The 1,009,513-nt window shown below is 41.1% G+C and overlaps 26 protein-coding genes, 3 long non-coding RNA genes and 1 pseudogene across 60 annotated transcripts; 15 read left to right on the top strand and 15 right to left on the bottom strand.

The window, feature by feature from the left end:
* Positions 1-10,816: 10,816 nt before the first annotated feature.
* On the top strand, positions 10,817-68,802 carry LOC143897215 (thrombospondin type-1 domain-containing protein 4). 2 transcript variants are annotated; one of them, XM_077405668.1, is made up of 19 exons: positions 10,817-11,216; positions 14,377-14,515; positions 49,344-49,419; positions 53,270-53,418; positions 55,803-55,905; positions 57,917-58,019; positions 58,603-58,805; positions 59,411-59,615; positions 59,931-60,097; positions 60,823-60,889; positions 60,981-61,053; positions 61,480-61,691; positions 63,703-63,835; positions 64,121-64,373; positions 64,795-64,977; positions 65,255-65,419; positions 65,768-65,944; positions 66,065-66,230; positions 66,410-68,802. In XM_077405668.1, the coding sequence occupies exons 2-19, from the start codon at positions 14,406-14,408 to the stop codon at positions 66,523-66,525; spliced, it is 2,661 nt and encodes an 886-aa protein (XP_077261794.1). In that variant the 5' UTR covers positions 10,817-11,216; positions 14,377-14,405; the 3' UTR covers positions 66,526-68,802. The 2 variants fall into 2 exon arrangements, with proteins under 2 accessions (XP_077261794.1, XP_077261793.1); XM_077405667.1 differs by having other exon boundaries at positions 60,784-60,889.
* Positions 25,743-48,572, top strand: LOC143897219 (uncharacterized). The gene is made up of 3 exons (XR_013256880.1): positions 25,743-25,761; positions 26,062-26,144; positions 48,453-48,572. It is a non-coding gene; the product is annotated as an uncharacterized LOC143897219 (long non-coding RNA).
* A 3,580-nt stretch (positions 68,803-72,382) lies between the features above and the next one.
* LOC143897216 (armadillo repeat-containing protein 6 homolog) lies at positions 72,383-76,554 on the bottom strand. The gene is made up of 5 exons (XM_077405670.1): positions 76,294-76,554; positions 74,752-75,083; positions 74,006-74,301; positions 73,535-73,800; positions 72,383-73,388 (listed from the first exon to the last, which is right to left on the bottom strand). The coding sequence occupies exons 1-5, from the start codon at positions 76,408-76,410 to the stop codon at positions 73,014-73,016; spliced, it is 1,386 nt and encodes a 461-aa protein (XP_077261796.1). The 5' UTR covers positions 76,411-76,554; the 3' UTR covers positions 72,383-73,013.
* A 153-nt stretch (positions 76,555-76,707) lies between these two features.
* On the top strand, positions 76,708-81,466 carry LOC143897217 (protein kinase C gamma type-like). 2 transcript variants are annotated; one of them, XM_077405671.1, is made up of 6 exons: positions 76,708-77,859; positions 78,804-79,590; positions 79,722-79,835; positions 80,315-80,407; positions 80,695-80,742; positions 81,094-81,466. In XM_077405671.1, exons 3-6 carry the CDS (start codon positions 79,751-79,753, stop codon positions 81,177-81,179), a joined length of 312 nt encoding a protein of 103 aa, XP_077261797.1. In that variant the 5' UTR covers positions 76,708-77,859; positions 78,804-79,590; positions 79,722-79,750; the 3' UTR covers positions 81,180-81,466. The 2 variants fall into 2 exon arrangements, with proteins under 2 accessions (XP_077261797.1, XP_077261798.1); XM_077405672.1 differs by lacking the exon at positions 81,094-81,466 and adding an exon at positions 80,822-81,079.
* Positions 81,467-85,635: 4,169 nt separating this feature from the next.
* Positions 85,636-98,441, bottom strand: LOC143897218 (uncharacterized). Of its 2 annotated transcripts, none has more exons than XR_013256878.1 (4): positions 97,964-98,441; positions 95,713-97,414; positions 85,836-85,965; positions 85,636-85,746 (listed from the first exon to the last, which is right to left on the bottom strand). It is a non-coding gene; the product is annotated as an uncharacterized LOC143897218 (long non-coding RNA). The 2 variants fall into 2 exon arrangements; XR_013256879.1 differs by having other exon boundaries at positions 85,847-85,965.
* Positions 98,442-106,081: 7,640 nt separating this feature from the next.
* Positions 106,082-144,452, top strand: Pi3k21b (phosphatidylinositol 3-kinase regulatory subunit alpha). Of its 2 annotated transcripts, none has more exons than XM_077405665.1 (13): positions 106,082-111,211; positions 115,576-115,710; positions 124,209-124,491; positions 124,974-125,072; positions 129,323-129,508; positions 130,496-130,624; positions 130,738-130,945; positions 131,377-131,604; positions 131,822-132,161; positions 132,251-132,498; positions 132,705-132,881; positions 133,241-133,426; positions 133,799-144,452. In XM_077405665.1, exons 1-13 carry the CDS (start codon positions 110,066-110,068, stop codon positions 134,091-134,093), a joined length of 3,660 nt encoding a protein of 1,219 aa, XP_077261791.1. In that variant the 5' UTR covers positions 106,082-110,065; the 3' UTR covers positions 134,094-144,452. The 2 variants fall into 2 exon arrangements, with proteins under 2 accessions (XP_077261791.1, XP_077261792.1); XM_077405666.1 differs by having other exon boundaries at positions 106,083-111,211; positions 131,837-132,161.
* A 6,627-nt stretch (positions 144,453-151,079) lies between these two features.
* Positions 151,080-179,527, top strand: LOC143896852 (uncharacterized). The gene is made up of 11 exons (XM_077404956.1): positions 151,080-151,831; positions 155,358-155,850; positions 167,609-167,917; positions 168,303-168,524; positions 169,524-169,832; positions 170,328-170,627; positions 171,593-171,898; positions 171,992-172,294; positions 178,078-178,234; positions 178,319-178,479; positions 178,630-179,527. Exons 2-11 carry the CDS (start codon positions 155,577-155,579, stop codon positions 178,953-178,955), a joined length of 2,667 nt encoding a protein of 888 aa, XP_077261082.1. The 5' UTR covers positions 151,080-151,831; positions 155,358-155,576; the 3' UTR covers positions 178,956-179,527.
* On the bottom strand, positions 178,251-182,995 carry Vlet (COMM domain containing 10 protein valette). 2 transcript variants are annotated; one of them, XM_077404962.1, is made up of 4 exons: positions 182,490-182,995; positions 181,859-182,222; positions 181,156-181,359; positions 178,251-178,926 (listed from the first exon to the last, which is right to left on the bottom strand). In XM_077404962.1, exons 1-3 carry the CDS (start codon positions 182,516-182,518, stop codon positions 181,159-181,161), a joined length of 594 nt encoding a protein of 197 aa, XP_077261088.1. In that variant the 5' UTR covers positions 182,519-182,995; the 3' UTR covers positions 178,251-178,926; positions 181,156-181,158. The 2 variants fall into 2 exon arrangements, with proteins under 2 accessions (XP_077261088.1, XP_077261087.1); XM_077404961.1 differs by lacking the exon at positions 178,251-178,926 and having other exon boundaries at positions 181,072-181,359; positions 182,490-182,994.
* A 1,056-nt stretch (positions 182,996-184,051) lies between these two features.
* On the bottom strand, positions 184,052-188,466 carry LOC143896856 (uncharacterized). Of its 2 annotated transcripts, none has more exons than XM_077404963.1 (3): positions 188,236-188,466; positions 185,815-186,014; positions 184,052-185,706 (listed from the first exon to the last, which is right to left on the bottom strand). In XM_077404963.1, exons 1-3 carry the CDS (start codon positions 188,253-188,255, stop codon positions 185,546-185,548), a joined length of 381 nt encoding a protein of 126 aa, XP_077261089.1. In that variant the 5' UTR covers positions 188,256-188,466; the 3' UTR covers positions 184,052-185,545. The 2 variants fall into 2 exon arrangements, with proteins under 2 accessions (XP_077261089.1, XP_077261090.1); XM_077404964.1 differs by lacking the exon at positions 188,236-188,466 and adding an exon at positions 186,467-186,485.
* Positions 188,467-193,571: 5,105 nt separating this feature from the next.
* LOC143896857 (uncharacterized) lies at positions 193,572-253,337 on the top strand. 2 transcript variants are annotated; one of them, XR_013256779.1, is made up of 3 exons: positions 193,572-195,248; positions 251,291-251,327; positions 251,408-253,337. It is a non-coding gene; the product is annotated as an uncharacterized LOC143896857 (long non-coding RNA). The 2 variants fall into 2 exon arrangements; XR_013256780.1 differs by lacking the exons at positions 251,291-251,327; positions 251,408-253,337 and adding an exon at positions 228,189-228,256.
* Positions 196,001-220,865, top strand: Pka-c1 (Protein kinase, cAMP-dependent, catalytic subunit 1). The gene has a single exon (XM_077404960.1). It carries the CDS (start codon positions 197,853-197,855, stop codon positions 198,912-198,914), a length of 1,062 nt encoding a protein of 353 aa, XP_077261086.1. The 5' UTR covers positions 196,001-197,852; the 3' UTR covers positions 198,915-220,865.
* Positions 229,294-232,638, bottom strand: LOC143896899 (uncharacterized; annotated as a pseudogene).
* A 1,029-nt stretch (positions 253,338-254,366) lies between the features above and the next one.
* Positions 254,367-495,512, bottom strand: Nachralpha6 (nicotinic acetylcholine receptor alpha6). 3 transcript variants are annotated; one of them, XM_077404959.1, is made up of 15 exons: positions 493,541-495,512; positions 491,634-492,179; positions 431,637-431,776; positions 424,995-425,039; positions 380,055-380,164; positions 364,528-364,708; positions 346,567-346,642; positions 342,443-342,637; positions 329,587-329,673; positions 311,735-311,821; positions 269,309-269,418; positions 267,418-267,632; positions 265,768-265,968; positions 265,234-265,388; positions 254,367-264,091 (listed from the first exon to the last, which is right to left on the bottom strand). In XM_077404959.1, exons 2-14 carry the CDS (start codon positions 491,734-491,736, stop codon positions 265,304-265,306), a joined length of 1,635 nt encoding a protein of 544 aa, XP_077261085.1. In that variant the 5' UTR covers positions 491,737-492,179; positions 493,541-495,512; the 3' UTR covers positions 254,367-264,091; positions 265,234-265,303. The 3 variants fall into 3 exon arrangements, with proteins under 3 accessions (XP_077261085.1, XP_077261084.1, XP_077261083.1); XM_077404958.1 differs by lacking the exon at positions 329,587-329,673; XM_077404957.1 differs by lacking the exon at positions 311,735-311,821 and having other exon boundaries at positions 493,541-495,511.
* Positions 495,513-512,511: 16,999 nt separating this feature from the next.
* On the top strand, positions 512,512-714,631 carry LOC143896793 (uncharacterized). Its single transcript, XM_077404828.1, has 5 exons — positions 512,512-513,448; positions 576,661-576,735; positions 641,455-641,514; positions 662,091-662,129; positions 712,958-714,631. Exons 1-5 carry the CDS (start codon positions 513,344-513,346, stop codon positions 714,629-714,631), a joined length of 1,953 nt encoding a protein of 650 aa, XP_077260954.1. The 5' UTR covers positions 512,512-513,343.
* A 111-nt stretch (positions 714,632-714,742) lies between these two features.
* On the top strand, positions 714,743-721,600 carry LOC143896795 (uncharacterized). The gene has a single exon (XM_077404831.1). It carries the CDS (start codon positions 714,743-714,745, stop codon positions 715,334-715,336), a length of 594 nt encoding a protein of 197 aa, XP_077260957.1. The 3' UTR covers positions 715,337-721,600.
* A 4,289-nt stretch (positions 721,601-725,889) lies between these two features.
* On the bottom strand, positions 725,890-728,481 carry Fis1 (Mitochondrial fission 1 protein). The gene is made up of 4 exons (XM_077404832.1): positions 728,271-728,481; positions 727,559-727,765; positions 727,363-727,468; positions 725,890-726,655 (listed from the first exon to the last, which is right to left on the bottom strand). The coding sequence occupies exons 1-4, from the start codon at positions 728,313-728,315 to the stop codon at positions 726,564-726,566; spliced, it is 450 nt and encodes a 149-aa protein (XP_077260958.1). The 5' UTR covers positions 728,316-728,481; the 3' UTR covers positions 725,890-726,563.
* An 875-nt stretch (positions 728,482-729,356) lies between these two features.
* On the bottom strand, positions 729,357-730,949 carry LOC143896794 (dTTP/UTP pyrophosphatase). The gene is made up of 5 exons (XM_077404829.1): positions 730,573-730,949; positions 730,331-730,425; positions 730,011-730,157; positions 729,798-729,944; positions 729,357-729,584 (listed from the first exon to the last, which is right to left on the bottom strand). The coding sequence occupies exons 1-5, from the start codon at positions 730,660-730,662 to the stop codon at positions 729,407-729,409; spliced, it is 657 nt and encodes a 218-aa protein (XP_077260955.1). The 5' UTR covers positions 730,663-730,949; the 3' UTR covers positions 729,357-729,406.
* Positions 730,950-743,844: 12,895 nt separating this feature from the next.
* On the top strand, positions 743,845-753,976 carry Cpr14 (cuticular protein 14). The gene is made up of 4 exons (XM_077405096.1): positions 743,845-744,021; positions 749,889-750,022; positions 751,259-751,533; positions 753,535-753,976. Exons 1-4 carry the CDS (start codon positions 743,860-743,862, stop codon positions 753,537-753,539), a joined length of 576 nt encoding a protein of 191 aa, XP_077261222.1. The 5' UTR covers positions 743,845-743,859; the 3' UTR covers positions 753,540-753,976.
* Positions 753,977-756,299: 2,323 nt separating this feature from the next.
* Positions 756,300-757,350, top strand: LOC143896914 (endocuticle structural glycoprotein SgAbd-8). Its single transcript, XM_077405079.1, has 2 exons — positions 756,300-756,456; positions 756,892-757,350. The coding sequence occupies exon 2, from the start codon at positions 756,893-756,895 to the stop codon at positions 757,289-757,291; it is 399 nt and encodes a 132-aa protein (XP_077261205.1). The 5' UTR covers positions 756,300-756,456; position 756,892; the 3' UTR covers positions 757,292-757,350.
* A 3,932-nt stretch (positions 757,351-761,282) lies between these two features.
* Positions 761,283-764,923, bottom strand: LOC143896952 (endocuticle structural glycoprotein SgAbd-4-like). The gene is given in 3 exon segments (XM_077405146.1): positions 761,283-762,054; positions 764,749-764,857; positions 764,859-764,923. Coding segments are annotated over 3 exon segments (540 nt in total). The 5' UTR covers positions 764,909-764,923; the 3' UTR covers positions 761,283-761,673.
* Positions 764,924-777,970: 13,047 nt separating this feature from the next.
* On the bottom strand, positions 777,971-780,144 carry Cpr21 (cuticular protein 21). 2 transcript variants are annotated; one of them, XM_077405272.1, is made up of 3 exons: positions 779,502-780,144; positions 779,002-779,364; positions 777,971-778,692 (listed from the first exon to the last, which is right to left on the bottom strand). In XM_077405272.1, the coding sequence occupies exons 2-3, from the start codon at positions 779,011-779,013 to the stop codon at positions 778,303-778,305; spliced, it is 402 nt and encodes a 133-aa protein (XP_077261398.1). In that variant the 5' UTR covers positions 779,014-779,364; positions 779,502-780,144; the 3' UTR covers positions 777,971-778,302. The 2 variants fall into 2 exon arrangements, with proteins under 2 accessions (XP_077261398.1, XP_077261396.1); XM_077405270.1 differs by having other exon boundaries at positions 779,002-780,144.
* Positions 780,145-787,332: 7,188 nt separating this feature from the next.
* LOC143897002 (flexible cuticle protein 12-like) lies at positions 787,333-788,600 on the top strand. The gene is made up of 2 exons (XM_077405273.1): positions 787,333-787,481; positions 788,155-788,600. The coding sequence occupies exons 1-2, from the start codon at positions 787,470-787,472 to the stop codon at positions 788,536-788,538; spliced, it is 396 nt and encodes a 131-aa protein (XP_077261399.1). The 5' UTR covers positions 787,333-787,469; the 3' UTR covers positions 788,539-788,600.
* Positions 788,601-789,395: 795 nt separating this feature from the next.
* Positions 789,396-793,463, bottom strand: Cpr17 (cuticular protein 17). The gene is made up of 2 exons (XM_077405269.1): positions 793,215-793,463; positions 789,396-790,381 (listed from the first exon to the last, which is right to left on the bottom strand). Exons 1-2 carry the CDS (start codon positions 793,224-793,226, stop codon positions 789,932-789,934), a joined length of 462 nt encoding a protein of 153 aa, XP_077261395.1. The 5' UTR covers positions 793,227-793,463; the 3' UTR covers positions 789,396-789,931.
* A 3,947-nt stretch (positions 793,464-797,410) lies between these two features.
* On the top strand, positions 797,411-811,957 carry Ine (solute carrier family 6 member inebriated). 5 transcript variants are annotated; one of them, XM_077405087.1, is made up of 13 exons: positions 801,226-802,160; positions 802,506-802,713; positions 802,827-802,987; positions 804,710-804,897; positions 807,630-807,764; positions 808,064-808,289; positions 808,530-808,797; positions 809,038-809,266; positions 809,509-809,621; positions 809,924-810,064; positions 810,171-810,371; positions 810,705-810,881; positions 811,394-811,957. In XM_077405087.1, exons 3-13 carry the CDS (start codon positions 802,902-802,904, stop codon positions 811,562-811,564), a joined length of 1,935 nt encoding a protein of 644 aa, XP_077261213.1. In that variant the 5' UTR covers positions 801,226-802,160; positions 802,506-802,713; positions 802,827-802,901; the 3' UTR covers positions 811,565-811,957. The 5 variants fall into 5 exon arrangements, with proteins under 5 accessions (XP_077261209.1, XP_077261210.1, XP_077261213.1 ...); XM_077405086.1 differs by having other exon boundaries at positions 802,823-802,987; XM_077405083.1 differs by lacking the exons at positions 801,226-802,160; positions 802,506-802,713; positions 802,827-802,987 and adding exons at positions 797,411-797,974; positions 800,369-801,166.
* A 397-nt stretch (positions 811,958-812,354) lies between these two features.
* On the top strand, positions 812,355-819,657 carry LOC143896780 (1-phosphatidylinositol 4,5-bisphosphate phosphodiesterase). Its single transcript, XM_077404800.1, has 19 exons — positions 812,355-812,604; positions 812,721-812,780; positions 812,862-813,002; positions 813,360-813,439; positions 813,572-813,707; positions 814,431-814,531; positions 814,602-814,768; positions 814,854-815,064; positions 815,168-815,426; positions 815,532-815,729; positions 815,859-816,006; positions 816,708-816,865; positions 817,073-817,475; positions 817,594-817,764; positions 817,845-817,985; positions 818,125-818,302; positions 818,400-818,603; positions 818,729-818,975; positions 819,356-819,657. Exons 1-19 carry the CDS (start codon positions 812,434-812,436, stop codon positions 819,422-819,424), a joined length of 3,243 nt encoding a protein of 1,080 aa, XP_077260926.1. The 5' UTR covers positions 812,355-812,433; the 3' UTR covers positions 819,425-819,657.
* A 43-nt stretch (positions 819,658-819,700) lies between these two features.
* On the bottom strand, positions 819,701-822,176 carry Aqp (aquaporin). Of its 2 annotated transcripts, XM_077404803.1 has the most exons (5): positions 821,796-822,176; positions 821,258-821,442; positions 820,713-820,987; positions 820,250-820,388; positions 819,701-820,166 (listed from the first exon to the last, which is right to left on the bottom strand). In XM_077404803.1, the coding sequence occupies exons 2-5, from the start codon at positions 821,436-821,438 to the stop codon at positions 819,961-819,963; spliced, it is 801 nt and encodes a 266-aa protein (XP_077260929.1). In that variant the 5' UTR covers positions 821,439-821,442; positions 821,796-822,176; the 3' UTR covers positions 819,701-819,960. The 2 variants fall into 2 exon arrangements, with proteins under 2 accessions (XP_077260929.1, XP_077260930.1); XM_077404804.1 differs by having other exon boundaries at positions 821,258-822,176.
* A 142-nt stretch (positions 822,177-822,318) lies between these two features.
* On the bottom strand, positions 822,319-835,669 carry LOC143896779 (uncharacterized). 8 transcript variants are annotated; one of them, XM_077404792.1, is made up of 21 exons: positions 835,442-835,668; positions 834,023-834,092; positions 832,588-832,976; positions 830,535-830,653; positions 830,238-830,398; positions 829,242-830,153; positions 828,469-828,656; positions 828,334-828,376; positions 827,611-827,769; positions 826,319-826,457; positions 826,047-826,244; positions 825,799-825,957; positions 825,550-825,726; positions 825,190-825,341; positions 825,021-825,100; positions 824,508-824,840; positions 823,880-824,141; positions 823,718-823,803; positions 823,417-823,636; positions 822,886-823,304; positions 822,319-822,590 (listed from the first exon to the last, which is right to left on the bottom strand). In XM_077404792.1, exons 3-21 carry the CDS (start codon positions 832,830-832,832, stop codon positions 822,458-822,460), a joined length of 4,185 nt encoding a protein of 1,394 aa, XP_077260918.1. In that variant the 5' UTR covers positions 832,833-832,976; positions 834,023-834,092; positions 835,442-835,668; the 3' UTR covers positions 822,319-822,457. The 8 variants fall into 8 exon arrangements, with proteins under 8 accessions (XP_077260918.1, XP_077260921.1, XP_077260925.1 ...); XM_077404795.1 differs by lacking the exon at positions 834,023-834,092 and having other exon boundaries at positions 825,799-825,930; positions 835,442-835,669; XM_077404799.1 differs by lacking the exon at positions 834,023-834,092 and having other exon boundaries at positions 825,799-825,930; positions 829,263-830,153; positions 835,442-835,669.
* A 774-nt stretch (positions 835,670-836,443) lies between these two features.
* Tif-ia (RNA polymerase I-specific transcription initiation factor RRN3 homolog Tif-IA) lies at positions 836,444-839,530 on the bottom strand. Of its 2 annotated transcripts, none has more exons than XM_077404802.1 (8): positions 839,170-839,530; positions 838,699-838,902; positions 838,321-838,540; positions 838,133-838,238; positions 837,901-838,053; positions 837,168-837,656; positions 836,900-837,075; positions 836,444-836,824 (listed from the first exon to the last, which is right to left on the bottom strand). In XM_077404802.1, exons 2-8 carry the CDS (start codon positions 838,900-838,902, stop codon positions 836,502-836,504), a joined length of 1,671 nt encoding a protein of 556 aa, XP_077260928.1. In that variant the 5' UTR covers positions 839,170-839,530; the 3' UTR covers positions 836,444-836,501. The 2 variants fall into 2 exon arrangements, with proteins under 2 accessions (XP_077260928.1, XP_077260927.1); XM_077404801.1 differs by having other exon boundaries at positions 838,133-838,241; positions 839,170-839,527.
* A 1,560-nt stretch (positions 839,531-841,090) lies between these two features.
* Positions 841,091-853,026, bottom strand: LOC143896931 (diacylglycerol lipase-beta). Of its 7 annotated transcripts, none has more exons than XM_077405109.1 (17): positions 852,043-853,020; positions 848,889-849,011; positions 848,391-848,603; positions 846,768-847,084; positions 846,102-846,245; positions 845,846-846,014; positions 845,567-845,690; positions 845,348-845,491; positions 845,152-845,263; positions 844,981-845,073; positions 844,699-844,853; positions 844,267-844,604; positions 843,068-844,083; positions 842,589-842,748; positions 842,084-842,496; positions 841,501-841,639; positions 841,091-841,420 (listed from the first exon to the last, which is right to left on the bottom strand). In XM_077405109.1, exons 2-13 carry the CDS (start codon positions 848,981-848,983, stop codon positions 843,906-843,908), a joined length of 2,082 nt encoding a protein of 693 aa, XP_077261235.1. In that variant the 5' UTR covers positions 848,984-849,011; positions 852,043-853,020; the 3' UTR covers positions 841,091-841,420; positions 841,501-841,639; positions 842,084-842,496; positions 842,589-842,748; positions 843,068-843,905. The 7 variants fall into 7 exon arrangements, with proteins under 7 accessions (XP_077261235.1, XP_077261237.1, XP_077261234.1 ...); XM_077405111.1 differs by having other exon boundaries at positions 842,589-844,083; positions 844,267-844,382; positions 844,467-844,604; positions 852,043-853,008; XM_077405108.1 differs by having other exon boundaries at positions 842,589-844,083.
* Positions 853,027-922,606: 69,580 nt separating this feature from the next.
* On the top strand, positions 922,607-1,008,136 carry Lov (BTB/POZ domain-containing jim lovell protein). Of its 3 annotated transcripts, none has more exons than XM_077405093.1 (3): positions 922,607-922,736; positions 993,587-993,975; positions 995,107-1,008,136. In XM_077405093.1, exons 2-3 carry the CDS (start codon positions 993,785-993,787, stop codon positions 997,178-997,180), a joined length of 2,265 nt encoding a protein of 754 aa, XP_077261219.1. In that variant the 5' UTR covers positions 922,607-922,736; positions 993,587-993,784; the 3' UTR covers positions 997,181-1,008,136. The 3 variants fall into 3 exon arrangements, with proteins under 3 accessions (XP_077261219.1, XP_077261218.1, XP_077261217.1); XM_077405092.1 differs by lacking the exon at positions 922,607-922,736 and adding an exon at positions 983,614-984,908; XM_077405091.1 differs by lacking the exon at positions 922,607-922,736 and adding an exon at positions 986,997-988,132.
* The last annotated feature ends 1,377 nt before the right edge of the window (positions 1,008,137-1,009,513 follow it).

The following is a 1,009,513-nucleotide window of genomic DNA, read 5'->3' as shown; positions in this document are numbered from 1 at the left end:
ATCGAAAGGAGTTTGAATGACGGAAATCCGCCACAAGACAATATAAAATAATAAACGAATATAATAACTTACCCCACGGTCGCTCCGTCGTCGCCCGATGCCTCCTAAACCCTCTTCCCCTCTCCACGATCCTCCACCGTTGTTCCGTTGTCGCATCTCGCATCTCCGTCGGCGCACTCGCTCACGACGTTCACGAGCGAAAACCGACGATATCGTCGCTTCTGATCGCGCGACACTTTCGACACTTTGGCGGCGCGTATTTAATTATTACACGAAAGAATTACATACGATCCGCTATCGACGCCCCTCGGCCCGTGACGGCCCGCAGATAGGCGCTAATTTTGTAAATCGCACACCCAACTTCATTCCATTCGCCAGAAGCAACGAGGACGCTTACTTTACCGCTTGTCTGGCGATTTTGGCTAACCGCAATTAAATCATCGATTTGCGAACACCACTTTAATTGTTCTATCACCCACGATCGCTAGATATCGAAACGCGATTAAATATACGAAATTTAACGTGTACGATGTCAATAGACCGCTAATAGTGATCGCTAATTAAACACGTCGCGGCGTCACTCGATTTAGAGTTCGCTCGTATAATCCTTTATCCGTGTTCCGAAAACTTTTCATTCTGGAAGCCCCGCGAGACGCGAGTCAAGTTGACCCCGTTGAGAAAAGCGAGACCGATCATCCGAAAGAATGCAATCGAATGCGACATATCTCTCGTGCGGTATCCGTATAAATAAGAGGATAATTCCCTCTGCTTCGCGTAAACGGGATTTTGTAGTAACTTACGATAATTTAATTTACTCCGTGTAAACGAGTGAACTATCGTAAGTTACTACAGAAGTAACGCTCGTGTAAACTTTAGAAAAACTTGAGCAGTAAAACTATAAGCAGTAAGAAATCAACGGTATAGATTCGCTACCGCTTAGGGCCGTGCTTTAAGTTCTTGACTGTTCTTTCTATGTGCCACGGCCTTTTCGTAATCCGAACAGTCGGATGCGGCGATTCGTGCATTATATAGTTAGGCTGATATTTAATCTGTTGTATTACGAGCTCCGTCGGGCGCGGGGCGTACCGATTGGCCATAAGACAGAGGATTTCTAGAAACTCGAGAACTCTATCCCGCAGCCAAAATTAACATGCTTAAAAAATTTCTCGCGTGACGCACGAAATATTGGCCTTATTCCGCGATGAGACGAGAACAACGAACGTCAGAACGGGGTCGGGAGCGGCGCGCGGCGCGCGGCGAAACTTTCCGCAACTCGAGTAGGGAGGATGGAGTGGGGGTAGACTGATATACGCACTACGCACGTCGCGTCGCACGCCGAACCGTGCTAGTCACCTTCCCTCTCTCCATCCCTATACCGCTCGGCGCTCATGTTGCCGAGAAACCGCGACTCCATTTTAATTACTGGAGCCGAGCTCGAAATTATTTCGCGCTTTTCGCTCGTTTTCCTTTGCTCGTCGAATGTGAGTCTCGCGCGTGAGTGCCGGGTGTGTCGAAATTATAACGTGCGATTGTCGAAGCGTAGGCAAGTGCGTCCGATGTAACATTATTCGGGAGGCAAACTCGGCCCGTTCTAACATCGTGTTGCTCTCGGATCGTACAGCGCGGAGTGATACGCGAAGAATCGCCGGGTCCGGCTGTTCAGATTACGAAAAACTGGATATATCCAATGTTCATTTAATACATGTGCTTCGCGGAATTGATACGGATATCGAGGTATGTCGCATTCGATTGTCGCATTCCGTCGGGTGATCGGTCTCGCTTTTCTCAACCGTCAACTGACTTGCGTCGAGTCGCGCGGCTTCAGAATGGAGTTAAGGCCTATCTATACATAAGACGCAGAACGCTTCTTCTTCTTCATCTCATATTGGCGCATCTATACCCTATCGGTTAGGATTGGCCATTATACTATTCTCCAATGAGTTAACTCAACAGCGATGTATGGGAGGTAGAGTAAGGCGGGAATTTTTAAATATGAAGATTGGATGAGCTGAAAAAAGCGAGTATTAAGCGGCATAACTTAGGGGGCGGATTTTTGAGAAGTGGAAATATGTCCGTGGGATTAGTTGAGAATTTCTCTTGAAGATATTTGTGAAGTGGCGACGTTTGATCGCGAGTTAAGATACAGTTAAATATTATGTGATTTGCATCCTGATACGGATCGCCACAGGGGCAACTCGGGGAATCGACAATATTTTTCCGGAATAAGCTTTGATTCAAATTGTAATGGCCGCTGCGGAGGCGGCTCGTGGTGACTATTTGCGCTCTATTAAGAGGAAGACGGTAGTACCAAGGCTTGACATTATTGGTATGATAGTGGGTGTGGTAGAAAGTACCCTTGGTGAGTGCTGCGTTTTCTAGATAGGTTTGATATCTTCTATTTAGAATATATTTGGATCTATGATAGAGATCAATGTAGGGAACCATACAGTTGGTTTTTCTGCCTTTTCTGGCAGCTCTCTTAGCAAGAATATCCGCTCGTTCGTTACCCGTAATTCCCTTGTGCGATGGAATCCAGGCCACCTTAATTTTTGAGCCACCAATGACCGCCCTATAATACATATTACGAATGAGTGAGATGATGTGATTGTTGTGCGTTATGTTGTATGATGTGATCGTTTGCAATACACTACTGCAGTCGGAGAATATGATTGCTGAAGGGATTTGTAACTGGTGGATGATAAACATGGTTTCGTAAATCGCCCAGGCCTCTGCTGTGAAAGTGGAAACGTCAGGGGGAAGCTTACAGCAGATTTCGATAGGCAGGTCCGGAGAGTAAACGCTTGCTCCCGCGGCTCCTGTATCAAGTTTAGACCCATCTGTATAAAATGTGATTGAGTTAGCAATGTGAGATGCAAAATGATTTCTAAAGTGCTGATTAGCTTCCTCCGCGGATATGGAATCACTATTTGGTAGGAAGAAAGGTATCAATTCAGGTTGGTAGGTAAGCGAAAGGAAAGGGTATGAAAAGAACGGAAGATATACGGAACGGTGCATAGTGCCTCGAATGTTTCTGACGGCCAGATACGCAGAACGCGAGTCGCAAGACACACGCACGGTCTACGTGTCAATCTAACAAAGAGGTTAGGTTGACATGTAGACTGTGCGTGTGGCTTGCGACTCGCGTTCTGCGTCTTATGTAGATAGGCCTTTACACGATCGTTTTCGGAACACACGGATAAAACATGCGACGGGCGTCGAACGGATCGTATAGCTTTGCTCGTAGCTTCTCCGCTGTAATTCTTCCGTCGCCGTGTAATTGAGTACGCGCCGCGTTGCGAGATTAATCCGGGAGTGCCGTGCAAAGTGTCGTCGAAAATAGCGCGCGATAATAAGCGACGCTGTCGTCGATTTTCGTACATGAGTGCGCCGACGGAGACGAGGTGACAACGAAGGAGGACCGTGGAGTGGAGGGAGGAGGAGGCCTCGGAGGCATCGGGCGACAGCGGAGCAACCGTCGAGTGAGTATAGTTCTTATTCATTTATTATTTTACTGTCCTGTGTGTGTGGCGGATTCCGCTACTTTTGAGGTTTAACTCCGGCGTAAATTTCGGCCGTATTTGCCGTGAAGAGGTATTACGTCGCGAACGTTGTGTTTTTCCTCTTATTCGCACGATCGCAATATTACTTGCACAGTTTTTCGCGGATTAATTATGCGAACGAGTTAATGCGGAAATATGCAGCCGCTTACGGCGGCCGCGATATAATTATTTAGACTTAAAGTATTGATTATATAATGGACTTTTTTAACGTAAAAATATTTATATGTTTCAGATCAACGCAGGGCTAGGCTACAACTCCGCTGTTGCGCATCGACCGGTGAGTGATTTTTGTATTTCAATGTCCCATCCCCTTCACTCATGTTGCCGAGAAAAGCTATGGTCCCATTCTGGTATCATATCGTGCGGCGATAAACCGCAAGTGTTCGTCGAGCGGTATAACGCTTTTTGGCGCTACCCAGAGAAGCGCTACACCGGCCGCGCGTGCATTCCGCGGACCGCGTGCGCGAGTCCAGGCTCAGGCTCTCTTACGCGTGTACAATCCGGCTAATGTGGAAGTTTCTCAATATTGATTTATCGTTCCGGGGTCCGGCACACGATAAAATTAACGAGCGACGATCGCCACGTCGAATTTCCGGTTGCCTCTTTCGCGCGCCTTTTTTTGCTCCCGTTGATCGGCGAGGCGAATTCGATTTAACAATACGAGGAAGTATTTAGCGAGATACCGGTATAAAAGTCAGTGTTCGCATTTAATTGAGTCTGCTTGTGCGTGAAAAGGGAATAAGCACGTCTCTTTTTATTCGCGAAAATGATGTAAAATATCTATTAAAATTTTCTAAAGTTTTTTATTTTTATAAAACGTGCGACACGTTCGATTAAATTTATTTGTTTTATTTTTCAAATACTTATTCGTGAATTCTCTCCATTTTCGAAAATATTATAAAGTTTCAAGTTTGTTACTATAAGTTGCGTGCGCTTGTGGATCATTTTTCAGCACAATTTTGATCGTCTCCTTTTTACAACGAAGCGCGATACGCGTTTTCGTCGGCGAGATCCAAGAAATTTCACGAACGCGTTTTACCTTCGGCGTGTGAGGTCTAATTCCGTCTTGCTCTTTTTTCGGGAGAGACTTCCCGTTTCCGTGAACCAATCTGGACGATCAGTACGTTGATCGATGCTTTCCAAATAATCGCCTGCACAGGAAATCATCGGCTAATGAAGATTTTCGATGTCCTTTTTTTTTCCAACTTGCTTATCGGAAAGATTTACGGAAGTAAGCTGCGAGATGAACGTAATGATACGTCCCTGTCATAAAAAAACACGCTTAAGTTTAAATAAAGATTACTACATGATGAACAAATAAAATAACGTCAATTTTATAAATCAAAACGAACAGCGAATATTTACGTAATTCAAAAATATTGTATTTTAATTTAAAATTTGTTTGACATTATTTAATTTGAAATATTGTAGTTTAATTATTGTAATTTCTATGGATGCAGAATTATTTTATTTTTAATTTATTTTAGGAATCTATATATATATATATATATATATATATTTCTAAAATATATATTAATGTAATATCTAAAACAGTTTTATCATCTTGCGGTCGAAGCAAAAATATTCTATGAATAATATTTAATCGCAAATTATCTTCAACATTCTTTGTGTGATTCACGCCGTATCAATGGCGATTATGTAATCGGTGGTCCGAAGAATGAAGGTCGCGTCAACGGGCAAAATATAATCAAATGCATGTATGTCCAGCCTTTGTCCCGATTGATTTGCCATTCGAGAGTGGCCGGATATTTGTTTTCTCGAGCACATACGGGGCACTCCAGAGATTCGTTTCCTCTCGAATAAATCAAATCTCTTGGATGTTATTGCGTTTCTTCCGGTCTCCCGCATTCGAGATCTCACATTTCCTGGACCGCCTCATCCTTCTCCCGAGAATTTACTCAACGACATATACATCTATGTAAGGACATCAAATATATAAATCCAAGGATATATAGAAGAAAATATATGCGACGTATATCCTTAAGTGAAATGACAATTGAGGAGATTAGCTTTATATTTATAGAAATATTTTATCTTTTTTATGACGGTGAGAAAGATATGAAATTACAACTTATAGCGTAGCGATTTAAAGACTTTGTAATATATTTTTATATTATCGAAAGGTATATCCGCGAAGGTTTCTCTTAAAAGCACAAACAGAATACATATATGAATTTTTCATACCGGTTACACGTTCATATCGGAAAAACGAGCAGATGTTCTTTTGACGCACTAGTTTTACAAAGTATTCGACGTAATAGTATTAAAACGACCATTTAAAATCTTTAAATTGATCCTTAATGTAAATAGTTTTATTTTTAAGACTGCATATTTCTTATATTTTTACAATTATATTTATATATCCTGATCTTTTTCGGAGGATTATCGAAAATTGATCGTAATAGATGATAATGATTGCAACGATGTTCGTTCAATCAGCGTAACGAAGCGTTTACTAACATGGAATCAGGAAAATTTTATAGCGCACACCGTCAAGTAAAAAAAGACGATAGAATTAAACGTGTTCATACGGCGGATCTGTACATTATGACGTTGCGATCTCCGATTGGATCACGCGTACGTGTATTATAATCTCGAGGAAGGGCTGTTAGCCGATAAATTCTTCATCTAGGTGGAACCACTTACAAAAGGGAACACCTTTTCGTGATTGCACGCTTACGGCATGTGAAATAGTGTCCAAATTACAGGTCACGACGTGTAATTCGACGAAGCGTTGAGCATCAGGATCGCGCATTGTTAAAAAAAATTAAAAAGAATTGGGCGCGATCCGGGGAACGAGCGCATTTATTTTTCTTCGTATGCGAAATCACGTTTTTTTTTATTCCACACGAATTTTCCCGAGACTCGCGCTGCTAATAAGATTACGTATCGACAGTCGATCGATTAATTACACGGTGTTTCGGGACGAAGTTGTAAGTAAACGATACGCGAAGTAAATGATACAAAGAATTGACACAGCGAAAAACACGTGTTGAACTCAAAATATTTTAATTGAGGAAAAAATAAAATGCGTATAATTCTATACCTGCCGATATCAATTAACAATGCAGTAATTCATAAGCTACACTCTACCAGCAACAGTAACGAAACTCGTTTAATATTATCCAATTTCTATTTTAATTGGCCAAGTTAATCAAACGTACAATTGTTCCGAGCAATTAAATTAATCCTCTCAGTCGATCGTGATTTGATTGTATAGACTGATTCGTGTGTGCGTAAATTACCCATACTGCGTTAAAACACGGTAATCAATTAGCGATTAATCAGCGATTGGGTTTCAATCTCATTCGGTATTTTGTCGAGTCGCTTGCCGCGGCGGTGCACAAGAGGCGTCTGTCACTTTCGAAAAATTATAATAACAAATCCGCTTGAAATATCACTGGCGTAGCAAACTCTCGTGGATTTCTCCTAAGGAGGTTAATCGGAATCGCGAGGAGTCAGTTTTTCCTTTAAGTTTCACTACGTTTGCACGGTTAGTTCTCTCTCTATGACATTACTATTTCAATTTTTCGCGCGGCGAAAGGCTCGACACCGGTCGTCGATACGAAAATTGAGAGTCGATCTTCATCGATTGCTCGACGTAAAGAGCCTTCTTGCAAACAGATGTCAATAAATTACTCTACACTGCAATAAACACCGTCTTATACGGGGGACAATTCAAAGTTTCTCTCTCTCTCTCTCTCTCTCTCTCTAGAGAGAGAGAGAGAGAGAGAGAGAGAGAGAGAGAGAGAGAGAGAGAGAGAGAGAGAGAGAGAAATCGTTTTCGTTTCTATATAAAGAATAAATTTATAAATCGTTGAAGCTGAATTACACACATTACTTGTCGAATCAAATAGAAATAGAAATTATATGAGATTAGAAAGCTTTCGTGACTTCTGTATTTAAATGTGAAAGAATTTTACTAATTGTAGGTTGTAGAACATGAATCGTTGCATTGTATATATTGTATATCGATCGATATTAAAGAGTAACGTGTCAAATTATATGTCAGAGATCGATGTCATGTAACGATCTACTGCCTGTTTCCTTGGAGTTATCACGCGTTGTATCACGAGTTTAGTATGTAAATGTTGACGGAGGCTGGGATGAGAAACGGCCCGAAAGACTATGATACAACCAGTTAAAGTGCCATTGGACTAACACACGAGCTGCAATCTGGTCCCACGAAGCAACGAGACATTGTGGAACGCCTCTTGCTTGTTTTGTCACCTAAGACCACTTGCAGCCGGAGCTTTTTTAATGTCACCTTAATTCCAAACATCAGCTTTGTGCTATCTCAGTTTATATTTCAGATAACACTATATATGATCTGTAGTCTTCTAATAATTCAAATTTTTCTCTCGACTATTCTTTAGCTAATTATTTTTACAATTAGTTTATGTTTACGCAACGATAATTTATAGTGATTTATTATTTTGCAATTTGTTAAAAACTTTGGGAATTTGATGTTATAATCTTGTTAATTACATCGTTATTTAATATTTCTCTTAGCCTCTCTCCAATCTCGATCGCATATATCTTATCTAATACCTTTTAATCTAATAATCTGTCTTTAATCGATAACTATTTTAATCTGATTTTCGAGTTAAAATCGAGTGAGATTTTAATCGGTAATGGTAGGAGAGAGTATGTTCCACCCTATTGTTAGCGCATCAATTGAAAGCCGCTGTTAAATAAATCGCGGGGGCGTTTATCGGCGATCAGCCGGCAGTCTATTTTCGAGATGGAAATCCTTAGCGCCGCGTGTTGCTTTATCACCGTGAAACCGCAACTATGCGGCTTCGCGGATCACAATGCTTTATAATTAATAAATCACGGCGTGACTGAACTTTTATCGGGGACCCCGACCACCACGAAGGACGGTTATGGATGTCGCACTTTACAATGGTATTCGACAGGTAATCGCCATGACTGGTTCTTTGTTAGCAGGTCCGAGCAAGACGGTCGATCGCTCGACAAGACGCGTCCGTGTACTTTAATGGCGCGAATTCGACGGTAACCGGCAAAACCAGAAAGTGGAAAACCATGATTTACGTTTACGATTATATATGTCTATATATGCTAGATCTGCGTATTACACATGCATGATTTGACTTTCAATACAAAAATTATGACATTAAATTCCTCACGACAAAAAGTATTTAAATTCGGGACTATTACGTAATTGATTTTGTCTTCTCTATGTTCATTCGGACGTTAAATATTCCGCGTTGCGTAAGGCGCATTGTTTTACGATCTGCGATTCTGGAAGCTTCAAGCTGTAAAATGCAGTAACTGCAGTCCGTTATGCGGTAAATAAAAAAACTCGATGCGCTTGAGGCTGATGGCATCACCGACTGGATCGTATGTTTGACGGAAAATAAATAAATGCTTGAAGCGTTCCTCGAATTATTATCATGGATCGCGCGTATTTATTTAGTGGTATTGCTCTTAAGTGAAGAGTGCAACCGTGCTGAATTCAGTCATGTACGATAATTGTAGAATTATTATATATATATATATATATATATATTTTTTTTTTTTCTATATTTTCTAAATTTTTTTTATACTCGTATTCTTTTATTTTTGTTCAAGCTAAAAGCTTCTCTCTCTCTTTACTCTATCTTGAATAATCTATATAAATCTGCGTATTTCAAATTTGTTCGTGCTTTTTTCGGTATATTTCAAATTTCCTTACGCCATTTCTATATTACTTGCGATACGTTTCCTCAGATGTTTATTTATTATAGGCAGGAAATTAATTTTTTTACGAATTGTTGAAAGATTCCAAAATTGTGCACTTATAAGTATTGCAAGTAGAAAAAAGCTATGCCCATCACAGTGGACGTTGATTGCCAGTGGGTTAATTACCAGGCTTAATCGCTCAACGTAATTGGTTCTGCATCATATCGTATATCGCACATCAGCTCGCACGTTATAAGACACTTCCAGTTCTCTCGGCTCCGTTGCGATTCGTCTCGGCATTTTACGCGCGATCCGTCGCGCTAGTAAAAAAAAAACTCGCGGACGATTCGCGACGAGCGACTCGAAGGAGGAAAGGGGAGCGAAAAAGGGAGTACGGAAAAACGGGGAGAGATAAAACGGAAACGTCGCTGCAACGCTTCCACCGGAATGATAAAGGAAAAGCCACAAGTCTCTAATCTCGTAGGTAGAATTTTACGGCCGCGTCTCCGTACCACAATTACAGTTCGTTGAACCTGGAGCGAAGGGCGCGCGAGAAAGGAAAAGGGGCACGTCGGGATTTCCGTCGGTGTATTTAGCGCGCAGATAACGCCATTTTAAACAATGCTTCCGATTATCTAGATGAGATTCAACGAGAAAATAGGCGTGATAATGGCTGATAACGTAGTCAACGCGCGCCTCTGCTTTTGTGTAGAAATCGTTTGCACCGTTTCGGTTGTTTTCGTTTTGAATTGCCCTTCTGGTATTCTCTGAAAAAGAGATACGAGAGGAAAGAGGAAGAAAGAGAAGAGAGAGAGAGAGAGAGAGAGAGAGAGAGAGAGAGAGAAATCGTGATACAATTCTATCTCTAAAGGTATGAATTTACGAAATATAAAAGCAATGCTTCCAAAAGAAATGCTTTTAAGGTAATTAAAATATGACACGCGGTTATGAATTCGTCTTGCTTTTCTGCAATTTCATACAGTTAATTTTTAACTAAACCGAATATTTAAAATTGCTAATGAACTGAAGTACATAAAAAAATTTATTAATTAATTTACGGGATATATTTAATTAAATTCTTTTTCGGATAAAAGATAACGAAACGAAATCCTCCCATTTTTCTTTCAACGTGAAAACGGAAAAACGTTAGAAAAATACTCATAAAACCGCTGCGGCAATACTGACCAAAAAATAGTATTCAAGTGACATATGAAGGCCACGTAGTTAAGATGTGATATTAAGATATTTTTCGATAGAGATTGAGAGCGTAAATAATCGTACATTTGTAGAGATATAATCGGGATATTTGTTACATATTTTGCCTCTTTATCTACAAGCCAGGCGATTGATCGGCAACGCGAACAGTCGCGGGTTAAACTCCGAATTATTACCGTACGTCCCGCGGGATACGCGGCGCGGCTGGGCGCAGCGCGACGCGCGTAGAGGGATGCGTGCGCGGACCTTCTTCCCCCCTTCTCTCGCTCGTATAGTCCTCCACCACCACCACACCACCCCGCGGACCTATATATTTCCCGGAGAGTCTCCCACTTTCGCCACTATCACTTCTGTTGCGGCGGCGTTCGTGCGCGCCACACACGCCCGGCCGTCCTTCCTGCCGAGTTCACGCGCCGCGGAGGCCGGAAGCCGCGCGCGCGGTACGTTTTTCTCGGACGTACGCATCTAAGCGTCTTCTTCGTGGTGTCGCGACCCCCCTTCCGATATCTCCACGTTCGGCAAAGTGGTGCGGTTTCTCTCCCGTCGCGTCTTCCTCGAGATTGAGAGCAATTGTGGTTGCGTGCACTTTCGGATCGAGACCGACGGTGTGCAACCCCTTTTGCGCGCGGGGGTGCGCGAGGGTTTCAACACGGGACATGTGTGCCACGTGGGTCGAGACGGAGGATCCACCTGCTGCCGCTTCTGCCGAGTGGGATTAAGCGAGCAGGCACGACGGTACGTGACCCAGCGGTACTCCGAAATTGTGGAGTATTGTTATATTTTGCCCGCCCGATTTTTGTTTATTCGCTTGCATTTTGAACACAATCATACGAGAACTCTTAAATTTTGCAGTTATAGAGAAAAGTTTTAAGAAAACGTATACAAGTACACCGCGCTTCGTTCTAAATTTGTAGCGCAATAGTCGCATCAATATTGATATTTATGAGAAAGGTGTGAGAAATATTATTTATTTATAAAAAATATTTGCAGAGATATTAGAAAAATTGTTTACATAAAAAGTGATTTTTCTAATAATTACATGATATCGAAAATACATATACGAATGTTATATTAGTCGTCAATTGGTCGTCAATTTAAATTCAATTTCAATTTGTATACCTAGTTCTTTTTTCAAATATTCTACATACGACGTATATTATTTTATTTCACGACACAATGTTAATCGTGCGTGTGTATCTTTGAATGCGTTTACGCATTCAAGGGCTGTCGGACGGACAAAGAGCCGAAGACGTCAAACGCGTCGGCGGAAAGGCGACGTCGCGCGAGACGTAGCCGAGGAGAGCTGGGACGAATTTACCGTCGACTTTTCCTGTAATTTATCATTTGGCCGTGCTTCTCGTCGCGCGCTCGCATATTCCTCGCAGCTGTTCACACAACGGATCCTCGCACGTTGTCTTGCAACTAGAAAACCGCGGCATATAGACACCTCATTATATCCGTCAGATAGCGACTTAATATATCAACACGCCGTAAATTGTACCGCTCTACAAAACTCCTATCCGACCGATTCTTCCGCGAGTGCTCTCTCACGCATGTGATCGCGGTTTTTCTGATGTCCGCGCGGTTCAAAACAAAGTCGCTAGCTAAAATAGAACCGAGAACATATCGCGAAAGCATTCGCGAAAATAATTGTCTCGTCAAATGATTATCCATCGTGATATCCGTTCTACATTTAACTGTTATGGATTTCTTTAAAAACTTAGCGGCAAATTTTTATTTCATCATTACGTATTGTATTGTATATAAAATGATATTGCGCTGTAATTACTCCGGACTTTGCGAAAATTTGATCGTAATTATCAATATTATCGCGAATATATGTAGAAAATTACTAGAATTATCCAAATGCAGATAACATTCATCTGTCTGTTGCAATCTTGACAGGGAAAAAAAAGGCTTGGTTAAATTTACCAAGTTTTTCTTGGTTACATATATATTGGTAACTACAACCATTGACTTGGTTGCCGTAACCATGTACACTGAGTTAGTTTGACAATTCAAATTTGGTAAGAACTATTGGTGCTTATAACCAACGCAATTGGTTGAGGTAACCAAGAAAATGTATTCTGATTGATCACCCAGAAATTAGTTCTTACAACCAATAACCGTAGCTAGTTTAACCAAGTTCTTGGTGAATTAAGACATGTGGCCATGGCCGCCATGGCTGCACTGCAGTCGAAGCCTGAACGTGCTGACGTGCGGACGTGATGTCGTTCGACCTGTCGTTGCGTTGTGTCAAAAGTCTTCGATTTTTCTCATCGGCGTCGTGTGCGGGTATCGGTCAGGCGACGCTTGCGAGCCCCGAGAGGCTCATCGACTTTTTCCGCGCGCTCGGTCACATCGGCGACTGATCGGCGACCCGGGGCGGCGCGGCACCGCGCGCGTCACGTCGCGACGCGGCGTGGCGCGGCTTCGCTCGACTTGGCTTAGGTCTGGCTACGCTCCGCTTCGGTCGACTTCATAAATATTGGACACGGATACGCGCCACGTACGTACGCCGCCGTCCCGACCGCGAAAGGATGGACGAGGCCGCGAGGGGAGAAGTAGGGGAACTCGCGGCTTGATAGCCGCGGATTGCGCGGAGGTGAATTATGAGCGTGCGACGTTTCCCAGCACGCCGTCATTGTCACCGTCATCATCATCGTCGTGGTCACCGTCCCGCGATCGTCGGTTACTTTGCCGCAATCGAAGACTTTTGACACGAGTGCACCGACCGCGCGAATCTTCGTCGTCGTCGTCATCGTCATCGACAACAGAACCGCAATTAACTAGAAAATTATACATTTTTATGTGAAATATTTTTTGTAGCTCAGTTTATCCGATAAACTGAGCTACAAAAAATATCTAATATAAAAATGTATAATTTTCTAGTGCTTCGATCTATTAATATTACACCAATAAAGATAGTTAAATTAACTACGGCCGTTAGTTGCATCAGTCATGACAGTTGGTTCCATCAACCAACTAACTTGGTAAAGTCAACCAAAACAATAGGTTAGAGCAACCAAGTAACGCGTGGAGGTTACCAATTTCTTTTGGATGGTCTAACCAAGTACCATGGTTGCTCCAACTACGGCAGTCTAACCAAGTGCCGTTGGTATATGTAACCAAGATATCAGCTGTCTTATATATAATCAAGGCACTTGGTCGAGGCGACCATTTTTTTGGTTATCTCAACCAAGTCTTTTTTTCCGTGTGACAGTGACGCAATTTCCGGATCAATCAGCGTTATCTGTCTTTCTAACACAACATGATCATAAATAATTATCGCATTTTACTTGCTGCAGAAATCATTAATTTTAATTATCTCGATGACTTTGCTAACAAGTTTCCGATGTAAAGTAATCGTGTTAAATTGCGTACAGAAATAAGGCCGTCTATTTAAAATCAATTTATCTCACGCTTTAATTATAATGTTTCACAAAGTGGCTACATTATTAAGAGTCTAGAAGAGAACGTATTGAATGTGCTCGGCCCAATTTTTTTTTAAATACATCGACATACACGCACGCGTATATTTGCGACACGCGTCGATGTCGAAATAATGAATCGTCGACTCTCCAAGTCGTTACACGTGTTTCCAGGCGTGGCGCGAAGCTTTAAGGGGAATTCAGAGCGAATCTAATAAGCGCCAGCGCGACGACGGATGGCGGCGTTAAAGCTTGGTCGCGACGCGACCATTTGAACGAGAAAAAAAGAAACGGGAAGCGCTTAACCTTCTGAAAGTTAAGGCGATCAGTCGACTCTCGTCTCGTCCCTCTCTCGCGCGTCTCGCCCCACGCCTTTACCGCGGGCATCGTGATTTGTTGCGTGGCATCTGTCTTACGCTCTTTATACCACTTGCCCTGTTAATGACTTCATGTTCCGCGCATAGGATGGCCTGAGCCTCGGAGCAAGTCTTCCATGGACCGTTCACGAAAATCGGAAGATGACTCGCCGCCGCCGTGCATCTTCCCCGGATTTCCGCGTCGACGAGGTCGCCGGCGATCCGCCGCGATCAGACTGGATTTGAGGTAAATTGCGCTCTTATTCTTCTTCGAATTTATATTTATCTGCGTGAATTTTCATATCTGTATATCTGTGCCTTGGAAGTAAAGAATCGTATCTCCATTGTTAAAAATTTAGAGAAAATAAGATTTAAGGTTGATTATTTCTATGAAAATTTTCAATACGAGTTTTTCTAAACATTGTATCTTAGGAACTAGTAATAATGGTTATAAGACTCATTACGCAATTTAAATTTCTGGTATATTGGAAAAACTATTTAACTCTAATTCTGACAAAAACTGAAGATATGATTCTTTACCTCTAAGGTATACATTGCAGATGTAGGCATCATAATACAATATATCTACGCGCGAAGAAATAATATCCTATTTCTTACCTGCATTAAATTTTTAACACAAACATGAAGTAGTGGATATACGATACCAAAAGTTGTACCTGAATGTTACAATTTAGAGCGGGTATGACTCATGTGTTGAGCTTTAATTAGTGTGAATTCAGCGTGTCGAGACTTATCGTTCTCTAACTCGGTCATGTTAGAACTAGAAAGTACAAAGGGGTCGAGCGAAGTATCAGCAGAAATGTGAAGAATATCGCGGGCGCGATTAAAAATACGGAAATATTCGAAAATACGAATCTTTCGGAAGAGAAAATCTCAAAATTCGAAAATTTATTTGTCATCTTCGAATGTCTTAAAGTTGAAACGTTTCAAGAACAATCGACGATCGCTCGACGGATTCAATGACGTTTAAACTTTTCGAGGAGAAAAGGCCAGATATTATAAATTATTCAAGATATTCGCGTTAAGAATATATTCGAGTCGGACATCCTGTGTGGCATCGCGCTCCACATTTGAATAACACGCACAGGCCTGGAGATACCGCTTGAAAGCGCGCTTTCTGCGTGCAAAATATGAAGCGCGCTCGCGGAAGATACATCGGGAGTAACTCGCTGCACGCGAGTGAGTTACGATATAATTAGGCGCCGGTATGCAAAACGGCAGATACTCGGTCGTTAGAACACACAGGTGGCATTGATGAATTTATAAGCGCCGTTGAGGGTAGCGATTAGACGTTTACAGTAGCCATACTATCTCTTAATCTTTAAGAGTATGAATTTCTATATCAAAATTAAATAATATAAATATACAATCTAACGAGTAGTACGAAGTTTCCGGAGAATTTAAAAGTATTTTATTTAAAGAGTTTATATAAGAATAATAAACTTTGAATTAGAAATTAAAAAAAAAAATTAAAAACTGAACAAATCAGAAGTTATAGAAATAAGGTATTGAAAAAAGACACGTTTTTATTTCGAAAACCCGCTCGGGCGCACGAAGAGAAGAGCTGCCCGTTTGTTCTTACATTATGTGAGTAAACAGTTTTACCTCGGATTTGACAGGTTCTTATTAAGTCGTGCAACTAGCGTCGCCCAAGATCGATCCGCGCGATACGCGGATAATGATAGCGTGCAATTTGAGCCGCGACGCAGCATTTTGCGACCGCGGATTAATTTTAAACGGGACTGAGCGGGAACTGCGGGAAGACTATTCTCGCGCGAAATAAGACCCTTCGATAACTCGTCGTCTTAACGACGGGGGACGTGTCTCTCTTTTCCCCGTGTTGCGCTCCATCGCACGGGTACATACGCCGGATGATTTATTTTAATGCGGACACCTCGCGTAATAATTCCCTCGATGTGTGCGCGTCGCGCGCGCACGCCCGCAGAACGGGACATCAATCCTTGTTCTCGTTACTTTCGACGCTCCGGGCAGAGGGTCCCTTGTTATCCACATCTGCCTTTATACCGCGCGCATGCCGATGCCGTTGCATAATTACCGGCTTTCGATCAAGCAAGTGCACCGCCGCGTTTCCGCGTCCCTCGAAAAGAAACGTGCGATTCCGTTCCTGCTCGTCGCGCGTGGTCCCGTCTCTTGAAATTCTCTTCTCGAAACGTTCTCTCGCGTGAAATCCGTTTCTCATACCCTTCTTGCCCAAATTTTCCTTCATTGTCCGTTAATCAAAAACAAAAGAGCTGTAAGATGTGCAGAAAATAACGATTTACAATAAAGTTTTTACCTTTCTGGATCGGTCCAGAAGTTGAAAAAGAAGGAACTGTAAAATAATTTGTTCCGTTTGTTTTGTATCACTATATATACACGTAATGATTTTATGTCAGGTTTTATACAGTTATAGAGTGGCTCCACGATTGCACGAAAATATATTATGAAATTTAAAAATGTAGTGTACGCGAGTCTTTATTTGAACGCGCGCACATTTCTCTTTGCGAGCCTTTTCTCTCTTTTTCGTCAAATTACATAATTTTATCCGGTTTTAATTTTTTGTAAACAAATATTTTAGGATTATTAAAGCTGGCTATTTCTCGGCGCGGAAAATATCTTCATGCGTCGGAAAACGGAAGGACGCGCGCGAATCTCTGTAAATTTCTCTGTTCCCTTATATCTCGAATTTCTCCGCGGTATATATATATACGCGCGCGGAACAAGTGCTAATTACTTCTGTTTTAATAGCGGAGTAACTGCGGCGCATAAAAATTTCCGCAGCGGGGTTATTAAATTCCCGCTTTAACAATGGAAGCGGACACAGAGAGCGTAGAAATGCGAAAAATTATCTGTGCCGTATTGCGGTTATCCTCTGTCTCGTGCGAGAGTGTTTTGCTACGCCGAAATAAAAGCGCCCGCACTTTTTCTGGCGGAACAAGTATATAACATTTTACAACACTGTGCTGCATAGAGTTAATTATATGAAAGTATAACAATGTATACGATATCTCACATTTTATTGCGACAATGTCGAAATGAATTCTGATGAATGAAACTCTCTGGAGCTCGACATGATATATTTACATATTTTTTCGGAAATCTCGAAAAATGCAGCACAGCAATTCACATTTTTGATATTCACAATCCATATTTTTCGTCACAAATCTTTACAGATTTATACAGAATTGCGCGAATTAGTTATCATCAGTTGAGCATCGAGGGCGCACTCGACTAAAGTAAAAACGAAGTATTTAACATGGATCCATTTCTCGAGATTATTCACCGCGGGGGGTTAAACGCGTCCGGCTACCTTGAGAATGCGCTTTTACCGTGCTGCGACGAATAAAATCGTCTGGCGCGGCGAAACGATTCCAGAGCCCGCACGTCCGCGTCGCTCGTCGACGTTGACGTCCGTGAAGGTACAATATAACTCGTGCATCACCCGCGTGCAACGTTATAATCCCCTGCCGGCGAGGGGATGAACCCCCTTTCCTCTTCCTCCCCCTCTCCTCTCGTCCGAGGAAAAAAAGTAGAATCGACGCGAACAATAAGCAATCTGTAGCCAGGTCCGTATGGTAATTATGTTGAGTCTGGACGTGCGCGGATACGATTACTGCATAGGCCTTCCGCGGATCACATGCGGTATACATTACATACGGTATGCGGTCGTTTACCGGAGTACACAGGGCGTCCCAGAATCCGCGCACTTTCCCTCAATCGTGCGGTATCTCCGAGGCAGGATCGGGGAGAGTCACGATTTCTTCGTGGTTTTAGCTTTTAAATTTAGATACAATCAACGATATATGAGCTTAGCGAATTAAATTCCAATAATGTGAGTAACTAACAAAGCTTCTATTAGTTAGACGATAATGTTAAATAAAGTTTAGTACAAGTTAATTAATTTTACTTATTAAGTTTCTTAATATTGCAATATTAATTTTATCAATATTAGAATTTTAATTTCACACAGCTTCAACTAATAAGTTTTAACTGTCAAGATACTTCGATTATAGGTAGAAACATTAATCTAATCTCTAATCTGATCGAAAGTATTGAAATATCTGAAAAAAACTCGATATTCCTTAACTCTCTGTATAGGTAGTTTATGTTATTGCGCATGTACATTGTTATGTATGAAAAGTCTATAGGGGGTGACGCAGAAGCCTTCGTCTCTTTTGCATTGAACTGTTACCGCATATGCTGATAAAGCATTTCCTCGGCCGGGAATGCACAGTATAAATGTAAATCGTAAGAATAATTTTTATTTAGCAAAGGAAGCGTTTTTTGTTCGTTATGCCGATTGTGGTTGTCCGTAAATAAAAATTTGCAAGAAAAATTCATGAAATATATTTGGAAATAAATTAGCGGATTAGTTTGAGACTAGCGATCGTTTCAACGAAGAAATCGTTTTTTTTCTCTTTCAAAGTATTACATCGAACCGGATTTGCGAATCACCGTGTACAGTTCGTCCGCAGAGACGATCGCGAGCAAGGGGGGGCCACTAAGCGTATACGCAACGTAGTCTGTACACGCGCTTGTCGTGTGGAACGTGCGGTGTGTATCGGCTCGCGGAAAAGTGTCGACCGATAACCTGGAACGAACTGAGGAGGGCGGCCGTTCGCGTTTCCGAGGTGCGAATTCAAAACCAAAAGGCAGATTTACGACGGCGCGCCGCGCTCGCACGGAGGAGCGAGGGGTTTAATCGCGCGCGGCGAATCGTCGTACGCGGACACGTGAAGCGCAAAACGTGCGCGCGTTACGTCCATTAGCCGCGCCTCGAAAACGAACGCGTCGGAAATCTGAAGGGCAACCGGCACGCCGCGTCGCGACGTGCGAACGTTCTTTGATCTTCGCCGTTGCTCTGCGCGCGCGAAACGCGCGTTTCCGCATCGTGCAGCCCGCGTCGAGGTGCATCCGTGCGCAATTGGATCGCGAGCGTTTAGCGTTTTGCGCATCGTGCACCTCTTAATCTGTCAGCGCTTCGGAAGGACCGTGTCTCGGGTACACCCCGTGTCGGGAATCTGACAAGCAGTTTTCGGTGAATGCGAACGACCCCACGCGATATCGTGCCCTCTGCGAACGCAAAAAATTATTTTTAATAAAGCAAACGCGATCCCATTAGCCGGACGTTCCCGTTCTCTCGTAATCGCTCCATATCTTGATGAAGACGTTACGGCGAACTAATTAATATGTTCTATAAGAAGAATAGAGAGATCGAAAATCATAAAACTTAGCCGAGAGCGTCGGTATAAACGGCAAAGCCGGCGGCATCAAAGTCTCCGTCGTACGCATGGCACACGCGCGCGCTTATCAATGGCGACACGCGGATTTGAAACAAAATTACACGCTCTCAGTGTCCACGTACGCGATTAATAACCCGCTCTTCCGCGACGGCCGCCGATTAACATCATTAAATGGCGTAATAGAGCGTCGTATCTTGGCGACTTTCAAAGGCTCTAATGACGCCCGAGGCGGACTCGCCGCGGGTAATTGCAAATCGAGCGTTCTATTCCGCGCGAACGCGCGTCGCGATCGATTTATTTCGAGCCGGTATTATACCGAGAGAAGCTGCCACGAGAGAGGAGGAGAAAACGATCCTATCGGAATCGAAGACAGAATCGCCGCAATGAACTCGCGCGCTCGTCTTTTCATAAGTACGTACAACAAGGAATACTATTCATGAGTCGAGCGGAACTTGAGAGAGATAGAGAGAGAGAGCAGCTCATGGCGCATCTTGGCGCGTAGTCACCTCGTAATTTTCATCAGCGAATCCTCTTTTTGCAAACGCGTATTTACGAATATCGACATTGCACGCGTGCTTCTATATAGCCGGTCTCGACGTTTTACCGAGGGCTGGGATATGCGAAGCGCGAAATTGCAAGCCGCGTCAAGAAAAATGATTTATTGCGCGTTAATCTCGTGGTCTTCGAGGTAATAAACCATACAGTTAGTCTTTCTTGTATTAATTTCGAATATCATATTGTCACGATTTAATTTCTAAATCATTCTAAAGATGATGCATAAAAATAATGTAATTATACCTACTACTTGTTCAGATAGTACATTTACTCGTATAAAATAAATGGACACGATATAAGAATAAGAAAGTAATATCTGTTAATAAAAACGCATTTCGATGAGAAACTTATCTCGGAGAAATAATTGTCAGGCAATAAGTCCTCGCGCGATTATCTTTTAACTTTTTTGGTTTTTTGTAACGGTTATCTTTTGTAACGGTTGTCCTACTCGTCTCATAAAGGGATTATTAATCTCCCACGAACGAAATTCGCGCGTTGAAGCAACGGACGGCTTGTAACTTTCGTCAAGTGCATATTTCTCCGCCATGTGATCGCACGCACGCACGGATCGCGGTGTGCTTTGTCGATTCGAGGATGTCGTCGAGACGTCGCTTCGGACCTCTCTCACGAATTCGTTATCGAGGCCTCGGTAAGTCGATTTCCATGTCGTTATCCGGGCCTGTTAAAGACAGCCGCATTAAAGACAGTCACGTGGCACGCGGCCGTTGGCCACCACTCAATAATGCCGCGCATAATTTTTCTCATCTCAATCTCAACGTCCCACATTCAGGTTTTCCGGGAAATGAGAATGTCTTATTCAAATATCCTTATTTGAATTATAGTATTCATGACTTACGTGTATGTAAACGACGTGATCTCGAATTTTGAAGGAATTTAATAACGGATAAATAAATTTACCGATTTATATCTTTTATCATTAATGTGTTACTTATATGCCATTAATTAATAATGTTTGAAATGCTAATGACTTTATGCGTTAATTGTATCTTTATAACCGATAAAAAACTTCCAGTAATGATAGCATTATTAAGGATATACAATTAGAGTTGCAGCTCTCGCGCGTTATTAAATATCAAGTGACAGAACGTAGCGCAAGTGAAAATTTCATGGCAATGTGTCGCTTCCGTTATTATATTCCCATGTTGGATCACACCGGAAAGAAGTGCGGTGAGTAATGCCCGTTCTGCTCCGCGGCCAAGAGTGCCGCGATATGCATTCGTGCTGCACCCGCGATCCTTCGTGTTTCTCGTGTGCCGAACAGGTGGTTGCGATGCGAACCGGAGAGTTTGAAATACGGTCGAGACCCTGTAACGGCCGGAAAATTGCGCGAGCCCCATTCGACTCCGTTTCACTTCTTAGGCGCTCGTTGTTAGACCGCGCTTGTAGAATTCGAGCGGAATGACTTTGTTCGCGAATCGCGAATCGCTTATGAATGGACGCTGTTCAAGCGCAATCCTCAATTTCGTTACATTATACATATAATATTTCGCTTCGTAAGACGTAGTACCGACTAAACGCATTACCTTATTTGCCGACTAGAAAGTTTACGGCACTAAAATTGATTACGCTGCGTTACTTTCAACCAGCTGAGAAATATTGACTCATAAACTCATTTAAGTCTTCGTAAAATTCATGACGAATGGTCCGAGACTATTGAACCTATTTCATTTTTTAATGAAATAAATAAAACTGCTATTAGACAGAGTCGTGGAGAAATTTTAGGAACAATAGACAGACGGAGATAGGAAGAGATGGGGAGAAACGATCGAGCAGATGTATAACAGGATTTCACTCGAGGCACGAATAACATTTCAGGCGCGTAGATTTATCCGACTGCGGCCGCGCTTCCGGTGATCAATAATTTCCTAAGCTTCGGTTAAATGCCCGGCGCGCGACTCGTCTGTTTCTCGCGGTTATTTGCGGCCGTGGCGATGCGTATACGCCTGCGACGCGTGTTGCCGCAGGCGAGTCATTGACTCTCGTTTCCATCGGCGGCAGAACTCGAAACTGACAAGAGTTTGACAGTTCTCTCGCGCGGAGCGCACGATTTTATACGCCGCGCCGCATGTAGCGCCGTTTCCGGCAATTGCGCGCAATTTAGAAATCCGGCATTTTATGCATAACGCACGCGTCACGGGCTCTACCGTGTGTCTGTTTGCGCGCGCGAGAGTCATTATCGCGGCGGTCGTTGTCGCGTCTCGGAGAAGACCCGCACCCCATTACCGGCATTGTGCGCTGCATCGACCAGTCATCGTTCGATCGCGCTAAATGCAGCGTCGAGTTGCAACGACGAAGCTGACGCTCGTTCACGCCATTCCACGCACTTTGACAGACGTACGCCATTGTCTACAATTGCGTGTGTCATACAGTGCGTCGAACCCGATGCGCGATCGATTATATCGAATCTTTCCAGGGCTGAAAATTTTAATTTCGTCCGACTGTCTACATTGAATCTCTTAATTTCCGTCGTTATTTCAATAAATTTTGATTGATAAGGCGGCTTTATCAATCATACTCTTTTTTTTTTTCAGTTTTATTAACCTTAGCTCCCCACATTCCGATCCAGTAGACCGCTGAACGTTTTTCGATTTTCTAGTTTTCCACATTATCTGTGTTAAAAGAAATTATAAGTTTTTAAAAGAATTCTTTGACAAATCCAAATACTTGTATAATAATTCTTTTTCTCTATTTTCTCCATTTTCAGACTCTGTATTTCCAATTCCTATACATTATAAACTTAAAAATATTAATCACAATGAAAATAACAATGCGACAAAGTAGGGCGGTCTTACGAATCGGAGAAGGACTCGAAAATAAGTGTGGCATAGCTAAAATAAAATATATTTTAGGTATATACATATATTATTCTTATAATAATATAATACTTTTTAATACCTTCTTTCTTCCAACAATTGTAAAATGTTCTCCGTCACTCCGTATTAATCGAAGATAAATTTGGAAAAACGCGAACTGTATATCAAGTAGTGAAACAGAAACGCGTGTTGAAATTCCATTAGAGAGCAAACGGACCCGTTTCGCGCACAATACTTCTATAGTATCGATTGAAAACCACCGCGGACCTGCACGACGAAGCTCGCTGTTGAACCGATTGGAATTAAATTAATTTCGTTTGAAGAACTTGAAATTTTGCCGAGTTTCCCGTTACCAGGAATTCCTGGTGGCGCGCGTCAAACGAATCTCGGGAGGGCGGCAGCCACTCGGAAATTCCATCTAACGCGGCCGGCCGACGAATCGCTTCGGGTTGCATCGCCGTCCGACTGCATGTTTAATGCCGCGATGCACATCCGCGCGGTGCTCTCTCTCTCTCTCTCTCTCTCTCTCTCTCTCTCTCTCTCTCTCTCTCTCTCTCTCTCTCTCTTTCTCTCTCTCTCCCAGTTCGCTGTCAATTCAGATCCCGAACGGCTCTCGTCGGCTTCTCTCCTCCCCCGCGTCCGCGCTTTGTCGGCGTCGATCGCGGTCCTTCTCGCCGCAGAATGCCTATTGTCGCGCAAAGGGTCGATGAGGGAGCTCATTCGGCATGCGGACTATCGAGATCGTCGCGTTGCGCACGACGACGCTGACGGAATACGCATCACGCGCACGTCTATCCTCTGTGGATTGAAAGTTGCCCCTCGGTTTTTCTATACTTGGCAGTTTTGGCAACGACGAGCTGGAGAAACAAACATCCGAGACGGAGACCTGATGATAATTGCCTTAAAAATACATTTAAAAAAAATTAGTATAGATATCAGTATTGTTAAAATGAAAGGGTGCAATTTCTCGTAAACTCGGTATCTGTTTCGCTTCACGCGTTAATCCGACGGACGTGTATAAGTACGCAGAACTCCCGCACCGAAGCACTCAAACTCAGCGCGATGAAGAGCGTGATTTAAACTTGAGCGGCAAGAAAGCGAATTGCATCGACGAGTTGCAACGCGCGGGGATGCCGTTCAAATAAACGCACGCTCACGTCACTCCCGGAGCAGGCGAGAGCACTAAATTACTCAAGAGACTGCCAGAGAGCTGCAGGGTAGAGCGCGTAAACGAGTTTAGAGATGTCCGTGCATTATCAACGGGTCAAGAGCATCAATTTAACACTACGAGCAATGGCGTTTACACCGCTGCGTTAACGCGCACCACTCGCTCGCTCGCTTATACCCGCGGAGAGTAAGCGTTAACGGGTTTACTTAGGCGCGGAATCACGAACAGCAGGCGCGAGCCGGCGAGGCAAGGGCACGTCGCCCTTTCTTTCGACGCTCGTCGGCTGGAAACGCGAGCGGATCCTCCTCTCGCGTTGGGCTAATCGCACCGGCGACGACAAAACTCCCATCAACTGGCGGATATTGACGGAGGCCGCCGTCGCGCCGGTTCTCGCTTTTTGCCGCTGTTATTTATAGCGGATTTACATAGCCTCCTCAAACTCGTCACGAACTTTTACCGCAAAGCCTGTAATTTACAGCGCGCGCGATCGACGGGGAGAGGCCCCGTTTTAACTTTAATACTCTCTCACGTTTCTCTCCCGGTCCGTCCCAGCGTCTCAAATGGCCCGATCGAATTTAAGGCGAATGGTAGTAGAGTAATTTTAATTTAATTCGGAAATTATTATTAATGGTCTCGTAAATTAAGTGCCACTTTTCAGTGACTTTTTTATCTTTGCATTTCTAATAACATCGTTATACTATAGATTCGTAACAATTTTATCAAATTAAGTTAACAACGCACACACACAGTGTTAGAATATCAATAAGTTAATCGAGGTTAAAAAATTAAGAGTCGATTTTCTCCTGAAATTAATATCGCAATTAGGCAATATGATTTTTTATAGCGTGGTATATAAGCTTTATTTTATTTGACTGTATTCTTTTGGGATAACGTAAACATACTACTAATATAGGGTTCAATTGGTTCAATAGTATATATATGTATAAATGTATTTTATTTATTTCTAAATGTTACAAAAAATTATTTTAATAACACATTAAAAAAAATATTTTCCAAGGCATCTCTAATGTGAAGCGTTTAAAGTTCGGAATTTGATTATCCCATTCTGAAAGCTATTCCATTTATCAAACAGCAACGCTAGTCACGTGAATGAATCATTCCAACAATTGCCGTCGCATTCTGTAAACATAATCACGGCCACAGCGCCGACCAGATCTAATTAGCATAGAATGTCACACATTTAACAGCGTAATCGTGGCGAGTCGAGCGCGTGTCGCATAATCGTGTCGCGCACGTGCACCGGCGACGTTGCGCCTGAGCGTGGAGCGATAACGCGTTCTCTCACCTAGTCCTCGCGACAGCGGCGACAAGTGTAAATCGTAACGTGTGTAAACCTCGCGTAACGTTTACAAATTTCTCTCCCGTCCCTCGGTGCAGCCGGTCGGCGCTGAACAACGCGGCTATTGTGCCGCATCGCGCGCCGGGTGGTTCGGGGACGCCGGCGTCATAAGATAATTTCGAAAAAAAATGGGTTACACGCTCTTATCTGCCCCGACGGGCTTTACGACGACCCGACGGGCCCGTCGGGCGACGACCGACGGCGTCGCCGCCGACTTTGTTGCCGCGGTCGGACAACCTGACGCGTAAAGTTGCTGGGAAAAGTCGTGATCGTGATAAGTGCTCAAAGTTTAGTTCGAAAGAAAAAGACCGTGTAAGACCCGCGATGCGAAGTTTTCTGATATATATATAGCCTAAGCATTTCGCATAGCTTGTCGGAGATATAATTCTCGTTATTGATAATAAGGGTTTCCGCGATTGCTACCCCGCGACTGTTTTATCGCGTTCGAATGCGCGAAGTGCACAACCGCATGTCGGTATAGGACCGATGCCGGGGAAGGCCGAGCGAGTTGCATGCATTTAGATATCGCTCGACGAAATCGAGAAATCATTCATGAGATCGGTCGCAATAGGGTTACTGTGTCGCTTAATCTCGATATAAATTGCAATACAGTTTCTCGGATTCGCGATCGTATCGATTGCGTTTCAACATCACGGCCGATCGCCACGCAAGGAATTAACATAAAGCCTCCAAGGGTTAGTTTTTAAACGCAGTTTCAACATTCAAATCTGTATATTTAAAATATGTAAAGAACAGATACCCTTATCTTACGTTACGCCTGTATCTAACACGTTTTATTTGAAACACATTTGAGGCTTGCAGCGCGTCAACAATATTATCATTATCGATATCGTAAATCGATTCGACGATTCGCAAACATGTTCGTTAAATTTAATTTGCATTCATACGGTTTCACAAGCATAATCAGTTACGTTTCATGTATCTTAAGTGGACACGTCAATATACAGGTCATTGAAGTATACGGTATCGAACGTGTCACGATTTCTGTTTCCGATACTTCGCGATGCTTTCCTGCAGTGAAATAGACATGGATTATATTGCATTATTTTTATATGTAAAGTCAAGTATGACATTGCATATTTTAATTTATATTCATATCTTGCGAATTACTCATTCATGCACCTTACGTAATAGCTTAAATCATTATCGCTATTTATTCTCGTTGGGATGCCATAAAATTGATCATCGAGATTGACTTCGACGTGGAATATTTACCTGCACGACAGAGACATGTTTTTATTAGCGTTTACTGCATTCTATTAATTCCATTTATAGCTCATCCGGCGAGGGATATCTTCGCGCGTATCCCGAACGGATGCGGTTGTTATCCGCGCTATTTTAGCAGTTGCAAAATCACGACGCATTACTATTATACGTTCCCCTATGCCATTAGGGTCTATGGAATCACGCATTACGACGTGCCTATAAACCGTTCCGCACGTGACATACCGCAACTTGACTAGGAGAACCGGTGATTTCCGGCGTTATGTGCACGAGTCTATTTCGAGCCGCCACGGTGTATTAATTAACAACGCGATGAGGATGACGCGCTAAAATGACATTTCTATGGTACTTAATATTCGGAGAAGGACGTGCGAAATTTCGCATGCTTTCGTGTCGCATTAATCGATAACTTGCACAGGTTCACAAAAAGCACACCTCGGTTGTTTCGTAATTGCAAATCTACGATGCAAATCTACGATGTTTGAACTTTTAATCTTCGCCAGGTATCGGCACGTCTGAGGGACGTACACAAAAAAATACAAAGGTAAAAAATAACAATACAGGAATTTATTTCATTTTAAACGCGTTACCCGCAAAAGCGAGACTCTTTGATGTGACCGGCGTGAATTAAAAGCGCGCGGACCTAGCCCCGCTCGCAGGGTGAACTTTACCACGTTAGTTACACTCGTCAAACTGTCGGTCAAACGTGTTAAATTAATCACGGCGGCGTATGGCTCTCTTCAGTGTTTCTCGCTAGAGGAGAAGCTTTATCCGTTCTGAGAATTGGCAGGAATTAATTTGCGACTCTCCCGCGCCGCGCGCGCGGAAACGGCTTCGTCTCGCTTCAAACGCCTAATTGATGGTTCTGTTTCGACGCTGTTCCTTCCCCGTAATAACAGGCGCCGTGCTACATGTGTGCAACACATATCGCAGCAATCTCTGCGATACGACGACGACGCTCGTGGGGATACACTGGATACAGTGCTTGATACCTTGTCGATAACACGCGTCACGGTGCGAGGGAACATTTCCGTTGTTTGAAACTGACAAAAACAGCCGCGGAGAACGCGCGAGAGTATCGCCTCTGATACCAATATATCGCGAAATTTAGTTGACTCGATAAATTCAGTTATTGAACTCTTTTTTTTTTTCATGCGTCTGAAACGTTTGCCAAAGTAAAAATTAAATGTAAAACTTGAATCTTTTGGTTTAATTAAGTTTTTGCAATGCAATGTGTTGCGTTTATACGCGAAAATATATTTTTCCCCATTCGTAAGACAGTTGCGCGCAGTAGTAGCGCAGTTATGCGTACATATAAAATCTGCATTCATTTTATATCATGTGTACATAAGTCAAATCATGTGTACAACGGTCAAATCATTCGTTGATAGATAATTGAAATAAGAGACCGTGAGGTCAATGGACGAGGAATAAGCGACGTATACGAGAGCAATGCCGCGTTAACTCATTAAAAGTTGATCGTTTTAACAATTTCCCAACGCGTCGTAACGAACATTAATCTCATACGCGCGGCTTTATTAACGCGGAGGATGATCGCCATAAATCTCGGAAGTATAACAAGGAGTCATAGCGGAATCCCGCGACGCCCAATCTCGCGCACGGACTCACAATTATCTGGACTAACGTTTGTCAACGAATGTTATTAAGCACTCGTTAGCGGCGTACTTTATGACGCGGGGTGTGGTCCCGTTATTAATCACATTATTTCGACCGGCCCATTAAATGGACAGATTAATGGATCGAAGAACCCTGCCATCGGTCAACGATGCGTGTGACGAGAGCGGCGTGCAAACGCAGCTTCGTGCTCGCGCCACGATTATTTTTATTCTGCGCTTAGATTAAAAATAATTTGATCCAATAATTGTGAATACCATGTGTCTTAATTTAGTTTAAGAGTTTACTCTAACTAGAGTTTAGAGTGGCAATTTTAATTTAAACTATCCTTTTTCAAAAGTTAAATAATTTAAAACAATTTTTTTTTTACACCACCATTTCTAATTTTATATTTCTTTATTTTTTTCCATTCAAAAGTCTAGCACTGTTAATAAAATTTTGTTCTGCTCCTCCTCTTTTCTCGCGGCTTCAGGTAATAGCTAACTTATCTTCCCCCTTATAGCCAATTTATATACGTCTACGCTTTCGCAAAAATGAAACGTTATACTCATCAGCCCTCGTTCTCTCGGTCGATTAAGACCGCGATTGAGACGTGGACCTTATGGGATCGTTTGGCCGTCGACCGGAATGCTGTCATTTTATCAACCGCGTAATTACCGCAGAAAAGAATTACCGCGGCGGTCCTGAGAGAGCCGCGAGGGACGTTTGGGACCCGTCGTGGACACGGACGTATCAGATAGGAAGATACGTTGCACGTGCGCCGGTCTTCCGACGTCGATGCACCGGAGGCGCGGGAACGCGAACGGGGTGTTCCCGTTTATTTTTCAGTGAGCTCCGGCGATATATCGGCCACCGTTACCACTATGCCAAATGCTCCTTCTCGTTTTATCTCTCATTCTTCGTCTCCCCCTTTCTCCTTTCTTAATTTTTTTCTGTCCCTTTTCTGCCAAGACCTATAATTATTCCTTCGAACTGCAACGTGAGCGAATGCGCGAAACGCGCAAACAGACCCGCCGCGTGTTCGCGAGATCGTTGGCATTCCGAGGCTCTCTCTCTCCTCCGGAGCGATCTTGACCCTCCTGGTATACGGCGCACGTTGCCCTTCTTCGTAATTTATCGTATACCGTAACGTGTGTTACAACGCCACGGCGAGAGAGAAAGAGAGCACTTGGAGCCCGTATTCGCGCCACGCGTTTAACGCTAAATGGGACTATCTGATTCTGGTGGCACATTGACGTTGAACGCGATCTTTGTATTAGGCGACACTTGGCGTCAGACGCACTTAGAGCTAAATGTGTGGTCCGAACACGTGTGACGTGAATACCGATGCCGTTACGAATTGTATATCGATAATAGTATCACGTACCGCAAGAACTACGAAGTTTCCAAACTTTTGAATTTAATTCTCCAATTTGATAAGCTCACTGATAAGCTTTAGCTAATGCAAAGTTTTCATTTTCAAACGATTTTGTGCGCTTACGAAAAATGTATGATGTAAAAAGAGAAAGTTATGTAATACTGCGACGGTTATTATTTATTATATTTGATAAAAAAAATTATGACAACATAATATGATCAATCAATCTTCAAAGAAGAGCTCATAAATATTCATAAACAGCGCTCATAAATAGACGCGTACTTTATGTATGAGATTTCGCAATAAACACGATCTCGTCACATACACGGGAAGTAATTTGTTTTGCAAAAACAGATTCTCTAATGTACGAGCAATTAGGGCACAGCTCACTAACACCAGTAGGTGCAACGCCCTGCATGAGCGGCGCGCCATTATTATTTATTTACGCATAGCGAATGTGTTTGCGCAGCTTTATAGTGGTTGGACGACAATTTTAATAAAGCCGCACATGAACGGAATGCGCGGAAAACGGTCTCGAAAAAAGAAAGAATTTTTTGTCGCGAGAACGGCTTATAAAAATTACGAAGAACGCGTATCGAGTTTCCGCTTGCCGTTCATACCGTCTACATATATTCGCCGTTTTTCGAAATTTACTATACGGCCGAGCGGCTGTTTCTCTCTCGTTTAATAAAACCTCGCGCTAGAACGAAGCGCGTATTACGCGCGAGGCATTGGGAAAGAAATGAAGAGGAAGCGGGATAGAGAGAAAGAGAGAGAGAGAGAGAGAGAGAGAGAGAGAGAGAGAGAGAGAGAGAAGCAGAGAGAAGCCGCGGCCTCGTTGCAATTACACAAGGTCAAAGAGCTTCGCGGACTCTGAAAGCGCTCCGGTTCCATGAAAAATCGCATAAAAACCATTTACGTTAGAGAGAGACGCGAAATTCATCATAATCTCCCGTAGCTTTCACGTTATCGTGATTATTATTTCACAGATCTACCCGGGCATGAGAGAATTAATATATTCACCCAAACTGTTGTTGCTGTTACGCGAATTTGCATTAAGCATGAGCCGCGGGAAGTTACGCATCCGTGGTCATAAATAATCTCCCGAGATTGGAAAACACGCACACAAATATAGGTTTCCTTATTGATTTATTTTGAATATATAAAATATCTAATACAAAAGTCTTGGAAGTTTAATAATGACTGAAATCTATTACAAATTTCAAAGTTCCGTACATTTAAAAATCTTATATCAAAAGTTCTTTAAGGATATATTTTTTTACATTGTCCCATCTCTCTCTCTCTCTCTCTCTCTCTTTCTCTACTTACGTAATTTCAACGAGCTGCCTTAGATTGCCTGACTTAAGGTTCCGATGATCTAAAGATTCCACAATATAAGGCTGAACGATACAAAATCGAGTCATTTGAGAACCGATGGGGATTCAAACGCGATCCCTCTTCCACGCGACATAATAACCGGAATGAAATCCCTCGGAGATTTACCCGGTAATCCGATACGTATAGCCAGTGTGGATCTTCTTGCCACCCGGCAAGATTGCATCGACTACTTAGCAGTAAATATCATCGAGCACCCACGCATCGCAGTAAAGTGCAGCGTATGAAAGGAAATTCGTGAAAGAGTGCATCGCATCGTCACGGAAACACATCAATTAAAATGCAATTATTTTAACAGACGATAAACTATTCAATAAGAAATTCGCCAACTTTACCGTTCTTCAAACTCTAGAGATTCCTTAGTAAAATTGAATAATCATTGGAAAAGTAGAAACGCCTCTCGAAAAATAAGCATTGGAAAAATAGAATTGCCTCGGAAATATCAATACAAGATCAAGCAGAGATTTTAAATGCGTTTTCTAATGCCACAACACGTAAGGTATATCCCTTGCTATTCGCTCGGCGAGCACAGCGAAGCAAATCGCGCGTCACGTTGAGACTCTAACTTTAGTGTGCTGTGCGATTCTAGCGATCGTTTTCGTGCATTAGCGTTACACGAGGAACATCACGCGTCTCCTCCCATCGCTTACGCATGTGCGTGTACACGCGCAATTGCACAAACAAGCCGAACGCCGCTCACGGCTCGTACTTGCGTGGTAGTCGTACATTCCCGGTCGTTGTACCTGGATCGCGAGATATCGAGCAAGCGCGCCAGGCTATATATCGCTTAGGATTTGTTGCATATCTCTTTGTCTTTTTAAGATCTTTTCACATACACACGCATACACGTGCGATTGCTACATACATTACGTAGTATTACATTTCTAGTACTACGATTAAGTGTTTTTTTTTTTAAGTATATATATATCGGATGCTTACTTATTACTGGCGATAAAGGGATCTTTACGTATAATTAGTAATTACCATCACTATTTTGAATTCTCGTTTATATGGTCTGTAATACTGATTATGTGTGCGCCCCTTTACGCCGAGATTTGCATCGTACATTGCACCCAGTTAGTGCGGCGCCGATGTTGCATCGATGGATGCAGGCGACCGTGACGACTAGCAATTTCGCGCCTTTCCAGGGAGGACAATCGCGAGATTCTTCAATTTCTGTACGATAAGATTGCAAACATTCTCTCCATCACACATTTCAAAAAATAGAAGATTTACATTACATTAATCGTCGCACAAAACAAATAAAACTCAATATCAGATTGGCACATTTAACGCTAAAAGGGTAAATTTTTACATTTTTTCTGACATTGGTTTTGAATTCTTGCGTGATTATTTTCTCTAAAATCTGTGGAATTTTTGTCCCGCGCAATAATTCGCGATTTCTGAGCAGCCGAAAGTTCCATCGATATTTGGAGTCTCGTTGTTTCGCCGTTTAATCAACGAACCAATTACGCACACGATTGCGCATCCGCGTGCGATCGTAATCTACGCGTATAGGTTTCACGCCGCTCGCGCCTCCCGACGTATTATCCCGCGCGTCGGTGTCTCCGTACGTGCAATGACGGCGTACTCGACGGCGCGTGTAGACGGTGTAGACTTGGAGGAGTCCACAAAGACGGGAGGAGAGGTGGAAATTTACGGTCGTTAAACGATGTTCGCCACACCGGTCGTGGCTGCGGGCCGAGCTTGTCGATCTTCCTCGACAAAGTATATACGAGTAATCGCCGTTTAAACGTTTACGCGCGAGCGCGCGCGCGCGCGTTTGACTTCTCAACCCGGCGCGCATTCAGTCGCGCAATTACATCGAATCCTGCGGGTAACAGTGAATCGATCCTTCCGGACCAGCGCAGATGTCTCCTGCCTGGGTGATTTCCTGAAAGGCCAACGCCTTTCCGATACTCCCCGCTCGCCCCGCTCCTCACATTCCACGCTCTTCTCCCGTGTTTATTACGTGTTGCTAATTTCACGTCAGACGTAAAATTTATCCCTTAGCGCACGCACATTAATAAAGATGTTTATGTAGACGTTAAATAATTTTTTATTATCAATATCATTCCAAGTTTGTGTGTACGGTCAACATTTCTACATTTCTCTAATAAAAAAAAGTTAGATCTCATATTTCTGATGCTTTTTCCGCTTTATACTTGCGTTTCGTTCGCTCTGAAAGAATCTCTAACGTGTATTGACTCGTTTCGAGTTTGCCGTAACAATAAAAGCCGTACGAGCGACCTCCCCGTTCTGGGTTATTCCACGACGACGGGAAATCGCGTTTCTCCGCTGTTGACATCGCGCAACGCTGCGAGATCGCGCGCGTCTGCGTCGAGAGAACGATCGTCCCGCGGACCAGATTTAATTATTTCGTCGGCAGGAAACAATTTACCGCGACCGGAAGTTATTATATACATATGCAGCGGCGTCGACGGCGTAAGACGACGACGACGACGACGACGACGACGACGACGTCGACGTCTCGACCCGTCCCTACGCTTGCTGTGCCGCTCTCGCATGAGGGGTCCCCCTTCGTTCGGATCGAACACACGGCACACGTATCGTGTACAAGCCATTGTTTCGGTCGGTGGCAGCCGCGTTTAACGAACCGCGAGGCACGTATATATCGGTAAGCTCACGTATATACCGTTTGTTCCTGTCGCAACGACGGAAGCGCGGGTCTTATCGCGACTCCCTTCGATTTCGATCTCGCGTCGTTCATCGAGGAACCACCGGTCTTATTTTTCGAGTCTGCTATTCTCTCTCCGTGTGTTGCGCGCTTTTACCATTGTCTATTCTGCCCCTCGATAATCCGTTACGTTTACTGCACCGATATTGCATTCGGAAGATTTTAATCTCGCGAGATTTTTATAAACCGCTTGCGATGGGAATTAAATATTTTGCTTTCTCTGAAAATTTAGATAGCGCATTTTGGGAATTATAATCTTTCTGGCCTTCGTTCCAGCTTATCTTCTCCGAAGAGATTTTTTCCGAATAAAATATAATTGTCAGTCGCTCGTTAAAAGATTTCCGATACTTTAAACGGGAACGACGCATAGCATTCGAGAAATGCACATCGCAACGAGCCGCACATTCAGTATCGGTTTCTCTACGTCGCGTTTTTCTCTTTCGGCGAACATTTCCATTTTATTCGAAGAAAGAAACGTGTTGCAGATGAAATTTGATTTTTCCACGAAAAGATTCGAATTTCTACGAATTCAATTCGGTGAATTAAATCAGTTGGAGTATTTTTCTGAAGCGCGCGGACACATTCTATTTTTATTGCTTCCAGGAATCAATGCTTCCCCTCTCGTTATCTGAAGAGCTTAACTAATTAGCTATTAGCGAAGTGTGAGCGTATCTGACTGTGATCGCTGTCATCAGTAATTAATTTCTTACGAAGCTGAAGTCGTACCATTACTATTCATGCGAAGTTGTGCAACTTCTTCGTTCCATGCCTTTGAATTCTACTTTAATTTTTGCGTACTTTCTACAGAAGTTTGTCAGCTGGTAAATTCTGTAAAAAGTTGATAGGACGCTATTTTGTGCCGCAATGTCTCAATTTTGACCATTAAAACCATTAAAACACTGACCGAGTTGATCTAAATTTTCTAAGAAAGAAAAAAGAATTGTAAATAAGAACATATTTTACAAAAGACTGACATCGCAAAAGTAAAAAGTTATTAACAAAACCATTTTTAAAAGTTATTCATAAAAGGAACTTTTTTATCTATAGTATCAGATTTTTTTCATAGCTTAAATATCTTAATCCTGTCAAGAATTGCGTGCCGCGAACATTCCACGACACTCGTGACGTGTAAATCGTGAAGAATTTCTCATCTCTTCTGGAAGAGGTCTGAGTACGTTCTTCGCCACTCAACACAGCGGATTTTTTCCGGTTTTGATATTGTAACGTGCGCGCGTCTCTATACGCCGGACGCATACCGGACGAATTGTAACAGGGCGCCGTTGTCGAGCCGGAGAGTTAAGTGTCGAAGCTCGTTCGAGAGGCCTCGCGAAGTCTTAATAGATTCAACGCGAAACGCCGATTTCCTCGGCAAACGCTCGACTTCCCGTCGGCCGCGCACTCCTATTTTCCTCGTGCTATTATTCGGCGGCGAGCGCATGTCGAAGCGATTTTCCGCTCTGGAATAGCCCCGGCTTTTGTTCTCGCAAAGAGCGCGCGCGCGCGCGCGCGCGAAGAGATCGGCGCCGTAAATCGCGATTCCTCGCTTTAAAACGGCGCGCGCGTTTGCCGACCAAACGCGCGTGTTTTCTTCTCTCGTCGGCCGTTATTGACACGGCGGACAACACCGGCTTTGTATACATACTGGTGCCGTCCGTGTACCCTGCGGATTTGTTTGCCCGCGGCACACAGCCGCGGCCTAATGCGTCCCCCTTCTCCTCCACGCCGTCGAGGTGATTCCACGCTGCACGCACTCGATTCCGGGCGTCAGTTTGATTCGCACAGACGTGGAAACGCCCGCCGCCTTCCTCACGTTTCCTCCTTGATTTTTGCACGCGCGACGACGACGGAGCTTTGCGCGTAAGAAAGCTCTCGATATCACGGAACCGGAACAATCGACTTCTTTATACGACTTCTTGTCGCGATAAAACACTCACATGATAAATCACTCAACTTTTTCCCGCGACACTCTCTATCGTGAGAGCCGGTGCATAGAGTGACGAAATGCGGGCTCGCGGTTGAGACTTGAAATCAGTTTTAGTCGCGATAAATCGTCTCTGGTTAGAGAAAACGAAACCGCTTGAAAAGAACTGAAATCGAGAGATTCTAGTCATTTTTCTTTTGTCTCGGAATTCTTATTCAGGAGAAAATGCTGGATTTCACGGTGACGTCCAACGTCACCATATCGGCGGCGGGTCAGGGCGAAGCCGTATGCCACCCCACGCACAAGGATATATGCACGCTGGATCGTGCATCACGTCTCGCGTGCGAGCACACGCATGTATACATGTTCCGTTGACGGAACGGGGAAACCTTGAAGGTGGCCGCGAGACCACGGACCGGTTCTTAATAATTAACATATGCAACGTTAATTTTACGGAATTATAATTTCACGTCACTCGGTACGCGCGGCCCGATCCGAGCCGTAATGCGCGGAACGAGCGTGGAGAAATCGAAGATGGAAAGAGGAGGCGAAACCCCACGAAGGTCGATCGTATCTCTCTCGGCTACTGGATTGCACGGAAGGTGCTCGCGATCCCTCGATCGTACCGCGCCTTTCTCGTATCTGCTGCGCTCCGCAGGAGATTATTAATCGCGACGATCGTGCCGATTACCGCATGCTTTAATCGTTACCGTAGTTGGCGCGGTGAAGTTATAATAGAGTGAACTGTCTGCCTTCTTCTTTGCGTAACTTTTATTGGATGTCTCGATTTTTTCATCGTGCGGAGATAAAGTATTTAAAGTTTCTCAAATTATCTTCGTAAGTTAGAAAAGTCTATAGCTACATCTTATAGACTCCTTTGTAGATTTCTTTTTTTTTTTAAATATTTTATATATTCTTTTTTTAAATGTTTATGAATTTAAAATTTCATATTTTTGATACTTTACAATATAATTACAATATTTTTGAACTTTTCCGCGTTATTTTATAATGTTTTGCATTAAAAGTTTTGTATGTGTGCAACACAGATAAAATAATATACCGTACTGTATGATTATTGAAGCGATTCCTAGAATCTCTAGGCAATGGCTAACGAATGGAAATAATCCGAAAGATGAGAGATTCGTGGCGCGAGGCACATGACACACGCCTTTGTGCGACACGACGCCGACGTGCGCGCGGCACGGATTTAATTACCTCCGACAAATTGTACGTAACACATTTCGGCTGTTTTATGACGAAATATCGCATATTTCTAAAATTAAAACAGCGCCAGCGTCATGAATTCCTTGGAAAATGACAAACATTTTTTGTATAGCTTTGCCTCTGTAGTATTAACTGGCAGATTGAATCTGAGCTTTATTGCAAGCCGTATAATGCAAGGTCGGTGACGCGCTTTTTCTGGTATTCGCTCGCGTTGGCAATTCATTAGCAAATAATTAGTATGAAGGATAATGAAAATTATATTTTATTGCAATTACCTGTGATATCAAATATATATTTTTATACAGTTTTATTCAAAATAGTATTTGCATCTATATATTTTCTAGCAATTGCAATTTGATATTACAATCACAAAAAATGAATTAAACCGGAAATAAAAACTGCTTATACATATATGCATGATGTTTTATTTTATTTCCGATAAAAACGATGTGAATATTTAACCGCATATGTTTGCATCTCTCTCTCTCTCTCTCTTTCGTTATTTATATTAATATTAAAATTTTATTATTTTACAATACATTGTAATAGAGTTGTACAATTTAGATGGATATACTATGTATTTTTAACATTTTGTTTTTGGTTATTATTCGTGTATAAAGCGTTGTAAATGTCATTTTATGAACCGTTCTCTCTCCGCAGCTTTTAATTCCGCCGAACTAATGAATTTTAATTATCGTTTTTTTTATCAAGATGTAATATGTAAATTTATTATTATATTTTCAATTAAAGTTTCCGTCGTCTCGCGTAATCAACGCGGAAATATAACGGACTGACGGTGTCGTACGGTAAGTCATTAAATGCTACCGTCGATCATTATCGATTCACAGCAGCTCCTTTCTTGCTCGCTAATCAGCCACGAGTCCCGTGTCGAGACGAGAAGCACCTAATAGAATATAAGACTTCGGTCTCGGTGCCGCGCCGCGCCGGTCCCGCTTCGTTGTTGTCGAGCGCAATCGGATGATCTATGCGTGACTGCTTCCAGCACGGAGGAATCTTAATTCGACGGATCCTAATATTAATAAGTCGCCGGCGACTTCGTCGATCCCGAGAGTTCGCGGCGATGATGCCCGTGAATTACGCGTGAAATGCACGATGATGCAACGCATGCGGCAATGACTTGCGCGCCCAACGACTCTGGGACGATTTTTAATAATTCAATCGTAGAGATGAATAATCCAGCGGCGTGAGACTGGAACACTTCAGCGTGGTTAATTATTGAGGGTCTTAACCCTTTCGTACGTTCGTACTGGGATGATATATTAAAGTGATGTATTGGTTCTTGATTGTGCGCCGAGTTATAGGTGGGGGTGTTATTTTCTTTTCAGTATTTCTCAGAGAATGCACGATTCTCTTTTTCTCTCTCTTTCTTTCTCTCTCTCTCTCTCTCTCTCTCTCTCTCTCTCTCTCTCTCTCTCTCTCTCATAAATCAGTTCATCTCTTAAACGAATATTAGATAATATTTGCAAAGTATTTTTATAAAACTTAATCCTATATAGTATATTTAAGTATAATGATTGAGATTAATAATCGAATAATACGAAATATTCAATATCATTTTTCTATCACACACACACACACACACACACACACACACACACACACACACACACACACACACACACACACACACGCACGCACGCACGCACGCACGCACGCACGCACGCACGCACGCACGCACGCACGCACGCACGCACGCACGCACGCACGCACGCACGCACGCACGCACGCACGCACGCACGCACGCACGCACGCACGCACGCACGCACGCACGCACGCACGCACGCACGCACGCACGCACACACACACACACACACACACACACACACACACACACACACACACATATTAAATTTATATTATTAGATTTTTTCAAAAAATATTAAATATTAAATGTTAAATTTTTCGGACAAGCTTTAAAAAATATTACAATTATTTACAATAACAATTTATTATTAATTACGATGAAATATATATACGGCAATAAAAGTCAGATACTAAACTGCGAAATACATTACGCGATTATAAAAATATAATTTTTGAAATTCACGTAAATTATACGATATTATCATGATAAAGACATAATGTAACAGAGAATTTATCCCCCTGTGTCGGCTAATGCAACATTTTAAACTGGCCAACATAACATGCTGTTTCGAGACTGGCAATTAATTCTTCGTAATTGATATACGAATCCGAAACTTCTCTCACGCGAGGGTATTTTGCTTCACAGTTCTTTACCTCACTTCTCCGAAATACTTCATGCAACACATGTTTGTCCCACATAGTGAAATCACGACGCGCATGCCAATTTTTATCACATTAATTATTTAATATTATAATAAATTATTATTTGCAATAAGGTCTTTGTTGCGTTATAAATTATGTACGTATAATTACATGATGGCTATATTATACTCAATGCGGTAGTCTATTCTCTTCATTACGGAATTTTGCGATCAATAAGTTTTATATAATAAGTTTCAAGTAATTAATTTGCGTAAAATTGACATTCAAATATACGATTTTTTTATTTTTCTGATATTAAAAATTTTTTTTTTTTTTTTTTTTTTAGAAATTTGCAAGAGTAAATGTAAGTTGCATGTGCGACTTTCGAGTAAGCTTCTTCGAGTGTTTACGATATTCGTAAACGGCAAAAATGCACGAGGGTGTTCGTGCAACAACGCGCGCGCGGATATTAATAGAAACGTTGGAGGATGCGAGAACGCGACGTATGTCGAATAACGAATGATTCGCGACATCCCTTTCGTCTGACAACGCGCATGAATGTATTTCGAACGGTGAAACGGGCAAACATTTTTATCCATTAAAGGTTTTTCACAAGCGCTGTGCTCACGAGCTTTACAGAAGTCCGTCAAAATATTCGAGATATCTGGGAACGAATCTACAATGCATTAGGAGAGCAACCGCATAGAATCCGGGATTAACTAATATTTAATTGGATATTTATACGTGAATTGTAACATTCTATTATAAGTAGACAACTATACAACTCTACAGATAACAAAGTATCTTTAAACTTATTAGATCAATAAAATAATAGTAGGAGATATAATAAGATTCTTGTCGAAGATTTCAATATGCAATTGCGTGAGAATTATTTATTGACATTTAAATGAGTCTTCTGGCGTGTTTTTGGAATTTTTTTTTATAGATTTTAATACATTCGATGTTGCGCTTGAGAATGGCTTTAGATCCAGCCAGTAGATCCTAAGCTGGAATCGCTAAATCCTGACTTCGCGCAGGAAATCGTCGTGAGTCATTTGAATGACTTGGACTCCTCCGAAGGAGGACTCGTCCCGACTTCCCTGCTGGATCCGTTCGACCTCTTGACATCCGCGTTCCCCCCGGACAGCTTAAGGTTTTTACTTTTTTACATTATCAACCAGGCGTCTTGGCCTTCTGACATTTGCGATCAAACCTTCGATAGGATCGCATAATCTGTTGACGTGCAAAAATCGAGTGTTGCTCGCGCGATGCAATAGACTGCTGCTGCGATTCATAACTTCGCGTAGGTATTATTTCGTGTAGGTACATTATTCATTTAAACGTTACACGATCAATGTTGGATGATCTTGGAGTTTTATTGTAAATGTACTTTATATTTACACAGTACTTATTCTTTTTTATTTTTATTTTTTAATTTAGCTTTTTTAATACGATTCAAATCTTACTTGTGTAGAAAAGAGGAATTATAGAAAAGAAAAGAGTTTGCGAGCATTTAAAAGATAATTTATTGCTTAAATTTTGACCATTTGACTATTTGAGATATTTAATAATTATATATGTATAACAGATAGATATAAATGGGCGAAGATAAACATTTTTATTTTTGTAACATTTAATTTTTGCAAGTTCTTGGTACTTTGCTTACAAATCTGCATTTAGTTTATCGTTGAATTTTCCGTTTAATGTCTACTGCCAAATTTGATGATTAAAATTAACTTATACGATTGGCTGCTATTTCTACGGCGCATGAGAAAACTTTCGGATAAGTTTTAGACGTCCCCCCTTCTCCCTCCTCCATTATCGCTGGTCCTGTCCATGCTCGAGCATATCCGGCCCCCAAAAACTGACCCAGATCACACGTGTGGTCACGCGTCGATCCACTCGATCCTAAGCCCGGGCATATTCTTTTGCCCCTCTCCCCGACGCGTCGCCCGACCCAGTCAGCCACCCGGCTCGTCGGATTGACTTCGGTGTATTGGGTTTCACGTGGAGTTACACGTACGCGCAGTCGTGCGTGCAGCTAACAAGGCTCTTCAACGTAGATGGCCCGTCCTCATGTAGGTATATATACCGCCCGCGGGCGATTCGCGCTAATTTTACTTCCCGCCGTGCCCCGCGCCGCCGGCCGCCGCCGCCGCCGCGGATGACCGGCCGGTTTTCCGAACGTTTTTGCCACCGTGTGTGTTACACGTCGATACCGGTCCCTCATCTATTTTCGCGAGAGATCTGCGCGTCTAATTCACGTCTGCAAAATCGGTGCGGTGCCCCGTGGTCATGGTGGATTCTCGGGTATATGCATCGTTCACTTAGGAGGAGATTGATTCGACGAATCGCTTCACTTCTGATGACCGAAAATGGTGTGCGAAATTCTGTTTAATTGAATCAAACAGCCGAGCAAACCTCCCTTATTTTTTATTTTATACTACGTCGTTTATCTCATTGTGTCTATCTGCCGCCGTAAATAATATGTAGAAATGTATTTCTATATTATGATATCAATTAGGATTGAACAGACAGAGAATTTTCTTTTTTTTTTTAAATCGATATTTGTTAATTGAAATGATCGAGTTAATTACAATATATAAAATTTGAGATATTATAGATCTTGGATATGGTATAATTTTATGATTTTAACTTACTTTGTCGTGATTTTATATATGGAACCGTTTACTTTCAAAATTTTCACAATTTTCTGTATAATATCCGAATCATTTAATTCCTACTTAATCGCCAACGATCTTTTCCGTATTGCCCCACGAGCTTAATGGACAATTATCCTTTCATCCCAATAATCGCGTTCTCCGAATATCTGGGTAATATCGGTCCCACAGCCGACAATATTGTGCCGGTGACGTTACATCATCTAAATGGCTGCCGTTGTTAATCTAACACCCGCGTGGCGATCTCGAAATACGAGCGAAAAGAACCTCTCACTTAGCCGATGATCGAACAGTTAACGTGGATAAGAGGCGCGTTAAAACGGGGTCACGAAACACCTTCGGCAGACGGCGGTATCTCGGTTACACGTTCGATAATGAGCGAAGTAACGACTAGTTAGCGAGCATGTTACTTTAATTGCGATATCGCATTGCGCGGCGTGGCGGCGTAAATTTAAACAGATGCGACGCAACAATATGAAGCCCGCCGATAGTGTCTTTATAGCGCGATCGCGAATGGCCTTTGAATGTTTTATATATGCTCCGCCACGATTGTATTCTAAACGGTGTTCCTTTCATCCCAAATTAGATTAGATAAATTCTTGCTTTGCTTAGAATATCGATAATTTTGCAATGATTCTGGATAATGGAGCATATCCACGTTATCTTTGGTTTAATCGTTGCATTAGTTTGCTCCCTTTGTCGATTAATGGGCGAAAAAAGAGGAGTTGAATATAGATTATCAATATATATCAAGGAGTAATTTATAATATACCGTAATAAAATAAAATGTACCGTAAGCATTATCTGTCCTCTGCACGCGGAAGGTGCCTTTCGGCGATGTTCTCGAACGATATATATAACGAGGCTCCAATCGACAATCGGTCCTTCGAAAGTGGAAGGTAAATACCGAAGGGAGGAGAGCTTGCCGCGACAACAATAACAGCAGTAGCAGCAGCAGCAATGCGGAGCCATCTCGGTTATCGGAAACTGGCGCTGAGTACCTCTCGGCAATTGCATCGGCAACGCACGCATCTCACCCCGAAATGCACCTGCGTGCGATATCGGCTACATTGCGAGGCGTGTACGTGCGTGAAGCTCAGTTTATAGTTTCCGAAATGCCTCGTCCGTGATATTGGAAATATCTATCCCACGTAGGCTCTGACTGCAATGCGCACCAGCAATGATTTATGTATATCTTGTTGGGGATTTATCTATAAATTAAATTCTACCTGACAACCACATAGTCACATAATTTTTCATAATTTATTATAAATTGATGTATATAGAGCAGAACAAGTAAATTAATGCACCTTGAAATTCTGGTTTTTTTTTTAATGAGGCGATTTATATTCCGAGTTGTTGCATCATGCAATTGCATCCCTCCGGCTTCTAAAAACTGCTTTTCCGATTAATTTGTAAATCCACATAAGATCTCCAGTGAAATGAAAAAGTCGAGTGAATAAAAATGTCAAGCACTATATAATGCTCTCTTATCGTATTTCATCCGAATCGGAGTGTATTTCTACGAAGAAATTTCTCGAGAGCGCTGCTAATTGCCTCCATTGGCGCGACTGTTTATTTTCTCCGTTGGACTACAGTAAAATACTAGTGACGTTTAACGATGGGCGGCCCCGCTTGAACGGGAGCTTCGGCGAAATCAGCAGGAGGATTAAAAGCCCCGCGCGCGCTATAGAATGGAGCCCGGGAGAGCTGTCGTGTCGTGGCCCAGTGGTGGAAATCCTCCTTAAGCTGATCGAGGTGCTCCGGTATCATTAGAGGAGCCATTCGAGACTCGCACATACGTTCCTCCCCCCTCCCCTCGTTTGTCCTCGTCCCCCCTTGTCCCGACGGCGACTTCTCGTCGGGAAAGGGTACGGTTCTCGTGCCGAAGACAATGCTGTGGCGCGTATCGTGCATCATATTTCACGGTCATTCCTTTTTGCGTCCGCTGCGCGTTGTTCGCTCCGGTTTGAGGCCCGATGGCGACGAAAACTCTCCTCGAGGGGGGACCACCGTGGTACCGAAATTTGTGGCCCTCCCGCGACGCCGGATGTCGACGATACGTCCACCCTCTTTCTCCTTGCGCGTCTCCCTGTTCTGTCACTTCGGATTGATTTCGAAGTAGTCTCGCGAATGTTCGAAGCTCGATACGTACAACCCTTTGTGGAAAGACAATTTTACTTGAGCAACCGAAAACTTATTAAAGGATATTCGTACGGCAATGAGACAAATTCAGGGGGAATTAAACGACTAAATTTCTCAAAACGAGCTATAAAGAGATTACGAAGACAGCTCTGAGAATAAAGAGCTCTCTAAATGTCTGCAAAACACACAACATGATTGGAAGCTATATATCAAGCACATTGAGCGTGTACCATACGAGTTTTATTTGGATTTAACGTTGCGCTGTACGTCTTGTAATAGTTTCAAATTGCCGAGTCGCAACTGCAACTTCGAGATATCGTATTTACGCGACGTAAGCGCAACGGGCATATAACTTTTATTCGGCGGACGCAGGGACCGGCGTAATTTTTACGATCCGCCGTAATTGCGGGGCAAGTGCCGTTTATTTATAATACCGGCGTAAAAGTTACAATGTGTATAGCCGCGCGCTCTTGGAGAAGCGCCGAGAGAGCTGTATTAATATATGGCACCGTTAAACCCGTCACACGACCCGCAATTGTTTCGTCTGAGCACACGTTACCATTAGAATTTGTTCGTTGGCCGCGTGATACGTTAATTTAATGATGCTATCGCGATAACAATGTCGCGCAACGATTCCAAGAGTATCCTTTATTGATTTCGTCGGATTGCGGCGCAGTAGAGCGCATTTCTTTCGAGCGTGAAACGGTGATGATATATCGCTCAAATAATTTGTATAAACAAGTCGTTTACAAATCGAATTTTTTTGCCGTTGCATTTTATTTTATTTACAAATATATTTGTATCTTTTTTCACATTAAGTTACATTTTAATTGCGTAAAAATATGTATCATTAGAGGCAATAAGTGAATCATAATAGTAACGGAAATAAATTTAGTATATACGATGTAAAATATTAAATTTATTCTTCTTTTGCTTCCTCATAGAGGAAGCTTTGTAATGGTGAAAAATTTTTTTTTCGAGATTTTGATGGAAATAGGTTTAGAATGTTCTAAAATGTCGAAAAATCATATTAGTAAAAAATGTCCGGAAGTATGTATGTATGTGTGTGTGTGTGTGTGTGTGTGTGTGTGTGTGTGTGTGTGTGTGTGTGTACGGATTTTTGTACACGCATCTACTTCTACAATTTTTTAGATACCAGTTTGAATTTTTGCACACAAATAGAGTATCATAGAAAGTATGTCCTCCTCAAATTTTATTGAAATCGGTCTACCGGTATAGATTTTATGCAGATTTCCCTTTTTTTTTGAAAAATGTGCTTTACGCTGCCGCTTTCTCAATATTTGAGATAGCGATTTATTTTTAATTTTATTATATTTTCCAGTTTTTTCTACCCCTATTTTTTTTAGTTGCAGTTGTATAAAAATGTAATTGAAAAATGTAATGAAATTTTATACATTATATGTATACATTTCCGTGTATTTCTTTGATTTTGACGAACGAGGAAAATATTAGAAATTTCACTATAACGTTTAATAATGTATATCTACATATAATATCGCAGTATTTTATTTGTTGCTCTACGTTCGCTCGGAATTCGCGCGTTCTATCGCTCTGACCGACTTTCGATCCAAATTGCCAAAGATTCGCGCGGAAGTGGAAGATATGCTACTCCCACTTAAGTACAGCGCTAATAATTTCGCTCTAGCGACAAAAAACCGGCTTCGGTATTCCCCTTAACGAGAGCCATTGAGGCCCCTTGACTTTATGGTGGCGTATCTGGTCGCGATTGACGTCCTGTGCGGTCGCCTTCAATAGGAGGATTCTGGCCGGGTTTTGTAAAGCCGGCCGAGGCATGGTGCAGCTTCTTGCCGATCGATTTTTCGCATTCCTACGCCATTGAGTACAAGACCAGCATTGTTTGTCGTAAGTGCGAGATACGCCGCGACGGGCTGCATGATAGAGGGGAACTGGGAAGTCGTATAACGGGTCGTGGATACGGTTCGTAGTTGTTCCGACTTCGTAAGCTCTTGTTGGAGAGAGATCGATCGTCGATACTTCGGCAAGAATGTATTTGCATTGTGAGCCGCGCCGTGAAACGCGATCCGCGATCGCATTGTCGCTGATAAAGTGCGGAATCTCTATCGATGTACTTCAAGCAGTAAAAGACTACGGAAGCAAATTGACACAGAGAATTCAGGATGTCAATTAAGTTGGAAAGAGCTAGATAATATATCATTGCTTCACATCTGCAAAGAAACATATGAATGTAAATGTCATCTATCAACGTTCTTCTTTGAGAATTGAGATATATATGTATATGTAATTTACTTTCTACGGAGCTAAAATTGTGTAAGTCATTAGTAGCTATTTCATTCAGTTTTCACTTTATGCTACCAAGAGTTTAGGAAGTTTTAATTAGTGTGAAAAATTTATTAATTAGTTAATTAGATATTAATGCATATCTTTATTTTACCATCAGATTTCTTTGTAGCAAGTAATTTATTTGTATTTATCCGTTATGTGTAATAATTGAACATAAAAATATAATTTATTCTTATTTTTATTTTATTTTTTTTATTTCTTATTTTTATCTTACGTGTTCAATTATTTTACATACTATAACGCGTTGATATATTATCTAATATATAAACTATTATCAAGATGTTAGCTAATATCAAGATAAAAACATGAGACTTGAGGAAAATTATTTTCTGGTTCTCTGAATATAGATAATCGAAAGCAGTCTGTCGAATCGCGCATCGCGGAGGAGAGATGCGTAATGAAACGGACGACGCAAGTCTCGCTCGCGCGGTCGCGGCATGGACAGAAATCAGAATTCCTCGTTCTCAATCCGGCTGCGATCTCGCGCGATCCTTTTGCTGCAGACTCGCTGCGAGAGGTCCCGGAGCAGACGGATATTACACGTGTTAGGCGTCGCGGGCGAACGCGCTACATCGCGATGCCTCATCGCTCGCGTGTGGTGCATCGGGAAACGCGCATGCCGCCCCTCGATTACCAGGCGCGTCGCGTGTTGTGGATATAGTCGAGATAGCGCATTTTTCTGATTTCGCGCGCGAATATACTTATGCACGCACGGCTGCATACGCGCGTCGTGTGATACCGCTGCAGCAGCGACGACGGGCGGTCTGCGCCCCGCTCTTCTCATTCCGCGTCAGAGTGCTGTCTTGTCCCTCGTCCCTCCTCCTCTCCCTCGACCCGCGGCGGCGGGATCTAATGATTAATTAAGCTTTCCGAGAAAACGCAACAAGTGAAACATTATTAACGCTTATAGTGGCACAGTTTACCCGGGTGATCAGTCGCGGTCGTACCTCCCCTTCGCCCCTTTGTGTGTGATCTAGTAGCTTGTATATGCACTTCCTGCTCGCGCTTGAGACTTGTCGACTTCTAACTCGATTAATATAAATCAAACGGAGCAAATAATTTCAACTTATCGAGTTTTTTTTTGGGGGGGGGGGGGTTTAATTCACAAGCACGCATTTAAAGGTGAGTTTTTATTTCTCATGAGAAGAGGTGAAATATATATAATATATGTATAACTGATGAAATTTTATTTTCAACTTGTTTGTTAGGAATAATTAAATTTTATATATGATTTAGATTTAATTAAGGATTGTACATCGATTGGTCTCGTATAAACGAGAGAGCCCTCGAGATTGGACGATTTTCGTTTCAAAGAGATATTATCTAATTTCTAATATGTACACGTCTCTGTAATTAATCTTTTATTAATTTCGGCGTTGAGAGCGTCTTTGCGTAATTTAGATGTAAAATATTTGAGCAAAATATTTAAGCAACAGATTTTCCTTTAACTTAGAACTTGCCCCTTATTGCAACTTTTTGGCCGTTACTTAACTCATAGAACGGTACGGCGTCTCTCGAAATGCATCAAAGCGTATCGCCATCTGCGTTTTACATCGTTTCCTCTTTTCCAGTATCTTTAAAGCTCGCACGCTTTTGAGTAATTTCCGCGGAAAGATGATACGGCGGCTGGCATTTACGCGCATCAGAGCGCATCTGCGCGCGTCGCGGGCCTATCATCGCCGTATGCGTTTTCTATTTGTTATACGTTTCCCGGCGCGCGGGCGCCAATTTAGCGCGCTTATGAATAATTAAGCGTGGAGAAGCGACAAAGTCGGTCGCGGTTTTTGCGCGCATGAAAGCGCATCTGCGTGCTTTGCCGTCTGTGCATTTTCTTCGTTGCCAACATCATACTCATGCTTGCACTTCTGCCTTTGCCTCTCCTCTTTTCTAAATTGAGGGGAAAGGAATTCAAATGAAGTTATTCATATATGTACTAAACGTTTGCCGCTAAATCTACGCGTAATGTATCTCACGTTTTATATATATCTCTCTATCGTTAAATATATTAATTAGATATATTAGGTATATATTGCAATTTTAATGATGTTTTTCTCTCTTTTCTTGTACGGTGTTTGTAAATCCGCGAACGTTCCTAAGCTAATTCACCTGCAGCCGAAAAAATGCGGTTTCCGGGGAACGTGGTGCGCAATCGTTATCCCGTGTAGCAACGGATGCTGAGATTGCATGTCGAGCTCGATCTCAGGATGCACGCGGGGAGAAAGAGAGAGAGAGAGCGACTGTATACGACGAGGAAAAATTGGGACGTGCGTATGGTGTAGTTTGATCGAGCCGAGATAAGTCAACGCGAATCGGCTGTATCGATTGCCAGGATCTGCATCTACGTGGTCAAGCAACATTAATGATTACGCCAACGGAAGCAACATGTTGTCCGAGGCCTGTCAACGAGAAATGCGCTTTCTGCCGTTCCCTGGCTGCGCGATACCTTAACTTTGTATCGTAGACATTACCGTAAACCACACTTTTTTCAGATAAATATGATGCTTATATTACTAGAAATATTTTTCGATCGTGATTTTTGGTGATTTGATTTTTAGGTATGGAAACGAAATAATTGGAGGAAAAGAAAGGGAGGAAAGAGTTCTATTTACTTGGCACATTGTAAATATATTTGTTTTGTTATACTTATTTTAAGTAATTGATTAGATTACGTATTTTTGCGAAAAGAAAAACATATTGGAGCGCAAAAAGATTAAACAGGGTTTATCGCTGGCATTATCGACTTCAATTAATCATCATTGCACATCTGCGAAAGCGCGCGTTAGTTGTTCAATGAAGATTAAGATCGCATTCTTGAAATATCTAACTCAATGAAAGCAGGCGAACGGGCGATGCTGCTAACGATAAAAGAGTATAATTGCTTCGCTCGGCGCGAACGGTTTTCGGTCATGAAAGTATATAGATCGCACTCGCCATTCCGCTCATCGATCTTCGTATTTACACAATGGATCGATTTATACGCTTGTTTCTCTATCTCTGTTGCAGATCGATTCTAGCCCTGATGATGCTGAGCACGGCCGGTGTCTCGTCCTCCCATATGCCTGAAAAGTATCCCATAGAAGTAAGTCTTCATAGGAACGATTACATTTTTTGTTTTATGAATTAATAGTAACCAGCGTGTATTTCTGAGCAATTAATATTAGGAAAATATTTTCATTAAATTAAATCGAGAAAAAATATTCCTCGCAATTTCTGTTTCAAGTTCTTTGCAAATTGAGTAATTTGTTCGAAAGACAATTTTATTTTATAAACCATTAACTAGCACACGTCCGCGATCGAACGTTATCTGCACACGGGCTGTTGTACACCCCACACACTTTGAACGTTGGGTACGGCGAAATGGAGGCTCTCCAATAGGCTTGAAAAAAAAATCAAGTATATACATACATTAAACACTGGAAAGTGATACCCATTAGCCTAAACTATGAAATTTTTAGTTTTGAGGCTTCAAAAAAATTCTTGAAATTTTGTTATGAAAAATGGCTTGTTTTGCTGAAAAAACTTATATTTCAGTCAAAAATAAATATTTTTTGATAAAAATTTAACACGATGTTCCTGAGATAGAGTACTTTACGAAAAAAATTATGATTGTAGTGGGTATTTAAAAAAAAGGTATTTATTTTTATGATCGCTTGTGCCCCTTTTTTCTGAATTGAAATCTTGATTTTTATAAGAAAACTCATTTTCATTCATAGATTAACCGACTGAGGAAGTGCCTAAACTTGACGAAATTCGTTTTGGGGTGTTTGACACCCCGCGTGCTAGTTAAGGGTTAATAATGACGCAGAATTGATTCTGCAGCACGCATATAAGTTCGACGACAAGCTAGTTATGACGATAAGCTGGCTTTCACTCGGAGTCGATGTCACCGATTAAGCGTCAACAAATAATCACGTCCGCGACAAGCTTGATTCGATCTCGCAATCGGCCATCCACGGGCTATCCCGCTTCTCCGACGATAGTTTCTCGTCGCGCGCGGTGCATATTAATTCGATCCACTTGCGGGAGTTAATACACAATTACGTGGCCGCCATACCGGGTGGGCACTACGCCGAGTGAGGGTAATTAATTGACACTGAGAGGAGGTCCCTAAATGATGCGGAGAGCGCGCCGGGAGCAAGGCCACGCGGCGCGCGACACGAGAACGAACGCAAACACGGTCCGCGTGCTGTGTGCAACCACTGCCGCCGCCACTTAATAATTACGCTTGAGAGCCCGTTTGTTCTGGAAAACATTGCGGCATTACGGGAGACACGAAAATAGACGGCGCGGCCTAGAAAACGCGGCGTATTTCGGCCACCCGAAGTCACGCACCTGCGACTCTCGTCGCGAGCCTGTACTGTTGACGTCAAGGTCGCTCCTCCGAAGTGATCGGTACATATTTCCGGAATCGCTTTGTTGAGAAACCGATATTATAATAAGGAGAATTTAACTCACTACACGCACGACTACGGCGAATTTGCTTATATAATTTGATCGCCGGTTTTTCTCGATTTTTATATTACATATAAAATAAGTCGGGAGAAGATGCCATAGTTAAGAAATATTACAGAAATATGAGCAAATAGTTACAACGCTTTGGAATTTTTGCAAGATGATACTTAAGCTTTCACATAGCAGTACTGAAAATAGCCACTCTAAAAGTTATCGTATAGTGTTAAAATTTGATTACATCCTTGCAAAACTGACATCTTACCCCTGTACCTGGGTAAGATGCAAATACTGTGAGAAATATGCAGCACTCAATAAATGAAGCGTAATACGTATTAGTTAGTTATCGGCTCAATCATTTTTTTGTTCATAAATACATAATCTCTCAGAAAAATTAATATTTTTGTTTTAGATGTTAATCGAACATTAATCGAATATTGTAGCACGAACATTTATTTACGATATTTTAAAAGACTAAAATCTAATATAAGAATACAAAAATTGTACGTCAGTATTCGTGTAAATAAAATAATCCGTCATGCTAATGGTGTTTTTCCTAAAGTACTCTTAGCTTCCTGAAGTACCAATGACGAGGAGATGTCATCTTTAACTCTTCATACATTGACGTCATAGAATAAATGACTATTTGGGTCATAAGACACAGTCGTTTCACGTGATTTCAAAATATGTTAAATAAATCCACTTTCAATGACAAGAAATTATGAAAGATCTTAACAAACAACAGTACAATATTATTTGGTTCGAACAGATCTTTCCATATTCTTCGGATTTAACATGATAAAGCTGGAGAAGAAGCTTGCACGCGTCACTCGTTGTATGAATAATATAATCTTACGTTAACGATGAAAAACCATTAGCGTCTATCGGATACTGAACAAAATATTAACAAAGTGGCATCTTCCCCCGACTTACTTTATTATTTTTTCATAATCATGTATTCCTGTTGATTTTATATTCAAGTCAAATCCAGGCAAAGAACGAATTCAACTCAATTCAGCTCATAATCAGATTCTTGTCTTCTCTGCAAAACAGATCTATTATTTAAAAATACGCAAAGTGCCCTCCGTTTCTCTCCGTGAAGCATTGTCGTTGCATGAATTTATTCTCAATAAGGTCTCATTATTCCGTGTACTGTAAACGTCTCCTCACGTACATATATCCAACGTGAAGTATGTATTTCCTTCTTTGCGCGGGACCTGTGCTGTATAAGCGCTGTGATTAACGTTCCGGAGTTAATGCCAGGCATTAAGGAAGTATTAGCCTGCTGCTCTCTTAGAGTTAACGACTTGCAAAAAAAAAAAAAAAAAAAAACAGGTAAGAACTCTTCGTTCGAATTCCAAATTCGTCGTTAACGGAGGTGCACGGCGTTTATACGAAAACGTGTAATTTGTCCGTTCCGCGTATTTGCTTTTTCGCGAACTCTAAATCTTCATCGGCTTGTTTAAAAATAGAGGCGATCCGGCCTGGGCGACGCGCGAAGCCGGCGAACGTATAGGCGGAACAAAAGTCGCATTTAAGAAGGCCTCTCGAGATTTAACGGTTGTTATTCGTCTCGCGGCAGGTTCGGCGAAATCGACGATTTGTATTCCAGACTCGAGATAATGCGCGCGTAAGGAGCGTAAGGGAACGAGAGAGATGCGACTCGCGCGCTTGATTAATTAGACGCGCGCGATCGAAGGGAGGATCGGACGTGAAGTATACGAGTATGAAGCGCGGGAAATCTTCACGTGAGAACGTCGTGCGCCTTTCCTCCCGATAGAACGACGCTACCTTAGCGAACTTCCGGCAGAAGTTAATGCAACGGGTAGCCCGTGGTGCGCGGAGATAGATCGAACGCCGTAAATTCAAAGCTGGTGTGTGCAATACGGTAATCGATCCTTCGTTTAATTAATCACGACAAGAGTACCGCGATACCGAAACGCATGCGATCTAATTGGAATTTCGTTCATGGTAGCGATATTAATTACCGAACAAACAGATTGTGCTCTATGATGTCAGCGTGTGATTAACAAGAACAGAATACCAGACGCGCGTGCTATCTGCCTCCATCGTTTAATTACCGTCCAGTTACCGGCTTCGATATTTTTTTCACTGTAATAGCTCGCTCTTTGCGCAGCTATCTGTTATGAAAAGTGATATGAAAGAGGCAATAATTAAAAAGTTGTAAACAAGATTTAAATAAATGTAAAAATGCTTGTTAAAATTGTATCCGAATATATATATATACATATATGTTCTATATTAAAGAGACGTGAATCAGATTTTGAAAGATAATCGATGAATGTGAAGTATATAGCTATCGTCGCATGAATTATCAAAATAAGATATGAGATATTTGATTGCAATAATCAGAAATATATAAGCTTATTTTTTATTTAAAAACTATTTTTTTCAAGATCTTCAATTTAACATTATAAGAAGAAGAAGAACTCGCGATTGACAGTTGTTAATTTCTCCAGGTATATCATATGTTACAAGAAAGAACGCAGTTTGGAATTAGCCATGACAACAGGATAAGAGGGACTTGGGGTACGTGGAGCTCCTGGAGCGAGTGTTCCAGATCTTGCGGCACTGGTATCCAGTCTCAATTTCGAGAATGCGTCCCACGGTGAGTGCATTTAATAAAAATCTCGAAATAATTTTTTCAAGTTCTATTTAAAAAAACGTATATAATGTCACATTTAATATTATATATTTAATCGAAACGTAAACGGGCGCAAAGCGAAGAAGAAATTAATTTATATGCGAAAAATTTTTGTAATGCGAAAATCTTCGGATTTCTTTCGATTAGTGAAAACAGGTACTAATGTAGATCTTTCATAACGAGGTGGCGTAAAGCAAATTTTCGAAAAGCGGTAGATATCTATACATATAACAAAAACACATATACATATAATGCTATTTAAAAATATGTGTTTTTAATATTTTAAATTTTAAAATAAATATGTACATTATAAGTATATATGTATATGTGCGACACATTTCTTTAGTTTCCTCTCAAAAATAAAAGCGCGACGAGAGCTCGTTAAACACGAAGATCAAGCATTGTATGACACATCGCTAGCCAAATATCTTCACGCTCGATTAAAGATTTCCACACCTTGCTTCACCTTTGTCCTCGCGGCGCGCGGGGGGGGGGCACGATCTTCCGCGGGAGGTCATGACGGGGATCGGTAATCGTTGAACGTCGCGACTCCATCGCAAGAATGCAAAGCACCTTGCGATATAATGCGCAGTTGATCCTAACAATAATCACATGCCTCGCGGTACCGTTAGAGCCTCGCGCAATTTGGATCATAAGCGCTCGCTAGACAGACGAGTCGCTGCATTTCGCATAGCCGCGCGGAACTTTGAACCTCGCGCGCGAATATACGCTACTTCTACTTTTCATCTTCTCAATCCATCAATTGATCGATCACCGTCAATCTTCTTCGGTTCTTTCACATCCACGAGGAATATACAGGGTGCTTCGGATTCGTCGATATCCCTCATTATAGAGATGCAGGCCGTTTAACTTTTTTTCTTCAACAGCGTGTAGTAAAGTATCTCGATGAACAATCATAGTTTTTAGATTGGATAGATTGTTTCACATTTTCTAATGCGATAATGCTCATTATTCCTATATTACTTATTTATTCACTTTGAAAGTCTTTAATACAAATCTTATTCAAAGTATTTGAAAATTTATAGCCAGAGTAATATTTTAAAAACTAACTTACGAATGTATATAGATATATTTACAATTAACATAATTTTTACTTTGAATAAACGGGAGAATTTTTTTTTGTACAGAGTTTATGTAATATACTTTTGTGTAAACATTATTTTCACTCATATCACATGAACATGAAGTTCATGAGAGAGCTTTGATTACATTTTTTATTATATTTTTCGAAACTTAGACTTCAAATTGTATAATACATCACGACACTTGTATACAAAATGTTTTTTTGATGCAAAAAAGAGAAAGAGAATTTGAGCCGTCACTTATGTATTTATTATTTAAATATGTTTTCTCCATGCGTTTCTTTTTTGATAATCCACCTATAAGCGAATTTTGTCGCCGATAGAGAATCTTATTTATATATATTAAAATAAATCTTAGTATTTTTTAAGAATAAAAAAATATATACAACATGAACAATACGAAACTGGCTGCAAATTGAAAGAGACTTTAACGCACAAGTTCCGCGTACACCCTGTATGTCCTGTATGGCTAGCTATAAAGCAGCGTGCAAATTACGGATCAGTAGCGTAAGAAGATTATACACCGGCAGGCCGACGACTCCTGCGAGCTTCTCCCGGAGGCAGAAACGTGTTGTTATCGCCACTGACATTTACACCTTCGTAACGCTACTGCGAGCCGTTACGTGACTCGCAATATGAATCTCGAGTTCGCTATACCTACGAGTAAATACAAAGTAGCCAGTATCTCGCAGTTGCAAATCACCTTGATGACTTGAATTTGATTTATCCTTGACGATAGTTATACAGGAGTTCTGATTAGTGACTAACTTAACGTAAACAATTAAGAAGCAATCATATTTTGCTCTGTCACATTGGATACAAAATTCAATTAATATTTCAAAGAACACTATATATAAATGCTATTTAATCGCAATTTATAGATAAAATGGCAGTTCAATAAAGTGCATTAGAGAAAAAAATGTAGATTTAAATTTTCAAGTTACTTTATCTAATTTTACGTGAACCAAAGAAATGCAATATATTGACCAATCATTCCCTCCATTTAATAAAACAAGTGTAATTACCTTCTTCACCACAGCAACGATAGCTAAATAACGCATAGAGAAATGTTTCTTTAAGTTTTATAACACGTGTTCTCTCTCTTTCTCTCCTTTGATCTTGAAATTATCATAGTGCTCTGCACTTCTCAAAAGCGCGCTTATGCGCTTGGCGCTAAAAATCGGGATGCATCACGCGCTACTCGCGCGAGTCAATGGGTGAGTTAATGCGAGCGATTCGTTCCAGGAGACGTTTGAGAAGACGAAGTATTATCTCGGAGAACGGTACGAGCAGCGGCAGGCCTATCTGTGTCGGCATATACAGGCGCTACCACACGTGCAATACGCAGGTAAGCCGGCGTGTAAGAACATAAGCGCGTTTGTCGATAAGAATTGTAGAGAACTCTCGGAGAATCAAGTTCTTAAATTTGATGAAACACGATAGAGCGTCTAACAACTCTGTTGTATCCGTCTAAAAAATTATTTCGCAGATGTAGAGATTTGAGTAATTATAAAAAAATGTTGAAGAATTTTTAAATTTGTTGAAAAATAGCGTACCTAAAAATAGTAGGGTACCTAACGCTGTTATATCTTAACTTTATCTTATGTGTCTAAAAAATAAATTTGTAGATAAAATTTGAGCAATTATAGATTTTTGAAGAATCTTATAACTCTTGAAGAATTAAATTTTAACTATTGTTAATGAACTAGGTCCTTATTTTTGTGCTCCTATCTTGGTCGTTGATCTTCTTACATAGCTTACAATTTTAACGAGCGGTTGACTTTTCTTTTTATTTAACCTTAAATTTGTTAAAAAATGACAGCGTCTATTTTTATTCTATCATATGCGTTTAAAAAATAATTTCGAAGATACAGATTCGAGCGGTATCTCTTGGGCTACCTCCACGCTGTAAAATTTGTTTCTAGATAATAGAATTTTGGTTAGCAAGCTCGTTTTCGTCGATCGCGCTTGGTCCGTCAGTATCCGATGTAAGTGTAAATTTCACGAAGGGAGAATCCGCAACGTTGAAAAGGGTGTCCATTATTCTCCGCGAAGAGATTCCTGTGGAATTTCAGGAAAACTAAGTAGGCGCTTATACAGAAGACCGCCTTATTTCCAGAGCGGTTTATTGTCGAGGCCTTGAACCGACAATTAGCCGCGCGCGAGAGCTCGCTCGCTCCGCATAAAATTCACAATACATGCTCGTGCGTGTGTCACTACTTCTACGATGCCGCAATAAATCAACGCGTGCATCTATATCCACCTAGACCGACCCGTGCGCGCTGCAAGGCACGCTCCTTAAGATTTTCCTCTCGACGGCGCGTCACGAGCCTCGAACAAATCATCGCGCGGGCCAATTAAGGATGCGCACGACGACGATTTATATCCCCGAGCCCGTGTGTGTGTGTGTGTGTGTGTGTGTGTGTGTGTGTGTGTGTGTGGGTATGCGCGTGGCGTTGTTTAAAATTCATAAGAATAATCACCACCTGCGAAACTAAAGACCGCCGTGTAATGGATGGCTCTGGCCGGTATCGAGGAGAGAGAAGAAGGGAGAAAGGACTCGCTGGTGTCGATTAGCTCTCTTGATGATAGGAAAGACCGCGCGATAAGATCTGTTTACATTTTGATCCGGATCATCAGTGCGCGGTTGACGCACTGGATGTTCTTGACTCACAAGTACTTGTACTTTGCACATATCTTTGTCGGTTAAGAAAAAGACGCTAATTTGCCAAAAGCGGAACACAAGTAAACGTTGAGTAAGAATTTTGGTCTTTGAGTTAAATTGTTTCGAAATTAAAATCGTGATACAACGAAATTGGCTGATGGCTACCTAAAAAAGATGCGGCTTCGTTATCCGTTATTACCCGGCGAAGAAAAAGCGGCGCCTCGTGCGGGAATATTTATCTTCGGGCTCGATATCCGGGGACTACATTTCCGAGCTGCATTCGCGATTCGCAAACATGCCCGGGCAAAGTAACCACCGTTTCGTTCGCCGGCAATTAATAGTCTACCCGGAAATTGCAACGCGGCCGCGCACGTAGCACACACCACACGCGTGCCGGCATTCGCGTGTTTGCACGAATATACGGACTTCCTCTCGGCGGCTCGGAATGCGAGCTTTTTTTTCCTGCCAGAGGCCGCAAATAATTTTACCTTTATTTACCCGCAGCGCTTTGGGAAAAGCGCGACGTGTTGTAAAAAGCGACGCGATCGATCGCGGTCGGTTTTTTTTCACACCCCCTCCTGCTCCCCGGGAGAATCCGAACCATCTCTTTCTCGATGGTAACGCGTCGTCCCTCCCCCCTCCGATCGATCCTTAATTACCGTAAGTTTAATTAATCCATTACGCGTTTGTGCAGGAATGCCCGAACTTCCCGGAAGACTTGCGGGCGGAACAGTGCGCCAAGTACAACGAGAGGCACTACAAGGGCCGCAGTTACGTCTGGGTGCCCTTCGTGGACGGTGAGTCTGCTGTCTGAAAATCCATTTGCTAGTTTCCGATGTGGATCATTATCTTTAAGAAATATGTTTTTCATTTAGTAATAATTATGCCAAGAAGCATTTATTCTTTTTGTAAAGAGACAGCAATTATATAATGATTTTTATACAGAAAGAGTCAATTAATCTCTTATTATATATCCATCTTCTCTAATAATTTATTATGGAGAATGTAGTTTAAATTAAAAAAAAAAATAATTCAACTATAATATCTTATTTAATTGATCCTCTTATCATTAGTGAATAAGAGTTATAGCTAGTCAATATCAACGCGTTTATCAATGAATTATTGTTTGTATTGCTCTGAACGATATTCAGTTTGACTGAATATCGTATGCATTAAATTCTCTGGTGGAATTCTCTTCTTCGCCCCTGATGGCGAAACAGGAGATTTTTATGAAATAACAAAGAGGCGTCTTGCGATACCCAAACGAGCCAGTGACGTCGGCCGATCGGTGTTCGACCGATATAACGATGACGTAGCCGACGACCAGGCCTGGTGACCTAACTTCCGCCTGGCCTAATCGTGACTACTGTTGTTCCCCAGCGCCGAACTCCTGCGCGCTCAATTGCCGTGCAGTCGGCGAGCCTTTTTACGCAACGCTTGAACCGGCAGTAATAGACGGCACGCCCTGCGATGCTCCGAATCTTCGCGGACGCGGCGGCGGCGGCGGCGGCGGCGGCGGCGGCGGCGGGATTTCGACGGAACGCAACAGCGAACGATGGCTCTGCGTCGCCGGACAATGCAAGGTATATATATGAATAGCGCGAGCGTCAGGCGAGAGAACGACGCCGGAAATTAATGACCGATACCAGGCGATACGATAGGATCGATCGATGAGATCGCTATTGACCCGTGCTTTGGGGCCCTCGCGCCGCGCGCAACGATCCCTCTCTCTTGTTCCTTTCTCTTGTTGACATTTGGGGTTCATCGCACGCCCGGTGCAAAAATGTGCAATTCGGTCAAATGCATTTATCAATCAACAATGCTCAGAAGGCTGATGGGTTTCTTCGATTTCGAGACTTCAGCTGCGTGAAATGACGGACATGTGTTCTCCCGTTTCCCTCGAGACAAAATAAATTTGCAGTCGGAGTCTTTCTCTAGCGAAAATGTTAAAATTTTCTAGAAAACTCTCTTAAATTGAATAAAACTTAAAGAAAACTTTGTGTGAATAAAGTTCAATATTATATGTAATATTTTTAATTATAATTATTTAAAAAAAGATATCGTGAAAAATGCAGTTCTTGAGAATAGAAGGTTCGACAAAATTGGGGAGAAATAGAGTCCCGGGTGGGAATTCCTAAGTGGATTAAACGCAGCGATGCCGAAAATTCGCCATGTTTGCCATATTCAGCCTGTAGGATGCGACGGCGTGGTGGGTTCCGATGCGACGATGGACGCCTGCGGCGTGTGCGGTGGTCAGGGCAGAGGGTGCAGGCTGTACGAGGGCATTTTCATGGAGCCGATTCTGTCCAAGGGTCATCAGCAGGTGACCACGATTCCGAAAGGCGCAATGTCGCTCAACATTTCCGAGCTCCGATTCAGCAGTAATTTTCTAGGTATAACATTGACCGATTTACCGAAGTGAAATGATCCTGCCTTTTGTAAATTAGCATCGAATAATTAACACTTTAATAGCTTGACACGCGCGGCATTTAATTAGCAATTCAAAACCTATTCGAAACGAAGAGAAAATTGTGTCAACGGGAAAGCCAATGAATAGCCACTGCGAATTATACCGTGGACATTTTTTGTCACCTCTGTGACAATCGCGCCAGTAATTTAATAAAAGCACGCGGGAGACGAACTAATTAAGCGGCATTTTTACGCAACGGTGGTATGTTGGTTAACAAACACGATCGATCTACTCGCAGCGTTGAGAGACAGTAACGGCAGTTACATCCTAAACGGACCGTGGTCTTACAGTCCCAGTGGTACTTATAAAGCGGCTGGTACGACATTAACATACCAGAGGGGCGATAGGAACCGTATGGAGTGTATCTTGGCGACCGGACCATTGAACGAGTCTCTGCATTTAGAGGTACTATCCGCGTTATCGTCACCTTTCGTTAATCGTATCGAAAACAGATTTTCTTTAATTATGGATAATTCGAGGTACAGTTACGAACGACTTTTACTCACGGATTCTTCCTGTCTCTCTAATAATTTTGTTTGTTTTATCTCTCACGCTTATCTTTTGCGCTATTTCTTATTAGCACCGCTAAACTATAATTTGAAAGTAAAACAATTTGACTTAATTATTACGTCAGTTTTCCATATTTGTACTAGTGCTGGGCGGATAGTCCGGATTATTTTATGTTCCAAATATCCGGATGTTCGAAAGAGAAATATAATAAAGGAGTAAATATTCGATCCGGATATTGAACAGAAATCAATCTAACTTTATTCAGTATTCAGATAATGCTAACGCATTTAAATTTTGATTTATTTTGATAATTGTTGTTAATAAGCCGAAAAGTAACTAAATGTTTAAACAAAATTAATTATTTTTTATAAATTTCCTATTTCTGCATTTGAAATAATTTTATTGTTTTTCCGAATATCTGATGGATTTTAGAATTTTATTCGGATATTCGAATGTTCGGATATATCCAGCACTAATTTTGTATTATAATTTTTATGCATATTTAAGTGCGTTCTAATATACCTACGGATTTAATCGAACTCGGTCTTGATGTTAATATCATTGTTCGCGCATTACTGTAGATCTTATCCGTGGAATTAAATCCGGGCGTTTTGTACAAGTACATGCTACCTACGAAGGAAGTGCCGGACGATAAAGCGGTAATTGCACCGCCGCTGCTTGTCGCAGGTAATTGCTTCATTGCCAATCAATCATGTGCAATAAAAAACCCATCGATTATATAGTCCATAAACATGTAACGTTTTATTTTTCTTCGTAGGAGCAAACGATCGGGGCAACGAGATACCTAGTCCAGATACTCACGTGACCGTGCGAGTACCCGTTACAAGAATGTAAATAACTCTTATTAAAACTCCCGAAGTGACATTATTTTTAAAAGTATCGAAAGAACAGTTTTCGAAGTTACTGCTCTTCCATTAAAACGTAAAAAAAAAAAAAAAAAAAAAAAATTACAGATTGCGTGTATGTATTAAATTCGTTTCCATGGAGTATTTATCTCGAACGTTTTTATACGATGCGGTTTCCCCAATCTCTTTAATCTTTAATTTTCCTTCTTATCTTCGCCGTTTGATCGTTGTGACACTTCTGAAATCTCATCTCGGAGCGAGCCTCGCGCTCGCTCATCGGCTCGGATTTCGTCGATGGACTTCCTCCTTTGTGCGGCACGGGAATTCACGCGGCGCGTTCGAGAACCTCTCGCAGTTAAGCCGCGCCATTTGTCTTCGTTCATACAATTCGTTGCTCTCTCTGTCTTCCAGATCGGATCGGCGAAGCGATTCATCTCCAACGCGTCGCGATCGCGATCCATCGCGCGCGCACGACGGCGAACGGAAGGAAGAGATGAAGCATCCGCCGACCACGGTGATGGCGGGCGATCAGCCAAAGTCAAAGGCGACGAGAAGGAAGAAGAGGAGGAAGTTTGCCTGGAAAATAATCGGCCTCTCTCCGTGCTCGAAGGAATGCGGGGGAGGTAAGAAAGTGGTGCCCCGATAATTAATCGCGTGTCATAATATCATAAGATACTCATTCCGAGGTGTTGTTGCGCGTAACTGGAATTTAAAAAAAATTTTACTGGCCACTATTTCGTAAAGACAAGGCAAAATCACTATTATTAACAACAATATTATATAATTTTTTTATTAAGTATAGTTTTGGCAATATTTTTCTTTTGTAATTTATATGTTACAAAGATAATTTCTGAAAAGCATGATTCTAAGTAAAATTTATTTATCTGAATTATGAGATCTCTCTCTCTCTCTCTCGAACTGTTTTCGCAGCAATACCATTTACGAATGATATCTAAAAAGAAATAAGATTTAAAATTTTTACAGTATTATATATACTTACTCGTACAACAAAATAATTCAAGTATCGCTTTAGTATGTACAATGCGTTTGGAAAATAATGTTTTCAACCAAATATTTCTCTCGGGATTTTAATATTCGATATCGAAACGTGAGTCAATTGTGTCGGATCGCGAATGATAAATGTTTCAATACGTGTTGTTTAACTTTTGGAATGCACAGTATTATAATTTCAACGTTACGTGTCGGTGAGTTTTTGTTAATTTCCAATATTGCTGGTAATACATTTTCGCGTACCTCTTGTATATTGTAGGGAATGTGATATCGCGGCGTTTGAGAAATAAATAAATATTAACGAATAAATATTACTAATGTACGCGGGATAGGTACATTAATCTGATTAAATATTTGTAATTATCCAACGCAACGGTCTAATCGATTACCGTGGTTTAAAGCTTGTAGATAAAATTAACAGCCACTGTGTAAATATTTTGATGAACAAGCATATCTCTGATGCGAGAAACGTATTTATTCACAATATTCCTAATTATTTCTTGAGGGATTTAATAATTTCTCAGCTAATAAAATATTAATATTGCGAAATATAATTTGAAAGTAGGTATATGATATTTAAACAGAGATTGAGATTAAACGAAATTGTTGATTTAAAAAGGCTATACAATTTCGAGTCATTTTGTATCTGTTGTGAGATACTGATTAAACGGACAATAGGCGAAAAACGTCTGGATAATTAAAGGTCATTAGGAAAACGACTTTGTCTAAACGTCATTGAGGCGTTGCGTGCAGTGGGAAGTAGCCCGAGATACATTTGTTTTGTTTCGGTAGAGTTAGACACATTCTAGCACGACGGCTTATCAAAAATTTTGGATAAGATATTTTTTTAATCTTTTCCTGCATTTAAAAACATTTAAAGCACAGAAAAAGATTAAAAACATTTAATAAAAAATATTTAAAAAGTTACTGCTCTGCGGAGTAATTAAAAATGGATTTTAAAGTCATTTTTATTTTAAATTAAATGAAGGAAATATAGAAACGAGCAATTAAAGTTATAAACGAGAGTAAAGTTGAGTCGTAGACGTCTGGGAAAATATGCAGCGCGATTATACTTCTAAGATACCGGAAATTGTCACTGATTTTTTGGACATCTGAACATTGCATGTGACAGCATCCCGATATCTGTCACTGGGACTAATTTAAATTGACGCTATACGGACGGAAAGCGACGAATACGGAGAAAAGGAACGCGACAGTCACGTCGATCATAATACAATGTGTCCCACTTACAAAGTGTCGCACTTCGTTTTGTTCGTGGACTCTTTAACTATGTACTTGACGTAGAATTTTTCTCGATAAAACTGTTAGTACGTCAACGCTGTCTGAGTTATAAACGACAGAAATTGAGTTATTGTTTTGTAGTCTAAGCCGTAAATGTAATTTTATTCTTCGTTCAATTTTAAGTAGATATTATTTTGATGGAATTATATATAACGTTGTGCAATAATACGTTTTATCCAATGTTAAAAGATTTTGAGGAGAGTTGGCGTCAAGCCAATTTCTCGCCGAGGAACATTAGACTTCGAATTAATCGACGGTGTAACGAAATGCAAAGATCCGAGATATGTCGAATAACTTCTCGCAACTCATTGCATCTTGCAGGCGTGCAGATGACTATCCTGAAGTGCATTCGCGAGATCAATCAGACACCCGTCAATGAAAAACGTTGTCGCAACGTGGAAAAGCCGAAGCATTCTCCTCCGCGGCGATGCAACGATCATCCTTGCGCCGCCAGGTACTGACATCGATATATTTCTTCTGTGAGATCCTTCAATAGATCCTTTGACGATTGTTTCACGATCATCGCGTTTCCTTCCAGCCAGATTATTTGATGCGTTCAAACTTATCCTTCAGATATTGAATTGTTAAATTCGGTCTTTATTAATATTTTTGCTGAGGCAAAGATCAATTTCGGGTTCAAGGAACGAATGGAAGCGCGATGAACTCTTTGTGTTCAGAGAATCTGCGATTTATCCAAATAAGCTTAATCTCGTATTTGAAGACTCGGATATGTTGTCAGGTGGCGAGCTGAGCCGTGGAGCGAGTGCTCGGTCACCTGCGGGGTCGGTACCAAGACGCGAAAACTCGAATGCGTTCAGGAGCTGAACGTGAGATTGACAATGCGCGTTGCTGCTGGTGCGTGCATGCAACCGCCAGACCTGAGTACCACAGAAACTTGCAGCCGGATGGCATGTCCCAACGTGGGCCCAGAACTGAGACACATGTCCTCGCAGCACGACGCGCCCAGGTGGGACGTGGGCGCTTGGGGTCCGGTGAGTCATCAATCTGTTAAATGTCTTCATTGTTAAACAGCTACTTTCAGCGATTTAGGAAGTATAGGACAGGAAAGCGTTGGGAATGTGAACTGAGAAACTAGGATAGGATAGGAGTTAAGTCTCTAGACGTCACCAGTATTATTTTTACTTATCAGAAGCAGTTCGTGCGAATTGTACAATAAAAAGAATGTAAGCAAGAAGAAGCAATTTAAGGGAATAATTGACGGAAAACTGAAAAATTACCACAAACGGAAAATATAAATTTCCGATTATATTAACTTTCCTGTAGATATTTCATGTTCCTTACAATTCTTCGATCAGGATGCAACAAATCGATGGGACTCTTCGCTCTGCTGCTAAAATTAATTTTGATTGAATAATATATTCCATCTGTTAAGTTTTCTATCGCGCATTCCAGTGTTCGGCGACGTGCGGCCGTGGAATTCGAAATCGAACGGTGACCTGTATAACGCCCGGGGAGTCGTGTTCGTTAATCAACAAGCCGGAATCTCAAAAAGCGTGCGAAGTAGTGGCTTGTAGTGCGACAACGGGACATCACCCCGGGACAGCGCCCTGGTTGTACTCGGAATGGTCTTCAAAGGTATAACACATCATGGGATTAATTCCATTTCAAAATAAGCAAACGTGAAAATATCTATTTAAAAGCTATGGGTTTTCCATGCTACCATACTTTTGCATTTATTCAATAATTAAGTGAATACGTAAAACCATTTTTCTGTGACGATTTTTATGTAAAAAAAAAAAGAATATCTCAAACGTCATTGAATTTAATTTTACTTCTCGACTTTAAGATAAAGATGAAGTATGTATGTACATATTTTTGGAACATGGTAGCATGACATTCGTCATTGTTGCAGTGCTCCGCCGAATGTGGAAATGGCGTGAGGATCAGACGAGTGGCATGCGCTGACGGTAGCGAGTTATTCTGCAATCCCAAAGAGAGACCAGACACGGAGATGCATTGCTTTGGACGAGGGACGAGCTGCGACCGAGCCAAATGGTTCGCCAGTCCATGGACTTCCGTTAGTACAAGCACGATTTAGAAAATAAAACGCTCACTTCGCAGCAACGCGTAAAGCTAAAGCGATCTTAAATCAAAGCTGACATAATTTTGATAGACGACACTAATATTTTTACACGAGTCTAGCTTTAATTTCAAGATGCACATTTCTAATTACACGAAATGGTAATTTACATCGTAATTTAATTTTTAATCGTTCCACAGTTGATTTGAGATTCGAGAACAAAATCAATATTTAATAAAGTGCCTCTTCCTCTTTATCCTTATTCTGTTTATTGTACGATGCAATTATTTACAATTAATGACGACATATAACTTCTTATATTAACTTCTTTTAACTCGTATTTAGTGCTCTGTTTCGTGCGGCGTTGGCGTGCAATATCGAGACATCGCTTGCATAACCAGAACGGATAATGACTTTGTCGTGCTACTTGCAAAAAATTGCAGCGACCCCAAACCAGCGACTGAGCAAGCTTGCAGGATGCCCGCGTGTTTGCCGGAATGGTTCACCTCAAATTGGTCGACGGTAAAGTATCGCGAATGCGTGAATTAAGAAAATTTTAATCAGAAAATTTTTCTTTTTGTGAATTTTTTGATTTTTGGATGCGTATATACCCGGTGTAACTTTTATATGTTCCATTTTTAGTGTTCCGCAACATGTGGAGCCGGAGTGCAAACACGACTTGTACGGTGCATCGTCGAAGGTATTAGCAGCACCAGTTGCTCGGAAATCAACAAACCAAGCGCGGAGCAACGGTGTAACAGGGATCCGTGTAAGAAGGAGATTCCAGTGGCGAACAAACCACCGAAAAGTAAAGAAAAGATTTATATCTCTCGTTTTTTCTCAACTTTAGCAACTGCAGAAACCGTAGCAATTTTTTATAAAAAACTTAATAGATCGGTGATAATGATGATGAAAATTATTGCCACTTAATAATTAGATTCGATATATAAGTACTTGACAGACATGTTTTTTAACGTTATGTTTCAGAGGTGCACGAGTCGTCCGAGTGCGTGGACAAGTATCCGAATTGCGTTTTAGTGGTAAAGAATGGTCTGTGCCGAATCAAATATTACAAGCATTCATGTTGCCAATGCCGTCAGTAGCTGGCTCAGCAGCTTTGCGCTCGTTTGCGATTTTGCGACCGCGAGGCTGACGAGAGCGCGATCATTGAATAAATTACAGATATTATATCGGAAAGGGCAAATTATATGCCGAGTGTAAGACTGCTGCAAAGAGAGATATGACCACGTATATTAGAAATAATTTTATTTATATTACGCGACGCGACATCGGATCACACGTGTTTTAGTCGTGCTTTTTTCTGCCGAATGTAGCATAATTCTCGCGGAGCGGCAGAATATTTCTCTTCTCTTCTCTTCTCTATCTATCGATGAATGTTCAGAACGAGGCGTTTGTTTTTTCTTGATAGTTTGAATATGAGTATTAGAGTAAATTTTCGGAGAAAAAGCACAGAAGCAAAATAGAATAACCGAATAAGAAATAAATAAATAATAAACTCTAGTAAAGGACGACATGATATACAAAATTAAAAAAAGGAATTTAAGATGCGCTTTTTTATCTATGCGAGTTAAGAACGAATCTTTCTGCGAAGAAGGCTTGTTCTCGAAGAATCCCGATTTTCCCGAGAATCAAACCGTGGAGGGGTTCGTCATGTATTTGTATTGTCAGGGTTTTGTGTGCAATAAATATATATCGACGCGTGTACGGTACGCACGTGCATTCACTTGTATGGCATATGTATTTACATCGCGTGTGCATGCGAGTTGATACCTGTGTTATCGCCGCAGACGGGTGGGTCCGCCGTCAGTAGCTGGGCTTAATTTTATTGATTGATAGCGGCGCCTATTCAAATACCTTCAGCCCTGGTTTTTTTTACATGCAGCAACGCGATCTCATTTTTTATGTGTTTTTTTTTTATTAAACGGCACGTTTAGCGTATTCAAGCGGAAAGAACATACGACGATCTCATTGTGTCTCAAGAGCTCAATCGAGAAAAACAGATAGAAAACGTTCGTATATTTTTATTTTCGTTTAATATTTTATTAGATGATAAAATATATTGAACAGCTGTATCTCGGAATTTTACTTAATTCTTTTATTTAATAGCAGATTTTTTTAGTTTATTACACGAAAAAAGAGATTTCTTTGAAGATTAGTTAAGTGATTTATATACATATACATACATATTCAAGGCACTTGCTGCTTACTGTTTTATTTCTGAAACAGCAGTGGAGTAAAAAAATAGTATACGCTAAAATGTTATCATTTTAATTTGATTATCGGCATGTGTATATAAAAAAAAATATGAGGCTTTTAATGTATTTTTAATTTGACATTTACATGTAATGTACATTGCAAACGCGACTCGATTAATAGACCGGTAATAATATTTTTCAAAGCGAATACACGAGTCTGTAAAACAAGCCTCCCTTTGCATGTGTATTCGCACAAAACCTGCACGACTTTTAAAACCTTCTTTGCTGCTGCGTCCGCCTCTGCACCGACCGTATCGAAAATGAAACGAGCTGAAAAGTCAAGTCTGTACTCCGAAATCAATGTGAAACGATGTTGTAAAAGGCGCCCAGTGCGCAAATTTGTGTTACATAGACCGGAAAATTCGTGGCCCGATGAAAAATTGGTTTTCTCTTTCCTTTGCGTTCCTGTGGGAAAGCACCCTCTCACAGGAACGTAGTTACATTTTGCCGAAATACGACATTTTATCCGACGACCATTTAACGTGGAAACAAATTTATAGCGACGAAGTTAATAGAAGAATCGACAACTTTTCTTTCTAGACGCTTTTCTGTTAGCTATTTATAAGTTGGCGTAAAAGAATTTATAATCGATCTATAGAAACTGGCGCAAGGAGAAATCCATTTTCCAAATTATTCGCGAGCTCTCGACGAAGGCGTTACGAATATTAAAATGAATATTGACATACGATTCTCGTTCTGCACACGTCGTTATATATCAAGTAAAATTATTCGGATAAGCGTGATAATATATACAGTAACGTAATTGGGTATACGCTTGTATATGTAGAATATATGAAAAGTCGTCGTTAGATGATAAATATATATGTATTATTGTGTATATTTCGATGTCGAGATAAAAAAAGTTAAGAGTCTTCGATCCATATCGCTATCACGTATTAGTTCGATGTTGGACTCGTATTTAATTGCGCCGTTAAGAACAGAGCTATACGGATTAATTAATTATCTGTCAATTGAGCTCTTTGGTTCTGCCAGCTCCAAGGAATTGTTCGGACGCTTTCTATCGAATAGTATTCCTCTAGAGCATAGCCTGCGTCTCGCTCAGATTTTCTATTTTTACAGCAATTACAAGTTATTTACACAAAATTTTCGTTTATTTCATTTTTTTGTTGTTATCAACCGTTCATCGTTTTATTCGATTTTGTTGTACACCAGGTAAGTGCGTTTCATAATTTATTTATTTTCTTCTCTTGATGATTTGTTTGACACATTCGCGCGTTATCAAATTATATACATTTATAACTTATTACTATATAATATTCTACATTATCAGCTCTTTTATATAAATGCTGATAATGTAAAATATTGCAATATTAGAACTTTTCTAATGAATTAAATATGTATTAAATTTATATTCTAACGAATGTGTTAAATCTATATTCTATTTAAATTAACATTTATATTATGTCTGTTTTTTTTTCTTATTCACGATTGACTTCGTTTACATACCCTTATATTTTAACATAACTACGTTTTTATTTTTCAAACATTATACATCTCTTTATTTATTATTACGATATTTTTATCTTCCTGAATGTTTCTAAAAATATTCACCAAACTTTACCGATACAAGTGCATGGAATTTTAAGAAATGTCTTCTCACATGTATTTATTCTGAATTAGTATTTTAATTGTCAAATATAAATGGATGCAAAGTTTTGTTGGTAAAGTTTGAATAAATGTTTTAGATTTTAGAAAAACATTATATAAAGTTCCTTGATCTATATTGTACTATGAAATTTGTTTCAACTACGGGAGACATCCTCAATTGAATGCTAATTATAAGCGTCGGTGTTTCTTAGCGAAAAAACTCTCGTAAAGTACCCTCTTTCTTAAACGTTTTATAGATGCTTAAGAGATTACATTAAGAAATCTTAAACGTTTATAAATGTTTAATTCTACATTTAGAATTCAAGAAGTAGAATTTAAGAGTTCATCTCTGCGTTTCCCACAAGAACAAGCGAAAGCAAATAATATTGTTCTAGGAAGTTACATCAGAGACATACATTTTACAGGAATTATACGAAAAGAAAAATTATAAAAAAATCCTACCACTTGTCATAAAATTGGTTAATTGATTAATTGATATAACGATTGGTTGAATGATTGAGTAACACAAATACTTGATTACAAGTACTTTGTTTTTACAACGATTACAACGAGTAATTCTTTGGCCGTGTACATTTTTAAGCGTGAGTTTAGAAATTTTTATTTTTAACGTGTGAGAAAGTAATTTATTTTTGAGACAGCGCGCTGTACAGTATCGTTAACATTAAGAAGTACGAGGGTGCACGTTAGGCACTATCGTGATCCTTTATCGAAACAAAACGTCCACTAATGTCCATAATTATGTGCTCTGTGTCGTCACAAACCTGTGTATTAATCGCATAGCTCGACTATCGCGAGTGTGATCTCGTCAAGGACTGTGATAAAATCGTAGTCTGCAGGAATGAAGTACAACGAACGATAACGAATAGTTAATGATCAGGTACAATAGGCCCAGCTGTTGAGAGAAATTAAAGTCGTCTGGCGCTTTGTAAAATTGCTTCCGTGTCACCCGTAGTGTAATAAAATTCTTAATCGAGAACAATCGTTATCGACAATCATATTATGATCGCTATATATATACCTAAATCAATCGCGATAAAATTATACGATAGGTATTACAAATGAAAGTTATTGCTCACGAACAGGAAGTTTGTGAAATTACGAACGTTTTAGTAAAATAAGTTTCTTATATTCTTTTTTCTTCCATTTAGTGAAACATAAAACATCTGCACCATTTAAAAAAGCAAACAAAATTTAGATAGTTAAGATTTCAAAATAAATTAATTAAAGTTAATTTCTACACGGAGAGAATTTTCTCTTAAAATTTACCCTGAAATCATGGTAGTTGTGGGACAACATGTACCACCAAGAATTTTATGCGAGCTATTCTGATTAATATCTACCATAATAAAAAAATATTAATATCTATTACATTAAAATATAAATTATGTTTGATTAATTTTACTAAAATATATCTAGGAAATTTCAGTAATTTTTCAAAATTTACCAATCTGCTTGGTAATTTTTATCACGTTGTTCGTAAAATGTTTTTTGTATATTTTAAAAATTCCTTGGTTGCCAAGTTGTCACAAGTTTGTAGTGAATTTAAGGGTAAAATATAACAAAAAATTCTCTCCGTGTAAGGTATTAATTAATGGATCGAAGATCATTAATTAATAAGATAAATTTAAAATTGAATTAAATTTACGGTTGTCTTATTGTCAACACAATCGAGACAGCAAAGTTATTTTCTTCAAATTATCTAATTATTTCACCATTTGCCAATTATAGCTAGAGTTTTCTTGTCCGTATTAACATTAATGTCTCTTTGCATGTATGAAAGATCTATCCTTGTACAAAGTAACAAGCAGAAAATCGGAGCCGTTTGAAGTATTTAATTCGCAAGGGAACGACAGCGTACATAATTAACAAGGAATGAAAATAAAAGGGCATTTTTATTGTCAAAATAAATCACATCGATCCAAGATCATAAATCTCTATGTTCAATTGATCATTATGTACTAGTCTAACAATGCATTGTCTTTGCATTGAAGAATGAAGAATCGCGCAATCCGATTTTCTGTAATCTTCTCTCCCAGTATCAGCTAAGGTGATAATATACAAGCGATTTCACGAAAAATCTCATAACTGATGATTCGTTCAGAATAAAATAGATTGTGTTTCTATTTAAAATGCATAGCTAACGTGAAACAAATTGCGAGAGAAACAGACTGATAAGCATACATATGTGTTACTTGTGTTTCAAATGATGTAACTTATATATGTTTGACGTTTGAGCGTGTTTTATCATTAGACATTAATAAAGCGACAGTCAGCAGACACCTGTCTTTGCTCAAAAAAGAATTGAAACGACGAATTAGATGCATATTAACTGAGAATAAAATATTATCATTTTTGTCATGTTGTTATACTATGTAATATTATAGTATTAAATGTTACTAAACTTTCTTTCAAATACAAAATATATAATGGACATTACATATAATATATATGGGATAAAAATATATAATATGGAAAAATATAATATTACATCATAACTTTTATATATCAAGAATATATAAAATAATACCCTTTTATAATACTAACATAATACTATTTCTCTCATTGTTTTTAATACATTTTATATCAAAAGATAAAGTAAAAGATAGCTATTTTCAATATGTTTATTGACAATGCGGTGACTATAAATTATTTTAATTAAACTGATTGGCATAGTTATGTTTACAAACTAAATCGCTCTCGCATTACATAATGCTGAAACAAATTTTTGCGTATCTGTGCCGCGTAAAATGAGACAGATTGGCACGTGAGAAGTAGACAGAGGTGAGAGGAAAGAGAAACAATCTTCGACCTTGCCCAAGGAATTATAATTCAAAATTAGCTTTTATTCCTTACGTTTCGTTCCGTTACAATAATGTATTTCTCACTGTATATAAAAACAATTTATATAAAAAGTCTCGATATATTTAATTATATATAAATATCATCATTATTCGATCGTTAGTCCATGTCTTTTTTTATGTTCGGCAAGCTTTATTAGTTAAGTACCCCTTTGCACCAACAGCCTTGATTATTCACTTTAATTAGTAATTGCCTGTTTCTATTTATATCAAAATTCCAAGTACAGTATAGATCCGAAAAAAATATGTCTTTTACAGTTGTAATTATGACACATACATGGAAATAATTTGGTTTAATCATATAAATATCTACATACCAATAATAAAGCTAAGTTTGTACATTTATTTGTTTGAAACGGCCATTAAAAACGGCTGTATAAAATTCTACTAATCAAATAAGAATATATAATTTCTGGCAGTGTCTTAGAAGTATATGTAAACTTTTAAGTTTATACACGTATAAATAAATTTCAGGCACTACATGAAATCACTAAATAAAATATAAATTTTCTTATTATAAAGAATGAAAAATATATAGTTAAATATTATTAGAATATAATTCGGCATTGAAAACATTTTGTTTCAAATTAACTCCAATCAGTTAAGTTGCTATAATTTTATAAAATATCGCTTAGAATTATTAAATAAAACAGTAATTGACAATTTTACAAAAATCATATTTTATCCTTCTGTTATGTTGAGCACAAAAATGTCTTTATTATTTATTGCGAGGTGAGATAAAGCAATGTACAAGATCCAAACTGGATTAATGTACTTGTAGTAAATAATCTAGATACTATGTTCTGACGATGATGCTGCTGCCAATGATTAATAGCGTTCATTGCTCAGACTGACGCCCTTTCCTGTCCATCTTTCTTTCAAATCTACCTTCAGCTCCAGGTCTCTCAACGCGGCTTTCGCGTTATCCTCCAATTTGGGGCCATGTAAACGTATCGCATCTCGTAGTACTTCCTCAACGCCATACATCAAGAACTCCTTAGATTCAGATTTGTTTCGCACCGACATATTTCTAATTGCCCAAGAGGCTTGTTTTAAAACGTTTACATTATTAGGATAAGCCTTCATAGAATCTACGATCACTTGGGCCGCACCGCAATCATAGAACACACCAGCATTTGAAGTGCTTCGTAAAGATAACGCCGATATGCAACTCAATCCCGCAGTTACGACGTTCTCCGATCTCTGTTAAATATTGAATTTTAGTGCAGACATATTAAAAAAAATCTTTTCACTTAGTTAATAAAAAATATTTTTTACTATTTGAACAATTATATTTTAAGAACAATTTTATTGTAAAAAATATTGCTTTTTGTCGCATGTAAACTTACTTTCATTCTACTGATAGCGGATACGATTAAAGGGGCGCATCCGGAAGTGATGATATGAGACTTCACGTTGTCGTTGCCACCAAGCGCTTTGAGCAACTTTAAAGCCTGCCAATTCAATTTTTCAGAGTCTGGATATTCGGTCATTATATCCAAAATGAATTTCAATCCCCCGGCATCTTCTACTTCCTGACAAAATTCATTTCGGACAACCAATGCGGCCAGGGTGATCATTAGGTCGCCTATGACCTTCGTGTCTTTTTTAAATCCTGTTTGTGGAAAATGTATTTCATATCACAATGCGAAGTTGCAGTAAAATGCATACATTAATTAATCACGGCAGAATATAAAATAGCAATACAGAATAATATCTATATTCTAAATAAGCCTAGTGCTAATTTCAAAAATCATCATTCAACGATAATTATCAAAAGTGATTCAGGTTAATTGTAAAGCTATTTGAATATAATTTACTTTTCAATAATCCCGTGATGACATCGAGAGCACTCTTTGCCATGATAGTTGCATGTTCATGTGCCTTGCCGTATTCGTGCCTAATATCATCTTCCAGAACCAACGCTCTAATTACCGAGCATGCATCCTTGATCTCTTGCGCGCCCACATCCGCGCGCACCAATATCTTCTTGAGTTTCTCAAAGATATTGGTGTCGAAAATCTTTTGCCTATTCAACTCGTGTTTTATGCAGCACTCTCGTATCCAACCCAACAGGCATTGTAACGTTGCCGCATCGCGATGTCTTTCTAAAATCCTGACAAACAAAATTTTACAAGTTACTTTGAGACAATAGAGATGAAAGTACATGGTTCTTGTGATCTTAATCTCTCGCCTTAAATAATAATTCTTATAATTGGAAGTATCAATTTTTCTTCGTATCAATTTTCTTCGAATTATTATAAATTTATGCATCAATTTTCAATCAAATTTATACAGTATGATTCTTGTGAAAAAAAAAATCAAATACGCGCGTATTCAGATCTACATTTAATAAATAACATTACAAAGGACAACAAGAGACGTGTTAACTTTTGTATTATCCAATATAAAAGTAGTTTCTTTGCCATTAAAAAATTTTGTTCTTGATTTTTATATCAGCTTCAGGGTTAACAGATAGTCGTCAGAGGAAAAATAAGCAGAATCTAATTCAAATACACCGTTTCCTTTTTTTTTCTAAATCAATTTTCTACGGGATAATCCTTACTCTATCTGCAACGCGATTCCTTCGTCGTCCAACAGATCCGGATAACCGGACATTAACGAGGTGATTGTCTCCAGCGTCGATTTAAGTATCGCGTGGTCCTTCTGGCAATCTTTCAGGAGGTCGATCAGTACGTTGTAACATTTGCGTTTGCCCGCGTAAACCCTGTGTTCGATGTCCTTATCCAACTCGGTTCGCAGTTCTCGCAGCGTCTCCGGCACGCATTCGTAACTCTTGTCGTTCGCGGCGCACGTTAGTCGTTCCAGGCACGTCACTATCTGCTTATATTTATCCTCGAGAACTGATTCGGTGACGATGTTGCTCAGATCTATCCCCTGCGCGCAAATAAACGCTACAAATATTTAATCTTTAAATACCTTTACGGTATAATTAATATGTTATTTCTAAGAGGGTTTTCTTGCGGCAGTTGTTAATTCGCAATAAAGTAGAAACGATGTGCGAATGGCGACGAAATTTTTCGCATTTTTTTCTACGTGAATTTAACTTTTCCTTTCCTTAAGGGAAAAGATTTTCTTTTCCGAACCGCATCGAAAATGTTACGGCACGAGAAACGGATCGATCTCTTAAGATAGACGATAGTGACACAAGTGCTCTCCGAAACTAAAACCGTCAAGAAATGCGGCAGGAGCGCGTAACAGATTTTATTTTCGCACCGCAGGTGCATTTTTCAATTAAGCTCTAAAACATTGCTTATAACAGCGATATAACGACAATTATCGGATATTATTTATTATTAGTCGAAAGAACAATTAAATAAGAGCGTTGAAAAGTGCATCATTATTAATTACAAAATTAAACCTTAAATTTTGAAAAATAAGATAATGATACAGTGATGAAATAACGACAAGATTGTTTAACGATAAATAATATTCAAGATATCAATTTATAATTTCACGCAGTATTTTGCGTTTCATATTTATTTCTAACGACAACGCGGAAAATTCTTGATGACCTGTTTCGAGCCTGACTCATATAGTCGAGTTCCTTAGGAAACAGAACTTTCGATTAATCACCATAAGCGCTATCTTTTTGACATTTTTATTTAAATGTATATGTTGATTGCGTATAAATTCTATTTAAAGCCTCAAATAATTTCGAACCTTTTTTATTCGCGATCGTGATAAAATAAAAATGAAAACAACAGTTCTCGTCACGTGCGCTGTGAAACAAAACAAAGCGCACTTTCTCTTTGTGTTTATAAATAAATAAGTTACAAAATATAATTAATTAATGTTAATAAATATATTTTAAAAAATCAATATATTAGACAAAATATAAACATACGTGTATATATCATTTACGTATTAATTTTAATTTTTAGAGAAAAGAATCTAAAGTTTTCCCGAAATGTCCGTGACTCGACGAAACCTCGTTCTCTCTTTCTTTGAACAAAGGTGAAAATTTCCAGCGGCCTGGCGGCTGATGGAATGAGTCACTTGATCGCACGCGCGAGGAGCAAAAAGGATATATCTTTCGCTGATCGGCAAGCGGTGTAAACAAAGGGACGCGGTACGCAGTGAGTACCTTCATTTCGTAGCACCTGACAGCGTCCTCGATCGCCTCCTCCTCGGTTAAACCGAGGCCCTCCATCAACTCCCTGACCTCCTCGTCGTACGCCTCCTGGGTAATCGTCGTGCTCATGATAAACGCGGGTTTCTCTCTCGCCGGTGCTCCGTTTTTCTATATAAGGAAATGAACGCCGTGTGTGCAAGTCGCGCGCGAGCGAGGCGAGCGTGTGCCGAGTGTACACGCTGGTACACGCCGTACACTCAACTGACTCGTCACTCGTCCATGTGATAAGCGATAGCAAAGAGAGAGCGAGACCTGTCAACGCGTCCGCGCGTTCGCAAACACCACCCGGCTGTATCCTCTTCGTGCGAAAAGTTCGAACGTCCCTGTAATGAGTTCTCGAACGCGACGATTTTTGCAAAAGTGCTCTTGTTCTCCACACGCATATAATTACGACGATTGTCAGCGAGAATAAGTAAAGGACGGGGAAAAAATGAGCGAATTTAACGTTTTAATTTTTATTTTACGTATGTACGTGTTTTAATTTTTAAGATTTAATATAATTTCTATTTTTTACATAATATATTTTCTATTTTTTTATTACTATTTTTTTAAACAAAAAGAAACCAGCGTGCCGTGCGGATGAAAATAGAGAAACAACGTTGCGGAAGGAGCGCAGAGATGGAACAAACCTTCGCACTTTTTCTCTTTTTCCTCTCCAATTGTTTCGTCGTATGGTTGAGTTTTCACTGAGCGCGTCACGCGTCGCGTCATCCGAATTGACCAATCAAAATATCCCATTTTAATAACATTATTTGTAATGCAATAAAATTGGACGTTTTGATTGGATAACGCAACGCGTGACGCGCTCAGTGGAAACTCAGCCGTATACGCCTATTTTATTTTAAATGCCGAAAGTACAAGCCACGGCCACAAAATGCACGCGGAGGAACAAACCTTCCAATTAATAAAGAATAATTCATAATAAATATCAGTAACCAAACGATATTATTAATTAATAAATGTTTATTTCGGAAAGCTGTGTTTGAAATTGCCGGGCCAGCAACTCTCGAACGAGCGATCGCGCGCGAAGTCGATCGTCGATCTCGAAAATCGAACGTTGCGACTTCGACTTCAGCAGGTTCAGCTACCAGCTACCTAGGTTCTGGTCTGGCCTAACCGTGTTCCCGGTTCCCGTGTTCGTTCGTGGTGTCGCGACACGGCCGACGATATTATTATTGTGTCTCCCCTCCCTTCGCCCCTCGTGGTTGATACCCGACGCGAGTTCCCGGCATATGCGGCTAACGGAGACGGTCCGAGAGGAGAGAGTCGAGAGAGAGGAGTTCCGAGCGTCGTCGTCGTCGTCGCCGCCGCCGTCGCCGCCGTCGTCTTCGTAGCTGTCGCCCTCGCGCGCCGCCGCTCCCCTTCCCCGTCGATCTCCGAGCGAGGCGTCCGCGCCGCGAGAATTCTTCGTCGCCGAGAGGAGTCCCGTTGGCCGAGGTGTAGCGCATCCGCCTGTCCTTGCAGCTCCCGTTTTTTTTTTTTCGCCTTTCGCTCGACGAGCGCGACGTTAAAAGCAAGGTAAGCGTCCCTCCCGGGAGGGCCCCACACGGCACACGCTCGGCACGTGAACTCGCATTCGCGTCGTCCCCGTCGTGACGCGCGGTCTCACGCGTGCACGCCGTGCACATATTCTCCCTCGGTGACAGGATACCTGACGGATATTCCGCAGTGTTGTTGCTCCGAGCTGACGAAGGACGTCGACGGAATTCCGTATCGCTGGATTCTGGATCCTACGAACGTGAAATCGTCTTGTAACATCGTATATTGTAATAGGAAGTCTTCTGCGTCTTGCGCGAAAAAATTAGCTTGTTTATGCTTCCACCTGCCTGAATTCGATGAGCCTTGTGGACGCTGAAAAAATTGTTACTTTTTCTGGTATATAATATCTTTAATCTCGCGCATAGCTTCTTAGCAAGTGTTTTCCTAGAGCGATTTAACCAACCTGAGTCTCTTTGACGTAGGTCTGAGAAGTAATAGCGGAGATTTTTCAACCAAGTTGTTCTTCGAGATGTGATTACAAAATTTCTCAGTTGTAAACAATGCTCTTGTTGGTCAATTCGTAGTGATTAGAAGCGTTGATTTCTTTATTGCTTGTACAAACTTGAACAACAAAATGTTTGCCTTATCTCGATATGATATAATATGTAAAATCTGTTTAGAAGCATTAAATTAAAATTCAATATATTTTGATTTTTTAATATTTACATAAAAAATATTGATTTGTATTGAGAAAATACAAATTGGTTTAAATATTTTCAGATTATCTAAGTATCTAGTAGTAGATATATAATTTCTAATTTAAAATGTTTTCACTAATTTAAAGAAAAAATACTCTAAATTCAAGCTGTTAAAATATCAGGATTAAAGACAAGAAATCATATTTGTTTATTATTAGTTAATTGCAATATGAAAAAAATTGTTCTTTGACTCAAATGTAATGTTACGTCGTTTGTGTATTTCAGAGACTACAGTTTGTAAGCTGGTCGCAGTATCTTGGATATGAAACGTAAAAATAGCGAAATAAAGGAAGACCTACACTCGAAGAGTGGATGTCCGCGGAAGAAATGCAAAGGGGAATGATAACGATTATAATGCATCGCATCGTCATGCATGAATAGTTATTATAGTGTTCATATTACCTTATCGTAGAGGAGTTCGGCATATTGGATGAACCAACGTTGTCAGGACAACATTGTCGTACTGCATCTTACGTGCATATTTTATGTACAGCGATAGAGATAATTTTTAAAAGGATATAACATTGCTTAAGGAGTAGCTTTTTTAACACAGAGTAAATCATTATTTTTAATAATTAGAAGTAAACGTGTGAGAATCAAATCGTATGTGCCCAATAAGAAGAAGATAAGCTATATTGACGATTGCACAAAGATCGGCTTTCCTAAATAATGCTCAAACAGCCGCACATAATCGGAAATTAAAGAAGAGCCTCTTCTCTTTGATACGATTCAAGCGAAGGGATAGAAGTAATGCTTTGACTCTCTCTGAAGAGGATGCGTAAGAACCGAGAAAGATTATGCCCTGTGATTGTAGTATTCCACAAGATTCTTTATGTTCGCTGCATGCCATGTATGACTGATAAACGACTAAGCTCGCGTACGCTTTTTTATGGAGACGACGATCTGCTGATGTGATTGTTTCCTTTGCGAGTACCTACTAACGCGCTACTTCCGAGAAGATTGTGTGTCGTCCCGTGCGACTCGAGAAGCAAGCAAGAAGACTTTGTACCTGGTACGAACATTCATTATACTAATCGGCTAGAGATATATGCAAATGAAATTTTGGTATCATGTCTGACGACATTCTTTTAAATAGTCATTCATTTCCATAATTTATGCAATTTTGTATGATTTTGTGTTCAGACACGGAGGGTACAACCGACGAAGTCCTAATGCTGAAAGGAAGCTTGTCGCCGTATCTCGACACTCACAATGAAGAAGAGTCGTCATATGTAACGCTCAGCAATGGGCCGTACGGTAAATATTAGTACTATTGTATTTACTTATATACAATGTCAAAGATTACTTTCATAGCTTACTGTATTAAATTTCATAGCTACTGTATTAAATTTTTGAGAATCGGGTCGTTGTCGATGGAGGTGATCGTAGGAGAGGAATACACGATTGTATGAAATGATTTTGATGTATGTTTGGGGACACATCTTCCACATACATCAAAATCATTTCATCCAATCATTCACTCCTCTGCGAGTTGCAATGGTGAGACTCCACTAGTATGTGCCCATAATTCGCTTTTGTTGGTAGCATCGTCTGACGAGATCGTCGATGAGGGCTATGAGTATCGTTATCGAATTTGTTTATATATTTTAGTCGACGCGGTCATGCGCTCGCGAGAAAGTGCGTTTGCCCGCGCGCGGCTAATTAGTGTGGTACCATCTTGGTAGGGGCACACGCGGCCACCACAGATTAATTTGTTCGTCACTTCCTTGTTACAGCGTATGTAGCGGATTCTACGAGCACGGAACACAACTCGTATAATCACGTCCTCGTAGATGCATATTTTGTAACGCCCATTCTTTGCAAGCACTGTAAGTACATCGCTAATTACAGTTTATGTAGTTTATTATATAAATTAAGCTAGTATTAACGTAGCATTATTAAAATAATTTTTCTCAGTCTGTTATCTATTTTTCTGCTCTTGCCGTTTATTTAGTTGCTATAATGAAAGTGCGATCGAGCTATTTACTTTTTATATATATATATATATATATATATATATATATATATATAATGGATAATTATAATCGTGATTTAGAAAAATCTTATCTTGTTGTAAATGTATACAGATATTCATATACATAATCTTGTTCCGCAGGTGAAGATTATATCTGGGGCACCGGAAAAGTGGGAGTCAAATGCAAAGGTAAGGCGTTTCATTACAATCATATAATTAAATGTAAAATGATAAAGCTTCGTTTTTTTTGTTTTCTTATTCGTGTCAGACATATTGTATTTCGTATGGCGCATAGTGACGCAACTTTGACCCGCTCTAGCGGTATATTTGCACAAGTCCGAAAATAGATTAAATTTTTGCACGCCGAAAATAGTCTTCAGCAAATGTTATGAAGGACATGTATTCGGTATTCGCACGTGGGTGGGTAAATAAAGAAAGTATCTATGATCGTATATGTACTTATATTACTTATAATATCTCAGTAATCGTCCAAGCTACATCGTCGACGATTTGTATCGTTAATTAAACGTCACGTTATAGATAAATATACACGACCTTGGAAGGATTTTAAATGGATTTTAAATGGAAGATATTTCCACGTGTCAACAGAAGTCGCGAGATATTGAAAAAACGCGAGATGAGAATTGTCATTTCCGATTAAGAGGGAAATGTTCATCGTTTTCGTCGCTTATCGTGCGACAGTATTATCCTTGCTGTCTACGGCGAGGATGCCTTCCATGGAAATATGTAACATCGGTGACACTTCCAAGGCAGGTCGGGCAGGTCGTCGTCGCAGTCACATCCGGGTGAACACCCGTTAGATCGCGGCTACACCCCTTTCGCCGGGATCCGCGCGTGTTGATCATCGATCCTCGCGTGGATCACCGTCGAGGGCGGCACCGTAGCATAGTAACACGCCGGCGACCCGCGCCGATTTCAAGAGCGGCGCGCTATCGCGTCCCCCTTCACCTTCGCCGCCGCCGCCGCCGCCGCCGCCGCCGCCGCTGCCGCCGCCATCACCACCACTACCGCGCCGGTTTTTCTCCCGAAACTCCGCGGCCTTCTCCGGCCTCCCTGATCCCGCCAATCCCTCTTCGCGACATCGTACGAGCCAGGACCGTATCTAATCGGGGCAACAGTTTCCGACTCCGGTATTACAGGTATCGCTCTGCCTTTTAATCCCGGCTTGACTAATGCGATTGCTGTACGCCGTTTTGGTTGGAAAATCGAAGTCAGTATGGTTTCTTAAGCAGGGCACAACGATAACTGTAATGTAAAGTTTACCGCACAGAGACAACTTTCTCTTGAAATATTACCCTGAAATCATGGTAGTTGTGGGACAACATGTACCACTAAGAATTTTATGCGAGCTATTCTGCCATAATAAAAAGTATTAATATCTATCACATTAAAATATAAAATATGTTTGATTAATTTTACTAAAATATATCTAGGAAATTTCTATAATTTTTCAAAATTTACGAATTTGGTTGGTAATTTTTATCACGTTTGTAAAATGTCTTTTGTATATTTTAAAAATTCCTTGGTTGCCAAATTGTCCCAAGTTTGTACTGAATTTAAGGGTAAAACATAACAAAAAATTCTCTCCGTGCGTGTAAGGAAGAAAAAGTCGAAATACAAATATATGGAGATGGATGCGTAAGAAATATGTAATTCGATGATATCATGGAAAGTGTAGCTATATTTGGATGTTTCCAATTATAGATAATAAATTTTCAATGCTACTTTTAGCAGTGCGCTTTAAAAGGCAGTTCTAATCTACTTAAACTTATATTTATTTCTGTTTCAAGTAACATAGGAAGAATACTATCATATAAATCTTTTGAGATGTCACAGTAGGTACAATGTTTCTAATATTACAATATTTTAAAGTTTTATTTTTTACGATAATATTTTTTATTGATATCATCGAATTATGAAAGATGGTAGTTGGAAATAAAATTTATTGGCGAATGCACGTGTGCAGATTTTATTCTCATACTTTATACATGATCGTTCCAATTTGGGACAAAATTCCCAATATTTTACATTCGGCTTTTTTTCATTGATCAGATGAGTTTAGAGAAATATTTTCTCTTTTATCTATCTAACCGAATGCTTCGAGAAACACAGATGATTTGAAAATTCGAAGATACTGAAGCACATATTTCTTCAACATTAAGATATTCTCTTCTACAAGTAAGATATAAGAAATCTATATATATGAATACTTGCGATTTGTTAAAGCTATCTCTCTTGATAAGCGTTACGTTGATCTTTGCTCGCGTGCTTCGAGTATAATGCCATTTATTATTTATTCGTATATTTATTCGTTACAAAATCAACTTTCTGAGTCACGTGTCACGAATCTACCTCGCACGGCGAGATCATTGGTGCCTGTCATGACAAATCGATGACAAAAGTCATTTGCAAGTGCGTTGCGAGATACGGAGGAAATACCTCGCGATAAAATGCAAAAACATCACTTACATGGTATGCGGAATATGCATTTGCTCGACGCTTAAGGAAGCCTTAAAGAAAGGAACGCATTTGCTTCTGCTTTTTTTTTTGGGTCAAAAACATCTTATCCGCATCGTTCTCTTATCGCGGTTTTTTCTAGTTTCTTCTTTGCATGACAGTGTCTTATATGACATGCCGCCCTCCACGTGGAAGCGAACTCGCGTTGTAATTAGATCAAGTAACAGGTCTCGATCCGCCACGTGACGATCGATTACCTGGCCGCGCGATTATAATGCCCGATATCGCTGACCGACCGAATGATGACTTCGTCTAATTTGGATCTCTTGTCTATAATTGACCGCATTATCGTCGTTACATTATCTATCGCGTAATTTCGTATAATTGCAGAATAATAATTTTTTTCGACTGTCCCATATTCTTCTATTACATCAAATTCTAATAACCAATTTGGAGTTTGAGTTAGAGAGAATCTCGAATGTCATTATTTATCATTTCATTCCCTACCTTTCAACATATAGATAATTAAGATCTTAAAAAAAGATTCTATTGGATTAAAGACAATTTGAACTAAGAGCCTAGAGAATCACGTTAGTACAAACGACCGTCTAACGATCGTCTTCAGCTCGTATTCTTTTCCGAATATAAACCCGACGTGTGTTCTTTAACGATAAATGATCTTTCGGGGTCTCGAATCTTACGTGCGACGTATCGAAACCTGGTGTCGAAGTTTTTCCGATATTTATACACGGCCGCAAGTCTACTTTGGTGGAGTCCACTTCTAAAAATACTACGAAAACCGGCGCGATCCGGTTTTCGCGAGTGCCAAGGGTTAATTGCGCTCCCAAAGCGCTTTGTTTGTTCTTGTTGCAAAAATCGTCGCTCACGTTCGACGTAACTTTGCACGCGCGTGTGCGACGGCGGTTTTACCACGGTCGAGGTGTTTCACTCTCTCTCTCTTTCTCTCTCTCTCTCTCTCTCTCTCTCTCTCTCTCTCTCTTTCTCTGCGAGTAGTGACGTGCGAGTGCGGCCGTTTCGCTCGCGAAGGAATAGCGCTGGCACGTGGTAATCCTTGAAAATCGGCGTGTTCGATTATGAAGCCGCGAATGGGCAAGCGGAGTCAGCGAGCGAGACGCATTCGTACGCCCACGCGACTTCTCATTTGCATCGAACGACGAATTGCTCAGCTGCTTGTCGAACGCTGCGAAATTCAACGTTCCCCCCCCCCCCCACCCCCGGAATATTAGTTAACAGACGGTAGATCTGGCGTACTTCGACGTAAAAGTCTAACGTTAAATAAAGAATAGATGCCTCGAGATATCCTGCTTTTATATACTCCACTTTAATCTCGTGAAACGTTTATGCTGAGTCAAAGATAAAAATGTTAGATGCTATTGTTGAAATAAGTTGGATTAAAATCGCATCGAGTTCCATCTCCAGAGAATTTTGACAGGGACAAGATGTTGCTTCTACTTTTGGATCAATCAACTTCTCTCTAGAGATATTTATTTTTAAAACAAACTCGATATCGATTACATGTTTGCTCATAAATCTTATAACTCTTATATAAATCAAGCTGTATATTTAAGTGTATCCAAGTGTAGTCTACATTTCAGTTAAGGGAATATCATTAGAGCTAGGCTATTCGTATATATATATATACGCTTAATTAACGCTTTTCACTTCGGGTTAGACACGTTTTGATTGCGTCTAGATATTCGTGCATCGTGACATTCCGACGGTTTAATATCGTCACTCTTTAACGCACATTTTTAGCGCTATCGACAGTCTCGTGATACGCGCACGATAAACACGATAAAATTTAACTTTTTAACGACGCTATTAAAGATATAAGGTCACATTCTCAGAGATGGATAGACAGTCGCGACTTTTCCATCTTTTCTCTTTTACTTCGACAACGTATCTTCCTTAATGGTACTCGACAATACGTTTACTTAATCCTCCAATTGGTACGACGAAAGTCGTACGAGATGAAATATTAATTGCTGATCGAGTAATTAAACGTCGCCGTTGCGTTGCGTTGCGCTGAGGAGAATTTAATTGGTCGCGTTCGCCTTCGCGCGCGTACACATCCCGGTAAATTTTCGGCGGTGCCTCGGCGCGGTGCGAACGCATTCGTGGGGCGCGCTTCTTGCCAAATTGCGATCAGCTGCTTCGGCATAAATCTCCGACCGGTGTCAACGGAATACCTTCGCGCGGAATAAACATGCGCGCGCGCGAGAGAGAGGTATACGGAAACGGCGGGGAGACGGAGAGAAGAATTTATTGCGCGTTCCGGGATAAATCCCATAAGTGCATTAAAACGTGGGGCGAGTATAGTCGGTCCGGAGTCGGTCCGGAAAAATTGCGAGTAGAGACAAAACTGCGTGGACCGCGCGGTAACGCATTAAATTTTACCACTCGCGAATTATACGTGTCTGGTCGGATTTTCGTTTTCTGCACGAATGTAAATTTTTGTGATTACATTTTTTGAATCGTAAATTAACCGTAATACGAGTTTCCTATATAAAGAACGTCTGTATGTAAATATGCATTTCACTATTTCAGTATTTCATTATTTTCGTAGTTGTCTGTTTTCCGATGTTACACGGTTCATAACTGCGGTCAAGGTAGAAAATGAAAAACCTGTGCATTAAATTAATTAAAGTGAAAAATTACATTCTCCTTGTCGGCTGTTCTCCATTTGCGTTATTCCTAAAATTCAAATTAGAGAATTATCAGTTCAATTATTAAATATTAATATATGTTGTGTATTATTGTATTGAAAAAAGTCAATTATTTACTCAGTTTTTACCAATCGATTTTGGAGCAACTGAAAAATATTCCTCTCCCGTGGAGCTCGTTATCTTCATGTCGATTTGCGGTTCGTGATCGCGATGCGTCGACAACTCCCGTCAGTTGCTGGTAATACGACTAAAAAAAAAAGAAGTATCGTGGGTCCGCGATGCGCTTCGCTTCCTCGGCGCACGAAGATGTTTCGAAGGACAATCGAACGGGGTCAAAAGTTCTCGCGTTGCTACGCAAAACGTTACGAGAAGCCATGGAAACGAGCCGGTCGCGCAAGCGCCTCGCATTTTCCCTCCCCGCATTCTTCCCTCACGGTCCCCTCCTCTCTTTCGATTTTCCGCGATTTCCGGCTGAGCAAGTCGCGAGTTTTCCCACTTCTCGGCCTTTCAAATCGAAATCGACGTTGCCCTCTTCTCGTCCCGATGCGTAACGCGCTCCACCCGACATTTCTGTGCACGTTCGATACGACGAACGTTAATTTGCGTTATCGCGTTATGATGACCTCGGTGTATCGTTATAGGGGAGACCGGGGCTCGTTGGCACCGTTTTTACAATTTCGGCATTTGAGTTTTTATACAACTAATTATCATGATTAAACAGTACTAATATGATAGAGAGAACCTTTCTTTACATTTTCATGATAGGAACGCTCCTGTATACCGTATAGTTTCTTTGTAATAAATGAAATATGAACATGCTGCATTGTGGCCAAATTTTACCGATAGTAGGGTAAGTTGGCTATGCGACAAAAGTCCACGTTAAGGTATTCCTTTCATGACACCAAAGTCTTAAGAATTAACTAATTTTTTGGTACGAGAAAGTTAAAATGCATATCTTTACGCCAGAAGAAAATTAAATCACATTACCGAGCATATAAAGAAGAATTATGACTTTGAAAATTCGATATTTTATATGTGACGTTATCGAAAAAGTCTATTATCCACATTTCAATGTAATAATATGTTTATCAAATATCTTAAAATATTAAATATTAACTGCGCGCTATACATATTCGCTAAACTCTATACTTTCGATAGTGCCGATAAAAATACAGAGTCATCGAATATTTAAACAAAATATTTATGTTAAAAGTTGACTTGAAATGTGGTTTATAGATAAATATTTTTAATGGCGACTTTCAAGGAATTATTTGGCAACGCTGCAAGCTGTGCGCTCATATGTCACACTTCAGTTCATCACGTACGGTTTATTATCAACTTTTATTTTCACAACGTGTCCCTTATTTTTGCCCACATTACTCCTCACTTTATGTTTCTTATTACTCATTATTATTATAAAATCTCTTTTTGATAAAAAGAAAATGTCACAATATTCTTTGATTAATGAAATTGACACTTACCTTGACACTTTTGTTATCAACTTCACATTTTACAATCGGCGCCCTGAAAAGCGCAGCGTTGCCATATTGTTCTGACAGTCAAATTTACCAAAAAATGAAAAATTTCTAAATACACATAATATTTTTATTTTTTTCTTATAATTAAACATAATAATCAATTATAACTTGATTTTATATAAGTTGAATGCAATATACAAGAGTTTGCTGAGGCCCTGCTTAAGCGCCTACAAAATACGCTCCTCCGTAAAAGGAATACCTTAAATTAATGAATACGTAATAGAAACACACAACGCGCGGGTAACACATACGTACTTCTTGATAAAGATTGTATCTTTTAAAGTTATTTTGTAACGATCGAATATCAAAACGTTGTTGCAGAAAAATAATTGTGAACTATTTTAGATGTAGCTTTCTTCATCATAAAAATATTAATATAAATATATATTTAGCTTCTATCAGCATTGTAGATATTAAATCACGTGCTCAAACAGGTCTCACGCGCACGGCAACGACAAGTCAAGCTAAGCGTGTCTTGATATGAGCCAACATACCCCATCCCTACATACGTTTTATTTCATTCGTTTTATTACAATAAATTACTATTGTTAGTCAAAATAACATGTCGTATAGTAACAGAAACTTTTCTTTTAACTAATGATACGTCACTTTGATTTACTTCTCAAGCTGAAGAACATTAATACGATATTTTGAAACGCTCGAAAATTTACTTGTCACCTCTTGAATCAGACTTTTCTCTTTTTCTATTGTAATACTTGTCTGATTAAAATAAAACTTTGTGAAAAGTACCTATGTCATATAAGAAATATTTTGTGATAACTTTTCCATTTTTTTTTTCGCTATAAATACATAAACGGAACGCATTGCCAACTTGCCTCTTGTGCCAACGAGCCCCGGTCTCTCCTACCTCGTTTATATGTCATGCTTTTCGTTATTGGAATTTTTATTTTTAATGTGAACCTCATCCATGTGAAACTATGTCGAGTCTCTCTATTTTGAACATGAACATGTATATAATTTAAGAAAAAGAAACATCAGTTGAACGCACATGCCATGCTATCTTTCACGTTTTTAAATCGATAACTATAAGATAATGAGATTCGGAAACATTTAAAGACAGCATGTATTAAATGGAATTCTTAAAAAATAATTAGCAAAAAATTAACAAAATTGTTATTTTTTATTTACGTAAATGTTATCACCCATATTTTTATAGTATATTTGGTGCTATAATAAGTGTGACTTTTATATTTAACATTTATTAGCCGCAAATACGCTAAATGAAAGTAAGAATATCAGTAAACGAGTCAATAGGGGAAAATCGGCGGATGATGCATCGTTATCCTTTCAAGGGTGCGTGTGCAGCGGTGCAAGTGAAAATGGCGATGTCGCAACAACTATAATACGGCTGTTGACCGCTACGAAAGAACGAAAATCTGTATTCTTAACTTGCCGCAAGACTTTCTCATTGCTCGTTTAACAATACGAGCTACGTTTTTTAGTCAACTTAAATTGGTTTATTAATTTGCCTCGATGTACAGTCGGTATTTATTTTTTTTCTCATCTGATTATTGAAATAATTAATTTATTTTTCTTTTGCTTATTTCACATATATTTTTTAATTAAAAGACAGCAACGGTCAAGTTTGTCGAACCTTTGAAAATATAAATAAAAATAAAGAACAATATATATTTGTCACTTTAGTTAATTAAGTAAAGAAAAATCAAACCCCCCCGTCTTAGTTTTTATACGGATTATAATCTCAGCATTGAAATATTGATACAGTTGAGAGAAGCGCATATTCACTTTTTAATTAAATGTAACCGAGTAAAATAGCATTTAAGTGTCGCGGCGAATTATATATTTTTACCATATGACGATCGAGATTATAGCGTGCAGGAAGATGTTTGTTCGCTTACTCGTGTCTTGGCGATAGTGATCGATTGGTCAACGGAACACCACGCGACGAATATTGGGTCAAACAGCGCGATCTAAGTTCACCACTCGACGGCTAAAAATGGTGCCACTGTTCATTGACTTCAAGGATGACTTTAATCAATTATATTATTTGCGACTAGGCGTAGAGTGGCGTAGTTCTCTCCCGGCCGTGTCGCAAAAGCCGATACCTGCGCTCATAAACCTTAATCCTTCACGCTGTTGTCTCTGATGCGTCGGTCACGCTACATTTCGCCGTTTGCGTGCGATAGATTGCGTGCAACGATGTATATATGGTCTGTCATTGCATCCTATCTGTATATTCATTACCAAGTGACAGTGAAAACCTATCTCTCTTATCCCGGACGACCGTCCATGCAGTATTTTTTCCAAGATCTAATTTATTTTAATTTAGGAAGGCAATCTATTAAGTTTTTTGATATTCAAGAGCATATACTTTTTCTGTTTAAGATTTTAATATTTTTATATAATATTATATGTTAATATATATAATATGCTGAAATTCAATTTACTGTGCATATTATAGAAGTTTTTTGTCCATGATTACGTCATACCAAGAAAATCACGTTATAAAGCTATCCAAGAGTTTATAGCGAAGAATATAAGAAAATTATTCTACTGAATCTGAAACTTCATCGTAGTAAGAATCTTTTCTATAAATTGTATTTATGTTGATAAAAGGATGGTTGTGAGAGTCAGACGCTTCCTGCTGTGCGTAAGTTATGCAAATTCACTGATTTATTTTCAGTGCATTATACATTCGTACGTTTCGGCCTATATTTATGTCTTACATTATGTAGATGTAAATAATCTGTGAAATGTAAAAAAATTTCCAGTATATTATTAGATTTTTAATATATGAACTCTCGAACCTTAAGTATCTTTGTTTACGTGTCTATTAATTTGTGCGGTATGTACTTTCTTTCGTTCATCGAGAACAATGGTATACCTGAACGTCAGCGCAGATTTACAGCGAAATTAGTTAATATCCGTTTTATCTACCTGACTAACTTCCGCGTTTGGCTTGTCGTATCCGCGGCGCATCACCGCACTTCATTTCACACGCTCGATAGCTTTTTGATAGCTGATTGGCAGTGCCTGCAGTCTATGGCCTTAATCGACCGATTTTCAACGACAAAACCTTTCTCTTCTGCACCATTTGTACGATTTACTGTTGCGCTTCGGGCCGCGCAATTATCGCCAGCCCTGCCTGAAAATCGTTTTGTTCCGTCCACATACGCACAAGTGCGCCGTAATCGCGTTGAGGACTCCATTTCCCTGACAAATTTCCAACCGCGAGAAATGAAGACGCATTGCGAGTTTTAATCAAACGTTTAATTAAATTTAAATTTACAAGAAACCAGTATTCCCTCTCGCGTGCATCGAGCTTAAATTATAATTACAAATTAACTTTTTTTTTCTTCCATTCTTTTCAAGCTATTGCACTTGCGCGGGTACTTGATCATTCGTGACGATAATTGTATGATGAACAAATAGAAACAGAAAAATTAATTAAAAATATGATCGTATCTTTCTTTTAATAGATATTGATTATTTTGTATAATAAAGAATAAGAGAGAAAGATATCGAATATGCCGATTATTTTTACATTATTTCTACATACTTTTTTAATAAGTATTGTGCTTATTATTACGATAGAAGTCGTAACGTGATTCGTTTATTTATGCGTGAATGAACGCCCCAATCAATCAGAAATGGTCTGCTTTATATCGCGGATCGAATTCTAATATTAACTATTACATTTTTTTTCTTGCGCACGCGGTGCGTTCGTTTCACTTCACTTCACTCGCTCGATAGCCTTTCGATAGCTGCTTGACATTGTCTGCAAACTACGGCCCCAATCGATCTACTTGAAACGACAAATTTCTTCTTTCCGCATCGATTCGCCATTACGGTTAGCAATATATATATAAGTGTCTCCTTATTGTCTAATAAAATAGATTCGGGGGGGGGGGGAAACTTTAAGTCGATTAATCCTTACGCACGTGGAGGAAAGGATAAATATTTCTTCGCTTTAGAGCGGTATAAGCTTTTTTGTTTACCGTAAACCGTGATAACCGCGCGTATGAGCTTATCCGAGATTTACGCAAGTAATATAAAAATAACAGGGGTTCTTTCTCAAAGCTAATTCGCAAACTCCGATATACGAACTTTTCGGCGGATCTAGCGAAAATTCGTGCTCAACTTGTTGTCGATCTTCGGCAACTAACATCCCCGTGCCGGCAATCTCGATGCATCACTGCACTTCACTGCACATATCTCGTGCGATAGTCTTTTGATAGCGGGGCCTGCAGTCTATGGCCTTAATCGAGCAATTCCAAACGATCGACCTCAAACCCTCCCTCTCGTCACTCTCTTTCTCTCGCTCTCGGTTTATGCAACCGGCACATGTTGCACTTTAGCCCGCGTCGCGTCGGTGCAAATCGAGATGCAGCGCGACCTCGGGAGTGCGCGTTCAGCTTCTCCCCCATTGTAACGGGACGGACCGTCGTTTACGATGGACGTAACTCGAACTCGGTGAATTCAGGGATGTTAAAACTCGGGGGATAAAGTTGAAGAATTTTATTAGCGCGGGAACGCGCGGACGAAAAATTGTAGGAAAAGAATTCAAATATCTTGGAGTGCCCTTTAAGAGCGTGGCTTCACGTGGTTTATATGCCGTGACTGTCTCGAAAGAGTTAAAGACTTGAAAATTCAATACGTGTCAAACCCCAAAAGAATCTTCCATCATGAAAATCTCCCCGCAAGCTCAGAGATTCGCAAAAATCTTTAATCCCACAAATTCGACGAAGATCGTTTGTCCAAAAATGAATCGCGAGAGATTTCTTTATCAATTTTTTTTTTTATTAATCTTAAACGATCGTTTGTATACGGTACACCAATACATACGTGGAGCGTTACTTCACATCCAAATGCGTGACAAAAATAACATCGTAACTTGGCAAAAAGATCGAGTTACCTAACGATATTTTTTAATCGGTCACCACCGCTGCATCTCTACGGGTCCAAAATTATGCTTCTCTTCTTTCTCGCGTCGCGATATTACCTTTGCCGCCAATCACTATAGTCATTCGATCCCGAAAAGGGAGCAGTGGGCCGAGATCTGTCGACGGATTCGCAAGTCACGCGGCTTAATGCCTCACGGAGATATCCCGACGTCATCATGTCGGCCGCGCGAATAAAAGCGACGGAAAAAATGCACAAGCCTGACGTAATTCACCGTGCACGTTGCCGTGTTCTAGAGGAGCAGACTAATTAGACGTTGTTAGCCCGTAATGAGGAGGTCCCTTGCCGCCCGCGAGAATCGCTCTTACATGAACGCGTACGCAAATCGCCGCGAATTGACGGAGGAAAATTGTCGGCCAATATCGGTCACGAAAGCAGCATTGAAACGAACCGTGTCTAGATATATATAGATGCGCATACCGACGAATAAAGTATCTTGTTAAACGAGCACCAAAGTCTTCGAATAGAAACGGCACAGCATAATTTTTAGTTCAGTAATGTATTAGCAGTATTAGAATTTTTCTCAGTTTTTTTATTACGATTTTTTTTATTAATTATTTTTTTGTTTAATCATAGACTAACGTGCATTATAGCGTTTTATCGTTGATGTGTGAACAGTGTGAGATGTTTCATAAAATTTTATAAAGATATAAAAGAACTTGAAAGAACCAGAAAGTCTTATGTCTGTTTTCACCAACGTCGTTTAACTTTAATCTTAGTTTAATTCATTTTTTGTCTTTTTCTAACAGTCCCCGTTAAAAAGAGACGAAGAGTGAGTTAAACTAAGGTTAAAAGTTAAACGACGTTGGTGAAAACGAGCATTAGATTTCTATAAATGTATAATATTTAATTATATGATCTTATCTATATCGAGGCACGATAATAAAATCTTTTAATCTTGTCTTTTAGATACATTATCAGTCTTAATCAGTTGAAGTGTCTTCATTTTAATAATTTGTAGACCCGGAAAAAATCTAGATACATCCACACGCGAATTTTTATTTACGAACAAACGATAAACGTCGCGATATTGATTTAAATGATTTATTGTTTGTTCATAGATATAAAAGATAATAGATCGAAGAACGATTTCAATCTTTTTTTCTCTTCCAGCGTGCGATAATCAAATTGTTATATTTATATATTGGCACCCACACGTCTTAATCTTATCCGCGTGTAAGAAGATAGAATATCCCCTTTAATTTTATCCGATCCGCGTAATGTCTTAACAACACCGGCGTCTACGATGATCTACGATGGAGCCGTGAGGCGGAATTATTTCGGGAAAGATCGAAGATCGCGCGGCACTTTTTCATTTTTATCGCGACAAGGGGGAGATCTGCATTGCGACACTGTCTCTCTCCTGCTCTTTTTGGAAGCTCAGTCGGCATCCTCGTTTATCCGATTTCAGCGCGATGATCTATACGCCATAACTCTGGCTATCCCATCCCCTTCGGAGGCTTATGTGCGTATGGATCACCCGGATTGGAGGAAATAAGAGCGTGCGGATCGAAAAATCGAGTGATCTAAATTTGGGGATAATGTAAAATGCTATCTTGCGTGGGTGCGTAAAAGAAAAGTATGTTCAAGACGATTCAATGGAATTTTTTTTTCGATAAATTAAAAATTTGCTTTTTTTCTATTTCAAGATGAATGGCAACTCCTTTGGTGGAAGAAAATATTTTTGAGCATTGCAAAAAACTGGATGTCTGAAATATCAGAAAATGAATTTTTGAGAAATTATAAATGACAAGAAATAATGATAATTTTATTTAATATCGTCGATTATCGAGCATCGATATTTGTTTGCCATATTTAAATATATTGATCTTGTGAGTTTTAAGCAAATAATTAGCAATAATTAGCACGAAAAAAATGTGTGCAAAAGTTCAAAAGTTTTCTTTGAAAACATTTCAAGAATAATATTTTAAAATCTTGACTTTGAAATATAATTTACGATATATAATATAAAAAAAATTATAGTTTAATTGAATTTTAAGTTGAAGAGACTTTATACGCATTTCAGGAGTGAGTTGTCGAAAACTTTCCTAGAAGCAGGTGCGACCTTTATTAAAATCGGATCAATCACTGAACTCGAAACCATGATAAAGCCATCACGAGAAATCTTGAACGTTAAATTCACCCATGTAAAATCTTCAATTATACCTCTTTATCCCCAGTCGCGCCGTTCTCTAATCGATATTAGAGAGAACCGCGCTCCTGAAATTCTCTCAACGCGCTACCGCGCTCAACGCGTTCAAGTGTTCGGTCTTGGCCGGTTGCTGCACGCTCGTCAAGGATTTCGCATCCTGGGCGTCGATGACGTCGCCCGTTGTCCAAGGGTCGGAAAACTCGGAAATGGATTGGACGCCGGGTGGGGGTAAACGAGGCTCTCGTGTGGACGCGCACGTAACCCGCCGACGCATGTATATAGTCGCGCTATGCAATTTGTCATCCGACAGTCGCGTATATCTTGTGGCATTATCGATCATACGACGAGATCTCCTTTCCTGATGACATATCTTTTTTCTTAGGCTTCTCGACTGCTGCAAAAACAAATGTGTTATTTTTACACATTTTAAGTGCGTTATTCAATTCATTGTAGACACTTTTTACACACTTTATCCGTGTGTAAATTAAATTTACTTCAGGTGTGTTTTTAATTTATACACGATAAAACGTGTAAGAAGTCTACAATGAATAATGCACTTGAAATGTGTAAAAGTAACGCACTTGTGTTTGTGCAATCTTCAAAAATAAAGATATCATTAATTATAAAATAAAGTTACATTAACGTCACATTAAAATTCAAAAGTGTGCCACGTTTTATTATAAAAGTGGACGCCACGAAACAACTTATATATACAAGTTATGCAATGTGCAGTTCCGTCATTATTCTTATACCATCGTTCGTCATATTTTAAATTTGAGAAACGGATCTCATCGGATGCCATCTATATCGAATGATCTGATACCAACTTCCTTTAACACGCTTAAACTGTGTTGCTTTTTTTCCGTGTTATTTTCGCTCGTGTATTATTATCAACGTGTGTTGCATCGTAGAATATGTGTAAAATAGTATTTCGCGTATTGATTCAACACGCTTTATGTGTGTTCGAATTAACGCGTTGCTGATATTGCTTCGAGAAAGTGTGTACACCTTCTAACTATGTTGAAACTACACGCTTAGGTGCGTTGCAGAACGAATAAGTGTGTAGTATCAACACAGAAGTCGCTCAGTACACGTGACAAAGTGCGTTATGCTTTATTTCCACACACATTAAACGCACGTCGAACACACTTATTTTTTGTAGTGTGTCTCCGCGAGATATCGTTGATATACCGGCCGTTTGATGCAATGACCGCGTGGTTCATTGGCTATCTGTAATTAGCTGCTTTCCGCCTTGCTTAAACGCTCGAGACTCGAAAATTTAACACCACGTCAGATGCATTGGCACACGCTTGTTTATAAGTATAATATATAGTGTAATATTTTTCTGTGCACTCCCTACCTCACAACTGACGTTCTTTCTGACGCAGATTCTGTCGTCGCTGCTCGCGCGATATTTATCGTCGTGAAGGCGCGCGTTTTGTCCTCGACGCGTCCGTTCGGTGACACTTTGTATAACTCGCCGTCGTGCACGCTCGTACGTGCATTGCCGCTCGTATGCGCGAGCTCGGTATCAGGTCGGTCGATTAAACTAAAATTAACTCGTCCAGTTCGCGCGAGCGAGTTCCCTCTTTCGGAACACGTTCGAGCATCGCGCTCACGACGCTCACGTCCACGTGTCCTTACGTCGTCCTGGAACTGCCCCTAAGGAACCCCTCTGCTTTACCCATGCATCGTGCGCTTTTGAAAACACATTGATGAAATAAAAATAACACGATCTTTTATTAACTTTATTTTTAATAACACATTTGTAGGAGACTAATTAAAATTTTGAATCTTGACAATCTTTTACATTATTCATTTATTGTAAATTTCAAGTTTTGTGATTCAAATTTGCAACATATTTTAATTTTTTGTTTACTTAAAAAAATTTTTATATTAGCCAAGTTTATCTTTTGAATAAATAATTATATTTTTAAAATTTTACATATTTTATTTTCTAAATTAATTACTATTAATAAGGATAATTATTTATTCTGAATTAGAAGTCTTTCTTCGAGGCATTCCTTTGAAAATCATATTTTACCATTGGCGACTTGACTCGACGGAAGAACATCTATATACAATAATTATTAGTCGAAAGTTTATTATTAATTACAATATTTATTTATTCATAAGTACATATAATTTCGCAGGTACCTCGAGGCATTTGTCTCGAATTAATCCCCAGCGTTCATTCGAGAATGTATTTTTATCTGAATAATAATGAAAGATAATCAGTCTGGACTTTTTTATTCTTCGACATCTGTCGATAAATACGTATTTTTATCCCCCCGAGGCGCTCTTTATGAATCTATTTTACTCCCATATCTGAGAGCGTACTTCTGTCTCGAACGAGATTAATGGCTAATATCGATTTAGTACAGAAATGTTGTATAATCACTACTATATTAGAATTTATCTTATTTTTTTCCTTCATAAAGTGCATTGCCTAACGATTAATTTTTTGTCATTTCCTTATATAATTCCTTATATAACACGGTGATCTGGACAACGATTCTGTCATCGATTTGAATTCACGTGAAACATAATGACACTTAAGTATATACACGTTGCGCTTAAAGATAAGCGTTTAAACAAATAAAAAGTGTTATAATATTGAACATCGCTTCGTAATATACCTACTTTTTCATGCACTTAAACAGAATTTTCAGAGTTTTTGTTGAGAAACGTTTCTTTCCATGACGGGCATATCATCAAACAGAAATTTTCAAAGTTTTTATCGAAGATATTGCTCCGGTATGAACGACTTAAATCTCGATGTTAAACTTTTTAACATCAAATTTATATCAAAAACGTTATTTACGCAGATTTTACAAGAAAAACACTGAAAGTTAAAAAATATCGCGCAACAAAACTTTTATAAAAATATAAAATTTTCTCACTCTCAGGTAGATCGATTATCTCGATCGGTTAGTAACGCGTGCGCTTTATATTGCGTCATGAAGAAATTAATAAATCTCGATCGGTCCGTGATGAGAATTTGATCAACGTCTGAATTCGATTATCGTCTTGCCCGACCGCATTGCATCCGTCGGTGCATTCTGGAATATACATATTTTATTTAGCCGCTGCGGTACCTTTCTATTCGTCGGTGTTTAAAAATTTTATTTAGCCACCACGATTTATCGTCGGGCGTACGAATTTTTTAACGTCACAAATGAGAGTTGGAAAACTAGAAATATTTAACACTCAAGGTACGCTGCAAATGTAAGCTTGATATTTATTTCTTCGTCCACTTTAATTTTTATTTAATTCTTATTAGATTTAACTCTTATTAGATTCATCTAATTTCAAGCTTCATACATCTAATACGAAAGTAGCTCGTAGTTGTCATTATGATCAAACAGGCCTATAGTGATGAGCGTGCAATGAGAATACGAATTAATGACGCTTACTTTCTACTCCATTCGTAGCTAAACGCACGCGAGTATGATTTTTCCAACGTAACGTTTACGTTTTGGACAAATATATACAAAATGTGAGTTACATTTCGAACCCGGCGTCGGAAACCGGATTATATATGATCGACTTTCGATAAATCTCTTAATTTTTATATAGTAACAAAGTAGTGGCGCATGATTAATTTATACCTTGATATTGATTTTCTGTATTTCTTGTTTCACGGAGTCGATCAGCCTGAATTCCGAGAGGTTCACTTACTTAACGTGAAAACGCGCGTCGGGAACGCGAGGCTTCCCTATACGTCGCGGCGTCGTCGCGACGACGAACGCGGTGAATAGCGTGCGGCGTGCGTGGACGCGCGCACGATTTTCTTTCGCCGTAATTTCCGTTGCAATTATAGTCTACGGCCGCGTTTCGGGAAATGCCGGGATGCACGCGACGGAGCTGCATTGATTCGCATCAGATACAGAGGCAGCGCAGCGGAGGCGCGCTCGGGGCGCGGAGGTCATGGGTAATCACCGTCACGTTGCTATGGGAAATTCGGGATTCCCCGGGTTAAAGGGTCGAGAAGATAGTCGGCCCGCGCGATCGAAAGGTTTCCACGGACAATCGCCATTTATAGCTTTATGCTCCATTGTTCCGTCGGAGCGTGCGGCGATGTTGACAAATTAAGGTAGGCGTCTCGCTACGTGCTAGTCATGTGACTGTTTGTAGGTTTTCACGTTCAGAAATATATTTCGGGCAATTTTTGCTAAGGGAAAAATAATTTTATGAATTATGGTGTAAAATTTCATACGTGCCAAAGTATGTTACTTTTCCAAATTATGTGATTTTTCTCATTTGACTCCGTTTTGATCGGCTGATCGTGCGAGTCGTCGAGAAAGGTTACAAGTGAGGTTACATCTCCTTTTCGATTGAATTTTGACAATTACTGAGAAAGGGTTTCAAAACGCATGACAGGGGTGTCAATTACTATCCAATTCGGCTAAGAAAGACGAGCCTCATAACCTGCAACTACAGTGATTAGCCAGCGGCTTGCCAAGTCTTCCCAACCTTACCTCGACCAAAAAATGTCTGCTCGATTACCGCATTTTCACTAAAATAAACTAAAAAATTAGCAGCGAAATCTCCGGTAAACTATATATTTTATGGTTGCATCGGATTCTTCGAAATCTAATGTACAAAAAGCAATGTTTTTTCTCACTTCATCTAATCGAAAAATGCGAAAAATATGTGATTGAAACCGTGATAGAGCCTTCTTTTTCTGGCCGTCTGTATGAAGTAATGCAAAATTTGTGACTTTCGAGATCGATTTTCTAGAGTAAATAGTCGGTAAGGAGCCACAGAAAAAATCGACTGCAAAGCTGATCATATAATTTGATATAAAATCCAAAATCGAAAACTTTATCTAATACATGCCCTGACGAGACGACTACCTTAATTAGCGTCGAATCAATCTGTTTGCAAATTAACTAAAAACGAATAAACTTGAGTCAATTAAATGAAATAAGTATAAGGAAAAAAGTTATATTTGTTTCCGCGATCCAAACAGAACGGGATATATAATATGGCCTTTATTAATTTTTTTTAATTAGACGATAATTGATGAACCTTATACACTTAATTAATTGCTCTGCAAACCGCACGCGGATATGCGCCAATTAATATTTGGTATTCGGTTGATTTTAATTATTTCTGCATCGCGCACGGCAAGAAATTTAAATTAAATTTATTGAAAGCATCAATTTTTATTCGCTTAAATTATTTCTTTTCTGTTTTTGCTGTTCGATAAAGTGCGAATAATCGAGTCGGCAGCGACGAATAAATTGCCGCTCGACAAAATTTTAAAGAATGTTACGAGCACAGCTATATAGATATCGCCATCGGTGAACCGGGGGGGGGGGGAGGAGGGAGACTCTCGTCATCGATGGCGATTGCGTGCCTAATTTACCTAATTATTGATATTCGAAATATTCCGCAGTTCGGCGAGTTATGTAACGGCGTATTATAACGCGACGCGTTTAACGACTTTTCGGCTCGGCTCCTCGTCGCGCGATTTTGCAAATTGCGACGATCCATCGCGTGCGACGTCTTATTCCTGCACCAGCGGCAATCCTCGCTAAGGAACCCGGCGATCGATTCGCGGAAGGTTCACGGGCTGTGCAACATTCGCGCGCGCGATCGAGATAAAAGGTAACTCGGCGGGTTTTTCGGCGCTCCTCGAATCGCGCGTCGACGCTGTCTAACTCCTTCCGTGACTAAACGGAGTAATTTTCGCATCTCGCGAAGAGTGTCCCGAAGATTCTGAATGTCTTAAGTGCGCTTGTTAGCCAGATACACGAGTGGCATGAATTACGCGAAAGTAGCCTTAAGAATATATCTGTATATATATTACTCTATTTACTTTTTTTTTTTAATTTTAAGTACAATTAAAATAAATTACGCCTGTCTAGTTTTATAATTTATTATGATAACTGATAGTAATTTTCGATTTTACCAACAGTATTCTAGACGAATTAGATGGAGGAGATGAGACTCCAGATAGGCTACATAAAAAGATAAAAAGTTCCAAGTTTTTTGTCATTACTTACGAGTTGCATTATATTTCCTTCGCATCAGTCATCTCCTTAGTTTTGCTTAAGAGGGGCGTTTAATAGAGACATAGAAATCTGGGTTATAATAACAGTATAGCTGAGCATGATTTTTGCAACGTAATGATAGACATTTCTCGGTACAGATAAATTAATGCTAAGCCAGCACGCACGATTGAGTTTCACTCGTCGAAACTGCGAAGTAGCATTCGCACTTATCGCCTCGTCTAAATCGCGTGGATCTCACAAAAGTCGATCGCAGAGAGGCAGTGCATTTGAATAAAATGTGATCGTGCAATTTTATCGATTTTAGTAGAATTTCGACTCTGGATTTGACAAATTATTAAAGAAGAAAAAATTTGCTTGCCTTGAAAAATTATCGCCTATGTTCTTGGACCATCGATTTACTCCGGCGTCGTTGGTGCCGTCTTTACACGTGCGACGCGTGTTATATAGTGACGATTAAAGAGATGCAGATAGGAGTCGACGTTTCGATGAAAGATAATCGCGGTACCCGAACGCGTGACGACGTTGATGAGTAGCGCGATGCGTCGAGAGGAAATCCGATTTAAATGGCTACGGTAGAGCTGATTATATAAAACTTAAAATCAAGTTATGCCCATATTTATCGTATACGCCTCGGTGAAAAATTGTACTTGGTGAATTATCGTCGCAATTTTTGCACAACATTTGCGGAATATTTTTTTGAATAATTGGCACGAACTGAACAGTAGCGTGAAGAGATCTATTATCGTGTCGTCGCGTGCGATAAAACTTTTGAAAAATATAGATTTTAATTGAGCAAATTAAACTGTATGAAATATGCAGAAACGTGTTTGCGCATTCTATTTTAACTGATCTTACTTCAACAGAAAAATTTGATTTCGCATTAGGAATTGTATAAAACATTTATTTGCCGATGAGTTCGTAGGCGACAAGAAGCGTGGCGACAAGAACCTGGAGAGGGAATTAAAACATTCTGTCCATCTATGTATTTTAAATTAAAATACGTAACGCGATCGCTCGCATAACACGGGCACGATGCGGCTTCCGTCGATCATTAAATGCAGCAGCACAGCACCGATGTGGACGGCCGCGCCCGTTTTTGCTCCATTTTGTTCCCGCGATACTTTCGTACCGCACACATCACGCGCGCGTGCAACCTGCGCTGCAACCTCGCGGAGCCTCGAAAACAACCGCTCTCCCTTGCTATTTATCTTGGCTGTGACACGGAAGTATCTAACCCTTTGGGACCTTCGGGTATTTTTAAGTTCGATAAACAAGTGTACGAGAGAGTAAACGAGAAACAAATGTTTTTTCTTTACGTTTTTTTTTCTCTGTCAATGGCAAGGGATAGATACTTATTATTCGAGTCCGAAATAATCGTCTGTCACGAAAATACAATAGTTGTTTGAGATTTTTATTATTACGATGCAAAGTCTAAAATATATATATCTAATTTTTTATATAAATATATAAATTTCGTCGTTTCTATTGATTGTAGAAGAGACGATAAGAGTATTTATAAACTCGCTCGACCTTTTAGCTATGTTCAAGTATTCTTTTCGCTTTGCGCTAGAACTTGTTGAGCGGGAGTGCAACGCGCTCGGCGCGGCGGATCGATCTTGGATTTTGCGGACGCGCGATCGAATCGGCCGCTCGCTCGGCAATTCGCGTCACGATCGGTGGAATTTGCGATCGCCGCTCGAATTCGCGGAGCAAACACCCGCCGCGAGCATCCGGGATCTTCGGGTTTTTGTCGCGTGTTATTTCAGCTGCCGGTTCGAATTGTACGTAGTTGGATATTATCGCGGATGCGATTCGCGAATGCGTGAGATTAGAGATACCTGATGGCGTGCGAAATCGCCGCGGAATGCGTTTCACTGTGCGTTTTGCAAATCGCATCGAATGAGAATGCAGAGCGAGTGTTCGGCACGAACGATGCAATCGGCGATCGTTATCGTTAGAAGAATGACGAGAGAAAACATTAATATAACGTTTGCTTTTTTTCTTTATTAAGAGACACGCAAGTCCGCGATACTTTCTTGATCATTGGAACAATTCGCGGGTAATCAAAAAAAAGTCGAGATTCACGTATCTCTGAAATAAACTTTTTTTTTATGAAGAAAACAGCTTTCGTTATTCATGTTGATCGTTTAGTTACGTTTCGTTACAATTCTTTTCAAAGGACATACTTCGCAAGCTTAAATAATCCCGAAATAGAACCGCCCTAATATTTCTGAGCAATCTCGCTTAAACATGTCCTCGCAACTCGAAAGGGTGCGTCGTCGAGAGAAAGAAAGAGAGAGGGGGGAGAGACAGAGAGAGAGAGAGTGCTCTCCTACAATCACGATAATCGATCCGCCGAATTTCAATAAAGGGCACCGGGTCTTCGCTGGGCGAAGGGACGACTGTGCGGCGTGGGCGGCCCTGTGACCTTGAACAGGACGTGCCTGTCGCGGTGCGCACGCGCGCTCGCCCGCAGGGTTCGATCATCCTACGTCGCCGGGGGCCCTTCGCCACACCGGCTGGCTCGGAAAGTCGCTTTTCACTTTCACGTCCCTTTCCCTGTCCCTTCGTCCGCCCGCGTCCGGGTCCCAGCGAGTGCTGGGGATTCGTTGGTAAAAGGATCTCGCGGCAGGTTGAAGGGGGGAGAGAGTGCAATCGAGGGCCTCGGCTTGAAAAAAAAAGGAGAAGACAAAATAATGCACGCGTCTCGCGCAAAACGATCGCGTACGAAAGGTATCGACGTTAACGCTCGATCGAGTATGCAGGTCTGATCAAAGGGCCTTCTCGCGTGTGTTCCTTTCTTTGAGGGCATCTACGAAATTCGGGTTTAAATTGCCTCGTTAGCCGGTCTTCGCTTTCTTTCGCCCAATTGGCCGGAAAATCAAAGCTTTCGGGGTCACTCGAAAATCATGTTCATTGGGCATCTGCTTATTAATGTAACGTAACGTGAGTTTATCACGTTATATTTTATTTTTATATTTTATTTACGCATGCTGTATTATTATTTTATTATACATGTTACGTAATAATAACATAACGATACACATACGTGAGAAAAATGTGCATCGATACATAGATACTTTCTGTAGAAAATAGTTTGAAACGCGAATGTAAAGAATAATAAATACCTTGCATCGTATTTACTTTGCTTAAAACGACGAATTTTTTTATTTACGGTAAGAATTAATGAAGATTGTAGTTTGAAGAGAGAGTATCTTTAAGTAGAGTTATATAATTAACTAAAAGCGTCGATGAAGCTCCTTGCCCTTTGTGCAAAGAAGGGATTAAAGAGAGATGGGACGTTCTAAGAAAGACGAGACGTGTCTCAAGATTTCTTTAAGTTTTTATATATTGTTAAGGCACGATTCTTTTATTAATCGTCTTTATTAAAAGATCTGGCTTTGATGTCGATTACGTTACTTAGTTTTCAAGCGGACTTTTAATACATTGACATCGTTGTTCTTTGCTAAATGATACATCGTAAAGTATCTTTAAAATATCTTTATAAAGATTCATATTTGTTTCGACGATGATAGAATTCTGTCTGACACGAATGAGTTTCACCGGAGGGATCGAACACCTCAAACAGAGAGTACCGAGTCGATTCTATTGATACACGTAACAGAGTTAACGTACAGTTTCCTTGTTACGCGATCGCGCACCGTATTGTCTGTTTAATAGCAGTCTTTGTACGTGAGCGATTGGCAAACGAGTATTCGGTCCTTTATCGCAGCAGGTCTTAGATAAGAGCGAGCCTCAGCCGGCCTCAGGTGGCAGACTGATTGCGATTGCGATGATAATTTTTCATTAATCGCCCTGATCGCATATTATATATTAGGCAATCGATCGAGGAAGTGTCAACGTTCATGCCGGATAAAGGCGGACATTTTTTAAGTGTACTGTCGTAATTTTTGATAAATTACAGTGTTCCTCCTTATTATTTACATTCTGCTGGAAAGCAACTGTATCATTTCTTTTCGTACTAGTATTATGTAAAATTATGTCAAGAACGCTGCAATTTCCGTAATGAATGCTATTTACAAATGTTGCAATTTTGAAGAGAGTATCCCCTTTGTGGTCGACGGTGACAAAGTTTTTATGAATTTGATTCGGTTTTGTTTTATCGCTTTTTTTGTGATACCGTGATACGCTTGAAAAAGATATTTTTTTGTGCACGATAGATTATGTATCTTCCGTTATATAAATTTTGCAGAAAAATTTGTCCGTCTTTGTTTCCGGGATTTATTTGTTTAATGACGCGTGGGTTTGATTGAACATTATCAACCTCCGCCAGCCATGCGTGCCACGTTAACTATAAAATTCATGTCAACGCTCGCTCTCGTTGCCCGATCAATATCCGTTGCGAAGCGGTTTTCTCGCGCGCGCCGCTGTTTCGTTAAACAAAATATAATTCGCGAAAAAATCGAGCTACCTAGGAAAAGGCTCGCATAAAAACGAACAACGATTCGAATTTTTGTCATCGAGGCTGTCGCGGGTGAGGTCATGATGAAGAATCAATTAACCTCATCGTCGCGATAAGCCGAAAAATGGGCTCCGTTGGTCCCAACAAAATTTCGAAAACGAATATTATGGATACCATGGATGCCTGTAGGAAAATCGACAGGAAGACGAGTGATATGACGGATTCTAAATCGGATTGCGTTCGAAGATCTCAGCATGAAAACGAGAGATCCTTCAGATGTCATGCAATTCAAAACGAAATCTCATTTGCGATCGAATCTACGAGTATAGCCACTATCCGAGGAATATTGAAGCAACACCAGTCTACTTTTTGCGAAAAACCCGTCTCGAAAATCTAGTCGGTTCCCGAAGAACCGAGCGCGAAGGCAAGAGTAATCGAAGCTTATTCCTCCCATTGTGCAATTCCGGTCGAATCCGGCAAGAATGAATCTCGAAACTGCTCTAGTTTTTCCAGGAGGGCGTCTTCGGCTCCGATTCTCTCGGAGGAAAACTGGCTGCAGAGACAAAGACCCTTTGGAGCACGTCAGCAAATCCGCGACTGGGTTTCCCCTTAAAGTACGACCGTGCATGCATTTCAAGCGCAACGTGCTCGCACAGTCAAGCATCTTATTTTCAACATTCCGCGCGCGGGAGCGATTCCACCGACTTCTTATTCCGACTCAATCCGACACGATCGTCGAGCGGCGAGGAGGTTTTTGGTGCTCCGAGAAGCCGCCGCGCGGTCCCGCAATCGTTTCACCGGAGGCGATCGATGAGAAATTCTTAACGTTATGGAAAAACTAGGCATCGCCTAAAATTCATCAGACGAATTACTTTCGTCAATCATACTTTCATCGGATCTTCGCGTCATCCACGCGATTCTCATCATCGCGAAGGTCAACCCGCTGATGCCTAACGCCAGAATTATTTGGCAAATCGATTTGGCGACGGTTCGACGCTGAAGCGCTCCTCGGGACTGTATCACGGATTTCGAAGGGCGATTCCCGAGAAGCGCGTTATTCCTCGTTCGTTCAGCTCGGTCGATCCGCGCTCGTTGCCTAGGAATGTTCGGCAGGAAATTTCCATTCCGGCGGTTCGATCGGGCTGAAACGAACGAGGCTCGGGGCCCCGGCGTCGTTCCGGCACGAGTCTGCTCGGCGTAAAGGCCACGGGAAGAACCGACGAATGTCGGAGATGGCCGAGGTGGCGTTGCGCCGAACCACGAGCTACCCTCGGCAGCAGCTCGCGGCTGGCTATGGCTATTGACCGAGCTTAGCGGACCGGCCGGTCAGCTGTGCGCCTCGCCGGCGGTGTGGTATTCTCCTTCGCGGCCAGGAAGAAGCCGTCCACGTAGACGACGCAGGCACGGCGACGATCAGCCGGCGCGAGTCAGCGAACGGGGAACCGGAACACGAAGCGAACGTCCGTGCAGTCGGGTCTCGGAAGGAGAGAACCAACGGGGGACTCCCTCAGGAGAGGAGTCCAGCGGCGACGGTGGTGTTCGAAAGATCGCGCTCGGTCACCGGGAGTAGGAGACGATCGCGCAGAGACGGTCCTCCGGGGAGCCGCGCGCGTTCGTACATTATATGTCCGCGAGTGGAATCGAAGGGAAAGAGACTGACTGCCTCTCGGTCTCGTCGTTGTCGTTGTCGTCGTCGTTGTCGGTGGATCAGTCCGGGTGAAAGCCCAGAACGTGCGAATCGTTCGCTACACGCGCCGCACCAGAGATAAAGACAGTTGGAGTAGGAGAGTGAACCAGACGGAGCGGGAGTCGAAGAGAATTAAAGAGAGAGAACACGAGAAATATAGATATATATATCTATATATACATACATACATATACATATATATGTACATATATATCGTGAGAGAAGAAAAAGAGAGAAAGAGAGAGTGAGAGCGAGGGAGGGAGGGACTTGGCCCACGGGCAACACTCGACATGTAGAGACCGACCGGCTGTGTACGGCCAGCGAGGAGACGATCGCGTTGAGAGAGGACTCGAGAGAGAGAGAGAGAGAAAGAGAACGAGAGAGCGGCAACGAGTAGTTCCCGAGAGGGACGGCGAGGAGGTTGGTGGGGGAGGGAACGGCACAGAGAGAGAGGGAGACAGAGAAAGAAAGATCGACCGAGTGTGGGAGAGACATCGAATGAAACAGAGCGAGAGAGAGAGAGAGAGAGAGAGAGAGAGAGAGAGAGAGAGAGAGAGAGAGAGAGAGAGGAAGAGAGAGAAAGAAAAGAACAGGCAGATAGATAGGTATCGTGTACGTATGCGTTGCGAGTGACGAGTGTGCCGCCGCGGCGTGTGCAGGTGTGTGCGCGCGTGTAGCTGGCAGGCCGCTGGCACAAAAAGTGCAGGGCCCAGTGGACTTTTCTATACCGGAGGAGAACTGCTGTGTTGCACGTACATCGTGCGTACGTGCGTGCGTGTGTACCGTCCGCGCGCGCGCGCGCGCGCCGCCTTCGCGATCGCGGACGGTCACACCGGCGAGTTTTCGGCCGAGTACCTGGCGAACGAGGACGGACGGGGACCGGCCGATCGACCGACCGATCGATCGACTCTTCTCTCTTCTCGTGGCTCTACGCGGTGACCTCCGCTGAGAGAGGAAAAACGGGCGAAAGCGGGCAGAGCTCCGCTCCGAAGGGTAGTTAACTCGTAGAGCGCGCGTTAAGAGGAGAAGAGAGGGGTAAAGAAGAAAGAAAGAGAAAAGGAAGGAGAGGTTGGGTCACCGGGAGAAAGAGATCAGGAGGTTGGACATCGCGGCGCCGAAGTCGAGAGGATACCTTACGTGGACGGCTTTACCGGGTGGAAACGACCGCGAATCGTCGACCGAGAGAAGAGGAGGTAATAGGATCGTCCGCCACTGAGGTCTACCTTGCCGGCCGAAAGAGAGAGAGAGAGAGAGAGAGAGAGAGAGAGAGAGAGAGAGAGAGAGAGAGAGAGAGAGAGAAGGAGAGGGAGATAGAGACAGAGCGAGAGAGCGAACGAGCGAGCGAGGCGAGCCTGGTTACACCCGAACTCCGCTGCTTCGACTCTGACTCCTCCGCCGCCGCTGACTCGCGGTCGGTAAAGCGTCGGGACGACAGCGGTGGTGATCCGGCGAGACACGGCCGTCCGCGAACGAGCGGTTGGCAGTCGCGGCCTTCTGGTGGACGTGATAAGGACGAGCGGCGCGATCCGTTCCGGTGAGCGAAGCGAAGCGCGAGAAGGAGCCGCGAAGAGAGGACGGGAAGAAAAGGAAAGCGAGGAACCGATCGGATTTCGGCGAAAGAAGGATACGGCTCCTCGATCGGAGAATTTGGGGCTTACGTATTTTAGTGCTACGTACTCCTAATCGTGCCGATACCCGAAGAAACACCGAAGGAACTTGGGAAGAGGAACTCGAGAAAACGAGATACTGAAGAAAACGAAATCGCGAAGGAGAAAGCAACGACGACGAGGGAAGACACGAGTCCTTGATCGACAATCCGGTACTACGTGGGGCTTAATCGCAGTCGACGGCGAGGAGAAGACAGGAGGTGGCCAAAAGGAAGAAAGGAAGTTGGCGGGTTGTCCTTGATGGGCCATCCGGCGCTACGTGATCGAGCTGTGTCGCGACCGACATTGGCTCGACTCCGTCACATCGGGGGAGATTAGAGGCGACCCACGTTTTACACGCTTCGTTCGGCAGACAACGAACGCCGGCGAGGTGACGAGAGCGGCGAGTGAGGAGAGCGAGGTGAGGAGAGAGGATCTACTTGCTGATCAGCGCGAACCCCGGGCGATAAGCGGGCTCCCGTTTCGAGTTGACGAGAGCCGCTGACTCGACGGACACGGGAGCTTGGTTGTTTCAACGCTATTAGTGCTCGCGATGAGTCCCAATTATCCGCGAGTGACTTCCACGTTCGCGTGACGCTCGTGCGACGGTCTCTGCCTGCCCGTCGTCCGATCCGGTATATAGTTTTGCGACCACCCGGTGCGCTCTGTGCCGGTTTCCTCAACGGAAACGAGAACTCTCCCCGACCTCCACGTGTACGTATACGTCGAGAACTGCGAGAGAGACCATCGCAAAGTGGATGGTAAGACCGGCGACGTTTCAGAAATCAGTCGGAGATCCGCGATCGAGCGCGCCGAGGAATTCCTCTTTCGAGTGATCGCGCGCGCCGTGAATCCACCTGGAGCCTCGACTTGATCCACCATTATTAATTGCTCCGAGGATAATCCGAGGCAGCGCCGTTCCGACGGATTAATTCGTCCGGGACGAATTTCCAGATTAACGAGCGGACGATCGGTTTCACCTCCTCGGCGCACGGCTTCATCCGGAGTTACTCCGGGATCGCGCTCGATAAGCCACGAGGATTCCCGTACACTCGGCGCTCGCGCGAGGCTACGCTTGAAAATCGCTCGGTGTCGTTGCTTGACAAAACCGGTTTCGTTCGGCTCAGCGAATCTCGGCGTTTATACAAAGGTCGTGTGTGAGAGCGCGCCGCGCGCGCGACCACGGGAGAGTGTGTGGTAGGAGTGAGATTTATGGAAAACGAATTTACACGAGGTCACACCCACGGGAGCGGCTGTCTATCTCTCTCTCTCTCCCTCTCTCTCTCTCTCTCTCTCTCTCTCTCTCTCTCTCTCTCTTTCTTTTTCTGTATCTTTGGTTCTCTCTTTCTCTCCCTCTCTCGTCTCCTTGTGACTCGCTCTCTCTCATCCCGGTTCGTCTATCAGCTTATCCACGGTGTTGCCTCTATTAATAATAACGACGAAGCCGGCGTGATAACGGAGAGGATCTTCGGTCGGAGAATCGCCACGTCGAAGAATTCTTGAAGGAATGAAATTTCGATCGCGAGAGAGCGATATCACTGCGGTATCGACCGAATAAATATGCCACATTCGCGGCGGCCTTGAAGAATTTTCTTCACGGGCCCACAGTCACCGTGCGCAGGATCAGCGAACCCGATACCGCCGGCGACGAGCGACAAGGGAATTCGTAGGGCGGCTCATCATGCTAGCGACCTTGAGGATCCAAGTGTCCCCGACGTTCGAGAGTCGCGATCGATTGAGCGTCTAACTACCGGACGGGGAATTCACGTAGACTTCGAGAGGATGTCGGGGAACCCGGGTGGACCGCGGGAGGAGCAGGACTCGTCGCCTGGGTCGTCGAACAGCAGCAACGCGTCAATCGCGAGAACATCGGCATCGGCGAGGAAGACCTAGCCGTCTCGCGACGAACACTTGGATGATCGACCGCGGCGACGATGAAGCGTGCAACGAGCGCATCCGTTGCGGCCGCTACGGCAGCCGCGACGCAAGTGCACCACCAGGCCAGGATCCAGGAGTTATTCTCTCCTGGATCGATGTCGACGGCGGCGGCGACGACGACGACGACGGCGACGTCAACGACGACGAGTACGAGCACGACGACGGCGACGATCGTCGGCTCCTGCACAGACGAGCTGGATAAGCAAATCACAACGATATCCTCCCGGCTCGAGCCGAAGGGCTCGCCAAAGATCAGTCCCGGTACGGGCGACGACAACAAGGCTAAGTCCACGGCGATGTCGCGACTATTAGCCGTCGATTCCGACAACTACATGCTGCGCAAGGGCGCCGCGACGGCGACAACGGCGGCGACCAACGGCGCCGCGGCGCCGTCGTCTACCACCTCCTCGTCATCGTCGTCATCGTCGTCGTCATTGAACGGTTCCGCGAGCATGCAACTGCAACGGCAGATGCAGAGTCTCGCTATCGGATCCGCGACCGCGCCGTCGATCCTCGCGACGTACGGCGTGGGCGGTGACCACGTCGTCGGTCAGCTGTACGACGTCGCGCGAGCGACGTACGTGTCGCCCAGGTGGTACATCGCCGGTAATAATAACCAGGCGACGAGGCAGCATCGGGAGGGAACGGCGGCGGCCGCGGCCGTTCAGCTCGAGGAGCAATCCTTGCAGCAGTTGCAGCTGCAATCGCGTACCGCGACATCGACGCGCGACGACGCGACGACGACGCCCGCGGCGGACGGTGTCGAGAGCGAGCTCAGTTTCGCGAAACCGGTGTGCGCGAGACCGGTGTCCTTTCATCGATACATGTGTTGGTGCAGCGCGCAACAGCAGCAGCAGCAGCAGCTGCAGCTGCAGCAGCCTGCCGTGGCAGAGGGCGTCGACGCGAACTCGATCGGTCGCGCGAAGGCCGGCAGGGGCTCAGCCACCCACGAGGGGTTGGCAGCGAGACGAACAGTGCGCGATGATAATAGTAGTCTATGCTGCTGCATGTGCGGTTCTCTATGTCCTGCAGAGTGCCACGCGTGCTTCCACATCGTGTGCTCGGACTACAGCGGCCAGCACCTGTGCCAATGGACTACCAAGGGTCACGCGCTACCGGGCCAGGTTCACGACAAGGACAAGGTCAGTAAGCCAGTGGTTCCTCGTTACATCGTTACGGACGGCGTACCGTTCGAATTAATTATACTCCGGTTACGATTTTACGTCTTTCAATATCTTTCGTTATTATTATTATTTTTTTTTCTGACATAATCTCTTTGCCGAAAAGTAAAACGAATCTCGTTAAGATACATTTTGATCCTGAGCCGTCGACACGTTTTGAATAACAAATATTTGTTTAAAGATTTCGAGGAAATTCTCAACACATGAAATTTAGCTACGTAATATTATCGATATATTCTTTGTTTTCATTAGTATACTTAATATTTTACAAATAGAACGAGATTTATTTTGCAACGCGCACCACCTTTCGTACAGGCGTTCCGTGATACTTTTAGACCGGCACAATTATTTCTCGCGCATGCACTATCGCAGTGAAACAAAAAAATGCGCAGAATTCTCGCGCGATATTCAAGGCAAAAGTATATACATAGCACTTTAACGATGAAAATCCAAACGTCGAAACAGAGAGTTTTTCATCTGCATCCAGACACCGCATAGCGCGCGGAAATATCAAGCTCGGAAACTCGAAAGGTTTCTGGTGATAAGGATTTATCTTTGATTATGTTTCACGATGATTGACGCATTATAAAATGCAGAAAATCTTGACGTGCCATTCTGCACGTAAAATCGGTAGCGGCAAAATGCGAAGTTTATGTTCTTTCGGTTTTTTTTTTTTTTTATAAATGTGTTCAATTTTTTTAGCTGTCTTTACTAAATAAAATTATGGTAACTTTTTGTATTAGTTTGACAAAGCTTTGCAACTTTTTGATTAAATTTAAATAATTTATAGTTTAAGCAGTTTGATGAATACTAAAGTAGCGATATAAGAAAAAATTAATTATTTCTATTTCGAACCGTTTAGATTTGCATAGATTCCATATACCATACAATGAAATCTATTCAAGGGGATGTGAATTTTACATTTATTATAATCGCAAATTTTTACATAAACGCACGAACGGCGTGTCGTTATCAGGGCGAGGTCTACTCGAAATTCGATAGCGTAACGACCTATAAATTCGAACGGCGTAAATTCGATGGCGTCTGCCATAAAATTGTGATAGGAAAAAAAGGGGTAAGAGATCTAAATGTCATCTCTTCCTTTTTTTGTATTTTTTTTGTAGAAGCTGATAATATAACGATAATATAACTAAAATAAAGATAAAGAAATCCGAGTTAAAACTGCGCGTTTCTTATTGCCACAACAATGCGAGAACAAAATTAATTAGATTTAAAATTATCAATTTCATAACCGTATAATTTTGGAAATTTGCTGTCCCGATATCGATTTCTTATACACGTAAGAATACACATTAAATAAAATTGAAATAATGTAAACTTAATGGTTTTTTTGTATAAACTATGTTACGTAAACAATCTTTTTATTTTGCGGAATGAAAATTAATAGGTGAAAGTCGTAATGAAATTAATCATCTAAACGCGGGAAGCAATAAACATTTTACATCTTTTAACTATCATAATTTAAGAAAACTGAAATAGGCTCTCGTAGCGGTACAAAGCGGTAAGCCGTGATTCACAGATGACTGAACAGATTAAGTGGGGTAAATGTAGTGTATTTATGTCTAATTGCAGCACAAGAGTCATTACAACGGACGATGTCGTATAAGAGAGTCAATATTCGCGCAAGTCGCGAATTTTATCCTCAATCAAATTTAACGAGTTAAACGCAAAAGTCGTCTCTTAGCGCATCCTCGTCACGTAGATTCGTCGCTGTCGCAGCGTTTTTAGGGTTCCGCGCGTGATTCTAGATCGGGGTGCGCGGAGCATATCGATCGCTGCAAAACCTCTTCGAAGAAAAGGCGTTCCATAAACGTCACCCCGCTCGCTATATCACGGCAGGATTTCCGTCGCAGAGATGATGACTTCCGCGAAATAAGTTCCCCGCGGCGAGCATCCTAGATTAAGCGGGTCGAGTCGCAAAAATTCGCGACGTCGGCGATTTAATTCTCGCGCGCCGGTGCCGGTGGGATGTTGTATATATAGCGCACGGTGGTGGCGAGGAAGAAACGATCTCTCGACGGAGATTAATCGAGCGGGTCGATCGAACGGACGGACGCGGACGGGCGGATGAACGCGCGCGGATGTAATGCGCGCTGCTGGCTGGCGCGGATTATTCGGACGAGGACGACAGGCTTATCTCGCGGCTGTCGTCATATCGCGGACGCGGGGTTACGGCGAGAGGTTACGTTTTCTTTTTTCTGCACTTTTTATGCTTCTTTATCGGACCCTCGGCTACCCGATAGCCGCAGCGGCGGCACACGGTGATGTCTCTTCTCTTCGCGTCACCTCGCCTCCCTTCCTCTCGCCGCGCCTCCGATCGCGCGTCGATTATTTATCTAATCGGACCGGCTGGCCGGTCGCGCGGCGGGCGCGTTAAACGCTCGGGCGACGCGTCATCTTATCTTCGGGATCGAGAAAATCCGGAGACGCTTCTCGCGCGCGGTTTTTGCGTAATCCTCGCCGATCGGCATCGGATAACAGCACTTGTCTCCAGAAAGAGAGAGAGAGAGAGAGAGAGAGAGAGAGAGAGAGAGAGAGAGAGAGAGAGAGAGAGAGAGAGAGAGAGAGAGAGAGAGAGAGAGAGAGAGAGAGAGAGAGAGAGAGAGAGAGAGAGAGAGAGAGAGAGAGAGAGAGAGATCTATTAAGTAAATAAATGTTTTAACATGGTGTATTCAGAGAGAAAGGATTTAAAATAATTAAATTTGGAAAATTTCCGGGAAAAAAACGCAATGCTATTTTGTGATTGCAGCGAGTTAGTTTCTTATTAACTAATCGTATAACGATGCGGAGAAATACGATTAGGTGTTCTTTGGGGCTCGCCATAATAAAGATAGCTTGTATCATTATATCAAACCATAACCATATCGAATTTACACGTAAAAACAAATTTAATTGCAAGTGATTTGATTGAACTTTTTTTAAAGAGAAATTGACATATTTATTACGAGAACTATTACGATAATTACGAAAACCATGAAACTCGCTAAAATTCCTCGAAGTGTATACTTGAAAGATGTTAATTGAATCAGGAGCTTATCTTAATCATGGCAATATACATTGCTAATAATAAGGTTAGCAACATATATTAGCATTTTATTTGATCCTATATAATGTTAAAATCCTATATAATATTATTTGAAAAGCTAGATTATTCACAAAAATACGTCAGTCGTTAATTAATCGAAAATACACATGCAGTATTGTAATCTCCGAAATAGCAACTTGAACAAAGTACTCGGTTAAAAATTTAGCGAATCGTTTTTTATTGCCCGGGGGGAAAAATCAAACGTATATATCTGAAGAGATGTACATTACTATTCCGAGACTTTCACTTTTCCATTTCAACCGATTAACGAGAGGCGATTGTTCCAATTTACTGTGCGAATCGTTCTGCAAAGCGAAGTTCTGGAGTCACGGTTCAGAAAGGAATTAATATGTCATTGTTGTATACTAACGAAAACACAATAATTCTAATAGATCGTGACGAAGCCGGAAATCGTCGCGCGAAAATTCTCATTTGAAAATCTCGAGGATAATAAGCGCGTGCATTCTCGGCTCTGGCAAACGGGACAGACCTGGCTCATTATCTGCTTCCGCTTGCAAAGAATCGATTAATCATGCGCATTAAAGAGGATTTTACACGGTTCACTGTCGATGATACTCCCGGATCATATTTTTATCCATTGTCAAAAGATTCTAATCTGAGAATATCTGAGAATCGTACTTGACGATTTTGTATACGATAATTATTTCTAGCGAGATGGATAAACGCAGCACGTGGCATTTAATATTATTTGAGATAAATTTTATTTCTATAGAATATCAATCTGAGATACAGCTACAAATATACTTAATATTAAAAATCAGAAGGTCGCGAGAAATGCTGAGTTTTTGAAAATCGACTCTGTGTTTATGCAAAGTTCTGCCATTAGCTTTCAAGGTGAGATATTTTGTCTAGAATAAGTGATTATAATTATGAAAACAATTCAATTTTATATTGAAGATATTACATTATTATATCAATTCATCTATCATTAATTATTGCTTCATTTGCCTAGCAGTTTTACATTGTTTTATTTCTTTTTTGTAACTCGCGTTACTTTTTTTTGTTGTAATTCTCACGAACCGATCGGGATTATGGCCAGTCAAGCCGTGTAAATATGTCTCGAAGCGCACGCGTGTGTGCGTGCGCGCGTGTGCTTCCTCGTGCGTAAGTGGACTTGGCTCGATTAGTCGTCTCGCTGAATCTCGTGCCATCGATGCCCACCTACGATCTATAACGTTTCTCGTTTCTCTGTTCGCAGCCTGTCAGTGAGTGGACGTCGGTGAACGTAGTTGAATGGATGTCAGCCTTAAATCTGTACCGCTATGCGGACGTCTTCAAATCGAAGGACATCAAAGGCAGCGATCTGCTTCATCTGGATCGGGAAAAGCTCATGGTAAGCGGATCATCTTAATTACTCATTAGCATACCGGTCGTCCATATATCTCGGGATTAGTAGCCAATGCTATTTGGCGGACTTAGAGCCGCCTCGGAACGAAGGAGCTTCAAATGTGGGACATTCGTGATTGCTATCCGTATTAAATTATATTATTATATATAATTCAGGATAGATTTTCTTTTATTAGTAAATCACACTCTTTATTCTGCTTTTACTATAATATAGTAATCCTGATAACAAGCTGATTATAACCATTTAATTTAATGAATGGTATAAACTTCTAAAATGAAGGCATACAATGGAGTTATTATAACGTACTCTACTTCGCTTTTTTTTTTACAAGATTAGTGCAACGATTTCGAAATAATGTGTAATGTTAACTAAAAATTTGATATACTCATAGAGTTAAACATAAGCTACGATTGAAAATTACTAGTTAAAGCAATACTTAAAAAACTAAGCAAAGATTAAATGAGATGTTTTTGCTTTCTAATATTATTTTTATCCATATTCCGCCAATTGCAACGGAATGGTGAGATTAAATCGATTCTTATACTCTATATTAATCTTGAAACAGATTTAGATTAATTACTTTATTATGAAATTTTTCTCGAATTTTACCGACGATTCTAAAAGCTCCGGCAAATTTCTAACGATAACCGGCCATTTTCTTCGTGATCGGTTAATTAATCCTTTCCCATTAACTCGGTTTAGAAAAATGCGTCTGTTAGATGCTTATTAGAACTAATTAGCAGTAAGAATTAATGCACCATACCGAGCTATATTGCGCAAGGAGATTGCGTGGAAGACTGTTTATTTATCTTATTATCGAATGGAAAGATAGCTGTTCAGAGAAACTGTTCGGCGAATATCGAACGATCTAACGGGGCGCTGTTCGATTTTTGCGACGAGCATTCGCGATCGCGACACGCATGATCACGAGATAGAAACGTGCAAAAAAAAATGCTAATTAAGTTTCTTGCATTTTCGTGTCCCACTTGATTGAAATTTAATTCTGCGACAAACAATCGTCAGCAATTTGTTCTGAGCTATATTTCTACTTTTAGCATGCGCACATATTCCAATTCTTCAGGTTTAAATTCGATATATATTGCTAGCGTGCAAACTCGAACGCACGCACGTGGTATATATTTGACCGAATATCCGCCCTATGGCCGATAAATTTTCAGTTATTTATTCCGCGTTATAAATTTTTTAGGGGGGGGGGATTTTCGGAAGGAAGAGAAGTTCGTCTTAAAACGTTTTATTTTTACTTCAATGTGTATATTGCCACATTCCGAAATTAAATAAGTCCCCTTGAGCTGTCTAATAATAGAATGAAATTCGCTAATATTTTTCTTTCGACTTCAACATCTTTCACGCATCTATAAATGTGTTGGAACGCTGTTTCGTACGGAATTTCACGCTCTAGTTTTATATGAATTTTTACACGAAGATCTGTCAACTCGCAGCTTCCACTTCTGAAGTAAAAAAAGTAGTGAAACGACGTCTTTTATTGCGAATGGTCGAAATCTTTTGATCTTTTTTTTTTTTTTTGCTTTATGAATTATCAGTTCTTGGTCTTCGCTCGTTTCGGGTCGCATCGGGAGCGAAAAAGGCGGAATCGCGCGATCAAAAATTCTTCGGCTAGAGTGCTCGACAGAGACGATGACCTCGAGCCGAGAGTATCTGGACGACGTTTTCCTTGGCCCGTTGACCTTGTAATTGCCCTGTAGCGTCTGCTGGTACGCCACATAGTCGAGTCTTTATCGAATCCCCCTCTCGATATATCTCTCTTTCTCTTCCTCCACGCCGTTCCGCGCCGATTTTTCTTTATCGTCGACCACGAAGCGACTCGCGGAGCTTTCGGGCGCTTTCGGCGCTCCGGCGACTTTCTTCATCTCGTCGCCGAGCGAAGAAGATTCGTTGCGATTCGCCGGCTTATCTTCAGCAGCGTTGCTACACGCTCACTGTAAAGTCCAACACGCAAAATCGATACGTTATATGCAGCGGGAGGGTATAGAAGGCGAGCTTGATTTAACGAGATCACTTTTATCGACGCAGCGCGTCACTTTCCGTGATGCATTTCATCGCGCTTTTTTATTAACTTCTTAATAGCTTTGCGATTTGAGACGCTCTTTTTATTAAGACGACAAGATTGACCGACACGATTTTTGTACATCTACCGCGATTCTATTACCATCACGCAGCTACTCTAATTCCATACGCAATCGCTTTCTGTATCGCTGCCAGTGCAAAAAAATTGTGGCATGCAGGATTATCGCGTAAGTAATGCACGAAATGTAAGACGAAGTATCGCGATAATTTATTATTTATAACTCCTCGCATTTTCGGTATTTCGACATAAGTAACGATATATTTATTATCGCATCCATTATTATTATTATTATTCTGTACCTATGTCGCAACGGCAAATTTAGCAACATAAAAGAACGGCGGTTTTCTTTAAATTCTTTAACATTTTAAGAAATGCCTACGAAAAATAATGTAATGCAATATTAAATCTGCCTTAATAATTACAACATATATTTGTTATAAAGAAATGTTGATTATAAAGAGTTAAAAAATATTTTTAACAATAATGGATAAGATATGAAACGTACATCTTATGATTGATAACACACGCGCTGAAACAATATTAGATAAATATTGTAGTCGTGAAGGCGTAGCCTTTACTATCGCCAACGTGCAACATAAAATAAATTCTGTTACGAAAATATATCAGAAAAACAATTTCATATTGTAAGACGCGACTTTTTTTTATATCCGCTGACTAAGTCTTATTTTATATATTTTTTTCCTTTTTAATGACCGCGCCGTGCACAGTTAAAATGCTAAATAAATGCGGCCGCAATGAAAACGCGCACATATATTGCCGGGATATAAGTATAAACTCAACGAAATATATGCGATTCTACGGAACACAATGCGAAGGTGCTTTTTTTTTCTACGTTGCGAGACGCAGCCTTTTGTACCCGGTGACCAGAGAATTTGTTCATAACAATTCAGTGGCGCTGGAATCATTGCATTTTTATGCGAATCTTGAGTATCTTATTAGTGTGCCATTGCAATCGGTTTGTTACAGCCACTGTTAAGATACACGTTTTAGGTAACGTCGAATTTGAGTTCTTTCGCAATAAGTATACCTGCGTCGACAGTACAAGCGTGCAGATGCAATTAAAAAAATTTTGGTTCGACATTATTGAAAGCGTCCAGCGTTGAAGCGGAATGGCAGCGCTTTTATCTTTCGCGCGTATCTTCTAACATTTTTTTCAAGTATCGGGCAAGAGAACGAGCGGTAATAGCGAGTTAAACTTCTCTTATTCCCGCCGCGCGCGGTAGCTACGCCGCTGTAATGACCGCATCGTGCATGCGTTTTCTCCCTCCCTCCCTCCCCCCCGCGCGTTACCACGCGCCGCATTATCATAATTATGCGAGAAGCCCGCGCGCGCGCGGAGTAACGGGTCGAGACGGACAATCGAATTACACGCCGGCCGGCCGTATTGGCCTAAGTTCTCGGCACCGATGTTCGCCGTGGGAAAACGGGCGTTTCTTCGGATTGTAATTACACCCGCGCGTTTTCCACGGCGCGGCGTCGGCGGCGGTCGTGCGAGACGGTAATTGCGCTCGTTCGCTCGCGCAGGCGTGTAATAAAAGCGGCTTGAATTGCAAAAATCCGCCTGATGGGAGTCACGCCTGAAAATCCGGACGCGGGCTAAGAATAAATTAGGATGCGTTAAAATACGAGAGGCCGAATCGTCCGTCCGCTGACCGATAATTGTGCGGGAATATTTACTGGGTTGTCACGAAACTAATATCAGTAATATCACATTCGGAGATTCGTTTGCCTCGATCGTTACTCTATACTTTGGATTGATCTTGAAGAGTCAGACGGAACTCTTGTATAATGTCTATTTCTATCAATATATGGATTAACTTTAATCTCGGTTTAACTTACTTGTGTTGTTATCTTTTTCTGGAGTTCTTAGAGAGAGAGAGAAAGAGAGAGAGAGAGAGAGAATCAGAATAAGATAAAAATAAATTAAACCGAGATTAAAGTTAATCAACATTGGTATAGAAATCGACATTACTTGCTCCATTCTTCGGTGTGGAATCAACTTTTATACACTTTCGTGAGAATTGGTACCTCGGGTAAATTGAGAAATTTTTCTTCACCACGATTTCCGATTATCAAATCGGTTTCTGATTGTCGATCCTCCTCAAATCGGGATTCTGAATTCAGCTTCGATTCAGCGTTCCTCACGGGGCAAAAGTGCGCGCGTCTCGCCAAGGCTACTCCGAGCGTAAATCGCGTATTATCATACTAATTGACTCGTAAATCGACACTGCATGTTCCTTTAGTGCGAGAAAATCGTTTGTGCCTCCCACTCGGCAAGTCCTTCGGCCAGATTTTCCCGCGACGAATGCGCGGCGAGATAATAAAAGAACGGTATCTCCCTTAATTTTTTCGCCGCGATTCTCTCTTCATATATAAACGCGTTTCGCCATATGCTTTTTTCCGAGGGATTCTTTTCAATTCGGTTTTATGAAGAATTTAATTCACGTTAGACACATCGGTTTTAAGAACCCATTGCCGAGGAATTATTTTATTGAAGTGACTTACGGCGGACCTTTCTAAAATTAAAATCCGCCCTCTTACAGTGCTCCCTGACGTTTTGTTTGCGCGAGAAATAAACGGGGGATGCGCGCAAAGTGCGCGAGTACTTCGGGCGAATTCTCTCCCTGTGGCGAAGCAGCAGAATTCTTCCGAGCCCGGTCTCTTGGCACTTGGAATAAAATAACGAGCGCGTCAAATTTTATCGCCGCGTTCTCGCACGGCCGCGTAATATATCGATCACTTTACTTTTGCCGGCTTGTCGCCGCTAATAATAGCGTTTGGCCCACTGCGCGCCGTGGCGCCGGCCGAAATAGCGCGCCATCGCGCGAGAACGCGCGCATAGCTGAATAATTCGAAAAAGAAGCCAGCTGCCCCGGAAGTGCTTTCCGTGGAACTGGATTTATTTTTCTTGCGGCACAGAGACAATTTACGTAAAATGTAACCGCGTTGGCGTTCTATTTTTCGCGTCTTCCGTTCAATTTTTCTCTTCGAATCTCCCTTTTGCATCAGGAGGAGCTTCCTCTTCTCTCTTGGAAAAGAATGTCTTTTATCAAAGGGTCGACTGTTTGAAATTTGCTTTGCGCGCGAGTAACGGAGAATTCGCAGCGTGATGTAACGTTTGAATTTAAATGCTTTTCGTATATAGAAAAGTACATTTAAAGAGTGTACGTGCTTCTGTCTTTTCGATAACTTTTTAATCGATCCTTAAACGATAGAAGAGTTTCTCGAACTAGATTCTCCAAGATCGAGTCGTTGGAGGTGGAAAACGTGCAATTTTTCAATCGCGTCGCACGCCGGCGAGACGTTAAGACAAACGCGGCTCCGAGCCTGGCTTGCTCGCGTCACGCTCGTAAACGTATAAATGCGGGGAAATTCAAATTGGACGCGAGCGCGAAGAAAGAAAGCTATACGGTCAAGTGATTCAGCGGGGACAATATTAATACGGGAATACTTCCTGGAACTTTGCGCGCATCGACATTGAATCGGTCGATTAAGATAACGTGCGATTAAACGCGCGACTAATCGCGCGACGATTATCTCATCAAGCGCGCCCAGTAGCGAATATGCAATTCACCGACGTATATCATTCCGCATCGCACGAAGGTTGCCAACATTTTTACTCTCGCCTCTGTAATCGAGGCAGCTTGTTAGCACATTTGACGAGTTCTTAACGCATTCGCATACGTTCCGCGAGAGGTAGAGAAACGCTAGAGAAACGTAGAAATACAGAATTCATTTGTTTCGCTTCGTATGATGATCTTAGGAGTTACACGTCAGTTATAATTATAATTACAGTTTATACAGTCTGTCTTATAATTGTTATATTTCCAGCTACAATTAGCCTTTTTTTAATTAACCGTCAAGTGATACTTAATGATAAACGTAATTGTAGAGAGTAACGAGTATATACATTTTTTAAAAGGGGGAAGGATTATTTATGCTGACTACCCCGTGCGCCGATATTTTGGTCGGCATTCTAAGTATTTAATTTTTTTTTTTTGATCAGCAAATCTGTCTTTCTTTCTCGCTCTCATATTTCTCTCTTTTTCCCCCTATTATCCGAAATACGCGAAACAACACGTTGATCAGCTATTATCCGGCATTCCACAAGTGACATTCCCGGACAATCAAAGACACCGATCCGAGCCATTAACACGCGGCGTATACGACGTATTGCGCAACAGATATACGGAATCGCGCGACTGAAGCGGCTGCGTAACGGATGACAAAGGCCTTTCGGGCTCCCCCGAAGGTCTCCGTTACGCGAATGCTACCCGCATATCGCGAACTCGCGAACCACCGGGGTGCATTATACGCACCTATCTCGCGAGCGCCGGTGCAGGCAGGTATTGTGCAGCGGTGCACACCCGACACCTGTTGCCTTGGCCGTGCTCTAGCGAGAACGCGGAGAAAGAGAGCGAGCGAGAGGATCGTAACGACGCGTATAAATTACGATCGCCCCGTTGCGTTCGGCGTGTGTTTCACCCCTTTTACGAGCGCGGTGCTCCCGACTTCTCAACGTCCCCCTTGACTGATTTACCGCTGCGGTACCCGCGATTTATCTCCCCCCCCCTTTTCGCTCTTTTTGCGATATCGCCTACTCTTAGGGAGTATTTTCCGCGGCTACGCCCGCGAAAAGGGAGGCGGCACGATGTAATTTATAACGCGAACAATCGCGAGCGATCTCCGCGGGGCCGGCCGCGCGGCCGGACTCGGAAAGCCTGAGAGAGACTCGCAGTAAATTTGTCGAGCAGGTCATGTACCAATACTGGATACTAACTTAAAAGACGCGTAAAAAGCGTGCGGCGTACATATAATAACATAAATTATGGAATAATAATGCAAAATGTATATTCTGCGACGCGCGACGCCGCGATTGAATATTCATAACCAACGATGAAAGAATAGTTCCTTGAGAAAATTGCAGCTCCCTCAATCGAGAATTCGAAGCTATACGTATTTAAACGAATCACGTTTGCTATAATACAAAAAAGAAAGCTATTAATGAAAGCGAAAGTTTTATATCGAAAAATCATGACATTACAATTAATTTAATTTTTGTAAAATTTTACGATGGTATTTCGCGCGAAATTTTATCAGACCGAAGCAATTTTGACTGGCAAAATTATTCCGTTCGTGAACGACCAGAGGGACGATTTCCGTCGCGGCGAAAATGTGGGCCAGTGGATCTTAATCGGTCCGCTATCTCCGAAGCGTTGAACTCTCGTTAGCGCCTGAGTTATTTACGACAAGCGCATTATTTTCCCTCATTAGTCACCGTGTAACTGTCCCCACGTTTGACTTTGTCACGCGTTATGTGCCCGCTCTCTTATAGTCGCGTCCGCCGCGTCGCGATCTTGGCTCGCGCGCTACATCCGTGCAGATTTATAACCGTCGTCGTCGGGATACGCGCCCGTCTTCGCCGGTAATGCGGCGGAAAAGTCTCCGGCTTGGTCCTTGATTCTGTAGAATTGGTCCCGAAGGATCTTCGCCGTCTTCCGCGAATCGCATTAAATCGGTCAAAGGTCACAAGAATGCCTCAAGTTGTGGTCTTCAAGTATTCAAATCGAAAAATTATAATTTCACAGCAGTTGGCTGACAGAATATTTATTGTGTGTAACATATTATATAACGTTACGTTTCAGTATAATACAAATATAATGATTATTATTAAATAAATTGGATCGATTTTTTGACAACAAAGTTGTCTAAAACGATGTCATCGGAATTTTAGTTTGACAAACATTCTCACGTTCTAATTTTATTTTAAACATTATTTTTTAACGAATTATTTTTTGATCTAGTAAAGTAAAAGATTATTTTCTTTTTTCTGTGTGGAACAGGTTTTACAATACATACGTTTATATCCAAATGAATAGCTCGTTGCAAGAAAAATCATCGTAATAATTTGTTAAAAATTTGCACTAGGTATAAAAGACATTGATATTGATGAGTCAATTTAACAAGTGACGAGCGTTCTTTGAGTTAATTATCACTTGTCATTTGGAATCAGGACTGTTTTTCAAGTGCATTATTGTCTCATCAATTGTAACGATGTTCTCTACTTTACAAATTGTATTGCTTCTCGATGTTCTTTACCACTCCTTCAATATTTATATACAATCTCGCGCGTGTTCTGAGCTAGTGGATAAATGACTTCACTTCTCTTATTAGCAAAATATCGTTGATTCCTATAGATTAAACTAGCGTTTCGTTTCCCCTTGCTTTTTTTTTCATTTCGAGTTCATTGTGAGTAGATTAAATTCGAACCGTAACGTATCTTGAAAGAACCAACCGGATGGTCTTTCTTCATTCGAGCGCACGCGAGACATCATCGTGTGACTTCTTGTTGCAGAATATGGGTATAAAAGATGAATTCCATCAGAGGAACATTTTGGTGTGCATCGAGGAACTCTGCAAAGCGTTGCCGCCGCCCCCGGTGGCGATGGAGACGATGGGCTCGGCACCGACACCCGGGACTGTCGCCGTCGAGTCGGCCCTTGGAATCAACTATCCGGGCAACAACCTGGCCAATAACGCGCACAATCTCGTACCGCACAGTTTCAGCGTGTTGGAGAAATGCGGCAAATGCCATAAATACCTCAGGGGCCTCTTACATCAAGGCTTCCTCTGCCGAGGTACGTTTCCGTCCTTTATCGATGTCGAGCTCTCCTAATCCGTTAAATCCTAATCCGTTTTTTTGAATGAATTGAACTTTGGACGGGTGACGCGCGAAAGAGCCTCGATTGAATCACTTTGCGTATTTTAGTCCTTCACATTCGCCGGATTCCTGCACGCCTTCGGACATTACAAATTAGTTTGTAGGTGTTGTGTTGCCCTATCTCTTTAATTAATTCTCTAAATTAATGGGCATTTTTAATGGGTTCACGATATGTGTATCTTTGAAAACATTGTATATAACTTCTATAGATTTTATCAGAGTTGTCAAATTCAACGTCGGTAAACATTTCTATAACATTCGTGTTTACTCTTGCATGACAATCGTGCCGAATAAAATTCTGTAAACCAGAATAAGTGAATTATATACCAAAAAAAAAGAAAGAAAAATATATGCGTGTTTTTCGCGTTGTTGATTACGCGAATTTTCTGCGTTGCGCAGATTGCGGGCTGGTCTCTCACAGGACGTGTTCAGCGACGGGTTTACCTTCCAATTGCATATCGGCCGACTCGGACAATCGTATCAGCAGGTTTACTTCAGGTAAGTCACGTCGCGCGGATTGCCGCCGTCGCCGCGGCAAGTTTTATAGTTGCCAGGCACGGCTCATTAATCCTTCATCGTGTGTCTCTAATGGATAGAACACGGAAAGTCGCTGAAAAATTTAGTTGTCTTCCAACGGGGCGGGAGAAACGTGTTGCGTCAGAAACACGATCGCTAGCATCGGGCTTGTAAGCAGCCGGCGCGCGCGGCGATCGCGCGAGTTTACGAAGTTGACGGCAAGGACGCCCCGTCCTGGCGCCTATATAGGCCTGCCCGCTCGCACCTCGTTACGATAACCTGGATCATTTCACCGAGGCTCGCGCACCTCACGGCTGACGGCTTTCTTCCATTGAAATCCCTCCGCGTCGCGGTCGCGTGGGAGTCGCCTCACTTGCTGGAATTCAATGATCCTTAACCGAGCGTGCGGGTTTCAACACACGGCTTTGCAGTTTCTCGCGCTCCGCGCGCAATGCGTTCTCCGTTCTTTACAAAAACTAATGTCCACGGCGTTGCGACGTTATACGGGAAAACGTTACGGCGGCCTACAACATATTTCAGCGCGGCTTGAATTTATTTCGATTCGATCCTTGCGATCGTACTTCCGTTATTCTCGTTCAACATTCGCATATCCGTACCGCAGGACGTTAAAGTATATTCGTTTCCAGAGCAACAAGATGGTTTTCGAAGGAAAAAAATCAAAGTTAAGAGAAAATATTTTATCTTTTATAATATTTTATGCTTTACGCATAAATGTATAATACTATATACTATATATTATTTTATACATTTATGACGGCATTTTATACAAAATAATTTTCATCGAAGAAAGAAGTTAAGGGAAAGAGAATTTTATGATACATTATATTTTATACATTTATGACCGAACGATGAGACATTCCGCTTCCAAGATGTCTTGTCTACCTCGAATATATATACGTATACTTTTTAAGTATCATCGGTAATTATTATTATTATTATTATTATTATTCATTTTCATGCCGATAAACCGACTTTTTAGAGCGCCGCGCCGGGAATTTTCTCAAGTCACGCCGGTCGCCAGCTGGAGGTGCGATGTGTGCCTTTGACGGCGAGATGGTTAAACGGCGCGAATATCCCAGACGACGATAATCGGCAGGGACAACGCAGGCAAGGCTCAACGCTCGTGCCGTCAACGTGCGCGCCTCGCAGCGATGCATTTAATTAACGCCGCACACGCCGCTGCGCGAATGACGGAATCGAATATTTGTGCATAGCAAAACCGCGAGCGCGGCGCCAGCCTTCAGGGCCATTTCATCCCCCCCGTCGTCCCGCTCTGTCCCCAATCCCTCATTCATTTATTCTAACCGTTTCCCCGTCGCCAATTGCGTTTGTACACATCGCGCGCGGCGGTGCATCGATCGCTCGGAAATTATCGTCCCGCTGATAACGTCGATTGTCCATCCGCGACGCCAATTCGCGGCTGCGACGAATGACGATAAGGGAATCGATATAATATGATGATATTAATGGACTAGGTTCATTTCCGCGACGGAGGACAATTGGAAAGAGAGCGCGCAGACAGTGTTTCAGAGAGGGGGGGCAGAGTATGCAGGACATTAATTACGCCTTGATTTCGTTATCGACTTGATCCGGAAATCTGATGCCGGAGGCGAATCTAATGAACCCCCCCCCCCCCCCCGTTTAACGATCTCAGAAATCGCGGTCCCGAAGGAATCGCGCCGGGCAAATCTAATCTCTCTCGATTTTAACCAAGGAAAAAAAAACGCTCGGCGACGCGCCGCCGCATCGATGCGGTTTCCGCGCGTCGGTCCCCCCGTTCGCGCGATTGTCGCGTCGTCGGCTCCGGTTGATTTGCAGTAATTGGTGGCGTTTAATCGCTTATACACGCGCGCCCGCGCGAGTCGTCAGCGCGACCCGGTCGAGCCGCGCGCGCGGCGCGTGGAGGTGCCAACGACGGCAATTACGTTTCTCTCCCGAGGAAAAATTCGATTCGAGTCACGTGCCACGCGCGCGCTCGCGGTTGCGACTTCGACATTGACGGTCCCCGCAAATTGCACCTGCCTCCGCGTCTGAAAAGTTGATTGAAAATGACGCGGCGATCGGTTCGAGCCTCTAATTGCACCCGTCCGCGAATGTCTCCGCGGCCTTTCTTCTCTCGTATATCGCGGTTTCTGGTTTGCGTTTACTTACCGCGCTCTAATTGCAGATTCAACGCCGCGGATATGAGAGAATCACGCGTGATTTTTACAATCATCTTCCCTCGGGCTTTGCCGTGAGAGGATCGTTGATTCAAGCTGCGTCGAAATCCTAGATTGCATGCTGGAAGCGCGGCTGGATTTTCAGGCGCGAAATCGACGCCTCGTTAAAACCGTGCCTCGCAAGCGGGGCGCAAATCGCTCCCGAAATCCCGAGAGTTTCGCGTGCCTCATGTATTTACTCGCGCCGTTGATTTATCCGAGTCCGACGGCGCGGCACGGCCCGCAGCGAGTTCTCGCTGCTGATGCGCGCGTCCGCGTCGGCGAGCAACATTCGAATTCGCGACGAATATCGAACAGCCCGGCTGGCCTCCGCCTTGCATCCCGCACGCAAAATTCACATGCGTGCCTATACTATACGTTCTCGTATAGAGCGTGTTTTAATTCTGACTCTTTGTCCTCCTCCTCTCTCTCTCTTTCTCTCTCTCTCTTTCTTGGTCACTCGTCCTTCTTGAGAGAACAAGAAGAAAACGCCGGTCATGAAGAAGCAAGACGTCGCCGTCGCGGTCGTAAAAATAAATTTCTTTCCTCCTCCTCCTCCTCCTCTTCTCCGCCTCCCTACACACAATGTTCTTTCCGCTCGTCCTCTCTCTTGTCATAATGCACGCGTCTTTGATTGTACAAGTGGCGTGTATTCGCGGGGAGACAGAGAAAGCGAAAGAGAGAAAACGGGATCGTGTCTGAAAATATGATCGCGCCGTATATCCTCGCGCGAAAATAAAGCCAAAGGTTCGTCAGCCGTAATAATAAAAAACGGGAGGGTGGCGGGGCGGGAAGGGAAGAAGGAGGAAGGATAGGAGAGGAGAGACGAAGACGATTGAAGAAAGAGGCGCGGGCGGCCGTAGGCGACAAACAGCGAGGAGCGGCTTGTTCGGTTGGGCGCGAAACCCCGCGGGGAGCCGCCAGGAATTCCTCCTCCTCGAGCATTCCTCGTGCGCGGCAACCGCGCGGCGTTACGCAATCCCGTCGTCGCTTTGTCCTCGCCGAATTTCGCGGCCGTATCCCGCGAGGCGCCTCGTGGATAAAGAGAGAAGCGCCTCGGCGCTTGCCTCATCGCGCGATCGATCGCGTCTCGCGCGGCGTACTTCGAACCCGAACGTTTTTTTAATCCTTAAATGTGGGGCAATTTTTCGCGGAATTCTGAGTATTTTTAAAATAAATAACTGCTTGAAAATATTTAAAAAATTCTTTGTTAATTTTTGAACCCTTCCCTCAATGGGGGGGGGGGAGGGCAGGAAGACTTTCCATCTAGAAATGAAACCTGTTAAATTCGTGGTGTCAATTATACTCAATTTGAGTCATTTTTAACCATTCCTATAAGTCGCTACTGCTCAATATATCGTTAATTTAATTAAACCAATGAAGTTGAAATAAAACTCATTTTTAAAACATCTTAATTTCTGAAATTTTCCCTGATTTTTATTGAAATTACATAGATGATTAATTTTATTAATTTATTTTTTCTTATCTCTTTTCTTTTCTAAGACTTCTTCGGTACGGAAACATATATACATAGTTCCAATATTTAACAGTGAAGAACGGTTAGAGAAGGCTTTTTACAAATGTGTAAAACCGTGCGTTTTCAGGTCAAACTTCATAAGAAAGAATACAGCATCGAAAAAATCGCTTTGCATATATGCAAAGTTGCGCACTTTAAGGGTTGAAAAACATATTTGCGAGAGACAAAGGATAAATAAAAAGAAAATAAAAAATACGATTATATGAAAGAACGTTTGTTTAGTCGTTACTGACTGCTCTTTACAATGTTGCGACGAAGTTTTCGGCCTCTTACAAATCGTTTGTAAAGAGGCATAACTTAGGCGCGGCGCAGCAGAGAATTTTGAAACGCGAGACGTATACGTACCTTAGGCGCGGCGCGGCGGCGCGGCACGGCCACGCTCAGGGTATACGTCTCGCGTTTCAAAATTCTCTCTCCGCCGTGATCGTGCAAAGAATTCACGGAATCGCCTCGAATGTTTTTGTCGCACTTTGCAGTGTTCGGCCTCGCGCTGTGCTCGCAATTCGACACCGCCAACCGTGCGGCGCCGTTGCTCGTGGAACGATGTACCCGCGCCCTCGAGGAGCAGGCGTTCGCCGACACGACGCTGGACCTCTACAAAGTTTACCACAGCAGCCCGCCTAATGAGCAGACCCTCGAGCTGCGACAGAAGCTGAACGAAGGTAAGACGGGGGCCGCGCTCGGCCGGCAGGTTGAATCGCGCGATCGCGCGTGCTATAAATAGCCGCCGGCGTTCGTGCCACGATGTTCGGCTCCGCGGGTTGCAAAAATGTCGAGCCGCGCCACCAGATGCGTGCTGCATTGTGGAGGGTCTCTCCCGTCGCCCCTCTGAGGAAGGGGTCGCCAGAAAAGCGCGAGTGGCGCGACAGATCGAGATTTCAGGGACAGCGATGCGAGAGCGAGCGGAATTCGCGAGCTCCCTTCGGCCTTTAAGAGACAAAACATTCCACATTTAACGATAAATCCTAACATTTATATACGTACACACATTCCCGAAACTCTTTTAAAGTTCTCGCAATGTTGTACGTTGCGCATGAATCAGTTGTTTTCGAAATGATGTTAAGAGAACTTCCACATTTCCTTAGAAAGACAAAGATTGCCGCAGTCTGTGTTATATCGTGCAGATTTAACAGCTTAACGTCAATTGTTTGCTTAACATCGGGAAATTGTGTTCAACGAACTGAAAGTTTATTAACTTGATATATATTTGCTTACGATCATTATTTTAATACATTTAAATATACTTTTTTCATAATTCCTCTAAGGCCGAGTTTCACAAGTGTCGGTTAACTTTTAATCTTAGATTAACTCACTCTTCGTCTCTTTCTAAAGGGGACGTTAGAAGGAGACGAAGAGTGAGTTAATCTAAGATTAAAAGTTAACCGACACTTGTGAAACTGGACCTAAAAAGACCAAACGGTTTGTAAAATTTAATAAGAGAAAAAGATTGTAGACGGGATTGCAAATAATTTGAGAGTGATTAAGGATGTTCCGCTAAAATTACTCGTGCACAACAATTAATTATTAATATGAATATAATAATTAGTATAATTAATTATATTGATATGGATGATTAAGAAATATCAGTGATTTTGACCGACGATTAAAGTCAAATGTCCGTAGAGCAAAGTGTGGTATAATACTTTCAGATGTCTGCAACACGGATTTAAATCCGTACACTTCCCAATGTATCGCCAGTGTTCTGAAAAAGTTCCTGCGTGAATTACCTGACCCAGTAATTCCGGTGCAGTGGTACGACAGGTTTCTGGAAGCGTCGAGTGAGTATATATTTTGTAATTAAATACTTTTTTAAACTGGTTATCACGCTTTTTTTTTAACAATTATCATAATTCACCGTTTGATTGCAAGCGCCCGAATTTTCGTTTCACAGGTATGAGAAGCGACGAGCAGTGTGCAACGCGCCTTAATCAATTAGTAGCGGAGCTACCGGAGCATCATCGTAGCACATTGTGCCACTTGATGGCGCACTTCTGTCGCATCTGCCAGTTGCAGCACGGAAGGGGCTACACGGAACCGCCGACCATCCTCGTGCAAGTGCTCTGCCATATATTTCTCAGGCCGCCCTGGGAGCGAATCATGTGAGTGCCACGTGGATTCTTTCAGGGGAAGAGTTGAGAGTGGAGCGTGGTTCACACGATTCCTTTTTTTACTGGCGGCACACTAGTGCGTTAGTGGCTGCCAAAAAAGCGTTCGATGTATTCGAGGACGCTAGTAATAGCTTGCTTTCCATATCGTCGACTAGCAGACTAATTATATTAAAAGAATGTAACTTTCTAAAATTTGTTAGCGTTTGGCTATATATAGTTTTCTCTCGTAAAAATTACCATGTAAATTCCAGGATATAATATCATTACATAACGATATAATACAGTCGTAATGATGAAAAAGAAATTAACTGGTTTTACAACTATATTATTAACTAATAGATTAGATTACTTGTTCGATATAGAACACTCGTAATATTTTGATTACGAAGAATTTAGTACTTTGCAACTGCGCAATTTTACAGCCAAGTTGTTCACAACACGGAGGCACACATACGTATAATGGAATTGCTGTTATTGCACGGCGTTTGGAACGAGAAGCTACCAGAGTTTGCCAGTCCTCCGCAATTGCCGCCGCGCAAAGTTTCGAGACCACAGTTTCCAGTTTTGGACTCATTCCCGATTCTCGAAGACGAAGCTGTAGACAGAACGGCACCTGGTGCAGATACTGGCAAGGACCAACAGATGCACAGGTGATCTTCAAATCTAATTTTGATTTCAATCCAAATCTTAATCTAAGTTATAAACTTGGTTCTAGTTTCAACATTGGACTTTAATTCTGATCTTTCTCTGAATTTAACTTTAATACCTCATTTTAGTTTTGCTTTTCCTCTTGTGTAATTAACTTCTAAGATTTATGATAATTATTTATAATTATATGTACAAATGACGACCAATTGTAATTATCAGCGGAAAAAATTCCAGGCCGCGCACGCTACAGGAAGCCGAATGGTATTGGGGTGACATTACGAGGGACGAGGTGAACGAGATGATGATCGACTCGCCAGACGGCACCTTCCTGGTCCGCAATGCGTCTTCCAAGGGCGGCGAGTTTACTCTGACGCTGCGTAAAGGCGGGACCAACAAACTCATCAAGATCAGCCACCGAAACGGGAAATTCGGATTCTCGGATCCTTATAACTTCCACTCGGTTATCGAGCTCGTCGACTACTACAGGAACTGTTCGCTCGCGCAATATAATTCGGTGTTGGATATTAAGCTGCTCTACCCGGTGTCGCGTTTACAACAGGTACGGGTTTCTCGAACTTTTTGCATCTACGAAATGATTTTATTATGCTTGTCCTTGATTTTCAAATTATTTTGTTTTTCGGAAAACAGGATGAGGAGATCGCAAATACGACCGATATGGCGAAGGTCGTGCAGAAGTTTGTTGAGTTGGAGAGGGAAATAAGCGATACAATCCGGCAATATCAACATTTGTTGGATTTGTACAGTAAAACGGCCTACGAAGTACAGTTGAAGCGTCAGGCATTAGAAGCCTTCACGGAGGCCATTAAGATGTTCGAGGAACAGATGAAGCTGCAAGAAAGATTCCAGAAGGAAGCCCAGCCCCATGAGATTTCTACGTGAGTGCCCTTGTTTTTAGTGCTTTTTAAAACATGTTTACATTTCCACACAAATTTATATGAAACATTTAAAAGTAAACTTGAAATTTTCTGTCAATGTTTCATTGTGATTGTACTGTGATAATTGTTCATGAAATCTTATTTTCACATATAGGAAACAATGAAATTGATATCATTAATCATGTTATTACGTTTGACAATTACAGTTTGACTGACAACTCAGAACTGCTAAAGCGAAGACTGAAGGCCTTAGAAGATAGCAAAGAACAGCTGGATGAGAGTTTGAAGCAACAGATTGCCTACTACAGAACCCTCGAGAGAGAAATGTACAGATTGAAGTCGGAGATCGGAATGCTCGTGCGACAAAAGGAGCGCCATTCTCAGTATGTATTCTGCTTTACTCGGTCGGAAATTTCTTTTTTCACATCAGAAAACTATCTAATTCAAAAATCAAAAAAGGAGCTCTAAAAGCCAACGCAAGATTTTCGTGCTTATATTCATTTCTTTATCTTAAACATTACATTTTCCAAACGTTTCGATCCTAATATTGGAGATCCTAACATCATCCTCAGTGTTACAGCAAGTCAGTATTCCCCGTTAATTTTCATCCATATTATTGTCAGTATTTGAGATGTATTTCGTATTTCAACTAGTGTCGTCTCGTGTCGATTATAACTCGTGTTACATCGTGGTCCAAATTTTATCCAAATTCTATCTAATTCATTCGCTTCAAACATTGCAGATGGTTAAAGAAGAATGGGATGAAGCAGAACAAGGAGGAGGTGGACTTTGCAGTCCATTCCGACGAGAAAACGTGGCTCTACTTGCAGGGTTCTCGCCCCGATGCCGATCATGTTCTAAAGGGCCGGCCTGACGGTACTTTCCTCGTCCGGCGATCGAGAACGGGCCAGTACGCACTTTCCATAGTGTAAGTATTTTTATCTTCCGATATAAGTGACATGTATCTCGAATCAATTATATATAATAGACGATTACAGATACCAAGAAAGATATTCGAGATTAAAACACAAATAATAACAGAAATAATACGCAAATCGTAAACAAAGATGTTTTGTTTTTATATAGTTTTTAAAAATAAAGCTTATCCCCTCGGTCATTACAAAGATTTTAATGTAGCCTTCTTGACGAAAAAGGCTAGGATTTCCCAATTTAAAACAAAAGTTAATCCTCTTTTCGAGGTTTCCCTCGAAAATTTGAGTAATCTAATTTTGAAGATCGTATTTCGTTGACTGAGATGGTGTCGCGGTTTATATATTATTGGAGAATTGTGATGTTACAGGTGCAACGGCGCGGTACAGCATTGCATAATATACGCCACCGAGCGCGGCTTTGGTTTCGCCGAGCCGTACAACATTCACGAGAGCCTGAAACACCTAGTGCTGCACTATGCCCAGAACTCCCTGGAGGAGCATAACGAGTGCCTGACCACCACTCTGGCCTATCCCGCGTTCGCGCCGTCCGCGGCGCTCGCGCAACTACAGGCCCAGCAGAAGCAACTGCAGATTCACATTCAGAATCAATTGCCATTCGCGCGGCCGCCCCACGAGAATCAGCTCGTCATGCCGCATACATAATATTGGCCTGTCGAGCGTCGCGATCAGGATCCGCTCGAGTCCGAGTACGTTCACGCACGCGCGCACACCCACACGTGAGTTCTGCTGCTGCAAGCATCATTCGCCGACACGATCGGCAGATCGACTGCGTCACGCGAGCCTTCCTTGACGAGTTCGAACACGTTCCGCCGCGAGACAGAACGCTTCTTCGTTCGGAACATTTCCTAAAATCGCGTACAATAATTATGCGTATGTTCATAGGGAGAGGAAACAACTTGACGCGAATTAATATTGTAATATTGTAAAGCGCGTAATCTAGTGTCGATGGCTTAATCATCATCAAACGATAGGTAGGTCGCAAAATCTCTGAAAATACGGGGCACTTCGACGAAGCGTATAATAGCAGTAACGATAGTAATCGTAAGAGATACCAGCGATAGAATTAGATATAAGTACACGCGTTATCGTGATACGATAATGATTGCTTCGACTAACGTAGAGGTTCCCAAACGGCATGCCGCGACATCCTGGAAAGACGCGATTTATGTCCGGAAGAATCCCGAAGTAAGGAGCAGCTGAATTAAAATTTTAAAAGCTAATTCTAGAAAAATTGAATCACTTTTTTATATATTATTATCGGATGTTAAATAAGTATTAAAATATTTTTTAATCGGCATGTAAAGATAATTCGAAAGCGTAAAACTCTTGAATTTTTTTAATCTTCTGAATTATTTGAGTCTTTTTGTTCAAAATGTGACAAGGATGAGTAAACGTGGGAGAAGACTTGACTTGACTTATATTTTCTACATGCATGACTAATAATGATTGGATCCACGTTTCGTATCCACGTGTTCGTCAATATTATTGTATAAGAATGAGATGCAAGGAAAATATCAGATTCAAAGTATTGCTTGATTAAGATTGTTTGGGAACCTCTCGATTAACAGGACCAACAGTACCAATGACGGATGCCACCGGCTCTCCCTCAGGGTTTACACGACGCGGAGGGTCGAAGGTCTGCGTCGAAACTACGGCAGGATGGCGGTACGTCTCCGTCGCCACCGAGATTTTGTTCTTCGGAACAGAAAGCGTTTTTGATCTTAACGCTTAATTGTAATTGTGCAGAATTGATCCGCTCGGAAACGTCGGCATTACAAAGACACGCCGTCGGATCAGCGACCGGGATAGCGAGGTCCGTTTCGTTCGTGTAGATTTCATTGTTCAGGTAATCAGGGTAGTCGTGTGAGTCGTGTCTCTAATCGTCTAACCCTTAACAGCCTGAATCTTCTTCAGACGCTGATTAGCTCGTATCGGGCGGTCATTTAGTTTGAAACTAACTTTGAGTTAGTAAATTGTTATTATTTAGCTACATTGGATAGCTATCCGTGTAGTTTAAATCGTGTTATTTTTAGAAAAGAAGGTTGAAATGCTATAAAAATTATTTATAAAAGCACAGTATTTTTTTTATTGCTACAATTATAGCTCAATAAGTCGTAGTTACGGATCAAATGTTTATGCTAGTGCAAGCTTGCCACACTACTAGAGCTTGCTACGTTAACATATCTCGTGAAATAGCCATAAATGACACTCGTGATTTTTCATGCAATAAGTTAATCTGAATCGTGTGCTATTACTCATCACTCTCTAATGTTCTTTGTAATGTAACGCATTTCGTTTATTCTTATAAAACTTGCATTTGATACATATTAATATCAATTCGCGTTGTATGAATCAAGAAGATGCGCATAATTTACACGACCACGTATCTAATACGATCATTTTAGGCTTTTAAGGGTTAAACGTGATCATTCAGAAGTTGAAAGATGATCGCTTCCTCGTTGCTCGAAATTCCGATTGCATCTCATGCGAACACCGTTCACGACTCTAACGAAGGGCGCGTGCTGCGATTCGCATGAACGGTGCCGGCGTTTTCTTTTTTTTTTTTACGCTGAATTACGATAGTGATATTAGAATGTAGTCGAGCGAAATTCACGTAAAATCGCGATGCGTCTTTATACCATTTTATAGTAACCGAAAACCTGGCCGTGAGAATCCTGCAGGTCCACTTTTCCCGATGAGAAATTTAAAGGACCGGTTCCTTTGAACATTATTAAAAATCGTACATATTAATTTGTAACATGTCTGATTATATGTCAAATTTTCTCAAATCAAGAGTGGATCTATTCGATACTCGTGGCTAAATCTTCGGGTTTAATCGCAAAGATGGACCGGATATCTCCGTCGTCCTTCCTCGATCGCCTTCCGCAGCGGATCGCGACGAAGTTTTCGATGAGAAAGAGAGAGAGAGAGAGCTTTTTTTATACATTAGATTTCAGACGTTACGCCAAGAAGATTTGTGAGAAAGGATGTATATATATCTATATATTATCTGTGATTTTTTTCGGATTGTCTGTAAGCAGAGGGAGAAAAGTTATCGCGTTTGTTATCGTTTCCGGTCGCTTTTGTCCCTAATTTTTCTCATCTTCGTTTTACTTTCCTTTCTTTTCTATATACCTTCTATCCTCGAACGTCCGTGAGCTTTCTTTTCCGCCAAAACTCCAATGTACGTCCTCGCGATCAACGCGTCGAGTCGATCTTTCTCGCTGCCAGGATCCGTCTTAGCTCTGAACGGTCTCAAAGATAGCGGCGATGAGAGGAAAGATCAGGACGTATCAAGAATTGAGAATGACGAGTGAAAAGTATAAAGTATAAAATTGCCAATATGCGAAAAGGGAACAAGTACGAGAGAAAAACCAATTGATGAATCATAATCGAATGATGCTAGTCTTTATCCTGAAACGTGAACAATGTTCTTGTAACAGAGAATCGGACACAGGAAGCGTTCATTTCTATTCTTTGTCTTTCTGTTGTCTGTCAATAGAATATTTCTTCGTTCTCATTATTCTCATACATTTCCTTCCTCCTTACTCTAATCGTTTCTTCGTTACGTCCTGATCTGAACCACCGAAACGAAGTAAAGAGACGGATGTACGGATGCGTGCCTGAGAAATCTCACGTTTACAGAGCGGTCGGTAAACGGCGAGAGTGTATCGGGAACGTTTCACGTTCAGAGAAATCGGTGGTTCCTCAAGTTTCTCTCGCGCCATCGTAATCAAACAGAGAGCTGAGAAACGCAAATCGACGGATTCGATCTGAACAGATAAATCGACCAAGAATTGAAGATCAGTCAGAACGAAACTATTTCTTATTCATTCTTATTCGTATTTTAATCTCTTATATCTAAGTAAGCATCGTTTAGAGATTTAGAGTTTAAATTAAAAGTGACGTGAGTCAAGTTTGGAAAAATCTCTTGTCAAAATATTTCATCGAACATGTACCCGAATAGAGGTCAATTTTTATCACGCAGCTAGCGCTAAATGCGATCGTCCGATTATTCAGTATTTATGTCAAATATCGGACGACCATCTTCGACGTTAGATGCATCGTTAAAGAAGAATGTGAAGTGTTCTGTATATCGAAACGCGATTTGCACCAAATTTAGATCACGTAAAGTGCATGTGTGAAAGTACGTAAACGTGATTCTTCATCTGTACACGTTTATCTCTCTCTTCCGCGACTATATAATTTCCTACGTATCGACGGAAAGGCGAACGAGCGAGAAAGATCGGCGAGGCGTCTCCCTTTTTTTCATTCTGAAGAAAAGCGCAGAGCGGCGAATGTCGCGCGGGAGAAAAAAATAAAAACGTTGTCGGTGAACGAAAGGCTCTCGTTTGCTCATTTCGAACGTTTCGGATTACGTAGGCTTAGGTAGATTTTAAGATTTTTTATACAGACGAAGAAAGGAGAGGGAGAGGAGCGAGAGAGACAAGCGGCCTGGCTCTCGCTACCACGTGATTGTCCAATTTCGTCGTCCGTCGTCCGTTCGATTCGCTCTCCACCGATCTCTCGGACGTCTTTGCGTTTCTCGTCGTGCCGTTCTCCTCTTCGAGGCCTTGTTCGCTTTTTATTATTTTATACTGTTTCGTATTTTGCGCTCTCCGAAGAGCAGGACGGCGACGACGTTCACCTGTCGTATACCTCGAGGGATGGGTACGCGATCACGTTAAATTTCTCGGAATTCGAGTGCTCATGATCGTCGGACTGTAAATCTTTGCCGTAAGGCAAATGCCGTCACCGATCGAGCCTTTCGTATGATGGACAGTAGTGAGACAGCGGTGAGAACCTATCGAGTTTTACCGGAACGAGTCGAGGCAGTACTTCGTGTGATTTTTCTCGTGGGAGTTAATCTTCCGGCGCGAGAGAAAGTACGGGGGGAACGAATCGACGACGATGGACGACTCTTTTATAGTGTTAAGGACGAATTATACAAATATTATGACCGACGAGTACGACTCGCGATAAAAGTCTCCTGGTGATGCAATTAATATTAAATTTGTTATATTATGTTAATATTAAAAATAATTATGTTTAACGATAATATGATTGTTAAATAGCAATTAGATGTAATATATTATGTATATTATATCTGTATGTTTTTATTGTTTTTTTTTTTAATGAAAAATAAGTTTAGAGACAAATATCGTAAGATTTTCTAAATTTTACGCAGGCAAGAACTACGTAAAATCCAGTTACACATTTGAACGTAAAGTGTAATGTTTTATATCCTCGAGGAGCACTCCAGTTTAATCGTCTTTACGGAAATAAGTGTTTTAAAAATCAGAAACTGCTGTACAACTGCGAAATATGATTGGAATTAGAATTCTGAAGAATTTTCATTAAGATGATAAGATATAATTTTTTATCTGTTTGTTGCTTTATTTAAGAGCTTTACTTTGAATTTGAATATAAGTGTCTTGTTATTCTTTCTTTAATTTTTAATAACGTTTTGCGAGCGTAAAGCAAAAATTTCCGCGATGCGGAAAACAAAATGCGAATTGCAATGGTTGAAAAAAAGAGAATGTGTCATTCAGCCGCTTGTCTCGAAATCTATCGCGAGTCACACTCGTCGTTGCTTTCCCAGTGGGGAAAAAGATTACATTTATACAGATGCGCGCGCGCACAGCATGCATACACGAATTCACATATACATACAACACACTCACGGAATAGATACACATGCGAGATAAATATATAAACGAAGCTATATATTAAAAAAAAATATATATATATAAATATTATATAGATGCGATACGTTGTGCGTCGAGAAATATATATGGTGCAGATATGAGAGAAAGAGAGAAAAAAGAGAGGAAAACGAAAAAAATATATATATATTCGAGTATATATCTATATATATTTTTACTTACTTTCAAAGCAAACCTTTAATTGATTATTTATAATATATACGTGCGTACATATGCATACATATATATTATGTATACACATACATATATTATATATGAACATGGTGAATCGTCGTGTAAATCACGCGAGCCTCGTTGATCGCGAGTTCCTTCGGGGAGGCTCTCGGGCGAGCACGGCGAGCAGGCGCGCACACACACACACATACACACACATACGTGCGATCCCGCGATCCTGATAAATCCCACCGGGATTCGAAGTGTCGATCGATTGTGACGTGTCGAGTCAGGTCGAGACCCGTCGTGAGTAAACGCAAAGATCGTAGGATCGAAGCGACTCGCAATTCGACCGTCTCGAGATTGTGCAAATTGGCTTTTTAATATTTTTATATTAATATAGACGTCGAGATTGTGCACGTAGTTAACTTTTATCCTAAATTGCGAACGATCGAGCTTTGATGTATTTTTCTTAAATTTGCGCAAATTTGCGTGCTTCGCCTTATAGAAATATATATATTTGGGTTAGACTAATGTGCGTGATATTTTTTCATCAAATTTCGTGAAATCTATCGCGTTCTTTCTGGCGTGTGTGCGCGAGGATGTTTTGCCGAAATTCATTTCGTCTAAAATGGAGTATCATGATGTACTGGGGTGTTTTTTTTCACCGATATTTCGTTATAAACTTATCCAATAAAAATCTCGCGCAATATTTTTTTATCAATCTCTCGTTTTTTCGTGAAATCTTTTTCGTGCGATATTTCTTCATTATTTGTGACTTTTTGCACGTGCGAAGAAATCTATTCCTTTTTCGTACGGTATCAATTCACAACGAAGTTTTTTGACATGTTTATCTATATACCAGTGCTAATTCACTATTAACGCTACATAAATTAATCAAAGTCCATTTTAGAAGATTACATAGTAGTCGATAAAAATCTGAGATCGCATATTAGAAGATCTAAAAAATAAGAAGTAAAACACAAGCTTTTCTACCTGAGATAAAAATTTTTGAAACAAATTGTTATCGAAATAATGAAGCGCATTACTGAAAATTAATATCGAAAGATAAATAACGGTGGGGTAAATGAACATTCAGTGTCCATTTTTTTAGTATTTTATTTGAATTATAAATAATCCCAGTTTTTTAATCGATATACTATGTATTAAAATAGCATTTCTTCGAACAACAGACATGTCTCGAATGAGCTTTCGGACGATCTTTAGAACGATCTCGAATATTTCGAGAATGAAAACGACGTCGAAGCGTCTCGAATAAATTGCCGTTGGTTTCGTATCAACCAAAATCGCGTGTGCGTGCCTATCAATGATCGTGAAAGGCGATTGGCGGCTCATAATAATAAGCGCTAATAAGCCGCTATTAAAACCGATAAAATTTCGATAAGTTTTATCTTCTCGCCCTCACGCATGGTACCATCTCTCTATAACGGCTGTTGTTCCCGCAAAGAAGTGAAATTCGATTGATTTTTAGTTAATCCGCCAAAAATCTGTTAATGTTATATTTTATATATAAATATAGAAAATATTCACACGCGGCTGTTCGGGAGCCAAAGTACTCAAATGTCAAAATCTCAAGTCATCGAAACTGTAGGAATTTCAATCAGTCGCATTAATAAACGCTGTGAAGAAAAGTAGCTGGCTCAGTCGAAAAGGGAGCACATGCTCTTCCCACATGGGACGCGTATTTCGATCGCGGAACACGAGGGGTTCAAATATATTTTTTTTTCTGCTATTTTTTTTTCTCTCGTGAAAGCCGGACGCGGAGGTGGCGTCGTTCTACGATATCCGAGCCGATTGCTCTTTTGTACAAAAAGAACGATAAAAAAAAAGAGAGAAGAGGACAAGAGTGAGAGTGGTACTTCAGTAGTGGCGTGGATGTTTTCGGCAGGACCGGTCCGTGAAGAATGCTACATCGACGTAGCCGATCATAGCCGATCGAGCTGCGTGTCACCCCGCGCCGGTATGATGCAATAATAGTTATAGGTGTACGAAGACGAAGCGGGCGGAATCTTTAACGGCGATGGATTATATTTCGGAGGACCTCTTTGATATCTAACGAGTGGTTTTATTACCTGATCGTGTACTCTTAACTATTATTGCACGTATGTGCGACGTCGACCGTGCAACTCGTCGGGTCGACTTTTGCGTAACATCGACCTAAGACGCGTTGATTTAAGGAAATTAATCGGCACTGCGTTCGATTTGAGGGAATTATCGACCGTTATCGTTGAAGCGACGATACTAATGTGCGTGAGCCTGGCCTTTTGGTGCGTGCCCGATGTTCGGGCTCGGGGTAAAATAAGGGGACGCGAGATCGATGAGAGAATTGTGATTTAACGAAGGAAGGGCTGGCCCTAAAAAAAAAACGAGCGTGTGAGACCACGTGGAGGAATGTTTCGTTAAGCAACGCGCTTCCGCGCGTTTGCATTGTGATCTCCGAGAATTAACAGCGGATAACGATAAAGCGAGAGAATAATAGAAGAAAAAAAAAAGATAAAAACGAAAAGAGAGTGAGTGGGAAATAAACTTTGCCTTAGCTTTTGTACAAGCAAACGAATCTGAGGGATTGTGCCGTGAAAGGGAAAGGAGGCAGCCGGATGGGCGCGAAACTTCACGCTAGGCTGACATAATTGATTCTGACGATAAAACGGTGATAAGAATTGATGAATCTAATAAGCAGTTGTAGTGTGTGTGAGTGGGAGGGAATGAGAGGTAGCCTTGCAGCAAGAGAGAGAGAGAGAGAGAGAGAGAGAGAGAGAGAGAGACAGAAGCAGAAAAAGAGATACGATGATAATCAAATTATGTAATTGTGCGTATTTGCATGCAACGGCACGATTATACAGTAATAAATAAAATTCTCTCGCGTTGGCCCAGCGCCGCTACGAGATAATTTTTTCCGAGGATTGATATAAAGATAAAAATTAAAAAAAAAAAAAGAGATGCACAGCAACGCAGAAATTGAGTTAATTGACGCGAAGCCGCTGTAAATCGATGTAATCATTGTAGATCTAACGATTGTAACCGCCAAATGAGCGCTGATCGAGGACGATTTGATATAATTAATTAATTACACACTCTCACTATAAAATTAGCGATACATAATTAACATGATGTAATTAATTGATTGTATAAAATCGCTCTCGTCGATATTCACCGTCTCCCCGTAATCGTCCGGTCGGATGATCTCGCGGGACCGTTCGATCGTGAGGTGCGAATGGGAAACGGGCCTTTGCTGCAAGGCGATAATAAAATCGATCATTATAATCAATAATGCGGATGCCGGTGCGAAGGAGGATCATACCGGGTGCGAAAGTTGTAAGGGAGTTACGGAGACGTGGGCGTAAAAAGCAAAAGTTGTCGACATAATATTACATTATTAACGAATGTATGCTGTCCCACTGTGATAAAACTTTTGTTTTTGCATGTAAAAATATATACTATACTATTATATTGCCATAAGCGCGCGCGCGTGCGAGAGAGAGAGAGAGTGTGTGTGTGTGTGTGTGTGTGAGAGAGAGAGAGAGAGAGAGAGAGAGAGAGAGAGAGAGAGAGAGTGCGTATCACATTAAAGTAGTACGCGCATACGGATGTACATATAATACATATACACATATATCGACGGACGCATGTACGATTACGAATCGATCCGGGTATCTATGTATCCGTATGCGCGTACGTACACATATACACATATATACGTACATATATACATGTACACACTTATATACATACACACATGAATGTACAGAGACACAGGTATATATCGTGATCGGTGCGTGCAGAGACACGTAGACATCAGACGGCATGCGATTACGGAGAATGCGAACTTTTTATTATTGCGCACGCAATGTATTCATACGCTGATGAAGGACAAATTATTATCGTAATTTACCACTAATATATAGTATCGAACACCGTAGGATACCGATTCGCCGATCAGTGTTAGCCGGGATTTTCGCTCATTCTCGATCTTCGCGGAATTCGGCGCGCACTCGGACAATCCTTTTGTATCTTTTATCTCACACACGTACATACCCACACACACACACACACCCAACATAATAATACACACATTACATGGACATTGGATCCGCGAAGAAATTTTTGCGGTTTTAGCTTCATTAGCAATAATTCGATTCGTCGTGACGCTGTTGGTATTTTTCGAAACTCTATAAGTTTCGCATGCTTTTTTTTTCGTGGAATACGTTCAATCAGGATTAATCGAGGAGACCGAGCTGACACGTTGCTCTCTCGCCCTATATAGGAAACGTCCATTCTTGCGATTACCTCGACTGTCAATTTTCACATTTTGTCCAGGATCTCGTAGTCAGACGATTCGTCCAGCCTCGCATCCAGATTTACGATTAAGGGAAAAACAAATAAATCTCGCGTGTAGCGCTTTCTCGCGAAGCAATCTTTCTTAACGAAAGTGAGAGACGAGAGCGGCGCACAAACGTTAGCTTCGTTTCTTCGATTACCGCCGAGAGATTAATTTTATCGAAAATCGTCGATCATTGTGTCGTATCGCGCGGAAATGATGGAAGAACGTATATGTAAGTGACGGGAAATCTCTACGTTTGAATTATATATACACTTCTTATTTACGTATTTCACATGTTTGAGAAGTTAAGAAAAGTTACTTTCAGTATTCCAAGGAAATGAAAAAGTAAGATATATATATATATATATATATATATATATATATGTTACAATTGTTTGAATTATTTTATAAATTAGGAAAATAAATCGAAGATTTTTAATGGATGATTTGAGAATTAAGAGAGAAAAGCTTTATCGGAGCAGTGTCTAATTTTGAAAATCAGTTATTTCTATTTGTGAAATGAATTAAGAGGAAGTGTGTGTAATCGAGCGAAATTTGATTTGTGAATTCGAGATTTCGAATGGATTATCGATAGGGGAATCGAGCGGTGCGAAACTGATAACTGGTGAGATTGCCCTTCGGGCGCGTGAAACTGATGGTGTAATGAACGTTTACTCGCTTTTTTGCGCAACGGTCATCTTCATATATTGTATCGTTTATTTGCTAGAACTATGTAAAATCATTTATATTTGCATATGATTAATAATGTTTTACTTATAAGCTCGTGGTGTCGCTTTATTAGCCTTTTGAAAACTACGCTGTCACCCGTCAATTTTCCCTTCAATTTTACCTTTGATTTGACGACTAAAGAAAATATATAATATAATTATATTGCGCACGGAAGAGAAAAGGATTAGCTGCTGTAGCAAATTTAGTTGTAAAATAGAGACAACCAACATTTTTTTTGCAGCGAGAGCTATAATTTAGCAAATAGTAGCAAAACCTTTTGTGTGTGTGTTAAAGTTTTTGCTGTAAAAAGCTAATCTTTTTTTTTTCCGTGCGGCATATAAATAAAGTATCATACGACGGTAGTGATACATGAAAGCAGAAAAGCCAAATGTTGATTAACTCCTTCGACATAATTGTAAACGCAGCAACGGGTATTTTTATAGAAATAAATAGATTCCATTTTCTCTTTCCGGATGTGGTAGCGGGTCACATTTGTCAGTTTTCTCGAGTTGATCTTCAGGCTCCGCGCGAACGCGAGTTTCTCTCTCGGTGATTAAACGATGATTCACACTGCTCGAAAGAGAGCGAGCACGGGCACGTACCGAGTATACCGCGGCCGCGTTATAATCAATAAAACGCGAATTCTTTCGTCCGGATCGATCTATCGGGCGGTACACACTTGACGAGCGCTATATACAGCGCGCTCGGCGACTCGCGCTAATGCCAGAGCCAGAGGCAGCCGAGCATAGAGCCGCTTTGAAAGTGAGATTAATCGTGCGAGACCCATCCTTACGTCTGACTCACAAGGATCTCGCAATTATAACGTCATAAGTCATAATTGAATTACAAGGAAGGCGCCCGCGAGGGCGCACCCGCCGGGCCGCCCGTACGCGCATGTGTGTGTGTACGCCGAAAGCGCGATTTATCATTCGTTTCGGCTCTGGAGCCGGTTCCGGGGCGCTCCGCTCCTTTGTCAAATACAATTATATCGGAGAGATTAGATCAATCGTTTTTTTTTCCAAGAAACGAACACTTTTGATATCGACTTAGATTTTCTTCGTCAAAGATTAGATTTGCAACTCGATAATCAAGACGTTGCAAATTAGGCAGTGGCTATAAATAGTAAATGATGTGACTCATAAGTAATAAATGATAATCCAATAAAGTATCGTTAATCTTAATTATTAATTATATACATAATTGATTGACAGAGGAATATTCTGTACATTAATTGTTACATATTACCGCGCGCATAATGTACGTTACGTATCGTATGTTATACGATGAGCAACTTTTCGCAGTATATCATCGTCGATTTTAATTACAACATCCGTATCGTACATCAATAAATCGCGACCTATTGTAAAAATATTGATCGACTGTAATTTTGCGCACGTGACCGGCGCCGTGGCGTCAGCGTTGGCTTCTAATTCGCGCGAATTGTTCGCACAAGTCGGTTCTCGGACGGAAGATGCGAGTCAAATTCTTAGGATCGTAAAGTGTTCCCGATGGCTGTATTTTTTTTTTTAACATTACGTTACGCAATCGCCTAATTAAACGGAGACAACTCGCGCGCGGGTTATTACGGCGAGACGGATTTACCGGTGCTGCAGATTCTAACAGGCGAGATGACTGGCGGGCGCCGCAAGATGCGGCGGCACCTCTGCAATTACCAATTATGACGGAGCGAAAGGTGACATTAAAGATGACTTTAATTGAGCCTCGAATGTCGCGGTGCCGAGCGATTCCCCTCTAGCTCAACCCCGGAACGTCGCGCGGTTGCATATGAGTGAGCGCTTGCGCAACCAATGCCCGGAAATACTTAATTGAATGTTTAATTATTGGCATTGTTGCCGCCAGTGGTAACACAACGGTCGTGAAAATGTCGCGAAAAAGTTCTAAATCGATTTTCCGAGGTATAAGGTGTCCTCTGTTTCGCGTACGCTTGTAAAGTCGCGTCGTTGCGATATACGGTTATCACGAGCAGAACGGTCCGGCAAAATAATATTTGTTCCCGCGACGACGTTAATCGCTTTTGTGCTGCGGGCAGCGGACAAAAACTCGCAATGTTCAAGACGAAGCCGCGTTCCAACTCATCATCGTTTAATAATGCGTCATTATCGCGCCGCGAAGAAATACAATCTTACGTGGAATCGACAGCTTTATTAGACGCGAATATTCTGCCCCGGCGTCAATTCGCAGATAAGCGACGACGAATAATTATTACTCATCTCGGATTGGCGAATCGAGTTTCTTTTCTATACCGATAACTTGCGTTCCCCGCAGTTGCATCTCGTCAATTCGATGAAGGAAGTGAATTAAACGCGTATATCGATATGTTGCCTCAAACTACATAATTATGAGCGTATAACCATTGCGGCTTCTATGCCGCGATAATATCTAGATATAGTCTATTTATCTGTATATACAATTTTTTTTTAACTATTATAGCTTTACGTTATATATATTTTAATAAATAAAGAGATTTTTCAAAAAACCGCGAGAGAAAATGGACTTATCAATTTAAAAACGAAACATACAGATGCGGAAGTTTTATATTCTCCTGCTCAAATCATGATAAATTTTATGGCAGTTTATTATCTTGATTTTACATTGAATTGTACGCGCTTATTGTTCGCGAAGAACTTTTCGTATCTATATGGTTGTATAAATCGGTAAGATCCACCGTCTCTTGCAGGTTGCTAAAAGAAACCTATACTTTAAATTATGCACATAGGATATATCACTCTCTTTTAAATAACAATTATTTTGTTTTATAACTTAATTTATAACTTGATAAAATTACGGCAAGCGAAAATTCACGAACTCGCACGATAGACCAGAGGCTGTTTATCGAAAACCGCCTTTTATTTAGCCTCAAAGAGACTAATATCTGCGACAATTCGGTCTGTCAATGTTTATCGGTGTTTCGCGGAATGTTAAACGGCGAATCGTTAAACAGTGGGTTAAAATGGTACACGGTGGTACCACCGCGAAGGGTTTGGCCCGCATAATTACCATAGCGACGATCGATACTCCCGGCTACCTTATCACGCTCATTGTACGCACGATGCTCCACACTGGTTGCAACGTACGCGCGCCGGCCTTCCGTTCCGTTCGGAATAAATTATAAAACAATTCGAATAACAAGCGGCATCAAATAGTTGCGTTGTTACTAATGCGACACACACTAAACATACCTTGATTACGCCTGCCTTGTTTATACACGACGAACGATTACGTGGAATTAGAAATATTCATGTTCCGGGTCGCGTGTATCCGCTGGACGATTAACAAGACACAAAAGCTTAAATTTTTTTTTCCACTGCGGCGATTAGCTCTCAACCTTCGATTTGCACAGACTCTGTTCCACTTGTCATCGTTATCAACGTGTTTGTGTGAAACGTGTGCTAAGAATAAACACGCACAGCTGGTACATTTTTTTTTAAACATGTGAAACAATATTTATACGTTTATAAATAATTTGATAACATATTTTTTACGCTTTTTCACGTAATGGAACGCCTCGAACTCAGGTAAGTACTCGCAACTCGTCGCGTCGCGTAAAAGACCCACGGTGCAATGCGGTCTCGCTTATTCGCGTATACTTGACGCGAGACACGCACTACCGTGTCTCTTGATTCTTTTTTTCTTCATTTAAATTATTATCTCGTGCAATATAAATGTAAATTAATAGTGAACGTATTTTTTTTATCTGGCGAGCGCATTCGTGTTGCAAGAGCATCACACGTTTCAAACGAAATAATTATTTTTCCGTAACAATATCAATTGTTTCGTTATTAAATTTTCTTGGCGGCAAAGTTCGACGTGCTCACTCATATAAATCGATTTCAATAGACGGTCCAACTTCTCAAGGATCTCTCCCATCACGGAAGGTATTTTCTACCTGCGATCATGACAGAAAATTTGGGCGCCGCCGTGATTCACAGTCACGCCCGATGACTAATTCCGTTATTTCCATTGAGTAATTCCGGCAACTGAGACGGGAAGAAGGGGTGGGGGGGGGGAGAGGGGAACGAAGGAATTCTCTCTTTCTCGTCTCGCAGCGGAGGAGGATGCGAGAGAATTGCGTTGGATCTCTCGGGCCGGGCGCTATTAGGCCGATTGATGATTATATAGCGCGCGCGCGTCGATCGAGTCCCTCGGGAATACTTTGACGGGCGGGCGCGCACTTATGTCAGATCCCGTCCGAACACGACCGACAATGAGAAAGCCGCCGCACTTGCGCGACCATAATATCACGGTATTTGCACACACGGTGACCTTGAGGGTATCCGTGCCGCCCCGAGAGCCTTGAACTTGTACGCCGAAGAATTTCGTGCGAACTTGGCGACGGCCCAAGTCGAGCTACTTAGGAGTCTGCGTCCCCGAACGCTGATTAGAGACACGCGCGCGTTTCTCTTTCTTTCTACAATTTTTATTGGAGACCGCACCTGGCGTGTCCCACGTTTCACGTTAAAAATGGACGCCTACCGTTTACGATCGATCAAACATTCGGCGCGTTTATCGTCTCGATTGCCTAATCGCATAAAAATTATTAATATAACGTACAATTTGATCGAGAGCGCCATTTACAATTCTTCCTTGCTATAATGGATTGTTCAAATTACAGTTTTTTACTGTATAAGTTTAACCGCGACATTTATTAATGATTTTTCTGATCATCTCGCTCGTAATGTCTTTCGTTTCCGGTATCGAGTCGCTATTTCTCATCACGATATAAAGACTCATTGTATAGGTCATCTAAAAATACTATCCGCAAGCAATTTTTGATGAGCCGATAAAAATGAAACGATTAAGTGAACGATTCGAGCGCGTCGCGCATTTTCTTTCGAGATTGCGTTATTATTCGATCGGCACTCGGCGCGGCGTCGTAATAAAAGTTCCGTTACTGCCTCGACGATTCCGCGATGGCGAATGCACATTATTGTTCATCGTGCCTTGCGGGGATGAACATTATCGTCTTGCGGTAAGCAATGCCATATCGACGCTGTCCATTTCGATCGAGAGATATACGTGTCCGGACTCCGGCGCATCCTGTTATGCGCGATAGTTTTTTTTTTTTTTTCACAGTTTTTCGCATAGTCGAAGGCAAGATCCGATCTATGTCAGCACGTTACCCGTTTCCGGGTGCGTGCCTCGGACTATTAGAACAAGCTAAATATCTCTGTCTCTTGAAACTGATTGAGAAAAATCGTCTCGCGCATCTCAATGTTTTAATTAATTCCGAAAATTCATCAACACTCGGACAAAAATCATGGTCGCTAGCGTACAATAAAATATCTAAGATGCATTTGAATGTAAAATCAAGTGTCAGTTTAGTAATATTGAAATCATTCGATCATATTAGAAATAAGAACAGAAAAATCAAACTAACTTTTGAATAGCTTCATACCATAAAATTGAAATATGGGATTTCAGCTATTTTCAGAAATGTAACTTCTTTATTGTAAATATAAAAAATGTAAATTTAAGGTAGTTCGATGATGAAAGGCCGAAGTCAAAACAATGTTTATAATTTTTTTATTTTTATGATTATGAAAAAATAGAATAACGCATCGCAAAGCTTCGTAACGACGTAAAGAGATTATTTAGTAAATAATTTTTACGTCGTTTTAGAATAATATTTTGCCTGAAATAGATTAAATAAAGTGTGTGTTAAAGCGTCGCTTGACTAGTTTTCAACTTTAATTATTAATTAAAAAAAAAACTGTACGGTGGATCGTGTTCACCTTCAACTATAAGCTTCCTCACAATGTCCTCTTTCCATCGATATATATTGTTCAGATATTTTTGGCAAAAGATTTTTCGCAAACTCGTGTTATTCATAGGAAAATAACCTCTTTTCCTATATTAGACCAATGTTAAAATCATTAAAATCACCTAATTTTAAAATTAAATATCTTGAGAACGGTACGGTGAATTATCTTTTTTCTGGGCTTAATCGATTTAGGAGAGTTCCTTCTTTCAATAAAAAAATAAAACCTATCACTTTTGGCAAAAGTTGTTCATCATCGAACTACCTTAATGGGGGTCTTATTTTTTATTTCCTCATTTATCCTTCTTCAAATATTATTTGTACTCTAACATTTAGTAAATTCTTCCATATATCAAAATTATTCTAATTATATTTTTATCGAATATTCTATTAAATCTTAATCGATAGGTATCTACTATGTGTAAAACATTTATCCGTTCTCTTATACTCCAATTTAGGTATTATGTTATCTTCTCTGGTTGTACGACGTTTTTTTCGAAACACGCAACGAGCAAGTCGTTAAAGCAATCTGTCTCAAATACTCGTGTCTCGTAAAAACCGTTTAATGAATTGAAGAGAGGAGCATCGTGAACGAACTCCGCTTTAGGAATTCCTCGCCGGGCGGATATACACCTTATCGCGGCTCGTCTTTCACGAGGAGGTATACCCTTCGGCGGAGGTTATCTGTGGGGGCCGTCAGGTGGGAGGTGGAGTCACGGGTGACGAGTCTCGGTAGGGCCCCCGTCGACGCCGTCACAGCAGATAGAGGTAGGGGCCCCCCCTCGGGATCCCCACGGCACGCACGTACCCCCGGTGTAACGTTGGACCCCCACTTGCGGCCGGCCGGAGTCGCGCTGGTTGCGCGCGGTCGGCGATGACCGTCGTCGAGCCGCCTATACAGTTGTAGTCGGTGCACCACTCCGCGAGTATACGCGACAACACTCCGCGCGCGCGGCGGACACCCCGCGAGAAATAGCACCGGTATACTCCGATATATACCAGCGGACGAGCCGCGAGTGATCCGCGGAAATCCCGGTGCGCGGAAAAATTTCGACGCGAAGCGGAAAAGCGCGGGCGAAACGCTTCGCGATCGCGACCGGGGTACGGCACGCACCCTCTCCCCCCCCCCCGCAAATACTTGTACGCGTGTAGTGAATCGAGTGTCTCCGAGTACTCGAGTCTCTCCCGGGTAGGAAAGGTTTACCGTGCGTGACAAGGGGTACCTGGCACGAGGTCTATACGTTTTACACGCGATCGCATAGTGCGGACACTTTGCGTGACAGACGCACCGCGTCTAGTACCTGTATTCGGTAGTAGGACACTCGAGTTTTGGCGGGAGACGGACGGACGGGTGTTTTCTATGAGTTTTCTTTCATCTATAAAATCTAAAAATTTTGGAGTCGCGCCTGGTGTGCTCATTGATGAGTAATTCGGATATCGACGGGATCGAGAGATCCACAATTGCATCGTTTGAAATCCGCATTCTGCTGTTTGAACCGCGGAAGTGCTACGGATATTCTGCGAATACTAATATTCATTACCTGACAAAACGAATATTTCAATCTGAAGATTGGCAAAAAATCTTCACTTTTTAATCGATCGAAATCGAGGAAAGAAGAGGTACTTTCCAGGACCAGAGAGAAATATACAAGTGAGTAATATTGGAAACATAAAAAATACAACATTATACTCGAATAATGTGATATTGGTTTCCAGTCAATTTGATTAGACGATGAACGATGTAAAGAAAGATGAAAATGAAGTAGAAAAAAGTCGAGAGTACGGAGAGATTTCATAAAATTTTTAGAAGCGATATTTTGTAGTAATAATGTTTTGAAGAAAGTAGTGAAATCATGAAACTGTCACGATTGTCAGTTTATGGCCCTCTCTCTTTTTATTTTTCGAAGGAGAGAGAGAGAGAGAGAGAGAGAGAGAGAGAGAGAGAGAGAGAGAGAAATTAAATAAGGAGAAAGACAATATCATAGATCTTATTGTTAGAAAAGTTTATTTGTGAAATAAAAGACACTTTGCAGCAATTTTTATAGAAATATTTTGGAACGGTCTTTAGGAAAGTATTTAAATATTAGGATTAATTATTAAAAGGACGTCCCAATAATTAATTAATTAATAATTTTGGTGGATAGGAAATCACGATTAATCGATTAATGAATTTGAGACGGGACGTGATGTACATATTGAAAAGTGCAGAACATCTAAGGGACGGTTGTGATTAAGACGTTATACGTTGATCATATTGATTAATTAATGATACGGCGTGGTAATATCGTAAACATTGCGACTGACGTCCACGAATTGACAATTACGCGCGTGATTTACGCGGGAGATACTTTTGCGTCAAGTAGACTGAGGAAAACGCACGAACGGATGGCGTTTAATGCACGGTATTCGTATGCGCACGCGATAATGGTGACAGTATTACGTTAATAGAGATGCGTGAGCGATCAGATGTATGCGCGTATCTCAAACGATCGTCACTTGAATGCAGTAGGATGAGTGAGAAAATACGAACGTTTTGTTAGAGAACTTGACTTCACGGAAAAAAACTCTCCACAAGTACCTACTGATGCTTAATTTTCTTTTTAATTTTTTTACGAGAAATATTAAATTGTTCTTTAAAAAAAACGCAGGTTAATTATAAAACATACCGTTTATTCCTTTCTAGTTTTAGTTTTTGTTAATTTTTGTTTCAGTTATTAATTTTTAGAAATATTTATATTGCAAAGAAGTACTAATAATAAATAAATATTTGAACATAATTTAACCATTATTTTATTATATTATTATTCAACAGTAAATAATAGTTTACATCAATATTGTAAATACTATTTCCCGGCAATTTCTGTGTAAAAATTTTATTTCTATCTAAAAATTTGGATGACACGTTTGAGTTTGATCGTTTGAGATTTTCGCATAATTCTGAAAGAACAGAAAAGTAGAAAGCACATGCACATAAATCGATCTGATCTGAACTGAAGTAACGGCCGGTTTTTTAAAGGAATTCCACAGATATTTATGCAAACTGATATTCCACCCTCGCTCGTGAACTATCCATAATCCGATGAATCAGCCTGGCTAATTGGCATTCCGTTAGCCATGAAAAGTTCAAGGAAATACACTCGCAAGTGCGGCTTTATTTAAAACTGTTATATTTAGACGATTGCTTGTTTACGATCGCTTTGCGTTCCATTATATGCTAATTAGAAGCGCAACCCAGTAATTAGCCATGTTACTTTACGCTCGAGTAGATCCGCCCGTATTAAGAACGCGATTACTACCGATACCCGTCGCGATCCCATTTGTCTAGAGATTTATCGGACGCGGTAGATATCGAGCGTATTTTCTGCCAGCAAAGATTGAAAAAAATAACGAATTAAGAGATCTCGATTAATTAAACGCTAATAAATAGACGATAAAATTGCGAATAATACCAGTCCTCATTTCGTCAGTAAAGTAGTGGAGAGGAATCGTACAAATTGTAAAGTATAATTAAGTCCATAATTTTTAAACTAATTTAAAAACATATTGTTTCATTATTTTGCGACATGGAAACGAATGGAAAATGCCACTTTAAATAATAAATAAAATTTGTAATCTTAATTGCAATTCAATTTTTGTTTTGATGGAATTTTATGAGTTTTATTACGATATGTAAATATTAATTTTTTTTTATAGATAAGGTATATATATATATATCGTAGATAAAATATTAAATAAAATAACAGAAAGAATGTCAAGACCTATCACGATATATTATGACTAAAGAAAGATTTTCAACTCCTTTTGCGATAAAGTGAAGTCATAGAACAAAGCAAAGGGGTTTAGAATAATTAATCTTGTTACGCACACCAAGGATTAGAGTAGTATTCATTGCACAGTACTGACCCTCTTTCCATCGATCGCTCCATAAATCACCGCCATCACGCGAGTAAAAGTCTATTTCGACGGAACGATTTTAAAGCGTTGTCATAGAACAGGCATTTGATACAAAATTATTCGCATATAAAAGTTTATATACATAAATATCGTGACGATAGATCAAATAAAAATCTACATGAAGTACGCGAGAGACAAGGGAACGAAACGAAAACATTCTTGCCTTCTATTTGATAACAAACGCATAAGAATTTGTTATTTATACAGGCTGTCTCAAAATTCTCTGATCTTAATTTTAACAATAAACTGCTTTATTAATGTCTTTAATTAGTGAGTGTTGCTCCGGAATCCCATAATACTGCAATGGATTTAATCACTATCACATTTAATATTAAATATTGAAGGATCGTAAAGAATAGACCGTTCAAGCTTCTTTTTAAGATACAATTAATCTTCGTATCTATCGAAGAATCTACTATTAAAATTAAACTTGGACATTTTTCAAAGCACTTTACGTGCATGAAATATATACAACTTCAAGTGCGAATCAAGGATTTTTGATGTCGAATCGAATCGAATCATTGAAATATAATTTTTAATTAACAATATAATTATTATTAGATTGAATTTTAACGCGTAGATAATAGGAGAATATTTTATATAACACGTGGAAAAAGAATATTAATTATATAATATATAAATTTGTAAAAAGCAAAAACATATTTAAATATATGTATTTAACATAGAACTAATAAAATATATTTTTTTAAATGTCGCAGTAACTAAAACAATTAGGCGAAAAATCCTAGATAAATGATCAAGATACTCTAATATAACATCCATTAACATTATTCAATTACGTACATAGAAATTAAAATGCAGTTTATTTTATTATCAGTACTTATAGCTTATTATTTTTTACATACGTTCAAACTTTTACTTACAAAAGACAGGGTCACACACCAAAAAAAAAGAAATAAACTTTTTGACTACTATTTAGCCGGTCATTGAGCAGTTGTAATACTGAATGCACTCCCTAAATGCACCTATTAACACGATCATGCTGTTTTGCTTATTAAAGAGAAATATGATTTTATAAAATTGCCAACAAATACATAATTCGTATATTCGAACGATCTAGATCAAAATTCAAAATTTTCGTATAGTTCACATTCGAATTATAGAAATTCCAATTCGAATAGTTCGCACGTCGCTAAAGAATACTGTAGCAATATTGCATCAAAAAGATCCGAACGGAACTTAATGTTATCCATTCAATGCAGCCAATCGTTTGAACAACCACCGAAGACTCGTTTCGCGAGATCGGCGATTGATTATCGGAGAACGGGAGCGTCGTCGCGTACCGTCCGACCGACCGGCGAAGTTGAGCACCTGACAGGTCTTCAGGTAGCGAACCGGATAGAGATCCGAGTCACTGCGGAAGGCGGACACAGCTAGAGAACGCTCGTACATATCTCTCGTGAAGAGGGGGACGTTCTTACATGCGCCGTCGTCGCGCCGTCGCGAGTCGCGAGTCGCGCGTACAAATCGCACGCGAGCAAACGCCTCGGCGGCAGTGCCGGCAGTACACGTGCTCCACGACCTACGGCGTACGACGTCGCGACGGCCGACGCTTCCGTCCCGTCGTCGCCGCAGCTCGTCGCACCGCAACCGCAGTGATAAATGTGCCGCCGTTGTCAAGGATGACGTACCGGCCATTCTCCAAAATGATGACCGCCTGGATCACCCTGCTGGCCCTCGGCACCGTTTGTCGTGGTAAGTACAATTTGCCGATTTTCCACCTGTCAGTCGCATAGAATTTAGATTAATCGCCGAGTTATCGTGCTAGATTAGTCGCGGGCTGCGGTTCGACAACTTAATCTTCGAAAAATGACGCAGGCGTCCGCGTGCAGTTTCATTAAAAATTACTTTAAAAAATAATAATCGACACTTAAAGTGACTAAAATGGAGGGAACAGCAGAAAGTGCTTATTATCAAAAGCAAAAGCCGTCTGCCGTTTATTGCTTTTACATCTACGTCATTATTGCTATAATACATTCTCTTGTTTTTACTTAAAACTTTTTTCCATAATTTTCAATTTTTACCATTTTTTTTTTAAATTAATTTTTACAATTGTTGGGTATAAATTGAGTTTGTACAATTAGTCAATTGAGTTCAAATTTGATTTCCTTTTAACTTGTTTTAATAGACTTCTATAGTTTTAATCGCGATGCTGTCAACGCTCGTTATCACCTGAAAATTACGAGCGGTTATTTGCATTCTAATTGGTGCTCTCAATATAGCTTCTAATAGCCGATCGAACCGTCTTAAAATAGAAACCTAGATGATAGAACGATCGATACTTATTTCTAAACGCGCGGCTGTAAATTGACAATGCGACTCGTCGTCACACGTGCCACTTGGGTATGCATCGATCGTAGATATGTAATGACAGAAATTTGAGGCATCGTCGATTGATCGCTTCGACGAAAATTGCTTACGTAATTGAGCGATTACAGGGACTCACGACGGAGATTAATGCGTTATGTAACGCAGGATGCGCTGTTTTTCGTTCGAGCGCGGAGTCCCTGAAAATTATTTTCTTTCCACTCGGCAACGACAATTGTATTAGAACATTCGTCAAGCCGGAGCCACAATCTTTAAGATTAGTTTGTTCGCTTTTTAATGTATATGTATGTATGTCAACATTTTTAGGAAAATTTCACGGTTATTTAGAAGAATCTTTCGTTTGTAGCAACTTCTTAATTTGTTTTATTACGATTAAGTTTTAAATCGAATCATTGTTAAAATAAAGATTAATTTAAGCACGATAAATTAAACTAGAAATTTAACTTGTGACAAAATTAAAAAAAATTTTTTTATATTGTTTGACATCACATTAATTAATTTCATAATTATCCGTTCTTTATGTAACGCTAATAAATTTTGAACTAGCAACGGTTTGCTCGATTCTTTGGCCTTTGGTAGCGAAATTACACGTGTCATATATAAACACAAGGAACACAGGCAATAACATATCCATACTTGTGATAAACACCTCTTGCTTGTCTCGCAATATTAGCAAAAATTATACTTTTATTAAGTTCAATTGTCACGACGCTTCGATCATTAATTGTGGTCCCTTTCAAGTGTAAATATATAAATCATAAATTGTCAATAATAAAAAAGTATGTAAATTGTAACTCACACATATTGACAAAGAAACCTTACGATACAATACAATAGAGAATATTTTTAGAAAAAAATAGCAGTGTCTTGAAAGCTCAGGTCTCCCGCGCCAGTCGCTCAGTCGCTCGTAATTTTGCCAATTGAACTTATCGCTCATCATCGCAAATTCCTTTCCGCGCTGTCGCTCTTTGTTCGAAAACATCTTCGAATATTCGATCGAGACGACGATTCGCGCTCGAAGACATCTTCTTCACAAGTGCAAATAAGTCTCACCTGTGTTTCTTGCTTTCGCGCACTGAAGATCGAAAAATCTTTTTCGTGGTCAGTGAAATCGGTTGGTTCTCTGCGTGTCGCGCTCTGAAGGATCTCATCCTCAGATTCCGGATGCCGGGCACACGTTTTACGCTCGTGCGTTTTGTGAAAATTTACTTAATTATTGTACATATATATATATATATATATATATATATATATATATATATACATGTAAATAGTCGTTAAAAAATTGAACAAAGTACTTTTATTATATTAAAGACAATCACAGTTTATAATAAAACTTGAGCTCATGTTGATTTTTTCCTGATCTCGCTCGCGTTTCCGCGCTCTATAATCATACAATTATCATTATTTAATAATGCCTTGCATATAATGTCTGCAATAAAAGACGAAGCGCGTAAAAACTCGGTACACACAAGTCTTAAATAATATTCGGAATATAATCCAATTATCTTTGTAATTTAAACAGAAAGCATTTTATGTTAGTATAACATTTTCCCACACACACACACACACACAACTTCTCACAAGTAACCTTCCGATGTGATTATATAATTTCAATGTCCGCGCATAGGAACGCCTTGAACAATACTTTTTAAGCCGCTCACCTCTAATCAGCTATTATCTGCGATGGTTAACAACACACTAATAAACGCTGTAAATAATGCGCCATGTTTAACACGGAATCAATATGCTGCGAACCATCATCACTTTTACGACTCCAAAGACCTTAACCGCGACAAGGGCCAAGCAATATTAAACCACGGTACAAGGGCTGCATTCGAAATCACTATTACGAGGGCATTTGAAGTTGGACGTTTGGACCCACGATCTCGACACGATCGTAATTGCTCGATTCGCCTCGAACATTAGAATTCTCAGAAGCGGATCCGGAATTCAAGTATTGTGCCGAAATTTATTCTATTCTACCTTATTCGACCTTTAAGCCCCTTGCACAATGCCAGGCAACAGGCAATAGGAACAGGAAATAACCAAAAAATCGTTAATTACAACCTAAAAAATTCGAATGCTATATGATTGGTTGGCAACAGGCAATAGGCACAGAATTTCCAACGTGACGGAAACTCTGTGTCTATATTGCCCGTTGCCTGGCATTGTGCAAGGGGCTTTAGACGTGTATCTTATTACTCGTTCTTTTTAAAGCCACAAAATTTTGAAAGTTGCATTTGAAAGCTGAAAAAGCAATGCGAAACGTGAAAGATATTATGTTTGCGAATTTTTCGTATATCTTCATTCTTCATACATTCTCGTTTCTGGTAGATATCTCAGCAATCGTGTAATTCGTATGGAAATTACAATTTTTCCTTCGATTACTGCAGTCTATTACTCATCATTATTCAAAATCGCATGTTACCTCGGTATATTGATGGTATCGTGTTTAGCAATGATAATCACACATCTGTAAATCTATACGTCTACAAGCCATATCTTGCGACGCGTAATAATTTTATTTATAAGGTTACATGTCTTAACGAAGAAAACGATAGTGGATTTGTTAAACTAAAATAATACACATACACACAAGTTTATTTTATAATATTTCTATTTTGTATATCATTAATATAATATATAAAATAGAAAAGTAAGCTACACAGATTTTTATTTAACTTTTCATTACTGTTCACAATTTATCTTTTATAATTTAAAAATCCTGTGAAAGATCGTTTGTCGAAAAATCTGCAGCAACGGAGAAAGCATTTCGATTCTCGACATCGCCTTTCCTAGCATTAAAGTCTATCTTTACGCGTCGCAAGTAGATTCACCTTGGCAGTGAAACCAGCTCGAGGCGATTCTCTCGCGCGCGCGTGATTTGTGTGTTTCGGGATCTCTTTTCTCCTTCTACGCTCGCCACGACGCGGCGATTGCGTTTCATTAACAAGTTCAGCACGTCATCGGAAGACGCACGTGCGACGCGGAGGCGGTGCGCCAACAGCCGCATGAAATTTAAAGGGCGATTTAGAAGGAATGCGTTGCGCTCAAAATCATTTCGTTCCTGCGAAGCGCTATCTTTCATTAAAATCGCGACATAATCACTCTTACGTACATTTGTAATGTTTCTCGCAATCTAGAAATGCATATCTGTCAGTACAAACTACAAATATTTATTCTACGGAGAGTACGTTGCCGTCGAAACTCGATCGGCAATAATCGATAGCCGATTTATGCGTCAAAAGAATTATTCAAATAAAAAGCGATAAACGACAAAATATAAAAGTAAAACTCGAGCACATTTATAATCAGTCAAGTTTTAATGGAATTCTCGCGCGATTTGAAAATTGTTCCGTTTGAATAGGCCGACGCCGATCGATTCACTTTCGTCCCGCGTGTCGCCGCGGAATAACAAATCGATGGCGACCGTGCAGTTTTCGCCTGACGCTAAGGCGACGACTAGGCGAAATCATGCCGGGATCTTTCACGCGATCGGAATCAGAGCGAAACGCGGTACATCACGTGCTCCGTTCTCGCGGCGCTGCCCATCGCGATTTCTTCGTCGGCGAGCGCTTATTCGCAAAGATCAATCCGCGTAAGACGGTCGCTGCCGATATGACGCGGATTAATATTTGACGACAATGTGAGATAGCTTCATCGCCGAGATTTTATTAACGGGACGAAACTACAAATTCATTATATAAAATAACAAATTTGATATATAAAATAAAATTTCAAATGTAGTCTTAATGTTAGCTTAGAATGACGATTTTTAGGTCATTTTGCCATTATTTTGACGTCATTTTGACTTTATTGTGACTTGCTGTTCTGGGAGGTAACGAGAGCATTCCGTGCAATTACGTAAGACAAACGAATTCGCGTTCCGATACAGACGGAAACATAACAGCCAGCAACTCAACTCGAGACACACGTACGTCCTACATCCTGCCTCATACAGCACGCAGCGGGTATTCATATCGGGATATCCTAGGCCTAGGCGATCCTCATCCTCATAGGTCGGCCGGTGCATCACGCCACGCCGTACATAAAACACATCCCGCCGCCGCGCCGCGCCGGGGAGGAATTCGTACGAATTCCGGCGCGCGCGGTTCTCCTCCCCTGCCTTCCCTTTCTCTCCACCTGTCGGACGGCTCCCATGCACGCCAGGCACATCCACCAACCCTCCCCCCTGCCTACCACACACGTGTTTGCATTCCAGCGCGATGTTTCACTAAATGCACGCATTGCACCGGGTTTAACCACCCTCCCCGAGGGAGAACCAGTTCTTTCGGGGCCGGCAGCGCGCGACGGCCGAGACAACGGCGTTGCGTGCTTTACGAGAAGAAGGTGAAAGAGGAGAATGAGGAGGATGAGGAGGATGAGGAGGAGGAAAAAGGAGCGACGCAAGAGAGCCCCGCCGCCGCGCCGAAACTCGCGAAGAATAGGCTGCGATTATTATTCCACGCGATCGACGCGATTTCTTCCCGTTCCCTCCGGAGACATCCTATGTATAAAAGAAAAAATGCGTTCGTGATACGCCAAAGATAATAGGGAAATTTAGGATCTTTGTTTTCTATTGCTGAAACTGACTGCAAGTTTAGCAACAGAAAAACAAACCCATAGTCTGCGTCACGCTGCACTTCCGTTGTCTCGAATAAATGTGGTATGGTATTATTTATGCGAACCAGACAGAGCTATGCGCGCAAAAAGTTGAATCGTATCGATAGTCATCGATACGAAAAAAATGGGAATATGCGAAGATAGAATATTTAAAATGAGGCTGCAATAAAAACTGCAAGGTGAACGCTTTGCGGAATAGCGGCGTGCAACATCAGCGATTCGTACACGCGCGACGTTTCTGCGGAAAAAAATTAAACGTTGCGGGATAATTAGGTAAATCACGGTTTGTCCGATTTATAATTTGCTGCGACTGTCCAACGGTCAGATGCGAGAGGCTTGAGCAACGCGTAACCTGGATGCTCGTCGGGAACGTGTAAGTAGTAAGCGCCGATTAGTCGAACGTCACGCGTCAGTAGATCGAATCTCATTGAGCCGATCTCTCTCTCTCTCTCTCTCTCTCTCTCTCTCTCTCTCTCTCTCTCTCTCCTTCTCCCTCTCTCATTGTGTTGTTCATTTATGATTGAACTATGGGTCGATTCACGGGCAGGTCGTCGCATAAGTGAGAGAGTAAATGTAATTAGTTATGCTCAATACCGGGTCTCTCTCTTGTTAGACTTCTTGTTCGTTTATGTTCCTTTTGTATGTATATTCTTTCTTTTATAGTTCATGTTTTATTTGTATTTTTCTTTTATTTTAATTCTATTCTTATTTATTTTTGCTATGTATTATTCTGCAGTCTTTATATATTATTGTATCAAGATTTGCCTAAAGTCTCGACTAGGGCATAAATATAATCAAATCAAATCAAATCTCTCTCTCTCTCTCTCTCTCTCTCTCTCTCTCTCTCTCTCTCTCTCTCTCTCAGGTTGGCTTTCTGTTAGGAATAGACGCTTATATTTTCTGGGATGCCAGATGTATCGTATTTTGCATTTGTCTTCTCCTACATATTTACGTGAACTGTTTACCTCTCCTGATCCTTCTCTTAGAAGGTCCGGTCGCTTGGCTGCTTCCTTCACTTCATCTTTCCATATTCCTGCTCATAGAACTGTCACGTACAGAAATTCATTCCAGCTTTCCGCCATATATTTTTGGCACTCACTTCCTAGCAGTATTACATCAGCATCTTCCTTAGCATCATTCAAAGGTCTTCTGCGTCTATTCTTATTTTCATCTGAATTCGAGTGACCACTTCGCTTACGGGTAACCCATGCCATGTTCCCTCTATTTTTGTCTTCGTTACATTTAGTCTTAAATTAGTTTTTAAGTTGCGCTAGTTATAAGTTCTTGTTGAATGTTTGCGTTGCATGTAGGCTGAGAGTGAGCCTGTGTATGCTTGGCATTATTATTATTATTGTTATTATTATTGTTCTGTATTTCGATTTTTGTATTTTACTTTTTGCCCTTTAGCAGTTGCTCGGGCATATTAAACTATATCTATCTATCTATCTCTCTCTCATCGCACTTTACTATCAACGATATTATCAACGGTACTACATCAACGATGCTGGTATGCAAAGCTGTGTAATTTACATGAAATACGGTGACACATATATTATCTCTTGTTCACGTGGACTAACGCGCTTGAATTGTTGAATCGTCAGTCAGATATAATCGTCATTGACTTTAATATATCGCGTTTTATCCTTCTCCTTCTTCATGCTTTAATTCACATCACGGAGGTGCACCAGGATAGAATTGATTTCAATTGCATTGATGAGGACGGAGAAGGTAACTTCCTCTTCTCGTGTTAGATAATCGTCGGTGACGAAGTTGAGGAGGCTAGGCGTGATAAAAAGTAAATGAAACGCGGAATCATAGAAGTCCGATAATTCGTAGTGATATCTCCTCGAGAACGACCGCGCGCGATTAGCATAAGATAACAGCCGACGTCCTGCGGACGAAGGATGCACATTCCTGCATATCCTTGACACGATCCGCTCGGCTCCCGCGCTCGTCGCTCGTCCAGGCGTGCGTCTCGCCGTTTACGGAATTCTCAGGTTTCAAGGCGTCCGCGTCGACGTCGTCACCGTCGTGTGCAAATATAAAAAACGGACGTGCACATACCTCGACGCGAAGTCAGCCGTGCGTGAGAAGATAGACGGAGAGGGGAGGCAGAAAGAAAGAGAGGCAGACAGATCGGTTAATTACTATCCTGCAACAAACGCCGCCCAGGATGCGCGAAGAAATACAAAACCTAACGTCGCAAGTTCGACAATAGAATTATACGTAAAAAGCACAATACTACAATAACAATATCTATGTTAGAGCGTTGAAAAAAATTAATTGGATTACGCCGATTAAGCCCAGGAAATGTGAAAATTCACATTTTCAGGGCTAATTCCGCCGAAATGAGAAAGTAATAAAAATCACGTGAATATAAACGATAAGCCAGAATTAATAATGATAACAAAACTAATAAATATTAGACACAAAAATGAGCGTAACAAAAATGAAATAAATAAGAGAGCAACGTAGATAGCGGAAATGAGAGAGAAGCTCGTTTCAAAAATTCTGCAGAATTGGTAACAGTCGATCATATCGTAGAATGATTTACAACCGATAATGCCCGTGATTTAAATTCCCGCTGGATGGCACATATATATTCAGTTGAATGGCAAGTGAAGAAATTGTGAATAGTATGCAAATGTAACTAGCGAAAATGATCTCGTGAGCGGAAACGAATGTGACGGCGATGGATCTTCTGACCGGTAACGGCGATCGATTAATATTCGCGGTGAGTCGATCTATCGGCAGGAAACCGGAGGGCCGCGATCAGCCGCGCGCATTTCCGGGATTAATTACAGAGAAGAGAAACCAAATCGAAAGTCTATCCCGGTACTATTTTATGTTAAAATCGAAAATACCGGAAAGAAAAAGAAGAGAGTCCCTTTCTCTCTCAAATCCTAATAAATTTAATAAAAAATGTATATAATCGAAATCATTTTGCAAACAAGACATTCTGAATGTATTACTCATTAGTATTTTTATTACTCATTATTATTTTTAGTTTACGCTCATAATCAGAACGGCACGATAACAAGGATTTCTGTAATAGTCAATTAAAACCTGTTCGTATCAGAGCAAGAGTGATGACGTCAAGGATTTTTCACTTCCCGCAAGAAGAGAACAGCTAATTTATATACACTTCGGTTAAATAAATCTCGAGTAAAGTCTCTCGAGTTTGGACTAGGAACGCATTTCGTACGCTTCCCAGGAAATTTGACGAACAGAATGCTTCCGCGAATAATTTCGTTTATATAGTTAAACCAGTCGAAGGCCTCATCAGAAAGGTGCATTTATCTTGGTGGATAGACATGATGCAATGCGCTTGCACAATAACGAGACGTTGAAATCTCGTTGGGAAGGAAAACTAAAAAGAATTTCGTCCCCGACACATTTTTAGTGAAAATTTCAATTTTTTCCAGGCAATCGTCACGAGAATAATTTTGTAACGTACTTTTTATAACGATTTCGATTACCGTCTGCAGAAAGAATACCTGTAAAGTAACAATATCTTGCACACACTTTCGTAACACATTTGTTATTTCAAATTATATATCTTGTATCTCATATTCGATCATTATACATCCTGAATATTACACCGCTGTTTATTATCATAAATAAGGAAATAACGAGTGTTAGTTACATATATATGTTAATGCTACTGCGCATCCGTTGCAATGATTAATAATTTTCATAATTATCGCCAGTTAAATAACCGCATCGAACAATATCAAAGAGAATAATTTACGCATAGATAACTACTTAAAGCACGCACAATTCTGACTCATATAAGCTGATGATGATTTGCATTCGCAAACGATCTTCCGTATGGCGCAAGCATTTGAATTGGTAATTTTGGAAAGAATATATTGTCTGTAGGAAAATTAACATCTCCTATACAGAAATCGAAAGTTATGTTTTAAAGATTTTCTCCTTTGAAATAAAAGAAATATATAATTAGTACATTTTAATAATTATTAATTAAATTTCAATGATTTTTGTGCACAAAACACACACATACATACGCACTAGTTTAAAAATGAATAATTCAATTTTAAGAGTGACCATTTTCAAGAAACTCAGAATTGTAGATCCATCAACACTTGTAAATCAAGGTGTCTTCAATTTACCTATATTTTTTTATCAATTTCTCTGTGTGTTTCTTTATCAGTTTTATTTTGTAAGATTATAGTTATACCATTTGTGACTACATTGTATGCCACAAAAAAAAAACAAAGCGAATTTGATTAAAGGAGATGAAATCAAACCGGTCTTAAAAGTTGTACTCTTCACTCGCGAGTTATCGAATGGATCAATGGGTCACTTACCCGCTTTTAATTACAGAATTATAGATTCATTATGACATTCTCGGATCCACATTCCTTCTCGCCGGATCGATCGATCCTGCCTGGCTACGCTTCTTATTTCATTTATAGTCGTCTCGAGATGAAATCCCATTATCGCGTCATTAGTCACGTTTTCCCGATTCTATAGTCTCCTAAATAGCGCAAACCCCCCAAAAAAAGGAACATCAAGGGTTTTTAAAAAGGTCAAACGTGACCAATCTTTCGTCCGTAACATTCAAACCAATGTCCTTCTGCTAAGACACGCATATTTATATCAAAGAAAGCGTAAGAAAGTTAGCAGTAACTCGGTGGGATCTACACGCTTCCTCGGCCCGAAAATTCCTGGTCGGCTCCGCGCGCGGTGGCTAAACCGTGTTCTATAAAGCGAGCGTGAAAGTTAGATGTCAGCGAAGAATGTCGAGACGAGGTGGAAAGCGCGTCCCAGGTAAAATTAGGAATTAATTTGGGAACATTGATTTGAGATATGATTGTGACGAGTTTAAAAATAGCATAAAACTTAAAATGCGAGAATCAAGTATCCTCTGAGCGGAAGTCAAATTGTCAAATCCGTAAGAACTTATTGCTTTATGGTTTTCTTTGTTATGTTACAAACACATCATTAAATATTGTGAAATGATTCTTAGTAATAATGTATATTTAGAATAATATACTAAAAAAATATTTCATCTCGATCCGCTTGCGAATTTCCATTCGTGCCCGCCGAGAGTCCATTCAAGACGTAACATTGCACGGAATTACGACTGTTACGAAATTGGTGCAACGGCTGGTTGCGACAGAGGAATCCGCGCGGGGATTCCGACAGCCGATCAGGTCTAATCAGGTCGATCGGCACGTAGCGCTATAAAACCGTGCGCCGACGATCAGTGTGTCAATGTAAAGTGGAAACGACCTTCCAGTGTCAGCGACCAGCTCCGCTCGGCTTGAGGACGACGTCGTCGGCTTTAACGTAGCTGGCGAACGTTACGCGACAATACCAAGGACCAACTTCGGGGCATTGTAATTGTGCACGCGCTACATACCCACCATGTAGAAAGCGTGCAATCGGTCGCAGGGGCGCTCTTCTTTCAAGGAGATTGTTAGTTGAGAGCTCGTTAGCTTGAAGAAACCCCCAAAAGATTTTAGCAGTTCGGATTAATTTGGAGTTTGGAAACACCAATTCGAGAGATTACTAATATTATTTTCTACTCTTACAAAAGTTTAGAGAATACGATTCAAAGTAATACGATTCAAGTTATATATTATTAATTAGATCATTAATTGTTATATTTTATCAAAATTTTACGATATTAAAAATTTAACTATTTTATTATAAATTCGCAGAAAATTATGGGATTATTTAGATCTTACACATATTGACATTTATACTTTTCTAAATTTGTCGATTTCAGAGGTTTGGCTACGCCGAACCTCTCTTTGTTATTACAAATCGTAATCAATTTAATTCACGTGATATTACACGTAAATACATGTCTACGAGCAGCTGCCTGCCTGCCTGCCTGCCTGCGCAATAGACGCACGACGCCTGCGTCAGCGATTCTTGCACAACGTAAAAGTTTCATCAGTTCCGCAAATAGTCACGCAAATACGGAAATGAAGCCGGTCGCTTTCGGAGGCACGAACGATTCCCAATCCCAAGTTGATCTATCGATCCGACCCTGATTCTCTATCTGCGCATGGTGACAGACGCGCGACGCAAGGCGATTGTCTACGTGACTGTCGTTAGCTTCCTGCCCCGACGTGTCCCACATATATCCGCTCTTCCTCGCGCGTTAACGTCTTCGCGTCCTCGCGACGTCGACTTCCCCGCTCGCGCTTTCGATTTTTCACGCATGGCTCGACCCGCGGGGACACAGTTTGCTCCATTAACACATATTTAACGTCAATGATCTTTTTATTAGAAAAGAACACCTACGTTACGTTTCCGAGAATGGCATCACATTTTTTTTTGAAGCGTCAGAATGAGTTCTTTCTTTCAATCCCCGTTTTCTCTCGTAGCTACGTTGACTTCGCAGCCGGAAATTAAATAGTATACACTACACATCGATAAATTATTTCTCATTATAGACAAAACTAAATTGAAATCCGAGCGAAACAAATTTACAATCACTGCTTTTTCGCTTGATATCTAGGTGTTCCGATAGCCGACGAATCTGTTGAGACGACCACGATAGGAGATATCGGAAATGTCTCGGAGTCGACCGTCGTTCCCGAAGCGGAGGCCCAGTCCATGGACGACATACTGCCGGGAACGAAACCGCCGCCGATCGCCGTGGTGTTCGTCGACATCCCGGAGCACACGGAAACGACACTGGGCTCGTCCGTGCTGTTGGCATGCCGGACCGCTAGTCCTGTGGCCGAGTGCCAATGGTCCTGGCAGCCATTACCACCGGTTCACCTGCCGCTTCCGGACGTCAGTGAAAGCCCATCGGTTTCTACGAGTAAGCGCGATATCACATTATTCCTTCCGTGGCGAAATCAATCCCTGATTTCGCGTAAGAATCAGCGAATAACAGTTTTACAAATTCATGTAAATTATTTAACTGTAAAAAGTCCGACGCGTTTCGCAGCAGTCCATTAAAGTCGTTAGGATTTTTTGAGTTTAATGCAATCATAAATTCAACGCTGGGGTTAATCGAGTGAGTCACTTTTAAAATTCTTCTATGTTTTTTTCTTATCGCCTTCCTCTAGTTCGCGTGATATATAACTACTCTTATAGACGGGCAGCCTTATCTTTCTATATGCTGGATATCGCTCATAATTCTGTAATCGCGCGCTGAATATTCATCGGTGCCGTTCGCTCGATCACCTCTCTGGTGATTTCAGCCACGACGAACCCGACGATCGCGACCACGGCAACTCCCACGACCCACCCATTGCCGGTACGACAGTTTCCCGCGTTCGGGAACAACAGCAACGATTGCTCCGTGAGATTCTCCAGCACCAAGCACGAGCAGATAGGATACTGGACCTGCGCGGCGAGAGCCTCGACGAGCGATCCTTTCACCAACACCGATCCTGCCAAGCTCAGCATCGTCAATGCTAACGGTAGGATGCTTAATCTTGTTAATCCTATATATCAATTTTGAAAATTTACTACATATTTTTTAGGTAATATCTCGATACCTCAGACAAATGAAGAACATATTGATGTTCGTAACAGGAAAATACTTATTTTTAATAAGAATTTTTTTTAAATTAAAGTTGACCATGTTTTTTTAGTGTTACATAATGATAACATTATTTTTCTTTTTTTCGGTTCTCTTATTAATGTTATATCGATAAACCAATGATTAATTAAGCTTCGGAAATTCGATGAAACTATCATCCTTCTTTTAAATCGTCCTATATGTTTTCTGGTATTTCGCGGGGAAAAGCTGCTTTAACCATAGTCCCGTTCTTCGATTACAATTTTAATCGCGTGAGCGCGATGTATTTACGCAGTTGCTTTCGGACGACCTCGAATTCTTGGTGACAAAACACGCTTGACATCGCTATTTGTCTTCACCAATTGTGCCGAGATGGTCATATATATATTTTTCATTAAAAACTTGGTGACACAAAATATCGTCGTTACGCACGTTGTGCTTCAATATTTGATCAAAAGTTAGTGATAAATTATCAGTTATGTTTAATTTCTCTTGCTTATATCCTTATATTCAGGTAAATTAACATTCAGTTTTGATAACGATCCCTCGAATGAGTCATCCACAAAAAGTGAAAGACACGTGAATCATGGAAACGTTCTTTCCATACGAATTTGGTTCACTTTGATAAGAATCGCGAATGAATTATGCAAACATATACGTTTCCTTCTAGAAAAAGTAGATTTCGAATTAATTGAAGAATCTAAAAATAAAAGTGTCAGCGTACAAGGCGGTCATGTTGAAAAGAATGAAGAGGGAGAGAAAGAAAGAATTAATTGCTTGCAACGAGTTTCATTTCTAATTCGTTTCCCGAGTTGATCAACTTTCGAATCCCCTGTTTTCAAGATTTATGTAAGAGATTATCCACACGAGATGCAACTGGTGCGCTCGCACGTTTCAGAGATCGTCATCGCGTTCGCGACGCACGAAAATGTCGTCGAAGTGCCGGCGGGATCCTCGGCGCAGATAATGTGCCAGACAAAGTTGCCGGTGCGTGAATGCCAGTGGTCCTGGCGGCAGCTGAACCAGTCGCAACCCTGGAACCTCGACGTGAAATCGTTCCCAGCCTTTGGTAATGACAGCAAGGAATGCAGCATCAAGTTCAAGAACGTCCTGCCGGAGCAGGAAGGCTACTGGACCTGCGGTGCGCGAATAGACCCGAATTCCTCCTTCACCCAGGCAACCCCCGTCCGTTTTCTCATATCGGAAGGTATTTAATTAATTATGCTGTCATTTACACATGTATCATTTTTATATTGACGCAGATTGAGTGATTGCGTGAATAGAATTACACAATACATATAATCGAGAATACAGTTTGAAAAAATATTAGGAATAATTATACTTTTTTATATTTCATATAATTGTCTGATGTGTTAATATTGTAGTTCGCGTTTAACAACGTAAGACAAAGCTTATTGTTCTGCTATATTCTCACAAGTTAAATAATCGACACTCGAACATTTTATCAAATAATACAACTAATAGTAATCTCTCAGTGATATTAATGATGTTTCTTACATGACCTGTATTTAAAATCAATCGCTTCTGATCAATTCGTAATAATCGTTGAACATTGAAAAATATACTCACATTTATCTTGCATCACACCGTGACTTCGATCTTCGATCGATCTTATGCCACGCAACCCGCGCGTTCCACGAATGAAGAAAACCATCGAAGAGCTTTCGTTTCCCTTTTATAGTCGAGTTCGTGCAGTTGTCGCGCGGCGTGCAGGTTGCGGCCGGCGAATCGGTCTTCCTACGGTGCCTGGCGAACAAGCCGGTGGTACAGTGCGAGTGGTCGTGGAGGGCGTCGAACTCGAGCAAGGAACCGCTGCTGGTGAAGAAGTTCAGTCCAAACAAGGACGCCGAACACGACTGTTCCGTGCGATTCAAGAACATACTGTACGAGGAGGAGGGTCTGTGGACCTGCGGGGTACGTTTGACGCCCGGCGGTATCCTGCACACGGCGCCCGCGGCGACTGTCAGCCTCCTGCCCACAGGTACGCGCGACCCGACACAGCTACGTTTAATTAAGAAATAAATTTGCCCAAACCGTACAATCACGCGCGGCCCGATAACAATTAACCCGTTATCGAGTCGTCCGATCCGATCCGCCATGCAATTACGAGCGCCGCCGTGCGAAAGAATACTCGCGTAATTACGAATGGATTGATGTCTTGACGTGAGATGATGAAAATTGATTGCTCGCACGCAAAAAAAAAATACTAAAACGGTGTTAGCGTTCAGAAATTCTAAGTATCATTGCGTAATAATGTCTGTTTCAAACATTTGCACATCTTTCTGCCTAATCGCAAATTAAAAAGGCGGAGTCTTATTCAGAATCTTAAGTCTAACTAATGGAAAAAAAAGCGATTCGGTATGCTTTAAGACATCGATATCGGAATTCAGTATAAATTCGATTTGGCATAATTCGACTGCACTTTCCCTCAGTACATTTCACCTTTCTCTCGCGTTTCATGCCTAATTTATGTAGCACTTTACGCTAGACGAGAACTAATCGTAATACAACTGTACAATAAATTGCAACCGTATGGTGCAATAATGCTAATTGAATTCCATTTCATTTGATCTTCTCTCGGAAGAGCATACTATTGGCTGTAAAATGGAAAGCTGTCAAGTATCAAAATTAAAAGTTTTACGTAAAAGATATACGTAAGTATATAAATACTATTGCTTAATATATCTGATTAGAATTTTTTACGTATCATAATATTATTAATTTCAAAGAAAGAGCAGATATTCTTAGACTCCTATATCTCATTCCAAATTTTCAGCTTCAATATTATCTCATTTTTCTTTTAATTGTGTTGCTGAGAATATCTAAAAAATTGTGGACAATCGTATTTCCTAGGTGCTTTCGGCAATGAAATAAAAATAGAATCCTCACGTCATTCACCCAAATCCACATTTTTTTTGCGTCTCTTATCGCAACGGCCGATTCCAGCTAAGGTGAGCTTCGTCGAGGTGCCGACCGACACGGCGGTGCCGGTAGGCGCGGAGGCCACGCTGAAGTGCGTCACCAGCAGCCGCGTGGAGAAATGCGTGTGGACCTGGAAGCCGTTACACGGCAGCGATCCGGAGATCGTCCTCAACCGATTCCCGAGCAACGGTGATCTCGGTCGCGACTGCTCGCTCCATCTTTCGCACGTGTACTCGGAGAAACAGGGTCACTGGAGCTGCCAGGTAGCCATCGTGTCGCTCAACACCGTCCTGACGTCGCCGCCCGCGAAGCTCATGGTCTACGAGCAAGGTAAAAGAGATACTTTGTAACCCCCCTCCCCCCACATTTTTATAGTCTTCTCTTTTCTCGTGACTTTTTGACATTGCTAATATCTCCTTCCAGAGGAGGTAAAGTTCTCGGAGCTGTCGCAGGATATCCAGATCTCCTCCGGCGGCAGCATTCTGCTGCGCTGCGTGACGTCCTCGGCGGTGGAGCAGTGCCGGTGGTCGCTCACCCCGGTCAATTCCAACACCACCGTGGTGGTGAAGCAGTTCCCGGCGGCGGGAAACGAGGCCCGCGACTGCAGCGTCCGCCTGAGCCACGCTCTCGCCGAGCAGGAGGGCCTCTGGACCTGCGGCGCTAGGGTACACGGCCAGCAGAACTACACGGACGCGCCGCCCGCGAAGCTGACCCTCCTCGAGCCAGGTATCATCGAGACCTAAGACGGTCGGTTTTAGTGCCGCTTCTCCACCGCGCTACGGTGAAGGGTGGAAGCACCATTAATCGATCGTCGCGCGCGATTCCGGCGCGCTCGGCCTGGGCTAAATCATGCGTCGTAAATCGCTATTGAATATCGTAAATTTGCAAGCGATCTAAATGTCCAGAGGGTACAGAGGACCTGAGAATACTGTGTTATTATAATCAGCGGTTGCCTATACTTCCTTCTCAGACTGTGGACTTTTTTAGCTGAGTCTTTGAAGCGTACTGATGAGCTGGTCTCTTTGTTCCTTCTAGCACTTTTAGATCCTTCTTTTTAATTTACAGTATTCGATTCTTGTAATAAATGTTCACGCATTCCACGCATCTTTAGTATTTAAATTCTCTTTTTTTTTTTTTAATTTACAGTATCCGATAATTGTAATACACGCAATCAAATTTCACAACTCAGAACACGAGGACTTTGACCCATCATCATGCAATCAAAATGAGATTTTAATTCTTACGACTTCATTTTGATCGTGAATTTTTAATCAATGACAGAAACGGACTGAATCGATGACACATTATACGCAACAAGTTTCAATTTATTGGAAACAGCTTTATCATGGAATGTACATACATATTCTACCTACAAGGCGTCGGATTAGACTACAATAAATTTTGTCGAAGTGCCTCGCGTGAGAAGAATCTCGCGTGCAAGAAGCGCATACAAGGACCATGCATACGCGAGCTGTCAGGCGTAAAAGGACCTCTCGCGTGTGGAAGAACTTCGTTTCTTCGGTTGCACCGATCAGACGTCTGTTTCATGAAACTCGCACAAATTGACAGGCAACGTAACGAGACCTGGTGATCACGATAACATAATGATTTAACAGATGTTGCTGAGATTAAAACGACGCAAAAATTTCTTCATCTTTCATCCTTAACTTTCAAGTTATCACCTTTACCATATTTTTCATGTTTTTAATCGTCACGTTCAGTTGAGTTTCACGAAATGCGCTCAAGACTTTCGTCCCAAAGCCCCGGCTAGAGTCGCGTCTTTGCGTTCGATCGATTAAAACAAAATCGTAGGAGACATGTATTATATACGTGATATTTCAGGATCCGTGGCCTTGTCGCGACGACTGTCGCAACCAACCGCGATCGCGAGTGCATCGAGGAGAGCTGCGTCGTGAATTTTGCACGCGTCGCGGCGTATGCGTGTACATAAGTGTGTAGGCCATGGATCCTGACGCATGTCTTTGCAATCCGCAAGGTAGACGAAGCTTCTTCGGCACAAGCATCATTTGGACGGCCTCGTGTCGTAGCGAGCTAACAGTCGGAAAACGTTACTAGACGAAATTAGTAAGTTGCCATGGAATTGGCGCATATCTCCTCTGGCTTCAAAAAATCGATTTTCCTACCAGAATTATTATAATTTTTATATTTAACATTGATAACAGATTATATATGTAAAATTTTGCAAGGGATTTAATTTTGCTGAACAAGCTGCTCTTGGTTCGTTTGCTTTTCAAGCAATTCGATATCTCTCGTCGGAGTGACGAAGGTCAGTCTCAATATTTGCGAAGTTGATTCGCGGCGATAACTCAGTCCTCGTTACGCCCACCCGGGGTCGTTCAATTGAAAGATAAACTGTGCATAAACTCATCGTCCCACATTTGTGTGTGTCCTCCAAGTGGCGAGGATCCACGCTCGATAAACGTTGCGAGAGAGCAATCGACCGGGGGATTTGCGGCGATAGCGGAAGTGCCCACGATCGATCGTGGATCCTCGAATGTCCTCTGAGAACTGTTGTGGGTGAAAGGTGACGGATCTGCATGTCGATGGAGCATCATTTCATTAGATTAGATGTGGAAGCGCGAGTGTCTGCGAGGTGTAGCCGGGCCGTTCGCTGCCCGTCGGCGACCGCCCACGTGTGTGCTAAAGAAATAATCGGCGACCGATTTTATTGTATCCGTAAGAGATGCCGTATACGAGAACGATCCTACGGCCGTTCCGTCGCGTCGATTAAGTTCTGTCACCTGTTTCGGCGTGCGGTGATCGCTGAAAGGATAGCCAAATCCTTTAGGACGTCTAAGGCTGGTATTCATATTATAGTCTTCAAGATCGTCTTAAGTACGGTCTTAAGACGCTAATACGGCTCTGTGATTGGTTCATGACATCTTAAGATTGAACTTAAGATGGTCTTAAATAACTATGAATACCGGCCTAAGATAGCAATTTTCGTGTTCTGTCTCGGGCAGTATTATATCTCATTAAGTGGAACGTAACAGCGTGATAAAGTTTAAAACCGCTAGTTTCGACGTGTATAATAAATTATTAATTAGCAAGTATTTTATATTTAAGAAAATAATTCGATTTGTTTGATTGTGCGTATTTCTTGACCCTATAAGGATTACACACATAAATCTGTAAAACTCTACAAAAAGTCTTTAGCATTCTCGGGAATTTTTCTTGAGAGTCCTTGCAAGTTTATCCTTTGCAATTCGATGAGAAAAGTTGCATTTTGATTTTATGAGATTTCGAATAGAAAGTAAACAAAAAAATATATATATATATATAGCCAGTAACTGGACCTATAAGCAATCCAGTTATTGGCTTTCTGATTTTCTGCTCGGGATCTGTCTCGGGATTCTTCTGGAGAAAGGAGTTCGTTGAAAAACATGCATTTTTATTGAAGTTATGTACAAAAATAGTTAGATGTACAAAAAATATGTGCGTAGTCCTAAAATAGGATTAAATCGCGCTAAATCTTGTTGAACAGAACGTGAAAAGTAAACGCATTTTTCTAGTATGTTTATAGAGACAATCCAAGTAGATATTTTTTTTTTATTATGCGTATAAAAATCGCGAAATTATTCTTCGATTACGTCAGAATCATAATTCTTTGCTTTACCGCGAAACGCAGTATCTATTTTTAATTTAATTACGTTGTCGTGCGTTTGCATTTACTAGTGTTAGATCATTTTGCATTATCAAAAACGGTAGCGCCCATTACCGTTCATCACTCGCGATTTTCCGATAGACCGTGAGATTTATCGGCTCGTTGTGCGCCGTCTGGTAAACCACAAATTAACAATCCTGTCGGCTTTTCTTGTTATCCCCGGTGATTAAGGAGGCTACACACACGAGTCGTAATTAATTGCGATTTTTTTCACGGCAATTCATCCACGTCATTATTACGCAGTGCATATCTTCAAATTAGTCTTTCTCATGCCTAATATTACATGGCTGTATGTTAAAAACATTTTAAAAACATTTTTAAAAATTGAGCATATACAGATTTACTTTCGAATAAAATTGTAATTTTCTTTTATATTGCAATGCAATTTTTTCGATTTGTGATAAAAAAATAACATATAATAAAAGAAGAAATTTTAGAACGAGAATAAAAAAGTTACATTACTGCAGTATTTAATGTAATCTAATAAAATAAATGTTGAAATAGCCATCTTATAATAGCAAATTTAAACTAGCCATTAAAAAATAAGTTAAAGATGAAAAGCTGATTAAATTTCCTATTTTTCACATTTGTTCTCGATCGATACGTTCGACGTACTCATTAATAATACTCATTATCAGCAATGCTATTCGCATATTTTCTTATTCATATTCTCAATGTCGAGACTGCGCTCAAATGAGATTTTGCATTTAATTAAAGTGCGAGATTTTTTTTGCATTTAGTTAGCTAGAATAAACATTCTAGCTAAATAAACCACGGAATCGAACGTCTTAATAATCGTTTACATGAGAAAACAATTCAAACAAAAATTTCACACATAATACTTTACTTAACATGTTACATGTAAATTTACATAATGATTAAAAAATCGAGCAACTAATATTTACTAAAACATAATTTTTTTCTGATTTCAACGCTGTTGTAATAATTGTAATAGAATAATGATTATGCTTACGTTATTTTCTCATTTTACTTTCCAAGACATGATTTAGAACAACGTGCTCTTTTTAAAATGCATTATATAAAAAATACTTGTACATATATAAAAATAGTAGCATCAATAAATAGGTTACAAACTAATCATGCAAATGAGTATTAAACGACAGATAAGTCTACACGAGCATCTTTAATGTCACCGGATGCGTCCCACATTTCACATTATTTATTATAGAAAGTCATCATCCTTAAGTTAACATCGCGCTTCTATCTTTCGTCGTGGTTACTGCTTTATTCGTTGTCGACAATTTTGATATACGTCCGTTATACGATTCATAATTATTACATATGACTAGCCGTTAGTGCATTTAATACTAAGTAGGCAATTTTTAGTGTTAAGGTTTTTAGCGTTCAGAAAATTCATGTTTGCGACGTTCGCTCGACTTGTCGGTCGACGATGCAAAAATGTCATCGTGTTATCAGAATGCGTGTTTTAAGTTTCTAGTGTCTTAGCTAATTAAATTTCTTCTTGAACTGTAAATTTTAAACTTTACTTCGCGGAGTTTCAAGCAAATTCAGTTTGAAGCCCGAAAAACTGGCGTAATTAGATAAAGGCAGTTTAATTATCGGTTCAGTAGCGAATGCATATATTATATTTTACGTGTTAGCGTGGTTACGCCTTGTAAATAATTGCGATGACGAAATATGCACGCGATCAGAGCGGAGCGATTCACTCGCAGAGCGTATGAATCTTCATGTGCCATTATAAGTATATCGTTAAGCACGACGAGGTATTCGTGCATCCTCGAGCGCGCTTTGAAGTCTCTGAGTTGCTGTAAACTGGTTTTTTTTCTTTCTCGTCTAAATAAACAGTAATGCGAAAACGTCACAGCGACCTTCTCATTTCCACATCATCCCGGTCACTAACTACTTTACAGCGAGCTGAACCCGGAGGAGCTCTCCCCGAGTTTGCGGCGGGCTGACACAATTTCAAGCTGACGCACAATGCAAATAGCGATAATTAATCGAAAATATCCGCGAGAAAATATTGCAGGCGCTAATTATTGAGAGAACTACGAAGAAATTACATAACCGCTATGTTTAATAAAATGGCTATAGCGATTTCAAGCAACGTGAGTTGCAATTATAAACAATATTTTATAACGTAAAAATCAATACTTTTTAAGTATTATCTAATTTTTATTTTACAGTTTATTTGCGGTATTACATGTTTACATCTAACGTTAAAATAGCTGAGGATATGTTTGACATGGCGCCTGAAATATTTCTTTCGGGTTCCTTTAATTTCATTTACGCACGCGAGATCAGCGCTGCACAATCTAACGATCCAAACATTTATCAAGCCACAAAAGCCATCGATGCACAAACGAATGGTGGTTGGGTGAGCAAGATGATTCGCTCGTTGGATAGTCTGCACCCGGAGATTTAGCGGCTTTTGGTGAGTGGGACAAAAAATTAAAAAAAAAAAACTTTCCTAATGAGTTAATGACCTCAAGAAGAATCCACGTTGAAAGAGAATTTGCACTTTTAACAAGAGCAAAGTTAATAATGCAATTATACGAGAAATCAATGTTTTAAAAAATTTGGAAATCTTGGAAGAGAAAATAGCAAAAATAAATTAATAATAATTTTATACTTACTTAGCAAAAAAGTGCAATTACAAATATCTTATGATACTTTCAGCATTTAAATATATTTCAGAGCTTACAAGACAAGCAAGATTATTCGATTTTAAATTTACTGATATATACAATATAGTTTTGATAAATAACCGTGGATTTCGGTAGATCCTTGAGGCTGTAAGGATTAAAGGGAAATCCAATTTCAGGAGGTATCGATTGTTTTTTAGAGCCCGTCACTATCGCGGTTTGGGCCGCGCCTCACAAAATGGTCACTCTTGCATGCAGAGTCGGGTCTGTGTCGTCGAAGGCCAGATGCCACTGGATCCACGCCCCAAAAGTTCACGTATATCAAAATTCCAGCAGGCAGCTTGCAAAAAAAACGAGGTAACACACCTTCCGCTATATGTATATTATCCTTTTTATTATACGTATCCGCGCGTAATACACTTCTTTTATGCCGTAATGCAGGCACAGCGTGCAAATGGATTACACCACGGGTATATGCAAGCTGCTCTTCAAACCGGATCATTCCGATTTAGGACAATGGACCTGCAGATTTACCGTCAACGATGACGACGCCGACGTCGAAATAGGAAGCGCGACGCTCGTTTTGCTGAACACTTTAGCAGGTCTCTGCCAGCATTTTATTGAAATATTTCAGAAATCTATTCATTCCTCATATTCATATTTCTTCTTAATTAAATTACACAATTGTAATTTTTTATATTTGTCGCCAACACGAGAGATAATTTTCCGCACGTCTTGTATTGCGCGCGCAGATGAGAAACTAGGATGGATCGTGGGGACCCTGACGGCCGTGATCCTGTTCCTGATGATAATAGTCGTGGTACTGGTGGTGTGCAAGGCGCGAATATTTATCCGTAAAACGCCCGAAATCTTGGAAACCTTACCTCCCGGCGAGAGGAAGCGGAACGCGAGATCAGGCAGCGAGAAATACACCGTGAATCAAGGGAAGATCAATTTTCAATTCGTCGAAGACAACGGTCACACCGCGAGCCTCGAAAATGTCTTGCCCAACAGAAGCCCGCGTGTGGAGAAGATTCATGGAGTACCGTCTAAAACATACGAGAACGTTGGATTATAATAATATACCTGTGTAGTTATCAACATTTAGATGATTTAAAGAAAAGGACTATATTCTATAAAAGTTACGAACGTATGAAAATTATAAACAAATGTCGATATTTTATACATGTATATATATAATCTCTTTAGCAACCTTTTTTAATAAATTTTCATAAATATAATTTTTAAATATATATGATTAGTACAGAGATTATGTATTCCTACAGGTTTTACTATATATTTATTAGTCCAAAAGCGTTTAATTAGTAAAAAGTGAATAATTATAAAAACACACACACACACACACACACACACACACATATCCCTTCTTTAAAAAGGTTGTAATAAATATAATGTATAAAATCAATATTCGCATCTCTAATTGTTGCCTCTTTTTTGTGATAAAGAAACACGACAGTGTCTCGCGCCAAGTGTAAACACCCGCGACACATGTAAAAATAAAAGAGATTTCAAAAATAAATAATTATATTAAGTGTAAAAGATTATTGTATTTTTAGTGGCAACTCACAAGTAAAGTCTTCGACATTAGAATTCTGTATTGGCGCAGAAATAAATAATATTAAATAATTATTTAAATTAGACTTGAATTTATTATTCATTGTAAAGAGGTTTTGACATGTATCCTAAGTATTGTATTATAATTTAAAAAAAAGATATTTTTCTATAAATTTGATTGTTGAATAAAATCATTTTTTTTTTTTAATCTGACGGTCGAATTATAGTCCATCCATATTTGAAATAAGAAATATTTCTTATACATATTATTGTATGTTACTTCGTATTGTGAGTGACTGTCAGTTCATGTATTAAATTTGTTAATAGCGCGTAAGTTTATTAATTACTATTCATTAATTATACATATTAATTATTTTCATAAAATTTTTCTTCAAAAAGTGGAGGAAAATTTTAATATTATCCCTTTTAAATGTTTAATTCAATACACCTCTGTTGTAAAAAGTATCGTGAACCGTTATAATAGTATGTTTTTACAATTCGTATGTTGAAAGGATTAATATTATGCAAATCTATTAATAATGCAAATGTTGACAGACAAAAGAATAATGGTTTTATCAATTTTTCGTAATCATAGTAGCATTGCCGACCTCTCCCTGTAGAAGAAAATGATGCCAGCAAATGGTAAGATTGCGACAGAACACGAACTGCACGGACATATTCTCTTTGTTTCGTCACACATGTGTTTGTTTGCCGGCAAAACAGGGCAGGTTGTGATCATTATGAGCAATAGTATTGATAGCAATAAAAAATGCCACGAAATTGTGCAATGTGTGATCGTGTGCTGATCGCGCGGTGATGATATATATTTTATAAGTATTTTTTACTATTAAATTAATTTACATATAATGATGTAATAATTGTATTCAGAAAACAAACTTTGTTGAAATTATCAAATATAACTTGTGTCCCCCACACACACACACACACACACACACACACACACACACACACACACACACACACACACACACACACACACACACACACACACACACACACACACACACACACACACACACACACACACACACACACACACACACACACACACACACACACACACAATTTTAAAAACTATTAAATAAATAATTTCACGTTTTATTAAAAATTTATAATTAAATTTGAAATTGTTGTCAATTAATATAAACGTATTAAAAATCTTTACATTTGCAAACCTTAAAATTTGAATTTTTTAAATAAACAGGTGAATAAAGTTTTTGTAATAATAAAAAGAGCAACTAAAATGTTTATAGAATATTAAAGTAAAATAAAACATTATTAAATCAAAACTTCATTGAAATATGAAAAAAAAAATAATTTTAAACTCGTTTCATTAAATCGTGATCATCTTTATAAGCATTTAGCGATAATATAAAAAGACATATTTAGTTAGAAGCTGCTTTGATGCTTCATCATATAAAATTTATCAAATTTTTATAGTATGATAAACAAATATCGATGTAGGAAAAAAAAGAACAAAACAGACGCGTATATGTATGCTACAAATAAATAAATATAAATTTTTTGACTAATTTCTTTAAAAAATATATAATATTAGAAAATAACGCGCGCTTATAATGTTCAAGTAAATACGTAGAAAAGTATCGAAGAATATATTTTTACATGATAAATTATATTTGTCAGTTATTTATAGTATAGCGATATATGTATAAATATTAAACCTATTATTGAAGAGTATCTAGCTGACTTTGAATTTTCTCTAAATTGTAATACAGCTCTGTCAATTGCTTCTTGTCAAACTCCGTTGTTAACGTAGATGTTTTGTCACCAGTAAGACCTAGTTGGAGCAACGCTACAGGTTGTGCATCTTTGGAAATTGCAGAAGACGATGATTGCACATTTAGGCACCAGTTAATATATTTCACCTTAAAAGAAAATAAAAAAGAAATATAGTTTATATATATATAAATAGTGTGTGTGTGTGTGTGATTTATATATAATATAGAATAAAAAAAGACATTGACATTTTTAGTCATTGAGCGTTATTTTATGCCTAATATTAATTTTTTTTATGAATTTCATACATTTTGCCTTTAAATATGCTTTTGGATTTGCCGATTACTATTTGGTCTTCAAATACAGTTTTATACCAAAGATAAAAATAATTCATATTAAATAGATATATGCAATTTTTAATATTACTGATATTAAATGAACTTTTTTAACGAACATCTTGTCGATTCGAATACTAAGGTTTGTAATGATATTTATCTCATGACAAACAATAAATGCTAAGAAAAGTATTATTTTTCAATTGATGTAGAAATATAGTTCATTCATTTCTCAACCACCATAATCATCAATGGATCATCATTAGATTTATAATTTATCAAACATTGTTCTTTCAACTGTATGTTAAAATACCTGAGTAGGAAAAATAGACTGTTGCCTAAGATTCTCCACAATGCCTTTTCCATAAGTCATCCAGGCATTTGTAAAGATTGATATTTTCTCTTCATCTAATTTGAAATTGTCTTTCATGACTGTTTCCATGACAGATGGTTTGACAACGTTACATGCAGCCTGCGTATAGATAGACGTAATAGTATCCAGCAGGACAGCCAATTCATCTTTCGTCAAATCTAACGAAACTAGCAGCTTTTCTTCTTCCTCTTCACTGAACACCTTTGTGTCAATGCCGGTCTGTAGAGTCTGGCATATGCGGTTGACGAGAAGCCGGAATTTGCTGTTATCCACTCGAGCCACTATCTTCAAACCTTGCTCCAGTCTGTTAAAACAAAAGTACAGATAAAAATTTCATGTTGCTGACAATGATAATTTATGATTAATCAGGAACGTTAAGTTATCACACATCGGAGAAAGTAGTACAGCATAAAACATGAGAAAAATAATTTTCGGAGCTTGTAAGTTTGTTTTACTGGCATTATTTTTCACCTTGTAATTAACTAAAAAGTCCGTACGCTAATAATGTTTATAAATAATGTTTAATTTTAATGTAATTAATGTTTACAAATTACAATAATAACATATATACTTTGTAGTTATGTTGATCCAAGCAGCCATCTTATAGGCATAGGCGAGACAAATTCTTATGTATCACTTTTCTCATAATATTTCTATTGTGTGGTGTGTCATTCTCGTTTCTCTCCAAAAAAAGGCCTTGAAAAATGGATGAACTTGAGGCACGTGACGTTATGAATTCTTGATATTCCCAAAGTAAACACTAAACACGCTCGTGTCGCTCATTGATCATGCTTTAACCATAGATCACGTAAGATTTAGATGCTTTTATCTCAACTTGGAAAGATACCACACAGGTTCTGCACGATTTGCACTCGATCGTGATAGTGCAGGTGCAGACTTACCTCCTTGGTGGCCTCGGTTTTCCTGGGTTTTTCGTTTCGGAGAAATATTTCGAAAATTTTTTGCTTATCCCTTGTATAAGAGATAAGCTACTCGAACGTTCATGTAGGACCGGATTGTATATTTTGACCCTTTTTGTAACAGATGAAAATATAAACCTTTAAGCTACAATATAATGCAGATTTAGCACATTTTTATTTAAAATTTTTTCAATAAAAAGTTACTTTATTATACGATACCGAAAACAAATGATAATTCTAATGATTACAAATAATATGTAATTAAATTTTTTGCCATGATAAAAAAATGCAATTTGTAATTTACAGTTATTTCGAGATGCGTAGTCTCTTAATGCTAAAAAAAAGTACAATTATCACATATGTTTATTTCTATCAACGTAGATTAAATTTAATCTCGGTTTAACATACATTTTATCTTTTTCTAATTCTAAGAAAAAAAAACATAAAAAGTACGTTAAACCGAGATTAAAGGTAATCTCCCAGGTAGCAAGATGACGTCTAAAGACGTCTTAATGACGTTAAAGGACGTTATTAAGAGGGAATTAATACGTCATTTTTGACGTCACTCCGCTACCTGGGCTGCATTGATAGAAATGGACATAAATCTGTCAAAAACAAATTTTACAAAGTGTTTCCTACAAATTTTGTCAACAGAGAAACAACAGGATCTGTTAACAGAAATATGATAATAAATTACTCAAACCGAGAAGAATTTATTTCACAATTGTTAACGTCCATTTTTATTCATGTTTAGTTTTAATCTCGGCTCAACTTATTTTTCATCTTTTGTTTCTCTTTCTTAGAACTGTCTCTCGATCTCTTTAATTCTTAGAACTAGAGAGAGACAGTTCTAAGAATTAGAAAAAGATAAAAAGTAAGTCAAACCGAAATTAAAGCTAATCTACACATTGATAGAAATAGATATTATATTTTACTTAAGAATTCCATTTTAAAATTTTTTAATAGACAAATATTTCTGTGACAGAAACAAAATTTTCAAAACAAATTTAAATTCTAATGTAATTAGGGATAAACAGATCGCAATATTATATTCCTTAGAGAGCAGAAATAAAAACAAGCTTCAAGTTCCAATCTTTCAGTGGAGATTTTACAATGACTTAAAAAAATCTCTTCCTATTAAAAAGATAATTATAATGAAACCAAGAGGAAACTATGGCTCTCCCAGAGGGTCAAGAATCAACTTAAGCCATAATTCATTGAAGAATTATAGAGAACCATCTTTATTAGTATTAGCTGTTGAACACATTTTACCATTTTAGATCTTAAACATACATATGTTATTACCCTCACTGATCGACAGTTATGTTTATTACATACGAAGCAAAATAATGACATTGAAAATTATATCAACTATCGTCACATTGTCACCGAAATATAATAAGGTAATTAGCGCTTTTTGAAGCTAACTCGTTACAAACTAAGAGAAACGATGACTTACATCTGACAATTACTTAATAGTTTTGAATAACATGCAAATTAGTAGTCAATTCGAGTTAATTACATCAAACGAAATTTCGAGATTTGTTAACTTTTGGCTTTTGTGTCAACTGCAGTGCTTTTATCGAATGACATACATTTTTACACATTAGCAAAATTCAAAACAAATTCTTTTCCGCTCAACGTTTCTATACATACATAGGTACAACATGTGAAAACCGAGGTAAGATAAATTATATGTATACTGTGCCTTCGTTGTAATTAAAATAAAAAGAATTTCATATTTCAATTTTAAAAAAATCACGACCAATTTGACGAAATTGTATAATGGATTTATTCAGTGCTAAACATTGCTTTTTTTCGAGTGTTCTCGTTTAAAAAAAAATAAATAAAAAAATATTTGCTCGTAAACACATACTACGTGTTGGTAGAGCTTAACGCGTTACAATTTATCTAAAGTCGAGATAAACGATTCCAATTTCCTCGCTTTCTGCAAAAGTTACCGTTTACATAAATAAAATATTGCGAAACACACGCAATGTTAGCTATATAAATGGCGCTCTTTTAAGGTTTTCCGTCGGCGAACAGTCATAGCGTTACAAGTCAATCTATTTTTCGGGAATGTATTTTGATTCGCAGAAAAATATCCGTATTCTATCTCCAATGTATAGTCCAAGGTGTGTATGTGTCTATAGGTATAAGATACAACGTGTGTCCGTGCGTCGGAAACAATGAGGACTAGCAAGTAGGTGGAAATATTATGTTGCACAAATGTACCCATTTTCCAAACACCGCACCGTCATTTTTTTTGTTTTTTAATTAATTAGAAATATATTATTTCTAAACATTATCGGTATATTTCCTTACCTTAGGATTCTAACGCTAAGTGAATATATAATATGTATGCACGTGGATGCCAGTACAGAGAACACGTTTTGTTTATGTTTTACATTACATTAAATGTAATAATCGCGATATTTTCTCGAAAAATATCGGCCTCGTGTTGCTATTGCCAATTAACAATTGCAAGAAATACTATGGGAGACACACACAATCATCCTGAACACAGAAAGTTCTTAAAGCAATAAACGTCAAAATGTTCTTTTTGGTTTTTTTTTCTTCTTTTTTTTCTTTTTATGCTCGCCATCTTCTCTCTGAAAATGCACAGATCTGCCCTGGCTTCACACTCGGTAGTTAAAATTGCATCTATAGATTAGGTCTGTCTGTCAATAATAAACATGAGAGAATATTAGGCCGTGGCCTCCTCCGCGTCGCCGTTATTCTCGGCCTCGGCGCACTTCTCCTCGAGTCTCGACTTCTTCTCGGGACTCGCGCCGTCCGCTGCATCCTCCACTGCATCGGCTGCGGCCGTCGATTTCCTCTTTACGCAGCAACTGTCGGCTGGAGCATCTGAAGTCGCAATCAGAAAGATAGATACATTACTACACCGTGGAGCTCTCTCTTTTTTTTTTTTTTTTTTTTAAATGCAGGTATGACAAAAATGTCCTTCAATAATACCTGTCGAGTCTCCATTTTCCGTAGATTCTGCTTCTTTCTCATCGGACTCCTTCTCCTCGCTCGAGCCATTCTCTTTGGTTTCCTTTGTATCCCCATTTTCAGATGCTTTCGAATCCTCGTCAATCTCCTCCTGCACCACCACCTTCTCCTCTTCCTTCTCCTGCACTACCTTCTTCTGAGGAGTAGTGACTTTTGTTTCCCTGAAAATCACAATGTAGATATAGTATTCTACTATAATATACTGAATAATGTATTAAACGCTCTATGCATAAATACAGACTATGTGCGTAACTAATCCTTTTGTTTCGTAAATTCAACATTAATTATAAAAGCATATATTCTACAATCAAAGTAGCTTCACTAATAATTAATAGGATCGTTTTTCGTTTAAATTATCATGTAACTGTAACTTATCATTAATACAATATTGATACAAGAAATAATAAATCAGAATGATAGAAGAATAAATCATGACAAATAAGTTATAATCGATCACAGACAAGCAAGATTCTCTAATAAACAAATGATTGGACTACGAAAACACGCAGCAAAATTAATTCTCATCCCAACGAAAGCGATCGTCTTATAACACTAATGCCGAGAACCGTGGCGGAACTGCGATAAAAACCGCGGGGAGATTCGCGCGATATACATTTCCCGCGTTTAAAATCCGGCGAAGCCGTCGCTGGCGCGCTCCAGCCTCGGGTATTTGCTGCCGTTTCACATTGCTTGGCTGGCATTGCTGGCAACAAGGACGGCGGCGGCGAACCGAGAGAAATAGAGATAGGACGCCGCCAACGGTGGCGGCATCTAGCGAGTTTAATATTATAGCCTCCCCCCGCGACCCGCCCGCCAGCCTGCCCGCCCGCCAACCAACCGCGGGTTCGCTCGCCCCTCGCGTCGCCGGCCACCGCGACCGCCATTACTACCACCGTCGCACCGCGCTCTCCGCGATCACCACCAAGTCCACACCGACGACGAGGGCTTCGGCGTGGCGAATCGTTGGACGCTCGCGCTCGCGGTCGTAAACGCGGCGATCCAACACGCGGCCTTTTACACGGCTCTCGACGTCGTGTACCTCGCGAAGGATGCCGTTATACTCCTAGAACGTCTTCACGGTCTCGCGACCGCGAGACGGGGGATCGGAAAACCGGTATATAATTGAAAACCGATCGAGGGATAAATATAGAGACGGACGTCTCTCTTTCGCGCGTCTCTTATCATGTCGAGAAGTCTCTTCCGGAGATTATACCGGTCTTGCCCCCGCGGAGGATTCCCCGTGGGCAAGCGATTCTATCGCGCCGATGGAATCTCCGTCGTCGTCGTCGTCGTCGTCGCCGGCTACGTCTAATCGACGCGAGCCGGCAGGATCGATAATACACGTTCGTCGACCGCTTTCGGTCCGAAGCGCGGAGACGAAGGAAGGAAGGGACGGCAACTATTTCTCTCGTCGAGTGCGAGCGAGGGAGAAAGTCACGTGAGAGAGAGAGAGAGAGAGAGAGAGAGAAAGAGAGAGAGAGAGAGAAAGAGAGAGAGAGAGAGAAAGGAGCTGAGACGAAGGGATCGTCCTCGCACGTACTCGCTCGTCTTCCTCGAGAGGGTGGTTGCCGGGAAAAAAAACGACGCGTGCGTTGCGCGTACGTGCGTGTGTATACGTGTTGTGTATACACACGTACTTACGCGCGCACGCGCGCGTCATATACAAAGACGACGTAAACAAACGAGCGAAGTGGTCGAGGGACAAAAGGAACACGAGGCCGCCGCCATCGCCATCGCCGCCGATCGGCGGCGATGCGCTCGTCTTCGATCGTGCGCGGGCGGACGGCGGACGGTCGCGGGGAGGGTACGGGGAGCAGAGAGAGACAGAGAAAGAGATCCGGCGCGGGACGAAACGAAGCCGCCATAAAACCGCCGCAAGTGGAGCACGCGTCGGATCGGGTCGGGTCGCGTCGTCGTCGTCGTCGCGCGCGCGGCGGCAAGGGCAGGCAGGTAATTTCCAGCGATCGTTAGGCGTACCGCGAATCGGCCCGAGAGTATTGTCGCGCGACGCGGCGAGAGATAGAGAGAGAAGGAGAGACGGAGAGGGGCATCGCTCGCTTATTCGTTCTCCCCCCCCTGCGCGCCGACCGCACGCCACCCCTTCCTCTCTCCTCGTGGCTCGGCAACCTTTCTCGTCGTCGTCGTCTCCGCGATAATTCGAAAGCGATCGACCAAGGGCGACGAGAACGACGACGACGTCGTCGTCGGCGACGGAGAACGCGGAAGATCGCGGCGATCAGCGAGAAACAGGCTCGGCGCGCGGGCGAACGAACGCGAGGGGGAAACCGACGCCGTATATGCGCGCGATTTTTCCGCCGTCGAATCGATAGCCGCCGTTCACCCCGCGTACTCTCACGCAAGACCGGCATGTATATTACTTACTTGACCTCCGTGTCCGCCATACCGATCGATTCTTGATCGTGAGAAATCCACGCACGTTACCGCACACGAACCCGTGTAGAGCACACCTCAACCGACACGGCGGTTACGCGTCTTCTACGCACCGGTAAGCACACGTCGAGAGATTCCGGTAACACCGCTGCCGCGTACCGACGCGCAAATGGCAGAGGGAAACGCGCACTGATTCGCCCGAGACCCGAGCGACTCTCCGGCCCGGCCGGCGGGCCGGCGGCCTTCGAAACGCTTTTCTTTCCCGCTCGTTTACAGATGGCGCGCCGCGCGCCGTCGCCGCGGTCACACACGCGCGCGCGCCGCGCTAGAGTCTACAAGGGAAAACCGGGCCACAGAGCTCCGTTGGAAACGCAATAACGCAAAAGAGAAATATTAAGAGACATCTGGCAAAATAATATCCAACATTCGCGTGACGCGTAATGTCGTCGCATCAGCATATTTTTTTTATTAAATGTTCAATACACAGCGGGTATTATTTAATAATAATCGAAAATAAATAACGTAACGTCCATTCGCTCCGCGATTCACCAAGTACAATTTTAAATTAATTTTTTATGGGCAGAAAGGCGATTTTTTTTTGTTTATAAAGATAATACTATGCGGCCGTGACACGATACATTATTAATTCCGTATCCATAATGTGGCAAATTGAATCAACTCGAAGGTTGCATCCGTTGTATCAATCCCATTCCTCATTCCTATACATCGAAATACGTTTATTGCGGATGAACCGTTATATTTATTCCTTTGTTCCTCATGTCTTATTCAGTGTGTCTCGATCTTTGCCACCGTTGTATACGTACGTACGATTGTCGCGCGCGGTATCATCTATTCATCTACGAAGCTGTCGTTCGCATATTAAGCATGCCGACCCTGTCAAACCGTGCGCGCATTTTCGTGAATCCATCGGGAAGAATTATCCCAGGGAACGTCAATATTTGGATCTCAAGCGCGAGTCGTGATCGGCAACGGTGAGTGGAATCTAGTCGTCAACGATACTTCCGACCGGGTTAGACATCGGGGAGAGATCGCGTTCGAAAGCATCGACGGAAACACGCCCGATCGCCACCCACGCCGACGAGAGCGATCGAAAGCGAGCGAGAAAATGAGGGAAATTACGACGGTCGCGAACACGGCCATTCGATTATTCGCGCGGCACGAAGCCTCTCGGCACGGCGACGGCAGCGCCATCGTCGTCATCATCTCGATGTTTCCCCCACTCCCCTCGCTCTCCTCCCCCCCCACCCCGAACGGCCTTCTCTTCCTACCTCGGCGGCTCGGCGGCTCGTCCAATTAGATCCCACCTTGCGTCGAAAAATACGCGCGGCGCGCGCTTCCGGCGTGCACGGTGCGCGTCAGCGCGTCGGCCGGCTTATTTTACGCGGACGGATCGTGTTTCGCCTCGCGCGAAAAACATCCGACTTTGCGCCGCGTGCCGCGTCGAGAGAATGACTCGCCGATATCGATTAAATAGGTCGTGACTCTCGCGCTCGCGACCGTTAGCCGTACGACACTCCGACCAACTCCGACCAACTCCGACGAGAGGGTCGCGGGTCGCGGCGTCTCCTCGGGCGAGATAGCGCGCGACGCGCTTGGGAAAGTTCTAGAAGTTTCGCGGCACGGCAGCGCTTCCGGTGTGCGGGAAAGGTGCGCGACGCGGAGCGGCTTGGCGCATCGTTGCGTTGCCCGCCCCGCGTCCATGTTACAGGTTGCCCCTCGGCCGCTCTCGATAAAACGCGAGATTTCCCTCGTAGCAACACGACGCTGCAATAACCGTCCACCGCCCACCGCCGCCGCGCTCGCCGGAGAAATCGGCTGCCCCCTCAAGCGGAGACCGTTCGATCTCTTTTTAGGAACAGGTTCCGTTTACGTTGTCCCTAGGCTTCCGCTTTCCTCGAGCATTTCGTATCACGACGAGGGAGGGAAGAGGGAGGGGGGAAGGTTCATCTCACACGAGGAAATGTATAAAACTATATCCCTACTAGAGACCGGACTGTTCGACATTCAATTCAGGACCTGGTTATATATTGTCACGATAATCGTGCTTTGTGACTCTGTGAGGCGTAGTCGCATTAGTTTCGCTGATTTCATAGCCGAATGCCTTTACGGTAAATATGAAAGCCGAGTAACACAAATCCCTCTGCAATTTCATATTTTTTTAGTTCTCGCGAAGAACGCGATGAAAATTATTAATAGGAAACGCGTATTCCGAAAATAATAAATGTATTTTTCCGAGAAACGCCCCTCGAAAGAAATCCAACGGCATACTCGAGAGATAATTTATTATTAATCGCGCGTTGTCGCGCGGAGCGCGAGCGCATGGTATTTGGCCACGCTTGCGGCAACGTGCCGCCGCCGCCACACACCGCCCGTTCCGTAAATATATTTTTTGTTCTGGCACACGTGCCGGCGGGTTCACGTAAGCACGAAGATAACCGGAGCGAGCGAGCGAGCGAGCGAGCGAGCAGCTGCCGTATGCACCGTGCGCGCAGGTGAGGCGAGACGGCCAGATGCCTCCTTCCCGAGCACCTTTTGGACGAAACCGACCCCGGTCCGCGGGTGTACATACATCTATACGCTCCAGAACTGTATACGGAGTTTTCGACGGGACTTTCACAGGGGAAAGCAACGCGCGGCATATAATACGCGTGCGCCCGCAGCGAGAGGGGAATATTCTCCTTCTCGCTCTCCCTCCCTCTCCCTTTCTCTCTCTCTCTTTCTCTTTCTGTTGCTCCCTTCTCTTCGCTCTCTCTTTCTCCGGCTGTCTCTCACGCGCTTCCGTCGAGACTGAAATTCGCGGCGGTCGCTCGCGGCTCGTCCCCCTTCTTCCTCTACGCGTCTTTACGTAACGTAAGCGCCCGTCGTAATAAATTAACGATATTTGCTTTGTCGATCGTTAATGAGGATTATCCGCCTGTAGTCCGCGATACAACCGTGTTCCAGCGGCGGATCGGCGGCGGACCACCTCGAGAACTAGGTGGCCCGATAAGGGCCGTGCCCCCCGCGTTTTCCCACGCGCCCCGCGCCCCGCGATCTATTCCGACGGCGGTAACCTATATATTCGCCGGTGGCAACACTTTTCCCACCACTGTGTCGGGGCTGCTAAAAATAGTCCGACGCGCGCATCTAAATTTTCATGTCGCTGGACTGAATTCCGCTTCGCGACCGGTGTGTCCGCTCGTCGCTCTTATTAAGGTGCACTTCACCGTGCACTTTCGGGTCTAGGTTCCCGAGTGCGCGGTAACTCGTCGCGAGAACGTATAACAAAGAGCGAGAAAGAGAGAGTGCGTGAGGGTGGGCGGGGGCGGGGGGAGAGGGGAGGAATCAGAATTAGAAGTGGAAATACACTTGGGTGGCGGTCGACATGTATTTCCAGTAGGGGCCTACATACGAATACGATTTATTAATAGCGCCCCGAATAAATACCGCCCCAAGGATACGCGCGTCGCGAGCACCTATATACATATATTGCGTTTTCGCGCGACGACGGTCGCAAAGTCCCCGCGCGTGAAAGCGCGCGCGTAGCGTAAAGAAACCTATCAAAGAAATCTGCATAACGAAGCCGGTATATACATATATTGAGATCTCGGGGGCAGATATATTCCCTCGGCTTTAGACGACGGATCCCGTCGTCGTGGATTACACGTTGATATATATATGTATGTATATCGAGATGACGAAAGGGAATGGATTATCGATTGCGTGGCTGACATTAAAATGGTGGAAAAGGCGCCACGTGATTCACATCTGTGGGATCCCGAAGTAACTTAAAATCCACGTCGGGATAGGCTTCTCGCGTGCACCTTTGGTGAATAATGTATGAGTCTCGGTCTCGGAAGATTTCGAGACCGATTTCCCAATTGTACTCGCGTATAGATTCGACGAGGATCGAGGAATGCTCGTTTTATTCGGGATCCCATATATATCTTTTTCCCAGACGAGAGACGTTTCCACGTAAGGAAAGGCGCGCTTTTTCCTTCGACAAATTGGCTCGCCGCTTCGAGTCACGGAATCAATAGAGAGCGCACCCGGACGTGCGCATCCCATAGGGTAGAATCAAAACCGAGCTTAACCCTAAACATTATGGGCGAGCTCCTATCGGCCCCTTTGTGTATGTCCGACGGTATTGGAACACGCAAACACACACACACACACACACACACACACACAAGAGTGGTATATTATACATGCAAATTGTGTGGATCATCTTCGCGATACGGGGCACGTGGCACGGAACACAAACAATGCGCACATAGGCACATATAAACCCATAATCCATAAAGAAGACTCGAAGTCGCAGTAAATGCTGCGTTGCATGTCTGCGTACTTTAATATATATTAATGAAATTGTTGTTCAATATAAAAAGTAATAAAGGAGATAAAAGGGGCTAATGAACCAAGCTGGATATGTACACCATGCTAAAAATGTATTATATTGTTATAATTTAGATAAACAGCGTAACATACGTTTCGATCTGAAATAAGGCCATCTTCAGTGCATTATAATAAAAAAACCGTATATTCTTATCTAATAATATTGTTATAGATAAATATTCTTATCTTCACGTAATATCTTTGCTTCCCGTTATTGGCGCACCATTGGCTCGATCGGTTCGTCTCGACCCGATATCTATCGTGATTTGGCGCGATTAATCAGTCGATTCGGCGGTATAAATTTCTCGGGTGCAGCCGTAAAACTTGCGCGCCTGGCTACCTCTTTTCTTCTCTTCTCTTTATCCAGGCCTTTATCGCGTGACGTTCAGAGCGCGGCGGTGCTACATACGAAAATGCCGCCGTGCGTATTCGAGCTGGCCTGACCCGGTCGCACCTTTTTGACTCGCGAGCAACCGGTTCGCGATCGCGTCCCGTCTTCCTCTCTCGCCCATCCTCGCTCCCATCCCTCAGCCTCTCTCTGTCTCTTTTTCTCTTCCTCACTTTCCCGCCTGGCCTGGCGCTTTCCCGTCGTCGGTCTCGACCGTTCTAAAACCGCGCCGCCTCTGTCTACAGTTGGGAACTAATCGGCAAAGGATTATCACAGGTCAGCGGGTGTTCAACCTTCCGTACACCTATACCTACCCACGGTTCGATACCGCGATACTCGGTATCCGATCATTATTAATAGCCCGACGCCGTGTTGCCGCGCTCTCGACGCCGCCATTACCGTCGCCGTATCATCGCCACCCACCAATCGCCACCGCCGTCGAAACTCTCGGAAACGTCGCTGCAGCGACGATCATCATCCTCGCCGCGGAGTCTATTCGAACCAACGCCGGGCCGCCTTTCCGAGCTTTCGAACCGGTTCCCCCGTTGACGTGACTGACAGCAACGAGTCACGTCTGTTATCCTCCGACCGCGGTGTACCGCGCGCGGCGCGCGATGGCGACGCGACATTTGTAGGGCCCGCACGTAAAGCCGACCGATTTATTCGGCGCGCGCTTTTTTAATATGTATTCCCACCGAAAACAATCGGACGAGGTATTTTGGACGATTGTAGCGTTCCCACGGAAGAATATATATTATATACATATATGTATATATATATATATATATATATATATATATATATATATATATATATAAAATGAAACAGAGTGTTATACGCTCTTACGTAAACACTCTCGAAGCCTACTCTCGTCTAATAATTTCGCGTGTGTATCGGATTAGAACGGTCGATTTCACTCGTACAATAGTCGGTCTGTTTTATCTTCGAGCACCGCGGCCGCGATGAAACCTCTCGCGTGCGGCGGTACGCGCGTCGTTCGCAAAATTATTGTACGCGAAGTGCTCTCTGCCTCGGTGCTCGATTCAATATTGCTCGTATTCATGGATGTGACTCGCTCGACCTCTCTCTCCCAATTCGATAATCCTGAGATAAGAAATACTATTATGATCGAGCGCGCGCGCGGACTGTTTTTCTCGATCCCCACGGAGAGCTCGGTTTCTCCAACACAAACTGTGGCTGGCTGAAGGAGATATCTCTCAAAGAAATTAAATTAAAGAGATGAGTGAAGAGGTTAGACGAGCCGTGAAATAGAATTATGGATGAACGTCGGTGTTGTCGAAAGAAAAAGGACTTGGAGCGATCGAAAGGGACTTATTGTCGACGAAATATTCAGTTTAAACTGTCGTTGCAATGTTTAACAGAATTTATAATGTTTAGATTATATCATTTAGAGATTGTCATGCATTATCCATCTTAGCAACTTTTTTGAGTATATACAATGATCTTTGGCGTTTATAGCTAGAACACTATAGAGCGTATCCAAATTCGCCTATCAGTTTTCGGATCTAGAATGCAAACACAAAGTACAGCGACACAACCGAGAAGTGAAGAAGCAAGTATATAACGCCGGAGAAAGAATTCGCTCAAACGCTCGCGATATCTCGGAAAGAAAGAGGAGAGAGAAAGGAAGAGCATTATTTTTATCGCGATACATGTCGGGCGCGGCGTTAGATTGTCGGCGATAACTCTCGCGGTTACGCGTGTGCGTCTGCGCTTTTCGAGAGTGCGTTTCCCGAGCGATAAGTCGCGCCCGGGAGTCCGACGACGTGACGTTATCCGCGAAGGAGATAAAAGCGCGGTCGCGCCGCCGAGAGTGCGTGCGTTGCGTTCGCGCGCGCGCGCGCGCGTATGGTTTTCAGCGGTTCCAAAATTTCAAAAGCAACCTTGACGGCGCCGGAGCGACATAAGTTTTTCGGTCGGCTGACTCAGAGAGCTGCCATTCTCGTTGTCGAGGAACGTGACACAATCGTCTTCTCGGAGCGCTCGTTGAGCGATCAGGGCCGGCTCGTGGCACGTCCGGGGCCCCGAACGGTCCCCGGGTTTCGGAAAGAGAGACTCCGGCGGGAATGTCGACGAAATGGGGTCATGGCTGTTTCCAAACTCGAGCGTATTTCGAAAGAGCGGTCCTCTCCAAGAAAAGTCTCCTTAGTGTGGAAATAACATTCTCCGATAACAAATTCTCCGACAAAAGCATTGTCAGGTAATATAAGTATGACTAATACTAATTTTTATGTATAACCTGCTATCTTAACAAGGATGTTGGAGTAAAATAGAAGAAACAGGAGTATTAGTGATCACATGCATCTTTCATTAATTTCTACTTAATTGAATTAGTAAAATACGATCGATATAATATAAAATCAATTAGGAAAAACGCCATTTTACATAAAATTCACGCGAACAACATTATTAGATTACGAAGATCCAGTCCTGACTGTAAAGAGGGATTTTTCCTCTAACAATTATTTTCTATATTTAAATATTCATATATACATATATATGCAACGTCGTTGTTTTCCCGATCTTTTGAAGATTGCCTTCGATTACGATTCAGCATCAAAATTTAATCGCGTAAATTTGTATTCAAATTATCAGAATATTGGCGCGACGCAAGTTATTTCAGTTTCGATAAAATAACGTTCACGTCGAGAAGTCGTGCGGTCTAAACTCCTCGGGTCGGGAGAAGCCAGCGGCGCGCCGCGGCGGCGTTCCGCTTCTGTACGCGCGTATATCGCGTGACGTTGCGCGCGGACGTCGCCGGTCGCGGCGGGTCGCCGAGATGGCGGCCGGCGGCCGTTCGGCCGAGCTCGGGTCGGCTCGGCTCGGCCGCGGCCTCGGTTCCGGGCGGCGCCGCGCGGCGGCAGCACCGGCCGAGTCCGCGCGCCGCCCGTACGACGCTACATCTCTCGGCGGCGCGTCGAAGCAACAGCTGACCCGCGGCGCACAGTAGCTCTCTCGCCTCCTGGAGCGGCACCTCGTCACTTTCGCACTCGTGCGAAAAACCCCCCCGAACGTACGAGCGGTGGAGGAGTCGCGTCGCCATCTTTAGGCACGGTTGTATCCCATCGGCCCGCCGTGTCTCCGTCGACGTCGTCGCCGTCGCCGTCGCCGTCGCCGTCGCCGTCGCCGTCGCCGTCGCTGGGCCGTCGACGGCACACAATCGTGCACGTTACTTTGGAGCGCCGTGTGCGCCTCCGTGGACACGCGACCGCGACGCGACGCCGGGAAAAAACGCGAGAGAGCGAGTCTCCGAGATAATAAGTAATATCGACTGTGCCGCCCCGTTCGCCGTCGCGCTTCGATTTACATTAAACGTGCCGGGGCGCGAGAAAGAGACGAGAAGGTGCGCGGATCGTTCTGTCCTCTCCGTTCTTTTCGCCACTCGCCTGGCGAACGTCACGAGGAAGGACACGCGACCGCGGTTGCGAGACGAGGACTGGCGAGAGCGGTGAGTACGAGCGGAGCGAGCGGTTCGGTCGGTCACAGGACGTCGCCGTCGCCGTCGTCGGAGCGCCGTTCGGCCGCCTGCATTTTCGCCGCCTTCGTTCCCTGCCTGCGTGTCGCGTTTCGCGTTTCGCGTGTCGCGAGAAGCTCGAGCTTCACCGCGCCGGGCTCTGCGCGCGCGACCATCACACAGTGAAACTCGGTGCTGGGTGACTGCTCCGCCCGCGTCGGCCAGCGCACAGCGCACGGGCCACGGGACAGACGGGAGCGGGTGGGCGAGGGATACCTGAGATCGCGGTGCCCGAAACGGAGCGGGCCGGATAGGAGAGACGGACACTCGTGCCGTGCCCGACGGACGGACCGGCCGTGTTATCCGCGGGCGGAAGGGCGAGGGAAGGAGAGAGAAACGGCATCCCGCCGCCGCCGTCGCCGCCGCCGAGCAACGACGACGGACTGGTACAATTGACAGAGAAGATGGCGCGAGCCGTGGACGAGGATCGCTGCTGACCCATTTTTTTCCGACGCGCCAAATCACCGGGAGTCGGGGGCCCCCTCGCCGAAGGACGACGACGACGGAGGAGGAGGAGGAGTCTCTCCCTCGCCTCCCTCTCCCCTCTCTCTGGCTCTCACTCGCACTCGCGCCGTTTGCGGTGCGTGGTGACGTTCGCCGGGAGGAATATACTCGGCGACAGCGGGGAAGGAAGCCGTAGGAGTGAGAGAGAGAGAGAGAGAGAGGAAAGAGCCCAGAGGCGCGCGGAGTCCGGAGTTGCGCCGGGCCGGGAGGGTGCCGCTCTCTCGCGTCGCGCTCGCGCTCGCGCTCGCGCGCGCGCTTCTACTTCGCCCCCCTTTGCGTGTGTGTTTTGTGTGTGGTCTGTTTTTTCTACCGTGTGAATAATACTCGCGCGAGTGTACGCGTTTAACCCGTCTCTTCGGCTCTCTTTCCTCCCCTCGCCGCCCACCCCCCGTGTACCCTACGAGATCGCCGGGGGTCCACCTGTCCGACGGCGACGGTGCCCCGCGTGCCGCGTCGCGTTTACCCGATCTCTGGGTACGTGGACGATATCTCGCGAGGGGATAAGGACGATAAGGGAGACCCTCGTCTTCGTAAGTCGTCATTATCGTCGGTGCGCGGGCGTTTCGCGTTGACCCGCCGCGAAGAGAAGACGTCGCGGGGCCGATCGGCAGCGCGCGTTAGAAGGTGGCAAAAATTCTGAGAAGATCGGAGCTCGGCGGAGCCCTGGCAGGCTCATCGGCGGCTGCGGACGCGGACGTACGCCGACGAAGACGTAGCAGTCCTCTGGATTACCTCAAGTCCCGTGGTGCTGCTCTGGCAGACGCGGGCATCAGCGCGGCAGCTAAGATGGGCAACAATGCCGCGACCGCCAACAAGAAGGTCGACGCCGCCGAGAGCGTCAAGGAGTTCCTCGACAAGGCGAAGAAGGAGTTCGAGGACAAGTGGAAGAAGAACCCGACCAACACCGCCGGGCTGGACGACTTCGAGCGGATCAAGACCCTGGGCACCGGCTCGTTCGGCCGCGTAATGATCGTCCAGCACAAGCCCACCAAGGAGTACTACGCCATGAAGATACTCGACAAGCAGAAGGTCGTCAAGCTGAAGCAGGTCGAGCACACGCTCAACGAGAAGAGGATACTGCAGGCGATCAGTTTTCCGTTCCTCGTATCGTTGCGCTTTCACTTCAAGGACAACTCTTACCTGTACATGGTGCTCGAGTACGTGCCCGGCGGCGAGATGTTCAGCCACCTGCGCAAGGTCGGCCGCTTCTCGGAGCCGCACTCGCGCTTCTACGCGGCCCAGATCGTCCTCGCGTTCGAGTACCTCCACTACCTCGACCTCATCTACCGGGATCTCAAGCCGGAGAATCTGCTCATCGACTCGCAGGGCTATCTCAAGGTCACCGATTTCGGCTTCGCCAAGAGAGTGCAGGGCCGGACGTGGACTCTGTGCGGCACGCCCGAGTACCTCGCCCCCGAGATCATCCTCAGCAAGGGCTACAACAAGGCGGTGGACTGGTGGGCGCTGGGCGTGCTGGTCTACGAGATGGCCGCTGGCTATCCGCCATTCTTCGCCGACCAGCCGATCCAGATCTACGAGAAGATCGTGAGCGGCAAGCCGCGCTTCCCGTCCCACTTCGGTTCCGACCTCAAGGACCTGCTGCGCAATCTGCTCCAGGTCGACCTCACCAAGAGGTACGGCAACCTCAAGGCGGGCGTCAACGACATCAAGGGCCACAAGTGGTTCGCCAGCACCGACTGGATAGCCGTCTTCCAGAAGCGAATAGAGGCGCCGTTCATACCGCGCTGCAAGGGACCAGGCGACACCAGCAATTTCGACGACTACGAGGAGGAGACCCTGAGGATCTCGCTGACGGAGAAGTGCGCCAAGGAGTTCGCCGAGTTTTGAACGCTGCGCCGGCTCGGCAAATTATTGCTCGCAACGGCAGGTGGATACGCAACGTCGTGGTCGCGTCTCATCGTCGCAGAGCCGATCACGCGGCACGGCGCTCCTTCGTCATCGCCGTCGTCACGTTGGTGATTCGCTTTTTTTGCGAAAAAGAGAGAGAGAGCGAGCGAAAGAGAGAGAGAGAGAGAGAGAGAGAGAGAGAGAGAGAGAGAGAGAGAGAGAGAGAGAGAGAGAGAGAGAGAGAGTTAAAGAACGGAAGAGAAAGAGTGAAAGAGCGAAGGGTGCATCTGTGTCAGCGCGCGCGCGCGTGTATCCGCGTTTAACGAAAGCTCTCAAAAGCCAGGCGAATCGGAGTGAGTTTTTTTGGGGGGTCGAAGTTTCTCGCGAGCGATCCTGGAAGGAAGAGGGGGAGAGGGAGATATAGAGAGGGAGAGAAAGAGCACGTGGCAATTCGCGCGTTTCATTGCGACCGAACTCGCTAGACATGAGAGAGAAGGAAGATAGAGAAACGCGAAAACGGTTGATACGGGACGTTTACACGCTGGCGTTCAAACGTCCAAAAATTGTATACACACATAATTTTTGGTTCATATATAGTAGACGTCACACGCCAGCATCACTTTTTACATGAAGAAATCTCTTTTTTTAGCCGGTTAATCGATTCATTAACGTAATACTATACTACTGTATACTATATATATATATATATATATATATATATATATGTAGGTCCAGAGGTATGTTCCGGGACTGTTTACGTTTTTTGAAATGTACAGTCCTGGAATATAACGCATATATATGTAATCAGATTCAAAAAACTGTCCCAAAAAATGCCGTAGGACATCAATTTTTTCCAGGACAGTCCTGGAAACTGCCAAATGTCCCGGAATATACCGATATCAAAAATAAAAGTCCCGGAACATACTTCCAGACCTACATATATATATATATATATATATATACACACATATATATATATATACATATATATATGTGTGTGTATCCGTTCGCCACTCGTATTCCTCTATGCCCCCTTGCCCTCCCTCGCGCCCCCCTGTCATCCATTAACGATAGCTTATGATCCGGTTTACGGAGGAGGCCGTGTGTAAAGTTTGTTCCCAATGATTAACTGTTATCAGCGTCGGAAATGTCACCGTACCGAAGTTACCTTGTACATATAGTCTCTCGTTGTCTTTGCGAACGACGTTTCCTATCTCCTCCGTTCCTTCGCCCGTCCCCCTGCCCCTGCCCCTCCCCGTCCCCCATCGCGCGCAGCGTCGTCTCTCCGGTGTCTTCTCCAACTCTTCGGTAAGCAGGTATCGTACCGCACTGCGAAGCGAGTCATATCGTGCATCGTTCGTTATCTATTTGTCTCTATCTTCTTTATTCGTCGTGAGAGATCCATTGAGAGAGATTGTGTGTGAGAAAGAGAGAAAGAGGGGGGGGGGGAGAGAGAGAGAGAGAGAGAGAGAGAGAGAGAGAGAGAGAGAGAGAGAGAGAGAGAGAGAGAGAGAGAGAGAGAGAGTACGACGCGCGTACTCGTCGTAAGTATGATCCACATTTGTACAACTAGTCGTCACATACATACACACACATACGCATACACACTCATACACGCATAACGTAAACAAACACAAAATGAACATATAAATACGATAATCTGAAATAATGTTTATATTTGGAACACGTTTGCTATCAATCGCCGATGACGGGCCAATTGGAGGAGACACGTGGCTTATTCTTTATATCCGCGGGCAAAATTCACGCGAGGATCATTTCTGTACGCGCAAGACAGGCCGGATATCCATATGTATGCTCGTCATCGTCGAAACACTCTGTGGATCCGCACGCTGCGCATGGAACGGTTTTAATCCCTCGCATCGTCCCGCGACGTATATTTCTTGTTATCTGCGCTATACACCGAAAGATTAAGCGTCTAATTCTCCAACGTAGACCAAGTACGAAACATACAGGGATACTCTCGCCATCGCGAATCGGTATCTGTCATATATTCCAAGTTTTACCGTGGGGCATAAGGATATCTTTATTACAACACCAATATTAGAAGGAATGAGGCTATTAAAGCTGCGAATATACAGTTTAAGTTGTTAACAGTTTTCTCGTAAAACCGAGCTTCAACGTGTAACGCAAGTGTTACGACGGTATCGTCGACATCGTATAATGTAGATGTCTTTGAGTATTGTTAGAGACTCGTCGCAACGCGTAAAATGAAAGGAAAACAAGCAAGAAACCCTGACTAATGATCTCAACTCGGCAAGAAGCGTGATAGAACGAGACGGAAGAGCGCAGGGGAGAATATAGGACGTGGTAAAAACGTACTAAACCGGAAGCGAATAAATAAGCATCGCGGTAACGAAGCACATTGACGTAAAAAGATCGGAAGCTAATGGCGAAACTTGGTGGCCGCGATTACGCGATCGGAGATCGCGTTGGGCCACGCGCAAAACTGTCATATCTCTCTCTCTTTCTCTCTCGCTATCTTTCGAATACCGGGCGAAACCGGGCGAAATCAGCTTTCGAGACCAAAAGATCTTCGCGCGTTTGACGTCAACATCGCCGGTAGACGAAGTTTCGTTAATGAGTAAAACGGTCGTTCAGAATTGGATTGGGCACACGCCAGAAGCGCGACGTGACTGGCCGGGTATCGATTCACAGCGGCGATGGGCTAACACGCGCGCGGACAATGCGGAGGAAATGCGGCACGTAAGTTGACGTTACGAAACTTTTATATCCTTTTAGCATTCGTGATGAGCCGAGTATGAAGTTTATCGCGCGTCTACGCCGATGCAAGTTTTCAAAGTTTAGTTCGGTCGAACGAACGTGTACCGATTCTGGCGGACGACACCGCGCGACGCAATCGACGCAACGTGTTATTTTTTGCGTTATATACCGAGAGAACTGTAATAATATGAATTTTTATGTCGGAACGTATTATCCGATCGAAGTACGACTTTGAAAGACTTTGCGTGGCATTCAATTCAATGCGAATATCGATGTTGGCCTTCCGCGCGTTAAACGAGATCGGAATTCTGCCGGGAAATTATTAGGTCGTGAGAGCGAGCGATCAGCTGATCGACGCGATGGGGTACAACATCGTGAATCTTCGTGCAATCTCCAGTTGATAGGCGATGCGGAATACAGAAAGACGGACGGCGCGCATTCGTTGCACGTATACGAGTGTAATTTCGCGAGTGACGACAGATCAAAGAGGGGGATCCGTCATCTCCTCCCCTCGCTTGTACCACACGGGACGTATGCTTATATCTTCCTTCCTACCTTTATACGCGAATGCACACGCCGTTCGTTCGCGTTTGCACACGCCGTGATGTTACGGAGGAATTGGAATGAGGGGAGGAGGTACGGCGGTAGCGCGGTTTTGTGCGACTCTCAGCAAAATAAGCAAAGTACTTGGCGCGGCTTCGTGACGAGATTTTGGGACAACGAGATTTTGGCCGACGCGGTATGCAATTGCGCTCGCATATACGCATGCATGTATTGTATACATACGTGTATGTGTGTATTATATATACGTATGTGCGCGTATGACGAAGAAATTGAAGCACTACTAAGCACAATAGAGGCTAAGCCACTTGAGACAAGATTGCATTGATATAATTGTTCTACGAAATAGCATTGCTGGCTTAGCATCTGCAGTTATTATTAGTGTAGCGGCTGCGACAAATGGATACAAATTATTTGCTTCAGTAGCGGGCTTCTCAAATCGTTTTTCGCACTTCTTTTTCCTTTTTTCCATTTTCTAGCTCGGCGAGATCCAAGTTATTCTCGGTTCTTCAATTCCGAGTAATATCACGAGATCTCGTTTGCTCTAGTTACATTTTGCGACGATCGTATTATAGAATTTTTGACACATTTTTTAATGTTTGAATTTTAGTCTAAATTAGTTTTAAACAGATTATACATTATATTCTGATTACTGATGATGTGAAACTATTTATTTCGCGAGAGATTATGAATATGTGAGTCCATATCTAAAAAATATTACAAAATTGGAACGGATTTGATATCCAGATTTGACGCCTTCAAATTAAGAACAGTTTCCTGTTTATTTTTTGATTCAGATGGACAACTGATCTATATCTGAACGTATGACATTTCCTCAAAGAGAACTCTGCGCTTTGCTAATTCGATTCGTCGAGTCGAGCATTTCTTATTTTTTCAATATCGATTATCCTTCGACAGCCGTCGAGATGCTTGTATTATCAAGATAATCAATCCGTCAATAACAATCTCAGGAATCTTCAGTTACCTCGCATTCCTATGTTGCTCACTAATGCAACCATTACTTATCTCGCCTATCGGAATCTGGTGAGAATTTAGATTTTTTTTTTCACGTAACACGAAATAGAGATTATTATATTTCAAGTATCGCTGTTAATTTAACTTCCGTTCTCCGCGATAAACTTCTCGTTCTCTTTCTTTACCCGATTTAGATAATATCGTAAACTTTCGACCTCTTTCCGACGATTAATCCAAGTTCAATATTGATATTCTAAATTAAAGTGGCTATCCATTTCTTTCTCAACAGATATGATTATCGTGCGTAATTTTCTATCTTTAATCTATCTTTAAATTTGATAAAACGTGTAAAGCGGGAGATGAGACGTCGAGATATTCTTTAATAACGTCATGCGAAGCTGCGCCGCGAATAACTTCGCCGAAGTATAGATGTCATATGTGGAAGGTAGACCTAATGTTGCCGTAAAATCCGTGATTACACGGATTTCGGAACAGGGAATTATACACGAGCGAATGCTGTTTGAGTTGCACAAACATCCCCGCAAATAATCTCCGCAATTTTCGTCGGAAACCCGGTTACTACCTCGCGCGCGTGTATGCGTGATAACCGTTATCAGTCATCATTTGCTATCAGTTCTTATTATAGAAGACGATCGTCGCTATTGCCGGAGATGCAGAGAAGATAACCATCAAGGGTATAGATTAGAATTATTTAAATCGTATCGTTCAAGAGATTTATCTTGCGAACGCGTCGATAAAAAAAAAATAATAATCGAGTACCCATATGTCCTTCATCTATCGCCTTTTGACAAATATTCTCGAAAGAATTTCATTATCGGTATATCGGTATCTTTTTTTCTTTGTAATCCAAATAACGGTATTTATCTGAAATATTTCTTATTGTCAGGATTAGCTGGGTATTTAACGCCACGACGCGCAAGAGAATTTTGATTAACGAGACACTCAAATCGCCGCGTAGGTGAAAATAACTTTCGGAAGAGTTACGGTTGTCGGCATTTTAGTCGCGAAGCGAGCAATAATAATTTTTATCGGATGATTACGATCACAATCGTGTTAATGTTTTATTGTCGACATCACAGACTGGAGGATATACGACAGGGCGAATTGTCGTCGCTTGTATTATTGATAAGGACCTTCGTTGTTCTTTCCTGGCAAGGTACCTCGGCCATTTGTTACCGGATAGATAATACGATATCAATCGGCGGCTCGCGATATTAAGGTACGCTATGTCAGTAGCAGCGTAGGCATGTCAGGCGGGTACGTTACAACGTGATAAAAAGGAGGTGTCCGCTTCTCATGTAAAAATAATTTTATCGCGATCGCGCGAACTTGGCCTTACGTGGATCGCGCAGCGTATGGAGTATACATGGCGTCGGTGTTTTGAAAATTGAAGGGGGGGATATCGTTCCCTGTATGATCTGCAACTGTAATTCTATATTTAATTTAATAGACGATACACAGGCAAGTTTTATACATTCTCGTATCTTCCAATACACGTGTTTGTGCGTGATCCGAGAACACGTTTAGTTTATCTCGTCGTAATAATTAAGGAACGAAGCTATATTCCTCAATAACATATCACTGTGTGTACAGGTGTACTCCGTGCATGAAGCAAATAATTCTGAAATAACTTTAATTCCGCATGATAAAATGATGCAGCAGAACGCAGCTGCACAATAATTTCTTGCCTTTACGTTTACGCGTCGCGCATAAAATTTTTCGCGCTACATTATAAACAATCGAAAACCTGTCGCGATGCGCCCGCGGTTTTGCAATATGTTTTTCACTGCGTCCAACTTTAATCGGCCAAGCGCTTGTCTCCCGTTTCCCAATTGGCCCCCGACGGCAGGAGGTTTGTTGCACCTGCGGGAAGCTTTAATCGACGTATATGCGAGCGCAAGCGTTTCGTGTAAATATTAGCGATAGGTAACAGTAATAGTTCGTATATCGTCGTGTTCACTGCGGAGTGATTCCTTTAGAGCGATTCTTCCCTGAATATCTTCGCGTTTCTAGCTTAAGCCCGATGTTGCACCGACCGCGACTTCTATTTATCTCAAGAGACCCGGTTTCGACCAACCTTGCGTTAATGCTGTTTCGACAAATTCTTTGTCTTTTTTTTTTAAATAGAAATAACAATTCGTATCCTCGTCGCGCTTTCAACACGAAACGCGACACTTCAGTTTCTAAGCGTCGTTTGTGTCTAATATATATGGAGAAGGTTTGATGTGTTGATGTTGAGACGAGGATGACAGAGGCTCCGTTTAGTGTCAAACGCGTGATGTGGATATATGCACCGAGCCAATAACGCAGAACTTGCGATTAGAATTAACTGAGGTTGTTGAAACCGCTGGTCATCTCCTTCACTGTCTCCCCTTTCTCTCTTTCTCTGTCTATATCATAGCTATATGACTTTAATCCGGAAAAAAGGGACGACTAATTGACGTTCGGTTAACCGTCACGTAGAACGAACCGGGTGACCGTCGGTGCAAAATCGGCGCTTAATCGTCTTTACAATCGCCCAAAGAGCGTATATATACGCGTGTACGTCGGCACGCACCGAGAAACACGAAGGTAGGCACACAGGGACAGCACACACGTGTACCTGCGAATTTTTCCCCGGCCCCCGTTGTACATTATCCCCGCAATTACTTTTAATTCAGTGTTCTTCGTATCACACACAGATGTACAAGTGTCGTCCTATTTATATACGTAGTTTATTCCTCGATCCTAGCGATCGCTCGTTACGCCATCGTCGCACGCACGCACGCATACATGTTACATGCATACACGAGCGCGCGTACACACACGTATACGTACGCACAACGCGCGTGTCCATGCAGATATTCGCCAGTTATCGAAACGTCTCGTTGAACGTTCGCCCGCCGTTCTAAATTGCATCCGGCACATGCGCCGGCATGCGGCGCCTGTATTATACTTCGGTCCCTTTGTTACTTTATTGCGTGTCTCTCCGTATCTCTGGTCGTCGCGGCTCGTGGAGAGACATTGAGCGTTTTCTTACATTGTGTGGCACTGAGAATGATAGACGCGAAACACAATTTATGACAAAACCGAGCTCCACAATCCTTAAATCGAAACATTAGCCTCTGCTAAAAGTTTGTAAACTATTATACGTAATAAAAATATATTATTATTATATGTATTACAATCAGCATACTTTTTAAATTTATAAATTATTAACGGATATATATCAACTAGTTAACAAAAAAATTTTTTACGAATATTTTGAAGAATAATATAATAAAATGTACGAGAAATCTCAGAGGCTAATCATTTTTTGCATGTTTCGGTTTAAGAGTTAATATACGGGAGATTACATCGCAACGTCCTTCAGCTACTTTCTCTATGAGTCCACAAGGAACATTTTCATGTAACATCGCTTTTTAAATTTCTTTCAATTTCACGTTACTTAATTCTATAGCATGGAGCGATCATTCGACACACGGTATCGCGACGAACGAGTTAATTTAAGTTGATTTCCTTAAATTACGGTGGACGTTTGTCGAATGTTCGCGATCTTGATTCCGTATCGGATCCATATTCGTTCTAAAAATGAAAAAAGAAATGAAAGGAAAATGCAGCGATCGAAGGTCTCGTATGCGTGTCGTCACGCGACTCCACGACGCTGATTATTAAAGAGCGACGTTCATGAGAAATGCGGCTTGGCGAACCGCGGATTTCGCGTCGCCGCTTTACGCTACGTCGCCGTCGTCCGAGTTCGAAAACGCCTCTCTTCCGCATTGATCTGTTCAATCTCGCTCAACCCCGTCTCTTCTCTCGCCGCGCTCGGATTAAATTGCGCGAGTGGAAAAGTGTTTCCTCCCATCGTTTCGCGCGGGTTCTTCGTAATTTCTTTTCGCTCTTACGCGAGAACCTTTTCGTAAACACAATCGATCCGCGTCCTGCTATGCACTTCGTCATTCTTGGCGTCCTTGAGGCTGCGTATTAATTGTTTGCTAAAAAAGTTGTGTCGCTCTTGTGCCCGCGGAAAAACTTATCCACAAAGATAAATCACAGCAGATTAATACATTAATACAGCGGTTTGCCTATCAATGTATCAATAGAGATCGATACAAGAGGAATGTCATATATGACGGAGTGCAAGTGACCTTCCTTCGTATTTTGGCAAAATTTTGGCAAAGCAACAATAAGCGAGGCCACACGAGAAAAAACACTGTGCGAACACATCGCACATAATTCATAGCTACATCATTTACTTAAATCTAGTAACAACAATGGAGATTTTTGCAGTCTTTCCAAGAGCGAAAAGAAAGTCTTTCGAAATTGGAGAACCTTTATTTGTGCGAGTCCTTGCGCTCAATCTTATTGCGATCTACTTTCTCTTTATTTTTAGTTATGAATTTTCTGAGAAATTCGTCATGTCGGTCATTACTCCAAATTCGTCATTAGCGCACGGAGCGGTTGACAACGCCTCGGGAAACTGACGTAACTCGATACGTAATTAATATTACGCGATGGAACGCGCGCTATTTAGACCTCACTTCATTTCATCCGGATCTCTCTCCTCGTTTCTCTCGTCGCCGCGCGACGAAGTTGCGCTCGCTTGCGTAATCGCCTCGTCTCGTAATAAGTCTCTCTCTTCTTCGTCGCGATCCAATCCCGGGCCCCTGACGCCGAAGGCGCGTATAAATACGTCGCCTCGAAAATTCGCGCATCTGCCTTTGCGCGTTTAAGGCACGAGGCAATCCTCAGATGCGTCTCGTGCCTGACAACGTGAAATCGTTTGAGATGAACAGTTTGTCCGAGACAATTCGAGAAGTAGATTAATGTTGAATTTTCGTTTCGGCATTATCGATGCTCAGCGCGGAATTATCACAAATCGTCGTAATCTGTAACGTGTTGAAGAGAGGATTGATAAAAGTAATTTGTATAAAACGATTATTCGGAATTTTGAACGTTTGCGAAAATATTTATATAATTCTTTTTGTTCTTTTTTTTTGTTTTTTTTAATGAATTATCTCGACTTACGTATTCTGACCTCGAATTATTTATTCCGCTAATAATCTTGTCTCGCGATGATCGATGATATCTTTTTCGAAAGAAAGACGGGAGAGGGATTAAATTCGGCTGATTAATGGGAGAACGTCGACGGTTTTAACTTATTAAAATTAAATGTCAATTTTTTTTTTTCCGTTTTCTTCATTCTCTCAATTATTCATTCGAGAGGGCCGAAATTAAAATTGAACTGTGCGTTTAATCTAATTGCGAGGGAACCGCAGACGCGAGCAAGTTTGATTTTCAAACCGGCGTCTGCCATTATTATCCGGGGGAGTTCGGATTCTCCTTTCTCCTTTCAGAGAGAAAAACCACCGCTTGTTTCAGATTTTTTATATTAACGCGCGATTCCTAGATACACGTCGCGTATTTATTGGAGTCCCGTCGACTTTTTCCGGACAACGGAAATTTAATGGGTCAGCGCTTTCTTCCCCATGTTATGCTTTGCGTCACGTAACTCTCGTTTCTCCCCATCGACGTCCTCCGTGCTCGGATATCGCTTTCTTCTCGCCACACAAGAAAGAACCTGAACGTTAACAAAATAATACTCGACTGCGACAGATAAATAAACCGAGAAGACTCGGTAAATGTTAATTTTCTTACGGTTTTCTAATCGTTGGAACGAGAATTAAGAAATACTTTTTCTAATAATTCCTAAAGTCCGAAAGATCTAAAAGAGTCATATAAGAATCACTGTGAATAATGGAAATGTATGTATTACGAATCTGATTGTAATTTTAAGATTAGATTAGGTATATAATTAGATATCAGACGAATCTCTTTCACATATAATTATTATTATTATTTGTGTTATTAATTATTATTATTTATGTTATTAATATATATTATTTTTATAGATTTATTATAAATATATTATCTGTTATTATATTGGTTATTATTGATTAATATTATTTACCTCTAATTAATAGACCAGACCTATTTACTTCTCTGCCATACTTCAATCTGATTTCTTTTATATGGCGTAAAAATGTGCTGGGGCGACCGTGTTGCGTTCCCCACGTCCTTACTGAAGATTTACACGCCGCTCGCGTTACGTACAGTTATACGTGAGAAATGTAGACGCGAAAGGGAAATGATTTTATATATAACGAGACTTTCACACGTAAATCTCTCGTTGATCGGCACGCATAATATCGCGTTGTCGTCGAGCACGAGCGCCTTTTGTACTTTTATACTACGTCAGCATTACCATTCAACAGTATCTGCTATTCAGTTTAGGACGGCTTTATGCTATTTTAAAAGATTGACTATTTGATTTTTTAAATAGTATTTCCGTATTATATATATCCACTCTGATGGTTCAGGTTTTAGTTTCTCTGCCATTCAATTTTTACATGTTGATTAGAAGTATATGTTGAATCATGTTCGACAATAAGCTAATACAAAGAAATGGGGCTGTTTCGTAATGTATATATTAACTTTGAGTAATCTTGTCAAAATAATAATCGTTAAGATAATAAGGGATGGTTGGGAATAATAATTTCTATATGTTTTATCAATTGTATTTCTAAACGATTTAAGATAGGAATGAATTAATGGATGAATAATACGAGAGAAAAAGTTCTTCCTCTTAAAATAATTTAATAAATTTCTCTTTTCTTAGTCTGCGTATATTGAGACTAATCTTACACATAAATATAATTATAATAAATAGGTGTAATCATAGTATGAGAAACATCCCTTTTGATATAAATTTAATTACATTTGCTCTATCAACAATAGCTCGCTGTTCTTATTTGCGATTTACGAGGAAAAAAAAACTTTCAAAATGCTAATTCTTCGTCGAGCATGTATGACAATAGAATGTTTTAATATTTAACTTCTTAAACATCGGATTATTTCGAAAAAGGGTTATTTTATTACTTTGTTTTGTTTTTACACCGGAATATCTTCCATGTTCAGATGTAGCAACTTGCTACAGGTTGGACTTTGAACGTTTTCTTCGCAAACCTCTCGATGATGAGAAAAGATGAAATTTTTTTTTAGAAATTCTTTCTTAAAGAAATTTTCTAAAGAAATAACAACCGGAATCATTGCTTGATCAATCGGTCTTTAGTCTGTTTATCATCCATAGTTTCTCTTTTGCCAGAGTCAATAAAAATTAAGTTTAACATAGACTAAATTTGTGCTAGTCGTTCGTGTAATGGGGTTTTGCCAGTGATTAGTCGAGTCTCCAGGGACGAGAAATGGATCGTTTCGCTGATTCAGAGCTCTAGTTATAGGGGAAAATGCAATTTTTTTTAGCACAATGGCTCTTTTAGGTTCCATAGTGTGCGCGAAATTTCATTTTTATAATACTTTTTTTGGAGAATTCGTCAAAAAATTTATGACAACCGGTCGGATAAAATACTCGTTATTCTTGTCCAACTGACCTCGACTTCGCGAGTGAACGTTTACGACTTTCTAACGATTTGGCGTAAAGGGCAGGTGTGAGAGAGGATAAGGAGCGCGTGCGCGATTATACAGAGGGTTTCAAAATTATTTTATGTTCTTTCTATGACAGATGTTGAAAAATGAATCAAGAAAGAAAATTAGTGCGAATTCGGCGTTAAAAATGAAAAAAGTTTCAATGACTCAAGCTGCTTCAAGGATCTAAACGGAACCTTGTCACGCAATTTATTTTAATCGTAGACTTTAGTACGATATAAATTTAATCTAAGGACATTTAACAAGGACATTTTACACCGAAGATAATAAATTCGCAAACGACAGCTTATTTTTTTAATGACGGCACTTTTCGCTTCTGCGACGCTTTTTCCGAAGAAGAATACAAAAATTCAATTTCGTCACACAGAATTGGAAGCCAGGAGGATGCTCGATATGTGATTTCGACCTATAATAAGCCCGGATACAATTGTAGATAGCATGGAAATTTACCCGTCTGTCGTGTCTTTCGTTGTCGAGCGTAGCCGCAATTTGAATTATACCTTTGTCCTTTTCTTCTCACAGAAAGCTCCATCGATAATCGATGGGCGCGCGCCGTTAGCTTCGCCAAACAGCCCGAAGCGTTCGCGCTATAATAAAGAAGCGGCGTGACATTTTTGTGCCGCGTAAAATTTGTCTGTCGCCCACGTTCCTCTTGTTTCGCGTATTCCCCCCTCGGATCCGCTTTTGATCGTACCATATATCGTTTCTATATCTCGATTAAGTCGCTCTTCGCGACAAATGCACGACCAATTACTTTTGAATTCGCATCGATAACTCATTGATCCGTCTCCCTTACTCGAGGCGTATACGATAATTGCTTCAATTGTTTTACAATATCGATTAAATGCGAAATCATTCCTGTAGCGATATCCTTAACGACAGTTTGGGTATCGTTGCGTAGGTATTATATATATTGATAAAAAAGCTGCGCAACGATACCGAACTCAGCTTCTGGTCGAGTGATCCGTTCAACAAAATTCAGGAACGCTAAATTCGCACGAAAATCCGTCAAAATTTTATTTTAAAATCTCGCTCATAAATTTTTCAAGTTTGCAGGAAAAAACAAACTTAAATTTAAACCTTCATGTCTTCTCTTGTATCCTCGATATATTCTATAATGCTCATTGGCAACAATGCAGTTGATGGTATTAGATGGTATCGTAAATAATCGGGAACTTTATGTATCTTAGATATTTGATTACGAGATCTCCTTTTTATTAGATACTTGGAATGGATCCCCGGTCGCTTTGAACGCTAAGAATAAGGGAGCGGACGGAAGCATTTGTTGTCAATTAGAGCGGAGAAACGCACGATTAACGGCGATATTGCGCGGGCAGAATCGTTCTCGGCGACGAGATAACAATCTTAACGGTACGAGTGGCACAGCAGCGTGCCCGTGCTTAAACCGCGTTCATAAAAGTTACGACCGGCGTATTAAATGATCAATTCGCCTCGAGATGCATCGTTGTCGTTGCGCACCGACAGTGCGCAAATAGAGCATCGCCCACGGGTTGGTAGCGTCGAATTCGCAAGTCGCAGAATACAGTACACGTGCAATGCGTCCACACGTGAAAACGGACTGTGTGGGCAAAAAATTAGGCTCGCATTCGTAATTTGACATTCAGCGAGCGAGTTAGTTTCCGCCTTGCGTAACGATCCGCTTCGACTTGCCGTATGAATTTGCGCAGACTTATTTATACTAGATTGTTTTGCTCCTGTGTGTGCGCTAGAGTTTCTGCGCTTAATGAAACATCACACGCACGCTGCGAATTCGCAGAAGCGACGCGACCTAAGAGACCCCACCGTCGGAATATTTTCGTTTTCCCAGAAAACAATCTTGCATTTGGAATATTTGCGAGTTACTTAGCCCAAAAACAAAAGTATCTTTGGGACATAATGTTTGCGTTTGTCGCGGCTAAAACGGTCGATAATACATCAGAGAAATATCACGAGAATATTCCTGGTCTTCGGAAAGCGCTTTCAGAAAACATCGTTATTGCGTTAAGAATCATTTTCGATATGTCCTCGGGAATGTCCTCCCTCCGGCACTCGGAAAGCATTCTCGGAAATAGTCTTGTTCTTGGAATTATTCTCGCGGATTGTTCTCCACCTAAATGTCAGCGTTCGCTTCGTTCGCACTTATCGTGCCTGCGAAAAGTGACTGGGACGTTTTCGTGAAACGGCGTACGAATCGCGATACATATCCCTGTCGCGCGAGGGTTCGTGCCGTTTGTCTCGCGGAGCGATGCGCGTGGCACGACATATCACCCCTAAGTGGAAGCAGTTCGTAAACATTTGACGCAATCCCGACGGCCGGCGGCAGTGTGGTCTCTGCATGTGTCGAACACTTCGTTGATGCATCGCTCGCTTTTACTATAGTGACGTAATCCGAAACGTTTGGTCGCGACGTCTCTCTCAGCGAGAATAGATACTCTGTAGATACTCTGTTCTGCAACGTGGATAAGATAATTATTTCCATTTGTGTATTTGTAAAGTTCTGGATACGTGCACTTTATCGCTCATAGTGGAATGTGAGGTATTTTACACATGATCGGGATGTGAATTCATTATAGCGTCTACATAAATGACGATAATTGTCAGGTACATGTTGAATTATGGATTATCATGTGGTACACAGACTTGATATATTAGGAAAACATTTTTTTACCTTTAAGTCATACCGGATTTTTTACGAGCTTATCGCCTCACTTTGTATATTATTTGTTCTTGTTTCCATTTCTACTGCATTCATCTCTATTGCATGTCTTCGTTATTTTGATTATTTGTGTTCGAGTAATTACGAAACGTAATTTGTGCTCTTCTTCGTCCTGTTGTGTCGTGCTACACAATTTGGTCGTTACACGAAAGAGCAAAATTCGCTCTTTGTTGTATTTCCAATTATATTTGTGATTTTCTTTTAGCTAGGCCTCAGGAACGCGAATACAATTTTTTTACGTAGCGTACGCTCCCTCGTTTGCAGACCAGCTATAACCTTGATACAGTTCGTTGCTTTGCGTGCACAATGCTCGACCTCCCAAGGCTGCGGAATTTATTAAATGTCACAGATCGCCCGCATAATTTTTCACGATAAGTTACTGAAAAGTATGTATTTATGTTGGTTAGAATGTTTCAACGCGCACGACTATATAAATAAAAATTTTCTGTATATATCGTGATTGCCATGAAACATAAATTTAATTCGAGTCGTCCCCTGCCTTGAAAATCTCAGAAATTTAATTTGTAAAATTATACTGTAGTTTTTTTTTAAATAATTATATATAACAATCTATAATTTACTCTTGGCTAGCGTCTAGCGATGTATAGATTTGTTTCTCAGCGTTTTCATTCTAACACTGATAGCATAAATGCGAGCGACCGGGTGATGTACGAACTTTACAGGAAATTAAATTGTGGAAGGGATAAACATTGATTAAATATTTGTCGAAACACGTGCGTTTATTAAATTTCTTTTTATATTGGTAATTTTCACACGTATAACATTTACATCGTAAAAATCCGTCCGCAATATTGCATCAATTATTTACAGAAAAGTAACGCTCCTTTATTAAACTAATCACGATTCATTGCGATCTCAGTTTAATATTTATCCACGTGCAAATGTGGAACGCTGTAGGTCGGATAAATATTTTTGATCTCGTGTTTTCATTCGTCGCCGCTTTGAATATAACAACATCAGGAAATCACTGGTAACTTTCTGTCTCGCGGGGGCTTATTCTCCACTTCTTCGGAAATATTTATGATTATTGGGAGTGAATTTGGAAAATGAGCTCGTCGTATCTCCAAGAATAAAGCGCGTGTACACACACAGACGTGTATTCTCAAGGATCGATGCAATAACATTGATGCAGAAGAGAGTTCCCCTTTTCATTTAATAACTCTTTTCATTTAACTTTCATTATCTCTTTGGTTCGATTGATTCTATCGATAAACGAGAGCCTGAACCTTTAGTGTAATACCAAAGAGAGTTGCCTCTATAATTGGCAGTATCGACGCGCGGGCGAGGTATTTTGTGCACAGAGAATGTTCTTTTAATTACCGACAATTTATAAGATGTTACGTCATTACAAATTATCTTTCTTTATATTTGCGCCGCTATAAGAGATAAGGAAAATTTTATATTAAAAACAGTTTGACGTTACTCTCCCTTTCTTCAGTATAATATTAGAATTAAATGAGCATTTTAATACTTCAATTAGAGGGTATCGTCGTGTCGAGGGCTCGATATTGTGATCTTATTCGAACGACTTGTCACGTCTGGATACCAGATGCGGTAATAGACACCGGGCGACTATCGCAATTATGCAGCGGCACTTCGCGATCGTTTCATCTGTCGTTAGAGTGATCGTTATACACCTTCGGAGCAGACGTCCATAAATTTCAATGTCGTTCCATTAAGTTGAATGCTTCTTTCATATCTCGCACGAGGTGGAAGACGATTGGAAACCATCGGGTCGCGAAATGAGGATAAAAGTAGAAATTGATAAATTGGCTGATTCGCAGAAAAGTATTTTGTTACGTTTAATGTAATTGCTTTACGTATACGCCTTTGAAGATCCTCGCGCGTCGATATAGGCAGGTATAGCTCAATGGCCATTAGTTTGAGTGGTTTATATGTACTTAAATGCTTTGACTTTTCGAGGACAATCGCTCAATGACGAAGCACTTCATTGAGCTCCGCCTCGGCATGTTGCAATTCGCGCGCGGTGCGGTATATTTGTCGTTAATCTGTGTACATCTCTTTCAAATCAGTTTCTTGTGAAGTGCAATTCAATGAAATCACCGATTTTTTTGGCATAGTTAAAATTACTTTCGAGAAAGTACGTCTTCATCTTCTTAATGGAATCAAATGTACGCCTCTTTTTGGAGAGTAGATATCATAAATGATATTTCAAATAATAAAGAAAAGTATATTTGCTTCAAAATAAAATCGATGAGAGAATATAAAATAATGAAAGTGTGAATGAATAATAAAAGTTTTCGCATTTAAGGGACAGCATTTAAGTTGGCAGTTCCTTATTATATCTTTCCAGTTTCACGATTATTTACAAGCCTCGATTTGCCCCTTTTTACGGAGCTCAGAGCCTTTGATCCCTTCTAATGATCCCTCTCGAATTTCGAGGGGCTCGCTCGAGGGAAAATCGCATCTCTCCACGTGGGGTGAATCAGATCTGATCTGAAAGACGAGAGTTCGTTTTTATCTCGCGGCGCTTAGATTTGAATTAACGATAATCCACGGATTAAACGAATATCCGGACTAATCTCGCTGCGACAATCCCGCAGCGTTGCCGTTTGGTAATCTCAGACTTGCCTTTCATTGACCCTTCTCCCAATTCACGGGCTCTGCGCGTGAATACGTCTTCTTCGCCCACGCACGTGAAACGTTCGCAACCTTCGGGAATTTTTTTAGTACTGGATTTCGTGAGCCTTTAAACTTTACAACTGTGCTACTTGCTAAATGAATCTAAAGAGGAAATCTTTGTGAAGTCAAGCCTGATTAAAAGCAAGATTCATTTACTTCAGCACATTCTGGAGCTCTTCAATCTTTATGTTCAATCTTTATGACGTCAAATAGCTCGTCAATTTAGTCTCGAAAACGCAACACGAATCCCGTGAGATACGCGGCTCTCTTTTCGATCTCTTATCTCGATTTTGTTCACCGTCAAGCGCGAGAAGTCTCTTTGTAGGATCTCTATTTCGATGATTCTTCGCTTTCCGAGACAACACTTCTTAAATCGTGGCATGCGAGTGAAAGGATCGACTTGAAATACCATGACCGATTTTTCGTCTCGTTTCGTCTCGTCGTTCACTTGATCTATTTTCCTGAAGAATCTCGCGCAAGAACCCGCATTGCCAAGTTTGATTCCTTAACTTGAATCTTCCTCTCTATCGATTTTGCTTCTTATGTGTTAGATAAATGCACGTAGTGTTTGAAAGAGAAAACGAGGCACTTCTTTTTTTTTTTCGTTTCTGATCACGGCGAGAAATTAAGGAGTCATTTGGGACAGCCGTTCTCGGACGACTAAATTTAAATTCTTGGTCGAATATAAAAGATATCCTAAAATAAGCGAGAATTTATTTGATGACAGTTTTTTAAGATCTGATGTTGATTGTCTTTTAGTTTTGAACGTCGAGAATATCGACGTTAAAACTAAATTTTGTTTAATCTAGCAACTAAATCTCAAAAGGATAAAATTTTCCTTTACGTAAATAAGAATGATCTGAAACGAAGATCTGTGTTATTCGCCATTTTTTTATCTCGTTTATTTAAGGATTATTGTATATATAAAATCTTCTCTATTAAATCATGTCACATAAAATATTTCTGCAATAACTCTTGATCTTTCTTTTCTTAAAAAATTCCACTAAAAGAAGATTTATGCCAATTCACATGAAAAATCTGCTATTGAAAATTTTCCTTTGGACATCTTGTATATCTGTAGGATTACGTTGACGCACAAGGAAATTATTTCCACGCTAATCGTGGGCGAAGTTAAGCGACGACGATGCTTGCGAAAATCTATTCAAACTTTTGAAAGCGTTAAATCGCATTCACGCGTGTACGTAATCGTGTGTAATATAATAGGCCAAATCCAACAATCCGTATAGGCTCCGTTCGCGATAACAGGCATGTATTATTGTATCTCCATTTTGCGCCATATTTCCTGCTGGATATGTTCAGATTTTCGTTTACTTAACACGAAAACTGTTTGATCTCGACACGAGATGACAATCAGTTACAATCAGAACTGAAAATGTGTAGCGAAGACATCTTTGTTCAAGGTTAATTCTAGCAGAAGAAGCTCTGACGTACGACGGTGACATAATAATGGACTAAGAGAATGTCAAGAAATTGTCAGAATTAGTTGTGCGTTGAAAAAATATGTAAAAACATGTAATTCTGGAAATGTGTCGTAAAATTTTTATAACAGGGAGAGATGTAAAAAATTAATATTGTAATGAACTGAGTATAAAATTATAATGAAAAATATTGAAAATGATTAATAATGGACTTTATCTTTTCCTGCTAGAATTAATATCGAATCCGCGGACAGTATTGCTCGCGATCGAGAAAGTGAAAGAAATTTTTCTTCGTCAGCCGAATCTGTCCGCGTATTTTGACGGGTGTTAATGTGATTCCGTAACAGGATCGGCAAATATTTAATCGAACGCACGACACACCTCAAATGCCACCTGATTACGCTCTCGCGCGCGTGGCACGCGGATGCGTAAGCGCGAGTATGCCACGGTATATAACGAGCATTTCGCGAGCCTGCTGTTTTTTTTATCGCTCGCGTTCCGTCATCCGCGGAATTTCGATACGACGGGTAATCGCGTACGATAATAGGCGATAAACATCGAGCAAAATCGTGCCATGCATCGTTGATACGAGAGAGCGAAAGTACGTTCCACGACGCGAAAAATACACGGCGGGCTGAAATTTTTGGTGTTTTTATGTCACGTCAATCAGAGAAATAGGGCAGATAAACTCTCGCGCCAATTTTATTTTCGGCTCTTTGTTGCACCGAACGGATATTTTCATCTGAAGCGCGCGGGATGTTTTTGGACTTGTTTGCTTTGAGAATTAATCGCATTTGCGAAAACAGTCAACCTAAGCGTTAATTGGTCCGTCGAAATAGCATTGCGTACATATGTCACGAATCACGACCCAAATATTGCCTATTTTTGAAAACGGGATTCTTGATACGACAAAGGGAAAATAACAATGTATTTATGGATCTCGTTGTAATATCAAAAAGAGAGATGTAAACGTTGAAATAAAATTCGACGCAAAAAAGACGTGTCATTAATAAATGACAATATTCTATTACGATGAAGAAAAAAATAACGGTTTGAAAAATTATATTAAAGATATTTAAATATTTAATTATATATTTATCTGTATATTATATTATATTAGAGACAAATTTTATGACGATGTTGCATAGTACAAATATCATAATTGTAATACGTTTGGCAATGTTGGCCGTGACTCCATCAGACCAATTAAGGTTTAAGTGAGAAATGGACGCAAATTGTCGCAACGCATGTTCTTCAGCTAACAATAAGACAGAAGGATATGTGTGGGGATTGTTCCTGGCCAAATAACATGTCTCTACTATAAAAATTACAGCCGAAATATTTTTAAATGGACATCAATACGTAATTATATATGAGAGAGAGAGAGAAAGAGAGGGAGAGAAAAGATAGGCGATCTGTAAAGAATCGGTAACATTATTAGAGATCTGATTTATATTACTGTATGAAATAAACAGCTTCTTTAGGGGTAACGAAACCCAGCTTCTGCACCTACTGTACCTACACTGATTTTATTGATTTCCTTGGCATGCGTGTATGCGTGCGTGCGTACTTATATATATAAATGAGTGCGTGTGTGTTGTGTGTTTTGTGTGTTTTGTGTGTTGTGTGTGTGTGTGTGCGCGCGCGTGCGTGCGTGCGTGCGTACGTGCGTGTGTATGCGCGCACACGCGTGTGTCTTCAATCCGTGCACTCTTGGAAGGATCGCGCGGAATCGTATACACGTTCCTGCCAAGAGGGACGTCACGTCCAAGCACTGGCGATCGCATAGCGCGTCCATCCGGTCGTTCGTCCCTCGCGCGATTTGCGAGGGTAAATCGTAAATCACAATCTGTGCGAGCCGCGAATGTCGACATCTCGTGATATTGCGCAATTTTCAGTACCTTTTTTCCGCAAAAAGTAAAACGAATTGGTATACGGTCTTCGAGAGATATGTGTACGACGTCACGAAGCGATTCGCGAAGAATCTATGGAGTGCCAACGAGATTTTCTAGCCGCGCGCGGCCATGCAATCTCTCGCGAGATTTCTCGGTGACAATTGGTTTGAATGGACCTTAGCGCGAGAGACCCATGCGGGAAATTGTATATCGCAACAGATTCAAATCGCGGGAGGTCGAGATGGAAAAATCGACGCGGGAGCAACATCACTCGCTCACGCACGTCGATCTTTTCATCGGGATGGTCCGCTACGTTTCCGGATGAATGTCGTTCTCGCGCAGCGCTCGCGGGCGTGATCGATCGAACTCCGATTACGCTCCTCTTTCACATATCTGACGAATTGTGAATTCATAACGCGGGAAAATCGTAACGTCGATAGATGTTGCGTACTTTATTATATGTATATATGCGTGCATGGAGTATACACAATTATTCGTCACAGTCGCGAAGAAGTTATATGAGAAAGACACGTCGGCGTCGTCTCTGTGATATCCGTGAGATCTCGTCTCTTTCAGATACATACGATAGAAATACTAAAGTCACGTGTGCATTCAATAATGACATGTGTCTGGTATGGAATTTGCCGCTTGAACTTGCAGCAAAACGCGCGGGACTTTAGTTGGTTTTATCGAGAACTCTCTGATTTCCGTCAGTTTTATAATGATGTTAGATAAGCGAAGATAAGAAGAGCGAAGGAGGAGTGTACTTGCGAGCGGATTCGCGAGTGCGAGAGCGAAACAAAGAGTGACACGACTCGTGGGGCAATTTGTTTCGCCACGTTTGCGAAAATCGCGAGGATGTGTGTGTGTGTGTGTGTGTGAGAGAGAGAGAGAGAGGGCACACGCACCGGAGATGAGGATCGTGTGCACGGCGAATAATGTTAATAATAAATAATATTAATAATAATAAAAGATAATGATAATAATAATAGTAATTGTCCGCTAACGATGTTACGCCAAAGTTCGTACGAGTGAAGTATTTAAACTTGTCTGTACGTGTATAGGGACACGATAGGGATACCTGTGAGTATAAAAGTAAAAGTAAAAAAAAAAAAAAGAATTACACATACACACACAAAAGAGAAGAATTAACGAGAGAGAGAGAAAAAAATACAAAATTATTATCGCTATTTTGCATCGAGGAGGGTATATTGTAAAGTGAGGATTTTTCTCGCCTTGTGATTAATTATGTTTGTAAATCGTAGCCGATTGTTAGCCGCTATAAATGCGATTGTACACGTAGGCAAAATCCCCCCGAGAGAGGATCGGACCTGTATTATCCCGGATCTAGTGCAACCGATGAGTTAATCGAATTAATTAATGGATATATCAAAAAAATCTCATTTTTTGTAAATATTAATTTAAATAAATCCTATTGTAAAGATTGTATAATTTACATGGCGCATATCGTGCTTGATCTCTCTCTCCCCTTTCTTGTTTTATTTATTTATTTTCTTTTTCGCCCCGTATACAAATCCCTATACTTCACGCGTATCGCGCGCCACGTGTGGGGCCCATGGCGCCGCGACGACACGCACGTGTGGCTTCCCATCCGCAATCCTATATCCGATCCACTTCATCGTTCGCCGTTTCGATCAGCGTGCGATCGTCGACCCGAATCCGCCTCGCGTTTCACGATCACGAAGGGGAGCGTCATAAACGCGGCTCTTCCGCATGACAATATTGCGACTCATGCGCAGGATGTGCATGTACCGGCGTCCTACGTGCACTAAAATACATCGGCATATCGGGCGTTAAGCGATATTTACGATATCCTGCTGTCAAAATTATCTCAAAACGCTTCAACGTTTATTTCCATTTCGTTTTTGCAATCTGAAGCTTTCAATCCACATCAAGGCCATTAAAGAACTCTCCAAAAATTCGCAATACATATTTATAGCGTATACTTACATAAATGCATATAGAGTTGTGACTAATTTGCTGGCATACAATTACGTTTTTTTGCTGTTTTTAGTATTTAATGAAATATCTGCTGATTTCGATAGTCTCTCTTTTTTTTTTGCGTTTGGTACATATTCAGGCGCTTTGCCTGAATCTTGTCATACATAATCGAGGAAGCGGCTACTGCTCGTGATAAGCTCGGAAACAAGAGTGGGTGAAGCCGGAAAAACGTATTCGTGTTCGCGCCATTGTCTCGAAAATAACCCGGGGGCCCGGATCTGCGTTCACGCGAGATTACACGTTGCTTCCTCGTTGCGTTGGATGATCGCGATTATTTTTTTTTATCAGACAAAGACGAGCGCGGCAATCGATAATGATGGCGATGCACGACATATGATCAATGCGGATAGAGTTACCGAGCGGGGAACAAGTGGGTCGAGCACATTGCCGGAAATCAGGTCACTTCCCGATGTAAGGATGTAAGTTCAGTTCGCTCACAATATATAGGTACGATACGATACGAAATCCCAAAAGGCCAAGTTGTAGGTTGCACAGGCGCAAATGTTCGCGATTGATCGACAACAGACATTTAAATTATTTATAATTACAGCAAAATTATGCATGTCCTGCAAAAATGTGAGAAGTTTCACGGAAGTTATCCCGAGATGCGATTGTGTTTCGTTAATTCGCTGCGAACGATCGAGACCACGTTTCTTAACTTAAGTAACGTGGTATTTGGTTAAGTGGAAAATGACAGGGAGAAGGCATATTAAAACAAATTGGTCTACGGACTGATTAAAAGGCTCCGGTGACCCCAGAGACATTGGTGTTGCGGACGCCACGATGACAAACGGTGCTGCTGGCGTGGTGACGAATACGAGATTTCGTGCCTGTGTGTTGGTGTACGTCGTCGACACACGGACGGGATGTACGGAGCGCTTCTGCGTCAACGAAACTTTATCGCAAGTTGCGTTGTGCAACGGAGAAGTATTTTTGCCGTTCTTGATAAATTATATTTAACTCTCTCCGGTATAACACAAAGTGTCATAAAACTCTCGACCATAATTTCAACGATATATTTTTCGGACGAGATAAAAATAATAATTTTTTCCTGAATAAAAATTTTGAAGAGGATTGTTATTCGTTTTTTGATACTTGACGAAAAATATTTTAATGATTAAATTTTGAATTGCAATTTTTAAAAAAGATTAGAGGGGTTTATTTAGCCCAGAAGAAATTAACATATATATATATATATATATATATATATATATAATTGTGTAAAGAATATATAACATATTCTGTGATTCTGTGTATTTTCCACGGTGATTTATCACGCTGCTCTAATTCAATTAACATAATATTCAGCTTTGCTAATGTGTGCGATATTCGATATTAATGTTAAATCGCAAATAACATTAAACTCTCCTAATTAATGATAATATTACGCTTCGCTCTTTGTTAGCGAAAATATTGCTACTGTTCTCTCCTAATAACACCGAGAACAACGTCAAAAACGAATTGGGAAATAACATTAATCTTCGCACGAACTCTTCCAAAGTCGTTTCGCGTCGGCGAAAATTTTGGACGCCAATATTTCAGTATTTCGCGCTGGCGATAGTTGACGTACCGCGCGACAAATTTAAGAAAATCCTCGAAATAGCATGGCGAATCGAGAGAAAAGCCAACGGCACGACCTTGGCACTACTATAGCCTGTCAGCGGCGGCGCGGCTAAAATTGACGCGCTCTCGTCCCTCGTGGGGAGCGCCAAACAATCACAATATTACTACGTTGTGTGTTACGAGTAATGTTTGGACAACACAAAGATAGCCACGGATATCTGATAACGCTTCCCGTTTCGCGCCACGATACCATTCTTCGACGTGCTTTTTGCCTTCGTGTAACTCCAATTGCGATTTTGAACTTCCGATATCAAAAGCAATATCGGAATGTAATGCCCGTAATATGTTGAAAAACATTTTTTTTTCGAATATGGGAACCGTAAGATTTTTTCGTGTTATCAGCGTTTTCACTGTTTCGATAACTTGGTCCTCTTGGCTACAGACGTTTCCATTTATTTTCCCGCCCACTTCCTGGCGGTAGCTGAAGTTAATAAACATAATATATATTATGGTCAAAGCCCGAAACGCGGTATTCCTAGGATTGACTGGTCAATCCTGTGGAATAACCAAGCGTCTTGATTAAAGCAGTTATTTATTTTCCCGCGTCTTTTATCGAAACAGATTAGAATTACACACTTGGACGATTATGATTATTAGATTTTGTCTGATTTTTACTACTTGCTTTTTATTATCAATGTAATTATCGATGATTAAAATCTCAAGAAACTTTTATTCGCGCGAGGCAGCTCATCTACTTAGGTGACACTCGTTGCGTTTTGCACGTTAATTACATTACCGGACAGGTGAGTTAAAACCCATAAATTGTCGATCCGATCCATAACTCATGGCCAACGACATTTCACTTAAACGCGTGTGTTCGTTGATTTTCATTGCGGTGTTGTTCTGGTTGACCGCACTGGAAACGCTGTTTCTGCCGGATTGGTCGAGAGGACTAATTTTCGTAACGCCGTGGAAAAATTTATTCGAGCCTTATCATTAATGTGTCAAATCCCATATACGCTTCATTTCACTTACAAATATTACTATCACCGCGACACACCTTTATCGCGAAATTATGCATTATCACAGTTTAAACGTGGATTCGTTCTCGCGTTGTATATGGGCAAAAATTTTCCACTTCGCGCGAAAACGAGTTCTCCATTCTCGATTCTCTATATATAAATAATTCTCGCTCGGTATAGGCTTCTCACAAAGCGCCGTCGTAAACGCAACAAAATATCGCGCGATCACGTGGCGGAGTGCCATTCGTTCCTCGAATTATGTAATTCGTTGCATAGAATGCAGCGCCGCAGGCGCCGCGGGAGAGATGCGGCGTTTTTCCATTGTTAGTTACGCGGCATTAATTCGCGGAGCGCAACTCGTTTACTCGCCGTTAAAACCGTTGACGAATGAGGCTAAGCTCACGCGGCTCCGAGCATGGATAATTGATAAGAACCCAGCTTGGAGCAGCTTGATCGATAACCATCGCGTCGTTTTGCCATCGCCGATGTATCCCCGCGTTTCAAATATATGTATTGTCGATATGTATCCTCCATACATTACGTACATTTCCATTAACTTTTCGCAATTGTCGTGATTGGCAGGATTGAATAATAACGCGCACGTCAAAAGATCGTGATCCATACGCGGTATGAAATTGCGGGATCGTCGGGAGATTTTGTAAAAATTAAAATTTTATATCGATCATCTTATCGTCGCGTTAGCGGAAATGGGCGCCACGCATAAAAACAACTATTTAAATCCAAATCGAGATTTCCTCTTTGACGCGATTATGAGAATCTTGACTTACATCACTTTTGCTTTCAATACCCACATAACGCACGGATGGGACGATTAAATGGCCGTGACCGATCCAAGCGCGAAGCACACACGCGCGGATGTTGTATTGTCATGCACGACAGTAAAGTATCTCGGGTCATTCCCTGGGGAAGCAAGGATTATATATTTATGAAAAATATATTTATATAGAATATATTTATATACGAAATGGCCCCTCCCCGTTTATTCTATCATAGACAATCCATATATTGGTATATTATGCGTGTGTATATTATGTATAAATATAATCTGTGAAAGATGTCTATTTTGTAATAGTTTTATTGGGATAGCGCAGGAATCGACTTTCATCACGATCAACAGTGCCATCCGGCTATTCTCATCCGATAACAAAGTCAGTATAACTTAAAAAAATAGAGTAAATCTTGTTGCAAGAGAGAAATGTGAGAGAATAATAGGAACTAATTATGAAGATTTAATACCAATATGGAGTAAATCTATAATTTATGAAGCTCTTCTTTTGTAACATATGTCATGTGATTTAAACAACAAACTTACTCTCGGGTCAACAAAAAAAAAGAGAATATTTTTATATTAATAACTTTTATTTAATTTGGATTTTCAGTTTTTGAGACGTATTCCATTTTATTGTCGTAAAATGATTGTCGAAACTGTCTGTGCAGAGAAAAGTATTTCTTAGAAATTCAGTTTAGCCGTATGTACTAATTTAATGTATATTACGAATATGATTGTCTATCTAAAGTGAACCTACAAATTGTGGATTTTTACTTCATTTTTGCATCGAAACTTTCCGATTCGGAAATGGGGAGTGTGTCGCGCGTATGTCGCCCGGCATCTGGCTTCTCGTTCACATTTGCGCGACGTGTCGGACGATGCGACTTGTCAGACCTTGTCAGGCACCGCGCGTAATGACAGGAAGGCAATTCGAATGCCTTCGGCATTCGACTCGACGAAACGAGTGTGCGTGACCTGCCAATTGTTGCGAGCGATTTCTCCCGTTCAAAAGCGCGCGAGGCACGGTTTTTCATTAATCCATATAAATATATACGCGCGCTTATTAAGCGCCGGCGGTCTCGACAAATCGGCCGCGGCGTAACGTCAGTTCCTTTCTTTCCTCTTTGTAATAACATATCTTTTCTCAAAGCAAAATAAAATAATACGAAAATGAAGTTGTAAAGTATGAGGCTAGATTAATTAATTAAAAGACCATTGGTCTTTTAATTATACCAATACTAAAAAAAATTTCAACAAGTTTTACAGATAGATCGAGGATGACGTGTCTTTTCAATTAGCGGTTAGTAATTTCGTGTGAGAAATGAAATCACGAGTCATCGTCATTCGTTATGTTCATATATTATCCAAAAAGAATCTACTGGCCGTCTTAAAAATTCATTCCAACAAGTTGAATGCAAATGTATTTAATAGATCGATGAATAGCAGTGATATCGCTCGTTGTAACATTTTATCGAGTGCATTCTCGACGGACTTGCGCAGTGCGGTCTCGAGATTGATTAGCTCTCGTTATCGCTGATTTATTTATTTATCATCTTCTATTGAGCAACGCGGCGGCGAAGTTTAACTTGCAAATCGCAGCGACAGCTAGTTATACGCACACACGCGCGACCCTCATGCTTTCGATATCGTGGCTTTGCGTGGGAAATCCAAGTTCTGTTCCGCGAGATAGCGAGAGTATGATACCGTAATCGTATATAGTTCTACGCGTACCTACCTTCGATTAGTTGATCAACCAATTTGTATGGTGGGTGGCCATTCCCGCAATCGTTGTTAGGCAAAATGCTAGTGACATCTCACGCGCGATCTTTCAAGCAGATTTCGAGAAATATACACGCCGTATCCATTCCCTCTGCTCCCTCAATATCGTTATCGTAAAATTAGACGCCTTTAGAGATTTTTAATTGTATTACGTTGGTCAGATGTAAATGCTATTTATGTTATAAGTTGACGCAAAATAATACGATTAAAAACTGTTAGGACAATTTATTGAGGATAAATGTTTGTTAAGTTGTAGTGTGTCCATTCGGATGTATAGTAGATATTGCAAAAACATCGCAATGTGTATAAAAGCGGTATTGACCTTGTTACGGATCGCGATTGCCGTTTGCCATTTCCGAGAGTCGAAGCGAGTGACTGAGAGCGCCAGGTCGGGTCTCCCGATCCGTTGACGAGAGCGTGCAGAGATCGATACGAATCCACTGTAATAATACGTGTAAGTAGTCGTAAAAACGCACGAACAAATTAGCGAGTAGGATTCTCCGCGGGTTCCCCAGCAAGTGCGCAATCTACGTGTTTCCATGGTGTAATTGTCTCGCGTAACTTGTATGCGTAAGTTAAGTAGCCCTTTTTCACGTATGCGATTTTTCAACGTCCCCCTCCCCCCGCCCCCCAAAGACAAGTTCTCGCAAACTGTGCAAACGCCATTCTACGTGTGTGTGTGTGTGTGTGTGTCTCTACGTAAAATGCATCGCTGTAATCGACGGCCCGACGGGTCGGAACGCTGGGATTGTTGCGGGATGCATTTGCAGTGGAGAGTACGCAACCACTTTCGAAGCAATAATTACGGGCGATTATCAGCGAGGTGCGTTATTGCTCGTTTTATCCATAGCCGATCTGGGATCAGCTTTGATCAACTGTTTCCAATTAACGTAAGCTTTTTTAGATCCATAAACTGTAGCTGTAATGAGGCATGCATAAAATCTAATTGATCAAGGCTGGTAATAATAAACACAAGCAGGTATTCGTATCGAATAGTATCGATAAAAAAAGAGACTTTTGCATAATGCTAAATGTTGTAGACGGTTGCGGTTTTATTTTCTATATTTACAATTGACCGTCTATTTTTTTCTTTCAAGAAAGATTAAAATATCACGAGCTGCCCATAAATCTTTGTGCGCGCGTCCTGATTTCACTCATTCGCTTCCTAACAGTCGAATCGACCGAACGGGATATTACATATACTATGTGTTCGCGTTATGCAAAAATTCATATCACGGTATAGTTCACAACAATTATTATTCGCAACAATAGACGTCCTTAAGAAAAGGACCTTCATGGAGAAAAATCTGCGGATTTTTCGGCGAGCCGAAATTAATATACGGGTCGATTGTACATGTATAAATAATATATAGAGCGCTATGAAGGAAAAATGCGGAATGGAGTATTCGCGATTGCGATCATGGTCTTGTCTGTGAATATAATGTTAATAAAAAAAAAAGTAACAGCGACGATGTGTTTTAGGTTATTTGTATTTAAGCTAATTCGAACTAATTGTTTACGTATCCCTGGTACTTATGAGTGATTATACGATAAATGCAAATAAAAATTAATTAAATAGTTACCGAGTCTTGTCTGTTTACAGAGCTGTGAGGTGCATCCTTTTCTGCTTTATCCACCCTTCCTGCTTCCTTCTCTTTCTGCTTATTAATACGGACGCAGGTGAGTATGATTGTTTCGAAAGATAAAAATGAACTTGAAATATTATTAATACGCAATATATATTTATCTCTCTCATATCGTATATAATATTTACATTGTTACGTTCCTTTAAATTTGTTATATGCAACATTTATTGTACATTTAAATAATATAGCTTTAGCACAGAGATATTCACAAATAAATATATATATATATTTTTTTACAAGAAATATACTTATTCCTATATTAGTTGTGTTTTTATATAGGAGATTTTTGAAAAATTGAATATGTATAGATATATTTATTTAATGAGATCAATATACATACACACATATATTATATATACATAATTAAATAATACAACAGAAATTCGCAAAGTTATAATCGCTTGTTTTGCTTGTTTCGCACGTGAGCGTTGCTACGCCTTAAGAATTCTTAAGTTTCCTAAGTTTTGTGGCAATACGATATAGCTGTACTGCGTCTTAACCTACTTACTAGTGCATTACACTTCGTGCATGAAGAACTATCGAACGTATCATGGTATATCAACGTCAATAAACGGAAGAAGTGTGTCTTCCGTTCAACTATTTCCGCAAAGATGGTATATAGTTACGGCAACTAACGTTCTACAAAGTTATCTATTATCTTTTCTATATAATTCTTATATGATGTACGTAGTATAATCTAATGCGGATGCGGTACGCGACTTATAACATGCATTAATTTTTCCAGAAACTATAATTTTTGTGCAATATAAATGTTTCCACTCATATAGCTCTTTTCTTAGAATCATAATCCGTTATATTCTCTCTTCTCATAAGTTTGTGTTCTACATTTTATTCGGCGTTAACTGCAACACCTGCTTATATATATACACGTGAGGTAAGTGACGCGTTATCGTCGCGCTCGGCGCCCCGAATAATGTTCCTCGAATGTCCCGATTACGATTATCATACGCGAGATGCGATCCTGCGCGTGTTTCTCGAGCTCCTCCCATTCCCGGGAACGCGAGCGTGAGTCGGGCTCCCTAAACTAATTCTTCAATTAAGCTAATTCCTCCGTCGAGGCTGCAGACAGTAATAATCGCTCGAGGCAGACGGCGCAGACGCTCGACGCTCATCAAGACGACGTTTGAATTACACGCCGAATCGTCGTCGGTTTCTCAAGAAAGTTGCTATTCGAGACACGCGCCGCAATCTGCAGACATAAATACTAGTAAATACGGCAGATTCGATCGACGAAGAGTAAGTATCCACTGAAGTGCTCCTCTCGCACTTCAGGCAGCTGAACGAAGAAAACGATATACACGTCTGGTTTCTGCTCATGATTTTCCTTCTCTCCGTCAAGACACTCGGCTGGTCTTTGCGTGAAAGATAGGATATGTTTGAGTACGAGAAGCGCGGATGCTTCTTTTCCATTTCTTTAACGTGGCGTTTACAGAAGACTTCGCGTTCCCGATATACACGAAGCGGAACGTTTGCTGAAGCCTTTTGCGTCTTTTTTTAGCTTTTCTGTCTCACTTTCATTATGAGGCATTTCGTTAGTATTGTGTAGCTTACCCAGGATAAAGAGAGGAAGCTTGTTGTGTGTAACGCGGTATCGTTGCAACTCGATCTTCGCAACGCCGCTATACGTGTGCAGGCACTTTTAGAAAATGCAAGTAGAAAATATAAGCTCCTCGTGGCTTCTTTATTTAAAAATTGCCCTCTCTTTTTTCATCAAATGTCAACGTTTCAGACCCCAAGAAATTACAAAATGTAAAAAAGTTTTTTGTCCATGATCTCGAACTTAGGTACGTTATGTATGCTGCTTATTGCGCTCTAACTCGCGAACGAGAATGCGTATTAATAAAGTTCTCTTTATAAAATTTGCGTTTGGCTCAATTTAGAACTGATTAGATTTTTTAAATAGATCTATCGAATAATTACGACGGGCTGGTCAAAAAGTACTGTCAAAATTTGTTTAAGGAAAAATTTTCACAAAAAACTTCAAACTCGCGTATCTCTCTTAATTTTGGAATGGACTACACATACTCCTTAGTTCGCCGAGTAGATCCCACTGGACCCCCCCCAAATTTTTTTCCGGCTACGGCCTTGCGGCGGCTCGATTGGAACACGAGATGCAGTCCTCATTTTAAAGAGGCTCCAATATTTTATTGAACATGACGTTTACTTTTCTGATATCTTCTTGCTTCTTGCACATGTGTTTTATGACGTACAATCAGCCATTCCAAGCAGTCAAGTTCGATTATATGTCTCATTGCATTTTACAGATGGTTTATCATTTCACATGTGGTTTTCTTACGGTTTCCACACGCGCCTGGTGTGAAGTCCCACGTGTATGTACAAAATATAAAAATATGTTTCTCCAGATTTTAATCTAATTCAAAACAGATTAAATATAGCGATTATTAAGTACTTAAAATGTATAATTAAATGTATTGTACAAACATGGATTTTACTTATTGATAAGATTTCTATAGATTGTAATTAATTCAATATCTTATTAGATCTACGTCTTTCTCTCTTTTGCCAAGATGATGATAATATACTTCTGCTCGCATAAAGATGTAATGTTATTTATATACGTATATAATAAGTAGATAAGTAAAAATACAACCGTACATGATACACAATCAAATTACAAGGGAAAACGTCGTAATTGCCCATAATATTATTTTTAGTGAATTTTGCGTAGGGGCAAATAATGGTATACAAAATTTACTAAAAATAATATTATGGGCAATCAAGATCCAGTCCTGACGTCCAATCCTGATTACGGCGTTTCCCTTGTAATTTGGTTATTTATATATTTATGTATACATTAAGTATTTATGTAATCTCATATGTAATTTCCTCGCAAGGGTCTCGTAAAATTGTCCTTACAAAATCCTGTATTACTCGGTTTGGTAGTTTCACGATCGCTGCATGGTGATTCGAATCGATTCAAGTCCTAAGGTCATTCGAGGACGCAAGGACGTTGACATTTCATATAATGAATGCGTCTCGTACGATATATCTCGTTCAGAGTTTGCAATAATTTTGTCTTTTCCTTTTTTGGCCGCAGAAATCTCGATTCTGTAAGTTTTTGAACTATTGTGATGTTTTTCGCTAATTTGTATATTGGATGTATGTACAATTTGTCTTTTTGTTTTGAAGTTTTTGAAATTGCGTAATCAAATAGCGCCTCAAGTAGGAAAAATTACACATATATGCAACCACAAGTTTGAACGTACCTATAATAATTTAATGGGACTCAAATTTAGTGATTGAAAAGTCCACGTCACGTTGCAAAAATTTCTAGGTTTTTCCTGTCTTTCCACATTTCCTCAACACAATTTAAAAGCATGTTTAAAGCAATGTCATAACTATTTATCTTGTCAATTAACCTCGACTTTTTGCATTTATTACTTCCGGTGCATCTAAACTTTTGATCAGTATTGTGTATAAATATAACAATTAGCGGTTCAAATAAAATCGTATCATTTTATCTGAAGTTTTCAAAGTTGTCACAATTATATGAATCTATTCTTTTTGTTGCATTTTATATATATTTGCTTTTTTCCCTTTTTCTGTTTCCAAAGCGCAAACATACATTTATGTTATTTTAAGTACAAAAAATGTAAATAAAAAACTGTAACGAGAAATAGTGCTGAAATAAAAATTAACAGAACGATTACAAATAATTTAACAAATAAACTTGTTTTACAAATATAGATCAACAGGGTTATGTGTATTTATACACATATTTATTAAACATTTATTCATTACGGGGGGATGGTATTTCAGTTGAAAATAGCAAATATTGCCTTTGAATATATATATCTTTAATCTATTTACGAGACTATATATATATATATATATATATATATATATATATATATATAACCCGCGAAATTAGTTGGTTTGTCAACAGGAATTCCGGCATGTGGTCGTTATGAGGGCAACGATAATGAAGTATTTAATCGCGGACTACCTACGTAACCTTACTTATAACACCTGAAATTCTTACTAAAGCATCGCACTCTAAACGTTTACATTCTTCGAACGAATGTGCCGTTGCAAAATATAATTACCGCGATGAAGTTGTTTGTCCATCCGCTGAAACATTGACGTGTGCTGGGAACTAAAACGAGAACTGGGTTCCCGCTTGCTAAATTAAAAATTAAAACGCACGGTCGCGTGCGGTTGAAACAAAATGTCACAATGTTGGGTAAAATATAAATTAAAGTATTTATTCTCTGAATCTTTCAATTGTCTCTATTTTGAACCAGAATATTTTGAGCGCTGTACAACTTTTTATTGTAAGAATTATGGACTCTATCGCGGCTCATAAATCTTATGAATGTTGTTGTACCGGTTCAACGTGTGTACATCCTTGATTTGCATCGTCATTCTTACGTAACGCTCAAATCCAAGCTAATCCAAGCTAATCCAAGAGACTTGTGTGCGCGTGAGAAAAAATTGATCGAAGGTCGAAATGGTGTTTCGAAAATTTCTATTTATATACCTCGCCGAACTTTCCGATTTTCTTTTTAACTTTCGCATCGTTAGCTTGATTTCAGATTTTGCTCGTCATTTATGTTTGTTTTCTTCTTCCTTTACATCACATTATTTTATCGCTATCGTTTAATTCACTTTCGCATCGTTAGCTTGATTTCAGATTTTGTTCATCATGTATATTTGTTTTCTTTTTCCTTTATCACATTATTTTCTTTTGATATTTTACTCACAACTTGAATTTTTTAAAAATATTTTTATTTTTCTACATAATTACTTTTATTATTTAGTTTTATTATCGTATTAGTTATTCAAATATGCACTCTGAGCTTTATATATATATATATATATATATCTCAAAACTTATAAATTAAATAAAAAATACTATGGTTTCCACTTTTGCTCAGAGACCTAATTCACCGCGTACATTTTATCGTGTACATAATGATATAATAGTCATTTTATGTAATGCGGTAATGTCAACAATGCTATATTTGATGGATTATATCCGTGTTCTTTCCTCGAGAAATTGCGACTCTGCAATAATGTTTATTCTGTTAACAGAAATGTAAACAAAAACGCTCACACATAACTCACAGTTTCTTTTGTATCAATCAAGGCGGAGAATAATGACACGTGAGGATGTGTTTTAATTTTAACTAAGAAATATTGTATATATATATATATCAAGTATTTTTAGAGAGCTGGCAAGTTTTCCAGACCGAGCAAAATGCATTTGGTGGAATAACATATCAAAATTTTTGGCATTACAGCTTTTACGTGTGTATAATGACGAGTAAAATAGAACAAGACAAAGAATGCGTGAATTAAAACTTTCTTTCTTTGTTTCTTGATAAAGGATTATAAATTGAACTGCAAACTGAAATTCAGTACGTTTGTGGTGCGGATATATTCAAATTGAATGAATAAATATAGAATTCATTATTCTAATGTCTAATCGATTCGTGTGGAGTTCCGTGTCACGTAACATTACTCGAAACACAAATCACTGTTAATGTCTTCGGCTGTATTGGGCCGTACTCCCAAAGGTCACACTGTATACCATTAGTTCGCGTTTCTTTCGTCTCGATTATCGAAAATACGACGTGTGTATCTGCAAAACGCCGCCTTCCTTTTTTTGCCAACGACTATCATCCTCCAATCTGTTAGATGTGACGTGTCAGGCTTTGGGCAGGGGGTCTCTTTTTATCCTCCGTCGAATTTACGTCCGCGTTTTAAAAACAAAGTGATACCGCCGCGACAAAAAAAAAACAGGATGGTCGGCGTTATCACGGTATGTGCGTGTGCGCGCGCGCGCGCGCGGTCGGGGCCCACACTCGTCACTTTATCGGAATACGGGATTTTCTACGGGACGATGGCTCGTAAACCGTATGTGGGTCACTGGATAGAGTGCCCGGCGTTATTCGGCTAGATCCATCGGATCAACAATAGGTGCGAGCGGTCCCCTCCGGAAGATGAACATCAGATAATCCCGTAAACCCGGCGGAATGCAAATTGAAAACCGGCAAAGAGAAAATGCAATTACGATCCGGGAGTCTTTCACAATCGGTGCATCTGCCTCGCGATCGATTTTGCAATTCCGGCCGATTATCTGTCCCTGGCTCTCTCGGTCGTCGTCGTGACTTTGAACGACTGCGAGTAATTAACACCCTGCTCCGCCCGAGGTGGCAATTATCGTAACACGCGCGGCATAATTAATGGCAATCATACTTTGCCAAGTGAATTTTCCGCGTGACGACCTCGAACAACGCGGAAGCGCGAAGATAATCGTGAGAGCGTTCTACGGAAATCCAATGTCACGAACGTCTTGCGGAAGTGATACACGGCGTTATTTCATCGTAGGAATTTTTCAGCCGATCACTGTTCTCTGCTCATTTATTGATAGTATAGATCGCGTTGATCTTTTAATTATAAAAACTGATATCTTTTTATTTAGGCAAGAACGTTAGATTACCCGATAATAATACCTTATCCGATATCTTAACAGTATGTTATCTCTATCTTATCATCCATCGAGTCTGTTTTGTGGTCCTCTCTGTTTCGAACAAGTGCATCTTAATTAATTCACACACGTCAGCGCAGTGATAAATAAGCTATAGCGTGTGTATTCAACGCAGGATTCCTGAACGTATTGTTGGACTGACCTAAGTCTCTGGCTGCGGCGCATTTTGTCGTCGAGAATTTTTGTTTGAGAGGTAAGCTTGCCAGCGGAGCGGAGGCACAGGTGGGCAACCGGGGAATACTTTGTCAGAGCGGCGGACGGAAGAGTGAGCCGCGACCGCGCGTGGACACTGGTCAATATCTTCGCTGCGGTTCTGCGGCCGTTTTGTTTTATCGTGACATGACGTTAGAGGAGCGCCAGTGACGTCACTGGATCCACTCAGCCGATGGACGAGAGCCACTGAAGCGATAAACGTATTTATTAAGTGTGCTAAGAGGGGGCCTTTGGCGATGTCCGAGGCGTTCTTGCGCTTAATGTTTTATGCCTCATTATTACCCGCGAGCCGCTTTGGTTCATTTTCTCGTCGCTTGACAGCCATCTTCTGCCCTTTGTCTGTCTCTCATATCGAAATCACGTCTTTTTATCTTGCATAATTCTGACAAAGCAACCATATATCTCATTTCATCCGGCATAGAAAATTAGCAACTTTATATAAGTGTCATTATACGTGTGTATATATACAACACAATGACAGATTATATTACTTATTTCCTTTGATACGTTATCTTTCTATGATCCTAAAGATGATTAATTAGTGTATAAATATAAGAGATGTAAAAAAGTATACCCGCGATAATCGAACGGTTCATGTGTCAAAGTGGTCTGAAATGATGTAACTGATAAGGGTGTGACATAAATGTAACAACAGCAGATAAACTCGCTAGTATAGGTGTGTACGAAAACGGAAGCGTCGCCGCTGAATTACCTTCAAACTCGCCGCATCGCGATAATATCAAAATTCGACGTGCTATCTACATCCGGGTGTGATGTGGACGAGGGCGATCGCGCTATCTTATTCGAAGCATCGAATACACCGTGGCCTTAAGGAAGCTTCCTCTCCCGTCCGCGCGCGGACTCGCGCGAATAATCGCGATGATGTTCTCCGGACAGATAATTTTAGCTCACGCAAATTACTCCGCGATAATTCGCTTATTGCGAACGTAGATCGGTAAAGTCGCGCTATACAAGAGTTTTCTTTTTGGACGGTCTTTCGAACGTAAATCGGAGAAGCGGTCCGACACACTTTAAGGGTTTTTTTTTCTCTACGTCGCGCATATTTTTATATTACACCAGACACTCGAAGACACTTTGCATCGCGCTCGCCTTTGAAGGCGACTAGTTTTATGGTGGAGCGCACTTCATGTAAGCGTGAAATCACGTGGAGAATAAAATACGAACACGATTTTCCGTGAGAGGAGCAGGCAGCTTCTTGCTTCTTCGTGATCCGGATATTTATTAAACTTGGGATCCGAGTAAATTCAACAGGGCTCATATATATGTAGTTTCTCACATAGGTATACTCTGTACTTCGCTCTCGGCGAGAGGAAAAAGTTGAGAAATTTTTGACAAAAGGATTTCCGGGGCTGACCTCGGCGAAGCTTTCAGGTACCTTGGAAGAACATAAAAATGTTCATCTCTCTTCTCATAAATTCAAGAATATCAGAAATAGATATCTTCATTTTGCATAAATTTCTTGTACAATTTCCATAATGTGAGGGCGGCTAACAAACTCCATCTTCGTCCACAAGATAAAATATCATAAATTCTACATTTGAAAAGAGCGTATATGTTTCTGAATTTCTGAATTAATTTTTACATACATTTTTTGTCTTTCTGTGATGTCTCTTGTATAGTTTATTTGAAATTAATGCAATTCAATGTTGTATTTATTCGTCCGAGGTCCGCTCTTTCCGCGTCTATTTACCAGCATTACGAATGCCGCAATTAAATATTTGGGTACTAATGTACGGGCAAGCGCCAACGCTGCGAACGAGAAAATCACATTGTGGTCCAGTTATCGTTTGACAATCTACCCTGCTGTTCCTATTGTCTCGCGGGAGACACGGCAAACGCAATCTTGTTGTGCGCGAACCACCGGTACCACACCGAGCAAGCTCCCAACGGGAGCGCTTGAAAAGCGCTTCCACCGCTCTCGCCGTTGCTGTCGAAACGAGAATGAAAAGACACCGAGCTCTCTCGATTTTTCCACGTCGTTGTTCCCTTAGATTCCGTCCTCTCGCTCTTTCATTTTCCTCTCTCTCTCTCTCTCTCTCTCTCTCTCTCTCTCTCTCTCTCTCTCTCTCTCTCTCTCTCTCTCTCTCTCTCTCTCTCTCTCTCTCTCTCTCTCTCTCTCTCTCTCTCTCTCTCTCTCTCTCTCTCTCTCTCTCTCTCTTTCTCTCTCTCTCTCTCTTTCTCCGCCCTTCCGCCTTACCTCTCTTTTTCTGTTTATACCTCTCGTATCTATCCATCTGGTGGCACGGCAATTTTTCTCGGCGAGATTTTTATTGCATCACGAACATACGGTAATATATTATCGAACTGTCAAAACGTATTGCGTATTACTCGTGTCGGGTGTAGCGAAAATATTTCTGATTATATAATTTTCTCAAAATATTTAATAATACCGCATACGTAGTGATATCTTATGTAATTCAATCTTCGATCAGACGGCAGATTTGTCACGTCAGTCACGTGAGACTGTGTGATGAACCGTGTGCCGCTAATCACCGAGAGGGTCTACTTACGGTAATCGATATCTTTTATGAGGCCGAGGGAGAATATAACGTGGTAACGAGACGCTCGTCCCGCGCGGGCCGGGAGAAAGATTAAGAGAAGTTAGATCTCTCTATAGCCGGGAGAATCGCGTGTCTTCGCTTAGTTATCGTCCAAGAATGGACTCGCGGTTGTGTCGGGATAAATGAGCTTCCGTTTATCGGGCCAAGGACGTCGCCGGATATCTCCAATAGCTGCGAATGTCCGGTGAACCATGAACGTATGTGTGTGTGTTCGGTCGTACGTGCGGGGGGCGATATTTCGCTAATCGTTACAGCCGGGTTCATTGATTTAGCGTGTGTCAGCGGTGTGTAACTCGCCGTAACACACTGTCCTACGCTGTAACGTGCACGCTGTTGCATCTTTGTATCCTTGTAAAGGAGAACTTTGTTTCAGTCCGTTTTTCAAATTACACTTTTTTGCAACGAAACACTTGCAGTGCGGCGTTGTTTTAACAATTTCCACGGTAATGTCAACATTTCTAATCCTGTTTTCTATGTCATATATCTATATCTGTCCTTGTCTCGATTGCCGCGCCATCTCTCGCTACACGCAATGTCAACCTAAATGTGCTTTTGCACATATAAAAGTTTATTTAAACTAATCTTTTTCTCTAGGCTTTCAATCTTAGATCTAATTGCACGATATTGTTCTTAAATGTTGTCTCTAGGTCATGCCGGTCTAATATTGTGGAATTTTTGTACAAAGCAAATATTGTCGTTACGTATACCAAAAATTAACAAAAATATTAATTTTTTCTCGTTTTTGATATAAAATCGACCACCATGACCTAGATTTTGACGCGTACTTTAATTTTAGACAAGAATTTTGCATTTCTATAAAGCCAATTAAAAGATTAGTGCTAAGAAAAAAAGCCGGTATTACAGACGGCTTTAGGATCCCCTTAACGATATCTTGGAATTTATGTGACAACGACATATCATTATTATTTTCATGGTCATTACGTAAATTACGACAGCAGAGTCGCGATGCTATAAACCCGAGAAACTTTTGTTGGATCTCTGAATATAATTGTGCCGACGGGACACGGGGCGCAAAGCGGTGACCTAATTTTTTTTTCTTTATTCGCGTATTTTTTTCCACGCCGCGTCCCCCAACGAATCCGGACGCACACTCGAAGCCTTTAAAAGGTTCACAAAATTACCTCCGTTTTACGGCGTGATTTATATTCGTTTCGTATTCTCTCATTTCTTCTTTGAATTTAATAGCTTTAGAAGAGATTCGCAAGGTCGGCCGACATATCAATCAGCGGATATCTAGACATGAGTTTGAAAAGAACATCTGTCAACGGGGAAATTCATCTAAGCGACAGAGTCTAACGCAAGAATACCTCTCAAAGAGGAAGATCCTCCTTGTTACAGCTTAAGGCTTTGTGGCAAACAACCACATACGTTTTTCATGATTATTATAACAAACCAAGAAGCATAATTTCAATTTAAAAGTACAAGTTTAGAAATCGGTCTATAGGTAGAGCCATCGGCAAAATGCGTTTGATTTTGCACGAAATAATTTTGCGTGAAATAAATTTAGATTTGAAAAAGTTACACGATTGAATTATTTTGAATTCGAATAAATACTTGTAAATTAATAGCTATCTTTTGTAATAAGTAATTTGTAAGTTAAGTACATTACGACGCGCGTTAAATGAATCATTACTTCGCTTCGGACCGATTACTGCTATATTAATGTCAGAAAACTTTTGCGCAACGATGTTCTGTCAAGTGTCACAATTATCGCGGTGCCGCGGTGTCGAGGTTTCCGTGTCTAACAGGTTTATTTTCACGAGGATGTTATACACCGATCTACACCGCCGTCGGCGTCGGCGTGATTCCGTCGCTATTTATTACGACGGAGAGACAGACGGTAATGAACGGACGTAAATGCGGTGGCGAGCAAGTGGAAGCAGTCAGCGGAGAACCGGCGGAAGCACGTAGGTTGCTCGGCCGGATTGTTTCGCCCTTCGTCTCTTCGCGATCTCGCACTTCCTCTCCCCGCCTCGTCCCGCCTACCTCTACGTTTCGCTGCCGCATGCTCGAGCATTCATTCTCGGATTCTCGGTCTTCGCCTCGATTCCGCCGATCGACCCGTGCCGATCCGCACACGGTCGTCGACGGAAGACGAGCGAGCCGTGACCTGCAATCTAGCGAGCCGTATCCTCGCGCTTCGGCGATCTCGTTCTCCCTCTCGGTTCTCCTTCCCGGCCCGCGTCCTCGTTCCCGATACACAGTTTCGTGGTGCCCACCCCGCGCGCGATCGAGAGCAGGCCCCATTCACTCTCCTTTGACCCGTTCGCGCGCGCGCGTTATCGCCGGCGCGGCGCGGCGCCGCGGCGGTGTGGTCCGCGTGCCCGTGATTGCCAGTAATTTATTTATCTGCCCTTAAACGGCGCGCGTGCACGGATTTTACTGGGCGCCGTCACGTCACGGTTACGTGCACCGCGTATTCTTGGCATTGGACGCCACTGATCTAATTGGCGTACGGACAGGTATCGCGTATCGCCTCCGCATCTTCCGCCGACACGACGCGTCCTGCGGCAACGATCGGGCCCGCCGCGGCGTGGTATAATTTGTTTCAAATTTAACGATGACGATGGAGTGTCCCCGTGTGCATCAAGGCGTCTCGGTTTCTTGTGGCGATATCGGCCGTTCAACTTTAAACACGCGCCGCGTTCGGCCTCCAACTCGACCCCGCATTAACTCCATTAAATCCTAATTTTCTACTTTGCTCAGCGTCGTATTCGTATTCTCTTATTCTTATTACTATTATTATTATTATTATCGTTTTTATCACGCTCTTATAGAGTGCCTGTGTGTTTCTTTTTTTCTAACCTTCCTTTCTTAACGGCAAAACGCCGAGTATGACCTTTGGACGTATACATATATTATAATATCTGCATTGCAATTGTAAGTCACGATAAAATCGTATCATAAAATGCAACGTTCGAAAATTCGCGAGATTTTTCAACCGTGACGAAAAACACTGATTAAATATTAGGATTTTGATGGATTGTAAAACATCGCGGTGAAAAATTGATGGGGCCACCCACGTACGTTTTGCCTCGATCCTGAACGGTATCGCCTATGAATAAAACTGTTCCATTATCCCGTAATGTCAAATTTTTAACACACAACATTTTACACGCGTTGTGAAAGATGCACGCGAGCGCAGCTTGTTTATCGGCGCTTTATCAGCGTCGACCTTTCGCGCGGGACGCGCGCGAGAACGTTACAGTTATCTCCCTATATATCGACTTGTCCACCTATCCCTATAAATATCCGGTGTAACACCAAAAAACCTCTTTTCATTCTCACTTCGGTGTTTCGCGCCTCGAATTTACCCTCGATCGAGCACGCCAATCAGATCGATACTGTCGCGGTTCGCCTCTGATGCGAACCATAATCGCGCGCCTCTGCCGAGCGTGATAAATAAATCGGTTATAAAAGCGGCATCTGTGCGATTCTCGACGAGGACTTACCTACTTGCTCCGCGCACTCCTCGCCTACGGCCACGGCGGTTGTATCGGCATATTCTCTCCCCCTCCCCCCTCTCTCTCTCTCTCTCTCTCTCTCTCTCTCTCTCTCTCTCTCTCTCTCTCGTTTCCTCTAGCTTTCTCGAACGTTCGTGAAATCGCGCCACGGAAATGTACACCACCCGATCGAATGGCTATTGATTGCGTACAGAAATAAAAATGAAAAAGGAGAGGGACCTCCCTGAGGTCAGCTTTCGTAGACCTCTCATCGAGACGTTTTCCCTCGCGGTCTCCTCCGCGGCTCCTCCGTGTGGCTTATTGTGTGCACGCGCGGCTTACATAACGCCTGACCGTCCTATATTCTGCTATTATGTCAGGTTTGGAGAGAGACCACGACGCTCTTTCGATAGGTGGTCTATGCGTCGTTCGCTCGTCGCGTCGCGACGAGAGAAAATCGGACGGGCGCACCGAAATAATTCCGCACGGGGTCAAGTAGAAACAACGGGAGAGAGCCCGTTGTATTATAAGAATTTATTTATAAACGCGGCTATTTTCATTCTCTGCGCAACGATTTTTCTTTACGCCTGTGTTGCTCCGATTATTTATGCGCGGTCGAAGGGCTACATAGTCGAAGGCGTTGAGATAAAAAAAATGTCGCGTCGACGTATGTGGTGTATCCGTAAAAATAGTTTTCTACGCGGTTTTTACCTTTTTAAATGCTACATAAACAGAGTGCTCCAGAAACGGACGCTCGCTCGCTCGCTCGCTCGCCGTTGATTACGGATCCCTTGGCAAATTTCGAATTAGTTTTGTCTTTCCCCATATCAGCCTTTCGCCGTGCCGCTTTTATCGAAGATCCAATCCTTAACATTAACAAACTCTAAATAAAACTTCGATAGAAGCTTTCAGTAAAATTTGTTTAAAATCAATTACAGTAAAATATTAAGTATAATTTATTTAACGCTCTTCCGTTTTGGGGAGCAAATAATGCGCGATTTCTGTTGCACGCTCTACATCCTTTTCGTGATTTAACTGCCGCGTCGTAAAGACGCGAAGAGAAGATACATTCCTTAAGATTGCAGTATCCAGTGACTCGTAATTCCTCAATCTTACACATTTTATACGTTTTTAAATACAACACATGCGTGTCTAGCTTTTATAACTTTATCTACTGTACCGATACCAAACCATTACTTCCAGATCACACCTTCCTCCAAAGGCACAGAACTCTTCAGCTCTTCTTGTGACGATATTTTTTTTTCCTATCTCAGCTTCGATGCGCAGCGATGTTTTTTCTTTCTCCTTTTTTTTTTTTTTTTAAATTGACGTGTGTCACGGAAAGTCGCGCAGGGATATAAGCGAGCGGCGATCGGTGCTGTTCTCGCGTAAATCTTTACAGCGTGTGCTCCAACTATAAACGCTGATCGGGGACACTTTGTAACAGGACTTTACACGTCGTGCCTCGGGCACGTGAAGATGTCTCGGGCGAGCGGGGCTTGAGTTTGAGTTGCAGATGGTGCGAGGCCCGAGAAATCAATATACCGTCGAAACCTCCCTTGGTCCTGTTCTCTGTCATCGTGCTAAGGGAAGGAATCAAACCAATATATATATTTGTGAATTTGATTTGCGAGTGTCTGATTATCGTTTCATGGAAATCGAACGAAAATTCAAAAATTGAAAAAGTATTTTTTTTATGCTACTACGATGCTCGATAAGGATATCACGGATATTAAACATCTGACACAGCGAAAGCTTGAAAACTTTTACGAGAGAAATACTCAAGCTTTACCATAGTCAGTTTTCTGTCTTGATTTTATTTAATAACGCGCATCCCCTACTATTAATATTATTTTGTGTCCTAATTAATAACATATCTCCCAAAAATTAAAGCGAGATTAAAAAGAAAGTAAAATATCTGATTTTTAAGCTATGGTTGCAAATATATTATATTTGAAATTTTTTATTGTCATATTTATGTATAATTCAATATATATAATGTAATATAATATTTCTTAAATTAAAAATTAAATATTTCTGTGCTTAAATTGGTTGCAATATTGCACATTATTAGTCAATTAGCATAATTATCGAGAAAGAAATTGTAGACGAAGATTTTAAATAGCTACTATATTGGCGCTATTACTTGTGATTGTTTTTTTTAAATCAATAATAGGGCGATTAGGAATAATTTGTGAAAAAATATTGCTTTCACTACGAATATAACTATTAAGCGCGAAATGAAATAGGCAAAATAATTTTCTCACGATAACGGGAGATCCGATTGTATATAATTTAACTGATGGTATATAATCGTCTAGAAACGTATTATTATCACCGTATACAGAAATTATAGCATGCAGTGATAAAATAGTTATCATGCTAGTCGTGATGCTGCTTTAAACGTTTAATTATACATCGTGCAGGATTTTAAAGGTGGGCAGAAAGTGGGATGGAGGATGGTTAAATTTGAGCCTCTGGAAATACGTCACTAATTAAAAAGCATACTGAATCAAAATCCTACTGATCAGTTTTTTTTTTTACGATAAACTTTTTCTGCCCGAAATATAGTTACGGTTTCTTTTTTCGTTAATTTACTCGAGAACGATATTCGCCCGGCTCGGGGGTTCACACTGACGTTGACGTTTAGGTACTCTTTCAATTTTTTATCGTGGTAAAGAAAAGAGCGAGTGTTTTCACTAATATAGATGCTGGAAAAGTAGCGCTGTATGCATTCATTATCCAAGTCCGGTTCTGTCGGTCGAATTTAAATGCGGAAGATCGAGTTTCCGCGAGATCGCAAGGCTAGAGACAATTATGGTCGCACGATTGTCACTCGTTGACAGAAGGCGTGAAAGCGTACACGGCACGCCGTTGTACATGCAGTTGAGATTTTGTCGCCCACAATTCACAAGGACCTTCCGCTCGATGGATCAGATTTATCAATCAAAGCACTCGAACGTTGTATTTGATGTGTGGACGTATTCTCGTCGAAAATACGATCGCTATGAGGGAGTTTCGTGCATGCCGATGCACACACGAGAACTCGGAACGCGTTCCACGTCGCTCCGGATATACATCCAGCTAGCAATTTGCTTGTCTTTTCAGAATATTCGCGGGGACTGTGGAAAAGCGTGTTATTGAAATTCTTTTACAGATTGTTAAAGCTGCCTCGTTTTTTGTCACTTAGAAGAAAGTTTATTATAAAATGCACACCGTATTATACGTTACATTGTTACGAAGATATTTCGAGCGAGTTTCAACTATTTTTAGTAACGTAAACTTTTGCGTATTCAGCAGTTTACGTTTTTACATCGCACGACGCACGATTAGAACGCAAAATGTGAAGCACATTTTAAACTTTGTAAAACGTTTCTCGTATTTTGTAATGCGTCGTCTCTTAAGTATAGATATAATTATTTGCAGTAAAATGTGTGTGTGTGTGTGTGTGAATTTGCAACATATAAATCGTGATCTCTTTAATTTGAATACAGTTTTTTTTAAATTCTCTCATATTTATGCAAAACGTAAAAGCTAAAATATCGTAAACCTCTTACATTATGTAACGTATAAGTATACCTCTTACATTATGTAACGTTACATCACCGTGGTATTAAAACGCATTTTAATAAAATGATCCAGTTACACAAAAGCGATTTCTTTCTGACATTTAGGATGACATTCGCAGAAATCTTTCCAAGAACATTTGGTAAAAGAAAACATAACTGAATTCTACGTGAAATTGTGCGTAGAATAAATTTACATAATTTGGGTTTAGGATCGATCGTAACCTGGCAAGAATTCAGTTAGCTACAAATGCAATATTATTATTATTATTATTATTATTAACGTTAATTGCAAGTTCCCATATACTTTTGACATTTAACTTTAACTTTAAATATTTAACTTGAGATATTTTTATAACAAATCCTTAAATACTTTGTGTTAAAAAGTTCTCCGCTAATTAAAAGAATAAGATTAATATAAAGAATGAAAAAAAGAATGAAAAATGATTAAGTAAAGAAAATAAAAAAACCGTGTATTTATAACTTATAATTCACTAAGAACCGTGGTTGGCGATTCGATATTCCTAAAGAAAAAAAATCTAGACTGAAATAATCAGTAAGTTCGTAAATAAAAGGAAACGCGACGAGCGCAAGATATCCTGTACAACATACGGGCGAAGTTCAGGCAGTCGCAGGTGCTTGAAATTAATTTCTCATTGCCTGGTAAATTGCCTCATTCGCGTAGAATGATCCCGAGAATCGCGAGTTTCGAGCCATTTGGCAGCAAAAACGGGGAGGAAAATACCCACGGAGGAAATGCCATCATCGAGGGATACGAAGTTAAGGACCGCGTAAACGCCCTGTTGTTCCCCCCGTTTTCTTGTTCCTCCAGCATATGTTTCGCTCCACCCTTCCCGCAACGCTCTTTTTTTCCTTCACTCGTCCGACAACTTTCAAAAAACACGATCGTAAACGACGATCCGCGCCACCGACGAACTGCGATTTGCATGAAATGTAAATTTTCACCTGTGACAAACCAATCCGCGCCGCTGCGCGGCTGCAGTTGCTCTTATCGTGCAAACAGGAATATCGATTAAATATACGTTCGTTCGAGTCGGAAAAACTGATGCGGAAATTTACAAATTCGTTGTCGCGGCCGGAAATGTAAAACCGCGAAAAACACGTAATTGAAAATTTATATATGTCAGCGGTGTGCGCGCTGCTCTCGTTGTTATGCAAACTCGAGTGTTACATATCGTTGCAACGAACAACTTCATTTATTCATTTATACGCAATGTAAACTTGCAACGTTTGAAATGACCACGTTCAATTATTGTACTTGCGAGAGATCGTAATTTATTTAAGAAGTCAGTATTAATTACCTTTATCAATATGCGGCGCTCAGAGTTATTTTTACAAGCGGAGATTCATGTTTACTTTCGCGGCTCGAATAATGCAATCTCGTTACCGGTTAATTTCGTTGCGTTTTTTTTTCCTCGTGTGAAATTTATGGAAAAAAGGTGTGGCATTTTAACGCCGACGCTTTTTTCTTGTTGTCTCCTGTTAAAAAATTATCGCGACTATGCCGTTTAATTCGTTTTTCTTTCTTTTTCGCGCGTGGAATAAATTTTGAAAAATTGAAACTTGCGCATTAAGAATCGGTAGTGTCTTCTATCCCGCGTGAGACAATCGGCGATCAATTAATTTTCCGTTTGGCGTTTTACCAAAACACCAGGAAGTCCGCGGGCGAGATTCTAGGAATACACATTATGCGACATCTTCATTTAGCTAATAGCCCCTATACGCGTGGTGCGCGCCCGTTAATTCGTGATAACTCGCCTTTGATCTGAAATTTTCTTACGGGGGACTCGCAGAATTAATTACGCGACATTTCTTTCCTTTCGCTCTTTGGACATTTTAATAGTGTTCTTCTGGCAACTGTGTTAATAATATTTTTCGATTTTTGATGAAACTGCCTTAAAACAAGATTTTGTGTCTTCTTGTTACCGATGAGCAACGAAATGCGGAAATAGCAATTTGATCGAAATCATCGATATCGGAAACGACAAGATCGAAGAATTCATTCGACCGAAACTAGCGATAAGATGGTATCTATTTGCTTCAAAATCTTTCGAAGTAACAAATCGACTCAATTCCCCCAACGCAACGCTCCATTTTCATCGTCCTTTGAAAAAGTCGGTCCTCCGGTCTCGCTATCCCTTCGCTGCTGCACTTCGCGACAGTCACCAATGTTTTTGACGAAGTTTTTCCCTTACACAACAAAGCCGCGTCTCCACGCTGTCGAACCGCATCGAGATGAAAGCGGCACATTTCGATTGAAGGAGGATACATATAATAAAAATTGCAACTAAATATAACTTTATTTCGTTCCGAAGGCTCTCTGAGAGGTTTATCGACTCAATTTCGCGATGCTGCAGGCTCGAAGAGCCCGGCGGGTCTTCAGAAATTTCCAGCGCCTTGCCGTCCATTTGTCTCGTCGCATTTCCCCGATATTTTCCAATGTTCGACGAGGTCTTCCCTTTACGACGAAATCACGCCTCCTCGCGCGCCATCGACGTGCAGCCGGATGGAAATAGCGTTTCAATCGAACTCGCCGCGGCGACTCGGGGAGGGGCGCGCGAAGCCAAAGGATAAATTCTATAAAAATCGCCCTTCCCTCCCCCCCCTCGGTGTGGCGAGCGCCATTGCATCGTAGTGGAAATCCATACATAGGTGGATATCCTACCCTCCGATGTTCTCCATGAGCACACACAGACATGTAAACAGATACTGTGACGCGCCTATCGACTGTACGCGCCGCGTTTTACGTATGTAACAACGACGTACAAACACGACGGATCCCGGCACCCATACACGCGCGCGCCGCACCCTTTGTGCTAAAATTAGAAGTGACGAAGCGTATACTCACTTCGCTGGCTTCGAGCTTTTATTCGCTGGCGTTTAGACATAACGTGCAGCGGGGCTTTCAATGGCAGCGATGAGCGCGAGGAGAGAGGAAGGGAGGAAGGAGAAAACGGGAAGGAGAGGGTGGGGTTGGGGGGATGAACGGGAGAGAGGAGTATAAAGGATGACAAAAAAGAGGCGAATGAAGATGAACGCGAGCTTCTCGGGGCTAATTACAAAGAATGCGCCCTGGTTTCCGTTGGGGGAATGATGCTTAGTTGCTTATTTATTTATCTTTCGGCGGGGCTCTCGCACAATGGCCAGAACTTACCCCCTATGTGCGAAACAGGGTAAAACCCGCGATATCGCGATGTCGCGATAACGTACACCCATATTGTGTAACATTCTATCTCGCTAATTAATTCTCAATTTGACTAAGCGCTCGAGATATATACGGGTGGAACATTGATAGTGATGCACACTCGGAAAACTTTCGCTTTCGAGTCTCAGCTTTCAAATCTCATGGCGAGTGAATATTTAGATTTACACGTTATAAATTATTATTCTCTCTCGTTTTATTTTATTAAAGGATTAAAATGATGGTAAATATTACATTTATCATTATTGAACGCACTTTATGTAAAAATATATTGTGAGTGAAAAATCTTTTTTTTTTTTAATAAACAAACAATAGAAAATATTTTTACTCTTTTAATGAAATGTCGGTTAAAACATTTATTTTCAAGTTTTTCCGTGCTCATGATGTAACACGTAAATTTTTCGTTAAATGTACAACGCTAATTTAATCGAGCTATACCACTACAGTACTATCTCTCAGCTTTCTAGTTGAAATGTTCTGCTATTGCATGAGCATTTCGGTATGAATATTAATTACTAGGGCATGAATATTAATTACCAGAGTGTGTGAGAGGATCACGAGGAGAATAGTGCGGAGAACTTTTCTGTAAGGAGAGTTGTTTCCCATGCCTACCTGCTCGATTATTTAGCGCGCTCGAGAGCGAGTTTCGATTAAGGTTTAATAATTAATTCAGAAGTGAGAGATTAAAATTCTCCGTGAATTTCTGGACTAATTGCAGATGGGTAGATTAGAGCCTGATCCTTCTCGTTGACTCTATGTGGTTAATTACATCATCCCTTTACATTCGCTTCTCACGAATTCGTCACTTTAGCAGTCACTTGGCGAGGTATTTATCGGGACGAAAAAAAATATACAGGTTTCTACTTGGCGTATTTCAGGGTTTCTCGCGTTCCTGTAATTTTGACGGACAAAAATTCTCACAGACAACTTGAACGCTCTTTCACGATGCTCCGATTGATATAGTGCCGATAGAACCACCTAAAATGTTTCGTTACAATTGATCGCGAGCGTGACGAGCGAAACGAGACGCAAGTGACTGAATAGTGACGAAGACGTAAAACAAATGACAGACGTGCGAAGATAAAAGAGCGATATCGTGCATGGGATATATATTGATTACGTCCATCAAGCCGATAACGCGGCTGATCCAAACCGGCAATCGACTACTGGTGCAGGGGTGTCGGCGTACGCTCCCCCTCGCGCGCGACTTTCATTTTCTGTCAATACCCATCAGGCCCACGTATCAGCACGGATATATCCTACTCCGCGGCATTAATTGCGATTGCGTGTGTTTATTTTTGCACCCAACAGCCGCCAGCACGCGTCGCAATCGATATTCTGCATTATTGCACGCCAATTTTTACGCGCTTTAATTACTCGTCATCGAAATTAAGCTCGATGGAATTTTTAAACCGTGACATGCGTGATTGTAACTTATATACGCACGTATATATGTGTAATAAATGAAATAAAAAGAAATGACTTTTCTTATTCTATAATATTAATTTTGACATATTCTAAATATTAATTTTACTTAATATAATTCTGCGTTAGAGAGAGAGTATTTACATCAGTATTTGCGTAATATTATGCGTAAATATGTAAATACGAATTGTTAAATATAAATAGGTAAATATAAATGCGTAAATACAAATCGTTTGATAATTTAAAGCATCCCATCTCTCTATATGGAAATCTCTTTAATATTGTGCGGTCGATTCAATACGTGACATATGCGGACTTGCGGCAATCGATAGCACGCTATCTTTAAGTAGATTGCGCGGTACGGCCGTTGGGCAGACAGGTCGTGGCGATGATTGGGAATGATTATTTTCGGGATTACACGTGTAACGGCAGAACCGCACATTTGCAATCACGGATCGGGGTGTGCTCGTCCTGTCACGCAAGATAACACCGGCAAATCTCGGGTTTTACAAGATAATTGCTTGAAGATTAAGAAAACTCTGGACTATTAACCCTTTAGCTTTAAGCGGTTGAACTTTTACATTACCAGAATAAGATTATATTAATATTGTAACAAAGGGAAAAAAAGAAGAAGATGAAAATAATCAAAATAATGTCATTAATATATATTGAGAAAAATAAAAGGCAAGGAAATCTTTTTCTGATATCAAGAATTAATTACATTCATTACATATATGTAATTTACATCGACAAAATATTATTAATATATTATTTAATTAAGAATTAATATTTTCTGGCTGCTATCATAATAATATATAAGTTCTTATAGAGTTCTATGAAACGAGACTTTTAAAGGCGGTAAATGAGAAGGTATTTTGCTGGTTAAATCACAATTGGTCCCCCCGCATAAACTCGTTATCTCGGTCACCAGAAAGGATCACGACGCTGTTACCTTTTATTTTCGGCCGATAATTAATTGCAACAGTTTTCGTATAGCATTGACGAAATCCGTTATATGAAAATCTCTTTTTATTGTTGCGTTCGGATTCAGCCTTCAGTTCTGTCATGCGAGAATACTGCTCAAGTGAAACGAAAAATTTTGAGTGTCCGAGTCTTCTTTTGGAATCTTATTGTTACTTAATGCTAATTTAATTGCTGATTGATTGTTTTATAGATATTAGGTTCGCTCTCGTACAACGCTCGTCTTCTTTTACTTTTTTATTATTGTAATTATAAATAATCTTCGATTTGCGATTATCCTTTGTGCATATTTTAACATTTCCATTTTACCGCATCACAAAGAGATATTTTTTCTAGAACTTTATCTAGAGTATGTGAAAAAAAGAAGATAAGAATAAGGACTAGAGGTGGAATATTTTATTCAGAAATCGATTTGAGTTGAAAAACTTCTTAAACCTTTATTTTTTACCTCTTTTTTTCTCTCTTGGAATTCCCTTCGGACCTTGCGAGAATGGCGCAAAGAGTGCCTCAAGAGGACACGCGCGCGCGCGCGCGCGCGCGCGTGTGTGTGTGTGTGTGTGTGTGTGTGTGTGTGTGTGTGTGTGTGTGTGTGTGTGTGTGTGTGTGTATAGAGGTAGGATGTATATTGATATATGTATTCAAGGGAAAGCAGATACCACAGGAAAATAAACGACGTATTCAAGCGATTCCTTAATGCGTGCTATACAATTTACGCTGCGAAACTTAACGCTCTCTCGAAAGATAAGCCCGAATTAATCTTAACGCAAGAATCCTGTTATTTAAGTTAGGAGCTTAACGTTTCTGGTTAATTGTATAACATCCACATTTACACTGATTAGTTGAGACGCATCGTCTCGCACTCGGCAAATAAAATTAAATATCTCTATATTCTCATATACAATAAATGTAGTCCATTTTACATTAAATTAGTTATGGTAATAGGGTAAAAATGTTAAACGTTAAATAAAGTTACGAAATAAAAACATTGATACATGTAACATATAATAAAAACATTTGAAAAATAACAATATTGTTATATGCAAGTCTATGTTTATATTTCAAATTTTCAGTTTTACGATTCTTTGCTACTTCAACGAAAAATATCAGGTAATAATCAAAGTTATTTTTAATATGTCACAAGCAAATTATTTAATATTAAAATTTAACTATGACAAATTTTTATCAAGGTAATAGACATGGTTGATATCTACGGGCAAGCACGTGAAGCGTGTTGATTTGTGTTGGATGGTAACTGGATGTCTTCACGAGAACGTTATCGTTGCTGTCATCCAACGGCAGAAGAAGAAACTAAGATTTTTTGACGCATAATGCTATACATTATCATTGTACTCGCAGATGATTTATTGCCTCTTCTTTTCCAATCTAGAAATATTTTTCAGCATTGACAAGAAATAGCTTTGTTATGAGCTTCATATATTTTAGTTTTTTATTCAAATTTCGCTTTGCCGAGTGCTTTTACACAACTTTTGGTTTATGTTTTTAAGGGGGTATAAAGTACACAGACCTTTAACTGTATCTCAACGGCATTATGTTATCATAATTTGTAAAAAGAATTTTGAAAGATCTTTAACGTCGATGATAAAATGTATAATATATACCATCAGTTGAAATGTCTATATTGATTGTGTTTCTCTTTTCCAGGAAGTAGAACACATTGTCAAAGAAATTCAATACTTGACTGGAAGAGGACTCTGTTATTATAATTTATAAGAAATCCGATTAAATTTTAAGAAATTAATAAAATTTACTTTTAATTAAAAATATTGGGAAAGGGAAAATAAAAGAGGTTTTCACGCGTATCTAATAATTTTTTTTAAAAGATTCCGTTCTCTGAAACATTAATAAACTCGGGACGCTCGTAAATAAATTATGATCTAACAATTATTTATAATTAATTTCTTATAAATAATTATGTGATAATTATACTTACAGCATTTTTGCACGAAGAGGACGAAGAGAATTGAGTATTTTTATTATAAATAAATTACAAATTTATGTTCAAAGCAAATAAATATCTGTACATCTTACTGTACAGTTAACAAAATTACTTTTAACATGATATATTGAAATATATTGAAATATATTCGTTTTAATGTAATGTATTATTATAGAATATAGATATAAAATAATCTTATGAGATAATTTATTTACATATAAAAGATCTTTTTAAGTTCCGTGCTGAAACATTTATATTGGATCTCACGTCTCATTTTATTTTTAATTTCGAGTAATATATATATATTTTTTTGAATAAATTACAAAATTGGAAATAAGCCACAAAAATATAATGGACTCCTTTTCTTGATTTATGTGTGTACATATATATATTAACTATATATATATAATTAATTTTTTATAATAAATTTTTACGATTTTAATCTTTTAAATCAACAGGATTGATCAGCAACGGCTTTTTAATATCACATCGATGTAGTCATTAACCTGCATCGACTGCATTAGTAATGATTAATCAATTGAATGTATAATTTGTTCGTAAACTAGCTGTGAACAGTGGGTTGAACTACAACTAACTAATTGTAAGTTTAGCAAAGCGAAATGAAACGTATAGGAGTATAATATAATATACCTATGTAGGAGGTAAAAAAGCGGTCGCAGATAATTTATATATATATATGATGTATTTTTTTACTATATACATATATACATATATATAGTAAATACGTCAGATAATTTTGTAAAAGTCAAATAGAAAAGCGATGTAAAATTATTCTATTTTCGCCGTCATAAAAAGCTAATCGAGTTTGTAGTTTTAAATTATTAGGATAGGAATAATCATCATAGTTAATTACTGACAAGTTTTTACTTAATTTTACTCCAATATTTCAAGATTTGGCTATAATTCGGAGGAATAAAAGGTGGATTTCTATAGAAGACAAGGAGTGCGTGACATTTATTTCCATCTTGCTCGTACAAAACTGTCGAAACTATCGCATGTTACATCTTGAACGAAAAGTTATATATCCCTAAATAAATGATTATAAGAATAATAATTAAATAATGAACTCGTCAAATCGAGTCTCCGCTTAATTATCATTTTATTATTAACATTGCATTTAAATTATTCTCGTTTAGATAGTCCTTCGAAAGAATTTTCCGGCTGCCTCTTATCGATCTATATATTGCATTTCTCCTTTCCGTTTTTCACAATTAGTTTTACTCGAAAATTTATGTGATGTACGTATCTGTATTTCGAAATGTACTCATATGTTAAAAGAATAAGTTAACTTCAAAGTATGATGAAGAGATTTCCAATTTTTAATATTCCCAAGTGATGCAGTAAAGAAATGTAATTAATAAAATAAAATAAAAGCCATGGCTTTTCGTTTATGTAAAACAAAACAATAGTTATGTTTCTTCGATTCGTTATTAAATTTAAGTTGTGTGGTTTACTTGTCGCTCAATATCGTGAAGTGGAAATTAAAGTCAATTAGCGTCAATCCGTCATTTATTCATCGGACAATGTTCTCATCGTTAGGAACGCAAGATTATTCATATAGAGTTTTGCATTAGCATTTGCATTGTTCTTTCACGCTATACATAGCGACGCATCGCAGCAGGTATATCGCATAATTCTCGCTCTCGCTTAATCCTACAAGTTTCAACAGTCCCGTCCCGCTTTTCGTCGCGACAGTCGCATTTACACTCCGTATTAACGTGTTTATCTATACATAAGGATATCCTTAAACGCATTGTACAGTGTGTCGCAATCTTTTTTTTATTCTACATTTTGAGCATACCGCGCGCGGCTGGCTTGTCTCCTCCGTCGATTATCATTATTATTATTTATTAATTTACTTATATGACATCTCCGTCTCTCGCGCACGTCACATACACAACGGCGGTAACATTACGTATCTATCTCATGTAAAACGGTTTGCGGATCGATCCGTCGATGGTCAATCCGTGTGGCAATGTGTGCGAGCGCGTGTTTTTTTTCTTTTTTTTTTCTCTAGTAACGCGCGTGCGTAACACCGACGTTGACACATGGTCGATGACGATCTGGTCACGCTTTGCGTCATTTTTATCGCGTTTCAACTCATCTCGAAAAAAAGTTCCGGCACTTTCTGTTGGTCTTTTCTCGTTTTCCTATTTATTTCCTCTCTCTCTCTCTCTCTCTCTCTCTCTCTCTTTTGGTTTTCTCACATCTGGTTCTCACGTATCGTTAGAGCGAAAGCGAACGGGGGCGCGGAATGTTGGCAAGGGAAGGGACCACCCTCGGCTTTTATTCCTGAAGAATAAAATACGAGCAGCCGGTGCGTGAGGTCAAGCCGTACCTTTTATTTGAGAATCAGTGCAGAATTCGGGAGAGGAACGACGACAATCGGCATTCCCGTATAGCCTCTTACACACTCGTCGTTACACCTTTTCCTTTCCTTCTTTCTCATTTTCTTTTTCTTTTCTTTTCCTTTTTCGTGTGTCTCTTTTGATTCGCACGCCATATGTATTGCGTTTATAAATCACTCTTGGCACGCGTGTGTATACAATGGTGTCCTATGTACATGTGAGTATAATAATTATATATAAACGAGAGCATATCGCGGGGCGTGTATCGCATGGCCAGCAGCTTGACAAACGATTCTCGACAAATTATTGAAGAGATTATACATACTACATCCGACGGAAATCAAGGAGGAATCCAATGTGACACGTTTCATGGCGAGAAACCATATACGTATCAACGTATATATATATATATATGCATGCCGAAAACAACGCGCGAGCTCCACTTTCGCAGAAAGTAGGAACAGAGATGCGAATGTTTTGGGGACAGCTAGACTACCAGTTGCCCGTGTAACCTAGTTCAATTCCTTTGTATTTAGTTCATTAATGAATTAGTTAATATTACAATTTATTAACAGTTCGCACTATCCATTAGTTTAACGTTCAATGTCAATTTATATATATAGCATTTTCTTTCACCTTTAGCAGATTCTCCTGCTGTTCGTATGTTACAATATTGTTTCCGTTATTTATATATATGTATATATATATATATATATATATATATATATATATATATATATGTATATATATATATATATATATATATATATATATATATATGTAATATGTATAATATGTATATATGTATAATGCATTATCTATGTATACGCCTATATTTATATGTATATATTTATATTCGTATGTTCAAAGTATATGTGTATGTATACATTACACACACGGCGCACGGCTATACACACTATCGATAATAATGCACCGCTCGAAACGAAGTCGCCGCGACCGCTCCGCGTCGTTTAAACATCGGAAGTAACGTCGCGAGGCCCCAAGCCCGTCTTTTCCGCTTGCCGTCCGTCGTTGTCGTCGCTCGGTGCTCGCGGCCGATGAGACGTACTTAATATTTTCTAAAAGCGACACCACGTCGAATATGGTCGTGACGAGATGCGTGTCATATATAAAAAAGTAAAAACAGATCGCACGGGCGCGTCTCCCGCCTGAGTGATTTCGCCTGTAATTAGCGGGCGCGCCGCAATTAGCGGACCACGGTCACAGTTGATCGCTGTGTTCGCGCGATATGGTCGAGGAAAGTCGCGTGTCCGTTCTTCGGCTTCTTTGATCTCTCGATCGGGGGGGGGGGGGGGGCGGCCCGATCGTATTTCAAGCACGCGCATTGCCGCTTCATCTTCGTCGTCGAGTCGAAATTGGCCGCGAGCAGCCGGATTAAACGTCGATTGGCAATTTCCACACTTAAGCCCTGTCATTTCCGGCTCGCCATCGTTCGTCGGGGAGGCGCGAGAACCGTTGCTACTAATCGGCCTCAATCAGCCGCAAATGAAGACACGTTAAGCTTCGCCGCGCAACACGAAACCGATAGCGGTTATTATATCATACGCGGATCTTTTATCTAATATGTCGACCTTGCTTGTTCGCTCGAGATGCGAGACGCGTGAAGAATGCAGGCTACGGAAAAATTACTGGTAAAAGACGGCCGTGAAGACGCTTCGAATAAGAAGAAGATCTGATGCCAATCTCGTCTGACACGAGCAGATAATTTGGCACGGGATTGGATCAACGGGAACTGACTCGTGTAATTCCGAGAATTGGATTATCTCGGCCGTAAAACGAAGCCAATTATCCGGCTCGTACATTATTCTGATATCTGTCCAAGTCGATCGTCTATTATGCTAACGTTGCACCACCTGTCTCTTTCGTTCGTCGATTTTTGTTTTCAAAGCTTGTGAAATCATTTTGAAAGCCGGAATAACATGTATTTTATATGTCAACGTAATTATTTTTGAAGTCATACGTATCAAGAATTATTACATTGTAAAATAAAAAAAATTTCATTACTTTTTGATATAAAATAGAAATTGAAGGCGAGGACACACACACAGATATCTGTACGTTTCTAAATTTTTTGTTTACTACATGCACAGAGAGAAACGCATTATTCAAATTATCCTTGTCGCTGTACAATTGTTTCGTGTCGCTTTCGGCGAAGCCGATTCGTTGGCTTGGGTTCGCGTCGCCGCTTCCGCCGACGTCCTCAAGGGGTTTCGCATTCGGCAAATTACTAATAATCGATTCTTATCACAGAAGTTATTTACACGATTTTTTTTTTTCATGTTTCAATACGCCCGCTCGCGTTACGCAGCGGCGGGCGAAACGAGCTTCGTACCGACGAAGGTGCGTACACTTATCCAATATACGAACCCTTCTTGTCGTCCGTGTTTTTTTTTAATCGCGGCGAAGTTAATCGAGAAATCTAGCCGTTCTATCGGAAAGAGAACCGCGCGCGCACGAAAAATCGGTGTAGCGTTTAATCCTTTCAGTCCCCAGTCAGAATTAAGAACTCGGACAATACTATGAGGAGGAATGTCTGTTTCAGCGAATATGCATGTTTTATTGAATAAAAATGTAAAATGTATTCACAATTGTAGCCAGCAAACTATAATTTTATTCATTTTCCCTATTTTTTTATTAATTGTTATATCTGGGAATTTTTATATATCTTTATACTTTTATATTTATGAAAAATAATGATGGTTGTATTCGCGAACTGCTACTCTATAATTCTCTCTTGTCTAATGGTTCTTTTATTACGTACGTTGTCATCTTTAAATAGTATTACAATGGGCGTCGTGTAATCTAGTTTTTGCTGAACCGGGAAATTATTCGAGACTGAGAAGATTAAACGTGCAGATGTAGTAAAGTTTTCCAAACGAATCGCGACAGGCTGAAGAGAATTTTGCGCGCAAAGATAACCGTGTTTCTCCCTGGTCTCGGCCGGCACGAGGGTTTCAACTTATTACGCAATATCGAGTAACCGACAAATTTACACGCGTAGCCCTACGCGCGCGTTTGTTGTTTAGATTAAGGATTGTAACAGCAACTACTTGTGATCGAATTTCTCTCTCATTTATCCCCGATCGAAGAAGGCCGATAAAGAAAGAACGTTTTCCCGCGAGTCGAATTATCCCGGAACGACGGACGAAGGGATGCCGCGACCCCCGTCGCTGTAAAAATGTCGGCCTTTTACCTTCGGCCCACAATTAATTCGGATTAGCCTTACGGAATCGATACACCGTCGCCAAAAGCGTCGCTCGCGTTGCACGATTAAACGCGGACGCGTTATTGTAACAATTTGTCCCAACGGTTATATCCTTAAAGTCAACCGACGAATTCGGGATATGTCGTGATATCGCTTGAGCTCCCCGTCTGTCTGTGTTTTACCGCGGATTATATTACCACAATTCGAATATTAAAAACGCAAATCGAGATCGCTTAACTTACGGCTAAAATCGTGCGCGATCCCTCGCGATATCGCGCGCTCTCCACGCCCACGGTGGAGTGTGGAGTGTTAGAAGTTAGCAATAATAGTAACAATAGTAGCAGCGGTAGGTAGGTAATAGTTAAGTGTAGCTTCTAGCGGTAGTAGTAATAGTAGTAGTATAGTTAGTAACGACATTAGTAATTAATAATAGTAGTAGTAATGATAACCATAATAATAATATTCAGTAGCGCTAGTAGTTGTGTAGTGATAAATAGTAACGGTAATCATATTAATAGTAATAGTCCTGCGGTGTGGGTTGATAATAGCACTAACGATGATCGCCGGTTCCTTCGGCGTAAACAATAGTAATAATAACCACGGGACTTTTTTCACTAACCAAACGATTACCGTACATCGAGTTTCCTAGAGCTTAATTCGCTTAACGTTTATACGGATTCGTTTTCCCGCATCCTCCTCCCTCTCTTATTCTCCTTTCTTACAATATAGAACATATTTCCCGTTTTGCCGTGCTCGTAATAATTTTACATCTTCGCGCTGCTTTAATGCTCCCGTTAATTACGTACGATGGTTCGATCGCAGAGCGAGATTCCACTGCGCGTGATGCGTTTTAGTTCCTTAAATGTACAAACACCATGTAAAATTTTTCTTACGCTGTATACTCGCTAGATTCGTTTTAATGAGCATTTTTTGGAATTAACAATGCACTACTCTCCCGCCGCCTCTGCCCTCGTTATCGTTATATATAAAAAAATCTCCGGTGAGACGGCAACGGAAGATACACGTATACGTCTATACGTGGGAGGATACGTGCCCGTATCTTCGTCGCGCATTTCAGCGTCGCTTATAGACGCGCGCACGTCCGATCCCGAAATTTGATTTGTTTAACGCGAATGATCGTATCCGGGATCGACACGGTGATATATATCGGGAATCGAACGAACGGCGCTCAACGGGTGAAGAAACGCGTTCAGGCGATACGGGCGATGCGTGTGTATCTTCCTTTCCCTGATATCACTATTGTATCAAATGTCGTTTCTCGCGAGTGTGCCATATTCGAGACCGCATATTGTGCCCCGTCCCCAAGCTCCGATCTCTACGCGACGGTTTCGCTCCGGCGCGGCGGCCGATTTCACGACGGCGGGCGTTGCGACGCGCCCTCGAACTTTCTCTCTTCGTCTTCCCGTCTCCTCGTGTCTTTTATTCGATTGGCCGACGCCGTTACACTCGTATATACTTATCGATTACGTGGCGCGCGCGTGAGATGAGAAAATTATGCTAGATCGGAGGACGCCCTGGGCGAATCTTCCGTCGATCGACCGCGCCGCCTCGAAATCGTCGGTGACCCCCGTATACGATGTCGATCGTTCCAGCGACTCTGAAAGGCCCGTTTACACCGCAGATTTTTTTTAAGGATGTCGCATCGAGAATTGATAAGGTAGAAAAATTTGAGGAAGAGATTGCTCGAAAGAATGAAACCGCTTGGTTTAACAAAGCTCGTTCAAATGGATACCAAGCCGACTGAGTAAACTACTATAATTAAATTACTAATTATTTATTGAATCAGTGATTACTAATTATAGTGATTCAACGATTCAGTGATCACGAATGCAACTCGAATTATTATAAATGTTACAGTCCGCGTTTCTCGGTTACATTGTGTCCAAGCGCTGCCTACACTTCTGCATTGTGTTACATTTTTTAGCAATATTTTAGTTAGATGCTATAAACATCGCGAATACGTATTGAGTATCGCAATAATTTGATATATATTCTAGAGACTCTTATTGATTTATTATGCCTATAGCAAGTAGTTGTGATTTTAGAATAACGTTTCGCAACGATTACCCTAACAACATTCCTAGCAGCATCGCGTCGTAAAATCGGCATGGTGTAAACGGCCCTTCAAGTCTCTCCTCCCTGCGTGCTCACGAAATACTCTACTCGCGATTCGTTGTGCTCGAAATTGTTCCTCGCGTCGCGCGATTGTTCCTCATCCCGTTTACCGTCGCGTGCGTCCCGAGGATCACACACAATTGTATCACAATTCCTTCTCGTCCGTGTGCGTTTTGTTTTTCGTGCTCTCCGCTGAGCGCCGTAGACTCTACTTACGTTCCCCCCGCGAAATGATTGTCGGCAATGATCGATAATCACCTGAATCACCCTCTTCGGGAAAAACGAATTCGCAATGATTTTCGGTTTGATTTGATTTGCTCGGTGGATTCTTCCCGCGCCGGTGGATCGCCGCGGTGGTTCGGTGGGCGATGATTTACGATCATCCACATGAGATTCTGGAACGATCGACGATCCCGATCGGTATCGCGATCGACTATCGTCGACGATCCAATTTGCGTATCTGGCTTTGATGAATACACCGTCGCTGCCTCACATCTAAGCATCAGTTCATCAGTGGACGTTGCGTATACGTGTAATGTGTTTCCGGGTGTGTATGTGTGTGCGTGCGTGCGTGCGTGCGTGCGTGCTATGACACTGTTTAGCCGATGACACTGTTCACTCCTGTGTACCAAACAGATCGCTTGTAGGATGTATACTTAAGTCCCCACGCCACGCGAACGTTTACTCGTTTATGTTTGCATATTTATCTGAGTATTTAGTCGGAACACCTTCGACACGTTATTCATCACTTTTTGTGTATCATCTCTTTTGCGTCGTATGAACGATTACATATCACTCTGTCATTCCGTACAGCTTCGTTAAATGAGGCAGGGAGAGCGGGGCTAGGAACGGGGATGTATGCCAAGACCTTCGACGACTGCGATTTAACGTTACGCTTTGCCACAAGTATCTTGCTAAATACGCGAATTTTTATGTATGCGTGTTGTACTGCGTTAACTCTACGATATTATCAACTACATAGCATAATTTTAAAGAAGAAAAATGATATTTTTTGGGAAAACAAAAATTAGTTGATCATTTAACAGTTGTTTAATTAATTGCTCATTATTACAAGACTTTTCTGAATTAATATTAACCATTCATTTGCTCATTACGGCAGTTAAAAAGTCTTGTAATATTTATTTATTTTACGTCTACATATCACGGAACTGATTTTCTCCCGAGATTAGTGCCATTAAACTGTGCAACGGGACATAAGCCTTTTGCAGATAGTAACTACCATGATGATAAAATACGAACGTAATTTGAAGTTTCTCTTAAATTATATGAGATCATCAAAACGTGCTCGTGTATATCGCCGATGGAATATACAACGTAGAAAATTAACTGCAATAATCCGGATGAAACTTGTTTGTATAAATGAAATCCGGGTATCATACAATCCTCATGTGACGTACGCAATAACGAGCGGATCCGTGAATCGGTTCAGCAATTAATCGTGATTAAAAAGCACCGATTCGCCCGACGATGAGTTTACGTAATGAGGCCTTCGGAAGATTTCCAGCACCCGCCTCAAGGATTAATTATTTGATGAGCTCGCTCGAGGTTACAAGTTTACTTTTATACCGCCAGCGAGATCGCGGATAATCAACCACGGCATTACAAATATCACATGCTCTGACATGCGATCAATATAATGAATTGAAACTTATTTCTTCTTGCGTTTATTATTTTTCTTTTTAAATAAAATAGTTTCTCAATAAAAAAAAAAAGAAAGCGCACAAGTATAAAATTTATTAATTATTGCGAAAATTTTTGTTCCATATAAAATTATATTATATTACGTGACTATATGGAATCTTTAAGCCATCGAAGAGTCAGATTCTCAGACCTTTGATTTTATTTCCTCACGGACGAGCCGCAGAAAATCCGTTTTAGCAAAATGCGGAGTGGAAGTGTAACGATCTGTTAGAAAAGCGTGACACAATTTGGGAAGCTCGGCCACTTTAAGCCACAGTCGTCGAAAGGTTTTGACAAGCGCGAAGTCGAGCAACGAGACTATGCGATCCACCGAGATATAAATCGTCGTCGCGGTAGGCATGGCCCCCATAAATGTGTGTTACGTCGATTGCTCTCGCAGCGCTCGATCACGATCCACGACGGATTCACCGAGGTCCTCGAGGACTCGAGTTTACGCGTGACTCTGTACGGAAAGCAGGGGTGGTCCAACTTGGCAGTTTTTTTTATTCTTGTTTCCTTTTCTTTTTTTTTTTTTAATTTTCTTTCCGCGGTTTGCTCGCCCTCGTCGCGTTCGTCTCTCCGGTCTCCGCGTGTACGCGCGTGTTCGCCTCGCCGGTTTTACGCTGCGTGCTCGTGCGGCACCGTACGATCCGGACGAATGGAGCGGCCGATCGATCGATCGACCCTCTTCCGCCGATCGGCTGAATAAGCGACGCGTCGACCGCTCTCTTGTGCGCTTGTATATCTCTCGCGTGTACACAAACACACACACACACACACACACACACACACACACACACACACACACACACACACACACACACACACACACACACACACACACACACACACACACACACACACACACACACACACACACACACACACACACATGCACACGCGCACGCACACACGCACGCATACATACACCCGCGTGCACACAACACACAAACACACGCGCACCCCGTGTTACGCGGTGTGAAAATATTCGGCAGATTTTGCGGAAGCGCGGGGGAAGAGGAGGAGAAGGGACAAATCGCTTGTGGTTTCGCATACGTCAGCTTCCGAGTGCATGATAATAGGAAGGTTTTGTAACGTGGGGGGGGGGGGCGAGGGAAACGTGGAAAAATATATCGAGCATGTGGAGGGTCGATCGCGCGATCGTTCGATCGGCGCAAGTTTCGTTCGCGCCTTGTCGCGAGCTCGCTCTTTAGGAGACGCTAAATCGCGGATCCGCGGATCGTGCATCGAAGGGAAGAGGAGAAATTCTCGTCGAAACGAAACAAACGGTGCGGCTCTCGCCAATTGGTCGCGGGTACCGCGCGCGCGTTCACCCTGTCGATCGTCCAGGCCGCACTTTACTTTCCTACCGTTTTGAAAAGGTTGAACACCCCTGACTCGAGTTTCTATTTGGCAGTTCATTTATTTTTTTTTCTTAAGTCCGTCTCGGCTCCCTACGAGAGACCCTCGACAGAACGCAGCGTTAATTAATTACGACTCGGTCGTAACGCGCGTGCGTGCGTGCGTTCGTGCATGCGCGCGCGCGCAAAGCGACTAACAGTAATTATCGTTAATTATTATTCTCATTATTATAAGAAATATTATCGTTATTGTTACTATTATCGAAAGGCCGCAACAACGCTCTTCCGAGGACTGCGCGATCTCCTTTGTCTCGTATGACACCGGTCGACTTGTCGCACGTCCCTTCCTCGCGAGGTCCCATCGGTTGTCGCACGAGATCGACCCCCGATCGCCGAAACGACAGTCGGCAGCAATCGCCGGTCGATATCACGATCGACGGAAGCTCGCGAAATTAACGCAATTAGATCCGCTCGACAGCGCGTGCTTGTCTCTCTTTCCCTTTCGCCTGCACCTACCTTCGTTTTACGATCTAGAGGTAGATCCTCTAAATCTCCGTCCAGCTCGCGTCGCGCGTCGACTACCTACCGATTCTGCACTAGAAACGTTAATTAAGTCACTTAAACGAAATAACGCAGCCGTAACGGAGCGTGACGTCGGCGATCGGATCCTTGTTCCCATTCCTCTCGTGTTTCTCTCTTCTTAAGTCTAGAAACGTTTTTCCCAGGCGTGTCCTCCTCTCCGCTAAAAAGCTATGCGAGACGACGCCCGCTGTTGCCCGCCGCTGCCGGAAGCTGATCTTCCTCCCCATGGCTTTTCCTATGAACGTCGTCGGTGGTCTCACTCTAGCTTTTGCCTCCCTTCTGCGTCTGAACTGAACGAAAGCACGTCGCGAAAAGGAACTGGGCGCACACGAACCGGGCGGTGATTCCCAGCTGTGAGGAATCCAAGAACCCGAGAAACGCGTTTTCCCTTGTTCCCTCGGGAGGGGCGAGTCGCGCAGAAGGGCGCGAAAGAGGCTAACGAGTCCGTCTCTCTTTTTTTTGTTTTCTTCCGCGCTTTCCCCGCTTTCATTTCGACGTGCTCCGTAGCCACCTCCTCGAATCGTGCCGGACGTCGTTTCCTGCGAAGGGGAGAGAAGAAAGCGCGAGTATAACTGACGATATGTCTGACTATTGACTTCTGAGGAATTGACATTGGAGTGGGGGAATTCCGAGATGTACCGGACTGATCGATTTTGGTGAGCTTACTTTGCCATGAAGCTCAGCCGGGCTGGCTCTCTCTCTCTCTCTCTCTCTCTCTCTCTCTCTCTCTCTCTCTCTCTCTCTCTCTCTCTCTCTCTCTCTCTCTCTCTCTCTCTCTCTCTCTCTCTCTCTCTCTCTAATATATTCCGATAACTTAAAAATCTTCAACCGACGAACGCCGTGCAGTTATAAGCTCGAGGAAATTAAGAGAAATATTGAAGAGTAATCAGGCCGAAAATTTTCAGGATCAGCGTAAAAGCAATAGAAAATACGAAAATTATTTTAACTTATATTTTGTTCGCAGCATTTTTATATAAAAAAAATGCGAGAGAGCCGAATGAGCAAAAACTCATTAACATTTTAATTTTGTAGACTATAATTATGTAATTAAAACAATGAATATTTCTGTACGTGAGCTGTTATTTGATGAATATTAAAACTCTCGTAATTTTATAGATAGTTATATAAGCGAGTAATTAATATTCTTTGTATACTAATCACATTTACCTCGGAACTATCGTACTATTTAAAGCCAATTTTCGTTAATCAAGCAACGAGTGTTCCAATACTTGAAATCATGTAATCGAATGGTTGTATATCCGGGTTAATGCATAAATAATTGCGCTCCGAAGGTACCGTACGTATACCGGCAATTAGCGCGACGAATTTGCGAGATAGAACCATTCGCGTTGGCGCGATTGGATATTTTCAGCGCGCGCGACGGCCAATGAGCCGAGCTTGTTACACCGCGGTGCTTGTTAACATTTCCACGCAGTATTAACTGCGTTATGGTCATCTGACCCACGTCATTCGCACGTAATGATCGCGACCTGTTCGGTCCGTGTGGTGCAAAATTTACATGCCGATTTCGGTTTCTCGACCGAATAACTAACAGTGCGCGAATTAAGCGAAATCCCGACAAGTAAGCTATCGAGCACGGTGATTTCGGCACAAGACGACACAAGAACAAGCGCAATTATGAGGGTAATTATATAATAAAATATATGACTTATATTCTTACCGAATATTCCAGGAGGCGCTATCCCTGGCATGTTTTGTGTATTTTTTTTTCGGTTCGACCGGGCAGTCTATTACTGGACGATTATGTGTGGCGCGCGACACAGTATCACCACCGTAGCCAAAACCGTGAATAACGTGAAGACGAACAGGCAAACCCTTGATTTCACAACAGAGAAATTGAATGTGTTAATTCCAGTCGATATTATATTTAAAAAATAAATAATTTCCTCTTATAATTCGAATTATTGAGGAAATAAGTATTGGTTAATTAAACTCATGTGATAATTGCAGTCCAAATAAATGAAATTATTAAATAAAGGAATTTTGAGCAGCTGAAACGAATAAGTTCAGCTACTCATCACGTAAATGGATTTGCCCGGCGAATCGAACCGGGGTATAAATGACGGACGAGTTTTTCTCGCGCGAGGATCTGAACCTCGGGTTCCGCTGTAAAAGCTATCTCTTCGTGATTTTTCGCGAGAAAGACGCCGCGCGCGTGACTGAAACCACATACGAAAGATTTAAAACATCCAACCTGTCGACCACCATGGCGGCGAATTTCCAGTCGCTAATGACTTCGTCATCCTCATCCGCCTTTTTCATGCGGTTCGTAATGAACTGCAACTCCTTGAGGATTGTGTGAAGTTCCCTCTGCATGCCGCTGAGAGGTAACGACGCCGAAGTCTCCTCGACCGTCGCCGGCCTGCTCGACAGCGGCGTCCCGTACGCCGACCTGCTGTAAAAGATCATGTAAATTATTATTATACTCTCGAAAGTGTCACAACGTTCTCTCTCAAGACCCATCAGCAAGTCGTCAACAGGCGTTTTGCATGGGTCCTTGGAGAACTCGTGAAATTCCGGCTTTTCAAAGCGTCAAGAGTTATTGTTATTGAAATAATTATTGAAATAATCCGTCTCTTGATCCATAAGATAATGCAAAGTCAAATGCGATAAACGCTGAAGTCTTATGTTCGACGCGAGACAAAATTGCTATAGCAATTTACACTTTGCATTACTTACGTACATTTTTCTCTTCAACGATTAATTGCGAACTATATATAATTATACTTTTGAATATTTTCATTTTCGCGTTATATTTTATATAATCAATTGATTTAGTGGTCATTAAAGATTAGAGTCTGGAATAAATAATTTTCTTCCTTGTGTGAAGTAATATACTTGCAGGATACAAGACACTTTGTAATCAAAAATCCAGTGAACGTGTCTCAATGTTTTTTTTTTTACAATATATAAGTAAAGAATTTAAAAAAATATATTAAAATTATCGCGCTCTGCATTCGAATTGGACCACTATGTCACAGAACTCGATTATCGGTTTTCCGTGTTATAGAGAAGAGCGAAGAAGAGACGAAGGAAAAAATGGATTGCTCGGTGAAAATCATGCGGCAAACCAGAAGTGATTATTGAAGGGTCGCGCGAAAAAAAAATGTTAGGATGGAATATTTTGTTAACGATTCGACCCGGGGGGGGGAGGAGGGAGAAGGAAAAGAGAAGGCCGCAAAGATCTCGTGGGAAAACACACGGAAATCCGGGGTACCGGTAGATTGAGTCGGCGTTTATTCGCGAAAATCTCGATATTCGATTCCGGGCGGCACAACCGTCGCGGCCGTTTTAAGCGACGGCCGACGGATTTCGGACGAGCGGATCTCTCTCGTCCGCTCGCAGTTATCGCAGAGCAAACATGACGTGCACCATCCCGTAATCATTCTGTGTGCGCAGCCCCCGTGTCTTCGATTTTCCCCCGGTAGAGCTGCAAAATAGCGTCGAGCGTCGGCCGGACACGCGAGTTGAATTACGTGCAGCACAGGGTGTATTTACTCGGAAACACGTGTCCGCACGCCTCGTTCATTCTCGACGCGCTCGTTGCCCGTCCGCGTTCGATCGCTCGCAATGGATTATTATGTGCGCTCACGCCAGATTCTCTCTCCCTCTCTCTCTCTCTCTCTCTCTCATTGCTTTTTCGCGCAATGGGATTAAAATGTGACGCGGTTTTGTTGCCCGCGAACAACATTCGCCCGTCAAACAACAGCTCTATTGTCAGCAGTGCAGTGGGGAAAAAAGAGCGCAGCTAACCGGGGAAAATGGATGGTCAAGTCATCGCGGGATTTTCGCCAAACGCAACGACCTGAAAAGATCCGAATGGACGAGGAACTGCTGGTGGTACCTTATATAGCCCGAGGCAGGATTGGCTGCGCTGTTCCCGTGGCGAAAATCATCGTCGATGTCTAAAACGTTCGCTAGTAAACTCTTACTGCTCCTCTCCTGCAGCTCCAGCTCCTTCATCCGATTACTCATGAGAATGGTCTTCTTTGTGATCTTCTTGCCCGGCCGACTCATGCGCAACACACACGGCAGCCATTGTAGAAACACTAGTTTCACCTGCGTGAACATCGAATTATTGTCTCGTTAAACTTTGTAACTACATCACGTATCGTATCGCCGCGCTCTCTAGCAAAAATTCCTCTCAACTTTATTTCCTCGAATCTCGCTGCGAGAACCAAAAACCCGTTCAGAAAATTGGAGAGTATAGAATTTTTAAATGATGTCCGCACACCATATTCAAAGTTTGATACTTTCAAAAGATTTATATGTAGAACGCGCGATAAGCGTCACTCCTGAGGGATAGCGAGTATTCTTTATTTTGAAAATTGCTGAAGTGAAAATTACGGAATTCCCAAAAGTCACGATTATCTTTTAGTTATACTACTTGAGTTTAGAATAATTTGGCTTTTAGAACAATTTGTGACACAATGGCGTCTTCGATAATCATACCTACATATATTTTTGTTCTTTTAAAAACATTTAAAAAAATACGAATTCATAAAAAAAATATTTACTCATGGACTTAAACTCGATAGCCGGAATTGCACGTTTCTTTAGTGAAATAAAACATATCAAATTCGAAATTCTATCCATTGTATATTATATTGACACACTGTGTATAAATATGCACTATGGATGTTTTGTGTACGCAGTGTACTTGTTCAAATCCGGAGTATTCAAACAATTTCCATGTGTTGATTTGCGTAAAAAAAATTGCACTAACTAACTGGCACTGGTCGGAAGTAAGTACCAACAGCTCGAAGGCATTTTAAACTTTCAAGAAAACTCTGTTTTCAATGGTAGTTATAGCCACACCGCACCGCAAAGTTTACCGTACAAGACGTATCGCTAACCATTACGCGAAGTATTCTTTGCGTACAAAGGTTTAAATTATTTCGCATTGTTTCGAATTCACGAAGTTCAGTCGCTTTTAATTTTCGCAACAATTTCCACCATCGTTAAATAATACCATTAGAAATATTAAGATGTAATTTGGTGCTATTTCATTATTATAATTATTTGAATATTTCGATGAAAATACTAACATTTTCCAAAAAATAAATCTAATATGCTTATATACTACCGCGTTTTATTATCGCGATTATAAAATTATAATTGTGTAATTTAGAAATTGCTGCTTGTTCAATTATAGAGCGTAGTAGAAGGTAATTAAATTTGTAACAATTTCGGTATAGTATGTCACTGCGACAATGACGAAAGCAAATGCAATCTCGGCTAATCCGTTTAGTTAAGCAGCTTATTTCGCAATATATCTAAAATGATTAACCTTTATTCGACTGAAATATTTTATTCTACAATCGGCTAAGCTATACTTCCAGCAAATTAAAAAGATCCGATTCTATGTAGGTTCAATCAATTTGCTTTCGAATTGGTATACGATACATAATCCGTTCTACAAAAACTGCGCGAACGATAAACATTTCAGCGCATAGAAAACCCACAAAGTTACAAAAGAAGGTAATAACTGCGCGATTTTAATGATTACATTTATCAACGTTTATTAGCGTATATTTATTAGCATTAATTCAGTCACTAGTGGTATTTGTGCCATTCGAAATTACATTGGTGACAAATTACCGTTGTTTACTACAACATTTGCGTCATTAATAATACACGCTACATTTATCACATTTATATTATTCGATGCTGTTATTTATCATTAATTAGAGCTAAAACTGTCCGATATAGTTAATTGATTAGTATTTTCTTACCCAATTTGGCATCACGTATCTGTCGGGCGATCTGTGATGATAGTTGAGCACCAGAACGGTCAGCACGACGCTGCTCGCCACCATGAACATGATGCAATTGAAGTATGATCCTGAATCGAGGTATTCCCGAAAATCCCCCGAAGAAAGAATACAAAAAGAAGGCGATTAGTCACGGAAATGGCGAGTCGATCGAACGCTGTTAGCAGCTTTCTCGTCGAGAATGAAAGATTATTCTTCTGGATTCTCTTAGCTCAGATCGCGATCGTCTCCGCTTGAGAACCTTCTTACTCGATATCCCCCCATTTTTGTTCTCAACATACATATTCAATATAATCTTTCATTCGCCTGTACGAGTGCTCGCGCGTTTCCGGTACGCGCGGAGAGGCTCAAAAGTTCAGACATTCGGGAGAATATATCCGTGTCTGAAATGTTTTAAAGCGAGGCGTACTTTAACCATGCATTCCAAAGGATAATGCAATTTTTCAAATGCAATTTTCACATTTCCTGATATTATATTTATCGAACTGGAGTGTGCTTTGAATTCGCTCGAGCCACTTGGCATTTTACAGTTAATGCCTTTTTTCATTTTTTTTTCTATAATTCTCGTATCGTGCATTAGCCCTTTTTATTTTCATCTCCTGTTGGAGAGAAGCTTCCGCTCGAATGTCCTCGTCGATTTCTCTATACCAGCGAATATATGTATATACATGTAGCACAGTAACACGGAGCATTCTCCAGACGCGGCCGAATATTCGAGCCTCTCCATGAAGACATACACGCCACGATGACACACTCGCAGTCACAACACACGGCGGTTCAGTGCCATCCGAATGGATCCTGTCACGGAATCAACTCTTGCGACTCACACTCGAGGCGAAAGTTGAGAAAGAAACAATAGACAAGCGTAACAAGCGTATTATTATTCGGTAATATAATAATTAGGACAGACAACACATAGCTAAGAATAAAAGCACATAGAGTAAGAATAGCATACACCACGTATCCAGCAACAAAAATATCTATAAGGGTACGACGAAAACGTCTACGAGATGTTCTTCAGACGTCCCTTACGCGTTTTTCGCACTTCTGTGTTGTTTGAGCAGGCAATAGAAAAATGTCTAGAGGGATTTGTTTGTCGCAGAGATATATCCGAAGAACGTTATTCTAATTTTTTTAAACGTTCTTTAGGTATCTCTCAGCTTGCTCTCGGGCTTTCGTAAGACTTATATTTAAGCAGTTTTACTCATCTAACGGGGAAAGGCTAACATTTCCAGAATTTCTACAGGATACATCGATACGCGTAACCCAGTTCACCTGCTGAAGTTGCGCTGAGGTCGGCAATTCACATTTCGCCAGAACAGTGAAGGTAACTTACGTACGTTCAGTTTCTGATGTTAGATAAGCGAAAATAAGAAAATTGAGAATATAGAAATGTACTTACTTGCGCGCGGAGTGCGTGTACGAAAAAGAGGAGGCAATGGTGTGTTGCGCAGAGAAATGTTGCGACGGAGAGAAAACGCTTACACTATCATGCAGCTATAGAAAAAAAATGCAATTTTATCGAAAATGCACACAAAAGCCTTCTTATAACCCTCTACGGTTTGTCATCGACACGCGAATCTAATAATACTTAAACGTATAGGAGTACACAGGGATGCATATCGTGAGAACGTTTAAGCTGCGGTTAAAACTACTGTATACGCACTACGATCAGATTGGGATGTAATTTATCTCTCGACTTTTATTATCGACGCGGCTACCTTGTCGTCATGATTAACTTATTCCTTCACATTCCTTAAGAAAGTTGTCTTGGAGCGTTTGGGAGTCTACTGTAATCGATATTTATTTCGATCACACAAGTGGTATCATATATGCATCGAATGACGCCAGTTAATGTATACTTATTTTTGTATTATTCTTATGTTATAAATATAGGTCACCCCCATTGGGAGAAGTTTATCTTCTCTCTCCTATATGACGAAAATAATCAGCCTTATCAACGCACATTTAAGCTGTTAAATCAATCCTAAAATCTACTTAATGTTTCGTTAACGTCTCGTTAAACGTAAGAAACTTAAAATATTCCGGGCGCCACGCTGCAAAATATTCTAATATCCCACCTTCCCTCGAATTATCTTTTTTTTTTTTTTTTTTACAAGAAAATAACCCAGCCTCTTATAGAGCGGAGCAACGTTATATCGCACGAATGCAAAACGTTTCTCGCAAATTAAAGGTTTTCGAGAGCGATATATTTTTATTCGCCTCGTTCTGGTTGCGTACGGATGCAGTTGAATATTTATCCCCCTTTCCTGCGACTGCAAAGATTCGCTCGTAACTCTAAATACGGGCCTCCTAACTTTCCTCCTAAATTATTGGGTCGCCGTAGCCTGGCGAGTGCATCTGAAATACTGCATTAAAGCAGAGACTCGCAAATGACTCCCGAATCGAGAGACGCGCGCGAAAATAAAAAGAAGGAACGGGAGAGCTTCAAGTGGCGGCGAATAAAATGCTAAAAGGGTTGCTTTTTTAACTTCTCGAGTTTAACCTATCTCAGCGGCTATGTTTAATGGCGTCATAAAGCCCGGCACGAGCGCCTTCACGGTTGTGATTAATCGCCGTGTACGAAAACGGCTATCTCCTCTCCGTGCCTTTATTAATGGATCTTTAAGACTCGCCTGCCATTACGTACCAGGTGTACCTATATTTATGACGTTTCGAGTTACTTAATCCTTCTATTGATTGTTCGCTGGAAATGTGATTTATCAATGAAAGCAAAATCGCTTGATTGATTCACTGCAACGGAAGCTGGATGAGATGTAGGGAATTGCGATTAGAGGCAAAAATATGAAGTATCTTTATCTAACAGTGATGTGTTATCTTCATTAATTTAAGGCCAAGATAAATCATTATATCTAGAATTCAGTATGAAACTTTAGGATATCTTCTGTTTGATGCGTCCTAACTAGTTTCATTATATTTGGTCTACAATTTAGGGGAATCTCTCTCTCTCTCTCAATCTCTCTCGGTTCCTCATTGATGTGTGATTGCTTGTATATATTTATTAATAGAAACGTTATTTGTTTTCAAAGAACTTTCCCATCAATAAGTAAACATATTTGTTTTTCACGGATATTAGATCGGACAATGTATTCTCGTGAATTTTACATGACATGGCGGTTTTCACGTTAATGCAGCATAAAGAGAACATTACATTTTTCGAGAAAAACTGCTGGTACGTGCAACGTCATAGATAGCGATATTTATTTCAAATATTTGTTTCATACGCACGTGGACAAACATGAGATAGCGGACAAAAATTACGCGCAATGCGAAGCGTGAAACGCATCTCCTTTCTGGCTTTATTAACAGGTTCATCCAGTTGTTCGATTCGGTTGTGGCCATTTTACAAAATCTTTGTAAAATATAATCAGCTTTGTGTACGCTTTATTTCGCTGTCATATGCCCAAATTTAATTATATCCGATGAAATAGCCGACGTCGTCGAATTTCCAACTGACAGATAGATCGTAATTTAAATTATTCCAGCGAATTAATTAGTTACTACTACGTGCGTTGCAATGTTGGACCGGTTAATGTGATGGTTAATGCAGAATTTACGAATCATTGTATAATGAACGTCAATATTTTTCGCCGCTCTACGAAATAATTTGGTGAGAAAACAAACAACAATAGCGCGCGAATGATGAGTTGAAGAATCGCGTTTTTACGTTATAATAAGTTATAATAGGAAAATCTTCAAAATCTGGCGGTCATTTTATTTTATACGTCAATTTTTTTTGTAGTTGTATAAACAATTATTTTCCCGGAATTATCGGTTCGAATTACGAAATAATGCGTTAACAAGGAATTAAAGAAATATAACACAATTAGAATTTAAAGATATATTTCGTTACAATGTCGACCTGACACGGTCTTTAATTGCGGTTTATAATTACTTACGGAGCGTTAAGAGTTTTACAAGCGGAATAATTTTGCTATTGAAAAGACGCAAGAGTAGCAATTTAAATTCCTCTCATTTTTTACGACTTCTAAGTTAATTTCCATGAATATATATATAAACGCTACTTCATCGAGAGGTTTTCATGCCATTCACGTAACTGTAATGCTATTCACATCGTCATCGACACCGTACTTCTGAAGAACTTATCGTGAAATTGTTTTATAAGAAATTTGCAGCTTTAATAAAAGAGTTGAAGTTTTAAACAGACATATATTTTGAATATAATTGTATTCTTATTTGATTTATCCCAGTTTCAACGCCGATATATTCGCGGACATTTTGCGTTCCAATTTCTATTTAACGTACCTAGCACACGTATTGTAATAAAGTAATAATATCGAATTACGCTCCTATATAAGATAACAAAGATTGTCGACTCATCGAAGAATTAATTATCTCCCTGTGCAGAGTCATACTTGTGCAAGCGATCGTGAACAATTTTCGATAAGATGTGTTGCTCGTAGCACTTTCCGCATTGCCGTTTTGTAGAGAGTTACCGTTAAGTACTCCGAATGTAGTCTACTTGCACGAGCTAAGCTAATTAATTTCGTTATCGACTCTCGTTTCGCTCTTTTTTGATCCCGTAAGTCCAGTTCAAGGCTCTCGTTTCGTTTCCCAGATGCATTTCCTTTCGTTGAACGTGCTTTTTTCCCATTCCTTAATTACTTCGAGAGACTTGTCGACGAAGTAATTCGTTCGCTACATAGTTATCTCTCTCTCCCTCCCTCTCTCTCTCTCCCTCCCTCCCTCTCTCTCTCTCTCTCTCTCTCTCTCTCTCTTTCTATCTTTCTCTTTCACGCATGTGTCTTGTCAAATTGCACTCATCACATTTTTATTATGAGCTTTACGTCCTCGTTCCGCACGTCCAGCTTTGTTACTTCACGCAATTTCCGCATTTACGTACGGCTTACGAAACTGGCCCTTGGTTACTCGTATAATGACCGGTTTTATCTACTACAAATGCTCACCCGCACTTTATTTCTCTCTTCTACTAACATTATCTTACCTTCGCTTTCGCGCAAGCGTTTTCGAGCTCATCTTGTTAGATATGAATTAACAATAAAAGTGCTCGATTACTTCGATGATTGCGTAGACAGTGCCTGTCTTTTTTTCTTTTCATTATCAAATGTAATTTATAAATTGTATTACGTTGAGTTGTAACCGAAATTAGTCTGATTGGGAGTGCTTATTCTTAGCAATTCCATGTGCATATAGTTTTTCTAATTTCAACAATGAAATTGTTGCATCTTGGCTGCATCCTGCCGGAGAAACGTAGTACAAACAGCGTTATAATATTCCGTTGGCGTCATCACTTTAAATACTTCTTAATAGCACGACTTCTATCGTTGTTGAAAGTTGCACTTTTCAAGAAAGAAAATGCTGCCGAGAATTATCGGCGACGGCACTGTTGCGTCTCTTGATTGCCAGTAGCACTTCGACTGTGTCTCTCTCTCTCTCTCTCTCTCTCTCTCTCTCTCTCTCTCTCTCTCTTTATGACAGCCACGTTCCGTTAATTGCGTTGTTGTAGCTCCTCTGCGATGTCATTTTGCGAAGTTACATTTTCCTCCGTTCTCGTTATCAACCCACCCGCATCCGGCTGACTTGATCGCTTGATCTCAATTTTATTCCACTTTTTAGGAAAGCATTTTTACACCGCTCTGGCATAATGTCGTTTACAGTCGAGAGTCGCGAAGAGACTTCATACCTGCAGATGACTATACTGCGAATTTTAATGCACTCTTACTTGCGATGTCCTTTGACTCTCCCGAAGAACGATTGTTCTCATTACATCGCCGACTGCCGTTTGCTCGTTTTCTGATCACCAATCTCGTAGGAACACTCGGCTTTTCCATTATTTTTTCTCTCATCATCTGCCCCTCCATCTCCGCACCCGTCTTATATTGCACCTCGTTATTTGCTCGGTTTTTGCTCGCGATGTCACGTAGGATTCTTCTCCGTTTTCTCGCTTGACGATGCTTCTTCGCGTTTATGAAATGAAGAGAAGATTGCATTTAAGGATCTCTCGCCGTAATATTTTTACTCGTTTTCCATTATTTTTCAATTACTACGAGCGGTCATGTGCACACATTTCGACTCTCGGGGCAGGAAACGCACGCTCCTCCTTTTGCCTATTCATAAATGTCGCTTCTCATTCCCGTTTTTTCTTCTTGTCCACTGCCCGTGCACCGGGCTCGTTTCCGCCGTTTTAAACGTATCGTAGTACGTTTTGTGGTTGCCTTTGATTACTGCGCGCGCGTGCGTTTATGACCCGGCCACGTGCGAACGCCTTTTATGTCTTCCGACTTTTGTACAGTTACGTGGACTTTTTCCGTCCGGCATTTCCGAGAGAAATATTCTAAAACGTTCTTCCTAAATCGCGCCATTTACAGTCTCGTATTTCGTACTTCGGTCGCCATATCTCCGTCAACGGAAATCGGGATTATTTATGTAGTTTGCCGTATTTTATCAGTCGGGGCGCAAACTCGCGACGAATGAAAAGTTCAGGAGGAGAACGTCCGAAAAGTGCGCCACGATGTGTCGAAAGAGAGGACTATTACAAAGATTGCTCTCTTGCGATTTTGCGTCCAAGTTCCGCCACAATATTACTCCCGATTCTGACTTCCTCGTAGGTTCTCGCTTTCTCGATCCAAGCATCGCGAGCTTCTCTCTTTCTCGTTTTCTCTTTTGCGAAAACTTCTCTTCTTAAAATAACTCAGCGAGAGAGAAGTCAAGAGACTTCGCATCGTTCGATCTTTGTGGAAACGGTTGCAATTTTATCCTGCGAGAATGCGCACGAAAGAGAGAAGAAGTAAGTCATGATGAGAGAAGAGAAAAGGGAAATCGCCGACTTATTGTGCAGCCACGAAGAACGGGGGAATAAAGTAGCGAACGTTCTCGGATACGACGTTCGTCAAAGTTGTATGATACTCGGAGACTGCAGCGGGTCATTTCGCAGCCGGCTGTGAGAATACGGAAAAAGGAAGCGCGAAAAAAAGAAGGGAACACGGAAGAAGGAGTCGTAGAAACCCGCATGGCATGGTCGAGTGGCTCTCAGACCGTCCACCTGCTCGATTGAATTCTTCGATCGACTGGAAGAGATACGTGGTTACGATGATAAGCGTATCGATGTGTTATCTTTTATTCGCTTATAGTGTGCGCATAGATATTTTTTACAAATAAAAACAGATGACTCATTACTAAATGCTTTATTAACCCTTCGCAAAACAAATGGGGCTTTCAAGACCCGCTCGATACTTCCATTTTGAATTTTACGGAGATTTTACGAACTCATAAAAAAAACCCAAACAAGAATCAAGCATTTTGAAAGTATACTTGAATTTTTTCAAATTTTTGATGGCACCATTACAGCTTGAAAATCTTAACTGGCGTAAAAGACCCACACTTGTTCGACGAAAGCAGCAGAATTACACATGCGTTCTGCGAAGGGTTAACATTGTAATTAAAAGTTAAAAAAAATTATTATAATTAATTTTATTTCATTAATAAATAAATTAAAAAATAATGCTCGGAAATGGAGATGTAGTTGCTGACAATCAACAAATTTGTATGTTCGTGCTCTCTTCAGATCGATAGTAATCCAAGCAAGATTATTATTTAATCTGACATTATGGCAATTAAATCGTTAGATGTTACGGACTTCAGTCTACAAACCGTTGAGAGTCTCTGCTTTACACGATGGCCATTGTAGCCGGCGACGACGTAGCCTCGTTTCGTTTTGTCGCGTAGCGGATGTTATAGCGATACACACACACGTACCAACACGTACCAACACAGAGGCATTTAAATAAGTCACACGCGAGTTCTCTTACGATTTTTATCAGTATCGTCCACCTGTCGGTAGCTCGCGCTTTTGTGGGCGTACGTGGTCGATGGTTACGTGCATGCGGAGGTGTAAATAAATAAATCACGTTGAACGCTATACGAGTTTCCGCAGCATTGTTGCCCCATTGTGCCTCGCGTCTGCGATGCGACGACTGTCGTTACCAATAGTAATTCTTTCAGTGCATTTTTTAAACCAAGTAATCCAGTAAGTATTCGCATTGCAGGTAGCATTCCGAAAAAGACAACGCATCATGTATTTTACTGCTTTCTATCAGATGCATATTTTAAAATAATTATAAAAATAATTATAAATTATTTTTTTAACAGCTGAGAGAGAGAGAGAGAGAGAAAAATTGTGAGGATAAAAATAGCGCTAACAAAGCTACATTTGTCTCCACGTATCATGTTTAAGAAATTGAGTTATTTTAAACGACACGTATTGCGGTTTAAATTTCGTTGAGAGAGAAAGAGAGATAATTCATAGGGAGCTACATAGCATTTCTATGAAGTGGTGTTCATATTTCTTGTAACGAAGATTCAGCAGTACGGGCTCGTTCATACTGTTGCACCTACGAGAGGAAAGGAGTCGTAAATTTCGCTGCACCACGCTGCGGTCCATACGTTGCGTTGGTACGATATCTCGAAATGTTATTCAATGCGTTCGGCGCGCCGCTTACCGCATCGCGAACGGATTTTCACAGCACTTATATACGTATCCCCTTAGCGGATGAGCGCGCATGTTCTCTGACTGAGATTATTGTCGACAGTTTGGCACTCGTTTATGCGCCGTTCCGCATGCGGATTACTCCTTTAAAGCGCGCGCTCCTTTCGCGGTTCAGCGCACCAGAAACGCAGCATCCCAGCTGTGTAATGTGCGCGCGGTTATTATACATCCTTTCCGCCGTATCCGAAATCTCCGTGGTCGTGCTGCGAAATTTTCGACTTTGGAAATTAAAAAGTTTAAGTTTATAGAGCGTATTTTCCCTCCCTAAATGGTGGTTTGCGTTGTTACAGCACAACGTTAAAGAAAGATAATTCTTTCACACGACTTTTTATGATTATGATATTCCATACTTTTTATTGTACCGCGATATTTCGTGTTTCTTAAGTTAAGTGAGAAGAAGATAGTGCGCATATTTCTTTTCAGATATTAAATTTCGCGATTGAAGACTTTTTAATTATAAACTTGGGAAAGTGAAGAAAGTGAAGTTAGAAGGAAAATATCGAGGTAAGGAAAATATAATAGATTCTAGAAATATATGTATAACACGAAATTCGAATCTTAACTTATCAAATCTTTTCACATACGTGCTGCTAACGTAAAAAATTATCGATTATCGCAAATCTTACATAAATATAAAAGTTAAGAATATATAAAGTTCTGCTCACAGGACAGGTTTTAAAATACGTTGGGAAATGGGGAACGAGCAAGAAGAAGCAGTATTCACGGAAGAACGAGAAGGCAGACATGTAATTTCAATTTTACATTTACATCGTGTAGAAAGTTGTTTGATCCTGAGATATATTTATCCACACATGCGATTATACGTGGCCAATAATGAAAGTGAACGTTCAAATAACAAGTTATAAATACAAATCAGAGAGTCGTCTCTGTTGGTGGAACATAAGGGATACAAAGACACATGGGGGTGTAGGGAGAAAGAGAAAATACTGATGGAAGAACAGGAGAATTTCCAGTAGCGACTACAGTTAGTATACGGTTCTCGAACAGTGTCGTCCAAATTGCGCGTCCCCGCTGCATGCTTATTAGCGGTAAAAATGATATATCGTCGGAGAAAGAGCTACGCGAGAGCTTAAGGTAGTTCAATGATGAAGGGCCAAAGTCACAACAATGTTTATGATTTTTTTATCAAATCATTTATATGATCATGAAAAAATAAGATAATGCATTGCAAAGCTTCGTAACGACGTAAAAAGACCATTGGTAAGTAATTTTTACGTTGTAGAATAATATTTTGCCTGAAATAGATTAAAATGAAGTGTGTGTTAATGCGTCGCTTGACTAATTTTTAACTTGTGCCAACTCTTGAGTGCTCTACTTCGGAGCTTTATTTATTTCGATTGAATTATTGCGTTATTATGGCGATTTACTGAAGTACAGTAATTTTGCCACAAAGTGCATGTAATTTTTTACATAAACAATTTTCCTCGCTGCCCTCATGTACGAGATGAGGGCAGCGACTTGGCAACGCCAAACAGTTCGTGCGGTTGGTACACTTGTTTGTCTTTGCGCTCACTCACACCTAACGTGCACCTAACCTTACGCCGACGATCCCAGCGTGCGGCGTTGCCACGTCGCCACGCTCGAGTTGTGAAAATCAGCGCTTGAGCACCGGAAACCAAACTTTAATTATTAATTTAAAAAAAAACTGTACGGTGGATCGTGTTCACCTTTAACTATAGGCTTCCTCACAGTGTCCTCTTTCTATCGATATATATTGTTCGGACATTTTTGGCAAAAGATTTTTCGCAAACTCGTGTTATTCATAGGAAAATATCTCTTTTCCTATTAGACCAATGTTAAAATCACCTAATTTTGAAATTAAATATCTTGAGAACGGGACGGTGAATTATCTTCTTTCTGGGCTTAATCGATTCAGGAGAGTTCCTTCTTTCGATATAAAAAATAAAACCTATCACTTTTGGCAAAAGTCGTTCATCATCGAACTACCTTAATGGCTCGCGAAGTTAAACCTAACTATGTTTAATTGTAAAATGAATCACCCTTTAAGCGCCCCGACAGTGGTTAATGTGGATACCGTGTACGGATTTATGAGAAAGTAAAATTTGTTTTTATGCTGCTTATGATTATCAGATATATCAGTGTATTTCGCGTAATTTTCTCGTGTAATTCTGGATTGAGGAGATTTCATTGAGCCTCGTCTTCTAACGAACGATCAATTCTCATACAGTTTAAGCATTACGGCACCATCGTAGTGACATTTATACGAGCTCGTAACTGTAGCCACAAATGACAGAATAAATTCTCTGCTTTTGTACGTGGAGTAAAATACACAGTCGGGCAAAGATTCCATTTTTTTTCCTGAAAATTTACGGCAATTGCCGATGGGCTTCCGTTCCATTAAGCCTTTCGATTACTGATTCTAATTGCTGGAATAAAAGCCAGATAGACGGCGATATCGTTAACGTATGGCAATCACATAGTTACGGTGGCACATTCTCTATAATTATCCACGAATGAAAAACGATCATCTGTGTAAAACTGCAGTTTCTTTTCTGATATTATTGATGAAGCCAAAAGTATATGGAAGATAAATGTGTCTGTGAAATTTTGTGTTATTATAAATTCAATACCTATATAGCTTTTCTCTTTCCATATATACATATAATATATATACAGCGTAGATTGTATTTTGCAGCGAGATATATAGTATGACATTTGTTGCATCCCCGTCAAAATTGCTGTTCCCGCTTGCGCGATCAGCTTCATATTTCTCTGCATATCCATGCGTGTATAATGTACTCTCTCTCTCTCTCTCTCTCTCTCTCTCTCTCTCTCTCTCTCTCTCTTCCTTTGTTGGCATCTCTTGCGCGCTACCGAAGTCTGCGCATTATTTCATCGTTAATAATGCATGTGTTGTTATATATCGCCCCTTCCATGCGTAAACTATAATCATCATGCGCGGTTTTCTCATCGTAGTCGACCGCAGTGATTTTGCGAGCTGCACGTTGAGATTTTTGAAATACGGCACCGTGCCAGATCATTATCGTCGCGAAATGCGCACACCTATAGAGTATTATTTTCACAGTTAATTTTTATTTAAGACATGCTCTAGCAACGATTCAAACGAGAATGACCTACATGTAAAAAAAAGAAAGGTTTTGAATATCCATTCGGTATTTTTTTTTTTTTTTTTCGATTTGCGAATTAGCCTTTGGAAATATTTTTCGCGTGTATCACGAATAATGGGTTGTATGCCGGCGTCTCTAAAATATGAAGCTCTCCGTTCCTCCATGTGAATATTTTCGCGCGCATATTCGTCTATTATTTCTTGTAGAACGTTTCGCGAGAGTGTCCGTTTTGTTCTATTCTTTATTCTTTACTCAACAAAGTTCCTCTGTTTCAGTATTTCTTTCAGTTTTCTCGGTAATATTTTGTTTCTAATAATCGTAGTATTTTCTTTTTCGATCTATCTTTCTGTTCCGATGTTTGATATATGATATAATATATCAAATACAACGCGTTTATATTGATTTCATGTTTAGACAATTAATGTCATAATTATCATTATTACCTCCGTCCTAGAACATCTGTATGTCTTAAGTTGATTGATCTGTCTTCATCGAGGTCAGAGAGCGAACATTTCCGATACACAGATATTATTGTATAATATAACGTACTAAAATTTGATTTACATCAAAACTTGCCGCGTTCGTGCTAACGACTCTTGTTGCCGCACGATAAAATTAATGAAATATAATAGAGTGTTGCGGTTTTGTATACGAAATTCAAACAAATATGCCGAATTCGCGTGTAACATAATTCAACGTCCAAAGTAATTACTCTAATTTTATTGTTGTTGACACTATCGTATGGATATTTTGTATATGGAAATATATATATATAATTATATATTCGCACTGAATATCGATATATACATATATATGTAGGTCTGGAAGTATGTTCCGGGACTTTTATTTTTGATATCGGTATATTCCGGGACATTTGGCAGTTTCCAGGACTGTCCTGGAAAAAATTGATGTCCTACGGCATTTTTTGGGACAGTTTTTTGAATCTGATTACATATATATGCGTTATATTCCAGGACTGTACATTTCAAAAAACGTAAACAGTCCCGGAACATACCTCTGGACCTACATATATATGTACATGTATATAAGTGGGAAATAGTTTAAACTATCCATCTGCATATGTAAATTTATGTGTCAAATTGAACAATCACTCATTTAAATCTACATATTGCGTTTCATGTTACATTCAAGCTAGATTTCAACGTCACATTATTGGATATATTGATTTTAATAGACGCACTGCATCCGTATAGAAATACTCGCTCTTGAACTTCGTAGTCCAACCCTCAGTAGCCTCTATATAGTAGGTAATATAACTACATTTGGCACGTCGAGCAATGCCACTTCAGAAGCAGTGAGCAAAACTAGCAAGGTGATACAGGAAGAAGTAGTAGTAGAAGAAGAAGAGGAGGAGTAGTAGAAGTAGGGAAAGAGAGCGATGCACTTTCCATATATCGTCTACTGTCAATATGCTCCGTATTGAGATTCATTTTGTTACCAGCAGCAGAATCAATCAAGTGTGTGTGTGCGCCATGCACGTAATATACTATGTACTGCATCAATCGCACGAGACTCGGATGCTCGAACGCGTGTCAAAAAAACGAAAAAGAGAGAGAGACAGAATTGGGGAAAATGGGGAGCGCGCAAAGAGGTCAAAGAGAACGAGCACTAAGTTCTGCGTGTGATTCGAGACATGGTCTAAGTTTCTACGTGATCGTGAAGTATGAGCCAACCAGTTTTTTTTTCTCTTATGATGGAACTTTTAATAAGCCTTGCCAGAGGGGGAGAGAGAGAGAGAGAGAGAGAGAGAGAGAGAGAGAGAGAGAGAGAGAGAGAGAGAGAGAGACAGAAAAGCAACTTTGTGGCTCTCAAAATACGTACCATAGAGCGAGAGACAGAGATAAAAACAGAGAGAGAGAGAGAAAGAAATGGATAAAGAGAATGAGACAAAAGGTAAAGAAGCGACTACCAAGTCTGACATAGCGTGGAGAGAGGAGCAAAACGCTGATATCGTTCTACGAATCGTGTACGCTGAGCCGCGCTTATCGCGACGTTCCAGAGAGCTAATAGAGAGCTGACAGATCGACAGCGCAGAGCAGAAAATCCACGGGAGGTGAGCGACACGAGATCACGAAGAGTTGCGAAGTTTAGAATTGCGGGGGTAGCACAACGACAATGGCGGAGGGGTTGGCGTGGCGGCATATAAGTAGCTAGTACAGCTCAGAGAGTGACTTGACATACGCTTTACTTATCGTACGGCTACGCAAGTTGAAGTTTCGCGACTGCAGAGCGACAGGAGGCAGCCTAGAAGTGGGAAGAGAAGTGTGATGACGATGGGTAATTGTAGCGGGGAAAGAGAGTTTTAACTCTTGAGTGGCATTACGGGGGATTACGACTGACATTTAATGCGAATAATTTTTATACGACCGAAATGTGTTGGGTGTAAATTCCTTTTTCTCTTCCTCGACTTCCGAGAATAAGTCCTCTGCTCATATCGTGTCCCGCGCAACGTTTAACTCGGCATGTTTACGCGCGTTCTAATTCTTTTCGCTCATCTTGCTTGTTCCAACGATTAGCTTAGCTCTGAGACAAAAAAAAAATAGGGATGCCAGTCAAGAGCGAAGAGAGTAAGAGAGCGGAATGGTGAAGTAAGAGAGTAAGAAGAAAATGAGGAAAAAGAGAGAGACAGATGGGCAGAATAGAAAGAAAGAGAGAAAGGCGGAAAGACAGTGCTGGAAAGTAAGAGATCATTTCCTTGGTTCAGAGCCTTCGGTGCAGTTTACACTTTCACGTGATACGTTTTTACCACTACCAATGCAATACTAAACTCGTAAGTTCAGATGGGTGCGCCAGCACCCCGATCGAAGATCAGAGAGACTCTGCGTATAGAAAAGAGATTTGCAGATTGAGATCGAGCGTGACAGCATTCGTAATCGTCACATTCACACGCGCACGCACAAGCCTCCTCTTCGCGTTCTCCGGTGGCGGATCGCGGAGTTAACGGAAGGGAGAACACTACCGCCGGAAGCGAAGCGTGTTAGACCACGCGCGCACATCGACGGCGATCAGCAATGATGAGCCGTAAACTGTACGCGAGGTCACGCGAGTGATCCCATTTACTAAATAAACATCAGAAACACGGTGATGTCGGTGATTCGACGAGCGCAGTTAAAAAGGTGTATCGAAGCTATATGTCCCGAAAATATATGAAGCGACGTTAACTAAAGTTTGATACTTGCGCGAAAGAGCCCGCGCAATGTGAGACTCGAGGTGGCTCGAAATAAAAAAGATTCTCAATTTGATTTCATAATTAAGAGCTCACTTAGTTGATCATTCACAGGCTCACGGCTTATCATTGATCGCTCGTCTATGTACGCGCGATCTTGAAAGGCGATAGATTTGAAGGGTCGTCTCTCACGCCACGCGCGTGAAGCGTTACGCGTCGCTCGCGGAAAATTGACAGAGACGAAGCACACACACAGGCGCTTTGAATGGGGAAGCTCCGTTCTCCGTTGGAACATGTTTGTTTTAAAGCTCTTCCGCCGCGAGCGGACACGCATGCTTTTTCCAAAGGTTCGCACATGTGTATCAAACGTTATGCGAAGGTGAATCCTGCCGTCCTGTACTGACAATCGCGAAAGAGCGACGAGGCGTTAAATAATTTGGTAAATTTTTAATTTGGCGACAGACAAATTAACGTTATTTTTTATAACAACAAATTGCACAATTAACAAATTATAATAATTATTATTTGCAAGCTCGTTCCTTTTTTTTTTAACTGACGGAAATTAATCTAAATTAGTCTGTTAATAGAAAAGTTAGATGAATTATAGAATTGTAGTTATCGTTAATTTTTTATATAATCATATGTATATTACGCGCTCAAAAAAATGTTACGGCGTTACACTTGTAAAAAGAGAAATAAATAAAATATTATATATAGCTCTTTAGATCAATACTTGGCATTAGATATTTCATTCAAATTCAATCAATTGATAAATTTATGCCGTTGGCTCTGTTATCAGATGTGAGCGAGCTTTTCGTAAGTCGATTATCATAATGCTCGTCTGTTTCGTGTAAATCATATCTAACAATTAGCGTGTAACTACCCGAGCATGCTTGTACGCATTGTATTGCATAATTTGCATTTCATACGGTGAGTAATTCGTGCATTACAGAATTGCCATTATTGCAGAAGAACTTTATCGATCTCTGTCAAATATCATAATCGCGCTTTCGTGTATTACACCTTTCACAACTATCTTATACGCGTGTATCATCGAAAGATGCGAAATTGATGACGCAACGAATCAATAATTTGCACTAGTACACAATGCGTACAAGAGAGATTCGTCTCTGCGATATTACGAAACGCCAGGCGGAAACCGCTTTTTACGAAAATTCACAATCTCGCTACGTTAAATCGCATAATCCTAAGCCCGTATTCATATCCCATATTTATTACGATCGCATGATTCCTAAACCCAGGGTAGCGCTCTCGTACACGATCTTCATATTAAACGATAAAATTCGGAAACGTGACGGATTTATCGTTCAATATGGGATATGGATGCGGATGGTAAAAGTCTCCATTCAGAGACCGCGTAGACTCCTTTCCTTCGTCGTCGATAATTTGCTTAACGGCGAGTGCGATCGAACGAGCTCATATTTGACCGAGTGTCAGATGTTTATTATGCGAAACGTTAAATAAACGGCCGCGGCGACGCGACGTAAAACGCAAGCGTTTAACGCTTGCACGCATGTCCGTTGCATCTCGTGGCCGCGTAATTAGGAATGACGTATCGCTGTTTAATTGTCTGTCGTGCTATTTATTTGCCACAAAAGCGCGGGTGTGTGTTGCTTGTAAAATGAGGTGTGTTCTGTGTGTGTCCGTGTGTTCATCACTGTGTGCGTGTTTTACTGTTTTCACCATTTCACTCCCTGATTAACACCACATTCGTAATCGACGTTTTAGCGTGTCGTTTGTACACTACACACGCACGCACACTTGCTTTAACACTTCTGGAATCTTGAGACTTTGTATTATCTGAGATTTATCACGGTTATTTGCGACAAACTGCAATGTGCGGAGGCTGCGTTGGAAAAAAAGCGGTAAGAAAGTGAGTTGCGATGGAGCCAAGTACCGCCCTTTCCATTGGCCACATTTATGGTTTTATCGTTAGACAATCGTTAGGAGGAAAAGCTTTCCAGCTTTCCGTATCGTCGTGTCGTAACACGGCCAATGATTTTCGGCTCTCTGCAAAACGTGTTGAAATATTCTGTCTACCCAAGGATGCAAAAAACATTTAATTTCGACACGCTATTGATATTTATCGATTAATAATTTCCTCTGATGGCCAACAATGAATGTAACACGTAATAACAAAATACGTGATATCTAATTATATCTTCGTTACATTTGTTGAATTATAGACGCGAATTTATGTCGCCATAATGCTCGGCGGTGTATATCAATCATCCTATTTGCATTCAATCCGGCAAGTTTGCATGTACATCCCGATTAGTTGGCTTTGCTGTAGCCATCATGGAAATTACATGACGTTAGCGTATACAATAATTGCGTTTGAGTAAAAATAATCACGTCAATTTGGAATTCATAAAAGTATCTAAAGCTTGCCAGAACACAGATTTTGAAATAAAATAGGGACAACGCACGTGACAGACAAGAATTAACAACGTTTGCTGTCTTTATTTCAAAAATAAAACGCACACGATAAAAAAATGTGAAATAATTCTAAAAATTTCTTCAATCCGACAATAAAATAAATCGAATATATTTTACATATATTTCTAAAACATGTATCTTTTCGATTTAAAAAAAACTACGTTTCCATTTCAAACTTTTCAATCACAATTTGAAAATGATAGGTTAAATGCAATTTAATTCGCAATGTTATTATATGCCGACATGCAAATCTCTGGGCGATGCGATTTTGTTGTGCGTACTGTCAAAATCGACGTGATCATCACAGAAATTAGATTGAGACTGAAATTTCGCGACACGATCGTCGGCCGAGCAGGTATCACGTTCTTCCGAGGCTAAATAATCGCAAGAGCTTGTGATAAGCTCGTTAGTTAATTTTGATAATGCGACGTGAATCGAACTGTTTATTTTGTCCATCCTGGAGTTTCGGAAATCCGTAATAAATGTCCATCTTTACGTGACGAAAAATATCTACCTAACAAATGATAATAGTTATATAATATCGCGTTTGAGTCAAATTCAACTATTTTATTTAATGTTACGTCAATAGCGCGATGAAAATAACATTAAATTACATCGTCTTTTCGGATATTAGATATTTGGCTGTTAACGGCATAAAGGAATATTCTGTGGCAGTGCAGCTTGTCATCATGCTTGTCACCATCGTTACTGTTCGTCGCTGCGAAACAAAAAGGATAGGCGCAGTGGGAGTACGGGAAATATTGAAATGTTGCTCGAAATCCAATCTAACACTATACTAATTCGCAAACTGTAATTTGTTTTTCCTTGTTTCTCTACAATTCGTTTTTCGACGAATCTTTTATGGGAATGAATAAAACTTTCGAGTCATAAAAATATATTATAATTGAAAATAAAATGCTATTTGCAGGAGTTGAACTTACTAGAGGCATATTAAATAATATGACTGTATTGTTCGTTTAAATCCAAGTGAAGCTTGTCTTTTGCAGAATTTTAAAACGAAGGTTTCAGCTTTTACGGTATTTGATATTAAATATCAGTATTAAATTTTAAACATCCGGAACATTTCAATTCCCCGGTTTTGGACATGTCATTAATTATTAAAGATAAATGCGGTCGAAAATGAAAATTGTCACTGAATAAAAATTATACACCGGTGTACAATTACTGTACCTCGACAAGATGCGACAAGATAAGCGAGTTTCGAGACGCAGACTTAAAATTTATAATTTATAAATCACAAGTTATAACATATATGTACGTGTGTCTCGGTTTTTCTCGTGCAATATTAAACTCGCGCTGCGTCGTATTAACTCGATTATTACGTTCGTGTGTTCGTTGCCGGTGTATTCGTCGCGCACTTGTTTTTGCGAAATTGGATTTCGACGATATATGCGGCAACGATACAAATATTTCGCAACGGGCCGATAATGAAATGGTCATCTATATTCCGCCATTCCTCGAGCGATTAAATTAAACATCATGCGTATTCTTCTTTTTCTGCGCGATCGCGTCGAAAATCCGACGCGCGCTTTCGACGAGGTAGATACAATCGCGAAATAATTGTGAATTAGCCGGTTGCATAGCGAACATATCTGTTCCGAGCGGTCGGGGAAGGAGGGAGGGGGGGGAGGTACTAAAACGAGAGGCTGGAGATGAAACGTCGAGCGAAATTCACGTCGAATGTTGGAAGGGAATTTTTCGCGAGCGCATGTCGGCCGAAGCGGCTTATGCGCTCGCTCGTGTGTCTTTGAATTTACATGAGCCTTTAAATTTCCACCGGCTGCTCCGTCCGTTTCTGCGTGGTGCACTCGATATAAGTATCCTTAGAGACGAAGAGGGCCGTCGTAAGTACGCGCGCTTTTCCCTCTGTTTTGCGAATTTTTGGGCGGCCAGAAGCTGTTTTGGCGATTAAATTCCTCGCGGGAAAAGAAATTTCAGTGTACTTTTGACGGATTTTCAAGATAAGTGAAGTCTCGCTCGGATGTATGAGAAGCAAGAATGAAACGCTCTGTTGCATTTTTACGGGCTGTGTCCTACTTTGACGTTTGTATCTTTGCCGCATATCTCTCGCGATAAGTAATCCGAAGGGCTTGAGAGCAATTCGTTACGGTGCTCGTTTTCGCGATTTCAACAGATTGACAACAAGTACATTCTCTATTTACAAAAGCACACGAAATACGGAGGCGCGTCTTGTGTTTCGATATAATATAAGTTTCGCCAAAGGCGAGCGGAAGTAATTCTCTCGACGGAACATGACGCGTCGAATGGAATTCGTTTGGCAACGACACGGCGAGTTAAAACCTGATTGCTTATGTTTTTGTAGCACGTCTTCGGAGTTAACTGCGAGCGATTGGTTGGTCAGTTTTCGTTTTTCATTCATGAATCTCGGCGGTTAACTTCGCCGAGGAAATATGCGGTGCTCAAAGGAACGCGAGCACGGAGTACGAATTGAAACGGGGCGGCGACGATAAAAGGGCGGCACGAAGTTGCCCTGTAATCACGAGACGGACGAAAGTTTTACGAGCTATGCACTTATAATATCGTAATTTGCCACCTTCTGGACTTATGACTCGTAAAGTTTTAACGCGCGGAAAAGCGCGTTCGGCATTGAATGTGCCGCATTCTGTTCGTTTCCGGCGAGTCGAGAGGCGAGCCAATTATCTCGCTCTCTGAGCTTATCGGAACATTTATATCCCGTATGATTCGTCGCTCGTAAAAAATTCACGGAATAATTAGCAGTATACGTAATAGACCATGCTCACGGTAATTTGTCATTGTAAAGTATGCACTTTATTATAAAGTCGTTAGAGTAACGTTCGCGAGGATCTCGGGATGAGATTAGCTAACCGAGGCACGAGATCAACTAGACAAACTTCTGAACTGATATAACTTTTAGATTTTTTAATTAACTTAAAAAATTATAGAAAATTTCATCTTCTCTGAGTACTAAAAAATGTATGCTTCTTTTTTTTTGGCTTGAATATACACCGTAGAGGAATTTATTCAAAAATATTTATATAATATACATACATTTATACTACATAACTACAAAATGAAATTATTACGAATGCGGAACAGAAATGTTGCACAATAGAGAAAAGTTTCAGACCATCAAGTACCGAAAGAAAATTATTCAGGAAGTAACGAGCTATTCTTTCCTCTCTTGAACATTAAATGAGCCTATAATCTTTATTTATGCGATGCAAAGTTACTCCGCTACCGCCAGTGCAATCTGACTCGATCTTGCGGTATCCTTTATCGCGCAATCTAAGTTAGTATATCTATATACGAGACACACTGATTGCGAAATAAACCCACGCTTAAGCAGTTTAAGCCTTTCTCGTAATTGTTTCTCCTGTTACTAGCCCGTAATTATCAGATCTCTTGACCGTTGCACATATTCTCTGCACATTTTTCCACAAATCCGAGCTTTTGACCAATGGATAGGGTGTAACATCGATCGTTACTATCGTTAAAATGGCTCTTTAATGCAGCGATTCTTAGCTTCTCCGACATCAAATGCGTTGCTTGGCTTCTCGATAAATATTCTCATATCTCCAGAAAATGTGTCTGATTTAATCCTTAAATTATGCAATAATAAAAACTTCTCTCTGCACGTTTTCTAACATTCTTGCTACAATGTTGCATGTAGCAATAAACGTTCTGTAATTCCAGGACTAAAGAAAAGCTCTTATTTTATTGCTGTAAATTGTAATTAAGGAAAGTTTATTCAAACAAATAACGTTCATTTAAAAACTTGAAGTTTGCTCAAATATACTCAGAAGTGTATCGTTGCGATGTGTATCGTGTTCTGCAGTCGTGTCGGTGAATGACATCGAAACTTGGACAATGACGACTAAGCTATGAAAAATATGGGAAAACATAAAATGAAGAGAGCGAACCGAGTAGTTTATAACGGAAACCTGCCTTCTGCTTACCTAATATTTACGAATCCAAAAGTGCAACAAGGTTTCAAAAGAAAAAGACCGTACTTTAACGTCCAATAAACTTTAGTTTGGATAAATTCTTGTTGTTGAGTGTAAGAATAAGATGTTCGAAGGAAATTTCGAGGAAAATTGCGAAGATCGCGATTGCAGTTGCCGCGTTTGTCCGGGTTTTACCTGACGTGCAAGCATCGCACTCGTATATGAAAGACGCGTTTAAGCAGCGATTACATTCAGCAGACATTGCCTGTAACGTACATATATCCATTCGTGTCTCGCACACAGATACACACTCATGTGTATTCATTCGTTCACATCGCGCCATTTACTTGCGTTTCCTTTGCATTCTAGGTAGGCACAATATCAAGATTAATGTATCGTCAAATTTATTATATTACACAAACTGCGCGTACCTTTTAGTTCCCATCAAACACGTCTTATTGTAAGTACTCCTTTTGTGTATAATCGCGAAATGAGTAATAATGATTGGAATATGCATAGCATTCAATGATCTCTCTCTTTATCAAAAAATTTTGAAATCAACGTTAATTTTTATTGGACATATAACTATAATTATCATCATGGAAATGTAATATTTCGTAAATATCTGCCATTCTAATTCAATCCATCATTATGTTTGTTGAGAACATCGGTGGAGCGAGCACTAGAGACGTATTCGCCATCGATAAGTCGAATGGACGATTTAAATCACTCGTTCGATCGCACGAGAAATGACTTTGTGAATTGTTCTTTCGATTTGTCTCGATAGCCTGCTCTTGGCATTCTTCAAACAAGCGTTGGGAAAGAAGAAGGAAAGGATCTAGGCGGTCCTGTCGCGAATGAGAAAGGGTACGACGCGCGGGGAGTTTTCCACTTCGAATCTGTGGCAATGCTCAGCTGGGGGATCTCGCGCGAAGGTAGATCGGTATTCGTATTTTTTGCGTCGACTTTTCTCCGAGTCATCTCAAAACTTTCACGCGCTCGTCCATATTTGTGAATAATCGCGCGCTGCATACTATATGTAAGCCTAGCAAAGTAAGGTAAAGGTACCAATACCCGGACATGTACCTATATCCGGACGCCTTTATTATTTATAAGTATAACGCGAATTAAAATCAAAGATAAAAGTATTTTTTCTTGTAGTTTGAAACTTCAATTATAATATCCACAAACGTTTATTTTCATAAATTTATATTTTTTTAAAGGTATCCAGACACAGATACGTGTCCAGGTATTGGTGCATTTCCTATGCTTAAGTGTCCGGGTATCGGTACCTTTACCTTAAGCCACGTGCTGCACATCGAAAAGACCGTATTCGTGGACGGGAATAAGAATAAGGCCTTGGCATAGCGATTTCTGAATTTTGTCCATTCATAGGATGTAGGCAATCGAGTCACAGAGCGGCACGATCGAGCACTATGGCTCTCATATTCATCCCGATCTAGAAAACTGTTCGATAAAGCTATATCGATATCCTTGCACGTAAGGACGGTAGCGATTTGAAATGAAAGCCAAAAATCTCTCTCTCCCCCGTTTTCGACAGACGTGCAGCCTTTTATCTTCCCCTCGCGAGATAAAAATTAATTAGCAAAATTGTATTTAAAAAAACGAAGTAACTCGAAACACAGAATAAAATTGTTTGTTTAAAACAGAGATCACTGTATGACGGAAATTAAAATATATCTCGACTTGGATTACAAACATGACTTTCATTATGCAGCGTCAGCTTTGTCTTGTTTTGGTGAACACGCAGCGCAATTAGAAAATATAATGCGAAATTTTCTCTAATTTGATATTTCTAAAAGAGAAATGTGTGAGATTGTAATAAATCGTTTTTTTTTGTACCAAGGTATGAACTAAAATAGAAAAAAAATTGTTGTTCGCCAAGCCTTAATCGTATATTAAGGGCAAGAAAAACTCCCCGCAACGTCGAATCAGTCTCGTCGGGGTAGGTAAGGTAGGAAAGGTGGATCGGTACCTATAAGTGGCACCGCCTCGGAGGTTCGCGTCAACACGTGGGCCACCAGCAGAGAAAACACCGTCTGTGACAACAGGATGGTCACACCTGCAACATCATACACACACACACCCGCCTAGTTTCGTATCCCATGCATATCGGCGTAGACAACGTGCATGTGTGCGTGAAACTGGATCGATCGTTCGACCGATCGATTGATCGACCCGTATGTATTTTCGTCCACATTTTCTTCCTTTCGAAGATCGTTTCTCGAGAGAAAGGGAGGAGATATCTTTCTGCGAGAGGGCATCGGCGTGAGAAGGAAATAAACTGGGTGAAATACATGCATGGGTGATTTTCGGCGAGGAAGAACAAAGGGGCCGATGCTTTCGCGGACTTTGCGCTTTGCGCGCTATCTGACTGCAAACTGCGACCATTACCATCGGCCACAATGCAAGCATTTCCACGCTGCCCCCTTTTTTCCCCCTCTTTTCACCGCACAACCAGACTTTACGGACGAACTTCCCAGAAGTCGCGCGAATTTCACCGGCGCCATCGAACTGGCGCGGCGCTTCGCGAGAAATCCGGCAGGATACGTGGGTGGCTTTCGCAGAACCGTCTACGTAAGAGAGATAGAGATCGCGGTGAGAGAAGATGAACAACCTCGGCAGCTCCCGGGAAATCCAGCAGTTCTCCGCAAATTGATGCCGCTGTTTTTCCAGCGAACGGGGCGTCGGAGCGAACACAATTCTGGCACTAGGCTTTGTAATAAATCACTCCGAATCCTCATATGGAAATGATCGCGGTACGGTTGGCAGATAATATATAATCTGTCGACGAATTATCTATGTGAAACGCCAAACAAACTCATTAAATTTGCGTCCATGTCCCGAGTAAATAAGCGATCCCTTCGTGAGAAATAAATAAATTCTTAAACGTCATCAGGGACGAATATTTTTCTTTACGATTCACAAATTTGTCACAACTCGGTATCATCGGGTTTAATCATCGGCAAGAAATAAAGCTCCTCACACACGCGTGCACGTCGTCTGCGCGACAAAAATCCAGATGAATTACATTCGACGACAAAACGATTTTCGTTCTCGAACTTTTTGTCTTAACTTCTCATCCAAACGATCGTTTTTCTCCCGAGATGGAAAGAATCGTCACCGGCAGGACGTGCCGAAGTCGTTTCCAGTCTTACTTAGATTGGATTTTGTGAGGGCGGATATTCCGAAGATCAAAGGGCTCGCGCATGGTCTACCGAGCTGACCGATAAATCGGACATGGACCTGAGAAACCGATCTAGAATATATCGCAACATGTATCCGATTACCGGACACCAATCTACTTGCTGCTGCTACTTTCCCGATAAACCCGACGAGTAAAGCCGCGCCGATGCTCGCTGAACAGGCGGAAGGTGCTTCGTCCACTCGTCGATTCGGACCGATTCGTATCCAAGAAACTTCACGAATCGATTCACACTGATCCCTTAAATCGGCTTTGTTCATCTTCGGACGCGAGGATTTAACGGCATCTCGCGAATACGTGAAATTCGCGGAATTCCCAGAGAAACGCGGTATGCGGCTATATCCGGTTCAATTGAAAATTCATGACTAACCGATTTTCCCAATAAATTCGCGCGCGGACGCGGGCGGGCGCGCGCGCGCTTTCGTCAATCCGCGTCGATTCATCGTTGCATTCCCCCGGCGCGAACTAAGAGATTCGCGCCGTGAACTTTAAAGTTGCTCGTTGCGTGGAAGCGTGCGATAAGGATCTCGCTAGCACCAAGATTGGATCCGTACGTGCGCCGACTTCGAGATAGAATTATGAATTATGCGGATTCACGAATAAAGAGGTCGCGTCACAATCTTGCTTCGGAAGGAATCATTCATCCATCTCCGTGCGACAGTGAAGATCCGGCTTGTTCCGTCATCAGTAACAAATACACTGTTTTTATCACGAATATTCTACATCTTCTAATATTCGCGGGCGCAATTGTTTCGCTATTACTTTTATTGCAACGAAACTAATTAATTTTCTTACTATTTTCATTGAAAATTGAAGAAAGAGATTAAGGACTGCTCTCGGAACTGATCGCAAACTTTCTTACTTCTTTCTTCTCTCTTTCGCGCCGGAATCAATTTAATCCCTTAATCTCGGCGGGACTGTTCTTTCATCCGACCGATACGAGATTTTTTCCGGTTCGAAACGGCAACGCCCTTTTTATAATACATCCACTCGAACCTCGTCGCCTAATTCACTCTCAATTTCATGCCCTTTGTCCTTACTTGAGCGGAGGTGTCCGTTAGTAATCGCGTTCTTGCGATGCGAGAATACCCCCGGGATCTTCGCGGTTTCAGAGCGAGGGCTCGGTCGCCAAGAGAGTGAGGTATATCGTCGATGAATATTTCACCACGATTGTCTCACGTGACGCTCGTCTATTACGCTCGTCCTTCGTGCGAAAGCCTTTCGTGCTACGGCCCTTTGTAGCTTTGAGATACTCGCAAGCGCGGAATGCTCGTATAACGTGTGGCCACTGTTTTCAACGATCCCGACGTCCTTTAATATAACCGATAAGCGAGCGAGATTGCCGTATTGATTGCCGTAGAGACGTTACTTTAGATACCATCAAGAATGTAGAGAACTACAAAAACAATTCATACAGCGCAAGCAAACAAGAATTAATAAAGCCCGCGAGCGGAAATGTCGAGACGGTTGCGATATGTCGCTTCGCACGATCTGAATCTTACCTCTTGTCCCGATAAATTGTTATCACGGAAACGCATCGTCTAAAAATAGAGGGATAGGCGGGAAGAGACGTGAGATTAAAGGTAGAGTGAGAAAAGAAAGTCAGAAAAGAGAGAGAGAAAGAGAGGAAAAGATGAATGGTCAGTAATAGGATATGTCGGAGTCGAGGATAGACCGTTAGAGTATTCCGCGGGAAACCGAAAGAAAATAAGATAAAGTGGAAGACGCGTAGTGCGTCGAGAGGAAATAAGAAAGAGAAAGATAGCGGACGGGAAAGGGGATGGATGGAAAGGAAAGCTCAAGCTGATTCCATTTGCCTGGGATAATGTCGGCAGGTGCCGGGACATATTACGCTAAACATCGCCGCCAGAATGGGGAATGAAGACAGATATACGGTTTGTAAAGCGTGAATTAAATGCAGTCGCGTAATTGCACGCGACTAGGCTTCGCAATTGTTATCGGGGTTTTTGCCGGTTAAAGCCAAAACTCTCGCGTTGCCCGCGAGCTAAAATGCGGCGTGAGCCGAATCCGGGTCCGGAGGGAGCGACATTTCTTCGCGCCTTTAAATATTCTAACGGTTGATAAAGCGCTGATAATGCGAGCGCGCGAAGAGGGAGTTAACTTCTTACGGTCCGATCCTCAATCGAGATTGTATCCATTGTCTTACAAGTGAGCGAGACCTGACAATTAAGGAAAAAACGTTATCTTTTTAATCTGTCCCGTGACGATCAATATTTTTTGATTATCAAAGTAGAACTGAGAGCTGTGCTGTTTATATTACAAAGAGAATAATAAATTAGGGCTTCTCACACGCGCGCACAATAGAAGCGGAGATTTTTAGAACGGGGATTAGAAGTCATATGGAAATTGCAACGCGACGCTCGTTATATTCGCGAGGTCATCTCCAAAATGAAAAGTACGAGCTCTGAAGAGTATTTTAACAAAGCAATCTCTGAGAAGAGAAAGAAGAGGGACACGAGCGCCATTAGCGATGCAATTCCGTCGGCGTGCCGTCATACTCGCCTGCTAGCATCCTTTTACCCCGCTTGAAGCAATAACATCCGCACGTGGCCGACACGTGGCACGCGAGTCGCGATTAATTAGGTCGAGTTCGTATACGCCGAAATGCATCACACGCGCAGCAACGTTTCTCAATGATATCGCATCCGTGATCCGTGCACAAGGCTATACTGATCGTTGTCAAATAACTTTGTCATATGTATATAATATATATGTAGGCAACATATATATGTATATACACATATGTATATGTATAAAATATATATATACCGCTTGTACGAAACATATCAACACCAACCAACAGACATTACACGTGTATACGTAACGTAGATATGTGGAAAGCATATAGTGTTACAGGCAATGTCCGAGTATACAGGCACTTTCAGAAAACCCAACGAACCAGCAGCTTGCAAGGTGGAAATGAAGAAATCAGGGCAGAGAGAGAGAGAGAGAGAGAGAGAGAGAGAGAGAGAGAGAGAGAGAGAGAGAGAGAGAGAAGAAGAAGAGAGAGATAGACAAGGGGAGAGTAACAGCAGAGAGAAATAGACTTACTTAGAGATTGAGAGAAAGAGAATAAGACACAGACAGAAGTGTGTGTAAATCGATTCTCTGATAATTATGCAGCCGCAAACGGTGACGAAACAAAGAAACAGTAAAAAAGAAAAGAAGCTCGCCAGAGACAAATAAATCGGTCAGATTGCATCGGTACTCTGTCGCAAGAGATGTAAACGTTTTCCATCGTGATGGTGATGGTGTGACAAAAAGGACGGCGGAAAAAAGGAAAGTCAACGATACCGAGTATGTTGACTTTCGATGATATCGATAATATCGACTCATGCAAGTGAACAGATCGCAAATTATATCGCGTTAAGGCCCGGACACATAGAAAAACTTAAGCAGTAAAACTCAAGCAGTAAGCAAATCAGCCAATCACTGTCAAGAACTTATGGCACGGCCCTGCGGTAGCGAATCCATACCGTTGATTTCTTACTGCTTAAGCAGTAAAACTCAAGCAGTAAGCAAATCAGCCAATCACAGTCAAGAACTTAAGGCATGGCCCTAAGCGGTAGCGAATCCATACCGTTGATTTCTTACTGCTTAAGTTTTACTGCTTAAGTTTTTCTATGTGCCAAGGCCCTTAAAAAGAGAAACGAAGAAGCAAATGAGAGAGTGTGTTTATGCGTGTGTTGTGTATGCGTTTTTTTGTTTTTCTGCATGTTATTTGTATGTATGTGTATGCGTACCTATACGTGTACGTAAACTATTTGTCGGGTGAAATGTGTGTATTTTTTTTGCACGGCTATACGTGCCCGCGCGGACGGATATAGACGGGGAGCGCGGGCATTCTCGTGTTCGCGTATTCTCGGGTATTTGTCGAATCGAAAATCAAATTCCCCGGAAAAAAAAACACGCGGAACGGCTCGTCGATTCTCCTCGCCGTGCGCTCGTCGGAAATTCAAGTTGGCGGCGCCGTCGACCTAACTGGAACAACGGCTCGTCTTTATCGCAATTTTTACCAGAGGCCGCGGAAATGGGGGCAAGTGCACAACGAGGTGTTCCGTCAAATTCAATCGTTTTTAGAGTCGCGGCGTTATTCTATCCGAGTGTTCTAAAAGCGTCGGGGATGCTTCAGAGAAAGAGAGAAGACGATGATGCTTAATTCCTCTCAATTTCCTCCTATCCTTCCCGCTCCTCCTTCCCCCGCGCGACACCGCTTTCTCCCGGCGATTCACGCGGAATTCTCGATAACGCGCGACTTCTCGTGATTAAACACGAGATTCTTCCGCGACGTAATGCGTCCTTGACGTCTGTAGTATACCACCGTTTATGGTAGTTAGTATATAAAATAGTACATCGTTATATGCACGGCAAAGGAAAATGGAAGAAAAATTAACACAAAAGAAGAAAACTGAGAAAAATATTTTAATGAAATTTTTCCGCCGCGGTAGCGATGAGAAGTTTAAACAAAGCTCTTTTCCAACCGTCTTGTTAAAACGTAACGATGTGATACCTTTTTATTACGGTATCTTCGTACTTTCTTCCACTTTCCTTGCGTGTGTGTAAATTTTTGTCGCTGAATATACAATTTCATCGACGAGCTCGAGAAACTGGCTAATATGGCAGTACTTACCTCGAATCGGTATTCGCTCTTTTTACAAAGTTAATGGCTCTTCGTGACTTCTGTGCGATTTGCACAGAGTCCACAATTAATCGAGCCCGTACGAACGATCGACAAAAATTGTTATTTCTAATTGCGTCGCGTAATAAAAGAAAAAGAGGATTTCGATTTCGGGCACAACTCCGTGGCGCATTTTTGGCTTTTCTCCGGCAACGCGTAGAATGCTTTTTGAATAATTGAATAGGTTTTTAGTTAAGTACTTCGCAGACGATGTTAAATCCATGAACGAGAAAACCGTATGTGCCGAGAACCGTCGAATCAAAGAGAACTGAGTTGCATTTCAATTATGCTCTCTACGGGATAAAAGAATCACCGCGCTTAACAGAAAACTTGTTTCCAATGTAATCCCGAGGGTCCTCTGCAGCTTCAAAGAATAATCTAAAAAATTCCTTTCGGGACGTTGAATTAAACATCCGGTGTTCGCGGAAAAAAATTGCTCAAAGTTGCACGGCACGTATATCCAAAGGATTTTTTTTCGAAAAGAAAGACATCTAATTTGCGATATTAATAGATATTTAGAAATCTGGACAGTGCGGGACACTTAGACGTTTAATAAACCATCCGCGAAACCGAAACACTGGATATCTTATCTTCGTACGGATTTTCGTTGTCGCGCGATTTACAAAAAACGCAAAAAAAAAAACAATTTTGCAATTGGGAAACAATTTTGCCGTATTCAGTGTACGCGAAACTACACGACAGACTCGTATTATCTTAGAAGCATCGACGCGTTTCCGTTTCGAGAGGACGAGACCTCCGAGTGTATCACTATGAACGACGCGCATTTACGGGCGATGAGATACCGCGGATTCTGATCCGAGGAAATTACAGCGCCCTGCACTTGCCCTCGCAACGAGTATAGCCGGCCGCTATAAGCCGCCGAGATACGCGTCCGACAGATCGTTCCGCTTTAATCGCGCGCGGCAACGGAAAGGGACGTGAGCTTCCGTTGATCGGTTCGGTTCGTTAACGTCTCGTGCAGACCTCGCGGTCAATTAGATCCGCGCGGGTAAGATATCCTCCTACCGCGAGGCAACTGCAGGCAGTGGAATTAATCCGAGTCGCAATTTCGTCGCGCGGTCGCATCTCCGGGCTCTTTGAAGGACGAGGTCGGTCTATCTTCTTGAGCTGAAGGGCTTCCCAGCGAACCGCTACAGATGTATCGGTTGCGAGACCCCCGGTGAAGAAACGCTGCCACAACTCGCAATAGCGAGACATGATTATTTTCGTTCAGTTGCTAACTCAACTAAATCAGGAATCTATTTTTCTTGTGAATATGAACTTTGTTGCAATCATTATTTCCATGATTAATTAGAAAGACTTGATGTGTTTCATCCACAGTAGCGCGTTTCCTCACCACCGGGTGGAGATATTTTCGCTCCTGCGATGTTCTTCCAGGAGATTTTCGGCTATTTGTATCTCGTGCTAACTACCGTGGAAAAGAAAGGAGAATGCGAGATACTATCGAGGCATACAGGGAGGGGGGTGTGACATTTTTTAGCTACATACGAAGGGGGGGGGAGAGCTTTCATGTTGCAACTACCAAAACAACGAAAGCAGCTCCGCAAAATTACGAGAGAGTCAAACGAGAAGCGTGAACCTTCGTACTCTGCTCGTGATACTCAGCCCGCATTCGAGATAATTAATTGCAACGGAAATGCGCATCGTGAGATATGAACTTCGTGTGGCATGACAGGTGGTAGTAACGTTAATTAATAATATAGCAATACAAGGGCGAGAACAGAGTGATCGTACAGGGTGAACGAAAATAAGCCGTTCGCGTTGAGCACAATACAAGAATTCCCCTTCGGAAAACAATTATCCGTATCAATAGCAGAATTCTGGGGATCGTAATATATTTCGCAAGCAAGGAAATACGCAATGCACAGTTAATGGAAGATTCGTTAACGTTTTTCTAACAAGAAAAAAAAAGGTAAAAAGAACGTTTGCAAGGTCCAGCAGTTGATATTTCATTGTGCGACAATGATTACAACTCGCTCGCCTCGCACAACTTTAATTATCGGTTATTAAAATGTTGGCACATTTTTTTTGCACGTTTACTTATTAATCGCTGTCGGTATACTTATAGCGACCTTAGATAAACAAAATTTCAGGCTCGAATAAAAATAAAGAGGGGTGCCTGACAGAAAGATTCATTCCCGAATTGACGTCGTTACACCGATTCCGGGTAGACAGACGAGTCGATTGTCTGTCCTGGGCGTCGGCAACTAAAAAATGTCACTCGTCCGCTGGACCATCGCTAGAACGCCGGGAAACCGTCGTGTCATCGTGCGTACGTACGGTCGCCATTTGTTCGAGGCCGCCATTGTTCACGGCGAATAATGAGGGGTGCTTTTTAACTCGATGCCGCCGAGGCAGAGTGATGTACAGCCGTTGCGTTTCCAGGTGCGCGCCTCGTTACACGACAATGACGCATTACGGCTGAAGTTTCCGCGGAGTATAGCGCGAGAATCGACCGTGAAATAATATGTCCGCGTCTCCCTCAGAAATGCAAAAAAACGTTGAGTGCAAAGTGCTCGATATGTCATCTCGTCATCAAACACCGTTGGTGTGAGATTAGATCGCGGTCGCGACCAGGAGTCGCAACTCTGCACCGCGCAGCGAAGAAAGATTTCGCGATGTTTGGAGGAATAGTATATTACACTACAAGGGTCGAAAGTTGAATTGTCGGCCCTGCGCGTCATGATGCTCCGAGGCTTCGCCTCGGAGCATCATGAAGAGCAGGACCGAGATTTCAACTTTTGGCCCGCGTAGTGTATACGCTTTTTCTTCATAGCCGGTCGAAAGTACGTTATTAATTTTACTTTTTTTAACTTTAAATGTTAATAAGCATGTTTTTGATGCCTGCCCCCGACATTTGCGGCACGAGCGAAGCGAGTGCTGCTGGTCGTGGGGGCAGGCATCAAATACATTCGAAGAGTCAAGTCTTGTCATATTTTGTAAAAATAAATTAATTCCATTCTATCAAAAATAGATTGTATCGATCAACAGACTTCTTTGGCAACGTATCTGTATTTATTATCAATCGCGCTTCTGCATCGAAATTTCGTATAACTTCTTCCTCGTCTACGGATTCATCAGATGACATATTGTTCATTTTTGCTAGATTATTGAATTGACTTTAATAATATTTTAATATTAAATTAACTGACGAGAGACAGAACAATATTGATGACTATTTTTAAGGTTAAAGGGCGTTAAGGTTTAAGGTTATAGAGAGCGCGCGTGTACTTCTCACAGGGAGTAAATGTTAAACTTTCGTTCCTGCTATTAGGGACGAAAGTACGTACTTTCGACCGAGGTATGAAGAAAAAATATACTTAACGTGCAATCTTGTAGATGGAAAACTAGAATTTTCACGCGGAATCGCCTTTACGTAAATCGTTCTTTGTTATTGCGGTGCAAAGATACTTCTCTGCTAGTATAATCTATAGCTGTCTCTTACCTTACGCGAAAAATAGTCGACGAGACATCTGCTTACTCTTGTGATTGAAAAAATTTTCGATAAGCCGCGGATAATTTCCCCATGATTTTTTTTTCTGGTGTGTGAACGAGCTATTAAAATATCCATTTTATCAAGGAGTATGATGCGTGCGTGCGTGTATGTACGTGTATAATATCTTTGTTACTGGCATTGTGCTGCTTAACATGTATAAATATAAATAGATATGAAGCGAAGGGAAAGATAGCGTATGTGTGAGTATACATAATGTGTAGAAAGATATATAATATAATATGAATATATATATATAGATGTGTGTAAAAAATATATATATATCTTCGATATAGATACGCAATTCGAAGATATCAAAAAATAATATGCGAAGCGGCAGCCGTGGAAACGTATAGGAAAGGAAACCAAAGACGTTGCGGCAGAACAAACAAACGTCGTTCGTCAGGGTTAGCGGCCTGGCTTTGTCCTTATTCCTCATTATTCATTATTAATACGCGCGGACCGCTGTGCGACGATGGGTAAGTATCTCCATAAGACTCGAAATACGATCGACCTCCTCATTACGATGTAAGATCGGGTAAGCTCAGAATCATTCATGCTTTCATATGCTAAAACTTTCATTTGCGAAATGGGAGTTATGAGAGAAAAACGAAGTGAGTGAGATTGGTATTTAAATTTGAAATTTTTGCTCAAATAAATTTTATAAATTTAACGTATTACCGTTAGTCCTTAGTTAATCGTTCAATGAAAAAAGAGTAACAGAAAAATAAATGCATTTACCGCGCATATATACAATTATACGAATGTCGCCTTCAAAGAAATTCGATGGGGAGCAAAGCTCTTATTCGCTACAAATTTTTCGAGGCACATCGCTCTCTTAATTTACCGATCTATTAAACCAAATTCTCACGTCAGTTGCACCGAGTGCTACATTCCTTCTCAGTATATACGATTCTCCGAGCATCGGATGTTAAACGGTTGAAAATTTGTTCTCGTTGATAATTTGTTCTCTTCCTGGACGGGAGTATAAACCGGAGGTTTACTGGCGAAGAAGCCACGAGTCAGCGGCGGGTTGGCGGTTTTCCTCCGGAAATCCAATTGTAACGCAACACACATACATACAACCGAGAGAGGTATAAAATTCGATCTCAGACAGCAAATTTCTATATTATCCGTAACAGTCTAAGCTTAATGACTACTTGCAGCCATTGAAAGCAAGTATCTGGTATACTTAAAAAAGCGTTTCCACGAGAGATGAATAAATGCAAGGAATACGTTTATTGGTTTATGTTTATGAATACCTGAGATCAATCATAATATATACTTGCAGCAAATCATTATATGCACCGTTATATACAAGTAAATGACATTTCTTTCGAATAAATGGGATGTAAATTTTTTTTTATATCAAAATAACAACACGCGTGACTAAAAAATTTGAACCTCTATCTTTTCTCTCGCGACTTCTTTTGCCTTGCCTGCAAACTAAGTGGCGAAAAGAAGTGAAGAACATTTTCTTGGCTTCGAACGGAATCGTTTGAACGTGACAAGTGAACGAAAGTGCGGTGTATCGCTTACTCGAGGATCGCGCGAGCAGCCAATGAGGCTTCAGGTTTCCTCAGGTCTTGAGTATTCAGCATTTTCGCATTCTTTCTTCGCTCTTTCCTCAAGCGGCGTCTTTGCGCGCAGTTCCGTAGCTAAAGCTTTTATGCAAATCGCCGTTAGCCTTTTCGCCGTGACCGAAAAGGTGTCTGCATTCGCGCTTGCGACGTCGCTACGAGACTGGTAATTGTTGTCCCAACAATTTAACGCAAAGCTCCCCCGTTTAACCGAACTATTATCGCTGGGGTATATCGCGAGGAGAACAAGGATAATTGGCGAATTTTACTTCGAGGTGTAATGCATACCGGAGGTAATGCACCGTGAAAACTGGAAAACTGCGACGCTGGTTACGGGCGTCGCGTCGCGTGTCAAAGCTGTCTCACCTGACTCCGCGAAAGTATACAGAGTGCTCCGTAAGTGCCCCGCAGGCGGGAACCTAGGCTCAAAGCGGCTCTATCTCGGGCAGGATTTAATTTCGCGACGTGATTGCAAACGTAACGAGAGCTTTGAAAATTATGGATATTTGCTAATCAGCAATGCATATCTTAACGAGATATATTACTTGCTTTTATTTGGAAAAAAAAAAACAAAAAAACAAGACGTTGGAACGCGGGATATTTTAAAAGTAACTGGGAAACGAATGCAAAATGTGGCAATAAAATTTAAGACACGAAGGTATATCACTTGTGCAAGATAATTGTAAAATGCAGGCATCAGAAAATATGTGCGAAAAATCAATTTCGGCACGTACAATCTCCACGTAATTCTATTGATTATTTACGATAGAAGCTTTTTAATCTCGAGCTTGTCGATCTCAATTTTTGACGTATAATCGTTCATGCGAAACAATCGCATATCGCTACGACGAAAGACAAACATTTTCGGAGCACTCTGTGCGCATTCGACACACAAGGACGTTACACGGAGGTACGCGTGTGTCAGATGGATTGCCCACGCGTGACGAGACGTCCTCAGGTATTCTATACATTTGTCCTTTTACGGCCTGTGACTGTCGCGTATGCCGTCGGGCGCGCACGTGTTCGTGTCGTGTCGTCGTCGGTGGTTTATTGGAAAATCAATTGCACGTAAGGTGAATTATTCTCGTTCGGCGAGACACGAGAGGCGCGCCGTTCGAGGGGAAGAGAAACCAGAGGGGTCTCTCTCAAGAGGGTTTGCCGTCTTGCGCCGAGCCGATATTGAAATAACCCGGGACGACCCGGTTGCATACACTTCTCGCGAAGACTGACGCGTCGTCGCGACATCGCGGAAAAGAGGCGGCTTGTCTGTTCATACAATGAGCCGCAAACATTGCTTGCATTTATAATCTCCGGGAAATGCGACAAAATTTATTCCGTATACCAGATGAGTTTGCTGTCTTTCGCGAGATAGCGCAAAAAGTGATGGCGCAAAAAGTGCCACTTCGACCAAACTCCGATTAACTTAAATCGTTGATTAGTCCATTGGAAATGACCAATTGCATTTGTCAATATGTTTAATGAGCAAATGCGATTGGTCATTTCCAATGGACTGATCGACGATTAAGTTAATCGGAGCTTGGTTGAAGTGGCTCTTAGAGCCGTTCAAATGTCGCTCTATATGCCTTCTGAAGGGAATTTTGTTTAAAATCAGTTCTTATATTTGAAGGATTTTTTCTTTATTATTTTTTTTTCCAGAATAAGAAAAGAAAGATTTTTATTTTTCTTCCGGAATAAGAGCTTACGCGATCCATTGAGAGCCAAATAGTACGATTTTCCTTGCCGTTTCGCGTACAAAAATTACATTCGAGCGCATTTTGCGGTATCGAAGGAACTTTTTAATCGGAGACGTTCTCTCATATAGCGAAGCAATATCAAAACACGGCGCTATTCTTACCCCGCAGTTTTACTCACCGATATTAAATTGTTTCAGATGTTAGAAGCAACGCAGCTGAGAGAACGTCGTCGTTTTTGAGTTGAGGAAGCAACCGCTCACGACCGTCAAGGATAATCGTGAAACAGGTCGAGCGTGCTTCGACGAAAACAGATACCGTCTCGCTCTTCTCTTTTGGGAAAGAGAGGAGCGAGAACGCGACACATACGCGGTCTTCCGGTTGCAAACATGCCGTATCGTCGGCTTTATATATGCGAGGAGACATACGAGAAAGCCAGGACGCCAATTGAAGCCGAAGAGCTTCGCACGTGCTCGGTGCCAAGTTAAACAATTCTGTTTACGGTGATAAGAAACTCAAACATTCGGGAGATTCGATTTAAATCTGAAGTATCTAAACCCGATAGATCTATCGATCTGTAACAAGGGTGGGATATAAATGAGGGGAAAATCGAAATTCGTTCGTCGAGTCATTTCCACCTATTTTCAACTGATCCTTTACTTACGTAGTAACATAATAAATCTTGCGCGTGGTCTACCTATGGATAGGTTACTCTGATTTATCGTAAATCTGGAGCAGATCGCTTAGAAATAATAAATTTTTTATCTATCTATGTGTCATGCAATAACGGCGTGTGAGAGCGGAGGGCGCAATTGGATTTTAGATTGAACACTCGCGCATTGATTCACTCCTACGCCGCCGCGCCGCCTTGCTCCGGTAACTTTCTCGATCGCCAGGAAGCGCAGTTGCTTTAGCTCCAATCACTATATTCCCTTTGAGCTACGAGTTTTTTTTTATACCTTTCAGCCGACTTATCCTTCAATCTTGAATTATCTGATCAAATTAAGTTGTTTACGAAAGATTTTTAGTATGATATATCCAGCGATATTTTTTGAATATTCTCAAATCTTATTTTTATTTATTGACGCTGAAGACGCCGAAAAACAAATTTGGATCTACATACTGTCTTTATCGTGTCATAATATGATTAATCAAACACGCCAAATGCTGCATGCGATAAAATTAAGCAGTCGAAATTCTTATGCGTAATGCACGCGGTAAATACATAATTAAAGGATCAATCAAGAATACGAAGGTGACGTCGCAAGGAGATATCTCTCTGGCACTTAACACGTTCGAAACTTTTCAGCATGGAGATGGGATCGTCTCGATGCGATCGGTGAGGCGGAAAATCGTGAAAATCAAAGTTATATCCCCATCGTGAAGGAAATACGGGTGCGCGCTTTTCCGCTCGGAGAACTCGAAGCGAAGTAAAGAAATAAAGCTATGCATCGTTTACGCACCCACACATACGCACACACACTCAGCCATCCACATTCGCGTCATCTCGTTCGCACAAGTTTCGCGTTCGCGAAGAGTTTCGCTCGGACTTTGAACGCGAAGCCGTTCCGTTTCAGTCACGAGGCGGTTTCATCAGCGCGGAGCTTCGTCCTGTTGCTGCAACGTGCTAATTCCCGACTCGTGAATCCCGTCGTAACGATGTTTACACATAATTTGCATTGCGTGAGAGTTGCTCGTTACATGGCGGAAGAGAAAACTCCTTTGACTCGCTTTTGCGTTGCTTATTTTTACCTAGCTCTGCCTGCTGATAGGACTTATTAAAAAATACGACTGAATTAATATTGTCCTAATGGACATCTCTTCTTTCTCGATTGCGTTCTTATTCCGCTCCGAAACGAGAATTTCGAAGCTTTCTGCTTAATTAGGTCCCATTAAATTCTATCCTTCTTCGCGTCGCCAAGTTTCTCGAGTGAGAGCGACGCCGAAAACACTTTGTTAAATGTAACGTTGCGTCGGAGGGAAAATCTCGGCGCTCGATATCGCGTGTTAAAGGTGACTGCGCATTCGCAACCGGCGCGACGCGCGGCGCTAAGTTGAGATTCGTGTCTGCGATGGCAAAAGGTAAGTGGTATCCGAAACGACGACGGTGCGAATATGGCTGAGACGGGAATTCCGCGTTTTCGCGCGAGCATATATATGAATGGAGATGGACGTGGGATATAGCGTTGTGCGCCGACGCCGACGGCGTGTGAGGAATTGTCGCGGCGCGCGCGTTGCGTCTCGCCGCCGCTGCGGGAAAAGCGTGGGAAAGGCCGCCGGTAAGCGAGAGACGCGCGATGATGCATCTTGCCGTTTAGACTAGACATGGTAAAACGGACCGCGAAACGTTGTCGGCGATGGGGGTAGACGGGGAAATGAGAAAATATGAACGCGTCCCTCCGCGCGCGCGCGTGCGCGCGAGCGAGCGAAGCGAAACGAAGCTCTATTCCGGAGCTTCCCTTCTTTCTTTTTCAGACCTCTCTTTTTGAGAGGAGAACAGAAGGTCGACGTAGCTTCGCCGCCGCGCGAGGAAATGCGCGTTCAATTTGTAAGAGAAATGGTAGTTTCTCACGCTGCCATCGCTCAGTCGCAGGTGTGAAATATTATTGTTACGCGTTGTTTGATTGAACTTGGTTTTGGCGCAATTATTTTATTTAGGTATTGACGAAAAACAAATTTCTCGGAAAAGACTGTAAAATTTAAATGAGTCACGGGATGATGATGTTATTAATACAGTGCAGAATGTAGTTCAATTATTGATATGAGATTTTTTGTTTCTTTATGACTCGCGCGAACGATATACGATTGTTCTGCAAGGGGGAATTATAAGCGAACACACGAGCGAATATGTACGTAATCAAGTGGATACGAGAAGGTACTCGAGAATGTGTGTGTGTGTGTGTGTGTGTGTGTGTGTGTGTGTGAAGACCTAATATGAACGCGATCGACCGCATTTTTTTCTGGCAGTTTGCATTTTGCCCGCATTAAATTCCTGTCGTCGATGTCGACGCAGGTCCTCGATTTCCACGGGAGTCGACCATGCGTTTGATCACCGGCGTTTTACGATGTCCTCGGGGTAAGTATAGTAATCGAATGACCGTGCGTGCATGGTAAAAGGATAACGCGCCATATATACATTTCGAACGTGCTTTGCATCGAATTTGCTAATTAGCAAGCACTTTGCGAGCTCGCAGAGAACTTCGTCATCATGTCGGTTAGTGTGCGCGCGCGCGTTTTACCTACTCGTGAAGTACTCTCGTCGCTGAAGAGTACACTTTGCCGCATAATGGCAGACGGAATATCTAAACTTCTGCGAAAAAAATGTCTTTTGGAACGTGAATTTCCTTGCGCGCAGATGACATATCTGCGAGCTGCGAAATGTATTCGCGTGAACTGTAATTCGACAAAGGAAAAGAATCGAAATAGCTACTTTGCAAGAAAACTACGAGTCCTTTGACCAAATTTGCGTTGATTTTTTTAAATGAGAATTTATTTTAACGCCGCTCTCTTTCTCCTTTATTAGAATTACCTTAGAACAAAATTAAAACCATAAAATATTTGAAATTAAAATGAAGAGAGGCAACTTTGCGTTATCTATTTGCCTTATTAGGTCTTTTTTTCGACTAACCATCGATTTTTTGTCAAGAGAAAAATAAACCGCGCGAGACTCATGAAAAATACGTGAGACATTGAAACATTGTGTATTTTTTTTTTTTTTTTTTACGAATAATAACAGCATATGTTCGCTGATGTTGAATGAAAATTTAGAAAATAGCTTGAGGATCAGGATGTATGTTGTGTAAAGCACGAGCGAGGAGCTACAACAAGATGTCGGAAGCAACGCTGTCTCGCGCGCTGTTACACGAGGGCGCATCGAATTTCTTGCCTATAGCGACGAGAGTTCGACGTAACGACGCGAGGCGGATGCAAAAGCGCGTTCCACGGAAATCGATGGACGCCATTCCGAGTGCGTCGTTTTTCTTGTCCGCGGACGGCGGACAGATATTAATTCCCGGCAGCTGCCTTCTCCCAACAATCCTGGTACCTTCCTCTCTCTACAAGCCACGGGACTCGCTCCGACCCGCTGTTAATTAATTTTGCAAGTCGCCGAACGCGGAAGGCTCCCGCTCGCGGGTGTCAACGTTGCTGTGAAGATGCGCGCGGCCAATTCTCTCGACAGCTTTCGTATACTCGCCTCGTCGGCGCGCCGCGCCGCGCGAGGGTAAGGGTGCATTGCCGATTATAATAAAGTCGTAACGTTGACAACGGATCCGTAATGATAGAGGGCGATTGACGTGTTTTAATTTACTTCGATCAGCGCGGCTCGATAAAACCGTCAAGGCGTCACCCGTGTAAAATGGATGGCGGGCGCAAATATCGAAAAAAGAGAATGGACCGCGGGACGAGCGGAGGCAGGGGAGAACTACGAATTGACAGCTACGATCAGCTCTCGCGGTGGACGATGACATACGACTCTCAAATGAGCTTTTCGTGACTTGCACGCGAGATTCCGTTCGCGAAGATCTACGAAGAACAATATTTCTAGATTCAAAATTATATTAGATTCACTATATCGGAAAGCAAAAAGGATGCTATGGAAGCTGTGGTATGATTAGCACTCGGAAACTACTACAAATAATTAAATATTCGTATATTTTAAGTTTTTTTCTAGTACAATTCTTACACGCGATGTTCGTAAAATGGAAAATGAGATTATGGCGATAATAAATGTAAAAGAGAGTAGAAATTGTCTCGTTCGAACGGTGTGAAGTAAAGGTTCCGTTGGTCATAGCAAAGACAAAATGCCGATTTAGTATGCTCAATACGGCGTCGAACTTCCCTATTGCGATGCAAACTTATTCAATTAAAGCTGATCGGAGTTAGCGCGAGGGAATCTCCAAGTCCCAGCGAGAAGGCAATAAGTCTATATCTATCGTCTTTTTCTTCCTTTCTTTCGTCGGATCGATTTTCGTTTTTGGCAATAACTAGAAAAGTACTTGGTTCTTTCTATATTCCTTGCCTATTTCCTGACTTCGAAGACGTCTTTTTGGCGGTCGACCCTCAAATTTTTTTACTCCTATATATAGCAAACTTTGTAGATCGATGTCTGTCTACTGTTACGACCGGACTTTTCCGATCTCGTGATGAAATTTTTATGACTTGTGAAAAGTTATATCTGAAATGGCGATTGCCAATTGGCGAAAAACATTAGATCGAGTGACTTGACACGTTTACAACATCTTTCAATGATATAATGATAATGGTTATAATATTTTTAAAAATTATATAATAATAATTATAAATGTGTACAGTTAAAAAAAATATTTATCTCTGATACTCATTATGATGTTTTATCAATGATTTTTCAAATTATAGCGTAGTAAATTTTCAATTGTCTCTCATTTGCATTAATTGTCAAACTTGGAGACAAAACAAGAACAGAGCGTTGAAGTAAAAAGCGCGTTATTTGTTTCTCTTCATCAAATCTCGGCAATTATTTCCAAATTCTCGCGAGTAGCGATAAACGATAAAACAATTGCTCCCCGAGATTACGTATCTATCAGTGCTTAGAAACTGAAATTCAGCTTCATATCTACTGATACGAATCCGGATAGTCCGATTTCTCGAGAACTTTTGAAAACCATGTTTCTACTCCTTTTCTCGTTTTTCCCCGCCGTCACGATTTAAGAAACAAACGACCGCGTGGTCGAATGTTTGTTTGCCCCGATACGCTCCTCGATAAAATAACTTTATGGAACAGAACCGGCAACGCAGCGAGAGTCTTCTCTTCCACCGCCTCTCGAATATTCTATTATGATTTCCAATTTTTCTTTTCGTACGGGAGAGCACGTTCGGTTTCAGCTGCAGGACGCCACGCTCATTTGCAATACCGTCATATGAGATCTTCGGGGGGATTGAAGTGCTTCTTGCAATATTATAGAGTAGATAATATGTATGTATACTTGTCAGGCGGAAATTCTCAATCGCTCATATTACTACATAAGTGAAAAATGGCGAGTGTTTCAGAGAATAGCTGTCCTAACGTCTTGATATGAACAAACAACGCGCCAGAATATTGCAAATTTGATATCGCACAACACGATATAATTAATTTCTTTTTTCACGAGAGAAGAGATTATCGATTCGCGCGTATTGAAAATTTAAAAGGGATGGATTCGGTAACTTTGAAGTACCCTGTATTTCTTTACCTCGTGATTCAATTTTAAGCGGATGGGAACCCTTCGTGAAAAATACACATAAGAGATACCCGCTTGTTAAATATTCACGCGCGAAGCCTCCCCGAAGATCCAAACTGAACTTTCACGGCCTCTCTATTCGTCAGAATTCATTCCATTCGCAGCAAACCGATAATACTCGTCGGTATAATACTCTGACATTCGCTCTGTGTAGAAACTTAGTTGTACCTAACAGGGGTATTGCGTCGGAGACCTGGGGCAGGGTCTCGGCGACGAGGTTCAGGAACACCGTCAGCGATAGCAAGATGGTCACTCCTGAAACAGTCGTAGCCCACCTGTGCTCAATGATCCGTTTCTCGTTTCGTCCGCGTTCCGTTCGCGGACGGCCGCGGCGCGGCGCGGCGCGGCGTCGACGAGCGCGGCCTCCTCAAGGAGGACGCGATCGTCGAATCGACGGCCGCCCCGTCCTTTCTCCCTGTCGATCGCGTCGGCGATCGTCGACGAAGAGAAATCGTCCGGAGCTGAATCACGTCGAGCCAACAGTTCCCGCCACGATGAGAACGAGGATTTATCTCGGCAAATGCGATTCGGGCGCAATGGAAATCGCGCGCGGGCGAGGAAGGAAAAAAAGAAGAAGAAGAAGGAGGATAATATTTTCGACCTGTAGCAGTCGATTGTAACCCGGGGAAAGTTTCGCAACTGCGCCTCGTCTCGATGGAATTGTCGACGGAATTCTCACGGGAACAGTACCTCCTTGCCGTTTTATCGGCGATGTTTTCTCGATAATCTCGGAACAAACCGACCCGCTCTGCCGTCCCGAAGGATTTCAGCTCCGTCCGAAATTCGTTCCGCCTCGCTTTGCTCGACCTCGAATCCGGGTCGGGGATCGAGCGGTTACGGGTATCTCGTTAAAGATAAACAATCCACGGTGTGTACTTATAAGCTTACATGCAAATTCGCGTATACGCACGCGAAAGAACAAATTGCAATGACGTGGCGTTTGGCGTTTAAATGCTATAATTGGTTTTTTTCGCGCCAGCTCGAGAATACACGATGCATTTTCAGTTGCGTCAAGTAACTCTATAATTAGTATCTAGTTTAAATTATGATTTTAGCTATAACAGAATTAAGAAGATGAATTAATTGAGATTACACATATATGGAATTAATACAATCAAACGACATATTAAATAAAATGAATGTGCCGTTATTAAAAATAGCGATATTTACATGAATAAGCCATAAAGGATGTTGTGAAAAAGTTAATTCTCCACAATGTAGTTTTATTTTGCCAAGTTTTAACTCCCATTGTCGTTGAAATGTTCTATCTAACCGACTTTAGATAAAAATTCAAGATAAAATAAATTTAAATAATCTTTTAATTTTTTAAAAGGGTGGTTAAATAGTTTCAAATTGACGCCTTTTATCTCTGTGTTTACCTTTTCACAATCTTTTCAAAATTTTTCCAAAATCGCAAACATCGTTTACTTTTCAGTTGAAACTTTGTGGCATGACAAAATTGCAAGTTACACGAATGAGTCACGGTACGAGAATGATAGCATTCAATCAATTTTTTATTTATCGACCAAATCACGGGGTCGGGACGGCGTGGCACTTCCGCTTCCAGGACGATCCGCACGAGTATGACCCGTGGGAGGATGGAATTTCGATTTAGCGAACTCCGTCGCGCTTGTATCCACGAACTCACGTGCCTCGGACGGTTTTGCCATCCGGCCAACATCGGGCTGGAACGTTCACCCTCGGAAAATTGTTCTCCATTGTACGAGAATGCGCGAATGCGCCATCCGATGTCCGACCCCCTTCTCGAACGAGTTGCGACAACGCGACTAGTTCTTTTGAGTTTCAACTGTCGCGCGGCTGTGAAATCCGACAGAATCGCGAAAATCCGTTACGAGTTTGAAGGGCGGCGCATAGGTCGCGACTCGCTTTGACTTTTTGTATTGTTTGAACTTATAACAGGGGATTTCGCCAAAGTTAAAGCGACGAAAATACAATATCGGAAAATGTAGATCAAACACTATACAGAAGAAAAATTTATGCTTGAAAGCTACGGCAAACTGTATATAGCAGTTTAAAGTGTATAATGTTGATAAAATCAGAGACTTGACGACGCGGCGTAAAAAGTGTGAAAATTGAAATATTTTAAGATCGTAAAGCGACAGAGATATATTCGTATAATAATTCGAAAACGAGAGGAGAGCCAGCACGTTTACATAAAACAGAGGCCACTGGGGGAAACGAGGAAGTTATTCATTGGCACTGACGTCAAGTTAAAAGGAAAACGCGGGGAAATAGTCATTCTCGATAGTACGTACTATGATGGACCGGAGTGCCTCTCCTAGGATGGTGAGTTGGAATGCATATTTTTTCTGAATTCGTAAACACGCCAGAAGCGCGTTAAAGCGTACACACGCACGCGTGGAAATGGAAAGGAAATATTTTTGGTTATATTTTCGAGCGATTTCATGGCCGAGGATATTGTATGTACATATCTCAAGTGGCGATTGTTTCGGTGTCGGTGCACAGAAACTTATTCACACGCGAGAATTTATATCATATACTCTGTAATACATACAGCAGTTTTTGCAGACATACATATTCCATTAAATAAAGCTTTAACGTTTCTTGGGGGCAGTTTTATGGTATGATATAGCGAATGAAATTTATATCTCGGGAAAATTTGAAAATTGTCTCGAAAGGAAAATGGAACCTTCGACGAAATAACGTGGAAAAGATCTTCACGAAACGATTCATTGAAAAATTGAATTTATTATGGAAAGTTGATAAAAACTCTGGAACGATAAAATTTCGGGCAACATTCAACTTTTCTTTAAAAAATGGGATTATCGTCACTATACCGCGGTAAGTGAAATTGAGTCACGTGTTACATTAGCTTCTTTTCTTTTTGGTCACGACATCGTCATTAATTTCTTCGCGTTTCGCCGAGAAAAGTTTTCGCCAAGGGGCAAATCGTTCGACGACGATGTCGATGCGAAATTATTATAAGTCGAAGCACTATGAATTTACTTAGAGATAATTTCTCAGATCAAGACGATCATGCGAAATTCGAGCGTGGCAGAAAAATAAAAACGGAAAAGGCGGAAGAAAAACGCGAAGTTGTTTCAGCGCTTTCTCTCCACCCTCACCGCTCTCGCTCTCACCACGCTCTTGGAAAGAGGAATAAATTTGGTACCATTCTTTCTCCTCCTTCGCCTCCTCTTTCTTTCTTTCTTCTAATAAGATCGCATTTACTTAAAACTTAAACCTCTTTTTTTCCGTCTCAACCGTCACGAAACTTTTCGTCGTAATGTCCTTTGGTATCGCGGGACGAGATGACATTATTATAACTTGGCGGACTATGAATTTATTATGAGAGAGGTAATACCACCGCGTGGGTAGACGTACGAAACTTTGACATCTGGAGGGAACGAAGATCGAAAACGAAAGAGAAGGCTGAGAGAGAGAGAGAAAGCAAAGAATCGCCCGATGTAAAACTTCGTCGGTGGCCGATTTTCTTATGGCTCTCTTGGAATATGGGCGACTCGATACGACAGAAACAGGGAGGACTCGAGGTGACGGTTATCGCCTAAGTTTTGCCGAAGTTTTTCTACCGAAAGAAAAGAGAGAGAGAGAGAGAGAGAGAGAGAGAGAGAGAAAGAGAGAGCAAAGAAGTAAAAGCAAAGATGGAAAGGCAGCCGGTCGCGTACGCTGCGAAGTGAAAAAAGTTCCCACGTCCGAGACTCAAGACGCCTGGTGACATGTGGGGAGTAACTCGGATAGCGATGTCTATCGATAACTCGTCGAATAATTCTTCAAGTTAATCGCGAAGAATAACGTGGATGTATTTGTGTTTTTGTCCCCTAAAATACTAAAATTTAATTAAGACTGTATAGCTGCAGCTCATAAAAGTTTTAACGACAACAGCACGAAAAACGATACAAAACTATGTTTTACAGTTTTTACATCACAAATCAGATAATTTTATTAAATTGCCGTACAGTGTATAAAAATATTCCTTTTTATCGTATTTATAACATATTAACGACAGTTTTATTTAACAATGCGACAAAAGCGATTACGGACATTTCAATATATCGTTATTTTAATATTTTAATATTATTTTAATATTGTTTAACATTAAATACTTTTAGGTTGTGTGTAGCGAATATTATTTCATTGTTTTGTCCGTGTGATTAATCGATGCGATTAATAATGCATGATAAAATTAGCGAAAACGGAGTTTTTAATTCGAGGGGCAGGATATTGCGGAATCCTTCCGTAGGCGGCAGGAATGTGCAACAACGAATGTTATATTGATACTAATTCGTCGATTAATTACTTTGTACACGAGTATAAGAGCGGTCATAATTAATGCAATCAGAAATCCACGAATGTTATAATCTATCAAGTGTCTAATTGGTTTCGCGTTGCGAATCTATTCAGCGTCGCTTTATGACGATTAGAATAGCGCGGCGATTATCGATACGAAGCGAAATAACGCGTGCGGCAATTAAAAATCATGCACTGTGATATACATCGCGCGCGGTAATTGCCAAATCGACGTACGAGCGACGCCATTTCCTTTTTGCGCGGAAACACCACATCGTTGTTCCGATACCAATCTCGATTGAAATCGGCGGCGATAAATCTGTGCTAAACTAATCACCAGACGTCCCATCGAACTTCCAAGCTCTCTTTTTCAGGACAAAAGTCCGGCGCTATACCTTTCCTTTTTTAATCAGAACATCTTCTCTTTCCTATAATGTTTAATAAAAGTAGTTTCGAATGAAATATCGACAGAACGTCGACATAGTTTGCAAATAAATTAATTTCCTGTTTTATCCGCGTTACGTTGAATTTTTCTAAGAAAATGTTTAGGTTCCCAAAGCGACATGAGAATATTACGAGAAATGTATTTTTCATTAAATGTGTCGTGATCCTGTGCTAAACTCTTATCACGCTTACTTACCGGAAGCTAAATCAACTTATCGACACCGTCGCATTAATCAAGGCATTAAACCTTGGCCGCGTTATACGCTGCTTCTGCGAGACGTTGTAAAATCGCATACCTCCTCTAGTGATTGGTTTCCCAACGCCGTTAGGCTTCACCGGAGTGCTCGTAAATGATTAAAGTACTAGACTCTACATTATTCCGGCGATTAACGTAACATCCGCCAATTAGGACCGATCGTTCGATCGGTCGACGGCCCATTACGTAATCGCTCGTTTTAACGCTTTCGGTTAAAACGAACGAGACCAGCCGGGGGATCTATTATTCTGGAGACGAACAAGGCACGCCGAAATCCAGCGAGATGAAAAACAGTAATTCGCGTCGTGCCCAAACGTGAGCCGGAAACCGAGCGGAGACTTTGCCGATCCCCCGACCGTGCAATCGCAGCAGCCTGATCCCCGAGCTCCTTTCTATTAATTAAATTAGACCGTCGCGACGCTTGTGGGATGGCATGTGGTGCGCCGGCACCGAAGTAAGGACCGCAGAAAATAATCCAGAGCCGTTTTCTCGTAACTCGTAACCGGCTTACCAAATTATATCCGTGCCGTCACCGCCGAGTCGAGTAATGGAAGACGTCTTCCTCAAAGTCGCGGGAGAATCTTTCGTGAAAGTGTGGATAAGCGCGGATAAAGTTTGTATACTCATTGAATAATGCGAACGAATCTAATCCGCGTTATAGCTTGGGTATCACATTCAAGTTTGTGTTAATTAGGCTCATTCGTATTAATTACCTGTTTATTGCGATAACGATAAATTATTTTCAGAAAATAATTTACTTCTCTAAAACGCCCGGATTTCATTTGTGTGCACGATGACTAATGAGTTTAAGTTCTAAACTTTAAAGCATCCCGCTAGATGCTCCTACCCTAAAATGGGAAATAAGTTTTGTTTTGGCTGCGCGGTTAATCTGATGCATATTGCAGATAATTCGGCATGTTTTCTGTAAACATGGGTCATCGAGTCACAACTGATCGCCCCCGGGGAGAATCCTATTTGCATCTAATTAATCCTGTCTGAGATGTTTCCATGGAGATGTCATGCACTGTCCATCCATTTTCAGCCATGAACGCGCACTCATTGACTATAGATAGCTACATCATGTTGATTGCCACATCAATAGCTTCTATGATCATTCGGGATATCCGATTGTCCATTGTTGCATCATTAGTCCGCTTGGTCATCTAAGATGTCACGAATATATCCGCTATTCGAATATCTCTTCAGTCATTATCAGTTTAATTATACCAAAATCACAATTTTGACCGTTTTTCAACCAGAATTATAATAGGTTTTATAATAAAAGGCTCCTATAAGATTATTAACACGCTTATTTATCTAATTAATTTTTATATTGTGGAAAATTGAACAATAACATGTTGATATGATATTTTATAAAAAGTTCCTATAAAATTATCAACACAATGCGTCAACTTATTTATCTAACTAAATTTATTTTTCTACATTGTGGAAAATTAAACAACAACATGATATTGACGAACTGTCAAAAACATGTATCTTTTATATTTTCTTATGTATATTTATTGAAATATCTGTTATAATATTGATGCAATGAGAAAATTTCAATGATAGTTGAAGGAACGCGTGGTTCCCGAGCTGGCTCCTGATTTCGCATGCGTCTCCTGATTTTTAACTCGATACACCGTAACACCGTGCCTCTTTCTTGCTCCTTCCGACTCGCTCTCACATACGTCCGATTTCAAAATACTTTAACGTTCGCGCCACGACCACTCGAGAACGGCCCCGCGCGCGCGGCCGGGGAAAATCGGTCTTTCTTTTCCCACGCGCGACCGAGGATCTTCTTGGATCGAGCGGACTTACCTTACGCTTCCAGGCTGGAATGGAGGAAAGAAGGGGCGGAAAAGACATAAAAGATTTGATTATATACACGTGGTGTACATATATAAGGCCCCGCAAAGCTCTGTAGTCGCCCGCGTGGACGTGAGAAACACGCGCGCCTATAGCATGTCCGTGTCTTTCGCTGGCGAGTCGAGAGACCCGCTCGCTCGAGTAAGTCAAAAGTCGTTTTATTTTCGGCGAGAGATTGGAAGGGAAAAGGTAGGACGCGTGCCACACACTACGAAGAATGAAACGAATTTCTCTCTCTCGAGTTTCTCCTAGTTTCCTAGTTTCTCCCTGCGAGGAGTCGGACAGAAATATATTAGGGTAACGGGCAAAATAATGTTAGTGTTGATGCAAAGGGACAATAATTGGATGACGCAATAATTCTTGATATACTGGAAGGGATGTGGGATGAATTGAGATTACACGAGTGGAAAAGATGGGGATCTAGAAATACCTTTTGGTTCTCAGGCTGAAGTCGCATTTTAGTCATTGGATAAATTGGATTAAAATAAACGTTATATAGATGGAATCCTTTTTCGATGAATACGCGTAGTCAGCAACAATCAAGCTGATCAATCAAACGACTGATCAAAGTTTCTTTTTTTTTTTTTATCGAAGTTTCGTCTCGAACATAGGTCGCAATTAAATGACCGATGTCTCGATTTTTCGGAACCTGCAGTCGAGCGTTTCCTCAAAGATCGTTTCTCGTTTCTCGTCTCTCTCAGCTCGTCGATCAAACCGCGGATGATCGAGCGATCTTCTTTACTCATCGCTTTCGACGTGCGACAAGGATTCCGCAGAGTGTGGATTACGATACTTACCGAGGTGTTTTGGATTCGAGAAAGGATGGCGCTTGAAAGGTGCGCTTAAAGAAATTGCTGACGTGTGGAAGACAGCTTCTCGAGGGAGCCTCGCCTCGCCTCGCCTCGTGTGAAAGCACGAGGGATTAATAAATACACGCGCCGATCGATCGACCGACCGACCGACCAACCGACCGACCGACCGACCGACCGTTCGATCGATCGATCGCCGTCCTCGCAAGAGGACCCGGCGTGCTGTCGATACAAAGTCGTCGCACCTGAGCATTACACGTACGCACCGCTATTACGCGATGTGGTCAGTGAGCAGCCGCTATCAGTGACCATGCGGCCACTAACGCCTACGAAAACGCTTCGAGTCCGACCGCAGATCGGATTGCAGGAGAGACAATTAGCCGAACCGCCCTGAATCACAAGACGGGACGTGAACGAGCGATTTGAGATCCTACGTCTAAATTACTAGACGAGACGGTATATAGCAACCGAGTGGGATCCGAGGGGAGATCTTGTAACTAAATTCCAAACTAACCCAAATTGTGCAGTATCAATAAGAACGACTTGTTGTGTAATACTCTCTAATCTGAGACTTTCGTGCGATCGTCGCTCTCCCTATCTCACGCCCCACGTCAAGACTCCTATATCCTCTGGCTTGGCATTAATTTAATCGCGCTCTTGCGCAGGGATGAACGCGCATATTTGCAAAGTCGATTCCCCGGCAGAAACGTCGTCTAGGAAAGCGCGGAGTAAGCCGAACAAGCAAAATGGAGTTCGCCTGCCTTGCGCGATTTTCCACGTTTATCTATATTCGTACAGGCAGGAGGGAATCGATTATTCTGCGTCTCCCGATAACTTCGACGGAGAGAGAGAGGAGTAGGTAGGCCGCGCCTCTATTCTACCCAGAATATTTCGAGGCGCGGGATTACGAAGGCACGATTGTCGAAACGGAATAACTAACGAAGCGAATCTGAGAGCGAATAATAAGACAACATGTCGAAAGACAATCGAATGATACAAGCTTAGTAGCCGTTTAAGAAGAGAAGAACGACTGGCTCTTTTACTGACTAATCAATCAACAAGCCTCTCGAAAAATCAAATTAATATACTCGTATATTTGAGACTCAATTCGTAGCTTAGCTAACTACGATACTTTCATAGACATTTTCGTTATATATAGAATTATTATTAATTACTTAACAAGTCATAATATTCATATCTCTGTTCAGATAGTTTTATTTACGACAAAATTTCATTTAACGTTAAAGCTAAATCATGGCAACAAGATGAAATGTTGTTTTTGATTTAAAAGTTCGCAGATTTTATGTTTCATTGGATTCATGATGGAACACATCACATTATTACTACGGCGATGAAATTTCTGTTAATATTTTCAACAGCACTGGCAGGGAATTTGTCGAGAATATCGCTTTACGGTCGCATTGAATTTACATTAGTCGAATTCACTCGATAATGCACTGGTAGATAATGCGCTCTGGCCGGCCGGCCGGCATAAGACCTATGCTTTCAGAATTAGGATGCGCATTGATACTGGTTTATTTTTGCGTTGTTCGGTAATCGATATCTATGAAGTTTACTATATAAACACACAAAGAGAGAACTCGACTAATGTAATTTCAGACAAAATATATTTATGTGGAGAAAGTTGCATATAATGCAAAATTAATTTCATTATATATATAATAATTTGTATTAATTTAAAAAATATAACGAGATCTATTAATAGATATTCACAATTTGACTTTCCATCTTCGTTGATCAAACTTACAATTAGCCTAATGTAAAAATACAAATAAAAAAGTGCCTCAATGAAATTTAATAAAGTTCAATTTGGTAACAAATTATTTATCCGGCTGAGATAATTCGTAACTATTTGTGCGGGATGATTTTCTAAAAAAATGTTTTATTTCGTCAGATTTCTCGATCGACTTATTGCCCATCGATCAACGTGCGACTTATACGTACGCGACATATCCGATATTTTGGAAACTTTTGATATCGTCCGTTTTCGCCATACTAATATACGTCGAATCTCGAGATGCAATATCGTTGGTCCCAGATACGTGATGGAAATTGAAATTTGCATCGCACGCCGCGCGCCTCCTTCAGAATCGCGCCGAATAAATGAAACGCCCGACCGATTCGCACAATACGAGTAACGCTGGGTTAACGAAGATACATGAGTCGTAAAATCGCGCTGCTGCAAGCACGCGCAACGATGACGACAAAAGTTTCTTATTTCGCATTAAAATTGCTCGGCGATAATATTCTAATTAGAAAGTTTCCCAACAGCCGCTAAATGGACAATTAATATGGCGCGAAATATCGGTATATCGACTATTATTACCGTAGCTGGCAATCGTTATACGCGCGCGGATGCAGTAAAGTTTTAATTAAACGTTTCGCGTATTTTAATGCCGAGGCACCACGGAATATATAACTCACCGCCGAAAGCCATGTCATACAGTTTCGTTCGAAAAAGTCCCAGCGGCGAGAAATTCAGAATTTAGAGTGAAGGATGATGATTTGCCAGCTGCGGAAACTCAAAGGATATAACATTGTATATAACGCGAGACGAAGATAATTATATAATAAACAGCAAAGTCGTCAATCAATACTATAAGATATACTCTCTTTGACCTTTTCCTCGATTATTCAGCTCAAATGTATATTTTTTTATTTTTGTGAAATGACTTTTGTAAGACTTAAATAAAAATCGCATGCACGTTTTTTAATAACACATACTATAGACTTTAATTTTATTTCAACGAATTCTTCGACAATTTTTTTCTGAATTTTGATGACGAGGAGCACTAAAATTAAAGCTTAACATTTTTCAGGATATACCATATGTGTTCATCGCGACGAACAAAAGAACGTTTGTTGAATACGGGCATTCTCTTTCGCGCGTTCGCGTCTGTCGCGCATCATATATTCTCTTCAAAACCTGGGGCACGGGAAACAATTATGCGGCTGCACGTTGAGCGAGTTTCGAGGCGCTATAGCGCTGAAAACTATATGGCAATCTTAAAAATACATCGCCTTATTCGACGGCGTGAAGAGCGCGACCGTTAAAACTCGGTTTTCGAGATAAACATAACTTATGACGCGTACGTGCTATCATCGCCATATGAACGCGATATCGGCACATCGGAAGACGATGGAATATACGGCAGTCATATGTATAGTAATACAGTAGCTGCCCTCGCACAATTGCTTTCGACGTAGCTGACGGGCTTCTTCCCACTCGGCTGTTTGGCGTGGCAGCCCATGCTGCACCGCTGTATAAATTTGCATCGTGCGCGGCGATATAATCGGTCTTGAGATCCGCACAAAGCGGACCCGAGGTTCATCGACCGCATCAGCTTTCCGTCTATTTTGTTGTCACCGTCATGGATTATCCTGTCGATATAAGCCGTGAGCCGGGGGTTGCGCACCACCCGGGGCACGGACGAGATTGAAATTACGAAGTTGTCGCCCGTGGACCGATTTGACCAGTGGTTAATGCTAGGGGCGGTTGACGCTAAGAAGTTACTGAATTTTCCTCGGAATTTTCCGTAGAGCAACGCTATAAAAAAGATCGATTTAAATCTAAAATGGTCACAGGAATGTAAAATTTAAAATAATCAGTAAAATAATTATTCAGTTGACATGAAAATATTTATTGCTATTTATTGCTCATTTATAGACGGAACAGTTCAATTACGATTATTAGGATTGGATGGCGCTAGAGAAAGTTTTAAGGCTCCTGCTGAGTCGATTCTAACGTAAGTCCACGACACTGCACACAGCATTAAAGGCGTGGAAAAATGACATTAAAAAGCTAAATTATTGTTGCAACATACAGCGTTATTTTGCGTTTTAGCGTAGTGTTTTTATATTTAAAATAATATTGTCGTAGAGTGTTAAAATATATCGAGAACTCCCAATTTGTTATAACTTGATATGTGAAAGCAAATATTTATAATTCGGCAGTTGTCAAACAGCTTGTTTTCGTCCTTGATTAGGCACAATTCAATTCAACATATATGAGTTATTTAATGATAATCCAAACAAAAGAGGAGTTTTTGGTATATTTTAAAAATCTATAATCGATTACAAACGCTATTTAATTGAAAAACATTTTTATTTTAATGTACGTTGCAAGAATTTCATGATATATTTTCTCGTTTCTGATGTTATCAATCCAAGATGGTTGCAGTGAATGAAAAAGACCCTTAAAATGGTTAAATTACATATTAAGCGTTAAATGCGATTGCGATAACCACATATGATTTTCAAATTGGATATATGCCATTAAGATCAAGATTTGGTTTCAAATAAAAGATGCGAAAATAAACAGAATCAATATAACCGATATAACGTTATAATTTATTTATGTGATCAGGTGTCACAATACGAGTAAAATTAGAAGCGTAAACGCGATTATCGCGATAATCATTGTATTCGAGAAATACCTTTGACGTTAGCAGCTCTTGATCTATCGTTTACATTAGAATACGAGAAAGAATAAAATTCGTAGAGCAAAGAATTATTTAAAGAATTGCAAAAATGCAAAGGAGGTGCAATAATTTCACGTCACTTATGTAAAATATGCAATTTCTCGGATCGTTGCCGTTGAAACATTATCTCGTGGCTTACTTATGACACGGATGTCGCAATTCCGCCAGTCTTCGACCGCTTAAGGCCGGGTCTACAACGATTCGCAGTCGTAAGAGTCGCAAAAAATTGACCAATTACTATTCTCTTTGCGGTCGAAGAATAATGAAGTGTAATTGGTTAATTTCTTACGACTCTTACGACTGCGACTTATCGTAGACCCAGCCTTAACGAAATTCGCAAGCTCCGTTCGCTTATGCGATCATATTCACGACAATCGACAATCAATAATGAAGCGCGATAGCTTTGAATTACCCGATGTGTTTTCGATAATTAAGATTACACGAGGTTTTTCGTGATAATTATAAACGTTTTATCTTGCTTCGTATCCTCGTTCACGTATTTCACCCTCGTCGCGCTTGACCGATCCCGATTTGCGAAAATGTCACTTCACAACGAGCGTATATATCGGCTGTGTTTCAGTTTACTTCCGGTGTACTGCGAATTTTCGCCGTTTCAATTGACGCCGCGTTTTATCCGCGGTGTCGAACACAGACGTGCGCGAAAGCGCATTTGCGAAACAACTGCGCGATTTCGCCGAAAAAATCCCGATACACGAGAAGATATCGTTGCAATATGTCTGTGTGCGGATGGACATCATATTTTCGGTGAGCATTAATCGTGCGGGACAGCCACCATAAAGAGAGAGCCACGGAGTTATCCATCTGTCCATTTCGGAACAGAGATAGTTACAGAATGCCATTCATATGGCACGGACGGGCGATTCAAATGACGAAATCATCAATTGGATAGAGAACGATTGAGATTGTCCGAGACATCGTCTTGATTAATTACCACTTGGGAAATCTATCATTACAGAATATATTCTGATGAAATTTTCGTAAAAGAATATTTTACGATTCATCTTAAATAAAAGACTCGTATGAATAGAAATGTGATATTATAATAAGTAAATATTATGTCATTTTCTCAAATATATTTTAGAAATAAAATGCTTTGAATGATAAAAATGTTCAGATTAGAAATTTGCTTCAGCGAAAGAAATATTTATTTTGAATTCATAATATGCATAAATATCTTTTTTTTTTTCCAAATAATCTCACTGTCTTTTTTAAATTTCTGTCTTTTTAATTAAATTAAGACTAATTTTATTTTGAGTTTATAAAAATGCTCTTCAGAAAGTTCGTATATTTTCTATAACTTCTTTTATAAGAAAGGATTCAAGATATGTTAATGCATTTTCCTATTAAATCTGAACATTTTAATTATCTATATTGTCAAGTATTACAAACTTCAGGATCATTATTGTCCCTTCGATAAATTTGTCTCTAAAAAATGATAAATTCGACTGAAGGTGGAAAGTCAAAATGGCCATTATATTACTAACGCTGATATAGTCTTTAGCAATCTTGCACTCTCGCGTGTTATCTCGACTATATAATGCATCGAGCTGTCAGAAGCGACTTTATGCGAGTAAGCATGTAATTAGCAGTCCGCGCGCCAAGTGTCTCCATGTTAAATCAGTGATTTCGTTCAAGCCTCTCCGGTCGCGATTCGCGAAAGCAGCTTGACTTCTTATGAAAAGAAGGAAGCGACTGTTCCTGCGAAGCGCGACGGGAATTTCTAATTGTGATGACGGCGCAAATATTTTTGCTGAACATGTCAGAATGTTGTTAGTTTGTCAAAATGGTAGATTACTCGTCGAAGTCATGCTTTTTTGTATGTGCAAGATTGCAATAAAAGAGGGTTAGTAAATCACATTAAATGAAGAATACGAAATATATAGAGTCGTTAAATCCGTTAAATAAAACTCGACTATTTTCGATCACAATGCGTATCGAAAATGCAAAAATCTTACAATTATATATAGTATAATAGCAATGTCTTTTTATTAAAGATTCTTCTAAATCTTTGACGCAAAATGAAAGAATTGGCTACGTGAGATCCAAGCGTTTACTGAACGCTAATTAGAAGCTAATAATATCCTCGTGCCACACTAGGTCTCACTAATTAAAGAGGTAGAAATAATCTTAACGATTTCGGCTTGCGGAAAATCGTTGACGATCATTTTTCTCTTTCTCTCTCTTTTCCTCTGTTGCTCTTTTCATGTACCAAATAAAGATGTTTAGCAACAAGATGTGATTCTCCACGACACTTTCGATTGTTGAAGGAAATGGAACAACGGCGGGACAATCGAATGGTTCTAAAAAGGATGGAAAAGGGCATTTTGCGGGAACAAAATAGCACCTAAACGAATTTGCGTTTAGTGCCGCTCTCATGATGGTTTGTTTTAAGATGCATCGCACGGCGCATTTATCTCAGCCACTTTAATTAAACTTTCTTTCCCAGAGGAAAGAAAATACATAATGAGAACGTTTCCCCGTGTGTATTGCATGGAGTGTATGCATATGTGTGTGTGGAGGTACTCGTTGTTTCCTCTTCTTCTTCTTCTTCTTCTTCTTCTTCTCGTTGAACAATAGAAAGGACCAGCTTTGGGAAATCGATGGATTTTTTTTGCATCTGCGCGTCGTCGCGTGGAACGGCAAGGTTGCAATGTTTTGCGTTAACTCTAATTAGGCTAAATAAAATTTCCCTTTTTGTTACAGCTCGAAATATGATATGAAAAGAGGTGAATACAACAACTAGAATTAAATCAAGTTAATTTAATCGAGGCTAAAGTTAAAATTAAGAAGAAAAAAGTGTATCACTTGCAATACATTTTGAAATTTCTTGAGTAAACATTTCGAAAATCTCTCGAATTATACGAATTCTAGATTTATATTCATCCGGATCTCATCTGTTCGCGATAATTTACGGCTATATGTAGCGAATGGCTAACGCAATTAAATGCAAAAGCGCTTTAATTCAACCTATGTGTTGAGAGTGCTTTGCATTATTAGAAATATGCGCTGCCGTTCAGTAGAAATAAATCCCTGCAAGAGTTAATTCAACATAATTTCAACATAATCTCAACGGCTTTCATCGTTCGTGAGTTGATTATTATTTCTGATATTTTTCTTTTAAACGAAGCGAGCCGATCATCTTTATGCTACAGGATTATCAAGATTATACGTTTCGTTGCTGTTCGATAACTTTATCACGCTGCTTACGCAAGTATTATGAAAGATTGGATTTATTTTAGCAAATATTAAGTTAAATTTGTAGTATTGCATTGTAATTATCTACTTATATCAAGCTTTTATACATCATACAATGTTTCTTGTTAAGAGAATACAGTAACAAAAAATAATACGACAAATTACACCAAATTGAAGATTATTTTGTGATTTTTTTGGGCGGTTAGCACGCTGTTGATTGAGGGCGAATACTAAACAGGTGTATATTGAGAGACATGTGTGTGTGTGTGTGTGTGTGTGTGTATGTGTGTGGGACATTTAGATGAAAAACATATTACAACAGTACGTATATATGTGATTCTACGAAAAAAGATTTCAAAGCCTAGAACATTGTGAAAGGAGAAATCGAAAAACGAATTCACTGTATGTACACGGATATTGCATGTGGAAACAAATCATTCGGGACACGTCGCTGGAACTAAACGAACTAACTCGGTACTGCAAGAATCAAAGATGTGAGTGTCCTCGTGTCTTGATCACGCGTTTTACACGTATAAACATGATATCTCGCTCGAGACTCGCTTTAAAGTCCCATTTAACTCCGCTCGTAATTGTAAAAATTAATTTTACGACGATGTACTACAGAGCGCTCCTGTGATCGTAAAACTATAATTCGTCATCTATTTTATTATAGCCCCTTCCGCTGACGTCGCGGCGGAAACATAGTTCAGCTCGTTTGTTCGGATTTTATTTCTGACGTTCACATCTTTACTGCTTGCTATCCCGACATAACGGTCACCATCGATGCAAGTATAAAAATAAAATTGTACATAGGGAGTACAAAGGTCCTGGGGAGCCCTGTCCCGCGTTGTCGTTCGCAAATGAGCGCGTTTGCTGGGCGTGTGATTGCTTAGCGAACAGATAGTTTCCGGCGGCGTTTTGTAAATATATTCGCGTCCGATATCACTTGATTTTATTTTACGACGTTTCCAAACGATCCATTTAAAATCTTAATTGCGACAATCTAAGTATTACGATACGCAGTCAATCCGCTTTATGCCTTGAAGAAGCTTTTCCGACGGGAGAAGACGCGTTCCAGAATCTCACGGCGAAGTATCGTTCATTGTCTATATTGAACGTCGTTTAGATCGAACGATTCACTTAAAGTACTTAAACAATAATTGCAACGTTTTATATTTCTCAATTTGTTCGCGACGCACTTTCGTTCTCTTACTCCGGGAGGAAAAATATGAGAAAGATCTCAAGACAAAATGGTAAAAGCGTAATCGCCTTTTCTCGTAATTTTCGAATTTCTTGATAAAGAGAAACATTTTCTTTCCATTAAAATTTGGACCATCTGAACGAGGTTAAACGGAAAATTCAATTGGACGAGCTTAATGGGTTAGAAGTCTGAACAGAGATCGGATGTTCCTCGTATCACTCTCCGACGAGAAAGCGGATCTGTACCACTAAACTGCGATAAACCGGTGGTGGGATTTGGAAGCTTTTAACGCTGATCCACGTGATCCTTCGCGACATTCACGACGCTCTGCACTAGTGCAAACTTATACGCGCGGCATACACTCCGGAATCGCCGTGACAAGAAGCTGTTTTCTTCGCGTGATACGCGCCTGGAGGAGCAGCGTCCCGTCCCGTGCGAAATAAAAAAGGATTGCAATGCGGCTCGTAATCGCGGAACTTGAACAAACTCGTCGCACAAATAATTCCGCGAAACAACGCGGAGATTGATGGATCTCTAACTTTCTACTCGGCTTCCGGCGTGGCTTTAAGAAACAACCTTATAATGTAATTATCTAAATTAAGCGTGGCCCGTGCCACGCGGAAGAAATTAGAGACAGAATTACGGGATAACAAGGCTTGGGAGGTAGGACAGAGAATAGGGAAGGAGCTATCGACTTTCAGGAAACGTATAATCCTGACTCCCACGACGATCTTTTATTTCCCCACCACGTTTCTGACTCGAGCTTGAGCAGCCTGTTGACGCGATAGGTCGCCCGAACACGCTAGCTCTTTCGAGAAGTAATCGAGCTGCCCTTTTTCGGTGTGCCTGATTCGCGAAGCTTGCCTTCGAGCGTTCATTACCCGAACGATATAGGACCGATCCACTTGCCACATTCTAGACTACCTTTGTAATCCGTCGTCTTCGTTTTCCGCCTTACTGTTTGGTTACTTCTCGTCGAGGTTTTCTAGGAATTGCGCAAAAACAGGCGAAGGTATACATTTACAGGGCGCGCCGTTATATCATCCATTGAGCAATTAATTAAAGACTTAAGTGGAATCCTTGTATAGGGTTACTTTGAAATTATTAAACTCACTTATTCCGAGTCGAGTATACCTTCTTGACAGCGAATGGAAGAATAATTTAATAGTCTGTACATTTATTCCACCTGACATTTGTATAAATAATTTATGATATTTCATCGCCGGTAACGTATATTGCCAATATGCGTAATGGTTGAATAAATACAGCCATCGTTAGATAATATATCGCGGCGCGCCCTACGCGTTTCACGGATATATATATATATATATATATATATATATATATATATATACACATACGAATGTATGTACAGACACTGTAAAAACACGCTTGCCAGATGCGAGTTACCGTTGGTTGACAATCATAGGTACCTATTAAAGGGACAGCGTCCGAAGTCGTCGGCATGCTTTCTGCCACGAGGTTCAGGAAAACTGTCAGCGACAGCAGAATGGTCACTCCTGAACAGGTCCAAAAAATTAAACATCAACACTGCGTCGCAACGCGCGGGCTTAACGTGCTACCTTGGATCTCTAGGGCACCTAGATTAGGTCTTAGAGTTCATTAGGCCGTTGACGCCTGGGGGAGGGGGTGGAGATCGAGATAAAATCGTGTGTACAATCACTGTCGAGTGATTTCTCTGAGTGATGCAAGTCAGACTTCCGAGTTTCCCTTGTCCGAAATTTTCTGAGTTCGTTTCAATTTCTGATTCGCATTCTCGTATCGTGATCTGACCGATTGATATCTGCTGATTTGTGAGCCCAGCTCGAACTGGGATGCGATTTATGGACTTTTCTTTCGTAAAGTTATACGGTTATACCGTAACATCTCCATATTTTCGACCACGGAGAAGTACGCATAGAGTTTAAACGATGCGATCCTACTAATGTGAAAATTTAACATTCACCAACTTTTTCAGCCATTATTTATCGCATTCTTTACGCTACGTTGCATTTGTAGTTTTATTTTGAGAACAATGTCGTACGAAGAATGTATTTTGTACGTAAATTTCTAACAGACTCGCTAGAAATGTAACGTGAGAAAAATGGCGAGAATCCGCTGCATCAATACAGAAGTGACTGATTTGTGGATGAACCAATACTCGCTGATTACGACGTGATATTAATGACGACAAGGAATGTCGGGTATGATCCGATAGAATCTGTGCGATGACCGCGCGGATTACGCGACTCTGCGCAAACATTCGACAAGACATGTCTGTGAGCTCGCTCGCATGATTAAGTGTGGACGACCGCGAACAATCGAATCCCGTGTATTCCATATGTAGATTACTCGCCCCCGGCAGGATTTCCAAGGGTGGGATTAGCTCGCAAAGTTCGGAACGTGTAGCGGACGCGCGCAGCGCAAAGATGCGCTGTGGCTGTACTTGCGGAGGATCCGCAACGTTAGGCGACTTTGGTGAATCCGCATAAGTCGCCGGCAACTCCATTACTGCGTAACAGCCTTCAAAGTGACCAGCAAAATTCGATTATCTTGCCGCTCCTCTCTAGAATTGGGAACTTCTGCGAGCGATTGACAACTCTTGTCCGCGTGAAACGGACGGTCCGACCGCAAACTGATTGGGTCCGGTGAAATTGGAATTGTCATATAAATTCATGGAGAACCGAATAATTCGATTAAGAACTCAGTATCGAATGCTAATTGAACGGTTATTACTCTGTGCAGGATATGGTATATAGGAATAAAAGTATAAATGTAATATTTATGGGAGGTAACAATTTGCAATTAACCTTTAGCAATAATAAAGTTTTTCAGTGAGCACATATTTTAGAAGAGAGTTGGACAAAATATATAATTATTAAAATAAATTTAGTGAAAATAGGCATATAATTTTTATGATCCTTAAAGACTAAAATTCTCGTTGTAGAATTATGTCAAGATATTAAAAATTTAGCTAGGAATTATTTGAAAAATTAGCCTTCTTATTTATGTTTTATATATTGACTGAATCAATTATTGCTTGTGTCATGCGTGACAGAAAGAGAAACTTTATTACATTATTGTTATGGGATATCATTACGTATATAAAAAGATAACTAACTAAAGATAATCGGGCCTTATTATACCTTCGTTGATGACCTGTTCCTATATACGGAGATAATTTTTTGTTATATTTTACCCTTGAATTCACTACAAACTTGGGACAACTTGGCAACCAAGGAATTTTTGAAATATACAAAAGACATTTTACAAACAACGTGATAAAAATTACCAAGCAGATTGTTAAATTTTGAAAAATTATTGAAATTTTCTAGATAGATATATTTTAGTAAAATTAATCAAACATATTTTATATTTTAATGCAATTAGAGCTGCCATCTGTAATTTTACTAACCTAGGACTGAAAGGTTTAAAACCCCAGACTTTTACGACTAAAACCCGGACACCTATAATTTATAACGTAAAATTAAAAAGAAAATTAAAAATAATATTTTTTATAATAAATAAAATCAACTGAAACACTTGAATGAGTTAGTGATCTAGATTTAATCATCACAGAAAAGAAAGACAAAAATATTATTTTTACAATAAATAAAATTAAAAACAATTATTAATGTTATTTATAAATGTATACATAAATTTTTAACATATTTTTCACCCTTTCCAATTGCAATTAAAACTTCTTTTTTTGTTAGAAGAAACTTATAAAATTCGGAGCAATTAAATTTTTTAAAGTTGGACGTCCCCGGACGCTCGTAAAACTAGGACAAATCCGGAGAAAACCGGACGGATGGCAGCCCTAAATGCAATAGATATTAATACTTTTTATTATGGTAGATATTAATCAGAATAGCTCGCACATAAAATTCTTGGTGGATACATGTTGTCCCACAACTACCATGATTTCAGGGTAAATTCTAAGAGAAAATTTTCTCCGTATGTATTCACTCTGATAAGGACATGCGAAATCACGTGATATTCCTTGAACGAAACTAACAAACCGTGATGTCGCGAGTTAATTCCCCAAGTTCGGAGCATTACGACGGCTCTTGGAGCGCGAGGGGACTTGACAATGAGTCATTAAGCTTGATGCATGTATACGTAATTAAGTTACATGAAACTTCGCTGTGGGGTACAGTGGACTCATTCTGCCAGTCGATGAGTTGCCGTCGTCATTAAATTGTCGCTCGCAAATCGGAAAGAATGAAATATGCGACGCGTCCGCTGTAGTGCTTCCGGAACGAATCTCGCGATCTCGCAGTCGACGAAGTTAACTGGAAACGCGCGCAACTGAGCCATGAGCAATCGATCAATAAACAATTTATGTCAAATTATAGATATCGTAGATATTATTTTGATTGATGAAAAAGTTGGAAGTAATAAAAAGATTTTTTTTAAAAAGATCATTTCTTATATAAAAATATCTTCAATTATCTAAAAACGCAAAATTGATCAGAAGTCTCGTGAGATTACGATATTAACATTTCGAGATCGTGTAAGTCGAGGAATCTTTTCTTTAATGATATTTAAAGTTGGCTACACACAATATCAATTCGGAAAAATTGGAAGTAGTGAAAAGAATACCATAAATGAGCATGTCTTAAAAATATTCAATTATTTAAAAAACACAAAATTTATCGGAAGTCACGCGAGGCGTTTCAAGATCGTGTAAAAGTCGAGGAATTTTTCCTTCAATAATACCTAAGGTCGGTAGCAACTTCTTCTTTGTACTTTTCACTTGCACTTTAATTCGTTTAATGGCACGTTTAAGTGAGATACGATCGAATGAGAGCACCGTATTTCGATGAGATCGACGGACATAAACCGCGACAAGGTGCGTCCGCGGTGGATGGCAAACCGCCAATAACATCGGGGGTTGTCGGTCAGCGGGGGAAGGCGCGGAGCTTGAGGAAGGCTGACCAATTAGTTCCTTGCTATTAGACCTGAGCGCTCGCTGGAATACCGGTACGCGTGCGCGATCGATACTTTTTCGAAACCATCCAAGAGATTTGTAGGCGAGAAGCGCTGATCGCACGAGCTGCTTTCGCACGTCGCGCATGACAGATTATATTATTATTCCAGAGATGTGAAAGTTTGCCGATAGAAAATATACCGATAATTTGGCGATAAATATGATAATAACAATTATAAGATGAAAAATTAATTTTTATACACTATAAGAAAAAATTTTCTGCAAATTTTCGATACCTCTGTTGTTTAAGTTGTTACATTCTTTTTATACCATGTGCTGATCGTTGTGACAATCATATAATTGTGTGTGTCATTGAAAAATATTTAGAAAATATATTAAATTTCAGTTCTATGAGTTTTATTTTATTATAATTTCGTTATAATTTCGTCATAACGTATAATAATTCTCCAAGGTTTCAGTTATTAAAATATTGAATTGTATTTTTTATTTGCTATTATAGAATAATACGTTTCTTAATTCTGTCGTCGATTGACTTGTTTTCTTTAAATGTGTTAGAGAAATATTTTTTAAATCAGCTATTGCAAATCACGGCCATCGTATATTTATGCGAAATAATATGTAATGTTTGCGTATGTACTTATTCATCCGGATACTAGGAAAACAAGTGCCAAGATTCTTCTAGTCGATATATCTAGGAAAAACAATGATAAATTTCTGACATAAAGAGTTAAAGTAGATTCGAGCGCTTCGTGTAGCTGGCACTGTGCGACAATTTTTTTTTTATAGTAGTTCCCTTCGTTGAATTTATGTATGCAGCGTATTACTGCCTTTTGCGTAAATATAAAGAATACCGAGAAACAGTCAATGTAGATTTCTCCAGCGCATCAAAAGAAATATTAATAATCATTATAACTTTTCCAACTAGCAATAAGTATCTTCACGTTTCCCGAGTACTTTTCTATTTCAAAATGGTACAACATTTGCCCGTTAATTGCCACGTGGGAAGCTTCTGAAATTTGCCATGCACACAACAAGTTTACGACTTGCGTCGCGTCCCGCTTAATCGCAATAAATCACAAAGAGCAGAACTTTTCAGACTTTTCACTACAACTTCGTTTCAGTTGATTTCCCATCCGAGTCTCTCCGCGTAACAAGTGTTATAACCGCCGCGGGAATCATGCAACCAGTCTTAATGGAATTTCATTCCTAGCGAAACGGTGCACGAAACGCTCACTTGTTCTCGAGTAAGATGATGCCTTTGGGGGATGCCAGGCATCTCTCGGCATTCATTCTTACTATCGCTATTCAATTTCGCAGGTAGACCACTTTGTTTTATTTATTTATGGATTATTTGCGATATTTTGCGACCTCGTATATATTTATATAAATTTATTATACATTTTATTCTTAGTTCATTTTACCATTTTGTATATCGTTATCTTCCATTACCTTTGTATTTTTATATTTGTATATACATTTCTGTTTGCCGTATATTTTATATCCTATATTTTTCATCTTTTAAAAAACTCAAAGTATGGTATAAACGTGGATGTGTGTGTGTGTGTGTGTATGTGTGCATGCAATTTACTTTCTTTTCCTCTTACACACTAAATTCTGTTATATTCTTATGTCTATATAAAAGACGTCACGTTTATTGGCAAGAGGGCGAGGCAGAACGGTTACATGGGCACCCACGTCGCACCCTTTGTCATGATAATGTTCAATCAAACACAGCTCTCAACAAGGGCGAGTTAGCAACGCAGCGCAAGCATTTCTCTCGCATTTATCCGGTTAATGAAATTCGCGAGCGGCCACAACAGAGCCCCTCCTCCCCCCCGTCCTATCAGAATTTATAGCGGCGTGATGTTATGTAAATTTCGTTTGCGCGCATTTTTAAACATAACCAAGTGTAGTTGACGCGACATTGTTGTTAAGAGATAGCACCTGTATTCAGAGCGCTCAGAAGTGGTCGTGTAATTTGCAATGATGCCAGTTTATACTTTTAATTGACAGTTCGATCAATTAAAATCGAGTATCCCCCTAAACGCTATAAAAACAACTTCAACGACTGTGCATCATACAGGTTTAAGATTAAATTATATACGCTAACGTTTGATCATACAATAATTCTTATGCTTATTTTCCCGAGTCAACGGACGTCGCAGGATTAGATTCGCGTTTACATGTGGGAATTATTATCGATGCTCGGAAATTTGTAATGACCAGGATGTATCGACATTCCCGAGATAAATGTGACCTGAAGCACCGAAAGTTCCAAAGTCCCTAATCCTTCGTGTGATCCTCGCGAAGGAAAGTTCTGTCGGACGTTAGAGCGGATTCGCGCAAGATATCCTGGACTTCGCCAATGATTAATTACGCGGGATGGAGGAGATAGATGTCCAGAAACAGGAAGATGTGGTTTAGGGCGAGGAGAAATGGAACTTTTTGATAAATCGAATGTACACGGCAAAAATTTCTCGATAAAAAGTCACTCGAAGCACATTGTAAATTATCATATGTAAAGTATGTTACAGATCTTTATAATATACAGGTATTTTACAAATTATTTGGATTTTATGTTGTCAGGAGGTAATTCGAATGTATGTTAGGATCAAATTTATGGCTTTAATTTATTTGGCTCCAATTAAAATTTACGTTGAAATATAATATGATCGGCCGAACATTAGTAAGTGATCGGTGATAAAGTTTTCCATTCGGACAAGAAAAACTATCCCGAAGCATCATTTTCACGTTTTCACCCATTTTATCGAGTTGCTGGAATTTTTGGTGAGAGAAGAACGAGGTTCTTGCGTCTTAAGTGACAGTAATATCTTACTTGGGTTTTAAAGCGCGCTCAACTGAACGTCAAAGAAGAACGAATGACGTGAAGCAACAATGGCGAAAGGCTCGTCTTAGACAAAAGGAAATCCAAAGACGAAGCAGAAACAATGGGACAGAGGTGAGGAAATAAGGAGAGTGCTATGAAAAGATACCGCAAGAGTTTCGGCTGCTCCGTCGGAAAACCCATCGGTATAGATTGCACCCCTGCCGGTTTCACCCGTCATAAGTCGCGTCTTTGCGACACCGGGATTTAAATTACTTCACCGGTTTCATAAAGCGACGCTTGACAGTTGTGGTTGAAATTGCCACAGATTTTCCAAGTAAAAATTTTGTAACTGGGTCGCGGACGTTGACGCTTTATTGGTCTCCCGAATGATATAACATTGCTCATCGTTACGTGAGCCCTTTCACGCGGAATACTATTATACTTGTATTATACTAACAATAAGTGCGTTGCGTTCTGCATTCTGTAAAGTACTTTGCATTCCGCGTTCTGTAAAGCACTTAGAATGAACGGTTTTATTGTATTCTAGACAGCAATAAAATTAAAAGAATTAATTACCGCATTAAGGGAACGAGTAATACATGTTTGTCGTCTTCGTGAAATTCAAGCGGATTATTTGCATGGAATTAAAATTAAATTGCTTAATATGTTTGAGCTTTTACGCATGATATTATCGCATCGTGCCAACAAAGGTTAACGGTAATCATGATAATTTTCAAGACACACTCGCTCGTTTAATTCTCGTGGTAACATCGTTCCTATGAATTAGACTCTTGGGATGTTAAGTACCCCGCAGAATACCTTGAATCGCAAGGTAAGTTTGAGGAAATCTATATACATTTCTCTTCTGGGAATTGGGAAGTGTGCAAAATGGAGCCAAGACACCAGATTAGAATAATTCATAGGAAAAGTTCGTGAGAACGAGCGCCTTTAAAACTCAATTAATCTTGATTCTTCTCCCGTATTTTCCGAATGATTATAGAAATGTACGGCTCTTTACAGGTAAATATCAATTAAAATCTTGTCAAATGTGAATTTGTGTATTTTGTGAAATGTAACAGTTTTGATAATACATGAGATAGATTTACATTCCAATAACGGCAAAGAAGTATTTGGTTTAGTATCGACGAGAAATTTGCGCTGACAAGGCAATTCCGTAAAATGTCAGAACGGCACGCTCAAAATCGGCGATTGTGGCGGTAAGAGCAGCGTGCACCAAAAGTTGAAGTACCAGTCGGCATCGAAGAAGTTGCCCGTTCACTCTAATGACATCGTCACCAGAAATTGCGTCGGCGCGCACGTGAAGATAATCTCGCGGGATTAACGACACAGCGGCTGCGTAGCCGGCAAAAGTTATCCGCGTCTTCTTTCTCGCTCACGATTTCTCATCTATCCAGCGCGGCGCGGGCGGCGTAGGAAAAACTTTGCGAAAGAGTGCGACAGTACGTCAGGAGAATCCTTAATAAGGCAGCAAGTGCTATCGAATCCACCTAGATAAAGTCGCGACGCGGAGTTTCTTATACTTTCTCGATTTCACTTGGTTAACTTTGATACGAGCTATTATTAAATACACAGAAAAACGAAACTCTAGCGCCATAGCTATAAATCGTTACGCCGACGTGTAATTATTCTCGTTTAATTTTTACGATACTGACGCAACGAGCGTTTGTGTAAAAACCGTTCTGAAACTCGGAAATTTAATTTCAACTTGATGAATGATAGCTGGCTTCTATAATAGAAGTATTTAATCGATTTATCCAATTGAATTACGCGGCTCGTGTCGAACTTTGTGCAAATAGATTGGTTTTAATTATCATCGAGATTGGCAAGAAACAGAGGAGATATTGTTAGTGCTTAGCAAATGATTAAGGATTAGGCATTCGCACAATGCATGTGCATGGACGTGAACGTATTTCGTCGTTGTAATATCCAGGAACTACCATATGAAGTATGACACGTGATAATGAGGTACCTCGCATACAGCCGCGTTGCAATGCCAGGCTTCACTGTTACCTTGCCATAGTCGGCAACGTCAAGCACAAATTGCACGCACCGAAAGCTCGCCGAGCACTTGCGTTAATGGTGTTTATTTTAGTATGATTATTAGGTCGTGGGACGTCGGGGATAACGATTGACAATGCGTCCAAGATTCGCTCGCATTTAGATATACGAACAGAAATTAGGAAATAGAGGGAGCATGTTAGGAAAGAGTAGGCGGCTCGCTTTCGAGGAAGACAGAACAAAAAGAGCGAGATTTATCTACCGCGGATAGATAAACACACATATAACTCACAGAGATTATAGTTTGCCTGACTTTCGTCTGGTATCTTTATAGATCGCGAAAGCGTGAAAAACACAACGCGCATGCGAACGTTATCCGTATTCATACATATATATATCTTCGTTTTTATATATTTTTACATACGAGGTATTTTATATACGAGGTCGCATTCGCTTCTTGTCTCTTCCATCGACAGAATGACTGGATTGCTTGTTTTTTGCTGTCTATATCAAAAAAATTACATGACGTTGAATAATAATATTGTCAATTTCTAACGAAACAACGGTGAATCTCATTCGATCGTATATTCATATTTTTTATTATATCGAGATCGCGATTTATGTGCGAAAGGGTATTAACGAATATATATATTAAAATATACTTTATCACAGAATGTCCAATTTTAAATTTAATAACAGTTGTTTTAACGAGAAATATGTACTAAACTTTTTTCCACAAAAAAAGAAATAGTAATCATCGTTAGACCACCATAGAGCATTATATATATATATCTTTATAATTTTTTAACTATAAACTATAAAATTCAATAAAAATAATTTACTGGAAAATTTAGATAGACGAATACATCATTTATTCACAATAAGTATCTTACTTTCCATCGCTTACAGTTCAGATAATATTTAATGCCTCGACATTTCACTTAAAAGAAAATCTACTCCAAGTTGATCAAAGAATTAAGGCTAATGGTTCTGGAACATCTTATGCATAATCCGCATCTCGATCGAACATCTCAGGGGGAGGACTCGGAAGTTTCAAATTTCTCTTCTCGCTTCGTAATTTAAATTATAGCATAATTCAATCGAAACTCATTGATGTCACAATAAAGCCGAATGTGTAACAGCCAATAAAGTTTCGATCTCTGAATCAGCATTTACACGCGGCATAATATCGATTCGGCACTCGGCTCTCTGCGTCTACGAGGGCTACAGTTCCGAGAGAAAATATTTTCACGGTGCGTTTTGCGAGCTACCGAAAATAATGCGCGACGTAAAGAGCGCGCTATGTCCAGTTCGTCTCTGACACCATAACATCGTAACGTTTGTCGAGAACAGCTTCGAACATCGGTCTCGACGTCGATTTTGGGTTGTCGCGTTTTTACCGAAGCACTACAGGGAAATTTCAATTCAATTCCCCGCGAAACGACGAACGAGAAAATTGTTTCTCAAACCGGCCACGGTTATGCGAAATGACTTGTCAAAGTGAGATTGTCATTTGCAATACTTTGTTGACATCAAGAAATATATTTCTTTGTGTGACGATATATATTTACATCGCATTTGACAATTAAATTACAACTAAAGCACAACAGTTCGATGTTCGTGTTTAAGTAACACGTTTTTGTATTAGAGACAGTTTTAGACGGAGATTTGGGGTCTCCGAGGAAAAATTAATGGAAAAATATAGCATCCCTGCACAGAGATATCGCCCGGTAATTGCCGCACAGCTTTTGGAAGTTCTCTTAAATATGACAGATGAGAGAACGGCCGAGAGAAACTTGACACGAATCTCGTAATGGATCCATCATAATTACCGAGGTGCATTTCCGACTAATACCGTGAAAAATAACGGGAGGCCACCGCGGAACGAAGGTAGTATTAACGATAAGTGAGAAAGTATCGAGAGCGTATCGTGAATTGACAATTCGGGCCGCGGGTCACTACGACAGTCACGTACGCCGACGGATGGGGGTGTACATATACGGGGTATGTGTACACCATATATTGTGAAACCAGTTTGAAATTGGAGTCAATACATTGGCGGGAACGGCTCTCTAATATCCCGCTTTGATATCTCGCCCGATTTTATCGAGTCCACCGATTGCCTCGGACACAAGACGAAAATTATACACACACCCGTTCCCGCGGCGTGTTTGGAAAGCCTGATTGAAAGTGGAGTCGCACGAGACAAATCAATAAGAAAAAAGAAAAAATAATAATAATCTACCGCTGACGGAGGATTCATGAGACGCGGAAAAGTTAATATAGGAATTTAAAAAAAATCGATTGGTGGAAACGATCGGAATGTTACGGTCCTCAGCTTGATATGGGTGAAATCCGGCGCGGTGCGCCGTTCACTATTCCCACGCGATCTTAGGAAAATCGCGCTAAGTACCCCGCGGGGAAAAATCCCATTATCTCTGACACATGAAAAACTTGGACGAGAAGAGACGGCGACTTTTCCCGATGCGCTATCGAGAGCACCGGAGATTGGATCTGCCGGTGCGTCATGAATATTCACGAGGGTGCGGATGTCATTTTATGCAGTTCATTCGGCGTTTTGGTGTAAAGTGAGCCCAGCCGCGATTGCTGCTGGTTATTCGTGTGTTAATCCTGAATAATTGAAGGGTCCTGGCATTATCGGTGCCCTATCGGTCGACTATTCGATTCTCTCGATTGATAGACCACCTCGGAATTATGAATTCTTCGACTCTCCATGACCAATAACTTGTCACTCCCGACGGATTTAACACTTCAACGTCACCCGTGGACATTTTGTTGAAATGTAGATGTCCGCAGATGTGCGCGCGTTCGAACAGAGAATACGTCAAAACTCGTCGATATATACCATCGGCCAGTATTCGAGTGCGGCGCTCATCGTGGAGGCCTCGATGGAGGAAACGCGCGCGCGTAATATTTCACATAGTCCACCATCGTTGCAGGACCAAATAAGTCGTTCGAGAGAGGCTTATTCCGCGGAGCCTTTAAAATATGCATGACCGACGGCGTTTACATGTCGAGATACGCGGGTGCGCTATGTAACATGCAGCGCGCGCCCCTTACAGACTGACGCGATGTACTGGTTGCCCGACGTATCCAAAATTCAAATCACGCGGCACTCTTCCTCGAACGACTCTTCGTAAATGTAAACGTGGACGTATAAGCCCGTGAGAGACGTCGGAGTTACCCATAGACATTGCGATTTTACGAGGTAACGTGGCGACCGCACTGGCGCGGCGTCTGGTGCGCAAGAAACGCACGTGCACCAAACGTATCGACACGTAATAAGACGACATTACCCCACGTGAGAAATAGATATTACAGCGAGGAGTATCGATTTTTCGATTGATATTGTGAAATATGTAGTTGTTTCGAAGCTACCGCTCCTAGTCTGTGACGAGATTTCTCACAACGTCCCACTGTATCACAATTAAATCGAGATCAGGAGATGATTTATCTACCTAAATATATACCGGGATATATCCTAAATCAGTCGAAATTGATGTGAAGGATAACAGTCTCCTATTTTTCCAGCGATATAACGCGACAATAAAACTCCTACTGATGGCTAAGTGTAATTGCAAAGGTATGTTCGACTAATCGATACGCGAGTGAAAGTGCATGCGCACCGTTGTCGGCGATAAATATACGGAAACGAGAGCTTTCGAGACATCGAGAGCCCCGCCGAACGATTTAACGACAGCGGCCGGAAAAGTGTGCGTGTGATCCGTGAGAGGAAAAAGAAATGGAGTCTCGCTGGTGTAGATCGCCGTTACACGAGAGTCGCCCGACGAAAACGTTGCGCGACGTCGTTTGGTCGTCCGTGATCGAAGTAGAGCCGATCTTGACTACTTTCCTTCCGTCGTCAAAACGAAACAAACGTAGGACAGTCAGCAGTGGCGCCGAGAGTATAAAGTATCAACGGAAAGTATACTTACAGAAAAGTAAAGACGTATAACACGTGTGTAGATTTGCAATATATACAATCGTATATCGTCATATATAATAATATTATTATTATGTTCTTTATTAATAATATAATATTAATATTATTAACGAAATAATTCCATTCATTAATAAAATATCACTCGCTAATTGGAAACACAATTTGAGAGTTGAACTAGGAGAATTTTTATAAGTAGAATAATTTATGATAAATGCATAAACTATTATCCGTTGATAAATTAATTTCAAAGTTTTCAACTAAAATATCGTCCATCCGTTAAAAAGTAATTTCACTTTTCAACATTGTAAAACATTAAAATCTTAAGAAATGAGAAAATTTACACGTGACCTCATCATACTACTTTATATCTGCACGTTTTATGAACTTCTATTTCAAGAGCTAAATATATACTATGTATATATTACATATCACGTGAACAGTAATAATTCCAACGAATCAACCGAAAAGAAAGGAAGGGGTGTGTCTGGCTGGTGTGCAGGCAAGGCATGCTACGAGTTACGTTACCTAGGGTGAGCTTCTCGCCGGAATCGGGCGGCAGGGTGAACCCCAATAGGGCCATGCTCGATATCAGCACGCAGGGCACGATCAGGTTGAAAAAGTAGTAGAGGGTCCTCCTGCGTATCTGTATCGTGAATGTGACGTCGACGTACGGCTCCGGGCAGCATTGATACATTATCGTGTTCTTCTTCCCCGGCATACCTGGAAAAAGTGCCAGCACCGATGTACACGCCGACATATCTGCCCGAGGGACTAAATACGACACGGATATAACAGTACGGCGGGAGTAATCGTTCGCCCTTCGGTTGCATTCCTCGATTACATTCCGCGAACGACCGTCCCTCATTTTTTTTTTCTATTCTTGCTCGCTATATACATATTTTAAATCCTATTATTTTTAAAATAACGTTCTTCTGCTGAGAACATAATAAAGCGCTTGCCTATCCACTATCAATATTACTATCTTTATATCCCTTTTTATATTATTTACCGTCCTTTGTCTTCTTTACTTTTTGCTACTGTATCTGTATCGTGTATGTCTTGAGAAGACTAAAATCCCAAGGAATAAAGTGGGGTCTATCTATCATCCATCCATCTGTTTTATCGCGAGGCTACGTGAACTCGTGGATGCCGTCGAGTCATGGGTGGCAACCTGTGCCCGAAAGATTCGTGCGAGCGAGTCACGTCGTGTTACTTCCCGTAGCAATTTTTCTAGCATTTTTAGCATTTTTTTTTCTATTCTTGCTCGCTATATACATATTTTAAATCCTATTATTTTTAAAATAACGTTCTTCTGCTGAGAACATAATAAAGCGCTTGCCTATCCACTATCAATATTACTATCTTTATATCCCTTTTTATATTATTTACCGTCCTTTGTCTTCTTTACTTTTTGCTACTGTATCTGTATCGTGTATGTCTTGAGAAGACTAAAATCCCAAGGAATAAAGTGGGGTCTATCTATCATCCATCCATCTGTTTTATCGCGAGGCTACGTGAACTCGTAAATGCCGTCGAGTCATGGGTGGCAACCTGTGCCCGAAAGATTCGTGCGAGCGAGTCACGTCGTGTTACTTCCCGTAGCAATTTTTCTACGGTTACTTCTCGTGGGCTTGTCTTAAACTACCTTAGGATTACGGCACGTCTCGTAAGAAACAAAAAGATCTCGCGAATTCGCGAATTTCTGCTTTCGACGAGTTGAGCTACTGGCGAACGAACGGCGACGATATATGTGCTACGCGATAAAATAGAACTTGCCGTCCTCGCGAATTTTAAATACGATGCACCTGCTGTGGCGCATTCTCTCAACGAAGATGGGGGGGAAATCTGCTAAAGACTAAAAAGGCAACCTCTTGACCGCAACAGACCGCAACCGCTCGATACTTTTTGAGGATGGAGGGTTTCTTAATAGCTTCCGATCGGACGCGGGCTCTCGAATCGATCTCGAACATCGCGATATCGGATACTCACTTGTTGCTGGTTGCTCGTTCTTCAAGGACTTTTTCTTTGTATTTCGGCACGTGGACCATGCTCGATGCATCCGCCTCGAGATAATTAACGTGTCTCCGCAAACACGGGTTTAAGGGCGACACTCTTAATTACACGCGCCACATCGACGCGCCGATTAGATGTGTCGGCCACCAACACACATCGAGTGTATCGTTTTGTCGGTCGGAGCACAGGTCGGAGGCATCGAGCTGGTGTTTTATTTTTTGGTATCGCAATTGAGCACACTTTGTCTCTGCTACCTCTTAAATAATAGCCGAAGCTTAATATCGATTAGTTTCAATTCAAGTTTTTTTTTCATTCACCTCCTTCAATTTGCAAAAAAAGTATTTTGTTGATTTTCATTAAATTCATTAACAAAATTATAAAAAAAATATAAGCCTATATACCTATATGTAAATATGTCAATGTAAATTTTTTCATTTTATAGAGCATATTGCTTCCCATATATTGTTGTTCTTTATATCTCTCTTGCAGTTTCATTCCAGAAGAATGAACCCTTCTAATTCAAGGTATTTTTCTTTCTTATACGGATATCCGCAAGATTTTTTCAGATGCTAGACCGAGTCGATCATAGATTCCATCTCTCTTTCGAGCAGTTTCGACGTGTCAACAGTCCCGGCCGAATCCACTTCGAGAAAACCGTCGTACGCGAATAGCACTTTTCGATACGCGAGCTCGAGGAATGTAGTCGTAAAGGAACACGGGACCAATAAGTGAGAGGTAGGAAAAATAAGGAAGACAAGAAGGATACGAGGAATACAGCGCCATGTGCGAAAGAATACCGCCGTAAAGTTATACGCCATTGCGGCAACGCCGAGACACGGAGACCCCATAAAATCCTTCGATTTCTATTTAGTCGCGCGCGACACCGATCGCGACTTCGCACGAAACGAGAAGCTTCAGGATACAACATCTGCGAACATGACGGAAAGCCAGAGGGAGAAGAGAATAAGGGGGGAATAGGGGAGGAGTGGTTGCGGTTTCTTAACGGCTTCCATCAGCATTCCTTCACACACCAATGACGCTGTTTCGTATCACCAGCGAAATTTGCGTTCCAGAATCCGGTCGAGAAGCTGGAACGAATCACGACGGAGATTTTCTTTCGCGATACACCCTCTACTTTTATGAAAGCTGCAGAAGGTGGCTCTGAAAAGGACGATAGGACGACGTGTACAAACTGAGTTAAAAAAGACTTTTTTTTTTTCATCGTATAAATATACAGCGGAACAATTCAAGATTCTTGTCTTGAGGGAGTTATTCGACTTTTGAAATAATTATGCTGACGAAGTTGAGATGAATAAATACATTTGTACTCGGGAATATTCAATAGACCCCGACTGGCGCTAAGAGACAGTCGTAACTCCGAATTGTGTATTCGTATCATCGCACAACACAAAATTGGAAGCGGAGAACGGGCTTGTCGTTATTTGCGAGAATTAGTCTCGTAAACGAAAGATCGCTCTTAAAGGAGGTAACGATTCGAGGACCCGAGCTTGCGTTGTTATTGAGTACAATTGTGTTGAATAAATACTCTGATTGCGTATATGTAGCGCAATCGCGATGAAACGCGGATGAAAGATTATAATCAGCCGATAAAGATATGACCGCGTAATTACCGTTCGAAAATAGAATCGTTGAATTCCATAATAGCTCCTTGCAATATATTATTGCATTCGTAATGCCATCCCCATTCTGTACTTTTACAATGTGCACGTTGTACAAACAGATTCGCAAATTGCGACGGATTAACGTAGGTGCATTACCATTGTACATATGCGTGCCGAGAACAGACGAGGCTGAAGTCTGGACGTGAAACGGCAAGAAAGAGAATTTCAATTATGTCAAACTGACTTCTTTCTTCTCTTCCGCATTTATATACTATTCATTTTTTTCCCGAAATAATAACTTTATTGAAGTGTAAGTAAGATGAATTACACTATACATATATAGAAGCGAAAATATAGAAAGCTACACTTCAAGAGATAAGGTATCAGCAATAAAACTAAACTTATAAGCCTTAGACCTTTACAATTAAAATAACAGTAAAAAAATAATAATGATAATATTATATAATATTATATGTGCGGATATCCGTATATGATTAACATTAAGAACTTTAATAGATATAATATATAAATATAAGAATTTTAATAGATATAATTTTTTAATAGAAATTAAGTAATATGCTTTTTGTTTCACAATTAGTATTTGTCGACCATTAAAACAACACGTCGATCGAATTCTTTTAAAATTTCGTTTGTTTCGATGAAACAATTTTTTATGAGAGACAAAGTGTAAAAAAAAATCGTCGCTATTTCAAGCGTTGCTAATACATATCAATTTTTAAGTGATATTGAGTGATAATCAAAATTCTCAAAAATTTATTTTTATCCACTTTTTTAAATGCATTTTATACTACATAATCCAGCGCTTTACTTCCGTATTATTACTGCAGAATCCATTTATTGATGCGCATCGAGTCGATTCGAGATTTTATTCTTAGCCTTCAATAGGCACGATCCCTTACGCACACAAACACACATACAAATATATACTCGTGCCAATACAGAGGCAGAGTCTGATTGGCCTGACAAGTCGTAAACTTGCTCAGTGAAACTCACCGATGAGGTACCATTCCCCGTTCATGATGAAATCGGATAAGTCACCACCCTCCTCTGAGTTGAGTACCAGATCGAGCTACCAAGGTCAAAGTTTGATTAAGATGGGCACGTATCTACACGATGGGGAACATTTCGTTTAGGTAACTCGAAGCCGAACGTGCGCATGCAACTACTGAGAATTCCGCTCGCGCGCGACTATATCTACGTCTACTACTACGTCTACGAGATGGTGCATCCGCAAACCGACGTTACGTGATAAGGCGTGCAACGGGAGAATCCGTTTGGCCGTGGGACGGTGCGAAGAAGAGACGGTGATTTCTCTCTCGTGAAGCAGGGCGCCGTGAGCGCCTGGAAAAACGCGTTCGTGCGGCCGACAGGCGGAAAACTGGCTCTTCACCGTCGCTGAAAATTGCTTTCCGCGTGGTCAAGAAGTCCTCATTCTCCGATGGAGGTTCGCAACTTGTGCTCGGCTCCGCCGCGAAGGCGTAGTAATCATATAGCCGCTCTACGCGCAAAACTTAAAATCATATCACGCATCGCCGCGAATATTTGATAAGGCAAGCCCGTGGAAGAACGGAAATTAGTTGACTTTAGCTTTCGAAGAGCTTCAAGCTATTACATATTCCGTGATACAAGATTTTGAAGGACTCAAAAAATTTTGCGAGAGTTTGATAAGTTTCCTGTCTTCGACGAGTTTAAGGTGCTACAAACGAGATATTAATCTGAGAGCTTTGCGAAAAGTAAAGTCAATATAACCCTCATTCATATCCCTATCCGTACATATTTTCGTACGGTGAAATATTAGTTTTAAGAACAACTTGATTTATGTAGATTTTGCGCTCGATTACTCCGTGCAGATATTTTAATTAAAGTGAGATAAAAGTTGACCAAAAAATTTCACAGCCTGCTACTTCTCTACGCGGATATCTCGCGCTGCAATCATATTAAAGTAATTAAAAGAAGTCTTGAACAAAAGATTCCTGCCGCTTACATCTCCGCTACTCAGCTCTTATCTGCATGGAGGATTGGAGGACGGGAAATAAAGTGACGATGCCGGAGATACTTTGAAAAGATTTTCCAGGTTCTTTTAAGCTCCGTGCCGCTCGTTGGGTATTTGTTGCTCTTTGATCTGGCGCCAAATAGGATATGGTTTGCCCGGTTCCCATGGGCCATCGAAGGCTCCGAAGAAGCCCTTTTCTGATGGATGGAATAACCCTGGGCGGTTCATTATTTAATCATTTACAGAAGCAACGAGATCGCGGAGATCAATGCGAATCATATATTAATCAAATGGAATAAATTTATGTGAATTCATAAATACTGATATATAATAATTGATATTGTCGTATATAAGTTTTGCAAACACCTTTTCGTTCCAAGCTCTCTCACGATATTGGCAAACGTTATTCCTTGGGGGGAGATATGTTATTATTCGCAAAGACGTTATTTTCTCCAATATTCCTGGGCACAATAACGGTAAAACGAATTCGATAAGACTTCAATAGTTCTTGATGCACTACGTACATCTTCGAGAGGAGGGAACGGTACCTCGTATTTTTCTGAATATACGCAAAGATCCACGTTACGTTCGTAGTTCGTACCGAGAAAATTGTAAGGAGGTTCCTGGTGTAGCAATCACATTTGCAGTTCGACCGTCGGTTACGTCGCGTTTATTTTCTCGTTCTCGAGAAGATTCCCTATCCGGTCTGTCATCGACTCGTCCAATCAGATCGTTCGTTCACCCTCTCGCCATCGTCCTCTCTCTTTCCCGTCCAAATCTGATCTCGTCTATATGATCATCCTCCGTAATAATTCCGACAAGCGCTGCTTGCCGGAACTTGTTGTACAGCAAGGTATATCGTAAAATTTGTAGCGAAAATTATGACCGGATACATCGGGGCTCGCAAAGTTAGCCCCTCATAATTCATCGCGACACATATATATTTTGCTTCGTAGCTTAGTTCGGCCCTTACTCCACCGGAGCGGCTACACGTGGTATACTGCGCCAACGCGATGCATCGGGAATGGACGTCTCGAGATGTAAAAGCGCTGGCTGCGGCGGCGCGGCGCCGCAACCCCTTAACTAATTAAATTCAATCTTCATATATAACGCCTCTTATCCAACAGGCTTAATCAGGCCGATGACGTTAAGGAGTGGCCCCGCAGGATCCGCTTCCTGCGCGTGCAATAGAGGGCCTCGTCTAATAATCATAACCTCGGGTGATTACATTCGGGAACGAGCCGGTTTTCGCTATCGACCGCTAAATCCCACCTGTAAAATCTAAAATCGTAACCGGTATAATTGTGACCGGTTCGATTTTCCGCGTACGAGGACAAATGTACTTTGTGACACTGTGTTCCCACCGACTTGAATAAACATGATGATTATACTCGCATAGATACGTAATATTGAAATACGAACCTATATACAAATTATACCGGCTTCAATTTGTTACTGTAAATGGATGCATGCATGCAAACATTAATATGTAATCAATTAGAAATGATGTTAGTCTTTAACATCATCTCGATGTTTTTCGATTGCAACGTAAAACGATAATTAAACAAACGCTTCGGTATCTTTAGAGGTGTACGGATTTGCAGACTCGATCTCCGACCGAGAGACCACAAATTCTCCTAATTCACGAAACTCTCCGAAATATCGACGCTGCACAATCGCGCCGGCGATCGTCAGCTTTTGGAGAGCTCTTTCAACGGGCAAGAGTTACTCGCGCGCTTCTGAAGATACGATTGTAAGATGATTGTCGTAGTGTGAGACCACGCGAAAATAAATGTGATGGCATGCAGCGGACTTGATGCAGAGGAAGGAACGTCACGGTCGAAGCACATCAGTGTTGCGCTCGTGTTTCGCGACGTCATACAATCGCGACTACGTTTAAAGTCGATTCAAAACAATGAGCGCGATTGACCATGCTCCTTAACGAGTTTACATTTACACGAATTCACATCCAAGCGTTCACACATGTATACACGTATACAGACGTACACGAACGCGTATGTTTTCTCTGTGATCGGGGGATCGGAACTGGCGAGCTGTAACTATTCGGCAAGTTCGAGTCTCGATACTTCGGGATATAAAGAGCGCGGCTTATATACTACTCGCGGAATATACATGTGGAAGTTATTTTTGTATACATCGATTACGATATTGAAATTTGAACTCGCTAAAGTTACTCCGGTTTCAATCCCCGTTTTGTAAGTTTACTGATGCGCGAACACGTTCACACGGACACGTGACATGGGAGGACATGGAGGGAAATCTGCGTGTGAGCGTTGGGGATATCACCTATGCACCGTCAAGAAAGCATGCAAGCTACGCCGCGTTACGACACGAAACGCCATTAATTTCTGTACATATATATACACACACACATGACATGCGACACACACGCTGTACAGACATATCAATCAATACGGTTGATGTTGATACGTTGAGTGACGGAGGGCGAAATGGATCGAACAAAGTTCGGGTGTACGACATATAGACGACAATAAGTCTTCAAGTTTGGCACAAAATACAGATATACAATTTATATATGTCAAATATGGGGGGGGGGGAGAGCAGTCGATATGAGTCGAGGGGCGGGGGTCGGGGAGAGACAATGTTTATATGCGGCAGAGTAATTGGTGGAAATGCGATCGGACTGCATTTCGATGCGGGGAGGCAGTGCAACCTGCAGCGACGGCGACGGGCGACGGGCGCGTAATCGGGAGGTCGAAAACGAGCGACGCATTTCGGCACCTATCCCATCGGGTCACGATGGATCACAGCGCTCGTAAATTTCGCCGCGTGCATGCGTGCGAAAACGTGTATCGGATGTCCTCGCGTTACGCCGTTGTCCATGGAATCTCTCGCTGTTCGGCTCGATTGCGTCGGGTGTTTAACGGTCGCATTTTAATTGATTTCCGTCTAGCTTTTAACGACTCCTACAAACGCGTTTCAAAATCCATCGAAAAATCACCGTTGCGCCATTGATAAGAGAAGATATTCGCGCGGTGATTTCTCACGACGCGCGACGAGGGGAAAAAAGGGAAAAGGAAAATTTTCGTTGCGATTGAATTGTTCCGGTCGATAAAGCTCGGTTCTTCGGCGTGGCCGCGATAGCGGGCTATACACACACAGAGATATGTATCGAGAAACGGTATCGTGATACCGTTTCACGAGTCACGTCTCATCGTGAGTGGGTAAGTCTCCGAAGGTTTCATGTATCAATAAGTATCAACGAGTATCGATACATGAATCTAGTCTCCCTATCGATGGAATACATAGAGACCGAAACAATGATACTAAGATATGTCTCAGCTTGTTTTCAAGTGTGTAGAGTAATCTCGCGATAGATCCTATAGCTAATCGCCACTGTGAAGTTGACACCTCACTTTCAAAAATCATGCACTCTTTGTCGGTACTAGAGATAAGTGTTACCTGCTACATATCGCAGTGTGTGTATGTGTATAGTACATGATCTGAGACATATCTTATCGAGATGGTATCACGATACTGTTTCTTGATATATATATATATATATATATATATATATATATATATATATATATATATATATCTGTGTGTAGCCCGCTTTAACGAGCGAGACTTCCGAATGTTTTCCGAACATTTCGAATTCACCGAAGGGGACCGAGGTGAACTCGCACGAAAACGCGCAAACGAGCTCGGTATTGATCACCGAATCTCGCGCGGCCGATCGTTCCGCTCGTAAATACCGAATTCGCGTAAATATCGTATTCCGCGGGTGCGCGCATATATGCACGCTCACGTGCGTACGCGGTTTGTGTTTTCCGCGGTTTTTGGACGGGGGGGAGTCGTTTCTGCGCGATATTCAACGAGGTAAGGGCCAACCGACAAAAATACGCGGCCCGTCATGCTGTTCGATTCCCCGTGTAGGGCGCGCGATCGATCGCGGCATCGCTGAAATATGTAACAAAAGCCGCTTTTCTCAGTTCCACGAAAATTTTCGGCCGCGTGAAATCCAAGGACGAAGACGAAACGTTACTGTCCGACGTAAAATCCGCAAATCGCAATGTTTCCCGATACTTTGCGCCGTTATCTCGATTTTTTTTGCAGAGCGCGACGCGAGATATCCATATGAAATATTTCGCTCGCGTAAAATAACGCCCCACGCATCATAAAGTTATACGCGCAGGTTCAGCTGACTGAGGCACTTTTTTTCACGCGAAATCGCCAAGTCGAGTTAAAATTAAAGAAGAAAAAAAAGGGAAGAGAGAAAGAAATTCCACCGCTGCCGCCGCACGCTGCACTGCGAAAGAAGGGCGGCGGTAACGGCACCGCCCCGACATTGCGATATATTTTTATGGGTGTGGGGAGTTGGGGGTTTTACGATTCTTTACGATCTACAATTCAGTTCGTCCGACACGCAAATGTGGAAGGAGGAAATCGCCCGCCTCGGCGCGTCTTGTTGTCTCGGTTCATCAACGAGTCCTCGCCGATCGCGAGGGCGCGCCTTATCGTCGGTCCCGCGCGCTCGCATGACAATCGATTTGCGGATATATAACGAGCGCGCGACCCTGCGATTTCGCGATTCTATGACCAATCCAGTTGTCGGAACGAGACGCCCGATGCTCTGAGCCGAGACAGCGCGAGCGAGCCGTGTGCGGACAATTTCCTCGAGCAACTGGGATGTCCAACTTCTCGTCGAGTAACACTTAAGGGTTGGTAAGAAGAACGCAGCTTAATGTATTCGTCGAGAGAGGTCGGTACATCTTTCCCTCTTTTCTTTTTCTCGTTTCGGCACGTGGTCTTACATGAGTGCCCCAGCTCGCACGCACCGCACGTTTCACGTAGCAGATTTCATTACAGCTTGATCTGTAATTCGTGATCGAGTGCGCCGAGGGGCACGCAAGTAAGAGCGCATCCGAACAAACGCGTTCGCTTCGCGCCTGAGTCGCGTATGATCATTTTCGTCTCCTTTATATATCAAGGTCTGCCACTTAGCGGTAAGTGCCCCGTCATTGATTTTAGGAAATTTCATCGTCATCGTTGTCATGTTTTGTTAATTATGTATCTCCCGTTGTCGCTGCAAGTGGAAGTTTGCATATAAAATTGAGTGTATTGTGTTTTACGTTTTTATATGTATTTCGAGACCGTTATAATTATCTTATCGTCCTCAGAACAAATTTCATTATGCAACGTGAATGTCTACTCTAGACAGATACTGGATACTTATCTGACCGTACGTTACGCGTTCTGCGATAAAATTAAATCTGTCTCGCGTAAAGTTATCGTTTACACGCGAGTTGAAAATACGCCCGATCGATTCTTGGCGTCATTCTCTGCCAATGACAGACAGACAAATCGAAACCGTTCGTGGCGCCGATCAATACCAGCATGCTTAAAATAAATGTCCGCAACTCGTATCCCGTTGATTTACTAACCCCGGGATTTCAATTCGAGGCGATCGAGAGGAACGTAATTCGCTGCAGTCAAATGGGCTCTCGCGGCCGTCCGTTTTGTCTCGACGAGGAATAAAATTCCGAGAGCGGGGAATTTCACGGGCAACCGTGGGGGCGGTCGCTCGAGGATGCGATATATACTGACGGATCGACGACTGCAAGGGTGCGCGACAAAAACGAAGGAGAACTCGCGCGGGAAACGCGAGACGCAACGCGAAAGAGAAGAAGGAAGCAGCTGCTTCAAGGCAGAAGTGTCATTGCACACCGCGGTGCGGCAGAAACACACGTGCAACAGGTGAAAGGCAGGTATCGAGCACCTCGTTCATATTTCCCGATGTCTATAGTCTCGCCCAGGCGGAGAAAAATTTTATTGTCGCCCCCCCCCCGCAAAACTGCGAGTCGCGCGTCATGACTCGATTAAAAATTTGAAAAATGCGGCACTCGCCGCGCCAGGTGATTCGTGGAGTGGAATTTTTCGGCTTTGTGTGCTCGTATCCTCAATTTTTTTCCTTCCGTTTTGCTTCGTCGGCCGACTAATTTGTCAGGTATTTTCCCGGGCGTATACGTTTAATTATGCCTATGTGTGCGAACGAGAAGATTGCCGTTATCATCAGCACGCGAGAACACGCTGGTAAACTTTCGCGATTCCTATCGGAACACTGCCCAATTAAGAATTTCTCTATGGTGCAACATAGGGATGATAACTTGGAATATCTCTCTCTTTCTCGCTTTAAGCGAGATTTTGCGACGATTTTCCTTGCCGCGGCGAATAGCTTTGAGTGCACTTGCGCATTTGCATTCCCCCCATCTTGTTCCTTGAATAGGGTCGCATTTGAAATTTTCTTTGCCCTTTGAATTTTCGAGAATAAGCTCGGGTGACGACGAGCGGCTAAATTGCCGTGGAAAGATCGTTTGTTGAAGCGTATTTCACGCGGCGTGAATGTGGGTGATGCGAAAGGGAACGGCGGGGGTGAATGAAAATCTGCGAGATTGTTCGCGGTCTATCATTCGCGAATGCAAGTGGCGTGAGAAACATGCGCCTTGTGTCGCTTGGCAACAAGAAACCGTCATGTGGCACAACCACCGCGCGCACGTATATGATGTGTATATACGTGTACGGGTAGCGTAAACCGCAAGCCGCCGATCAGCATATACGCGCGCGAATATTTATTGACGTGTTATGCGCTTAAGGTAGATTAGACACGCGCGAGTTCGTAATTTGCGAGGCGCGTGCCAAATCCGGTTAGCTCTGGTAATCGCGTTTCTTGGTAATCTGGCACTGCGTTTCTTCTCGTTTCTTTTGTAAAACGTGAAATAGAGGAGAAAATTACGGTTTCAGTTTTACGGCTTAAACGTTGCACGCACGTTCGATTTGTGCGTGTGGATTCAATTTATCGGTCTTCACATAATTAATGAACGTACGTCAATCTCCATTTACGCACGATTCGAATTAACGCAAAATTATTGCGGCAACTACGATATTGCTCTTCCGATATGGTACATAACGTATACTATGAAAACGATACAGCGCTGGAAATATTTGTGTATTCAGCTCAGGACTCTTTCGCCAGCTCATCCAACCTGGTCAACCTGGCTAACGTAATCAACACGCAATTAATATGTTCTCTGTAGTAAATAATATCGACGAATGAGATCAGATTTCTAAACAATTTTTTACTTCCACTTGCAAGACTCCGAGAACGTGTTTGGCAAACGTCATTGGAATAATTAATTCGCTGCCTCGAGGATATCGATCCTTTTGAAGGATCGCCCCGAATCAAGATACGAGAATCAACGATAACGACAAAAATCTCTCGATAAGATGAGGGCACGCTGATATGTGCGCGAAGCGAACGCGAACTTAGCCTAAGCTTTGCCCACAGCGAGTACTCATTCTTTGGAGATTCTACGTTATAATTTATTTTTCTGTTACAGAGCATTCTTTCATTTTTTCAATTAATCGATTCGATCCGTGTCCCTCCACGTGTTGCTACATTATTTAACAATAGTGTTGCTATAGTAGGTGTTATGCGTGTTACCTTCATGTAAATCGAAACAAGACGAAAATAAGATACAAAGTTTCTTTTAAATTAAACTTTCCTGGTGCGCGAAACTTTTTCTTTAATAAAATTCACTGTTTCGGCTACGCGTTAAGAATCAAGCTTTTATTTCGTAACAAGTTCGCTATTAAGTATCCTGTAAACCAAACTTGAAGGAGACTCATGATATTGTTATTAAGATCACGGAACTCTGTGGAAAGTATCTCCAGCAAATTGTAATCTGTGTTGACGATCAATGGAGTAGTTGAAGTTTGGCTGATCGGTAGGTCGGATGTATTATATTCGTGGGTGTAAACTTCGACCCAATATTCAATTAATTCTACCGCGTTTGTCCCTTTCCCTCCGTAATTTTCTCTAGGTGCGCTGTGTGTGTATGTATTTCATACGTGATCGCGTGTATACGGCATATCTTAATCCGCACAGTTGGCGGTTCATTGATTTGTATTACAGATGACCCATCTGCCGTGAAACAGGGGTTAAGGATATATTCGGTTTACGATTAACAGTTCACCGACAATAATCTAACGTTGGGTCACGATCCCTATTCCATCTTTCATATTGCCGCGGGAATTTATGACCTGCTTGTCAACGGAATCTTATAACAGTTGTAAATTGCGAGTTATTATACAGGAAACACTGTCGTCGTAAGATAGCAGAGCTTATTTATAAGTTACAATTTTGCTGATAATTCCTCAAAGAATTCGACTTCGAATTGAATACGTTCGTAGATGTTTGAAAAACTTTTCGATAGAAATTTGTTCGATTAAATGCTGATAACACTTGTCACGTAATCTGTAGTTGCTAAATCTTGGGAATTACCTTTATGATCATGTTGATGACCACGTGACATACTATTGCATTCTGCTATGTCGGTCGAAAGAAAATTTTTGGCAACACACGGTGTATGTTACTGCGAATGGTCAGTTGAAGAAAAGGCCAACGGATCGAAGCGTCCCGGAGGTGGTTGGCACGAGGATCGATCGAGAATTAGCTCTCGTGGGTGTCGGATCAAAGCGCGCGTGCGACCAAAACGGAGAATGTCAAGAATGAGGACTCGCCTGTCTCTGGCACGGAGACGTCACTCAGCTATCGACTCCACGGAAGGTAGGAAGTTCAGTCTGGACTCACTATAGTGGATCGGCAGATTGCAAATGATTTGACCCTTGGACGATAGACTAAACGTGTGGCGGATCGCCGAGGAGGAATTGCTCTCGAGGAGGAAAGATGAGAAATAAAAAGGAGAATGAAAAAAGCTGGATTGTAGAAAAAGAGAGAGGGGAGAGAGAAGGCAGAGAGAAGGTGGTGAGGAGGGGGGAAGGAGGAGAGGAGGGGGGGGAGAGAGAGAGAGAGAGAGAGAGAGAGAGAGAGAGAGAGAGAGAGAGAGAGAGAGAGAGAGAGAGAGAGAAAGAGAGCGACGGGAGAGGGTCGGGAGGAGTCCTCGCAAATTGTTCATAAACGAAATGGCCGGAAGCATCGGCGATGACGAAGCGACCGGAAAATTGCACGGAACGGGAGCGTCGTCGTCGTCAGTTATCCCGCTGAATGAACGCGAGCGAGGCGTCTCTCTTTCTCTCTCTCACTCTCTCACTCTCTGACTCTCTCACGCCTCGGATAAATCGACTCGAGAGGAAAGTGATCCTTGGCTGCTGCTGCTGCTGCTGCTACTGCTGCTGCTGGCGCGATTACGTAAAGTGGTGCGTAGTCGCGGATTACGCGCGAGCACACTTCCGTAATCCGCCATCGACACGAGTAAGAGGAGCATTAATTTCTCCTCCTTTGATCGTTTTTCCCAATCGACGTCATTCTTTAATCGATACCGTGCACCAGCCTTCGCGTTATAGATTTTGATAATTGGCATCATTTTACGTATAATGTTTAATATCGCGGAATTTGAACAAGTAGTGATTAAAACGCTTTTAGATATATATGTACTCGTACTTCTTGGATGTAAGATCTGTCGTGTCGCCGATTATTTCATTAAGCGTTGAATCAATTAACATTTTCTTAGAGCGTAGAAGGCGTGGCTTATTCTGTCAATGGTGACAGATTTCACTCGTTATTCGACCGCATTTGACAATTTGATTGAGAGATTAGTATTACGCTCTGTCGAGTCAGTGATACAGGTCGATATATGATCGGCCATTGATCTCTTTATCTTCGCATTAAAAAAGGTATAAGAAGCAATACTTCTACGTGAAAAATCAGCGTGTAAGAATTTAGATGGATCACTCGATATACATAATACTTACAAACGGTAAGTAAAATGTCTTTTCTTTAATGGTTTCAACGCTCGAAAAAAATCTAAATTATAAATGCTCGAAAGAGCTCTATTATTTCTCGATGTACTCGCAACATTCCTTAATTAACGTTTGTCAACAAGCTACTGAATTACTCGAGTACTATCCAGCTTCGAATCGAAACTAATTCCGAAGCAGCGGAAAACACAACGCGAAGTGCACAACAGGCTCACCTTCCTCTAGCTACGAGTTATCGTCGTGACAAGATATGCACGTCATGCGCAGCAAAGAGATCACCGTTACATGCACGAAAAATTGTTAAAGCGGTATTAGGTGGGAAATAGAAAGATAGTCCGAGAGATATTGAATATATGAAGCGTATACATACATCAGGCATGCGTCTTTAATCGTTGTAAAAATTAAAAAAAAAAAAATATATATATGAATGGACGGAAACTTAAACTTGGAACTCAGGAAATCGAGAAGAATTCGGGAAGAGCCAGGAGGACAGTTATTCGAAAAAGAAAGTCGGCGTAGGACAATCGGTGCGGAGTCGATAGTAGAACGGCGTGGACGTGTGCTCCATGCAAAATTGTTTCCCAGCTCAGACATAATCACGTGGTCCCTGCTTTGACTGGTCGATGTATGTGTGTGAAGCATGTATAAGTATAGTTTGAGTCAGTTGTGTATTCGCGGTCGTCCTAAACACCTTTCTACGTCTGCAGTATCGTCTCTTTTTCGCGTGGGGAGACGCGAAGGGTAATCTGTGTATTTGCATATATAAATCCCGAAATCATCATGTTGTCTTATTTTCCGTCGTTTTCGTTATTTCTCCACTCTTTTTTTTTCTGGTCTTTTTTTCATTCTTTCCCTATTCTTCTCCCGCTTCTTATTGCTTTACTTCCGCACTTCTCATCGTATATACCCTATGTATGTATGTATATATGTATATATATATATAGATATAGCGAAAGCTCTCGTTTGATACTCGAAGGAAAAGCCCGTGAAAGCAAAGTAACACCGGCAAGCGACATCAGCCCATCATAGCGCCCTCCTCTACGTAGGAAGGTTAAATGTATATGTCGACACCATTGTATATATAAGATTCAACATAGCTATAGCCAATTAGTGTGCTCAGATTGCGCTCGTGATGTGGTTGCAAGATCTTGGTTATTTTGACTGTGTTCATCAGACAAGTCGTTTCCCCAGCACTCCGAAGGAAGATTCCCAATTAATTCGATTCAGCGCGCAATTAGAATAAAAATAAATCGTTCGGAAACAGAGAAAATGGATCAAATTAGCGTGTCGATGAAAAGTCGATTTAACACCGCACGGACCAGTTGTGAAATGCGGACGGGCATAAAAAAAAATCAAAATTTTATTGTCACGAATAAAACGCGCGCGAACGAATTTCCGTCGAAAACAGTAAATGTTTATGCCTGCGCCTCGTAAAATCGTCTCTGCGGCATAGAGACCACGCCCGTCCATTAACTGCGCGTTGAGTTGTTTCTGTGAGTTGAATAAATAAATTTGTTTATCAGGACAAAACTAAATTTTTATGCGCGGACGTAGAGCCGACAACGTGATTCCTCGTTTATATTTGATCAGTTTTTGTGAGCGCGCTCTGTCACCGTGTCGAGATAGGAAGATATCTAAATTCGATTTAATAAAGTAATAGATCCGCGCGAATACCAGCGAATAAGCAACGTATGTGTATATGCCAGTGTAAAACGGATGATTATGGCGATGCTATTACGGGGCATGGTGAAGTTGCTGTGAAGCTAAAATGAGCGTGAAGTTAAAATGGACTGAACTTAATGGCGAATGTAATTTAAGAGGAGGAGTCCCCGTTGGGGACTGCGGGCGATTTTATAATGGCGGATGAAGTACTTTGGGCGCAAAGCGGTGGCGTTGTCTACGGGAAAGTATGCTTTTGTCCGAGACAATTTCCAAGATTTAAAAGAACCGCATAATAATACTTCGGCCGAGTGATCGATTTCGACGGCGGACAGAGATGCACCGCGCCGTCTTTTCACATCTCGCGCGACGACGTCCTCGTTATTAAAGGCAACCATCGATCGGAAAACCGTTCCCGTCCTATGAACGTTTTATGAGAGCCGCTAATAACACTCCGGTCCGGCACTATCAACGGTGATTCGAAAGACATTGATCCCTCATTAAGATTCCATTATTATCGAGTTTGCCTTTCGGTCGGTGACAAAGTTCGATGAACCAGTGTACGCAAGCACTTTACGGTCAATTTATTATATGTGATATGACGACGACGACGACGAAACACCGGAGAGAAAGAGGTACAAAAGTGGACAGATTATTTATTATTTAACCGCGAAATTTATCGGAGAACTGATTTTACCCCCGGACGTGCAAATCGTGTTAAGTTCGATCGTGTCTTAAAGAGTTCGCGCGACACGATCGTTGCACATAAAAATACAGCGCTTGAAATCTCTAGGTATTCAAAAATATTACTTATTATAAAAGAAACTTGTGTATGAAAATTTGCATACAAAAATTGATTCATTAACATGACTCTTGAGATATATATATATATAATATAAGAGATATATATATAATATTTCATTCTGTCAAACTAGTTGTACTACAAACTACAGACAAATGATTAATTTGTGAATACCGAAATTGCAAACGCTGAAATGTGTCTGAAATATGTATGTCCCACGGTAAATTCTGTCTGTGCCATGATTAAGAGGTACAGATGGGTGTTACGCGAAATGACACGAGGAACTTCACACGCATTTAGACAAATAATGACCAAATTTATTGCCCCCGGACTGGAAATCGATGGGACCGCGACCGCGTAGCGGAAGAGAGAGTACGAAGATTATTTATTACCCGCGAGATAGCCCCCGTCTGAAAAGCAATAATAGTTTTTTAATCTTATCGACGTCGGCCGTATTAAAGCGAGGAGAACAAAGAAGAATGACGGAGTGTTTGTAAATTTATCGGCAGTGACAGCGAGGAAATAGTTCGACGCGCAATTTATAAGAATGCTAAAGCATGCACCTTATTTATCGTCAAAGCGTGCAACAAAGCCGCCACGGGCGGTTAATGATTTTGATATTATTAAAATCAATAACGCCGATGAATCGAGAAATTGCCACAAAATACAACATAGGCACAAAAGAGCGTGAAAATTACGTATTAATTTTCATAACTTTAAATTTCAATATTTTGCGGCATTTATTTGGTTGAATAAATAAAAATATTCAAACAAATAAAAATATATATATGTGTATGTGCGTATGATGATTAATTTAATTTCGATCTGGCCGATTTTGCTTCGACAAAAAATATTTCTTTTAAATGACGGTAATAACACTAACAATGGACTTTAGTGGCGAATCGTTAAAAATTTTATGAACATGTGTGTGTATGTGTGTGTGTGTGGGTGAAACACTTGTTGTTCTCATTCCATCCCGTCGCGATAAGTGCATTATCCGTTAGCGAACATTCGCTGAGCTTTATTACGATGCGGTGCAATGTTTTACGGTGTATCAGCAGCAAACGGAAAATCACGATTTGTCATTTTCAGTATACTTTATAGTCCGGCACTACCAATCGTCGCATGATTCACCAACGTCGCGATAAATCGTTACCATAAAGTATGATTCTTTCTCTCTTGCGCGCAAATCGTGAAATATGTCGCAATAAAGATATCGGACAGTCCATGTTGAATTTTTGTGTGCAAATGTCCCTTTTCGCAAATCGGGAAACATAAATATTCTTATATGAGACATCCTGTCGTGAAAGGATTTAATACATGTAATTTATCCGCGTTCACATCATTAAACGACTTTTAAAATTAGAACGTCAAAAATTAATTATGCATCGCGCTTGAATCGAATATTTCTGGAAAGTATAAGAGACGTCTTTTAAACTAATTGCAAGATATTGTGACTTCATGCATCATTATCGAACGAAGCATTAAAAATAAAGTAAAAATTATTCAAGAATTATTAAATTGAAATTCAATGCAGATTGCGAAGCTAACGGAATTTCTTTAAATCAGACAGATTCTTTAAGTCAAGCGTAATAAAATACCAAATTACGTTGATTCTCATTAATTCTGTGTGTCAGGGAGTGATTTCGAGCGACAAAACGAACTAGCGTGCCTCTCTACGCTCTGATCGCGAACAGTTCTTTGCGCGAGGGTCTCGAGGGGCTGGAAACTGTCACGGACGTGGCGAAGTGTCGAGGCCGGGTCGTAAGTAAAATGAATTTAACATTTGGCGTTTATATGCGGCCTGCAAACTGCGCGCCGTGGGAACGAGCTCGACAAACTCGACGTCGCGAGTTAGGCGCGATGTCGTATATGCCTAATATCCGCCGTACGCGCGCATCCACGGCTTCTGTACACATTTACGACGACGGGAATCAGTTGCCATACGGCGCCAAAATTTATCGCTTACCTAATGGAGAGAGGCGGATTCACCGTGAGCTTACAATAACGGCCTGCATCCCCGTCAAACTTTATTGGCGTTTTATATCAATGCGAATTTGATAGTTCAACGTGCAAAAATTACGACAGCTTGTACGAACTTAGAACTTTGAATTATTCATATATTGGCAGACTGCCAATTTCAAATTTGAGATTAAGTAGATAGTAGAGAACTTATGCAACACCGGAATTAAACGAGAATTTTGCATAGAACTTTGATAATTGATAATTTGATAATTTGATAATTGATGGGAGAACTTACGGGCGATTAAATCACGACAAAGAAGCAAAGATGAATATCTCACCTTTCTCTCTCTCTCTCCGACGAGATTCTCTGATGCGTAATTTTCTCCGGAGCGGAAACGTCGGAGTGCAAATGTCACGATTATTATCGTGAAGAACGTTATAGAAAAGATCATTGAGGATAATTACCTTGTAACAGAGAGATTAGGAAAAGTACATTATATATGTATAGCGAGTTGCTCGCTTTAAATACAGGCAACGGCAATTTATCTAGCGCCGGGCGGATGTAATTATCATTGACAATGCACGTTGAAGTATCTGCGACACAATCTACGAGAGTGTCAAAATCGTTCCATTAACGATGGTCGCCACAGGTTATCCGCAATTCAGATATTGTATAATCGAATAGAGCTAGTTTAACAAAATTTCACCCTCGGCTCTCGAAATCCGCGTTACAAAATTACATCTAAAAGTAAGCTCGCGTCTAATAAAATCAAGCGACGTGCGAGGCAAGCTAATTTCTTATTTATGCCATACAAGATTAAACAAATTAATTTTATCCCTCAATCTTTTTATCAAAATGTGACATTAATGCGTTACATTTTACATCAAACGTCAAATCAATTCTCTAAGAAATGTTAAATGTAATTAACAGTGAGAAATGACAAGTGCAGTTCATGAACTGTTGAGAAATTCGCGACAAAGTGATTACGATCGAGTAAATAAGGTAATCTCAAGTGCTTTCTGAGATTATAGAATTGATGCCGTCGATTCGACGCATGGAAATAGCGTTTCCATAATAGTGCGAGGAAATCGCTCCATTAATGGTGATCACCTCAAGTTACCCGCAATTTGGAAATAATTGGACAGGGCAAAATCGAATCCGACGATTTAAGCCTTGCGCCATCGGCATATTTCCGCACGTTAATCGACATCTGTGATGCTGCACAATTTACATTTTGTGTGCACAAAATAGTGCGTAAGTGTTCTCAATCTATTTTGCACGATAAAATTGATTATGCTTTTGTCAAAGCGCATTTAAATAAAAATCGGTGAAATCGACCATTCACAAAATGACGTATTCCTTCCGCCTCGGGGCGGACCTGGAAAATTGCCTGGAAAAAAAAATCCACTCAAAACGTTATGAAATTTTCAATGAAACAGCATTGAAAACGCGACTGGACACGATTCTCGCGATGAACATTCTCTTCTGGAGTGCTGGGTATCCCTGACACTTTCCTATATCTGACTTTGTCTCTTTTCTCACGCGGCACTCGATCTAACTCACACATTATAGAAAACGGTGCGTGTGATACGTGTCGTACGTGTGTAACATGTAATGCTATATATCATATATATATATATATGCCTATTATGTATATAGATCCGAGCTGAAGCTACGAAGCGTGAGAACGGCTATCTATGGAGCATCGCTATTGTGTGTTGCACTTGTGAGTCTTGTGAGTCGGACAGAAGAAGCCGCGAGATGCCCGTCACGGGCGCGGGATAGGGTTTTTCTGGTCACGGCTGGGACGAGGTGGGAGGCGGGTCGAGTCTCTCATGGCAGCGAGGGATCCCTGATAGCGAACGGACAACGAAAGTGGCTTTATTTCCGACGGCGATAGAGCGCCGAGGATCCCGCGGGGATCCCCGCTTCGCACCACCGAGGGGCGACGCAGACGGGATAATTCTCGGTAGTTTTCCGCATGGAAATTCGGCCGCGAGCTCGTTAAGCGAGAACGAGACGCGTATCCATAATTGGTAATTGGACGGTAATTAAGCGGCGAGAGCCGCGATTAAATCACGTTTTTATCGCTGCGATTTCGACGACCAACTAATTACTTATTAATTTCAAAATATGCGTCGTATTAGAAAATTATATCAATATTCATATAAATATATATCTTTATACATTTTTTAAACATACATTCGGTGAGTTTTAATTACAACCGTCTTGTGTATATTTAATAAATTTGAGCGGTAGATGTATATAGCGTTAATAAAATATTAAATTAAACAAAAAATTTATTATTAGTTTTTGAATGGCTTTATATTTCACACTAGCTGAAATATATTATTATGACTGATTGTAATTCATGTTTTCACAATAACGAAACATCAAATGCAAATTGACAAATACAAATTTTTAGTATTCAGAAAATTTACATTGATAAATCAGAAATTTCTGAAGATTTTATCATAATGGTATCATCACGCATCGCACACAATAAATAAAAATTTTGCGACAAACTTTCCCAAAGATCGTAATCGTGAAAATGGAGATCCTGCTCTCCTTTGTCGCACCGCACGGCGGGCTATATCGCACTTGGGACAGCCACATTTCGCGGTCCCTCGCTCTCTGTCACCCTTCGCTTCCGGTTCACCCGAGTAAAAGCGCGTGTAGCTCATTCGGAAGAATTTAAGGGATCGATAATCTTAGTGCTCTTTCGGTGTGTATTGAGCGTGTGTCGGTGTGTAAGTGGAGACAGTAGTGTACCTGGTTGCCGTCGTAGGTCCAGGATCCGAACTTCATGTCACAGTGTTGGTCGTCAAAGGGGAACCAAGTGATGTCTATCTTGCATGTGCTCTTGAAGATGCCCGGAGGGACGTACAGGCAACTGCCGTTATGCGTGACCACCACGTTTGTTTGGTACGTCCCGTCGAAACCCTCATCCGCACTAACGTTTCATATCACACTTTCATTAATTACCCTCGTCAGTCGTCAATCGTGATCGTTTCGCGGCCGGTTTAATCGCGCGTCTCTTTAATCATCGCGCGATGGAGCGGGAACGTCATCGGTTCTTGTTGCTGCCGGCAAGATCTCGCAGGAAGGATATTAACAGACGAAGAACGACGACTGTCACGTTTACGTCGGAGGTAAGGAGATGGATGGAGATATTTGAAGAATGGGAATTTCTCCGTTCCAATTACATTTACTTGCGACACCGTAATATCCATTAGAAACGCTGTCTTGCGCGGAAAAAAATTAAGCAGATTCATGATTAAGCGCAATTAGAAATGACGAGATTACCGATCTTTATCTTACTTTACGAATAACGCGCTGTATTTCCTCACGTATTATATGACTTGTACTTTCACCATTTATCTAAATCATCTTTCTTGCAATATCCTGAATGAATAATAAGATGAGAATCGCGAAGGTGAAGGAGAACGATAAAACGGGACACTCGCGAATGTTATTCATGCCATGAAAATGCAAACCGTTTAGGACCGCTTTTACGAGAGGCTCTTTAAGTGCGACCTGGAACTGAAAAAGGGCGAAAGGGTTCGAAAAGGTGAAAAGAGAAAAGAGAAAGAAAAAGAGAAAGGATACTGTGAGCCAGTTCGTGTTAATCCCTCAAGAATAATTCGAAGCGACCACTTAAACAGCGTTAAAGGATAAAAGCGGATACTTATACTTGTACCGGTCTCGGGAACCTGTGCGCGCGAATTTTTATGACATATTTATATGGCGGCTTATTAAGATTTTGAATGTCGCATGTTGGGGCATGTCGCGGCAAACGCGCGAGGGTGTGCGAAAGGTTATTCCTCCGGGAAACGTGCTAATAAATGGGACGGCCCTGTACGCTGTTACACAAAGTACACGCTTGGCAAAGATAAATCGAATATTACGACAATCTTGCGAGACAACTTGTAGAAATTGATACTGAGTGCTCGCGAAAATGTTCGATGTAGGTGGCATTGACGTTAATGTTCCCTTGAAATCGCTACGAGAAGGCGCCATCGGCATTGTCGAAGGTTTCGAGGATGTCATTCTCGCCAATCGAAAATCGATACCGCCGTATCGTTAAAGCCCTTGCGCTTCTCTCGTTACTTTTACACGTTATCGCGAAATGGAGAACGAAGGGGATAAGACGGAGGATGACGGGGAATAAAGGGGCGCTTCAGTGAGTCTTCTTGAGAAGAATAAAGTTAATTAATTCCAGCAGAGAATTGAATTTTTTTTTAGCACCATTGTGTTAATCATTATCTTGTATCTCTTCGTACGTGATCTTGCCGCGCTCGTCCGTTCATTCGCAATGAGATATTAAATATTCGGTCTCGTCGGTTTTGTGTGTTTTACCATTTGTCCCAGATCGCGGAGATGAGCGACGTTTTCTCTTTCGATGTCGATCAACGCGCGTTTTAATCGAACGCGCGCGCGCGCGCGCGCGTGCAACCCGGTATCAGGGAAAATTGGCTTTATGAAATTGATCGGTGCGAACCGCTCTTTATGAACTCTCTAATGTACGTTTACTCCGGCGCATCATGGATAGCGGCATTGCCGTCGTTGTTGTGTGGCTAATGAAGACTAACGAGAAACGGGATTTCGCCCAAAAAGTGTGTCCGGCTAATTAATCTCGTTCGTGCACGACGGAACGAAACTGTGTTGCAGCGAGTACCGGGCATTGGATTTTGTCGATCGTGTTCCTCTTTTACGTGAACCTCGTTATTCGTTGCCGCATTTGTCTCTGAATGCGCGCGAGGAGCGCGCGGATACGCCGGGATACAGTACTAGGTACTACGGGAGTTTTGTGACCGTTATTGTGATGATATTGTTATTGTGCGAATGCGTGTTAATTAGCTACGAAGAAAAATACTGCACGGCTATACAGCAATTTGTAACAGAATCGTAAGAAACCGCGCACGTGGCATCCGGACATTATAGGCGATCTGGTCAATAGAACCCGCAATAACGACGCATCGGAATTTAATGATCGAATTGTAAGGGGGCTAATTATAACGACATCGAGGGACGCATTAATATATAGATTAATAGCGCTCTTCTGACGGATTATCGCGAGATTGACAGATCGTTTCCGGCACATCGTCGACAGGATTGACAATTACATCGAGTTGCAACAACACGACCTCGATCTATCTCCAATATGATTTCATAGAATTTTCTTGCATAATAAGGATAAAAGCTCTTTTTTATTTTCATTCTTTGCAAAATGATACTCACGTTGTTTGCCGAGTGGAAATTTAATGAAGTACGGCAAGTAATGTACGTCAGCTCGCTTCCATTATCACTGAGTAATACATTGTAAGGAAAGTTGCGACACTCTTGATATAAGTTAACGTAATCCCGTGTAATGGAAGTTACAATTTAGCTTGACATTGCATTGCACTCGATACCGCGCCATCATAAACTTCCCGCGAACTTGCGAAAGTTTTCGTTAATACCCCTCGACCCTGTGACAACAGTGGCCGCAAAAGTTTCCGCTCCAAGAGAAACCAAGTACCTGAATGCCTATAACGATTGCTCGACGTTAAGTACTTACCCCGGGATGGCTCAAAGGACGGTTAAGAATGTAAGCAAGTTCCGCACATGCCGCAAACTGATGTCGTTACGCGAAATCTTTTTAGCGTTGTTGGCATACGTTGCCTCGGCAAAGTGTGAAACGAAGCGAAAGGGTATTCAACGCGAGTTAAGAGCACCGCGGTATTCTGTGACGATGCGAGTTCGTGCAAAACAAAATTTCAGCGACAAAGTTAGCAGACAAATCGCGATAACTCTATAACTTGTTCGGACTTACATCATACTAATCTGATGCGTTTGATTAGCAGAAAACGCCACATTGCGGCAACAAGTGACACATGATAAGAGCTAGAGAAGTAAAAAAAAAAAAAAAACAGAGAAGATTTACACATTGTTCTACCACGGCGGCGCGACGAAACGGATTTTACTATCATTCGAGATAGTTGCAGTCAGTGCACGATAATCAGGATGCACATATCTCGACATGTTTATCTGGAGCTTAGCGCGATCCGAAAAGCCGACGGAGGAATGAGTAGGAAATCCGCGCGAGAGAGAGAAACGGACAAAAGGATGGTCAGCTCTGTCTGCACCATTGCGATGTTACGGACGTAACTTGTGAGAAGCTTATGCACTTTATTCCCTAAGCAAGCATCTCTGCCGAGGTAACGGCGAATATTTGTACGAAAAGTCCGATCTTGAACGCCTCAATTTCCGAATGGAAAGAACGTTTGTGTGAATTGGACCTTCGAAATAACAATAGTGGAGGTGAATTGCGCAGGTCGTACAAGAACCGTCGAATGTCGTTTCAACCGCAGGACTACTAACGGACAGAAGCTAAGAAAAATAGTGGCTTTAATGGAGATTTAAATTTACGCTTTTGGTGAATTAAGGCTTGAGAGCACAAAAGGTAAAAACTTTGCCTTTCAAAGCTTTAATCAAACGTTGAAATTTAAATTAATCTTTTACCAAAGTAATCTTATTGATTCTAAAATTACTCTTTCTATGTACATTAAAAGAATAGCTTAATTAATGATCAGCTACATTTACAAATCATGATTTTAAATTATTCAGATTTACGCAATTCTCGCGAGAGGCAGAGAGTTCCGTTTAATTAGAAGATTTATTATCAATATGTTTATTAACGTCTCGAAATGTCAATTCAAAAATATCTACTTTCATTTTATCACAAAACGTATGAGTAAAATAATAGCTTTTTGGAACATGTGTAAAATAAACTATGTATATATTGATGGGACATGTTCACATTTATATACCCATACGTTAACGCCGGAAACGATTACATCTTAAGTGTGATTGACTGATAATCAAAGCGCGAGCGAGTAAATAAAATAGCAATTGATGCGGCTGGGAACAGTGGAACGGAAGGATGGGCCTCGAGGATAAAACGCGGCTGGACGGGATTAAAAGACAATGTTTATCGAACCGTTCTCACTTCCTCTTCCTTTTGCGGATTCTAGCCTCTAGTTGCGCCAGCGTGCATCAAAGTCCACGCGCTGTCGCGTTCATGAATTCCGAGAGGCATTTTCGTCGATTGTTCCACGTCGAACAAAGGCGAATCCCACTGCGGTGCCTATTGTCGGGTTTTCGGGATAAATTCTCTGTTCTCGAGGATCGCTGACCCACCCACCGGTCTCTCTATGTTTCCTCTCTGTTCCGTCCGCGAGTTCTCGCTTATGCAGCACGTCGCTCTCGTGGGTCGCGATATTCATGAGAGGAGAGCACTCCGGTGTTGTGAGCAACAAGTAAGTCCCGCGCCCTGGATAGTAGAGGCGGGCACCCTCCTTTTGTTCCGCGAGCAACGAGCGTCCCGCCCTCTCTTCATTGCAAACCGGAATGTTGGGTGTATCTTTAAACAATATCGGCGGGATGGAAGTACTCAAGACCGATTTAAGATACGCGATAATCCAAGGTGAACAAGATCGGCCGAATCGTGAAAAAAGTGGAACGATAATTATCAGAGGCAATTAGGAAACTTGCCGCACAAGAGAGTTCTTTCAACGTACAGCCGGCTGCCCTCAGAAAAGAGACTCTATGACGTACCCCGCAGACGATGAATAAACTCCAGTAAATTTCGCTAGCGAGACGGCAAGGTGTAAAATCGTCTTTTTAATTTCTAAAAACAGCACGGTATCGAGATGCGCAATGGCTTATGTCTTATGTAATCAGAACCTCTGTATTATTATTCACGCTTTAACGAAATCATCTTTAGATGAAACAGCGAACAGATAAGTATACATTTCAATTAGAATGAAGAAACTGAATAATTTTAAATGCTGTGTAAAATAATAGAAAATCAAATAATAGAACAATTTTGGAATTTGTAGAGAATATGATTTGTATTTTGTATAAAAATATGTGCAGGAAACTAGAAATTTTATACAGGATCCGTATCTGATTATGCTAATTCTTTTATCTAACTCAATAATATACTAACATTTTTGGTATTTTACGTTTTATATATATTTGACGTACATGATGTAAAATATTAGTTGCAGAACCCTAATTTTATAATCGATCACGTCTCAGAAACAATTATAAGCAAGTCCAACAATCCACATAGATATGTAGAATTAATGTCTTATACAAAACACGCCTCTTGTTCAAATACACCCTCTTTTCCCTGCCCCTTTCTAAAAAAAAAAGAAAAAGAAAAATTGCGCAACGTTAATTATAGGTTCCGACGCGTCTACGCTCGCGAGTATCCGTCGCGTAGTCCACTCTAATGCGTGCGCCGCGTAAATACCGCGTAAAGGTGAAAATATTACGCGATCGGGTCAGCAGGAATATAAAAATATTATGGATCGATGACGGGAAAAGTCCTGCCCGTCCGTTGGCGACTGCCGCACGCCGCAACGACGCACCCCGACATAATACGCAAGCGCGTGCATTGAGAAATTTCGAAACGTCGATTGTCTACACGTAATATATATGTGAGCATAATAGTTAAATAAATTATTGAAGAATATTGGCGCTGACTTTCTCGCGTGAACCTTCGCGATTTTACTCGGATCGTGACGAAAGCTGTGCGTTTGAGGCGGCAAAGATTCTTCGATCGTCAATTAATCCAATGCCGATACTCGGGTTTAATCGACACGATAATTTAACGTCTAACGTACGTTGCCTTTCTCTTATACGCAGAATTTTATATGTGCGATGAATTTTATCCTAGCGATATCATTCGATATTTTCGTGATTCCTTTTCTAATTCTTCATCGATTTGCAAATTCAATTTTGATCACTGTATTTTTTTAAAAGAGCACAATTTCTGTAAGATAAAGGAGAACAATATTTTTGTAAGAGACCTATATATAATATTTTTATGTAAGAAAACTACTTTTATAGAGAGAAAAAGATCTTGTCATTCCAGCTACAAAGTTATGAAATCGAAATGCGAAACGAAGTTTAGAGATGTTTGCATTTTAGAGAGACGTTAGAGAGACAAACGATCAAGGTGCGTGATCAATTCCTCAGCACGACACAGCATTTCCTAGTTGCGAGCCACCTGTAAATTATCTTCAACTACAGTAGAATACACAGTGTTACTATGGGTGCACGTTTGAAGTATCTGCGTGATAAAGTCTACTTGTATTCTGTGCGATTTTTCTTGTGCGAGAATATATCTGCGTGCCAGAAAAAAAACCAAACAAAAAAAAAACAGAAAAAAATATATACATATATTGTTAGGCACTAAGCACAAACGACAGCACAGCGACACCCTCGTCTCGTATCGTGGTGAGATCGTAAAGCGCTGTCCGTTTCATCTCGTTAGACTTGATCGTTATCATAAACCGACACATGCAACGACTAACGAGCCGCGTATCCGTCTAAGCGCCTTCGCCGCAGAGAGATTGAAGATTGAAATGTCAAGCGTGGAATTCGGGTTGCGCCCTCGAGGCCGGATTGATCGGTCGACGTCTCCGTCCTCCGTCGTTTATATGTGTCTCACTGGTTTACGCGCGTCGACCGGATCGATTTAACCGTCCTCGTCGTCGTCATTCCGATCGAGGATTGGACGCGCGAGTTATTCCGGATTTTTTTTCCCCGCGAACGAGTCTATTTCGTTTTTTTTATTATTATTATTATTATCGGCGGGGGTCCAGCGCGTTTCTCTAGTCTTCCTTTTAAAGTTTTCCAGGACGGTTGGGGTTTCACCGACCTTGCCGCGAAACCCGCTCCTTTCCATGGCTTTCTCGCCACGTTACATCTACACAGGAGTCCCGAGTCACGTACATACATCGCGTAAATAAAAAGTCATTAAAACATCAAAGTTTGCTGTTTTTCGATTTTCAATCTAATCAATGTGTAATTTTAATTTCACTGTTCATTGTTGGTATACGCTTTCACCTATACACCGACTATACTATTCATTTGCGGGCGTGTCAACTAGTATACGCACGACAACGTGTGTATAATGAGTTTTGTTTTAGAGTTCGTAAAGTTTTCGAGTTTCGCACTGCGCATGATGAATTTTAAATAAAATGTCTTTTTGGAAATATTAAAATATCGACTCGTTTCGGCTTGTGGATGAGAAAAATTAAAATTTCGTCTTTCGGTTTGTGTCGACGGAATAGCTAGAATTTATTTTCCGAAACATTTAGCATCATGAATATTAAAATTGAATTTCTCCGGCCAAATAAATTTGAAGAAACATCAGTTGGAAATTAATCAAATTAACTCACATTATATCGAGCGTAAACTCAACATTTTGGGACGTCCTGTGCATGTATGCCGTTCGTCCAGCTCGCTCATTGCGCTCCCACGAGCAAATAGTACCGACGATATAACGAGGTGCGGTGACCCGCTCTCAAACTCCGTATGTCATAAATGTCCGGGAAAACCGTCGGAAAGTTAACGGCGCCAAATCACCGGGAGAGACGACGCGCAACATATCGCCTAAGCTCTCGTTTGCGAAACTAGGTGACTGGAGGCGGACTATCACCGCCGGTCGTAAATTTTGCAAACAATGCTGATTTTCAGCTTCCTGGCACTCGAGCTAAGACGGCACGAAAGCATATTAATAATGACACGTGAAAATGCCAGCGAAATCGAGTCGCATTCAATATGAAAGTTTGTCTGTCTGCACTCAGGCAAGGCTGTTGTAACAAATTTAGCTGACACGCCCGTCGGAGAAGTCCTCTTCGTCCCGTCGGAGAAGTACCGATCTTATAGCACGCATTTACAGACAGAGACACTCTGTCAAGTATGTGGCCATTTGTGCTTCTGTGAACGCGATATCAAAGCCTTAAGATTAATGTTCCCGATTTTTCTAACTGTCCGCGCGAAGAAAGAAACGAGAAATATTTCCTTGTGGACAGCTCGCGCGATGCTCTTCCGGCAGATGCGAAATTATTTCGTAAGATGAAAAGCAAACTGTCGATATGATCGAAATATGGCGATGCGAAAAAATGTCTCTAGAAGAAATTTCATCCGGTTTTTTCGTGACCCGGAACCTCATTATCAGGATACGTATTCGTCCTGGTTAATAACTGAATCCAAAGGCGTTCGCGAAAGGAGCGGGTACCGAGCCCGGTCATGCGGTGGCCCGCAGTAACGGGGTGGCCTGACGTCGCGTTTCAATTAATTATTCACATAATTACAACCGTCGCTCGCTGGGCGCCGTATTCGCTCTCGACGTGACGGAACGAATTCCGAAGACACACACACACACACGTAACTTATATAGAATTCTGTTAATACTATAGGCGTTAATTACGCGCCAGCCAGCAACCTGGAGAGCGATTCAAATCAGAGCGGAACACGATATGTAATGTGATAGTCATAAATCCATATTGTATGTACAAACACGAGAATACCATTCGTTGTTGTTCGAGTTTGTTGAATAGTCCGTTAATGGACTAATATATATTTAGATTAAATATCAGTATGAAAATCTCTTGTTTCGCAGAATTAATTGCATTCGCATGACGCAACTTTAATCCACTCAAGCTTTGCCAATGTTTTCGGAAGTATAATATTTACTGTATTTATTATAAATATTATGTGCCTTGTATTTCGCTCCTTTATTTTCGGGATATATTTTATATATATATCCTAATATCGAGAACCTTGCGTTCGATATGGTGCAGTTCCTTGTAATTCCTTGGTTATTTCCTTGCATTTTGGGATGTGCTGCTCCCACATCGATTGGATTAAGAAGCACGAACAAAAGTTCTAAGTACGAGAGTACAGTTTTGAGTTCGGTTCAAGAGACGCTGAGAAAATCAAACACATTTTCGATCCGACGTGAGTAAATAACGAGAATGATTATGAGTCCATATTTGTATGTAGATCGGGGGAAATATTATACGGTACGGACGAACGCGAGCTGGTGCTCTATGTACCCTGGTATCCCTAGGGTAGTGGCCGATAGAATCGCGACCGCGTTCGTTCGAGAGCGCGTGATTCGATTAAATAACCGGATCAAGTATGTAGATTAGAGTAGTGTGTCTCTCTATTCCTGCTCCGCCCCCTGCCTCTTTCGGACGGCCGCAAAAATCGCAGTGGATCAAACGCGCCCTCGTTTCCGCCAAATATGTGGGAGAGAGATTGTTGTAAATTTATATACTTATGTAAACCGGCGAGAAGGGGGGAAGGGGGAAAGCCCAGTTGAATTGGATCTTCTGTGGATAGATCAACCAGTGAATTCCGTGAATATATTTCGCCATGTTCGATCGAATTCCGCGGCGGTTCATGTTTCCGTTGTGGTTTGCATAATATTCGCATATGTGTTTCGTATAGCCGACAGCCAGAATGGATATAGTCGCATCGTGACTTACCTCCATTGACTTGCATCATTTTCAAATTGTCAAATTCGCACCGAAACGTGTCAATACGATCGGGCATATATTTGCATTTCTCAGATTTTCTCATTCCGCGGTATATGTCATATTGCATAAATTTTATAACTTTTCTCGCAAGAATCCCGAGATTTCTGACAACTATCAAATGCGATCGACACCCTTTGAATTCCTACGAATATTATATAAACAAGCCCGTAATCTGTATAAAAAAATTTCTCAAGAGCAATTCGTGTTCAACAGATTTCAACAAGATGAAATAATCCTCGGGGATGCACACTTAATTTTTATTTTTTATCTAACAGAGTATACATATAACGCATTCTTTGAATAGCAGTAAAATAAAATAAATCTATGATAAATGTAAGATATAGCGTTTATACTCTGGATGAGAGAGAGAGAGAGAGAGAGAGAGAGAGAGAGAGAGAGAGAAAAATTATCTCGAAAACTGTTAAGGTGCGTGTCCACCTGCGAGTAAGAACTCTCGAGAGCAAAAAGAGAGAAAGAGAAAGAGACTCTCGAGAGTATCTCTCTCTTTCTCTTTCTTTTTGCTCTCGAGAGTTCTTACTCTCAGGTGGAGACGCACCATAAAATAGGATTATTTCAATTCTCCGAAGTAGGTACGTGTCGAAGGGCAACGCGCGAATTTCAGCCGCGAACGAAGTAAGACATATTACCGCGACCGTTTCATGTACTTTTCAACAGTAGATCGCCGATGTGTTGCTGCATGCTTTGGCGCGAGGTGAACGAGTGCACTCGTGGCCGAGAAGGTGTTCAGACGAAACGGATTTTACGAGCCGCGCACACACGCCGCTCCTGAGACTCCAGTCCCGCGGGTTAACGGCGGTTTAAATTCGACGGTAATGCCCGAAAGTACCTTCGGGCGGGATACTTGAGATTCGCTTTACGCTTCCGCAGAAAGCGCCTTTTCCATCGAAGGGACCGGGGGCATAACCGTTCCCCGGAGCTGGCTACGAAATGGAAGCGCGCAATGGACCCTTCGTCGTTATCTTATTTACACATGCAGCTTCGCTAACAGAGTCGAAACCGACATCTTCAAAATTCCAACGCCCACAGGACTCGTTTCGCGTATATGAACGTGCGTACATCGCTGTGAGATAACCTGCTCCTTGTTCACGTAGCTGTGATGGCAAAGAACTTTCATCCCTCATTTCAGTGAAGCAAAACTGGAGTTAGAATTTTTTAAGTAACGGTTAACGCTTATTCGAGTGACAAACAACGGTAAAAGTGCGTCTATTGAAAATACTCTCTTTTCATAAGACTTAAAATTGTTTTATCATGTAAGATATAAATGTCTTGTTCTATAATTAAAATTCTGTGCAAACTTTAATTACGTAAAAACAAGTAAACACACCAACGGTATTTTCATACAACGCAATTTTTACAAGAAAAGAAGAAAAAACGCAACGTTGTCTATTTACGTTCAGAAACTGGGTCGTCCATAGGATTAAGAACAGCGAGATCGGAGTGTGTACATTTCGCGCTTAACAATGGAGAACGTGACGGTCGTTCCGATTCGGTAGACGCGACAGCGAGCGTGAGCCTCAAACGGGCACACGTAAAGTCGTTGCGCGGTGGTGGAACGCGTAAATTAAGCGTCGTCGCGAACCGGTGGGTTATTTCGTCGATTGTACGAGGTTGCGCGATTGTTTTAGGAATATGCGGGAATGTGCTATCGGGCGACGTCAGGTAGATTTCGCGCAGCTGCCTCGATAAACCGTTCCCTACGCCGACGCCTCTATAAATTTTTTTTCAGTCGATAGGTAATGGGAGCACATAAGTTAAATGATTTAACGGTCCACGACATATTTATCGGAGAATCGACGGTGCAATTTCTGGCGACGATTTATGTGTCTTGGCCACCTCGAATAAGGGTGAGAAAATATTTGCGGTTCGCCGTGATGAAAATCCTACGGTCAACATTTTGCATGTGCATATTCTGCGCGATAAAAAGTGTATAACAAAATTTTAGAATTATATCGTACCAACCGAGGATTATTGTGCAAGCTGGTTATACATGATTATATTGCAATCGATATTGCATGGTATTCATTATTTTCTAATTGTGAGTGCGAATTTTTTTTTCATTTTCTGAGAATATAGCAATACGTGTTAAATATATCTCCCTTGAAATAACCTGTGAATGCACATACTCACATAAAACATAGCACGATCGAATGATTTCGAATAAATGCGTCCGCATCGGGACATGACTGTATACCACGTTATGGCGAATCGATGAAACAATAAACCGCGCCCATTACGAATTGATCTCGGTATTCGCGGAGGGACAAGCAGCAAATTGAAAATGATCACTGGGAGAGACCGGTCGAAATCTAAGCTTAACTCGTCGAGTCATTAGTGTTCCCATCGATCTCTAGTGTCACTTTCCGTTAACGAGCCACTTACACTTACACTTCGCAGCAGCCTATTAGCATTCGCATAGACGAATTAGAAATTCGAATTCCGTATTTTTCTGTTTAAATATCATTACGATAGAAAACGAAGGTTTCGCCGAGCGCGTGCCCCAAATGTGCATTCTTGAAAAATTAATTTCCGGTTTGCGCGGTCTGGCCACCGGAAAGTCGTCCGGTATTCCCGAGTCATTGTATACACTCCCGCGATACCCACAAAGGCAAAGTTTCCCCGAGACAAGACTTTAATTAATTGAAGTGATCCCACACACTTTATCAGAGCGCCGGCAGTTTTCGACGAGAAATTTCTCTCGCCCCGACCTCGGGCTGGCTAACTTGGCTAGTTGTTAGTTTGGAGGTGGATTCGGGCTGTCCGGCTGACCACTTCCACCTCTTTCCACTTACTGTCTTTCACTTTTCCCCGCTGCACTTTGGGACTAGTTTACATATTATCTCTCTTTTTTTTGTCTCCACGGTATACGCTTTGCTTTGCTTTTCTTTTTTTCCTTTTCACATCAAGGCTGAATGGATCGTTTGATTCACTGCTTCGCTTCTATTTTATTATCAAATTAGTAGTCTATTTATAAAATTAATTTTATTTATATTCGAATAATTATGACTATTTAAATTTTTGTGCTTTTACACGAGATGCGCAATCATTCAAAATTATTTTTCCTCTATTTAAATAATCCGTCTTATATATATTTATAATATACTCATTTATTTATTTTATTTAACAATATATAATTTTATTATTTTTTTGCACGTAAGAAACCATTCTAAGCCTAAACGTCTTTCCATTTTTAGTTATTATTGAGAAGCGATTGACGATGTCGATAACCATAACGACACATGTCATGGTCATGACGATGATGTAACATACATAAATATTTCGCTTTAGTTCAACTAACATGATATATGAATTTGGAAAGGATTATTACACCAGATCAAACGCAGTTCTCGATTAAGCCTATTCTAAAACTTTGCAGACGAAAAAAATGCTTTATTGTGAGCTGCATCATCTAGCTGAAATTTCATTCTGGATATGAATCACGATCCTAAACCATGTTTGATTGTTAATTCGATTGAACCCGATACTCGTTGACAGTTGGCAACGAATATCTAATTTACGCCTGGTCAAACGACGAATAATCCACGATCAAACCCCAATCGAAAATAATCGGGGCGTGTAACGTACGCGAAGGAAGGAAGGAAGGGAGAATCTGGTTCAACCTCCAAATCGAAACGCTGTTATTTCATCCGTCGCTTTTATAATTAAACCGCCCGAATTTATTCGCTAGTATTCCGTTTTCAATTACGACAGGATTAGTTAGTGCGCAGCGGTTGTGTTACCGTCGATATAAAAAAAATATCAAAATTCACCGAAAACCAATTTTTCACCCGATTATCAATGCTTCTCTCTTGATGTTGGCAACAAATCGCATTCCGTTCCGTCTGATTGCTCCGCGCCGGGCGATCGAAAACGCATATGACTTATGCATCAGTCGCGTTGCATTAGTGCGAGGCATGAGAAGCGGGCACGACGAAGCTGCCCGATCACGCGATCAACATTGTCCGCTTTGTTATCGCGCGAATCGGCTGGCAGCGGGCGACGGGCGTATTAATTTTGCGGATCGCCGAACGTGATTCGCATAGATGCGCGAATTCACGTATGGCGGCCCGGAAACTGTATATGTATTATTATATACTATAATTATATAGCAGCCTATATATAAATACCTAATACTAATTATTCTAGAGGCTATGATAGAGAGAGAGTGGCTGAGAGTGCAAGCCGGCCACGGCGTCAATCGTTCAAAAAAAAAAAAAAAAAAAAAGAAGAGATCGTTTCGATACAAGTGCGCGATTCTTAACTCGATGTTCTTTTCTTTTCAACGTCGCGCGTTTGCTCCTCGAATAATTTTCCTCGCGAATCCCTCTGCTTTTCCACGCGGAACGCACGACGTGGCCGACTTTTAGAATTTTTCGAGAAATGAAAATGACCGGCACTTATGCAACTCGTTACTCTAATAGTCTTTCAATTAAAATCTGCGTAATAACTGCGTTCGAAAGTTCCGGCCCGACCCGCTTCGCGACTTCGCCCATCATTTGCGATGAAATGTAATGATCGTATTGAGATACCGATACGAAGCGAGAAACGAGTCGGTCCGTCAGATAAAGATTTCTACGATCGGGATCAATAATTACGTGGATACAATATTTACAAATGAAAAATGTAAAGATATACATAGTACAAGTATATAAATGTATAATATACTCGGCTCTTACTAGGATTCAAGTAAATGCATGCACTTCAGGGAATTTTAATATATAAAAGAAATATGTATATATGTATATATGTATATATAATATATATATATAATATATATATATATATATATATATATATATAATACTTTCGAATAAGAGAGATGCGAAGCAACACTAGGATAAAAGTTACGTACCCTTCGATTTTTTCTTTCTTTCTTTCTTTTTACTACATTCGCAATACCGTAACGGCACGTAAAAAAAGTACGAGGTACATCGAAAATAATTTACGCTCCGTACGAAGTGTCTCCGAGGGAGCGAACTTAAAGTTAATGAAAAAAACTTTTGCTGCAGTGGCGCTACTGCCGCGCTATTTCTTAGCCGTCGCAGCTTTTCTGAAAAAGACATTCTTAAAAATCTTAATTCTCTCTCTTAGAAATATAGAGGGGGCGGGGGTGTGCCTTTTGGACAAGTAGCAGCCGTTTAAAGTCCATCGAAGAAATTCAACGTCGGCCGCTTAACTCGGGGCAAGTGTAGATGGTGCTTTTTATTTCTACGATAATAAAATCGCCCCAGAGTTTGTTTCACGATTGCGATTTTGTATTTTCGCGATTGTCATGTTGATTTGCGAATCGATGTTAAAACTGTTTGCACGCGTTGCTGGCTTTCCGACGCTTTCGCGGCGGACGGTAACTCCTGAAATATTGACAGCCTAGAATCGCGAGCGTGCTATCAAAAGTCCCACGGGTTATTCTCATCGATGCGTGGCAATTGCAGCTAAATCACGATATATTACATAGTAGTACGCGGACCAGTGAGAATTTGACATGAATATTTTCATTCGCGTCTCAACAGTTTTGCGGTTGTCGTTACAGTCCGATTACTAACGCGAGAAGAATTAGATTATGCACTCTTTTTTTTTTACGCTGTTATAAATGTCTTCACGCAAATTAAATCGTTTCAAACAATGAAATCTTTTTCAAGTTTCAGCGCGCGGTACTTTGGGAAATCAGTTTGCTCGCGTATTTTTACTGGGTACACTTTATTAACGCGACGACTACGAGCGTAGTTAGTACGCCGCTTTTTGTCACTTTAATTAAGAATTCTATTATGAAAGGGACTGGCCCGGCCCTCCTCTCGCGCCCGAGACTGAAATGCTCCTAACAAATTTGTTAGTCAAAGCTACTGGTTTGTCAATACAAATGAGAATCTCTACGCAGATGTAACGAGGCCAGATTACCTGTTGTACATGAGAATATCCGGTTTCCAAAGCTTATTCGGCGTAATTCGAAGGTCCTTCACTCCGCCGTACTCCGACTCGTTCCACTGGAGGTTATAGTCCGTCCACTCCTGCGCAAAACAGAAAAATTATGAATTTTAAAAAGTATGAAATAACGTTTCAAGCGCTCTTTGGACATAACGTTATAACTTATAATTCATTTTCCTTAATAACGTGAATACTTTTTTTTACAATTGCGTGGAAATATAGGAGACAATTTCTGACAGAATATATCCATCTGAGAATTTCAACAGAGCCATCTGAATTAAGATTATATATATATATATATATATATTAGATATATTAGATTATATATATATTATATATTAAGATTATATATATATAACGGACACCTTATACTATGAGTACTTATATTTAAACGATAAATATGAAAATTGTTGCAATACATGCAATAATATAAAATGGATAATCCGAGGCGCTATTAATTCAGATTTAATTACGAGTACAATTTTCCCGTTTAATAAACGCAATGAATAGTTCTTCCGACCAATCCCCATTATGCGAAATAAATGTTCGTAATTTTCCATTTTTGTCTCTTTATTCAAGTAATATAATTATAAAATCAATATAGGCACTTGACGTTTGCTTTGACGTTTATATTATTGCCGCGATCGAACTACAGCGCGCATAAATCATAACTACTGTAGTGAATAAAAATAATTTATGATAAAATTTTTAATCGATTCAGAAAACTGCTTTACAGTCGAAACTTATTTAATTTAATCGTATATATTTGCGCATAATACGACATGCAATAAATATATAAAAAAAATAGATATATTTGTTGAACAAAATAAATGAAGAAAATAAACTTAATAAACAATATTTGGTTTATTTATAGAAAATTCTAACTCTGTATTTTCTGATTTTTGAGATTTTTCTACAGAATTTTGTTTTTTACATAACTTATAGACATTACAGGCGCGCGGCGCTATTTAACTTTAATATTTCACTCTCTCTCTGTTACTATTACACTATTAGTAAAAACCCATGATAGCCGCTTATGGAGTAAGCGCAACAAGAGAACGAATCCGCATCGCGGAAAAGCGATAACAATATTTCGATAGATTCGGAGTATCGATGACATGCTCTTTTTAGAAGAAAATTTTTGTGGCTTATATATTTTATGGTTGATGTTACACATAATTTCGATATAAGTTGTGACGTGACAAAAGCCGCGTCCCTTACCCCAGATGGGAGCTCGGCCGAGGGAGGCGTCAGGGATGGTGCCTCCGCCCGAGGCGGGCGGAGAGCGAGCCTTTAGGTTAGGATTAAGACCTTTGCGAGCGTTACAGGTCGAGGGAGTGCGGAGCAGATGGCCAGGGTCACGACGAGTGTAACGGCTTATGCCGCGTCGAGGGACTTACGGTTGGACAACCAGGAGCTTCCGAGGGCGTACGATCGGCGGGCGGGTCACGCTGGGGCCCACAGCCGGCAGATCAGATGACCTGTCAAGGCGTCACGGATGGCACGAGAGCACTGCAGCCCGGATACGGGGGACGCCCCGACGAAGGTCCCCGTTAAGGAACGGGGCCACCACCGCTGAGTACCGCTCCCGGTCGACGAGCCATGGCCCGTCCAGCCTGGCCGTCGAGGAACCGGACGATGAGACGCGGCCTGGACAGCCGGTCTCAAATAGGCGGACTTTAAAACTACCGCCGGCGGATGGGCGCAGTGACGAGGGGCGCTCGCGAAGGGCGCGACGATCGCCTAGAGGGATCGCTGGCAGGCCAGGGCGCAGCACCGATCAGGCTAGGGAAACCGGCGCGCGCGGGCGCGCGCGGGCCCTGCGTGGTCCCGCCGGATCAAGGAAACGCCACTGTCGAGCGAGCCGCCATCCCGGCAACATCCAGCCCTAAGAGCGAGTGACGAGCCGCCGGAACGAGACGGAATTTGTAAGGCCACTGCTCAGCCTTCCTCGAAGTAAGATCGCGAGAATACCTAGGCCCTCCCGGGAGTCGCGTTGTGCCGCGGTAAAGTATGAAATCGGCTGTAATTAAAGAATATCGAGTGCCATACCGCGGGAGGGCCCGTGCGACGAAATGATCGCGAGTGCCCGCCTCGGGGATGAAAACGTACGGCCGCCGACAGTCAGCGTACGTGTAATTTCGTTGTGATATCGTTTCGTGTACTTCGTCGCGTATGATTTCGTTGTGAGTAATGTCGTTCGCGTAATTTCGTTGCGGGTGATTTCGTCGCGTGGAATTTCATGAACGCCGTTGGCTTAACCGTGCCGTAGTTTTGAGAAGTGGCTCTCGCGCGTGAGAGAGCCTCGTAGTTATCGTTGCCGGTTAAGTTCATGCCATTTGTAAGTAGCTATACGTGCGTTCATCGGGATTAAGGGCCCACGGTTGTGTCGAGTTAACGGGTGGGGCCATTCGTGCGTTTCGAGGGGATAGAAGATCCCCGGCGCTGTCGCGGTAGACCGTAGGGAAATTGCGTAATTGTTTAAGGAGATTGCGTTGGTTATTTGTTAGCATCTCGCGTTTGACCGTCCGGGTGGAATTCGCTGCCATTTATGTCGGGGAATACTTTTGTGCGAATTCAATCGGGATTGCCGTGCAGCTCAGCGACGGAATGAGTATCGCGCTCGTGGAGTGACACGTGGCGTGTACTCGAATTCTGCTTGTTCGCCGTGGAACTCGCCATCGTCCACTTGTTATCTGCCTTAACCGAAATATAATTTAATGTTTTATGTATTTGAGTGTGATGATTGCGCTACGCTCCCTCTCCTATTCCATCCGCGGTTGATCAAAGAAGCCCACGCCTGAGAAATACTGCGATCTCGTGAATCGTGGTGCGAGGAATCGCACCTGGCGCCCAACATAACATCTCTAAAATACTCAGTCGAGCTACCATCGGGGTTTCGGAGAGCAGTATCGCGAATATTGATAGAGATTATAGTGAAGAAAGCGACGGCGCGCTCCTCCACGGCCGGCGAGACCGTGAGGACATCGTCGTCGTCGTCATAAATTTTGGCGCCCAACGTGGGGCCTCTCGCCCGAAAATTACCAATTAACGAAAATCGGGAGAGAGAGCGTGCGCAAGTGAATTTGTTTTGTGCAATCATTATATTTATGTGTTCCCCTATGATTTATGTGATTCTCTTGTGTTAGTTATATGTTCGATCGGATTTTTGAATTATTATTTCGTGGCCCTGGAATTTTGGTGCCATGAGTGCGGTGTGTAGTGCCGAGTGAAGGCCGCTTCGCTCGACTTTGTTTTGGTTCGCACACGGCCGGTATTCGGGAACTTGAGTTTTTCAGTCGAATTCCTGCCTGTTTACGATTTCGGGGACTGTGTTGATTCGATTTCGGTTAAGTTTCGCGAAAGTAAATACCGTTCGATAGTGTTGCGACTGGCATACCTCTTCGTCCAAATAATAAGCTTGGAGAATAATAACGTACTTGGTAATTCCGCGTATTGGGAAAAGGAAAAGGCCTTGCTGGTGTCTTCGGTTTCGCGTTCGGTGGACGTCGAAAGGGGAGGCGAATAGGACTCCTATGCGGGAGGACGACTTGCTGGAATCGCCTCTTCGGTGGATCAACCGCCTAACGAAAGAACAAGCGGTGCGACATTTAGAAGATCGGGGGTTGGACACGGCCGGAATTTTGCCAACTTTACGCGCACGTTTAGCTAGATTTGAGGAAAAGTCGATTCGGAAAAAAATGAACGACCAACCGACTCCACCCCCACCCCCGCCGGCCATCGAAATACAATCTGCTAGTCCTCAGGGGGACCAGGGGGCGACCCCGAGGGACAAGGCGACGGGAAGGGAGGACCCCTTCGTGAGTCTGGGGGCGTACAATTTTCCGCCTGACCCCCACAAAACATGGGGGGAAACTTATCAGCGGGCACCCCCGCCGCGAATAGAGTACCCGCCGCGCCACGATAGAGGAAATACGCGCGGATCCGCGGCCGAGGCTTATAATATAATGAGAAAGTGGAACCTCCACTTCTCCGGACAACGCGGTAGCGACGCGGAAGCATTTTTGTTACGGATTAAGGAAGCCCGCTCCATTATTCACGCAGATGACGCCGAACTATTTAAGTGCTTGCCCCTATTCCTTTCGGGTACCGCGCTATATTGGGTAAGATTGGAAAGCGAAAATTGGCGGGATTGGCGGGATTTCGAACACGCGTGGCGAAGTCGATTTGGCGACCCGGACTATTTAACGACCCTTCGGGAAGAGATACAGCGACGAACGCAGGGAGAACACGAGCCGGCGGTCGAATATTTGACCTGCTTACGGTCTTTGTTCACGCGAATGAGCCCTCCGTGGTCCCTCCCGGAGCAGCTCACATTAGCCCACCGGAACTTATTGCCGCGGCTACAGTTCGCGATTCGACGGTGGGAGTTTAGCGATTTTCACACGTTGGAGGATTTGGCTACGCGGACGGAACGAACCCTCCTCGCGGACAAAATGTATAGACCCCCCTTGTTACCGGAACAGTCACTTTTTCCGGACTTAGCGTACCACGCGCCGAAGGGGAAACCGCGATCCCCGAATACCGTTGCCGCGGGGGAGGCCGTGGCTCAGGGAGACCCAAGTAGAGGGGAGGCCTGGAGCGCCGCAGCGCCCACCGACGCCACCATACCGAGATCGGTTCCCGATGATTGCAACTTAAAATGTTGGAACTGCGATCAGACGGGCCATCGGGCTAGGACCTGCAGGGCGGCTCGACGGCAACATTGCTACCGGTGCGGGAACCCGGGGTTTACGACGCGGACATGCCCTAGGTGTTCGGGAAACGCGAAAAGGGGTCAGTAGGACGGGTCCCTACGCCCCCAATTATCGAGAACGAGGCCCGGACCGCGAATACCCCGGAAGAAAAACTCTCGTACGTGACGCTCGATCCCGACGAATTCCCCCCGCTGAAGTATATTACAATCCGGATAGGCGGCCGGCCCCTGTTAGCGTTGGTGGACTCGGGCTCGAACATGACGCTCCTCGGTCGCGAGGGGATGCAAATAGTAAAAAGTTTAGGCGTCCCAACCACGCGAGAGGGGGGCGCAACCATCCGAATGGCAAACGGACAAATAGCCCCGATTCAAAAAGAAGCCTCGCTTTCTATCCATCTAAAGGATCGGAGTCGGAAGATCTCGGTAGGCATATTGCCGGATTTGGCCGTGCCGTGTATCGTGGGGATGGACTTCTTGACAAAATTCGGTATCGCGCTAGACTTCGGAAAAGGGGAGTGGCATTTTGCGGATAGGCATCGTGTCCGCTACCAGTTTCAATTGAAAGAAACGGACCCCCGCGTTTGTGGGCTCGCGGAGCTAACTAAAGATCAGGAAAAACATCTGAAAAATTTTTTACGGAAAATAGTAGCACCATCGGGAGACCCCGGTCTGACCAACCTAACCGAACATAAAATAGAAGTAGGAGATCATCCGCCGCTAAAGCAACGCTGCTATTTAGTCTCGCCAAAGGTGCAAGAAGCAATCCGCGCAGAGGTAGATAAAATGTTAGCAGCCGGAATAATCGAGCCGTCAGTAAGTCAATGGTCGAACCCAATCGTGATGGTGAAGAAATCGAATGGCAAGTACCGGTTTTGCCTGGATTTCCGCGGAGTTAATAAGATATCTAAAAAGGACGCGTACCCGATACCACCAATGGACGGGATACTCAATAAGTTACGTTCGGCAAAATATATTTCTACAATCGACCTTAGCCAGGCTTACTTTCAGATCCCGTTGAATAAAGATAGCCGAGAGATTACCGCGTTTAGCGTCCCGGGAAAAGGCTTATATCATTTCGTCCGAATGCCATATGGATTAACGGGTGCCCCCGCGACGTTCCAGCGACTATTGGATAGTTTAATAGGCCCGGAAATGGAGCCTTTCGTTTTCGCGTACCTAGACGATATAATTATCGCGACGGAGACTTTCGAGGAACACCTCGAATGGCTAAAACGAGTGCTAGATAAAATTAAAGATGCGGGATTAACGATTAATATGGATAAATGCGAGTTCTGTAGATCTCAGGTTAAGTATTTAGGCTTCGTGGTGGAGGCGGGAGGCGTATCGGTGGACCCAGAAAAGACGCGCCCCGTGCTAGAGTACCCGGCGCCTCGAACACTGAGACAATTGCGTAGATTTCTCGGGATGTCATCGTGGTATCGGAAGTTTATACCGGAGTTCGCGACGCTAAGTGAGCCCTTGACCCGCCTTTTGAAGAAAGGCAGGCGCTGGGAGTGGGGGGATGAACAAGTTCATGCATTTAATAGCATTAGGAGTAGCTTAATGGCGGCCCCCGTCCTGGCATGCCCAGATTTTAAAGAACCTTTCGTGTTACAAACCGATGCGAGCTCGGTTGGGTTGGGGGCGGTCTTGACTCAGAACCTAGAGGGGGAAGAACGCGTAATAGCCTATGCCAGTCGCGTGTTGTCGGACCCGGAAAAGCGGTACTCGGTGACTGAACAAGAGTGCCTGGCCGTGGTGTGGGCCATTCAGAAGTTTAGGCCGTATTTAGAGGGTTACAAGTTCACCGTAGTTACGGATCATAGTAGCTTGCGGTGGCTCCACAACTTGAAAAATCCCACGGGTCGTTTGGCCCGATGGGCGTTAGAATTATTAGAGTATGATTACACAGTGGAGTACCGCAAGGGAGCCCTACACCACGTGCCCGATGCCTTGTCGCGAATGTATGAAAGCGCGGAAGGTGGAAGAGTAAACGCCGCAATCGAAATCGAGGAGTGTGAGGGTACAAGTGACGAGTGGTATCGCAGGCGGTATAGGGAGGTAGCGACTGACCCGAAGCGGTTTGCTCACTGGAAAATAGTTGATCGGCAGCTATACTTTTTGCGACCGCGACCGGTGATTTCGGACATAGTTGAGGATTTGGACCGGTGGAAGCTGGTATTGCCGAGAGAATTACGCGCCGAGGCCCTTCGCGAATCCCACGACGCGCCGCAGGCCGGTCATTTGGGAGTCGAAAAGACATATCAGCGTCTTGCCGTGTCGTACTATTGGCCAAATATGTTTCGCGAGGTCACTCGGTACATTCGGACGTGCGACACATGTCAGAGGACGAAGGTCGAGCAAGCTAGTCCCGCGGGGTGGATGGGCCGCCGCGTTATAGAAGGGCCGTGGACTTCGATCGCCGCGGACATAGTGGGGCCCTTGCCTCGCAGCAAGGCCGGCTACCAGTACCTTCTGGTGATCCAAGATTTATTCACAAGATGGATCGAGTTGAAGCCTTTGCGAGCGGCTACCGGCCCGAAAATTAAAGAGGCGTTGGAGGATCTTATCGTGTCGCGGTGGGGTACGCCGAAGATCCTCCTCACGGATAATGGAACTGAGTTCGTGAATCGCGTGATGAAGGGTTTCGCTGAGGAGCATGGCATCACACACGCCACGGTGCCGCCGTACCACCCGCAGGCCAACCCCGTGGAGAGGGTCAATAGGACCCTGAAAACAATGATCGTGTCGTTTATTGAGAGGGATCATCGGGAGTGGGATAAATACCTCCCACAGTTTCGTTTTGCTTATAATACGGCGGCGCATTCGTCGTTGGGAGCGTCACCGGCGTTCGTGAATTTGGGACGTGAGCTAGTGCCGCCGAACTTGTTGCGTGACCAGGGGGAGGACGTGACTCAGGTGGAGCCGCGGGACCCGGCGGAGTGGTCCCAGCGGATGATCGAATTAAGGGCCGTTCGAGAATGGGTGGCGGAGAATATGGACCAGGCGAACCAGAGGCAGGCCGCGCATTATAATCTGCGTAGGCGACCGCGAAGATTCCGAGTCGGGGACTTAGTATTAAGGCGGCAGCACGTGCTGTCGTCAGCCGCACAGAATATCGCGGGAAAACTGGCGCCGAAATTCCAGGGACCCCTACGAGTGAAACGGGTGATCTCTCCGGTGGTGTACGAGTTGACACAGCTGGACGGGTCAACCGTAGGGAAAGTGCATGTTAAGGATGTGAAACCGTACTACCCCCCTAACACCGAACCTACGTGTGGTAATTGAGCGTGTGCATGTCGAACCCTTCCGCCTCCTTCCTGTTCCCTGAGAAGGAAATTCGCGTGGAGGTTGGAACGGGGCGAGATGAACGGGGTGGGACGTAGTTGAGGAAATTTGGAGGGGAACAAAGTCGGGAAACAATGGTGCGGTGAATTGGTCGGTTAAATTTGGGGAAAGATTGGGAAGTAATTCGGAGATTTTCGTTTCGGGTGATTTTCGTGTACTATTGAGTAACGTTGGAAGGGAAGACGCATTGACTGATCGGGGTCGGACGGGGCAAAGCCGTCACCGACGGAGTGAGGTCTCATGAGGGAAATGAATGGAGTATATAAGAAGGCTTGAGCGGTGGTCTCCGGCGGACCGGGGCGGACGTCCCCCTCGGCACTCGTCTGGGAGCGGGGAGTTGTGACGTGACAAAAGGCGCGTCCCTTATCCCAGATGGGTGCACGGCCGAGGGAGGCGTCAGGGATGGTGCCTCCGCCCGAGGCGGGCGGAGAGCGAGCCTTTAGGTTAGGATTAAGACCTTTTGCGAGCGTTACAGGTCGAGGGAGTGCGGAGCAGATGGCCAGGGTCACGACGAGTGTAACGGCTTATGCCGCGTCGAGGGACTTACGGTTGGACAACCAGGAGCTTCCGAGGGCGTACGATCGGCGGGCGGGTCACGCTGGGGCCCACAGCCGGCAGATCAGATGACCTGTCAAGGCGTCACGGATGGCACGAGAGCACTGCAGCCCGGATACGGGGGACGCCCCGACGAAGGTCCCCGTTAAGGAACGGGGCCACCACCGCTGAGTACCGCTCCCGGTCGACGAGCCATGGCCCGTCCAGCCTGGCCGTCGAGGAACCGGACGATGAGACGCGGCCTGGACAGCCGGTCTCAAATAGGCGGACTTTAAAACTACCGCCGGCGGATGGGCGCAGTGACGAGGGGCGCTCGCGAAGGGCGCGACGATCGCCTAGAGGGATCGCTGGCAGGCCAGGGCGCAGCACCGATCAGGCTAGGGAAACCGGCGCGCGCGGGCGCGCGCGGGCCCTGCGTGGTCCCGCCGGATCAAGGAAACGCCACTGTCGAGCGAGCCGCCATCCCGGCAACATCCAGCCCTAAGAGCGAGTGACGAGCCGCCGGAACGAGACGGAATTTGTAAGGCCACTGCTCAGCCTTCCTCGAAGTAAGATCGCGAGAATACCTAGGCCCTCCCGGGAGTCGCGTTGTGCCGCGGTAAAGTATGAAATCGGCTGTAATTAAAGAATATCGAGTGCCATACCGCGGGAGGGCCCGTGCGACGAGGTGATCGCGAGTGCCCGCCTCGGGGATGAAAACGTACGGCCGCCGACAGTCAGCGTACATGTAATTTCGTTGTGATATCGTTTCGTGTACTTCGTTGCGTATGATTTCGTTGTGAGTAATTTCGTTCGCGTAATTTCGTTGCGGGTGATTTCGTCGCGTGGAATTTCATGAACGCCGTTGGCTTAACCGTGCCGTAGTTTTGAGAAGTGGCTCTCGCGCGTGAGAGGGCCTCGTAGTTATCGTTGCCGGTTAAGTTCATGCCATTTGTAAGTAGCTATACGTGCGTTTCATCGGGATTAATGGCCCACGGTTGTGTCGAGTTAACGGGTGGGGCCATTCGTGCGTTTCGAGGGGAGAGAAGATCCCCGGCGCTGTCGCGGTAGACCGTAGGGAAATTGCGTAATTGTTTAAGGAGATTGCGTTGGTTATTTGTTAGCATCTCGCGTTTGACCGTCCGGGTGGAATTCGCTGCCATTTATGTCGGGGAATACTTTTATGCGAATTCAATCGGGATCGCCGTGCAGCTCAGCGACGGAATGAGTATCGCGCTCGTGGAGTGACACGTGGCGTGTACTCGAATTCTGCTTGTTCGCCGTGGAACTCGCCATCGTCCACTTGTTATCTGCCTTAACCGAAATATAATTTAATGTTTTATGTATTTGAGTGTGATGATTGCGCTACGCTCCCTCTCCTATTCCATCCGCGGTTGATCAAAGAAGCCCACGCCTGAGAAATACTGCGATCTCGTGAATCGTGGTGCGAGGAATCGCACCTGGCGCCCAACATAACATCTCTAAAATACTCAGTCGAGCTACCATCGGGGTTTCGGAGAGCAGTATCGCGAATATTGATAGAGATTATAGTGAAGAAAGCGACGGCGCGCTCCTCCACGGCCGGCGAGACCGTGAGGACATCGTCGTCGTCGTCATAAATTTCAGACGATGATAGCGCTGCAACAGGGTTTCGAACACACTGTGCATCATCCATTCTCAAATATCCATGGTAATAGGAGCCGATGAATTTACGGAACCTTTGGCTGCGAATAAATTTGCACGAGTTAATTAATCCCCGTTGTATAAAAGATTAATTATCCGCGTAAATTCTATCCGCCGACGGAGTTTGACCGGCTAAGTTAAGCGAAAGAGATCGGAGAGAGAGAAAGCTAGAAAAAGAGAGAAGGAGCGAGTCAAACACGAATTCTGTCGTCACATTAATTAGAGTGCTCGTAAACAAACGGAACTCTTCTGGATCGTCGATCTGCGAGCAATGTTAGTTAGTTTAAGCTAAAAGCCTTATTCAACTTTGACGATCAAAGTTTATCGCGTAGACTTGCATCTTATACATGCGTATGATTCGGTCGTAATGAGAAATTATCTTCCAACGATTGTAATCGCGAAGAAGTTACGCACTCTCGCGAATGTGTCCCATGCATCCGGAGTAATTACACAGTAAAAAATCGTGATGTGTATATAGTGGTCCATGTGTTAAAATTTTCTTGTGTTACCAAGATTTAATTATTATTTCAATGTAAAATTAATATACAACAGCTATGTTATTATTTTCTTAACATTTTCATATGTTACATTTATGTCAACGTGATAACTTAACACTTCATATATGCTATTTAGAAATTAAATATTATTTTGAGTTTTTTTAACACATAAACAAAAGTTAAACGTAAATTTTCAAATAATCGTAAACTTTGACTTGACATACAAAATAATTAAATTTACTAAAATTAAACATTTCTATTACACATAATTCAAGTAAAATCTGTAAAATGATTAATATCATATATGTGTTAACATAACTTGAAAAATAAAGTCAAAAGAACAAATATAAATGTAAAGTATAGTATCAATTAATTAACATTTCTAATTTAATTGTCAACAAGTAACACACGATGAATGAGTCATTTAACTTAAAATTTAGAGTGGACTTTCTGAGACATGTAAAAAATGTTAAAATTACGCTTTATTTTTTACTATAAACAAATGAAAAAAATAAAACAATATTACACTCAGGATACACACTGTAAATATTACACAGAATCGAATAATTTGAATTAGAATTATCGCCTTTATATACCAGAGCATAACTGTACATTTCATTTGTAACGTTCGCGTTTCCTCGCTCGGAATTCGCTCGCCAGGCCAGGGTGAGAAAACGTGGAGACACTGGTCAGTTTCACATAAAGCTATTTATTCACACTATTTACAGTACAGTTTGATGGAGGGCGTGAGTGTCAGTGTGTGTGTGTGTGTGTCGCTCCGCTGAGCCGCAGTGTACGTGTACCGGGTTGATGCGCGGTCGGACAGAGACGGACTCGCGGACAGGCGTGGAGGCACGGTTGCCTTGCGGATTCGCGGGCAAGTACGGAGGCACGGCTGCCTTGCGGATTCGCGGGTAGGCAGGTCGGTCAGGAGCTCAGTCGGGGGCGCCCAACTGAGCGGCCCGTACACCGGGAGCGCCCGGCTTGAAGACGGGAGCGCCCGTCTTCCGTACGGCGGAGGGGGTCGGGAGCGCCCGACCCAGAGGCAGGAAAGGGCAGGTAATGCCAACCGGGAGCACCCAGCTGGGGAGGCCCGTACCCTGGGAGCGCCCAGGTGAGAACGGGAGCACCCGTTCTCTGTACGGAGGAAGTCGTTGGGAGCGCCCAACGTGGTGAAGCGGTCTCGGAGAGAGGTCGTGTCGGGAACAGGAGTCGGACAGGACTGGTGACTCGAGTCGGCTCGAGTCCCCTATTTATACCCCGAGTGCGGTCGGTGGGGGCTGTCCCTCCACTGGGGCTGCCCCACCGCTCGGTTGCCCCACCGCTTGGGCCCAGGAGCGCACGCTGAACATGTGCTTAGTGGCCGCCAGGGCCGTAGTGCTAGTGACGAATACGCGTATCGTCACATCACCCCCCCCGTTTGGAGAGGAAATACACAAGTTTATTTACGCTTACAACATTATTTTATTGCTGCCTGTACAGTTTACCGGCGCTGGCACGATCGGAGATTGCCTTGTGGGTCAAACCTCAGGACCCACAGAGCTCCACTGGCGCGGGCCCGGAACTTCCGGTTGCGGGTAATGGCGGATCGGGGCACTTGTATCCTCTCCCCGGTGGGTAACGAGATCCACAGTAAGTCCTTGAGAGGGGAGGTGGCGGAGGCTTGTGCAACTTCGGCGGTCAGGGGGGGGGTAGGGGCTTGGTTGGCCAGGGGGTCGGGCCGTGGTGAGGGAGGCAAGGGTGGGCGTCGTGGCGGCGCACGCTGGTGGGGTGGCGGGGGGGGCGGGGGGCTGGGCGGGTGGTCTTCGGGCCCTGGTGTGCGTAGCCTCTGGTGGCTTCCTCGCCGCACCTCGTGCGGCCGTTGTGGTTGTTGCGGCCGGTCGGGCGGTCTGTCGGCTGGTCGGCGGGCCGGTCTGAGCCCTGGTGGTGCCTCCCCGGGCGCGGTGCGTCTCGGCGGTCGGAGGGCGACCGGGCGGGTGGTCGGCTGGTGCTTGGTGGCCGTTCCGTGGGCCGCAGGTTCGCCCGTACGCGGGTGGTTGGCAGGCGTCTGGTCGGTCGTACCGGTACCGGCTCGATTAAGATGGCGGCCCGGCGGCGGTTCTCGGCGTCGCCCCGCTGAATGCGGGTCCCTACACTAGGCGCCTGACGGCGAGGGACGTCCGCTGGGCTGGTGGTCGGCCCGGCGTCGATTGGCGTCTCCCCCAGATCATCGAGATCGCTAATATCGCCAAACAGCTCCTCTAGTTTCGCGCGTGTCTCCATGTTTACGGACTGGCTATGCTAGAGCAACTGAAAGTCTTTCGCGCCGCGGGCTTATATACCGGTAGTGGGCGTATTCTTTTCGTTCCTTTTGTGAGTTTTTCCGGCTTATGAATGCGGACGTCATTTTCCCCGAAACGGTCCGGGCGCGGTTCTCGTGACTTTATATTTGTAAACACGCGGCGCTTTCGCCTTCGCTATCGTAACCCCGATTCTGACCAGAGCTCTCCATGCCCGAGGCGAGCGGTTTCGGCGCGTTCTTTAAATCTTGGACGTGCACATGTCGGTGCCATCGTCCCCGGGGGTCGCGTAAGTCGACTATAACGGGCGAGATGATTTTTCTGACCTCGAGGGGTCCAGTGTAGCGGGGGGCCAACTTGGCGTTAAATCCCGTAGCTTTCTTTGAAAGTGGATACTCCCTCTTCCAAACGAGGTCCCCGACGCGGGGTCTCCAATCCCGCCGCCGCAGGTTGTAGTGGGCCTCCTGGCGTTGAAACGCTCGGGCCATGTTGACCCGTACTACCTCGTAGGCTTCCTCTAGCCGGCGCCGAGTCTGGTGCGGGGCCGGGTTTGCCGCATGGCGACGGTCCTCCGGGTGTGGGAGGGCGAGCTCCCGACCGTGATTGAGGTACCCCGGCGTGTACCCGGTGGCTTCGTGTCGGGCGGTGTTGTAGGCGAATTGCAGCGGGGCTAGATGCTCGTCCCAACGCCGGTGGTTTTTGCCGACATATTGGGAGACCATGGTCTTCAGCGTCCGATTGGTACGCTCGACCGGGTTGCAGTGAGGTGCCCTTACGGGGGTGGTTCGATGCTCGATCCGGAAGGCCCGCAGGACTCCCTCAAGTTGTTCCGACTTCAGCTGGGTCCCGTTATCGGAAATGATCTGGTCGGGGCACCCGTGCTGGTAGATGATCCGGTCGAGGATTGCCTTGGTAACGGCAGGTGCGGTAGCTCTACGAAGGGGCTTAAGCTCGACCCACTTTGTAAACCGGTCCTGCATGACTAGCAGCCAGGCGTGGCCCTGGGTGGATCGCGGCAACGGGCCGATCAAGTCCAGGGTCACCTGTTGCCAGGGCCGGGTGACAGGTGCCGTGTGGAGGATCCCGGCTGGTTTGGTCGTCGGTGCCTTGTGCGCCAGGCAAGTCGGGCACTGTCGGACGTAGCGGGTGATGTCCTGGAACATCCCTGGCCAATAGAACAGACGGGCCATACGGGCGATGGTCTTGGCGACCCCGAAGTGTCCCGCCGTGGGATCCTCATGGTGTCTCCGCATGATCGTTGCCCGTTCCTCCTTCGGGATGCAGCGCTTCCATTGGTCCGCTGGGTCAACCTCCCGAAAATCTACCTCGTGCAAGATGTGGCGAAACAGCCGTCCGTCCTGGATGCGGTAATCTGGGAATTCGGTGGGGCGTTGCCTTGCTCCGGTCAGGATTCGCTGGTACCATCGGCACTTCGGGGTGGCCTGAGCTTCGCATACCTCCGGTTGCCGTGAGAGCGCGTCGGCGACCTTGTTGAGGCTGCCCTTTCGGTAGCGTACGTCGAAATCGTACTGCTGCAGTTCAAATAGCCACCGGCCCAACCGGCCGGTGGGTTCCTCCAGGCGTTGCAGCCACCGGAGGGACTGATGGTCGGTCACCACGGTGAAGGAGTACCCCTCTAGGTATCCCCGCATCTTCTGGATGCCCCATACGATCGCGAGGCATTCTAGCTCGGTGGCGCTATAGTTCTTCTCCGCGCCGTTGAGCGTTCGGCTGGCATACGCCACCACTCGCTCTCCGTCCTCCTGGTGCTGGGTTAGCACGGTTCCCAGTCCGTATGCGCTGGCGTCCGTCTGGAGCACGAACCGGCGATCGAAGTCCGGGCAGGCCAGCACGGGGGCGGAGGTCAGTGCCTCCTTCAGTCGCTCGAAGGCGCTCTCTTCGTCTGGCCCCCAAGTCCACTTTACTCCCTTCCTTGTCAGGCGGGTGAGCGGGGCGGCTACCGTCGAGAAATTTGCGACGAATCGCCGGTACCAGGAGGCCATGCCCAAGAACTGTCGTACCTTGCGTACGGTGGTTGAAGCCGGCCATCGGGCCACGGCGCTCACCTTATCCGGGTCGGTGCGGAGGCCATAGCGGTCCACGATGTGGCCTAAGTAGCGGAGTTGGTCCCGGCAGAAATGGCACTTTTCCGGGTTCAGGCGGAGTCTTGCTTCTCGGAGGCGGCGGAACACTTCGCTTAGAAGCCGGAGGTGTTCCTCAAAGGTGCGGCTGACCACGATAATGTCGTCCAGATAAACAAGGACATGTGGCGCTAGGTCCGGCCCCAGTATTTCGTCTAGTAGTCGTTGGAAGGTAGCTGGTGCGGAGTGTAGGCCGAAGGGCATTACCCGGAATTGCATGAGGCCTTTTCCTGGGACCGTAAAGGCGGTGACTGGCCGGCTATCGGGCGCCAACGGTATCTGCCAGTACCCATTCTTCAGGTCTAGCGTTGATAGGTATCGGGCTCCCCGCAGTTTATCCAAAGTGGCCTGCACTTGTGGCAGGGGGTATGCGTCCTTTTCCGTGACTTCGTTTACTTGCCGGAAGTCGATACAGAACCGATACGACCCGTCTTTCTTCCGGACCAACACGATAGGCGAGCTCCAAGCTCCGTGGGAAGGCTCGATCACGCCTTCGCGTTCCATCTTTTCCACTTCCCGGTCGATAACTGCCTGCATGGCCGGATTCCTGGGTCGGTACCGCTGTTTAATGGGTCGGTCGGTTTTAACCCGGATCTGGTGCGAGATCCGGTCGGTCGGGCCGTGGATGTCCTCGAATAGGGCGAGTTCCGTGAGCAGGAACTCCCGGAGGCGGCGTTCCTCGTCGGGGGTTCGGGCGGCCAGTCCCTGGGCTACGGCTCCGCATGCGGAGGTCGGTGCGTCTTTGCGCTGTGCGGTTGCCCGTAGCACGATCCCGGTTCGGGCCCATAGGTCGACGCCGATTAACACGGCGCTTTGTAAAGACGGCATAATCAGGAAGTCGTGCTCCAGCACCTTCCGGCCAATCTTTACCGGGAGTGTCATGGTCCCGGGTATTGGGATGGACCCTCCGTCCGCCAGATGAACGGAACTTGTCCCCTGTCGGGTCGGGAATCCGAGGTTCTCCGCGTAGCGGGCGGTGTCCGTATTAATAAAGGATACCTCCGAGCCAGTATCGATCAACGCCCGCATAGCGCGGTGTCGTATGCGGACGGAGATGTGTGGCCGCGGCTGGTACGTTACTCGGACGGTGGCGGGGTCCGGGTGGCGGCGGCTTCGCCCCCGGCCCGTGCGGCGTTTCCCGGCGTCGGGTGACAATCGCGGGTGAGGACGCCGTCCTTGCCGCATCGGGAACAGAACTTCTTGGCCGGCCGTTTGCAGTCCAACCGGGTGTGTCCGCGCTGTTTACAGCGCCAGCAGCACTCCTCCCGGTTATACGTCGTACTGGCAACGGACGGCGTAGTGGCCGGAGTCCTGCGCTCTGATTTTCGCTCGCGGTTTTGCTCTTCAATAGCTTCATATTCCGCGGCGCGTGCGTGCAGATCTCCCAGGCTGGTAACGTCATCCAGGCGGATGTAGTATTTATATCCGGGGCTCATATTATCATACAGCCGTTCGAGCTGATCGTCCGCTGGATATCCTCCGGCTCGTCGCATGCTCGTAAGGAGCGCTGTTGCGTACTTGTGAAAAGGCTCTTCCGGTTTTTGAAACCGTCCCTGGATCTCTCGCGATAACTGTGCGCGGTACCGCCGGGGCAAGAACTGATTGCGGAAGTCTCTTTGAAAATCGTCCCAGGAGTCCCACACCGCTCGGCTATTCCGGTACCAGAGGAGTGTGTCTCCTCGCAGTAGCTCCGGCAACCCTAACAGGAGCTGGTCTCCGGAGTATCCGTATCCCTGGCGTAATTCCTCCACTCGTTCTAGGAACGCGAGTGGGTCTTTTCCGTCGAAGTGACATCCCCACTTCCGGATTTGATCCATGACCTTGGCCGGGTCGGGCGTAGTGGGGTCTATGTTCCGGCACTCGTCGTCCATCGTAATTTTTCGGTCGTCTTCCCTTGCGGGGTATTCGTACTCCGGGTTAGCGATCACGAAATCACGGAGTCTGGCTCGGAGGGTGTCGAGTGTGCCGCTAGGGTCGATCCCTAGTTTCTCTAACTCGGCCGTTACCTCGGCCTTTGATAGCCGATTGATCCAACTCGTCATGGGCTAGGCGGAGAGAACGAATCAGTGTCTCACGGATCAGGTCCCTGTTCGGGCGCCATGTAACGTTCGCGTTTCCTCGCTCGGAATTCGCTCGCCAGGCCAGGGTGAGAAAACGTGGAGACACTGGTCAGTTTCACATAAAGCTATTTATTCACACTATTTACAGTACAGTTTGATGGAGGGCGTGAGTGTCAGTGTGTGTGTGTGTGTGTCGCTCCGCTGAGCCGCAGTGTACGTGTACCGGGTTGATGCGCGGTCGGACAGAGACGGACTCGCGGACAGGCGTGGAGGCACGGTTGCCTTGCGGATTCGCGGGCAAGTACGGAGGCACGGCTGCCTTGCGGATTCGCGGGTAGGCAGGTCGGTCAGGAGCTCAGTCGGGGGCGCCCAACTGAGCGGCCCGTACACCGGGAGCGCCCGGCTTGAAGACGGGAGCGCCCGTCTTCCGTACGGCGGAGGGGGTCGGGAGCGCCCGACCCAGAGGCAGGAAAGGGCAGGTAATGCCAACCGGGAGCACCCAGCTGGGGAGGCCCGTACCCTGGGAGCGCCCAGGTGAGAACGGGAGCACCCGTTCTCTGTACGGAGGAAGTCGTTGGGAGCGCCCAACGTGGTGAAGCGGTCTCGGAGAGAGGTCGTGTCGGGAACAGGAGTCGGACAGGACTGGTGACTCGAGTCGGCTCGAGTCCCCTATTTATACCCCGAGTGCGGTCGGTGGGGGCTGTCCCTCCACTGGGGCTGCCCCACCGCTCGGTTGCCCCACCGCTTGGGCCCAGGAGCGCACGCTGAACATGTGCTTAGTGGCCGCCAGGGCCGTAGTGCTAGTGACGAATACGCGTATCGTCACACATTTATATCGCGCGCCACATATGATAAATCCGGTAAGCGTTTTTAATCCAACGTCGCTGCTATTACTTCCGTACAAAGAGTGCGCGCAATTTATGCGAAAAATTATTATTATGAGAGAAATGCGTTGCGGGGCAACGCGGAGAAAGATATCTGGAACTACCTCGCGAACTCGATAAATTATATTTTTTTCCGGTGTAGCGAGAGTTCCGGTTACGTTCGTTTAAGAGGGATTTCTCCTGAAAACCGAACCTTCGGCTCAACCCCCGGATATTCGGCGGAGTCACGTACCAATCGCTAAATATTCATCGGCTACAGGCCGCGAATCAGAAAACTGTAATTTCTCGAGTGCGAAGCCCGCGAATTCGGGGGAGGTGAAGTCGCACGCGGCATGCGCGACCTGGTTTTGCGACGACGATGACGGCGGATTGCGTCGACAGCGGCGGTGGCGCGCGGCCTGCATAGGAAACGCCGCCGCGCGCCAGCGGCACGTTATATATATATATATATATATATAATGTATACTTCCATTTCTCCGGTCTACGCGCCAAGTCCGCGGCGTTTGCTCATTATAAGTATGTACGCCGCTGAATTGCACAAACGAGAAATTCAGCGGACCCCGTCCGCCGCGCCGGCTCTCGACGACGCCGTCCTCCCTGTTGCACCAAGATTTTCGGAGTTCCGTTTCCGCACGATAATCGTCGTTTTCTACGGCGCGCACGATTTGGTACCCGCATACCGCAACTTAGGGAAACGAGCCGTAATGAAGACCGCGCGTATTCCACGATGACGATGATGACGGCAACGACGAGGACGACGTTTCTAGAAGAAGTTCAAGTTTCGCGCCTCAAACGACTGATTGTCGCCAGTCTGTTTTATATCCGCCGTATCGTGCCGTATCAACTTTCGCCGAATCGCTTCAAAAATTTCGGAGCAAATGACTCGTGAATCGTGAGAGAGATAGAGACACAAAGGAAGTTGTGACTCTATATGATTTTTTTAACTGTTTGTAATCAAGGATAATATTGTAAAATATAGTCTAATAAATAATAGGGGAGAACGGGGTAATACCGGTCAGCTAAGTTTCTAGAAAATGGGGAGAAGAAATCGGTTTAAAAATTTTTGTCATTTCTCCACTTCCTAACAAACTCATATTAGAAGACATCTTATCAATCTTTGTTTGCGCACTGTACTTGAAAGTGCATTTCGTTCTCTGAAGTAAGGAACAATTCAAAGTTTCTGAGGTAAGTTCATGTTTCTTCTTATTCTAACAATAAGTAGCTGCACGTATTTTTGTGAGACCACGTAATGGTTTTCGTAGTTTATAAATTGTGTGTGTCAGTTCTTATTTTTAAAACTTCATATCTTAGTGGCTACTCTTTAAATGTAGATATGTATTTCAGGTAATGCCGGTCAGTCGCTTACTAGAGACAGATGTATGCCTATATCTATTTTTTTCCTGCAAGAAAAGGTTAACATTTTTTGATTATGAAAGAATTTTCACGAGCATCAAAAAATAAGATTTTCTTAAAATTATCTCTGAGACACTAGATATTGATATCTAGTCAACTTTATATTTTCACATGTGAGAGGAAAATACTGTCATATTTAAATAAAACGTGTTATTTTTAAACCTAATGCCAGTTTTTTTATTGATTTCATATATAGGGAAAAGGAGATGACCGGTATTATCTTATATGCATCGGGATAATGTCGGTCAAATCCCATTTTTTCTTTTTTTATTTGTACCTATTCAGAAGAAATTTATCATTTATGTAGTCGATTATGTTCTTAGGAAGTGTATACTTTAATCTGTCGATTAAGCTTAACGAATTTTAAAATCTCGCCTCGTGTATCCATGTTATAACAATTTTCGCTTAGGTAATCGGTATTGTTACCCCGTTCTCTTTTATATATGTAATATTTTAATATCAAAAAAAGTAATATCTATTGAGTGTGCATATTTTAATGTTACTGTAAAGACAAATGCAACAAACAAATTTAATAATAAATGAAAATTATACTTTCGTACAGTTTAACAAACAAATATATCGTTTATAAATTCAATATACGTTGGGTATACTTGAGTATACGGGATAAAGAGCTAGTGCAAATTGTTATGTACACATGTCTGTGGGCGAAATGCGCTAGAACTTGTGGTTATTAGTACCATGTAATAGCTGGCAGTAGAATAACATCGATTGAGCATTCAATTAGTGTGATTTGTACCTTATCATTAAGTTTGCGGGGTAAATGTCGACGGTTGACTCTGATGCGGTATGTTTAACTTTACAGCGGTAGATTTCAAACATTTACCTTTTAATTAATATACTACTACGGTATATTGATTTTCCAAATGGCAGCAAAATTACTTATTTATTCACTTAATAACGCGCTAAGATAAATTCCGTCGCAATAACAGAACATGGTAACATAGTTTTCCAATTGGCCGAAAAATTTCCGCGGTAAAACAAAAATATGTCGCATTGTTTCATAAAGCTAGTTTTACAACGGGCACTCGGTGCGCTATTACTTAACTTCTCGTTCGTATTCCCTTATGTGGTATGTACCGCAATACTTAACGAGCCATAACTCTCACGTTTTCCGCCATCCGGGGCGGAAAGCTACTACCTTAATGCTATAATCGAACCCTTTCCACGTTCCACAAAGCGAACGTGAGAGTGATGCAGAAGAAAAAAATGGGGTCATCGGCCACGATAGCTACTAACGCAAATGGCTGCTAATAAAAATCGTGTGAGTTGTATACAAAAAAATAAAATTGTTTCTCGAAATATAAATATGTTTATTATACAATTTGTGTAAATTAGTTCAGTCCTTTGTGCCGAGAGAAAAATATAGTTTGATTAATTAGATATATATACACAATTAGCAAGCGAATTTATATTCTTTTCTCCTACGAAGTTTGTAAGTGAAATAACCCGCGAGAAAACGCCCGAAACTCTGATGATTGAAAAAGGAAAATACCGTAAGTTACTTTCTCCGTCGAACATGACAAAACTTTGGAACCATATCGGAGGCTAACTGCTATTTAAAGTTAGTTCGAATTAAGTAAACGTGTCTCAATGTATTGTATAATAAACGCCGATACAGTATCCATGTCGATTACGGCACATAAATAAGGCATTTTTATACCGTGTAACCGTGTAATTATAAATTTTTTCTAGAATCCATAATAACATCACACGAGCATTAGGGCCGCTGTCAATAAATAAAGAGGCCTATCTGCACTACACGGGAAAACAAATAAACTTTAAATAAAATACTGAATTATGCGAAACTATAATGTAGCAGTTATAAATATGAAAAATATATATAATTGTTAACAAAACAGATTACTCTATATTAAAAATGTTATGAATATTTCATCGCGATTAAAGGCAAAGTATAAATCGGTGCATTGACAGATATTTCTATTGAAGGGAAAACTTTTAGAAAATCAATAGACTTTGCTCTTATATGTATGCAGAAAACTTTCATCGAATCAAACTTTTAACCAGTAATCGAACAGCAGCGACGTTACGGCGTGGTAACAATTTCTTATATCTTTGCATTGTGCGAGTATAATATAAGAGGATGATGCCCTCTTATGTAAGAGGAATATACAAAGGAGCATAATATTCACAATCAGTCCGTTTTTGTACAAAGCGTATTGTATTGAACATAAAACGAAAATCGTCGTTTATGTTGTGAACGCACAAATAGTGCCAAAAGAAGTTTTACATAAACATCTCGTCTCGTTTAGCGACAGCGCGCCCCCCTCGGGGGGAGCGCTCCGTTTACTTGATTTCGATGTCGAAGGTAGAAAGCAAGTTGCGCAGGTTGCGCAGGTTGCGCAGCGTGCTAAAATCGTTAATCAGCGAGTGAAGAAATTACGGAGGCGTTCTTCCCGCGACCAGAATAGGACGTGCGGGCAGCTATACGCACACATGCTATCCATCCTCGGATGGCCACAATGGGTAGGCGTATGCATTCTACCGTCCCCCCTCGCGCGCGCATTAATGCAACGCGTGCCTCGGGTTAAGGTCGGGGGGGACTATATACGGCGATCTTCCGAAACCGCAACCGAAACCCGGCGCGGTCGTGACACCGCGTTGACCGGGGCGGCGATTCCGAGGATCGGATTCGTCCGCGAGCTGAGATAGTAAATTACCGCGGTGTACATTTGGCGTACATTCGAGGTCCAGCGCCGTGATTTACAGTTGTCGGATCAAGTAGCGCGAATTAATTACCAGCCAAACCAGCGGGCCCCATAAGAGCACCCCTTCGTTCAATTGCGCCGACTCGATCTTTGCGCAGTAAATTATCGACGAGTAATTTACAATTTTGCGAACGACAACATTTTCTCTCTCTCTCCGCGCGATGTAATGCACTTTTATCCGCGTTCGCCATTATCATTTCACCTTGTTATTTTACCGTACGTTTTTCTACTTTTCACTTTGGATATTTCGCATCGATTAATCCGTTGGGCGCATGCGTTTCCTGGGTAAATATTTGTCTATCAACGCCAATATCGAACCTAATTATGCAGCTATCTTTATACGGCGCATAATAAATATATTCTTGTACTTTGTTCACTTTACATTTATAGATTATTTTGAAGTCGTAAGCTTACAAGATGTGCTGAACGAAATATAAAAATGATTTCCATCTGTTTGGAGTGTCATATAGATTTACGTTATGGCGGATACGACGTAGTCATACGCGAATGAAATATGACACTGTATCTAGCGTGATAAAGTCATAAATGTCTAAAAGACAAAAAATATTTGACGTAATTCCACGGAGTTAAAGGTTTGCATATGGAAGAGAAATAGCTTGATAAAAGAAGAAAAAGTTTAATAAAAAAAAAAAGAATGAGATTGGAACATTTGTTAGATTGGAATATCGAGGAAAAACTACCCGTGTAAAATGCTTTTATATGCAAACTTCGATTACGCGATGTACAATCTGACATATATTGCAAGAAATCCTGTTGCAATCCTAAAGTTAGTATTATCCGTTTTTGTCGATTAGTCGAGGCGCACGATGGTGACCGGAAATTTCACAGATCGTTATATCATAGCGGGGAACGGCACGAGAGAAATTATTGATCTCGTTAGGCTAATTAGAGTTATCGGATTATGCGGTAAAGGAGATTTAGCCCAGAAGCGGAGTTAACTTGCGTGGGTTGACTTCGGATCGATTACGACGACATTTGGGATCATGTACTCGTCTGAATTGTTAATTCTATCAAATGGATGATAACCTTCGAGGGAGGATGCACCGCGATCTTCCATATTTTACATAAACCGGGGAAACTCATATTTTACGTAACCACCTTCATTTTTCAATGAAGGAAGATTTCGTTCCGCATGCCAGGAATAATAAGTGCGCGAGATTTTGTCGTGGCAGAACCGTTTCCTGCTGTCCCTTCATTGTTAAAGCTGTCCTCCCTCATTTATTTATCTGACCTAGTAATTTAAAATACAGCAGACTAAAAGTATAATAGTTTCAAACACAGAAAGCCTCGATAGATTTGTCTTAGTAGGATATGGCATCACGTTGATCGCGGATTTTAGAAAACGCGCTCAAAGTGCAGCGTCAGCTGTTTTCCCGAGTCTGGATTATTCCGGTCACGATTTTACATGCTCCGAGGACCCATTTGCGAAATCTTCTTCCAGCTACTTACGCCATTAGCCCTGCGGGAACTGCGAGTAATTGAATACCGAAGATACACATAGCCAGCTTAGCCGCGGTGACTTTTTGGATGAGAGATAATGCTTTTCAAAGTTTAAGTATATAAGCCGTAAATCTCTGTTAAACGTAACAGACATTGTTAAGCCACATCTGGTTTTCGCCAAACTTGACTTAACGAAATTTTCATCGAACATGCGTACACGAGAGACTTGCGACGCGCGTCGATTAATCCAATTTTCGGGAAAGCATGGCGGTAGAGAGAGAGAGAGAGAGAGAGAGAGAGAGAGAGAGAGAGAGAGAGAGAGAGAGATGGGAAAGGAGAAACAAATTAGGGAATACGCGGAACACGGTATTTTAGATAGAGATAATCCGTTTCGCGGAAAAATAACCTTACAAGCTTTTGCATCTATTAACATTAAACGGAATAACATTTAAAAGCTCGTTGTAGATGAAATCTCAGCGTGGAATGGGCCGTTGCAGCGGTGCGCGCTTAGAAATGAACGGACATTAATTAGCGCGCTGCTTGCAATCATCAGTCGTGTTGACACGGTTGACCACTGACAAATTGTTGCCCGATCGACGGAACATGTTTGTTTATTTAACAACTGCAGATTAAACAAACTTCTCCGTACCCTCCATCAAAGACGCGTGCGTGCCCGGATTCGATAAATTGCCGACAGATACGCACGTTACACGTTATAGAACCTTACAATATCATAAATGTGCACATCCGTTGCATACCATAAAATCGAAATTTTCTAAACCTCGCTCTTTTATCGACCGCGTTGTTATACCCGAGAAACTTTACTTCATCTTGTATGCATTGTTATATGCATTATCTATATATTTCACATTTCAATGCAACGAGGAACGCGGGGAAGCACGTAAGCTACATTTTCAAATCCCGGACTCGCAACGCTTTATGCCTGCGTATCGGCGGGAGATTGTAGCGGATGCATGCGTACGAATGTCCGATGTTTATTTTGCGAGAGTTTCATGCCCAGACCGGGCAGGAAGTGGTCTTACTGGGTTGCTCGATAAGCATCGGTATATATTGTCTCGTTTATTTTAACGTACGTGTATTCTTCCGCTTTAGTTCAGAATTTACGAGAGGATCAGCCGAGCAAAAGTTAGATCCGAAGTTTCTTCGACTTTCAAGACCCTTCATAGACGACGGAAAGGTAGGGTCTTGATAGACGTACGTGTTCCTCGGCGACGTAAAATTCTGCGAGATAAAACGACAAAAACGTTCCGCGACATTTGTCGCAACTAAATTTGACCGTACACACTGTGCGCGACGTAAAACGAAATTAAATGTGATAAAAGATCCGGCCGTATATCGTGACCGTACTACGTTCCGCGTAGCGCGAGATTTACGTACATGGTTGCACGGAGCGCCCGCGCGATTATTAATCAAGCTTACCTTCCCGAACTTGCCACAACGTTATTAGGTATTATAAGCCGCCGCCTCGCAAGTCCGATAAGCACATTGCTGCGTATCAATATTCACTCCGTTAATCGGACTCCGATCAGACACGATCTAAATCTTTTCTAAATACCCGTGACGTCCGGAATAACATCGCGGAAAAGACGGCAGAAAGCTGCTTCGCGCTTATCGAATTATACAACATTGCGGAAATAAATCAAGACGCGTACGCGCGTAGCGCATGCAGATCGATCGCGTATCGACGTTTGATTTTTCCCTCCGTAATTAGGTCGACGTATTAACCCAGTCGGTATCGGAAAATTATTAACATTTGCAGAGTGTTCGTAATAGCAGCAATATTACAGCCGGACACATTTAACGCAACGCGATACCCTCACGCCATTGGTCGCCGGGTGTAACTCCGCAGATATTGACGCGAGTGCCGTGGCCTTTGACACCGTATTGCGTTACATCAATGACATTACCATATAGTTGCCAAGTGAAATCAGAGATGATACCTCTCTTTTCCATTTCTCATATTTCTGCAATTGAGAGTCTCGATTTACTACAGCGTGATCTTGCACATTTAATAGTATTTTTTCGACGCGCGCTATAAAGGTCGAAGGTCTCTTTCGGAAATGTTTCAGTGCCACTTAAAGTGCCTGCATCATCATCTATCCCATTCAAGTTCATCGAGCGATGATGCTGCTCCTATCCGAAACCGCTCACGCCACCGTAACTCTCTTCCTAATGATAACAGCTAACTGACCGCAGCGCATGTATACCTACAATGAACACGTGTGATGATCTATATAGGTGGGGACTTAGCGTTCACCCTCCTTTGCATCGCCACCCTCCATCTCGGAGAGGCGATAAAGCGATGGAGCGTTTTAGTTGCAAGCAAGAATTTGTAAAATATAATTGCAAATTGCACATAATTATATAAATAAAATTGTCATTTTTCTTATTCATCGAGTTTGGCTTCCGGGTTGGAGCCGTGAATTTTTCATTTGATTCTGACATTTCGTGAACATTTCAGTTCACTTAATCAGAAAGAAACAATCCGATGACTGAGTTGCTCCTCGACAGCTGTCCCTTTATATTTATATCTATATTTATATTTTTCTTATTTATTCAAACCGTATTTTCTCCAACCTTCTTTTCCTGCATTGCATAAAAATTTTATTATAAATCTTTGCATAGAAATTTAGCCTAATTTTGCATACAAATATCTCGATTTAAATTTTGCAGTTAAACGTTTCATTTAAATATTTTAATTAAATTGAAAGTATTTCAATTAAATCGAAAATGCAACTGATACTGCACAATAATACAAAGTGGAAAGATAGGTTTTCACTTTATTAGAGTTAGCTTTTAGCGCGCTTGCATAATACGCATAGCGTGAATGAGTTACCGATGGGATTGCTCTACGCGCATGACTCTGTGAATTATCTGGTCACCGAGTATTTTGTCCGATTTTGTAAATTTGAGAGGTGTTTCTGGTCAGTGACTCAAGTATGGCGCAATTGTATAACAAGGTAGGGATATATAATTGCTTACCGCACAATAATGTCACAGGCGTGTGCGCAAATGTTTCACAATTATAATTGGGTTTCACTCGAATTCACCTCGCGCAAAACTGTTAATTTTTGCAACAATGGATGCGCACGAGGCGCAAATCTAAACGCAGAGAAGGCGCAACTCAATCAAAACTTGATGCCGCGGCGCTCGATGCTTTCACACGAAACGCGTTTTACCTGCTTGGGAAAGACTATAATACCTACCGCAATTACGCGGTTACGCCTAAAACCGCTCTAAAACTCACACGTGAATTAGGGATAATTACTGTTGAAATTGTGACGTTGCCAGTTGAGTGGTCCTACAGGACGGAGGACGGTCTACAGGAAAGCGCTGCTACAGTTCAACAAAATTTTGAATGCACGCGGTAATTAAGGATAATTGCTTGCGAAACGCTAACAGGATCTGCGCGACATCCGCCACGAGACGCTGCGCGGATAGCTGCGGGGCGTTTCTACGAAATTTTGGATACGCGAAATTAGAGACACAAAATTAGGCACACGAAATATCAAAACTATTAAAGCAGATCTTATTTCCTAACTTTAATACATTATATGCCCCATGTTAATATTACGACTAATATGAATCCATATGAAGTTTCGTTCCGCAAAATATGCTTTCGTATTAATCGAAATGTGCGCGCAAGGTAAAATACTGAAAAACGTGTAAGTGTCCGCGATTTGTTGCAGCAAACAAGTCAAATAAAGGAAAGTATTCTACTTTCCCTTTAATTATCAGAGTAACGAAAAATAAGAATGGGCTCTATAAAAAATAAATGAGCGCTAAATGAGCTATAAATGAGCACGATGCGAAAGAATGAGAAACAGAAAGAGGGAAAGAGAGAGGAAGGGAGGGAGAGAGAGACGGGAAATGAGAGGAAAAGCCAATTCCTTCAATATAATATTAAATAACTCACTCAGAGAAAGAACGCGATATCGCAACTTCGATTGTCTACAGCGAGGCGGCAGCTGCTTATTTGAATACCGACGAAATTGTGAATGCACCGACGAGGGACGAGGGTGAGAGTACGAAGGATTGGAGATAATTTGCGTCCGAGCTTTTCTCTCTCTCTCTCATACCGCTATCGGTCCCGAGCTCTCGTCTAACGAAGGATTTTCGTGGACGACAATAATGGTACGTGGTAATTGGCGACTTTACGCTGGCCCTCCAGCGTGCGAGAGTGTCACGACACTTTCGCCATATAGAGCAATACGGAACCGCGTAGAGCCCGTGCTCGTATACGTACCCCGTTAAACGCCTCTCAATCGAGATTATTCGCATTGCGTGTGAACACGCCCGAGCCCAGCGGCATAGTTATTTTTACTACGTAAATGTTTTTACTTAATTATCTTGGGGCGCATATCTTGGGGCGTTTGCAGCGCCATTTATTTATCCAGGCAAATAATTAATTCTGCTATATAAATCGCATCTACGAGAGCGGATGGTTTAATTTCGACGAATTTCATCACGTCGGATGAATTCGCGATCGTTTAATCGAGATCTTTATTTTAGAGGAAATGTGCGAATGCATTTCAGCACTGCCGTAAGGCAGAAACGGTAATTGCTATATGGTTGAGCAGTCTATTTACAAGACTATGAAATAAATGTGAATAAATTTTGAAAATGAGATCTTTTGAAATTAAGAACGTCAATTAAAGACGGTTAATCGAATACGTCAATTAAATAAGTTGCGACAAAAAAGCAAGCGGAGCTGTAGCTGCCTACGTTTTGTTATTTCATCATGTCGATAGACTCGATAGTAACACGCGTTTCAGTGACACCATTATCGAATACTTGAATTAAGTTTAAAGCGACACAATTGTCTCCGCCAGACAACTAATTTTCCACAGACAAATCGAATAATTCTAGAACAATTTTAGAAATTAATTGTGCACTGCGAGTTCTTTCTCTCTCGAGAGAAAAATCATCATCAGAATTTCACAACAGAGCGCGATACTTTTATTCATCCTTTATACATTTACGTATATTTAAACATGTAATCGATGTTGTCGAAATATAATTCATTAATCACTATTATTATGAAGCGGCTATATCTCGTAATCGTAAATAACTGCGATAATAAAGGTATAAAGTTTAAACGACGATTATGCGAGTTCTAAGGAAGTACAGATATAAAAATAGTGAAACAGTAACTCATGCAATCTCGTTCGCTCGTCGTGCGTTGCATTCTCGTTTTCACTCGAGTGCAATCATCGCGCGCGCGTCTCGCACTCCTAATGTGATGCATCAAAGCGCCACTAAATACAATCTCGGGGAGGCATCGCTAAGTATGCGAGAGAACTTTCGGGTATTATAATACGTACATAGTACGTTTATGTGCGAAACGCACTAATCTGCAAGTAGAGCCTCCGCCGTTGGGTCTGCAGATATGAAGGAGAGTTCGCGCTCCATACGGTAGCTTTCACATCGAACTTCTTGAGAACATCGGGCACGAACTGGCGCTCTCTCCCGGTTCCGTCAGCGAGACGGAAACTCCGTCCCGGATTTTTATACGAGCGGACTCGAGGCCAAGTCCTTTGTTGAAAATGTCATTGTACGAATCGTTCGTTTGTCACTCGGACATTCTCTTTGCCCTTCGGTATTCTTACGAATTGTACCTTTCGCGAATCTGTCTCTTTTGCGATACGCTGTCACGTTCGCAGAAGTACGGATAATAACTTTCAGTTCGTAGGACGACAAACATATTGTACACATGTAAATGCAGTCATGCACAAGCCTTGACGCGTCCTAATTTTTTTTACATGGCACGCGGCCGCTTTTACCGCTTTTAACCTTTCGCGATGAAATGGATCGCAAAAGCTATTTCGCTGGAAGTGCCATATTTCATCCTAGTAAGTTCTATGTCATTGTAGATTTGAATATAAAATTTAATTACAAGGAGAGGAAAATGTATGTATATATTCATGAGAAGGATAAATTTTATTAATGTAAATAATTATTTACGAGTACGGCAATCATTTGTATTTATATTCGCCCTGACGCGTTTAAATATAACGTGGAAAGCTTGGAGTTCAATACTTAAATTATGTACCGGACTAGTAGTTTCAAATTAAAATTCAAATTAACGTTGAACAATTTAGAACTAAAAGACATGTTATATACGTGCAGCGTACACTAGAAATTTTGCATTGATTATTCGACGACTGTTCACGTATCGGGGAAATACTTGACGTTCCAATTTTAATCATTTTAAATAATCGCTCTCTTCGCTTTTGATTAATACTGTTAAATCGCCGAGTCGTGAAAGCTCCCGACTAGCAAAGTTGGCAAATTCGAAGTGAAATTCCAACAATTTTAGAGATATCTCGAGTCTTCCTCTGTGTCGTAGAGAGTGACACACCTCGTCAGGGAATATGTGTCTCTGATAATCTACGGTGACAATCGCACAATGAGATTCATCCACGTGGAAAAATGACGGAACTATTCGCGAAGCGAATTCGACGAAAGTTTCTCACGCAGAAATAAAAGCGGTAAAAGTTTCTCTGCCGCAAACAGTAGATGTCTGCTGCGAGTTCGTACCTGATGGTTTCGCAAAGCTGGATGTGAATATTCTGCTGTATATGATTTGCTTGATATATCATTCTCTCTGTAAAAGTAATATTATTCTACAGGGTACTTATTTAATTATTCTTTGTAACAGTATAAATTTTTATTATTTTTATTAATAAATTTTGAATCAATTTTTTCTTATCAGATATTCTGTAAGACATTATCTTTTCCATTCTTTCTTAATTTTCAATAGTGAATATTTCAGTATAATTATAAAATTAAGATTCTGTTGCAATAAAACTCATTTGAAATTGTCTGAAGGTTTTTTAATTAAACTCATTAATTTTCTTACTCATTAAAAGCGCCAGAACTTAGTTTGTGAAAAACGAAAAACCTTTAATTTCCATCATTCTGTAATTCTGTAATTCAAAGAGTATTAAAGGGTTGACATTTCTGTAAAAAGAATCTACAATTAAAAGGAAAGATACGATCTTAGAACCCAATTCTTGTATAAAGTTATTACACGTATGTCCAATATTCTTAATATAGTGCGTATTTCTAAAATAAATTCAATTAAAGTATGCCCATGATAAATATATCGCATACCTATATCGCAAAACTTTTGCAGTTTTTTTATCTGACATTGAGTTTACCATTAGGGTCAAAGAAAAGGATTCAGACAATCTCATAAAGGAATAAGACACATTTTATGAACGCAAATCTCCATTAACCTCGACCATCTAAGCTTCTTATCTCAACGCAGCTTTATGCTCATTTAGCAAATCGTATTGCTTTGCAAGAAAATAAGTTATTTAAAAAAAAGTGAGCATCACATTGTATCGAAATGACATATTTGCATCAATGACGACGGAAAAATTAGATTTATCTTTTCTTCAAAATTTTTAAATAACAGTTCCATACTTCATAAAAAATAAATGTTATCCCTCATGAAGTATGGAACTGCATGTATTTAAAATGTGTATGATTTTAGAGTGTGTGTGACTAATTCGGTTATCATCTGATATTCAGTATGCATACATATATGATACACATATAGCGACCAGGTGGCCTCTTTGTGGTTTCGATCATGAGAGCTTCTCATGACATCAAGAACCTCAATTGCAGGCCTCGAATAGGCCTGCAAAGTTATAGGGTTATAAGCGCGCACACGCACGTGTTTCTTTCGGCGAAAGAAAGAGGCACGGATGAAGCCAGTCATTATATGTTATAATACGTAATTATTTTTTTAATTATTATATTCCCAAATCTTTATTATTAACCACCATATCTCTCTCTCTCTCTCTCTCTCTCTCTCTCTTTGCATTCTATCCTAATAATGATAGAAAAACACATATTTTTTTGTATTTATCTATGCTGTGCAAGTGCATTCGAATTCGATGACAACTCGAATTATGTTAATGCGTTAAAGAGCTGAATGTCAATCAAGTTAATTGGAAGACATACATACATCAGTTGTACCACATATTATAATCACATGCTTTGTTTATATCGATTCAATAATCCATAATCGTCACCGAATTTACGCTTTTCGTGCCTCCATATTAGCGCAAATGAGGAAGATCAAATGGGATTTACCATTCTACGCATCGTATCTCACTGGTAAATCTATGCTAATGCCGACTGGAGTTGGAGGAAGATTATGCTGGATGTTATGATACGTATGTGTTACTGCGTATTTGCGTACGTGTGTGTCGGGGTACGCACTTCCAAGGATCAGGTCGATGCTGAGCGCGATAGAGTCAAGCCGGGAGCTATAGGGTTAATGCGAGTGAGCGAATGCACTTTGCGGAGATTAGATAGATAGGAAGGATGCTTTCCCGAGTAAACGTTGCTCCTTGTATCTATGTGTGTATGTGTATATATATATATACACATATATGTGAGTGTGTGTGGTTTTTCTTTTTCCAGACACGACGCAATCGCGGTGATACCGTGCCCAACGAACGTGCGATCATCATTAAACACTCTCGAACTTGAACTCGCATTTATCGCCGCGCGATTCGTTAAAGATGCATGCGTATACGTAAAGGCATTCATCGACGAGCTATGCCCGTTTGCGTATATGTCCCACAAATTGGAATTGCTTTGTAGAAACACGCGCGGGCACGTGACAATGCCAGGCCATCGTTTTACGGCATCTCGCGTCGTAATTAATGAACGGTTTTGTTGCGCCTATGTCGATACTTTCAATTTCCACATAATGACAGGAGTGGCGAGCTGGTTTGAAAAAAAAAAATGAGAACTAATCGGATGGACATTTTATCGGGAAAAATGTAACGTTGTAAGTTTTTTTACTGCCCTCCAATTCCGCGCTATTTTCGAATGCCGAACGTTTGCATTAGCGGAATGAAAAGCTATTATTGCACAGTGACGGCTTTTGTAGAACATATAATATATAACGGGGTACGAGAGAGATTAAATCCTATTTTATGTGTTTTTCAGTGACGCATGTCGATCGCTTTCGATATCAGAGAATAGATTCGATTATCCAGAATTGCCGTATGTTTTCGTTCCCGTGGAACTCCGCCGAGACATTGCTCGCTAGAAACATATAAATCAGCCGCGTTCGTCCTGTAAAAAAACCTCGCGTGCACATTGTCTATAGTAGTTTTCAAAAGAAGAAAAAAATACTTGAAAAACGTTAAACCCTTCTTTAGGGAATTTATGTTAGACTATTTATCCAAGTGCCGATTAACGGTCAATCTGTCCCGTAGAAATACAATACTGATTACACATTATAAGATAAACAACGGATGTACATGCTACACTCGTAACTTCACCAAGTTGACTTGTAATATTTCAACTTTCAACAATAATTTATTTTAATTATATTACGTGCAATATTTTGAGAGAGATGTGAACAAAATTTGAACATAAAAAGATATTTATGAGAGATTTGAACAAACTTTGGATATGTGATGCAATAATAGAACTTATCTTTATAGTTAAAGATCGCAAAAAATATAGGAAGCTTTTTATCGCAAAAAGCAAACTATTTTGAATCTTCTTTTCATCTCATTGAAATTGAACATTAAGAAGCATAATCAAGTTCTCGAAAATAAAGCTCTACCTCAAATTTATCCAAGAGCAAGTAGAAACGGTGATGAATATGAGCTGTCCTACATGTAATCAACCGCGAAAAGTACGCGAAATTCACGTAGATACATGGCGTGTCCTCTGAAGACGCACGTTTAGTGTCTCTGCTAGGCTATAAACGTAATTCACCGGCGGTAGCAGTCGTTACAAAGAATCAAACGGAGTTACCCCTTGGTAAGCGAGTGATAAACGCATCTTTGCTGGTCGGCCGTGTATTATCGGTCTCCTCTGGGGCTGCTGAACGGCATCGTCGATCGTTAACCGATAGTCGGATAAATAGGCTCGCGTCGACATAAACATGCTCCTAGAAGGCTTTTTATTGTTGTTTGTCTAGCTACTCTAGCTTGTTGGATAGCACATAGTTCTTCCTAGTGTCGGCACGCGGGAGCGCACACAGCGCCGCACGTTTATCGCAAAAACCATGAATCTGCAGGATGATTTCGCGATCTTGTATTAATGGCAAATCAATGTCATCAAGTACTGACCGTTCCTGACGAATATTCCTGTGTCATCGGATGAACATGGCTTGAAATATAACCAAAAGTAACAATTCAATCTTTTATGTACGGGATTGCTTCCATTAAAACTTTCATCAGCCAAAAAGAGTTACATCCGTTATTATAAAAAAATGGACGGTGCTATTAAAAAATAGTCGCTCGGTCGGGACTTTAATATTTCTGCCCGTCATTGTGTTTGCTTATTTGACAAGCTGGCAAGCAGCTGTCCATCATTCTATTCACTCTTTTCTCCATATATTATACTCGCCATACGTCGCATCGTTGTGACGGCAGAAACGCCCTATAAATTTTGTTCGTTCATTCGCAAATATTTTATTATTCATATCGCAGGAGAATATAAAATGAGTGCGTTTTCTAACGCCCATCTTGGGTCGTTACTCGTTACGAGCGTCGCGCGCACAATATTACATCTCGCGTTTGATGCATCGTGGCCGTTCCGCGTATCGTGATATAAAAACTTTCTGCCATGCAATGAATCTACGAAATATGCAAATTTTTGTCCGAGCATAACGTTGTCTATGTATATTTCATTTCCGCGCCAGAGAAACAGATGGCAGTGCCGATGAGACGGCAATTTATATATTTCATTTGTAAAATATTTTTCGGATACGCAGCGATACTTTATTGAAAGTCGCGCCTTTTTACGCCGGACTTACTCCTGCCGTGAGATATAAAGGTACAACGAGGAATTATGTGCGTTATAAGTCGGACGCGAGGGGAATAAAGTTCTCAACAACAGCTATCGGCTGTCAAGAAAAATAGCGCGATAAACTGCGCCGGCGACACAGATGAAAAAAAATTTAAAAAAATGAGATGTAATTTTAAATGAAAATATGTATCGCGAGCAAATTTTTACGGTCGCATCTCCGATGAAAAAGAGGACTCTGCAGGAACTAAAGACTCAGGAAATTGCAGCGAACTGATAAATAACCGCCATGCTACTTAAACTTTTGTGCTCCTGGAGCAACAGATTTGCATATCCGTTGAATTTGTATACCTCTAACATGTGAATATGTATGAACTGTCTGCTGTATTTATTTCCTTGCGTATCAAATACCTATACTCCAATCCACTTCATTTCGCGTGTTATAATAATTAATTAAAAAGTTTTCACTATTGCTAATACTCTTTTTTAGTATCTCTTTCATATCGCGATGTGTATTTTACATATATTTTATTTCTTAATGTAAATGAGAATCAAGCTCACATTTGCAAAGCAATATGAAAAGGTCGTGGACCAATAAACGAACAAATATATGAATGTTAAAGTGTTAAATAAATGATTTATTATCTTCTAACAAAAAAAATTAATAAGTGAAGGTTTCGACAGCCATGTGTCTTCATCAGCCGTATATTAAATTAATAAAATACGCGGCTTAATAAAAACGGAGAATGAGTTGCTGACACGAACAATACAATAAATAAAAATAAAAAGTATAATACATAAATAAAAATAAGAAAGTAAATACGGAGATAAGTTATCATGCCATAAATAAGGTAAAAAAATAAGAATTGTAGTATAAAATGTACAAATTTTATTTCTTATCTTTCAATTTAATGGCAAAATATTGTGAGGCAAACTAAGAGTAATCTATTATATATGTGTATGTATTTACCTTGAAAACCACAACTAATTGAGTACGACGACCACGACTAAGTCTCTTATTGTCGTTTTCATTTCCGTTCCCATTTTCTCAGAACATATAAAACAAGCGCATCCCGGAATGGAATTCGGACCTACTGCCTTAACAAAGATTATCGTCTATCTTTCTCGACTTTCCTCCGCTAATTGTCGGGTACACTGGAATTCACTGAGTACTCGCGCGGTAGCCAATCAAAAGTCCATCAAACGAACTTCCGACTTAATCACTTACGGAATGAGTTCACTGTCGAGGAGATCATCCTGTACCAGTCCTGCCGAATGTCACCGCGACCATCGAGACCATCGAACACGAACAGTAGGCAAAATAATAGACGAAACAATTGGGCCGTTACAGCAAAATGGAATTTATGTGACAACCAAGCGATAAGGATTTCTGTTAAAACCTGTTGCTATATACGTTTGTCTCAACACAATCGCAACCGCCTTCCGTTTTCCACATATTTTCGATACCGCGCGCGATCTTGAAAATGAATTCGATATCCAGCTCACGCCCGCGCCTACCTAACTACCTACCTACCTACCTATCTACCGCTTGATTTATATTCCAGAATCCGCCAAGCTTGTGTTTAATGCTCCGACGCCCACATCCGGAACGCTGCACCGCGAGATGCAGAGAAGAAAATAGAGGCTTCCCGCATTTTTTTTTTTTATCATCCATGTAATTCGAAATTTCTATCGTTATTTGCGAGCTATACGATTTACATACAGGCCATAGGATTTGAGTCAGAAGGATAACACGTACGTTCTAAATATGACTTTGACATTCTAGAGTCGAGTGGTCGACGTCATCGTTCATGCTTTGCACGACATGGTATTTCCATCACGAACAAGCGAAATAGTCGAACTCGCGTAGGTGTATCTCACAAAACGCGGGAGCAAGTCGTAAAAGTATTTGATTCCGTGGCGCTTTTACTTGGCGAGTCGCCATCGCGTAACGATACCTCGCGTAAGATACTTTGCGGATGCTTGGCGAGAGTATAAATTGATGTTCCAGTTATGACTTAGCAGTTTTCTCGCTGCCACGTTTTACCGCGGTAAAGGTAGATGAAGCAATTTCTTTTTCCTGATGGATTGAATCAGAACGATGCCGAAAGATCTTATCGTTGTTGCTTTCATAGCTACCGGCGGAGTACACGCAGGTAGCTCTTTTGTATCCAGTAATTACGTGTATAGAAACTCTTAAATGAAGCTCAAATAAAGCTAGCTAAGATGTTCGCTTGATATTAATATGAGCTTTCCTATTAGGGGGAAAAAAAAAACAAGAACATAAAATGAGAAGAGAATCGAATAAGGAAAGGAATGAATTGTACGTCATTTTAGCCAATGACGAGCAATTTCTGGCAAAAGTAAAGAGCGAATCTTATTGATGGCACTGAAATTCAGAAGAGAGAAATATACCGTTGTACATTTTATCACGTTGCCAGTAAAACGGAAAGGAAGTACCGAGCGAACGAGTGCTAGGCAAAATGCTGAGCTATCGTCTGTAACAGTGATTAATTGTCTGCGATTACGCGTAGCATTACGTGAGCGACGCAAGGTTAACGACAAACCATAACAGTGCAATTTCGCGACACCCACGGCAAACATACTTGATAATGCGACAACAGGACTGCGATGCCCGTTAACACGACATTAAAATTTATCGCCGGCTACGCGGAAATTGGCCAAGGGAATCGTTAGGTGGATTAATGTATCACCGTTGTGACACTCAACGATTCAAATGCCGTGAAAACCATTAACGCGCGCGAATTATTTCGCCTCGCAATAGGCAACGAGTGCGGGAATGTGTGGCTGTCCGGAAGCAACATATGTCCTCGTGAATACGAGTCGCGCGAATAAATGCCGTGTCAGATTATATGGAGTGTTCTGAGTTCCTAGCCGACCTCTCGTCTATGTATTCTTTAATCAATTTCTTAGACCAGTTTGACTCAATCATTCAAGCAATTTAGTCTCTTTATAGTGACAACTATTTGATTCAAATATCTTTCTAATAACGCTGGTGAAATAATTAAATTAATTATTTAAAAAGTACATTATAATAGATTTTAGAAATTATTCGAGATTTACATCAAAGAATTGCCTTGTAAATCTATGTAGCTTTTATTTTAATTTTATTCGCTGTACTTTAGCTCCAACCTTTTATGTCCGTATTTCATCTGTCCACCGCGAATTCTTTATGACTTATAAATTGACAGAGATTCACAAAGTAAAGACTGACTATTAAGAACTGGTAAAATGTAGCGGTAAATCCTACCTTTTATCGTGTTCAAGGAATCGCCTTTTCCATTCTGACTTTCATTCTAAAATATATGTACATCCTATATGTGTATGTAAATATATATAAAAGTATATTATATGTATATATATATATATACATATATATATATATATATCTGTCAATCTGTAGAGGAGCGCAAGATATAGTCTGATTCACCATGATAAATGGATCCAGGACTTTTACCGATTCCTTTCACGTCTTTCGCCGGAGGGTCGCCATAATGCGAACGACGTCGTGTCTGCACCCGAGATTAAAAAGCTAAAATTACAATGCCGCGAGATAGCGGTTCCTGGATATTCCAAGCGAGTTCAGCTTCCTGAATTAAATGAAAGTTCTAAGCCAAAACTCAGAAAAAATACAGCAATCAAAATTTGTTACATACACACATATAATCTGTTTCTTACTTATCAAATACTATTTTTAGAAGTGTGCATTCTCCTAGATAGATCATACCTCTCTATTTGAGTTCTTTATATAACAGGAAGGAAAACCATCACATTTCAACTTTAAAACAGTTCTTTCATTCCGAGAATATTCTTTTGCGATTGTATACCTATCTATCTCCTATGTCCCATACAATCCATGAAGTGTAGGTGCGCAACAAGAGGTTTGTGAACCAAAATTGCTAGCTCTCGACACTGAATATCGAATGAACGCGGAGAAAAAGATGTCGGATGCCGACCGAGATATAGGGCCAGATTGAAAGAGCAGAATGGAAGAGAGATAATTATCGGTACTTTCGTGTGGTTCTCCCCGAGGGTCGCTTTCAGGGTTTCTTCTCTTTTTTTTCCCACTGAATTGTCCGCAAGGGCATTTATCAAGATAAACTTTGATGCCGACCTACTGACAGTTGATTTACCGACTCCGAAATTGGATCTCGAAATGGAACTCGAATGGTCCATCAGAATCACGATCAAAAGATGTATGATAAGAACAGCGAAATTTGAGTAAATTTAAATAACTGACAAAATATATAAATTACGAATAAAATGTTATTTATCTGCTGTATGCTGTATTCATATCATCAAAAGGATAATAATCTAATGTTGTTATCTAATTAATATTGTTACCACGGTAAAATCGTCAAAACGTCATTACCTGCATGTCTACCATGTAATTATGGAAATATTTAATTCTTGGCTAACAATGCTTGACTGCGCTATTTGAGATTAACGGCATTTAAGAAAATACCGACTAATGCAATAAAATATTGCGCGAACAAGCTCGCTATCTCCGTCTTTGGACTGTAATCCAAGTTTTAATTTAATCTTACTAGCAACCCATTTCGTGTTCTCTTTCCAACTTTATCCTAATATATTATCTGGCTACTTCACTTTAAGAATTATCCGCTCAATTTTCTAATTACCTCAGCTTGACTGTGGAGACAAAGAGGCGTGGCCGCAATTTTCCTGGACTCGTTCGAGAATTGTCAACGGGCACTCGATATTGCTAATCAAACAACACAAATTATTCGAGATATCAATGTAACATTGGAGCATAACTTATATAGACATAAGTAATAAAAATTTTAACGCAACAAAAATCCGACGACTCGTAGAAAACTTTATTTTAAATCACCGTATACATTATGCTGCTATCATATGCAATAAAGATTGCTCCGTATAAATACTCCGTATATAAATATCCATATAAATTTACAGTGATAAAGTATAAATTTGTAGATAAATATTCAACGGATTAATTGCTCTTTCTCGCTACAAGATTCAAACGTAACTAGCTGCTTCTACGTTCTCGGTTACTCACAACGAAGCGGTTGATCTAAAATGCTAGCCCAACGAGAGGCATGATGTAGCGGTGACGTTCCTCGCGCTGAAACGTGAGTGTCACGACAACGTTCTCGACTCCGTACATTTTAGTGCTGCTACATCGTGCCAACACGCGAGCGACATGTTCGTACGTGATGATGTTACGTGTGGCAGCCTCCTCGCTTCCTCTCTTGCCTTCCCATTTCGTCGGGCCTTCGTCGGCCCTTTGTGCTCGCACGCAAAGGCAACTGATATCGCCGCTGATCTCGTTCCCGGCGAGTCGAGGATGCGCATGCACGTGCAATTATTTGGACACTTTATCGTCGTGTTGCAACTACGTTATTCCCGGAAATCGAGGACGCCGCGGCGCCGCTTGGAATCCGAACTTGTATATCTCGGCCCGCCAAAAGCAAAAGTGCTCTTTCGTGTCTCTCGCCTAACCGTTTGCCCGCAAATGATACGAGCGGATATTTTATTCTAAAATTATCGTCACTTTTTTTCAGTTACGTATAATAAAGAAGATATAGTGAAAAAATGATGAACTTGTGTTACATCATTATATTTTTAAAGAGAAATGTTTGAGGCGCTAGTAAGTAACATGAATCGAATTTTTAGTTGATTTTATGCAAGCTTAGTTACAAACAGTTTAATGTTATCTATTAAGACTCCTACTGTAAAATTGTGAATTACAAGGCGTGAAAAATAACGTTTAAATTATTCTTGCAACTTATAGCGTCATTTTTCAATTTAGCGCAGCGTTTTCATATTTATGTTTAAAACAATTTAAAATATCATTAAAATATATCAAAGACTTCCATTTTGTTATAATTTAATATGTAATAGCAAATATTTATTTCAATTCGGCACCTGTCAAATAGCTTGTTTTCGTCCTCGATTTATGGACACAATTCGACATATGTGAGTTATTTATTGATTACCCACACAAAAAAGAAGTTTTCGGTATATTTTATAAGTCTGTTCTATCGATTACAAACGCTATTTTTTTTTTTTTTTGAAAAACGTTTTAATTTTAATGTCCGTTGTAAGAATTTTTCATGATATATTTTCTCGCTTCTTGACGTCATCAATTCAAGATGGCTGCAGTTATAGTGAATTATCTTAAGGTAAAACATTAAGCGACTCGCTAATTAAATATGGAATTAAATTAATTTATATGTAATAAATTTGGCTAACGTGACAAATCGACGTAACAATTTTACGTAACAAAAGGTCTATTATGCTAAGAAATGTCTACTTTATTACAGTCGACATGTTCGTTCCTCATGTAGATTTGGGACGTCGATTAATATTACCTCGATCCATACGCGCTGTTCCGATATGAATTCGCGAGTAAAGTGCATTATATTATTAACCTATCCTCGAAACTGCAGCTGCGTATCGGCTATCTGTCAATAAATTATTCAACAAACTGAAAGAGTCCGGCTTGATAAATAACAAATTTTATAAGAGTGCTACTTTGCAACATCACGTTTTCTTGCGTGTTTGTGAACACATATTGAGATAGCGACTTAGCGAAGCTAAACGATGGTACTCAAAAATAGATTATACATGCATATGTGTATGTATTATGTATGTATATATTTTGGTTATTTTCCTAATATATAAAAGATGCTGTCATTACATATTCACGTTCATCAGCAGTAATAGCGAAGTAACGTCTATCACCGAAAAAATTGTATTCTTGAAATGTATACTTTAAAGGTCCTCTTAATAGATATTCTTAACAAATAAGAATATTTTCTTTTTTACGTGATGCTCTTTGGAATATCTTCTTAAATTAAGAATATATTTTTAATATTAAAAGAATATGTTCTTGATTTGCGACTTTTGCGCGCAAAGTCCGTGCAGTGCATGTCGGTACGTGTCGTGTTCAGTTCAGTGTCTGTCTGTTGTACATAATATAACGTGGTATCCTCACTTCTGGATTGAATTACAAGAATGGATGAGGAAGTGACTAAATGGCTGCAAGAAAAAGATCTGTGTGACTTAAAGGAGATATTTGAAAGTAAGTATTTAAAACAAAAATATTATGAATATGATATTAACCTTTCTCATTTAATCTCTCAGCAGTTTCCGATTCCAGACAATAAAACTAGCAGAGGATCTTCTTGGCGCTTATATTTTAGTAAAAAATATTATAAAGATAAGTGGTATATTCTTAAGATATAAGAATACAATTTTTTCGGTGTATCGCATAGCCATTAAATACGTAAATGTGCTGTCATAATGCATATGAAGCTGTTGCCAAGTACTGCTCTAAAATTCCATTTTTACCTCAGTAAATTTGAAAGTTTTAATTGACTATCTTGAAGGTGGTTTATGCGGTAAGTAATAGCTCCCGTCTTAACTGATGGGACGAGAATGAATCTTTCATTTCAACTTAAGCTTTAACAACACCATTTTGAAATTCGTATTGTCTTTCTACCCTTTCTACTTTCTACTGAACATATCTCGTATTGCCGCATTTAAGGATGATAAAAATTCTAATTAGAATTGGTATTATGAATTTATTCCATGTATAAAGATGTATCTATAAAAATAAGAGAATCAAGATACAACGTTGAGAGCTTCGGCGCTAATGAATTGAGGATGTAGCGCCCTTAACGGGCACTCTCCTCTCCCTTTTCCTCTCTCTTTGCTCTATATTACCAAGAAGAATCTAGCAGCTGTCTATGATTTTTTCAACTGTTCTTTTTAGCGGCAGAATAATTTGAGCAAAGAAGCAATATCATAAAAAAGATACAATTGGACTCTATACGAATAAAAGAAGAAAGAAAAAGAGTAAAGAAAAAAATAAAAAAAGAAGAAGATGTAAGACTGATCAAAGTGGAAGCACACAAGAAGTGGAAGAGAGACGTTTCTCTTCATCAGAAATCAATTTCTTAAAGACAATAAAGCTATATAAACTCACAGGATAATATCGACACTACGTGATATACAAACAGGATAAGAATTATAGCGACGGGGGAGACACTGAAGCACCCCGGCCGTTGATATCGTAAAATCTCAAATTAATTATAGCCAGGATGTGTACTGGCTTTTTCAGGAGCCATGAACAAAACTCGCGAAAAGCTCGCAATGAAAAAGTCCAGGATTATCTCGCGTCCATAGACGCTGAACGCAAACAGAGTAAATAATTAATCACCGTCCGCCAACCGCATAAAAGATAATTTACTTGCAGGCAGGCGGTTTGACGCATCAGCGCGACCAAATGCTGCGGTCAAAAAAAAAAAAGAGATGATAACCAGAATACATTTAAATATATCACGTATTCCCAATAGATTCATCAAACTTTAGCTTTTCAAAGACTCGACTGTGACATATATCACACAAACAGCTCGTGTCTATTCTCTTCAGTTTTATTCCCTTATGCACGATCGATGATGATGTTGAGACAAGGAGTAGCACATTCGACATGCCTATCCTCTCGCTGCCAAGGGAAACGAGTATAGAAGAAAGGAGGAAAGCAAAGGAAGGGAAAAATAGTAAGGTTTCTGGAGAACGCGGTTCCAGAGTGCGTCTTTCTGCCGTTTCGATTTTCTCGAACTCATCCCTATCGCGTCCTAACTTACAGCCTCCTTCTTTTACCCGTTTATTCTCACACTCTTATTCCCGTGCTGTGCTCTTATCTTCTTTTTTTGTACCCGAGGGAAACACGGAGCACCTTCTTAGAGAAATAAAGAAGAAACGGTTGTCTGGATGTTCGTCTAAGGAAGCAGTCGATGCACGAGGAGACGAACCGACATTGCCGCGTTCTCGCCTTTCTGATCTACTGATTGCTCGCTCACGCGATCCGATCGATAATATAATAACGAAAGAATCTGTGAATCTGTTTCATCGGTCTATAGTACACGAGTTATTTATGCGTAGAAGCGACGTGGGTCGACACCTGTTAAATATTAATTTTAAACTAATATCTTGAGTTAAATAACATTTTGTTATTTTTAATTATCATGTATGTCAAAATTTATTACTTTAACTCAAAACAGTATTATTTTAACTCCGTTGAGATTTAGTTAAATTAACATTGTTTTAGTTAAATTAAAGACATTGGTATATTATTGGTAATGTATGTAGGAGCAATGGCGACTTATAAAACTGGTTAAAAATGACTCAAATTGAGTATAATTTGACACTACGAATTTAACAGTGAAGTCTTCAACTGTCGTAGATTTAATCTTATAAGTAAAGATTCTTCCGTTTGCACATAGTCTGTAATTAATATGAATAAAATAGTAACGTTGAGACTATTATAACGCAATTTTTTGCGCTTTATATTAGACATAAAATCTTCTAAAGTTACACTGTTAAATGTTAAAATATGAAATTTAAACCAATACCTTGAATTAGGTAACATTTTGTTATTTTTAAAAAACTATCATGTGTGTCGAAATTTATTATTTTAAAACAAAATAGTATTATTTTAACTCCATTGGTTTAATTAAATTAACATTGTTTTAGTTAAATTAACGACACATTTGAGTAGAAGCAGTAGCGACCTATATAGGAATGGTTAAAAATGATTCAAATTGAGTAGGTATAATCTGACCCTACGAATTTAACAGTGTAGTTAGGTTATTTAATATTAATGTGTTAGAATTAAAATTAAATTGTAGTAAATAAATAACTTGTAGTTGTGCGAATAAACACATAACGAAAAATTTCAACTAGTTTTTTCTAATTTGACTCACAATGAATATAAACAAAATAAAACTTTTCTACACAAATATCTGACGGAATCGCCTAATTAAATCTCTGAAAAAATCCGTTGCAGAAACAAAAACTTTTCTGATTTCTCGTGTTGTATGCGAGTTGTATTTTGATCATACTTTTATTGGATATAACTAGATACGCATCCACTCAAATTTTTATTGTATTTTTTCTTTTCTCATGCTGCTTTCGTCTCGTCATGCGCGCTGCGACGGCAGATGTATTTTTTATCAGCGATATTACAACGCATCCTCGTAAATGGGAAGACCGCAGGCGATGGAAAAGTAACTGATGTAGTTATTGATTTTCTGTTAACTGGCTATTTCGCCGAGAGAATTACCGCGAACGCATTTTCAACGTGTCATTTGCTCCAACGTAACATGGAGCTGTGAAAAGGTGCTACAGAAGAATCTGTGCACGTGACTGCATATAGTTATCGTTTATACGTAACTACATATATATCCACATACATTTAGTTATGTAATTAAGGAAACGTATCTTTTCCAAAAGCTTATAAGAGATTTAAAAAACTTGATTTCACTCACCAACTTCAGCCACGCGTTGGTCGTAAGTATTTGGTTCTTTTCATCCTGTAAAAAGCACAAAACAATGTTATTTTATATAAATATTATAAAAATTACACATATTGTGCGCCATGTCATATATAATTACAATTATAATTAAAATATGTAACCAGCTTCAAGGTACTTCAAGGTATTTTTCTTTGTATATATCTATATATTAAACTCTTAATGACTTCTGCCTTCAGCTTCAGTTGTAATTAAGAATAGTAGATTGTACATAATTTCATTTCTCTTTGTTATAATATTTATCCTTCTAATTTACGATTTGTTCGCCCATTTTTGTTAGAGAAAATATAATTAACTTTTTACGTATGAAATATTTTATAATTGTTTTAAATCTACCTGCTAATAATTACGTTTGTTACATTGCTTCATTTTCTTATTTGTTTCTAGAACATTATAGTCCTCTAGTACAAACGATTTGTTCAAAGATGATGCTATTTGACGTTGTCGACATATACACACTGAGAAAAAAAATTTGGAAATCCCAAGAAGTATTTAGTCCGATACGTTCAACTGAACATTTTAGTTAGTTAACTAAACATTAGTTGAATTAATTAATTCTTGATTAAAGAAACGAAATAAATTGTTGAAACAATTAATATTTAGTTAACTAACTAAAATGTTTAGTTGAACGTATCGAACTAAATATTTCTTGGGATTAACAATTTTTTTTCTTAGTGCATATATCTTCGAATATAGCTCATATCTTCATATACCTATCTCATTCACGTTGACGCGCAAACTCAGTCATACGTTTCATTCGATACGAGCAAACAGCACACGCATATATGGCAAATATTTATTCACAAAATGAGTTGGACGTGCGATTTAACTTCACTAGTGGCACTAGTGCGGTCGATAACGCATATTGTATGCCTGTAAAATAACTTTTAAAATACAAAGAAAGTTTGACCAATGTCCATATTGTATTTAATGCAAAATTTTAGAATAATAAATCAAATCGACATATGACTTTTGTAATTTTATGTTAGATATGTAACATAATTAGAAATAGTCGTAATTGAATCAAAAATTATTAATTATTAGGCAGAGAGAAATTAAAATTGTAATTGTAATTGTAATATATCTCATTTATTATATACGCGCAATGGTTTTTTGCCGCGAAAAACCCTGCAATTGCTTTATTTGACTAGATTGCGTATAAAATTTGTGTCACTAAATCTGAAGAATTGTAACAAAAAGAATAATATACGACAGGAAAATGCGATTCAATCGTAAGAAACTCTGCTTGCAAAAAGATAACTAATAACCGTGAATTGCTGGCTGCAAATTTTCTCTGCAAAGCGACGGTTTCGACCGAGTCGACCGAACAGAATCGTCCTTTCATGCCATGTTATCGAGAGTTTCAAAGTGATTTACCAAACAAAATCGTGTTTTCGGCATCGTTGCCGATAAACAAACTTCATATTATATCATAGGCAGTATTAATTGAATTCGTTACTTGCCGAACGCATTTCACGCTGCTTCACGATGTAAAACGAGAATAAATCGGCGAGTAGTTTTTGGGAAGATCAAGAAGCACGAGTAAGCATTAAATATTTTCTGTTTGATAATCTTCTCTCGCAAAAACGTGTGACGTCGAATAAAAAAGAGGGATACGCTTATGAGTCGTGGGATTATAATAAACGTGTTCTTTGCATTGTCTGTTAATTTAATCACAATCCATTACAATATATTCAATTATAGAAATTTATATAGGTATTTTGTCGTTCCTACTCTACAATCTCGAGTAATTATAAACGTCACATTGCAAAATTTAATTTAAAAAAAATTAATTTAAATAGTTGAAAACCATCAAGAATTATGCAAAAAAGTGTAATTTTAAATTGCAATTTTCCTCTTAAATGATTTAAAATAATATTTAGTCAAGTTTCCATCATTAAATTGTACTTGAAAAATACATGGTTTTTCAGCGAAACATAAACATTTTATTTTATACCTTAAAAATTATATTTTACATTAAATATAAAATGTCAATCTAAAAAGTGTAATATTTGTAACTTAAAATAGCTTTTAATTTATTTATATTGTTCTGATTTATATATGAAATAAGCTAAAGGATGTATATGTAAGATAAACTTTTAATAAAAGCTCAATAAGTAAAGTCAAAAGAAAATAATTACAAGTTTTTGTCGAATTTCTTTATTTTCTCGTTGTGCAGTATGAAATGTAATAGGTGAGGATTTTGCGTGACAAAGATACCGGTCGTACGACCCAGACATTTCTCTCGTAGTCACGTCTTTTCGCGGCGCACTTCCGCTTCCGCTACGCCGACGTTCTTTATGTATGAGTAACACGGACGCGTTTTGTCACGACTGGCTCATTGGCGCGACGTAATTGCACCTTGCGACAAAGACTAAAAACTTACGGCATAGTGCAATGTTCATCACTCGTAGTGTCGGCCTGGGTAAAGGCGAACGAAATTACGAGTGATGCTACGAATTAATTTCTGTTGCATCGTGAATCATGAGATATCGCGAGTTGATATCAACGAAGTTATTGCGATATTTCTAGTTTTCAAATTATAGACGCTATAAATAGATAAAAATTGATTTTCTTTTTTACGTGCAAAATGAAAGTGAAATTTTCAGACCAGAATAATTTTTCTAGAGTGTTTGTAAATTCTTTATTTTTTTTCGTAACAGACAGTGTGTCACTCAGTTGGGTAACGTTATATGCGTTATTGCGTTACAAACCGTCGACACGATACAACAATCTATCAAACTTGCTGAGCTCAGCTCAAAACAAAATTCGGCAAACGGAATGAATAAAAAAGTGCGAATTTTATGGCTCGCTCTCCCGTCTGAAATGATGCGAAATTGGCATACCTATTCCACGTGACGTCGAAATTATTCGACAGATCTTGCGGAGATATACAAAATACGCGCGATTTCTGATCGATGAAAAACAAGAGTTTCATTTCGCGGCCGACAATGGCGGCAACAATGAATCATTTCTTTCATTCTGCAGTGAATGAAATGTATTACGAATTGAATTTCTATTGATTTCATTCGATAGGAACGGTCCACGAAGGAAGCCCGGATAAAATCACGTATCGCCACACAATTTATCCGCAGAGACGCGAGAAGTCTTAATTAAAAATGAACGATGAATTATGATAATTAACGTCATCAGGCGCTGACAAAGTGCATAAACATTCGTCAAGCGGAAAGGTGCGACCGTTTCGAAACAGGAGTTTCTGCGATATATGCGCTATGATTAATCGACGGAACATGTCGCGTGACGCAAAAAGTTCACGATGCATGTATTTTGACCGCATAATGCACAAGTTGTTCTATTTGAATCTCGTCGTTAATAAATAATTTACAGTCGCTATAATTTCTGTTTTGTATTTCCTTGCGTTTTAAAGAAGAAAGCACGAAAACAATAAGTTTGGATTATGCCTTTTACATACCATTTTTCATTATTTTTATTTATAAGGCATATAATTTACGAACTTTATGGAAAATAATATATCACATTTTGTTGACAACAGTAGGCGGAAAAACAGTGAAAATATCTTTTTCAGCTGTGAGACATATGTGTTTCGTTCCGCGTTCGATTGCAGCAATCAAACAAACGGTGAATCAAACAGTAGCGCGACTCAACGTTACATCGGCCATGCACGAGAAGTAGAAAAAGTGGCGACTAAGCGCGATCAAATGTTTACGACCTACCATGAAACATAAAAAGTTTATTGCACGCTGAAGAACTTGAAAATGAAATTAAGAAAAGCGTGATCATTGCTTGCAACATTATATCGGTGCGTATATAGTGTTGAAAAAAATAATAAAAATTGCGCGATATATGACATACATAGTACATATCATAAACAGAACACATGTGCATTTATAGATCGAATGATGAAACAGTTAAGATTTTTTAGAGAGTTAATATTCTTCGCAAATGAGATAGTGTTGTTTCACGAGACTTTTCAGCTACCTAAAAATGTGATTGGTTTCACGTTACGACTTCACGAATGTCGAAAGTTTTGTTGATCTTGTTTCACCACCGTGTTCTCTGCTTTACCCAACATATACGTAATCAGGTTCCTGCCATTATGAACTTTTCTATGTGACCAATTAAAGAAACGCCGCTTTTACGAAAGCTCTCGCCTTCCAATTTCGACATCAAATAAAAGTTTAAACTTAAGGTTAAATGTATTAACGAAGAACTTCTTCGACTGTGATGCTCTCGTATTTAGATTACATAAAGTATCGTTTTAATAAAGGTCTGACAGATTAAATATAGCCAAATCAATTTTAAATTAAAAATAATTGTGTACTATACTATATTGTATAATAATTCTAAAAATAATTTAAACGGTAAAATTTGTAAAAAAAAACAGTTATTTAAATAATAATAATACCATGTGTGTTTCAATTGTAAAATATCAAACAACGAATTGTATCGCTATATTGTATTAACCGTACAAAGAAAGCAGTTTAAAGATATTATTCGTAAATAGTGGAGAAATTTTTGCACCGTAAGATTTATGAATTAATTCATTAAGGTTGAATTTCTTGTTGCAATTCGCGCCGGATAAAAAAACTACAGAGATACCCGTCGTTTCCAAAGGCAACGATACTTTGAAAAAAGAAACGGCAAAAACCGTAGTCAGCTTGAGCGATGCGACTTAGCGAAACGACGACGCGGACGTAAGGGTGGCGAGTAGGTGGGTTGTAACGAAATATGTTTTGCTACTAGAGGGATGAAAGAGAGTTCGCTCCGGAAATGTCTGCGCTCTTAATGTCCAGAACACATAGCGGGCTTTTGTTTTTACAGAAAATGTATCAGATTGTATGAACTTCTAAAGAAAAAGCTATGACGGAATATAACGATAACTATAACATAATGAGAATAATAATAATAGTAATGACACAAAACTGAGAAAGAGATATAGACTCATATTATCTGGATAATCATATCCTTTGTGAATAAATAAAAGAATTTTCTTGCAAACAGTGTTTCTATAATTAAGCTGTATCAAAGTTACGTTGATACTCTTATATTAAGATTTGAGAGTAAGTAAAGTAGCGAGATAAAATATCTAAATAAACTTTGTTTATTCAAGAAGATGACACACAGTATCTGAGAAATACGTAAAACAGTTGTAGAATCTTCGTTGCGAGCGAAAAGTAAAGTAAGTACCGGAAAGCTTGTGACGTAAAGAAGCTCGGCGTGACGGATATATTCCCCTCGGCCGTTAACTCTGGCCGTAAGGATGTTTTGAGAGGAAACACCTTCAATCGGTTTCTTTAATCCCGGCTATATGTTACTCCCGCCAGGTTGGCGGAACCGAAGTGGATTGCAAGTATTTCGACGTATACTTCCTCCCGGTCAATTTATAATTGTAATCGAGGATCCGGGGAAAAAAACCCCGCACTGTAAATTCTTAATAAACGTTTGAATGCCGTCCATTCGTTACATCCATCAAATATTGATCAATCGGGGATTTTATTTTTACGGATCACGATAATGCTCACGGGTTAAAACGCTATCGACTATTCTCCAATTAGTCTACGGGGATCATTCGATACACCTGCAATTTCAAGCTTTGCCGGTATAATATGTATGCATCAGAAAATACCAAGATACGGAAAAAGAAAAGGTACACACGAAGCTGCTACCAATAAAAATTTAATATATACGATTGCTATACAAACAGAAAGTTATATAGATAGGATTTAGTAACATTTTGCCGTGCGGCACGCAGAAAATATATGTATTATACTTTTCATGCCAAGAATTGACATCCGCCTCTGCGCGTTCCTCATTCAAATTGAAGTGTTTCGACTTAAATTATGGAATATATTTCTCGTCTATACGATAAATCTGTAATAAAAACGTTTGCGTAATAATTTCTATTTCTCGCATAAAATTGTAATTGCCATGCAAAATAACATGGAAAAATTCAGTAAACTTCTTTCAAAACACTTTGCAGAACAAGAATTTCCTTATATAAATACCAGAATTAACGATTGCACGCTGAATTCTTTTTGTCTTGCCAGCGCGTTTCACTATCGGACACGTTTTCAGATTTTTCCTTAGGACTCGTATTTAGATGATATACACATTGTATGGAATGCTGATGGAAGTAAATAACCGCGGTAAGAGAGAGTGCGAAGATGGAGAGCGTAATGCAATCCGACCTCATTCGTCCCCGCTTAACCATGCTCGCATTTAGATAAGCCCGATATTTTGACGTGCAAAAACTTGAGCGGCTAATCTTGGCGCTTCTTATCTCGAGGGTTCACACGGAGGCTGCAGAATAGCCACCTCATAATGGATATTCACTCTTAAGATTTGAAATACATCCGCGAATTCACGCTAATCTTATCGCTATACTTAAGATAGCCAACTTTATATGTTCTTAGTTGCTATCAGTGTTAGCTATTGCATATTCAATTACTCATTGTCAAATGTGTATTCCGACCTTAATCGTTGTGTATTGAAATAATTGATATAACGATTACGATAACAATGTTATAGGTAAATATGCTCTCGAGACTGCGAGGTGTGTGTTTTATGCGTAATATGGTAAAATATGTGACGAAAGGAAAAGGTTCGGTAACTTACCACGTCGATGATTTGCTGTAGAGTGATGCCAAACTTCACTTCCAGTGGTTCGCTCTCATTCGCGACCGGTCGCTCCAAGGTGTTGTAATTTGCCAGCAGGTGATTCAATAAGCGTTTCTCGTGGCGCCCGCAAAGACTTTCTGCGATAAAGAACGAGAAAAATCGAATGTCAGTCAAGCCTCGTACGTTATTCCGGAGGGTGTGAGCCGCAAATAATCGCGACCCTTGTCAAAGCGTATATTTACGAACGGATACGAAAGAAAAGATCTTCGCTTCGTCGACAACAGCTTTTTTTTCTTTCGCAAAAAAAGCATAATAAGAGGCAATTTAATTTATATTTCTGTTATACAATGAGCAGAATAAACAATTCCGGAAACATTTTTCTATTCACTGCTTCCGTTTTCAAACAGTCAGCCATTTGCATGAAAAAGCAATTATTTACGCACTTTTTAATACTGATAAAAGCTGTACGTATTTTTTTCTCATCGGTTTCAGCAAACATATTGTAGAGTCACTGCGGTAGTCGATCAATAACTGATATTAAAAATTCCATTGAATTAATATAAATCTATTTTCAAAATATATATAAAGTTACATCGTTTTCTTTTCAGATATAAAGTTTTTAATAAGTTCTTATATTCTTGTTGAGATATAAAGGCTTCTGTGCTGAAAAATTGAGACGTAATTAAATACAAAAAACTTATAATTAACTTATAAGAAATGTCACCCATCGCATAAAATATGTTTCACACACACACTGGTTGAAAGAAATTCAACAAATATCATAAATCAGCCTATATAATGTTTCTCTTAAATCCCCACAGATGCTAATGTAACTTGTTCGTGATCGATCATATTTCGGCAGTCCTAATGCACCGGGGACGAATAAATGCATATCGACGATTATAAAGTTCACGAGTTCCCAACTTGCACGAGCGTCGCGATATAGAGGAGCTCGGTGCGAGCTCCGAAGCCGTCGCGTCCGGGGCCGCGCTTTGGTCCACTTTCCCGTTCGGTTCCGATCTATCCGCGACTGAACGACGACGCGAGCAAACTACTTTAATCCATCGACAAACACGTCGTGAGTGCTGTGCATTCCGTCCCCGACCATTCCAGGGGCCCAGATTGTACCTATTCGAGCACGTGCTGCTGCGAGATCAAGTTTGGGCTCGGGCGCGGTGTGTGCCGACGCCGCAGAATACGAGATGCAACAGGACCGCGTCCACGGGGAGAATAATGGTCGTCGGCCCCGCGGCTGAATTCGGCGCACGTGCGCCCATTGAAGACGAGGACCGAGGTATCGTGAGGTCGCGACAAATATACCGTGCGCCGTGAAACGTTTACCGCCGCGCTGTACCATGGTCTATCGCCTGGTTCAAATATTTCGCGATCACATTCCGACTCTCCCATCCCCCCCTCTCCCCGCCCTTCTCTCTCTCTCTCTCTCTCTCTCTCATCTTCCCTTTAGATACATTAATATTCTGAGTCCGAGCGGGGTACCGGGGTAAGAGAGTCTGAACTTTCTCGCAGAATTCATCGCTTCATCATGTTACGAATTCCGTTGGCCGATAATCACGTACTTCGTACAACTCGGTTCTCCCTGAAACTCGGGGTCGTTCGGGTTGAAAAAGGAACATTATATGCATAATACAATACGGTGTATTCCGTTTGCACAGAGTTAAAGTCTCACGGCGTACAATGATTAATTTAACATTGAAACGGTAATTATCGTTCGCATTTTAAATGCGCCTCTTTAAAATTGACTGCGCTGAGTTTCTCAAGCGGCGCACTACATTTTTAATAAATATGAGCTCGTTGGTATAAACTCATACCGTAAAATCTGATTTCTATTTAAGATTTCTTCACTTTAATATATTTAAAATAAATCTATATTTTATACTTCTTTCTAAAATATAAATAAGAATCGGCAAGAAGATGCCAATAGCCGACCAAATTCAAAGAATTATAAACATCGAATATCTTTTCGACAGAAATTTAAGTCATCTCTATATAATTCATCTATTTCAATGGGACGATAGTGGCTGCAGTGAATTATTCAGACACGTATAATTACTTACGCTTACTTACTTTACTAGTACGGGTTAATTGTTTTCAAGCGGGCGTTTCTCTCATGGGGCATTTCCGGATCACAAGAATGAAATTAATGCAATCGTTAATCAGATTAGTCAAATGTATTACGCATATATCGATCCGACGTTAATTTCTAGTTTATATACACTACGGGAATATCGCGAGGCGTTTGATTAATCACCTTTGTAACGCCCAATGTAGAACGTATGTCACACATTTGACTACGTACGCTGTGTAAACAGGCCGAATTATTAGGACTGCAATTAATTATGCGGTAAAAAAAGTAATTTATCGTCGCATTCCCAATGACCGGGCCCAATGAACGATTTATCGGACGCTCGCTCGAAGAACAGAAAAATAAATCAAAAACTCCGTTCAATTAGCCGCTTTGACGGTAACAAGCGCAAATTCGTACACACACATAAAACGTCATCTCGTAGAATATGAAAAAAATAGCCAGCAATGCGTTATCGCCAATTTTCGCTTCGAAAGGCAGCGCGCCGTTCAGGGATATTAATGAATTGAAAAAATCGATAGCATCGCCAAAGGATGGCGATAAACGTGAATCTCTTTTAACGACCTCTCGCACGGAAGTAATACGGTTCGAAACTTGTCTTGAACTTCTTGGAAATAGAGCGATTGGCGAAACGGAAGATTCTTAAGAAATCGCCGAACGTGAAACTCTATTTAACGAATTAACGTGGCAGAAATAATGAGCTCGTATAAACTGAATGAAACTTAGAGAAAAAATAATCAATCAAAGTTTGAAGGCTAGAGAGACATCGTTTTAAGATGAGATGCGTAGGCTGCTACAAATGTGCACGTCAACATTGCAATTGACAACATAGAACGTGGTTTCATTACATAGAATCGTTCGAGATTCATTTCAGAATTAAGCTTGCATAGAATGTGTAAGTCGAATAATCGTAACACTTTAGAGAAAATTCTCAGAGAAGCTTAAAGTCCTATGTATTTGAAGATAAGATCGTAGTGTGACATCTCGATACATAGCTCTGCAACTTTCCTAAGTTATTTAGATTCTCTCATTAACTGTCTATTCACAATAGTTTTATTAATGGCATTGTAAGCAATGTTTAAATCGACTACGAATTTTATATTAATCTGTCCAAATTCTAGTTTAGAGATTAGTTTTTTGAGAAAAAGCATGTTTAGCGTTTGAGAGCAACCGGAGGGCGTGAGATGCGCGAATTCTATAAATAAGATTATCTCTCGTACCTGCTAATTCCTGAAAATCAACATTAACCTGGCAAAAAGGCACAGGAAATGCGCCTGGCAAATGCCACGAATAGAATCAATCTCGGTCTACCATCATTTCATTGTCGAAACTAGCGGATCAACGAGGAGATTCTCAACGAGAAGTTGTAAATTAAAGGCCATAAAAATAATTGTTATTTTATTTCAAATATTATATTCAAATATTTTTTTCAATATATTCAATATATTTTTCGTGTATAAGTTAAGTGGATACTTCATCCTTTTATATATGGGTAAACAAATTCATAATTCATGTATATGTATACGTATGGTTTTAATCTGATCTGAATTTAGATCAATCGGATATAAAATAAATGGAATAAGCGTGACATAAATGAGAAAAAAGAGAAAAATTTTACGAAAAACAGAATAAAATAGAATTATTTCGATTGCTTAGCAGTTGGCATGATATCTATCTCAAACATAAAACACTAAAGAAAGAAGAAAGAAAAACTGAAGAGAATGAAGAAGCACAAAAGACTACAATGTTACTTTGTAGAGAAGTTTGTCACTATTGTTGACTTAACTATTTAAAAAGTATTACCCCAGATGTCGAGTTCAAGAAAGTATCTAGAAGTGCACAGTTTAAATCGCTGCAAAGAAGAATTTCGAATGCGTAACATGAACATGTTGAAAAACCCTACAAAGGTATATAGTACGCCAATGAAACTTCCTTATTCGAGCGAGATTATTTTTATTTCAAAATGTGCAAGAAATGAGAAATTCCGCACAAAAGCAGCAAGTACGTGACATTCGTGACTTTTCGGCAGATCTGAGAAAAGCTGAAAGTATATATATACCATTATTTGACGGAGGATGGTTTTAATAGTATCGCACAAAGGGTTTCCAAAAGAACCACGACGACTTCATTTGGTCGATTTAGAGTAATGAGATTGAGTTTGGGGGAAAGAATTGGCACAAAGAGAGATTGAAGTATATAGCCCGCAGACTCTGACATAATAGCCGGTAAAACCCATTCGGTCGAAATACGTGTCGAAATACGCACCGACATGAATGGGTAGCCGGATATCCTTTTCGCCGACGTGTCGACGTCACTGTCATCGTCAACGAAGTACCTGAGCTTTACAGGAAGTATCGCCATGGACGGCGGTCTTTGTAAGAACAGACCACGTGCCTATCCACGCGTGTGTATGCTCGACACGTGCGCGGGGCTGCGATATTTTCCTTCCTACGTCACTGCTGACGACATGCTGGCGACAATATAAAAATACCGGTCGTAATAAAGAATGAACGACAATTGTTACAGTGTTCACTGGGGAAACGCGAGTGTCCGAAGACGATCGATGAGGTGAATGAAACCAAGTTCGGCATTATCATTGAAGATACATTTTTCAAGATGCCCCCGAAAATTATTCAATATACTTTTAATTAATTTCTCTCTTATATCAATTATCCAATCGAGAAATATTCTTCTCATTTAATTAATTTAATTAATTGCGATTGATGTTTTTATATAATTGAAAACAATCCGATGATTAAATTGAGATATTAACGCGAAAATGTTCAATATTATTAAGAAATCTCTCAGCGAAAAATTGAAGGATTGGTATTATACTCTAGAAATTTTATAATCTTATTGTCGCGCGCTGAGATTCTTTATAATCCTCACTCATCCTTTTGTTTGTCGCGGTTCAACCTCGAAGGGAGCAACTTTCAATAAACTTATATACCAGGTAAATAGGATTACTTTTATAGAACGGCGTCAGGGGCGGTTTTTACAGCCCCAACGTCATCCTCATCGTCTCGACCGGTTAAGTCTTCCAGACACTGGCAGAATCCGCGCTATGAATGGCAGCCCTCTTGAATACCGGCGTGTGAATTCGCCCACCCGAGTATTCACGCGTGGGCATCATCACCCCAGCCCTTCTGCATATAGTAATATATATCTACTCCCGGAAACCCACCTATAACTGTGGGTCAGTCCCACAAGCTTTTCAACATGTCCCTCATACAAAACAGAAGATAGTTCAGGCCTCATAAAGAATTTCATTACAGTCTGCTTTCTGTGATTGTGTGCACCGACATATATATGAGATTCAAGACACAAACGTGCTGATCTCAATACTTAGTTTACAGTTATTGTCTCTTCGCTTATGCAAAGATAGTTTCTGTTCTGGAGGTACTTTGTGGAAATTAATCGGCAAAATTTATAACATGTTAGTGACTAACATGAGTTTGTATCATAAAATAAGCGGTTTATGCTTCTGTTATTTAAAATTTAACTTCTTGAAACTCACTTAAGGTAAATGTACCAATGCCTGGACACGTACCTATGTTTGGACATTTTTATCATTTTAGTCCTTAAATAAGTTATACGCGAATTAAAATCAAAGAATCAAAGATAAAAATATTTTTCTTGTATTATATTTTTATCTTTGATTTTAATTCGCGTTATACTTGTTTAAGAACTAAAATGCTAAAGGTGTCTCGGTATTGGTACATCTATCTTAAAGTAAAAGTATTAATTGCAAACTTTCTGATCTTTCATTTTAAATCCACCACTTGTAATAGGCAAAATAAACCATGTAAAAATAAAATTCTTTCTATAAAAGAATTTCTATAAGAACTGGTTCAGCGACATGTGTATACAAAGATTTAACGACTTCCGTTACACAGTCGCGTTACGATCATACATCTCGTCTTTATCGCCTACGAGACGGATCAACGTGTCGCGATACGCGAAGCAGTTTCCATAAAGACAAATATTATTGTGTCCATCTGGGTGCATATGTATATCTACCTTGCAACATGTTCGCGAGATGGGCATTTAGTCGCACGTAGCAGTAACACGCAGCTGCATTCCCGCGCGGTGCAAAACGACTCTCAACTCGACATGGGAATGATAGTGCCATTGCAGAAGCATTTACTTACAAGTTTCGCTGTTGCATCATGCGATTGATATTAACACCTGTGAGAAAACGACACGGCACGATCGACGCAACGGTGCAATTAAGAATTTCAATTAGACAATGTATCGTCGATCCTTATATATTACATACTTTATTTCAATTATAGAGAATTGAAGAGATAAAGAATCACAAAAATGTCTAAATTAAAAAATGCGTCATAAATTAATTTTTAAATGCAAAAAATTGAAATTAATTAAATGCGTTAAAGAATTTTTTAAATATTATTCGGTATGCCAGAGACTCGAACAGCGCTCGGAGATTGTGTTCTTAGCGTACCTCGGTGGCGCTTTTTCATAGAGAATGAATCCTAATAAATAAGCGTCGTTTATAGTAAATACCAAGACATTCTTTACGAGGAAACACGCACAAAAGGCGAAGTCACGAGGAATAATATTCGCATCTGAAATCGAGCATTTCTATTCCCTTCGAGTGCATATTCGCCGTCTCGTAACGTAACGGCAAAGTTAAAGCAACGCTGTTGCTCAACGGCATTTTTCATTTCCGTCGTTACACTTGAAAGAAGTCTAAACTAGTCCGCACCACTACCGCTATAAAACTGTCCCTAGCCAAGTGAGTATAGTACCATCGCTCCCTTTGCTTGCGCGGTAAATTTCCCGGAAAGTCAGCGAAGTCTATCAATCAGTGCTTGCGCGACCGAGGCCTTAGTGCCTTCTCTCCCGAATTCTCCTCGTCGGATGTCGAGACGCTGAAGGAGAGCGAAAATTATTATCACGCTAACGTATCATCCACGTCAGTTCCGTGCCAGACAAAACACGGAGAGAGAGAAAGAGAAAGAAAGAGAGAGAGAATGCAGAGTAGAGAGAGACGACCGCGTCTGGAAACACGCTTTCTTGACATCGCGGCGAAACGTCTGGTACACTGTACCTACTAAATTCTGCAAATCTCCGCACCAGGTGATCGTAGAAAGCAATCACTGCTGCAAATACCGTGTCTAGATTCAGCAAACGAGTAGTACGAGATAATTACAAAGAGTGCATTATAAACAATATAAGATGGAAGCTAAAACTTACAGAAATACGCAAATGAATTAGCCATTTTAAGATGTAAATGCGTAAGTTTACAACTATCTGAAGTAGTAGGTATCCAAGAGAAGTTTTCTTCGGTATTTTTCTCTTACTTCGCTTTTCTAAAACGTGTATCAAGGACACGTTAATTTGTTTGCGTAGAGCAGCCTATTATTGCCGTGGGATGTACAAAAATTGTATCGAGCCGCTTAGCAGCGTGCGGCTAACGCGTGGGTGTGCATCAACGGGATGTGTCGTTGCGGGAAAAGCTCGACGGAGCGTCCGGGAGAGAAGCTCTGGACCGAGGATCGCACGTGTGTTCGTCTGTGTGTAGCGAAGAGGCAAGAGAAGGAGAGCAAGAAAGGGACAGACGCCTGGCGCGGCGGACGGAAGGGAGGATGCCGAAGCGGAGGCGAGCCGAGGCTCGAAGCTTCATTGATCCACGAATATATATACACCGCCTACGACGTAACTTTGATCACGCTGTAAACAGAATACCCTGTCGCGTAGCAATGTTGCCTTCGTCTTAAGAAGAGGACTTTTCTCTCGTGTAGGCCAACGCGGCGCGATGCGTTCCTACGCGCTTTGCGAAAAGGATCCTTGATCTCTGCCACCTGCTCAAGTTGCCGTATTCGATAGCAGTGGCAGAATTGAAACGCGAGTGGGGCGTTCGTGCGGCTCAAAAGTGTGACGATACACTAGAATATCTTGTTAAACAAAGGTATTCGTTCTCACTCGCGACTTCGTTCAAAAGCCAAAAAATTCGTATAACAATTACGCATTCTTTAAAATTTTATATAAATTTACGTTTGAAACAGATTTAATTTTGATGAAATTTTATATCGTAAAATTATTTTAATTTTTTTATCATTTTCTCAGTAATTTTATCGGTAGTTGATATTGAAAACCATTAATTGGTATGACGTAATATGCAAAGACTAAAATATCCCATGTGACGAAGGATGTGATCGTTATGCCGGTAAGACTAATCAAATTTTTTTAAACCGACCTATATTTTGTAAAGCTCTTTGAAATAAATTCGTTAACCTATGATAAATAAATGTTATACATTTGTCGCATCCTTGTTGTTAGGTATATATACCTCGCTATAGACAGGGTAATAACGGAAAGGAACATTACGTATGCAAATATTCTTTTGACATATTTACTTACAACGAAGTGTACTTAATTCACGTAAAAGATCGCGACCCCTTCGTGGAGCATCGCTGAAAGGCGATGCAGCTCTTATCTGGTAAAAAAGTTTAAAGCTTCATTGATCTGGAAAGGGTTTACGGCGGCTACCAGGTAACTTTGATCACATCGCGCACCGCAACCAAAGTACTCTATCGATCCTCGTTTCCTCCCGTACCGATCCCGCCGAATAATAAATTTAAAGAAGTTCCTATACGACAATTTTACGTCAGTCTAATAGAAATCGCTTTTTTATTCAATCTAGCTTTCTCTCTCTCTCTCGATAAAGTTTCACTCTTAATAGATTGTTGCACGGTTAATTTTTAGCGTTTAGAATTTTGCTTTAGAGTTACGAGGACTATCTAGAACAGAATCGACCGATTCCCTGTCCTGCAGAATAATAGCCGACAGTATAAATCAATAATACCAAGGCATTTCAATCGCGGATTACCCACGCGATCGCGCAATTATACATATATTATATATTCCTATTGTGTGCCCATATATATGTATGTGTGAGCCGTATCAAATCCCATATATTATCGGCAATAGACGGCGCGCGTATTAGATAATACGAAGACGTAAAAGTTTTAATATCGATCGAACTTTACAGATATCCAGACGTACACGCTATGTCGAATGCGATCCTTCTTATTGCTCATTTGAGCGTAGCTGTAAAATCTAGTAGAGCTATATATAAGTTTTGTTCTTGTATATCAAAGAAACTCAAATATTTCCCGAAAATGGAAGTGTCTGTTGTATCAGTTGTATGTCTCATGAATGTTATCATTCTTCTTTGCGTCGGATCAATTTGCACACAATTCACAACAAATAGGTTTTGTTGCATCCTTGATGAGTGGCAAAGATCCCGAGTGCCCGCGCGTCGGCGTCGGTAATGTAAGCGCATGAGATCAAGGGTTTCAGTTTCGAGTACAAAAGTCTCGGGTGCACACACGAGCATGCAAATGGGAATGCGCGGACTTAGTTTCGCGCAAACATCGCAGCTGAAATCCGCTAACGATGCGGACAACGAAAACTTAAGTGCCTCCAAATTTGCGGAAACTAATGTGACCGAGAGTAGCACTTCCGCATCGGCTGCATACTTACTGACGCTACGTACGATACATAGCGCGTATGTTGGTCGCAATAGTTGTGCGGTCTAAGGGTGGGCGAGGTGGGATAGGAAAACCGCACCGGAAGGTCGCACGGAAGCTCAAGTTCAAGTTTCGGCATGGTCTAATCAAAAGCCTTAATTGGCTTTTGGCCAACAGAGGCGCGACACCGGTGTTCCATTTCACGCGGATACGAACCTTACATAGTTCATGCGAATTCCCGTCGGAATCGGTGTCCGCGATGCATAGAATATCCTAACATAGTTAGACATCTAGAGCATGACGTAGACTGAATATAAAGATCCACAGCCTTATTATATATACATACATACACATATACATATAGTTTTACCTATCCTCGACGCGTTCGTATTAAATACGAAATGTTAGATGCCGACCAACGAAATTCGGTATGACTTTGAAGAAAAATTTCACGAAAAGAGCAAAAAGAATATTCAAAATGTCGAAATAATAATAATGTGTGACAAAAATGATATCGAGCGTGTCTCGAAATTTTTTAACGAGAACAACTTTGCGCTCGCCGCATACAAGTTTGAAAATGTATGGAATTCATTACTACACTTGAATAGACTGTCGGTGCGGTCGAGCCTATTGTTCGAGTTTTCCGCGGGATGCAAAATCGAAAGTAGTGCAAATCTATGGGCAAGCAACTTAAATTAGATTTTCCTGTTAGGATGCATCACGAGAGGGTTTCCGATGAAAGAACAAAAAGCAAAGAAAAACGTTGAAAACCGTATACCGAACTCGCCAATTGGTCTTTCGAATGTCTCTTTTACCTTTCTTATTTGATCAAGCATAAATTTTCGCTTACTGTCCGTATCGAATTTATTGTAATAGAGATACCAGGTAGTGTACTCTTGTTCAACATAATTTCTGTATAATACAATATATTATGTACTTCAATATTATTGTTTAATTTTTGAATAAAGTTCTTTGATGAATATGAAATCAAATTTTTTTTATTTTATTGTTTTCATTAAGCTAAATTAATTCTGAAATAAGTAAAAGATTTGTCATTGAGTTCAAAGATCCTGAAACGCACTTTTCTCTAATTTGATCATTTATAACTAGGAGATTGTATCTAAACGGTCGTAGAATTTAAGCAGAATATATAATCGAATATCTGTCGATTAAAAGTCTCAGTTTAGCAAAAGCAGTCAAACTTTCTAACCCCTTTAAGCTAACTATCCAATTTTAGCAAGCGTAAAAAGCGATTCGCGGATTTTCCGCTCTGCGACGCTTTCGGTATTTTATCCGCTTTATGAAGCAACGCGAGAAAATCAGCGAAGCAAATTGTCGTCGCGACGTGCATCGAACCATGAATGCGTAAGAGCTAAAGTAAAATAACACTGCGAACTCGGGCAAAGTGCGCGGATACTCTCATGTGGAAGATGCGCAAGCACACGTTATAATTACTTCGTTCGCCCGTGCCAGCTTTCCTTTAATACAGCGTCCGAATTTCTTTTTAGCATTTCTCACAAATCGAAACATATGTTCGAACAATAAAAAAAATAGAGATAAGAATCGACGCGTGTCGCGTGCCATATTTTATAGGATTATTTTTTTTCCTAAAGGCCATCTTAAAATAAATTTCGTATAATATTACCTACATCGTGGAACGGCGGAAGGCGAGTAGCAGCATTGTGAAGTTATACCGGTCTAAACATTCCGCGCCTACGCGACACAGGCATATAAACGTATGGTTATTTCTGACGGCCCCCTTTTCGCCGAGCTGTCATCCGGCATGCAAAATATACGCAGATTATATTATACATTCTGAAGCGGAGTAACCGCCATCGTATCGACCGACGCGTCGCGGCGTCGGTGATGCGTTCTGTAAATGGCGGCGCCATCTCTCAATTTAGCTCCCTTTGCCGCGTACTTAAAAGCACAGCGACACGCGCTCAGCCCCCTAGGGCTCGTAGACCCTAATTAGCTTCGGTGTAAATAAAGGGTCACCTCTCAAAAGACCACGGTGAAAAGCCAAGGGTGGGAAGAAAGGCAATATGGATGATGTTCGCTACTAAGCGCGCTCAAAAATTCATATGCTCGTTCGATCGTTCGAAGGACGATTTAATTGCAACTTCCGCGTGCTACAATTCGTTAATTACAGCGCGCTTTCATGTCGGCTTTGCAGAATCATTTATACATACAATTGTCGGTCGAATTAACCCAGCGAAATAAAGTTATCGCTAAATTACAATGTCCTAGTTTTTTTTTCGCGACCTGTTTCTGTTTCGAATTTAAACAAGCGAAATTGTAAATCCGCATGATCACTGTCGCGCGGTTATTCAATTTTATAAGTTTCATCTCTGGAACTTTTATTAACCATGTACATAACCTACTTATGAGTGACAAATGCACAAATATATGTATACATATACATATACATATATATATATATATATATATATATATATATATATTTGTGTATTTCCGGGTCTACAAACCGTTTGCATATTACGATTCTTTCCTAGTCCTTACGACTATTTCCCTTTTGAAACTCGTCAAATATCTCTAATAAAAGAACTTCGCGAGAGCGACACCGTGCCGTAGTTTCTGGAATTTCATTAACGCGGGCTGTGCCGAATTTCTCGTTGACCTCGCGCAAACGTAAGCTCCCGCCGTCAGATTTTCAACGATATTTCAGCTCGAGATTTCGCGTTTGCTGCACACGCAGTCGCTTTCCTTTTCTATTTTCGCGTGTCTTGTAGTCGAGCGAAAACCGGCGCCGGACGTAAAAGGACCGCTGGGGATTAATTAGTCGGTCGTACGTTAATAAACTTACGAAACAAGTGGCGAGAGCGAGCGTGACGACTCCTCTCAAGTTCGCTGCTCTCTTGTTCTCGCGTTATCGTTAACAAGGGCGCGATAAGCTTCGTTTCTTGGTATTTCCCCGGAGTAAAGGGCAATTCGAGAGACCCAATTCAAGAGGCAATTTGGACTTCGAGAACATAAGAACACGCGTAATTGCAGAATACACGTTAAAAAAAACGTAATACAATAATTATATCCTGCGAAATGCGAATCAAAAAGTGAAAATGCACTTAATTTAATTCATTGAATTAAATTAAAGGACGATAAATATAGTACTACGGTATATCTCCATTATCATATTTCACATTCTTTATAAACATTTGTGTGTGTTTTAATTGTATAATATAGCTTTCAATTTTTTGTCAGAACCAGCATATGCAATTGTGAGAAAGAGATTATAAACAACAATTTAAGAAAAGTTTATTGAGTTGTTAATTGGAGATTTTGTCAACCAATTTCGAGATTTTACCATTCATACTCATTCACACGTTGCTTGCGAGTTATTCCAACTTGTAATGAGTTTTTCAATTAGCCAAGTACTTAGGAAGTACTTATGCTCCAAGGACTAATAAAAAGACATGATAAAATTAACAAAGATAATAATTGTCATGATAGAACAGCAAAAGGAATTAACGATTTCTTACGGAAACTTGTTTCAGAAATTTCAATTAACTATGATAATGTGCAATTTCATGCAGAGCAAACTCAGTTAAAATACATATTCGTACTAAATTGAATTACATTAGACACTTAAAGTAAACTCAAATCGAGAAGTGTTAATTATTCCACTTTGCATTACGATATTTCTTTAAGAATGCATTTGAGAAGGCATTTTTGTTGTTCCTCGAGTCTCAATCAGCAGTCAGAAAGTAGACATGATAATTCTCATTAGTAGCTGCTACCTTTCCGTTTGTAGCTGCGTTTCTATCTCGTCTCACATAAGAAATAAGCCATTAGTGAGATACGGCAGGACGTGGAAAGACAGTCGAGAAGCAGAAAAGGCAACGCTTATAAATAGAACGGCCGTGGGTACCGGGTATATGGATAATGTTTTCACGACGAGAGGGAAATTTCTGCGACGAGTTATTACCTGCAACGTGGTGAGAATAAAGGCTCACACGGTACGAGGTATTCTTCTGCAGCCTTTTTTTATTGGATCTCCGTCCTTGCGAGAATCTTTGTGGAGGAAATTTTATTTTTTGCCCGGCGCGATGGACGCCTTGTTTTAAACTATAAGGGTGAGACGGGCTCTCTCTCTGTGCGCGTCTTTCCTCCGTTCGATAAGCCCGCAATCATTCATGACACATTCGTTTGACTCGATTTTTTGTATGTAGGTAACCGAATAACCCGCTAAACCTGTTAAGATCATTCTTCCAAAAAATGAAAAAATGAATGATATTAGATCTTGTTAATAATTTATAACTTTTTCTTATCTTTGCCAGTAAAAATATTTGATTTAAATACTTAGTTTCAACTCTTCAGTTTATCTAAAATCTTAATTATTTGTCACAATTTATTTGGTAATAACGCAGATTATTTAACAAACTGTACCGAACAGCAAAACAAATCGTACATCGCGCAGTGCGACGAAATCGTTATGCAGCGTGTAGGGCTCTCGATTACGTGGCGCATGAGTGTTCTCCACTAGACGCGCTTCTTCGGGAATCAAACGAGCGATAATGGTTGAATTGATATCCGGCGCGTGGAAATGGAGCCCGGTGGCTCGCAGCCATCGCATCATATCGGTATACAAGGGTTTATGGTCCTCGCGTGCTGGCACGTTGCCCGTAAATTGCGTCCACCACGGCCACGCGACGTTCTGACGCTAGACGTCGACGTGTTGCGAACCAGGCCGATACCTTTCTGACATAGCCCCAGGCACCTGTTATGTCCGCATAACGTGGTATGTGTGTTTTCAGGCTCGGCAGATCATCGATCGATTTAACAATAGTCCACTGCTTGAACGATTTCCATTCTTTCCTTGCCAGTTTACAATCGTGATAAAATCGTGAAAGAACACGTTCCTCATTTCTTAAAACGAAAAAGTTCCAATCATAAAAAAGATCTAATAATACGAATTACTATGTTTACGGCAAAAAAATCTAACAAAAATATAACAATTACAAAATACAAATTTTCCAAACTTAATTATTATATTGCGGACGCGACGTTCACAAAAAAATGCTCTTTTGTAGAAGAGTCGATAATTGAAATTTCGGCAAATTGAGATCATCGAAAAATCATTCGACACTGCAGTTTACCAGCGGGATTAGTTCAAACATTTCCACTTCGTTGATCCTCGAAGAGACAAGCAGGGAAGTTTGCTTACGAAGCAATCGCACAGAAGTGCAAACGACGCGACAATTTATTCGCTCGCGACCAACTGGTACACAAAGTTCGCGAGAACGAACTTTGGTATACATCACAAATTTTGCTGGTCTTCGTCGAATGTCTTGCGACTCTAAGCTCTTTACTTCAGATGAAGGATTTGTATGTAGCCATTAAGAGCTCATCATATTCACACGAAATCATCATTGTCACGCTATTTCATAAATTAATTTTATCTGATGTAACACAATGTATAATAATTGTTAAACCTGATAAATAAAGCGTACATATACAAACAAAATATTATTTATGCAAACCGAAGGCATTATTATTTTACAAATAATAACTTTGTATTGATATATTTTCTGTATACTTTTATACAATATTTTCGTGTGAGGGTTTCAATTTATCTTATATTTAAGAAATTGGAGTAAAATTCTACGGTATACCTGTTGTAAAATACGATAGAGCTGACGAAGAATCATTAGCTTTGAGAAACACGTAATGGCGGTACTCGCAAAAGTTAACCGGAAGAAAATAACTCGGGCAGAAGTGAGTTATACGAGATTCCGGTCGTGCGGTTTCATAACCATGCGCGGGATATTAATTCGGCCATTACCGCACGAGTGGTTTCCAAAGCTGGCAGCGATCATCAAACGGCCCACAGCACACGTTTGCATGTAGAAACACGCTCGCGCGAGAGAACGAATCACAGGATGATTTCTATACCTGCGCGCGTAACAGATCACCCCGGATCTGCCATTAACCTGAATATCTCTCAAATATACCCATATAAAAAATTCAATATCCGGTAAATTCTATCGCTTGCGGATCGACATACGCGTGCATCACATATCAAGTAGACAATTTAGTGCATAGCGAACACTTTTAATTTACACTTAGCAACGTGTTCAGAATGTAAAACAATTTTTAAAAATAGTTCTCATTTAATGATCATAATTTTGTAATCCTCAAGAGTGGAACACGTCCCGTGGTGTGCAAAATCAATTTTGATTATTTATTTAACGTACTTTACTATATATATATATATATATATATATATATATATATATTCTGTATATTTAAACTTGTATATAACGCGAAACTAAATTTGCATTTAGTTGGAATATATTAATTTATTATTTCGCGGCGAATTCAGAAGCGATCAAGACGTAGCGAATATTTGCATTCGCGTACATCTGCACATAGATAGATCCAGGTTGGAAGCCGAACTTTCACGACATAGTTGGGAGTCTAAATTCGTACTCGCGTATGAGTTTTGCCATTAACCCAAATATATTTCGCATTTACTCTGAAATCCGTGATGGATTCAAGTACTTCGATAGCGTTCTAAATCTCGTAATATAGGCGACGCTACATATACTTCTCAACACGATTAAAGTGTTATTTCAAAACGCGGAAAAAACAACAAATCAAAAATTCACGTAACTTTGCAAAAAATAAAGAGATTTTTATACAAAAATTTTTTAATCTACAAAATTTTGCTGTCAATCTCCGACTTTAGTTTTTATTATAACACTAATTATGGCATGCTTTGTTTAATTTATAAAATTATATTCTTTAATAAGATTTTTTTTATTCTAATAATAACAAACTAATACGGGAAAGTGCACACCTGCCTTCGTTAAATATTACCACTAATATATATCGTTAAGCTAAAGACGGCACAGAAATAATTATATAAAAATAATTTCTATCTCCTTCGAATGCATATTAAATGATTCTATTAGATAAAATGTCTCTTTCTAATATTTCTCGCCGCAATGACCTGCTCAAACCACGAAATCGCAGCAGAAGGAGACATTCATTTGCATAATGAAAACGCTTATTATAACCGAACAAAAACTACCGTTTCACTCGGGCGAAATTAAATTGCGACAGGAAACGACTTTCAAGGAGTCACGTTCGATGTGAAATCGCTGGAATCGCTTTATGGCAACGTCGATAAAGTGTCCTGCCGCGTAATCCCGCAACGAAATTCACTTACATCGCGGGACGGCGTTAACGAAAAATTTAAGTAATCCTACTAGGCACCTGAAGGAACTACTTTTGACAGGCCGGCCGTTACGAAGCGAGACCCACATCGTTCCGCTACAAGTATCAAGCTTATCGTCGGTGCGCGCCCGCCGCCGAGTGGATGTTATGTCTCACGATTTACGATATCGCAAACGGGCCATCGCCGTGTCGCGCGACGCGTATCGTTCCGTGCGTTAAATTTGTTAAACGACAAATGGTAATACGTGCCGGGTTAACTAGACGTGCGGGCGCTCCGACGTGATGCACTTAGCGATGCAGATGTATGCTCCCGCAAATGTTCGTAACGGAGATCCATCGTGGAAACGATCCTTAAATATGTATATTAAATAAACGCTAAGTATATCCTGAACGCCATATTTTTTGTAACGCTCAAACGACCTCCTGTTACAATTTACAATGGCGAAGAAGCTGAAGCACGTTCCATGTGTGCCTTGTGAATGGGGTCAGAAATCCACATGTGGGAAGCTGGAACTGAAGCTACAAACAGATGGACGGAACGTGTTCGGTAGATTCAGAATGGAGAAGAATTGCTCTCGCGCGGCGGAAAAAGCGGACGTGTAGCTCGACACGTTAATTTCCAGGTCGAAGAACATCATCGTTCGGGCGTGCATTTTGCGTAAGGTATGCGCGCAACTCCCGGAATTCGCAGCGAGTTCGTAGCGAGTTCGCAGCGAGTAATTAAACCTTATGGAAATAATTTGGCCGCCAAATACTGCGGCTAATCATATATTACGTTACGCGCTACGTTTCTCTCGGATATGTCGCCCCGATGATTCTCGTTTGTGCCCGATCGGCCACGGTGATGCCTGTACGTGAATGAAATTCGCTCGCTCTTGTGATGTACGATGCGATCGTGATTCGAAGGGAAGGGAAACCTGCGACGTAGGGTTTCGAAGCTATGGCACTGCGCCGCGAATACCGAGAGCCGACTGGAAGCGAATCAATGCCCTTCGTCCTACATTATTCAGTTCAATCAAATACCGCTTCAGGCATTCGGGTCAGTCGCAGAGCGCCGTCTATAGATACCTATACATATATATAGTACAATACCACAGACGTGTGTTATAATATATCTTTTCAAGGAGCGAAGTTTTTGTTTAGAGACGCAGAACGTGGAATTGTTAATAAATCAATCGACTGTGTACTATAAGAGACTCGTTCGAGATCTAAACAAAAAGAGAGACAGAGAATTTTGAAAATGTAATAAAAGATAACAATAATATATCTGTCTAATTAAATGCAACATTAGCGTAACAGATTCATTTATTGCAATGCAGAAAACTGTCCACAATACAATGGTCATATGTGGATCACGAAATTCGATACGCGTCTGTCAACCGCAAATAACTACGCCGAATGGCGCGCGCGACGGCGGTGCAGAGAACATTGAGTAAATAAAATCATACATATAGGAAATAAGTTATATTTTTTTTTTCGGCCGGCAGAAAGGAGCGGTATCGGATATCGACGGTTTTACAAATGACCTACATTTCTTCTTTGTTCGCTTCCATGATGCAAAGAGAGCGCGTCGCGATATGCGCGACTGTGACTAACGAGCATGAGGAGACAAATTATGCCTGACTTCGCGATTCGCTAAAATATCCGAATATTCCCAGGTAGCAAGCACTCGTCATTTTGACGTCAATATTTGGTCATAATTGGTCAGTAACGTCATTTGTCGATTAAGTGACGTATATTTAACGTTATGTTTTAATACGTCAAAAAGACTTTGTAAAATGACATTATATAGACGTTTACGTGACTACCCAGGTAGCAGACAGTCGTCATAATGACGTGATTCTTACGTCATTTTATGACGCATGCTACGTCATTTATTCCTAAAGTTTAACGTACAAATGACATATTTTTCACAATATTTTTCACAGGTATATTCCTACATTTATAAAGTGTTTCGTAACTTTATGATTGACGTGGTGAATTTATGGTATAAGTGGATCTAGTTGCGTGTGTAATTATAGTTTTCTGACAACTACTTCATGCAGTGTTAGAACTATCAAGAAGATATCATTACATAATTTTTTAACACTTTAAAGATGTACCTGTTATACACAAGTACAGTTAATAAGAAAGCATCAGGGTGAGAAGATCGTCACTGTCCACTGGATCATCGAAGTCAAGCGACTCCGACGCGGTACTGTACTAGGATGGGTGACCGCCTTGAGAGAGAGCGGGCTCATATGCACATGGCATGTAACGAAACAGTTAAAAAAGCTTTTTTTTCTTAAATAAAAAAAAGAACATATTTTTATAAACGTTTATCAAGTAGACATTTTAAAATTTTAATTTCATAAAAAACATTTCTAGAAACCGGTATGTCGTACATTGGACCTATTTTTGCCGTCAATAAAACGTCAGAAAATGACGTCTTTGGGATGTGACTTAGGACCGTGTAAAATACGTCATTTTTACGTTAAACTCTAGGAATAAATGACGTAACATACGTCATAAAATGACGTAAAAATCACGTCATTATGACGACTGTCTGCTACCTGGGTTAGAACGTCACAGAGCTTCGCTAATACAGAAAGCTACTTCAACCTCTTCGAAAATAGGTGTCTGAAAATGTGATTGATAATCCATAACATGTCTCTATAAAATTTCTGAATTAAGTAAACGAATATGGAATTGAAAGAGATAAAGAGAGATTAAAATCCTAAAAAACTAATTCTTCCAACACTATAAATTGTAAATTCTTTTTTAACGAAAACTGCAAGTATTTATCATAAATTTCTTAATTTTAAAATAATAAGTATTTTGACAATTAAAGTTTATATTTCTGGTAAAACAAAGTCGAAGTAAAATTGTCCACGCTCTTTATGTCTATATTTTGAAGATTATTTTAACAAAATTTTCAATGCTATATAACTGCCGATTTATTGAAACAGACCGGCTTTTCTTAGTTAGCAGAAGTGTGATGATTCCAATGTGGCAAATACTCTGTATTTACATTCATGTAGAAATATTTTACGCGACAGCGCATTCGTCATATTGCTCACAGCTGGCTATAAGTGACTAATAAGTTATAACCGTACGCTTTGTGCGCCGTTGATTTTCCCGCGGTTGCTTGTCATCAACAACTACCGTCGCGTAGAATACATCACCTGTCCTAGAGCACACAGAGAATTTCGAGTGGAAGGCAAACGGGATGTGTGACTTGCATCGTTCTGTAGAACTTAAAAGCTGAAACGAGCGACCTAACTTTCGTGACTTCATCCGTTGCCTTTGACTTTCTCAAATAGGAGAAAGTTTAATTAATTTCCGCCGCGCTTCCACTTCAAAAAACGGGAGCATTTTTTTCTTTATCGCGTAAAAAGTATGTACTTGGCGCGAGACACTACCGTGTCTCTTGATTGGTAATTTAATAACGAGATTTTTGCACGGATCTCTCTATATTCCCTCCCCGCTCCCTCTCTCTCTCTCACTCTCTCTCTCTCTCTCTCTCTCTCTCTCTCTCTCTCTCTCTCTCTCTCTCTCTCTCTCTCTCTCTCTCTCTCTCTCTCTCTCTCTCTCTCTCTCTCTCTCAGCTTTGAGACAACGAAGTATACAAATACGGGAGTTTATCGAGGATCAAATTTCCGCACGATATATCTCATCGTTGATCCCGGATATCTACGTGCGCGTCAACGCACATTGGTAGCGACGATTTTCTCGTGTGCACATACGCGCATCGTTACGCATATGTCAAATCCCACGAATAATAGGTGAATCGGCGCCCGTAGGTATACGGTATACTGGACATTTCGTCGCCCCCGAGAGACATTTTTCACGTTGAATCCGGAAATATAGTCTGTGCCGTTGCGCGAGAGTATTTGAGAAACGATCCATATTTATTACGAATAATATGCTTTTCTGAAAACCGGAGATTAGGTCAAGGCGATATCGTTCATTTAAATACGTCGGTTATACGTTACGGGAATAGTGATAATAATTGCCAAAATGAATTTTACGAATTTATCAAAAAATATAAAATTGGTACGTGGTTCAACAGGCAAATATTTCAATTAGAAGTAATATGAAAAAATTGTCTAATATTTAAAACTTTAATTATAATTTTTAATTTACTGCTCGCATATATTACAGTAAATGCATAAAGAGAAAAGAAAAAAGAAGTAGAAGGAGAAGAAGAGGAAGAAGAAACAGTGACCAAACTAAAATCATGGATGAATGAAAAGAAACATAACACGAAAAAGAAAGTAACGAATACAAAGAATAGGATCTTCTCCCAGTCTTGAGAAAAGCGCGGCCGATATCGTTTGTCACTTTGAACGACATATACGATAAATCGAAGAAACGGCGAAACTCACCGACTTGCAGAATCGATTATCTATCGTAGCATCGAGTCAACGAATAAGTTGGCCGAAAGAAGTATCGATAAACGCGTCAGCCTTTCTCGTGTAATTCTACCTGTCGGTTCGTTTGCACCTGAGTCTCATCCGTTACAGCAGCTTATTGTGATTGAATGAACGATATTCAACATACCTTCTATTATTTTTTAATGAATTGCTACGAAGAAAAGATATATAAATTGTCAATCTTTTTATTATTAAAATTAGAATACAGGACTCTGGAGACTATTCCGCAGAAAAAAAATCAAGATTATCTAATTGGAGCAGTTGCAACTCGCGAAACATTCAAGGGTGTTTCAGTTAAATATCTTATGACATAATTTTCTTCTGCGAAGATTATATATAATAGATAATAATCGATAACAGATTTTAAAATAGATTTTAAAAAATTTGCACAATTGATTTATCTTGATATACTAGTGTTCTGTGCTGCGATTAGGTGAGGCAGCAATGAAGTAAAGAGGCACGTGCCACAAATTCACGAAGAGACTGCAGCCGACCGGTGATCCATCGAGATTTATATTTAATGAACTAGCGGAGATTCCGACTATCCTCTAGAGTTATGCTCACATCTGACATTTATCGTAGAACATTTCGCCGTTACCGGTAGTTGCCGAAGCGCGTAAGAAAGAAAAGAAAGAAAAATGTAAGCAACGATTAAATCGTCGTTGATATTTACAGCGTCAGAAAATGACACAAATATCAAAGGTTTTTGGATTAGGAATAGTACAAAGTTATACAGAATACGTAGAGGTAGATTAACATTTTTCAATTTTGCAGACTGGATACTTTTTGCTTGATGCGCTATTGGACTATTCCTGATTTTCACATGGCTCAGTTTCTCGATCAAACGAATAAAAGTCCAGCACTAACAGAGAATTATTTTAAAGTCCAATAATTAACTACAAAATGGCCATGATAGTTGTAACATGACTTAAGGGATTTGTTAGTGACCGCGAAAGATCGTTTCCCACGAGCGCGCAAAATAACAAGATAATTGCTTTCTTTTAATTACTTTAACGAGCAATTTTAGCGACGTTTTACCTTTTAGATAAAAAAAATTGATTATATCGCATTATTAAAGTGACTTCGAGTTCATATAAAATTGTTTATCACCTTAACATCATAAGTGATATGGTTTTAACAGTATTTATCATCGCGAGAGTCGATTGGAATCTCATCTACTGCTGTTAATACGATATCTCCCTAAATCTGCATGGATATTTTTTGACTACTTATACAAGTTAAATCTGTTCTGCAAATTTGGCTATACGTTTCTTAAAGTCTTCAATTTAAAAATAATTTTTATTATCCGCAGTTTATTGTATATAGACGGAAAAATATATTAATAAATTTTTCGTAATACTGTTGCACGGAATCTAAGTGCTTTTCCCTCTTGCTAAGTAATTATAATATGAAACTTTCACATAAAGAAAATAAGAGCGGAAACGATTGGCTTTAAAAATGTATAACTCTCATAACGCATTATACGTTTGTCAATGGAGTCATACAGTTTGTGACAACTGTGGAGAGTTGGCTAAGCTAAAATCGAGCTAAAACTTTCTTACAGAGAGTCGATCATCACGAGCCGTCCCTATTGCAAGGTTAGAGGAGATTGGCGGGAATCGAAATCTCGTTAAGAGAAAAGCTTTAGAGTACACGTTTCACGGAAGAAAACGAAGGATTTTTATGTCATCGCGCGGGCGCTCAACTAGATCGAAGAATCGATAGAGTCTGACTCCCTTTCATTCTGTTTCGCTGTTTGCGCATACTTGACTTGTTTCTATCTCTCGCATACAGTGCCTATGAATAAATTTATATATTTATTCATCGGCACTGTGTATGCATACGTATAATATATCAAAACAATTAAATATATATTTATAAAATTTCCCATTATTTATTAAATAATCCCTAATTCAAGAGCTTTCACAAAATCTTTACAACTGGTTCGAGAAAAATAAGCTAACATATTAGTAATTGTATAAAACTCGTACGCTTCATAAAATTATCCATCAATAGTCATATGCCGTAATTTCCATCTCGCTCCTACATATTCTGCATGTAACAAATATCGATTACATTTCCATTCAATGGAACGGCCTTCGTTTGTGCATACATAGACAGAGAGAATCCATGACATGGAGTATCGAATCGTATCGGCAAGCTGCGAGAATTCTTTGAATCACGATTCGTTATACCCTACAGTCTTTCTTTCTGCAGTATCGCTGCACCGATCTTCGCGGTGCATATCTTGCGAAAGTAATACAAGCACCGACGGTGCAGTTGGAATTTTACGAGATCGGTGAGCGGAGCGAAGTTTAAGTGCATCCTACTCGAAAGAAACGCGCGTGCTACTAAGTTTGCCGATCTGCATAACTATACATTACAGCGTCATACTTGAAGTAGCTAAGAGAAAAATTTTATTCTTAAGAACATTTTTTTTTAATGATAATTTCTTCAAATCGACGCATAAAATATTGAAAATCGTAGACTTTGATCTCGAAATGATATTCGCGTATCTTCTGTTTAGGAAACATTTCTCAACATCGTTATTCAAAATTAATTAGCAAATATGTGTCTTTAGGTACACTTTCCTCACACAAACGACTTTGCGACTAATGAGTCAAACATGGACGGTCCTACGTATGTCATATAAATCGGTTTCCATTGTGAAGTCGAAATCCGCCAGAGTCACGTTCAATTTGCGTAATGCGGTTCTAACGTTCCTATTGACTATGGTCCGAGCTTTGTCGCTGAAACTTCGTCAAGATCAATCGAATCCTTATGGATTCGCTTATCGATAAAGGCCCTGCCTAAAGTCAAATAAACCCAGCAAGTTAGCGGTATTTGCATTTCAACCGCTATTGTCTTCGTTTAAAGGCTCGTGCGACGCGTGTATGCACGGCGCACACACACACACACACACACACACACACACAAACATTTCTCTGTTGGTGACAGTATAGCGAATAGAATGCCCGAATACTCTTGGACTCCTTCTCATCCCCTTTGTGCTTTGCTTACGTATCACGGGCGGAGTGCACACGATGCTATGTTGCCCGCTTTGTTATCTCCACTCGGCATAGGTATATTACATAAGACGGAGTATACGATTACTGGCGGTTATTGTTAGAGTAACTCGAGGTAAACGTATATATATTACGATCGCTGCTCTAATTTTCGAAATTGTTATTCAATGAAGACCAAAAAGAGAGGAAGACGGGGAAGAGAAAAAGCTCACATCACTGAAAAGATTAAATTGCTCGCAAGTAGAAGATTATCATCGTTTCTGTGATACTAAAGACTTAATTTTGTGTGCGGAGTCAATTAGCGTTGCTTTACGCCGCTAGTTTTACGGGCACGCGCGTGCCGCGTTGCTTCTTTTATCTTCCACAACATTGCATGGGAAAAACGCGAGCCGACATACCCCCTATGTGTTTGTCCCGCGGGCAAGTTGAATTTAAACAGCAAACATGTTTGTCGCAAATAACTAGTTTTTCTTCGCGGCACCGTACGATTTCAAGCAATGTTGCTATTAGTAGCGACAATGTGTGCTTAAAAATCCGAGTCAAATCCAATAATCAAGTTTTATTTTCTACAATTCGAGTAATATTCATAAGAAATAATATTTTATACTACTTGTACTTGCGAAGTAATCGATCCCTATTAATTAGTTTTACATTTTAGAATGAGTACTTGTAGCATTCGAAATGTACTTAATAGCTTACCCTGCCAGTTATTTTTAGAAAACAAGCGACTTCGTGTTACGACCAATACAAAAACCCAATTTTTCTGAATATTGTCTAAAATTTTCTTGTCTACGTTGCAAATAGAAGCTATTATCGTCGATTAGTATTATATAAAAGAATATGAGCTACTGGGTAACCGCTTGTTATTCGCCGCTTTAGGTTGAAAACTAGGTTGAAGTATATAAACAAGGTTTCCACGATTGCACAACTTCTTGTAAATTTACGCGTGTGACATACAAGTTACGAGTATAATAAGTCTTTTTTCTTTGTAATCCAATGAAGATTACATAATAAAAGCACGACACGTTATTATATCGCATTGCACAAATATGTTTTGAGTATTTTAGTAAAACGTGTTCCCCGAAGATATACTTGAAATCATAAATCACATAAAATACTAAAAAATTGAGATGCTGATGGCGTATTAGTTCATCAAGAACTTCGAGAATTGTATTTCTGTCTCAATTATACGACTGCATATTGCAACTCATACATTACATATATTGCTACGGCTCTGGTAACTTCTATTACTTCTGTTACTCTCGCCTAATATTACGTAACAGAGAATATGGAACCACACACACACTTGCAGCTTGTATCCTGGAACTCATACTTATGCCGCGTCGAGTTTGCGGGTTCATATTGCTCCAAGTGACTACAAATATAGAACGCTAAACTATAACTTGGTCATTGTAATTTGCATTGTTCGTAGAATCTAGTGCGTTCAAGCAATTACGTTGACGAAAAACCAAATTAAGCGTTTCTCTATTTGATATAGCTATTCGCCCGCTTCAAAGAAAATGTATGCTGCTTGAGGCAAAAAAAATATTATTTGTAAATATTTTTAATAAGAAATATTTCAGCAAAATTATTGACTTAACTATTAGAACTAGCGGTTTCGTGACCAAAAATGTACGCAATGAATTCTTAAAGAAATCTCTTAAAGAGATGAAATTGCTATCTTATCGGTGGAAATTGTTCGACGCATTATACCCCACGTTTGTTATTGTATATTCTGGCTTTTCCCGCTTTTGTTATACCCCCGGCTGATATTGCAGACAGAAGATACGGCTTTGTGCCGCTGCTTGCAAACTTATATCCGCTTATTACTCCCAGCCTCGTGTACAATACACATGACTGCAAACTGCAACTTAGACAATATTGTTTGCTTTGCCTTTGTTGCCCGACTATAGGAAAAGCAAATCGAGGAAGCCTGATCTTCCTCGTTATTATACGTCTTAGCCGCAGTGGAAGAAAGCAAAACTTTTAATCGCGAAGTACGATAGGGATGGCCACGTGATAGCGATCGATAACAAGTCGGTGAAATTATGGTTTCTGTGAGAAACGCAACGTTCAGATGTACGTGAAACTTGATGCAACGATTAATAAACTAATGAAAAGAATACAATTAAAAGTTGATCCAACAAGCAACAGTGTTACGCAGAATTTCGCGCATCATTAGAGATCGTTATTAATTTAGGGAAAACGTAAAGTTTCGACCAGCTAAATGATCTGGAACGTCTACAGTTTCTACACTATAATGACGTTACCGAGAAACAAGAAAGACTACTCGCTATCGTCGTGCAACTAATAATTGCACTTTCAGCGATTCTCATTTACTAATTGTTGTGTGTGTTAGAAAAATTTTATTTCAGACGCCAGAAAAATGTATATTTCGGCTTTTTCCTTAGAATCATCAGAAAATGCAACACGATATATCTGCGAATAAATATTCTAATTTTTTGTAAAGAATATTTGTTTTGTCCAAATTTTATTTATATCCATGCAAATTTTCTCCATATTGTTATCGTCATTGTCAAATTTGCAAATAATGCTCGTGGTATATATTCTAAAACCGAGGGAATACATTTATATTTTGCAAAAATAGTTATATTCACAATAAAGTCACATAAACGATTAAATGTTTAATTGTCCATTTATAAACAAAAACCAAATTGAAAAATCTGGCTACGCAGAAAGTTTTGTGACAGCATTAACGTGAAACCGGAAAAAATGTGAAAATAAAAGCGATGTGTTACCGCAAAATAAATTAATGTCATCAAATCGATTGATGAAATTCTATTTAATTGGATCGGTTGTCATACCACCGTTAGGAATTTAGGACGCATCATGGGATTGACTGCGCAATATATACATGAGATCGGCAGCCTGATGTATGATGCACAATTATGTCAACATTATCATAATTTTCTCGACTGTAATTGTTATTACGATATGTACATTTCAAAGCTGTTTGTTGCGTGGAAATTATAGATCAATGTAAATATACATGTGTATTATAGCAAACAGAATTGCTAGAATTATCTTAAATGGAAAGAAAAACTGATAGGAAATTACGTTTGCAATTCTGCGCCAATGATAAAACATACATTCAATACCGTAATCTCGATAAATTAAGGTATTTAATCCGTTGTAATATAAATAACGCTGAAATTACAATGATTAATATCCCTATATATATCATTAATGTCTTGTATTATAGTGATCAATATATATTGTATGCCTAAAATAATTGCTTCACATTTGCGGATATAAAAAGCATCTGTAATATGACATTTTTTTCTTTTTGTTTTCAAAACGCTTTTGAAATTGATTTTCTTCCAAGGTATTTAAATAAGTCTGACAAACTGACCGATATAACGAATTTTATCGATATGTGAGAATAACAAGATATGATATAAATTACCAATACAACTAATAAACATCTATCAAGTCTAATAAAGCTTGACATGTGCAAAAGATAATAGCGCGTGGATGATTGAAAAATGGAAGGTGCGAGGGCAAATCGCGAATCTCATTTCGAGATAATGGACACGGTGATTGGAACTGTAACATCGTCCTTGCGATAGGAGGATGTAAGGATACACCCTCGGTCCGAGGGTTAACGCATCGATCCTACGAACCCCCACAAATCCATTTACGTTCCACATGTTTCCGGATGCATGCTCGTCTCTACACTGGCTACTGATTTATTAACCTAAATTACCGCAGGATACGCTAACATTGCATTTGGTTCAAATGAATGAATCACATTCGAGCGGACGTGAGTTGAGCTCCTCTGATAAATCGAGATGTTGTAATTTTTCTATAACAAAATTGAGAATCACTACAACAACAAAGAAGTCGAAACAGAAGAGAGCGAACTCGATAGATTCGCGAGTTTTGTGATTATTCACCGCCTATAGGTAATACGCGCCAACGCAGAAACAATGAGAACGCGTACGTACGACTAGCCGGAGCTTTAGAAGTTCGAATGACACGTAAGAGTTCGTGAATGAATCTCGAGAATAATTGATAATATGTACAACAGCCTGGATACAGACCCACTTGCTGGACTGTTCCCCGGAACAAATAATGGAGAGCGAGAGAGAATCCGCTTATACAACAAAAACCAGTTGCTCCGGAATAAACTGGAGATACGTATTTCTTCGATCGCCGGGACGCGAAATCGTCGAACTTCCGTTAGAAATGTGTCGAGGGTTCTCCAAGGGCTCGGCGCTTTTCGAGATACCGAGCGAAATGCGAGTTGAATGGATGAGTTTCGTCCCACGGCAATCTCACCGGAAGGATGTACTCGCACTAATGCACATGGTCCGAGGCAAAATTGTAAATCGAATTACACGGAACGTTATGAGGACGCATCGCAAATTTATAGTTGTTCATTTTACGCCGTGAAGAGTACTCGGTTTTATGAGATAGTTCTCGATGCATGCCGCGGTACAGGTTGACGAATATTTCCAGAATTTTGGTAGTCGCTCGAGAACTAGATTTGCGAGTCCAATCCGTTGATCGTTTAAGTACTACACGACCGATTATTCCCGAACAAAAAAGAAATCGTAAAACAAATATTAGGTAATATAGAAAAAAAAACTACTGAATTATATATACTAAATAGTATATTACACTACAAGGGCCGAAAGTTGAATTTTCGACCCTGCGCGTCATGATGTCCCGAGGCGAAGCCGAGGGCATCATGACGCGCAGGACCGAGATTTCAACTTTTGGCCCGCGTAGTGTATACGATTTTTCTTCATAGCCGGTCGAAAGTACGTTATTAATTTTACTTTTTTTAACTTTAAATGTTAATAAGCATGTTTTTGATGCCTGCCCCCGACATTTGCGGCACGAGCGAAGCGAGTGCTGCTGGTCGTGGGGGCAGGCATCAAATACATTCGAAGAATCAAGTCTTGTCATATTTTGTAAAAATAAATTAATTCCATTCTATCAAAAATAGATTGCATCGATCAACAGACTTCTTTGGCAACGTATCTGTATTTATTATCAATCGCGCTTCTGCATCGAAATTTCGTATAACTTCTTCCTCGTCTACGGATTCATCAGATGACATATTGTTCATTTTTGCTAGATTATTGAATTGACTTTAATAATATTTTAATATTAAATTAACTGACGAGACAGAACAATATTGATGACTATTTTTAAGGTTAAAGGGCGTTAAGGTTTAAGGTTATAGAGGGCGCGCGTGTACTTCTCACAGAGAGTAAATGTTAAACTTTCGTCCCTGCTATTAGGGACGAAAGTACGTACTTTCGACCGAGGTATGAAGAAAAAATAATTAACCATGTTACGTCAGATGCGTCAAAAGAAATTATACTAAGTTAAATAATAATAATTTAAGTGAACAAAATTACATGAGGAGTATAGAGTTAAAATATTTTTCTAAAATCACGGCGTAAATAAATAACGTGCGGATAACGGCTTGAAAAAGTAAATTCCTTGTCATTTAACGTGCACGTTTATGTCATAGATATAACGTACCACGTTACATGACATCCCCGTTCTTGACTTTCAGCGAAACTTCTTGCGTGAAGTTTCTTGTCCGGCAAACTGCTGGTAACAGTGACACATTGGGGAAAAATATAGCGCGATAAATATTCCGCACATTATTTCGCATATATTTCTTTAACATTAAATACATATTTCAATAATAATATTTTATGTTATTGTTTATTGGAAATAAATAATTATTTGAGATTTGAGACCATTAAAACTGATTGTTTATAATTGATGACATAATGAAATTTCAAAATATAAAACGTACTTTGAATGTTACAACTCTTTTTTTTTTTAATTGCATAACCGTATAAATTGAAATAACTTTTAACCCAGGTAGAACAGCAAGTCACAATAAAGTCAAAATGATGTCAAAATGACTGCAAAATGATGATTTTTGGTCATTTTACCATCATTTTACCATCATTTTCACGTCATTTTGATTTCATTGAAACTTTTTGTTCTCCCTAGGAACCAACTCATGATTTTTCAAAAATATTAAAAATCTCCAGAAATAACTCGAATGTTCTGTAAAACTATCTACTGTAACGGACATCCGGAAACATTCAAAAAGTATTTTGAAAGGTCGCAAACATACTTCAACCGCCAGAATGCACAGCTGCAACGAGGAAAGTTTTTAACGAAACAGTCACACAGATCTGAAAGGTTATCGCGCTTTTATCTTGCTTATATGCCCGAAGGCCTTTCGGAAACGCGCTTTGAGATTTAATCTAACAAAATATTCGTCAATGTCCAAAATCCGCGTTATAAAATACTAAATATCGCTGCCAGAGAAAAATCTGAAAGGTGATTACTGACGCTAGGTTTAAATTGCAAATACCAGTACCAGTAACAGAGAAGGCCATGCGCACGATAAGATAGGTACGCAACTTCCAACATCGGTCAGACACTTCAGGTGCCCTCGAAATTAATGGGTTTACCGTTCCACTTTATGTCGTGAAATATATCGTCGCGATGACACTACAATTTCTGTGTGCGTCGATAAATTTATGGAAAACGCAGTATCGTGATGTATGCATCTCATAACGCATGGACATAAAAAAAATGTGACATGCCATTTTTTGACATTTTGTGAAAGATTTGTGCGTGCGATATCGAACGTCTTTTCTACGACAAATATTACAAGCAATTATATAATAGAAATAATTACCTAATATCAATATTATATGTATATGTATGTATGTATAGTATATATGTATACATATATATGTATATATGCTCGTTTGTCCAAAAAGTATTATTCTAATGCCGTTGTATCTTTTTGTATGAAATATGCTTCTAGAAATTAATAATTACAATCAAGCACGATAAATTGTATTAATTCGTTGCTTTGAAAGGATTTAATTAAATTTGTCTCTTTCGCATTTTCTACTATGTTCAACATATGTAAACAGAACCGTAGCAGTAAAATCATAATGTACTACATTAAATTCGCATTATTTAAAACTCCGAGGCGTATTATACGTTGATTATAATTAAAGTGCCGGACTAACGTCATTCGAGTAAACACCTGCGCGCATTAACAATTATCGATTTTCGAGCGAGGCTACAGGATCCCCTATTCTTGACGTAACCTTCGAGCCATCCATCCAGTAAATAAAAATAATTACGTAAAAATATAAGCCGTGAATCCCGGACATTATTTTTAATTAGGTATATACCATTTGATCGCGAGTGTTTCACAAATTGTTTTTCGGTGAACATGCAGATATCCGACGAAAATATCGTAGCGATACAATATAATAACAGATGCTCGACTCGCCGATACATCGCCTATTGATACCCTCTCCCCATAAAGTCACCACCAATCGATCAGAGCGCCGCCCCGTAAACCGAGGCACCGAGTGGGCGACTAATATTTTATTAGCATCTCGTTAGCGCACGTTGTCGTTAGGGGAACGAGACGCTTCATAAAATATGCAAGCAGCCGGGGACGCAGCACCCGCGGATACAACGCGCTAACAACACGTCATAAACAATACATGATATCCCTTGACCTCTCTACATATGAGTTGGTTACTTTAGAAGGAGAGGGGAAGGGGCGTAGTGTGTCGTGGCTTTTATTGTTTCCGTCGGTGTATGAACCGCAAACCGAATGCACGCGCGAACCGGCGCCGGCGGCGCGGCAGAACAAAAGCTAATACTTAATGTAGTTAACGGTTGACATCGCTAAACTTTAATCCGGGAGAATAACATCAACCCATTCGACGGGTTTGATTGTCAGCGTTCGAGGGAGCGGTTTAGAGGCTTAATTACTCGCGGAAACTCTAAATTAGGATAGATAGACCGATATATACCCGCGAATGTATCTTGCCTGTCGGCAAAACAATAATGTTTCTCGAAAACGATGCGAGATCGAGCAATTTTGCGATCGAAAGTTGTATTGGTACCAATAAATTATGTCAAAAAGTATTTTAAAAGGAATATCTATGTCCACTGCGTCAGTCTCTAATGTCAAATATCTATATCTTTAGCTAGTACAGATTTCATAAATATAGGGATTACGTTGAATTTATGGATTATGGCTATTCACGATTTATAGATTACGTCAATTCGAAAAAGTTGTATAAATCTTCTTCAAGTTACACTGATATTTTTCAATACACAAAATATGTCAGTTCGAAAGGTCGTTACAGAACAATCAGCTTTCTACCGAGATCCACAATACACAATGCTTGTGATCGAATATCGACATTTTGATAGATCATATTTTGCAACGAATGTAGACGCACATTGAATATTTATAAATACTATCATTGATAGCATAGATCTACATAAAGTAGAAAAAACTACAGTATGTATAAATTCTTAGTAAAATTACTACAAGATTAGGTGTTGTAACAAAAGTTGAAACATATAACAAAATATTTCGCGAGATATTTGTAGTCGACTCCTAAAAAATTGGTTGCTCCTTTTAACTCCTTGAAAAAATAGATTAGAATAATTATTAAAAATAAAAAATAGACTCAATTAAACAAATGTTAATTAAAACTGATAGTGATACGCATCTATTATATATGATGTCAAATCAGAATTGTATAAAATTCACTCGATACTAAGCAATAAAAACTTGAATGTCTGCAAATAATCAAACGAAGTAGAAAGCCTTGAAGTACTGAACGTTGTTGAAAATTGAATAAGAAGTAAGTAGATATCAATCGCCGTGTCATCTTCTTGTTTTCCGGTATAAATTCGTCTTTTTCAAAGTTAAAAAAAAATATAAACGTATGTAAAGTTTCTTCTTTAGGGACAATGATACATTAGAACGCTGCGAAGAATCAATTCGAGAGAAAACGATGTCTATACTGGTAGATATCCGGCATCGTTCGTTTGTCCTCCGTTTCACGACGGCGGGATTTGCACGCATTTCCGCATTGAAACTTTAGTCTCGCCTTTGGGAATCAAAAATCTTTTATGGCGGGTGATATTTTATATCGCAGGTGTCACGTGTTCAATATCCACATCCTCCCTCGTGAACTTTGCATTTACAAGCGGGTCACACGTGTGAGGCATATTCTCGGCCGCACTCGTCGCATTCTCATTTCGGATTCTAGTCCCGCTTCCGATTAGCATCAGCTTCCGAATGTCAAAAATTCAAGGCGCCATATTCATCCGTCAACATATAACGACTTATTGACAAAATTCTATTTTACTCTCGATTTTACTTCTATTCCAGAACAACTATATTTCCATCTAAATTGTATCTCTTTTTATACTACAATATATGATACTTGTGTGTGTATCTTATAATAATAAAAAAAAAAATAAAAAAACAAGACATACGAAAAATTTTTTTTGCGTATAGGATCTGTTTTTAAATTTATACATCCTTTCCTCAAAAATCTGTAATATCGTTCTAATTACCTGTTTAATATTGTATCATTAATAACCCTTCAAGTCCGTTAAATTAAAGTGCAAAAGAGATATTTAAGCTGACCGAGACAACATTTCAGTCTCTCAACAACATCGATAAAGCTGTTATGTCCCACTTCATTTATGCAAATTGACCTCTGCTCTTTAGAATATTGTTCGAATATACCGAAGAGAAATTGCCTACTTAACCATTGAGAGAGAGAGAAAGAGAGAGAGAGAGAGAGAGAGAGAGAGAGAGAGAAAAAAAGAACTTAATTACGTTAAGATGATGGTTTATGTCTTGTCGGAAACAAGAAAATTTATTATCCTATTCGTCTCTCATCGCGGTACGACTTTTATATTCGCAAGACGATCTCTGGCGGATTAAACTGCGCCACAAGTGTTATCGCCTAATACCAAACACCGACCAGCTGGTAAGATGGGTACACGAGGATGGCATTTAGATCGCCGAGAGCATTTGGATACGAGCCATAATTCCGACGAGAGTACGGTGGTGTACGTGCGAAGGCCAAGCAAACGAGCGACACACGAATTTGATGTCGCGGAGAAACGCGTAAGCTAAAGAGGTAATCGCTTAAATCAAGGGGATTTAGACGATTGCCGCAGGTAGTCCGCGACTCGACATACATAAATTCGAAATATCATAGCAAAGAATTATATAATCCGTTATCATGAATGTGCAAAGCCACTTAAAACGCAAGTTAAAATAAGCTGATTTGGCATATTAATAAATTTAACGAATACGCAAACGAGGATTACGTTTATTTTTATATACTCATAAAGTTATAATATATTTGTTTCAAGATAAAATCCATTTTTTAATTAACCTGGAAAATTTCTGTATTGCACTTTTAACATTTAGTATTGTAATATTTCTCTCTATATTAAATTATCCTACAATAAACATTATTATACAATACATCTCCAACTGTCAAAAAATTATCGTTTAGTTGTGTCTATAATCTAATGGTTTACCTATGAATTGCAACGATTTAACCATTTCTGAACGTAAAATATACTTAATGTAACAGTTGTAAAATTTGAATGCACGTAAATGATGGAGAAACGCAGATATTTGCAATAATACAATTTTTGTTTAGCAAAAGCCAAAGTAAATCCATTTAGAAGTTTTAAAAAGAAAGTAATGTAAATAACTTTAATTTCTATGGTCAGAGCAACACCAATTCTCGTAGTAAGTCTCGTACGAGAATAGCAAGTTTCCTTTGCTAAATATGGTAATTAGTTGTGAGAGGTATACCGGTGGAAGGTTCTATTATGGAGATCTTCAGTTATTTGCATTGTAACTCAAAAACATAGATACGCGGCAAAACTGTCCTCCTTGATTGATTCTCCTTCGTATTGTTGTATTTGTTCTCGGTTACTTACAAAACTTGTCACGTTGGCAAACCATTGCGTCGCCTTTAAAACGAGTCTCTTGTTTGCTATTAATTCGCAATTATTGAAATTTGCTCGACACTTCTGTTTGGCCACTGCTATATGGTCACAAGAAAAAGACCTCTTTTCTCATATACTTTGACCTACATCGGATATTATATCATTTTATCCCTAGCGACGAGCAAGATAGTAGACAATCTTGGGTGCGCTATAATAATCAAGGGTGGACAATGCAGAGAGACGAAGACACGGTTACCAGGCTCTTCGCCGCATGCAAGATGGTCGAATTTGATTTTCCAAATACATGGTATACATACGTTCCGTATAACAGTATTGCGAACCATGGCCGGGTACCCTATCGCCCAGCGTTTAGTCCCGGATGGTCGCCATAGCAACAGGCACCCCCGAAAATCGTCCTTCTATCTCCTTCTCCCTCTCTTTCAGGCTTATCTCTCTCTCTCTCATCCTCTACCTTCTATCTTCGCCTTTCTACAACTTCTCTGGAGAGTCCGTTGAAATCGGTTTGCGAGAGTGGAAAGACACAAAAAGGAAGAGACAAAGTGTAATGAGTTAGAAGAAGAACCGAAAGTTAGAAGAGAAAAAAGATATTTTAGGGACAAAGAAGAAAAGACAAATATATATATATATATATATATATATATATAGGGAGAGAGAAAAGTCGAATTGGGTGATAAACCTGCCATACTATAACATCCCTCTCATAATAACTGAGCCAAAGGTATCTTCTCCGGATTTCTCCTTTTTCCTCTCCTAGATGTTTCCTCGCTTCGCTTGCCTTCTCACACGCTATTCTCTCGCTGTCATGCACATTCAAGCTCATTTAGCTACAATCTTGTTCGTTCGATCTTCACCCTCGGTTCGACCTCGTCCAGTCTACCGAAGCGCTAGAGACAGAAAAGCTTTAACGATCCCGCTAAGATCGGAGAGTATCGATTTTACTCGATTAATTTCAAAGAATCATGAAATGATCGTATACAATCAGATCTAATCAGAATCGAAAGTGCTGCGCAAAAATTCTGCGAGCACCGTGTTTTAGGATAGGATTGTTGCATAATACGTAATACAATCAACGTAATGTCGTGGTATGCTAACATATGGGACAATATCAATAGCAATCAGCATTGATGGAACATCATACGTTAATGTCGCTCTATTATTTCGATGCGCGATTTCATCGACGTTACGTTGATCTAATATTGACTTTCGTTTAATGATTCCACGTTTTATAGAATCACGATTAAAAAGAGATCAAAAACTATAGTTAAAATCAACCTGCGTCAGTGAAACGTAACTGTTATTTTAATAAAAAAAAAATTTAGATGTCTGATGTTACCACCGACGCGCTTTTTCTGTCGCGCAAGACGGTAAGAAAATCAAGCCACCTAGTTCTCCTATTCGATTATTTCCTCGTCGTTGCTTCCCGCCATCGTGCGATCTCTAGGTCTCGTTATCGACGGGCAAAACGCTTGTTCTCTCTCGCCGGATGTATTTACCTAAGCGACGTTGCGAGATGAACAAGGCGTTCTACTTATTTCAGCGGAAAATATTATCGAGTAGGCTGCTGAATACGGCCAGAGAGAGAAGACCTTAGCCTCTTCTCTCTCTTGACGGCCCTTGTCGTCATAGTATAACTACGACGAGGGACACGATTTGACTTATACCGACGGCCAGCTTGTCGTCGTAGATCTCCTTGTGAGGTGCCATGCATTCCCCGAAATTTGATCTTCCGCCCGCTTGATTCAGAGCTCTGCCGCCTTCCTCAATGTCAGAGGATGATAACGAAGTTATCTTGTATCTTGCCGGAGGAAACGGGAGCGACGCAGAAATGATTGGACACTTCGAAAATTAGTGACGATATTAGTGTCGTGCGATATCACTTCCGACGTGATCAGCACAGCCGCGCGAGAGAGGAGAACAACATAAATCATTTATCCAAATAAACTTCACGCTTTCGCGCAGCGATCCATTAGTCGATTATTATTATCTCGAGCGTGGAGATGAAGAGAAAATGCACGCTTAGCGAATTACGTTGATTACAAGTAAATTATCGCATGTTTTAATCATCATTATTAGAAAAGCTATCGCATATAGGATAATCATTGAAAGCGAACGAGGTCGAATAATAAACAGTGCAAATCGCTGTTTAGCGACATTATTTTCAGCGGGTTATATAATAATGTGATACTATATGACAGCTCCAGGGACGGCATAACATACTGAACAAATTGAACATGGCATGGAGGCGATATTTTTTTTATAGATACTATTTTTTTACCGTTTAACACCGCACATGTTGCATATAATGAAATTGAGATACTTTTTTCGATTAATTCCGGAATGCACAAAAGTCGCGAAATACTAGACTATGCGGTATTGGATCGATGCAATGAGTAGTTATATATGATTCTTGACTCTTTCATGTATACCAAAATTCCTCGAAAAAAATCAATGTTGTCTCAATCCCAGTAACACCGAGTGTACATTAACGTGTGTTTTACCATTCTCCAGCTTCGGGGAAATTCAGTAGTCCTTTTCTCTTTTTTAATGATATAGATATATTTTCTTTTTGATTGAACGATTGTCCCACGAGATTCGCATAGAGAATACCCGGCGGTGAATAGTCGAATGTAATTTTCTGACTTTTAAAATTTTTCAATTTGAAAGAACAAATATAATTTTAAAAAAGTTTACAAAGTATTTTAAACAAATATGTAGTAATTATTGCGTGAAGACATATATATGTATATGAATAATATTTTTAAATTTAACCCTGGTCAGCATATCTAGGGTGCATATATACGTTACGTTACCCCACGCGAAATTCAAATTACGCCCCTGACTTAGGAAAGTTTTCATACCGAGACCCTAACTATAATTCAGTTTAGTCATCCGGCAGTCGACCTCCGTCATTCAGCGAGTGCGTTAGATCCGTGCAGCAGCTGTGACCGAAAAAGAAAATCGTTTGGGGTAATGTAATACCCCCACTTAGTCGTTAACGCTCGACATTTACCACAGTAAAGTATATTTCAGATTTTTTGTGAAAATCGGTAACAAAAAATTATACACTTTATAGCATTCCCCGGAAAATTCTACTCCTGTTTCATATATATATATGTTTAAGATTCGGTCAATTATTTCATTTTTGCTGTTCTTGCACAGCAACTGATTAAAACTTTGTAAAGTTTTTGTGGAGTTAATTTTACTGTTTCCATATACTTTTATAACTTTTGACTGCCTTTCAAATAAATAATAATCGACAAAATCTGTTTTACTTTCCATTTCTTGCGATTTTTCCCATCCGACAGTTTTTCGTCATTTCCTCTACTTCAGACGTTCAAAGAAATATGTTTTTTTTTTAAGAAACGAAAAAGTCGCTTACATGCCCTTGAAGGTTGTCTATTCGTCTTTCAAAATCCGTTGGAATTTTAAAAATCGGTGAATTTTATGAAAAACTACATTTTTTATAAAAAAAAAAGTCATTTTAGCCAAATTTTTGGTCTTTTGTTTTGTTTCTCGAAATTTTTTTACTGTTTTTTTTTACTACCACAAAATGATGACTACTATCGTCTTCCCTATTAAAGAGCAAACAAAATTATTTATTAAAAAGTTTTCTAACAACAAATAGAAACATTATACACGCAGTACAAGTTTGGGGTAATTTAATACTCCGGTTAGTCATTCACGTATGAGAAAATTATGATATGCTGTCTCTCTCTCTTTCTCTCTCTCTCTCTCTCTCTCTCTCTCTCTCTCTCTCTCTAGGGTTAATAATATTAAATAATTAATTTAGTTTTAAATATAGCAGAAAACAATTTTCAGAGAAAAAATATGATAACTTATTTAATATTTACTTATCTAGTTTATTTCGAATAATTTTTTAGTTTGGCTATCGATAATCTTCCTTTTAAAGTAACTTTTAAATGTCTAAATTAATCTATTTTTTGTAATTAATAATAAAATAGGCTAAGAAAGTTTTATAAACTTTTAAAATGACTGAAAGATTCTGCAAATTTAAATACTCTATTGTAATCAAACAACTTGAATTGGTATCTTCCATAGAATAACAAGTAAATAATTTACAACAAATGTAGAATACACTGTTAGATTATTTACAATCGATTTAATCACTTTCTTCATATATATATATATATATATATCATAAAGTGCTAATTTAAATATTGCATATAGGGGTGCCGAATATAGCCTAGCACCGTCTCTGGACAGCTTGATTATAACAATAAATGTATAATGTAAATTTTTACATTGTTTAAATTCGCACAACGCAGTCGTGATTTCGGAATTAATTGTCATAGTCTTGATTGTCAGAACAATTATTTCGTCTTGTATAATTTCGATAAATAATTTTCGCACTGACAAAGCCAACTTACAAACAACGACCAAAAGCAAGAAATGACCGTCTGAATAACATTTTAATCTCTTAACGGCCTGAATTTGACTTGAAAAACTTGTCACTTGAACAAATATCTAGATTTACCCCTCCCGATCTAGATATTTTCTATGATTTCGTTCAAATTTATTATGAAACTATATAGTATGTGGGTCGATGTTAAAATTAAAAGAAGAAACCGCTTCTGCCAGTGTAATTACTTACGTGAGCCACCGGATCTAGCTCAGAAGAGAAATATTTACTTAGAGACGCCTTGTCAAGTGTTCTTCTATTCATTGTCAGAGTAAGAGAAAAGTTTCTGACCGGGCGGCGCAGCGTTAATAAGGCACGTACTTTAAAAGTCTACATTCGCAATATTACGGATGGGGGGAAGGGTAAACGGGTGCTCGTATAAAACATTGTTATGTCCAATGCACAAACTTTCTGATCACACGCGTTTCGACATCTTTTCGATAAACTGGTATTCTGGTACTTCATTCTATATATGCCGCTAATTAACGCCTAATAAGCAAACAGCTTCGATGTCAAAATACGAGCATGCGCGAGCAACACAAACGTTTTCATTAATTCCTTTATAACGTTACCGTCTCGCTGCCGATATTATTTAATTTTATTTGTTTATTGCGAGCTGCAATGTGCAATATTTTTCAAAAACAACGGTTCTTTAAGCACCATTTCATGCACGTATTGGAATAGAGAGAGAGTACGAGCTCGTCACGTGTAACGTGGATGCACGATATTGTTCGCCTCGCAGGATAGATAGGTTACGCCAGCATGTACCCGATCCGGGCATATTTTCCCTGTAATCTTACCACAAGGGGGGCGTAAATGATCCGAAGAATCTTTTTCCTACCTCCGCGAAACGTGCCGTCTGATAGAGCATCTGCCCGTTTCTCTCGTGACTCTCTTTCTTGCCCTGTCTACATTCCGCGACTTTATAGTCTTCATCCACTCCCGCGTCGCATATAGACGCCACAGCGCCAAAGTTATTCGCATTCGTCAAGTGCTAAAACTTCGTTCGCATATATACGCGCCATAGAGTTCCCTATAAAGTTATATTAACGATATTATTCCCATGCGCTCGTTGAAACTTCATTGTTTCGTATGAGAAGAAATTAACTCGCCATGCGAGAAAGTTGCCTTGTGCAATATTAATGTTGTCGGATACAAATTTTATCGTAATATGGAAAGACAATTAAATTACATTAAGTCAGCTTTGACTTTATTTACATGAGAATCATTAGAATAATATTTTTCTAGGTATTCACTAAATCGTTAAAACAGGTGTGATATAAAATAAGAAAATAATAAGTGTTGGTTTAACAAAAAAGATGTATGTATAAAATATATCACCGACTGATTCGCAAAGTGTTGTTATCGGTACCAATGACGCTATCTTCGCACTGCTCTTTGTCATTGTGTCAAAGACAAAGTTAGAATCAACTTATACTTATCAAAAGCTCGAGAAGAATCATATGTCAAAATCCGGATTACATTGCAGCTTTAAAGAAGTTGCGAATCTCTCAAAGCATTTTTACTTCCAAGCGATGTAAACCTCTCTATGTGAACCTGTTCTATTATGATAATCTCGCCCAGTTAATAACGTCCCTTAATTATTCATAAGATTTCTATTTTAATTTTCTATATAATGTCTTTAGAGTTCTTTTTCATTAAGATTGAAGACAAACATTTGTAATGATCAAGAATTATAGAAAAAAAATCGCATTGTTATATTGTACAATTTAAAAGCTAATATTATATTAGATATTATATTGTCCTTAATAAAACAGAAAGTGAGTTATTATAGAGGAAAAATATATAGTCTTATTACGTTTTTACATCATGTTATTACGCGTCGCGACATCTGCACGTTTTAAAGCGCCGTTTCAAAAAACAGTGAGCTTTAGAAGAGAGCTTCTTTGATGTGTAAAATTCTTATGACTCATGAGAGGATGTAACAAACTTTTCTCGTGGGTTGTACTCTCGGATGACACTCTTTCAATACAGATTCCTTTCGTAACACCGACTATTTTCCTTCCTTCCCAAGCGTCTTTTGCCAACCGAGAAAAAGAAGAGAAAAAGAAAATCGATGAACTTTTCCTAAGATACATGAAAAAAAAAATATAATATATATCCCTTCATCCCACTAGGTGGGTCGTTTTCGTCCGGGCGAAAATCAAATGTAGTTGTAACTTTTGAAAACGGGTAGAGAGAACGCCACTGCGCATCCGTAAAAAAAGTTATGCTCCCCGAGAACCCGCCTACCGAGTTTCAAGGCGCCAGACCCCCTCCAGCCGTCACAGGAGACACGTAATTCTTGAAAAAACGAGGTTGGCGGCGAACACTTAACCACTTCATTTAAAAAATAATTGCATGCAATATTTTTTTTATGAAAGGTACCTTTTCCCCTTCAATTTCTTTTTTTATTCATTTCGATATCTTTATTTGTCTTAAAGTTATGATTTTTTTAGTAAAAGATGATTTTACAAGTTGTAGTTGTAGTTGCTCCATTTTTTAAATAAAAATTAGGTGAAAAAATTAAATTGTTTATAATTTTATGATTGATACTTCAAATTGAAGGTTTGAATTACCTCCATGAATTTTTTCAGATTTTTCGTAACACTTTAACACTAAAAAAAACGTCAGGACGAAAACGACCCACCTATGCGGCGTAAAGGTGCCAAAAAAACCTAGTGGATTGAAGGGATATATATATACAGATGTTCAAAAAGCCAGCATCATTTTCATAATCTTATTCGTTGGCAATCATCACAAAACTTTTTCCAATAATTAAATTCACTTCTATAAGCCCGCGGAAACTTGTCGTGGAAGTCTATGCGTGAATATTCCTTCGGGAAGCATAAACACTTTTTGTGCCGGTGCGCGCACATTAAAGTAACAGAAGCAAACTGGTATCGTGTAATATTTTGCAGGAGTGGACTTTTGCGAACGGAGAAACGAGAAAGGAAATGAGCTGCTGTGAGTGAGATCGCGAGAAAACTCGCGCGATGCATCTCCGATGTCGGAAAAATTACCGCGCTCGAGGGAGAAACGGAAGGAAGGAGGGAAGTCCGAAATAAGCGCGCGAAGAATTTCCGTAGTCATAAACGTAGCTTCGCTACGTTTTTCGAAAGTTTGTGCAACATTAAAGAAATCCCGTTGATGTAATTTCTTTTTTAATCATAAAAAAATTCGACATTACTAGACGAGCTAAGTCTCTTTTGTCGTCGTTCCAGTTTCGTGCCTAAAATTATGAACGTGCTCGGAAAATTTTATTCGCGCGCAGATGCACCGCGATGGCAAAGCGCAAGACATATCGGTATAAAAAGGGCCGAGAGATTAAACGCCGTGTAATTACGCGAACCTTGTCGCGTAATTACACGGAGGCGGGGAAGGCCGGGAAAGACGTTTTCTTCGGAAATGCACGCGCGAGGGGAGCAGCTGAAATTGCAAGCGAAACGAAATTACCCCGATTGCTTTCCCGTCAAGCAACCCACTGTCGGCAAAATATTTTTTTTTTATGTCCCGCATCTTTCACGTTCTTCGTACCCGAATTGCCTGAATGCTCTACTATTCGCTGACAGGAATGCTTGACAAATCTGCCGGCTGAAATGAATCCCGCAAATTCGATACAGTGGAAAATTAGACGAGTACGAATAAAGATAGAATCTCACGTTTATAAATCTCTCCGAATTTGAAACATTTCAAAAAAAGCGCAAAAGAAAATAAATAATCTACAAACAAATAATACGTACGATCAATAATTAATGTTGACATATAGTTATATTAACTAGCACCATTTGCATGAGTCATATTAATAGACTGTTAGCATTATGAATAAATTCGTAATATATGGACAACGACAACTCCGCGCGACTAGCTTCATAAATAAACATCTAATCAATTAGACTTGGAAAAATAACGGTCGAATCGTTAATCCGTGAAACGCATAAAGGGAGAAACAAGCAACGCGCAGCCTGCGCAGCGAGATATATTAAGGCCTATCTACATAAGACGCAGAACGCGAGTCGCAAGACACACGCACAGTCTACATGTCAATCTAACCTCTTTGTTAGATTGACATGTAGACTGTGTATGTGCTTGCGACTCGTGTTCTGCGTCTTATGTAGATAGGCCCTTATGCAAACAGACTGCGTGACTGTAACGTGGGAACGGTGCTACTGCTTTTCGAGCTTTTACGAAAAAAACTCGTATTTTTTAATCGCTCTACTCGGGCGCATGGAACTGCATGTGAATGTCAGTTTGAGCGTCATTTATTCTTTTCTTGGCGCTCGGATGTTCCAGTAGAAAAACTCATTTACCGATGCGCGCGTTCCAGCGGAAATGCATTGGCATCCACGTTCGTTTCTGCTAAAATCGGCTTTTATGGGCGTTCGATTCATGTTTGTTCGCCGAGTATAAGAGAGTGCGCGTGGATTCACGCCGAAATCACACCGACGAAAACAGCTCATCGATATATTGTGAAAGATATATATTTATACGAACTCGCGAGAAAGCAGCGACAGCGACACTAGTTTTATTTTTATAATTAGGAACGAAGGATTCACAGCTTGTTTACGTGAATCCTGGCACGCTTCCACAAAGTGCATTCTCCGTTCTTTTATCGCTCCTACCTTCGAAATTCCGATCGTGTTTCTTAATTAGCAGGCGAAAGTACGCTGATGCACGCGTCGATAGCATTGTCCTCGTTTTGTTATGCCAAAAACACATTTGATATACTTAGCAAATTTTATTTCACGCGATTCTTATCATGTTTTGCTGTAAGACGATGCCGATATAAATAAGCCTCGCAAATTTTACACTGCTTGAAATAATTTATTCATATAACTAATAGCTCTCTAAACGGATAAATTACTATAAAATAAACTCATTAATCCTCTTAGGTATTTGACCCCGTTTTGCCTTCATTTTATTTCTATTTTTCGTACGTGGATGGTGTAAAGATTGAAGCCTCGGCCGCATAATATTCATCACGATATATGTTTCAACAGTGCTCTGTTTATTACCTGGCTTTCCGCGTTTATTACATTGAATATTATGCATTACGATAACTTGGTTAATATCTCGCAGTATATTTTCTCATTATTGCACTCGTAAAGAGTTGCTAAAGCGTATATACACGTATATATCGATTAAAGCGTAAATGGGTATGATAAGGATCTTGTTAAAGATGTAATTAACGGCAAGTCATAAAGTATTTTCAAATCGTGGATAATTCATTGCCTAATATATATTTACGTTAAACCTTTTCAATCGGCTTTTTAAAAAAATTGCTTTTTATAAACGTTTATTCGCTCGTATTTAAGATTAGTTAGACAATTATGATTATAACAAAAAGTAAAAAAAAACGAGTGCTATACGTACTTAATTGTGCCGTTCTAACAAATATATATACGACCAACAAAATTAAGGGAACGACCAAACTAGATTTCCTAATTTAAAAGTAGAAATGGCCGCCAATTAAACTCCACTGCCAATCACCGCACGCCTTGATAATTTATTATGGAAATTAATTCTCAATATCACAAGCGCGAGGCAGACTCGCACGAAAATTTTTCCTATCCGTACCAATTCTCTATCGAAAAGTCTCACATTTTTATCGAGCAACGTCAAATCTAATTGCGAGAGCTGCTCGCTTTTTTTAACAGACAGTTAATTAATAGGACACGACACGCCATGCCACGATATTGCATTAACCTTTGCACTTCAGTTTGCCGACCGCTCTCAAATATAATAGAGATTCTTATGTAATAAAAGTTTCGCAGATATTATGCAAAAATGAAAATTCGATTTTCCTCTTTTGTTATATGCCATGTAATTATCTAGAAGGGAATAACGAGTAACAAATATTTATAAAAAAACATATATAAATAAATAATTTACGAAATTATACGTGTATGAATTAACAATTGCTTAAAATTCAAATAAGTAATTCGTCGCGTATGCAAAAAATACTTTGAACATTTTTAATAATTATATCTTTGTAATCATAATTACATAGGTACTTCAAAATACCTAAATTTAATATTTATTTAAAAACATTTTTTTTATTTGCCATGTTCTCGAAACTTAAAAAGATATATACGGCCTAAAAACAAATTAAGAGATTTATGCAAAATATTATATTTGCCAGTTGAGAATATCAGAGTTATAAGAGATAAAAAGAAAGAGAGTATTTATATTTTCTAATGGTAAGCTAATAGTAAACAATATAATATCCAGCTGTGTGAAGAGAGAATCCATGTCAGCTGATCGCTAAATTGTCAGCGTATCGTCCTGAAGGGGTTGCAGAATGGAGGTCGGTTAATGAGCGGCGTCCGTTTGCGCGGGTGCAAAACGCGCGTCGCTCGGCTATGCCAAGTGTTTATCTACCTAAGAGAGGACCTACAGCCTAGGCGGTGGGTAGGGTAAAATCAATGCGCGGGTTAGACGACAGCGAGCCAGAAGAGAACGATGGTGTAAGAGCGGGAGGCAATACTGGGTGAGCACGAGGATGAGAGGATGGACGATCGGCAAGAGAGCGTGCGATGAAGCGAAGAGAGAGAGAGAGAGAGAGAGAGAGAGAGAGAGAGAGAGAGAGAGAGAGAGAGAGAGAGAGAGAGAAAATACGGTTGCAGACGGTGGCGGAGAAGAGGACGACCAAGAAAGAGGGGGTCGAGTCGAAGGGTGAGAGATGAAAAGAGAGAAATGAGGAGAGTAAAGGGGCCAAGAGGGTGAAGCGAGAAAGTAAGCCGTTGGATAGGCTGCGTGCGATGGTGTAGGTTCTAGGTATGGTAAGGGTAGGATGAGGGATTGTAGGCGGGAAGGGACTAAGGAAGAGAGAGAGAAAGAGAAAAAGAGCGGGGAGGGTGGTACGAGAGACGTGGAGCTGAAGGGCGCAGGATCGTCGTCGAGTAGTCCATCGTAGTCGTTGTTCTCGTCGTCGAAGGGTCTCGACGCTTTATGAAGGGAGATGGAAAGTGTTGAGGGCCAAGCGGCTCTGGAGAGCTGCTCTCTGAAGGGTGTCGCTCTGACACACTGCTCTACATTCCGTCGACCACCCTCCTTCCTTTCCTCCGTTTCGCCTTCCACTCTCATACGAGTCTACCGCCGCTTTCGCCGTTGCGATTCAGACACCATCGTCGGGTGGTAATCGCCGATGCATGCGACATTGCGCTCGTAATGCCCGCGGCGACCCGAGGGATGTTGCTTCTGTTTCGTTAGGGTGAGTGGACTGGCACTTCGAGTGGCTTTACGGCCAACGCGGGTTACGAATGTTACGATCCGGCGGCAGTGCGGGTCGCTATCTCGTCGAGGAATGTGCACGTTGGCGGAGATTGCGAAGTCGTCGCCGCGTCGCGTTGCGAGTTCAACGGTGAAGTAATAAATAGCATGTTTTTTTCCGTTTTATACGTTTTCGAGTTTAGCTAGACAAAACTCGCATCAGCGTATGAATATAAACCTCCGCATTTGCATGTACAATGAGTTGTTGCAGGCTCTGTTTATTTGTTATGACAAAGATTGTTATTCACGTATATCAGTTTAATTCAATTAGCCATGCTAGAAAACGAAAGAATAATAGATCTTGCCAAGCATGGAAAAATGCTGTGTGCAGTAAATAATTACGATATTCCCCAAAATAATTGTATCATTCAATAAAGAGTCAGTTAGACACTTTCGGAATTCTTTCTTAGACATTCAAGATCTTTTCCAAGATTCGATCTGTCTATTTAATCCTCTTCAGCGCATCTTCCACTGACAAGTAGGCGAAGACATTGCTAGATAGAGCATTGTGGGCGCGTCTGGCACTGGGGGATGGGTGTTTCCTTATTAGGTCAACCGGTATATGCACATCGACGTTTAAGAGACCGTAGATATCGAGGTACCCTCGGTTGCTCGAATCACAAGAGCTTACGGTTCCCAGATAAACACTCTACCAACGATTTTCAATGTGCTTCGTATATCGATTTCAACGTCTTGTCGCCCCCGACAACGTGGTCTAACTAGCAGAAACTAACGGCAGACTAGCGCCCCATCCTCGAACTACTCCAAGACATAGAGTCGATAGTGATGAGATAACTACAATCGCGTCTTGCGGCTCGTTCCGGGAAATTCATTGTTATCGCTGTATTAATACGCGGTATCGAGTGTTTAATTAATTAGCGCAATGATTGCCGCACCACACACGAATAATAATCGTATTTGTTCGGCCGAAGCCGCGCGTAATATATTAGCCACATACCTGTGGTCTATAACTTATTAATGAATGCGTAGAGGAAAGTAGCCGATTATGAGATACCATATCTATTTTGTGTGATTGCCGGAAGTCTATGGGCAGAATTGAAAAATATAGTAGGTCATTTTTTGAAGGAAATTTAATAAGCTTTAAGATGCTGAAATGTAAAATTTAATTTAAATATTAATTTTGCTGAAAATTAGAAAAATGTGAAAAATGAGCTTTCGACAAAATCGCAAAAGTGTGCTCCTAATATGAGAGACCCCGGGAAATCGCTAATAAAGTGCAAAATACATCAGTATTACTATTAAAAACCTTTATTTAATGTTTCTCAAATGCACATGTGATGCAGAAGCATATTTGCAACAATCGTAAACCCACTTATACTCAATATTGTACCTAATCTTTCCCCTCCACCCTTCCCTCTCAAATCAAGGTCAACACAGTCTTATAAATTCGTATAAACCTTCCCTTAACGTTAATATAGTATTTTCTCTTCTTTTATTACTATACAATAACTTTCATACTCCAGCAACCCAGGAGTGCCCTGAGTATCTCATGTTACGAGCACCACGTTTTGCGGTTTCACGATTACCAAATCTAATCTCTGCAATTGAGCAACTCAACATATCCCGTATTTTTCTATTAGTACGACCTTACTCTATCGCTGCATGCAGAACTTATTGCCAAATATTTATTAATTATATAATAAACAAGGTTTAAAGACTCATATCCATGACACTTGACAACATCCAATTTCACAATTTCTTTCTCTGCAACGACTACACGCACGATCAAACAATGAATTTTTCACTAAATAGGTTTTACCCCAAAGGCAATAAGTTCATGGTGAACCAACAGATAGGGTCTATTAGTTTAGCAGAAACCTCGCTGTCGCATATTAGAAGCCTATCTCATAATAGGGGACTTTCCTATAATAGTAATAAAATAGCTAGATCAAAATCTATGCAAGAATACATTTTTCCTATTTATAAAAAACTATCATTTAATATTAACGGCCTATAACTATAATAAAAAATACAAATGAATACATTTCGTTATTATTAATAACTTAAAAATTCTTTATGTGTAACTATTAACTATTTCATATTTTAGATTAATTCTCTCAACTATATAGAATCTTTATCGCTATGCTAAATTGATGAATTATAATCTTCATAAACCATACACCTAATATTTCGTTTGTTTCGATTCCCGTTGATCCACTATAGAAACCGAGGTAAACGCGATAAAGTAAATCGCGCGGAATAGACTACAAACAATTTGCAGTAAAGTCGAAAATGACGTCTTCTTCCTGTCAACCGCCGCTTGCGCGTTTTCCCATAGCATAGCGCTCGCGTGTACAACGATAGCTCGGCTAGAGACTGTCGTATAATCCTAGCAATATATCCGGCATCTTCATAAGCCGCTCTATATTATCCTGTCCCGTGTATGATACCTGTACCATATTAGCCTTTATTTTTCGGATACCCGATTGCAAACTCATGGAGAAAGCCGGGTAACTTCAGCGATATCACACGACAGCTGTTGCTTATCCGTAATACTCCGAGCAAGCAGGAGGCAATTTACCTTACACGCGCCATACATCTATCCCAAGCTATATAAAACCATATCTCTGTGTATGGCTGTCTACACTCCGCCTTATAGATTAGCCGAATTTAAAAAGTCTTTCACAAGAAACGAGAAAAAATTATATGCGCATGTCATGCACGCTCCATCACTTCAAATTAAGAATAAAAAATAGCATAAATGATACGCGACAACATGAAAATTTCTTCAGCCGACGGGTGGGGAAATGTTTACTCTCATAAAGCAGCTGTCCAAAACAGACGTAAATTTGAAATTTTAGCCCTAACCGTGACAAAGTACCCGCTAACTCTAACGCAACAATGCGGTACGCTTAATTATTCTGGTCTACAATTTTTGTTGAAAATCTAATGTACGGCGAAACTACACAATATGCTTTTTTGGCGCAAATTACACTAACGATGCGTCTTAAACAATGCACTCCCCGCCTAATGTCGGCTCTGAGTCGTAGCGGGTTACCGTAACGACCTTGTCTCACAGTCGCAAAAAGATGGAGACCATAACTACTTGTTGGCTCGCCGGCCTGGTGGCTGGTTCGTACTACTGTATACGCTCTACGTAACAACGGACGTAAATACGCCAGATACGATCTACACCCATATTCCTTATTTATCTCTACAAAAGTTTGCTTGTTATCGAAAAAATTCTCAGTGACATTAATATTTTATCTATAAGTTAGAGATTACGCTCATAAAAACTGATGTCCAAGAACTCGTGCGGGAAGATTTTTCAAAGTACACGACTAAATCGCTCGGCGATAACTTTGATCGCTTAATTATTCACATAGCAACGAAGATTACGTTGCAATAACGAGAACTGGCAGATGATTCAAAAGCTGCTTGTGTGCTAACGTCATTCACGCAAGATTGCGCTCGCAAATCAGACTATCGGAAATTTTCGCTCCCAACTGCGTAAACAGTTCCGCGCAAACAGTCACGTTTCTGCCGTGGTGGGTTTCCACTAGAGAAACCCGAGCCGAGCAGCTTCCTTTTTCGTATGATTAGTCAATTAAATCTACTAACTAAATAGATCCGATAATAATGTAAACTTTGTACCCTTCAGTAAATTACTTAATGAAGCGAAATATGTACTAGAATAATGTGAAATAAGTTGTCATGATGTTTGCAATACACAAAAGAATCCATAAATTTACTATAGGTAGTGACAATTTGATGCAAATTAATGTATTTCAAGAGAAGAGTAGAGAAGCGTTCTTAATTCACTTTACTATTTTATATTGCTTCAACAATGTATCATGTATGTCACATAGCTATTTCCAAAAATTACTTTCTACACGGTTATGTTAAATTCATGATTATGTATAAAGTGAACGGTTACGTCATATAGAACATGATCCCCAAATACGTCACAATTAGACCAAAAAATGTCAAAGTGCGCGAGGTTCATTTGTTAGATAGTAACTGAATCCTCCGCGACAACAAGGGCGACTTGTCTCGAGATAGGAGCCACTTATTCATTCGCCGGGAATTGTTGGACAGGTAATTAGTGGAGCAACGCGTCACCCGTGGGCCTAATTATAAAAGAGATCTCTCTCAGTTGGCCCCTGTCGACTTCGATCTCGTGAGGCGCCCTTCCTACTCGCTCTTCTAAGCTCGTGTCAGGATGAGAAGAGAGCAGAGAATTTATGAATGCTCTATAGGAAAGTATTTTCACACAATCAAGAGAGACAAGAGTCAAACAAAAGACCAGAAATGGTTAATTAACATGATGAAATATAACGGAAAATATTAAACATAATAACAATGCCAATAATTATATGGAGGGATAAAATGTTTATTTTTTCGTAATAAGTGAAGAAAGTGTTATTTCGATAAAATATGTAATGTATTGAAACTATTAGAAAATAATAATCCAAAATGTATTCATATAATCATAAAAAAATAGATTGATAGAAATTGCAAAAATAATAATACCATAACAATAACAACAACAATAATAAACAAAATTTATAAAACAATCTCAATATATTTTTTCCAAGCTTTTTAATAATCTATTTTACCATTCCAATGCAAGAAAAATATAAATATATTTTCGTTGAATTAAAGAAATTGCTGTATAAAAAAACTCATCTTCTTATAACGTTCCGTTCGTCTTCTTTAACTTTGTGTTTGATTCAAAGAAATCAAGAAAGGGGAGGTCAGGTATGGTAAAAGAGAAATAGATCGAAATGAAAAATCCGCGGCAGAAATTCGACACGGCAGGTGTATATATTATACCTGCAGCTGTGAGCGATTATGATGTATCGATATCGCGCGATCAAGCGTGATTGAGTTCCACATTCATGTCACATTGACTCCTTCGGCAAGGAACGAGTTAATATCGATAGCTATACTCGTGTATATATGTATATTATCGATGCTATCAACATCTCGGCTTCGATTACTTTCGCATTTACATGAGATTGGCTACGCCACTTTGATCATTCAGAATCTAAAGCCCGAGATGTACAATTCGGCTGTTTGCAGCTTAATGGAAACGCAAGCGACTGATGGCGCAGTTCGCTGTATCGGTAGCTTCAAAGCAACAATTTAGTCGCCCGGGACATCCGGCAGGCGGATTGTTTTCGATATATGTAACCGACTACTGATTTCTATGATCTGTCAAGTTCAGAAAGCTCGTTTTGAACGATATAAACGAAGATTAAGTACAGATAGTTTCTGCAATGCTAACAACGCGACAGGCGATGACAAGCGTTTTTTCGTGATGAATGAAGTCGAGGAGAGAAACTGTAATCTAAACTCCTGTGAGATGCACATTATAAACTAAATATACGCATGGAAAATCTTCGATCCAATCATCCTACGCCATAGAGCGGACTTTAACGTTGAAACGACAGTTCAATTTTCGGGACCACCCCAGTCAACGATTCTCAAAATAACCCATATCAAAAAATATTTGCATTCCTCACGGGAGAAATCCGCATATCAAGAAGCAGTAATAAGACTTTACATCTCCCGGAACCACGCCTAGCTTACTGAGCCTCCCCGGTATTGCCAAGAAATTCAAATTCTAATACCATACCATCTTGCAGAATCCACTTACGCCGCAACAAAATGTTTCATTCATCGCCACAGGGTGCGAAGCTGTGTTGAACCGCACTACGCCTTGAAAAGTCAAATTTATCTGGGTCACAAAGGACATTCAGATTTTCGCGCATTCGGTGCGGTAGTCGCTCTTGGAATTTGATGCCTAATAACGATAAAGGATTCCTCGTAGGAAAAAACGCGATTTTAATCTCCGTTGAGGACCGACTCTTGCGACATCACGAATAAACTTTTACGTCCGGCATGTGCGCGAAAGAGTTCGGCGTCGATTGCATGGTCGCGCGGTCCACGCTCCAATCGCTTGTATGTTTATTCTGGAGGCGAGACGATATTTCGTTGTGTGGAGGACCTGCTGGCCCTCCAGTTGCTACATATTTACTTCGCGCGCTTAACTCTCGGCAAATAACAGTAAACCGAACCGCTCGCGGAGAGATCTCTGCCAAAAAGTTTCAGGGACTCCGCTAGCGCCCGTATGCTCCGCTCCCGACAGAGAAGATATAATCTGCTTCATATTCCACTTACGACATCGTACCATCACGCTTGCGAACTTCTCGCGAGACCGTAAATATGTATTTCGTCGCTTGCCGATAGGCGTATCCAAAACGTAAAGTATCGCGAAATCGAGATGCGCTTGTATCGCACTCGATCGCGAAATCGCAATCACGAGACTGTTTACCTTAATCAATTATCAATGCATCCCCGAGGAACACGTCTTATTAATTATTCAAGCATCACTTACGTGGAGGCTCGTATATGTATACATCGGTGGGCATGATACAGCGGCAGCACACTCGATTATCCTACCAGACAATTCCTGACGCGACACTAGATTAAATTGCGAAAAGCGGGCTGGATCAGACGAGCGGACATAAATCACCATTAAAAAGGGCCGAAGTGAATTTCGACGTTATGGATAGCCGTGGATTTAAATAAAACGGATCGGTGCACGTGATCTTGTACGGGTTTGTACGAAAATCCACGCCATGTCTCTCTGCACCATCGCGACCCGACCAAAATGATGAAAATGCTGCGGCGTTCTCTAACCGCGTCTCCCGAGAGTTTCTGCTTTTATGACGGATTATAAATCATTTCGTGGATCCTCGTGGGCGATCAGTCTCTTACTCTCGGGACCGCAGTCGCAACTTTCGGCGGGCGAATTTACGTGCACTTACGAGATAATGTATCGCCCGCGAGAAGTTAATTCGTAACGAATTGGCGCAGCAATATGGTCTCTCGAGAAAACCATCGTTGAGTTTTGCGAGCTTTGGCAATCGACTGCCTTGTGAAAGCAGTAGAATTTATACTGTTGTACCTACTCTATAATTTCCAACTTCAATGTTCGAAAAAATTCATTGTCTCAAAAAAATTAATGTATAAACTAATATAACATATAAAATTTGAATAAAAAGAAACTTTGTAGATTTATATCTATATGTATTTCGTAATTAGTCATAATTTCTATCGATAAAATATTCTTTTTTGCGACTTTTATATATTATATACATATATAACATAAGAAACAGATATAGATTAAAAGTCATTGAAATTGAAATTAATCTCTACAACATGTATCAATATTGTGTAATATTATTACACGGCTTCGACCCATATTTTAGCTACGATAATCAAACGAACTTTATAATCCAACAACTGCTGTTTCACAAAAATATACAGGCACAAACATTAATTTTTACAATCTAAACTAATATATATAATATATATATATATATATATATATATATATATATGCTAATAAACTATAGAATAAATAAATATATTTTTGCATTAGATGATTATCATGTGAATCTCAGATAACATGTGACCTAATTTGTTTCTGTGTAATAAAAGTCTCGTGTGAAATGAAAAGTCACTGCTACAAATATTATACGTAAACAAACTAATGTAAAAGTTGTACATAAAATAATGTTCCTAAAAGAAATAGAAAAATAAGAAAATAATTTCCTATGTTATCAGTTTTTTAAGAGAAAAACAGTATAGAAAATGTTATAAAAAATATAAAATGGATGAACAACACAATTTAATTATAATCGTATTGAACTGTAGGTATACTCCATAATAATTTTATAAAAAACTTCGCCTATTTTATTATGGGTTCTAGGCCATAAACGCACACACTTAATTTCTTGATATGCATTTGTAGAAGAGGTTAATATAGTAATAATAATAACATAATCTCTCAAATCTCAAAAACAGGGAGAAAGACACTTTAGTGAAGGATGAATTTCATATTACTGTACGTAATATTAACTAATTAGCACTTAAAATTTTACACTAATTAACTTAAATATTATAATATCACTAACTAGTGCTCTGGGCACAAGGAAGTCTTAGATATTATAAAATATTATTTTATATATCGTGCCCAGAACACCTCCCCGTGCGGTAACGGCGGTACCGAGCAAACTTATTTATATGTTTGGCTAAGTCTCTATAGTATACAATCAAGGCATGTAAATGAAGAAATATCATATTTATGTTTTAGCAGAACGAAATGGTAAAGAATTGAATTCAATACAAAAGCGTATTATTGCATTTGCAAAAATAAAGCTCATATACTGTTGAACGTTGTGCCCATATATCATAACATTAATGTAATATTTAGGCCACAGCAAACATCCAAACGCAAGAATCAAGCTGCCATCAAAACATATATTGTAGATATTTTCTGATAGTTCTGACAATAAAGGTAATAATGAATAGGTATTAAGACTCGTAACTGAATAGGTCATAATTTTTTTCGCTCCCCTTCCCCTCCTCGTTCCAGAACTTAAAATTATTTTTCTAGTAATGTACACAAAAATATCTACATTCATGTTCCACTATTGTGCCCCAATGGCCCATTTTGGACAAAGTTCTTTCCTATCTAATAGTATATGTTTATTGGTTGAATGAAATTTTGTAACTGGATTTCATTTACAATAGTTTCTATTAGATTATATCAATACTAGTTTCAAAGCCTTATGATATATGCCTATTTGTAAAGTGTTTTCTATAAATCCATGTTCATTCAAATGATGTTATCGTGTGCCAAACAATAATACCGTATAATAATTTCTTTATCTCTAATGAAATCGCAGCAGCTCGTGCAATTTACCCCGCTTCGAGCGAAATAACAGTTTTTTACTCCGTTCACAATGAGGGCATTAGCAGTCATATAGCGCGACTACCTTGTCAAACACCACATTACAATCGTCATAAAACACAACGATCGGATTCTAATTATCAGATGGACCAATATAGCGATACGCGTGAAAATCTCGCGGATCGAATGACCGAATTAAATTTTGGTGTAGAATCAATGCAATTTCAACATCAATTGTAATGTAATTTCAATAGCTGTCATCGTCGGATTCGTGCTAATTTCGTTTTGTAAACGCGTATTGAGAGATCGCGTTTAGTCGATTCAAAAATAAATCCCGAAAAAAAAAAGAAAGGTAAATCACGTGACAAAAGTACTTTTCGATTAATACTCATGTATATACTCGCGCGTACGAGTCTAGCGTGGTTGCGAGTTCGAGAATCGATATCAACGTTATATAGGCGTCTCTGCTCCATTGCGGCGCCATACGCGCAATGTAAAAATCTCGATATCCGACAGCCGTGGTGCTCAACTAGTGACAGTAAAACGCCGAGCCGACGCGTTAAATGAACACGCTGCAAGCGTAATCCCCGACGGAACATTCTGAAATTTTAACGAAGACTGACTTCCGCCCTCTCTTCGACGTTTTTCCATCCGCGATGCCTTTCTGGGGCATCGATCGCAGATTACTTCGTCGGAACTTCAAAACTGATTACTGCGAAGCGAGCGAGATATTTTGTGTTGCGAACGCGAGCGAGTCAAAGCTGCTGTTTTATCGATGACGATGTATTAACCATTTTCGGAAAAATATTTCGTAAAGAGAGAAATGATATATGTATCCTAGATGGTTGCAAAGAATGGGCATGCGTGAAAGTTCTTTGAATTGTGTTTATCGAAAGCGTAACACGCTCATAAATAATATGGTGATTAAAAAAGTATTTTGTTCTACCTAAATAATTGTTAAAATAGAACTTGATAAATTAACGAGTTATAATTTCTTTTTCATTTGATACAATATAAATATTTAATCTATGTCGTGTTTCTCTATATAAACACGAAAGTATCTACTATTTTAATATCATTCTTAACGCAATTTACCAGAAATTTGCATTAAATCAACTTATATGCGTCAAATTATTGACAAATACTTAATTAGTCTAGCCTGGTAGTTAATCGATCGATGTTAAAGTTGACAGACTGTCGACTTTACTATCGATTGAATGTTCAAACGATGTTAATGCTTCATTGCTCTTCAAAGCCACGTGCGTGGTATATAGAATGAACGCACGCAGCACAACACACGTGGAATTATATTTTTCGGTCATAAATAAAGCACTCCAAATTATGAACCGACAATTATGCAACGTAAAGATGACAAACTTCGAATCAGTAGTAAATTAACATCAGTTAGTAGTAACTATCCATTTAAAAATAATATAGTAGTAATTGTCCATCATACAGTAGAAACTATTTATTTAAAAATAAACATTTTAAATTTTCGCGTTTAAAAATTTTTCATTTAAATAATTAATTGCCGCGTTAAAAATCAAGAAAGAGAGTTGTACACACAATTCTCCTTTCTAATGTACATAAATATAGTATGTTGCTCGTTAAGAAACGCAGCGCGCTATTTTGAAGACCGACCTCTTTGAGAGAATTTTCAGAGAGCTTTTCAATACTTCGGTAATTGAGAAACAGCCATCGTAAAACGTAACGTAGAAAAATACGCAGTGCCCGCAGCAGTTTCGCAGGGAGGCTTTTTCCTTTCGACCGAGAATAACTCACGATCGGTCGGCGATCAGTGCGCGGGAAGGGAGGCGAGATTGAGGACGAGCAAAGGTCCAGAGGCTTGAAATCTAGTCCTTCCGAGAAAATATTTCGCGCGAGACCGGCGATAAATCGAATGACTTATTACTGCGAGCTGTGTAATCTCGGACTCGCTCGGAGAAGAAATGTGCTGCGCCATCGAAAATAGATATGTCGCGGACCAGATCCATTCAAAACACACGACCATGAATTTTACATCAGCACATCAGGCTAAAGCTAACAGATTCTAAATTAAAATTAAATCGAGACGCGCGGCCGAGGAAGCCGAGGAAGAAAGGAGAGGCTGCCCATCGTTCTCCACTTACTGCACTGATTGATTTACGACTGACACAACGCAAAGAAGACGAGTGAAGCAATGATCGATCAGCATAAAAATCGCAGCATATTGATAACAAAAAACGTGCAGAAGAAATCTTATGATTATTTAATACAGAAAGTGAAAGCACAGAGATAGTTTACGAGTTAGTTGATTACAATACGTATTATAATTATAGCTTTTTTCTATTCGATGTGGCTACACGAAAGTTAGTTAACAATATATCGCATTCAATGAATAATGCGTGTTATTGGTAGAATATTTTATATTTTGAGTATATGTATTGTAATTTAGATGTAGAGAATAATGATAAAGAAGATGTATCCGCGTAAAAATTTGTTAAAGTTCTTAATACCGGGAAGGATTATCTACACCGAAAAATTTTTATCGCTTTGCCGAGCGACCTTTAACACACGAGAGATGAAGACGAAGGGATATTAATGCCGCGGATCCATCTCAACGAACCAATAAATTCCGAGTTTAAATCCGGCGGTTTAACTTTAGTATTGCCGAACGATCACGCGAGTTCAATCGTCGCACGATATTTCGCTTCAGAATGTTTATCGCGGAACTTTGGTATTCCCGCTAACTTATGATTCCGCATATTTTCTCGCTCGAGTGAAGTCACCTTTAACTTTCTAAATGTGTTCGTTGTACTTTAATTGCGCACTGAGTCAGAAAAGAAAAAAGTTCCAGCGTTAAAATGTACATCACTTCATTAAAAGGTATAAATACTTATATTTTTCTTCTTTTGTCTTTGTTTTACTATTGTAAGAAGTAATTTGTTTATACAAATATTTTCAAACCATATAGAGAGACTTTATTAAGTAAAGAAAACTTGAGAAAGATTCGGAATTAGAGTTTAAATTAATTAGAATTGAATTTTCTAACATCTTCTATCTTACCGTTTGATCTTCTTTTCAATTTCGACAACAGGTATGACGAGAAACTTTTTTCGAAAATCGCAACAAGTTCCTAACGGTCGAAACCTATTTCCGCAGAGATTAACATTGTAAAAATGTTCTAAGCCAATGCCGGCCATGTCGAAAGTTCGCTATTCGCGAAGCTGTTCGCGACATGTCGATGTTTTTCCGTGAGAGAGTTTCTCAAATCGTGGGATTTAATTCCGGCTGAGTCGTACATACGGCTACGAAACTCGTTGACCGAACGAAATGTAGTTTTGTCGCGGTCGGGCGCCGATGCGCTGTGATGGCAGGTCGCACCGCGGTTGCGGTGATTTTATTATGCGTTACACTGTTACCGAACGTGTCATCCGTAATTATGATTGACGAACCGATTTGTTATACGCGTATATGCGCGTCACTCTTAGCGTAATCAGTTACGCATAAATCATATAAACAACATCCTACCCACATATACGTGTGAAAATTACATACATAGCGCGAATGAGACATATATGGAATGCAGTCGTTAATTTGAAAGCGCACCTAAAGCAAAATATCTGGGTTAGCATATGGCAGCAATTATAGCAAGTCACTATTGCTATTAACTTGAAACTTTTTGCAACTTTTGGAGTTATATCTGACTCGACTAGAATTATCGACTTTATCCATGTGTGCCATATTGATGATTTCTTACCGTATTTAACGTGTCGATCGACTAGAAATGTCTGTGGCAAACACGGCGTTGTAATATAGTCGCGGGAGTGTCGTTCGTTAAATTATGTACTTGTCTAAAGTTATTTTCGAATTTCTATATCAAGACAGAATAACCGGACGAAGTGACACGAGTTGATAGAAGTCATCGCGTGCAGAAATCTCTTTAATGCCAAGCGTCCTTGAATACTAATAGGCGGGGATATGTTATACTTATATACATCTTGATTTCATAATAATTTTCATATAAGTAATAATTAAAAATTTGTAATAAATAATCATTGTCATTATCGCAGATTAAAAAAACCAATTATGCATTTAAATAATAAAGACATTAAAAAATCAAATGTATTACCTAAAATAGCTCTTATATAACTAAAATAAAAAGTATTTTGAACGAGAAAATTTAGTTTAAGATTTATGTGATTCTAATTTCTAATATTTGATATTTCAATATCTCGTAACTTAATCGAGATACCTATGTCACGTTATATTAATCGATTACGACATCTTATCTTTCAATCGATAGATGTAACGGTCTCTTTTATTCGAATCGGTAGTTTCATGGTTCCCTTTCTCGTCAATACCTTCAAGTCGTTGAAAGAAATATCGTTCGTGCCCTTTCGTTTCTGAAACGGCTTTGGACGACCAATAAACAAAATCATAACGCGAGTAATGTCGCATACAATCTCATCATAAAATATCGGTAGTGCGTATCGGTGAGCTTACCTTGAGGTAGGACGGTGAGCAAGAGGACTATTTGGAGACCGGCGGCGATTGTATTACAAAACTTTATTCGCAACTGCGGTAGACCTCCTGCCTGGTGCGCCATGGCAGATGAATTTTACAGGTCCAGGTCGAGGCACGACACCGACTTGCCGATGTTCATCAATCCGATCCCGACGTGCCCCGTCGTGACCGTGATGCACTGCACAATTTTGCGTGTTCACTTCTACACGCAGCGGTCACCGCCGCGAGTATCGCCCGGTAGCGCTTTGTCGCCCGCTGCGTCACTGATTATCATCATCGTGCAAGGTGTCACGAGTCGAGTTCAATTCCGCGCGAATCGTCCGCTAATCGATACTCGATGCCCTCGCTAACGCACCCCCCGACTTCGCCGTCATAACCAAGCGTTCTTCCCGCGCGCCTCGGTTGTGCGTATACTCGCGAAGTCTCGATCGCTGAAAGGTGGCGGCGTATTATCGTTCGCAGAGAGAACGCGCTACGTTCGCGCGACGATGCTTCCCAGCGTTTCGAGCATTCTCGCGGGAGATCCTGAAAATAATGATTTCGTACGTGTGAACGACCCCTTCACACCCACTTCTCATCGCGCGCGGCGTCGTTTCGCGGCATGCATTTGCATTATCTTCTGAATCAGCGACATTGCTTTTAATTGTTAATGCGTGCCGAAATATTTGCCGATAAATGCCGTTTATCATAATTTTTTAATCATGCTTTAGTTAAAACCTGAATTCCTTGTTTAGAGCATTATGCATTATTCGACATTTCAAATTTATGTCAAACTAAAAATCGGTCAGCTCGCGTCAAGATATAATCATTCTAGTATAAAATATATCTTAATTAGATTTTTTGATATGTTCGCACTGATACAAAAAATATTCGAGAACGTGATATTACTAAATTTTGTTCCTATTTTGAAAAATACTCATTACAACTGTACGTTTAATGAGATTTTTAATAAAACGATAATACGATATTAAATTTATATAAACAATCAAAGTTTTTCCTCGAAACTTATATACTAAAACAAAATTTTAACAAAAATATCTGCAGCATTTCTGACTGTAAATCCAAATTACAATTATATATGCATGAAGTTATGCAGTTACATGATTTATGCAGTTCAAGTACTATAAGCCGCGAGATAGTGAAATGACACTCATTTGAATATTCTTGTCATTTATTGCGATACTTCTTTCCGATTTATAACGGTTGTGAGCATCGTTACCGGCATCGAAAACTTAGGTGATTTACAAGCGGGGCGGTTGATTTACTATTTCACTATCAGCAAGAAGAGATTTCTTGTATTCCCTTTGGAAAAACGTGCCGCGACTGGAAATGATCGGTTTTGCCAAGTCCCGTTATCGTAAATTTTTCATCTTCTTGGTGAGATCAAGAGAATTATTAGTATAATTGAAATATATGCAGGTTCATGAATCGATTTCTGCGAGCTATACCAAAAAGACTTTGCGATTGATTAATTCATTAATATTATCACGAAAAAATATAAAGAGCACAATTATATTTAATATAACGTATTGAATTTAAACAAAATTTCCAAAGATTAAAAAATATTGTAACTTTATATCATCGATACTTTATATCATCGGAAGAATTGGATATTGTCATATCTCACTATACACAAAAAATATTTAACGTTTAAAAAAACAATACACGCTTATTACGTTTAAAGAAACAAAGGAATGCTTGAAATAAGAAAGTAGAATTTAATAATCTTGCTATTGTCTCGTGCTTAAAAAATATGATACGCAAGAACGCATTATAGCTTATCTTTGTTCTCGCGCATTTATTTTCACATGCAACATCATCGAATTACACCAATAAAAAACGTTCCGTGCATTTCGTCGTAAAAAATGCGCGAATTAATTAGCAACCCTTTCCACACAACCGATCAGCCATTGATCACGAGTCCAGCATTACGATGACCTATTTATCGGATTCACAAGGGAGTGCATTAAATGGCACGCCATTACCGCAGTTTCTGCCTATCGACACAGGTAGCAATTTTTCCATTGTCTTGCACGCCTCAGAGAAGCAACAATGGCGCGAGTTTTAATCTCACAGGAAATGCGTCTGTGTGGAGTTTTGACGTTGCGACTAGTTGATACGAGAACGTACCCAAGACTATATACGGTATCTTTCACGCGGTATCGTTTATCAATTATGCGTATGTTGCAGATTCGAGTCTCAGCATGCATTCCGCGAACGTATCGCTGGCTCTCATCGACACGACGAAGCAAATCTTGCCTCGAAAATTGCGAGAGCCCGCGCCCGGTTTACAGGTGTCCGTGGCAACTATACGCTTCCTCATTCGATACCGAATGCTCCCGTTCTCCCCCACGCGGCGGCGTCCATCGTTACGAGTACTCTCACCCCGTTCTCAACCGGCACTGGGGCTCACTTCGTTACTCGCTGACACCTACCACGTCGACGATTCAATCAAAATTTCCGGTTGCAAGCGCGAAACGACATATAGCCACGAATACGCTCGATATTCGCGCGAGCTTGCAAAAAAATTTTCAATACAAAAAGAGGTTTTGACAGGAGAGTCCACAATAAACCATCACGCGATTCCAGAATTCTACGAGACGTGCAGCAACTATTTCGTCGACACCAAGCAGTAACGAGTAACGCCCGACGAATCCAATGGCTAATTGTAGTACCGCGAACGACGCCGCGGTTATTTTTCGTGATTGGCTTCGAGCCGCTAGCACGCTGCCGCGAGATTTCCGACCTATGCTCTCTCTTTTCCTCTCTCTCTCCCTCTCTCTCTCTCTCTCTCTCTCTCTCTCGGGCGAGTTTCGAGAGGGGCGCAGGTGTGCTATCGCGATTCCTGGCAGCACCACGGACCTGCGTTCGCGGCCTGGCCGGCGATCGTCTTCCTCGTCTCACTACAGTCCACCGCGCGTTCCATCCTCCCGCGGAGCAGCACCACCACCTCCGCCTCTTTCGCTGCCTCCTACTTCACCGGAGCGCAACACGGTGTTGCCCGGTATCTAGGCAACTTCGCGGAGCGTGGCTGCTCCCTCTGCCAACAGCCCATTCCACGTAGGCAACGAATTCCCGTTTTCTTTGCCGTTCTTGCTCTCGCGGCTTTTTCTTCTCTCCCTGATTTCTGCTCTCTTTTCGCACTCTCTCTCTCTCTCCCTTTCTCTTTCTTTTGTCGCACTCGTTTCCTTCAGCACGGATCACGCGTTCGCGCGAACGTGCATTCTCGTATATCCGTGTTCATCACTGCCGCTCTTCCTGTCCTATTGCGGCTATCCCTCCTTTTTCTCCGCACTCTCATCCGCCTCGTCCTCGTTGTTCCGCTTGCACTATTCGCTTTACTCCTTTATCCGTAATTGCTCTTGTCCGGCGAAGTCGTACCTCTTGCATGCACGATTCTACCTCGCATCGTGCGCACCGGGTTTAACACGAGCGGGATGCGAAGCGTTAATCGCGAGTAATCCGTGACGATGAGTACCGGCGAGCACGACGACGAAGATGAGGAGACGCGTAGACTCCCGTTACAGGCCGCACGCACAGGGTGTACGCCACGAAGTTCGGCCGAACGTGGCAACTCGCGCTAGACTGAGACAGCGGTTGGCAAAAGGGAAACTATGGAAAACCAGAGAAAAAGGAATGGAGAGAAAAAAGAGATGACGGAAAATAAGAAGGGTAAAGTGATGTAAAGAGAGAGAAAGAGAGGGACTGGACACACGGGGGATGGAGAAAACCGCCTCGTCCCTGCAAACGGGTGTCCGAACCGGAAACCGAAACCCCTGAAAAAGGAGGCGGTCGGGGTCGTGTACGAGCTGCCGGTCGAGCTCTCGCGACTCGCAGCCACCGCCGCGATATAGACGCGAGGAGCGCTCCCCACGATGGCCATAACCCTCCTCCGCCACTTCCACCTCTGGAAAAACCACCCTCTCCGACGCCTCTACCTCCCGTGGCCGCCTCCGGTTCCCACCACGATTTCGCGGGAGGCTGCGGACTGGACCAACACGCAACTAGCGTGACCCCCACCACATCGCGAGAGTACCAGGGTAGTAGACTTGGGGGTGCGATGGCGCGGGGAGAGGGTGGCACCGCGGAGCTCCAGGGGGAGCGAGAAGGCGGGTGAGAACGGTGGCCCGGGGGCGGAGGAGAGAACCAGAGGACAGCATCCCCGAAGCCCACCCCACAGATCAATATTGTGCCCACCACCGTGTACCGGAGAACTTGCCCCATCTCTCTCGAGTAACCATCGCGCGCCACATGCCTCATCTCTCTTACCCCTAGCCGCCCTCTTGCGAACTCCCGTAGCTCACGACCGTTGCCGTGTATTGCGAGCTCACTCTGTCTCTCCCTCTCCCCCCTCTTTCTCTCTCTCTTTTCCTCTCCCGTTCCCTTCTTCACCTATATTCTCGTCTTCGCTCTCAAGGGTAAGCGCGAGGGTGTACGTTGATTCTATCGCGATCGTCGCAAACGATGCTGGAGCATGGTCCAAGTCCGCTAAGGGGGATTAGCCTCAGCCGTCGAGATCCCAGGGACGGCATAGTTTCGATACATCAAGGGTGGCAATACGACAGAAAGATAAGTAGAGCGCGGATAGATGCCGGGGTTGACGGATGAATCGATTGTTTTCGAAGTTGCTGGGGAAACGCATGTTTAAGACGAGGTCAGATGGATAGTTGATGGATGGACAAAATGTTCGTTATTCTGCATTTCGCACGGTCATTGTAAGTCAATTAAAGGTTTTGTAAAAGAAAGCACCCCCCTCCCGCGTGACTTTCTTTTCAATTGCTGAGTATAAAAAGCCAAATGTGCTCTGTAAAGTTATGTGTCGTTTAAAAAGTGCATTTTAGTTGACGAGTATTTATACAATCAATCTTTCTTTTTCAACATTAAACAAAATTTAATAAAAATAATTATATTTTGTTACAATTATTTTTAAATATTAACAATTATTTGATTATATTTAAATATTGATTGAGAAATATATATAAAATCTACTTTATTATATAGTCTATAACATATACGTATATTATATGTATACTATATAATATGCTCTAATATAATCATAATGTAATATTGTGTGTGTGTGTGTGTGTATCTGAAAGCGTATTAATTAAATATTTATGATTTTAAAATTTGAATAATAAATATACTATTAAAAATAATTGACATGAGAAACTGTCATACATATATTGTTAATTATTTTTGTTTAATATATTTTGAGAGATATATACAGAATTGAATTTAGTAAACTGTGATACAGGTAGTTCCCTTACCAACAGTTGTTTGCTAAGGAGATTGCAGGAAAATCATGCAAGGCGCTTCAGTCAGACAAACCTTGTAATTCGATGAAAATAGAACGTTATATTTCAATAACTCTTTTCGAAAAATTCTTTATATTATTTGGCACACAAAAGTTGCTTGATAAGAAATAAATAAATTCGTCGTTATGATCCTATTTAAACGAAACTTCTTTGAGAGACTATTGTTGGTAAGCTCTTTCTTCAGAGAATCTTCAAACTACGCCATCGAGGCATGAAAATACAGTGCATCCGCACTTCTTGCAGTCGATAACGTTATATCGGCCTTTGCACTTACTGTCAAACCCTTAAAAACATTTCTCTCAAGAGACAATATCTTGGTCGAGAAAAGAGATTTCTTGAAAATTTTCTACATGCGTTTTCTTACAAAAAGCATTTCCAATATATAATAACGTAAATAGAAATTCAATATCATATATGGCTATAAGATTATTTTAACAATATACTTTCTTTTATATTTTATTTTTGTTTGTATAATATTATTACAATTTAACATTTTTAGAACCTAGAAATCGGTTATAATTCAGATTATTTTAAAACCGATTAATTTGATATAAAATACTTGCAATAAAATCAGAATTACGATGGATATCTAAAGTATATAATCAATAAAATTTATTTATTCATCAAAGTTATTAATTGATTTTACGTATATAATAATAGCATGGTCTGAATAAATTATGTTAATAATTAATATCAGCATAACTATATCTAATAACACTGATTAAGTTCTCATTACACAATGAAACTGCAATTAACAATTTGTAATCAGTCATAAATAACAAACTTAGGCAAGTACATATAATCTAATCATTAGATATGTAGCATTTTCCTAACCACTATTCCGTAATTATAACTCATAATTAAACAATTTCTATTATTTTATATATATCGTTAATACATAAAGTCAAAATACACTCTCTACATAAATCGTGTAAAGTTTGAAATATTCTAAAACTGTAATATAAACAGTGTAATGTACTTAATAGGACATTATCGTTATAAGTGTCCACGGTAAAGTCCACGAGCGAATAACGAGTTGAGAGAAAGAGATGAGGAGGGAGAGGAAGAGATTCAAGGATTTAACGTTTTCCTTTATATATATGAGGTCGTTTACTCATTGTTATAACTTCCTTAGAAGCCATTACAAAGACGCGCGCTCCTCCATTCTAAGATAATTCGGCTGACACAAAGCACACAGCTACCCTAAGTTCAGGGAGAGAAGAGAAAGAGCGGGCAATTTGCCATACGCTACATTAAATTTCACAAAAGCGGGAAGCGCTTGCCACGCTAGCGTAAACACTAATCAAAACTATGTTTCTAAAGCGTGTCAGGCATCGCGTTTGTTCCCATACCATTTAGAGAACATCGAATACACAATTACCTACCTACTCAGTATGCTAATTATCTTAAGACGCCGGACGAGGTAATATATCGTCATCTTGCCCGCGCCGCGCGCCGTTTCAAGATGGTCAAGGCTGAGATTCGCCTCTCGCTTTCCAACGAAACAACACGCTTATAAATTCGCACGTACCGACGGATTAATCGTCGAAAAAAGTCATTGAGATGCAAATTTTTGCACGCTTTAACCTTCGCAACCTTATCTTCTCCATTATTCACATTCTCTGAGAACCAGAAATGAATTATTGCAACTACCAATTGTCTAATGATTGAGATACCCATAAATACTGATAGCAGAAAGGGAGATTCCAATGAGGCACATCCATTAAAAAATAGTGAAAGCACGTACGAATCTATTCATTCGTCTCGGTGATTATCGCGCGACGACCAGCAAGTGGGTCTCTTGTGGCATTACGTCCGGGGAATGGTCAAGGCTACGACTGAGACGGACGGGCGAGCGCGAAGAATGAGCGATGTTTTGTAGAAAGCAGGTATATACAAGCAGGAAGGGAAAGGTTGCACCTGGCAACCCCGAGATAGAACCCGAACTCACGCCTCGCAGGCGCGTCCCTCTCTCCACACGGTCCGGCCCATCCCACTCTCCACGGTCCATTCCTCACAGCCGGCCGTCCGGGCCGTCCCTCTTTGAGAACCAGCCTGCTGGCCATGCGCTCGCCCAAAATAACAGAAATTGTGGAGAAATCAGCGTTCCCCATGGATCGTGGGGACCATTGTGGCGCCTCGAGAAGCAACGATGCTCCTCGTCGAGGTGGAACGTCATTGTGTGTCGGCGAGTTTTCGCTTCTTTCGACGGCTCTCGCATCGCCCAGGGATGGTTTGACTTCTCTGCGCCCTTTTCAGTCTCATTGCACTTTAATGCCGATTGCACGAGGCACCAGGTGTCATGTACGATAGTATCCCCCTGACGTATCCCTCGCTCGTTCACTCGATCGCTCCGCTCGCGCTATCGCCCGTGGACTTTTATTTACGACGCGCGACGAATCCAATGCGGAACGCTCGGTTAAATGCACGCGGGGACAAAGTTCTCTCGTGTGTGCTCGAGGGGGTGAAGCAAAACCGCTAGCGATCGACCCGGGGTTCTCTCTCTCCCCGAACTTTGGGGTCAAACATTCGACGCTGGGAACGTCTATTTGGGTCACTCGGTTTGCGAACAGATCACTCGAAACTTTTGCGCAATTGACGTATCCAGGACGGAATGTGTGCGATCTGTGCAAATATGTGTTTTCCACGCTATGTTTCAAATGAAACGGAAATGTTAACGCCTTCACCTATCCAGTCCGAACGTCGAATCGCGAGTTTGCGTACGATTTGCAGTCGACACCGTCTGTTATACTGTATATAGAGTGTATAGGAATGAAACTTTGGAATTTCGATTTCTGTTTTAATAAACACAGAAAATGAAATTATTTTTAACCTAATTGTAAATATATTTCAATCTTGTCTAACAAATAATGTTCTAGATCAACCGAATGGTATTTTAAGGATTATTTAACGAATATAGAATCGTGTTTTTTCTAGCGAAACGAAAATGTCAAGAGAGTTCATCGTATCGACACTTTCCAATTTAACGAAAATTTTATTTCTTGGTAAGTAAACTTTAATCGGAATTCCTCTTAGAGTAACATGCTTCAGAGAGAAATAAATGTTATTCATTTATACAAAATTTGAATCGTAAAAATATGCGACGTAAATATTCAGCTTTGCATTCTTTTTACAGATTTTCTTATAAAAATTTATAAAAAAGCTCTTCTTCTAAGAAAGAGAGAACAAAATTGATTAATTGAGAGAGAGAGAGAGAGAGAGAGAGAGAGAGAGAGAGAAAGGGAGAGAAAGATAAATAGATTAAATAAAATCTGGTGCAAAATGTTGCAGTATTAGTCATCAAAGTCAAAGTGGGTTACTTTTTCGAGTTAATCAGTGTTACAATCAGTTGACTTCTTACTTACGGGATGATAAATTATTTCGCTCACCTCGCGATATGTAGGGTTGACCGACTTTGATTATTATAGAAACGGAATATGATTAACTTTGCACTTATACATCGAAGACGTTTACGAGCGGTGCGAAAGTGTACGGGGAATGGCGTTAACCGTATTTATTCTTGTCTTACTAATAAACTCCTTTCAGCTGTCGCGTGTCACGGCGATAAAGTTTTGCGGGGGCAGAGCGCCTCGCATACATCCAGCTTTCTGCAAAATTATGCACTGTGTCGATGCAGATCGACACGACAGGGTTGTTTTTATTGATTGCCGAGACTTTTCGGTCGCGCAAGAGACGCAATTTCAACATCGGCCAACTTTACCGAGAAGATTCATATTCGCAATCCAATAATTAGCTCACGTCAATTACCCCCTCTACGTTTCGTATCGATATTTCAAAGGCGCGTTTTGTACATTTCAATCAAACAAAATTAAAAATGTGTCATACGAGTCGATCATCTCGTAGGATATACGTGTACCTAGGCTATATATTTACTCCGACCGTATAATTATCGTCATTTAATAACTATATCCAATACGTCCGCTTCATGATCAGGGATTCTCTCTAATTAAGATGCAGGCGAATGTGTGCGAACCGACATAAATGCTTCGTTAATCTCGCTGATTGTAATACTCGAGGCGAAAAGGTTAGACTCCTACGAATTACCTCGAAACTGATGACAAGTGACGAAGAAAAGCATTCGTTCAGAGCGCTCGCTTTTTTTTTACTATTTCTTGCAGTGAGGTACGAAAAGGCATAATAGAGAAAAAGAGAAAGAACGAAAGAGAGAACTCAGTGTAAAAGAATCGAGTGTAGTAAGAACGCTAAGTAGAATGAGTAGAGAAACGTGTCTCTGTGCGTGAGGTACTCATTTGGGAGAGAACCTCTCTCGTCTCTCTCCTCGCCTTCCTTTCTCTCAGCTCTTTCCATCCTTCTTTGTCTCTCGCCACGTCTGTATATCCCGGAATACTAATGATGCTGCGAGAAAATCCGCCTGGTAGTAACCCAAAGGTACCTACGGTAACCTGCAAAGTTTTCGCTTCACGTGCCAACTCGCAGGTTTCGTACGTACTTCGAAGGTGCCTCGCTAAACGCCGTAACGTCCGTCGCGTTTCATAAATTAAGAGGAACATTCCTCCTGGGAGGACAAACCCTCCGAAACTCGACGCGGAAATAGAAGACGTACTCCGTAGCACGGCACGGACCGGTTATGGTCGTAGAGGGAATACGATTGTTTCACGATGGCATACGTAAAAGGAGGCGGCGCCGCGCGCAGCGGCAAAGTAGCGAAAACATTTCGCGTAGCTTGTAACGTTATACTAAATTGCGCGGATGTCGGACGGCGCGGTCGCAATAGCTGCGGTTATATAATAAGTAAACCCCTCTGCCAAAATTAATTAACTACCGTATGAATTCCAAGGGAGTTCGGACACATTCAAGTTCGTTCTCTGTTTTATGATGATGCGGGATGTAATATTGGGACGAGTGTATATCGTGGGGTCGGCGAATTAGCCACTGAAGATTAGCCTCTGATGAAATTACCGTATTGTTCTTATTGCTGAGCGCAGCTCTCATCCTTTTCCCCTTGAGCGGGCAGAGAATAAAAGTAATATCAAGTGGAGTTAAACGTTCCGGGAAATTATTAATTTCTACGAAAATAAGGGATGCCAAGTTCTTTTGATCATCGAATTGGAAGCGACTGTTCCGTTGGACGTGGGACTAATAAACGAGATTCTGACGGTTAGCCCTAACAAAAAAAAAATCAGGCGAATCTCTTTCTTTTTCAATCGAGCGAACCATCTTCTGATCTGACTTCTTCCAAGAACTTTGCTATTAGTCAGCATATGCCAACAGAAAAAAAATATAATATATATATAGTACACAGTTGATTATGCAATTTTTTCTTTTGTAATGTACGTCGCACACATAAGCGAGGTAAGAAATTCGTACTCGATAAAAATCAGCTAACGTTAAAATGCGTTTAATTCGTAAAATAGCTATCTTTTTACGCATGACGACGTGAGTTGTCGTGAACTCTCTGAAGCTTAAAAAACGTATAGTCATATCTTAAGTAAACTCTCCATTATTTAAGATAAACTACAATTTAAAACACAGTTGGATTTATTTTAATAATCTCATAAATTTTAATGCCGTAGGGCGTTAGTAAAGTTATCCTTTAACTTAAATTTAATTTCTTGCAGTGCAAATTAACATAATTATAATAACGTCAAAATATTCCATACAAAGCTTTATGTATTCAAATACATCAAATATAACAAAACATAACTAATTTATAAAAACAAATAAAAATTATGATATTAATTATCAATAATTTCTACTGTTATTTCTCATTTATATCGGTTATAAAGAAAATACCAATAGATAAACATCAGGATTATATCCACTTATAGTGGGGTTGCTCAGTGATAACCCCTGTTAGCGTTCTAGGGTTAATCATGGACTTAAAGATCCCCCAAAACAAACAAAAGAACCCTAACTCACATGACGAGAATCTTGTTTCGTGCCTTCGTGGAACTTAGATAGCTGATTTGCTCGAATGAATAAATAAGAAATGAGACGCATGACGGCGCATTTGTCTGGAGGAGCGAAAAAATATTCTCGCCTTGCTGGCGCGCGCGCACGCGAAAATTTATCGAAAGTCGTTCTGACGGAACTATTCGTTTCCGGAAGTGGTCGGAAACTAGTTCGACATTCAATTTCTCTCCGCGAGACGATTTGTCCATCATCGCGCCGTCGACTGAGGTGCGACCTCGGGATTCCATATCGTGCCCAACGACTCGTATCCGTCAGGTAAGTTTCGTTCCCAATCCCGCCATCTTTTCCTCCCCTTCGTCCTCCTCCTCTGTCTCTCTCTCTTCCTGTTCATCCTCACATGAAAACTAAGTACGAAGTATAAGCAGGCTTTAAAAGCGGATGCTTGAACTGCGGAAGAGAGGATGAAAAGCTATAACTGCTTCTCGCCTAACTATACGAAATCTGATAAAGTTCGCGCGGATATCGCACAAACTTCGCCCTGCATCCGAAGTTTTTCGTTCGTTTTTGTGTGTACGATACCTCCTATTATTTCGACCGAGTGTTTCGATCGGTCGGCCAAACAGAAGTAGATAAGAGTATACCTCCGTTATCTACGTTGCTTATTGTTGAACGACGCTGTGGAATTGACTGGGAACCGTATCTACTACTCGTGGATGAATGACACAATTGTTTTATTCTTTTTTCTCTACCATACACTGAGAAATTCCTCCGCTATCGCCTCGGAGATTGCTAGGATGGATTAAAAAAAGGACCACGCGACTGGCCCTGTTTAAGGCGCTTTTTGCGAAACCTGTACGGCGAACAATAATTTTCGTCCAGCCAATTTCGGAGGGAATCTCCATTGTAATCGGCGGTGGTGCGATGCTGTTCATAAATCATGACCGAACAAACGATTTGTAATCCGTACCCGTGGCGTACCGATGCGACGGACGTTGCAAATCTATTGATCAATGATGCTGCGATAGCGATTCGCGTTTTAATTCCGACAAGAATACGAGATCTGAATTTATGGCAAAGCATCACATTTTTCAAGGACACTTTATTGATAATTATTCTGCAGTGATAATCACTCATAATTAAAAACAAATTATTGATGTATGGTAAAATTTTGTCACAAAATGTTATTTCAGTTTTCGCGACTGAACGTTGTTCTGTTCACCAAATACGCTCGTTATTGAATATCTCTGTGAATATCTGATACACACGCTCGTTTATAATATTTATAACGCGTCATCGTATTTCTAATTAGAAACGCATGATATTTTCATGCTCGACACTCGGATTTACCACGATGCAATGCGTCCTGTATACGCGCGAGCTCTTTCGGCGATGGAGAATCGATTGGACACCGTCGTCTCGTCTCTTGCAAGTCACAATAAATAGCGAATAGCGAGTCGAAATTCGAAGTTAGGATGGCGGAAAATATGCGACGGGAAAACTAAGAATCGGCAGAAAATTTTAATTAAAATCCCAAATCTGGGTTAAAAGGAATTTAATTAAAAACAAGAAAAAGTAGAAATCAAACGTTATAAACGGCCTCGCGAATCGCAATTTACTCGCAGTTATTTATTTATATTTAATTCTCTCGGTAACGCGACTCGCAATGGTATTAAATCCGCGCGCGTCCGATGCGCGCGACAAGTAAGTACGAATGGGAAATATAAACGCGTCTAGTTAATGAGCTATCGATTCGAACTAGAGAGACGCCGTTTTGCGATTTTATATGCACGGCAATGCGTCAGCGATCAATCACAATTACGAGATCGCTTGCCGATGCGTGCGTGCCGCGAAATATCATCGCGCGAGAGTTCATCGAGCGAGATATTACGAGCGTCAGTGCGGAACCTTCGCAAGAATGTAACCAGCCGGTATGACAAATCGTCTACATGCCATGCGCAAATCCAATTTTACGAAGCACGATCCCGGTGGATGGAAGTGCATCGGCAACGCCGAGGGACGCCACGCAATACTCGGTCTCAGGCATGACGGCGGCTGAATTCCGCCGGGAGTGCAAGCTTTTGGCGACTTAGCCAGGCAACCCTGGTCGCCCTTGGATGGCGGAAAGGGGGATGTTTGGATGTATACCGGAGCAGTCGAGAGGGTGGCGTGAGATACCCTCTCGAGGACGGAGATCGCGTTGCGAGCTAGCGATGGGAACGAGACGAGACGAATACCGAGACTGAGACTCGATCACCGAGGACGCGACGAACGATGCTCGGGACATTGTTCGATCTCCGCGCGCGAGTGTTTTATGAACCTGTAAACCCGGGAATTTTGGCAATCTCGAAAATCACGCGGCGGATATTGACAGTGCGAGAAGTCGTCCGGAAGAAGTCTTTTGATTCTATCATTCTTCCTGACGGCGTCGAAAATTCCGGTAACTTTTGAAAAGTTGGGAAATGTCCAACGTGTGTGTCAAGCAGGACTTTGAAGATCTTCGATCGCCCAAGTTTGTTGACATTGGCAGAATTCGGCAAGTGCCCGCTATTGAAAACTTCGTAGTTAACGGCGCGGATGAAAAATCGCGAACGTATACCGTCTGGAATTTCGAATCTGCGCTTGGCAGTCGTCGATGGTATTCTACGCCATCGCTGCTGGTGATACAATCTCACCTTCGTCCTTCTCGAGGGTTTCGTGAAAAAGTATCGTATGAAGAACAGAAGTAACGTTGAGCATCGACGAGGATAGCATGCACTGTGCAAAATGTGCAAAATGTGCGTTTCTACGAATAACCGTAGTTTTTTACGGTTCCATTCGACTTTGCACATAACTGCCTTGACTGCTGTGACTTATGTATTGCTCGACAATAATTCTTCTCTCGGGGCGACCGTTCGCCCACGTTGTGCGAAGGTTAATGGCTAACTGCTCTTACGCAATTTATGTTAATAATTAAGTCTTTAAGAACAAAGTAAGTAAAATATAAATCAAGCTTGGTAACAATCGTTGTCTTTGTAACATGAGAAGATATAGTGAAGAGGCATAACGTCGTCCCAATTGTGTTTGAATCCGGAAATGCGGCAGGAGTCTAACAATGCCGAATAAGATAAAGAAAATGGCTACACAAATGGTTCATAGCGAAAACGATAAACATGTCGCAAAGAAAAAAAAACCAAGAAAAAAAATGGCAACGTTCCGTAAAAAAGGAAAAAAAATAGCAACGTATCCGCTTTCGCTCGCAAATCTCCCAATTGTAAAGGCATAGACGACGAGCTTTGTCGCATCGTTTTGCGCCCGCTCTTTCGTATGCGACGAGGCAAGATTGTATACAGTTAGGTAATAACTACGAATGCATGCCTTATCCCCGGCGGTGAGTACTTAATGTAAAATGATTTTGCCAAGTTTCGCGGGACAAAGGGCGCGCGGGCGTAGTTTCCAAACTCGCACCCCGGCAACAGCCGCGCGGAAGTTTCTCTGAATTTTAATGAAAAATGGAACGGGTATCGCACGCCCGCGCCGGCCGTATTTGCGTTACGGATGCTGGTGGCGACGGTAGTGTTGGAGGTCGCGATAGTGATGGCGGTGTGTGGCGATGTGATGCTGGTGTGGTATAGGGAGGCGCGGAACAAACATGGCTCTAGTTCGGTAAATTGTTTGAGATTATCGCGCATTACTATCAATTAGCATCTGCGCATCGTGTACACGTTATTCGCGTAATACCGCGGAAAAAGGACGGATGATTCCTCTCTCCCGCGGAATGCAGGGCCGTCGTTTGTATCGAGGTCGCAACGCACGCCGCCACGTGCCGACGTATTCTCCCGAGATTTCATTTCCTACATTCGCGGTTACGGGATTCGGATCCCTGTACCGTACGACGGGTCTTTCGCGACTGCTGGCAGGATAGAATAAAATCTCGCGGAATATTCGACGCGTGTGCATGGTATTTGCGAATTTTCGAGAATATATTTCACGAGAACTTATTTGACTGCGAAACAATTAGCGCTATTGCATTGCTTTCCACATATTGTTCTTAAATTCTGTAAAATTGTTTCGCCTTTGTATATATGTGCTTATAATAATCTGTTATACTGTGATAGGGATTTTATATTAAGAATGTCTGTCATACACTCGTTTTAATCTTATACGACCGCGAAACATGTTATAGGACGTTATACAAAACATTGTCAAATAATGTACCTCCGAGAGAATGATTGCTCGTTACACGCGTGCGTAACAACTGCGTAACGCGTGCAATCATAACAAGGCTGTCGCTCAGAAATCGGCCAGCGCGCGTACATAAATCCAGTTTGCGTAAAAGGAACGTAAATCGTTTTAAAGCGTGCAATTTAACAGTCGGTTTATATACGAGCGAGGTATGTTTCAAAGGCAGACGTACGGCCACCCCGTTTGTCCTCGGTTAAATCGCGTTCGCAATCAGTCGCCGCAATCGTCGCGATCGACGACGAATTATGGTCGCGCCGGCCCTGCGACATGAACCCCGGAGGGTGGCGGCAATTACACCCCGCAGGGCCGCACTCGCTCGAGGGTACATCTGATGCCCTCCCTTTCCCCTAGGTGGCCGATGAAATTATGCGTGTAATAGATGCGTACACGCTCGCAAAAACGATGAATCGCGAAAGGATTACGAGCAATTGTCTCATATTTAACCCTTTAAATAGAGAACTGTATACAACATGCAGTTTACGCATATCGATATATACGAGACTTATACCAGACCGTCAAAGACACTTTCAAAAACCTATTTACTTATGTCGATAGCTTTGTATTTAAGAAAATTGCAAACGTTTCATACTTAACCCTTTAAATGGCAATTGTCTTATATTTTATTTCTTATATTTACTCCTTATATTTAACCCTTCATATTTAACCCTTTAAATGAAGAAATGGGGACACAATCCGTATCTTACTTTGCATCATATTGATATAAAACTTACTAATAAAATCGTCAAAACAAATTTCAAAAAGTTATTTATATTGGTAGTTTTGTATTTAAAAAAAAAAGATAAATGTTCAAAAGTACTATTTCGCCAAGAACCGCGGTTTTTTGTTGTAATCAACAGACCAAGCTAAAAAAATACGTACATAAGTTTTTAAGGGGAGGTTTAATATTTTTGAAGGTAAAAATTAGAAAAAATGTTTAAATAATATATATATATTTTTTAAGAATTTATGACCTAGAATAATATCGCTTTTTTGTTTATTAATATTAGATACATCTAATGAATAAATTTTGTGAAAAAATTTTTTAACATTAATTTTCAGTTTTTTATTATTATTTAATTAAATGTTTAAAAAAATCTTTGTATATTTAAGGGAATGCTTGGGCAGGGCTCCGTCCCTTCCCCTGCACCCCCACCCCGAAAAACTAACTTAACCCATACCTATTTCTGAATTAAAATTAAGATTGAGTTTGGTTTAGGTCAGTTTTTTAGGCCCCGCCCGCCCTCCGTCCATGCGTTTCTTTTCCAATGTTAAGAGTAACACGACAATGCGTGCAGTTATCACTCATTTCCATAGCCAATAGTTAACCCTTTCAAGACGGGTGGTCCTGAAGGGACCTATAGGGACTAGGCCTTTTATTTCAGAAACTATTAGTCTGATATTTATGAAACTTGCTCTATAGGGGATTTTCATGGTGTATTATTTTAATCTGAAGCCGAAATAAAAAATGGCAGAACAAACATGGCGGATTTAAAATTATAATAATACAATTTAAAACTTATTTTATACAGATTTTTGAGGTCGTTAAGTTCGATTCTAGCCTTGGATTTTCGACTTGTTTAAAGCAGCGCACAACTCTCTGCGCAACGATCGCTAGAATAATAGAAAGATAATTTTGACATTATTTATGTCATTAACTTGAGTATATACGAAACAATTACGTATTCTGTTCTGAACAGATCTGCTATTTTGAATTTTATAATTTTAAGATTAGATTCAAATTTAGCAATTCAAAAATCTATATATAATGTGAGTTTCACACAAATTGCATCACTAAGATGAACATTAAGTCTGCTATATTAGATGTTAAAATTTTAGAATTGTGCGATCAGAATCGTAAAGCGACTCACTATAACTGTAACACTGCGCGGATACTGTGTTTTTGGAGCATTCATCCGGACACCCTGGGACTTTTAAGTCTAAAGGGTTTTTAAAAGCGTTTCTGTGTTACAAAAAAATCTATAAAAATTCATGTATCATCTTTAAGGTTTCAAAAAGTGATTTTTATTTACTTATTCGACTTGCATAGGTGTCGGAACTGTTGCAATTTCTTTTTAAGAGCGCTGAAGCCTTTGCCGTGGGAATCATAAATGAAAAATTGACTGTGCCTTTAAAAGACCCACGGTGTCCGTGCAATGTTAAGAAAATCATAGTTTTGATATTTTAGTTCCTGTTATAGAAAACACCCGTCCTAGCCGACGAAAAGGGTTAAATGAGTGAACAAGAAACAAAATGTTCTTATTATTCGTTTAAAGTCTTACGAAAATCTTTAAGCCCCTTCTTAAAAAATTGCGTACATATTTTTTAACAGCTCGTTTTGTTGATTACAACAAAAAAATAGCGGTTTTTGATCCAGTAATGCTTCCAAACATTTATCAAGAAAAGTTATAATTAAAGAATGCATTAAAAAAATATTCGCATAAATATTTTATGCGACTGTTCGAATAGTCAATTTTAAATTTTATATTCGAAAGATCATATCTCCCGATAATGTCAACGTGATCAATTATTTTCTTTAAAAAATTACTGTTTTTTTTAGTTGTTTTTAACGGAAAAAAGTATCACGCGGAATAAAAGAGAAGGACTATCGTATGAATTCCTTGTGCAAATATCAGCATTAAATATTGTATACCGAATGTGAGAAAACATGATAACACGCCGATTCCGGACTAATGTTTCACGACATTTATTGGATAAACTGAGAATCGTTCATTTAACCGAGACACGATAGCAAGATTCGCTTCTCCATCGTGTCCGTTTGAATATAATCACCGCGCGCGAGAGAAATGCGAGAAAATACAGGAAATGGCGCGAAGAGAACATTCGTTACTCTCATTCATCATCACAATTGATTATTACACTCGCTCCTTTGTTTTCAGAACGTTCTCTTCGCAACGGCTAATTGTCTTTATAATTCGCGTTTACCCCCTTTGAAGTCGGTACGGTACGGTATTATTTGAATATAGCGCGTGTAGAAAATGGAAATGCACGTAACGACCAACAGACGCTCCGATTTGCACTGATTATTTAACGGACATTTAATTATATATATTTAAATCCTGACAATTCAAAACGAATAAATAATGAAAATCTACGCTAGCGACTCCTTGAAAGCGACAATTTAATACTTTGTACAAAATTGTAAATATTTCACAGCAAAAATACAGATTTCTGATTGTGAATTATTATTTTCGAAGATACTTAATATAACCTCCGTTTCAACGAAACATGTCGAAGATGCTTGCAAATTTGAAATCGAAAGCGTTATTGGTATCTATATATAGGCGGCCTTCGATTATCGACTAGGCACCTACCTTGTCGCAGCAAAAATACAGACTTTTGACGTGTGACTTGTGAATTATTATTTTCGAACATACTATAAACCTCGCTTTTAACGGAGTATGTCGAAGATACGGTAGACGCTTGCAGATTTCGAGTCAAAAGCGTTGCTATCTAGGCACTTACCTTGTCGCTCTCGTTTCGCTGCTGGAGATCCGCAACACGCAGCGTCGTCACAGCGTCGCGGTCGCCGAGCCTAAAACAGCCTCCGGTCCTCGAGTCGATTCTCGGAGCGTCCGTCAGTCCGTATATTTCACTGCACACGCGACGCGACGCGACACATATCTTGAGCGGTCCTTTCGCGTATCGGGTGATAGCGTATACGAAAATGTCCGCGCGCTTCGTTTCTACGAAGCATCGCGGTTGCGCGAGGATCGGCATTCGGCACTCGGACGGGCACACACGCGCAATACCGAGAACTGAGCTGTTTACATTGCGACACAGTCGACACACGCGGCGGGACGACGTATCTCGACGGAGCAATTTTCTAACGGTCGCGCGTCCGTTTATTCGCCCCGAGTCGGATAAATGCAAACGAACGGCCGCGCGGCCGTAAACGCCGGCCGTCAATTGACACGTTACAACGCGGCGCGTCGCCGCGACAGTCTGTTCAATCGCGCACTCCCCTCCGCGATAAATATTAGGCACGCGACGCGCCGCGGAAATAAGTAATGGCGCGGGGGAGGGAGGCGGACGTTGCTTGCGCGGGAGTTTTGACGCGACGCGAGCGCGTGGTATTAATCAACGGTTTCCTCCTCCGGTTAATTAGTACTCCACGGCGACACCTCATTCGGCGCTCTTGATATTCGCACGCGCGCTAGTTTGCCGGATCATTACAGCAAAGAGATTCCTCGCTCGCGACATCACGTACGTGTTGTATTTGGAAATGCTTACGTGACCATGCATGATTATCTGACAATGAGCCAAAATATAAAGTCGATAGAATAAGGAGGGCTTATTTGAGTCAGTTAAAGACAAAGTCGGATAACAAATTTTCAAGACAAAAAGCCTCCTCCTTACCCGGAAAATTGAAAAGCTTCTCCTTGTCTTGAAAATTTTGTATTCGATTTTCTCTTTGACTAACTCAAATAATTCCTCCTTACCCTATATCTCGGTAATATTATTGCTCTAGTATAAGATTGATTAATGTAACGTAATAATTAAGATATCCAATTAAGCTTGAGCGATAATAATTAACGCGTTATAATTTTGCGATTACTATCTTCGCCAATCACGTTTACGGATATAAATATGTGATTGGAAGACGCGGAGAGGCCGAAATTGATTCGTCCGACGTTGGCTGCGAAATCGCGCGAAGGCGATTCACGGCAATCATGGCGGACGCGAGTTCGAGCCGACGAAAAATTGCTCGCGAAAAGTGTCGTGTGATTCTACGAAGTGCTTTAATACCCGTTCTACGCGAGTACAGCGTCCGAAAGCTGCCGGTCAGCTAATTACGAGAGCGTCGATAATCGAAGGCTGCCACAAACAATCGGTTATCGGATCGACGCGGATCTCTCGGCGAATAGGAATAAGTAAGAGAAAATCGAGTACGTATACGTTTCGAATTTACCGTGATTCGAATTTTATCGTAGCTCGGCTTTCTCTCTCTCTCTCTCACTCACTCTCTCGACCCTCGTTATCGAATCTGCGAACTGCGCGAAATTAGTCGTTGCGTTATCAGCGCCGAGCGAGCGCGGCCGCGATGGGAGAGAAGAGATCGAGATTATAAGTCAAGCGTTGCTTGTTCTCGGAAACGTGTACGACTTCGCTCCCTCGTACGGGGCAAGCTGTGTAACTGAGTGTACTCTATCCCTCTATCCCTCTCCTCCCCCCCCGCTACCCTTTCAAAATAGCCCGATCCGTGCGGCCCTGGGACCGCGACACCGCCTATCGCGTGAGGCACATGGGCACAGAGTATATACGCATAGTCGTCGCCTTTGTGTGAATTGTGTATATGTCGCGCGGCCCCACTCGCACACGCTCGTCTCTCTCTCTCTCTTCCCCCTCCACCGCCGCCGTAACGCCGCGAGCCGTTGACTCGGAGCTCGGAGCGGAGTAGTACCGACGGCGGCGCGGCGCGGCGCTCTCAGTCGTGCTCCTGCCGCGGCGCCATCACGTTGTTCCGAGTTCGTTCGGCCGAATCCGCGCCACAGTTCGCTCTCCGCGCGGCTCGCCGCGTTACCTCGAGGTGAAACGCGGTTTTCCTCGGCTTTCCGGTGTTGCCGTGTGCGCGTACTCACGTATCCCTCTCGATCGTGACGGTTCTGACTCGCGAGCTCGCGTAAATTTCGGCGGCGCGTCAGCAGCGCGAGAGCGTGCGTGCCGGACAAGCGGAGTGAGAGTAAAGAGAAAACAGTGACGCCCAGCCGAAAGTGCCGTCCGGAAAATTCGCCGTCACCCGAAACGGCGCGCGCGAACCCGAGGCGGACGAGCGCGCGCTCGACACATGAGGAGGAGGCGAACTCGCGCGGCGAGTTCGGACGAAGAGGAGAAGCGGCCAGAAGAAGCGGCCTCGCTACCACCGGCCACGAGCCCCCGTCGGCGGGGAATGCAGCTTCGGGATCGTCGTCTGCGGCCGCGGCCGGCCGCCACGCACCGAGAGACATGACGCGATGATCGTCGAGGCACCCGGTGCATCCGCCCTGATCGCCGCATCGTCGTCGCCAAGCCGTTGCCGACGCCGCCGCCGTCGCCGCCGCTCGCGTCCTCCGCCCGCGTTCTCTCCTCTCTTTCCTTTCCGCCTGTCTTTCGCTCTCTCGTTCTCTCGCGCGCCCGCGTGTGTGTACGCGCACCGCCCGTACGAGCGGTACGCAACGGCCGCCCCTCCTCCTCCCCCCCGCCCCCGTAGAGTGTGACGGATAAGTTTCTACTCGTCGTGAGACGCGCCAGCCGGGAATCATGGGTGCGGTGCACGGGCCTCTTCTAGTTAGTGACCCCGGCCGGGAGGATACCACCGCTTGGGACGACGTCGGGACGTCGGCGGCCGTCGGCGTGCTCCGCGAGGTGAGTCTTCTTTCGCTTTCTCGAAATTACGATAAATTGCGGGCGATTCCGGAGCGAGCAGCTGGCCTCTCCGCCCCGCGCGAGGAATTCGAACGATGCGCCCTTTCGCAGGCGTTTCTTTTTGTTTTCTTTTCCGCGCGTCACAGATGTTTTTCGCGCGAAATGTTTACGTTGCAATTCGACACTTTTTACGCGGAATCTCTCTCGTTTACACAACGTTTCTTTTCATCTGGGGAGCAAATACAGATCGGTATTTCATGCGATTACTTTTCCTTTCTCTTCGTGACGTTTGATTTTATATCGGGAAATTTGTATGGGGAAATATATCATGTGCGCGTATACATCTTTATTTTGAATGAAATCGTTGAAGAAACAATGTACATCCGAATCACGTATCATTTGTTGATATAATTTCGAGAGATTCGGAAAAAAAGTGACAGCAATGACGATATCATTAATAACAATGATACACAGTGCATAGTGGATTTATTACTTATGCATAGTGCTCCATATATTAATTTATTTGAGATTCAAACATTGTTGATATATACGTACGAATACAACGCCCCGTTTCCCGTAAACAATTAAATATACGAGCAGCTAATGACAATTATTACAGTGATAACATTTGTAAATTGAATATTTTCCAATTCAAAATTTGTACTTTGCGCGATGTTTTTATTCAAGTTGAATGTGCAATAACGTTATTCAATTATGTTACGTGAATAACGAAATCGAGGTCGTTTATGAACGTAACGACGTTAACTATTTGGAAAATTGTAGTATATATAATATATTTCGAAAGTGTTTTATTTTTTACGCTTCCCCCGGTGTTTGTTGAAGATTCGAGATTTTGAACTTCAAACGCACGATGTTCGTGATATAACTGTATGAAAAGCTCCATTTCTTGCGATTTATCGTATAACGTGCGAAAAAGTATTTTATTTGTTTAATCTTTGAACTTAAAAATCCATGTCCTTGTCACTGGATTCGAGCACTGTGTTATGCGAATGACGCAAGAAATCTGCTGACGGCAATTCTAATAATTACATTTTGAAGATAAGTAGCGCTTCTTTTTATTACGTATGCGAGACTGCAAGAGTTTCTTGTATCGAGATGACTGCATCGGCACTCGACTCAAGATCTCTGCTGTCGTACATACTTACGTGCGATCCACGAAGTGCCCTGCGTGAATGAATAATGAAGCGATAAAGAGTTCCACTAAGTAAAAGTAACTACCATTATATTAGAGAAAATTTGATATGTTCAACGCTGATATTTAGAATTTACATCGCATTACATTTCCCTGCCCATGCCGTTGTAATCGTAATTGATTCGATATATAGTCGCGCATGCGACATCGATACGAAATTAATTATTCGATAGTTAAACTGTTTTAATAATATACGAAAGACCGGGCCGTGTGCTACATGAATCCGAAATGACGTTCCTGGATGAAACAGGTTAGAGGTACGTGCGCGCTAATCTTAACGCAGATATGTGTTGCTCCGTGCCATTATATATATTCTCGTGTTTAATTTCTATTTAAAGTTTCATGCTCAAAGTTTCGAGATTGTAGCAACTACGTCATGTAACTAGTAATAATGCATACTGACGTAGGCATACGCACACAGGCAGGCCCGGCGCGGCATTCGCATCCGCGCGCGCCCGTTAAGCGAATACGAAAGTCCCGAAGTTTCCGTCTCGAGGAGTTTAAAACTATGCGCACTTATGCATTGTCGGACTTTAAAGCGACGGGGCGTGAAAAAGCACCGCGCAAAGATTAGACGTTGAATAAACGGCCGTTAATGCGGCCGATATGAAATTCACGGCGCGGCGGGCGGAGGTTGTCGTCGGGTTGTGGGCGCAAGCGCTTGGCTCGCCGCTGCTAATGCCGCTTTACGGGATTAAGCTCTACCTATCAAGAAGACGCGCGATGGTGACGAAATTAATTGATAATGTGTGACATAAGGTGCATTAGCGGCGCGCGCACCTTGAAAGCGGTCCGTGTAACATTACCGATATCGTAAACGTAAACTAACATCTCGCGAAGACGCTCCTCTCTCTCTCTCTCTCTCTCTCTGTCTTTCTTTTTCTCGCTCTCTCTTTTTCTCTCCACCCTTTCTTTTTTACATCACGCCTCCCATCGTATTCCGATGCATAATACATAAACTCCCGTTGACCGTGGAACATACTAATCCTCATAATCCTCGCTTCATGCTTCGCATCCGAACGAACTCGCGATTTAATGCGTGTCGCATGATGCGCGCGTTGCATTTTTTATGAACGTGCTGCACTTGCTCCTTCGTCCTTCTCCTCGAAATAGCGATTCTCGGATTAACGCATCGGAAGCACGGTGCATTCCGTTTATTCGATCAATCGTGCGACTGTCTAGCACACACCGTGCGCACCGTAGAATCCTTTTCTGCATTCTGCAACCTAATAACAAACATTGTAGCTCTTTCCGTCCGCCTGTCTCTCTTTCATTCCGCTCCGTAGCTTGCTGTAAGCTTGGAAATGGTATCGCGCGAGCAGAGTCAAAGAAAAAGAATGATGGCAGCGATACGAAGAGAAAGACGAGAGGGAGAAGAGCTATTGTATATTGTTGTTCTTTTCCTATCTTTTTCAACTTGCTCCTCGTCTCGCTCACCTGGCTTTCGCCTTTCCTACTCTACGTTTTCCCCGTCGCTTAAACTTTAATTAAAATGTTGTAATAATTTATTACACGCGATTAGTTTCTCGTTAATTTGATTTGTTGTCCAATGACCTTTCGCAATAATGTCTTTATATTACTTATTGCTTTAGTCGTTAAAATATATTTACATATTTATTACGATTTTTAAATTATTTTCTTACACCAATATCCGTTTTCGATAGTTCTCTGCATTATTCCACACAATAAATTTATGTTCATCGTTCTGTATCGCATTTTGCGGATTTAACTCTTTTCACCAATAATGTAAGCGTATTCACCTTTCTTGTTGAATCAATACTATCGCAAAAGGAAATTTTATATACATAGACTCATCCACCAGCAAGTGATCTGCTGATGGTGAAACCGAGCATTAGGAGCCAGGAGGCATGGTCCCAAGAGCACCATAATAAATGATTTTCTTTCTTCTTAACCCTTTCGTTCTTAGCGGTATGGTTTTGGTGACGGAGCGGAATGAATTGATTCGTCCAAATTTTACGAATAGAACCCTGCATGCTTCACGCGTTTCGATTATTACACTCGAGGACAACAAAGCTTTTGCGGCATCATTGAATCACGTACGCGAGCGAAAGATTAAAGCGGCTTAAGCGCACCGTTCGTCGCAGTGCTGCAGTGTCAAAAGACGTCGGCGCTGCGCACGCAAGGGAAAACGATACGCGAGCGTTTATATAAGCGGGGAACGAAGAAGTGACGGAAAATGATAAACGCGCGGTCGGCGGACACACAGGGTTTGTGTTACGTTTTAGATTTTCCCTATAGCCATCACAATGACGCGTCGAAAAATTGCTTTGCACGTTTGCGTTTGTCAAAAACAACGTGCACGGGCGAATCCAACGAGATTTCGCAATCGAATATTCGTGCCACACGATCTTTGTTTCCAACTAAAAATCATGTCTCCGACATTACTGTAAACAAATGCAATTTTTGACATGTTCTCGTTTAATGATTTTCCTGCAGGTGTGATGGTACACGTAAATCTCTAAATATAGTTCGCTGTATTTTACATACATATGTATCAAGAAGATGTGTCAGACTATTGTGGATCACGCATAATTCGCGGTGTTGAACGTGATTGCGAAGTAAACGCCGTAGGCGGTAAGAACGAGGAGCTCCGATAATATATTTGTTATACGACATTCGTTACGCGCACGTTTTCCGAATTAACACGCCGAATTAATGGTAGCCTCGAGGCTCTGAAAAAGCTCGTAACAATTTCCGAGATTGTGCAAAGCGTTGCGCAAAGTAGTAGCATCTCAAGCGCTCGAAGTTATTCGAGGCTTACGACTGCATTTTCAAATTACCGTGGCCCATTTCCCTTCTAATTTCCGCGAGTCTTGTTTCTTAGCTGCACATTATAATTATTGCATCGCGGTGCGCGCCAGGCGTTTCCGAAGTTTATCGCGCGGCTGTTGGGGGTGGTACGTTTAATATGCTAACCGAGTTCCACGCCGAGAGAAAGAGAGAGAGAGAGAGAGAGAGAGAGAGAGAGAGAGAGAGAGAGAGAGAGAGAGAGAGAGAGTTTTTCATTTCTGTGATCGTCAAAAATTCGCCCGACCGTGAAGGAGCTGTCTGTTCCACGCGGGAGTTTCCGACTCCCGCAACTTAACTATTAATACAGATGACACTTCTATATATATAATTTTGTAACAATCGCGGACTGGCCTTCGCACGGCATAAATATTTATCGCCTCATTAACATGTCATCGATTCTCGAGAGAATTCTCTTGCGTAGCTGTGAATTCCAGCGTCGCTAAAAGTCCTGTCGATAAAAACGATTAATCATTACCTACGTGTAAAAACGGAACATCATCGCCGGCAAAATATTCGCTAATTTGAAAGAAAAATGATTTATGCATAGTTAGCTAATAATTTAATCCAACCGACTCTCCGATTTTCCAATATCTAATTTTGATACGTTATTCATATTCGTATTGATTGCATCCATTATGCATTGAACGAACATTGTGTATCTTAGAGTAGGTGCAAAATGTAGAGTGTAAAATTTAATATTAATGAGATTTGCAAAAATCGATGTCAGATGTCGTCAGATGTGAATTAAAGATTGGATATCGCGACGCTGCCACCGCTATTGCCGTTTCTTCGGCAAAAGTGGATGGGAATCTGAGTTACGTTAACTCGGTGATAAACGTAGGTGCGTGGGTGTCTGTGTATATAAATCCCGGTCGCGAGATAACGCCCCAGAGGGGATATCGTATTCTCGTTCGGATACGACTTTACGTCCCGAGATAACGCCAACGGGCCGAAGCCTATTAGGCCCGAAGACTTTTCTTATCTGCTTTGACTAGACAACCGAAGATTTAACCGTGAATTAGCTCAAATTGGAACTAATTTCTTTGCCTTTGTGCCGGCGTATACATCGCGATAATTTAATTAACGTTAGGGCAAAGTAGCACGGGAGGGCTGAGATACGCAGTCGCGCGAGATGGAAAATTACACCTGAATTAGGTTCCTATGCGGGGCGAAATAGCGGGCCATTATATGAATTAACGTATCCAGTGGCACCCTGCGTGGCGTCGCGCGACGCGAGGGGACCGCGTATGCATCCCGCGCATATGTCGCTCTTAAACCCTCATATACATAAAAGGTTCGATATTTCATCCGACACGTGGTGTTTTCGCGATCGTTCCGACAAGATCCGCCACGTAGCTGAAATAAAAGCTTTGACGATCCTAATATATCCTCCAAAGTATATGCTGCCGTATTTCTGCATTCCTGCACCACGCTAAACCGTCAGTTGGCATTTCCCAATGTAAAAGACGTTTAAAATTGAAGAACAACGTTGAATTATACTCTTGCGGGTTATCTTGAGTATTTTTTTAAAATCGTTTAGTATTTATATGATCGTGATCATTAATAAGAATTAGTTTAAATAATAACGTAAAAACGACAAATAAAAACAAAAGGTTTAGAACCTTATTTTGATATGTGATTGTTGCTAAGATAATCGATTTTAAATAGAGAGCGCAATATAACGCGTACCCGAGCGCGTACCTCTTGATCGATTCCTATCAAATGATTCCGCTTTTTTCTTTTTATTGAACCAAGACCATTCAGAGCGATCGAGAATTTTCCGCAAAGACCGACACGCGATTAATTTCGCTCTTCAAAGCTCCGTTGAGGAAAACTCGAGGTTTTCTGTCACGCGCTGGTGGACGGTAAATGGATGAAAATAGCCGAGTCGGGAATACTCTTGGTATATCCAGTGGCACTAGCATCAGCGTGGCGTAAGACAACGCTTACCTACCTACGTGCCTCGAAGTACTCGACGAGGACACGTTGGACCGGTACTACTGCTTTCCCTCTTTCTCTCTTTCTCCCTCTCTTGATTCTGCCCTCTTATAACTCTCTGCTCTCTTTCTTCTCTTCTCCTTATTCTCTCTATTTCTCTCTCTCTCTTTCTTCTTCACTGTCTTTATGCCTCGTTCGTTTCATCTCTCTCCTCGAGGCACGCTGTGCTGAGCTCGAGCGCATCTCAATGCAACCGAACCGGTACGGTAATTATTATCGTGATGCAGCGAGCGAGCGATTCCACCCGATACATGATACAGATCGGTACGTGCGTTTGCAATACGCGCGCATACACGGTAGCGTAGTCGACATACGTAGCCTTCGAGAGGGCAACTTTTTTGGCTTTGCGTAATTCGAGCTTTGCGGAGAGAACGATACCAAGGAGAGCCTTGTCGACAAGATGCAAGGAGAGAGGAAACGTTTATTACCATTCTAAGCCAGAAGAGGTAGAGAGCGAAAAGGGAGAATTATATGACCTTAAGATCAGATTTCTAAAACTCTTAAGCAATTAAGTTATCCCAAGATGAAATAAGATAACGGTAATAAAAGTCACTCTACACTATGTAACCAAGTTTTATACGAAGAAAAAGCAACAGAAATTAGCGAGCAGTAATGAATTCTTGATGTTTTGCAATCAAGAAGTTTATATTCTAGTTATTTTATACATCAAGTATCGTGTACATGCATAAGTTAAGAATTATTTAACTATATATGTGGTTGTATACTGAACTGTATATTTATACATCTAGTATACGAATAGGAATGTTTAACTAATAAAATTTGTCCGCTTATATTCTCCATCTTCAGTAATACGTATAATATAGAAGAGAAATTCAAAATTATACTCTATCTGCGTGAGAAGGAAAAAGTTGGTTGTCCATATCTTGAAAATAATTTTAACAGCCATTTCGAATTGCTCCAACTTCGTTCTACATTGTTTGAAAATTCTTTTAATGGAACTATACTATAGCAAAATGAGAAAATCTTTGTCAGGGAACCGAACTTTGCATAATCGCGACGAGATGCTGCTCGAGAGACTGTCTTGGAAAAGCGTGGACTGTGTCAACGTGTATCTTTTATTCATGAATCATTTTTTCTTTGGCGCATACTGTTAGAATTATGTGTTACGGATGTATTGGTGAAGTTCTCTCAGCGAAAGTATATCTTACCGCGGTATTATAAGTTTTGTCCGGCTCGGCAACTTTTAATGATAGTTTTATTTCGCGCGTTTCCTATCGCCATATAGCGCGACTATACGAAGTTTGCTATTAAGAGAGCTGGCGTGGAATCTGATGTCGCGTATGGTGTCCATTAAGAATATACAAGCTATCCTGTTTGGAATATTGTTAATGGTGTATTTATTGATGAATTTGGAATCAAATCTTTCAATCAATTTCATGAATTTTATTTTTACGCGTGATTTACTTTGCGCTTAATTGTCGAGATGTAAATTATTGCAAGTTGCAATCGATACTTGTTAAATTCAAGGAAAAAAAATCGACTCTTTTCAGAAACATATTGTCAACAGGTACAGTATACAATATAATCTAAATGCGATATATAAATGATACGCAGATATTCGTTAACGATCCACTACTGTGACGGCGACGCCATTTTTTACACTAACGATTGAACCAGGCATTACAAATTTTTATATCGACGTTATTAGAGTTCATCAATATCCGATCCATGGCACCGCCACCGCCACCGCCGTTTCTGTGAGAGAAAGTTATTTCCCTCCATCTCTATATCGGTTTCCTTCTGTGCCTCGTCGGGTTGAGAGCCCGCGGCCGAGGCAAGAAGGAGTGCTTGAAAAATTTGAATGACTGAACTCCTGGAGCTCATAAATCTAGAACAATTCCAGAGTAAAGAGAGAAAGAGAGCGAGGGAGAAAGGCATTTCTTCTCATATTCCTTTTTCGGTTTATCGGTTCGCTCTCTGCCGTCGCGCTTGGCCGATTTAAGTACGGTTTTGTCGCCGGTCGGTCGTGCGTTTTCCAATTCGCAAATCGCTTATTTATTAACGCGACTTGCATCGATAATCGATAGTGTGCCGCGTGTGGTCGTTATAATGCGATCACTGCGTTATTACGCTGCAGGGACTGTAAAGCGTCAAAACTATGTGAAGTATTGATCATAACGTATTTCGAAACGTGTTTCGTAGTAAATATATTTCGCGCACAAGTTGCATAGCATGCTATATATGTCACACACACAAAGTTATGATAATACTCAATACATAAAGAAAATTTCCCGGATATGGAATATGTTATTCTAATTATATGCACAACATTGGCAATATCTATTAAATTTTTCTTAATTGGAAATTTTAGAAATTTATTATTATTAAATCATTTTTTATCATAAAGATCCTTTAATGAAATTTACAACCTCTTGTCTTCGACAAAGTCGAATCGTTTATTAATGAGAATTCGAAGAAGATCGACAAAGTCGTATAGAAATTGAAGCATTCCCTCGCAGCATCATTTTTATCTCTAAAATTTCTCTGATATGCAATACTCGTATCAGTATACGGAAGGAAGCGTGACTCTAATGGTATCAATTCCTTTCGATCTCAATGTTTGACTTCCGCTCTTACGTCATTCATACGGTTTGCCGAACAAAAATGGATACGATAGCTTCGTGTTCGGGTTGTCAACGAGATCCATCGGAAATGTTATCTCCCGCCCTGCCAAAGTCAAGTTTCTCCGATCGTTTTACGAGGGGTGTCCCGCTCGCGCGGAAATTCCTTCTATAACGAACATTTTTCCGTTTATGCCGGCACGCTTTCCTTCGTCGCGCGGCTTGGTTTAAGCGCAACGTATATTTATAACTCCTCTAAATAATCCCTATCCGCTGCAACGGTGCGCGGTGGCGCGCCCCCGCGCACACACGCCGGATCATTGTAATCTCAGATAAACTATATTTTGATAAACGAGTTTCTCTCCCGACGAGGGAATTCCGCGCTTGCTCGCGTGCCACCGACAGCTTTGCAGCGAATCGGCCGGAACTTTGAAGCAGGTTAAATTGTGCGATAGTCGATAGACTCTGTTAGCCCGCGTACGTGCAACACATGTCGCCCGACATGTATTCCTTCGTCTGTTAGATGATGAAGGAATATCCTTGAAATTCTTGCGAGCTTGTTGAAGGAGGTTCGAGTACCATTTGGATGGATATTAAATGTGTCGATCAAGTAATACCTGATGCTAGTCCCAATTAATATATCTCGATCTTATATACTCGAAATCTTCTAGCGGTACTTAATTCTTGAAAAAGAGACATGTCCTCTCATTTTGAATTTTGTTGAAATACATGTTGGGATAAATTAAAGTTTGTTTTTAGTCTTTTTACGATAAAGAGGCTTTCTTCGGTGCACATTTACATGAGATTTTCTCTTAATTTTGAACTCTCGGAAAACTCGCAACTTTAGAGGTATTTTTGTAGCTTCCCGTACAGCTGTGCACGATTCTCGTCTGCTCCACCTCGGTGCCGCGCCTTTTTGAGAAAGACGTATGCATCTTGGGGAGCGTGCAGCGTGTACGTACGCTGTACGTCTCGTCAGCGGCAGGCAGCTCATTAATGTTTTCAAGATGAGGATGTGGTCCCTTTGACCTTTTAGAGAACGGCCGCGTACGCGCGAACAAGCAAAGGCCCCCATGGAAAGCCGTGAAGAGAAGTAAGTAAAAAGCGTGTCTGTGAAATCTCCGAGGGATTCCTCGTTGGCTGCAGTATCTTTCTGCTTATACTCGCGTCGCGAAGGATCGAAGAATCACGTCTGTGCGCTTAAGAGTATAGTATTTGCGAATAACGACATTTCTGTTAGAGTTAATAAAGATGCGCGCCTCGTTAGCGCCGGCAATCGATACTTAATTAATGTTCGCATGATTCCAATTAACCTTCATTGCGTCAGAGTGCCGTTACGCGCGAGTCGTCTCTTTGAAAAAACTTGGGTTGCCATTTTGTCCTCGATTAAGATTTTTTCCTTGTATATGCATAATATTCGTTGATCATAATTAATGGAATAATTGATGCGTTAAATACGACGTAAATTACTCGCAGTTCAAATGTTCGCAATTTTTGAAATTGAATAAATATTAAATACTTTCCGCGATATAATTTTTCTACTAAACAACTAAATAATTCGTAAAATATTAATGTGTACGGGCGACAACTGTCCGCTATCATATATTCTTTTCATCCGTTATTATGATCTTCAGACCTAATTTTACAGCTGTTAATATTGTTGAGTCTATTTTAAGAACAGGATCTCGATTATCTCGCGCGCCGCGATCGTAAATAGCAGAGGGAAAGCCCGTGCGCGCGAGTTAAGATTTAAAAAATCGATCTCGCGAGATATTATCGGTACTATAAATAATTTGGTACTTCCGAGCAGCGTGAAATACGCTCGTCGAGGTGTATCTCGCCGGCGCGAAATATTACTTCGCCCGAAAAAAAAGTATCGACTGGCTTACCCTCTTCGGTACACTTCGCTCCCTACTTTGTACACCTTATATTGAGCAGGCTCGCGTGCGCCGCCTCCGAAAAGATGTTTGTTTAGTTGTGCGAACGAATCCTCTATCGGGTGTCTCGTCTGGTCTATGTCGCCGCGTTACACGCGCGGCGTGCCGCGCTTTGTATCCGCGCTTTGTGCGCGACGACGAAAGCCCTCATCTCGTATTTCGATCTCTGCCCGACCGCAGATGTCCCGCGGTGTTATTATTTCGTCTTTCGTTTCGTTCCGTCCGATTCTTTCTCCTCCGCGCGCACAAACCGCGGGAATCGTGAAAAGAGGAATGTCCGGTCCTTCTCGTTCGTTAGTACATACAATAAGGAAAGAGCAGAGCGGCAAGGAGACCATGATGAACGCGGGAATTGGGAACGGAAATGTCGCGTGATATTTCGTGACTATATCGACATCTTGATGGTTAACATTTAATATAGTGTATAGATAATTAATTGAGAAATATCAATATTTATCTTCATGTCAGTTTACCGTTTGTTCAAGAATAATTACAGATTTTTTTGTGCCTTACGTTATAAATTTTACGACTTATTTAACGATGAAATATAAATTTCTCTCGTCAATCCATGTTGAAACGTGTCGACTTTTAGCATCATCGATGTAGTAACGGAACGTCGATACTTGGGATGCTTAGTCCCGATAGATTCGCACATGCCTCGACTGGACAGCGTATCTATCGTGTATGTGAGTTCAATAAAGCGGCCTCAGTTCCGCGACCGGTATCTCAGGGCCGCCGACCACCTGTCTCCACCTCTCTCTCGTTTGCCGGACGACCGATTGCGAGCACATGCCACCTATAACACGGCTGTCCCTCGGCCGTTAACAATTTTGGCACGATTCCCCGGGGGCGCGCCCGCTTCCACCTCTCGAAAAGACCTTTTTCCATTCGCGCGCGCTCGCCTACTGTATGTCGCTAGCAGCCTCGTTTGCGATGGCCCATGCATTTTGCACCATAATGCTTGTGTTTTTGCATTGCGTATATAACCTATAGAAGGCGAAAAACCTCTTCATGCGAGTTTATAGTTTCCATAAAACGTGGTATTTAAATCCAAATACTTCATATTAATACTTCATATTGCACTGTACGTGCTTTTATTATGGGCGTCTGGTAATTACCGTACCATCTCTCATACGTACGTAGAGCGAGTTAAATAGAAAAGTCCTCTACACTGTTTTGTGAGTTTCTTAATAATTAATGAAGAATTAATTAATAAAAAGCCGCGAATCAGTAATATGTCCGAGCGATTCGGCGAGAAGAGATCGATAGTCCAGTGTTATGTGACGACTGTGGTTGCTATATATGCGCGCGACAGAGGTTTGGGAAGAGAGTGCGTTTAGCAACAACAAATAATGCGTAACACTAGGGGTATTCAAATAAGTTAAAGTTTAACGGTTTGACAGGTCATGTCGGGTTAAAGTCGAGTAAAAAGTTAATTAATTAACTTTGGGCGCGCTACTTTTTAAGGTTAAGCAAAATACACAAGTGACTCATTAACCTATCACATTAATATCTTTGGGTTAAAAGTTTAAAAATTAACTTTTTACCCGACTTTAACCCGATATAACCTGTCAAACCGTTAAACTCTAACTTATTTGAATACCCCTACTGTGTTGTCGGTTCGCTGAATAGCGCGAATGCACGCTCTTATTCACAAATCTTTATTAATTAATTTCTCATTAATTATTGAGAAACTCGCAAAATGTGATTTTTGCCCAGTGCTACAGAAACTTTTCTATATTTCTATTTAGTTTACTCTGCTCATGAGAGGTGGCACGGTAATTACAGACACCTTGTATATTATACACGCCCATTTTTATTCTCTGACGTTTGCATTAAACTTTGGGAGGGTATTCAGACATTAATCCTCTTCGTTAGAAATTTAATGGATCGCCATCCTTTCCAAAATGATAAGATTTTCAACATTGTATATTTTAATTTAATTTCAAGTTAAACCGTTGAGGTCTTTGAATTAATTGAATAAGATTATGTTTTTATCTCTGAGGTATGATTTGCCCGAATCTTTTAATTATTACTTTATCAAACATATTTCTTTAATTTATGCAAAAGAAAGATATTAATATACCTCTGCAAGCTTGTTTAAAACGGATTATTTCAACTAAAGCAAAAGAAATACTTAATTCAGTCCAAATTGTTTGTTTTTAAAACTACTAAATCAGAGTGCACGATTACGAAATTGAATTATATAAGTAATTGTAAGTATCACGTAAGCGTGTATATACGTACACGTTAATGCTTCTCCCACGGATTAGAGTTAGGACGCGCGAATACTTTCGCGTAACTTTTTACTTTCCTTGCGCTCGAGTTGAATTTAGTTAAAAACTTTTGGAAGCTTTCGGTTAACGGCCGCGAGCCACTACTTAGTAGCGAAGGGAATCGTATGTTTCCAATTTCTCGGAAAATTTCGAGCCTGAAGTAATTTTGTTGAACGGCCCTTCGTCGATGTAGGTGCCTGGGTATAATCTTAATAACGGTGTGGATCAAACGGACGGTGCGCTTCGAACCGGGGGAGATGCTTTCCACCCCGCTACGTTTATTTAATTAAAAGTTTCCCCTTTCGAGAGAGAGAGAGAGAGAGAGAGAGATGCCATGGAAAATGCATATATCTACTGTCGTGTCGCTAATCTACCGCCCGCGGTAAGATATAAATTCCGCAGGTGTTTTAGCGCGTGCGGGGGTGCGATTCGTCGGCGTCGAGACGCTGTAGCCGATGCCGTTTCCCCGTAGTGAAAGCCGCTTCCATGCGGCTTCGGAAAATAGCCCCGATGGCTTTGCGTTAAAGAATAATGCGTGCGCGAATGAAAGCCTCTCTTTCTCTCTTTCCACTCGGCGGGATTTAAATAGGAGCTCGATGGGAGTTTCTAGATCGATATAGTCGAGCAGCCAGTGTTTACGGAAGTTTCATCCCGACTACATTTTCCGCGTGTTATCGGCGGCGGCGCGGCGCGGCGTATAGGTACATTCTCGTTTTCCGCGACGATGTTCTGCTTCGATCTACCCGAGCCGTCGTGGAGTTCCTCCTTCGTGAGGCGGCGCGAATTAGAGCCTGGCTTCGTTCCAACGTAACGACTTCATCGTTTGCTCCGCGCGGAAGAAAATATTAGTGACATTACTCTTAACAAGGCGCCGGTATCTCGCCGACAATTAAACCACTTTTTTCCCTCGTAAATTCCATTCATCCGTCGCCGTAGTTGTTCTCGTCGTTCTCGTCGTCCTTGTCGTCCTCATCATTTTCGAACTCATCCTCATCTTCATCTTTTATCTTCATCTTCTTCGTCGTCGCTGCTGTCTAATTTAACGTTGCGTGTGTTACGTACCGATGAATACGGTGCATTACGTAACGACGCCAAGTTGCGCATTTTACATTGCAAACGCGCAACGTCGAGGTTCGATATTTCCTATACGCAAAGGCCGGCAGGATAGATCCCGTCTGATGATATTTTGCACCGAACGGATAAGCCGCATCGATATAATCCACTTCATGTCCCTGATTGATGCCGATTGTTACGACGATAGCTCCGCTCGATTCCCGACATAATACAGAAATCCAGCTTTTCAACGGATACTAGCGTGCCGCACTCGGAAATTACTCGTTCGTTGACTTTATTCGCGTCGAGTTTCCATGCGTCCATTAAAAGTCAGTTTGAATGCCGTTCGCGACGCGACATCGCCGTCAGCTAATTGCATGCGATACAAATCATTATTTAATTTATTAAAATTTTCGGCGCGATTAAACAGGATTATGGGGTATTCTTTGACGCGTTACAAACGATCTCTTTAATTTTTATAAAACATATTTGTTGAATCGCAATAACGAGTTTGTACACTTGTTTTGTATAATCACGCATGAACACAATCAGCATTTTGATGTAAAATCGTACAGTGAAATCTTTGAGATAGAAATTAATTAAATTAAACAAAAGGAAATAACTATGGAAATTTTTTTTCATACAGTTGACTATTTATTCAGAGATTCGCTTGATTTTAGCTACTTAAGTATTAAATTTCTCGAGACTGCAGCAGCAGTATTGCATTATTAAGCCTGGAATGGTGACCTATACCTTTTCACCAGACCACTACTGAATTTGTGTAGCTGTAGTAATATTTTTGTACGTATAAAAAGGACTTGTTGTATGTGTGCAAAATTATTTGAAGTTTCTTCTGCATCTATATATATGTATAACTTTCTCAACTACAAAACTTTTTCTGAAAACTATCAGGAAATACAGGACTCTTTGGAGAAAAAATACATAATTCTGTCGATTATGTCGAAATTCTAAAAATGGCATAGGATACATATATATTCTCATGGTAGGAAAGAATCTTGCAAAAGAAGTTGGTCGCACCCCCCGACGTTATTATTCATCATCGTTATAAATCACGTCCCTACCGTCAGAGGTTAACTCGCTAGCAGCGAAAATGTGTCACTATATGTTAAAAATCTAGAAAAATTAAAACCGTAGCCGAAGTTTACGCCGGGTGGCGTTAAGTTCTCGGGAGAGCGCGCGGCCGACCATTCTATATTTCATTTTCAGTCGTAAAAAAGGTAGCACGAGAAAGAGGCTGCCGAGCATTGTTAGCGGGCGGTTTGCAAGCAGAAGTAATGCCCGACTCCGCATTGTTTCCCATTTACGTATGCCCTCGCGCCTCCGGGAACTTCTTGTTTCACGAGGTTTATATCTACGACGTCCTCACGCCATGCTCGGGGATCGCCGGCAACTTGTGTATTGAAACTTCTCCGGAGCAGCCCTCGTTGCAGTCTCGTCCTCGTCCTTGTCCTCGCTCTCGTTCTGCGTTTCCTCACAGCCGCGGAAAGGCGACATTAATTACGACCGTCAAGTTTCTCGACGACGAAAGTCCGTTTCAGCGCGCGGTGCGCCGTGCGTCGAAAAGTTTGCGGTGCCTTCCGCGGTAGCAATTAACGACGTTCATCGGCGGTGGTCGGCGTTCGTTGTGCAACGGCCCGAAAACGAGACAGCTCCCGGCTCGTTCTTGAAAACGCCCTTTTCCGCGTTGCCGCGTTTCGTCCCTGCGCTCGCGTTTTTCGTTCGCGTTTCCAGTTGACTGCTAATGCGCGACCATGGCGCAAAATAAACTGCCGTGAGCATCGTTCATCCTTCCTTGGCAAGAACCGCAAGGAATACAAAGCGACGACGAGAGGAACCGCGAAGTGGAACCCGACATCTTATACCGGTCCTTGTCGCGATCATGCTTTACGCGCGTGGTGATAACTTTTTATGAGGTTGGATGATATTGTCTTTTTTCCGCATACTCGGAAAGAAAAGGGGACCGGCGCGGCGCGATTTCAGTTGGTCTTGTCGACGTTTGTAATATTAATCATGAACAGCGGTGCTGTCATGATGTAGCGTTCGCGTTATATCTACATTGGTTGAGGATTTTATTAATTTTAAGAAGAGAGAAAAAGCGAAAAAAATTCTCATGTAAAATGAATATTTCAAATATAGGTTGTGTATATCTTTTTAATACAAAATTTATTGTAAATATATTTATATATCTTATATAATATGTGATATGTGATATTATATTGTATAATCTTTGCCCATATGATGAGCTTCTATAAATATTAAAATAATGAGGAAATGCTTTATAATATGATAATTATATTAGGAATAGCTTTTTTTGAAAATCCATAATCTATAGTTATGAATAAAGCAGTTTTTATATGATGAAAATTTTTGTCATAAGCGATAATGTATAGTTCGGGGCTATAATCAACTTTTCTAGTAACACCGCATCATATTTGATCATTAATCTACTTTCCGACAACGTTCGCGACCGTCGAAGTGAAACGCGCCGAAACTTCTGACAATCCCGCCATCTACGACACTGACATTAATTACGTCGTAATCAAAGGACGCTGCGACGAGCGCCGAAAAGTTTGCGCCTGTTTACATTGCCAATTAACAGCCGCGGTACGCTAAAACTAGACGGATAGACGTTATAGGCGTGTTTTCCGTTGAAGTAAGCTTCTTGTTATCCATGCCGCTTTTTTCTGCTTTCGTATTCCGCACCGTTGCATCCGTGCAATTCCGCCCTGGTGCAAAATAAACCGTCCGCGCCTTGACTGTTCTTTCAAGCAAGAAATGCGAAACGCAGAATGATGAAATGCAACGCGGAGCGCGTGCACGGGGTGCGGTATAAGGCTCGCATTACGCTTTTGAGGACGTACGCTTTGATCAATTTCGAGACGACTTTTATCTTTGCGTGAATTTAAGTCGAGGCGGAATTACAGAATTATTGATCATTGAAAATAACGCAAAATTGTCATGGATTAAGTTTTTATTCAAAAACAAGTAAAATATTCTTTTTTTCTAATTAACTTTGGTGAGACTTTATAGTTTAAACTTTATCAAAATATTTTACGTTTGAAACTCGAAAGAATATGGAAAGCGTCTATGAAATTTTTGCTGGGGAAAGATTATCATCAAGTTTGAAGAGACACTTCTCAAGCTCGGCAAAACATCCTCAGTATATCTTGCATATAGCTACGAGAGAAGTGCGCGCTGAAAAGAAAACATGTCTTGCACACGGATGTAATCGACCGGTCATAATGCACTCGTTGCACTGCCGCGCCGTGCTGCACTTTAAACTCGACCAAGCGCGGGATCGCCAGCTTGATGAACATCCTCGGGCCTGGATTTGCAAGAATAAGCGGCAGATTACGGCCGTGCCGTAAAAAGATTCTCCGGAAAAACGGCGTGTTTAAGCGCGTCATTAACGATATTAGCGGTTTCTCGCACGGAGGTGCATTCAACATTCGCGCGCTCGCCCCGAATGAGATTTTTCATGGAGCTTGAAAGTTTTTGAATCGCACGATTTATGTGAAACGGTTTTAATATTAAAGCTTTAACGAGGCCTTGTAGCAAAGCCCTCGTATTTTCATTAATTCTGAGCGAAATTGTCGAGATATAATAGAAGCTTTTCGCGGAATTGAACATTGAAACATTGAGATTCATCACAGCTATACTGTTCTTCATACTTGGAATACTAAACAGGGTCCTTAAAAAATTCGCATACTTTTTTCGCCGTGTGTTCTAGCGCGTTTTTCATTATATGAACCGCATGTGCATAACCTAATTATTTTTTCTTCAGCAACTTTTCTACCTGCACTAATTTGTGAACATAGTCCAGAATTAAATTAAGAGTATATATATATAAGATCTGGAAAAAAAATTGGTTGTAGGTTTTGTTTTTAATATAAAAGTCTCATTCCTGTTGATTATTTCTTCTGAGGTACTATATATAAAAAATTGTTTTTTTCTCCTGCCGAAGTCGTTTCTGTCGCAGTTTTGCGGTTGCCCCTTGTATAGCAATTTGGAAAATGTGAATACGTCGCTCTTTAAGGATTAATTGGAAAAAAAAAAAACAACGCCTATCCGTCGGGATGCGGAAAACGCGTATTGAAATATCTCGCTTGTTCCACTCGCCGCAAAAACGCTAAACTGCCGCGTCGACAAACTTTCGTAGCCGTGACGAGGGCGTGTGTGGGAAAGCTTGCTCTGCCAGCATGCTGCAATTAACAACATTCGCGGCGGTATTGTCGACAAACGCGGAGGCGTGTGCGATGCATGCACGTGGTGCACCGTGATGACGCGCGGCAGCTCCGAGAACAGGAGTAAAGGGGAATGTGATGGAACGCGCGTGCTTTACCTATATCTTCCTTCGAAAACACGCTTTTTGCGCTCGTTGCTTTTTTCTTCGCCACGCGTTTCTGTTTAACCCTCCCTCGGCTGTGCCCCTCCCTTCTGTTTCGCGTCGGTAATTTGCTCGTAGCACGAAATAAACCACCGTTACCTTGACTACTCCCATGCCGGGTGTTCTCGTCAGTTTTCATGGTTGTGTTTTTATCACGCTGCGCGCTGTATCGCGCCGTGCCATCGCAACGTCGATGTTAAGGGACAGAAAAGAAAGCAAGGGGCGAGGGGCGAGAAGGAGAGGTCAGCGAGGGGACCTAGGCTTGTTTGCTTGTTTCGTGCGTGGCTCTTTTCAACACGAGGTCTGGCATTATCACGTTTTTGGTGTTCCGTCGGGAGCGATGCTCTGCATTTCAGTTTCGCGCGCGGATCTACGTCATTTTTTACGTTTCCTTTTATAGATCGATGTATATCGGATGAACTAAATGAGAGTCCGAGATAGCGATGTATCGCATCCGGTTTACGAACGCATTGTGTACTTAGTTTGTACATAAAAGCCAAGGAAGATAAACGTACGCTGATAAAATGAATGGTTCGGCAAAAAATAATTTTTTCCAATATTTTTTTAACACGCATGGGAAGATAATGTCACACTCTGAAAATACGACTCGTGGCTATGTCCGGTAAATACTTAATTCTATTAGGTGAATAAACGGACAATTATTACAAATGCAAAATTTATCGAACATGTATTGTTTTGGTGAATAAACAAGCAGTACTTGAAACTAGCGGTTTATAGCTGTTACTTTGTGAGATAATATTTTATTAAATGTATGTGTGTGATATTTTTGTATACTTACTAATATATTTATTTCTAGTTTATCATTAGTTTTTCATAATGTTTTATTATGTTATAATTATCTAGTCGCATGCGTTAATTTTATAATTTTTAAATTTTAGCAAAGCTTCTCTACTAAAATATCATATGTAAACTTTAACGTTTGTAATTTTCCTCGAATATCTCCCTCGATTGTGCGCCGATTCACTCTTATGGACGCTATACCGCGCGTTTATTTTATATTCCGGAAGTTTGCCGCGCCGTATGGTTTGCCGTTTGCGACTTCTCGAGAACTTGGATTGCCCGCGTTGTACGTCTCGCACCGGTCTCACCATGCCGGAAACTGCATCGTGCACGTGAAGGGTTGGCATTACCTCGCGGATAAAAAGGAATTCGTTTCCATTCTCCGGATTTTTCTCAGAAAATTTGGGAAAAATTTTCAGGATCTTTTCGCGAATGTTCCTTGAACAATCGTATCTTCATCTGATTTTTCGTCATTGTCGTCGTCAACATCGGATTCTCCTTTTCGTATCACAATCATTTCCGACTGTGATATTAGAGAAATAGTTAAAAGTTGAAGGTTGTTTAGTTAGGGTAAGCCGTTCCTTCGTAGACTCGCAATTGAACTGGTTTCACTCGACCGCGTAAAATTTCGGAGTATCTCCGAGTGCTGACTAGGGCCTAATCTAATTTTGAAAGTTGCACGAAGTTGCGCTCGGCAAGGCAAACAAGAAGCGGCAGAACAATTCTCTCGCGAACCGATTTTTCCAGAATCAAGGAAGACATTCTCTCGAGGTCGGGAAAACCCTGGTGTATAACATCCGTGTTACGTAAGATACTTTGTTTTGTTTCCTTGGAAAGTATATAGTTTCGACAGGCAATAACATTTGTTTGATAGTGCACAATTGCAGAACAATCATATTGTCACTGACACGCCGCGCGCATGTGAGTTTGCTCTATTCGAAAATTTTTAATTCATTTGTCAATATGTCTATATATAGAGGGGTAAAAGCCATAGTGGTGTAAATCAATTTATTTTAAATATTGACACGTGTGCATAGATACAATTTATATATGGTATAGATTGCAACTATGCACACGAGTCAGTATTTTAAAAAAATTGACTTATACCGCTATGGCTTTTACCCCTCCATATCTATTTGAATGTGTAAAAAACTTGCGACGTGTAACTTTTGTTAGATGACATTTTTGTTACGGCTGAAATAATACTTTATTGAGAAACATATAAACGGCGGGTTTAGCTATATGTTACACGGTTCATTCCTAATTCATTAGCGGTGGAGAATCTCGCTTCGTAACATTTACACATTTTCTCGGGAACCCCAGACACAAATAAGTTTCAACTGTATTTTCATCCGGTCTGGAAGCAGTTGTGGTTGCCTTTACTAGATCACGATGCTGTCGAGTTTCGCATTTACACAACGCACAAATACGGGCATGCAAATACGTAATTCAAACCAAACAGGTCAGCCCTCGAGCGATACTCTCTCTCTCTTCTGTTAATTCTATTATGCTGACGATATAGAGGAGCGTTAAAAAGCTCAAGGCTATATTAAGTTACATATTGAAAACTGAATTATATAACTTAATTGTGATGTAATTACTTATTTTAGTGTGCCCAGCTGTATACAAAAATATTTCATAATTATGTTAACGATTGTTTATATTTACCCATTTCTTTCGTGTTCCATGGAAAAAATAGTAAAGATAAAAAAAGAGCAACTTTTTTATCTGGGAAAATAATTGTGTCACATTGTACTAGATGTGTACCAAAAATAAAAAATTTTTCTACTATAATAATAATTGGGTTAGCTTTTATTTTTATCTTGATTTTTATTAAATCAAAATGCTCGATATCAGGAATATCGTACTTCATATAACGTACTGATGCGTGTGCATCAACCGATGTGTTGAAATTTAGAATATACCGCGAGAGAGAGAGATACTTAAATCGGCATTAATTAAAATAAATTGCTTCTTTCGACTAGATTTCGGTTGAGCTTACGCGCAACCAATGACCGGTTAAATATGTACAGAGCTTCATCAAACGCTGGACCGATCAAAGGCCGCGAAGTCTCTGGTGGATACCTCTCGTTTGTTCGATTCGAGGGCACGCCATTATCTCTCGCTCCTCTTATTAACGAGCTTGATGGTATTGGGGCGACCGTTCCATTATTCCGAAACGATGCTCTCGTGATGGCAGCGCGACGAGGGATTTTACGAGACAAGGGACGAAAACCGTCCGCGGCGCACAATATCGGGTTTGTCCGACGTGTTTACGGATTCGTGCATAATGTGCATCCCAACACGCCGCATACGCAACCGCGTACTTGTCCTCGAATAGTATCGGAAGCTCGGTTACTGTCGGTACGCCTTTCATAAAGTCATTATCCCTCATAGAGAGAGAGCGAGAGAGAGAGAGAGAGAGAGAGTGACAGGCGAGGGGAGGAAACGCGTCGACGCACTCACTGCTGGATATCGATTATGCATCCTAGTCATTGTCGATGTACTTTCCAATATTGTATTCTATCTCCTCGCACTATGTTGCTATTATGTTTATTAAGCGCGAGTGGCATATGGTGCGCATTATGGCGTAGAGCTCGACAATCAGCGTCTCTTAACACCGCAGCATAAATCACGGTATACAGAGACAAAACGGCATTGTATCGGTGAATATTTGCTATTCTGTTCTATTTTTTCTTCGTATTTTTTATTTTAAAAAGTAGGTATAATCTAAAATAAAAAAATGTAAAATAAATTTTGTTACTGTATAATTATTAATATTGTAATTTGTTAACTACTAAATCTTTTGATTGCGTCTAATATCAATCAACATCTAACATCAATCATTTTACGTGCACGTTAAATCGATACGAGAACATAGATTTCATCGTCGTAAAGTCATATTGATACTCGGTGCCCCGAAATCTGATATTAAAAAGATCAAAGCCGCAGTCGCTCTCTCGGCACATGCACATTTACCCCGCTCGCTTTGCTACATCAGTATATATTTGCAGTCGAGATGTATAGGCATTATGTGCATCGTCTTTATGCGCACGTCGCGTTGGTGTGACTTCTCACAGAATTGCGTATAATGAGGCCGCAAGTTGCCGCCAGCTTATATATTCCAACACATGCACGCGGATGGCTTTTCGCATTCGTTTGTATATTCATTATACTTTGAGTTATATATAGAATACTTGATGTCAGGTAAAGTACACGTTATCCGACAGATCACTCTATCGAGATGATTTTGCGTGAATAAATTATCGAGATGAGTCCACCTAATCGAACAAAATTAAATATCTCTGTAAATCATGAAATTAATGTGGCTAAAGCAATTCAGATTCGAAGCTTGGCTGCGATGGGATATACTTCAATATTATTACATCATTGGTGTGATTTATATCTATATTTGTTTATTTTCTTTTATTTCGTCGGGCTCATCAATCTGCATGAATTTTACCATTAGATTATACATTGAATCTCGCAATTAGAAAAATCTGACAATTAAAAATGAATTGTTCAATTATATCTAGATAATTCTCTGTGAATTTAGTCATCCATTATCGCATCCTTTGTCTCATTGTCAGAGTATAATTATAACACAACTTCTGACTTTATCAATAACAGTTAGCAAAATTCCCCTTAAATATACGGATTATTGAGAGGGTTGTATAGCTATGTAGAGAGCGATCTAGCTATGTTGAATTAAATTGGCTCGAAGAGTATCTACTCGTATTATACATTCGCGTTGCCATGTTCTCTGTCACGTCATACTCTGTGAAAGCGTCGATTGATCTTTTGATGAAATCAATAAAATTTAATAATATTATACATGATACGTTTGATTTGAGCTCTGTCAATTTTCAATTACAGTTCGGTGAACGGGTAGATTTACATCGTGTCGACATCATGCGCCTAAGGGTTAAATTGCCATATACGCAACGCAGCGCGGCAGTGCGCGTTATGCAACACTATATCTTTAGTATACCGTATGTGCGATCGCTAATCGTGATTTCGAGGCGTCGGCGCGCGTTTATGTATCTCTCTATATGTAACCCCATGTTCATTTATTATGCGGTGCCGCGCGCTGCTCTTTCGTCGATGTAAATTGTTGAATGATATCGCAACATGCAACTTCGAGTTAATGTATCGGGCAGGAGGAAGTAGAACATTTAATCTTTTAAGCACTATATTTATGTTCGTAACAGATAAATGTCAGCTGTATTGCTTTAATATCGATAAATATCATAAATTTACAGATATTTATCATCATACTACTAAAATTGCAAGTTTTATTTAATGTATACATATATATATAACTGTAATACTTTATTAAAAAATCACGATATTCTTACTTGTTTTATTTAATGTAAGTCTTTAATTTGCATTGGTACCAAATTTTATAGTTTAATCGATATAATGTAAGCGTAGGTATTTCCAAATAATTGTCGCTACTAGGTACAGCGTAAGTTGTGTAACATGTGTCAATACCGGAGCATAAGAACGTTCAAGTTCGAAGGATAACGGTGGGATCTATGGAGCAAATATTAATGCGTTTAGATCGCATTGGCGTGGCATCTGGGCGCGCGTGTCGACACGGGTGTCGACGTCGACGGGATTAAGTTAAGCCGTTGTCAGACGATACGACGCCTGGTGCTACCCGTAAAGTCGCTCGGATACGGATGAAAATACGCTGTATTATTGATACGCGCGGCAAGGTAAACACTTCCCGAGCGATACGTGTCTCTGCGTCGCGGCAAAAAGCCCTCGAAGGGGGTGAACCGTATGCGGCGGAACGTCAGGCTCTCTCGCCATATTTACAGTCGAAATGCAGATATCCGCGTGCAAACATGCATCGTTTCCCCTGCACGCGCAAAAACATACAAGGTATAACAGAGAGAATCTTTAATTAAAAAAAAATAATAATAATAATGGATCTTTTGGTGAATTTTTTTTGAGTGTCTTTTTCTTGGGGAAACGATATCTCGAAGGAAAGTCAGTAATTTTTTTTACGACTTTTTCATATTCTTTCAATATTCTTTTCATATTCCGTTAGATATCTCAGCCGATAATAATTAAACCTCGAGAAGTTTCGAATAACGAATGAACTTTACTTGAATATGTATATACAATGAGATTTTGTTATTTCACTGAATCTCAAAAGTTCAGCTTTTGATGTGAAAAGGATTATATTTCCAATCTTTTAATTTAAGTAAAGACATAATAAAAAATTAGTTGATATTTTAGTTAAGAATTAACTCCGAGTTGGTCAATTCTGACATAGGTTATGATCAGAGGTTTTAGATTACGATATACATGATACATTTTTACTCTCCTTCGTGTGTATCGAGTCATTCAACGAGGTAGTATAGCGTACTTTCCCTCGAGACAATAAAAGTCGTGAAGTATTATTTATAAAAGTTGAGCATTCGAGACTCGGTGTCCGCTTGCTTCTTTCACTTCGTGATTTTACGATAGCCATCGATATCGGAAATTGAATGTTTTTGTACTTTCGTCTCTGTTATTTCTTTGAGAATGGGTTCACAAGCATTATTCACTACTGAATACAATGCAGAATATTATCTTATGAATTCTCTGCTAGACTACATAATCCGCTTAGACTCCTGATTAAGTTTCATTGAAGTAAATATCTATAGTTTCATAAGATCCATATACGCATAAATGATAATACATATATATATATATATATATATATATATATATATATATAAAACAAAATATGTATAATATAGAAAATAATAATAGTTCGCTAGTTCGTATTTAAAAAGATTATTCTTGGAAAAAAGTTAACTTTTGATTTTATTCCCGGCAAAATATATGAAAGTATCGCGCGAATGTCACTTTTTGGCGAATAAAGGCCGGTTTTCACACGCAATGATTGGTGGCGCCAGGCAGCGCCAGTCGACTAATGCCAGTAAAAATGCAAGTGTAAACACTTGATGCAAACTGGCGCTAGTAATGTGGCGTTTACTGGCGGTTATTGGCCAAAACATATAACCTCAAAATTTGAGGTTATATGGTTGTTGTCATTTACTGTGTGTTTAATAAATGTTAAATATTTTTCATATTATACGCCAATCACTGTGTAAACACTTGTGAGTTTGCCAGTTGGTTCTGGCGCCAATGAATGCCAGTCAGTTGGCGCTACCAATCATTGCGTGTGAAAACCGGCCTTAACGGAAAAGGAAAATTATCGCATCCCTCCGAAGCTTTTTATCTCGCGGCGAATCACTTGAACACCTCAATAGAGTCGCTCTGTCTACACACCAATGAACACACTCGAAGTCTAATCGCGTTGGAAGCCATGCAGCCTCCGGCGTGTATTTTTCCCTAACTTCGTTACGGCCGCGGTTATTTGCTCGCGCCTGTTTGTGCATTCGTTACATCGGTTTGCGTGCCGGTGCCGGCTTCCCTCCCGACTTTTGACTTCGTTAGGTCGAGTTATGATTCGGAATCGCCGCAGGTGCGATTACGCCGCCGCATGTAACATCGGCGTGGTCGATGGAAGATAAGTAAGCGGACGTTACTGCGTCGAGCACGCCAAGTCGTTAATGCTCAGTTTTTCAACCAATTTAAGCATCAATTACTTTACATTTAGCTTTTTATTTCAGTTTACATCAAATTACATGGCTGTGAAGCACTGTACGTAAACACTGCAACGTTTATTTTCTAATATTCTAATATCGATTGTGTTATAATTATTTAATATAACGATTAATGGCCATCAATTTATTATTCAATTAGAGAATTACGGTATACTCGTATAAATATTAAAAATCTCCGCATTTTTTCCTCTTTAAAGGATCTTTTTCCGTATCCTGTGCACAGACGTGAACCACAGAGAGCCAGCGATAGGCAATGTCCGATTTCGGAAAGCTAATTAATCTCGCAATGGTCACATCAGGCCAGGCAAACATTAACTAACGCGCGGCTGAAACGTTATCTTCGATCCGGCGCATTCGAGGTAATTGTCGCTGTTCCGGTCAAAAGTCAAGCCGAAGTACCTCAAAGCCCGAGCGTGTTTGCGCGTAACCCGAGGCGAACGAAGGTACCTAACCCTCCCGAAAGGGTTGGAGGATGGTGGCGGCGCGGCGGTGATGGTGGCGGGCGGCGACGGTCGAAAACCGCGTAAGCGGCGCGGCTCGAGTCGTATTTACAGTCGAGATGCAGATACCCACCACCCGCGTGCAAACATGCATCGCCCGTATGTGCGCACTGTGTGCGTGTGCGAGACGACGGGCGCGCCATTGCCACCGTTGCACACTCCGCCGCGCCGGTTCCGAATCGCGCGCTACGGTGCGGCGGGCCCATGCAGACGGCGGCGGTGTACTTTTCCTATATAACGTCATTATCTTCGCTCGGGGGATTGTATGGGTATTGGTTACCGTCGGTTTCGCATATGCGCGCGCGCGCATTATTTCTCTCGCCGTTCTTCGTCTGTGCCATGCGGTATACACGTCGTCGCCGTTGTCGTTGTCGTCGTGGCCGCCACGGATTTTCTCGTCAGTATGCTAACGCATTCCGTCGGTCGGATGGATGAATAAAGAGAGAGAGAGAGAGAGAGAGAAAACGAATGAAACGGAGGGCGACGGTGGGAAAAAATGGCCGAATCGAAACAGCCCGCGGCACCGACGCCGCGCGCCGTCTCGTCATTGTGCTCCTCGCGTTATACATAATACATGCGCGCGGGTAATATTAGTACGGCGAACGCGACGACTCTTTTGACGGGACGTCGTTACCGGCGCTTCCACATCTCTCACTCCCTCGGATTTTCTGCCCCTCCAACGGCAGCAGCATCCACTACCTTTTTAATGGCCCTCGTTCGCATTTGCGCGCGGGAGTATTAATTTTCTTGTCGCTCCTCGCTGGGTGATCTCATCGTACAAGATTCGCCCGGTAGCCTCTCTCTCTCTCTCTCTCTCTCTCTCTCTCTGCTTCTTTTTACTTTCTTAAATAATAATTTACATGCAGATATATCTGCGTATACGCCTTGCGCATCGCCGTGATATTCATTGCGAGTAGCCATCTCATGTCTTGGTTTCATAACGTATGTCATGATATGATGTCCAGAAATTACTTTATTATTTTTATAATTGAAACTTTTAATTGATAAATTGATTGTAGGGAAAGCAATGATCATGCACTATAATATTGAAACATACCATTTTAATAGAATCTTAACTTGTTCAATTATACATAAATTAGTCCTGATATACGTTAAGTTAAGTACTGTTCTATTTCAATTGTATCGTTGTTTCGCTCGAGACGAGAGACAAACGAGCTATTACTTAACTACACTAAAGTAATGATCAAACCACATCAGGAAACGCGTGATTGATCGGCACTTGATGCGTGTGTGCATCATTAACGAACTATAATATCGCTTCTGCGAAATCTCTGAGTTAGATATGTGTATCGTAGCTCCACGAAGTGATCAATTAGAATTGCTTCAAGGATATAATACCGATGCAGTGCCGGGGAAAGTGGCGGGGGAAAGAATGTATCATCGCTTCGTTATTCGATCGCGCATTCATGTTGCATCCTTGTGAAATGTATTCTCGCACGTCCCTCGTATCATTGAAGTCCTCTAACGAGCGATGTCGAACGCATTAAAGGGTTCATCCGATTTAACCAAGCCACATATTGCACGAAATTTACATCCACTCTGATGCCGCTAGGATTGTATAATGCCCCTCTTGAATTTTTCATGAGGCATGCGTGTTAAGCGTCATAGATGAATGGAAATGCGATTTTTAGAAAACTGTATCACCTTATTCACATAGCCTTTTTCTTTGATATATCGATCGCAAGGTTCTTTTAAACGTGACGAACATAACGAATCAAATAACAGGGATAAAACATTTATTTTATTTAAAATTTTTAATAAAATGTGTGTGTGGATGAGAAACTGTGAGAAACTATATGCTATTAATTGTAATTTTTATTTAAATTTGAATATGCGCGCAATATAATTTTTACAATAAAAAATGTATAAAATATAAAACGGGTATAAAACTGTCAAAAACATTTAAATGAGTGTAAAATTGCGTACGCGAATGAACTATAATAATCGAATCGTATTAATATTTTTTGTATAGAAATATAAAGTCACGATGTACTATAATATGAGATTTAAATAAAAGAAGATAATACTTTTATCTTCCACGGGGAGAATGCATTTAAAAATCTTCATACATTCCTGGATTATTTTTATTATCGTTGTAGCGATTTATCATATGTGATGTTTCTCGCGTGAGACGCGTTTTCTCTCTCAATGGATTTAGCGAGATCGTCGCTCCGCGCGCGTCTCATAAATTCGCGCTCGTGTGTGACATATAAAATAGAGACTCCGAATTTTTCGGCTATGCGTTGTTACGACCGACACCTTCCATGAATTCACGGGCCATATGCATGCGCATAATTTAATAACGGCCGATTTTCCCACTTTCCGTCACGGCAACTGCTCCGTTTTCCTCATATCTGATGGAGTTTTCGCAAACCGAATGACTTCGACAAACAAGGCGGCGGAATTTGCGCATATTTATGGATAAAGACGGATCCATGGATCGCAATAGATCTCTCTCCCCCTCCTATTGTATAGAATAAAAAGAATATTTGATACGTATAAACATTTTATTTTAATGCAAATACTTATACAAATTACAAAATTCGATTATTACTCCGTCTCACTCTGCCTTCTTCCTCGGAACTATGTCGGAAGATCGCGAGTGAGCCGAGCCTTTGCTCGAGTAATTAAACGAAGCGCGTTGCGCGGCTTTAAAGACTTTGAAAACTCGCGCCGTAAATTACGCGTGCCGACGCTCACGTCGGCCGCGCGCCACCGCCTTTGCCCGTTTGCTGACGAAGAAAAACGAGGCGCAAATATTAAGCCGAACACGGCTGTCTGACGTACAGGGGGTTTCAGAACCATCGGATGATCTATCAGACACCGTAAAATACTTATACTATTTCAATAACGGATTCGTTGACGAATATAAAATCAATTTTGCCGTTATTAAAATTTTACAGCGGATTCAATTATAAATGTAGCTAAAAAGAGATTAAAAGTTACTGCTCAATGTCGAACTTTTAATTCATGAAAATTTTAACAAAGACTCTATTTATTTTAATAAATAGGGAGCTAATAAAGAATTGTTGATGTATTTATCTTCTTTATATTATGTAGTTCGCGGACAATGGATATATGTCCCGACGTTGAAACGTTTTTTTTAAATTTAAACGACAGATTATACACGAGACGAGTTTGACGCAACATGGACTTTTCTTGGTAATGATTGTTTGGCCCTTTCAATGTGCCGTCGTTTATCGGAGTTATTGCCGGCTGACGTCCGCACCCCCTCGCGCAATGCCGTTCGTCCTTTCCGGCGGCCATCGGAAAGTAATGCATCAGGGTATAACTGTTTCTTCGCGTTGGGATATATGACCTCAAAGGGTTAAATGGAACTCCGGGATTTCTAAGGTCGAAGAAGTCGTTATAAGACAGCCTGAACGCGCCGTGTTTGACTTCCGGTAATACATCGTGACGTCTTTCATTCGGCTCAATATTACGCGGAAAGATGAACGGAGGAATCTATCCCCGATGCGTGCTTTCATAGGAATTATAGAAGGTATCGGCAAGATATAGAGGCGAGCTCGAGAAATCCGTCATATCATAATCTGTAACTGTCTGGAGTGAGGGATTAATTTGTTGCTTTTCTGTTATTAAACGTAAGAATCTCGTTATTGACTCCAGATTCTTTTACATACAAATATTATTGAGGATGATATCAAAGGATATCTAGCTTAGGGACAGATTACAAAAGGACAGATCCGCTTTAATAAAAAAAAAAGTTAATATTAATATAGTTTTACTTGTACTGACATGAGTCGATAGTTTCAACGCATATGTCATCATAAAGATCGTTCACGGATATTTTAATCAAATTGTACAGAAATTCCTGATATAACTTTCAATGTAATCGTCGTGCGCGAATAGCAACTTTACCGTCTAGGTGGTTATAAACTAGGGAGTCAGCCATTTCACATTTAACACCTTGGTCCTACATTAAATGACATAGTGCACCTCTATAAGCTACACACCACCGTTACGTTGAAAACGGCGACAACGTATATTTCACAGCGACGCATTTAATGCCCGCTTATCCCGTGACTTTTGGCCGTCGCTGAAATTCTACAGTAATTACGAATACGATATTCATTGCGTGTAACGACGAAATTTCACACGGCGTTTCATTGAATTCCTTCGTCGAAATTGACGTTATTACTGCTACAAGTCGCTCGCTATATTCATCGCACAAATAAGTGAACAATCCTAGAGGTTAAAATACCCCTATATATACAGTCTTAATTAGCACAGCTTTCGAAGATACACTGAGAAAAAAAATTGTTAATTCCAAGAAATATTTAGTTCGATACGTTCAACTAAACATTTTAGTTAGTTAACTAAATATTAATTGTTTCAACAATTTATTTCTTCTTTCTTTAATCAAGAATTAATTAATTCAACTAATGTTTAGTTAACTAACTAAAATGTTTAGTTGAACGTATGCGGACTAAATATTTCTTGGGATTGACAAATTTTTTTTCTCAGTGTACATGATAAATTGTGAGTCATAATTTGCATTGCTTTGTGAAATTGCCAATGCTTCTTTTTTCCGTTCTCGTTTATATATGTCGGCATATATGTCTCGCTATACTTATTTCATAAAGCGTATCAGTTTTCGCTTTGCAGCGTGTGGATTTGTATAACGAAATCGTATAAGCGACGGTTTTTTTTTTTAAAGCGCATGTCGGCGTAACGTGTCGAGAACGAAGGAAAACTTTGAACAAGAGCTGCTTTAGCGCCGTATAATTATAAGCTTCTTGTACCGATTTCGCGGCAGTTGCGCCGCACGGAATAATCAGATAAATTTCAGTCTCGTGGTTTGGAAAGTGCGATACGCACGTTTAATGCACACACCAAGTTTGCGCTGAGAGCGCGGATGGAGTTTATGTATACGTTTTAATGCAGTTAACGGCGTAATCGCCGCATCGCGGTGTTAACGCAACGCGGCGTGTCATTACACGGCGATTTTAATCGCTCGAGCGTTTCAACTTCGAAAGTCAATTACATCGATATCGAAGCGGCTTTGATCGCAATTCTCTCTCGCGTAATTACAGATACGGCAGACAAAGCGGCGGGACATGGAATACGGCTGGATCGTTTTCATTAAAAGCTAACGACGGCAGGAAGGATCCGCCGCTAGTCGATCTCTCGCGCGCCTTCTAACGTCGTAAAATCTGTTCGCGATTGTCGAGGGTCGTAGGCTACGCATCCACACTGAGAAACCCATTTGGTTAAATAAAACAAAATTCTTTGGTTAAACCATTTTGTTGACTGAATATGTAGTTTTTGTATATTTACTTAAAAAACCATATTACGGGAACCAAGTGTGAAATGTAACACGAACCAAATTTTATGTTTGAATCGACTTATTTGTTATAATAAAATTTTATTGTTGCGGTAACACACAAACTTGCCCATCTTATATCTTAAATAACTGTGTTTATTGCTTGAACAAAATCGCGTTCACTTGAAAATCATAGATTGAAGTCTATGCGCTGCCGCTGCTGCGCCGTACGTTTCTGCGCAGCGTAGTGTAGTACACGGTGAAGACATGGCATTGGTGGACGCGGACAAGGACGACAAGGCCCATTCTACAATAGTCGTATAAAAGTAGATATAAGATGTAAGCCAGTAAATTATTGATTAATAGAATTGTTACTGTCCAAGAATAATCGATTGTGGTGTCAATTTTTACTACATTACTATTGTATAGAATGGGCTTGCGTACAAGTATAGTGGATCAGTTGGCGCGAGACATATTAGTTGCATTGTAGTGAGTTGAGCTTCTTATATATACAGCGTGGCGGTCGCACATGCGTATCAGAATACATGAAATTGTGCATCGTTTAACAACTGTTTTAGGGGCATATTATTTATGGATACGTGCCTTGTGCAAGCCTAAATATGTGACATGTGCATAAAGTTAGTGTTACACAGTGAACGATTTCCTGCATTTTTACATGCATCCTGACCAGCACGCTGTAAGAGGCTACATTCACTGCAGAGATTGCTACCGTGCAATTTTCCTTATGCTGTATATAACATTGAAAGAAATTGGATTGGATTGAATAAATTGTACTGAAATTGAAATCAACTAAATCTATGTTATTTAGAAATGACTACAAAAATAATGGGTTGACGCAACAAAAAACCAGCCACAAATTTAGTTTCATACAAACAATATTTTTGTTCAGTGAACTGTTTGTTTGTTGGTATTACTAAATTTTCCAACTGAATTTTTGTGTTGCACCAACTAAAACATTTGTTTGCCCATATCCAAACAAGAGATTTGGTTCAATCAAATTTTATTTCATTCAATTAAATGGGTTTCTCAATGCACCACGCATCCACAGAATTTTTCATTCCGCGAAGTAACTGTCAATAACGAAACTCTTTGTATAACTCAAACGACGGTACTAATAAAGCGACTGTCGAATACGTTAATTTTTGTTATTGAGATTCGCATAAATGGCTCCATTGGCTTTGTATAACGTATCATGGAATCTCAATATTCTTAAAGTGTAAGTTTGTATGATACGATAATAACGCATACATCAATGATGTTCTTAAAGCATAAAATAAAATTAATTTATTATGTCTCAGGGCAAGACAAGTACGTCGAAGTGCACTTTAAATCGGATGCAACGTGATGCGAAGAAACAACCGCATCGTACTTTAGCACGCTTTCGTTTCTTTATGACCCTTTATCAATATCTCGCCGTCATGGCGCGACGTTCTTGTAATTACCGCTTCTTGCACTGTGTGAGAAACCCATTTTAGTTAAATCAACTAAATCTTTTGGTTGGAAAATTTTTTATGTTAACTAAATTTTTGGCTTACATAACAAAAGTTTTTAACACAACTAAATTTTTTCTTGTGTAAATCAATTTTTTTATTTATATAAAAATTTTTGTTATGTGAACCAAAAATTTGGTTAACATAAAAATTTTTTCTACCAAAAGATTTAGTTGATTCAACTAAATGGGTTTCTCAGTGTGCCTTGCGACAATGTCGCGTACAAGGATAATGTGTAAAAAAACTTCTCTTCTTTTTCTTCTTTTTTTTTTCGAAAAATCTTCTCGCCCGTCGCATCTGCTTGCCGGCATAATTGGGCGACGGCTTTGACGAATCAATCAGTCGGCCGCGTCAGGTTCTGCAATTCAAATGAGAATTTTCCATGGGCTCGCATATACGCACTCGGCTCGCCACGCGTACGGGGCCTTTAACTCGCGTTGTGCGTTGCGTTCGATAAAGCGAACTGCATCCACCTGAACTGCGTTATTATGGGATGAGTCCGCATATCCACCGCCGTCGCTCTAAAAGCCTCGATCCGTACTATTATACCCCTTCCCCTGCTTTTAACCGCATCGTGCGGCTCCAATATCGCCGATAATCTTGCTAACGCCGGAAGAAATTTTAGGAAATCGTGTACTGTGACCAATATGGCGATCCGTATTTCCGACAGTTTTTATCTGATTATCTGATAATGCAACCAGAGTAACAAGCAGGTGTTATATTAGCATAAACACGATCAAATAAGCGAGATGCCACTTATTAGTAGATATGCATATTAGGAAGTTTAATTCTTTCTTCTATGACAATTAGAGAATATAAAATTTGATCAGTCAATAATATTTCTAATGTGGAAACTATCTCTAAATTGTCAATAATTAATTACAAATATTTAGAGAAATTTTTTACAGAATATAAATAATGAATGTAAATAATGAATTGAGAACGTCACCCTACGACACATAATTTAATTAATATTTAATATTTAATAAAATATTTTTAATAAAAAAATATTTAATAACAAATATTTAATAAAAAAAACTAGGTCATTTTCTTTGCATAATTTGTGCGAATTTATTGACGAGACTATTTTATTTTATTGTGTACATACGTTGTTGACGTAAATCTTGCAAGACAGTTCCGATATCAGATTGTCGAAGACCAATCCCTATAGAAGCACAAGACCCAGTGCCGAGACATATAGCTTCGGGCACAGTAATCTTAGCCACTTTGCTACTCGGTATCGCGTATAGGTTCGAGTTACACCAGGTTGCGCTACACTTTTCGCGATACTCGTTATCTTATTACCCTAGAAGCCGGGACATCGTAGCGCGGCTGATCGGTTGAAATATCGCCCGAGTTGAAGTAGATAGTACATGGTACACACTAGAAATATTTCTTACCCAAGGCACGTACGGTGAAATAATATTACATACAAGAGAGCTCGCGTAAAGTATGAAATTATATATTCATTTATTTACAATTTGTTCACAAATATGGAAAAAGAAGTTATAAATATAATTTTTATAAAATAGCATACAGACAGGACGCTAAACAAAACAAATATATACGCGGACTAGGAGAGAAATATAAGTAATTATTCAAACAACGTGGAACCGCGCATTCGACCATGTTGCATCATAATCATAAACTATATTGCTCAGTGGTACATGTGAAGTTACAATTTTACTCGTGATTGGAAAATTACTATATTTCAATTGGTACGCTTGACAAGTAGCCCGACTCCCGAGTTAGTATTTGCTCTGAGTCAGTCTACGAAAACACGGAAAACGCGTGAATCGGTAGGGCAGAGTCGCAACATTGGGGAAAGCAATGCGCTCGTTTGGCGCATCCCAAATGCGATGCGGGCGCTTCCACGAGGTGGGCGTTACGCCACGTACGACGAAATTTATGGTGTAAGCTCCTTCGAATCGACGTGCGCTTTGCTGAAATTCTCGAGTGATCAGTGTGTAGGAAGTTCGTCGGATATTCTGAATTCCTAATGCAATTCACGTAGAGACTAGAGCGCCTGTGGGAAATGTACCCGCGACATGTATACATGTATATGCTTGCGTGTCTGTGTTTTCGCACATGTGTATATGTGTCCAATGCGCGCGCGCGTGTGTGTATATGCGTGTGTGTCGACAAAGATCGGCGCAAACGTATCCGGTACCCGTACGAAAGTTTCGCCGCAAGAAGGTTATAAAGCGGGCAATAATCATCTTCGGGCGAGCGGAAATTCACGGTCGTACGGGGAAAAAAGTTAACCAGCTTTGAGTTGAGTTTCCCCGCTCGTTACGATTCCATGTCATACGTCTTCTCTGGATAACGTCGCGTAGTTTCCGGATGAAATAAGTGGGATCATCCTGCCCCGAGGACTCCTCACGGTCGTTCGACGCTCCAGATAAAACGGAAGCTCTTTGCGCCCTTTCCGCCGTGGCGCTTTTAGTAGCGCGTTGGTTAAGAGCATTGTCGGGACACTCCAAAATAGGCAGATGCTCAACAAATTTTTTGTATCTCTCTATCTCTAGAAGGGAAGATCTTGGCAACGCGCGCAACGACATGAAGATGGGCTCACAGACCGTTAATTATATAGAAGTCGGGCACAATTTTGTCGCCCATGGTCCCACGGGCTCCCACAGAGTCATTACAAGTTTGTAACGAAGCGCTTTTTCCAATTATAAAGTCGTCTAGAATCCGATGGGGAAACAGCATTTTTCAACAGTATTTTTGCGCGAAATAGAACAAAGTTAATTTCTTTTAATTAAATGACGTTTTGTTCTTGGGAACACAGGGAACATTGTAAAACAAGTCGATTTGTTATAGTTGTTTAAATAAGAACACAATTTTATCAACCATTGTACATATCAATTTAAAGTCATTGTGACTATCGGCGATCATTAATAAATATCTTGCCGGAATTCAATTAGAATGGCAACAGAATAATATTTTATTATGCCAAATCGTCTGAGAACTTGAATGAAACTGCGTACAAAGGCTGTATAAAATTATATTTCTATAAGTATAGCTATATAACAAGTGCAATTCTTAAAAATATACATATATACGTCTTTACAAATATATTTTTATCGTAGTTGCTCACATAACAAACGAGAAACGAGATTTGCTTAACTAAAAGATGCGCGGAGAAATATTTCAATATATACGGAAGTGACCCGATGGTATTTTATCAACGGTGCGTGTATATACCTACAACGTACTTAAACACGCTATCGGAGGCGCCCGGTCGTCGTGAGAACATGAATCGCGTTCGCGCGGCGCGTGTAAATAACGGCAAATTTGTAAAACCGCCGATCCATTTGCGCGGCACTCGAGCGTGCCGAAGTCGTCGCCAACCTAATACTTCCTTAGAACTGCGTTACGTCGCGTCGCACGGCGCCGATATAGCTTTCGGCCGGCTAGTAGCTGCCGACAACGACGACGACAGCGACGACGACGACGACGGGGATAAAAGCAAAAAGGACCGTCGGCGGTGCGCGCTCACGTCTCTCCGAGAGCGAATATAAAGCGAAAGCACTCAGTGCGTTTCCTGTCGGGGTCTCTTCACGCCGTGTCGTCGGGGACGCAGCCGAGATCCATAGATCCCCCCTTTCTCGTCCCTCTCCTATATTCGTGGGGCTCACGCACATTTTCTACGCAAGGGACGACGGTGTGTTCACCTAGGCGTCGTTTGAAAAGTCTTTAAAATTTAATATAAAGCTCTAACTCCCAGTGTTGTACCGACTAAGGGATTAAGAGTAGAAAGGATTGGGGCAGTCAGAGGGGCAAAAGAGACTCACTGTAGAGAAATATCTTGGGTATTATGCTACGCGGTAGGGTTTGCATTAAACGAGCAGCGGTGAATATACCAGTCCGAGAAAAAAAAGGGGAAAAATGTAAAGCCCACTGTAGCTGTAAAGCTAGAAATGGGCCGCTATTGCTATCGCAACTGTTTTAGGAGGGTATACGATCGAAGGCGGGAAGGACGAAGATGAGGGCGCTATGAATGGGCAATGAATAGGAAGTTTGAGAGAAAGAGAGAGAGGGGTGGTGGCAGGGTTGAAATGAAAATTAAGGGGCTTACGCGGGGAAATGGCGGTGAGGAGAGAAATCCGGCGGATTACGAGGGAATCGGTTTTTCGAATATTAACCTAGGCACGCGTGCCACCGAAATATACATACATATTCACTCATAGGATGAGTTATTTTTTTTTTTAACAGAGTATAGGATGTTTTGCGTGAAAGGACTAGTTGACATGTTTAATAAAAAAATAGTACGGACCGAAAAAATATCGTAAAAAATATCTTCTACCTAAATTAAACTAGATTTGATCTCGTCACAATATTTCTGAAATAGGATACCAATGTTATTTGTAAAAATAGGTGGGACAAAATTGAATAGGGAAAAAAAGATGTTTCGCAAAAAGTTAATTTTTAGAGATTTATCGGGGTTGATTTCGTTATGTATGTGTTTTATGTCATTGTTTTGACGTCTTTTATTGATTTTTAGAGTTTACTAAATTTATTATTTTACCGAGTTTTTCTATGATAAGACATTATTTTTTCTCCGCTAACCTTTTCAGTGTCCGTACTTTAGATAGATGGTTATCCTTCCATCTCCGGGTTATAAAATAACATTAGTTATTCTTGATGTTAAGATATTGATGCAACGTTCTCAAAACCAAAATATATTTTCATATATAGTAGTTTTCTTCTGTTTTTAAACTTTGTTGTACGCTCGACCTACTATTTTATATAAAACGCTGTGCTTTTCTTATTAATAAATATTTTTATGTGTAACGTTTTCTGAAGAATGTAACAAAATTATTCACAAAATGCATTTATTCTTAGCTGTTGGTAATTAATCAATAAGGTGCTACCTGTTGCTAAATTTGACAAAAGTGTCTCGCTTAGCTAGGTTACGAGGTCGGCGAGACGCGGTAAGAGGCGAATTACCGGATAAATCCAGCGCGTCGCGCAGGACTAACGATACCATGGCGAAACGTAACTTTTAGTAGTACTCCCGACCGATCCTGGGGAAGGCTAATCCGGTCCTTAGAATCCTACTTGAGAGAGAGTCTCCCCGAGTCGTTCGCGGGGAAAGAAAAACGAGCGTAATCAGAGAATCGAGCGTTAAGGAGGAGAGCGGCGAAGGGTGGAGAGATTGAAGCGCGCGATTTTCCTGCATCTGGGTCAGATTCGCGTTTTGCGACATTTGCGAGCGGATTCGACGAACACCGGGAAGAATGGGAGGAGACGGAGAGAGGGAGAGAGAGAGGGATGTAAAAAGGGCGGATCCGTCTCTGCGCGGATTCTGATATCGAGCCCTCGTTGCATGGTACCATGGTGTATAAGCCGATTACGTCCGGCTTTCGCATTCCGGCACACGACGCAATTCCGTCGTCCTCTGTTTCGTATTAATGCGTAAAACGGCATTTACCGGGAGAGAATCCGATGGGGAGAGAGGAGAAATCGAGGGTGAGCAAGGGGGAGAGCGGTTCCGGCGTGCAGGCTACTTATTAAGGTATTCCTTTCATGACACCAAAGTCTTAATAATATAACTAATTTTTTGGTACGAGAAAGTTAAAATGCATATCTTTACGCCAGAAGAAAATTAAACCACATTACCGAGCATATATAAAGAAGAATTATGACTTTGAAAATTCGATACTTTATATGTGACGTTATCGAAAAAGTCTATTTTCCACATTTCAATGTAATAATTTGTTTATCAAATATTTTAAGATATTAAATATTAACTGCGCTACACACATACACACACACACACACACATATTCGCTAAACTCTATACTTTCGATAGTGCCGATAAAAATACAGAGTCACCGAATATTTAAACAAAATATTTATGTTAAAAGTTGACTTGAAACGTGGTTTATAGATAAATATTTTTAATGGCGACTTTCAAGGAATTATTTGGCAACGCTGCAAGCTGTGCGCTCATATGTCACACTTCAGTTCATCACGTACGGTTTATCAACTTTTATTTTCACAAATTGTCCCTTATTTTTGCCCACATTACTTCTCACTTTATGTTTCTTATCACTCATTATTATTATACACATAATATTTTTACTTTTTTCTTATAATTAAACATAACAATCAATTATAACTTGATTTTATATAAGTTGAATGCAATATACAAGAGTTTGCTGAGGCCCTGTTTAAGCGCCTACAAAATACGCTCCTCCGTAAAAGGAATACCTTAAATGAGCGCACTTGACTGTTTGGCGACAAATAAATCCCGTTGTCGTGCTGGTTCACATCTCCACGCTTACGTTACATCGCCGCGTTTCTATACATGTCCTAGCGCGCGCACCGGCATCGTTCTAGTTATATCCGCATCTAGATCTTTTGTTCCCGGAAACGCGCCAGATATGTCCGTCTGCGGCTTTTATTCCGAAAACGCGCGCCATAAAATGTCCGCCATATAGTTTGGATGTTTTATTTGCCACTCTGAGGAAGAAGTCGCTGTGCGCAACTCGGGAAACGTGCATCTCCGTTTACCTGGCAAGAATTTCGTTTTCATAATATGCGCCCGACGCCATTTGGTTCTATGCCTGTCGATCGTTCATACCGATATGCACGTCGTGCTTAATGCGATGATTTTAGTCCCGGATGGATAACAACGGAATATAATGGAATTGTGATAACTAAATCCTTGTGGTATCTTTTGTACGTGAAATCAGTGAGATTTAATCTTCCACGGCTTTATCGAAAAGAGTCGACGCGCAATACTGTAATGGAGCTTTCCGAAGGGAAATGCTTAATATATTGTAAGGAAGTTCTACATTCAACTGCAACTCTGAATTGGGCAAAAATACACACCGTATTTCATGCTGCCAACATTCCAGTTTAAACTTCGTTTAATTTAGTAAGTAAATCGGGGGATTGAACCCTGACATCGCGATAGCAATTCCGCGTTTAACGTGGTGCTTTTGCTCATTACATTAGACGTGATTCACGAATTCGATCTTTTTCGCGTCAAACGGATATGTTTTAAGATAAGACTTCAATCAATCTTTAACGAGACGGACTTTTCTAAGGCAGACTTTTCCTCGATCAATCGCGTTCGCATTAATCCTCCGATATATGAGTCGACTCCTATCCGACTGATGGAGAAATGACGGAAAAGTAGGTAACGCTGGCAACAATATCGATCGCGATAAAATCGTGGATGCACTTTCCAAATGGCACTTTTTCCCTTTCTTTTTTTATGTCTGCAATGCTCGCATATGCATCGCGGCGCATCGAACCATCGAAGCGCGATGTTAGATCGAGTGCCGCTCGTAAAATTGCGGGGGTTTATCGATCGGATCGTTGCGAGTTGCGAGAAAAATATGCACTCGTGCGCGCTGCGGGCGAACTGTAGTCAACACAATGTGTGTGTGCATGCATGTGCGCTTACATCGAATGTGTCCTCCATTATTAATACGCAGTCAAACGCGGGCTTGCCCCCGGTTCCCGGGGCCGATAATTATTTGCGGCATAGTTCGCGTTGGCTCGATTTCGAAAACCGCAGCCGGCCATCAGGATTTGTGCCGAGTCGGAGTGGACAAAATCATTTTGCCGAGTCATCATCTCCGCGTTGCCTTTACTTGCCGTTTCGCTTTCCGGTTGTTCGCGCGATTTCGATGCGGCTCGTTCACCGCGCTGACGAGCTTTCCGGAGCGAGACACTACGAATCGGTCGCCATTGTCGCCGTTTATTTGACCGGTTAATCGCGACAGCTGTATACACACAAACCGAGCGCGGCGGAGCGTCGAAAAACGAACGGCGTTACACTTTATTGGATTTCTGTAATGACGGGCGTTGCTTGCCCGTGTAATTCGTTCGACGACCCAGATACTCCCTCGTACGCGCGACCCTGTTCGTTACATAAGCGAAGGCGACGGCTTGTCGTGTAAAAACCCACGTGAGTGAAACATCACTTAAGGCGACATGCTGTTGCTGTACCTGCTGCTGCTCCTGCTGCTGCGACACGATGCTCCTAATCGAAAGGGTCATTTTCGAACGAGCGTTTATGAAAAAGAAATATTTTCTTTTTTGTCCGATTTTTATTTGATTTGCAAACAAGAAGTCGAGAATAAGACAAATTTTTATTTACAGAATAATAAATATTTTCTGGAAAAATTGTATTTTATGCAATTTTGTATCTTCTAAATTATATGTATATAAATGAATTGAATACAGCAGCAATTTATTCTTGTTATGTGTTATAAGGAGCATAATAACAAATTTATTAAATTAAAATTAAAGTATAATAAAAATTTTATTAAACCTGAAATAAATTATAAAAAATAAAAGAGCGTTATTATATCTAAGAAAAAAGGCGTTTTTTCGTTCATGCAACCATCTGGCTTTTGCGACAAATTTTGCAAAAGAAGCAGAAGCCGAAATTTACCATCTTAATGTCGCAGCAGGTTGAGAAGTATTCCCAGAGACACTTCTGCATTTCATCTCCTAACACCGATGTGTTCTTGTCGAATTGGCGTGCACTCTTAGGAGACAGAGAGAGTGAGAGTGAGAGCGAGAGAGAAAGAGAGAGAGAGAGAGAGAGAGAGAGAGAGAGAGAGAGATCACGGCGATATTGTGTAGCATATATAGGGGTGCCCTGGCACGTATTAATGCCCCGACTGCGGAGTAAAACGAATGATTTGTTGGGGTGGCTTAAGCTTCGTTACTGTGGCTGCTTCAGGGTGGCAAATGGTGGTACGGTACAGAAGCAACGGAGGGAATCTCGTAAAGGAGAGGGGAAAAGGGAAGGAAAGCGAGACTAGGGCGTCACGGGATGGACCGAGAGAGAACATACGCATGCAAGGGCGCTCCTGTGAAAAGCTGCACTTTGAAGAGACAAGGATGATGTAATATCTGGCCTCGAGGTTGGATGAAAGGGAGGGACGAGGGTAAGAGGAGGAAAAGGTGAAGAAGGACGAGGGAGGGCGGCCGAGAGGGGGTTGCAGTCCCGTCTCATCTACTTGATTGCATCGCCCGGATTACAGCCGGGCTTTAACGCATCCCCCTCGGGACGCTCCCAGCGTGAAAACAAAAAGAGAAGCGGACGCGAAAGGAGCGTGAGTAAGAGAGAATGAGCGCGGAGGGTAGAAATACTGGACCACTTTCCTCGCTCTCACTCCTCTCCCCGCGCTCGACGCCGCGGTGGGTGCTCAAGTGAAATTCCCTGAGAATAATTTTCACTTCTCTCCACTTTCCGGTGTCGTCTTCTCCTCCTCCTTCTTCTTGTTCTTCCGCTTTTTGTCTTTGTGCGCGTTTTTTTTCCTTCTCTGCTATCTCTCCCGGTCTCCAGCGTCCTACGTCATCTTCTTTTGAATCTCCGAGCTTAAACCTTTTCCCTCGACAGTAAGCAGAACCAGCCGCATGCGAATCCTCGCGAGCGATGCTAATATGCCGCCCCCAAATGACGAGAGGAAGAGAAAGAGGGAGGGGAGGGTGGGAGAGATAGAGAGCACTGCTTCTCATCTTCTATAGGGGTACGAATTTGAGCCGAATTGATTTTGCGCGTAATGAGCTTTCACGCTTTTAGACGGCGCGACGGCCGCTTCAAAGCGAATTGTTCGTGCACGGGCTATAAAGCTGGATTCGATTAACTCTTCGCGATGTAACTATACCAAAAATTTCGAATAGAGCTTAAGCAAATAAATATTTTCAATTTTATCCTTTTTCTACGCTCCATTAATTATCCTTAAAATAATTGCTGTAGTATTTATCTATAATTTGTATAAATTGTTTTGCATTTTTTTCGTAAACTTTCTACGTAAAATAAATTTTTTATAATGGGAAACCGTAATGATTGGTTTAGTTTTTAGTCTATATAGTTATATTACAAAGATAAATATGTTAATAAGCCGTTGTTAATGAGGAATAATGTGCAGTATTAAAGTTCGTGCACGTTGTCACGAGACTCGGAGCCACTTTTATTCGAAAAGCTCAGAATCATTCGCTTTATTCTATATCCGCGACGCGTTCTCTCCATTCTACGTCGTATTGCGTTTCAACGATGCGCGTCGATCTCGTGCCATGCGCTACCTCGATGTCGCTTCTTCGCTTTTCTCGCTTTGCATCGGGGGGATTGGATAGGATGATTCCGGACGTGCCGAATGGAGTATGCGTCTCGCGATGTCGTTCGCGTGAGCAATATTATAGCGCGCGATTTCTATCTCCTTTGAAGGTTGCGCGAGGATCAATCCTCGATTGCGCCAGCTATGGCATGCGTATATCGCCGAAAGCTTGCAATGGCTAATGTTAAATACTTGCTCCGATTTAATTAATTCCCATGCGGTTATGTTTAGAAATTCGCTTTATGGGGCATTAACGGGCTTGCGCTCGCGCTCGTCAGATCGTCCCTTTTAAGACATAACGCGTGATTAATGCGAACGCGCGCACGACTATTAAGCCCGATGAAACTTTGAAAGCCCGTTCCGGACGATATATCTTTCCCGATATTACTAGACCGTGCGATATTTTCGCGGGAGGATCCCTGTGACCTCGTCCTGGGCGCGTTAAGGATCCCGGATCTCTCGCTGGCTCATTCCGCAGATATAAACGTTTCAAACGGCGGGAATATCGCTAATCCTATTGTAGAGAATTTATGACGGTCTAATCGTCTAATGAATACTAAATGCCTTCACGCTCGGCGGACTCTCGCAGCAAAGATTCGGCCATGCTAATAATCTCATTAATTCATCTGAGTTTTATACGTATCTCGCGCATTTCTCGCAACTATTCGTGCAATGAGGAAGCGGTCGCGGTGGCGAGCCCATAAATCCATCGAGAACTTTCTTTGCGCTGTAACAGTGCGTTTTGGTTTAAAGGGAATGCTTAAATTTATTGAACAGCGTTGCGTGTTTGCTTTGTATCACGAAACGTTTGTTTCGCATTCCTGCACGTTTATAATACATACGAAGGGCTGTATAAAGAATATTGCTTTTATACGCGATTGTGTTGCATTCTAAAATTAGCTAAACGCTTTTAAACAGTTACAATTATCGACGAGCAAAGATAATAAAAACCAGCAAAAACCCCGAGAGAAAAAAATAAACTCAACTTAATGTTAAAGATTGCATTCAGATATTGCTTAAAACGTACATAATCGTCGAACGATCTCGAAAGAAAATGAAAACGTTTAATTAACCCCCAATTAGCGTTAATTGACGTCGGAGGGATTGGACGATCAGACTGCGTATCCGAATTTACGGTAACGTGCCGCTGTATTTCCCTGCATCACTCTTCCTGCCCCCGTAGCTCCTTCGTCGAGTGAGGAGGATCCTTATCAGCGTTGCTCCCTCATCCCTCGCCCCCCAGGATTCCTGTTTCGCTGGCGGCGATGATTGGATCATTTTGCATAGCGTGACGTAGTCGGCGCTTGTCCAACAACGCCGTACACGCCGGCAATATAACGCCGCGCCGTCTCGTTTACTGCCCTTTGAGTGGCCGTGCGAAAGGGCGAGTGTCGATCGTTATAAAGCCGGTCGCCGCAACCGTGCAGCTTTCTGTCTTCGTACACTTCCACCAGCTGTCGCGACAGGCCCTTCGGTGACCAGCCACGATTTACTTGTTTACGCTCAATACGAGCCAGTTGGCCTCGCCACCGTAAAAAATTAAGCGACGCGTCTTTCGCGTGAAAGATCCCATCGAGCGACTTTATACCGTTCTACTTACGGGACTACAAATTGCCTTGGAACGTCAATTTTGTGAACAGCGTAATAACTTGCTTCTGTAATGTCTGATGTGACATATTGTACTGATATATAACGTAAATTGTAATCTATTTACACGCGTTATGGATATATTTGCGATTACATCAAGATTTTGATAAGTTTTTGAGTTATTGCACAAATTGTCCATTATAAATCCCTAAACATTTATGAATATAGTACATAATTTCTTTACAGCATAAGTATATCCATGCTAAAATGAGTGCTTTTAGATTGTTATCTACTAAAAAATATTAGCTCACATATTCAGAATAAATCGCTACAAGTTCTGGTTCTGTTTTATTGAATGATTTTTAAACGGTTTAGGTATATGTACATATGTATATATGTACATCGTTTTATCGAGTTTAATCATCTTTTGTTCTTAAAATAGACCGTGGCTTTAGCCACGAATTTAAGATTTTTATCCGAACTAGAACGCGCGACCTGCTTTCTCGGTGGTGGTTTCGCGCAGAAATCAGCGTGTCGTGCGTGCGTGGGAGCGATAATGCATGATCTCGCTTAACGCCCTCGGAGTGTCGATAGGAATCGCGCCAAGGATCGATTGTGTCACGGGTTCTCAGTCGCAGCTGTGTCTACGTGTAGACACGTTATAACAGCTGGTGTGCAAAAGCTCTCTTGTGCAAGCACTCGCGCGTGCGCCCCGCCACACACGCCCGGTAACTTATGACAGATGCAAGAGAGATTCGATCATTAAACGATCGGCCTTTTTTCGCTCACGATTGAGTTGAACATGCGCGACGCGTGCCGTGCATGTTGCTAAGCGTAATTCGAGGTGCATTATGCACCGGCTTTTTCAAGCAAGGCCGCGTGTACGCTGATTTCTCAAAATTCCAACGGCGTTGAACTAATATTTTATATTTGCCGCCTGATGGCGAACTTCCGTAAACTTTTGGGAAGTTTGCAGAAGTTTTTCAAGGCACATCCGACAAGTTTATCGTACGACGCATGAAATATTAGGCCTTAGCACTCTTGAAAATCATATATCCATCAATATCTTGGAACTAGAACAGCCATAATGCTATTCCAGATGCGAAAGAAAGAAAATCGTCCTTCCGCCTCGAAACCGCCAAATTGGTCTCTTTATCTCAAAGCCGCAGAGAGTTGGTCCTACTATTCCAAAGCCGCAGAATCGCATTGGTTTGGTTCCTCTGCCACAAAATGATATCGTTTGTTCTAGTTCCAAAGTATTAAATCCATTATATCGTTTTAGTCTTAATATATCGCTTCTTACTACGTGCGTGCTGCATATTTAGCTAGTTCTGTCCTTTGAATTATTTTTCTTGCACTTTTATTACGCGTGTAAGCATACCTTATACTTTTATTATCAAATATGCACAATATCATTGAATATATCATTGAAACTAATATGATTTTCTAAAATTTTTAAGCATTTTCTTTTTTTTTTGCTTACGTTTTGTAACGAGCTTATTCCGAATAATTTTTTCCCATGGACTTTCGTAACTTATCCGGATGTCATTTCCCATTTATTCGAAGCAACGCGAACCGCACAACGTGCCAGTTCTTGTCGTTCGACGGAAAAGCCCCCGGCTTTCGTCCGGGACAACGTGTCCGTCGTCATCGTCGAAGGTTCGGTATGGTCTTGGGTGAAAGATCTTATCGACTAATTGGAGCAGCGCGAGAGAACGGCGATAGAGAAGGATTCCCTCGTGCGGTGTCTCCTCAAGTTTAATACAACGCCGGGCGTCTTCCCATCTCTCGGGAACCGACAGCTACCTAATTACGATCTCTCCTTTCCGAGGGGTATGAGAGATGGCACGGGTAGGGAAGGGGAATTAAGTACGGCTGAATTGTTGGTCCGGTCATGTACGACGAGGATTGTTGTCGCGCATCGACGCGCGCGCACAGCGCGGGGACGTGTCGCTCCTGTTATCGTTATCGCGACAACCCTTTTTCTCGAAGGACTCCCGCGGTTTTCTAAGATCTTATCGGTTAATTAGAGCCTCGGCGAAGAGAGTGGTTGAGGGTGGAATTGATTTTCCCGCATGGTCGAGGCAGCTGATGCGGTTCACGCTTTTAATATGCCTTGCTGATGCTGTTTTTTTGTCGGGCAATGTCGCGCGCGATAGGTCTGATATGATTACGTACCCTTCTTCCCTTAGATCTTGAAAGAAATTTTTACGAGCGATCGCGTCGATTATGCAGATAGAGCAGAAAACAGCATAGCGAGATTGATTAATATAGATAAACAGCAAGACTATAAAAGAGAACTGAGAAATAGATGAAATAATAGATTATAATTATTTAATAGTAAATTTTACTTTTTTACTGTTAATAGACTGATGAATATAATTAAACTTTTCTTTTAATAGATTTAATGTCGTTACGATTACGGATGACTTTATTGAAAAATTTAACAGATAAGAACCTTCATAAATTTGCAATCTCTACAATTCCTCAAAGCTGAAATATTTTAAACTCGTTAGCTCAAACGGTCCCTCTATTCCTCCACGATACTGTTGTTTAGCAGTAACGAACATGCGATCGTGCAAAAAGTATCCTGACTGGTTTATTTTAATCAACTTTCCATGCAAATATCCCACTAGGGAGGGCGAAGCGGGGATAAGCTCAAGCGGGGAGTTTAAATCCCTGGGCATGCGAAGGGAAAGAGTTAAGCTTTGTTAATGAACACCCCGCGAAACTCTATAAAGCTCGCAAATACCGATCTTTCCATTCAACTTTTTTCTCCCCCCTCCCACCGTTTCGATTGTGTGTCGCGGTTTCGTTTCTTTTTGCAAACGCGTTCAAGTGTGCGCTTGCCCACTGACATCGCGAGCTTTAAACAAACAAACTTCAGGATTATCTCGGGGGCTCTGGGAATTTGCTCTACGCGTTGTTTCTAATTCTATACACTTCCCTGGGCCGGGGATAGTTGCGTGCAAATAAAGCCGCGAAGTGGATAGGCGTACGGAATACATGCCGGATATCGAGCTAGTTAGATACTTGTGTTGCCTACTTATTCACGCCTCTTGGATCGCGCCTATCTGCAAACTGGCGAAACGTGCACGGCGGGAAACCAGAAGTAGGAAAACAGAGCGATTCACGAAGATACTATACAATTTCAAGTTATCACAAGTTATTTATAGATGTTATTATAAACGTAAAATTATGGTAGATATAGATTGTGTTCCAGTCATGAGCATAAAAATGATTTGTGATTTAAAAGAAAATTGTATATAAATATATGTCTGCAAATATTGTTTTTTTAGAGTGAACTGCGATGTTGTGGTTATAATTTATAGAACTATTTTTATTTATATGTTTTTATTTTTCTTTGTATTTATATTGTAATTACCTCCTAAAACAGATTTTGAGTTTCAATAATATTTCCATGAATTACTTTATATTCTCTTTTTTTAGAAGAAAGAGAGAGAAATAGAATATTATTGGCCTTCGTTAGCCACGAGTACTCCTCATTAAGAATGAAATACATCAATGTTCTTTTATTGTGTTGTAAGAAGAAGATCGAATTATTTTCCGTTCTAACAAATCAAATATGAGAAAGTTGCAGAAGTATTAAGAGTCAGGAATAATGTGTCATAATTAAGCTTTTTACTAATAATATTCTCTAACGTATTTTATTAATTTTTTATTGTCATTAACATTACAAGAGCCACTTCGACCAAACTCCGATTAACTTAATCGTTGATAGTCCACCGGAAATGACCAATCGCATTTGTCAGTATATGCTTAATGAGCAAATGCCATTGGTCATTTCCAATGGACTAACCAATGATTAAGTTAATCGGAGTTTGGTTGAAGTGACTCTAAGGAACATGGATAAGTTATAGTTTTTTTATAAAATCATTTTTCATAGTATCATTTATTGTAAACATTTTATTGCTATCGAATAATACATAGGTATAGTGACAAAGGTTATAGGGAATTATTCAACAATTCAAAATATCAATATTTATTTCGATATATATTCAAAAACGAATATCCATGCATCTAACACGATATCAAAAACGGAACGTATCAATATTTTATTTCCATAACTGCATCGCTATATAACGGTCGTGCCGCTTAGATATACGCGCTTCTACGTGTGGTGTATTTATATATTTCCTGACTCACACACGTCGCGGAAGAGAATTCGCGCGCCCTGACTATAGAGTCAGTCGGTTCATCGTACCGCGAATCGATCGCTCGTATAACTCCTTTAGGGACAAATTATTCCGATGTTCGACGATTTTTTCGTCGAGAATTTTTACGCCGCACCGGGGAATATGGAAGTGACGCGCGAATTTGCTGCTTTATGGGGCTGTGATTTTCGCGTTATTGTGAAACGAATGCCCCTATTTCCATTCCTATTTATGGACAATTTTATTTTCGTTTTTTTTTTGTATGAGAAAGTATTTGATTTATAAAGTCATTTGCGATTTCTCTTTCTTGACGCTTATAAAATATCACGCAACTGAATCGTGACACATGATAGGAAAATACATTTTTATAACACAATATTTTTTCTTATTATAATTATTAAAATTTTTATATGCGTGTGTGTCATGTATATACGTTACAATTCTGAGTTAACGGGTTTAATTCCAGTACGCCGTTCTTCAGATCCCTGTGTGCATTTCTGCATGTTTTATGGACTACAAAATTTCTTCTTATTATGCAAGGTTCGTTCCGTATGTGCAATAAAATCGCATGCAACGAAAATAGAGCACACTCGTTTCTTCCAAGAAATGCGTTCTTGAAACTTCATGGTGGTCCAGCGATTATTATTAGCCGCTCGCTCTTTCATAACCACCACAATTATGGCGATGACGAGACATGTGAGAGTAACATGCTTGCAAAGTGCAACCGTGTTGCTGTGAATTTTTATGTCCCTATTTTTTTCAATTACGGCGCAACTCACGATCGTAAACTTTAATTTCTTCGGACAGGTCTTCGTCTGGTTATTTTGGGATTTTTTGGAGTATACTTTTCTGAGCGCGCCGTTTATGGCGCAAATCGCACACGTAGAAATATAACACGTGGAAAATTTGGCGCAAAGTCACTGATTCTGAAGCGCGAACACGTATAACCATAAGTCTCAATATGGAATAAGTACCTACTGCAATCTTGCGCTGACCATCGTAAAAGTCCAGCGGGAGGAAGAAAAAGGAGAACGAGGTCTTGCTTTCAGAAATATATACTGATGTACACATTTCCCAGCATCTTGGAATTATTCCAGCCATCATACCCTTTTGACTTTCTTTATTAGTGTCAATTTCTTTCGATTAAGCTAGCTTGAACTCTATCCAATAATGTCTTTTTACTTACTTCAACGTTTAATTGATATATAATAACAAATCTTACTTTATTGTTTATATCTCGTTTTTGTGGCGATGTAGTTTATTACGCGGGATTGATCGCCCGTCGAGTTATTTTATTTAAATAAAGGGGGAAAGAGACAAAAGAGATGATGAGAATCGCAGATAGCCCTGTTTTCACGTGCCGCTCATAAAGAAGGGTGAGAATATTAACCGCGGGAATCTTTAAAATTTGAAGAAAGGAACGTCGCGTCGTCGTCTGGAGCTCGTGCTTTAAAGGCGAGAAAAAAGGGCATTGTGCGAATACGCCAGATTTCTCCTGAATGGATAATGTCGGAGACGTTATACAAAGGGCTTAAGGGTTGCCTCCCTATTTTTCGTGAAAATAACTTTCTCTGTTCTATTTTCTAAGAATACGTCGGCAGATTACATTACAGTGCATTAAGAATACATTACAGAAGATATTAAAATAACTGTCTCAAATAAGAAGAAATATTATATGTAATATTACTACATAATATATTAATATTTTTAATAATTATTTGCAAATGGCAATATTACATAGTTGAGCAATATGTACATTTTTATTGTACACATATACAGTATATAAGGAATGATACTCAAAGACTTTTTTAATCATTCATTTAGTGATTCATCTCGTAGCAACAGAAATTCATAATCAGGCCAACTATAGTCGTCCGACGTCGCAGTCCGCGCGCTTTGTCTTAATTACGAAATGATAATGGGCGCTGCATTTTCTCGCGTTTCTCGCGTCCTTTAACGGAGCACGGTGTCTCATCAGGCTTTTCAGCGGAAAGGTGTCGGATTTCATGCGCGGAGTCAAAGGTGCGACGTCCGCGCGAGCGCGCGCGGCCATTGTAACGCCGACAAAGCGTCGTGAATGCGGCATCTCGAGCGCGAGGAAATTTCTTAAAATCGGAAGAAAGCCCGTTACGCGCCCATCCGCTTCGCGCTCGCTAACTCGAGCTAAACGCGACAAAGGTGGCATTGTGCGAGCGTATACACGGCGTGAGATTTCCTCGAGCCGTATGCACGTACGGGTCGCGTGTACATACATATATATATATATGTATATATTCGTGTTGTATATATGCGACTCTATCACGAGCCGTTCACGCTTATCGTCGCATATGACACGACATCCGGCTCGGAGTCGTTCACCGCGTTCACGTATAACAGTATCTTTTATCCGTTCCAAAATTCTCCGCCGTACCTGTTTTCTGATCCTGCTGGGAGCGTAGCTCGAGTCCGTCCCGGTTCGCGAACCATCTTAAGGGCGGGTCCACGTTGCAAGGATATAGCAGCGAGTATTTTGATAAGAACATACAGTAATAAGGTGCGGACGTGCCCGGAGCGTAGTCCTTTTTATCGAAATGCGAATACAATCATTGATTCTCCTTTGCGACGGAATCCAATTTTCGATTTTCAATCGTCTCTTTGCGAAAAAAAGACTGCTAGAAAGGTTACGTAATAGGGAAAATTGTTTTCATCTCGATGTAGGGACATCGATGCTATTATGAAATTTTGTTGGCGTGCGTTTAAATTAGGGGAGACACGCATGTGATGTAATTGGTACCGTGGGGAATATATATTATAGTACTGTGGTTTTTAATTAGACTGTGTCGTTACGGTTGACAATTAGCATTGTAATCCCGAGAGTATCTCAATACGCGATTCGTCTTAACTCTCGTCTATATTATACTATATGGTGAAATAGAATTTTAGCCTGTTTAGTTTCTTTTTTACACACGCACTCTCGAGAATTTGTATATTTCAACAATGCATTCGAAGATTGATTTTGTTTCCTTATCCGCACAGTAATTTAATGTTACTCTTTGCTGGCTTATTTCGTCTTCCTTGATTAGCCATTTCACCTATATAGAGGGCGCGGGGGCGTGAACTGACCTTAATGGTGCGTCTCCACCTGAGAGTAAGAACTCTCGAGAGCAAAAAGAAAGAGAAAGAGAGAGATACTCTCGAGAGTCTCTTTCTCTTTCTCTCTTTTTGCTCTCGAGAGTTCTTACTCGCAGGTGGACACGCACCTTAAGATACGGACGGACTCTCAGGCGTCGCGAAAAGAGAGCTGCCAGGAAAACGTGAGTCAGGTCCGAGAGCACGTCCTATTAACGATCAACCCGGAGCTGATTCACGCCACTCTCGAGGCTATTCGTTACAGCCGTCGGACGGTGCGTGGCATCTGCGCGGCGCGGATACCGGTAGAAGAAAAAGAGGTCCAAAAAATAAAGGAAGAGAGAGAAGAGAGGGAAAATATGATGGAATGAACGAGAGAAAGAGAGAGAGAGGGCGAAAAATGCGTTATTAGTTAACTCGGTAGCGTTGCACGCGCACACGCTCATGCACATGCAGCGGCCTAAAATAGTAATATCGTGGGATATAACGAGGCGTCCGACGCCGTCGCATCGAACGTGTGTTTTATCCCCGACGCGGCCATAAATCACGCCGTGTTTAACAAACTCCAGGGCGTCGGATCGCGCAATAATACACATATTCGTCGCGAATTTACACGCGAGCGCGGCGTATATAGGGCGCGAATGTTGCGCGCGTTCAGGTGATACTTGCGTTCTTTTTTTTTATTATGCGTCCGGCGTTGTTTTATTTTTTCCGGTTTTAATCATTGTTTATCGCAGTCACGCGCGTACAGCATATTGCGTTCGAAGGGGTTGACAGGGTGGACAGAGAGGGGGGAATAGATTACCTCCCCCATGACTTTGATGCACTTTTTCACGACGATCGCCATTGGCAGGTCAATCATTGCAACACAGCGCGTGTTCGTATATGTGTTCAAATTTAACAAAATACGTAACTGTGGTTTGCAGTGCGACGAAATGCGTTTTTCGCAATGTGTTTTTCTCTACTTTTTTTTTTATTTTTGAACGTATATTGTTCAATTCCATCTGGTGTTTCGTTGCGTGCTGTTAACACGAATTTTTATGGCTGTTATTGCGCGATATTTATAGTCGCGATTGTGCAATCGTCGGATAGCATAATTCGCAGGATTACCGTGGCGCGCTTAATGGAATAGAATGAAAGATACGTCATGTAGATAGGTGTCGACCAAATATAAGAATATTTACTTTTAACGTTTTCCACAGGACGCTTGCAATATTTGAATATTATATGAAATCGTATAACATGAAATCAATACAATTTGCTTTTTACTAGCTAGACAAGTATATATAAAATAAATTCGTGTATATCTATTGAGATTTCTCTAAAAACATCCAATATAAGTGATATTTGAATATCAAGTAGGCATTTCATTATACGTATATATAAATTAGAAGTGAAATCAATAACGTTTATGCGCAATGGCGCATTAATGTCATATAGAGACATAACTTTCTTTAAAACATTAAAATAAAATAGCATATAAAAAAGGGAGGAAATGTGAATAAAACAATTAAATGAAAGCGAGTATAAGCTAATAAGAAGATTAATGCTCTAAGCCTATAATAGTTGTAGTGACGTTACACTAACGGAGCTTGATAAAGTTTATACTAAAAGCAAGTCTCAGGCAAGGTCAAAGTTCTGAAGTCAGCGAGGTCGATGTGTTACACGCCATCGCCCCACGCCGCAATTTTGGGATGTTAATCATGCAACGTTAAGGCGTTGCTTCACCTTCGTATCGCGGTTATCGAGTTCGCGCTATTATGTTCTTATTTCCCGCACCATAATCATCCTTTTCTCTCCCCCGGCGAGCCTTAATTACCCTGTTTACCGTTTTCATAGGCGTCGTAACGCCGGCGCGGCTATGCACCATCGCTATAACGCGTTTGATGGACTTTGAAAACAACCCCCTCGGCATCTTCGCGAGTTAACTCCTAGATTAACGCGCCTTAATTTATTACGTAAAATATTACGTGGAGCTCTTAAAGATCTCGCTTAAAATTTTACAACTGTCAAAAATACGATAACAAAAATTTTCACTACACAACAGCTTGAAGAATAAATACTTTCGACTTATGCATTAAGAGGCATAAGTCGTTTCTAAGGTGTTAAAAAGTTTCGCGTGAATTAATCTAATTGTTAATAATGTTCGATAATGATTCTCAAGAAATTCGTCCTTCGAAGAGTAATTATCACGGTTATTTGAACGATCCGTTTAAATGGAAGTTCCTCAAATTTCTTCTCCATAATTTGCCCGGCGACAGGACCGTATGTACCCTGCTTTTTAAATTAAATCCACGTTTTACGGCCAGCACGCGGAGTGGCGTTTCGTGATTTGACGCGGGACGAGGTTTACACTCGCAGCTGCGGCGCGCATGTTTAAAGTTACTTGGTGAGGGATTTACGACGGGCACGGGACGATTGTTGTTACTGTCGCAGCAAGAGCATCCCAGAATGAGAAGGTTTAAATAGTCGCGAATAGAGAAAATTTCGAAAATATGCGCGCCTCGGAAAAAAGCGTTTGCATGGCTCTTTTGACGGGCCACAGTTTGATCAAAAACTTTGGTAAAACACTGACGACAAAGAATAAATGCCGGCTTCTCTAGAAACGTGACAGGACGGTTATACTGCTGAATAATTGTAACTCATTATTTTTAGTACATATTATTTGATAATAAAGAGAATTACGAAGAATTAATATTTATATATTTTAAATGTTGGAATAATGCAACATTATTGCAACAAAAGCATGTAGTTTATTTTTCTTAGCTCGTAATTTGTCGCTTATATGATGAAGAAACGTAATATTAAATTTTTCGAAGCAAACCTGCGTTTAATCAAGAGGAGTGTGCCTATGGTATATCGAATTCCTTAGCTGGTAACGAGCCAATGTGCATACACATACAGATACAGTACCAGGAGAATGTAGGGCGCTATACGGTTCCGCTCAAATCGACACTGACCCCTTTAAAGGCCCTCGAGAGCGCCGCTTTTCCGGTTTGAGGACGGATGAGGCTTATATACGTGTGTATAGCTATCGAATATTACGAGAGCGGCGAATAAGCGGACCGTGTCGACGAATACGGATCAGCTTTAATACCCGAATGATCCTTCGGTACTCGATATGGATTCGCTGCCTCGATCCGCGTCGCGTCGCGTCGCGTCGCGTCGCGTCGTTGCTCGTTTTTCATCACATTTGCCGAATAGAGCGTGCCGACGCGTCGAGACGCACGGAGGCTGTTAAAACAATCACAGATCCGTGAGGCTTATAAGATATTACCTAATGTGTACTCTGCAATTTCTGATAGAATATCGTGACATGAAATCGTTTCTCTGCGCTTCGTTTTCTACATCGTTTCGAAGCTCAATTTCTCGCGCGTTTCTTTATGATATTTATCTGTCAATGTGGAATAAATTTTGCGCTATTTGAGTTTTCAATGCGCGTAACGCTGTTATTTATAATAGAAAACAGTCTGATGGAGATAAGATTGGCATATAGATAATATTAATTCTCTTCAAATATAGTTTTCACAACTTGAGAAAACAAGTTGTTATTTCAGCGTACAATGTATAGAAAATGCTGTCTAACTTTTTTCATATTTGTTATTTCGCAAAACCGCGTATCGCGTCTGTGGATCGATAACAGAAAGTTCTCGTTCGACGTGACCTAATCGTCGCGACGTGTATAGCTGCCACTCGGGTCTAAATACGTTTTTCAACGTCCCTGCTTCCATCACTCGCGGGTATACATAATTCACGGAGTGACGGCCGTCATCGGTGTTCAGGCATTCGAATGGAGGGACCGGAGGAGTGCGTCGGGGCGAAAGGTTTTATTTACTTTAAAAACGCGGCGCCAGAGATCTGCTGGTCGGCGCGCAGGGGAAATAAAGTTCCGTTGAATGGAGAGCGAGAAGAGGACTTAAGGAGAAGAGGAAGCAGTAGAAACGAGAAGGAAGCCCACAGGACGCGAAGGAAATTGCGACAGCAAAAGTTGGCGGCAAAAATCCGGATAAGTTGAAAAAGTCAATTATTGCGATAACACTAGCTATTCGCGCAAAACGACAGACGAGACTGGTGACGTGGGTGCGCGTGTACGCTTCGAGTTTGTCCGAAAACGCAAGGGAATTGCCCGCAAAAAAAGAACCGCTGACTGGCGCTTTACCCGCGTGCAACCTTACGAATAATCTGCACGAAAATGAAGTGCTTGCCTTCTCGTCTTATCTATAATTTACTCGCGTGGGGCACCGGTGCGCCGTTCCTTGCACGGACTACTCATGTAACACGTGTTTCAACTGCGAACTCTTTCCAGCGAGCAGAAGCTTTGCCAGACTCGACTGGAAATATTACCTGCGAGTCCGAAGAAGTATTACGTTCGAATTCACGCGAATATTCTCTTCTTTTTGCTGTACGTTTCATTTTTATCGGTCGTATATATCCGACGATTATCATCCTCGCTGTTATTCGTAATTCTCGTGTCAACTCACCAAGTTTTAGGAAGTGGAGATTACGCGAAGAGAAGAGTAAAGGGGAGAATAATGTACGTATATATGTCATAATACGTACGTATGTACATATATGTCATAATACCACAAATATTTTGAAGAACGCGTATCGGTAACATAAATCACTATGTCATTTCTATCCATAGAGTTTCAAAGAGTTAAATCTTTTGGGACACAAATTCCAAGGGAATTACGCGTGTCGCAAAGCTTTGGATTATAAACCCGATAGAAAAGAACCGCGGCTAGAGACTCAATAGTGCGACGTCGTTCCCGTTTCGTTTTATTAAATGTAAAGCACAAGTTACCGCATTCGGCTCGCGAAATATCGCGGGATATCCAATTTCCCCATATGGATTTTTCCCCTCTCCTTCTCCTCTTCTTGTTTCCTCTCTTTCTGTCTCTCTCTCTCTCTCTCACCTCTCTCTCTCTCTCTCACCTCTCTCTCTCTCTCTCTCTCTCTCTCTCTCTCTCTCTCTCTTTCTCTCTCTCTCATAGCATCGCGACCATCGATGTTCCAAATTCTTCAGCCACTTCACGAGATCTCGATATCCCGCGCGTTCCGCGATAATACCGAGAGCCGTAATACGTCAGAGATGTAAGCCCCCCTGCCCCTCATGCATCTTCCCTCATGCATCCGTGGTGCCGCAGCGCTTTCGATTTTCCGCGCAATTTTCGAACCACAGGCGGACATATGGCCCACGAATCACAGCCATTGTCGCTCAACAATGCCTCCGTACCTCATCTTCCCCGTACGCGCGGCGCGTCCTTGGTCGCGGTCTGCGCGTTATGTATATATTACCTATCCGTTATATACACACACCCCCGCGGATATACACCGCGTATTATATCACATAACATACGCGCTTGGCGCGCATACGATCGCGTGTACAGGGTGTCTTGGAGCTAACACGCGAGTGTGATCGAGCTACCAGGTTTTCGATAAAATACAACGTTGGTCTATCCTTACTTCTCTCGATTATCGCGAGTCTTTTATAAATTACGGTGTTATTTTTCCAATTAAAGCGGAATTAAATTTCCGCTAAAGTTTGTCTGAAAACGAACGAAAGAGAGATTTTGTTACCCGTTTATAGCTCGCGACGCTTATAATTTATCAAAAGTCTCTCGTCGATTTTTGATCGTATCAAACGCGATAGCCATTGATACCTCGATTCTGTAGGAGCCGTCATTCTTTTTAGTCACCACTCTTTATCATCTGGAGCTGAAGGCTTATTCACACGCGGTAGGTAGATATGGGACACCCCGTACGCGTACACCCATCTACTCACTCATACGTACCCCCCGGAGAGTATTACGTACGTACATACACCGGCTATGTGGCCGGGAATATAGGTGGTAGGTAATATTCGACGATGCCGAAAGCACGTTCGAGCGATCGATCTCTCGCCTCCCCTGTCCCGGCCCCGGTGCCCCCGACCTCCTTTACCCTTCTCCTCGCGGGTGCCGGTTGCATTCGGGACTCGAGACTTTGGCGTCGCCATTGAGAGGAGCACGAGCCACCGAGAGAAGTACGAACAGCCAAGAGCGCGAGCAAGCGAGCGAGGGTGGATGGAAGTCCGGGGGTGTGGGGCGCCAAAGGGGTGCGACCGTCGGGGGTGGATACCCTACTAGGTATCTCAACTTACGATTGCCCCGGGGGCGTGCACAGAAGTGCAAAGCAATCGTCTCCCGGCCTCGACCCGCGTCTCGAGCTCTGCGGGCTCTCTTCTCTACCCCCCGGAAAGGGGTAACGTATCGAGATACACGCGAGAGCACCGAGGGGTTGGATATCTCTCAGCGGTCCGCTGCCGTTGTTGCTGCCTGGTTTCGAGCTCGATTTACAGCACGGGAACGCACGACTTACGGAATTCTCGTAGAAGTCCGATGGCTCTTCCTCCTTCTGCCTCTCTCTCTCTCTCTCTCTCTCTCTCTCTCTCTCTCTCTTTCTTTCTCTCGTTCGCTCGCTCGCTCGCTTGCTTACCCTATTGTATATGTGTCTACTCTGTTTATCCCCCCGGCCGATCCCCAACAATCTTCTCCTTTTACCGGCGAAGCGGATCAGCCGGCGTCGCGGATTTACGGCGCGCGAAATTCGGACGACGCTCGTTCGTCTTTGCACGTTACTTCCGGTAACTCGGTGAATTTCCTCTTTTTCTCTCTCTTTTTTTCTCTCTCTCTCTCTCTCTCTCTCTATCTCTCTCTCTGTGGAAACTCAGACACACTGATATTTTTCTTCGAACAGGTTAGAGAGGCGATGTGGGAAATAAGACTCGCGACTCGCGAAGTCGATTTGGGAAGACGCGCATCTGCGAAAAGAGGGCGGTACTCGAATTATTTTGCGGTTCCACGCCTCTTACAGACGTGAAATATACAGCCTATGGAAACTTAGTTTCTTGCCGCTTCCAAATTCCCGAGCTGTCAGCATCGGAATTTCTCATCGTGTTATTTTACGATTTTACACTCGAATTATAATATAAACAGATACGCGGCGCCCGCAAATTTGCTTCACGTCTGCTGGAATTTTTGACTCGTGCACATCGACGTTGTTTTCCGTGTTGTTTTGTGACTTTTGCGTGATACATGAATTCACGTACTTTTGCCATTATTCATGTTTAGAGACTTGATTCGGAATTTTTTCGCTGAAGCATTAACATGAAATTGCCAATATTAATGCTGTCCTAGTTTATTTTTATTGCTGTTTTTAAGTAGCACATAGGTATACATCTCTTTAAAGTAGCAATACATTTTTTTTTCAAATTAAAATAAAATTATAGAAATTTACTATAAAAAGTTTTAACATGAGAGAAATAAGAGAAATTTAGTTTTGATTACATTAATCATTTACTTTAATTTTAATAAATAATATAATGATTAATTAGGAAGATGCCATTTTTGGTCGGCCTGATGGATGTTGTTGATAGCCTAATAACAATATTTCTGTGTGAATTTTGTATACTTTTTCCAACTCAGTAAACTGCTGTACCTACGTGCCAATTATTTGTCAGTTGCAACAAAAACACAGTTTTTATGGGAACAGTAAATTAACATAATTGAATTGATAAAATTGATTTAATTTTTGGTGCTAATAAGCATTCTTTTTAAGTCACTGTAAAGAATTTATGACGAAAAATATCAATCAGGGTTCTAACCTGGACCTTCTTACAATCCGTGACAGATGTCTTTGCCAATTCGACTCCTGAGACTATATGCAAATAATATAATAATTTAATTTGAATAATAAAAGTCTGAATATTTGTTTATTTACAATACGATTTTATGTATAATACTAAAATATTATATTTCTACACATAGAAACAAAACAATTAATTTATTCGTTTATTTTATTCGTTTTGCCTACGACACAATTTTATATGTAAAATTCCTAAAATATAATATTTCTGCGGAAATAAAACAATTATCAGTTAACATTTGTCAATAATCGTAAATGTTATTTTTATATAGTCACGTAGATAGTTCTTTTATAGAATTATTACACACAAATATAAACGCACATGAGAAAAATATACGGTACGCGCTTTTGGGTTTATCAATTGAAATTAAATTGCACGTTAAGAAATATGTATGCCAAGAGGCCGCAGTTGGAAATTCTTTAATGATGCGCATTGGAGTCGGTCTTGGTGCGGTAACCGGAAACGTATACGGGCTTGCGAGAAGATGCGGGCGCAAAAGGACGGGGTCGTGCGTAGCGGGATTCTGTGACAAACGACACGGCTATATGTTATCTCGGAGACCGAGATACATGTCTTGGGGAGGAAGTTTCTTCCTGTAGTTTCGCGCTCGAATTACAACGGGAACGCGCGCATTCGACGCTCTCTCCGCAAGTCGAGCGCGCCTTCTTTCGCGCTCTATAATTCGCCATTCCCGTTTTCACGTGCCCCCTATCATTTACGCCGTGCCTGACGCGGGGTCCGCGGCTGGAATTGAAAAACAGGAGGTGCACATTACAACCGATTTAACATGTCTATATATCTAAAGATATACGCGCGATGTGAAAATTCTGAACAGCGCGCGGAGTCATTTTGACCATCCAACGCGTCAAAGGAGTTAAAGGAACGCGTATTACTAAAGTATATAATGGGCGCGTATACGTTGAGACGAACTTTAGCAGTATTTTTCAAGAGGAGCATCCAGGGAGATGTATGAGCTTAATTAAGACCGGGCATGCATCATAAAGTTTCGTCTGAGTAATGCGAAAGCATGTGGTACGCGCGCAGGCAAAAAATCTGTTCACAATTTTGAAAAAAATTCCGACCGCGTTATATAATACGTGCCTTTTCAAAACGAAAATGCGAGAGATAACTCCGATATCTTTCATGTTTGCGCAAGTATAAGTTTTTATCTGCCTTTTCCAAGCACGAGAGGAAGAGTTCATACTTGAAATTGAATAGATGAAAATTTTCCCTCCATTCATCAACGTATTAACTCTAAAGAGATGAGGTTAATATGATATTATAAGGAAAAATATGTATATAATTTATAATTACGCCGAGAAAAATTTAAAATAGTTATATATTTCTTAATGATTTATGATGGTAATTTAGGCAAATTAAGAATTTGAAAATACACTTTAACTGCGAAATATCGCACATGGAAGACCAACGAAAAGCAAGAATATAAAAGGGTCGTAAGTTTATTTACAAGTTTAAGGTTAAAAGACTTATTCCTTTACTTGGATAACGATATTAGCGGCGATATTAGCAGCGAGTTAAACCGTCTTGGTATTAACGCGTAAACGCGTCATGCCAGAATAGTCGGGCATCGATTTTCATGCAAATGTGTGCGTGTGCACGTCTATATGTGAGGGCGAATTATCTCCCAATGTTCCGATTCGGCGGTCAGAACAGGGCTCTCCCTCGAATCCGTGGAGAGATCAATATCGAGCGATCGGAGAGCTTAGGCGGCGCGTCAGTCACCTTCGGATTCCTAAAAAATCGCTGGTTAGCGGTCAGTTTGCGGGCGGGGGTGCGCTCTATACTCGGAATACTTCGGATAGAATCCGAGAGAGAACATTCTCGACGTCCACGTCGGCAACTGTCGAATTAACCCCGCGTTGTACGTATGTATGTATACACGCCTTGGAGATACGGCACTTCCGGAGAAGCCGCGGTCGGCCGAGCCGCAACGGCGATTCCGCCTGCAAATACCGCTCGCGAATGGGTGTCAGTTTTGTCGGTTTCTTCACCCAACTATTTCGAACTCCCGTTAACAGCTCCGAAACGACTTCCGTCGATTTGACGGAATGCACGCGGATCACTCCGCCGCGCCCGCCGTATTCTGACTTCCCGATTTCTTTAGCCCGCGGAAATTCCTCGGCTGGGGCAAGAATTCCGGCCGACGGAAATTCCATCGTCTTCTCGATATCGCTCGCGGTGCTCGGAATAATTCTCCTCGAGCGGCGGTGCCTCTTACGCATATCATCGATACGATGTCCCGTGCAATGTGAGGAAGAGTTATTGGACCTATTAAATTGCCAGTATCCAGATATTGCGATATTCAGGTCCGTGAAATTGAATAATGGCCAAATGTACCGACAATACACTTGCTCCATAGAATATTAATCAGCGTTGCAAAATCGATTAAATTTCAGCGCGCAAATTTTGTTTGGTCATATAATGATCGAATATTTCATTCTTGAACATCACTTACAATTACTCTTACGATGATATGTTTTTGCGACGAGTTTCGCATAATGAAGACTAAAAGCATACGAATGATACATGGAATATGGCGTCGCGGAAAGTAATGTTCGCGACTTTCGAAAATAATGCGCCATTGGAACGTGCGATGTATTTTAGGGTATATTATTATGTCCTCCTAATATGTACATATATTATATGGATCTATAATCTGTCAGTCTCTTTTAAAATCCACCACGTCGCGCCGTCTAGCGCGACGTCACGGTCGAAACATATATTGTTCTCTCGGAAATGTTGCGATGCATTTTACGTGATATTTACTTATTAAAGTCTACAAGAGCGAAGCTTGTCGATATCGAGCGCTTATATTTCGGAACGACTTACCAATACGTTGGTCAACACTTTATTATTAATTATTAATATTGTATGATATTAAAAGTATAGCAAGATAATTCGTAAATGATCATACGTGTCAAAATTATAAAAATATTCGCGGCAGCAGAAATATAATTTTTACAAACAATCATGTTTTTTATTCGATATATTTCACAAAAGTGTACCTTTGTACATTAAATATGTGCTACAAAATTGCCATATTATATAATAACTAATGAGTTTGATTATAAAAAAATTATAACTATTTTATGTTTAAATACGTAGATGTATTTGTAGACGCGTTTATTACTTTTTTTTTAAGATAAATGTAGTAAAATGAAATATTTGCAAAATATTTTCGAGTTTACGAGCGTGTACAAAATGCGGCACCTGGTGTGCGATTTTGTTTGACCTCAAAGGCGAAATGCGGAGAGTTTCGATTTTTCGATCTTATTTTATTGTTAACTCGTCCTATGTATAGACTCAACCACAAACCATACATTGCGAGAGAAAGAGAGAGAGAGAGAGAGAGAGAGAGAGAGAGAGAGAGAGAGAGAGAGAGAGAGAGAGAGAGAGAGAGAGTGCATGTGTGTGTGTGTGATTATTGCCGGAAACAAACATCCGGGAGGCTTAAATACCGAATCGATGGCTTGTAACCACCAATCCATGGACTAATCGCGAATTTTGTTGTTGCAGAAATACTATTGGGAAAACTACGAATCACTGGAGCGTCGTCAGCACATCGCCGAGACCTCGCTTCCTTCGACACGGGTGAGCTTTTATTTTCGCACTTTTTCTCTGCTATTTTCTTTCGCGCTCGTTTTTTATCCCTTCTTTATTATATTCACGTCTTTTATATAACAAAGAGAAAAAAATTGCGAATAAAATTTCATTATATCTGCAACAATTTAGTGCAACGAGTTGTTGTGTCAATTGTTGTAAATTATATGTAGTTTCGTTCGATTTGAAGTAGACTTTGTCTTAATAAAAATCTTTCTTGACATAATATTACTTCTCAAAGTTAAATGTCTCGGTAATTGAGCTTGAAATTACATTTCTGTCAAAGTAAAATCTATTCGAAATTAAATGCAAATTTCTTGTATCTCCGTTCATTTCTAAAAGAAATTTCTTATAATATTCTATTTTTTAATTTGTGCCAATGTTACTTAATGTTCAATTGCTTATAACTCGAAATTGTCTCGACATTGCGACTTCTTTGTCGTTTAACTTTTGACGTAAATATATATTTTTTGTTGAGTGTAATACGTGATCATCGGAACACCCTATATCTAGTTATGTACATTTTTTAAGAAGGGCTCGCGTCTCGGGCTATAATAAACGCTTCTCTCCCACCATCATTTTCTTATCCGTATTTAAGTGCCGTCGTAAGAAAGTTTCGTTGCGCCGCGCCGTTGTATCGATATCGCGCTCGTAACGACGCGCGAGGGGTCGAGTTGGTTGACCCCGCATAAAGTACGGAGCTTGTGGGTCGTGTGCCGGGTATCTTGAAAATCTCGTGGGTCAGGGCGTGGTGCCGACAACGACAGCAGCGGGGTCTGCAATCAGGCTGTGTCTCGTTCGCGGCGGTAGTGCGTTCAACATTCAACTAGGAGCACGCGCGAGTCTCTCTCTTTCTCTCTCGTCCCTTTTTCTGTGTAAACACCCGCCGCATACCCGCGCATACGCACAACGCACGCACGCACGCACACACACATATCCTCAAAGACCTACACCCTTTGCACCCGGGTTTGACCTCCCATTCTGATTAGTGGCAAATAATACCCGTAACAATAGCTACCGCTTTCCACACAGCTTGTCCGCCCCGCCTGTACGCGTGTGCGTCATGTGTGCGCGCGTGACTCTCGACATGGGTGCGTGCGTGCGTAAGACCCTTCCGCGCCGACTTCGTCGAAGGGTCCGACGCCGACGGCGCCCTTTGCGCTAAAGTCCTGAAAAGACACGAGTCAGTCAATCCCTATCTGCTTTCGATTCCTCGCAGCCTCCCTTCGTCTTCATCTCTCCCCATGTCTTATGTGTGTTCCCCTTGTGCCTTACGTCCGCGGAATTTTGATGGTCTTCGAAACAGATTTATCGCGCCTCTCTCTGAGCTTCCGGGACTCTCTCGATACCTCTCGGCCGCACCAGTATCGATCACGTGACGCGCGATGGCTAGCTTGGAATCGTCGTATCCGATACTTGCGTTTTACCTCTTTTTTTTCCGGTCTTCTTTTTACTTCCGCTTCGCACGAAAGCGTTGCCGAGCTGCCGATATGTTGAATTCTTTATGAACACTTTGTAGACGATTCATTCGCAACGCGAAAATCGTAGAATAAGAGTTCGAAAAACGCGAATGAAAACTCGGTTTTGTTTAGTTCAATTCCTGACGTGTGAAAAGACATCTCGTTCACAACAATGACAATAACGACGACGACGACGACGACAATGACGATGATGGTAAGAGCGATGTCGACAAAAGCGTCGACGATTTCTGTCTTTTCGGAGCTTTTCGTCGCCTGAACATTGCGTTATCTCGTTCTCGCTTTTGTTTAGCGTCGCTTCTTATCGTCGGCCGGGGCGACGAAAGTTATCGTTCGATCGCAGCTACGGGCGAGGCGTCATCAAGAAATAAATGGCCGAGAAGCGAGGAGGTTAAGCTGCTTTTTCGCCGCTTAACCGCGCTCCTTCGTTATCCGAGTCTTGGCAAGACTTCCGAGACATTAAAGAGAAGCAACGTTCGGAGACAGGTCGGCGGTTAAGCTCCGAGCTTACGGTTACGGTTAATAGCGCGGCGATTAACCTTTTGCGAAGCCAATCTTTAAGCGTGGATAAAAAATCACGTGAGATTAGCGAGGGATATTGGAAACTCCTCGAAAAGGACGATACGATGTCGGGTTTAGTGAGAAGATATCGTTTTATTAAAAGAAGATCGGAAAGTGCAAAGTTGTTACAAATATTATGAATATCTATTATTCAATTCTTTCGCTTTTTTAATCATTTATAAAATCCTATAAAATATGGGGGGTTTATATGTTATTAAATTTATTATTTTTTGCGTAATTAAATTTTTATTAGTATGGTCGCGTATGTTATCTCAGACTATTTCAAATAATGATGGTGAGCTAAATCATGTTTCGTACATATTTCACAATATTATAAATATTTCTGCTACAAAAGTTTTGAAATAGTTAAATATGAAAAATTCCCTTCCAAAAACAAAAGTGATTATTGTGCGAAATAGAAATTATTATCAAGTAATTTTTTGGAACTTGTACATCGAAATATTATAATTTCGGAATTTACTTATATATAAATATTTTTTTTAATCGCGAACCTTTTGCGATGTATTAAAATTATGATAAACTTTCTTATTAGTTACACCTCGAGTCGTTTATCGTAAAGTCAGCCCCGTCGACCCGAATGCATTCGATCCTTTCGTTATCGCTCGAGGATCTCGGATCCCAGTCAGCAGAAACCACCTAATCCTCCGGAAAGCCCTCGTGAAAAAGCCTCGATCTCCAATTCATCCCGTCCCGTTTCGTGCGCGCGATCAAGCAGCGGAGCGGAAAGGCTCGCCGCAACCGGAAGTCGGGACGGTCTCGGCCGGTGAGAGAGGCTTCTTTTTTGGAACGAGAATAATGACTTGAATTACGGTCATTTTCTGTGCGACCGCACAGGTGTCCGATTGTGCGCGCGACGGGAATCGCCCCGACGCAGACACACACGTATACGCACGCCGCATCGCGGTGGCTATAGCCACCACCGCCGCCACCACTACCGCCGCCACCATCGCCGCCGTACACGTGTCACCTGCACTTCCACTGCATGTCAGTAGCCGGCATTGCGGATATAGTAAAACTCACATCGCGAACTGACGAGGTGCACGACCGCGTTAAACGTGCGCCGGCGGTGCATTTGAAGAGTCAGATTTAAAAGCAGCTCGAGTGTCGGCAAGCGAACGGTCGAACGTTAAGCGATTTAACGCTCGAAAATTAAATTAAATACATTTTAATGCGTCGCACTGGTGCGAGGTGTCTCGCCAAGGTTCGCCTGATTGTAAGCTATTTTATGTTTTGAGATAATTTTGTAAGCTATATGTTATTATACAATATACAACCGCAGTTATAATGATAGCAAAAAGTGAAAATTGACTGACACTTGAGCAACGCTTGACATAAGAAAACGGCATGTAAAATTAACAATTATAATACTTTAAAACTGTAACTTTTAAGATACTTTTCTGACGTTAGCGTATAATTTGCAATAATATGATACACTTCGATTGTTCTTTGAATCAATATATTGATATCAATAACGTTACCTATATATAAGCTTTTACTTTACGGTAGCAAATCTCTCTAGATATATTTTAGTTAGATCATTCATTTCTTTTCTCGTCCGATATTATCGTTTTCAGTTATCGCATATGTTCTACAGGTCTTTTAGACTTTTCTGTCGAATCCTTGTCCCTCGTTATCTCGAGGTATTTAGAGTTCGACGCTTTGATCAGTATTTAATTGAACTTATCGGTTTTTCCATTTCGTAAAAAGCCTGTTCTTTCGGTCGGGCGACGTCTGGAACATCGAGGTCGCTCCGTATAGTACGGCCGGAAAAATTGCCATTGACATCCGGTCGAGGCAGCCAACCACTGACCGAATTCTTTATCTCAAGCGCGAAACGCGACGTTCGTTGGAGGTAAGGTGTGATGACTCATCGGCAAGATTGATCGATAGTTACAGGGTTCTAACAATAAGTAGGAACCAGAAAAGTTTATTATTCTAGACTACAATTGGCAATACGTATATTGAAACATTCCGACGTTTCGTAATAAGAGGAATCTTAATTTTGTTATAAATTCTGCTGTAACAAATTTTAAGTTTGTTTTTCTTCTGACAGGATTTTACCTATTTTTTTTCAGAGCAAACTTTTCAGAGAATTTGATACTTGGGATGAAATACTTTAGTAATTAAACTCCTGTTAATCAACGCGTTAAGCACGATGTCTAACACTCAGTTTGCATTCTCCGTTATTCGCTGACTGTCGAAGGTAAACCATTGAATTTGCCTTCACTTTGGCAACGTTCTTCCAGGAACGCGGATGAGGATTCGGTGGTTTAGCTCCGACGGTCAGCGAATAGCAGAGATTTCAAACGGTTTCAATGTGAGCGCGCCGCGTTCACATGTTGATCAACGCGCGGGTAAAAGCAGTAGTTGAAACTTTGTTTCGTTTAAATAGCCGTAATCTAGAAGTTTACTTTATGAAAAAATGATATCTTTATTAAGAGAGAATTAGTACCAGGTTTAACGGCAGAAACGGTAGCTTTAGTAGAGCGCGCGGCGACGTTAAATAACAATAAATAGACGAGTAATACAAGAGGTAAAATAGGCGGCAGGTTAAAACATCTCTTCAAAAATTGATTGCGAAGCGAAGACGCGCTCATACAGACCAAAGTAAATCGCACTTAATTATTTCTTAGTTGCGCCGCAGCGATAAAAGCGGATTCGACTGCGCACGTACTCGACAATCTGGTTGGCTGAATGCACAGCAACGATTATATTCGCCTCAAAAAACAGAAGGATTAGCATCAGAGAAGAAGCCTTCTTTCTTTTTCTTTTTTGTTTTCTCTTGCTCCCCTCTTTCTTTCATTCTCCTCCCTTTGCGTTTAAATCCGCTTGAAAAACACGCTAATTTTAATGGGTCGCCATGCATTATTCAAACAATTGAATCGTCATATCGCTGGTACGGCATGTTCTGCCGCCGCACGCTGCATCTCACGCGTTAATTTTAATTTACGTTTTGGGTCAAAGTAAAAGCGAGCGCGAGTCGTACGATCGTCTGATCTGCCGTGTTTCGACGTATGGCGCCCGGTTTGGCCTAACCGGACGTAAGAAACATGACGCGCGATAAGAGCCGCCACCGCGTTAAGGGTGGCGATTTCTCGTCATCTAAGTATAGTTGTCTACCTGCGCGAGAGCGTTCGATATCGTTCGGATCGTTTCCGACGTTCAATCACGATCATAAAATCTGCTATCGTCGTCGTCGTCGTTGTCGTCGATGTCGTTGACCGACGTTTCTCGCTGACCGGTATACTCTAAGCCGATGCGAATAAGCTTACAAGAGCCACCGCCGCGTTTCGTCCGGGACGCGATTCACGATCGGTCGACGCGTAAAAGCGATTATCGAAAGTTTGCTGACGTGTTTTTCCAGTCTTTGATTTCGAGGCACGTCGACTCGCCGGCTGGCTACAGATCGTGCAATGGCCGCCGGTGGTACAACGGATACGTGTAAAGGGAAGTGGAAAAATAAAGTGGATACGCTACCTCGTTAACCTTTAAGTACTTCGTGAACTCCCTCGCTCAGTGTTACACGCTCGATTCCCGATTCTACACGCGGATTTGCTTAATTATAACAGATTGGATGCAAGTAACGTTTCGTTTTATTGACGAATCGCATCCTGTCGTGATAATTAGATTACACAAATACTGGAAATTAGACGGACAAACATTAATTTTGGTTTTAAATGTAATTTGTTGTTTCCTGTAATTTTTTATTTACTACATTATTTCTGTTTTTTAAATTTCGTTCAATATTTTATTTGATAAGATTATCAGATGGATGAATAAATTTAATCGTAAACACGCGCATGCGTGTATGTAAATGCTACCAACGCGCAGGCGTATATTTTCCTCAATTTTCAATCTACATTAGTTGTTTCGAAATACTCAATGCTCCAAAATACTAATTTAGGTTACAGCGAATTATATTATCGGATATATCAGATTCGCATGATATACTTGCGCGGATAGATATTAGATAGATGAATAGATGTATATCAAATAGTGCTTTAATCGCATTTGTTTTGTCGCGGCCGTTTCACCGTGGATGAGCGAATTAACGAGCAAGTCCGGTGGAAAACCAGTCGACCGGCTGTCCGCTGTCTAATTTTTTCCCTCGATCCGGAGCACCGGCCGCCGGTGACACGAAAAAGGTCGATCGCCGACAGCGTCAATCACGGTCAATGGACATAAAAGGGATTGCCGAAACTTCACTAATGTGATTCCATCCGGCCATCCTGATATGCACGTTACTTGCAGTCCGATCGCATGTCAATGGCAGCCGACGCAGCGCAACAAGAAGGTAGAAGGTCGATAAGGCGCGCACCATCGCCCTGTCGGTCGAGATATATTTTCTGTTGTCCATAAAGATTTTGTGCGGTTCTATCGTCATATTTTGAAGTGAAATATCGAGCTTTCGACCCGACGGCGACGATTGTTATTAACCGGAGCGATCGCGCGATCATTAAACGAACCGTTATTTATTTCAATGGTTTTTTTTCCTGTCTTATATGTCTCTCTCGATACTTTATGTGTAGCGTTATTATTTTTCACCCGATGCGACGTATGGCCAATCGAATCATTTTATCCGCTAAATTAATTTCAATAAACCCGATTTTTATATCTGTATATGGACTGCAAGCCGTGTTTATTCAATTAAATATACATTTCAAAGACAAAATTTAAAAGTTAGTGTCATCAGTTTCAATCTCAAAGGAATTGTATGTCATTGATAAAATAATGCTTAATGGTTAATACATTTCAACAGATTTTTGTTTACGATGCCTGTGGAATTTGTGTCTCACAATCTAAATAAAACTTCTATCCGTCCGCGACCGTCGCGGATGCAATCGTGATGTTTAATCACGATCGTTCGAACCGTTTGTTAGCCGTCTGTACTCTAATTTTCGCCTCGAATCACGATATCTTCGACATGAAAGGCCACGAATGCTGATTGCATCGGCGCCGTCAATCACGGCCGAGGCACGGACAAAAATTGCGATTGTTGAAACCTTGGTAATGCGATTTTCGCGAGCGACGCTCTTTTCCATACGTGTCAGTTGCATTTCAATTACGCGTCGCGCGACGACTGAATTGTATACCAAAGATCGTGTTGCAAACGGATAGGTGAACGTAACGAAGAAGCGAGAGAAAAGCGGGACATACACGAGGATCGCCCGGAATCGTTAAAAGCGCAGCTTTTACACACAAAGCTCGCACAGAACGTGAAAAGGTGTTTCTATCGACAGAATTAGAATCAGTATATATATTTGCAATAAATGCATTGAGCATAATTTTATTGGATAATATTGTACGTATTTGTAATAAAATGAAACATTTTATACATAAGAAATAAGACCGGCGTATGTATTGTATAGTTTTATATTTTTATCTTTTAATTCGTATATAATTCTGTGCATCAGTAGAAGCATTTCCAAAATAATTGAGAACCTTTAATTTAGTAGTCACCGCAGTTGACGTTACACGTTATATCACAATTTGAATACGTTATTCATCCGTATAAGTTAAAATACATCAAACGTGCGTTTAACGTCGGATATTCTATTCAAATATGCATATTATACTGCCGATGCATCAGTTTCATCGATCGAAGCGCTCGATCGGTGTCTTCCAATTCTCCCGGCTGAACGACACGACGGACAAGGCATTCGACCGGTATTGTCCACAAAATGACGATCGCACTACCGCTTACAGATTTTTCCTCCGGGAGAACGGATCCCCGCGGTGATACGACACAGCGCGTACGTGAAAGCCGATTCCGTCGACGCCGTCAATATCACGGCGCGCCGGATATATAAAAGCGATTACCGAAACATCGCTAATGTGATTTTCCCGGCGAGCGGTTCTGAGCCCTCTCATATCGGCGACAGCGTGTATTGACTTTTGCTCGGTTCTTCGGCGAATGAAAGATGGCGCCGTGTCGACCGGTCGATATATATACCGCCCGGTGGAATTCCTTTTGCAAAATTATTATTACAACAACGCAGGTTATCAAACAGAATTCATTAAAACCCTACCGCGCGACTTGAAAATTAAGTTGGCTAAAAACATCATACTTACATTCACATATAATATGATACTATAAAAATAGTAAATATCTACGTATCCCACAAATTAGGATTTATTTGAATACTTTTTTTATTTCTCAAATGCACACTTTGTCACATTCTTTAATAACAGAAATTAATGAATCGGTATATACCTACGTTTAAACTGGCTGAAATTTTTTTCACGTGCCGCTTCCTTTACTTTATTATATTTCCCTTTCGTTTCCCCTGGAAGGTAATTGATTCCATAATTAACGAAACGAAGTTCGCAGAAATGTCACACGGGGGACGCGATCGGTCTTTCGTTGAGTATTCTAAGGTGTGCAAATGCCGCCTCTCGATGGGGATGAAATGCAAAGGGCGAAGAAAATACGCCCTTTGACCACGGCGCGCGGCGGGTTCTCAGCGCCCTTATCGAAAGCTCGCAGGCGGCGTCGATCTGCGTCGATGGTCTAAGCGTACCGTCGCCAGTTCCCACTTCCTCTCTCTCTCTCTCTCTCTCTCTCTCTCTCTCTCTCTCTCTCTCTCTCTCTCTCTCTCTCTCTCTCTCTCTCTCTCTTTCTCCCGGTGAAGGGAGTTCGCCGGGTTATTTACCTGAATAAACCGCTCGATAAAAAGAGTACACACGATCCCCCGTAGCGCGACGTGCATTAATAATTTCGCGGATACTTCGCGTATAAATCGCGCACGTGCCTTCCCCCGCAACTTATTCCGTCATTCGAGCGGAAACGCGACATGAATTTATTATGACGCGAGTTGACTGACGCGACTATACCGCTCCAATTATCGCGCGTTCTTCCATGGTTATTTGTTCGCGACGCGATACGCGGGGACTATAAAATTGCTTATTGCCGGTAACATGATTAGCCGCCGGGTGATACGTCGCAGTCGGATTTACATTTACAAATGGGCAAATGGTTATTATAGATATCGGACACATGAATAAATAAATGGAGGCGAGAGGGAGATACACTTACAATGTCATAAATACATGGACGATTCAGCGAGAAACTATGTTACAGATAAATCATTATTTCTCGTTGTATTATATCACCTAGTATAATAGTATGTAATGAGGTTGGCCCATATTAAATGCTCCCTGTGAAATATTAGGTTACGCTATACTCTGGCCGTTTAACTTTATACTCTAACTTTAACACACATCGTAAATGATGACATCTTCATCACTGTCTCTCGGTCTACTTAATCGAATAAAAAAGACAGAAATATAATGTTGCTGTTTAGGATGTCGCTCATTCCGGATTTTTTTTCGGTAAAAGCAGTTGATTTTATGTTGAAATATTTGCATGCTATTTATGCGTTACACAGTGGCATATCGTTCTTATTGATTATTGGTCCAGTATATAGTTGAGTTATTTGAAATTCATTACAGATGTTACCTCATATTTCATTTATTTAATTCGTTCATAATTATCTTTCTGTAATATTATTGCATAATTTCGGCTCGGAGTCATTTTGGTTTTGTTCTCTGTTAAATGTGCAAGATATCTGAAATATAATTTTAATTTGCATCAATTCCATTTGTGCACGCCCATCGCTCTCGCATTAAATGTCGCGTCGCGCCGCTCGGTAGAAGTTGCATCGTTTACATCGGAAAAATTAGTATTCTCACCGGAATTTTTATCCGAGAAATTATCGTTATTAATATTCCGCGAGAGATAAAGAAACAGCATATCTATTGTTAATTAAGATTTTTAATAATCGCATTGAAGCATATGTTAATGTGTCGCATTGTAATCTCATAAAAACCTTATATATAATATGTATATCCACATCTCTCTCCATTCTAACAATTAGCAACTGTAATATTCTTTAACGTTTATTATCATAATAATATGATAATAACATATTTACAATTATGAATATTATAATTATATTGTAATTATCTTTAATGTTTAAAATTCCTTATAAATTAGATTTTTATTTACATTGTCAAATTTCTCTCTCTCTCTCTCTCTCTCTCTCTCTCTCTCTCTCGTTTAAAATAAAAACAGTCATATGATTCCCATTAACGTTGGATAAGGAATATAAACTGATGTACACATAATCATGCGATTTCCAATTAACGCCAGATAAGTAATATAAGCTGTACACACCACTACACATTACAATACGATTTCAAAGAGGTTAGTTTTGATAACAACTTTTGTTGTTTGTTGAGCTTGTTTGTAATTATTTAATTGGCAGCGCTGATTTTTCACGAGAGGACTTCTATCGATCTATGTATATTTATTATCAGAAATATATACAAATATATATAAAATAAAAGCATGTATGTGTGTGTGTTTACTTTTAGTTGAGATATAATTTGCTCGTTACTGTCTCACGGTGTTATCTGAAAGTCACATCGTTAATTATATCTCTAACGCGATAAGACTCATCGTAAAGCCGGAGTGTGTTCGACAATTATATATCATTGTAGTAAAATTCTCACGGTTATTCCCGCGAGGTGCGTGCACGAACGGCGCCTCTTTACGTTATTACTTTTATCGAACCGTACGTGTCGTCGGCTGTCGCGTCTTTCTAATCGCAATTAATGCGAGTGCGGCGGGACTCTCTCGCAGTGAGAGACCCGGCCTCGTGCGTTGCGAGTTCAAAGTGGTGTCCGCTTATTAAATTCCGTGCGCTTTCCATGCGCGCGCGCGCGACAGTGTCACTGTCAGTGCGTGCTTCCCGGTTCCCGGTAATTCCCGGCCGCGCGAATAACCGCCCGGCCACGCATTAGGCGGTGGATTTTATCGTTCGTCCGGACTCACCCGGCGCGGCGCGCGATTATCGCGATATACCTTCACCATGGCGGGACAGCAACGAGCAGATAGCTTGGAAACGCGCTACACGCACGTGACGGAAGTGTATACGCCCGTTTCGTTGACGGCGTACACCAGATATTCGTGCAACGGTTACAATATACAGAGTGTCACGGAGCCCTATCGTGTTTTTCCACGACCGTGGATACCTGGGATTGGAAATAAGATGGAAGGAACGGAGTTGAGATAATTGTAAAGTCTGCGTCGAAGTATGCGGGGATCGTGAAACATTAAGATTGAAGGACCCGAATAAGCATGGCACTTTTAGCTAAAACATCTTGAATAGAATTGCTGAATATTATAGAGAGAATTTACTTCGACAATGAGTCTCGTTTGTCTATTTAGTGCTGAATTTAGCGTTTATTGATTAAAACGTGACGTGTAATTTCCTCTTTTGTCAGTTATATTCTCCAATATGGCTGATCTATAGCTAATAGAAGATGCGATATGAATAAAATTTCATCGAAACATTACAACATTCCGATCGATGAATTGTCACGTAATTTAACAATTTATAATTGAATATGTATTAATATCGTTTTAAACTCCGAAATATTGCGATTCTATCAGTTCGTATCGCGAAATTATCGCGTATGAATTTGTATGAAAATTTCGCGGAGCAATTTCACGCACATCACAGATCTGTTCTTTTCACGACCATTCTTTACAGCTTATAGTTCCTGGCGGAGATTATGCAAACGTGAATCGTTCTCTGTGCCTTCTCCTAGAAGACATTAGGCTGTACGTAGAAGAAGAAGCAACGTCGCGTTTAGTCCCGCGTTACACTTAACCCTCGGACCTAAAGGCCGCGGTACTGGCCTCTGATGATTATAGTGTATCTCGCGCGGCACGATGCACGCCACGTCGATAAAAGTCTCGACGTTTTACGATGTAAACGGTTTTCCGAGATTACGCGCGGCTGTTTCGCGCCGAGGCCAGGTAATTGACTTGAAATTGAAAGAATGTCGTTACTACGAACAGTACGAACGGGGCACGGTGTGCCGCTTATAGTGCCCCGCTCGTGTCTATTAATCACGACGCGAGATAATGCGGCCGTGTTGCCATTGCGGAGCGAGGGTTATCATGCGCGTGTAATTACACATTCCTAATATCTTCCGCCTTACGCCGGTAATTAGGCTCACTCGACATGATCGTCCGATTGCGAGATTATAGTTTGACGAACGTAATTTTTGCAAGAATAACGTCGCGTTATATTTCGATTTCCACACACGAGAACGAAAATCACAAATGCATCGATTATACTTACAATTAGCTTTAGTTATTAATATATGATGAGCACTGAATCTTATAGCGCTCGATAAATGTTATTAAGTATGATAGAAATTCAATAGTCTTGCGCTTGGTATAGATACAATTTTTGTCCTAAAACGTCTTGAAATGATATTAATTTTATTACGTTTAATGAGATATATAATTATGAAGGTTATTTGGAATTTCTGAAAGCCATGATTGATTGTTCCTTGGGTGATTTATTGAGAAGCTGTGGCTTACTAATTTATTTATTTCGGCATTTTTCTCGTATTCATGGATCAATAAATAACCAAGAGAAAGTAGGACTTGAAGAAATGTATTTTTGTCGTTTTATTATAAGTTACTTATATATTAGCTTTCTTATATATTACACGCGTAATGATTATTTAGAATATTTTATCTGTTTTATTATGAGATAATCTTCTGCAAATCTTACATATTTCCTGGATTTTTATCGTGGACTTATCAATATTTTATGACGGAGGATATCCCCTAACTCGTTCAGATTTGAATGGAATATCCTCGCCCTCATATTCACGCGATCAAATGTTCCTACGTCACCGAATCGACCCGAAAACGTCAAATGATAGACATCGGCACTTTTCCCTACAGATTTACTCTCGTCCTGTTTTGCTCTAAATCCGATTGCGTGCGTGTGTTTTGAATCAGTCTGAAAAGTCCGCATTCGGAACCCAGCCGTCGTTCTGCTGATCTCCGACGTCACTTCCGGCCTTCCCGGTGTTCCCTCCTTTCAAGATCCGACGTAGATTGCGAGCTGCAACGAGGCCGTCGTTCGTGCATAGGGTTTTACGGTTTTGTTCCTTTGTTCGTTCCTACAGCTCCCGCCACGCAATACCTATACTCGCGCAGACAGAGACGGAGAGCGCGACACAGGAGCGTAATCGACAAGTTAACGCAACATATATTTGTAGAGTTGCGGAATGTTACGGAAGAAATCTTCGAAGAGACTTACTGGAATTTTTAAACAAAAGACGTAAAAGAAATATTTTCATTTTCATTCTGTGCAGTATTTAACGCTATATACAGTTGGGTGTTTGCATGGGTTTTCGATTTTGTTTAATATGAAAAGTGCATGTTGCGAATAATAATAATAATAATAATTTTATTGCAATGTAAAAATACATGCAAAAGGTAAGGCACCAACAATATTGCTGCTATAAAACCTATATGGATAAAAAAGATTACCTATAATACTATAGCTAAAAAAGTCGTAATATACGGATAACTAACATTTTTGCAGCGAGAACAAAAGGTTTTGCTACTATTGCTAAACTGTAGCTTTCGCTGCAAAAAATGTAGCTCTTGTTGCAAAAAATATTAGTTATTTATATTTCACGACTAAATTTAGCTAAAAATGTTTTTCCGTGTACCGGTAACAGACAATAAGAAAAATAATACATTATATATGGATGCATCATAAAAAAAACGTACGAAAACGATAACATACGTCCAATTATGTCAATAAATAGCGACAATTAGTATTAAATGGTCATCATCGATGGTGGATATTATTTATCTACAAGGATTGCGATGTAAATGTAAGAAAAAAACCTACTGCATTTAACGATAAATACATGATGAGAATACAAAGAGACGGAGCAGGATGCGGCGAGAGAAGTTGAGCCCGATATTTATGCGATCGTGAATACTTCGCGATTACCGCAAAAGGAAAGTCGAGGAAACTTCTCGCTGCGGCGGCAAGAGAAGAAGGAGGAAACGCAGCGGTTACGGAAATGGTGCCGATCATTACCGAGGTACACCTGCCTTGCATCGTGAAACTGCCGGGTATAAGATGATTCGCCGATAAGGTGGAAAGTATCGAACGTGCACGTAAATAAGTAGGCGCCGATTCGTCTCTGCCACACTTGGAAATTCCACAGTCGTAATTTCGAAAATGACATTTTTAGCGCGACTTTTCTTTGATTTTTAATTAGTGTATATAGTATGTTTTTATGCAGGTTCCATCCAAAGAATTTAATCAACAGAAATACCAGACCTTTTTTTGATATCACAAAGAATAGGAGAATTAGTATTGTTTATGATAAAATCCCTAGTTTTGTAAAAACTACACTTTAACATTTTCTTATTTATTTTAATTACAAGGGAATTCATTATACAGGCGCATTATGTCTTCTCGTGCACTCGCTTTTCCGTTTCGCATAACAATCCGTTTCGAAATACAAACGCCGCATAGAAATGGTATTGTACAAAAACCATCAGCAGCCGTGTACATCGGCATTGTAAACGTCGTAACGACGATGCTTCTTTTTCCGACGCGCGCGGCTTCGGGCGGATAATTTGTAGTAACACCGAGCGTCTTTGTTTCGCGGCGCTAAGCGTTTCCTCGTTATTGTCTTCGCTACGAGGTTGTAACAGGTACTATTGCGTATTCTCCGTAGATACTGTTCGTTGCCGCGCGGCACATCGCGGTAAATACCTCACGAGAGCTGCTGCTGCTGCTGCTGCTATACAGTTGGAGAAATTGTTCGCGTAACGGTATCTCTTATTCTTATACAAGCATACCGACCGCCATCGCCTTCGTTCGTTCGTTTATGATACCGCGCGTAGAGCGGCTCATTAAAAATTTATTACAATCTGGGTGGCTTCATGTAAAAGCCGTCGAGGAGGACGAGGGGAAAAGCGGCCGTGGCGAGTTATAAGTTTTATACAATTTGATTACCGTCGCAAAGTGGTCCGACTGGCGTAGTTATACGAACTATTCGTTTATTAAGAGCTAAACTGAAACTTTATAGAGTCCAGTATTATTTACGAAAACCAATGGCTCGTTCGATCGACCCAGTTCTTTCCCTTTTTTTTAAGCAACCCATTTTATCTCGCCGTTGCCCTCTCTTTCCTCCTATTCCAAGCCCCTCCTCCCCTCTCCCCGTCCTCAGTGGCTGTCCGGAGCAGCCTTGTCATATTCAACTATATAGAATATTCAACCGCGAGCTATTACGGCTTTCTCGTCACGGCTGCCTTTTATTTCGCGAGAGCTTTGCTCCCGACCGTCACGTCGCGCGCGCGACGGCAATTTATTTATATTAATTCGGAGTAATCTAATTCATGGTGGCTGAATATGCTGTAAAAACATTGCCGACGTATCTTTTCGCAACAATTTTGTTTCACAAGCCGTTTTCTGTATTTTATTTATAATTTAAATTAAAGTGATCCATAAGATTGATATGTCCAGACTCGAATATATCATTAACAATATAATTGGAAATATTGGAAACATTTTCAGTAAACGACGATAAATCAAATTAGCATGGTAAACAGGCTGATATCAATAAAATAAATACGCTATGTTTTGAAACCAGCGCGGATTGTTTCTTGATTACTCATTATTGATGAGGGATATATGCACCGTATTTTTGCATCTAAGATCACATAATGTAAACTCAATTATATCAAGTTGAATTAATTTATTCCGGGGTATAATAAACTTTCTCTCCATCTTGGAGAGAAAGAGAGAGAAAGAGACATTACGCTGATGGAGGGTGGAAACTTCCATCTAATATTCACGCGTCGTTGTCCGCGAACGTTTTGCTCGACTTTGCGTTACCACGCCATTTTCGAGAAAACGATCGAAGAAGCTTCCAGCCACTCCTCGGCCGACTTATCTTACATCCATCTCGAAACTCCGGCAAAAGCGATCTATCGGTCCGGACGCGAGATATCCAGTCGGTCCGGTCTAGCTACTCCCAAGACGATCGCTATACTCCCCTGATTTATCGTCCTATTTTACTATTACTTTACGGCGCGCTTCGCAATTACGCTGATCCTTCCCTTTTCCCCGGGTGATGTTGTTCTCTCGCGGTCGCGGATTAATACGTACACTTATCAGAGATGATTTATCAGGGCTCGACCGGCGCGGTCGACGGACGCGCGCGACCCGTGATCGCCCGAAGTCACGGCCTCCTCTCTTTTTCCTCGCCCTTCTCCCTCTCGAGACAATCAATTTGATGAGAATCTACCGGCGGGCGAAAATACCGTGGGCGGTCGTTCATCCTTGTCAGACGGTAATTAACGTAAGCAAAGATCGTTATCTTCTTTGAAGTCGGTGTTCTTCTCTCCTTCCCGCGCTCGCTCGCTCGCTATCTTCTTTCCTCTGGTGTTTCCCTTCTTTTCACCCTCCTGCGTACGCGCGTGGGGAACGGTCCCGAGCCCTTCCCACCCTCGTGTGGCTCCTTGTATTCCCCCCTTTTTATCGCGGACCCCCCTTTCCTCCTCTGGCTCCCCTTCCTTTTCTGCTCCCTTCGTAACCCGCGGCTGTCGACCGTCTGCCGTTTTACTCTGTGTATTTCTGCCTCGTGTTCACGTCCCTCTTTTCTCGTCCTCCCTTTCCTCGTCAGAGAGACCCCCCTGTGTTTTTTCTGATAACGCGACTGAGCCTGGCCAGGGGTGTGTGTTTTGAATTTGCGACGCGATTTTCATTGGACCGCGACAAACGCGCGCACCGTGCGGTGGACGCCGCGTGTCGCATGGCTTTTGAAATTTCCGCACGACATGACGACGTTTCGTGGGATACGTAGCGTTAAAAAATTACTCCAGCCAACCATTCCGCTCTGTAGGAGGGAGCGTCAGAACGCATAACTGTTCTGGGCGTTAATTTCTCCGGGCTTAGCTCCTTTCCGTCGCCCCGTTTGATGTTTTTTGCGGTGTAAAATACTTCTAGTTAGTTCTTCTGAAGAATGCTGCATTAATCTTGAGCCATATCCGTGAACGTTAGAAACTTACTATCTCGCGCTTGGAACCACTGAGTTTCCTAGAATTACCGCGGCTATCGAAGACCACCGTATATTAAAGACTGACAATGAGATAGAATGCTGCTTGTTTCAAAGTAGACGATTTAACCGAGAGCTCGAATTATAAATGATTGGTATATAATCGGAATTTTTACGTTAATTTGCGGGATTGATAGCAAAACTTTTTCATATTTTCGATAATTGACCGAGGGTCCCATAAGACCATTGCGAACACGCGTTGCATATTAGCTACTTGACAAGTCAACACTCGTGAACGTATAAAACGATCGCGATCCTGCACCGAGTGCGTGTGGTACATGGTACGCACATGTGAACATACAAGAATGACACGCACGTTTATACGAGAGGACGGGTACGCGCAAACAAGGGCCGAATGAATCCATAACGGATATGACAGAAAGGGTTACCGTTTTTCCCATTACTCCACCCGTGTATCGGGATCCGGAAATTACCTGCTGTATTATCATACGAGGGTCAAATCGAGATCTCGCCCTCCCTTGCGTGCGCTCTCCGGGGGTTTTCTCGCACGCGAAATACCGCCACGCACCATCGTATCCGCCAATCAATAGCCTACGTGTCTGGCGGTCCGAACTTTCGGCGATCAACGCGATCAGCGCGACCGGAGCGGGATAAAACTGCCTTAAAATGTATATCCGACTGCGCGTTTAAAATAACTGGCGCGTATACGTTACGTCCGGAAACTGTCCATGGAGAAATCGCGCACACACAGGGTCGGTCACAGAGCGCATCCTGGTGCATTCTGAAGGAACATTTAAATTTGCGTCACTTTTTTATTTACTAGAAACAGATTTTGACTATTTATACGATGAGCTTTTTCGGAGAAAACTGTGTAATTTAATTCAAATTATTTTTCTATTTTATTTCTATTTCTTCATCAAGGACCTCTTTTTCCCGTATTAAACATTTTTGGACTTCTGCAACTGTATTCTACACGCATGGATATAATTATTAATATTCGATGTGTATATATGTATATGTCATGTACATGTATAAAAAATGAGGATTTGAATGAACGTTATTCCCTGAAGGCGTCCGCGAAATTATGCGCGCGTGTTGTATAAATTTATTTCGAAATTATATCGTGAAATTAACACGTATAATTCTCTCTGTAATTTTGTAATGCACGATACTATACGATACGTTGCACCCTCTTAATTCGTGCACTTTACGAAGGTTGATCCCCTAGCTTACCTGACCGGAATCCAACCCCGCTCGCGTGTATCCACGGGGCCCGCGGAGATTGATGGTGCAGCCCGAAAACGGATGATCCCTCGTGAAAAAAAATAAGATGCGAGGCGAGACGACTTTTTTCCGCGCCATTTCTTTGTCGCTGAGTTATTGCGTGCGCGTACTCGCGGGTCGTAAAGTAATAATGGGGACGTATGGCGCGCCTTTTAATAATACTTTCTTTCTTTCCACCAAGCACGGGGTGTCGAATAACAACCCCCGTGTCGCAGGTCGAAAGTTCAAATACGCGAAACGATATACTAACGCAATAACGAGGGAAACATGTGATACCTCTTTCGCGCAATATCCGCGATTTTCTTCGCTCCGGTTTTCGCGAAACGGGTCAAAAGTACGAGAGGTTAACTTTATTTATCAATCGCCTTTCGTACGCGGCCACGCTTTTCCTCTCAGAAAAAAAATAATAAATTTACCTTACTTTTCAGAAAAAATTGCCGTGCCGCGTTCTCGTTTATTTTTTTTCTCGCGACAAAAGAGGGTTGTATCCTTCCAAGTCGCCGCGTCGATTTAGGGACTCATGGACATGGCGCCACCCTTTTATACACACACGTGCACGTACGTACGTGTCATATCCCTGTCGTTTCGGAACATCCGCTAGCGCGGAAAAGTTGTCGAAGACGAAACTTACTTGGCCGGCTCGGCGAACTCTCCCTCGTGTCTCCCGCAGCTTCGCGCGCGCCGGATGTGTTTCCAGCACGCGATCGTAAATACTTTTTATTTGTTCGTGTACACGGAACTTTTCTTCTATCCGTTTACCGTTGAAATCGCGCTGCGCCGGATCTGCTTTCCATCGAGCACTCCTCACGTTGAAGGGATTCAAAAGGTTTATAAGAATTGAAGGCCAATAACACGCGAAGCAATAGGAAGCTCAGCTTATGTTTATTACACAGGTTCGATAAGAAAACATTCTCCATCAGTAATTTGAAATTAATACAATGGCTAGGTTTACATCCTGAATTTAGGCCGCGGCTTATACCTCAAATTCGACCTAAATTATTTAGGCCGCCTGCTGTAAACACTTTTGATAGGCGACCGGACCTGGCTTCAGGTCAGGCCGCGTATTTTAGTGACCCGACCTGAACTAGGCCGTTATCATTTGCGATGTATAAACGCGCAATCACGCGCGACGAGTCCTATATAAAAGCTTTATTTGCTTGTTCGGATTCGCTGCAATTCAGGGCGATTCCAAATACGATTCCGTCAATTTTTAGGTTTCTTTCGGTGTAAACAAATGATGACTAGACCTACTTCGGGTCACAATATAGGTCAGACCGCGATCAGGTCGCTGGGTGTAAACGTAGTAGCCAGTATATACTTTTTGTTAATTGACTACCGATGTGAAATATTTATCAATATTTGTGATTTTTATCTTTTTTCTTTTTTTTTTGTTTTCAATTGTTTCGAAATTCGTGAAAAAATGTATCTTTGATCGACGATAGCTTCACGGACACCCTGTACGTCCCACGAATGTCTTATGGTTTTACGGCCTGACGATGAACCCCCCGCTTACGAGGAGAAAACGCAGAGTGGTTCGTTAATGCGGCGCATTATGGGGTTCCATCGAGCTTAGCTTTGCGAGCGCGGCTCCCCGGGGGCATTTGCCCGAGCTGACGAGGATCTCGATACCGCTTGTAACCTACCGTGACGTGCCTGCGGAACAAATTATTTTCGAGTTAATTTAATTCTGCTTCAGTTTTATCTCCGGACGAGAGGCGAGTGGCATGGGAATTGGATGCTAGCGAAGTTTGGAACATTTTACTTTGGGGGAAGACATCTTGTATATATTTTTATTTCCGCGCGTTATTCCGCGAAGTGTGACTTCGCGGCTCTTTACTTTGTGCTTTGCGCTTCGCCTGTAAGAGACTGTCTTTTGTTACGGAATAGAAGTTGATAACGAAGGCGAGACTCTCGAAGTAAAAAGCAGCACACAAAGTCACTTCTGCTGGAAACTTAGCTTTTTATTCGGGGCTATCAATATCCAGTATGACTGAAAAACAGCGGTACGATGCTTTAAAAACCAATAGTTTAAACTTTGCGTCTCCTTATTGTTAGCATTTATATCGAAGTGCTTTGAATAAGAATTGAAATGAAAATCTTACCGTGTCTTCGCTGCGCAATAAAAGATATTATACGCGGTATGTAGGATTATTTGAGTTTGAAAAGTTTATTGCGCAGAGTTAATTTTTAATCCGTGAATAAACGATGAAATGCTACATTTAAATAGTAATTATAAATGTTTGTTCTTGCGCGCGTCTCCTGTCGGAAATTTAATTAAACGTCTCGATGTACGGCGATGTTTTTGTTTAAATTTTCCGCGGAACGCGAACGCGCTAATTTTCTTCTCCGGACTGGACCGGGACTGTGTCAGCATTGCGTTAAAAGGAAAAAAGAGCCGCTTATGCGCGAAATTATATCGAAATTTGGCCTTAGTCTGAATAAAATACGGTCGCCGCTTATGCTACCGCGGCGGAAAGTAAAATTGCTTTGTGCAATGTAATATTTAACCATCACAACGCTATATTTTGAAAGCTTAATCCGTTTATGCTTGCCATTATCGCGCCAAATTGCAGTTCTGCATCCCGATATTTTTATTTATCATGACATGTTAAGAATTATACTCTAAAAAAATTCTCTCATATATATCTCTCGCTATTAACAGATGTAAGTGGTGCACAAGCTTTCGTACGTCGCCTTGTCAGCTTAACATTAATATTAAACTCGCAGCGCAATGTAAAAATAAAATTCCCGAGCGAGTATCTCTCCACCTTCGCGATGACGGATATTTAAATTTCAGTAGAATGTTACTGCACTTATACGCTTCCTTATTACGTCGCATTAGCGCAAACTTTAGCCTCATCTCGAATAAAGCAGACGCGGGATAGGCGTGCCTCGAGCCTCGTTCACGCTGTTAAATGTCCAATTTATATTCGGTAGATTCAAGGTAAACTTCATTAACCAATTTTCTCATCTTCGAGACGCCGGTCTTTTACATAGCTCGTGTTTGCCTCTTACATCTCATAAATGCGCGAATCGAGACTCATCTCAAACAAAATAGTTCGAAGAGAAACACGTCGCAGCAACGGTGCAATTTACGCCCGGCAGGTGTAAATTGAACGTCAAGTAGAACGGCAGAGTCATATTTCGGTCTTCAGGATGATGCGAGAGATTGCGTGCGTATCTTTGCCGCTTACAATCCGTAAATTTAGTATCGATTAGTTGAAAGATATGAACGACGAAGTGTTTGAATATTTATCATGTAAACTTTTAATATTGGAATTTGAAAATTTATGTAATTTTGCTACGACATAACGCGGGACATGGACGCGAACAGGCTTTATTTCTAATGGTATTCTTATTAAAAACGTCAAATTAAAAGAATTTCATTTTGAGAGAGTTGGTCCGTTCGTTTCTTCAATTTCCTGAAAAAATGCGAATTTCCGCAGATAGCGAGTTCCGGAAATAAACGATTCGACCGTTATCGGTTTGTACTATATAGCGCGCAACGGTGGCTAACGTCATCTGCGGGCCACTTTATTCCCGAGAAATCGATTAGGGAGTCGCTAATAGGCATCGTAAGTGTGTCTCGCTAAGTGTCAAGCGCGGGAGAATTCGCGCGACGAAGTCGGGTACGACTGTGGCGAGTAGCGCAAAAGTGTACGCATACGGTTGCAAATAATAGCGCGTCCGAGGGGGCCGTTAAAAGCCCGAAGGCCAACTCTGGACATTCTACGGTCGACACGAAGGTCCCCAGCAAGTTTCGCAGAGTGTATACATTCCATCTCGCGACGTATTTACGACAGGAAAACGCAGTATAACGCTAGTTGAATGGTTGTATCAACGTCGCTCGCTTGCTCGTTCACATATGTAGGATAGTTTTGATCAAAAGTTATGCACTATTAATAAATTAAAGTAAGTTAAACCATAATGTTGAGAAATATGTATGACAAATTTATATACGCCGGCATACATCGCTACCATTGGAATAATTTACGAACTTTTCGCATTTTTTTATTTTTTATGCTGTAATTGAATTTATAACTCATTAAAGCCGCTCAATATTTCTGTCCGAGATTGTTCGCGGTATACACGTACATATGCGCAAGATGCTCGAAACAATAGCACAAATGTCGTACACAGTACTTACGTCGTAAAATCGAGAGCGGGGTATATATTCGCCAGATTAGTAATTCTGCAGTTATTGTAGTACCGTTAATTATAAGCCAAAAGTTTATTGTTGCAAACTTCTGTATCGCAAACTCTGTGCGGCGTGTAATAATGCCACTTCTGCGACAGCGAAATTTTCATTTTCATTTTCCAGCAAAGTTCGCTTTTTATTGGGTTAATATTTACAAAGTTATGTTGATATTAAAATAGCGCAGTTATGAATCTTTACATGTTACTAAAATATTAATTGAACGAAAAACACAGTTGTAATAATTTAAGAAAAAAGTCTTTCTATATCCTATATCTTGTTTGAAATAATTTTATGCAAAGCTATAAAAGATATTACAAAGCATTCAAAATTGTTTTTGTCAAAATTATATATTTTGCTCTAATATATTGAATAAAGTACGTACATATTTATATCCTCTCCTTTGTGCAGAATTATCTAAAAAAAAAAAAGGATGTGCAAATACATTTTTTATCCACTTGTATGTTAGCCAGAATTAACGTTCAATCGACTAAAACGGAGTAAACTAATACCGTGTGTGTCATCATCTACATTGCACATATAGAAGTACTTTCATGCTATTAAAATGGCAAAAGATATGAAGTATAAATGAGGCCTTCTCTATATGAAAACAACTCAATTTTTATAAGAATTTTTTTCGTCTCTTCAATTATGTCTAAGCGACAGCTTGTTCCAATTAGCGCGGAATAAAATATTAACCGTGTCAATAAGGTAATGTGCTACTGGTTGATTAAATCACTCGTTCGATTGTCGAGACGCTCAAAAGCATGTAAGACCCGTGACGCCCATCGCTGCTGATATCGGTGTCGCCTACCGTTTACCGATACTTTGTGTAGCACTATACACTTGGCGCATAGAGTGCAATCGCTCTCTGCGTTCGCTCTTACACGCACTCGTGCACCTTGCCACGTACATACGAGAGTGCACGCGGCATAAATAACGACTACACGCGTCCGGCGAGTAATGCCTCGTAATGCATGCCGGTGTGGATCCGAGAGTCGAGACGGAACGAGACATAGGGCCGAGAGATAGAGAGCTGCGGGGGGGGGGGTAGAATATGAATATGCGGAAGGGCGCGACAGGGGAGTGGGCAAGAAGGAGGAGGGTTTTGATCGCGGTTAAAGAGAGGACTACCACTGACGCACCACCGTCGCCGTCGCGCCGACACCAGCATCACCACGACCCGTCGGAGTTTCACGTGTGATCCACCCCCGGTGAATGCGCGCCTCTATAAATATGGCCGTGCGCTCACCCTCGTGCGACAGGATGTATAGTCTCTTGCAGAAGGGACCGTGGAGAGAGAGATGGAGAACGGGGGGGGAATGCACGCTTTTGCAGGATGTGCATGGGAAATACAGCTTCGGCCTCTCACTCGACGGGCGAGTTATCGATACCATAACTCGAAGAACTCGGATGCGCAACTGCCGCCACCGCCGCCGCCGTCCTCTTGTCCGCGTCGCAGTCGTTGTTTTCCTCTCGGCGCCTTTCCTTCCGCACCTTTCTCATTGTATATGTAACACATCCTCTATATGTATATACATATAACGCCGACCTTACCAACTTTTTTATTTATCGACTTTGTCGGAAAATCCTCCCCATCGCTCGCTTCTTCCCTCGCGTCCTCCGTCCTTGTGCACTTCCGCCTGTTCTACCTCTACCGCCTACTAGTTACCCTCCTTCTCCTCTTCTTCCTTCCAAACCACCGACTTCACTCGAGCACCGTCGTCGTCACGCTTCTTCCCGCCTTATTTTCTCACCTCTTGTGTCTTTTATTCCTCTCTTTTTTTTCCGCCATTCCGTTTCCTTTCTCCACGAGTCACCTCGCTCCTCTCCCCGAACATCCCCGCGAGTATATCTTTCTCCAAGGCAGCTAATTGTGCTCGCTGGCTCTTGTCGTCGTCGTCGTCGTCATCGTTCTTAGTTGAAAGAGCACGAAACTGGGGCTCGTCGCCGACGTCGTCGCTTTAATGCTTGCGTATGGGTGTATGTCGGTGTCGTTAAGTATCCATGTACGAATAGCCAGGTAGAGATGCGAACAATATTGCGACGGTCTGCTTTGGAGGGATATATTACCAATTTATAAAAGTCTATCATGCTGTTCTTGTTATTGTTTAACAATAGAAAGCAACGGAAATTTACTTATAGTTAAATGCATGTTTATATCTTATCCCATATTCTCAGAATATTTTTTTATATGCAGAAGATATTCTTCGTTAACTGTTTAAAATCTTATTTTTGTATTTTGTAACTTGCGCTTGAGCGCAAGTTTTAAGATGTTTTTATATAAAGTCTACTTTAACTACTTTATACATCATTAACGGCAGAGAGTACAATTTCAGTTTATATATGTTAAGTTTTGTAGATAGTTTTCTACGTGATTGTACATTCTACGATGAAGAAATCTCGCAGAGATATGACTGATATTTGCCCAGTCATTTAGACTCAGCGAATCCATAGGTCTGAGTTCACGCTGTAGACATACATTACACATACATTTATACATCATAACATCCGTACATACGTTTTTCTGAATAACTTTTGATGAAAAGTGTAGGCTAGATACAACCTAATTTAAGAATAATAAAAATAATAAAAATAAAACTTATACGTATTAGATAATATAGATGTAGGATAGCAAAAGCTCATTTTTCATTTACATCTTTTAATTAGAAAGAAAGATGCAACTGAAAAGGAATATTTATCGATGCACGCCATAAACATTTGTTTCCGCGCCGCATCTAAATGCAACCCGTTGCAACTATCGTTAACTAGGGTATCTTATCTCGCAAGTAACCGCATCTGCATCCAGACGCGCCCTGGTATCGCGTCTTTAACGACCCCCGGTGTAAGTATGCGAGCGGCGTGCGCATGTACGAGCGGATGAGAGGACACGGGGCGGTGGAGGACGACGACGACAACGACGACGACGACGACAATGACGACGACGACGACGACGACGACGACGGTGAATTTAAGCTAACCGTCTTCGACTCGCACGCCGGGTGAATTAATCGAGTTAATTGTTGTGTACTCTGCCTCTCCCTTCGTCGGCGCTTCTTTGCGCCTAATTAAGTGCATTCGGCCGAGCAGCAGGGGGGCAAAGTTAAACGTCGCTTAGTGCGCACGAGCTCGACCCGTGCGCCGTTGTTCCTCCTCGTGGCGTACGAAAGTCCCGTCTTTTGTATCCGTGTCGTCTGGCGACGACGTAGCGATTCCTCCTGGGGTCCTGGGTAATTGTGAATTCGTTGCCGGGCGTCGCGACGCAGCCGTTTCGCGCGGATGACGCCGTTACGGCGAATTGGAAGGCGAGTTAACTCTTCCCGTAGGACTCGAGCGATCTCGTTGCTGGAATAAATTGTTTCCTCGTCTCTACATATTTATGTCCGGTTTTATTGACACTTGATATCGCCGATGAGAAAAAGTATTCGATTCTCGAATAAAGTAGAATAAGAATTTACATTGTATATATATTATTAAAATCTTTCTCGATCGTTTTTCTATATAATTTCTTATGGAATGTATTTTGTTGATTATTTTATTGTTACCGTTACTATCTTCTTACATTAAAGCATTTGTAGATATTATAGATATTGAAGATACGTGGAACATAAGCACGTGCGAACTGTAGATAAAAATATACGACACTCGACAGAGCAAACATTTCCGTCTCGATGAGGGAAAAATACGCAATATAAAACTAGATAGCGAGTGGTTAAATTAAATAGCCTGATTAAATATTATAGTTACAGAGAAAAGCAGAACAAAAGTAACATTCATGGTCTACCGAGATAACTCGTATTTAACGGATATATCCTGCAGTTCTCTTGGCTGCGCTATAGGCGCCGCGTGTCACAGTTCGCGTAGTTATTTTCTGTGGCAGCATCGGTGTACATTATCATCTGTTAACATTGCCAACGCGAGATTTCTCTCGCGCGCGGCACGGGTTACTGCGACATATTCCAGACAACCGAAATTATTCCGCGAGAGAGATGTCGACCATTTCGCTTTTGAAAATACAAGCGCGATGTGGAATACATGAATGTCTGAAGCGTACGAATCCTTTCGCGCGGCTAGTGCATTTGCATCCGATATCTGGCCGACGTAAGTAGCATTCCATCTAGCATTCGTCTGCGATCGATACGGTCCGTCGATGGGTGACAAATCAGCGCGAAGAAGGCTTAACTCTCGGAAACGTGAATAACATTCGATCTACCTTGGTGGTACAATTCACGACGTTCGACATGGTATTTCGAGGGCGAACGCTCGACGGTACTATATCCAACCGATCTTTTCCTTTTTACGCGATTTTTTTTCCACGGGTAGAATAGAGCTCGAATAGAATATTGGAAACATTTATCTTGAATGTGCCTATTCATGCTGTCTTTGGAGCGGACTTTCAGGAGTTCGACTTATTGCACTTCCGACCTCGGACCTTCCTTGGTTTTCGAAAAATATAGACGCATCGATCAATCTTTCCTTTAAAAAAGAAGGAATCAATTTCAAATTTGGCGAGGAATATCCTATAAACTTGAGTGTAGTTTCAGGATATCTTATCATTTAGCATGAGAAGTGGTTTAAATCTACCGATTTCGGACGAACAAATGCCGTGGCGGGAGAAGATGGGAAGGAGATGTATAATACGCGTTGTCCTAGGCGGGCTATTAATTTTGTATTTCGCTTAAACACGCGACGATGGGGATTGCACCGGGCGGAAATTCATTTCCAGACTGCCTCTCTCTCTTTCTCTCTCCCTCTCGGTGTGGCGTGGCGCGCGACCGCGGCTCTCTTATTGCCTTCCGCGCCCGAACGGGATGCCTCTCAACGCACTCGGTTACAGAGGCGGTTTATCGAAAGTTTAAATTATTTCGCCGTACGAAGTCGACGGAGAACGACGAACGGAGGAACGGCAGGGGGCCGAGAGAGAGATTTTCTCGTCAAACGGACGCGGTTGGCTCGTGCCTTATATGCCTCTCTCATCCCTCGCGTGGAAAATCGATGTCCCGCGACCCGGAACGATTTTCCGCGGACGGATTCGAAGCGAAATCGGTAGTTTTAGCCGTCAAATTCCCGCGGAGTTAACCCTTCAAATACCCGACGAATTTTTGTCACACGGAACAGGGTACGAGTGGCTGGAGATGAAAAATTTCCAGTAGCCTTGTTTCGCACAAATACGTTTTATTCAATAAACGGCAATGCTATATTAAAATCACACAGACACACGTGAATTGTTCATAATGCGAACACGTTATGCAGACAAATAATACAGATTTCGATACAATGAAAGATATTTCTCGGAAGAATTATGTTAAAAATACATAAATATTTTTTCTGAATTTTTGCTTTTATTTTGCATATAAATCAGGAATTGTTGCTCTCTCGACATTATAGCTGAAAGAAAATCGATTTCATATAGTTTCATTAAAGATCCATCGTTAAAACTAAACACGAGATTTTTCTTTGGCATCTTTTATAAATCAATTGGCAGATATACATAAATATTCAGCACTTATAATAGAAGACTGATCCATTTAATGTTCTGGAGACACTGCTTGTCATCGCTCGCGCATATCCTCAGAATGATCGACAATCACATAAGAGAGAAGTACACGCGATAATATTTCTTTTTGCGATGGAAATTCGCGCGACGTTGATCGAACGCGTTAATTACGATTATCATGGAGCCGACCGTATCGGGCTGATCCCGCGTGGAACGGCGAAATACGTGCCCGGTTGACCGTTCGCGAGTAAACGTCGCGCAGGTAAAAAGATCACGCTGCTAATACGTGACTGGCAGGCTGCGTGTAAACCGTCGTATCCGGCAGTATAATATACACAGCCAGTCAATTAAGATCACACAGTCTCTGAAAATCGCCCAAGGTACTATCCATTTCTATAATGAGAGCATAAACGTGGGGATATACGATCGTCCGTGTCACGCCGCCGTTATTTCTTCGGATTCGTTTGAAGCGTTTCAAGCGGAGGAAACGCGATACTCTCCTTCGATTATCGATGCCGACGGCTAGTCGAGCTTCTCATCGGAGCGCACTCTTGATCGGTCTCGCATTGGTACATTAAACGCTTTGAAGGGCGCGGCTGAGCGAGAGGGAAAATGAAATATATACGCCGGTACCTCGAAGGGCGGGACGGTCGATTTAATTTCGCTCCGTGCACGCCCCGGTCAAGACAACAGTACGCTGAATTGCATCGCACAATATCCTCGCGCGCGGTGAACGCATCCCAGTATTTGTTAATCTAATTCAATTTTTTTGTTAACTTGACACACAGGCGTGTATCGTCGGCCGAGCACGATCGCTCTGGATCAAACACGCGAACGTGCGCTATTTTCGAACGGGCGTTTTAGTCGAGAAAGATGTTTTAATCATTTCAACCGACCGCGTACGCAAATAGCTCGTCGGAAAAAATTTCAACAGTCAAATGAACATATAATAGTTTCCATACTCCATAAGAGACAGAATAACAAATGAGTTGTAGAGAGGTGGCTTTTACATCTATAAATTAGCAAATGAGGCTGCTATCAAAATATTACAGATTTTTTATCTTTCAATCGCTTTTATATTTTTTCCGTGTTCTCGCTGTTATATTGATGTTAACAATTGCCATTCTATCGCTGATCAAATTATCCATTGAAATTAAAAAAAATCACAACACTAAAAAAAATAACAATCGTTACACATATTACGCTGTGTACGATGAGCAGCTTAATGAATAAATAGAAAGAAAAACAAACGAAAATGCCTTTACTCTACACTGTCGAAAAATCCAGTTTAGCTACATTGTATAATAGTTCTGTAAATCGTGCAAGTGATCTGAGCGTTTAAGGGGATCCTATAGCGAAGGCCGAACTTCCTCGATGTTGATAATGTCAACATTTCTAATCCTGTTTTCTCTATATATATCTGTCCTTGTCTAACTACAGTAATCTGTCCTTGTTCGATCGCTGCGCCATCTCTCGCTACACGCAATACTGCTTATCCTATCAACCTGCATGTGCTTTTGCACATATATAAAAGTTAAAAGCATCAGGCAACATTTTGTCTAGGCTTTTAATCTTAGCTCCAATTGCACGATATTGTTCTTAAATGTTTTTCCTAGAGGGCATGTATCTCATTTTGTATATATAAACTGCAGTATTTTTGTATAAGCAAATATTGTCGTGAGTGACAGCTCTATGTGCCCTAATTTTTAATTTTTGTTTCGTTTTTATGTAAAACCGACCCTAGTTTTCTATACACTTTTTGTGCGTACTTTAATTCTGTAAAAGAATTTTGCAATTCCGTACGGGAGGGACGTTCCGTTTCGATGTCACTGGCTTGATGATTTTTTTTCCCGCGGTATTAATTAGCGAAATTTCGTAAGCGATCAGGGGAAGGAGCGGACGGGACACGCTGTATTTACCGGACGTGTGCAATTGCGACGCATCGCAGCACTGAGTATTCATACGTGGCACGGTTGAATTCCCATGTCCGGACGCGCGCAAAAATTTCAATGAATAGAGCGTGCCGCGCCGCGTCGTCACCCTAAATATTCGCGCCCTATCGAGAGGGGTAGGTCCTACCCCGGTAACCTAACCGGTGATATACCCTCGCTGGAGATATCCCCGTTGGACTTTATGGCCTTCGCTTAACCCTAACCCACATAAGCGACCCTAACTGCGACCCGGCACTGGGACAAAAGAAACGAGGGGCAGTTAATATTTTTAGCTTTCACCTAGGCACTACAGGCGATGCTAATGACGAACGAGATTATGGTGATTATCGCTTTCGGGGATATCGCGTTTGAAGCCATTTACTGGAAGGGGAAAATCCTGGCCCGTTGTAGACGGAGTCCTCTCAATTATCGAGCGTTTTACGATTTTCCGCGACCCGCATGCGCGCCTATTGGATTTCGTCCCCCTCTGGAATTGTACGTATTTTTAGCGTCGTAAATATTTACGTGATTTACGGCGAATTTAACGAAGCTTATGCTTACCGTACCGTGATCTCGATGACTCGAGACCGGTTCCGAGTTACAAGCGAGTTTGCTATATGCGGGCGTTACGACAACTTTTTAACGCGAGTTCATGACGCGATCAGTTAAATATCAAATTTTACAGCACACCAGAGAGGCACACTTAAAATCCGGTGATCTGAATTTACTGCGTATTACAGAACTGAATGCGCGATTAAACAATGATGGGAAGCTCGTGGAAAGCTTTATGAAAATTTTGCAATTCGTAAAATATTATTAATTTGACTATAGAGAGGATGCGGTTGAAAATTTTGATACGGAATATTCCATAAGCATCAAGTTTAATTTTGGTATAATTTAATCTCACTAAATTAGTTAAGCTATGCGCAACTTGTGAACTTTTAATATTTCATATTTCAATAACCGGGAGTTAAATTAGAATCTTATTATATCCGTTTATTTAAAATTAAGTGGATAATATAAAATGGATAAAATAAGATGTCATTTACCCGAGCGTTTATGTTTATATTTGTTATAATATTTTATTAGTCGGATGCTTTTAAAATACTAACGTTTAACTTTAAATGTCTCAGACGATATATGTACTCTTCACAAATGATTATTTTATTGCTTCTTCCGTGGATGCAATACTAGACTTGCTGATGGAGTAACCAGCTGGGCCCGCATAGTCCCACTTTTCTCGGGTGGGAGTGGACCCCTCCTCGTTAATACACGTTTCCCTTTGTAATGGGCCGCCGCCTCATCCCGCCGCGCCGCCGGAAACTTCACAATTTATTCCCGTTGTTCGTCGGACGTGGAGAACGCCGCCGAGCGATATATAATTGTGATTATCAATCGCGCGCGGCGCGACTCTCTCGGCAATCGGGTCAGATAGCGCGGGAGGGCAAAACTGGACGGTAGAAATAATTGCGACATCAGCTGACGCGCTCGCTGTAAATCCCAGACTTTGGCCCGCCATCTGTCACAGCGAACTTGGCGCCATACGCCACGGCGGTTTCTTACGGATCTGCGACGCGACGCGGGGCAACATCGGGGGCGGCGGCGGCAGCGGCGGCGACGGTGGTGGCGCGGAAAGTTTCGTCTCTCCCCGGTTTCTGTTTTCAGCATACGAAGCTGTCTCCTACCGAGAAAATATCGCAAGCTTATGTGTCATCAACAAATAATTACACGCTACCGCAACCACCGTTATACGGCCGCCACCACCGCCGCCGCCGTCGCCACCGCCGCTGCCATCACTACCCCCGTCGTCTTGGTCCAGCATGTCGCTCCGAGGCGAGAAGTTTTTATCTCACCCGGAAACTTCCGGCTCATAAAGACGACACGACGGGGACAACGCGATGCGACGCGGGAGTCTTTTAAATGTCGGCGGAAGAAAGTGCGCAATAAGCATATTTCACGCGTGCACTTCTTCTAGGTTCCCGAGGGAACGAGATCGAGCTCGTTTTCTCGCAAGATAAACCGCGGCGAAATTTTAGAGCGCGCCTTTGTTCGAGGCTAGTGTGATAATTAATCGCAAACCCGTCTCTCTCGCGAATGTTGAATAGAAGATGAGTAGTTTTAATTACATTTGAATAATTCGAAAAGAATATTCTATGTATAGAAAATTTAATGAATATTAATAGGTTTTGCTATTATTATACTATTATTAATAAAAAATATATGTCTTTTTTATAGAAATATGTAATAGATAGCCAAGAATATTCATTAAAAATTTATTTATTAAAAATTAATTATTTGTCACACACACATATTGGGTGTTGGAAACGAAACATTAGCCAAATCTCATTTAGCGTTTGTAGGAAACCATTTTGAAGGGATCAAAAGAGATTAGTGGCGAGAATCGAGTCGCCATGTCAGCTGATGCATGCATAGAAAAAAATATACATGGCGAATCTTCGTGTTTTCGAACCAATTCTCATGCGCGGCACTTAACGTGAATGAAGTAGCATCTTGCTGCGCGCAAACACGTAAATACGTATAAGGAAATCATTTCTTATCTAGCGCGCCCGCCCAGATCAAACATTTCTTCACGCTGGGAGTTCTTTTTCTCTCTCTCTCTCTTTTCTCTCTCTCTCTCTCTTTTCGGTGCTCTCGACCCGAGCTCGCTCTCGGTTATTTACTAAGCGAAGAAGCAGCAGTAAATCGAGCGACGAGTTAGCGCTCGGCGCGCATACGCGCGCTTTATCGCGATTTTATCTGAAAATATTGACAAGATATAGCCCGTAGAGAACGAGATATAATTTGGTCCTTTATAGCGCGCTCAGACACATTCATTCCCGGAAGTTTCATTATAACCGGCTTTATAATAAAGCATTTTTCCATCGTTTCTGTTTCGGCTTCGTCTCTCCTTCCTCCCTTTCACCGCCTTGTCGTCTTCCGCGTAACTTGCCATACTTTCATCATGGCGCAAATTGAGCGACGTTGTTGAGATTCGCCCGGCAGAGGGAGGGGAGATTCTTACGGGCGAACGACAGAAAGTAAGTGGAGCATTCCATGCCAAATCGATCAGCCGGTCCGATCAAAGCCGGCGCGCGGGAGCGGGGCTCCGAATGTAATCCGAGCGCGCGCGCGGCCGAGATTGCCGGGGAAAAATCTAATTTGAAACTTAAATGGGGGGAATTTGTATCCCCGTTGCTCTCTTACGATGATTCTTCGCGCGTAGGAAATGAAACTCAGCCCGGCGCTTATTCGAGCGCCCAGCGCGGCGCGTTTATGTCTCGATTCGATTCTGATATTTCTCGTATACTCTTCGAATATTTCTCGCGCCACGTATCTCGGTGCCATACTTCGGCAGATTCTCCGCGGCATCATGCAAAATCTTAATATCGCCGAGAAAAGGAGAGAGAATTTTTATGGAAGACGCGCTATTATTTTCCCGCGAGTTTATATCGAATTTTCTTATGCAATAGTAAATCAAATAAAAAAGTAGAGAGAAAAAAATAAGAAAACGGGAGAAACAAATTTGCTGTTGAAAGCGTACATTAGCAAAATCGCGTCGCGACATTTAACAGACGATGCTGCGCCTCACTGTTTCCATGTACAATAAGTTTTTTGAAGCACCTTAATATATGCGCGTTTTAAACGAATTAGATATGTGTGACATAAAGATCTATTTAATCTATTGTAAATAGTTTTCCTTGCTTTATCGCAAGCCATGTTGCCATTAAATTACCGAACGTATCTGTTACGGTGCCAATTACGGTCCAGATCGAATTAATTATGACGATAGATACATCAACATACGATAATGGTAATAATGACAAATGTGGGACGGCGGCCGCTCTCGGTAAGTGATCGTTCGCAGTTCACAGTAATGGCGCCGCGTGATATCGTCGCCGCTAAACATTTTCATTGTCGTCAGATAAACACGACGTCGATATGTAATTACATTTATAACAATTTGTCGAGTTGAACAAATTGCCTTTCTGCACATCATAATTCCCTCAATATAAGAAGCAAAAAAATGTCGTGAACAATTTTAATACTTATGTATTTTAATATCTTGCTGTAAAATGTGTATTTTGCATTATATAGTTATTGCTATTTTTTATGATAAGATTAGGCAGAGATTAAATTTAAGATTTGTAAATTACTATAGAGTATAATAATAACAAGATCAGGAATTAATGGGAACGACAGATGGTTCGCTCGTCTATCCATAATAACGAACGCATTAATACACACGAATAATGTAACAATAATCGCGCGCGATAGGAGTCTCGCCGGCTGTTCTTGTCGGGGGCTGCGTTACGAGCTTAGCGGCTGGAACATTAACGTTACTAATGCGCGAATCGTTTTGTTGACTTTGAGGCTGGTTGGCCCGAAAGTTTTGGGGCCGAGGGGACGCAAATTAATGCTGGTTATTCCGCGGCGGCGCACACGCGTCGTATGCGGTATGGTTTTGCGTCGAATGGAGAGAAGGGAGATGGAAGGACTCACAGAGAGAGAGAGAAAGAGAGAGAGAGAGAGAGAGAGAGAGAAGCGAACGTCTGAGTTAGCGTTCGAGAGCCACGGATTATCGCTGAGCTCGCGCGGGACTCGCGAACATCGTCGAATGCGCCGAAGTTTCGTTCGTTTGTAGGCCAATGACGTTAAGCTCGCTCTCCGCCACGGCAGCGTTAGTCCTCGCGGTGCACTTTGGGGGACTCGAATGATCCTGGCGCGTCGCATATAATTTCCTTAACCGCATAATTTCCGCGACGTCAACCTCGATAAGTTTTCATTTCGCCCATACGCGATTCGTCTTTACATCATTTTAGAATTACGCCTTTAAAATGTTTGATATATCGAGCTTTATGAGGTTCCAACTTTTCAAATTCCATATCTGTAAGTGAGAGAATCAGAAATCATTCAAATTTAAAATTTATATTCTACATCTGATGTGTATAAACGAATGATTGGCACAATCTCATAAATGTCTTCGATTACGTAAGGCAGTACACACAATATACTTATTGATTATCGCGAGGGGATCTCGCACCGAGCACGATCGCGAACTTGTTGCTTCGAAACCCGAGAGTTGCGGCAAACGGCTCGCGCGCGGAAAAGGTTTTGCGCTTCGCCTCGAACGGCGCGGGGCGGTCCTTGCAGCGTCAGTGCGGTATAGTTCGCGGACTGCATTGTCAGGCGGTGCAACGACGCCGTAAAGACATACTTGTCGCCGTAAATACGCGGCTACAGCGCGACAGCTTACGGCGGCAGGTATTGTTCGGCGTGTCAGATTGTTGACTTACAATTTCTTACCTGCGGGTTTCGCGACAACGCGGGTTCTGATCCAGGGCTTCCGCCGCTCGCCATTTTGACGAAGAAAGCCACGATATTGCGTCTTCTGAAAGACATTACTGCGTCTCAAAAAGTTTCAATATTCTAAGACGTTGAGTTACATGAAGTTATTAGACTCTAGAATTTTTTATGGCACTAACGAGGATCTTCAATTCTTATCGAAGAGGATGATAAATAGGAAAGCAATAATAAAAATACGCCAGAAAAATAATAAGTATAAATATAGTTGGAGATGATAGTATGTATTTTATAGTCTTAAACATTTATTTATTATTTATTTATTTATATATGATATATGTAGTAGTCGGTTGACCGCTACGTATATAAATAAATAAATAATAAATAATAGTCATATCTCCATCACTCGAGTGACCGGTGTGATAGATTCCAATGATGTGTTACAACTGCGAGTGATAGACGCTTTCACTGTGGGGACTTATATATATACGGTCTCTGGTCGAATTTGACTTACCAGTTTAGCAGCTGCCTAGCGGTGAAAACGCTAATTACATTTATTGTAACCACATAATATATTATTTGTTTGGAAGATATTATTTCAAATAATAGTGTCTTTTTCGTTAAATAATAGAGTTTTCTTAAATAAAAACACAAATTTTTTTATTCAAAAACATTATTTCGTCTAAGCATATGTTATTTCAATGAAATAAATATAATCCAAACAAATGGAAATAACGAATGTAAAGAAATATTTCTCTCTGTGTATATTTTAATTTTTCACATAAAAATCATTTCTTTTTCCTAAAATAAAGTGCACTACTCGATTGCCAGGGAAATTTTACATAAATTTTTATTAAAAATGACTGAGATACGACAGTTGAAAGTTGTCAAAGTTTCAGATCGATCGCACTAGTGTAGCATTTGAGGTGGCCCAACCGAGGTGTGCTAATTGAGGGTTAACATGTCAAGAATTTCAGTATTAATATTTTAATTTCAATCGTAATGTGACAGGAACACAAAAATATATCAATTAGACGTAACCGTAAAAAGAACGCACTTCTGCAATACTGCGAAGACACCGCTCGGAACTCGACAATTATAAATCGTCGATCGTCGACGGCAAAATAGTATTGCCGCTGTCAGCTGGTCTTACGGCGAGCGTGATATTATTAATCGAGTTTATCTGCGAGCGAAGTCCCATTGTCTTTTGATTGCGCCATCGGTAAAATATCTAATTGTTTCGGCCGCATCGCGCGCACGGACCGCGCCATTAGCGCATCGTTAATACTGAATATGCAACAACCGCGAAACGCTTTGTGCTCTAAAGCACGGCGGTGTCCGGATAAAGAGCAACCGAGAAATATATCCCGAGTTTGTAGGGTACATTAACGGCAGAAAATACTGGGGCTATTACATTCGCGCGGTCGCGCTGGTGAATTCGGAGTATACGTTTTCGAACCTTTAATCAGGATCGATGAACTCGGTTTCTCGTTGGCATTGCCACGCGGCAAAGAGACAACCCGATCCGATACGCACGTGCATCGAAAATAAATTTTGCGCGTAATGCAGCACGCGCGAGACATAATTACGATAGCACGCAGTTATGCCGCGGGGCAACCAATTACAAAACGTTGTTTTTCAACTATTGTTCCGTGTAACTGCTATCAATTATTCGACTGTTGCAGGCATGCGCGCGATAAACTATCTATGTCCAACTGCATTACGCAAAATAGACACGTGGTTACGGAGAAATCGATAGCCGATTATCCCTCGCAAAATTTCATTGTATACTGTTAACGCTTTCGTCGCTTTCGTTCGGGCTGCCATTACGCGTTACCGTAAAACGTACCGCGCGTATGTATCCGAGGACATTTTGGAGAGCGAATCTAAGACACTCCGGGGGTAGGCTGTCTGTTTCTTCTTTCGTGACCACGTCCAATTTAATTACGCGTGAAGTTCTCGCCCGGTTCGTAAAAACGTGTCTGGAATTGAATTGAATTAACTTCTGTTTGTCGAGAGCACCGTGTAATCTTCTGTGGATTATTTTATGACTAAAAGCTGCGCATTCGTGACGCACGAAGGTGCCGCGCCTAGCGCGCGACAACGCCGAGAGACAGACAGAGAGAGAGAGAGAGAGAGAGAGAGAGAGAGAGAGAGAGAGAGAGAGAGAGAGAGAGAGAGAGAGAGAGAGAGAGAGAGAGAGAGAGAGAGAGAGAAGGACAGAGTGAGAGAGAGAGGAGGAGGGGGGGAGGTCGACGACCGTTCTCGATACGGGAGAAAGAACGTTCGCTTTGTCGGTCGCTTCCGCGCAGGAAATACGCGGACGCGTTTCACATCACGGTTTTCCGGAAATGTATGACGACGCGCGACACCCGAGACGCGTCGTCGGATTTTCAGCGTCGACTTAATCCAATTTTGATCTTACGGCTTGCCTTCGCTATTTCGGCCTATTTCTTTCGCCACGAGTGTCTTCGAAAGGTGGACCGTGGTTCTCTCGAGGTTTGTGTGACACACGGGCATTCTTCGCGATGATCTCGAGAACCCCTGCGCACAGCACCGAATAGGATCGTGATTAAACGCGTCGCTTTCGTCACGCGCGCGCGTCCCAATTCGAGATCCGATCAAACGTTAAAACGATTGACAACACTGTCGAAAACGCCGCTCTCGTCTCGATATTGATATCGCTCTCGATATTGATCGAAGGACTCTACATCCGCGCGCGCCCATTCTCGTGTCAGCGTTTCGCGATATGTGCCGCGACGTTTTATTAAAAATTGACGATTTTTATTCGGTTTCGTTACATACGTGAGAAGTGATCTTCAGGCAAACCGCACTGTTGCGATACAAAACAATTGAATATCTGACGAAGCGTCATGCTTATGTAAGATAAGATTTGCGTAAACCATTTAAATAACGATGCGTCATTGATGAGCCATTGCTATATATAGAACATTAATATTCCTACGAAGACACGAATATCCCAGTATTCAATAATTTATTCGTACAAACTTATAAAAAGTTTCCGTATATTTTTATAGCGCATGTATTTTAATCATCCGGTCCTCATATCTTCCATATTTATATGAAAAATTCGTGTAATCGTGCCACGGTATGATAGGAAACGAAGAAAAATCTTATTTATATGCAGAGCTAGCGGTAGTTTTTGGTTTTTGCACCAAAAATGCTATTACTCTCAAATTTCATGCTTACATTCTCTTTCTCGGATTATATATTTCTTCCGCGGTATATTTCATTGGGAAGCTGCCACCACACACACACACAAGACCGGATGACAGGAGTTCGGTCGGTCTAGTCAGTTAGTCTGCTGTATAGCGCGCACGGTGAAGTAAGTTCATCATTAGCAGTGCGGCTTCGAGGTTGACTTAGCCCGATACTCGATAATGCTGTCGGACGGGCGGCCCGAGAGTGCGAACTTCCCGAGGGAGAATCGGCGGGACTTAAATGAACATTTTTTCATGCGGCGCGGCGTGGCGGCCGAAAGTGGGAATTTATCGATCTCGCTCTGCATTTCCGCGTCGCTATGCCAGCGAGCTGTTGCATTAACGACCGTACAGTTGTGCGCGAATGTTTGTACACATGTATGTGTGCATATGTGTGTGTGTGTGTATGTGGGTGTTACAAACACGACAATTTTATCGCGTCTCGGCGCGATAGAAATCAAACGACCGTCCGTACTTTAAAACGCTGGAGCGCATTCCAAGGAAACGATGATGCATCGTTTCTAAATGGGCGGTATGAATTATTTCACGCTTAGACGAAATTGGGGTCGTCGTTTCCGGCAGTGCTTTCCTCTGTTCGCCGACGAGAACGCGAAATTGTCATTTTCCCTCGCGGTTATGGGATAACTATTTGTTTGTAAATTGCGCGTATAAAAAGAAGTATCGCGAAAAAGAAGAAAGAGTTGTTTTTTTTTCCATGGAATTTTGTATATTGCACGATAACAGTTAAAAGGGATATTTTTGTGATTTCTATCATATTTCAACACGAGCACGAGAGTATTCGTATTATTCAGTTCACCTTAGTTCACAAAAAGATTTGAGAGTTACGGCTCAATAAATATTGCCTTTCCGAACAATAATGTATTCCAACTCGTTTTACTCTCTTTCAAGGGAAACATTCCATTTTTTCCGCGCAGTGATTTAAATCCACATAGGAGATAAATATTAATATTTTAAAAAATCAATTCGCCCTTTTTCAAAGGCGCATATAAAGGATCCATCGCTATGCTGTTTACCTCATACGCCACCGATAGATATCAAACGATCGTTTGTACTGTAAAGCCGCTTCCTGCATTTGAACGCATTCCAAGAACGAAGATGCATCGGTTCTAGAAGAGCGATATAAATTATTTCGTGCTCATACGAATCGGGTCATGCATGCAATGTTTTCCTGCTTGTCGACGAAATATTGCCGTGTTCTTTCGCAATTCATTGCTAAATAAATAGATGATTTATTTAGATTTTCGTATATCAACGCAGACGCCATTGGTGAATTTGACAATCTAGATTCTAGACTGTAAGATACCAGATGTACCAATGCAGGAACACTTAAGATCTATGTCTGGACCTTTATTATTTTCGTTTTTAAATAAGTATAACGCGAATATTAAAATCAAAGACAAAGATATAATACGAGAAAAATATTTTTATCTTTGATTCTTTGATTTTAAATCGCGTTATAGCTTATTTATATATAAAGGGGTCCCTTTATATACAGGTCGTGGTCGAATCTGAAATACGCGAAACTGTACAGGCGATGCGGCACCTAGCGGCGTCGATGCAAAATAGCCCCCGGTAATACAGGTAGAGTTATGATACACATTTAATGAATGAGTTTTTTTATTTTACTGAACACGTTCATTGGAAGAATGAACTTTTTCATTGGTTTAATTAAATGTTACATTAAGTTATGATACACTTGAGTACAGTATATTAATAAACAGTGATTTTTTATATCAATGAATCCAATTATTTGTTAATGAAAAATATTCAATGTCATATTATATTATCAATTAAAAGTTCATTGTATCAATGAATTTCAAGTTAATGAACTTCATTCATTGATACTACGAGCAATATTTTTTTCAGTGTAAGGACTAAAATGATAAAAATGTCCAGAAAATGTACAGGCATATTGATACATTTACTTTACACCAGTAGCGTTAACGAGAGGAAATAATAACATAATAACATAATAATAACGAGAGGAAATAACAACATAATAACAATAATTGTTGTTATTATAGTAATAATAATATTAATAGGGCGATAACAAAAAATAAAACATAAGTAATAAAACTAAAATAATAATTTCAATTTCTAGTTTATGAGCGACGAGTTTCCATTAGCGATATGCAGTTGAGCAACGTAGACTCGTGGATTTTATACTGCGTCGCGGGATATCCACTTGATTGCGCTTTTATATGCGCAACTGCATAAATGAGTTACGCAAGTAACCGGCTTGCCAGGCGGTTTAAGTGGCAGACGAGATGATGGATGAGCGTTTTATCGGAAACGATTCTGGATTCGTTGTTTCATTGGTTTTCCCTCTATCGGTGCTCTAAGACTCTAAGGGGAATGACGTAGAGTGCCCTGATGGATCTATTCGCGTTATCACGATGCACCCCTTAGGTCTTATCGCGGTTCGCGTCGATTAGATGAAAAATATACTATCCTCCATTTTTCAGCTAATTGATGCGAACTCGAGTAAAACGAGATCGACTATGACAAATTAATTTTCGCTATTGTATCGAAATGCTTTACCTAAAAATTGCTACATGTGCCAAGCACGTGATTCGCTGGGTTGCCAATCCATACATATAAAATCGCATAATTGGTTATTTCTCCTGTTTCGCGGTATATGTGTCTAGAACAACATATCTCTCTCTCCGCGCGCGCGCGCGCGCGCGCACGGACTCTTCGACTCAAGTGACACCGTCAAGTATAATGTTTCATACTTGACACTGCACCTAGAGAGCATGCGAGTAACGTAATCTACTGGTTCTACGAGGGTCAACCGACAGATAAAAAGGAGTGGGACTAGATCCGCGGAAAAAAAAGAGAAATGGAAGAAAGAGGGCGTTGCCGGAAACGGCGAGAGGAAAAAAGATCCGATGGCCGAGAGTCTGAGACGGATGTCAAAATGGTTTTGGCATGCTAGTAAAAAAAAAGAGAGAGAAAAAGGATATAAACTGACTGCAGAGCACAGGGAGGAGGGGAAACACGCAGGTTCTTCTCTGAAAGGTCCGGGGGTGCGTGTAAACGAAAAACCATTAATCAAAATCTGCTCCCGTGTCGTTTGGTATCGTTGAAATCGGAACAAACGGACCGCTTGTCCCCTCACCCTCTTTCTCTTCTTCCCCCATCGCGAGTGCACGAATTCCCATATTAAATGCGGATATATCACGTCACGAGCAGAGTCGAATGCGCGATACGTATGTACCGTTCGCCCGCCAACGGGGAGGAATCTACGGGTATCGCGAGAGCTCGCGTCGGGCAATCGTTTACGCGCGTTCATGCAAATTTCCGCGAAAGCAACGCGAGCGACGGATGGCCGGGCACGTTTCAGGCGGGACAAAATTGGCCCAGATAGATTCCTGGTCTCGGGATTTCTGTCGTACGTTAAAACACGGCCGTTCCGTTCTCGATCTAATTGTAAGATAACGCTGCGTGCGATCTTCGTGTATAGCAGAAACAAAACTTTGAATCACGGACACGTTTTAGCGTGAAATGTGAGTTATGAGTACATGAGTCCTGGAACTCCCACTCCTTCAGCTCTAAATGCGGTCGTTCTTGTAAACATTCTATTCTGGTATTAATATCGAAAAATATGACACACATTTATATGATATTTATATATCAAAATGTAACGTTGTTGAGTGTTTAACGTTGAATAATATTAGACGCGTCCTTTATATCCACACAAATGTTGAAACTCCAGAATCGGATGGTGTAATATTTAATGGATAATGAAAGATGAGAATACGTATTCTGAAAAAAGAATGAAGCATACAATTTTATATTTGCTTAACACATGACACATACAATTTCCAAATTGCAATTAAGTGGCAGACAGTCTTTCAATTAAATTGATGAATTTTTAACGAAAATAGCTTTTGAGGATTTTAAACCATATTAATCATTTAAGGTGTAATCTGATAACCATCGAATAACCGTATTATATTTAAGGTATAATCCGATAACCATCCAGAACATTAATGCATAATACAAATTGTAATTGTACAAGCGTTTCTTCCGTCTCTCAAAATAAATACATAGAGTTAATTACATCTAATTTCACTATGAATAATAACGTTGCCCTGATAGACCTGCTACTATTGAGCTACAGGATGCTGTTTTTAATTAAATCCTATTCAGAAAATAATGCCGTTAATTCTATTGTTTTAAATCATCGCTTGTCCGGCCGACGGACAGAGAAAGAGAGAGAGAGAGAGAGAGAGAGAGAGAGAGAGAGAGAGAGAAAGCGCGCGAAATAATATAAGTACCTGCTAATACTCTCGCATACCCGCGTATTTCTCTCTCTCTCTCCGGTCTTTTCGCGATACAAACGACTTCCTTACTCCTGAATAACGTCGTGCGAATGCTAAATTAACCTCGGAATAAGTAAAAAATTATGTGCAACACGCGACGCGATATTTCACGTACGGTCGTTTCCTCTCCCTCTTTTCGTAGCTCTCTCGTTCTCTCTACCTTCGCTTTTCTAAGTTATGTCGTCCTCTGAACGTTGCAGTATTAATTATAGCTTGTAGCATATAGTTTCCATTTATATACGGTACGTATCGCATCCTTCGCCAAGCTATTTCGATAAAAATACAAACGATAGCAATTGAGAATTATCATTCCATAAGATGCAGGCCGATTAAGATAAGGTGGTAACGCACGCGAATTCATGAGGAGAGCAGCGTCTAGAAGTTAATCAGTATAAAAGTACTGAATTCATGTCGATATATGTATGCACACACGTACACGCAATAATCCGTAGTCGCGGTGTTGCATCCTGTCGATTAGCGGAGTCGTTGTTCATCACACGATCGCGAGTCAGCAAATTAATCGCGCCGCGGGCACGCCAAGGTAGGTATGTTTTTGCCGCGGCGGAAAAGAATGGAGAAAAGAGAAGGTGGCGGTGCGAGAGAAAGAGCCGCAAGGTCGGTTTTCTGTAACTGCCGGCAAAATAGTTTCCTCATTCTTCCCTACCCGTTTCTCGGTCGTCTCGGAAAATCGAGTTACATCGCAGCGATCCGATCGAAGTCGGCGATTGTGTGCGCGCGGGTATGTACACGGCCTTGCCTTACCTGGCCGCTTAACACGCCCAATGAAATTCCGATGACGTAATTGCCGCTCTAATTAGATAATTGTGTATTCGACTTCGCGATCGCTCGACGGTGAATTTGTAATGAAATAACGGGGCAATAAAAGCGCCGGCGTATACGGCGCGCATTTTCGCCCTTCTTTTTCTGTCCTGCGATCCCTTTCGAACGGCGGGTCCGCTCTTTATATCGTTTCAACGAAAGGTGCTTTCATTAACTTGAACGAGAGACGAACGGAGATGCGACAGAAAATTGCAGGCGAGGGTGGAGTGCGTTTTCTCGCCCCTTTAAAGTTTTATCAGTCAGACGAGAATTTGAGAAAAGTTTATATGCACGACAGATCTTTTTCTCTCTTTACCGTTTCTCTTTTACTGTCCTCTCTTGTGATCTATCTTTTGACACTATTATTTGACATACTTTTTTAAAGTATTTCCACTTATTCCTGCAATTGATAGACACTTGTAATTGCATTTATTCTACGAATGATACATTATGTACATCACCTCACTCGATATTAATTTACGTCATACTTATCAAAACATCTAATTATGAAAAGCAGAACTGTAAAAGAATGTCGTTCCATCAGACTCTTATTAAAGAAAGATAGATTTCAAAGTGTCTGGAGGCTCAACGGATGAACGGATAATGGAAAAAAATGTTTGTTGTAAATATACGGTAGTGTCTCTTGATAAGAATAGAGCAATCGTCGCGAGGTGCCATATATAGCCTGCTCTGTTTTACAGAGTCAAGAGTGGAAAGGCGACATACCTTGTCGTCAGATCGAAATCGAATTACGTAGAAATTCGCACGAGCGATATTGAAATCGTACGCTTTACGATTTGCGCGCGCACGGGAAGATTATGCAAAAGAACAAGAAAGAGAGATGGCGAGTTTGCAAGCGTGCTAGAATTGAAGCCATTATAATTAATCGCAATCGTTATTGGCCTATCGGCCTGTCGCTAATCGCGTCGACAAGCGCTGCCGTAAGTCGACGTAAATGCGGAAAGATAATTATCCCTTTTCCTTTGCGAAGTGCATTAGTGCTGTCAGTGCTACGAACAATTTCAGATAGTGATTAACTGTGTCACTTTTGACTAATTGTAGAGTAGCAGTAATGATTGGATATTTATAGCTTATTTACAGTATACATTCTTTTGTATTATATAATACAAATAATAATAATAAATTAGCTACGTACGTTATACATATATATAAAACAATATAGGAAAGTCAAAGGCTAAAATACAAGTAGTAAAGGATATTATCGTTAACCCACAGTTTATTTTTATTATCTTTACTTGACTATTTTTTGTAAGTTGTTATTTTATAGTTTTATTGAATTTTTACCTTTTTAATTCTATAACTTCTTTACCATTTAGAATTGTTTAATTTTCATTCTCCATATTTTTTATGTTTTAACCACAGAATCGCTTTTATTTCTTAGTTTTTGACTTTTATACATTAAACTACACAATTAATTGGACTATAAGGTTTAAACCAAAACTCACATCTTCACTGAACTTATTAGACTAATATATTCTCGTCTCCAAATGAAAAATAAATTTTTTAACGTCTTTTTTAACCATCGACTTAAATTATTTTGTTTGATTTTAAAAATTCAACGTTTAAAATATCTTAATTTTATACTTGCGACAATGTTTAATCTTTTTCATGGTCTTTTATCGATCTTACTTACGATTCGTATTTTTTAATCCATGAAGTTATACCTATCTTTATTTATCTTTATATATTATGTTAACTCTGTTTACCTGTAATCCGTTTTATGTCATATACCTTTTAATTCTTATATATATTCTTTGTTTTAATTATTTATTGTGTTGAAGAAGATACTTAAATACGATTAGTCGAAACGTCTACAATGTTTCTTCTACCTTTGGACAATAAACTATAGATTAATTTAACAGTAATATCCTTTATTGCTTGTGTTTTGGCTTTTGACTTTCCTATATTGTTTTTACAAATTATCATCATAACGCTACAATATGATTGTTATTATACAAGTCAATAGTATCCTGAAATTGCTCGTAATAGTAAAAAGAAATTTTAGTGTAAAAAAAGCTAAAGCAGCTGAAGGCTCATGATGTTGTAATGACGCGTTGCCGAATTTTCGAAAATAGATTCTGCGATGGGCGTGTTGTGAGGACGCGCCCAGCTGCGCACGATCCAAAGAATTCGTGGGTCAATATCTTGCAGCTGCACGTTTTTGGGCGCCGGGTGCGTGTGTGGTTTGGCGACCGTAGAAAATGCGGAAAGATCGAATTTATCTTTCCCATCTCGCGTGAAGTTGCCACCATTAAACAAGATGACTTTTGAAAGAGGCTTATTTCGTAGAGAACAAAAAAATAATAATGGCAACCAAATAAGAAGAAAATATCTTACATGTATAGTCCTTTTAGAAAAAAAGCATCGGCAGGAAATTGTTGGCTGGCAAAGAAAAACGTGTGCAATCGGGAACATATTAATTGCCGTTTAGTATACCGGGTCACAAAGAGACTTCACTACTTGCGATTCGTCGCAATTCCCATCTATTCTTTTGCAGAATGAAGTAGTTGAGCTGTAATATGAATGTGTCAGTGAAAAGATACGTTTTTAAATATTACAGAGAAATTCGATAACTGAACGCGCGTATTAGATGGCTTTAATACTTCCGCGTGTATGGTGTTAATAAATAAAACAATTGTGCAGGAGTGGGCGACAATACGTAAACCATTTTCAAAGTAGAATACAAGATTAAAGAGACAAGATGGCGTGGGGAAGTGGGACAGCTTCGAGAGAGAAAATGTGGTATAAGGTCTCAACGAGGAATGGAATTCAAGAACTCGGATCGATTCAACAACTGTATATCGAATACGAATAATACGAGAAAGTACCGGCTCCTTCAGTAGTACTTCGATAAAGTCGATCGTCTCCCACGATCGTTATCGTCATGTTCGAGGAAGAGGTCTCCCACTGCGAAAGTATTCGATCCCGCGATTTTATTTCGGTCTTGCAACATACTTCCGATACGTCTCGCTACGTCCGCGGAAATGTTATTATAAGAACCGTCCCGTTTCTTCGCCAATCAATTTCACATCGTCGCAAAGTCGAAGCATCGCGGAGAAAGAGAGAGAAAAAGGGATGCGAGTCCTACCGATCTGTCGCGAAAATGGAAAGCCGCAAAAAAACGCGTGTGCTCCAGGTGCGTTACCGCACGGCGCTAAGAATCTCATCTTCTTTTTCCTGCACGCATCTTATGTTGTTTTAGCTGTAAAAAACCGCTCTAAGCGAATCCGCATTCTGCCATATCGATATCACGAACGGTGCATCACCGAGATAATACACGTCTCTGTTTTTGTTCCAAATTATTTTTACAAATTATTTTTAAATATTGTAAATGGGTTTTTTTTTAATTTTATTGAACACTCTTCCTCTCCAATTATTGCTTGTTTGAATTTTTGAAATTGTGTTAAATTGTTTCATGTCCCTTTTTATGTAATTATTACAAACGAGTGTAGTCCGTAACGCGTCATCCCCGCATTCAGATGCGTATATAATGCATAATCTGCAGATTAACTTACTTTATCCTAAAATTACCTCACATAAAAATTCAAAAAATTCTGGTGACCGTAATTTTTATAAAGCTAATATATGATAAGATTAATGTACATGTATGAATATCGCTGCGTCATTACAGTTCGTAATACATAATTTATGTTTGCATATTTCTACCGTGATCATATAATTATATGATGAGGAATAAGAGAGCTAAAGTATGAAAAGAGGATCGCAGTGCTTGATGCTGTGTATAGCAACAACAATGTTAATGCTTTTTTAACGTGCACCACAAGAAGCACGCTCGTTTGCGCTCAGCTCATATAATAGTGCCGCTAATCTATTCTCTCTATTTTCCACCCTCGGTGACTCGAACCACCTCCGTGTCTCCACTCGTTTCGTTCGGGGGCACCTCTCTTTCCCTCTCTGGCGCGCTGCGCGGCTTATGCGGGGATGGAAAAAAGCGCGAAGTTTTTCGACACGCGATCGGGCGCGAACGCACGCATGCACGCATGCATAACGAAGCCGAGGGAACGGCGACGTCGAAATAAAACGGACACGGAAGAGGACGGCTTTGGTAGGCGAGGGCGTCGTCGCTTTTATGCCTCATCCAGCCATTCGTATCTATTGAGGCATAAACAGAAATATGCACGTGCTTTCTATTTCGCGAGCGTACCGCTATCATCGTCCCCAAGTGTTGGGCATTGATGTCGAATGCGCCGAATGCGTGTAGTTTGGTGACGGTTTGCGGAAGCGGCGGGAAGAGGATGGAGTTGTTGCTTATATCGGGGGTAACACGATAGTCTGCGGTCGCATCTACATGCGGTTGATCGTTGCATACTGGCAAGACGAGGGCATACAAACGCGTGGAATGTTCATCGGATATACTCGAACGGAAATCACGAAAAAAAGATTGATATGGTGAGATTCTTCGCATCGCGTCGTTTAATGCTCGCCAGACGGAGCGCGCGAGTATATTTTTGATACAAGACAAATTTCGGATTGCGCAGCAATACATTGTATTTCTTTAGTAAATGCGTGCACGAGCGAAATAACACATCCGCGTGGATGATCCATCATTCTGGACTGTTTTCATATTGCGTTTCTCGCTCATAAACGAAGTCTCTCATCTCGTACGAGATATCGCGATGCGTTGTCCCGCGCGGACGAGAGATTGTGTCGAGTTGGTTCGCCGACGTTTTCTGCGTTATTTGATTTAGTCTCGCAACGGTCTAGATACTCTCGTTTGCGAAACGAAATGAGAAAGTTAGGAGGCAAAGCGTGGACCTCTGCACTTTGGTAGATCAGCTTTTCAGGTCCCTGCAGCACGTTATAGTTCGACAGATGCAAACTCATCACAAAACGAATTTTAGACAGATAGATTAGATGGAAACGTGTAATTGTGGATTGGAAAATCACGTGATGCTGTATTCAAGTTTATGTAACACGTGCATGGAAAGTGGCCCATTGCGCACGCTACGCGTGCGTGATAGACCACTTTCCACGCACTTGCAACATAAAATAGGGTTATGCAAGTCGTGCGTCAACTCGCCTTCGGCTCGTGCGTCAACTCCGCACTCGGGAATTTTTATCTTATTGCACTTGTTGCACAAATAACTATTCCCACACAAGTATGGAAAGAATTTTTGCAATAAAAAATTTTGTCATTATATATGTGTTACAATCTTGCAGTCTACAATTAATACATATGAGATTAACGCGCGTAAAAATATCGAAAACCCGCGCGCGACTTTATTCACTGTTATCTTATTAACTTTATTTTTTTATATTTCTTTGGACTTATAAAGGAGAATAGCTCCAACGCGTTAATTATAAGGATTAATATTAAAATAACCGTTAACTCCTCCAATATATGACCCCTTAGTTTATATGCGATTTATATGCGACACGCGATAAGTTTGGTGACTCCATATGTATACATGCGTATACGTTGTGCGTGCGCGTGCGTTGCATGCGCCCTTATATGATACAATATAATGTCCGGCTTTACAATGTTCCATAGTGGAAAGTGTAAGGCGATAATAACGCGCTTTAGCGCACGATCAATTGGATTAGTCGATATATACGGTTGACTATTATTACGGGACGGTTCGTACCTCGAAACGTTGTCACGCTTCGTTTTATATGGAATGGCATTCGCTATGGTACGCGTGCACACGCATTCCGCTCTTCTCTTTCCCATCGATTTTATTCTCCGCCCTTGGGCACGTATCCAAAGTGACATAATGCCGGATCAGAAGGGAAGACAATGCAAGGATGATCCATTCATTATTCATCCGGCGGTAAATTTTAAAGATAACCGAGCTTTGTGAAGCAAAATCCATTCGGGATATCGCATGTGTTAGAGAAGGATTATTATCTCATTGTTTTATTTTAATATTTTACCCGGAATTTATTTATATATATATATATATATTAAATTGTTTGATTTTTTAATTTTATATTTTGCAATTAAATAAAAAGAGAATATACCTATTATATACGGAAAATTTAGTTGGGAGCACAAAAAGGTAGAGATACGATAACTCCGTATTATTCATCGATTGGCTCTTGCCACGTAACGATACAACTGCGCCCGGCCGCGAAAATCGCGCGGATCCCTAGACAATCGGATCCTTCTGCACGGTAACGAAAAATGCAATTCAATTACGGGCCAGCGGGGACAGAGAGAGTCCGCAACGCGGATCGCTGATGCAGCAATTAGCGCGAGTAAACGCTCGGCGGAGCAACTTGCATTTCCTATCCATCGCGGCAACAATTCTGCCGAGAAAACGACCGATAATTAGACGATTTATCACTCGGGCCCGAGCTTGCGCCGCCACGCGCCGCGCCGCGCGCCGCCGGCCGCCGACCTTTTTCATTCGTACGATGAAAAAGAGAATCGCGACAACGAACATACACCATGTCGCTAATAAAAGAACAATTGTCAAAACAAATCGCTTACGCAAAGTGCGTGAAAATAAATTGTTCTTCGGTAAATGATAAAATAAAAAATTATAATATAAAGAATTTTGCAGTGTTTCGAACTTAATTATAATACAAGTTTTTTTTTGTTTTTATAAATGTTTTTAATAATATTTTTAATAATAAAAAAAATAGTTTTTGTATCACAAGATATATAGAATGTTCAAAGTAAATCTTCTAATGGAAAAAGATGAAATAATGGCGATGATAAAAATATTAGCAAGAAATGTTAACTGAGATGTGCAAAAACATGATATTCAACTCTTTGCGATTTTAATTAACACGTTGTTGGTTTTGTAGATTAATTTTTCTCTATTTCTGTCGAAAGTTATTCGGAAATGCGGATATAAGAGAGAACGAGCTACATATCTAGAAGAAATGTTTTGAGGGTATAGTGGTTATAACCAATAAAGAGTGTAATTAATTATTATTTTATGTTTGACGGTCTAATTTGTCGATCGTATCGCGTTGCGATCGCGCTCGACAAAAATGATAAAAAAATTCCGTTCCTGTGAAAATCGAACTCGTATATTCTCGACGTAATTTGCGTACCGCCGATTAGATCGCGACCAGGCTTTACCTTCGGAGATTTTCATTTCGATACAGTAACGTTTTCGCGGCGCGAATTTTCGCGGAGATATATCCAGCTTCGTTCGCCGTTCGATTTTCGTTCGTATCATCGGACGTTCATATCACGGATCGTAATTTCTGGTACGGCTCACGTACGTATTGCCGATTATATCGTCGACGGTGTCTGTCAAACGCGCCCGAGCAAATTTTTATCATTGACATCTTGCGTGGATACACATTTCACCGTGCTCGACTTTGAACGATCGCCGCGCGATCGGCACCAAACGGAATTTAATCGAAATGTAATTTTGAATCGTCGCCAATACGGATCCGAAGGAAACTTTTGTCATTGATATTCCGAGTGAGAATGCATAGTTATATCTAGCCTTAATTTGAACGCTAGCCAATCGCAATCGAGGGAAACTTTTATTATCGATATCTTGCGTCACCGAATGCACATATTAGTCAATTCAATTTTGAAACTTTATCGATCGGTCACAAACGATATTTTCAATAATTATGGAAATCAAATTCTGTAAATGACAAAAATGAAATTTTCCAGACAGAAATTACTTTTTTAGATATTACATGCTTTTTTTTTAGATATGATGATTAATTTAAGGGAAAAATGCATCAGAAGAATCACACTTTATGCTATTCGTTTAGGTCGTTTATATTTTTAGCCTTTTAAACATATACGTGTAGAAATCTGTCGAATCTTCAATTTTCGTTAATGGTCCCGAGCGGATGCACATTTTACTTCACTCAGATCTGATTGGTAACTCTATTGCGTTATTGTTTTTTGGACAACTGTGGCGCTATCAACGCGATGATAACAGCTTGGACGCTTTATTCGAGCCGACAAAGAGCCGATAGCACACGGGAGTGTTTTCACGGGGCGCGCGCCACTCGCGATGAAAATCGGAACACGAGAGGCCCAGAAGAGGAAAATCGGCACCTTTGTACACGGCCACGGCAGGGCGCGACCATGTGCACCGGGGTAAATATCGATTCGTGGTAAAATACAATCAGTTTCAGTCGCGTTGCATACGTCACTGATCGACGTATATATACAATCGATGTATACGGTCGCACGAATTCTTCGTAACAAATCGTGACGAGTTACACGATTTTAGATCTTTGAATGATTTTATTAATTTTACTCTAGTAAAATGTAAGATAAATGTTTGAAAATATACTTAGAAAAAAAGTGAAATATAGCTAATATGTAAGTTTTTTAAAACGAAATAAATTGTATTCAGTATTATTAATTGTTTATGTGTTATATTAATATGATACTACGACGGGCTAACTAAATATTTGGCTAACGGGCTAACATATTATGCAAGAGATAAATAATCTTTATTTATAATATCTTTAGAAAATCCCCAAAGTTTAAGAATTATACATCTCATTCATGAAGAATTATCCAATTAATCCTAACATTATACAAAAATATGCGGATTATTATAATTTTTTACACAAACTAATGTATTGTTCCTTCCCTTTAGTTTTTTCTTTTTTTTTACTATAAGTACAATAGATATGTGTGCCAGAGAAATTTGTGTGTATGTATGTGTATATTCGCACGTTAAAAGTACAGTATGCTTTCGGCAGGAGAGTCTAGAATCATATTGACGCATTTATAATTACACGGTGCCTCGAAATGGATACAACTTTTAATTAAGGCATTCTTCCGTACGGCGTTCGTGTTACAATGAAATAAATCAATCGACAAGGGAGATGAAGAGCGCACGGAAATATCGAGGCATTCGAAACATTTCAATTCCCTGGAAAGACGGAGTATCTGCGATCGAATTATCTTTTTAATCAAGAAGGTCTCGGCTCGCTTAGGTTTGCAAATTCGGCGATCGCCCCGAGAGGGAAGGAAATTTACGCCGCGGTCGCGGGACAATTCTTCTCTGTTTCTCTCTCTCTCTTCCTCTCTCCCTCTCTTTCTCTCTCTTGTTAAAATTCAATCTAACGATGTTGGTAACGCGTCTCGCGCCCGCTCTCGAGCTGACGGTATACGAAATCGGAAAAGGATCGCGCGAATTTTCAGAATTTCATAAAAAATTCAACGGGATTCTCCGGAGCTTAAACTGATTCCGCCCCACGTGGCCGCGATCGTGGCTGCCGCCACGACGTCGTAACATTTGCTCGTTTAATCGGACGACGACCAGACATATCACGCCGCGGAGTAAAAAAAATGCTAATTGTCTAATAGTTATTCTGAAGAGGTTCAGCATTATGAATTTATCAAATTTTCCTCTTACTCGCTCTTATATGTATACCTATATTTTCATTGTAATTTCTTGAGATAATATTTATGAAACTGTATTAAAAAATTATTTTTCATGAATAGTTAAACGGTTTTTAATCTTTTTATACAATTCTTTATACTTATTTCTAAATTTAGAATAAAAATAAACAACGCGACCAATATCTATTGTTTCTCTGCATATTTATTAAAAATAATTGTTACTTGTAATTTATTACAATCTTTTGTCGAGTGTTTTTTGCACTTATTTATTAATTTACTATGCGCTTCTATTTATATTTTTTATCGTACGTCTCTTTAATATTTACACGTACTATTCTTATTATGTACTTAAAGGGATTATCCTTTCAGGATGTATTGAAATTCTCTTTTTTTCTGTCTCTCGAAAAACCGACGGCATTCACGTGAGATGCTTTTGTAATCCAAACTTTGGGTGCGATATGGCGAACGCATCGACGGCGACGCTTAAATTCTCCGCGAAGAACACACTCTCCCTCTTTTTCTCTCTCTTCTCCTCTAGTTACCGCCTACGGCAATGAGGAGTCCGACGCGTCCGTACATTTTTCACTGTCTTACGGTCCTCCTGCTATAAATCTTCCCTCGTTCGAGATAGAAGAAGATAGAGAACAGAATCTATTTGCGGATCTATTATTCATCGTTGCGCATTGTCCGGTCCCCGGACGGGCTCGCGTTTCGCTCGCTCAGCTTGCTCGCACGCTCGTTTCCGCGCGCTCTCTCGACCTCTCGCGAGCTTCGCGAACTCGCGGATCGCCGATCGCGAGTCGGAGCGTGAGCGGAGGATTCCGTTCACGTCTCGAAGACGATCCTACGAATGTAGGCGAAACGAAAAATCGGTCCCACGAAACTTGCGCGTCGTGATTCATGCACAAGTCAGAAAAGGGGGACAGCGGGAAGGAGGTTGACGGCAAATGTAAACGGATCTTATCTCGGTCGATGAAGCATGCCGCTCGATATTCCGATATATACATATACACACACACGCACACACACACACACCCTCCCCCCATACACATACACACCGTATCGCGGATATCGAGCTTGGTATAATGGAATTCCTCGTTATATAAATTTCGGTGCACATTTTTCCCACCGCCCATCGATCTCTCTTCTCTCGCGCGCCGTGGTCTCCTCCCCATTTTCTCGTCTGCTCTCTCTCTTAAAGTGCGCGGTACCCCTTTGCGCCCGACGTTTTATTCTACCCTCCGCAACTCCATCGTTCGTACCATCCGGGCATCCCTCCGCCAACGCCGCGACGCGGAATCGCGGAACGATTTCTTAAACGTTTTCTCCTAGAAAACGAAATTCCATCGATAAAACCGCCGGCGCGCCATCGCTTCTCCGAATGATTTTAACTCGCGGAACAAAATGCACTGTAGTGATAAAAAGTGATCCCCCCCCCCTTCCCTCACCGTTTTCCTTTCTCCTCTGTTCTCCTGTCGATTAACTGTCGTTCCATTCGCGTACTTCGATCGTGAGAATAGTGAGGTAGTTATTCTCTTCCGAGACTCGATGTTCTTTTCCATTTTTTTTCTCTCCGACTGTATTACTCTTATCTCGCCCCTTATCATCTTCCCCTATCGTGATTGCGCTTTCTTATTTTTTTGTTTGTTCTAATAGTCGAGTAATTCCGCGAGTTTATCGCGTTTTTTTTTCTTTATCCGACTGTTCGACAACTCTTGATCGCTCATCACGCGCAACTTTTTTCCTCTCTTTGTTCGCCTGGTGCGCGCGCGCGATAACCGTCCAAACGGTCGCGTTCAGTGAACTATTATCACAGGAGCTTGGAATTCGGTAACCGCGTGCATGATTTATCGGGCCGGAAATAGAGTTCACGAGGTTACGCGGTTGTACCAGGCTCGACCATAAACAATCGTTGACGTCGAAAAATTTGGGCGCGCCAACGATCGGGTGCATTTATCGGTGAGGTCCGGTGGCCCCGTTTTGTCCGCACACCCGGTACCACTTCTCTTCCCCACCTCCCCCCCCTCTCTCTCTCACTCTCTCTCGCTTATGTATTATGCATTGGCGTCTTTGATATCAGTGCAATGTGCGCTATTGATTTAACGCTACTTACGTATGCGCGTTAATTTCGTTATGCCACGCATACCAAATATTTTGCGCGAGACTACACGTTTCAGAATATATTAAGACTGAATGGATTAATTATGCTGTCCTTGCACGAAAATCCTAGCTCCGATTTGTTCGCAAAAGATAGTACTTCATCTCGTACTTCATCTTTTCTTATTTTTATTTATTTTCTTAATACGGATTGCACTAATTAGTTACTAAAATTGATCCTATTTTTATCTTCAACACACGGAGAGAATTTTTTCTTAAAATTTACCCTGAAATCATGGTAGTTTGGGACAACATATGTACCACCAAGAATTTTATGCGAGCTATTCTGATTTAATATTTACCATAATAAAAAATATTAATATCTATTACATTAAAATATAAAATATGTTTGATTAATTGTACTAAAATATATCTAGGAAATTTCAATAATTTTTCAAAATTTACCAATCTGCTTGGTAATTTTTATCACATTGTAAAATGTCTTTTGTATATTTTAAAAATTCCTTGGTTGCTAAGTTATCCCAAGTTTATAGTGAATTTAAGGGTAAAATATAACAAAAAATTCTCTCCGTGTATATACATATAAAATATAGGTCTATTATATTCTGCATATATTGAAGAAAAGAATATTGAATATAAAAACAAGATCATATATCTATATATAATAATTAGATAGGAGAAAAATTTGGTTTATTACAGGTGAAATTTCGCTTCAGACTAAAATAATTTCGGAATTAGTTTTATTCCGCAATATAAAGATAATCTTACCAGAACGAGCTGATGATATCTCAAATTATGACGTAACAACGTTTTAAAGTTGGAGATATGTACGAAACTCTTCAAGTTTCATACAACACGGTGTACCATTCACTCTAGTATTCCATTACTCCGAATATATTGCGTAACCGCAGCGGCTAAAAGTGATGCCGAGAGATACTCCGTGACAGCTTCGTCGTCATATTGTCGCTGTGCATCGTATAAAGCCATATCCATACATGAATACGCATCGAAGTCTAGCTTGCATAAGCAAAGGATTAAAATTATTCCTACAGTTTAATTATACGATCTAACAGCAGCGGAGCGAGATATTCAGATTATAGCTAGCCGTTCCACAAGAAGTTTGCTTTGATACTTTTCCAAGCTCGCGATTTTCATTTACTATCTTTACATGCAAGGGCTCATAAGCTACATTTAAAATCAACTACCTTTCCTGTACAAGATCACGTTTGTATCTCTCATTCCACCGGAAGATGCCGGGATTACGTTATCCATTCCAGACTTGCAGAGCTGAATGTGCACGTGACGTATAAAGCAAATCGAGAGCTCCGTTCTCGCGCCGTGTGCATTTTCCGTTTATCGTTTTTTCTTCTTTTCGAGATTTCCGCATCACCGAGCGACCCATCTCGAAATTCATCCGACGGGAAAAGGAGGCGCGCGCGCGCGCGCGCGCACCAATCCTTTTGGTAAATAATTTTCACTGGGCGGAAGGGGCCGCTTAAAGCCGACGGGAGCAGAGATTTTCTCCGATTAATTTTCGCCTCCGTCCTCGTCGTCCGCTCGCGCTCGTCGCGTTCCCGCGTGGTTCTTAGTTTCGAGTCCACCGGGGCGTATCATATCTCCTCCTGCCTCGCGTTCCCCTGGTTGTCATCATTTTCCTCTTCCCCCCTCCCCGCCCCCGCTTTTTCCTCCTTCTCTTCTTGCACTTCTCTCTTCCTTTTGTATTATGCATTCAGGTTATTCGTTATTTATAAGTATTGCCCTTAAACTTTTTGAGACTTTATTGCTCGCGGAAGTTAGCCAACGCCGCAGGTAATACAAGTATGATTTATTCTGCTCGTCTCGTTTCTGACCTCGTTCGTGCCGTTTTCACTTGCGAAACGCGCGACATTTTCAGTGTCAAGAAACATTTGTTGTCCTCTCTCGATTTTCATGAGGCTCCGTGAGTTTGAGGTTTGACTGGAAGTGATTTTGACGTATTCTTTTTGCTCTACTAATAGAGTGCAAATTTAGAAGTCGAAAGCAATCTTTGATACATCGCGAGAGCTGTCAGAAATAAGAGAAAATATTTTCGCGCGGTTTTAAATGTGGAGGGAAAAGAATTGTCTGAAGATAAAGGAGGAGAAAATATTTATTTTGATCCCGGATAAAAGCGTTTTTTTTAAAGGCACTCTTTCGATAATACATATATGGCGTTCAACACGGTAGTGTCAAGTAGTTTCTGTCACGTCGAACGTGACGTCAGAGATCGACGCCAAAAAAAGGGCGCTCTCTGATTAATTTCCGTTTCTCGATCTTCCGCGCAAAACGCGTCCGGTTATTTTCGGACTCGACGAGGCGTGTTATACGCACTCGACGCATCATTGCCGTCCGCCGTACCATAGGATTTGCCTTCGTCATCAGAACTTTAACGAATTTACGGTTATTGAAATCGAAAATGCATTCTATGCACTTTAGACACTCGTAAACACTCGTAGGTTTCTTGAAAATTGTAAGCTTCGCGTTTATATCGGCGCGTATCTATTAATTCGATGAAAATTTCAGCATCGTCACTGTCCCTGCATTAAAGCTGTCGAGTAATGATGAATGGAGCGTTGGAAAAATCAATCAGATTAACGTGAAAAACTCATTCCCTAAGTAGAAGATACAGTGATTGCGCACAACTGCTTTCTTCCTGAGCGATCGGGGGGAGAGAGTTGGTAGATTAAGTTGACGTGAATGGAGGCGAATCGGTGAGCATGATGTTAAGATAAAATCTGATTCAGCTTCTTAATTTCCCTCCAATCTCATTCACGCATCTTCGCTACATCTCATTCTGCTCAGATAGGACGCGCGCGGTCGCTATACGATAATTGCCGCTTACGTGATTTTATCTCCCTCGGCACGGAAGAACTCGAGGTTCACCAACAAAAAAATAGTGTTTTATGCCGATTAATTTCCATTTCCTCCTCTCTCTCTCTCTCTCGCTCTCGCTCTCGCTCTCGCTCTTGCTCTTTCTCTTTCTCTATGGCATGCTCATTCGCGCGAACGCACGAGCATGTTTTTGAGTCCGCCGAGGCATATTATACCCGCGACGCATCGTCGTGCTCCGACGCCCCCGCCGCCATCATCCCCTTTCCATTCCTCGTCCCCCCCAAGCCACCCGTCGTCCCTCGTTCGCCGATCCCGAATTCGTTATAACCAGCCGAGAGCCACGCAACCGTAACTTCGCAGGATACGATGTACGCTACAGAGAGCTCGACTAAATCAAATTTACAAGCTGCTGAGTGTTTCCCTCCCTCCCTCCCTCCAACCCTCCTTCGCTTTTCCTCCTCCCCGTCTGCAGCCGCTTTTCTGTCGTCTCTCGCCCCCAGTCCGGCATCCTCGGTTTTCCGACGACTACGTGTTCCGGCTTATACTGGCGGCCCGAACCCCGAGAACCGCTATTTTCGTCAGAAGTCATTTAAAAGTTTTTCGTGCCGCCGTCTGCGCGCCGAAGTAGACTCTGAATTATTTATTCGGTGCCGGCTGCGCCCGGGCGTGCACGCGTCGCGTTCGTCGGGGGTTACAGTCATTATTTCTACGACCAATCGCATTATGTGCAACCGACGAGACGAGGCGTCGAAAACTTTTATGGGTATCCGATGGACGTCATAGAGCCACTTATTCCTTTACGTTAATCAGCTGAATATACGAACGGTTATTGCTATTGTATATTTCATCACATGGAAGTAACTTGAGAGAAAGTGTATTACTATATATTCTCTAAGATGTTCCCTCCGAACCACCAGAGCATTATCGAACAGTAATGTGATCGAACTAAGAGATTAGAATGAATTGGTTTGATGGTTATGAATTATCTAAAATATTATTTGAAATCAACAGGATTGAAACGGTTTATTAATGATAGAGATACAGAAACAGAAATATAAAAGATAAAAAATAAAATGAATATAAAGAAAGCACAATAAAATACGGTTTCAAAATAACTATGAGTATAATATTTATGCATTTGCAAGAAATTTACCTACTGCAATGATATTACAGATAATATTAATACATAATCAATTGATAATTTTACCGAATAATAATATCACCGGTGAGATAGATATAATTATTTACATATATCGATAGGAGGAAAGGACGAGTTATAACAATGATAATGCTGAATATGTGCTGAATTGTTGTAAATAGTGCTAAATTTCAATTGACAGATGGTTGTAATGCAAATAATTTATTAACTAAAAATATGATAATATAAAAATAATGAATCATCTTATAAATACCATCGATAAATACCATCTTTTAGATATTCATGTAAGTAGTATTATAATTTTATTTACTAAATTTTCTATCATTGCTATAAGCAAGATTATGTTACGTTAAATAATCGAATGATTTTATCTGTAAACAAATATTACTTATTGATAGAATTCATTATACGATACGCATTACACGAATTACTTGAGAATAATTACGTATCGTATTATTTTCAGTATTTGTGATTAAAATCATAATGAATTATCGCTCAGTTTCCGCTCAGTACATCATGAATCTCTGTTACACAAATTATTATACATATTTAGAACTTGTCCTGTCGCGCTATCTTCCTAATGCGATTAAATCTTTCGTTTATCAATCTTTCAATGATGAGTTAATCTTGCAGATGATCGAGTTAATCAGTATTTATGAAGCGGCATTTAATTCCTGAGTTCGAGATTATTTGAAGATTATTATGAATTATTGTAAGGTATAAGCAGCAGATTGCACGTAGGATTGTATATATAACTGTGTTGATTACATAATCGTCGAATAATAACCGATTATGAATATAGTAATCTCAAGTATATCGACAGTTCACAGACCGTTATCGGTATTCGCGGATAATCAATACTTTGTTGAAAATGTCATGATATATATTAATCAAAGAAATAAAAAGATTGATGGCAATATGTATTTTGCTAGATTAATATTGTTAATTATTATAGAATCGCATACTACCCTTACAAAAAAGTATTACTGACTAAATACTTAAAATCTCAGTGATTTAATATTGTCAATATTTATTTGGGAAATACTGAGAAATACTGGTAGTAATAAATATTATAGGTAGTGATTAATACTACACAGAACTACTGGTGCTTAGTATTGAATTACTCACCGATATTTCGATTTCCGATATTTACCCGGCATAAAAAAAAATTATTTTTTTTTCGAAATTTTATTGCTATTTTATAACTAAATTTGTTTCTTAAGATGCAGTCTATAATTATAAATATTTTCTCGTATTTAAAAAACACTTACCTTGGTGGGATCGAACTCGGGACCTCTGGATCGTGAGCCAACTGCCTTACGTGGTAGACTACTTCTTAATTTGATGTAAGTGTTATATATAGTCTACATGTGTCATAACCAGCACAAATATATAATTTTTCAAAAATCATCTTAGGAAACAAATTCAGTTTAAAAAGAGTAATAAAATTTTGAATTAGATATTAAAATGATATCTTTAGTACTATTTCAAAACTTGTACACTTTTATCACGACGAATTAGTACAGACCTTCATATATTATAAAATGTATTTGTGCCTTACTTTTATCTCTTTTCCTTAATATTATCAAGAATTACACCCATTATAATGTTTCTATACAAATTGTAGTACTGGTCAGTGATTAATTTCACATGGAATATTCAGTTCAGTACTTGAGTATTAATATTAAAATACTGGCCAGTGATTTATTACACATGGAATCCTTGGTTCAGTACTTCAGTACTAACATTGAAATACTCATCAGTAATTCAACACAAGTATTTATTACACAAGTATTTTTCACCTAGTATTAAATGCTTTCTCATCAGAAATTTAATACTAAGTATTCAATACTCGTCCTGTATTAAATACTACTTTCATAAATTACTGACCAGTAATAAAATACTATGCAATACTTGGATCACAGTGATTCAAGTACTAATAAATACTTAATTTTAGTATTATTAATACACAAAATAAGTATTTATTACTAACCAGCTAGTAATACTTTTTTGTAAGGGTAGTTAATTCGCTACGAGTATACGTTTAATGTGCTTAATCTTAATCGAAATAATTGATCAATTTTGACAAATGTGTCAATATGAATGAATTGACAATGTATTGAATAGCGTAAATTCGTACAATATATTGGCTAGCATAATCAAATAAACCGACAAAGTACAACGATCTGACGAATTATAATACTTATTAATGCTCGCAGCTCATGTATTATTTACTTAGTATATAGAAAAAAATCGATATCTTTCGACAGATATCGATGGAAAAATCAATAACGTTTCAAAATAAAATGAAAAATTTCTTCGGCATGTTATCGATAATATGAACGGATATTACATCACCGTCTCTAAGTAGAACGCGTGTAGCATGAGATCACGTTCGCGTTCTTTCTGATGGTTGTCCAAACGAGTAAACTTGGAAGCACGCATGCACGATTAGCATATAGCCGGATACACTATGAAGCGTATGCACGCGCATGCATATGCATCGCATATAGACCGGAATTAGCTTGAAATGTTTAATTGAACGAGCATCATCGACGTGCAAGTCTGTTCGCCGTCGTCGATTGATGTATCGCGTATACATGGCGCTTACCAAATCGGCGCTCACCTTAATAAAATTGGCAAGCAGCCGGGAGCAAGAGCGGCCGGTCACGTATTTTTACGGTGATAATCCAATTTACATTCGATAATGTAAATTAAAAAGCAGTGAATATAATTAACATTATACATATTTTATTTCCAATTATAGTCAATCAATCGATCAGTCGCCCTATACTAATTTTTTCACACGAAACGTGAAAATGAGAGGCATTAAACATTGGCCAGCAATATAAGTTATTCGAAAACATGAATTCGTTTTATTTGTTAATATACAATTTCTTTCTTATATGCAACGTCGCAAAGGGAATTTATATTGTACGAATTCCGTACGCGTATAGACGTGGATCGACGTGCGTGAGGATGAACGATGGGAAGAACGGAGAGGGAGGAAGCAAAAATACCTGGTTCATGATAAATGCCCCGACACCCATCACGGCGCAACGACATCATGGCGCGTCCCTCAAAACTGAGCTACAATGCGGCCTCTCGTAACCATTATGCTAAAATGCAATCTCCTGATAACCGCAGCCGCGCCATCGCGGAGCTTAATCTCACCTATCTGTACAGCCGTCGGGGAACGGAAACAAAATGGGAATGAGAGACCGGTTCCGCCTGGCCGGATGATTCGGGATAAAGAGGGCGGCATTGGGGATGCAGAAGGGATGGTGGAGAGAGACAGAGATTGAGAGAGAGAGAGAGAGAGAGAGAGAGAGAGAGAGAAAAAGCGCGAGAGGACAATGGTGGCCGAGACTGGAGATACGAAAAGAAATAAATTCCGCAATCGATAAGCGTCCGGTTAAACGTCAAAGCGCGCCGGTGTGGGTAGACGAGGCACTTTCGATCCTTGACAAAAAACACAATCGCCGATATCCAGGGGATATAGAGCACGCGCGCTTGCTTTGCCTCCCTTTTTCCGGCTGGCCCGCATCTTTTTTTCTTTCCTGGCGGAAAGTCGAGTCGATGTCGGAATATACGTTGTAATGCTCGCGATCTCTTTAGATTCGTTCTCTTTTCCTCTTCCTCGTCTCTCTCATTTCCTTTTTCCTTTTTTTCTAGAGAAGCTCCGCAATTTTACTATATATTGCTGATAGAGATATCCGGCCAAAAATTATTTCCGACTGCTTGAAGGATTGCAAATCTTCCAAATGAGATATTGAGTGCTACGTAGTGAATGATTTTCTAAGTTATTAACATTAACATAAAATTTTACACAGGTTTTGCTGTTTCTGTCTTCATTTTATAAGTGTGAACAAAACAGAATTTATAGATACAGCATAAACACAATTTGCTTTTCTATTTCATATTTATATGTACCATTTCAAATTTACATTCATAGAGGTTCAAATTTCGTTGAAAGAGTTCGCTCCGTACGTATGGTTTATTTAAAAGTAGTGCAAGTCAAATATCGAAACGAAATGATTTCATCCTATTTTACACAGCGAACATAAATGCATTCATGAACGACACATGAATGTTGAATGTTGAATGTCGAATGTCGATATCACTGTATTATGTTCCATTGATGTGAGAAGTATGACCCATTTACAGAGACAAACGAATTGAATCAAACTCAATTATAATTTAAGATAATATATATTTATTATGATAAATTGCAGTTTTCTCAAAATTCAAAAGTTATTCGCCGTGACTCTCTTACGTGCGAGAGCCATTTATTTTGAAGATGTACGACCGAACAGGAATATTCACGACTCCACTCTGTTCTGTTCCGAAATAAACAGCTCATATATTGACCTCGTTTTCCGTCATGACGTAATAATTCGCTTAGTTATCGACAGCCATTGCCACGACTTAGTCAGTGGAGGAAAGAAGTATTCCCCGAGAGTGCCGGCAGCGAAATCGTTCGGCGTTTAGCTCTCTTCCGCGGAGCGTTCGGAAAGTTTAGATACCTCTTCGGGATCCTTTTCCAGGCGAGCGAATAAGCAGGCATTAAAGGCTTAGACCAGAGATCGAATTGGAAGTACCTACGTAGCGTTCCTGCGCCTTTCCTTTCCACCCTCTTCTTCCTGCAATTTCTTTCTGTATCTATATCTCTGTCTTTGTGCGTGTGTGTGTGTATATATATATATATATATCGTGTGCGCGCACGCTCTCGCTCACTCCGCTTCTTGTTCGCCATCGTTCTATAACGAGGACCAAGTATGATCGCACTGGGATAGGTTGAGTATCGAGAATCGCCGAGATCCTTGAGCCGGTTCGCAAGACATACCGGAAGCGGAGGATCATCGTGCGATCGCATTCAAGTCAGCGAGATACTCGCCGTGACCAGATCAAACCAGATCAGGTCAAGCCGGATCAGTTCGTGAAGTTTACATTTTACTACCGGCTTTACTTGTTTTTTTTTTTTTTCAAGCCGTGAATAATAGATAATCGTAATGCGGTGATTCCGCGTGACAGCCGGAATTATATTCATAACAGATCGGGAGGAACGGCGCTTTTGCTTTCCCTTCTGCGCGATACGGTTTAGAACATGTCCGTTTCCTGTCCAGCACTTGGCGCGTGCACACATACACATACGAGAACAATGGTGCGCTTTCACGTGCAAGTGCACGCCTGAATAAGTATATACGACTATAATCTATGATTGTGTATTTACGCAGCTATAGACTGGCATTATTCTCATTCTGGTATTAGACGAACATTTTATTATTCCATTACCACCGGTTGTAATTATGACATACCGTTAATGAAGAGCGTTATAACAAATTTCATTAGTAATTGATGAATTGATATAGGTACATATGTAAATAACTGATAATTAGAGACGGTGAAATATTCTATGTAGGAATTAACTTTGTAACGTACGAAACATAAAAATTGTATATAAACGTAGCGTATAATATGTATTGTCATACGTTTAATATGTAATGTACGTTTGCCATTGTTATGTTGGAAACATTTCAATTTGACGCCTGAAAGCACGAATCTGTAATTTTACATTTTAATGTGCGTTACGCTCTGTCGTCTATGATAATTTCAACATTTTTGACTACTATTTTTTGGGATTGATGTGGACTTTGTCTTTTTTTTTTCCAGCGTCACCGAATCATCGCGAAGCAGTCCAAGCTGAATTTCAACGTTTCCAGGGCGCGTTCGGTGAGTCGACATTTATTTCGTATAATTAATACGCCTATTAATTTTGCGCACGCAGTTTGTAAAATGTGTAGTAAATTCCGGTAATATCGTATTTTATAGTCGATAATCTTTGTCAAAAATTAAAATAGTTTTACCTTCACTGAAATTTTATTGGACCGAAATTATATGGAATTTTATTTTCGTGCGGCATATAAAAATTTTAATATTTCATATCTAAAGATTCGAGCTTAAAGTAAGGGAGCATCTGTTTGTTTTTTTACCGCAATATAATTCAGAGAGTATTCGTGCTTTCGTGCACACACAAGAGATTATTTCTCTTTTCCGTGAGAGAGATATTGTCCTGTTCGCCAAGCACCTCGTCTGCAACGATCCTGTTGTCCGATGCGTTCGAAAACCTCTCTCCGTGATTACCTTCCGCGGTGTCCCTTTTCCACTGGATAAAGAAACGGGCTTAAAATCGGAGCCGAGCTTAAAATCGCTCTGCAGCGCGAGCACCGCCGACCTACAAGCTCGTTCTGTCGTGACAGGAAGTAGCGAGAACGTATAGGAATGGCTGAGGTTAAGTATCGAGAATCGTCAAGCTACTCGACCGATTTCGTTCCGAAGATGAAAGCGATACTCTTAATGAAGTACCATTGTCTGATTTTGTCCAAGTTTCGTCCGGTGACGTTTCTCCTCCCTCGGCTCAACCGAGCCGAGGCAGTCGCTGTTTTATCGTTCGGGATTTCGGGTTCGACCGGCCACCGCTTACAAGGTGATTCGCGAAACGAGGGAATTGCTCGAACCTTCGGCGTAATTAATGACTTCATCAGTTCGCCCCGCCGACTAATTAATTTTCCGTCTCCCGGAGACATGTCGCGCTCTTCCGCGAAAACTTTCCCCCCGGCTTTTCTAATACGGGGATTCGAATATTAATCGACCGGGCGTGAGAAAAAAAAATGGACTTGTTGCCGAGGGCAATGATTGAAATTCTGGTTTTATGGCAAATATCTTGTCTATGATGGCAAAGATTTTGTTACGTATGTTACAAGCGAATTTTGATGAGATCCGAAAGATATATACGTACTGTAAATAACTTCAAAATAAATAAAGAATACGTGCTACTACCATATGTCTACAATATAATGCACATGTAAAGTTTTATCCTGATCTTGCTTCAAGTTCTTTGCGATAATATAAAATCAGCTTTCTTGGGAAAAATTTTAGCTTTGTAGCAACACATCTTAATATCAAACATCTTAATGTAAACAAGTATACGCCTTGCAAGGAAATGTATTTAGAATGAGATTTCATGTATTTATATAGCAAAGTATTCAAAAGCTCCTTGAATTAGGCGAGATAAGTCAATCGTTTGATAACGCTTTGCGAGAAAAGCATGATCCGTAGTATGGTCGAATCGCAAAATTATTAATTAGTTAGCAATTCTATATAAAACGAGAATGCCAGCACATGTTGGGTCACGCTCACGTAAGAGGCGATAATTTGCGAGATTCATTAGCACGTTCTGAATCCAATTTAAAATATCTCTCTCTCTCTCTCTCTCTCTCTCTCTCTCTCTCGCAGTTTCACCGAATTTCCCGACGCTGAGTTTCCCGCATATGTATTATTATGCATTATGCATATGTTTCCGGTCGCGCTTCAATGCACGTCCTGACGACTGTGATTCAAAGATACATATCTCAGATATGTATGTATATGTCTCATCAGAACTGCGAATATCAAAACCAGAGGAGAACATTGCGCATTTCTTGAAATATCGATATTTTGTAGTTACGAATTATTACGTATAAGCTTCAACGCGTTCAACGACATAGTTAGTGTTCTTGAATCAATGTTAAGTTTGTTCTCTTCTAACACAGAAGTTTTTATTTTTTCTCTTTCTTTCTAAGATATATTTAACATTGAAAATTACAGTGTGGAAATTAGTTTACAGTAAAATTATCGAAAAAATTTGAGGAAAAGTATGCTGATGATCAATATACGCTTCGAACATTAATCGAAGCTTCGCTAAAATTCGGTCACCTTCGAAGAATCATCGCTCCTCTACGCGTTGATCCCCAAATTTATCATCGTCCCGTCGAGATGACACGTTGATACTTTTTAAATATTCTGAAGGAAAAATCGCGGCGGGCATTAAAAGGAGATCTCCCCAACTTTCCTGGAATGAGAGATGGGCGTCGAGAATGACTCGACAAAGCGGAAAAGGGGATCGGCGAGAGGAAAAGGGAGGTAGATGAGTTAGTTGAGAAGGTTACGGTAATCCAACGAGCTCATCGTGTAATTTCCCATAAGGCGGCCGGGCGGCGCGGAGCAGGCTTGTATCTCGCTTTTGTCGAAACTTTCGGCAAAGTATATTTCGCCACCCCGGTATCTACGTTGATCCGCCTTTCACCAGCGTTTCACATCGTTTGCACCCTCTCGAGTCTGTTTGCAGTTCCACTTTTCGTTTCAACTGATTTGATTTTTATTTTTGTATTTGTAATTTGTTCGCGTTTTTCCTCGCTTAGATTTCAATTCATATTTTATTATCATTATTATTAATTTATTTGCTAATATTTCTTTTCTCATTTCATTTGTCTCGTGTCGAGGCGCGGGCGTCGGACGACGCAATTTCGCGCGCGTGTCATAAAGCTTAATTAGGCTAATGGATATCCGTAATTGATGCAACGAGACTGGCCCACTCGAGTGTTGAATAACGTCCGTCTCGTGAATTTTTCGGTCGTGCGCTTGGCGGATCTTAGGATGCATTATTCAAAATTTATCTTGTCTCGCGAGTTACGAAGTTCCATACTACGCGTACGGTATATAATGTGAAAACAGGCAACTTCTATCGCGAATTGAGCCTGAAAACTAATATGAAAATCTGATGGAATGTCAAAAGCGCGCTGATCTCGACATTTTTTTAATCCCCTTCGATCTATCGCAAAATTACAAGTAATATAATTTAGACTATTCATTAATCTTCTTGCAATTCTCTGTATGATACAAAATATAAGAAATGGAGAGCTCTTACGCGATAATTCTCATAAATTCCAGTAAAAGAAATATAGGAGAAAATTGTGTGGTCTCAAAAATTATCGCGACAAGAGTGATATTGAGATTAACGAGACCATATATAGACGAGACGAAATAGAAACAGAAACTCGAACGTTCGGGCGATACTTCTACGTCAATTGTCGCATTAATAACAGGCGAGAGATAACGTTGCGGCGCGTTCCACGTTTCTCATCTCTTTATACGACAGCGAGCACGGGCGCGTAAAAATTGCGACGCATTTCTCTGTGCCACGGGCCGCGCGTGAACGCGCGGTCTGAAATATTAAACCGCGCTAAAAGCCTAAAGTTAAACATCGCGCCCGATTAATTACGAAAACATGACCGCGGGCGTGCTGGAAGTGCCAAGCCGTGCCCGCGCGCTTCTCGGTATCTCGGTGCGTATTTTTCGCGCGGAGTTTACCTTCCGTTTCCGACATATCGCGTCGGCGAAGGTCGGCGACGGAAGGACGCGGCGGGCGAGAGGATAGGATAGGACAGGAGACAGGACAGGACGGGACAGAGGACACGGGACAGCAGCGGTGTATTCGGTTTCGCGAAATGCAACGGAGGTGCATTAAAGCGCGCTGTGCTCCTTTGGCCAGGAATATAATAGAATTTCCTGGAGAGGAGAGAAGCCGTGGAGAAGATTAGAACTGGCCGTTAGCCTGAGAGACCCAGAGATGGAGCAGAGGTGCTCTCGTCTTTTATCCTGATTAGAGCCGTTCAATTAGGGCCGTCTTTGGTCGAATATTGATTCGAGCAAAATATTATCACGTCATCTCGAAGACGATATTGACACTATTAAGACTTTTTGTGACTTTTAAAAGTTTAAATTTACATTAAGTATCGCAGAAATATCAGCAAATTACTTCTTTTATCGAAAAAACGTTTTCGTCTTAATTAGACATTTTTGGCAAGAATGTGAGAGTATATTTCAAGTATAAAGTATATTAAATATTAAGAGAATATTTTTAATTTTGCGTTTTTGTACATAATAATAATACGTCGAACGCCTCCGGTGATTAAGTAGTTAACACGCAAACTCTGTACTAATCTCTCTAGCCTAATAACTTGATATCTAACAACTTTATCGAAAGTACTAGAATCCGGCGCTCATAGTCGGCAGCGAGTCCGCGGGCGGAATATACCGCGGTATTGAACGTGAAAGGGCGCGCTCGGCTACATTTACAGTATTTACACGGTACACGCAATGGGATGTTTCGTCGGGCGCGATAAAAAGCGTCGCAGAGATAGATATACGCTAATGTCGCCGCTCGCGAGTAGAGAAATATAATGGAATCTATGACGCGTAAGTGCGTCTTACGGGGCTGCGAGCCGCGGGAGAGATAAGCTGCACCACCGCCGCCGCCGCGCCGCCGCTGTCGTCGTCTTTCGTATGCAACGAATGGGCTAAGTCACTCTCGGCAGTCTCGGCGGCACTCGCGAAATCGATAACGAGCCTCGCCCGCCGCCGCTGCCGTCACGCCGAGGAGACAGTCGACCGACGGGCGAGAAACCGCGTCGTCGAGGTTCCCCGATGTGGAATTAAGCCTTCCGATATTATAACTTCCGCCTCACGAAGTGCGAAGGAGGAGGAGAGGCAGGTTCTCGAATAATCGACAGTCTCGTTCGCGAATGTGTGTCATTAAAACGAGAGCAGCTCTTTCGCGACATTCTGTATAAACGCGATAATGGTAATGAGAGCGTAAAATATTTATCTGGATATATATAGAGATAGATATGGAGAAGAGATAGATATGTATGAAGGATAAAAAAAGAAATAAAAATCTTTTGCAAATGTTCGTTAACGATATAATGATAATCAGAAATACGCGTACTTAGTTCAGCGAAGAAACTGTAACGAAGGTATAGCGTAATTATAGAACTATATCTATATGCAGGAGCGAGACCACAACTGCGCTTCATATAGGTAGACAATGAGGATATTATCTCGTGTCTTGGGACAGGAAGTTCCCATTAAATGCAACGTAATAGACAAAACAGTTCTTAAGAATCCTTATCTTCTCCCGTAGCCCGCCATTGCGAGTGCGGCAAGCATTTGCGGAATTTATTTTTAATCGGATTGCCGTGACGGAGAGAGAATAAAAAGATTCTTCCGTTGGCCACTTCCCTTCTTTCTGTCGTTATTCCTAAAACGCTCGAAAATTCTCTGATGGGGCTACCTTTCTATCTGTGCGGCTACCTTTCTACCCGATGGAGAGGATGAAGGGAGAGGGGGTGTAATACCCTACCAAAGTTTTCCAACATTGTTTATCGCGGTTGCCGCGAGAGAATAATCGATTAAGGGGGCGCCCCCGATTTCCTCGCTCTCTTTTTCCTCCCCCCCCCCCCTTCCCCCTCCGGAAACTTTCGTCCTTCCGGCTAACGCCAAATTACTGGTTTCGCCCGGGCCGCATCTGAATGGAGGCTGACAGCACTTCGCAGCTAACGTGCACTCAACTACTTAATAATGTAACAGTCAGCCAACCACTATGCGCCCATTATGTTTCCATGCACGTTGCACAAGAACCCAGAGGTAATAGCTTGCCGGTGGTTGTAATATAGGATTCGCATCCTGTATCGCGTTGCGTCGCTGTGTTTGTGCACGGCACCGCGTCGAGAGAGAGAGAGAGAGAGAGAGAGAGAGAGAGAGAGAGGGGGGAGGCAGAAAGATAGAGAGAAAGAGAAGGAAATTTATTATGTTCTGGGGATAAATCCTCTAAGAATAAAAAGCAAAGCACAACTGCTGTACATAGAAGTGAGTCGGCAGTTATAAGGTAATAATAGAGAATACAATGTATCTACATAACAAATAAACATGTCGGAACAAGAAGATATAAATTACAGTTATGATAATAACTATAAAGATTAAATGTATGCGTGTCAAAGAAACCTTCTATAAATTTAGAAAATTTTATATACACGTATAGTCTTACAATTAGTTAGTAATCTAATCGGAATATGTTACACTTATTTTTTTTATCGATTTACATCATGTTCTTTGAATGATCTTTTTATGGTTACAATTAGTGTGGAATTATGAAGAGGTATAACGATAAAATATATTTAGGAAAAAGTATACCTAGCTATTTAAAAAAAATACTACCTAACATAAATTATGCATTGGTCTTTTATCAAACTGATGATGACAAATATATATTAGGTAGTCTGGTTGGAGCAGCTTCATTTTCTTCTGAAGGGACAAAAAAGTCTTTGAGGAACAAAAAATCCTTTCTTAGGCATTTTCTTACATCTCTCTTACGTACTTCTTTTTTTTTTGTACCGTCTTTTTTATCCGCAAATAAGTCAAGGACACGATGTTTTGTTCGTTTTTTTTTCTATTTTTTTCCGTTAAATAATGCGTCACGATTCTGCAGTTAGGACTGGCACGGCATACTTATTCTTCAACATGCTTTATCGGGATCTCCCGCTTTTATTTTTTTTTCTTGAAAGGTGTACGTGACGTTTCGCGTCAGTCAGTTCTCCTTTGATATCACTGTTTCAAGATCCCCATAAGAGTTTTAATCCGGAAAACACACGGTATGTTACCTAACGGTGCTTTAAATCTTGTTTAAAAACTTTAGATATAAACGTGACATCCTGGAGAAAACACGATAGCGAGTTTACAAACGTTGTTTGGGATTTAATCAGTGTGGTTTCTCCCCGTAAAAAATTTAATCCTTATAGTTTTATGTATCGCCCTCGGCTTTTCGTAGATTAGTAAATCCCCATATAACGCGTTTTCAATCTTTAATTCTGATTCGATAAGGGTCGGAGAATTAGAACGCGAGAAGTTCAGCTCATCAATAATGCAAGAAGAAGCTAACATTCTACGTGCCTCTACCTTAAGTTGTACCTTAATTACGTGCATTCATGGCTACACAAAGGAGTCCAAGGCTGTGCGAATATGCATGATTGGAAACACAATTGAAAAGTAGAATAAGACTCTAGATATCGCCGTCTGAACACGCTATTCATCCTGATTCCGCGCAGACTTTGACGTGTCGGCGCATCTATTTTTTAGCGTGTATCTTTTCGCTCGGATTGAGACATCACGATATATATGTATATACATAAATGCAGGTAGTAGTTAAACCGCGGACGATTTTACTATTAGATGACCATGCATAGGCCACCCAAGCATCACCGCCTTCTCCATTAATGACTAATCCTTTATTGAACGTACATATAGAGTTATCTTAGGTGCATACTCCTAGATATACTGCGTTAGAATTCTGATAAAGTTAATATTTGAAAGCGAAAATAACTTCGAGAGATGAACTATAAAGCTCTATGCTTAAATAAGTTGAAGTGCATTTTATCTTAAGGAAAATTTATTCTGTAATATGATCACCAAGAAATTTAATACCGATGAAGATTACAAATTGGACAGATGACGACTTTGTTCAAGGAAAGTCGATTATTGTCGCAGCCGTGACAAAGTTTCATATTAAATAAGCGAGATCAATGAAGCCATAGGGCATTATAGAGCTATTATTCGTGATATTTCAATAGAGAGTACACTCGTGATATCTCGAGATTGCGCGTCGATCGTCGCGAAGCTTATAAATGTAGTTTGTAAGCTTATAAAAATAGGTAGGGTATACAAACGTCAAAAATTGCCATTTATACGGTGAACGGAAGCGATTGCTGTGTCGCTAATCACTCATGGTTAACCGGAAACTGGTCTTGAAAAAAAAAATCACGTCGTATTTGGTATCGCGTGCGGAAATTGGACGCTTTATCGCGCACAATAAAAATTCGGCGATAAATATTACGCATGGCACGCCCGACGTATACGCTCGATATTCGTACGCCTGCTGCGAGAATAGCGGATACGTGGCTTCAACAAGCCACTACATGTTTTCGGCGATAAACTTTATAGCTGAAATAATAAAATTCTCGACGATATTGGCGAAATGGCGCGAAGCGGGGCGTGTGCCGCGAGGAGATTGTCCTCGCGAGAGGAACGACGCGCGATTTAAACGCATTCTTCTCGCGAGGGGATAAACGGGGATTTTCGATAATTCGTCGATGACTTATATCCAGACGGAACATTTTACGAAGCGCATTACGCGACGTAGCGGACGACTAGAAGCGGGATAATCTCGATTATTGAGGCGGCGTTTCGCTGGAAATTACGGCGATCTCGCAATTTGTCGTCGTGGATTTCGATCGTTAGTGAAGGAACTTGCGAATATAATTCGATTCTCTTAATATACAATTAATATTTTAAGAGAAATGATATGATTAAATTAGCCTATACATGTAAAACCTGATCAAGTTAATCCATCTACTTAAGGATTAATTTTGTCGAATTAAAGGACTTAGAGAATATGATTATCCCTAGGTCCGTCTGTCATCGGATGATAGGAGCTTTTATGACGAATATATACTAATTAAATATTTAAACAAACAACTATTTAAAAATTAATTCGTGTAAATCCGGAATACCTTGAAATTATCCCCAAAATCTTCTCTATTTCAATTACTATTGCGAGTTTTGATTGAATTAACGAAAGAGATTAGTTAAGATTAAAGTTCCTTTTATTTACTTTTTAACATGTTTGAGGATTAACTAAAAATGGAACAATTTTACTTGGTCTGGAAATCCCATCTTCTCTATTCGGAATTGTGATTTAACAACCTGCCGAAAATTTCGATCACGTTTTAAAGAAAAAGGCATGCTTTTGTGAAAACAATTGGGGCAGAAAGTTCCTCTGCATTTAGCTTTATTCAAATAATCCAATTTTTCATTAGCATTTTTTTTCCTGCTTTAGAGACACACGAGTCATAATCGGGTCAGCCATAATCGGGTCGACCGGGCTGCCGGTAAATTTCGCGTTTCAAAATTACGCGAATCCGAGTAATGAGCTGCTTTTTTTTCTCCGACGAACAGCGGCGGTAAAACGGTGCACTCGTTTAAGCGCGATACTTGAAATTTATCACTCGGCGATTCTTGCACAGATAAATGGACGGTAAATCGTAGGTATCGCGCCGCGGTTCGCGCGCGACACGAACGCGTCCCTCTTTCGCCGTCGCCCGATATCGCGAATTGGTTCGCCCGTACCGAAACTCTTTTTTATACGTGCGAAAAAAAAGCATTAGAGAACTCTCCGGTTCGCGATGAACGGTCGGTGAGCGGCGTGGTAAGGGCGGGGCAGAGAAGGGGGCGGAAAATGAAGCACGTGTGAACGCTATGCGCGGCATAAAATTCGGGGCTCCCCCCGTATGGCGTATATGTAAATTGCGTGCAACGCGCGACGCGCATGAATTTAACTGCCGCCGCATGTAAATTCAGCGCCGGTGCATGTAAATTTTATTGCAATCAGCTATTGTAAACAGGATTACCACACAGACGCGACGTCGAAACTGGAGAGCGAGCCGGCCAGTCGATGGAATCCTACGAATATTTCGAATTCAGGAACATGCGGCCACCGATAGGCCCGATGGGGGGGAGGATGCTTACGATACTTTTGCTGCTGTCGAGGCTGGGCATCGGCATTTGTATCGAATAGAAATATCTTTGTATTTTGTCGGAGATGAGAAACGCATAAATCTTATGAACCTACTTAATTCTGGAATATTCTATATATATTTATATATAATACGCGTCGTCTTAATTGATTTTTATTAAATCACAAGCTATATGCGCCATTATAGACTAATGAACATTGGCGAAGAGAAATATGGGGTAATATAGTCGTTGTGGTATTTGAGATGGAACGAGGTAAATATTATCGACATCTCATCAAATTTAAGCTACCCTAAGGCCACACGATCCAGAGTGTAACTTGAGTAAATCTTTCTGTGTCGGGCGTTGTCTTTCTCATTTCTCGCGTCGGTCGTGCAAGAGGCGTGTGGAAATAAGAGAGGGGTGGCTTTTAATTTCGAGTAGTTACGTTGCTAAATTCAGTTGCTGGCGGTTTGCAGATTGTCCGCGCAAATATTTGCGCGCCGCGCACGTCGAACATTTTATCGGCGCTGATATTAAATTGCGAATATTAATTAGAAGAGAGAGAGAGAGAGAGGGGGGGGAGAGAGAAATATTAAAACAGAAGACGAAACGAAAACGAAGATTGTAGATATATTAAAATATTTTTTATAATATCCTGCGTGTGCAGTATGTTATGCAATTTTCAGTGTTTCTTATTTTTTCGAAGTATAAAAAAATTCCAATTTTCCATAAATGAACATCTCGATAATGATACAGGTATGAGATCTAATTGGTTTAAATCTTCATCAGTATTTGTAGATGTGCTCATTTTTATCTATAAAATTGTTGCGTCCCACGCCGTTAATTATGTTCATGTTCGATTAATAGCAATCTGTTAATAGCAATTATAATCCACAATTACGCACACGAAATCATTCGAGCTCAAAGCTTGAGATCTCTCGGAGCTCGCGGCGTCGACCTTTGGCTCCCATCGCGCCTCGGCTTCGGTAAAATCGCTAAAATCTTTCGCTTTTGATTCTCATTCGCCGCCGTCACCAATACCGTTATACGTGTCTCCAAGCATCGGCGTTCAAAGCGCGCAATGAGCAAGCGAGGCATGTAATCGACTATCTACTGGCAAATCCTGCGGCGAATGCAGTATCGCGGGCTCTCTCTCTCTCTCTCTCTCTCTCTCTCTCTCTCTCTCTCTCTCTCTCTCTCTCTCTCTCTCTCTTTCTCTCTCACACCATCTATATGTATCTATCTATCTATCTACCTCACTTCATCTCTTTCTCTGTCCGTTAGCAGTGTCGCCGAATTTCGGCTCCGTATTTACCGAACTATGCGTTATAGCCGACCGAGCGAGATTCGTTCTCGCCGTTGGCGTATCAGTCACCGCGTCTCCGTATATACATATCCGGCGGCGTAAAACCCATTAAAATTCACGGCCCGCTGGGACAAAGGAAGCGAAGGAAAGGAATGTGGATTTATTAAGTTCTGCTGATGAATATAATGCATCGCACCTCGATATTCGGCCACATTTTGTCACGGGTCTCATCACGATTAGCAAGCGGTCGCTTTGATTTAAGACAGCATTTATCAAACACGAAAGGAACTTGCGCTAGTATACTCAAGAAGAAATATACATACACATTTATTTGTACTAATTACATATTTATGTGTATGTGTATGCATATATATGTATATCTGTATATGTGCTATTAATGTAAGAATCTTTGATACAAAATAAATCTTTAGAAGCATTTAAAGGAAGACAGTCAGAGATTTGAACCTTTATACAGTTCCATACCATTTACCGTAATACAATTGCCTCGGTCTCGCAAATCCAATTACGCGAATTCGCGATACAGAGGCAAGATGGGGAAACGTGAAAACCGATTGTGACGCCCGGATCGACTAACTTTCCAGCATGATTGGCCAGGTGTAAGATCGAATCTCGGTCCCGAGAGAGATCGCGCGTCGCACAAATGCAGGGACGGCCGTTTCATAATGGAAGAACGATGAGGAACCAGTCGTCGTTATATACGTTTACACGTCGACCGACATGCGGCGATATGGGACCAATTCTGAAGGAGAATTCCTCGGCGATAAAGAGGATTTAGATCGATTTAAGATTCCAATTTCCGGGTTTTCTTGCGAAGTGGACCCTTCCCTGCTCCGTAACCCCCTCGAATACGACGAAGTCGGGAAGCGCTACGGGCATATCGCGTTGAAAAGGGTAAAACACAGTGTTTCTCAAGTTTTCTTACAACAGATCCTCTACTTTATTTTTCTCTTTTGATACTTCAATAAAATTTAAAATATTGGTATTTCCATATGCAATTTATGATTCTGTATGTGTGTTAATGAAAAAAATGAAGAAAACAGATAACTTAATTAAAAAATGATATATTGACTTTATTTGACATCGAGATATTTGCTAAAATAATTCCAATAAAATATATTTTCGATATTTATTGGATAATTATTCATTCTTCCATAAAAATGATTTTGCGCATGGTACGATTTATTTCAATAAAACGTAAATTGTTCACGAGGTCAAATGGTTTGTTCTTAAAACGCAGAGCATTTTCAATCTTCCTTTGTGTAACCAAATTTGTGAGAAACACTGAAGTAAAGGGTTATTCAGGGACGTAAGCCAACATCGCTAGTGCCCCAGCTTGTGTAGAGGGAACGGGTCGATCCTCATCACGCGAATTACCGGTCTCTGCTTCTCCTTCTTTTTTTTCCTCCCTCTCCTGTTCCTTCATCGTTTCCCCTTTATCGCATTCCTATTCTTCGGATCTGCCTCATCTTCATGGCCCCGCTGTTCTCTGCGGACGACTCGGGGTTTTTATTCCCGCTCGACTTTTTGCCACGCCGTGTCGTATCCGCGAAGATTGTAATTTTAATTCCGGCGGTATTTTACCTCTCGCGCCGCATCGTTCGTCGTTCGAAGGTGTCTGTGCCTTGTGCGTCTATGTATGTATACGCGCGTGTGTTCGTGTGCGAATCTATATGGTTCGTGTATCACACCGGCTAACTCTTCGTCGAACATCTCTCCCCTTTTTCTTTCCTGCCCGATCTTTTCCCCTGAGCGGATTCCGATCCTTATTTTTCGCGGCGCGCTTAGATACTTTCCGATAAGCGTTCTGTCCGCATGGCAATTGCGATTTTAGTTCTTCAGATCTGCTTTTTACGCGACCAATTGACCGTGCAATTGCGCCGCGGTATCGATCGCCGAGTTAGACTCGGCAGTATTTTATCCAGTTTTGTTTTTTCGCGAAGCTCAAACTCTCTTTCATGGATCCTCCATTTCCTTACTGTATTTTCTTACCGTATCGGCACTCTATCTGACTTTATAGGCTACTTAGATCGCGGAAGATCGAGATTTAAGACACAGCCAGATGGACACTGCTGGCTCCTCCGGTCGCACTCGATTAGATCCAAATCACCAATCTCCGTTCTCGTCGCGTTTCTTTTTCTTACCCTCTCGTTTTCTCCTCTCTTCGCATTTTTCTCAGCTCTCCTACGCTTTCCTCATTGCCTTGTCATCATGTTCTCTCTCTCTCTCTCTCTCTCTCTCTCTCTCTCTCTCTCTCTCTCTCTCTCTCTCGTTCCCGCGCATTTCGCTCTCTCTTTATACTGACTTTTTGCCGTATCTCATTCGGTGGAATTCTAATTTTAATTCCGCGGCTTTTAGTTTCGTCGCAATCTATCCATATAATCGTCCGCAAAGTTAGATAGTGAACTAATCTCATTTCAACGTAATTCTACAAAACGCACTTTCATTATTGTATTGAAACGATTAAACAGTTTTTAATTTTTAACTTATAAAAGCATATTTTATTTGAAAGTCCTGAAAAATTCAAATTACGAACTATTGGAATAAAACTCGCCAGCATATATTACATCATTGAATACTTTTAATGAAATATTTAAACAAGTTACTGTACAATTTGTTAAAGATATTTTGATTTTTAAAACTGGATTACATCCTTAATGTCTTAATGTCCACAATATGAATCATTTTTATCTTAACGAGTCTCTCTTTCTCTCTCTCTCTCTCTTATTAAGACGATAAGTAAGGGAGATACAGATACAGCTACACATTTATGCGATAATATTTGTTTTAATAAAGCTTCCAAAGTCTACTTTACACACATTATCCGAGGTAAACGACTTCTATATTTGTCTATCCGTACATTCGTACGCGTAATTTCGCTCTCATTCTGACAGTGGAACATTCTCGCGCGATATACTTTCGAATTGGGTCGAATATTACGCGCACGCCACGTTATCCTACAGAACGAGCTATCCTACTTTAAGGTCTACTTAGATCGAATAAGATCCAGATTTTAGCGAAGAGGGGTGCAGGGGCGGGTCGGCCGCCAGTAGTACCCGGGAGTTTGAGTGGATGGTCGACTCGATCCAAATTACCAGCCTCGGTTTCTCTCTCTTTTCCTTTTTTTCCTTCTTTCATTCGTCGCGGTCCCTTCGCCCTGCCATCCCCTGCCTCCGTTTCTCATCCTCCTTGGTGGATATTCGTTTTTTCTTTTTACCCGACCCTCGTCTTCATTGTTGTCTTTCTTCTCTACCCTCTTCGGCTACACTCCTTTCACCCATCCCCGGTAGCTTCCTCTCATTTTCATTTACTTTTTCTTTATTTACTTTTTATATCTGCATTTTTTCTAACCCGTGTCTACCGGTGCTTTGACTCGACCACCAATGGTTACAGTATATATCCCGCATGTATCCCTCTTGTAATCCTTGACTATTTTAGTATTTTTTGCATAATCTAAATATGGAGTTGCAAAATCGTCAAATTTTTCTCTTCACTTCAACATAAGGAACGTCATCGCGATGTTCGGCATTGACATATAAGACTTCTCTTATTTATTATGTCAAGATAGAGACATTCAAATTTATCCTACGAGAGAAAATCAAAAGTTTTTTTAATATACAATTTTTATTATTTAATACTATCTCATAAATATATATATTTAATTACATATTATAATTAAGTTTAACTGTTAAGTTCAAAATATACTGTTAATTTGTGATCTTTTAACGTACGTTTGAGAAAATAGGAGATTATTAAAGGATAAAATTGACAGCTAGATTGACAGGATTAAAAAGTTTATTGTTTATTCAGAAGACAATTTCTAGACAACTACTCTAGCCTCCTAATAATAATACTTCAATAACAAAGTACATATCTAACCGCAACTATATCTAATTATGCAAGAAGGTCAATTATTTCAATGAATTTTAACAAAACGTGACAAGACTTATAAGACTTGTAAGATTATCTCATTATAACGTATATTCAACATGACATTAAAAAATTCATCTCAGATACGGATTTCAGCAAATGCCTTGGAATTAACTCGGATAATTCGGACTGGCTCGATTCGCATTGGATACTCCGAATTACTTGTCACGACATCCCTTCTTCATATGTTTTTTTCTGTCCTTTTTGTCGACCTCCCTCGTTGATTGTTATTTGTGTTTTTCCTTACTTTCCTTCGACGCCTGCCGCGATGACGGCATTCCTTTTTGCTGCCATTTTTTTCTAACCAGTCTTCGCTCGCTTCTTCTTTTGTCCAATTGTTATTATGTACATTTTTAGCGTCCAATCTCGTTCGGCTTTGATGCTCCCTAAAGCTCTTTTCTCCTTATCTACGCTCTTTTATCCGGTCTCCATCGAGCGAGTCTCATTTAAAAAGTACATTATATATATTATATATATATATATATATAATACACGCGCGCGCGCGCACACACACACACACACACACACACACACACACACACACACACACACACACACACACACACACATAGGCTACATTTTTCGCCGTCTACGTTAACGATAGAACACAGAATTAAATATTTCTCCGTCCATATACGCATATATACACACAATTCAGCCTCATTCTTTTCGTTCGTCATCGATTCCTCATTCTCTCTTTGACTGTGATCTCTCTTTCTTCTCGCTATAATTTACTATTCCACTCTGCTTTCCTTTCGATCCAGTCGCCTTTGCACACCTTACTATAAATTACCTACGCTTTCGTTACCCTGGGCGTACTAATCGATCTCGCGCCTTTATCCTTTCGCTGAAACTTTCGACCGCGCCCTCAATCCATTCCTCTGTCTCCGCGTCCCTTCTCGACCCGCCCTGTCGGCGGGGTGCGTCCATATTCCTCCTCTCCTTGATAGTCTGCGGTCCATCGAATCTAAGATCCAGATCTCCGTGGAAATACCTTCGTCTAAAACTCCCGGCCGCCCCCGACTCTTCACGATCTTTCGTTTTCTCGACCATCCCCTGCTTCTATATACTCTTCAAGCACTCGTTGCCTTTTCCTTTCGCTCTTCCTCTCCTCCCCTCTTTTCTCATTGTCTCGCCCGCTCTTCCCCCCCCCTTGTTTCGCTTTCTTTCTTTTCTATCCCAGCTTTTTTCTTCATCGCGCTCACCCTCGCGTCCTCTCCACCTCTACCGCCTTCTCGTAAGGAAGGTCGTAATTGGCCCTTCGACCACGAGCGACCACGGTGGAAAGCAGCCGAGAGAGCGAACTACGGACAGCGCGGGAAAGGATTGGGGGGTTGCGGGGATAGGGTAATTGCGGGAGCGACGGTAGCGGTAGTGAGAGATCCTCGGGAGTGTCTACCCTATATCACGGAGGCTGCTGGGAAGTACAAGGGACACGGGGCTCTTCCTTCCATCCTCCTGGGAGCGAACCGGCCATCCCGTCGCTCTGAACTTTACCCGGGGTGAGATATGCAGAAATTAAATATTCATTCGGGTTACCATCCTTCGGTCTCTGCCCCCTTCTCTCTTTCTCTCTCTCTCTCTCTCTTTCTCTCTTTCTCTCTCTGTCGCACTCACCATTCTTTCTCACTTTCGCGCATGTATCGGATCGTCTAACTTTTCTTTTATTTCTTCTCGGAAGTAATGCTTTGGCTCTAGGCCAATTCCGCTCTCGATGTTCGACATCCTTTCGTCTTGCAAACATTGCATGCATCGTAGAAAGACGCGATGATATTCACAAATGTACAAAGAGTCTCAGAGATTATCCATTTCTTGAATTTTATAGATATACTAAAAGTAAAATTGGCGAAAGATATATTCATGAAATTTATTTGCTACAACAAATATTAAAGAACTTCTCCAACATGATTTTTACGAACGTAATTAATTAAAGCTCTCTTATTCTTCCTTGATTAATTTTGAACAAGTACTCGATCAGAATTCTTTAATTCACTATTTATCTTTATTTAAATATTTAACGCTGAAGTATACAGAAATTAATGACGTCCAATGTATAATTTGACAAATCTAATTCAACTACGCCAAACAATCTACGATTGACGGATTGCGCTCCATTTCTATATACGATATTCTGTATATATAAGCATCGTTATTTCTCTTCTTCAAGCATCCCCGATTCTCTCCGTTGTTCCGTCTCCTTTCTATACAAGCCCGACGATTTCCATGGACTCGGAATCGCGTACCTGTTGAACCAACCACCGACTTCGATGAAATAATGACGAGTGGCTTATGCGCCGTCTGCAGCCACACCGCCAACGAGGGAAGGACGCGGGAGCATAGGGCAGGAGGCAGGATGCAGCCGTGCTGCGTTGCGCAATGTGCCACCTCCCTTTCTCCCTCTTCGCCTCCGTTCACCTCTTTATCCTCCCGCTGCAGCCGGGCGAGGTATTCTCTCTGTCGGTGTGGAATTGCGTCGTCCTCTCTGCACCCTTCATCCCGGACACATCCTGCGGGATGAACGCGGCTATGGTTTCGAGGAGACGAAACGCCTCGCTCGGGATAAAAGGATTTGTTTTACTGCCACGGTTGCGGGGCGCGCGGAGCGGGGAATGAAGACAGGGGAGCGAGATTTGAATAGCGTTGTCGTCGTGTCGTCGCACAACGGGCGGATCGCTAAATTGTCGGAATCGCGCGGCCGATAATTCGTGCCGCCTCACTGCCGGCATGGCTGCGGTATTTTACGCCCGGGATTGCTCTCGGCGGAGCTCTCGCTCTCGGTCGCCTTTAGCTTCTGCCATATTTCTAGCAAATTTGCGTTTAAGTACATTTGTAAATACGATATTTTCAGTGAATATCAAAGTGAGTTTAAAAAAAGAGAGATGTTGCGCCAGTCTCGAAATACATATTTTAATATTTCCTTTGAAATCGCAACAATATTACATGAAGCTTTAAGATTACTTCCACACGATTAAATAAAATGTTTATATGATAACAGAATCGCGCGCGCGCAATGATTATATTTATTTTAGACAGAAAAATGATTAATTTTTTGGTATACTTTGTGCACAATCGCGAATTTTATATAATTCTTGTTAGCTTTATTTCTGTTTTTACATGACATGTTCCTTCTAGGACAAGCGAGAAAATTGCGAGCGCAGATTTCAGAAACTGAAGGTTCGTTTTCCTGCTCCGGGAATGGAAATGTCTGGTCCATTTATGTCCCCACGCGACAAGATTTCTAATTACGCGAATCTAATCCATTCGCGACTATTCCTCCGTAAGAATTAATAATCTTTTTCCTTTCCCTTACCTCCTTTCAATTATCATAATCTATATTCTACAGTGATGAAATTTTATCACGAGTTGCGACAATTTGTCAGTCTTGTTTCAATTAATTGTAAATATTTTACAGGATTTATTAATTTCATTTAGTAAAAGACATAATAACATCTCTAGATATTAGAGATAGATAGATAGATATTATTACAGATAGAGATTAACAATATTATTATAGATTGGATAGAGAAAAGGTTATAAATGTGCAAAATAAAAGTCTTAGAAGTATTCTTGATATTTTGAGAATAAAATCCCAGAAGTTTTTCAGTAAAACACATTATTTATTAATAATAAATAAATAGCTGCGCCAAATTAAATACTCAAAATTTTTTTAATTAGTTTATCTTTATCATTATCTCTTAAATCTGTATTAAAATGTTATTACTATAGTAAATATATACGTATACAAATGTTTGCGAAAGACAAGAAATTTTTAGTGACGAGGTTTATAACTTCACGCAATATATTTACAATCTTTTTAGTATAAGAAACTATATACAATAATTTATCGTTTCTAAAACGAATGTCCTTCGAGATATTTTATAGCGCGCCAGCGCGCAGCGGATGCTTTTCGTTCGCACGAGAGAATAAAATTCCTTTTGGATGTTTCGGCTTCTCGCGATTGGCAGTATACCTCGAGTTCCATCCTACGATGATCTCACGTGTGTGTCCCGCGGCATCGCTTTCATGCCGACTCGAGAACGTAACGATTCGTAGAAACGCACGTTACTTCCACATTTGTGATTCATAATCTGAACAGGTATATTGCGATGAAGGAAATTATATATAAGGTTAAGAATGGAATGTCTAAATCTACAAATTTACCGGTTAATTTTATTACATTGATGTTTTATTTTAATAATTTTTCATTTTGATGCTATCTTATTATATAGTCTCTTCACTTTAACTTATATGTTATTCTTTAATTAATTATAAACTATTTGTGATGAAAACGTCAAAGACGAAATGACAATTAATATTTGTGCGATGCTCGACTGGAATTTTAATCTTCAAGAAATTTTCGAGGAAAAGTGTAAACTCTTATTTAGAAATTTATAGATATCAGTCTGCCTCAAATATAGGAGTTCATTTTGCGATGAAAATTTCATATCTCCTTATATTTTGGACTTCATGATACGGAAAGACATTAATCTTTTAAAATGTCTAAAATCATCGGCGTTTTGCATAAATTCAGCTCGATAATGAAAGGGTTAATAATCCGACAAGCTGATTTCGTGTTTCAGCGAGGGGTCGTAACGACCCGGCCGGTGATCACGACGCGCGTTTCACGGCGCGGTTTGAATTTCGACTTGAATGCGAGCCAATATGGGGTACATAACTCGGTGCCGACCATTAGTTTCGCTTTTACGAGGCAAATGAACCATGCCCGCGCTCGTAAGATCGTGGAGTTTACATTTTTAACGACGGAACACGTTCGCCCCCGGTGTGCGTCGTGAATTTGTTTCGCGGTGGGCGAACGGGCGAGCGAGCGAGCGAAACCGCAACGATCGATTCGCCGTGCTTAGAAGGGCGCTTCGTTTCACGAGAGATAGATTTAATCCTAGCAAGGTCCTGATTTGTAGCATGGCGAACTCAGGATACGTCTAGCGTGACCTATTACCGACATTAAAAATACGTTTTTTTTTTTAAAACTTAATTCAAAGGTAAATACATCAACGAACTATACTAGATAAATTATGCTCTTTACGCACTTCAAATATTTTCCTCTCGAAAATCTTTACTAAAATCCTCCAACGATAAAAAATGAACTTATATTGTAGACTCTTATCGGCCTGAATTTGATTTTCTACAGTTTTTCCACGAACTAGTCTTACTAATCAATTACTATTTAGTACATTTAATATTAATTCTTGCATTTGTCAATATTTGATCGAAATATATCTGTTATCAACTCGCGTACAGTATTTACTTATTACATTTAGTATATGAAAAATACAAAATAAGTGTTTTATAAAAGTTACAGAGAATTATCGTGAATAATCTTATTGAAGATCCAAATACAAGGCAAATGGTTTAATTCGCGTTAGTAACACAGATAACTTAGGTAATAAAGGGCAATGTTACAAGGGCATTGTATCGTGTTACAATCGCTCCTGCGCTCCTCTATAATATCGATATATCGGAATCCCGATGAGACTCTGGCATTGTCGACTGCAACGGCGCGTTTAGAGGTATTTCCTATCGACAAGGGACGGACTTTACTAATAGTTAAAGCCACTTTCAGTAAGGGTCGCATCGCTGTAATCTCTTTACTGGATTACGGCCATTATGGAAAATTTTGAAGGAATTGGTTGTTAAATTAATTTGTTCCAAGAATGAACACCGAGATGTATATAATTATAAAATTACGGAGCGCGCGGCAAATTGATTTATGTACATATTATTATTTAGCTACTGTCTAATTAAATATTTGACTGTAAAGTGCATCTGTAATAGCAACTCAATCGCTAATTGCAATTTTATTTGGTTTCAGAATGATCAACGGAGAGGTGAACAGTTGAAAACGCGTGAGGTGAGTCTTTTTATATTATTTTTTAATTCCATCCTGAACGATACTTTCGTGAAAATTAAAATCTTTCTATTGACTCTGATAAAAGTGCGGAACAAAAGAAATCCGATATACTGTCTCTTTGACATCGCTTATAAAAGTACAAACATACTGACTTTGGACATCAGTTTCATACCAACACAAAATCGATATCTCACTAAATTGACGTAACATTGTTTGCCGTTGCTCCACTGTATCGCAATTGTATGTGTACAGCAAACGTCGACGTAGACGGTCGCTAAAGTTCAAAGTAATTTTGGGACGCGCGGCAAAACATTTAGCACAGATTCCTTAGCGTCCATTGACGATCCCGGAAACACGTCCGCGGCATTGTTTGAGTTTCGATTTGAACGCGGTCCAATATGTACCGTGTGGTACATAGTCGTCTATATTAGCTTCTCATTTGCCTAGTATGCGCGATGCTACCGAGAAAGCGGCCAATTAAATTAACTAATAATAATACGCGTTATAATATTCACCTTACATCGTGCATCGTTCGATCAATTACTAATTACATAACGGTGTGAGGCGTTGCGATAAATTAATAAGGGCCATTAAGTATCGAGAATCATAAAATTGTATAAAAATGTAATTAATTTTAACGACCATCGCTATAAAAAATTATCATAATTAGTTTTGGATACCGATTAACGCGTGATTAAATTTTATAACTACCTTATAGTATAAAGTTTGCTTTCGAAATATCCGTAATCTCCGAAAACAATCGAAAGGTCAACTTTTTATTAACCCTATTCATTCCAACCAGCCCTTTCGTGTCCCAACGGGTTTCTAATCCTCGCATCATAACTCACGAACGAATTGACGAAATTTAATGTTCCAAAGCGCAAATTAAAGCTAAAAGTAGTAGCGAGGATTAAAAAGGGCGGAAAACACGTTGGAGCGAATAGGGTTAAGAATCACCCTCTTCTCGTCATGCGTATAACTTTTCAAAGTTACTGATTTACTGAGATTTCTGCTTCACTCCACTGCGCTCGTCAGACTAGAATTTCGCATATGCTAGAATTTGCAAGATAGCATTTTCGTTTTAAATCTGATTGCGTGGAACATTTAGGTAGGATGAGCCTGATTACACCGCGATGTAAGAACCAGGATATTATTCCCGATTTTGTGTATTGCGTCGAATTTTCAGATAAAATGAAAAAGTAGAACGCATCAGGGGGTTAACGGGCGACGCACGAGAGTAACGTCTACCGAGAGGGTACACGCGTGCTTCGCGGCATCTCGTTGTTCAAGTCTCAACTTGAACCCGAGCCAATCTGCGAGCCGCTGTTTTGCTCTTCAGAGGGCGGCGAATCGCGTCGTAAAGACGATCGTTATGGCGATTCGCGATAAAATCCTTATTCCACGGTTCACTGCCGCCGCCACCGCCGCCGTTGCCGTCAAGAGAGAGAGAGAGAGAGAGAGAGAGAGAGAGAGAGAGAGAGAGAGAGAGAAGCGAAACCGCTTTCTTAAATATTATTCGCCCCGGAGCGTTCTATTATTCCACGCGAGACAGATAAGCGGCCGGCAGGAATTCGATCCTGCCACACCGGAGAATTTTCACCGGATACATCGGATCCGGCCGGCGGCTTCGCGCCTCTATTTCACTCTCTTTTTCACTCTTGTCTCTCTTCTTTTTTCCCCAGGACGAATACGTCCCTATCGTCGCGGATCGAATCGGTAGAATTATGTTGTTGCGTCGGCAAAACGAGGTATCGCGTTCCTCGCCTTCGACGGGCCCTCTAGTGTTTTATGTAAAGACCGAACAATTTTATTCCACGTCCTCGAGTACACTCTTCTCTTCTCTCCACATGTTTTATTTTTTTCTCTCTCTCTCTCTCTCTCTCTCTCTCTATCTCTGTTTCTCTTCACGTCTCTCTTCCTCTCTTCTTCAGGGATCTCTCCTACCGGCGGTGCCATAAATTTCATCCGCGCTACCCCCCTTGTGCTTTGCACTGTTACTTGCCCATATATTCCGATATCCTAGAACTCAACCTTGTTCCCGCAACCCATTTCGAAGCACTCCCGCGGTTACTTTGGCTCACCCACCTTATACGTATATCGCGAATTCCGATATCGCGACCGCAGTGCGCATCTATAGATACATTCGGCAACTATATCTTCGTGTGCGTCACGTGGAACGGATAGGGCTTTCACACAGTTTCATTCATCGTTTCGGACACCCGTGACATGAGCATGTTTAGTTTATTCATCTGAATCGCATTAACACCTCCGTTCTAACATGGCGAACTGAAATTCAGAGTCAATAATTATACAACCTTCAACAAATTTTAATAGATCACGGTAACCAACGATCGCGAATTTTAAGGGGTATAAGATATCTTATCAAAGATAAAATTTATAGAAAAAAATATTTTAATGTAATTTATGTTCTTATTTATTATATGTTTTTATATTTATATATATAATAAACAGCGATTTTGTTTATTAAAGTGTATTAACAGTATTATGTTTGGGTGGAGTTCCGAAAACGGCCCCCCTCCGATTTCGATGAAATTTTGTGAAAAGTTTCGTCTTGGGTTAAAATGAAAGCCCTTAAAAGGAATTTTGGCGACTCCTATGATAAAGCCATTTTTTAAGATAAAATGATAAAAAATATAGGGTTGTTCTTCCGAAAATGTCCGCGCTCCGATTTAGGTGAAACTTTGTGAATAGGTTTCTTTTAGATAAAAATGACACGGTAAATGTCTAGATTAAGGGCGACCTCACCGATTTCAATGACCCACATGGGTTAGTTGACGCGCTTTAAACACTTAAATACTTTTAAAGCGCCAAGGTCATTGAAATCGGTGAGGTCGCCCTTAATCTAGACATTTATCGTGTCTTTTTTATTTTAAAAGAACCTATTCACAAAGTTTTACCTTAATCGGAGCGCGTACATTTTCGGAAAAACAGCCCTATATTTTTTATCATTTTATCTTAAAAAATGGCATATTATAGGAGTCGCCAAAATTCTTTTTAAGGGGTTTCATTTTAACCCAAGACGAAGCTTTTCACAAAGTTTCATCAAAATCGGAGAGGGGTTTTCGGAACTTTACCCTTATGTTTTTCAGTTAAACGTCTATTTTTTAAAATGTTTTATATGTTACCATGCATGATGAGATAGCACAAATGGCGCACTTGATATTCGTGCTATTTTTTGCTGGAACCTAAGAAAAGGTATGATGTATGAAATAGACGTCACATTAAAGACGATCTATTATGAAACGTCAGAGTCCGATGTTATAAAAATCCATCGTCCATCTACCGACCGGACTTTTTAATACATCCTTTTTCTCTGAAAGCTCGCGTTTCCCTTGTTTCGTTTTTACGTGCATGCAACATCAACAACGACGTGTCGTCCTTCGCTTTTAATCCACCCGGAGAGAAGTCGATTCTCTCCGTGCATCTCTCCTAGAACGATTTTCATTCTATTTGCTTGGCTGCCGTTTAACGGCCATGCGCTGCTAAACCACCGCGATACGATGGATGCGCCAAGAAAACCGTATTTTTCTCGTCTTTGATTTTCCTAAAAAAGGAACTCCATTTTATTTGTACAGTTACCGTCGTATTCCGTACGAATCTCTTTTCTACCTCGCCGGACATTCCGATATCCCAGTGCTTAACCTTGTTGTCCAAACTGGAGCTTCGGAGCTTTCTCTGCCAGAGTTCTTCGTTTTTCTTTTTATTTATTTAATACAAAATCCCACGACACGAATGTGCCGGTATAGTGGATCTTCAGGTCGTAAATTTAGAACTTTGTCAAATTTAAACACCCGAAGCCTGTGTGAGATCGTTTCTTTTTTTAATCTTATTTTATTTTTTTTTAATAATTACGGTCAGTATATACTTTCATATTTTATTTACAATCTGACTTCAAGTATCGGACTTATTAATTGATATTATATCCGTATACGGATATTTTAAGGAGCATAAACCATTATACATAAAAACAAATTTGCGTGAAATTTCTTCTTAATTTGTACGTGTGGTCCAATATTCGATATGGTGATTTTTAACTTTCTTGCCTTTTTAACGAGGCGAATTCATTCGACCCGACGATTTCCGTAATCCGTAATCCACTCGATTCTCGCACGTCGCGCGTCGGCGTGAAATTTTAATACCAAATCGATCCCGCCGTCACCGGCTTTATCGCCCTGCTATACGCGCAATATCGATTTCGACCGTCGCGACAATTACGATTGACGTTTCGATACGTGATCGAGGAACGACCCGACCGGATTCCTCGCCCCGACGTTACGTCGCTGTTGCTTTCAACAACAATGGAGCTTCACCTAGCGCAACTCGTTCTCCTCACGAGTTACCGTTCGGCTTCGAGTTCTATAATCATCACGAGAGACACACACTTTCTTGCCGGTGGTGTAACCCCACAAGTCTCAAGGGAATTTTAACACCGAAAGAAGAAAAGGCAGACCACAGGGATAGAGAAAGAGGTAAGAAAAGAAATGTCGAGAGGGAGAGAAAAATAAATCTGTTGGTTATTCTGGGACACATACGCAACCTCTATCAAAACAAGGATAACGCAAGAGCGGAGAATGTGAACGATACGAAGCAGCGAAACGGTAAAAACTGAAACGATAAAAATTGGGAAAGAAATCGAAAGAGGCACAAGAAAAATATGAAGGCTGATAAAAACGTCGGCGTGAAAAAATTTTGTTAGGAATCGTATAGAACTAAGAACACCGGTAGCACAGATAAGTAAAACGCGAATACTTAAAACAATGATGAAGCAAAGTTACGCGCGTTTGCGACTGCGTATAAAGATAACTTGAATAATTCATCTTCGAGAAGATTTAATGGGGAAAAGAAGAGAATAGAAAAAAAACAGAAAAATGAATCGAAGTGGAGAGGGTGAAAATAATCGAAATCGCGGAAGAGCCTCTCATTAGCCTCTCCTGGTTGCGAAAGGTGCGCTCCAAAAGCGTGAGTATATTACGTCACTGTCTTTCACATTCGCGCGCGTTTAAATATTCGGCCGGCGCGGCGTCATAAATTTCGCCCTCGCCATCGCGTGCCCCATACACCGTTTCGCTATTTTGCCATGAATTCCGATATTCTGGAACTTAACCTTGTTCCCGGCAACCCATTTCGCAGTTTCTCCCGTTTGTTCCAGTCCGGCTTTCCCCGATGCCGGCTCCGTACACGTTATGCCTCCTCGAGAGAAATACAATCCGATATCTGACAGTCACGTCGATGCTTTCCCCATCTCCCCATCTTGTTGTAATCCAATAACATCTGTTCGGAAGAATTCGGCGCGAAAATCCGGGATTCGTTTCCGCTCGAGCTTGCGGAGCGGAACGCCAAATCCGGGAATCGTCAAGGTCCATTAACGAATTCGCCTACGTTCATCGACGTTCATCCGACACGGACCCGAGTTGTATTTTTAATCATAATTCTACACGGACGTTAATTTTTGTAAAATAAGTTGAAACGAGAGAGAGAGAGAGAGAGAGAGAGAGAGAGAGAGAGAGAGTTGAGTATGGGCCACAGGGTCTTAATAAAAATTTTTTAACAGAAAATATGAAAATTAACATAATGTAACCTAGTATAAAATTAATGCGAGCTCAAAACGAATATGCTTCTGAGCGAACCATTTTTTGTGCAGGATTCGATAATTGATAAGTGAACGGAAATTATTTATTTATAATGCTGATTAGAGAGAGAGAGAGAGAGAGAGAGAGAGAGAGAGAGAGAGAGAGAGGAGAGGAGAGGAGAGGAGAGGAGAGGGAAGAGATAGACAGAGAAAGGAAGAATTAGCGATGTTGTCACCTTATCTATCGCGAACGTACGAAATAAATGTCAGAGAATCAGGAAATGCATATCGATTATTCAGCACCGGTTATTGACAGATCTGTCAATAATATTCTTGCAATCGTAAGTAATATTAATAGTTGACAGTGGGCAAAATAAGTATGAAAGATTTGCTACCGCGACCAAAGAGCCGTGATCGTCCACAAATAATTAATGAACTGTATCGGGTGATGGATGGTATTTACCAATGGAATCGTCAAAACCGCAAATACTGCTGTTCGATGAGATATATATACGTCGTTATTCCGTCGGCGAACGGGCTCGCGCACGCTTCAAATCTTCGACGAACTCCGACGAACGTTGAATTCTTGACAGCACGGATGAACTGGAACTTCACTCTTCCAGGATCACACACGGACACACGGACTTCCGGATTTTGTCATGCATCGAGCGATTTTTCCTCCTTGTACATATCCCTCCGGTCGTGCCGTTTGTGTCATAAATCCCATTTGGTTGCGAACACACCGCCCTGTTGCTCTCTCCATGAAATCCTTTATAAACATCCCGTGTATGGGTATCCTCGAACTTAACCCCGTTTCTGCCCGTCTCTCATTTATTTCGGTTTGACTTTCCGTACACGCTGAATCCCATGACATTTCGGTCTCCGGGGAACGTAACCCGTTTGTAGGTCTCCGGTATATATACGCGCGGGTCATTGGCGATCGTTTTACGGCTGGCAGAAATTATTGAAAAACGATCTGGTTTCTCCCTCTCTCCCGCCGCTTCCTTTTCCCCGCGTTCCGTGAATAATGTAAGCGGCAAATTTTCTCGATGGCAAGTTGGACGAACAAATTTCGCGGCAAGTTCTCAGGCGTATTTCTGCGAAATACTGTTTAACGAAGAATCAAAATGTAAATGCAAATAAATTAACAGACAGAAGTTTCAACAAAAATTGGTAAAGGAGAACACAATTACGAGGCAGTAATTAGCATAGATCAATTCTAATCGTATTTTGCAGGTTTATAATACGATATAAAAAGAAAAGGATTCAGGTAATAGTATTGAGTAATTTCTGCTAAACCATGTACAGCAACAAATTGAAAGAAATTACTATAATATACATATAATATATTTTACAAAATGTCACAGTTTTTTTTACCATTGTTGCGAAAATTAACGAAATAGGACGTAATAATGACGTAATAATGATAGGCCCGTCTATTTGTGCGGATATAATGGAATAATCCGAGACCCAAGCGGCCCGCGACTTCGATCGATTGTCGTTGATATGCCATCGTCACAAACCGCATTCCCTTATCGTATCACCGGAGTTCACCGGTGTGCATCGCGGAATACGTCACTGCGGATACAAACTATTAGATTACAACGGGCGTTGGCTCCGCTGTTGGCGCGCGGACGTCAGTCTGGATATATTCCGAAAAGGGACGCGCTAAGGAAGTTACCGTGTTGCGTAAGCCGCCTGCAATTCAGTATCTCGTACGTGTCCTCGGCGTTCCGGAACACAGACTGCCATCCGGCGTTTCTGTAATCAACGGCGATGCTCTCCTGCTTATCTCCGCGCGAGTCGTGCCACCGTCACAACGTTACGACGACTTCGTGTGAACTCGGGCAAAGGGTCGCTCGAGAGAGAAATGGAAGGACTGAAACAGACAGAGACAGAGACAGAGTGAGAGGGGCAGAGGGGGAGAGAGGGGAACAGCGATCTCTCCGGATGACATTGCAAGGGGGGATTACGAAGGCATTAACAGTTAAGTGTTTCGTTAAAGAGAAAGATAAACGCGAGTTTTTTTTTCGCGCAAGTGGAATTATTCACGATTCTGCGGGGCGGTTCGCCATGTGACTGGCGACGATTTAAAACACTCGAGCGTCAGCGTTTTCAGAATCAAGGTCTGTATTCATATGTCACACTTTTAGCTCCGTACCCGTACGCGGCCACGTATATATATCATTCCCGTCTCGTGTACCGCACGTTAAATAAAAGTCTGGATCTGACGACTGTATATTTAGTGCGATGTGCGGGAAGTATGACCTTTCGCTTTAAATTTAGCGCAGAACGGTCTTAAATCATTCGTCGAATAATACGGAAGCATTAAAAATTGGTCGTTCTATTATCGGCGTTCTTAGAACAGAAAATGCTCTCACATTTCTCCGCCGCAGGAGAGCGCAGGTCCTTTTCATAAATAAAATTTTCCTTTTCCACGTCGGGATGGAGAGTCGCCTTGTTACAATTTATCGGGTACTTTTTGCGACATCTCATAGACTTCGAGCTTTATCTTAATAAGAGATATCCAATATCCGATACGGCTGCCTTAATAAACCAGATCGTATAGCTTAGCGAGAGTCGTCGTCGGTTGTACACTCTCGCTCGTGATGTAGGTACATCCCGAAATTACGTAACATCGTTTCCTTCCTTCTCGCAGGCAAGCAGGCAGGCATGGCGAAACTTTCCTGTTTATCCTGGGCATGGCGAATCCGCGTCGTCGAGCTCCTTTCCCGTGGGATCGGCCGATCCTGGATATACACCGTACCGGAAAGACCGCGTTCCGTCGCGTCCAAAGTAATCCAATCTCGCGCTCTTCGACAGGTTCACGGATTTTTTTTCTCTTTTTTTCCTTCTGTCATTATCTATCATTCGCGGTTATAATTTTTTTTTTCTCGCGTCGATATGGCACGGTTTTTCCACGGAAACATGAACTCCGGTCTCGGCGCGGAGGATGGATTGGCAATAGTAATGTAACAATGTAATAATGGAGGTCACCGGGCGTGCACACACCGAGCTCCAGAACCGTATTGTATCTGAGAGCGAGAGAGAGCTGCTCTTTTATATACGCCAAACCCGCACTGGTATTCTAGAACTCGCGCGCTATATATGGCGAGAGAGAGAGAGAGAGAGAGAGAGAGAGAGAGAGAGAGAGAGAGAGAGAGAGAGAGAGAGAGAGAGAGAGAGAGAGAGAGAGAGAGAGAGCGCTCGTTTTTCGTAACCCCGCGTCGAATCTCGCTCGTTTATTTCGGTTTGACTTCCACATAGTACAGCAACACGCCCGTTCCGAGGAATTGCAGATCGCGGGACCCCTCAAAGTCCGTCCGTCTCGTTCGCGGTAACCCAATAATGTACCCCTTGGTTCACAAAGGACAGCGGCGAGCAAGCGCAACATTGATCCGGTAATTAATTCTTTCGACCGGAAATCATTGCGAGCGTCCGTAACGTCGGCCGCTTGTAAGAAATCTGGATGTTGTGTAAAGTTAAGTTAACTTCCGAATTCATTTTCTGGCGTTGCAAAGAATGCAAGCCTCCATTTCTTAGATGATTGCAAAATTAATTTCTAATTAATCTATTTTATTATTATTATTTTATAATTTCTGATTATTCTCGATTTACGGGAGAATTCAACAAACGACGTGACATAGGAGTGATCAGAATAATTGTGACAGCGAGATGAGAATAACGCTGGAAAATTGTTCAATGATCAAACTGATATATCAATAAAGCCTAATGACTACGCATTTAACAGTCGTCATAAAATTATAATGGGACCGTGATTGCTAATTCATTGGAAATATTGCAGTGTCATATTTAATTCAGTGTCACAATCACCGTGATTGATTCTGCATTATGAGAAATATACTTCAGTCAATTTTACACACGGATCTAATTGTAATCTGTTCAATTTAGTTATTATGTATCAAGTTATATGAATGTTTCGCGCAGCAATCCTGTCTCTAACAAGTTTTAAGTCCGGCTGTACGTATTCTCGTGTACACAAAATCGACTTTCGCTATTATCTTCCCATTTGTCGGCTGGAAATTTAATCTCCCATACGGAAACTTGATAAAGGAAGGTCCATTCATATAGCGAGTTCTTACTGCGCCTCGGGAGTCGGCGGAAATAAAGAATACATCGCGCGTATAAATTTTTCACGCTATCTGTTCATTGATACGTGATCCTTTTATGAAGCGCCGAATCGACTTCGAAGCCAACCGGGGTTCGCAGATCGAGCGGCGGTAACGAAGGTTTTTAGAAACGAGATCCAATAACCGGTGCGGAGTTTTACTCGCGCGCGGCTATGGGCGCGTAATTTGCGCGATTTACGAGCGTATCGAGCGTGGAAATCAAAATTGCAGCTCGTGCGGTGGGAATGTGAAGCTCTCAAGGAACCGGTTGAAGGAAACCCACGAAGCGTCACGCCGCAAATTCGAAGTCTCAGAAAAATTTCCGCTTTGTTGGAATTTAACATTCCTGAGAGACTGTAACTTAACAATTTTCTGCTAAAATGTATGCATCTTGATTTTTAAAATTTGCGTAGAACAGCACATCTCGTTTGCAATTTATCATATAAATATGTATATTATTTTATAACTGCTAGTGCTCCTTTAAAAGAGATATTGAAAGTTAATTAAAAGCGAAAATATTTGTTAAATTAAAATTAAATATCTTTTTACATATATTGTAATAAAAAATATAATTAATATATAATTATATAATATTAACTATATTATTACAAAATATGTAAAGTATTAATTATTATAAGTTATAATATTAATATTATGTCATATTATTTTCCATATTATTTCCTCCTTTTACAATTTTCTCCCTCTCTGCAAATTTGGGGTTTAATCAGTAGCCAGACGTTGTTCGCTAATCGAAGTTAGACTCTGCAAGATATAAAAATCGACAATAAAACTCGTGACCCCTAATACACACACTGAGGCACATTGGGCTTTTGATTTAATGATCCCATCAATTGCGAACGAATCGGAAAGAGTACTGCTCGATCACGCCCAGTTCCGGTCTGATTCCTATCGGAAGCAAGGACCGCTAAGCGCCGTTTTCCAAAAATTATGTGTCTAGGTATTACGACCTGGGCATTATAGTCGAACGACAGGTTACTGCGAAACCGAGAAATATGGTCTGCTCGTTTTCCTTTCGGTTCGTTGTATCGAGCTATGTGACTTTAAAACGTACGGTCTATAAACTAAATTTTTACATTTGGCAATATTATCCGATCTATAGACGCGAATAGAGCCTCTCGACTATAGTCAATTTATAATAGCAAAGATATTGCAACATGATATATGACATTGCGTTGCAATTTCTTAAGTCCATCTGTGAAATAAAATGTAACGATTGCATCAAACTGACGGTATGCGTTGTTGAGCCAAGATAGTCTTTGAGGGGGGAAAAGAGCGTTGTGGAATTTGATTTTCTCGATTCGAGCATCACTCCGAGCGGTTGTCCGCGACCAATAAAACCGATAAGCTCGCGGGGGGTTAAAAGTAAAACTCGTTTGTGTGAGTCGCTATTCGCGAATGATGATATATATCTAATGCGCCATAGCAGACGGTAGTAACGCAATAATGAACGTACTCCGGAATTTCCTGGAGACCATTCCTGCCCCGTGCCCTCCCGCCTCCGTCGTCCCCGTTCGCATCGTAAATTTCGCCGCACTTTGTGCTGCACTCTGCAATTTTACCGCGGATTCCAATATCCCACGACTAAACCTCGTTCTCGTAACCCACGCCGAATCTTCCTCGTTTATTTCGGTTCAACTTACTGCAGCTTTCCCTCTTAGTCTCGCCCCCCCCCCGCACGCCCGCGCGCCCCGTACGTGCTCCCCCACGTAGCCGTTTCCTCGGGGGACGCCGTCCGTCCTTCTAGGCTCTTCAAAGACTATTTGTGGTAATTTAGTCGCGTCTTCGGGATCACAAAGGCCGCCCGGTAGAAAATATTTAAATTCTAATTCGCCCCTCTCTTATGCGCGGCAGTCTCTCGTGAGCACGCCCTTGCTTTAACGTGTAATAAAGCTGCGCCTAGTAACCCACGGGAAATACATTTACATGGGGAAGAAGGGGGTCAACGAGACCTACTTCCGCGCAGAGAGGCGGAGTCACTCGCTATTTCGCGAATGCTAAACGCGGCTTTGTCCCGCGTCGCGCATCTACGAGCGGCGAGAGTATTTGCTGTATTTTTTACGCGTTTTCTTAGCGTTGCTCTTTATTATTCCGGTAGAAATGCATTAACTTGCTACCCTCTTGTCTCCCTCCTCTCCCCTGTCCTTTTCCATCTCGACACTTTTATTTTTTTCTATCTGCCATTTTCAAAAATACAGGGCGGAAGTTACACTCTTAGTATTCTATGCATACATATCCATATTTATACAGCAGTTGCGAAGTCTTATCGCCGTTAGATTTCCGAGAGGAAGAAGCCCCAATAATTTAAGTAAATAATCTTATTTAAACGTGTACTTAAGCTACGCATAAAGCGATGGCTTACATATTTCATTCCTAAATTATGCATGAGCGCTCGTTTTATTCCTTTCTCTTGCTCTTTCTCGTGAAATGTTACGACGAGCATTGCGTTATATTTATCGAGCCCGCCCTCGCTCGGGAGCTTTCGTACGAGAAACATAATTTGGCAATGTTATCCACCATGTTTCCTTGCCGGGGCGAGGGGGAGGGGGAATGTAAGTGCGGCGTACGCGCGCATTCTTGTTTAGCAGACGAGGAAATTGTTTCTTCTTCATTTCGATCCGTCTAATCCGAACGCATTAGTCACGCAACGGCTACCTCTAGCTTCTTCCGACGATGCGCTCGAAGGTTTGCTCGAGGGAATTCCGTCTCCGGATCTCCCGATGAAAGTCCGCAATCCGATTTGTTCCTCGCTACCGGCGCGGCGCGCGGCGTGCACGGCCTGGCCGACAGCAACTCGTCCGGTTGTAACGAACCGCCGGCTTCGTGACGCGACCGGTCGGCGGAAATTGCCCGGGTTAATCGTATAGTTAATGCAGATCCCGCAGTTACTTTATTCGCGTTACAAAGGCTTACCGGGTTCTTCTGGTAAGAACCACCCGACTCGGCTGTCAAGGGATAAATCGAGAAAACCTTATAGCATTCTACAGCAGCCACCCACTCGCGTCTAACGCGATACATTTGTCTTTATCTTTGGTCGTTATCTCGGTTGCGAGCGTATCTCCCGCAAACTGTTCCCACGTGAGTAAGTAGCTTGTTATACGTGCGCGCGAGCTGTGTGGCGTTCGTCATCTCTCTCGCGCGTATTTCGTCCTTTCGGCGGAAAAATAGAGATGTGTTCGAAATTGCGTGAAATTATACATGAGCCCCTCGGCATAGCGATTTCTTGAAAACTCGATCGCGATATGTACGTGTAAAACGGTATCATGAAATCTGATTACGTATGAATTAATTTTTAGGTGCTTTTTTGCTCATACAATCGCGAAATTCACGCATGCATATAGAAAAACGTTTTACGTCAGGGTACGCTGTGTTAAAAGTTTTACATTTTACATGAAGATACGTATGCCCTACGGACGAACGAGATTAAACCTTCGCCAAGCGAAACAACCTCAAAATACGACATGATACAACTCCAATTATATGACGTAGATCGCAGGTAGCCTCGAGGGCTGTAAGTAAGGGCAGTGAGTAATCAGTATACACAGTTACGAATTAATGAAAGATTACTCTCGCAGGAACTGTCGGTTGTTGTTGGCGGTACATTCGAAAATAACTTTTACATGTTACAAACGATACAATAGCGAGAAACCACGCAGGTACTTATACAAACACTGGAGAGCTGCATCATTTATAGATTTTTTTTTTGTAATTCTCGGGCGCTTAATAACGGCGCGCGATTTATTTTACACGATTCCCCGTCGACAAAACAGGCTGACGGCGCATACGGCGAATATAAATGTGACACAGATGTAAATGTGCAATGACGTGCGCATCATTATCGCGGTGCTTCTCGGGTATCAACACACGCTCGATATCCAACACGCGGCTCCTAACGAGACTCCGGAGTCACGATCCAATTTCGACTCGTGCGATTCAAAATAGCACGTCCTCCCGTAAATATGTCGAGTAGCATGGCGAACTCTCGTAGCTCAGATCCGGGAAGCGGAATATAAGAACTCGTTACGCATTCCATTCCGCGACACATTTCAGTATCGCGGAGAATCAAACCTTATTCTTCCTTACTCACGTTTCCCTCGTTTATTTCAACTTACTCCGCTCTACCTCAGTCACCTCTCTTTCCCTCCCCCTTCTTCCTTTTCCTTTTCCTCTCCTATCCCCCATTTCTTTCGCCGCAGCTGCTTCCGCGAGCCGCGGCGTATTTGCTCCTTCCACGTTCAAACATCACGGAGTTACCCTCTCTACCCACTTTAACCCGCGAACTAAGTTGCCCGGAGTGCAACGTCTTCGGCGATTCTTGAAGCTGAGAGAAATTGCGCGAGATATCACTATGTTGGCGGTATTTTTTTTTGCTCTCTCTGGTCAGACAGTTTCGACTCTAGATAAAAGCAGTAAATCAGTTTATTCTATAGCGTCGTAATATACTATTAGATAAGCTAAACGGTAATATCATACGCTTGCTGATGTCACAGTCGCAGATATATTTAGCCCAGTGCAGCATGACTCCAGAGTTCAAAATTATATTTCCGCATTAGCAGAGGAATACTGAGCCAATTTGAAATTAAGGGACACACGAATAGCGCGAAACATTGAAAAGACACGCGCGAATATATATTTGTGGCAGAAGTTAATTTAAGTATAATCAAGTATTACTTTGTTTCCAGCAGACCCACGTCAAATATTTTCACCCCGCACGGTTGCGTACTTTAGTTTTCATTATAATATGTGCGGAATTAATTAGCTTGACCGATCTTGGTCGACCCTGAGACGGGTCGATTCTGACTGTGGAGAAGAAGGCGCGAGGAGTACCTACCCCGGCCGCGCCAAACCCGAAAGAGTTCTCCGCGAATTCTACCCTCGTGCGCGTTCCCGAGCCACCCTCTGGCCCGCCTCATTCGCCCTAGGAATGTATAACGCTCGTTGGTCCTTCAGATCCCGCCTGCGGTAGTCACTTCTCGTCCGCGCCCCGGCAGGCTCGAAGTCTGCCGCTGACGGAGAAGATACTCGCTCTTCGCGCGTCGCTCTATCTCCCGAGTTCTCGCTCTTTTCCTCTCTCGCTGCGAGCAAAAGCTGCGATCTCTCTCTCTCTCTCTCTCTTTCTTTCTCTCTATCTGTGTTTCTCTCTTGTTCCTCTCTTGCCGTTTCCCCTGGCAACAAACCGCCCTCTGTCAACCCCCGCTTTGCCGACGTTGCCAACTTTTCAAAACACCACGCTCTGGAAATTATATAGTCTTTTGCACATCGCAATACAGCATTTCGAGTTTATTTATAGCGAGGAACGCTTATAGCGGGAGCAAGTATTATACACACCTGGTGGAGATCTTTTCTGAAAAATATTTGAATACAAAGAAGGCGATTAGGAGATAACAACTGTGGAAGTTTTCGTGAGGAATTTTACAAATCTTATTGTGCACATTATCGTTTGTCTTTTAGTACATCTGAGAACATATTTTCTAAGGCGCAACAGGATTCACAGTAATCTGGAGATTCAAGTGAGATTGAGTGAAATTGGTAACTGCAGATATTCGGTAATCTACTTCGCCCGCCACGGGGAATAATAAATTTTGGCCAGGCGAGAGATCTGCTTGGAAGGTTACAGTCCTAATGTCAAGTACTGTAATTTGTGAGAGATTACACAGCGCGTCACGACAAAACGATGGCGTAAATGCTATAATTATAGTGCGGTTGGCAACACCGCCCCGCCTGTCCTCTCGACGTGCACGTGTCTGGCGCGGCCTGCGGTGTGTGTCCGATCGTTATTGCGGAAGTAACCGCCCGCCGTCACCGCGATGGACCCGAAGAGAAAAACGCGGCGGGCGGAAGTCACGAAAAAGCTGCGAAGTGCAGTCGACGACACTCTCTCGACGCTCCCTCCCGCGAACGTCGCGAATACGTCGTCACGCGAGGAGGGTTGCGAAGTGGCGGGGTAGGGAAGTGAAGGGCGGTGCCCCCCCCTCTCTGTAATACCCCAGGTTTTTGAGAGGGCAGAAAAGGTTCAATTAAAGAGAGCCGCTTTGGTAACTGGAATTTTGTCGAATAGTTAACGTCGTTAACGTCGAATGCGAACTTGAACATTTGAAAGTCGATCTTTAACCCTCTCGAGCGGCGAGTCTGCGTACACTGACTGGGAAAGTGGGTTTCGTCGCCGCGTACTTTTTCCCCCCTCGTTCTCGTTTTATTATTGGCTATGTCGTTGATTTTACCGGCATAAATCGCATAAGGATGATATTGCACTGTTAAACATTTTATACACGGAATTTTCTAATAAAAATGCAGAGATTTTTATAAATATTGATTCAAATAATGACTATTTTTAACATAATTATACGTAATGTCTGAGACGTAACGTCGGGAGATAAAACTTATTACGACAAAAGGGGTCGAAAATGTTGTTCACATGACACAGACATCTTTATCTCTCTCTCACGCGCGCACACTAAATATAGTATTAGTTTATTTTATCATGTTATTTTTACACGAAACATTGCTTTCGTGTGATCTGTCGAGTGAATAATAATCAAATAATAATGAATAATCGTATATGGATGGATATATTTAACGCATTCGATTATATGTCACACCAAATGATTAAATCGAAAGCTATTATAAAATAATAAATTTGATTTGGTTTCTTAGAAAATAGAACGCGACGAATATTCAGGCATTCGATATATTTGGAACGCTATATATTTGACTACTTAATTATAATATTTAAAACTGTCTAGGGAAATATAAGAAGCTCCGGAAGTTCGGTCTGACGTATCTGACGGTGCGTTAATTGAAGGCTGAAAGATAAATGAACTGTGAATCATTAAATTGTCTGATCGACATTTTAACTAACAATAAGTCGGCGGAGAACGCGTGACAAACAAGCGTCAATGTCGTGAGCTGTAGAAATTCCATAGCAATTTTTGTAATCTACGAGCAATGCTGAATTGATGTTTTCAAAGAAAAAATATATATTTTATCAAGATTATATTGTTTTATTAATGTAATTATATATGTTATAGCATTTTTTGTTAGATTTACATATACGTTAGAATTAAATTTCGTGAAAATACAATCACGATAATATAAAGATCTTCGGTTTCTGATCAAAATCACATTTTGCAAATTTGATCGCTCTTATCTGGCTTCTCAATTAACCAATTCAATTGCTTTCGATCCGCATCCGGATCGCCCGTTCGGTCGGTCCGGACATCTCGAGGAACCGCCGGCGCCGGCGCCGCCGGAACAATTCGTGTGTGCGCCATGAATATAGAGTAAATAGTTCCGTACAGTTATTATTACACGCGTTATTAGGATCGCAGCCGTAGGAATATTGAAACGTATGCGCGCAGACGAGATGTTTGTAAGTGGCGAGTTAGTGCGGTTGGAATCGTACCGGGTAATTTCCACTGTGCCGGAAATATTTTCGCGTTGATTACGACTCGCGCGGCACTCTTAATGCGATAGTTAGGGCAATTACAAAGACGGGCGTTGGACCTCGGAAATTAAAAATCGCTGATGTCCCGACGCGCTTAATCCATAAAAGCGCTCCGTGATTTAAAATTCGCATATCTAAACGCGATTACTCATCATCCACTACTATCGATTAATAATTTCTTGTGCGTCTTCATCACGATTGTTGGAAAATCACCTATTAATGTATTAGAGTTATAAATTCGGATGCTGTGTAAGATCGATAAAATTTTTGCGCCATTTGTTCTTTCAATTTTTCATTTCTAATCTTTTAAAATTATTAGCAGCTCTAATCTATGTTACGGACAAGCATGAGTAAACAATGATTATAATTATCACAAGTCTCTGTGATTTTTCTCGGTAATGTACAAAAGGAAAATTCGCACTCTCGTTTGCCGAGGAGTCTCGCGAAATTTTTAATCCTTTCTTCTATTTACTTTTCTTTGCTGACGTGAAGCTCGCAAAACAAAACGCGATCGACGGTTTCCCGAGACGTCTGCGTCGGAAATTTCGATCGATGGGGCGCATTTAAGCGGCGGACAAAGCGCTTTCGGAAAATAAGCCGCGAGTTTTTCTCGCTCGGCGGGTCGGAAGTTTAAGTGGTCGAGCGCGAAAGTGGAAAGAGAAAGAGAGGAAAAAAGGTCCATTCGGGCGAGAGTGCGAGAAAGAGGGTAAGTACGGCACGAATGCGCTTTGACTCTCTATATATTTGCGGAGAGAAAACCGGCTCAGGATTCGCGCGCGTGGAAACCTTTCATTAATTTCACAAAGGCCGCCACTTGACCCCCTAACCGTCGCTAGCGATTCTTACGTTTTTTTTCCTCTCTCTCTTTCTCTCTCTCTCTCTCCCCCCCCCCTCTCTCTCTATCTCGAAAGAGAGAGAGAGAGAGAGAGAGAGAGAGCACACTTCGGCCGAGGAATCGGATAAAGCGCAATGGCAACTAGCGGCTTATGCTCGGCTTATTAAACGCAAGCCGGACGAATGTGGAAACTTGTATTCCCGCACAATCAGCGCCGAATGTAGCATCTGGCAAATAAGATTCAGACTGTCGCGATAAATAAGAATCAGACGGTCACATTAGCGCTAAACTTGATGGACGCAAACATATTTTCATCACTCATTTTAGCTCTGAATATGACATAATGCTTGAGTCTAATTTTGACCCATTAAGAATTTTAATTGTTTTTTATATAATATCTATAGTTTTAATATCCTTATGAGTTTTTATTATATTTTATTCTATTTATATAACGATGGTAGAAGACGAGTGGAATATAATTAGTTTCATGAAAGCCGATCCCCGATAGTTAAAACGAAGCGAGTGTCTTTCGGTAGATAGAGGAGAATGGAAAATTGACATATATTTAATCCGCTCGATCGTGCCCATTCGCAATTTTCGCCGGGCAATGGTGGCCTCCTTATTTACATGTGCTTACGCTATCAGTTTCCATTCGCGGCACGATTCGCCGATCCCACCTAACTGAACTCGCCAAATTCTCAATCAAAAGTCAATAATTGCACAGTTGGATTTGAACTCGTGTAATTCGACTGTGATCGGGGGGGGGGAAACATCGGTTAATCTCGACCGGGTACACACCAGCGCCGAGGCGCTTTGTACAACATTTTCGCTTTATCTTCGCGCCGCCACACGACGAGGAATTCTCGTATAGCTCCTCTCATCGCGGGAGAGCCGTCATTAATGTAAATATTGTCTCAGCGCGCGCGTTAGTTAACCGCGCTCGCTCGTCTATTCGACACGTTCTCAAGTACTTCATTTATTATTTTTTCACACCCGGTTTTATCTATCTTCCACGTTCGATTAATAATATTCGCTCGGCTGATTTATCACGCGGCAAAAATTTTTCACCCCCTCGATCGCTAATCTGATTTGCGAGAGCTGATTTGCTTTCGCGAAGAATTCGATTTTCATATTCGAGTCTTAATGGAGGAAAAATTTCACCGAAAAGATTTTCACCGAGGAGAGGCGAAAATAAAATTTCGATAATGCGTGATAAAATATCTCTTGTTTTATATCTTTTTATTGTTACGCATTTTTAATATAGATGATAGCTCAAAATTGTGGTATCAGTAAATTGCGATATCATAGCTTTAATGTTATTTGAAGAATGTTCCTATTATCCCACACATATTATCAAATCGAGTAGATTTCCATTATGTTATAAAATGGCGCACAATTTTCTCTTGCTAAATGATGAGGGGAAAGATTAATGCTCCGTCGATTTAATACGACACAAAAGATTTTCAAAGATAAATTGGTTATCGTTAATTCCATTATGTGCCCCACACGGAACTAATTCAAAACGAAGAATAAATCATAGATCCATTAGGTTGCGCGAATAGAATTTTGTACATTATACATATTATTTTTGAATTTTATCTAATCCTTAAAAAATAAATATTACACAATTTAAGTCTTATTTAATAGTAGGATAATTATAACAGTTAGTAGTTGCAACGTGACGTAATTTCAAAATTATAAAGTCTTTGTGGGGTCGGTTAATGGCTCGTGAATTGTATCGGCGACAACGTTAAGTTTCAATTATTACAATTCCTTCTCCGTGAAAATTACAGTCCGCGGTAATGGCTAAAAGGAACGGATTACAAGGCTCGTTACTTTCACGCGATGTCGATAAATTTTCCAAAGAGCCTCGTAACTAAATGGAGCTTTTAAAAATTCTCGCGCGAGCTTTTCTCGCATTGACAATCTATATAATTCAATGTCCCACGATGTCCATCGACACGTCAAATAATAGAGAAGCTTTGCCTGCGCCGAAAAGAGAATCGTAATCACAATCCGTTTAATATAGTGCGTTTGAGCGGAGCGGAGCGCGGCTTGCTAATGGCGAATTTTTCCCTCGCATTAACACACGGCGGCGCTTTCGCGACTAATAAAAGCGCAAGAGCGCGCGGTGGAGAGCGATCGGCTTGAATCGCTCTCGAAACAATCGTATCGCAAACTCGTTTTATCAACGACGACTCTGCCTCCCGCGCGCTCCTCCTGTCCGCTCGCTGTAGCCTACATTTTTATCGCCGCTTTTGCTCGCGCGTTTGCTCGCATTACGAGAGAAGTGGGACTTTTATTCTTCGATAAATCTCATAAATCAAGACGGAAAGTTTTCCCCGGACGTCTAAGTGAATTGGACATTTGAAAAATAACGCGAGTTAAGCGGGGTAAGTGCGTATGCGGGACAAGTATGTAGGGTGATTGAGAGTTACCGAGTACCTCTCTTCTAACTTTGGATAGAGATTTCTAACTTCTCTATAAGGTGGAAGACTGTGGAGTAAAATAGCATTAAATTTATTAAAGAAGTATGAAGATATTACATGCACTCGCTCCCTACGTGCCCTTAGTTTCACGCGCTCTAAGTCATTGTTACTGTCAAAAAGTTGCCGGTCGCATCGTAATAACTGAGAACAGTGAGAACCTCGTAAACCGGGGGATGTACCCGATTTCGATTAAGCTCGATCGTACTTGCAGGAGACATTGTTTCTCTGTTTATACGCGGACGAACGCGGCGATAAAATCGTCTGTTGCGGCCGTGTCATTTCAGTATTTATTCCTGTACTTCTTGCGTTTACAGCGAACAGACAATAATAGTGACGCGCTCGATCGAAACGCCGACGTAATGATAAAAATAAAAATTGGGATATATGGAGGCGCGCGAGAGACGAATGTAGGCCGCTCGTATACGGCGCGATGCAATAATCGCGGAAAAACCGCAGGAGGCCTCGAAGGTGCACAAAGGAAACGTAACTCCCGGGCTCGCCCACGCCGCGCCGTAGTCGTCGTCATCGTCGTCGTTGATATAGTCTCCGGAAACTGGTTGTGAAACGCGAGCTCTCTCGCGTATAAATATCTATAAACACCGTGTATTTTCTCGCACAGAGAAGCACCTGTCTCCAGGTGAGCGCGCACCGTCGCGTCGCTGCGGAATAAATTCGCGACCGCGACCGCGCGCGCATTCGGTGCGGAATAATATCCCGTAATGGAGATGTCGCAATCTTTGATCTTTGGGAAATAATATTTGTTGTGTCGTCGCGGAGAAACTTGCGGCGGGGAGTATTTTTATGCGCAATCTCCGAGGAGGAACGAATTGCGGCGACGCGTTCAACAAAGCTCGGGTACGTCGCTTAACTGCAGAATTATCTCAGGATGCTGTCCGTTGTTCTTTCTTTTCTCGTAAATATTTTGCGTTCTTAAACGCAATATGTGATTCATTTAGATAGTTTCACAGGTGAGGTAATTTTAATGCATCTAATAACGATCTTTCGTGTTCTTTGAAATGAAAATATTAAAGGCAAATATTCTATACTAAGTATTTATCATTTTTAGTTTCAAAAGCAACAAAACGATGGTTTCTGGCTCGAGAATATTGTTATATAGATTCTTTCAGGAAGATGCATATTTTCCTAACTCCACATTTAATCAAAATCCATCGAGTCGATCGCATCTCGTATATAGATAGATCATTTAAGTATTTTAATTAACTCGCCACTTTTCATGCAAATACATGCGCATTCTTCTTGATCGCGACTACACAATTAATCGCCAAACACAAGCAGTCGCGCTCGAGAGAATAAATCAATAGATATACACATCGCGAAACGTCACGAATCGGATGCGGATTTATGTATGCAACGATCGAATGCGCGTTTTATGTTTCGACGGTCGGATACAATGCAGATTTATTCTGTAAGCTGGCGTTTACGCGACGCTTCGCTGATCGGAGGAACGGTTTCTCCCCTTACCGTGGAAAACGGACAGCCGGAAAAGCCGGATGAGACGCGAAAACTCGATATGTATCCGACGCGAATATGTCGTTAAATCGACGGATTTCGCATTCACCCATCCGGGATAAGACCGCTTAATTAACCATAATTACTTCTTGTACTCTCGAAAGATCTCTTCTCGGCCGACCCCCGCTGTCTGCAGCTTGACTTTCCGCTTCGCGTCTCGATCGGGACTGGCTAATTAAAATTAATCCTCAAAGTTTTTATCAAACTCGCGCTTCATCAATTGTATTGATCGGATTCGTTATATACGCACGTTTGTCTTTAAAAATGCTTCCCGTTATGATTTACATCCGTAAGATGATCGTTAAAAGCTCTAATTTGTTTGCGTACGTAATTTTATCGTCGAGAAATTAACTCTCGAGCTCGTTCGCGCTTTACGATGCCGTCTTTTATACGAAGCGTCGGTTATTGCGAAGTGAGTAAAGCAGGGTAATTCGAAGTATCTCAGGCACAATCGCTACACTTAAACACTCTTGTTTTATGTTTGTAAAAACGTCTCCTTACCATCTGCACTTACATTGTTTTGCATATTCAATGTACCTTCAATGATGTTATTTTGCGTTATAAATTAGTTTTAGTTTGTCACAGCTAACTTAGACCGCCTTTCTTATTAAGTTTCTTGGAGAGATCGATCATTAGCGTCAACAAAATTTGTATAATCTACATTACTAGCTAGACGAAAGGTCAATTTAGACATCGACATACCGCAATTTCGTGCAGAGTGCCGTTATACAAAAAAGCCATTCCTCGCCTCCCCACGGTGCTTAAAGTCACCCACTAATTGACTATGGTAATCAGTTAATTATTATTAATAAGGATCCATCGGGATCGCGTGAGCGGGCCGTCGATGAGCGACGTCCGCGTCTCTTAATCCGCCGCGAAAATTTATGAAGCCCGAGCCGAGCTCCAGTATCCACCCTATCGACGCTCCAGCGACCTCTTCTCTTCTCGTAAATTATAGAACGTGGCATCCGATCGAGTAACATCCGCCGTGGCGTGGAGACGGAATTAATTACTTAAAACCGATATCGCGCCGCCCACGCCGCCGCCGGTGGATCGCGTTATTTGCTCTCTGTCCCGGCATGAATATTTCTTGTATTTATTTCCAGCTTGAACTTCCTGTCGAATTAGCAAAATTGCTGTCTGAAATCGACTCGCCCTTTCGACAATTTCGTCCATCCCGGGGAGAACGCGCCATGCGAGAATTGCGAGATAGCTACCCGACCCGGGGTCGCGTCGGGTAAACAAAAGCCGCTGCGTAAACAGCGTCTAATCCGCTCATCGAACGTGATTAACATATTTGTACTTGTACGCTCTTGGAAAATACGCTATAATTTTACATAAGCGTTTAATTCTCCTTTAAAACGATTATAAGGGTGTCTGATTCTATCAAATTTATTTTTTTCATAGTTCCATGTATCCTCGCGCAGAGATCAAAGCCGGCGCGAATTGAATAATTTTTAAATTTTTGATATTGCAAATATATATAGAAAAACATGTCACACAGCACGTCAAATGCCGCGTCTCCATCATTGCAAGGAGAGTGCGATTTTTTGGGGTCTTCTCGACCACCAAAATTTGAACTCGTCGAAACTTTTCTGTTTCCTATCGCTACTAGCAGACAAATACGCCGTTCGTCAATTTCTTCCCAGAACACGTTAGTAAGCATGAATCAGCTTTAATGGGCCACTCCCTCCGCGATCGAGAGTGTAAGATGTGTAATTAAGCGTGATTAGCTGTCGCGGCTGTTCGAAATCTCTCTCCCTCTCTCTCCCTCTCTTTCCCTCTCTCTTTCTCTCTCACCTTCTCTCTCTTTCTCGTCCTCGTCCGTCTACTGTTTGTAATCCGATTTTCCGCCTCGTATAGCGCGCGCACGGGATATCGACGCTCCGAATTTTGCGCGTCGCAGCGCGACCCAAGAGCAGCCTTCGTGTAAAAGCGTGATACAACTTTCGACGCTGCTGAGGTCGTTTATTCGTGCGTTTTGTTTCCCCGACAGCAAAGATAATACTGCTGGAGCTCCGTATGTCACGTCGAGTAAAAGCAAATTACGAAAAAAAAAAACAGCCGCGCGGTTAAATTTGAAGTTGCCATTAGTATGTAGCCACTTTAAATATTAGAACGAAGAAATACAAAACATATGCTTCTCAATAGTTTTTAAGAAAAATTTAAAGCATTTTGTATCTTGAATAAATAATTTTTTTATAGCGGTACATATTTAGGGATATCTAATTTTTTATTTATTTATTTTATTATCCGTAACGCTTCATATTTTGAAGATACATGCACAAGGAGTCTTTTAACATCGATGATTTGCTTTCAGTTATTACCAGTGATAACTTTTAAATACTCAACAAAGATTTTTAAGCTTTTGAGTTATTACTTCTATGTCGTCATTATTTGACAATCTATATTTTCTTCGTCGTCACTTAATTTTGACGAGGCCCTATTAGATACTTCGTACGACCTGTCCATTTAACGTACCGTCGTTCGCCTCGCGCATTATTTCACGTGTATATCGCGATTTCACGACGCGCGGGTAAATCGCGATTTCACGACGGGGACGCAAGTAAAGTGTGTGTAATCAGTCCGCGAAATGTGGCCCGTGGAATACCAGCTTCATCCGTCTCATATACCCGTCTGGTAATCCGATTTTCCGCTCGGTATCGGCGGAAAGTGCGCGCGGCATTCGCGGCAGTCGAATTTAAGCGACGCGACGGGCGAAAGGCGGAATTTTCATCCTGTCCTCCTCGGCCGGATACACTCGCTTCCATCGCAGCGTGTGCATCCGGTCGCTCATCTCTCTCTCTCTCTCTCTGTTCCCGTTTCTCTCTCGAAAAACCTCTCGATATGCTAATACCCTTGATACCCATGTCGCGCGTTAGCCGGCTGGATTTTTTCGCGGAAACGTTTACGCCGCTTCGTTAGCTCGTTATAGAGAGAGCTCCATTGATTTCTTTTGCGCGTAAAGGAAAGGACGTACTCCCATTTCCCGCCGGCTGTTTAGATTCTCTTCCCCGCGTTACTGTTACGCGTAATTTGATTTTCCTGTTTCGCGGCCTTAAAACTGTATAATCAAAACTGTTGCAGAAAATGCGAAGCAGAGTTTTTCAAAGGGAATGTAATCTCGTCCATATCAGGTTTGTATATTACGCGTGATTACAACTGCCTTTGAGCGACGGAGTATTGTTTTTTTTTGTGCGTGAAAGGAATTTTAGCTGAAAAATTACCGCAAGTACATTTTGACCTAATATAAATTGGAAAATATAAACGGCTCGCGTATTCGAATTTTTATAATAATTTATTGTGGTGTAAGTCGTTGATTGTAATTGGAATATGCGAGGTAGGTATTCGTATTAATTTTGCGCAGTAACGAGGATTATACGTCGCGAACGGAATTCGAGGCCTTCGCTATATTCGTACCAGTAATCACGGACAGTCTGGGGCATAATTCACTTTGATCGCTTTTCGCACCAGTCGTTAAACGGCCGTTAATATCGCTGTTAAAGGCCCTTGTATACGGGACCTACATGCAGCCACTGTTGCACAATGATGATTAACTCACATATCAGAAAAGCGCTTCTCACTTAAATACATCGTTAATTCGTAATTTGCGGTAAATAATCCCTATCCATTTCAAATAAAATCAGCGCAAATTCTCTCTCGATGGTTATATCGGTTAATAGAGACACGAATCAGTTTCACTATTGTAAATGTGTAACTATAATGTAATGTAGTCCGTAAATAAAATTCTAATATATCGAGAATCGATGAAATTGAAAAAAATTCCGCAATGTATACTTTATTATGACTACAAATTAATATCAAATGTAATCGTTATAAGGTTATTGGAATCGTTATTGGAATTGATTGTACATTTCGGCCAATTGCTTGAACATGTTTAATAAAAATCGAGAAATGTCTTTTTTGTTTATTCAATCAACTTGCAATTTAATATGCAAGCTTTTTTAAGCAGTGTAGCACATTTTCACTTCCAATTGCTGTCAACTGTAACTTTGCGTGACGAAACCCAACCTGGGCTTCACCGATTTAACACGTTATTACGCTTTCATGATCATTTAATGTACTTAATTTTTAAAGTGACGCGCACGACATAAATTTTTACATGCACTCCGGCTAAAACCAATGCCTCGTTTTCATTTGTATTATACTCAGTCCCCTTTTTTTTTAATTTGGCGTGTGCTTTTGAAATAAATGGTTCCGCTATTAATGTTTGATTCATCATAACATACATTTTCAGGAGCCCTCTGTGTATTTTTAACCGCTTTAAAGATTTATATTTTTCGAGGGATTTTTATAAAGTACTTCCGCAATTACAGCGTGAGCCTTATTCGTCGAAAAATAGTTCGGCGAGGTAAACTGCAAAATAATGAAAGAATCGCTCTCTCTTTAAATTTTCCAGTGGTTCAGTAGGTCCAAGAGACCTACACGGCGTAATTGGCACTCGTAAGCATCACGTTAAAAGTGCTCGCCGTCCTGTTCCATGCTTCGCACGCCATTATTGGCCATTGGGCCGAATCCTCGAACGCTCGAACGAGGCCACCTCGACCTCGACAAAAGCGTTGCGCACTTAACTCAATCGCGTGTCGCGCGCAACGAATCCCCGTTTAATCAGCACCTTTTAGGCGGCCCCGAGATAAGACTCGTAATTAGTTATACAGGTCGCTTTGAAGCGCCGTCTCATCCACTTCCCCCCCTCCCCCTCCATACCCCTTTGCCTGTCCGACTACGAGCTACCCCGACGTTTGCACCTAATCCGATTTTCCGCCTCGCGTGTACGAGGCTGTCTCTCACGAAAGACGAGTTCGACCGGTGAACCGAAGACGTGCGGTGAACCGGGGCATCGTCTTCAAGGTCTTCGAGAGATCTCGCCAATACCGCCAAAATATCGATATTTCAATGTCCGTAAATTGCATTAGTTCGCTTCACGAGAGGAGCATTTTTTAACCCCTGCCGATTTGAACGCCCTGAAAATTATGGAAATTGTACGGGGAAAAATAGGGAAACGATTGGCGTAACATCTTGTTTATATTCTTTCATTCTTATCTTTTTTAATATACACAAAACCGCCGTTACAGTTGACACCGATGGAGTTCTGATCAATGTTAGATAATATTTTCTCGCTTTCCCTTGTGCTTCCTTTTTTATATACAAAATAAAAAAAGAAAAGAATATATATCGTCAGTTTTCACGACTCTTTGGGCATTTTATTTGTCCGGAAAATTTTGAGCGATACGTATTCCCTTAAGTTGAAAAATATATACACGTCGCAATCTCTTACCGACGACTTGTCAAAGTATAGTATATGGAATACGTGGCGCGGGACGATGTCATGCGGCATCAGATGAAGAGAGAAAAGAGAAAGAGAGAGAGAGAAAATCAGTAGGTACCCCCCAGTACGACGGGAAAAGCTGAGAAAATGCAGCGATCGAGATGCGAGACACGCGAGCTTTCATCCGAGCTGTCGCATATCGGAGAAGCCCGATTGATTCGTCGAACTATCGTTATCCACCTTGCTGACACCGCGTCGCTCCGCATTTCGAGATCGGCGATATATTTCGCTTGCCACCGTGCGGTTTTGCCCTGGCAAATTTCAAAAGCGCTATTTCACGCGGTCGCTATTTAACCCCCATTCGTCCCATTCGTCATCGCGCGTAGATATCGGAGCAGATTTGGTCGGTTCGCGCTATCGCCCGCTATATGACGAAGGGCCCCGCGGATCGGGTTCGGGGTGTGCCGTTTTGCTTTAATGTGTTTACAATGGTTAGTGCGTTTTGCGGCGTTACACCGAGGCATGCATTCGTGTCACGTATTCACGCGGTAATTGACGTAATTGGTGTGGATAATGGTGCCGCACCAGGCTGCAGATATTTCGAGGCGATGTTTCGGTTTGCAGCGAGCAGACAACGCTATCTCCGCGTATATATACGAGATAGCGCCTCGCGCACGTTCGCAAGGCTACGTTTGCGGCAAACAATGCGGTAATCCTGGGCACGGCCATTTCGTAGTTTTGCCCTTTGAGGGCTCAAACTCCCCAGATAGCGGAACTCGTGAATGGACATTCGGTCCGTATGCATGTGGGAAAACTGCGCTTTCTTACAGTTACTGATGTCGACGATAAAACCGTGCGATCCGTACGGAGGTATATCGGGGATGAATACCAATATACGTGAATTTTTCACCGGAAGCAATTCTTTACCCAGGGATGCACCGACCCGGCACAAAAAACTCCGCATTTTTGTTTTAACCCCGCGTTAATACTAATAAGGCCGCGATGTAGTGCATCCGCGATAACTGCGCGTATGAAAAATGAGATATCTCCGCGTGTAGGAGCGTAAAACGCTCTAACGCGAATTTTATGGAGCGTCTCCCTAAAACGGCGAGAATTTTATTCCCCACCGTAACAACCGTCGGGGGGGACAAGGCCGTATAAGAATTGCACTCCCGCTCCCGTGACAGCATTTTATTTCGTCTTTGAAAGTCCCGTTTGCGAGATATACAGCCAGACGCGCGGAGAAATGGGACGTTCCGTCCGTGGAAGCTTTGTCATCATCCATAGTTAAAAGTTTTCCCGAAGATTTCGCCGGGGGATGCCGGGACGAGTGCGACGTCGCGATTGGCTTATTGACTTCTACGTCGATGGACGTCAATTCGTGGTCGAAAGCGGTCGGTAAAAATTTTATGCCGCGGAATGTTATATCTCCGTAACACAAATCCACGACAAAAATAACACCGAGATCAGCGACTAAACGGTTAGCGACTGTCGTTCGGGCGGACAAGTGTAATATAAGAATGCGGTGATACGCACGCGACAAGTTTTCGACGCGATCTTTTTCAGAGATTTAATTTCGCGTCAATCGAAACGTTTCATTGTTGTACGCGCACAATTCTGTTCTGCAAATATTTCAAGCAAAATCGCAACCTAATTCCCTGGTTTAAAATATCGAGAGAGAGAGAGAGAGAGAGAGAGAATTCGCATTTCATATTAAATACATAATATAATAAACATTATATATAATAAACAAGTCAAATATGTCATGTGTAAAATTTATATCATAATAAACCAGAATTGTAGATAGAGAAGTATTATTTTACCTCGACGATCTCTCGCACGTTTGACGGCATTGCGAGCACGGAGACTCTTTACATTTTACGCGAGAGAATCAAGTCGTGTGTATCTGTCGGAGAAGAGATCGCGCAGGGTTAAATGCCACCACCTATGGTGTTACAGCCGCGTCCCATTTAGAAGAGTTTCACCGAGCGAGCGAGGGAGGTGGGAAGCATACAAGGGGTGTAACATTTGGCGAGAAGCCGCCTCAAGTTGAAACCGTATAACACCCGTTTCGCACCTCCTATACCAGCCGCTTGTCAAAGTGTGACAGAATATGTGACAGCGGGATTGCATTTTCGCGCGGTGTCTCGCCGGAGACGGAAAAAGGCGGCGGGAGCTCGAGTGTTGCACGCGCGTGAGAAGAGAGCGACTCACGCCGCCGCTGCGCTGGCTGCGCGAACAGACAGATAATGTAGCAGTCGAGACAGTTTGAAAACTGCGTCCGGGCGGGAAGAAGCCTAAGTAGATTTTGTCGTCGGCTAATCCGCCCGTCTATTCTGTCGGCGCGTTGCGCATAAACGTCCAACGGTGAAATGTTATTTAAGGTACAACGATTTCCGCGGACGAGGGAGAAAGAAAGGGAAAGAGAGGAGAGATGGAGAGGGATAGGAGAGGCCGGGCTTCCCCTCGGATCTGCGGGAACTTGCTGCGAGCGCTGCTTACAATTCGATGTAAATTGCGTTTTTAAAATTCCCACTGGTGCATTGTAAGCAAAAGAGGTCTGCTAATACAGGTGGTATACAATGAAAAATGTTTGCGAAACGGAGAAAATGGTTTATGTAGGACACGCAGCCGTACATTAAGAAATTAATGTGAATATATCATATCTTTTATTCAATCTGTACTGAAATTAGTTAATTACTTTTGTCTGTATCAGTGAAATCTGCCCGCGAGATATTTTTTTTGTCACGCGGAGAAAATTCCTACATTAATAATGAATTAATGCAGCGCGCGCGCGTGAGATACGGAGAAATTATTTTTCACAAGGGTGTTTTGATGAAATTCAGAAAATTCGTCTGCTCGTTACGCTCTCATAGATGAGACATAGAGAAATATTTCTGTTTTTCCCCGCGTTGATGTAATTTATCATAATTACGCAAAGCAACGTGAGCATATATACCCGAATCTGTTGCAAATTGGGCCGCATTACGCCGCGTGGAAATCTGCGCAAACAAAAACCGCTCGGCGCGCGGCGGATCCGCGTTGGCTTCACCAACGTTACCTTTCCGCGGCCGTTACCAATTCCGGATCGTTACGCGAATAATAATTTCGACACGACGGACACGGCCGGCGGTATACGGCTCCGTTCAGTTTTTGACTCGTCGAACGCGCAATGCAACACCGACAGGTCGACGATTTTAATTAAAAAGAGAAAAAAAATCCGCGCGCACAAGCGCGGGCTATAGTCGTAATCGAATTTGCGACGACACGCAATTGCATGTGGCGTTTTATAGAAATGACTGATAAAAAAAGCGAGAGGGAGAGGAGATGGGTGGGGCGTGCGTGAGCGCTGGAGAATATCCGGAGACTAGTCGGGCTGAAATCGCGCCCCCGGAAGAGGTGCGACGGCTCCGCTTCTTGAAAAAGTTCCGCCATTACCGTTTCCCCCGCCGTCGTTCCCGCCCTCGCGGGAAAGCGACACGCCGTCAATTTTTTCGGGGCCGTTTCCAGAAGAACCGTAAATCCAACCGCGGGGATCGTTCGTCCATTTCCGGACCGTTTATTGAACGTCTGATATATACGGCGCACGGTCCGGATAGCACGCTCAAAAATATCGGGGGACGTCACCTTCCATATTTTATTTAAACAGAATTGGTGGCTCGTTTCGCAGCAAGATTAATTAACGCCGTCGCGATAGCAGCAATTATTAATTGCCCGACTATTTTTGCATCGATTTAATTAGCTGCATGCTCTAGAGTGTGATTCCTTGAATTCCTTCATCGAATAGTTTTCTTCCTCGGGTAGTTTTTTTTTTCTCGAGATTCTTCGATTTATCCATTTCGTTTGACGTTCGTTAACGTTGATAGGCGCTTAAAAATCTAATCTCTGCGAATGTGAATATTGTAAAAACTAATAAAAGCGTAAAAGGATTTTTGCATTTTAATATTAACCCGTCGTCATTTTATTTCGCCGAGAATTGATTCTCGCGATATACTGTTAAACGTTTCACGCATCCGGTGTAAAGTTCGTGCCGCATCCATACTCGGGTTTCGACGACGCCGTTCGGGACGTGCTCGCTCGCTTCGGGAGTCGATGCTTCTTCTCGGGACACGGAGAATTCACTGTCTCCACTTTCCAGCACGTTCGAAGTCACGACTCCGTCTATCGAGTCTGCCGCGAACATCTTGCGCCGAGATGAGAGTGAGAGAAACCGAGAGGCAGCGATAGATACAAACGCGTCACGTTCAATCGCACCGGCGACTTATCAGCCCCGGCAATGTGCGACAGTGTGACGGTAGCGATCGCATTTCGCCAGGTAGAGTGATAACTGCGAACGGAAGGAGACAATAAGTTCTAAAAATCCTGTCGCACCGACATTTGTCGCACCCTCCCCCGCCTCCACCTCTAAAAATGACGAAAATTTAGCGTTTTCCCGTCAATTATCGAATAAATAAACTAAACATATCTGCCAAAGCACTAAATATCATACATTATTGAAAATTGAAATTAGCTATTTTATTGATATCTCTGCGCATTGTGTTATTTGTCGAGATATTTAATAGTAAAAATGAAAAATAAGGGGCAAAGAACGATCAAGATTTGCAATAAGATAACTTTCTATACAGATCTGTTTCTATATGAAAAGAAATTCATGACTGTGAGAGCGATTATAATACTTATGTATGGGATGTGTTGTGTATTTAGATATACAGTATCCGGAGGATCATACTTCGACGAGTTATTTTGTATGCAATACCGTCACTGCGAGAAATTAGTAGCTCGGAAATCGCAGGTGTCTCGAGCTCTGAAAGTTGCGGCTGCTAGACTTGTTGAAACTGATCATCCGGTTGTCTAGAGCGGCAACGCTGACTGAAGAGTACAGAGAGACATGTCACCGCCCGCGCCGCCGATGCGCCGCCGCTGCCACGAAGAAAATTATAATTCCGCCGCGAGAAATTAATTATCACGCGACCGACTATAACGAGCGTCCCGGCATTAAGTATTCATCGTAGTCATCTCTTTGTCCTTCTTCTCTCTTTCTCGTGTCGCACAAGCGACTTGACAAATCGGCAATAGGTACAGCGAGTTTTCTCAATTAGCAGAAGTTGACGTAATTGTGGTCGATTTATTAGCAAACTTTTCTCACGAATGGAATTGAAACCAGAGATGGCACGGTGGTTTGCGAACAATCAATAGAACTGATTCCGTCTTGGTATATAAAAATATTGCAGAAAAGTTACGAATAATTTTCAGTTAAAATTTGCGCGCGAAATTAACCTGACAGATGTGAGCCACGTGGATACAATAAAATCAATAGGAGTGGAGAAGTGAGTATAAAATAAATATTTAATGCTGAACTCTCTTACGGCGAAACCTGATGCTGCAAAAGCTTTTGACCGCATTCTTTTTGTTAATTTGAATACAATAAATTCGCAAAATTATCTAATCGCAGCGCTCTCTGTAATCTGTTAATAATGGCAGAATGCATTTGCGCGACGCAGTACGTTTCCCGATGCGATCGCGGAATTTCAGGAATATCAGCCCGATCTATCAATAAAATTCGCGGTAATTTTAACCGAAATGCTACTGCCCTCACATAATTTCCTGCGTACATGCTTCAGACACGTTCGTCGAGCACTGAAACTGTGGAACGTTGTGTAAATTCCATTCCGTAAATTTCTTGACTCTGGTCCGGCCAGATAGAACGTTACTATCGGCGCAATTATTTTTCGCGCTGTTACTCCAAACGCGCCGCACGCGTTTGTCCGGTGACCGGCGCGGAACGTTGTTCCGTAAAATCGCAGTCGGTGTAACCGAACTGCCGGGGCTTGCAGCAAGCATGCCGCTCGTTACATCGTTTTCGCGAAAGGGGTTAAAGGTTGCGCCGCCGGTCGCATCGTTTTCGCCGAAAACGGGCGAAAGTTATCGCGAATAAAAAGCAGAACGCGCGCGCGGGTCGCTTTTAACGGACGGCGAAAAACAGATTCCGCGACGTTATTTTTCATTCCCGTCGGAAAAGGAGCAACGCGGCGTTTCCCTCCAATCCATATATATCCGAGCGGTTGCCACCAGTATCGAGCGAATGTCGATAGACTGCTGCGGCCCGACAGTCGGAATACAAACGGGGCGGCGATATTGCCATAAAAATATCCAGCCGCGTGTACAAAGCTGCCGGTTCTCTCCCCTGCTCTATCCTGCTTCGCGTGCGCGCGCCGGGTTTCTCCCCTTTTAGCTTCTCCCCTCGCCAATCCCCCAAGACGAACAAACCCTGTTCAGCTTCTGTGTTTGCGTAAACCGCATGAAACTCCGTCCGAGTTCAGTTAAAACGCATTGATAGATGTATCATAAAACACAGACCTAGACGCGGAAGTAGGTAGAATATTAACGATGCTTTCAGTATAAGTATTTTCCAACCCTTCTTATATAGATATCAGATACAGATTTAACGTAGACGTAGATGTATATAGACATGGGTAAAATTTAGATTGTGTGTGTGTGTCTTATGGCAGCGTGAATATTTTTTGGAGTAACAGAATTTTGCATGTGAAAAAAAAGAAATACATAAGAACATATAAGTTAAGGAATAAAAACCATACTTTTTATATATTAATTTTTAAGGAAAAAATATCACGTTTTGAGTTTTAGTTTAAATAATTTATTTGGATTAAGACCTGAGTCTCTCTCATTCTCGAATACAAGAACGATAAATACATTAATTGAGCATATATTAGCTTTAGCCGAATGATGATCTTGACAAATAAAATGAAGAGTATAGATATATGAATGCAACGACAGTTTTTTGCAATAATGAGGAAGAACGGCGGAATGAAAAATGAAAGCAATTCGTTGTATATCTCGACAAGTTATTATGACCGCATCAACTTCGATACGTACCATGATGGACTTCAATTAGCGTGTGCATATTAATGCTGCGTACACGCGTACGCACGTATGTGGCAGCGCTGCGTATATGCACATGTGTGATGTTTGCACGCGAGTGGACCAAAAAAGGGCATCCCGACGCGGCGCGGCGCGGTGCGGTGCCGGGAAAAAAAAGTTATAACCGAAATCGTTGCGCGCCTACGAAGCTGCTTTGTCCACTTTCGTATGCGTTAGGTACGTACGTGCTTGAATGCGAGAGCATGTTGCGTAGAGTGGATACGCTTGCATCATCGTGTGGTTTGCAATTTGGATGAAAGCGGAAAACGCGGGAGAAGCTTACATCGATCGCGTTATCGCCCGGCTTGTATGTGCATATAATCAAGGTTTCGCTTTCTGAAAGCGTCTCCCGACTTAATAAAGTTTTCAGGTGAACGGAATTTAGAGTGACCCTCGGGGGGAAATGACATGCGAGCTTCGCGTTGGGCGCTGAATCGAGATTGCATTCTCTCAGAGCGATTCTCGATATTGAATCTCGCAAATGGGCAATCAGTCACTCTGGAGATTCGGGAGGATTTTTTACTTCAAAAATAGCGTATGAAAAATATAATTGTGTATTGATTACACAGTCCCCCTCATCTCACTTGTATTTCTGTCTAATATCGCTCTAATGTTATTCCTTCGGAGCTTTCTATTTAATTTTACGATTGGTATTTCAAAATATATTATTATCTATAGCTTTACATTTTTCAATTCTTCGTTACAGGAAAAAAATCTCCATTCCGTTTAGAATTTGGGGAAATTCTCAACAAGTGCGCATATGAAAATTTTAGCTGCGAGAGAGTGACTCTCGATAATAAAATTCTCTCTGAACCGTCTAGTTAAACATATTGCGCCAAGTTCTGCGAAGTGGAAAATTCGAGCTTCGAAAATATTGCATATCTATTTCCACGTCGAGAAATCAGGTCATTTTTAGCTGGAAAATCCAAAAATGGAAGTGAATTTACATTCGCTCGCATAATATCAATAATATATCACTATTGATATCAAAATAACGCTTGAATCTAGGGGATGGCGTTTTAAAAATACGCAGCTTCTCTCGTTTAAAATTGCGCGGCCGCGCGTTCTTTCGAGTTTTATTCTCTCTCTCTCTCTCTCTCTCTCTCTCTCTCTCTCTCTCGCTCGCTCTTTCTCGATACTCGGAGTTCAATTAGCGCGCATATACACACATACGCGCGCGCACGCACGTACAAAGAACGATTGTGTTTCACCTGTCAGGAGCGTATTCAGAAATGAATCTTGAGTCACGAATCATTTTTTCTCTCATCAATACAGTCAATAAAATTATACATATTACATTTTGTTTTATATATTTATCATTAGATAAGAGAATATACACGAAAAATACGACAATCTATTTCTTTTCTTGTTTATATTGAGAAAATAAAGTGCAACGAGATAGCTCACAGGGGTGCAAATACATTAGTGCATCCCCTCTGTCCATAACTATATACCCGTCACGCTCCGGCCACGGAGCGTATCCGAGGTTCGCGCACCCGTCTTTCCGATTTTTATTTCTCGTCGCTCAACATCGATATCGAGAGTTCAATTAACACGCACATAAATGTTTTACGCGGGTGTGCGCGGACCGACCGCGGTAAAAGGCCGGGGTCCGGGGAAAAAAGTTGTCAGAGACCGCTGCGTATATATATCCGCGGGCGCGGGTTACTGTAAGCGGATACCGGCGTACACAAAATACCATGTATGCGTATACAAAAGACGCGGGCTTGTAACTTGCGATTTAAGCTTGCGTAAAGGCATAAATCGAATTGAGAATCGTAAAACGCGGGCCATTGGGCTATAAAAAAAATCCACCTCTTTCGCACCGCCGCCGCCTGGAAAAATAGCGAAATCCAGTCCACAGTCTTCCGCCACGCGCCCGCAACGAGCTGTTTGTTATTTTTTTCAATTACCTTCGTTTACGCCGCTTTGCGTTTTTTATTTTTCTTAGTATCGCACACATGCGATATTTTCGGGATATATTTTTGATGACATTTCGATCTTGTGTCATTAAGCGCGTTATCGCTTTTCCGCATTCGAAGATATATTATCCCTTTCTGAATATGTTACTCTTTTATCGATCGGGAATGGTTCGGAAGCACTCTGCCGAAATCTTTACTCATCGTTATCTTACAAATGAAACGGATAAAAATAAGGGATATCGTTATTTCCGTCGAGGCGAAGAATGGAAATTATTGATTATCAATAGTCTTACTTACTCATTAGTCTCATTAGGATTGCCATTCTCTGTGACACTGTTTCGGAAACTTACGAGCGTCTCTTATTCTGTTGAAACGGTTGCTTATATTTTCGCGACCGGAATAATTGAATTTTCTTTCCTGGACCGTTGCAATTTCTCGAAATAAACGATACACGTTGAATAACTAAAGCGCACGGAGCGATTATCGATCCCCGACCATTTTGATAATTTCGAATTTTCGCCGCTCGCGTTCCTTCGGCATTTTTTTTTTCCGCCGTTTGCGAGCGTTCCAATTAGTGCTCGCATTAACATCACCGATCGACGGTGCTCGCAAACTACGAGCGAGCGAGCGAGCGAATGAACGAAACTATTCGCGTTGCAAATGCGAGAGGACGTGTAACGCACGAAAAACGTCGCAAAATTGCGTCGACGGCGCGCGCCGGGCTAGTCGTTTCATGCACGCGGTTTCGGCACGGTGAAAACGCGAAAATCGAACAAAAGTCGTTCGAAACAGTGAGGCTTATTTCTGCGTCGCGCACCCGAAAAACAGGACCGAAGTACGAATCGACGAGTCGTTAGAATCGATGATCATGGACGTATCGGTGGAATCGACGACAATCCGGCGTGCATGCGTATATCGAGAGGTAAAACCGATGCGGCGAGCCGATCGGTCGGAATTTTCGAAAGCAATCGAACGGGTTTGTTCGCCATCGTGACCGTTAGTCCAATTGAAATTACGAACAGTAGTGAAACGAATGGATTTGGGCGCCGCCGCTGCCCTTTTCGGCCTATTATATTGCCGTCGAGAGCGATTAATATTCTACCCGAGGAGAAAAATGAAAAAACGAATACACGGGACCGCTCCATTACTGCCGAACGAAAATTTAATGCAAGATCCTTTGACGAATTTGCGGTCGATGTCCCCGAAAGAGTATCTGATGGATTTGATGGGCGAAGAGGACTTCTCTATAGACGGAGAAGAGCGCGTTCGATGGAAAAAAATTTCCATTCCAGCCGCAATGTTGCCGACCGTGGAAAAATTCGTGGGTGTTAGCGAATAACGAGAACGATACCTTTCCTCTTTTTTTTCTTTTTTGATGAAATAACGATACCGGCTTGACAAAAGTCACAGTCTTATCAATATGCGTATTGTTGTTAGAATATTGTCGTGATATTTTTCTTTCTATAACTACGCGCGCGACAATTGTTATATTATAAAAAAAAAAAAAAATAAATTAGAAAATTGTTTTGTCGGAATTTCGACAGAAAGCATTCAAAGGTTTTTTTCGAGAGTGTGCGCCGGTATCGGGCGGTAAAACCTTTAACTGAAACAGAAAGCAAAACTAAAAAAAATTGCTCTCGTATAACGCTTTGTCAATAAAGTCAACAAGGAGTCACGTCACCGGAAAATATCCAGAGAGATTAATCAGATACGTTAATATCGAGAATACATTTCGATGCTCGTCTGCAAGCTGATAAGCGTAATTTGTGGTGGCGAACGTGTCCGAAACACGCGGGAATTAATTCGAATGGTCGGAGGAGGGTAAATCGGACGGTGCGAAAAATTAGCCATTCTCGCGCGATCGCCGAAATTCGAGCAGGATGTTCGGCGAACAGCTGGCCGTCCGGCGGGACCGATTCCCGGATCAGGGACAAGGATATCATTATCCAATCGACTGGCAGACAGAGCTCGAGCCAGTCGGAATAGTACGACTGTATATCATTGTGCAGTGAGTAACGTTCAGTGCACATGGCCGATATATACATGCATTGCTGACAGATGATTGAGCGCGACGATTGCCGGATGGACCGGAGAATGTGGAGTCGGCGGGATCGGTAAAAGCCGACTAGAGCGAGGACATCTCGCGAGAGTTGGAATATACGATGATCGATAAATCTGCGGAATAAGTCGGAGACATTTATACGCGATTTGCAGTTTAAAACATTACATTATGATGATTCTCAATCGAATGAGAATTAGCTCATTCTTGTCTTGAACATTCAGTGTGTTTATAAAAAGAAAAGAAATTATGAAGAACAAAAGAAAGAATGTCATTTTATCCTAAAGATTGATTTACAAAGATTTCTACAGATTAATTTACATATCCGGACTATTGGTTACTAATTTAAGCCTGGCGTTGCCCAGGCTTCTTATTTATATACCTACCACACAATAATATCACAATATAATATTTTAAAATTACCTGCCTTCATTAATTATTACGCAATGCTTACTTATATAATAATGGACTATAAATTTAAATTTTCACAAAGTGTCAGGGGGATGGAATCCGGGAGTGGGGTAATCAATTAAGTTTCATCGTAGCCTATATTTTCCACCGGGAAGATAGAGTGACTATGCAAAATTTGGCCCAGATCGGTCAAAGAATTTAGGAGTTAATAAAGAACGTACAGACAGACATTCCGTTTTATATGTTTAGACATTCATATTTCATACATCTCACGGAGTAAACGAACGGTGATTTAACCCTTCGTGTGTGACGTCGGGTCACTCGTGCCCTGGCAAAAGTGACTGTCCCCTGTAGCTCGAAGGGAGGGGGGGAGGGCGGGACCAAACTATACTGAAAAAAATTGTATACTACTAAGCTACTAGCTCCCCAAGCGAAGCGCCGGTCTAGTGCGTAAACAGCCGTTGTGAGAGCCAGACGAAATTTTGAAAGTGCACGAGTGACCCGACATTACACGTTACGTTGATTAAAAATAGCAAGTGAGTAAAATGTTTATTTTAATTTTGATGTTTTTTTTACTAAAAATTCATGTTCTTTCATTGGGACGTGATAGATTAATCTTAGTTATCGATAAATAATATGTTTTGACTGTGCACAATAATTTAGCCTCGATATAATTTTTCCATATTTTTGTACTTTTTTATAATTTTGTAATAAATATTATAATTGTGATTGATTACATTTTCATGAATAAAATTGATTAAAAATGAATAAAATGTGTATTTTACTGTAATTTGTACCTATTTACGTACTTTCGAAAAACGTGATTTTGATGCTCAAAACTTAAGCATCCCATTAATTTATACATACTTCTAATATTTTTTTCTTTAAAGTACTATTCTTAAACTCTTTAATTTCTTTTTTTTTTAATATATTAATTTTTGCCAAGTTACAATTTTTTGAAAAAAATGGTCCATTCTTTACGTTTTTATTTGTTTATATAAATATATTGTTTAAACAAATGAAAAAATCGCCAATATAGCGATTGATCCTTAAAGTAGGATAGTTAATAAGGTAACATGAATTTTTTCAGATTTTTTTAGAACACTTTAAAGTATTTTTTAGGCGTCGGACACGAGTGACTCGACGTTACCCGTTACAGGTGCCGAAAAAGACGTTACACACGAAGGGTTAATGTATCGCGACGAGTATGAGCCGCTCTTTGATTACATAATTTCCCCCATCAGCCGCATTCGCCGTTTACGCTTCATCAGCCTGTTCTTGACACTAACGAAATTAACAAGTTCGCGGCATTATTATGATTTTGGAATAGAATACCATCCATTTTTCAGTAATCAAACAATAGTCGTTGCAACGCGAAGAAATTTTTTACCACGACGAGGGAGGAACCGCTCGGGTATCGACCGGCGAGTTACTAGACAAGCCCAAAAAAATACGCGCGAGCGTAATTGCGAGACTTAATTGAGACGCGCGCAGGTGCGCCGGGCTTCAATTAAGTGTCGCCTTTCGGACATGTACGCGATTTAATTAAATTTACAGGGGACGGTAATTTTTTAGACGACCCGTAGATGCGCGCGGGCCATTTAGAGCTACCGCGGAGTATATATTGCATATTTACGCGCCAATTAAAATCGCCAGGCGGATATACAGTGAGCGTGGACGGAACTGTTATTTCTCGCCGTTGCGACCATCTAAGTCCTCGCGAGACAAAAGTATTTCAGCCCTGAGTAAAATTAAGATTAGAAGTAATAACAATAATTATAAACGTTCCGGGAAATGGAAAGATAATATCTATATTGTGCTTGGTTCAAACAACTCGAGATAAGGTATCCACCATCTCCTTTTTTTCTTTTTTAAGAAAAACGTAAAATCGCAACGTTTTTACGAGCTTTTATCTTTATGGGTAGTTCCAGAATGATTACATTCGCAGCCAGCAGCTAGTATAACCCAGTTCGATTAACGATTTAGGGTCACCAGCCTATGTATCAAAGGTCGTTTGTGTCCTCTGACAAAAAATACCGGTCGGCATCTGCATCAAAAGTTCAATAGCTCACCACGACGCGGCAGGGTAATACGCAGCGTAATTTTCTCGCTCGAATTTTTGGCATAAACGCCATAGATACCCCGAGGGGTAGTATTCACCGTGCTCCAACGCGACGGGTCGGTTCGAAGGGTCAAAGGGCGTCGTTAACGCGGTCAGCGCACTCCGGTCGCGTATCAAAGTGCTCGAAAGTTCAGCGGTTTCAGCCTCGACGGCGGATTGCTCCCCAGGATTACATAAAAAGGAGAGAGAGAGAGAGAGAGAGAGAGAGAGAGAGAGAGAGAGAGAGAGAGAGAAGTAGAGAGAGTGGAAAGAAGATACAAACCAAAGGGTGGAGGCGCGTGGGTAAAGATCGCCGCGCGAGTCTTTTATTTGTTTACGCTCGGCCGTTTCGTAGCGAACTCGTTTCGCGCGTTGAATTCCCATTCGAGGTGCTTTGCTTTCGGCCTGTTTCGAGATTTAATTACAAAAAAAAGGAATGAAACACGCGAAGTTTCCGCGCATCCATCGCCCGTTCGTCAGAGAAGCGTGACGAAGCCGATAGGGACGTCTAAGGTCGATCGCGCAGACGCGCACATCCCGTGCTTTGCATAAGCGAGCGACGCTCGCAATATCGTTGAATTTTATCTGCAAAATTAAACGTGAAAAAAAAAGCAAATTTTCGCTCGGATTTTGAGGGAGAGAGTGTAGGTGTGCAATTTGTGCAGTCGCGCAATTTGTTATCGCTATTTAAATAAAATAAAAGCAACGAAGAAACATATAAATTCAGTAAAATTGAGAATCGCTACATTAAAAGCCGATATTCTGAATAATAGTTATTCAGACGTGTTTCTCTCTCTCTCTCTCTCTCTCTCTCTCTCTCTCTCTCTTTCTCTCTCTTTCTTTCTCTTTCTTTTGCTGATTTCTGACGAATAACTACGAATTAGTTGAGGCGAAAAAGGTGTCAGCGGGGACCCTTTAGAAAAGTCCCGATCAACGTCCGTATCCCCGAGTAGGATCCTATCGAAAGAATCGATATCATCATGGTCGCGGATCGCTCGTCTGAAAGACGGGTTCCGGCGTACGGTCGAACGCGCTCTTTCCTTCGGTCGCGCGACGAAAGTAATGGCCCTTTGAATTTAGCTGGCGCAGAAAATGGAGACTCGCTCGAGGAAAAAGATAGAAATGCAAATGCGCCGTGCACTTGAGACTCGAGATGACGACGACGACGAGTTCGAGTTCGCGTCGTCGCGGTGGCATCCCGTACAATTGCAGCCGCGCGCTTTTCTTTCGCAATATCATCGTCCTTTTCCACGGCGAATTTTAGGACGAAATAAGACGTTTATTATATCCCCGAGAGCTTCAACATCATCACCGGACGTAAAAGGAATAAAGAGAAATATAATAATAATAATAGTAATAGGATCGCGAAAGAATAGAATTTATTACATATTTCTTGAAGATTAGATCTTTATACGAAATTATTTCGTCAATATATATATAATTTGCGTTTAAATTAATAAGTTAAAATATAATTACACATTGCGGCACTAACGGTTTAATCTGTTGCTATAATTAACAGCTTTAACGTAGCCTCTGGAGAGGGATATCTGTCGACGTGTGTTCGCGGATAAAATATCTTCTATTCCCTTGGATATCCCCGTGCCCGGTAATGCCAAAACTGTTACGCAAAATGTTATGTAAAATTTCACTAAACTCTCGAAGGACCGTTAGTTGCTGCTCGGGTCTCATAAATTGTTATTCTATTCTACTCGATAAATTCTGGAGAGTTACGGACGAAATTTTGCAGGGTTGAAAACTTCGCCTTCGTGCGGGCCGACCGGACCACGTAAATCGTGGATAAAGAATGGAAAAGCGCCCGCCACCCTCCCAACCACATCAAAAACTTAAGAGAGGTCAGGTCCAGTGATGTAACCGAGATGGAGGGACGCGAAGAAATTTGTATTTCTCAATATTAACGTATATCACATTCATCAATTGTAGCCTTTTACATAAGCTTGCTCAGAGAAATAAATTTGATTTTAAATATTAAAAGCTTCACTAATTTCTGTGTTAAAATTCGGCTCTTTTTTCAAGAACAAAATTCTTATTGCAGAATAGTATAAAATCTATATACGAGTATATAAAATTAAACTGTGGAATGTAGCAAACAATTTTAAATCTCAAATATTTTAACAATACTTCAATCTACAGTTTCACCAGGTGCAGTAAGTACAAATTACAGTACGTGTCATCATCAGTTCTTATGAAAGAATTCATAAGTCTAAGAAGATCGTATATGAGAGACGCATAAGATCTAAAATATAGATTTCTATAAACTTGAAAGGTGTCACATCGTCGAGTTTCAATTTCTGTCTCCGTAACATTATTTAACGCATTGTCAAAGTATTTTCTTGCCGTGCATGTATAGCGGAAATAAATTGCGGATAAACGATTGTTACCAGAAAAAGCTCGCGCGAGCTTTGCGAGGCAAAAAGTATGTGCACGCAGGAAGGAGAAATGGGGATGCGCACTCAAACTCCAAAACTTGCCTCTGGGTGCACGTTCACCCAGTTACGCCACCGGCCAAGCCGAGCTTTCCCGTGTTCTTGGCGCCGCGCGCAAAAAGCGAATTCCATATCCGCGCACACTCGCGCGTTTCGGACGCTCGGCCCGTTTGTAAACGCGAAATCCGCGCGCTGCAAATACCGCGCGCGTCCGAGCATCATCGGACTGGCGTCGCCGCCCCGGGGCGACGCGACGTCGAGCGTCGAGAGGATAGAACAAGATTATTAACCCTTAACGGATGGTGTTGAGAGAAAAAAAATGCACGTGTGCTTGCGTGTGCGGCGCGGAATGGCGTGACAGTACCAATCATCATATACAATGATTAATCTATTATTAAAAGTAATGAAAAAGGACATTGGATTTTTGTTCGGATGTCGCATTTTTTTTCTATTACTTAGATTACGTCAAGCTGAAAATTTTGTGAATTTTCGTAACAATTAAAACATGCTTGATACACGTCGCGCGGAAGATAATAAAAACCATGAAACAATGAGGATGCATTTTTCTTGACAGCGAGTTGAAGTACGACGTGCATCTAGCAGTGACGGGTTTAATTGAAGATGCACAATTGTCGGGAGCAGACAACTTATCCATGTCTAAATATTATCGAAAAACTAGAATAGTAACTGTTGAAAATATTTCGAAACGTATATTTCATCGTGTATCTCGCTTCATTTTGAAAAGATAGTTTTGTTGACACACGTGAGAATATCTCATTTTATGTGTGGACACGCAATTAGCGTTATATGGCCGGTGAAAAATCAAACACATTTTTCATGCGGACGCAAAGTTCGTTTACCGAGTAATTTCGAGATATGAAAGTCGTCCATTTAATGGTCGCCCATCGAATACGTTTCGGACACACGTGTGATTAAAAGGGTTCGGCCACAAAACGGTTAGTAATGTACGCTCGTTAAATCCGCAGCTGGCGACATCAATTTAATGGCACAAGAAAATTAACCGCTTTCACCTAATAAGATTAGGATTTATTTAATTCTTGCCACTACACCGCGCGTAAATCCTTGCATCGAAACCCTCTAAATTTCCGCGAACTATGCACTCATTTTCGAAGTGATTACAGTTCAAAATGTTTCTGAAATTCATGTAAACGATGTTTATGTATACATAAGATACATATATATTTTTTCTCACTTATTCGTCGAAACGCTAATACAAAAGGATTGCCGGTAAATGTTATTATGGCTTTACATGTTGTTGTTTAATCAGCGGCATGCGTGAACAAATAAAACGCAATACAAACTCTGGTCATTAGTCCTTGATATAAATTCCGTTTGCGATAGTCATAAAGAGTACACCGAAGCACAAACGCGAAACGGCAAATATTCGGATGAGCCGCGTCCGGGGACTGTCGATAAACTCGATCAAAATTAATTATAATCCAAAATGGAATCGCGTGTTTCAAATTCGGTACGCGTGTCCCACTTTCGGATACACGCGTGTGTCCTAAAAAAGAAAACGCAGGCAGCGGAACCGCGAAAACGAGTAAGACCGGCTTGGCGTATATACGAAAGTGTGACTTTCGGAAATTGGAGGCTCGAGCGCCGGGCCGGTGCGAGCACACGCACACGCGGTAGGCCGACTCCTGGTAGGTTCCGGTTTCCGGTGAAACGCCTAATCTGTATGTATGCGACGCATTTACATGAACAGAGAGCGGCCGGGTTCGCCCTGCATATCGCGGGCCATGCTAATGGACGAAAGGGTAATCTGTAATCGCTAATTACATCGAGTTAAACCCGACGTATTCACCCTGAAACGAGGGCTGGGCGTGACGTTATATTCCACCCTGTTTCCATCCCACCCCTGCCCCCCGCCCCCGCTCGCGACCGCGTTATGATTAGTGCGAGCGATAAGTCGAGATGTCTGGCGTATTCTCCCACGCCGGTTATCCGGGAACGATTAACCCTTTTCGACCCAGCGGCTCCAATTCAATTCGCATATTTCACGTCCTATATCGGGACGATATGGTCGCGCGATCGGAAAATAGCTAATATTTATGTTCTATACTGGTCCAAGATTACGTCATATCTTTATCGTTATTTTAGCAATATTTTTTACGTTTGTATCATATTTTATGCGCAGACTAAATACGAGGAGACAATGACAGAACGTACAAATACGATATGCTCTGCCAACTCTTTCTTTATTTTTTTTTTTTTTTAATGCAACTGGCTAATGAGTGAGTATAGCGAAGCGTCGAAATATGGAAAAAGATAAAGAGTCGATTTTATACATATATGCATATGAGATATGCATATATGCACACGGTGACATTTTCGACACTGACGAGGATAAATTCATAAGCAACGAGTAAATATATTCCTGCTCAAAAGACTCGGGCGAACGTATCTTCGAAAGAAAAAAAAATAAAATAAGCAATTTTATGTCGCATGAATATGTTGGCGACTGCGTTCTACACATGCGGACAGCAGTCGTTCCGCTATGATAGAAAAAAGAATTGTCGCGTGATACGCAACGATATCGATCAGGTGTGTTTCGTTCGAGACCCCGTATAATTCGCGTTTCTGCAGTGGCGAACGGCGCGCGAGCAAAAAAAAATATAAAGAAAAAAGGGAAAAAGATAACGACAGAGCGAAACGGAAAATAAGTTGAAATGCCGGCGTATAAACATTCGTATATATAAATAAATGTAAATCTGCCCAGGGCGCGCGCGTAAGCGTTATACGTATAAAGCGGGCGAATAAATGTAAATCTCGCTTTTCGGAAAATGGTACGCTCGAATAAAATCTCCGAGCGACATTTCGATTCCTCCAATAAATGGGAAGGGTATAGGCAGAGTCCGGAGAAGGAACGGGTTTAACGATCAACGCGGAGTAGTTTTGCATGCGCGGTAATTGATGGTTTTGCTGCGCAGAGCCAAGCTGATTACGCTATGATGATAATTAACTGCGTTTATAAGCGCGTTATGAGCGCGCGTGCTGCGGTGTGGCTTCGTGCCTTCGCGGCGCGTTGATTAAAGCTCGAGTGACACGGCGCACAAAAACGACCCCGACAACCTTTAAACAAAATTCTCCGGCCGGGTATGAGATCCCGGCTGAAGGAGAAAAAAAAGCATATTTTATGCTTTTTGAGCGGCCCGCAAACCATCCGCCGGGAATAAAAGGGAATCTGCCGTGTCGCGCGATACGTTAAACTGGTTATCGACGAAAATATATATATATATATATATATGTGTGTGTATATATGTATATATATATATATCGTTACACCTTTGCGCCCCTCGGCATCGACGATAGCTTTTACGGAATTCCGCCTCGTGTTTAGAAATGTAGATAGGGATAAGATGCTTAACTACGGAATATAGTTGTTCAATCCATTCGGACTGAACTGACGGAATTCCCGTGGAAATTCAAATGCCTAACTCATGAAATGTAAAGTAGAGGTGCTAAGAAATTCGACTTAAAAAACGATTCTTGACGGAATATTTCGGATTTGGCGAAAAAACTTTAAGGACGCGTCTTTTCACTTTGAAGTCACTTTTTACCTAGCAAATATAAAGTTAGAAGGAGAAGCTGCCATCCTCGAGCGATCCTTAATGTTGAATCTCTTGACAAACAAATTGCCCGGTGAAGCGTCGCGTTTGAAAAACGTGTCTCGACAATACCAAGATCACGATTGTAACCAGAGAGGGGCGTCATGTGCGAACGGTTGTGCTTTTTACCCTAAATGGATATGCGATGGCACGGGATGAGATGCGCGCGCGAGAGGTCGACTGGCATGATTATTCTCGGCGCGGTTATTATACGTTGCTCTATTAATTTCTCCGGTTGTCTCCGCAGCAGACGATGACGTCTGAATCGGACATCGGCGTCCCGATTCCAACCGCATGTTGTCGCATACGTAATTTGCGCCTCGTGCACGCCGATGAGTCGCGTCCGTTCTCCAGCTGCCAGCGGCGGCCTCGCCGAACTATGCATAAATAATATCGAGACGCGGATGGTCTCTAAACCCGTCAGTTCGCGCGATACTATCGCGCGTTGATAGCATTACTTTGTCCGATAAGTTTGTTGGAAGTTTGTAGGGAGGAACGGAGCAGGATAGAAGTAACAGAAGTTTAAGAGGAAATAGATAAATATAAGTTCGTGCACGTTATTTCGATCGACAAAATCCGTAGGAATAGTTTATATCTCTATTTCCGTAAGAATAAGATAGAAAAATTCGAGATACAGGCATTTGATAATTGAAGTGAAATTAAGTTGGACGAAGTATGTGAAGAGAGAAAACGCGCGAATGAAAAATAGTATTGCAAGATACACAACAATGATTTATCTCAAGGATGGACTGATGAATTGAAGTGACTGATTTATCAGTTTTGACATATAATATGTGAAAGCAGCAACTTCATACCATAACACAGACAAATGACATAGACACTACGCGGCGCATCGTCGTATATTTTCGCGTTATTAAGATTCGACATCGACCTCTATATCTAGGGCAGCGACATTATCCTTTGGTTTACCCTTACTAACAACTGACATATACTGAGTGAAATTATTAACTTATCTATACAGAATGTGAGAAGCCGATTAACTTGAAACTTGGTGACATTTATGAGTATATGTTTGGCTCGAACTTCTGAACTCGAATTTCTGAGCCGAACATATACTCATAAATGTCACCAAGTTTCAAGTTAATCGGCTTCTCACATTCTGTATAGATAAGTTAATAATTTCACTCAGTATATGTCAGTTGTTAGTAAATGTAAAAAGAAATATATGGAAAAAGAAATACATGGAAATGGAAAGTAATCTAAAGAAAATGGATATTGAGGAAGAAAAATAAGGGTAAAAAAATTAAAAAAATCTATATATATATAAATATATATATAAATTTCCCGGGAAGTGCTATAAAGTGTACTATTTTTTGTTACCAATCATTTTGGAAACTGGTTTCAAATGACCAAATCTCAAAAAATTGTATATAAAAACAGGGAGAGAAAGAAAAAGGGGAGAGGGAGAGAGAGAGGGAGGGAGAGGGAGAGAGGAGTAAAGGAATAGAGGGAGAGAGGAAGAGAGGGAAAAAGAGAGAGAAAGAGAGAGAGAGAAAAAGAGAGAAGGGGAGAGAGAAAGAGAGAGAGAGAGAGAGAGAGAGAGAGAGAGAGAGAGAGAGAGAGAGAGAGATTATTTGCGTGTTTTACTACATATGTCCTCCGGGGCGAAGCCCGGGTAACCAGCTAGTATATTATATAAAATTAACTGAAAAGGAGAAATATAGAATAAAGTATCTATTACAATTATAAAAAGTATATACTAAGAGAGTTAGAACTTTCAATTTAGAAGATAAAAGACACTAGGCGTTTCTCTCTTAAAAGACTTGAGGGTTCGCAAGTTTCTCTAGATAATAAATCCCACCAACTAGCGAGCTTCTTAATAAAAATGATTGATAGGCACTTCCAGTTTGAAATGAACCGATTTGCCGGGGGATAATAACGGTACTTGGTTCTTTCCGGTCAAATCATTGACAGTATTAAAATAATAAAGAAGATAAACGATAAGCGCGAGGTGAGAGAGAAAAAGTCTATTTGTGGCCTAAAACTCATTAATAACGGCTGGATCTCGTAATGCTGCGTAATGCGGCTGAAATGAGAAATGAGTAACGGGGTCAGGCGGTGCGTGGAGGACGCGAGCAAGTTTCGCATTCGCGCGGGAATCGCATAATCCTTTTCTAATGACGCGACCGTTTTTAGCTTTAATACTCACACCGACACGCGCGGCAGTGATACGGCAGCGAATATATCCTCGGCCGCATTCCCCCCCTGCGCGGTTTGCGTATTTCGTCGCGCGGATTAGCAGTCGCGCGCTATATACGGGGTACGCGAAAGGGAACAGACTCTAGATTCGCTCTGGATTGCGCGAGAACAGATGTATCCGCTGTATCCGACTACGCTCATGCGTTTAGTGAGTTTATCTTTGATGTTGGAGCAATTAAAGTCTCGCAAATTTCTGCTCCGCTCGAGAAGAGTCTCAAAATTGCGTGTGCTCATATCAGGTGTCTTCAGGAATTTTTACTAACCCTTTGTCGTTTAAATGTCACACGAAAATTATCTCGAGAAATAAATATATCTTTCAGATTTAGTTTTCGACATCTGTCATGTTGACATACCTATCGGTGATTTCGGAACACTGTGTATACGTGGCTTAATGCGGACATACGGAGTGCATCAGCGCGGCACTGGTTCGACGAGGCGAGGCGAGCTTTCGAAATAAATCCCTCCATACGCGTAAATCACGCGAGCTCTTTTTTTCCCCCTCCCCTCCCCTGAAACGCCCGTTAATATTCCCGGCATTTTCGTGCGACTGTCACGCCGGGCGATCGATTTCGCTGGATTTTTAGACTTCTGTTGACCCGGATTGTTATCGCAAGAAAAATACTCTTATCAATCCGACGGGATCGCGGCGCGTTCCCGTGTTCGTGCATGAACGATGAATCTCCAGATAAACGAAGCCAAACGCGATCCATCAGATCACGGGGCAATCTTGGCCGAACCTGCGCGCTCGATCCGATAAAAAAAAACTCGCTTTGTTCCGCGCGAGGATTGAAACTACGATGGAGCGCGTAAAGAGCGTGTTTAACAACGCTACGGTAGTATCGATTACTAGTTACAACGGGGCATCTTAACGAAGAGAGAAGGAAAAAACATCACCAGGGACGATTTCGCAAAACCCGAGGAACATACGAGGGTACGCCCGGCTTCACCCGATTGACATAGTACCTATATCAAGACCGTCTGGGTCGATATCGAATTTTTCCGCCGATCTACCGAGGAGAACCTAGCTCTCTCTCTCTTCGAAACGACGCCAGGCGTCTTCGCCCATTTCGGGGATCAGCCATCCCGTTTAGGTTTTACGGCGTACTTTGGGCCACGGCGCGCTCGGACTCGTCCGTGGACGACGACGGCGCGCTCGGGCGTTTCCATCTCGAATAGAAGTTTTTACGCCCCGAGAGCTTATTATCCGCGGAACAGCCGCGGGCGCTCGTATTTCCGGATATAATTTAACCGGTCGGGCGTTTCAGCTGCGCGCGGCAGGCTTAATTTCGCACCTACGTGCGCGATCGCGGCCAACGAAAACGGAAATAACTTCACCCTCACGTTACGAGCGTGGAGAGAGAGAAAGAGAGAGAGGGAGGAAGGGAGGAAGGGAAGGAGAGAAGGAGAGGGAGAATGAAGAATGAACGAGTGCGTTGCTGCTCGTCGGCCACGGCGCGGTGAGCTTCGCGGAAAATAATTCAACGCTCTTGTCGTAAAACCGGCATAAATTGGGTGCGGTGTGCACCAGACAGTATCGATTCCCCGAGGCAACTGTCGACGGCGTTCTACGCTAGACATAGACTCGGGGAGTTTGTCCATTCTCCGATAGTGATTCTCGAATGGACGAAACTCAAATGGAATTGACGTGCGAATTTTATTCTTCGAAATTATTCCCGAAGCTAGAGTGTATAACTATCGCGATATTTATGTGCGGCTTCATATAAGATTTTTTTAACTGCCATAATTAATCAAACTTCTCCGTTTATTGTTACAGACGTCGCGACGCAGCTTCACCGTCATCGGCGTTCTCCACCTGCTCGTCCTGGTCGGCCTTTTCGCCCTCGGTACGGCTGAGGCACGGACTTTCTGTCCTAACGGCTGCACCTGCGACGACGACACCCTGGTGGTCTCCTGCGTGGGCGCCAATCTGGACGTGATACCTATCGCGCTGAATCCCAGCATTCAGCGGATAGTGCTGAAGGAGAATCGCATCAAGATCGTGGACGCGGCAGCCTTCCAGTTCTACGGCGATCTGAAGAACGTCGATCTCTCCAGCAACCACCTGTTCACCATCCCCAACGGTAGTTTCGATGCCCAACGACACCTCGTGGAGCTCCATCTGAAGCACAACAAGATCTCGGCGCTGACCGAGAAGACGTTCCAGGGCCTCAAATCCCTCACGGTGTTGAATCTACGGGACAACTACTTGGAGACGCTGAAGAACGGCCTATTTGCCTACCTGTCGAAGCTCGAGGAACTCGATCTCGGCCAGAATCGCATATCGAAGGTGGAGCCAGGCGCGTTTCAGAAGTTGGGCACCCTCCGGGTGCTGTATCTCGACGACAACCAATTGCGAACTATTCCGTCGCCAGCCCTAGCGCCGTTGAACGCCCTCGCCGAGCTTCACATCGGCTGGAACGCCTTCTCCTCGTTGCCGGACGACGCGTTCAAGGGTCTCGAGCAACTGGCGGTGCTGGATATCATGGGCGCCGGACTGGACAACATCAGCGACGGCGCGTTTCGCGGCCTGAACGCCCTTCGCACCTTGAAACTGGGTGCTAACAAGTTGCGCGAAGTGCCGACGAAGCAGCTGGCGGTGTTGCCACGCCTGGAGGAGCTCACTTTGGGCCAGAACTTCTTCACGATCCTGCGATCGGGAGCCTTCCAAGGTCTGTCGACGTTGAAGAAGCTCGACGTGTCTGGCGCCAAGCTGCTTACCACCGTGGAAAAGGGGGCCTTCTCGGATAATGCCAATCTAGAGACTCTCGTATTGAATAGTAATAAACGGCTGGCCACCATGGAGGACGGTTCTCTGGCCGGGTTGCCGAATTTGAGGCATCTGATGCTGCGCGACAACGCTTTCGTCACGTTCTCGGAGTCGTTGGTTGCTTGGAACGAGCTACGCCGGTTGGATCTAAGCGAGAATCCGCTAGTGTGCGATTGCAGTCAGCTCTGGCTGGCCGAGATACTCATCCCGAGGAACTCGAGCCCGGTGATATGTGCCGAGCCACCCGAGTCCAAGGGCAAGCCCATCAAGGGCATGAGCGCTGACGAGTTAGGCTGCGCCTTCTCGGATCCGCGCAAGCAGGCTCTGCTAGTGACGGTGTGCGCCGGCGGATTAGCCCTTTTCGCCGGCCTCGCGTTGTTCCTGTACTATCGATGTCGCAGACGCGTGCGGGACGCGCTCAAAGACTACAAGTGGAAGAACCGTGCGATATCGCGGAAGGAGCACGAGTACCAGAAGACTTTCAGCGACGACGAGTACATCGTCCGCTCGGCCCACGCCCATCACCATCACCATCACCATCAGACGCCGCAGTCCCAGCCGGTGCCCACGCATCATCATCATCATCATCTTCAACAGCTGCAGCAGCAGCAACAGCAGCAGCAGCAGCAGCACGCACAAATAGCAGCCGGTATTAAGCCAATACCGGTGACGGAGCTGTAGCTAGAACTTCGGGCGGCGAGCCCCGGGACCGGCGGGGTCTGGTTCCTGCCTCACGGCAGCACCACCCTCGCCGAGGGCTTCACCTACATCGATGGCGAGACGGCGCGCCAGATGCGCCGCCCGGGGACGCTGCCCGTCGCGAACAACGCGTCCGGTCACCGAGGAGGAGGAGGAGGAGGTAGCGGAGCGGGGGGAGGGGTCAGAGGTGTCTTGGACGACGGCACAGCCTCGCTGAGCGCAGCGCCGATCGACGGGGTCACGTCTAGCGGCGCGAGATCTCATTATTCCAGTCACTCCCTGCGCCGTACGCCGCACTCGCAACCGCAACTCTCCGCCAGAGAGCCGGACGATCGGATACGAACTCTGGAGTCCGGACTTCAGAACGGAATCCCGGCCGGTGGTCGCCATCAGCCGTCACCGCCGCCGCTGCCCTCCAGACATCAGCCCAACTGCGGCCAATCGTCGTATCCAACTCTGCCGGTCAACGGCCACGGCGCTCATCATTATCATCACCACACGAGAGAGCGCGAGAAGGACAGGTCGTCCGCCCGCGAGAGAAATCGCGAGCGGGACGGCGGTCCGCCTCCGCCTCCGCCGCCGCCACCGGTAACGTCGCACCGGTCCGACAAGCACAGGGAGGCCCAGTTGGAGATGGAGTTGCGCGACAGCCTTGACATGGGCGTGATCGGCACGTACCGAGCGTAGACGATAAATCGGACGCGTCGCGTTGCAGATCGAGAAAACGGGAGACGGGATTTGTAGCCCAGAAAAAAAATCGCGATCGCACGATCACCGTGGACTCCTCCGCGTTGTTTCACATGAAAGGAAATCGCAGTTGACAAGTGGGAAAGATGCTGAAGGAGGCCAGCGGAGACCAATCGGAAGAAAGTTCCTCTTCGTCGCGCAACACAGAGAAGAATTTAAACTGGTGAAACGGGAAGAAGACTGACGAAACGTTGTCGAAGAATATCAAGAAGCGAGACCAAAAAGATCACACCGAAAGTGTGTTCGCCATATCGCCACGATATACAATCTATTCGAGACTTCTATTCGTATACGATCGAAATATTAGTATCGTCGTGGACCGGCCATCGTGGATGATGCCGCGATTAGCCAAAAGCCAACGATCGGTGCTAAAGGGACACATTTGTTAGTTTATAATTTTATTTAAGTTTGCGAAGAGAAGAAATGAAGCTGAGTTGTTGGATATAACGTCTAATCGCTTTCACGATATATCGTTGTCAGAAAAAAAATATTGAACATTTATTTGATACTTGTGAGGGCTTTATAGTGTAATTTGAGTACCGCAAAGTCTAAATTGTTCGCAGATTATATTTTTAAAAATATGTTTCTAAATTTTTATTTTTCCAATTTTTTTAAAAGCCGCCTTTATCTTCTTTCGATCTGTAATGATGCATCAAGCAAGCAAAAAACCAATGGGCTCCCCATCGTAAAAGGTGCGGGTAATACACTTCGCGTTAAGTATATATCCGTGAAAGATGCCGCATCTTTTTCGGAACGAGATGGCATTCCGAAAATTATACACCTCGTCTATAACCCTAAGCGGTCCTTAATAAGCCCATCTTCCCGCGCGACTGCTCGAAGATTAATACCCTCTCTACGTCACCGTGGGGAGTCGTCACCTCAGAATCCCGGGAAAAAGAAGACCCCAACGGGCACGGGAATGACTTTCGCCAGGATTTTTATCACGTCCGTCTTATCACTGATGACCGCAAGATCAGCACTGTTGAGGATGAGCGATGCCAAACGGAAATCCCTTGGCGGGTGGATATAACCCGTGGGAAGACAGGGTCGGTCCACGATCCCATCCTCCCTCCCACCCCTCCTTCTCCCTTCCCGGAAATGACGGGCCATCGGCCACGTGGAGCCTGTTGTGTTCCATGCGATACATACATACACAATAAACGCGTAAAAATTCTATACGCGCGGTCGACCACTTGACGATCGTGCCGAGACCGCCCGAGCTCGATCGAAACCGAAGTTCGATAGCGCATCGGTCTACGCCGAGTCACTCTTAAAGCCGATTCGAGGGGCGAGAGCTTAACGAGTCGTACGGCTCCGAGGATCCGGAGGATCACGGTTCGGGGAACCGAGAGCGACTCGTTAAGATCCATCGATCGCCGCCTCGGTCGTTTTATTCCAGGCGGGCGCGCAAACGAGAGTTCGTGTCGCGCGAGACGAGACGTGTATCATACGCGAGGAGATTGACCGTACTATATAAGCAACGTAGGACGCAGCTATATAAATATATACATATACAGATCTATATATAAATAAAAAAAAGTATATATATATATATATACATAAATTATATATATATTCTAAACGGTCGAATTATTTTCTAAATAAAAACACCAATGTACAGAGGCACGACGGAGACGGTATAGTTGAGCTAGTGTCAACGCGTCCTCGACTATCTTTAACTTTAAGAGATTCTAGATCGTCGTCGAGTTCCCGGATATCTGCCTATCAAAGTGGAAAGGAGAGAAAGATAAAGAGAGAAGGACAAAGAGAGAGATGATTGGTAAGCGGGGTATCCGTATGCGATTTGATCCCTCGAGCGTCGAGAGATCGCGGGGACGGAGAAAACTATATCAAAATGTTATCTGATATCGCGGCGCGAATTAGCGATGTAAGGACGGTCGTTTCTTCTTTCTTTCCCTCTGATCGATATGTAAGTTAAGGGTATAAGATCGCGTTTAGGGATTTAAAACAATTAAAACCTTAAGAAGGTTTACGCTGTTGTTAGGGAACCGCGCAGGTTTCTAAAACGCGGGTATATATATCGTCCGTTTCCCTCGTTCCCGCGGATGGGTGTCTTTCAGAGATCGTGAGGTCACGTCGATCTCTAAAGTGGATATCAGGGAATTCTCGAGCGCGGTAATACGACGCAATGCGCGTTTATATACTTAAGGATCGATCTGAAACGCGATATTTTCTAGAAAAAACTGAAATCTCCTTATTGACGCTGTCGCTACCAAAGCTCTCGTTTCTCTCGGCTAGTAAATAACTGGTAGATAACTAACGGATAATATAATTATTATATAATAAAATTATTATATTTATTATATTAGTAAATGGGCAATGACTATTTTTATACAATCTTCCGAATTTCGATTTTGTTCCTCGAAGAACGTAACGCGTCGCGCTCATCAATCGCGAGAGGCATCATGTATCCCCCACGGGGAGAAACCGAGAACAGAGACACGATCCTCCCGTTTTGTCGCGACATCGGGGTTCGAATTCTCGTGAGAAAGGCTACATCTCCGCGCGCGGGTACAGTGGACCGGATTCCAGCCAGGCTCCGGTCCGCACGCCGTCGAAATACTGCCGTTTAATCGCCGCTGAATCACGGCATCGGTATCAGCCATACGTGGGTAATTTTCCGGTCACTTTTACTCTCGATATTACACGGGGAAGCAATTTCCGCGGCGGCGGCGGCGGCGGCTGGGCATCGAAAATCCCGCAGTCCTGATAAATCGCGGCGGCATTAAAATGCACGGGGCGCGGCCGAGTTTAAGTTAGTTCGCCGACCGACGTAATGGCCGCGGTGGAGAGTACGGGAAAGCGAGGAGAGGAGAGAGAGAGAGAGAGTGAGAGAGCGAAGAACGGGGGAAAGGCGAGGTGTACGGCGAAGATGTACTTTACGGAACGAGATTATTTTTCCGCCCGAGTGTACCCAGTGGAATTCCACGGTCACCCAGCTTGAGAAAGGTGACTGCACCTTGAATCGACTCCGTCGGCGGCAGTGGCGGCGGTGGCGCGGTGCAACCGCTCGCTCGCTCGCTCGAATCGCTCTTTCGCTGCTGGGCGTGGAGAGACAGAGACAGAGAGCGAGAGAGAGAGAGAGAGAGAGAGAGAGAGAGAGAGAGAGAGAGAGAGAGTGGCGGAACTTGAGCTCCGGTAGAATCTGCAACGGGTTCTCGAGGATTAGGCTTCGAGGCGTTAACTTCGCGACACATCGGAAATCGGACGGAAATTGAACACAGTTTAGTATTTGCAGACGACGCGTGTTGATTTGCTCTCGCTCTCTCTCTCTCTCTCTCTCTCTTCCTCTCTCTCTCTCTCTCTCTCTCTCTCTCTCTCTCCTCCCTCCCCTCTCTCTTTCTCTGTCGGACTACATCGCGCAATGTCACGATTACTTCCGGCGCGATTGCTTCTTTCGGTTGACCATCCAGTCTCGTTAATACAATCCGGAATTAATGCGCTTGGCAAACTTTAATTCACAATATTATACATTAAATGCGGAGCAACGTACGCTAAGAGAGTCGAAGGAATAAATTTCACCAAATAAAATACCGGACGCGGTAGCGATAGCGGGTATCGGACGTGATTTATCGGGGGTAAATTACGAATGCATCGAATGGCGAAGAAAGAAAGTGGGAGTGAAAGTTACTATCGATAATGGAGCAACGTTGCCGCCGCCGCCGCCGCCGCCGCCGCCGCCGCCGCCGCCGAAGGAAGATATATTGCTCCATTTTTAGGTATAACCGCGTAGAATTCTCTCTTCTCTACCGTGGGATGCGTCTGCACATGTCTCAAGGACACTCATCCTCGTAAAACCCTTTCCACCCCGTTGACGCCGATTTGGCATTCGGGGAATTTTATTATTTGATACGCGACGCGAATTTGTCAGGTAGAAGCGAGATTTACAGCGTTCGACTGCGTTCCGAGATAGAGTTAAACTTGTACATTGTCACCTACCAATACCCTCCGTGTGTGCATACATAGGTCTACTTAATAAGCATTCCGTGCTGCAAAGAAAGCGAACGGCTCAAACCATGTATTCGCAATGACCCTGGTGTTCGTGAAATATCATTTTCGAGCGAACGACTCTTAGAAATAAGTTCGATGTAAAATCAAACCTATATACGTGACCTACGCTTTTCGATAGCCGGGTGGCGTTGGAAGCGTCATCGACCCTGAAAAAAAGATTTCGACCATTATTTCAGCTCAATTTTTCACTGCCACGAAGAAGAGCCAAACTTTTTTGCACGTTCCGATGCGATTTCTATATTTTATATCGTAACAATTTTCGATATTTTACAGGCACGTCTCGACGTTAAAGACTACTTAAATAAAATTCGCGAGAGAGGTTCGCACTATACGCTCGTTTCGCAGAATAGATTTTGCGGAATAAAAAGTTGGCGCGAGAGAAAAAAAGTAATCTCTTATACTCTAACATAAGCACACAACTTTCCTTGACGATACGATTACGTTTATGCACACGCGCGGAAATATTATTATATTTGTATACATAAAAGATTTGCAATATTCCTATGCTGCGTCGTGCATTTGCGAATATATGTAATGCGCGTTCGGTGACGCGAACGCTCGTGAATGCGATGCGCCGAAGGCAAACGAGGGAGGACAACGCGTTTCCGGCGCAGCCAACGTCGAGAGACATCGACGGGGAGGGCACTAACGTAGGGACGTATCTAATTTCGTAAGTTCGAAAACCAACCGAAATATCCGGGGGAAAACAACTTTGTGAATTTTCGCTTTATCTTCATCGAACTTTGCAAATCGAAGAGCTTCTTCGCACGACACGCGCGACAGAACCGCTCGCGCGGTCTCGCGCAACAACAAGGCTCTACCGAACGATAATCTCATTTCTTGTGAAATCCTTGTTTCGCCCTGCTCATTTTGCACGAGAGACCTTTTTGTATTTACGATCAGATCACAATCTCCACTTCAAAGCGCGACGATAGCATTTTGCGCGTTTACTTTTCCTATATCGTCATTTTAATGAAAGAAAATCTTGCTCTCTCAATTTTTGAATTTTACGTAAAGGACCCAAAAAAATTAATCGGTAGTAAACGCATGCAAATATATTGCACAATGACGAGAGATGCGGAAAAAAAATGACTGAAAAATATATATAATATATACTATAATTATATTATGGAAATTCTCTCATTAAAATGACGATAGCATCTATTTTCATGTATTTATACCTTCGTATATTTTATGTGTAAGTTACGACACGCTTTCCATTTTCTGCCAAATAAAATTCGTATTGCGATATCGCCGAGAATCGTTAAAACAGCGTGGACAGTGTGCAAAACAACGCCTAAATAGGCTCAGTTTCACAAGTGTTGGTTAACTTTTAATCTTAGATTAACTCACTCTTCGTCTCCTTCTAACGTCCCCCTTAGAAAAAGACGAAGAGTGAGTTGATCCAAAGTTAAAAGTTAACCGACACTTGTGAAACTGGGCCTTAAAGTTTAGAATCATTGCATATATATTTTCTCACCCGTACAATCGATCTAGGGCTTTCCCCGTGATTTTCGATTCCCGGCTAACTCTAACTGTACTGAGGCGAGCCATCAGATAAATCTTAAGTAGCGTATTTGTAATTAAAATGCATTGTAAATGTGTCGGGGGGTTCAAGTATCATAGGTAGTTCCGTGCGGAAGAAAGAGAGAGAGTATTAAAAGGTCGTCGCGCGATAGAAGCGGGACGGCGAAAAAAATGTATATTTTACGATATGACCGTCATACTAAAAATCATTAACTGTAACGTTATCGTATCGCTAGTCAGTCGACGCGTTTTCGAAAAAAAAATGAAGAGAAAGAAGGAGGAAAAACGGGAATAAGGGAGCGATGAAGAGCGTAGAAAGCGAGGAGCGTTCGAGTAAAATTAATCGAGATATTAAATTATTGTACAAAATTGAGCGCCGGTAGTTCATAAGGCCTATTATATATCGTTTTTCCATTTCGTATCGATTGCGCACGACACGCGCGCTTGTGAACGATGATACTAAGTACGTATCGAGCGAGACGTGTGAGGGGAAAACGTTTTTATAAGGAATATAAGTTCACAATATTAAGTACGATCGAATCTCGCGAAGAGACGTTCGTTTGCGCTCTCCCCATAAAGATATCGAATAGAGATATTGAGAAGCGCTTCCCCGATAAAAATACGAATAAAAATAAAAATCTCGAACCAATTGAAGATGCGGACGCAAAACCACTTATGCCGTTCCCGTCTCTCTTTCAGTATTCCTGACATTCCTCGTGAAAATATTTTCCTATTACGTAACGTATCTATTCTACTTATAATATCGCGTGTGTCTCATTCCCCACGTGCGTCTCGCTCGAATATTTCATCCTGACTCGACTCCCCCCTCCCACCCCCCTTGAATCGGCCGCGGCGCAGCGTCGAATAAAGGCGCCGCGCTACCTCTCTCTCTCTCTCGTCTCATATCTCGTCATAACACACGACTCATCCGAGTTCTTTCTGCCGTTCGAGAGATAAGCTCGAGTTCTGCCATTCGACCGCGAGCTCGCGACGCCGTTATCGGGCGGCGACAGGGTGTCGATTGACGAATTCCGCGTACTTAGCGGCGCGCAATGCAATCTCTCTCGCCGGAGGTGCCGGTGTGCCAAGCACTGGCGCTTATCGCCCGCCACTCGATAAACTTAGTATCAATGCGCGTTCTGTGCCATTGTGATCGCGATTCCCGGGCGTTGGTATGCATATATGATAAACGGGTGGACTTGACGCCTCTCCTGTGAAAAGGCAGGCATAACCGGTCGATCCTTCGCAACGCGAGGATTCCGGCGCGACCTTTATTTATCTCTGGAGAAATCGGGGTTTTCTTTGTGATCTGTTATTTTACTTTATTTTTTTCTTTACGTGACTGTATAGATGTAACGGCGATCTCTCGCGAATCTTATGGACGAATAGTGTTTCGAGTTTGCATCAGTCCCGTCTCGCGCACGTGTGTTCTATTTTTGAAAAATGTAAAAATTGCGAGAATATAGTTTTTTTCGTGCTGTAAAGTATACTCGATTCAATACACACATTCGATCTAGGAGGAAAGTAATTTCGCCCATGTGAACGATTTGCGAACGGTTAAACGAATTTCCCTTCGTTAAAAGTACCCCATGTATCGAATTTAAACGACCTAATCTTATAATGTGATATATTATATATATAGATATATAGTGCTTGAGTCGCACTTGAGTCAAGCTTGAGTGGAATTGTGGGTTTTCATCGGATGAATCAGACGGTATGCACATTCCATGAGAGATCGTATATCATTAGGGTGATATTTCGCACTTCTCCAGGATGGCGGAACTTAAAGCTTCTTCTATCGATCGATATCTTTAGGCGATTGTGTAATTCTTCGATCTCGTCCCCCACGCACTTTAGATTTCGGAGGGCGGCAATCATAGAGGATCGAGATCTGATCGGCGGGCTAGCCGGTACACGTACACACGACACTCACACTCTCACATACTCACACACACACACACACACTCATACAAATGCACGCGCAACACACTAACACTGTATGTACATTCGTGTAAAGCATAGCGAAGCCTTATTGAGAAAGCAATATTCATCCTTAAACCGCTTAAAGTATTTTCAAGCTGCTAATCTATCGAGCGATTTCTTCCTACGCTAGACAAAAGGGAAGAAGAAGAGAGAGACGTCTCTCCTTCGATGCGAACGGGAAGGACTCGACGATCGCGGATCGATCGGCGATGGTCCGAACTCGCGCGAGATGACTGGAGGCTGGCGAACCCACGGAGTAACGTGCGATCGCGGATTATCGGGAAGACGTTCCTTCGAATCACGGTTACGGTTATCGCGGACGACGGCAACGGCCGGCGCGCCGAGCTCGTAGAGTTTCCCGCCTTTGATTTTTCCGCGCATTTTTCTAAATTATTATACTGCCCCGCATGCTCGGAAAGAACGACCGTGCTATCGTCCGGAACGAATTATGGCGGAAATAAAATAAAACAAAATAAAATAAAAAGAGGAGAACACCCGCACAACTTTCCGAAACGTATATACGGCGTTAGAATTGGATTGGAAGGACAAGTTTAATTACCGGGGAGGCGAACTCTCCCGCGTTTGCTTAAACACGCGCGAAATTTCGTTCGCGCGTAAAAAGCGCTTCGCGACTGAAAAAGTTCGCGACTGAACGGCCGCGCGTTTACCTAAGGCACGCTGAAAAATAAGGAGGGAACAAAAAAAAGTGCGAGCCAAGTGAAAACTAAATTAGACTTGAGTCGCCGCCGAGGAGGGGGGGAGGGGTAGATAAGGTATACCCGTAGAAATATCCACGGAAAATGCTCGAGAGAAAATCCGGGGGAGAATCATCTCTTTAGAGCGCGTTTTTCTTCTTTTTCAGCGCGATAGATGCGATCGAAATTCGCGAGTTCTCTCTCTCTCTCTCTCTCTCTCTATCTATCTATCCCTCTTTTCCTCCCCGAGAGTGATCCGCGTGCAAATGCGATTCGTTTATTAACCGATAACCGCTCTCGTGCGTCCGAAAGTCGACACTTCTGGCCGCAAAACGGCAACGCGCGGTGGAATGTTCTTTCTTTAAATATATTGATATTATTAAACGGGCCCCGCGTCGCGTTCCCCGGAGAAGGGTCAGCGGCGTAATTTCCGGGTCGGGAGCGGTTATCACTGGTTATCACTTTCGCGCGCGCCATACATCTAACGCCACTAGTCGTCTCGCGGATTAATCGCGGTCGTCAACGTCGTTACACCGTGGGTACAAGTGGCACAGCTTCCCCGCGACTCCCCCCCCCCCGGTGTAAATACACCCCCGAGTTGCTCTCCCGAGGGTGGTAGACGGTCCGCATTCTCGCCGCGCGTTGCTCAGTTCCTTGCGAAAGTCCTCGTGCCGATTCCCCGTCGTATCGAGAACGTGCGAAAATCCTTTTTTTCTTCTTATCAAATAAACGGAATTCCGAATTTTCGAAACCTCGCGATAGGGCTGAGAACCCTATTTCTCGGACCGTTAGCGTCGAGTAGTAAACACGCCAATCGCTGAACAGTGAATTTCATTTTTTCCCCGATTTTCATCTTAACGAGAAAAAGTAAATGAGAATTCATCAGGCGGAGAATATAGATTCGAAGTAAATGCAACTTAAAATAGAACGCGACCGCGCCGGGAGGATGCGGGGCGACACGCACACGCACACACACAACACGCGTTTAATGAAATTCGCATTCGTCGCCTATACTCAATTTTCTCTTCACTTAACGAGGATCCTTCATTAAGGTGTGTACCATAGAGGCGAGTACGCGGCGCAGGTATTTCACGTCCCCGCTGATCTCGCGGCCTTCTTTTCATCCGCTTTTCGGTGGAGGAGGAACCGATCCGCCTGTCGCGATCGGCCTGTGTAAATATTATTCGTCGCATTTGCGGGTGAGCATATTATAAAGGAAAAGAAGGCGAGCGAGAAAGGCGCGTGGCGCGCTCGTGTTTTTCGGCATGGAACAGGACGAGCGCGAACGTACTGCGGACTCGTCGAACCGAGCGAAAAGAGGAAGTTCCCGGGCCATAACATAGGTCATTAATAATAACATAATAATAATAGTAATAATAATATTAATAGGGATATTCCAGCGTTATTTTGTACATAAACAACTTTATCAACGGATATTAAGAAGTCATCAATAAATCTATATATAAAAAAAATGTTTGAAGTCCTGTGTTGTAAATGTATCTTCTCTATCCGTCCCTCATTTAATTCCCGAATTTTCAAAACCACTCATAAACGGCATTATTTTAATCGCAGATTTTCGAATATTCCAAATGACTTGTTTTATTCCGCTCGCAACTCCGCCGAGAAATGCGGTTTCGTACAAACAGATCCACGCATCACGCAAACGCTGTTCCCCAGCACGGTAAGCACGGCCGGAATATTTGTTGTTCGAATTGCCCGAGTCAATGTTCGCATCTGTGTTTGGCGGTGCATTTAATGCTAGATATGACCACCTATGTAATTCTGAGTTTCATATATCTAATATGGAAATCGCATTCTCAAACGTAAACACGAAGGGACTCAGACAGTTTACACATCTGGCATAATGCGGTTTGCGTAGATACGAAGATCACGACGGATGGTGAACATACAATAGGAATCGGGCAGTCAGATTTAATGCTGAACGCGCGTTTATAACGTATCTACGGATCAGCGCTTCGCCTTTATCAAAGGAATCAAACCTCTGCTCTTATCAACACCGTACGTGTTCTGAACTCGAGAATAAAGACGCGAAGAGGTCCATTCAAGCGATTCGTTGCGAATAAACGTTAAATTTTCCGCGCGAATAAACCCCCGTGCGATGTTGTAAATGAGAAGTGGGACGCTGTCCTATATTTTGTATAATTTCATTACGATAGGATCGTCAGGTCTCGGTCGGCGTCGAGCGAAGTTGTGTATGCACAGTAATAATTCGCGTGGAAAAAGCATCTTCCAACGTAGCTTCAAACATTGACTTTTATTAAAAGGATCCGACAACAACATAAATCAATACGCGCATACAACTGTAAATACAACCCTAATTATATACAAAAGCTATAGCTCTTATCGTTCGGTAATTTTATTTAACGCTTTGGAACACTTCAGTTAAACACACTCGCGTATAAATAAAATTTTAAATACAAAACATCATGAATACAAGTATATCCATAATTCGTATGTGATATATCCATATCCACGTGTGATATGTGTGACGTATACAATATACAAAATAATCGCATGTAACTTCGGAATGTAAAAAAAATTAATCGCATATAACTTCAACAAATGTAGTGAAAATTAAACTGGTTTGATTTTTGAACAGATACTTTTGACAAAAAGTTTTGTGTGTGTTTTGCGTGATACGTTTAAATATATAAATAATAATATAAATGATTAAACAAATCGTATTTATATAAGCCGGTTTTTCTTCTTGTTCTCCTTTTTTGTGATTAATAGAAAAGTAACTTTACAAATGACATTTATTGGATTTGGTCAACGTTCTAGTACATTTGAGACTTCACCGGCTCTAACGGCAATTACGACGCAAGTTACACACCATTTCGCGCAAACAAGTTACATCACAATTGTAATCGCATAGTCACAGTTCTAATAGTTTCTTTTTTTAGGAGTAACTAATGCTTTTTTGCCATCGCGATGCCCAGTCCTAGAATACTTGCGACACCGATAATAACACCTCCCGCGACAGCCATACCCATAAGGCCCTCTGTAAAAAAAAAAGAAACAAACGAGATTCAATGCCAATTCTAATTGCGAAAATACCGATGATGTTTCCTGGATGATATGTATTTGCAATTTTAATTTAACTAATTGTTAGTCGATGCGATTAGTACCTCGAACCAATAAAAGGAGAACAATATGACACGTATGAAAAACAACTTGATGGTATTAAATATGGATTTTTTTACATCGTCGGTAGAAATATTTATTACTTATTATATACAAAATATACAGATGGAATACTAAAGATAGATGCGTTGCAGAAAGTACAGCAATGATTGTTAACGAAACTACCGAATCTATGCTAAAGTCCGTGTATTAAAATATTAAACTAAATAATCTACTATCCTAAAGAAGAAACTAAGAAACTGAACAATCATAAAATAAAAAAATAAAAATGTTTAGAGATTATGGAAGAGGTTACGTTACAAAATTGTACTCCAAAAACATGCAAAAGGTTAGCTATTTTTTTCCAAAGTTAATGAGATGAATTAGTATGACTTATAAAAACATAGTCACGCTAAGTAAAATCGATATAAAATTTAGCGATACAAGAGAGCAGAAGGATTAGTAGAAACAACCAAAAATAGTAAGACTGCGCGAGGAAATCACAGAAATCCCTTAGAGATATTGCCCCCAGGTAAAATACAAGCTTTATTCTCTTAAGCCGATAATAAATTTTAAAAGGGAAACCTTTTTCCATTTTCTTCCTTATCAACGTCTCCAGATGTTGCACCTGCACGTTCGCGGGTTCAATCTGAAGGAATGCTCTGACATAGGAGAGCGCCTTGGAGTACTCCTGGAAGTAAGTGTCAACGGTCAAGGATCTAAAATGGCTTTACAATAAACCGACCACGGGGTTACATCCGTGATGTTACACATATCTCACCTTTAATCTGGCATTTCCAATGGCCAAGTAGTACAGGCAATCGCGCTTCTCCGTATCGTGATTGCTATAGAGGTCCTCCAGCAGCAATATTCCTTTCCTAATGTCCGCCGAATACTTGCTCCTCACAAGGCACCAGGCGTATTCGAATTGTGCTTTTTGCGTAACATAGGACGAGTGCAACTGCTGATTGTACACAGATTCGAATTTCTAGAAACGTAATCACGACATTGTCACAATATGATGCAACATTCGTGTACTTTGAATTATGCGTATCCGATATGTCCGGTGCGTCATTCCCGACCTCGTTTTACGCGTCGCGAGTGTCAAATTAATTACCACTCGTTCGCGGAATACAAGCGCGCCACGTACCCGATGTTTTTACGGAGGGAACGCGTCACGTATCGTCATCGAGTATCTGCTTCGCTGACGCAATTATCAAAGATTCGCCAAAATAACTAAAAATTTTGCATGAAACGAGTTCCCTTAATGCTTGAAGAAAACGACGCAAATCGACGAACAAGATGCATCGTGTAAATATACGCGTAAATAAGTTCCACGTAAACCTAACCTAACTTTTCCGTCGCGCGTTGTTGTCGCCGCGTTTGGGACAATCGGGTCGGGACGGCGAGCGCGAGAAACGGGGACGTCGGGGAGGACGAGCGGTAATTAGCGACGCGATTGTTAATTATCCTACGGGCGCCCTCGCGTTTACCTTTAGATCCTCGGAAGAGACGACCTCGTTCAAAACGTCCTCCATTTCTTTTCCGGGCTGACGCACGTATGCGGCGCGCACTTTGCCTGATTTGTCACGCACCGAAGCCGAGAGACCGTTTTACGCTGACGCTATACAACGCGATCGCGGATCCCGGTGCCTGAAACGCGGCTTCGCGGCTGCAAGTGCGGGACTGCGGGACGACCCGACGCATCGCAAAAGGCGAAATACGACAATACGACGCGAAACTTCCGGCGGCTCGGTACCCCGCGGCACCCGCGCACCGCAGCAAATGGCGCGGTTTATGAATCTCGTCGAGAAGGAGCGTTGAGTCCGCGGTCCGCGGCGATAAATGCGTGTAACAGCGTTTCCCCGCGAACGCGCTCGTACGATTTCGAAAAAAGGCGCCTTGACCAGTCAGCGAAGTCACGAATCAACATTTTCCTCTGTTACTTGCGTTATTTATCTCGAGAGAATGTTTATTTAAATTATTTATTTCGTGAGAATGCCCGCGAATCGACGCGTCTCATATATCGGTCTATTACTTTTCACTTCGATATATATACATTTTTATATAGAAATAAATTAGGTATTTGTTACGGATTTGAATGTTTTTTAAAAGGAATGAAGATAAATTAAAAAAAAAAAAAAAAAAAAAAATGTGAAGTTACTCGAGTGTTAATATTTTAATATAAAATTCGTCGTTCCTGTTTAAATAACGAGTGGATGAACAAAGTATTTTTTGGATAAAAGAAAATAAAATCTGATTCTTTTTAATGTCAAAATGCGACGCTCGCGAACTCGAATACTCGTTTCCTAGTTCTAGAAAAGCATTAGAAAATATGTTGTAGCAGGGACGAAAGGGAGAAAGTTTCGTCGAACGAATATACGGCCTTATGCTGGACAATTTAATTACAATTGCCGGCGAGCGATCCGCTTTGTGTCCTTGACAGCGCGCGATACGAATCATGAATGTTAATGAGCTCGACATTCAATATTAACGCGCGCTTAAATATTGCCCATTTAAGCCGCAACGATCGGACTATTAAATATACAAATAGGGGAATTCACATAAATTTACGAGGCTTTTAGCGTGATAAAATTTATTCGTGTAGGAAACGACGGTACACAATGGTTCAGGTACTGACAGGCGCAAACGCTGTGATATTCTCGCTAAACGTTGGCGCGAACATTCGGTTCAGTTGCTTGGCCAACGAGTACAGCGGCAGGCCCGTTATGGTGTAATAATCACCCTCTATTCTCTCGATCAGGCAACCCCCTATACCCTGAAGACCGTAGCCCCCCGCTTTGTCCCTGAAATAACATTCCTGCTTTTGAGCGCGAAGGCTAATCGCCAACAATAGGCCCGTTTGTTTTAGCTGAACTTGTCGCACGGTTCACCCTTTTCCTCCTTTTCTTTTCACGCTGGGGAGAAAAAGAGTAGAAGATTGACAGTGCGAAGAAGTTGAGCTAAAACAGACCTAATTGCAATGCAATATCGCGATGCGATATCACAGCCACACTCACATGGAATCGCCAGTTTTGATATAGTCTCTTATTTGCCTCTCCGACACATCCCCGAACTTCACTCTAGCAGACTCGTGAAACTGGAGTTCGGCTTTCGGTGTTTTCAAACACACCCCGGTGTAGACGACGTGTTGCTTATTCGCCAAGCTAGGAAAGAGGCGTCGGGTACTGCGTTATCACGTTCAAACCGTAATCCGGCCGAGCAATTATTACCTGGACAACATCCGGAAAGCTTCCGCTTCATTCTGAGGCTTCCCATAAACGACGTCGCCCATCGTCACCATGGTATCTGCTCCTATTATCAAGGACGGCGGTACCGGGTCTGCTTTTAAACGTTCGTACACTTCGAGCACCTTGTACCTAGCAATTATTACACGCTTTAGGGTCCTCATCTCCAAAATCGTTGAAATTATGCTGAATCGACGCGTTTCCGCATACGAAACGATAGAATCTGGCAGGAAAAAGAAGCGTCGCTCTGCCCCGCGAAGCGACGGATTTGGAGGTTAGGACCTTAAATTGTGTAATTATCGCACCTGGCTATGTCCTGAACGTATTCCCCGTGTCCCTTGTACCTGGACCTGTCGAGGTTCTCGTCGTAGACGGACGGCACCACTTCTGCGTTTATGCGCTGACGAACATTTAAGTCGCGTTAATGCGATTAACAAACTTATGCTCGAGCGATCATCGCGCGATTGTTCCGGTTCACCGTATACATGTTAACATGTTGTACAGGTCGCCTTGAGAAAGAAAAGATAATGCTCGTGCGACTGTTTACCAACTGTTTCATTATGGCGTGCCGCCTCGGGGAGCCGCTGGCCAGGATCGTCCTGCCGCTTGCCAGGGCTTGGATAGTCGACTCCAACATCCTGCGCGACGCTTATTGCCCGACGATTAATTGTTACTGACACCTGCTATTCTGCTATACAGCGCGAAACTCGCGAAACGTCGTCCGAGCCACAATCCACAGTCCACTGACAATAGTGACAATGAACAACAATGAATGAGTCCACACTACACTGATCTGACTGATCGCGATTCACGACACACGTCACACGTCACACGTGATGCGCGAAAAACGCGCGAACGTAAACATTAGCGGCGCGGCCGGCACCATTCACCGGTCGGTAAACGCGAGCCGTTGTGAGTTGCGAGCCATTTTACATCTCGATAATGCCAACAATGGCCGCAGAACGCAGAGGACGTTGCAGGCAAAGGGAAAAGCGCACTTGCTCTATAACAGTGTTTTTTTTTTTACTTTATTATTGTTGAATAATAGAATTTTGTCGGCCGAAACTTCGATATTAATTTAATAGATCTAGATTTGTCGGTTTGAAGTTGAGGTACGTATAAGAGTATAAAAAACCCACAATATATAATAAGTAATATATATATATATATATTCAGCGTAAAGTTTTGTAAGAAAATTACAAGCGAATAGAATTAAATAATTAACCCTATTCACTCCAACGTTTTTTCCGCTTTTTTATTCCTCCAACCGTGCACTTTCGAGTCTTACGTGTTTTTCAAAATGTTAATAGCTTTGAAAAATTCTCCAAAAATTATTATAATATCTTTGTACCTTCGACTAAAAATCAATGTAAAGAAAATTTGGAAATCATTTATTTAAATATTTTTTTACAACAATTATATGTTGACAAACACGCATTACGACTCGTTTTACTTAAAAAAATCATAACTCGCGAACAAATTGACGAAGCTTAATGAACCAAAACGCAAATTAAAGCTAAAAGTAGTGCAAATGAGAAAAAAAATATGAGATAATTATTAATTAAATAGGAATACTTAATTTTTTGTCGCCGCAAATTTGGTAATTTTTAAATGGTACAGAAAGACTTTAAGGACTTAAAGAATGCTAGAATTTCTGAATAAGAAAAGGCGAATTTGAAATGTGACAGATATTTTTTATGTAAAAAAATTAATTTTTTTTATAATCGTTGATCCTCCCCACCTCTTCCACCTGCCTCTGAGCCATAATAAACCTTTGTGGAATGTTAAATTTTTTTATAACGACAAAAATATTTTAAATACGCTTAAATTATACACAAAAATACATTTTTATCGAAAAAAAATGCTCATTTACCTTTTACACAACACTGACGTAATCCTCCAACCATGCACTTTCGTGTCCCTCCGAGATTTTGATTGTTCGCCGTTTCGAGAGTAAGGCTGATGGCAGAGAACGAGACGTAAGTATCGTAGTCGTGGACGTAGGGTGACGTAGGGTAAGGCAGAGAAAAACGTAGTCGTAAGGCCTATTGCCTACAATAGCCTTACGACTACGTTTTTCTCTGCTTTACCCTACGTCCACGACTACGACATTTACGTTTCGTTCTCTGCCATTAGCCTAAATGAGCTAGGACTTTGAAATTTTTACCTGGAGGTTCCCAGCCACAATAACCGGAACAAACGACTATTAGAAATTCGTGGGACACGAAAGGTGGGATTTTTCAAAGCTATTAACATTTTGAAAAACACGTAAGACTCGAAAGTGCATGGTTGGAGCGAATAGGGTTAATAATAAGCCATATGGTCGGGCTGAATCTTTTGTGTCTAATAATAATTATTCGCGTGAATTTATAGCAAATCACGCGTCGTTACTATCGGTCTTGAAACGCCAGTTACAACATCATACTAAAAGCTAGAATAGTACAATTATAAATATAATTAAATAGATAATCAATTTAATAATATCGATATTAATACAAAAATCTTTAGAATATATATATATATATATATATATATATATATATATATATTATAGAAAATATAGGATATAGAAAATACGCGATATATAGGATGTGTTGTGAAAAATAACTCTCCATCAGCCAGGGGCCGATGTTTGAACCTAACCTGGACCTTATTCCTACTATTCGGGTCGAGCGTTTTTATAAAAAAAAAAAAAATTAATCACTGGAATACTTAAATAATTATGTAGTAAATATGAAAAATGACATTTATGTAAAATACATACCGCGCAGTATCTTTTTAATATTTCATGTCATTGTTTTGAAACTGCAATATGATAGTATATCGTATAATTAACTCAAATTAATTTTACATCAGTTAACTCTACGTTACTTTTAAAATGAGAATTAATATTATATTACATAATTAATGTCAAAATATTAATTACAAATTACCTTTATGAACAAAATTTAATATTCAAATATTTTTTAGATTGTTGGAATAATTTCTCAGCGCTTTAATATAAATTCTAATGATAATTCCTTAATAATCCTAAGTAAAGAGAGAAGCAAAAGAAATGGTATTAAAATTAAAATATCTTATAAACGTCTATATAAGTAAGTAGGGCAATGTAACGCTAGCTTGCATCTATTATTTATTCCATTGTTATCATTGACGTCAACATCTTCCGTTCTTTATTCCTTTCTTCGAGGAAAGATCGAAAAGATCGCTTCGCTCGGTTAGTGTCCCAAAAACCGCGTGAAAGATCGTTTGCGTCGATCATTTCATAGATCATCCATGTACACGTATATATCTGTATTATACATATATAAATATATACATACATAAACATGTATGTAATATATATGTATATATGTACAGACACTTAATTCAGAGAGATCATGTAAATGCGTGCCGTAATCTGGTGCACGTTTGAAAATATATATCGGCGTTAGAGGGAGAACTGTTCTCCAGGCGCAACTGAAGCAGACTCTAATACAACGTAATCGGTAAATTACGTAAATGCCGCATGCCATGAACGAACCTAAAGGTCAGCCAGTCCGAGGCCTTACATAATCGCAAGGCGAAAGGTTGACCCATCTTTGCGCCGCGCAGCCTTCCAGCTGAACAAAGATTTAGCGGCAATTTTTTTCTCTTTGCATGTCCTCGCGGTCGTGCGCGCTCCGTCTTTAATCCGATTAATCGGTCAGTGATCTATAGTTGTTCATATGTGAAAAGAGAACTTTCGGAAAAGTACTGCAATACTTTGTTTTAGTGGATGCTCTTTTGAGATGAATAAGAAAATAACTACACAGAAAAAAAAGAAGTATAAATCAAGACTTTTATATATATGTATAAGCAAGAATCTATAATCTTGAAATGAGATATAAATTGCGAAGAAAACTTGCTTGAATGAAGGTATTTAATCGAGTATATATAGTTTAATCGAGAAAAAAAGTTGAAATAAAAAGTTGAAATTCTTGTAAATAGATTCTTGCTTATATGCTTATATGTATACAAGTACATAAGTCTTGATTTAACACTTCTTCTTTTTCTGTATGTGTGACATTTTAATATTTTTAGCACATATATATATTAATTTGCGATAATATTCCAGCGAATAATCACTTTTTCTCTCGTTGAGAGAGAGAGAGAGAGAGAGAGAGAGAGAGAGAGAGAGAGAGAGAGAGAGAGAGGGGGGGGATGAGAGAGATAATTTTGCTGAAATAGCGTTGCCTCGGATTCCGACAGATTCGTTTAATTGCATTTGTTTTCTGAAATTCGGTTTACGCACCTCTCTCCGCCAAAATAAATATCCAACGATTATGTATTCGCAATTATTCGTTCGGTTGAAAATCAACAAACGCACACGTTCGTCTGCGGTAAACAAATTCCCGTAAACAAGTGCTCGCTTTAATTTAACGCGGATATGAGCAAGTAATAATGGCAGGGTCAAGTTTACTAATGAGTGTACGTGGCGTGCGATCCGCCGATGTTATTTATGAGATAATTGCTGCTTAGAGCCGAGCGAGGATGAAATATCGCTTTGTTATCCTTTCGATCGGCAGCCTAGGTCTTCAGAGCTTGATCTGTAATAATTGACAATCGCGTTTATATAACCAACCGCGTAACCGCGGCATGTATCTAAAATCTCGTAAATGATAATTGACGCAATGATGATGACTATCGCGTGATTATTTATAAGCGCGGAGCTCGCTGCTAATTATCAATTTTTCAAGTCGGCGTGTTGCCGTACGCAAATTAAGTGTACTTATGACTGGCAGATAGAAGGATAAAAATGTTAGAAAATTATAGTGGTTGGGCTTTTGAAGGATGGGAAGAATAATATAAACGAAATCACGCGATGTTTGCGATTCTCTTCCGTATGATATTGAATAATTCCCATGAAAATATTGTTTTGTGCAAAGCTACCGCGTTAGATTCCGTCTCTCTACATTCTTGTCTCGCGAAGGATTAGAAAGGAGTATGCATCAGGATTATTACTTCGAGATGCGATAAATAATATATGTCTCTCTTATGTGCTATGAATACGTACCGTAGATATAAAAAAAAAAGAAATGAAACAAGTTGCAAAATTATTCTCAGCACATTTACCTACGCGAGTTGAAAAATCGTATACTTTTCAGTTACTGACGGTTATTAACTTTGCAATTAGCTTTTTCAGGTAGACACTAGACGCTTAATTAATTAAAGTTTCGGATAAAAGTTCGGCCGACTATACGGGGGGGGGGGGACATTATGAGCGATGGAAGCAGCGAATCAAATCGTGCAGGTGTTAGAAAGGAGAAACACAAAATACATAATTCATTTGGGTGCAAAGTGCATCAGATATTTATGCCGAAGCTGTAAGCCGCGAGCAGGATATCACAAACCAGTTATTAAAAGCACTTTACGCGGCCGTACCTCTTCTCCGCTTTTCGATCAAGCCGCCACGGCGCGCGGCGGCGGATAAAGCGATGGCGATGGCGCATGTTTGTTTATTATATCTCGGCAGACATTCGTGAAATATCCGACCCGGCTCAACCCTCGCGCGGCAGGTGTACGCGACGTATACCCGAAGAATATCATCGGGGATTACGTCACTCCCCGGTAACTCGCGCGAAGGACGTTTAACGAATATCCAAGAGCGGTCAAATATAAATCGAATAAATCTGGAACGAAATGGTTTATGGGAGAGCTCCTCAACGGCCGGTTTCTCAAATTTCGCAAATTTCTCCCTTGGACCGTATTAATCTATTCCACGAGGAGTTTTATCCTAATAATAAATGCAGGCAATAAAATATGAATTAGCATCTTTACTACATGTGTGTCAGATATTTAGATTTAAAATATTTTAATTTTAATCGACTAGTTTAACATTCGCATCGTTGTAGCAAAGTTTTGTGAGAACGTACACTGAAAAAGAAGAAAATTTATTATTTGCAAGAAAATACATTTCTTTGAACTTAGTTTCCTTAATTCAAGAGGTAATCAAATAATATAGATTTAAGAAAACATTTTTCTGACTTTAAAATATTTTCTCGAATCTACCTAATACCTCATTGAATTAAGGAAACTAAATTCAAAGAAATCTATTTTCTTGCAAATAATAAATTTTTTTTTCAGCGTAGCATATATTCTTTGCGCGTTGTTCCCTTTCTGCGTTCTTAAAAGGTATTCAAACAGCTAGCACGCAGCCAACAATAAATTATCATACGAATTGGTGCATAAATAACTGTGGGAGGACTCACGCGGCTAATGCGCGATGCCTGTCTAAGCGGGTGAAATTAAGTTGGCCAACAGGTAAAATTACCGGCGCAGACTTCCACTTTTATTACGCGCTGGGTGAGAAGTGGCTTCTGCGTCGTAAAAAAGTGTTCTCAACGATCGAAACCGATGCGAGTGGTAATTGCGAGGATATTACACCGCGCTCGTCGTGAATTGCGCAACGATATTAGGCTTCTCGAGACGACAAGATTCGCCAACCGGCGCGCTTGCAAACCGGCCCGCCCATCGATGTCATCTCTCGCAACTATTTTTCTACGATTATATTATAATAATTTCGAAAGAGCATATACACATACACGCGAGAAGAGTAAAGAGAAAAAGAAATAAAGAGAAAATTTCGTCGGCTCGATCGAGCGCGTCGCGGCTTAATTCGACAAAGTTTTGCAACGCGCGCGCGCTCTCGTGTAAATATATTTCGTGTAAATTTGCCGGCTAAAATTTATTCGACGCGTTCCACCGTGAAAATCCGTTAAAGTGTCATAAGTGTCCGCGCGAGCTGCGGCGTGTCGGGCAATCGCGCCGGGGCCGGGGCTGACGTTGTATATTAAATGCAATTGCGCAAGAACCCGCGCGCGAGAAGCCGCTCCAAAGGACGCGCGCGCATTATGACACCGCGGCATGTAACGCGGCCTCTATGGTGCCCCGGCTACGTCACGCCTGCGGAGTGCCTGCGGAGTGCCTGCGGAGTGCCTGCGGTTTTGTATTACATGTAATACGCCTGCACACGATCGCCAGGGGCGTACGTCAATCGGAACCCCCGATCCCGGATCGCTCTTCTCGTCCATCCTTTTGTGGTTCGCCGAATAATATAGGTTGCTGCTGCTTCGATCCGCGACAATTTAGAATTAGCGGGAGATCAAAAAGTTCTACCTATCTCTCGCGGGTGTATATTTTAGGCGGAGATTAAATGCGTTCACCTGTGAAATAATTATTTAGATCGATCGTTTTTTGTGACAATTTTTAAGTAAAAATAGAGTCTCGAACGGTTTTGAAGGTTTTCTTTTTTTAAATCATTATTTTGCACGTTGTCAAACTTCTTTTTATTATGACAATGATTCAGATAACGCCTAGATAACGGAAATATCCGCATTACGCTGTTACAGCATTGCTGTAAGATGATGCAGTCTATAATAACGCAATCCGGCATCGACGTCTTCCCATCATCGAAGCAGGAAGCGAGCGTTCGCGGCATACATCTCGCCTCGACACCTTTGTTTAATTAATTCAATTGTCATATTACCGTTTTATCGTTTGACATTGCACAGGTAAAAAAAAAAAACGGACTTCCTGCATTCCCGCACGAACCTCTTATCTGCCGCGCGCACGTGGAAAAAACGCGTCTTTACCTCGAATTCTTTTTATTCACCCGTAATAAGGCGTTTGCGCCTTGTCACGGAAAAATTAACTGGACATGATATTACGTAGTACATATTACTATTTGTAGCCTATAGCGAAATACCGACGATCGTGCCGTTTATAACATCCTAGTTAAGGCAAGCTCGATTGCAAATTAATCGGAGAATCCATTACCGCAACTTTGAAATAAAGCAAAAGATGCATATCCTTGGCAATAATTCTTGCAAAATTCTTTACCTGTTCCCTGGTAATAATTCATACTGCCAAGGAACAAGTGAAGAATGTTTTCTGTGTGTGTTGGATATAATATTTATAAAAAATATGTCATGGAGGAAGAGAGAAAGAGAAAGAGATATCGCCAACATCACGCGCCTGTTCGTGTACCAAATATTGACGCGCCGCTCGACTGGCTCAAAATTATAAGAGCACAGTAAGGTAAATTTACCAATGCCGACTATGCCGAGACACTTAAGACCTATGTCTGAACATTTTTATCACTTTAGTTTTTAAATAAGTATAACGCGAATTAAAATCAAAGATAAAAATATAATACAAGAGAAATATTTTCATCTTTTGATTTTTTGATTTTAATCCGCGTTCACTGCAAATCCAAGTGTGTTATTTTTACACATTTTTCAAAAAAATAACACGCGTACAAATGCGTAAAAAGTGACTGCACGATTTTACACATTTAAATGTGTAAAAACAACACACTTGGATTTGCAGTATTGTAACTTACTTAAGGACTAAAATGATGAAAATGTCCAGACATCTAATACGCGTCCAGGCATTGGTATATTTACCTTACAACGATCGGATTCTCGTCACGGAGCGTGGCATATCTATCTCTGGTGCATTTTTTCCTTCGTTTGCCTCTCGGTTTTCTGAAATCCATGCCGTGACGCAAGATCAAGACGGCCACTTCATTAGGCCGATCCTGCGACACACGTGTACGTAACACGCGCGTGTGTACGCTATGTATATACCCATACGACATCCCTCGTAAATAGGTATACACGCGCGACTTACGTGACCGTCTCATCATCCTCTCAGCTGATGACTCCTCTCGATTTGCGGCACGACGACTCGACTCGTTCGCGTGTGCGCGTGTAGTCCCAACCGAGCAATTCCACGGGGGACGACGAGGCTACCACCCATCGGAATGCAAATTGTGACTTTAATGTTGCGCCGATAGTAGAGTCGACCTGAAATGTTTCAACGGTCGCGCCACAGCTGCGCGTGTTTTTTTTTTCGCGTTGGATTATGCATCTCGTCTCCTACGAGGCGCATCTCGTCTCCTACGAGGAACGCCTTTCATTTTCCCTCCATCGACATTCTTGCCAAAGTTCCCCGGCGGTCTCGCATTATAGCCGTTGGATTTTTGTGTCGCTTACACCGATATCGCGAGTTGCATATAATCTGCGGGTGAACTTGCGCGTAATTAGTAGCGTCTCTAATTTTAGTCGACCTCGGGTATCAGTTATTAAATAATTTTTATACTCTCTACGAAAATTTATTTAGGTAAGCCCCTGAAAAAATGAAAGATAATTGTATTTTAATTTTTATTAAATATGGGAACGTGAAGAAACCAGAAAGCTAAATAGTATAAGCATCTAATATATTTTTGAAGGTATAAAATAATTATTAAAGGTTTAAGAAAAAAAAATACAGACCGCAAATGTATATATTTACGAATCGAGGAGAGCGTTATTGAATTATATTTTATCCGACTACCAGTATCATTTTAACAATATTAATTATTCGCCATTGTGCATGAGATTATAAAAAAATATTTAAAATTTTAATAACCATTGGGTTATTCATGGCTAAATGGGTTACTCGGCCAGCATCGTCTCCGATTTCGAAATACGAAAATTCTGATATTATTGCAAAACAGATCTCTTATTAATTCACAATGCGTTTTAGGTTTTTGTCTCTCGACGTTGTAAATATGTATGCATATAAGAAACGTGACTCGCGAATAATCCATTTTGAAGGACCGGCACAGGTGCCCGCGGTTGACTTGACTCATACATCGCGAGCTTTATTAAATAGCGAATAGTCAAGGATCATTCTCGCGCATACCTTAATTTCCTTCGGGAGATCTCGACTTATTTCTCGTTTTCCTTACCGAGGTCCTCGACGGGATAGGAATGCCCGACGATTTAAACAGCCGGGTGATATCTTAATTAGAATTTTTCAGTGGGATTTATGTCTCAATCGTCCGCATTCCCAGCGCGCCTGCACGATTGAAATGTGTCGGCGAGGAGACCGATTGAGTACCAAAGAACAACGATTTCATTCGTTTTTGCTCATCGCCGGTTGACACCGAACGAAGATTTGATGAAACTTTTTTTCTCGAAAGCGATAGGATATCGTTGAAGCCCGCTCGCTAATCTCGCTTTGCTCGAAACGCTATGTCACGTTTACGATTTTTCTTGGTCGAAGTTGATAGATCGCTAGGTCTATTAATCTTCTAATTTCGAAAGCTCCCTTCACCTTCGTTCTTCCGTTGTGAGCCACTCGTTTTCGCCCGTGACATTCTATCCTCCGCGCGCGGACCAAGATCGTCGATGCCGATATACGACACGCGGGTCTGATAAGAACGGAGGCGGGACAATCGCCACGCGCGCGGCTCGAGAATAAATCCTTTCAGCCTTAAGGGCAGATCTTGTCCCGCATGCTCGGACAAATCGCCTTCCGAGAAGAATCGCGCGCGTTCCACGGTATAATCCCCGGCGCGATGCCGCGCGTCACACGAACGATACGACGTAAATGTCGGTGTACGGCCGTGGAGGCTCGCGAGAAAGGTTGCGTACCTATACATTCGACACGAAAGAAAAATTTAATAAAAGGGATCGCGTCGCACTAGCGTCGCGCATCCCCGTCGAGGGCTTTTCGAGGATCCACCCTCGTTCGCGGGGCGAGATGAACGACTTCGCCCCGTTCAGCTAGGCCGCCAGGCACCGCGCGAAAAAGTAAAACGCCGTTTTGCACGCCGTTAATTATTCATGCGAGATTACGAAAAAATGATAAGGGCACCGTATAGTGTACCGAGGCTAAATGCAGCGGAGGCGTTCATTGGACCACCGCGGCACTGAATGACTGGAAATTACGCAAAGCGCGCGCGGTGTTGCTGGAGGTGCCTGCTGCTTTGATGCGCCGTACATACAATATCTGCCTGTCGATTGTTTCGACGTTATACTCGCTTGTTACGTGCCATACCTGAGAAACCGATGGTTCGATGCCACTCGATACACGACCGATAAGCATCCGTAGCATTTCTCCGCGGGTACCTCGCGTCGCAGCACCGAAATTGGTGATCCCTGCGGATTCCCTGCGGATAAAATTTAGAAGAGAGTTTTCCCGGGGCTGTTGGATAAGTGAAACTCCGATATCCTAGCGTAATCTAATTTTGATAAACGCGGAAATAAAAGTATATTTCCCAACAGAATAAGAAACTTCTGTCCAATTACGTTCTCGCGCAATAAGCGACAGTTTTAAATTTAAACTTTTGTTTCCCCGTGTCACTTTCCGGTCCTGGGTCGTTACGACGCTTCCAGGAAAAAGAACCGGGCCGATACGATGTGGATTAAGTAGCGCGCGAGAAGTCGATGAGATGATCGGCGAAATTCTCGGTCCCTCGCGTCGTTACGAAAATGTCAAAAGCGAGAGCGAGAGCTCGCAAGTCTCGCTCGCAAATACTCGCGCAAACAGGTGAAAGGGGCGCGGTTATCGTACGAGCAACGTAACAAAACGCCTAATTATACGAACGATAAATGTCGGGCAGATTGCACATTTGGGAATCGAATGGCCACCCTCGCCCGGTCGCGGCTTTTCGAGACGCAGCTGAAAAGATTACGAGGAATGCGTAACGATCAGCGTAATTCGTTTCAAGGACCGGTGCGGTAAAAACGAATTGCGACGAATAAAATCGCTGGCAATTCGCAAAAATTGTAAATCACCGGACTTTTTGGAACGCCGAATGGCAAATGTCAGGGTTGAACGAACCGTTTCGGAGTCAGCGATCTCCGATTGTCATGATTGAGAGATTTACTTAATGTTTTCTATTTATAGAAAAACATTGCGAGAAAATATTGTAGCCGTAAATATTTATGTACATAAAACTTAATCTAAACAACATTTAATAAATTCAATAAATTAACAAAGTTATCTAGCTTTGATATACAAAAAAGATAGATAATTTTTTTTACATTTTATCATACAAATTTTTTTTATATATCTTGAAATATGTGATTTTTATTACAAATATTTTTTATAACAATTCTCGAAATTGTTTTTAATTTAAAACAAACAAGCAAAACGATAACACGAAATTGCTGTGAAATGATACGATCTTAATTTGATCAGTTTCGATGAATTGCTGCGCGCGCCGTTAGCAATTCTTTGCGACTTGTCGCCTCTTCTCATTGTGCTTTTCTTAATAATCCACTCACGTATTTACGATCTGGCGATAATTGTAAAAGTCGAAAGTAGCCGATAGCGATCGCAAAGGTCAACACGCGGCTCAACATTGGACGCGTTTACATTACTAGAAAAGAAACGGGAAACATTGTATATACGTAAACGACCGCATCCGTACGCGGAGCTGTGAAGATTTCGATTTCCAAGAATATTGACACGCGCGCGTTGAAGCGCGGCATGCGGTATACTGCGCAATAATCTTTTGATTTCTGCGATTCCTGAAAACGGCAAGCTGTTATTGCCGTATCTCTTTCAACACGATGATGATGTCATAAATGCGACCTCAAAAACTCAACCGTAAGACTCACGAAAAGATAAGAAATAAGATATGTATATCTACCTATATGTATATCTTAATATCTGGAAATGTTTGTTATTAATTTTAAAACATACGCACAAGGAAGATATAATTTATAACAACAACAAAAGTTAGGAAAATGTATAACACTTATATTTCTATTATTGTTGTAAAAAAAAATTACTTATACATATTTTATATATATATATTACTGTTATATAAATACTTATTTATTTTATAATATATACATATATAAAGAAAAATGTTTAAATTTATAAGAAAAAAATTTAAAATAAAATTCAAATAACAAAAGAATAGAAATAAAAAAAAAATATATATATATATATAGATGGAACATATATAATGTGTTACAGTGGCTATTATCAAAAAATTGTTTGAAATATTATATATATAATATATATATATATATATATATATAGAAACAGGTAAACACGAAATATGTCATCGCGAAGAAATATACGCGCAGACCGTGTTAGGATTATCATTTGTAGGTGGAATTCAACAAGCGGCTTATCAGCGACTAGACACGCGCGCATAAAGTATGCGCTTGCCGCGTTGCATGCATTACCCTGACGCGCTATCGCGCTACGTGTCGTGGCGTTATGAATGGCGCGAGGAAATCGCTTCCACGACGCGACGCTACGCCGATGTAGCCGTAATCGACCTAGACATTGCATCCCTACACGTATATTCCCAAGCGCAATGTACTTTGCTCCACTTCGCGGAATCGCGAATGTACATACGATCTCGTGCGCACGCCGCGAGTGAACGCGATTTCCGTTGATCGTCTCGAATCGCAGAAATGACATCGATCTACGATGAGTAGGTTGATAATAGTTGAGACGTCTAATGCATAAAATGTCAGTCTGGTTCCTTGATATTTTCGTTGTGGAAAAATTACATTCAGTTTTATTTATTATGTCTCGTAGCCAAAACAATTTTAATAACGAGTAATAATGCGCTCGTCTTTTAGGAGTTCCAAAACTGCAATGTTTCACAAATAATATACTTAAGATTATGTTTCTAAATTGTCTGTACAGACGTATTTTTTAAATTAATTTGGTTTATCTAACTGTTTAATATCTGCAGATCAATTGTTAATTAAATATATATAAAAATCACAAGTGATCGTGATTACCTTGTGTCTCGCCTTCCTTCTTCCGCGAAGAACGCGGACCGGATGTCCGATCGAGAAGCATACCGGAATCGATCTGAACCGTTCACGTGCGCGCGACACGTGGAGGGGGGCGGGAGGTGGGGATCTCGACAAGCTAGAGAAGAAGAGGGAACGTATGAAGGAGGAAGAAAGAAAAAAAAATGTGCGGAGTCTCCACTCCTGATTCATCCTAAGCATTTTTCCGAAGATGCACTGGTCAGAAGAAGTGTATTGTGAAGAGGAGGGCAGGGATGACCCCTTTCACTGCACCACGTTGGCACCGTCGCGTATATAAAGAGCCGAAGCGTCTGACGAAGAAGCACAAGTATCACCACCAACCCATCTGCATCTCAGGCAAAGCTCTTCTTCGTCGTCTCGGTGCCCGTGTGACAGAGATTATGTACACTATTAAGGTAGGCATATTACTCGCCGGAGTGCCGCGAGTTGGGTCCAATATCGTTGTTCGCGAGCGGGCCTTTCTTCGCAAGAATACGTAGAGAGTGCAAATAAGAGAGAAAGAGGAGAGGATAGAGGAAGAGAGAGATAGAGTGAAAGAGAGAGAGAGAGAGAGAATGGGAGAACATTTGCCTCGAAAATTCGCGACTCATCAATCTTACGCGGAAACGCGTTTGCGAGGTGACGTTAGGTAACGACGAATGTCAGGTCCCTCGGGCAAGCAGACGTCCCGCAGTCATGAGATTAGTTTAAGTCGGGCCAGACCGAACCAGACCAGACCAGACGCCTTCGAACTCGCACGCGATTTGTCGGCAGCGATATGGGATGACATTTTGGCGAGACGTTCAAGAGTTGCGCAAGTCTCGTTGCACATCTTTGACGTTATATGCATTCGTATAATTAACGATGCTCCCGGCAAAGCATCGTTTCGCAACCGGGTTAAACCTGCCGCGATAAGCTATCAATTATATGCTATAATTGATTGAACGTTGCCCATAGGTTTGCCTATAGGTTTGAAAATATTGCGCGTATCGTGTAATTTGTATCGCTCGGACAAAAGGATTGAACGACACGTGCGTAGTATCTGATGCTGTTTTCAAGATGACAGAAATCGGCGCGATGAATATCGAGTGTTGCATTTCTCATTCTTGTTAAAATTCGATATCTGCTCAAAACTATACGAACGGTTCAAAAAGATGCTTAAAAATTCTAAACGTTTTCCGAAGCAGTTTTTTTACTCCTCGCAAATGTGTATGTTCTTTCAATATTTTTGAAGCGAATTATCATGATGCCCAGTCAGCAATCCGTAATCTATGTAAGAAAAAAGGCGTCTCGCGTCTCGAACGATTAGTGTAGCAAGATTTCATTTCGCGTCGCACGCGAACTGCAAGTTTATCGGTAATGGAGAACGTTAAATCGCTTTTTCAGCGAATTATTATAAGAGACTATCGTATTTTCCTTTTTCTATCCGGCTCGTCGCTCGGGGGAATAAATTTAAACGATCCTCTCCGATATTCCCCGGCTCGCGCATCCGATATCAGCGGAATTTCTCACGGGAAAATCGTTCGCGGAAATGAATTGATAAACTTTGCGCGACTTCGGCAATTTTTCCGGCTCCGCGCGCTCTCGTATATTAGTAAATATGAACTACGCCGTGCGCGCTATATCAACTCCTAAAGAGCGACGTGTATCGCGCGCATATATGTCTGCGTCGTACACGAGGACGGATCGTGAGCCGGGGAGAGAAAAATTTCTTAAAACCTGAGAATCGCTGTACCGACATTCGAAAATGCGTCGTGCGTTTTATAAGTCACATTTCAGAAAACGCGTTTCTCTCTCTCTCTCTCTCTCTCTCTTGCGTCGCTACTGAAATATTATTATCTCTTCAATTTGATGATACGGGAAGTTTGTTATGGAGAGAAGCTTCTAAATTCGTTGCAACGTTTCTGTGCCTCGAGAACAGAGTCGCGAGAGTCAAAATACGTTTTCGCGGCCGCGTTCAACCGAGATACAGTAGATTATATTCTTATCCTGCATTTAACGTCTAAATTCGGCTCTGTCTAGCACGGAAATCAATATTCACCACGCGCGAAAACTAAGATTGGTATCAGACGGTCGGGATTTAATCGGACGTAGTGTAATAATAAATTAATGCTCTCGTGTAATTTTGCACATACGATCGAATTAAATGCCATTTGTCGTAACGGATTCCTCAAAAAATAAGAAAATAGATGAAAATATATTTGTCGTCGCGACAAGAGGCAACCGCGCGTACAGCTCTTTATACGGTTTCCTCATCCTTTTGCAACGTCGTCGTCGTCGCTTCTTCGCCGTCTAATTCGCGATTCCGCATTACTCCTGATGGCTCTATGTTGCTAAGGCGACTTTAATGTCCCCCCACACACACAATGGCCGCCTCTACATTATTCTACATACTCGGGAGGGTTGCTCCGTAACACTGCGCCCGGATATCGCCGGGCGAGGTAATAATAACTTCAACAGCCATTTGAGGTATACCCTTCGCGATGCGTGACGCAAGCGGCATATCCGGCGCACGCATGCCGAATAAATGTGGAATTGCGAATATAATTGCCATTGTAAACGAATGGGACACTTGACAGGCGTTATGTCACGTAACGTATACGCTTCTTGGCGACACCTTTTTCCTTACAGATGATAATTGCCGGCGCATTCTCGGAGTTTCGGTACGCGTACGCACATTAACTCGACGGTCTGTGTCGTCGAGAGAAAGAAATAACTCGGCGGACGTTTCTCGCACGGTTATCGGTGATGATGATTATTTCATAACGTTACAAAATTTATGCAAAATTAGACTATATCTTTGAATTCGAATTCCAAATACGTGTGTACTGGATACGTTTTATATTTGCCTCAGATAATTGACTTAGATTATAAAATTTTCACAGAGGTATCCGTAAAAAAATTCGCAAATTATATTCAACTCGACGACACCTTGAGATTTCTAATTGCATGCAAACAGTTTGCATATGCGATGCGTAAACATCAATATAGACGTGCAGATTCCGTCAAGGCGGATCAGCATTTAATAACGTTACGCAGCGGAAGCGTATATCCGCGTGTTCTCGCTCGCACGTATGGAGCGTCATTAAAATCGGAATTCTCAATGTCAGCTCATCGAGTATATCGATTTCCGCGGTAATCTTCAACGAAGGCGGTTTGCAGCCGCGCCGCAGAAAAATCACCGTCTCATATCTCGCTAATCATATTTCATTACCGTCCCGTAACACAATCGGCCACATCGCGAGAGATTGTTTTCAAATTACAGCATCGTCCACGCTTACGAAAGGCGAATTCTGATTACCGTCGTTACAACGTAATCAAGCACGTTGTAAAGATCAACATTGTTATTAGCAATCTCGAATATCTCGTCCCGAGGGCGAACATGAAATTCCGATCTGCTCTTCGGTTTTCGAAGAAAATCCAAGCCAAATATTTATACCAAATTTTCGCGCGCGAATGGAAGGTTCGAGAGAGGTATTTCGCTCCTCTCGAATCTGTCTTGTCGACGAGAAGGGCTCGAGCGGAATTCTATTTATAAACCGCGTTAGAGAACTTTCTTCGAGAGAACTCGATTTTCATCTTGAATTCGTTTCGCCGTACACGCCGGTATACGCATAATTTCGATTTGCCGTCGAATGATAAACGACATCGAGAGAGCCGCTATCGATGTCGCAAACGATCTCGCCGGCTAAAATCAGTCACGGCGAGGTACTTCAACGTTGGACGCGCTTCAAACGACCGTGCATTTTCCGCGCGACTTTACGTTATAGGCGGCAAGAAGCCTTTGGCCCTCCCCCCCCTTCCTTTCATAATTCGCCACGTTATTGCACGTTGCATAGAACCGGTGGTTCTCCAACACGACACGTCTTGTCATCGGACGATAATTCCTCGCCGCGTCTCGCTCTCGTCCACGGAGATTTTCCGCACTCCGTCGTTTTCTCGGTCACTTTAATATAATGATAATAATTAGCATTTTAGATAACGATTCGTTTGCCGAGTTATAACAATTACGTGAGCGCGAGGCGTGAAACAATCCCGTGGCGCGGCGTTCGCGCAACCGTTCGAAACGAAAGAGAGGAGGAGAAAAGAAGAAGAAGATGAGATAATCTCGCGGCACCTCAAGACGTAACGCGTCGTAACGATCATTAACAACGTCGACCTTCTGTCTCCCTCGAAATTACGTGTATCGAGAGGCAATTAGCGGTCTCCGGTTGGCCGGTTAACGGGAAAGCAAATGTCGATCCTCGATATGAGCACGTTTGCATAAGTAGTTTTCTCGACGAAAGTTCTCGTGGCCGCAAAAGCAGGCTCGCGCTCGCCTCGCATACTCGTCGAAAGTATCGATCTCCCTGAATTGGGGATGGAGAATGTGAAAGGATTAAGCTTCATTCTGTAAAGTTTCCGGTTAACGAGTTTAATTATCCCGCCGAGATGCTTGCAATTTAAGAGACCTCGAATTCTCAAATCTCCTTCAATCCTGACTTTTCTCGAGAAATGAGAAAAAAAAAACGCGAATTGGTTATTACTTTACAGCAGATTCGAGTGCGAACCTCCGTTACGAAAATTGCGGTGACTGAGGAGGATTTGATAACCCTTTCCCCCGCTTGTGCATTACGCTCGCGAATGCACCAGTGATTTTCTATCGGTTGATTAACGCGCGCGATGCACGAAAATCATGGACTATTGTAAATTGCACGTGACAGCTTCGTTAATCCAAAACGAGCTTTACGCGGACGGCTCTTTAATCGCTCGTTGCTCGATTAACGGGAAATCAATCGAAACGATCCTCTGATGCGCGTTTCATCGCGTGGCACTCGCCTGTGTTTAAATTGAAATTCAAAAATCTGGTTCGGCGCTGAAATCTGCAGAGCCGACTATTATTAATTGGAATTAACTGCGCGAGTTTGAAATGAACGAATCCGCGTCGAACGGGGGAGAAATGATACCTAAGCGTATGCGTGTGATAACGATTTATAGTTTACTCTATATATCTAATAGATAATAATTTTTTCGTAAATATAGTTAGTTTTAAAACTTATGCATGCAAAAGCAATAAATTTTTGAATAACATAAACAAGATAAAACATAAAACACAAGGGGTTTTATAACACTTTAATTATAAATTTACCGACGCTCGTAAGACATATACTCCTCAATTTTAAAATTTAGGGCACTTAGGCAATTTTATATAATATGTAGTTGTACATTTTTTAATTCTACGATTTTAAATTCCGATTCTAAACAGGTGAAGCAACGAAGCGACGGCGAAACAAATTGAAACAGTTGACATTTGTAACATTTGTAACACGACGATTTCTGATCTCCATGCATCTCCTCCCACCTTTTCCTACCCCGGCTGGATTGAAGCCTCTCTGATGAAGTTCGTGAATGAATTAAATTATACGTTCACTCCGCGCGTTTATGAGAAAAACGGGCGCGTTGCTCGGCACCACTTTCGTCCTGTCATTACACGCCGTATTTCATAATGTCATTTGCAACTGACGTAACCGCGCCGTGCAGTTTCTAAGCATTATCGTCCTCGGCAATATCGTGCCCTTTGCAACCGTGCCCCGCGCACGTATATACAACACGGCCGACCTATTTCGCGTGTACTTTCACGAATTCTATGAATATTCGAGCACACGAGCCGAAAGGTTTTGCGATGTCGAGGACCGACGTGCCATTGTCCCCGTTTATTCTCAAGCGAAACGCGCAAACTCGAGCGATTCGATCTTGACTATTGTCGATCAGTTTCGTGACTTTCGGGAAATTCGAAGGGACCTGCGAGAGATTTCGCGGACTAATCGAATTGCTGGACGCGACCGGTAATCGAACGGATCGCGACTTCTTTTTTTCTCTCGGTCGTCATTTTTGTCTTTTGTCCTCGTGAAAATCCCACGATTTTCGTTGCGGCAACGCGTCATGATTGTGAGCGCGACCGCGGGAATTACTCGTTCGATGCGATAATAAAACCATGCGCCTCTCGTGTTCACGCTCTGGCCCATCAGCATTGGGGCATTAAAGCGACGTTACGCGCGCGACTATGACGCGGCAGTGTGGTAACAGTAGATTTTCTATGCTCGCAAATCGCGATAAGTTCAAATTCCATGAGTTCCAGCTGCGACTTTTGACGCAGCTTTATTGCGCTCACATATGCGCCTGCAAACAATGCGATTTTCTCTAAAATTTTGTCACAATGTCCCATCCTACAATTCAATAATTTTTATTCTACTAGTTCGTAGAGTATTATTGGACAATCGATACATAAAATAATTGTTGACAGGTGTTGGTGGCGGTCGTACTTTGTACGACAGGTACATTGAGCGCACCCCAAAGACCGTCAAGTGGCGCGGATAAGGATGCGGTAATTACATCTCAGCAACTCGAAGTCAACTTCGATGGCAATTATATCAACAAGTAGGTTACGATGTCGATATATATATATATATATATAGTATATTTTTAATATATGTAATTTAATGCAGCTTTAATAAATCTCGCGTTCAAACGCTTTTGATCAAGCACTGTCTGAGAATCGTTTCAAAAATAGAATGCTCCCTTAATTACTTAAAAGAGATAATGCTCCATTTAATTGAGCGCGAAGCAAACACCGCGAGATAATGAACGGTATCTCGTTAAAAACTTTTTCCTCCATTATTCAAGAAATTATGTCATCGTCGACGAATCCGCTGTCATTAGCGAAGCAGTGATTTCGCGAAAAATACCTTTGTAACGTGATCATTCCGCGCGACCCACGCGGACATACATATCCTTTTCGCCTACCAATCGTACACGAGGAAGACAATCGATACGGAGATGGTCGGCAGGTATCTGCATGCATCAGGTACCTGGATATATGGCACCGGTTTATCGGCGCGGCTGCCAATTGTCGCCCACGACAATCTGCCTTCTGCATAACTCCATTGTCATGCGCGAGTGGGAGTATTCGCTACTGTGCCGAGGACTCCTCCGACCGTGTCTATTCTCTTTCTTTAGTACCATCTAATACCATCCGAGGCCGCGTGACGCCCCTATGAATCCGTAAATTGCGGGTGCATTCATCAATCGATCGCTTAAACGATCGTCGATTACAGAAGAATTCGGTTTGTTCTCGTCTGTCACTCTGATTGAGTTGCCAAGCTATATAAATTGCATTCGTGGAATATCTTGTTTTAATAGTAAAAATATACACTTCGATAGAGTGTGTAAAAAGATCATTTTTTAAATATAAATAAAATTTTTTATATATTATTTTTATAATAATAATTATTTTATTAAATTAATATGTTATTATAACATATTAAACTTTTCTAATCTTTGTGTATATTAAAATATTTTAATACAATAAAATATCTTAAATGACATGTTTTACTAATGTATGTTACGTATTTACTTATTTTTTGAAATTAAATTTTATAGAATTAATATTTATTTTTAAAAATTGTATATAGTTATATATCGCGAAGAACAATGAAGAATCTTATAGATTTGTATTTCTATATCTTTTTTGCTTTTTAAACTATTTTTTTCCATTTCTTTATTTAAATTTCTCACGAGAGAGAGCAATAGGATGGAAGATTCGTATTATGTCGATAATTAAAAAGATTTCCCTGATGTTGTTATCGCTGTGTCACGTGTTCGCCTATCCCGCAGCTTCGAGACGAGCAATGGGATCAGCCATCAGGAATCGGGCCAGCCGAAACAAGTGGAGCAAGAGACGCCGGTAGTCTCGCAGGGCTCGGACTCGTACGTAGCTCCGGACGGCCAACAGGTCAGCATCACGTGGTTAGCGGACGAGAACGGTTTCCAGGTTCAGGGCTCCCACCTCCCCACGGCGCCGCCCATCCCGCCGGAGATCCAAAGGGCGCTCGAATGGAACGCCGCTCATCCCGAGGAGGACGACGGCGGTCAGAGACCACCGGGACGAGGTGAGACTCGATGAATAATGAAATATCAATTAATTAATGGAAAGTTCCAAACTTGTGCGTTCGCGTCTCACGTACTATTATACGATTTACGCAAGTAGTACATATTCGTCGATGTCTCGGCTTTAACGTTAAAAACGCACTTCGAGACTCATGAACATTAAAAAATTTACACGCAGAAATAGTATTAGGCTACTAAGACATATCATGACGATCTTGTGTTTCTCTTTGTATTATTAAACAAAAAATTTTTTTCTTAACATTCAATTAATATATTTGACAATAAACGGCTAAACGCGCGCGGGAACTTTTAGAAAATTAGTGTAACCAAGTTGTATTTATTTTCAAAAGCGAAGACGAAACATTTTTGACCGATGTACGAGAAATATTCGAGATCATAAAACATGCTCGCGTGTCATCGTACAAAATTTATCGCGAGCTTGGGGACACAATTAAGGGGGGAGGGGGATTAATAATCAAGTGCGCGACTTCAAAAGGCACGGTGTTTGAAACAGCGTTTCTACCCCTCGAGGGATATCGCTTGCGTGACCGCATGGCGCTGCGCGATAGAAATGAAGTTTCTTTGTGTCCCGAACGGAGGTTTAATTAATTTCGTAATTGGAAGAAGCGCCTCCGTCTGGAATGGACGATTAAACCGCGCGTGGTTTTTCCCTTTCCCGTCGCTCGCCGGGCGAAATTCCGTCGTGCGATTCTTCTGCGTAACGGCAAACGGTTGACCGACATAACCGAATTACCGCACGGCGGAAGACACACGACTTCCGGGGGATAAGCCGGGCGGCAAAAAAAAAAACAGTCCGCGACAGATCCTCTGCCGCGAAATTGATTTACGTCGGGCGATCCCGATCGTCGTTTCCTCTCCCGCAACTCGTTTTGATCAAGCAGCCATTTAAATTTCCCTGTGCGTCAAGCGACGCCTCGTCCTCTGTGTTTCCGACAAACAGCGGGGGGGGGGCGGGAGAGGGGTAAATCAGTTTACTCAATCGCAGTTCGGCGGCCGGCAGTAGCTCACCGAGACTCGCTGCGGCATCGTTTAATTCACTTTGGTCCCGAACTCGAAATTGAAATTGGCCCGAATACGGACGCACCGGTGAACCGAAAATATCTTTGTGGCGACCGAGCACCGGGAACGAAAACAATTTCGGCGCACGTTAACCGCTTTTACGGAGTAAAATCCGGTTACTCCGATTACGGGCGATACGTGTCGTTGATGCCCGAAAGACTTCCATATTTCGTCGATAAATAAAAGTCCCCTCTGGAATCAGAGATCCTGATACGCGAAGCGCGAAACGAATATTTTTTTAGAATAGCGCGCGTATTAAAAGTTACGTATAATCGCGGGTGCCCCTCTATATAAACTTAATTTTCCTCTCGCTTCCACTATATACGTATATGTGCCTTATGTCCATTTCTACCAATGTAGATTAACTTTAATCTCGGTTCAACTTACGTTTTATCTTTTTCTAATTCTCAGAACTAGAAAGTTAATCGTTTAAGTTAAACCAAGATTAAAGTTAATCTGCATTGCAGCATTGACGGAAACATTAGGTATACTTTAACTTCCGTATTTATTAACTTCTTTTAAAGTTATACGTCTTATGCCCATTTCTGCCAATGTAGATTAACTTTAATCTCGGTTTAACTTACTTTTTATCTTTTTCTTATTCTTAAAATTAGAAATTCTACCTCTAAGAATAAGAAGAAGATAAGAAGTAAGTTATAAACCGAGATTAAAGTTAATTTACACTTTTAGAAATGGACGTTAGAGATACTCTTTATGTCGTCGATTTATAGTTTACCAAAATACATTCCACGTAGTCCGTTTGTATTGTGCTCTCACGTATTTCTCTGTCCGCACGTACACAGGATACACATAATAAAGTGTCTACCTACCTGTAACTATGTTACCGTACTATACCGAGTCTCCGTTAAATATTTCAGGCGCCGTTCCCTCCTCACGCTCACGGTCTCTCCCTTCTGTTGCAGGTTAATCAGCCCAACTTTACCTCAAACGTGACCTGATTCCGAGCCAGCTTGCCATGGACAGAACCGACCCCGAGCTTTCGAAACGCAAACACATAAAAATAAATAATAGTGTGGTATATTAATCTAGGATACAAACGTAACACGAAGACAAGGCATGAGACACCGATATATAATAAGCCATGTACTCCCGAGATGATTCTTTATCTTATCTTGTATAGATGAAAAAAAAAAAAAAAATAAAGCGCACTGTTCGAGCAGTTTCACCGAGGGAGAGAGATGCCCGTGCCCCCGATGCACGCGCGCCGCCTCCGCACGCAAGAAACGAGGAACGACACGCGCGTGCGAATCGTTTAACGCGTGCGTCGAACGTTAATAGTATATATGTATACTTAACTTGTGATTTTTGTATATAAATAAAAGCGTTTTGCCCAAGTTGGAAATATCTCATTGTAACTACTGTTGCTTCACCTCTATATATCTTCCACCGCCTCCCCGTTTCTTTTCTGCCAGAACAACACTACCGACGTCACCAGTATATAATTCAATTAAACTCAAACTATTTCTTCAAATATTTTTTTATATTTATTTAACAGATTGCGATAAAATATTTGAATTTTATATTACTCTCTAAAACTTTATTTCTTTTTTACTATCTTATATTAAAACTTTTCCCGTATTCTCTTACGGATTTATTTTTTTGTTATTTATCATAGTCTGGAAGTAAAGTTTGTAAAGACGCTCGAGAAAGAAAATGGCGTAAGCGCTTAAAATAGTTTGTGAGCCACTTTTGATCAGAGCTTGTTCTCGAGTCTGTTATTTCTGATATCGGCCATTTAGAATTGCGTGCGCGCGGGTAATTTTACGAGAACGCGGAGGAGAGGCCCTCGCTTTACATGTGCTTCACATTGGCCGTAAAACGACATAAGTATAAGCAAATGTTAAACAATGGGCGAAGCACGCGCGCGCGCGCGCGCGTGTTTTACGCCGTAAAAGTGTTTCCTCTTTGTGTCGCTCGCTCTCGAGCCGCAGAAAGGTTAAAAACTGCGAGTACGTCTTCGGCATCGCGTCGTTATTATGCAATTTTGCCTCGTGCAGATTTTCAATCTGCCCATCCTCCAGGAGTGAATGTTGCATCGTCGCGCACGCGCGCGCTTGGCATATCTGCCAGCGAGCCTCATATTCCAACAATGAGTGTTAAATAAAAAGACTGATAACTCGCATCGCGCGGTACTATTATATTGCAAAGAGTGTCGCGAGAAATCTCCGGCTTCGATTTTAACGATCCTTCTGCGAAATATCGCTACGAGATGCGTATCCTGTTACGGGTATCAGGTACATTTATGGCAACTGACAAGGTAATTCAATAGTGAGTAATGAAACTGCATTACGCAAGCGATCGAAGAAAACCGCTAAAATGAAACGTCCAATAAACGTGACATAATTCTTTCTGTGCGATAATACATCGCATTTACCTACACTATTTCGATAACGAATAGCTGTTTCGACTATCTCGCTTTCGTTGAGCTTGTGTGTTTTTCGTCGTAACTCGGTATGCGCGGCTCATATTTACATAATTCATATACATTCTTACGTAAAAATCTAATAAACTGTATCAAATATTATAATTACATTTTGTTTTTAATGTTCAACATTACAAACTACAAACCATCTTGATTATTGCAGAAGCTATTTCCAATTATCTTCTTATATATATAAGATTGATTAATTTTAAATAAAGAATAAATAATTAATAATATTTCTCACAAAATTACTTATTGTAATATTTTATTTCGAATCAATTAGAAGGATCAATTCAAATTGAGAATTGATGAGCAATTTTAAAGTAGCTCTCCAAATATATTCTTTGCCGTTCCAAATAATCTATATAAAATTTGTCTGAAAAATTTATTTGTCTGAAAAACTTGTCGCATCCTCATAAATATTAACTTTAAAATTGAGATTCAATTTCTATACATTTTTCTCGATTTTCTTTATTTTTAGAAAAAGGCAAAAAATCGAAAAAAAAATGTGAATTGTCTTTAAATTAATATTTCCGAAAACAACAATAAATGTGCGAGAAGCATATTTCAATAAATGCGCGAATGAACTGTTAAGAAATGGGAGCGGCAGTATATCACTTGATTAACGCTTAATAAAAGGCGTGGTTATAAAAAGAATATAAATGACCGCAAAAAAGCTGGATGTATACGAAAATTGCAACAAAAGGACTCGCATAGGGATAAACGATGAGCTAACGACCCATCGTATGTCGCAGCTGTCGGGCGTTAACGATAAAAAATCATCCGAGCGCGATGCACATCGATCGCGAAAGGAATCCCGAGGAAAAACGATTGGATATACAACGTACGTTTCAAAGGTTAAAACACTACGTGCATTTGCAACGTACTTGAACTCCATTTATGCATCTTTGTATGGAAACGCGCGCGAAACAATTGCGACATGTTATAAACTTTTTCTAATTAATCAGAAAGTTATAAAGTTTAAAGGAAATTTTGAAAATTTTCATTGTAATCGCACGTAAGATTTCGCTCGTGTAACGTCTCTTTTCTTGCTGAAACCCAAAAAAATAATCGTCGCGTTTGAAACATTAATGGTAGCAAGTAATAAAGTAATGATAAACGAGGCAATGACAAAATCGCAGCGACAGAAGCGCAGAACTTTTCCAATTCCGACTCGCGATATGACGTCTTATGGAATACAAAAGCGCGGGTATAAAAGGCTTACGGGTTTTCTTTTGCGGTGCGCAGCGGTCTATAATAAAGGTTCGAACCGGTATCATCGTGGCATTTGAAGCAATACGCCGATAGCACAGGGCACTGCTATCTATAAAAGGAGGACGCGGTGGATAAATGCTCGTCAGTAGTACCGTGCACGCAATATCTGGAAAACGAAGCAGTTGAGGTAAGAGTCGCGCAGAAATCCGCCTCTGTCAGTCAAATCTCAAACGGCGCTATTGCAATTGCTCTTATGCATCGCTTTTTTGTAATAATTATTTCAGAAGCTTCAACAAAAGTTTCGAAATTGTTTGCAATGCACTTCTCATTTACGATTTTAAATTACACCTGTACACAGCTATTACAAAAAAATTCAATATGTTAAATAAATACGGGATAAACGAAAGTCTTAAATCTTCGCGCAAATCACAAATTTATAATTTTCTTTATTTCCGCGATGTTACATTTATAAATTTTTTCTATTGTTTCATGAATTTTGTTTAGAAAGTGGTATAAGTTGAACTTTATAATAGAAATTTTAATACCGATTTACACGCGCGCAACGTCAGATCCATGCACGAGCGTTATACGAATCCTTAATCTATCTTCGATCCTACCCCAGGATGAATCCGCATTTAATTATCCTGCTGAGCCTGGCGGCAGTAATATCGGCGGCAAATGAGCCGATAGCCATCGTCAGGCAAGAGCAGGACATCAGCCCGGACGGTAGCTACTTCCTGAGATGGGAGAGCGCCAACGGGATTACTTTCGAGGAGCAGGGCGTCCAGAAGAATTCTGGCCAGAAGGACAAGGAGGCTGAGGAGGTACGCGGCTCGGCGTCGTGGACCGCGCCCGACGGGCAAAAAATTAATCTTGGCTGGCTGGCAGATGAGAATGGCGCCGTTTTTCAAGGGGCGCATCTGCCGACCCCGCCGCCCCCGCCGGAAATTCCGCCCGCCATTCAGCGTGCCCTCGACTGGATAGCCGCTCACCCTTCCCAGGAGGATAGAAACAAAGTGTAACTGACGCACCTCTCGGCTACAGACACGTTGAAAGATCATGTACTGCGTATGCTTAGCTTTCGACATCGAATGTAAAAAGACAAGTTCGTATAAAAATTTCGTATACCGAAGGAAGATTTAATTCCTCGTCCCGATTTCTCGTCGACGTCGTTTCGTGTTATATTCTGTTTTAAGTGTATCCAACGTGCAATCAATTACGATAATTGTGATATTGAATTGTGTTTGGGATAAATGCGATATTGAAAGATTTTATTATAGGGAGATAGACTCAGTTATAAAATCATTAAAATTGATAACAGCTTGTTTAATGTGTATTATGAGATCATTAGAGAAATAAACGCCAATTGTGTCAATTATATTATTGGAAAATATCGTGTTGTCATGTTTACTTCAATTCGCAATTATTCCAGTTAATTATAATTTAAACAATTCTATTAATCCGATTAATCATAGATATATAACAGATATACAGAGAAATGGAGAGAGTTATTGATTTTAAGAGCAGAAATCTTGTAAGTTAATAAAAAAACCTCAGATATATTCCCATATATTCAGAAATATAAAAATCTACAAGTCCAATGCAAATTTATCCATTTACTTCGAATGTGCCTAAAAGAAATTATCATACGATATGAAAACATTCTAGATCCGTATATAATCGGGTATTTATTTTTAAGGATCTTTCTTTTAAATACATCATTGCCTCTCGACATCGGAGGCACTTTTCTTAATAGTTAAACAATTGTCGGGCGAACAAATGTTTGTCCATTCGCGACGTACAGCCGCTTTCTTCACCTACTTTGTTAAAGAATTCGCAAAAATATTCCGAGAGCGGCTACTTGATGTGGAGACTAGCAAACTCACTCAAGTTGAATGTGGACAGACGGTTGTGCGGTAATAGAAAAATCGGGGTCAAAAATGGTCATTGCGGTGAAGGAGGAAGATAGAGATTGTTATGTAAGCGAATGATAGCGAGAGTTCTCGCTGTCGCACTGTCGACTACGCTCTGTCTTCTCGAAACTGGAGATAATGTAGCAAGACAGTTCAAGCAACAGGGTAATTACGCTAATGGTAAAATGTGCATTATGTTTTAACATTAGCTTAGTTAAGTTGTTATATACGTTTTCGTATATAATGACTTACTTAGTTCTTATATATATTTACGTCCCAATAATTTGAAAATTTAATATTGTTATAAAATGTAAGAGTAAATTAAATTAATAATTGAATCAACAAGAAATTCGAAAAATGCTAAGAAATGTCTCTCTGTTTAGCCTAACATTATTTAATTAATAAATAATGTACACAATTTACACATCATGCACGTATTGTATTACAGCAATTATGCAATAATTGGTGCCCCGCACTACTAGGTGCTCACCTAGGTCAAACGTGCGAATATAAATAGACTAATCAATTTCTTTTCTTCAATCTTTTCGTTCTTTAATTTAGTTCTTCTTTATTTTTAGTTTGTTCCCTGCCTCGTTTTTAATTTAAAATAAATGATAGACGTCAAAGTGAACGCGCACGCGTAAACAAACACGAACTGCTCGTTCTGCGGAAATATTCACGTACGCCAATTATAACGTTAAATTGTTTACGGAGGTGCACACATATATATGTATGTGTTTCGCTCGCGCGCCACCGCGTTTAATTTGATAATTAATACCAAGCGATCGCTTCATAATTCGGTTATAAATTCCGCGAATCATGTTTCTTGATTGCGGCAGCAATTTCGATTCGACGGCACGATCATAATCGGTATTTGTTGAATCGCGAGCGCAAATAAGACTGCGATAGATGGGATTAATCGAGGCCGGATAATCGAATTTATGGGTACTATTAATAAACATTATGAGTCGCCGGGCGATATCATCGCCGATGTATCGCCGATACGCGCATCCTAATGCGCGTTCAGATTAATATTTTGACAAATGCGAAATTGTTATAATATTTGTAAATTATAGCGGCATCGGCACCGCGATAGCGTACCGGCAGATACGTTTTCTGCCAAGTATATAAATGTACTACGTGACGCGTACACCGGAAGAGACACGCTTTGGCACACTTTCTCTAACCGCGGATAATAAAGCCGCGTGCTGCAAGAAGAATGCTGTTGCGCTGAGACAGTGCAATAAGTAAACATTTAAATAATTTTCTTCGAGCAATTCAAATAATTTCAACTTACGGAACATTTATATAAGATTTGCCATTTTTGCGAGATTTTCTTATTTGGTTCAAAATTTGTATCTTTGCGGATATAGGAAATATGGCTTTTTATCAAATTTTGAGTGATATATAAGGTTTATACCAACGATTTCTTGGTCGAAGAAAACTGCACTTTTGGGAAAAATGAATTTGAAGCTTGTATACAATTTGTTTTCTCTTTCCCTCTCTCTATGGGAATAAACTTTGAAAGATTCAGCAACGCGCGAGCTTGCGCCGGGAAGATTTATATAAGTTGCTGTTACGTGATGCCGCAACAAATTTAGAACACGACTCACGTCGTGCTAAACGGCAATACATGACGAATGTCGCGGCGCCTGCGGTGAAAGTTCAATGAGTGAACGCCGCTAGGTATATAATCAGTTCCGGTTTCTCCACCCTCGCAAAGCTGTCAACGTTAATGTGTCGAATCGGGACGACCCTAGACGACCTTTTGGAAAGTCCCCCGGATAGATGACTATGGCCTGCGAAAACGACACATTGCCCGAAGATTATCTGCGATATCACCGTGACGTGTTAATTCTCGATATCAGGGAAGTGCGGAGTATCGCGTATTCGATCATTAGAGAGAGAGAGAGAGAGAGAGAGGAGAGATGAAAGCGGAGAGAAAAGAAACGCGTTAGCACTGATTTCTATCTCCCGTGTCTTAGAAGTGACATGGAGTGACAGCTTTGGAGATTCGCTCGCTCTGTGTACGTCGTTCCTCTTCGGACGGCAGATCTCTTTGTGCTCGATCGTCAGTAATAGCGTAAATCACGGGATGGGATAAAAAGAGTCATGAGTGGAGAATGTGTCAGAGCTAATTTGTATTTGTCATGTGCTAGCGTGGAATGACCGCTCGCCTCGATCTTCCGTGCCATCCGCCCGCCCGCCCACCGCGTAGGAGAGGAATATTTTTATTAACCCCTGACTACCACAGGTCGCGGGACTCACCTGAGCGCCATGTCGTCATAAAGAAATATTAAAAAATATTAGTTCAGACTGCTGTCACGAAATTGCTCACGTAAATTGTAGCGCTGTGCGTGTCTACAAATTGAGATTTATCCCTATGTATGCAACAAATATCTTACTCGAGCTTCATGTCATGGCAGGCTTGTATAAGAAATAAATTTAATTAGATTGTTACCCGGTAGTGCCATGAATACGTGAGTCTAAACTCTCATTGCACCAGGCGAACGTAATCGAAGTTCGCTTGCGATCCCCATATGACGCGCGTTACATAAAGCGCCACGTCTTTTGTCCACTCCACGTGATTGATTAATGATAGCGAGCAAGGTCCGCTGTAATAAAGACGCGCGCAGCAGCTGTGTTTACAGCGGTGTAATATCTTAGTAATAGTCGCGCGACTTTCTATCGTAAATCAGGCCGACGTAATTGCGATGGCCCGACGTCTACTATATATCCGGCGCGTATACTGTAATATGAGTGATTGTTGATGCTTGAATACGGGATTCACACAGGTCCACCTTTAACCGCGCGTCGAACTGCAAATTCCGGAAGTAACCGACGCGAGCAAACTGAAGAGTATCTTCGATCAAGGATTAATCCAATCAAGGATTAACTTTGTTATACGCGTGTATTAGGGAAGTAAATTAATTCTTAATTCGCAGAGAACGGAGATGGCGGAAAGTAACACACGCTACCATTAACCGCAAATTTGCCCCGCATCCTTCCTGATACGCCCGAAGGATCCGCAGCGGAATCTTGCACGCATTTTCGCGTGTCTCGCCGAAGGGATCGGGCCTATTAATAGAATAGCAAAGTCTCTCCTGGGATGCAACGTTTATTCTTAATGCACCGTGACACATATGTCTAACGATGAGTTAGTTACATAGTCATGGTACATATATATTTGCGCGTCTCTTCAAATATATATAATATATTAATACAATACAATATATAATAAAATACGCATGTGTGTGAGTGTGTATACAATGTCGCGTACAATAAATATTTACAACAATTTGAACCAGAGCAATCCGTGTTCGTTACGAGGGCGAGGACAACGACACGCGGCCGACGACAGCACTCGCGTTGTCCGGGTGTAACCGTGGGTTCATTATATTAAAATCGTCTTCCATTTTCATGGCGGAATAATTATACCCGTGGAGGTCGTGAGATCACATGCTGGACGGCGGCGCCGGGGGGTCGCTGTTTTACACCTGGTTCTCGTCATCCTTGGACGGATGCGCCGCGTTCCACTCGAGGGCCTTCAGTATCAGCGGCGGAATTTCGGGCGTGGTGGGCAGATGAGCGCCCACCGGCTGGAAGCCGTTCTTGTCGGCCACGTACGTCAAAGAGATCGCCTGGCCGTCGTCGCTCGCGTAGCTGAAGCCACCCTCCGCCTTCATCGCCTCGTCGTCGGTGCCGACACCCTCCAGGTGGCCCTCCTCCTCGGCCTTGATACCGTTACCGGTCTCATAATTCCACTTGTACGACCCGTCTGGATTGGGACCCTCCTGGCTCTGGCTGATAATCGGTATTGGCTCGTCGGCGGGCGCTGCCGCGGCGCAGACTGCCAATGCGATTAAGGCTACCTGGCGATAGAACAAAAAAAAGTATGCAACATTAATAGCACCGATAGCACGGGAGATAAATAATATATATATATATATATATATATATATATATATTCAATTCGGGATAAGAGAATTTAGACGTAATCGAGCTGATCGCAATGACGTATTTATTCTAAGTGGAAATTTTAGCTGAAGAGTTACGTTTACTGTTAAATTTTTTATATAGAGAAATGTTTTATATAAAGAAATATAGAGAATATTTAACAGTAAAGTCAAATATTAAATTAATTTAGAATAAATGCGGTCCAAGCTGGATCTTGGTAGCCTAATAATATTTTTTTATGTATTTGTCACGTATTCAAATATTAAAGTCTAATTAATGTAATTATCTTGGTGACGTAAGCATGGTATTACAGTACTCTTGAACAAAATTAATTGCTTTCGTAAAATCGTGAAGACTGATGAGAATAGTATTTATTTAATAGCCATCATTAAATCTCTCGTTAAAAAACGCTCGATTAATTTATCATGCCATGACAGATATACTGTCACGACTATCTTAATTAACCTATTTTTCTCTAAACCATGTCTCATCCATGTGTTGACTACATTTATAGTCAGCGTAACTTTCACATCTCCGATTAGGGGACACACTTTAACAGCTAAACACAAACAGTGAGTGGAAGATTTTAATAGTGATTGATTAAGATCGCTTGAACACGGCGTTATGTTACGAAATTTTGCGGTATCGGTCATCGCATCAAAATTGAGATTACAAATGGGCAAAAGATTCAATACGAGCAATGAAATGAAAGTAAAAGTAATATTCATTCTTGGGAATTAATAAGATACAGCAATTAATACCGTAGATCAATCTATTGGTCATAAATATCAGATGGGATCTCGATTAATGTGATGATTGCGCGTAAACACCCGCGGTGAATATAATTTAATACTGGCGCGCAACGATAGAGTATCGAAGTCGCGGTATATTCGATAACAACGCTGGATCGCAGCGCAGAGAATTATAAGTGACTTTAGTAAACCGCCACCGGTTAAGTTTCCAGGTGCATAAACATCGGATGAATATTAGCCTTCTCGTTAGCTTCCCTGTTTGAGGCTTACGTCGTTGCACAAGTGTTTATGCGGTGCGCGCTAATAGCTACCGCCACTTAGATATTCACGAAGACGCGATTTGCACAACGTGACGATTCACGGAGTAATTAAAGACAAAGTCCGCATTCCAATATAATTATTCACCGTCGAAATATTAGATATTAATATTGAACTATTCATTTTATCCAAATATTAAAGTTTTCGAATTTTTATATATATTGTGATCTTTTTGTTTATTATAATCCAATTTAATTTTAACATCGATATTCAAAATTGTTAGATCGGTCGTGTAGCGACGAAGAAAGCTCTGCGAATCAGTGGAAACGGGCGCCTCGCGTCGCAGTAGTGATATCGTTTTGAGTCAGACGTCGCGACGGAATCGCGGTAGTATCAGCGTAATTAGGTCAGACGCCGCGCACCTCGTATAAAATAAGCCTTACGGTGCTGACGATTCTTGTTACTATTGTATAATGCTACAATTTTTCGAGTAATTATCTGACACTGCTAATAAGACGACAATCGTTAATCGGGATGCAAAAAAGTTAATTTCTATAATAAGATTATTGAAATAGTATTCTGAAATTATTCAGTAAAACCGATTTACTTTAATACATAGATTATTTAGAAATTGTTGCACTGAACAAATTATACCGAATATACTGCTATCGAGAAATGAAATTATCAATTATCATATGTTTTAGGGAAATACTATAATGTTTAGTAATTCTTTGCTTTAGGTTTACTAAATATCGTTGAAACGCTGATAACACTATCGATAAAACATATAATATCTATTTTTACTATTTAAATATATACTAAATATCTTTGAAAAAGGGAACGAGAGGGAAAAGTAAATTAATCAATTTAATAATTTACATATTGCAATAAAGTCACGGAAAATCTAAGAAAAATGCATTGTTATAAATGTGGTAAAAAATTATAAAATAATTGTTTTGACTGCTTTGGTACACTTTTAGTGTTAAAATACTTGAAAGTAATTGAAAAGAACAAGACACCGCTATCTCGCATTTCTCTTTCCGTCTCTTACAAGATAAAACTTTCGCCAAAGAAAGATCGCCTCGGCTCCCGCCGGTTAAAACATCCCGTATCGTTCATTGTTAAGCATTTAGTACACGAGAACGTTTTGCACGCGTTACACGCGTAACATGGCAGATTTTGGGTGTATCCCGACGGTGTCGATCGATATCTTTACACCAACGATCCTCCGAGATACGCTACTTACCCTCCGATCCCGGCTCGCCCCGCGCGTTTCTACCCACCGACATCCGAGTTCCCGGAGCTCTCGGGTACGCTATATATACCGGATATAATCGAGAAGTGTCACTTATACAACAACGTAACTCACAGGATACTCCGGATACGCGCACCAGGGAATCCGACCGCCGGGGACCGGAAATGCACGTCAGATTCACACGACCCAACTACGATTACCGGCGCGTATTGTCTCGCGGGCGGAAGTGCCTTCTGGCACTCGCTCTGGCATATCCTTGCTCCCCAGTCCCAGCCCCCGCCCCCGCCCCCCTTCCTCCACCCCCCTCCCCCCCGAGATTTCTTTCCTCTTAATTAAACGCTTACCAATGACGTGTACATGCTGCGGCAGTAATCGCTGATGGGCAAGTGTTTATCAAGCCCCGCAGCGCTCGTCGTATATATACCCCTGGAGGCATCACCAACACCACCGACAGCCCGATGCACCGACGGCCACCGGCGTTACGGTAGTATGTAGGATGCACATGGGGACACACAGAGGGGCCGCATGCGGGGACAGACGGGGGGGTTTACACGGATCCACGATTTAACACGGCGTCGCTAACATGTGTCTGTACGCGTATATGTGTAAGTGTGCGTCGCCGCCGCCGGCGAGCTGTGAGAGACAACACACTCCACATCAGCGTCGAGGAGAGACCACCATCTTCCCTGAGATCACCATGTCACACTGCGCTAAATGTCATCGGGTCCCTCATTGGAGGATGCTTGCTCAATTGTCACAATTTTCTCTAACGACGATCCGCGCGGGGAATCCGCTTTTTCCTTTCCGTTGAGCAGTGTCGCCCGGAAGCACGGAAGCTGTGAGCTTGCGGTCAGCTCCGGGATATTCTCCCCGGGCGCGTTCAAGTACCAACATGCATTCTTTCTATCGTCTCGTTAATCGAATTTATTCGAACTTTTTAAGCATTATTGTCTAAAGAAGACGCGAAAGAGATACGCGTAACGCTGTTATGTAAGTAACGTCTCTCGGTTGCCTCTTTCAAGCCCCCGTGCGCTCCCGCTATTTTCTCTCTTATACGGCGAGTTAAAGGAAGTCGATACGATAAACAGAGATCTGGAAGATTTGGTGGATAAAAATATAACCTGTCCCTCTCTGTGTTGTAGTGGGCGTCTATCGCATTTTCAATCATTCGTGTATTCGAGTGCCGTTACCGTCAGATTAAAAGATCGAGAGCGAGCGCTCGAGAGAGACTGTTTCGCCGTGCCGCTGTCGCGCAGATTTATGTTGTGGATTTTTGTAAAAAGCTGTACTCTTCATTTGAACAATGCATGCGCGTGACACATATGAGAACAGCTTAAACTCGTATCTTCCATCGGATTTATTAGACGGGCACCGCCCATCGCTTCGGCATTTTCCTAGCAATATACAGACACGGATAAAATTCAAATTCTTTTTTCATTATTTTCCACTCTTTATATATATTTCCCTAGTTTTATTGTTTCGTCACCCACGCAGGTATTGCGTAACGTTAATCGTCGCCACTAATGCGCGTTTCGCATTTCTAATCAGCAAATCACGTGATTAAACAATCGGCTGGTCAAATGGCTATTTACCTCAATTTTTTTCTAATTGCAAAACCGAAATTACTCACGATCTGGCGCGACGAAATCAAACGGGGAATCCTGCGGCCGCCCCCCCCCCCGGCCTTGTGAATTGACTGACAAACGCACGACACGCGCGGTCGAATTGTCCCCGCTCTCTAATCAATCGGAAACGGCCTGACAATCTCTCATTATCGACGGATAATTATGTGAAGCGGCCGCGCTATATCGCATTTAGCCTCGTCATGGCTGAACTTTCCGTAACTGTGAGAATAACGAGCTCCGCGTTGAGCGTTTAATCGCGGCGACTACATAATCGAGAAGTTTCGTGAAACAAAAAAAAATGAAAGAAAAGACCTGGGCGGCTAACAGGTCCTTGGCGGTAATGGAATTGCGAGAGAAACAACCGTACGCCGAACTTTCTCGCTCGAAATGGGTTACGCACGATTTCTGGGAACGTCGTTCCCTCGCACGCGCGACAGCGTATACGTTCTGCAAAGCAAACACAGGGGTCTTTTTCTGTTTTGAATACGCGGAGTCGCGTAATAATATTGGAATTTTTTTTCTCTCACGATATTATTACGTAAGAGAATTAAGTATTATTAATGCGCGACAGTGCACGATGGTGCCACGGCTGATATAAAGCGATGCATGTGCCGGAAGCTGCGGGATTATGCATATGCACCTAACATGCGTATCTAATTAATAATCAATGCTATACCATTGGGATGTTTGAGATTGTCAGTAAATATCGTCGATCAGATATGTTAATGTCTCCGCACGGGATAGAAGGGGTTATATTTGTCTGGGAAATTCCGCGCCGCGTTCGCTAGAAGTATATGCAGTTGCGATTAACACGGTTGCCCGCCCAGAGCGAGTTCTTTTGTATACATCTCATCGTGTGCGCCACAGTAGAATTTTCATTATGACAAACATGTAATGATTAAATATTGTGTAATATAAATTAAATAAAACACACGAGTACTGTGTTAAATAACGAATTTTAACTTTAATACTCAGCTATTTGTGCGTCATTTTTAATGTTATATTATAGACTTTACGTTAGATTTTATATTGGATGGCGTTTATTTTCTTACAAAAGTTTTAAAAAATTAAAAAAAAAAAATCGCGCCGATTATTAATGATCACACCAGAATGTCACTGAAAAGTCAAATCATCATGGCAAACAACGTATTAAGATACAAAAAAAAAGCAACACGAGATATTAATTAAAATATATAAGGCTCTCGCGTGATATTAAATATTGTAGAGTCGACTTTTGAGAATGCGATGAAAATGTAAATTGTCGAGATATTCGAATAGACTCACGATATCGTCGAGATTAATTAGTAAGTTAATTAGTAGTAATTTAGCGACGTCTCTCACAGTCCCTCCTTCTCTCCTCTTTGGGAAAACTTTAGGGGGGGGGGAGAAAGGGTCGTACATTTTCCTGCGTGCGATTATTGATCGTGGACATTGCCGGCGAGGTATACCGATGTAACATTAGACGGGATCCGACGGGGGAACAGTGAATTATGTCTCGATAGGCATTAGTTTTCTTCTTTTACGGGAAATGTAAGGGGCACGTAGCAGGACGATAAATTCTCGTGTGTCTCTAGGAATGCCAGCTGCTCGCCGCCGCGCCGTGTATACCCGCGTGATTCACAAAGTCACGTCATCGATATATCCGAACAATTTTCTCGCGGGAGCGCGTTTGCATTTTGCGCTCGCGAGTCGCCTTGGAAAAGCGTGAAAAACCCTGAGAGTTGGTTTAAAATAATCCGTTGATCGGAACTAGGAAGGGAACTAGGAAGGCGAGCGTCTTCTCTTGAATGTCGAGGACACGCTCGACGTGATAAATGCTAAAATGCAACTCGCGGTTGCTCATTGAATATTTTAGCGCGCCGCGGATTATAACGAAACGTCGGCTCGGCGTAAGTACACAATTTACAGCGCGATAATTTTGCGGTGTAAGATAACATTTACACAATCTTATATAAAAAACAAGTTTTATTTAATGTATTTTTTTTATTCGTGGTTTAATTTATATTTTAAAATAAAAACCACAAAATTTGTTTTTTTTTCATTTTAATAAAACATGATTTTTAAAAAATAACAACTACTATGCTTTCTATTATACATAACGTTATATGTACAACAAAATTCTAGAAAAACATCACTAAAGATAATAAAGTACTTCGCGTAACAATCGTTTTAATCGACAAAAATATAGTTTTAAAAAACCTTTTTCAAAATTTTCTCTAAAATTTGTTTAATAAAAAGACCCGTCAATTTTTTCAACTTTCAATAAATCACCGTCGCGCGGTTCAAAATATACATTAGTTATTGAATTTGCGAGTCCTTCTGCAGAGCATGGGTTTCGGACACGGAACGTTAATTGACGCGCAAAGGGAACTGATGGCTGAACGATCGGTATCTCGGCCGGTCGCGGAACGGTCGTCCGATGAATATTAGGGGAAAGTTAGCGCGATACGTTTGGGCTTTTAATTAGCCGTATTACGTAACGCGGCTGCGTCGCGTAGGTAGGCACAAAGTGCGAATAAATATCAGTCGTGAAAGCGACTAACGACCTGCGTGCTTATCTCGCGATTTAGGAGCGCATTCCCAGAGGGGGTTCATCCCGAGGAGATCGGCCGCCGTGCGATCGTTAATGTAACCGAAGTACCCGCGAATCATTAATTTCCCTCGTCACCCAATAACATTTTCGCGGTTTTATCTGATCGTTTGTTAACGTGGCGCGTGAAGTCTCTCGAAACGGTGGTCACTTTGTAAAAAACGAGAAGATGTTTCGCACGGAGACGTTTAATCGCGCGTTCTTTTCGGCGGACTCGAATCCATTATAAAAACAGCGATCACGTGTAAAAATTCGTAACCACGTGCGCCTAATGTACTGTACGTCAACGTAACGATGATTTACTTAGACGATAATTAAGCTATCAACTTTTATATTCCGCGAAATGTACTTGCTATTTAAACTCGCATCTTTATTGGCCGTTTTGCATTTCCATACCAGCGAGTCTTATAAGACGTCTCGTTACTCATTGCACACACGTACAACGAGATAACTCAAGGGGGAAAAAGAGGGTGCGAAGAGAGCTTAAGGGTCACAATCGATAAAACCTGCTGCAACTGTGCAGCTCCGGGCGACGCGTCGTCTTTCGCTGACCAACATTGCGGACGATGCACCGCGATACCTCCCTCATTTTTTATTCACTCGACAGATCGGACACCGTCCCGATACGGGCGTACCCGCTGCCGCCCACTTCTCTCTCTACCCTGCTTTCTATCTCGTCGGTATTTGCAGTTATACGATCGCCGTGTCCTCCCCGTCGCATATCGACTAGGTATCGCGATGACGAGAAAGTTTGCGGACTGTGTAACAGCGTATCGACGTAATAATCGTGCCCCTGATTTTTACACATCTCCGCGCGAAATCTGAATTCGAGGTTTAATTAATGAGGCACAAATACAGGTTTGATTGTCACTCGAGGTTTTCCATGCACACGGACAAATCAATTACGAGAAATCTCTATTTTACTTGAAACTTTAATAATGGAGAATTAATAAGTCGGACATCCTAATAAGTCATCTCGTTTCGACTGCAGAAAGATATAATAGAAGAAAGAAAGAAACTTTTATAATGAAAAAGAATGACTAGAAAAAATTATTTATATTTTTCTGAATTTATTTACATTTTATTGATATTACTTAACACAGCATAAACACCAGATAATTTCTGCTTGGCGGCAAACGTAATCGCGTATTGATGACAAAAACTACACAATCAAAATGATTGCTATAACGACGATGATTGTACTCTTGCCTAATATTTTAATTGGTGATTAAGAGAAGTCCGAGTCGCGCACGTGTCGTCTCGTTACCGCGTACATACAACAACTTTTTTCTCCTCGTTTTCGGTCGATAGTCTCCGACCGAAAAATCGCCTGAGGATGTACCAAATTAAGCGTTGAACATTTTTTTCAATATTTTACGAAGTACACTTTAGCCGAGCGTAATTTGCATCATCATAACCAAATGTAATTTTTTAAACTGATGTATTTAATTATAATTGATTGGCAGCTACTTTACGACGTTATTTATGAACTAAAAGAGAACAACGTTCGATTTCTTTAATTAAGATCTTTTTATGATTTTTCTAAATATTTTACTGTAATATCATTACGGCATATAACTCCTGTAGACTTTTTATGAAAATTTAAAATATTTTGTTTTGTAAAATATATAAGAAATAAAATAAGTAATAAATTTAAATAAATGCTCAGTTATATGATAATTTTATGAAAACTTTGTTTTCAAGTGCAGAGACACACTTTCCATAAAAATTTTCTAAATTCTCTATTGGTGTATCACAATTCTTTTATTTAAGTAACCTGAAAATGTGTTAAGTAACGTTATATGCTTTCGTACTCGTGTCAATCATCCAGCACGCAATAATACACTCCGTATGCTAAACTTGCGCAAGGGTTTCGCTAAATGATGCCTGAAATATCAAAATCTCGGCTTTATGTGTGTACATCCGAAAGGTTATATGTGCACGCGCATAAGCGTATAATATACTTTAGCTTTAGCATACGACGATGGTCACTGATGCAATCGCCAATCGTCCGAGCATTATCTTGTCTCCCGATGAGAACACAGGCACACAGGAACGTATAGAATGATCAAATATAATTGCGTCACTATCGACTGTTTTACGCGCTTATACTCTGCGCGCGCGTGCGCATATGTGTGTACGTGCGGCACGCAATCCGTGCGAGAATAACACTCGCGTTTTTCACGATCTTTTTGACCAATATAATTAAATCGGCATTAGCCGTTTTTCTTTTCCCAGCCAATCGGGAAGCAAATCCTCATCGCACGCAACCTGCGTTCGCGTAATCGGGATTGACAAAGCGATCTGTACAAGAATACAGGTTTCACAAAGTTCCAGCTGTGTGAATCTGCAATGCTATAGTTTCAAACGTTTCCTTTTTTTTTATCTTTATCGCGAAATGAAATATTTTGAAGAAATAACGTGCAATGACATATTGAAAAGTCACAAAGATTATTTTACGTTTAATTTGCTTCGCGACCGCAGGTTTGTGACTTTGCTTTATTAATCGGGCATTCGCCCTGTCGATTTCCGGCGTCGCGTTTTTCGCACGAACGAGCCCGACGGCTCGACGGGCTCACGAAATGAACAACGGCGGCACGAAGTTATTGATCATTAGTCGAAATGTCAACGATAAACGCAGGCACTTCAGCGCCAGGAACTTGGTTTCTTCTGCATCGACGTAGGCGGATAATTCGTATATTGCTGCTAAGCGAATGTCCCCCGTATGGCCCAAAGAGAAAAGTTTGAAGGCTGTTCTGGAAATCCCGGTTACAATTCTAACGATATTAACAATTTAGATATTAATTTCTTTGTTTTGGAGATTTAACAATTTCGATATTATTTAAAATCTAAATATTATTCTAAATAATAATTTATTACAATATTTAAATATTCTTAATAACTATATATAAATAATTGTAATATCTAGAAATTATTTTAAAGATTATTTATAAAATGTGTCAATATTGCGTGGTCAACATCGATCGCGGCTGAGCAAGGGTTGGATAGCTGCGTTTATTCGCAGTAAATGTGCGATACGAGGGTGGACGACAGGGGGAGGTTCCGTTTTATCTATTCGAAACCGATCGGTTACGCGCGACACTTCTCGTTGCATATACGTTTGCCTTGTCCATTCACGCTGCAGTCGTTCGACTCCATACGGTCGCATACCGCGCGCTCGCTCGCCCTCCCCTCGCTCTCCATTCTGCCAATTTCTGTCTTTCTCCCTTTCCCGCAGTCATCTTTCGCAGCTTCCATTCAAGCCGGCGCATTCCTCGAGAGATGCGGACGGAGGAGAGCTGGTAGGCGCATCCGCGTGCAACCTTTCCTTTTCGACGCGCGGCCTTAAGGAACAGCCGGCGTGAAGACGTGCCTCTATATTGCGACAACCATCCCAGCATCGTACGTATAAGGCCGCGGCTTAGCAACGCACGTCTCCGCCAGATGATATTTCGACTCGTGCCGAGTCTCTCGTGCGGGATGCATCGCCGCGCATCACCTCACGTTCGAGCGGATCCTTCACCCTTCGTCCACCGACCGTGTTATCTGGGTCCGTTGACTCAGACCTGCAGCCTCGTTTGTTTCTCTCTCTCTCTCTCTCTCTCTCTCTCTCTCTCTCTCTCTCTCTCTGCTCGTTCTCTATGTAATACATATATCGCAATACGGGATCCTGTAAGTCAGTGATATTTTAGATGCTGAACAAACGTTCGTTGCATATATGTATAGTATCGGGAGATTTGCCAGATCGCTTTCTCAATTGATCTTTTAATCGATTGCATCGACTCCTTGAAAGGTTCAAAGATGCTTGTTGACTCATCATAAACAGAGAATTATGTCTTGTAGTAACACAATACGGCCTTATATAAATTTATAATAATTTTCTAATTTTTTATGTTAATAAATATTTAACATAAAAGAACGATCCATTATACGATATCATTTATCATCTTTTGATATTTAATAGAAATCTTCAGAAGTTTAATTAATAATTAATTTTTTCTCCTCTTGATTTTTGATATATTATAGAAAGACATTTTATTATTTAGAATAACGACGAAAGAAATACGTATCGTATCGTTATGCATGACGTCGATCTTATTATTTTACTTCATTGACGAGTCTTTCTTGCAGTTTAATTAACTTGGAATTTAATTAGCCTTTGGAAACGAAATCGATGAATTGACCATCAACGGCATTTAAAGTATTTTTATATTCTTGAATTTTTATTTTAAATACGTCGAAACTATTGACAATATTTATTCGTTTGATATACATACACATTCGCGAAATAAAATATGTCAGTTATTAACGTTTACGTATCATTGTTATTTATAGTTTTTATTGCAATTCATATATCTTTTTCGTACCGTTTTCCGATTTACTGAATTAAGTCTAGATTTGTAAAATATCGCCAGCGGCTGATAAACCTAGCTAAACGTGTGAAATACACGTTTATATTGACTACGCCACACACACACACACACACACACATATACTCTATAGTTACTACATCGTCATGAATGATTAATGAATTTTCCTACAACATGGTATTTCTACCTCAATCCAAGATGAACCGATCCTCGAAGATCTTGGCCGTTTTCTTTTTTTTCTCGCGTGCAAACTAATGGCTGCGTTCGTTTAACAGCTGCATTTTTAAGCTGCAGTTAAAAAGTGCTATTCCGATTATTCATCCATAACATATTGAACCGCGCCAGCGACGGATGCCTCAAATAATTGCTAGCTTGTTAATGGTAATATAGGCGCCAATTATTCTATTACATCGAAATTGCAACTGCGATTTGCACAACGCTTTTAACCTTCCTTACCGAGAAACCTGAGAAAACGTTCGCGTTTCTCGACAACAGGATGTTCTTCGTCGCTCCTCGGAATATCCGTAGGATTTCTTCACCGGTGCACAAGCATGTCCGGGATAGGATTTGCGTCGAGTACGTCGCCGAAGAAGAACAACGCTGTTTCGCGGATATCGAGCCGATCGGGGAATTTTTAATACCGCGCAAGAGAACGTGGGGGAAGAGTTATTAGGCTATACACTCCCGCGTTAATCGGAAGTCGGTCGCGCGCCGTCCCGCCTCTCACGTACGAATTGTCAAAGAGTCAAAGTAATTTTCGCGCCGTCTCCAGGAGAAGCAGCGCGTTTCACGCGGGATGAAAGTAAATTTCAATTCGGCGCGCGCGTTACGTCTTCTCGCCTGCGGCCATCAGGCGCTCTCTTAGAGCGTTCGTGGTGGATACTTATATGTCAAGGTCGCTCTCCACAGATATACACACGCACGTCTTACAGTAGCTTACACTCCCGTCGCCGCTGTCTTACATTTCGTTCGGATTAAGTTCGCACGCTCATTATATCGAGGGGATTGCTTTTTTGCGGAATATACTCGCGGAGTGTGCGTGCTGACGCAATTCTTATCAATCGACCCCGAATTCAGGCTCTGCCATTAAAGTTGAGATCGGCGAATGCGAATTACTCGGGCTCTGGCATGATCATCATTCTTTCGCGATTGAAAATTCTTTTTTTTTAACAAAAATTTGCAGTTTCTTGTTGATTTTCATGACTGGATAATTCATGATCCACGGAGTCGTACAATCTATGATCTATGATCTATGACATATTATGTTGCAAGAGGCGCGCGTCGAGAATCGTCTCGCCTAATCGCGCCGAGGCAAAGCTCGACGGCTGAAAAAACTCTAACGCTCGTAGTTCTTTACGAGACGCATTAAGACATACATCGTCGCGTCTATATACCGCTTTCAGCGAAACGCATAAAAGGCCGCGGAACGGAAAATTTATCAGCGGCATAAAACCACGTCAAAATGCCACCGCGATCGGTTGAAGGTTTAACCGCGCCGAACTTCTCCCAATTACAGCTGTAAATTAAAAGAAGTTATTTGAAGAAAGACCTTTTACCTGTATATTGTAACATATAAATTGCAGAGACTATACGTCGGATCGTAAAATCGAGAATACTAAAGATAATTGTCTTAAGCGTTTTCGCGACTCGGTGATTAGACACTCGTTGTGAATAGTCGCACGGCATCTTATGTTATTCCGTTGAGATTATTTATCGGTTCGTAAGCGCGCGAACGTGACTACGCGATTGCACGGGCTGATACGGGAATCAATCGGATCGTCGAAAAATCTATAACTGGTATCTAAGAAGTTCGCGCGGGCCGGCATCGTGACGAGGAAAACTTTCTCCTCTGCGAAGGCGCGATGCAACGAAATGACGTGCATACCTGGGAGGAACCGATGAGTAATCGGACGACCTGGTTTTTTGGTCTAGTTACAGTTACATAACTACGCCGTCTAACTCAGCGAAGTCTTTAACGCGAATATCGAAATTCTCTCGGGCGTTTATTAAGTTCAACAGACATAAAGAAGTATAACTAACTGAATACAATAAACAATAAACTAACTTTTCGGAGATTATAAAATAATTTCTTATGTAACTGTTGAGAAAAATAATGAATAACAAAATATTACAGAAAACTTAATCTTTTTATCATCCGTAACAGAAAAGAAAAACATTCTACTGGGAAAAAAGTTTCTACGTCGTTTGTGCAATATGTTCTCAGAATCTCGGAGCTGCTTTAATTTATTTGTAGAAAATAAACTCGAAAATACCGCTGGGACCTTTGAAACCGTTCCGTCCGTGCAACGATTCGATCTCCAGGTCGCGCCAGTTGCAATGAAAGAAGAGGAGAGTACAGTGCAAGGAGAAAGATCGGGATCAGATCAGATCTTTCGAGCGTGCAACCAGCTATTATATCCACCGCCCGCGGAGACGGACCTCAGATCCGTGTAGAGATATTTCGCGCGAGGCGGTTTCGCGTATTTAATTGACGGTGCTCGATGTCTGTCGACTAAGAGACGAACCTTACAAAAATACGCGATATACGATGTTGAGAGTATAATGAGATTTCCACACGAGCGACGATTGTTATAGAGACGATTGTCATCTTGTTCTATTGCTTATTGTCATGTTTTATATAAAAGGAAAAAAGATTAAGTCTAGGCCAGTATATTCATATATTCAGATCTTATATTTAAGACCGTCTTGAGCACAATCTTAAGATGATAAGTCAATTCCAAATTTGCAAGAAACGTTTAAGATTTAATTTTTCCGGATTTTATTATTTCAGACTGACTATTTTATTCATAGCGAAATATCTTATTTGTTTCCGCGAAGCAATTACCTCGTGTCGGGGACCACTCACACAACAGTTAATCGCGATGCATTTTTCACAAACAGTCACACTTTCCGACGCGTCGGTCGTGCCAGAGCGTATCTAGAACTGTCAATCGCAGTAATTCGGCGGCGGCGGAACACGCGCGAGATCTACGATGATCGAGCCCGGCGATTAGATATTTCGATGTGCATCCAATCGTTGCATCCGCTGATTGCGAGACTCGTATGCAGATTCCGGTGGCGGATACTACCGAGATACGGAGGGTTGTAGAGATGTAGGAAACTTCGATTGGACGGTATACACAAGGTAAGGGATATGAGGCAAGAATTAATAGGAATTTAACGAGATTCAAAACGACGAATAATTTATTGTAATGATGCTCTAGCCGACTGATAAATATTTATTGGCGCATCGTAATTTTCAGTTCTATTTTTATATAAAACATAATGTTTAAGCTACGATCGTGGGCGTCCTCGATTAATTTAGAAATCAATAATTAACGAACGGAATGATAAATAAATGCAAATTTGTCGTGAGAAAAAAAAATCGGAAGTAGAGAAAACTGATTGGAGGAAATATCATCTTTTTTCCGTTCGGCGTAGATTTCTTGAAACACGCTCTCGAGATAGAGTGATTTACGGGAGGAAGGATGCCACTCCGAGATTGAAGAGGCTCGTCTTGCCGCGGAAAATATTTTCAATTTAACGTACGAGAGACAGAGTAGACGCGCGAGGGCGTTTCCCCGCCGCGCTGCGCAATTTCGTCCCATTATCCACGGTATTCCTTGGAAGCGCATCAGCGACGAACCAGTGATTTAATCGTTCCGCGACCACATATATATATACACGTTGAATATGGAAAATACCTTAGGAATAAATTAATTTCAAGGATCGCCTCCTCCCGAGCACAGCTCGTAATCGAGCGACGCTCGTTCGGTTGGCACACGTCGTCCGTATTTTACATCTCTATTAATGCATACATGCGTAGAAGGATTCGCGCGTGAAGGATCCGATCGACGGGCCGATACGCAGTTTTGTCCGACACATGTATTAGCGTTCGTTTCAATCCACATAGGCGTTTCTTCTTTTTCGGTGCCGCGCCGGACGCGTCGCGTCGCGTCGCGCGCATCGTCCAGGAACAGCCGGAGCGTCCTGAACGTCGGACGCTCGGCTAATGCGATCTCGTAATTCTCGTTTTTATACCCGCGGCACGTCCCGCCGTAAGACGCGAGCATTTATCTTATTTAAATCGCGCGCTTTTGTGTATCCGCGAGGATACGTGCTACGCGAGGATCGTGTCGCTCGTTTTGGATTAGCGCGGCGCGCGCCACTCCGCTCCGCGTCCCCGGGAGATTGCTCGCCCAGCGCTATTTCTCAGCCGGAATTGCGAAAATCCACCTTCGGGGATATATTCCTGGACAAAAGTATTGCAACTCACGTGGCGATTCTACGAGAATGCGGCGCGTAAATTTTGACACGAGATTTTTTTTGTCGCGATTCTCTTCGCAGAATTCAATCAATTCCTTTGAAAAGGCATAAGAGATATGTATCGTATTATAAAGATATGAGAAATATGTAATTATATAATTATACATCTGGAGATTTACGAAATTTCGCGAAGTATATTCGATCGCCAATCGTGCCAATACGTTTCTCACTATTTCGTCACATTCGATCATTATTGCGTCATCTACTCGGCTCATCATTAAATGTTGCCTAGTGTTTATTCGTATAGGTGCGAACTAGCTAGCCCCGACCAGCTAGCTAATTTGCGATCACCGACGTATTCAAATCACGAGCGATCTGATACGTTAATGAGCGGAATAGTCGTGATGTGTTTAACGCTCGGCAGTCAGATAAATTTCAGTCGAGGAACGAAAGCGTGAGTCAACGTTCAAGCACGTTTATTTTGTCGATAGAGGCAGCGTTTAATATAAACGTTTAATATAAACGTTGCTGTTACGGTGGCTTTGTATACACAATTACACAGTATATGCGCGCTATACGTGGTTCCTTAATTAATGCAGCAAGTGCTAATTGACTGCGCTAATTCGGCTCCGGGACAACGCTCTCGCCGAAGGAAATTTGCTAAATTATTTGAATGCGCTAGAATTGGAGCGAGAAATATAAAGTCCAAAAATCGTAATTTCAACACGTTTAATTTCCAACATTATAGATTTAACAGTTTCAACTTCCTGTAATTATATTGGATTAAGTACTTAATTCAGTATTATTTGAGTATGAGACAGATGAGACTATAACATCATCCTAAATTGGCAATTTGTTTCTTCTTCGTTTCAGATTTCACAAACTCTTCGCCAAAACAAATATTTTATACTTCACGTCCTATGTTGTATTTTTATGTCAACGACGGTAGGAGATGTAATTTCGTACGCGAGCTGTTTGCACGATCATAGAATCGCAGGATCGCTGAGATTTCAGTCTGAACAATGTGTGTACGTTACTGTAACGTTTCTACAAGTTGTCCTCCTCGGGATGTTGAGCGATGTACTCCAAGGCTCTCAGGATGGCGTCGGGCACCGGTGGCGCGACCGGTAAATGCTCACCATTAGGATGAAAACCGCTTTCATCGGCAGTGTAGCTCAGGGCGACGGGGTTGCCATCGTTATCGGAATAGCTGAAGGATCCCTGAACGCGAATAGCGTCCTCGTCTTTGGAGATCTGAGCGAGCTGGCCCTGCTCCTGCACCTGGATGCCATTTCCGGTCTGATAGCCGTAGCTGTATGAACCGTCCGGATTCGGTCCGTCCAGGTGCGAAGCCACGATGGGAATGGGAGTGTTTTGCGAAAAATTCGGTGGTGCGGCGAATGTAGCCACTGCGAGCACGCAGAAAAGTGCGACGGTCTGATGGAAGAAATTTGTTTATAATTAACTCAGAAGAAAAATGTTTCTCAAAAGTATGGACTTTTGTTACATGGATTATGTAATATTTTCTAACCAATATATATCTGAATTTAAGTCTTATTATATACATCCGCGTTATTACAGGCATTTATAATTTTTTAATAGCAGCTAATTTAGAACGGATTTGTCTGACTATATCGAACACTATTTGTAATATCTTTTTAATAAAAAATCGTACGATAAAAGATGTAAGAAAATGCTCAGCAGCGTGAGTTGGTGATTTTTTATTTTAATCTTGTTAAGACTTACCAAAGCGTTCATGATGCCGATGGCGACTGTGTGTCCAGTTGTAAAACCGAAATTCAGGAGACGCCTTTTATATAGTATTGCCGAAACCTTGCTAAATACGAGTATCTCCCTCTTATTGATAGATTTCTGGCTAGCACGTTGACATATACGTACGTTGCGACATTTTCGACGAAATTGATAGTGGGGCGCGAGGCAAGATGACCGCAAAATTGGCAGTATAATGCCCCCTGAATGATATTCGTGACACTCGTGTTTATCGAAGCGTCTGTCGAATTTTATGAGAAAGTCGAATGTAACACGTTTGGAAATATCGGAGATATCACATTCCAAAATTCTTTCTCCTCCAATTTTCGAACTGTCCCTCTATTTAGAATATTTAGATGAACGATTACGTGAGAGATTTTTTATGTGTTATAATAATTGATAATAAATATATGGTTGATATAAATTCTTAATATTTTACTTTATGTTTGCGAAAGCAAATTCGTTTGTATCCTTACCGAGTCTGCCTTCGGGGATCACAAAGTAAGCACGTGTGGCATGCGCTTATACCTAAGGCTGTCAAAACCCGAGATCAGTTTAGTCAAAATAGCTGCGTGTTTGTAGACAAGCTAAATAGCCTATTTTCGAAAACTAATTAGAAGATTATTTTAAAAAAGCGAGATAAATTGCCAGTTCAGAAAATCCACAACGAAGTTCAAGATCCGACACTCGTGCGCGTTTGAAGAGGCTAACTTCGTCGCGTGAACATCACTCTGTAAAATATTGAAGATGACAAGGTAAATCTTGTGAGGCAAACACGCCTCTGCCACAAAGGATTATCCCTTTGCGTGGGGGCCGGGAGAAAGATAAAATTTCCCTTCGCTAAGTCGATCATAAATTTTTCTCGTATAGCGGAGAAGCGCGCGGCACCACCTAATACGATGTCAGTTTTCGCCCGCATTCCATTGACCCGGTGAACTCCTTGTGTGAATTTTCGTTACTTCGCGCAACGTTCGTAGTTCGTAAATTCAGCCAACGTGTAACAAATCCGTGGATCCTTGACGGGCGCAACGTAAGCCGAATACGCAACTTCATTTATCATTTATCATGACCGTGCGACAGGTTGATTGCGCTCCTGCTTCTTGGCTATTTTCCCGGATAAATGAAGATTGTATGTAGTATTTTAACTTCTAAATCATTTTTAAAGAATAATAAAAAGGTGTTTAAAAGATGTTGTCACTCCACAAGATGAAATTTCACTTTATTTCAATAATGTATATGACGAAAAAAAAAGATTTAATTTTCTTTTTTATCGTATATATTTTGTTTTGTACTTTTTTTTTACTTAAATAAAAATTCTCATATTCATGCATTTTGTTTGAAAAATGAGATATTTTTGTTTTACAAAAAACGCTTTGTAACACCTAGTTTGATATATAATTTAAACATATTGAATACTTTTTTTTTATTTTAGCAGAGAGAATAAACCGTTCTATCTCTATTCTTGTATATCCTTGAAGTTTAATTTATGAGAATTTCAAGGTTTTTAATTGCTTACGATAAAATATTATATACATACATCAAGGGATTATTTCCAGTTACAGAAAAAAATGTACGTTATCAGGTTTGCTTCATCAATATTGAGTCTCTTCCTTTTCGAAAACTACAAATCTTTAATATTTATCTACCATTGTTGCGCGTTGTTGATTTCTCGGAGAGAAAAAGAGGTCATAAGTCGAAGGACTCGTGTCGGCACGCAAATATCCTTTCGGACAGTAGCATCTGGATCCTTTCTCCCGAGGTACAAGTAGATACACGTGAAAACGAAAGTCTTTGATGAAACCGAGTCGCACGTTACGCGCGGGCGAAATGACCGGGAGACACGAATTCGGTAATGGAGGTCAATGCCTGCTTCTCTCTCTCTCTCTCTCTCTCTCTCTCTCTCTCTCTCTCTCTCTCTCTCTTTTTCTCTTTCTCTCTCTCTCTCTCTCTCTCTCTCTTTTTCTCTTTCTCTCTCTCGATGATGCATCCCGGGATGTAATTACCTCTCATGTTAGTGCATCCATCGTTGCTCGTAAAGAAACGCTAAATTCGTCCAATTACAAAAAGCATGTTGTACATTTTATTTTATGCTTTATTTTATATTTAAATTTAAATAAAAATTCCGATTGTATCTCAGCTGGCAGTAAGAATATATATTTGCTAAACAACGCAATATTTTGTGTCGAATACTCGAGGGACTTTACCTTTAAACTTAAATAGACACCATAATTTTTCGCAACGTTTAATGTCCCAACATTAAGTTGTCTTACTACATTTTGATCGTCAAATTTTTGCCGAAATAGAATTTATTTAAAATTAGCAGAGAGAATAAACCGAGAATTCTATCTATTCTTGTATCCTTGACGTTTAATTTATGTCAATTTCAAGGTTTTTAATTGCTTATACGATTCGGGAATTGTTGACGAAATTGTACATCAACCGAGTGTTTCTTTAGAAAAATCTACGAATTGATTAAAGAGTTCGTGAGTCTGCATAAAAAATCTTTGCCGAACCTGCATGATGCTTCAGCTTCAAGAGCAATAAGAAATCCAAATTTTATGAATCGAATTTTACGATCAAATTTATGGTGTCTTTTGCAAAATTTTTACAGCGTCTCCGCTACGCTGTGTGGTCATTTGCAACTAGAAATATTAGTGCATTTTTATAGCAGATTATTAATATTATTTCTTAAAAAAATGCAAAACAGATCTGTCCTATTTTCGTACGTCAAGTATTTTTGGGGATAATCTTGATTTAAGAGAAATTCACGCGTTATTTATGTTCGATCTTTAGCATTATCAGCTTCACGCACCACGAGAGACGCAACCGAAACGTCAGTTTGAGTCCTCTAGCTGATTTCTTGTAGGATTTCTTGCCGATTTCTACCTGATTTCTACCGATAAAGCAGAATTGGGACTAAAATCTCCAGCGGAGCCTTATATTTCGAATAAAAGATAGTTATAGAGAAAACAAATGAAATCGAGTATGTCTCATATCGTCAATAAACTCTACGAGTCTCCTTTCTCTTTAGAAATTGAGTATATAAACGATGCTGACAATAATCATGATTGTGTTTGTCATATCTGACGCCGACTGGATGTTAACGATCATAAGAAGTCAGAGAGTGAGTGAAAGGTACCATAGATCGCGCCACGAATAAAAAAAGATGCAATTTTAATTTATATCTATGCTAATAAGTCTATTTATGCATAATAAAGTTGCATATTTTTGCAAATAAAATCATAGACCGATGAAATTTTATTTACAATCTATGTATGTATAACATATTTAAGCTATCTCAAACAAATGAAATGAATAAACAATTAATGCGCCGATTTCCTTATAGAATTATAGATCATAAATTCTCACTCTTATCTTTAGGATCTAAAAATTAGAAACAGAATTAACACCGAGTAATTCTAGTCCTTAAGTTAGGAAAATTAGATTTTATCCGTTTCGATTTAAAAGCACATCTCTCTCACTCTCTCTTCCTCACCAAATCGCGAAGATTATCTCACGTCTTCATCGTCTTACGCTCAGCGATATGATGTGCGATTTCATAGGATATATCTAAGAAACTATTACAACAGAATTAGATAATTCTACTCGTTAATTAAGTTAATGGAAAAATTGAACTTTATCTGTTTCGATTTAAGAGCAGATCTTCCATCTTCTTTCTTCATTAAATCGCGAAGGTTCTGTCGCGTTTTCACGTTCAGCGATACGACGTGCGGTTTCATATAGGATCTAAGAAACTATTTGAACAAAATTAGGTAATTCTATTCGTTAGTAATAAAAATACAGCTAGTAATAAAATATGAGCTTATCTGTTTCGATTTAAAAGCAGATCTTTCTTCTTCTTTCTTCACCAGGTCGCGAAAGGTTCTCTCTCGTTCATCGTCTCGCGTTCAACAATGCGACATGTGTGATTTTATAAGAGTTACGCGGGCGCCAGATCACAAATTTATACTGATGCATGATGGGACATTTGGATAACGGAGGACTCGCTCTCGCGACGGACTGACCCGCGCGGCGCCGCGTGAAACAAGGCTTTGTATTCCGCGTACATCGATAATTTCGCGAGGTGTCATTTTTCATCACGCGCCGGGTGCGCCGACCGAACACACACACGCCGGACATGTCTATCCGCGAAGCATCAGGTGATGAATTGTCATCGCGGCCCGCCGCGCCGTTCGCGGCTCTTTAATCATCCGACTGCGTAACAGTTCGTTGAAGCAACTCAAGTGTTGTTTGGCTCGTCATGCCGCCGTGAAAGTAAAAATGCCAGTATGCCGTATAGTATTTGGGTTAGCGGGAATGGTCTCTCCGCGGTACGAAATAATGGCGTGTCTTACTCCATTACTTACTCGAGGAGCAGGCGAAACGAGACCTCCGAGCGTTGGTCAGTCACGATTAATTGGCCGCGTCTCTGTTTTTGCGATAACTCGATGCAACGTTGGAGTAATGAGTATGATAATTACTCCGTGGGATAACGTCTCTCGTGAGTCTCGTGTAATATATTGCAATGTATTAATAAACATATTAAAATTAATATATATTAATTTTCATAAATCGTAAATGTCATTCTTGCGATAATTGCTCTACGGAGATGACCCAATACTCCACTGACTTCGATCTGCTGATCTCGCGATTAACAACGAACGCGATCGTACGGATTTTCGCGAACGGATCTTGTCGCGAAGTGAACGGCGTATACGTGGCTGGACGTTTATTCGACGATCTTGAAATTCAGCGAACAATCAATGCCGAAATATATTAAGACAGCTGCGCATCTCGTTCATTTTGCGTCACAATCTGCGCCGGGCCGCCGCGGGACGATTGCGAATACGGTGGATTAATTTAACGAGCTTACGTATCCGCGTCTTGAAATTCGGCAAAGAGAAGACGGAGAAGACTAACGAGGACGGAGTACTGGCGCGCAATTAATTTGGAAATTAGAGACCCACGTGTACGTTTAATTTCATTGCAAAACACATTGCGAGGCGCAAGGAGGAGAAGAAGGAGGCGCGGCGGATCTATCGAGATTCTATTATGACGACGTCTATAACGTTGTTGGCTCGCGGTGGATCCTATAACTTTCGGCCATTCGACGAGATCGGTGGCTTTTGTGTGTATCGGACTTAGGTCAGAAATCACCCAATCGCAATTGTTACGCAGCCAAATTATCTCCCGGAGATGATAAATATCCATTGACGAAATAACCTCGACGTTAAATAACGGCAATTAGAAAGACATTAGGTAAACACTAATTATAATAGCTATGATTCATATCCCTCGTCGATTTAGTACAGCGGTAACTCATCTCGATGCCATCGATGCGATATATAGTTCCGCCAATCATTGTGTCCTTCGCGAGAGATTCGATCGTTTCTTCTCTAATGTATGGTTCCTTGCGAAATAAAGATAACGCTTTTTTTGCTTTTCACACTGAGGCGTGTATTTTCTACCGTATAATATCTGTAATTCCAGTTTGATAATAATGACATCGTTCAATAATTTCTGACGAGAACACGCGTGTTCACACGTGCCCGAAGGCCGCGCGCGGTGGCCCGCGGGCGGTGTTACTCAAAACCGAAAGTTACCGTCGCTAAATAATATTATTAATTTTACGATACCATCGACGTGCATGTTGTAAAGCTCTCGAGATGAGCGTGTTATAATGCGTGTCTACAGATAACTCACAGCTCCCTATAAATAATTTCTCTCAAACAATTACTGGCGCGAATGTCTGTTGAACACGCGCGCCGTTTTCGTCGTTATTTTCTCTCTATACCTTTCATTTCCCTTTATCTCCAGTTTTTCCATCTTCAGATTGTGTATCTTCCGTTGATTTACTTTCTCGCACATTTGCGTAACGCGTAAAGCTTAATTTATTACAGGAATATTTTTTTCTTCTTTTTTCTCTTTTCTCTTGTATATAATAATATAATTTACGCAATAATACATTTTTATAAATTACATTCGGTATGCTAATACACATATTTTTTACATATTAAATAATACTTTGAATAATGATTTGATGATGAATTATAACTAAAAATAAAGTAGGAAATTCGATAGAGAAGATATCAAATTAGAGATTAATTTCTGGAAAAATATATATAATTGAACACAACGGTGAATATATATATATTTTTTTTTTCGTACTGCTGGGTTATATTATATAATATTTCGATTACAGATTATATAATATTTCGAGCAAAATAAAATATATGCGTTTAATGCACGCATTTAACGCAGAGATACATGCCAATTGCATTCGATAAGTTGTCACTTCCCGCTACACCGGTTAACATATTTTGCGAGCCACTCGGCCATGATTTCAGCCACCGGAATAAACGCGCGGAATAATATGCTGTTCGACCGAAGCAATCTGTAAATAGTATGACCAAGCGAGAGATCGTGCCGTTGCGAACGGTAGCAACGGATGGTTTGACAAACCTAATGATCGCTCTTTCACTTGTGCCGCGAGCGTAGGCTAATACTTATGTATACCTACTTACGCGAGAAAATTAACGACACTTACGTGTTCACGAACGACGAAGACGATTCGTAGGACACTCGCTGTACTTTCGGAATTCCTGGCTTAACTGACATGCGCGAGACGTTCGTTCGTTAACTAATATTCGAGAGAAATATCGCGAGCGTTGTACAGGAGCAGCTTCAGTAGCCAAATTTAAATATGATGATTTATATTGCAATTGATATCTTATACCGCGCTGTTTTTAACATATCATGAATACGTGGATTTCCCGATGGTCACGAGTTGTCCTTTAGCACAGCTGTATCAGTCTTTTTTATATTCCAATGATGATGTGTTCATCATCGGCAGTTGCAACTTTTTGGACAAAAAAACTCTGTCATGACGTCATCTGCTTTTAGCAGCAGTTACGATATTTTCTTTTATTTTGCATTTTTTAAAATCTCATGTATAATTAAAGGACAGATTCTTTTTTAGTTTAAATGTATATTCAGAAATATCAGAATCGTTACGTTTAATCGTGATTGACGTAATAACTGTTGTAACAGTTACAAAAGAAATTATTTGAAAAGACTTATGGCATTGTATAAAGTTTCTTTCCAAATGGATATGAAAAATTTTCTGCATAATTAAGGTTTGAAAATAGGCACTTTACACACACATGATAATCAAAATGAACGCTGCATTGCAAATTAGTTATATAGCGTTGACAGATAATAAAAATGCAAACTATGAGAAATAGTAAAAAGATAAATTTCTGACTGAGAAATGAGATCATGTTTATCGATAAAAATCATAAAAAACTTGTGGCATTATACATTCTTTTTAAAAATGTTCTTTAAATATAGATAGAAATATTTGTCAGCATAGGTAGATATTCGTTTTTTAAAGTATGTAAAGAATTTATATATAGAGATATCCAACTCGTATATATATATATATATTGTATATATATATATATATATATATGTAGGTCCAGAGGTATGTTCCGGGACTGTTTACGTTTTTTGAAATGTACAGTCCTGGAATATAACGCATATATATGTAATCAGATTCAAAAAACTGTCCCGAAAAATGCCGTAGGACATCAATTTTTTCCAGGACAGTCCTGGAAACTGCCAAATGTCCCGGAATATACCGATATCAAAAATAAAAGTCCCGGAACATACTTCCAGACCTACATATATATATATATACAATAGTGTTAAAAAAGACAATTAAAAAAAATCGGTGAACTGAGGTAAATCGCTCTCTTTATGGAATAATGTTTCTCAGAAAAATATTTCTTATATGTAAAGTATTTTGTTTTAATATGTTTTAATTATTATATATATATTTTGTGCAATATATATATATATATATATATATATATATATATATATATATTTTACCGCTCGCATTGATATCTCACTCTTGATTATACATATGACGTATCCTCACACATTTGCGGTAACTTTTAAAACGCGAATTTTTATCGAACATAATGAGCGTCATATATAATTTCTCCGGCAACTGTCGTGATTTTCAACCGCAAATTTTACTGAAGCTAAAAGTCCACGCTATTTTTTCCACGATGACAGGATTATTTTGTCCTATCCTAAGCGGGTGAGTTCACCTCTTTACTAAATTGATACGCCGACCTTTTGCGGTTTTAGGCACATGTATGACCTCAAGTCCTCCAAGAGAAGAGCAAACGTGTGCGTGTGTGCGCGTTCGGCTCATCCGCAAAATTCGGATGATACTGCGACTTATTCGAGTGGGGGAAACGAACAAGGGGACCCAGGGGATGGAGGGGAGCCTAAATAAGGTATTACCAGAAGGTCCCCGAATGTTCGGATGGAGGATATATAAAGCGGAAGACGTGCACGAGATGTTAAGTCAGTGCATGAGAAGCTTCCGAGTTTGGCAGCTGGGGAAATAAAATATATCTTTTTCTTTCGACATGAATCCATTGGTGAGTTTGAGTTTTTGTGCGGATAAAAGATGTTACGTAACGCAAGTGGCACGAGATACCCATATAGACGCATGATCTCGAATCTGCGATATTTTTGTAATTTGAGTGCCTTTCGATTGAGTAAATCGATCAAAGCGATTTGTTTTGATCAGACAATCATAGTGCAAAATTTTAACTTGAAAATATAATCAAGGATCTTTGTTATGTTAAATTATTTAATGTTTACTGCTCACAAACCGTGTAGTTAAAAATTTAAATTAAAGTTAATAAGAACGAGCGTTATAACAAATATTACAAGGTATATAATCAATGCAAAAAGTAAGTCATACCATTAATTTGTTTTCTACATTTTTTCTTTATAAAATTCCCTTCTAACAATAAAAAGGTATTTAACGTCAAAATTTTACGTAGACTGATCAATATATTTTATTGTCATATATAACGGATATTTTAAATTATTAGATGGAGATATAAAATGCTTCACCACACATACTATGTATTTTGTAAAATGAGAATAAATTATGTTGATGATATTTTTGCTTATTCAATACTCTATTACTCATTTTAGTAAAAATTTTTGGGAGAAATTTCCTTTATTCTAACGTAGAAATAAAATAAAAGTTTAAAAGTAAAATACAGACTCAAAGCATTGCGTGATTCTTTGTCTTTCCAGGTAATTGCTTTGTGCGCCCTCGTGGCAGTGGCATTCGCCGCCCCCGTCGACAACACCACTCTGATCCCCATTCTCAAGCAAGCTCTGGACGGGCCCAACCCCGACGGATCCTACAACTACAGCTACGAGACTGGTAATGGAATTCAGGCTCAGGAAGAGGGTCATCTCAACAATGTCGGTACCGACAGCGAGGCCCTGGAGGCACACGGCAGCTTCAGCTATACCGACGCCGACGGCCAGACCTACCAAATCTCGTACGTAGCCAACGAGAATGGATTTCAGCCAGAGGGTGCTCATTTGCCCACCGCGCCCCCGGTACCACCTCAAATCGCAAGGGCCCTTCAGTACATCGCCGAACACCCCGAGGAGAACGAAGAGCACTAAAGAATACCGAATAAAATTGTGTGACGGAAGGAGGATATAGGATTGGCGAGAGTCAAGGCGAGTCAACTCGAGAAAATGGGACGATCGGGAGAAACCTGGCGGGGAACTGATCGTGGTCATACCTGAGGATTGACGGGATATTTAATCCCCGTGTAGATCGACAATTTTGACAGACTCGGTCCCTTCACGTCGTAATTATTTCTATATTTATGTGCGCCTGTATAAATTTCTGTAATTTTTTTTGTACAATATCTGTATTAAGGACAGTATTTCAATGATATGCTGTAAATAAATTTCGTCGATGTGCAAATCTTGTTGGCCTTCATCCGGGGTGGAATGAGTAGACAAGCGAAATGTTCGGTTCATTAATCACGTTAACGATATTTTTAACGAGAACGGCGTTATAGCGAGGCGTTGGAACGCTTATGAAGTTATGGAAAGTTCGGCGCGTGGCGCGCAAATATTTTGGAGCACGTGCGTCATTTTTTTCAAAAAAACTATTTTTACGATCTATTGTTTAATGGAGATACAACGCAACAATATCTCGATAATGAATAGTGGTAATGATTAGCGTCTCCATGTCGAATATTAATCTCGAATATTAATCCTTTGACATTTTGAGCTACGTTTTACGTCAAAATAAAATTCCTAGGCGCAATTCCATAAACCAGATAGCAATAAGTTAATTTGCAAAGAGCACGCATTATTTAAATGATCAAGGACAAAATTTGCATGACTAAATTATGATAATGCGCGTATAAGAAATGAATAAATGCAGTCCATTTATTGCCTTCGCTTATAAGGTAAAAAGGTAATAAATATAGCTTAGGAATATAACGGTTGTGCAGACTAGAGACTTGTTCGACAAAACTTATATTTCGAGAAAAGGCAGGTACATGTAAAAAAATGTGAAGTGCGCTTAAATAATCTCAGCTCCATCAGTACTCACTTATTTATATATGCCATTGTTTACATACGCTTGAATGTATACATATACCGAATGTAGATCATTCAGTTCAGTTCTAGACACGACAATGACAAAAAGTGACAGAAGACAAATGTGTTTATATAACAAAAAAGACGATTTGTCTCTTTAGAACGGTCTACCATATGCGTTTGATTATGAGATCATGTGCAAACTACGAGAAAGCATACGAGAATAGAATGGCTCGCTATTATCTATTTAGAACCCCCCCCCCCTGACACGGGAATGCTGTAGCACGTAAAGACGTAACTCCCGCCAAAATACATTTCCACGGAGACAGTACTCTCGAAGGAATTTCTATATAAAAGTATACAATTTATTATTAAAAACATCGTATCGTATAAAGCGGCAGGAGGGACGGACTTAACGCTAGTAACGTTGCGCGAGCGCGCGCGCGCGCGCGCGCGTTCAATTTCGTTTATTCGAGGATAATCGATATTGACGGTTGTCGCGGGGGACCGCGTTCTGCGTCGGATTGTCCTTCTCGATCGGCTCCGGGGTGGTGGGCTGCTTGGCGATCCACTCGAGGGCACGCTGGATCGCCGGTGGAATCGGCGGCGGGGTGGGAATGTGGGTGCCGGACACTTGGGTGCCGAACTCGTCGGCGGTCCAGCTCATGGCGATCGGGGTACCGTCCGGCGCGTTGTACTGCACGGAACCCTGTATCAGCTGCGTCTCGTCGGAGGTGCCGGCGTACTTGCGGCTACCGCTCTCCCGCTGGAGTATACCGCCCTCGGTCTCGTAGGAGAATGAATAATGGCCGCGGGTGTCGCCGAGATCGCGCGAGTAGCTCACGATCTTCTCCGGGTCCTGGAAATACTGTTGGCCGTGGGCGAACCCGAAAAGGGCCGCTAACAACTGAAAGCAAAGAAGTGAAAGTCAGAGTATCTTCTGTTCTTATATCTGAGAAATTGTCTGTATATTAAAAATATATCTTCGCGAGTCTTGAAATCGATTAGCGTTGGTTACCCACATTTCGCTAAAATTTATTATGACTCAGGACTCGCTTATACGTTGTAAAATAAAAGATTGAGAGATTAATGAGAGATTTGTGGCAAATGGTTTCTTGTACAATGATTTGATCGATAACCTTTTTAATCATTCATGTTGGAAGTAATACAAATTCGTTTTCACAATTTGTTTTTAAATTCGCATCAATCGCTTTGTGCGCATTCTGCTAAATTTGCAATTTTAAAATTGGAATTCGCGCAATTTTAGATTAAGAAGTTTATCCGCAAAATAATGATTCGAGGAGTTGATTGACGGTTTTTCGGACGCTCTGTTACCGAGTTAATTACATCATCGTCGTAAATGAATAATGGACAAGGCGTTATTTTCAGGATGAGCCGACGATGACACCGGGCGTCCTTCTCGCCGACGGATTCGCGCTGTTTGAGTTGATAAATATGCAGACTTTCCGCGACGAGCGTTTACGATCACACTAAATTCACTTTTATAGACTTCTCGAAGGTGTAAAGGCTGCATAAAATATAATCGGGAACAAATGGCTCGCGTTATCTCGCAAATATCTCAATGGGCAAATTCGCGAGCAAATTAATCGGAATGATTTCGTCCCAGCGGAGCGAGAGATTGGCTCGATCGAGACGTGCTGTTTCCATTTCCAGGAGATATACTCGCAATGTTGGTGACGGTGCACGGAGAACCGGCGCGCGTCTACACGCCAGGTGCTTTAATCCTCGTCATGTAAAGCCGCCGGGAGATACCTTTCCCCGCGAAAGGTCAGGACAAGATGAATGTGTCGGTAGGTAGGTCACGATTGTGATCGGTAAGGGGAACGGGAGGGGTACCTCGCGCTAATGACGCCTTATTACGTTGCTCACGATTGAACGTGACTTTTTCCCATAGACACAGTCTTCGATTATTAGCATCCGGTGACCGAGACCGATTCGTTTTGTGCCGGTTTAGTTGGTAAGTACATTCCCCGCCACCATTCACCGTGCGGCGCGAACAATCGCGTTCTATGTAAATATTGTAAATGAACGCCGTTAGTTTGATATGTGATGAATCATAATCCCGTAATATTAATATTATTTTAATTAATATTAACAATACTGAGGATTAATAATTGCAATTTAGATTCAATTACCGAATGGATTATAGAATAAATTATATAAAAATAAAGTATTATTCAAGTCTTTGTTATTAAAAAAAATGGTTTTTAACGTTTCAACGTTTCTCAGTTTATATTTTACAGTATTTTGCACTTTTGACATTCTATTGTGATTTTTATTCGCTCTCAAGGCGCTTTTTATACGTTGATATAAAGTATATGATCAAACTCGCGTGGGAAGCTAACGGGATTCGCGGTAACATTGTTGATCAACAATAATATCGCTAAGATACCGAACAGATGCCTCGATCGATCAGCCAACTTGTGCTTTCTACATCAGAGAAAGTGAACAATTAGAGAATATGTATGTAGATGCAAATTAACGGCTCGTTCGTCATGGTCGGCCGTCATCATCGGTGCAAGATTCGCGCGACAATATTGCCATTATCCGAGCCTCACAGATTTAATGAGTTATGTAATTTAAATAGATTACGCAATGTTGTAATGGCTTGTTTTGCGCCGCGTAACTTTCGTATATGCATGATACGATGATGAATAGCCCATACCGTACGCACACGTAACGTTAAATCACGCACGGCCGCTCATAAATATGTACGGGCGATCAACTTCGACTTCGATTTAGAGAAATCAATGATCGAACGTGTTTATTGTTATGGAAATTAAATGCACGGAGTGTGACTAATGCGGAAATATATGCGAAAATTGAATGCGTTCTCCATTTTTTTTATTTCGCGAAAGACTGTCGCAAAGAGAAATTATTGCGCGCGTTTTTATTGACGGTTTTTTTTAACCAGACGATTTATCGTAACGGTAAAATATAACGAAAGTAGACCGGCATGAATAAATGACTTTTAAACAATAAGTAAAATGCATTGTTTAATAACGCCAATCTGGGATGTATATAGATTAATGATAGCGAAATGAATACGAGCTCGAGGTAATCTATTTTACCCATATTGTCAAAGTTTAATGTAACGCTTAATATTATATGATGCAGGATCAAATATAAAATATCGCGTATATTTTACATCCGTATGTATGTAATTTATGTGTATTTTTTCGTGACCCAGATACGCAAAGTCTCGTAAAGTTACAAAAATGCAGTGGCACATCATACTTTATCTGTGCTACACATAAAAGCTTTTCCTTGAACAGAGTCCCAGTAAAATTGCAACTTATACTCATGCACATGTTACGTGAAAGTTAGCTCTCCATGCATTCGTTAGAACAAAAATATTATTACATCTTTTCTACGTAAAATACATACATATTTTATAAATATCCGAACGAGAAAGAAAGAAACCTGGAAAAACTTTATCGAATTTAATTTTATTTTTACTTTTTGATTACAAACCGTATCGGTCATATTCGCCATATAGAGAAGAAAAAATACTGATAAATATTGATATTTTCCTATTTTATTTTTCTTGCTCTTTCATATATTAGTCGTTCAGCGCGTTATGTTTATCGCATATCGAGTGGACTGTATTACAATTTGGAAATCCAAAAGTTTATCATCGGAAATGAATCAGGAAAATTTTAATATTTTTTTGATTTCACATAGGATCCAAGACAGCCTTCGAAGAAGAGCAGACTTACCAGGGCACGCATGCTGCCGGCTCGACGATGATCGCGCGTTTATATACGACGATCGCGGTACGCGAAAGAAAGAAAACGAGGAGCGTCCCGAGCCGAGTGGGTGCAGCGCGTTCGAGCGGAATAGACGACGTTAGACAAATGAAAAAAAAGAAGGCAAGGCGGCACCACGAGCAAGCGATCACATGTAGAGCTCTCGCCTCTCCCGATGGTTGCCGGCGTGAAGTTCGCGAGCAACTCTTGGACCGTTGGGGGCAGAGCCGACCTTTATACCGGCGCAGTCCACGATGCGGAGACGCCAGCCTTTACATAACCCGGGAAAGTTTATTTCGGCGCGGCCGTCTGTGCGTTGCTCCCTCTAAGAGAGCTCTAGATCGGGAGCTCACGCCGGGAAGCGGCTCTCGACGGCACCCCCGCTTGGGGGGCACGCACGGGTGTCAACCGTCGCGGCACGGCGTGCGGTCTCCACCTGCGCCCAGCACCTGCGGAAAACCTGCAAGGACCACCTGCAGGCACCGGCGCGCGCAATTATACTCCGCGCTGGAGATTTTCCTCCTGGCGGCTGCAGCGACGACGACAGTCCGCGCGGCCTGTATAGTTTTCGCCCTTACGTAATGACGGAGGCGACCGCCTTGCGCAACCCGCGGACTCGGACACGGGGACTCGGCGACTTCTCTTTTTCGGTTTGCGGCTCGGGGCGATCTCGCGGGATCGTCGTCGCTCGCGCGCGTCGAGGAAGAAAGAAGAAAAGAAATAGAGAGAGAATGAATGAACGAATGAAGTCGAGAGAAAGAGAGAAAGAGAGAGGAAAAAATCGATTATCTTCTCAGAGAAATGAACTGGTTCGATTCTGCAATATGTTCATCATTATGCTTCTCGCGCAATATTTCGATATCGGAGATTTAAACCGGTACACCTGCGAGTTGAGGATTAGATGATGCAAACGCGCGTGTATGCGTTTCGCGACAAGAGGGAAAATTAATTAATGTCTGTCTGATTGCTGACGTGCACTCCGACAGCTAAAACGCGGCGGCGACTTGTACGGATCAGCGAATGATTTACCGAACGATTTTACAACTGTTTTGCGATCTTGTTAGATTTCAGACAGCCATATACATCGTCGTGGCAGGTCAAGAGACAACTCGCATCGTTTTCTACCAAGTCCGCGGCTTTCACGAGAAAGATTTCCACGAAGCGAACGGAAATCATTAATGCCTGTATCACACTAGCGATTGGCGATTGCGTTTACGTTTGCGTCTACGTCTTATTTTAACCAATCAGAACGGAAATCGCGAATCGCAATCGCCAGCAGCTACTTTCTGATTGGTCAAGAGACGTAAACACAAACGTAGACGCAATCGCCAATCGCTAGTGTGATACGGGCATTACGCCGTTGGGATACGAAAAAGACTGAAATTCGACGACGTTAGAGTGTTTCTTTGGGACGTACAATTAGTCTCGGAATAGAAATCTCTCTATCTTTCGGTAAAACCACGGCGTCAGACAGATGGGCGCGTTCGCGAGCCCAGACAATGACTGGGATTATTCGAGAAATTATAGAAATATTCCACGTGGGTTTGAATGTCAGATGCAAACGAACGCTCGCGGTGTCCTATCGTGAAAGGCCTCTCGTGCGCCGTGATCCGAAAATTTGGATTGGTCCCCAGACTTTGGATATATATGCAAATCTAGTAAAGCGGACACCTTCTAACGCGACCACCGCGAGTTCATTCTTATCTCGTTTGTTGCGTTCATCACTTAAAAATTTTTTCGAGTTTTCAGTGACATTACGAATAATTTACGGCGAAGGTTTTGTTATAAAATCAACAATTATGACTACGTTTACACAGTGGCTTATAACCCAGTTTAATAAACTAATATAACTATCGTATACTATCCGATCAAAAAATTTGTTTCCTTATGGTTATAATAATCTAGATATGAGACTTTTTTGACACTTAAACTACGACTATATATATATCAGAGATTGATTAAAATGTTTAGAGTATCAAAATATTTAATTTATATTTAAATAATTATTAATTATTATATATATATATATATATATATATATATATATATGTATAACCAAAAAAAGAAAAATGTTGGATTGGATAGTACACGGTAGTTATTAAACTGGGTTATAACCCGATGTGTAAACATAATCTGTTACCGCGGCTGATCGACGCAAATCCTAACGGTGAATCGCTTAAATTCTAATCACGCGGATATACCTATTTTTCCCTCTTTAGACGTGAGGAAAGCAAAGGTTACGCTCAATTGTACCTGTCACTTAACCCTAGGGTAATGACACCGGCGTCTTAAGCACCCGTTACCCGGTCTTCCGTGGGAATTGAATTCACCAGACAGCCGCCAGGGTAGTCCTTGGCCCAGTGATCCTACCAGCCGTATGGTAACGCGCGCGCGCGCGGCCGCGGAGTGCACGTGTAGACAAGGGTATTACGCGATAATCAATGTTTATCACGTAAAAGGAATCGCGGTGAAAGGAAACAGAACCTTTGTTAAACGAGGCGTGAGCCGAATGGGAAAACCACTTAAGATAGATTAAAACATCCGTCGATATTCCGTTACTTATTTTTTTTTAATGTACAGCCTTGTGACTCGTGTAGTTTTTAAGAGATTTCAGACGGTAATTCTTATTTGCAAATATAATAAAGATTATTGCATGAGATGTTGTTTATTTTAGAAATGTGTGTGTGTGTGTGTGTGTTGCTGTTAATACATAATTATTATAGATAAATCATAGTCTTAGTTAGACTTACAAAATGAATAAACTGCACGTACTGAAATTTATAACGATTAAATATTTCACCTAAGTTGAAACTGAAAAACTCACATTTCTTTTGATTCTTTTCCTTGACAAAATCTAAAGTATACATATATTGTAGTTTTATCTTTTATGTCAACGTTTCACATGTTCTTTAAACATTATTCTGGAAAGTATCTTATTTAGAAAGATAAATCAAGGATAACTTATTCTATCTATCTAATAATCTATCTAATAATGTAACTAATCTAATAGTCTAATAATCTTTACATATTTTAGAAGGGTTTTTTATTATTGTTTTTCATAAAAAACATTGGGATAAAATCAAAATAATATTCTTTAATAAAATAAAAAGTAATTAAAATATTACATAAACGATAGAATTTCATGATTCGTTGCTACACTGTCTGCATATTGAGCAAAACGCAACTTGACGATCGCCTCGTGCAGGTTTAAAATCACCGCAGTAGATACGGTTGCTATTAAACAGGCGAAAGCCAGTGTTTCGCTTGTTGTCTATACGTAGGATGAACCTAGTCTGATTACTATATTCAGACTATTCAGAGTCTCTCATTAGCATAAGCGAATTAATAACTTGGAAGAAGTTCCACGCGCATAATAATCAAGTTGTCACGTAGTCGTGTTAGAAATGCTCGTTACCTAATCCATCTATAAGTTTATATATAAAATCTCTTTCGCCTATACACACTTTCTACCAGATCCTTAGAAAGATAAGTAAATGCCGATGTTACTTTAACGACGGACAGACAACCGCTTCGGACTTGAGAAAGCGACCTTGTGCCGAGAAGAAAATCCGAGGCCGTCGATCGCCTACATTAAAAAAGTTGGTCGGTTACTGTGTAATCGTGTTAATAGACACGATATAATTCTAAAATATCCAAAAAGACGTGGCATTCTATTCTACGTATCATAAGCTCCGTCCCCTCAGTTTTGTAACGTGGAAAATCATAGTAAATTCGCAGATGAATTAATTATCCAAAAATAGAAAGAGAAAAACTTTGTTGCAATAATTATTTAAATTCGATGTCTCTAACATTGATGACAACGAACGTTCGCATATCGTTCGACTTATCAACCTGAAACTTGGACATCTGCAATTTTTCTTTTCTCCTCGGTCGTTATCGTATTTTCCTCGCTCTCGTTTCGCCGATACGTATTCGAGATTTGACCCCAGGATTTGAAAAAAATCTTCGATTATACACACGGGACTCGATCTATCTGTCCGTCATTCTCTCTGATCGTATATATGACCGAGCATACGTTGATATACCTCCCCCTACACGATCCGCTAAATACTCGTCGCGCTGACCATGAGAGAGGTGGGCACGTATCCAGAAGAGGATATCACGGTCCTCTCCCCCTCCAGAACCGGCCGAGTTGTACGCGAGTCATACGATTCGGACTTGAGTCTCTCAACTATGCACGCGTCGCGAATCACGCACGTAGTACAACAGCGCTGACGTCGCGGTGTGGGTATTGCACAGTGTGTCGCGTGTGCGTGACGTGCGTGCGTACGTGCGTGCGTGCGTGCATATACGGTCCGTGCGTGTACGTATATGTGTGTATGTCACGATTCGCGGGCGATCACGACGCACGGGCGTATACACGCGAACCCGGATCGCCGTGAAACGCGGGTTCACGGCGGTGTCGTCGCTTCGCGGCCCGGAAACGATTGTTCCGAGGCGATCGCGCGCCTCGCGCGGTTTCGTACCGAGAAGAAGAAACGGGGAAAAACGGAGTGATTGCAGAACGAACACGCGCTGTGCCGCGCTGCAGACGATAGTACACGTGACACGCTCGGGAAAACGCGCGCGCGTATACATGTGCGCGTACGTGTGTGTTATGCGCATAGTGGATGTAGCCTCGTTATCACTCGAGCGATACGCGGATGACTTTTGCTCGGCTCGTCGAGACGCGCCCGATCCCGATTTCGAGGCACGCTGCAATCTGACAGGTAACGCACACTCCGCGTGACACGTGACGCGCGTGGAAGTGTCATCGAATGACGCTTACCTGCGACAACGCGCTCCGAAAAGCGCGCGCTCTCTTCGATCTCGATACCTCGTAATTCTCGACGCGGCGCACGATTTGTTTTTTTCCTCATCACCGCGAAAGTGCAAATAGTTTTCGCGATGCTTACGTAACAATGCCGAGTGCTCGAAAGTATTTGCGAATTATAATAAAATTCGTGCGCGAGATGTACAGCCATGCAAAACACGACGAAGTTAGCGAAGATAGCGCGCGCGCGCGCGCGCGTGTGTGTGCGTGTGTGTGTAAAAACGTGTTGTTTTCCATGATTTTTTGTCCTATTGCTTGTTTGATTTTTCGTTATTTATCGATATCGTAAAGAGAAATAGCATCACAATTGTTTAAGCAATTTAAGAAATTGCCAGTGCGATAATTCCACAGCGATTGCTTGACGCAATGACTGTCCGCGTGAAAATTGTTTGAACGTCGTAAGACATTTGTAAACATTATCGTGTGCGAGAATTTTGTAACACATCATATTGGATTGATAGCCATGCGCACCTGCGATGACACTATCTCTAGCTATCAGAACGTCGTAAAGAGTCGCGCAACGTTAGTCGGTCGTATCTGCAAGGAATACGCGCGCAGTCACGTGGCGGTTTCTCGTCATTACGTCAAGACGAAAGAAAGTTGTTTTAACGGGTTTTGTGTTGTAAAACAGAAACAAGAAAAAAATCAAATTTAAACAGGTAAATAAAGTAAAATTAAATAATACTAACGTTAAAGAATCTATAGTCAAGGTACTTAAACGTACGAGAATATTCGCTGATTTCAAATATTTATAGAGAAACGACTTTTTAATGGCAATTCTTTAATAATATTTAACAATAATAATTTATTTAACGATATTAATAATATCGATATTAATAATAGAATAGGACTAACAATGATTAAAGAGTGTATCTATTTTTTTGCTATTTAAATATATTCATATAAATTTTTAAATATACGTACGTATTTTTTTTTTTAGAAGGGGGAACGTAAATTGATCAATTTAGTAATTTACATACAGTGATTACAACAAAGTCACTGAAGGTGTCAGAAAATGGATTATTTTGATAAGAAATCACAAGCCAGTCATCTTAACTACTTGGTTCTAGTTTTAATAGACGTAATAAACATTTATATCACGAAGATATTTGATGGTTTCATAAAATACGACTTGTTGATTTTTATTGCTGGTATAACGACTCATTCGTCAGATAGTGGACAATTTAAATCGCCAGTGATTCGAATTTTTTGAATTGATATTCGTCGCGGCACCGTGTCTAATATATATTCAACAATTTATGCTAATCGTGTGAACTACTGTAGAGAGCAGACACTCCTCGCGCCACTCAAAGCTTGTTCGCACCGGTATAAGCGTTGCGTACAATACTATTCGTGGATACACGTGTTAAATTTAATATTTCATCGAAAATCCGGAGAACATTCGTGCCAAGAATATTTACGAAATATATGTAGATCAAACATTTTGTAAATTTCATAAAAATCTTTATAAGAAAGATATCTCTATATAAGAAGTGAGAAAAAAGAGATATATAACAAAAATTAATTTTTATTACTTATATAACAATTTTTTCGTAGTATACATGATTAGTTTCGCGAGCATAGAGTATTTCATTGACGCGTTGCTGGAACTTCATCAATGGTCAGTCGCAGACTGACCGAACACGCGCTTTGGTCGTGCTGCTCGATACGGTGCAACGTATTCTTCTCGTTTGAACCCTACGAGTATTCGATCGCCTCGCCATTCACTACTACCTTCTCGATAAAATCGGCGGAAGCCTGGTCGAATAATGGTCTGACGTCTCTCGTTGTTGCGTTTATTCATTTCGTTCTGGTTGTTCCAGAATCGTCAAACGTATTCTGAATTCCACGGTAAAAGCTGGAGTCAGTTTTTCTTTTGGAAATCCGACTTGGACTTGATAATTTTTGTACTTTTTTCTTTTATTCGCGTATCCTGCGAAGAATCATGTGTACATATTATACACGAGACCAATTGCCAATTTTGCCGCACGATTTTATCATGTGGCAATTTATCTAAAAGTTTAATTAAAATATAATTAGTTTGAAGTTTAAGCCGATATCTATTCGACACTTTGATGAATCGTAATTTATCATCGATTTTAGCATAACACCAGATTATAATGCTATTATTCTTTTCTTCTTTTATTTTAAAGCGGTATACTGCCAGAAAAAAACTGGTTTTCGAAATGGCAATATTATATATGCCAATTTTTGTAGGACACTAAAGAAATATTTCCCCTCCCTCAGTATACATATATGTATATATATATATCTCTCCCTGTCTATATAGAGGTGGTCATGCGATTATGGACACCGAGAGCGGCAACAACGACAGCGGCGTCAGCGGCAGCATCAGCGACGAAGCGCGTAACGGCAGTAAGCCCGTCCCGCGGAAGCACGGCGATGCTACCCAGGGCAAGCTCCACGGCAAACAGGTCGTGCGTAAAATGAGCACAATGTTCGAAGAAGAAGATGACGTATCCGACCACACGGATCCGGACGTAATCAGGATCCGCCGTCAGCGTCAGAAACGCCCGGAGATCGAAGCTGAATGGTCTTCGGAGGAGGAGAGAGGTCGTTTACTGAACACCGCCGAACGTGAGATCCTCGTTGTGCCGACCGATAATGGTAACAACGTAGGAAGGGCGATCAATCGCGTCGAGAGTCCTGAGAGCGTTCGTCGGGATAAAGGTCATCGTCGGCGGCCGCAGCCACGGCTGATGATCGATCAGGCCGAGTCCGGGTCGAGTTCGGATCGCGACAACGGACCGCACAGCCCCGGCAGATCGAGCTCCAGAAGCGTCGAGCTACGGCATCATCATCATTGTTTCAACGTGCATCCACCGAGGACTTTCAGCATGGACGAGAACCAGCGGCACTGTCCCTGCTGCCATCAACTGTCGCCTACCTGGTCCTCCGTCCTGTACCCGGAGACAAACGGGAGCCAGGGCCGTTCCTTCCCCGACACGGTCTCGATCAGGTCCCTGCAGGCGTCGATCGGCCTGGGCTCTTCCGACGGCCGGAAGCTCACGATACGTAGAGTTCCCACTTCGCCGTCGGAGCTGCTTAACGTGGTACATCCGCCGCCGTAAGTGAGACACATTGCTTACGATTGTGCCTCGGCGCTTTCGAAGAAACAGCCTCGCGTGAATCTCTCCACGTGATAGCGCGCACGCGTGCCCGCCGCTCAGCGTGAGTGCGCTTTCGCGCGCGAAGACAATATGTCTTTACAAAAGGAACGATCAGGCTACGTTTGCGTCTTGTCTCGTAGAAACGAGGCGCAAAAATTTGGTCGGAAAAGATACGACGGATCAGTTCCTGGCGTTGTGTTCTTGAATCTCGCTGAATTTCTTCTTATTTTCTTGAAGAACCTTATTTTTAAAGAATAAATTTGTTTTTAAAGAGATAATTACGATGCTATAAGAAACATTTTACAAGTGATTAAGATAAAATCGAAGTTTTTGTGTTTATGTAACGTCTGGTGAAAACATATTTGACGAAAATGATACTGGGTCAGAGACAAGATTTATTTTAAGAAAAATGATGGCGCGCATTCGAGAGATAACACTTTCAATTCCAATAAATTATCGGGCCTTATATGTTTTATAAAAATTGGCAAACTATTCAGATAATCGACACATCTTTTGCGCTTTAAATCTCTTCTCCCCGTCGCATTTAATTAAATTATTCCTTCGTGCGAGTGTTCGAGCTTGAAAACACACATCATGATCGTAAATTAGCGTCATTATTAAAATGTGTAAGAATCTCTGTCTCCCATATGTTTCTCACGTAAGGTCTAATACTTCGCGTAAACGTTATAAATAAACTGAACCGCATACACGACGCATAAAAATGAAGCTGCAGCCCGATGCAACCTTCAGTAGGAGAGCTCCGTGGCAGTAGTTCGAGTGCACTTTGTAACTAATCCTAACGATTATCTCCGAACAATAAAGGCGTAAAAAGTTCCGGAGGCTTACCTAATTCGCGTCAATTGCACATTGTCAAGTCAATTGCACATTACAAATTTACCACTTCGCTTCGTCGCGTTGATGTAGCAGCCAAATTTCTTCGCGCCGTTCAAGGTCAGTCGCGTCAATCATCAATAGTTGACTAAATTTTTCCGTTCCTTTCTGGGTTAAAGTTTTGAGAATAGAGAATGAAGAATGTAAAGTAGAAAAGAATAAATTTAGTTTTATAATGCAGAAAAGCTAAAATATAAACAAAATAAATTGAAATATATATATATATATTACAAAATATATCAAATATATAAATATGACGTTTATACCTCTTTTTAAGTTTTCGCCACTAAAATCAGCTTTAGAATATCTATTTAATTGTATACGAAACATATATATACGAGATTGTACCTTAGAGTTTAGGATCGATCGCGCTATTAATTAATATTAATTGACCGCTGTTGATAGGCAGGACTAGGATCCAGAAAGGAGCAAGGGTCAAGTTAGTTAATCGACGTCGATGAAATTGGGGGCTCTCAGTTTACTACAAATAGCTCTAATCGACGTTTTGCCACGACCTGTTCTAAAGCGCGGAGGCTGCTACATCAGATTCGTCGTCGTGTCCGTAAATTAAAGTCGGGGGATCGAAATCGGTATAATTTCCGGTATAATTTCGGTGAGTTCGAATGTCGGTGCGCGAAAATGGGGTCTTTGCTCGCGCCGAGAGACGCCGAATCCGCGCCGTAACCGAAAATTGAATTCGCCCATTAATTAGACCGGTCTAGTTAGACCGGTTTCGATTACTCTGATTAGGGCCTCGCCTCTCTCGTCGGGCTGCGGCGGATTCTACGTACGTGACGAGAGATGCGATACGCGTCTAAGCTGCTCGGCGCGAAGCCGTCAGATCTCGTCATCCAGGGCCTGCAATTCCGGCGTATCGTCCCGGAGACGTAAGTGGATAATAGGTGTACAATGTATAAGACCCCGCACCGGTTGTTGTAAGTAGGTGTGCTCGTGCGGTGTGACATATTGTTGCGATTCCGTCCCGCTTCTTCCATTGAAACGGGACGGCGCTCGAAACGACCCGTAATCGGTCGTCCTACATTTAGACCTCGTCACACGTCTCGTTTTTGAAGTGACGCGCGCTTACGGGTCTCCCGCGTGGGAAAACGATATCCGCGGCGTCATTGCGAGATCGTTAACGCGAATAAAGAAGCGGAGCGCGCTGCCCATATCGCAGCTATGCACACTTCCGGTACGCCACAGCTCATTCGATTAATTTATTCGCATGAAGTACAGAGAAACTGGAAATACATTTCTCAAAATCCTCAAATAATAAATAATATTATCTAATCGCGTCCATCGCCTTTAGAATTCCATCGTATGCAGAGTATAATAATTCATCTTAAATCAGTCGTTTTCTTCTTCGCTATACGAAAACTCGGTCGATCGGGGACACCCATTCGACACCCATCTTCGTTACTGTCATATTTGCGATGACGATACATATATCTTCTCTTTAAATAATAAAAAAAAAAAAAAAAAAAACTACTGACACACCGTATACGGAACACATTATCGTATCCGCAATGTTTCCGCGGCGCGGTATATTAGTTTTCCGTTGCAAAACGAACGGGAATTTACACAGGTGCGTCGCGTATATCTTTCAGCATTGTCGGCCGCCCTTTCCTGGCCCCTCCGCCGCCGCGCCGCCCCATGGCCTGACACCATTTCTGCGCTCACCGCACCGTAAAGTACAAATTTGCGCAATAAACGCATAAAAATTCCTCGATCTTGACGCTTATATAAATGCACCGCGCGCAAAGTCGGTTTTTATGTCGCACGCTATTTCACGCGACATTTTATTCACGGTATAGCGCGGGGGAGCCGATATACCGGAAGGAACCCGGGTATCGGCCCTCGTTTGCGTGCCCCGCGCCCATGAACGCGTACGCGAACGGAATCGTCGCCAGGTATATATATAGCGACTCTGTGATATATCGCGCAATACCATAAGACTGTTACCGTCGCTAATCGGTATATCGCGTTGTAACGCTCGAATACGACCGCTCTATATAAACAATGACGATGAATATTTAATGATCGCCGCCGGGCTTGACGTATATGAACGAACGCGTGTCATGCAAATGCAAGCGGGCGCAGGCAGGCAGGCGCTGGCACGTCCAACTCCACGCGTGCGGCACGGCGGACGGCGCGTGACGCGCGTTTCTGTGTGATTTTCCGTCAAATAAATTTTCATAATGCATTAAGCAGTTTCCGTAGGCGCGAAATCATTAAGCGTCCTAAAAGAATCGTCGTCGCGGGCAACAATGACCCTCCGCTGCGCGCGGCGCTGATCTATATTGTTCCGACCGGGAATTTAGAGGCGTGTGTACCCCTCTCTGTGCGCCGAGCGCCTATCCTTTCACTCCGCGACGCTGCTGGAGATTAAATTATATTATTCGCTCGGCGAAATATTTAATAAAACGCTTGTTATTGCTATTTTTTCATTAAACTGTCATAACTCGTAGCATTTTTCCCCCCTCGGGGCGGAGTTCTGGCTCAATTTTTCTTTCCGCATTCCGCACTGTGGATGTCTTTCGTTCGAGCCCCGGCTATACATTTGTAATATAAAAGCTTGACGTCGCGCGTGGCATTTTTTTTTCTTGCAGTTTCGAGGACGACGCTTCCACGTGCACCAGCTATGACGACGTGGACGCGGACGATCCCGGCTATTATCGGCAGCCCAGAAGGCCTCATTGGGCGAATAAAATGGAATTCGTCCTCGCCTGCATAAGCTACTCCGTCGGTCTTGGTAACATCTGGCGATTTCCCTATTTATGCTACAAAAGTGGCGGCGGTGAGTCTCGCGATAAACGCGTCAATTCATTACGTAAATTACGTGCAATCGTGACGTGAATATCGTATCCAGTTTCACGAAGTGTTAAAGTAGTTTTACTACGAAGCGAGATACATACAAGAAAGAGAGAGTGACAAGAGGGACAATAAGAAAAAAAAAGAGATTTCACGCTGACGTTGCCAGTAGTTATAAGATCAAAATAAATAAAGCGAATACCAAATGGAACGGACAACACGGTCGCGACGTGTTCGTCGCGATTAGCATAACGGCGATAAGAGCGACGAGATTATTTTGCGCATCGCGAAGTACGTCGGTGACGAAATGGCTGACAGAGCGACTCTAGTCCGCGGTATCGTCCTCCAATTTTTACGAGCACGGAGCACGGCTTGATCGCCGCGAAACGCTTCGTCGTTCCCCTTTAAAAACGTTCTTTAAGTACATCTTCCTATATTCTTCCAACGTTTCATCGCGGGAACGACGTGGCGAATCGTAACGGAATGACGTACACTTAAATTGTCGCACGTATTGAACCAGCTAATCCTTTTAGTCTTAAGAGTATCGATCATTATAGAATGCGCGTGTGCGAAGGAAAAGTTACAACCTCGTCGCGGAAGGAGCGAATTGAGGCGGATCCTTATACGCGAAAATCCATTGCGAACGTCTTGCGTAAGCCGATGAGGCTCAGATTCAGGGCAGCGCAGCGGCGAGCTTGTCTCTCGCAATCCCGGGCAACGCGACCGCGTATCGTGTTGCCGGTAATTTTCAAAGTCTGGATGCATCCGGAGCCCGGATGCGTGGCGCAACTCGCTCACGGAACTTGATACATGACCTTGCCCGGAACACGGCTTACGCCGCCGGGCGCGGTAAATGATTTCAATGACACCGGTGGAAATAATCGGCCGAGCATCATCTCGGCGTTCCGGCCCGCGCGCTCGCTGCCTGCCGGTCTAAATTATAAAGAGCCGGAAAACCGGCTCGGATAACGCGATCTGTTTTACACGATTGAAATGATTTATCATCGTCTCGCTTGGACGGCGACGTCTCGATTTAAATTCGCGCGAGGATTAGGAGGAGGATCGTATCGAAATTGCAGATCTCTCTCGGTTCAATCAGATATGCGCGCGTCGATCGCGTGCCGCACGCGCGATCTTCGTCGCGCTTTGATATATCTAAACATAACTTTGACGTTTATCTTAATTTATCTTAATTTAATTGTCGACTCTCTATCTTGAATGATCTTGAACATAATTATATAGTATAAACAGAAATATGGGGTAGTTAGATCCGGTAAGAGAAGGGATAAAAGTTACATTTTAATTAATTAATTAATTCATTGTCATTAATTAATTAAGAAATTCTATTTTCGAATCAATTAATTAATTAAAAGATTTCTGTGATGCATCTCTTCTCTCAACAAAAATAATTTCCATTTGCAGAATGTTAAAGAGCATTTTTTATTTAATTGTAACTTTTGCGTAATATATTTCCATGCATATATAATAAACTGGAAATTATTCTGTAATTTCAACAGCCCGCATGCATGGGCCAAGTTAATTTGTTATACAAATAGCGTGTAGTACTACTGTAAAAATACAGAGCGTACGTAATTTTGCGAAATCACATATTAAACGGAAGACCGGAAAATCACGGGGAAATAATGCGGCTCTACTTGCGCACGCGAGATGCGTGCGCTCCGATATTCATTGTTGCCGCAGCACTAAATTGCATTTTCGTGATAAAGACGATACTGTGCAGCGAATAACTGTAACAATATTAATGCGAGTGCGCGTCATTAACCGCCTTGTAATGCGACGCGATTGGATTTTCGCCAGAAATTAAATCGCACGTAATATCATCTATTGATACGTCACATTGAATCGGGCCCCCTCTGTTATCTCCGCGCATCCTCGCTTAATACCTCGCGATAATTTATTTCGAGTACGATCGATCGCGTATATATTATTTTGTATATCGTCTGCATCGTACTAAATGAAAACTGTCACCCGCGCCGTTGCGCGGCTGCAGGATTGAAGCGACAGAGAAAAACAGATCGGATAACGCCGCGTGATTTATATATGTTCGCGACGCGTTGTACCTATATAGCGTTTCGCCGACTGGGATTAATTTACATCTTTCCGTGCGAAAGAAATTACACTGTACACGCGTGAACAGTAATACATCGTCGAGCGCTTATACGCAAATGGACCAAACTGTCCCAGATATCCGAGAATCCGTCTGAGAAAATGAGATCGAGTCGAACGTATAATAATAATCGCTGTAAGATTCGTGCGCTCGGTGAGTCGTATATCAGCGAGTTTGACAATTGAAGGAAACTCGCCAACAGCTGACTAATCGTCACCTATCCCGTCCTCGCGGCGGCGGCGGCGGCGGCGGCTAAATGCCCGATGTCAAATTAAGTCGTAATCCGTAACGCCGCTACGGATCACCGTTTATTGCGAATAAAGAGTCACATCCAGTGACCTTGCCGCTACCCACAGTATGATTAATGTCGAGGCATTTATTACGTACACGCGCGCGAACCTCGGTTTAGCGAAACGCTGGGCGAGACCTGGGGCATATTTTCCTGTTAACTGGATTAATATATCTCTCTCTCCTTTTTATTTCTTCTTTTCTTTTCGAGAGAAAGACCGTCGATGTTCCCTACAATTATATATACGCTCGGTATAAACCGGAGAGACGGTACGTCGCTTACATCGATTGCATCGTTTCAGGTGTGTTCCTCGTGCCTTACTTTTTAATACTCATAGTATGTGGAGTACCATTGCTGTACATGGAGCTTAGCATCGGACAGTTCACTCGTCGCGGCCCAATCGGCGCCCTAGGTCAAGTGTGTCCGTTATTGAAAGGTAAATGGGATAAGCCACGATGTGTGACAGATTGCCGATTAAATCCCCCAACGACTGTTTGTTAAAAGCTTATTCTCGCGCGATCATTTTTATAGCGTTATAAAGTGCGCTTAACTTGAAACAAAATAAGTGCGAGAATATAATAGGATTAAAATTATATTGTCGTTTCATCTTCTTTATTCTCTTCTCTTTGTGCAAATTTGAGCGATTTAAACCTGAAATTTTAACTCGTCGAGCCTCCTCGAAATATACGTCTTAAATTGCGCCGTTTTATCGTCTGTATATTTCTGTCTTTGTAGGAGCTGGTCTATCGTCAGTCGTAATATCGTTTTTAATGTCTACCTACCATAATGTGATAATAGCCTACGCAATTTACTATTTCTTCTCGGCATTCCGACCGGAGCAACCATGGTCACGTTGTGACAACTTATGGAACTCGCCGCGCTGCTGGCTGCCCAGTTATGGATCCATCGATAATCGAACTCGACCGAACCTGACAAGAACACCGTCCGAGGAGTTCTTCGAGTAATTTCTTTTTTTTTTAATCTAAACCAACTAATTCAAGCTGTTATTGCAATATTATGTACTACTATTACACGTCATCTCTCTAACAAGATTTAAAATATTTGGTTTCCATATCGCCTGTAAAATAATTTATAAATCGCGTGTCGCAGTTTCGAATCGAAGCGTTCAAAAAAAGTATAATTGAATAATTAAATAAATTGAACAAATTGAATAAAACAATAATTGTCTTTCTATACTTAGCAACAAGGTCCTGCAAATGAGCAGCGGCATCGAAGAACCGGGAATTTTGAGATGGGAGCTCGTGGCGTGCCTGATAACTGCATGGATCATGGTGTATTTTTCCATCTGGAAGTCCATTAAGTCATCGGCGCAAGTGAGATACCTGACAGGAACGTTGCCTTTCCTCCTAATCGTGCTCTTCCTCACGCGATCCCTCACTCTGGAGGGCGCGGCGAAAGGTCTGCAATTCTTTTTTCATCCACGCTGGGAATTGCTTGGCGATGCAAAGGTACCGCAACATAATCGATCTTTCGGCTAACAAGAAAGAGAAATATGACGAATAATAGAATGGACGTAAATAATAGTAAAATGTAAAAAATATACGTAGAAAAATGAAATATAACTATACACTATTGTGCTTTAAAATATTAATATCTCAACTTCAATTTAAAACTATGTCCTTTCTGTATGACAAAAAAAGTACTTCACCTTGAATTTTTAGTTAATTATATCGATATTAATTAATTAGGTATGGGTCAACGCTGCGGCACAAGTCTTCAATTCTGTAGGGATCGCCTTCGGCTCGATGATATGTTTCGCGAGTTACAACCGATTCCACAACACGATCCTCGTAGATACCGTCGCCGTTTCGCTCATAAACGCTTTCAGTAGTCTACTGGTTGGAATATTCTCGTTCGCCACAATCGGCAATATAGCGCTAGAGCAAAACATGTCCGTCGAAGATGTCCTAACCGACGGTACGTATAGAATTAGAAATGATGTTTATACGTCACGTTAAATGTGATAAATTATGTAAGTATCAATATAAGTGTGCCACGCACGTTATGGAGAGAAAGGGTGTAAAAGACGCGTAATAGAATCCACGAGACTGTTGCACCTGTTCTTTCTATTTTCTCCCCCCCCCCCCTCACCGCTGTTTTACATCATCGGATTAACTTCCCCCTGACATTTTATAGATAAATCATAATTTCCGTTCAAGGACCTGGTCTAGTCTTCGTCATCTATCCGCAAGCGCTAGCCAAGATGCCAGCTTCTCAACTCTGGGCTGTGCTCTTTTTCTTTATGCTGGTCTGCCTTTCGTTGAACAGTCAAGTAAGTGTATATATGACAGATAAGGCCTTATTTCCTATCGCAACGCGATGTGTACACGTGCGATTACGGACTAATCCATAAACAGACGCGCAATTACGTGATCGAATTGTATCGTCCCGCAAAATATTTCTAGAGATACACACAAGCAGCGTTAGTCATTAAACGAAAAATCAAATACCAGAATCACATTACTCAATCTTAATGGATGCAAATCGTATTTTAACAAGCTTTCTATTTCGAAGATCGTTAATAGTTTGCTTTTGCAATGTTTTAACGGTATTATGTAAATCTCGGGATTTCAGTTTGCCGTTGTTGAAGTGGTCGTTACGTCGATCCAAGACGGTTTCCCGAATTGGGTGAACCGTCATCTTCTCTGCCACGAAGTGCTGGTCCTCCTCATATGCGTCGTTTCGTTCTTATTTGGACTGCCGAATATCACGCAGGTATAATATAAGAACGGCAAACTCGAGAGTCGGTGTTTACTTCGCGTGATAAAAAAAAACTAACACGCTTAATCCTTTTACTAAATGATTTCTCGACTGCCCTCAGGGCGGTATTTATTTCTTCCAACTAATAGATCATTACGCCGCTTCGATGTCCATCATGTTCCTGGCGTTCTTCGAAGTGATTGCCATCTCGTGGCTCTACGGCGTGCGGCGGCTGTGCAATAATGTCAAGGAGATGACCGGACGCTTGCCATCGATGTACTTCCGGTTCTGCTGGTTCCTCGCCGCGCCTCTTCTCATAATGGTATACACAGCGATATTAATGAAAGTTTCAGGATATTAAAATTTTCATACCGCGTTGAATCTATCATATCTGACAATGAGTAATAAGCGCAACGAATGAAAATTGCTGGCTGCAAGTCAAGCGAAAAAAACATTCTTGATAGGAATTACAAGCTGCCAATTACTCGCGCAATTATTGTTCTCAGAAAAATACAAGGTATATCGTTTTTATCTGATGATGACAATTGCACGGATGATTGCCCGCTTTTAATCCCGGTTCGTTGCGTTTCCTGATGCAGTTGGCGATCTTTAAGACACACACATCCGCATTTTCATAATTGCCTTATCTTCTCAGGCCGTATGGGTGTTCAGCTTAATTGATTATGAGTCACCGACCTACCACAACGGTGATTATACGTATCCATGGTGGGCAGAAGCGATCGGATGGGGCATCGCGTCTCTCTCCTTAATTTGCATTCCCGCTTTTGCCGTTTACGTATTTGTTAGAGCGGATGGTGCCACGTTCGCCGAAGTATGCCGAGTTTTATATGACACTGTTGAATTGGAACCAATCAATTTAGCAAAGAATTTAACTCTAGAACTATTAAAAACAGTCAAAATGACTGGTCTGTAATTTTTTATTAATGTGCATTTTCTGAGATTTTTCGTAATTTTTGTTGCACACACACACAATATGTATATAATATGATTAAATTGATTAATTTTCTCCCTTTATCTTCTTTTAAATATATATGTATAATATTTATATTATATTTTTAAACAGTATAAAAAAGTAAATATATTAATCGTTGGTAGTTCTAGTATCTTACTATGAAAAAAAAAAACATAAATGTTAATATGTATTACTTTGAAAATTTTTCCTTTGCCACTTGAGAATTTTCTTTTAACATTACAAACATCTCACATCACAAACAAAGAGATCTCTGATGTTTGTACGAATAACAAATTGTTGCTAAATTGCTAAAAAAGTATTATACATAGAAAGAAAGGAATATTTCTCTATATAGGAACTTTTATCCCCAGAGACTCAAAAATTCCATCAAACCGCACTTCGAGGCGTGCAAAGTTTGCGGACAGGAATACTGCGTGGAGGCCATGCACAATCTGCCAGAGGACATGCTCAAAGAGCCGCAAACAGACGTGGATACTTCCATACAACTGAATTCGCACTACCTGCTGAAGCCTCAGATGTGATAACGTGGACTCGCCAGAAACGATCAGCTTTTTACGGTTACACTTAATCCACGAAATACGAAGTCACTTTGACGAATAATTGTTTAACAAGACACGTTCGCTCGCATACTTTTATCGTCGGTCATCGTAATCGACAGCCGTCGCGGCAGTCAACATTCCATTATTTATAGCCTTGTTACAAAGACGGTGATCACTTGCGAAAAAGTCATTAGGATAAAAGTATATCTTCTTGTAAACTGTTACTCTTTATGCCATTGTTATGTGATAGGCTATAGACAAGCACTGAATCGACGTAATAGGAATATATTTCTGTATATATCGCAGTCGATACGCAATATGATGTGTATAACATTGTTATATCATAATTTTAATAAATTATTATATATTATTATATATTATCCAAAAATGTGTATTTCTGTCAACGTTATCCGGCTTTTCATATATTGCTCCCTTAATTCCTTCAATAGCATTTTAGCCTCGAAAACGTTAAAACGAAATCGCGCAGCTATATCACAATCGCTCTTTTCTCGTAACAATGATTCGCGCATTATATTTGACTATTAAGTAACTACATAACAGAGTATTGTAACTGCATAACAGAGTTATGATTATTAAGTAACTATAATATATAACAGGGTACCTTACAGAAGGTTTCACCATATACTCGCGCTTATGTAAGTTTAGATTCTCTGTTACGCAGCAGGTTTCTATCCGTATTGAATCCTCATACAGCAAATTAGATATAACTAATTGCATTATGCCCTGGAACACAAGTCCCCCGCGATGGCACTCTCTCATTTGAGCATCGGACAAGCTTAAGTTCACATCGAAGTTTACCTTAACGTCGTTCCGCTTAAAGTTGCCGAACCATGACAAAGAAGTTCGAATTTAATTGGCGCATCGAAGTGCCGGAGCTCTTGAGAAATGGCTCGGTGTTCGATCGATGGTTCGAAGACAAAGAGACGACTGAACACGAGCCGAATTGCCTATTCAAAGTCGACGAGTACGGCTTCTTCGTATACTGGAAAAGCGACGGCAAGGTATATAATTTACTGTAGAATCCTCGTAGCTTCACTTTTAAACAGCTAAATCGTCCGGTTATTATTTTTCAACAAACAATGTAAATATTGTAAATAACTTATGACTTATTTTATAGGATGGCGATGTCATAGAATTGGCTCAAGTGAGCGATATTCGTTATGGGGGCACGCCAAAGGTAAATCTAGCGTAAAGAAAGATTCGAAATAAAAATATTATATTTTAATAATAATTTGTTTTATATCGACGATCGGTCTAGGATCCAAAGTTATGCAATAAATTAAGTAAACACGGAACGTTGGAGCAATTGGATCAAAAAAGTTTAACTATATGCTCCGGGGTGGATTATACGAACATTATTTATCAGCATGTTGTATGCCCGGATGCACAAACAGCTAAGGTAATAATCGGAAAGTTGTGAAAGGATTAAAACTCTATATACATAAATTCAAACTTTAGAATATTTATGGATATATTGCTAAAACCATTTTTAAAATTTAATATTCAACAATTATTTTATTTTTAACGTTATTAAATTACTCGTGGAAGCACAACTGAACATTGGCCGCTAATGTGCAGAATTTACATTACTCGCGATTTAACATTTAATTTACCCTTTTACCTTTTGTTTTAGATATACGTTTGCGTTTACATTTATTTTATATGTATGTTACTTTATTGTGCAATTGATACCCTCAATTATCTTCTGATTCAACTTCTCTTCATGTTAATGCCAATCTGTGGTTAATAAATTCAGGATTGGCAGGCTGGTTTGCGTTTAATTACGCACAACACGAAAGCAAGTAACGTTTGTCCAACGATACAGCTTATGAAGCAGTACGTATTCATTAACTTGAATCCAACTGCGCGACTGCGCAAAAATTGCACATAAATATTTGTACGAACGCTAATGCTGTTTATTTTAATCCATTATATAAAACTTGACTGATCGTTGCTCGGATCTGCTAGTTGGATGCGGCTAAGTTTCCAAGTCGATCCGAAGGGAAAGGTACCCGTGAAAGTGATATCAAAGACTTTTGCATCTGGAAAGACCGAGAAACTCGTTTATCAAGGATTATCGGAGCTAGGTCTGCCTAGTGGAAAGGTGAGTCAATAAGTACGGGCATTTTCAAAAGACCTTAATTAACATTTGAACGGGATCAATAAAGTTTACTTAAAGTTCGTTCAGGGAAATTTCAAAGTTGTCATCGCTGCAAGTAGTTTTCCAATTTTAATTGAAATAGAGAAATAATACCTTAATTGTTCGACGACGTGACAATGTTTCGCTTGCAAATGATTTTTGAACATAAATTTAATCGTAAAAATTATACATTATCTCGTATATATACAAAGTTATTATTTTATTATTATTTCATATACAATACGTAATGTATTTATGTTTTTAAATATTCTTATTTGGCATATACAATATTGCTCAATATATTAATATTTGATATTTAATATTAAGTAATACTATATATATATACGAATACGCCAAATAAGAATATTTAAAAACATAAATACATTACGTATTGTGTATATAAATAATAATAAAATAATAACTTCGTATATAGGTATATACGAAGTAATATAACATTTTTACGATTTTTATGTTCAAAAATCATTTGCAACCGAAGCATTGTCACGTCGTCGAACAATTAAGGTAATATATATGCCAAATATTACTTAATATTTAATATGTTAATGTTGATGTTAATTATAAGTGAGAACTAATATTTATTCAATCTTAATATTGATATTTTAATAAAATATATATTAACGCGCGCGCGTTATTATATTTTACATATGGCTATTTTTCACGTTTTAGAATGACAAAATAGAACCAGAGGCCTTCACATTCGACAAGTTTTATAGCTTGTATTTTAAGATATGTCCTAGGAATGATATCGAGGAACTTTTTCAATCCATGTAAGTATTAACCCGCGCGTTGCATAATAATTTTACAGAAGGAGGTATCATTGTTTTCCACGTTATACAGCACGAAGGGAAAAACTGATACCATAAGTTTGCTGCAATTGGTGGAATTTATGAACACGAAGCAAAGGGATCCGCGACTCAACGAGATATTATATCCGCTTTACACGGAAAAGAGATGTACAGAAATCATAAATGACTACGAGACGGACGAGAAAGCGAAAGCGGAAAGTGAGTTCTCGCAAAGTTAAATTCTCTTTCGTCGTTATCCGTTTTTTACGCCCGAAATAACGTTTCGATGTTTTATTACCCTCAGAGAAGCTGACGAAGGATGGTTTTATACGATACTTAATGTCGGATGAGAACGCGCCGATGTTCTTAGACAAATTGGAAGAATGGATGGACATGGACCAGCCGCTCGCTCATTATTATATCAATTCGAGTCACAACACTTATCTCAGCGGACGTCAGATCGGTGGCAAAAGCACCGTCGAAATGTATCGACAGGTTCTGCTTGCTGGTTGCAGGTGATCTTTCAGTTTTTGTAACGACGACATATAAAAACGTGTCGACGGAGAAATATTTCAAAATAATTCCAAAAAGAAAATTAAAGAACTATCGCGACTGTAGGTGCGTCGAGCTGGACTGTTGGGATGGAAAGGGCGAAGATGAGGAGCCTATCATAACTCACGGCAAAGCTATGTGCACCGACATCCTTTTCAAGGATGTGATCTACGCTATAAGAGACACCGCGTTCGTTACTTCCGAATACCCCATAATTCTGAGTTTCGAGAATCACTGCTGCATGAAGCAGCAATATAAACTGGCGAAATACTGCGACGAAATATTCGGCGACCTGTTGCTGAAGGAGTCCCTGAAAGATTATCCCGTGAGTGAGAAACGTCATGTTTAATGACCGCGATCCATAGTGAATTAAAATTAATCACACGAGTATACATATGCGAAAATGTGTACTGTACGACATTATTTCCAGCTCGAGCCTGGGTGCCTTCTTCCTCCGCCGAGCGCGCTGAAACGCAAGATATTGATCAAAAACAAACGATTGAAGCCGGAAGTGGAAAAGGCCGAGCTCGAGCTCTTCCGCGCCGGACAGTTCGAAGATAAGGATGAAGTGGTAGAGGATGCCAGTGCCCCTGCAGTTGCTCCACCTCCAGAGCCAGAGCCGCCAAAGGTGATTAACCACATTAATGAATCATTAGCAAGGCGGAAGTTGAATTTTGCTCTCTCTCTTTCACTCTTCTTCTCTCTGGAAAATTAAAATGTTTGGCGTTCAATCTTCGATACGTTTACGGTTGTGCAGGAAGGCGAAGCTCCTGCTGCAGGCGAAGGAACTGAAGAGGTACAAGCGGTTCAATACACGGGTAGTACAATGCGGGTCCATCCTTATCTCTCGGCAATGATAAACTACGCGCAGCCAATAAAGTTCCAGAGTTTCGAAGCTGCAGAGAGTATGTGGTATATTTAACGAATTGAGCATATTAGGATAATGACGCACAATTTTATGTGAAAACTTTAAGAAAACTTTATAAAAATCATTTTAAACACTAGAACTATACCAGAGCAGTTTGAAAAATATCTAAATTGACTTTTGTTATAATATGTAAATGATCAAATTGATTAATTTATTTTTTCCCTTCATCTCTTTTTTTATATTTATCTTACATCTTGTTCTTCAAAATAATTAGTTTGTAATTTTTATTTTTATAACAATACATTTTTTTTAGGTTTTCCGTGTTTGCAATATGTAAATTATTAAATTAATCAATTTACTTTCTCCTTCCTTCCTTTTTTCAAAGAAATATATAGTAGTATAAGTATAATTTAAAAAATATAAGACATATAATCATCAGTTTAAGTAGGTATTAAAATTTGTGTCTATGTATATTAATTTTTTTAGGAACTTTTTAGTTGTAAAATTATGCAAAAATGTTGTTGTGAATCTGTAAGCGCGTGAAATTTAATAGTACTCTTTCTCTCTCGCGAAGAGTTTTTCGTACAATAATGTACCTTAAATTTACCGAGGGGTAACGGGTGTGTATGTGGTAGTGCATACGTCCCGAAGACTTAAGGAGGGTTAAATGAATGAGCGTACACGTGCGCGCGTGTCGCGCGCGCGACATGTACTAATGTCTCGACCCCGACGTTGCAGGCAAGAATATACATCATAATATGTCTTCGTTCTCCGAGACTGCCGCTCTTAACTATCTGAAAACTCACTCCGTGGAGTTCGTTAATTACAACAAGCGGCAAATGAGTCGAATATATCCAAAGGGCACGAGGGCTGATTCGTCGAATTACATGCCCCAGGTAACTTCAACAATATATATATATACAAACGCGCTTAGATTCTCCGCAGAGCTATTACTCACGTATATATCCCTCTATTGCGTAATGGTATATATGAACTGCGTTAGAAGTCGCACGTTCTTTCGTCAGACATTATTTTGAGAAAAATAAAGGACTTTCTTGGTTTCGCGTATACTCGTTTTATGCGAGATGCTCGTCTTTATTTAGGTCTTCTGGAACGCCGGTTGCCAGATGGTGGCTTTAAACTTTCAAACTCCCGATCTGCCGATGCAGCTCAATCAAGGGAAATTCGAGTACAACGGTACGACGGGTTACTTGCTGAAACCCGACTTCATGCGGAGGCCCGATCGAAGCTTCGATCCTTTTTCCGAGGACGTCGACGGCATCATCACCGCGCAGTGCGCGGTACAGATCATTGCCGGGCAGTTCTTGTCGGACAAGAAGGTGGGCACGTACGTGGAGGTGGATATGTACGGTCTACCGGCAGACACGATTAAGAAGGAATTCAGGACACGAATGGTACCGGCAAACGGTCTGAATCCGGTCTACAACGAGGAGCCGTTCTTGTTCCGGAAGGTCGTGCTTCCCGATTTGGCGGTGCTCAGATTTGGTACTGACGTCTCTTCTTCATATATATAAGGATATATTTATCGCGATATAAATTCGAAATAAACAAATGCTGCCGTCCACCGAATATTTTTTTCAATCATATGTTTCATCTCGCGTAGGTGTGTACGAAGAGAACGGCAAATTGCTCGGACAGCGAATCCTACCCTTGGACGGGCTTCAAGCCGGCTACAGACATATCTCCTTGAAGACCGAAGCGAACTTCCCGATGGCGTTGCCCATGCTCTTCTGCAACATAGAGCTCAAGATTTACGTCCCCGATGGATTCGAAGGTAGCATCTCAGCCGCGCGGCTCAAAAATAGTAGCACTCTTCGCGGCTTTCGCTCACACGGAGCTCGCCTCCAATTTCAGATTTTATGGCCGCCTTGTCGGATCCGGGTGGTTTTAGCAAGGCTGCCGAGAAGCAAACTGAGACGATGAAGGGACTCGGAATAGAACAGACGGATGCCAAGGCGGACGCTAAGAAGAAGAAAGAAGAAGAAGCGAAGAAGGGTATAATAATTCATTTACTGCAAGATGTTTTTTTTACATATTAAAAAATAATGATTAAATTAAATGGTAGAGGAGCAAAAAATTATACTAAATATTGTTTGTTATATGCGGTATATATGCAATTCTTACGCAATTTCAGCGGAGGTATTAAAACTGGAACCTATTACGTTAGAATCGTTGAAAAAAGAGAAAGGTTTCAAAATGGGCAAAAAGCACCAGAAAGAGTTGGATACCATGAGGAAGAAACATGCTAAAGAAAGACAAACTGTGCAGAAGAATCATTGTAGCGCCATCGAGAAGTTAACCAGAGGAAAAGAGTGCGTTGGAATTTACAATAATTCAGTAATTCTATTGCGCAAAGAGAGATTTGAGAAATTTACGATATATTTAATATTTAACGATATTTTTTCACAGCAAAAATGCTCTGGCGCAGGACGCGAATGTGAAGAAAGTTATAAGCGAACAAACGGCCCAATGGTCCGCCATGATGGAGAAGCAGAGGAAGGAGGAATGGGAATTACTGAAGAATCAAACGCAGAGCTCTCGCGACGAGTTAAAGAGACTAATCGAGGTCGTGCAAGCCACGCAAGTTAAACAGATGCAGGCGAAACATGACAAGTTGGTTCACGTACCCTATTTATTCGTTTTGTTATATTTCTCGCCGATTAATCTCCGCAATAGACGCATAAGTTCTGATTCTTTTTTTGTCACACGTCGTTTAAATACGTTAATTAATATTGTAGAGACATAAAGGATTTAAATACCAATCAAGCGAAAGCGTCCGTGGAAACGGCGAAGGAAATAATGAACGACAAGACTTTGAGAACGAAGGGTGAGAAGGACAGAAGGCTTCGCGAAAAGAAGCAACAGAATACGAAAAAATTTGTGGACGAGAGGAAGACTATAGAAATCAAGCAGGGCCGTGAAAGAGAAAAGCTGAAGGTTACGCACGGAAAACAAGTGGAGGACCTGGACAAAGACATCAATACAGTAAGTTTGAAAGCCATTCGTCCCTGGATATATTCGGTCTTTTTGTAGAAAAAGATATACCGAACTTTTCATGACTCAAGTAAGTTTGCGAAACTTGGAAGATAAAAACATTCAATTCCTTTCATAGTTAATTTTTTTTAGAGCAAGAATTTTATTTCAAAAATTAAGTTTTCATAAATACGCCTTAAATTTTTCCTTTTCTTGAATAAAGAAAAAAGTTTCGATCGTCATTAAACGTTTTGTTGTCCGATACTCTCTCAAATAGAGAAAATGTATTATAAATAAAATGAATTATAAAGAAGCAAGCAATCGTGTAATTTTCGCCTATGAAATTAATGTAATTTTGCGAAATAATGCGTATTTGTTTGATCATGTTGCAGAGTATTGAAATATACGAGAACGAAGCGATTGAGTACGACTTATCATCCAAGGCGGAATTCTATGTATAGTTTTCTCTTAATTTCTATATCATCATACTTATCGTTTAATGTTTGTTGTTTTATATTTTGTGTAATACATGTATTTATTTTTCTATTTTTCATAATAATATATCTTTTTATACTATTATTACTACAGCAAATTATTTTTAGCTATGTGTAATTCATGGTATATCTATCGTTACTAATCATTGATAAATATTTATGTATTAAGAAATATATGGATAAATAAAGGAACGGCACAGATAAAAGCGTAGAAGTAATATATCAATAAAATAATTTTTAATATCGATTGTTATATATATATTTTTAAAATATTTATTAACACAGCTCAACAATTTTAAACTATATTTTATCTCCGAAGTGTAATTAGAACTGCACACAGCTCTATAATTATTTACACGACAATCGGAATGTATAAAACTATCGTTTGGCACGAAATTTTGTACGTTGTTAGACTTTTTTTTTGTACGTATTAAGAAGTAGTTAAATATTGACGATTAAAATCACAAACATTTAAATTCTCTTGAAATTCTACTGAATTTTATCTAAGAATACACAGCATCTGTACTTTCCTGTAGTTGAACGAAATTTTGTACAAACGGCATACGGTACACACGTAAGGAAGCGATAGACCCGATACACGCTCCAATCCAGTAAACTATCACGTGCTCCAGAGATGAGGTTCCCAGACAGCCGTATTTTAAAGAAGTCGCCAGTGCGGGATTGAAGTAACCACCGGTGTAATTGAAAGCTAAAATACATTGTATATCAATGTTCAACAATACACAGGCATTTCTTTACGTCACAAAAGAGAATATAAAAATGTTCGCTGACCTGCAACCACCAAAAACGTCCCCACGAAGGCATCGATGATCGTGCTGAACCTCGGGTTCAAGTCACCTAGCACGCGGGATACCACCCTACACATGCATGTTGCAACGCATTCCACAAGCGCTCCAGTTATAGCGGACACCTGAAAAATCGTCGCACACAATTTTTTATTCAATAATAAAATTATTTCACACGTGTTTTTTGTGAAAACGGTCAATGGGCGCACGTATTGCATATCACATGATATATACCGGATGAATAATGAAATAATGTTTAAAAATTAATATTAATTAATAAGTAATATATTAATTATTTTTAAATATTATTAATAATTTCAATTAATAATTAATTAATATTTTTTAATATTTTAATATTATTAATAATTTTAATTAGTAATTAATTAATAATTTTATATATAAACGCGAACTGAATTCTGTTCGTGAAATCAGAGGTGATTTGGCCTTGCCTGCAGATCTGTAGTGCAATCGCCGTATGCCCTGTTCTTGTGCGTAGAAGCGAATTGAAACGCCCACAATATTTGGATGTACTTGAATATGATGAGACCGCCAGCCAATTCCGCGCATATCAACAGAAACGCGACGGTCAGGGGTTTCTTATGTATTACTACATCCTCCATGTGTGTATAAGGGCACGCCGAAGCTTCATCCCAGTTTATCGACCACCAGATTGTTAATAGAAACAAATAAAGCGCATACATCCACACTCCCCAATTGTCCGCAACTGTAGAGATAAGTTTAAATTTCTTTCTTGGGAAAAACAAGGAAGAATATAAAGGCAAATTGTTGTTGTAACGTGTATAATATGAATGACATAAAATAATACAAAAAATGTAATTGATAGCTTAATGGTACATACATTGAAAAAATATAACGCTAATATATAATACGCAACATATAAATATAATTGTAATATAAATAATGGGTACCTAAATCCGTAGTCATCGTTTATCAAAAATCGCATGTTGATTTATAAAACAGAGAGCAGACTTACTTATAATGAGCTCAAAACATGCCCCGCAAAGTTCTGCCGTAGCTATGAATTCGAGGACCAAAGTTCTCGTGATGGGATAAGAATCAAGATAAAATAGCGTATAGAGCCTTAGCCAATACGCTATCCAAATCGTGACTCCGATGTACACTGTAGACACTATCAAGTCTATTGATCCAGGCATTATCCTATTAAGATACGTGCCATTTAAACAAGTGCGGCATCAGCATAATAAAAACGTATGAGCGTAATAAAGCATATCCGATGTAACTCCGCGTGCTAGAGAGATCTACCGTTTATCTTTATACCATCCAACACAGCGTTATATAATTAATACAATTTTACAACAGATCATCAATTTAGAAATTAACGGATATAAATTAACGAATACGCTTATTTTATCAACAAGATTATTGAATATTTTACCGTGTGATAACGTGTATTCAATGATAAGACACGAAACTAAAAATTCATTATGTAATTGATTTACTAAATTCTACGAATTTGCCTAGCCTAATCGAGAGATACGGTAAAAACTTACGGGATAATCACCAAATCACACTGGTTGTTATTTCAACTTTTGTTACCTCGATTTTCATAAATACTGTGCGCACGATACATTTGCAGTAGGGCTTCACGCAGCGGTTATTTAAAACTAGGGAGTGCCAAATATATATCTACGCGATTATGTCGCGAGGCTTTAAATAACTCGCCGAGATTGTCACGAAGCATAGTATTATAAAGCAACAGAATTGCTATTGATACTATGTAAAGAATATCTTTAAAATTGGCTTAAAAAAATATTCAGAAAAAATTAAATTATATTTCAGTAAAACAAAATTTGGAAATACATTTTCATATTTTCGTCAGTATACGATCGATAGATTCTCGTAAAGAACCGAGTGGCGCAATGCACCAATGACGTCGTGGATGCTGCAGAATGTATATCTGATACTGTCAAAACGTTCACTTTAAACAATCTATACAAAAAATCTGTTATAGATCTATTTCAATGACATGAAATGAAACACATATCAAGGTCAATCATAAAGGGACTCCACGCATACAATCCAGAAATCATATCTGCAGTTTTATTCGCTTTATGAATTAACTACATTATTTTATATAGATTGAAATAAATGATTTCATGTATTTTGAGAATGTGGATTAACACTAATCTTATCACTGTAAAAAAAGAAACATTTATTTACAAGAATTGGAGGACTCCCCTTTGTGTTTTTTAGCAGTGATATGAGAGTCATCTTGATTCTGCGTTCTTGATACTAGCCTAGGAATTCGTTTAGCTTTCAAGTAGGACATTGTTTCGGTTGATGACCTAAAAATTAATAAAAATGTTCGATAAATTAATGCGGTTATTGCACGTGTTAATTATACGAGAAAATGTCTAAAAAATTCTATGTAGTTTTTAGAGAGTTGTATCACATTTTTATATGGAATGCATTTTGGAAAAAACATTTCTCGAGAAAGCCCAGACTTATGGGGATTCTATTAATAGGGAATTGCAATAAAAAAAGTCAAGTTAGGAAGAATTTATATAGCTGTGTATGATCGTATTTTAGTAATACTGAGAACAATTATAACACTATAAAAGATACATGTATTGTGCATACCTTGTATTTTTCTGTTCCGTCAACACTTCCGTTGGATTACTCTCATTACTCGAATTAGAAGTCGAAGTCAGAGAATAAGGAATGATCTGATAAGTTCTACCAACAAATTCGTTAGGTGACTCAGTATTTTCTGTCACAAACGAGACAATTCGTGTTTCTGCTTCACTTGTAGACTTTCTTTTACTTTCAGGTTCCGACTTCGCAGTCTTTGCGTCTGTCTGATTTTCGACCTTCGGTTTCAGCTTGCCATCTTGCGTGGGGAAAATTACAGTAGGCAAGTTAATAGTTTTATCCCCTTTGGTGTTATTCATCAATTTAATTAGCAAATTGGATAACTCCTCTCTTTTTCTCGTTACGACAATTTCCTCGAACCAGGTTTTCAAGGTTTTAATTGGCAAAGTATAATCTTTAATAGGATCCTAAAAAAAGGAAAGAAGCTCATAATTATATACATTAATAATTTATGTAATTATACATATAAAAAGTAACACAACAATATAAAAAATATTAAAGGTATTTTAATATACTTGCCTTGAAAAAATGTTCCACATACTGCAATACATACAATCCGCAATCAGTAAAATTTGATTGCTGGGGTACTTTCGGACACGCTCCCTTAATAGTGTCTTTCGAGAATGTCTTTTCTACACCAAGTTTGGCAACATGTTCACAACTTAAATAATCTCTTAACGTAGCAACTACCCGTGCTCTACTAGCACCAGCAAGTGAATCGAATATCAATATGCAGGGACTATAAATTAAATTATTTAAATATTAAAACCACAAAATACATCAATTACATCAAGTACATGATATTAGACATGCTACTTACAGCTTGACGATTTCCTTTGGTTCTTCTTTAACTTCAACTTTAATGTTGATCTGGGTTTTATTTTCTTCCGGTTGCTCAGTCTCGTCCTATAAGTAAAATATGTTGCATATAATCAACTGTTTTAGAATAAAAAAAATTATCAACAATAAAATTGTATTCTACCTCTTCGTCGCTGTCGACTTCCATCTCATCATCGTCGCCTTCTGCTTCGTCTCTCTCAGATCCATCATCTAGTTGGTCTATCGTTATGGTCGTTGTTACAGGAGTGATTGTTGTAGAGCCAATTGTGACAGTTTTTGTTTTCACCTCTTTTATTTTTTTGCTCTTTTGCACAGTCTTATGAACGTCGTTGGGTTTCGTAGCACAGGTGGAGACTTTTCCGACTAATCCAGGAAAGCAAATAATAGCCAAGAACCAATGTGCGCTATAAACAAATTATATTATTATGTAAAATGATCTTTGTTTATATTACCAAAAGTCAATAGAATTATTGAGAATAAAATAAATAAAAAAGATCGACTTATTTATTATGTATTATAAATTTAATGAGGTAAATTTCAATATGAGCCTAAGGCACAGATGTGAGCGTCTATGTTTTGAGCATAAAATTACAAATGTCTTTTTTTCTTTTTTCTCGCCTATATGTAATTGAATTTCTCGTAATGTCCCGATTCTATAATTTTTAAAATCCTCAAGTCTCGCGAAGATTTGAATATTAGAATACCATACACAAAGAAGCTAATTTTAGACCCTGTATTAATTTTATATTAAAATGTGCAAGATTACTTACTGTTCGTTTATAGGAATTATAATAAAATCTTTCTCAAATATATTGACATTCTTCGTCCACTTCTGTACTCTCGCATGCCGCTTGGCGGCTGGTGTCATTGGCACGGCGCTTTCAGCAGCTTGAGCATGTGGGCTAGTTAAACGTTTGTAAAAATACGAACTGAACACGTGAGTTCTATGTTGATCAGATTCTGATAATACCTCTAACGTCAAATACTTTAAATAAAAGTCTATAATCACATCGTTCAAAAACTGATCTTCTGCGAGACAGGTATAATCTTCAGTGTTGATGGCTATTCCTCCTTTTGCAGGAGGTGGCGGATATACAGTTATTCTATAAAAAAAATAGTTTTTGTATGAAAACAATTAAACAATATTTATAAATTTATAACTATATGCGAAAAAATCAAGTAACACTAGGTGAAATAGATAAGATTATAAAATATATTTTATCTAATATACCAAGTAATATTAATCTATTAAACGAAAGACAATTATTAAATAAGATTCTCACGTTTGTATGTCATCATTGATACCGGTGGTGTTTGCTGAGTTTTGACTCATCTTCCGTGTAGTAATAACCGATTGTAGACACTGTAAAAACATAAATATATAAAAAAATATATATGTTATGCGTTATTATATGTATAATAAAATAAAATATAATTAAGTCAAATACGTACATCCCTTGGTGATGCTCGTATAAGTATATCGTTTGCTTCCTTAGGATTCAATTCGCCTATTTTATCTCCCCGTGAGAATAAACTTGTTAGTATTGCCTTTGAATCATCCGGTAACTTATCTGGTAATAACGTAATACGTTTATGCGTGTGATCTAGAAAATAATACATCATAAAGTATTAATCATCCGGACCTTTTAAGAATCTTTACGAGTCTTACACATATACATATTTGTATATAAAAAATTGTTGAGATTAAATATAACATTTTTTAAAATAATCATTAAATTACAGAACTACAAAACGAAAAAAACTACAAAAACTATATAAAATATAGAATGTTTGTATATGTCATATAAACACCTTTTCCAGCAGGGTCGTAATATGGCCCCTTTGGATCTTGCATTCCTAATAATTCACGTATCATAGTTCCTGTACTTATAGATGTATAAAAGAATAGTACTGGCATTGTCTTTCCAAAATGAATTAAAAGCTTAACTATATCTCTATATTTGACATCCAAAGTAACAAAACTTGTACCTGTAAAATATTTACAAAGTTTGTAAATTTGTTTATCTGTAGATATATATGTCATAGGTAAAATCAACCTACCATCTTCTAACAAAGGTACGCTAAATCTTACACCAGTATGGGAAATCACTACTTTTTCCCGAGGAATATATTTATAAGAACCTATTCTGACCGTCCGACACTCTAGAGCAGTTTGTGGTAGTTGCCCAAAATCTAAAAATTTGTGATTTTCACATATTCCTAAATCCAATATTATCTCATTATTATATTAGTATATCAGCCGACATGTTAATTGACGATTGACTTATATGTTTCTTATAAAATATCACCTTTACTATTTTCTTCATTATCCATCGTAAACTCGTCACATGGACTAGTGTTCGTAATTATTGGTTCTTTATCCAAAATTGTGTTCACATCTTCAGTAAAAGAGTCAGTTGCATTACCTACTACTGCATTACTATTAGTGCTTCCAATTTTTTTAGTTTTGCCTTCTTCCTCTTCGTCAGACGATATTGTCAAACATTCTAGAAATTTATAAAATAATCATTAATATACATGTTATACATGTTTCATGCACAAAATATGTTACTAAACATACCTGGTTCTTTGTGAATAGGCTTTGGTTTTGAAGCTGCACTCTTACCCTTTCCTCTGGGCCGCTTGCATGTAGGACCGTCTCGTTCTATTTTCTCCAATTTCACAACATTTCGTTCGCTGTTGTTCTTCTTATAGAACATCTATAAAAATATACAATCGTAATATATCTACAAATTAACACAGGAAATGATGACGAAAAAAATTGCAGATAGAAATATTATGATACATTAAGATGAGCGTAGTAAACTGCTTTCAATATGACCTGTAATAATATGGCAGTGATATAAAATGTCTTAATTTTAGAACTAATTCTTGTTTAAAATCTTCTCTAAATAAAATACTTCTTAAGAAGAGAACCTGAATTAAAACGCTAAAAAAAGCATAATTTTTGCAATTTTTTTTCTCGGCTCCAATAAAACGAATCTTTTCGAAACTTTTGGAGTGTTTTATCACACATTTTGACATTAACAAAAAAAAACTTTTATACAAAAATATTGATTTTTAGTATTAAATGTTCAGCAATATATCTACAACCACGTTTTTCAAATTTTCGTACAAAATAGAGAAAAATCTATTTGACTAATCGATTTGATCCAAAATTTTTTAGTTACATAATTGCATTCTCTTTTATGTGAACTTAAGAGATTTATAAAAAAATTAAATTTAATAACTTTTTTTAAAACAATTAAGTTGAAAATTTTTGGCGAAAAAATCGTAACTTTTTTTTCAAAGTCTCACAATTGGTTTAATTTTCGATATTAAAAAATTTTTTTAGGTTCACACATAGAAAAGAATGCAATTATGTAACTAAAAAATCTTGGATCTAGTCGATTAGTCAAATAAATTCTTCTCCATCTTGTACGAGAACTCAAAAAACGTGGTTGTAGATATTGCTGAACATTTAATACTAAAAATCAATATCTTTGTATAAAAAAATTTTTTTTTGTTAATGTTAAAATGTGTGATAAAACACCCCAAAAATTTCGAAAAGATTCGTTTTATTGGAGCCGAGAAAAAAAATTGCAAAAATTTTGCTTTTTTTTAGCGTTCTAATTCAGGTTCCCCCTTTAATAACCATGTGCTAAAATAACGCCCTAAACTTACTATATATTAAAAAATGGTATGTTAACAATCCTCTTAAACTAGATTCTTAATCTTAAGAAAACTAAATTTGTTAGTCATTCATCAGTCAGACATTCGATTATTATAACAGAGTCATTGTAACAGGTTGATCCTTATAACACTGTATTAATAAATATATCGGTCTTCTGGCACCGCAGTCATAATCCTTACATCGACAGACATCCCAGTCTCCTTCCTTTCTGCTATGGGTACAGACTTGACTTCCTCAATTTTTAATTTTGTATTACATCGTTCACATCGGTTGAAGTGTAATGAACTGTAGCCGCAGTGTGGACAGAGAGCAAGCATTCCTTTGACCAAAATAGGTTCCTAGTAATAACACGGTATACTTCGTACTTGTAGCATATCATTTATTTTGAATGATAAACTTTAAATGTACTCCCTTAATTTGTTACGGAATTCTTATCGATTGCATCAACGTGACATTATCACACTTGCATATAGATTATCATTAACTATCTTGTATACTGTTTACTTCATTTCATTCTTACATTCCGTTATTTTTGATATGATATATCTATTATATCATTCATACAAATATCAATCAAACATATATATGTTATAGTAATACCTATTATCTCACTATTATATTATATTAAAGAAATTGGCATAATATAACAAAAATATTACTGCAAATTATATAAATCATATATTTTTGTATTAATGTTAGATATTATCGATTGTTTCAGAACTATGACATTTTCTAATAATTAAATATTAATTCCAAATTTTTTAGGAATTTAAGTTTTAGAAAAATAAAATTTCATTATACGTATATTTGCAATATAAACGGAATTGAAAAGAATAGCATAACTTTTATGCCAATATCCTTATTTAATCTAATTTTTTAATAAAATAAACTAACAAGCTTACCTCAGGAGTTTGTGGAGAGGTGTTACTATTTTCATCCGATGTACTGAAAATATTATTTCAGAATTTTTTGTAATATATATTTGGATATTATATAAACAAATCAATATCAACAAATATAAAATTAGAATATCTTACTTGATATTTTGAGATAACTTTTCAGCGTTCGCAAGAGTGCTCACAATTTCTTGAGTAGGATTACAGTCACCATCACTACCATCCAAGGATGACGTATGCATCACACCAGCCTCCACTATGTAGTTTATCCCCAATGCAGGATCATCCACCAAAGAGACTTGTGTTTCACCAGGGAATGAAATATTCACCTAAAAATATTTTATGTAATATATGAATGTATAATCTCACAAATATTCGATTATTACTGTGCAAGGATTATGTGGTTGATAACTCTGGATCAAAATAGCATACAATTGCAATTATCCCATGCAATTGTGCAGCTTATCCCATAAAGCTCTTGGATACTCGCCACGACCATGTTAGATCGTGACGTCAGAGGCGAGAAATGACACGCTGAGAATTATTACTCCATTTTCAAATATTTGAATAAAAAACCACTCTAAATCGCTTTAGCGCACTTATAAAATGTTCTGAAAACTTTTCTCTTCCCGTAATAGTTAATAAACAGCCGTAAAATAAATGTGACATGAAGCCTATACAGTTATACGTTTGCGCACAAGCCTCTTTTCTCGCCTTTGACATCACGATCTAACATAGCCGCGGCGAGTACCTAGAAGCTGCAAGAAAAATTTTAAATCATTAATGTTGAGATAGATATTCCTAATATTTAAAAATATCTGACAAACTTCTCTGAAATTCTCAAAATTTTCTAACTACATAGCAATCATCCTGTATAGTCTTTCTACAAGTCTTTCAACTTTGTAGAAACATACCTGGCCCAAGACTGCACGTACCTGATCCAATAGGTCGTGTACCGTGCAGTCCTCGTTCGGTATGTCGAACGTAATTAGTCTCTGTTCGCCCGTGGTTAACATCACTAACATTTTTGCCGTATTTCCTTGAATTTGATGCTGAACTATGGCATTTGTTGGATCGTTAATAGTTTTTTGGAGGTAAGCGAAGCTTTCACTTGAGTTCTCGGGTTCCAATCGTGGCGAAGAAGATTGTTTCGTTTGATCTTTCTCCTCAACACATTCTGGAGTATCGACTTCCATCTCAATACTAGTAACATGTGTATTATGTTCAGCTGATGAAGGAACTGACGTTGCCATAGATGGTTTCTGTATTTCTTGAGGAGAGACTGAAATCGGCTGCGTTCTTTGTTGCGCAGAATTTATAAAACGACGTGTAGGATTGTTCAACGGGGATTGACCATGTTGCAAAGTGTTAGAGTGTTGTTGTTGTTGTTGTGTGTTATTTTGTTGAAACCTTTGTTTCTCGATATGCTGTTTCTGTAATTGTTTAAATTTGGCTTGCTTGATTTGTTCATTTAAATGTTCCATATCCGGAGGTTGCACTTTCGTTGGTGTTTTCGAGATTTCAGGAGAAACTATTGCTACAGGTCGCACATGCGACATATTCGGATTACGAATAACAGGTCTCACAATCACATTCTGTCTTGGCGAATTGATAGTCTTGCAAACAGATAGCGTAGATTTGGGACCTGTTGTGTTAGAATTTTGAATCCGGTTTTCCACCGTAGTTACTACGTTTATTCCATCTGGAGTTTGAGATACTATGCCTACTATGCTGTTTGCCAACTGTCGACTTTTATGCTGGTAAGATTTAGGTGATTTTTTTTCCGTTTGATTTGGATTGAATAATCCAGAATTTACATAAACAGGCTAAAGTAAAGATAACTGTTAGATCATAATTAAAGAAATAAATTTAATTTTTTTGCTTAAATAATATTATAGAGTGTAACTCACTGGTGACGTGATATTATTTTGTATATTACTTCTAGTTAAAATGGCAGTCTGCTTATTTTCTTGTAATAACGTATTTTGCTTTGTTACTGCAGTAGTATTAGCGTTTTGTATTTTCATTAGCTGCATTTGTTGCCCTTCATTTTTACACTCTGCCTTAATACCTAAAAAAATGGCTTATTCGCAGTATTGCAAGCAAGAAAAATACCAAAAATCTATGTTATGTACACAACACTGAAATATAAATATAGCTCTGCAGATTTTGTAAAGCATATTAAAATAGCGCAAGTATTTGCTTACTTGTATTACTCGCAATGCTCATACTATTTTCATTAACAATATGTGCATTCACGGTAGTTGGTTTCAATATTTCCTGGGATCCAGATATTTCATTCGTTTTGATTATAAAAACATTTTGCCTGAAACATAATAAAAGCTATTACAAATACTGTTATACGAGTATATATATATTTTTTACTAAATTTTAACTAAACATATAAGATATTGATACGGATATTGTGTATACACAGTGACTCACGAAAATGTCAAATGTACTACACAACAATTTACGACTATCAGTCATCTACGACTAACTGACTCGAACAAAACAATCAACGAAAACGACCTTTCAATATCAGCACAACGTATAAACAAATATATATCTGTGATGTTGCTATAGATATTTTCGTTCACAAATTTTCAAAGGAAATTCGTAATAATAGTACGATTTGATCAGTTTCGTGAATCACTATATGTTGATAAAAAATATACTATTTTATTTTGCGGAATATTGCTTATGATGAGCGATTAAATGAAACTAATGAAAAAAAGGATATTGGAACAAAAGTTTGCTACCTGGATGCGAGATACAACTTTATAATGGTGAATAATTATTCGATAAAAGTTTCAATTTAAGTAAATAAAGAAATTATATTTATATTTTCAAAATAAGATTAGATAAATTTTCTTTGGTTGTATTTTCTCATTTAGGTTATACTTATTTTAACATTAACTTAAAATGGGTTTAAGCTAAATCCATTTCTTTTTTAGATTTAAGATTTTTAATAAGAAATATTGATCGATTAAACACATATACAATATACTTGATAAACTGAGAAACTAAAATAGAATTAGAATAGTCACTGGTACAAAAGATCGCTCATAGGCCACACATATTAAGGATGGATTGTACCAAATATATATTTTACACAATATTCTAATTACCATTTGCAATTTCTAATCATTATTTCTGATTACTTCTATCATAAATATATATTTATTTTGATTTTATTATATTTCATTAAATTTTTGATCTATGTGCTTTATCTTAAATATAAATTCTTTATACATACATTCATACACAACACATCATAATCAATACACCAGTAAGCAGGCTTATGATATAAATCTACTTTGGTAATATTTTCTTTGAGGCACACGCGAACAAGAGAACCTCTTGCATAAAATATAAAACATTCAATTTTCTGCAAAAACAAACTAAAAAAAAATTACTCAAATCTTATCCTCATAAAAATCGACAAAAACATGAACGTGAATGTAATGTTACAAACGTTAGATGAAGTAAATATAAGAACTATAATAGAAAATTCAAAAAGAAGAGTTTACTGTGTGTGTATTCTTAATTTCTTCTTAATATTTGTGCAGCACGTTTTGTTAGCCTATAAATATAATTTCATTGTTTTAAATATTTGTATAAAAAATGGTATTATGAAAAATAATATTGAATGTAATTAGTTAACATACACTGCTATACATTTAAAATATACATATTTTTGTACCTCATATTCATATTTATAAGACGTGCAAAATATAGATACTTAAAGTTACATTTCACTATTTTTACCAAAATCACATTTCAAATTTAATTACATACATATATACATATATGTTCACATATAGTATACACGGCGTGTTCAATAGCGTGATAGAAGACTACTTTAATAAGCACCTGTTATAATAATGTCTCTTTCATGTTATACAATCCTAATGTATGCAAAATATTAATCAAATCTTAAGTGCGTTCTCTAAGAATATTCATAAAGTTATTTTAGGAATCGGAACAACATTATAATCTCAAAAATGTATGGCCCATCAAGATACATATTCTAAGAAGTAAAATATTTATATTATTTTAGAACCACATTAAAGTTTATCTCATACAACCAGTCATCATATCAACGCCCCATGTATTTCTTCTGAGAGATATTAAAATTATGAAAATTTAAGTAAATCTCGAATCTCTATATTTCTCATAAAATATCAAAAGCTTAAAAGTTGCTCTATCTATCCCGATGCAATTCGATCAATTGAAAATGCATGCTGTATAAGTTACCCTTGTTCCAATCGCGCTGCAGATATTTGATTCCCTAAATTAATAGTTTGCGGGGAGAATATTGCCTGCCTGTTTTGCGGTGCAGTAGTATAAGTCACAAGCTGTTGTGAACCGTTACTGCTATTATTAACGTCCCCATAAACTAACTGAATTCGTTGCCCATCTGCAGTACAGATTCTTGATACTTCTTCTATCGTGAAAGTACCACTGGCATTGGTCACAACGTTAAAATTATATTGTGCCATATTATTCAAAACTTAGAGGCTGGCAAATACAATCTTTCCTCAATTAACAAAGATCAATATTGGATTGTTGCTAATACATTGAATTACCCCAATCCATCAAGATCATGTCTGTAGAAGAATCTGCTAGTATTTGTGTGGTACAACCTATGGAAAACAATCACGAATTATATCCGTCTTTTATGTAACATGTATAGATTCTAGTGTTTCAAAAGCAAATACGTCCGAACAATACAATTGTTGCGAAAATATTATTGAAAGAATGTAGAAATATATCTATATTGTGAACTTAACAGCATAAAAACTCGTTAATGTATAAAGAAAAAAAATAATACAATATTGTGAAATATACTTCAAAATTGCAAACATTATTAAAACGTCTATAGAATATCATGTCTGTAAAATTGTAGGTGTTTAACTGGATTCTGATTGTGTTTAAGTATTTGTATGGTGCACGTATTTCATAAGAAATGTATGTAAAATTACATCAGAAATTATAAGACACTATTAGAACATACTAGGTAGAAGATAAACATCTTTAGGGCCGGTTGTTCCAACCTGATCATATATATGTCTTTGTTTATCCATTACATTAGACAAAGATGGACATATGATTTAACTATTTTGTTAGCTGACCAACAAGTTGGAACAACCGACCCTTAATGTTCATTAAGGAGAGAAACTTTAGTTTAGTAGAGAGCAAAACACGGAAAAATAAAATTTCACATTAATAGAAACTGTTCAACTTTTAAAGTAGTCTTCTATAGAAATTAATTTTCCCCCAAAATTCTAAACACAAATTCTGCTAACTTCAAATAATTGTTGTTGCAGAAATATATATATATTTATCGCAGCTTTCCTCAGTTCAAGAAAATTATAAACTTTTGTACAATATATGTGCTTCAAAGATACCTTATATCATAATTAAAAAAAAAAAAAAAAAATGACGTGACGGTGATGTATGTATTTTAGTTGGGTTAATATGACGTGTTGGTCTATTCATCAAACAAATATAATTTTGCAAATTATAGCAGCATGTGGCAGAAGATAGTTGAAATAATAACACAAGGAAACATTATTGTAAGCAAAACTTCTTATGCCAAAGATATAAAAACAACTTTAATGAAACTATAAATGTATAGCATTATAGTTTTGAGATTGTCAAATTTTATTTTATATACAGAGTGCCTCACCATTGATGTAATTAATTATGAGGGGCACGTCTTTTGACAAAATTTGAAAAACAATATGTATGCCAGTCCACTTAAAAAAAAATACATTTACTCGTAGTTTTATATATAGTCTTATCAATTATACATAATTTTGCAAATAACAGCACAGATTATATCACGAGGTACGTTCCGACAAATTTTGGAATATACGTATCTCGTGGTAAGCGAAACAAGAGCGGTTGACGCAAAATTACATGTATAGTTGCCCTTTCTGAAGTTTCTAATTAAATAGAATGCCCACATATATGCTAATTATTAATGTATTAACTAATCACTGAATTCACACTAATTACACAACTTAATTGAAAGAAGAAAAGTGTCTAACTTAATAATCATTTTAATGAGTTTATTTTAATACTTAATTTAAGAAATTAATGTAACTTAATTACAAAAAATGCGAGCGACACTTAAATGGAGGGATACACACGGTGGATTAGTTGTCGACTTTTGACATAATGAATCAACACGATCTTAAATGACAGAGAACAGCTGTAATAAAGGATATAAGTAAATGACAGATTGTTTACGTTTAAATATTTTCTCATGCAGAATATGAGAAGACGTGAAAATATGATATACTTTATAATCAACGTGTTATTATAATCGAAAGCACACTTTAACGTGATTCTAGGGACGTCACGTGTAATTAGGACAAGGTGATTAAATTTCGCAGACACTTGGTCGGAGTCGGAGGAGGCTTCGTGACGTGACGGTTTGGTAAACGCGAGAGCTACGGCGATTTCCGATGCGAGCTGGACGCGACTCGCGACGAAAAACCAGCACGTTCGACCGGCGGATGCGATCGGCGATCGAAGGCGACGGGTCGCGTCGCGACAGCGTTACGGGAGTAGTTTAAAGCCCGCAACGATCATAACCTAAAAAGCCAGAGGGGGGGGGAGGGGAACAAAGAAAGTCGCGGCCGCGCTTCCTCGCCTCCTCGACGCAACGGCCGTCACGGGAATCGATCGGGGGTCCGCCGGGCGAGCCGACCGATCGCGGGGAACGAGAGGTCGGCGCGTTTACGGGCGACCCGAAACGAGAAATCGGCCGCGGTACCCGTGTCCGTTCAGACACGGGCACTCTCCTAACCTCGTCGCGCGGATTAAGGGATTAGTCGCGGGAACGGGGAGGGGCTCCCCGAAGGCCGGTATCGACACGTTATCTCGCGGCGAGGCGCGGCGTGGCGGCCGATTGACAATATGACAATCCGCTCGCGGAACACGTGGCCGCCCCTCGCGGGGACGCGTGCGAGGAGACGGGCGATGGTGACGGCGACCGCGATCCTTTTTCTCCTCTCTCTCTCTCTCTCTCGGCCACTTTTGCCACGGGATAACCGCGTTCCGCGCTCGCAAAACTGTGCCGTACAACAGCGATACTCACGATAGTTCGCACACGCCGTCTCACAGACACGCCGTAAACGAACACCGGTGTGAACGACGCGATTCAGCACTTCGACTCGCTCCTCTCTCTCCGCTCTCACTTCGCTGCGTTCGGCGCAAGTAAATAACAACTGCACTTCGCCATTTTACGCATCCACTCGTTAGCGGCGGGCGAATCGCGCGCTGCGATCACCGCGGACTCGGTGGACCGCCGCCGGCGCCCCGCCGACGACGAACGGGGCCGGGCGGGCGAGGGAGGAAAGGCCGAGTGCCCACCGCGCAGTCGCACTACGCCGCACTTCCGGGACGCCGCTCGACCGCGAATTTCAAACTCGCGTCACCGCGCCGAAACGTATGATAGGTTGAGATAGGTTTTATTCGCATAAGATAATTTCAATCAAACTTCAATTAGTTAAATCAACGATTAATTCAATCGACAGAATCGCCCACACTGCATAATTCGTTAGATAGTCTAATTGTTTTTTCCATACGCTAAATAATAAAAATTTATTCTATTCGCTTTAATAAAATAAAAAAATTTTACTAATTAAGTTTGTATCGGAGTTTGGTCGCAGTCATCCGCTTTTGATATACCGAAAAATCAGTTGATTAGTTTTAATATATACAAGAAATTCCATTGTATTTGCATTGCATTATGCAAGTTCATCTTGGTTGACTTTTAATCTTTAGTCGATGACGAATCGAGCTTAAAATGCGTCTGGATAAATTTATTTAAGCAATCTTATCTTCTCGATAAATATACTGACACATAAACTTTTTCCGCCCATCTGGTATTTTTTTAAATTAATATATAGCGATAGTAAAATATACACATGAGCTTATTTTATCATTTCAAAGTATGTATAACGATCATTTTATTTCTATATTACTGTACATAATTTTTCGTCAAAACATAGTAAATTAAAAAAAATCCGTACTTTGCGTATTTTCCCTGATTATTAGCAACGATTGAAAGAGTAAAAACATTTATGCATACAACTGATTTAAGATATGCAGTACTATAATTTATTCATATATATAAATTGTATAAATGCATTTTTTTATTTACATTTTTCAACAGATCGACTGTCAATACTTGCTACAGTATTGCGAAATAATGGAGCTATCCTTCGCCTGCTATGCTCTAACGTGTAAGACTCAAACGGGAAAAAATTAGGAACCAAAACGGGCAAATAGGATTTCATTCCGAAAATAGGTAATCGATTGCGCTCGTTGTTCTCGATTACAGCGAAGCAGTAAGCCAGTTGATACGTGCTCGTAATATCGGCGAAATCGCGAACGATTTTGGTGTCACACATCTTCAGGGGATTTAATTTACAAGTAACGATTTTCGATATATCAAGATTCTGAAGAAATAATATTCCTGAAAAGAGAAAAACTGTTTTTAAAACTGTCGCTTATGTTAAATCTTATATGCATATGATAAATATGCACTCACCATTTTTTGATTCGACAAAATGTTTGTGCCTCGCGACGAATAAGTGAAAGAACGCTTGACAAACGGAATAAAACACGGCGTGCGGTTTTGCGTCATCAATGTATTCCGTGTCTTCTTGAGAAATGATATATTTGTGTATCCATAGTGTCAAGTTGGACATTGTCATTTTCACTAATCTAAGAAAAAATAACGTTATAATGTTAGTTATACTCTTTTCTAAGGTACATACCATAAAGTTGTCAAAATTAATGTGTTATGCTATAATTACCCGGGAGAGATAAATAAGGCAGTAGCATGTAAGCTAGAAATATAGTAAACAGCTGTTTGTCGAAGAACTGGCGCTACGTTAGGATCGGTTACTTTATGCCACAACCAATTTGTGAACGTTTCCGTGATTACGGTTCTAAAACTGCATATGTAGAACATAATGTATTGCACGTATTGACTACCGTGCGTAGGTAATATTACTGCTTCAAATGCGCAGAGAATATCGAAGTACAGCGTTCTCAAGTTCTCTATCTGCAGAACGCCATTCGCGAAACAAAACTCGTTCATATATTTAAGAAATAATTCCATACACGAATCCAGTGTACTTGCAGTTGGATGGACAGTATTTCTCTTGTCCGTGTCATTATTTATTTTGATCAGATCGTTATTATCAGCTTTTCCATTCGAGCTGATACAATCATCTACTACATCGTCTTCCTCATCGTCGCTTGTTTCTTCACGGGGAATATTGACATCCAACATCACTAACCTAAAATACAAATACATTATTTATTAAGTTACTAATAAAATAAAAAATTGGTTAAGTATTACAGCAATCAGCAGATTCCAAATACAGCTCCGATTCCTACTCCATGTATATCTTGATTTTATAAAATGTTGATCAGAGAGTTAAAGGAGTGAATAAAAGAGTGAGATAAATGGTGGTCCAAAACCCATATTTCATTAACGAACAATTAGAGTTTCATTTACTGAGTTTTTACTAGAACGCTTACCTGTTAATAATAAAGACCAAAATATTTGATCTCAGTTGAGGTGCATAATTTAGAATATGTAATAACGCATAGATATAAATTTCATGTGTATAAGTGCCATGTACAATATATGGAAATTGCGATACGAGGGATTGCAGCAAAACTTTGTCCGACCTAAAAATTTATAACGTGTACTCATATGATAATAATGAGAAAAATTATTAATTTATACAGTCACTTTTTCATATCTTACATTGGCACTACTTCCAAAATTTTATGCAATATGTCATGTATGTGATTCAACCTCTCCATATCTTCACTTTTAAACTGTCCAATTTCACGTTCAGCATTATTATCTTCTGCTACAAAAATAAGTATTGTAATAAATATCACATTATTTTTGATAAAATGTTATTCTAGACTATTAAATACAAAAATTACCTGGTTTGAACAATTCGACCAGACGATTTATTACAATTTTTATATGAAGTGTCTGCATACACACTAAATCTTGCAAGAAGAATTTGTAAGTTAAAATTACTTCCGGTGACCTATTTGTCCATTCGATTTGAAGAAGTGCTTGAACAAACAATTCGTGTCTAATATCTAACAAGGATATACATTGTCTTGCTTCAGTTAGAAATTCTGTTAAATCGCTATCCTGAAAAAACAAGAGGAATGCTTTAAAGTATATATCTTGCATCATAATACGCAACCAATCGATTACTATATGAATCATACGATTCATATATATCGTGCATTAAAAGATTGTGAAAGACTCGCACGCAATATTTCTTTGCGTCTTTCACCTATCGCTACCTTTATAGCATCTTCTTTAAGCGAATGTATCAGTTTCTCGTATTCTTTAATCCCATCACTGTTTGCGGAATTACATAATATATTTTTAACATTTTTCGGGAGCTTAAAATATACTTTGCCGGGCTGCTTGATAAACTGTGCTCTAACTCCGCTGGCTTTCAGTATAGATGACACACTGCTGACTCTTGAGGATACCACAGACATCTGTTGAACCGATAAAATCGTCAGAACTCCTAATGACAAATTCTTGAAGGATTCTCAATGACAAAGCTATCTCGCATGGTGCCGCTTTAAATTCGAATGCAGAGATTTCGGTCAAAATAATCGCAATCGAGAGATTTCAGTCCAAATAAATACAATATCACAAAATCATCGCTGTCATCGCGAAATCGGCAAGTGAAGCGGCACAACGAAAGAAGGTTACGCGCAATACGTGCGCGTTAAAATGAATTATTAGACTGGATTACTTACTTCGACGAGTACAGTTTTCACTTTATGTAGTGTACACTGCTTCCGGCAATTGATGTACGTACGTTTTTAATCTGGACGCGTATTATATCACACGTGCAAACGTCGAATCACTCACTCACCATACGCTCGCGGCCACATGTTTCGGCGAGACAGCGGAGCGGATGTAGCCATGGCTTATTGGACTATTGGAGTGTGCCGAGTGGACTGCTCGAAACGCCACTCGCATCCATTTTCAACGTTGGAACTATTTGGTATATCCATTTTCTGGCACTGCCGATAAAGGCTGCGGTCCACTTGACGCTACAAATGGTTCGAAGCATTCCTCTTCTCTTTTCTTTCAATGAAGAAAGAAAGAGAAGAAGAACGCTTCGAAGCAATTGTAGCGTCAAATGGGCCGCAGCCAGTTTCCCCTTGGTGCGCGTGGGTGTGTGCTGCGCCCATAATATAATTTTCGTGCTGTGTAATTTTACACAATATATTTTTGCGATATTATAATATCGCAAATAAGAGTTCAATTACTGTACACTGTACATGCAATAATAAAATTTAATTGCATAATTTTAGTTAATCAATTGTACGCTTTTATTAGCCATTAATTTGACTCGCGTAGTGTCACACGTAAGTACCGAAAGTTACATATTCAAATATTTCGCCATTATTATAGTAAAACGTGATGGCCACGGAACAGTAAATTGATTTCGGGACAACTGCAGGCGTCACAATTCATTTAATTAGTAAGTCAATTTTGATTTGTGAATTACACAGACTTTAATTTATAATTAAAATTTGATTCGTGATTTTTAAAGCTGGTGTAATTTACAAATCAAATTTGATTTGTGCATAAGCTGCTTGTGCAATTGCTGCGAAATGCTCACCTCGCGATCCGTTATTTCTGCTTTTTCGGCTTAGGGTGCTGTCACATGGCAGTCAGAAATTCGGAAAACGGAATCTCGGAAAAGTAACGGAGAGGGGGTCAACCAATCAGAGTCAGCTCGATCGGTACGATTTTTCAAGGGCCAGGCTCCCCATGGAACGACTTTTACGGAAAACTAAATGGCATTCTAACCTTAATATATTTTTAAATTAAAGAATTAAATTTCTATATAATTTTAGAGTATAATAAAAAATACGTCGAAGCTTTATTTTTTAATAGACTCTACTACTACGGTAAGTATCTTTTTTCTTCTAAAACAATAAAAATAATTTTTTCAAATTTTACTTATTCCGGAAATATCAGTCCATGGGGAGCCCAGTCTCAAAAATAACGCGTTGAGATAACGCGATTATAGCGGATGATTTTTTTACGGACAAAATTGAGCGTTACTTCACGTTTTCGGGAGTGATGCATTAATTATATCGCGCAATCATTGTTATCCGCGTTTACGCGTGGTGCCGGTGGAGTTGTGTCGGGCATCGAGGGAGCTGACAACCCGAGAGAACAGCCTGAGAGGAGGAGGCTTGATGAGAGAGGCATCGGGCGCCAGCGGAACAACTTTGCGGTAAATATTATTTATTTTGTGTAGGAGTAAATTTTTTTATTTGTTCTTGAGCCTATTTGTTTTACCATAATTTAGAAATAATAGTAAGTTAGAAGAAAAGGAGTAATTTAGTATTTTATAAAAATTGATTCTTGTAAAGATTATTTTATTTTCCGAAAATATATAATTATTTAAATAAATATTTAATCGAATAAGAATAAAACATTTAACACATAAGAATTATGTTTTAAAACATTAGATTTTTTGAACACTGTTTTAATATAAATATTATATTTGTTTGTTACAGAATCAACGTAGCTACGTGGCAGATATAATCTGCTGTTGTGCATCAGGGTCGGTGAGTGATAAATTAATGTCTATTAGAGTTAATTGATAACTAAATTTTACCAGTTAATGTAATATGATGTACGATTCAATATATATTCAATATATATATATATTTATTTATTTATTGTTATAAAATAAAATATTTCTTTCTGGTTAATTATCTAAGTAATTATTTTAGAATCAATAAGTTTCACATCACTTCAAAATGATTTTAAAATAGTATATCTATTATAGGGAAAATAATTTTAATAATTTGCGAAAAGAAATATTTTTATCAATTCTAATTATTGGTTCTTTATCTGAAATTGTGTCCACATCTTCAGTAAAAGAGTCAACTGCATTGCCTACTACTGCTTTACTATTAGTGCTTCCTATTTTTTTAGTTTTGCCTTCTTCCTCTTCGTCAGACGATATTGTCAAACATTCTAGGAATTTATAAAATAATCATTAATATACATGTTACACATACACACGTTTCGTGCACAAAATATGTTACTAAACATACCTGGTTCTTTGTGAATAGGCTTTGGTTTTGAAGCTGCACTTTTACCATTTCCTCTGAGCCGCTTGCATGTAGGACCGTCTCGTTCTATTTTCTTCAATTTCACAACATTTTGTTCGCTGTTGTTCTTCTTATAGAACATCTATAAAGATATACAATCGTAATATATCTACAAATTAACACAGGAAATGATGACGAAAAAAATTGCAGATAGAAATATTATGATACATTGAGATGAGCGTAGTAAACTGCTTTCAATATGACCTGTAATAATATGGCAGTGATATAAAATGTCTTAATTTTAGAACTAATTCTTGTTTAAAATCTTCTCTAAATAAAATACTTCTTAATAACCTTGTGCTGAAATAGCGCGCTCTAAACTTACTATATATTAAAAAATGCTATGTTAATATTCCTCTTAAAAACTAACTTCTTAAATTTCTTAATCTTAAGTAAACTAAATTTGTTAGTCATTTATCAGTCAGACAATCAATTATTATAACAAAGTCATTGTAACGGGTGATCCTTATAACACTGTATTAATATAAATATATCGGTCTTCTGGCACCGCAGTCATAATCCTTACATCGACAGACATCCCTGTCTCCTATTTGTCTGCTATGGGTACAGACTTGACTTCCTCAACTTTTAATTTTGTATTACATCGTTCACATCGGTTGAAGTGTAATGAACTGTAGCCGCAGTGTGGACAGAGAGCAAGCATTCCTTTGACCAAAATAGGTTCCTAGTAATAACACGGTATACTTCGTACTTGTAGCATATCATTTATTTTGAATGATGAACTTTAAGTGTACTCCCTTAATTTGTTATTACGGAATTCTTATCGATTGCATCAACGTGACATTATCACACTTGCATATAGATTATCATTAACTTATGTTGTATACTGTTTACTTTATTTATTATGGATATATATTTTTCTTTTATTTAGTAAGAATTTTTAATGTGTATGTGTGTCTTGCTTTTTAACGATGATTGCTACAAAAAAATATGAGACAATTTTAATAAATTCTGAGACATAAAACATAGCATGCAAGTAATGTATATACATCTCTTGAAAAATTACTTACTTTTAATGCTCAGAATTGTGTGCGTATCTCCAATTTTATAATTATTTTTTTGGCCAGTCTATGAACACATGGAGGCTAAGTTATCAGAAAATGTAGCACTCAAACTTCTTCTAACAAAATCCTTTTCATGTTTCCCTCCAATTAACACAACCTTGTTCACCTGAAAAATTTATATTATACTTGTAATTCTATATAATGCAGTTTATTATTATAAATTACAAAGAAAAAATAATTCAGAAGACTTTTAAAATATAATAACACATATTATAGGATATTATAGAACATATTAAAGGACATATATTATAGATATAAGTTTGTAAGATTAAGAGTCAGAGTGACCATTTTTGGTTTTGGACGCATTGGGTGCTCCTCTTCAAGATTCTATTTGATCGTTTTATACATAAAACATACAGTTGAATACATTATAGAGATTAATACAAATACATTTTGATTTTTGAAGATTTTTGATAATTACTTACCCATATAAAAATGTTGTATACAATTATAAAAGCGCTCGACAGCACAAGACTAAACATCTTTTTATTAAATAACCGCAAACGTATTTAAATGCATTTTGTTCTGGCAGGTCCATAGAACGATAATCATGTGTAGGAACATCTAAAATTTTACATAAAGTAGGTGATGTATTAAAGTCGGATTCTGTAGAGAGTGAAGATTTGATGTTTCCATAAGATTTAACATTTCATCGAAATCTGGAGCACAATTTTTCGTTTCACAATGTTGTAATAATTTAATACTAAATATTTTTTTAAAAGCGCGTGAAAACTGTATAGAAGTTGGATTTACAGAATTACCACCTTGTTGCCAAACAGAACCAAAAAATTTTTCGAGAATCCGTATTTATTTTACGAGTTTGTAGATATGAAAAATTAAAAGTTTTCGATATGTCCCATAATTGAATAATACTATTAATAGTGACCTGCCAGCATTCAAAGCATTTAATTTTTACAATTTTACTCTTATTATCAATAGCTGTAATATTTTTTAAGAAATTCAACGTTTCTTAATTATTCTATCCATATTAACAAAATAGCACAAATATTTAATAAGTTAATGAGCGATTAAGTTAATCGGAATTAGTCGTAATCACTTTAAATCTTTCAAATCAGTATTTTTATTTTTTTATTAGGATTACGTTATTTTATTTTACTATTTTCTATTTTATATTAACGATTCAAATTTTATAAGATAAACCAAAAAATTATTATTGATAAATAAATTATAGGTTGTATTATAATTCAGGATTTAGCGAAAGTTCTCTTTATTAAAACTATAAAATCACTTCTTTGGGTTACACTAAGGATCGAAATAATATGGTATATCGTTCTGCTGTTCCAGTAATGTAGCTAAAGCCCGTTCTATATTTTCTGGCAAGTGATCCAGGAGCATGCGTGGCATCACCGTTAGTTTCGTAAATTCTTCCGCTTGCGCCCATCGCATCTCGTATTTTCTCTCCTTGGCGAGTTGTTTTTTACTAATGTAGAAATTATATATTATTATTATTTAAAATCTTATAGCCTTTATATATATATATATAACTCTTTTAAGATGTTTTTTTTTATACCATTCCTATTTTTTTTAATATTAATTTATATTTATGGGAATTGTTCTGTAAAAGTTAATACTTTGAATAAGAAAATATGTAAAAACAATGTACCTCTTTCCCTCCGTTTTTTCAAGCTTGCATCTAGCTATATGAAGTATGCGACCAGCATTAAATAATTTCATTCTCGAGTATCTTCTTTTTGTTATGTCCCGCTCTATTATTTTATCCTGCAAAAAAGATAAACTATTAACAACGAAGTATAATACAATAATCGTGTCAAATTCGGTATTACGTAAAATTAATGTTCTTACCACATCGCCGGGCTTAGTTAGCAAAGGCGATTGACCCGGAATTGTGTTAATTATGTTATGGTTGACCCACGTTTTAGTCAGATCTCTCTCGGGAACTCCGAACAAAGCGTATCCAAATCCGTTTAGGACCACTCTGTACTAAAGAAAAAAATATAAAAATATTTATCGAAACATAAGTTCGATTTAATTATCTGAGCGACTCGAATACTGAAAATCATGAATTTCAAAATACCTTAGGCAGTCGACAGGCATGAAGAGTTGTCAGTAAAGAAGTCCTTAAATTCTCTGTACTATCCACACTAAGCCTCATTACGAGATCATCCCCTAATCCTACAGTCAATACGAATTCCTCCGTGACCCTAGCGGCTTCTCTGCTCAGCAGTCCAGCTTTTTTGACAAATACATTCGAAATTGTAAATTAGTCTAATATGTGTGTGCAAAATTAATAAGTGTCTGCCAAAGTTTTTCTCAGCTGATAAAATTATGAATTAAAATCATTTGCACAAGTAATTACCAGGCGTAGCAAATGCGTAGACTCTCAACTCCGGATAACGAGGACGTATAAGTAAACCAAGCAGAATGGCTAAACCGGCTCCTAAACTATGACCTACGTATACATGTTATCTCATTAAAGAATGTACAGTTATGCGCCGACGGCGGTTTGTTACCAGAATGAAGTTCTTACCCGTAAGCGTCAAATGATAATTAGGATACGTGGCGAACGCTCTTTCCAAGATTTTATGATTCTCCAATTGCTTTAAGATTACTTTTACACATATTATCATGCCTTTATGAGCCTATAAATTTTATATAGATTTATATACAATTAAATCGATTAATTTTATTTGTATATCTGTATACAAGAAGAAAATACAGCTAACCATGCTGCCTGGTGGAATGCCAGGACACTCAAATGAATCAGACGCGGCCGCGAAATCGGTAATTATATCTCTCAAGGATAACGACCCTCGTATAACCACGACAATACTGGCAGTTTTGTGATCCACCATTACGCAGAATGGTATCTGTGAAAATTCAAAGAGTAATACTTAATACCGAATGAGCGTAGAAAGAGTATAATTTTAGAACAGTATACAAACTTCACATAAATGATTTTTGAAGGAAGCGAATAGAATATTCTCCTCAGATATCTTCGACAAGTATTTCACACCAGAAAGATAACAGAGACAACAGTTATCGTCCAGAACAATATTACGTTTTCGTCTAAAAAAAAGAGATAAATATAATAAAATAATAAAACAATAAAAATAATAAAAAACTGTACATGGATTATTTATAAAATTATATTATAAAATAATGAGATAAAGAGATAAAGAGTTAATATTGAATATAGAGTTTTATACGTTATATTCTTTTACCGGAAACAAGCACAGCATCTCATGCCGCGTATCAAACGAAAACATCCGGTACACGCGTGCTGATATATTACGAAAAGCCAGCCGTAGGAGGCGATCGATAGCTGCAAGAAGTGATGGGCGGCTTCCAAGGACATCCAGTTAGGTGCGCCCGAAAAGATTTCATTACCATCTAACAAATGCGGACAGCAAATATTTGATAATTAATATTTGTATTTCATTACGCGCGTTTTCAATTTTTTTTCCGTGAATGACGTACCTGAAGTGTATTTTGGACGCGGGATTAGATTTAACTTTCGCAATTCGTGAATTTCTCGCTTCTGCCGGACTCTTAGCAAGACGCATCCCGCCATTACATCTGAGGGAACCAAATCCGTGCCTCGAAATAAGGCGCTTAAAAGACCTACAAAGATATTTGTATCAGTATCTTATCGGGTGACGAGTTACATTATTAAAAAATATATAGCTTCTCTCCTTCTCTCTCTTTCTCCAAAATATCGCATCTACTAATGTGTTATAGTATAATGATATAAAGCGCTAAAAATAGTGTAAACTACTCGTTTAGACAGACCAATGAATAAAATCAAATAAAATATATTATTACAACTTTTTTATCATTTAATGTTAACGATGCTGATAAACCTCGAATTAAAATTTATTCCTGCTTGCATACCGCTTTATACCGCGGTGACCGCGCATATCGCGAAGCGCTCGCTATCTCCGAGCGGCGGGAAAGCGATGCACCCGTCGCGAAGAAAATCCCACCGGCTCCAAAACCAGAACAGAGATCAGTGATTTTGATTTATCGTCGGTCAACCGTCCCGGTGACCGTTTCCGCGCCCGGTTTCCGATCGGAAGCGATGCCCGCGTTCCAGTTTCGAATGCGGCAGGACCTCTTCGTAGGCTAGCCATACCTATGTCTCACCAGCAACTTGTTGAAAAGCCTCGTTCGCGCTCTCGTCCTTACGCATCCACCACAGAAACTTGAATCTTCGTAGCCAGATGCGCGAGATCTTGCCGTGCTCCGCGGAGCTCTCCAGCTGCTTTTTTTCCAAGGAGCCGATCGGGTCGAAAACTAGGGCGAGGCCGAAAATGCTGAGACCGATCAGGATCCAATCGAAGAACACTAGGGCCTCCACGACAGTGATAGAGTACGAATCGTGATTGCACTCCACGCTCTGTCCGAAAATCCACAGGGTGCCCAAAATGTTCCATCCGATCTCCGGCAGTAGCATCAATATCCTACATTAAGTCGAAGAGAGATTTCTAGACTTTTCTTGATTGACTTTGAGATCAGCAGTTCTTTTTGCCAAGTAAACCTACTCAAATGATACTCCGATTTCTTTTAAATTTGGTACAAATGTAGAACTACGAAAAATATTTTACCCATGTGAAATAGTAAACGATTTAACAAATCAGTAATAAGACTGGAAACAATTATGGTGCTTTGTAGTGATATAAGTTAGATAATTTTTAGGTCGCTGATTAGATGTATTCTTCTTAGAGATAAAAATTATCCTTTAATATTATTACAATAAATCTATTTGTTACAGTAGTAAAGAATTATTTTTATTAGGCCAAAACTTATTGGGCTAAAATGGAAAGACATATGAATGAAATATTTTTTGTAGTTCTAAATTTGTGCCTTTAAAAGAAATCGGAGTGTATCACTTGGGTATTAGGTTTACACTTGTGAGTATAAGATAAATAAATCACATATGGCTATTGTTACGAATATCGAAATATGGCAATAATGTAAATAAAATTGTAACCGGTATTTTATTAATGATACTATCATGTCAATGTAGCAAATTATGTCAGAAATATGAATGTAGAGAACTTAAATAATTTCATGAAATTCGAGTATGGGTGCATGTATTGGCAACTCGTAGCATTTATAGTTTGTATTATGTATTTCTTCTTTTTTATTGTTTCTAGACTATGTATTTTGCGTGTCTCGATTGGTGCGTAGTTTATTTCACAAAAAGTTACAACTTCGAGCAATTTAGTCATGAAAAAAATGAATAATTGTATTTGTTTTGACTTTTTAAATACAAGGCTTAATATTTATGTACAACAGCATACACATAAATTCTCTATATCTTTCTTTATTATTTATTATTTTTATATATAGGTATATTACTCTTTAAATTGTTATATTATTATTTTTTGCCTTACTCTTTAATTTTCAATCATCATCAATCAGTGACTGAAAATAAAAGACTATTCTGACAAATTATAATACAACTTAACATAGAAGCTATATGACAAAATCGTATATGTAAATGACTTGTGTTCGAATAATTCTACAAGTTTTTAAATAAAATTTAAATTAAAAATTTAATTATAAAGCTATATATGACATACAAAACTGAAGAGTTATGATAAATAATGATCTCCTCCTTCGAGAATCGATTACAAATAATTGGGCAAAGTTTGTTACTGAAAAAACAACACACTACAGAAATTTAAAACTTTGAAAGAGTCTTCCTGATTGTTGATCTAGAAAACTGATTAGACGTAACGCTGGTTTACTTTTATTGCTTACTTGACCGTCAGGAGCGGTTGAACGTAGCGTCGGACATGCGTGTCCATGATGGCCCCTCTCGCGCTATGCCTGATAATGATGAGTATCAAAAGCGTGACGATACCAAGCATGACCGCCTCACCGAGAAGATACACGCGCACTAATTCACCTCCCAACCGACAATTCCACGTATCCTCGTAGTACCTTACGCAGGCGATCCCTATAAGAATCAACCTGTAAAACACATAGCCGATTACGAGAAACAAACTAGCAACGATCCGAGCGATTTCGATCGTGTGACGCGCACCTGCGAAAGAACTTAATATTGAGAGTAGGTTCAATGCTTCTAGTGAGTTTAGAGAATCGTTGAACTTAATTAAAATTTGTATTTCAAAAACTCTTGACTTTTCGCATGATAAATCAATTCGCATGTGTGAGATTGCAGTATTCGCGATTAATATTGCATACTGTAATTTCGACACATTGATTTTGCATTATCTGTTTATTGATGATACTCACCATACAATACGGATAAATAATTCGAATAGGCCGGGGTACACAAGATCGTCGGTTGCGGCCAACCATTTTCGACCGAAGAGCTTCACCGCAGGCATTTCCTTGTAGAAAGAAACTTTGTGTGTGCTGTAAGAGTTGTAATCTTGTTAGAATTTTTTCTTAATCAAGTGAGTTAAAGATAAAGGGTGGACACTTGTTTATAAAAGTTTTATCCAGGAAATCGAAGTATGTCTCCATTTAGATCGTATCTAAACGCTCATGATACCGTGATTGATTGATTCGGTCACGTTCGCGAGGGATCTTGCGGTAGCTCGCGGAGCACGCACCGCGGAAAGTTTACTTAGCGAAGCCCTCGTGCACGGGTTTTGTAATATTGCAAAATAAAGCGGACGCGCGGCTTTCTATGCTCATAATAAATTCCCCGGAATTCGGGCGATTATGGTATACCCGGGTATCTCGTCGATCACGAAACCGCCGTTCGGAGAAAGTGCCGAGAGAAAGTCCATGTGTCCATCCCACATCCGAGACCATGTAGACACAGTCTTCCGACGTGTTTAAATGGACCTTTATAGCGACCCGTGATTTTGGGTTGCCCTAGGTGTAATTTAGTTGCTAATAATATATAATTAATTATACCAACGGCGACGTAGTGTCGCTACTTATGTATACCTGATCGGACATGCGATAATACGCGTTACTTGTTGAATATACATCTCGTTTAATCGTGCTGTATCTCATTATTGTTAAGCAATTTTCTGTTCAGTAATTTTTTGCGTCATAAGGGAAAAAACCAGATGAGTATGTAATTAACATTTATTTACTCCAAAAAATTACAAATTTTAACATATCATAGTTTTGTTTAATCTTTTTTAGGAAAAGGAGGACTGCTCAAATCCATAAAAATAAAATTTGCTTGTTATATATCTTTGTGCAATGTATTTTTTTTTGTTTATCGCGTTTAAAGTTCTTTTCACTGTCATGGTTCTTCTTACATTTTCCTTCATTCTTTCTGAGGCTTTTAGGTTTGTGCGCAAATTAGCGCTCTCTTAACGAGTTGCGTAAATGGCTTTCGAGCGTTTAATCACGGGAAAGCATAAAGTTTACATCATAATACGTACTTTTTGAATGTGTCAATTACTTGTAGATATAATTATCCAACTTTTTTCTTTCATAAAAAAACATAAGAATGCGGAAATTACAGTATTATTATGATATTAGGAGGAGGATAGAAAATTGACATTATTATCGCGGTAATTTTGTCAATAATGACTCAGGCCTCGGATTAACTATTTATTGTCAAAATAACAAGTCGTTACTCGCTAAATCTTAAGCGTGCGTTATCGCAGCTTCAACACGAATATATAATATACTGTTTAAATAAATAAATAAAAGTTGTTGCTATATTTTTTTTGTCGTTTCTAGGATTGTAAAAATAAGGGATTTCTTAAAAAATAACAAATCTACAAGAGATTGTAATCGCAATTGCTGAAATTGCACTGACAGCAATTAACGCTTCCTTGAAACTTATTTTGCCTTGCATAATGGGGATGTGTGGAAAAGCGTAAAAAACCACTTAAAATCGTAGTACGTCATTCGACCTACAACAAAGTAGAATCGGTTTCCGGTACAAAAGCCCGCACTGCAATGTGCGAAGAAATATTTCTGCAATACGATCAGTTTCATTACGATTAAGCGAGAGTTTGCAAAAAATAAAAATGAGGACGATGTTCGAAAAATATACATGCTATGACCGTGTGTATGTTTACTGCCTGCGATGTTGGTAGATCGAATTACGCGAAATGAAGTGCATCGTATGCATTCCATGACTCGAAACGCGCGCAATCACGACGCAAGTTTGACGAAACAATACGCGAATCGGAAACTCGCGCCTTTTAAAACACATGTATTTAACTCCTCTCTGGAATATTCCACATGATACTGAAAGTCATCAGTCATTTTAATTTTTTAGATAATGAATTCCGATTAAACTTGATAATATAATTAGTATTTTACGCATATATTTTACGCGGTAAGAAGATGACTCATTGTCTAGATTCTAGATACAAATAACTAATGAATTATTAAACATTATTTATGACAAAAAATTTTCCCACGACATGGTAATGATGATACGATGAAATACTGAATATTTTATATGTCGATTTCAAAGACGCGTGCGTGTATGAAAAATAATTCATGTTTGTATAATTTCTACAATTAAAAAAGTAATGTGTTATTAATATATTATAATACATTAATAATACATTACTCTTTTAATGTAATTACATTATTTTTTTACGTTTTTACATTACTTTTTTTACTATAGTAATGTATTATTTATCTATACGATAGGGGTCCCCCCACCCGCGTGAAGTTTTATCTATTATCTGGTTCGCCAAAACATTTCGACGTTACAATTTCAATATGAAAGTATTTTCTTTTATATGACTTTTGAAAATAAAACTTATTCGGCTCTTCGGTCATTACAAAAATTTTAATATAGCTCTCTTGACAAAAAAGGTTGGGAATAATTTACGACTATGTCAGACACATTTCGTATATCTATAGTTTGAAACATTATATTCAGCAGTATATTATCTAACTGTATATCGGTTTTAATTCGCGCCATCTTCTGATTATCATAAAGATATAGATTCTAATTATTATAAGAATATATATCATAAAGATGGATATCTTATTATTTCGGTATTGTTGTTTTCTCTATGCGTGCGAACAGCGTTCTTCATTAATTAAGCTCACAAGATTCTTACAAAACATGTAGCACGAACTACCGTTACATAGCGAATCACGATATACGTATGTCTTATATTTTACACGATGTTGTTTCGCTAGCAATCAACTTGCTTATTTATAAGAATGTTAGAAAAAATTAGCAATTAGAAAAGAATTGCTTACAAACGATACAAATATTATTATGTTGTTTTAATTTTATTTATCTTTTCTCTTTCTTTTCAATAGATGTTACTGCCATGCATATCATTAGTAAATTTTTTGTGGAAGAGAGATTAGATCTCTTTTATATAATATTAAAATATTCTCATTTTAACTGATTTACGAACTGGTTTACGACATATGATTTGCCACACCTATACGATATGACGCTGATAACAGAAAAAAATGCGAAGTTTTTACTCACGGGTGCGCGAATCGATATCCGGGCGCGCGTTACACGCGCGTTGAAATCTCCTCTCGACCGACACACCGTGGACGCGACACACTCCACCTCGCCCACCGCGCGCTCCAGCTGTTTGCTCTGCCACCTCGAAAATTCAGCGCGGTCTCGAGAGCTGCAGATAAACCCGATTGGAATTTTCGTTTAGTCACCGTCAACCGAGATTTTCTCCGAGTTGTGCGCTCGCGCGCGAAACTGGAGCACTTCCTACGCTCAGGTTTCCCGTTAAACGCGAACGTCTCGCGAACAACTAATTTTCGCGTTTGCGCGCGATCTTTTCGGAGACTCACGAACACGAACTCGGATACCGTTCGTGTCCCTCCTCGTCTAACAACTCACTCTTCGTTGCTCGCGATCGCGAAACAACGCGTGCCGTAAAATCACTTTGTCCGACTAATCGTTCGCCGCACGCGCCGGTTTTGGCACCGCTGTCAAAACTGCGCTTATCTCACGTACGGAGATATGCATATCGTCCGCGGTACGAGCGTCTCTCAGCAACCGGTGGCAGCAGGCTGGTCCTTGGACACTCGCGTAAACCGCGATAATAACAACGGTGACGACCGCAAGAGATGACGCTGACGCGCGCGCGAGAGGTATCTCAATCCGAGAGCGGCACTTCACAATCTTACGTCGGGGACGGCCAATCTCGATGCAGAATCGCATTGGACGGAACGTTTTACACGATGCATCGCGCTGCAACTTGTTCACCTTGCAACGCGCGCGACACCCCGCGCGCGAGCGACCGAATCTCACGATCTTGCTGACCACAACTGGTCCGGTACGCTACTGCAGAGAGAAAGAGAGGCCGTGAGGAACTTTCCCTCCGCCGGGTTATCGCGCGCGGCGGTTCTGGCCACGCGAGGAGGAAAAATGCAGCGAAAAAGGAGAAGAGGAATGAACGCGGGTTGCTTCGAGAGGGATAAACGCCGTGCCGTCGAGCCGCGAGTCGAGCCGAGCCGAGCTCATGGTGGGAGCGACGAATCGGCGACGCACCTGGCGATCGTGCCTGACCGTTCCTCTCGAGGAGATAGAGAACGCGGTGAATGCCGATATCCGGTGGATCTAGAAAGATTAGCCGAGGAGGGGGCACGTTTGCGCAATGTTCTTCTTATCCAAAACGGAAGAATTACATATACGTTACATATAAAGCGATCAATCTAAATCCGTTAACGTCTTGTTAAAATCCAAAGGTTTACATCCTTTAGGCGCACTAAATCTACGTCATTCTTCTTAACATTGATTACATTTGTCACACTTGTCTATAACTTATTGCATTTTACTTGGAATTACACTTGGAATGCAAATTTCTCTCATCAGAGCTTCCCCTAAGAAACTTGTCAACGATCGAATCATTAGAGATAGTCGAAAGAGAGATCAATTCCCGTTGTATTCTCTGCCGCTTGAGTAACTTCGCTTGGTATCGACCTATCTCAAATGGACTTTACATAAGATGGAAGCCAATCTTGTAATCGCATTTACTACCACATTCGAACTGAAAGTACTGACCGCACGCATGTGCACGTACAATGATCGCGCTACATTCATCGGATATGCATCAGTTCCATGATCGTGCACACGTATTACAAATGGCTTTCAGGTTTCCGTAGTTTACGAAGCGAGTTAAATGCATCAAATAAATATCATAGCAACGATTCAGTAGATTCAGAGATATATAACGGTGTTCTTGGCAGGTATTGCGTGAATAATATACAAATCAATTGTGAGACATTATTAATGTCTCACACCATTGAATTGAATAAAAAACCGATTCATAATTAAAGTATTATACAAGTTATAAATTATAGTCGCAAAAATGTAAATATGAATAATCCGATTTTTTCTTTTTCACAAGAAGCCGTAAAAAAGAATATGACAAATGCAAAAATGTCCGCTATAAATTTTTCGCTCTTTTATAACTGAAGCATTTATGTAAGCGTTACCTCGAGCAAATAAACAAAAAAATTATTTATGTTTGGGGAAAAAAAACAAACAAACAAACAAACAAACAAACAAACAAATTTCTCATTATAAGACTCGAAGAAACAAAGCTAAAGGTTTGTATTACGACTTCTACAAGATAATGTTTGAATTTGAATAATAATACCGCACACACATAAGCAAATTCCTCTGAGTTTTCTCTAAAAAATCGTTCTTATGCCACTTTAGATGTACATTTGATCGTAAAAAAGGGAACATACTGCGTTTTTGAAAACGTTGTGACTAAATAACTACTCGTGTCAATGTATCCTATCGATTTGATGAGATTTCTCGCCAAAATAACTGCGAGATGATCGTTCGTAAATAGCAGGATCTTGTACCGTGATCGATCGCAATATTCGTCTTCAAAATCGTTTTTAAAATCTGAATTTCAGCTCGAGCGACGTTCGTAAAAATACATGTGATGTAAAAGTCCAAAGAGCTAATTGAGACCCAGTGTATGCTTTAATAAATGGCGACGTGTCGCAAGGATAAACATTTGGAGAATGAATAATCGTGTGTTTGGATTTGGATATGCCGTTTTGATTTCACGGACAAAAATCATCTCGGGTCGAGAACGTGTTCGGCAGGACAAAATAATACTCGCAAAAAAATTTCGCTACATGCTTTTCGCTGCTTTTTCGAGAAACGAACGCATCCGTTCGCCCAAGGCTCGCACTACAGTTAAGTGCCTTTCTTGTGCATTTGCGCATCCGGTTTGGAATGCAATTTCTTTCTTTCTTTTGGGCCGCGGCGACCGCCGGCGCGAGTTCGTGGAACTATAATCGACGTTATTCTCTCGTGCAGGGAAGTCCCATTATTATTATCCTTCCAAGATGACGCGTTGACATTGTGCATAGCGTCATATAGCAATAGCAATTAAGATAGCTCGTAAAAAGTGAGAAGTGGTTTACGACATGCAATTTACGAACCGCTTTTAGAACTTAATGTGTGGCAAAAGAACAAGTTTTATTTTATTGATTTAATGCGTAAATCAATATGTATATTTATGTATCTTCTGTCTTTTCACAAAGAATTCGATCTTTTTCCAGTGATACGAGTTACTGCGTACTCATACGATGCGTGTATAACAACCTTGTATCTTATTTGTACTTTGATTGAACTTTAATATGGGGTATATATATATATGTATACTGTTTTGATTTATTATTAAATTAAGAACGAGTTGCACGCGAGAAAAATATCATTTTTGTATTAAATATTTTCGAAGAAAACAATATAGATTATAAATAATATATAAATTAAAAAGTTTATTAACATTTGTAAGGTTTTCAGTAAGGTCAATTGAATACAATTGAAATACAGTAAAGTTAATTGAATAATACAATTGAAAAGGATATCATGATCTCATTTTAATAAAATGTTTAAAGGTAAATATATTTAATATACGGAAATACATATATACATACATATATATACATACGGAAAAAGTTAAACATTAAAACATGTTTCTAGTTTTATATTCCGAGAATGGAATTTTTTTTTATGTACGTATTAATATATGATAAATAATTTATATTATCTTTTGTCCTCTGTTTTTATACATATTATATGTATATCAGCTTTTTGCTGGTACGATATATTTCACTGTATCAGCAAAACAACTGTTGAATAAATAAAATCTTTTTTCTCCTGCATAAAAAATTAATACATATATAAGAAACAAACGTAAATAGTAAATTATCATAGCCAGTTATATCTATATGAAATTATGTTAATATATACAGTCTATTCGCAATGTGTTTATTAGTGATCTTCTTAAGTGTAAAACCAATATATACTGTAAATACTTTCTATAAAGTCATATTATATTTTAATATTATAGAATAATATTATAAAACCTCTTTAATTTTCTAAACGGTTTTTTGCAAATTTTAAATCTATTAATATTTTGCATAAATTAAGCATATCTTTGCAAAAAATTACCTTTAATAGAGTAAACTCGGGTATAAAGATGGCCAACCCATATTTATTCGATGTTTCATGGCGAGCTAGATCGAAAGAACATTAGGTTGGCCATCTTTCCTCTATGGCCATCTTACCCGAGATTACCTTAAATAATATGTGCGTAATATTTAATTGTTATCAAAAAACATTTAACGTTTTATGAGCCTAAAACAAAATGCTACAACAAATGCTATAACAATTTATGCGAAGATTTAATATGTATATCTTAAATTCTTTAATTGTAATTAATTCATTCTCAGTCCGTTATGCTACATATTATAACTTGGTCCGCGGTTTCGGTTAACCTTTAACGCTGTATTTATACGATTACGTTTTCTTTGTGTTTTCTCTTTCGTTTAAGATTTACATTAATGTAAATCTTATTAGAAACATTTTGACAGAAGTCAACTTTAAAATTCATTATTTCATAAGAAAACTACAAACAAATCTTTATACAATATAACAATAGTTTTCAGTCATTAAGGAACAAAGAACGAATTTCACAAGCAAAAACATAAAAACTCAGAAGTTTCAAGGGACTGGTAGCGTGATACAGTTGTCGGAATGTACAATAGTGGAACACGTAGTCGCACGACAGGTTCGCCTCGCCCCGTAACAATCATGCGAGGGCAGCAAGCCCGTTTGTCGAACGAGCGTAAACCGATCGGACGAGCATTTCGACTCGTTTCGATATACACGCTCCACAGAGACAACGACGTGGACTTTCACTTGCGCGCGACGAGCCTTCTCGATCCTTGCGTAGCGTACCTATACGTATACGCGCATATAAAACGCGCAGCGCATAAACACGTACCACGCGGCTGATTGCGCAGCATCAGCAAATCTGTACGATAAATAATTAGCTAACCGCAAATTCGCAATTTATTCGGTCGCGAAATCGCGTACGAAAAGAGATTGCACAGTATTGGTCATCTCAAACGCTGACATCGGCACAATGCGCGAAACATTATTTCTTTACAATTTAAAAAGTATGACAGTTTTTTAAACAAATGGTTTTTTTTTTAAATAAATTTTCTTTTATATCATTATATTTATAATAAGTCAACTTTAATTTTAATTAAAAGTTGACAGAAATAATTAGCATAACATTGGGCAATTTATTAGATATCTTTACTAAAGGACGGAGGGTCAATAAGATCGTTTTGGGCTTTTATCCGATTTTTATAAAACAATTCTTTTTTACTTCCTGATAGTCTAAAAATATAATACATATTTGAATAAAGTTCTATTTATGACTGTAAAAGGTTTCAGTGGATCGATATGAGCTGCTGATTGAAAACATATTTCTAATCAATTTTTTGAGACAATATTAAAAGTCGGCTGTTTAGTTATTTTCAATATAAAGCTAAATGACTATAATATCTACGACATATTTTATCTACATTAGTATTATTACAGCATCTAGGACAGTCCGGAATTAAAATATCTTCTTTTGTAAAAACCTTTTGTTGAATTTTGCATTAATAACATATATTTTAGATTTTTTTGGATATTTACAAATAACACTTATGTGAAGATATTGATTTTGTTTTTATGAATAGTTTTATCTTTATCAGGCTTAGATCAATTGAGTTATTAAATGAAAAACATATTTTAGAAGTGCTACATAATAATATATGCATTAGAAGTGCCAGGATTTTAATTAGATGCACTTCTTTTTAATCAGCGACTTATGCCAATCAATTAAAAGCTATTTACAATCATAAATGGAACTTTATGCGGATATGTATTATATTTTTTGTTTAATAAGGCTATCAGAAAGTAAAAGAAAATTGTTTTATGGAAATCGGAAGGGAGTCCAAAAATGGCTTTATTGACTCTTCTTTATACTAGATTTATACTAGATTAGATTTATACATTAAATATGTATTTATATACTATATATTATATATATACTTGTGTTTGTGTACACTAAATACTGTTATCAACATTATTTTCTCCATTATTAGCTTATATATATGAGACAGACCAGTTACATATAATTATGACGGTTGCTAATGCAACCAATCGAAAACTGCATTCAATTTCTATCAGGGTGTCAACGAAATTCTTCAAATGTATGTATATGTTTTTTCCATATTTTCAAATATATTTTTTGTTTAAAAATATTTCTGAAGCTCGCTTTTTTTAGATGATTTATAGTTTGCATCGGATTTCAAGATAGAAATCTGACACGTTTCTAATATACAATTTTTCACACATTTTCGCCGTACATTTTGACTTTAATGCATATTTTGTGCATATTATGTATTCTGACTTTTCGATTGTTTTTCGTATTACACGGTATATAGAAAAATCATTAGTTTCTATTTATTAGATTAGAATATTCTAAATTCTGACACGATTACATATCGTCTGTAGCGGGCTTCATGTGTGATAAAAAGAAAAGATGTTATACAAATATTTAATGTACGATTTACGAGGATAGATATTTTCGCTGCAATGAGGATAATGCGATCATACACCGTCGTGTCTTGCGTCAAGAAGTTTTCCCAGAGAAACTTCGTCGTGTGCGCTATAATATATAAATAATGCCAACGAATACGGCGCGTCCTTCGCGGATCAAACAATAGCATGTAACATCACAATGTAGCTCTGGAAGGGGTATAAGGCGATACGTTTCTCTTTGCACCGGATTTACTCTTCACACTACGCCTCGTTAATACTTTGAGTGCCATATGTTACCCATATCTGCGTGACGCGTAAATTTCCGCAAAGACCCCATCATCCATTTGTGAGTGACGCGGTCTTATATACCCGAGTAAAAAATAATTTTATTTATAAATTCACCTCAAGCTATCGATCAAACCTACTTAGAACTTGATCCGTTCACTCGTTATTGAGATCTCAACATCTTGAATACTCGCAACTCGTCGCGTCGCGTAAATGAGTCACGGTCGGTCTCACTCCGCGCGTACTTACTTGGCGCGAGACACTACCGTGTCTCTTGATTTTACTAAAAAAAAAAATATTTATAAAATGTTAAAGAAATAATATAAATTTTGTGTTAAGACATTTTAAAAATCAATAAAATATTAAAATAATATATTAGATTTATTAGATTCAATACCGAAATCAGCTTGGCACTCAAAGTATTAATCGCGTGTTATCGTAACGCGACGCGATTACGATTAGTGTAACAACAATCAATGTTTCGCGATATACTCGTAACATTTTTATTATGTATTGCACAATGGGCATTGTATAAATTACCTTCTCGTTTCGTAACATGCGGATGAATTCTCATTGTTGATAATCAACGTGGCAGTGTCTCGTTAATGGATTACACACGCTAACAAAATACCAAATGGCGCGTTATGCGATATAATGCCACGTTTTCCGTATTAACCTTTTAAATAGTAGGAAACTCCTACGCGCGCTTTTCTGAAATAAATCCTCGTAATTCGAAGTTGTAATCAAATTTTTAAACCGCAATTGGTATTTACAGATAAAAAGAGTTTCTATTTCCGAAAATCTAATTGACGATGAGATATTTAAAAAAAGAAAGATAAAAGTTGAAAAAAGTAAAAAAAGTATAAGTAACCCGTGTCTTTTTACTGGCAAATATTCAACTAATAAATGATGTGATCTATCTTTTTCAGTATATAGAATAAATCAACATAATTATTATTTTAGTACAAAAATTCTATTCTAAAAAAGGTAGATGAAATTATTCATTAGTTAAATATTTGCCAGTAAGAAGGCAAGGATTACTAACTTTTCGTACCTCTACTTTCAACTTTTTTTTAAATATTCCATCGCCAATTAGATTTTTGGTAAAAAAGCAACTTCTTTTACTCGCAAATATCAATTACAATCTAAAAATCTGTTTTTGCATGATTAGAACCCGAGTTATAAGGATTTAAAACAGAAGGGCATGTAGGAGCTTCCTAAGAGAGGTTTTACATTTATTTTGGTGTAAACGTTTGGTGTAACTCGATCGATCTTTTAATTGCATGAAGATAAGCGTATGATTATTAAGTGATGCGTTAGTGACAGTTATATCGACAAGTATCCGGTGAGTGAATATATATATTTTATGACACTCAAAAGCTATACCGTAACTTTTCCGTGTTGCGATATAACTATATAAACAGTATTTATATTTCTCTCCGAAGCTTTTAATCGCGCGACGCGTGAGATTGACGCAAAACGGCCGGGCGATTATGCCGGTGTTAATTGAACATCACGACACGTAAACGTTAAGTTCGCGCGTTTTACAATCTAACGTTTTCGCGGTCGCTTTCGCATTTTCTCGAATTTTTCAGCCGCGCGAAGTTGGCTGCGGATTTCGAGAGACTTAGACTAGGCGATTAGTTCACAGTCTTCAGAGCGTTGGTGGTGTGACCGACATATCGCGTCGTTCGCTCGCGTTTGAGCGAATTAATAATTCATTAACAATCAACATTTTTCAAGGATGACGCGTACGTGTTACTTTTTCACGTCATAACCTTAATTCGTTTTTTTTACTATCGTTAATTAACTCGTCCTTTTTCTTCCCTTCAAGAGGCGTTGCATATATTGTTCAATATATCGGAGGGGGGGGGGAAGTGCCGATTATAGTGCTAATCCATAATCAAGACGATGTCGCGCGATTGGACAAGTGTCGAGCGTGTTCGTGTTTTTTGGAACCGATCAGATTCAGCCTGTGGGATATTTTCGATGGAGTTTTGAAAAAGAAAAATCGGAGTCGGTGGAACGGAAATAGCAACGCTGTAGCTGGTAATTGAATTTATTATCTTTAATGATCAATTTCTCGTTCTGATATGATAATATTATGTTAATCGCTCATTACTGTGCCTAAAACTGGTTTTACTGGCGTAATAAATTTTTTTTTTACAAATTGATATACGACAAATCAAATCTTTTATGATAAAGAATGAACAGGAAAATGTAAAAAATTCTTGTAAAAAGTTTTATTTGAGACAGAAATTTAAATTCATTCTTTTAAATGCTTTTTTCTCGTAAATATATAAAATTTAAATGACTAAATATGAATCTGCTTTTTACAAGTATACATATACATATGTAATATACTTTTATATAGGTATATATTATATTATATATTACATATATTGAGTGATCTATATAACAAAAATCTACTTAAAAAAATAGACAAAATTACTTATTAGTAAAATATTTGTCAGTAAATAAATTTAGCAAAAGTCGAATAAAAAATGTTTAAGACAAAAAGCCAAAAAGCCCCCAAAAACCAAAAGACCCTATGATCAAAAAAGACTCCCTAAAAATTGAAAAGTTTTTTGTCTTGAAATTTTTTTACAACTTTTTTTTTTAACTGTCAAATAGCCCCTTTTTACTCTCTACATATACATATAATACAAATTATTATATTAATATAAACAACGAAATGTTTTGAATCCGTAAAGTTATTGAAATATCAAATATGGTAGGGGAAAGTAAGGGAATACGACGCAATGGATAATAGTGCGTACCTCAAGTTTGAGATTGTGACGATAGCTGACGACACGTGAGTGGCAAAATTCCAAAGCTTACGTCAATTCTAGATAAGCTCAAAGCTTCGTTTGAAGCGAGGAAGCGAAAAAGAAAAAACGCGCCCGTTTCTCTACTATTTTGAAGCGACAGGAGTTAAGCTCGTAAGTGGGTAATTTTTATTTGCTACTGTAATTGGTATAACATAGTGAAATACGATTCCTTGGAACCTTTTGCCGCGTTGGTCCCATAACTTCATTTGCGGTTCACGAGTAATTGACAAACATGTTCCGGAATAAATCGAGGAATAATGTGCGGCTTTTATTTATGTCGATTTTATATATGTAGATATATAGTTTGTATATATTCGAATTTATATATATATTTATGTCGAATTAATCGTGTGTTGAAGCCATGAGTCAGTTCTACTCGCAAAAAATTTTTTTAAATATTCTTCCATTTTTTAAGTTTCGCGTTTAATTTTCAATTATTTATCATTACTCACATTTTAACTATACTTAAAACTAATGAGTTAAACAGAAAAGTTAGAAATTTATACGCTGCAGACACAAATTTTGGCAATTTCCAAACATTTTATTACCCACCACTTTCATTTTTGCCCGATTTTGCATCGTTCTAAATATCGCTCAATGAATATTTAACAACAAAATTATTATTAAGTATGAGTTCACATACTTGTAGACAAACGTTTAAAAAGGCTCCATATTATATAGCCGCATTTAAATTAATATTGTTACTATAAAAATATTAAGAACTATTTTGTATTAAGATTTATCTTAGGTGCGCACTATTACCTCACTTTCCCCTACATGTGTACTATTATTTATAATAATTCTTGATATCAGATATCATTAATAATTTTTGATACCATTATTGTTTAGCAGTTTATCATAAGTCGGTAAATAAGCGATCGTCGACTAATTTTTGTTGAACTATTTATAGGTTGTATTTTTATTATTTCATATATATCTGCATATAATTTGTATAATTTGTATTCAATTGCAACTTTTCTGGGTTTTCCTTATTTTTACAAGTCGTGTTTTTTATGTATAATGTCATGAGAGAAACGTTTGTTACATAGTCGATCGTTTGCACGTTAGATGGCATTACCAACGTCATAATGATCGATGATCATATGAATTTAAAGTAATTAAACATAAATAAAATCACGATAAAAAAATCTTACAAATTTTATCTATTTTTACGTTTTAAATATAACAAAAGACTAAATGTAGATTATTTATCTTTGTTTGACGATCAAACAACTTGGGAGTAATTTTTAATGGGCAAATTATATTTCGTTAAATATTACATACATAACTTTTATGAAAAGTTTGAGCTGAAATGCCTGAAATGTAAACTAAAACATTTTTTAAGTTAGAATAAAGAAACATGTTTTTTTTATAAATTTATTTCTAGATATTTTAGAGATTTTTTTTTTAGAAATTCTTATTAATCTGTTACGCTCAAATATGATTAACTTTTTGTATTTATAAACAAGTTAATACACGTATTACATATTACACACTATGTACATTAACAATAATAGCTTGGAGAAACTTGCTTAAACAATTTTTTTATTTATTTTTGCGCTTAATAAATTCTTAATATTTGTCTACAAATAAACACAAACGTTTGCTTTTACAACAAGATACACATAAATATGTTATTAATTAAATATGTAAAGGCGACATATATTTATATAATGTTATATCAAATTTTATGTATCATACGGATAATCATCGATTTTCGAATTAGCGTATTCGTTCGTAATCGATCTCACAATTCATCCAGCGTTACGTTTATCGTATAATAAAAATGTAGAGTGCGGAATAAATTCCTATGCTAAGCGTTTACGAAACTGAAAACGCGTGCAACTCCGGCAACTTCTTCGTCGTCGCTAAGAAACGAGGCATTCGTCGCGATCAAAATTAATCTCGTATCGATTATGCGAGTTTGCGAGCGAAAGACGACGACACACGCGAATATACGCGCCGCGGCCCCACGTGTCCCCCAAGGCGAGCACGCTCGCGAGCACACACGCGGCTTTAAGCACGAAATGCATGGGAGGAAGGAGAATGGATAAAAAGGAAAGAGAGACGAGACTTGCGTGTCGCTTGAGTTAGAAGAACGGGGGGGGGAGAAGGAGAGGGATATGGAAGGACCGGTCTGCAAGAAAAGATTCTTCCAGCTGGGGGGTAGTAAAGGTTCGTGCAGGATAGACGGGGGTGGTTGGGTCGGCGAAGGAGAGCCACAGAAGGACGATGGTGGCTGGAGGTGAAGAAGGTGGAGGAGGACCGAGGGCAAGGGGACCGAGGGGGGGGGGGTCCGTGAGGGGACGGGGCGAGAACTGGTAGAGGGTGGCGGAGGGTGGTTTAAGCAGTGGTGGGAGTGGGCCGAGCTAAGACGCGTAATGACGCCCTGAATCAATATGTGAGGCACTGAGATATGCATACGAACTAAGACAACCGCACACCAACCAGCGCGCCACGGCTCCTCTGCCCGGCGTCGCGGCGTGGCGTGGCGCGGTATGGCGCGGAGCGGCGTGGTGCGGAGTAAAGCGGCGCGGCGTCAGCGCCGCGGCGCGCAAAAGGTGGGGAGAAATTAAAGACGAAGCAGGCACAAAAATAACGACCCACCGGCCGTACACCCCTCGCCACCTCCTGTTCCTTCACGGAGCCTCCCCGCGCGCACTTCCACCATCCCCTCGCCGACACCCCGCGTCTCTCGCCACTCCCGACCGCTATCCTCTCGTTCGTCCCCCGACCCCTTCTTTCCATCTTTTAAGCTCATTCTTCCTTTCTCTTGTAAATTCGCGGTCCTTCTTCCTCGTTCATCCACGGAAGACGTGACTGCGACGACAGAGATGAGACGCGGCGGAGTCGGGACGACGGCGGTCGTCCGCGGTGCAAAAGAGGGTGGTTGACGCGCGGCAGGAGCGCGATCGGTTTAGTGGATCGTTTCGATCGGCACGACGTCCGGACGGTGGCGGATAGAGAGAGGGCCTCGCCGCGATCCAGCCCGCGCCGATTAATCCGCGTTACACCGCGAATCCCATCGCGTGGCAGGTAGGAATATAAATCCTATTATCGTAAGAGCGTACGGAAATACGTAAACGCCGCAGTCGGGACTCCCAGGTGGACCTATTAGCGATGAGTAGTTTTGAGCAAGAAATTCTTTCAATTATTTTTCTAATTTTTTCTAATTGAGATACGCGGAAAATAATATGGGCTTGAATCACAACACAAACATTAATTAATATTAAAGTAAATTATATTATACATTATTGGGCAATGGCAATATTAATATCTTTAGCTATTTTCTAGCTAAATCAGAAACTTTGTTTCGCCAGTAAATAATTAACAATAATTATTTTTACTCAACCCAACTGGCCACATTTATTAATTATAATCGTAACGATTATAATTAATAAATGTTGCCAGTTGGGTCGAGTAAAATTCATTATTGTTATTTTTAGCTATTTATGTCTGGACAAGGATTGCTCAATACACGGCATTGAAGTGAGTTTGCAATTATTGTAGGATGTAGATAGTCAGTTACATAAGTTTGTGCAAGCTATGCGGTTGAATTGTAGAAATTATTAAATATCTATTTATACCCTTCTTTAATTTGCATTTTTTTTCGATCTACATTGATCATTTAGAATAATTTAGATTTACATCATTTGTTATGCGTACTTACTGACCTGAAATCAAATAATATCTTGTCGAATTCAAAGTCGATATATCAATGAGTATTTCTATGTTCTTTTATTATTCTTGTTTCTAGAATTTCTATAAAAGATTTTTTTTCTTTTTTATACGGCAAGACTATTCTTTTTCAATGAACTGTTTTTTTCCAATGAAATTCCTTGTCTCACGGCACAATCCTAGTTGGCTATATATTACATTGGCCATCCAAGTTCTAATTCGGGACCTTCGACTTTAAGGAGACTTTCGTGAATCATTGTCAGCTCTGCAGAGCACAGCAAAGAGGACGGCGAGGTGCGTTCGGGCAATCCTCCCAAACGTAATTTTTTTACTGTTATTTCATAAAAGTTTCTCTTATCCTAAGAAAAATAGATTTTGTATGTCAATAGGATAACCCTGAAATCTGCTTATCAAAAGTATGGATAAAGTAACTCGATGGTGACTTTAAACGATATCCACTCTTATCGCGTATTTGATGGTAGTTGGTTTAAGTTTGATCGTAATCGATAAGTGATCTTGTAGAATTTGTCTGAATGTATTTATTTCAAAGATGATATGAATGGGAGTAAATTATATAGCTTAGACTTTATACGCATGTGCGCGCGCAATAATATTAGATAATGTTATAGTCTTATAATAGTACAACGTTTTAAGGTTGTTTGAGAGTTGGGAATACATGTCGCCACCTGTTGCAATTTCTAAAAAGAACGATCGCGATAACATTTATTATTCATCGTGTGATCGCGCTAAGTAGTTAAAGATGAATTTTAGATTTGTAGTTATACGTTTCATAATTTGGATAATTTATAAGAGAAATAAGATCACGTGCTCGCGCTGGTACCGCATTGACTTTAACCATCAAGCGCACTCAAAGATATATGAAACATATATTATTACTATTCATATATCATATATCTCTCTATGCACTGTAATTAATGTCATAAGACTAAAAAACGAGAATTTAAAAGGATCATTTGATTTGCCTAAACCTAGAATCGCTCGTAAAACATTGCTAAACGACCGGTGCATTTGCATTTACATTGATTTATATTCGCGGACACTGTGCAAACTATCGCGACATGTCAGGAATTATAAGGTAGAAGACTAATTTTTCAAGAAGAAAAGTTTCCGATTCTTTGTCAGTTTTTATATTCACTTTCACTATTCTATATATCATCGTTCTAATTATATTATTAATCTGTTTCTTTATAATTAATTTGTGGGATATATTTCATATATCTTTATTCGATATTAAATATATTTTATCAAATTTTTTAAACACGTTTTTCGTTACTATTCGAAATATTAATAATTTTTATATGTGTGACATCTCTTTGTGTGCACATGGAATGCGCACGTGTTTTCGACTCATTAGTTTCACGCACAAACCGTTCCTATCGTGGGGCATTTTAATTTCGGTGAGTGTGCCGAACAATCCGAAAAAGAATCGGGAAGGGGCGGGGACAGATTTACGGCTTTCATTTACATGTGACCTAATTCGTCTGGATGTAATCAATGGCCAGGACATACGAATCAGATTGGAACTCCGATTTGGTTAACTACACACGAAACGGTAATAACTCCCCCTCGTAGACTAAATTTAATGTACAAGGGAACCGGTATTGATCACGGAGGTCGAAAGTCAACGATCGTGTCCATTTTAAATATGCGTCACCCTGCACACAGCGCTTGGCAATGAGGTCGCGTTGCGCTTTATAATGTGATCCGATGTCAAAGATCGTCGCCATTGTAATGCTTAATTGCATTTATCGTGCTTGGCAGTTTCCAAGTTTTCACGCGTAACATTTCTCTGTACGGTATTCGGTTAAACAGTTTGATGTAATGATAATGTAACGAAACACGTTAACATGTAAGATATCCCGCAACCGTTGTCATTAATTTTAATGACAGCTCTCTTAAAAAAAAAGATGTAAGATTACAACATTTATTAACAAACATGTCATTAAAGCTGGAGTTCTTAAATACTTCGTAGGTATACATATATATATTAATCAAGTTTACGAAAGTTGGCAAAAGTAAATTTTAAGATAGTTATCGAATGATCGAGGTTTCGGTTTCAAGTCGAAGCTTATTTGTTGATATGTGTTTGGTGTAAATAGCGTCGTTTCACAAATTTACCCCGAATGAATAGGGCACTATATGATTCCACATGGCACCGCTAAGTTGGTAAGGGTTAATTACAGACTCGAACTATCTCGGCACATACATTCGCGTCCCGAAGTTCGAGCAAGTTTCGACTATATCCAACACCGCATATCTCTACTTTTATAAGTAACAAAAATTATTTCCATTTACCGCAGCGCAAGCTCATAAATCTTAGCCTTGTTTTTATTATTTTGTACAAGCTGTATACAAAAATATGCCCGGAGGGCGTCGCGGATAATAAATACAAATATCTCGCTGTTCTACTTGCAAAAGAAAACAAAAAGAGAAACAAGACTAAAACAGTAATATTCAAATACTCAAATAAAAGCCACAATAGTGAAATTAAATGGTAAAAAATAATATTCAAATATTCTAATTATAATATCTCACCAAATTTGAGATATTCAGTTCTCCGAATATATAAAAATGCGCCTTTGAAGACTATTTCCAGTTACTCTTTATTCGCAACGGAGGATATCCTTTCTCTTGTGACGATAGATATAATTTATCGACAAAGGACAATACTGATGGTCTCCCGACAAGATGATTTCCTCAAGTCGTCCCTTTCAAAAGCACACGTACGAAGGATGCCCGTAGTTGCTAAGGAGGAACCTTCATCTCTGCGGTGTAATCAATATTAAAAGTCTAAAATGTCTCGCGTGTGTGGCGAGCCGGCCGCGTGTAGGGGTCGTAGTTCGTCGGCGCGAGTCGGCTGAACCCCACGTTGCCGGTTGGAAGAAGAGGACGGTGGAGAACGCGCGGGCAGGCTTGGCGAGGGGTGCCGGGGAATGGCCAAGAGTGAGCGGCGGCAGCGGCGGCGGTGGAAGTGGTGGTAGTGGTAGTGGTGGTGGCACGAAGAGGTGGAGGTTCTCATTAAGCAGCCCGGGCACCGCGCGCCGGGGGTTCAAATAAGAAGAAGAAGCGCCGTTGGAAGAAGAAGGGAGAAAAGGAGAAGAAACCAGTAAGACTAAGACACAAGGGTGGAAGGGGGCCGAGAGAGCGGGTGGCGAGCGAGCAAACGAGCGCGAGCGTGAGCGCGAAGAGGAAGAGCCGAGGGATACAGAGGGTGAAAGAAGGGTGAAAAGAGGGAACGCGAGGGAGATAGAGTGCCAGGGGGGTTGGGGAATTATCAGGGCTCGCGCTCTCCTCGCGCGCGTGAGGGGGTTGCCGCGGGGGGGTGCCGGGGTGGCAATATGGCCGCTACTGATGAGTGATGCTCGTAACCCTTACTGCCATCCATCCCCAACAGATCCGTCAGTCAGTCAGATCTCTTAACGCACTTCGGAATTATGCCTGCCACGACCCTTCTTTATCTTCATTGCCGGCATTGTCCTGCCGGGAAAAGCGCGACGTCTTTGGTCCGCTGCGTTGTACCGACTCCGTACATTGTCTTCTTAATTAGAGGGAAAGTTTCCGCTGATCGGGACCATCTTACTTTGAGTTCTTTCCTCGGACGAAGTCGCTCGCGAGTTGCACAGAATCTGCCGCATTTTTATTAATTATTCGCAAGAGCTTTGTCGACGGCAGAAGGATTAGTACATGAATAAACGAGTCGATACAGAAGTCCTGCAATAATATGCAAAATTAAAAATAGTACATATATCTCTTAATTATGATTTTATTTAATTTTATCGTATCGCTTATTTTATGATGTTTATTTATCTCTTATTTTGATTTTAGATTTTTTATTAGTAAATGCATTTTTTTTTTAATTTATGCCAAACAACCACATTTCATCTTAATGTCCATTACCATTCCAAATAATGCATAATTTTTCACACATCTAACTAATTTATAAAACGGACCGTCTATTCCAAGATGTCTGTTTTTATTAGCATCAATATTTAAAGTCACAGAAGGAAAATTTTGTTTCATAACGAACTTTTTCTCCTTATAATTTTTTATTGCACCATGTTGCATCTCGACAAGAAGCGTGATAAATACCATAAAAAATAAGGAGTTGTATTGGAATAAACAGTTACGCAATATTAATTAATTTTCTTGACAAATTCTTCAATCATTATACCTTAAAGATTGACACGTGTTTGTTACAAATTATCTTAAATTCCAAAACTAACTTGAGTGGGTTTCGTTTTTAATGTGGATATCATCGGATACGCGAAATGGATTCTGCGGGCGTCTTCCGAAAGCCGCTTTCGTTAATCCGCGCCACTTTCTGCCGCAATCCGCGGGCAGTAAATAAAAACGCGAAATCGCCGTCGATCTCATACAGAACATCTTTATGCTCCTGTGAAGCGATCGTATAGTTTGAAAGTTACCCCTTTACCCTTGGTACTCTCAAGGATGCATTCTCGCGCGAGGTACAGATCGCTCGCCACGCTTTAACGACCGAAAGCCATAGGGCCACGTCGTATAGGGTATACACGGGGGCCGCCGACGAAAGGTATTAAGAAGGTACAGGCAGCCCTAACCTAACTGCAGCAGCCCCTGGACCGATCGTCGTCCTCGTCGTTTCCTCTTCCTCTCACTCCTCCTTTCTCTTTCTCTCTCTCCCTCTTATTCTCATTTCGTATCCCGTGGCCGTCTTACTCCGTGGGCCGAAGTTAAGGGTGGTCTCTCTCTTTGTCTCTCCCAACTCTCCCGGTCTCCACGAACCCCCGCGTCGTACGCGTGATACACGGACGAGGGACACGCGTGTGCGTGAAACCTCGCAAGACGGACAACGGGGGTTGTTGGGTGGATGGCGTCGTTGGGGGATGAGGACGCGAAGGAGACGACGGATGGAGGGTCGAGGGGGGGTGAGGAGTGCCAACGGAGGGGAATGCAAATTAGAAACGCTTGGGCAGAAAGCGGGAGGAGGAGGAGGAGGAGCAGGAGAAGGAGGAGGAAGAGGAGGAAGAGGTGAAGGCGGCCGGGGGGTGGCGTGGGACAGAGGGGTATATAAGAGGTGGTGACTGAGGGTGGTGGCCAAGGAACTTCACTTATGTAAACCAGTGAGACGGTGTGCACCGGCCGCTTCGCGCGTGTGTACCCCCCCAAGCCGTGCCTGTACGTGTGTCCTGCGTGTGGGTGTTACCGGCAGCGTAACCCGGTTGCGTGTGTGTATATATCGATTGCCGGCCAAGCCACCCCTCCCCCTCTCCCCCCCCCTGCACCCTTCCTCGTCTCCTCGCTACCTATAGTAATTATTGTGCTTCTCCACACATGTGTGTATTTGTCGTGAGATTTCGCGCAGGATGGTATGCGTGCAGTCGCATACACCGACGTGTCCCGCGTCCCGCGTGTGTTCGTGTGTATATCCGAGTTCCTTACATGCCTCGTCCGATAGTCTCCGCACCAGCAGGGAGCTCCGGCATTTAACGGGTGTCATCCTGTAAAGCGTATACCTACTCTCGCGCGCTGCCGCCGGCGCGAATTAGTCGCGCGATGTCGATCCGTCGTATCGATCGTTCGCGAACGGCAGCGCGACGACGACAGCTGTAGCGGCGGTGGCGTCGGCGGCGGCGGCGGCGTCTCGGGCGTGCTCTTTTTCCGTCTCTTGAAGAACCGTTACTTTTCCGCGATGGGCGTTTGGTTTCCTGCGAGAGGAAGACGCCTTCGCCGTCGCGGATTGCTCGAGTTATCGCCTCGTAGATAGAATCATGGCAGCGACGGTTATTGCGGATTTACCCGTTTTGTAAAAAGAGGGTCGAGGAGCTTTTTTTTTTACGATGGTGGCTGCGCGATAGGAAGTCCTGATATGCGACATGCAAATTGAATCAGAATTTAGTAAGACTAATGCTGTCTCATTCTAGTATGAGCGAATGCTGTAATTTCTTGTTCGCAAGTATGATATATATCTTAATGCTCTTATGTTTATGTAATTTATACTTATATCCGTTTTACGAATTATAAAACTATACTATTACATTGAAAGAAAAAAATAAAAGACAAACTTTTTATGATTTTTATTATACATATACATTCTACACACAAGTTTAATATACCATTCTTTAATCATATAATAGTCTTAAGCGTTAAAGTTTTCCATTATCTTAAAATTAGTATGAATTTTTACACTTATAAGTCATGTCAAATCACGAATCAATTTTTTTTTTAGTAAGCTCCACGTTTTCTGAATGTTTTATATACATCTTTTATAAATTTCTAAAAATAGTACGAGTACTCGTGTTATACCTGCACGGCAAAAATATATAATGTATGCGTTTAAACGATCTGGCAAGTCACCAGATTAACACACAGCGCCCAAGTAGTCGCGCCACCTGATAGATCAGTCCGGCGCTAATGTTCTTGTTCGAAATAAATGGTCAGGCAAGTAAACGCGCGCGCGCGAGCAAGCGCATGGTGGTTTCTAACTCCTTAGCTGAGTCTCGGGGCCCTGCACGCACACATAAACATACACAAGTAAACACGTACGTACCACGCATACATATACATGCACGCGACATGGCAAGCCATCTCACGATATCCTTGCTTCAGTCCGCACGCGCGCGCACACGTATGATTCACTAACACAATGCGCGTGTGGGTTCACACACAATTTCACCAAGTCGATGATACACGCGAGAGTCTAAGCTACTAGCGAGCGCAAGAACATCTCTCGGAACCCTTCGCGCGCGCGCCACCCTCGCGCGCAACCACCTCGTCCATCCTCCCCCTTCGGACACGAACCTTAAAGGAAGAGGATGAAGCGGGTGAAGTGGTTAGAAGCCGGAGCGGACGAGAAACGAACGGACCGACGGACGCAGGACAGAACGCGCGCGGTATATAGCAACCCTATCTTGCGACACACAACCACAAGTCATCCTCCTTCACCCTTCTCCCCCTCTGTCCTTCTCCGCGTGTACCACGGTCGCATTCTCAGTCCGGTTCACCCTTGACTCACCCCTTCGCCACTTCGACTCTACTTGAGTCTCCCGTACCCTCCTCTTTCGGTCTCTCTTTGGTCTCTCCTCGTTCCTTCTTCCCTCTCTCTCCTTCTCTCTCTCTCTCTCTCTCTCTCTCTCTCTCTCTGTCTTTCCATCTCACTCCTTCACCCTCACCGTGCCACTTCATCGTGTAACCTCGAAGGCAATCAATCCTCCGCCTTACAGCGCACTGACCACCTTCCAGGAAACTTCCATCGTTGCGGTGGGGCAAGCCTCCAAAAGAAGCAGACGCTGAATTTTTTGTGCGATTTGCCCTCTCTCATCGATTGGTTAGATGAATTATTTCCCGGGATAATTAATGCCCCGATAACGTCGCTTTGTCGCTTTAATTATGCGCATGTAATTTTAATCGTTACTTCAAAGGCAATTGAAATTTTATGGGCCGCATTCGTAGCACCTCCGATCAAAAAAAACTACTAAAAGCCAGTTTCCTGAAAGGATAATTAAAGAAAGAAAGAAATTATTTAAAATTACGTAACTAATAAAAAAATCAAATAATAAATAATATAATTGTTTGCAAAGAACAATTCTGTTTTTTTTTTTCAATTTTAAGATATGGAAGAGTAATTAGTAAAAATATATATGTGATCCGCTTAACTTAAGAATGACGATTTTGCCATTGTGATTTATTCCCATTGAATGCGTTGTGTGATTGTCATCTAGTTGGAAAAACATGGCAATTTCGTTGTTGTACTTCTTTGCCTGAGTCTTACATCCGGTGCATTCATTTTCTTAACTCCGTACCCTGCGCTCGTAGTATCTACCGTTCTCTTTCTTCCTTCATACCTCGCAGACAATCGATTCACTGTCTTACAGCATGCTAACCATCCTCCGAGAAAATTCCAGCGGGCGTTTGCAACTGCGGAGCAGACCCGACGAAAAAGAATCGCGAATGCTTAATCGTGCGTTCTACGGATACGACGAATTTGCATTATTTCGCTCCTCCAGCATTGTTTTAATCGATCTGCCGTCTCACGACTATACACGTCTCACGAAAGTTTCGCCCGAGATGAATCTGCAGCGAGAAATCGTGAAATGTTAATCGTCGATTCCACCGATCGTTGCACGTTGACGATGCATCGTGTTAAGAAATTTTCTGTTCGATTTGTCAAATCGTGTATCGCTTGACCGGCGAGAATCGTTTTCCAATTTTTCCTATTTTTCTGCGGCGTCACTTTGCCTCGTCTTCGCACCGTCTCGCGGTTAAAAGTTTCGCAGGCAATTAATCTTTGGCCGTACAGTGTACTGACCACGTTTACAAGAGAGAACTTTCACTATATTATAACGTACCGACTATGCTCCTAGAAACTTCCACCCGGTTGCGCGTGATGGCTTGATCCGAAGAACAAAATTGTGAATGGTTAATCGTTGGTTGCGCCAGCGATAAATTTGTATTACATGGTGCTCGGTGCTCTCAACGTCATTCCGACACGAAAGTTTCAAGTTACGGGCTAAATTGCATTTTTCAACATTTTGTATCTGTTTAAATAACTACGCCGGGACACGCATCATGTGCTCATATTTTTGTTCTATTTATGTAATTCGTATTTACGGAGCTCTTTGAAATTTCTACTGCAACGAAATCTGGGATGTGTTATAGCGTATAATCAGACAATTTTTAAGAATATTGGAAATAATAATATTTAAATAATTTTACGATACACACACACACACACACACACACACACACACACACATATAAGATGGGGGTTTACTATAGCAATTCGCATCTGAAATTATATTTTACTACTAGATTTACTACGAATTTTAATTATGGAGCTCTTAAGATTCAATCGTCTTCTTTCCGGAGAAGATGTCTTTCATGATAAGCGCTGGGGCAATACAAAACGGGCAAATATCGGAAATCGTCCATTCATCATCTAAAACAAGACAGACTCTTAAATCAGAACTCAAGATAAATCGCGGACAGTTAATTCGTTCGGCTACTCCAGCTTTTCGCGGTTATTCTTGCGGTTCGTCATTTCATCTTGCTGCCATACCTCGTAGCGCTCGTAGCTAAAGGCTACGAAGTCAAATCGAGAACCAATCAATACAGATAATTAATTAGAAAAATCAGGAAGAAAAAAAAAGAACCAACGAAACTCGAGAGCTCGGCCGCCGCTGCAAAAATTGCCGGAGGCTCTCGTTTGACTCTACGTCGCCCCCTTTCCGCGACTTTTCACCCTCCTCGTGCCCAATCCTCCCCTTTCTATCCACGGATATCCTTCGCGCGTGCATCTCCCCTCCGCGTTCTTCTTCGCCGTTGGGCTCATCTCTTACGGCGCTCTCGTATCTCTTCATGCCTTTTTGCCATTGAATAAATTAACGTTTTTAGTTTGCCGATATTCTGAGCGCCCGGCGAACGCAAGCGAGCGCTATATCTTTCGTTCTATTGGAATGAATGAACTTCTTTTTCTTTCAAAGCCAAGTCGGTCGGTGGCTATCGAGCCCATTCATCCGCTAAAATTCTGGAGGAATTTTAATAACTTGGATTCGTGCTGATTAAAACGGAAGTAGCGTCTACCATCGAGCCGACGGTCGTGGTGGTGGCGGCGGCAACTTCAAGCTCCCCGATATTTCGCTTTTGTACGTTTACGTTTTATAGGTGTACTGTGGTTCTTTTGCGCGCATTTAACAAGAGTTTGATTTTGTCTCCCGTCGAATTAAGTTTGCTTTACTCGCGGATTCGGTTTGGTGGATGGAAGCATGGCGTAAAATAATCAGGATTATAACATGATGTCTTTGCGACAGCAATACGCGCGTGCAGGTGAATCGATTTAATGTAAAGTCATGCGCGTAATCGTTCGGATAGATTTATTGCTTCATTTATATTTTATGGTTTTTGTGTTAATTGCTCATCGTTTATTCAACGATATGTTTTATGGAATGAAATATAAATAATGATATAATCGCACATGGAAATTTTGGCTTTAATTTCCGATTAATAATAGTGTAGGGATGTGGAAATACTTACCTTAGCAATATCTACTTACAAAATTTGAAGCATATTTTCTTCTGAAACTATCAAGTTAAATATTTCCCGCTTTTTTATTATACTAGACACTACAGACGCGCGCTTCGCGCGCGCTATTTAGCTTTAACATTATGCTATTACTATTACACTATTAACCCTTGATATACACAACTGTCAAAATATACAATGACAGCTGCAAATGAAGTAAGCGCAGCAAAAGAACCAATCGGCATCGCGGAAAAGTGACAACAATACCTACGACATGCTCTTTTTAGAAGAGGATGCACGTATACATATATGTATACATATGTGCATACAAGTATATACATATACACATATCGTAGATAAATATATATATATATATTGCATCTCTATATAAACACGTTTCAATTATTCGCGTTATAATTACCCTTTTGACCTAATGTCTCGATCTGGCCAAGTATCTCTCGATTCATAATGGACTACGTGCTTTACGACCGCATTAACCATTTAATTCCACTCTACAAGTAGTATCAGCAGCACCATCGCTACCGACTGGCACTTCGGGGTGAGGGTGTCATTCGGTCTGCTGGTCTGTCGGTCTGTCGGTCGGACGAGGGACAGAGAGAAGGAAAGAAAGATAAGGAGAGAGGGGGAGGGGGCGCATGGCGCACGTCCACTATCAATTTATCACCCAACCCTCGGCAACTTTCCCTCTCAGACCTCGTTCTCGTTTTCCCTCTTTTCTCGGGTCGTCTACCCCCTCCTTCCTCTTTCTTGCGATCCGCCCGACGGTAGGGGGGCAGAGGGGGCAAACGGTCGAGGCAGGAGAGAGCGAGATGGGAAAGAAGACAAAGTGAGATGAAAAGAAAGGACGACGAGGAGAGGAAGAGAAAAAGAGAGGAACAAGTCGAAACGACCATGACCAGCGCAACGTAGCGATGGTCAGTTCGGGGGGGCTATAAGATCGCGGCCTCTACGGTCTTGCAAACGGTGCATTCACGTTTCTCCCCCTCCGTCTTTCAATCCCCGCGGTACATGCCACGAATGCAACCTGCTACACGCATACGCAAGAACGGCGTGCACGTGCAGCAGGTTCGTCGGTCGTTGTAGATGTCTGCGTAAGTCAGCGCCTTTCAACCGGCGGCACTTATTAATCCGGAGGAATATTAATTGACCACATTTGACCCGTCGTTGTGTCTATTTGATGCGAACTCTCGTGCGAGATGGAGAGCCGTCGCGTGCGCGCGGTCGGGAATCTTAACTGAAATCGCCGCACGATATTATACCTTAAAATGTTTAATGTTTTGTAATTAGATTCTTTACATATCCGTACTTTAGGTAAGGTTTAATAAATGATAAAGTGTGAAGGTTTCAGACTGAAAATACACGGAATCCATCATTCGTAAGATTTGCTTTAAATACGAAGTCGCATCTCAGATGAATCCTATAAATTATGTGCTTGTTCCATTTCTGCTTTGGATTTTTATACATAAAGACGGTTTGGAAAACAGTAAACATAAAAATTTAACCCGCGATCAATCGATGCACGATTCGCATGTTATTAGAACTAATATTTATTTGTGTTCTTTATCTATTTTGTATAGATTTTTTCTTCTTGTCTTTTATCTTTTTATCTCTAATTGTTTCATGATGTGTGTTAGATAATGTTAATGATGATTAATAGTGAAGAGATCTCGTTTTATTGTGTGTTGACCTTTTTCATAGATAGCTTACAAGCGTACATAATGTAAGTTGCATGTTCGTATACGATCAAAGCATCAGTCTAAATTCTAAATAGCATTTCTAAATACTCGTCATTTTTTAAACAAATATACATGTTTTAATTTCCAACGATTTACGAAAAACACATGTATAATGTTTAATTCTTTATGATGGCATTACAAGAATAACGATCATTGACACTAAGTTCGAATTATTAATAATTAACATTTGGCCTCGATCCGCACATTTTTTCTTAGCTTAGAGGGAGTGCGTTAACATGGGGACATGTTAACTCGGACGTAAAAGCAAGGCTTAAAGACACAAAGAGATGTGCAAAGAACGCTCTAACAGGGCGATTGGGCGCATTAATCTGAAAATAGATAAACATTGCCTTAAGAAAAAAAAAGTAATTGAATAATATGCGTTTACACGCGCAAACTATAAATAAAATTAATTACATCCATATCTTTTCTTATATTTTTAAAAATTTTATAATAAATAATTTGTGCAATTTTATTTCATCAAAGAAAAAAAATTGTCCTTTTTATTATTTCATGACCAATCAAAGTATTTAAATTTCCACGAATTTAATTCCACGTCAGTCACACAAGTTTCAAGTTCTTCTAAAAACGAGTGGTAGTATCGGAAATATCGAACAACGATCTTGACCTTGATGTTGATGGAGGAGGAGCTTTCTCTCGGTCATCGTTGCGCGGGTCAGTTTGACCTTAAGTGATATATAAAACGCAGGGCACATAACCGGATACAGAGAGGAAACTTTTCTACTGGCGGAGGTTGGGACATAGCCGGGCGAAAGGAAAGAAAAAGAAGAAGAAAAAGAAAACGGATCCCCGGTGAGGGGGATCGCACGGTGAGCGAAAGCACGAGGATCCTAGGCGGTTTGGGGCGGTGAGGGGGAGAGGTCGGGTGGCGAGCAATAAAATCAAGCACCGGGGCTGCAACCCTTCCGCCGGAGTTGAGTCGTAATCTTGCCCACTGCCAGAGGGTCGAGGCCTATGAGATCTCATTTTCTTTTCCGCCTGAGTAATTAATTAGCATTACGTTGGCAAATCGCGGAAGCTAACTTTAACAAATTTCATACACTGATGTCTGAATAAACAATAACGTTGGAGGAAAATTTATTTAAAAATGCCATTAATGTGTAATAATTATATAATATTATGGTAAATGTTTAGTATAACGCTCTCCTCTCCGATTTTCTTAAAACTTTGTAAAATTGTTTATTTTTGTGTGTAAAAAACATTCTGAGAAGGAAAATCGTCGCTCTCAAGTCTCGTTTTTTTTTTAAATTTAATTTTAAAGTTTTGATGTCAGTAAGGTAGAAAAATGATAATTTACGTTTGGGCATACACACGTGTGTGTGTGTGTGTGTGTGTGTGTGTGTGTGTGTGTGTGTGTGTGTGTGTGTGTGTGTGTGTGTGTGTGCGTGTGCGTGTGCGTGTGCGTGTGCGTGTGCGTGTGCGTGTGCGTGTGCGTGTGCGTGTGCGTGTGCGTGTGCGTGTGCGTGTGCGTGTGCGTGTGCGTGTGCGTGTGCGTGTGCGTGTGCGTGTGCGTGTGCGTGTGCGTGTGCGTGTGCGTGTGCGTGTGCGTGTGCGTGTGCGTGTGCGTGTGCGTGTGCGTGTGCGTGTGGGTGTGCGTGTGCGTGTGCGTGTGCGTGTGCGTGTGCGTGTGCGTGTGCGTGTGCGTGTGCGTGTGCGTGTGCGTGTGCGTGTGCGTGTGCGTGTGTGTGTGTGTGTGTGTGTGTGTGTGTGTGTGTGTGTGTGTGTGTGTGTGTGTGTGTGTGTGTGGAACCCTTTAAGCGTGACACAGTCGCTACCCGTGACGAAATGAAATTGTGCAGTATTTTAAAAACGTAAATTATCATTTTCCTACCTTACCGACATCAAAACTTAGAAATTAAATTTTAAAAAAACGAGACCTGAGCGACAATTTTCCTTCTTAAAATGTTTTTTACACAAAAATAAACAATTTTACAAAGTTTTAAGAAAATCGGAGGGGAAAACGTTATACTAAACATTTACCTTATATTATATATATTATACAGATATTAAATAAATTGCAAATTTTGTTGAGTTAGATATTCAAAAATACAATATAAATATTGACAATTCGAGAAGATGGGTTTTATATGCCGTAGAAAGATGAAGTATTTCTTCCTATCACTTTATCTTGCATTGCATTGATGAGAGTAATATAACACATTGCCATCGTTTCCTCGAAGTACGCAAATTATATTTTTCTATCTGTAATTACTCGGCTTTTCAGTGGAGATGCGCGGTTGCACGGTTCGGTTATAAATAATTCCGATCTGTTTTTACCCGTAGCGAAATCATTAGGACGTGGAAGCGTAGCTATTCGTCGTCTTTCGTACACTTTTAATGGCGGATTTTCTCCTTTAACATTTACAAACGCCTCCCCCCTCCCACCGCGTAATTGCAGGACCCACTGAAAGTAAATGCACGTGAATGCAACGAAATCCATCTCGTCGTCCGATGAAGGAAGAATTTCCGTAAGATTGGTGGAGGGTGGGTAACCGGAGTTGCGGGAAGAGAGGATATAGACGGCGTACTGCGCTGGCTGTTCAAATTAAGTACCGCCTGGTAATTTGAGGTATTGATTTTTATAGCTTCTCTCGGTAGGCATACATTAAAGTTCTCCCCTCTTTGTCTCTCACCCCTGTAACATCCACCCCTTCGCGAGCTACTCTTCCCTGTGGCGGCGACACGAACAGCCAGTGCGATCGTCCCACTCTCTCCACTTTCATCCCTCTATTCCATCCTTTTCATGAAAATTCGCGACGACACGTGCTCCTTGCGCGGTGCCGCTTACGTCTCTCACGTCAATTAAACGGTTTTATACGAGGAAGAATTAATTTGCGTAATAAAGCACGATCCGCTAGCAATTAAGCAAATTTATCCTATTCGCGGTGCTCCGAAAGAAAAATTCACAGTTACGTAAGTTCTCGAAGTAGTATTACTCTTTTTTTTTTTACTTCACCGAGTAATTTAATGGTTTCGATATATGCATGAAGCGCAATTTATTTGTACAATTTGCAACCATTAATTAAAAACAGTCCTGGATGATCTTGTCTTTATGCGAAATATGTGCGGAGAATTCATATCTTTTACATAAGTGAATCCGTGAAAGTATTCGATGGTTTTATCTGTCTTTTGGCATGTTTATGAACTCACTCTGCGAGAGATCTCGCGCAGTCGCGCAGTTGAGATTATTTCTGATTCATGACAGTCGTATTAGTACGGGCAAGAAGGGGCCTAAATGAAACGCATGACGGCGAAGTTACGCTGAAGAATGAAGAAGGTCAGGGGTGAGAAGTTCGATGGAAAAGTGGTCGGATGACACGTGATCCGGTGGTAAAAGACAGGGAAAAGGTCGCGGAAAGCCACGAGCGGAGGCTGTATACGGTCCGTTTACTCTTCCTCCGTCTCGATGTCGGTATATAGAAGCAAAAAGAGAGAAGAGAGGAGGAAACCTCTCCCGTTCCCAGTTCATATGTGAGCGTCGATTTCGCGGTCCGCTGCGCCGCGTGAGTGGTTTGCCTGCCGCTTAAAAGATCCGAGACACGGCCGTAGCGATGGGTACTTGACACCGCGCAAACTCACTCGAACAACTCGACAAACGGCAGATTAGGACTCGACCGCTATATGAATTCATCGTAGATCATTCTGACTTTTAAAAGCCTGTTATAATCAAATTTAATCAAATTTGTAAAAAAAAAATTAACACTTAATTATGACATAGAGATATATATATAATTTTTTTCCCTATATTTTTGCAACAAATGAAAAAAGATGTTGCTATATATTGATTATATATTCGGTAACTCATGTATTGAATATAGTTGTATGCTAGATTATCGCGAATTTATTCACGTAGAGCGTATCCGTAGGCGGAATGTACAATTTTGAAAAGATAGGACGTTTAGTCATGGTGCTCGGCGTCATGTATATACTGGTATAAAGGAGATACCGGATACATAGGTATAGTAGCAAGGTGAATAAAAGATTTCTTAAAATGATTTGCCCCGACAACGTACGTATTACCTGAGCTTCTAAAGGCAGCGACGTAAAGGCTAGAGCGTCGCACCTGTTGCTTCAGTTCTCAGCACCAAATCGAAGACCTCGAGCTCCGACGAGATACCATAAAATGGAATTTCATAAAGTGGAGAAGCATCCGCACAGTTTGCCTGCGTTATATATTTTCGCATGATATATACACGCGTGCGTATACACGAGCGAACGTGATTCTAGATTGATTTGCAGCTTTGATTTATCTTTAATATTGCTAAGCGTTGCAATTAATATAATATATTAACCGGATTAACCAAATTTTATTTAAAACAACATAAATAATTATAATATATTTTCGCACAATTACGTTATAGCTAAGGATAAGACATAACTGAAATATTATTTTAGTGTCATTTTCTCTAATATTAAAAAAAAATGTGCTTAACAATTATTACCAAAGAAGAGAGAAAAAGAATTCGTATTTAATTTAAGATTACAGCAAATACAGTTGTTATTAAGAAAAAAATACTTTTATTATACTATATCAAACTTGCTATATGTAAAAATTGTTGAAAAATAGATGAGGGATTAATCTACGTTTCAATATTGTGAGAAGAGAATGGTTCGCTGGTACGAAATAAACGTTCGTTCGAATCCATCATTACCTGTGCGCCGTACGGCGTACCTTATATTCCACGGGACGAAGTAAAAAATGCTGATGCCAGGCCAGCGTGGGGTCCGGGGCTTATGCACGCTTCAGAAACCCGGACACTTCGGATTTAACGGAGAACTCGCACGAATAAACAATCGTACCTCGGTGGGTGCTGCCTTATTAAAGGTCGTGGAAAAAAAGAGGCTCGACCGTGGCACGCAAACGATTAATGTCGTCCGGCGATAAGCACGCTAACTAAGGGTGCCGTAATTAGCGCGTCACCCCCGCTCGCGCTGCCCCGTCCACGAGATTATTATTCTCGCGTGAGGGGTCCCGGAGACATAATTGAGATATATCGCGCGGAAGGATCGGACAAACGCGGGGCCGATATTTCGAGGTGAGCACACGAATCGCGCGCGTTTCAATTACGGAAATCTGCGAGAAGATCAAACGGGTGAAACCGGCCTCGGTAAACCGCGATTCCCAATCACGGCGAATCGCGCAAATCTCGCGGGATGCGTCAAACATCGAAACGCCGGATTCTTCGATTCTTTTTCTGGCGTACAACAAAGCACCGCAAATCCATCAATTTTACATGAATTCTTATGAAATTTATGCGAGAGAAAATCAAAGGAAGGAAGCCTCGCGTGAAAGCTTTCGCGAGAGAAGATTCTTTTCGAGGAATTTTTCTAACATTTTGTCCGTATAACTTTTCTAGCACTTTTGATTTAATTTTGATTTAAAAATTAATTATTTTTTCCTTCTCCTTACACGCAAAAGACTGGTATTGCTGCTTTGATCCTGAGGTTAGATGTCGCACCTCTTTAAAGGGCAATTGAGGTCAGGAATGAAGCATATACCATTATTCATGTCTTGAGTCACTCTCTGTCTGTTTACAAAGTTCCCTCGAAATTGATGGCTTCGGATCAGTCGTGTTCCCTGCTTGCCTAGTCAGCTATCTCCGTTAAATTCTCACGTTTTGAATCAATCGTGCAGTCGCTCTAATCTCGCGTGCGACAGCCTCCTTCGATCCATCGACCATTCGACCGCGATATCGTCGCGGATTTTTGTCACCCGTTTCCCGATTCTTCGAAAAAATATAGGTAGTGCCATTAATAGCGCGACGAGCAACAGGAAATCCGCGTTCTTGGCGACGAAAAAACCCGTCATCAGGCGACGGGTACACATAACCGCGAAAGAAATTGCCGTCATTCGCAAGTAGTAATCTTTCCGCCCAGGCAATATATCCATTATTTGCCGACGTGGTATTTCGTACCGAACTGCGTGGTGCGCGACTTTCGCAGTTTCCTCCTCGTCTCTCGTCCAATCTCACGTCCGTTCTCATCACGAAAACGAGCGTAGAGCATTTCGTAATTTTGCAAAATTTCTCACGCGAACGAGAAAATGCATGCGCGTTGATTTCGCGCGTTTACCTCGAAAGTGACATATCCAAGTCTGCGATATCTCTTTAAAAAATAAACGTATATATTTAAGTTTCTGATAACTTTTACTCCGAATATCTCATCCGAGTTTATTGCACTTCAAATTTTGAAACCGAATGAAAGAGTTCGATGCGCGTATAAAAAATATAAAAGAATAATTCTCATTCACGTCTTTACTATACGTAATGTAACAGGTGTCGCACTTTTTATTCTCAGCTCCTCTGGGAATCTGAAGTTCACTTTTATACCCCGTATCCGAAAAACGAGTAACATGACTCAGATTGAAAAAAAATACTTCATACATACACACGCGCGCGCGTGCGCGGATATGTGCATGCATATTATACACACCGTGTATCTGTATTGCAGGAGGTGGCGCAGAGCAGGTTTTCGAGCTGATATCATTTGTATCTCCCGCGGCCACGACCCGGAGGCCTCTCGCACCTTGGCGTTCCCCTCGCCCTCTTCGCGGCTCCCTTATCCTCGGGGATCGTCTACGTGATATTTATTTCGCGTAGGCTTCCCTCTGAATTTATATTTGGATACCACGTATGCTTTTAATGGTAGTAGAGTGCATCTCGCGTTATGCACATTTACGCCTACGAGATACACCATTTACCCGCGATAGAGGGCCGAGGGGGGTGAGGGGGAGTGCGGAACGAACCATGTCCGGGATAATTTAACACTTCGAAACCGAGTGCGTGGCAGTTGCGGTTCTCGTAATACGTGGCATCAAACATTGTATCAGTGCGATATCGTCGAAAGAGAATGGAAAGGAGAGAAGGAGCGGTTATACATTTTCTTTTCGACAATGAGTGTTTTCACGTTACATCAATTCTCATTAGTATATTTTTACATAGATACCTGATAATATTTGGTACCTTATCCTATCCCATTATGCAGACCGCATCATTAACTGTTTAGCCATCTTTTCTCACCGCAACTTTCACGATCCTGTAATGTAAAATATCCATGTCATAGAAATCGTGTTGTTTTTGGCGAAAAAAAATATTGAACTATCCGCGTACAGACAATTCAGGTATTTTGAAATGCATTATGTGCACACGGATATAAGGATTTTTACTTTTTTTTCTAAAAAAGAAATAATAATAACCACGTCTTCAAATTTTTTCCGATTTTTTCTTAAGAATATTGAGGATGTTAGGAATACTTACATCATCATTATATTAACATCATAATTCCATACAGTTTCCATACAGTTACTTAATTTTTTAAAAATATTCTTATAATTTAAGCGTCTCGTCGCGGTTATCCATAACGTTCGTCTTCTCCTCGAAGAGACTCTACCGGACGTATATATCACGCCAGAGCTGCATTCTGATTCGATTTGAACACCGGGCCGGAGTACCGCATAGTTGCAACGCGTCCTAACCGTCCAATGTGCAACCGTGCTTTTATCTGCGATAACTCCGGTAGTTGGACTTTCGACTCGCGTAACGTAACACCTTAAATCCCGCTCGCATACGCGTTCACGTGTGCACGTATATACTCGCGCGTGTTGTACGATAAACCGCGAGCTTCAAGAAAGCCAGGGCTGGGTGCATCTCCGGTACAAATGCATCTCGCGAACCTCGAGAAGAAAACAACACGGAGCAAAATCACATTAACTCTTCGCAAGATCGTTTGCCGATATAATGTTATATTAGTTAGAGAACTGCGCACGCATTTGAGAAAAATAATCGTGCATTCTTTCGACAAAACGTTTCAACGTAGTAGGCTAGTATATAGTATGATGCGATCGAGTTTGGAAGCAGAGTTGTAGAAGAACACAAAATCCCGCGATCGACGTCTCTTTTTCAGATAAAGCGAGAATTAATGCTCCTAGCAAAATATACAGCGAAAAATCACGGCGCGCCCAGAGATTATAGTCCATTTAGCCTAATGGTTAAGGCAGCCCTGCACGGAGGGCGGGCCGCGGGAGAAAGATGAGGCCGCGTCCGCGATCGTGACTGCCCGTGACATACACGCTCACGTTATACATACATCTCTCCCCCGTGCTGCCGCGCCAGGGAATTTCCACGGAGAGACGAGAGGCGTTCGGTTACTACAACGATCATATACTACCGATGAGCGCCGTCCTCGTTCGGCCGGTGAATCCGCCTCGCACGACCGTGCTGATAAAAGTCCTTTATCCGGGCGTGTATCATCACCGTCCCCGGGCGAGCTCGCTCGCGCCGTTGCGCGCGCGAGGTGACGATAAAAATTATTGCAGGGTGGATCCACTCTGCGCCGAGGACTCGCGTGATTTTCGATAATTAATCGGGCCGCGTGCGCTCACGTTACGCACCGATTCGGTTTTTTAAAATATTATCCGCCGGATTAAATCGGACACGCCGGTATCATGTCCGTATTATGTTTGATCACGCCCGCGTGCTTGCAATGGCTTGCATGCTCTTCTGGAAAAGTAATACATGCTCGGAGCTCAGATATAAGAGAGAGATTCTTACTTCGAGGCTTTCTCCCTCCTCTCGACAGTCGCGAGTTATTATCGCCGTAATGGCTCTTCCCTCTTCCGTTGGCCAACGAGCTATCGACATCTAAGCATCTCGCGCGCGCGGATGATAAAGAGAATTATTGCCCGAGCGATCATGATGCCCGCGGCGTAAATCATACATCGTGCGACTGCCGAGACAAAAATTACGAGCGCAAACGTTCCTCGCTTTCCTTGAGAGCGGCCGTCCTCTCGCGTCCTTCGCTTTTCGCCTCGCCCCTTCCCGCGAGAGAGCGATGATAAAAAACACACGAGAAGCCGTGACACGCTCTGCAAAGATTTTAAACTCTATACAGATCGCGCTGATGCGTACTCCTCCGGGATCCTCGGTGACCCTCGCGGAGTACACTCCTGTAATAACTTTTTTGTTATCTGCGATAGTGAAGTCGTCCTGATTGCGAAAGATTTCTTGCGCATCCCATTCCGTCGTGTGCCTTGTAATATTCAACGCCCGAGAACGGTGCATTTAATCGGGTTGCCTTCACAACTGTAGAGCAATGTGAACTATAAAGCAACGCATCAATGTTGATATAATGTTCTCGATTAATTTGTTTTTATTATACCATTTCACATTGTTTCGATATTTAGGAATTAGCGTTGTTCTACTACTACTAGATAGAAGGATAAATATTTCAAATTAAAGTTCAAATTTGATAACTCGTATTTTTCAATTGACGCAAGTAAAAACCGTTATGTAAATTTGAACGATTTTCGAGCGAAAATAATAAATTTAACGTCGAAAATATCGAATAATGCACGCGAGGGCGCAATTTCGCAATTGTATTGACCACGACAGTGCCACCGCATGTAGCTCTTGATCGAATTGTACCTTCCGAGTGCGCGGCCGATACGAAATCACGCGTCACGTATTATCCGCGATGCGTTTTCTCACGCGGCCGATGGAATCGATCGAGGCGAGAGATATCGGCGGGGGTACAGGCGAGGAAGGTGAAACCGGACGGGTAGTAGGGGTAACACAAGATCTTCATCTGTAACATCGCAAATTGAACGAGGGTTTGCTACGACCGCCGAGTCGTACCGCAAATAGTCGATGCATATCTACCGGCGTGATATTGGCCGGTAATACACGTATCGACTTGATTTAAATTACTTTGTCCCGGTTCTCTGTTATTTGCGACTCGCTGTCCCTTTGCCGAGAGATAAATTAGACGAGCGTTACGTGCGGATGTGCGCGGTTTCGAGCGTTATCTCGTCGCTTCGTCTTTTCTTTTCGTCGTCGCGCTTGCATCGTGCGAATTGCATCCTCCGTAGGATACTGTTAATTTTACGGTAATTAGGACACATGTGACTGCGGGCGATCGATCGTTCGAATATATTACGTCATGGAAAGCGTACAGCGGCGAATCGAAAGATCGAGGCTGGGGTCTCTCGCGCACGTACGTATGCTACTACGAAGCGTGTAAGATTTCCTTAATGAAACTTGCTGCGATCTGGCGAGGGCGTGATACTATTTCAATATCGGTCTGTGCCTGCGGTTCTTCCTATATACATCGTTCCCTACCGTTGAAGATCCTTCGGCAATGAAGTACGTTCCATCGTCATGCGTGGCTTTCGCTGGTAGACGATAAGGTCCTGCGGTCAGCAGCATTTGCCTTACGTTAAAAATGATTAATTCCGATTGCGTGCGTTAGCTAACTAATAATTTTCCGCAATGCCCGATACTTACTATCTTCGGGTGCATATATTGGAGAGATATTTGAGAGGCATTTTGTGATACTTATTTTTTTTATTATATTTTTTTGTAACGATTTTTTACGATCCAATTTTTTCTTTCCCCTAATTAATTTTTAGAAATTAAATTTCTTCCAAAATACTTAATCTAAGTTTATCGGAATTATTTTTTTGAAATTCGAGATATTCGCAAATCTTTAGTTAGGAAAGCATAAATCGCTCGATTGTTTAAAGCTCAACAATGAGACACTCTTATTGCGTTACAGGTTGCAGAAAGCAACCTATTTCCGTGAGATTTTCGCGAATTCTTTTACGTGGAAATTGCGTCTATATACTGTTTAACAGATGTGTCTCGCTTCGTAAAGCAAGGGATGGGCACTGTGCACATGCAGATTGCGGTCGCTTGTCTTCCTCTATTGTTTTTGCTTCCCTTCTTCGCCCGCGCCCTCCATCGTCACTGACGTGCTCTCTTCTTCCGTCGCACGCATGCGGTGCCACAATAGATGTCCCTTTCGAAAGGTAACGGCATTAACTGTGAACGCACTAAACATTTGCAAGTAGCAAATAGGCAGGTAGAGGCGCAGTGCCTTAATTGTCGCCTTCCTCCTCGAGATTGTATGGCATGCCAAGCATGAAGTATAACGTCTCTGCTCGTATGGAGAGTCATCGCCGAGGATGCGAGACGCTCCCTCCGACTCTCGCCGCAAGAGTCAAATGGTTCATTAGTGCCTTTCCAATCAACTTTCGAAATGCGCATTGAAAGCATTCTCCGCGGCCTCTTCGAAATCGATCGCGCTTGACTTACACGGATCACTGATAAACGCGCGGGGGAAGAAGTACGAAAGAAAGGAGAATGTGATCGGTGGCGTAATAAAGTTTCTACAGAGAGCGATAATACCACTTTGGCAGACTTTGTTCCGCTAGTCGGATTTTTTTCTTCTGTTCCATCTTCGCGAATGTGAGATCAAAATGATTAAGCTCTTCTTTAAGAATCCGCCACCTATCCGCAAACGCTTCTTTTACTAATAATTTTCGTTTCATTATTTCGAGCTAATTAATTTTTTACTCGTAACAATCTCTCGAATATAATCAATTATATCAAATGTCCTTAACGATAGAAGAGAGTACGAGCGAAGTTTTGTGTAACTGTACGATTTCGATGTCGTCGAAAGTAAATCTAGAGATTTTCCGAGATGCCACGCTGACTCTCGTCAGACGTCGACCGTGACATAGAACTTGCGTGCCGATCGAAGGCATGGTCGCTCTTCTAACAGAGGGCAGAAGGCGCGGCGTCTGTCAGGTACGTTTAAAGACAAGTTAAAGACTGAAATTACACAGCAAAGCGCAATCTATCTAGTCTTGCAAAATTTCTTCCCACGTTTACGGACCCACCACCTACATCACTTACATTTTACATTAGTCTATCACATAGAGAAAAAACCTTTGTATTCATAAATACATCCACTCCGCATAAACGCTGGCATAAGAGCAACACTAATTTCTTTAGGTAGACTCCATCAGTTATTTCAAGAATAAAAATTAACTCCGTCTCTCGCGTGCGTTCGACTAGACTCAAACTTTTACCAATTGCATCAGGTTCGCATTTACTTTGCCTCGCGCAGGGTGAAGTAATCGGTGGCGAATAGTAGCGGTGAGTAGCAAAACGCGCACGTGAGGAAGGAGACAGCGGGAGAGAAGTCAAACGGGGAAGAGGGAAAGCGAGGCAGTGCCTCATCCAGAGTGCCGGGTCGAGGAGCAGGGCAGCGCGAAGGGGGATGTCTTCTCCAAGCAGGCCGCCGCCGCCACCGTCGTCACCGCGGCGCGTTAAGGCCAGTAGATACGGCCTAAGTCGCCGGACGCGAACAACGGACGTTCAAGCGGAGAGCTCAGTGATTACGAGGCTGATTGGCCGCCGCCGAGATGAGACGGCGGCGTCCGTCTTGTCGACCGCAGCTCGTGACGGAAGAAACACGCGCTCTTGAAAGAGAAAGAGAGAGAGAAGGAGCTTTTCTTATTTATTCGTACCGCCGTGCCATACGCTGCCGCCGCTGCCGGCCGCGACTGCAACCGGAATATAGTGGCATACACGAGAGAGGCGATCGGGGGAGAAAGAAAGAGGAATATACCCTCTACCGCGAAGCCCGTATATAATTTCATATCGCGGCGACCCGGTGCGCCGCGTAGGGATAGGCGCCACGCCCACCTGTGTGTCTCTTGGGCGCCAGCCCAAGTCGCGTCTCCTTTCGCTGCACCGCAGCGCTTGATGCTGCTGCTGCTGCTGCTGCCGCTGCTGCTGCTGTTGCTCCTGCTGTTCTCGCTTGAGTCTTTGTGCCGCTTCTTTTTCGCTAGCCTGTTTCCTATGGATACATCTACGATATAAGCATTCAAAAAAATCGAATGTACTGTTTTTTTATTAATTTTTGACTATAGCTAAACGTCACGAATATATCAGCTATGAGTTATTACATTTATATATTTATAAGAAACACTGTGACAACAAAGTCTATTGGAAATAAGAAAGATAACTTTTCTTCGCCAGTAAATAAATAACAAGGAAAATTATATTCGACAAAAATCATTTATTTGTATATACGACGTTTCGACCATTGATTTTGGTCCTTCTCAAGTGTTATTTTAATTCACATATATGTCGTATAGAACCAATCCTGGTTATGGCACTGTGCCAGCAAGACAAAAATCTATTGAAAATTTTGACTGTAAAGATATATATATAGGGTGCGTTCCGTTTCACGCATTATGCGCATCATGCGTAGGAAACGGAACGTATCCACAGAAGTATATTTCGAGGTGTTTGACTTTGGCAAAAGTGCATTGAGGTCGCATCTTCATGCACGCGTTTCTCTTCTATCCGTTACTTATTCATTATACGAGCTTTCTGATCTCGAATTTCTAACGTCACTGTCACCACTCTATCAACTTCGTTCTATTCCACCCGTCACTCGAACCCGCTCAATTTCCGCCGCGAATACCGCGAATCTGCTAAACCGCAACGCGTGACGATCTAACTGCTTTTCGTTTGAAGCCTTAAGGCCGTCTCCGCGAAGCCAAATCGGTCCTTGTCCTCCCCCGTCCCCTATCCACCTCCTCTTGTTCGCCACCCGCGATTCTGCGCTCGATTCCATTTAGCACGACCTGCAAAATGCTCGAGTACGATGCCCCCGTCTTCTTCTACGTGTCCTTCTTTTATTTTCGAGTTTATGGAGAACTATTCTTTGCATAATAAATGCGTACTTCAATAATTTCAATTTTTATGGTGATATTTTACATATATATATATATATATATATATATATATATATACTCACTATATATTTTCTCTATTTTAATATTGTATGAACCATCCGCTTCTTCCTGTTAACTTTGTTAATATAATTAAGAATATACATATAGCGATTCTTAATTATATTACTTTTTACATATTTATCAATCGCTTATATTTTTACCAGAAACAAATATATTTTAAGTTTTGTAATATATAATATATAGTGTCGAATAAAAGGATAATTTTAACTTTTTGACGGCTGATTCTCGTTTGAGCGTGTATTAAACTATTATTATTATATTTGTGGAAGTATATCTTCTTCAGAAAATAGAGAATATGATTATTTATTCATTAGAACTTTGCGGGCAAAGTAAAGAAAAGAGGATAGGAAGATGTAACAGGATGGTTCAAAGACCAAAGACATGGCCGAAATCTTGAAAGTCTTTCTTGGGAAAATCGCCAGAAAGTCTATGAAGCACCATAATAGCAATTTGTGCTAAAACGAGAATTCTTTGAATATGTAATACGAATTGATTTAAAAGTATCAAAAACTTGACAATATTAGAAGAGGTCGTTACACCTATATACAAGAAATTATGCATAAAGTGCATAATCTGTCGTTAAAAAATATCCTTAAATCTTCTTAATTTATTAAATTATGTCGAATCTTTAAATCAACTTTAAAGTTGTATCATTTCATGTATTGGACAGTGATTGAATAATTACTTTACAGTAAAAATATCGTTCCATTGATATTCGATACGACATCTATATAAATAATCACAAAATCAATTATATGATTAGTTGGATATATTTACATATCCACCATTCATAAGGTCCATTTAAGACTTAACGAGATGCCATCTTTGAAAAATGTTTTCTTAAGGTGCATGCTCGATGAGCAAATGCTAGGTTTTGATGTATAATCAAGCGATTAGCGAATTTCGAAAATAACGCGGAAGCAGCTGAACGAAGCACGAGTTCTCTGAAGACAAGATGATAGAGGAAAAATGCTGATTGAAAGGTTTGCTTTTAATGGATGGAAATGAAGACCTTTCGTGAAGCTGTCCGTCGCGACAACACGAAGAGAACCGAAGAGTGAAAGTGGTATGCAGCAAAATATTAATGAGACCGTTTAGTGGATCGGTCGCTACAATGTGCCAGAGAGATATTCGTCGGTCGATTTGTTCAAGTAGTTGTTCGTGCTGCGATTCGTAGCTGGAATTGGCCGCGTGAGAGCATAACAAAAGGATAAACGGCAAAGTAGATGGAACGCAGGTAAAATTGCGATAAAAACATATTATGAAACATACGAGAATAAGTGCGGGATTGAGATGAGTATCTCACATGTACGAAAAAAATATATAAACGATCGTAAGAAATTTGAAAAATGTATGTTTTATTCGTTACAATATTTTAATCCTTTATCGTTGCAATTCCAAAGACCATTATTTAAAGCCATTTATTATGGTATCAATTAAAAAATAATAATTTTGGTCCCTAAATGTCCACGCACATATTTTTGTTTCAATAAAATTTTATTTCCATAAATGATCCATGCAGTTAAACATGGAGAGAAACGTGATACAGTACATTGAGTAGGCAAACAAATCGCCGAGGGAGCGAACGGCGAGGAAGGGAACTCCTACGGCGCCGAGTTCACGAAGGGCGAGGAGACGGATAAAAGAAGGACGAAATACACGGCCGTAACACCGATCAAGAGACAAAAGGGAGGGCGGACGGGGGAGAGGAAAAAGAAGGGCGGGCGGGGGGGGGGTTAACGTTCTCGCGGAGATACCAGAGCACACACGACGTGGAAGATTATTGTGTAGCGCGAGAGGGTAGGGCATGACCCTGGGCGGCCACGAAGAAGATCGGTACCGCGGCAGCCTCGCCATCCACGTTTATCCGCATGCGCACACGTGTACATGCGGAGCACACGTGTGCCCCACACACGAGAACCGACACGTTTCACCGCAGTGGAACATGCGAGGCCGCATCTTCGTGAGAGAATGAAAGAAAGAGAGAGAGAAAGAGAAAGAGAGGACGCGAGGAAACACCATGCATCGTCACGGAATTCTTAATCGCCCTCGATCAATCTCGCGACATCCGCGTTTCAGTAATCGTGGCTCGAGTCATTGATTTGACAGGTGTCGGTCGTTCGATCGTACTCACGATCTATTCTATTATTTATCGTTTATTCTGTATTACTTACATTATTCTATGGTATACGTAAATCATCGCTTATTCCATAAGAATCTGATATATTTTTTCAAAAGTACCGAGCGACTGATTAGATTCGGATGTTAGAGATTTACACGAAAGAATATTATGAGATATATCAATTGTGAAATGTCTTGTATTTAGCACGATTTTATATTTAATTGCGATTGACATCGTCCAAATTGTATTTTCCATTTTGACAGTCGAACTCTATATCTTATCGTGACTAGAAAACTTTATATATTGTATATATGTCCAACATAAAATATCCACAGTATCTATGCAGGTCAAAGGTATAAAAACTATAAAACGTTCACTCCAAGTACGATTTCGTGTTGGATTTGATATTTCACTTAATTCCGAATCTCACATACAGATCCATTATACAGATTATAGCTTACAGAATGCATACCGACATACAATTAGACTTTGCGTTACATTCATATGGCTCGCATCATAATGTGAATTGAAAGGAAATACAAAGGCATCGTGAGATCCCAGAAGATTTGCGCAATACAAATGAGAGTATATCGCGATAATTGTAGTCGCAGTCCCACACCTTCCACACGTCTCATAGTTCATAACAGGCTTTTACTTCGCTAACATATCGTTCCAGCAATCCTTCATCGGTCAAATAATATCGTGACACAAATCGGTTATCGCTAATTCATGTTGTTTAATAAATATACAACTCTCGCTTATATCAATCAAAAGATGCGTAATTCGTGTTTCTCACGTGGCTACATTTCTGTCCAATGTGTCACCGATGACAAAATTATTGCGCAATGATATACGAGTGCGCTCGAACGGTATGGATTCAACGTGCCGTCTCGCGGGATACCTACAAGAGGAACACGCGCGCGCGGTCCAGCGCGGCGCAGACACAGGCGTCATGAGAGCCGGGCAAACACAATGCCCGTCATGGATTTCTTAATCGTTCTCGATCTATCTGAACCATAATATCTGTTGCGGCTACGTGCGCGCGCGCGTTTCACATATGTACGCGGCCTGTATGGACGCGCATTTGGACGGTACACACGTGTATACGTACATACGTAGGTTACGTATGTGTACTCTCTGCATGCTCTTCTTGTCCAGTACCCCGCGCGGCTTACCCCCTCGTTCCACGGGTCAATGGCTCGCTGCCTCGACTGCTCCGCTCCGATCTACTCCGGCGCTCTACTCCGCTTCGTACAGCCTCCCGTTTTCCCTTCGTCCCTCGCCAGCCCGTCCGCCTCCTCCTCTCATCTCCACCCGGTGTCCACCTCTTCGTCTTCTCTTTTACGTGTTGTACAATGCCTCGCCTCACTTGGTTCGTTTGTTCTTTCCTTCGTTCGTTCGTGTTACTCTTGCCGAGAGCAGCCCGGCGTTTCGGAGACTTCAATGCGCGACAGCTCCTCTTTTCTCGTCTCTCGTCTCTCCTCTCTCCGTCCCTATCCGTTTCCTTTCGCTCTTCCGTTCCCGCCCCCACCCGCGCGCCAGGATACCCGCGCGCTCCTCTCTTTTCCGCGGCTCCGTCCCTTCCCTTTTCCAATTCGGCGCGTTTCCACGGTTAACAGGTATTTTCGGAGCGACGCCTTTCGGTTATCGATAATAGTTCCTCTCTCTTACACTAACTTACTGTAAGAGAGAGGATATGTGGTTAAGTGGATATGTGGCTCCGCTTCCCTCATATCTCTCGTTTTTTTCTCAAGTAGTTCGACGCAAGATGTTTCGTAAACTGACAATTAAACCTGAAATCAATGATATAGGTATCTCTATTCTTTCTTATCGTCTGTCATGTTTTTTAAGTATTTAAAACGTATTTTATATTTTATATTTTTATTAATGCACATTATTCTCGATTTATCTTTAATATAATTACTGTAATAAAAAATTATTGCGAAACATTTTACAAATCAAACCGTCACGGCAAACATCTAAAATAAATTAATCGATAAAAATTAAAACGTATTAATTCAGACAGTTAAAATAAATACAATTTCCCGAAAAAAAATAAGTGGGTGAAAGAGCGATCGAGTGATCGCAAATGCGCATCAGGGATATTTTTCCCTCCGCGGGGATTTATAACGATTCTGGCGCGGATTAACGACGATGTTTCGATGGCCGCGCAGCGAGAGACCGACTCCGTTGATGGCTCAATTGTTTCCGACGAATGAACGATCGTTTTTATTGCCATGGCTGGCATCTAATTGCGTCCACGTCGCGGTTCCATCATCGTGCTGGAACACTCGACGTTTATGCTTCCTTCGGATTGTTGTCGCTCGTCACGAACGAGATATATATATATATATATATATATATATATATATATATATATATACGCGACGACGTGTACAAACGACGGGTGCGGGAATTGCGCGCACCTTCCTTTACGACGACCGCTCATTTATATTACGATGTAACTACGTGCCGGTCGTTTTTAATGCGTCGCACTGTATACGTTCGTCCCGTGACGCGCGAGATTTCGACTCGAACATGACCTTTTCGTCACGCATGACATAAAACAGGTCAAGTACATACGTGTGCGTGTATCGGCCGCGCGCGCGCCCTGTCAGTGGACGAGATGCAATAAATCTCGAACGACCGTCGCTTTTAGTCCCACCATCGATTATTACGCCTGCTCGTCGTCGGACAGATAAAAAAAAATCGCGTGTCCCTGAAGGGAACGCGGGAAACAAAAGCGCCGGGATCGTCTTTTCAAACGCCCTCGAAAGACTGAAAGGTATATACGGTTTCGAGAGAGGCAGTATGCCGCTTTTTGCGAAATGCCTCACCGAGCTTCCACGACCGTCAGCCCAGGAAACGATCCGTACGAGATGGTCTTACGCGCCGGGACCGAACAATACACATCGTGTGCACACCGGTAAGGCCGTGGGGATCAAAAGTGCAGCGTCGTGATTGCATCGGGGTCCGCCAAAGAACAAACATCCACCGATACTTTGTACCTACACGACTTTATGAGCAATCAGCCGGCGCTGCCCCGCGCAAATTGTTTGTTCCTCAAACCCATTTAGCTCCATTCCGTGAAATTCTACTCGAATAATCACCAGCTTCAGTGCCTGCCAATTACGTTTTTGCGGGGCCGTACAAATGCGCCACAGTAACGTGTATATATAGACGCGTTCGCCGCACTTTGTTTCAAAGAAGTCTGCGCTGCTCGCGGTATATGGATACGATATTGTTGCTCCGATTCGACGAAACCTACGAGCCGACATTCCGCCGGCTGCATTACGCGAAACCGTTCTCTTATGTGCACCTGACCGTGAGTAGTACGAATGAAATGGAGGGGGGAAAATATTTTCGCTCTTACTTATTGAGGGAAACTTCTCGTAAAAATTGAATAAAGATGCTACACACACAGCAGTTGTTTATATTAAAACATTCGCTTGCATAAGGGATTGTTTTCTACCGAGGTAATTCATTGAATTCTTTTTTATCCAGGCACTTTAAACGTAAACTTTTCTGAAACATTGTCGTAAAGCTTATGAAATTAGCCGATTGAAATATATGCAATAATATCTTGTGGGCAGTTGTCTTTATTTCTTACATTTCAAAGCATTACATCCTGTCTTGAATATGTTTGAGACATCAAATGGGGACCAAGTCGATACGATCGCGGCGATAATCAATCTTTCACCGAAGACAATATCACGGTGCTCGCCTTGATTGCGATGGGCGGCGAAACAAAGCGTAACGGACGCCATTACTACCTTTCGTCCGCGGTTGTGTGAAACAGACCTGACGAGAGCGAATTCAACAACAATCGGAATGTTAAATGTCTTTGAAGTATTCGTTTCGACAGTTATCGAGAGGAGTCTGATATCGGTTATAGAAAAAAAATATAGATAATCGATTGAAATGCGTCCATTTGATCTCTTTGTCGTATTAATCCGCGTATCAATTCTGCACTGAGCTGCACATTCGAGGCATCCAGTTTGTTTGTATGGTTATCAAGAGACACGGCAGTGTCTCGCGCCGAGTACACGCGAACCGAGACCGCACCGTGCTCTTTTACGCGACGCGACGAGTTGCAAGTATACTCGAGATTTTGAGATCTCGATAATGACTGAACGGATCGAGTTCTGAGTAGGCTCAATCGGCAGCTTGGGGGGTCGATTTATATAATATATCTAACTTACGTAACGCCAAATTGAGAGAACTTTCGTCTGGATATCGAAGACATACATCGTGGCTATGATTATGAATATTATTCATATATAAAAGACATACGCACGCAATCGAAATGTTATGCTTACAAATAGTTGTGTCGGTTACGTATTAACTATTTTTTCCTCAAGTGTTTGATACGCCGCAGTCGTATAATCTTTGATATACCCCGTTTCTGATACGGCAAATGATATTTAATGTACCGGCGCCATTGCCAGATAGACGCGCGAGATCGATGTTTACCGGTAATAGTGCTGCCGCGTAACATCGAGAGAGGTCACACCGTCTGAACTTCTGTCGCTAACATTAACAAGTATCATGGTCGATGTGCTTAATACTATGGTATTAACTTAACGTGCGCTAAGTAATAGCTAAGATAAGTCAAGCTTTAGTAGTGGTAGTACTGAGTAGGCGTGTGGCGTATTATCAGCGCAATTTGTCATTTATTATCCAATATTGCGATCTATATCGGCATTGTCCGATCTGTTCCGTTTGTAAAACCGATAAATTGTACATATTTCTATATCAAACAAAGATTTAATGATACATCAAATCTTCCCAACTTTGCCGATAATTATTACTGGAAAACAGGTATTTGAAATTCGACATATATCCCCTTCCCCTCAGAGGCGATGTATCAAGTTATTTCACATTAAGCAAAGTATGTGTACATATAAAATAACTACTGTAATAAATTAAATGAATTGTACAAATATAATATGTATCAAAAGTTTAAAAGTATACATCGACGAAGTTAGGAAACGATATATAGAGCGTTGACAGATATTAATTTACGGTCGACGAATCGGAAATCCGAGGTCGACCACAAATGCTCAGAGGGGTTCGCGCAAAAATCAGAGCGATCTTCCGGATACGAGAAGCCCGCGTCCGATGTGCTCGACACGCCGTCCTGTTGCTCGTCCGTTGCGCGGCCCATCGCGGCGCACTCCGGTGGAGAAACAAGAAACAAACTGTAGCATCTCGGACCGGCCGGCGTGGGCTTCCACTTGTGGGAACCATCGTGCGCGCCGTGGCGTGCTCTCTGGACCACGAAGTGAAAGGTCTGACTCGGAGTTAACTGACTGACTCGTAGTGTATTTGAGGTGTACCGGCCGTGTGCTGCAAGGTGATGTACCCCTTTACCGTCTTCTACCGTGTGTACCGTAAAGAGTCAACAGAGAGAGAAAGAGAGACACAAAGAGTGAGAGAGAGAGAGAGAGAGAGAGAGAGAGAGAGAGAGAGAGAGAGAGAGAGAGAGAGAGAGAGAGAGAGAGAGAGAGAGAGAGCTAGATATATATGCGCGCACGTACGTACGCACGTGGAGCGGCCGCGGGGTGTGCGTAGGTATGTGGGCATCCGTATGGCTTGCACTTGCGCGTCGTTGTTACATATGTACTGTACGTGCGTGCGTAGTATATAAAGGACGTTACGGCCTCCGTGGTAATCGCCCATAAACCACAAAACTATCCTTACATACGCGCCGAGCTGCTCCCCACCCGCTTTCCCGTTGGTCCTGCAGCTGCACTCAATCTTCTTTGTCTTTTGGAATCGTCTTCCACGGCTTTCGCGGATACTCGGGAAAGTGGATATGCAGAATGCCGAGGGCGCGGAAAGACGCGCGCGTATCTCGTGCGTATCCGAACAAAGCATATCCTCGCATTGTCCCCTCGTTAGGGTTTACCGCGAATCGCGTTCGGTGGGTAATTAGTCAAGAAAGGGGGCGTGAATCGTTTCATTCTGTTGGATACTCCTTATGTGCGTTGCACACGCGCTAGTCGAAATACCTCTCTATATATTTTCACGCATCGTTTTCGGTATACTTTGCCGTGAATGCAAACTATATCGCCGTATCTACCGGAATAAAAGTCAGAATTGAAAATGAGTCTCATTTGCAACATTGCACAAAGAGCTAATAAGAATCGATTGTTCCACCCGGCGATTAATTTTCCCGTGAGTTGACTCTATTGTAACTACGTCTCCAGTAAGCTACAGTAGCATCAATTCACGAAGCTTCTCCATTTAAATCAACATTTAACGATCTTATTCAAAAATTAACCCTCAAATGACTCTTATGTTCGACTATATAATACTTTTCTCTCTTTTATATATACGCATTCTCGGAAACGGTAAATCGATTTAAAAAAAAAATCGAAAGTCAGTCGATCCGAAATCGCGCGACGGCTTGAGAATTTCCACCGTGGGATTAATTTTTCGGAGAAAAAAGAAAGACACGCCCGAGACGAGCGTAACGAAACGCGCGAAAGACCAAAGACAACGCCCTTAGGTATTTATATACGATGTTGGTGGTAAAGATGAGAAGTAAGAAGCGGGAGGTCGGGGCCCGGCGGGGGTGTGCGGAGGATGGTCGAGGGTGGCATAAAGGGGGGAGGATGGAGATGAGGACGAAGGCGTGGGTAGGGAAGGAGGGACAGAGCCGGCTAGGTATGTATAAGCAGAAGAAAGCGCGGGTCGATTAAAAGTAGCGAGGGTGTTTCTCCTCTCGTTACCGGAGAGCGAGCGAGTCGAGGCGAGGGAGAGATAAAAGCCGGGCAAGCGAGAGGGGAGGATCGAGGAAGGAGGACGTGGTGGAAAAAGGAGAGCAATTGCCTGGGAGTGAGACGGACCTAGAGAGGGTGATCTAGATGGTCGCGCGAGAGACAGAGACGAAGGGGGAGGTTGCGCGACGTGGAAGCAGGAGACCGCGAGACGAGGATGAGGAATATACGACTAGGGAGAGGCGACAAGGGAGAACGGAGAAAAAGGTCTGTAAAGCGAACGCGGCCGAGAGAGATGGAAAGGCGCGGTTCCAATCCGAGAGGGTTCGAGAAACGGCGCCTTCGAATGGCGGGGCGGGTGGAAACGCGAGGGGCAAGGACCCACCGACTTAAGAATCTCGACCTTTATTTGGATTTAAGCAAGGAAAGGGTTGTAAGACACGTTGAGAGTTGGATTGGGGAGGAGAGACGAGGGGTTCCCGGGGGGCGCGGACGGGCTCGCTTGAGATGGCGAACGCATACGGAAGGAGCTCGGAGGTACGCGAATGTAAATTTTACGATCAAAGTGGTGGATTAATACGATGGCGATGCGATGCGCCGCGCCGCCGCGCTTACGCCGGGAGGGAGAAAGAGACGTTCATTCGCGGAAAACACCCGGATTGGCGAAACACCAATGACGCTCTCGTTGGAATCGACTAATCTGCGCGGAGCAGTCATTAAAAAATTATTAACAATCCTCGTAGACGCAGTTTGCCCTCGAGATACATCGTACTTGTGATATACCTTGTGAACTTTCGCGAAAAATATCACCACGAGTTGCTTCTTTATGCAATTAGAAAAAAAAAAAAAAAAAAAACAAAGAAAAAGATCAATGGACATTACTGCTCTCTGACCTTTAATGTAATAAAGGACATCACTACTATATTCAAATTGTCTTTCTTATTGCATCGACCATCAGAGACATCGCTGCCTGTCTCGAAACTCCAATATTTCATAGTTATTTTCTGTATTTCTTAAAGTAGAGATATCTACTCCCGAATTTGCAAAGTTTCTTTCGATTAATAATTAAAATAAATGTCCCGTGAGACAAATTCCTCGTCAGGGAAGAGGGAGGGGGAGGAGGTGAATGAATGAAGTTTGAGTGCGGAAATACTTTCCCGCATCTGCCGCGCTGCTTTATCAAACGAATCGTTTGAAAAGCGTGCGCGCCAATGGTGAAAACGGAAGCAGGGAATCACGAATTTCATCTCTAAGCCATCGGCGCGGCCCCGGCCATCAGCTGCTTCGGAGTTAAACTTTAATTTAACGCATCACGGACAGCCGTACCCTCGTTCCTCGCGTCTTCTCACTCCTGTCGCCTGCTTCTGCCTCGCCGCGGAACGCATCCCGTGCGGAAAAAAAGTTCACGTTTCATGTAGATCGAGACCGATGTGGTCTCATCCCGATCACCACTTCGCGCTTCTGTCTTCACGATCCAATGCGTACGAATCGCGTCTCGAGTCCCGATTGGTAGGTAGAACTAATAACACCTGCTGCTCACGATGATTAACCATTGATTAAACTCCATTCACGCCCGATCGTTCACGCGACAGCTCTATCTGCACTACGTATAGGTACATTTACTTTCGATGAGCGGACACATAACTGAAAACTTTAAGAATATAGAGAAGAAAAATCCGCATTAGCCATTTGATTATTTGACGTGCGTCATTTATGGAGTGATAACTGCAAAATCTGTAAAATTTGTTTAAAATATGATCTCATGCACTTTTAACAAAGTTTGAAGTTTACAAAATTATTTTTGTCACTTCCATATTTAATTGAATATAAAATGTTACATTGCGTAACAAAATTTTCACATTACGATAAATCTTGGCAGAAACATTTCTGAAATAATTAGAATTCAAGTAGATTTTCCGCAACATGTCTCCTGTTACTTTGGAGCTCTATATTTTCGGATGTTATTCATCAAGAAATTAAAGAAGGATCTTTATACGATTGTGCGGACACCCCGTCTCTTGTCGTTCCGATGAATAAATTCATCGTTGCGTTTCGTGCGGAGGTGAACGCGTTAATTGAACACGGTTATCGGCCCCTTCGATCGATCATCATGACCGAAAATACATGCCGTCCGGCCATGAACGCGCACTACTCGCAGGTCACTACTCGCGTGTGCACGCTCGCGTAGCATGACTTAGGACCTCGCGGCCGCCCGTGTAGTTCCTTTTAAACGAATTACCGCGATAAAGACTCCCCGACAAAGGTGGGTCTATGTACACTCACGCTCACGCTCAGTCATACACATGACGTGCGTGCCCGCGCGTCATGCGCCCGTGTGCGTATATGTGCGTGATACATTCTTACGCTATATTCGGTTACATTTACCTCGTGCCTCATCTCCACCTCTTTTTCATCTTCTCCTCACCCCCCTGCCGCCCTGGGTTTCTTCAACTTCGACCATGCGCTCTCTTCCTTCTCGGGGGGGGGGGAGGGAGGAGGAAACCACCCTCCTCACACCAACGTCCGATGCCTCCGCTCCTTCAGCACACTTTCTCGCTCGTTTTCTCTCTCTTTCTCTCTCGCTCTCTCTTACTATCTCGGATCTGATTCGATTTGTCGTACAATGCTGTTCACGATGTGATTACATGCCGGAGGTCCCTGCAGCTTCGGCGAGATGCCGGAGCTTAGGCGGCGTGTAAGTTTACAAAGTACGACGCTTCTTGGCAGCCAAAGCGCCACGCCGGCCGGGCCGTCGCACCGCGTGCTCGAGCGTCAACTTTCGCGGATCATCGAGGGCGTTTAGTCGACTAACGATTTTGCAAAATGGCCACTTTGATTTAACCACTTTGATTCAAAATGACATTACTAGAAAGAAGTAGATTAATAAATAGATAAATTTCTTCAATCTTAGAAGAATTTACGTTTCCTAATATGATTATTGATTATTAATACACATTACGAAGCTAGAAATGCTGCAAAAAAGCAGAAATTTATTATAAGCTTTGGAATATATGTAGATAACTTAAGGTAGGAAATACTTAAATATGTATTAAGCAATATCTTGAAGAAATCTGGAACGCGTAATATATTCATACTATCGCAATTTTAGCTGTATTAAAATGATACGAAACTAACGAGGAATGTCAGTATCGATTCCTGAAAAAGAAAAAATTCAAGAATTGAATAATGCAAAATAGTTAATTTATACAGACATTTCTGATTGATATGATTAAGATGAGACCGGATATATTTTTGCTAAAAATTTTATAATGCATATGGATTGTAAAATTAGGAAAAATATTACAGTGTGGGTATGGAAACAAAAGAGAAAAATAAAATACCGCTATAGATATCCAACCTCAGTTCCGTAACAGTTGATGTTCAACACGCTTATACTTGGCGCTTATACGCGCGCTAACTTAGCCGAAAGCAAATCTCAGCTTCGACATAGTTCCAGTCAACCTGAGTTTCGGTCTTTTTAAACGGCGCTCGATGCTAACGAGTGGCAATGCGGCGCGGAGGTGTAATGTTGGCAGTTTCAAAAACGACTCGACGACGAGAGAGTTGTTAAGGAGAGTGGAGAAGGAGAGAAAAAGAGACCGCAAGCACGATCGATTAAATCGAGAAATCGCACTGCGGCGACGGTGCGCGTCCGTGTCTGCTCTTCGTGCTCGTGCACGTGTGATACGACGTGTAGCGACGGCCGATTGTTCCACGTTGGCCATTGTGCTGGGGACGTAAACCTATTCCACGCGCGGCATAGAGCAAAGTAGAAACGTCCCGCGGTGAAATCAATGACGCGGCATAAGAGGGAACAAGTATCGCGCCGCGATCTTAATTCATTTCGCTCGTGTGAGAACGTGTGTTTAATTTCGCGACGACGGCGAGATAGGAACGCGGAGCGAGGGAGAGAGATTGTCTCGAGACGATGACCAGCGAGAAACTCGTTAACGCGGCCGATAACGTCCGCTCGCATTATACTTTTCGATGCGGGGGTCCGATAACGGGAAATATCGCGCTGGGCATGCGGGCTTAATAGAAACTGTCGTTAATTGTAAGATGTAAGAACAATGATTAACGTGTAAAACAGATGTTGTATCAACGTCAATTTTTTTTATTAATCTCATGAAAACTACTGTAAAAACAAATCCGTGATATCCATGTGTACCTTACTTTGCGTTTTATCTTAATGATGTTATAACTCTATAATATTGTAGAGAAAAAGAGAAATATTTCCAGATTCACAAATACTTTTTATTGTTAATGAGCGTTACATTATTAATTTGCTAATTGTAAATGGCATAAAAATACAGGGATGCAAAGTCGATATATTATATTTAACAGTAATGTTTAACCATGCCGGCGCATGTGTACTTGGTTCGCGCGAGTAGCTAAAAGGTGCAGTGTTAACGCGATTAAACGACAAGGATCCCGAGCGGGCGAGAGGAGCACCAGGCCAGAAGGTATCCCGTTCCGGGAAGACGCCGCGAGATGGTGAAACGCGATGCGCGGGGATGTTCGAGGCGTTCATAGGCCGATCTCCGCACGACTCGTCAGCGGCGCAGAAAATTGCGCTCACGTGACGCCGGATAGCATAAGTACACCGTGAGCATCGGCGCTGCGCTGCGCTGGGGTTGCGGGGTCGGAAGGGGGAGAGGAAGGGTGGAGACGGGAATACGGGCTCGGGGAGTTGAAAACAAAAAAAAAGAAGAAAACGGAGGTAAAACGAGACAAAGCCACGAAGGGCGAGCTCTAGGAAAAGCCTTAAATCCCTGAATGAACTGGTCAAATGGCACCTCGAGCCAAGCCGAAGAATGAATGGTTTGCGGGGCAGTTTCGCTCTCATCGCAGTTTGAGTCCGTGCCGCTCTCTTACCTTTCCCCCCTCGCTGCTCTTTACGCTTTTCGTTTCCACCACTGGCACGACCATCGACATCACCTCGAGCAAGAGCACTATCACTACCAGTACCATTCGGATCGCCCCTAATTATGTCATAACAATTTAACTGTACGGCTGGTCCTTCGCCTCATCCTCCTCCCCGCTTCTTCGTCCCTTCATTCGCTGCTCTCGTGGAGCGGACCGCGCTTTCGCGAACGAATTCTCCGATGTTTCCGATCCTTTTCATATATACGGCTTGGCAAATGCTGGTTTTATGTTTCTGATGAATCTCCCGACGGAAATCGCGGATGCGCTCGATCGATGAATTTCACGCGCCGACGCGATCTCACACTCTGTTTACTGACGACGGAATCGAGTTAAACGTTAGTGTTTCTTGCATGAAAATAATATAATACCGTTCTCTCTATTTGAAATGCAATAAATCGCGAATTTATCCGATTAAATCGTGAACTTACGAGAGAAAGAAATCAAACGTAGAAATGTAGAGGCAACTGGATTTCTGTGGGAATTCTGCAACCAGAATCATAAAAGCGTTTCAGATTCTTCTGCAGTAGAAATACTGGAATAGAATATATTCGATAATCGAGAACGCATTGTCCAACTTAAAAAAAGAGGCTTTATTCGAATTGTTATTAACACAATAACAATACAAATCAGATCTAAACAGTTAACATATGAAGAATGAGCAGGAATTGATTAATCGTTCTAGTAAGGGAGAAAATATAACGGAAACGACGTGGCTTCCTCTCGCAGACACCACGATTCGACATCGATGTGGGATCCCCCACGATCTTCATTTCCTCTTCGCGCCCGAACTTAGCAACGCCGGCCTCTTTATATCCTGCGTAAATATTAAATTTGTGTCTCTCTCGATAAACTCGTGGCACGCGGTCGCGCCCGATTCGCTTTTGGTCGGGCGATTGCTAATTTCACGCCTCGATCTTCCGATCTGTCGATCTCATTCGGACGAACGTTGTTCGTGACACCTTCGTAATTATTTTCCGCCGACAGCCGTGTTTTCTTGCGCAAAAGCGTTTTCGGTAACGGTGATTTATTCTGTGCCTTCTCGTACCGCGTACCATCAGCAAGCGAACGATCGACGAAGAGAAACTGACCGTTCGTTCGACCGTAGAGGAGGAGGCGGGTTACAGAAAAATCAATCCGCCTAGTCAAGAAATGACAGGCGTCGCTCCTGCCTTAATTAAGATATGAGATATTGCGCGTGACAAATGATGATCCTAAAAAGAGTACAAAATTTACTACACAATTTCGTTTCCCGTAACCATTTCCATTGGACTTTTACCATGCGCTCGGCTGTTACACTTAAATCTCATTATTCTGTTGCGTGCACCTAGTTTAATTCGATTTATCCTACGGGAAGGACGGCTTTCATAAAACCACAACACGCTGCCCTCCTCCATTTGCCTCTCTAATTAGTCCGCTGCGAGGGAAAGGGTTCGGGCCTCGAATAAGTCGCCGTAGGTGGACAGCGGCGTCGGCGTGTCCAACGTGTTCGTGGGCGGTACTAACCGGGAGAGAAGCAAGAAAAAGTAGCCTCGCCCCGCTCTTTCGTATGTCTATATATCGGTACGCTTTTTACCCCACATTCTCGCAGGCTAACAGCCGGGAATGAGACGACGTCGTCGTCGTCGTCGTCGCGGTGGCTATATCCGTCACGTTTATCGCGGAGGCGTGCTACAGAGAAACGTGGACACGCATGCGAACTGTAAAATCGCAGGTCGGGCAAAAAAGAGGCGCGCGACGAAAGCGGGTAATTTCGCGTCTGTGATCATGTCATATTTCCACGCGGACACTCTTTCGAGAGATCGCGGTGTCATGCCGCGTCTCGTCGTGAGGAAAAAAAAACCCAGGATTCGACGGCTTCATCATTCAAGGATCGGATTTACAGTTATTGTTATCGTCTCGCATGGATGGCAATATCTAAAACGTATAAAGATTCTCAGACCGCGTTATATTGCAATTGTCACATAAATATATTTCAAGACGAAGGACCTATTTACTCACTGTCGTGGACTATCGATGTAAAATATTCGGCTTTGACGCGCTCGATCGTTTGGGTTGGCTAAGAGACTCGTCCGAAGATCAAAGAGACGGGGAAACCAAAGCTTTCCGCGTAGTAAGGTTAAAGGATCAGAAAACTCGAGGCGTCTTGTCCTGATTTGCGGTTAAAAAGGTATTAAACGCGTTCACAACCGTGGATTCGTAAAAATTTGAGCAAATTTTAAACAAGAGACAGATTTAATCGCAAATTTGTTAAAACAAATTTTTCAATAAGATTAAGATTAAGATTCGTTCTAGTATACAAATTTATCCTAAAATGCGAAGGACGTTAGAGAATACATTTTTTCCTCTACAAAAACCGCGCGCGTTAGTCTTTCCAGACTGTGAAACTATCGCGAACTCCGGCGCTCCGCGCGATCGCTCGTCTATTAGGCCCGAAGATAAACTTCGCAATCGCGTTAGAGATTCGTATATACCGGATCAACTGAACGAAGGGAGTAGCGCGGAAGCGGCGCGCCGAGGAAGCTCACACGCCGAGCCGCATTCATTCAGCGGGAGAGACGTGAGTTAAAAAGAGGAGAACGCCCGAAGGAGCCAAAGAGCAAGAAGAAGAAAAAGGGGGATGGCTGCCGGAGGGAAGCCGATCGATTCTCGTAATACACTCGGGCATGGTTTACTCCCTCATCCTCTGGCCTCCCTTTCCTCCGCCACCTGCCCCCGGCTTCTATCTCCTGGACACGCATCAGTCGCGCATCTCGGCGTGGTCCGGGCTACGAATGAAGTTAATGTGAGGTCGTGCGAGCCGAGTGTGGGAAGCGCGGGACTCCGGACACCGGCTAGCTTCTGGCCTGATCGCCGGAGTATATCGGGCCTTAAGAAGCGTGGACATAGGAAAAAAGCGACACAGGAGGCTGTCGTCTTCGACGTCTTCGAAGAGAATCGTCGCTTAACGCTCTTTGATACGAGCGGAAGAGTCATTCGTGGTTATCACGGCGATCGTTTCAAACACATTTTTCACTATATCCTTGTATTACAAACTACTCCATATTTTTTTACGAATTAAAGATATCGCCCTTTCACTAATAGGTATTTTTTTATTATTAAATGTAGTTTAGATATCAAGATATTTTCATTAATTATGAGTAGACACTAACGAGGAATGGGCATGCGATTTATCTTTTTGCAAATCTTTTTGTGTTAATTTGTTTTACATTTATCTCTAGAAATTTGTCTAACGTGCCATAGAAAGTGAATCAATTTGCTAATGACAGGAAAATGGGAAGATGTCGTAGAATTAAAAACGGTTAATAATTTTAGTCTTTGTCATATATTTGTAAAAATCGTCAGTGTATTGTGTCCGATATTAAATAACTCAATGTACCATCTCGAGGAATCTCGATATACACTTCCTTTTCCCTCCGCATGCGGAATCCCGCATGATTTTCACGGCTCGTTCAATAACGATCATGCGCGACCGTGTTGATTCGCGCGAGGACGTACACAAACGCGAACCGCCGACTTTCTTGTCACTTCGAATGAACTAACTCGAGCCTCGAGTCATTGACTCCGCTTCCGGTTCGGCTCTCTATCGCTCGCATTGTTATCCCTCGACGACTCTCTTCTCGGGCTTCTCCGTTCCCACCGGCTCTCTATTCTATCTTCAGCAGCGTGTCCGTCTTTTACTAGCGCATCCTCGTCCCACCCATCTGCATCTCCTTCTACGAATTCATTGGCTCTTTCTATTTCTCCGGATCTATACTATAGTGCCACCAATGCAGAACTCTCCGCGGCGCAACGTGAAGATTTCTTCATTCAAAGTTCATCAAATGTAAAGATTGAAGTTTTGGAATATCTCTCTCTCTCTTTCTCTCTTTCTTTTTTTCTTTCTAAACATAAATTACCTTTTTATAATAATTGTATTTTTTTTTATATAATATTTAAAATATTGAAAAAGATATATATATATATATATATATATATATATATAAATCATATATTATAAGAGATTAAAGTATGATTCTTGTAACAAAAATTTGGATAAATTAATTCGATAACATTGACCTGCACACACGTTCGCTTCGTTCTATCATCTTCCGACTACTCTTTTCCAACGTGCTATCCCTTTCTAGGGCTATCTTTAGAGCTACCGCTATTGGGATATAATAGAGAACGGAGAAGGGCGGGCCTCTCTCTTCTCTCTTATTTGATTCCCGTGTCCGTCCTATACGTACCCGGTGGCCAACGATGAATGGATACATTTCAGGGTTGTTGAATTAGTAACGCGATACCTGCCACCACGATTTACCCCCTGCATCCTCTTGCCGCCGGTATCATCATCACGTAGAATCGACTTTTCCCTACCGATTATCATCGTGACGCGCTCCTCTTGCACTTAATATTCCTCCTTTCATTTTCAAACGTTGCACGATTTTCCGTCGTCCTTCTTTATGCTCGCCGCTTTCGGACGGCATTTATAATGCTTTATGACTTCTCTATCCGCAATGCTCACCAACGACCGCGATAAATTCACCGGAGTCTGCACGCGCATGTGTAACGCGTTTCTTTCTATTTAATAGATTCCCAGAAAGCGCGCGCATACACGAGCTCCTTATATACGACGATTCGCATGTTAGACTAATTTTCTTCTACACAATCTACAATACACAATTTTCGCACAAGGATATATCATATAATCTTATTTCAATTTTTTAACTTCTACTATATTTTTACCTTTCATTGTGTTCTTATTTTTCGTTTAATTTTTAAATTGTATTTTCTAAAAGTAGTAACCTTTTCTTCAACCCATTTTACATTACCATCGAGTCACCAACTTGAGCCTTGGATGTTGGATTAATTCGCGGCACGTCGAGTAGAGGCCAAAATAATCTAAAATCGATTTTATCGTCGAAGAGGACGGGGACGCGGACAACCTCGATAGCGCGACTAATGTTTTCCCGCGCGTCGGTCATGTTATTTGTCACTTATACGAATCTTATAAAATTTTATCGTCCCACACACACACACACACACACACACATTTGGTACACGATCTCTAAAAAAAGATATATATTTCTTGCCGGCCGGCAAAGGTCACGCGTTTCTTACCGCGGCAATAAAGCGCCACATTGTGCGCAATAAATTCGCCACGCTCTTTAGACGCACATGGATTTTTTGCGTATAGCGGCCGATTGATAGAATGTGCACAAACTCCGCTTCATGTGCAGTTTGTGGTCGAAGCTGCTACATTGGACTCTGTTTCCTACGTCGAAAAACCGTCGCCTCTCGCATCGAGCGTATGTAACTTTCTTATACTGTTATGATCACTATAACTCCTCACTTTTTCACTCGGCGTTCGCAGCGTAATAATTACGGAACGCCGTAATCGTTTGCAATTTTTTCTTTAGAAGCAACAGGAAAATTCTTATCATTCTGGTGTGTCCGCGCGTAGCGGCGTATAACTGGCATAATTATCCGCGACCTTTCGGAGAAAAAGATGGACGAATTATCGCTTCCACTCGCACTATAAATAACTCCGCCTATTTTCGCCCAATTTGAAACATCGTCGTTTACCGTGGAGACCATCCTCACAGTCAGACCGAAGCGGGTTTTTTTTTCTCTTTTCAATTCTTCTTTTTTTCTTTAGCATCCAATGCCGAGTAGATTCCCCTTGTGCCGCGTGCATGAGTGTCGTGGGTAGAACAATGTGGCGTTTCTGTCTCATTTTATCTTTTACCTTCTTTTTACCGGTTGCACGGGATGCGTATAACAGTGCATGAGGCCTAGTCTACGGGTTTTATGGCCGTGTAATGGGGCCCCTTAGCCTCTCCGGCAGGGAAGCGCATCACGCGCAGAAATACAGAGCGAGGTCCCAACACTCCCGCTCACGTCGGCCTTTTCTCTCTCAGTCGTTACATACGCACTACACATTTCCCCGTACGAAAATCTCGTGAAGCCAACATATCATCGATTGCTTCTATTTTTTTGGAGCTTGGATATATGGGGCCTTGATCAACGTTACTTATAACAAAGACCTCGGCGTTTTATTTTGTAACGTCAGATACAGTCAATTCTATTAGTAATCGTAATTCTTTTCTGTCTCGATTGATTTATCACGACACTAAACAGCAGTAGTGAGTGTAAATAATAATGTAGAAATAAACTTGATTTGCAAAAATTGCAATTTTTATTAAATAGATACATCATGTATTTGATAGAGCCCATTTAGTATTTTATGAAAATTTTCGTTGAGGAAAATTCCAGATTTGTCGAAGATTTCGTCATTAAAATCGCATTCACTCGGTGATGAGACAACTGTATCTTGAGTACCTTCCGAGATTGACGTATGTCTAGCAGTCGTTGCGACTGCGATAAAGTATTTATCCGCGTTGCATCGCGATGCACTCGCAGTCGCGCGTACCGGATACGTGAAATAATTATGCGCGCGTTTATCTCATTCGACAAACGGTTATGCCGTCTGCAATTCTGCGCTCCACTCGTAAACGCCGTGTTTCGGGAACTAGAAAAATTGACGCCGGTTATTCAGAGAAAAGCAGGTTATTGCGTTCGTTGTCTCTTCTCGTGGGGACGCGGGCGCCGAATAAACGAGTGACGGGCTTTACTTATGTATCGGATTTCCGTTGACGAATCGCGAAGAGACTCGTCGGGCTCGTGCCTACGCGATGCTGGTATATAATGCCGCTAATTGCCTTTACGCAATTAGAGAGTCGAGTGATGCGAATTCTCGTCGTGTGTCCCGCGCAACGCGGATTTCCGTCGTAGATTTATTTTTGGAAGCGCGATTTTCTGAAATGAACGCCGCGGGACAGCCGCCTATAAAAATATCGTAACGCCCCGACGATAATGTTGCAGTCATGCTCCGAGCGCGGCTGCTGCTGGAAAAGAATGAGCGCCGAAGCTAACGATAGCGATGTTCTCGCGCCTCGTTATTTCTCCGTAAAACGAGGAGAGAAGCTCGCGGACGCGCATGAATCAGAAATACGAATCGGGCCGTGAGGAAGTATAAGAATTCTGCGATCCTGCGTTGATGAACGGCGACGCGATTAACATAAGACTGAAGCGTAGATTTATTTTCGCTATAAATAATGCAATATCACTTTCTTTTATAATCATGCGATATTTCTTACAAGGTCGTAACGTGTTTTTTTTAGTAACTTAGTTAATTATAATTATATATCATGTAAAGAAAAGAATATAATTTTATTCAACGAATCGCAAAAGATTTTATTTATAATACAAAAGTACTTTTATTCTTTGTCATCGTAGAAGAAATATAAAGAATATTACAAACTATTGCATATCCTTGGCTATTTCGAATACTACTCTGTACAATTAAATGACAAGTATGTCATTTACTAAGTTTTGGTGAATTTCTTATTTGCAAGATGCAGTTCAAGTTTTCTTACGCATCCATCCCGTTTTATATACTCGACACTCCGAAGAACTCACGCTAGCGCCCGGTACTTGGTGCTCGCATGAAAGTTCCCGGTGATCCGAGAAACGTTTCTTCGATCGGTAATAATCGTAAGAGCGCGAGAGGCATTCCGCGGTAACGGTAATAACAGTAGGTTCGAAAGTTCGACGTCATTATCCGCCTTCGACGAAAGAGCGCACGCGCGATCGCTTTGCACGAATTGACTTTATCGTCCTCGACGACGAGGACGAGGGACGGGGCGCAGCGCATGAGCTCCGGGAGAGCTTCGGATCGTGAAGGACCGGCCGATCATAAGTGCACGCCGAGCTCCGCTCCTGATTTTCCACCGCGAGCTTGTGTATATGTGTGTATGTGTGTGTGGCTGTGAGTGTATATGTGCACTTATGTGGGTGGTTGAAAGGTGGAAGGAGGTCGGAGGTTAATCGTTAAGCCTCAGCGCCAGATTAGTACCGGCGAGACCGAAACTTTAAACGAGATCATTTCTTAGCTTAACCCCTTCCCCGCGCTTCTCCAAATCCTCGATTTAAATCCGCTAATTGAAGACCGGCCCAAACAGCAGTGGATTCTTACTTCGCCGCGATAATTCTGGCGACGATGCCGAGATGAGCGGCGCGGGGAGACAAACATCCGATGTAACTTACGAACGCCGCCAACTTTCGTGATGTGTTACTTTTTAACTGAATTAACACAAGATCTACCAATCCTCTAATTGCTCCGCGTGCAAACTGTGTGACTTAAGGACTCGCGGTGCGTATGCGACGATTGAATTACGATCGCAGACTATCGAAGTCAAGAAGTACGAGAAGTATAACGGTTAGATAATTGGAAAAAAGCATTATTTTATGGGACACGAAAAATATCACTATATAGTTCTCGCTAATGTCAGCGATAGTAGCAAGTCATTACTTAGTTGTCGACAATTTTCACCTAGAGAAGGAGAAACTGTGTCGTTTGAAACGCGCGAAAGAAATGACGCACATAATAATAAGCTAAGAGCGGAAAAAAGAATATTTTTTAATTATTTTCTACGAGATTTTTATTTATGATATATTTAAAACTAAAAGCATGCGGCTTTTCATTATTTTATAAACATATAACCTTATATGTTTAATGTATTGATATCTTACCACTCTGAGAGAGAGAGAGAGAGAGAGACAGTTTAATAACGAAATATCATCATATATTTTTTTCAATAATACAATGTTCAATACACCAGGGAATTAAAATATTCAGAGGCAATTTTCTGCATTAGCTTCGTTGACTTTTGTCCTATTCCTTTTTTCTTAACATATTTTTTGTAGATGTACATACCTTACGTTTCTTCAAACACACGAATACAAACTTTGGTTGCGCTTATTTGAGCTTATTTCCAACTCCCGCAGGTAAACGCAACCAAAATTTGTATTTGTGTCTTTGTAAAGATAATTAAGTGTATGATATACAGTTTGATACTATTTAATATAATTTTTGGACAATGTTTTAAGTTGTGATACGAAGAGAGAGAGAGAGAGATATTTAGCGGTTTTTCGCAATAATACCCTAATTAGGGAAATTATATGTATGTACTTTTTAAATTCGATAAAATTTAACGTTAGAATCTATATGATTATTTGACCAAGTATACGTATATAGATCACTCGTTAAGAAGTATTTAAAGCATAAATTTTTGCCTCTGAACAACTTATAAGGCAATAATAGGATATTAATAAGATTTTTAAATTAAATTTTTAAACACGTTGATTAACTATAGCATAGACGATTTCTTAAGTTCTCAAAAATTCCATCTTATACCAATCCACATGTTTGAAAAATTTGTTGTACAATAAATGAAACAATATTTGTCACTCACATATTTATAAATAAATTATATCATTTTTTTTTAAATTACCTCAAGCTTACAAGGTTTTATTTAATCTTCAAGAATGTTTAAAAATATATTTTTGTGAAATTAGATAGGTATATAAACTTAATTGTTTTTTGTTATACAAATGTTTTATATATAAAATATATAGATATTCTATAAAATAACAAAGTAAATTTATTTTTAATAATAAGTAAATTTTTTTATAAATTAATTTTTCAAAATTGATACTGCTACTCTGTTATTGTTAAGGCTATAGCTATCGAACTTCTTGCTATAAAATAATTATTGCGGTATCTACATTATTCCAGAAATTATAAACTTTTTTCCGGGAATACCCAGTGTACGACGTCTCCATGTCGTCTCGAGTCTGCGAGCAATCGCAGCCCTGTAGTTCTTTCTGTGTGTGAATGTGCCCCGATTAACCGGCCGACGGCCATCGGCCATCGGCCATCGGCCGTCGACGTTCGTTCGATCCGGTCGTCTGCAGTCCCGATATCCGAAGCAACCGTGTAACGCTTAGTCATGCTCGGCGTTCTCAGGCGAACGGCGTGGCCACCGGAGAAACATGCGGAACATACATATATGTATTATACTACACAGGTACCTGTATCAGGTACCTGTACAGGATATTTTAGAACTGTCTGCTTTAATTTCAATTCCAGGATTTTAACGTTAAAACTATCGATAATTACTTTCTATCATTTAAGTATACTGTACATATATTTAAAAAAGGGAACAGAGGGAAAAGTAAATTGATTAATTTAATTATTTACACATTATCATATTGCAAGAAAAATCTCAGAAAATGCATTGTTTTAAATTTGAGTAATTTTTATAAAATTATTTAAATTTATTGAGTATTATTATTATTTGTAACAAACAGAGTCATTTTGACTCTGTTTTGATGTTTGTAATGTTAAATCTCAGTACTACATTTGTTGCATACATTCACATTTGTTATTAAGCAAACTTAACGATTAAATTCTGATAGAGAGTAAAATCGGCTTGAACTTACGTGAACAGCACGGCATTGTTATCTAATTGCAGACTCTCCAGTTTGTACAAACTCTTTCATTTCTGAAAGCAATTGATTGCCTCAATGATTTTGTCGAAAGAAAATCACGGTAATCGAAGAATTTGTTATTGAAGTTAAGTCAGGGACTTTGGGACACCTTGTACCATGTATCTATGTATCTTTATATAAGAGCGCAGCGTGCAAACATGCGCGATCTGCCGATCGCGTATCGACGCGCGGACGTGCGCACTCGTGCAGACCGGTGTGCGGGACAGAAACTGAGAAATGAGAGTGGGGGTGGGAGAGAGAGATGGACACAAGAACGGCGGAGATATTCAGAAAATAGTCCGAGGGGTCAGGTGAGATGTTGCGCGGCGGGAGGACGACCGCAGCGGCGTGCCGGAAGCGAGCAGGTGGTAGTTCCGCTCCATCGAGCGCTGTTCCGCGCCATGGCCACTCGAGATCGGCTCGATGGACTTCGCTGGCGATTCTGTTCGGATTCGCATCGTAAGCGAGCTGCTCTCGACGTAGCTGCCTTTAATCCGGAGATTCTGGCCCCTGGATGCGTGATATCATTCTCCTGGAATATGACAGGGCAAATCATACAGTTGCCGGCCGTTTAACTCATGAGAGTACTCCGACCGTTACGCTGATTATGATAATCTTTCACGGCGTCGCGAGATTATTATTAATCGATAATCAATACCGCGTATAGTATCGTTAACATTGTAATTGTATTTCGTGTATATGTATAGTCAAAGCCCGAAACGCGGGCATTCCTAGGATTGACTAGTCAATCCTGGGGAACGACCAAGCGTCTTGGTCAAAGCCCGAAATAAGTTTTGCGTTTCGGCTTTTGACTAGTCAATTCTAAGAATAACTAATACGGCTGGTCAAAGTTAGAAACTAAGAAAAATCACTTCGGACTTTGACTAGTCAATCCTAGGTGTGGCTTAATTCGGACTTTGTGACTGTTAACAAATAAAATCAAGATTTTTTTTGTTAACAGTTAACATAACGTGTGTGTGTACCCTGCTTTAACGAAAATTATTAAACAGTTAAATCGTGCAGAATAACCAAACATCTCGATTCAAGCAGTTAGGTCTCACGCTGGGAGTTTCTTTAGTTTAATTATGCGTGGAAAGCACACACACACACACGCGCGCGCGGGAGGGTGCAAGGGGGGGCCTTCGCCCCCCCCTCCCCCGCACCCACCCGCCGGTAGGCAGCGTTGACCTCGCTTTACAACTTAAAGTACATGCTAAGTTGTAAAGCAAAATTATAAAGCACATGCATGGAGGGGTGCAATAAGGGGGCTTACATGCGTGAGCGCACGTGAACAGAAAGGCTTTTTTTCCCTGCATCCCCCCCCCATGCATGTACTTTATAATTTCGCTTTACAACGTAAATAAAAAGCTACATTATGTTAACTGTTAACAATAAGAACTTAATTTAGTAAAAAAAATCTTGATTTTATTTGTTAACAGTCACAAAGTCCGAATTAAGCCACACCTAGGATTGACTAGTCAAAGTCCGAAGTGATTTTTCTTAGTTTCTAACTTTGACCAGCCGTATTAGTTATTCCTAGGATTGACTAGTCAAAAGCCGAAACGCAAAACTTAATTCGGGCTTTGACCAAGACGCTTGATCGTTCCCCAGGATTGACTAGTCAATCCTAGGAATGCCCGCGTTTCGGGCTTTGACTATAACATATACGTTATACATCATATCGTGTAACAATGCCTAAGCACATTGTTGCCTCAAGCACTTGGTTCGTAAATCGATTAAAATGAGGTATAAGGCATTCGCGTATTATTAACTCGAGCGAGCGATAAATAGTCTCGTGGCGCGCCGCGAAGATTTCTATAGTCACCTCATGACCCACCACCGGCCCGCCGGGTCTTTCTCGCAATCGATAGCGGACTGTAATTTAATTACTTTTTAATGGAAGGCAACGTACTCTGCAATCGGTAGCGAGAACAGCGCCAGGGTCGTACATAATTTTTAAATTTCAGCAAAGTTAAATTGGGGCCAAATAATTGAAATTCTACTCACAATCGCTCCTTATTCTAGCGCACAATATCAAGGGGAAGGAAATTCGAGGCGCACCGGGAACGAAGCGCGAGTAGCAGCGAGACTGGTAACGAATGTAAAGCATAAAAAAAAAAAAAAAACCCGCGCGCCTACACACTCGTGCGACGACACGGCGCGAGTAAACTTCAGTAAACAGGAATGTCGTTGAAAAATGAAACGCAATAGATATAAATATATTCTTAATTGTAAGACGCTGCAGATTCGTCGGAATTGCAAAATGTAACAAGCCGTTATTAAAACGTGATACTCTATACGTGGGCTTATCCCGTTCTTGTCGAGCTTCCAATCAAGATGTATAAAAGATAAACAACATTGCCAATAAATTTTGCGACCATCCTTTTCTTAAGTTTCTCGATTATTATTGAATTATTTTATCAACGTGTGTGTGATCGCGCGCGCGCGCGCGCGCGCGCGCACACACACACACACACACACACACACACATGCATCTACGTAAAGGACGGCAGGAAGAACGAAGTACGCCGCGTGTCACCGCGAGGCGAGATACGCGAACGGTTCGGTAAATCGCTCCGAGGGTCGAACGAAGGCTGCCGCCGCGGCCGACGCCGAAAGCGCGTCCTTTCGCAACGAGGAGGCGTCGCGCGGTGGAATCTCGCGGGAGCACGTAACCGCGGTAAACGATCGAGACGCGTCAACGAAGATTCCCACAGTCACCCCGTGACCCGCGAGTCTTCCAGTTCGCGCAATCGCTACCCTCCCCCTACCCACCCCGCCCTCTCCTGTCCCGCACCTCCATCGTTCCCCGTTGGCCCGTAATTGACCCGCTCCGCTAATTTCCAAATGCTGCGCCGTTATTACGGACACGACGTTACCAGACGACGGAGGACAGGGGACGGACGAGCACGAGAACGCGCGCGGCTGGCATTACGGAGGGTACCCCGGCGCCCGCGCGCCGACGGGGGGAGTGTATATCGCAAACGAGTGATTTGCATCAAATTGATCCGTTAAGTCAACAAGACCAGTTATACGCGCGCGCGCTCGCTCGCGCTCGCGGTGTATTCCTCCCGCTGTCTCAGCGCGCGCGCGCGCGCGGTCCGACGTTGACTCGTTGCGCAACCGGGACTGACCCCCAATGGAACGATTTGCTCCGCAACCGATCCTTTCTACCACGAAACTGCGAAAGATGATTGATGTGGGAGCGGTCTCCCGCGATCTATTTCGTTTCTTGTGTCGATTCGCGAACGAGCGAGCGAGGCGAACTAATCGTGCCCCGGCGAATGTGGGACCGGCCCGCGTCAAGCGGATTGTTGTACGCCAGTTCTGAATCACGGTAAAATGCCGCGCGAACCTTAACAATCGATAATTAAACGATCGAGAGACGATCCTTTTGTGCTGCCTCCTCCGCGCTGACTGAAACCGGGGATAAGTAATTTCGACGAGCGCGAATCTCGGTGCTGCAAAATCGTCCTCGTGCCTGTTCGACGAAAAAGAATACGACGATTGGCGCGAAGTATCTTTTTCTTTAACCGTTCTCTGTACACGGTATCGCGAATGGGACTCACCCAAATTATACCGGTAATTTCAATCCTTCGCGAGGAGAAAGGTCGATCGCTGTTTCTCGTTTGCGCGCGCGATCGACGGTACACGACCGCGTAATTTTTCTCCCTCGGGATAACATCGGGGGACGAGAGGCGGTCGCGCGCGGGGCCCGAGCTAATTATGCGTAAAGGAAAACGAAAGAATATATGCGCGGTTACGCGGTGCGCTATAAATATAAATCACGAGTGGAGCTCGCGGATTTGCCGCCAGATACCTGCCGGTCGCTCGTACGTACGCAACCGAGCAGAAGGTATCTGCCGTTCGCTTTATGGATGAACGATTATGTATGTAGAATGAATAAATCACGAGTACCACCGCCGGATAGCGTACCTACCACGTTTACGCATACCGCGCACCTCTCTCGCGCGCGCGCGCGCGGAAGAGGAAGAAGTGGCGAGAGCGTTCCAGAGAGCCCACCGTCATTTCGCGCCGTGGCATACGCAGTATACGCACGAGGGTGGAAAATACGGTGATCCGGCCTGAAAAAAATGTTCCAGGAATCCTTTTGGTGGCGCGGAACGTGCTACGAAGAATTTATCCTTCCCCTCACTCTCCCATGCCCGTCCGCGTTCTCCTCTTTCGCGCTGTGCGAGGAAACCCCGCGCCGCCGCAGGATGTCGTAAAATCCGATGGCTCCTTTATTTCCTGCATCGATCATACTTGTCCTGGATTATCCGACTCTATCACGCGCACCTTCGCCGCGGTTCGGACTGCGCGAATATATGTATGTATATTATACGTGTGTATTTGCTCCTCTCATACATATATCTCTTGTAATTACTATTCCAGCCGCGGTATATCGGGCGAGCACTGCGGAGTCCCTGGGCGAAGTTCGCCCAGGACGGTCGTGAAAAATAGAAAAAAGTATTAGTATCTTCGTGCACGAACTCTACGTGAACTCGCGTGCTTCCGCTTACGAACCGGGCGAAATTTCTCATTATCCAGTCTGCTCTCCGCCGATGGAATCGAAATTTCAGGAGAAAATGAAACACAAGAATATAATCACGGTTTTTAGTAATTATTGAGGTAGCCGCGCTGGCAAATGTCCGATTAAAGGATATTATCGGATAGCTCCATCTCGTTGCCCAGATAATAAATATTTCTGTCACTTTTTTTTTCAAAAGCACCCCTTTGCGATCATTATTCCAGGTATATTTATATCCCTGAGCGCAAGTCACTAATATATTCTTCATATCACTTTTAATTTATGTATTAATTTGTATTCCTTCCGCATGCGATCTTGTTCATTTGTCTTACTCGCTTGTAGAATTTTTTCGTACTTTCCTTAATCGACGTGCTACGTAATTGTTTTACGCTTTTAATATGTTTCAACATTTCTCTCTCTCTCTCGTCGACGTTAGAAAAACGATACTTATCAAATATGATTAGCAAAATGACAAATATACTCGTAAGAAAAATATAATAGCTTGAGAAAGAGTCTCGAGCGTTTGCTCGCAAAAAAGGTTGTAACAAGACATATTGCTTTACTACGGTTTCCGCGGCCCGACGAGCATTCATCTCGTGCATATTTTATAATTACAACTGCGCGATGTCTACTAACTTTGGCAGTTCTCCAAGCCGCGGTAAAAAGCATAAAAGAACATCATTCAGTATCTTTGTGCGCGAATGTCGCCGTCACGATGTATACTCACGTTTGTGAACTTTACGAAGGGTCTGCTATTATCCGGTCGGTTCTACTCGGCGAAGAAATTAAGTCTCGAACGAAGCAAGCCAGCGCAATGAAGTCGTGTGTCTTTAATGATATGCACCTCGTTGTGGAAGACTTGGTCCTTGTAAAATGGCTGTGCTATTGTCTGTTAAAGAAGTGACCGGGTCTCACGAATATTTACTCTGCACTCGCCTCATAATTACGACTTCATTGCACCAGTCGCGTTGCCCAATGGACCGGCTTTAACGATCGCGAACATTCCGCGGGTAACGGCCGCATATCGCGCATCGCAATAAAAGCGGAGATACGGTAAAATTTCTGCTGCAGTGACGGAACTAATCTGTCGCTACGAAAACCGATTTAAATTTATTCTTATACTTATTGTGTTCTAAGGGAAAACAAAAATTTTAAAATAGCAGAAAAATCAATTTTTAAGTTTTAATGATTTTTAATAGAACAATTTTTTAGAAGTATTTTGTTGTTTTGTTGGACTAAAAAATAAATTGTGATTTTTTTCTTAGCTGAAAAAGAGTGCGTGATTAAATATTTTGCAATTTACTCCGCGCTTTTCGTATAAACCCAAAATCTACAATATCTGCGTCATATACTAAGAATAACAATAACAACAGTAATGCAAACAACAACAACAACAACAACAATAATGCTATTGAAGTGCAAGATATGCAAGATGTTGCACAAATGTATGTAGAGATGAGCAATATCTCAAGAGATAAGGCATCAGCAATGATTACTTACATGCCTAGACCCTTAATATAATTAATGTAACTAAAAATATTAATTAATAAAGCATATGTATATAAATAATAGATAGTACAAAATAATAAATAATAATAAAAATAATAAAGCATATGTGCAAATACAAAACTCCGCATAAATAGTAAAAATAAAATCATAGACATTAATATTCTGTATGCATTGTTATACATATCAATATATAGGAGACGTAAAGAATCGTGGAGTAAATGATAATTATATAATCGGCAATTAAAGAAAATATATTAACAAATATCAAGCAAATATCAATAAAGCTTATAGAATAGAGAGAGAATGCTTTAAGAATATAGAAAAAATGAAAGTAAAATGAATACCATATACCTATTGAATTAGAAATGATAAGCGTTATAGCGAGAAGTAGCTGACTTGAAAGAAACAAAAAGAGGAAGAGAAACGAACATCAGTAGGTAATGAATTAAAATATTTTGCAGCGGAATAGAAAAACAGTCTGAAATTTAATTGTGCAGTAAACAAAATAGAACAGTAAGAATTGAAAGTAGGTATTGATTGCAAGTATAGGCCTCTTTTAGTTATTGTTAAAGTAACTGTCCTACAAAAAATATTTTCGTCCAAATTTTCAAGATATACTTAAATCACTTTGTTTAATAAAATGCTGCAAGTATATAATGTTTGTAGATATTATATATTTTAGTAGAAGAACTATTATTATATACGAAACATTAATGAGAGATTGTCTCGATTTTTATAACAATATAAATATGTCAAACCCGATAATACCGCACTTCATATACATATTTTTTGAATAGCATCTGTTTCATAATCATTACGACTGTTATTAGACGGGAAGAGAAACGAAGAGAAGTTTGGCCGCGCGCTGAATATAATACAAAAAAAAAAGAAAATAAAAAGTGCGCGCGTAATATGGCTATTTTTAAACATCGCTGTTACTGACTTTTTAACTTCGCGAGTTGTTACTAGTCAGCGTACCAAGACGGAGAAATTAAGACGCGGAAGAACCGAGTGGCTAAATGAAACCGTGTGTCTTTAACGATATGCTCTTTTCCAGAAGGAAGGTCGCGGACTTCCATCTGCATAAGGAGCGTATTGCGCCATGTGCTGTCCCGTATTATACACTCGCTCGAGGAGTATTCCTGTTTTTAAAGCTCTTCGCGCCGTCGCTTTTTAATTACTTTCATAAATTACGATTCTTCGGAGTCTTGACGTTACGCGCGTCGCAACTCCATCGCGCTTCACGAACTACGAACGTAGCATCTTTGCATCAACCGATAGAGCGCAAATAAGAAGTATGGAAATGATAAGCAGTGTTTAGTAAGTTTATATAGTATGTATCCGGGCACTCATTTATTTTCGAGAAAGTGTTATAAAAATTCGAAATCGAATATTGAAATGTAATCGCATGTCTGATACATGTCTGATGTATGAAAACCATGGAAAGTATTAGTATAAAGAAAACATATAGAAAATGTATAATAATAATAGTGCAGAGACTTTTTAGTATAAGATGAGCTTAAAAAACTAATAATAAACAAGTTTCTTGGTATAAATATCTATTAAACGAATATATAAACCACTTCTAAATTAATATAACTAGAATTTGTGCATCAATCTACATTTTTGCATTTATTTCTTTTTTCAATTCTAAGACAAGATTCTACTTATTTGTACAACAAAAGCCGAAAATATGTAGAATCAAAGTGTGCTATCTGCGTATTACAGTTGCTATTATAGTGGGCGGTAATAAAAACTCATGGTGAATATGTTTCAGACTGTACGGCGTTGCTTTTTAACTTCGGGGAAAGCTTTTCGTTACAACGATGAAACGGAATAGAGCTAGCAGGATTTCCGCCGGAAAAAAGCTGCCATCGAAATAAAACCACACGTTTGCTGTATCATCGTCATTATCTGAGGTTAGATATATTTTATTTAATTTTATTGCGTGCTTTTCCCCAGAATATTAAAATGCAGAAACTAATAACATTGCGTCTGCATTTTTGAATTCTAATAACTACGATGAAATGAAATAGGATGCGCATAATCATTAAAAATCAATTATTTTAATATGTTTATTATAAGCCTATTTGTCAAATTTATTAATTAGAGAGATTTTTCTTAACTAAAAAAACAAAACTATTTAGTTTTTGCCAGATCTGATCGGTAATCGATTGAAATCAATTGCTTTTGAATTAAATTATGAGTAATTATTAATGCAATTTAAAATATTCAATTGGTTACAATCTTTCTTCGATAATTTCAAAAACAAATTTTAAAAAATCTTACAAAAGTTACGAAAGCAAAGCGTTTCAAGGTAATGTTTATCAATTCTCAGGCAACTGCCTATGCAGGTATGCTTAACTTTGAAAAGATTCCGAGTATTCTTCGTCATTTTCCTTTCGCGTTGTTTTCTCTCAATACGTAGAATAAGAGGAAAAGGCAGTGAGGAAAAGTAATATACAAATACCAAAATGAAGCCGCGTGTCCTTAATGATACGCCACCAAAAGTCGCGAATTTCCGGCCATAAGAGAGACGTATCACGCACTGTCTGCATTATAGTCACACGACCGCAAGAATATTTATTAATTCTCATTGCGTAGAGAATAGAGATAACGTCGGTACGGTCGGACGACGTTTTCACAAAATGAAAGAGGAAGTGAAAAAAAGAAAGAAAGAAAGAAAGAGAGGTGGGTGAGGATGATGTGGAAGTAGAGAATGTAGAGAGAAGATAAAGAGAGGCAAGTCGAGCGGGAAAACAGAGAAAGTCTAAGAAGAAGGAAAGAGCTGATGGAGAGATAGAGAGAACGAGACGGAGATCGCCCGAGTTCTCTTCGTGAAGACACAGTGACTACCAATTCCCTCATACCCAAGAAAAGGGTATTTAAACGTCAAAGTGCTGACGTCATGACGGTGTGGGTACTGGACAAAGAAGAAAAGACATCGATGAGAAGAAAACGAAGAAGAAGAGACGAAGGAAGAAGAGAAAGTGGACGCGGTTCGAGAGTTTGTAACGGGCGACGAAGAGATAGAAAAAGAGAAGGAGAGAGAGAGAGAGAGAGAGAGAGAGAGAGAGAGAGAGAGAGAGAGAGAGAGAGAGAGAGAGAGAGAGAGAGAGAGAGAGAGAGAAAGAGAGAGGTAGCTCAAGGAACGGTAGGGGGATGCTTTAAGACGCTCAATATAAATACTAGAGGGGGTTGAGAAAAAGGGTTGCTTCCCTTCGGGCCGACGACGCCGGCCGGAGCGTGTACGGTCTTCGGAATGGTGAGGAGGTAAGAGAGGTACAGCGTACAGCGATGAGGGAGAAAAGCGGGCGCGCGAGAAAACGAGAAGACGAAAGTCCATCGGTGGGAGGTGGAAGGAAAAGCGCGGCGGAAGAAAGACGGGGAGGACGGAGGAAAGTTACACGGTGGAAAGGTGGTAGATCGAGGAGGGTCGAGGGCGGGTAGCGGCGTCGAAGGGCTGCCGGGGTGGCGGCACTGGGGAGGAGCGAGGGGGAAAGAGGGAGAGTGGTAAGACGCAAGGGGGACGGGGGGCAAGGGCCTACGGGGCTGGAAAACTCACCCCTTTTCTTGCTTACCCTCGCTCGCTGTTTAATTGCATCTTACTTTCGAATTTTCCGCGTAGAGCTATCGATCGAGACACGCGAAAGGGGGTTCGTTTGCGTCTTATCTCGACGGCCCTCGTCGTCTACTCTCCGCTCTTTATCCCCCGTCTCTTCACCCGCTCCTCTTCTTCTCGCTTTTTCTCTTCGTTTCTCTTTTGGTCGGCCTCCTTGCACGACTCTGTCCTTTCCTTCTCTTTCTCTCTTTCTCCGAAGCGCGCGTTTGCTTTCTCTCTCTCCGCTATCTCTACCCCCTTCGTCCTCGACTACCTCATCCACCTCACCCACATCAACCCCATTCGCCAAGAGAGTGAGAGCGTGAGAGAGCACCCCGTGCTCCGGCCGGGCGCCCACCCCTCGGCGGACTATTTAAAACTACACACAGCCAATGCGTAAGACGACGGACTGGCTCGACTCAGGGCCGACGAGCTCGTCGCGAATTTCTTTGCAGATTTCTACATTACAGTACACACGTTAGCATGATACATAGACTCGTAAAGTCATCAGCATGACACTAATTCTTAATTCTGTAAATATCTATTTCTTAATAATAACTTTCATCCTACGGTACGATAAACTACAATTAAGAAAATGATATAGAGAAAGAAAGTATGGAAAAGATGTGTACTAATTATGCTCAACCTTTACTTATATCTAATTTTTTATTCTGTACATTACTTTATTCTAGAAAGAATATTTCAAATTTAAACGCGTGACTTTTTTATGATTTTTATGCTCGTTACGTACACGAGCTTAAGTGTGTTACTTATTTTTCGTGATAAACTCCCGTGTTATACGATCAATTTGGGAATCAGAGACGCGAATCAGGACATCGGCTGCAACGATGATTTTATTACACACTTAATTAATTTTATTAAAAATTCAGCTTAATTTTATTTAAGACCCGCTATAATATTTACCGGTGACGAAGTAACGAACTTAATTGTATTAATCATCAAGAAAATTTTGTACTATCTTGGACCGAATGCAAATTATGGTATCGTTCAACGACGTGGATAGCCGATGAATTATTAATTCGATGTAGAATCTACATTTACGAAAATTACGCAGAAACACATCACGATTAAATTCTTTTCTTTTCTTTTTTCGCAAAACGACTTCGACACCTTTCCCAGTCATTAACGAACATAATCACCGTGCATACGAGCGTTCGTTTGTCGTCACGCTCGCGAGCTCGACTAATTATACTCTTCGTAAAAAGATCGCGATCGACAAATGTTATCTTTCTCCTTCTTTCTCTCTCTTTATCTCTCTCTCTCTCTCTCTCTCTCTCTCTCTCTCTCTCTCTCTCTCTCTCTGTTTGTTTGTCTTACAGCCTGTAGAGACTGTAACTTCATTGTACGACGGGAAAAAGAATCGGAAAGACCCAAGACGCGAAACACACCGCGCGATAACGCGAGGGAGAGATTCGCATCCGAGAAATCGTCTTGGAGAACGAGCCCGGGGTTTAACGAGCGGCAAAGGCGCCCGATGTTATTTTCGCCCCTTAGATTTTTAATCAATCCGTCACTGGTAGGGTAGAGACGGGGGTGGTTTCTTCCTTAGTTCCCTTCCTCGCTTCGTATTTAAAACCTCGGGGCTGATGAACGCTCCTCATGCCAAGCAGCCTGCCGTCCCCCTCAAACCCTCTCGATCCACCGCCCGCCCCATTTCTGCCTTCAGCCGACCCTCTTCCCTACACCACCCCCCCCCGCGTTTCTACCAGGGATTTCCATCCCCCGGAAACTCACGCACGCATACGTATAGACACCAACACAGAGACACAAAAAAGAGAAAGAAAAAGAGAAAGAAAAAGAAAAAGAAAGAAAGAAAGAGAGAGAGAGAAGGCATTCCTCGATCCACTTGAAGAGTAAGGAACAGGATGGAAATAAGGGAAGGCGATTTCGTAAGAATGTAACGCATCACGTGCAGGTTTGTCCTGTGCCATTACCTTTTCCGCGTTGCATTATGGGTCGGGTAGAATGGCGTGTTACGGACACTTAAACCTATCACACAATACAAAGGTACAGGCAATAGGAACACCGAACAGGGAATAAAACAGGCAACAGATACAACCACATTTCAACTTACCGAAAAACTGTGTATTAACGCAATGGAATGTGAAATAAGCAATAGGAACAGATTTTCCGACGCGTTGGATTTCTATTCTCCATTGTCTGTATCTGAATTTAACAATCACGCAGTAATTCAGTTTTATTATATGTAAGCTGAAATGGGGTTATTTCTGTTACCTGGCTTATTCCATGTTCCTATTGCCTGTACCTTTGTATTGTGTGATAGCCCTTACGGCGTGGTACACGTGAGCGTTACGTGAGCGTCGGGAGAGGGTGGCAAGAAAGGGGGAGGTAGCAGGGGTGATACACGTGTCTTGTGCTAGAAGTTATATTTTGTTTTAACACGTGGATTTTGACGGCTCGTTTTGACGCGCAATCTGCATGCACGATAACTAAAGTATAAATTGCGCGTCAAAAAAGCTGTTAAAAACATACATGTGTATACATATATTTATTTTACTTATTTATTCAAATTTATTATCCAGCACACTATATATGGTCAAAATATATAAAACAATCCGTTAGGTATTAATCAATCTTTACCTTTACAGGAATGCAACTTTAATTATCGATACGCTTAATATTATTATAATTCGTGAAAGTATATGTCATTAACAGAACAACACTCCATGTACATTAATTCTAGAATAAAAAGAGAGAGAGAGAGAGAGAGAGAGAGAGAGATTGCCCCCCACTCAGAAAAACGTTCGCCTTGTTCGCTTTCGACCCTCTATAACGATAATTTGCTTCTCGAATAATTTCTCATTCACTCATGTAACGAATCGCACACCTGTCCTGCACATTCATTTACGTAACGTAATTGTAATTAGTTATTAGTCGCGCCCGAAAATTTCTCAAAGGTGATCATCGCGTTTCACGTACGGTCGCCGACGTGGAGTATCGATAAAAATCAGGAACGCGTTATCGAAGCGATCTTGTGTTGCGTGCGTGGTATATACACGATGGGGGTTGGCATAGATTTTTAACTCGTACAATGGGCACACGCGAACGCGACCGCTGGCGTTTGCCCGATGTCTCACGTGTAATTTCATCCCTCTTTCGCTTACGCGCGCGAATCCCACGTAGATTTCGCGACCGACGTTACCTATACACCCAACGTACATATGTACACTGTTAACCTCGCCGCCGACTTCGATTTCCTAACAAAGCACTTCGCGCGTCTGACTGAAACTTCCTCGTCCTCAGAAAAGTGCGGAGGGATTGCGATAAAGTTGATTCGTTTCGTTGTATATTTGAAGCGCCGAGAACGGTCGTCTAAGGCTATGAAAGAAACGAAAGAGGTGAGAGATCTTAAAAATCCAAGGAAACAATTTGTTAATTATTTTTACGGTAGAGTAGCAAAAATCATATAAATGGCAACGTTACTTTACATAATTTCTTTCTCTAATGAAATTTGTTTTTGTGTTACACTTTACAATTATTGATGAGAACTTTGACTAATATTTTGCAAACTTTTCTATTACATTAAAGAACACTATTATTGCAACAAAAATATCAAATAAGAGATATGTTACGATTAAAGATTGTTGAGCAATTAATATCATGATTATGTGTAACTTTGATTATTTTTAATGACAATCATGCCCCTTTTGTGAAAGTAAAACGAGTGAGAGTAATCGCGCATTGAAACGTAAAGACGAATTTCCGACTTACAAGAGCATGCGTATCGCTCATAAGCGAGATTCCAGGATTTCCTTGATACAGACAATAAAGCCGAAGAGATGTGAATTGCTGATGCATGACACAGACCGCAGTCCACATCCGGCATCATCGACCGGCCACGGTAGATGTCTTACCCTTCATCTCCGTTCATCTGCCCGCCTCCCGATCATTACATCAACGAAACTGCACTGTCCTCTTTCTTTTTCCTCTGGCCTTTGTTTAACTCCATCTCTTGAATTGATATATATATATATATATATATATATATATATATATATAATATTTTTAACATATTTTTTATAACAGATGTTAATTAATAGTTTTTTTTTTTTCATAAAATGTAAATGTAAATACATAATACATAATTCTAATAAGTACTTTTAATATTTGGCATTCTTATAAGGAATTGCATAAACGTGATGACAAATCGCTACGATATTCGCTGGCAGTTTCGTTTTACGTGAGATTATTGCGACAGATTTGCTACAAACATAAGAGCGTATTAGGTCGCGGTACGGTGGGAAGAAGGAGAGGAAAGGAGAAAATAGGTGCAGTTTATGGGCGTTCGACGAACGACAAGCTCGAGTAGCGACGGCGCTCGTGTAATTCGTTGCCCACAAGACGCAAAGAAAAGTGTCACGACGAGAAAGTTGCCTTTTCCTAAAAACACTTGAAAACTCCGGATACCGGCGCGGGCCGAAGGGTACACTTTAAGTCCTCGTACGAAGTTCGAGAAGCCGTCCGGGCAAATAGTAAATAACAAATAAAATCAACGGGAAGGAACGTCGGTCCGCGGGAATCAGAAGCGGAAAACATCACTGTCTGCTTTTTTGCGGTCTCACACGTCGAAAACCACGTAACGCCGCGCAAATAAGGATCGAACGACGAGACGAGAGAGAGAGAGAGAGAGAGAGAGAGAGAGAGAGAGAGAGAGAGAGAGAGAGAGAGAGAGAGAGAGAGAGAGAGAGAGAGAGAGAGAGAGAGAGAGAGAGAGAGAGAGAGAGAGAGAGAGAGTGGTGCGGGAGAGGCGTGCACGCGCAAGGCGTAGCGAAGTTAGAACCGAGTTAGATCCTCAACATCGAGTAGAGCATACTCTTGCGGGATAATCATAAACGCGATGAAGGAAAGAAAGAAGGAGCGGAGATTTATATGTCATACTCGAGTGGTTAGTTGTAGCCGAACGCTCGGCGCGCTTTACCGCGCTCTACTGGGCACTACCGGGCTGGCACTTCCCCGGAACAAGAAGGGTCTCCAGTTAAATCTAAAGGCGAGTAGAGTAACGTTGCTCCTAACGGCAGCAGAAAGTCGCCGCCGCCCGCCTATACGTTAACGTTTATCGTAATATTATTCTTGATTTCCATGCACGCGTTGAGATGCGTTAATGCGAATATCCCGTCAGTCAAATCCTTGCTTTTGTTGACTGTTACGCGTTATACCGCACATTAACGCGCGTATGGAAAACCGAATACATCGTATGAAGATAGACTGTTGCACTGATATAATTTCCTAGAAATAATGTAAATTTGAACCAAATAAATATGTAGGGCGATTTGTAATTATGTCCAATATAAAGCAGAATATTCGTACTATTTGTAAAGAAGAAAAAAGATATTAATATGGCGTTACAATCAATCGGTATTCTTGATGTAATCTTTGGATTCACAGGACAAGTAAACTTATTCTTCTCAAATATCTATCTATAGACAGACTGATTTAGATTTGGTCTCCTCTTTACACTCCGCGGTAGACGTACGCAGAATTAGATCGCGAAAATACGGAAGCGTAAAATACGCATATTAAATAAAGTCGCAAAACGGTCCTGCCTGAAGGAGCGAATTGCGCTGGAACCGGGCGACAAGCGTATTTCCGTATCAGCAAATCGAATAACGCGCGCCACCGCAGCGGTGTGGATAAGATAAGGCGAAAATATCGATTAGGAATAAGACTTAACTTGATAAGCTCTATACAATAATTTCTCGATGAATACTTAACGAAGTGGCTCGGCATTCCGCGCTATTTTCCTATCCTCGACAGCTCAAAATTCGAAACTATTCGAGTATCCAGTTCTTTCTCCGCATCTGATCCATTGCGCTATGCCTGCATTCATTAAATAGCTTTTCGACCCCCGGTATGGGTCATAATGCACTAATGTTAGTCACGGTTAGATCATGTTTGTTGCAATCGCAGTTGAGATAACGGGATGGTAGGAAATACCTTGATGACATTTTAGAAACGTATGCACATGATGCCAAATAATTATCTTAGAAATGTTTGTTAAGACGAGACAGTGAGAGTAAAAAAAGAATGATATTTTTATTTCAGAAGCCTCTTTAAATCTCTATTAATTGATACAAACTAATTTCAAATTTAAATAAAAACGTGAAAGGATAAGTGAGAAGTAACAGCTATTTGGATCTAATATTTGCGAGTAAGAAACTAGTTGTTTATGAAATTTATAAACAATGAACAATTATAACATGCTCACATTTTGACAAAAGATATTGACAGAGGTATATAATACAAATTGATAAGTAAGGTATTGTAAAAAATGTAAAAATCCGATGTAAGCAAAGGGGCGAGGAAACGAGAAGCGTCCTGCTGGAGGCTTAGTCTAAATCTAAAAAGAGAGAGAGAGAGAGAGAGAGAGAGAGAGAGAGAGAGAGAGAGAGAGAGAGAGAGAGAGAGAGAGAGAGAGAGAGAGAGAGAGAGAGAGAGAGAGAGAGGTACCTTCGCACCACCTTCCCGCGAGAGGATCCATCGTCGCCTCATTTGCACCATGTATCGGCGGCCGCATATCTCCAACGCCCTATGTATAATAACCATGTACAACGCCGAGCGCCGTAATCATCTCCTCGGCGACTGCTATTAGCGGACAGCCCGGCGCTATAGAGCGAGATCGCGCAAAACAATACGGCGGGCCGGGATTTCGACAATGCGGATCTACGGATCCCCGCGAATTCGGAAGCGTTGACCTGGGGGCCCTGCCGAGCCTGGCAGCTTTCCGGGTGATCACCCGGTATGGACACACTTACGAGCATCCACACTCGCTTCCCGGGGCGAGAGGCGAGTTCGTATGAGAATACACCACAATACATTCGAGAGTGTGGTGAGTACGCGAACGGGTAGAGAAGCGAGCGGAGAAGGAAGAGAGTGTCGGAGGGAGAGATAGAGGGTAAGAAGGAGAGAGAGAGAGAGAGAGAGAGAGAGGGAGAGAAAGAGAGAGAGAGAGAAAGGGAGAGAAAGGGGTGTGCGCGATGGGATGGATGCTGCACAGTACGCGGACGGTCTTAGCGGTATCTTGGCTCCCTCGCTGTCCTGGGGGCGAGCGGCTAAATACCTCAGGATTGTTACTATTGCCACCCCTTTGCGCCCTCCTCCTCTTCCTTCGCCAGACCAGCAGCCACCCACTCCGGCTCCTTTTGATAGGGTGGAATGGGTTAATGCTATTGATTCACGTGCACAAGGTGCTTGGGCAGAGGCAGCAGCGACGACCGCCGCTGTTTGACAGTAACGGATCTCCCTCCCCTTTACGAGGGATACCTACACGGATGCGGCTATCGACTCTGTCGTGCTTTCTTTCCGGATTGGCGCGAAAAAAAAGCTCGATTCGGAACCATCACGCGAAACGCTTCATAGAGATAAATGTAGAATCTCGATCTTGTGATATTGTCTTAAACGATATTAAATTATAATAATAACTTTTTAAAGAGAAGATTAAGCGAGATTTATATAGCTTCAAAATCTTTTTGCCATAGTTCCGAAATGACAAATTAATATTTAACTGAAAACGCCATATATTCGCAAAACATAACTTTTTATGATTTAAACAAATTTCGAAATAAATTAAACTAACTATATTACAATTACAAATAATTACTAAATATGTTGTTTACAATCTTAGAATTTACACAAGAGTGACTTAAAATAATATAGTGGCTCTGTCTGAAATAAGATATTTGATACACATATATGAAATTATAATTTATTACTATTTAATTATTAATTATAATTTATTTACTATTCACTTATTGTTAGTCACACATGCTCATGATTGAAGTACATTCACTAATCCGAAAGTAACGTGCAATAGAGACGATAAATCGTATAAACGTTGTAATATATGAGTATTAGGTATCACCGATTGCTTCTAAACCTCGACTCGTATCCTTTTCTGTTACTCTTTAGCTCGTACTCACTGATCACTTCCAAACCTCGACTTGTATTCTTTTCTGTTACTCTTCAGCTCGTTCTCACCGGTTGCTCGCCTCCGAAATATTACTCAGCAAAATGGTCTATGATTCTAATAAATCGGTTCCATTATAATAAAATCTGCGAAATTAAGGATGATTATAGCGTCAAACTTTATATAGCTGGTATTAGTGCAGCCTAATACGACAAAAAAAGAAAAAAGAACAAATACGTTCGCGTCACACATTGAATAATTTGAATAACGATCAATGTATTAACTGACAAACGTGATCTGCCGTTTCCCTTTGTCATATTCTTACAATCGATGGTGCATGGTCCCGGTAAAAATACCTACACGCGATGTCGAAATAAGCGTACGAGACGAAAAGAACGTCTATATAGTCAGCAAACTTTGCGGTTGGAGATAATAGCGTAAAGACATAATAACGAATGGAGATACTATAAAGAAAATTGTATGCGGAATTCGGGATCTCTCTGAAGACTTTATCGTTGTAATATGTGACGAATGGCGCACATTAATCAATCGTTAAATACGCATATGTCTCACATACTTTTCGCATAATTAGCGATTTATTTAGAATTAAGCGTGAGAGGTATTACAATCCAGATACGCGGTCAATGTGAAACAATAAACCAAAAGTTTTAACGGACGAGAAATCTCTATGTTTATATTCGACAACGTTTGGCTAATGTCGTGACAATTCGACCATGGGTTTTGGTCGTTTCTAAATTGATTTAATCTTTGATACTTACATATAAGCATCTCATTTTTATTAAATTAAATTATATTAAATTTATTACGAAAAATATTACCTCAGCCAGGGTTCGAACCTGGAACCTCCCTCATTTCGTGTAGGGCGTCGTACCAATTACCAAAAGTTTCAAGTATAAATAAAAACAATTAAATATATTTTAATATCTAAGCTTTCTCCATCGGTATTCCTAAACTGATTTTAACACAAGAAAAGTACGCAGTCGCTGATATCCGCGTCCGCGCTTAATAGTTTTCTATATATGTATTCTATAAAGACAGCCACGGCAAATTATAATCCTAATTTTTTTCTCTTTCTCGAGACGAACGCTCGACAGACTTCCCCACAAAGTTAACCCATCAGCATACAGCAGCACCCGGCACAGACCGATCTTCCTCTTCGCTGCGCCATGAGGCACACGCGCATCACCCAATTACAATAATGAGATACCGGCGCGCTCGCGGCCGCCCATGGAAAATGAAAGGATGGATCGCTCCTCGTGGACGTGGACGCCGCACGATGCACCGCCGTTGCAAGGCGTCACACAATACCCGTCCGAAAACGAGAAGGGGCGCGAGGCGGTTGGGGAGGCGGTTAGCGATCAGCGCCCGCAAGGAGAAGGCGCGAGCGACCGGGCCGAGATGCGAGAGATAGAGAAAGAGGACTCGGAGGGGGGGGAGATCTACATTATCGTGACGTGTAATACAATATGCAGATAGATATTTGCAACTCGCGCAACCGAGAGTGTGTGTGTGTGAGAGAGAGAGAGAGAGAGAGAGAGAGAAAGAGAGCCAGCCCAGCCAGCGCTGCCCCGTGCCGCTCTCTCGGAAGTGCGATTGGAGGGAAGGAAGATGCCTCTCTTCTCTCAACTCGCTCTCCTTGTCCCACCCTTTGCGGCCGGACACGAAGAGCGCGCGGCAGAAGCGCGTGCGGGAACGGGAGGGCGCGATAAAGGCAGGAAAGGGAGAAAGGAAGACGGAGGAGGACGGCGTAGACGGGGAGGGGGGTAAGAAACTGTGAAATATCGATTAAGTTTGCCAGTAAGACAAGGAACGTCCGCGAGGCGAAGCCAGGGCAGGCAGGCAAGCAAGCAGGCAGGCTGGCAGGGGGCCGTGGAGTTGGCGAGGGGACGGGCGGGGGGGGGAGCACAGGAAGGAGGACGAGAGCGGTGGCGGTGGGTGGTCAGGGAGAGGGGAAGGTGATATGAGCATTGTATCGGGGAATTAACGGGACTCCCCCCTCGCGCGCTCCCTCGTGCACCAACCCAACACCCCTCAACTACCACCGGCCTCCACCACTCCGTCCTTCTCGCTCCGCGCGCTCTTTCTCTCTCTACCACCTCATCCTTTCCCTCTGTTCCTTCCTTCTCGTCTTCCTCCTTTCCCCTCCTTTACCGCGACTCCCTCGAATCCCTTGCCATCTTTCCAACTCCATCCCTCTCTGTCTCTCTATTATATGTACGCGCGCATGTATATCTGCACGTCTTTCTGTCTCGCGCCCCTCGCCCCTCGTCCCTCGCCCACCGCTCCGGCCCGCCGTCTTACGACTCTCACCCCGCTACGACCATCTTCGTATTCGCCTGCCCAGCATACACGTCCCAGATCGGCTCCCGAGCAACCCTCTATCCGGTACCGGTGTGTACAGCCGCGGGGTGAGGAGCCACTATTGCCCGGATAGAGGGATGCAACGGCTTGAGGATGCGCGCATACACACCTAAGTCCGTTTCAACCTCCCCCTTATACCACCGCCACCCACCCCCACCCGACTCTCCGTCACTATGCGCTCTTTCCACCGTGGACACGTCCTTCCATCATCCGGACAAACGAAGTGGTGGTCAAGCGCTCCTTGTGTTCGCCACTGAATTCATTGTCGTAACATTGTATCGCGATGCCATAAATGAAATTTATCCCGGGGAATCGATGAACGGCTATGAAGGAAGAATTTATAACCATCGTACAATTGTGTTTAACAACATTTGGTACAAGATCACTAAAAAAAAGTAGGATTTTTCGTAATTTTTCAGAATCAAGCGCATGTACGAAATTGAGTTGTAATATACATGAAGTTGCTTAAATAATATAATATTTTAAAATTGATGAAATAAGTTTTTTGCGCATCTCAATATCTTGTTAGTTAAAACGAAAGCTGAAATGAAAATCGTCATATTTTCTCTAAATATACCTTATATATTTGTATAAATTATACATTTATATATACATACACATATTACATATTTATATAAATATAATAAGTACAAAATATTTTTATAATTAATTAAAGATCATGAAAGATCAAGAACACTTTAACTCATAATTTAGGATATCTTAATATATTCTTTAATGTATAACCCTGTCCCTGTTGCGGGTTATACATTAAAATATCTATGTAAAAATAAAGTTATTACATGTTCATCTAATTCTGACCACAAAAGACAATATCCAGCGGACAAGAAAGAGGACAAACGCTCGCTAATTAAGGGGATGAGATTTAGAAGAGACGCGAATAACAGACTAGGTAGCAATACCCGCAGATTCAGTTATCACCTATTTACCTCTAGTTTGTCTTATATAATTATTCGCGGTTGTTTCCGTCAACGGCTGTGCGATTTATGGTCACCGGTCGGAAAGAAAGCGCTATCGGTTACATCATCGGAAATTCAATTAATGCACCTCGCTCATTCGGTACGGTGGATCGTGCGCATTTATCCTCAAGGCCGAATATTATATGTAATAATCCGGTTAGCAAAGACTCGGGTTCGCACGACTATTTGCTGCACGCGCTGCCACGGAAATGTTACTATTCTCCGTGACTCACGTAAGACTCAGCTTTGTGCTTAGCGCGGTCCCTTGGACGAATACCACGGGCGCGGACGTGGCGTAATATGAATAAATCAAAACTTATCTTACTCACATTTATGTTCATTTGATCCATCTGCATAATCATCGATTCTATTCAGTAGACGCAAAATAAATGGACACCATAAATAAAAAAAGTATTGCTAGATAATTTGCTAAATAAGAACATTATGAGATACATTTTTCCTTTAGGAATCGGTCATAATTTTGCTTCAACAGTTTCTTTTACCATTCGATCTATATGTAAACTAATTTATTAAAACAAATCGGTTTTGATAAATCGATAATTTACGCATTGGTAGCAGAATATTCGATCGTGATACTTGACAAATCCTCGACTCCCGAGATCATCTTACTCTCTCGACATCCCTCTCTCTTATCTCAACGTTATACATCATACGACATAGTCTAAACGCGGGCGTTGCGGAATCTGTTCTGACAGCGGGGTTCAGAAATCGGCGATAAAATTGATGTAAACAGCCACTTGGCACGCTCTTCGCGCCGATGGTGGCTCCCAGGAGGGTTTCCCGGCGTCTCCATCTCTTTCTTGCTCTTCTTACCGTCACGCGCCTTTCTCTCACCTCCTTTCTTTCTCCCTCCCCCGCGTAACCTACATGCTACCCTTTTGTGAAGAGAAGAGGGCACGGATACGAGTACGTAAGGACCGATGGTGCCGCGCGGAGGCGACGAGAGGCAACGGCAGGCGGCTTGTTGCATGGGGGAACGGGGATGGACGGGCGGGAGGGAGATGGGTTAAGAGAGAACCGAGAGGAGCGCAAGGAGCAGCCATAAACAGCTTGTTGCTTCCGCGAAACTGCCAAGGCTCCTACGGTGTAGCTCGAATGCGCGCGGGCTTGGGTCTCGCCTCGATTATACTACCTATCCAACAGAATAGCTCGGCTGGGCGCAAGTATGCGTAGAATGTAAAAGATTGCTCCGTGAGAGTGAGAATTCTCTGCTAGAAGTAGGGCCCAGGCTGTCTGTTGACGTGCTTAGGCGACAACCGTCGTCTCATTATTGTAGGACCGTTTTGCAGTCCCGAACTGCGGCTCGTCATCACGATCTCCTCCTGTCGCTGCCCGATCGATGATCGAGAATGCGAGAGACCGATGCGATTGAATTGTCATTTTGATGGAGCGCGAGGATTGCGTCACTTGCCCTTGTCGAGTATAATAACCGAACATAGATAAGAAACTTGGCAGCTACGTTCTGCATTACATTAAAAATTGCAGATTATATTGCATCGCGATTTATTATAATTTATAACAAATTATTGACAGAATTACGTTTTTTTCTTTTACTAGACACTACAGACGCGTGTTACGCGCGCAATATTTAGTTTTAATATTATATTATTACCGAGAAAAAATATCTCTCATAATGTCTTATACGCTCATATAAGAAGCGATCTTATATGCTCATATATGAATTTTGGTCTAATAAGAGGTTATATGGTCATATATAATGACTATATAAGATTATATAAGGATATATAAAAAATATCTCTTACTATGCCTTATATGCTTATATGTATATGTACAATGTACATATTAGTAATAATAATTATACAAAAATACTTTTAACAATATTTGTGTAAACAATATTTATTAAATAAAGAAAAATTACCTGAAATTAAAACGATTGTTTCTGTGCGGTGTCGTACACGTGATTGCGTGGTCCCACGGAGCCATGCAAGAGACAGCGAGAGAAGACCGGGAATGGTGGGGGTCGGTGCTGCGACCAAGCGCATAGACACACACACTAGCGTTCTTCCCTCCACTTACGCACTCAGAAACTCTTTAGAAATTTTTTAACTGGTATATTTATCTGTGCAATACGTATGATTGTGTGATACCTTAATAACGTCTTAATGACGTCAATAAGATGTCATTAAAATGTCATTTGACATTATTTTGCTACTTAAAGTATTATATTTCAACAATACATTGCAGCAATATTACTGTAATATTTTAATATTATTTAAAAACGTGTAATACATCAGTAATATTTCTGAAATATTTCATTGTAATACGTATAATATTTCTACTATATTGCAATATTACTGCAATATTTCTGCAATATTATGAGCTGTGTGGGATATGATTATATAACATTATATATAAGGACATATTGTTAAATGTGCCTAAAAAGATTTAATAATCATGTAAAAATATCATGTCGCAATGCGGAAAATTATAGTTGAAATAAACAAGAGGACTAAACAGACGAATTTAAATGTCACATTATATGCTAGACATAAAGACGCGAAACCGACATGTCAAATTAGTCGTATAGGTAAAAAATCGAACGTATCGATCGAATCTCCGTCGATCGGCGCAGTGTCACCGGAAACCGGTAATTATTGCATAAGCGTTGCCTTTAACAATGCGCATGACGTAAACAAGATCACCGTTTCCCAAAGGCGGCGCACCGTGGTAGTTTTACGTTGCAGAATCCACGACGGCGGTCGATGGAACGTATACGTAATTACCGAGCGTGTGCCGTGGCGTACCCAGGTACATGAGAAACTAATAGTCGCCGAGTCGTAACAACTGTCATTAACAGTCATTAACAACGCACCGCTACCTCGCAAGATCAACGGGGATGAAAGGGGGAGAGGGAGGGATAGAAATGGGAGCGTGATTTTCAATCAGCAAGAGAAATCAGCATTGTGATCATGATTAGCTGTGTTTCGCACTAATATCTTTATTTTGTCAGTAATTAACACATATACCGCGTACCGTTGAGAGAAAAAATTACGATTACATATTAATCATTTTTATGTGACAAGAATTAGGAAGGACGAGTCAGGAAAGATATGCTGAGAATAACGGAAGGGACCATAGCGTTCGAAATGTTTAAATATTGATACATTTCTTTACTAATTTTATATTATTCTAAAATTTATCCTCATTATTTATATAATTATTAGACATTATTTTAGTAATGCACTTATTTCAATCGACCGAGAATTATATATGACAGTCAGATGTTTGCATAGAGAATCACAATTGTATGTCTATAGCGGGAAGGACGACAGTTTCGGTTTTTTCTATTGAGTTCTATTGAATTTGCTATGTATTTGAGGTTCTTTAAATTTCGTTCAATTCAGTTTCAGTTTAGTGTGTCAGACCGACAGTGATCATGGAGTAATACAGCGAGAATAAAACATACTGATTCTTTGTCAAAAGGTTTATAGCTGTTTCTTTTAAACGCGATCTAGCCCAGTTTCTAATTTTAGTACGCGATTTCACACATATGTTATATATATATCTATATATATTTTTTAAAAATATTTTGTTACTACATTTGAAATATAAAGTGCAATTTTGTTTTAATAAGAATTTATTATATTTTTTCTTCTTCTCTTCTCTTTTTTCTTTTATAATACGTATATAGTAAAATTGATTTGTTTTTTTTAAGGTTTTTTTATTTAAATTATATTTTAATGAGAGCTAAAAATATTTTTGGTTTATGATTTCCTGGAAATGCGATTTGCAGCATAAGGTTTCATTAAAGTAAAAAATATTGTAAAAAGATTGATGTAAAAGGCGGAATGTTTACAAATAAAATGAAAAGAAAAATAGTTTCTTTGCGAAACTAGTGCGTGCGATTAGTTACTGAATTCGACTAATTTAACAGAAACGAGGGACATAAAACGGCACAATGCGCTGCCGGAAGGAGGTCGGTCAAGCACCAAGACCTTAAACCTTTGAATCTTGGCACGAATCTTCGTAACCGAGATTGCCTCTAAAGGCGCGATGTCTGCAACATCGGTTAAAGAGGGAGAATGTAAACAGTAGTCGTCGACATTGGATCCAACAAACTTTCGACTTTACGACGAGACGAAGATTTGAAGAAGGCGGGGTACATTTTCGCGCGCGAAAATATCGATGGACATATCTTTCGCGGACGATGTCTCTCACGAGAGCGAATCGAACTCCCGGCGAAGCCGTTTCGCGGAGCGCGAAATAATATAATCGACACGCCGCGATTATGCGACTGGTGATTATTGCGAATTCCCTGCGCCTTCAGAGGATTCTCCTGGTTTCGAGTCTTCGGGAACACAGAGGGAATTGGCCCGCGAGACGCAGTGGAGAGAAGGAGGGATGGAAGAGAAAGAGAAGTCAGAGGGAGATTCGCGCAACATCGGATTACGGGAAGGCATGTAATCGGCCGCAGGCCTAGCCGCCTAGTCGGAACGGACGAACTTCTCCGCGAGAAGGAACCGCGAGGAGGAGTGCGAGGAGCCGGTCAGGGAGCGTGGATTGCAGGGGGGAGGAAAGGCGGGCGGTTGAGGAGAGCGGGTGGACGCTCGAGAGAGGTTTGGTAACGCGGGTCGAGTACGAGAGCTCCGGAGGCAGAGAAGAAGAGGGAGGCGGGGGTGAGCGCGCGCCAAGGGTTCTGAGATACTAACCCTTGGCCAAGCCGCACCCCGAGGTCCAGAATAATCTACAATCCATATCAGTCTTAGGTAGTCCACCCTGCCGTCCTAACCACCCTCCCCCTCCTCTTCCCTCCCCTTCGCATCCCGTTCCACCGTCCTAGAACCACCTTTAGCAATGAGAGAGCTCGTCCCTCGTCCCTCACCTCCGCGGCTCTGTTCGCGCGTCCTTGTCCCTCTCGCCGCCCTCCGCTATCGCGTCTCTTTCCGTCCCTTCGAGTATTCCCGTTCTCCGCCTCCCCCTTCCCCCCCGCTTTTGCCTCCCGTTGCTCTCTCCGTCTTAGCCGCAACCCTTGCCGGGACCAGCCGGCTAGTCAATACCCCACACGTTCCGTCCTTATACGTGCTGGTGCCAGCTCCTTCTATGTATGGACCCTAAACCATCTCCCTATCCAGTCCACCGCCGGGCTGGCTCCTTAACGATGGAACTATACGCGTCTCCCGTCTGACCCCCTTCTGTCCCCCTGGACATCCACCGCCGCGGATCGCCGTCGTACGATAAATTCGCTTGGCAACCTGGCGGTCTGCTGACGCGAGTCATTGGGTATACGACGATACATATCTATGTCGGCGAGTCGCAAGGTGACGGACGAGGTGCGAGAGTCAATGTCCGGAAATGTCATTGGTCGAGGGAAGTGCCAAGTTCCACGGCATTGCGAGACGCGAGAATGAAGTTGAAGATGGATGCGTCTCGACGCTTTCGAAAATCGCTTCGAAACGAACGCAGTTTTATAAGACTTACGCAGGTTTTTTTATCGCGCGAATTATTCGGCTTGTTTCAAATTTCGAATACAAATTGCGATCGTTGCGAAGGAAAAAATTGCAGAAATATTATACAATACAATATTGAGAAGAGTTTGTTCTCGTACGGTTAGCCGCTCTGATCCGTCCCGATCGTGATTTCTCGCGCTTAGAAAGACACATTAGGGCGTTTAAACGCGCGTATAAGGAGCAAAAATAAATTTGCATGAACGATCTATTTCGACTGGCAGAATTCATCGGTGGGGAGTATATATAGAACGGGGTGTCTATTCCGAGGTAATGCGGAACGCCCGGAGTCACGAATGTACATACAGGAATATCGCGGAGGAGTCGGTCTGGAAATGGACGATTAGGTTATCCAAGTTAAACGGGCAAACGACTGTCCTGCATTATTAAAGAGCTTTCGGTGGAAGGCGACGAGGAGGCGAGAGAACGCGCGACGGAGAACGGGCGGCGGATCTAGCATGGGGAGCCGAGTAGACGAGGTATTTATTATGGCACCACTTCCTGGCATAGCTATTTCAGTCTTCATTCATACTTAGAGGCAACGACGGGGAATCAGCTCGCTCGCGCGAGGCGCTGCGTATAGGAATAGTTAGACTCATTCAGGTCTTCGACGCCCGGGGTTGCTCGGAGAGGGTTCATTCAGGGTCTAACCATATGTTCGATGGCGCGCTTTTCGTTGACTCTGACCGCGCGAAAGAATGCGTCGAGCTAGCCGTTGACGGGAATGGAAAATCAATACTTTTTTGTCGAATTTATTCTTAATCCAACGATAGATCCTCACGATCTTATTTTATTTGTAATTTTAAGGGTATCTTTGTACAAGATATTACAATTTTGTTCAGCTTCTAGTCTGACTAAATTCGTAATGATGATATATACAAGAATTGCAACATTAACTGCAAACACGTACGTTAGCTTTATTGACTCGAGTTTGTGAATAAAAAATGAAATTATTTATCAAGTAATCAATTTGTCGAAATCAGTTCTGATTGGTAACGTACTAGCACATAAGAAAGATAAATGGCACAAGTAGATACGTAAAACGGTATAAAAGTCATATCATCTGTTCTGTGATAATTTATAACAGATGACAGAGATCGATATGAGCGTAAGTGCAAGTTGTGGGCCGCAAACTTACGCGATATCACTGTGAGCAACTTTGATTGCTTATATATAATCTAGCTTATAATCTCAAAAACTATTGCTAACCTCGACATTTTTATCTCTAATCAATCTCCAAAATACGCCATTAAAGTATTATACAATGATTGTAGAATATATCCCGTATATATTGCAACAAGACGAAACATACCTATGTATAACCAATTCATATTCTTAACACTCAAACCTTACCGAAGATCAACTTATTTCTACCGAAGGGGTCAAAATAAAAAAAAATTTATATAATTAATTATCTGTATATTTTAATAAAAGAGAAAATTTAAGAAATTGTGATGTTTTAAAAATTAATACCTAATAATTATTTTAAAAAATAAAAAATCAAATAATTTATTTTGACCCCTTTGGTAGTTTTAGTGTTAATAAACCGCTATCGAAAGATTATGGAAAAGTATCAAAACCAAAAGATGTTCTTTCGGATAAGTCGTTTTTTTTTTAGAATGAACCTGTTTTGAAAACTGGCATTCTTTTCTTTGAGAGGGAAAGCAGAAAAAAAGAAGAAAGGAATAAAACGTATCCTCCGGTGAAGAATAACAGTTAAGGCGGAGAGAAGCCTTGGGGCCATTCTTAAGTACCGTTTCTCTCTTCATCCCTCTTTCCCTTTCTCTCCACCTTTCTCGCATCATCTATCTTCTCTCGTTATTCTCTGTCGCGGTCTTTCGCAAAGCTCAGTGAAACGATGAAAACTTCGGCATTCGGCTATCGGTAAGGAACTCACACTAATGGCTCGAGCTCTTGGACCTTCAGAGAAACGTAGAGAAGCGTTGCCTTGTCTTCTCGGAATTCTGCGTGCGCGTCGTCCATCTCGCGAGCGCAGCCTTCCCTTGCGCGATCCTCGTACTCCTCGTCACTTTATGTCTCATAATATAATTATTGCCCCTCCGTGCCCATTTTATGCTACGTTTGTTCAGCTACGATTCCCGCTTTATTTTTTATCCAGATATACGCACATTCCATCGTCCCCATCTCGTTCATGTACGCACATTTTGTCTCTTGCGACAGTTAGCGCAAATTAAAAATAATTTTGTAAGAAAAAATTGCTACTATGGCGCACAGATTTCGCTCGATAATCTTCCAACGAGGCGGAAAAGGAGACAGGAAAGGTCGTTCCGCTAAGCGAGTTCACTCGTTGCATTTGAATCTTTTTACATTGTCGTTGTAACAACGTTGTTTTACTGATACAATTTCTTATAAAGGATTACAAATACAATTAGAATAAAAATATTATTTTATAGTATAATTATAATGTAATAAATATTAATAATTTTTTCATATAAAAGGTGCAAAAAGGTAGATTTTTTAAATTATTTTTTTTTCAAAATGTTATTGGGTAATTAAATCATTTTTTTATTATAAAATATTTTTTTATATGTCATAGTTTTTGAGATATAACGAAGAAATTGTTTTATATTATACCTTTATTTTTGAAAACTGTTTTGACCTAACTAATAATTATATAATATGATTATTATAACAATTATTATATGATTAATTAATTATAATATAATATGATTAATAGATAATATTTCTAAACTTATTTATTTACTTCACCTACATATATGTATGTAAAGTTTTGTTAAAACTTATAAACACAATTCAATGTTTATAATACAAATATTTGTATTTTTTGCAAATCTGTGTCTCATAATTCTTAGAAATTTATGCCTCGGTAACATGACAATGTTTATACTGAGCAGTTTGTCTTCATATGTGTACGATGTAGGATGTAGGAATACCTGCAACGGTTATCCGAAGGCCAAATGCTCCTTTAATTTTACAAAAGTATCTGCTCAGTAGGAGTTTAAAGGGGTGTGTCTTTGTGTGACAGAATACAAAGAAATGAAATGTCATGTAATGCACGAAAGCTTATTCCTCAAGAATGCGGCCGTTAGGCAACGATTGAGAAAAATTGCTGAATTGTGAAAACCGATATGCAGCGAGAAGAGTGCGCGAGAGAGTATACCCAATCGTGGGGTAGTTAAATACTTAAGACATGACGCGAGCTTTTCTTTCCGATCGCCGGTAATTGCACCCGCAATACTGGCAAACGCTCTGCAAATATTTGAATTATGTATTTCAACGAATGCGCGAATCGCGAACCACCCCAAGGAAGAAATCAATTATTGTCGCGAGACGTATCGCGAATGGCTCTCGGTTAATATCAACGTGAGATATCGATTGCGCAGTTATTAATAACTTGTATTCGAATAAATTTCACACACAAAATAAGTATTTTTTTTAATAAGAATTTAAGTAAAATTTCGAGAGCTGTGTGAATTTGTCGAGCGTATCTTGCTGGAAACGTTTAAAATACTTTCAGAAATCTGGCTACAATGACACCTTACAATCGGAACAATTTGTCGACTAAGACTAATATGGGACTGGGTTTATGACATTGGAAACTACAATACACACACATCTCACATATTTCACAATTTATTGGTTTAGAAATACATACACTCTGATGTAAAACTAGAATGAGTTTACATGATATATAGAAATACCAACAAAAATGCCGACAAAAAGCATTTACTTACACGCTTTAGAAAATACAAGGTAATACCCTATATTATAGGTACTAGGATTTTGAAATAAGTTTCGGACCTTCAATAGATTATACATGATCATACTGTGAAAGAACATTACAATTCTTCAGTCAGAACAGAAATGCTGATGCACAGACACGGATATGTTGTTGGCACAATGGAACAGGTAAAAACAGGTAAAATTAACTGAAAACACAAAAACACCATTTCGAAGAATCTTTTACACATATCTATATGTCACGTGAGACGGGCAAACGTGAAAAGTATGCGACCTTTGAAAATTTGGGAATAGATTTTTTCTTCGGTCACATAGGCTCATTGTTAAAATACATTATACATATATATTCACACTAGGGTGCTAATTACAAACTTCAAGGTATAGAACTTGGAATACCTCCCATCTAGTTGTAAAAAGTGATACATGTAGGTGTACAAAAACGTTAGTTAAAACTTTAGAATATATTCTTTATACTTAAAGAAAAAAAATTTGTTATGTTAACACGTGACTTTATAATCTGAAATATTTAAATTCTTTGGATTTTTAGATATGGGATCATTTAAAGTTTATTCGTCAGAGATGGAAACTCAAGAAAATCTTCATGAGCGAATTGTGGCAGTTTGTAAAATAATTTGCAACATATCGAGGATTTACACTTAATGTTCAGGAGTCACTAAAGCAGCGCACAGAGGCTTGTTTCAGAACTGAAAAAAAAAGATGGATGTTTTGAATATTTAACTTAAAATACCGTGGATACAGTGCAAATCCAAGTTACTTTTACACGCATAAACGTCTAACAATGACACATTTGACTGAAGCTCTTTCTATATGTTTCTTGCGTGTTAAATTACGTCAATTAATACGTTTAATCGTTATTAAATTAAAGGTTAATCGTGTTAAATGACGTGACTTAAAACGGCAAGAAGAAAAGCTTCAGCTAAAATAACACACTTGGATTTGCAGTGTAGAGCTCTGTGTAATTTATACATCATATGAAAGATAATACGCGTTAATATCTCAAAAACTAAACATTTTTCGAACTATGTTAAGAAAACGAATTTTCGTTCTTTGAGTATATACATATATAATGAAGAACACATTCCTAAAATTTTGCCTAACATTTTTCTTGCATTCTATATAAATATAAATGAGCATGGGGTGAAATATAGAGAATACAAAAAACCTGTGAACCTTTTGTTCCTAACAGTAATGTGATTCTTTTAAATGTGTCCATCTTAGAATAAAATGATTTATAAAAATAAATCTTTGTTGTATTGAATGTCACTGTACGCCAGTTAACTGTTCCAGTTTTGTATGTTAGAACAGTCATTAAAACACTTTTTACCGTTTGTTATTTAAAAATCAAATAATATTGTGTGTATATACATATATGATAATGTAGCATAGTATAAAAGCATAGTATAAAAGCAAGTAATGTTAACAAAAACAGTGCATTTAGTACAAAGTTATTCAAATCTTTGAGATGCATTATTTTTCAAAATCAAATATATCTCGCCACTTGATATATCTATAGATTTTTTGCCAATAACGAAATGTGATAAAAAACCTAAAATTGATTAGCGATTACGTTGCTTCTTTATTTATATTTTATTTTAGTCATTTATGCGCGATTATTAATATGGATTAATAGAATTACACTTGTTTGTATAAATATGCACAATATAGACATGCACGATTGCCCGAGATGAAATATAAATCAATTAAATAAATATATGGGAAGAAAGCAAGTAATGCAATAAAATTGACATTTTTTTACATCCCGTTATCAGCGTAAAATATCGGATTACAAAATATATTTGACTTTTTGAAAAATAGTAATGCATATATCTCAGATATTCGGATAATCTTTTGTCAAGTGCATTTTTTCAATGCATGCTAACGTTACCTGCTACTACATTTTACATCTTTCGCTCGTTATCCTTCGACCTGAAAATCACCTCTTCGCTCAGCGCCTTTTTAATCATTTTTTGCATATCGGAGCGCGTATCTCCGTTCAGCGTACGTGCACACGGCTCGGGACAGTTATCTGCCCAGCATCCTGTTTTCGTCCATGAGTTACTCCCTGCTCGGAAGTGTCCTCCTCGTGGTCTGAGACGCGCAAGGTACATACTTTTACCTCTGGCGCACGACCGCGGCGCACCTTCCAGCTACGCTAATCTCTTGCAGATCTCCCACGGAATCTCATTAGAAATTCATAACCGTTGCCCCCTCCCTCCCCGTACCCCGCCGTCATCCCTGTCCCACCGGCCGCCGGAGGCGCGGGGGAAAAAACCCATGATACGAAAGAAATAAGCAAGCAAAGTACATTAAAAATTAATTACTTTGCTGATGGAAGCTAGAAGTGCCTAGGTGCGCTTTACACCCCCTCGAATAGCCTGCTTACCTCCGCATTCACCTGTCCAGGAACGAGGTGTTGCATTCCGCCTTATTTCAGATACCTTAAGGTGCCGCGTATTTGTTAGCGCGCGCTTTAGAAATCAAATCGCCGTTACTTCCTTGGCAAATACTTTCCTGATTTTTTTTTTTAATCTCGAAGAATAAGTCGCGGTTTTATGATAGCTTTTACGATAGCAACCATTGTTATCTTTATGATAAATATGATCTGAAAATGTCTTTCTATGTAATTTCAGAATGATTTCTATACGCGAGAAGATTTCAATATATCCGTAATACCTATTATTACTCATATGAATAGCAACCTTAAATTACCCGCGATTTCATAGAATTCTTTTTCTTTAAATAATTTACACGATAAATTCCGCATAATAACAGCGAGACTCGTGCAATCGCGAATGACAGATTCGCAAACTCGTGAGATTCATGGATCCACATGAATGAACCGATCGAGTGCCATACAATTTGGTCGAGTCAGACCGACCTGCGGCAGCGCGGCAGTGACCATTTATTTTAATATTAGCTCATTACCTCTAGGCCGAGATAAATAGATAAATAGATTCCGCGCGGAAAGGCCTCGATCGGATTTGCCGAGCGGCGAGGCACTTAACTCGCGACCCTCTTCCGCGACGCCGCCGACAGAGAATCGGAAGAGAGAGAGAGAGAGATAGAAAGAGGGAGAGCGAGGGGGAGAAAGAGAGAGAGAGAGAAAAAGAGGGGTAGAGGGCGTAAAGGAGGCGCTCTCCTTCCGCCTACGTCCTCCGCGTCTACATCAAATTCCGCCGTCACTCCCACGTCCATCGTCCTTCGCAGAGCGGCAGGACCCGGGACTCCAGGAGTAATTAACTCCTTAACGAAGTAAACACGACGCCATCTTAGCTCCAGCTACCTACCCCCAACATCACCCCCTCGAGCATCCCTACGCTTTGTCCCCCTCTCCCCCTGCCACACCGCTCGCGCGAGGTGGCTGTTATGGCCGTAAATAAAGTATACCTGGGCGCAGAAGTCCGTAAGGGGATCGCGAGGCGCGAATCGCGCTTTTTTTCCACCGTTATTTCCCCCCCCCCCCCGTCGAGATTGCACCGGCAATTTTATTTGCCCGTGTATTAATGCGATTCGAGATCTCGGCAACTCCATGCCGACGAGATTTCCCGAGGACCCACTACGGCTCGCCTAATTGCGTTTCGGTCGTTTTCCGCGTAGATTTTATTTTAGGAGCGACGTAGACCGTCGACACTAGGCGCGTAATAGATCACGACTTTGCAAACCTAACATAAGTAGATGGTACGGCTCTTTTTAGCAATTATTTTTTGTAACTGCAAAGTATTGCCATTATAAGAATGCTACGGATAGCAAATTTCCAGAGTTTTTGATTTTGTTGCTCACAAATAAGCGAGAACTCGCGACTGTTGTAAGAATAATATTATCGTCCCTAAATTGTAACTTTTATGAAGTAATAGCATTTTTAATATATATAGCGACCTTTTTTTTAATTTTACTTGAGAATAGATCAATGTCTAATAGTTCAAAGTTATCAAAATAAAAAAAAATAAAACTCGGTAAAAAAAATTTCCTTGTAGAAACAGATAAACAATCAGTCAAACCGCGCGGAATTAATTATTGGCGAAACATGCTCGTGGATTGTTAAAAATGCATCCCATTGTTCAAGTGCTCTATTTTATTCCGATTGTCAAACAGTTATGCAGAAGTGTCAAGCTAGTCCGCGGGCACGGTGGGATCACTCGTTTCCATCCGCGGCCCCATTCGCCGCAGCAAAAATGCAGAGGCTGTGATTAATAAACGGCTCGGTGCAGTAAACCACGGGGCATGGTCGAGCCGTGTTCGCGAGATCCCCTATCGACGATCCCAATCCCCACGACCCGATCAGACGCCCGGGTTCGCTTCTTCTTCCTCCTCCTCCTCCTCCTCCTCCTCCTCCTCCTCTTCTTCTTCGAGCGGACACGTGATCGCCGACAAATGTATACGAGGCCGCGACCGTATCCGACATAATTCGACTCCGGTGTGCCGGTGAGGTAACACAATCCGAGTTGCATCACAGGCGTGGATCACATCTCCGCTACGTGAGGCGGGGGCGACGAGGAAGGTGGCCAAAGTGAGGGGGGGAGGGGAAGGTGAAGGAGCAGGAGGGGGTGTGCGAGAGGAGAGTAGATGCGCCGCGCGGATGCGGACAGAAGAGGGACAGAAGAGGGCGAAAGGGGCCCATTCGTTCGCTCGCTCGTTCGTTCGTTCGTTCGTTCGTCCGTTCCTTCATTCCTGGCATACAGGTCGAGGGGTCCGGGTCGCACGATCCTGCTTGATCTTTGCGCTCGTGCGATCGCTCGTTCCTCACGGGGCGCCCCTCTACCGAAGGCTACGAGTGTCGGCGCGACCACGATTATTGTTCGTGAAAATCACATTTGGACGGTTTTTTTCACTTACTCTAACTTACTCCAACTTGACACGTCAAAATACCGCGAAAATCAACGAAAAAAGAAACTGCGAAGACGTCAGATTCACAGTCGATGATCTCTGCTTTTTCACTTTTGCTTGATATCATACGGAATAGATAATTAATTAAAGAGCGAATATATCCTCACGCGTGATCCATGCGAGCTTAATTTCCAAAATGAGATAAAGACTAAATTATGCATACAAACATATACGTGCATACGATATGAGATGTATTTCGTGACACTCATTTGCAAAAGATGATTCTCGAATTTGCATTTAAACAATAGGCTTTAAAAATAAATGACTCGTTTGAGAGAGAATTCAAGCGAGAAATTTTGACGCGACAAATTGACACGATTGCGTCGGTCCGTTTACCGGAAAGTGATTAATTGTCGGGGTAATTAAGGGCCGCGATGTCTACCAAGTGTCTCCTTCATCGAAACGACGAAATCTTTGAAGAACGCGAATCGGTAGTCCGAGAATGGCAAATTAGAGCAAAGGTATATAATAGATTTCTCGTTTCTTAACGTTACCGTTGTCGAGAGATTTCGCAATCGATCTTGCGAGTGGCATCAGCGTGAATCGAAAAATTAAGATCGATAAAGGTCACTGTCGCACTCGTCGTGCAAAGTTCAGGGGGCCATCGATTATCTTCCCGTTTCTCGAGAAGTAGTTAGTCCGGTTAGTCGAGACGGACGGATGCTGGTTCCGATAAATCACGGAATATGCTAGTGCCGCGCAAGTCGAGTGGGTTTTCCGTCCGTAACGTCTCGTCCAAGTTTATACCCATCACTCGCTAAATCCGAACTTGCGGTGTGCATAACCCGATCTCCTAGAGGTTTAACCAGGCACCGGTGCGCTTACCTCCCCTTGTTTCTCCCTCGCGTCTCTCTCTGTCTCTCTTTCTCTCTCTCCCCCCTTCCCCTGCCCCGCCGCCATTCACCCCCGTTACAGGACGTCGCGAGGTAGAAGAAGTGCATGCCACGTTCTGGAGCATGAAGAACGACTCGCTGGAAGAATGTGTGCGCGAGAAAAGAGAGGGATAAGGAGAGAAAGCATGCAAGAGAGACTCGATGGTAGGAGAGAGAAAGAGAGAGAATAGAAGAAGAAAGATCTGGAGAGAAACGGACCGAAGGAGCGACGAGAACGCGGAGACGCGATAGGAGAGAAGAGTATCTTAAAAGAAAAGGAGGAGGGGAGGGGAGCTGTGAGCAAACGGGCGAGCGAGCGTGCAAGTGAGTGAGTCGTGCATCTCCCACAATTAGTCGGGATCTACTTTATTCGTCAGCGGAATTTATCGCCCGTAGTGACTCTAGATCAAGCAAGAAGTCTGCTCGTGGCTTTCCGCTTCTCCGTCCCTCCGGCCCCTCCTCCCCTTTCCGCTGCCGATACGTGTACATACAATAACGTGCAAATCGTTCGCGTATCCCATCAGAAGGGAGAGAACGGAATAGGGAATGGGGGGGGGAGAAGGAAAGGTCGGTTTGTTTATAGGCGAGATGTGGACGATTAAGATGCTGTTTCATCACCGACAATGCGAATGGAACCGTTGACCGTTGATTATCTCGCGCTGATCTCGCCTGTCGGTGATTATGGCGTAACGTGAGATAAACAATTTTGTGTCAAAAAATATTTAAAAAAAAACCTATTAGATCTTTACGGAAAAATGAAAATTTTTAAAATAACTTACAAAAATAAAATTAAACTTTCACTTAACAGCTCACATGTATAAGAACATTGATATAATTATACTTCAGCAATCGTGATTAGACTCGGTAGTCCGTGTCTGAAATGATAACAGAGGAATCTATCCTATTCCTCTCGGTAAATTACACATCAGAGTTGCGATAAAAAGAAATTATAGGCAACACCAGGAGCCGTATTCGCGGCTATAGATCGCAATTAGACGAAACAGCGCGGCTGAGGCAATCTCGAATTCTTTCAATTCAAGAATTACGAACGAGGGTTATGTAACACGCGATTCAACCCTCCGGAGGGATAAGGGGCTGGCATAGGCTCGTCTGATTATTTAATATCGTACAAAACTGCGCGCCTGTTTCATCTGGCGGGAATACGTATCGGGCAAGGGAACGGGACAAAACGCGGAGGGATTCGAGGGAATCCCGCGTAAAATCAACGTACGTAGGAAATTGTGTCAATAAAAAATTCTACCAGACTTTTATTTAAACTAAGATAACAATAGTCTATTTTCATCAATAGTAGATAATCTCTAAAAATTTATTAAGGATTTATGTAAGTCAAAGATTATATTAATAGTTATGACATTTCTTCTTTCTTTTTTTTACATTCGTCAATTTCTCTACAAAACACGAAATATTTTGACCATTTTAATAAGTATATAATGAGAGAACATTAATTAATGCATGCTTTCAAAATTGCAAAAACCTTCTCTTTTAATTTTAAATGTTAAACTAGTTTTTATATATTTTCAAATCAGTTGTATATTTTAGAAAATTAAACTTATCGTTATGTTATTAACAAGAACTTATTCCTCTCCAAAGAAGTTGCGATCCGCAACGTTACGAATCGCTTGACTTCGGCTCCATGCACGTTTCAATGATTTACTCGAATAAATACGCTCTCAGGCATGAGGCGGCTAACAATGATCGGCGCAGTGGACGGATGACCGGATGTGACGAGATAGCAAAAACCGCAATAGTTACGCTTCCCTCTCTTCGGATTTGTCTCTCTCTCTCTCTCTCTCTCTCTCTCTCTCTCTCTCTCTCTCTCTTTCTTTCTCTTTTTCGTTCCCTATTTTGCTTCTTCCCCGATAAATTTCTATCTCCGTTCAACGCCCACGACCTCCTATCTCGATAGCTCGCGAGTGTCTTCTGCCACTGTTCTCTCCTTTTTTGTTCCCACCCCTTCCTGCTCCCGATCCAGATCGATATTATATCGCTTCTTCGCCGGTGTGAGAAAAGCAACCGCATGCATTTATTTCAACGGTATATCGGCGGCAAGACAGACCTCATGCTCGCTCCATCACAAAAATCGTAATTGAAAGCGCGGAAAAAGTTTCGGTATTAACTATACTAGGAAAACATTTCTTTTTTTAATGTCATGTAATTGCACATTTGCAAATAACTTACGTTTATCTTCACAGAAGTACAAGAATTTATAATAATAACAATAATATAAAATACATAATTCATATTTAAAATTAAAACATTCAGCTTCTTACCTTTAATTAGTACACAACTAGTACGCATGTTTCGATTATAATAATGTCATTATTAAACATACAATTTCAGAAAAAAAGCGTAGACCGCATTAAGTATAAGTAGACAAGATGCATCGTTCTCAAATGACAGAGCGTGAAAACTGCAGCGATGACCGATCGTTTACGAGGAGGGAACGTTTGAAACCGGTCGCCGGTTTGTGAAGTATTTCGAGCTATGTCCAAGCTTTGTCTGTAATTGGCATACGTACTCTCCTCTTTCGTCCGGTAACCACCTGCTGTCTTTCACGCGCGCACGTTTGTCATTTTCTTAATGCTATTATACGTGTAACATGTTTTCCTTAAAATCGTATAATATTTCAGGTTCTAATTTTTCTTTGAGCCTGTCAAAATTGCAAATAAAGCTTGCAGGCCCTAAAGAAAACCTACGACAACTACCTATAAGGCTCGTAAAATGATAAGTAAACAACAGTGAGAACAATGCAAGAAAACGAATCACATCACCGAGAGTCAAAAGCAGATCGGACGTATCTTGAGAAATTCTCTCGTTCCTTTATGGTTCTGTTCTCCCTTCTATATCTTCCTACGACTCTTCTTGTTCCTCTTTATTTTCTTGTTTTTCTTCTTCTTCTTCTTCCGCTTCCTTATCCTCGCTCTTGCGTCTTTTCCAACACTCTGCGATCGTCCCCAGGCACGAGGGAAATATTCGTAAGAATTAAAGCGCCGGGAATTAACATTCCTCGGAGCCGAGAGGGGACTGGCTGCGAGGGGACGCGAGTCGCGGGAGCAAGGGGGAGGGATGGGGGGGTAGTGGTGATGGTAGGTCGAGCGGGGGGCCCAAGGGGGAGCGTGCGTGCCTCCCTCGCTCGCGAAACAACGGGAGCATTACCGCCCCTCTGCCTCCCGACTCCGTCACCTCCTCACCTCTCGAAACTCACAACTCACCCCCTTTCTTTCTCTCTTTCTCCCGTTCCACGCACTCTTTCTTCGTCCTGTTGTCTCTCCCTCACTCTTTCTGCCTCGCACTCTCTCATTCTTTCTCTATCTCGCGCTCCGTCGCTCCCTCGGAACCTCGGAACCTCGGAACGGCGCTCAAGTCCCATTCCTTCTCTCCCGTCTCCGATTCCCGCGACCCCCTTCTTTCCTATACACGACGTCGTTCGCCGTCGTAGGGGAGGGCGAGACTCCCGCTTTCGCAGTAGGGGAGGCTGTCTTATTCTTTCCACTCATTAAGGCGGATCGATGTGGCAGTGGATGCCGCGACGACGGGACGGGGAGAGGCGACGGCGGCGGTAGGTGTACCGGGAGGGTGACGAGGGGCGCAGGGAGATAGAGACGATGGGCTGAGGTGGTTGGAAGAAGGTGGAGGCGAGCCAGGCACAGCATGACATGTCATGTACCCACCCTCCCATTGACTCACCCCTTCCCCCCTTGCGCGTCTCGACGCCACCGTCGCCGTCCCCTACACCCCGGTCGCGCTACAACCTCCTGTTCCCGCCCCCTCCCCCGTTTCTACCGAGGATGCGTGTATGTATATGGAAAATACTCGCGCGTCCGCCCTCTAATAAGTCGACGTACGCGCTACTCTTATCTGGCAGCCTCTTCTTATGAGGTATTCGTGCCCGCGTGTCTGGAAAGCAGACGTCAGTTCTGGCGGACACATACGCTTGTGCGAATCATATTAACCCTGAAAAGTATTAAGACTTCCGCTTTATTACATGCACTGACATAAGAGAATCATATATAAGGGCATATTATATTAAATAACTCAGAAAGATTCGCACGATTGAGAATGAGACGTTAGTAAAGTTCAAAATTGTTTATAAATTTTTAATGTTTGTTTATAAATTTTCTCTTCTTTTTCTTCTTATATTAATCAATTGCATTTAATGTGCTCTTAATATATATTTGTTACAATCTATGTATAAATTATTACAATTGTTAAAAAACAGTTCTATTAAATTTTTTCTTTGTTATTTGGTATAATATTTTTAACATCATAAAGTGATTATAGTTAATTCTTAAACTGAACTCTTAAATATATATAGATGTATGTACATGTATATTGCGCGCAATATATACGCGTAACTATAGTGTCGACTCCTTGTGAGCCACTCGCTCCGCGCATAATTTAATTCGTGCGTCTTCGTGTTCTTTTAACTTTAATCCGCAAGAACGGAGGGACGTGCCGCCCCTTATGCCAAATTCCACACGGACGCACACAGCGGCGATGCGTCCCTAAGACCGCCAATATTGAACGCCTCCTGCGGAATATCTGCGCTAATCCAAAGCAATTTTGACGTTAACACCTGGTACCCATAGCAACGCTTTTTCCTATCGCACTTTATTCGCTTTAATTCTCGGTTCAAGGACTGTATACGTCGTGATCAGTCTTAGACTAGCCGAATCGACAGATTGCTGAGAATCCATTAAAGTTCCTTTTAGAAAATTAAAAAGAGTTAGCGATATATGCAAACACAAGAAACAAAGAAATAGAAGAAGTATTAATTTAAAAAATTGTAATTACATTATGTATATATGTAAAATACGTATTATTGTATTCTAATTATAATTTTCTTACAATATTGTTTGCGCAAGGACAATGCGTAACTATAATATTGCGAGTGATTCGCCCGTTCTCGGCATGGAACTATTTCCAATCTGCATACCTCGCGCGTTCCTATATACCTAATCTACAGACTACAGACAGACATATCGTCTCTCACCAATCTTGCGTTACATCGAGCAAATCCCGATTACATAAAGTGACCTGAGACCTGAGATTGATACGAAAATTAGAAGGATTTCGGCGATGCGCATAAAAACAACGACATTCGGAACAATCTACGATCCTATGCGTGCCAGAAGAAAATAAAAGAACAGTCGCTAGTATACAGTCGTAAGTTAGATGGAGCGAGACACACAGAGAGACGGGAGAGATTGAAAAAAAAAGTAACAGATCGTGTGAAACCAAGAGATAAGTAAAAGTAGCATTTATTTCACATCGTAAGACTGACTTTTTTCACCATGCATATAAAATACATAGTAAGATAAATATTAATAAGTGTGTAAAAAAAGAAAATAAAAAAATAAATAATATAAAAATATGATAGCCGAATGTACCCTTAGTCACCAAGAATATCATTTCTAAAGATTCTAAAAATTTTCATATGTAAAATAATTTAATTAGAAATAAATCTTACAGCTTCTTACGATTATCCATCAAGATAATACTTAATTATATAAGAAAGTGTAGTTTCACAATCAGAATAATAACACTTCGAAAAGGCACGTTTCCAATTATCTATCGCATTACATTTACAGGCCTAATACACGCCGTTATTCGCCGAACGTAAAAACGAAAAAAAATTCACTTTATATTTCCCCACCGTCTAAAGATATTAACACTAAAAGACAGGTAGAAGGAGACCAAGGCTGAGAGATAGAGCAAAACTCGGAGGGTAAAGACCACGTGCTCCGCCACGTGGTGACCGAGCCCCACCCTTCGACACTCGACGACCGCTCGCACTCTCTCCCAACCACCTCCTTCCATCCCCTGCCCCCTCAGACTCACTTTCCACCACCCCTGTTCGGGACGGGGCTCGCACGGCTAAAGCCGCGCCGACGCCAGCTGACCAACGCAGACCCTGGACCATCCTTCACCGACACCAATAAAATCTCGACGCTATTCACCCGCCGCCACCCTCTCTCCCCCCTATGCTGCGCCGTTGCACCGCCGCTGAGAGAGTCCTCGTTCTTTCTCTCCCTCTCGTTCTCTCTTTTCCTCTCGCGCTCTTCTTTTTGCTTTGTTTTCGTGGCCGCCACGTGGCATAAGCTACCCGACGGACCGGCCGGCGGCAGTCCGGCCACCGCCGGCACGTGACTACTGTCCAAGTACGAGGAATCAGCTGACCGACCACCCCGTTCATGCTCCTTTTTCTTCCCCCTCCCGCCCGCTTGTTTTTACGCGCACCCCAAACGTCGCCGTTCGACTCCCTTGCGCGCTTACGTTCTCCGCTCTTTCTTTTTTCTGTTATTTCACCCTTGGGAAATCGTGCGCTCTGATACGAGCTCTCTCTCTCGTACTCTCTCGCGTACTTGAATTCGCAAACCTCCGTGATTGACGCGATGATAAAAGATAAAGGCGGTTTTTTTTCCATTGAAATCAATCGTATCATTTTGATGAGAAATCAACAGTCGTGATTAACGATATCTCGTGTAATGATAATCGCGAAAAATCGCTTTTTCTCGTAGGCGCGTAGATGATAAGCGTGCGCGAGCGCGCAAGTGCGCGAGGCTGAGGAGGAGTTTTAGTTTTAACGTTAGATCTCGTCGGGACGTTATTATGTGCCGAGAGACTAATTACGAGTTGAGATTTATGGCAACGGGTAGCGACGATACACTCGCGTTTAATTATCTAAGCTTAATCTTGGTACTTATACTCAAATCCGGGATGATGCCATCTCAAACGTTCCAACATTCCGTGAACGTATCTTTTGACGCGGAACACGGACGCGTGGCTCCATATGGTAGAGGTTGATACACTTAACGGAGGGTGAGCGCGAGAGAGTGCACGCACCCCCGGAGGTTAGCGCGCGGGAACGCTGCCGAGAAATTCTGACGCGCTTTGAAATGAAAAAGGCATAGGATGCCAATTTAACGGATTAATTAACGGATGGATGCGTTAATTAAGTATAATTGAGCGCCGAGAGTATTGTTCCAAAATTCATTTCCCATATTGTCACGTCGGATCCGCGGTGAAGACTGGAGATTTTCTTCTTGCTTAGGAAAAGTAAAAAGTGCTTCATTGTTCATTGTTCATTTGACGCGACACTCTATAACTCTGAACGAGATGTCTCTAAAATTCATATTCAAATTTTCGTCAATCGCGCTTAACGACAAAATTGTTAGAGAAAGTATCTTTACGTATCTCCGTTCTTACTGTGTGATGTGGCATCGTTACGTGAACGTTGCATCTGTATAGTTTGTAGGACGAAAGACGATGCAGAAACACATCGCGAATAAGTTTTGACATGAACGCCAAATCTATCTCGCGTATTATATCCAACTTGCCCCGCGTTTTTATCGATAAATTAATGGATGTTAACGTCGGTGCTTAACTTTGCCCAGCGTAACCGTATACAATCACGTATCAGAAATACATGTATCGCTGTAAAATTATCTTTCGATAAAATTAACTTTTTTGAATTTATTCAAAATATGATTCTTCTTCGTGAATATACATTTGTTGAAATTATATCTGATTGAATTACCAAAGAAATCATTAATAATTATGTACCTATTAAATTACTACAATAACAGAAAGTTTATTTTCTGTGATTTTGAGAAAGAGAAAGAAAAGGAGGGAAAAGGAGAGAGTATTTTCCTCGATATTTATAGAAATAATTTCCGAACAAGTAAATTAAATTTCTACGTTCCTTAATTGTTCTTAGAATTATTTACATTCAAATTAAATCAATGATCAAAGCCTCGCTAATCACTCACTGTACCTTTCGAGCCTTTATCTCGGAGCACGATTTCCCGCCAACCATGTGCTCGTGATCTGCAACGACTTTCCCGAATTCCCGTATCCGAAACCTGACACAGAATCTCCCCCGAGCGTGCCGATTCTCTCGGCGGTATTATCCGCCAACGTATTTTCGCAGTCTCTTTCGACGAGCTGAAGACGCGTATATAAAGCCACCCCCTTCGCTCGTACGATCTCTTCCGCACGTCGAGGAGGCGACAGGGGCGCGGGCGGCGGGGTGGTGAACGCGCGCGGAGTTCACCGGCGGAAGACACATCGCGAAGTTTTAACTCGAGCGTGTGTCGGCCCATCATGCGAATTATAAGTAGAGGAACGACGACGAGGGCGACGACTATACGACGACGACGACGACAAGGACGAGAACGGTGGGGAACACGAGGGTGGTGCACCAGGGTCGGGTGCACCTACAGAAAACACACGTGTATGCCCACAAACATACGTACATACGTTCGCGTGTGGTACTAAGGTCGTCTGCACAGGATGCCTATATGTAGATTGCAGAAGAACCACGCCCTCACCCGTCGGGGGGAGGGGACCTTCTCTCGCTCTTTCGCCTCATCCATCCCCAACCCCTAATGACGCAAGTAAAGCAAAACAAAGAAAGGTTTATATACCGGAGGAGCGCACGCTCTCTCGTTTCTCTCTCTCTCTCTCTCTCTCTCTCTCTCTCTCTCTCTCTCTCTCTCTCTCTCTCTCTCTCTTTCCCTTCTTTCCACCCCTTTCTCTTTCTACCTTTCTCTCTTTCTCCCTTTTCTTCACCGCGACGGGCCCCCGTCTCTTTCGCGCTATTTCTTTCGTCCTCCTCGCACGCATCAACTCGTTCTTACGGTTTCCTTCACTCACTCGCGCTCGACGCCGTCTCTTTGTCTCACCTACGCCCTCTCATTGCCTCTGTCTGTCTCTCTATCCTACCTACCCACCCTCCTTTTCCACCCCCTTACCACTCGTTCTCTCTTTCCGTGGCGCGGCTCGCTCGCTCGCTCGCTCGCTCACATGCGCGCAAATGAAATCGATTAAAATGCTGGGCGCAACTTCTAGGCAGAGCTGCTCTACCCCAACCCCGTGCTTCCCTTTCATCCCCCTCACCCCCTCGCCCACCCGCCCCGTCCTCCGCCTCAACCTCCGCCAAACTCCCACTCCTACGCTGTAAGAAACCGAGAAAACCCTTACGTACGTTCTCGCTACCTACCCACCCGCGCCCGCACCTCAAATTTCTCTACCCCCGTGTACCATCGTCGGGAGACAGTGTGGGTAGGCTGCAAAGTTCGTACGCGTCCGTGTGTATATGTGAGTGTACCAATGTGCGTATACGTGTGCATGTATGCGCGTAAAGAGAACTCGTATGCGTGATTACCGCGTCTGCTGCTCGCGTATTACTTACGCACGCCTTGAATGCGTTACGGCTGTGTATCGCGCACATTGCCTCGCGGTCTTACGGTCTCCACCACCGAAGTAATTAGCAATCGGCATCAATGTGATAACAGGAGTGATATTACAAAGTCCCGCGGCCGATCCGCGAAACTCTATATAAAATTGCATGTATATATTGATCGTTAGTATAATTGGTACGCGTCTCGCTTGCAGCAGTCACGAAGGATATTGCACAATCCGGGATGACAGTTACGAATAACCGACATGCGTTTGACTGCCAATTAGGTCACCGATAATAAAGCGGAACGAAGAGGATCATACACTGCGGCAAACACAATTCTCTTCAACATTCGTATATTAATATGACACGAAAATGATTTATTAACATCTTGGACCAAACATGATTATTATTATTATGATTAGCATCTATTTGCACCCCGCGAGGTGAAAGAAAGAAAACGTTCAAGCATAAAGAAAGAGAGAGAGAGAGAGAGAGAGAGAGAGAGAGAGAGAGAAAACTCCAACTTTTGCATTCCAGTCGCTAATGTTCATTTTCTCTAAAAAGTTATCAGTGCATCGTACAATTTAAATTTATCTTCTATCGCGTTCATATCGTTCGGCTCATTGTTACCGCCGCGCGCTCGTTTTATTTGCCTCATTTTCCTTTCCACGAATATGTAATACATACACACGTATAATTTCTCTAATACGAAGATGCACGAGACGCGCGACGAGTGCGTTCGTCTACGTTGCTCGAGTGTACTCGAGCATCGCTCGCGTATACGACACTCACGTATACGGAGTCTCGTCGTGCGTGTGCACGAGGGGGTGCGTCCGTGTCTTGGTTTACCGAGAGTAAATGAGTACGCGGCAGTCGCAGGATGGTTGGTAAAAACAGTGGCCCTCCTTGCCTACCCTTTCCTTCCGCCCCCGCAGCCCTCCAGCCCCCCTGGTCTTTCAGCTACCCTCTTACACGTCCCCCTCGCGACTCTCAAACCCCCGGCGACTCTCAACCGCCGTGTCCCCCCTTCCCCCTGCCCCCGTCTTACCCCGCGCCCTTCCGCGCGCGTCGCTTCTTCCCTCGTTTTCCTTACCTTTCCGATATTCCACTCCCGGCAAGCACGCGCGTAGACGTAAGACTCATTCGTCTTAAATCCCGGAGAGAAGCGACGAATTATTACGCGAGCTAAAGCGAGGTCGCGCGAGCGGCAAAACGCGGCAATCCTATCGCGGCGGCGCTTTGTTTAGCATACCATAAAGTGCAGCGGTAAAAATTGTCACCAAGTTAAAGAGTAACATGTTCGAACAATTAATGTAATTAAAAGTATCTTCGCGAAAATGATATCGCGATAACGCTTTATTCTACATAAAGAAATTGATAGTCCCTTCATTCGGTAGTACATATAACTGTTTTTCAGCTGCACCTTCGTTTGAACGAGACTAGAAATTCTGCATAATTAAGATCTCAGTTCACTTAATGCAGCAGTTCGCGTTAATTCAAAGACACGTGTGGAAACGTTTAATTAAAGTTCTTACATTTTGGCGTACGCATACATATTACATTATATGTACTTACGCTATACATCAATACATACAGTATATATTAAAAAATCTGCTATTAATTCTTTATTTAAAATTGTTAATTTTTATTTAACTGAACCAACGGGATGGAAGTCTGCGTATTTAAAATATGGGAGTGACATATGCACGTGTGACATGATAATCGATGCACATTGTCCGCCCATCCATTAGGGGTAGTCAAATTAGAGGGATGAAGGATTGTCTGGCTGATAACGCGTGCTAGTCCAGATGTTTGCATATTTATATAGGAGGATTAGCCGCGATGACAAAAATACTTATCTGTATCTGTTGCAATGCTAATTAGCGCTTATCACATTGCATTAACCAGAAACGTTTTTATTTAGAGCTTCCATTCTTTTATTAGCTTCTGTTTAATTTGGAGTTTTACAATTATTTTGTGATTAAATCAAACACAGAATGATTATATATAAAAGCGTATATAAAAGCGATTATATAATAAAAATTTGACATTTATGCATAATCTTATTTCTAACAATCACGCCCATATTTTAAATAATTTTGTATCAATGAAACTCTCGCGGCAAAAAAAATGTTCCAATGCTTTAATCAAATGACGCAAAGGCGTTGTTACCTCGTTGTCCCTTCTAAACCTGCGTTTATTAATGAATCGTTCGCAAAGCACCGCTCCGGCTTTTAATCAGTCCGCTTTGCACTTCTAGATAAATCTTAATTGTATCTTTCGAGCTGTTTTGCAGCGAGACCTCTCCCTTCAGCTTTCAGTCACTCGCACGCAAACTCCTTCGAGAGCCGCTGCCGTAAACAATACGTCCATTATAAAGTTCAATGAGGATCATCGGTAGGTCCTCGCGAGAGCCGACGAGTACGAGGGTGTGTAAGTGGGAAATAAAAGTGAAAATTGTATTACTCGACGTGTTAGAAAGGATTACGTCACTTGCGATTTACAAAATCAAAAAAATGACTTCAAAATTTAAAACGATTCTAAGTTATAGTTAGATAATAATAGTTAAGATAATAATAGTTAGGATCTCGACGAAGTATCCAAGCTTAGACTTAGAGAACACTCGGTAGTCAATCTCGAAGAACAACTCTCGGTAGCAAAACTCTCTGGTGAATATAAAGTTAGAAATGACCCTTAAGAAGTGTCCATCGTCTCATTTTATTCTGCGAAAGCTACACTCCGTAAAACTTTCCGATGAACGTATATTTAAAAGTAATTTTCTAAACTGTAGCTCGCAAAATACGCGACAAATTTAGTGTAGCCAAGAAGTCGTTAAAATCAAAAGCCACGTGTCCATAATAAATAGTTCTAAGGATTTTCATTCGCACTGGGAAAAATCAGGATTGAAAACTATTATTTTTAATATCGAAGTATATCGCCGAGTTTCTTAATTCGGCGTATGATGTACAGGAAGCGAGAACGACTATCTCCTTGCTCGTCCAAGTATAAACACATGAGAACGTGCGCGCCAAGAGGGTGGGACACACACACACACACACACACACACGTATCTGTGGCAGTTCGGTGGCTAAGGAAACGGAGATCGCGTGTGAGGGTGCGAGGAAGAGATAACTACGACGGAGTTCCAAAGGGGCAAGAGCGAGAGAATCAGAGTACGATGGAGAAAGAGAGGAGTGTGAAAGAGAGAAAGAGAAAACGAAAGAAGAAACCCCAGCACGATGGGAGCGCGGAGGGTGCGAGAAAGCAGAGAGGAGGGTGGTGAGCGAGGGTGGCACGAGAGTGGATAGGGTAGCTAAGACGACCGTCTCCCAAGTAATTATAAAATGCAATCAATACTTTACATATTTTTCACGCGAGGCGGAGGGTCGCCTTCCCCATCCCCCTTCCCTGGATCCCGTACAAGTTCTCCCGGTCTCCCTTTCTTCCCCCGATCTCTAGACGTTATCTAATGTGTGCGAGAAAATCATGGCAGCGGAACTTATTAAACCGAACTGTGCGTCGTGAAGAAAAAGAAAAACATGTTAAACAGTTATTAGCAGCCGCTACTCTCATTACTCAAACAATCGCATTTTCATTTAATTGTCATTTCCGCGTCACATCATAATTTTCTACTAAGTTTTATCGTACAATAGGTTGGTGTTAATTAGTCTTTTAAAGTCAAATAAATATTGCAGCTGCAATCGTAATTGCTGCGTTTGATATTAAACCGTGTCAGATCTACATATTAGGATTATTATATACACACCCATAAACTAAATTATACATTTAATAGAAATTTTTTTCTACATATTTTATCTCTGGACATTTTGTATGTTTATATTCTTACATTTTTTTTTTTTTTTTGCATTATTTACCCGTGTGTCAGTCTTGTTTGTAACGTATAAATATATTTTAAAATTTCCTCGTTGTGTGTACATGACGTCACATTACTAATTAAAAGTTTTGATGATGAAAATATATTCACTTATATAATATGGAAAGAATTTATAACCGTGGGCGTCCATCCCTTATTGGCCCTTGGGGCTATGAGAGCTAACATTGTTAAGATGTAAAGGGAGAATGCGTGGTTTATACGCAAGATAAATCTATATTGAGCAATGCGCATCGTAAAATAAGCATTAAGTTTTTTTGCGCTAATGATATGATGTAAGTAAGGTAATATAAAAAAACCAATAGAGTAACACTAATTAATAACAGTAAGCAATTCGAGATACATAAAAAAATGTATAGCTATAAAACATCTAGAAATATATAAAAACTAACAACCATGTAATGTTTCAGACTTAAATAAATAATAAATTATTATTAAATAAATACTAAATATTTATATTTATAATATCAACAAAAAGTGATTATTGGATTGTAATTATTAATATATAACATACAATTTTTGTTAACAACTTGTTGAAATGTTAACAACTTAATTTTAAATGTTCTACAATATATAATTTTTGAAACTTCCCGAGATTAGTCTGATTGTACGTGAATTGAATATGCGCCAGAGAGTTCGCTTTTAAGATACTTTTGGGTAGATCTGGCATCCAACCCTATATATCGCGTCGTGACGCGTTCGTTCTCGCGAGAGAAGAGAGAGAACCAGCAGAATGAGAAACGTTGGAATAAGTTAGAAGCTGAAAAGCGCGGCACTCGATCGCATCGCTAATTACGCCTGCACAAATGCAATGCGATACGCAAGAAGGACGAATTCGTGACTGAGAATGCAACGTTCAAAAATGAACGAACAATGAGAACGGTCGGAGGAAATAAATGCAAATCCGCGGTACCCGAAACAATAACCCTCGAGTGTCGGTCGAAAACTCTCTTGCAGTTTCTACCCTTGCCTGGCTCCCGCCTTGTGATCGGGAATAGGACGGGAAGGGGGGAAAAAGAACCGGTGACGCAATCGCTTTTGATCCTTGTCATCAAGTCGTTCATTAGCGAATGGCTAGACTGACCTCGACGACTGTATAATGTATAATACATAACATATGATATTGCAACATGTTACTTCATAACGATGACGTTAATATTTTATTAATAGCATTAAAACGAGATGTTATTAATATAATTGGAAATCAAATAATTAAGCTTTATTCACTACATCTTAATTTCAAACTAATTTTATAAGACGGATTAGAAGAAATTCGAGTTGTAATTCACATTACAAGCGAAAACGCGATAATATGCAAGTCATAATATGCAAGTTAATTAGAAAACCTAATTAACATATAAGAACAATAGTTAATTAATAAAAGTTGAAGAACGGCAAAGAAAGAAGAGAATAAACAGAAGTTGTATTTTAAATTAAGTATCAAATTTGATACATGTATTATATATATATATATATATATATATATATATATATCTTTCTTTCTTTTTTCGAGATATGTGGGTGCGTGCGTGCGTGTGCGTGTGTGTATAAAGAATTAATTTATAGAAGTAATAATTCCAAAAAAAAATTAAAAAAAAATGAATGGAAATGTTAATCATTAATTTCCAAATCTATATAAATCCGAGAGATCCGTTTGTTTCTCTTTAATCACTAATACTCGATCAATGTAAATATTGCAGTGTTCTAGGTTGCATAAAGTGCTCCTAAACTTTTCAGAACTATCACAGCTGCTATCGATATCCCACGGCTGTTCCATCTTCGTGCAGTATTCCTCGATACCACTTACGCTTCAAAACTTTCACCTGAGTTTCAACGATAAGATTATTTATATGATACGATTGATATTCCGATGCAATAAGACGCACTGTTATTAATTAGTTAATTAAGAGATTTTTATGTATTATTTATTGATTTAAATTAAAATTTTACTATTTATATCTAAGATATATATATATCTTAGAAGATTTTGTTTATCTTATTGTTAGAATTAACACAAAATGTATACATATACATATATGTACAATATATATGTACAATTTATATGTATATGTATCTTCACTTACAATTGATCAAATTAATCAAATTCATCAAATTAATCTGGTATTAATTATGTTATGCATATACGTATATCCGTATACGTATATCCGTAGTACTAGAGGATTAATTGAATATCATAAGTAGTGGCTTAAGTCTATTCTCAAAAGTCGAAGCGATAATCTCTAATGGATCAAGCCATCCATGGTTACGCGGGTTTCTGTAGAAGAAACTGTCACATGAATCAGACGAGATTGATAACAAACTCTAATCAACGAAACGTGCCGGGGGTACTTTCGACGCGTTCATAGTACGCGCGCCCCACGACGCGAATGTATATACATTCATCCCTCTGATTAATAGTCGAACGTTACTTCTCGCGGATACCTACAGGTGCCCCTTGCCCTCTCACCTCACTCCCCCAGGCTACTTCTTTGCAACCACCCGCGAAAGTAAGTAGTGAGTGAGCGGCATTCAAGGGTTAGTGACTGTAGGGATGCGGGGATGGAAGATGGGGGAGGAGGTGGGTGGTAGCTCCGACGGCAGGCAGAGAGAAAGAGAAAGAGTAAGAGTAGGAGGACTCGCGCGGCCGGGTGATGGTGCCGGTGGGTGGCAAAAGGGTGGTAGGGTGGGTACACCGAGGGTACGGCCAGATTTTAACGATTCCTCTGCCACGGAGTCTTAAGAGAAAGAATGGCGGGGATGGGTGAAATGAGAGGGGAATGTCGGGGGTAGAGACGAGGATGTTTGGGGGTGTGGGTGTATGGGGTATGGGCAGGGGACGGCGCGGAAAGAAGAGAAGGGAGGCAGAGGGTGGTAAAGGAAAAGACGACGCGAGGTGGAGGATGAGAAGGAGGAGGACGGAGCGGGACGGAGAGAAGGGAAAGACTCGCGGTGGCGGTCGGCAGGCGGGCGGGCGGGAGAGCAAAGGGGGGAGGCGAAGGACGCGAAATGAAGAAATTCTATCTACATTTCCAACCCTTCATGCAGCGTCTTACCCCCTTCGCATCCCTCGGTCTCTTTCTCTCTCTCTCCATCCTCGCGCGTTGCAACCTCCTTGTCCTTCGTCTTCTTCTTTTCTCTTTCTTCTTCTGCCACTTCGCTTCTTCTTCCGCAGCCATGCTTCGTTCCTTCAACCGCCAAAGCCCCTTTCCGCCCTCGCTACCTCTCATCCTCTGACATCCGCCATCCTCCTCGACGATCTCCTTCCCTCCGCGCGATGTCCCCTCGATCCGCGCTCCCGCGGGCAACCACCCCGCTGAGACAATACGACCAGCTCGACCCTCTACCTCCCCCTTCGTCTGTCCGTCTTCTTCTTCTCCTTCTTCTTCTTCTTCTTCTTCTTCCGCTTCTTCCACTTCCTTCCCGCAACTCTGTACTACTCCTCTCTCTACGTACCCATTCTCCTTCAAGTCACTCTAACCCCTTGAAAACCGGCATCGCCACCACCCTCCCACCACCATCACCATTGCGACTAACAGAGAGTATACGGTAGGGTTGCTTCGGTGCTTTCATTCTTTCCTTATCATCTACCCTCCCCTCCCCCCTCCCCCAACCCTTTCTCCCATTTTCTCTCAACTCTCGCGCCCCTGTCCCCCTCGCGTACGACTGCGCTCGGCACCACTTCTTTCCCTCTTCTTAAATACAAAAGCGAAAATTTTGCTTATTAGAATATTTCCAGAAGGCGCTCTCTTTTCCCCGCAAACCTGCTCGCCACCAACCCCCCAATTCTCACCCGTCTCTTAGTCTTTAGCGAGAGTTCGCGCACTCAAGTGTGACGGCACCGGGGGGCTGTGTCGGTGTTGTTGGATATCTTCTCTCGTTTCTGGCCGCAGCACAGCGGACGACCGGTTGGCGGCCATTACTATGATTGTACGCGCGCGTAACTTTAATTATTATTACGCGACGGGACCCCTCTGCCCCAAGCGGCAGTCCGACCTCGACCGTATGACAATAAAGTGCACCGTGGCCGAGGTACTTTGTTAGGCCAGGTGTGTAAGTAGATCTACGCACACATGTAAATAGATCTGCAAGTGTGCGTGTAAATGCGCGACGCGATCTCGTCCCGATGCACAAAGCCGGATCGAGATTTTTCGCGCTCGTTTGTCCACACCACGGGAACACGTGGATCCCCCTTTTATCCCTTCCATTGAAGAGAGAGAATCACCGCTTTATCCTCGTCCTTCTCAGAAGGCCAATCAGGCAATGCATTACGTAGGGATGAGCAAGTTATAATAACACTAAGTGAGAGGGGTAATTAAAGTATGCAACAAATTTCCCTATCAAATTATATAATAAAATGTTGTTGTTAATAAGGATTAGTATTTCACGCCTTGCGTAATACTTCTTATAACATGTTGTAAAACATCATGTTTTTATTTTTAACGATAATAACAAATAACTAGCGAATCGCGCAAAGAACGCGTCAACATTTCTCTGATAATGACGCCATTCTTCCCCGACTGCCCGCCAGAAGACAACCACGGCAGTCGCATGACTTGCGAAATCTCGATGATGGATGTGACTTGCGAAGCGCATTGCATCCGTGCGCAACTATAGCAGCGCAAAAACTTCACACACTAATTTATGGTCGTAGGAAACGCGAGGTGTGCTCGTTCCTCGCGTTTCTTACTTTTATCTAACGCCTTCGGAAAACTAAGAAAGGTCCTCTGCTCGCTCCCGATCCTTAGCGCATATCGTTTTAATCTACGGCAGAATTATCTACGCTAAAGCATAACTGTCGGAAGATTCTAAGATCTTCTAAAATCTGAAGATTACAAATAAAGTAACTTTTCCTTTTTTTTTAATGTTATAGATTATAAATTACATATAATCTCTAATCGCCTTTCGGAAAATTTTCAAGGAACAGTAAATTTATGTATCGATGTACAATGTATGTGTGCGTATACGTATAACTGTGTGTGTGTATATGGACGGAGGGGGGGAGGCGAAGTGTGAAGTCACTATCTTCGTTAGGATCCTAAAAGAAATCGGTCCCGATTCTGCTAGGTAACCGAAGAAAAGCAGTGTGATGGGGGGGTCTCTCTCTCGCTCTCTCGCGAGAGCGCAGCCGACGCTCCTTTCGAGTGGCGCAAAACCCTCGAAATAAAGCTGGGCGCGATGTAAGATACTGAACGACAGGGGTGGCTGCTGCCGTTGAAAGAGAGAGGGCGAGACTGCGACAAACAATGGAAAGGTAGTCTTCGCGGACAATAGCTTGTGTGGAACAAACACATCTTACCCGTTCGCCCGTTTCTCACCCTCCGCCTCTCCGCCTACTCTCCCGGCCCCTCCCCCTTCTCATTCCGCCGTCCGCTGACACATAGAGCGCTCGCGAGCGTCGGGGGAGAGAGGATGCATTCTCTGTCCTCGCGCAATGCGGACGTCGCGGCGCACGCTTACGTTTTTAAGCCTTAAAAGCTCTAATATTTCTATGCATTATGCGTGCGCGGACGAACAATGCGAACCGCGAATGAGCGTCGCAATAACGGCAACGATCGGCCACGGTTTTTCCATCCAGAATGCGGGAGTGCATTCGCGAGCGGTTCGTGATACGGACGGTATTGTATGGAATATTTCGGGAGTAGATTGCTTTTTTTTCCTCTCTGAATTCGTGACGCATGCGGTTGTCTCGACTTTTCTGAAGAGCGTCTCGTGTCCGTCCACCGTTTTCACGGTCGTCGAGTCCGATGAACTTTATTTGCCTTTTACTGGCAACGTTGTCAATGATTCTTTTCCGCATTGTGATAAGTTAAAGTAAGATACACGTCTTTTACATATTATTTTAAGATTATAAAATTTCTATTTGACACGATAATTTTGTATCATCTTAAAAACATGTTATATAGTTTCATTGATATACAATCGGTATCAAATATTGATTGAGTCTTGATGGATTAATTGTTCGAAAATATAAATCCGCGACAAAGCAAAAAAAATTTGTTTCTTATGTTAAAAAAAGTATATGTGCGTTTATAAGAATTAGAGAAGAGTAGCTGTAAATGTTTGCGAGAATCCTTATGACTTCTCGCAACTGCTGCCAAAGACAAGAGAGTTCTCTGAAGAAACGGAAGACATGTTGGAAGAAAAAGGACGTTTCGCGCACGTTCTAAGATTCGGAATCTCGTCTTTAACCCCCCAACCTCCACCCTCTTGGTATCCGATGTAATTCCACCACGTACCTACATTGCCTCGGGTGCCTTCGGCCTTCAGAGGTTGCGAGGGAGACTTGAAACGCGCTACTACGGAGGGAGAGAACGTCACAGCGGGATGAGAGAAAAGGAGAGGATCAGTACGTGCACGAAGTGGGTTGCGTAGAAAGGGAAAGGGTTACCTCGGTCTTAAGTGTAAAAGATTATCGAAAGGCAGCGCGGCTTTAGTATCGAAGGAACCGTAGACGACGGTGACGACGACGACGACAGCCCGTCACTCTTTCCACGAACAGGAGGATAAGCATGATGGGTGAGAGAAAAAGAAACAGAAAGAAAGAGAGAGAGAGAGAGAGAGAGAGAGAGAGAGAGAGAGAGGCTGGTGGAGGCTCGCCGGTAAGAGAGTCGGGGGTACGGAGCACGAAATGAGGGTTCCTGAGTTTTTGCCAGGCGATCAATAAAAGTCTCTGTGCTCTCCTCTTATACTTGTCGTATAACGAAGTAGGCTGGCTGCCTGTAAGGGGTTTGGGTGCGTGGCCCGGTGCGTGCATTAATTCCACCTCCGCCACCTCCGTCCGTCTTCCTCTCGCGCTCGCACCCTCGCTCCGTCTCGCCCATCGCAAGGGCCAGGCCCCGGCTCTTTGCTTCCTTCTGCGCGTCTTCTCCTTCTTTTCCTCGTGCCCTCCATTCTCCTCAGGCTCGTTCGGGCTCCTCCACAGTGCCCACACTCTGCTTTCTCCTTCCCTTCATCTTCCCGCTTCGACTCATCAACGCTCGGTGCCTATGAGAGCACGCAGCCGGATACGATGAAAAAGAACGATGCGACGACGGTCTTCTTACGCCGCGGGGGTGCCTTGTTTCAGAAAAGATATGTTTCACATTCTCTTTTCCGGATTCTGAGTCGACATACTTTTATTTTATTTTTATTTTTATTTCAGAGAAATTTTGTATCTATAAATGCGTGTTGTATATGTATTGTCGACTGATGAACTTCACAAAGATAAATCTCTTAAAGAGTTATACTTCCGGTCCTTCGAATGTATTGAATTCTGACGGTTCAAGATTCAAGATTATGTAGAAAATCTACTAATTTACAAGAACACTATAGCTCTTCTGAGTGTTCATACAATAGAAATTTTACCTCCACCTTATGTTACCCTTGTTAGCGAATTAGAGAGCGTTTAAGGGATTATATTCTTCGCTGTTTTTTACATTTATAATATCGGTATTTCTAACAAACATGAAAGTTGAACAATTTTCAAACATCTCGTATTTCGCACACGTTTATTTTATTATCTTTATGCGCATATTAATATACGTATATGTATTTGTATATGTATATGCGTATAACATCGACAAGCGCATCGCGATATCCATAATTATCACGACGTCGCGACACCGTCGTCGCCGCCAACTTTCTTCTTGACGAGCGACCCGGTCGCGCACGCAACTTCCTCGACTCCGTTCGCTTCGTCCTCCGTCTTCCCTCATACGTGGTATAATAATACATTGTAGTTACAGTTCGGGTATAGGTAACATAATTTCGTACGCAGGGTCTGGCGATATGATACTGCTCGTTCAGTGTTCAAAATTGTAAGAACTTTCAATGAATAAAATCAGATGCATAAATTCTTCGGTGTTGGCGATGTTCGATATAATGAAATATTACCCGTGCCTAAGTAACCGTGTAATCAAGACATTCGCGCTTTTCTGTTTTTTTTCCCCCTGAGAGACATGATTAAGAGATCGCGATATGCTAGTTGCAGACTTCACTGCGAGAGTCCTCCGTAAACTGGACACCCGCCAAGACACACGCTGCGTTGGATAGATCGAAACGAGGGCCGAAAATCAGGAAGCTCAAGAACCCATTAATCCTGCTGATATAATTCAGCCAGATTACATTGCTAATGTAATTTTTAAGACATAAAACGTAGAAGGCGATCCTCTCCGCTGTACGGTTGTCATTAAAATTAACATTGCGAGTTTTTGAATTTCTTACATACATATATATTCACTTTTATTTCTCTTACTGAGATTTCCTCCAACTTTTGTAGCATAAATTTTATTATCCGATTTGTGGTATCCCTGAATAGAGACAACGACTAGCAATAAGATGTAAACACGCACACATACACACGACGCCGCCTATTGTACGCGCCGTGTGCGCGTCATGTTTCGGGACTCGCCAGTACAGAAGGAACAGTCTTCGGAGCTGGTCACTTGTAACTCATGCGAAAATAAAAGCGTATCCTACACAAATGTCCCGAGTGTTGTTATTTCACACGATTTAAATAGAAAATTAAGAAAAATTGATAACGATGAAGTTTCCGAATAATTTGTTCAATATCTTAATTAACGTATGGAAAAGAATACCAATTTTCGAGGAAGGCGCTGCAGATGAAAAGTCTCTGTCCTCACAAAAATCCTTCGCAGCGTGCCGTCAAGAACGGTCGCAAAATTTATGGCGGCCCCGCACCGTGCCGGAACTTCGCGCGAGCATAACGCGCCTCGGAATGTTCTCCGTGTAAACCTCAACGGATGCCGCGATCCGATCTCGTTTCGCTTCTTCTTCTGCTTTTTCTCACACCCCGATATCCGTGTTCTCCTCCATCCCTCCCCCGTCTCTGAGTCTTCGTCGCGTCGTCCGGGCACCGACACGCTTTCCGAGTTGCTATACCGCATCACGCGACCGCCACCGTTCACCCTCTCCTTACCCTTGTCCCCAATCGTGAATTCTGTCGCGGCATCCGTAAAAGTATCATAAAACTGCGGAGCTCGTAAGTGCCGGTCGGTCAAATCAACGGCCGGTCACCATCGATTCTCGATCGTTCTTTCGTGTGGGAGATAAATAGCGCGCGTGTCTCTCATGTCGCGACAAGATGATTTGTTCGACGGTTCGTTGTCAAAAGTTCGACGTTTTAAATTAACGAGACGTTTGAGTCGCCGGACCTACTTAAAGGATTATCTCCGTCCGATAGCTGAGTGTAAAATTGCGTTAGGACAACCGAGTTACAGGGACGGGATGTCGCAAGTGATTTTGACGTTACGAGGATTTCTTCTTTCTCTTCGTCAACTATCGGAATGCCATTTTTCTAATTGCATAAAATTTCGATTTTGATAAAGCGATAATCGCGAGTACTCCAACTGCTAACTACGAAATTTTAATGGACAAATTTTTTGGCGAAAAGAAAATTCAATTTAATATTCTTCAAAGAATCCAAATTTTAAATAAAAATTAACAGAGATATTGGAATTTTTGTTTACAATAAAAAATACATATTTTCCCAGCTTACTTATTTATTGTTTATAATAAAAAATAATTTACTGTTTATATATTTGATTTGTTACCCAGCGATAAGTCAATACAACAGTATTCTTTCATATAGGCGTTAATATATTTTATTCTATATTGAAAACGGATATAATTTTATTTAGAAGATGATTTGCATAAACTTTGCGTACGAATAAAACAACTTTTCATCCGAGCACAACGACGCGAACACTTGTACGGGAAAATTACAATCCGAGCGATCCACTCTTTCCGGTCCGATCTCTTTTCTCATGCCTCGGACGCTGAGCATCGATCGGGATTTACTGGACCGTCGCGCATTGTCTGCTTTCACAGTGTTCTTAGGATACGCGGTCTTTGAAGCGTGCATCGCGGCATTGTCACTCTGAAAGAGATTGGCCTACATATATTGTACGTCAACGTCGAAGTCCACACGCTTCCTTCTCCAAGGACTTACATACTTCTGCAAAAAGCCGGCTCTCGCACGTCTTCACATAAAGTATTAAGTCTTCCTGCGATTAATACGTTCGGTGTCTGTCAACATTTAACGATCGCGCGATTCGATAATTATCAAATTATCCTAGAATAAACGTTGAAATTATTTGAAATAACGTGTAACATTAAAGGCCGGTTGTTCAATCAAATGTCTATCTTTGTTTAATTTGAAGGAAAAACAAAAACACATATGATTTAACTATTAGTTAGTTTACCAACATATTGAAACAACCGGCCCCAAATAATATAAAATACATATATATATCAATTTATTTAGATTGCAGCTTAATATTGTAAACTATTCTGAAAACGTTTGCTCCCCCCCTCTCTCTCTCTCTCTCTCTCTCTCTCTCTCTGCGCGTCTCCTAAACCTTATCGACATAAAATTATCAAATTAGACCCCTACGAGAAACGCGCGAAATCCAATTTGCCACCATGTCGGTCTTCTCGCTAAATAAAACTGGTACTCTAATTCTCGCGTCGACTATCCGGTTGATACGATCGCACGCGTGAGGAGATCGTCTCGTTGGAGAACACACATTCGGCCCGTCACGCCGTTCGATCGCGGACTCGCGTCGACTTCGTTCAAAAGACCAGGCGCAATCGAAGTCGAGTCTACACGGCTCGGCTCGCATACCCGATCGGATTATCGATAAGTATTTAAGCGCGGTGGAACGACAGCCGGCGCGGGGCCGGAGGCCAGAGTGAGAATTAACGAAAAACGTGACTCGGCGTTGACGCGATGCGCCATGGCGCTGCCCCCCGCGACGATTCTGGGTAATTAATTCACAATAGGGCGCTGGGCGGCTTTTGCCTCCTCTCTCCCTCTTTCTCCTTCCCCCCTCTCTCTCTTCTCTTTCTCATATGGCATACCTAATGTACGAATCTTCTTCACCCTCTTGATGATATCGATCGCGGGTACGGTTTAGTTAGCCGTTCTTCTCTCGGCGTACGTACGCGCGCGGCCGCTCTCCGCGAAGATTGAGTATCGAGGATCGATTTCGTACGCGAGTGTTCGCCCTCGGGTTCTCCCCCCGCGCCGGGGTACACCAGGCACGCCGATAAACAGCGGATTTAAACGTTATCTAAACGATTATAACACGCACTACCACACGCCACTGCTCGCAATCGGAGGTGAGAGCGAATTTTCGCTGGCATCATATTGCTTGATGATAATCTTTGACAGGTGGATTAGAGATGCCAGGGAGAAATTCAGGTAAAATTTAAAGATTTTATCATTCACGAATATATAATCAGTGGTATGGTTGTCCGAAGAAGGCTTAATTACGCGGCGAAAATTTATTCGACGTTGTTCCAAAATTGTTTTCCAGCAGTCTCCACGACTACCATCTATCTCGATTAATTTAAATGCAAGTGACGTTTATAATGTAAGAATGTAATTATGAAACATTGCTTTGCGTTGAATTTTTAATTTAATACAAAAAATTAATTTTGTATGTGAAACGAAAGTTTCTATTTACGCGCTGGTTTTTGTAATTAAATACATTCTATTTCAGCAAACCTATTTATTTTATATCGTGGTCACGTCACGACGAATATTTAATTTGAAAATTTAATAAAAGGCAACGGATAAATTTCTTACATACTTAATTACTTCTATCTTAGAAGTTTTTGTATAATCAAATGCATCCAGTTTAATATAGTTGATTGATGGTAGGGTAGTCATCACTCCGATGCCTGACTTTTCAATAACGCCTTGATGGTCACTGGTGAACGACGTTATAGAATTCTTTTGAAACACTTGTAAAAGAATAAATGCCATTTAATATAAACTTTTGAGTGCCATAATTAGGTAGATAACGTAAAGTGTAAAATGCATAATTCAACACACTACCTATTTATTCTTATTTAGTCATATTATACTTTCATTATCATAGGCTTATAATTATAAAATTATATAATCTTTTCATTATAATAATCATATTATAATAAAAATTCTAGTGTGGCCTACATGATAAGGCATACAAAACTCACTGCAGACAACGTGTTAAGTGAACCTATGCACATGTCCCGTTAATTGCGGAACATTACTGATATATATAATTGTGAATTCCTGATTTTTCACGCTACGGTATGAGACACATCTGCGAGGTCACGAGAAGCACGTGGCACCTCGATAACAATGCTCGCTTATTGCAGAATGGTCTCCACGTACGACACGTACTAGAATCTCAGTTTTCATTCGCTGTATACGCATATATGCGCTCCGAATGTCTGTACTTAATTATTACAACACAGAGAGAAAGAATTTTGCTGTAGCGGCAAAACGGCATCGCCGCTGCTGCATATTCAATGTGAAAGCGAAAAACTTCGCTACTGTAATCAATAATAAAAAAAATATCACGTTACAATAAAATCTATATTTTTTGTTGGCAAAATAGATAATCGAATAAGTTTGCTTATAGAAACAAGAATTTGCTAAAGCGATATAGTCTAGTCCTTGGCAAATATATTTTGCTGTTGCTGTCTAACATTGCTTTAAATAAATAAATTTTATATTATATAAGAAAAAATTTTATCATATATAAGGTAAAATTGCATGTTCTGGAAACTCTTGTCGACAAGTAAGATCAGCGTTCTTGATAAGTCTTTTAACTGTATAACGATAATTATAACGACTGAGAAAATTAAGACAATGTAAAATATGCTATACGTCATTTTCTTTTTCGTAAATGAATCTATCTATCTACGTTTGCATGTTAAGATCTAACAAGGAATGTAAATTTTGTCACGCAAAAACATAGAATAGTATAAGAAAAGCAAAGCCGGCCGCTTGATAGAAAATTCGGGCGCGCGAATAAATTCTTGAGGTCTCCCCTTCTCAATGACTTAAGCTGGACATAATTAGTCCACTTGTGAACGATAAAACGAAAAGCACGTAAAGAATATATCTTATGCACGGAATGTTATTGCACAAGCAACGCTCGCGATCACGCTTTTACAAATTTATATTTTTAGCGTTGATTCAAGAATTTTTGTGTGTGCGTGTCTGTATTCTACATTGATTCGATACGCTCGAAGGTGAACAAGAATTCTGCCGTGAAAGTCGTGATTTCTCACAGTACCGAAGCAAAAAAACCTAACTGTGTATCAATAAATCTAACCTCCCCTCGATGCTTTTGTATCATTTTGTATTTGATGAAGTGCAACTAATTAGCGATCAAGTCGATTTCAAGAAAAGAATTAACGGAATTCAATCACTGCACAGCGACGTCTGTGAGCAAGTGACTTTCGAGGAAATGCGTGCGCTAGATCGCTAAGTTCGTTGCTCACATCTCAATGTCGATCGATATTTTTCACTGGAGCAGCCGATAATTTGCGTTCACCATCGTCGATCGGCCATAGTTGCTTGATAATGGTGGCACCAGTAACGTCCTTCCGCGAAACCATCAGTAACAAATAGCGAGCAAGCCGTTCGAAAGCATTCTCCGCGGACCATGATGCACGCGACAAACGTGTAACCGCAAGGGAAGGAAGGCTCGCGGAGAGAGAGAAAAAAGTTTCGGGGGGAACAGACGAGGAAAGAGGGAACGAACGAGCGGAAATCAAGCGACGGAAAAAAAAAGAGAGAAAGACCGAGTCGGGGAGGAGGGGGAGCGAAGTGCAGCGGAGAGAATCGAGAGAGGAAAAGAGGAAGAAGAAGAATTGTCGGAGGTGGAGAAGGGGGAGGGGGAAGAGAAGGAGGAGGAGAAGGAGGAGGAGGAGATGGTGGAGAACGAGGAGCGTGGCGGGCGGAGGTACCGGGCGTCGCGGCGTTGTCCTCACACGTACCGGCGCTTTCTTAATCATCATCTGTCTATCTCTCGGCATTAGTAGAGAAGAAAGAGGGAAACCACGCGGCGAGCGGCGAGCGGCGGCGGAATGGTGGGGTCGGGAGGGTACCGAGGAAGAAGCGAGCTAGGACGGTGGAAAAAGAAGGAGCTGGCCCGAGGAGAAAGAAAGAAAGAGAGGGAGAGGGCCCCCCCCGAAAGAGTCGCAGGCGAGCGAGAGGAAAAGAGCGCGAAAAAGAGACAAAGAGGAAGGAATAGATGGGAGGGAGCGAGCAAGAGAGTGAGAGCGCGTGGACAGAGAGGAAAAGGGACAGAACGCTTCTTACTCCGCCCAGCATCCAAGATGGCGTTGGCAGCGGCTCCCCTCGTCATTAAAATCAATAATTAAAAAATACATCCGTGGGCACCTTCGCTTTTCTAGCGTCTCGTGACGCGCGCTCGCCGCCACCCGCCTCCGCGAGTACGCGCGTACGCGCGCGCGCCGCCGCGCACGTGTGTCGGCGCGGAGGGCGCGACGCGCAGAATGAGAACCTCTGGCGGGCTGTTTCCTCCTCGCGACTCCTCTCGCGAGTGAGGAAAACGAAACGAGAGTGGGGTGCCGCCGCGCGCGGAGAACGTGTTGAGGGCAAGCGGGGGCGACCGGGTAACCGGGGGGGCCATGGGGGAGGGGTGTGCTAGTGGTACCAGGCTCTGGCACCGGCGAAACCCTTAAACAGGGACACAAGGACGGGCGGATGGCTACGGGAAGTAGGTACTTTTCTACGACCACCTTGTACCCCCGACGTCGTCGTCTCACGCGTGCATCCCCCGCCCAACTCCCCCGATCTTTTCCCGTCCCCCCTCCGTCCTACCTGCGCGGCATTCGAAACTTACCGGCGAACTGGATTTTCGGAGTCTTTTAATTACCGCGATTATTATCGCGCTATGGAATACTAATTAATTCCGGTTGGGTCGAGCGTGAGAGGCAACGAGCGCGAACGGACACGAGCCGAAGTTTCCCGCCGCTCGCGAAAAATTCTACGAGACCGGCTTTTCCATCCTGCCCGTAGTTCCTCGAGAGTGCGCGATGGGGTTCTTGAGAAAGAACTCAAAGAACCGTGGAACGTTCTCGGCGTGGTCATGATGACTGGAAGAAAAAGCGGAATTTTTGATGAAACTTGAATGAAAACAGTTTTTTAGTTACAATTAATTAGTTTTTAATTGATTTTCCCAATTGAACTAAAAAATTAGTAGAATATTTAAAAGCGGCGAAGTTCAATGGAGATCAAGTATGAAATAAATGTTTTAAATATATTTCCTTTTTTGCAATGATATTAAAGAATGATGAACTATAAGAATACATGATATGATATTAAACTAATTTTCAGTTTTTAGAATTGAATGTGAAATTTTATCTATATTAATTGATTTCTAATTCACAATTTAAAAGTGTATTCATATGTATAATTGTTAAAGTTTACCACATGTAACTGACACATGTTTCATATATTCTTTCATAAATTTTCACCGAAAGTTTGTCAAAAGAATTGACATACATCTTCAACGGTTTTATTTACGGCTGGACAGTTATTGTCCTACGACAAATAATAGTTCTAACAATCACTTTAACAAACTTTTCACATGTTAGACCGTTACAAAAATAATAATTAATAGGTTTATTATTTCGTGAATAATTTCTTGCGGATGATTTAAGAAAGCATAAGAATCAAGAATAAAACTGGATGCAAATCGCTAATATCTGTTCCTTGTTCCTTATATTTTTCATTGTGCGGGGACCTTTAGAGTCAACATGTGATTAACATATGGATTCTTTATATGTTTTATCATCTTATACTTACATTTATTTACTTTTACACTCTTTTCCCAGAAAAGCTTGTTTGTTTAGTAAGTCCATTAAAAAAGAACCTATGATATGTGCACAATACACACACACACATACACACACACACACACACACACACACACACACACACACACACACACACATATATATATATATATATATATATATATGTAAAATGTTACGAAAAATATCCAATAAAGCACGAGATCTATTCAAAAAATTCCTGAATTTTGTCTTTATAATTTTTAGGGATTTACTTACAATTTATTCAGTCCTATCTTCGAAATATGTTCCCTCTCGATTGATACATTCTCAACGCCATTATTACTTCTAGACAGGCCGATTTCGTGGAACGTGAAAGACCCAGGACTACTTCCAGAAGTTGCAATTTTGAGAGATATGCCGGATGTGCGAGCTCCACCACTTGGCATGGGACTATCGCAATTTTTGGAAGCAGTTCTGGGTCCAGGTACACATTTTCGCGCGAGATTGCGTCCAGGGGTAAATCCGTCTGAAAATTTTCCTTGATATTTTCAAGTATTGAATCGTTTGGCCTTTCAACGAACTTTTTGAACAGACCTTGTGTACTTTTCTCAAATTACATCAATCCTAATGTTGTAACAAAAATCACATCTTTTAATTAGGCTACATAACATATGTGTTTAGAATTAGGTGATGTATCTAATTCTAAACATATGTTTAAGAATTCCAAACATATGTTCAAGAATTCTAAACATATGTTCAAAAATTCTAAACATATATGTTTAAGAATTCTAAACATATGTTTAAGAATTATAAACATATGTTTGGGAAACCTAAGTTAACCTAATCTAAAAATTAGCTTGTTTTATTATGCTTCTTCATTTTTCATAATAACATAATAAAAAATTGTTTTTGCTTATAAGCAGAGACGATATGCTCGATGTCGGCGAAAAATCACGCCAGTCGGCAAAATTTCCTTACATTGCGTTTCGCATCTCAGTTAAAAAGCGCTTTCGCGTCATTATGAACCATCCGGTAAAAGAGAATTTGTTAACAATACGAATCCCGCCTTTGCAATTGTTTGTACAATAAGCGGCTTATGCGCGGACTCCGGAAGATATTACTGTGTGCGTGTATTTATAATAATTCTCGCTAATTTTCATCAACTCTTAATGTTCTTACCGGTATTACGTCCGCGCTGAAAAACATCCGTGCATTGAGATCGTTACGAAGAAATATCGTTCCGGCGACTTTCTCCCGTGCAAAATGCAGTGACGTCATGTATTGTGAGCATTAAAAAGCAGAGTGATAATATACAATCGGTTTTAGGGACAGTTAAAGGAAGTGCCACTCGCATGCAGCCACGTAGAATACACTCGTGGGATTTTATTCAGTTGCGTTAACAACGCGAGCGTAATCTATCGAAATAATCGCCCTTTGTGATGTATCGTGATATAACTCCGACATTTACTTATTAATCAATATTCTTATTTTAATGTACCTTTGCTATATTGACTATTAATATACCAATGAGCTAGCGATAACGCTATAAATTGTGCCTTGAAATAGTTTATATTTCTGGCAAACTTTTCCTATATAAGTCTAAAGAATAGTTTTAGTAATTTTTTTACAACAAGACAATTACAACAAGAAATGTGCGTTTTTTATTTTAATAGTGAGTTTTGATGGAACGAAATTTTTATCTGTGCGTTCAATAAATCGCTAATTAGTAATTAAATTGCTATCGCAAACTTTTCGAGATTATTTATTTAAGGGGAAGTTTGTAAGGTAGTTCTTTTGGATTCGAAATGTGTCAGGATATAATTATATACAGTTCTCTGAAGTATATGTGTATGCATTTAACAAAATAATGATCGGGGTGCATCGGCGTGCATAAATCACGCGAAAAGCGTCATTCGAATCTTTCTGGATGACCAGTGAGACAACGACTGTCCATCCTTGCCGCGGATTCGCACTTGTCGCGCTACAGCCCACCTGATGTCTCGAGGGAGAGGGAGCTATCCTCTTTGTCTTCGACTCAATCGAGTCTGTCGTCAAAATATATGTTCGTTCCGTTATTATTCTCGGTAATGAGTCCCTTCTATCCGTTTCTGTATTTTGACTATACTATAATGTCATTTAAGAGTTCACAAGTACAAATAATTAACAGAATAAGAAAATAGTCAAGGAAAAAATTATTCGTTAGGCATTTCTATTGTTGGAAGAACATAAATACAACATAAATACGCGTACGCAATACAATCCTGCTGAATGTAAACTTCACACATCGTTTGTATCTGCAAATATCGTGATTTACTTAATTACTTAAATAACAAATGTTTAACTGCAATTCGGAGAGTATAATATATTCATAAGAAAGACTGCAATAAGAATCTGCATTCTATATGCGATCGAAAGTATCGGCATTCCCCTACGAGGTCTCCCAACATGCTGAAAGACATTTTTTCTTCCGAACCGATGGACTTCTTGGACTTATACGATTATCAGCATGCAAGAGAGGGACCCCATGGATATATTGGAACAATCCTTTCTCGATTACCTGCTCACATATCTGAAACCCTTTTCCACTCCGTTGAGCAACTGACAGTGAGGGCAATCTTATATACCGTATTATACACACACGGTATCATAACATAATATTCATATTTACGACCTAATTCGATGTGGCAAAATTCAATTCCTAAACTAAACTTGTAACGGACGCTGATATAGCTGATGATCGGAATGGAAATTTTCCTGCTAATGCCACAGCGAACGAAATTTTATTAGCTTTTGATTCGTTCCAGTGCAACAGTGGTCGGAAGAGGAATCGGCATACCTATCCGTTCTTTTACCTTTGTGTTACCATTTAAATGTAGCAATAATCAAGCGATATGAATCGAACCAGTTAGGATTAAAAATATTTTCCAGTGGAGAGGATATAAATTGCTGTAAAAAAAAAATTATTTTATCTTAATAGATAACGGGGTTCGCCAAGAATATACCTCTTTTTTTCTTTTATTTTTATCTTCTTTCTTTATTGAAAATCAACTTTTACGACGAAACTTACAATCGTGATCTTAATCCTCCGATATTTTTTGCTTCGTGTGCATCAAACCGTTGATTTTGACCATATGCATGTGTCAAAACATAAAAAAAACCAAGGATACGCACGCACACACACACACACACACACACACACACACACACACACACACACACACACACACACACACACACACACACACACACACACACACACACACACACAGAGAGAAACATACGTGCGCGCGTATACATATGTATATAACACGAATAACCGAATGCAAACGTCCCTAAGATTCGTCTTAGCTTCTCGCCCGCTAAGCAACATCCACTGTAAGACGAACTTAGTCCGAAAGTTTACCGTAGTCGTTTGCGGCGGTATACGTTATCTGTCATGCGACCTTGGAGCAGCAGCTTAACGAGAGACTGATTATAGCCAGTAGTAACTTAAGGGCCTCCTATAACGGTCTCCCGCTGCCAACTATAGCTTCTCGAGACACGAGGAGCATGATTCGAACACAAGCCGCGTGACACAGGTGTCCGTCTGAAAAGTACGCGCGCCGAGCCTCCCTCGAAGATTTCACCATATGAAGTAAGAAAGAATCAGCCGAGCGAGGCCTAAACCGTGAACGAGGGTTGCATGCTGTCACGTATCGTGGAAAATTCCATAACGGATACCTGCCAGTGCATAGCTAATTGTTATGTGCGACCGTAAAAGCGGGAGGAAAACTATTTTCTTACAACAAAGGAAGAGAGTAGGACTAAAGGGATTGAACGAAAGAGGAAAGAGAGAGAAAGAGGAAGGTGGAGAGGTGATGAAAGAAGATATAGGAAAAATAAAGGAAGAGAAAGACATAACAGAGAGAGGAAAACGGTAAAGAGAAAGGAAGACGGAGAAACACGCACGCATATTTTCGCACACTGCACTCAACCGGTTGTTCCCGCGCTGGAAAAACGCATAGTAGCAGGTACATTGGACAAACCGGAGAGATAGAGAGAGAGAGAGAGAGAGAGAGAGAGAGAGAGGGAGAGGAGGGAGAGAGAGAGCCAGCGAGCGAAGGAGGGTCCGATGGGCTGGTACCCATCCGACTGGAGGTGGCACAAGGAGGTGGGACTCTTCGTCTCGTTCTCCTCTTTCAGTGGAGCAGTCACAACTCGGCCGCTTTGAGAGTCGGTCTGTCCGGTCACTGTTCGCACACTTTCCCGCCGCGTGTATCCAACGTATGCGCACACGACCGCTCGCACACACATACACACACGCGTCACGGCTGCCACCTGCGGAATAACGCGCGCAGAATTCGGGGTGCACGCGTTCTCCATATCGCGAGCTGTGTGACAGGATACGCTTCTGTAAGTGAATTGTTGGCACACGTGCGAGAGGGTGCGCGACCATTATAGAGGAAAGGCCATATACGCGTGGACGACGATGACGTTGATAGAGACGCATCTTCGCGCGACTGTCCCGTAGACGAAACTTCAACCGAGATGTCGGCTGGCAATAATTGAGGCGCGTGAGCGCGTATGTGTGTTTCTTCGTGGTAATTGTGTCACGTGCGCGTGTGTGTTTGCTCCTGATGATTTATTCCGATTGTAACTCTGCCACCAAGAACTCTGCGAAAATATCTGGAACAAAGTAAAAAGTAACAATTTCGTAGAAACGGCTTTGTAAGAGCGGGCCAGTATACACATTCGCCGAAAAGAGTCAACCTCCATTTTGAAAACTCACCTCAGCATTATCTATATTAGTGATTCTTATCGTTATCAGTCTTCGAAATTATTCCTTTGAATCGGTTCTTCGTCATAAAACTATGAAAAACTACGAAAGACTGTTATAATTTTAACTGTGGGTGAGCAATGGAAGGCCCGTAATATTAAAAAAAAAAAAGAAAACGTTTCTAACGAATAAAATTAAAAATATAAAAAATCGATACAAAAACTTTAAAAATGTAAAATCGAATATAATAAAAACAATTTTTATAGTCATTATTTTAATAGTCGTCAAAATAAACTGTAAAAATGTTTATCTCAATCTTTCTATTAATTTTACAAATGAAATGGAATAGGAGGGACTGTTTTGTTTAAAATTTATGAAAATCGAATAAAAATTTTATAAATTTATAAAAATAATTACGCTACTGTCGACACATATAAACATTTTGCGGAATTTATTCCGAAGCTGATATCAATACGAACCTGGGTTCACCAACAGCATTGAATGGCTCGACCTTGTTGTCGATCTCCTCGTCATACTTTCCATTATTTCTTGGCGTTTTAGCAGCCTCGCCATCAGCCTCATCTTCAATCAGTTCGGCGATGCCAAGTGTTCATTAAACACGAAATCTGTATAAACTCTTATAACCTACACTGAAGAGACTCGGTGAAAGAAAAAGATTGACGGCACTGTCAGCAACACGACCGGTCCAGAAGTGGGATTTTTAGAACTCTCTCTCAGGTATCTTTTTGCATGATGATTTTCAATTTGTTATTCTGATTATTATAACTCGGGATCTTTTCGCATATGCACATTTTGCAAATTGTTTAAAGATATTTTAAGTATAGCTATGAAATTATTCAATATCGGCAAAATCAATGAGTGACAAAACGAGGTAGTTTTCTGTATTTGCCTGATTATTATTATTTAGCGTTTTCTACAGAATATCTGATAATTACTGTGTCATTTCTCGTGGACAGGTAGACCAGGTTAAACTGAATAAAAAAAGTCCTTTGCCATTTTGCAAATTTCTCAATAATTAATAAACAAATTAATTAATAAATCACAATCGTCACTGTGACGCTGCCATGGTAAAGAACCTCGATAAAAAACTTTTTAAGATCTTTTTCAGTTTAACTCGCTTTACCTGCCAGAAGATGTGGCACCGTAATTACCAGACACCCTGTAAAAGTATCGGCATATTTAATAGGTAAATTTTTACTGTGTGTTACAATAGGGGATGTTCGATAAAATCCCACGTTAAATTATAAAAATATATCTGGGATAATATTATTTCTTGAATGTTAAACGATAACTGATTTATTTCTGTTCTATTATTACAAAACGCAGTCCGAAGAATCTGCTATTAATTAAATCGATATTTTCGTGACTATGCTGCGATCCATTTGGTGTTACAAATGCTTCGAAGTGTAGTAAATTTTTCTACATTTCGAATAAGACTAATTCGTAAAATTATGTGACTGTGACTGCTCCCGGTGATTAACGCTATGAATGCTTCGTAGCGTTCGATTGAATTAAGACGAAGAAATCTACACTTCGAAGTATTTATAACACCAAATGGACTACAGCATAATCACGAAAATAGTAATTCAATTAACAGCAGATTAGATTCTTGGGACTGCATTAATAGAACATAAATCAATCAATCATCGTTTAACATATCAAAGGATAAAACGTATCCCGATGGAATTTCAAAGAGTTAAATCGAGAAAATATATATAAGTATACATACAATTGGAGGGGAAAAAACCACAGTGGTGTAAGTCAAATTTTTAAAAATATTTTACAATCTGTACAATAATATATAAATTGCATCTATGCAATATATAAATACAATATATAAATTGCAAAATATTTTTAAAAATTTAACTTACATCACTGTGGTTTTTACCCCTCCAATTTTTTATGACGTAAATGTGAGGTGTAATTTATGTACTATTTATATTTAATAATACACTGTACGTAAAAAAAATTTATTTTCTATAAATATCTGAGAACCGCGTAACATACTGATGCTATTCTTATGTGAATTAATTTGAATTAACTAACAATTTGAGCCTCAGTGATAAAACCGTATCGAGTACTCAAGCTTAACTTTCATATGGAGAAGTAAAAGCCATAGTGTATAGTAAGTCATCTTACACCACTATGGCTTTTACCCTCCATATGTTTAATGTCTTGACATATAAGAATTAAAGATTCAGAATTATATTTAATTATTTGAAGTAGAAAAAAGTATATCGTCATAATAAAATATGTTTACAAATTATTTATATCATTAATTCGGTTCTAACGTAAATTTTTTTTATTAAGCGGTATCCACAATTAATGTAGGGAATCTAAGCCGATTTTTAGTACTTTTTGAATTAAAAAAAAAACCTGAATTTGAGAAAGTTATAGCTTGCTAAAGTTTCTTTGATGACGGCAATTTCAAAAGATTTCGCAGCGACACTATAATGTCACAGCACATTTTCGTGTACTATATTTTCTTTAATTTTGAAGATATTGCCAAAATTCAAAAAATTTACAAAGAAAGTATGCCATGATCTATCAGAATATACTGTTAGGTAAAAGTCGGTTAAAACCGAATTGTGTATGGATATCAACTACCGCATTTGAATTGATCATTTTGAATAGCTAATAAGCCGCGGAAAGAGTTAATCTTTTTTCGAAGAACGAGAAATTTTAAGCAATTCTTTTTAACGAGCAAGGACAGATGCCTTTGATGATTTTGGAAATCATGAAATTAAAATTATAAATGAATCTATTTAAGCTATTTATAAATATATGTGTTTAATTATAGGGCTATTTGCGAATGAATCCATTTAATTATAAATGCGTTTACATGTATGTATATCAGAGATCAATGCAAAAGTATCAAAAATATTGAAAAGTTATCATAGTTACCAAAGGTTTTTTTATATTTTATTTGTATGGATTTATATTGATTATTTAACGCATATATCGCTCATTCGCTACAACAACGAATTGTCATTTTTTAGTTGTTTGCAAAAAAATAGTGAGAGTCCAATACAGTGAATGAAGAGCTAATATATTGCTAGATACTATTATTTCTCTACCATATTTACAAATAATATCACGGAATTTCAATGACTCAAAAAATTCAAGCTTTTCTTCTGGAAAACTTTTTTTCTTTGAGTTATGTCATTGTTGCAGTAAATGAGCGATATCTTCAAACTTCTAAATAAACCTAACTTTCTTGCAAAAATTAGACGTTTATACTAACTGAAAGAACCTCCACACATCGCATATCAATTCACGAATATCGGTTGAAGAGCTCGTTTGGAAAAAAAAAAAAAAACATTACTCGGAGTATAGTATGAACTTTTCACCAAGATTGTAACGATCTCAATGGATATCAGGTACCGCAAGGAAAACCAATAGGACTGCTTATAGCATGAAGAATACATATTTTGCATTGGACGCGGTTTTTCCTAAAGTCGAAAGCAAGGAAAGGGTAGTTCGTGGTTCGCGAGCGGGACAAATGTTGGGGGTGAAGATAAAGAGGGCGAGAGAGAGAGCGCAAACAAGTTCGAGTTGTACTCGCGAGGATGGGAACAGTACATAGAGGAGGGGATGACTCCGGTGGAGAAACCGAGACGGGAAGAGTGGGGAAAGGAAGGAGAGTGATTCGCACATGAGTGAGAGAGCGAAAAAGGGAGAAATAGAGCGAGAGGGAAGGCGGGTTAACCGGCGAACCGGCGTGTGCGAGCGAGCGAGCAACCCCGCGAAGAAAGAGGCGCGCGCTAACTTGGACGAAGAAGCCGAGCGAGGAGGGGACGGATGGGGGGAAATATGTATGGAGGCTTAAGAGAGGGGCGGGAATCTTAGGAGGGGCGCCTAACGTCACCGTCACGGCGCATTCACTCACCGGCCGTCGCCGACGCCGCTCTGTGTGTCGCACACGCAACCCGCACGACACGGTCAGTTCTCTCTCGACCACCCCCTCGCGCGCTGCGGCGCGCACCCACGCGCTTCCTCCTGCCGTTCTCCTGCGTGACTCTCTCTTTCTCTCTCTCGGCCGCGAGGATACGCGTTAACTCTCGCACGCTGCATCCACAATCCTTCTTCCCCCCCCCCCCCCCCCCGGTGTATTCTCCGCGCGCCTTGAAGTGAATTTTCCGTCCCCCCCTCGCTCGGTGGTGTCTCGCAGCGACTTTGTGAAACTCGGAAGCCCAGTGTTTACCCGCGTATTTACTCGGCGGTACGCGCACTACACGCTGCGGAAGTTAACGCGGGGGGGATCTCTCGCTCGCCGAAAGTGCTCGCAATCTGCATTTGCCAATTGTTTTGGTGTGGTGTCTCAAAAACGTGTCGCGCACGTGTGTGCGCACCGAAATACTTTTGGGAAAGCAACCCACGTGAGACGCCGACGCCGGTCGGTGGTTAGGTCCGTACTCTTTTGTGATCTCTTCGCTATACGGTGGGTGACAATAGTGAGGAATCAGCTGATCGTTTAAAGGCGCAGTGCTCTCCGTAGGCTTTTTGTATCTTTTTCCCCTTTGCGCCTCGTTCTTTCCGTAATGTTTAGAATTCCTTTTAAGAATTGAAACAGAGTGTCTTTGCTTACCGGTTGTGTGCGTGAGATATGTGACAGTGTGATATTAGTGGAATGGACTTTTGCAAGTTCAAATTTTACTATCTTTCCGTATGCCACGAAGATCATAATATAGATCGAAATTTCTATCAGATAAAGAATTTTGTCTATTATTACATATTTTCTTGTTACACGTATACTCGTCTCTATTACATCGTGATATGTTTCTTCCGCAACTTTTTCTTGATATTCTCTTTAATTAATTCCTAAACGGAGAACGTGTCGGAGCAAATGAGGAAAATTTCTGTTTTCCTCGTTTTTGCTCATTCATTATTCTTCCCTTTTCTTCGTTTCACTTTTTGCTCTAACGTGTGGTCACACGATAGAGACGGTCTCTCCGCGCAAAAGTGTTCTGGCCACACACATGGTCTTCCCGCGCAAAATTTCCCGCGTCGTCGGAGTAATCATCGGCAGTCGACGGGTCTGCAGGCCGGTGGTCCCTCCCCGGCATCTTGCAAGAATGCACGAGACTGTCGAGACTTCGAAGATGACCTTCGAAGGTATTGTTCGGTGTGCAGTGTGCCGACAAGATCCATCCATCGTATATGATGTTCCTGCGCGCTCCGCATTGTTTGTGACGCGAGTGTCCACTGAAACGTAGATTGCACCGACTGTGCATTGTCTTTCCGTATGTGTTTTTTTTTCCGGCTTTGAAATTACGTTCTCTCTGATGCGCGACGAACAAAATCGGCGCACGTGTGAGCTCGACGATTTCGCTGAGGCCTCACGAATGTGTCGATGTTGCTGGTGCCTCGGAAGGACGAGGCTTTTCGCATTTTTCTATGCCCCCTCATTGGCTTGAACGATTCTAATTTGGAGTCGAACGGGTTGTATCAACGAAGGAGGAATTGTGTCCTACACGCCGAGAGGAATCGGAACTCATGAGATCCAATGGAGATTTGTTAAGAGTTCGATCGGATCAGTCATGCGAGACCGGTGCTAACCCTCAACTTACCAGCATCCATTGTTTGAATTTGTGTGATGATCGCATCCGAGCTTCGTTGCATACCTGGTATTTATGATTGCGAGCCATGAGTCAATTTTAAATGGACGTTTAAGATGCTATCGGCAAATTGTTAAGTAAGTCCACATAAATTTCCGGGCGTAACGCGTATGCGAGCTCTGACAAAAAAAAGACTATGAAATTGTTTTCCTTTTTATTCAATAATAGTTGAATGGACTTTTACTTATATTATACATTTTTGTGCGTATAATACATTTTGCTTATAATACATTCTTATAAATATACATTTGCACATTTTGTTGCTTCTCGGAAAATGCATGACAGAAACGTAAATAGTTAACATTATATTCTTACGCTTTATGTTCTTGTCAACTCAACGAAATTACAATCTGCGATACATTGAAAAATATTTTTCGGCGGTTATATGGACAAAGACACATTTTGACTATATAGAAAACGTAAAGAAAATGTACCCAGTACATTTGAAACAAAAGAATTCCGAGGGAAAACTTTCAAAATACGAACGAGAAGTACGAGAAAAATCCTTACAAGTAGATATCATAAATTCTCTCTAAACTCCAGTAATGATAGTTTCCCCAACGTAGACTCGTTACTTTCTCTCTCTCTCTCTCTCTCTCTCTCTTCGTGTTTTCCCAAGTCTCTACAGTTGGATAATGATTCGCTCAGGAACGATAGAGTAATATGAGGTGCAGCAACTAGTTTTCTCACATATGTATCTCTTGGCTAGCGAAGTTATACGACTTGAGGGTGGGAATCCGATCTTCTCGACTGGCTGCGGGATCATCGTATATTTCTATTACGAAAATTTCGAATTTCCGTACGTGCCATTTGGTCATAATTCTTGTTGTTCGCGAGACTCGCCGGCATCGACGTTAATTCCGGCTCTTTTCCGTATAAATCGTCGCCTCGTTTGACGAGAAGTTTTCGGATGTGTTATGCACCGCTATGACTAATAGTTTGCCCGCGTGCAACGCACGACGCGGCGCCGCCTCCTCGAGACGCGGATGCGGAAATGAAAAAGGAGAATAAAGCGCGGGGAAACAGCGGATGGCGCGGGAGAGTAACTGGTTGACGTAAATCCGCGCTCTTTTTTCGAACACGTGCGAGTTTGACAACAAACTTGCGGGAAGTTTTCGACTGTGCCCAGTGGCGTATCCCGAGCCGGCGGTCCCCCCGAGCTCCATGTGAATCGCGAGCCTCGCAGAGAGAAAAAAGTAATTTTTCCTCTCGCGCGAGAGGCAATTCTCGTCAAAGCGATCGAAACGACGGGTTTTTGAGCGCCAATTTTACGCTCGCCCGTTGTGAGAAGACACCGAAGGAGGTTGAAAAGCCAGCTCGATTACTTAACCGCGACATTAAGATCATTCATTTGCACTCCGTTGTTGTTTATCATATCAGTTTGTTATACACTATGTCCGTCTCTTCTACGAGACTGGGACTGTTTACGATCGCAAGGGTGCCGTCAGCTTGGCAATTAATTATCCGATGGCTGATAGAGATTTTATATTAATTGCTCGTTTAATGTGCCGATATAGTAACGGCGACAGTAGATGATTGACAACGCAGAGTGTAAGTGAAACTTCTCTACTCCGTTCGATACCGCGATTCTATTTTCCGAGATTTTCTAAAGTCGCGCGTTGCTGCCGGGATATTCGTTTCACGTAGAAGCTCTTTCGAACGCAAATTGAGCGGGAGAATTCTCCTATTTCACATGCGGCGTGCTCGCGTTTTCTTCGCACCCCTCCTCCTCCGCCCCTCGCGTGATTTTATATTATTTTTATCGTTATTGTATTATCGCTAGCGTAATTGTGACCGAAATGGTTTATCGAGCGCGTATCTGCAGGTGGGTTTTTAACCGGATGCAATTTATAATCGAAGCTGTCACATATGTGCGAATGACGTGACGTTGAAGAGGTGTACGCTCGTTCCAGGTCACGTCGTGCGCCTACGCACGTGTGCCGCCTTTTGCATTAATTACGTTTTAATTATAAAATAAATACGTACGAACGCTACATCATTCGTTTCAATTCGCGTCGCGTACAGACAACTAGAGAAACGTATAGAAACTCAAGGGTCATCCATTCCGTTAGAATTGCGTGCATGCTTACCCGTATGTTAAATAGTGTATTTTATTGACGTAGAGGGCGAGAGAGAGAGAGAGAGAGAGAGAGAGAGAGAGAGAGAAAGAGAGAGAGAGAGAGAGAGAGAGAGAGAGAGAGAGAAAGAGAGAGAGAGAGAGAGGAAGAGAGAGAAAGGAATCAGTGCAGGGACTAATTAAAAATGAATTTGCAATTTTGTTAAGTACGGTTCACATTATAGGCACCTCATCGACCTAATTTAAAGTCGTACATTTATATAAAAGCGTTACGAATAAAGGGAATAAAACGAAAACCTCACTCGTATCTGTGTAACGTGCCTCCTCGACAAGTTTACGAATCGCTGCAATTTAACGGATGATTGATAGAGACGGCGGGTTACTCTCGCGGATAGTGTCTTCTAGCAACTCTCCAAGAATTGGACGGATATATTGTCAGTCAGCGATCAGACACAACGCACAAATATACTTGATTAATCATCCGAGAAAATCTTTCGGAGTTTATTCATTGTCATTCTCACTCGTTTGGAAAAGCGTAGGTAGGTGGTTGGTTTCGATACGATTGCCATCAGGCATAACTTTTTAACTCTGCATAAGTATGCTGCACAGATACCTTGGCGGGTTTTACACATGGAAAACTTCTCTCGTAACACTTTGAATTTTGGGCGGCGCTACAGAAAGCGTGAAAATTAACCGTGACCGCCACTCATCTCCCCTCTCCGGTTATCCCCCTTTTTACCAGGCGCGAAATTATTCATAGCCAAACACACCCGATCGTCGATGAAGCGAGTGCCGATGCTGCTTAAATACTTGGCGGGTGAATTGCCCGAAGTGCGATAATTATCCGTAATTATCGCGTATATTCGACCGGATAAATAATTAATGCGTATGCTATCTCGGGAACAGCACGTATCTGCATCAGGATCGTCTGTCTCGCAATCAGCGACAATAATGCCTAGCGTAACGCAGCTTGCAATCTTTGCAAAATCACATTTCCGACACGGCCGTTAGTCTTATTTTTCTTACCTGAAAGAGGTTTCTTCGAAGAAGTGCCTTCTAGTGTCTATCAGGTCTGTCACCTGTAACATAATCTGCACAAAATTTAGATTGAAACAATTTTCTGCAATAAATCACTTTATTATTTTATTCTGTCTTTACTTGCATTATACATAATTTTTTTTAAAGAAAAAAGTAACAAAAGCCATATTTATATGATAACTAAAATGGCCGATCAAGAATATATGGGAATGGCCAGTTACGGATTACACAGGCAATGAAAAATCTCTAAAATTTTGACGCTAATCTGTTAGGATAACTATGGAATGCGTGAAATAGAAAAATAATGCAAATGGAAGGTGCAGTCCCAGGTTAAAATTGTCACGCGGCAATCAACAGCGTCCGTAGGGAAAACGTTGACTTCGAAATTTATCTCGAGCACGTCAGGTATTGTAAAAACTTTCTAATTGGCCGGCTTGATATCGACGCGAGCGCGCATCGTCCGTGGATCCTCCGAAACTTCAAGAAATATGGCGAGAAAAGTTGAAGAACGCATCTACTTACTACTCTCTATAATCTTCGGGACAACGCGTCGCTATATATTCCCTTCTTCCTTCTTTAATCTTTCTCACTCTCTTTCATCTTCTTGGAGAACGAGGTTTGTGTGACCCCCATTTTAACCATTTCGCATATTCCGATTTTAGGAAACCGGCAAGATTAGCGTCAAGGCGGCAAGGAAAACGGGCGGACAAAGAAGTTGTAGGACGTACGTGGTCACGTGCGTGCGTGCATGGGAAAGGTAAACCGAAATACAAAGACCACGCGGCACCAGCGAAAAGGCGGCGGGACAAGGTGGCGGCTTTGCTAAGTCACCATCTTCCGGCGGCAGCGGCGGAAGAAAAATGTCGAGCGTCGGGAACAGTCCTAACAGAATGGCTCTGCAATCGCACTATTCCTTACGATGGCACAACCATCTCGCCCACATACAACGGGCGTTCGAGGAGCTGTTGCACGCGGAGACGCTCGTCGACGTGACCCTGATCTGCGCCGACAGCAGCGTCAAGGCACACAAAGTCGTCCTGAGCGCCTGCAGGTAAGTCCTACGATCCTAGCTAGATATAGATACTCCGTAAAAGAGTTTTTCTTCGCTTGAATTTTCCAGGTGCTGAATCTTGTTCTGATCTTTTGCTCTTCTTGTATTTTTAACGCAATCAGCTAAATTTTTATTTTTAGAATAAATAAAATTAACGAGAAACTGATTTATATTTAGTTATTATATATATATTTCGATTTATATATATTATAATTAGTATTTGAAATAATTATTTTTATGCTGGTTTCAATTCTGTAGAATTTAACACCCACGAGTTGCTTTTGTATTAATAAATAAGGAAGAAAAATTGTTACGCAACAGATTTATGAGATGAATAGTGATAACGAGTGATACACTATACTCACGCCATTGTGAGTGAAATGCCTTGTCTCGGTATCGCGATAAAAAAAATGTTTGCGGGATAAGAAATATTAGTTCGACGGCGAAGGTTTAAAGTTTTCTAAACTCTCCGTCTTTGCCCATGTATCTCGTGACAGTAACTTCCTACACTACTTGCCTCTTTAGCAGTTCCTCGCCTCGATTGAAAATGATCAGTCGAGTTTTATTGATCGGCGGAAGTGTATAGTGTATCTTAAAGAAGCGACGCGCACTGAAACTGAGAGTGGTTCTTGTGCTCGGCGGGTCTCTCTCTTATCCGAAGAAAAATGTCTTCGTCGCGTCTTACCTTCGTGGTTTACCGGGCGACTAAGTGCCGCCTCGCACCGTCTACGCGGTACCGCAACGCTCTTCTCACTTCGCGCGGGACGTGTGACGTAAAGTTGACAACGAGCGAAAGTCTTGTACCATCTGATTGATTCGAGCCGTCGCTCGATCGAGGAAGGAGCGCTAATCCTTGCGGTAACTTTTTGCCCGCGGTTTCTGGCCGCGTCGTTGTTCTGTCTTACTGAGCGAAGACACGCAACGTTTCACGCCGAGACGCCGTAACGCTGCGAACAGCGCGGTGCAAAATTTTTCTGATCGATTGTGCTGTAACGTAGTCAGCGTAAATCGATCAATGTAAATGAATCAAAATTGAAAAAACGTATGACTTCTTTGGAATGATCCCCAATCGAACTTAGAAAGGGGTGAAGGTAGTCCTAATCGTATGGAGTCGTTTTTCCTATGTTACAGTCCTTTCTTCGAGAGGATATTCGCAGAAAATCCATGCAAGCACCCCGTGATCGTGCTGAAGGACTTCTCGCATCATGAGCTGTCCACTTTAGTACATTTCATATATCGCGGCGAGGTGCAAATCGCCCAGGAGGAGTTACCGGGACTGATGAAGGCCGCGGAGTGTCTGCAGGTGCGTGGGCTGTCGTCATCGGAGCCGAGGCCGGTGTCGACGGAGCCCAGGCCGTCGTCGTTGGCATCAACGCCGACGCGCGATCTCATCCTGGCCGAGTTACCGACGCCGGAAGTCGCGCGACACGGCACACCCGAAGAGGACGAGAACCCGCTAGAGAGCACGAGGGAGATGAAACCCATTCTGTTTCAACCAACGAGGGACCACCCGGCCAAGCCGCTCATTGGCCACATGAACTTCGGTATCCGCGAGAGCTGCGGTTCGCCGTCGATGCCACGCCGGAAACAGGCGCGTCCGCGCCGACGATCCGGCGAATTGCTGCCGCAAGATCTCAGCAGGCGTTCGACTCCGCCGGTCAGCTCGAGTCCGTTGACGAGCGTTCTTAATCTCAGCGGTGGTCAGCACCAGGCGCAGCAGCAGCAGCAGCTGTTGCTGCAGCAATCTCAATATCATCAGCAACAATCGATTAACAACGCGCAGAACCAGCAGCAACAGCAGGAGGACATGGCGGAGAATCTCTCGATGAAGAAACCCATATCGCCGAGCGGACTGGATCAGCATCACGTGAAGACGGAGGGCAGCGAAGCAACGAGTAGTCCTCGCGGTTCACCGCTCACGGGAACCAGTTTGTTGCATCATCCGGATGGTCCTATACCGGACATCCCGGCGGCCATGGCGGCGGCCGTAGCGGCGACTGTAACATTGTCACTACCGACGATGCCGACGTTGTCGCTGTCGCAGCCGCATCCTACCGAGTACCTGACAAGCCTCGGCCAGCTGACGAACCAATGGTTGCCCGGGCATCCGCAGAGTCAACTGCCGCCGCCGCCGCCGTCGGCCCAGAGTCACCATCCACGCGAAGACAGTCCCCACGGTTCTGGGAGATCTCATCCGTATCAGCAGCAGCAGCAACAGGAATCGGCGTTGCCGCGACGTAGCGCTATGGCGATGTTCACTCCGACTTTGGACGGCGTAACGGCTCTGGGTGGCGGACTTTTCTCACACCATGCTACTACGTACGACAGAGGCAACCTCCTCGCGGATTCGATTCTCACGGATAATTTCAAGCCGGAGGCGCTGCAAAATCTCTTCGGTACGCCCAGTCTCGGCCCTCCACCCACCAAAAAGGCAAAAAAGCATCGAAGTGATAGTGACGCGCCACGTAGATGGACCGATCATAATCCTCGGGCACTCGCAGTTAACAGACCCAAGGGGCAACACAGCGCTCCGCGAGGAGGACCACCAAGGTCCTGGACGAATAACGAACTAACACTTGCCTTGCAACATGTTTGGGAAAAGAAACTAACCACGTCGCAGGCTAGTCGTATGTTTGGGATTCCGTACAATAGCTTGCTGATGTACGTGCGTGGTAAATACGGAAAGAGTCTAAAGCTCGAGCAATTACGTAGGAACTGTACCGGCGCCAGCACCCCCGAAATCATGAATAACAATAACATCAAGCCCGTCCAGCACCAGCAGTCCACGCAGATGAGCCATGGGCTCACCGGATTGCCGCTGCAGCATCCGGGAGACAACGGCGGATATCCCCATCGCGGTCTACTTGGCAGTAATATACCGCAGCCGCAGAGCTTTTATCCGGCCGAATATGCTGCTGCATCGTTTCCTCTAGCAGTGAATATGGTGCATATGCTACCTCCGAGCGAGCAGAAGGCGTTCGAATCGTCCGCGAACCCGGGCGTCGACGGGGGCGGGGGTGCGTGCGTAGGAAGTGGGGGAGGGGACGGAAGCGGCAGCAGTGGCGGTGGTTGCGATTTGACGAACTCGCAGACCAGCGAGACACCATCCCCCATTGTTGACCATCACCATCATCAGGAACCGTCGATGCAACCGCAACCAACGCAATCGGCGCCTGCGTTACTACAGCAAAACGGTTCCGATTAGGATTGCGTGGAACTGTTCGGCTGAAACGGTACGTTCTTGTATGTTGATGTTAAGCGATGATTGATGATTGATGATTGATGATTTGTGATTTGTTACCGTTGCCCACCAAGGGCTGGACGGATGGTCGATTAATCCCTCTGGCTGCGCATATCGTACATATATGCGATCCGTCATTGATTGTTATAAAGAAATCCGATAAACATATGTCGCGCCAAAATGCGATAAATTAGCCATCTTGAAATATTTTAGCAGATTTGAGATTGATCGAACTTTTTTAAAATGTCGGCTGACATTTTCAAGATTCGCCTTCATGCCAGCACATACTCGCATGTAAACTCAAAAACCTATAAAGTTTTCAGTATACTCTGACAAAGGACATTAATCACAACTGTTTAGAATTCGATCTGATTTTTCTTTAATCCGAGAACGGGCGCTAAAGTTACTTAAACACCGTATACAGTGTACACCCTATATAATTTTAATAGGCTTCTTTCGTTTTTTAAATATTTTTTTAGTTTGTTCTTACTTTTCTCGGAAAATGTTGAGTAAATCTATATACATATTGTCCTCAAATACTGATAAATTATAGAACAATATACAATATGCAATATGTAATTAATAACAATGACTTTCAATTGGAATGTAAAAATAGTCCCAGGTGATGCAAAAAATGAGGCGTTCGTTCTTCGGTTAATATGTTGTTAAACACGAAAATCTAGGAGACATATTTTGATACGTGTCCATTTTGAGATTTAAAGAATGAAACAATTCCCCCTGAAAACTAATGCTTATATCGTATTCTAAGATTTCTAAGCAATTATTCGTCGAAACAATAATTTGTATAAAATCACTATAAAAAATAATATAATTTGTATATTATAATTTTTATCGGTGTTTGCTTTTATTTGTCTTATGATTCAAGTTTGATTGTACACTCGTTATCGAGATCTCAACATCTCGGGTACTCGCAACCCGTCGCGTCGCGTAAAAGAGTCACGGTCGGTCTCGCTCCGCGTGTACTTGGCGCGAGACACTACCGTGTCTCTTGATATCTCAAGAGCTTTATTCTTGTCTATATAAAAAATGTTTTACAAAACTTTCATGATTTTTTTATGTATAATTTATAACTCTGTAATTCTCTTAGATATTTATACATAACGACATATTTCATCAAATCGGTTCCGGACAATTGTGACATGTTCTTTGTAAAACATCTTTGTCTGGAATCCAGCAATATACGTCTAGCTAGAATTGACGGATCCATCTGTGGATCTTGGATATTTTGTGAAAGCCGTTTCACATGTCGCAGCCAGAGGGTTAATCGCACGATAGTTAATTAAGCGACTCTCTCCGTGAGGCTCCTCATCGCACGGGGGTTATATAGATTTACACGCGCGCGATTCAACACAAGACACTATAATATCCTTCACAAGACTGACTTTTACCAACCGACTCGCAGCTCTCCGCAGGGTACGCTCTCGATGAACATTCGAGCTTTGCTCAATCCACGCTTAAGCGCCATTAACTGCTCTCCGCTCGTTTCTGTGCTTGCCACTTGGGTTTCGTTGTTGTGTCTTTCCTCCGTCGGTGGTTCGGCCGCGTGTAGCGAGATTTTTACCGTTGTCAAGAACAATACTCACACAAGAGTCCTTCGTATAGTTCGTATAGTTCGATATACCCGGTGAATATAATTTGGAAATTGACTCTTACAATTAGTAGATGTCTAATCGACAGATTTGTTTCCCGAAAACATCTTTTAAGTGAAGATGAAATTAAAAGTAAAAATTCAGTTTATCAAAATTGAATCTTGATAGCATAATCTTCGAGCATACATTCCGCCTTTCGACGTTCGGGCTCGTTTCAATCGAACTCGCCGACGACACCGCAGATCGTCGTCTTGTTTTAGCGTCGTTCTCAGTCACTGATTCTCTCTCGGGAGTTGCGAATTGAAGATTGTCGAATGTTTTCGCGACAATGAAACGGCATCGAAAACATTGCCGACACGCTTTCGCGAATGACTCTCGGCGCTGCTACAAAATAGTTCCTGCTGCAAAAGCGATCATATACCAAATAGTATTTGCTATAACGGCTGAATAAAGTACGATGTCTGCTACGATGGACTCACGATCGTCGGGGAAAGCTCGCACGGCCCGTTGTCAGTATAACGGGCGCCTCGAACGGAAAATGACAATTATGTTTACGATAGAATCTGAGGTGAGATGGAACGAAACTTTTTCTAGTGGCGAGATATATGACGAGTAATTAACGGTAGTATGTCGAGAAGCTCGTTTTAAACCGTCTTTAACTTGAAAAAGAAGAAAGAAAAAAAGATATTAACAGTTGGAACAATTATACAAAATATAGATCAAATAGATATACACTAGATATTATAACACCGTTCAACAAAAAATGTACAAGAACAAAAATAATCGTTTTCCGCAGTTTTTTGGACATTGAATACGATCTTTTTTACCAAATCGCTCTATCAGGTCACAATTTTGAGAAATTTGAAATTAAAGTTGCAAAAAGGGCTATTTTACTGTATTTATTGTATAGCATATTGCCATATTATAACTACAATATGTGACATATTGGAAAAATTTATTATAATAAAAATTAAATATGTTGTTAGGCTTTTTTAAAAGGAATATATCTGTTGTACCAATTATAGTTAAAAAAATTGATGATTAACATATAGGATCTATCGCGTCCAAAATGTGACTTACGTAGACTATTAAGGGTTTATCAAATAATTTTTAATTATTAGGGTATTTTTTAATTATGTTATTCAAATTTAGGAATTTTTCAGGTCGCTGAATGTGACGTTAAAGTTGATAAGGGAATGTAAAAATTCGACTATTTCTTTATTTTGACATTCACAACATTAGCTCTGCCATTTTGAATTTATCAACTTTGACATCAGATTAGTATTCAGTGACCTGAAAAACTCCTAAATTTGAATAACATAATTAAAAAATATTTGATAGATCCTTAATGGTTTATATAAGCTGCTTTGACACAATAGACCCTAATATCTTTTTAACCATAATCGACACAAATTCCTTTTGAGGACTGAAAATTTTAACAACATAGTTAATTTTGATTGTAATAAAACTTCTCTAATATGTCACATATATCATCATTATAATATGCTACAATACACTAAAATAGTCCTTTTTTGCAATAGTCTTTTAACTGCAAATTTCTTAAAATTATGATGCGATAGAACCATTTGATGAATGAAATCATATTCAGCGTTAAAAAAGTTACGAAAAAAGAAAACGATTATTTTCGTTTTTGTGTACTCGAAAAAAATATTTTTTTGTTGAACAGTAATTGGATGTTTCAATATATATAAGACTTTAATATTAACTATAATATCTAACAATATTTTTTCTTCTATTCTTATAAATAAAAATAAGAATCCAATTACATAATTTTTATATTTTTTTTTATTATTGCAACATATGTTAATTATAAATTAATTTACAGTTTCAGTTATTATATACATATATTTATTACATGTATATATACACATATATACGTATTACATAAATGATTATTAGTATTATATCTAAATTTTAAATTAATATTAACCCTTAAACTACACACTACCTATTTGAGACATAAACTGCACCCTGGGTCATTTTGAACCAGCGCTACTTTGCGTAATTACCACAAACGGGGGATCGATTCTTTTTGGCTGAAATTAAAAGGGTGCATTCTTGCAACACTCAAAATGAATGTGAGATTGTTTGTGAAGGGTTATTAATAAAGTTTTATGGTTCAAAAATTCAAAATATGGTTTATGAACCAAAAAAATTGCTTTTTACGAAATAATCAATAACTTTCTAAATTTTCAATATTTTTACGTGAAAATTTAACAACAAACACAACTGCATACTCTTTGGATTATATACTTTAAGGTAAAAATACGCGCGAAAGCTAACATTTCAAAAAATGACCCGTGATTTTCGGAACGTTTGACGCGGACGGCAGCCAGACACAGCCGGACGCCTGCTGACTTACAGCGAATGTACCGCTATCTAAAGAAAAGTTAAAACTACCAAGATATATATGGCGCGACAGATCCCGATTTCAGCATTTCAATGGTAGATAATGCGACACAATTTTTTACTGGGTCATTTTGACCCAGGGTGTAGTTTAAGGGTTAAATAGGACAATGAAGAAGTATTTCTCTTCAGCATTCAACAAATAAAACTTAGCATTTGATAAATTATTTTAGATTAAGTTATGACGTATAATATTACGTATAATATGCGTATATTATATTTTAGATTCAATTACATATGATTATACAACTATGATTCGAAATTTCTGAATTAAATTCGAAATCAACGGACATTATGCATTGTTGTAATATCATACGATTAATCTTTTAATCTTTTCAACTAAATTTTCTAAAAAGTTTTTTTAATTTAATTTAATGCTTTCAGTCTCAACTTGTAGATTTGTTTTAGTTACGATTCGACGGTTCTTTAGTTAACTCAGTTAAAAGAACAATTTCTATTTTAATAGAAATGTATTTTTCACGCAGTTATTGATACGGTTTTTAAAAGGAGCTTCTCGAATGCAATTGAATAAGGTGACGAGAATATCATTGGCACAAAATCGAACGTCACTTTCGCGCGAGTCGTCCGCAACCCTTTTCTCATTTCTAATAAAAAAAAAAGAAACAATCTTGCCGAATTGCGCGACGGACGTGGATGAGGCAATAACAGCGACAACTTGCCAAGATTTCCTGTTTGCCAATCCCCCGAGAATCTTACTCGTTGTCAGCATGCTCCGGTGCGCATAATTTTTAGGGACTAATTCGTTTACTCGGTAGCTACACCGTTACGTCTGTAAATAAATATTTTTAATTGTTGACCGTTTTATTCTGCTCGCTTCTTTCTGTTCGAGTTCTTTCGCGATACGTTTTGAAGAATCCGACAACACGAGCAGAACGAAAAATCGCGCGATCTGTCGAGACGCGAACGACTATCTCTGGTTTGACTCGTTGCGAATGGAATAATTCGACGAGGAACGAGACAAGCACGCGCAATCGCCGTTCCGTTGGTGAATGCCGAGACGCGAAATCCTTTTCAAGGGAAATCGAGGATCAACAACGGTATAATTTCGGAGAGTTCAATTCTCGATCGCACGAAAGAGACATGAAAAAAAAAAAAAAAAAATGCGTTCGCGCGCGATGTCTGCAGCATGCTGAAATTCACCGAAATCATACTGATCTGATGAATATTTGGAGGCAAGAAAAGAAAGAATATAAATACGGAACAAACGTTGAACATACTTTTAATCGTAGACCACAATTTCACAACAATATTTCGACAACCAGACGGAAGCGCAGGGTAACTAACACATCAGGGATAGCCACAGACAAATCTACGATAGATAAAGAAAATGCTACATATTAAATTGTAAAGGTAATGGTAAATGATTACTTAGGTAATTATTAAAGTTATAATAACGATATGATTATTTCGTTAAAGAGATTAAGGTGAGAAAAGAGGGGGAGTTGTGGGAAAAGAGAGACAAAAAGTAAATGAATGACAGAAATAAGAATCATATGATAGAATCCGTTATGTCACACTCTTTACTACTCCTAGAGAGAAACAGGATAAGATATATTATGAGAAAATAATAATAATAAAATAACGAATAATAATAATAATAATAGCGATTTAAGTAGAGCGTAAACGACAGACGGAGCGTATAGGTGCGACACGGGGTTTGAAGTGAATATTAGAGAGACCACAGAGGTTTTCGGACCCCCCTCCCCCCCCAAACAACCTGTACAATACAAACTGATATTATTATTGATTATTAATACTATATATTATATATATTATATATACAGGGTGTTTCAAAAGAGTTTATAACTGCTCCAGCGGGCTGTACTGTCGGTTCTCGTCTCGCTTGACATAAGCGCGTATGTATACAGATATATAAATAGTTAGTCTAACGAGATGCTCATAAATTGTCACGTTACATTATCTTCTTACATTGAGACAAATTAGCATGCAAAAGGGTTTAATTTGCACTAATTAAGGTGCATTTAATTGAATTTGTTAGAAATAGTTGTTTTTGAGATGTCTTATTATGAATATTTATTTGCAAATATTTCCTTAACCGACGAAATTTGTATAGAAGAAAGCAATCTGCAGTTTTCTGGTTTCTTACTATTCAAAGTGAAATTATTTTGATCAAAAATTAAACGACCGTTATTGTAAATATCTCGTTTTTGTATTCGTAATTAATTTATGTTTCATTCGAGCATCATAAAATTACATTCGGACGTTTAAGATGGTACAGTACGTTGAAAATGGTTTTAACAATTTTTTATCCACTCTGTTGACAAGAGAGAATGAGAGAGAGAGAGAGAGAGAGAGGGATAGAGTGTGTATGTGTGTATGTGTGAAAGAGAAGAGAGAGAGAGAGAGAGAGAGAGAGAGAAGGGATGGAGCAACAAAGAAGTAGGATTATATCTTAACTGTATGCGGCAAATCGCGCAGAGTTGAAATACAGTTAAATGACTGTTCGTATGCATATAGGAATGCGTGCGAGAGCGTACATAAATATTATCTTATAGGTCTATTTGTGATAGGCACCACATGTGCAGAATTCAGTATTATTTTGCAGATGATTGGAAAAAGAAACGGTCGGTTTTCTTTTTCACTTAACGTTTTTGTTGTTCGTAGGGACCCCTTTAGCATATTAAATATTAAGAGAACTTTCTCTCCGATCGCGTTGTTTATCGTCTCTCGCCTCTCTCGCGAGAGACGACGCGCAAAGCTTTGAAGGAGAGAGAAGATGAGAGAGTATCCTAAGGGTGAAAGAGTGAGAGAAAGGGAAAGAAAGGGAGAAAGAGAGAGAAAGACAGAGAGAGTGCGTGTAAGAGACAGAGAAGATAGCAGGGGGACATATAGGCACACACAGGCACGGAGAAAAAGGAGCATTATCATTGTCGCATAGGGTGTGGATAGAGAGACGCGTATCGATTGGTTACTTTATTATAGCGAAAGGATAATACATGTTAACTCATTATTAATTGATTTTAAATTGTCATATTGTTTTACTTGTGTTGTAGTGTCGTGTTAAGGTCGGTATTAACTGCAGTGACTGAACAGCGAATGTGAAACGAGTTTTGTAATAAATTTGATTTTGCTTTTTTGTTCGCTGTTTATTCGCTCACACAGATACATCGACAAAATCGGCGCCAATATCCGCGCTAACAGTGATTTCAGTTCTTATTTATCATGCAAAATTGCAATGGTATACAGATTATTATTAAAATATAAAATTAAACGCAGGCACAGATGCAAAGAAATATAAAAGAACAAGAAGGTTTATTATTCGAACATTGGGATTATATGTTTTTTATTGGACATTTTTTTTATATAACTCTGTGCCATTATTTTCATTGTATGTTAGAAAAAAATGGGATAATAATAAAACGCAGGTAGTGTTCACTCAACATAAGAAAGAGCTCCTACTTCTATCCAATTTTCTCAACTACATTGATTAAGCATCTCTTACTTGGTTTAGTGAGTACTACGTGCTTTCTAAATTTTCCATCTTCTAACGTACGCTAATTTTTGCAATAATTTTTTATCGCGTCGCAGGATCAACTCTTTTATAAACACTCTAATCTTTTTATGCATCAACAGCTGTGTTCCGTGAAAATACAGTATTTTATAAGAAAAAAAAGATTAGGTTATTTATAAAAAAAGCTACCGGATAGGCACCGATACTGACTGACGAATGGAGAATGTTTTATTTTTCTGGAACTTCGCTCAGCGAAGTCACCATTTTAAGTTCCTACCGTACAGTACGACGATAACTAATACAACTTTCCAGTAACTAAAAAAGAAACAGGAATAGTATTATCTTACTTATTGCATAAGGGAAAGTGATAAAAAGAGAGAGAGAGAGAGAGAAAGAAAAAAAGAGACAGAGTGAAAGCGTTGGAGAGAATGGGAGAAATTGTAGGAGAGAAAGAGAGAAATTCGAGAGACAGTGAAAAACAAGAGGATATGCCTCCGCAAAATATTATTTTTAATTTCGTGTAATTTACAACTGTACATAAGATCAGAGATAAACGCGCTGTCGATTATTTATGCGTAATATATAGGTATACATACTTATATATATATATACATATTATACATATACGTATATTTATCGATAATTGTGCGTCGCGAGCATTGTTCTTCGAATACAATTTTTGATCGAATGAGCATTGAGAGGCGAGAAACAAAAACACAAACGACAAAATAGGCGAGCACATTGTAAGAACGCGCGGTTTCTGCGTCGCGATTACGTAAAAATGCACATGTAACACATGTAACACACTCGATATTCTTACATAGTGGCGTTATTGGTGGGTCATCAACGATCAATGTACCACACGCAAGCTTTAGCTGAAATTTGATTCGCTCTAGGATAGCCACGAATTTTCCCGCCGAATACAAATTGAATGGAAAGTGCATTGTGTTGTGCACGCGGTCGTTGGAAGATGGCGTTGAACCACACTCGCGGGGGAATCCCGTGGACTTCTCCGCCGGAAGGGATTTACCAACCGGCGGCACGTTCGAACAGCTTGAAGTTGTCGAGTTACCGATGGTCCGTAACGAAAACTTGTTTCCCATCGTCGCCTTTTCGCCGGCCGTTACTTTCGCACACAGGAAAGATATATTACCTTTCCCAGATGATTATTTCTTCATCTAGCGCGTTTGTCATTTTCCATTCGATAAGTGACGACGCGTCATCGCCGAAATCACCGACGCAGAAATCGCCGTTTCGAAATCTCATCAAGGACTCCATATTGTATAAAGAAACAGAAAAAAAACCGGAAAAACGAGAACAGATGAAATAGTTACTTGCATCGGTTGTGCTGTCACGTAGTTCCTAAATCGCCCTAGCCTCGCCCCGAGCGCATGATAAAATAACATGTACGAACGAACGAGTGAATGAACGAACGCGTATGAGATTTGTTATTTCGGAGTACGGTATATAAACGGCACACCGCTCGGTTCTTTTTATTTCCGCGTAAATGCTTGTTGACATAATAATTATCATCGACCTTTCCAGTTTGAAAGGTTCCAGAAACCTTTCCTAGGTTTCCCGTTTGGAAAACCTAGAATCGAATGTAACAAATCCTATCAATTTTTTAGCTTCCTATTACAAGACCAGACGTGAATGTTTTTAATATATTATTATTTTTTTTAAACAGAATTTACTTGTTGAATTTGTTGTCCTGTCTCTTGTCAGAAGTTGCACTCTTTTATATATACTAGTTATTTTATATATCTTTATTGATAATTAATCGAATCTTCGAAGTATTATTTAAGCTTTTGAGGATCCATTTTTAGGAAACGTATGGCAAATATTTATCACATTTCGTAAAAAAGAAAATCCGACTATACGCGATATTAATAAAAGAATGTTTGTTAGCGCGCGATCGTATAAGTCGTAATTTCGATAACTATGCATGCATCTTTTGATGCAGATGCGCTTATGAATATGTCGTATTTGGCACGTTCGTGAGAATGAAAAAGGAAGAACAAAGACTGGTATTCTTACCTCGCTTTTAGGCGCGATTTAAGTAAAAGCGTCTGTCATACGCGAATTAACGTGTTCGGGAGGACGCTTTTAGCTAAAGCCGTCTCCCCAAAAGCGTGGTATAACCGACGTAAAGAGCGACGCGTTTGTACACAACTATATATACCGTTTCTCGTAAGAAGCGGAATATGTAGATACCGGTGGATCGTATTTTACCGTACGACGAAAGAGAAGTAAGTGAGACGAAGAGATCGAGGGTGTGTGAAAGAGTGAGTGTGAGAGAGAGAGAGAGAGAGAGAGAGAGAGAGAGAGAGAGAGAGAGAGAGAGAGAGAGAGAGAGGTGATACGGGTGTGCATTGAGAGCCGTGAAAAAGTGGATAGAGCGCGTGATAGCTTATAGTTCGGTGTGTGCAATACGATGCGAATGAGAAATGATAGAAAACGAGGGAGGAAAGAGAAAACGGGATCTCGATTACAGAAGCAGCACACATCGCAGATTATAATATAACGATATATTTATACTAATTACAATTGTACCATAACGATTATAATACTACTTATTATATTATACAGAGCCGCCGCCACCCAGTATATTTTTTACAGGTTTACATTGTATTACAGTTTATAAAGTTTGATATACAATAAAAAAAGGAACGATTACCTAAGCGCAGCGCGCGCCCGCGGCGGCAGCCGGCGCGTCCCGTCTATTTATAGGGTGGGAAACAGCCGAACGATTAAGACGCCGCGGCGCGCACTGCGTCACACGCTATAACTACAATACTTCCGAGTGTTGGAAGATCGATGCCACGAAAGAGATGCGCGATGATCAATCGTTGTCGAGATAATCGGTTTATTCGACCGAATGTAAGGCGTGTTCTGACAGTATCTGTCAGAATGAAGCTTTTCCTTCGGCAAAATGTGTGCATCGATTAACGGCCATTAATTTCAGAAAGCACAAATCGTTTGTTTGGAAGACAGTCCGGGAGAATCTGTTCTTGTTAGCTGGCCTTTTACGAATAAACGGAGTTTCCTTCTTCCGTGGAAATAAACTTAAAGAGATATGTGAGCTTTAAAAGGAACGCTAATGGACACACGTTACACGCGATTGGCCTCGAGCTCCCAACACCCGTCCCGATAATGGATAAATGAACGCTACATAACTTGTGATACGTTTACCGCTGGTTACTACAGAGACTTCCTAGCCGATCCTACGACAGGCTCGGCACCACTAGTTCACTCACGCACACGACTCAACGTTTATACGGATTTATTATTACAGATTTATTGATTAATATCGAATTATTGTGTATAACGGTAATTAAATTAGGTGAGATATACTTAAACGGGGAGACTACAATGTGAAAAAAAGAAAAACAGGAAACAGTTACAAATCATTGCGAATCAATTATATTGGTGTGAATGCGCACACGAGGCTAGGACGAGGCTAGCTACCTAAACCCCACGTTCATTCTTCGGATTACATGTAACATGCGGATTACACACATATATACACACACACACACACACTCATACATAGATTCATAAGCAGTCACACAGACAGATTCAATCGTATTCACTCTAAACCCTAATAAAATCTGTACATACCATTGCAATACTCGTTGTACTTTTTTCCATCCCCCATCATTGTTCCGGAAGATACCTCACGTTAATTTTTTCTTAGTTCTTAATGTATCGTAATGCACTCTATATTGTCTAGGTCACAACTAACGTCAGAGGTGGCTAAATATATTTGTCCTAATTTTATGTTACATGATTTAATACCTCCTCCGATGCCGATTAATTGTCGAGATATTCGATGATATCGGTCGAATCGGCAATGGGATCGCCCATAGAGCGTATATGCGAAGGCTGCAACGGAGATAAGCTTCTCTTTCGATGGATCGCTAAATGGTCGATACCTACGCATAACCGCGGGTAACCGGTTGTCACTCAGATTGATGAGCAGTCGAAGCAGTTTCGAAGCAAATTATTGTTATTCTGATTACATAACAAGCTCGGAGAGTAAGAGTATGAGGGAAAAGCAGGGGAAGAAGAAGAAGAAGGAGAATTGACGCGATAGAACGAGAGTAGCCCTTGGTGGCTCGAGGACGGACAAGAGAGGGTGTATAAGTTTAAAGAAGGACGGAAAGAGAGCGTGGAGTGCGAATAAAGAAGGAGAGAGAGTGGAGCGAAAGAAGGAGAGAGAAAGGAAGAGAGAGAGAGAGAGAGGAGAGGAGATGGAAAGAGACGGGAATAGAGAGGCCGAATCTGAAAGGAGTGGAAGCATAATTCCGAGGGGGCTCGAGCCAGGAAGGGCCGGTTCCGCGAATTCGCGTAATCGATTCCGTCATGTCGCGGACCACCCGGGCACGGTCCTAATAAATAAGTAATACGTCGGTTGTGAACCGAAAGATCGGGATTCCCGGAGGGAGGCGCGCGGGTCCCGGTATGCATTGTTAACGTTTGTTACGTAGCATAAGCGCGCGCGCACACACGCGAGATCTCTCTCCCTCGCTCATCTCGCTCACTCACGCAAACGTGCACGCCGCACGCACACACACTTTCCTCGGGCCCACTTTTGACTGATGCGCTGCCCGAAACGAAGCGTGCACTATGCGCCCTTGCGACAGTCTCGCCGATCCTAACGAGATGCGCCGCATTTTGGAATTATCATCAAAGATTGAGATTGAGATTGAGATTTTAATTAAAACGGTAATTATATTTTTGACGCGAATTTTCTAACGGAATAAA

Source organism: Temnothorax americanus, unplaced genomic scaffold, assembly GCF_048541705.1.
Source record: "Temnothorax americanus isolate GAGA-0224 unplaced genomic scaffold, ASM4854170v1 Scaffold2, whole genome shotgun sequence".
NCBI classification, from domain to species: Eukaryota; Metazoa; Arthropoda; class Insecta; order Hymenoptera; family Formicidae; genus Temnothorax; species Temnothorax americanus.
Note: the sequence above shows the minus strand (reverse complement) of the source record. Positions and strands in the feature narration are given on the sequence as shown.

Excerpts from the sequence above, each read along its gene's own strand:
- LOC143896931 (XM_077405108.1), bottom strand. The coding sequence starts at position 848,983 with ATGCCTGCGGTGAAGCTCTTCGGTCGAAAATGGTTGGCCGCAACCGAC. Across the intron at positions 846,015-846,101 it reads GCGTCCAAAATACACTTCAG|ATGGTAATGAAATCTTTTCG; the intron begins GTACGTCATTCA and ends CGCATTTGTTAG. Across the intron at positions 845,492-845,566 it reads TCAAAAATCATTTATGTGAA|ATACCATTCTGCGTAATGGT; the intron begins GTTTGTATACTG and ends GAATTTTCACAG.
- Fis1 (XM_077404832.1), bottom strand. The coding sequence starts at position 728,315 with ATGGAGGACGTTTTGAACGAGGTCGTCTCTTCCGAGGATCTAAAG. Across the intron at positions 727,766-728,270 it reads TCTCTTCCGAGGATCTAAAG|AAATTCGAATCTGTGTACAA; the intron begins GTAAACGCGAGG and ends TTACGTTTCTAG. Across the intron at positions 727,469-727,558 it reads TTGGAAATGCCAGATTAAAG|GAGTACTCCAAGGCGCTCTC; the intron begins GTGAGATATGTG and ends ACTTACTTCCAG.
- LOC143896780 (XM_077404800.1), top strand. The coding sequence starts at position 812,434 with ATGACAAAGAAGTTCGAATTTAATTGGCGCATCGAAGTGCCGGAGCTC. Across the intron at positions 817,765-817,844 it reads CGTCCCCGATGGATTCGAAG|ATTTTATGGCCGCCTTGTCG; the intron begins GTAGCATCTCAG and ends CTCCAATTTCAG. Across the intron at positions 818,604-818,728 it reads ATGCAGGCGAAACATGACAA|AGACATAAAGGATTTAAATA; the intron begins GTTGGTTCACGT and ends TTAATATTGTAG.
- LOC143896852 (XM_077404956.1), top strand. The coding sequence starts at position 155,577 with ATGCGCCGTCGTCGCGCCGTCGCGAGTCGCGAGTCGCGCGTACAAATC. Across the intron at positions 171,899-171,991 it reads GCTCATGGTCTACGAGCAAG|AGGAGGTAAAGTTCTCGGAG; the intron begins GTAAAAGAGATA and ends ATCTCCTTCCAG. Across the intron at positions 172,295-178,077 it reads GCTGACCCTCCTCGAGCCAG|AGCCCGTCACTATCGCGGTT; the intron begins GTATCATCGAGA and ends ATTGTTTTTTAG.
- LOC143896779 (XM_077404792.1), bottom strand. The coding sequence starts at position 832,832 with ATGGCACAATATAATTTTAACGTTGTGACCAATGCCAGTGGTACTTTC. Across the intron at positions 823,804-823,879 it reads AAGTCGACAGCGACGAAGAG|GACGAGACTGAGCAACCGGA; the intron begins GTAGAATACAAT and ends TTTTACTTATAG. Across the intron at positions 823,637-823,717 it reads CCAAAGGAAATCGTCAAGCT|TCCCTGCATATTGATATTCG; the intron begins GTAAGTAGCATG and ends TTTAATTTATAG.
- LOC143897216 (XM_077405670.1), bottom strand. The coding sequence starts at position 76,410 with ATGAGCACGACGATTACCCAGGAGGCGTACGACGAGGAGGTCAGGGAG. Across the intron at positions 75,084-76,293 it reads TCAGGTGCTACGAAATGAAG|GGGATAGATCTGAGCAACAT; the intron begins GTACTCACTGCG and ends ATTTGCGCGCAG. Across the intron at positions 73,801-74,005 it reads CATCACGGGATTATTGAAAA|GATTTAAAAAAGACACGAAG; the intron begins GTAAATTATATT and ends TTCCACAAACAG.
- LOC143896914 (XM_077405079.1), top strand. The coding sequence starts at position 756,893 with ATGAATCCGCATTTAATTATCCTGCTGAGCCTGGCGGCAGTAATATCG.
- Pka-c1 (XM_077404960.1), top strand. The coding sequence starts at position 197,853 with ATGGGCAACAATGCCGCGACCGCCAACAAGAAGGTCGACGCCGCCGAG.
- Nachralpha6 (XM_077404959.1), bottom strand. The coding sequence starts at position 491,736 with ATGGCGCACCAGGCAGGAGGTCTACCGCAGTTGCGAATAAAGTTTTGT. Across the intron at positions 346,643-364,527 it reads GGACCTACGACGGCAACCAG|CTCGATCTGGTACTCAACTC; the intron begins GTACACTACTGT and ends TGACCTTGGTAG. Across the intron at positions 329,674-342,442 it reads CGGCGAGAAGCTCACCCTAG|GAGTGACCATTCTGCTGTCG; the intron begins GTAACGTAACTC and ends GGACCTGTTCAG.
- Pi3k21b (XM_077405665.1), top strand. The coding sequence starts at position 110,066 with ATGAAGCGTGCAACGAGCGCATCCGTTGCGGCCGCTACGGCAGCCGCG. Across the intron at positions 111,212-115,575 it reads AGGTTCACGACAAGGACAAG|CCTGTCAGTGAGTGGACGTC; the intron begins GTCAGTAAGCCA and ends CTCTGTTCGCAG. Across the intron at positions 130,625-130,737 it reads CAGGTTTCTGGAAGCGTCGA|GTATGAGAAGCGACGAGCAG; the intron begins GTGAGTATATAT and ends TTCGTTTCACAG.
- Lov (XM_077405093.1), top strand. The coding sequence starts at position 993,785 with ATGTCGAGCGTCGGGAACAGTCCTAACAGAATGGCTCTGCAATCGCAC. Across the intron at positions 993,976-995,106 it reads GTCGTCCTGAGCGCCTGCAG|TCCTTTCTTCGAGAGGATAT; the intron begins GTAAGTCCTACG and ends CCTATGTTACAG.
- LOC143897217 (XM_077405671.1), top strand. The coding sequence starts at position 79,751 with ATGCTGAAAGGAAGCTTGTCGCCGTATCTCGACACTCACAATGAAGAA. Across the intron at positions 80,408-80,694 it reads GCCCATTCTTTGCAAGCACT|GTGAAGATTATATCTGGGGC; the intron begins GTAAGTACATCG and ends CTTGTTCCGCAG. Across the intron at positions 80,743-81,093 it reads AGTGGGAGTCAAATGCAAAG|ATAAATATACACGACCTTGG; the intron begins GTAAGGCGTTTC and ends GTCACGTTATAG.
- Ine (XM_077405083.1), top strand. The coding sequence starts at position 800,385 with ATGGACACCGAGAGCGGCAACAACGACAGCGGCGTCAGCGGCAGCATC. Across the intron at positions 804,898-807,629 it reads ATGCTACAAAAGTGGCGGCG|GTGTGTTCCTCGTGCCTTAC; the intron begins GTGAGTCTCGCG and ends GCATCGTTTCAG. Across the intron at positions 810,065-810,170 it reads GACTGCCGAATATCACGCAG|GGCGGTATTTATTTCTTCCA; the intron begins GTATAATATAAG and ends GACTGCCCTCAG.
- LOC143896793 (XM_077404828.1), top strand. The coding sequence starts at position 513,344 with ATGGGTGCGGTGCACGGGCCTCTTCTAGTTAGTGACCCCGGCCGGGAG. Across the intron at positions 513,449-576,660 it reads CCGTCGGCGTGCTCCGCGAG|AAATACTATTGGGAAAACTA; the intron begins GTGAGTCTTCTT and ends TTGTTGTTGCAG. Across the intron at positions 662,130-712,957 it reads AACAGTTGAAAACGCGTGAG|ACGTCGCGACGCAGCTTCAC; the intron begins GTGAGTCTTTTT and ends TTATTGTTACAG.
- Cpr14 (XM_077405096.1), top strand. The coding sequence starts at position 743,860 with ATGACCCCTTTCACTGCACCACGTTGGCACCGTCGCGTATATAAAGAG. Across the intron at positions 744,022-749,888 it reads AGATTATGTACACTATTAAG|GTGTTGGTGGCGGTCGTACT; the intron begins GTAGGCATATTA and ends AATTGTTGACAG. Across the intron at positions 750,023-751,258 it reads GATGGCAATTATATCAACAA|CTTCGAGACGAGCAATGGGA; the intron begins GTAGGTTACGAT and ends CCTATCCCGCAG.
- Vlet (XM_077404962.1), bottom strand. The coding sequence starts at position 182,518 with ATGGCTGCTTGGATCAACATAACTACAAA. Across the intron at positions 182,223-182,489 it reads TGGATCAACATAACTACAAA|ACTGGAGCAAGGTTTGAAGA; the intron begins GTATATATGTTA and ends TTGTTTTAACAG. Across the intron at positions 181,360-181,858 it reads AGTCTATTTTTCCTACTCAG|GTGAAATATATTAACTGGTG; the intron begins GTATTTTAACAT and ends TTTTCTTTTAAG.
- LOC143896795 (XM_077404831.1), top strand. The coding sequence starts at position 714,743 with ATGCGCCGCCCGGGGACGCTGCCCGTCGCGAACAACGCGTCCGGTCAC.
- Tif-ia (XM_077404801.1), bottom strand. The coding sequence starts at position 838,902 with ATGTCTGTGGTATCCTCAAGAGTCAGCAGTGTGTCATCTATACTGAAA. Across the intron at positions 838,242-838,320 it reads GGTCGAATTGTTCAAACCAG|CAGAAGATAATAATGCTGAA; the intron begins GTAATTTTTGTA and ends TTATTTTTGTAG. Across the intron at positions 838,054-838,132 it reads ATTTTGGAAGTAGTGCCAAT|GTCGGACAAAGTTTTGCTGC; the intron begins GTAAGATATGAA and ends ATAAATTTTTAG.
- Aqp (XM_077404804.1), bottom strand. The coding sequence starts at position 821,438 with ATGCCTGGATCAATAGACTTGATAGTGTCTACAGTGTACATCGGAGTC. Across the intron at positions 820,389-820,712 it reads ATTGCACTACAGATCTGCAG|GTGTCCGCTATAACTGGAGC; the intron begins GCAAGGCCAAAT and ends ACGATTTTTCAG. Across the intron at positions 820,167-820,249 it reads GACGTTTTTGGTGGTTGCAG|CTTTCAATTACACCGGTGGT; the intron begins GTCAGCGAACAT and ends AATGTATTTTAG.
- LOC143897215 (XM_077405667.1), top strand. The coding sequence starts at position 14,406 with ATGGACCGTTCACGAAAATCGGAAGATGACTCGCCGCCGCCGTGCATC. Across the intron at positions 58,020-58,602 it reads CTGGGTGCCCTTCGTGGACG|CGCCGAACTCCTGCGCGCTC; the intron begins GTGAGTCTGCTG and ends GTTGTTCCCCAG. Across the intron at positions 66,231-66,409 it reads GGCGAACAAACCACCGAAAA|AGGTGCACGAGTCGTCCGAG; the intron begins GTAAAGAAAAGA and ends GTTATGTTTCAG.
- LOC143896794 (XM_077404829.1), bottom strand. The coding sequence starts at position 730,662 with ATGTTGGAGTCGACTATCCAAGCCCTGGCAAGCGGCAGGACGATCCTG. Across the intron at positions 730,426-730,572 it reads ACGCCATAATGAAACAGTTG|CGCATAAACGCAGAAGTGGT; the intron begins GTAAACAGTCGC and ends AATGTTCGTCAG. Across the intron at positions 730,158-730,330 it reads TACGTTCAGGACATAGCCAG|GTACAAGGTGCTCGAAGTGT; the intron begins GTGCGATAATTA and ends AATAATTGCTAG.
- LOC143896856 (XM_077404963.1), bottom strand. The coding sequence starts at position 188,255 with ATGGCGGACACGGAGGTCAA. Across the intron at positions 186,015-188,235 it reads ATGGCGGACACGGAGGTCAA|GGAAACAAAAGTCACTACTC; the intron begins GTAAGTAATATA and ends TGTGATTTTCAG. Across the intron at positions 185,707-185,814 it reads GGAAAATGGAGACTCGACAG|ATGCTCCAGCCGACAGTTGC; the intron begins GTATTATTGAAG and ends TTGCGACTTCAG.